Source organism: Eleutherodactylus coqui, chromosome 1, assembly GCF_035609145.1.
Source record: "Eleutherodactylus coqui strain aEleCoq1 chromosome 1, aEleCoq1.hap1, whole genome shotgun sequence".
In the NCBI taxonomy this organism is placed as follows: Eukaryota; Metazoa; Chordata; class Amphibia; order Anura; family Eleutherodactylidae; genus Eleutherodactylus; species Eleutherodactylus coqui.
In genome coordinates, this window is record NC_089837.1 from 34,156,388 (window position 1) to 35,297,849 (window position 1,141,462).

Sequence of the window (1,141,462 nt, forward strand, 5' to 3'; positions counted from 1 at the left end):
TATCATCATACTGCCCCCTACAGTTGGCCTCCAATACCACCTCTATGCTGATGACACCCAGCTATACACCTCTTCCTGTGACATCACAGCGCCGGTCCTCCAGAACATCACCGGCTGTCTGTCCGCTGTCTCTAACATCATGTCTTCTCTCTACCTAAAGCTGAACCTCTCTAAAACTGACTTACTGGTATTTCCACCCTCCACTAACGGACCTCCTCCTGACATCTCCATCTCAGTGTGTGGTGCCACCATAACTCCCAGCATGCCCGCTGCCTTGGGGTCAGATTCGACTCCGATCTCTCCTTCACCCCCTACATCCAATCTCTCGCCCGAACATGTCAGCTGCACCTCAAGAATATCGCAAGAATCCGCTCTTTTCTCACTGTGGATGCGCTAAAAACGCTTACTGTTGCCCTCATCCACTCCGGGCTCGATTATTGCAACTCGTTGCTGATCGGCCTCCCCTGCACCAGACTCTACCCTCTCCAATCCATCCTGAATGCGGCAGCCAGGCTCATCTTCCTGTCCAGCCGCTACTCGGACGCCTCTGCCCTGTGCCGCTCACTGCACTGGCTGCCCGTTAAATACAGAATTCAATTCAAACTCGCCACCTTCATCCACAAAGCCCTCCACAGCGCAGCGCCCCTTTAATTCGAACTTCTCATTCCCGCCTCCAAGACTTCTCCAGAGCAGCACCGGTCCTCTGGAACGCACTACCAAAGGCTACCCGGGCAATCCAGGACTCACAGAACTTCAGGCGTGCTCTAAAAACGCACCACTTCAGGGAGGCATACCGCATTCCTAAATAAACCCCTCTGTACTCCGCCTGATAACATGCTCCCCGACCTACTGACTGCAATCCCTGCTAGCCATCATAAACCGCTCCTGCAGTCATAATGATTCAGTCACTATACAGCCCAATTTGACCATTGTGTATAGCATCCCTCACTCTCCACCTCCCCATACCGTGCACACTGCCAGCCCCTTTACCTTCTCTATCCCCCCATTACTTGTAGTATGTAAGCTCGTTGGAGCAGGACCCGCACCCCTATTGTTTCCATCAACTGATTACTATGTAACTGTGGTATTGTTTTATTTCTCCTCTATTGTAAGCGCTGTGCAATATGTTAGTGCTATATAAATATAGATTATTATTACAGACAGAAATATAACCACGATAATACTGCTCCTATGTATAAGAAGATAACTATTATAATACTGCCCCCTATGTACAAGAATATAACTACTATAATACTGCCCCCCCTATGTACAAGAATATAACTACTATAACACTGCACCCCCTATGTACAAGAATATAACTACTATAATACTGCCCCCCCTATGTACAAGAATATAACTACTATAATACTGCCCCCCCTATGTACAAGAATATAACTACTATAATACTGCCCCCCCTATGTACAAGAATATAACTACTATAATACTGCCCCCCCTATGTACAAGAATATAACTACTATAATACTGCCCCCCCTATGTACAAGAATATAACTACTATAATACTGCCCCCCCTATGTACAAGAATATAACTACTATAATACTGCCCCCCTATGTACAAGAATATAACTACTATAATACTGCTCCTATGTACAAGAATATAACTACTATAATACTGCCCCCTATGTACAAGAATATAACTACTATAATACTGCCCCCTATGTACAAGAATATAACTACTATAATACTGTCCCCTATGTACAAGAATATAACTACTATAATACTGTCCCCTATGTACAAGAATATAACTACTATAATACTGCCTCCTATGTACAAGAATATAACTACTATAATACTGCCCCCTATGTACAAGAATATAACTACTATAATACTGTCCCCTATGTACAAGAATATAACTACTATAATACTGTCCCCTATGTACAAGAATATAACTACTATAATACTGCCTCCTATGTACAAGAATATAACTACTATAATACTGCCTCCTATGTACAAGAATATAACTACTATAATACTGCCCCCTATGTATAAGAATATAACTACTATAATACTGCCTCCTATGTACAAGAATATAACTACTATAATACTGCCCCCTATGTACAAGAATATAACTACTATAATACTGTCCCCTATGTACAAGAATATAACTACTATAATACTGCCCCCTATGTACAAGAATATAACTACTATAATACTGCTCCTATGTACAAGAATATAACTACTATAATACTGCTCCCATGTACAAGAATATAACTACTATAATACTGCCCCCTATGTACAAGAATATAACTACTATAATACTGCCCCCTATGTACAAGAATATAACTACTATAATACTGCCCCCTATGTACAAGAATATAACTACTATAATACTGCCCCCTATGTACAAGAATATAACTACTATAATACTGCCCCCCCTATGTACAAGAATATAACTACTATAATACTGCCCCCCCTATGTACAAGAATATAACTACTATAATACTGCCCCCCCTATGTACAAGAATATAACTACTATAATACTGCCCCCCCTATGTACAAGAATATAACTACTATAATACTGCCCCCCCTATGTACAAGAATATAACTACTATAATACTGCCCCCCTATGTACAAGAATATAACTACTATAATACTGCTCCTATGTACAAGAATATAACTACTATAATACTGCCCCCTATGTACAAGAATATAACTACTATAATACTGCCCCCTATGTACAAGAATATAACTACTATAATACTGTCCCCTATGTACAAGAATATAACTACTATAATACTGCCTCCTATGTACAAGAATATAACTACTATAATACTGCCCCCTATGTACAAGAATATAACTACTATAATACTGTCCCCTATGTACAAGAATATAACTACTATAATACTGTCCCCTATGTACAAGAATATAACTACTATAATACTGCCTCCTATGTACAAGAATATAACTACTATAATACTGCCTCCTATGTACAAGAATATAACTACTATAATACTGCCCCCTATGTATAAGAATATAACTACTATAATACTGCCTCCTATGTACAAGAATATAACTACTATAATACTGCCCCCTATGTACAAGAATATAACTACTATAATACTGTCCCCTATGTACAAGAATATAACTACTATAATACTGCCCCCTATGTACAAGAATATAACTACTATAATACTGCTCCTATGTACAAGAATATAACTACTATAATACTGCCCCCTATGTACACGAATATAACTACTATAATACTGCTCCTATATATAAGAATATAACTACTATAATACTGACCCTATGTACAAGAATATAACTACTATAATACTGTCTCCGATGTACAAGAATATAACTGCTATAATACTGTCTCCGATGTACAAGAATATTACTGCTATTTCTGCAGGTCCCAGATGAGGTCACTCTGAGCCGTTTGGCGGAGACGCTGAAGGAGGCCAATATCGACCATAAACTGTGGCTTGAACAACCTGAGAACATTCCCACGTGTGTCGCCCTCAGACCGTACCCAAAAGAAGAAGTGCACCGTTACTTGAAGAAGTTTAAGCTCCTGAAGTGATGGCTGCCATGGACTGTTCTCGTCTGTGCAGCTCGTGTTTCTCCTGGTGCCGATTATGTGGTAATCTTCATGGAGATCCCAAAGTTGCCGTTGGGGTGATTTCTGCACCATCTTCAGCCAGAAGCGTAAAGGCAATTTTTAAAATTGTACAATAAAAAAATATTTATACTGTTTGCTGTAGAATAATTTTACTTTTATCTAGGTTTTTTTTTTTTTTTTCACTTTTACGGCAAATCAAGTAGATGGAAAGCCTGCCCCCGATACTAAGTGTGCAGGCTGCGCTGTCACTAAGGGCCCGTTTACATGAGATGACTGTTGGGTTTTTAGGCGATTGACTGCCGTGCCAAGGATTATCGCTCCTGTAATCTCACACAGGAGCCATGATCACTACTGTGTGTGAGTACAGAAGCAAGCCTCCTCCCCATCCACCCTTTCCCCACACTCCATCCACCCTCTGTCTCCTAGTATCGTCTTTGTCTAATCGTCTGTTTTATTTTTTTAATGTTTTTTTTATTTCCTGCATTCCACCTTACGGTGAAGCCGATGGAGGCCGTCAATGAGCTTATAGAGATTAGGCATATCTTTTCGCAACACAATTGAGTTCATACATACAAATGCTGTTATGAAAATCTTTGAATAAAAACCTTTTGAAAGAAAAATACCCTAACGCCGCATTTTTGAACCACATCAGAAAACCGCAGGTTTTTTTTTTTTGTTTTTAAAGTTTATTTCTTTTTTGCTGCTGTTCAGAATTCTTATCCGCTCTTGCTGATAACTTTATCTTCCAAAAGGTCGGAGAGAAAACAAGGGGATCTGCTATCTTGGACCTAATTCTTACCAACAGGGAGGGAATGGCTGAGGAAGTAAGGGTGGCTGAGACCTTAGGGGGCAGTGATGATGCTATCCTTGAATTTTGGATAAAAAGGGGAGGAAGACCTGAGAAAACTCAGACCTCAAGGTTGGATTTCAGAAAGGCAGATTTTAATGAACTCAGAAAGAGGAGAGGAAGAATTCAATGGCTGGATGTTCTTAAGGACAGAAATGGCCAAGAAGGTTGGGAAATATTGTGAAATGAGATTCTCAAAGCACAATCATTAACAATCCCTAAAAGAAAGAAGAATGGGAAGCATTTAGTGAGACCAGGATGGATGAACACAGAACTTACACACATGTTAAAAATATGTTTATCAAAAGGAAATATCTAAGGGTGCCTGTCTACGCCGGCTGAAGCTTTCCATAGCATTGCTATGGAACACGCCGGCACCTGTCCATGAGCGGAGAATCATTGCAATTCTGCGCTCGCTGTTGGCCATTCGGAGCATGCTACGAATTGCCCCGATTCTCTGCGGCTGGCCTATCGATCAGATAGGGCTGACCGTCAGGGAAACGGCGGTGGTTCCTGCTCCCCGGCAGCGGCTCCCACGGCGGAGATCTGCCGCGGGACTTCGCATCGCCCGGGGACAGGGGGCCTAAAGAAGAATATAATGCTGTCTGCAGAAACTGTAGGGCAAGTATCAGAAAAGCTAACAATAATGATTTGAGGCTTGCAACAGAGGCAAAAAGCAATAAAAAAGCATTTGGGGGTATGTCAAAAGCAAAAGTCAAAGATGCTATAGGATGAAAATGGTGAATTGGTTAAGAATGACGTTGAGAAGGCCGAACTTTTAAATTCCTATTTTGTATCTGTTTTCTCTCAGAAAGTAGATGGAACATCACCTGATCTTCCCTGTGGTATTGGGTGAATAAAAGAATGCAGGCTATCTGTAAGCAGAGAGATGGTGAGGGAACACTTAGCTAACAAATGAATCCAAGTCTCGAGGTCCAGATGAATTAGATCCTAGGATACTAAAGCAATCACAGAGAACGGCCAGATACTTGTATTGCATTGTATACTCCAATGTGGTCCACTTTTTGAGGTGCAGAGCAGCCCGCCGAACTATTATATTGTCATTAATAGGTTGCTAGTCTGCGTGGTGGACTACATGTATCAGAAGGTCTGGCACTTTGTATCTACTCTGTGTGGGAGTATACACCAAGCAGCCACTCTCCTCTATATTAAGAGGCTGTGTAAGTGGCTGTCTCATTGGTGTCCTGCACAGGTGTAATCTGATCCCTTATTTGGCAGTTTAATAGTTTGCATGTTGAGGGGATGCCCTCTTCTAGCAGTATCTGGCCGTTCTCTGTGATTGTTTGATTTTATATTTTCCTTCCTAGGATACTAAAAGAAGCAGCAGAGGTAATTGCTGAACTACTCGCCATAATCTTTGACTATTCCTGGCGAACAGGAGAAGTCCCAGAAGATTGGAAAAGGGCAAATGTTGTCCCTATCTTCAAGAAAGGGAAGAAGGTGGATCCAGGAAACTACAGGCCTGTGAGCCTGACTTCTATACTGGGAAAGATCTATGAACAAATTATTTAACAGCATGTACGCAAGTACTTGGATAAAAATGGAGTAATTACCCAGAGCCAGCATGGGTTTGTAACAAACACGTCATGCCAGACTAATCTAATTTCCTTCTATGACATAATCACTGACTGGGTTGATCAGGGTAATGCGGTGGATATGGTATATCTCTTGACTTTAGTAAAGCATTTGATAAAGTATCTCATACCATACTTATTGAAAAAATTACCAAATATGGGATTGACAAGGCAACTGTTAGGTCGATTCACAACTGGCTGAGTGATCGTACTCAAGGAGTGGTCATAAATGGCTGCACATCCAAGTGGAAGAGTGTATCAAGTGGGGTACCGCAAGGCTCTGTCCTAGGCCCAGTGTTGTTCAACATTTTTATAAATGATCTGGAGGAGAAAATTGAGGGGAAACTGATCAAATTTGCTGATAACACAAAGCTAGGAGGGATAGCTAACACTAGGGAAGAGAGAGAGAGTATTCAAAAAGATCTAGACAACCTTGAACGGTGACTAACAGAATGGTATTTAACAAGGAGAAATGCAAAGTGCTGCATCTGGGCAAGAAAAATGAAGAAAGCACATACAGAATGGGAGGAATTTGGCTAAGCAGCAGCACATGTGAAAAAGACTTGGATATACTAATAGATCATAGACTGAACATGAGTCAACAATGTGATGCAATAGCCAAAAGGGCAAACACAATTCTGGGATGTATTAAGAGAAGCATAGAGTCTAGATCATGTGAGATCATTATCCCCTCTACTCTTCCTTAGTCGGACCTCATCTGGAATACTGTATCCAGTTCTGGGCACCCCACTTTAAAAAAACACATAGACAAACTGGAGCAAGTTCAGAGAAGAGTTACCAAGATGGTGAGCGGGATGAAACTGAAAGGGAGGAGACACAGATTAGATATTAGACAGTGAGGGGGATCAATGAGTGGAACAGGTTACCACGGGAGGTGGTGAGTTCCCCTTTAATGGAAGTGTTCAAACAAAGGCTCGACAAATGTCTTTCTGGGATGATTTAGTAATCCTGCACTGAGCAGGGGGTTGGACCCAATGACCCCGGAGTTCTCTTCCAACTCTATCAGTCTATGATTCTATAAACACAGCAAAAAGCATCACAATGGGAATGCAGCTTAACAATGTACTTGTTACCTGCCTTATCAGCATCAGTCACAGACCTGTAGGATGGCAGAAGTACTCCAAGAATGATTGCACTGTCTGTATAGAGTTAGCAACTACTGACAGATATGTATAGTTCCCTACCAGTAGAAGGCAGTGTAGAGTCATTCAGAGGGCCGGGCAAACCGAAGCTCATGAATATGGAGAACTACTTCCTGTAGCCCTCTAGGTCTGGCTGTTAGGAATAAAATGCAAGTAATGTCAAACTACTGTGTAAACGTATCGCTGTAATCACTTTACATAGGGGGCAGTATAGGTGCCATCTTGTAAGGGGGAACACTGACACGTTTAGGATACATACAAGTTTTCTCCTTAGGTCCACCCCAACAGATGATCCAACATCCTCACGCAGAACCATCCCATAGAGTCACGTGGTTTGCGCTCCTCCTGGCTCTGTATCCCCCCCCCCCCTTCCCAATGCTACAGAATATCAAGGGGAAGTAGACAGAACCAGGAGCAGAAAGATTCCTGGAGGTCCCTGAGACGCTACTGTCAGGATACCAGGGAAAGCAGAAGTCGGGGGTCCCTGCTACGTAGCCCGCAACCTCTGTCCCTGCCTACTTGTCCACCTGGTCTAGGCGCCAGGGCGGCAACTGGGCGACGGTCCCTACTCTGAGCTAGGTAAAATGAAGCAGGACACAACAGTCCCTGGAGATAGAAAACGAAAATACAGACAGACAAACAACCAGAGCGTAGTGCCAAGGGAAATAACAAAGCAGTCCAAGAAGCGCAGTACAGGCAAGGGAAGACGGAGTCAGGTCAGGGGAAAAGCCAAGGACAATATGAGTATCAGTGAGAAATAGGGAAACGCTGGTGAGTGACAGGAAGCCTAATCAGACACTGGCAATGTCTGGAAGAAACTGAGGGGTTTAAATGCTGTCAGAGCTCCCGCCCCAGCAGCTGATTGGGGCGGAGAGTCAGACAGCAGCAGAAGAATGACAGAGTGCTGGGAGGACAGCCCCCAGCACTAGCAGAACAAACTAAGACAGAGGAGGTGCTGTCGGCTGTCATAGCAACAGGAACGCGGCGCTGGGCAGCAGCCGCCATGTCCCGAGCACCCGTGCGGTGTATAGGAGCCGTGCGGCCAGGAGTAGTAACCAGTGCTGGGGTTCCCCTGTGCCGCACACTACCCGCAGGAATGACAGTGCGGGCATGGCGACCCGGAGAGCAACCAACCCTAACAGTACCCCGCCTCTTACATGGGAACTCCAGACACCCATGACTTTGAGCTGTCTTGAGGGGGTAGGTCCTATGGAAACGGCAGACTAGACGCGGAGCCTGGACATCCTTGGCCGGAACCCAAAACCGCTCCTCGGACCCAAACTCCTTCCACTGCACTAAATATTGGTAAGTGCCCCGTACCCGTCTGGAGTCCAGAATACGTTCTATCTCGAACTCCATCTCCCCTTGGACAAGGGTAGGAGGAGGCGGTTTGCGGGCGGGCAATACCGGTGGAACGAACTTCTTCAATAGCGACTTGTGGAAGACGTTATGCACTTTCCAGGAGTCAGGCAAGGCTAGTTCATATGCAACCGAAGGGCTAGCTTGAGAGATGGTACCTTCAGCTTTAAATTCTTAGTGGACAGATAAACTAGTCGAACAACTACAAAAGGATCAGACAGTGCGTTTTCCAGTGTCTTGTTTCGGCAACTTTTCCTGTGATTCTAGCAAGTTCTTACGAACCTGGACCCAGACAGCGTCCAGCCCCTCAGTAAGGGAATCTGCCAACGGATTATCCGACGGCGAGGAGGCCGACAAGGTAAAGCAAGGGTGGAGCCAGTAGATGCAGAAAAAAGGGGAAACCTATGATGATCAACTCGTATGGTTGTTTATAGCAAACTCCGCCAAAGCCAATTACTTCACCTACTGTTCCTGACTGTCCGAGACAAACAAACGAAGGTACTGAATAAGTTCCTGATTCATACGTTCCATCTGTTTGTTGGAATCAGGGTGAAAGGTGCAGGGAAAAAGACAAATTAACATCGATGTGTTTACAAAAAGCCTGCTACAAACGTGCCACGAACTGTACCTCCCGATCAGAAACTATATCCTCGGGGATACCTCCTTAATAAACAGGTCAGCTAGGTCCTTAGACGAGGGTAATTTACTCAATGGGTCGAAGTGGGCCATTCTTAGAGAACCTATCGACCACTACCCAAATAACAGTACAACCCTGCGACAGGTTAGTGGGTTGCGCCCATTCCATTATCGCCTTAACCTTCCTGGGATCCATTTGGATGACAGAGGGGGTAATTACCCTAAAAACGAGATCTCCTGAACCCCAAACATACACTTCTCCAGCTTCACAAACAACTTGTTCGCCCGAAGTCGGTTGAGAACTACCCGCAAGTGACTAAGGTATGACTCCCAGTTGGCGGAGAACACCAGGATGTCGTCTAAGTAAATCACCAGGAAAATGCCCATGACATCCTGGAATATAGCATTCATGAATCCCTGGAAGATGGCCGGGGCATTACACAAACCGAATGGCATCACTAATTACTCAAAATCCCCCAATGGTGTGTTGAATGCAGTCTTCCATTCATCTCCCTCTGCTATCCTGATCAGGTTATACGCTCCTTTCAAGTCAAGCTTGGAGAACCACTTGGCCACTGATACTTGATTCAGGAGATCAGGGATCAGAGGAAGAGAGTACTGGTTACGGATTGTGAATTTATTCAAGCCTCTATAATTGATACAGGGCCGAAGACCGCCATCCTTCTTCTCTACAAAGAATTACCCCTCCCCTAAGCAGGAGACTCAGATGGGCGGATATACCCCTTAGCCAAACTCTCCAAAATGTATTTAATGTATTTCTTCATAGCTTCCAGCTCCAGTACAGTGATGTTATATATACTACCCTTAGGAAGTTTCGCCCCGGGAATAAGGTCGATCTTACAATCCCACTCTCAATGGGTGGGAGTAACGCCTCGAACAGCTGTTTAGAGAATACATGAGCAAATTTGGCGATATAGTGCGGCAGGGTCAGATCCTTACATTCAGTAGAATAGACCTGAACTGAGGGCATGTGATCACTACACCCTGACCCCCATCGGACAAGCTCCATGGTCTCCCAGTGAATAACTGGGTTATGTACCTTCAACCATGGTAGGCAGAGCATCACGATTACCGACTAGTTTTCCATGACCAGAAAGGTACAAAGCTCTGTGTGCAAGGCCCCAACGGAAAACTTAAGCTCTGGAGTAACCCAACTGACCCGCCCAGCTAGGAAGAGCGTAGAATCCAGTCCAGAAACCTGGACGAGAGACTCAAGGTTTCTTAACACCTTGGCAATGGGGGCTATGAAATCAAAATTAATGAAATTGGCGGCTGCCCTGGAATCTATGAATGCTTGACCAGAAGAACAGAACGAATCGAACACAATAGAACATGGTATCAGTAACTTGGAACACTCCGGAAGTGCCTGAGCTCCTAGGCAATCCTCCCGAACATTGCCTAGGAGTGGAAGTTTCCCTGCTGTGGCCTTTTCTCACAGGAAGCGACCCGGTATCCTGGTTCTTCACAGTACAAACAAAGTCTGTTCTTCAGATGGAACTCTTTCCGTTGTCTGGGAGACATGGACCCCAGTTCCATGGATTCCGGGAGTACAGCTGGAGATCCTTGGACGTGGGTTCCACAAGCAGCTAAAACAGAACTGCTCTTGGGACTGCGTCACGCCCTAAGGCGACGGTTGGCTCTAATGGCTAGAGTTTTTGGCTTGCTCCAAACTGTCTGGCTTGGGATGGGAAACAATGAGGTCCCTCAGGGCATCAGAGAGACCCATCAGAAATAAGTCCTTTAGGGCTCGGTCGTTCCAACCAGACAGCGCAATACTGTCGAAATTGGGAGTCCTCCGCTGCACGTCTACTCTGTCGCAGTGCTAATAATCTGGAAACCGCATACCCGGCCCATCATAGATCTGGCCTAGCACGGTAAAGAACGAGTCCAGGGACTATCTGATCGCCGAGTCAGCAGGTAACGAAAAAGCCCAATTCTGCAGGTCACCTCTCAAACTGGAAATAACAATCTTAACTCTCTGGAGCTCGGTTCCAGAGGAGTACGGATGCAAACTGAAATATTGCTTACAACATTCCCAGAAGGGGAAGAACTGTCTCAGATCACCAGAAAAGAAATCAGGAAGGGTAGCCTTGGGCTCAACCATAACCAGATGAGCAGGAGGTGGAACAGCTGGAGTGCTGGCTGCGGCCTGTTCCTGCTGTTGGAAGCGAGTGGTTAAATCTTGGACCATCCCTGTTAGAACCTGCACCTGATTAGCTAAAGCTGTAACTGCCTCCATAGATGGACTAGTCTAGCTGGACAGATGTAGGAACCAGAATACGTTTGGGCCAGTGTTTCTGTCAGGATATCAGGGAAAGCAGAAGTCGGGGGTCCCTGCAACGTAGCCCACAACCCCTATCTCTGCCTACTTGTCCTCCTGGGCTAAGCACAAGGGTGGCAACTGGGCAACGGTCCCTATACTGAGCTAGGGAAAATGAAGCAGGACACCACAGTCCCTGGACACAGAGAATGAGAACACAGACAGACAAAACAACCAGAGCGCAGCACCAAGGGAAACAACAAACCAGTCCAGGAGCCAAAGGTCCAAGCACAGAAGTCAGTCCAAGAAGCGCAGCAGAGGCAAGGGAAGAACGGAGTCAGGTCTGGGGAAAAGCCGAGGTCAATACCACTATCAGTCAGAAATAGGGAAACGCTGGTGAGTGACAGGAAGCCTAACCAAACAGCAGCCGCTGTGTCCTGAGTACTCCTGCGGCATATAGGAACCACGTGGCCAGGAGTAGTAACCAGTGCTGGTGCTCCCCTGTGCCGCACACCACCCGCAGGAGAAACAGTACTGGCAGTGCCGGCACAGCAACCCCGAGAGCCGCCAACCCTGACAGCTACTGGAGGAAGTGGACATACTGCATCTAAACTCTGCACCGGGTTGGAACTTCTAGGACATAAAGGAGTACTATTACCCAACAGGGACATTATTACCTAATGGAACACTAGTTCCTTATGGGGACACCATTACCTTATAGGGGGCACAACAGTAGCACCATTAATGTATAGGGGCAGTATTACTGTTCTGGAAGCGCTATAACTATGGGGAACAAAATGGTTATAAAGGGGCAATGTATGACAATTGGTCACCAAGGGGGCAATAAGTGGAAGAGCACTGTGGGAGTAAAAGTGCATGTCACAGAACCCATGCTTCCATATTGCCCCTTTGATATTTATTGCATGCTTAAGTACTGATTTCCTCACAGTAATGATCTCCACGTAGAATGTCCCTTCGGCCTCTGTTGAGCCAATATACCATTTCTTGTTGAATGGAATAGCGTAGCAGACTTTCCATAGAAATAATCTTCCATATATAAAGAGTGGCATCGTAACAGGTAAAGGGGGCCGCACAACCTGATCACTTAGTTCTGGTGCTGTATTTAGGTTTTGAGCTTAGTTCTGGTGCTGTATTTATGGTATGTGTTTGGTTTTCATATTGTATTTTGGTTATGAGTTTGGTTCTGCTAATGTATCTGTTGAGCTTGGTTCTGGTGATGTATTTAGGTTATGAGCTTGGTTCTGGTGCTGCATTTATGCTAGGAGGTTGGCTCTGGTTACCGCACTAGGTTATGATTTTGGTTTCGGAAATAGTACCTATGTACCAAGGTTGGTTTGTGCTATATTTATGTTCTGAGCTTGGTCTTGGGGCTACATTTATGATATGAACTGTTACGTTCTGATTTTAGTTCTAGTGTTGGATTTACGTTGAGTTTGGTTCTTGGAATATGAGGTTGGTGCTGGTGCTGTATCCATGTACTGAGGTTGGTGTGTGCTGTATTTATATTAAGAGTTTAGTTCTGTTGTATTTTTGTGCTTGGCTTGGTACTTGTGGTGTATTTATATACTGAGGTTGGTTCTGGCACTGTATTTGTTATGAGCTTGGTTCTGGCACTGTATTTATACACTGAGCTGTTTTAGTGTAGATTTGCAAGCATCTTGCTGCTTTCTGCACTAGTTGATTACAGGCAGACTGCTCAATAGTGCTTCATATATTCCATCCATTTTTTTCTTATGATGGGGAGGGGGCCAAAAACATTCAGCACAGAGCGGTATCTCGTCTAAGGCTGACCCTGTAAATACCTAATGGGTGCCACCTCTGAGACCATGACCTACTGTGAAAATAGTTGCTATAGACAGTCAAGGGGCTCTTGCTATTAGGAGTTGTAGTTTTGCAACAGATTGAGAGTCACAGGTGAGAGACCACTGGTGTAGGACAAACGTCCTGGTAAGGACACCTATGAGTGAAGATGCGTAAAGCTTTATTTGCATTGCATTTGACTTGTACCTCGGAGATATACGTCAATAGGATTTCCTGATGTAACCTACAATGTATTCCATTGTAGAGGCGCACAACAGTATATATCGCTCATGGGCTGTCGTGTGAAAGCAACCATCCAGTTACAGGTCATAATCTGTCCCGGGACAAGAGTGGGAGAAGTAACATTACCGGCCACTGTTCCTTTGAGTGGTTGTACTTCGGATCGATGGTCCCCATTCCATCTTCCAAGATGGCCACGGTCCTTCTTAGACTACCCAATGTACACTGACCGATAGTGGTGCTTCGGTAGTCATAAAAAACTACGGTGTGAAGTGCCCAAGATTACAGATGCACACGGTGGTGATAGAAGCAGGGCAGCCAACTTGGAAGACAGAAGCGGCACAACGGTAGGAAGCAGGATTGCCAGATAAGTTATTGCGCCACCCTTTTCTTCTGATCCCAGGACATTTTTTCCCCGTACTGGATGCCTTTGCATCGGATAACGCAGCAGTCCGGTCTATTCCATACGGTTGGAAAAAAAAGTTATTCTGGCCAACAGAGGCCATCGGGACACTCATAGAAGCTCTAACGTGAATGGCGATTTCTGGATACGTCTGGCATATGTGCTGAGAGTTTCTCCTGTAGTAGGCAGGCAGTGTAAAAATAATTTTATTATGCATTTCAAAAATATAAAAAATGGGTAAAACATCAAATTTTCAAACAAGAAAAAGGACCAAAAAACACCAAAAATCAGAATTTTAAATGACTTTATTTACAATAAACAGAATAATTAAACATTGAACAAGCCAATAATATAACAGCACAAAGCAGTATTATTCAACCACCATAACCACTTCATCACCTGCAAGATCTGCCCAGCGCGGGCCCGCAAGACAACGCAGAGCCTCCCGGCAGAAAAAAAGGGCTTCCAAACTATGTAGCAACATGTCACAGGTATCTGGAGTCACATGGGTTCATGGGGCACCTTACATTCTTTTTTTTTTTTTTTAATGCAATACAATTTTTTTTTTTTTTTCAAAAAATTTGCCATTTCCAGAACAAACTTTTTGGGGAAGAAAAAAAAATAAAAAATTCAGCGCTGGAAATATCTGTATGATTTTATCATCCGTTTTTCCATCTTACATTCTTTCCTTTTACTCCTAAAAATTCTAACTTAGAGAAAATAAAAAAAAGCAACAAATTAAAATTTGTTTCGCTATGCCGTTTTCCTTAGGAAATTAAAAAGCAAGATCAGTACAATTTTTTTTTATTTTTTTTGTTTTTTTACAATAAATTATCTCCCCCGTTACAATAGCCAGCATTTATTTCAAACAAAATATAAAACTTTTTTTTTTTTTTCCTTTTTTTAAAGGGAACAAAATCTGTATTGAGCAGAAAACTTTTTTTTTTATTTAATGATCATTTTTCTTAAGGGGAGAGGGAAAAATATGAAAAAAATTCGGGTCTTTAATTTTTTTTTTGTTTTTCTTAAGAAACAATCGTCGTATAAAATATTTGAAACTTATCGTCATACTTTTTTAACTTTTTTTTTTTTTTTTTTTTTTACATTTATGAAAAGCAGCTGGCTAAAGAATCTCAAATGTTTTTTTTTTCTTTTAAATGTAAGAATAAATTTTTGTAGCAAGTTACCGAAATCCTGAAAGGTGTGGGCCTTACATTTTTAAATAATTTTACAATTTTTTTTTAAATTTTTTAAAATTATTATTTAGTAGTAGATCTTGGACAATAAGAACCTTTTCTTGAGCCAAAATAAAAAAAAAAACGTCTTCACATGCTGGTTAGTTAGTTAAAAGGTTCCGAGTCAGATTTTTCCGTAAAGTGAAAGGCGCCCACCACAACAAAAAGTGTATTTGGAGCTTTATATACAGCAGCAGCCAACATAATAAGGTCAGTTACCGAAGCAATGATTCAGAGGCACCGCCTTTTCTGTGGCAAGAAGTGGAGCGCATGCGGATATGTACACATACACTAAATGGGTACGGCGTTTGTGTCGCGGGAGAGTGGTTTGCAAATGGACAGTCCAATCACAGACCAAGATAAAGACTTAGGTCGGAAAACACTTTGCTTTTGGATGTGGACAGATATTTATTAAAGGGGCTTCCCATTACTTGAAATTGCTTCACAGCCTCGCTGTACTTCCTAGTTGCAGCTGGCCACCACCTATAAGTGTCGCAGCCAATCACTGGACCTGCTATAGCTAGTGATTGGCTACAGCAGTCACATGTCCTGGTCAGCAGAAAGTGGTTATGAAGCAATTTTAAGTAATGGGAAAACCCCTTTAAGGTAATAAAGGCCCTTTTTGACTCTCGGCCGGATGTGCCTATCGGCACTTGTTTGCTTTTCTTTAGCCCGGCCAAGTTTTGTGGCCATTGGCACTAACGTTTGTAAATACAATTGTTCTTCCCTGTAGATGGGCTTCACATCTCGTCATGCAACGACCCGTGTGACCAGTGGGCATTTTCATGTATGTTGAGAATCCACTGACGACCGCTTGTTCATCGGCAGATCCTTGTTCCTATTACACAGCTCGAAGACCGTACGGACTAATTTAAGGGTCTGGTAATTGGACTGTGCAAAAGGACCCTAAAACATTTTGTTAGACTTGCTTTTTTGGTCAGCTGGTTCACTCAATAAATCCATAACAGTAAATAAAAAAAAAAAAATTAAAAAATTTACACCATCATGTCCCGGTTAGAAGTCTTAAAAATAACTTTGTCTGTGATTGAAGAGAAAGATGTAGAAATATTTAGTGTATGTGTACATATTAATACATCTACTCAAAAAAAAAAAACACACTTGCAGGTTACCCTAAAAAAAAAAAAAAAAGATATCTGTTCTCTTCTACTACGGCAAAACCATAAGGAAGTCAGTACTAAGTCTGCTGGGAATGGCCGATAACAGGTTTGTATAAGCTGAGGTATGTAAGAAAAAAAAGGAAACCCAAAAAGGCAGTGCCATTGAATAACCAAAAGTACAAACCAAAAACATGGCTTACAAAATGACTATACATGTCCTTTATAGCGTACTTACCCCCGAGGTCTAACTAATAAGAAGAAATACTGGTGTAAATAGAGATCTCCTTCCATGTACATAACAAAAACAAAAGAAAACAAAAACTAAAAAAAAAAAAAAAAAGGTCCTACTCCTAATGTTCTTAAGAAAAGCAAGATAAAAATATACAGATTCCCGTTGCTTAGTACCGCGGTAGGGCACCGGCAGTAGGAATATCCTGAGTATAAGGTTACATTGTTATGAACTTAGTAATGGCAAGTTTTGGAGGGTATATACAATATCCTAGCAGCAGGTTAAAGCGATTACTTGTCTTAGGCTATAGACATCTGAAAGCAGTTTGCAGAAAGTTCTGTCCCAGAATGCATAGTGGCAGGGCTGGATTTAAAGGGGGATCGTCCAGGATTGGTAAAACATGGCTGCTTTTGTGACACTCCTGTCCGTGCCATGATATAACAACTCTGCTACGTCAAAGTCAATAGAGATGAGCGCCAATACCACACACAATGTACCGATCTTCCGGGAAGAAAGCAGCCATGTTTTTCTAACCCTAGACCACCATAAATTTGCAAGAAGACTAGCGGATGAGTCAGTTGCTAGATCCGCATGTTTGACAAGCTGTGCCCACGGCGACAACTCTACCCGAACCTGCCCTTTCAGCTCGGGCTGGGGGAAGGTACACAACCGTTCATGGGCTGCAGCTTTCGTTAACCTATTCCCTAAGTTTGGGTCATAAAGGTGGTTTTTTTTAGTTTTTTAAACTTTTTCTTCCAAAATTCCTAGCAAAATATCTATGGACTATTCTCGCTGCCTCCGACAATGAACCTCATAAGATGCGGGTGAGGTCTCTAGTTCTATTGCCACCCAAGGTGTAAATCCAGCCCTGCATAGTGATGGGTATATTGTAAGTACACCATGTTACTGATGGGAACATGAGCTTTTAGCCCTCTTTAATTTTTAAGATCTAGTTGAGTGAGATCTGTAAGGGGGCAGATCTGTTGATTTTGGGTATTTCGCACCCTTTTTGCTGTACATATTCTTTCTTCACTGGGAAGTCTCTCCTTTACCAAAAACTTTGTTGCCTCAGCTTTAATGGCAAAAATATATATTTTTTCATATCCTAGCTCGCGGAAATTTTTTTAAATAAAAATCTAATTAATGGTTAATTTCAGAAAAAACTAAACATATTGGCGCTTCGTGTGCTTCTGAATTGGTCACGTATTACAGATGTTATTATTTTAGATTTTATTTTTTTTCTTAAATTTGAACAAAATTTAAATTTTTAACTTAAAAAGTGTTCTTGACAACGAGAGGTGAAGAATTGAAAGAACGGAGAAGAACATTTTGGACAAAAATTACAATTGCAAAAAATTATTTGTTTTTTTAACCAAAGATGCCATTATTTCTAAAGGGGTTGTTATAATTAGAGACAACCCCCTCTCAAAAGGTGTCGATCGGCCCCACATAATACAAGGATAGCCCGACTCTGCCTTAACTCCGTGCCATTGCCACAGAGTGGCTTTCCGTTCTGGCTGACTAGGGCGTGCCCTCAATGATAACCATATGTCCTATTGAGGTCTACAGACAGGGGTTGTCTTCATCAGGACCTGTCACATCCTTGTTTAGCAGCCATGTCCTCATTGAAACTATTTCCGCTCTTCTTTTCTCCCTTCTCACCCTTGTACGGACTATCGTTAGATTTGGCTTTCAAGTGGGTGGACTGCTCACTGTCAATCATCGATTGGAAGTGAAAGGCGGGGACCACCCACTTGACATATTCAATGCATCAGGAGCCAAAACTAAGGAGAGCTGGAACAGGGGGAAACGGAGGAAGAAAAGAAGATCACCGATGGTGTCAAAAAAAACGTGGCTGCCAAACTATGAAGCTGGCCCAACTGGCACAAGGTCAAGTCATGAGGATAGAATTTGCAAAAAAAATCCCCCCCCAAAACGTTACTGGGTAGATAAATGGAATTTTCCTGAATGCTTTTAATTTATGAAATACAGTTTTCAATTATCATTATCATGGAGTTATCACATCAGCAAAATTAATGGAAAATCTATTGGAAAGTTCTGAAATTTATGTACATATATCTTTAAAATTTTGGTAAATATTTTCCTGATCTTCAAAACGTACCTTCAAAATCAACAGACCCCCCCCCCCACCCCACCCCACCACAAGTGTTAGTTATCTGCCAATACAATTTTTTTTCCCTCGCAGCAACTAAAAGATGTTCAAAAAGTTTTTAAAAAAATGATGATAATTACAGGAGATGATCGTTGACATACAGAGTGTTGGGTGTAGCAGTGACGCTGTCATACGTTAGCGCAGGCTTCCACCTACCCCGGCCGTTAATCTCAACTCCAAAAGGATGCAAAGACCACAGCTGTCGAGGTAATATGGCCTGACCGTAGCGGGCAGGTTACTCGTGTATCGGCATCTGAGCACCAACTAATATATCAACGGATTAAAGGCCTCTCAAGGCCGGACTTTGCAATTCTCACTTTTTTTTTTTGTATACAGTGGATGGAAAGAAAATACATCACTTTAGTTAACTCCATGTATTTATGACGCGAAGAAAGAAAAACTTTTTTTCTTTTTGTTTTTCCAAAAAATTTTTTTGAAACTTCAGGAAAAAAAAAAAATATATCACGGGCTGCCACCTTCGCTGCTCCAGCAGCGAGAAAGGGTTAAAAAACATGCCCCCAAAAAAGGTGCGCAAAGCGGGCCTCTCACTTAGTAAAAACATGATTGTACATACTAGCCAGAAATAGCTCTACAAATGCACTTCAGCTGCAACAAAGATGCGCTTTACCTCGGTATAATATATATAGACTTTCTCTCTTTTTGTTTTCTTTTTTTTTCCCCAATCCCCACCACCCGTAAATTACCCAGAACCCTCCATTTTTCCTCCTCCGTTTTCTACTTCGGGTTCCACATCAGTGACAGAACCAGCTGAAACTGACATTCTGCGACATTCCTCTCCGGGCACCAGAAATGCGCCCGTTCCGCTCAGTGTCATCACAGCAACTGCGTACAAAAATAACTATCATCTGTCATTTGGCTCGAAAGGGGGACCATCGGTCCGATTGTCCAGCCCTACAGCTCTCTCTGTCCTTCTCTTTCTCTCCGTAAGTCCGATGCCAACCAAGTGTTATCCAAAAAGCACATTGGGCTTGAGGGGAATTGCAAAATCTGCGACAAATGTTTTTGAATGTTTTTGTTTTTCCTCTCTTTCCTTCCTCTGACATTTGTCAAACACGTCTTTTTTTTTTTTTTTGCTTCGCAGTTTTCCTACCCGAAAGGATGGCTGCGGTGTAAGAGATATCAGACATCTCTGCAAAAGTATAGAATGTATATACGCTGCATATATATATACTTCTATAAATCGTCCGTGTTTCCCATCTTGTCAAGCTTTCCGTCGCTCTCCTTCACAAGGCTCAATCCTGATCTAGGATCATTCAGTCAGAAGCTGTTGCAAAAGGCTCTTTTGTTGAGCCTGTGGTGTTTGGGAGCCGGAGGTGGTCTTTTGTGTAGGGATGGGTCCTGGTTGGTTCAGGTAAGGGTCCCCGCCCACGAGGTTCACTGTACACTGAACATCTGCAAAGACTTGCACTTGCTGTACCTGCTGAGAGAAGGAGAAAAGAAGATGCTTTAGACTAGACCCATCTCTAGCTGGCCACAGGAAGGAACAATCTGGGCAAAGTTGGCACACTGTGTTATATCTATTGCCCAGGGGGGGAGGGGCAAAGACTGACACAGGGATTCATAGTACATCAAAGAAGAATCCCAGTGTTATGCATGCTCCCATCTCCTTAGGCCTGACACAAAACATGACACAGAGGATCAGTTTTGTCTAGCGTGTTCCTTTAAGGGGTTCTGCCACTAGATTGTCCCCTGCCAAATTGTTCCCGCCATGTTTTCACTTTTTAAACCAATTTTGCGAATGTATATCAATTAATGTCTAGTAGAACGGCACATCTTAGAAAAACTAGTTTATAGAACTTTCCACCCCAAATGCAAGATAGCTCCCAACAGTCCAATGGGCATATCCAGACTATGAGAACTGCCTGTTTAACTCATCCTAAACAAGCCCCTCTTGCCTTGACTGACGTGGATGATGTTCCTCATGTCATCCACAAGCCAGTCCCAATCTCGTGTTGATACACATCTGCTTAGGACCGCTCCACCTGCTGTTGTGAGTAGAGGAAGCAGGTTTCCTCTGCACATGTGCGGCTCAAGATGTCAACCGACTTGTGGGTCATGTAAGGGACATCATTCACGGGTCTGGCATCTACAGTGGCTTCATACAGTCCATTATTGTTGGCAGATTTGGAAGCCATTGTTAGTCCTCTATGTGCCAAACATCCAATCAGCACCTCACAATTGCATCACTGGGGGCCGATAGGTGACAGAGGAAGCTCCCTCTCTGTCAGCTTCTTAGATGCTGCGGTCGCATTGCCCGTGGCATCTGAATTGTTAAACGGCCAGGGTTGAAGTCAGTCCTGATCGCAGCCATCAATACAGGAGATCAGCTGACTTTGGGAAGGGACCGCCGAAACAGGCTCCCAATGCAGTACCATAAAAAGGTGCATGCATCAGAATAAAGCTCATTAGCGAATGGAGTAAAAAGGCGTATTGGGTGTTACTAATAAGCTAAGGAGGTATTCCCATCTTAAGGATTTATCGTATATATACAGGATATGCCAAAAATGTCCGATACAGATGTAGCAGCGCTAACACATATCATGTCAGCTTGCGATGAAGATAAGGTGTCGTGGCTACGCTACGTAGCAGCTCATAGCATACTAGCTGTCACATTGGTTCAGCTACATCGGTAGATACAGGTCAACCCTATAGTCACAATGGGTGTCCCTCAAGCCCATCCCGACTCACCTTCATGTCCACCAGAATGAAAGAATCAGCACCACCCATGCAGAGTGAGGCTAATGTGCCCTCAGAGATATACTGTGCTGCCATATATGCCCAATTTACTGTGCAGCCAAGAAGACCCCAAAATACATTCAGACACGGAAATTAATTCAGACTATCACGGTCCCCGTTTTTGGGAAAGGGACTCAAAACTTTGAGCCTTGGGGAATGCTTGGGTTGCAGAGAACAAGTGCGATGGCCAGTTGTTCTTAGTCCTTGCGGGATCCAACTTGAAGGTTCAGCGAATTACAGAGGGCTCTTCTACTTGGATTAGAGGGCTTTTTGATACAATCGTTGACCTATGGCTGCCCAAAAATAGACCATCCTGAAACTACTGGCCGTTCCATGAGATATAACTGAGGCACCCGATCGCCGATAGTCCTGAGGCACTGGTAAAGACTCCAGTCATCAGATCCCATCAGTGGGTGAGGAGGTCTCCGTTATTTACCTGCCCTGTGTCTGGATCCGTTTTCAGCAGATCTGTTGACGAGAGTTGGTTGCAGTAAAGTCCGCCTGGTCTCAGGGACGCGTCATTCACCTGCTATAAGGAACAACTCATTAGTATGTGTCATGGAATAGTCTAGATCTTTACATTACTACCCCCTATAGCCTTTCACCATCCCCTCCTAACCATGTAGGGGTGGAGAGTAGGATGCATCGAAAGTTGGGTATGGATGACAACGACTGCTGAAGGCAAGTTGCCGATTTATCACTGCATACCGTTATTTTAATGGGCAGAGTTATTTAGACCATATATGGAGGTATTTAACCCCTTAGTGAACCCCTTAGTATTTAACCCCATAGTAATATGTTTTTTTTCCGGTGGTCACTAAGGGTCCTTAGATTAGGCCACCATAAAAACACAGTGCCCTAGCCTTAGGCCGGCATGGGAGTTTCATGCCGGAAAGGGCCAGGGTTGAGCTGTCAACTGACAGCTTGGCTTCTCTATTAACAACTGGAAGCAGAGAGACCTCCGTACCTGACTGTTTAACCCCTTCCATGCCACAATCAATAGCTTCCCCTGTCATCCATTGGCACCCTGTCCATGACAGCCAGTGGCCTGATCAAGGCCTCCAGCTATGCCAGCCTATCAGATCTGGCCTCCAACAGGGTCTGATTGCCAAGCTAACAAATGTACACGCGCGGGTAGTATACTAGCGTTCCAACAATCGCATCTTCAAGACCACCCGAGGGACAAAAAGGGTACAAAAAAAAGTTGTTAAATTTAATTAAAAAAAAAAAAAAAAAATGAAAAAAAAACCTGCCTGGTCAGTAAGGTGAGAAATATATCACTAAGGATGCACAGAAATCCCTATTCTACTTCTTTAAACATTTTTTACCCATGTAAAACAGGTTTTTGTAGTGAGAAGTATATATTTTTCAACTGCATTCATTTTTTTTCAATTAAACTTTTTTTAAGTCAGGGGACTTGAAGATGCGGTCATTCGATCACTAGGATAGTGCACTGCATTACTGAAGTAGTGCAGTGTATATTAAACTCTGCAGGAACTAATAGGCTGAGTAGGGAACTGTCAACTCATTTAGACGGGACAGTGCCACCCAGTGAAGCTTGCTCCTGTTAGACAGTCGTTCAGAACTCGGAGCGGGAACCTCCTGTACCCCAAGCAGTAGCCCCTCTTATTGACAGTTGCCTTGTTCCCACATCTTGTTAAGCTAGCCCATGTCCTAGTATTACAAGTATATATCGGCAGCGATGACCATTATGCTACAAGTTACCGCAGTCCTATAGGGACACGTACTGCAAGGATATACCGCCCCATCACTGACCTGGTCTGTACACATGCTGTTCATGGTTTGCATGGGCAGTGAGCTCATCTGCATCTGCCCAGTCATCTGGTTGACATTCTGGACCCCGGCGTTGTTGCCCCCCATAGATACTGTGATGCTCATGTTGTTGTACATTCCTTGCTGGCCTGGAGTAGGCTGGGTCTGTCCTGCTTGCCCAAAGACACTGTGAAAGCGAGATAAGAGATTGTTACTGGTTACTATACACTTCCATTGGCAGGACTGAAAGTCGCAGCAAGGGTGAATGCACAGGGGCAGATTTGAATAGCGGAATCCGGAGGGGGCGAATGCAATGCAAATTGATTCCTCATGCACACGAGCGGAAACCAATTGTGGTTTCCGCTCGCAGATGAAAAACCGCAGCATGCCCCATTTTCCTGTGGATTCCACACGGACGGCTTCCATTAAAGTCAATGGAAGCCATCCGAACCGCGGCCCTTCCGCAGTTGACATTGCGGGAAAAGCAGGAGTTTAAAAGAAAATCTGTACTGCGCGTGTCCAACGGCGAGCCGTGCGACCATCCACAGTGCAGAAAGAAGAAAATGAAAGCAGGTAGCGCGGACACCGCTGCTGCCACAGATGGATTCTGCTGCGGGGTTACGAATGCAGAATCCCGCCCGCCTGTGTGCATACAGCCTAAAGTGTAGGTATGCTGCAGGCTGTCTGGTGACTATGACTGAATGGCCCCTTTATTAGAGCCCCCTGGCCCTAGAACGATTGGAGCTTCCCTGTATGGAAAATCCCCTGGTGACCCCAGAGTGCGGCATAAACAAGACTTCCATGGACTCCACATTAGATGGGAAAATCCAGCAATCTGAGCGATTCCAATGAGGCCGGGTCATCAGTGCTAGACTAGCCGGGGCCGGGATGTCACTGCCAACCGCAGGGGGTTTTAAGAGTATACCAAGAATGGCGTGATTAAGGAAAAACATCCAGAGAAAGAGGATCCTGCGGATGGGAACAACTCATCACTGAAAGGGGTCAGAGGAGGATGTCAGGAATCGTTCTGACCAACAGACCCCAGACAGTCAGGATCAGCCGAATACAACACCGGTGCTCCAGCTAATGCACCACTCACCGTTCCTCATCACGGATGGATATAACAACAGACGACCAGTTCCAGCGCCATTGTGTCTAAGAGAAACAGAAAGACGAGACTCCAGCGGGCAAAAATTGTATCACTGAGCAGTGGAAAAACATCCCCTGGTCAGATGGACCCAGAACTCTGTTGCCCCGTGCTGATGGGACTTCAGAATTTAGTACAAGCAGCATGGATCGATGACCCCTTCCTGTCAGAACATGTCAGCTCCTCCATCTAATCTGCAGCAGCTACAAGAAGCTTCCTGTCCGCAGGGGCCGATATTCCTGCAGAACGATTTCATCACTGAGAGGAATTTACACCGCGATGAATCACTGCGGTTCCTGAAGGCCAAAGGAGTCCAACGCTCTACTAGATGGGGGTCTCTAATAAAGGGGCTGTTCAGTGTATTTAGCACACAGCACTTAGTGATAGCAGTAAATGATACGGGTTGGTGCGTTGTACCCACCTTGAGCTCCCCAATGTGCTTTGCTGCCAACTTTTAAGGTCAGGCGACTGGTACCCGGGGGTGGATGGATTCTGCTGGAGCATTGGGCTTTGAGAAGGGGTTAGACGAGGGGACATCAAGGGACTGGTGGGGCTTAGAGATGGCGCAAATGTTGGATCCGCCTGCTGGCTGATACCTGCAGGAAATAAACTTGTAAGCGTCATTGTAAACATTGGCGGCATATCTATGCTATATTAGAGGGGTCTAAATCATCCCAGCAGTATAGAAGCCGAAGCCTGTGTAGTAGTTCCAGAATAGGTTGAAGTCCACATTGCCCTGGTGACAACTACCACCCTGTGCCTAGAACACCCTCAATGAAGTTGTCACCTCCCCACCCCACCACTTGTCGGTGACACACTCAAGTGCAAACCTCTTAGAGGAGCAAAGGGTAAAACTGGGTCATCAAGTTCTTCTTTTGCCCCTCCTACCTGTTCCCGAGTACTGAAAGACATTTTGCGTCATTTGAGGGTTCATCCCAGTTCCAAACTGTCCTCCGACATTTCCCATCATGCCTCTGTTCACTAATCCTCCTCGAGTGGCCCCTCCACGGTTTGGCAATGTGGCCTCAGGGGTTGTAGCCAGAGGTGAAAAGGGACTTGTGGACGGAGGTGGGTTCACGGAGTTTGTACCATAACTGTGAGGATAAGGGAACTGCTGAGGGGGTCCCTGTGGGAGCCTAGAAGCCCCGATGGTGACGGGAAGTCCAGCATTAGGGGGCAGGTTGTTGCCAAAGTTTTGCTGCCTCATTAGAAGAGCTCTCTGCTGCATGATTTGCTGTTGCTGTTGTCGATGCTGCTGGCTGTAGAGTTCTCGCTGCCGCTGGGCGAGCATCTGAGCGTTTATCGGAGCCTGTGGAGAGACATGCATACGGGGTCAGTCACATCCAGGGGACAGCGAGATCCCAAAACACCCCAAAGCCCCAAAGCTGGAGCATAGATGAAAAAGGTAATACAGCCAATCAAAAGCCCTTATTGGTGGATCCCCAGATCACTGCTACAAAATGAAAGAAATGGAACTAATGTTCTTGTTGATCATACCTGAGGGGTGATGACTTGTTGCATGCCCGGCCTCATTCCCATCTGAACCGCGTTGCCAACTCCAAACTGACTGAGAATGGCCTGCCGGTTCTGGTGCAGAATCTGATGGTTCATAAAGACAGAAGATAAGGTTATAAGGACTTAAGAAGAACACAAAATGTACACAAACTTAGGAAAAGGAGTGGGGCCACAAGTATCAGATATATTCTTGTACATAGGGGGCAGTATTATAGTAGTTATATTCTTGTACATAGGGGGCAGTATTATAGTAGTTATATTCTTGTACATAGGGGCAGTATTATAGTAGTTATATTCTTGTATATAGGAGGCAGTATTATGGTAGTTATATTCTTGTACATAGGAGGCAGTATTACAGTAGTTATATTCTTGTACATAGGGGCAGTATTATAGTAGTTATATTCTTGTACATAGGGGGCAGTATTATAGTAGTTATATTCTTGTACATAGGGGGCAGTATTATAGTAGTTATATTCTTGTACATAGGAGCAGTATTATAGGAGTTATATTCTTGTACATAGGGGGCAGTATTATAGTAGTTATATTCCTGTACATAGGGGGCAGTATTATAGTAGTTATATTCTTGTACACAGGGAGCAGTATTATAGTAGTTATATTCTTGTACATAGGAGGCAGTATTATAGTAGTTATATTCTTGTACATAGGGGGCAGTATTATAGTAGTTATATTCTTGTACATAGGGAGGCAGTATTATAGTAGTTATATTCTTGTAAATAGGGAGCATTATTATAGTCATTATATTCTTGTACATAGGGGCAGTATTATAGTAGTTATATTCTTGTACATAGGAGGCAGTATTATAGTAGTTATATTCTTGTACATAGGGAGCAGTATTATAGTAGTTACATTCTTGTACATAGGGGGCAGTATTATAGTAGTTATATTCTTGTACATAGGACGCAGTATTATAGTAGTTATATTCTTGTACATAGGGGGCAGTATTATAGTAGTTATATTCTTGTACATAGGGGGCAGTATTATAGTAGTTATATTCTTGTACATAGGAGGCTGTATTATAGTAGTTATATTCTTGTACATAGGGGGCAGTATTATAGTAGTTATATTCCTGTACATAGGGGGCAGTATTATAGTAGTTATATTCTTGTACACAGGGAGCAGTATTATAGTAGTTATATTCTTGTACATAGGAGGCAGTATTATAGTAGTTATATTCTTGTACATAGGGGGCAGTATTATAGTAGTTATATTCTTGTACATAGGGAGGCAGTATTATAGTAGTTATATTCTTGTAAATAGGGAGCATTATTATAGTCATTATATTCTTGTACATAGGGGCAGTATTATAGTAGTTATATTCTTGTACATAGGAGGCAGTATTATAGTAGTTATATTCTTGTACATAGGGAGCAGTATTATAGTAGTTATATTCTTGTACATAGGAGGCTGTATTATAGTAGTTATATTCTTGTACATAGAGAGCAGTATTATAGTAGTTATATTCCTGTACATAGGAGGCAGTATTACAGTAGTTATATTCCTGTACATAGGGGGCAGTATTATAGTAGTTATATTCTTGTACATAGGAGGCAGTATTATAGTAGTTATATTCTTGTACATAGGGGGCAGTATTATAGCAGTTATATTCTTGTACATAGGGGGCAGTATTATAATAATTATATTCTTGTACATAGGAGGCAGTATTATAGTAGTTATATTCTTGTACATAGGGGGCAGTATTATAATAATTGTATTCTTGTACATAGGAGGCAGTATTATAGTAGTTATATTCTTGTACATAGGGGGCAGTATTATAGTAGTTATATTCTTGTACATAGGGGGCAGTATTATAATAATTGTATTCTTGTACATAGGAGGCAGTATTATAGTAGTTATATTCTTGTACATAGGGGCAGTATTATAGTAGTTATATTCTTGTACATAGGGAGCAGTATTATAGTAGTTATATTCTTGTACATAGGGAGCAGCATTATAGTAGTTATATTCTTGTACATAGGGGGCAGTATTATAGTAGTTATATACTTGTACATAGGGGGCAGTATTATAGTAGTTATATTCTTGTACATAGGGGGCAGTATTATAGTAGCTATATTCTTGTACATAGGGGGCAGTATTATAGTAGTTATATTCTTGTACATAGGGGGCAGTATTATAGTAGTTATATTCTTGTACATAGGGGGCAGTATTATAGTAGTTATATTCTTGTACATAGGGGGCAGTATTATAGTAGTTATATTCTTGTACATAGGGGCAGTATTATAGTAGTTATATTCTTGTACATAGGGGGCAGTATTATAATAATTATATTCTTGTACATAGGAGGCAGTATTATAGTAGTTATATTCTTGTACATAGGGGGCAGTATTATAGTAGTTATATTCTTGTACATAGGGGGCAGTATTATAATAATTATATTCTTGTACATAGGGGGCAGTATTATAGTAGTTATATTCTTGTACATAGGGGGCAGTATTATAGTAGTTATATTCTTGTACATCGGGGCCAGTATTATAGTAGTTATATTCTTGTACATAGGGGGTAGTATTATAGTAGTTATATTCTTGTACATAGGGGGCAGTATTATAATAATTATATTCTTGTACATAGGAGGCAGTATTATAGTAGTTATATTCTTGTACATAGGGGGCAGTATTATAGTAGTTATATTCTTGTACATAGGGGGCAGTATTATAGTAGTTATATTCTTGTAAATAGGGGGCAGTATTATAGTAGTTATATTCTTGTACATAGGGGGCAGTATTATAGTAGCTATATTCTTGTACATAGGGGGCAGTATTATAGTAGTTATATTCTTGTACATAGGGGGCAGTATTACAGTAGTTATTTTCTTGTACATAGGGGGCAGTATTATAGTAGTTATATTCTTGTACATAGGGGGCAGTATTATAGTAGTTATATTCTTGTACATAGGGGGCAGTATTATAGTAGTTATATTCTTGTACATAGGGGCAGTATTATAGTAGTTATATTCTTGTACATAGGGGGCAGTATTATAGTAGTTATATTCTTGTACATAGGGAGCAGTACTATAGTAGTTATATTCTTGTACATAGGGGGCAGTACTATAGTAGTTATATTCTTGTACATAGGGGGCAGTATTATAATAATTATATTCTTGTACATAGGAGGCAGTATTATAGTAGTTATATTCTTGTACATAGGGGGCAGTATTATAATAATTATATTCTTGTACATAGGAGGCAGTATTATAGTAGTTATATTCTTGCACATAGGGGGCAGTATTATAGTAGTGACTGCTGGTTTATTTAACAGTGTTTTACATTTTAGAACAAATATAGTATTTTTAAAATCTCCTTCTCGTGATCCTTAGGTATGTTACCTGCTGCTGTCCTTGTAGCCTCTGCTGGAGCTGCAGACGTAGCTGATTGGAGGCTGTTCCTGGCCTGGCTAATGCCTGCCGAGGTTGCATGTTCATAGCATTTGGATGAGTCCCTCGCTGTAGAGGTGGTGGCACTTGAACTGGCATAGGACCAAAATTTGTCTTCTGTCTGACCATGCTAGAGAAGGGACTCGGGAGTCCAGGGTTGGGAGAGGCAGCGGGGTACGACTGAGGATACATTCCCGGCTTCTGTTCCATAAGAACTGGAGCGACGGGTGGTTGCTGAGAAAATCTGTCAGTGACGATGTCCAGACCCCCTCCCTATGGGACAGCAAGATGTAAAATGTAAGCCAATGTAAATACAGAACTCATAATATCAGCAATTATCATGCATGACATAATATGATGTGAGACCTCACTGCTAACACGTCTCCAAGAGAGATGAAGATTTATTTCCATGTCCATTTGCAACTGAACCCTCAATATAGTCCGATCCTTAAGACTATTTTTGGGGAGACTGTCCCCCATTCCATTATTTTTTGCGGCCCTCTACGTTTCTCTATCTCCTCTTCACATCATGATCTTCCCTCTCCTATGCAGCCTTGCTCCCACTACCATACTATAACACATGGTCCACTACAATAGAGAAACAGCGCCACTTTTGTCTATAGGGTTTGCTTGGTACTGCAGCTCAACTCCAGGGGATTGAGCTGCAATACCAGTCACAGGCCATACTTAAGAATTATGCACTTTATGGAAAAAAGATCCTTTAATATAAATCACGTTATTTGAAAAACAGCACCACCCTTGCAGAAAGGTTGGGCATGGTACTACAGCTCACTTCAGTGGGGTTGGACTGCACCACCAGAAAAAGCTTAAGCATAACCGTGGCGCCAGTTTTTGGAAAAAGAAAAGCAGGCCCTTTATTATAATCCTGGGTATTGCTTCCAAGGACATAAATATCACTTGAGACTGTAAGTACTCTTCATTGTGGGCACTAAGTGGGCAAAATACATACATTTAATAGATTTCTTAATATGCATGCTTTAGTTAAATCTACTGGTCGCGTCATCGTACATAGTCAGCACACCCTACAGCCTCCTGACATTCACTCCGTCCGTGAAGGTCTCTGCACCCCACTGGTCTGACCGCAGGCTTTCCCCATACATCTTCCATACCTGCACTAGCTTGTCAATTCCCAGGGCTCTGTCGAGTTCGGCCAGCTCGTTCTCGTCTTTGCCGTTGAGGTAGGATGAGAGCTGCTCCAGCAGGATCCTCTCGGCGTTCTGTCCTTCCGTGGTGATCGGAGAACATAGAAAGTCATCAATCCTGCCGAGGAAGACAAAGCAGATATGGAGCTGCGGGCACAACGGCAGAGGTTACCAGCGCCAACTCAATGACATGAATTTTTGCCTACGTGAATTGTCCTTGTTTTTGGCACAGAGAAAGCAAATTGTCTGAGCACATTAGTAGCTTGAGACACGAGCATGGAGCGCGAGGGCACGCATTTCATGAAATTTAGGTTCCTGTCAATACAGATTGCATAACACCCCATAGGCAGCATATCTCCCATCTATTGCATCTACTCACTGTAGCCATACTGTTCAAAACCATGTACCTCCCTTTCATGGCCTTTTACATGGACCAAGAGTCAGGCAAGAATGTTCACCCAAACACACTCTTTCCCCAATCCTCGGGACACGAAGAATGGCCAACGATCAGTCAACATCGTCATTCATCAGCTGTTATGCCAACATAAGGGTCCTTATTACATTGTGCCATTTCACATGGTAGATGAGCACTGATCACCAAGATCTACACTCTTTGACTGGGCCTTCACAAAGGCCAATTTGGACTCTACTAGAAGATGAACATGTGACCATAGGTCCTCACAAAAGTTTCATCATTGTCAACAGCACTCCCCTCGTTTACACGGGGCGATGTGCTGCCAACAACGATGATTATTTCTGCCGCGATCACCCAACAAATGAGCATTTACCCGCTTGTTGGATGATCGGTGGCACATTCAGCTGGGCTGGTTATTGGGCAGTTGAATGTTCATGTCCGATATCGGCCCATGTATGAGACTCTAAAAAAGGTTGGCTGGTCAAGTCCATCAGGACAATCAAGTGTTTATTTGCTAATAAGAGTCGGAATCAGCCCGTATGAAGGATCGGTTGATGAGCATTGACCTAGTTGTTCGGTGTTCGCCTACCAGGTAAAATTGCCCAGTGTAACATGTGGCACGCTCTGGAGATTTGGGGCTCTGGGCAAAACAATCGGGGAGTGAACCCTGGATGTTTAGAGCTAACCACGCACCTGAACATGAACCTTAGAAGACCCTTTTAGCATGATCTCACCCTTCATCAGCCACCCTAATGACCAAGATCGGACTGGCCATTGGCCATCTCACAAAACCCGCTTGATGCTTGTTTTTAGTATGATGAAACACCACAATGTGTCACATGCACCGCATTTGAAAATATCGACTTGGTTTGAAGATGACGGCTTTGAAAATGTCCACCATATTGGACACCTCCCATCAAAGATTTGCCCTCTTCCCCTCAGCGACATGCCATATACAGAATGGCGTTCTCAACCACAGTTTTCCATTTATTCAGGTGTCTCCATACCTTTGGACCACCCAGTAGAAAGAAACTGACTGATCCCCCATGGGCGGTGAGGTGTTCCAAGTACTAAAGACAGTGTTGATGTATAAAGAGATTACTATGTAGTAAAGAGACCGTACTTGATTCCACAAGGGCCAGTAAGCCGAGACAGTGTTGCCAAGATTCCAGAATTTGTATTGTCGAGAACTACTGATTGCGTTGCCAAAGTTTCTGAAACTGTGTATCAAGTTAAATGGACTGTACCACTGATTCAGCTGCCAAGTAGAGACTGTTACTGCTTATTGATCCATCTCTAATCCACCTGTAATGTGGGATGTGCCACAGTGAGATATTTTCAGCCCTGGATATGAATAAATGTTTCTATCCACTTACAGCAAGCAGAGATGAGGTATAAATAAGACCCCTATTCCCTGTGGACGCCAAACTACAGGATAAAAGATGGCCGACAAGTGACCCTCAAGTAAACGGAAGTGTAAGTGGCGGTGATGACCCTCAGAACTTTACCATCGACCATGCTGCTGCTCATGACCAAGAGCAAGTTTGTGGTACAGATTGGGCCGTAGCGATGCCATTGAAGCTTCCCGGTCCGTTCAGTGTACATAATAGCTAGAGTTTGAGACTTGAAGAGTTAACTCCGATAATCTAGTAAAATGAGCTTTGCGTAGAAACTATCATATGTAAAGAATTAAATAGGTCACCAGTGACCCAGGGGCCCCGAAGTTCCTACACAATTCCATCAACATATATAAGGTATCCCATAATTACACCCAGGACCATTTAGACTAATAAAACCCTGCGATGTGCCAAGGAAACAGAAGGCGGCTTTGATAGGGAATATGTGGAGTGCGCGCTTCCCCCGGATCAGTAATGTTTATCCTTTTAGTGATAGATGAGTACCAGATGTGGAGACCCCGCGCTGAAAATATAAAAACAAATGCAGGATCGGCAGTATGAAATCAGCTCCGATGAAGAACAAATATGCCCATCGCTTTGCTGCCCTGAGCGGCATTAAGGCATTCAAGGCTGGGGCATTAGACGGGCACTGCCAACGCATGACCTTTGACAAAGTGCTTATGCCTTCTAATATCAAGCATATTCATTTGCTAAGGAAAGGCCTTCTTTTTGACGACTCAGGTGAAGATGGCTGTGTGTTGCCAATCTTAAGGGCACCATGTGCCATCCAGCAGGGCAGGAGATTAGTCATACAATTTACTTCCTATCCTCCCATGGAAATCTCTGAGGAGTCAGGTACAATTTCCAGTGATGTCTCCGGAATACCAATGGGGAAAGTTAGGGGGCACTCTATAGTGCTGCCACATGTATGGTGTCATACATGGGGGTCAACTGCATTGGATTTCGATTGGTTGTGTTACGGCACAATTGTGTGTGCTGGGATCCAGTAACTACTCTATCCAGCTCTAGATATCCACTATGATTGCATAACATGAGATGATGCCTTGTAGGAGGAATTGGGCTAAGCAACAGCACACATGAAAAAGACTTGGGTATAACATTAGATGATAAACTGAACATGAGTCAACAATGTGATGCAGCAGCCAAAAAGGCAAACACAATTCTGGGATGTATTAAGAGAAGCATAGAGTCTAGATCACGTGAGGTCATTATCCCGCTCTACTCTTCTTTAGTCAGACCTCATCTGGAATACTGTGTCCAGTTCTGGGCACCCCACTTTAAATAAGACGCCATTGTGTCTAAGAGGAAGAGAAAGGAGAGACTCCAGCGGGTAAAAGAGCGCAAAAATGTTATCAATGAGCCACGAAAAAACATCCCCTGCTCAGATGAATGCAGATTTCTGTTGCCCAGAGCCGATGGGAGGTCAGAATTTGGCACAAGCAGCATGAAATCGATGACCCCTTCCTGTCAGCTGGTCATAGCATTTTGGTACCTCCATCTAACCTGCAGCAACTACAAGAAGCTTCCTGTCCGCAGGGGCCGATACTCCTGCAGAACCATTTCATCACTTAGTGGCATCTATGCCACAATGAATTCTTGCGGTTGTGAAGGCCAAAGAGGTCCAACGCGCTCCTAGATGGGGGTCTCTAATAAAGTAGGTGTTCAGTGTCAATCAGCTATGCTGCATGCATGCTACCATCTCATCTGCATCGTGTCACACTGGTGAGGCATTCAATACCTCAAGCTGCACAACCTGAAGCGATGGCGGGATGTCTTGCAAGGGGTAAATGTGCGTGGTGATATCTACATGGTGCATCTGAAGCAGCCTGATGACCTGGCCATTGTTTGGGTGGCCCCCAGCAGCGATAGAATTGGCAAGCTGCAGTCTAGGTCCATTATGTAGCAGGGATTCACATCCACCATGTAGTCCAGGCCTAATGCAAACTCCTAAAAAAAGAGCCGCATTTTCCCTTTGTCATACAGTACTGCTACTCCACAAGTGACCACTAGGTGGCAGCGCTCAAACGAGCAGATTACTGTAAGCGGCGCTGACTAAAAAAAAATAAAATAAAGAATTCAAAGCCTTTGCGACGATCCTATTATGCCCTGGGAATTCAGGTGCCTTTGATTTCCTCTAAAAAGCACCGAAGGGGAGCAAAGAGCGCCTGAAGGGGATTATCGGAGCATACTCCCTGGGGGAAAACATGTGATCCCATTGGTCTGCCCTAAACTCCCTAGAAACTTTAGAGAGCTTTTTAAGGAACAGAGACCCAAAGAATAACAGACGGCTCTAAGCTTTCTAAAAATAGGCTGGCAGCCGTGCCATGTTTTGTGCTCCGTCCTCAGAAGACCCCGCCGACAAGGTAAAGGGTCCTGGAATGGCTGCACATACATCTCCTCTATGGCTTTAAGGGCCTTTTGGACACTTGCTATGATGATGAAGTCGTAGGCGGTGAGGATGATATAGCCGCGGATGTCCTGTGCCGCCTCGGCGTGTGCAGCGTGCTCCTCCGCTGAGCTTCATTCTTTAAGTCTCCTTCTGCTGGATCTCAGGCAGTAAAGGACAACATATGTTGGAGGCCCAGCGAAGGGTCGGGACAGACCTAAACAATACTGTAGGCGATGCAGAGGAAGACGCATTTCCAACTGAATGCAGAACATGATTTATATCCCTCAAGCTTCACGAATACTTACAGAAACGCGTTATCGGAATTTAATCCAACATCTGAAAATGATTTGCAGAGATCTTTGAGGCAAGGTGCTGCTGGGGCCGGAGAGCCGGGCTGGACCGGTTAGGACGGTTGTTTAAGTGCTTTCAGGGGGCATTCATTCCTTGTGATGAGAGTTACCCTCATTCTTAAAGGGATTGCAACTTTAGAAGGTGATCACAATGGATCTTGCTACTTTGATGGCTTCTTCCCAATCAGCTGCTCCAATGACACCTTCTAAATAGGGTCCTCCCATGAAACCTCAACAATGAGCTCCTCTGATGAGGTTTTCCCAATGACCTGCTGTTATAAGACCGTGCCAATGTGCTCTGATAACTATCTTAATCAGTTGCTCCGAAGACGCCTTGCCCGTCGAGCAGCTCCGAAGACGCCTTGCCCGTCGAGCAGCTCCGAAGACGCCTTGCCCGCCGAGCAGCTCCGAAGACGCCTTGCCCGCCGAGCAGCTCCGAAGACGCCTTGCCCGCCGAGCTGCTCCGAAGACGCCTTGCCCGTCGAGCTGCTCCGAAGACGCCTTGCCCGTCGAGCTGCTCCGAAGACGCCTTGCCCGTCGAGCTGCTCCGAAGACGCCTTGCCCGTCGAGCTGCTCCGAAGACGCCTTGCCCGTCGAGCTGCTCCGAAGACGCCTTGCCCGTCGAGCTGCTCCGAAGACGCCTTGCCCGTCGAGCTGCTCCGAAGACGCCTTGCCCGTCGAGCTGCTCCGAAGACGCCTTGCCCGCCGAGCTGCTCCGAAGACGCCTTGCCCGCCGAGCTGCTCCGAAGACGCCTTGCCCGCCGAGCTGCTCCGAAGACGCCTTGCCCGCCGAGCTGCTCCGAAGACGCCTTGCCCGCCGAGCTGCTCCGAAGACGCCTTGCCCGCCGAGCTGCTCCGAAGACGCCATGCTTGTTGAGCTGCTCCGAAGACGCCATGCTTGTTGAGCTGCTCCGAAGACGCCATGCTTGTTGAGCCGCTCCGAAGACGCCATGCTTGTTGAGCCGCTCCGAAGACGCCATGCTTGTTGAGCCGCTCCGAAGACGCCATGCTTGTTGCTCGGATGACATGTTGCTAATGAGGTTTTTGCTTTAAAGGGACTTTGTCAACCCCCACAACACTATAAATTTAGTTATGGTGCTGATAGGGAATGCGCCATGGAGCTGGGTGAGGTATGTTTTATACTCATACACTCCTGCAATCCAGTGGTGGCACAAAAATCTGGCTCTCCTGAAAGTGTGCATGCTCTGCCATAGACTTGTATAGGAGGGCACGCCGACAGAGCTCTGAAAAGAGTCATATTTTTGTGTCACGTGCCAACTTCAGAGAGAATATACTGCTTGATGGCGGCAGTGGGTGAATATAAAATACCTCATTGACTCCGTCACATCCCCGAACACCACCATAACCCAATTTATGGTACTGTGGGCACATGATAGGCTCTCTTTAAACCCATAGAGGTCTATATATTCCATTGTTCCAAAAAGGGGACTCACCACCACTCTATTAGCTCAACAGGCATTATAAAAGATGGGTTCTCAAAATCCTGCCAATCCCTTTAAATTAAGCTTTATAGGGTAACTCCACTGGGCATAAAAGATAACTCAATGGCAGTCAATATCCAGGATAACGTCTCCCCGACCTCTCCTGTTAGTGGCACATCTAGGACTCCCGTCCAGAAGTCATTTTAGTGTGATCTATACCCAAGATGCTAGTAAAAGGGGTAGGGCATGACAACTATATGAATTTATAGGATAGGCATGGGCCTGAGATGGCTGGTTTACATAGCGCTATATTCTAAACCTATGGCGGTGTGTTCATACATTTTAATCTTCCCCTTCAAGAAATGTCAACCGTCAATTTTGAGGTTACTCACTCTTCTTGATGATTGGGAGTCACAGGGTTCACTAACGTCAAGCTGTCCGACCAAGGCATCTGGTCAGCAATCCCCGACTGTCCAAACTGGTCTGCGATTCCCAAGTCCGAGTCCGGCAGACCTGAGGAGACAGGGGAAAAATAGAGAATATGTACTGAATCCATAAAACGTATAATATGTTCCAGATTACATTTTCATTCTCGGAGGCTTTGCCAAGTTTAGAGACCATGCACTAACACTTATGGTACTTGTGGCTGCAATGAGCGGATCCAGTCTGTAGGTGGCACTACATGCCATTATTGTATGTGTAGTTGCTATGAGCTGTAGATTTTCCAGGTCATTAGAATCCTTTGGTGATCAGTAAGAGGAAAAAAAAAAACTAAAAAGTTGTAACGAAAAGAAAAAGTTGTACAAAAATTCCATAGATTGTACATATTCCGATAATACCCTCTAAATACCCCCAACCGGATGTTCTGTTATAGTTACCGTATGTACTGTGCTATATTATATATATATATATTCACATTTCACAAGCTTTTGATAGATCAATCAGTTGATCAACTTTTTGAGTTTGTTTTTTGCTTGATCTGCTACTACCCTACCTTAGCCACCCTACCATGATATAGGGTCCAAAGAACTGAGCCACCTACAAAGCTCAGCCGCCAATAGTCTCAGCTGCCGGTTTGGTGGAGATGATAAGGCAGGTGGACCACCAGGAACAGTCAACTAGACCACAAAGAATCAAGTCTACCAGAACCATCAAAGGCCAATTCACTGAAAATATAAGGCCATTGCCTTTGTATAGAGACTTACTCAGGGCTAGGTGATGGGGGAACATCTGTAGCTACCCTGTAAGTCAATGCCCAACTCACTAAAGGGGTTATGTTAAGATGTGCAGCCCCTCCCGCAATGCGGGGCTTGGGGTGAATAGCCGATCATCCCGGATTCTGCTTTTGGCACCCTCAACAACCAGCTAATTTTGCTGGGGAAAGTCTCACCCATTTTCCCTGCAGGGTCAGCCAACCAGAATGGCAGAGGGTCCACCAGAATGGGAGCAGCTCTATGGGTCATAGGGGGGGTCCTAAGCAGGGGAACTGGCTCTATGACATTCATATGCCGTAATAGAGCATATGAACAAGGGACAATCCCTTTAAAGAGACTTAAAAACATTCTATTTTTGAAGGCTCTTTAATGGGTTGGACTTTGACTTACAGAGTAGCTACAGATAGGTGGCACTAGAGAGACTATATTCTTCCTTCTGGAGGAGAGCCCATTTGCATACTTTTTTCCCAAGGAGCATTGCCTGTAAGACTCCCCAGATCAGCTAGCTCTCCGCAAAAAGAACCAGCACTTTCCAAGATGTGTTCTAGATGGACCAGTGTCTCACTAGATGGCGTTGGGTTGGGTGGGTGGTTGAGGAAACCCGAGCTTAGCTTTACCCGTAGTCTATGTAGACCTTACATCGTACAAAAATATGACTTGCCATAAACAGAACTCCTCTTTATTCTCAGCTCCGGTTTCCCTCCCTAGGGTAACAGTTGACATGGCGCTCAGGAGACGGTAACACACACATATGTACCTCAGTCACATATCAGATTTCTATTTAGCTCTTCGTATGCAAACTGTACCAAGATAAAACAGCTTGGAGATGTCAGGCCGGGGCCCCGCGTGGCTGGGTCTGTGTTCAGGCACTTAACATGCATATTATACAAGATATGTCCTAATGAGATGGGACTCTATTTACACACATCTGGTGGCACAATTAGCTGCAGGCGATAATTGCGGATTTATAGGGACGTGAAGGAAGATGAAACCTGTGTTTCCCTAATATGGAGGGGTTAAAATGTGCCCGGGCCCTCATGGGACTCCCTCATGAATTGTACAGAAATTAGGAATTGTACGTCTTGGGAGAAGTAAACAAGTCAAGCAGAGAGGATGATGGCATTATTTATACTATATACATATGCAGCACACAGAGCAGCAGCCCTATATATAAGCACATTGTCAGCACCAATCCCTCCCCTAGAAGTTGTCAGATGGGAGAATCTTTCTCTCTGTGTGATTGTAGCATTGTTATAAGGGATTACTATATATGAGCAAAAGGAGAATTTATTATGGGAAACCGACCCCTTGTAGGGAGGCTCTAGTACCCTGTTGTACCGCCTCTAGCTTGGATACAACATGTTATACGGGCAGGCATGGAGGCTCTAGTACCCTGTTGTACTGCCTCTAGCTTGGATACAAGATGTGATACGGGGGTCATGGAGGCTCTAGTACCCTGTTGTACTGCCTCTAGCTTGGATACAAGATGTGATACGGTGGTCATGGAGGCTCTAGTACCCTGTTGTACCACTTCTAGCTTGGATACAAGATGTCATACGGCGGTCATGGAGGCTCTAGTACCCTGTTGTACCGCCTCTAGCTTGGATACAAGATGTAATGTGGGGGGCATGGAGGCTCAAGTACCCTGTAGTACCACCTCTAGATGGGATACAAGATGTGATATGGGTGGGCATGGAGGCTCTAGTACCCTGTTGTACCGCCTCTAGCTTGGATACAAGATGTGATACGGCCGGGCATGGAGGCTCTAGTACCCTGTTGTACTGCCTCTAGCTTGGATACAAGATGTGATACAGGCGGGCATGGAGGCTCTAGTACCCTGTTGTACTGCCTCTAGCTTGGATACAAGATGTAATGTGGGGGGCATGGAGGCTCAAGTACCCTGTAGTACCACCTCTAGATGGGATACAAGATGTGATATGGGTGGGCATGGAGGCTCTAGTACCCTGTTGTACTGCCTCTAGCTTGGATACAAGATGTGATACAGGCGGGCATGGAGGCTCTAGTACCCTGTTGTACTGCCTCTAGCTTGGAAACAAGATGTGATACGGGGGAGGGGGGCATGGAGGCTCTAGTACCCTGTTGTACTGCCTCTAGCTTGGATACAAGATGAGATACAGGTGGGCATGGAGGCCCTAGTACCCTGTTGTACCACCTCTAGCTTGGATACAAAGTGTGATACGGTCGGGCATCGAGGCGCTAGTACCCTGTGGTACTGCCTCTAGCTTGGATAAAAGATGTGATACAGGCGGGCATGGAGGCTCTAGTACCCTGTTGTACCGCCTTTAGCTTGGATACAAGATGTGATACGGGTGTGCATGGAGGTTCTAGTACCCTGTTGTACTGCCTCTAGCTTGGATACAAGAGGTGATAAGGGGGTCATGGAGGCTCTAGTACCCTGTTGTACCGCCTCTAGCTTGGATACAAGAGGTGATATGGACAGGTATGGAGGCTCTACTACCCTGTTGTACTGCCTTTAGCTTGGATACAAGAGGTGATATGGACAGGTATGGAGGCATGCCGTTTCTGTATGGTATTCTGCATCATATTGCCCCACATTAACTGTAACTGAGTATCTAGAACATACAGATTTGTAGGTTGTGGAATTTGGCATCCCAGATGGTCCCATACATGTTTCATCAGCAAAACATCTGGTGACTGGGCATCCAAGGAAGTGTGACAATGTTGTGGGGGGCTTCCTGTGACCCCCTTGTGTGTGCGGCCATGGAAGTGTGATAATGTTGTGGGGGGCTTTCTGTGACCCCCTTGTGTGTGCGGCCGAGCATTATCCTGCTGCCTCTTGGAAGCCACCATGAGAGGAACACAAAGACCATCACACCAGCAGGGGGCAATGTACCGCTCCACAGCCAAGACAGGATTGAGGTGCTCATTCCAAGGTCTCCAGACATGAACACGATCTTCATCAATGCCCAAACTAAACCTGGATTCATCACTGAAGACAATCCGGTTCCTCTTTGTAGCGTCCAGTTTCATGGTTCACAACATCACTGCAAACGGAGGCGACGGTGGGTGTCAGAGGCCGTACATGCAATGGGGTCAGGAGACTAAATGTCCTTCAACCAAGAGACTGGAAATGGTTCCGACAGACACAGGGGTGTAACAATGGCACCCCGTCTCTGGATGGTGGACAACTAAACATTTGTTGCGGCTTGTACTTGTCAAATATTCAGACGCTCCTCCCTACTGGTGGTCTGTCAGGGGCGCTCTGAGCCCGGTTGCCTTGTGCACAGGAGCATAGCTAAAGGCTCTTGCACCCAAGTGCAAAAGTTCAGCTTGGGCACCCACTCCTCACCCCTCCCAGCAGCTACTTCAACTGTGGTCTGCCCCCCCCCCCCAAAAAAAAGATGGATATATCAATATAATGGCTCAGCTCTAGTAACCTCTAAAAAGTACAGCCACCATATAATAGTCAGATACCAGTTCTTCTCAGTGATAGTGTTTACAGTGCAGTTACCTCCAGTAATCGCACATGACATCTACTTTCTCTCTTTCTTCTCTGTTCGGTCCAGGCAGCTATGAAGATTTCCTATATCCATGACTCGTCTCAGCACACTTTCCATCCTGGCATTACCCCTAATACCCCTCACACTGTCTCCCAGTGCCCCCTCTTGTTCCCCACAAAGTAATACCGCTGGCACGCAGTAATAATTCACCGATGTAGCGAACCACAAGAAATAATGCCTGCTTTGCCCTCTTACACTGTAATAACACTTCTTTATGCCCCAGATAGAAATGTTGATTTTTTTTGTGTTCTGCATCAGGACCCAGGAGCTTCAAGTTCCGCCTCTGCTTCTTAAAGGATACACTTCCATAGGGTATGTTTAGGGCTGTGCTACAGGCCTACACGTGATTGTATCATAAAAGATCCTACAACAATGTATTTTCAGGTAAAGGCCAAGTTGTGAATGTTAGAATTGAGGCTGACTGCCCAAGAGAGAGCATTCTAGAGAATAGGTGCAGCATGGGAGAAGTCTTGGTGACAAGAGAGAGAGAGGCTGTGATAAGAATAGAATGGCAGACTATAGATTATCGGTTGTAGATAATCAAGAAGAGTTGGAAGGTAAAAAGTGTTTTGAGAAGCAAAATTCAGGATTGATTTGTCGAAGGTAGGGGTGATCCACCCCTTCCTCAACATTCATGGGGCACTACAGTAATTTGTCCTCCACAACTATGATGGCTCCATTTCAGGAGTGTAGATGACTGTGAATGTTCAATACTCCCAACACCTATAAAATGAAACTACCCCGATCTATATATTAAGTGTAAAATATTGAGAGATTGGGTAATTAATCTCTCATTTCCTGCTATACAAGAAAGTGGTGTTACATACCAGGATCTGTCTGAAATGTTGGCGCTCCGGGTAAAATTCCACGGCCCTGCTCCGGTGTCAGTCCTGACCGGGGACTGGTGTCAGTATGTGCAGTGAATGGATTCAGTTCCGGTTCTAAGGACTCACAGAATCCAAAGGGAGACTGAGCTGGGTTGATGCCATTGAAATCTAAGGAGTAAGGAACATGCATGTGTGGGGTTAGAGTCATGCTATGTACATGCAATATTCGTGCACCCATCCTACCATGCATCTTCTGTTCAGCATTAAGCCTAGGTGCTAGAACAGAAATGGTGCCCCCACACCCACAGACTACTCCATGCTACCTCCTTCCTTAAGAATCAACTCAAAACGACCCAAGTAGGCTCGGGTTGAAGATAAGTTGGCAGGGAAATGGCCTTACAACACCATGACTTAGAGATATTACATGTGGTATGTGATGTTCAGTATTCTGCAAGCCTGGGTTGGTCTTGAAACTTGAGTCTAGAACCTACAATACGATGAGAACCTACAATACGATGGTTGAATTATGAAACTGACTAGTGACAGGGTACAAGGTTCTAGAGTCTCAATGTCATGCTACCATTGATCTGGATCTTTGGTATAATTGTAATGGATCCTTGGCATTGCTGTTCTGTCGTTGTTTCATTGTACTGCAGTCTCCTTACCAGTGTGCCATTATTCTGGAACCCTGTAGTCATTGGGCAACTGGTCTAGAACTCTAGTATGAGTGTGCCATTTTTCTAGAACACTGCTGTCTGTGTGTCCTTGTACAGTAACCCTAATGGCAGGGATTGTTCTAGAGTTCTGGTGGCATTATGCCATTAGTCTACCACCCTTGCATCAGTTTGTCATTGCTACAGAACCCTGGTGAAAATATGCCATTGTTTGGCAATATTGTTGTGGCACTGTACTGAAGTTCTAGAGGCAGTATTGTGAGGCATGGTTTTGGTGTCTTGGCAACATTGGTCTAGAACCTTGGTGTTATTGTGTGGTTAGTCTAGAATCCTGAAGTCAGTGAGTTATTATGCTAAAATCTTAGATAAGGTAATCTTTTCCAGAACTAGAGAAACCTGCCATCCAACAAGATACAGTGTTCTAACTGACTAACTCTTAGAAGTGCAGTCTCCGTGGCATAAGCTTCACGGCATAGGATGCTTAGTCCAAGCTCCAAGGTATATGCTCATTGATGTAGACTCAGGTGTTGACCACTTGATTAAGGATACATAATGTAGACTCTGGTATGGGCTCCATAGTGTAGACTCCTTGGTGTAGTTGCCCAGGTTTGGAGTTCTTGATGTTGGCTGTTTTTTGGCTATATTCATAATTTAGGCTTTTTAATGCAGGACTCCTTGGTGTAGGTTCCTTGACACAAGTTCCTTGATGCAGGGTCCATGGTGCAGACTTCTTGGTGTATTAGTGTAGTCTCTAGGGTGTAGGCTCCCAGGTGCAGACTCCTTGGTGTAAATTAGTTGGTGTAGGATCTGGGGTGTAGGATTCATAATGTAGCCTTTTTGGTGCAGGCTCCTTGTGTAGAATCTGTAGAATAGCCTCCTTGGTGTAGACTCCATGTCTACACTCCTTAAGGTAAACTCCTTAGCGTAGACTACTATGAAATATTTTGTTCTGTTCTCTGGCTCAGCTACATCTTGGTCAATGAACAGTTAACCTTTTTTTTTTACATTGGACTCTACCTATGAGTAGCCTACACCTGCTATATCAGTCATCCTCCCCCTACGGAAGATGCCTTTGCAATTCGGCTCATTCAGCCATTGTGAAAAAGCCCCAGTATGTTGTGTGATCCTGGTTTTGACCCTTGCCTGCTTATTGACTATTCTGACTTCTGTATATTGGACTCTGCTTTTTTATACTGCCTGCGTTGAACTGCAGCCTGGACTTCGTTTACACACCTGTGCCGCCAGTCCTGACCCAAGCCTGCTTTTCCATTATGTGCCTCTTTAGACCATTGGGTACCGTGCCTAAGCCCAATGCAGTGCCAGCAGCGAAACTACCAGGACAGTGTGTAATGGCTTGGGGACTCCACAGCAAAGTCGGTATCCAATTTGGAGGGTTCAAGTGTGAAAACCGGGTTCCCCAGGTGCTGTGACCTCAGCCCAAAACCAAACCGGTGTGCGGCAAGGCGGATCCACATCTGTCTGCTCGACACAGACTACTTGGTGTAGGTATAGGATTCGAAATGTAGGCAACTTGCTCTAGACTCCTTGGTGAAGCCTTCGTAATGTGGACTCCTTATTGAAAAATTCAAAATATAGGGTCCTTGGTAAAGGCTGCTTGGTGTAGGATATTTGGTGAAAGAAGAGTAACGTAGGCTTTTTGGTAAAGGTTCCTTGGTGAAGGATTCGTAATGTAGGCTCTTTGGTGAAAGTTCTTTGGTGAAGAATTCGTAATGTAGGCTTCCTGGTGAAGGCTGCTTGGTGAAGGATTCATAATGTAGGCTCTTTGGTGAAGGATTCATAATGTAGGCTCTTTGGTGAAGGATTCATAATGTAGGCTCTTTGGTGAAGGATTCATAATGTAGGCTTCCTGGTGAAAGATTCATAATGTAGACTCTTTGGTGTAGGTACTTTGGGGGAGACTACGTGGTTCAGGCTCCTAGATATAATCCCCCACATTACCCTATTGGCTTTTAATTTTTTTTAGCTGTCACTGTGGAGTGCACAGCCATGATTCACATTAATACCTGCTACAACAAGACAACTCTTAGTCTTCTCTCGATATGAGTAGGTTGCTCTGTTTTGACACCTCAGCTCAGCACACAGCTTGTTAACGAGAACCTGTAAGTGCCTCCAAGTTCCTGGCTGACAGAGGCCTCAATGAAGCATGGACAAAGCTGTCACTAATCACTCACACATAGTAGGTGTCAGTGTGATAGGGGCCTCAGTTTCCTAGGGCTGACTGACATGTTTCTATAGGACTTAGTCAGGAGTTGTCCTTGAGAGTTGACAGCCCAGCACTGGGAGAGGTGAGCAGGCTCAAGTCCAGACATCCTTCTGGCAATCCCTATGCATTTTACAAAGTCCATACAAACACCGGCAGAATATGGCTTTGTGTCTCTGCAGGTTTGAATTTGGAAATGGCCCAAGATTGCTCCCCCCCCACCTTCCTCCGAACATGAAAAAACTTGCCTAAAATTCTTGAAACATTCCTTGCTGCTTATTCTCACCCGTTAAGATCTTCAAATCAACTTTATTAACCTATTGGTGGACAGCGAGGAGAATATCATGTCCGAGTAGGGTGACCTATGGACTACTAAAACTCAAAGTACCTTCTCAAGGTGGCCTCATGAATGTAATCATTTTTCGACTGTTTTTTATTGTTGCTTCTATAGTGGCAAAATGACTTGATGCAACCTCTGGAAATGTCCATACTTCTTTGTGGCCAGCATCAATACCCACTGGATTCTTGAATTTCTGGTGGGCTCATATAGACGAAACCACCACGACTTTAGGGCAATGTAGGCTTTCTTTGAAACCTATGTCTACTGTGGCAACTGAGAGAGAATAGGCAAAGACAAGGTTGGTCCAAACATTCGGCATTCATTAAGGCTCCCATACACATTAGTATTTAGTCATCCAAAGCCACAGAGGATGGCAGGGCCAGACAACTTTCTAATGTGTATGGGGCCGCTCAACCTTCTCTCGACAGATGAGGTCTAGGAAGAGAAGGATCATGCATGTTGAATTTTAACACCTGATCTTTTTGTTCCCTGGGCGATAAGCCAGCAGCAAAGCAGTCTGGGCGCGACTTTCCTCCCTAAAACAAGCGAATGCTTGACCGAGCTGAACGCTCATGTGTGTGGGAAAGCTGTTGTCTGTGCGATGGCTAATGATGGTGTATGGGCACCTTTATGCACTTTAATGTTAGCAAACAAGGATGAAGGACATTGGCACAATGGTCATGGAAAAATGAGGGAGAGGGCAGCACCAGGCCCTTGCGTCCTTGGTTGGCTTTACCCAATAGCAGGTTCCAGTTTGGTCCCTGCTACGGTTTCCCCTTTTCTCTACGTTGGTCCCCATCTCTCATTGGCTTGTTTTAGGTCCCTCCTACTTAGGTAACAGGAAGTAGGAAACGGTAGTACAAGAAAAAGTGCAGCTTCAGAGGAAAACAAGCAAGATTAGGAGGAACGCATCCAATAAACTTCATAGGGGTGAATCCATACTACATTTGCAGCATTTGTTTGATGTATGTATTGGAAAAGTCCCTGGCACATATGTCAAGAATAGCTATAGGCACGTGTTCCCCCGATGGAGTGTCCCGTTGGAGTGATATCATCGATTATCTTTTTTTATGCTGTATGGAGTAATGAAGTCTGCTGAACAATCCTATATAAAGTCACCCTGCAAAAAAAGGTGTAAGGTTTGGTATATGTTCCCTCTCTCTGTCTAACCACTTAGATGCGGCGGTCAGTATTGACTGTGGCACCTAAAGGTTTAAACAGCAGCTGTTAATGGTTTTGGCGTTGCTTCTGCACCAGCACTGTATTTTTATGGTGCTTTGTGCTAAGGACCAGTCAGCGCTGAAAATGTACTCTCCATTGACATGAATGGGGCTTGGCTGCAATACTGTGGGCAACCTGGTGCGGCGCTGTTTCTGGAAAAAAACAGCCTTGGTTTTCTAATCTTGTGGAACCTCTTGAAGAACAAGGCAGGCCTCTAGACGTCTAGTCTTAGTGTTGTCACAGGACTCTTTACCCCGTAAGCGTCTGTAATCCCTCACACTCCTCAAGTGTCTTGACGCCTCTTGCAGAACAAACTCCCTTCCACAAGTTATTGAGACCTTCTGTGCAAATACTGTCCGCGCGATTGGCGCTTACTTGACAGCAGCTTTGTACGGTTTGATTTCATTTCGCCCTTCGCCGGCCGAGATGTTTGTTTATTTTAAGAAGGAAAAATCAGGATACGACTGCAAGGAATTTCTGCAAACAAATGAGAGCGTACAGTATATACAGTGCAGGCGGGAAGTGGATCCGAGCCGCGCAGCATTCCTACTAATTAGGATTGCAGAATGTCTCCAGCGCTCCGATTGAACTGTACGGATTGCGCAATGTGAACTGAACATGTTGGTCATTTAAAGGGGAAGCGCACCTTAAACCATCTTGTACAGGCATATGAGTAAATACCATTGGGGGGGGAACAGAGACCACCCAGGGCTTCTCGGAATGAAAGCTGCACCCCAGTTTGGTGATCCGAGTTACATTCATGCAGTGCTCACCATACAGTCCCATAGAAGGGGCCCTTGTGCTTGTGATCAGAATGCTGACAATCTTTAACCACTTAGTGACCGGCCTATTTTGCACCTTAACCCCTTTATGACCAGCCAATTTTTTTTGCCTTAAGCGATCTCCATCGTCGCACTGCGCTAGCAATACCTGGTTTGGTTGGTTTTTTTGGGGGGTTACATATAATGTGTTATATAGCATTTACTATATTTTTGAGGGGGCAGATGAAACAAGAATCCAGAATTTCCACCATTGTTTTGGGGTTTTGTTTCTACAGCTTTCACCATTTGGTAAAAATGACGCTATAAGTTTCTTACCTGATCGGCACGATTACTGCGATACTAATTTTATACAAATTTTTCAGATTTTTTAATACTTTTGCACAATAAGAATACTTTTTTAGAGAAAAAAAAAAACTACTGAATCTGCATTGCCGCATTATAAGAGCCAGAACATTTTTAGGTTTCTGGTACCGGAGGTCTGTGAGGTCCTGTTTTTTGCGGGAAGAGGTGCAGTTTTTATTGGTACAATTTTGAGGTATAAATAGAAGACTTTTGTGCTCCTTTTTATTTAATTTTTTTGGGAAAAAAATAGTATCTTTAATGCCTGCAGTACCAAGCCTGGCCACTGCATTGAGAACGGAGCTGTCTGCAGGAATCAGCTCATGGTACGAGCACACAGACCCAGAGAACAGCAGATTGCATGCAGCAGACCCCAGCCGATCTACCATTGATGCCCGATTCGGAAAACAGGCCATCAACAGTTTGTACCTGGACATCCCCTTTAAGTAAAATTGAAATTCCCCTTAAAAAGCCTTACATTCTGATAATACCTATACCTGCATGTATATCCACGTATAACACCAGCTACAGACGCTTGCAGATGGAGGGGCTGTGATCTACAGCCATGATCTGCCGTCCTCCTGCTGAATTATGACCCCTGGGGGGGATGCAGTGCATTGACATCAGCTCAATGCTTACCATCTATCAGCATCGTCTTCCTCCCTTGCTGCCATAAATCAGCCTGTGTCCTCCAATCTGGGCCAAAATGTGTATTAATGTTGATTGCTGTTAGCAGGTCACTGATACAAATCACCACCGCAGCTCCATGAGATGAAACACCCAGGCCAGGCAGATTTATGGCGTCATGGCTCTGGGGGTGAATGTTACACAAACCATCCCCACAAGGCCGCCAGGACCATGGCATAGGCCTACAAACCCGCCAGTAGATGGGAATCCCTCACTTGGGTTCTCCACCCAGCATTCCTCCTCCTCAGCGATGATGTTATAGTCGCGGTCAATTTACAACCAGCGGCGCTTTTCAACTGGGTCCACATCCTCAGGTCGCAGATCCAGCTGAGATCCAAGGGGTGGAGGTGAACCGTTGGCTCCCTACGTGGGTGCTGACATTGGCGGGGACTCAGGAGCTCTCAGGCTTCCAGCCGTGGCCCCATGATGACCAAATCGCACGTGAGAACAGGCTGCAGTCCGAGGAAGACGACCTGCTGATTGCTTGTTGCGGAACTGGCTGTTATGCGAGCTCTTTACAGTGGCAAAAAGGGGGGCACTATCTGTATATGAGGGCACTATCTGTATATAGGGCACAATGGGGGCACTATCTGTATATGAGGGCACTATATGTATATGGGGCACAATGGGGGCACTATCTGTATATGAGGGCACTATATGTATATGGGGCACAATGGGGGCACTATCTGTATATGAGGGCACTATATGTATATGGGGCACAATGGGGGCACTATCTGTATATGAGGGCACTATATGTATATGGGGCACAATGGGGGCACTATCTGTATATGAGGGCACTATATGTATATGGAGCACAATGGGGCCACTATCTGTATATGAGGGCACTATATGGAGCACAATGGGGGCACTATCTGTATATGAGGGCACTATATTTATATGGGGCACAATGGGGGCACTATCTGTATATGAGGGCACTATATGTATATGGAGCACAATGGGGGCACTATCTGTATATGAGGCCACTATATGTATATGGGACACAATGGGGGCACTATCTGTATATAAGAGCACAATAGCCCCAAGCTGTCCCAGTGGTCACACCACCTGCGGATAGTAGAGTGTCAGTTTAGGCTTCATCCTTCACCTGGGCCCACGAAGGGTGTCTCATTACCTAGGGAGCCTGTAGATTACCATCTCCAGAGGGAAACTCCACTACGAAGACCCAGTGCACCTGCGCTAAAGATGCTGCTGTGCTAGACAGCCGCAACAGCCTGCAGAAGAACGGCTAGTGTCCTAGAGAAAGAGGCAGTAGGAGCTTGTGCCCCTAGATGTGAGAGGGGCTGTTCGAGTTACTACTGTATACCCTGAGTGATCACCGGGATCCAAGGAGGAGAGCCGTCTGGAGGACAGAGAGAGCATGGGACTGTGCGGCAGAGCAAGACCAAAGGGGAGACAGAGAAGTCGTAAGTGAGGCCAGCCTTAGTAAAGACCACAAGGTGTGCAAGGTTCTTGCGAGTACAAACTGAGATAGTGTCACATGGACGTGAGCCTACAGGATAAAGACATAGCAGTGGGAGTTTGAACGCTATGTCTCAGGTAGACTGTGTTGCTAGTAGCAAAGTGTTAACCCTTTAAAGTTCGGACTGTGAGATTTACATTTCTCTTTAACTCGATTGGTTTGTTAACAGCGTCATTCATACTGTGTTCTGCATTATGGTTATTACATATTGTGCATAGAGTATTAGGTTGTAGCTGGCCGTATTCAGGTAAGTTAACCGCCTGTTATTACAATATGACTCATTTGCATTCTTTTGTTCATAAATAAATATTGCATATTTTTGTAACTCCTTCCGCAGCGTCATATCTTGAAACTGCACCGCGACATCACCTGCAGGCAACACCCTCTACGCATAATAGGTTCTGTTAGGCCACACCTCTAATCCCACCTCATTCTGGCCACTCCTCTTAGAGCACACACACAGTGGTAGTGCCCTCCTAATGCCCCCAAACAGCAATGATGCATTTTTAGTGTCCCCACCCACCATAAGGCCAGATTCACACTGGAGAGTGAGATTTCAGTCAATGCAAAACTGACCATTTTCCATGCAATTTTTAAATGCAGTTTTCATGCGTGTTTTTCACAGTTTTTTTATGTGCTCCCCATAATAACATGCATTAGAAATGGATTGCGATCGCATGTAACTCACATTACCAATAGAACCAATAGGCACCTATAGAAGTGCTCACATGAGAGAATGTTAGGCGCGCAAAACGGCAGGCACATAACAAATATAGGACGCGCTGCAGGTCACATGTAGCTCTGTGGTGCTCACCAAAGATAAAACCTGCTGCAGGTCACAAGTAGCTCTGCGGTGCGCACCAAAGATAGGACCTGCTGCAGGTCACATGTAGCTCTGCAGTGCGCACCAAAGATAGGACCTGCTGCAGGTCACATGTAGCTCTGTGGTGGACACCAAAGATAGGAGCTGCTGCAGGTCACATGTAGCTCTGCGGTGCGCACCAAAGATAGGACCTGCTGCAGGTCACATGTAGCTCTGCAGTGCGCACCAAAGATAGGACCTGCTGCAGGTCACAAGTAGCTCTGCGCTGCGCACCAAAGATAGGACCTGCTGCAGGTCACATGTAGCTCTGCGCACCAAAGATATAACCTGCTGCAGGTCACATGTAGCTCTGCGCTTCGCACCAAAGGTAGGACCTGCTGCAGGTCACATGTAGCTCTGTGGTGCTCACCAAAGATAAAACCTGCTGCAGGTCACAAGTAGATCTGCGGTGCGCACCAAAGATAGGACCTGCTGCAGGTCACATGTAGCTCTGCAGTGCGCACCAAAGATAGGACCTGCTGCAGGTCACATGTAGCTCTGCGGTGCGCACCAAAGATAGGACCTGCTGCAGGTCACATGTAGCTCTGCAGTGCGCACCAAAGATAGGACCTGCTGCAGGTCACATGTAGCTCTGTGGTGGACACCAAAGATAGGAGCTGCTGCAGGTCACATGTAGCTCTGCGGTGCGCACCAAAGATAGGACCTGCTGCAGGTCACATGTAGCTCTGCAGTGCGCACCAAAGATAGGACCTGCTGCAGGTCACAAGTAGCTCTGCGCTGCGCACCAAAGATAGGACCTGCTGCAGGTCACATGTAGCTCTGCGCACCAAAGATATAACCTGCTGCAGGTCACATGTAGCTCTGCGCTTCGCACCAAAGGTAGGACCTGCTGCAGGTCACATGTAGCTCTGTGGTGCTCACCAAAGATAGGACCTGCTGCAGGTCACATGTAGCTTTGTGGTGCTCACCAAAGATAAAACCTGCTGCAGGTCACAAGTAGATCTGCGGTGCGCACCAAAGATAGGACCTGCTGCAGGTCACATGTAGCTCTGCAGTGCGCACCAAAGATAGGACCTGCTGCAGGTCACAAGTAGCTCTGTGGTACATACCAAAGATAGGACCTGCTGCAACTCACATGTAGCTCTGCGCTGAGCACCAAAGATAGGACCTGCTGCAGGTCACATGTAGTTCTACGCTGCGCACCAAAGATAGGACCTGCTGCAGGTCACATGTAGTTCTACGCTGCGCACCAAAGATAGGACCTGCTGCAGGTCACAAGTAGCTCTGTGGTACATACCAAAGATAGGACCTGCTGCAACTCACATGTAGCTCTGCGCTGCGCACCAAAGATAGGACCTGCAACAGGTCACATGTAGTTCTACGCTGCGCACCAAAGATAGGATCTGCTGCAGGTCACATGTAGCTCTGTGGTGGACACCAAAGATAGGACCTGCTGCAGGTCACAAGTAGCTCTGTGCACCAAAGATCGGTCCTGCTACAGGTCACATGTAGCTCTGTGCTGCGCACCAAAGATAGGACCTGCTGCAGGTCACATGTAGCTCTGCGCTGCGAACCAAAGATAGGATCTGCTGCAGGTCACAAGTAGCTCTGCGGTGCGCACCAAAGATAGGACCTGCTGCAGGTCACATGTAGCTCTGTGGTACATACCAAAGATAGGACCTGCTGCAACTCACATGTAGCTCTGCGCTGCGTACCAAAGATAGGACCTGCTGCAGGTCACATGTAGTTCTACGCTGCGCACCAAAGATAGGTCCTGCTACAGGTCACATGTAGATCTGCGCACCAAAGATAGGACCTGCTGCAGGTCACATGTAGCTCTGTGGTACATACCAAAGATAGGACCTGCTGCAACTCACATGTAGCTCTGCGCTGCGTACCAAAGATAGGACCTGCTGCAGGTCACATGTAGTTCTACGCTGCGCACCAAAGATAGGTCCTGCTACAGGTCACATGTAGATCTGCGCACCAAAGATAGGACCTGCTGCAGGTCACATGTAGCTCTGTGGTACATACCAAAGATAGGACCTGTTGCAACTCACATGTAGCTCTGCGCTGCGCACTAAAGATAGGACCTGCTGCAGGTCACATGTAGCTCAGCGCTGCGCACCAAAGATAGGACCTACTGTAGGTCACATGTAGTTCTGCGCTGCGCACCAAAGATAGGACCTGCTGCAGGTCACATGTAGCTCTGCGGTGGGCACCAAAGATAGGACCTTTCCTATCGTTGGTGTGAGCTGTGCAGGAGTTTCCATTGACTCCTATGGGAGCAGGAGTCTATGGAAACTCCTGTGCAGGAAAAGATGATTTCTGCTGAGTGAGGGAATATCCCGCGGCTTACAGAAGGACATTTAAAACCTGCAGCCCAGAAGCACATTTTTAATGTCACGCTGTAAACTCCTGCTAGTCCTCACAGGGATGAGGGGAAGCCCCGAGGGTTCCCTTCACCCCCCAAGGGACTAACAGGAATTTACAATGGGACATTTAAAATAAGCTTCTGGGAAGCAGGTTTTAAATGACCTGCTGTAAGCCGCGGGGCATTCATCTTGCCACCCTGCTGGAAAATACCCCAGCAGCGGGGGGCAGTAGGAGACTCCCTCCACGTCTCTCGCAAAGCGATTTCCCTATAGCGCTGAGAGAGGGTGTGTGTGTGTGTGGGGGGGGGGGGTTACAAGGCTTTACCCGAGAGTGTAGGAGGAGGGGGAGGGGCTAGAGTGATTCACCCTCTAGTAACACTTTTCTAGCCCCGCCCCCGCTCTATTTGCTATGGGGAATCTCTGTGAGAAGCCACATAGCCCTGCCCACTATCTCTAGCCTGGGGACTCCCTGCGCTATGGGGATATCCCTCAGGGGTCCCCAGAGCAGGGAGAGAGATAGAACAGGACTATAAATTAATCCGCCATAGCAGGGAGAGAGAGTGGAACTATGGGGGATTAACCCATAGCCCTGCTCTTTCTTTCTCTGCTATGGGTTAATCCCCATAGCTCTGCTCTCTCTCCCTGCTATGGGTTAATCCCCCATAGCTCTGCTCTCTCTCCCTGCTGTGGGGAAATCCAGAAGCCCTGTGGGGCTTCTTCTCTCTCTCCTCCTGGGGCGGCTGGGCTTTTTAAAGCGCAGCTGGCTCCAGTGAATGGGTGATTTTTGTGCACATAAAGCTTGGGTCTTCTGCGCACGAAACATCGCCCGTTCACGCAATTTTTACACACGCGAGCGACAATCTTTTTGTGCGGCTATTTGTGGGCAAAAAAAACCCGCTCGTGTGACTGAGGCGTCAGGATGCTCCCTTGGTGCTTTCCTCATAAAAGATGCCCCCTTAGTGCCCGGACTGCAGTATAATATTCCCTTAGTGCCCCCAGGGATGCACATAAAAAGTGTTCATAGTGATGCCCCTCATATAGTAAAGATGCCCCCTTAGTGATCCTTCACAGGACAATTGCTCACAGTGATGCTTTTTTAGTGCCCCCCATACCCTGTGATGCCTCCTTTGTGATTTTCTCTACTTTCCATTACACTTATGAATCTGGAAGTCTGACTAGGATGAACTTAACCCATGCACTCTGGTCGCTGCAGCCGCACTGCATCCTGGCATTGTGTGCGCCAATGAACTCTACTTTCTACCATTCTTTGATATCAGGACTTAGTGCGGTGGTTGCCACAACCAAAGGGCAGATCAGGTTTGAGATGCCAATGTGACCTGAGCCAGCCTTCCCAGGACAGCGGGATGTGAGCCGCCACCCAAAATCAGGGACTATAAATGTTTTTTCCCGTTTATCTTGTACTGATTTGCACTTTTCTATTCCACTCACATCCAGAGCTGCATTCACAAGTCTGCCAGTCGCTCTAAGACGAGCCTTTTACTGTCAGATAGATGGACTAGGAGTTTAGTTCTGTTTTTCTGTCACCTAATCTACCACAATGCACTCAACAATAGTGATGGAAAGACAGATCGCTCTGAACGCAGCTTTGGATGTGATTGGAGAAGAAATCAATGTGAATGGATCGGTAGACATAATACATACAGTAATATCAAATTGCTGTTGATGGATCCTGTTTGTTCAACCAGGATGTGTCAAGGCTTGTAATGTCGCTGGGGGTTGCCAGGTACCTACCTGCTATCTGTCTTGTACAGTAGGTGATACTAGGGTGAATTTTTACCACCTTGATTCCAGGGATAGAATGGCACCAGGGGCGTTGGCATCGGGGTAGTTGGTGCTGACAAATTAGGTAAGTGCCATCTAATGTCTATGGCCATTTTAAGTAAAGTACACACTTACTGTTGAGCCCTGTGGGTGTCCGGGCAACGGTGCCAGCTTGTATAGATGCCGGTAGTATTTCGGACTTCAGAGGCAACCCACTTTCTGTCTGGTTTGTTCCTCCAAATCCAGTAAGCTGCGCCTCTTTTTCCAGTGTTGGAAGCAACTGGTCCAGCTGATCGAACTCTGCTGCAAACTGCAGAAAGAGATAAAAGTTACCAATGGGGACAGGTTTACCCTACGGGCAGCGCCCAGGATGACACAATAAAAAAAATCTGGCCTGGCCTGTACTGCGTCTACTAGAATAGGATGCCCAGGGGCAAAGTGTTACTGTTGTGAGTCATTGTCTCGATTTGTAACCTTGTTTTTTTTTATGGAAGTTGGATAGGATGTTAAAGTTGCATGATGGCGTCAAGAACAATTTGTGCCTTTCGGCAAAACTTTTTTCAGCATCCTTAATAACACAACACCTTCTCATTACTGTATCATGAAACGTTATGCCACTGCTCCGTATCACTAGATGCCGCATCGCTGTCATTACAGACCATCATCCCAAAAAGAACTGCAGGCCAATAAGAAACAAGAGACCATTACTAGTAATGCGCTTTTACATGCTGATGTGTAACCTCACCACAAGGGGCGCACAAGATCATATATCCAGTGCACTAATGTAGCCCCTTGCACAAAGCATCATGGTCCTGAATGTAGGGCCGTAATAGCAGCGTTCAGGGCAGCTGACAATTTCCTGCTCATTCCGGCAGCTGAGTGTATAATGGCAGAGAGAAGCCCCCGATGGAGCGGCCCTTTAAATGTGAGCTCCCTGCAGAATGTGGAGCTCCAGAAGACACCTTCCTGCCTCCAAACTCTCCTAATTTCCCTTAAACAGAATCTGGAAAGATCATGGATAAATCTGCTGAAGTGGCTCAGGAGGCGCCGCGAGGAGAGGGAGCGAGAGGGAGCGAGAGGGAGCGCCGCAGCACTCAAGTGAACACATAAAGAGATATTGAGCCGATTAAGAGAACAACACGAGGAGGAAACAGCAGGAGAGCAAAACAAACAGGCCAAACGTAGTGCAGGGGAGGAGGATGCCCAGCTGCAAGAAGACAGGCACATGTGTAATATATACCAGCTGTACATATATAACTATATACAGGAGATACCCAGGTTATACCACCATGCTCCATATCACTATATACAGGGAGATGTATAACTTATACCAGCTGCACATATATAATTATATACAGGAGATACCCAGGTTATACCAGCATGCTCCATATCACTATATACAGGAGATGTATAACTTATACCAGCTGTACATATATCATTATATACAGGAGATACCCAGGTTATACCAGCATGCTCCATATCACTATATACAGGAGATGTATAACTTATACCAGCTGTACATATATAATTATATACAGGAGATACCCAGGTTATACCAGCATGCTCCATATCACTATATACAAGGAGATGCATAACCTATACCAGCTGTACATATATAACTATATACAGGAGATACCCAGGTTATACCAGCATGGTCCATATCACTATATACAGGAGATGTATAACTTATACCAGCTGTACATATATCATTATATACAGTATATACCCAGGTTATACCAGCATGCTCCATATCACTATATACAGGAGATGTATAACTTATACCAGCTATACATATATAATTATATATAGGATATACCCAGGTTATACCAGCATGGTCCATATCACTATATACAGGGAGATGTATAACTTATACCAGCTGTACATATATAATTATATACAGGAGATACACAGGTTATACCAGCATGCTTCATATCACTATATACAGGAGATGTATAACTTATACCAGCTGTACATATATAATTTTATGCCCAGGCTATACCAGCATGCTCCATATCACTATATACCAACTATGTCGGAGCTCGGTTCTTGATGTGGTAATGAGGACGGTTGGGGCACACAGGGAGGATGGTATTGGCACACTGGCATATTAATTAGCAAGTGTTGTGCCGAGACACAAAAGAGGGCGATGTGCTGAGAGAGTTGGGAAGGTTTCGGTTCCCGTCTGGATGAATATACATGAGGCATTTACTTTATGTGACACGGTCGGATACCCTGATAAGGGATGGACGCCCCTCCAGCCGCGTTTCGCCTCTTTATTTAATCCCTTCTCCGGATTACTTTGAAGCAGTTATTGATGGTGTTGTGGTAACGAGGTCACATACGGCTCGGGAGTCACAGACGTGCCCGGCAGAGCCACTAAACATCCATAAGTGATTGCGGCCTAACGAGCGCGGCGCTGCTGCAGTCACGATAAAGCCTTCGTTTCGCTCCTCGCCATCCCATTGCCATGGTGCTTGTTGCCTGGTTCCCGTCAGTAAAGTGTTCCGTTTCAAAAAACATATTAGTCAGGCCTGGAAGCCGCGCCACATCTCAATCATCCCAGCAGACGCATCAAGGATCTCTCTGTATACCCTTTTTTTTGTAATAAGGTGGAAAGCAGGCGTTCAGTGAAAGTGGAAGAGGCACCATGTCAGGGGCAGCGCTCACTATATGGGGGGGGGGGGGGGTCACATTTTCTACAGTTCACAAAAAATTAAGGAGTTTTGTATTTTACATGTAGGCAATGATCTTAAAGGGATCCGTCACCAAAGGTGGACTTATAGGGGATTGAATTATTTCTAATTCTTCACCATTTTCAAGATTGCTGCTTGCTTAAATCCTGTAAGGATAATACTTCTCACAGCTGAGGGTTTGTTTTAATTGTATCCTCCTTAACAGAACAGACACAGTACCTCCATAATAGAGCCAGCCACAGTGCCGCCATAGTAGAGCCAGCCACAGTGCCGCCATAGTAGAGCCAGCCACAGTGCCGCCATAGTAGAGCCAGCCACAGTGCCGCCATAGTAGAGCCAGCCACAGTGCCGCCATAGTAGAGCCAGCCACAGTGCCGCCATAGTAGAGCCAGCCACAGTGCCGCCATAGTAGAGCCAGCCACAGTGCCGCCATAGTAGAGCCAGCCACAGTGCCGCCATAGTAGAGCCAGCCACAGTGCCGCCATAGTAGAGCCAGCCACAGTGCCGCCATAGTAGAGCCAGCCACAGTGCCGCCACAGTAGAGCCAGCCACAGTGCCGCCACAGTAGAGCCAGCCACAGTGCCGCCATAATAGAGTCAGCCACAGTGCCGCCATAGTAGAGTCAGCCACAGTGCCGCCATAGTAGAGCCAGCCACAGTGCCGCCATAGTAGAGCCAGCCACAGTGCCGCCATAGTAGAGCCAGCCACAGTGCCGCCATAGTAGAGCCAGCCACAGTGCCGCCATAGTAGAGCCAGCCACAGTGCCGCCATAGTAGAGCCAGCCACAGTGCCGCCATAATAGAGCCAGCCACAGTGCCGCCATAAGAGAGCCAGCCACAGTGCCGCCATAAGAGAGCCAGCCACAGTGCCGCCATAAGAGAGCCAGCCACAGTGCCGCCATAAGAGAGCGAGCCACAGTGCCGCCATAAGAGAGCCAGCCACAGTGCCGCCATAAGAGAGCCAGCCACAGTGCCGCCATAATAGAGCCAGCCACAGTGCCGCCATAATAGAGCCAGCCACAGTGCCGCCATAATAGAGCCAGCCACAGTGCCGCCATAATAGAGCCAGCCACAGTGCTGCCAGATACTCTGACAGCTGAGGACCCAACCCGCTTCTACTAGATTGCAGGAGAAGTAGCTTTAATCCCATGCTGTATATTTACTATCCAGTGGCATATATTTACAGCGCTTAGTCCTTAATGGGCTAACCGGGATCTAAGAGATTATCAGTTAGACGTAGTGTACGTTTGGCGTTCTCATGAAAAGCTGCAACATAAACAAGGGACCAAATCCATACTAAAGAACCGTCCACGGGAGAGTAAAAGACAGAAGTATAAGTGCTTCCTCTTCGGAGCTTGATAGCTGAGACCAAATCACCAATATTTCTGAAGAATTCGTGCATCAGGGAAATAGAAATCAAGCTTTCCCGTCCCAATCAGCTCACGGTCCGAGCCCAAGTAAGAATGTTAATATTAAGACCAGGTCCTCATCAAAAAACGAGGAAAAAGGGCACAAACATCACATTTCCAATCAGAAACGCATGCAACAACGCAAAATATGCACGGAGTTCTAGTATTTTGGATGAAGACCAAATGAAGGTCTTATCGAAAGGTCCTAATGTTGCTCCTACTTGCAGAATGAATCTGTTTCAAACTCTTAAAGATGTAAATACATTTGTGAGGCTGTTGACAGTGAAATTTTTTTTTGACTCATATGAATCCAATGATGCAACCCCAATGTGGAAGCTTAAAAAGCAGGACCCCCCGAATCATGGGTGGCCAGGGTGTCATTCCCCCTGAAATTAGGTTTTCCAATCAAATTTCTGTTGCATTGCCTATTAGCCCCAAAGTGAATCGATATGTAATCCAACATCCATGACTAGGACTTCTAATCCAGTGAGAGAAACTTTATCTATATACCTTCCATAGACTTTTTTTCAGCCCATATTGGGTGGTAAGGGAGGTATATAGATGACGTCCTCCTGATCTGGCAGTCTGCATTGGTGTCTGTTTTGAATTTTTCCATGGATGCCCTTTGGGGTCTTGTCTATGCCCTTTGGGGTCTTTGGATTTGTCTATAGATGCCCTTTGGGGTCTTCTTGATCACCTTCTTTAGCTAATCTATATATGGCCTGGTGAGAGGAAGTTTATCTATATACCTTTCATAAAAAAAATTTCAGGCCATATTGGGTGGTAAGGGAGGTATATAGATGACGTCCTCCTGATCTGGCAGTCTATATCGGTGTCCGTTTTGGATTTGTCTATAGATGCCCTTTGGGGTCTTCTGTATCACCTTTTTCCTTAGCCAATCTATATATGGCCTGGTGAGAGGAACTTTATCTATGTACCTTCCATAGACTTTTTTTCAGCCCATATTGGGTGGTAAGGGAGGTCCTCCTGATCTGGCGGTCTATATCTGTGTCCGTTTTGGATTTTTCAATGGATGCCCTTTGGGGTCTTTGGATTTGTCTATAGATGCCCTTTGGGGTCTTCTGTATCACCTTTTTCCTTAGCCAATCTATATATGGCCTGGTGAGAGGATCTTTATCTATGTACCTTCCATAGACTTTTTTTCAGCCCATATTGGGTGGTAAGGGAGGTCCTCCTGATCTGGCGGTCTATATCTGTGTCCGTTTTGGATTTTTCCATGGATGCCCTTTGGGGTCTTTGGATTTGTCTATAGATGCCCTTTGGGGTCTTCTGTATCACCTTTTTCCTTAGCCAATCTATATATGGCCTGGTGAGAGGAACTTTATCTATGTACCTTCCATAGACTTTTTTTCAGCCCATATTGGGTGGTAAGGGAGGTCCTCCTGATCTGGCAGTCTATATCTGTGTCCGTTTTGGATTTTTTCAATTACAATAATGATGATCATTCATTTTTTTCCTGAACTTCATACTAACTCTACTTCTCTTTTGGATATTTGGCCTTCAGGGGATCAGAGAACAAAAAGAATAGACTCTAAATTATTTAGGAAATCAAGTGCAGGCAACACGCTGTTATAATCTAGGAGTTGCCATCCCCCCAATTCTATTATTAATCTACCTGTCGGTGAGTTTCTTAGGGCGAACACAGCCTGCTCACTTAGGATTCAGAATCCCAACTCATCTCGTCAAGACTTAGAGGTTCTTCCAGTGTTGTTATAAAATGAAAGGACCCCAATTTTCGTTACATTGTTTAGTCTCCACCGATTGCCAATTAGGATATGTTGGGTGTATGTAACGAAGGTTGAACTTATTCATGGCTGAACATATGTCGTCCATATGTGTGATAGAAATTAACGCGCACTTTTGGTTGCTGTCTGCCATCTTTTAGAAGTCCATGCTGCGGACACATCATCTCTTAAGGTTATCGTCTTTGAGGAAGTGTCGCGGCCTGCTGGTGGAGGTAACCCATAATGGACTCAACCACACCTGTTAGGCCATGCCTTCTTTTACACCAAGTCACACCCTTTGTATGCCCTCACAGTAATAGTGTCCTTCTCATAGCAATAGTGAGTCTTAGTGACCCCCTTACAATACCTGTGTCCCTCAGCGGCCTGTTCAGACTAATTACCCCCTCACCACAGTAATAGTGCCCCTCTGTGACCCCCTCGCACTTATAGTGTCTTAGTGACGCCCTCACAGTAATAGTACCCCTCGGTGATGCCCTCATAGTAATAGTTCCGCTTAGTGATGTCCTCACAGTAATAGTACCCCTTAGTGATGTCTTCACCATATTAGTGCCCCTTAGTGACCTCCTCGTAGTAATAGTGCCTCTTAGTGACTCCTTCACAGTAATAGTGCCTTTTAGTGCCCATTTAACAGTAATAATGCTCTTCAGTGTCCTTCTCACAGTAATAGTGACTTTTAGTGATCCCCATACGGTAATAGTACCTTTCAGTGACCTCTTATATTAGTAGTGCCTCTTAGTGACCACCTCACCGTAACAGTGCCCCTCGGTGAGCCTCTTACAGTAAGAATACCTTATCAGTGAGCCCCTATACTCAGAGTGTCTTTTTGTCACCCCCTCACACTACCGGCCTTCTTAGTGATGCTCTCACAGTAAAAGTGCCCTTCAATGTCCCTCTCACAGTAATAGTGCCCATTAGCGTCCCTCCCACAGTAATAGTGCCCATTATTGTCCCTCTCACAGTAATAGTGCCCATTAGCGTCCCGCTCACAGTAAGAGTGCCCATTATTGTCCCTCTCACAGTAAGAGTGCCCACTATTGTCCCTCTTCCAGTAACAGAGCCCATTATTGTCCCTCTCACAGTAACAGTGCCCATTAGCGTCCCTCTCACAGTAATAGTGCCCATTATAGTCCCTCTCACAGTAATAGTGCCCATTATAGTCCCTCTCACAGTAATCGAGCCCATTAGTGTCCCTCTCACAGTAATCGAGCCCATTAGTGTCCCTCTCACAGTAATCGAGCCCATTAGTGTCCCTCTCACAGTAATCGAGCCCATTAGTGCCCCTCTCACAGTAATAGTACCCATTAGTGTCCCTCTCGCAATAATAGTGCCTATCAGTGTCCCTCTCGCAGTAATAGAGCCCATTATTGTCCCTCTCACAGTAATAGAGGCCATTAGTGTCCCTCTCACAGTAATAGAGGCCATTAGTGTCCCTCTCACAGTAATAGTGCCCATTAGTGTTCCTCTCACAGTAATAGTGCCCATTAGTGTCCCTCTCACAGTAATAGTGCCCATTAGCGTCCCTCTCACAGTAATAGTGCCCATTAGCGTCCCTCTCACAGTAATAGTGCCCATTAGTGTCCCTCTCACAGTAATAGTGCCCATTAGTGTCCCTCTCACAGTAATAGTGCCCATTAGTGTCCCTCTCACAGTAATAGTGCCCATTAGTGTCCCTCTCACAATAGTGCCCATTAGTGTCCCTCTCACAATAGTGCCCATTAGTGTCCCTCTCACAGTAATAGAGCTTATTAGTGTCCCTCTCACAGTAATAGTGCCCATTAGTGTCCCCCTCACAGTAATAGTGCCCATTAGTGTCCCTCTCACAGTAATAGAGCTTATTAGTGTCCCTCTCACAGTAATAGTGCCCATTAGTGTCCCCCTCACAGTAATAGTGCCCATTAGTGTCCCTCTCACAGTAATAGTGCCCATTAGTGTCCCTCTCACAGTAATAGTCGTCATTAGTGTTCCTCTCACAGTAATAGTGCCCATTAGTGTCCCTCTCACAGTAATAGTGCCCATTAGTATCCCTCTCACAGTAATAGTCGTCATTAGTGTCCCTCTCACAGTAATAGAGCCCATTAGTGTCCCTCTCACAGTAATAGAGCCCATTAGTATCCCTCTCACAGTAATAGTGCCCATTAGTGTCCCTCTCACAGTAATAGAGCCCATTAGTGTCCCCCTCACAGTAATAGAGCCCCTTATTGACACCCTCACAATATTAGTGTCCCAGATTGACCCCCCCTCACAGCAATAGTAACATACTTCCTGACACCCGAGACAGCAACACGGCCACCAAGCCCAGGACTGTCCCGCTGAATCTGGGACTGTTGGGAGGCAGAATCAATAAAACCAGTCATAGTGCCACAATAAAGCCGCCTGCACACGGCCGGATTTGCATTGCGGATTCTGTAGCAATACCGCCCATAGCGTGCTACGGAAAAGCAGTTTTTCCTGTCCACGAGCGGAAATCAATTGGATACTCTATTTCAGTGTGGATTCCGCACAGATGGCTTCCATTGAAGTCAATGGAAACCGTCTGAACCGCGGCCCTTCCACAGTGACATTGTGGAAAAGTTGCGTATCCTCACGTCACCGCCTAGCAACGGCAAGGGAAAAGTAGGGATTTAAAAAAACAAACTGTACTACGCATGTCCGACAACTCGCCGTGCGGACCATCCGCAGTACAGGAAAAGACAGGTACTCGCGGATACCGGCTGGGCATAGGGTCGGGTTCCACTGTGGGCTCCTGAGTGCGGAACCCAACCCGCTCGTGTGCAGCCGACCTTAGGCCAAGCGGGTCGGATTCCGCATGCAAGAGGCCCGCAGCGGATTCCGGCTCTGAACCCGCCCAGTGACCCTGGGTACCCCCTATAACCGTACTGCGGATGACTGCGGGGGCTCACAGGCGGTCATGGGCACTACGTTTTTTTCTTTATTTCTATTTCCTGCGCCGTCGCTCAGCAATGACACGGTTACCCACAGCCCATACACAATGTTAATTACGTATTGGCCGCGGATCGGAAGACCTCCATTGACATCAATGGAGGCCGCCCGCGTGGATTGCACGGCAAAATAGAGCATGCTGCGATTTTTCTTCCACTCGAAGCATACGCAATTGTATCTGCGAGTGTGAATGAAAAACTGAAAGTTCATGTCTCTCAATGCGTGCGTTTTACCGTAGATCGCGGTTGCAGAATCCGCAATACACATCCGCCCGTGTGAGCCCGGCCTAACAGAGACGCAAACGGGTAAAGAGATATTCTGCGCACAAATTCTCAGTTTTTCCCCCGCTATTCATCTTTTTACAAGCGTGTCATTCCTCGCGGTGATGGAGTCTTTGTTCCCTACATGCTGCATGAATTAACCTAATTTATGGTGTAAATGAATCAAAGGGAAGACAATGTGAGAAGTAGGTCACCTCGGAGAGCCAGCCATAGAGGCGGCATCACTCCATGCCCATTCAGATGATGACTCGCCATCATAGCTGGGTGACAACCAATGTGGCTGCCAGGACAGCTCACCCAGTAGGTCACTCAGCTTTCCCGCACTCCTGAAAGGAGCGATACGTCTCCCTCTATACTATAGCGCCACCTAGATGGGAAATGCTAGGTGACAACCCAAGAGAGCAGCAGTGAAAGCCATATTGGTTGTCACTTCTCTGAGGCTACACAAATACAGGCTGGTCATAGAGAAGTAGGCCGGAACCACCTCACCATCTAAGAGAAAACCTGTTGCCCCTAGCAACCAATCACAGCGCAGCTTTCATTTCTTATACTGCTGAGGTAACATGAAAGCTGCGTTGTGATTGGTTGTTATATATTATACTGGTGAGGTAACATGAAAGCTGCGTTGTGATTGGTTGTTATATATTATACTGGTGAGGTAACATGAAAGCTGCGCTGTGATTGGTTGTTATATATTATATTGCTGAGGTAACATGAAAGCTGCGCTGTGATTGGTTGTTATATATTATACTGAGGTAACATGAAAGCTGCGCTGTGATTGGTTGTTATATATTATACCGCTGAGGTAACATGAAAGCTGCGCTGTGATTGGGTGTTATATATTATACCGCTGAGGTAACATGAAAGCTGTGCTGTGATTGGTTGTTATATATTATACCACTGAGGTAACATGAAAGCTGCGCTGTGATTGGTTGTTATATATTATACCACTGAGGTAACATGAAAGCTGCGCTGTGATTGGTTGTTATATATTATACTACTGAGGTAACATGAAAGCTGCGCTGTGATTGGTTGTTATATATTATACTGAGGTAACATGAAAGCTGTGATGTGATTGGTTGTTATATATTATACTGCTGAGGTAACATGAAAGCTGCACTGTGATTGGTTGTTATATATTATATTGCTGAGGTAAAATAAAAGCTGAACTGTAATTGGTTGCTAGGGGCAACAAGGACAGATTTTCTTAAAAGCGCGGAGCGGCCTACCTCTCCGTGCCCCCCCCCCCCCCCCACACCTGTATTACAGACCTTGCTGGAATTTTAACTAAAGTCCCCCTGATTCTTCTGTAAGAAGGTTCTATGACGCGTTCCGTGAAAACCTCCGGCGGGGAGCGAGGACTGATGCGCCGGCGGGCAGATAATCCTGGAGAGCTAGAAATAGCAGTAAGCCGGAGCGAGGGGGTATCCCCAAAAGACAAGACAACTACAAACAGCGTCTTCAGAAAGCCTCAGCGCTTCCTGCTGATCTCCTCGGAGGGAGGATGGCGGCCGAGGGAAGAGGCTGCGGGTAAAGAGTTCAACAGAATATAAATTATTTGACAGGTTGGGAAATAAAACCCTCCGATGTGAGAGACACGGCAAATACATTACACAGAGGAGCCACTCCGACTCCATGCTTTACACTGCAGCTCTGCTCTACTAGGAAACCACTACGATCAGTGACTCCCACTGACCTGCACCACCTACTGGAGTCTATGGGATACTGCAGCATATTCCACCACGTGGCGAAATCTACACCAAATTGCGTAACATGCAGATATTGATGCAGAAAATGTGAGAATTCTGATGTAAATTCCGCATAGATGGAACGTTTGGGCGGTGGAAGTCACCGCGGAATTCTAGCGTGAATTCCACCTAAAAAAACTGCGTCAAAATATGCTGCTTTCTGGCGCGGTTTTTGGCGTGGATCTGCACAAGAGTTTTACCCTGTCAATGGACAAAATCTGTGAGCGCAAATACGATGCGGAGAGTCGCATTTCTGCACCAACAAGTGCCGTCTTGATGTGGAAGTGCAATTTCCCGCATCAGAATTCCGTTTGCAGATATTGCCTCGTTAACTGGACCAATTCAAAGTGCCGGTCCGTGGTCCGTGGTAAAAACAAAACGCTGAAAGCCACAGATTGTTATGCAGATCTGGTCACAGATCTACCATGTAAACAGACCCTAATGCTACAATCACATGGAGACGATTTTCTGTCGTCGACTGAGGTGCGCGCCCGTGCCGATAACTGCAAGTGGCGGGCCGCTTCATACACAGAATTCACCTCCCATTCGTAGGGATGAGATCCGTGTTGAAGAACCTATAAGCCGCAGCACAGTTCATCCGCGCTGCCTGTACTGTAATATCTGCAGCATATCTGCCGTGTGTGTACATATCCTTAGACCTCCAAGATGACCCATGATGCAAAGCTGCAGGACGGGGGCGGCGCTGTGCGGTTAAGGTGACCCCTACGGAGCTGTGAGGATGCAGAGGTCACATGTCTGGTGATGACGCCCCCGCATCGGGGGCCGGGACACAGGAGCCCACCCCAGCCGACTAAACAAGGCAGCCGCTCACAGGGATGTGAACAATTACACCCACCCCAAGTGTCAGCGTGTCATTATCCTGTCCCCCAAGTGTCAACATGTCATTATCCTGTCCCCCAAGTATCAGCGTGTCATTATCCCGTCCCCCATGTGTCAGTGTGTCATTATCCTGTCCCCCAAGTATCAGCATGTCATTATCCTGTCCCCCAAGTATCAGCGTGTCATTATCCCATCCCCCAAGTGTCAGCGTGTCATTATCCCGTCCCCCAAGTGTCAGCGTGTCATTATCCTGTCCCCCAAGTATCAGCATGTCATTATCCCGTCCCCCAAGTGTCAGCGTGTCATTATCCCGTCCCCCAAGTGTCAGCGTGTCATTATCCCGTCCCCCAAGTGTCAGCGTGTCATTATCCCGTCCCCCAAGTGTCAGCGTGTCATTATCCTGTCCCCCAAGTATCAGCATGTCATTATCCCGTCCCCCAAGTGTGAGCGTGTCATTATCCTGTCCCCCAAGTATCAGCGTGTCATTATCCTGTCCCCCAAGTATCAGTGTGTCATTATCCCATCCCCTAAGTGTCAGCCTGTCATTATCCCGTCCCCCAAGTATCAGCGTGTCATTATCCTGTACCCCAAGTGTCAGCGTGTCATTATCCCGTCCCCCAAGTATCAGCGTGTCATTATCCTGTACCCCAAGTGTCAGCGTGTCATTATCCTGTCCCCCAAGTATCAGCGTATCATTATGCTGTACCCCAAGTGTCAGTGTGTCATTATTCTGATCATTGCAAACTCTCAATCTATCAGTTTCCAGCTGTGAGGATCCCCAGACTGTCCTGCTACCCCCGTTAAGCGACCCCTTGTCTCAGGGTTTCATTTCTGAAGTTTGCAGTTGGGTCCCTACAAATCTCAATCCACCGCTATTGAGAGACCTTTCAGTCAACCTTTTTGAAGGCCGCCACTGATTGTTGCCCCACTGTACTGCAATAACCAGAAATCTGCCCTGAACTGGAAAGCTATAATATCGCAATTATGGGTACACACAAGACGAAGAAATATGGAAAACCATTTGGTTGGAAGACTCCTTAGACATATCCCTCTCACAGTATGGCTTTGGTCTTCAACCTACGGCTCCTCAGCTGTTGCATTCTGGGAGTTGTAGTTTGGCAACAGCTAAAGAGCCAATGGTTGAAGACCACCGATGTATGAAAGGTCTACGCAGACTCTCACCTGGTTGTGTGTCTCCAGCTTTATGTCCTCTTGAATCGGCTTCACCATAGTGTTGGCAGCGGAGACGCACTGATCAACAGACTCTGTTTTCTCCACCTTCACCTTAACATCCTCCAGGCTCAGAGAAGGATTTGGTTTCACCTCCTTCTCATCCTTGTCCAGTAGGTCACGAAGAATCTGGTCTTTGGAGTCCTTTTTCTCCATTTTTATCTCCGGGGTGTTGCCCTGAGCCTGACTATTGCCAGACCCGGAGCTTTTCTTGTCGTGGTCTATAGACAAAGTGCTTATGTCCGAAGGACTCCCTTCTTGAAGGAGGAGTCGATGTAGCAACTTGTGCCTCTCCGTCAAAGAGCTGTGAGATGAAGGACACGTCCCGCTCGAGGGATTTCCACAGCTTGAGTTGGAAATGACAGGACAAGTTAAAGGATCTCTGCAAGTAGGGTCACCATCCCGCAACTTGCTTTCAGCAGTGGTTGCCAAGAGTTGTACGAGTTTTTGATTTGTAGCAGCCAAGGAACTTTTGTTATCTCCATCCCTGACCCTGTTGTCACCTCCATTTCCAATGGTATTGTCCTTGGGTTCCATTTTTATGGGCTGCATGCCGAGCCTCCCGGGAGAATTCTGGGACGAGACTTGCCGTAGGACAGGGGACATGGTAGAATAGGTTGACTGGTTGTTAGGTCCATCGTTCATGGCCTGGGTATTAGAAAACAGCCTACCATTGTTGTTGGTGCATAATCCACCACCTACCATGCCGGGAGAGGGAGAAGAATACCCTACGGGGGTCATGGGTCCTTCATTGAGCATTGGCATAGAATTTGGTGGAACGTTGGAGTACGATCTATTGTTGTTGTTGTTACAACCACTACTTGAGATCCCGACGGGGGAGTGCATGGTGGGCATGGGGGGAGAAAAGGGATTACCTGAAGCTCGAGGCCGAGACACCAAACCTGGACTTCCCCGCATCCTCGGAGACATAAACTGAGGAGGACTTATCCCTGGGCTACTCATGGGGGAATTGTTGAGGTTTAGGTTGTTACTGTTTTGGGGTCCAGCCTGCCCCATATTTAAGGCAACGTTGGTTCCCATCTGATTTCCAGGGGAACACCCATAGTTTGTTTGGCTGGTGTTGGAGCTGCTGCTACTGCTGATGTTATGGAGGCCAGTGACTGGCTGCTGGTTAATACTGGAGGTCAGCATGTTGCCACTGGATGGAGAGGTTGTAGAAGAGAAGGGCGCCCCCGGAGCTGGCGACAAGGTAGAGTTAATTGAGGGGCTTTGTCGGGGTAGTGACATTCCTGAGTTAGTGTTGTCTTGACTACAAAGAGAGCTTTGATCCCTGAAAAATACATAAAAGATATATCAGATATGAAATAAAACATGTATAAGGAGACTCCGCCCTTATATACAGACAGGGTGGAGTTAAAGTTTGTCTGGCTCTACAGAGATGGGGTTATGCCAAATGACAAACTCAGCTCTGAGCTGTTGAGAACTGCAACAAAATAGGTTTGGATGTAGAGCTCCCCTTTATGTAACGGCATTACATGGCGGTCACAGGCAGCCCGCTCCGTCACCTTTCAATGAAGTGAATTCCCATGACGAAAGGTTGGACGTCCGGACTCTGAGGGCAGTATAGCTTGCACTTGGTGTGAGCGCTCAGCTCCGTCCCGTCGCTCAGGGTGAACTTGTAGGATGGACTGCAGGCCGTTCCCTTCATCATTACTGCAACGGGGATGAAGCAGAGTTGGAGGAGTTAAGACTCAGGTAATGCTGGACAGTGGGATTAGCTACATATATGGTTGTGTCTCAGTTCAGTGAGTGCAGCTCTGGAGTATAATACAGCATGTAACTCAGGATCAGTACAGGATAAGTAATGTGTGTACACAGTGACTCCACCAGCAGAATAGTGAGTGCAGCTCTGGAGTATAATACAGGATGTAACTCAGGATCAGTAAAGGATAAGTAATGTATGTACACAGTGACTTCACCAGAAGAATAGTGAGTGCAGCTCTGGAGTATAATACAGGATGTAACTCAGGATCAGTACAGGATAAGTAATGTATATACACAGTGACTCCACCAGCAGAATAGTGAGTGCAGCTCTGGAGTATAATACAGGATATAACTCAGGATCAGTACAGGATAAGTAATGTATGTACACAGTGACTCCACCAGCAGAATAGTGAGTGCAGCTCTGGAGTATAATACAGGATGTAACTCAGGATCAGTACAGGATAAGTAATGTATGTACACAGTGACTCCACCAGCAGAATAGTGAGTGCAGCTCTGGAGTATAGTACAGGATGTAACTCAGGATCAGTACAGGATAAGTAATGTATGTACACAGTGACTCCACCAGCAGAATAGTGAGTACAGCTCTGGAGTATAATACAGGATGTAACTCAGGATCAGTACAGGACAAGTAATGTATGTACACAGTGACTCCACCAGCAGAATAGTGAGTGCATCTCTGGAGAAGGGTGTGTGCTGGTGAGCTCTGCTGAGATCCAGAGGGTGTGGTCGTCTAAGGCACAGCTCCAGAGTTTTGGCCCAGCAAGGCGTGCTGTTTCTGGGGCTTCCAGCAACAATGGAGCCCCTGGCCTCCTCCCTCCGGCTTCGGTCGGGGGGAGGGAGGGTTGAATCCCAGGAGGGAAGGCGAGCTAGTCGGGGCAGCAGCAATGTTACCCCGACTCCCCGGGTGGATACAGAGTCCAGGAGGACAAGATCCCAAGCTAAAGAAAAGCAGGTCAGTGCTAAAAAACAGCCTATCAGTTGGGGCGAACGCCAAAAGGGAGAGTCTGTGGAGGAGCTGGCATCCCGCATCGCCACACATATGCGGGATTATGAAGAGGCTGGGAAAGAGCTGGTGAAGCAGCGCAGAGAGCTACAAGCAGCCCGCTGTGACATGGAGCGAGCCTCCCGTGGTAAAAAGGTCGCAATAAGCCAGAAAATTAAAATCTGTGAGGAGGCTATTGAAATGTATGAGGAGGAAAGGGAGAGGATCCTGGAGACCAGCGGTCCCTTCAGGGAAAAGTTGCTAAATGACAGGCGGTTCTCCCAGATGGCAGCCAGGAGCCCTGGCAGCAGAAAAACTGCACGTAAATACCAACCCAGCAGCACAGAAGAATCTGAAGCTTTGGAGGGGCGGGCGGCATGCTCTGCTGAGCAGCAGTCCTCGCTGCAACCAGGAACGGGCACCAGCATCCCTGCGGAGCAGATTGGCCTGCCCTCATCATCAGATGACTCGGATGGCAGTGAGTACGGGAGCAGCAGCAGCGGACAGGGGGCGCTGTTGTTGCAGCAGATCATGCTGCAGGAGTCCCCTGCAAGGATGCAGGCTATGCACTTTGGGGATGAACTACCACCGGAAACAGCAGCGGGGGGAAAAAAGGCAAAGAAAAAGAAGAATCAAGCTTACATCCAGGAGAGGTTCGTTTACGTAACCAAGCACCCTGGCCTGATTGCAAAGTCAGGACAGGGGGCTAGCCCTGGGCTCCTAGACCCGGCCTCTGTTGTGAGTCCGGTGCAGGGGACCAGGGAAGAGAGGGTTAATGCGACCCAAAACTCCAAGCCCGCTTGTGCCAGTAGTTGGACTGGAGGAGTTAAGGAGGCAGAAAAGGTTAAAATGAAGGGTCGTGGCCAGACCGGAGGCACTGACGCTGTTAGTCGCAACCCAGTGGGAGGGGGAGGCGATTTGGCGCCAGGTGGCATAAGTAAAGATGGCGGCTTGGCTGTCCCCCCTGTGTCCCTGAAGTGCCTGTCGGGGGCTGAGGGGCCGCAGTGGGTGGTGGTCGGGTCGGCCAATCCTCCCACCCATCCCGTATGTCCCGCTGCAGATCCCGGAGTCGCTGGTGTGGGCGGAGCTTTAACAAAAAATCCACCTAAATTGCGCAGGGCAAATACGGTTTTGCAGCCTCTGTTGGCTGCTGAGGTTGGGGACTTGCCCTCTGGGGAAAAATTAACTAAACAGAAGACAGGTCCTGGTCAGGAGAAGGGTGTGAATGTGAGTACCCCTGTTACCCCCGCTACTGCTGCTGTTGTTTCTGTACCTCCAAATGTCCCCAAACCCCCAGGTTCATTGCCTGCTGATCAAGCAGGTACAGTTTCAGTAGATGGTCGGGGGGTGGGACAGGATCCAGTTGGCCCTCCAGTGGCGACAACATCTGGCAGAAGTTATGCCAGTGTTGCCGCTGGGGGGAGGGGAGAGGCGTCCTCCTTGTCTTCGGGCTCCGGGGACGGTGTCTTACAGCGGCGTCTCCTGGAGGCTTTGAGGAGAGGGGAGAGCTCAATGACTGTAGGAGGTAGAGTTGTGGACTTGTCTCTTTGGGTAGAGAGACATGGACTTGGAGCCTTCCGAGAGCAAAGGGGGGAGACCGTATGGTCCCTGCCGACAACCGGGCAGGACATTGGCCGTAGGAACGTGGCTCGTCTTCAGTGGAGAGGCAGTGATGCATGCCCATCGAGGGGCAAAGTGGTTGAGCTTCTGCTGAGGATGGGTTTTAGGGCGCAGGACATCTATGCCCTTATCCACCCCTACGGCTCGTCTGAGTTCGACATCAGCTTTGCTCGCCCAGAGGGCCTTGAGCTCTTCTGGGGGAACTATGAGCTGATGAAGGACGAGCCCGGCTGGCGTGGTTTTGCCGCGCAAGTGGTAACCCGCCAAACTGGAGTGAAGAGAGTGACCGTTTTGACCCGTAATGAGTCACTCTCTTGTTATGACATCATGACTTGGCTCAGTCGGTATGGTGAGGTAGTGGATATGCCGCAAAAAAACAGAGATGAGCACGGCATCTGGTCCGGAGCCTGGACATTCATGGTAAAACTAAAGCGTTCAGGGAACTCGGTGGCCCACATACCATCCGCGGCTTTCCTCGGTAGGGATCGCATTCTGGCCTTCTACCAGGGGCAACCGAAGCTCTGTCACAAGTGCGGCGACCCCACACATTTGAGTGCCGCCTGTAATGTCATCAAGTGCGCTCTGTGTGGCGAGGTAGGTCATCTTGCGGCATCTTGTGCGGAGATTAGGTGTCACCTGTGTGGTGACCTCGGTCACCCATTCAGCCGCTGTCCACGCTCTTTCGCCAATGCGGTCATGGCCCCAACGGAGGAGAGCCATGAGGTTGCCTCTGCAGGGGAAGGGACCAGCAGAGGCGGAGGAGTCCAGGAGCCTGTGAAGAACAAACATGTTGGGGCTGCTGCACTAAGGCGCCAAGAGAAGCGCAGAAAGAACAGAGAACTGGTGGAGACCCAGGTGGCAGGTGGGTCAATGCTGGCACCTGTTCTGGATGCGACTCGTGTGGCTGAGGCTCCAGGGGAGGGCGAGTTGGATGAGGAGGTCAGAAGGATCCAGAGGGAGGAGGCTGCCACTTCTTCAGATTCCTCCCGCTATGAAAGTGTGGATGAGGATGGCAAGGAGTGGCGACAGAAAAAGCGAAAGCAGGGCACCGGGGAAAAAAAGAAAAAAATGCGGGAAAGAAGAACTTCCCCTATACTGGCCCAGGTGCAGGAAGGTAAACCAAACTCGCCTCTTGTTGAGCTCTCCAACAGGTTCCAAGCTCTCTCCTCTTCAGAGGAGGAGGTGGAGGGTGAGGATCCTGGAGCAAGTGTGCGGCCTACAGGGGGCGCCGAGTCTTCCTCTTGTGAGCGTACAGTAACCTCCAAGGGGAGGGCTGGCCCGGGGCCCGGTGACAAGGACGACGAGGTTGAGGAGCCCCTTGCCATGGACCTTTCGGTATCAAAAAAACGTGGCAAGGGGTCTTCCTCAGACCCTGAAGTGAAAAGGGGTGGGAAGAAGAAAGCCATTTAACTCAATCATCAAAGATGGCGGCACCCGCTCCGTTGACTCTGGCATCAATTAACGTTGCCAGCATTAAGTCAGATATGGCGAGATTTGCGGCCTTTGATTTTCTCGGCCGTGTTGAAGCCGACATTTTGTTTTTGCAAGAGACCAGGCTGCCAAATTTAGCAGCTATACATAAAGCAAAGAGGGAGTGGAGGTCCGGACCATCCTACTGGTCTCTTGCGGCCGAGCCATATAGCGGAGTGGCGGTTCTTTTTACCGCAGCGGTTGAATGCCGACGGGTTATTGAGTTAGAAATAGGGAGGTGCCTGATCCTGGATGTTCTCATGAAGGGACAAGAGCTTCGGCTAATCAACATCTACGGTCCCCAAACCAAGCGGGACCGCAAGGATCTCTTTATGAGGATCAAGCCGTACCTTTTTACCAGTCGGCAGGTGATCTTTGGGGGTGACTTTAACGCAGTCACGAGGACCCGTGACAGGGGAGGCTCCCTAGGCAAGCTGACTTATGATAGCGTCGCGCTTAATAGCATAGCTAGCGAAGCTCGCCTGGTGGATGTCCACATCCGGCACACCCCAGGCCACGCGGGTTTCACCTATTATAGAGGCGAGTGCAGGTCTAGAATAGATAGGTTTTATTTGAAGGAGGAAGCCATCTCTTCACCAGTTTCTGCTGTTGAGGTTGAATTCTCCGACCACTGTCTGATTTTGTTTTCCCTGAATGTTGCAGAGACCCCCCGGATGGGTAGAGGCTTATGGAGGCTGAATTCATCACTCCTGGAGGAAGCAGAGATAAGACAGTCCTTTGAGGATTTTCTGCAGAGCCAGGTACCATTACTGGATCTTTGTAGCAGTAAGTCAGAGTGGTGGGAGATGCTCAAGATCAGGGCGGCAAGGTTCTTCCGCCAGCTCTCTAGCCTCAGGAGCCTGAGTAAGTACCGTCTTTATCAGGGCCTGAGGAGGAAACTCGAACATCTCGTCTCGACTGGAGGTAGCCGCGAGGAGATCTCCAGAGTGAAGTCTTTGCTCAAAGGGTGTCAGTATAATAGGCACGCATCTTTGGTTTTTGAGAGGGACTTCGGGAAGTACCACTCGCCCGACCCTTACAGAAACTGCAAGATGTCAGTGAATCGTAAAGTTGTCACTGGACTGATCGACGGTACGGGATCTCTGAACAGGTCCAGATCAGGGATTCTGGAAGTCATCAGATCCTTCTACTCGCACCTTTTGAGAAAGAGGGATCTAGATCGAGATGTGATGTCGGCTTTCCTGGCTGAAGCTGTTCCTGAGCCAGGGGATGACATCTCCCTTAATGTTTTGACAGAGGAGATCAACATAGAGGAAGTTAAACTGGCGATTGATGGGCTTGCGCTCAAAAAATCGCCAGGACCGGATGGCTTAACATCCGAGTATTATAAAACCTTTAAGGACCTCTTGAGTCCCCTCTTGACTGAGGTTTTCAATGAGTGTCTTTCCTCGGACACTCTCCCAAAGTCAATGAGGAGGTCGGCTTTGATCCTTCTGTCAAAGGGTAAAGACTCGAGCCGTATTGAGAACTGGCGTCCCATAGCGCTTCTCAATACGGACAGGAAGGTTCTGGCAAAAGTGCTGTTTAATCGGCTGGTCAAGTTTGCACCCCGGCTCCTCTCGGGCGCCCAGCATTGCTCTGTTCCAGGCCGTAGCACCTTTAGTGCTGTTCTAGGTGTCAGGGAGGCAGTGGAGCAGGGTAGGGCTGGTCACTGGGAGGGGTACCTGCTGTCCTTGGATCAGGCCAAAGCGTTTGATCGGGTTAATCACGAGTACCTCTGGTCTGTTCTTCTGAGATATGGCCTGCCAGTGGGGTTTGTCAATTGGCTCAGGACATTGTACGCGGGGGCTGAGACTTTCCCGCTGGTGAACGGTTGGGTCGGTCACCCATTTGAGGTTGGGTCTGGCGTCCGTCAGGGTTGTCCTCTGAGCCCCTTGCTGTACGTGTTTGCCATTGATCCCTTCCTTAGGAGGATTGATGGTGGGCCTATGGCGGGGGTCGGGATGGATCGGACGGTGCCGGAAGCCACCCTTAGGGTGGCAGCGTACGCTGATGACGTCACCGTCTTTGTGTCCTCGAGGGGGGAGGCAGAGTACGTGATGTCAGAGGTGGACCGCTACTCGGAAGCATCCGGGTCCGGCATCAACTGGGATAAGTGCGAAAGTCTCTGGTTAGGAAGGGGAGATCCTACATTTGGTCTCCCGGACACCCTTCCAGTGCCCCAGGACTCGGCTAAAGTTCTCGGCATCAAATTTGGCCGGGGAGATTACCCCATGCAAAATTGGGTGGTCAGGCTCGATGGTGCCACTCAGAAGGTGGCCCAGTGGAAGGGTTGGTCTTTGACCCTTCGGGAAAGGGTTAACCTGATCAAAACATACCTGCTCCCTTTATTCATCTACCTGGGCAGCGTATGCATTTTGCCAGAGCCTCTCTGGACCCGGGTCTACAACCTGTTCTTCCTAATGTTGTGGGGGAACAGGTTGAACCTAATTAGGAGAGATGTCACATACCGCACGAGGAGATTAGGGGGGTTATCTATGGTCAACCCCGTGGTGTTTCTCGTAAACACCTTTGTTAAGATCAATATAGGCAACCTCTGGCAAGAGAGGGCTCCTCCGTGGGTATTCTCCTGTTGGGGATGGCTTCGGCCTTTCTTCCAGGAATGGGAGACAGGAGGGCGAGTGAAGGATCTTCGCACGCCGCACGGGCATCTTCCGGCTTACGCTACCGTGGTTCTGAAGATGATACGTCGGTGGGGTCTGGGGATGTGGGAGATCAGAACTCTGTCGAGGAAACTCCTCGATAAGAGGGTTCTGTTGACCCATTTCCAGAAGCCCCTGGCGCTCAAGGACTGCCCAAGTCGGGACCTGGAGGGAGGGTTACGTTTATTGAATTCTGACAGGATCCCCTTGAAGTTTTGGGACTTGACTTGGCGCTGTTTCCACGGGAGACTGTATGTAAGGGGCAACTTGAAGAGCAGGCCGCTGGTGGATAGGGGCTGTCCCCGCCAGGAGTGCAGCGATGTGCTGGAAAGCATGGAGCATTTCCTGCTTCAGTGTCCCTTTAATACAGAGGTGTACAAACGGGTGGGAGCCTCCATTGGTTGGCCCAGGTTGGCACGCCTCTCGTATGCGGAATGGGTCTATGGGGCATTCGGGGACCTTGGTGGCAGGGACCGGTGCACTTTATTCTTAGTCAGCCTAGTGGTCAGGTTTCACATTTGGAATGCACGGTGTCTAGTTTCGACGGAAGAGAAAATCCTCCCCGCGGATGAGGTGAATAGGAACATCCTGGGTGACCTGGTGAAGGTGCGCTCTCTGGATTATGAGAGGTTGGGCACGACTAAGGCCTCTCTCCTATGGAGAGGGTTTGTATTTCGTTAGGGACAGTCTTCTTATTGTTAGGGTCTTTGTAGGGACAGAATAGGGAGAGGTAGGGACAGTTTCTCTGAGGGTAAGTTTTAGGGAAGGAGTAGGGATATTGTAGGGACAGATTAACTATAGGGATAGTTTTTTCTCTACCTGGTCGGTGCCCGGCTTATCATATCCAGTCCTTGTGGAGGGCTGTGTGTGCCACTAGTAGAGTTTTTGTTTTCGGTCAAAGATGAAGTATGTACGGCTGCAGGTAACTGAACCTTAGGCTTTCGGGTATTAATATGTAGTGTTGGTTTGTAGGTATGTAATATAAGATATGTTATATGTTTTGTTTTGTATATAGGGCTAGGGGTTCTAGATAGGTTGGGTGGGGGTTTATTGGGGGGAGGGGGGGGGGGATTTATGCCTCAGCCGTAGCTTGACACGTCCCGGACAATGAACACTGGGCACGGACTGTTGGTGCGGGCGTGGCCCTCAGGCTGCGGCGGGCAAGGCGTGTAATGCGGTGCAGCTTGGCCCGTCCTGGACAGAAACATTGGGCACGGACTTGGGATGCAGGCGTGGCCCCCAGGCTGCACTGTATGGGTGGAGTGCTGGGTGTGTGGTGGCGGGGAATTAGCTAAGGAATAGTTGGGATAATTGAATTCATTTTAGTTTTGTGTGCATTTATATATTTAAAAAAAAATAAAAAATTATAAAAAAAAAAAAAAAAAAAAAAAAAGCAGTTATATTGATAAGATTTATTATGTGTTTTTCCCCCTCATTTATGTGCTGTTTATTTTGGTTTGTTCTTAGCTTATTATAATTTGGACCGCAGCAGGTCTGGATTAGGTCAGACTGGATCCCTTGAGTTAGGTTGTTAAATATAGCTTTATTTTGTCTCCTCCCCCAAACCCTTAGTTTAGTATCCCGTTTTTTCATGTTTTCTTCAGTTGCAGATTCTATAGGTTGTGATGGTTTGGATGGTGTGTAGTGTGTGTGCGGTATTTTTAGCCTGACCAGAAGGACCGTTTCGTTATAATTTAAGGACAAGTTTCGTTGACCGAGAGCCGGACTTTTGTATTTAGTATTAACAATTTGTATTTTGTTATTGTCTCTGTGAGCCGTGAGGCCGGTCTGTTTTGTTGCTGTTATGTTTTTTAATTTTATAATAAAAAAGATCTACAGGATGTAACTCAGGATCAGTACAGGATAAGTAATGTATGTACACAGTGACTCCACCAGCAGAATAGTGAGTGCAGCTCTGGAGTATAATATAGGATGTAACTCAGGAGCAGTACAGGATAAGTAATGTATGTACACAGTGACTCCACCAGCAGAATAGTGAGTACAGCTCGGCAGTATAATACAGGATGTAACTCAGGATCAGTACAGGATAAGTAATATATGTACACAGTGGCTACAGCAGCAGAATAGTGAGTGCAGCTCTGGAGTATAATGCAGGATGTAACTCAGGGTCAGTACGGGATAAGTAATGTATGTACACAGTGACTCCACCAGCAGAATAGTGAGTGCAGCTCTGGAGTATAATACAGGATACGTTATGTAATATATTCGCACAGTGACTGGCGGCTATAGGTGTACTGTATGACCCTTGTGCACTCACCTTCTTGAAAAAGCTGTTTGGCGTAAGATGGTTCCGTACCCTGAGCTTGAAAGAAAGCATAGATACATTTTCTGACCAGGTCTTCCCACCCTGTGCTGCCTGAGGCTCTCAATGTACTGGTGTCAATGGAGATGATTTTTCCTATAAAAGAAACACCGCGCCATTGTTATCGCGAGCAATCTCCTGGTTAATAGAAAGAATGACAACATCGCGTCATCCCACAGAATCGCACTTTACGCTGGGGTTTGGCCATAGCGGAGATATTTCTGGATGCGGTGAGAAGGTTTATGAAGAGCGTGTTTACACAACCTCTCAGCCGCGCTGTCAGCAAGCCAACGAAAATAAGCGGAGAATGAAACGTCTCTCATCCGTGTTTGCAGACACAGATCCGTGTTCTTGACTTGTCAGCCACGGTCTGAGGAGCTGTAAAGCTCCGATATCCACTGCTGGAGAGGAGGCAAGTGTGCTGATCCCGGGAGCTGACAATCTAAACGCCATCATCAGGAATGCTTCCTGAATTTATACAATGTGACCAAATGTAATGAGAGCTCTTAAAGGGGAAGAACTCCTTAATGCATCTTTCTATATGGAGATTTGGTGATCTGTGAGTTCCATAAGTTGCAGCTTAATGACATAAGTGGTTTGGACTGAGCTGTAATGCGGAGCATGGATGGAGTTCTTTGGCCCCTTCAATAGGTAGGGGGGCCAAGAGTCAGACCCAGACCTATCTGTAGTATGGACCATCAGTATTGGACGCCAAGAAAAGCCCTTTACATCCCCTCTACTGGTCCCTTATTTGACTGGATCTCTGAGGGCAGCCTTGGGCATCCATGAGTTTGCGGGTGGTATGATGCCCGGCCCTCCCACCTTCTCACCTGTAGCATCTTGCTTTGTCACAAAAGACTCTAATGGGGGGATGGATGCGGGCCGAGGTAATCTCCGAGCTATGCAGATCAGGCAGGACTGGAAATCTGCAGAGCAAGAAAGAGACTGGTTAATATAGGCGCCAATCACCCTCCATGGATAGTCCCCCCCCCCCCTGTATTTCCATCACTCATTGTAATCAACTCCATCGGCACGCGCAGTGAAGATTTTTTTTTTTTAATCTCTGCTTTTGATTCATAGTTGATGACGCGGAATCCGCAACCTTTCCGCAATATCATTGCGGAAGGGCGGTGGGTCGGACGGCGGGTCGGACGGCTTCCATTGACTTCAAGGGGGAGCCAAATGAAGAGGTGGATGGGAAAGGGGAAAGGGGAAAGGGGAAAGGGGAAAGGGGAAAGGGGAAAGGGGAAAGGGGAAAGGGGAAAGGGGAAAGGGGAAAGGGGAAAGGAGAAAGGGGAAAGGGGAAAGGAGAAAGGGGAAAGGGGAGAGAGAAAAGAGAGGAAATCAAGGGAGAAGGACAATGGAAAGAGCAAGGGGAAGGGGAAAGGGAAAGAGAAAAGAGAAGAAGTAAGGAAAGTGAATAGGAATGTAAAGGAAAGGAAGAAGAAATGAAAGAGGAGGGGAAAGGGAAGAAGCAAAACTGGGTTCCTCCAGAGACATCCATCCATTTATTATCCATTTAAGTAAAGAAGAGAAAAAATGAGTGCATTAAAAATCAGACTATATGCCTCTTCATGTCTTCCTTGTGACTTGCTCCAAGTGTGTCCTCTATACATTTATACATACCGCCCACCCATCAGCTGGAGTATGGCTCCATACATCCATGACTTCCCTATACACAGGAGTCTTTATGTTCATTTTCCACTTCCCTCTCAGTCCCTTTCCCAACAAAGAGACACATTTATACCGTGTGATGGGTTGTGTAAGCCTAAACTGCCATCAGCAGGGTATAGCATGACTATTAACACCCTGATGCTGGTTATTGGACCTGTCCCCATAGAGTGTTCGGTCTCACATAACAGGTAAGGCAGCACATTGGGGGGCTGTATTGCTGTACAGCATTTCATGTGCCCCCATATGTCTTATACCCCAGAAGCTATAGTTCAGTAGTCATCTGCACCATAGAGGAGGTACAGGCTGCCAAAAATGACATATAGTCATGGGTGGGAAGCCTGAAGTCCCCCTTATAGGGTAAGAAATTAGAAATGCACTGGTTAGATAATCCCTAGATTCATCTAGCTTTGCTCATCCTAAACCCTCTGATTTATGAATCTAATGCTAGAACCACAGAGAAGACTGACACACAGACCCCTATAGCTACCCCTGCACCCCTATAGCTATGTCCTTGATTGTAAAGGTGACCATAATAAGCTAAAACTGAAAATACTTCCCATAAGACGGCGTTCTGATACACTAGCCTGTATGGATCTCCAAAATCTGGGGGTGTGATGACTTATGCAACAGCAGGCCCCATGGAAGAGCCAGTGAGGTCCTCTAACTTGCATTAATAAGCGGCGAGTCCGCAGCTTGTAATTATTCTGCCATTACTTCTACTAATTGTTTCCGCAGTCCTAATGGTCAGCATGGCGGGGAGCAGGTGGCTAGGGGGCGTCACATAAGTTGCTGTCCGACATTGTGCCAGGCTAGCAGTTCTCCTCTGTAATGGGTTACTGTTACGTAACATGTGACCCTGAGTAACCGCTCACTTCTGTGGCCTGCATATTCTCATACTGGATGTATAATGCACATGACCACCGCTCAGAAATATACCATTAATACGGAGCCCAGTCCACCGGTATTCTGCTTGTGCCAACTATGAGAAAGGACAACAAAGAGATACTAATAAGGGGGCCCGCCCATTCTTACAGACTAGACCTACTTAGGTAATACAGACCTGCTGAGCTAATATAAACCCCAGACCCCCTAAAGTAATACAGACCCCAGATCAGAACTACTTAAGCAATACAGACCCCAGACCAGACCCTCTAAGCTAATATAAATTCCAGACCAGACCCCCTAAACTAATGCAGACCCCCAGAACAAACCCTCTAAGCTAATATAAACCCCCAACCCCCTAAAGTAATACAGACCCCAAAACAGAACTACTTTAGCAATACAGACCCCAGACCAGACCCTCTAAGCTAATATAAACTCCAGACTAGACCCCCTAAACTAATAGACCCACTTAAGCAATACAGAACTCAGACGAGACCCTCTAAGCTAACAAACTCCAGACCAGACCCCCTAAACTAATGCAGACCCTAGAACAGACCCTCTAAGCTAATATAAACCCCCTAAAGTAATACAGACCCCAGAACAGACCGATTTAAGCAATACAGACCCCAGACCAGACCCTCTAAGCTAATATAAATTCCAGACCAGACCCCCTAAACTAATGCAGACCCCCTAAACTAATGCAGACCCCCAGAACAAACCCTCTAAGCTAATATAAACCCCAAACCCCCTAAAGTAATACAGACCCCAAAACAGAACTACTTTAGCAATACAGACCCCAGACCAGACCCTCTAAGCTAATATAAACTCCAGACCAGACCCCCTAAACTATAACAGACCCCTAAACTAATACAAACTCCAGACCAGACCCCCTAAACTAAGCTGTGCCTGTTATGCTGTCAAGAGACAGCTGTGTTCACCGAGCAATGCAACCAATTCAGACAGCTGACAGACGGGGGTCCAGACCACAACTCATCAGACCAACCCCCCTTCACACGGATCAGATGCCAAATCATACAGACCCAGAAGAAACATGCAGAATACCTGGGATCATGTCTAGCCAAAATGGCAGAATCAAATGGAAACCTACTGAAACGGAGACCAAATCCTACAGCCTGGTCTCCACTTCACTAATAGCTGCATATGGAGCCATCCAGGGTTCCATCTCGATGCGGTTTTCAGACGGAACCCTCAAACAGGGTTCTAGATCCCATGAGAATGCAGCTGTAAGCACATTGGGCCTCATTTACTAAAACGGACCAAGAAAAAAACCTGTCTTTGTTGCCCATAGCAATCAATTAGAGCTCAGCCTCGATTTATAAAATCTGCGCTCTGATTGGCTGCTGTGGGCCACAAGGACATTCTGCTGTTAGACACTTCAGATAATGAGGCCCAGCGTATAAGACGCTCAGCTAGTCCTTACCTTCTCCTTCCTCCTTGAAGGATTTGGGTTGGGACACAGTAAAACACTGCATCTCTTCGTACTGCTGCCGCGCCTCTTGGTTATCTGCCGCTGCGTCATCTGGGGGCCGGATCAGCATTCTACAGTTTAACGTATGGCTATTCCGCCTGTTGGCTTCTTGGGACCAGGGGGCTCCGTTGACTATAAAGAACACAAGAGGAAAGGCGTTAATAACCGTCTACTATAAGACAGGCGGACATATTCAGGAAGGCGCTGTATATACCGGGTCTGTGGGACTATAAGACGCAGATAAAATCTTGCAGAAAAGCGTCTGCTCCTTATAATCCGGAGGCAGGGGGGTCTGGTAAATGCAGATGGATGGACAGGTAAATGAGACAGACGATGGACAATTTATTAGAGACCCCCATCTAGTAGAGCGTTGGACTCCTTTGGCCTTCAGAAGTACAGCGGTGTAGATTCCACTATGTGATGAAATCGTCCTGCAGGAATATCGGCCCCTGCGGACAGGAAGCTGCTTGCAGATTAGATGGAGGTGCTGACATGTTCTCACCAGCTGACAGGAAGGGGTCAGCGATTCATGCTGCTGGTACTAAATTCTGACTCCCATCAGCACGGGGCAACAGAGATCTGGATCCATCTGACCAGGGGATGTTTTTCCGCTGCTCAGTGATACAATTGTTGGCCTCTTTTGCCCGCTGGAGTCTCTCCTTTCTGTTTCTCTTAGACACAATGGCGCTGGAACTGGTCGTCCATTGCTGTTACACCCATCCGTGCGAAGGAAGCAGGAGTTGTGTGTTCGGACACGTTAGTTGGAGCTCCAACGTTGTATTTGGCTGACTGTGCAGCGCCTGTTGGTCAGAATGATTCTTGACATCCTCCTCTGACCCCTTTCACTGGATGTTTTCCTCGATCGCACCATTCTCTGTATACTCGCCACACCGTTACATGAGAAAGCCCCCCGCGGTTGGCAGTGACGCCACGGCTAGTCTAGCACCGATGACCGGCCTCATTAGCGGTCGCTCAGATCGCGGGGTTTCCCCATCTGATGTGGAGTCACACTGAAGCTGATCCACCGAAACCTTGTCACATGGTTCTATTCTGCACTCCGGGGAGAATTTCTGTACAGGGAAGCGCAATTGTGAGAGGGCCGGGGTCTAATGAAGCGGTCTTTTCCGTGCAGATATACAGATGACAACCATGATGAAGGTTCACTAGATCTTCTTTTGCAGACGGCTTGTATGTGGAGGCTGAGCGGCTGCGGAGAACGCTGTGACAAACCGCACTCCACGGCCAGAAATGTCACACGCCGCCGTCATTCATTGGTCGGGATCATGACAGCCGCCATAAATAACAGAAACCTATCCAGAAAGTTTATGCCAAACATGGGACTCTCCAGGCCTCCATCCACCTCCATGTACATTACTCTTAAAGGGGAACTCCACTGCCGTATGTGTGTGCGCACAGCATCATCAGTGCTATATACTCTCACAGGAGCTGTGTATACCTCTCTTCTTGAAGCGACCCCTCCCTCCCTTGTATATTCTGCAGGGTGCAATCACCAACTTCCTGTCTGAGTGACTACCAACTTCCTGTCTGAGTGACTACCAACTTCCTGTCTGAGTGACTACCACACCTCTACATGCACAGAAGGGGGAGATGCATCCTGTGTACCTCAGTGGCATCAGAGTGACCACTGTGCCTGGGGGGGCTTCTTACCTAAAGACTTGGGCAGCAGGTTTTTAACGAACTGCTCGTGGTCGCCCACATGTAGGATGCTGTAGATGCTGTCCTTCATCAGCTCCTCCTGCTTGTAGCCCAGATAATTAGTCACATTTTCGGAGACGAAGACAATCCGGCCCTCCTGGTTGACGACGAAGAAAAACCCGTCCAGAGCCTGAAGCAGATAAAAAGGCGTAAAAGTCACATAAACTTGTAGTTCTATCCACATAGAAGTTATATATATATATACCCTAAAGGGGAGCAAATAAAGTGGCTTCAAGGGGTTTCCAGGAAAAAGGCTATTGATGACTTGTCTATAGTTGACCGGCTTGGGTCTGCGCTCAGGACCCCGGCTGATCAGGGGCCCGCGGACAGCGCCGCAAATACGCAGGGGTCGGAGTACAACCAGATGCTCCGACCCTGCAGGCCGAGGTCTCATTAAAATTTATAACAGCTGTGCTTGCAGTTACAAGCACCGGCCACTACATAGGGGTCGGAGCAGCGGCTTCTGTTTCGACCATTCGTGGCACTGTCAGCAGGCGCTGAATCAGCTGATCGGTCGCGGTCCTGAGAGGCGGACCCAAGACTATCAACTATTGATGAGGATAGCACTTTCCTTGGAAACCCCCTTTAAAGGGTTGTCCAACAAAAGCAAGTCATCCGCTGTCCGCAGGATAGGGGTCCCTGGCTAATCGGCGAGGGCCCAACCGCTGGGACTCTCACCATTTATTAGAAGTGGGGTTTGGCGCGTCTAGGAATGAACGGAGCGGCGGTAGCACAGGTTGGACTGCTGGATATATCCGGGCGCTTGTACTTCGTGATGTCTTACTTTTTTCAGACGACCCCTTTAATTGTTGTGTTATAAAAAAAAAATTTTTGCGGATCTGTAATAAACGTATAGTTTCCATTCACTATTTCCAAGATCCCTGCTTGCTGTCAGTGAACACATTCCAGACACTTAAAGCAACCCTCCAGTTTGGGGAGAAAATTCTGTCCCAGGCTGGAGGAGGAAGGGTATAATACCTTCCCTCCGATCCAGGTCCTGTTTTTGGCCATCCAAGATGGCTGCCACGATTTCTAACTACCTAATCCCCACAGTGTAAGGCTAATGTTAGACTACCCATGCACTTTATCTGCTCTCCAATTGGCTAGAGCTGCTCATGTGATTAGAACTGCCCAAGTCAGAGAAGTAGTAAATAGTGTGCATTAGGTCGATAAAAACTAGCTGCAGCCAACTAAAAACAGGGTCCGCGACTAACGGATCGGAGGGGCAGCTTCTGGGAAAGCTGGGTGGCAACCAGTAAGGCCATGATTAGAGTTTACACATCTGTGTCACCCAGCTTTCCGAGGCAGATCTGCCCTTCATGTGCTGTTATACAGGGTCGGCCACGGACAACCACATGACAACACTTGCGAAATTGTGAAGGCGGCCATATTAGTTGCCACCCAGCTTTCCCACACAACCGAGGCCTGGATCAGTCAGGCAGGGGTTAAGGCCGGCCGCGTGACGTCGCACGCACAGCTGTTCCGTCCGTCCGATGGTTGTTGCGCTGCCAGCATCCATCCTTGTTATGTCATGGCTGGGAACGGCCTGCGATCAGCGGCGCTCGCTCTTTGTCTGGCCGCCGGCCTAATACAACAGCATCTAATGTACCGCGGTAATTATTAACAAGTGCCACCACCAGGACCGCGAATACGGAAACCGCGCTGAGAGCTCCGACATCCACTCCCTGCGCACAGCCGCTCGCAGGGGAGAAGTGCGGCCCGGAGATTATACAGTTAACCCTATCCCTGCTGTAGTGGTATCTACTGCCTGCACACAGGGAATCCCTGCGGCCCGGATATTATACAGTTAACCCTATCCCTGCTGTAGTGGTATCTACTGCCTGCACACAGGGAATCCCTGCGGCCCGGATATTATACAGTTAACCCTATCCCTGCTGTACTGATACCGACTGCCTGCACACAGGGAATCCCTGCGGCCCGGATATTATACAGTTAACCCTATCCCTGCTGTAGTGGTATCTACTGCCTGCACACAGGGAATCCCTGCGGCCCGGATATTATACAGTTAACCCTATCCCTGCTGTAGTGATATATACTGCCTGCACACAGGGAATCCCTGCGGCCCGGATATTATACAGTTAACCCTATCCCTGCTGTAGTGGTATCTACTGCCTGCACACAGGGAATCACTGCGGCCCGGGGATTATACAGTTAACCCTATCCCTGTTGTAGTGGTATCTACTGCCTGCACACAGGGAATCACTGCGGCCCGGATATTATACAGTTAACCCCGTCCCTGCTGTAGTGATATATACTGTCTACACACAGGGAATCCCTGCGGCCCGGGGATTATACAGTTAACCCTATCCCTGCTGTAGTGGTACCTACTGCCTGCACACAGGGAATCCCTGCGGCCCGGATATTATACAGTTAACCCTATCCCTGCTGTACTGATACCGACTGCCTGCACACAGGGAATCCCTGCGGCCCGGATATTATACAGTTAACCCTATCCCTGCTGTAGTGATACCGACTGCCTGCACACAGGGAATCCCTGCGGCCCAGATATTATACAGTTAACCCTATCCCTGCTGTAGTGATATATACTGCCTGCACACAGGGAATCCCTGCGGCCCGGATATTATACAGTTAACCCTATCCCTGCTGTAGTGGTATCTACTGCCTGCACACAGGGAATCACTGCGGGACGGATATTATACAGTTAACCCCGTCCCTGCTGTAGTGATATCTACTGCCTGCACACAGGGAATCACTGCGGCCCGGATATTATACAGTTAACCCTATCCCTGCTGTAGTGATATATACTGCCTGCACACAGGGAATCCCTGCGGCCCGGATATTATACAGTTAACCCTATCCCTGCTGTAGTGATACCGACTGCCTGCACACAGGGAATCACTGCGGGCCGGATATTATACAGTTAACCCTATCCCTGCTGTAGTGGTATCTACTGCCTGCACACAGGGAATCACTGCGGCCCGGATATTATACAGTTAACCCTATCCCTGCTGTACTGATATCGACTGCCTGCACACAGGGAATCACTGCGTCCCGGATATTATACAGTTAACCCTATCCCTGCTGTACTGATACCGACTGCCTGCACACAGGGAATCACAGCGGCCCGGATATTATACAGTTAACCCTATCCCTGCTGTAGTGATACCGACTGCCTGCACACAGGGAATCCCTGCGGCCCGGATATTATACAGTTAACCCTATCCCTGCTGTAGTGATACCGACTGCCTGCACACAGGGAATCCCTGCGGCGCGGATATTATACAGTTAACCCCGTCCCTGCTGTACTGGTATCTACTGCCTGCACACAGGGAATCACTGCAGGACGGATATTATACAGTTAACCCTATCCCTGCTGTACTGATACCGACTGCCTGCACACAGGGAATCACTGCGGCCCGGATATTATACAGTTAACCCTATCCCTGCTGTAGTGGTATCTACTGCCTGCACACAGGGAATCACTGCAGCCCGGATATTATACAGTTAACCCTATCCCTGCTGTAGTGGTATCTACTGCCTGCACACAGGGAATCACTGCGGCCCGGATATTATACAGTTAACCCTGTCCCTGCTGTAGTGGTATCTACTGCCTGCACACAGGGAATCCCTGCGGCCCGGATATTATACAGTTAACCCTATCCCTGCTGTAGTGATACCTACTGCCTGCACACAGGGAATCCCTGCGGCCCGGATATTATACAGTTAACCCCGTCCCTGCTGTAGTGGTATCTACTGCCTGCACACAGGGAATCACTGCGTCCCGGATATTATACAGTTAACCCTATCCCTGCTGTAGTGATACCTACTGCCTGCACACAGGGAATCACTGCGTCCCGGATATTATACAGTTAACCCTATCATTGCTGTAGTGGTATCTACTGCCTGCACACAGGGAATCACTGCGGCCCGGATATTATACAGTTAACCCTATCCCTGCTGTAGGGATACCTACTGCCTGCACACAGGGAATCACTGCGGCCCGGGGATTATACAGTTAACCCTATCATTGCTGTAGTGGTATCTACTGCCTGCACACAGGGAATCACTGCGGCCCGGGGAATATACAGTTAACCCTATCATTGCTGTAGTGGTATCTACTGCCTGCACACAGGGAATCACAGCAGCACGGGCCCGGATATTATACAGTTAACCCTGTCCCTGCTGTAGTGGTATCTACTGCCTGCATACAAGGAATCACAGCGGCCCGGATATTATACAGTTAACCCTATCCCTGCTGTAATGGTATCTACTGCCTGCACACAGGGAATCACTGCGGCCCGGATATTATACAGTTAACCCTATCCCTGCTGTAGTGATACCTACTGCCTGCACACAGGGAATCACTGCGGCCCGGATATTATACAGTTAACCCCGTCCCTGCTGTAGTGATACCTACTGCCTGCACACAGAAAAACACTGCGGCCCGGATATTATACAGTTAACCCTGCCCCTGCTGTAGTGGTATCTACTGCCTGCACACAGGGAATCACTGCAGCCCGGATATTATACAGTTAACCCTATCCCTGCTGTAGTGATACCTACTGCCTGCAAACAGGGAATCACTGCGGCCCGGGCCTGGATATTATACAGTTAACCCCGTCCCTGCTGTAGTGGTATCTACTGCCTGCACACAGGGAATCACTGCGGCCCGGATATTATACAGTTAACCCCGTCCCTGCTGTAGTGGTATCTACTGCCTGCACACAGGGAATAACTGCGGCCCGGATATTATACAGTTAACCCTGCCCCTGCTGTAGTGGTATCTACTGCCTGCACACAGGGAATCACTGCGGCCCGGATATTATACAGTTAACCCTATCCCTGCTGTAGTGATACCTACTGCCTGCACACAGGGAATCACTGCGGCCCGCATATTATACAGTTAACCCTATCCCTGCTGTAGTGATACCTACTGCCTGCAAACAGGGAATCACTGTGGCCCGGGCCTGGATATTATACAGTTAACCCCGTCCCTGCTGTAGTGGTATCTGCTGCCTGCACACAGGGAATCACTGCGGCCCGGATATTATACAGTTAACCCCGTCCCTGCTGTAGTGGTATCTACTGCCTGCACACAGGGAATAACTGCGGCCCGGATATTATACAGTTAACCCTGTCCCTGCTGTAGTGATACCTACTGCCTGCAAACAGGGAATCACTGCGGCCCGGGCCTGGATATTATACAGTTAACCCCGTCCCTGCTGTAGTGGTATCTACTGCCTGCACACAGGGAATCACTGCGGCCCGGATATTATACAGTTAACCCCGTCCCTGCTGTAGTGGTATCTACTGCCTGCACACAGGGAATCACTGCGGCCCGGATATTATACAGTTAACCCTATCCCTGCTGTAGTGATACCTACTGCCTGCACACAGGGAATCACTGCGGCCCGGATATTATACAGTTAACCCTATCCCTGCTGTAGTGATACCTACTGCCTGCAAACAGGGAATCACTGTGGCCCGGGCCTGGATATTATACAGTTAACCCTATCCCTGCTGTAGTGGTATCTACCGCCTGCACATAGAGAATCACTGTGGCCCGGGCCCGGATATTATACAGTTAACCCTATCCCTGCTGTAGTAGTATCTATTGCCTGCACACAGGGAATCACTGCGGCCCGGGGATTATACAGTTAACCCTATCATTGCTGTAGTGGTATCTACTGCCTGCACACAGGGAATCACTGCGGCCCGGGGATTATACAGTTAACCCTATCATTGCTGTAGTGGTATCTACTGCCTGCACACAGGGAATCACAGCAGCACGGGCCCGGATATTATACAGTTAACCCTGTCCCTGCTGTAGTGGTATCTACTGCCTGCATACAAGGAATCACAGCGGCCCGGATATTATACAGTTAACCCTATCCCTGCTGTAATGGTATCTACTGCCTGCACACAGGGAATCACTGCGGCCCGGATATTATACAGTTAACCCTATCCCTGCTGTAGTGATACCTACTGCCTGCACACAGGGAATCACTGCGGCCCGGATATTATACAGTTAACCCCGTCCCTGCTGTAGTGATACCTACTGCCTGCACACAGAAAAACACTGCGGCCCGGATATTATACAGTTAACCCTGCCCCTGCTGTAGTGGTATCTACTGCCTGCACACAGGGAATCACTGCAGCCCGGATATTATACAGTTAACCCTATCCCTGCTGTAGTGATACCTACTGCCTGCACACAGGGAATCACTGCGGCCCGCATATTATACAGTTAACCCTATCCCTGCTGTAGTGATACCTACTGCCTGCAAACAGGGAATCACTGTGGCCCGGGCCTGGATATTATACAGTTAACCCCGTCCCTGCTGTAGTGGTATCTGCTGCCTGCACACAGGGAATCACTGCGGCCCGGATATTATACAGTTAACCCCGTCCCTGCTGTAGTGGTATCTACTGCCTGCACACAGGGAATAACTGCGGCCCGGATATTATACAGTTAACCCTGTCCCTGCTGTAGTGATACCTACTGCCTGCAAACAGGGAATCACTGCGGCCCGGGCCTGGATATTATACAGTTAACCCCGTCCCTGCTGTAGTGGTATCTACTGCCTGCACACAGGGAATCACTGCGGCCCGGATATTATACAGTTAACCCCGTCCCTGCTGTAGTGGTATCTACTGCCTGCACACAGGGAATAACTGCGGCCCGGATATTATACAGTTAACCCTGCCCCTGCTGTAGTGGTATCTACTGCCTGCACACAGGGAATCACTGCGGCCCGGATATTATACAGTTAACCCTATCCCTGCTGTAGTGATACCTACTGCCTGCACACAGGGAATCACTGCGGCCCGCATATTATACAGTTAACCCTATCCCTGCTGTAGTGATACCTACTGCCTGCAAACAGGGAATCACTGTGGCCCGGGCCTGGATATTATACAGTTAACCCCGTCCCTGCTGTAGTGGTATCTGCTGCCTGCACACAGGGAATCACTGCGGCCCGGATATTATACAGTTAACCCCGTCCCTGCTGTAGTGGTATCTACTGCCTGCACACAGGGAATAACTGCGGCCCGGATATTATACAGTTAACCCTGTCCCTGCTGTAGTGATACCTACTGCCTGCAAACAGGGAATCACTGCGGCCCGGGCCTGGATATTATACAGTTAACCCCGTCCCTGCTGTAGTGGTATCTACTGCCTGCACACAGGGAATCACTGCGGCCCGGATATTATACAGTTAACCCCGTCCCTGCTGTAGTGGTATCTACTGCCTGCACACAGGGAATCACTGCGGCCCGGATATTATACAGTTAACCCTATCCCTGCTGTAGTGATACCTACTGCCTGCACACAGGGAATCACTGCGGCCCGGATATTATACAGTTAACCCTATCCCTGCTGTAGTGATACCTACTGCCTGCAAACAGGGAATCACTGTGGCCCGGGCCTGGATATTATACAGTTAACCCTATCCCTGCTGTAGTGGTATCTACCGCCTGCACATAGAGAATCACTGTGGCCCGGGCCCGGATATTATACAGTTAACCCTATCCCTGCTGTAGTAGTATCTATTGCCTGCACACAGGGAATCACTGCGGCCCGGATATTATACAGTTAACCCTATCCCTGCTGTAGTGGTATCTACTGCCTGCACACAGGGAATCACTGCGGCCCGGATATTATACAGTTAACCCTATCCCTGCTGTAGTGATACCTACTGCCTGCACACAGGGAATCACTGCGGCCCGGATATTATACAGTTAACCCTATCCCTGCTGTAGTGATACCTACTGCCTGCAAACAGGGAATCACTGTGGCCCGGGCCTGGATATTATACAGTTAACCCTATCCCTGCTGTAGTGGTATCTACCGCCTGCACATAGAGAATCACTGTGGCCCGGGCCCGGATATTATACAGTTAACCCTATCCCTGCTGTAGTAGTATCTATTGCCTGCACACAGGGAATCACTGCGGCCCGGATATTATACAGTTAACCCTATCCCTGCTGTACTGGTATCTACTGCCTGCACACAGGGAATCACTGCGGCCCGGACATTATACAGTTAACCCTATCCTTTGCTGTACGGATATCCATTCCCTGCACACAGCCTGGCACAGTGGATAAGTGCGGGCTAGGAAGGAATGTTATAGAATTAACCCTGTTGCTGCCATAGTGATATCTACTGCCTGCACACAGACCCTGGCAGGGAAGCAGTGCAGTCTGGGCCAGAGTGCTATACAGTTAACCCCATCCCTGCCACACTGATGTCTACTGAATAGGTGGGGAAGAATGGAGGCGGGATCGGGGTATTATACTGTTAACTCCAGATCTACTGCCTGCACACTGCCATTCATAAGGGAATAGTGCAGCGTCAGACCATTAACCCCGTCCACCCTGTACTGACATCTACAGCATCTGGATTATGAGTGCTACAGTCTGCTGAGCCGTGTATCTAATCCCATCATGTGCGATACAGTCTGATTAGCCGTGTATCTAATCCCATCATGTGTGATACAGTCTGCTGAGCTGTGTATCTAATCCCATCATGTGTGATACAGTCTGATTAGCCGTGTATCTAATCCCATCATATGTGATACTGTGTGCTGAGCTGTGTATCTAATCCCATCATATGTAATACAGTCTGCTTAGCCGTATATCTAATCCCATCATGTGTGCTACAGTCTGCTGAGCCGTGTATCTAATCCCATCATGTGCGATACAGTCTGCTGAACTGTGTATCTAATCCCATCATATGTGATACTGTCTGCTGAGCTGTGTATCTAATCCAATGATATGTGATACTGTCTGCTGAGCTGTGTATCTAATCCCATCATGTGTGATACTATCTGCTCAGCTGTGTATCCAAGCCCATCCTATGTGATACTATCTGCTCAGCTGTGTATCTAATCCCATCATGTGTGATACAGTCTGCTGAACTGCGTATCTAATCCCATCATGTGTGATACTGTCTGCTGAGCCGTGTATCTAATCCTATCCTGTGTGATACTGTCTGCTGAGCCATGTATCTAATCCTATCATATGTGATACTGTCTGCTGAGCTGTGTATCTAATCCCATCATGTGTGATACAGTCTGCTGAGCCATGTATCTAATCCCATCATGTGTGATACTGTCTGCTGAGCCGTTTATCTAATCCTATCATGTGTGATATGTCTGCTGAGTTGTGTATCTAATCCCATCATGTGTGATACAGTCTGCTGAGCCATGTACCTAATCCCATCATGTATGATACTGCCTGCTAAGCCGTGTATCCAAGCCCATCCTATGTGATACTATCTGCTCAGCTGTGTATCTAATCCCATCATGTGTGATACTGTCTGCTGAGCTGTGTATCTAATCCCATCATGTGTGATACTGTCTGCTGAGCTGTGTATCTAATCCCATCATGTGTGATACTGTCTGCTGAGCTGTGTATCTAATCCCATCATGTGTGATACTGTCTGCTGAGCCGTGTATCTAATCCCATCATGTGTGATACTGTCAGCTGACACAACTTAGTACAAGTAATTAGTGACAGATTGGGTCTCCGTATAACGCTTCCTCCCCGCAGAGTTGTCGGCGCGGTCTATGTAGATGATGTGCTGTGATGACAATCGCCTTCGCTGCGGCTTTGTAACTTTGTTTCGTTGCCTTGTTACATTTTGCTTCATAATAATGGCGCCATTAATGAGCTGCTGTTCCGCACCGTAAACCGCCATCTCCCAGAAGGCATCAGTACTATAGCTTAATGAGACTGGAGGGAAGGAGCTAACGGGAATCCGACCTCAAGAAGATGCTCCAGATCAGTGATCCCCAGCCTTCAGGGCAGCAGGCAGGGCATGCTGGAACATGTAGTTCCCACCCACCGAAGAGCCCCAGGTTGCAGACCACAGGCCTAGGTCAGCTAAGGGAGAGGAGGCTGACTCTGTATGTAGAGTACCTGCCAGCAGGAGGCGCACTACCCTGATCCACCGCCTACTACTATCTCTCTAGGTGGCGCCACTTCATCATTTAGTTTTCAAAATTGCTTTGCGCTATTATTTTATTGTGTTTCATAATCACCAACCACTAGGTGGTGCACTACTAATATTAGTCTTTATAATCAACGACCACTAGGTGGTGCAATACTGTTATATGTCTTCATAATCACCGGCCACTAGGTGGTGCACTACTGTTATTAGTCTTTATAATCACCGACCACTAGGTGGTGCACTACTAATATTAGTCTTTATAATCAACGACCACTAGGTGGTGCAATACTGTTATATGTCTTCATAATCACCGGCCACTAGGTGGTGCACTACTGTTATTAGTCTTTATAATCACCGACCACTAGGTGGTGCACTACTGTTATTAGTCTTTATAATCACCGACCACTAGGTGGTGCACTACTGTTATTAGTCTTTATAATCACCGACCACTAGGTGGTGCAATACTGTAATTAGTCTTAATAGTAATTAAGTGGTACCACCGTGTTATAATTTTTCACAATTACTAAAAACATTGTGCACTATTATTTTACTACTCTTCATAGTCACTGACCACTAGGTGGTGCTATTCTGTCATTATTCTGCATAATTAATGACGACTGTATTATAGATTTTTCATATTTATTTAGCACTTCATGGCGGTATTATTTTAGCATGTTGAGGCACTGTTATTTTATTACCCCTCATAACCAGTGACCACTAGGGAGTGGTATTACTTGAGTATTCTTCATAATAACTGACCACTAGGTGTCACCATTCTTTTATTGATTTTTCAGAATTTAGCGCTTCATGGTGATATTATTTATCACTCTTCACAATCACTGACCACTAGGTGGTGCTATTTCATCATTATTCTTCATTAAGTCCAACTACTAGGTGGTACTATTCTGTTATGGATTTTTTCACCAATTATTTAGTACTTGATGGCACTATTATTTTATTACTATTGGAACTAACTGAGCACTTTGTAGTGCAATTATCTCATTACTGCCTATAATCACTGACCGCGGTGTGGTGCCATCACTACTCTTCGTGATAACTGACCTCTAGTTGGCGTCATTCTAATATTTATTTACTTTTCCTAAATACTAAGAATATTGCGGCGCTATTATCTTAGTACTTTTCATAATAACTGACCAGTAGGTGGTGCTATTCTTCATCTCTGCAATAGAGATCAATGGAAGAGCGCATGCACACTGCCAGCTGAAAAGAGTCATGCTGTGTGGACTTGGCAACTTTGCGTGGTCGCAGGGCAGAAAGAACTATTATTACTGGGGTCACAAAAGGGGACACTGTTATCACTGGGACCATTAAAGGGGGCACTATTATTACTGGGGCCATTAGAGAGAGTACTATTATTGGGGCCATGTAAGGGGGCACTATTATTACTGGGGTCACTAAAGAGGACACTTTCATTACTGGCACCACAAAATGGGGCACTATTACTATTAGAGCTACTAAAGGAGGTACTATTACTATTGGGACCACTGAGAGGGGGCGCTATTACTAATAAGCGACGCCCTAAGCACCCCCAAACACTGCCCCTTTTTACCCTGACTGCTACTTTTTGGTGAAAAAGTTGGCAGTCCCACTGCCTCTTCAATCTGTGAGGGTCTCCGCACTAGGACCCCACCGATCAAAACTTCTGACATGCCACTATGGCATTCAGAAGTTTGTAAAAAGTTAAGTTGCCCTTTAAGACTAAAAGGCAACAAAGATGTGTAGTCCAATATTAGATAAACATAGCTGCTTTCTTCCAGATAGAGTGCCACACTTGTCCACAGGTTGCCCCTGGTACTGCAGCTAACCTCCTATGAGTTGATGTACCACACACAACTTGCGGACAGGTGTGGCGCTGTTTCTTCAGATCTCTGACAACCCCTTTACACTGCCAGCTGGATGGTGTCATGTCACTTTAAGCCAGCATCTCCTGTGCCATCCCTGAGTGGCATGGCTCTGCCTGGCAGCTATTTGATAACACACCTTACTGTTGACTGCTGGCAATTAGAGATGTGAAGAGCTGCTTCAGTGACTCCATTATTTGATCCCGCTCCAATTATCCTGCTTTTAAGAGCTGCGGGGAAGATTTACATGTGTAATAATGTGCTGGCGGGAGACACAAACCACAAGGCTCGTCTGCTGGAGCCGTCTCCATGTGCCGCCGATCAGTAGTGCCACACCGTGTCTGGCAGAAGCTAGGAAAGAGTGCAAGCTCTTGGGACCACTTGGCAGCCAAGGTGTCGGGTTCAACAATCAACACGTAGTGCCGTCATACAGTACTGAGGCTATGCCCAAACAGTGGGTCTGGCATCGAATTCACGTGATGCCGCACAGATTTGATGTGGCATCCAGGCCAATTCTGTATCAACTCCCCATCCAAGATGGAGCGCTCATTTTAACCCTTCCAGTCGATGGCGCTGTGTGAGGCTTGCTTTATGCAGGACGCCCCGTGGTTTCCATTGGTACCATTCCAGTGCACAGAAGACTTTTTGACTGCTTTTCACTAAATGTCTTCTTGGAAACGGGGTGACCAAAAAGAGGTCTCCGTAGGTTGCCGGCTGCGCGGCTTTCCTCCCCTCTGACCACCAATGGGGAGTTAGAGCTTAGCTTATATAAGCCTCATTTAGCCGATTCCTTCCCAGTGTTGGATTCCAGTTATTTGAGGAGGTCGAATACCTCAAAATGTGTCACCAGCTGGATACTAATAAAGCCATTCCACTCATCATCATCATCATCATCATCATCACGTCATCTCTCCGTTTTGGAGTTGGTCCTCGGTTCTGTTTTTTTATCTTCTATATTGTATTGCTTGATAGTGTCACCAGGATGGCAGCAGCCTACCATTAAGTCCACACGCATGTCCGTCGTCTTTCCATACGGAAACTCTGTCCACTTTTTACTTATTTCAGGTGGGGTTTTTTTGGACCCCCAAACACTGATTGAGGCTTTAAAGGGTTAACAGTTGAGATTAGCGAGCATGCTCGGTTAGGGAAATTACTCAAACGAGCATCGGCATTTTCAAGTAACTGCCTGCTCGTCGGAAAAGATTTGGGGGCCAGCGGGGGAGAGCACGGGGGAACTCCCTAACTCACCCGGAAGTTACTTGAAAATGCCGATGTTCGCTCGAGTAATTTCCCTGACCGAGCATGCTCGCTCATCTCTAGTTAACAGCCATGGTCAGCGTGAACGCTGATCATGGTTATTCCAGGTAGCTGCTAAAGACAGCCGGCACCTGCCATGTATAGAGCGAACTTGGCTCGCAGGCCCATTCCATACAAAATCCACTGCAGGATGTGCAGGTATGCCCTCTAGTGCCGAGGGGCTAATGGAAATAAATCCATGGCATCTATTCAGTCTTTCAGGTGATTGTTTACACGCACAAATGTGAAATCTATGTACTGCTTGTTACAATGTATCAGTGCAGGTAAAATGTATCCATCTGGAGTTCAGAGGATGGTCTACACTCGCTCCAACTCTAGCAAACCCTAAATGGTTAGCGCTGTTAGGTCACAAAGGGTTCACAGACTGGAATGTTTCCACTCACTCGCAGCAATCAGAGATTTTGAAAAATGTGAAAAATTGGAGCATGAAGTATATTAGAAGGCTGAAGACGTTTTCAGTATCATGGTAGGAGGCACAAGGTCAGTCACACCGGAAACTGCAGCATATTGGAAGGGCTCACCAGTCAATGGCTGATTTCCTATTAGCCGTCCGCCGGCACCTGCTGGCTTCCTTCTATATCTACAGATATTTCCTTCTTGCACCTAACACATTGTTTTATTTCCCACGCCACAAAGACATTAAGACTATGCGAACGGGAGCTGAATCTGTAAAAATCTATCTATCTCATATCTATCTCTCTATCCATCCATCTCATATCTATCCATCCATCTCATATCCATCCATCCATCTCATATCCATCCATCCATCCATCCAATATCTATCCATCCATCTCATATCCATCCATCTCACATCCAATATCTATCTCTCTATCTCATATCTATCGCTCTATCCATCCATCTCATATCCATCTCATATCTATCCATCTATCCATCTCATATCTATCTCCTATCTATCTATCTATCTATCTATCCATCTCATATCCATCCATCCATCTCATATCCATCCATCCAATATCTATCTCTCTATCTCATATCTATCTCTCTATCTCATAATCTCATATCTATCCATCCATCATCTATCTCTCTATCTCATATCTATCTCTCTATCTCATATCTATCCATCCATCCAATATCTATCCATCCATCTCATATCCATCTATCCATCTCATATCCATCCATCCATCTCACATCCATCCATCCATCTCACATCCATCCATCCATCTCACATCCAATATCTATCTCTCTATCTCATATCTATCTCTCTATCCATCCATCTCATATCTATCTCTCTATCCATCCATCTCATATCTATCTATCCATCTATCCATCTCATATCTATCCATCTCATATCTATCTATCTATCTATCTATCTCATATCTATCTATCTATCTCATATCTATCTATTTCATATCTATCTATCTATCTATTTCATATCTATCTATCTCATATCTCTCTCTCTCATATCTATCTATCTATCCCTCTATCTATCTCCTATCTATCTATCTATCTATCTATCTATCTATCTACCTCATATCTATCTATCTCTATCTCATATAGATCTATCTCGCTCTATATCTCTGTCATATCTCTCTTTGTCTCATATCTCCCTCTCATATCTATCTCTCTATCATCTATTCCATATCTACCTGGCTCTCGCTATATATTTATTAATTGACTGATCTCTCTCCTACACTATCTTGCCAAAAGTAATTGGACACGGAAAGTCAGTATTTATTTCCATATGATAATGCTTAGTGGGGCTTATTTGGCTCTAATTACATCACTTTAGCTGGTATTTTCCTCCATTCATCCTGCAAATGTCTGGTGAATTCTCTCAAAGAAGATGAACGCTGTTCATATTTCCTGACCCAATGTTCCAGTTCATCCCAAAGATGTACAGTAGGGTTCAGGTTGGGGATCAGCAGGCAGTCCAATCGTAGAACATCCATATCCTCAGACTAATGTAAAACAGTGTTGGATTTGTGACGAGGCGCGTTGTCTTGCTGGAAGTATGGCCGACCATTCCCAGAGTATCGCCACAATGTCAGCAGCACATTATTGTACAGAATGGCAAGGTACGCCTTCGGGTTCATGGTTCTTGCCTCTACAACCAACCGAGACCATGTCATGTAAAACATCCCCAGACCACAACAGAACCTTCCCTGTACTTAACTATTGGCACAACACATTCCGGCAGAAGACGTTCCCCAGGATCCCCCACACCCAGGTACATCCATCTGATCTGGAGATGGAGTAGTGTTATTCATCACTCCATAGATCGTTCTTCCATTGCTCAACTGTCCAATGAAGACACTGCTTGCACCTCTGTAGACTGATACAGAGAGAACTCGACAGACATTTGCAGGATGAATGGAGGGAAATACCTGCTGAAGTGTATCAGATGATAGAAAGTAAGTAACGGAGAGTATCTGATGTCTTTAGGGCCAAAGGAGCCCCACTAAGTATTAACATAGAACTCGGAGAGAGCTGCCGCAGGCAGGAAGATGCCGTAGCGATGTCGCCCCATGATTCAGAGCTCATTTCCGACTGCGTTCTGAAATGGCGCTGCATTTCAGAATAAGACCTACATGGGCGCAGTGTACATACCTGTTGCTGGTTCAAGCTTCCTGTGATTTTGGCAGCATGAACCTGGTGCCAGATGCAGAACCTTGTACCTCACTACCGCCCCCTGCTGGTTAGGTGCCTCTGCAGGACATGTGGAGTTGTAGAGCAAAAAAACCTACATCCTACATCTCCCGCCATGCAATACAACATGTTGCTCAGTACTAAATTATGATCAACAGATTGAGTGTGTCCAGGGAGTGGACTTACTGCCCCCGGGCATGATGAAGTAGACTGGCAATCAATACCCGGATCATCGTATAGCAGAATATGCCAACGGCATGACAGAAAGACAAAGACAGGAAGAGATGTGTCAGTCACCGTAAACGTGGCCGTTAGTGACTCTGTGACGATGCTTGTTGCTAAGCAACCTTTATTCTGCACTGGATCAAGACTGAGTAGTGATACAAAGTAACAAGGCAATGGATTATATACGTCCTTCAGCTACATATATGAACTTCCAGTACAAAGAGACATGAGCAAGGGAAATTAGGGATCCCAAAGTTCAAATCTATAGTCACACACAGGGGTCCGCATCTGATCTATACGGGAAACAGTCAGTGAGCAGGCAACACATGTACCCATACACAGTAATGTCATATAAGGGAAAAGGGACCATTGCTTCCTGCCTCTTCACTCTGTACTGCTTGTGCCCTATGATGAGATCAGTACAAGGGACATCACATGAATATATGGAAACCATCACCAAGTAGGCCAGCTGCTGCCCATATAGCTTATTATAACTTTTCTATTATCATTAATTTTTTTTACAATCAGGAGAACTATAATCAGTAACAAAGACACCGAATACTCAGGAACAGATGAATATTTAATTACTTCGATTAACATAATTACACCTAATACCTGCATTATTAATTCATAGCCCAACCAACCAGCATTACATCATTAGGTACTCAAAGTATGTCCTAAGAATGGATCGGTTATAATGGACCAGTCATCAGCACTTCGCTGACTGTTTCCAGGCAGTAAGAGAATGCATCTTTCCGATACTGTACAGAGTAATAACAAATAGATCTAAGATACGTTACACAGATGTTACATTATATGGTACATACATTACTTATCCTGTATTATACTCCAGAGCTGCACTCATTATTCTGCTGGTGGAGTCACTGTGTACATACATTACTTATCCTGTACTGATCCTGAGTTACATCCTGTATTATACTCCAGAGCTGCACTCACTATTCTGCTGGTGGAGTCACTGTGTACATACATTACTTATACTGATCCTGAGTTACATCCTGTATTATACTGCAGAGCTGCACTCACTATTCTGCTGGTGGAGTCACTGTGTACATACATTACTTATCCTGTACTGATCCTGAGTTACATCCTGTATTATACTCCAGAGCTGCACTCACTATTCTGCTGGTGGAGTCACTGTGTACATACATTACTTATCCTGCACTGATCCAGAGTTACATCCTGTATTATACTCCAGAGCTGCACTCACTATTCTGCTGGTGGAGTCTGTGTACATACATTACTTATCCTGTATTGATCCTGTATTATACTCCAGAGCTGCACTCACTATTCTGCTGGTGGAGTCACTGTGTACATACATTACTTATCCTGTACTGATCCTGGGTTACACCCTGTATTATACTCCAGAGCTGCACTCACTATTCTGCTGGTGGAGACACTGTGTACATACATTACTTATCCTGTACTGCTCCTGAGTTATATCCTGTATTATAGTCCAGAGCTGTACTCACTATTCTGCTGGTGGAGTCACTGTGTACATACATTACTTATCCTGTACTGATCCTGAGTTACATCCTGTATTATACTCCAGAGCTGCACTCACTATTCTGCTGCTGGAGTCACTGTGTACATACATTACTTATTCTGTACTGATCCTGAGTTACATCCTGTATTATACCCTAGAGCTGCACTCACTATTCTGTAGGTGGAGTCACTGTGTACATACATTACTTATCCTGTACGGCTCCTGAGTTACATCCTGTATTATACTCCAGAGCTGCACTCACTATTCTGCTGGTGGAGTCACTGAGTACATACATTACTTATCCTGTACTGCTCCTGAGTTACATGTGTATTATACTCCAGAGCTGCACTCACTATTCTGCTGGTGGAGTCCCTGTGTACATACATTACTCATCCTGTATTATACTGCAGAGCTGCACTCACTATTCTGCTGGGGGAGACACTGTGTACATACATTACTTATCCTGTACTGATCCTGAGTTACAGGCTGTATTATACTCCAGAGCTGCACTCACTGTTCTGCTGGTGGAGTCACTGTGTACATACATTACTTATCCTGTACTGATCCTGGATTACACTCTGTATTATACTCCAGAGCTGCACTCACTATTCTGCTGGTGGAGTCACTGTGTACATACATTACTTATCCTGTACTGATCCCTAGTTACATCCTGTGTTATACTCCAGAGCTGCACTCACTATTCTGCTGGTGGAGTCACTGTGTACATACATTACTTATACTGATCCTGAGTTACATCCTGTATTATACTGCAGAGCTGCACTCACTATTCTGCTGGTGGAGTCACTGTGTACATACATTACTTATCCTGTACTGATCCTGGATTACACTCTGTATTATACTCCAGAGCTGCACTCACTATTCTGCTGGTGGAGTCACTGTGTACATACATTACTTATCCTGTACTGATCCTGAGTTACACCCTGTATTATACTCCAGAGCTGCACTCACTATTCTGCTTGTGGAGTCACTGTGTACATGCATTACTTATCCTGTACTGCTCCTGAGTTACATCCTGTATTATACTCCAGAGCTGCACTCACTATTCTGCTGGTGGAGTCACTGTGTACATGCATTACTTATCCTGTACTGCTCCTGAGTTACATCCTGTATTATACTCCAGAGCTGCACTCACTATTCTGCTGGTGGAGTCCCTGTGTACATACATTACTCATCCTGTATTATACTGCAGAGCTGCACTTACTATTCTGCTGGGGGAGACACTGTGTACATACATTACTTATCCTGTACTGATCCTGAGTTACAGGCTGTATTATACTCCAGAGCTGCGCTCACTATTCTGCTAGTGCAGTCAGTATGTACATACAGTAGGTTGCTTATCCTGGGTCATATCCTGTATAATATACTGCAGGTCTCCTAAGTGTCTTACAGAATACACATTACAATATTGCCATGAGTGGAACCAAATGACAAACTCAGCTCTGCTACATCTCTGTACAGACACTTTACAGATACACAGGGGATTCACATACCTCTAAAAGGAGAGGACCCAGTGATTCCTTCTCAATGACTCCCCCGCTGCTGGACGAGATGTCAGATTTCTGAACATCATCATCGACGCCAGAAGTTTTTTCTGTAACAGAAGAGTGAATCGTTGTCAGGCTGGGACTTGTGGTTCCTGTGCCCTCCCCATCTGTACATAGCACTGGTCTCATACAGTATATAGGTGTCCCTTACATGTACTGCTTATATCTTGCGCAGTAATTCCCTTCATGATAATAGGCGGCACAGCTCTGGCCTTAAGAGCTTACAATCGCAACCCAGGCGCCAATCTTTAGGGCTTAACCATTGCAGTGCTGTAACTTTGCAAACTGGAACTATGGGTTTGGGTTACAGGTGACTGAACACCAAGCATGAGTGATCAGAAAAGACCAAGAATATCCCTCAGCTGAGGGTTTGTTACAATTGTATCCAGTAGCAGTGGGGCAAATCTGGTTTGTTACAATGTATCAGTGCAGGTAAAATGTATCAGCCTGGAGTCCAGAGTAAATAGAAATGATCAGCTGTGATAAATATTAGGTCTGTAAGATATTCAGTGACAGCAAGCAGAGCCCTTGAAAAGGGCAAGAAATTGGAAGAAAAGTTATTAGAAAAGTTCCAAAACTTTTTAGGTCACATAAAACCGCACAAAGTCCGTCTAGTCCTGCAGCGCACAGCTAGGCAGGCCGGGCCTCTTTCTCACGGGCTGTTAGATCCACATAGGATTTTTTTCCTACGTTGATCTGCAGCAGAACTCCGCCCGCTGCGAATGTGGCTGCAGATACGTGCGAGGATTTGGACCTTGTGGATTATGGGAGGGCGCCGTGCAAAGAATTGGCGTCAGTTACTTTTTTCTGCAATGTAGGTTCTTATGCTGCAGATTTTTCCGCCAGCAGATTCTGAAGTCCTTATTGCGGAAAAGACTATTGACATCAATTCTTGGCATGTTTTCTGCGCAGAATCCGCATTGAGGTGCCGCATGCGGATTTGTGTCAATGACGTGTGCAAATTGCGCGTGTGGGACTTCGAAGCTCAGCCCTAGAGTTTGGCCGTGGATTAAACGGTCAGATCCCCATCGGAAAAATCCGGAATGGATCTGACATTAAGATGAAAATGGTCGAGGGGGTGCGGGAAAGCTGGGTGACGACTCAGGTACGACTCTGCTAGCAATTCTTTTCCAGTTCCAGGTACTGCGGATTAGACAGCCAGTAAGAGATCCCCCCTCTGTGATGAGACAGAAGTGTCAGCGGCGCCCACATACACAGACACTTACAGTAATGCACTTAAATACTAAATTTCATTAGATGCCAATCTGGAAGTTTCTGTCTTTTAAAAGCACTTGCTGCAATACCCGGGAGACGCCTGCGGAATACATTACACACAGCGCGCATGGGGGGGCAAATACATTCACCGCTTCAAGGTTAGCATTGGAACTTTCAGGAGGGTTTAAAGGAGAAGCTGTTGGAAATGTGCTGCGAGACACAAAAACGATAACCTGCAAGAAAAGCTATTAGGTGTATTCATACGGCGTGCCGAAAGAAAGAAAGAAAGAAAGAGGGAGAGAGAAAGAAAGAAAGAAAGAAAGAAAGAAAGAAAGAAAGAAAAAAGAGAAGAAAGAAAGAAAAAAAAAGAAAAAAAAGAGAGAGAAAGAAAGAAAGAAAAAAAAGAGAGAGAAAGAAAGAAAGAAAAAAAAGAGAGAGAAAGAAAAAAAAGAGAGAGAAAGAAAGAAAGAAAAAAAAGAGAGAGAAAGAAAGAAAGAAAAAAAAGAGAGAGAAAGAAAGAAAGAAAAAAAAGAGAGAGAAAGAAAGAAAGAAAAAAAAGAGAGAGAAAGAAAGAAAGAAAAAAAAGAGAGAGAAAGAAAGAAAGAAAAAAAAGAGAGAGAAAGAAAGAAAGAAAAAAAAGAGAGAGAAAGAAAGAAAGAAAAAAAAGAGAGAGAAAGAAAGAAAGAAAAAAAAGAGAGAGAAAGAAAGAAAGAAAAAAAAGAGAGAGAAAGAAAGAAAAAAAAAAAGAGAGAAAGAAAGAAAGAAAAAAAAAGAAAGAAAGAGAAAAAAAGAGAAAGAAAGAAAAAAAAGAAAAAAAAAGAAAGAAAGAGAAAAAAAGAGAAAGAAAGAAAAAAAAGAGAGAGAAAGAAAGAAAAAAAAGAGAGAGAAAAAGAAAAAAGAGAGAAAGAAAGAAACATGAAAGAGAAAAGAAAGAGATAGAAGAAGAAGAAAAAAAAAGAAAGAAAGAAGGAAAAAGGAAAGAAAGAAAGAAAGAAAGAGAGAAAAAAAACAAAGAGCGAAAGAAAGCAAATGAGTTGCTACTTCTGTAACATCCACAGATCTCTGAGGGGCAGCCTTCATCTGACACAATGGGGCACATTGTTTATCTGGCTCGTGCCACTATTATGAAAATGCCAAAATGTTGACTTCTTGAGAGTTTACGCCCCCCCCCCGCAATTTTTAAGAGGTGGGTGGAGCCTAGTAACAGGGGTCGTGGACGGGCACGGCCTGCTGCATTTTGTACAAGTTATTCCAGTCATTCATAGATGAAACCCATGCTGTTTCGGACATGGTGCGGGGTGCTATGTATAAGGAGGCTGGCACTATTCAGCACCCTTCACTCCAGCACTGACTTTATTTAGACCGGCATAAGTCAATTCTAGTATCTAAAAGCCGCAAACTTGGCACATTGCAACTTTTTGATTGTTTACGCCAATGGTGCACTTCAAGCAGTTGCTCCAGGCTCCACATTATCCGCCCTTCAGGGGGGCCCCTGACTACCCATTCTCTGGCAGGCTGGGTGGGGGCCCCTCAACATGGGTTCCTCATGGGTCCCTTTCTGCACCAGTGGAAATAAGAACAAATCTACATACTCGCCTTCTTGTTCCCCGAAGCCACTCTGAGCATCTTCCTACTTCTGGGTATGTGACCGGCGCTGGCCTATCCTCAGCCTCAGACACTGAGACCAAGGATTGGGTGTAGCGGTCATGGCCAGCATGTACATGTCACCCGGGAGTAATAAGACGCAGTGTGGAGCAGCTTCGGGAACAAGAAGGTGAGTATGCAGTTTTTAATTTTTTTTTTACACTGGCACTGAGGAGTGCTATTATTATATGAGGGGACCCTGAGGGTCACTATTACTATATGAAGGGGCGTTGTGGGGCACTACTACTTTATGAGGGGGTGCTGTGGGGCACTACTACTGTTTGAGGAGGCGCTGATGGGCACTATTACTACCGTATATACGGGGGGGCACTATTACTATGTAAGGGGCACTATTATTGTATAAGGGAGTTCTGAGGGGCACTGTTAATGTATAAAGGGGCATCAAGAGGCATTATTAATGTATAAGGGGGCAATATTAATTCTACAGGCAGAAATGGGGCACTATTAACTGTGGGGACAGAAAAGGTGGCATTATTAATTCTGGAGACCGAGAGGGAGCATTATTTATCAAGGGATCAGAAAAGGCATTCTTATTACTGATGGGGCATAAAACAGGGCACTTTTACTGTGCGGGGGGCACTAAAAGCAGCACTCATGGTGTGGGACCTAATTGCTATCTAGGCTAAAATGTATTGTGTAAAAGTGTGGGAAATGTAGGGAGGGTGATGGGAAAGCAGACAGCCAAAGATTTCTCTGTATTAACTTCTGCAAAAAGAAGTTGTGGCCAGGAGAAGTAATCATGGCAGTCTGGGCCCAGATAGAGAACAAAAGGGAAAAAGCGGCACTAATCAGAAATGACGCCATCTGTGATTAGTGGAGGTAACTGCAGTATAATCACTGTTACTATGCAGAGCAGGTATCTCACTTATTTAAAAATATAACAGTACTGTGAGGGTGGTCCCTGAGGGGCACTATTATTGTGGGGTGGTTACTAACAGGCACTATTACAGTGAGGGGCTAAAAAGGGTGTGGCTTAGTGTAAATGGGGCACGCACTAAAACCTTCCTCTTTCGCTTTTTGAAGTTTTTGCCCAAGAAGAGCATGGCAAAATAACTGTTCCAACTGTTGTGGGGGGTGGTGGTGGGGGCGGGGGGGGATAGCTGCTATATATTGTGGGCAGCCTTAATCTGGCCCTGACACTTTTTCAAAGGTGAGTGGATCCCAACATTAGGGGGCGTGGCTGTCTGATAGATTTGCAGAAACTGGGGTAAATCATAGATGGAACCTTCAGCAGCTCGGATCCGACTTTTTTCTGCACATGTATCTCATTTTGGAAAAGAAACAGCTAAATAACAAAGTCAGCTCTGCTACATGCTGGTGTAAGTGTATGAGCTGGGCACAATTGTAATAAGGAGTTAATGAGCTGCCGCTGGCACATGGCGGTTCAGTCGGGTGATGATGAGTGGAGTGATCCTTATTGGTCTCGCTCGCCATCTTCTCTTCTCCGTCTTCTGGGATCCTACAGCCACTTGAAGCAGCTTGTGAGAAAGCATCAGATGAGGCCTGGGCTGTGCCAGCACATTACATAACCCGGCAGCGTGCGGCGAGCTGGGTGCCAAGACCTCAGCAGGGCGGGGTGGCTGTGATGGGGAAGATGTGGTCTGGAGGAAGACGAGCCGTGATTGAAGGGAAAAGGAAGGAGCGGCGGAAGCTCAGGAAATCCTGCTGCGTCTGGCTATTTTTGGACAGGCCGGTGGTTTATTTCAGTGCTGCCTGAAGGGTTGGGCAGTGCCAAGAAGCCTACAGACAATACAAACAGTGGGCACAATGTCTGAAGCCGCTGTTGTAGTGGATTAGCCTATATTTTCCCAAAATACATAGAGCCAAGGGGGCAAAAACAGCTGCGCGGCCTCTTCTATAGAATCACCCGTACAGCCAGGGCAAAGGGGGCAAATTACCCTGCAGGAGAATTACCCATAAGGCTATACGGTATTGCCCTAAAGCAGGGCATGAGCACAGTGTGGTACCCCCAGAGGCATAGCATGTACCCTTTGGGGTCTACGACCAGGAGGTTTCCACTACCTAATGCTGTGCCCTGCTGTACCCCCCTTGCCCTGCAGACCTATCCCCCGATGCCAGCTGTGATAATATTTATGCATAGGGTTACCACTGTTGTCCCAACGATTATTAGTGCCCCCCTTGGTAGAATCAATAGTAATAGTGACCCCACTAGTGACTCTAGTAGTAATATTGTCCCGGGTTAACAGCCCCAGTACTAATAGTGGCCCCTATAGTAATAGTGATCCTCCTAGTAGGCTCATTAATAATAGTGTCCCCATTAGTTGACCTAGTAGTAATATTACTCCCCATTAGCGGCCCACGTAATAATAGTGCTCCTATTAGCAACCCCCAGTGGTAATAGTGACCATGTTAGTGGGCCCATTGATAATAGTGACCCCCACAATGGCCCAAATAGTAATAGTGACACTGTTAGCAGGCCTAGTAGTATTAGTCACTTCTGTTAGCAGGCCTAGTAGTAATTGTGAGACCCATAGTGGCTCCATTAGTAAAAGTGACTAAATTAGTGGCCCAAGTAGCAATAGTGACCCCCACAGTCGCCCCAGTAATTCTAGTGACCCTGTGAGCAGGACTAGCAGTATTAGTCACCTCTGTTAGCCTCCTGTTCTTCCGTCCTGGAAGGGAGGACACAGGTCTCATACTCTCCTCTCTCGCCTCACTGCTGCTATGGTTTCCTCACTCACTTCTGAGTAGCAGGATCAAGTGATCCCAATACTGGGAAATAAGTGGGGACAGTAGAGGTGCGGACAGGTGTGGCGGCGAGCGAGAGAGGAGAGTATAGGATTTTTTTACTGCATGGAAGGGGACATTCTGGGGCACTACTATTGGTGGGCACATGTGGGGCACCATTACTGAAGGGCAGATGTAGCGGACAGTATTAGTGAGGTTCACATGTGGGGGCACTATTACTGAGAGATACAAGTGAGGGGAACTATAACTGAGGGGTACATGGAGCTATTGAGAAGCACATTTGGAGGCACTATTACAGAGAGATCATAGAATGGTAGAGTTGGAAGGGACCACAGGGTACATGTGAGGGCACTATTACTGAGGGACATGTGTGGGGCACTATTACTGAAGAACACATGAGAGGGCATTGTTATTGAGGGGCACATGCAGGGGCACTATTACTAAGGCGTACATGTGGGGGTTACTGAGGAGCACATGTGGAGGCACTGTTAGGGAAAGGTACATGTGGGGGCACTATTACTAAGGGACACATGTGGGAGCATTAAGACTGAGATGCACATAAAGGGCATTATTATGGAGGTGCGCATGTGGAGGCACTATTACTGCAAGGTACATACAGGGGCATTATTACTAAGGGGCACACGTGTGGGCACTATTACTGAGGGACACACGTGGGAGCACTGTTACTAAAGAGCACATATGAGGCGCACTATTGCTGAGGGTATATGTGATGGGCATTATTTTTAAGGGGCACATGCAGGGGCACTATTACTGGGGGACACAAATGAGGGGCACTATTAGAGAGAAACACATGTGGGGACAGTATTACTGATGGGGATTAATAGGAATGCTAATAATAAGGGACACATTCAGGGAGCACTACGTCAGGGCACTATTGCTAAGGGACATGTGTGGGGGCAGAAATTGGAGGTACCCTATAGATAGTTGATGCAACCTACTGAGTGGGTACCAGCCCATGTTAGCCTCAGAATCTTTTCTAATGGGTGGCAGGATGCATACTCTCATAAAGAGGTTCTGCAGCAGCCAGGGAATGTATTACAAATCATCTGCGGCCACACAATTTACCTGTGACTTGTAATACCCTGATAATGGGCAGCAGGAGGTATGTGATATATGTCATATGATCTTGCAATAACAATACCCATCCCCACATAGCCCCCTCACCCCATTATCCATATTTAAGAGCAGCCAATGGGAGAGCAGTATCTCTGTCTGACATGACGTCTTCATCTCTGCCGCTCTGTATAGATATAATATGAACATAATAGCTGGAGGGTATATAGAGAAAAGTGATGGTTCATGCAAGGACAATGCAGTGTCACCCGTTGGGGGAGGGGGTCCAGGCGGGAGTGGCGACATCAGCAGCCCTAGAAAGCTCTTGCTCCACCACGGCCATCAAATGTGCATCGCTTACCAACATCTGGCGTCTAATTCTGCATTGATAGCAAGATCTATCATTATATTATATTTCTCTATCTCATATCTATCTATCACATATCTATCTATCTATCATCTATCTATCTCATATCTATCTATCCATCCATCCATCTCCTATCTCTTATATCTATCTATCTATCCATCTATCCATCTCCTATCTCTCATATTTATCTATCTATCCATCTATCCATCCATCCATCTATCCATCTATCCATCTCCTATCTCTCATATCTATATATCTATCCATCTATCCATCTCTTATCTATCCATCTCTTATCTATCCATCTATCCATCTATCCATCTATCCATCTATCCATCTCCTATCTCTCATATCTATCCATCTATCCATCTATCCATCTCTCATATCTATCCATCTATCCATCTATCTATCCATCTATCCATCTATCCATCTATCCATCTATCCATCTCCTATCTCTCATAGCTATCTATCTATCCATCCATCTATCCATCTCTTATCTATCCATCCATCCATCCATCCATCTCCTATCTCTTATATCTATCTATCTATCCATCTATCCATCCATCCATCCATCCATCTCCTATCTCTCATATCTATCTATCTATCCATCTATCCATCTCTTATCTATCCATCTATCCATCTCTTATCTATCCATATATCTATCCATCCATCCCCTATCTCTCATATCTATCTATCTATCCATCTATCCATCTCTTATCTATCCATCTATCCATCCATCTATCTCCCGTATCTATCTATCTATCTATCTATCTCCCGTATCTATCTATCTATCTATCTCCCGTATCTATCTATCTATCTATCTCCCGTATCTATCTATCTCATATCTATTTATCTATCTATCTATCTATCTATCGCATATCTATCTATCGCATATCTATCTATCGATCGCATATCTATCTATCGCATATCTATCTATCTATCTATCGCATATCTATCTATCCCATATCTATCTATCTATCTATCTATCGCATATCTATCTATCTCCTATCTATCTCCTATCTATCTATCTATCTCCTATCTATCTAGACTTAAGCGATAATTTACGGCAGTCTTTCTGTAGCCTCACCAACTTTTAGAAAAGAGAGTGGAGTAAAAACGTCAAGTATCGCCAATAACGGCGAGTGCGACAATTTACAATTTATATATACCAGATTAAAGGAATTCTGCAAAACTTTCCCCATTTCCTCTTAAATAAATAAATGTAACGGCGTCTGGAGCAAAGCGCAGAGAGTCAGCGCCCCCCCCCCCCCCAGTGTCCACCGCCGCTCGTCTCGGCCCATTTTAAAGGAGCCTGTCCCCCGTGTGCAGAAGGCACTAATTATTATTGATAGCGCAGCCGCTGGCGTGAAAGGAGTGTTTAACCTTAATGAGCTTTTTCATTTCCAGAAAAGAAAACACGTAACGGAGGGGAGCGCGGGCCCCGCAGAGAGCAAACGCGCAGCAATTAGCAATTAGTACACCTAGGGAGTCCCGCTCGAGAGGAGGCTGGTAATGCAATAGCCCAGGTTCGGTTACATCATGCAGAGCGGGCAGGCTAATTAAAGGGGGTGGCACAAAGTAGGGCAGAAACGCTTCTCTCCGTAGCTAAATAAATCACTCATTCTTTTATTCCTGAACTGCGCACAGCTCCAGGTACGACGCGGCGGCGGCCTTCCAGCAGCATTAATTAAACAGTCTTAGAAGCAAGCGTCAAGTTGGCGCTGTGCCAAGCTAGGGAGGCATAAAATGGCATCAATACCAACTTATTATATGAAAGGATGACTTCGCTTAAAGGAACAGCGCAACAGGTCGGCCCACAGTTCTAGGAATATCCAAAAGCGCAATAAGCGGGGAAATAAATCATGCAGCAATCTCGTCGGAATTCTTGCGGTCACTGGGAGCCATCCCCATGCCCCCCGTCCCCCCCACCACCTCATGTGACGGTCGTGATTTCACTGAATTGAAAAGCTACCGCCTTAAAAAATTGGAAACAGATGGTTGCAAAAACAGCGCAAATAGCTCTGCGCAGGTTGGGTGTGGTATTGCAGCTCAGCCACATTCAATTCAATGTAGCTGCAATCTCTGACACAACACATAGACAGGGGTGGCGCTGTTTGCTATGTATTTTTCTATTCCTGGAGAACCCCTTTAAAAAGTAGCAATTTTATTCCTCTCCCCTATTGCTCTTCCTATACCAGGTGTCAGTCTTTACTGTATTTCTGGTATTCCATTCATAAATCAGGAATACTCAGGAGGCTAGCCCTACGTGTTACGTGACATGAAGATTGCACTGCAGTATTGCATCTAACGATCGTCAGTGGTGTTGCGTTGCATCATGCGACCAAATTGGTTGGATTTTGGTCACTAGTCACATGCGACTTTTCCACCACAGACATCAGTCTAACTTCCACCGTCACCCCATTGACTTCAATGACATCGCAGGCCTAAGCAGCAATCATTGGTCACATGATGCGGTCCAAAGTCGCCAAGTGGCACTAACCAACGAGGGGGATTCCTAACTTGGCAAGTTATCCCTTAACTACAGGATAGGGGATAACTTGGCGATCACTGGGGTCTGGCAACTGGGATCCCCACCAATCTAGATAAATTGTCCGGATATGGTGGGTGACGAAATTTAGGTAGCGGTGGTTGTGCATGTGTGCCACCGCGCCATTCACTCCAATGGGAGCACTGGAAATAGTGGAGTTCAAGTCCTCGGCAGTTTTGGTGGTCCCATTAACTTCAGTGGTCCCAATGAAGTGAAGGGTGCTGCTGTCAAAATATCAGAACACGCTGGGTACGATTTCTCCAAATTGCTCGCATTGCTTATCTTGTTCAGTCTGTATTATACTTCAGAGCTGCACTCACAATTCATCAGCTTGTCAGTGGAAACAGTCAGTATGCTTGTTGTGAGCTTCTATACTGCAAGGAGTGCGGTAAGTACGTTCCAACATTAGATGACTGTGCGGAACTTGGTCTAAAGACAAGACTTCCCAGAATATGAATCACCACAGCAGACACTGAACAAGCAGGAGATACTGGGAGATTTCAGCTCTGAAGCCTACAGAACTGCCCATCATCTTTCGATTGTCTGGTGATTAGTGGCAACCAATCCAGGTCAGGTGACGGGAGCGTCCGGTTGCAGTTGGTTTCGTTTTCTCTGAGGTGTTACACGGTTCTCCGCTTTCATGCTGGATTTGCATGCAGGTGCTGGGGGATTTTGTACAGTTCACCTCAGTGCAGCCGTAGAGACATGGGAAATCATAATGACCCCGGTGTTAAAGGACTAGTCCACCCAAAATGATCCAAAATGTCCACCCCTTCGTATCAGTTCTACAAGGCCACCTTAAAAGGGTGTGAATACTTCTGCAAATACTTTTTATTGATCCAGTGCATCTTTGATTTAAAATGTACTGTTTTGCATCTACAGCCCCTATAAAAAGGTAGGTCTACCCCGGGGATTTTACAACGTGTCCTCTCATTGGTCCGCAGACACACAAGTACATCTCCCATTGGTCACTGGGTCGGAGCTGAAGAGCGCACACACATCTGCACGGGCCACAACAGAGACTGTTACAAACATCCAACTGCACAGCTAAAAGGAAGCTGTCATCAGAAAACGACCTAATATATAAACCCCTTTTTTCTGTTAAACACATTTTTAAAGAATTTTTGGGTGATTTTTTTTTTAAATTTTTGGTCCCTTTGTGTATTCAAAAAAATAAAATCCTAAAATCTGGCATCTTTTGCATGGACCACCCGTAATAAGCTGATACTTCCCGATCTGTAGAGAAGCCTTACAGCGGTCGTCTCACTAACATCACAGGCAGATTACACTGTAAGCCCGCCTGCACACGAACGGGTCGGATTCCGCATGCGGGAGCCTGCAGCGCAATGACCGTGGCTGGCGAACCTGTATTTTCTCTTCTTTTCTGCACTGCGGTTGGACGCAGCGAGCCGCCATCAGACATGCGCCGTATCGATTTTTTTAAAAAAATGCCTATTTTTCCCACACCATCAATGATGAGGAATCTGCAACCTTTCCACAATGTCAACTGCGGAAGGGCAGCGAGTTGGACAGTTTCCACTGACTTCAATGGAAGCCGATCGTGTAGAATCCGCGCAAAAATAGAGCAGCCCAATTTTTCCTCCGCTTGCAGAAACCGCAATTGATTTCCGCTTGTGTGCAGGAAGAGGCGTTTTCCATAGCATGCTATGAACGGTATTTGCTGCGGACACCGATAGCGGATTCTGCAATGCAAATCTGTTAGTATGCAGCGGCTTTGGTAACACCTATATGTAGATAACACAGGACCCGCCATTCACAATAGGAGAGAGGCTGTAATTATTTACTCCAACCTCCCTGCAGAATGACCCCCGCACAGATCATGTCTAGAACAGTCTCCTATAGAAGTCAACGGGTCCCCTGCTTGAATGGCCCATGAGGCTGCTGTAAAGCATATCTTCAAATTGCTGTTAAATGTAGCTCAGGAAAGACGTCCGCCCCCCCCAATTAAAAAAGTCTCTATAAGCAGAACAGTATAATGTCTCCATCAGTCGCCCAATAGAGTTATGGTACTCCATTACCCTCCGCAGCTACATAATAACCCTCCCTTTGGCATCTATCCTATTACACCATGGCATTTGTATAATAAACACCAATTATTAAAGGCATCCCCCCCAATGACACCATCTATAACATCTTACTCTATACTCCTGTACGTGACGCCACTCCCCAGCGACCTCTAAAAAAAACAAGTAATGGTTTTCCGCGTAAAGACAGCATTCTTCACAGTCTTCCTAACTCTACCCTATCCAACGGGACACTTTTCCTAAGTTCACGGGGTTAACTTTTCCATCCCCCTTACAGGATATAACATAAGCGAAAATTAGTACTATAAACCACACAGAATAGGTGGTGGGGGGCTGCTGCAGATTTCATGTTGGGGTTCCAGAAGGTTTGTGTCCAGTTTCTGGTAGGTGCTCGCTGTATGCCCGCTCCTGTCATCTGGCCCCCGGAATGTGAATACATAGGAGCGCAGGTGTCACATATGTAACCCAATAGAGAGCGTGGAAAATCACATGGCATTTTTAGCGGAGATATACTGTATAATTTACTGCTCGGAGCTGGCCGCCTGCCCAGGATACTGTAACACGGGAAGGCAGCATGCCACCTTCCCGGATTCCTATCCGCCCCAAACTCCCATAGTCCTGCCGCCTATGCAACCTGAAGAGTCCGTAAGGCTGATCTCATCAGAGGACCACCACCCCACCCGCGGTCCTAAAACCATATAAGATTATTGACTGGAGCTGGAAACGGGGTGATATGACAATGAAGCTGGAAATTCGAGAGATAATCTGCTGTTAATGAATAGTTTTGGCGCCAGAAAGTCCTAAATTTAACCTGTTAGGGCCTCACTAATGAGTATGTAGGAAATGGTCGTTAAAACAGAACAAAGGCTGAACAGAATGGTGTTTTATCACTACGGACTTTCCGAAACGATGAAAGATATAATAATAATCTTTATTTATATAGCGCCAACATATTCTGCAGCGCTTACAAGACAGGGGGAAATAAAATGAAGACCACGGTTACATGAAGTGATTGATAGAGACAGTAGGGGTGAGGGTCCTGCTCCAACGGGCTTAAATAATGGGGTGATACAGAAGATAAAGGGGCTGGAGATGGTATGGCGACATAGACAATAGTCAAATTGGGCCGTATAGTGGCTGAATCGCTATGACTGCAGGGGGCGGTTGATTGTGGCTAGCAGGGATTGCAGTCAGTAGGTCAGGGAGCATGTTATCAGGCAGAGTATAGAGGGGTTTGGTTTAGGGAATGTGGTATGCCTCCCTGAAGAGGTGCGTTTTTAGAGCACGCCTGAAGTTCTGTGAGTCCTGGATTGCCCGGATAGCTTTTGGTAGTGCGTTCCAGAGGACCGGTGCTGCTCTGGAGAAATTTTGGAGGCGGGAATGAGAGGTTCAAACCAAAGGGGCATTTAGTCTGATTTCATTAGCGGAGTGGCGGGCACGGGCTGGGTGGTGGATTGAGATGAGGGAAGCGATATAGGGGGGCGCGGTGCTGTGTATGAAGGTAGTGAGTTTGAATTTGATTCTGCATTTAACGGGCAGCCAGTGCAGTGACCGGCACAGGGCAGAGGCGTCCGAGTAGCGGCTGGACAGGAAGATGAGCCTGGCTGCCGCATTCAGGATGGATTGGAGAGGGTAGAGTCTGGTGCAGGGGAGGCCGATCAGCAACGAGTTGCAATAATCGAGCCGGGAGTGGATGAGGGCAACAGTGAGCGTTTTTAGCGCGTCCATGGCGAGAAAAGCACGTATTCTTGCGATGTTCTTGAGCTGCAGCTGACATGTTTGGGCAAGAGATTGGATGTAGGGGGTAAAGGAGAGATCTGAGTCGAATATAAACCCAAGACAGCGGGCGTGCTGGGAGCTATGGTGCCCCACACCGAGATGGAGATGTCAGGATGAGGTCGGTTAGTGGAGGGCAGTAACAGGAGAAGGTCAGTTTTAGAGAGGTTCAGTTTTGTAGAGAGAGGACATAGTGTTGGAGACAGCGGACAGACAGTCGATGGTGTTCTGGAGGAATGTTTCTGTGATGTCAGGTGTATAGCTGGGTGTCGTCAGCATAGAGATGGTCTGTCAATTGGGGGCTGTGTAGATGGAGAAGAGGAGGAGGCCGAGGACCAAGCCCTGGGGGACCCCAACAACAAAGGGAAGAGGAGGGGAGGGGGGCAAGGACCGAGCCATGGGGGACCCCCTAACAGCAAGGGGAAGAGAAGGGGAGTTAGAATCAGCAAAGGAGACGGTGAATGAGTGGTCAGATAAGTAGGAAGAAAACCAGGAGAGTGCTGTGTCCTTCAGGCCGATGGAGTGAAGCATACTGAGGAGGAGTTTGTGCTCAACAGTGTCATATGGTGCAGAGAGGTCGAGGAGAATCAGTTGTCACCCCTCAATTTGGCCGTTAGGAGGTCATTTGACACTATAGTCAGTGTGGTTTCTGTCGAGTATAGAGGGCAGAAGCTGGACTGTAGGGGGTCAAGAAGAGAGTTTTCTAAAAGATAGCTTACAAGGTGGGAGTAAACAAGGCATTCTAGTAGTTTGGAGATGAACAGTGGGTTGGAGATGGGTCGGTAGGAAGCATCAGTTGAATTCAGAGTCGGTTTCTTTAGCAGTGGGAATATGATGGCATGTTTGAATGAGAAGGGGAAGATGCCAGAGGTCAGAGAGAGGTTGAATACAGTGGTGAGGTGGGAGATAACCACCGGGAAGAGGGACCAGAGGAGGTGAGAGGAGTGAGCAGAGGAGAGCAATCTGGAGACCTCTTCCTCTGTTGAGTACAGACAGTGAGCAGGCACTAGATGCAGTACTGATGAGAGTAGGGTCGGGACTAGTCTGGGATTGGGAAGTTATTTCCTGCCGGATATCGTCAATTTTCTTTTTGAAGTAAGCAGCCAGCTCTTCAGCACTGAGATCCATCACTGGGGATGGAACTGCAATTTTGGGCTGAGAAGGGAGTGGAAAGTGTCAAAGAGTCATTTAGAGTTGTGAGGTAGTGAGGAGACGAGAGAATTGAAGTAGACTTGTTTGGCATGATGGAGGGTGAGGTTGTAAGTTCTGAGTATGAATTTGGAATGGAGAAAGTCTGGCGAAAGGAAGGCTGCCCCCCTCAAAAGAGGTCCTAGAATAGAAAGAACAAGGGTTCCCATATACAGTACATTAGCGTTGAGTCTTCTGAACCCGCTGGTTCATAAGCCAACACCAGAGCCATCTTCCTGTGGTTTCACTACCTAAACACATGAATATTCAGCCAAGCCGAAAATTCATGTGTAAAGGGCAGTTAGGGAAAGCAGCTATAGGACTAAAGATCGTTCATCTACCAGTTCTTGAAGGTGTATGGGTGGCTTAATAGTACCACTACTACCACATTTCCCCAAAAATAAGACACTATCTTATATTTATTTTTGCCCCAAAAGAGACACAGTGTCTTATTTTCGAGGGTGTCTTATACTTACCTAGCCGATGGCGTTCCGTGTCCTTTGCTCTGATAGCATTCTCTTCCTGGTAACGGGGCCTTGAATACCCTGCCTCCAGCAAGCGAGTGCTGTGATTGGATCACGAGCGCCACTGGCTCAGCCAACCAGAGCCAGCGCTCAATGAATCAATCACAGCCAGAAGCGTAACTTGAAGCCCGTGGGCCCCAATGCAAAACCTGTAACAGGGCCCCCAACTATAATGCTTTATTCATATGACTAGGCTCCCTATATGGAGAGGAGAGGCCTAATGGGCCCCCTAAGGCTACTGGGCCGGGGTGCAACCGCATCCCCTGCATCCCCTATAGTTATGCCCCTGATCACAGCCATTCAGTGATGTCAGGTTATGGCTTATTATCGGGGTAGGTCTTATCAGGGAAACACGGTAGTAGAGAGGAATGTAAACCAGCAACCAGTGCACACTTTCCTTCTACCACTGAGCAGCGATTGGATCAGAGTTTTTGAAGCCTGGGCAGAAACCCACCAAGAATAGAGGTTCATGGTGTCCAATGTTGGGCATCCTATAAACAGGCTCGCCACAATGTCATCTATAGAATCTATTGCAAAACTCCAACCAGGCAACATGGTGGCTCAGTGGTTAGTGCTGTTGTCTTGCAGTATGGTAGTCCTTGGTTCAAATGTGACTATGGATGCAATCTGCATGGAGTTTGTATGGTCTGCCAGTGTTGGTTTCCTCCCACACTCCAAAAACATACTAATAAGTGAACTGAGACTGTGAGCTCCAAGGAAACAGAACCCAATACCATGTGATGTATTGCTCTGTGCTATATAAATCAGACTCATAAATAGACTCAATCCCACTAAGATTGGACATCCAGGGTGATATATGGCTGCTAGATCTCAGACAGAAGTCCTCTACAGGCCCTGAGGTCTCCAGCTTGATTAGAAGATGGTCCTCTGATATCTAAGGCTGCCCATAGACTGGCCAACCACTAGACTTTAATCATCGTATAACAAAACGTTCTTCTGGTTTCTAGTTTCTCACCACTTTCCCAGATCACAGCTTGCTGTCAGTAAATGGGAACATTCTGGTTAGTATTCATTACACCTATACAGACCCGATACATTGGACAATTGTATCTAGCGTAGGTAGTCGATAATCCTCTGTGAGCTAAATAGTCTGGACTCCAGGTTGACACATTTTACCTGCACAGATACATTGTAACAAACTAGCAGTTCAGACTGTTTGTGGCCCATGGTTTAGCTCACAGAGGATTATCTAGAATGGATATATTTTCGCAAACCTTCAGCAGGGAAAGATAATGGGGAATGGTCCCTGAGATTGTTGTCAGTGCAACGATTGTATTAAGAAGCATAGCGTCATAATTTGCGACCCTAGTATGCCAGAAAACATACATATACAGTAAACATTAATAGATTTACCCCAAGAGGTCTGAACATATCTATCTATCTAATATCTATCCATCTCATATCTAACCATCTCATATCTAACCATCTCATATCTATCCATCTCATATCTATCCATCTCATATCTATCCATCTCATATCTATCCATCTCATATCTATCCATCTCATATCTAGCCATCTATCCATCTCATATCTAGCCATCTATCCATCTCATATCCATCCATCTATCCATCTCATATCTATCCATCTCTCTCATATCTATCCATCTCTCTCATATCTATCCATCTCTCTCATATCTATCCATCTCTCTCATATCTATCCATCTCTCTCATATCTATCCATCTCTCTCATATCTATCCATCTCTCTCATATCTATCCATCTCTCTCATATCTATCCATCTCTCTCATATCCATCCATCTCTCTCATATCCATCCATCTATCTATCTATCTATCTATCTATCCATCCATCCATCCATCACATATCTATCTATCTATCTATCTCCTATCTATCATCTATCTATCTATCTATCTATCCATCCATCTCCTATCTATCTATCTCATATCTATCTCATATCTATCTATCTGTCTCATATCTCTCTCATACCTATCTATCTAGCTCATATCTATCTATCTCATATCTATCTATTTGTCTCATATCTATCACTCATATATCTCTCTCTCATACCTATGTTTACTATCTATCTATCTATCTATCTATCTATCTATCTATCTATCTATCTAATATCTATTTATCTATCTATCTGTCTCATAGCTCTCTCTCATACCTATCTATCTATCTCCTATCTATCTATCTATCTATCTATCTATCTATCTATCTATCTGTCTCATAGCTCTCTCTCATACCTATCTATCTATCTCCTATCTATCTATCTCCTATCTATCTATCTATCTATCTATCTGTCTCATATCTCTCTCTCATACCTATCTATCTAGCTCATATCTATCTAGCTCATATCTATCTATTTGTCTCATATATCTATCACTCATACCTATGTCTACTATCTATCTATCTCATATCTATCTATCTATCTATCTATCTCATATCTATTTATCTATCTATCTGTCTCATATCTCTCTCTCATATCTATCTATCTGTCACATATCTATCTCTGTAGAGTATCTATCTAGCTGCCTGTCTGTCTGTCTGTCTATCATGCAACACTTTAAATTTCCGGCATTATGGGTAAATCTAACATGAAAAGATCATGAAATGTATCAGACGGTGGGTTCCATTCCTCTCCGGGGCCTTTTACTGATCCTTATGCTATAATTACCCTGACATATGGATTGATGTGTCGTATGACCATTCTATTGGCATAATTAATGAGAGCGATGCTTGCTGCCAGCTCTCCTCTATACATTCCACCGGCTGGATCTCATTACAGGACATTTGACATCCTGGGGAGAATGTCACTTCGGTTCCTGGAACCAAGCACTGAGATCTAGGAAAAGCCTTCACAGAGGTGACAATGTAGCGCTGGTGCCTGTGAGCTGCACAGCATGGGCTCCAGATTGATACATTGTAGCAAACCACAAGACAGATTTGTGCAGCTGCTGCTGATCTGTTGAGCTCAGAGTGCATTGTCTACACTGGATACCAATGTAACAAAGCCTCAGCTGTGCAGGTATGGGGTAAATGTAATAGGAAGAAAACCTGCAAATGAGTCCTGCCAAATATCAGTGCTGAGAGATGGGGATGAGACTCCAACCTGCGTGAGGTCTGCGGGTTACATTACAGCGAAACCGCTGACTAATGAGGAAAATATCTTATCAGATGAAAGTTGTTACCTTGAGAAATCATTTTCCCCCTCAGTACAGAGAGACGCGGTCACGAACTACAGAAGACAATCGGCGCCTCGGGAGGACTAGGAGATTGGATTACTGCACATGGCATGACGACAGACAAGAGGTTTACATATATACGGATGCGTTATTCGCCAAACCAACATTTGGCGCAACAAAGCTGTTTGTTAGTTGTCTATGAATTGACATTGATGTGCCAAAAGTCATGGGACAGGAACTAATACCACGTAGGACCCTCTCTAGCCTGGCAAAGAGCAGCAGCCCAATGTGGTATCAATTCCACGAGTGGACAGAAGACGTTTGGAAGGATGTTGAACCTTTTGGATGCCCCCATAGCTCCGTGGTATTTGTAGGTGTGGGATCTCAGGAGTGCATGGACCTCTCCACCACATCCCATAAATGCTGGATTGGGCTCATGTTGGGTGAAGGGGCAGGTCAGCTGATTCATAGGAACTTCCTAGAAGGCTCCTCCAACCAATTCTGGACAACTTTGGCCAGATGGTACAGAGCATTATCTGCTGGAATATCCCATCATTGTGGGGGTTCATGAAGTCCATGAAGGGCTGCAAATGGCCACCAAGTATTGAAATATAGCAGCACCAGTCAATGATATGCTTAGGCAAACCCGTAGACCCAACCCATGCCATGTGTACACCCCACAGGAGTACGGAGCCACCACCAGCCTGCACAGTGCCTTGTAAACCACTGGCTTCATGGGGTCTGTGCCACACATGAGCCCTGCCATCGGCCTGAAACAACTGGTACCATGGCTCATCAGACCACGCAACATTGCCCAAAAAATATGCAACAAAGCTCTCAGCCATTGAAATAGCCAGTTTCATGACTTCACAAAGTTCTCTTTCCCTGCAAAAATGCGCAGGAGAATACACCACGCTGCATGGTTTTTTTAATGACCAAAATACATAGGCAAAGTTCGGACATATTCTATTTTCTGCGCATTACGTGAGCAAAAACGCATGCAAAGAGACTCGTGAATCCGGCAAAAAAAAGGATCTTTGGTCCTAGGACAAAATTTGCCTCAGGGAATTATTACCTTCTCTCTGTTCTGCCACGGATCCACCTGTTCTTGTTTGTTCCACCATGGCTGTGGTGCTCCTGTCACTAGTTGAATGCACTGGTAGTCAGACACCGCATGTTGCTTCCTGATTGGACAGCACTGTTCACATGAGCAGTACTGGCCAAACAGAGAAGTATGTGATGTCTTGGACTACCAATGCACCATCCCAGCTCCGTGTGCATTGGGTAGTCAAAAAATTACTGTTGCCACCTTGGAGATATGAAGGGCGGCCCTAGAAACAGAGTTCCTCACACCATAATATAACCTCAGGCCAGGAGCAGTGGGGGCCAGAATTAGAGATAGGTGCAGGTCCCAGAAATGGTGCCTACATCTATTATGGATTATCCTTTAAGGAGCATTTCTAGATCTATCTCATATCTATCCATCTCATATCTTTCTCATATCTATCTATCCATCTCATATCTATCTATCATATCTATCTATCATATCTATCCATCTCATATCTATCCATCTCATATCTATCCATCTCATATCTATCTCATATCTATCTCATATCTATCTATCTATTCCATATCTCATAACTATTTCATATCTATCTATCTCATATCTATCCATCTCATATCTATCCATCTCATATCTATCCATCTCATATCTATCCATCTCATATCTATCTACATAGCTATCTCATATCTACTTCATATCTATCTATCTATCTATCTCATATCTTTCTCATATCTATCTATCTCTAATCTATCTCATACCCATGTCATATCTATCCATGTCATATCTATCCATGTCATATCTATCCATGTCATATCTATCCATGTCATATCTATCCATCTCATATCTATCTAATCTATCTCATATCTATCTACATATCTATTCCATATCTATCTCATAACTATTTCATATCTATCTATCCCATGTCTATCTATCTCATATCTATCCATCTCATATCTTTCTCATATCTATCCATCTCATATCTATCTACATATCTATCTCATATCTACTTCATATCTATCTATCTCATATCTATTTATCTATCTCATATCTTTCTCATATCTATCTATCTCTAATCTATCTCATATCCATGTCATATCTATCCATGTCATATCTATCCATGTCATATCTATCCATGTCATATCTATCAATCTCATATCTATCTATCTATCTATCTATCTATCTATCTATCTATCTACCTATCTATCTCATATCTATCTATCTCTAATCTATCTCATATCCATGTCATATCTATCCATGTCATATCTATCCATGTCATATCTATCCATGTCATATCTATCCATGTCATATCTATCCATGTCATATCTATCCATGTCATATCTATCCATGTCATATCTATCCATGTCATATCTATCAATCTCATATCTATCAATCTCATATCTATCTATCTATCTATCTATCTATCTACCTATCTATCTCATATCTATCTATCTCATATCTATCTATCTCATATCTACATATCTATCTCATCTCTATCTATGCAATCAGCATAGATTCATTTAAATAATAACCCTAAATATTCTGGACCACGATGCTTTGCAGTAGACCCTGCATTCTCCCTAATTAGTTTAGGTGAGTCTTCTCTAGATAAAGCAGAACATGGAAGGTAGTGGATTGGCAGGTAGAATTTTAGGTCAAGTCCTTAACATGTAAACTACTAGCAACATAAAAGCACTCGCCTTGAATATATATGACCGCCCCCTCCCCCATCCTGCTATTGCTCTCCTTAGTCAGCCTCTTGTGTTTACACGTTAAAGCTGCAGCAGATAAGAGGTTTTACATAAATAGGAAGCAATGTCCTGGGTCTGCGGCCACGCCATTCAGCTCCGGTTGAACTCATACATTAATAGGTCGCCCCTTTTCCCATAATCTTCACTCTCATACACCTGCCGTACAGAAGGGGCGTTATGACTTATGCATCTCTACCAGTGTGTGGCTCCCTCTCCCCTCCCCATTAATGAGTCCAAAGTTTATCTCAATTAGGAGAGTCAAAGGACACGCAGACAATTACATAGTCACAAAGTCAAAGCGCCGGCGCTTAAACCGAGCCGCTCTATTAATCCGCTCAAGGAGATCAGACATAAAGGGACTCCTTGTGACTGCGGCTTTAATTCCTCCCCGTGCTTTGTGTGTTTCTTGCGCCTCTGCTGCTAAAGAGTTCTTTGATTTAGCCGTGTAGGGTAGGGATTATCCGACACCAAAACACAACTTCTTATGCCGCCAACCGCAGTGAAAACGGTGGAACAAAAGATGAATCTGGGGCAAGAAGTGATAACTATCAGCCGGAGCGGTCTGCGCAATAATCAAGAGCCGCACACGGGCGGACCGAATTCTACATGTGGGACACCGGAACGGACTCCGGCTGTGAGCCCGGCCGGCGACCTTGCTGTGCTGTATTGCGGACGACCGCGGTGGCCCGCTGTTGGTCATGTGCAGAAAAAAGGATATTCTGGTCATGAAGATGAAGCTTAAGCATTGTGGTATTAACACTTCCTAATATAGTTTGAGCCCCAATTTCTACCAGTTTCAAGATCTCTGCTTGCTATCAGTGAATACCAACATTCTTGTTTCCATCTAGAGCCTTAAATCCTATATATATATATATATATGTACACACACAGAAGCCCTGCAACTGTTTTATTTGCACATGGAAAGAATACTGGAGGCCATTAAGAACATTTCTATTTACCAACAGCAAACAGAGACTTTGAAAAAAGTTCAATAAATAAACAAATTGACACATTTTTGTTTACATACAGAGCTGTATGGGTTGTTAGCAGCTCTGATACATTGCAACAAGCCCTGCAGCTGTTGTACTTGGATGTGGTAAAGATGGATAGTAGTTTCTCGAAGCTTTCTATTCACCAGCAGCTAGCAGAGATTTTGAAAAAGGTTCAGTGGATAACTTGAGCGCAGAATTAAGGGATATTCTGGTTCATGCAGAAAGAAGTTTAAATGTAGTATTATTAAGACTCTATTATAGCTTGTGTGCCAATTCCCACCATTTGCAAGTTCTCTGCTTGCTATCAGTGAATAGAAACATTTTTATAACAGAGAGCTGTTTCTACAATGTTACAGGCCTTGCAACTGCTTTATTTGGAAATCGTTAAGATAGACTATTAGTCTTTAGATGGTTTCTATTCACCAAGAGCAAACAGAGATTTTGAAAATGAATCAGTGAATAATCTGAGCAGCGATTTAAAGGGAGTATTCTGCTTTAGACAGTAAAAGTGTTGTATTATGAAAACCCTCTCTCCAAATCCTTACTATTTTCAAGATCTCTGCTTGCTGTCACATACCATATGTGTGTGTGTGTATGTATGTATGTATGTATGTATGTATGTATGTATGTATGTATGTATGTATGTATATATATATATATATACACATACATACATATACATACATACACATATACATATATATATATATGTATTATGAGGCTAGAAACCCTTACAGCTGATGGCTGATACACTAACAAGCCTGCACCGGTATCGATTCGGCAAGACAGGTTAGGTTTGTAAGTAGAGAGGTTTCTATTCCCTGACAGCAAGGAGGAGTATTGAAAATGACAAGGAGTTGAAGCACAAAGCATATCAGAAAGTTTCAGAACGTTTGATACTATAATGATTAAGTTGTATTACCACAAGACTGGACGAGGCATTCAAAAGGATATTGCAGTTTTCAAGAATGCATTCCAGATTTGCCTTTCAGGAGTCTGGAAAAGCTGGGTGATGGTCCCACCGTAAGCTGCAGTAGTGGCCATGTGGATTTACTCTGGTATATAGTGCTGAATTGTCCTGCTTCCTCTCTCTTACCAATCAATCTGTGTCAGTCTTTACTGCAGTTCTGTCATTCTATTCATGAACCAGGAAAAACAATGCTGTATATGCATACTATGCCGCAGCTGTCACGGCTTTCTATGGAGCCTTCCAGGTCTTTAACGGTTTCCCATGACGGCAACAAAAGACCAATTTAGCGCAGCCAGGCCGTCACCAGTGATCCGTATGGTAAAAGCATTGCGACGGCTTTGACTTCCATTATAGGAGGCTTCTCCATTTGTTCTTGGAGGGCGATCTGCCACTTACGGTTACCTGTGAGCAGGATCTTGTGAACGCCATGCTTTTAGTATTGTCAAGCGGAGATGCATCATTCATGAGCAGCCCTTTCAATGAAGATCAGCTTTCCCCCCCGCAGGAGCCGGGGGGCCACACTGCCTCGTATCAGGACACTCCGCTCATCAGAGTACATACTCGTAAATCCCCCTCCCCCCACTTCTACGTACTCGGAGACACCTGCCAACAGGTAGTGCAGGTAGGCGAAATATACAAAGCCGACCGTCATCACATGACCTTGCAACACTGACAAACTAATAATATGATCAATGGTCAACAGGCTGCCCTGCAGATGGTGAGAGCGATGCTCTGCGGCTGCAGCATGTCGATTAAAGGGCCGGTTATAGGGCTTAGATTTGGGTGTTACATTGTATGGAGGAAGGAATGTTTCAGTGGAATGGAATCTTCCCGGAGGGAGGTAGAGACTCAGAGAGGAATGTTCGCAGGGTCCGCACCACATGGCTGCGCCAAGGCGATTGGACAAAACAAAATGTATATTTTACTGTAATGTGCCGCAACACATGGCACGGTTATTGCAGTAGAAATTCACTCTTAAAGGGGAAATGCCCTTAAAAATTGCTTGTTGGGTACGATCCTGAGATCTGCAACTTTCCAGTGCGAGTTTTGTGCATAGCGATATCAGTCCGCGTGCGTAGAAAAAAAAGTAGGACCTGCTCTTTCTTTCTGTGCAGCAAAGGCCCCCATAGAAGTCTATGGAAGGAGTGCAAATATGCAAGGGGATGGGTAAAAAAAACTGCGCAAAACTGCAAAAAAAACCAAAACACCTGGATCTCCTTAACCTAATAGCCTTTTAATCCACGGAAAAGGTGAACCGGCCCTGCGTGCGCAAAAATACAGTACAATGCGCAGACACGCTTGCAAACATACCTCATCCAACCTCATTCATGCGCTGCGGCGCGTGTTATTCTGCATACGCTTGTGTGAAGAAGCCCTAAGATAAAAAATGCATTGTACTCGCAAGCAAATCGCATCGATTTTCTCATAGATCCCATTAAAGGGCTGTAATGGCCACGAGTTTGCCGCCGGAGGGCGCTCCAATATGGGGCAATTTTTCCAAAAAAGTTTTAAAAACATCCTAAAAACAGCCCAAGTTTACGGACTTTTTCATGACGGCGACACAAAAGTTTTGGGACTTGTTTGCAGCGATGCGCAGCTGAGCAGAAGTTTACGCCGAAGTCCCCGCTGGTGACTGAGGGCCATTATCTACAAGGTCTCGCCGTGTACGGCTTCCCAGAGGCCAAGTCCTTTAGAAGGAGGCTGATAATCAGCGGTTGTCAGCGCAGGTAAAAGCTGTAGTTAAACAGCTGAAATTATTAGCTTTCTGCCTCTCCGGCTGGATGCTGAGAGCTGACAAAAAGAATCGTGAATTTTGCAGGCGTTTGACAGGTGAAATTATGGTTCTTCACTTAGTATTCGAGGAACAATCGTGCTTCAAAGAACAGCGCTGGTCACCAGCGGATTCTCAGAAGATGAGAGGGATGGAGGGGGGATAAGCCGGCTCTGCCCAGAATAGAGAGGAGAAAGAACATGTACAGGCGTACAGTATATATCATGAATGGCCACTTTATTAGAGACCCCCATCTAGTAGAGCGTTGGACCTACTTTGGTCTTCAGAACCGCAGCAGTTCGTCAGGGTGGAGATCTCACTGGATGATGAAATTGTTCCACAGGAGTATCGGCCCCTGCGGACAGGAAGCTTCTTGTAAGTGGCTACAGGTTATGGAGGTGCTGATTTGTTTTGACCAGGAAGGAGTCATGGAGGGCATAAGGGACAAAATGGGGGCATTATTACTGTATGAGGGTGCAGTGGGGGTGCTCTTACTAAAAGGGAGCACAATGGGGGAACTAGTGCTGTTTGGGAGAACAATAGGGGAACTATTACTGTATGGGAGCACAATGGGTACACTTACTTTATCAAGGCACAATGGGGGCACTATTACTGTATGAGGGTGCAATGGGGGCACTATTACTGTATGGGAGCACAATGGGGGGCACTAGTGCTGTTTGGGAGCACAATAGGGGCACTATTACTGTATAGGAGCACAATGGGGGCACTGGTGCTGTTTGGGAGAACAATAGGGGAACTATTACTGTATGGGAGCACAATGGGTACACTTACTCTATGAAGGCACAATGGGGGCACTATTACTGTATGAGGGTGCAGTGGGGGCACTCTTACTACATGGGAGCACAATGGGGGGCACTAGTGCTGTTTGGAAGAACAATAGGAGAACTATTACTGTATGGGAGCACAATGGGTACACTTACTTTATGAAGGCACAATGGGGGCACTATTACTGTATGAGGGTGCAGTGGGGGCACTCTTACTACATGGGAGCACAATGGGGGGCACTAGTGCTGTTTGGAAGAACAATAGGAGAACTATTACTGTATGGGAGCACAATGGGTACACTTACTTTAAGAAAGCATAATGGGGGCACTATTACTGTATGAGGGCGTAATGGGGGCACTTATACCACATGGGAGAACAATGGGTGGCATTAGTATTGTTTGGGAGCACAATAGGGGTACTATTACTGTATGGGAGCAAAATGGGGGCACTATTACTGTTTAAGAGCACATTAGTGGCACTTTTAGTTTACGGAAGGACAATAGGGGCACAATTATTGTATGAGAGCACAATGCGCACACTTTTATGGTTTAAGAGCACATTAGTGGCACTATTAGCGTATGGGAGAACAATAGGGAGAGTGTTACTGTATTACTGTATATCAGCACAATAGGGACACTATTATGGAACACTGTATGGGAGCACAATCGGGATACGATTACTGTGTATAGGCAGACATGGGGTGCTATTCCTGTTTGGGACCTACAGGGGACACTATTACTGTTTAGGGGCATTATTACCATCTGGGGCTCTATGGATAGAGTGCTTGTGTAGAGGTGAGGTGGGGAGGGTGCCGGAGAAGTGAGGAGGCAAAATTCTGCAGAGATGAGTCATGGCTGAAAGAGTCGTTGCTACGGCGGTCTGGCACAGATGGAGCAGAAATGTGAAAATGAATGATGACCACCATCAGAGAAGCCTTCACCCGAATCACTGGAGGGAACTTACTGTAATCACTGTTTGCTAACTATATATTTGTTTTTTGCTTTAGTTGGTTGACTGGGGAATGGGGGAGGTGGGGCATATATCCATAGATCTTATAACCCCTAGCAACGCAACTGGGACACGTGCATCTAAGCAACAGACGCTTCAGGGTTCAAAACTTGCCTCGCTGCCCATGGGACTGTAATTACGCCACTGCATGGGTTGTGTCTGGTACTGCAGCTCAGCTGCACTGACCTGGATGGGGCTGAACTGCAATACTGAACACAACCATAGACAGGTGGGGCATAATTTAGAAGAAATCAGTCACGTATTCTAATCCTGGACAACCCCTTTAAGTAGACAGATGGGCACAAAAAATGTAAAAAAAAAATCGTATGGTGACAGCATCCTCAATCTGATGAGATCACAGGGACACAACAGGCTTAAGATGAGAAGTAACATGTCCGCTGTGATACAAGTGTGATCAACACAAAACACAAAAGGCAAATACGATGAAAAGGGAAGAATAAAGCCCAAGCAGCGCCGCAGACTGTCAGCAAATAATAGTTGTCCTCCAGATCCCTTATATACTGCTCCCCACATATTCCCGGAGCCCCCTTTGAAGTACGTTGTTTCAGGCTGCAGCTGCCATCTACCTTTGAAGAGTCTTCCTGCCATGAACACAATGTAATCTCTCCGGCGAGGAGTCCTTATTTGTAGGTAGACCTGTACAGTGCGATATAACATAAAGAGGAGGGGGCTTCAAGACCTTTCACTAAAATCGTGGGGCCTCCAATCTAGTGCTGGGACAAGCCATAATGCTAGAAGAACTGCTCCTCTCAGTGACAGAAATGACTGTCATGTGACAGCTGCTCCTTCTCTACCGACAAGAAGCAAATAATACTTCTCTCCTATGTGTACAGTGTGTGGTGACATCATAGCAGCAGTCTACACCCACCAGCTCAGAGAGAGAGAAGAGATCCTGCTCTCCTGTGTGTACAGTGTATGGAGACATCATAGCAGCAGTCTACACCCACCAGCTCAGAGAGAGAGAAGAGATCCTGCTCTCCTGTGTGTACAGTGTATGGAGACATCATAGCAGCAGTCTACACCCACCAGCTCAGAGATAGAGAAGAGATCCTGCTCCCCTATGTGTACAGTGTATGGAGACATCATAGCAGCAGTCTACACCCACCAGCTCAGAGATAGAGAAGAGATCCTGCTCTCCTATGTGTACAGTGTATGGAGACATCATAGCAGCAGTCTACACCCACCAGCTCAGAGAGAGAGAAGAGATCCTGCTCTCCTGTGTGTACAGTGTATGGAGACATCATAGCAGCAGTCTACACCCACCAGCTCAGAGATAGAGAAGAGATCCTGCTCCCCTATGTGTACAGTGTATGGAGACATCATAGCAGCAGTCTACATCCACCAGCTTAGAGATAGAGGAGAGATCATGCTCCCTATGTGTACAGTGTGTGGAGACATCATAGCAGCAGTCTAAACCCACCAGCTCAGAAAGAGAGAAGAGATCCTGCTCCCTATGTGTACAGTGTATGGAGACATCATAGCAGCAGTCTACACCCACCAGCTCAGAGATAAAGAAGAGATCCTGCTCTCCTATGTGTACAGTGTATGGAAACATCATAGCAGCAGTCTACACCCACCAGCTTAGAGATAGAGAAGAGATCCTGCTCCCTATGTGTACAGTGTATGGAGACATCATAGCAGCAGTCTACACCCACCAGCTTAGAGATGGAGAAGAGATCCTGCTCCCTATGTGTACAGTGTATGGAGACATCATAGCAGCAGTCTACACCCACCAGCTCAGAGATGGAGAAGAGATCCTGCTCCCTATGTGTACAGTGTGTGGTGACATCATAGCAGCAGTCTACACCACCAGCTCAGAGAGAGAGAAGAGATCCTGCTCCCTATGTGTACAATGTATGGAGACATCATAGCAGCAGTCTACACCCACCAGCTCAGAGATGGAGAAGGGATCCTGCTCCCTATGTGTGCAGTGTATGGAGACATCATACCAACAGTCTACACCCACCAGCTCAGAGATGGAGAAGAGATCCTGCTCTCCTATGTGTACAGTGTATGGGGACATCATAGCAGCAGTCTACACCCACCAGCTCAGTGATAGAGAAGAGGTCCTGCTCCCTATGTGTACAGTGTATGGAGACCTCATAGCAGCAGTCTACACCCACCAGCTCAGAGATGGAGAAGAGATCCTGCTCCCTATGTGTACAGTGTATGGAGACATCATAGCTTCAATCTACACCCACCAGCTCAGAGATGGAGAAGAGATCCTGCTCTGCTATGTGTGTAGTGTATGGAGACATCATAACAGCAGTCTACACCCACCAGCTCAGAGATAGAGAAGAGATCCTGCTCCCCTATGTGTACAGTGTATGGAGACATCATAGCAGCAGTCTACACCCACCAGCTCAGAGATGGAGAAGAGATCCTGCTCCCTATGTGTGTAGTGTATGGAGACATCATAGCAGCAGTCTACACCCACCAGCTCAGAGATGGAGAAGAGATCCTGCTCCCTATGTGTACAGTGTATGGAGACATCATAGCAGCAGTCTACACCCACCAGCTCAGAGATGGAGAAGAGATCCTGTTCCCTATGTGTACAGTGTATGGGGACATCATAGCAGCAGTCTGGAAAACTGAGAAATAGAGATATGGACTGCAGAGGCAAAAACTGGTGATAAATGCAGGATAGAATTCATATAATGGCCAGATATAGTGTTATTTTTCGTGTACCTATATGGCAGCTTAAAGGGACACCTGTTTTCCCAGCGCAATTAAGTCACAAGTTGCAGTTTGTAATTACTGGCTTCCCTCTTTTTAGTTATTTATGTCTTAACCTTTACAAAACTCATCAATCCTAGTTACAAAGACCAAACCCCTCCCTAATATAAGATAATAGCACTCAGTGTTTACATTGCCCTAAATATAAAGCACATGTCCCTTTAAGATAAAACGTGGGTGACAACCAATATGTCCGCCATAACAGCTCTCCCAGAAGTGGTCACCCAGCTCTCCTAGACTCTAGCTATACTGTGAAGTGGGCACAAGGCTTGTATCCCTTGCATTACTCGGTCATGTTGTCATTCAGGAGCCTAGGAAAGCTGGATGACAACCTAAGGCGGCCATATTGGTTGCCATCCTCCTGAAAAAAATCTATACGTATAACCAAGAACTAATGGGATGGATTTTTTATTACATGACAGAGGAAAAAAGATTTCATGAGGATTTACATGTTTTAGGTTTTTCTGATTTTAACTGGAAAATCCCTTTAAATGCCAAACATGGCCGCCCTAGGTCTTTAACAACTACACATCCATCAGGGTCAGCCTGCTATTTATAGGCAGTATGATCTTAAAAATAGAATAAAGTGCCCCCCCCTAACCCCCCCCCCCGTATCTGCAATCTTGGCCAATGTTTGAACAGACAGCGGTGGAAGGAAGCGTGTGTCATGCGGATGGCGTGACGCGGAGTGTATCGGGCTGTTATGTAACATGACGCGGTATTATGTTCGCACTGCTGATAGGATCGTGTATCTTGGCCGCGCCGAGCGACTCGGTGATTTATGTAAAACCTGGAATTAATACAGAGTCTATTATTGGCTCAGCGGGACGCCGTCCGCGCAGTTTAAACATAGCGACCTGTTGCTGGAACGGTCGCGGCCTCGGTGGCAGCCTGCCGACGTCTACCAAAACATCCTGTAACGAGCGGATTAGGGTTTTCTTAAAGGGACGGCTCTTCTCATTAAAGGGAGAATAGGAAAAAAACGCCCAAAAACATTGCTGCTGAGAAGCCGGAAAATCGCGCTTCAGGAGAAAAAGGGCGCGTCGCTAGTTAAAGGGCAAATCCTGCTTAAAACATTACATTTGTGTCAAAATTCTACTTAGATTTCCTACTTTTAGCCGTTTTGGGGAAAGCTGGGTGACAAGCAATATGGCTGACCATATAGCTGCGGTATGGATTGTCACCCAACTTTCCTAGAGCTGGAAATGGTCTTTGGGAAAGCTGGGTGACTAGCAATATGGCTGGCCTTATAGCTGTGGTATGGGTTGTCACTGGGCTTTCCTAGAATAGGAAATGGTCTATGGGAAAGATGGGTGACTATGAATATGGTCAACCTTATAGCTGTGGTATGGGTTGTCACCGGGCTTTTCTAGAATGGAAAATGGTTTATGGGAAAGCTGGGTGACTAGCAATATGGCTGACATTATATTTGTGGCAAGCGTTGTCACCGGGCTTTTCTATACTAGGAAATGGTTTATGGGAAAGCTGGGTGACTAGCAATATGGCTGACCTTTTAGCTGTGGTATGGGTTGTCACTGGGCTTTCCTAGAGTGGGAAATGGTCTATGGGAAAGCTGGATGACAAGCAATATGGCTGATATTATATTTGTGGCAAGCGTTGTCACCTGGCTTTTCTATAATAGGAAATGGTTTATGGGAAAGCTGGGTTAATAGCAATATGGCTCGCATTATAGCTTCTACAAGATTTGTCATCCAGCTTTCCTAAAATGGAAAATGATCTATAGGAAAGCTGGGTGACAACTAATATGTCCACCCACGGAAGTTGCAATATAGTTTCATATGGCAAAGCAGCTGGGGTTGTATCGGTGCATTACTAGACAGAGTTGCTGCTCACGATCCTGGGAAAGCTGTGTGATAACCCGTTAGAGCTATAAGAGCTATTTGGTTGTATTGATTGCCACCCAACTTTCCCAGAAGGAGGTGACCAGAATGAATGAGGATATTAGACCACAGGATGACATCACAATTTGTCACTCAGCTTTCCAAGAGTCCTGAATTACAAATCTTTGTTTGTGAATGAGTTGTCACAACTTATCTATCATCAATCTGGGGCCCGGGAATTTTTTTGGATCTGTACTGGCAGCCATATTGGTAGTCACCCAGCTTTTCCAGATGAATGACTTTTAGAGATTTCACACATGCTGAATCAAGGAACTGAACAGCTGAAGTCTGATAGGTGAAGTATGAACACATTACACAGGAGTCTGAGAAAGCTGGGTGACAACCCAACTTTCCCAAAAAGGTGGGAAAACAGCAGTAGAATAGAGCAACAGTGTCCCTTAGTAAGTTTTAGGGGAGGTGAGGAGGGATGGGGGTGGGGTCTTCTAGAACACTTCAGCCAATCAGAAGCTGCATGAGAGACTGGATTTGAGCCAATCAGGCCGTGCGAAAGACAACCATCTTAACTAATTGTTACACTTGGAAGGAAACCAGCGGCCACTTAAAGGATCCATAATAACTGATTATTTACATCTATTTGCACAAAAATACAGTTATTTAGGAATAGGAGGGGCTCCTATAACCAGACTCCGCCCCTAGAACAGTTTTTGGACAGAATGGACATCCCCTTTAAGTGCTGACATCATCGCTCTTTGATACATAGTAACAGTCACTGTTTACAGAAGTAGACATATTCTTTGGCTCCGTCTCTAATTGGCTGAAGTCCAGCCTCTAGAAGTATTGCGGTGTATTGCTTTAGCAGAGCGTTCCTACGCAATTTGTGTTGCCAGCCGGTCATTGACTGCGAACAGCCGTGCAAACTGCATGATGCACTGAACGATTGTTGGGGCATTAGGGCGGCTTCACACGGGCGTATTGGGGTGCGCAAAAATTGTGAGCGCCACGGACAGAGAATTGAACCCATTGAGTTTACTGGGTTTGCTCTCATCTCATCTCCTTCTTATGCGCACGGATTTTACGGACGAGATACAAATGCAGCGCGCTTTACTTGTACGCTTTTCATAGGCCCCATAGAAGTCTATGCGGGGTGCGCAAATGTGTGCGCAATAGGAAACGGGATGCGCAATACGCTGGATGCTTCCACAAGAATAGGAACACATCTGCACCTCATTAGGCTAAACAGCCATGTAAATGGGGGCGTGGTTTTGTCCCATGCGCCAAAAACTATACCCGGAGGGCGCAAAAGTTACAGTAAAAATCTGGTCCGCGGCAAAAAAACGCGCAGGGTAGCCGCGGATATACAGGCGGAATCCGAAAATCCTACAGTGGAGTCCGCCCTGCGAGCGCGGCCCGAGGCCGTGTTTACACAGCCAATAGCGAGTTGCGCCTAAGATTATGAGTGCCCACTCGCATCGCACAGAACACGGACGCCCTGTCTGTGCGTTATGCCCTGTGCGAGACGCCACGCATTGCAAGTCCTATCCTAATGCGTGAGATCTGTGCGTCGTTCAATCGCGCAGGACGCACGCTATTTCTCCCCTCGTGTAAATACGGCCTGGCTCACACGAGCGTAATTTAATTGCAAACTATGTGCGCAATAGATGCGTGCACAATACGCAGTGGGTGGAGTCAATGAAAGTACATGGATTTTCCTTGATCCACGTGCGTTTAGTCATTGCGTGTCGTACGTGCGTAATAAAGAGTGCAGCGTGTTCTATTTTACCGCGTATTGCACGTTATAGAGCCCTATCGTGTAGTAAACGCCATATGTGCGGTCGTTATATGCAACGCGGCCGGAAGACCGCGCATGAAAGCGTGCGTAAAATATGTAAAAAAGAGCTGCAACGGCGGCCATGTTGACTTACTCAGCTTTCCCATGCTGAGGTTTGTATTTTCCCAACCCCCAAAAAGACGGACAGGTTGCATACGGCCCTCTCAGGTGTTGCCCGATGCCAACTGCCCTCTTCTAAATTCTCCTCATGCCCACTGACTGGGACATTCACTCTTTTCCTTGCAGAGTCTTCCAAGACACGAGAGGCCTCAGGACTGCCCCCCCTCCTGCTTCTCTTCTTTGGCTCCGGTTCCTTCCCCTTGGCAAGAAAATGGCAGGATACCGCCACATCCATGCCAACATGGTCCGTGCCAACTGTACGTTTCTTGCGCTGGAAGCCAACCAAAGCTGGCGTGCTCTCCCTTAAGAAACCTTGGCCTCATACTCTAAATAACAGGATCCCTGCTGGAGGTTCTCCTCAGACGATGACACCGCTCCTTCCCGCTCCTTGGCTCCGCCGCTCACAGATAAACATTCAGACTACCAAGATTGTACAGTAGCGGAGAACGCAGCACTGCCAGAAAGTGAGGAGAGCGGGGAGTATGAATGGATGGAACAGCGGGGGACTGACCGTGGGAAGAAGGACGGTGCGGGGTCTACAGGTGCAGAGAAGTATAGCCAGTGTCAGGCCAATCCCCCCAGAAGAAGTATATATGTATACACACACATATATACACTCAGTGTCAGAGCAATGGCCACTAGAAGGAGTATATATTGTGGAGAAATGACCCCTTGTATGGAGGCTCTAGTACCCTGCTGTACCGCCTCTAGCCTGTATACAAGATGTGATACAGGCGGGCATGGAGGCTCTAGTACCCTGTTGTACTGCCTCTAGCTTGGGTACAAGATGTGATACGGGGGGCATGGAGGCTCTAGTACCCTGTTGTACCGCCTCTATCTTGGGTACAAGATGTGATACAGGTGGGCATGGAGGCTCTAGTACCCTGTTGTACCGCCTCTAGCTTGGGTACAAGGTGTGATACAGGCGGGCATGGAGGCTCTAGTACCCTGTTGTACCGTCTCTAGCTTGGATACAAGATGTGATGCGGGGGGCATGGAGGCTCTAATACCCTGTTGTACCGCCTCTAGCTTGGATACAAGATGTGATACAGCCAGGCATGGAGGCTCTAGTACCCTGTTGTACTGCCTCTAGCTTGGATACAAGATGTGATACCAGCAGCCATGGTAACAGGGTGAAATCTCTTTTCTGTGTCGTAGAGGCGTCTAGTGGCCAACAAGCTCTACAAGCGGAAGAAGAGGTCACTACACACAAGGAGCCTCCGAGAGCCTCTTATAGGCCAAGGGGGGAACCACTTTTAGGGCCTCCGGTGACAAGACCGTCCATCTAATCACCACAACCCTCATCATTACAGATCTGCCCGAGATGGAACTGCAGGAGGGGTTTGCAACAAAACGACAACTTCTTCAGCGGGCGGGGTGGCTTTTTGACAGACAGTGTATGAGATGAGAAGCCGCTCCGTCGGTCTGCAGGGATCGGAGGCCGGGGATCAATCCATGGAGAATGTCCAGTAAATTATCTAAAAGTGTGTTTGACTTATTTTGCACTGATCTTTGGTTGCTCCGTTCACATCCAGAGCTGCATCTAGCACTCTGATTTCCATTCCTGCTTCCTCTGCATTGTTAGGCCTCATGACTGTGTGCAGATAAAGCACAGCCAGATTCCAAGTCCTAAGTTTTCAGTGCAGCTTTGGATGTGACTGGAGTAGATATTTACAAGAAACGTAAAGCAAAATCTTTCCAAATTCACTGCAAGCAGATTTATATTATTGCAGTCATGTGAAATTGAAATGGACGCCTTCTGTGCCCTGCTATGGGGGTATTGTAACGGTCACTGTTATGGGGGTACTGTGACAATCACCGACATGGTGTTACTGTGACCTCTGCCTATATATTCGGGTATTGTGAGGGTCACTGATATGGGGGTACTGCAGCTGCCAAGGTTGTAGGTCTAATGGGAGACACTTTGGTTGGAGGAGTTAGGGGGTGCTGGCTGCCACTGTGATGGGGACACCGTGGGGGTGACATATGAGGATACTTTAGGGGGGCACAACAGTCTTATGGGGGAGTTAGGGGGTGCAGGCTGGCACTGCTCTGGGGGTCCGATGCCAGTATTCTCCCCGTCTCTGTGTACCACCGTGTTTAGTACTGCAGTGATTGTAGGCTCCATTGACAGCTGGCGAGCCCTCCGGGAGCGGCGACAGATGAGCGCCACGTCCTCCGCACAGCGGCGCTTCTTATTTACCAAAATAAGTGCAATATAAAGTGTTTTCCTGTAGCGCCCGATCCGGTCAATGCTAGTCAGCGACCGTGGTCAGGGCGCCCATGTCACGGCCCAGAGCGAAAGCATCTTGGCCAGGCTGCCAGGAACGGCGCCAAAAGCCAGCCTGCGTGCCGTGGCATTTGGTGACATTCTGATGAGCCCCTCCATATGCCGGCACAGATGTGGGAGAAGGTCAGCAGGCGGCCATGTTGTCGCCCCCCAGCCAAATCTGATGTTAATAAACTAAGAGCAAATACATTTTTGTTTCCCCCTCTGGTGAGGATGGCGGGCGGCCAGGAAAACGCCAGCTGTGGCGACCTCCGAACGCGGTTTACAGGCCTGAGCTTCTATAGAGAACAGTGCGGAGCCGGCGCGGCCGCTCATTAATAAAATAATCCGCCCTGGCAGCGAACATCAGCTCTGGGGGGAGAGGAGCAAACAGCAGGCAGCGCAGGAACACGGCCGCTCGCCCCGCAGCCAGCTAATCCTTCCTGGTGGCTTAAAGCGGCCCTTCTGACTACGACTGTGCTGAGCCACGAGCCAAGTCCACAGCAAGTGCAGTCAGGGGGAACTACAACCCTCAGCATGCCCCCACAACCTGATGTCCTGTTTAGTGCAATCTTAGAGGCAAGTGCAGGACTACAACTCCCAGCATGCTCCATAGCCCAATGTCCTGCTTAGTGCAACCTTAGAGACAATTTGTGATCTACCTATTGCAGAACTGCAACTCCCAGCATGTCCTAGAACCAATTGTCCTGCTTAGTGCAATCTTAAAGACAAACGGCGCTCTACCCATTGCAGAACTACAACTCCCAGCATGCCCTGGAACCAATTGTCCTGCTTAGTGTAATCTTAAAGACAAGCGGCGCTCTACCCATTGCAGAACTACAACTCCCAGCATGCCCCATAGCCCAATGTCCTGCTTAGTGAAACCTTAGAGACAAGTAGCGCTCCATGTATTTGCAGAACTACAACTCCCAGCATGCTCCAGAAACCTGACGTCCTGCTCAGTGCAATCTCAGAGACAAACTGTGAGCTATTTCTTGCAGAACTACAACTCTCAGCATGCAGTAAAAACCTGACGTCCCACTCGGTGCGATCTTACATTAGAAGCAAATGGGGATTTAGTTATAGCAGAACTACAACTCTCAGCAATTGCCAAAATTGTACAAAACCAAACACTGGGATTTCAGAGCATGCTGGGAGTTGTAGTTCTGCTATACCTAGAATGCAATTTGCTATAGGCTTCAGCTGAGGAAGACGTCGGACACGGGTTGGAATACCTCAATGCAAGTCTATGGGGTTCTAGCTCTGTGAGCCGGAACTGATTTAAATGGGTTCCTTCACACCGTGTTTTTTTTCTGCGCGCGACATTCTCTATTTTGGGGCGCAGTTGCGAGAAATCACACACAGAAATGCACTTAAACACCTGGGATTAAGTAGGCTGGCCCATCTACATAAACATGGCGGACTGCGCCGATGTGAGCGGTCCCAGCAGCGCAAAAAAGTACAGTAAAAAGTGCCAATACGTGCGTGATAGCACTCGGCCGCGCACCCTGCATAGCGCATATATGTCACGGTATCGTAAGTGTATATGCCCTTACGCCCGTGTGCGTCCGCCCTCAGTCTGTGGCCTCCTATGAGATCCGTATATCACTATCACTTCCCTCTGCGCTGCTGTGGGGCTCGGATCTTCCAACTCTTCCAACGCAGCATGCTCCATTTTAGCACGGCTTTCTTTGAAGTCAATGGAAGCGGTCAACCCGTAGCCCGTCCACCATTAACATTGCGGACAGGTTGCCGATTCCGCGTCATCACATAGCGATGGCGCGGGGAGGGAAATTTGAAAAAAAATTCAGTACTGTCCATGTCCTACGCCGAGCCGCCCGGTCCATGCGCCGTATAGATGAAGAAGCGAAAACCCTGCTGTCAGGGTCGGATTCCGCTGCGGGCTCCCATATGTGGGATCGGGCCCTGCCGTGTGCAGGCGGGCTGTAACCTCCCACATGGTCAGCGTAGTCCCCTCTGCTCTGCTGGGTCACATGATAAGACCCCGCTTGTATGCAGAAGCTTCTGCAATTATCAGTGATTTAGGCGCAAGGAAACCGCCGAATGTTCCAAGAACTCCTGGAGATCTTCAGCCAACTTGCAATCAGATACGTCAACCTCAGTCCCAAAAACCTCTCGGCACGTCGCTAAGTACATAAGTGTTTATTTATAACACATTACCCCGCGTTTCCCATGTGGCCGGCCAGGTTACACAACATTGGCATTTTCATCATAAACTGGCCACAAGGGGGAGCCAGATCTAACCTGTAGCACAGACAGCTGTGCCAGGATTCTGCATAGCAGGACGACAGACGAATCTCCAAGGTTCAGTCTAGATGGATGACAGCCCATCTGGGGGCCGGACTGGACCTCCTATTTGTGACTCCTGATATTACACGATCCCCAGTAAATAAAGTCATTCGGCCCTCTTTTTTATGGGTGTGCTAGATATGAAATATCATTTTTTGTATTTGATCTATTCTTGGGAAAGCTGGGTGACAACCAATATTGGCCTGCCAGACCCCTAAATGACAGCCCCGTGGAGATCACAGCCATTCAGGGGTTGAGAAAGTTGGGTGACTACTTTGCAGAAGAGGAGGACTCCATGGCATTGGCATCAAAAGTTTCACCCATAATGTCTGCTTGCTGTCAGTGAAAGAGAAAACCTGTGGCTGAGAAGTGGATACAATTGTATCCAGTGTAGACAATGCTCTGTGAGCTGAAGATCTCCCATTTCCACAATGTGTCCCTCAGTAATAGTGCTCCTCACATGTGTGCCCATCTGTACACGTCGCATGTGCTCTTCAGTAATAATGCCCCCATACAGGGGCGTAACTATAGAGGATGCAGGGGATGCGGTTGCACCCGGGCCCAGGAGCCTTGGGGGGCCCATAAGGCCTCTCTTCTCCATATAGGAAGCCCAGTACTACGAATAGAGCATTATAGTTGGGGGCCCCGTTCCAGGTTTTGCATTGGGGCCCAGGAGCTTCAAGTTACGCCTCTGCCCCCATATGTGCCCCTCAGTAATACTGCCCCACATGCGCTCCTTCATGCTGTAAAATAAAAAAAATTATCCTCGCCTTTGTGGCCCCCTGCCCAAATCCACACCACTACTGGCCCCAACTTACTGTGGGTAGCAGGATCACAAGATAATTTCAGCTAATCACTCTGGCGCAGACCAAAGTGGGGAGCAAGAGAGGGCAGTATAAGAGTCTCCTTTTATTCCATCCCCGGTGTGGGACATGACTCCTTCCTCCCTGGATAGCGGCACAGACCCTAAAAATCAAGGACTGTCCCAATGAAGCCAGGAAGGTTGGAAGACATGCTTATACATTATAGCAAACCGCCAGAGAGATTTTTGCAGCTACTGCTGTTGCGTTGAGCTCACAGAGCATTGTCTACACTGGATACAACTGTACCCACTTCTCAACTGACAGCAGGACTGCATATGTACAATGTGTCAGTCTGAAGTCCGGGATGTTGAGCTCACAGAGCATTGTGTACATTGGGTACAATTGTATCCACTTGTTAGCTGAGAACAAGACTGGCTATGTGCAATGTATCAGCCTGGAGTCCAGGCTATCCAGCTATTGAGCCCACAGAGCATTGTCTACACTGGATACAACTGTACCCGCTTCTCAGCTGAGAGTAGGACTAGCTATGTACAATGTATCAGTCTGGAGTCCCGGCTGTTGAGCTCACAGAGCATTGTGTACACTGGATACAACCGTACCCAATTCTCAGCTGAGAGTTGGACTAGCTACGTACAATGTATCAGTCTGGAGTCTGGTCTTTTGAGCTCACAGAGCATTGTCTACACTGGATACAATTGTATCCCCTTCTGAGCTGAGAACAATACCAGCTATGTACAATGTATCAGGCTGGAGTCTGGGCGTTGAGCTCACAGAGCATTGTCTACACTGGATATAATTGTATCCCCTTCTGAGCTGAGAGCAGAACCAGCTATGTACAACGTATTAGTCTGGAGTCTGGGCTGTTGAGCTCACAGAGCATTGTCTACACTGGATATAATTGTATCCCCTTCTGAGCTGAGAACAGTACCAGCTATGTACAATGTATCAGGCTGGAGTCTGGGCGTTAAGCTCACAGAGCATTGTCTACACTGGATATAATTGTATCCCCTTCTGAGCTGAGAGCAGTACCAGCTATGTACAATGTATCAGTCTGGAGTCCAGGCTATCCAGCTATTGAGCCCACAGAGCATTGTCTACACTGGATACAACTGTACCCGCTTCTCAGCTGAGAGTAGGACTAGCTATGTACAATGTATCAGTCTGGAGTCCTGGCTGTTGAGCTCACAGAGCATTGTGTACACTGGATACAACCATACCCAATTCTCAGCTGAGAGCTGGACTAGCTATGTACAATGTATCAGTCTGGAGTCCGGGATGTTGAGCTTACAGAGCATTGTCTACACTGGACACAATTGTATCCCCTTCTGAGCTATGAACAGTACCAGCTATGTACAATGTATCAGTCTGGAGTCTGGGCTGTTGAGCTCACAGAGCATTGTCTACACTGGACACAATTATATCCCCTTCTGAGCTATGAACAGTACCAGCTATGTACAATGTATCAGTCTGGAGTCTGGGCGTTGAGCTCACAGAGCATTGTCTACACTGGATATAATTGTAACACTACTCAGCTGAGAGTAGGGCAAACTCTGTGTAGGATTACTGCCTCTGAAAAAATCTGTTTCCATTCACTGACAGAAAGCAGATATCTTAAAATGATGGGGTACTGAAACACAAAGTATATTATAAAGTTGTGGAACTTCACTTATGTGGTGACTGACCAAAAACTGGAAAGTCCCTTTAAGAGGAAGGCGTGGCTACAGAATGGGGTGGGACTTGTAGCTCTTACCTTGTTTCTTCTTCTTCAGCTGCTGGATCTGGTCCATCCTCTTGATTAGGATTTTGCATTTGTCCGGTTTGACACTGAAGTTGTCGATATCCCCGATATTCGCTGAGAGAAGCTCCGCCAGCTCCTCCAGGTATTTGTTTTCTTGCTCTCGCCGGCGCTTTTCATTGCTATGGGAGAGAGAGCAAAAATACGTAAAAATGCAGATTATTACCCGATCCTTCGGCCAAGCCGATCGCTCCTGCAGTATAATGTAATACTATAGTACTGCATTATACCACAGGTAATCTAGCAAGCCACGCCACAGGCATGACTTGATCGGCAACATGCAGTGGCAGCCTTCAAAAGGTCCCCGGCTGCCATGGCAACTGAACAGCACCCCCTGGGGGAGCCGATCGGGGCATTTAAATGCTGCTGCAGTGTTTAAAGGGTTAACAGCCACGATCCCCAACTTTGCTACAATGTATCAATGCAGTTTAAATGTTTCAGTCCAAGCTGTAGAATCTTTTGATCACCGAGGATTGACTAGACTGGATACAATTGTAGCAAACCCTCAGCTGTCTATTAGCTTGGTGTTGTTTTCAGCAAGCAGAGATTTTGAAAATGGTGAGAAATGGAAACGCAAAGTGTATTAGAAAGTCGCAGAATTCATTTTAGGACTGACAACGAGAACAGAAAAAACAGCGATGCGCGGCAGAGAAATGGGGGAGGGGTGTCCTTCGAGGAAGAGAACCTTTTATCTTAATGGCAGCGGTAGAGAGTACACCGCGCTCATCCTCATCATGCAGATGGCGGTAATGGTATCACAGGCAGGTAAGTAGCTCCGTATTAAGGCCAGGCGGCTGCTGATAATTTCCAGCACAGGTTGGCCACATGGGATCGAGCTCCGGCTCCTCGTATTACACATATGCTAGTGACCCACTTCTTTTGCAACGGAGCTTCATTTATGTAATGCCGCTAATGAGTTCAATTACATGAGGCATTTAATGTGGGCGCCAGGAGATTGGGCACCGTGGAGACTGGAAAAGGTCACGGTCGTCCAAAACTCAATAACTGCGGTACTCCTAACGAGGGGATACGGTGAAACGGGGCGACACGGGTAGGAGCGACTAAAAGAACTACGGTTTCCAAAAGGGTTCTCCACCTGTGGCGGCATCACAGGGGCTATGCTTGCCAACGTGCGATTTCCATGTCTTTCCCGTCCCATTGAGAACAATGAGCGAGGCGTTCCGAGGGAACAACCAAAGATAGAACATGCTGCGATTTTTTTTCTTCCCCCGAGTAAAAAGTCACTCGTGTGAATATGCCCTAAACAGAGTTTTATGAAAATCTGATTAATAGGGCCAGGCTGGAGTAATCGAACACAGTCCAGCTGCTAGGGGTGGACTGCTTTCTATACAAGGCTATGGTTGTTACATTGTGTCCATAGCAAGTAGATGGCTGCCATACCAAGCTTATACGTGATCTGTAGCAAAAAAGCAGAGGGGCAGCCTGGCAGCAGCCTCACCATGTTCTGCCCTGTCTCAGCCGCCACTATTAATCAGATTTTTCCAAAAAATACCTTAAAGGGGTTTGCTGGCAGTAAGCTGATGATGACCTATTCACAGGATAGTCATTAATAGTTAATTGGTGGGGGTCCCTGCTGATTGAATTGAGCACCACTGTCACTCCATTCCAATGCAGACACAGCGCCGTACATTGTATACTGGCTGTGTCTGGTACTGCACTTCAATCCCATTCCGGCAACGGTGACCGCAACATCACATGTGTGAGAAGCGGTAATGCCACTCATCCGAACACCGCTGCCTCTTCCAGATTGTTGTGTGGTACCGTGAGCTCGCTCTGCCATTAAACACATCGCTAAGAAAATCCAACTTCAGTGGAGTTTTTGTGATGCCAATGTTGTGGGCATGGCACAGGGGATTTGCACTGCAACGCCACTGAGTTCAATGGCAGTGTGAGCCTGCAGTGCTACACGGAAGGCCTTAGGTGGAAAAAAACCACAACTTCACGTAGCAAAAGACTGCCCAATTAATATCCGCTTGTCCATGACACAGAAACAGGGCTGGATTGAAGGCTTGTGCCAACGGTACACTGAGCACCCAAGGTTTGAAGCCATGCCTGGTAACGTTATTGGAGCACTTTATGAGGGCACTATACAGAAAACCATTATGGGAGGGGTGTCTATAAAACAGTTCACACAGGGCACCAATAGACCGGCCGGCCCTTAGATGAAGTCGGTGGGACGATATCCCTTTAAGCATTTTACAGTAAATTCAATACGGCGATTCCATCATGCAATTGTGAGATTTTTTTAATCAATGCGCTTTAGAGCTGCTGGCCCTTTAAATTGTCCCATCTACCAACAAGGAGAAAAATATACAAACTAAAAGAAAAAAAGGTCAAAAGATTTATCTTATTTCCTTCACTCAAGCTAAAATTCTTACCATAAAAAAATGGGAATTATGAGATAGAGAAGAGCGTAATAATTGATAGGAGCAGCTTAGTTGTAACCGTGTTTCCCCGAAAATAAGACAGTGTCTTATATTAATTTTTGTTCAAAAAGGTTTAACTTTTTTACATGTATAGCTGCCTGGACACTATTTAAATTGACTTTTTATATTAACTGTTATCAGGGCTTAATTTTGGAGTAGGGCTTATATTTCAAGCATCCTCAAAAAGCCTGAAAAATCACTTTGCATCCTCAAAAAATTCTGGAAAATCATGCTAGGTCTTATTTTCAGGGAAACAGGGAATTACTGTTGAGAAGCTGCATTCTGTAATACGTGTGACGGCAGAGCCGTGTCTGCGCTACAATGTGTCTGCACAGCCCTGCGTGGCATTAGTAGGGCTCAATGTCATATTTCAGAAACATTTAAAAAACCAGAAACAAACCTGACAAATATACAACAAACGAATAGTAAAAAGGGAAAAAACACAAGCCAAAACAGAATGTAAAACAGAAGAACGCTGAACTAATAAAAGAAACAAAAAGCAAACATAACAAAAAACAAAACATGAAAAGAGCAAAAAGGTGAAAAAATAAATACATCAGAAATAAAAACAAAGAAAGGAGAAAAAGTAGATAAAACACAAAAATAAAAAACAAGCATGAAAAGTAAAACAAACAGAATCTGAAGCAGAAAAAAAGATCGTGAACAAATCAGAAGGATTTAAGAAAACGCAAACTGAAAAAATATATAAAAAGTGAAAAAAAGGATTCATGGAAAAAGAAACAAAGCAAATACAAAAAAAAAACACAAGAAAAGGGAAAAGAAAACAAAAAAACAAGAAACTGCAAAAAATAAAAACCCCAAAACAAGTAAAAACATCGAAACAAAATCTGCAGGTGAACAAATCCAGCCAGAATCTCCGGGCTGATCTCACGCGACCGGATATGCATTGCGGATTCCGTGGTAAGATGCGGGCGTTGAAGGGCACATATTTCCCTTCACACTCGCAGATACGAATTGCATATTCCGAAAGTGGAAGAAGCATAGCAGCGTGCTCCATTACTGTGGGATCGGCACGGAAGGCTTCCATTAACGTCAATGAAGCGTCCGACCCGCAGCCCATTAACATTGCGTACGGGCTGCGGGTACCGCGCCATTGCTAAACGTGAGAAATGCAAACAAAAACAAGCACAAACCTGTACTGCGCATGAGCGCCTGCGAGACTCTGCGGTCAGCCGCAATACAGGTTAGGGCCATACGCAGGGTCACAGCTGCAATCCGCTGCGGCAAAGAGAGGAGGGGGGGAGTTTAGAAGCGGCTAGCGCTGCTTAACTATGTCGGCTGGCCGTATGGAGACAATTGAAGTATTTTTGCCGGCTGAAGGAATTCCAGGCGGCGGCGTATATGCGCAGCACCTGACGAGAAAATGTGAGATTTAGCCGCTAATTGGTTGTGGCTGTCTCTCGTTCATGCGGGTGTCCGAGAATCGCAACGCTCGTACGAATGAGGCTTTACTGTAATATTTGCCAATTCTGACACGTATTTCGGTACAGATTCGCTGTAAATCCGCCCCACGTGACCGGACCCATGCACTGTACATCGGTAGTGCGATTGCTCGTCTCCATACAATTCCATTGTTACACATAGCGATGTGAGGCTGACAACCAACGATTATTGGTGTGATCACCCGACTAACGACCATTTACTCATTTGTCAGCTGACCGCCGGGCAGACGAGTCACAAGGGACTGGCACCGACTTATGTAAGGACTGCCCATCACTTCCGGAGAATAGAGAAATGATCTCATTCCTTGGAAACCAGATCGCTCTCGTCACAGGAGGCGGCGGCCGTATGGTGAGGTTAGTACCCTGAGAGCGCAGCAGCTGCCCAGCACCCGGGGCCGTTCACACACTTGTAGATAATCAAGCATGGCACAGATATTTAATGTATAGGTCACGGTGAATGCAGCCTTTCTCCACACAACAGCCATGAGCGCCGCCGCGCCATTACCCACAGATGTACATTCGTAGAACAGTAACTTTGTATCTCATGGGAGACTACTCACTTCTGCATGATGTCACATGGCGAGGCTTTCCTCTTGCGGTCCTGGCTAGCAGGGTCGATTGAACTGTCCCCAAGACCACTCATTTTGACCTATTTCACACCTGTGGACAGAAAGAAAAAACAAAGCTCAGGGTCAAAACTTCCTGGACAGGATATTAGACACATGCAGTATCTAGAGGGCAATCTGGTTTTTTAAAGGGTAACTCCACTTTTAGTGATAGTTGTGGAGCCTCAGTGAGCCCTCACGTCTTATCCAAGTCAATGTCATCATCGGATGTCAACGATTGCTAAAAGTGGAGTTCCCCTTTAAGAAGACTGTAACCGACATATTTGATCCTGATCGAATAAAAATGATCCAGAACTTAAAGGGGGTCATTCAATCATCGCATAAGAAAAAGTTCTCTACAGTTTCCTAATATACTTTGAATTTTAGTATTCATCAGTTTCAAGATCTCTGCTTGCTGCTAGTGAATAAAGGATTGACGTTTACATCCAGAGGCTGAAAACCTGTCCTGATTCTGCCCTACTTACACAGCCGTTGGAGCTGCTACAATGTATCAGGGCTTAGTCACACGGGCGCATCCAGGTGCCGATGGGCCGTCTTCCTGCTGATTGTTGAGTCTCACTGCTGAGACCCCATCAATCTCAAGATCGGGGGTCCCATGTCCCACATCCATCCCACTGCGAGGTTACAGCACCCCCAGCAGTGAGGAGCACCCTGAATGTGGTGCTGGTCACACAATCACACTAGCGCTCCACTGACCGTCAATGCGACTCCGTGGATTCCCAAGCGGGAGGCACTTAGGTATTTCTGTAAGCCCCACTGAAATGAATGGAGCCCTGACCGCACATGCTTGGCCAGCGCTGTGTCCATCATTGCGGGAGGAAAAGCGCCCCCTGCAGTGACTGGTAGAGCAGGACACAGATGTCCAGTTCTGCAGATCGGTGAGGGTCTCAGTGGTGAGACCCCCACAGATCAGCCAATTATCTTCTAAGCTATGGATAGGGGATAACTTGTAATCTTGTTAGAAGCCCTTTAACTACATTGATACATTGTAGCCCTAAGCTGTGAGTAGGATTAGTACAGACAAGTCTGAAGAGTGTAGCCATCCAATGACAACAAGCAGAGATCTTGAACGTGGTGATGAATTGCAACTTGATTCAGACAGTAGAGAAAATTTATAAAAACTGCAATGGAAAAGTGGTGATCGTTCCGATTTCAGATCTGGTCTTAGCATGAATCTGATTGGTTGCCAGGAGCATCTACTCCGCTTTGTCTCCCAATGACTCTCCTCTCATGCCATACTGCGTAAGAGACAATTACCCATCTTCCCCTGTAGCAAGCCAAACAACCTGCAGCAAAGAGGGTAAATACTTTCATGGAGAGCATGGAGATCTGGAGTAGTCACCACCAGCAGAGCCCCCTGTTGGCAGACAAGGAGCAGAACTGACTTAGATGCAGCCTAGTCAGCTGAGCGCCCCCTGGGACCACTGACTGGGGATTGCTTATGCCGCTAATGCATAATGACCAGAGAGGACTCTCAGGTTACACAGGAGGTGTTCTCCTTTAAGTAGTTAAAAAAAAAAAACCAAGAAGCAGAATGAAATATTTTCCTTCTTTGAAATCCCAGCCAGGTGTAGAAGAAGAAGCGCCACATGCAGCACACATGGCATCCAGGCCATCCCCAACTGGTATCTCGCTGGAAGCCCCGAGATCAGATCTGTCTATTCCTATGTTACATAAGACGGAGTGCAGGGAATCCAGCCTGACAGGTCCTAGCCCAGATCTGTCTGCTGCGCCGAGCAACCAAATGCTATGGAGAGACTTGTCACGCTACATCCCTAATGATCAGCATCTGCTCACATTCACTGCACCTCACTGTCCGATTAAAGAGTCTAGTACCATATATATTATACCTATATCCTATATATATATATAGTATACACATAAGCATTTATCAATCGCTTGATTCCCAATCAGGTTCGTCTCAATGCTGCCTCCTTCTGGGGCAGAGGCCATAGAGAGGAGGATGTGCTTTACTGCACTGTGGGGAATGTAATCCAACAAGACGGTACTATATTCTTGTACATGGGGGGCAGTATTATAGTAGTTATATTCTTGTACATAGGGAGCAGTATTATAGTAGTTATATTCTTGTACATAGGGGGCAGTATAATAGTAGTTATATTCTTGTACATAGGGGGCAGTATTATAGTAGTTATATTCTTGTACATAGGGGCAGTATTATAGTAGTTATGTTCTTGTACATAGGGGGCAGTATTATAGTAGTTATGTTCTTGTACATAGGGGGCAGTATTATAGTAGGTATATTCTTGTACATAGGAGGCAGTATTATAGTAGTTATATTCTTGTACATAGGGGCAGTATTATAGTAGTTATGTTCTTGTACATAGGGGGCAGTATTATAGTAGTTATATTCTTGTACATAGGGGGCAGTATTATAGTAGTTATATTCTTGAACATAGGGGGCAGTATTATAGTAGTTATATTCTTGAACATAGGGGGCAGTATTATAGTAGTTATATTCTTGTACATAGGGGCAGTATTATAGTAGTTATGTTCTTGTACATAGGGGGCAGTATTATAGTAGTTATATTCTTGAACATAGGGGGCAGTATTATAGTAGTTATATTCTTGTACATAGAGGTCAGTATTATAGTAGTTATATTCTTGTACATAGGAGGCAGTATTATAGTAGCTATATTCTTGTACATAGGGGGCAGTATTATAGTAGTTATGTTCTTGTACATAGGGGGCAGTATTATAGTAGTTATATACTTGTACATAGGGGCAGTATTATAGTAGTTATATTCTTGTACATAGGGGGCAGTATTATAGTAGTTATATTCTTGTACATAGGGAGCAGTATTATAGTAGTTATATTCTTGTACATAGGGGGCAGTATAATAGTAGTTATATTCTTGTACATAGGGGGCAGTATTATAGTAGTTATATTCTTGTACATAGGGGCAGTATTATAGTAGTTATGTTCTTGTACATAGGGGGCAGTATTATAGTAGTTATGTTCTTGTACATAGGGGGCAGTATTATAGTAGGTATATTCTTGTACATAGGAGGCAGTATTATAGTAGTTATATTCTTGTACATAGGGGCAGTATTATAGTAGTTATGTTCTTGTACATAGGGGGCAGTATTATAGTAGTTATATTCTTGTACATAGGGGGCAGTATTATAGTAGTTATATTCTTGAACATAGGGGGCAGTATTATAGTAGTTATATTCTTGAACATAGGGGGCAGTATTATAGTAGTTATATTCTTGTACATAGGGGCAGTATTATAGTAGTTATGTTCTTGTACATAGGGGGCAGTATTATAGTAGTTATATTCTTGAACATAGGGGGCAGTATTATAGTAGTTATATTCTTGTACATAGAGGTCAGTATTATAGTAGTTATATTCTTGTACATAGGAGGCAGTATTATAGTAGCTATATTCTTGTACATAGGGGGCAGTATTATAGTAGTTATGTTCTTGTACATAGGGGGCAGTATTATTGTAGTTATATTCTTGTACATAGGGGGCAGTATTATAGTAGTTATGTTCTTGTACATAGGGGGCAGTATTATAGTAGTTATATTCTTGTACATAGGGGGCAGTATTATAGTAGTTATATTCTTGTACATAGGGGGCAGTATTATAGTAGTTATATTCTTGTACATAGGGGGCAGTATTATAGTAGTTATGTTCTTGTACATAGGGGCAGTATTATAGTAGTTATATTCTTCTACATAGGGGGCAGTATTATAATAGTTATGTTCTTGTACATAGGGGCAGTATTATAGTAGTTATATTCTTCTACATAGCGGGCTGCATTATAGTAGCTATATTCTTGTACATAGGGGGCAGTATTATAGTAGTTATATTCTTGTACATAGGAGGCAGTATTATAGTAGTTATATTCTTGTACATAGGGGCAGTATTATAGTAGTTATATTCTTGTACATAGGGGGCAGTATTATAGTAGTTATATTCTTGTACATAGGGGGCAGTATTATAGTAGTTATATTCTTGTACATAGGGGCAGTATTATAGTAGTTATATTCTTGTACATAGGGGGCAGTATTATAGTAGTTATATTCTTCTACATAGGGGGGCAGTATTATAGTAGTTATATTCTTGTACATAGGAGGCAGTATTATAGTAGTTATATTCTTGTACATAGGGGGCAGTATTATAGTAGTTATATTCTTGTACATAGGGGGCAGTATTATAGTAGTTATATTCTTGTACATAGGGGGCAGTATTATAGTAGCTATATTCTTGTACATAGGGGGCAGTATTATAGTAGTTATATTCTTGTACATAGGGGGCAGTATTATAGTAGTTATATTCTTGTACATAGGGGCAGTATTATAGTAGTTATATTCTTGTACATAGGGGGCAGTATTATAGTAGTTATATTCTTGTACATAGGGGGCAGTATTATAGTAGTTATATTCTTCTACATAGGGGGCAGTATTGTAGTAGTTATATTCTTGTACATAGGAGGCAGTATTATAGTAGTTATATTCTTGTACATAGGGGGCAGTATTATAGTAGTTATATTCTTGTACATAGGGGGCAGTATTATAGTAGTTCTATTCTTGTACATAGGGGGCAGTATTATAGTAGCTATATTCTTGTACATAGGGGGCAGTATTATAGTAGTTATATTCTTGTACATAGGAAGCAGTATTATAGCAGTTATATTCTTGTACATAGGAAGCAGTATTATAGTAGTTATATTCTTGTACATAGGGGGCAGTATTATAGCAGTTATATTCTTGTACACAGGGGGCAGTATTATTGTAGTTATATTCTTGTACATAGTGGCAGTATTATAGTAGTTCTATTCTTGTACATAGGGGGCAGTATTATAGTAGTTATAGTCTTGTACATAGGGGGCAGTATTATAGTAGTTATATTCTTGTACATAGGGGGCAGTATTATAGTAGTTATATTCTTGTACATAGGGGGCAGTATTATAGTAGTTATATTCTTGTACATACGGGGCAGTATTATAGTAGTTATATTCTTGTATATAGAGGGCAGTATTATAGTAGTTATATTCTTGTACATAGGGGGCCGTATTATAGTAGTTATATTCTTGTACATAGGGGGCAGTATTATAATAGTTATATTCTTGTACATAGGGGGCAGTATTATAATAGTTATATTCTTGTACATAGGGGCAGTATTATAGTAGTTATATTCTTGTACATAGGGGCAGTATTATAGTAGTTATATTCTTGTATATAGGGGGCTGCATTATAGGAGTTATATTCTCGTACATAGAGGGCAGTATTATAGTAGTTATATTCTTGCACATAGGAGCAGTATTATAGTAGTTCTATTCTTGTACATAGGGGGCAGTATTATAGTAGTTATATTCTTGTACATAGAGGGCAGTATTATAGGAGTTATATTGTTGTACCTAGGGGGCAGTATTATAGTAGTTATATTCTTGTACATAGGGGGCAGTATTATAGTAGTTATATTCTTGTACGTAGGGGGCAGTATTATAGTAGTTATATTCTTGTACATAGGGGGGCAGTATTATAGTAGTTATATTCTTGTACATAGGGGGCAGTATTATAGTAGTTATATTCTTGTACATAGGGGGCGGTATTATAGCAGTTATATACTTGTACATAGGGGGCAGTATTATAGTAGTTATATTCTTGCACATAGGAGCAGTATTATAGTAGTTCTATTCTTGTACATAGGGGGCAGTATTATAGTAGTTCTATTCTTGTACATAGGGGGCAGTATTATAGTAGTTCTATTCTTGTACATAGGGGGCAGTATTATAGTAGTTCTATTCGTGTACATAGGGGGCAGTATTATATTAGTTATATTCTTCTACATAAGGGGCAGTATTATAGTAGTTATATTCTTCTACATAGGGGGCAGTATTATAGTAGTTATATTCTTGTACATAGGAGGCAGTGTTATAGTAGTTATATTCTTGTACATAGGAGCAGTATTATAGTAGTTATATTCTTGTACATAGGAGCAGTATTATAGTAGTTATATACTTGTACATAAGGAGCAGTATTATAGTAGTTATATTCTTGTACATAGGGGGCAGTATTATAGTAGTTATATTCTTGTACATAGGGGGCAGTATTATAGTAGTTATATTCTTGTACATAGGGGGCAGTATTATAGTAGTTATATTCTTGTACATAAGGGGCAGTATTATAGTAGTTATATTCTTGTACATAGGGGGCAGTATTATAGTAGTTATATTCTTGTACATAGGAGCAGTATTATTATAGTAGTTATATTCTTGTACATAGGGGGCAGTATTATAGTAGTTATATTCTTGTACATAGGGGGCAGTATTATAGTAGTTATATTCTTGTACATAGGGAGCAGTATTATAGTAGTTATATTCTTGTACATAGTGGGCAGTATTATAGTAGTTATATTCTTGTACATAGGGGGCAGTATTATAGTAGTTATGTTCTTGTACATAGGGGCAGTATTATAGTAGTTATATTCTTCTACATAGGGGGCAGTATTATAATAGTTATGTTCTTGTACATAGGGGCAGTATTATAGTAGTTATATTCTTCTACATAGCGGGCTGCATTATAGTAGCTATATTCTTGTACATAGGGGGCAGTATTATAGTAGTTATATTCTTGTACATAGGAGGCAGTATTATAGTAGTTATATTCTTGTACATAGGGGCAGTATTATAGTAGTTATATTCTTGTACATAGGGGGCAGTATTATAGTAGTTATATTCTTGTACATAGGGGGCAGTATTATAGTAGTTATATTCTTGTACATAGGGGCAGTATTATAGTAGTTATATTCTTGTACATAGGGGGCAGTATTATAGTAGTTATATTCTTCTACATAGGGGGGCAGTATTATAGTAGTTATATTCTTGTACATAGGAGGCAGTATTATAGTAGTTATATTCTTGTACATAGGGGGCAGTATTATAGTAGTTATATTCTTGTACATAGGGGGCAGTATTATAGTAGTTATATTCTTGTACATAGGGGGCAGTATTATAGTAGCTATATTCTTGTACATAGGGGGCAGTATTATAGTAGTTATATTCTTGTACATAGGGGGCAGTATTATAGTAGTTATATTCTTGTACATAGGGGCAGTATTATAGTAGTTATATTCTTGTACATAGGGGGCAGTATTATAGTAGTTATATTCTTGTACATAGGGGGCAGTATTATAGTAGTTATATTCTTCTACATAGGGGGCAGTATTGTAGTAGTTATATTCTTGTACATAGGAGGCAGTATTATAGTAGTTATATTCTTGTACATAGGGGGCAGTATTATAGTAGTTATATTCTTGTACATAGGGGGCAGTATTATAGTAGTTCTATTCTTGTACATAGGGGGCAGTATTATAGTAGCTATATTCTTGTACATAGGGGGCAGTATTATAGTAGTTATATTCTTGTACATAGGAAGCAGTATTATAGCAGTTATATTCTTGTACATAGGAAGCAGTATTATAGTAGTTATATTCTTGTACATAGGGGGCAGTATTATAGCAGTTATATTCTTGTACACAGGGGGCAGTATTATTGTAGTTATATTCTTGTACATAGTGGCAGTATTATAGTAGTTCTATTCTTGTACATAGGGGGCAGTATTATAGTAGTTATAGTCTTGTACATAGGGGGCAGTATTATAGTAGTTATATTCTTGTACATAGGGGGCAGTATTATAGTAGTTATATTCTTGTACATAGGGGGCAGTATTATAGTAGTTATATTCTTGTACATACGGGGCAGTATTATAGTAGTTATATTCTTGTATATAGAGGGCAGTATTATAGTAGTTATATTCTTGTACATAGGGGGCCGTATTATAGTAGTTATATTCTTGTACATAGGGGGCAGTATTATAATAGTTATATTCTTGTACATAGGGGGCAGTATTATAATAGTTATATTCTTGTACATAGGGGCAGTATTATAGTAGTTATATTCTTGTACATAGGGGCAGTATTATAGTAGTTATATTCTTGTATATAGGGGGCTGCATTATAGGAGTTATATTCTCGTACATAGAGGGCAGTATTATAGTAGTTATATTCTTGCACATAGGAGCAGTATTATAGTAGTTCTATTCTTGTACATAGGGGGCAGTATTATAGTAGTTATATTCTTGTACATAGAGGGCAGTATTATAGGAGTTATATTGTTGTACCTAGGGGGCAGTATTATAGTAGTTATATTCTTGTACATAGGGGGCAGTATTATAGTAGTTATATTCTTGTACGTAGGGGGCAGTATTATAGTAGTTATATTCTTGTACATAGGGGGGCAGTATTATAGTAGTTATATTCTTGTACATAGGGGGCAGTATTATAGTAGTTATATTCTTGTACATAGGGGGCGGTATTATAGCAGTTATATACTTGTACATAGGGGGCAGTATTATAGTAGTTATATTCTTGCACATAGGAGCAGTATTATAGTAGTTCTATTCTTGTACATAGGGGGCAGTATTATAGTAGTTCTATTCTTGTACATAGGGGGCAGTATTATAGTAGTTCTATTCTTGTACATAGGGGGCAGTATTATAGTAGTTCTATTCGTGTACATAGGGGGCAGTATTATATTAGTTATATTCTTCTACATAAGGGGCAGTATTATAGTAGTTATATTCTTGTACATAGGGGGCAGTATTATAGTAGTTATATTCTTGTACATAGGAGGCAGTGTTATAGTAGTTATATTCTTGTACATAGGAGCAGTATTATAGTAGTTATATTCTTGTACATAGGAGCAGTATTATAGTAGTTATATACTTGTACATAAGGAGCAGTATTATAGTAGTTATATTCTTGTACATAGGGGGCAGTATTATAGTAGTTATATTCTTGTACATAGGGGGCAGTATTATAGTAGTTATATTCTTGTACATAGGGGGCAGTATTATAGTAGTTATATTCTTGTACATAAGGGGCAGTATTATAGTAGTTATATTCTTGTACATAGGGGGCAGTATTATAGTAGTTATATTCTTGTACATAGGAGCAGTATTATTATAGTAGTTATATTCTTGTACATAGGGGGCAGTATTATAGTAGTTATATTCTTGTACATAGGGGGCAGTATTATAGTAGTTATATTCTTGTACATAGGGAGCAGTATTATAGTAGTTATATTCTTGTACATAGTGGGCAGTATTATAGTAGTTATATTCTTGTACATAGGGAGCAGTATTATAGTAGTTATATTCTTGCACACAGGGGGCAGTATTATAGTAGTTACATGCTTGTACATAGGAGGCAGTATTATAGTAGTTATATTCTTGTACACAGGGGGCAGTATTATAGTAGTTATATTCTTGTACATAGGGGCAGTATTATAGTAGTTATATTCTTGTACATAGGGGACAGTATTATAGTAGTTATATTCTTGTACATAGGAGGCAGTATTATAGTAGTTATATTCTTGCACACAGGGGGCAGTATTATAGTAGTTACATGCTTGTACATAGGAGGCAGTATTATAGTAGTTATATTCTTGTACACAGGGGGCAGTATTATAGTAGTTATATTCTTGTACATAGGGGCAGTATTATAGTAGTTATATTCTTGTACATAGGGGGCAGTATTATAGTAGTTATATTCTTGTACATGGGGGGCAGTATTATAGTAGTTATATTCTTGTACATGGGGGGCAGTATTATAGTCGTTATATTCTTGTACATGGGGGGCAGTATTATAGTAGTTATATTCTTGTACACAGGGAGCAGTATTATAGTAGTTATATTCTTGTACATGGGGGGCAGTATTATAGTAGTTATATTCTTGTACATAGAGAGCAGTATTATAGTATTTAGATTCATCTTGAAATAACTACATTGTGCTTTAACTTTAAGCAAGTACTTAAGAAAGTTGTGAGAGCATTAGATTTGGGTGGGGGGGCTCTGAACAATCTTGCCCCCTCCCTCTCCTTTCCCGCATACTGGAAGTAAAGAGGTTTGATGTATCAGGGGAGAATATATAAGTGAGATCCGTACTCTTTTGCAGCTAATGGACTGGAATCAATAAGAGTAAATGGTGTGTTTTATTGCGCTGCAGTACTGTCTGCTACATGTCTTGTGATAAGCACCCGAAATTACCTGGCTTTAATTCACTTCTTGACCTACTTGGCGCATTGAGGAAATGCTCTCATTAGTCACCTGACTGCGCCACATGCTGCTACATTTTAATATGCTGTATGACAATGCACTTGGGAGGGGATGTGATGAAGATGTGCAGATTGATTGACAGGGTAAAAGCTTTTAATGTGGGATATATGAGCCACCTCTAATGAAGTCCATGGACCATCATCAGTAGGAGCCACAGATAATAAGGGGCTTTTAAATATCCAGACAGTCCCAGTGGGTTCTGGTGAGGCGTACGACCCGAAAATGAACAGAGGCGGCACCATCCAGTTAGAAACATAACTATTTAGCATCAACCCACCTGCACTACTATGTACAAGCTCCATGGTAGGGATCATTGTCCCAGTATTCCCATCGAGGTATTTATGGGTTGGGTTAATAACAAGCACTAAACATATTTTCAACAAGCTCTTCGAAGGCCGTCACACAACTTTCCCAGAGTCCTGACCAGCAGATATGCCCAGTTATCCTTTACATATCAAACGCAAGGCATATGTGTATAACTCCAAAAAAAGTATGTGCACCATTGTGAGAAGCATGTGTGCCCCCTGGAAAACATGGGATACCCCCACAATATATTCCCTCTATAAAGTATGTAGCCACCCATACAGTATTTGCCCCCTAAAAAGTCTGGGATGCCACCCACAATACATGTGCTCTTTCAAAAGTATGTGCCCCACATACAGTATGTGCGACCCCAAAAAGTATGTGCCCCCCTATAAGAAGTATGTAACACCCCATAAAAGTATGTGCTACCTAAAAAAGCATGTGCCCAAGGAGTATGTGTACCCTCCCAAAAATCAACTTTGCCCCCTTCTAAGAAGTATGCATGCCCGTAATGCAACTTTTTTTGCTAGATTTCGCTAGAAGGGGCTCTGTGACGTGATTGGGTCATGTGACCCTGATAGAGCATCCTAATTAGTATCCAAAAGCACCAAATATCACTTTCCATGGAAAATAAAAGGAAGGGGAGGCCATGATGTCGAAGGGACTTTTGACTTAATTTATGTAAAAGTCGCAGGAGGGTGAGCAAAGCCACATAGCCTCAGAGGAACGGCGTCAAGGTATGGAGCTCATTTACATCGTACAGACTATGCGGACCCCTCAGATATGTGCGTCGCTTCTCCCCCAGCCCAGCAATGGCCGCGCCGCGCCACTTCTTAGTCATGATAGGGATGAAGACGTTCCCGTCTTGTTTGGACGCTTGTTATGTAAACAGACTTGAGGGACCCTTGGCAGAAGAGCGCTGTGACAGATCTCCCTCGCAGGCCTCGCTGCCATCATATTCACAGATGCTTCCAATCAGTCACTCTTCTCCTCATCGGATGTGGCAGCGAGACGGAGACCTAATTTAAGTACCAACCCAGATGGCTCTTTTTATTAAACATCTTCTCTATCAAGTATCAAAATAGACGCAAAGTGATTGTAACCGTCAGGTGTGCAGTCCCACGTAACCGGGAGGTGTGCAGCCCCACGTAACCGGGTGGTGTGCAGCCCCACGTAAGCGGGTGGTGTGCAGCCCCATGTAACCAGCAGGTTGCAGTCCCATGTAACCGGGAGGTGTGCAGTCCTATGTAAACCAGGAGACCTGCAGCTTTTTAATAGACTTCACCATTTGCAAGATCAGCGCTTGCTGTCTGTGAATGAGAACAATCTTATTTACCTCTAGAGACTGAAAACCCGCAGAGGCGTTGGAGGGAATTTAATACGACCGAAGATGCAGCTTCAAATAGGATCCTCGCTGGTGTCAGAGGCGCCTAAAGTCTGACGAGCCGCACGCAGAAGAGGCCGAAACACAAATCTAGTCGTCACAGTGATAGTCTCTAGTGAACAGAGGTGAAGTCGATCGTGGATCGTTCTGGTCGCCCGCCTCCATTCACAGTAAGTAGGAAGTTATTCATAAGTGCTTACAGGGGGCCATAAGTGCTTACATGGGCCATAAGTGACTACATGGGCCATAAGTGCTTAGAAAGGGGCCATAAGTGCTTACAAAGGGGCCATAAGTGATTACATGGGCCATAAGTGACTACATGGGCCATAAGTGCTTAGAAAGGGGCCATAAGTGCTTACAAAGGGGCCATAAGTGACTACATGGGCCATAAGTGATTACAAAGGGGCCATAAGTGATTACATGGGCCATAAGTGCTTACAAAGGGGCCATAAGTGCTTACAAAGGGGCCATAAGTGCTTACATGGGCCATAAGTGCTTACAAAGGGGCCATAAGTGCTTACAAAGGGGCCATAAGTGCTTACAAAGGGGCCATAAGTGATTACATGGGCCATAAGTGCTTACATGGGCCATAAGTGCTTACAAAGGGGCCATAAGTGCTTACAGGGGGCCATAAGTGCTTACAGGGGGCCATAAGTGCTTACAGGGGGCCATAAGTGATTACAGGGGGCCATAAGTGATTACAGGGGGCCATAAGTGCTTACGTGGGCCATAAGTGCTTACGTGGGCCATAAGTGCTTACGTGGGCCATAAGTGCTTACAAAGGGGCCATAAGTGCTTACAAGGGGGCCATAAGTGCTTACAAGGGGGCCATAAGTGCTTACAAGGGGGCCATAAGTGCTTACAGGGGGCCATAAGTGCTTACAGGGGGCCATAAGTGCTTACAAAGGGGCCATAAGTGCTTACAAAGGGGCCATAAGTGCTTACAAAGGGGCCATAAGTGCTTACATGGGCCATAAGTGATTACATGGGCCATAAGTGATTACATGGGCCATAAGTGCTTACAGGGGGCCATAAGTGCTTACAGGGGGCCATAAGTGATTACAGGGGGCCATAAGTGATTACATGGGCCATAAGTGCTTACAAAGGGGCCATAAGTGATTACATGGGCCATAAGTGCTTACAAAGGGGCCATAAGTGATTACATGGGCCATAAGTGATTACATGGGCCATAAGTGATTACATGGGCCATGAGTGGATATATGGGCCATAAGTGGATATATGGGCCATACGTGCTTACATAGGGGTCATAAGTGCTTACATAGGGGTCATAAGTGCTTATGTGGGGCCATAAGTGCTTACGAGGGGCCATAAGTGCCTACATGAGACCATAAATATATACAATGGCCATAAGTGCATACATGGGGCCATAAGTACTTTCATGGGGCCACAAGTGTATACAAGGGCCACAAGTACTTACATGGGGCCATAAGTGTATACAAGGGCCATAAGGGTTCATTCACATAAACCTTTTTACACATTAGCTGCCATATGTTCTGTCGGCAGAGACCTGCATGTGCTGTGAGTGCACTGCGAATGGATGGCCACGTACCTTTTGCACACAGTCATGCGCAGTGTGATTCGTCTCTTTTTTATTTCCCGCTCTGCTCATAGCGGGCATGTGTATGAAAACATGAATCATTTGATTTGCTATATACTGCAATAGTTCAGTATTGCAGTATATAGTGATTTTTGATCTTGCCTCTCAAGCTCTGCTGCTACTTGATAGGCATCTACGTATGACAGCCCTGGGAGCCTTCTGTAAGTTTCTGGCTGCCATGCTAACCCACCAGCACCCTCCAATTGTACTGTGTGGGGTGCTGACAGGGTGCCGGAAGGGGTTGCGACAGTTACTGGTGGCTGTCAGCTATCAGAAACAGCTGATGGTCGCCGGGCATGGAGTGTACTCGGCTCCCGGACCCGCTCCATACACAATTTAGGATGTTTCTCCTCGGTCCTGAAGTGGTTAGAAACATGTAACAAAGTTCCAGGTCCACAACTTCTGTGCCCCCATGACAACTCTTCCTAGTTCTGTATGGATCCATATCATGACCTCCATCAATGCCCAGACAGAACGGCTACTGTTGTAAGCAGGTGTGTCTCGGATGGTGACTTATAGCCATTTCTGGCGCCGGGATGAATTACCACATGACAGGAAGTGTTGTCATAGGGACATGTAAGCCGTTTGTCCCATTTTTCATGAGGCCATTCTATAACACGACTGGTAGTTCTCCAGTATGTATAATGTTGTTGTAATTAGTATGAAGAGTTTCGGATTACACGGCCCCTCAAAGATGGCTTCCAGATGTTTCCCCTCCGCTTCTACAGACTCTTGTACGGAGCCATGATCATGGCAGACGCAGCGGCTTCTCTCACCGTTGGTACTTGCTATTCACAGTGTCAGATTAATGATGGTCGCTGCATGATCGGCCTGTCACAACAAGGAGACTCAGCGACTGATGAAGGCCTCTGTCACCGCCAGCGTTCAGCAGGCCGGCAGCCGCAGGAAAGCGCCAATTACTAGGGAACGCGGCTCGGAAAGAGGAGACGAGCTACATTATTACAGGATCAGTAATAGGGGTTATTACTAGCATGATGACGAGGCGAACGCACTGTGGAGACTTTTGGCCACACGTACCCCCATAATAGTGCGTCACCCTAAAGCCCTTCGTAACATCGTCAACAGATCTCTAAGCATTATACATTATATCATCCACAGATCCCCCCACAAGAGTGTGTCCTCCACAGCTCCCCCCATAACAGTATGTCCTCCACAGCTCCCCCCCATAACAGCATGTCCTCCACAGCTCCCCCCCATAACAGCATGTCCTCCACAGCTCCCCCCATAACAGTATGTCCTCCACAGCTCCCCCCCATAACAGTATGTCCTCCACAGCTCCCCCATAACAGCATGTCCTCCACAGCTCCCCTCATAACAGTGTGTCCTCCACAGCTCCCCCATAACTGTGTCCTCCACAGCTCCCCCATAACAGCATGTCCTCCACAGCTCCCCCCATAACAGTGTGTCCTCCACAGCTCCCCCCATAACAGTGTGTCCTCCACAGCTCCCCCATAACAGTATGTCCTCCACAGCTCCCCCCATAACCGTATGTCCTCCACAGCTCCCCCATAACAGTATGTCCTCCACAGCTCCCCCATAACAGTATGTCCTCCACAGCTCCCCCATAACAATATGTCCTCCACAGATCCCCCCCTAAACAGCGTGTCCTCCACAGATCCCCCTAAACAGCGTGTCCTCCACAGATCCCCCTAAACAGCGTGTCCTCCACAGATCCCGCTAAACAGCGTGTCCTCCACAGATCCCCCCTATAACAGTGTGTCCTCCACAGATCCCCCATAACAGTGTGTCCTCCACAGATCCCCCATAACAGTGTGTCCTCCACAGATCCCCATAACAGTAGGCCCTTCACAGCTCCTCCATAACAGTGTATCCTCCACAGCTCTCCCATAACAGCATGTCCTCCACAGCTCCCCCATAACAGCGTGTCCTCCACAGCTCCCCCCATAACAGCATGTCCTCCACAGCTCCCCCATAACAGCGTGTCCTCCACAGCTCCCCCCATAACAGCGTGTCCTCCACAGCTCCCCATAACAGCGTGTCCTCCACAGCTCCCCATAACAGCGTGTCCTCCACAGCTCCCCATAACAGCGTATCCTCCACAGCTCTCCCATAACAGCGTATCCTCCACAGCTCTCCCATAACAGCGTGTCCTCCACAGCTCCCCCATAACAGCGTGTCCTCCACAGCTCCCCCATAACAGCGTGTCCTCCACAGCTCCCCCATAACAGCGGGTCCTCCACAGCTCCCCATAACAGTATGTCCTCCACAGCTCCCCCATAACAGTATGTCCTCCACAGCTCCCCCATAACAGTGTGTCCTCCACAGCTCCCCTATAACAGCGTGTCCTCCACAGCTCCCCCATAACAGTGTATCCTCCACAGCTCCCCCATAACAGTGTGTCCTCCACAGCTCCCCCATAACAGCGTGTCCTCCACAGCTCCCCCATAACAGCGTGTCCTCCACAGCTCCCCTATAACAGTGTGTCCTCCACAGCTCCCCCATAACAGCGTGTCCTCCACAGCTCCCCCATAACAGTATGTCCTCCACAGCTCCCCCATAACAGTATGTCCTCCACAGCTCCCCTATAACAGTGTGTCCTCCACAGCTCCCCCATAACAGTGTGTCCTCCACAGCTCCCCTATAACAGTGTGTCCTCCACAGCTCCCCCATAACAGTGTGTCCTCCACAGCTCCCCTATAACAGTGTGTCCTCCACAGCTCCCCCATAACAGTGTGTCCTCCACAGCTCCCCCATAACAGTGTGTCCTCCACAGCTCCCCTATAACAGTGTGTCCTCCACAGCTCCCCTATAACAGTGTGTCCTCCACAGCTCCCCCATAACAGCGTGTCCTCCACAGCTCCCCCATAACAGCGTGTCCTCCACAGCTCCCCCATAACAGCGTGTCCTCCACAGCTCCCCTATAACAGTATGTCCTCCACAGCTCCCCTATAACAGTGTGCCCTCCACCCCCCCCCCCATAACAGTGTGTCCTCCACAGCTCCCCCATAACAGCGTGTCCTCCACAGCTCCCCCCATAACAGCATGTCCTCCACAGCTCCCCCATAACAGCGTGTCCTCCACAGCTCCCCCCATAACAGCGTGTCCTCCACAGCTCCCCATAACAGCGTGTCCTCCACAGCTCCCCATAACAGCGTATCCTCCACAGCTCCCCCATAACAGTGTGTCCTCCACAGCTCCCCCATAACAGCGTGTCCTCCACAGCTCCCCCATAACAGCGGGTCCTCCACAGCTCCCCATAACAGTATGTCCTCCACAGCTCCCCCATAACAGTATGTCCTCCACAGCTCCCCCATAACAGTGTGTCCTCCACAGCTCCCCTATAACAGCGTGTCCTCCACAGCTCCCCCATAACAGTGTATCCTCCACAGCTCCCCCATAACAGTGTGTCCTCCACAGCTCCCCCATAACAGCGTGTCCTCCACAGCTCCCCCATAACAGCGTGTCCTCCACAGCTCCCCTATAACAGTGTGTCCTCCACAGCTCCCCCATAACAGCGTGTCCTCCACAGCTCCCCCATAACAGTATGTCCTCCACAGCTCCCCTATAACAGTATGTCCTCCACAGCTCCCCCATAACAGTATGTCCTCCACAGCTCCCCTATAACAGTGTGTCCTCCACAGCTCCCCCATAACAGTGTGTCCTCCACAGCTCCCCTATAACAGTGTGTCCTCCACAGCTCCCCCATAACAGTGTGTCCTCCACAGCTCCCCTATAACAGTGTGTCCTCCACAGCTCCCCCATAACAGTGTGTCCTCCACAGCTCCCCCATAACAGTGTGTCCTCCACAGCTCCCCCATAACAGTGTGTCCTCCACAGCTCCCCTATAACAGTGTGTCCTCCACAGCTCCCCTATAACAGTGTGTCCTCCACAGCTCCCCATAACAGTGTGTCCTCCACAGCTCCCCTATAACAGTGTGTCCTCCACAGCTCCCCCATAACAGCGTGTCCTCCACAGCTCCCCCATAACAGCGTGTCCTCCACAGCTCCCCCATAACAGCGTGTCCTCCACAGCTCCCCTATAACAGTATGTCCTCCACAGCTCCCCTATAACAGTGTGCCCTCCACCCCCCCCCCCCCCATAACAGTGTGTCCTCCACAGCTCCCCCATAACAGCGTGTCCTCCACAGCTCCCCCCATAACAGCATGTCCTCCACAGCTCCCCCATAACAGCGTGTCCTCCACAGCTCCCCCCATAACAGCGTGTCCTCCACAGCTCCCCATAACAGCGTGTCCTCCACAGCTCCCCATAACAGCGTGTCCTCCACAGCTCTCCCATAACAGCGTATCCTCCACAGCTCTCCCATAACAGCGTGTCCTCCACAGCTCCCCCATAACAGCGTGTCCTCCACAGCTCCCCCAAAACAGCGTGTCCTCCACAGCTCCCCCAAAACAGCGTGTCCTCCACAGCTCCCCCAAAACAGCGTGTCCTCCACAGCTCCCCCAAAACAGCGTGTCCTCCACAGCTCCCCCAAAACAGCGTGTCCTCCACAGCTCCCCCAAAACAGCGTCCTCCACAGCTCCCCCAAAACAGCGTGTCCTCCACAGCTCCCCCAAAACAGCGTGTCCTCCACAGCTCCCCCATAACAGCGTGTCCTCCACAGCTCCCCTATAACAGTGGGTCCTCCACAGCTCCCCATAACAGTGTGTCCTCCACAGCTCCCCCATAACAGCGTGTCCTCCACAGCTCCCCTATAACAGCGTGTCCTCCACAGCTCCCCCATAACAGCGTGTCCTCCACAGCTCCCCTATAACAGTGTGTCCTCCACAGCTCCCCCATAACAGCGTGTCCTCCACAGCTCCCCCATAACAGTATGTCCTCCACAGCTCCCCTATAACAGTGTGTCCTCCACAGCTCCCCATAACAGCGTGTCCTCCTCAGCTCCCCTATAACAGCGTGTCCTCCACAGCTCCCCCCATAACAGTGTGTCCTCCACAGCTCCCCTATAACAGTGTGTTCTCCACAGCTCCCCCCATAACAGTATGTCCTCCACAGCTCCCCCCATAACAGTATGTCCTCCACAGCTCCCCCCATAACAGTATGTCCTCCACAGCTCCCCTATAACAGTGTGCCCTCCACCCCCCCCCCCCATAACAGTGTGTCCTCCACAGCTCCCCCATAACAGTGTGTCCTCCACAGCTCCCCCATAACAGTGTGCCCTCCACCCCCCCCCCCATAACAGTGTGTCCTCCACAGCTCCCCTATAACAGCGTGTCCTCCACAGCTCCCCCATAACAGTGTGCCCTCCACCCCCCCCCCCCCATAACAGGCTTCACACGGGCATATTTGTGCACGCAAAAGACCCCATATAAGTCAATAGGGATGCGCAAAATATGCAAGGAGATGCATGAAACATGGCGTGATTGCGAAGGAAAAGTACGCTTCTGGAACGTATTAAACTAATTAACCATTGTAATTGGTGCATAGTTTTTTTGCCGCAGACCGACTGAAAATCCGCCGATGCGGCACAAAAAGCAGCGTTTGAATAAAAGGAAGAACTGTTGAGCGATCGCGTTAAAGTGTTGGATGAACTCTTGCTTTGTATTGTAGTAGTATTATAGGCTAACATATCCGCCATCCCGTCCGCTCCCTCGTGTGCCGGATAATGGGATCCCATGTATCATACCGCTGCGCACTCTTATGGCGGAGGCTCTCGCCATCGCTAATCCTTCCACCACCAGTAAGAGCGCTGTGAAGATTTCTCATCCCCTGCGGCTATATCCCAGTCAAAGCAGCTCCTGCGCCGGCGAGGAGGATCCCCATCCAAGCAGCCGCTCCACTACTGTGCCGGGTGTTTACATAGATTTATTAGGGATTACCGGGCGTGCAGCGTCCGCCGCGTCTATAGTCTGTGATTACTGCGCCGTACATGAAGGCTCTGTAACCCCGCAATCAAGGTAAACACAGGATGCCTCAGATCCTTGACAGGCAGCTAATGCAAGTGCAGGCATGAAGGAAGGAGACTTCAGGAATAGTGAGGTATGAATCTTGCTAGGCTATCATGTACTGTCCCTGAGTTACATCCAGTATTATAGTCCAGAGCTGTACTCACTATTCTGCTGGTGGAGTCACTGTGTACATACATTACTTATCCTGTACTGATCCTGAGTTACATCCTGTATTATACTCCAGAGCTGCACTCACTATTCTGCTGGTGGAGTCACTGTGTACATACATTACTTATCCTGTACTGACCCTGAGTTACATCCTATATTAAGCTCCAGAGCTGCACTCACTATTCTGCTAGTGGAGTCCCTGTGTACATACATTACTTATCCTGTACTGATCCTGAGTTACATCCTGTATTATACTCCGGAGCTGTACTCACTATTCTGCTGGTGGAGTCACTGTGTACATACATTACTTATCCTGTACTGATCCGGAGTTACATCCTGTATTATACTTCAGAGCTGCACTCACTATTCTGCTGGTGGAGTCACTGTGTACATACGTTACTTATCCTGTACTGCTCCTGAGTTACATCCAGTATTATAGTCCAGAGCTGCACTCACTATTCTGCTGGTGGAGTCACTGTGTACATACATTACTTATCCTGTACTGATCCTGAGTAACATCCTGTATTATACTCCAGAGCTGCACTCACTATTCTGCTGGTGGAGACGCTGTGTACATACATTACTTATCCTGTACTGCTCCTGAGTTACATCCTGTATCATACTCCAGAGCTGCACTCACTATTCTGCTGATTGTTAAGGGAAACAGTCAGCAAGTTTGCCATCAACAGCTAAGCTCAGTTCCTGTAATGCAGGGGGCAGTTATGATTCTTACAGCAGTATCTAGTATACAGATGACAGCCCCCAGATTGCATCTAATCAGAGCAATCTCTGTGCAGACACTGAACAAGCAGGGAAGACTGGGAGATTTCTATCTATATCCCTATTTCACTATATGCTGTGCCAATTGACCACCTCAGCTCTGCTACATCTGAGTATGTTTTTGGGATACTCCCTGTAATTCTTATGCACCAAATTTGCGACTGTTGTAGAAATCCTCCCCGGAATGCTATTATGGGTGGGCGCTCGCCTGTGTCCTGATCGCCCCTGCCTTTACAGCTTCTAGCAATGGGCTGGCCAAGAAGGTGTTAAATCAATCCTGTCCATATTACTGAAAGGAAAAGGGAAGAGATTTCAATGGTTAGTTGCCTAATGGGGTGGAAAGTAGCAGAGCTGTCTGCGCGCAGTGCTGAGAGAGGCCTGGCACCGGGCTGCCGTGTATTGAACTCCTCGGGTCTTCTCTTTGGAATATAATGCGAACCGCGGTCTCCACCGAAATCCCAGACTACAGAGCAGACCACAAAAGGAAGGATTGTTCATTTTGGTTTTGTGTGCAGACCCTGCTAACGCCATCAGATCACCAAGATGTGTAAGCACAGGCCTCAGAAGGCCCTGCTGTAACAAAACTGCCCGCAGCGGGCACAGGGCACAGCCAGGCAGCAGGGAACCCTACAGAAAGCACCATCCGGCTGCAAGAGATCTGGAACGCAGCCATCATCTTGTGATCATCCGGACCGATGGGCTGCTGGGCATGGAAAGAACAAAGAGGTCCCGTCATCCTGCGGGGGTCTCCGGGGTCAAACTCTACCTATCACATATTGATTGCCCATCTTAGAGGTGGGCATACACACGAGATAAAGGTCGCCCAAGGTAGCTAATTTTGGACAATATAGGTGACCAATCCTTGGAAAAGTAACGGAATGAGAGCGTTGACCCAACGGAAATAGTCAAAACCGTTTCAGGTCAAACTGCGGATTGAACGTGAAGCTGAACCTCAAGTGGTTTTTATTTCGTCCAAGCCCACTAAAATGTGTCTTTTTTTTCCTTCTTTTACAAAGACTTTGTTTTGTTCATTAACATCTTAAAAGTCATTGTCCAAAACCAATCCCCCAGAAGGAGTGGGAATATATACAGTATGCCAGAAGACACATCACACGCGCATCCAATGGGGTTTTTTTTGCTGCCATAGCAAATAATGGGCGATTCTTCAATGGCCCAAAGATAGGACAAGCTGCGGCTCCTCCGCAAGGCCCGGCTCCTCCGCAAGGCCCGGCTCCTCCGCAAGCCGCGGCGACTCCTCAAGCCGCGGCGACTCCTCCTCAAGCCGCGACTCCTCCTCAAGCCGCGACTCCTCCTCAAGCCGCGACTCCTCCTCAAGCCGCGACTCCTCCTCAAGCCGCGACTCCTCCTCAAGCCGCGACTCCTCCGCCAGCCGCGACTCCTCCGCCAGCCGCGACTCCTCCGCCAGCCGCGACTCCTCCGCCAGCCGCGACTCCTCCGACAACGTTTCGACCATTCTAGGTCTTTTTCAAGTCATATGGTAGATGAAACCAGACATTCAGTCCATGCTCACTCTGCCTTTTCACATCTGATCCAAAGGCACAGTGGATGGATGAGTAATGGCCATTTTATTTTTTATGCCATTCCATACCCTGGGGCAAGTGTTTTCTTAAAAATTAGAACACCCCTTCAATCACCTAACTCATCGAATCATAGACAGATAGAGTAGGAATAGACCTCCAGGGTCATCGGGTCCAACCCCCTGCTCAGTGCAGGATTCACTAAATCATCCCAGACAGATATTTGGCCAGCCTCTGTTTGAACACTTCCATTGAAGAAGGACTCCCCACCTCCCATGGCAACCTGTTCCACTCTTTGATCACCCTCAATTCTGTCTACTGCTACCGATTTCAGGACTTGACGCTTTTTTTCATTACTCCCCCCGATCCATTTTGACCCTGTCTCTGGTCTAGGATGCTACATATAACTTGACTATCTGTCAGGGACTACTGTGGTAACCACAACCTGAGTATTTAGCTGGTAAAGTCCATAGACCCTTGTGGGGGTTAAAGGGGTATTCCCACAACAGCACGTAATCCTCTACTCAGAGCTTGAACTCGGCTATCTCTGACAGTCCCACTGAAGTGCATGGAGTTGAGGTGCATTTTCAGGATTTGCCTCCAAAAATTTTTGCCTCCATCCTCAGCTGCTGCGCCGTCACGCAACCCGCAACTCACCGCGACCGGATTCATATTCTACAAGACTCTGAGCTCTCCGACGGCTCCTACAAGGTACGACGTGTCACAGATTCACTCCCATTGTGTGGAATCAACGTTCACACCCTCCTTCTCGGATACGAAGCGAAGGAAACCATAGAAACGACACTCAGCCCTCAGACCATGTGCCCCTCGCCAGAACAGACAATCATTAGAGGCTTATCTGAACGCTACCCAACCTAATAGATGGAGGGTGTGGTAGAGGGGGCCGCATCCACCCCAGGGAGCAAAGCACCGGGTTAAAGGGCAAGAATGAGTCTGAGCGTCGGGATCCATGAGCTTGTGGACTAGACCATAGCCGAGGACCGGAAAAATGGGGTGGCCGGATTCTGGGTATTGTCCTCGGCCTAGAGCCACCTTGTCAAATACGATCCGGTCCGGTTCACCAGATTGTCGCACCGGAATCGGGACGGCTGCCGAGGATGTCTATGCTGTAAGCTCTATATGGACGGCGGTTGTTGGAAAGAAAGCCCTACATCACACAGATCTCTGGGATATTTTAAGCCAAAACTTTAACGCGGAAGCTGCAACTTTGGTTTCCATGGTAACCAATTCCCAGAAACGCTGATTCTCGACATATTGTGGAGGTAATAACCTTGCGTTCATCCATCTTGTTAATTAATTTAGTGATTAATTATGTGGTTGAAACGGAAGCGAAACAAAGGAATAAATTATTTCACGTTTGCTACGTATGAGGCCGAAAACTCGCAGTGGTTGCAGTAATCGGATGATTTGGACCAAATCCCTGACTTCTTACGGTCCTTTTCCAGGTGAAAAATCGTATATTTAACGGCCTTCTACAGGACCCATAGCTCGCTAACCTGAAGGGGCCGCCGATCACTTGGCGAACGGTGATCGCATCCTTTATGCTGCACCTGAAGTCATCGGCGCATCATTCCATCTAAACAGGGGGGTGGGGGGGGGGGGACCTATGATCATACCCCATGGAGGCCAAAAGATCGTGTTGGCCCATGCATCTGCATGACCTCCACCGAATGGACCCCTGCTCTCGGGATTGGCCGGGTCCAAGTAGTCGGACCCTCGCCTATGCTAAACCCTGGCCTCCTCTATCCCCGGCCTGTGGATAGGGGATAACTTTATAACTTGTCACAATCCCTTTAAGGCCGGCTTCACTGAGGCGTATGCATATTAGCGCTCGTATGAGCGAAGCGTTTTTTTGCGAAACGAACGTTGCTTTTTTTGGGTGCACATCGGCGTATTTTACTGTACTTTTGAAACCCTGTAAGTGCACAAGAAAAAAAGCGTATTTGGAACTCATTAGACTAATTAGCCATTTCGAATGGGGCGTATTTTTTTGCCGCGCACAAATGCACATGCCTACATGCACCGACTGAATTGGCTAATTGGTCTGAGGAGTTCCAGATGGGTTTTTTTTCACGCGTCTCCTAGCGTATTTTGCACGCATTTGCGAATCCCCTTTGATTTCGACTTTTGGTGCGCAAATGTGTAGGAAAAAATAGAGGTAAGCAGGTAAGATACACTCATGTGAACGAACCCATTGAGATCCGCGGGTTCTATTATCCCCGTATGGCGTGTGCAAATATGCATGGAAATACGCCCGTGTGACGCCGGCCAAAGTTGTGCAACATTCTAATGTTCAGTGAATGGAAACATTCTTCACATCCAGAAGCGAGATATCATGCAAATGCCGGCACTACGGCGAGATCTGTGGGCGAGGTCACATGTAGCAGGTGACGGGCGGTCAGGCTGCACTCAAAAAAAGGAACTTCATCTGGTTTTACTGTAAAACATTGAGATTTTGCAATGTAACCAAAAGGTAAAATTCTGTATGATAGTAGCCTCTCGCTGATACATTGTGCCGGCCGGCCGTGATCAGGAGGGTTTTACTAGCTTGGGGGGGGAGTAAAGAAGAATGTCTCCCTTCACTGACAGCAAGCAGAGATTTGGAAAATGGTGAGAAATTGCAGAATAAACTTTTTCACGCGCAAATCATGTGCATTTTGCAACCGATCTGCCAAGAAGAACGGAAAGTTAAGTTTTTTTTGTATCAGTTTCTGATCCGTTCTGATCAGTTTTGAACAAATCTGTTATTGCTCAGGCCCCATTCACATCTGCAGCCGCAGTTCTGGTCTGTTCCTTATACTAAGCTCCGTCCTCGAAGGCGAACAACAAATATACCATAACTGCTGGGGGAAACGTACAGCGCCGAATGATCCCCACTGACTATAATGGGGCCTGTCCGGCTTATAGTATTCCGACTGGCATTTCCCAGGACCAAGTAGTGCAGCATGCTGCAGGATTCTGCCCGGGTTTTGTGCCAGGTGTGAATGAAGCCTCCGACGCGGATGCGAATGGGTCCTTAGCGCCAGTTTTACAACTAAACATATGCAGTGTGATTTAAGGGAGCCGTTAAATGGAAACCCAAATGGATACAAACCAATTAGTTTCTGGGTTTTTTAGCTCTTTGGACAGAACGGAAAAAAATGGAATACGGAACACTGATGTAGACGCAACCTAACCCGATGCACAGCTGAAAAGTGATAGGATTAACTCAGCTCTGCTACATCTGCACATACTGGAAAGTGAACTGACAGGGAAGGGACACTTTATGTAAGCTCAGCCGGGAAGGGACTTAAGGTCTTTGTTCTGGAGGCTTATCCTTACTTCCACCAATCTGAGACCATCTAGAGTTTCACCTGAGAGGTGGCGGTAGAACATGGCTTCCATCTGGTATCACATCGTAAGAGTGACTAAACCTGGCACGGTTACAGAAGTCAGCGTCCAATCCCGTAATATACTGCAATATAACTGCTTATTAAAGGGATATTCCCATTATATAAACTGATAGGGGCCTGCATACCCCAGAGAGCGCCCCTGGAGACCCCCACCAATCGCACACTGATGGCCTATCTATGAGAAGCCCCTTTAACCACTTTAGAGAGTTCTCTTCCTTTTTTATTTCCCTTTTTTGTCCCCGTCTTCCAAGAGCCATCACTTTCTAATGTTTCCATTGACTTGGGCGTCGGAGGACTTGTTTTTTGTGGGATGAGTTGTATTTTTTTTAAAGGTACCATATAATGCATGGAAAAACTTTAAAAACATTTGAAGTGGGGAGAAATGATTAAAAAAATGCACTTGCACCATTTTTTTTCTTTTGGGGGGGGGGGGGGGGGAGTGTTCGTTTTTTCAGCGCTGACAGTGCAGCATAAGTGGCATCTGAGCTTTGTTCTACGAATCCGTACGACTGCGGTGTTACCAAAATTACATCGTTTTAAAATGTTTTTTATTTTTTAAAAAGTGCATAAAACATTTTCTTAAAGAAAAACTTCTTTCCATCGCCGCATTCTGAGACTTGTAACTTTTTTTTAATTTTTACTCTGCTTGGGCTGCGTAAGGGCTCGTTTTTTTGCTGGGTGAGCTGTTGTACAATTTTGACCGTTTTTTATTAAAAATTTTTGGAAACCACAATTCTGGTGGCATTCAATCCTTTTTTTTTAACATTCCTCACAGGATAAATATTTTGATATTTTAATAGTTCGGACTTTTATGTACGCTGCCATAAGAAATATATGGGCTTTTTTTTTAGTTATGTAGTTTTTTATGGGAAATATGCAAAAAGGGCTCTTTTTTAAATGTTAATGTTTTGTTAGCTGTTAAAAAAATCTTTATTATATCTTTTGTTTTATATTTTTATTTAGCCCCTACAGAAGGCTTGAACTTGTGATCATTTGATTACTTGTACTATATACTGCAATACTTCAGTATTGCAGTATATAGCTATTTTTGATGTTGCCTTTCAAGCCCTGCCACTAGCAGGACTCGATAGGCATTAATGCAAGGCAGCCCTGCGAGTCTTCAGTAGGCTCCAGGCTGCCATCGGGGGGTGCCGATGGGGCGTGGGAAGAGGTCCTGCTCCTGTTGCTTGTTTAGATGCAGAGTCAGCTTTGACTGCAGCATCTAAACAGTTAACTGCCACAATCAGAGCGAACTCTGATCGATGCAGTCAGTGGCAGCTGTCAGAAACACAGTTACCGGTGGCAGGTATGGATTGGACTCGGCTCCCATCCTGCTCCATACACTCTTCTGGACTGCAGGACATTTCTATGCATCTGGCGGTCCTGAAAAAGTCATGTGACCAGGACTGTGACCAGGACAAGTTATCAGCGTCCAGATGGAAAACCCCTTTAAGTATATCCAAGGAGTTCTGCACCTGTGGTGTGCCAAACCTCTCAGGGGGCTGTGGGGCAAGTGCCAAGCTACTGGTTGAGGGCCACGCCAAGAAGGAAGGTCTCATTTAAGTTTTGCTACAGGCCCTCCCTCCACCATTATGTACTATTACATATACAGATATTATTATGATCACCTGTGAATTATAACAATCATTGTGAGGAACATCATAGAAACCCCAAGTGCTTCAGACAAGGGAGCGCTGTGTGCCAAACATCGAAGAAAACAGAGCGGCTCTGATGAGAAGGTCTACACATACAGCGGGTGAGCGGGCGACCTGCCAGGCTGCTAATTAACCCGCAGCTCCACAGTGACTTGTTATCTCATCTACACCCCAGAGACTGGGACCGCCTAAGTGACGATGATGATGGCAGAGAGGGGTCTAATGCTGCTTTTATGGAGCGGGAGCAACAGAGACCCTCACTATAGTCACAAGCCACAAATGACCCCATTAATGCGTAACCTTACCTAAACCCCTATATTATACTAGTAACACAGAAGACTACACCGCATCACTATATATACACATTACTACCCCATACCACTATATAACCCCTATATCATACCAGTAACAGAGAAGACTACACCGCATCACTATATATACACATTACTACCCCATACCACTATATAACCCCTATATCATACCAGTAACAGAGAAGACTACACCGCATCACTATATACACACATTACTACCCCATACCACTATATAACCCTTATATCATACCAGTAACACAGAAGACTACACCGCATCACGATATATACACATTACTACCCCATACCACTATATAACCCCTATATCATACTAGTAATACAGAACACTAAACCGCATCACTATATATACACATTACTACCCCATACCACTATATAACCCAGTATCATACTAGTAACACAGAAGACTATACCGCATCACTATATATACACATTACTACCCCATACCACTATATAACCCCTATATCATACCAGTAACAGAGAAGACTACACCGCATCACTATATACACACATTACTACCCCATACCACTATATAACCCCTATATCATACTAGTAACACAGAACACTAAACCGCATCACTATATATACACATCACTACCCCATACCACTATATAACCCCTATATCATACCAGTAACACAGAAGACTACACCGCATCACTATATATACACATTACAACCCATACCACTATATAACCCCTGTATCATACCAGTAACACAGAAGACTACACCGCATCACTATATATACACATTACTACCCCATACCACTATATAACCCTTATATCATACCAGTAACACAGAAGACTACACCGCATCACTATGTATACACACATTACTACCCCATACCACTTTATAACCCCTGTATCATACCAGTAACACAGAAGACTACACCGCATCACTATATATACACATTACTACCCCATACCACTATATAACCCTTATATCATACCAGTAACACAGAAGACTACACCGCATCACTATGTATACACACATTACTACCCCATACCACTTTATAACCCCTGTATCATACCAGTAACACAGAAGACTACACTGCATCACTATATATACACATTACTACCCCATACCACTATATAACCCTTATATCATACCAGTAACACAGAAGACTACACCGCATCACTATGTATACACACATTACTACCCCATACCACTATATAACCCCTATATCATACCAGTAACAGAGAAGACTACACCGCATCACTATATACACACATTACTACCCCATACCACTATATAACCCCTATATCATACCAGTAACACAGAAGACTACACCGCATCACTATGTATACACACATTACTACCCCATACCACTTTATAACCCCTGTATCATACCAGTAACACAGAAGACTACACCGCATCACTATATATACACATTACTACCCCATACCACTATATAACCCTTATATCATACCAGTAACACAGAAGACTACACCGCATCACTATGTATACACACATTACTACCCCATACCACTTTATAACCCCTGTATCATACCAGTAACACAGAAGACTACACCGCATCACTATATATACACATTACTACCCCATACCACTATATAACCCTTATATCATACCAGTAACACAGAAGACTACACCGCATCACTATATATACACATTACTACCCCATACCACTATATAACCCCTATATCATACCAGTAACAGAGAAGACTACACCGCATCACTATATACACACATTACTACCCCATACCACTATATAACCCCTATATCATACCAGTAACACAGAAGACTACACCACATCACTATATATACACATCACTACCCCATACACTATATAACCCCTATATCATACCAGTAACACAGAAGACTACATCGCATCACTATATATACACTAATTACTAGCCCATACCACTATATAACCCCTGTATTATACCAGTAACACAAATGACTACATCGCATCACTATACATACACACATTACTACCCCATACCACTATATAACCCCTATATCACACCAGTAACACAGAAGACTACACCGTATCACTATATATACACATCACTACCCCATACCACTATATAACCCCTATATCATACCAGTAACAGAGAAGACTACACCGCATCACTATATATACACATTACTACCCCATACCACTATATAACCCCTGTATCATACCAGTAACACAGGAGACTACACCGCATCACTATATATACACATTACTACCCCATACCACTATATAACCCCTATATCACACCAGTAACACAGAAGACTACACCGTATCACTATATATACACATCACTACCCCATACCACTATATAACCCCTATATCATACCAGTAACAGAGAAGACTACACCGCATCACTATATATACACATTACTACCCCATACCACTATATAACCCCTGTATCATACCAGTAACACAGAAGACTACACCACATCACTATATATACACACACATTACTACCCCATACCACTATATAACCCCTATATCATACCAGTAACACAGAAGACTACACCGCATCACTATATATACACACATTACTATCCCATACCACTATATAACCCCTATATCATACCAGTAACACAGAAGACTACACCGCATCACTATATATACACACATTACTACCCCATACCACTATATAACCCCTATATCATACCAGTAACACAGAAGACTACACCACATCACTATATATACACACATTACTATCCCATACCACTATATAACCCCTATATCATACCAGTAACACAGAAGACTACACCACATCACTATATATACACATCACTACCCCATACCACTATATAACCTCTATATCATACCAGTAACACAGAAGACTACACCACATCACTATATATACACACATTACTACCCCATACCACTATATAACCCCTATATCATACCAGTAACACAGAAGACTACACCGCATCACTATATATACACATCACTACCCCATACCACTATATAACCTCTATATCATACCAGTAACACAGAAGACTACACCACATCACTATATATACACACATTACTACCCCATACCACTATATAACCCCTGTATCATACCAGTAACACAGGAGACTACACCGCATCACTATATACACACACATTACTACCTCATACCACTATATAACCCCTATATCATACCAGTAACACAGAAATACTGGCACCGCACCTCCGGGCACCAACAATCTGCCCGCGGTCAATGTCACTCAAGTCACCATGTTTACTCATGATTGCCAAATGTTGCCTCTGCTACGCAACAAAGACATCAGCACATTATCTGAGATCAGATCGTGCCGTGGCCGACCCGTGGCACCCGTTACCGATCCCAAGAGGTCAGGTGCCAGCTTTTCCTAATGCAGCAATCGCTCATTTTTGAAAATGTGATCTGGTGAACATTAGTATTTTGTCCCAAGCCAACCCCAATCTAAATGGCGGCCTAAGGCTCCTCCAGCATGGAGCCATTGTAACGAGTGTCGATCGACCACGCTCATCGATCGTCTTTGGTTGGCTTCCCATCTCCATTTACCCGTGGGGATATGCTGCCAACCCATGAACAGTCTATGCTTGTGTCATCGGCACAATATGCCAACCAACCAGTTTTCGCTTGTTTGTCAACTGACTGAGAATATTTTCACGTTCGGCGGTTGGGCAAATACCGTTTAGGCGAATGTCCTTGTGCAATCATCGGTCCTGTAAGAGGCCCTTATAACGCTGTGCGGACCCCATAACCAGCATGACTGATCCCCCCAGCACACATCAGCCTCAGGACTACCCAGACAACACACAGACGGAGTCTCATCATCTGAACGGCATCGCGGCGGTCTGCGCAATCAACACGGGCAGAACGTTCTGATCAGATCTGTCACCCGCGGCCGGGGGTTAATCCCATAATGTCGGATTTACATGTTTGTGCTGATTATCAAAAATCAAGATACTGTAAACAAGATGACTTCGGGCGGGAAAAGAAGCGATCGCCACGCTCTGCGCAGAGCCGGCCGCCGCGGGGAGAAATGCGAACTTGTATCTGGTGGACAGAAGCCGTGGCGAAAAATGCTCTAAAGTCTTGTATCAAAAAGTTTCCTCCTTCTGTCCCATCAGCATCCCCTGACTGTTTGCAGTCGCAGTGGGCGGGGCCTACACGGCGATTATGTCTACCAGCGCCGCTAATCATCTTTCATGTGAATATCTCCGGTCAGGAATATGATTTTCCTTTTAGCCTTTGATTTTATAGTCCAAAATTGAAACCATCTGTAATCCGGCCGATCCCGCAGATCTATCGGAGGATGAGGTAGTGGAAAATAAATCTCATGGACGCTTTTACGGAATGCCTCAAAGTCATCCTATTGATTAGTTTACATTTCACGGCCGCCTATTATGTAGGTATGAAAGTAGTCTGCAATGCTCCCTGGGAAAAAGTTATGCAAATGAGTGTTTGAATAATCCTCCACAGCGCCATCTATTGAAATGGCAGCTATCCTCCATGTGAGTATCAGACCTTTTACCAGGCCTTACAACATGACCGAGTAAACCAGAATACCCATGTGCATAGAGCAGTTTTGAGGTTGTCGCCCCTCAGCAGTGCGCAGTAGGGGTCTGGTTGGCTCGGTGAGAGTCACGGAGTAATGTTTCTCCTTGTGGAGAGCACCAAAAAGAGTGTTAGGAGTCTTATAAGCCATGCAATGCTTCATGGGAAAAAGCTATGCAAATGAATGATTTAATAATCCTCCACAGCGCCACCTACTGGAAGCTAGCTATCCAATAAGTTAGGACAATAACCCCGGAATAGCTGTCTGTACATGGGTGCTTTGGTTTGGATTAGTTATATTGCAGGGCATATTGGTTCTTTACCCATTGAGAAGCTGACTTCCAATAGGTGGCGCTGTGGAGGATTATTGCATCACTTATTTTTGCATATCTTTGAAGAAGATACAAGTCAAGCGTACCGGACAGCTGACGATAGTCAAGGAGTCTCTATGAACCCGAAACGCGTTGCTGCCATTCCTCCATTCTTCATTACTACGGTCCCTGTAAACTCTCCATTGTTCTTCTCCAGCTCCCTCATGGGGTATAACAGGGGGCTTTAATTTTCGGTCTGTATGAGGGAACCTTAAAGGGGTTGTACTACACAATTGTAAGTCATACCCTATGCACAGCATAGAGGAGGACTTGCTGATTGGTGGGGTCTCAAGACCACCCATTTTCTCCAAAAGTGGCATAAAAATGTACATGTTGCAAAAAAGGGTAGTTCCCATAATACTAATCAACAGGTCAAGGGCTGGGCAGACACTAAGCAAGCAGGGAACACTGGGAGATTGCAGCTCTGCAGAATTGTGAATGCAGCTCTGGAGTATATAATGCAACATCCAATTTAGCTGTGACCTAGAGGAACCCCAACTACACCTGTAGCGATGAGGCCGGAGGCAGCAGCACTGCTACAGCTTTATAAGGTTTGTCTGATACAAAGCTCCAAATCCCCTGCCAAGAGTGAAGATACAGATTCTGTCTGTCTGCACCACCACTAGAGGGCGCTCACTGTATACTGACTGCTGTCGTATTTACAAATAACACGTATTGTGCCGCACTCTCACCTCCAACTGCAGCCCGGACTGCGGCCTCCACTGCTGAACGCAACGGCGGCCCAAAACCGTAAATAATACCCATGATGTAATATTATATAATAGTCCTCCCTGATGATGTCACCTCCTCACAGCGCGAGTCATACGCCATGTACGGCTGCGGGGCGTCTTACTATATGGGGGCGTCACCTACAGAAACCAACTAGATCACTGCTAACTGTTCTCATTATATGTGAGTGTATCCCACATGACTGCTAAGATACACCAGAGACAGTATCACAAATGCTGAGCTTAGATACATTACTGCATCAGACAGGATAGGATTAGATACACAGCTCAGCAGGCAGTATCACACATGATAAGCTTACATACAGAGACTCCGCTGACAGGATCACATATGATAGACTTAGGTACGCCACCTCAGTAGGCAGTATCACACGTGATCAACTTAGATACACTTGTTCAACATACAGTGCAACGCATAGCTCTCTAGACCATATCCCACATTGCAGGCTTAGATACACAGCTCAGCAGACAACATAGAACTCCAATATACTGTACAGAGACTCATCTGACAGTATCACACATGATAAGCTTAGATACACCAGCTCATCAGAGGGTTTCCCTACATGATAAGCTTAGCTACATCGGCCCAGCAGACCGCATCATACATGATTGAGATAGATACTCCGGTTTGACATGCCATGTAATACATGATAGGCTTACTAAGCAGGCAGTATCACACATGATAGGCTTAGATACACACCGCAGAAGTAGTATCATAGAATAGGCCTAGATACAGCAGACCAGCAGGCGGTATCACACATGATAGGATTACATACAAAACTCAGAAGACAGTATCACACAACAGGCTTAGATAAAGCAGCTAAGCAGATAATATCATATATGGCAGGATTGGATAGACAGTATCACACAGGATAGGATTAGATATATAGACTCAGCAGACAGTATCACATGTGATAGACTTAGATACAATGGCTCAGCAGGCAGGATCACGCATGTTCGGCACAGATGCACCTGTTCAACATACAGTGTAATACATGATAGACTTAGTCATTTAGTTCAGCAGACAGTATCACACCTGATAGGCTTAGATACAGTGGCTCATTCCTATTATTACTTATAATATATTCTGCGAGAACAAGCTGCCTGTTTCTCCACTTCTGCAGCACCTCTCCTCTCCTGTCTCCTGCACTGAGAACGCTTATGCAGCACCTCTCCTCCCCTGTCTCCTGCATTGAGCACACTTATGCAGCACCTCTCCTCCCCAGTCTCCAGCACGGAGCACACTTATGCAGCACCTCTCCTCCCCTGTCTCCTGCACGGAGCACACTTATGCAGCACCTCTCCTCTCCAGTCTCCAGCACTGAACACACTTATGCAGCACCTCTCCTCCCCTGTCTCCTGCATTGAGCACACTTATGCAGCACCTCTCCTCCCCAGTCTCCAGCACGGAGCACACTTATGCAGCACCTCTCCTCCCCTGTCTCCTGCACGGAGCACACTTATGCAGCACCTCTCCTCTCCAGTCTCCAGCACTGAGCACACTTATGCAGCACCTCTCCTCCCATCTCCTGCACTGAGCACACTTATGCAGCACCTCTCCTCCCCTTGTCTCCTGCACGGAGCACACTTATGCAGCACCTCTCCTCCCCTATCTCCTGCACTGAGCACACTTATGCAGCACCTCTCCTCCCCTCGTCTCCTGCACGGAGCACACTTATGCAGCACCTCTCCTCCCATCTCCTGCACTGAGCACACTTATGCAGCATCTCTCCTCCCATCTCCTGCACGGAGCACACTTATGCAGCACCTCTCCTCCCCTGTCTCCTGCACGGAGCACACTTATGCAGCACCTCTCCTCCCCTGTCTCCTGCACTGAGCACACTTATGCAGCACCTCTCCTCCCCTCATCTCCTGCACGGAGCACACTTATGCAGCACCTCTTCTTCCACGTCTCCTGCACGGAGCACACTTATGCAGCACCTCTCCTCCCCTGTCTCCTGAACGGAGCACACTTATGCAGCATCTCTCCTCCCATCTCCTGCACTGAGCACACTTATGCAGCACCTCTCCTCCCCTCATCTCCTGCACGGAGCACACTTATGCAGCACCTCTTCTTCCACGTCTCCTGCACGGAGCACACTTATGCAGCACCTCTCCTCCCCTGTCTCCTGAACGGAGCACACTTATGCAGCATCTCTCCTCCCATCTCCTGCACGGAGCACACTTATGCAGCACCTCTCCTCCCCTGTCTCCAGCACGGAGCACACTTATGCAGCACCTCTCCTCCCATCTCCTGCACTGAGCACACTTATGCAGCACCTCTTCTTCCACGTCTCCTGCACTGAGCACACTTATGCAGCACCTCTCCTCCCATCTCCTGCACGGAGCACACTTATGCAGCACCTCTCCTCCCATCTCCTGCACGGAGCACACTTATGCAGCACCTCTCCTCCCATCTCCTGCACGGAGCACACTTATGCAGCACCTCTCCTCCCATCTCCTGCACTGAGCACACTTATGCAGCACCTCTCCTCCCATCTCCTGCACGGAGCACACTTATGCAGCACCTCTCCTCCCATCTCCTGCACTGAGCACACTTATGCAGCACCTCTCCTCCCATCTCCTGCACGGAGCACACTTATGCAGCACCTCTCCTCCCATCTCCTGCACTGAGCACACTTATGCAGCACCTCTCCTCTCCTATCTCCTGCACTAAAGCAGCACTCTCAATTTGTTGGTAAAATCCATCCTAAGAGACAAGATGGATTATCAGCTCTTCTGCCAAGCTGTTAGAAATACTACAGGAAAGATGAGTGATAACCATATAAAGGTGAATGGTGACATCACCGCACAGAGGAGAATAAGTGACCTCGGACTATAAACTGCTACAGATTGCTCTGATCAGCTGCATATCACATGAGTGTAAGCGTGATTGTGCGCACTTGCGGTGCAATGCGTTTTGTGTATTTCGGCATATTTTACTGTTTTTTTTGCACACACACATCGCATGCTCTACTTTCCTATGCATTTGCGCAGGGAAAGTGCAAATATTGAACTCATTACACCAATTGTTAATTTCAGTGGCTGGGAGCATGGTGCACGCAATTTGCACACACAAACAGTAAAAAAATGCACCTGTAAGCGCAAATGCGCAATTCCCAATCTGCAAATGCGCGGGATAATACACATATGCTCGTGTCAATCCGCCTTACAGAATAGGAAATAATTAAATGACATTAACGCAACACTAACGACCGCACTAATGCCAGAAAGAGAGAACATTTACTATCCGGCCGATGCTAAAACAAACAGTACGGTGACATGATGGTGTACTAATGAACATACAGTAATGGAGATGACAAGTATAGTAATGATGTGATAACTGTGCTGCATGATGCAATAACGAGATAGAACATGATCATATATGATATGCTAATGAAAATATAATAATGATATGATGATGGTTAATGCTATGAGGATATATTGTATGATGTGGTAATGATATACATGATGATATATGCTATGCTAATGAAAATATGATAATGAGGATAACAATTTTAAGAATGTTATGACCGGTATATGTTATTAGTGTATGAGATAGAAGAAGAAGAGGATTCAAAAAGATCTGGCCAAACTTGAACAGTGGGCGGCAACTAACAGAATGGTATTTAACAAGGAGAAATGCAAAGTCCTACATCTGGGCAAGAAAAATGAGAAAAGCACATACAGAATGGGAGGAATTGGGCTAAGCAGCAGCACATCTGAAAAAGACTTGGGTATACTAATAGATCATAGACTGAACATGAGTCAACAATGCGATGCAGCAGCCAAAAAGGCAAACACAATTCTGGGATGTATCAAGAGAAGCATAGAGTCTAGATCACGTGAGGTCATTATCCCCTCTACTCCTCCTTAGTCAGACCTCATCTGGCATACTGTGTCCAGTTCTGGGCACCCCACTATAAAAAAAGACATAGACAAACTGGAGCAAGTTCAGAGAAGAGTTACCAAGATGGTGAGCGGTCTGCAAATCATGTCCTATGAGGAACGGTTAAAGGATCTGGGAATGTTTAGCTTGCAGAAGAGAAGCCTGAGAGGAGACTTAATAGCGGTCTACAAATATCTGAAGGCTGTCACAGTGCAGAGGGATCAGCCCTATTCTCATCGGCACAAGGAAAGACTAGAAGCAATGGGATGAGACTAAAAGGGAGGAGACACAGATTAGATATTAGACAGTGAGGGGGATCAATGAGTGGAACAGGTTACCACAGGAGGTGGGGAGTTCTCCTTCAATGGAAGTGTTCAAACAAAGGCTGGACATACATCTGTCTGGGATGATTTAGTGAATCCTGCACTGAGCAGGGGGTCGGACCCGATGACCCTGGAGGTCCTTTCCAACTCTACCATTCTATGATTCTATTGTAAGACAATGATAAATTACGTAATGATATAAGAATCTACAGCATGAGATATGATATGGTAACGATATATGATATGATGAAGAAATAGTGTATGATCTGATAATGATATGACATGAATATATGATGTGCTAATGAAAATATGATAATGAAAATGACAATAAAAACAATAACATTATATGTTGAGAATATATTCCGTTAGCATATGATAATGATATGATATGAGGATACATTGTACGATATGATATAGATATATCAGAATATACAGTATGACAGAATGATATATCACGTGCGAATGATATGTGATATGATAAGGAAATAGTGTATAATGTGATAACGATATGTGATGTAATATGCTATACATAATATAAAAATGAAATTGGCAATTTCAGTAAATATATATATATATATATATATATATACATATATATATATATATATATATAATAATGATAGATGCCGAGATAATTATATACATCATAACATATCATATATAGTATTTCCTCATGATGATATATGATAATGTTGTATGTTAAATGATTTATGATATGTTAATGAAAATATAATAATGAGGATGGCAATTATACTCTAATAATTATATGATGGAAATTTGCTATATGAAAGGATAATGATTTATGACATGATAAATGATATGCTAATGAAAATGTAATAATGAAGATGACAAATATGATAATGATATGACATAATCATTTAACATATTATGAGGAAATACTGTATGATATGATAATGATGTATGACATGATATATGATATATGCTTTATGACATTATGAGATATTATATGCTAAGGACATATGTCAAGATGATATACAATATGATATGTTTTGGATATGATGAGGATACACTGTATGTTGTGATAATGGTATGACACAAGAATTTAGGATAATAATATACAGTATGACATGATGCTAATGATGTCCTCAGGGAATGTCAGGTTATTTATATATATATATATGATATGATGATATTTCATATGATGAAGATATAATGTATGCCTAATAATGATATAGAATACAAAAACATATGTCATGATAAGGATATATGATAAAAAGATGTATGATATGATACATAGTATGATGGTGATATGCTACTAATTAATGATGGCGATGCTATAATATGATGATGAATGATATAATAATATATGATAATGATATATAGTATGATAATGCGTGATGTTGATACATGATATATTGAGAAATTACATTACTATAAGTTATGATAATGTAATACAACATATGATGATGATTCTGTGATATGATATATGATAATGATATAACAAGGATATACTGTAAGATATGATAATGATATGATTATATATAGTCTAATGGTGCAGGATGATGATATATAATACTATAATGAGGATATACTGTAAGGTAGGCTAATGATATGTAGTATGATGATGCATGATGATGATTTGGTGATATAATAATATATGATTATGATATAATGAAGATATACTGTAAGGTATGATAATGATATATAGTATGATAACGCATTGTGATGATTTGGTGATATGATAATAATTATATACTGTATGATTTTGACTCCATGATATAATGATATTTGATATGATAATGTAGATATAATAAGACTTCCAGTGTTATATTATAAGATCTGACGATCAGGATTATTAAGCAGCTACTTTTGTGATAACTGATTGGTCACAGCCTCACGTCTGGTTGGTATGGATGATGTCTATATTGGTTGCTGTGTATCGGTATATAGATATATTAATTGAAGAAGGGTCGGGGCTTCATGCACAGGACTAGTGGATAAATATTCCCGGATAAGCTGAATCCTGCCTCGTGTTCCTATTGGATGATGATAATAATAGTATTATTATATAGTCTGATGGGAAGTGTCTTCACATGCGAGGTTCAGGATGGACACAGTGATGGGCTCTCAGCTTAGATCTCCCCTGTCTACACAGGAAAAAGTAGTAAGTGCTCTGTGACCCCTCTAGTGACACTTCCGTGGGACACAATAGGTAAACACAAAGTTATGGCTGACCTCTGACCTGCAGCTGTCAGGGGCCCCGGGCAGCACATCATCCCAGCTCTGTCCTGTGGAGGCAGCCAATGCATGATACTGCTTAACCCCATCATTACCAGAAGTGGAACTCCCCTTTAAGAAGCCAATTTATAGGGCCCTTAGTGGCATTCCTAAGTTTTATATGACAAGTAAACACAAATATGGAGCCGCACGTCCCGGCCTCAGCCAACAAAACATGGCTGCTGCACAAAGGTCTTCAGATAAGCGGAGTCATCCTAGACGGACTGAATGCGAACACGTGATGCGATTCACCCGGCAGCAGAAATCCGTCACTCAACATGATTCGGTATAATTAGGCAAAAGGGAACTTTCAGGAGTCTTGGAAAGCTGGGTGAAAGTCTTGGTTGTCACCTATTACTGCTACATGACTGTATAGGTCATATATATAGGTGAGTGAAATCCAAATTCAGGTCAACCGTTTGCAAAAACGTTTGTCGAGAACCGGAACCTAGGGAGGTTTGTTTTTGCCAAATTGGAAGAAAGTTCATAAACTCCCCTAAAACTAGTACTGAACACTGTTTAAGAACGTGATGGTGGCCCTTACTCAATAGATGTGGCTCAGTGGGTAGTACTGCTGCCTTGCTGGAGTCTGAGGTTCAAATCTCATCAAGGACAACATCTGCATGGACTTTGAAAAACTCTATGCAGATGTTGTCCTCAGTCAGACTTGAACCTAGGACTCCAGTACTGCAAGGCAACAGCGCTAACCTTTAAGCCACCACACTTCTTCCTTCACCCCAGGAAGGGAACAAGAAATCGAAAGAGAACATACAACAAACTCTATGCAGATGTTGTCCTCAGTCAAATTTGAAGCTGGGCCTCCAGCACAGCAAGAAGTATCACCAACCTCTGAGCCACCACACTGCTTGTTCCTGCTCCACAGGAAGAGAGTGAGAAGAAGCGCAGGGAGACCATACAAGCTCCATGCAGTTGTTGTCCGTGGTCAGATATGAACTTAGGACTCCCTGTGTTTCTTGTTCCGTCTTCCGCTTTAGCGGATTGTGAGAAGGTTCGATTCGGCTCAAACTAATTAGGACCAAACTGAACTTTTTGAGAAAATTCAACCAAACCTTTCAAAGGTTTGCTCATCTCTACTCACACACCGGTTATAATATGCCTTTGGCCCCCTCACTGGCTCCACTTTTCTTGCAAATGCCTCCAAATAGTCCCAGATGTGTCTGTCTCCTCAATAAGACAAGCTAACTCCTACTGGCTCTACAGTCCATGTGTGTTCTGTATGTAGTATGGTCAAAAAGTAAAAGAATCCCTATTAGGCTATAGAGGAAACTATCAGGGTGATCATGATAGGTGAAGAGTGTCCAAGTTATATCTGGATGAGTATATACAGGGAGATGTATAACTTATACCAGCTGTACATACATAATTATATGCAGGAGATACCCAGGTTATACCAGCATGCTCCATATCACTATATACAGGATGTATAACTTATACCAGCTGTACATACATAATTATATACAGGAAATACCCAGGTTATACCAGCATGCTCCATATCACTATATACAGGGAGATGTATAACTCATACCAGCTATTCATATATAATTACATACAGAAGATACCCAGATTATACCAGCATGCTCTATATTACTATATATGGGATGCATAATTTATACCAGCCGTACATATTTAATAATATACAGTAGATACGCAGGTTATACCAGCATGCTCCATATCACTATATACAGGAGATGTATAACGTATACAAGCTGTACATATATAATTATATACAGTATATACCCAGGTTATACCAGCATGCTCCATATCACTATATACAGGAGATGTATAACTTATACCAGCTGTACATATATAATTATATACAGTATATACCCAGGTTATACCAGCATGCTCCATAGCACTATATACAGGAGATGTATACCTTATACCAGCTGTACATATTATATACAGAAGATGCCCAGGTTATACCAGCATGCTCCATATCACTATATACAGGATGTATTTCTTATACTAGCTGCACATATATAATTATTTACAGATGATACTCAGGTTATATCAGCATGCTCCATATTACTATATACAGGAGCTGTACCTATTATATACAGGAGATACCCAGGTTATATCAGCATGCTCCATATCACTATATACAGGAGCTGTACCTATTATATACAGGAGATACCTAGGTTATATCCGCATGCTCTACATTACTATATACAGGAGATGTACCTATTATATACAGTATATACCCAGGTTATATCAGCATGCTCCATATCACTATATACAGGAGATGTATACCTTATACCAGCTGTACATATTATATACAGGAGATGCCCAGGTTATACCAGCATGCTCCATATCACTATATACAGGATATATTGCTTTTACTAGCTGCACATATATAATTATATACAGATGATACCCAGGTTATATCAGCATGCTCCATATCACTATATACAGGAGATGTGCCTATTATATACAGGAGATACCCAGGTTATATCAGAATGCTCCATATCACTATATACAGGAGCTGTACCTATTATATACAGGAGATACCTAGGTTATATCAGCATGCTCCATATCACTATATACAATAACAAGCTCAGCCTGTGAAGGTGTCCCGTCAGCAGTACCGTTTCCAGGCTTCGGATAGCGCTGCTAGTAACATCCACAGAGCTGCTGCTTTGTCCCCCCAACTCATTATTACACTTTAATTCTGGGCAAATGCCTAATGCTCACACAACATATGTGTCTAGTAATATATATAGCCTGGGCTTAAAAGTGAGTTTATATTCATATTAACCAGTGAATGACCTGCGACTCTCCACATTCTGGACAGGAATTGCACAGATCAGATTTCAGCTTCCAAAGACCTTTTACAAGGGATTTTCCCCCGGCCTGCTGTCCGATGCATTAAGTAGCATGCAACCCAACGCCTCTGCAGAGGTTGCCTAGCGACGTATGTGGGAACTGTGCCATAACAAAAGTTATCCACCAGGTAACCGCCGAGCTATAACCCCCCCCCCCCCTCCCACTGGTGCGAGGACATTGGTGACCGGCGAGCAACCACAGCGCGGGCGGCCCGGATGATCCTCCCAGTGGCCAGGGTCACAGCAGCTGTTTGCCAAAATGCCACAACCTCCAAATGACGCACTTAGCCCAATGGGCAAGGGGTTTCATTGGGGGTGAAAGAATGAAACTATTGCGAGAGGCCTCCGGCAGAGGCTGCTCTTCTGTGGGAACATACATAGGGCAACAAAGCCAAGTTACTGTATAAAAATGGTAGTAAATCCAAGCCCACTACATAGATACGGTACCAGAACCAAGATTACTACATTGACACAACAAACCAAGCTTACTACATAGATATAGTACTATAACCAAGCTTACACACTGCTAATACCAAGCTTACCACATGCATATGGTGCCAGGACCAAGCTGATTGGATAGATATAATAATGGAACCCAGCTTACTACATAGCTACTATAGCAGAATCAAGCATCCTACACACTTACAGTACAAAAACCAAGCTTATTACATACTTAGGATAACAGAAAAAAAAGACAGTGCCAGAAGCATACATACATTTGTGCAGGATATAGCTTACATTTGCCTCTATCAGAAGAAATATATCTACCAGCACTGTGAAATAAATGGATCCATCAAAATTAGCATATAGTAGACAGGCAGTTGTGTCTCCTTATACCAGCTGTACAGGATGCCCAGGTTATACCAGCATGGTCTATATTACTATATACAGGGAGATGTATAACTTATACCAGCTGTACATATATAATTATATACTGGAGATACCCAGGTTATACCAGCATGGTCCATATCACTATATACAGGAGATGTATAACTTATACCAGCTGTACATATATAATTATACACAGGAGATCCCCAGATTATACCAGCATGCTCCATATCACTATATACAGGGAGATGTATAACTTAAACTAGCTGTACATATATAATTATAGACAGAAGATACCCAGGTTATACCAGCATGGCTGATATCACTATATACAGGAGTTGCATAACTTACACCAGCTGTACACATATAATTATATACAGGAGATACCCAGGTTATACCAGCATGCTCCATATCACTATATACAGGAGATGTATAACTTATACCAGCTGTACATATATAATTATATATAGGATATACCCAGATTATACCAGCATGCTCCATATCACTATATACAGGAGATGTATAACTTATACCAGCTGTACATATATAATTATATACAGATGATACCCAGATTATACCAGCATGCTCCATATCACTATATACAGGAGATAATAACTTATACCAGCTGTACATATATAATTATATACTGGAGATGCCCAGGTTATACCAGCATGGTCCATATTACTATATACAGGATGTATAACATACCAGCTGTACATATATAATTATATACAGATGATACCCAGGTTATACCAGCATGCTCCATATCACTATATACAGGGAGATGTATAACTTATACCAGCTGTACATATATAATTATATACAGGAGATGCCCAGGTTATACCAGCATGCTCCATATCACTATATACAGGGAGATGTATAACTTATACCAGCTGTACATATATAATTATATACAGGAGATGCCCAGGTTATACCAGCATGGTCCATATCACTATATACAGGGAGATGTATAACTTATACCAGCTGTACATATATAACTATATACAGGAGATACCCAGGTTATACAGGCATGCTACATATCACTATATACAAGGAAGTATCTAAGTTTATGGATTGTATACATGTTTGAATGAAAATAAAGAAGAACTGTATCCTCTGTGAGAAAACGCTTATGTTATACCAGCTATTCCCAGCTTATTCCGGTGTTGGTAAAGCAGTACTTCGCAGTCACATGATGTGTTTGTTGCCATCACTTCTGGCTGTTAGCCTGGTTTTGCCATAATATGGGGAGTATTTAGGGGTGCGATCTATTTCCTCTCCATATAGCAGACCCCTCACCGGCATCGGCCATTTTTCGGACCCCCCTTCCAGGCTGTGCAGCAGTGACATTGTGCAGTCATGGCCTGGTTTGTGCCTATGTGCACTTTTTAATATCTCTACTAATGTTCTCGTTTGTAGCTCCGGCCCCAGGAACATATCAGCGGCTGACTGTAGACGCCGCGGTATAATCTGACGTTATCACAGCTCTTGCTCCCTGGACACATCAGCAACCTGTGAGCAGTAGACTTTACCCAGGAACAAAGTTGAGAAATGGCCCTAGTGTAATAAAAGGATTTATAGGGAAAGACTGACTGGGAAAGGCCGAACCCAACTCAGCCCTCCTTCACGAGCGAGGCTACACGCTGCTATATTACATACGGCCACACAGAGCCTATTAGAGCTGCATACCAACTACGAGCCCTATTATGGCTCACATCAACGGCTACAACATCTATAGTGTATGGTGATTGGTTGGATCATACAGAATGGCAGAGGAAAGAACAAGCATCCATTATTACATAGGATACATCAAGGTCTCTCCGCTACATAATGTGGTGCTATATAGAGCTTAGCACAAAGAAAGCCTATGGCTCATCAGTAAAGAGCCATACGGATATCTTATGATGCTGGGAAGGCTTTGCATTGGATAGCTGAGCCATGCTCCCCTAACGTCATTGGTGCCATTGACAATATGGTGCTAAACATACGCACCATATGGCAGGATTCAGGGTGCCTACAGCTCCATAGCATAGAGCCATAGGACGACCCTAAAGGAGTTGTCCCACTTTTAGCTGTTCCCAGACAGCTCCATACATTGGGCAGTGACCCAGCATGGTACTGCAGGCTAAGTCCTATTCACTTCAATAGTATTCAGCCTGCAGTACCAACCTGGGCCACTGTGCAACGTATGGAGCTATCGGAGAACAGCTAGAAGTGGGACAACCCCTTTATGATGCTCCAAAGGCTCTGCATTGGCACTATTGGTAATACAGTATATGATACTATGGAGCAGCTCAATATGGCAGCATACAAAGTGCCTATGACTTCTTAGAGCAGAGCCATAGGGACACCCAGAGGCATAACTTAAGGCTTCTGGGCCCCAATGCAAAACCTGTAACAGGGCCCCCAACTATAATGCTTTTTTCATAGTACTGAGCTCCCAATATGGAGAAGAGAGGCCTTATGGGCCCCCTAAGGCTCCTGGGCCCGGGTGCAACCGCATCCCCTGCACCCCCTTTAGTTACGCCCCTGTACAGAGCCATGGGGCACCTTGTGAAGCTGTGCAGGCTCTATGCATGTGGCCTACAGGCTTGATCCCCCTTTGGTATATAATGGGCTGGTAATTCAAAAACAGCAGCCGTATTTTACAACAAATGAATGCAGAGGGGTCTTTTAGGGTCCTTCTATTAGAAAGAGGAGGAGGCCATAGGAAAATCAGAATGGGACCCTCTTTTCTGGTAGGCACTATCAATCAGTTGGACCAACCGATTCCCCTCTAAGCCACAAACACTGATAACAGGCCCTCACCATGAAGTTTAGCCCTGCCGCTGTCCTCAACTTTTATATCCCAGCTTTTTAATTTCTTTCTCCAAAGACACCAGTTTCGGGATGGCACCCGCAGACTGGCCTCTGTGCCATAGGCTGTACAGCAGATCCTCGGCCTGCCTATGTGGCAATGCTCCAGGTGTCCTCATGCTGATGAATTATGAAATAGCTCACTTTTGTAGAATTTGCAATCAAGGGAGAGGTATTTTCCAAATGTACAGTAAACTTCCCGCTCAGTGATGCCTTTGAAGGACACAAGGGCCGGTCTCTTACCAGCAGGAAATACCTTGTACTCAGTTACACATGAAATGTTTATGTACAGTACATTCAGATTCTGTCAGCGTATGGAAACTTTTAGGGCTAAAGTACATATAGGAATGTTATTCTTTATTATTGCTATTACACATCTGGATTAGTGGTCTTTTATATAATCATGATGTTGGAGTGGGCTGAGAAAACAAGCATCTGGATAATGGCCAAGGGCCAGCAGCGGAGGAGGACACAGGTCCTCCTTCTGTCCATGCAAAGCAGGTGGGCCGGTGTTGGACCCCACAGCAGAGCCAGTCTTAAATGTTACATTAAAATCACTAAGTCTTGCATCTCACATCAAGTGATATCACTTCAGTTATTGAACTAGTAGTAGCATAGAAGCCTAGGACAAGCTCACCCCTCCACCATTCATGTCATTGTACTTCATTGAAAACAGCTATTCTTTTTTTTTTCCCAGCGCAGACCAAACAAGCAACACTAGAAGACAATTATAAAGTGTGGCTAAAATTGTTGATGACCTGTCATGATTCTCATATCAAACTCACAATTCTTCTATATCGCTCTGTTGTGTGATGTAATAGACATTTCGTATTACACTAGAGCACTGAAGGCAGGGATACAAGGCAGATTACTAATAAATTCCAATGTTAGATGAGACTTCTTTAAATCTGAGGAACCGCCATGGGGTCTAAGTTGACCCCTTCTTTATGAGAAAAGGGAAAATTAGAGACATTGCATGTACAGAGCTAAACATTAGAAAACATCTCTGCGTAATATCAAGGGTTTCTCATCATCAAAAATGTTGAATCTCTTACCCTAAGGGGAAGTAATAGAGGAAATGTTCTGTGGGGTTGTCAGATTATGGAAATAAGCTCTAAGCAAATAGTCATTCGAGGAACTTAATTACTGTTGATGGGCCTCTTCCAAGTGTTGGTAGACATTCATTCTAAGGATCAGTGGGCGTCTTGGCTCACAGCTACCAATGTAAACTTCTGAGCCGTCTCTAGACAGTTCAGAAGTTTTATAAAGCCTGAGGTACATTTGAATATTAGTTAGCTGCAGGATCACACTATACGTCCTCCCATTGTTGGCCTGAGACTTAGACTGTGTAGGGTCTAAGCTGTATATGGTCACACTACAGATATTGCATGTCATCTGCTTTTGGAACTTGACTGCAATCTGAGGGGTACCAGAAATCGTGCTCATGATCACAGAAAGGCACACAGTACTTCAGATCGGAACCTCCAGCACAGATAGGAGATGGAACCCCAGATAAAATAGTGCGGCATGCTGTGCTATTTCATCCAGTGGTATTCCTGCTAGCATGATGGTAGCCAGAAGACCCCATTATAGTTAATGAAGTCTGTCTGACATCATCAGGCTCTAGCCTATGGCAGATCCAAACAACAGAACAACCTGGGGCGGGGGTGGACCCAGCCTTATACCACAAAGATAATCGCTCAAAAGATGGCTTTTGAGTGATCATTGTGCATATACTACTACTTGGTACTAATGCCTATAAGTACCAATTAGTAGCGTGTGAGACGCCCGTAGCTGTACTCAGACAACAGACCTCTCCTGTTCCCCAATTACATTTCCTTTGTTCTGCCAGCGGGGCTGACAACTGAGACAATGCAATCAGCTGTAATAAGCTTTCCCGGAACAGAACACAGCATGCGGTCCTGCTTATCAGCTGTTCTGCTGAATGATGGATTTCAGGCAGAACTGAAAATCATTTGGCAAAAGAGTGAAAGATGGGCACATTTACACCCAACAATTATCGCTCAAAAGATGTCTTCAGAGAGATTTTTGAGCGATAATCGTTGTGTCTAAATAGGCCTTAACACGAGCTGATCTAGATATTTAGCACTTCTCTGCCTAACTGATAGAGTCTCATCACACAGCAAATTGTGCCGCAGAATGTTCTGTATGGAATCAGCCCATTAGACTGTGGCAGAAATTCACAACCGTTCTTCCGCAGATACGCACAAAGACTTAGTGCTGTCAATGGGCAAAGTCTGCGTGTAAAACCTCTGACACATTTTCATGCAGATTCGTGTAAAGTAGTGACATGACACTTCTTCAGCAGACAAAAGTGTGTCAAAAGTTCTACACTTGGATTCCCCTTATCGACGGGACTTAATCTGTGTGAATCTGCAAAAAAAGTGGCAGAGTAACCGTGGATATCTGCAGGGGTTTTTTTTCTGGCAGATTGTGCGCCGACAATTCAGTGGCAGAATCCGCCATGTGACCGCACTCTGAGGGTGCCGAATGTCATGCGGATTTTCACAGTGGAACTCAATGCATTGGATAAATGGATTCTACTGTGAAAATCTGCAGCATTTGCGCAACAAATACAGACTGACTGCCGCTACGGATTTTTCCACTGTAAGCAAATGGGGTTCGTAAAAACCCTCAATCACTTACATTGTATCGTACATTTGGGCTGCGGAATATTAACTGAAGGTGCGCAGAAATTCCGATATGTGTGAAGCCACTGGAAGGCTACTGTGCACGGGCGAATTTTCATTGCGTTCCCTGATAATCTGGCCGTGGGGAACGCAGTGAACGCTCGCGGACGGCAAATCGCAGCATACCGCGATCAGGCAAGAAGTGTTCTACTGAACATTGGTGCCCAATTGTTGGCTAAGTGTGATCCCGAGATCTTGGGATCTTCCATGATCTTCAAGCTATTCGTTGGACCCTTTCAGACACTTTCTGTTAAAGGGACAGTCCAGTGATTTCCTTTTTCATTCACCATGTATCTATCCCCCCAGTATATAGAAGTCGGCTAGTGTTACCTCGATCAGTTAGTTCTTCTGTCTAAAAGCTGTAGCCTCTTTCTCCTCAAATGGTCATGTGATCTCAGATCTGACCGACTCAGATCTACTTGGGGTTATGGGTTTAGATTTTCAGCCTGTGTGATGCTATTAGATTGATCTGCCACAGAAAATGCCTACAGGGAGACACAGGCACTCCTATCACACAGTTATAATAGAGGAGATCACCGATCATCCCCCTGACTGTATACTTATGGGCTGTAGCTTATTTAGGTGAATATAGATGGTAATAATCATTAGTGATAAAAAAACCTCACTCTGAAGATGGTGCCTGATAAGCATCAGACAAGAGGCTGCCCTGCAGGGAAATGGCTGCAATACATGAAGAAGACCTCCAAAGTGTGGCAATCAGATGGGGGGGCAGGGTTGAAAAAAAAAGTATTTTCATTAGAGTTGTCATAATCCAATCTATGCAATACTGAGCCATCCCTCTCACATGGCCACGCTGCTGCAGAATGTTATACTCTTATGACGGAATCATGGTGATCCTCTGCTGAGGGCCGAAACAGCAAGAGGCAGCGAGCCTTTGGCCCTGTAATTGATATTTCATGTGCGCGGCTTTAAGAGTTGTTTATTAGTTTTTGTATTACTTTTGCAGCGCACAATATTGCCTTACAGTAGTCGCCGGGCGCCTGCCAACTTCTATTGGATTAGTTATGGAGGGGGGAGTAGGAGCTTATGTTATTTTACATTTTATACCTTGTATGAAAAATTCAGCATGCAGAATTAGATAATGTGAGCGTATGAGGACCTCAGAGGTTCTGTTACAGGGTTCTTTTATACTCTTTCTAAAACAATTTGGGCCCCCAGAAGAAGTTGCCGTTCTGCTATAAACCCGTCCTGCAGCGCCATCTCAGGCAGATCTGTAAATGATGGGAGTTGTGGTGATTAGATGGACGGTACAAAAGGGTACTAGAGCCTCCATGCCCCCCCCCCCCCTGTATCACATCTTGTATCCAAGCTACGGGTGGTACAACCGGGTTCTATAGCGTTCATGTCCACCCGTTTCACATCTTGTATCCAAGCTAGAGGCGGTACAACAAGGTATTAGAGTCTCCATGCCCACCCATATCACATTTTGTATCCAAGCTAGAGGCGGTACATCAGGGTACTAGAGCCTCCATGCCTGCGTGTATCACATCTTGTATCCAAGCTAGAGGCAGTGCAACAGGGTACTAGAGCCTCCATGCCCACCTGTATCACATCTTGTATCCAAGCTAGAGGCAGTGCAACAGGGCACTAGAGCCTCCATGCCCGCCTGTATCACATCTTGTATCTTAGCTAGAGGCGATACAACAGGGTACTAGAGGCTCCATGCCCGCCCATATCACATCTTGTATCCAAGCTAGAGGCGGTACAACAGGGTACTAGAGCCTCCATGCCCCCCGTATCACATCTTGTATCCAAGCTAGAGGCAGTGCAACAGGGCACTAGAGCCTCCATGCCCGCCTGTATCACATCTTGTATCTTAGCTAGAGGCGATACAACAGGGTACTAGAGGCTCCATGCCCGCCCATATCACATCTTGTATCCAAGCTAGAGGCAGTGCAACAGGGTACTAGAGTCTCCATGCCCACCTGTATCACATCTTGTATCCAAGCTAGAGGTGGTACAATAGAGTACTAGAGCCTCCATGCCTGCCCGTATCACATCTTGTATCCAAGCTAGAGGTGGTACAACAGGGTACTAGAGGCTCCATGCCCGCCCATATCACATCTTGTATCCAAGCTAGAGGCAGTGCAACAGGGTACTAGAGTCTCCATGCCCACCTGTATCACATCTTGTATCCAAGCTAGAGGTGGTACAATAGAGTACTAGAGCCTCCATGCCTGCCCGTATCACATCTTGTATCCAAGCTAGAGGTGGTACAACAGGTTACTAGAGCCTCCATGCCTGCCCGTATCACATCTTGTATCCAAGCTAGAGGTGGTACTACAGGGTACTAGAGCCTCCATGTCTGCCCGTATCACATCTTGTATCCAAGCTAGAGGCGGTACAACAGGGTACTAGAGCCTCCCCACAAGGGGTCGGTTCTCCACAATAAATGACCCTTTTGCCCTGATATTGTAATCACTTATATCAACGTTACAATCACAGAGAAGGTTTATTCTATTCCGACAACCTCTAGGGAGGGTTGGTGCTGACAGTGACTGTATGTATCTCACAATTGATGCATTGTATAGATGTTGTTCCACCAGCCAGATGAAGAAGCCCAGTAGTCTCCAAACCTTGTATATGATTTTCTCTGGTCAGCTAATAAATGTATCACCTCTATAACACTTCTGCCTTTTATATACACTGTATTTAACATCATATAAGCGGCTACAATGTATCAACCTGAAATGTTTAAGCCAATACAATCATGAAACGCTGCAGGATATTGCTCAACCCCAGCGAGCGGTGAAGGCTCCCAACCTCTGTGCCGCTAAACAAATAGCTTTCCTCAGGTTAAAACGCTCATAAACATATATATAGATCAATATGATCCCGAGGATGATACAAAGTGACAGCAAGCGGGCAACTCAATCCTAGAACTTACGGTGTAGCAGTCAACAACTTCACAAATACCGAGCCCGGTGATTCATTGCATTCCAAAAAAAATTCTAAATAAAGTTGAGCATGCCGTTGACTCTGTGCTCGCAGTTATCTGCAACGTATAAGACTACGACTCCCATCCTCTTCCCCGATGTCACCAGTCAGCTGAAACGCGCTGAACACATTTAGAAGTCCTCTTAACAGTGGCTGCTTAATGCAGCCATCAAAGGGTTAAAATTACCTTGTTCCAAAAATTCCTCCCCTGTCGCTGCACCTGCCTGGCACACTTTTTGGTTACACCAACTGTAATGCCCGTTATTAATCAAGTATGAGATCAACCAAGGTCCGGTAATCTTTAGGCCGGCAATGCAAGGGTTAAAGCGGGCGCTGGAGATGATTCAAAACACTTTAATCTTCTGGAAGCCTGGCACTGGCCTACTTACGCCTTTTCTGCCAGGGGAGGGGTGGGGGTTCAATTCTTTATAGATCACTGATTTATGTTAATTCTAAAAGGGGGGGGGGATAAAGGGTTAAAATCCGCTGTCCTGTTTTTAAGCTGTAGGGGTTAAAAAGAATCAGTGCAATCCATATTGCCCTCCGACCTGTAGACCTGTCATTAAAAAAAAAAAAAAGCCACGGAGGGGAGGGCACTTTCCCCCTTTTCAGCCTCGAAAACAGCAATGCAGCATGGAAACGGTTAAATCCAATTTAAAGTCTGCCCAGCTCGCAATACTTTAACCTTCGGCACACACAGAGGGGGATCCCCGGCAACCCAATTCTTGCCTCCGCCACCCCCTTTTGAGCTTGTGGATGGATGAACTCACCTCCAAGACCCCCTTTAACTCTTGCAATCCTGCAGCGCTTCCTCTCCGACAATGAGCTCGTTAACCCGCTGCGTCTAATAACGCATCATCATTATTATCCTCCCCTTAACCGCTTCTTTTCCAGCAAGGCCAGCACCACACCAACATGTCGCGCTGAGCTGCAAGGCATGTCTGAGTCCCCGTCTAGTTGGAACAGAAAAGAAAAAAAAAATGTCCAAAAATTTTAAAAAACTGCAATGGTCAGAAATTCGGCGGATCTATTTAATAAGGTGGCCCCCTCTGCAGCCCCGCCAGCATGTCGACCCAAGTCAGGCGTGCACAATCAGCATTGTAACTTCAGCATAAACATGGCTTCGGTCCATACTTTACCCCCTTTCCATACGTCTGCTCGCTCCTCCTGCACCCTCGCAGAAAAATGCAAAATAAAGAATCGCTGCATCCCGGCCGATCGCCCAAATGCAAAACCCCCCCAAATCATGGAGAGGCGATCAATAGCTTACATTTGCCCAGGTAATCCGGACGACAGGGCTTCTCTGCGGATCACTGATAGGGGCAGTCTGCTTTGTCATTGAGGCTGTCCTGTATATTGCTTCCTTCTCTCAACGTTTGGGTTTTTTTTTTTTTTTTTCAAGCTCTTTCCCAGAGAATTCTGGGTAAACTGGCTACACTAGTTCCTACTCATAGTGTTTACAATTGCATCACAGAACCTGCAGTTCCACACCTTTTAAAGGGCCAGCCTGGTTGAAAGCGAACTAAAAGAAGTTGACGTTATTTGTAAACGGACAAAGGAGAAGGAAAGTTTGGCTTCACTTTTTGTTAGTTTTGTTTTATTATGTAATAGTTTTTGATTTTTAATTTTTTTTTGTTCTATGGCCATAACATATTACCGGACGCAAAATGACATGATGGGAGCCTTTCTGAAAAGAAGGCATTGCATGTAAGAAATGGAGCGTTTACTTATTCTCCTCGAGGCCCATTTAGAACTTTTTGGGGGAAAGTGACAAATTGAAAGTAAATGTTTATTTTTTAAATCTTATGATTCTTTTATATATTAAGATTTAAATAAAATAAGCATTTTTTGGATTTTGTTTTTTTCTGCTTCTTCTGTATTAGGCTTCATTTCTTGAAAAATAGAAAATATTACATTTTTTTAGTGATTTATTAAAAAAAATATAGCATTTGAAAAGTTTTGAAACTTTTCGAAGATCCAAAATAATTCTATAAAATGCAACCCCGAGTCAAATCTAAAGACATTGTAAGGAAAAAAATAATGCATTCATTTGGAAATCTCATATTATTATATTTCATCACAGGAGCCTAAAACACAAATCAGAAGGGGGAAGGGAAAGAGTCTTCCATTTCAATTAAAAAATAACTCCTTTAGACAATTGATGGCAGCAACGTAATAACACCAAGGTTAGGACAGGAGTAACAAAAGGCTTGAAAAGTAAGTGGTATTAATGAGATACAGGTGCAGGGTCAATTTTCTACTTAGTCACATGACTTTATATAACAAGAGCATGTTAGAGAGGCTGAGTCTCTCAGAAGCAAAGATGGTCAGAGGTCACCAATCTGCGAAAAACGGCACCTAAAAATTGTGGAACAATTTTGAAAACTGTTCCTTAACATGAGGGCTTATTTAGACAACCATATATTGGCTCGGTTTTCACGCTGAGCCGATATACGGTGTCCTTGTCTGCAGGGAGGGGCGCCGGAGGATGGAAAAGCCAGGAGCAGGAACTGAGCTCCCGCCCCCTCCTTGCCCCTTGCAACTATTTGCAATAGGAGGGGGCAAGACGGGGGCGGGGCTAAGTCTCGGCACTTAGCTCCGTCCCCGCCCGCCCCTCCCATTGCAAATAGTGGCGAGGGGCGGGGAAGGGGCAGGAGCTCAGTTCCTGCTCCTGGCTTTTCCATCCTCCCCCCCTCTCCCTGCAGACAAGGACACCGTATATCGGCTCAGCGTGAAAACCGAGCCGATATACGGTCGTCTAAATAAGCCCTAAAACTGCAAAGACGTTGAATATCGCAACATCTACAGTCTATAATATCCTCAAAAGCTTTAGAGAACCTGCAGAAATTCATGTACACAAGGGACATGGTCAATATCGGATGCTCGAGAGTTCCGGCCCTCAGGCGTCACTGCATTACAAACAGGCATGATTCTGTAATGCAAAGTAGAAGCCATATATCAACACAATCCAGAAATGCTGGCCTCTTCTCTGGGCCAAAGATCATATAAAATGCACTGAGGCAAAATGGAAAACTGTTCTGTGGTCAGATGAATCAAAATTTGAAATACTTTTTAAAAACTATGAATGCTGTAGACTGCGGACTGAAGAGGAGATGGACCATCCAGCTTGCTATCAGTGTACAGTTCACAGACTGCATCTCTGATGCTATGGGGGGCATTACTGCTTATGGCATGGGCAGCTTACACTTCTTGAAAGACACTATCAGAGCTGAACAGTATATAGAGGTTTTAGAACAATATATGCCCCATCCAGACAACATCTCTTCCAGGGAAGGCCTTGCATATTTCAGTTCGACAATGCTAAACCACATACTGCATCCATCACAATAGCAATAACTGCACAGAAGAAGAGTCTGAGGGTGAACCGGCCGCCTGCAGCGCAGACCTTTCACCGATAGAAAACATTTGGCACAAAATAAAACTATAAGTCTGGCAAAGATAACCGATGACTGTGGAGTAGCTGGAATCGTATACATCAGGCTGAATGGGAAAACATCCCTCTCCCAAAATACCAAAAAATTGGTCTCCTCACTTCCCAGATGTTTACAGACCATTGTATAAACAAGAGGGGACACTACACAATGGTAGACGCGATCCCGCCTAACTTTTGTGAGATGTGTTGCTGCCGCCAGTTTATAAATCAGTTAATTTTTTTTAAAATGAAATGGAAAAATATCTACCTTTCTCCCTCTGATATATGTAATACAGTTAGGGCCAGAAATATTTGGACAGTAACACAATTTTCGCGAGTTGGGCTCTGCATGCCACCACATTGGATTTGAAATGAAGCCTCTACAACAGAATTCAAGTGCAGATTGTAACGTTTAATTTAAAGGGTTGAACAAAAATATCTGATAGAAAATGTAGGAATTGTACACATTTCTTTACAAACACTCCACATTTTAGGAGCTCAAAAGTAATTGGACAAATAAACAAAACCCAAACAAAATATTTTTTTTTCAATATTTTCTTGCGAATCCTTTGGAGGCAATCACTGCCTTAAGTCTGGAACCCATGGACATCACCAAACGCTGGGTTTCCTCCTTCTTAATGCTTTGCCAGGCCTTTACAGCCGCAGCCTTCAGGTCTTGCTTGTTTGTGGGTCTTTCCGTCTGAAGTCTGGATTTGAGCAAGTGAAATGCATGCTCAATTGGGTTAAGATCTGGTGATTGACTTGGCCATTGCAGAATGTTCCACTTTTTTGCACTCATGAACTCCTGGGTAGCTTTGGCTGTATGCTTGGGGTCATTGTCCATCTGTACTGTGAAGCGCCGTCCGATCAACTTTGCAGCATTTGGCTGAATCTGGGCTGAAAGTATATCCCGGTACACTTCAGAATTCATCCGGCTACTCTTGTCTGCTGTTATGTCATCAATAAACACAAGTGTCCCAGTGCCATTGAAAGCCATGCATGCCCATGCCATCACGTTGCCTCCACCATGTTTTACAGAGGATGTGGTGTGCCTTGGATCATGTGCCGTTCCCTTTCTTCTCCAAACTTTTTTCTTCCCATAATTCTGGTACAGGTTGATCTTTGTCTCATCTCTCCATAGAATACTTTTCCAGAACTGGACTGGCTTCTTGAGGTGTTTTTTGGCAAATTTAACTCTGGCCTGTCTATTTTTGGAATTGATGAATGGTTTGCATCTAGATGTGAACCCTTTGTATTTACTTTCATAGAGTCTTCTCTTTACTGTTGACTTAGAGACAGATACACCTACTTCCCTGAGAGTGTTCTGGACTTCAGTTGATGTTGTGAACGGGTTCTTCTTCACCAAAGAAAGTATGCGGCGATCATCCACCACCGTTGTCTTCCGTGGACGCCCAGGCCTTTTTGAGTTCCCAAGCTCACCAGTGAATTCCTTTTTTCTCAGAATGTACCCGACTGTTGATTTTGCTACTCCAAGCATGTCTGCTATCTCTCTGATGGATTTTTTCTTTTTTTTCAGCCTCAGGATGTTCTGCTTCACCTCAATTGAGAGTTCCTTTGACCGCATGTTGTCTGGTCACAGCAACAGCTTCCAAATCCAAAACCACACACCTGGAATCAACCCCAGACCTTTTAACTACTTAATTGATTACAGGTTAACGAGGGAGACGCCTTCTGAGTTAATTGCAGCCCTTAGAGTCCATTGTCCAATTACTTTTGGTCCCTTGAAAAAGAGGAGGCTATGCATTACAGAGCTATGATTCCTAAACCCTTTCTCCGATTTGGATGTGGAAACTCTCATATTGCAGCTGGGAGTGTGCACTTTCAGCCCATATTATATATATAATTGTATTTCTGAACATGTTTTTGTAAACAGCTAAAATAACAAAACTTGTGTCACTGTCCAAATATTTCTGGCCCTAACTGTATGTTCTATTATGGATACAATATGGTTAGATGAGATTTCCAAATCATTGCATTCTTTTTTATTTACAATTTTTCATATCTTACACAGCATCCCAACATTTTTTTGAATTGGGGTTGCATAAGAGATTTTGAAAATACACAATATATCATATTTCGTAATTTATTTTTTTTACCAGCAATGTGTACTCATTTATGTTTTATGAAATACTTGTAAGCTCATTCCATGACCTTTATGAATTAGAATATAACTAATACTGTTCCTTATGTACAAGAATATAACTACTATAATACTGCCTGCTATATACAGGAATATAACTACTATAATACTGCGCCCTATGTACAAGAATATAACTACTATAATAGTGACCCCTTTGTACAAGAATATAACTACTATAATACTGCCCCTATGTACAAGAATATAGCTACTATAATACTGCCCCCTATGTACAAGAATATAACTACTATAATACTGCCCCCTATGTACAAGAATATAACTACTATAATACTGCCCCTATGTACAAGTATATAACTACTATAATACTGCCCCCTATGCACAAGAATATAACTACTATAATACTGCCCCTATGTACAAGAATATAACTACTATAATACTGCCCCCTATGTACAAGAATATAACTACTATAATACTGCCCCCTATGTACAAGAATATAACTACTATAATACTGCCTCCTATGTACAAGAATATAACTACTATAATACTGCCCCCTATGTACAAGAATATAACTACTATAATACTGCCTTCTATGTACAAGAAAATAACTACTATAATACTGCCCCCTATATACAAGAATATAACTACTATAATACTGCCTCCTATGTATAAGAATATAACTACTATAATACTGCTCCCTATGTACAAGAATATAACTACTATAATACTGCCCCCTATGTACAAGAATATAACTACTATAATACTGCCCCCTATGTACAAGAATATAACTACTATAATACTGCCCCTATGTACAAGAATATAACTACTATAATACTGCCTCCTATGTGCAAGAATATAACTGCTATAATACTGCCCCCTATGTACAAGAATATAACTACTATAATACTGCTCCTTATGTAAAAGAATATAACTAATATAATACTGCTCCTATATACAAGAATATAACTACTATAATACTGCCCCCTATGTACAATAATATAACTACTATAATACTGCCCCCTATGTACAAGAATATAACTACTATAATACTGCCTCCTATGTACAAGAATATAACTATTATAATACTGCCTCCTATGTACAAGAATATAACTACTATAATACTGCCTCCTATGTACAAGAATATAACTATTATAATACTGCCTCCTATGTACAAGAATATAACTACTATAATACTGCCTGCAAGGTACAAAAATATAACTACTATAATACTGCCCCCTATGTACAAGAATATAACTACTATAATACTGCTCCTATGTACAAAAAAATAAATACTATAATACTGCTCCTATGTACAAGAAAATAACTACTATAATACTGCCTCCTATGTACAAGAATATAACTTGTATAATACTGCCTCTTGCGTACAAGAATATAACTTGTATAATACTGCCTCCTATGTACAAGAATATAACTTGTATAATACTGCCTCCTATGTACAAGAATATAACTTGTATAATACTGCCCACTATGTACAAGAATATAACTACTATAATACTGCCCCCCATGTACAAGAAAATAACTACTATAATACTGCCTCCTATGTACAAGAATATAACTTGTATAATACTGCCTCCTGCGTACAAGAATATAACTACTATAATACTGCCTCCTATGTACAAGAATATAACTACTATAATACTGCCCCTATGTACAAGAATATAACTACTATAATACTGCACCCTATGTACAAGAATATAACTACTATAATACTGCCCCCTATGTACAAGAATATAACTACTATAATACTGCCCTCTATGTACAAGAATATAACTACTATAATACTGCCATCTATGCACAAGAATATAACTACTATAATACTGCCCCCTATGTACAAGAATATAACTGCTATAATACTGCCCCCTATGTACAAGAATATAACTAATATAATACTGCCCTCCTATGTACAAGAATATAACTACTATAATACTGCCATCTATGCACAAGAATATAACTACTATAATACTGCCCCCTATGTACAAGAATATAATTACTATAATACTGCCCCCTATGTACAAGAATATAACTACTATAATACTGCTCCTTATGTACAAGAATATAACTAATATAATACTGCTCCTATATACAAGAATATAACTACTATAATACTGCCCCCTATGTACAAGAATATAACTACTATAATACTGCCCCCTACGTACAAGAATATAACTACTATAATACTGCCCCCTATGTACAAGAATATAACTACTATAATACTGTCCCCTATGTACAAGAATATAACTACTATAATACTGCCTCCTATGTACAAGAATATAACTGCTATAATGCTGCCTCCTATGTGCAAGAATATAACTACTATAATACTGCCTCCTATGTACAAGAATATAACTCATATAATAGTGATCCTATGTACAAGAATATAACTACTACAATATAACTACTATAATACTGCCTCCTATATACAAGAATATAACTATTATAATACTGCCTCCTATGTACAAGAATATAACTACTATAATACTGCTCCTATGTACAAGAATATAACTACTATAATACTGCCTCCAAGGTACAAAAATATAACTACTATAATACTGCCCCCTGTGTACAAGAATATAACTACTATAATACTGCCCCCTATGTACAAGAATATAACTACTATAATACTGCCCCCTATGTACAAGAATATAACTACTATAATATTGCCCACTATGTACAAGAATATAACTACTATAATACTGCCCCCTATGTATAAGAATATAACTACTATAATACTGTCCCCTATGTACAAGAATATAACTACTATAATACTGCCTCCTATGTACAAGAATATAACTACTATAATACTGCCCCCTATGTACAAGAATATAACTACTATAATACTGCCCCCTATGTACAAGAATATAACTACTATAATACTGCCCCCTATGTACAAGAATATAACTACTATAATACTGTCCCCTATGTACAAGAATATAACTACTATAATACTGTCCCCTATGTACAAGAATATAACTGCTATAATACTGCCTCCTATGTGCAAGAATATAACTACTATAATACTGCCCTCTATGTACAAGAATATAACTACTATAATACTGCCCCCTATGTACAAGAATATAACTACTATAATACTGTCCCCTATGTACAAGAATATAACTACTATAATACTGCCTCCTATATACAAGAATATAACTATTATAATACTGCCTCCTATGTACAAGAATATAACTATTATAATACTGCCTCCTATGTACAAGAATATAACTACTATAATACTGCCTCCAAGGTACAAAAATATAACTACTATAATACTGCCCCCTGTGTACAAGAATATAACTACTATAATACTGCCCCCTATGTACAAGAATATAACTAGTATAATACTGCCCCCTATGTACAAGAATATAACTACTATAATATTGCCCACTATGTACAAGAATACAACTACTATAATACTGCCCCCTATGTACTAGAATATAACTACTATAATACTGTTTCCTATGTACAAGAATATAACTACTATAATACTGCCCCCTATGTACAATATAAGTACTATAATACTGCCCCCTATGTACAAGAATATAACTACTATAATTCTGCTCTTATGATCGTGTGCGCAAACTAAGCACTGGGCCCATACAATCGCGACCAAAGACGACTAGGTATGCACACCAGTTACTGGCAAACTGACCCTGTGCTACCGGGATATTGACCTGGCCCTACCTAAGCGGGGATATTGCCCCAATAAGGGCAGCCCAGCAGTCTTTGCATCTAGGCCCTAACTGATCCTAGGAGCCACTCACCAGAACAGGACGCATTCATATGCCACATGACAGCGACTGCACATCAGGACACAAGGAGCCAGAATACATAGCATGCAGCTTTGGTGGCATGCATGTTGTGTCTGAGTTCCATCTCTGTCTCTTACCCGTCCTGCGTTATGCGGTCTGTGTTCCTGTCCCGGGTTCCTTCCTGATGCGAGGTGCGCCCAGTAGACGTAATTTGCTGTAAACCCCTGTACGGAGTGTACCTGTGTGTACTTCCTTCTCCTGCTGACTGACTGGCGTCCGCATCAGGCTGTAGTGATAAGTCCTGTTCACGCTATGTTAGTAGGTAGGGTAGCCATCTTTCCCGTCTGGATTGCGCATATTCTATGCAGGCTACTGTTCGGTGGCCTTTTGCATAAGGCGCAGTGGTCCTGCTTAGTAATTTCTTTTCTTTCTCCCATTTTGCCATCTTTGCCTTGGTGTTAGGTCCATTTTACATATATCCTGTACACGTGCGTGGTTTGGAGGAGTTGCATAATTTTTGTTGTTATGCTTAAAGGGTCCGGAGGCCCCTTTTTTAAAGGGCAGGTACTCTTACCTGTGTTGCTGGGATCTGTAGTTCTAAGCTTCCTAGCAGCACAGCCCTCACAGGGTTAATTGATTGAGCTGGCTGGGTTTGGTACTTCCTACATATAAACCCAGCTGCTGGTCAGTCTCTGTCTGGTGTACAGGGTGAGCAGCCATGAATCCTTGTTTATTGAAGTTTGCTGTATGATCTGTGTCTTGCTGGTTCATGTCTGTTTGTTTGTTTATATTCTGTCACTTTTGTGTTAGCTTGCTGTGTGACCTGCTATCTATGTCCTGTCCTGTTGCAGCGTTCTGGGTGAACTCTGTCAGGTTCTGCTGGACTCCTGGATAGTGTAGGGACTAGCAATATAACCAGGAGCCGTGAAGTGGCCCGCTAGCTTTCATGTTTTGTACAAAATGTCAACTAATACCTGGTATTTATATTCAGCTTCCTATCCTATACTAGTGTTTGCATTGTGGCTGCTGTATGCTGTGTATTCTGGCTCTATGTGTTCTGTTGTTCAGTCCCTGTCATGTGGCATGTGAATGCATCCTGTTCTGGTTTGTGGCTCCTAGGATCAGCTAGGGCCCAGATCTGCAGGCTGCTGGGCTGCCCTTTAAGGGGTAGGGTCCCCACTTAGTTAGGGCCAGGTCAACCTCCCGGTAGTAGAGGGTCAGTTTGCCAGAGACCCGTGTGCGTACCCAGTCCTCTTTGGTCTCGATCGCGTGGGCCCCGTGCTTGGTTTGCCCATACAATCGTAATAACTGCCCCCTATGTACAAGAATATAACTACAATAATACTGTCCCCTATGTACAAGAATATAACTACTATAATACTGCCCCCTATGTACAAGAATATAACTACTATAATACTGCCTCCTATGTACAAGAATATAACTACTATAATACTCCCTCCTATGTACAAGAATATAACTACTATAATACTCCCTCCTATGTACAAGAATATAACTACTATAATACTGCCTCATATGTACAAGAATATAACTACTATAATACTGCCCCCTATGTACAAGAATATAACTACTATAATACTGCCCCCTATGTACAAGAATATAACTACTATAATACTGCCCCTATGTACAAGAATATAACTACTATAATACTGCCCCCTAGGTTCAAGAATATAACTACTATAATACTGCCCTCTATGTACAAGAATATAACTACTATAATACTGCCCCCTATGTACAAGAATATAACTACTATAATACTGCACCCTATGTACTAGAATATAACTACTATAATACTGCTCCTATGTACAAGAATATAACTACTATAATACTGCCTCCTATGTACAAGAATATAACTACTATAATACTGCCTCCTATGTACAAGAATATAACTACTATAATACTGCCCCCTATGTACAAGAATATAACTACTATAATACTGCCCACTATGTACAAGAATATAACTACTATAATACTGCCTCCTATGTACAAGAATATAACTACTATAATACTGCCTCCTATGTACAAGAATATAACTACTATAATACTGCCTCCTATGTACAAGAATATAACTACTATAATACTGCCCCCTATGTACAAGAATATAACTACTATAATACTGCTCCCTATGTACAGGAATATAACTACTATAATACTGCCCCCTATGTACAAGAATATAACTACTATAATACTGCCCCCTATGTACAAGAATATAACTACTATAATACTGCCCCCTATGTACAAGAATATAACTACTATAGTACTGCCCCCTATGTAGAAGAATATAACTACTATAATACTGCCCGCTATGTACAAGAATATAACTACTATAATACTGTCCTCTATGTACAGGAATATAACTACTATAGTACTGCCCCCTATGTAGAAGAATATAACTACTATAATACTGCCCCCTATGTAGAAGAATATAACTACTATAATACTGTCCTCTATGTACAGGAATATAACTACTATAGTACTGCCCCCTATGTAGAAGAATATAACTACTATAATACTGCTCCCTATGTACAAGAATATAACTACTATAATACTGCCCCCTATGTACAAGAATATAACTACTATAATACTGCCCCCTATGTACAAGAATATAACTACTATAATACTGCCCCCTATGTACAAGAATATAACTACTATAATACTGCCCCCTATGTACAAGAATATAACTACTATAGTACTGCCCCCTATGTAGAAGAGTATAACAACTATAATACTATCTGAAGTGTTTATTGTTACCATTTCAGGGTACTGATTAGAGATGAGTAAGTATACTCTATAAGGCACATTCCTCGAGCGAGTAGTGCCTTAGCCGAGTATCTCCTCGCTCGTCTTTAAAGATTCGGGGGCGGTGGGGGGCGGGGAGCGGCGGGGGAGAGCAAGGAGGAATGCAGGGGAGATCTCTCTCTCCCTCTTTCCCTCCGCTCCCCGCCACAACTCACCTGTCACCGGCCCCGGCCCCCGGATCTTTAGAGACGAGCGGGGAGATCCTCGGCTAAGGTACTACTCGCTCGACTAATGTGCCTTAGCGAGTATACTCACTCATCTCCAGTACTGCTCATTTTTTATTACTTTTTATTCCATTTCTGGGAGGCTGGGTGAACAAAAAACAGCAATTCTTGCATTTTTTATGGCATTTTATTTGTAGTACATGTTAAGTTTATTGTGCTGTTCAGTACGATTATAGGAACACAAAATGTATATATATATCTATTTACTTTGGACAATAAGGACACTTTAGCGGTATAATATATGTGCCGCACGGCATCCTAAGCCGCATCACATTTTCATGTTCCTGCCCTGGGAGCTGTGATGTGCTTCCTGAGTTGTAGTTTTCATTGGTATCATTTTGTTTTACATACAACTTTCTCTTTGCTTTATATTGTTTTGTTTTGCAAGAAAAACTGCAATTTTAGCAGTGTTTTTGTTTCTCTTTATGTCTTGAGCCGTGCGGGATAAATACAGCAATATTTTTACAATTTGGGACATTACGAATGCAGCAACACCTTTTACCTTCAGGGTCTGGTTGGAAAATGTGTTTTTTTAATTTAGGATTTCTTTTAACTTTACTGAACTTTTCAAAGAAATTTTATACACTATTTTTAACTCCCTCACGGGGCCTTGTACACATGCAATCGGTATTAGTGTATCTTGACGCCACCAGCATTTACTGGTGGAGTCAAGATTGACAGGGGGTGACGCCCCCTGTACCTGATAGGCTGTACAGTGGGGTCAGCTGCAGGTCCTGGCAGTCCACTAACGAAGAATCTGCAAAGCATACAGCAGGACCCCAATGCAGCCGCAGAGACCCATGTGAAAGTGCTTCACAAAGAGGCACCCTCTGTATGTGTTGCTCGGTGTAATGCTAAGCTGGGTCGCCAGGATGAAGGCCACAGCAGCGTGAGGCAGCGTTACTGCCGCCGACGGCCCCTCCCCGCAGATGTCACCTTTACCTCGCGGATGGCAGCGGGGATCTGGCAGCGCCATCAAAACACATTGTCAGAGCCAGCGGCCGCTGACAGCTACAGTGCAGCAGTAAAACGTCACCTTTACTTCGGGCTCGGCAGCGGAGAGCGGCGGCGACACACAGTGAGAGCCGGCGGCCGCGGACAGCTGCAGCACAGCGCGGAAAGTGAGACAGAGACGGCTAACAGCGCACAAGCACTGCACCAAGTAAGAGTGATTGAGCGCATGCAGGGAGCCAACAGAGCAGGGACTGTGAGAGCCGCCAGCCGCTGACATCTGCAGCACATCAAGGAAAGTGAGACTGAGCCGGGTAAAACTGAGGGAGCCAACAGTGCCGGGACTGACAACGACAGCCGGTTTAGAGGAGTGCAACAGAGCGGCATTGCAGCACTTTTTAGGACCTGGTGGTCTTCCGCCAATCGGGAGCTAGGGGTGTGACAGGGGCGTTCCTCCATGGAAGCCCTGTCAAACCCCTAGCTTCCGGTGGCGTCAAGATACACTAATACCCATGCTATCATCCTACATTATACCACTTGTGTACTAGGCCAACAGCAGCAGGGTCTAACAGGCCAGGGTATGCTCTGCTCCAATCAGGGGCCACAGGCTTAGATCTGTCATGAAATACCGGTCAAAACAGCATCAGGAAATCTATGTCATAGGTGACCCCATTGACTGTGAAGGGGTCCAGTTAGCACTTACATTAGTGGTCCACTGAGCCCTAGATTGAAGAGGTCCCTTGCTTGATAATGAACTGTTGGGCTGCAGAGGGCACCATTCCCTCCTTGCACCGGGGGCCTTCTGCTCATGTATGGCCGGATATGTACACGATACTAGACTCTCCCGAATACCAAGACATTCAGTAGAGTTACAGTAGATAATGTAGGTAACAGAAAGCCACGTGATATCGGTGAAAGCTATATAGGTGTGTCACCGCCTCGTGTGCCCGGGTATCTACATCACATTCCACATGCCAACGAATGACTCATAAAGCTTTCGAACAATTACTCATCATGGATCGTCATATTCACAGTAAGGTCAGTTAGAATGTAGAACTTGGAATGTTTAGAACAGATCAGACAGATACAATGGTGGATACATAAAACAGTTACGATGTGGGAAGTAAAATCCAAAAAAGGAAAACAAAAGAAGGGGCCGCATCATTAAAGGGTTAAGGGGTTTAAAAAGGCTTACCAAAGCAGAGAGCCCCTTTAATCTTTTGTCAAAGCTATCTTGACATAGTCACATCAGAATGGCGCATGAGAAGAAGGTCAACAGTTGGGACCAACACCCTCTACGAAGAACATTAGTGTTGTGACCTTCAGATGCAGGTTTGTGTCCCAGAGGCCGATAAGGATCTATCGGAGAGGTCAGCGCTGCAGCGTGTTAGCACGGGCGAAACAAAGCGAGCGCTACGATTATCACCGACATGAAGAGGAAAGCAAAGTTTACTTGAAAGGCAAAGATTATGCTGTTTACCCTGAAATCTCGGACTCGGAGTGGCCTAACATGCCCGGATTAACCCCTAATGGGGCATACTTTGTCATACGTCATCATACATCATGTTAGACAATCTCCGGATTATTTACTTTACTGCAACATTCACACTAGAAGAAAAAAAGTTGTAAAAAAAGTAAGGCTGGTGGAGCTCTGACCCCCCTCCAAACTCTTGCTGAGAATCAGGGTCTCTTTGTCGACCACAAGGAGCATGAGCTGTCCATATCCTAAGGTGTCAGGTACATTTGGGAATTTCTTGACCCCCCCATTCATTTCTATGCGCTCCAGCTAAAAACAGCATTAAGAGTCCCTCTATTATACTCCAGAGCTGCATTCACAGTTCTGCAGGCTTCAGAGCTTCCAGAATTCCCTGCTTGTTCAGTGTCTGCACAGAGCTTGTTCTGGTGGTTTACATTCTAAGAAGTGCCATCTTTACACCAGGAACTGTATAGTCATGTGTTGTAGGAGAATACTAACAGCTGGGGCTGGTTTTAGACAAAGTGTGGCCCTATCATCAAGATAGGTCATTTATAGTTGATTGGTTGGGGTCCATCGCTTGGGACCCCAACCGATCAGCTGAGCGGGCACATGCTGTCAGCGCCGCAAATACACTGAGGTCGGAGCAGAACCTTCCGTGCTGACCTCTGTATAGTGGCCGGCGCTTGTAACTGCAGGCACAGCTCCTATTGATTTCAATGAGATGCCAGCCTGCAGTTACAAGCGCCAGCCACTATATGGAGGTCGGCATGGAGGTTTCTGCTCTGAGCTCTGTATTATTGCAGAGCTGACAGCATATGCCAGCTAAGCCGATCATTCGGGGTCCCGAGTGGCGGACCCCAGCCGATCAACTATTGATGACCTATCCTGAGGATACGTCATCAATAGCATTTCTCTGGAAAACCCCTTTAACTTATGTTTGTCACTGTAAGAAAAAATATATCCCGTACTTGTAATAAACAAAAAAAACTGATTAATCAAAAATAGCACATAGTAGACATACCGTTGTATCCACTTTTAATGTAGGTACTTGTGGATTTTGCAGCGGATCACCATTTTATAGTTGTTATGGATTTTGACACCCCCAGTGAACTCAAGGAGGTAAATCCCTAACAAATTCGCAATCAGTCCACAGCATAAATGGACATATTGCAGACTTACATATGTCCATTTAGGCCCATTCAGACGCAACAATTATGGCTCAAAATTTGCTCAAAAGCCACCCTTTGAGTGATAATCATTGAGTCTAAATGCACCATCCTTCAGTTTTCTGCCAAACGACGTTTTTCAGTTCTGCTTCAAAACCATTGTTCAGCAGAGCAGCTGATAAGCAGGACCGCACGCTGTGCTCTGCCTGCGGAGAGCAGATTACAGCTGATTACATTATATTAGCTGTTCTCAGCTGTCAGCCCTGCCGGCCGATCAAAGTGAAAGTTACAACTCCCGGCGGCTCACACGCTGCTACTTGGTACTAATAGACATTAGTGCCAAGTAGTAGTATATGCAAAATGATCGCTCAAAAGCCATCTTTGGAGCAATCATCTCTGCAGTGTAAATGCACCCTTAAATTCCACACTGCAAGTCAATTTCTGCAGCGTCTCAATGTGACTACTTGAAATCTGATCGACCTTGCTGGTGCTTTAACCCCTTGAGTGGCACGCCCGGAAATTTTCCGGGACGAGCTCCACTGCTCATAGCAACATAGACCGGAAGATTTCCGGGCTATGTATCACTATGGGAGCTGCAGAGCACAATGCCACAAGCTGTGACAGTGTGCTCTGCCTGCACAGACCCACACAGAGCAGTGCAGGGCTTTGAAAAACCAGCAGAAGATATTGCCGACATGTCGGCAATGTCCTGCTTTGTTTACAAGTTGCCATAGAGACCATCGGCTTGTCAGAAGCAAGCCGATGGTCTCTGTGGCAGGGAGAGCTGGTTGTTAGCTGTCAGAGGACAGCTAGGTACTAGCTCTTACAGCAGAGATCAGAGAAAACCTCCGATCTCTGCTGTGTTAACCCTTTACATGCTGCAGTCTATGTGACTGCAGCATGTAAAGGGCTGTCACTGCAGCATGTAAAGGGCTGTCACCATCGGACCCCCGGAATGTGATCAGGGGTCCTGATGGGTCCCTGTGGAAATCCCCTAAAGGGACAAAAAAAGAAAAAAAATTTTAAAAAATTAAAAAAAAAAAAAGTTAAAAAATTATTAAAAAAATAATAAAAACACTTGTCTCCCTTTACTTTGTAAAAAATCAAAAATACAATCACACATGTGGTATCCATGCGTCGTAATGACCCAGAGAAGGAAGTTAATACATTATTTAACCCCTTAATGACATGGCCCCTTTTTTTCTTTTTTCCCCATTTCTTTTTTTCCTCCCCCCTGTTTAAAAAATCACAACTTGTCCCGCAAAAAACCAGCCCTTATATGGCCATGTCAATGGAAAAATGAAAAAGTTATGGCTCTTGAGACGCAACTGCAAAACTAGTTGAAATTCAATGATTAGACCATTTTAAAAAACCTGCCCTGGTGGGCACGACAGGGTGGTAGGAAACCTGCCACTCAAGGGGTTAAAGGGCGCCTGTCACCTACAAGCAGGTTACACGGTTACATGTGCGCCGTTATGAGGAACCCATAGATACCTTTATCTGTGGGTTACCATTCCGGAGATATCCCTCCTTAATAGTGTCGCACACCATATGCAAAATAACCCCAGACCGTCCCATGTGCGGTCCACCTCTGTCTGCGGTCCTAACTCGCTCCCTTTTTGTCCTTTAAGACGTCTCCAACGCCAAGACAGTTCAGTACAGCAAATATTCCTCGTATTGCAGAGATTTCAAGAAATCTCATGCGTGGATTTTATATCCACAGCATGTCAATTTCTGCTGTGGATCTTCATTGTGAATTTCACCCTTGAAATGCAGAAGGGGGGGGGGGGGGGGCTGAAGCCTCAAAGAATCCACACCAAAATCAGGAAATCAACATATGACACCTATGGAGTTGCCTGTGTGCCTAGCCTCATTGCATATAATGCATTTCATGGACAGCGAACGGATGAGGAATACGGTGATGTGAATCGGCCCTAAGACATAGTGAGGGTACGTTCACATCTGCACTACCTCCACTCTTAATCTCCGTCAAGGATCTGGCATGAAATGATGGATGAAGAAGTCCTACAAGTAAAACTTGTCTGTTCAGTAAAATGCTGGACAGTTGAAGGAAACCGAATGGACCCCAAAATAGTCAATGACTGTAACCAATGACGATTAGCAGAATTGGGACTGTAACTCAGAATCTGTACAAGATAAGTAATGTAATGTATATATACAGTGATGCTACCAGCAGAATAGTGAGTGCTGCTCTGAAGGATGATACATGTTGTACCTCTTTAAGACTTATATGGGGTTGGGAAGGAAGACTGGCCATGTGAGTTATATGTTCGCACAGGGCACCAGCCACCAGCTTGAAGGAGGTGGGCGGGGGGCACCAGTTGGATGTAGGCTGGTGGTAACCACCCTAGGTCCCCTCAGGTCCACCTGGCCAGATGATCATCTTGTGGAGGTACATGAATCATCCTCCTCCTGGCTCTTCCTCTCTGATGTTCTAAGGTGCTCCTGTTAACCCATTGGCACCCCTACAATACAGTTGCTTAGTTCTGCTACTGTATTTATGTTATGAGCTTGGTTCTGGTACTGTATTGAGGGCCCTGTTTTCGTGATCAGTGGGGTTCCCGAGCATTGCACCCCAACAATTGCACACTTAACATATATTCTTGTAGAGTGGATGTAATAGATAACATTAGTTGTCAAATGCTACATCAGCTTTCTCCAACCGCTCACCAATTGTCCTCAACGGTAAAAATCGAATTGGGTGGGATGACGCATTGTGGTGCGAACAGGACCTTACTATGGTATCTACGTCTTTAGGATGCCTTTAAACATGGACCTTTTTGAATTTCTGCATATGGACACATTGGTTGGATCTTGGACGAAGAGCTTGGAACGATTGATAATAATGGGCCTGGTACGTCTATCGCTCCACACACCTTCTTCATCCCCACCCGGCAGTGAGCAAGATTCTTAAAGAGAGTTTTTAAGAACATTTCTAGAGTCAAAGTGTTAAAATCTCATCGACCTTCAGTTGGCATATAAGGATAATAAAAGGCGTCTTACTTTTGTCATTTTTTCCCCATTCCTTTCCATGAAGTAGAGAACTCTATGTGCAGGTACGGCGCTGCATCTGTCATGAGCTGATGAAATATCATATTCATGTATCCCCAGACACATCGCTGTCTCCCACACGCTGCTGCAGTGCGGATTTCTCAAGGGATAGGAAAGACAGTAGGAATTACATTACCAAAGGAGAAAAGATAGTCATATTCTAGTAGTGGGGTCTATCTCAAGGATAGGGCAACATGGACACATGTCATTCAGGAGTCTAGGGGAGTGATTGCTAAATGAGGTTACTGCAATGTCAACAGGGCCATAACATGAGTCGAATGAGTCTCAGGGTAAATTTTGAACTTTCCTCCCCTTTGTGCTGCCATACTGTAGTTGTGCCCTCACTGAGCCCCCATACAGTAAAAGTGACCCCATTGTGCCATTATAAACTAATAGTGCCTCCAATGTCCCCCCTACAGCAATAGTGCCTCCATAGTGTTCTAATATACATATTGCGCACCCATATGCGCCCCTATACAGTTAATGCCCCATTGTGCCCCATGTACAGATAATTCCCCCATTATGCTCCTGTGTACAGATAATGCCTCATATACAGATAGTCCCCCTTACACAAATAGTACCGCCATATACAGTACAGATAGTGCCCTCTTGGTACCAATTAAATAATACTAACTCACCGAACAGCCATTCCCACAATAAGCAATCAGCAAGTGTTCCCCCAATGCCCACAGCCCACCATCGTTAGCGCAATGCAGTGACCTCATTATGCCACAACAGCTGGGCTCCTGGGTCCGGGTGCAACCGCATTCCCTGAATCCCCTATAGTTACGCCCCTGGTTCTAGGGCAGACAGCCAATGGTTCCCCCCCCCCCCCCATTTAGCCTTCAACGGGATCCACATCCTGAAGACACAAATCCAGTTGAAAGCCGGTGCTCGCCTTGGCTTCTGGTTGGGTCCCCTGGGCTCGGTCGTGGTGGCGCCCCCTATGACTGCACTTGATACGGCCCCTACTTATCACAGGGTCACCCAGCTTCCCTAGACTCAGATAATCGGGGTTAAATGGAATTTTTAAGTAATTTTCCGATCACTAAATCATGTTTCCGTTTGTGTGAGATTCACGCTGTCACACCGCAAGCAGCGTGAGAAAACAGAACTGACGCAGCAGAAAAAGGGAAAGCAAAAGCGTCGCCCTCCAGCTGCAGACCTGCTGACGGGGACCATGATATAGAGGAAATGACTGAAGGACAATAAGTGACACATTCATTTACAGCATCCAGGGAGGCAAGCCACGACATGTCAAGGCGGCTGTCCGACAGATATATGGCACTGTGCACAAGGGTCACATGACACACAAGGCAGAGGTGCTGCGGCGCTGTCACGCAATGTGATTTCAAGTGACAACAAGCTGTAAATTACCGCTGGCTCTGCAGTAAGCAGTAATATCGGCCTCTTCCTGTATTTACATGACTTATTTAATAGGTTCTCTCTTTCAGTTTTTCATTACAGAAAACACATATTGCCCCCTGGAAACCATCAGTAAGCTGCTGACTGATCACTTCTTCTAAAATGTTTAAATATAATCCCACCGCACAGGTAGCCCCACTGGTCTTCATATAGTGAGGGGTGGCTACATTTCGTTGACCCTAGTAGGGTCTTCCGCTCAGGTCACATAGTAACATAGTATGTTAGGCTGAATGAAGACAATGTCCATGTAGTTCAGCCTGTTTATCCTCCTATGTTGTTGATCCAGAGGAAGGCAAAAAAAACCCAAGAGCAGAAGCCAATTAGCCCTTTTGGGGGAAAAATTCCTTCCCGACTCCCTAATGGCAATCAGACTGTTCCCTGGATCAACCCCTAATAGTTCCTACCTGCCTGTATACCCGGATTAACAATTAACCTTAGATTTATAACCTATAATATCCTTCCTCTCCAGAAAGACATCAAGTCCATCTTAAACTCCTCTATGGATTTTGCCATCACCACGTCCTCAGGCAGAGAGTTCCATAGTCTCACTGCTCTTACAGTAAAGAACCCCTTTCTGTGTTGGTGATGAAACCTGCTTTCTTCTAGACGTAGTGGATGTCCTCTTGTTACCGTCGCAGTCCCGGGTATAAACAGATCATGGGAGAGATCCTTGTATTGTCCCCTCATGTATTTATACATAGTTATTTGGTCGCCCCTTAGCCATCTTTTTTCAGGGGTGAATAATCCCAGTTTTGGTGCCTCTCTGGGTATTCCAGTCCCTTCATTCCATGTATTAGTTTAGTCGCTCTTCTTTGAACACCCTCCAGTACTGTAACATCTTTCCTGAGCACCGGTGACCAGAACTGTACGCAGTATTCCATGTGAGGCCTGACAAGTGCCTTATATAGTGGGAGGATGATGTTCTCGTCCTTCGCCCCTATACCTCTTTTAATGCACCCCAACCTTTATTAGCTTTTGCAGCAGCTGACTGGCATTGGTTACTCCAGTTTAGTCTACAATCCACTAGTACCCCCAGGTCTTTTTCCATATCACTTTTCCCTAGCAGTACCCCATTTAGTGTATATTTATTACCACCCTCTGCTTTAGGTCTCTGAGCCAGTTCTTTACCCAGATACACATGTTTTCACCCAATCCAAGCTGTCTCATTTTAGGTCCAGCCTAGAGTTTACTTCATCGTAGAAGCTTTTTTCTGAGAGTCCCAGAAATGGAACCAGCATTGATGATACCTTTAAGACAAATGCATATGCCGTAAATAATTTGGGGAATATCCCTTTAATAAATATAAAGCTATTGACATACCGTACAACATTGGATTACCGCAAGTCACATATTGGCACCTCCAGCCTCACAAAGTGCCTCCCAATACAGGGCAAAGATAAACAGAGAAGGATGATGATTTGTAGTAATTCTGACCCCCGCTGTGAGTATGTGTAGAGGGCTTAACGGACATTTATCCTTCCAAAGGTTATAGACATTACACAAAAATCCTCCGAGCAGGAGGAACCGGATCAGGCATAACACGTGGGAGGAGCAGAGGAAGACATACACAAGTACCTGGGCAAGGAGAGGATTAAGTAAAAGGATCATATATATATCTCATTCTGGCCACATCCACTTTGGAAACTCTTCTCAATGTACTGCAATCAGAAGGCAGTATTATAGTAGTTATATTCTTGTATATAGGGGCAGTATTATAGTAGTTATATTCTTGTACATAGGGGGCAGTATTATAGTAGTTATATTCTTGTATATAGGGGCAGTATTATAGTAGTTATATTCTTGTACATAGGAGACAGTATTATAGTAGTTATATTCTTGTACATAGGGGGCAGTATTATAGTAGTTATATTCTTGTACATAGGGGGCAGTATTATAGTAGTTATATTCTTGTACATAGGGAGCAGTATTATAGCAGTTATATTCTTGTACATAGGAGGCAGTATTATAGTAGTTATATTCTTGTACATAGTGGGCAGTATTATAGTAGTTATATTCTTGTACATAGGTGGCAGTATTATAGTAGTTATATTCTTGTACATAGGGGGCAGTATTATAGTAGTTATATTCTTGTACATAGGGGGCAGTATTATAGTAGTTACATTCTTGTACATAGGGGGCAGTATTATAGTAGTTATATTCTTGTACATAGGAGGCAGTATTATAGTAGTTATATTCTTGTACATGGAGGCAGTATTATAGTAGTTATATTTTTGTACATAGGAGGCAGTATTATAGTAGTTATATTCTTGTACATAGGGGGCTATATTATAGTAGTTATATTCTTGTACATAGGGGGCAGTATTATAGTAGTTATATTCTTGTACATAGGAGGCAGTATTATAGTAGCTATATTCTTGTACATAGGAGGCAGTATTATAGTAGTTATATTCTTGTACATAGGGGGCTGCATTATAGTAGTTATATTCTTGTACATTACATAGGGGGCAGTATTATAGTAGTTCTATTCTTGTACATAGGGGGCAGTATTATAGTAGTTCTATTCTTGTACATAGGGGGCAGTATTATAGTAGTTATATTCTTGTACATAGGGAGCAGTATTATAGTAGTTATATTCTTGTACATAGGGAGCAGTATTATAGTAGTTATATTCTTGTACATAGGGGGCAGTATTATAGTAGTTATATTCTTATACATATGGAGCAGTATTATAGTAGGTATATTCTTGTACATAGGGGGCAGTATTATAGTAGTCATATTCATGTACATAGGGGGCAGTATTATAGTAGTTATATTCTTGTACATAGGGGGCAGTATTTTAGTAGTTATATTCATGTACATAGGAGCAGTATTATAGTAGTTATATTCTTGTACATTACATAGGGGGCAGTATTATAGTAGTTATATTCTTATACATATGGAGCAGTATTATAGTAGGTATATTCTTGTATATAGGGAGCAGTATTATAGTAGTTATATTCATGTACATAGGGGGCAGTATTACAGTACTTATATTCTTGTACATAGGAGCAGTATTATAGTAGTTATATTCTTGTAAATAGGGGGCAGTATTATAATAGTTATATTCTTGTACATAGGAGCAGTATTATAGTAGTAATATTCTTGTAGATAGGGGGCAGTATTATAGTAGTTATATTCTTGTACATAGGAGCAGTATTATAGTAGTTATATTCTTGTACATAGGGGGCAGTATTATAGTAGTTACATTCTTGTACATAGGGGGCAGTATTATAGTAGTTATATTCTTGTACATAGGAGACAGTATTATAGTAGTTACATTCTTGTACATAGGGGGCAGTATTATAGTAGTTATATTCTTGTACATAGGAGGCAGTATTATAGTAGTTATATTCTTGTACATGGAGGCAGTATTATAGTAGATATATTCTTGTACATAGGAGGCAGTATTATAGTAGTTATATTCTTGTACATAGGAGGCAGTATTATAGTAGTTATATTCTTGTACATAGGGGGCTATATTATAGTAGTTATATTCTTGTACATAGGGGGCAGTATTATAGTAGTTTTATTCTTGTACATAGGAGGCAGTATTATAGTAGTTATATTCTTGTACATAGGAGGCAGTATTATAGTAGTTATATTCTTGTACATAGGGGGCAGTATTATAGTAGTTATATTCTTGTACATTACATAGGGGGCAGTATTATAGTAGTTCTATTCTTGTACATAGGGGGCAGTATTATAGTAGTTATATTCTTGTACATTACATAGGGGGCAGTATTATAGTAGTTCTATTCTTGTACATAGGGGGCAGTATTATAGTAGTTCTATTCTTGTACATAGGGGGCAGTATTATAGTAGTTATATTCTTGTACATAGGGGGCAGTATTATAGTAGTTATATTCTTGTACATAGGGAGCAGTATTATAGTAGTTATATTCTTGTACATAGGGAGCAGTATTATAGTAGTTATATTCTTGTACATAGGGGGCAGTATTATAGTAGTTATATTCTTATACATATGGAGCAGTATTATAGTAGGTATATTCTTGTACATAGGGGGCAGTATTATAGTAGTTATATTCATGTACATAGGGGGCAGTATTATAGTAGTTATATTCTTGTACATAGGGGGCAGTATTATAGTAGTTATATTCATGTACATAGGAGCAGTATTATAGTAGTTATATTCTTGTACATAGGGGGCAGTATTATAGTAGTTATATTCTTGTACATAGGAGGCAGTATTATAGTAGTTATATTCTTGTACATAGGGGGCTATATTATAGTAGTTATATTCTTGTACATAGGGGGCAGTATTATAGTAGTTATATTCTTGTACATAGGAGGCAGTATTATAGTAGCTATATTCTTGTACATAGGAGGCAGTATTATAGTAGTTATATTCTTGTACATAGGGGGCTGCATTATAGTAGTTATATTCTTGTACATTACATAGGGGGCAGTATTATAGTAGTTCTATTCTTGTACATAGGGGGCAGTATTATAGTAGTTCTATTCTTGTACATAGGGGGCAGTATTATAGTAGTTATATTCTTGTACATAGGGAGCAGTATTATAGTAGTTATATTCTTGTACATAGGGAGCAGTATTATAGTAGTTATATTCTTGTACATAGGGGGCAGTATTATAGTAGTTATATTCTTATACATATGGAGCAGTATTATAGTAGGTATATTCTTGTACATAGGGGGCAGTATTATAGTAGTCATATTCATGTACATAGGGGGCAGTATTATAGTAGTTATATTCTTGTACATAGGGGGCAGTATTTTAGTAGTTATATTCATGTACATAGGAGCAGTATTATAGTAGTTATATTCTTGTACATTACATAGGGGGCAGTATTATAGTAGTTATATTCTTATACATATGGAGCAGTATTATAGTAGGTATATTCTTGTATATAGGGAGCAGTATTATAGTAGTTATATTCATGTACATAGGGGGCAGTATTACAGTACTTATATTCTTGTACATAGGAGCAGTATTATAGTAGTTATATTCTTGTAAATAGGGGGCAGTATTATAATAGTTATATTCTTGTACATAGGAGCAGTATTATAGTAGTAATATTCTTGTAGATAGGGGGCAGTATTATAGTAGTTATATTCTTGTACATAGGAGCAGTATTATAGTAGTTATATTCTTGTACATAGGGGGCAGTATTATAGTAGTTACATTCTTGTACATAGGGGGCAGTATTATAGTAGTTATATTCTTGTACATAGGAGACAGTATTATAGTAGTTACATTCTTGTACATAGGGGGCAGTATTATAGTAGTTATATTCTTGTACATAGGAGGCAGTATTATAGTAGTTATATTCTTGTACATGGAGGCAGTATTATAGTAGATATATTCTTGTACATAGGAGGCAGTATTATAGTAGTTATATTCTTGTACATAGGAGGCAGTATTATAGTAGTTATATTCTTGTACATAGGGGGCTATATTATAGTAGTTATATTCTTGTACATAGGGGGCAGTATTATAGTAGTTTTATTCTTGTACATAGGAGGCAGTATTATAGTAGTTATATTCTTGTACATAGGAGGCAGTATTATAGTAGTTATATTCTTGTACATAGGGGGCAGTATTATAGTAGTTATATTCTTGTACATTACATAGGGGGCAGTATTATAGTAGTTCTATTCTTGTACATAGGGGGCAGTATTATAGTAGTTATATTCTTGTACATTACATAGGGGGCAGTATTATAGTAGTTCTATTCTTGTACATAGGGGGCAGTATTATAGTAGTTCTATTCTTGTACATAGGGGGCAGTATTATAGTAGTTATATTCTTGTACATAGGGGGCAGTATTATAGTAGTTATATTCTTGTACATAGGGAGCAGTATTATAGTAGTTATATTCTTGTACATAGGGAGCAGTATTATAGTAGTTATATTCTTGTACATAGGGGGCAGTATTATAGTAGTTATATTCTTATACATATGGAGCAGTATTATAGTAGGTATATTCTTGTACATAGGGGGCAGTATTATAGTAGTTATATTCATGTACATAGGGGGCAGTATTATAGTAGTTATATTCTTGTACATAGGGGGCAGTATTATAGTAGTTATATTCATGTACATAGGAGCAGTATTATAGTAGTTATATTCTTGTACATAGGGGGCAGTATTATAGTAGTTATATTCTTGTACATTACATAGGGGGCAGTATTATAGTAGTTATATACTTATACATATGGAGGCAGTATTATAGAAGATATATTCTTGTACATAGGAGGCAGTATTATAGTAGTTATATTCTTGTACATAGGAGGTAGTATTATAGTAGTTATATTCTTGTACATAGGGAGCAGTATTATAGTAGTTATATTCTTGTACACAGGAGACAGTATTATAGTAGTTATATTCTTGTACATAGGAGGCAGTATTATAGTAGTTATATTCTTGTAGATAGGGGGCAGTATTAGAGTTGTTATATTCTTGTACATAGGAGGCAGTATTATAGTAGTTATATTCTGGTACATAGGGGGCAGTATTATAGTAGTTATATTCTTGTAGATAGGGGGCAGTATTAGAGTTGTTATATTCTTGTACATAGGAGGCAGTATTACAGTAGTTATATTCTTGTACATAGGAGCAGTATTATAGTAGTTATATTCTTGTAAATAGGGGGCAGTATTATAGTAGTTATATTCTTGTACATAGGAGCAGTATTATAGTAGTTATATTCTTGTACATAGGGGGCAGTATTATAGTAGTTATATTCTTGTGCATAGGAGCAGTATTATAGTAGTTATATTCTTGTTGATAGGGGGCAGTATTACAGTAGTTATATTCTTGTACATAGGAGCAGTATTATAGTAGTTATATTCTTGTACATAGGGGGCAGTATTATAATAGTTATATTCTTGTACATAGGGGGGCAGTATTATAATAGTTATATTCTTGTACACAGGGGGCAGTATTATAGTAGTTATATTCTTGTACATAGGGGCAGTATTATAGTAGTTATATTCTTGTACATAGGGATCAGTATTATAGGAGTTATATTCCTGTACATAGGGGGCAGTATTATAGTAGTTATATTCTTGTACATAGGGGGCAGTATAAGAGTTGTTATATTCTTGTACATAGGAGGCAGTATTATAGTAGTTATATTCTGGTACATAGGAGGAAGTATTATAGTATTATATTCTTGTACATAGGGGGCAGTATTATAGTAGTTATATTCTTGTACATAGGAGGCAGTATTATTGTAGTTATATTCTTGTACATAGGGAGCAGTATTATAGTAGTTATATTCTTGTACATAGGGGCAGTATTATAGTAGTTATATTTTTGTACATAGGAGGCAGTATTATAGTAGTTATATTCTTGTACATAGCAGCACTATTATAGTAGTTATATTCTTGTACATTGGAGGCTGTATTATAGTAGTTATATTCTAGTACATAGGAGCAGAATTATGGTAGTTATATTCTTGTACATAGGAGGCAGTATTATAGTAGTTGTATTCTTGTACATAGGAGGCAGTATTATAGTAGTTATATTCTTGTACATAGGCAGCACTATTATAGTAGTTATATTCTTGTACATAGGGAGCAGTATTATAGTAGTTATATTCTTGGACATAGGGAGCAGTATTATAGTAGTTATATTCTTACACAGAGGAGGCAGTATTATAGTAGTTATATTCTTGTACATAGGAGGCAGTATTATAGTAGTTATATTCTTGTACATAGGAGGCAGTATTATAGTAGTTATATTCTTATACATAGCAGCACTATTATAGTAGTTATATTCTTGTACATAGAAGGAAGTATTATAGTAGTTATATTCTTGTACATAGGGGGCAGTATTATAGTAGTTATATTCTTCTACATAGGGGGCTGTATTATAGTAGTTATATTCTAGTACATAGGAGCAGTGTTATAGTAGTTATATTCTTGTACATAGGAGGCAGTATTATAGTAGTTATATTCTTGTACATAAGGGGCAGTATTATAGTAGTTATATTCTTGTACATAGGAGTAGTATTATAGTAGTTATATTCTTGTATATAAGGGGCAGTATTATAGTAGTTATATTCTTGTACATAGGAGGAAGTATTATAGTAGTTATATTCTTGTACATAGGGGGCAGTATTATAGTAGTTATATTCTTTTACATAGGAGGAAGTATTATAGTAGTTATATTCTTGTACATTGGGGGCAGTATTATAGTAGTTATATTCTTGTACATAGGGGGCTGTATTATAGTAGTTATATTCTGGTACATAGGAGCAGTATTATAGTAGTTATATTCTTGTACATAGGAGGCAGTATTATAGTAGTTATATTCTTGTACATAGGGGGCAGTATTATAGTAGTTATATTTTTGTACATGGGGGCAGTATTATAGTAGTTATATTCTTGTACATAGGAGGCAGTATTATAGTAGTTATATTCTTGTACATAGGGGGCAGTATTATAGTAGTTATATTCTTGTACATAGGGGGCAGTATTATAGTAGTTATATTCTTGTACTTAGGAGCAGTATTATAGCAGTTATATTCTTGCACATAGGAGGCAGTATTATAGTAGTTATATTCTTGTACATAGGGGCAGAATTATAGTAGTTATATTCTTGTACATAGGGGGCAGTATTATAGTAGTTATATTCTTGTACATAGGGGGCAGTTTTATAGTAGTTATATTCTTGTACATAGGGGGCTGTATTATAGTAGTTATATTCTGGTATATAGGAGCAGTATTATAGTAGTTATATTCTTGTACATAGGAGGCAGTATTATAGTAGTTATATTCTTGTACATAGGGGGCAGTATTATAGTAGTTATATTCTTGTACATAGGGGGCAGTATTATAGTAGTTATATTCTTGTACATAGGAGGCAGTATTATAGTAGTTATATTCTTGTACATAGCGGGCAGTATTATAGTAGTTATATTCTTGTACATAGGGGGCAGTATTATAGTAGTTATATTCTTGTACATAGGGGGCAGTATTATAGTAGTTATATTCTTGTACATAGCGGGCAGTATTATAGTAGATATATTCTTGTGCATAGGGGGCAGTATTATAGTAGTTTTATTCTTGTACATAGGAGGCAGTATTATAGTAGTTTTATTCTTGTACATAGGAGTAGTATTATAGTAGTTATATTCTTGTACACAGGGAGCAGTATTATAGTAGTTATATTCTTGTACATAGGAGGCAGTATTATAGTAGTTATATTCTTGTACATAGGGAGCAGTATTATAGTAGTTATATTCTTGTACATAGGGAGCAGTGTTATAGTAGTTATATTCTTGTACATAGGGGGCAGTATTATAGTAGTTATATTCTTGTACATACGGGGCAGTATTATAGTAGTTATATTCTTGTACATAGGGGGCAGTATTATAGTAGTTATATTCTTGTACATAGGGGGCAGTATTATAGTAGTTATATTCTTGTACATAGGGGGCAGTATTATAGTAGTTATATTCTTGTACATAGGGGGCAGTATTATAGTAGTTATATTCTTGTACATAGGGGGCAGTATTATAGTAATTATATATAGGCACATTATTATGGGGATTGTATTTTTGTACATGGGAGTAAATATATTTTACTTAACTTTTCATCACTTTACTAGTCCAGGCTTTGCCTTTTGCGTTACGTTCTCTGAAGTAATCTCAACACCTGTATTGGTATAGGATAACATTAAGCTGCTGAATTGTCTTAATCCTTGTGTAAACATCTCACGATGATTTGCATAATCCTAACTTGGATTAGTAATCGTATGAAGTTATAATAATTAAACGTAATGACCTGGGTTCGGGGGAGGGGTGGTCAAATATTGATGTTTAATTTTCTGAAAGTCTTATGAAATTGTGTTCATTTTCCTGTCGCAAGTATAAAGATGACTGCAGCCAATGGAGACCTCCAGAGATAAAACTGGGAAACATTCTTTCTCGCCTCAATGGCAGCCAAAATTCACTTACAAGAGCAGAAGCTTCAGAGACACAGACATACGCTGCGTGTAAGGTAGTTTTTCTTTTATATAGCACAGAGTTTGGAAAAGCAAATAAAGAGCAAAATCATTCTAACTACTTTTTATTTCCATGAATGCAAATGGCCTGGAAATACTACACATCCAAATCGTCACAATCACAGAATGTATCCAGTTTGTGTTCATCCTCTGCAGGAAGGAAAGAAAGGGGGATTTTCGGCAGTTCATAAAAAATAGCAGTGTCAGCATTTTTCTATAAAAACTCAAAAATGTCATGTAGAAACTGAAAGAAAATGGTCAAGATTTCAATTCACTTTAAATGATTGAACTAATATTTGTTGGCATCGCCATTGCCTCTGAGAGCTCCCTGACCTCTGTGTTGAGTCCACCAGCTTCTGACCCCTCTAAACGGGTATTGGTCCAGGACGATTGTTCTACGCTCCCTAGCTCTTCTACATTTGTTGGTTTTGCCTCATAAACCTCTTTTTTGATGTCCCCCCAGAAGTTCTCCATAGTATTGAGGTCTGGGGATTGTATGGGATTGGGCCGGCCACTCCATGACCTCAGTCCTGTCTGTAACCGGGATGTTGTTCCCTTACTGGCGGATTGTAACGCTCATCTCAAGGACATTTCTTCGGCATCGGGCAACATGATCTTCAAGTGTTGTGATATATTCAAACTGGTCCATGATCCCCTGTATGTGATAAACAGGCCCCGCGGTACGAGGAACATCCCCATTTCTGCACCGCCATGCTTTAGGGTATCTACAGAGGGCTGTGGCTTCAGTTCGGGGGTCGTCTGATGTAATGTCTGCGGCCGCTGGACCCAAAAAGCACTTTCATCAGTCCACGAAATGTTGCACCACTCCTCTTTGGCGCAGTCACTGCTACTTTGCGAGTTTTAACCCATTAACGACATGCCTATTTGCCAATAAGGGGACTTAGCGGGGAGTTCTTGCCGGTAACTTTGGCCTCACCTAATGGTCTTCTGATGGTGGCGGTACTCACTGGTAGGCTCAGATCTTCGGCCTTCCTGGAGGTGATCATTGGCTGAGTCTCGGACGGTTTGGCTGTTCTTCGATCCACTTGAACAGTAGTTCCCCGCCTCCTTCTACCTCTCTCAGGTTCGGGCTGCCACTTAAAGACATTTGAGATGATTGCAGCGGAGCAGCCTGTAATCTGCTGCACTTCTCTACGGTTTTCCTCTCCAATCAACTTCTTAATCAAAGTCCGTCCTTCATCAGAACAGTCTGGAACGACCCGCGTTCACCAGTATTTCAGAAGGAAACGCACTGCAGCCGACGGGTATGAGATTTGCCATCGTCCTACCTTAAATAGGGGCTAGAATTAACCCTTTTTATTCCACATAAAATATGATTTCATGAATTTAACTCCACACTGCTGTTATTTTGAATTGTTGGTGCTGGTTTTTGTGCTTTTTGTGGTTTTGGTGGTGCCGGTTTTTCCTCTACTCTTATACACTTACAAGTAAATTACTTGCTATGCAGAAATAGCACTTCTACCAAACACAGTGATTTATCAGGTTAATGATGTCGGACTGCTATTTCTGGGAACACAGCTGCATATATATATATAAAAGAAAGAGACTGACAGTGTTGTGTAATGAGCGGGTGGTCATGTGATCGCACTGCGGTGGCTTTGCTGAGCTTACAGAGAGTTCCCACACTTGGTGAAACCACTTAGTAGTTGTAGTCACTGTTGTTTGGTCCATAACAATGCGGCAGTTCACAAGAATGAACCACTTATCATGATGTATTATTACAATGCAGATTGAGAAGGGGTTAATATTTAAAAAGACTAAAATATTTGTGTGTCTCATTAGCTCTCCTGATTGGTTGGGTCCAAGAAGTTGGACCCCTCAACGGTCAAACATTGATCCTACAGATAGGCATTGAAAGTTATAGTCCAGGAAAGTGGCTTTCAGATGGTCATAGATGTAACTGTTTTGGTCAGTCCATTGAAAATGCTGATTTAACACGATGGAGGTCACTATTGGTTGGGTCGGCCAAAAAACTGTTGGGTCTCCGGTGTCATAATGATTGGATTCAATAGGAACATTTGTTGGAACAGCCATAAAAATGTAATATGGTTGATAGTGAGTAAAGAGGTTATCTAGGGAGGGAAATAATTACCCAGGCCTCCCAACTGTCCCAGATTCAGCAGGGCAGTCCAGAATTTGGGAGTCTGTCCTGGTAGACCCGCTGCATGCCCCATCTCCACTTCCAGGCACCTCTACCAGAAATGTGCTTTCTAAGCCACTTCAGTGACCAACAATGGCGCAGGCTGACTTATGCCTAGATCCAGGGCAGAGGAGTCGGCATGTGTATAGGTGGCGCCACTGTCAGGCGCTAGTGTGAAGTACACAGCAGTCATTGAGGAACAGTATTTCTATAATGTAGTCTAACAGTGGGGCAGAGTAACAACTGGGGCCACAGAGGAGAGCACCATGGGGACAACCAAAAGAAGCACTATGGGGTCACAAAGAAGAGCACTATGGGGGCCACAGAGGAGAACATTATAACTTTCTGGGGACACCGTTAGTTAAGATCAGGCCACAGAGGGGGTATTATTACTTTGTGGGAGCACTAGTAATATGGGGTGGGACTGAGAGGTTCACTAGGGGGAACTAATTCTGACACCGTATTATGTCGCATGGACCACTCGATGTTGGCAAGGTCAACTCAGGGGTCTGGCTGTTCATCTATTTTCGACTAATCTACCCACCTTCTCTGTTACGGTCGATGCAGAGAAGAGGGCTGTTATTAGTCGTTCAACTGAGCTGAACAGCCATCCCTGCAATGACGTTACCCACAACAAGAGGAAGTAGGAGACTGCATGCCATATGTGCCCGTTATTGGAACTCAGCTGGAAGTGCCAGCACTGCCAGGCCGGACTCTATCGGGTACGTATTTCCCTCCCTTAATTAACCCTTCAGCATTATTATTGCAGCGCTTCGTATGGTTGGCCAAGAATTTGCATGCATTGTAGAGCGAATGACAATAGCAAGGATTGGAACAGTATTCCTCGTGACATCTACTTGTGTCACACCAGACATTATCACTTATATTGTTTCTATTAGTGCCCCCTGTTGATGTCTTGCCATGAAAACGGACATTTAATTGAGCAGAAATCCACAACACTCAGTGAGAAGCCGCCGGGTTTCGACGTTCCAATCAATAAATAAAACCTCTCGGAAAGGTTGTCTTATTATCTTCAATTTCCAATGTTGCTCTTACGCACAGCGGGCTATCGTTATCCTAACTACTCATGGACCTAATGATAGATTCCTGCACCGTGACTGCAAAAATCCTTACAACCAAGAAGACTAGAAATTTATACATTACAGCCGACACCCGGCCAAAGCGGCTCCAATTCCGTCTGTTTAATAATTTAGGTGCCGCAGTAAATGCTGACAGTAGCGTTTAAATGGCTGGACAGACAGAAGGGGCTTCCATAGTTCCATGATTGGCACCCGTGTAGCGGAATTGTGGGGTGCCATTTTTTTGCTATGACAGTTGGAAATCCACTAAAGGTTCAAACATATACCATGGATACTAACCTATTAAGCCGTGCTTGTGGCAGGGCTTAATAGACTTGATAAGAAGATAGTGACAAAAAGCAAACCTCAGCTCCACATTCTGGGTTCAAATGCAATCACTTTGTTCAAAACCTCCAAAAACACAATTAGGTAAAATTGGCGGAAAATGTTTGTGGATGACAGTGATAGGAAAATTATATCGGTCCTTGTCCCAAAGTGGGTCTTACAATGTGTTTGTACATAGTCCTACTCAGTCCTACCAGCACTGCATTGTCTTTTGTTGATGGAGGCTCCACAGCATTTTTTGGGCTCTGCAGCTTTACTTTGAAGTATTGATTTAATTACTTCCCTGTGACAATGAAGACAAAACCAAATGTAAATGCGGCATGTAATGCTTGTTGTAGGCAGTGCAGCCATAAATAAGATGCTGGGGTGGTAGTTGGAAAGTCTGATTCCATTGCAGAGGAAAATGCAGGTGGAAAAAGGTGCTAGCTCTGCAGAACGTGCCTACACCTTCTGAGCCTGATGGGAATTACGTTCCACATTCTTCATTAAGTTCACATTAGTTTTTCCTTCATAAGCATAAAAATGGATATTTTAAGTAGTCACAGGTGAGCAAAGGCGCCGCAGTCACCCAGCCTGAACCTACGCTATGGAGCCATAGTTACCCAGCCTGAACCGATATCATGGAGCTGCAAGTAACTTATAGAGTCACATTACATTACTTGTCCTGTAATGATTCTGTTTTACATGCTTTATTATACTCCAGTGCCGCACTCACTATTCTGCTGGCAGAGTAACTGTGTAGATACATTACTACTAAAATACTGCCCCTATGTACAAGAATATATCTACTGTAATACTGCTCCCTATGTACAAGAATATAACTACTATAATACGGCTCCTATATACAAGAATATAACTACTAAAATACTGCCCCTATGTACAAGAATATATCTACTGTAATACTGCCCCCTATGTACAAGAATATATCTACTATAATACTGCCCCTATGTACAAGAATATAACTACTATAATACTGCCCCCTATGTACAAGAATATAACTACTATAATACTGCTCCCTATGTACAAGAATATAACTACTATAATACTGCTCCTATGTACAAGAATATAACTACTATAATACTGCCTCCTATGTACAAGAATATAACTACTATAATACTGCTCCTATGTACAAGAATATAACTACTATAATACTGCCTCCTATGTACAAGAATATAACTACTATAATACTGCCCCCTATGTACAAGAATATAACTACTATAATACTGCCCCATATGTACAAGAATATAACTACTATAATACTGCTCCTATGTAGAAGAATATAACTACTATAATACTGCTCCTATGTAGAAGAATATAACTACTATAATACTGCTCCCTATGTACAAGAATATAACTACTATAATACTGCCCCCTATGTACAGGAATATAACTACTATAATACTGCCCTCTATGTACAAGAATATAACTACTATAACACTGCTCCCATGTACAAGAATATAACTACTATAATACTGCTCCTATGTAGAAGAATATAACTACTATAATACTGCTCCCTATGTACAAGAATATAACTACTATAATACTGCCTCCTATGTACAAGAATATAACTACTATAATACTGTCCCCTATGTACAAGAATATAACTACTATAATACTGCCCCCATGTACAAGAACATAACTACTATAATACTGTCCCCTATGTACAAGAATATAACTACTATAATACCGCCCCCTATGTACAAGAATATAACTACTATAATACTGCCCCCTATGTACAAGAATATAACTACTATAATACTGCCCCCTATGTACAAGAATATAACTACTATAATACTGCCCCCTATGTACAAGAATATAACTACTATAATAGTGCCTCCTGTGTACAAGAATAGAACTACTATAATACTGCCCCCTATGTACAAGAATATAACTACTATAATACTGCCCCCAATGTACAAGAATATAACTGCTATAATACTGCCCCCTATGTACAAGAATATATCTACTATAATACTGCCTCATATGTACAAGAATATAACTACTATAATACTGCCCCCTATGTACAAGAATATAACTACTATAATACTGCTCCTATGTACAAGAATATAACTACTATAATATTGCTCCAATATACCAGAATATAACTAATATAATACTGCCTCCTATGTACAAGAATATAACTACTATAATACTGCCCCCTATGTACAATAATATTACTACTATAATACTGCCCCCTATGTTCAAGAATATAACTACTATAATACTGCTCCTATGTACAAGAATATAACTACTATAATACTGCCCCCCTATGTACAAGAATATAACTACTATAATACTGCCCCCTATGTACAAGAATATAACTACTATAATATTGCCCCCTATGTATAAGAACATAACTACTATAATACTGCCCCCTATGTACAAGAATATAACTACTATAATATTGCCCCCTATGTATAAGAACATAACTAATATAATACTGCCTCCTATGTACAAGAATATAACTACTATAATACTGCCTCCTATGTACAAGAATATAACTACTATAATACTGCTCCCTATGTACAAGAATATAACTACTATAATACTGCTCCTATGTACAAGAATATAACTACTACAATACTGCCCCCTATGTACAAGAATATAACTACTATAATATTGCCCCCTATGTATAAGAATATAACTACTATAATACTGCCCCCTATGTACATGAATATAACTACTATAATACTGCTCCTATGTACAAGAATATAACTACTATAATACTGCTCCTATGTACAAGAATATAACTACTATAATACTGCCCCCCATGTACAAGAATATAACTACTATAATAGTGCCCCCTATGTACATGAATATAACTACTATAATACTGCCCCCTATGTACAAGAATATAACTACTATAATACTGCTCCTATGTACAAGAATATAACTACTATAATACTGCCCCCCATGTACAAGAATATAACTACTATAATAGTGCCCCCCATGTACAAGAATATAACTACTATAATACTGCCCCCTATGTACAAGAATATAACTACTATAATACTGCCCCCCATGTACAAGAATATAACTACTATAATAGTGCCCCCTATGTACAAGAATATAACTACTATAATACTGCCCCCTATGTACAAGAATGTAACTACTATAATACTGCCCCCTATGTACAAGAATATAACTACTATAATACGGCCCTATGTACAAGAATATAACTACTATAATACTGCCCCCTATGTACAAGAATGTAACTACTATAATACTGCCCCCTATGTACAAGAATATAACTACTATAATACTGCCCCCCATGTACAAGAATATAACTACTATAATAGTGCCCCCTATGTACAAGAATATAACTACTATAATACTGCCCCCTATGTACAAGAATGTAACCATTATAATACCGCCTCCTATGTATAACAATGTAAGCTTGGATAACCAGCAGATTTCTCACCGGTAATAAATTCACACTTTAAAACAATATTTGGTCTTTAAAAGTCAATTTTCCGTGAAGTATTTCTAATTTTATTGCATTTTTAAAGCAAACAAAGCCATAAAGAGTATTAGATAATCAGCGGATGGATATTTTCCGCAGATTATGCTATCTCACTGTTTTATGGTCCAATCCCGTTCTTTTTCCTTATGGTTTTTAATTAGGCAAAGAGACACTTGACTAAGAATACAAGATTGGAATTATCTCCCCAGACGGGAGACGCGACGGTTCGGGAGAATTTATTATCTATTATATTTCTATGCAGGAGGAGAATCTCCAGCGATTTCACAGTAATTTGTGTTTACTGCCTGGCTGGAAAGCTAAATTAAGGCTTCATGTAAAGCATGTCGTAGGAGTGGTACTGAGACCAGCGACAACCTTCTGCTTCCTGTGGCGGGATTGATATTGACAGGGAAAATGATAATGAAGGAAAATACTCAAGGGCCTCATTCATCAGAGCTGTCTACAGTAAGATATCCTTGTTGTCCAAAGTAACCAATCACAGTGAAGCTTTCATTTCCTAAAGTGCTGTGGTAAAATGTATAGCTGTGCTCTGATTGGGTGCAATGGATAACAAGGACATCTTACTGTAGACAGGTAGGGGGCATGCAGCCAACCTAGCATTCTGCCAGTAGTTCACTGTCCTGACTTCCTTGCCCTACTAATGTTGCATTGATTTGCCTCTACTCCAATCAGCATGTAGACAGTATCTGAATGCCCGCCCCTCTATTTCCTCAAGATGATTTGGGCATTTATAGACATTCTGGCCAAATGGTTAATAAACCCACTATAATGTATGTGTGTACAAAGTGTGCATCCACACACATACACACCTGCAGGAGAGGAAGAGATTGTGGAGATCCTTATCACAGTGTCTACAGATCTGTCAGCCTGTAGTCTGTAAGTGCAAGGGAGCCACCTCTGAATATAGTCCGTTCCCCTGTTGGAATGGAAACATCCCTCTGTCCTGAGGAAGTACTGTACCTAACAACAGTGAGTGGATTGCAGAGCAGCTGGAAGGGAGCCCCCTAGTGGCAGTCACTTCAAACGTGATTTACAGCAGTAATGCAACACATTTTTTAATGCAAGTATATTACAGAAATGTTGAGACTAACACACACCATTAGATGAGCAGAAGTTGTCTGAAAAGTTAGTGCCCCTTTAAAGGGGTTGTCCAAGTTATGTATTTTCTTGATAAATATGCAGGCCATGCCTCAAAACAATAAATTAACCTACTCGCGCCTCCAGGGTCCCTGCTGCTCTGATGCTGCCTTTGCAGTGTCGGCACAGGGTCCATGTACTTGCATGGGATGTTCACGGGCTGCTGCAGCCAATCACAGACCTCGGCACTCAATTCCCAATTAAAGGACTGCATTCATAATGGATGGTGGGAAATGGCGGGCTTACATCTATGATGGAGGAAGGGGCGACCACATTCAAGCTTGTGGTTTGACACCGTCATGTTAAAAACCATCAGATATCTATAGTAGAAGCGAAACCGGATTCCAGTCACTTATAAGAAGACATTCTGCAGTCTTGCTTCTCAGCAGACGCTGATGGTGGAAACCACATGTTGTCTTACCAAACACCATTTCCTCTAAAGCTTCCTGTCACCATATTGTCAGCGAACAGAAGATTCTCCAGCGGTTATCATGTCGGCGCAGAACAGAACAAATCTGTGTTACGGCCACAAGTGGAATGTATGATTGTAGCATCACCATGTCAGGGAGCGCACATCCTCCATGATTACCGGAAGATAGTCCAGAGAAGGGGGGGCGGGTACTAATTCAGAAAAATGCTAGATTACGTAAACGAGTGGAATTTACTGAAATATACTCACTGTTAGACCATTCCCTCCAGTAGAAGGAGAATATGTGCCCATTTGTACTACCTCTAGCTTGGATACAAGATGTGATATGGGCGGGCATGGAGGCTCTAGTATCCTGTTGTACCACCTCTAGCCTGGATACAAGATGTTATACGGGGGGGGGGCATGGAAGCTCTAGTACCCTGTTGTGCAGCCTTTACCTTGGATACAAGATGGCGAGCGGTCGGGCATGGAGGCTCTAGTACCCTGTTGTACCGCCTTCAGCTTGGATACGAGATGTGATATCGGCAGGCATGGAGGCTCTAGTACCCTATTGTACCGCCTTTACCTTGGATACAAGATGTGATGCAGTTGTATCGCCTCCAGCCTGGATATAATATGTGATATAGGCGGGCATGGAGGCTCTAGTACCCTGTTGTACCGCCTCTACCTTGGATACAAGATGTGATACGAGTGGGCATGGAGGCTCTAGTGCCCTGTTGTACCGCCTCTACCTTGGATACAAGATATGATACGGGCGGGCATGGAGGCTCTAGTACACTGTTTAACTGCCTCTAGTTTGGCGGACAATGAAACAAGCTTATGCTTGTTGGACAATCAGACGCTCTTTTCTACTGGTAGTCTGTAGGGGGCATCCTGAGCCCAGTCACCTTGTGTGCCCTCACACATCCACTGGTCCCAACACCTCCTAATAGTATGGTCAGACGCTCCTCTCTACTGGTGGCCTGTAGGGGGCGTCCTGAGCCCAGTCACCTTGTGTGTCCTCACACATCCACTGGTCCCAACACCCCCTAACAGTCTGGTCAGAAGCTCCTCTCTACTAGTGGTCTGTAGGGGGCGTCCTGAGCCCAGTCACCTTGTGTGCCCTCACACATCCACTGTTCCCAACACCTACTAACAGTCTGGACAGAACGGCCCGGTGGGGGACAATTCATCTATATGACCTTCCAGCTCCTCACATCCCAATAATGCTCCCCTCTCAGACTCTGGTAACGGGGTGACATCTCTTCTCTGCGTCGTAGTGGCGTCTAGTGGCCAACAAGCTCTACACAAGCGGAAGAAGAGGTCACTACACACAAGGAGCCTCCGAGAGCCTCTTATAGGCCAAGGGGGGAACCATTTTTAGGGCCTCCGGTGACAAGACCGTCCATCTAATCACCACAACCCTCATCATTACAGATCTGCCTGTGATGGAACTGCAGGACGGGGTTTGCAGTAAGATGACAACTTCTTCTAGTCGCTGGATTCTTTTTGACAAAGAGTATAAGGGGCCTCCCGCCTGTTCTGTCTGCTGGGAGAGTAGCTGCTTTTCTCCTTTACCTCATCTGACCCCCGCCTGCCATATAGAAGTTTAAACAGAGCTGGGGACGATTTGTCAGAGTGAGCAAATACAAAAAAAGGAAAACCTGTGTAGATAAATCTGAAGCCCATACATCCATCATGTGCATGTATATACAGTGAGGTCTACGGCTTTTTTTTCACGCTCACCATACAAGGTGGCCGCTTGTCTAAAGATCATTAATTCTTGAGAAGTGTTTGGTTCTGGCATCACCCAGACTCCTGGGACTATTCTCGGGGGCAATATTCAGTCTGGGACTACATCTACTATTCTATTATATTCGGGCAGATGGCACCACCATAGATCTCTCTACGTAAGCCAAGAGGAAGACCATCGTCACTCATGCTTAAAGGGGTTGTCTGATTAAAAACAACCTTTTAAAATCAGATCCAAATGAATGAAAAGTACGAAACCAACGGTGTTCACCTGTCCTCAGCTCCTGCGGTCCAGTGCTGCAGCTCCGGAATTCTCCCGTTCTCTTTTAGCCAGTAGAGCAAAATGTGATTGTTCTTAGTAAGAGAAACCAAGTAATCTTGTAGATATGATACCTTTTAATGGCTAACAAAAATACACAAGGTTATAGCAAGCTTTCAGACCTCACAGGGCTCTTCCTCAGTCAGCAAGTCAGAAAGACTAATTTGCACTTAAAACCATACCAGACAAGATGAGCAGAGAAGTAAATACTTAATCAGTCCACTGGTTAGAAATGTGACAGTTTTATGATCTCTAAATTGGTGTTAGGGGGTTACAGGCCTGTGTGTTATCTCTCTTTCGGACCTGCAAATAAGGAAGATGGAACAATACCTCTGCAGCGCCACCTATTGGATGGCAGCATTCCTTCAAATCAATGTATGACTTTTTACCAAGTCTGTAAAACAATGATTGGGAGTATCACCCCTTTCTGGGTGCTCTCCTTGGAGAGAGACGATGGCACCCCCAACCCACTCACCCGCCAGGTGTCTCCACACACCCCCTGGGTGCTCTCATTATGGACATTCATCTTGACCTCCTTCAGATCTTTCATAGTCTCCACTGATGCAAGAATCCCGCTCCAAGGTTCATTCTATTCTTGAGGGTATCAAACATGGCCATAAATTAATACTCCTAAATTCTTCTGTGATGCTGTGACTTGAAGTTGACCTTCTGTATGATAACTCATCAAATGTTTTGCCACAGGTAGTTCAGTCTTGCCCTCTCTAATTGTGTGATCTCATCCTGGCTCTCAGTTTTTTTCCTGTTTCTCTGATATAAAGACCTCCAACAGGACATTTACTGCAGCGGATCAGGTACACAACATCGGACGTGGAACATGTGAATGTCCCCGGGGTCTTATAGTCCTGCTGTGTGTTGGGGATCCGTATCCTGTCCGTAGTCAGTACATGTGAGCAGGTCTTACAGCTCCTTACATTACAGGGATAAGTTCCTTTTTGTCTGTCAGAGGGTAATGCACTCCTGATTAGTAAGTTCCTCAAGTTAGGAGGTTGCCTGTAACACAGAAGCGGAAGGTCCGGGAATATGGTGGTCAGACGGTCATCCTTGTGTAGGTATGATGGAGTTTCTTTGCAGTCTTCCTTAGTACCTCTAGCTGTGAATTGTAGGTCTCTACTAGAGGTACACGTCCATTTTTTTCTTTCTCCTTGTATTGGAGTAGTTGATTTCTGGGCATTCTGGTGACTCTGGTGATTTGGTCATCAGTTGAGGTGGGATGGTAGTCCTGATTTATAAATGTCTTTTTGAGATTGTGTAAATGTTCCTCTTTGTCCGTTGGGTTAGAGCAGATCTGGTTGTATCTGATGGTCTGGCTGTAGACAATAGACTTTTTGATGTGTTTAGGATGGAAATTGTCCCACCTGAGATATGTGGGCCGATCAATTGGTTTCCAATATAGGGATGTCTGTATTGAGTTGTTTGAAATTTTTATGGTGGGGTCCAAAAAGTTGGTTTCGGTATACGAGTAGCTTAATGTCAGGTTTATGGTGGGGTGGAATACATTGAATTTCTCATGGAATTTTAGTGGTTTTTGCTCAGTGTTGGTCCAGATGATTAAGATGTCATCAATGTAGCAGAAGTAGGCCAATGGTTTGCTGGAGCAGGAGGCCAGAAAGTCCCTCTCCAGTTTTGCCATGAAAAGGTTTTCATATTGCGGTGCCATTTTACTGCCCATGGCAGTTCCGGCAGGTAGGTTCACACCTAGAGTATTTTGGTGTGCATCTACAGCAAAATCTATGTTAAAATCCATACAGTTTACTGTGGATTTTGATACAGTTTTTGGTTCGGATTTTCCGCGAGAGAAAATCTGCACCAATTCCACAACGTGTTAATTTACAGTCACACTATAGGGATGAATGGTGAAAGTTTGGCCAAGCCGAACGTTCATATGTCTGAGGGAGGCGGTGGACAGAGCTGTGGGACAAACTATCATTTGACAGTTGTTGAAGGTTTATTGAGGCCTTTAGTTCTGTTGGCCTGAAACTTCTTACTCGCTTCGAGAAGGCTGGACAATATTTTCACAGTGTGAATACGAGAGCGAAACTATTACCAATCTTTGCCTGAGAAGACCACAATTATAGGCCCTTGAAAACATGGACCAGATGGTTGTATTTACCTTACAGAAACATATCACTTACACACAATCTCCTGGATTACAGCATCCTGCAATCCGCCTACATCATAAGCAGCGTGGGCCTCCAAGGTGACTCTACTCCATGAGCCCCTTCAATAATGTCCAAAGAGAGAGTGGGGACTCAAATTCCTACAAAAGAAGGAAAAGGACAGAAATGTCTGAATAAAGAGGTGGAATGGTGAGAACATACATCTGGAGTGGAGTACCATAACATAGCAAAAGTCAATTCTGAGTAGTGGTGTACATGGAAGAGAGAGTGGCTGCAGATCTAACGGAGCCTGGATTATGGTGTTGGGTTTTGCCACCTGGGAAAGAAGGGCTTGATGTTTGTTTCTCTCTCCATGACTCCTCGGCCAAGAGGGGAGTCCTACAAAGGTTCCTCTACTCCTGATCAGAGCTGAGAGGTGCTCAGAGATGAAGGTCAGTAGAGGTTGGTCTGGTTGTAACCATATTTCTGGGTTCTCATTAAGTGGACTGCCCTCACAGTTTGCGGCCAGACTCCATAATCAAAGAATTATGGGTATGCGTACAAGTTGTCGATGACTGCTGGTAATGGAGTAGGATTGCCTTTTACTGGGTTGGAACTTACCCAAGAAAATGACTCCTCAATGAACATGGAATTCCAAGATCCTTGATGATACTTAAGGCTCCCCATACACATTAGGCATTAGTCATCCAAAACCGCTGATAACAGCAGGATGACTCTATTATGTGTAATGTGTATGACTCAACTTTCCCCCAACAACATCTGTTAGGAGAAACTTGAATTTTGATGCCTATTTGATCCTATAGATATATCCAGGAGAGAGGAACCAAAGAAAACATAAAAAGTTTTATTTAGAAATGGGGAGGGTCCTAAAAATCACTATATGGTGCCCTATGTTATTCCCCAACAATACAGAGCACCCACTCCGAAAAGGGTGACTCTGCGCTGGAACCTCACCCTATATATCCCTAGTAAACCCTAGATTGAGGGAAAAAAGTAAAAACAGACAATAACAAAAAAGAAAAAAACAAGCAAAGAGGTCTTGTAATAAGAAAATAACAGCAGGGCCGGATGACTCTCTAGTGTGTATGGGGGTAACTCAACTTTTCCGAAACATCATCTGTTGGGGGAAATTTGAATTTTAATGCCTAATCCTATTCTTCCATGGGAGATAAGGAAGCATGAGAGCAGTCCAACTGTGACTTATCCCCCCTAAACACACAAACATTCCCCTCAGCTGAATATTGATGTTAACAGGGCAGTTAGTAGAGATGGTTATATGCCGGACAATCATTTGTCGGAGGGATGTTGTGTGTGCAAGGGTAGCTTTACAGAGGTTTCCTGGGACTGAAATTGACTGATGGCCTATCCTTTGAAGTCCAACTCCTGGCATGTATTGATCCTGTTCAGTTGTGATGGAACCTGGTACCACAATTCCTGGCACAGCCACAAGTATGGTGCTGTGCATGGTGAGCCACGAAGGAGCTCGAGCTCTGCCTTCGTTCAAATATAATCCCCAGGGGTGGCAGCGGTTGGACCTCCACAATCACATATCTGTAACAATGAAGTTATCAAGTTCTGATTGGCAGCCGCACAAAGTATGATAGAACAAGAAGGAAGAACTCGGATGACAATACAACTAAGGAAACAGGCCGGAGAGGAATATAAAAATGGAGAGAAACAGACTCAGGAGGATCTGACAGTCTAGGAAATAACCTGTACGTCTCATGTATATAGTGATATGGACTATGCTGGTATAACCTGGGTATCTACTGTATATAATTATATATGTACAGCTGGTAATAGTTATACATCTCCCTGTATATGGTGATATGGACCATGCTGGTATAACCTGGGTATCTCCTGTATATAATTATATATGTACAGCTGGTATAAGTTATACATCTCCTGTATATAGTGATATGGAGCATGCTGGTATAACCTGGGTATCTCATGTATATAATTATATATGTGCAGCTGGTATAAGTTATACATCTCCTGTATATAGTGATATGGAGCATGCTGGTATAACCTGGGTATCATCTGTATATAATTATATATGTACAGCTGGTATAAGTTATACATCTCCTGTATATAGTGATATGGAGCATGCTGATATAACCTGGGTATCTCCTGTATATAATTATATATATGCAGCTGGTATAAGTTATACATCTCCTGTATATAGTGATATGGAGCATGCTGATATAACCTGGGTATCTCCTGTAAATAATTATATATGTACAGCTGGTATAAGTTATACATCCCCTGTATATACTGATATGGAGCATGGTGGTATAACCTGGGTATCTCCTGTATATAATTATATATGTACAGTTGGTATAAGTTATACATCTCCTGTATATAGTGATATGGAGCATGCTGGTATAACCTGGGTATCTCCTGTATATAATTATATATGTACAGCTGGTATAAGTTATACATCTCCTGTATATAGTGATATGGAGCATGCTGGTATAACCTGGGTATCTCATGTATATAATTATATATGTGCAGCTGGTATAAGTTATACATCTCCTGTATATAGTGATATGGAGCATGCTGGTATAACCTGGGTATCTCCTGTATATAATTATATATATGCAGCTGGTATAAGTTATACATCTCCTGTATATAGTGATATGGAGCATGGTGGTATACCCTGGGTATCTCCTGTATATAATTATATATCTACAGCTGGTATAAGTTATACATCCCCTGTATATACTGATATGGAGCATGCTGGTATAACCTGGGTATCTCCTGTATATAATTATATATGTACAGCTGGTATAAGTTATACATCTCCTGTATATAGTGATATGGAGCATGCTGGTATAACCTGGGTATCTCCTGTATATAATGATATATGTACAGTTGGTATAAGATACACATAATTTGCTCATTTTGCACCACAATCAAATGTATGCATAGCTCTAATTATATGAAGAAATGATAACTGAACCCTCCTATCTGTGGTGTCACACACTGCCAAACACTTGAAACAATGAAGAAGCGAAGCTTGAGAATGATTATAAAGCTCAAATTTACGCTCTCATACCCCGGCGCTGACAGGTTTACAGTAACATAGAAAACATTATCATTGCTATATACAATGGCCACAACACGTACACTCATCGAAAACACCAATCCCTCCCCTGGAAGGTGGCGAATGAAACTTTCTCTGTGATTGTAACATTGATATAAGTAAGTAATTCCAATATCAGAGCAAAAGGAGCATTTATTGTGGAGAACCGACCCCTTGTAGGGAGGCTCTAGTACCCTGTTGTACCACCTCTAGCTTGGATACAGGATGTGATACAGGGGGCATGGAGGCTCTAGTACCCTGTTGTACCGCCTCTAGCTTGGATACAGGATGTGATACAGGGGGCGTGGAGGCTCTTGTACCCTGTTGTACCGCCTCTAGCTTGGGTACAAGATGTCATACGGGCAGGCATGGAGGCTCTAGTACCCTGTTGTACCGCCTCTAGCTTGGATACAGGATGTGATACGGGGGGCATGGAGGCTCTAGTACCCTGTTGTACCACCTGTAGCTTGGATACAAGATGTGATACGGGTGGTCATGGAGGCTCTAGTACCCTGTTGTACCGCCTCTAGCTTGGATACAAGATGTGCTACGGGCAGGCATAGAGGCTCTAGTACCCTGATGTACCAACTCTAGCTTGGATACAAGATGTGATATGGATGGGCATGGAGGCTCGAGTACCCTGTTGTACCGCCTCTAGCTTGGATACAAGATGTGATACAGGCAGGCATGGAGGCTCTAGTACCCTGTTGTACCACCTCTAGCTTGGATACAAGATGTGATACGGACGGGCATGGAGGCTCTAGTACCCTGTTGTACCACCTCTAGCTTGGATACAAGATGTGATACGGACGGGCATGGAGGCTCTAGTACCCTGTTGTACCACCTCTAGCTTGTATACAAGATGTGATACGGACGGGCATGGAGGCTCTAGTACCCTGTTGTACCACCTCTAGCTTGTATACAAGATGTGATATGGACAGGCATGGAGGCCTACTCGTTCTGTATTCTGTGGAATATCGCTCCACATCTGCCGTAACTGAGCTTCTAGGTAGTCATAGGCTGTTGAAGTTGATGTCCCAGGTGGTCCCATACATGTTCTATTGGTGATACATCTGATGACCGGGCGGCCACAGAAGTGTGACAATGTTGTGGGGGCTCCTGTGACCCCCTTGTGTGTGCGGCCGGGTATTATCCTGTTGGAAGTCGCCATGAGGGGAACACATGTGGCTGCAGGATGTCCTGAACATATCGCTGAGCTGTCATTGTCCCTCGTACCACTACTAGGTGGGACCCACTGTCATATGCGATGTCCCCCAGACCATCACACCAGCAGGGGGCAGTATGCCGCTCCACATAAAAGTCAGGATTGAGGCGTTCACCCCGAGGTCTCCAGACACGAACACGCATGTCGTCAGCACCCAAACTAAACCTGGATTAATTACTGAAGACAACCCGGTTCCTCTCTGTAGCGTCTAGTTTCATTGTTCACAACATCACTGCAAACGGAGGAGACAGAGGATGTCAGAGGACGTATACGTAATGGGGGTCGTCAGACCAAATGTCCTTTAGCCAAGAGCCTGGAAATAATTCCGACTGACACAGGGGTGTAATGATGGTGCCCCCTGTATCTATATGGCTGACGGTGAAACAGTTGGAGCTGCTGGTGCTTGTCGGATGATCAGACACTCCTCTCTACTGGTGGTCTGTAGGGGGTCCTGAGCCTGGTCACCTTGTGTGCCCTCACACATCCACTGGTTCCAACACCTCCTATCAGTCTGATCAGACGGTCCTCTCTACTGGTGATCTGTAGGGGGCATCCTGAGCCCGGTCACCTTGTGTGCCCTCACACATCCACTGGTCCCAACACCTTCTAACAGTCTGGTCAGATGCTCCTCTCTACTGGTGGTCTGTAGGGGGCATCCTAAGCCTGGTAACCTTATGTGCCATCACACATCCACTGGCTCCAACACCTCCTATCAGTCTGATCAGACGCTCCTCTCTACTGATGGTCTGTAGGGGGTGTCCTGAGCCCGGTCACCTTGTGTGCCCTCACACATCCACTGGTCTCAACACCCTCTAACAGTCTGGTCAGACGCTCCTCTCTACTGGTGGTCTGTAGGGGGTCCTGAGCCCGGTCACTTTGTGTGCCCTCACACATTCACTAGTCCCAACACCCCCTAGCAGTCTAGTCAGACGCTCCTCTCTACTGGTGGTCTGTAGGGGGCGTCCTGAGCCCGGTCACCTTGTGTGCCTTCACACATCCACTGGTCCCAACACCCCCTAGCAGTCTAGTCAGACGCTCCTCTCTACTGGTGGTCTGTAGGGGGCGTCCTGAGCCCGGTCACCTTGTGTGCCTTCACATATTCACTGGTCCCAACACCTCCTAACAGTCTGGTCAGATGTTCCTCTCTACTGTTGGTCTGTAGGGGGTCCTGAGCCTGGTCACCTTGTGTGTTCTCACACATCCGCTGGTCCTAATACCCCCTAACAGTCTGGTTAGAACGGCCCGGTGGGGGACAATTCATTGATACGACCATCCAGCGTCTCACATCCCAATAATGCACCCCCTCTGGTAGCGGGGTGAAATCTCTTCTCTGTGTCGTAGAGGCGTCTAGTGGCCACTACACAAGAGAGCCTACGCTAGATTGGATTTATTTGCTGTTTTTGTAGCTTTTTTTGCATTCTTGTATGGATTTTGTTTCAGTTCACATTTACATGGGAATTTACTCTTTAGCTCACTAGGTTTGCAAATGAAAAAGGTTTTCCCTTTTACCCCTTCAGGCTAAAGAGCATACAGTTATGTTCTGTGCATGCAGGGCTTTTATGGTGCAGGAACAGCAGCTGATACTCTCCCACAACAGTTGCAATCAGCCTTCTCACTGATTGTGGCTTTTAACCCTTCAAATGACACTGTCAATTCTGACAACCTGAATGTGCCTGTGACAACTCTTGGGAAACTGCATGTCAGAATGTGGAATAATGCAATACTCTGGTATTGCATTATACTGCATGTGCGCTCAAACATTCGCAATTAAAGTCCACTATGGGTCTAAAAGTAAAGCAAAAATTAGTTTAGAAAAGTTTTATTAATTATTAGAAAAACCAGAAGGTAATAAGGGTTAAAAAGCAAAATCTTTTTCACAGGTCCAATTTATCAAAGTCAATATTTTTCCTGCATGGTAAATATGCATGATGTCACTTTGCCACAGTGTATACGCCGTATAAACAAGACCCCCTTCCAAAAATGTGGGAATTGACATTTTTGTTTTCTTCACTTGACTCCACTACCAAATTTGTTTCAGTTCATTATATGCTACATTAAATAGTATCATTGGAAAGTACAAGTCGTCCCGCAAAAAGCACAAGCCCTCAGACAGCCACGTTAATGGAAAAATAAGAGTTATGACTGTTTGAAAGTGGGGAATAGAATGCAAAAATGAAAAAAAAAGAGCAGCATCATTAAGGGGTTAAATAGGTTATCCCAAAATTGAAGTTTATCACGTGTCCTTAGTAAAAGCCATAAAAGTGTGATCCAAGGGAGTTTCACCACTTAGACCTCCTCTGATCCAGAGAATGGGGTTGAATCCCCCTTTTATTCCTTAGTGCACCCTCCGTAGGAGCTGGAGTGGACCGGTGGCCGCACATGTGCGCTGCTGCTCTTCCAGAGGTAGGTGAGTAGGTGAGTACAGGCGCTCCGCTAATAGCTCCACTGCAATGAGTAGAGTAGCAGAGTGCATGTGCAGCTTCTCCTCACTGTAAGAGGGTGCAGTAGGGAGGAGAGGGGGACACAGGACCCCCATTATTAGGATCAGTGGAGGTCTCAGCACTGAGACCTCCACTGATCAGACTTTTATCTCCTGTCCTGTCACCAATCTTGGGAATACCCCTTTAAGAATGGCAAAGGAAAAGACTGCAAACCATAGGGAAATGTATCCTTAGTTTGCAGAGCTGACAATCTAAGCATCAAACACATACATATAGAAATCATTCACATTGGGTTTTGACAGTCCCATAAATCATTAACAGTCCTTAAGCAATCCCCAAACTGTCCCCTCCCCCTCCTGTCCAGCTTACTGACTCTCTCACTATAAAGTCTACCTGCGGATAGTTCCAGATTAAACATTTACTCAGCTCCCCCAACTCCAGCTTCAAGGTCACTGGTGAAATCTATCAGCGCGGGTGCGGAGACGCCTCTCCGATATAATGCTTCTGAGCTGCATAGATTTGCATGTCTTACAGCAGCATATATTACAAGAACCCAGGGCAATTCACTGAGAGATAATAAGGCAGAAATATCAAGTCTGAAAGGGTTTTTTTTTAACTTAAAATGAAGCAAATTCCACTAAAAAAGTAATGGTAGAAATTTCCATAAGTGCTGAGAATGGTAATCAGTAATATAGATGATAACCAAGTGTATGGGAAGAATGGATGCTGGATGTAGGAGTATCATCCTCTCATTGGGCATACCTCCCAACCTCTTAGAGTAATAGTGTCCGTCAGTGACCCCCCTCAGAGGAATAGTGCCCCTACACATGCCCCTCGATAGTAGTTCCCCCACGTGTACCTCAGTAATAGTGCCAGTGCTTGTTGGCCTCAGAAATAGTGCCCCCACATGTGCCCCTCAGTAATAGTGATCCCACATGGGTGCCTTAGAAATAGTGCCCCTCAGTAATAGTGCCTCCACATGAGCCCCTCAGTAATAGTGCCCCCACATGTGCCCCTCAGTAATAGTGATCCCACATGGGTGCCTTAGAAATAGTGCCCCTCAGTAATAGTGCCCCCACATGAGCCCCTCAGTAATAGTGCCCCCACATGAGCCCCTCAGTAATAGTGATCCCACATGTGTGCCTTAGAAATAGTGCCCCTCAGTAATAGTGCCCTCACATGTGCCCCTCAGTAATAGTGATCCCACATGGGTGTCTTAGAAATAGTGCCCCTCAGTAATAGTGCCCCCACATGTGCCCCTCAGTAATAGTGATCCCACATGTGTGCCTTAGAAATAGTGCCCCTCAGTAATAGTGCCCTCACATGTGCCCCTCAGTAATAGTGCCCCCCCATGTGCCCCTCAGTAATAGTGCCCCCATGTTCCCCACAGTAATAGTGCCCCCACATGAGCCCCTCAGTAATAGTGCTCTAACATGTGTCCCTCAGTAATAGTTCCCACACATGTACCATCTAACGATAGTGCCCCCACATGAGCCCCTCAGTAATAGTGCTCTAACATGTGTCCCTCAGTAATAGTTCCCACACATGTACCATCTAACGATAGTGCCCTCACATGAGCCTCTAATAACTAGAACCCCAACATATGCTTCTCAGTAATAGTGACCCCCCATATCAGCCCCTCAGAAAAAGTGGTCCCACATGTGCTCCTCAGTAATACTATCTCCGCATGTGCACCTTAGTAATAGTGTCCTTGCATGTCTGAAGTGAGTGCGGGACAGTAGCAGCGTGGACCGATGCCGCAGAGGAACGAGAGAGGGGTGAGTATAACATTTATTTTTTCACTTGATCCCTAGTACAGGACTTGTCTACTCCCTACCTGGATGGTGGGACAGCCCTCAAAACCTGTGATTGTCCTACCAAATTCGGGATGGTTGGGAGACATGAATACAGAGGATCAGCAAGTGTACAAGGAGTTAAAACACTAAGAGTACAAAGATCCTCCTCCTATTCTCAAAGCGCAGATCTGCCCTTTCTGTAAGGCAACTAGCATCTGCAGGAGCCCTCCTCCAATGATCAAGCTGCATCAGGACACCCAGTATAGTCCTATAAACCCAGTTCTACCTAACCTCCCACAGTGAACCCAGGACCGTAGCTATGAGCGGAGTAGACAGGGCATGTGCTCTGGGCAGTGAGTTGCACAGAACAGTGGAGGGTCCCCCCATGTTGCATACCCCAGATCCTTCCCTGCAGTGGCAGTCGGTATTAGTGTATCTTGACGCCACCAGGAATTCCTGGTGGCGTCAAGATTGACAGGGGGGTCACGCTCCCTCAACGTGATTGGCTGCACATGTTGTTGGCCTGCAGGTCCTGCAAGGCCACTAAATGTAAACCCAAAAAGCATACAGTGGTCGCCAGCGCTATAGCCGCAAACACCCCGGAGCAAGTCGCTTACCGGCGGCGGCACATAAGCCGCCCTCAGAGTGGCCAAAAGTACGTGACACAGTCTTACCGGCAGCGGCCGTCACACTGCAGTGATGCGGCCGGCGGAAGGGACCTGACAGCCGGCGGCCGTGTGGGAGACAGCGGCGGACACAATGCACAGCTGATCGGGCGGCTGCGTAGCGCGCAGCCAAGAATTGCCGGCCACCATGGAGCACAGAGGCTGCAGCGTCTCCATACATTTGTCCCAGTGCTGCAACCTTAGCTGAGGGTTATTATCGTTCTTTGGGCCACAGTCTCACATGTAAATGCTGCCATGTTACACCGCTAACATGGGAGCGCTTACAGCTAATAATGTAAGGCAACAAAGTATTGTAAGCCTCAGGCTAAAGCTGCAGCGATGGGACAAATCAACCCGCACTGTGCTGCTACTGGTAGAACCTTTATGCCTTGAGCCTATCAGGAGCTGGGGGTGGGAGAGTGGCGTTCCTCCTGTCAAACCCCTAGCTTCCGGTGGCGTCAAGATACACTAATACCCAGGCAGTCTGGACTGGCGGTAAGTGCTCCCTGGGCCAGTCCCCCACAGATGTTTAGGGTCGCCCCAGTGTCTGTCCATTGGTGCAGCAACTTCTCATGAATAGAGCTCACACAGGAAGGCAGACCACAATTCGTCCACTTGCATCTGGTCCAGCGCTGCAGATAAAACTGAGAGAAGAAATTCTGGGCCACTGAAGATAGATGGAGGCGTCATGGTCTGCATGCAGCGCTGTCGTCCTGTGTGACCGCTGGTCATGACAAGTGACTGCACTGATTGATGTAGTTTGGAAGGTCAGAAGCTCTGGAAAGGGGGCCCTAAGGAGGCCCAATTACTTTATGTGGGAGCAGGAGCACATAGAGGACACATTGTAGAGGGGCCACTGAGGAGGCCCAATAATTGCATGGAGGCCACTGAGGGGGCCTAATTAGTTGGTGCTGGGGGGACACACAGAGGGTACACACATTGATTTTGTGTGGGAAAGGGACTGAATTACTTTGTGGGGAGGCACACAAGGGGTACAATCACCTTGGGAGGGTAAGTTGGGAATCTGTTACTGTATGGGGCCATAGGAGGTATTACTTGAGGGAGACAAAAAAGGGCACTGTCACTTTGACCAAGGAAAACTGACAATGCCAATAAAAGAATATGTCACCTGTGATCATTGGAGGTAACCACGCTATAATCACTATAACTTTGTGGAACTAGTATCTGACTACGGTGCTGTAAGTATCCACAATATATATAAAGACGAAAGCCCTCACTGACTCACTGACTGACTCGCCACTAATTCTCCAACTTCCCGATGTCGTAGAAACTTTAAATTTGGCACGGGCATTGATTATGTCAAAAATATGAAAAGTAAAGGAGTCCTAACGCACGTAATCTAATTCTCTTATTTCCCAGTGTCATAGAAACATGAAATTTGGTACGAGCATTGATTATGTCATAAATAAAAAAACCTAATGGGCCCCAACTCGAATATTCAATTCTAGCGCAAAAGAATTAGCGTTGAAATTTTACGCACGTAATCTAATTCTCTCACTTCCCAGTGTCATAGAAACTTGAAATTTGGCATGAGCATTGAATATGTCATAAATAGGAAAAGTTAATGGGTCCCAACTCCATTTTTCAATTTTGCAAAAGAATTAGCGTCCAAATTTTACGTACGGAATCTAATTCTCTCACTTCCTGATGTCATTTTATATAAAGGAAACGTCGCATGGTTGCCTCCACGTGGTGTTTCCTGGGTAAAATGGTGAACATATTTTTTTCGTGTGAATACCAGATAAACACCAGTACCAAATTAACTCGGGCGAAGCCGGGTATATCAGCCAATATATATATATATATTATAGTGGAAATCTTAGTACAGCATTAGATTACAAGTAGATACAGAAGCTCAGCTGACAGTATCACACATGAAAGGATTAGATACCTGGCTCAGCAGAAAGTATGATACATGATTGTTTGTTACAATGTATCAGTGCAGGTAAGATGTATTAGTTTGAAGTCTGGGAGAATTGTCTAGACCAGTGATTGCCTGGTGTGCCATGAGAACCCTCTAGGGGTGCCGCGACATCAAGGACGGATTGGTTGTACGGTCCACCGGTAAGAATCTCGGTTGGTCAGTCACATCCTGGAGTCACAACTGAGGCTGCTATAGGTATACCCCTAAAGTTTACGAGGGGGCCAGGTGAGGAGATAAAGTTAAAAAAACAAAACAGTCTACTCACTTCCTTCGCCTTTACCCTATGTGCTATGTGACTACCGAGGCCAATTGCGACCCTGCAAACCGGAAGAGGAAGGAGGGACCAGCGGAGGGGAGCAGCTTAGACAGAGGTGAGTATATTAGCATAAGGGGGACTGGGGGAGCACTACTGCTGATGGGGACATTATTACTGACAGGGCAACAAGGCAGAGCACTACTAATGATGGGTCAACAAGGTGGATCATTATTGCTCACAGGGGGAACAAAGGGCAGCATTTTTAATGACGGGGCAACAAGGGGGGCATTATTAATTATGGCAACAATATGACGGTGCATTTTTAATAATTATATAATAAGGGAGAAGCAGTAATCCTAATAGGAGCATAAAAGAGGGCACTACTACTCGGGGCACTATTACTACTGGGGACACCAAGAGGGTGTGCTATTCCTTCTAGCCCCACTCAGAGGGTGCGCTATTACTAGAGGGGCCACTGGAATTACAGAGGTAAAATTATTCTTCGTGATAAGATACACACATGGCCACGCCCCCTGACCACACCCCATTTTTGGTAGGGGTGTCCTGCTGTAAAAAATTTTTCACAGGGGTGCCCCAAGGCTGAAAAGGTTGTAAAACACTAGTCTAGACTGATGCATTTGTAACAAATCATGGGAAGTACTGTTTTTTCTGGTTATCAGCCTTGGGAAGAATATGCTTATTCACTGGCAGCAAGCAGAGATCTTTGAAATAGTGAGAAACTGACTTATAAAGTGTATTAGGAAGTTGCAGAACTTTTCATTTTAGCGTGATTTCTCCTTACTTACTGTATGTCTGACCCTATGTGGATACAGGTGACACACGTGATCACTGGCATACCCATCGCCATGCAGTTCCCAGCACCGGCTTACGTCCCTGACGAGGTGAGCGGCAGGTGCTGCACGGTGCGGAGCGGCTCAGACTTACCTGTCCATGGTTACTCTGCAGAATTAGCTCCACTAACTACAGTGATAAAAGACAATAAGCCTATAATTAATTCAATGAGTTGATGATTTGCGGGCAGCGTTCCAGGAGTCACACGTCATCCGCTGCTACCATGACTGTGTAACGTTATGTAAGTCATTCCTCCGCAGGTACAAGCATTCCTGGAAGGCAGAAAAGGCATTTAAAGGGCCACTCCAATCTTAATGAATCAAGGTTGGACAGCTGCTAATGAAGGGGTGGCAGGGGGCGTAATGGAAGTGTTGTTCCTAAGTGGTGGAAAGTCTAGCTACGACTTTGTGCCCACCCATCTGCCAAGGATCTCAGGTGTGGAGATAATAATATACATAGTAACATTAAAGGGGTTTCCCAGGCAGCGACGGCTGTCAGTGCCGGGATACATCGGGGTTAGAGCAGAAGATGCTGCTCCGACCCTGGTGTAGTGGCCGGTGCTTGTAATTGCAGGTTGAGTTCAATGAGAGCTGTGTCTGCAATAATGAGTGCGGGACGCTACAGAGGGGTCTGAGCAGCAGCTTCCTCTCTGATGGTGGGCGCTCCCTGGAAAACCCCTTTAATTATTACTAAGTACCTTTAGGCCTCATTCACACGGGCGACACGGGTGATATCGTCTCGCTGGTCTGAGCAATATATCTGCGGTTTCTCGCGGTGATACCACAATTCTGTAGCGCTACAAAGTCACATGACTTTGTAGCATCACATGCGAGGATGCCTTGTACATCGCTAGTTCCCCTGTAAGCTGAGAAGTGGATACAATTGTATCCAGTGCAGACAATGCTCTGTGAGCTCAACAGCCCCGAGTCCAGACTGATACATTGTAGCAAAGAGATCTGAAACAGAACCCTCTCTGCAGTAAACTATACACCCTGCGAAGTGTGGAGGGTGGACATACTTTTATGTACTTTCTGTGATGGGGGCACGGTGTGACCCCCGGCCGCCCTGACACCTTTGTCCCCACCATACAGTATAATAAGGGTATACATTGCACCCTCCGGCAGACTCTACATGATGTGAACTAATGTGATGCTCATCGCTGCCCTGGGGCCGGACAAAGAATGGTCTATTGGGGATGGGAGCCCACCAGTAACCTCCGAGGGGTGATAATCCTGCCGTGTTAGCAGCTGCTGCCTGCGACAGGGGGAAGGGAGAGGACAGATGGAGCTTAACTTGTGGGGAACCGATTTCCCAGCCCTGTTGCGGCGTGTGCGCGCCCTGCGCCTGCGGCCCGCTAGACGGAATTCACCTGCTGACCCACTGCAACGTGTCATGTGTGATACTGCTCAGTCATGTATCTAATCCTCTCAGACATGTATCGAATCCTCTCGTATATGAACTGGGCTTTGTATCTAAGCCTATAATGTGTGATATTGTGTTGAGCGGTGTATCTAATCCCATCCTGTGTGGTACTGTCTGCTGAGCCGTATATCTAATCCTATCTTGTGTGATACAGTCTGCTGAGCTGTGTATCTAATCCCATCATGTGTGATACTGCGTGTTTCAGCTGTGTATCTAATCCCATCATGTGTGATACTTTGTGTTTTAGCTGTGTATCTAATCCTATAATGTGTGATACAGTCAGTTGTATCTAATCCTATCATGTGTGATACTGTCTGCTGCCCTATGTGATACTCTGTAGAATGGCTAAACATTTCATGTGTGGTAGCATCCATTGTATCCAAGTCTTTCACGCGTGATACAGTCAATTGTATCTAATCCTACCATGTATGATACTGTGGCGGTGCTCTGGTGTATCTAAGCTTTGTTTTACACCGGCTAGATCTCCATGCTCACAGCACAAAACAGACAGGAGACATTGCCTAACATTTCCCTGCTAATAACTAACCAAGGGGCCCCATAGTAAAATAGGGGCCCCACCTTATTGGGACATGATAGGCTTATGATTACTTGGTCTCCAGTATTTTTTTCTTCATTTCCCTTCTTTCACAGTTCGGACGGGTCCATTTAATTTCTGGGCACCCTACCAGCTGCTGCACCCGTTACCCTGGCAGTACTCTATGCCAACACTTCTACCTCCTCCAAAGACACGACTACAAGACCCTGAAAGCTTCTATATACCTGCACCAGGATGAGAGGGGGCTGCAGGTAAAGACACTGTAAACTACAGATGGCGCTGTCCTAATTCTGCCAGTCCTGGGTGGCATCACGTCTGTCCATGGAAATGCAGGAGTGTAGTTTGTGTCCAGGAGCTTGTGATGCAAACATGCAGGTTTGACGATGCCCCGTGTGGTACCTTCTACTAGTGGCCTACCATAATGCATAGTATACTGTCACAGGGCCATCGGGGTAGGGGGCGCAGGACTAACTGGCCTCACCCCCCTATCCCAGCTGCTGTACCCACACTATTCTGCTCTCCCCAACCACCAGTATCAGGAACATAGCTATAGGGGGTGCAGGGGATGCAGTGGCTACCAGGCCCTGGAGCCTTGGGGCCCAAAGACCCTCCATCACCAGTATTATAAACTGCACGTGGTAGGTACGGGGCCCTGTTACAGATTTTGCATTGGGGGCCCAAGACATTTTATTATGCCTCTGTCTCTCTACAAACTCACACAGTCACACAGACACCGCCTGGAGCGCTTTGTGCATCACCCAACTACTTCCCCTCCTGCTGTCAGAGTACAGTGTGCAGAAGGGGAAGGATTCAGGTGGTGCACACAGCGCTCCGGACGGCATCCATGTGACTGTGTGGGTTTGTCTGAAGATTCTAACCGGCGGTTAGGCAAGTGAAACGGGCCCAGAGCCACCACTACTAAATGGGGGGCACAAAGGAGGACAACTATACTAAATATGGGCCACAAAGGGAGGCACAGTTAGTAAGCAGGGCCACTATTAGTAATTGGGGGCTACAAAGAGAGACACTGTTACTAAGCAGGGACCACAAAGGGGAACACTAGGAAACTTGCACTTACATGGAAGTGTAAAGTGATTATTTTTTAGCCCATAGGGCGGCGGTTCCCAATCTTCTCTCTCCACCCTTGTTTCTCTTTTTCACTCCCCTTTCTCTCTCCTTTCTCTTTCCTTCTTTCTCTCTCCTCTCTCCTTCTCCCTTTGTCCTTTCCTTCTCTCCCCGTCTTCTCCTTTTTCTCTCTCTTTCTCTATCCTCTCTCTCCTTTTTTCTTTCTCTCTCTCCTTTCTTTCTCTCTCCTTTCTCTTTCCTTCTTTCTCTCTCCTCTCTCCTTCTCCCTTTGTCCTTTTCTTCTCTCCCCGTCTTCCCCCTTTTCTCTCTCTTTCTCTATCCTTTCTCTCCTTTTTTTTCTCTCTCCTTCTTCCTCTCTCTCCCTCTCTTTCTCTCTCCTTCTCCCTCTGTCCTTTTCTTCTCTCCCCTTCTTCCCCCTTTTCTCTCTTTTTTTAAAATCTTTTCTCTCCTTTTCTCTCTCTTTCTCTCCTCTCTCCTTCTTTCTCTCCTTCTCCCTCTGTCCTCTTCTTCTCTCCTTCTTTCCCTTTTTTCTCTCCTTCCCGCGGCCCCCCTAGGAGCTTCTCTCAGCACACTAGGGTGCCACAGCGCACCTGGTTGAGAATCACTACATTAGGCAATAATGGGTGATTATTAAACAAAATCACCCAAAAATAGGACACGCAGCAATTTTTTTGATCTCACAAAATCGGTGCAAGCGGAGAATCGCTCATGTAAATTAACCCATTGAGATCCAAATTGCAATCAGAACTCATGTGGGAAAATCATTCATGAAGGGGCTTGTCACATGGACATTTCTGCGTCACCATGTGACCCACGAGGGACCCTTCACACAGGGCAGAATATACCTTCCCAGAATTCTGCACCAAAATCTGCACTAATTGACAAAACCGGCGTCTGCGCTGCGTCCTGCGGACAATTCCGTCCCTTAGTCGGGTCTTTTGGATCCATTACCTCGTGCCGCCACCACTCACCATCTCACAATATTTATTTCTAGTGCCTGAAACAAAAGGGATTAGCGCGCGGCGATCCACCATAACCTGCGCTGCGGCGCCGCCTCTCTCTGCGCTCCCTCCGATCCCCCCGTGGCCTCGGTAATCTCTTAATGATTTCATTATTGTTAAACCAGTTTCATCTCGCAGCTCAGAGAGCGGTAACGCGGCTCCCAGGAGATGAATTACAACAGTTGCTGGTAATGTCTCCATGAGAAAGAACAGCGCAGGAAAGCCAAGCAAATAAGTACAAGAGAGCAACCCTACAGGCCGCAGAGAACGGAGCCAGGCGCCGGCCCGCTGTACGACCGCTGCCTCCAGACTCCAGCAGGACCGCAGCCGTGATGCATTTAGGGGGTCAATAAAAACGTTTTCATAGGGGATCCGTAGATCTGACGTCTCTAAGGGTTTGTCCACGTGGGCCAAAAACGCATTAAATTTCATAGCGGTTTTAGTTTCTTGCAAAGTGGATGGGATTTGGTGAAAAGTCGTTTACACATTGCAGATTTTTTGCCCCACGGAAAATGTGGTAAGCTGCAGAAAGAGCAGCGGAATCGCTCCATCACCGCAGCGTGCGGTAGATTGACTTGTACACACGCGGGTTTTACAGTGCGGTTTGGAGAATCCACACTACTTTGTTAGGAGGCAGTGGAATCAAGTATTGGCCAATGAAATTAAAGACAGAGCAGAAAACGGAAAATACGCCATTTAGGACTAGTATTTGCAGGAGCCTCTCTGCATAAAGCTGCGGAATGGCGCGGTACAGCGGGATGCTGAAGAATGGGGGTCAGCTTATCATGGAAGTAAGCGTAAATAAAAATGCAGTATAAAATATGCACAAAAAACGTGTTAAACTGCACGACCGCCTCTAGCTTGGGTACAAGATGTGATACGGGCGGGTATGGAGGCTCTAGTACCCTGTTGTACTGCCTCTATCTTGGATACAAGATGTGATACGGGCGGGTATGGAGGCTCTAGTACCCTGTTGTACTGCCCCTAGCTTGGATACAAGATGTGATACAGGCGGGCATGGAGGCTCTAGTACCCTGTTGTACCACCTCTAGCTTGGATACAAGATGTGATACGGATGCGCATGGAGGCTCTAGTACCCTGTTGTACCACCTCTAGCTTGGATACAAGATGTGATACGGGGGGCACGGAGGCTTTAGTACCCTGTTGTACCACCTCTAGCTTGGATACAAGATGTGATACGGGTGGGCATGGAGGCTCTAGTACCCTGTACCACCTCTAGCTTGGATACAAGATACACTTTCATCTAATCCCCACAACTCTAATCATTTGTATATCTGCCTGAGATGGAACTCCAGGACGAGTTTTGCACCAAAACAACAACTTCTTCTGGAGCCGGAGTGTTTTTGACGGAGAATGGTATTTGTATGGAGAGAAAAAAAAGATGTGCATTATTTCTGCCTCTTTTAGCCTGGATTTTTCTATACTTTTTTGGAGCACTTTTTGGCTATTTAAAGGGGTTGTCTGGCAGTGAAGAACTAATGGTCTATCAGCAGGATAGGCCTTCGGTAATAGATCGGCAGAATTCCACCACCTGGGGCCACCGCCAATTAGTTATTTGCTGGGTCAGTTTGCTCCTGTATTGAGCTGATTTCTGCAGGAAGCAGACAGCTCCATTATCACTGCAGTGCCCAGGCTTGGTATTACAGGCCAAGCTCCCATTCACATCAGTTCAAGCTGGGTCTGTAGTCAGAACAGAGATGTCTGCTTCCTGCATAATCAGTTAGTGTACAAGTACACAGGCCAAGCAAACAGCTGATTGGCAGAAGCCCTGGCGATGGATCCCCAGACCCCCATCAGTCTTCTATCCATGAGCTCTCCTTCTGATAGGCCATCAATAGGTTACAGCTGCACAACCCCTTTAATTCCTACCTGTTTCCGATGCCCTCTTATTTATCACGTTGGGATGTTTATTGTTTTGGCACTTTCTGCTTTGACATCAATATATTTATTTATGACTCGTCTGTCACTGTTGTGTCCCTCTTTGTATACAGTGTATCATCCGTTGTGCTCCTGATATATGATGTGGACTCATATATTGAGATATGCCTGTAGTGACTGATTATCTTATTTTGATTATTGGTCTGCAATTTATTGTCTTTTAAGTGTTTTTAACCATTTTTGCACAAAAAACGTAATTTTGGCTTTAACTTTTCTCTGTTTGGATGTGATTTTTTTTTCTTGTGGTTTTAGTGTTATTCTTCACATCCTTTCGCACCCTTTTTCTGTATTCTGCGGCCTCCGAGGTGTAAGTATAACTTCAGTTTATTTCTTTAACCCTTTGATGCTATGGCATAAGTTTACATCCTAAGCGGCGGGGACTTGCTGCAACAGGACATAAACTCAAATGCTGAGCCTATCCTACTTGCACCGGGAGCCGGCAGTGACTGATAGCTGGCCTATCACTGCAACAGTCGTGAGAATACCGATCCCTGCTTGTATCCCCTTACATACCGCGATCAATATTGATTGTGGGAGCACGCTGCTTCTGTAAAGTCATCGGCTTGCTGTGATATCATTGCAGTGGGTCAGTGGGTTGCATGGCAACTGGATGCCATTTCCTGGCACCCGAGTCTACCATGGCATATGATCGCTAGCAATAGCGATAATGTATTGCAGCATATACATAAAATTGCAGGTTCAAGTCCCCTACAGTGCCATAACAAATTGTGGAAAAAAAATAAAAATCGTAAAAGAAAAAAAAGCTATAAAAAATAGTGGCTAAAAAAAACTTTTTGCCCACTTTCTTCTCTTTAAAAATTAAAGTAATTATTAGGAAATTACAGTAGCAGTGTTTCTGGTGGGGCAACGTGCCACTTACCACACAGCTCTGCTACACGTGTGTCACACACAGCACTAACAGCTCTGCTACATGCACGTGTAACACACACACCACACACAGCTCTGCTACATGGACGTGTGACACACCACACACAGCTGTGCTACATGCGTGTCACATATACCACACACAGTATTTCCCTGGAAACCCCATTTAAGGGGTTATTATAGGCAGTGCTATTGAACTGGGGTTGTCCGGTAACTGAACAACCCCTTTAATGCTCCCAGCTGTGAAATCAGCAACCACTGGATTATCAAGTTATAATGTACTTATCCCTAAAAAAGACCAAAGGGCTATAAATCTAATGGAGAAGACATCCATAGGCAACAGTATAACAGGTGACTACCCTGCTCTGCACTGCAGCACGGAGGCGGAGAGTAGTCACCCTCTCCCTGCAGCGTCTGTTGCTAGGCAGACAACGGCATAAATATGGGGGCTTAAAAGTATATTTTTTTTAGAAAACTATTAAGGATGTTTTCTTTTTTTTAAATTTTAGATACAAATGGTCAGAAAATGAATTTTCCCTTTAAGATCAGCTAGAAATTGACCCAACTCTGTGGAGCTCGGAGTCAGGAACATTGGATGTAACTTGGAGGCTTGTTGGTACATCTGTGCTGATTCTGCTGCTTTCTGCGACTGCTGACAGCTGCTTCGCGCCTTTAATCAGGTTAAGTGTGTTTATATAACAGGGTTACAGAATGCGCTGCCGTTACCTGCATGGAGGAAGCGGCTCCCAGCCTCCTCCTGTAATAGAGATTCCGCAGGGACAAAAACTGCAGCAAAGTTTTTTTTAGTTCTCTTTAGAAGTTGCAAAACTTTTAGAAAATGTTAAACTTTTTTTTGCCAGCCTTAGGTTAAAAGGGCACCATTTTTTTTTGGCACCCCCCCCCCTAAATAAGAAAAAGTGATATCCATCACACTGATAGGCAGTCTGCCTGACTACTGTTTGTACAGAAAGCAGCAAAGTAGCAGCACAGCCACACAGAACAGTTAAGAGAATAAAATACAGCAACAGAGCCAAGCTCAGTACATCATTACGGCACCAGAGCCAAGTTCAGAGAAAAATACAGCACACATCAACACAATACCAGAAACAAGCTCATAACATGAATACAGCACCAAACCAAGCAGAGTGCAGACACAATGCCAGTAGCAACTTCAGTACATAAATAAATACAGTAACAGAACCAAGCTCATAACATAAATACAGCATCAGAACCTAGCTTATGGGCTCCTGCACACAGGCAGATTTGATTTGCAGAATCTGGGGCTGGCGGCTGCCCCTGGAGATTACAGAAAATACCGCCCATAGCCTCCTATAGAGAAGCACATGAGCAGAAATCAACTGCGATTTCCACTTGCGGCTGGAAAATCGCAGCACGCTCCATCTCTATGCGGTTTCCGCTTGTATGGCTTCCATTGAAGTCAATGGAAGCCATCCGTCCCGCGGTCCTTCCGCAATCATCATTGATGACAGGATGCAGGATCTGCGTCATTGCCTAGCGATGGCGCAGCATTATCTGTACTGCGCATGCGCGCCGGAGCTTCTGCAGCACAGATAAAGAAGAATCCGGACAGGTAAGCGGGGTCACTGGCCAGGCACAGGGCCAGTTTCTGCTACGGGATTCTGCATGCCAGATCCGACCCTGACATGTGCAGGAGGCCAATAACAGAGATATAGCACCAGAACAAAGCTCAGTACGTAAATACAGTAACAGAAACAAGCTGATAACATAAATACAGCACCAGAACCAAACTCAGTACATTGATACAATATCAGAACTAAGCTCATATTATAAATACATTCAGCTCAGGGAATAAATATTGTACTAGAACCACATCTAGTACATAAATACAGCACCAGAACCAAGCTCAGTACATAAATACTATTTCTGAACTTTGCTCATAACATAAATACAGTACTAAAAGAACTAATTGAATGATTACAGTACCAGAACCAAGCTCAAAACATGCAGCACAAACTAACCTCAGTACATAGATGCAATACCAGAACCGAGCTTGAAACATAAGTATGGCACCAGAAACAAGCTCAGTGCATAAATACAGCCCTACATCCGAGCCATTGTGTTATTGGGGAAACAAACAGGCTGATTGTGGCACCTTGGAGGAACAAACAGCACCAGGAGAAGGATGATTTATGTAGTTCTACAAGAGGCTGCTACATGGAGAAAGAAGATCATCTGGCTGAGTGGACCCAAGGAGGGAGGTCGCCCCTGGCTACATTTGCCTGATGCCCCGTCACCTACAAGCTGGTGGTTCGTGCCATGTGCAATCACACAGATAGCACATAGCTAAGGCTGACCATGAATGCAGAAAGAATAGCCTCCCCCAGACTCTAACCAGCTCTAGACCACCAGGACTATTAGTTATTAACACACATCCACCCTACAGCATTGCATAACTTGAAGCTCCTGGGCCCCAGTGCAAAACCTGTAACAGGGCCCCCAACTATAATGCTTTATTCATAGTACTGGGCTCCCTATATAGAGAGGAGAGGGCTTATGGGCCCCCTAAGGCTCCTGGGCCCGGGTGCAACCGCATCCCCTGCATCCCCTATAGTTACACCCCTGCTGCTAGCCCCTTTAGCACCAGACCATCGCAGATATTATCGGTAAGCCATTTAGTCCCACTTTGTGGGTTCTTCATAGTGTCTCCATAGGCTGATTGCTGCTCAAGCAGGAGTTCTACAGTCCGCATTGCTCCAGTACAGCCTGCTGTCCACCAGGTGGGGGCAGGGCTCACCCTGGGGGCCCATGACGTTCTACTTCTGCACTGTAATGACCCAGCTTTGTGTCATCTGGATGTCATCAGGACACGACTACTTATGGGTGTAAACAAGATTCACTGAGAGCAAGCAGAGATTGTGAAAACATAAAGCCTGCTGTGCCTGCAGTTGTGGAGAGTCCGATGGTCCGGCAGCTGTTAGAGGCGCCGGACCGGCAGGAGAACTGTCACTCTGCAGCAGGACTCCTCTCACCGGGGGTGTGTGCGCAGCAGCCAATCACTGCACAGGGGCGGGGCTTACAGTCACACCCCTCTGACCTCTGCTGCACAAGAATGTCCCTGCTGGGGGCGACGATCAGCTAATACAGAGCAGCCGCAGGTCACGTGGTGCTGAGCTGTGTATCCAATCCCATCATGTGTGATACTGCCTGCTGTGCAATGCATCTAATCCCCTCATGTGCGATACTGTCTGCTGAGCTGTGTATCTAATCCCATCATGTGTGGTACTGCCTGCTGAGCCGTGTATCTAATCCCATCATGTGCGATACAGTCTGCTGAGCCATACATCTAATCCTATCATGTGTGATACTGTCTGCTGAGCCGTGTATCCAATCCCATCATGTGTGGTACTGCCTGCTGAGCTGTGTATCTAATCCCATCATGTGTGATACTGCCTGCTGAGCAATGCATCTAATCCCATCATGTGTGGTACTGCCTGCTGAGCCGTGTATCTAATCCCATCATGTGAGATACTGTCTGCTGAGCTGTGTATCTAATCCCATCATGTGTGATACTGCCTGCTGAGCAATGCATCTAATCCCATCATATGTGATACTTTCTGCTGAGCCGTGTATCTAATCCCATCATATGTGATACTTTCTGATGAGCCGTGTATCTAATCCCATCATATGTGATACTGCCTGCTGAGCCGTGTATCTAATCCCATCATGTGCGATACTGTCTGCTGAGCTGTGTATCTAATTCCATCATGTGAGATACTGTCTGCTGAGACGTGTATCTAATCCCATCATGTGCGATACTGCCTGCTGAGCCGTGTATCTAATCCCATCATGTGTGATACAGTCTGCTGAGCTGTGTATCCAATCCCATCATGTGTGGTACTGCCTGCTGAGCAATGCATCTAATCCCATCATGTGCGATACTGTCTGCTGAGACGTGTATCTAATCCCATCATGTGAGATACTGTCTGCTGAGACGTGTATCTAATCCCATCATGTGCGATACTGTCTGCTGAGGTGTGTATCTAATCCCATCATGTGCTCATACTGTCTGCTGAGACGTGTATCTAATCCCATCATGTGCGATACTGTCTGCTGAGACGTGTATCTAATCCCATCATGTGCGATACTGTCTGCTGAGACGTGTATCTAATCCCATCATGTGCGATACTGTCTGCTGAGCTGTGTATCTAATCCCATCATGTGCGATACTGTCTGCTGAGCTGTGTATCTAATCCCATCATGTGCGATACTGTCTGCTGAGACGTGTATCTAATCCCATCATGTGCGATACTGTCTGCTGAGACGTGTATCTAATCCCATCATGTGCGATACTGTCTGCTGAGACGTGTATCTAATCCCATCATGTGTGATACAGTCTGCTGAGCAATGCATCTAATCCCATCATGTGCGATACTGTCTGCTGAGCTGTGTATCTAATCCCATCATGTGTGGTACTGTCTGCTGAGCCATACATCTAATCCTATCATGTGTGATACTGCCTGCTGAGCCGTGTATCTAATCCCATCATGTGCGATACAGTCTGCTGAGCCATACATCTAATCCTATCATGTGTGATACTGTCTGCTGAGCCGTGTATCTGATCCCATCATATGTGATACTATCTGCTGAGCCGTGTATCTAATCCCATCATGTGTGATACTGTCTGCTGAACAATTGTATCTAATCTCATCATATGTGATACTGTCTGCTGAGCTGTGTATCTAATCCCATCATGTGTGGTACTGTCTGCTGAGCCATACATCTAATCCTATCCTGTGTGATACTGTCTGCTGAGCCGTGTATCTAATCCCATCATGTGTGATACTATCTCCTGAGCTGTGTATCTGATCCAATCCTGGGTGATACTATCTGCTGAGCCAGGGGCGTAACTACAGAGGATGCAGGGGATGCGGTTGTACCCGGGCCCAGGAGCCTTAGGGGGCCCATTAGGCCTCTCTTCTCCATATAGGGAGCCCAGTACTATGACTAAAGCATTATAGTTGGGGGCCCTGTTACAGGTTTTTCATCGGGGCCCAGAAGCTTCAAGTTACGCCTCTGTGCTGAGCTGTGTATCTAATCCCATCATATGTGATACTGTCTGCTGAGCTGTGTATCTAATCCCATCATATGTGATACTGTATGCTGAGCTGCGTATCTAATCCCATCATGTGTGATACTGTCTGCTGAGCCGTGTATCTAATCCCATAATGTGCGATACTGTCTGCTGAGACGTGTATCTAATCCCATCATGTGAGATACTGTCTGCTGAGACGTGTATCTAATCCCATCATGTGCGATACTGTCTGCTGAGGTGTGTATCTAATCCCATCATGTGCTCATACTGTCTGCTGAGACGTGTATCTAATCCCATCATGTGCGATACTGTCTGCTGAGCTGTGTATCTAATCCCATCATGTGCGATACTGTCTGCTGAGACGTGTATCTAATCCCATCATGTGCGATACTGTCTGCTGAGACGTGTATCTAATCCCATCATGTGCGATACTGTCTGCTGAGCTGTGTATCTAATCCCATCATGTGCGATACTGTCTGCTGAGCTGTGTATCTAATCCCATCATGTGCGATACTGTCTGCTGAGACGTGTATCTAATCCCATCATGTGCGATACTGTCTGCTGAGACGTGTATCTAATCCCATCATGTGCGATACTGTCTGCTGAGACGTGTATCTAATCCCATCATGTGTGATACAGTCTGCTGAGCAATGCATCTAATCCCATCATGTGCGATACTGTCTGCTGAGCTGTGTATCTAATCCCATCATGTGTGGTACTGTCTGCTGAGCCATACATCTAATCCTATCATGTGTGATACTGCCTGCTGAGCCGTGTATCTAATCCCATCATGTGCGATACAGTCTGCTGAGCCATACATCTAATCCTATCATGTGTGATACTGTCTGCTGAGCCGTGTATCTGATCCCATCATATGTGATACTATCTGCTGAGCCGTGTATCTAATCCCATCATGTGTGATACTGTCTGCTGAACAATTGTATCTAATCTCATCATATGTGATACTGTCTGCTGAGCTGTGTATCTAATCCCATCATGTGTGGTACTGTCTGCTGAGCCATACATCTAATCCTATCCTGTGTGATACTGTCTGCTGAGCCGTGTATCTAATCCCATCATGTGTGATACTATCTCCTGAGCTGTGTATCTGATCCAATCCTGGGTGATACTATCTGCTGAGCCAGGGGCGTAACTACAGAGGATGCAGGGGATGCGGTTGTACCCGGGCCCAGGAGCCTTAGGGGGCCCATTAGGCCTCTCTTCTCCATATAGGGAGCCCAGTACTATGAATAAAGCATTATAGTTGGGGGCCCTGTTACAGGTTTTTCATCGGGGCCCAGAAGCTTCAAGTTACGCCTCTGTGCTGAGCTGTGTATCTAATCCCATCATATGTGATACTGTCTGCTGAGCTGTGTATCTAATCCCATCATATGTGATACTGTATGCTGAGCTGCGTATCTAATCCCATCATGTGTGATACTGTCTGCTGAGCCGTGTATCTAATCCCATAATGTGCGATACTGTCTGCTGAGCCGTGTATCTAATCCCATCATATGTGATACTGTCTGCTGAGCCGTGTATCTAATCCCATAATGTGTGATACTGTCTGCTGAGCTGTGTATCTAATCCCATCATATGTGATACTGCCTTCTGAGCTGTGTATCTATAAGAGGCTCTCGGAGGCTCCTTGTGTGTAGTGGCCTCTTCTTCCGCTTGTGTAGAGCTTGTTGGCCGCTAGACGCCTCTACGACGCAGAGAAGAGATTTCACCCCGCTACCAGAGTATACAGATTCTAGACTGGATCCCAGACCAGAGCCCTGTATACAGACCGCAGACCTGTTTACCCGGACCTGAATCCACACGTATACAGATCTTATATTAGACCCCCCATATACAGACCCCTTATCAGAACCCTGCATGCAGACCCCAGACCCAATCCCCCCTCAATGCAGATCCTAGACTACAATCCCACTGTTTACGGACCTCAAACCAGAGCCCTATATATAGACACCGTCAGCAATCTCCTATAAGCAGACCGCAAACCAGAACTCCCCTATATAGAGATCCTAGACTAGACTCTCTCTATACACAGATCCGAACCCCCTATATTCAACCTCCAGACCAGACCCCCCTGCACAGAACAGACCACCCTGTTTATAGATCATAGACCAGACCTTCTCCTCTCTCCAATGCCGAGGCCAATATCCTGATACCCCTTAGCATCGGCATGTTGTCCATGGTGGTGTGCAGGAGCAGAGGACAGTGCAGGAACGGGGCGAGCGGAGTACGCAGGTCACCAGGGGGGGTCTTCTGGACATTCTTGTGGATCTGGCAAGTATGTAATCATAGGTCAGCTATCGACCCAACATTTATGACCACATTTGTAGGCGCTCTCAAGGGCGTAACGATAGAGGGTGCAGGGGATGCGGTTGCACCCGAGTCCAGGAGCCTTAGGGGGCCCATAAGGCCTCTCTTCCCCATATAGGGAGCCCAGTACTATGAATAAAGCATTATAGTTGGGGGCCCTGTTACAGGTTCTGCATTGGGGCCCAGGAGCTTCAAGTTATGTCTCTGTGCAGCATGGTTTAGGTATGGGTACGGGAACAGATACAGGTAGGGGGGGGGGGGGCAGCTCACGTTTTGCATCAGGGCCCCTGAGCCTTTAGTTACGCCCCTGGGCGCTCTCATTCGGGTTTGTTGTGGATAAGGAAAGGGTTAAACGGTGGGAGTTTTAGCCGAGGCTGATGGACGTGAGCCGCAGCGGAGAAGTAATTTGTTGGGAGATGTTTTGGCTATTAAGTGGCGTCTCTGAGTGCGAGTGACGAGAAGGTAAACAGACAAGAGGGGAACGAGGCCGCGGAGCACTTCACATCGAAAATATACCTTGGCACACGCCTTTCCAGAAGACGGACGGGGCGAATGGAAATCCTTCAGAGCGGGCGGACCAGAAAAATATTATTAATGGGGAGAGAATTGGAGGCATTGTGGGCCCGGGGGACGGCGGCGCTCATGAAGCTAATGAAGAATTAGGATCTGGAAGCGTGCCTCTTGAGATACGGCACCGGCCTTCACCATGTGACACGCACACCGCTCGGATCGCGGCTGGAAACCATTCGCAGAAACACACAGGCTGAAGTTTTAAAGGGACATTCCAGGCTGAAGGGGCTTTTTCAGAACATTTTAGGGAATTGCAAAAATAATCGCACCCTTCGGTCTGGGTGTGCGAAGTTACAGTAGAGAGTAACCTCATTGATACCAGGTGTCCCGCAGCTTTACCAGAACGCTCTGGGCTGACGCCGCTTTAAGAAGATTTGAGGGAATTGAACAAATAATAACACATTTTCGTGTGGTGATCGCAGAATGGCGTCAGTGCGACCAGCGCTGCGCTTGTATGACGTCGAGTCAATCAGAGATCGGAGACTCTTCTTAGAGTGTTTTAGGGGGATGCAGAAGTAATAGCACCCTTACACCGGGGCGATAGGACACTTGCAGCAGGAATGTCATCAGCACCGGCTCAGTTTTTGGTTGCAGCCGCGTATAACATGTATGTTGTGTTGTACTTTGCCCCGCACCATTCGGGCACCGTGTGGGTTGGTACTGAAATGGTGATCCGCTGTACCCGGTGGTGCCGCCATGCCTTTCTGTTAGAAGTGGAGTCAAAACAGGTTCTTTGAAGCCAAAATGCTGGTGAAGGTATTGGCAAGTGACACTAGCGCACTGTACCAGTATGTTGGCGTTCTGAGATGGTGAAAGCTGGTGTTTTGGGTGCCAGAGAGAGGAATGCGAGAGGTACCTGTTTCCAGAACTGTTAGGGCCACACATTGATGAACCGTAGCCTTGTGCACCTTAGGGTTACCCCCTGGCTGATAGCCAATGGCTGGGCTGGTAATGACGTTCCAAGACTGGAGCCGCTATTTATTTTTTACCTATGGGCACCTTCAGCCAGGCGGCAACCATGGCCGTAAGCATTTTATTCACTGAAGCATGTTTGGCCGCTGTGGCTGCTGTACGCAGGACCCTGCTACCTCGCCCCGCATTGGCACTGCATACCGTACGCACAAGAACACTGATGTGTATAGCAGCCAGGACGGCCGGACCAGACCGGCTTCAGTGAGTAAACTACTTGCTGCCATGGTTGTTGTTTAAGGGGGCACACTATTGCCATTGGGCCCAGTAACGAGGCATTAATACCAAGGGCACCACTAACAAGGGCTTACTATTACTTTTGGGGCCACTAACAAGGATGTGCTATTACTATTGGGGAGTGGGCTCAGGAGCCGAGTCTGTTCCATCCTGAAGTGTGTATGGAGCGGGCTCAGGAGCCGAGTCTGCTCCATCCTGAAGTGTGTATGGAGCGGGCTCAGGAGCCGAGTCTGCTCCATCCTGAAGTGTGTATGGAGCGGGCTCAGGAGCCGAGTCTGCTCCATCCTGAAGTGTGTATGGAGTGGGCTCAGGAGCCGAGTCTGTTCCATCCTGAAGTGTGTATGGAGCGGGCTCAGGAGCCGAGTCTGCTCCATCCTGAAGTGTGTATGGAGTGGGCTCAGGAGCCGAGTCTGCTCCATCCTGAAGTGTGTATGGAGCGGGCTCAGGAGCCGAGTCTGCTCCATCCTGAAGTGTGTATGGAGCGGGCTCAGGAGCCGAGTCTGCTCCATCCTGAAGTGTGTATGGAGCGGGCTCAGGAGCCGAGTCTGTTCCATCCTGAAGTGTGTATGGAGTGGGCTCAGGAGCCGAGTCTGCTCCATCCTGAAGTGTGTATGGAGCGGGCTCAGGAGCCGAGTCTGCTCCATCCTGAAGTATATATGGAGTGGGCTCAGGAGCCGAGTCTGCTCCATCCTGAAGTGTGTATGGAGCGGGCTCAGGAGCCGAGTCTGCTCCATCCTGAAGTGTGTATGGAGCGGGCTCAGGAGCCGAGTCTGCTCCATCCTGAAGTGTGTATGGAGCGGGCTCAGGAGCCGAGTCTGTTCCATCCTGAAGTGTGTATGGAGTGGGCTCAGGAGCCGAGTCTGTTCCATCCTGAAGTGTGTATGGAGCGGGCTCAGGAGCCGAGTCTGCTCCATCCTGAAGTGTGTATGGAGCGGGCTCAGGAGCCGAGTCTGCTCCATCCTGAAGTGTGTATGGAGCGGGCTCAGGAGCCGAGTCTGCTCCATCCTGAAGTGTGTATGGAGTGGGCTCAGGAGCCGAGTCTGCTCCATCCTGAAGTGTGTATGGAGTGGGCTCAGGAGCCGAGTCTGCTCCATCCTGAAGTGTGTATGGAGCGGGCTCAGGAGCCGAGTCTGCTCCATCCTGAAGTGTGTAGGGAGCGGGCTCAGGAGCCGAGTCTGCTCCATCCTGAAGTGTGTATGGAGCGGGCTCAGGAGCCGAGTCTGCTCCATCCTGAAGTATATATGGAGTGGGCTCAGGAGCCGAGTCTGCTCCATCCTGAAGTGTGTATGGAGCGGGCTCAGGAGCCGAGTCTGCTCCATCCTGAAGTGTGTATGGAGCGGGCTCAGGAGCCGAGTCTGTTCCATCCTGAAGTGTGTATGGAGTGGGCTCAGGAGCCGAGTCTGCTCCATCCTGAAGTGCGTATGGAGTGGACTCAGGAGCCAAGTCTGTTCCATCCTGAAGTGTGTATGGAGCGGGCTCAGGAGCCGAGTCTGCTCCATCCTGAAGTGTGTATGGAGCGGGCTCAGGAGCCGAGTCTGCTCCATCCTGAAGTGTGTATGGAGCGGGCTCGGGAGCCGAGTCTGCTCCATCCTGAAGTGTGTATGGAGCGGGCTTGGGGGCCGAGTCTGCTCCATCCTGAAGTGTGTATGGAGCGGGCTCAGGAGCCGAGTCTGCTCCATCCTGAAGTGTGTATGGAGCGGGCTCAGGAGCCGAGTCTGTTCCATCCTGAAGTGTGTATGGAGCGGGCTCAGGAGCCGAGTCTGCTCCATCCTGAAGTGTGTATGGAGCGGGCTCAGGAGCCGAGTCTGCTCCATCCTGAAGTGTGTATGGAGCGGGCTCAGGAGCCGAGTCTGCTCCATACTCGGTGGCTATTAGCTGTTTATCATAGCTGATAGTCGCCAGTAACTGCCATGATCAGAGTTAGCTAAAAGCTAACCGCACATCTAAACAGTCAGCAGGAATAAGGGGGGAAACCCATCCCGCACCCCATCAACACCCCCCCTCCCCGCAACATGATGGAAGAATGCTGATGTGCTAGCATAGTAGCTCGGAGCTTACTGAAGGCTCCCAGAGCTGCCATGCATAGATACCTATCAAGGCAACTTCAAAAATCACTATATACTGCAATAATGAAGTGTTGCAGTATATGGTACAAGCAATCAAATGATCGCAAGTTCTAAGTTCTAGTCCGCTGTGAGAACTAAAAAAAAGTGTAAAAAAAAAAGACTTAATCAGGTTCTTTATCCAGTTAAAAAAAATATTAAACTTCAACTTCCCTATTTTTCTGCATACAGTGCATGAAATGGTACCATTAAAATATACAAAGTGTCCTGCAGAAAACAAGCCTCATACGGCCGTGTCAATGGAAAAATTAAGAAAGTTACAGTGCTTGGAAGGCGGAAAAGACAATTAAATAATGATAAATCTTTGGTCCTTAAGCAGTTCAGGCTGACTGGCCATCACAACTCCACTCCTCATCGCAACCTTAAAGGGCCAGTAACCAACAATTCAAACAAAGGAAGCAAACGGTAATGGAGTAGCACTCTTATTACATGTGTACAAAAAGTTACGTAGAGTGTGTGATGTTGAGAGTTGTAGTTTGCATGAGTCAGGTCGAGTGAAGGGAGCCTGCATGGAGGGATAGTTGTTTTGTGTAGGAGATTGTATAAGTTGGGTTTCCCAGTCTGCACCTCCATCATGTGTCACCAGCAACCATGGAGTTTAATGCCATCACCTATTGTAAACTGCTGCGGTCTATGATCAAATCTATCATCTACTGGAACACTACATTACAGTGTCACAAGTGTAACCCCAGCTTTAGACATAACCCTGGCTTGGATACTGTATCCCTGTGCCTTTAGAACTGTTTTGCAACATTGTAGCAATATAAGAGTAAACATAGTGTTGGCTGCTTGCCAGCTCCTGTTGGCTGGTGACTACTTCCTTCATACATCTCTGATGCCTCCAGGACAGAACAGAGTGCTAACATGTAAATATATAATCCTGTTTTTCTACAAGATGACAAATGACAAGACAAGAACACTTTGCTAATATATTTTGGATAGATTGATGGATGTAAACAACACTTTACATCTGTGGGTGGAGCTCCACTCCAAGTGACTGTATATTACACTAACTTTCCAGGATCCGCAGTAATGGGGCCATTAATGGTGCAGATTCAAGTAATGAACTACAGAAACTCGCAGGCCTGTTCCTTTCTTGGCTCCTAACAGAGAGAATATAAACCACACCGGCCATAAATAAAGCAGCCAATTAAGATCACCTCTACCTACAGCTTTATTAGGGCTCCCACAATACCCTGAACTGCCCCCCCCAACCACGCATAATAATCCCATTAATCAAGTAAAGTTAGGCTGGTGAGCTGCGCTTGGCCAAGCGTGACTAAAGTGCATAGAAATACTGTAGATGAAAGCAGCTGCTGCTCTAGTTCAGCTGAACCGCAGAATGTACAGTAAGAGCTGCAACTCCTTCTTCATTTGCCATAATGTACAAAATTATCTGAAAAGGTGCACTCATTAGTCTGCATAAAAAGTCACGTCACTGTGCACACATAACATTACTGATCCTGAGTAACATCCTGTATTATATACTTCAGAGCTGCACTCACTATTCTGCTGGTGGAGTCACTGTGTACATACATTACTTATCCTGTACTGATCCTGAGTAACATCCTGTATTATACTCCAGAGCTGCACTCACTATTCTGCTGGAGGAGTCACTGTGTGCATACATTACTTATCCTGTACTGATCCTGAGTAACATCCTGTATTATACTCCAGAGCTGCACTCACTATTCTGCTGGTGGAGTCACTATGTACATACATTACTTATCCTGTACTGATTCTGAGTTACATCCTATATTATACTCCAGAGCTGCACTCACTATTCTGCTGGTGGAGTCACTGTGTACATACATTACTTATCCTGTACTTATCCTGAGTTACATCCTGTATTATACTCCAGAGCTGCACTCACTATTCTGCTGGTGGAGTCACTGTGTACATACATTACTTATCCTGTACTGATCCTGAGTTACATCCTGTATTATACTCCAGAGCTGCACTCACTCTTCTGCTGGTGGAGTCACTGTGTACATACATTACTTATCCTGTACTGATCCTGAGTTACATCCTGTATTATACTCCAGAGCTGCACTCACCATTCTGCTGGTGGAGTCACTGTGTACATACATTACTTATCCTGTACTGATCCTGACTTACATCATGTATTATACCCCAGAGCTGCACTCACTATTCTGCTGGTGGAGTCACTGTGTACATACATTACTTATCCTGTACTGATCCTGAGTTACATCCTCTATTATACCCCAGAGCTGCACTCACTATTCTGCTGGTGGAGTCACTGTGTACATACATTACTTATCCTGTACTGATTCTGAGTTACATCCTGTATTATACTCCAGAGCTGCACTCCTAATACAGTCAGCAAATGTGTTTAGACAAGCCCCTAACCGTTTGGCTGAGCTCCTATAATATAGGACATGTATGGGACCATCTTGGACACCAACTTCCACAGTGTACAAGTTTACATGATCTAGAGGCTCAGTTACAGCAAATATGGAGCGATATGCTGCAGGATACCATACAGAACCTGTATGACTCCATGCCCACCCCTATCACAGCTTGTATCCAAGCTAGAAGTGGTACAACAGGGTACTAGAGCCTCCATGTCCGTCTGTATCACATCTTGTATCCCATCTAGAGCCGGTATAACAGGGTACTAGAACCTCCATGCCCGCCTGTATCACATCTTGTATCCACGCTATAGGCGGTACAACAGGGTAATAGAGCTCTGCATCACTCTCCCTACCTGGAAGACCTGTAGCACTATTCATCCTGAACCTGAATAAAATGCAAGAACTACTGTGAGGACTGACACACAAGCAACACAGGAAGAGACAAGGAATCTGGAGGTAGATAACATTTCAGTCTGACATCGTATTAGATCAGTTCGGTGGTAATGGGAGCGCCGGGGATGATCCGTGTTTTTGTGCCCCCCACCCCCATCATGGGGCATTTACCCCCCCCGTCATAGTTTTTATTAATGCGCCATGTGACTACGATGTCAGTAAGCCCGCTGAGTTGGGCGCAGGTTTCCGTGCAGCTCGCGGGCCGCGTTCATCGGCTTCTGCGGGCCTGAGAATTGTTACATAAGATGAGATAATGCAGAGCGGCTTACAGTATGTCTTACACAACCCGGCAGGCGGGCCCGCACTCATCACAACACAGGGAGGGGCGAGGTGGGGGCCGCACGCTCTGCTCCTTAACCCCTCCGCTCCACCGCTGCTGACGCTCTCACAGCTTCCCATCTCATCACTGTGGGAATTCACGGGTCACTAGTGTGCAAATCCAGCTGCCGCCCGTCACCGCCAAGGGACAGCGCACCGCCAAGTAGTGCGCCAATATAGAATTCCAGTATTACGTACCCTGACTCTTACGATAACCGTAGCACCAGTGCAGGGGGAGGATACGACTGAGTGCGGCGAACACTGGCACCAAGAGAACCCGGGCCACCGGACCAAAGACCCATGCCCAGAGTGCCAGCGCCGCCGCTGGTATGTGGTGTATTTAATACGACGCACCCTGCTTGATGACTATGCCAGGCATAACTCGGCGCCGCTGTTCAGTGCTGGAAGCTCTTTTTGGACAATAAGCGTGAAAAGAGAAAGCCGCGCCCCTCTTCTGCCAGCTTAATTCGCCGCCGCTAATCAATGCCAAAAAGTGGAAGCTATTTTGGGAAAATAAGCGTGCGAATGGAAAGCCACACCTCTTCTCTGCCAGCAAAGTTCACTGCCGCTGCTTAGTGCCAAAAAGTGGAAGTTCTTTTCGAAAATAAGCGTGCGGATAAACCCCCGCCCAGCGCAGTGTGGCACCGTTGTATGGCACCAAAAAGTGGAAGCTCTTGTTGGAAAGTAACCATGCAAACAGAGAGCCCCGCCGGCAGAGCTCGCCACCGCCGTACAGCGCCAAAGAGTGGAGGCTCTATTTGGAAAATAAGCGTGCAAATAGAAAGCCACACCCCTTTTCCATCATAAACAGCCTGATGAATATGGCATTCAGCCTGAACGCAAAATTGGCGCAAATTCCATTTATACGTAAGCCGCAATGCATCGGATCTGGACGAATATAGTGGAAGATTTTTTACAAATTTGCACCCTGCGTCAAAAATGAGGACCCCTTCCGCCTATATTATCCCGGGGAGAGAGGCATTTCGTGATCGTCCGGACGCGGCGTGAGCGTGTTTTGCACAGCTGTCCGGCCGTTTGTATCGGAGCCATGGATTGCCACGTTTCGTTGCAGAAAAAGAAAACACAGAACGTCCCGGAGAGATAAAAAACATGACAAAGACAATACAGCTGTGCAGACTGTGAGAAATAAGGCCGGCTCCACTGCCAAAACTCCAGAGTGTGGTCCAGGAGGGCGAAACGCAGGATGGACGGCGCCCCTAGTGGACACATTTATACTTCAGCTACAAGACAGCAGGAATTGTTATATTTGGAAGGAACTAAATAGTTTTCTTTATATTTGTAAACAACACAAATTCAGCTAAAAGCTTATAAAAAAGCAGAAACGCCAAGGGGGCACTCAGGAGGGCACTGCCAGTGAGGGCATTCTGGATGGTACTATTGAGGGGAGCACACTGGATGGTTCTTTTAAGAAGGGCATTCTGGATGATACTATAGAGGGGAGGGCATTCCAGATGGTAGTACTGATTGTGGGAGCACGCTGCGTGGCATTGGTAATGAGAGCATTCTGGGTGGCACTGCTAATGAGAGCATTCTGGGTGGCACTGCTAATGAGAGCATTCTGGATGGCACTGCTAATGAGGGCATTCTGGATGGAACTATTGATGGGAGCACACTGGATGGTACTTTTAAGAAGGGCATTCTGGATGATACTATAGAGGGCATTCCAGATGGTAGTAATGATTGTGGGAGCACTCTGCATGGCATTGTTATTGAGGGCATTCTGGGTGGCACTGCTAATGAGGGCATTTTGAGTGGTATTTTTTGATGAGTGCACTCTGGATGCACCTGCATTCTGGTGGTGCTATTGGTCGGAGCACTCAAGATGGCATAGTGAAAGAGGGCATTATGGATGGTACTATTGATGGGGGAACACTGAAAGGCATTGCTAATTAGGACATTCTACTTGGTACTATTGATGATGGGCGCACTCTAGATGGTATTGTTAATGAGAGCATTCTGGGTGGATAGCACTATTAGTAGGAGAACCATGGAGGCTACTACAGATGAGGGCATCCTGGATGGTAATGCTAATGGTTGCACACTGGAGGGTACGACTAATAAGAGCTTTCTGGATGGTGCTATTGATGGGAGCATGCTGGGTGGCACTGTAAAGGAGGGCATTCTAGATGGTACTATTGATTGTGGGAGCACTCTGTATGGCATTGGTAATGAGAGCATTCTGGGTGGCACTGCTAATGAGGGCATTTTGAAGGGTATTTTTGATGGGTGCACTCTGGATGCACCTGCATTCTGGTGGTGCTATTGGTTGGAGCACTCGAGATGGTATAGTTAAAGAGGGCATTATGGATGGTACTATTGATGGGAGAACACTGGGGGGCATTGTTAATTAGGGCATTTTACTTGGTACTATTGATGATGAGCGCACTCTAGATGGTATTGTTAAGGAGAGGATTCTAGGTGGCACTATTAAGGCATTTTGATAGGCACTGCTAATCAAGGCACTCCGGATGGTACTATTGATGGGAGCACCATGGATGCTACTGCAAATGAGGGCATCCTGAATGTTAATATGAATGGAAGCACACTGGAGGGTACTACTAATAAGAGCTTTCTGGATGGTAGTATTGATGGAAGACTCTAGAAGGTATTGTTAATGATGACACTTTGGGTGGTACAGCTGATGTGAGCACTCTGGAGGGCACTGTTAATGAGGGCAATTTGAAAGGGAGCACATTGGAGGGTACTGCTAATGAGGGCATTCTGGATGGTACTATTGAGGGGAGCACTGTGAATGTTACTTTTAATGAGGGCAATCTGAATGGTACTGTTAATGTGGCACTCTGGATGCCACTGTTAATGAAGGCATTCTGGATGGTAGTAATGATGGAAGAACTCTCGAGGTAATTGTTAATGAGGGCATTCTTGTCAGTACTATTGATGGGCACATTCTGGATGGCATTGTTAATGAAGGCACTCTGGATTGTTCTATTGATGGGAGCTCTCTGGGTGGCATTGTTAATGAGGGCATTCTACATGGTGCTATTTGTAGGTGCACTCTAGAAAGAACTACTAATGAGGGCATTCTGTATGGCATTATTAATGAAGGCATTCTGGATGGTACTATTAATGGGAGAACTAGGGATGCAATTATTAATTAGGGGATTCTGAATAGCACTACCAATCAGAGCACTCTGGTGGGCACGGATAATCAGAGCATTCTGGATTGTACTATTGATGGGAACACTCTGAATGCTGCTACTAATGAGGGAATCCTGTATAATATGATTGAAGGGAGCACCTTGGATGTCAATATACTGCTAATGAGGGCAGTCTGAATGCTACTGTTCCTGGGGCACTCTGGATGGCACTGTTAATAAAAGCATTCTGGATGGTACTCTGGATGATACTGTTAGTGAATGCCACTGTTGATGAGGGCATTTTGGAAGGCAGTATTGATAGGTGCAGTCTGGAAGGCATTATTAATGAAGGCATTCCAGATGGTACTGTTGATAGGGGCACTCTGGATGGCACTACTTATGAGTGGACTCTGGATAATACTATTGATGGGAGTACTTTGGATGCAATTTTTAATTAGGGCATTGTGGATAGCACTACCAATCAGAGCACTCTGGAGGGCACTGATAATGAGGGAATCCTGTATGATATGATTGAAGAGAGCACTTCGGATGTCAATATACTGTTAATGAGGGCAGTCTGAATGCTACTGTTAATGGGGGCACTTTGGATGATACTGCTAATGAGGGCGGTCTGAATGCTACTATTAATGGGGGCACTTTGGATGATACTGCTAGTGAGAGAATTTTGGATGGTACTACTGATAGGAGTACTTGGAATGCTACTGCTAATGAGGGCATCCTGGATGACAGTATTGGTAGGTGCAGTCTGGATGGCATTATTGAGGGCATTCTGGACATTTCTGTTAACGGGAGAAGGGTGGTATTGTTAGAGAGGGCATTCTATGCGGTATTACTGATGGTAGCACTCTTGAAGCACCGGTGGGGAAACTATAGATGGTCTTTTCTTAGAAGCACTCTGGATGACTCTGAATGGAGCCACTCGGGAGAGCACTCTAATTGGGGCATGTGGGCTAGAACTATTATGATGAGCCTTCTAGATGGCACTGTTAATGGGGACTGTAAGCATTATGGCTTCAGTCACGTGACCAGAGTTGCCTTGTAACATTAACCATTGCAGGTGCAGACTACATACAACTGGATGATTCCTTCTAGATGGAATAGTCTGGAGCAGGCCTCGCCGCCGCCCGCTTCATCTCCTCTCCCATGGGGCATGAGACAGCCAGTGGCAGGAACGTGCTGGGCACCGAGCGCCAGCAGAAGGGGAGGGCGTGATAGGAGATACCCTGCGTGCGCTTTCCATGCCCCCTGTTTAAACCCTCTCAGTCAGACGTTACAGGGCAGTCTCGGCAGTCTGCTGCATTCCTAATAGAGTGTTACACGCTGCCGCTATGTTCACGGCTATTATTAGACGACGCTGCATTTTGATACAGCGTTAATTAATTGGCAGCCGGCGCTCTACTGGGAGGCATCCAGATAATTATTCCGAGCTATGTTTTGTGGTCGGGTACTTATCCCAACAGCGTATAGAATTACCTGATCTCATTATACAACCATCCGTAAAATCTAGTCCTGTGCCGATAGCGACGCACATCCATCCGCTTATTATGGGAGGCGATCTATAGACAAAGAAATCCGGCAACGGTAACATCTGACTTCGGACTCCAGAGCAGAAATGTTCTTCACCCTCTATGAGCCGCAGTTATGGACTTTTATGACTGTCCAATAATCCAGAAGATGGGTTCTATTGTTCTGGATTACCGGAATTTATGGGTATGTTATCAAAACCATTAGCCACGTGAAAATGCGAACTATTTGGCGTAGAGTTGTACGCAGATCCGCATAAAACTCCGCACCAACCCAATATGTTATACCATGTGTCCTTCATTGTCACGGCGCCCAGTCTGTTATTGGTGTGTAATGTCGTTTTCGAACACAGTTTAGTGAGGCTCCGCCCGGCGGGCGCACAATCTGTGATGGTGCATCAATTTTAAGGAAAAAGGTTTCGCCTGTAAGTGAAAATCACGCGTCCGTCCACCAGTAAGCGTGGAAACAGCGGCGCGTCCGTGCAAGTGTCACACAAGGTCCTCAGAAATCCACCGTCAGAGCGAGCAGAGAATTGGACGTCCCGCCGCCGACTGTGAGGAAGATTCTGCGCAAATGTTTGCAACGTTATCCCTATGGACTCCAACTGTTACCGGCCTGAAACCGGACGACAAAGTGCGGCGCCGTTCTTTCTGTGAGAGTCTGCGAACTGTAATGGGAGGCGACGGTCTCATGGAGTCTTAGTGTTTAGGGATGAAGGCGCCTCCCAGCTTCCAGGCAATAAATGTAATGTCACAATCTGTGGGGGGGGGGGGGCACCGATCTACGTGGAGCGTACAGGGGACTCCCCCAAGGTGATGTGTTCTGCGCTATAACCTGCAGGAAAGTGTTCTTCTTCCATGAGGGAACAATCCCGGGAGTTTCATACCCGGACGCTACAGATATGGCTTCTGCTGCAGCCGAAACAGGAAATCCCCGATTCCATCTTCCAACAGGACGGGGCGCCCCCCTTTGTCACAATGACATCAGAAGTGAGCGGCGACTACCAGACAGATGGATTGTCCGTGCAGGTGGTGACAATAGTGACTTCGGTCTCCACGTTCCCTGGACCTTACACCTTGTGATGTTTCCTTCGGAGGGCGTTAGAGCCTACATGCCCCCCTCACTACCCACCATGATCTGCGGCATCCCAGAAGCCATTGCATCAGTTAGTCGGAATCCGCTACAACGTGACTACAGGTTCCATGTGTGTCCAGTGACAAAGGGCGTCACACTGATCACCGCTGGGGGAGAACATTTTTGATGTTGTGCAACAAAGCTTTTTGAGTTTCTGTTTCCATTGATATCAAATTTCTGTATCTGAGAGTCATTAAATGGAAGGTATAGGGGGCTCACATCGGGGGAATGACTTGTAACAACCTGTATATCCTGAAAACATATCTAGAATCATAGAACAGAGATAGAAAAGGGGTATCACCCGGGTACAGAAACCATCCAGGTGCAAACTGATACACTATGTTATGTCTAATGCAGGGAATAAGGGGGAATGGAGCAGTAAGACAGCAGCATACCCACACCAGAACCAAGCTCAGTGACTAAAATACAGCACCAGAACCAAGCACCGTGAGTAAAATACAGCACCAGAACCAAGCTCAGTCACTAAAATACAGCACCAGAACCAAGCTCAGTCACTAAAATACAGCACCAGAACCAAGCTCAGTCACTAAAATACAGCACCAGAACCAAGCTCAGTCACTAAAATACAGCACCAGAACCAAGCTCAGTCACTAAAATACAGCACCAGAACCAAGCTCAGGGACTAAAATACAGCACCAGAACCAAGCTCAGTGACTAAAATACAGCACCAGAACCAAGCTCAGTGACTAAAATACAGCACCAGAACCAAGCTCAGTCACTAAAATACAGCACCAGAACCAAGCTCAGTGACTAAAATACAGCACCAGAACCAAGCTCAGTGACTAAAATACAGCACCAGAACCAAGCCCAGTGACTAAAATACAGCACCAGAACCAAGCTCAGTCACTAAAATACAGCACCAGAACCAAGCTCAGTCACTAAAATACAGCACCAGAACGAAGCTCAGTGACTAAAATACAGCACCAGAACCAAGCCCAGTGACTAAAATACAGCACCAGAACCAAGCTCGGTGACTAAAATACAGCACCAGAACCAAGCTCGGTGACTGAAATACAGCACCAGAACCAAGCTCGGTGACTAAAATACAGCACCAGAACCAAGCTCAGTGACTACAATACAGCACCAGAACCAAGCTCAGTGACTACAATACAGCACCAGAACCAAGCTCAGTGACTACAATACAGCACCAGAACCAAGCTCAGTCACTAAAATACAGCACCAGAACCAAGCTCAGTGACTAAAATACAGCACCAGAAAGCTCAGTGACTAAAATACAGCACCAGAACCAAGCTCAGTGACTACAATATAGCACCAGAACCAAGCCTAGTGACTACAATACAGCACCAGAACCAAGCTCAGTGACTAAAATACAGCACCAGAACCAAGCTCAGTGACTAAAATACAGCACCAGAACCAAGCTTGGTGACTAAAATAAAACACCAGAACCAAGCTCAGTCACTAAAATACAGCACCAGAACCAAGCTTGGTGACTAAAATACAGCACCAGAACCAAGCTCAGTGACTAAAATACAGCACCAGAACCAAGCTCAGTGAGTAAAATACAGCACCAGAACCAAGTTCAAAACAAATACAGCACCAGAACAGCTTGTAACATGAATACAGCATCGGAACAGCTAATTGATAAATACAGCACCAGAACCAAGCTTATAACATAATTACAGCACCCAAAGCAAGTTCATAACATAAGTACAGTATTAGAACTAAGCAATAGTGTTGCGGAGGTGCTGGTGGGCTCGCAGCAACACCACATCTTGGAGCTGGGGTGACCCAAAAGGGGGCAATCGCCCTCCAGCCTATATCTGCCCGCTGCCCCCACCCCTTATATGCTGGTGACCCACACTGGTTGCACGTAGCTGGACTGACCATGCTTTCATACACCAGTCTAGGTAAAGTATGCATCAGTACTCCTGCGACAAATGTTTTAAGAGGCGCAGCTACGAACTGCAGTAATTTGCACCAGTAGGCCCTGCCTTCTTTTTAAAGAGGGGTGGAGCTGGTGTGAAATTGTGACCTTTGTACAGCCGAAATCTTGCATACAAGCAATAATGAATATGCCTATTTAGGGACTATTTATGGGCATTCCATACAGCAGTCAAGTAAGCTATTCGCTGTGCCGCTTGCACCTCTTAATACATTAGTCACATGCAACTCCATGCACAAATTGAAGCCTATGCCAGCTCTGAACTCTCATAGGTTTCAACAACAGTTTATGCCAGGTAATGTTATAAATCATAGTGCATGCACGGGGTGACCACGCCCCCAATTCAAGCCCCGCCCACTTTTTGAAAGAGAGTCAGGCCCCAGCGTAAAAGTCCAAAACGTTGCGTGTACAAAGAGTAATACATTTACCTCTTTGCATCAGTTTGGCCAGGACTATCCTTTAACGGGATATTCCAGTAGCATCATTTAAAGGGCCCCTGCACTTGTCACATGGAGGAACTCCCAAATCAACTTTTATGGCAGGGAAACTACTCAGCAAAATACTTTCTCCTTGAGGTAGAGCTGCAGGAAGGCAGTACAAAGCACCTACTGAAAATAGGAAGAATACATATAATGCAGGGTATACTACAGAATATAGTATATACTCTCAGCAGCTCTCCAACAGAGGGGGTGTCTCAGTTATTAGACCCCCCCCTACTATATGCCCTGAAGGGACCAACCAGGCTGAAGGAGCAAGGAACTGTTCGAATCAGTATGGTCCCACCTAATATTCGATGACAATTCAGAAGGAACTAAGATAGGAATTGCCCTTTAATGCAAATAGGCTAATTAACATATCACTCAGCCGTCCCACCTTTTTAAAGTTACAGTACCTTTCAAAACAATAATTTTCCTTTGGAGGTCCAAAAAGGTTCCACATCAGGATGACAGATGAGACTTATTTGGCGGGGCTCTGCCACCCCAGTACCTCTAGTTACACCCTTGTTGGTGACCCCTGTAGGAGCTGTAATTGCGGAGTTTCAGCCAGCTGCCCTTTACCTCTGCTCTTCTTCATTTATCCATGTGACACGTTGTGTGGGAGCATGTTTAACTGTAAGCAGTACAGAGAATCTGTATGATTAATTACCTCCTTTCACTGCTGACTATTGTTAGATGCACAGACTTCCAGCAGTCATACTGCTACAGCCTGGTCCTTATAGATGTAGCAGTGCTGAGTTTGTCATTTAGCAGAACTCCCAGTGTTGGCTCCCTAGAGAGTTATCTGTGATCCTCTGCAAATCTACTGCATTATATAAACTTAGTAATTTACACTATACCAGTACAGAAAGTAAACAGTTCAATAACAAACTCAGCTCTGCTACTTCTGTACCTGTTCTTCCAGATTCCACACAAGAAATACCCATACTGGACAGAGGATATAGTTTGAGGTTTTTTTTGGTAAGCGCCCTATTACACAGGCCGATACAGGCGTTTGAGGAGGGTCGATCATCTCAATCTGCGTTCATTTATCTTTTTTTTTTTTTACAACAGCCAATTCAGACTCCATGGCGGAAAAATCTGCAGCATTTATACATCATGGGAGCATACCCAGAGATATACGGGGATAATTACTTGGCATCATTAAGGTCTCTAATTATCACTTCAGTGAGGATGGATGGATGGATATGACATAGATTGATAGATATGAGATAAATATGAGATGGATAGAAAGATATAAGATATATGGGTGATTGATAGATAGATATGAGATAGATAGATATGAGATAGATAGATAGGTAGATATGAGATAGATAGATATGAGAAAGATGGATAGATAGATAGATAGAGATGAGATAGATAAATAGATATGAGATGGATAGATAGATAGATATGAGATAGATAGATAGATATGATATACATAGATATGAGATAGATAGATGGATATGAGATAAATATGAGATGGATAGAAAGATATGAGATAGATAGATAGATAGATATGAGATAGATAGATATGAGATAGATAGATAGATAGATAGATAGGGGATAGATAGATAGATAGGAGATGAAAGATAGATATGAGATAGATAGATAGGAGATAGAGATAGATGGATATGAGATAAATATGGGATGGATAGATAGATAGATAGATAGATGGGAGATAGATAGGAGATAGATAGATAGATAGATATGAGATAGATAGATAGATATGAGATAGATAGATAGATAGGAGATAGATCGATCGATAGATAGATATGAGATAGATAGATAGATAGATAAGAGATGATAGATAGATATGAGATAGATAGATAGGAGATAGATAGATAAGAGATAGATAGATAGATAGATAGATAGGAGATATAGATAGATAGGTAGAGAGATAGGAGATGATAGATAGATAGATGGATATGAGATAAATATGAGATGGATAGAAAGATATAAGATATATAGATAGATATGAGATAGATACATAGATAGATATGAGATAGATAGGAGATAGATAGATAGGAGATAGATAGATATGAGTTAGATAGATAGATATGAGATAGATAAATAGATATGAGATGGATAGATAGATAGATAGATAGATAGGGGATAGATAGATAGATAGGAGATGAAAGATAGATATGAGATAGATAGATAGGAGATAGAGATAGATAGATATGAGATAAATATGAGATGGATAGATAGATATATGGGAGATAGATAGGAGATAGATAGATAGATAGATATGAGATAGATAGATCGATAGATAGATGTGAGATAGATAGATAGATAGATAGGAGATGATAGATATGAGATAGATAGATCGATAGATAGATGTGAGATAGATAGATAGATAGATAGATAGATAGGAGATGATAGATAGATAGATTGATATGAGATAAATATGAGATGGATAGAAAGATATAAGATATATAGATAGATATGAGATAGATAGATAGATATGAGATAGATAGGAGATAGATAGATATGAGTTAGATAGATAGATATGAGATAGATAAATAGATATGAGATGGATAGATAGATAGATAGATAGATAGATATGAGATAGATAGATATGAGATAGATAGATATGATATGAGATAAATATGAGATAGATAGAAGATAGATAGGTAGATAGGAGATAGAGATAGATAGATGGATATGAGATAAATATGAGATGGATAGAAAGATATGCGATAGATAGATAGATATGCGATAGATAGATAGATAGATATGCGATAGATAGATAGATAGATAGATAGATATGAGATAGATAGATATGAGATAGATAGATAGATAGGGGATTGATAGATAGGAGATAGATAGATAGGAGATAGAGATAGATAGATAGATAGATGGATATGAGATAAATATGAGATGGATAGATAGATAGATGGATATGAGATAAATATGAGATAGATAGATAGATAGATAGGAGATAGATAGATGTGAGATAGATAGATATATAGATATATGAGATAGATAGATATATAGATAGATAGATAGATAGGAGATGATAGATAGACATGAGATAGATAGATTGATAGATAGATATATAGATAGATAGGAGATGACAGATAGATAGATAGGAGATAGACAGATAGATAGGAGATAGAAATAGATAGATATGAGATAGATAGATAGGAGATAGATAGATGGATAAGAGATAGATAGATAGGAGATACAGATAGATAGATAGATAGGTAGATAGGAGATAGGAGATGATAGATAGATAGATAGATGGATATGAGATAAATATGAGATGGATAGAAAGCTATAAGATATATAGATAGATATGAGATAGATAGATAGATAAATAGATAGATATGAGATAGATAGATAGCAGATAGATAGATAGATAGATAGGAGAAGATAGATAGATAGATAGATAGGAGATAGATAGATAGGAGATAGATAGATAGATAGGAGATAAAGATAGATAGATAGGAGATGATAGATAGATAGATGGATATAAGATAAATATGAGATGGATAAAAAGATAAGATATATAGATAGATAGATATGAGATAGATAGATAGATAGGAGATAGATAGATATGAGATTGATAGATAGATAGATAGATAGGAGATAGATAGATATAGGAGATAGATAGATAGATAGATAGGAGAAAGATAGATAGATAGATAGGAGAAAGATAGATAGATAGATAGATAGGAGATGATAGATAGATAGATAGATAGGAGATAGATAGATAGATAGATGATAGATAGATAGATTGATATGAGATAAATATGAGATGGATAGAAAGATATAAGATATATAGATACATAGGAGATAGATAGATATGAGTTAGATAGATAGATATGAGATAGATAAATAGATATGAGATGGATAGATAGATAGATAGATAGATATGAGATAGATAGATATGATATGAGATAAATATGAGATAGATAGAAGATAGATAGGTAGATAGGAGATAGAGATAGATAGATAGATGGATATGAGATAAATATGAGATGGATAGAAAGATATGCGATAGATAGATATATATGCGATAGATAGATAGATATGAGATAGATAGATATGAGATAGATAGATAGATATGAGATAGATAGATAGATAGGGGATTGATAGATAGGAGATAGATAGATAGATAGGAGATAGAGATAGATAGATAGATGGATATGAGATAAATATGAGATGGATAGATAGATAGATAGATGGATATGAGATAAATATGAGATGGATAGATAGATAGATAGATGGATATGAGATAAATATGAGATGGATAGATAGATAGGAGATAGATAGATGTGAGATAGATAGATATATAGATATATGAGATAGATAGATAGATAGACATGAGATAGATAGATTGATAGATAGATATATAGATAGATAGGAGATGACAGATAGATAGATAGGAGATAGACAGATAGATAGGAGATAGAAATAGATAGATATGAGATAGATAGATAGGAGATAGATAGATGGATAAGAGATAGATAGATAGATAGGAGATACAGATAGATAGATAGATAGGTAGGTAGATAGGAGATAGGAGATGATAGATAGATAGATGGATATGAGATGGATAGAAAGCTATAAGATATCAAGATAGATATGAGATAGATAGATAGATATGAGATAGATAGATAGCAGATAGATAGATAGATAGATAGATAGATAGATAGGAGATGATAGATAGATAGGAGATAGATAGATAGGAGATAGATAGATAGGAGATAGATAGATAGTAGATAGATAGATAGGAGATAGATAGATAGGAGATAGATAGATAGATAGGAGATAAAGATAGATAGATAGGAGATGATAGATAGATAGATAGGAGATAGATAGATATGAGATTGATAGATAGATAGATAGATAGGAGATAGATAGATAGATAGGAGATAGATAGATATAGGAGATAGATAGATAGATAGATAGGAGAAAGATAGATAGATAGGAGATGATAGATAGATATGAGATAGATAGATAGATAGATAGATAGATAGATAGATAGATAGATAGATAGATAGATTGATAGATAGATAGATGGATATGAGATAAATATGAGATGGATAGAAAGATATGAGATAGATAGATAGATGATAGATAGAAAGATAGATATGAGATAGATAGATAGATAGATAGGAGATAGATAGATAGATAGGAGATAGATAGATAGATAGGAGATAGATAGATATGAGATAGATAGATAGGAGATAGGTAGGTAGGTAGGTAGATAGATAGGAGATGATAGATAGATGGATATGAGATAAATATGAGATGGATAGAAAGATATAAGATAGATAGATAGATAGATTGATAGATAGATAAATAGATAGGAGATAGATAGATAGGAGATACAGTAGATATGAGATAGATAAATAGATAGGAGATAGATAGATAGGAGATAGATAGATAGATAGATAGATAGATAGATAGATAGATAGATATGAGATAGATAGATAGATAGGAGATAGATAGATATGAGATAGATAGATGATAGATAGGAGATAGATAGATATGAGATAGATAGATGATAGATAGATAGATATGAGATAGATAGATATGAGATAGATAGATAGATAGATAGGAGATAGATAGATAGATAATGTTCTAGAGATAAATACACCAGATATCTCCCAGTTCTCTACTACACAGAATACATTAGTGGATAGTGTGGGAGAAGCTATTGACAGCGGTTACTAGCAGACAACACATATACGGTCGCTGCTCATACGCCGCACTTGGGTTGTCACGGTAACCAATTATTCACCTACTGTAATAAATACTGGAAAAGTCAGGGAATTTTGGAGTAATTCTGCAGTAAATGCCATAAATGAGCTTATTGTTATATAGCAGTATGTGGTGGGGTAACTTTCGGTGCAGGTGGGCGCATTTATACCCATTCATGGCCTCACATAGCTGATCACTCATGACTACCCCCTCCACTGACCTTCCAGGGGGTTTGCTAACATTTTTTTATTAACGTCAATGGGTAAAAATGATGACTATAGAGGACTATGATGTGGGGCGCCGGTGAGTGTAACTAGCTGCTGGTCTTCTGGTGATCTCTACCTACGGGGAGGGCTTTACAGAACAGTCCGTCTGTCCTCTGAGTGTGGATGGATCACAGTTTCTTTTACACAGAGCGATAAATCGTTGGCACAAGCGAATAATATCAGAGTTCTATCTCCTATCCTATCACCAAGATCCTCAAAGAACTCTATGGCAGGTGTGCAAATAGGCACTTAATGCGCAATATGCTGCGCAATTCTACAGAAAGCGGAACACATCTGGACCTCATTAGGTAGAAGAGCCTTTAAAACAACGAAAGTGGTGTGTCGCATGCCTGTGAACTGGCCCTGCGGGCTCCAAAAATACGGTTTTATGTGCAGATATGTGCACAAATCTACCTCATCAACCTCGTTTAAAGCGCGAATACATTGCGCCGAGGTGAGCATATTTGCACATACACTCGTGTGAAGCCGCCATTATATAGGGTCGTACTTTACCCAAATAATACCACCATGCAATATAAAAGTCAAACCGCCATATTGCCCAAATAATTATACAGAGTCGAACGACGCAGTACTGTCTACATTATTGTGGGGTGCTATCATTAACTTTACTGAGGGCCACTATTGGTAACATTACTGAGGCCACTATTAGTAACTTTACTGAGGGCCACTATTGGTAACATTACTGAGGCCACTATTAGTAACTTTACTGAGGGCCACTATTGGTAAGTTTACTAATTGCCACTATTGGTAACTTTACTGATGGCCACTATTGGTATATTTACTGAGAGCCACTATTGGAAACTTTACTGATGGGCATTATTGGTAACTTTACTGATAGCCACTATTGGTAACATTACTGAGGGCCACTATTGGTAAGTTTACTAATTGCCACTATTGGTAACTTTACTGATGGCCACTATTGGTATATTTACTGAGAGCCACTATTGGAAACTTTACTGATGGGCATTATTGGTAACTTTACTGATAGCCACTATTGGTAACATTACTGAGGCCACTATTGGTAACTTTACTAATGGCCACTATTGGTAACTTTACTGATGGCCACTATTGATAACACTATTGGTAACTTTACTGATTGCCACTATTGGTAACTTTACTGATGGCCACTATTGGTAACTTTACTGATGGCCACTATTGGTAATTTTACTGATGGGCATTATTGATAACTTTACTGATGGCCACTATTGGTAATTTTACTGATGGGCACTGTAGGTAACTTTACTGATGGCCACTATTGATAACTTTACTGATGGCCACTATTGGTAATTTTACTGATGGGCACTGTAGGTAACTTTACTGAGGGCCACTATTGATAACTTTACTGATAGCCACTATTTGTAACTTTACTGATGGCCACTATTGGTAACTTTACTGATGGCCACTATTGGTAACTTTACTGATGGCCACTATTGATAACTTTATTGATGGCACTATTGATAACTTTACTGATGGCCACTATTGGTAATTTTACTTATGGGCATTATTGGCAACTTTACTGGTGGGCACTATTGGTAACTTTACTGATGGCCACTATTGGTAACTTTACTGATGGCCACCATTGGTAACTTTACTGATGGCCACTATTAGTAACTTTACTGGTGGCCACTATTGGTAACTTTACTGATGGCCACTATTGGTAACTTTACTGATGGGCACTATTGGTAGCTTTACTGATGGCCACTACTAGTAACTTTACTAATGTCCCCTATTGGCAACTTTACTGATGGCCACTAATGGTAACTTTACTGAGGGCCACTATTGGAAACTTTACTGAGGCCACTATTAGTAACTTTACTGATAGCCACTATTAGTAACTTTACCGATGGCCACTATTGGTAACTTTACTGATGGCTACTATTGGTAACTTTACTGATGGCCACTATTGATAAAATTACTGATGGCCACTATTGATATTTTTACTGAGGCCACTATTGGTAACTTTACTGATAGCCACTACTGGTAACTTTAATGATGGCCAGTATTAGTAACTTTACCGATGGCCACCATTGGTAACTTTACTGATGGCCGCCATTGGTAACTTTACTGATGGCCACTATTGCTAACTTTACTGATGACCACTATTAGTTACTTTACTGGTGGCCACTATTGGTGACTTTACTGATGCCCACTATTGGTAACTTTACTGATGGCCACTATTGGCAACTTTACTGAGGCCACTATTGGTAACTTTACTGATGGCCACTACTAGTAACTTTCCTAATGGCCACTATTGGCAACTTTACTGATGGCCACTATTGGTAAGTGTACTGATGGCCACTATTGGTAAGTTTACTGATGGCCACTATTGGTAACTTTACTGATGGCCACTAATGGTAACTTTACTGATGGCCACTATTGGTAACTTTACTGATGGCCACTAATGGTAACTTTACTGATGGCCACTATTGGTAACTTTACTGATGGCCACTAATGGTAACTTTACTGATGGCCACTATTGATAACTTTACTGATGGCCACCATTGGTAACTTTACTGATAGTCACTATTGGTAACTTTTCTGATGCCACTATTGGTAACTTTACTGATGGACACTGTTGGTAACTTTACTGATGGGCACTATTGGTAACTTTACTGATTGCCACTACTAGTAACTTTACTGGTGGCCACTATTGGTAACTTTACTGATGGCCACAATTGCTAACACTAATGATGGCCACTATCGGTCATATTATTAATAGCACTATTGTTAATATTATTGATGGGCTCTCTGATTAATACTAATAATGGGCAGTATTGGTCATATTATTGATAGGCAGTATAGGTAATATTATGGGTTCTCTTATCTGTTTGGTTCTTTTCATTACCTGGTATACTGATGTCACTTTGTAGGGGGCAAGTGGGCAAGTATTAAAATTATCCCAAAAAATGCAAACAAATTCAACTTCACAGACAGCGTCACCAACCCTCCCTGCAGATGTGTCGGGCAAGACGGTGACAGGGGTCCTATCAGCAGCTGATCCCCATTATTATATCTGTACAGTGAATAGCGGTATTGTTGTATATTCACATTTAATCTTTTTGAAAACAGATTGTTGAAAGTTTTTGTAAAAAAAATGTGAGAAGTGTAAGCCTCGTGGTGTAGGTACAGTATACAGATCATTGCAGTCATGTCATGTCCTCAGAGCTGATACAAATCATAGTGTTATTGCTCTAAGTCTCCGAGGGACAATTACCTGACAACCAGAAATGAGAAACTGTTGAAGGGAAAAAACACTAAATTACGTAAAGATCTCACAGTGAAGAGTTAATGACCATTAATTGTTACTGCAAGAAAACTTATTGCCAGAGGCTTTATTTCTACAGGGTATGGGTGAGCGGAGGATCAGCCAGAATAACACTGCGACCTCACAGCCTGCCCTTCATGGTGCAATTCTTGGGCCGTGTTCAGGGAAAATCTGTCATTAACCTGAATATATTAATGATGGAATAAGGAAAATGAAACCAGAAGTGAAGAGAGACGGTCAGAGAACACGGGGGTCGTCCAAAGGTGGAAATCCAGTTCACGGTGGAATTTCTTGAAAACATGAAAACGTGTCCTAAATATTCTGGTCCACAATATTTTCAATAAGCAGTTATATTCTTGTACATGGGGGGCGGTATTATAGTAGTTATATTCTTGTACATAAGGGCCAGTATTATAGTAGTTATATTCTTGTGCATAGGAGGCAGTATTATAGTAGATATATTCTTGTACATAGGGGGCAGTATTATAGTAGTTATATTCTTGTACATAGGGGACAGTATTATAGCAGTTGTATTCTTGTACATAGGGGTAGTATTATAGTAGTTATATTCTTGTACATAGGGGATAGTATTAGAGTAGTTATATTCTTGTACATAGGGGGCAGTATTATAGTAGTTATATTCTTGTACATAGGGGGCAGTATTATAGTAGTTATATTCTTGTACATAGGGGGGCAGTATTATAGTAGTTATATTCTTGTACATAGGAGGCAGTATTATAGTAGTTATATTCTTGTACATAGGGGGCAGTATTATAGTTGTTATATTCTTGTACCCAGGGGACAGTATTATAGTAGTTATATTCTTGTACATAGGGGGCAGTATTATGGTAGTTATATTCTTGTACATAGTGGGCAGTATTAGAGTAGTTATATTCTTGTACACAAGGGGCAGTATTATGGTAGCTATATTCTTGTACATAGTGGGCAGTATTATAGTAGTTATAATCTTGTACATAGGGGGCAGCATTATAGTAGTTATATTCTTAAACATAGGGGGCAGCATTATAGTTGTTATATTCTTGTACATAGGGGCAGTATTATAGTTGTTATATTCTTGTACCCAAGGGACAGTATTATAGTAGTTATATTCTTGTACATAGGAGGCAGTATTATAGTAGTTGTATTCTTGTACATAGGGGCAGTATTATAGTAGTTATATTATTGTACATAGGTGGCAGTATTATAGTAATTATATTCTTGTACATAGGGGGCAGTATTATAGTAGTTATATTCTTGTACATAGGGGGCAGTATTATAGTAGTTATATTCTTGTACATAAGTGGCAGTATTATAGTAATTATATTCTTGTACATAGGAGCAGTATTATCGTAGTTATATTCTTGTACATAAGGGACAGTATTATAGTAGTTATATTCTTGTACATAGGAGGCAGTATTATAGTAGTTGTATTCTTGTACATAGGGGCAGTATTATAGTAGTTATATTCTTGTACCCAGGGGACAGTATTATAGTAGTTATATTCTTGTACCCAGGGGACAGTATTATAGTAGTTATATTCTTGTACATAGGGGGCAGTATTATGTTAGTTATATTTTTGTACATAGAGGGCAGTATTATAGTAGTTATATTCATGTACATAGGGAGCAGTATTATAGTAGTTATATTCTTGTACATAGGGGGCAGTTTTATGGTAGTTATATTCTTGTACATAGAGGGCAGTATTATAGTAGTTATATTCTTGTACATAGGGGGCAGCATTATAGTAGTTATATTCTTAAACATAGGGGGCAGCATTATAGTTGTTATATTCTTGTACATAGGGGGCAGTATTATAGTTGTTATATTCTTGTACCCAAGGGACAGTATTATAGTAGTTATATTCTTGTACATAGGGGGCATTATTATGGTAGTTATATTCTTGTACATAGTGGGCAGTATTATAGTAGTTATATTCTTGTACATAGGGGGCAGTATTATAGTAGTTATATTCTTGTACATAGGGGAGCAGTATTATAGTAGTTATATTCTTGTACATAGGGGGCAGTATTATAGTAGTTATAATCTTGTACATAGGGAGCAGTATTATGGTAGTTATATTCTTGTACAAAGGGGGCAGTATTATGGTAGTTATATTCTTGTACATAGGAGGCAGTATTGTAGTAGTTATATTCTTGTACATAGGGGGCAGTATTATAGTAGTTATATTCTTGTACATAGGGGGTAGTATTATAGAAGTTATATTCTTGTACAAAGGGGGCAGTATTATAGTAGTTATATTCTTGTACATAGGAGGCAGTATTATAGTAGTTGTATTCTTGTACATAGGGGCAGTATTATAGTAGTTATATTATTGTACATAGGTGGCAGTATTATAGTAGTTATATTCTTGTGCATAGGGGGCAGTATTATAGTAGTTATATTCTTGTACATAGGGGGCAGTATTATAGTAGTTATATTCTTGTACATAAGTGGCAGTATTATAGTAATTATATTCTTGTACATAGGAGCAGTATTATCGTAGTTATATTCTTGTACATAGGAGGCAGTATTATAGTAGCTTTATTCTTGTACATTGGGGCAGTATTATAGTAGTTACATCCTTGTACATAGGGGGCAGTATTATAGTAGTTACATTCTTGTACATAGGGGGCAGTATTATAGTAGTTATATTCTTCTACATCGGAGGCAGTATTATACTAGTTATATTCTTGTACATCGGGAGCAGTATTATAGTAGTAATATTCTTGTACATAGGGGGCTGCATTATAGTAGTTATATTCTTGTACATAGGGGGCAGTATTATAGTAGTTATATTCTCATACATAGGCGGCAGTATTGTAGTAGTTATATTCTTGTACATTGGGGGCAGTATTATAGTAGTTATATTCTTTTACATTGGGGCAGTATTATAGTAGTTATATTCTTGTACATAGGAGGCAGTATTATAGTAGTTATATTCTTGTACATTGGGGGCAGTATTATAGTAGTTATATTCTTTTACATTGGGGCAGTATTATAGTAGTTATATTCTTGTACATAGGGAGCAGTATTATAGTAGTTATATTCTTGTACATAGGAGGCAGCATTATAGTAGTTATATTCTTGTACATAGTGGCAGTATTATAGCAGTTATATTCTTGTACATAGGGGGCAGTATTATAGTAGTTATATTCTTGTACATAGCAGGCAGTATTATAGTAGTTATATTCTTGTACGTAGGAGGCAGTATTATAGTAGTTATATTCTTGTACATAGGGGGCAGTATTATAGTAGTTACATCCTTGTACATAGGGGGCAGTATTATAGTAGTTACATTCTTGTACATAGGGGGCAGTATTATAGTAGTTATATTCTTCTACATCGGAGGCAGTATTATACTAGTTATATTCTTGTACATCGGGAGCAGTATTATAGTAGTAATATTCTTGTACATAGGGGGCTGCATTATAGTAGTTATATTCTTGTACATAGGGGGCAGTATTATAGTAGTTATATTCTTGTACATAGGCGGCAGTATTGTAGTAGTTATATTCTTGTACATTGGGGGCAGTATTATAGTAGTTATATTCTTTTACATTGGGGCAGTATTATAGTAGTTATATTCTTGTACATAGGAGGCAGTATTATAGTAGTTATATTCTTGTACATTGGGGGCAGTATTATAGTAGTTATATTCTTTTACATTGGGGCAGTATTATAGTAGTTATATTCTTGTACATAGGGAGCAGTATTATAGTAGTTATATTCTTGTACATAGGAGGCAGTATTATAGTAGTTATATTCTTGTACATAGTGGCAGTATTATAGCAGTTATATTCTTGTACATAGGGGGCAGTATTATAGTAGTTATATTCTTGTACATAGCAGGCAGTATTATAGTAGTTATATTCTTGTACATAGGAGCAGTATTATAGTAGTTATATTCTTGTACATAGGGGGCAGTATTATAGTAGTTATATTCTTGTACATAGGGGGCAGTATTATAGTAGTTATATTCTTGTACACGGGAGGCAGTATTATAGTAGTTATATTCTTGTACATAGGAGGCAGTATTATAGTAGTTATATTCTTGTACATAGGGGGCAGTATTATAGTAGCTTTATTCTTGTACATTGGGGCAGTATTATAGTAGTTATATTCTTGTACGTAGGAGGCAGTATTATAGTAGTTATATTCTTGTACATAGGGGCAGTATTATAGTATTTATATTCTTGTACATAGGGGGCAGTATTATAGTAGTTACATCCTTGTACATAGGGGGCAGTATTATAGTAGTTATATTCTTCTACATCGGAGGCAGTATTATACTAGTTATATTCTTGTACATCGGGAGCAGTATTATAGTAGTAATATTCTTGTACATAGGGGGCTGCATTATAGTAGTTATATTCTTGTACATAGGGGGCAGTATTATAGTAGTTATATTCTTGTACATAGGCGGCAGTATTGTAGTAGTTATATTCTTGTACATTGGGGCAGTATTATAGTAGTTATATTCTTTTACATTGGGGCAGTATTATAGTAGTTATATTCTTGTACATAGGAGGCAGTATTATAGTAGTTATATTCTTGTACATTGGGGGCAGTATTATAGTAGTTATATTCTTTTACATTGGGGCAGTATTATAGTAGTTATATTCTTGTACATAGGGAGCAGTATTATAGTAGTTATATTCTTGTACATAGGAGGCAGTATTATAGTAGTTATATTCTTGTACATAGTGGCAGTATTATAGCAGTTATATTCTTGTACATAGGGGGCAGTATTATAGTAGTTATATTCTTGTACATAGCAGGCAGTATTATAGTAGTTATATTCTTGTACATAGGAGCAGTATTATAGTAGTTATATTCTTGTACATAGGGGGCAGTATTATAGTAGTTATATTCTTGTACATAGGGGGCAGTATTATAGTAGTTATATTCTTGTACATAGGAGCAGTATTATAGAAGTTATATTCTTGTACATAGGGGCAGTATTATAGTAGTTATATTCTTGTACATTGGGGGCAGTATTATAGTAGTTATATTCTTGTACATAGGAGCAGTATTATAGTAGTTATATTCTTGTACATAGGGGGCAGTATTATAGTAGTCATATACTTGTACATAGGGGGCAGTATTATAGTAGTTATATTCTTGTACACGGGAGGCAGTATTATAGTAGTTATATTCTTGTACATAGGAGGCAGTATTATAGTAGTTATATTTTTGTACATAGGAGGCAGTATTATAGTAGTTATATCCTTGTATATAGGAGGCAATAATATAGTGGTTATATTCTTGTACATAGGGAACAGTATTGATTTCAATGAGAGCCGTGCCAGCAGTGTTCCTTCATAGTCTTCATGTCTTCAATACAAATCTACAATGTAGAAAATCAAGAAAAAAAAACCTAGAAAAACATTGAATTAACAGGTGTGTCTAAACTTTTTCCTGGTACTACATATCCATGATACTTTTGACTGGTATTGTGTGTGTTTCCATGTCCTGTTCTATGGTATATTAATCTATTGTCATATTACTACATCCATGGCACCTTATAAACTAGAATGCAATGGATGTGGCCACATGGTGTTCCCCAGGATACACATTTAATATAAGGACTGCACTTTTTAGCTGTTGCAGGGGGTTATTATTTGACAGCAGGATTGCCTGTTAAAGGCCTCCTTTAAAAGAGCCAAGATATATCAAAAGGAGAGTGGTCAGGATGTGACATGTAGGAGGGTGACATAGAGATGTAGGACCAGGGGTCAAAACCAGGAGTAAATGAGGTACCAGAAAACAATCCCAAATAGTGAAACCGGAGCAGAATTACTTATTAGACAAAGTGGCACGGATGGAGTTCACTTTGAATAGACCGCGAGGAGCCAAGTCATTATTGAGCGCTGGATGCCTTGGCCAGCAGCAGAGCGGGGAGTCTTATAAAGGTCCAGTAGGGTCCTAGACGCCTACAAGTGTTTGCTGGAGTCAGGAGAGTTGGGTCAGGTTGCATGGCTAGATCTGCCATTCGATCTGGGAGTTGGAAGTTACTTTGTGATCAGGACAACATCATTAAAGTTATTGTGAACTCAATGTCCAGACTGAGCTTAGACTTTTGTTTGGATTTACAGCAAGCATTAAGAAACTGTGAAGATCTCAGGACAATCATCCAAATACTAATCCCATTTCCTCAATCAATAAAGATTACTTTCTTTCCAATGAAGAAAAAGTTTCATGAACCCGAGTCCTGGCGAGACCCAACCTCGTTCATCTGCAATTCCTCATAGAGACTCTTCAGTCTTGAGGTTAGAAAGTTTCCCTTACAGGCCATGTCTCCAATGACTCCCTTTATGCTTTCAGTCTACTCATACTTCTGTGAAACATTGATGACAAAGAAGAACTTATGAGAGTTTATGGGCCTTGAGGTCTGTTAATAACTCTTAGGCTTCATGCACACAAATGTACAATACAACCACCAAGTTGTATGAAGCCATAATAGGACAGCCCAGCCATTGACTTCTTTAGGACCCTTCTGCACTTCTGAGTGCCTCCAATTTCATATACAGGCATACAGAAGTATTTTCTAAAGACCCAGTCCATCCATCGGACTGGTTTTAGTGGTTAGTAAATTGATCAGTTGCCCCCCCCCCCCTTAACCCTTTCCAAAGACTGAAATTAAGGCCACCAGGGACTTTACCCAAAACCTCATTCAATGCCCTAGACCACCAAGGACTTTACCATTAAAGGGTTTGGAACTGTGGGTTTATGTTAGTATGGTGAGTTTATGTTGGAATGGTTAGTTTATGGAATAATGGGTTTTTGTTACTCACTTATAGTCTTTATTGGAAATGTTTTCCTATTTCCATTAGTTTTTAAGCCCCGTTCCACATTCAGCTGGCTTTCTGTCCCCTCTGAACATCTCTCAAATCCGTATTTGTTATGTTGGTCACATACCTCACCATAGTTTACGATATTTTGAATGGGAGCACTGTCCAGAGGGAACAGGAAGCCGGTTGAGTGGGGGTGGGGTTGTATCTTGAAAACTAAGGACAGTGGGACACATTTTCAGTAAAGACTCTATTAATAAGTAATATAAACCCACCACACTCACTCGTTTCTAAAGTCTCTCCTAAAAGTAACCAACGTCTTTGACTCCTACCATATTTAGGCACTGCATGGTCGTGAATAGCAGTGGGAACTATAAGGCAATGTTATTTGGCCACTATATGGTATTATTTCAATGACGTATGGAAGTATCATTTAGGTACTGCATGGTGATATTAGTTGGATACTGTATTTCGGAGTTATTTAGACATTGAATGGCAGTATTGTGTAGGCATTTAATGCAAGTATTATTTGCCCTTTTGTGGCAGTATGGTATAACATTAGGGTAGTAAAGTGCATTTTTAGCAGAGCTTTTATTAGTATTTTGAAATTCAGAACATAAAAATCTAAAAATGATGATCATAGGGATCTACTTCAGTTGGTGCCCAATGCCCCATTTTCCACAAATCTGGCTCTGCTTATCCATGAACTAGCAGGAAAGCTACAGTCTTGCACTAAGCCAAGGCTTTAAAAAGGGTTGTCCCAGACTGAGATATTATTGATCTATCCTCAGACTTTTCTAATATCTAATCTGTATCTCCTCCCTTTCAGTTTCATCCCATTGCTTCTAGTCTTTCCTTGTGCAGATGAGAATAGGGCTGATCCCTCTGCACTGTGACAGCCCTTCAGATATTTGTAGACCGCTATTAAGTCTCCTCTCAGCCTTCTCTTCTGCAAGCTAAACATTACCAGATCCTTTAACCGTTCCTCATAGGACATGATTTGCAGACCGCTCACCATCTTGGTAACTCTTCTCTAAACTTGCTCCAGTTTGTCTATGTCTTTTTTAAAGTGGGGTGCCCAGAACTGGACACAGTATTCCAGATGAGGTCTGACTAAGGAGGAGTAGAGGGGGATAATGATCTCACATGATCTAGACTCTATGCTTCTCTTAATACATCCCAGAATTGTGTTTGTCTTTTTGGTTGCTGCATCACATTGTTGACTCATGCTCAGCCTGTGATCTATTAGTATACCCAAGTCTTTTTCACATGTGCTGCTGCTTAGCTCAATTCCTAAAATATTGGGTCGTTATGTAATCTCTATATCTCACTTGTAGGGAGGGACTTTAAACATGTCTGTACAGGATGGAGTCTCATATACAGCAAAAACCTACAGGTAATAAAATGACAAACATCAAGACAGGAAGACAAGTTGTTATTAGGCAACATATTCTATCAAAGTTTGCTGAATACAAAAGAATGAGACTACAAGATGCAAAATACCAGTATTTTCCCAAAAACAGAATCATTCAAAAATCAAAAGTAGTATTTTTTCCATATGTTAATACTTAATGAGGCTCATTTGGCCCCAATAACATTAAATAATCTCTCTGCTATACTTTCTACTAACATCTCATACACTTGAGCTGGTATTTCCCTCCATTCATCCTGCAAACGTCTGTCGAGCTCTCTCATAGAAAATGGATGCCGTTCATATTTCCTGTTCCGATGTTCCAGTTCTTTCCAAAGATGTTCAGTAGGACTCAGGTCGGGACTCTGCGCAGCCACTCCAATTGTGGATCACCTATATCTTCAGACTAATGTCACACAGTGTTGGATGTGTGGCAAGACGCCTCCATGTTAATGGTTTTTACCCCTACAACCAACACACCGCGAGACCATATCATGTAACGCATCCCCAGACTATAATAGAACCTTTGCGGTACTTAACTATTGGCACAACACATTCCGGCAGAAGACGTTCCTCAGGATCTTCCACACCCAGGTACATCCATCTGATGTGAAGATGGAGTAGCGTGATTCATCAGTCCATAGAACATTCTTTCATTGACCAACTGTCCAATGACGACACTCCTTTCACCGTTGTAGATGGGCTAATGCATTGTCCTTCGGGATGGTCGGCTTGTGTGCAGTGGCATAACCCATATATCTAATAGCATGCAGTTCCCATTACAAACTATGGCTGACAGCTCCAAGGGTCTGCATCTTATGTAGCATGCTAAATAATGCATGATAATAAGACATGATCCATTCTACTGATAGAGGTGTTCAAATACTTTCGGTAGAATAGTATCAAGCCTCAATTTTCAAGCACCCTTAGAACAGTTCCATCATAGATGGGGTATAAATGCCATGGTACCATGGTGAGGCATGGCATTAAGAAAAATTGAGGAGCATCAAGTAGAGTAAGGGAAGAGATTGAGTATGAAAGAGTAAAGATTAAAGGGGCATTTCCAAGATCAACCTTTACCACCCACCCACAGGGACTGCCGGAAAACAGCCACGTTCTAGCACCCGGCTATATTTGGTATCCCACTGAAATGAAAATGTTCCTTGTTCCTGCTCCGGGTTCCCTAAATGGCTCCACCCTATCCGTTTATTAAATATCCTTTTTAATGTGGCCCAGCACCTCCCATTCTTGCATGATTATTGTGCTCCAGTCCTGTAGTCAAGCTATCTGCTCCTCGATACTGTGAACTGACATACCCATGTACCAACCTCTGGCCTTCCTTGACTACGCTACCTGCCTGCACTGGTCACAATAAGAGGCTCCAAACCTGGACCTGATTCGTGACAGCTGGCTACTACACAGGGGTTGAAGCAGGGGTTTCCACTCTGAACTTGGTGTATCCCAGCACTGACAGTGGGCACTGCCTAGAAAACCCCTTAAATGTTTGGATACATCACAGAAGGGGAAATATAGGAACATAAAAACAATCACAGAAAATGGCCATATACTTACTGACTAAGGAATGCATATAGATGCATCCTCCTCTCACCATGCAGGGAGCAGACTACCAGATGAGGGAGCTAACTGCACCTGTGTGGGACACCGATGAGACAGCCACTCACACTACCTCTTGATATAGAGGGGGGTGGCTGCTTGGAATGAACCATGAAGTGGTTAGTGGGCTCATGTATCTTGGCCAAAATCCAACCAATGCCTTGCATTTATTGCTTATCATTCACATGCAGCGTGGCTTTAAGACTCCGGGGGGAGCCCAGGGTGGCAGTACCTATGTGCTTCACTGTTTGAAGTGCAGGGCAACCCGCTGAATTATTATGGCGTCATAAATAGGTTGCTGGTCTGCATGGTGAACTACATATATCAGAATGGTCTGCCACTTTGTATCCACTCTGTGTGGGAGTACACGCCAAGCAGCCACCCCCCTCATTATCAAGAGTCAGTGTGAGTGGTTGTCTCATCGGTGTCCTGCACAGGTGTTATTGGCTCCTCCATTGGGTAGTCAGCTACCTGCGTGGTGAGAGGAGGATGCATCTATATGCACTCCTTAGTGAGTAAGTATATGGCCGTTTTCTGTGATTGGCATTAAATGTTTGGTATGCAACTGTTTAAACTTGGTATACGTTACAGTCCCTGTTGTGACTGTGGGGGCCTTGTTTGAAGGTCTTGAAGGCAATTGGAGGTTGGCATGAGGTCTACGTAAGAGGTTGGGTGTGGGAGCAGAAGTCGATAACCTGCCATATTGCTGAGTACCCCCTTACCAAAAGGACTCTGTGTGCATGTCACCCACGGGCTTACGAGAGGGATCGTGGAGCCACACCAGGTCTACTGGGTTATACAAAACACTGTAACTAGATACTGTAAGAGCCACAAGGCCGTGTCTTTGTTGCAAGCAAGTAAAGACTGTTACATTGTTGACTGCAACAAGTGTTTGAGTCTCTCTAACTACCCACCTGACGGGGCCAACACACGGTACAGAATGCACATTTTTGTCTGACCTCGGACCTTCGAACACATCTCATTGCAAATCTGATAGGAAAAGCGAAAACAACCATCGCTGTTTGGCTTCGCAATTTAGTTTTTAAATAACAAATGGCAGATAAATGATAGAATAATAATGTTCCCGGCAGAATGAACCGTAACAGGAAGAAAATCAAATCTCATCACGGTCATTTATTTTCAATTACGATGAGAAAAACGCTCAATTTGTAGCGGCTGCAATGGGGCTTCATGAAGACTCCTCCCGAGGCTTGGTCCGGTCCCCATATTGAATCTACAAAATCCGGATATGTGACTAAGAACCTTCCCAGAAGTAAATTGGACTCAGGACGTACCTCTAGCTTTCCGGAACGGCAGATGGACTCATGGGAACGAAGCAGGTCGGGAAATTAACTCGCAGTGAAAAGGTGAGATGGTGAAGCAGCAGGAAGAAAGCTCATTGATCTCCCATTGACGGGCTCTAAATGAACTTTTGTGGCAGGAGGTTCTGCATCAATTACCGAGATCTATGGAAGGAAATGAAGAGAAATAGGATAAGACACGCTTTTCTGATAACGTCGAAATACCCAATTACATTAAACAATTAAGTGCACTGAGCCGGTATCGACCGGTGTATGCTCGGATCACCAGGGGCATTCAATTCTTTAAGGGCCCACCATCGAGATGGGGAATAATATTTTTATGTTATAGTCGAAGTTGAGGATGAAATAGATTTTGGTTTGTAGTATAGAAATAATCGCTTCTAAAGTCATTTAAGGTTTACGGAAAAATTTTAACTTTTTTAGGAGCTTCGATCCATTGGAGGCCGGGATACTGAGACCCATTTGTAGGAATGAAGGGGCAGAAGAGCTCAGCTGATCGCTGTGGCTCTTCGGCTTTGATTCTAAGTGAGATTGGGTAAGCGGTCTACCAACCCTACCAGGAGTGATTAAAAAAGTTTTCTTTTGTGGGACGAGTTGTATTTGTTAATGGTACTCGTTAATGTACCATATAATATACTAAAAAATGTAAAAAAAATCTAAATGGAGTGAAATGGAAAAAAACACAATTTCGCCATCTTTGGAGGTGCATTGTTTCTATGGCGTAGGTAGGAACTATTAGGGGTTGATCCAGGGAACAGTCTGATTGCCATTAGGGAGCCGGGAAGGAATTCTTCCCCCAAAAGGGCTATTTGGCTTCTGCTCTTGTTTTTTTTTTTGCCTTCCTCTGGATCAACAACACAGGAGGATAAACAGGCTGGACTAGATGGACATTGTCTTCATTCGGCCTTACGAACTATGTTACTATGTATGTATACCGTATATAGTATATAGGGTCGAAAAAATACATATGTCCATTCAGTTCAGTCTATTACCCCACCCACCCAATGCTGATTCAGAGTAAGACCAAAAAGACTGGGGTAGAAAATTTGTTTATGTTAATTAAGAAAAACATATATATATAAAAGGAAATTCTGTCATCTTCTCACCCCCATAACCTTTTCGACTTTCCATCAATGGCCCAAGAGCAGCTCGGTCCCATTCAAGTGAATGGCAAGGTATGGTGCTGTTTCTGACATGCAGTGTGCTCATTTGTAGCCGGATGATCAGCGGTTTCTACTGGTACCATTTTGGAGTACATGCAGCATTTTGATGGTTTTCCATTACATTTTTTATTAGAGAAAGGGAAACCCAAAAACCCAATTCTTGTGCAGAACAAATGATGCGCTATTTGATAGATTGGACTTTTAAGGACACGGTAATATCACTTGTGTTTTTGGTTATTTTTATTTTGTCTTTTTTTAGTCTCCTAAGGGGACTTGAACCTGTGATCTCTTGATCAATCATATAGTCTAATACAATACCATAGTATAGCATAATACTGTATTCTGACAGGCAGCTATGACAACCAAACAGCATCTTGCAATCTCATCCCGAGGGGGCTAGAGGGGATCCCCGAATGCCAATCGGGGCATTTATATTCTGGTACTAGAATTCACACCGAAATTTAAAGCTTAAACAGCCATTATCAACGTGAGTGCTGATCATGGCTGTAACACGCCAGTGCCGGTTGTCAAAGACAGCAGCACCCGCCAGTGATTATCCTGTCCATCCATACAAGTCTTGGTATATCACTAGGATATGGCGTCACTTGAGGATTGTGGTGGTCTAACTGCCTTTACTCCCACCGGTCATGAAGCTGAAGGACCAAGGCATTTTATCCACATAGTAACCCCCCTCCACCCAATGTGTGTAGGCGAACAGGGTTGAGCTGCACTATCTGTACATTGGCTGGACAGAGAAAAATGTATTACAACTTGTACATCTAGCAGTTGGCCAACGTCCTACTGGTAGACCGCCATTAGCTATGGCTGGAATATCCTTTCAATAGACTGCTATAGGGCACATTGTTCGTTTTTGGAGAGGGTGAAAACGTTTCTGGGGCTGAGGGACTTCTTTTTTTTTAGAAACCTCCCTCTTTTTGAGGTAGATAAAGCCCAATTGACTTTGCTTCTGGAAATGGTACTTTAACAATGGAAGAATATAAATACCTAAATTCAGTTCTCCTCTGGGGCATCACCCCCGTAGTGTGTAAGATGGATTCGGGATGATGGTTTTTATTTTCATTATGTTGAATTTTTGTAAAACTTGATGTCACTAATGGATTCGATAAACCTTGACTAGTCATAAAGGGTCAGCAGGTAGGAGTCGTGAGCAGAAGAGTAAACCACTCAACTGTCATTCATTCCCTGCCACCTCCGAGCAAACCTTCTATTCAATTTCCCTCTTCTTATCCATTTACAATATAAAACACATTAACATTCACCTTCCGGCAATAAAACACATTTCGCTTGATATATATGACTCAATCTAGATTGCAGAAGACTGTGAAAATCAGGACTTCAGCTGGCCGCGCGGCATCATTTCCTCTACTGTCCAGCTGATGGTTGCTAAGAGAAGTAACTGCGGTCAAAAAGTTGATGGGCCGAAATTAATCCCTTAAGGATATTTCGACCTTCAGGACGCAGCATATTTTTCCATTTTTGCATCACCACATTCCAAGAGGCATAATCATCGGAGTTACTTATGCATATGTGTGCAATCATTCAGACTCATATTCAACAGGCATAAGTTGTGCAGAATTAGAAGAACATGGCCGGCTTTCTTCCAAAATCAGTACCATAGCTGTGAAGATAGGGGGCTTGGGTCAAGCAAAGGGGAATCTCCAAACTCCGGAGGGGCAGCATAGGCTGAAGTGGAGACTGACAATGCTAGATGCAGATATTTTAGAATTACCACAATTTCCCGGTCGACATACATGGGTGGTGGACAAAGGCGTAACTAGAAGCTCTTGACCCCAATGCAAGATCTATAATAAGGCCCCCTATCTACCAGTGTCTTCCTATGTGATGGAGGGGCCTTTGGGCCCCCTAAGGCTCCAGGGCCCGGTAGCAATTGCTACCCCTACACCCTCTATAGCTAAGTCCCTGGTGGTGGACAGGCTTTTGTGGCCTGGATAAGGCCACACTAGGTCGTTAAAGTTCTGGTTGCGAAATAGGCAACCTACAGAGTGGGCACCCTGAAGAGTTGACTATTTGGGATGTAACCATGGGAGGCCGTAGTACTGCTCAGTAACTTCTCATAAAACAACGGCTGAACAAATGAACCAGCTCCAGCTTACAGCTTATACTGAGTAGTAAGTCCACCTTCTTTATTGGGTTCCAACTGTATCCATGGGGCAAGTGAAAGGTTTATTGGTGTCCCGGTTTTCTGGGAATAGGTACTCACACACCTTCTCAGTCCCTTTTTCTGGGACAGTTGATTAATAGTTGATGCCAGCAATGTCCGTACCAGTGAGGTAAATTCAGTCTCTGCCTAGAAGATCCACTGTTTTTTGAGATTATCACCTGTTGGAGCCAACTCAAGAGCCCTAATGCCCATAGGGCTGCAGCTGTTCCACTTAAAGGGGTTGTCCCGCGAAAGCAAGTGGGTCTATACACTTCTGTATGGCCATATTAATGCACTTTGTAATGTACATTGTGCATTAATTATGAGCCATACAGAAGTTACAAGAAGTTATTCACTTACCTGTTCCGTTGCTAGCGTCCTCGTCTCCATGGTGCCGTCTAATTTTCAGCGTCTAATCGCCAGATTAGACGCGCTTGCGCAGTCCGGTCTTCTTCTTTTCTGAATGGGGCCGCTTGTGCCGGAGAGCGGCTCCGTGTAGCTCCGCCCCGTCACGTGCCGATTCCAGCCAATCAGGAGGCTGGAATCGGCAATGGACCGCACAGAAGCCCTGCGGTCCACCGAGGGAGAAGATCCCGGCGGCCATCTTCAACCGGTAAGTAAGAAGTCACCGGAGCGCGGGGATTCAGGTAAGCGCTGTGCGGGTTTTTTTTTAAGTCCCTGCATCGGGTTTGTCTCGCGCCGAACGGAGGGGCTGTTGAAAAAAAAAAAAAACGTTTCGGCGTGGGACAACCCCTTTAAGTTGCTCTAGGGAGTACCCCCAGCTCCTGAGCATGCAGCGTAGCACAAAGACTCAAACACCTCACTCCCCTCCTCTTAAAGGTACAGGAGGCATATTTCACATAGCAAATGTACCTCTCCATGGGTTGCGTCTGCTACTGCCGCTCATTTCCACTGAAGCGAACGAAGCTGAGCAGCAGTACTGCCCTCAACCTGTGAACAGCTGTAGCGCTCTATTTAGAAGAAGGCAGCCATGTTTTTCTAATCGTGGGCAATCCCTTTACAGTCAATGGGAGGGCAACAGATTAGCACCATCTTGGGCAACAAACGCCCTTATTTACTCTTTAAATATTAGGGTGGTTTTGCCTTGTTCAGACCCTTTTACATGTTCCAATGATCTGACACATATGGTCACAGACGTATTTGTTTGCTGATCATTGGGTTCTGTGAATAAGCCCCTGATCTGCTGATCTGCTAGCTTCTGCTACAGTAAATATCATAATTGTTGGTAGAACATCTTCTGGTGTGAATGTGGAGTGTGCTGCCTACACCAATGCAAACGTAGGAGGAGCAAAGGATCGTAAAAACTATAGTCCATGCACAATATAGCCGTCTGACCAGTCCAAAGGTCATTTAACCAATAGCCGATCTCATTGATTGCCACTAGCCGAACATCAGAAATGGTCTCATGTAAAAGCGCCCTTAGTCAGAAGTTTCCTATTTGGGCATGTTTTCGCCAATCAGCTGCCAAACACCCAAACTGGCTGATTGACTTGTTTGGGCATTGAAATGTGCTAAGGCCATTTAAACAAGCACCAACCTTGTTGATTGGAAGTTGACAAACTGCAGTTTTATTGGTTTCTTATAACTATTAATAAGAATGCCCTTCCCAGACTCCATTGTATTATTCTCTTAGAACTCTGATTGGTTCCTGTCTATTTTATTAGTTAGGTTATGTCTAATATGTAATGTTCCTCCACCTCACCCTACGCTCCCACCAGACCTATCCATAACTATCAATGGCTCTATACACTCACCAGTACCACAAGTCTGCTGTCTCAGTGTTAGATTTGACTTCGCCCTCTCCTATAAACCCCACATAGAAGCCCTCGCCGCCTCCAGCACAAAAACATCTCTTGGATGCGATCTTCCTCAATCCCAAGTCAACAAACTGCTAGTGCATGCCCTCATCATCTCCCATCGAGACTACTGCAACACTCTGCGCTGTGGCCTCCCTTCCAATACCCTTACGCTCTCCCAATCCATCCTCAACTCAACTGCCTGGCTTATCCACCTCTACCACCACTACTCCCCAGCCTTGCCTCTCTGGCAATCCCTTCACTGGTTGCACCGAGAATCCAGTTCAAGGTATTATTAACTAAATACAATGCCGTCCCCAACATGTCACCTCCAGACATCTCTGACCTAATCTCCTAATACCTTCCCACTTGCACTCTCCAATGCTAACAAGGCCTATTCCTCTACTCTCCGCTAGTATGCTCATAATCATCTCCAGGATTTCTCCTATGCATCACCTATATTTTGGAAATCACTACCTCAACCCACCAGACTCTCCGCCATGTGGGAAAGCTTCAAAAGACACCCGAAAACCCATCTCTTCATAACTCTACTGCCACCACAAGATGAGCACCTCCTGCCCTCACCTACTGTTTGCTTCCCCGGTACACTGTAAGGCCTTGTGGGCAAGGTTCCCCCAACCTCCGTATCAGTCTGTTAGTCATTTAGTGGAATTTTACTGTTCCTGTTCTTTATATACACTCTTTGTAAAAAAAAAAAAGAAATCAAAAACCAAGAAGTTGTCATTTTTCTGTGAAACTTCATCCTGCAGCTCCATCTCAGATCTGTAATGATGGGAGTTGTGGTGATTAGATGAACAGTCTTGTCACCTGAGGTCCTAAAAGTGGTTCCCCCTTGGCCTATAAGAGGCTCTCGGAGGCTCCTTGTGCAGTGACCTCTTCTTCCGCTTGTAGAGCTTGTTGACCACTAGACGCCTCTACGACACAGAGATGAGATTTCACTCCGTTACCAGAGGGGGCGCATTATTGGGATGGGAGAAGCTGGATGGTCGTAATGATGAATTGTCCCCCAGCGGGCCGTTCTGACCAGACTGTTAGGGGGTGTTGGGACCAGTGGATGTCACAAGGTGACTGGGCTCAGGATGTCCCCTACAGACCACAAGTAGAGAGGAGTGTCTGACCAGACTGTTAGGAAGTGGTGGGACCAGTGGATGTGTGAGGGCACACAAGGTGACTGGGCTCAGGACGCCCCCTACAGACCACCAGTAGAGGAGCGTCTGACCAGACTGTTAGGAGGTGTTGGGACCAGTGAATGTGTGAAGGCACACAAGGTGACTGGGCTCAGGACGCCCCCTACAGACCACCAGTAGAGGAGCGTCTGACAAGACTGTTAGGAAGTGTTGGGACCAGTGGATGTGTGAGGGCACACAAGGTGACCGGGCTCAGGACGCTCGCTACAGACCACCAATAGAGAGGATCATCTAACCGACTGTTAGGGGGTGTTGGGACCAGTGAATGTTTGAGGGCACACATTAAAATCAATGGGAATGTTTTCCTGCGGTTAGTACAGCGCTCCAGACACCGCGCTAATAGCAGGGAAAAGCGGTGTGTGTGAGAGTGGCCTGCGGGGCTACAAACAAATCCTCATGTAGTGCAGGAAATGCGTCATGTTTGGAAAGATTACGCCAAGGGTCAGATCATGTATGCAGCATGATCTAGGTATGGGTACGGGGGTGTGTAGGGTGGAGGCCCGGGGGGGGGGGGGGGCCCTGAGCTGAACCTTTGCACCCAGGCCCCTGAGCCTTTAGGTACGCACCTGGTCTGAACCATTTGCAGGTGCTTTAAATAATAATATCTATCTATTCTGCCATGTTTTTATATCTTTTTACAGCATAAATGTCCTCAGCGATCCCAGCTATTGCAGCCGGAGGCCTGTTAGCAACCACAGTTGGCTGCAGGATGGCGTGAGCTCACTTCAGAGCCTGCGCCATCTACAGAACGACCAGGTTTACATCCTGTTGCATTATGTACCATACGCCCAGGAGGTCCACTTATGTCATGTAATGTTACGGAGTTACTGTACATATGTTTACATGCATTTTCCATGTTTTTCGGGTATCCTCCTATCTCGCACTGTCCTTCTCCATCACTTACCAAATCTTGCTTATTCTACTACCTATCCAAGCTAAACTGAAAAAGGGGTTCTATGCCCCAAAAGGTAACTTTACTTCTAAATGCTGAAATGAAAGAAAAGTTGAATTTCACTCCTTCTCGTCTTCTAGTCGTCTTTGGACGTTTGTACCGTGTCACCAGTTTTGGTTGCCTTTTGTATCTGTTTTTGCAGCGTTCATCTAGTTGGCAGCACCTCCATACCATCTCGCATCTATGGACATCTTCACGGCCTTCACATAATATTTCAAAATTTTACTTATATTTCGGGTTTGCCCCACCCATTTTTTCTTCTCCACCAATCAAACTGCAGGAATTGGGCCATGTAAAAGGGCCCCTCCTCAGCACTTGCCTAGATGACCCTCTAGTTAAAGGGGTTGTCCCGCGCCGAAACGGGTTTTTTTTTTTTCAACCCCCCCCCCCCCGTTCGGCGCGAGACAACCCCGATGCAGGGACTTAAAAAAAAAACAGCACAGCGCTTACCTGAATCCCCGCGCTCCGGTGACTTCTATACTTACCGGTGAAGATGGCCGCCGGGATCTTCTTCCTCCGTGGACCGCAGCTCTTCTGTGCGGTCCATTGCCGATTCCAGCCTCCTGATTGGCTGGAATCGGCACGTGACGGGGCGGAGCTAAACGGAGCCGGCATCCTGCACGAGAGGCTCCATTGAAGAAAGCAGAAGACCCGGACTGCGCAAGTGCGGCTAATTTGGCCATCGGAGGCCGAAAATTAGTCGGCACCATGGAGACGAGGACGCCAGCAACGGAGCAGGTAAGTATAAAACTTTTGATAACTTCTGTATGGCTCATAATTAATGCACAATGTACATTACAAAGTGCATTAATATGGCCATACAGAAGTGTATAGACCCACTTGCTGCCGCGGGACAACCCCTTTAAGGCCCCTTTACATGGACTAATGATCCGGCAGGAACATTCATTCGTACGGGGCTTGAATGATTGGAATGATAGTTCGTCCCCCATGTAGCTAGTATCCGCCTTTGTAAAGGCTATTTTAACAGGCGCCAATCTTGTTGATCAGCGCTCACTAAATGGCAGCAATCAGCCCGTGTAAAAGGACCCTTAGTCACCGAATGCTGCTGCTGCCTACTTGACCTTCAGTCTTTGTTGGATCTACTCTATTAGGAATGTAATCCGAGCGCTTATTCATCATCATGAAAAGAATTTATACCGTGCGATTAGCCGGCCATTAAGAGATGATTTCCCAATAACTGGCATGCTATTGTACAGGTAAGGCCTATTATACAGTATTGGCTTCTTTGATGAGTCATTAGCTTATCTAGAAAACACTTTGCATATGTGACTCACGTCGTTATCAAGACTTTTAATAGCTTTTAGAAACTTTATGAGGTTTTCTACAAAGAAAAATGTTTCAGCCGCAGAGAATTCTTGAAATTTTTCTACTAAACGCTTTCCTTTGAGAAAACCAGACCTGCGAGTCGCGGAGCACGGTGCTATAAATCACATGCATATATGTCAAGAACATGGACCTACAGATGTAGCAATTGTTAACTTGACATTTAGCATGTTATGATAATGCAACTATAATGTACTACAATCCTGTAAAATACATTATCATGATGCGCCGGTCATGTAAATGATTGCTACATCTGTATGGTTATCAGGGTTAATGCCAGCCACAACCGTAGAAATAGGTCAGTTGCACAAAAAAGAGCTATTAAAGATAGAAGCCCAGGCAACTGCTGTATGGGCCAATATAGGGACTCATTCACTTGTCCTTTCTCGAGGTTATGAGACCCCTCAATCGATAATGCAAAGTTAGCAAACGACTGAAACAGTACTGACCATAAAGTAATACACTGTAAAGAATGGCAAACTGGTGTCTAGAAAAAGAGGGGTGTCATGCATGAACAAATGAGGGTTTCATTTGCAAAATTGCTCTATGCATAACCATCTGTACAACCAATTATAACAGCAAAGAAAAACAAAAAAAAAATAAATATTCCCTTTTCTACATTAAAGAGTAATTAAACTTTGCGTACAAGACTATAAATGCAGTAATACCGCCCTCTATATAAATGAATATAACTACTCTAATACTGCCCCCTATGTACAAGAATATAACTACTATAATACTGCCCCCTATGTACAAGAATATAACTACTATAATAGTGCCCCCTATGTACCAGAATATAACTACTCTAATACTGCCCCCTATGTACAAGAATATAACTACTATAATACTGCCCCCTATGTACAAGAATATAACTACTATAATAGTGCGCCCTATGTACAAGAATATAACTACTATAATACTGCCTCCTATGTACAAGAATATAACTACTATAATACTGCTCCTATGTACAAGAATATAACTACTATAATACAGCCTCCTATGTACAAGAATATAACTACTATAATACTGCCCCTATGTACAAGAATATAACTACTATAATACTGCCCCCTGTGTGCAAGAATATAACTACTATAATACTGCCTCCTATGTACAAGAATATAACTACTATAATATTGCCTCCTATGTACAAGAATATAACTACTATAATACTGCCCCCTGTGTACAAGAATATAACTACTATAATACTGCCCCTATGTACAAGAATATAACTACTATAATACTGCCCCCTATGTACAAGAATATCACTACTATAATACTGCCCCCTATGTACAAAAATATAACTACTATAATACTACACCCTATGTACAAGAATATACCTACCATAGTACTGCCCCCTATGTACAAGTATATAACTACTATAATACTGCCTCCTATGCACAAGAATATAACTACTATAATACTGCTCCTATGTACAAGAATATAATTACTATGATGCTGCTCCTATGTAGAAGAATATAACTACTATAATACTGCCCCCTGTGTGCAAGAATATAACTACTATAATACTTCCCCTTATGTACAAGAATATAACTGCTATAATACTGCTTGTATGTAAAAGAATATAACTACTATAATACTGTCCTCTATGTACAAGAATATAACTGCTATAATACTGCCTCCTATCTACAAGAATATAACTACTATAATACTGTCCTATATGTACAAGAATATAACTACTATAATACTGCCCCTTATGTACAAGTATACAACTACTAAAATACTGTCCCTATGTAGAAGAATATAACTACTATAATACTGCCTCCTATGAACTAGAATATAACTACTATAATACTACCTCCTATGTACAAGAATATAACTACTATAATACTGCCTACTATGTACAAGAATATAACTACTATAATACTGCTCCTATGTACAAGAATATAACTACTATAATACTGCCTCCTATGTACAAGAATATAACTACTATAATACTGCCTACTATGTACAAGAATATAACTACTATAATACTGCCTCTTATGTACAAGAATATAACTACTATAATACTGCCTACTATGTACAAGAATATAACTACTATAATACTGCCCCCTATGTACAAGAATATAACTACTATAATACTGCTCCTATGTACAGGAATATAACTACTATAATACTGCCTCCTATATACAAGAATATAACTACTATAATACTGCCTCCTATGTACAAGAATATAACTACTATAATACTGCCTCCTATGTACAAGAATATAACTATTATAATACTGCCCCCTATGTACAAGAATATAACTACTATAATACTGCCCCCTATGTACAAGAATATAACTACTTTAATGCTGCCTCCTATATACAAGAATATAACTACTATAATACTACTCCTATGTACAAGAATATAACTACTATAATACTGCCCCTATGTACAAGAATATAACTACTATAATACTGCCCCCTATGTACAAGAATATCACTACTATAATACTGCCCCCTATGTACAAGAATATAACTACTATAATACTACACCCTATGTACAAGAATATACCTACCATAGTACTGCCCCCTATGTACAAGAATATAACTACTATAATACTGCCTCCTATGCACAAGAATATAACTACTATAATACTGCTCCTATGTACAAGAATATAATTACTATAATACTGCCCCCTATGTACAAGAATATAACTACTATAATACTACCCCCTATGTACAAGAATATAACTACTATAATACTGCCCCCTGTGTGCAAGAATATAACTACTATAATACTTCCCCCTATGTACAAGAATATAACTACTATAATACTGCCCCCCATGTACAAGAATATAACTACTATAATACTGCCCCTTATGTACAAGAATATAACTACTATAATACTGCCCCCCATGTACAAGAATATAACTACTATAATACTGCCCCCATGTACAAGAATATAACTACTATAATACTGCCCCCTATGTACAAGAATATAACTACTATAATACTGCCCCCTGTGTACAAGAATATAACTACTATAATACTGCCCCTATGTACAAGAATATAACTACTATAATACTGCCCCCTATGTACAAGAATATCACTACTATAACACTGCCCCCTATGTACAAGAATATAACTACTATAATACTACACCCTATGTACAAGAATATACCTACCATAGTACTGCCCCCTATGTACAAGTATATAACTACTATAATACTGCCTCCTATGCACAAGAATATAACTACTATAATACTGCTCCTATGTACAAGAATATAATTACTATGATGCTGCTCCTATGTAGAAGAATATAACTACTATAATACTGCCCCCTGTGTGCAAGAATATAACTACTATAATACTTCCCCTTATGTACAAGAATATAACTGCTATAATACTGCTTGTATGTAAAAGAATATAACTACTATAATACTGTCCTCTATGTACAAGAATATAACTGCTATAATACTGCCTCCTATCTACAAGAATATAACTACTATAATACTGTCCTATATGTACAAGAATATAACTACTATAATACTGCCCCTTATGTACAAGTATACAACTACTAAAATACTGTCCCTATGTAGAAGAATATAACTACTATAATACTGCCTCCTATGAACTAGAATATAACTACTATAATACTACCTCCTATGTACAAGAATATAACTACTATAATACTGCCTACTATGTACAAGAATATAACTACTATAATACTGCTCCTATGTACAAGAATATAACTACTATAATACTGCCTCCTATGTACAAGAATATAACTACTATAATACTGCCTACTATGTACAAGAATATAACTACTATAATACTGCCTCTTATGTACAAGAATATAACTACTATAATACTGCCTACTATGTACAAGAATATAACTACTATAATACTGCCCCCTATGTACAAGAATATAACTACTATAATACTGCTCCTATGTACAGGAATATAACTACTATAATACTGCCTCCTATATACAAGAATATAACTACTATAATACTGCCTCCTATGTACAAGAATATAACTACTATAATACTGCCTCCTATGTACAAGAATATAACTATTATAATACTGCCCCCTATGTACAAGAATATAACTACTATAATACTGCCCCCTATGTACAAGAATATAACTACTTTAATGCTGCCTCCTATATACAAGAATATAACTACTATAATACTACTCCTATGTACAAGAATATAACTACTATAATACTGCCCCTATGTACAAGAATATAACTACTATAATACTGCCCCCTATGTACAAGAATATCACTACTATAATACTGCCCCCTATGTACAAGAATATAACTACTATAATACTACACCCTATGTACAAGAATATACCTACCATAGTACTGCCCCCTATGTACAAGAATATAACTACTATAATACTGCCTCCTATGCACAAGAATATAACTACTATAATACTGCTCCTATGTACAAGAATATAATTACTATAATACTGCCCCCTATGTACAAGAATATAACTACTATAATACTACCCCCTATGTACAAGAATATAACTACTATAATACTGCCCCCTGTGTGCAAGAATATAACTACTATAATACTTCCCCCTATGTACAAGAATATAACTGCTATAATACTGCTTGTATGTAAAAGAATATAACTACTATAATACTGCCTCCTATGTACAAGAATATAACTACTATAATACTGCCCCCCCATGTACAAGAATATAACTACTATAATACTGCCCCTTATGTACAAGAATATAACTACTATAATACTGCCCCCATGTACAAGAATATAACTACTATAATACTGCCCCCTATGTACAAGAATATAACTACTATAATACTGCCCCCCATGTACAAGAATATAACTACTATAATACTGCCCCTTGTGTACAAGTATATAACTACTAAAATACTGTCCCTATGTAGAAGAATATAACTACTATAATACTGCCCCCTGTGTGCAAGAATATAACTACTATAATACTGTCCTCTATGTACAAGAATATAACTGCTATAATACTGCTTGTATGTAAAAGAATATAACTACTATAATACTGCCCCCCATGTACAAGAAAATAACTACTATAATACTGCCCCTTATGTGCAAGTATATAACTACTAAAATACTGTCCCTATGTAGAAGAATATAACTACTATAATACTGCCTCCTATGAACTAGAATATAACTACTATAATACTACCTCCTATGTACAAGAATATAACTACTATAATACTGCCCCCTATGTACAAGAATATAACTACTATAATACTGCTCCTATGTACAAGAATATAACTACTATAATAGTGCCTCTTATGTAGAAGAATATAACTACTATAATACTGCCTCTTATGTACAGGAATATAACTACTATAATACTGCCTACTATGTACAAGAATATAACTACTATAATACTGCCCCCTATGTACAAGAATATAACTACTATAATACTGCTCCTATGTACAGGAATATAACTACTATAATACTGCCTCCTATGTACAAGAATATAACTGCTATAATACTGCTCCCTATGTACAAGAATATAACTACTATAATACTGCCCCCTATGTACAAGAATATAACTACTATAATACTGCTCCTATGTACAAGACTATAACTTCTATAATACTGCTCCCTATGTACAAGAATATAACTACTATAATACTGCCCCTATGTACAAGAATATAACTACTATAATACTGCCCCCTATGTACAAGAATATAACTACTATAATACTACCCCCTATGTACAAGAATATAACTACTATAATACTGCTCCCTATGTACAAGAATATAACTACTATAATACTGCCCCCTATGTACAAGAATATAACTACTATAATACTGCCCCCCATGTACAAGAATATAACTACTATAATACTGCCTCCTATGTACAAGAATATAACTACTATAATACTGCCTCCTATGTACAAGAATATAACTACTATAATACTGCCCCCTATGTACAAGAATATAACTACTATAATACTGCTCCCTATGTACAAGAATATAACTACTATAATACTGCTCCTATGTACAAGAATATAACTACTATAATACTGCTCCTATGTACAAGAATATAACTGCTATAATACTGCTTGTATGTAAAAGAATTTAACTAATATAATACTGCCCCCCATGTACAAGAAAATAACTACTATAATACTGCCCCTTATGTGCAAGTATATAACTACTAAAATACTGTCCCTATGTAGAAGAATATAACTACTATAATACTGCCTCCTATGAACTAGAATATAACTACTATAATACTACCTCCTATGTACAAGAATATAACTACTATAATACTGCCCCCTATGTACAAGAATATAACTACTATAATACTGCTCCTATGTACAAGAATATAACTACTATAATACTGCCTCTTATGTAGAAGAATATAACTACTATAATACTGCCTCTTATGTACAGGAATATAACTACTATAATACTGCCTACTATGTACAAGAATATAACTACTATAATACTGCCCCCTATGTACAAGAATATAACTACTATAATACTGCTCCTATGTACAGGAATATAACTACTATAATACTGCCTCCTATGTACAAGAATATAACTGCTATAATACTGCTCCCTATGTACAAGAATATAACTACTATAATACTGCCCCCTATGTACAAGAATATAACTACTATAATACTGCTCCTATGTACAAGAATATAACTACTATAATACTACCCCCTATGTACAAGAATATAACTACTATAATACTGCTCCCTATGTACAAGAATATAACTACTATAATACTGCCCCCTATGTACAAGAATATAACTACTATTTTACTGCCCCCCATGTACAAGAATATAACTACTATAATACTGCCTCCTATGTACAAGAATATAACTACTATAATACTGCCTCCTATGTACAAGAATATAACTACTATAATACTGCCCCCTATGTACACGAACATAACTGCAGAAGAAGAACTTGAAGAACTCGCTTTAAAAGTAGGCTATTTCCCTATACCCTGCTCAGCTAGCGAAGAGAAGACAGACGTTCTACACAGGAAATTTGATTACAAACTTAAATTAAACAGGGCCCTGGAGTACTGCGCTGTGTGAAGCACGTGTTTAACATGAGTGCCCTACTTTAAAATTAACTAGTTTCACACTTACACTTTTAACTGAAAGTGCGAACAAAGAAAAAAATGCTAATATAAGAGCTACTGAGCTCAAAAACTTCTGCCATGTATTAATGAGAAATCTGCCACGTACAGTAAAATGAAAATGTTATATTGTATCTATATGAACAAGATATGAGCAGTCTAGTTTAGGGCTCAGTCTGGAGTCCAAAACATGAGGTAACCATCTGCTGGTACACAGCTAATAAGATTATTATATTGTATCTATATAAACAGGAGACTATCAGTCTAGTTCAGAGCTCAGCCTGGAGTCAAGAACATGTGAATGATAACTGACTCCTCCTCAGGCAGCTTTGTATCTATATAAACAGGAGATGACCAGTCTAGTTCAGAGTCCATAACATGAGATGACCATCAGCTGCTCACAGAGCTGATGGATTTATTTTATTGTATCTATATATACAAAGGATTTGCAGTCTAGTTCAGAGCTCAGCCTGGAGTCCAGAACATGAGGTAACCATCTGCTGGTACACAGCTAATAAGATTATTATATTGTATCTATATAAACAGGAGACTATCAGTCTAGTTCAGAGCTCAGCCTGGAGTCAAGAACATGTGAATGATAACTGACTCCTACTCAGGCAGCTTTGTATCTATATAAACAGGAGATGACCAGTCTAGTTCAGAGTCCATAACATGAGATGACCATCAGCTGCTCACAGAGCTGATGGATTTATTTTATTGTATCTATATATACAAAGGATTTGCAGTCTAGTTCAGAGCTCAGCCTGGAGTCCAGAACATGAGAGATGACTACCTCCTGCTCATATAGCTTTGTATCTGTATAAACAGAAGATGAGCAGCCTAGTTCAGAGCTCAGCCTGGAGTGCAGAACATGAGAGATGACTACCTCCTGCTCATATAGCTTTGTATCTATATAAACAGAAGATGAGCAGCCTAGTTCAGAGCTCAGCCTGGAGTGCAGAACATGAGAGATGACTACCTCCTGCTCATATAGCTTTGTATCTGTATAAACAGTAGATGAGCAGCCTAGTTCAGAGCTCAGCCTGGAGTGCAGAACATGAGAGAGATGACTACTTCCTGCTCATATAGCTTTGTATCTGTATAAACAGAAGATGAGCAGCCTAGTTCAGAGCTCAGCCTGGAGTGCAGAACATGAGAGAGATTACATTATATCTAAACACAGAAACATTAAAAGTCGACAGCAGAAAAAGACTAAATGATCAATCTAGTCTGCCCTTATATTGTTCCCCATACAGAATGTAGTGAAAAAGCCAGATCCATTACTATATCTCAATTCTGGTATCCTATAATGAAATACCAATATTGTACATGAATAGGAAGACACAGATGTACTACATGGTGGCGTGGTGCACGGCCCCTGGTCGCACCGCATCAAGGATTTTACAGACCCCTGTAAGAGATAGAGAGTAAAAGCCAATTACAAAGTTGAAAAGTAGCATGTGAGGAGCATAAGTCCACTTTCCTTGTTTACCTAAATCTATTGGGACCGCTGCATTGGCTGAAGTAAGGAAAGCAGACTTGAAGTGGCCTCATTCTGCTACGATAGAGGCAGATTATCCAGAAAGCTATCCACTATTGTCTGCGGGAGATCCAGGTACCAAATTGTGTTGAGAGTCCTTGGAATGAAAACATGTCCAACAACGTCTCATCGCATGTATCGTAGCAGAAGGAGGCCAGTTTAAGTATGTTTTTCATACTTCAGTCATAGCAGTGCTCCCATGCAGAAAGTGGATTTCTGCTTCTTACAGGCGACTCTTCAACTTTGCAATAGGGTTTTACTCTTTAACTTTTACAGGGGCTACAACTAGAGATGAGCGAGCACGCTCGGATAAGTCAGTTACTTGAGCAAGCCCCGCTCTTCTTGAGTAACTGCATTCTTCTCTGAGTGTGCTCGGGAGGGGGGGGGGGGGGTAACAGGGGAGAGATCTCTCTCTCTATTCCCCCCTACACTCCGCTGCCCCCAGAGCACGCTTGGAAAAGAATGCAGTTACCCGGATAACTGACTTATCCGAGCGTGCTCGCTCATCTCTAGCTACAACACAAAATTGAAATACATGTTCCGGAGCCCCCGAGGGCCAGTTTGCCATACTATTGTGTAGCACATCCATGCCTACCCATTAAAATATACTATTTTTATTTCAGTATAGAACACCTGTATTGAGCTGTAGCGTTGGATCAGTCTTCTTGACTACACACTGTATAAACAGTTTAGTTCAGAGCTCATATTGATGGCTTGAACTTGAGAGAGATGACTGACTCCTACTCACACAGCTGATGCAAATTTTATATTATATCTATGTTAGCAGAAAATGATCAGTCTGTCTCTTATCTGTGAGCTCAGCTTGGAGTCTAGAACATGAGAGAGAGGACTGACTCCTGCTCAGAAAGCTGATGGAATTACTGTATTGTATGTAGCAGGAGATGGGCAGCCTAGTTCAGAGCTCAGTCTGAAGTCCAGAACATAAGAGAGATGAATGCCTTTTGCTCACACAGCTGATAAATTATATTGTATCTAAGTAAGAGATAAGTAGACAAGATGAAGAGTTTAGTCTGGGGACCACAACTTTAAGGAGAGATGACCATCCCCTGTTTACACAGCTGATTGAATTATTATATTGTATCTATATAAATAGAACAGGAGATTAACAATCTAGTTCAGAGCTCAACTTGGTGTCCAGAACATGAAAGAGATGACTGTCTCCTCCTCATACAACTTTGTAAGTATGTAAACAGAAGATAAGCAGTCTAATTCAGAGTTTAGCCTGGGGTCCAGGACATGAGAGAGATGACTCTTGTTAAAACAGCTATTGGAATTTTTGTATAGTATCTATATAAAAGCAGAGGATCAGTCTAGTTCAGAGCTCAGCGTAGGGTCGACAACAGGAGAAAGATGTCTGCTTCCTGCTCAAATACCTGATGGAATAGCATCTATATATTGTATCTATATGATAAGAAGATGACCAGTCTAGTTCAGAGTTCATATTGGTGTTTAGGATTTGAGAAAGCTGACTTTCTTCCTCTCAGAAAGCTAATGGCATTATTGTATTGTATCTATCAGTAGATAAGCAGTCTAATTCAGAGCTCATCCTGAAGTCCAGAACATTCCTGCCCATATCACAGGGTACTAGAGCTTCCATGCCCCCCGCATCACATTTTGTATCCAAGCTAGAGGCGGTACAACAGGGTACTAGAGCCTCCATGCCCACCTGTATCACATATAGTATCCAATCTAGAGGCGGTACAAGAGCGTACTAGAGCCTCCATGTCTGCCCGTATCACAGCTTTGCCTTCAAGTTAGTGGCTGCTCAACGGGGTACTAGAGCCTCCATGGCCACCCGTGTCACATCTTGTCTCCAAGCTAAAGGTATTAACAGGGTACTAGAGCCTCCATGTCTGACTGTATCACATCTTGTATCCAAGCTAGTGGCGGTAGAACAGGGTACTAGAGTTTCCATGCCCACTATATCACATCTTGTATCTTAGCTAGAGGCAGTACAACAGGGTACTAGAGCCTCCATGTCTGATTGTATCACATCTTGTATCCAAGCTAGCGGTGGTAGAACAGGGTACCAGAGCCTCCATGCCCACCAGTATCACATCTTGTATCCAAGCTAGAGGCGGTACAACAGGGTACTAGAGCCTCCATGCCCACTATATCACATCTTGTATATTAGCTAGAGGCGGTACAACAGGGTGCTAGAGCCTCCATGCCCACCCGTATCACATCTTGTATATTAGCTAGAGGCGGTACAGCAGGGTACTAGAACCTCCATGTCTGACTGTATCACATCTTGTATCCAAGCTAGCTGTGGTAGAACAGGGTACCAGAGCCTCCATGCCCACCAGTATCACATCTTGTATCCAAGCTAGAGGTGGTACAACAGGGTACTAGAGCCTCCATTCCCTCCTGTATCACATCTTGTATATTAGCTAGAGGCGGTACAACAGGGTGCTAGAGCCTCCATGCCCACCCGTATCACATCTTGTATATTAGCTAGAGGCGGTACAGCAGGGTACTAGAACCTCCATGTCTGACTGTATCACATCTTGTATCCAAGCTAGCGGTGGTAGAACAGGGTACCAGAGCCTCCATGCCCACCAGTATCACATCTTGTATCCAAGCTAGAGGCGGTACAACAGGGTACTAGAGCCTCCATGCCCACTATATCACATCTTGTATATTAGCTAGAGGCGGTACAACAGGGTACTAGAGCCTCCCTACAAGGGGTCAGTTTCCCATAATAAATGACCCTTTTGCCTTTATAATGTAATCACCTATAACAGTGTTACAATCACACAGAGCGTTTTATTCCATCCGACAACTTCTAGGGGCGGGAGATTACTGACAGTGATTGTATATATATATACTCCTACTAGCGGAGGGATTGGTTCTGACTGTATTGGTTCTGAATGAGTGTATTTGAATAACTCAGCGATGAGCGGTCTAGATGAGGATTTTAGGCTTGCGCCCAGAACTTTAGGCAGAGGTGACCGTCTCCGGCTCACACAGCTGCGGGGATTGTTAGAATGTATGTAATGGAAAGTAAATGTAAATGTAATGTAAAGGTTTTACAGAATATTTGTAGAAGACACTTCACTTTTTAATAAAGATTGACTCTAAACTAATCAAAATCCAATTAGCGGCAGAGAACTGGAATGCACCTAGACTTCAGGACAGGCTTGGATGCTGTCATGAGGCGCCGCTCTCAGCCACAAGCTGATTAGCCATTAAAGAGCCCCACTTAAAACCTAGAAAGTCCCATTATAAATAGTGACATCTAATCCTCGTCGCCCGTGCTTCCACTACTCAGGCCTGTGTTATCCTGTGAGATCTATGGAGAAGGCAAGAAATATTATCTTAGCAAATATAGGTCAGCACCTCATGGGGGCGGGGGGAGCAGTTGGCGCAAGTCTTAGGAAAGTTTACTAGTTCAATAGTTTGCTCTCCTTCTTTACGGGGGTTTGGGCTCATATCAAGTTTTCTACTCCATTCACATCCAAAGTCAGTGTAAGAATCAGTTTTTTTGCTACTTGGAATCTGACAAGAGGGTCAGGTCATGTGACCTAATATCTTTAAAGGTTTTGCTGTTCTTCTGGTTCCCAGAATGCATTGCACTTAAGTAACAAGAAATTCTGCAACATTTTACAATTACTTGTTGCGAGCAGCGAATCAATCACTCTGTAACAAGTGCAGCAAATCATTTACAAAGTCACTCAACGAGTACGTGAAAATGCGAAAAATGTGAATTTTCTACTCAATATGGTCAGGCTGAAATTCCTAATGCACATTTTTTACTTAAAAGAGAACTTCCAGAAAATCTACTGCTAAAGGTAGAAATAGACAATGCGTTTTTTAGGACCAGCATCATGTGAAAGGACCTCCTCTTCCTGTGTTCCCCTGACACTTCCTGCCCCACTGCTAATGTCTAGAGGTAGTCGCTGGCTAAATATTATAGCCAGTGGCATATTTCCAAATAGAGGTAGACCATTTATCGGGGCCCATGGGCAAATGCATTAAGTGCCAAGTGGCCAACCCGCTCATGGTGTGGCCAACATATTCCGTCCTATCATAGCAATTCATTAATGCAGTGTGCCACGGCAATTCCTCAACTGCTTCCTACCAGGAAAAAGGTCATAGTGATGGGTGAGCAGCGCTGCCTCCCAGATGGTGAGATGGTGAGTGTAAAGGGGGCAGTAAGCACAACACATAATGCCACAGCAGACATATTACATGGAGGCACAGTAGATGGAAATATCAATCACAATAAGTGGAGGGGCATCAGGCACAGTACATGGAGGCACAGTGCATCGAGGCAGCAAGTACAATACATGGAGAAGCAGCAGCACATTGCACAGAGGAGCATTAGACCTGGCAGGGGCTGGCAACAGAGGAATCTGAGCACAATGTGGGCACCAGGCTTACAAATATATATATATATATATATATATATATATATATATATTGTAAGCAGGTAAAGGGTTGTGGATGGAGTATATCTCCCTCCCAGTCTGTTAGTCTGGACAGGGAGGAGATCCAGTCCATAGCTTCAAGTTCACTCTCGAGTATAGACCAGGCAAGTCACAAGGTAATGCTGATGCCTTGTCTAGGGTGCATTGTCTGACCACCAAAAAGGCCCAGCCCTCCGGTCTGGAGAAGAGGGGGGGATATGTAGGCAGGTAAAGGGTGAGATTGTGGATGGAGTATATATCCCTCCCAGACTCTTAGTCTGGACAGGGTGGAGATCCAGTCCATAGCTTCACCCTGGCTCTCAACTCAACTGTAGGCACTGACCCCCTTACTGGAGCATAAAAGACTGCAGCTCCAGGGAGTCAGTGTCTGTCAAGCTGAGGAGGGAGCAACACCTCACTGTGTGGACCTGAGCACCCTCCGTGGTGCCCCTGTTGTTTTGAGAAGGACTTCTCTACTTTGCTTTGGCTTTGTTTGGACTTTACTTTACTTTAAAATAAAACTGAGCAAGTTGTATTCACCTGCTGATCCAGTATGTCTTTGCCCCCCCCCCCCCCACCCCTGGATGACTATATATATAATAAACTTGGAGAATAAGCTGTCAATTGAAGCTTCCATCAATAGATAAGTAGTATCAAGTAATTACAGAATATGACTCTCTCTGGCCTTGGCTCAAGCTTGCGTAGTTTTAAATGCCATGCTTGCGCTGTAGTCACTATCCATGTGCACACATCAGATTTTTCTCTGAGGGCCTACCTCACTTACGTATCTCCAGTGTGTTTGGTACCACATCTGTTGGGGTACCCTGATGCACAGGGCTGTAGGATGACGTGGACTCTCTGTAGACGTCTCTGGCAGTCCCTGCAGCTTTGTTCTCTCACAATGTCAGTTCTGACACTTTATAGGGCCACGCTTCTCAGTTACAGGATCCCTCCTTTCTCGTGCCTCTCTCCCTCTCTAACAGGCACAGAATCTCTAGGACAGGTCTTACATGATTCCCTCAGCCGACTCCTTACTCCTATTGCAGCTTTCTATCCCTGCAATGCAGTCTCTCAAGGCTGAGTACCACTCTCCAGCTTGTCACTCTCTCACCCGGTGTCCGGCTCCTACAGTTTCTGCCCAAGCACACCAAAGCCGTGCACCTCTCTATTATCCATAGTCCTCCAGACATCCCACCTGATCTCTGCATCCAATGGGAAGTAGTATGCAATACTTCATAGGGAAATACACAAAATACAGTAATGTATGACGGCCAGTAGAGGTCGCCCTTATACCATCCAAGACAACATCATCTGAGCCCCTTACAGAAGCAGTAAAACACAGTACATAGGTGCACAGTAGGTACAATGTATTAGGGTTCTATAGGCAAAGTACAAGGACACAGTATGCAAGATATTAGGCACCAAGACAACTGGGACAAGAAAATATCGCACACAGTAACATAAACAATATTGGGGTACCCACAGGTGGTAACTATGGGAAGCCTTGATGGTGGTCTGGGCTATATGCAGAGGAAAGATAAAGCAAACAACCACTATCAGAGAAGACCACCATCTTGAACCTCAGAGCAAGTACGAAACTTGCTGCGGTGCCCCGTGACAACTATATACACCCGTGGTCACAACTCCTGCCCTATTGTCCCCTATTACACAGTCTGGGTATACTGGCATTGCTTCCCACAGAGCGGCCGGGGAAGCGGCTTCTTGCGGAGAGGTGACTTCGCAATTCCTGGTTTGGAAAGATGCTGGAAGTCCCAAATAAAAGCTTTCAATAAAGATATAAAGATCAGCGCCGTACAGTTTAATTCCGAGAATATAGATGGCGATTAAGCTCTGTGTATCGCACAGGTGCTAGTAAAACTGATAGATGACCCATAAAATGCTCTTGAATCTGCTACAAAGCAAAATATTTCTGGTGCTAACGACACTCGAGAGACGTTCCGAACAAAGACCTGGCACCGAGGCTGATATATATTATAATCGTGCTACCGTGTGAGGATACAGCAGAAGATATGCAGCAGGGGGCAGCTGCCCGGTCACCGGGAACATTACTGTACGATGCCGGGATCACGTTATAGAGAGATAGAGATTAATTAACTGTTATATTCTCAGAAGAAACCATATAAAACCCTCCGTCTTAAAGGGAAATTAAAGGGGTTGTCCCGAGGCAGCAAGTGGGTCTATACACTTCTGTATGGCCATAATAATGCACTTTGTAATATACATTGTGCATTAATTATGAGCCATACAGAAGTTATAAAAAGTTTTTTACTTACCTGCTCCGTTGTTAGCGTCCTCGTCTCCATGGAGCCGACTAATTTTTGGCCTCCGATGGCCAAATTAGCCGCGCTTGCGCAGTCCGGGTCTTCTGTGTTCTTCTATGGAGCCGCTCGTGACAGAGAGCGGCTCCGTGTAGCTCCGCCCCGTCACGTGCCGATTCCAGCCAATCAGGAGGCTGGAATCGGCAGTGGACCGCACAGAAGAGCTGCGGTCCACGAAGCAAGAGGTTCCCGGCGGCCATCTTCACAGGTAAGTATAGAAGTCACCGGAGCGCGGGGATCAAGGTAAGCGCTCCGGTAAGCTGTCTGTACGTCCCTGCATCGGGGTTGTCTCGCGCCGAACGGGGGGGGGGTTGAAAAAAAAAAAAACCCGTTTCGGCGCGGGACAACCCCTTTAAAGCCAAAGTCTGAAATATTTCATTTGCTGTGTAACTGAGCCTTATTTATCGTCCTCTGCTATCAGGGATAAGTGAAGGAGCAGCCAGTGTCCCACTGCAGATAGCAGAAAGGGAAATAGCCCTAGGGGCTCTCCTAGATTCATAGAATGGTAGGGAAGGGACCTCCGGGGTCATCGGGTCCAACCCCCAGCTCAGTGCAGGATCACTAAATCATCCCAGACAGATATTTGTCCAGACTTTGTTTGAACACTTCCATTGAAGGAGAACTCACCACCTCCTGTGGTAACCTGTTCCACTCATTGATCACCCTCACTGTCTAATATCTAATTTGTGTCTCCTCCCTTTCAGTTTCATCCCATTGCTTCTAGTCTTTCCTTGTGCAGATGACAATAGGGCTGATCCCTCTGCACTGTGACAGCCCTTCAGATATTTGTGTTACGTGTGCTGCTGGGATCTGTAGTACTAAGGTTTCCAGCGGCACAGCTCCACAGGTTGGGGCTAATTGAGCTGGCTGGGCGTGGCATTCTCCGGCAGCCAATCCCCTCTAGCCTGCAGCACATATAAACCCAGCTCCTGTCAGTAGCTGATGCTCGTCTTGTACTGTTTGGATGTATCTGTTGTGTGCCACTCAGATCTGTGTTTGCATGTAGGTCTGTTGTCTCTCTGCTTCCCAAAGACGGTTTAGACACCTGTAGTCCTTGCCTGTATCATATGCGGACCCGCTAAACATTCCCAGATCTTTTAACCGTTCCTCATAGGACATGATTTGCAGCCCGCTCACCATCTTGGTAACTCTTCTCTGAACTTGCTCCAGTTTGTCTATGTCTTTCTTAAAGTGGGGTGCCCAGAACTGGACCCAGTATTCCAGAGGAGGTCTGACTAATGAGAAGTAGAGGGGGATAATGACCTCACGTGATCTAGACTCTATGCTTCTCTTAATACATCCCAGAATTGTGTTTGCCTTTTAGGCTGCTGCATCACATTGTTGACTCATGTTCAGTCTATGATCTATTAGTATACCCAAGTCTTTTTCACATGTGCTGCTGCCTAGCCCAATTCCTCCCATTCTGTATGTGCTTGATTTTGTGCATAAATATACACAGTGAATATGCAGGTTGCTTGCATATTAACACGCTCATTGATTTCAATGGGCAATTTCATTGTGTAATGCACACTAGGATATGATACATCTTCAGTCGCATGAAAAATATGCAACTGTGAATGAACCCATTAAAGAATGGGCTCTATTCACTGCAAATTATCTGCATAAAAAATAAATGCATAATACGATGCATATTTAAGTGTGAAAGAGCCCTTACTGTGAGAGACACTAGGGGACGCTATTAGGGCTTTTTTTTTAGACAAGCATATGCACAAATATTCTCTCCACAGCGCAACATATTTGCACAGTGAACGAGGTTGATGAGGTTGATTTGCGTGCGTGTCTGTGTATAGAATGCTACGTTTTTGCACACGCAGGGCCTGTTCATAAGCACACCACACTCTCCTGCCCTGACTTAAATGAGATCCAGATGTGTTCTTTCCCTCGTGTTTTTTTGCAGCATTTTGCGCATGTTCTTGCATATTGTTCGTGCATTTGCGCACTTCCCATAGACTTCCCTGGGGCTCTTTGGTGCACAGATATGCAGGAAAATAGAGCAGGTCCTATTTTTTGCATGCACAAATACGGCCAACTGAAGGAGCACTTACTGTGAGAGAGTCACTAAATGGCACTATTACTGTTGAGGAGGTCACTGAGGGGCACTATTACTGTAGAGGGGGTGATTGATGGGCACTATTGCTGTTGAGGGGGTCACTGAGGGGAACTGCTACTGTTGAGGGGGGGTCGCTGAGGGGCACTATTACTGTTGAGGAGGTGATTGATGGGCACTATTACTGTTAAGGGGGTCACTGAATGGCACTATTACTGTTGAGGGGGTCACTGAGAGGAACTGCTACTGTTGAGGGGGGTCGCTGAGGGACACTATTACTGTTGAGGGGGTTATTGATGGGGACTATTACTGTTGAGGAGGTCACTGAGGGGCACTATTAGTGTTGAGGGGGTCATTGAGGGGGTCACAGAGAGTCACTATTAGTGTTGAGGGGGTCATTGAGGGGCACTTTTACTGTTGAGGGTGGTCACTGAGAGGTACTATTACTATTGATGGGGTCAATGAGAGGCACTACGGTATTAGTGTTCAGGGGGTCATTGAGGGGCACTATTACTGTTGAGGGGGTCACTGAGAGGTACTACCATATTAGTCTTGAGGGGGTCACTGAGGGGCACTATTGCTGTTGAGGGGGTTACTGAAAAGCACTATTACTGTTGAGGGGGTCACTCAGGGGCACTATTACTGTTGAGGGGGTCACTGAGTGGCACTATTACTGTGAGGAGACACGCGGGGTGTGGCAACAGGGTATAGCCTAAAGATAAAACTGTCATGGCACGCTGTGTGTACTGCAAGAACTGTGCCTCTTTTTGTCACTCACCAGTTGGGAGCTCCATGTAATGCCTTCCAGTAACTTCATACAGCAACATATTAAGGGGATATTTTCCGCCAGGGGCAATACTTCCATCTATATCTGAGAGTATAACTTATATACGTCGCTGCCTGAAATCAGTACAGATGTACAACAAAGCCCCACAGACTACTACAGCTGCTGTATAACAGTTCCAAAAGGTATATGGATGGAAGTGTATTGCAGTCATACGAGCCCTAAGGTAGCAGTTGTACCTCGGCCCTGGTGCTTGAGGGGGCCTAAAAAGACACCAGTGTTTTAAATGGTAAATGGTATTTGGGCGCCAGTTATAGATTTTGTATTGCGGCCCAGGAGCTTCACGTTACGTCTCCGCTCTTGGTCCATTGTGAGCCAATTGTTGGGAATCCTCAGGAAATCTGCTATCATGTTGTAAGTTATGAATAGTACAAAAGTATCTTATAAATTTGTTTTATATTGGCTTACAGGTTGGTAGGGATATAGCCGACGCCAGTTTGACAACTGGCACCTGTCAATCAGTGTTGACAGCAAACCCTTGATGTGCCGCCAGAAGGAACTGCAGCCCAATAACACAGCGCCATCTGGTGTCAGGCCAGAGAAGTTCATAAAAATATGACAACAAAATGCAATTTACACATTGGCCCATGTAAACTGAGAAGCCAACTGCTGCTACACCTATATAATCAGTTCCATGGTGTCTTTTATCTACGACCGCAAATTATTAGAAACCTCCAAGCCAGGTCAAAGCATAAGGCTGGGAATGATTTCTTCTTTGTGGGAGGACAAAGATATTATGTCTCCATGTGCCAATTTCATGTTCATCACGCGGGGACATGTGTGAGGATAGAATTCATGGATGTACAGGGGGCGTTGAGCGCAGCACGTGTAACACCGTTCCTGGACTGAAGCCCCCCCCCCCCCCGGAATACATAGGCTAGAGGGGTTTCCAAGAATTTAAAGTTGTCCCCTACCCACAGGGAATAACTTGCTGATTGGTAGGAGTCTCACCGCTGAGACCCCACCAATCTCAAGAACAGGGGTCCAGTATCCCACACCCACCACACTGGGGGGTTACTGCACCCCCCCCCCCGCAGTGAGGAGGAGGCTGAATGAAGCACTGGTCGTATTGACACACCGTTCACTTTCAATGGGACTGGTGAGATACCTGAGGGACACCCCTTCGGGTATTCCCGTCAGCCCCATTGAAAAGAATGGAGGGCTGACCACGCCCCTTTTAAGAGTGACATCACTGCAGGGGGGGAGAAGCGACTCCCTCAGTGATAGGAAAGCGGGACATGGGAGTCCCATTGTCAAGATCAATGAGGGCCTCAGTGGTGAGACTCCCACTAATCAGCTAGTTATTCCCTATCCTGTGGATATCTTGTGGATAGGGGATAACTTGAAATTCTGGTACAACCCCTTTAAGTGTGTAAATGTGGTAACAGAATAAGCTAAATATGCAGATGAGCTTCATGTATAGATACGATACCAGGTCCTAGACAACGCAATAGCAAGTGCTAAATGTCACCATCATCCTTAGCAGTTGTAATACAATGGAGCGATTGGCACTCCCCCCTCCACTGAATATAAGTGGCTCTGCTGATCTGACTGCAGCCTCTGGGCTTTAGCTCCGCCTCCCAGATGACATCACCGCCATAGAGAAGAGCAATCAGACAGGAGTGAAAAGGACTTTTGGCCCCCTCACTTGACTCTGCAGTGGATATCCTGAAAAAGGGCATAGGAACCTAAACAGTATGAAAACAATCCTCTGGACTGTGGCTCCGTCGACGTCTGGCACAGGAGAGCTGAGGAGGAGAGCAGGGTGGATGATGTAAGTATAGCCTGAAACTGCACCACAGCAGAGAGTGTGATGCAGCAATGTGTGGGTGACACAGCACAACAGAAAGGAAGTAGACATTTAAAGTGGCGGAGGCCGTTACCTCACAGCAGCAGTGCTGCACCGGTGCCGGGAAACAGCCCAAAGACCAAAGAGGACTTCTTAATGCTTGCTGTAACACCTGCTACAGCAAGTGAAGGGGCAGCTGGGTCACTGGAACAGAAGACCCCGCAGAGCATGGGAGAATAGGGAGTCTCTCTGCCATTTCCAGACACCAAGGTGGTGGTATTGGAGACAGAGTGCTACTGGAATGTCGAAACCAAAAGACCATTGAAAATGCATTTGTTTGACAGTGTTCCGTAAAATACCTGGCCAGGGTGGGAGTATTAGATTCTGTTATTGCCCTAAAGGGTTAATATAACTGTACGTTATTCGGTTTAGCGCCATAGTCATTGCAAGACCTTGCCTAGGAAGTAAACCCCTTGCGTATTTAGTAGGATGATGAGTTCTGATGTAATGTGAAATGCTTATTCTGGGTATAATGGCAGGTAGGCCCACCGCTGAGAACGAGCTCCCCCTGGCCCCGAGATGCAAGGAACCTCACCTGGCTACTAGATAGTTGCTGCAGATTAGATGGCGGTGCTGACATGTTCTGACCAGCTGACAGGAAGGGGTCAGCAATTCATGCTGCTTGTGCCAGATTCTGACTCCCATCAGCACGGGGCAACGGAAATCTGGAGCCATCTGACCAGGAGATATTTTCTTGCTGCTCAGTGATACAATTTTTGAGCTCTTTTACTCCTTGGAGACCCGAATTTCTGGACACAATGGCGCTGGAACTGATCGTCTGCTGTTATAGCCCATCCGTGCGGAGGAACGGCGAGTTGTGCGTTAGCTATTATGCAACACTGCATGATTTGAATGCTTATGCTTTAATAAAAACATGCATCGTTTGGCCTGTTTCCCATGCGGATCTTCTTGCTCAACTGTCTTTGGACTTCAGCACCCTCTATTCCATCGTATGTATACACAAGAATGTAAGGAATTGTTGCAGAGATGTAGGAGATTATATCACATGGATCAAAACCAGTCGGAGTCCGGGTAGCCTTTTCTAAACTTTTATTAAAAGTAGCTTGTGATTGGAAGCTCTTGGACCCACTGGCATTTGAGAAGCATTGCAAGGTCTGTAGAGCTTCCCACCCTTGCAGGTAAGGGCCCTTTTACATGGTACATCATTCAGATTCTACATGCAGAAAGCTGAACGACGGATTGGCCCCTTTAAACAGGCATTCGATCACTTATGTACGATGGCCTGCCTACTGTATATGTAGGCGGGTGTGCTGGAAGATCTCCGACTCGCTCAGCCTCCATGATATCGCTGGGACGAGCTGTCCAGTATCTGCACCCAACAGGTCTTCCCATGTAAAAGAGCCCTAAAGCCTACCTTCACCACTGTACATATGGAAACCATTGTAGGTAAACAACGCTAACGACTCCCAAAATTTACCAATAATTTATTTAAATTTCCATTTTCGGACAGTCAAAAAATTCACAAATCTGTCTCCAAGCCCCTTCTGCCGAATGTATCTTGAAGCTTTTTCCAAGAGAATCGGGAATGGAACGGCCTAGGTGGTCCAGATGGACAATCTGTGTCGGCTCATTGCCGCTACATAATATTTACGTTGTCTTGCATCAACAGCTGAGGAGATTTGCACTTTTCCTTCCCTTCGATAAATGAATGTATACACAACAAACTGGAGACTTCTATCCCGGAATGTGTGGGGGTGTCCCATTGGGACAAGGCACACGTTGCGGTATATAAGAACAGTCTCCACTTAGCAGCTGAATAGCGGCGTTGTCACTTTAAGTTGCATACAGGAATTGACGCTACGGTCCCTTTAAGTAGGCACATGCGAGTTAAAGGCACGGGCACTTTGAGTGGCACATAGTTTCAGTAAGTTGTAACACAATCTCGAATATGTTGGTAATGCACTTTGTAACATTCGGCAGCTCAGACTCTGGAACGTTGGTAACACTGTATCGGCTTGCTCAAGTTTGCAGAATCAAGTAAGTTCACTCTACTCTCCGTTCTATCACAGTCTCTATATACATGAGTGTCTCTGGTACTTGTGACACGCTCTCAACTTCACCGACCAAGCAAGATGCAAAACAGTTGCTTCAAATTCATTTCCGCTTCTTGTTGTGTCTTTAACGACTCCTTAGGCCTTGTGACCTTGGTAGGCACTCTCAGCGGTTCACAGTCTCTTTAGTGTAAGGCGCTTGCCCTCTTTGTGACTTCAGCAAAACCACAGGTCACTGACTAGAGCTCCAGCAGCTACAACGGTCTGGCAGTTGTGGTATTCTCTCTCTGATCACTCAAGCTGGGCACAGTCTTTTCCAAAGCAGCATCACAGGGCTCAACTACAGGCCAGTGGCAGGCTAGGATGAGGCTAGGGAAGCATGATTGTTCTGGGTGGAGCCACAGATGTTTAGGGCCACACAGCCTTTGCTCCTCGAACCATGTGCGGGAGGTGGAAGAACGTTCATTACATACATGCACAGTGGCTCTGGTGCTGTGTTTATGTAATGAACTTGGTTTTAGTGCTGTGTTTAATGAGCTTGATCCTGTATCCTCATTATGTCATGAGCTTGTGTTTGGTTCTGGTGCTGTATTTATGTTATAAGCTTGATTCTGTTGCTGTGTAATTATATGCTGAGATTGGCTCTGGTGCCATATTTATGTTAAATGGATAGGTTAGGGGTAGAAGGGCACAGTGCGGCTGACCATACACGGCCAAGTATGGGTATCCATTGCAGTTAATTTTTGCCAGTAATGGTTTGTTTGTTTCCCTCCAGGTTAATATTTGCCAGCTGGCTCTTGCTACATGCCACAGGGTTTCAGGTTTAGTTTGGGCGCTGACGACGGCCGTATTCGTGTCTTGAGACCTTGAGGTGAGTGCCTCAAACCTGCCTTTGCTGTGGAGCGGCACACTGCCCCCTGCTGGTGTGATGGTCTGGGGGGGGGGGGGGGGGCATCACATACAACAGTTAGTACCCCCTAGTAGTGGTACGAGGGACAATGACAGCTCAGCGATATGTTCAGGACATCCTGCAGCCACATGTGTTCCTCTCATGGCGGCTTCCAGCAGGATAATGCTCGGCCGCACACCCAAGGGGGTCCCAGGAGCCCCCACAACATTGTCACACTTCATGGCTGCCCAGTCACCAGATTTATCACCAATAGAACATGTATGGGACCATCTGGGATGCCAACTTCCACAGCCTACGAGTTTGCACGATCTAGAGGCTCCATTACAGCTAATGTGGAGTGATATATTGCAGGATACCATACAGAACCTGTATGCCTCCATGCCCGCCCGTATCACATCTTGTATCCAAGCTAGAGGCGGTACAGCAGGGTAATAGAGCCTCCACACCTGCCTGTATCACATCTTGTATCCAAACTACAGGTGATACAACAGGGTACTGGAGCCTCCATGCCCGCCCATATCACTTCTTGTATCCAAGCTTCGAGTGGTACAACAGGGTACCAGAACCTCCATGCCCACCTGTATCATATCTTGTATTCAAGCTAGAGGCAGTACAACAGGATACTAGAGCCTCCATGCCTGCTTGTATCACATCTTGTATCCAAGCAAAAGGTGGTACAACAGGGTACTGGAGCCTCCATGCCTACCGTATCACATCTTGTATCTGAGCTAGAGGCGGTACAACAGGGTACTAGAACCTCCATGCCTGCCTGTATCACATCTTGTATCCAAGCTAGGGGCAGTACAACAGGGTACTAGAGCCTCCATGCCCCCCGTATCACATCCTGTATCCAAGCTAGATGTGGTACAACTGGGTACTAGAGCCTCCATGCCCACCCGTATCACATCCTGTATCCAAGCTAGAGGTGGTACAACAGGGTACTAGAGCCTCCCTACAAGGGGTCGGTTCTCCACAATAAATGCTCCTTTTGCTCTGATATTGGAATCACTTATAACAACGTTACAATCACAGAGAAAGTTTCATCCATCTGACAACTGGTAGGAAGGAATTGTTTGTGACAATGAGTGTATATATATATATGTTTTTCACTTCTCTAATATTTTCACAATCTCTGCTTGCTTTAGGTAAATATGAATATTCATCTTTCACTCACAATCAATTGCGATGTCAAACAGGTAACAAAGTTTTCAGAAAGTTGAAAAACTTTTTCTATGCAATCAGGAAAGTCTTTGAATAGTTGGTATTCCTACAGAGCGGCGTACGGGTTCCACGCCGCGGAGGGTGGGGGCTACGTGTTTATATAAAGCACATGATATGTATTCTGTATCAAATGAATCACTGTAGAGGCATTTATAGAGAAAAGCCCGCTCTCAGTAATGTATATTTCATTGTGTCAATGGCTGACATCAGGCACAATGCGGTTTTTTGATCCGTGAACTTGTGAACCTTCCGCATACCGATGTGCATTACCCTCTGCAGCCATTAAAGCTGCCTACAACATAATAACTTCGCCTCGCACTCCGGGTTTTCCAATGTGTTTGCCAAACAGAGAAGTTTGTCCTTGGTCTAATTAATAATGTTAATGTGTCAGAATGGAGCCGAAGTAACAAAAAGATGTTTGTGCGTTTTAGGATTTTTTTTTCGGAACTAATGAGAAAGTGAGGATGGAGCCCGCCTTAGGGGCGGCTCACTGGCAACTTCACGTATGTGAGAGACGTCCATGACAAAGACGTGACATACCTTTACGTTTTTAGGATCGTATGCGTGGCGCACATTGTGATCCGTTTTTTATAACATGTATATGTTTTACTCTGCAGTTTTTTTTTTCTGATAAAGTTTTGTAGTTCAAAACTTTTTTTTCCCCCGATCACAAAAAAAGTATATGTTAAGCGTATGGTAACACGGCCATACGTTTCCATACACTTTTCATTGACTGCAATGTTACAAGAAAGTATACATTTCCATACGGGATACAGGATTGCTGTAAATGTTTATAAATAATGGCTCCTATGGTGCCCTTAGGGCAGGGGGCCCTGGGCTGCATGAGCTCGCCATTAGTTAGATGAACCCCTCCCCCCATCAGCACAGAAGGGCCTGAACAGCTCCACCTCCTGCCCCTCACCATCACTTGGGTAGAACTCCAGGATTCCACAGAGCTTTGTGTACCGTCTGACTGCTCTCCCGTGTCCTGCTCCATATGGTATCTAAAGCACCAGAGATGAGGAGTTGTTGGGCTTCAGCATCCAGCAGCAGAGTAACAAACAAAGGTTCTTCCACTCTGCTGTTCGGAGTTTGTTGGGGGCTCTGAAACTTTGGAGGGGCACAGAGAGGGCTTTATTACTTTATAGTGGGCTTATTTACTTTGCAGGCGTAGACAAGGCACTATTACTTTGTAGGGATACAGAGGGGGCTCTGTTACATTTGGAAGGGCTGCAAAAGGGGCAGTATTACTTCGGATAGGCTTGGTGAGGGTTCTATTACTTTGGAGCAGCACAGATTACTTTGGAGGGGCACAGAGGGGACTTTGTTATTTTGGTGGAGCCACAAAGGGGGTGTTATTAACTCAGAAGGAGGGGCACAGTTGGGGATCTATTGTTTTGGAGGAGCACAGAGAAGGCTCTATTACTTCAGATGGCTCAGAGGAGTTTCTATTACTTTGAAGAAACATAGAGTTGACTCGTTGACATTGTTGGGGCCAAAAATGGGGCACTATTACTTTGTAAGGCCACAGAGGAGGTTCTATGACTTTGCAGGAGCAAAGAGGTGTCTCTAGTATTTTGGACGAGCCATAAAGAGGGTGTTATTACTTCTGAAGGGTTCAGAGGGGTCTCAATTACTTTGGATGCAGAGGTGGTTCATGTACGTTGGAGATGCCACAAAGGGGTTCTATTACTTGGAGGTGTTCTGTTACTTTGGAGGTGCACAGAGGGGTCTCTGTTACTTTGTGTGGCCACACATCAGGCACTGTTACTATGGGGAGAACTTAGAGGTTCTTTGGGGTAGTGGCAGGATTAGGAGACTGTGCAGAGATGAGGTGTGGCTAAAAAAAAGTCTTTATGACGATCTGGGTCCAGAAAGAGAAGAAGGCGAAAAATGGATGTGCCCAATCAGAGGAGAAGTCACCTGTAATCACTGCAGGTAACTGCACTGTAATCACTATCACTTGAGTTAGCTGCACTGTAATCGCTATCACTGCATAGCAGTGCTATCTGACTACTCTATGGTGACTGCATTCTACAGAGCCGAGTCGCTGTAACTAAGCCACTGTGTTATGAAAGTTATTTTATCAATATGGTATCTCTGATATATAGTGTATATACAGGGGGGGGGGAGAGGCAGCACTGCGTTTTGGTATAGGACCCCTGAGGTCTATGCAAGCACCTGTTTAGAAACATCTTTACTCACTAGAAAAATTGGTCAACAGTAACACATTAAGGAAGGGGCTGAGGTGCAGCTGCTGTATCTCCCCCTCAGTGTGTTTGTGACATTGCATGCTGTGAGAGGGGAACAGGGGAGGACGTGGATGCAGTTGTAGTATCCCCCTCTCAATGAGTGGTTTAGACTGTATGCTGTGAAATGGGAGGGGGATGAAGCTGTAGTATTTCTCTCTCAGTTTTGTTTGAAACTACATGCTGTGAGAAGGGAGGAGGGAGATGCAGCTGCAGTGCCTTTACCTCAGTGTGTGTAAGAGGGAATAGGGGAGGGTGGGGATGCTGCTGCAGCTTGTCTCCCTCAGTGTTTGTGTGAAAGTGCATGCTATGAGAGGGGAAGAGGAGCTGCAGAACTGGGAGGCATTTGATTGGCTCGGAGCTGTGATGTCACACAAGGAAGACCTTGCAGCTCATAAGTAGGATAGAGTAAAGACGCAAATTGCTTTGGGGGCTTATTCTTTTTTTGGGGGGGGGGGGGGGCTCTACTTGCACCGAGTCATGACTGACTCCTAGGGTGACTTAGGTTTTCTTGGCAGACTGTTTTTGCGGGGTGGTTTGCCATTGCCTTCCCCAGTCATCGTTTACCCCCCAGCAAGCTGGGTACTCGTTTTAGTGACCTTGAAGGTATGGAAGGCTGATTCGACCTTGAGCCGGCTACCTGAACCTGCAACCTTCAAGTCGTGAGGACCAGAGTTTGGGAAACACTGATGTGGGAACTATATAGCAGTATTTTTAGGCAATATGCACACTATGTGCACCATATAACACTATTATGTAGGCACTATAATCATCATATGTCACCATTACTTAGGTATTGTATGCCCTATAAGGCACTATTATGTAGGTAATACATGCACTATATAGCACTATTATATAGAACCTATATGGCATTCTTATGTAGGCACTATATGTAAGAAAAATAAATAATAAACTTTATTTGTATAGGTAATATATGTAATATTTTCACTATAATATCAGTGTAAGCATGCATGCCACGCGGGTGGCTGCCACGCGATTATGAGCTGTATTAAAGTATGGGCTGGAGAAAGTATGATACAGTTTGACCATGGCAGTTAATAACATCCATCTACCTTCTCCCTCTCTCAACAGGTACGTTCATTTCTGCACCATCCAACTCCAAGCTGAACTCCTGCTATCTCCCTCTGCTTAAATCCTCTGTGCTGCTTGCTTGCTGTGAATTGTGTATTTTGCATTTCATCTGTTTGCATCGGTACGTTCATTTCTGCACCATCCAACTCCAAGCTGAACTCCTGCTATCTCCCTCTGCTTAAATCCTCTGTGCTGCTTGCTTGCTGTGAATTGTGTATTTTGTATTTCATCTGTTTGCATCCGTACGTTCATTTCTGCACCATCCAACTCCAAGCTGAACTCCTGCTATCTCCCTCTGCTTAAATCCTCTGTGCTGCTTGCTTGCTGTGAATTTTGTATTATACAGTAATATTTAGGTAGTGTATGTACTATATGGCACTATTATATACACACTATGCAGCATTATTATGTAGGCACTATATGCACTATTATGTATGTACTTTATGGCAGTATTTTTAGATACTATTAGGACCACATAACACTTATGACAATGCATGCACTATATAGCACTATTATGTAGGCACTAAATGCACTATAAAACACTATTATGTAGGCACTATTATATAGGTATGATATGCGCTATATGGCATTGTTACTTGGTCAGTATTCCTCTTAATTTCCTTACTTTCAAAGCGAAATGAAAAAGCCCCTCCACGAGCCAGAGACGGATCTTTTTATATAACCGGCCATACACAAAGGTAAAATAAAAACTGGCAACTACCAGCTAGAAGCTCCGTCATCCAGCAGAGATCAACGCCGGTCCGCCTGGTGAGGGACTAGCTGCTGAAATACTGATTCAGTAAATAACCCTTAATGTGGTTTAATATTTCATGCGCTGCAACTGTTCAGAGGCGTAGACCTGCGACTAATGGGATCCAGCTGGAGACTGTACTAATATATCTGTGGATGGACATGTAGTGTTAGTAGGGCAGGCAGAGCAGCGGCTGTCCATAGACTTCACCATATTTCATACATTCATGCCATTTTGCAGAACTTCAGCAACATATAGAATTCTGCCTTTATTACACATCTGACCATCACATCTAAAACCACCTAAAACCTCATTTACTCTACTGTGAATGTGAGATGTCTGACCTAAGGATCTAACCTCGGGACCACCATACAAGTATCTCCACAGTCGTTTATACACAAATGCAGTGCAGCGTCCGAGGAGTGGGCCCCAGCCTAGGAGACAGCAGGGTTTAGATGTAGGCCTTGTCACGGTCTACTGTCTCCCTCCCGCAGGGTAACCAGAGACACGTCCAAGAGGCCGAGAGCAGGCTATTAAAATTAGGTTAACCTACTGTGGGGCTACCTTAGTCCACTTTTGTCACGGGTGACGCCACTGTTCCTTCCTCCGCGATGATCTCTCGAAGTTGGAATAAAGAGTCCACGCACACGGTTGAGGTTCTTTAAAGGCACAACCGGGAATGGTCAGTAAAGCCGCTTACTTAAAGGGGTTGTCCCGCGAAAGCAAGCGGGTCTATACACTTCTGTATGGCCATATTAATGCACTTTGTAATGTACATTGTGCATTAATTATGAGCCATACAGAAGTTATCAGAAGTTATTCACTTACCTGTTCCGTTGCTGGCGTCCTCGTCTCCATGGTACCGTCTAATTTTCAGCGTCTAATCGCCCGATTAGACGCGCTTGCGCAGTCCGGTCTTCTTCTTTTCTGAATGGGGCCGCTCGTGCCGGAGAGCGGCTCCTTGTAGCTCCGCCCCGTCACGTGCCGATTCCAGCCAATCAGGAGGCTGGAATCGGCAATGGACCGCACAGAAGACCTGCGGTCCACCGAGGGAGAAGATCCCGGCGGCCATCTTCACCAGGTAAGTAAGAAGTCACCGGAGCGCGGTGATCTGCACCCAACACTGCACAGTAGGAACTCACACTTCTTGCGGACTTTCACTCTCCTACTTCTCCATCTAGGGAGAAGAAGCAGGTCCATAGCACACATCTTCTATCCTCTCGGTCTCTTCCATATCCACTACACACAGACTAAAGGTGTCTGTGTGTGGGCTAGCTTCTCTCAGAATGGATAGGTGAATCGCACCAGCCAAGACAAACTCCAACATCCACTCTCCTCACTCATGCACATTGCAATCACAAAAATAAAAGAAGGTCATATGACAAACAAATAGATACTATTCCAGACATAACCCAGACTGTAACCCATTCAGTGCTGCAGCTATGCAATACACGTCATATTCACTCACATGGAACACATTGACAATACACATAAGCACAAGACTACATAGACCATCCAGAAACTTCCATACACTAAGTTCTGTACACTACAGCCGCTCCAAAAGCACATCTTGAAACCCCAACCTGCTGTGAAATAAGCCTGGGAGAGACCTTGTAGGATAATAACTACCTTGTATCTTGCTGTTGTGCTGACTTATGCCAAGGTGTATGATCTGTGAAATAAAACTGTCTTCCACAACCTCACCTTTGTAGCAGAGTTTGGCTGTTCCTCACCCAGTTTAAAACCTCCTACACAGCTGTTTCTGTTATCAACAATCTACATATAAAATTGATAAAAATTATCACCTATTTGGTATAATTGGATAATCATACACCTGACTATAAACTTACCAAATGCCTGATTTTCCACAAGTGCAGCTAGAAGAGCTGATGCTGTTTCGAAAGAAAAGGCTGGTCACACCAAATACTGATGTTACTTACATTTCATTTTTGTTCATTCCCTTTGCATTTTGTTAATTGAAATAAATAAATAACACTTATATTAATGAGACATTCTTACTTTGCAGCAATTTTTAAATCCAACATATAGGAGGCAGTATTATAGTAGTTATATTCTTGTACATAGGAGGCAGTATTATAGTAGTTATATTCTTGCACATAGGAGCAGTATTATAGTAGATATATTCTTGTACATAGGGGGCAGTATTATAGTAGATATATTCTTGTACATAGGAGGCAGTACTATAGTAGATATATTCTTGTACATAGAGGGCAGTATTATAGTAGATATATTCTTGTACATAGGGGGCAGTATTATAGTAGTTATATTCTTGTACATAGGAGGCAGTATTATAGTAGTTATATTCTTGTACATAGGAGCAGTATTATAGTAGTTGTATTCTTATACATAGGGGGCAGTATTATAGTAGTTATATTCTTATACATAGGGGGCAGTATTATAGTAGTTATATTCTTGTACATAGGGGGCAGTATTATAGTAGTTATATTCCTGTACATAGGGAGCAGTATTATAGTAGTTATATTCTTGTACATAGGGAGCAGTATTATAGTAGTTATATTCTTGTACATAGGGAGCAGTATTATGGTAGTTATATTCTTGTACATAGGAGGCAGTATTATAGTAGTTATATTCTTGTACATAGGAGGCAGTATTATAGTAGTCATATTCTTGTACATAGGAGGCAGTATTATAGTAGTTATATTCGTGTACATAGGAGGCAGTATTATAGTAGTTATATTCTTGTACATAGGGGGCAGTATTATAGTAGTTATATTCTTGTACATAGGAGGCAGTATTATAGTAGTTATATTCTTGTACATAGGGACACTATTATAGTAGTTATATTCTTGTACATAGGGGGCAGTATTATAGTAGTTATATTCTTGTACATAGGGAGCAGTATTATAGTAGTTATATTCCTGTACATAGGGAGCAGTATTATAGTAGTTATATTCTTGTACATAGGGAGCAGTATTATAGTAGTTATATTCTTGTACATAGGGAGCAGTATTATGGTAGTTATATTCTTGTACATAGGAGGCAGTATTATAGTAGTTATATTCTTGTACATAGGAGGCAGTATTATAGTAGTCATATTCTTGTACATAGGAGGCAGTATTATAGTAGTTATATTCGTGTACATAGGAGGCAGTATTATAGTAGTTATATTCTTGTACATAGGGGGCAGTATTATAGTAGTTATATTCTTGTACATAGGAGGCAGTATTATAGTAGTTATATTCTTGTACATAGGGACACTATTATAGTAGTTATATTCTTGTACATAGGGGGCAGTATTATAGTAGTTATATTCTTGTACATAGGCGGCAGTATTATAGTAGTTATACTCTTGTACAAAGGGGGCATTATTATAGTAGTTATATTCTTGTACATAGGGAGCAGTATTACAGTAGTTATATTCTTGTACATAGAGGGCAGTATTATAGTCGTTATATTCTTGTACATAGGGGGCAGTATTATAGTCGTTATATTCTTGTACATAGAAGGCAGTATTATAGTAGTTATATTCTTGTACATAGGAGGCAGTATTATAGTAGTTATATTCTTGTACATAGGAGGCAGTGTTATAGTAGTTATATTCTTGTACATAGGGGGCAGTATTATAGTAGTTATACTCTTGTACGTAGGGGGCAGCATAATAGTAGTTATATTCTTGTACATAGGGGCACTATTATAGTAGTTATATTCTTGTACATAGGGGGCAGAATTATAGTAGTTATATTCTTGTACATAGGGGGCAGTATTATAGTAGTTATACTCTTGTACATAGGGGGCAGTATAATAGTAGTTATATTCTTGTACATAGGGAGCAGTATTATAGTAGTTATACTCTTGTACATAGGGGGCAGTATAATAGTAGTTATATTCTTGTACATAGGGAGCAGTATTATAGTAGTTATATTCTTGTACATAGGTAGTGGTATTATAGTAGTTATATTTTTGTACATAGGAGGCAGTATTATAGTAGTTATATTCTTGTACATAGGGGCAGTATTATAGTAGTTATATACTTGTACATAGGGGGCAGTATTATAGTAGTTATATTCTTGTACATAGGGGGCAGTATTATAGTAGTTATATTCTTGTACATAGAAGGCAGTATTATAGTAGTTATATTCTTGTACATAGGGGGCAGTATTATAGTAGTTATATTCTTGTACATAGGGGGCAGTGTTATAGTAGTTATACTCTTGTACATAGGGGGCAGTATTATAGTAGTTATATTCTTGTACATAGGGAGCAGTATTACAGTAGTTATATTCTTGTACATAGAGGGCAGTATTATAGTAGTTATATTCTTCTACATAGGAGGCAGTGTTATAGTAGTTATTTTCTTGTACATAGGGGGCAGTATTATAGTAGTTATATTCTTGTACATAGGGGCACTATTATAGTAGTTATATTCTTGTACATAGGGGGCAGTATTATAGTAGTTATATTCTTGTACATAGGGGGCAGTATTATAGTAGTTATATTCTTGTACATAGGCGGCAGTATTATAGTAGTTATACTCTTGTACAAAGGGGGCATTATTATAGTAGTTATATTCTTGTACATAGGGAGCAGTATTACAGTAGTTATATTCTTGTACATAGAGGGCAGTATTATAGTCGTTATATTCTTGTACATAGGGGGCAGTATTATAGTCGTTATATTCTTGTACATAGGAGGCAGTATTATAGTAGTTATATTCTTGTACATAGGAGGCAGTATTATAGTAGTTATATTCTTGTACATAGGAGGCAGTGTTATAGTAGTTATATTCTTGTACATAGGGGGCAGTATTATAGTAGTTATACTCTTGTACGTAGGGGGCAGTATAATAGTAGTTATATTCTTGTACATAGGGGCACTATTATAGTAGTTATATTCTTGTACATAGGGGGCAGAATTATAGTAGTTATATTCTTGTACATAGGGGGCAGTATTATAGTAGTTATACTCTTGTACATAGGGGGCAGTATAATAGTAGTTATATTCTTGTACATAGGGAGCAGTATTATAGTAGTTATACTCTTGTACATAGGGGGCAGTATAATAGTAGTTATATTCTTGTACATAGGGAGCAGTATTATAGTAGTTATATTCTTGTACATAGGTAGTGGTATTATAGTAGTTATATTTTTGTACATAGGAGGCAGTATTATAGTAGTTATATTCTTGTACATAGGGGCAGTATTATAGTAGTTATATACTTGTACATAGGGGGCAGTATTATAGTAGTTATATTCTTGTACATAGGGGGCAGTATTATAGTAGTTATATTCTTGTACATAGAAGGCAGTATTATAGTAGTTATATTCTTGTACATAGGGGGCAGTATTATAGTAGTTATATTCTTGTACATAGGGGGCAGTGTTATAGTAGTTATACTCTTGTACATAGGGGGCAGTATTATAGTAGTTATATTCTTGTACATAGGGAGCAGTATTACAGTAGTTATATTCTTGTACATAGAGGGCAGTATTATAGTAGTTATATTCTTCTACATAGGAGGCAGTGTTATAGTAGTTATTTTCTTGTACATAGGGGGCAGTATTATAGTAGTTATATTCTTGTACATAGGGGCACTATTATAGTAGTTATATTCTTGTACATAGGGGGCAGTATTATAGTAGTTATATTCTTGTACATAGGGGGCAGTATTATAGTAGTTATATTCTTGTAAATCGGAGGCAGTATTATAGTAGTTATATTCTTGTACATAGAGGGCAGTATTATAGTAGTTATATTCTTGTACCTAGGGGGCAGTATTATAGTAGTTATATTCTTGTACATAGGGGCAGTATTATAGTAGTTATATTCTTGTACATAGGGGGCAGTATTATAGTAGTTATATTCTTGTACATAGGGGCAGTTTTATAGTAGTTATATTCTTGTACATAGGGGGCAGTATTATAGTAGTTATATTCTTGTACATAGGAGGCAATGTTATAGTAGTTATTTTCTTGTACATAGGGGGCAGTATTATAGTAGTTATATTCGTGTACATAGGAGGCAGTATTATAGTAGTTATATTCTTGTACATAGGAGGCAATGTTATAGTAGTTATTTTCTTGTACATAGGGGGCAGTATTATAGTAGTTATATTCTTGTACATAGGGGGCAGTATTATAATAGTTTTATTCTTGTACATAGGGGGCAGTATTATAGTACTTATATTCTTGTACATAGCGGGCAGTATTATAGTAGTTATACTCTTGTACATAGGGGGCAGTATAATAGTAGTTATATTCTTGTACATATGGGCTGTATTATAGTAGTTATATTCTTGCAAATCGGAGGCAGTATTATAGTAGTTATATTCTTGTACATAGAGGGCAGTATTATAGTAGTTATATTCTTGAACCTAGGGGGCAGTATTATAGTAGTTATATTCTTGTACATAGGGGCAGTATTATAGTAGTTATATTCTTGTACATAGGGGGCAGTATTATAGTAGTTATATTCTTGTACATAGGGGCAGTATTATAGTAGTTATATTCTTGTACATAGGGGCAGTATTATAGTAGTTATATTCTTGTACACAGGGGAGCAGTATTATAGTAGTTATATTCTTGGACATAGGGGGCAGTATTATAGTATTTATATTCTTGTACATAGGAAGCAGTATTATAGTAGTTATATTGTTGTACATAGGAGTAGTATTATAGTAGTTATATTCTTCTACATAGGGGGCAGTATTTTAGTAGTTATATACTTGTACATAAGGGGCAGTATTATAGTAGTTATATTTTTGTACATAGGAGCAGTATTATAGTAGTTATATTCTGGTACATAGGGGGCAGTATTATAGTAGTTATATTCTTGTACATAGGGGCAGTATTATAGTAGTTATATTCTTGTACATAGGGAGCAGTATTATAGTAGTTATATTCTTGTACATAGGGGGCAGTATTATAGTATTTATATTCTTGTACATAGGGGGCAGTATTTTAGTAGTTATATTCTTGTACATAGGGAGCAGTAGTATAGTAGTTATATTCTTGTACATAGGGGGCAGTATTATAGTAGTTATATTCTTGTACATAGGGGGCAGTATTATAGTAGTTATATTCTTGTACATAGGGGGCAGTATTATAGTAGTTATATTCTTGTACATAAGAGCAGTATTATAGTAGTTATATTCTTGTACATAGGGGCCAGTATTATAGTAGTTATATTCTTGTACATAGGGGGCAGTATTATAGTAGTTATATTCTTGTACATAGGAGGCAGTATTATAGTAGTTATATTCTTGTACATAGGGGGCAGTATTATAGTAGTTATATACTTGTACATAGGGGGCAGTATTATAGTAGTTATATTCTTGTACATAGGGGCAGTATTATAGTATTTATATGCTTGTACATAGGAGGCAGTATTATAGTAGTTATATTCTTGTACATAGGGGGCAGTATTATAGTAGTTATATTCTTGTACATAGGGGGCAGTATTATAGTAGTTATACTCTTGTACATAGGGGGCAGTATTATAGTAGTTATATTCTTGTACATAGGGAGCAGTATTACAGTAGTTATATTCTTGTACATAGAGGGCAGTATTATAGTAGTTATATTCTTGTACATAGGAGGCAGTGTTATAGTAGTTATTTTCTTGTACATAGGGGGCAGTATTATAGTAGTTATATTCTTGTACATAGGGGCACTATTATAGCAGTTATATTCTTGTACATAGGGGGCAGTATTATAGTAGTTATATTCTTGTACATAGGGGGCAGTATTATAGTAGTTATACTCTTGTACATAGGGGGCAGTATAATAGTAGTTATATTCTTGTAAATCGGAGGCAGTATTATAGTAGTTATATTCTTGTACATAGAGGGCAGTATTATAGTAGTTATATTCTTGTACATAGGGGCAGTATTATAGTAGTTATATTCTTGTACATAGGGGGCAGTATTATAGTAGTTATATTCTTGTACATAGGGGGCAGTATTATAGTAGTTATATTCTTGTACATAGGGGACAGTATTATAGTAGTTATATTCTTGTACATAGGGAGCAGTATTATAGTAGTTATATTCTTGTACATAGGGGGCAGTATTATAGTAGTTATATTCTTGTACATAGGGAGCAGTATTATAGTAGTTATATTCTTGTACATAGGGGGCAGTATTATAGTATTTATATTCTTGTACATGGGGGGCAGTATTATAGTAGTTATATTCTTTTACATAGGGGGCAGTATTATAGTAGTTATATTCTTGTACATAGGGAGCAGTATTATAGTAGTTATATTCTTGTACACAGGGGAGCAGTATTATAGTAGTTATATTCTTGTACATAGGGGCAGTATTATAGTAGTTATATTCTTGTACATAGGGGGCAATATTATAGTAGTTATATTCTTGTACATAGGAGCAGTATTATAGTAGTTATATTCTTGTACATAGGGGCAGTATTATAGTAGTTATATTCTTGTACATAGGGCGCAGTATTATAGTAGTTATATTCTTGTACATAGAGGGAAGTATTATAGTAGTTATATTCTCGTACATAGGGGGCAGTAGTATAGTAGTTATATTCTTGTACATAGGAGGCAGTATTATAGTAGTTATATTCTTGTACATAGGGGGCAGTATTATAGTAGTTATATTCTTGTACGTAGGGGGTAGTATTATAGTAGTTATATTCTTGTACATAGAGGGCAGTATTATAGTAGTTATATTCTTGTACATAGGGGCAGTATTATAGTAGTTATATTCTTGTACATAGGGGGCAGTATTATAGTAGTTATATTCTTGTACATAGGGGGCAGTATTATAGTAGTTATATTCTTGTACATAGAAGGTAGTGTTATAATAGTTTTATAATTGTTATACATTTCTTAGATTGGTAGCTGTGATGTTGCACAGATAATCTACTTCGTTTGGTAGAAAATCCCAAAATAATGAGCCTTAAAAATGACAACTCTTTGGGAGATAGAGTTGTCAATTCTCTCCTTCCACTTTTCTTAGTAGCTCATACAATGATCATTGCTGAACACAGGGAGACAACTGGCACATAAGAAAGTTTCTCCCAGAGCCAGAAGATGATGAAATATGTGCTCCATCTTGAACTGAATACAATCTACCTTCCCTATATAAGATTTCATTTTGTTCAGTTCTTGCACACTGAAAGACACTTGTGAATGCTTGTCAGCTTAAGGACTGGAAAGCTGTGACTGCATGTTCACACTTGAAGATGTGAAACGTTTAACACATTAACACCTGTTCTGCTCAGACTGAAAGCGAAGGATATCACAAAGGTCCAAAGAAACAGGATAGTAACTCGCATAGTTGATCGGAACAGATAAGAATAAACAAATAATACAGATTAATGTAGAAAAATAGAATTAATCCATATGAATATCCCCAGGTTATACCAGCATGCTACATATCATTATATAGAAGAGATATATAGCTTATACCAGCTATACATACATAATCATATACAGGAGATACCCAGGTTATACCAGCATGGTCCATATCATTATATAGAAGAGATATATAGCTTATACCAGCTATACATACATAATCATATACAGGAGATACCCAGGTTATACCAGCATGCTCCATATCATTATATAGAAGAGATATATAGCTTATACCAGCTGTACATATATAATTATATACAGGAGATACCCAGGTTATACCAGCATGCTCTATATCTCTATATACAGGGAGATGTATAACTTATATCAGCTGTAGATATATAATTATATACTGTAGATACCCAGGTTTTACCAACATGCTCCATATCACTATATATAGGAGATGTATAATTTATACCAGCTGTACATATATAATTATATACAGGAGATACCCAGGTTATACCAGCATGCTCCATATCACTATGTACAGGAGATGTATAACTTATACCAGCTGAACATGTATAATTATATACAGGAGATACCCAGGTTTTACCAACATGGTCCATATCACTATATGCAGGATGTATAACTTATACCAGCTGTACATATATAATTATATACAGGAGATACCCAGGTTATACCAGCATGCTCCATATCACTATATACAGGATGTATAACTTATACCAGCTGTACATATATAACTATATACAGGAGATACCCAGGTTATACCAGCATGCTCCATATCACTATATACAGGAGATGTCTAACTTATACCAGCTGTACATATATAATTATGTACAGGAGATACCCAGGTTTTACCAACATGGTCCATATCACTATATGCAGGATGTATAACTTATACCAGCTGTACATATATAATTATATACAGGAGATACCCAGGTTATACCAGCATGCTCCATATCACTATATACAGGGAGATGTATAACTTATATCAGCTGTACATATCTAATTATATACATGAGATACCCAGGTTATACCAGCATGCTCCATATCACTATATACAGGAGATGTATAATTTATACCAGCTGTACATAAACAATTATATACAGGAGATACCCAGGTTATACCAGCATGCTCCATAACACTATATACAGGAGATGTATGATTTATACCTGCTGTACATAAACAATTATATACAGGAGATACCCAGGTTATACCAGCATGCTCCATAGCACTATATTCAGGAGATCTATGACTTATAGCAGCTGTACATATATAATTATATGCCCAGGTTATACCAGCATCCATATCAGTATGTATAGAAGGTCACTCTATAGTAACTTGGATGCTCCTTGCATACTTGTATTAAATTCTGTACCCTGCCTGGCTTGATAGTTGGCGCACAGTAGTGACCCCCCATGTTATATGGAACATCAGGAGCTGTTTGTTTCCTTCTGCCAGGTCTTACAATATTCTGCCGTCTCGTTCTTCCTTTTGTCATTCCTATTGTGCGGACTGTATTGTTTCTTTGATTGGAAATCTGTAGTTAGAATGATCGGCTCTGATTAAGCCAGGTACATAAATAAATCCATAGGTCCATCCGTAGATGTAAACTTTGGCCGGAGCGTGAATGATTCTGCGTGCCGGGAATGTTTAGCTGGAATGGGTGTTTTTTTTTGATAACTGTGGGAGAGAATCTATATTCCCGGCCGGCCGCCAGTAATACAGGATTTGACCTGGAGAGGCCTGTACAATGCGCTTCTCCGAAGACATCTGCAAAACTCCATTCAATCCATTCAACCGAATTAAAATAAACACGGCGCGATACGAAGAAGACAGAAAGCATCTTGGAGATACGTCAATGACACATTGTCTGCAGAGTCCTACAATGGCGCGGGGGAGATCCCGGGGATCCCTCGACAATTAATATCAATTAAAGCATTAACCCCTTGCCGCCAGCCCTTTGGCTATGCCCCGCACAGTTAGGCCGTATATAGACGTAAGCAGCACACATTGAGTATGGAGCCGAGCTTCTCCATACACGGAAATAGAGATAGCAACTATCTTGGCTGTTATCCCTTTAGATGCCACTGTCCATTTTGACAGCAGTATTTAAGGGAGTTGTACCAGAGTTGCAAGTCGGGAGATAACTTGCTGATCGGTGGGGGTCCCACCAATTACACCCCCACTAATCTCAAGAACAAGGGTCCTGTGCGCCTGTCCCCCTCACTGCAGGCTTATTGCACCTCCACAGTGAGGAGGAGACTGAATGGAGTGCTGGTTGTGCAAGTGCAGGAATGCTCCATTCACTTTCAATGGGATTGCACAGATCCCCAAGCCGGGTATTTGCTTCAGCCCAATTGAATTAAGCATTGACTGCACATGATTGGCCAGTACTGCATTCACTGTGGGGGGAGAAAAGACCCCTGCAGCGACAGACAGCGGGACTTGGACCTTTTATTCTCAAGACCCCATTAATGAATTAGTTGTCCCCTGTCCTGTGAATAGGAAATAATTTGCAATTGTCGTACAGCTCTTTTAACCCCTTGAGTGGCACGTCTGGAAATTTTCCGGGACGAGCTCCACTGCCGATAGTGTTATAACCCGGAAGATTTCCGGGCTATGTATCACTATGGGAGCTGCAGAGCACAATGCCACAAGCTGTGACAGTGTGCTCTGCCTGCACAGATCCACAGAGAACAAAGCAAGGGCTTTGAAAAACCAGCAGAAGATATTGCCGATCTGCCGGCAATCTCCTGCTTCGAAGTCTCCTGCTTTGTTTACAGGTTGCCATAGAGACCATCAGCTTGTCAGAAGCAAGCCGATGGTCTCTGTGGCAGGGAGAGCTGGTGCTCAGCTGTCAGAGGACAGCTAGGTACCAGCTCTTACAGCAGAGATCAGAGAAAACCTCCGATCTCTGCTGTGTTAACCCTTTACATGCTGCAGTCTATGTGACTACAGCATGTAAAGGGCTGTCACCATCGGACCTCCAGAAAGTGATCAGGGGGTCCTGATGGGTCCCTGTGGAAGTCCCCTAAAGGGGCAAAAATAAAAAAAAGTAAAAAAAAAAAAACTAAAGTAAAAAAATTATAAAAAAAATAAAAACACTTGTCTCCCTTTACTTTGTAAAAAATGTAAAATAAAATCACACATATGGGATCCATGCGTCGTAATGACCCAGAGAAGGAAGTTGGTAAATTATTTAACCCCTTAATGACATGGCCCCTTTTTTTCTTTTTTCCCCATTTCTTTTTTTCCTCCCCGAAACCTAAAAACTGTATAAACTTGGTATCGCCGGGATCGTGCTGACTCAGAGAATAATGATAACACATTATTTATTCTGCATGTTGAACGCCGTAAAAATGAAATCCAAAAAACAAATGGCAGAATTTCTTTTTTTCCCCCCATTCTCCCTACAAATGTTTTTACAAACGTTATGCAATACATTATATATACCCAAAAATGATGCCATCAAAAATCACAACTTGTCCCACAAAAAACAAGCCCTCATACGGCCATGTCAATGGAAAAATGAAAAAGTTATGGCTCTTGGAACGCAACTGCAAAATTAGTTGAAATTCAATGATTAGACCATTTAAAAAACCTGCCCTGGTGGGTCTGACAGGGTGGTAGGAAACCCGCCACTCAAGGGGTTAAATGTCCCGATCAATTGTGATTTAAATATACAGAACAGCTGCTTGCCTGCAATGAGATTGTGAGGGTGCCATGTAGGTGTCATGGCAGCTTGGGTCCTTCTGAAGACTTTCAGGACTGTCACGATGGTTTGCCTATTAAGATGTGCCTGTGGTAGGGTCTTTAATAGGAAGCCTGTTAAACTACAGTATAATGCAATCCCATAGTATTGCATTATACTGTATGAGTGATCAAACGATTGCAAGGTTACAAGGGAACTGATTAAACACTAAAAATAAGTAAAATAAAGGCTTTTAATTATTACAAAAAGTAAAAAATGTTAAAAGCTTAAAAAGTATATTCACTGCATGAAGAAAATGAACACAAATTTTAAAAAAATGTAAAAATTGGGATCGCTGTGTCCGTAAAGGCCTTATCTACTACAAGATCACATTATTCTTCTTGCACAGTGAATGCCGTCAAAAAAAAAAAAATACAATACTGGAATTATGGGGGGGGGGGGGGGGGGGAGGGGTTGGTTATGCCTTTGTCAAGACAAAATTGCATAAAAAGCAAAAACAAAACCCCTTGCAAAATTGCATTTTTTCCCGTCTTGCCCCAAGTCTTCTAATACATTGTATGGTACTTTAAATGGCACCATTATAAAATACAAGTCGTCCTGCAAAAATAAAGCCCCCATGTAGATCGGTCGCGGGGAAAAAAAAGGTATGATGAAAGTGGGAATAAAGGAACTGCAGAATGTGACCTGGACGCATCAATGACCCTTGGACATGAAAGGGTTAAACAGGTATTCTTGGTTTTACTATTAATGATCTATCCCATAGTTGATCAAGGGGCTCCACCGCTCTAGAAATCAATGGGAGCGATTACACTTTCGGCCCTGACTGCCAATGATGATGTCTGGCCCCACTGCACTGATAACGTGTCGGAGAATCAGCAGATGGGTGGGGATCCTCAGCGGTGGAATCCTGCCGATCAACTATTGATGACCCATCCTCAGGACGCATCATCAATAGCAAAAGCTCAGAAATCCGTTTCAATGTTCTCTATGATATAATTTACCACTTTCACTCAGTAGCAATGATTTTCCTCTTGATCATTCTCACTTTCATGCCTAATTGTTCTTCCTGTATACACCGCCACCGGTGGGGGCCTATCTTATATTTTGTGCATTCGTAACATTTGGCGCCAGGGAATCTGCCGACTTATTTGTTTTCCATATGTTTGGGTACCAAATGTAAAATGTGAGATGTTACCCTCAAAGCCAGTAACTAATGCCCTACGGTAGTGAGAAGTGAGGCGCCTTGAGGAATTGCCCGGATTGCACTTCGCTAATGGCAGCCATGTCTAGGCGAAGAGTGACAGGTATTGATATACAGTAGGCCGAGGCGCAGTGAGAGGTGCAGGTAGGCTTCCTCATTGGCCTCATCATTAGAGGTTTTATTTACCCAGTTAATAGGATTATGATGTTGTTCCAGGCCGTCAGCCAACGACCTGCGCCAGAGGTAAGGCCGGGATTGTTGTGGTTGGCCCTTTGTTGTTTTCCTATGTGTGTTATATTATTCATTATTGTATAACGAGGCCAAGCGTGTCATCATTACAACCAGCTCTCCTGGGCTTCATCTTCATCTAGAGCTTTATAACAGACAAGGTTGGGCTTTACTACTGAGTGTCAGCATCTTAGCATTTTTCATGAGATATAATATTATAACATATTCTAGTTAGAATACATAGATAGATAGATAGATAGAGAGATAGATATGAGATAGATAGATAGATAGATATGAGATAGATAGATATGAGATAGATAGATATGAGATAGATAGATAGATATGAGATAGATAGATAGAGAGAGAGAGAGAGAGATAGATAGATATTAGATAGATAGATAGATAGATAGATAGATAGATAGATATGAGATAGATAGATAGATAGATAGATAGATAGATAGATAGATAGATAGGTAGGAGATAGATAGATAGGAGATAGATGTGAGATAGATAGATAGATAGATAGATAGATAGATAGATAGATAGATAGATAGATAGTTGGATATGAGATAGATAGATAGATAGATGGATGGATGGATAGATAGATAGATAGATAGGAGATAGATAGATATGAGATAGATAGAGAGATAGATATGAGATAGATAGATAGATAGATAGATAGATATGAGATAGATAGATAGATATGAGATAGATAGATAGATATGAGATAGATAGATAGAGAGAGAGAGAGAGAGAGATAGATAGATAGATATTAGATAGATAGATAGATAGATATGAGATAGATAGATAGATAGATAGATAGATAGATATTAGATAGATATGGGATAGATAGATAGATATGAGACAGATAGATAGATAGATAGATAGATAGTTGGATATGAGATAGATAGATAGATAGATAGATAGATAGATAGATAGATAGATAGATGGATAGATAGATAGGAGATAGATAGATATGAGATAGATAGATAGATAGATATTAGATAGATAGATAGATAGATAGGAGAGATAGATAGATAAGAGATAGATAGATAAGAGATAGATATGATATGAAATAGATAGATATAAGATAGACAGATAGATAGATCGATATGAGATAGATAGATAGATATGAAATAGATAGATATGAGATAGATAGATAGATATTAGATAGATAGATATGAGATAGATAGATATGATAGATAGATAGATATGAGATAGATAAATATGAAATAGATAGATATAAGATAGACAGATAGATAGATATGAGATAGATAGATATGAAATAGATAGATATGAGATAGACAGATAGATAGATATTAGATAGATAGATAGATATGATATAGATATGAGATAAATAGATAGATAGATAGATATGAGATAGATAGATATGAGATAGATAGATAAATAGATATGATATAGATATGAGATAAATAGATAGATATGAGATAGATAGATAGATAGATAAATAGATAGATATGAGATAGACAGATAGATAGATATGAGATCGATAGATAGGAGATAGATAGATAGATAGATAAGAGATAAATAGATATATAGATAGGGGATAGATAGATAGGAGATAGATAGATAGGAGATAAATAAATATGAGATAGATAAATAGGAGATAGATAGATAGGAGATAGATAGGAGATAGATAGATAGATAGATAGATAAGAGATAAATAGATATATAGATAGGGGATAGATAGATAGGAGATAGATAGATAGGAGATAAATAAATATGAGATAGATAAATAGGAGATAGATAGATAGGAGATAGATAGATAGGAGATAGATAGATATAAGATAGATTGATGATAGCTAGATAGATAGATAGATATGAGATAGATAGATATGAGATAGATAGATATGAGATAGATAGATATGAGATATATAGATAGATAGATAGATAGATTTTAGATAGATATGAGATAAATAGATATAAGATAGATTGATGGATAGATAGATAGATAGATATGAGATAGATATGAGATAGATAGATATGAGATAGATAGATAGAGTTATAGGAAATAGCTAGCTAGCTAGATAGATATGAGATAGATATGAGATAGATAGATATGAGATAGATAGATAGATAGATAGATTTATAGGAAATAGCTAGCTAGCTAGATAGATATGAGATAGATAGATAGATAGATAGATAGATAGATAGATAGATAGATATGAGATAGATAAATAGATAGATATGAGCTAGATAGATGGATAGATAGGAGATAGATAGGAGATAGATAGATAGATAGATAGATATGAGATAGATAGATAGATGATAGATAGGAGACAGATAGATAGATATGAGATAGATAGATAGATAGATAGATAGATAGATAGATAGATAGACTACCAGAAGTAATTGGACCCCTGAGCAAGAATCAGAAGTAGTATTTATTTCTATATGATACTTAGTGGGGCTCTTTTGGCCCTAATGACATCAGATACTCTCTGTGGCATACTTTCTACTAATGTATGTTACACTTCAGCTGGTATTTCCCTTCATTTATGCCACAAATGTATGTCAGGTTCTCTTAAAGAAGATGGACACTGTTAAAATTTAACACCCGAATTTTCAGTTTGTCCCAGATGTTCAGTAGGGTCCGGTCAGGTCTCTTGTGTAGGCGGGTCAATCATGGACCATCGCTATTCTCCAACTAACGTTAAACAGTGTTGTATTTGTGACGAGGCGCGTTGTCTTGTTGGAAGTATGGCCGACCATTCCCAGAGTATCGCCACATTGTTGGCAGCACATTATTGTCTAGAATGTCAGGGTACACCTCCGGCTTCATGGTTCTTGTGACTGCAACATCTCCAAACCATAACAGAACCTCCACTGTACTTAAAGGAGTTATCCGGGGACATAACCGGATGTTCAAAAAATGTCATCACTGTCTCCCTACATAGGGAAGTGAAGTTTACCGGGGACAGGAGAGCCGGCAAGACAGCAGTGGTGGAGGAGCACGGAAGGTGAGTATGAGCTCTTGTATATTACTACTGCAGGCTGAAGAGGTTTTTAAATAGAACTATATCTCTGGACAATCCATTTAACTGTTGGTAGAAGACACTCAGACAAAAGATGTTCTCCAAGAACCTCCATCTGATTTGAAGTGTGATTCATCACTCCATAGAACATTCTTCCATTTCTCAACTGTTCAATGACGACCTCTCCTTGCACCATTGTCAATGGGCTGATTCACCTCCTAAGAGAGAACTCGCCAGATGTTTGCAGGATGAATGGAGGGAAATAGCAACTGAAATGTAGCAGACATTATAGAAAGCATGCCATGGAGAGTATCTGAGGTCATTAGAGCCAAAGGAGCCCCACTAAGTATTAACATATGGAAATACATTGTACTTATGACTCTAGCTCAGGGGTCCCCTTCCTTTTGGTAAGATAGTGTAGGTTTAGTTTACTAAGAGTCGAATTCTTAAAAAATAGAATTTAAAATCTATAGCCGGCCACATACATGAGATACCGTAATTGTTGGCCATTAATTTGGTCTTGGTCTACAACTGACTAAGAACCAAAACACGCTCCATAGAAATATCTGCCATGTTGGATTTTGTTTGCTCGTTAATCGCCCTAGGATGAAATGAATAAGATGAGCCATCTAGTGAGTTGTCTCTTTAAGTGGGAGGCTGTCCAGAACTCAAGACCTCATTATAACATCTTTGGTTTTCCCATTAGGACTTTGGATAGGAGGCTGATCTTACTGGGACAACTCCTTACATAGCGCAGGCCCCAGAAGCAGACGTACCATACAGAGGTCACATTTTATGAGCGCTGTAACACAACTTGGGAGTGAGTGTCTCAGGAAAAATGATTATCTGAGGAGAGGAATTCATAAGTGCTCACAAAACCCTCAAGTACTTTAGATTTGAGATCCGACACCCTTGATAACCTTTTCTTACCCTCAGCATCCATGCCAGTTATCTCAAGAAGTTCCACCTACATTCAGAGCAAGACTTAGGATAGTCGACACCATCCAATATTCTCGTATGGGGTGTCATATGGTGCTCAAGCAATAGGGTATACAGATGATAGTATTCGAATGAGAAGATGGAAGAATGCCTCTACAGCTCCACCTATTGGAAGGCAGCTTTCTTGCAAGTCAATGTTGGACTTTTTAACAAACCTTTAAAAATTACTGGAGCTAAAACCATAGTCTTCTTCAGAAGGAAAGGATAACCATGTACAGACCGACTGTGATTGCCCCTCATCTGTATGCAGCAGGTTTCTGGCTTGGCTAGTGAGAGGCCTATAGATGTGGGTTGGGTTGGGAGGGGTATTGTTTCTCCTTAAGGAGAGCTCCTAGAAGGTGTGAGGAGACTTATGAGGTCTTCCATATTCCTCTGGGAAATATGCAAATAGCAAGATGAAACATTACCTTTACAGAGGAGCATGCATGGCCTTATAAGTCCCCTCACAGCTAGGTGCTCCCCCTATGGAGAAACAATACTCTTCCTGACCACATCTATAGGTCTCTCACTAGCCAAGTTTGTCTGTACATGGTTAACTTTTCCTTCTGGAGAAGTCTCTTGCTTTGGCTTATATTCCCAGTCACTGTTACAAGGCTTGTTGAAATGTCTGACATTGACTTACAGGAATGCTGCCTTCCAATAGATGGAGCTGTAGAGGCATTGTTCCATCCTGCCATGCAAGGCCTTAAAAGTCTCCGCACACCTTCTAGGTGCTCCTAAGATGAAATTATATCCTTTCTGACAAGTTTATTGTAAGGTGCCCAAGCACGTTATGGAGACTTGCTTTCAGGCAATGCTCCATGGGAAAAAAAGTATGCAAATTAGCTCCCCTCCCCCCAAAAAATAAAAAGCTATTTTATGGCAGCCAACCAAAGGCCCATTGGAAAGGAAAGGCAAACCATCTGTAGACAGCTTTTTCTACCTGTGTTGTACTGACGAGGAGCAAGAGCCCTAAAACAGCTGTCTATAGATGGGTCGGTCTCCCTATTCGAGGGGGTCTATGCTTTGGCTGACATGAGCTAATTTGCAAGCTGTTTTCCCATGGAGCATTGCCAGAAAATAAGTCTCCATACATCTGCTGGATCTGTTTAACAAGAACCAGTTCCCCCTTTCTCTCAAGCTGCTTGTAAGGGGCCCAAATAACATTGCCCAATTAATAAAGTCAGCACTCTGGCTGCATCCATGTGTAGGATCAGGGGTGCAAGCACGGCCCACCGGCGCCCCCTTCTGTAGTGATGCTCCCTGTGTGATCGGTAAGGCCCTGGTCATTTTGCATTTAGTTCTTGAAAACCATCAGCAAGCTGTTTTTTATAGGTCTGTCATTTTTTTATGAGTCGATTTTGTTTAATATGTGTCATAATAGCCCGACTCATCTTAAAGGGATTGTTCAGGATTAACCCCTTCAGGACCAGAGAGTTTTTTAAAAAAAAACTTTCATTTATTCGTCATCGCCTTCCAAATGCCGTAACTTCTCAATCCTTCCATTCACCCAGCCATATGAGGTCTTGTTACCTTGCGGGGCGAGTTGTATTTCTTCATGGTATTTTTAACCCCTTAAGGACGCAGCCCTTTTCTTTTTTTTCATTTTCGGTTTCTCTTTTATTTACCCATCAACGTAGCCTTTGTTTTGCGGGACGAGTTGTGCTTCTGAGTGCTACTATGTAATGTACCATGTAATGAGCTGAAAAACTTTTTAAAAATTCCACGTAGAGGAAAACAGAAAATAAAAAGAGCATTTCCACCATCCATGAGGGGCGGTCTTGTGCGCACTGCAGCAAAAATGACAGGATAACTTTTTTCTTTGGGTCGCTATGGTTACTACGACGCCAAATTTATATTGTTTTTTTTTTTTTTTTTCCTGCACTACTTTTAAAAAATATAATATCTTTGGCAAAAAATAACATTATTTTCTGCCGCCGTCTTCTGACCTCCATAACTTTTTTATTAAGTTTCCATTGACAAAGTTGTGTAAGGGCTTTTTTTGTAGTTTTTTTGTAGTTTCTGCTGGTACCATTTTGGGGTACATATGACTTTTTGATCGTTTTTATCACATTTTCCTTGGAGAAGGGGTGACCTAAAAAAGCGCAATTCTGATGTTGCGTATTTTTTTTTGTGACCATGTTCACCATGCGGGGTAAATAATGCGTTACTTTGATAGATAAGACCTTTATGAACAGTGATAGCAAATAGGTTTTTGTTTTTTGGGGGGGTGTTTTTATTTTATTTTTTAACAATTAATAAAACTTTTTAAAGCCGATTTTTTTTACATTTCTTTTTAGTCCCCCACTTGAGATGGTTTGATCGATCCTGCAGTATGATGCAATACCATAGTATTGCATCATACCACGATTTGATAGAAAACCGACATTGGCAGCCCTGGGGGCTTTCAGCAGGCTCCAGGCTACAATGGCACCTGAATGGTACCCCGTGATCTCATTGGATGAGTGGGGGAGTAAGCCGGTGCTCCATTTGTGAAGTCCAAAACATGAGGTGCCTTGTCTTTCTGACTCAGGGATTGTAAGAAGGATGTTCCTTTAAAGCGTGTAACATTTAAAGGGGTTGTCTGGGCTCTTTTCAACCTATAGATCATCAGTAATTGATGGACGGGGTCTGCCGCTTGAGACCCTCATCCATCAGCTGATCGTCCACCCTTGATGGGCGTTGTCATCAGCGGAGAGCAGAGGAAGTATGGGTGCCGGCTTCACCCCTATTGAAATTAATGGGAGCGCCGCTGCTGCACATCCCACTGATGATTCTCCAGCTGCCGCGCCATCACATAACCTGCTACTTATATCGACCAACCTGCGACTTGCTACATAGATAATGGCGTGGTCTTCTTAAATAGGTGGTCTTTTGGAGAAGCCCCACTGAAATCCTAAGCTGTAGTCACTGGGGGGAACAGAGGTAGCACCAGGCACATCGCTTCTGTTTCAGGCTCTAACATAAGCTATTAGCATTTGGAACAATTCACTTGTATTATGTTCCCGGAGTGAAATATAATGCTTTGTAAACCTTATTTACTCACTGTGTAGTCACCGCGAGGACTGCCTGCCAACCTGTGCTTAGATATATTACATCAGTACATATTCCATGTTGACACAGCAAAGCCAAGTGCTTTGGCATCCAACAGCTCAGGACGTAATTGACTGTTTAACTGTAGGAGATTGCAGAGGACGGATAATTCTAGATCTGATTGACTCACTATTGTCCTACGAGGATTCGGCTCAGTAGGATGTAAGATGAGGAGCGCTGCCGAGTGAACGATGAAGTCCAATACATACCCTTTAATCATGATACAGCAGGGGTTAGAGAAGATCTACCCAACTAGTGTTCCATGGATGAAAGAAGTGGTTGATGAAGTCATCAGTTGACATCCATCAGCTGGGTTGCCTTCAACTGCTAAAATATGGAGCCTCAGCACCCTTTGACTGTGGAGACTTAAATACTGTAGAGTTTATGAAGGTCGCTTCCATTGACAAGTCTCAGACTAAGAAACCTTGGTCCACCAGAGAAGATGAGACTGAGGACCCACCATCATGCTACAAACCATGTGCGCATCCAACATTATATGGATATTCCCATCATAGACAGTTATGGCATATCTACAGATACTGATATCCAGTATTATACACTGATTGGCCCCTTTATTAGAGCTCCGCCCTTTTATTACGGCACCGACTCTTTCACAATTGGCGCTTCGCTTTATGGAAATTCTCCCCGTGACCCCGGCCTGCAGCATAAAATCACGGGACAAGTTTTCCGCGGATCAGTTTCAGTGTGACTCCACATTAGATGGGAAAATCCAGCGATCTGAGCGACTTCCAACAGGGCCGGGTCATCGGTGCTAGACTAGCCGGGGCCGGGATGTCACTGCCAACCGCATGGGGTTTTTCTCATATAATGGTGTGGAGAGTATACAGAGAATGGTGTGACAGAGGAAAACATCCAGTGGAAGGGGATCCTGTGGATGGAAACAACTCATTACCGAAGGGATCAGAGGAGGATGTCAGGAATCTTCCTGATGAACAGAGGAGCAGTTGAATACAACGCTGGAGCTCCAACTAACATTTCTGAACACACAACTCCTGCTTCCTTCGCACGGATGGCTATAACAGCAGACGACCAGTTCCAGCGCCATTGTGACCAAGAGAAACAGAAAGATGAGACTCCGGGGGGCAAAAAGGCGCAAATTTTGTAGCACTGATCAGTGGAAGAACATCTCCTGGTCAGATGGATCCAGATCTCTGTTGCCCCGTGCCGATGGGAATCAGAATTTGGCACAAGCAGAATGAATCGATGACCCCTTCTTGTCAGCTGGTCAGAACATGTCAGCACCGCCATCTAATCTGCAGCAACTACAAGAAGCTTCCTGTCCGCAGGGGCCGATATTCCTGCAGAACGATTTCATCACCAAGTGTGATCTACACCGTGATCAATCACTGCGGTTCTGAAGGCCAAAGGAGTCCAAAGCATTACTAGATGGGGGTCTCTAATAAAGTATAGTATATAGTTCAATATACATATAGATCATTCCAGAGGCGTAACTTGAAGCTCCCGGGCCCCGATGCAAAACTTGTAACAGGGCCCCCAACTATAATGCTTTACTCATAGTACTGGGTTCCCTATATGGAGAAGAGAGGCCCTATGGGCCCCCTAAGGCTCCTGGGCCCGGGTGCATCCCCTGCATCCCCTATAGTTACACCCCTGGCTCATTCTATATTATGAGCAGGATGCTGGAGAGATAGACATACAGGTCTGAGGCACAGGAGAGGCAGGAGACTGCGCCCCGTACAGCAGCATGCAGCATGTCACAGGCAGAGGCCAATCTCCAGGGGGCCTGCAGGGAAGGGAGGGAGGACTGGTTGGTAATAAGCTTACATCCTCTGCAGGAGGCAGGGTACACAGGGCTATGCAGATTTGGCGCTGCCACCCGCTGCATTCTTGCATCTTTACAAGTTTGTCTAAAGACAATTTCTGGTTTAATTCTAGGATTTAGTGGAATCTACATGACAAATTGCTGCAGCTCTGAAGGCCAAAAGAGGTCCAACCTTCTACTAGATGGGGCTCTCTAATAAAATGGCCAATTCAGTGTAACTGGCGCATAGTAGGTGGGGGCCCGGTATGATTTTACATAGGGGCCCCAGAGCTTCATATTACGCCTCTGCCCATCTTATATACTTACCAATATCATTTTCCACTGCGGTTGTCCTGATTAACTTGTTAACCAGCTTCACGAAGAAGGCAGCGTGCTCCGAGCTCCGCTACCTGCCCCTCCGTACGTCTGCAGCCCGCGCCGCGCAGTTTACTTTTAATTCATTAACCATGAATAATTCTCTTTCATACTGAGTCCCCCGAGCCATCCCCTGACTGGATCTCACACGGCGGATGAGGCGACGCAGACAGCCGGTAAATAGGCCTCGCCCGCACATGTCGGTGGGTAATGAGCGCCTCCATAACGGCGGTCTTATATGGATGGTAGAACGCTGCAGCTACAAAGTGGCTTTAAATACTCCCATCTCTGCGCTGGCTTAACGCGTTTCAAGTCTTTCAAGTGACAGGGAGAACACTGAAGCAGAAATTAGAGAATTCATACCCATTAAGGACGTGACTGTTGTCACAAGCCGACGATCTGAGCGCAGCGTTTAAAGAAAACCATTAGGAATCATTATGGCCGCCGGCGTCTGTCCGAGGGTTTTATCAGCCTCGCTAATGAAGATGTCTTGGGTAGATCTTATGTTGTAGGGCCTAGTAAAGTGTGAGTATGGAGGAATCGCCTTCTTACGAGTACCCAGCTTGGTGGGGGGTAATAAGTAATAATTACCTGAAAGCGCTGCGGAATAAGTTGGCGCTATACAAATACCATGATTTGATTTTTTTGATCTTACTGCTTGCTTTAGCATTAGGTTGGCGCTATAGAATGACTTAAAGGGAGTGTATACTTTCGCAACCAAGTTTTTCTATCACTACAGGTCGCCTGGAATTATAAATGAGGCCTTGAGACATATTCTGAGAGCAAAAAGTCACCATTTAGGTGCAAGTACTGAAATTATGGCTTTTTGATTACTTATGCTGCGCACAGCCATCCTTTAACCCTTTGCAATCCAATTTTGGATTCAGGGTTTCCTAGGGGGTTTTCGCTTTCTTCCATTATACAATGGCGCCACCTGCTGGCTAGAGCCAGTACTGCGGTATGGGACATGCTGGAGAGGCTTCTGACAACAGAGCGGCCAGTAATATACAGTAAGAATACCCTGCCGGACGTCTTCCGACATCGGAGCTGTATAGCCTTTAATTAGAAAGTCTTCAGACGTCAGACAGTGGAATGGAAAGGGTTAAAGGGTGGAATGGGCCCAGTGTTATGGGACATGGCCTCACACGGGCCATCAGACTTACTATAAAGGCTTAACAGCTCATGCTGATAATAGTTATTAACCCTTTAAATGACCCAATCGGAGTTTCGGGGTCTTCTTCACAATGCCGTTTAGTTGCCATGGGCAATCTGGTAATTGCAGGTTGCCTATGAAGCCATGCCTGCGGCATGGCTTCATAGATTGTCTGTTAGATCGTGGTTAGAGATGAACGAGCACCAAAATGCTCGAGTGCTCGTTACTCGAGTCGAACTTTCAGTGATGCTCGAGAGTTCGTTTCGAGTAACGAACCCCATTGAAGTCAATGGGCGACTCCAGCATTTTTGTATATGACTGGTGCTCCGCTAAGGTTTTCATTTGTGAAAATCTTAGCAAATCACCAAAGTCATGTAAAAAACACAGAAATGGATAGGGCAGGCGAGGAGCAACATGCAGGGCTGCATTTCGGGCTCCGAGGTCTCACTATTAAGCCACAATAGTGGCAAGAGTGAGACGCCCCCCCCCCCCACTGTCAGCATAAAGATCGTTCTCCTCTGCCACAGCTGTAACAGCTGTGGCAGAGAAGAACGATGTTAGCCCATTGAATTCAATGGAGCCGGCAATACAGCCGGCTCCATTGAAAGCAATGGGCTGCCGGCGAGCGCGGGATGAATATTCAGGAAGGGCTTAAAAATATAAGCCCTTACCTGAAAAAGAAAGATTTTAGTGTAAAAAAGAATAAAAATGCAGGCATTCTCTTCAATGGAGCCGCTGCTGCTGCCGGCGACTCCATTGAAGACAATGGTCCGCTGGCACACCTGAATTCTTTTTCAGGGAAGGGCTTTACATATAAGCCATTCCCTGGAAATGAATTAAAAGTGATTTAAAAAACAAAAAAAATAGATACTCACCTCCCTTTAGCTGCCGGGGCACAGCCGTGTCTTCTCCTGCTGTCCCCTGCACTGTGGTGCTGAACTGCTGTCATTCAGCTGAGAGCTGACCCTGATTGGTCCCTGCACTGAGCCAATCAGAGGCAGCACTCACTCACCCATTCATGAATTCATGAATGGGTGTGAGTGAGATCTGCCTCTGATTGGTCAGGCTGTGACCAATCAGAGGCAGCTCATTCAGCAGGCAGGGATTTTAAATCCCCGGCTGCTGAATACTACTCAGAGCAGTTCAGAAGAACTGCCGGCCAGACGCGGCTGAACTCCGGCTGCAGCGGAAAGGTGAGTATACATTTTTTTTTTATTTTTACACATTTTAGGATGATTTTCAGGTAAGGGCTTATATTTTTAAGCCCTTCCCAAAAATTCATCCCGCGCTCGTCGGCAGCCCATTGCTTTCAATGGAGCCGTCTGTATTGCCGGCTCCATTGAATTCAATGGGCTAACATCGTTCTGCCGGGACAAGGTGAGTATATATTTTTTTTTTACTTTTTACACATTTTAGGATGATTTTCAGGTAAGGGTTTATATTTTTAAGCCCTTCCCGAAAATTCATCCCGCTCTAGCCGGCAGCCCATTGCATTCAATGGAGCCGGCTGTATTGCTGGCTCCATTAAATTCAATGGTCAGTGCTCGTTTAATCGAGACGAGTACCGCGTGGTGCTCGTCTCGAGTAACGAGCATCTCGAGCACCCTAATACTCGAACGAGCATCAAGCTCGGACGAGTTTGCTCGCTCATCTCTAATCGTGGTATAATGTAATACTATGGTGTTACATCATACTGCAGGAGTGATCAGACCATCACAAGTTCAAGTCCCTTATGGGGACTAAAAGAATCTAAAATGTAGTAAAAAAAAAATGTTATTAGTTCTTATGACAAAAAAGGGAAATAGTACCAGTGAAAACCTGTCCCACGAATACAAGTCCTCAGACGGCTACGTTGATGGATAAATAAAAGAGTTGGGACGTCCAACGAGCTTGAATTGGTGTGTTTTTTCGCGGGTTCACATACTTTGGGCCATATTGTACATGGTATTAACATCAGTATCTATAACAACCTCAGTTACCATCACGGACTACTAGGGCTATTGTGCAACAGCCACACCGAAAGGTCATGATAAGAGTCTGTAAGTGGGTCTCAAGCGTTTCCCTCTCGATGTTGCACAACCGCCATGTATAGTCAGTCCGGTAATGGGGAAGAGTGTTTGCCATCGGTTTGCTTTGTTGTCTGACTAATTGTGATGCCATCAAGAGGACGGTATGTGTTGTTCATGCTCTGAAGACATGCAAAGTGTATTTGCCAATTGATTCCTTCCGAGAAGCTAATTATACGGCCAAGGCTGATGGATTAACCCTTTCCCCGCGCAATGAGAACAAAGCATGAAAATGATTTATTGATTTACCCCTAGAGGAGAACTTCAGCTCAGACTGAACAGGTGAGGGTATATTATGTAGCAACCGTCTAGGACTCTCTTGATGATACTGGTAGACATTCACTGTAAGTTTATATTAAAGGTCCATGAGCAAAAGTCAATCACTGAAAACTCATCTTCCTGTCCCACTATATGTGATTTATTCTCCTATGTCAGCCATTCTAGCTTCTGACCTGTCTTCCTCTTGTATCCAGCCCCTGCTGTCTGCTGCCCTCTCCTAAGACTGTTGAAGTGAGTGGGAGCTGTGCCTGCAACACCTCAGAGCTGCCTCCAGATTTACATGTGCATGTTCTACAGTGGACCCTCTTAGTAATTTATAGGCCCCATTGTGTCCCCTTAGTATTTTATATGTCCCAATGTACCACTAATCAATTTATAAGCTTCATTGTGCCCTTAGTAATTTGTAGGCCCTACTGTGCTGCTTAGTAATTTATAGACCCCACTGTGGCCTCTTGGTAATTTATAGGTCCCACTGTGCCTCTTTAGCAGTATATAGTCCCTTCTGTACTTCCTTAGTTATTTATAGGTCCCACTGTGCCTCTTTAGTAATATATAGGCCCCGCTGTACCCCCTTAGTAATTTATAGTCCCCATTGTGACCCATTAGAAATTTATTGGTCCTCTGATTCATTTATAGATCTACTGTGCCCCCTTAGTAATTTATTGGCTCTACTATGCCCCCTTGATAATTTATAGGGCACACTGTGTTCCCCTTAGTAATTTATAGGATGCACTGTATACTCTTAATAATTTATAGGCCCCACTGTGACCCCTTGGTAATTTATTGGTCCTCTGATTCATTTATAGATCTACTGTGCCCCATTAGTAATTTATTGGCCCCACTGTGACCCCTTAGTTATTTATAGGCCCCACTGTGTCCCCCTTAGTAATTTATAGGATTCACTGTACACCCTCAATAATTTATAGGCCCCACTGTGCTCCCTTACTAATTTATAAGTTCCATTGTGCTCCTTTAGTAATTTATGGGTCTTGCTGTGCCCCCTTAGTAATTAATAGGACTCGCTCTGCCCCCTTAGTAATTTATAGGCCCCACTGTGCCTCATTAGTAATTCATAGGCTCCACTGTGCCCTGAGTCATTTATAAAACCACTGTTTCCCCTGAGTGATTGATAAGACCCCACTGCTCCCAGGGCATCCTCCTCTGCCTTCCCCTCTTCTGGTCAGTATGATGTGGAACGACCAGGGGCGTAACTATAGTGGGTGCAGGGGATGGGGTTGTACCCGGGCCCAGGAGCTTTAGGGGCCCCATAAGGCCTCTCTTCTCCATATAGGTAACATTATAATTAGGGACCCTGCTACACATTTTGCATTGGGGCCCAGGAGCTTTAAGTTACGCCTCTGGGAACGACACAAGTGACATTATTGTACAACAGAGACAGCACTAGGTGGAAGAACAGGAAGCAATCAGCTTCATGCAAGGCCGCTCTCATAATTAATTCTTAAAGATGCAGATAGAATTGATTTCAAAGAACGAGGACTAGATCGCTTCCATCCCTGAGTGCACCCCCACCGCCCCCAAACTTAATGGACCCCAGCATTTGCCCAACATTCTCAGGTGCTGATGCCAGCCCAGAGCATGCTGGACCACTGCACAATGTATGGAGCTGTCTGCTTCCTGCTGCAAACATTTTGACATTGGTCCTGTGAACAGCTGATTGCCCATGATCCCGCACAGCGGGCCCCCGACGCTCAGGTATTGACGGCTTCTCCTGTGGATAGGTCAGCAATTATAAGAGCTGAAAGGCTCCTTTAATCAGCGCACCTCGCCTCCGGAGAAGAGAGAAATCCAGGTGAAGGCTTGCAAGCATGAAAATGCAATAAATGGTAAGATACAGTGACATGCAAAAAAGTAATTGCCCCCTTGCATGTGTTTCTTTTTATTGTGTGTGTCACGCTAAAAAGTTCCAGAGGAGTCAATAATGTATAATATAATTCATGCTTCTACAAGGACACTAAGTCAAAATCACAAGAAATTATAGCAGGGATAGCCCAAGTGGCCGTGTGTCATTGTTCTGTACCCCAAATATCAAGGCGTCATTGGATAAGTGAGTGGAGGAGTGAACACAGCAGTATAGTATGTTAGGCTGAAGGGAGACAATGTCCATCCAGTTCAGACTGTTTCTATCCCCCCCCCCAGCACCACCTTGTTGGTCCAGAAGAAGGCAAAAAGAGCTCATTTGGAGGAGAAAAATTTCTTCCCGACTCCATAATGGCAGTCAGAATAATCCCTGGATCAATGTTTGAGTTCCTACCTGACTCCTAGACCCGGATCAACAACCCTGCTGGTTATTTAATGTCTATATTCTGTAATATCCTTCCCCTCTAGAAAGACATCTAGTCCCTCTTAAACTCCTCCATGGATTTTGCCATCACCACATCCTCAGGCAGAGAGTTCCACAGTCTCACTGCTCTTACAGTAAAGAACCCTTTTCTGTGTTGGTGATGAAACCTGCTTTCCTCTAATCGTAGCGGATGTCCTCTCATTACCGTCGCAGTCCTGGGTATAAACAGATCATGGGAGAGATCCTTGTATCGTCCCCTCATGTATTTATACATGGTTATTTGGTCGCCCCTTAGCCATCCTTTTTTTAGGATAAATAATCCCAGTTTTGGTGCCTCTCTGGGTATTCCAGTCCCTTCATTCCATGTATTAGTTTAGTTGCCCTTCTTTGAACCCCCTCCAGTACTGTAACATCTTTCCTGAGCACCAGTGTCTTGAACTGTACGCAGTATTCCATGTGGGGCCTGACACGTGCCTTATATAGTGGGAGGATAATGTTCTCGTCCCTCGCCCCTATACCTCTTTTAATGCACCCCAAGACTTTATTAGCTTTTGCAGCAGCTGACTGGCATTGGTTACTCCAGTTTAGTCTACAGTCCACTAGTACCCCCAGGTCTTTTTCCATCTCACTTTTCCCTAGCAGTACCCCATTTAGTGTATATTGGTGACATCTGTTTCTCCTGCCCATGTGCAGAACCTTACATTTATCAACATTGAACTTCATTTGCCATTTTCCTGCCCAAGCCCCCAGCTTATCCAGGTCAGTTTGCAGCCGCACATTGTCCTCCGTTGCATTAATTATATTGTATAATTTTGTGTTGTCTACAAATATTGATATTTTACTCTGCAGCCCCTCTACCAGGTTATTGATAAATATATCGAAGCTCCCCTTAAGACGTTAAATGCGGTGCTGCCGCTCTGACGTATATAGAGGCATACCCCCTTTCATTGAAGCGGACAATGACAACACATCACTTGCCTCAAAAATGCTGGCCCCCTTCTGTGACAAGTGGCTATATACACTAAAGTAGGAGGGCCTAGTATATAAGAGTTGGATGACAACATTCTGAGGAGTGGTGCGGTGTATGCCACGTGGCATGCCCTCACCCACTTGCTGGCAAGAAGTGGAGGGTTCAAAACAACAGCAGGTCTTAAAGGGGTTGTCCCACGCCGAAACGGGTTTTTTTTTTTTCAATAGCCCCCCTGTTCGGCGCGAGACAAACCCGATGCAGGGGTTAAAAAAGAAAACGGGATAGTGCTTACCTGAATCCCCGCGCTCCGGTGACTTCTTACTTACCTGGTGAAGATGGCCGCCGGGATCTTCTCCATCGGTGGACCGCAGGTCTTCTGTGCGGTCCATTGCCGATTCCAGCCTCCTGATTGGCTGGAATCGGCACGTGACGGGGCGGAGCTACGAGGAGCCGCTCTCCGGCACGAGCGGCCCCATTCAGAAAAGAAGAAGACAGGACTGCGCAAACGCGTCTAATCCGGCGATTAGACGCTGAAAATTAGACGGCACCATGGAGACGAGGACGCTAGCAACGGAACAGGTAAGTGAATAACTTCTGTATGGCTCATAATTAATGCATAATGTACATTACAAAGTGCATTAATATGGCCATACAGAAGTGTATAACCCCACTTGCTTTCGCGGGACAACCCCTTTAAGGAGGAGGCAAGAGTCCAGGTAGGGATGAAAAGTTGGATGAATACAGTTGTGGTGACCAGAATACAAGCACTGTAGGCAGCAGCAGCCCTCATAATTCACGTATGGGAGGTAAGGGAGTCTGCCTCTCCACCACAGTGCCAAGTGAGGGAGGCGAGAGAAGAAGCATCTGGGAAGAGCAAGGTTACTACTGTTGTTGAGACCGAAGAGGAGCTTGCACGCTGGTCCATGTGTCATCCCCTGGGAGCACTGAGCAGCAGGAAGAAAGTTTTGAGAAAGGCTACAGCAACTCTTGAGCTGAAGGTATATGAGGCCTGTGACAACACCGCTATATCAGGGAGGTCCCACTCAGGACTAGAGACTGAGTCAAATGACCATATTACAGGGAGAGAGACTGACGCAAACCAGAGCAGGAATGCGGGTGAAGGCTGGCCTTGTACTGGAGAGTCAGGTATTGATCGAAGTCAACGAGAGGTCTAGCAAACCAAGTGCACCCGGTGTAAGAAGTGACCAGCATGATACGTACCAGAGACTTGTCATACTTTAAGTTGTAATGTACAGAGATTGTTTCTGCAATGCTGTACCTGTTGCAACATTATATGTGTTGCTTCATAAAATTTGGGGAAAGAAGGAAGGCGAGTTCATATATTACCTACAGTTGTTTTTTTCCAATGCTCCTCCAATCTGCCGTTTCCAGGCCCTGTTTTCAGCTGTTCAAAATGGCGCTCCGAGCGGGGGATGCAGAAGAAAAGTGGGGCTGCATCTACATGCAGCTGTTCTCTTCTCGGAACGCTTGGCTGTTATACAGCCGAGCGCTCCGAGCGAGGTATGCAGAACACAGGTGGACCACTGTGTTCTTCATACCCCGGCTGTTCATGGAGCGCTCAGCTGATATACAGCTGAACGCTCCGAGCGGGGTATAAAGAACACAGCTGGACCGCTGTGTTCTTCATATCTTGCCTGTGAATTCCTTATAAGACTGATCATTCTCTTTCAGCATGCTGAAAGACAACGATGAGCGATGGCCTAACGAAATCTGCACGATCTCAGTGCAATTACACACAACGATTATCGCTCAAAAGACGGCTTTGAGCGAATTTTGAGCAATCGTTGTTTCTAAATGGGCCTTTAGATGGCTGAAACCTGGAACCAGCGGATCATAGGCGCAATAAAGAAGAACAACTGCAGGTAATATACAACCGGCACCCTCAGATCCAGTATTTTGTCCCAAAACTAGAGGGTTGCTTTAAGTAAAGTTTTGAAAATGTCAACTTGGTTCCAACATTGCGGCTTTCAAAAATGACAAAATTGTGTTGGACACCACGTCTGTCAGATTTACTTCCTTCCCCTTTGCAGCATGCCACATACAAGATAGCATGCCCAAAGATAGATAGATAGATAGATAGATAGATAGATAGATAGATAGATAGATAGATAGATAGATAGATAGATAGATAGGAGAGAGAGATATGAGATAGATAGATATGAGATAGATAGCTAGATGATGTTAGATAGATAGATAGATAGATAGATAGATAGATAGATAGATAGATAGATATGAGATAGATAGATATGAGATAGAAAGATAGATATGAGATAGATAGATAGGGGATAGATAGATAGATAGATAGATAGATAGATAGATATGAGAAAGATAGATAGATAGATATGAGAAAGATAGATAGATAGATATGAGATAGATAGATAGATAGATAGATAGATAGATAGATAGATATGAGATAGATAGATAGATAGATAGATAGATAGATAGATAGATAGATAGATATGAGATAGATAGATAGATATGAGATAGATGATAGATAGATAGGAGATAGATAGATAGATAGATAGATAGATAGATAGATAGATAGATAGATAGATAGATATGGGATAGATAGATAGATAGATAGATAGATATGGGATAGATAGAGAGATAGATATGAGATAGATAGATGGATAGATAGATAGATATGAGATAGATAGATAGATAGATAGATAGATAGGAGATAGATGGATAGATTGCTAGATAGATATGAGATAGATAGATAGATACATAGATAGATATGAGATAGATAGATAGATAGATATGAGATAGATGGATAGATTGCTAGATAGATATGAGATAGATAGATAGATATGCATTTCCAGGGTTAATACCTCCCATCCACTTTAGATGGGGCTACAGAAGAGGTTACCTCTATAGTATACAGAGTATTAGCACACGTGTATTTCGTGCACACACATATATTGTATACGTCCAAATCAATACAGAGAAAATTCCGCAGGGAGCATGTGATCTCCTGATGAGATCCAGATGGAAAACTGAGCCTGTGAGACTCTGGAAAGAGGTTTAGGAGAAGCGGCCCACCTGCTTTGTGCGCTGCACAACATGCACCCGTTGCAGTCCAGTCTCCAAACATGTCAGAACTCATAGTCGTGCAGCGTACAGAAGCTCTCCATCCTCCCAGCTGGTATATACAGGACCGTGCAAGTGAAAGGACTAGAAACAGAGCCATTATCATGACTTTTCGATTTTTTCAGCACTTACATTGGTAACTGGGTGCCTATAATACTTAAAGGGATATTCCACCCTAGACACTCCAATTACCTATTATATGCTAACTTAAAGGGGTTTTCCAGGATTCAAAAAAAGAGTTAAAAGGGCTTAAAATCAGTAAAAATTGATTACTCAGCTATCCTGGTGGCTCGCCTTCCAGTGATGCAGCCCCGTGCCCGCCGTATGGAACCTGGAGGATGCAGTGGGTGGTCATGGGCTGTTTATAGTGCATGTGACCATTGAGCCACAAACTTCAGTGGCCATAGAAGAATCACCACACAAGTCTGTGAGTGGCTCAGTGGTCTCGCGCACAATGAACAGCCCGCTTCTTCTGGGTTTCGTGTGGTGGGCACCGAGCCTGCAGCGCTTGATGGGGAACAGCCGGTATAGGTGAGTAATCAATTCTTTTTGATTTTAGGCCCTTTTAACTTTTTTTAAAGTTCCAAAAATCCCTTTATTCAATGAGACAAAGTTTCTTTGTCGTTAAATTGGTGCAAAAACTTTTTTTAAACTTTAGTCTCGTCACACAAATACTAAAGTATACTATATATGAATATACTGCCATCACCTAACAACTTGTGGAGAGCACCAAGAAGGCGCAAGGAGACTCATATGTCTTGTAATGCTCTTCCGGGAAATTTGGTATGCAAATGACAAATTGTATAATATCTTTGCAGAGCCGCTTATTGGAAGGTAGCTTTCTTATACAGTAAGTCAATGTCTACCCTGACCTTCAGATATTCTGTCCTTCAGAGGTTGTCATTAGAAGAGGACGCTACATGTGACAGTTACTAATATGCTGCTCATATGTTACTTCATGGCTATTGACAGTGGAGCATAGAGCATGTATGATTTGTTTGCTGGCTCTATGGACCCTACAAGATTATGTGCAGAGTGCATGTAACGGGTGAGCAAAACAGGAAGTCTGTGAGATGGAACTTCAACCAATCATTGCAGAGCACTAAAAAGAGGGCGTTGCTATCTGTTAATCTAAAGGGGTTGAACCACAATTGACTTTTATCACCCACCCAAGCAGTAATGAGAAGAGGAGCACAGAAGGCCCCATTCTCAGGCTTGGTGGGGCTCCAACCTCTTTAAGGCCCTTTCACAAGGGCTGATGATTGAACATTTATTTCCCTGGTCGTCAGCCTATGTTTAGGATCTAACAATCAGCCAATGAACGAGCACACCCAAAAAGCCCATCTTCACAAGAACCTCAACATTGGAGAGCAAGGCTGGATGGATTTGCCATAGAGACACAGGGTATTAGTGTATCTTGATGCCACCAGGAAGTCCTGGTGTAGTCAAGATTGACAGTGGGGGTGACGCCCCTCTACCTGATTGGCTGCACAGCAGCTTTGCAAATAGGTCCTGGAAAACTGCAGCCAAAAAACATACAGTGGGTCCAAAGTGCATGGAAAGAACAGTAAGGGCAGCTGCAAGCTTGGCACCAAGGCGAAAGCGTCATGCACCAGCTTTTGTTGGATCGGCGGCGCACCACAAAAGGCACCCCCACCCGATTGCACATTGCTGATTGCCGGCAGAGGAGCAGAAGCACTCAGGGCGCCAACTGTCAGTGGGTGAGTACCATCCATGGAGCTGAGAGTCATGGCGGACGAGCAGAAATACGGAGAGCACCAGCTGTCAGCGGGGCACCAGCCAACAGGGAGCTGACAGTTCCGGTGGCCGAACAGAAACAGTGAGGGCGGCTTCTGTGAGCTGGGGACAGTGGGGTGAGCATTACATTACTTATTAGCATCACACTATTAGATTTTTATGCTGCCATGTTACAGCACTAACATGGCAGCCTTTTAGTACACTCGCCTAGTAGGACCTTGGCGTCTTGACTAGAGTTGAGCGAACATACTCTACTGAGCTTGATGCCGAGCTCTACTATCAAGAGCTGGGTGTGTGAGAGGGGCGTTCCTCCAGTCAATCCCCTAGCTTCTGGTTGCGTCAAGATACACTAATACCGAGACACAGCATCTAGGTAAAGTGTTTTAGACTGCTGGGACTTCCTTTTCAGGCCAACTGGGTTCCCTTCTCACCATGAACAGCTATAAGAGAAATTTTTGTACCTTTTTGTAGCACAATCATACACTTGAGAGTCAGCCATCTCCATATCATCCATATGGTTTATTTTTTTCCTGGAAGTGAAAAAAAAATAAAATTGTTTTAAGAATGAAGAACCTGAGGAACACCTATACCATTCTTCTAAGTCATTATGGAAATCAAGAAATCAGCGAGACCCCACACAGTTTGGCAGGGAACATGAGATGTCCATACTATTATAGTGTTTCCTGACATCTAGTATAATACAGGAGCTGGAAGTCAACAGCAAACGCTCCTGTGATGAAAATATGTGAACGTTTCAGATTCCTGAGGTTTCCTCAGGTTTGGCCCCCACTCCCTCCCAACTCAATTCTATTTACCCTGAGTAATTCCAGAGCTTAGAACCAGATCATATTACCAATGTCCATCATCACATCATTGAGAAAACTGGACCAACTTACGGAACTCTTCTGGAAGATGACCCACATGGCCCACTCTTAGTGGATACTGGTTTGTAGCTTTCACCCCAAGGCCAATGAAGACCAGTGCCATGTTAGACATTAAATTGTCCTTCAAACATGACCATTGTCCATAAATTTCAATGTACAATGGTGACCATAATATCCCAAATACATTAAAGATGTAAGAAGCCACCTCTGAAGGTTACACTTGGCTGGCTACCAAACTGGTGCCTCCAAGTCATTACCATTATGGATCTCATACACTGTAGACATGGGTAACTGCTACCTATTTTTACTAAAATCAAATCATTTCCAACAAGCTAAATGCTGAGGCCACCAGGTATCACACGTTTTTTTAACCAAAACAGTAAATTGAAGTATGTTACTATTGCTTTGTGGTGGACTGCCGAGGTCCTAGTGCCCACAATTAGAACTGTCAAACTTAGCACTACTATATTGTTGTTGCCTTGTTTTGCCATGAGCCAACAATGACTTTTCTACAAAATTGGATATGGGTCCAGTGAGCTTACAGCTAAGCTTAAGACCTGAGGTCCTGTGGGTGGTGATCTGCCACCCCGGCCTCTTTGACTGCGTACTATGGTATTGTGTGGTGCTACAGTTTAGAGAAAGTACCCTTAAAGTTGATCGGTCCTGGAAGTCGCTGCACCATCCTCAAGTGGAGCCTTGCATAAAGACTGACCCTCTTACAAATGTGTGTCAGAGCTGGAGACAACAACCTGGTGTGAAGTCCCTATTATTGCACTTTTTATGCAACCCCAATTACAAAACAGTTGGAACGCTGTGTAACATGTTAATAAATGTGAAGAAAGACAGAATGCATTGATTTGGAAATCCCATATAACCATATTTATCCACAACAGAACATAGAAAATAAGTGCTACTAATAAGAAACAGCCGGAGGGTCAATTTTCTCCTTATTTACATGACTGTGTATAAAAATAGCATGTTAGAGAGGCAGAGTCTCTCAGACTCAAAGATGGTCAGAGGCTCACCAATCTGTGAAAAACTGCTCCGCAACATAAAGTTATGAAGACTTTGAACATCTCACCATCTACAGTACATAATATCATCAATAGATACAGAGAACCTGAAGAAATTAATCTCCAGAAGGGGCAAGGTCGATGGTCAATATTGGATGCTCGAGATCTGCATTAAAAACAGGCATGATTCTGTAATGTAAATCACTGCATGGGCTCAGGAACACTTCCAGAAAACATTGTCTGTGAACACAGTTCGCCATGTAATCCACAAATGCATCATGTAAAGAAGAAGCCATATATCAACACAATACAGAAAAGCCAGCGTCTTCTCTGGGCCAAAGTTCATTTACAACTAACGGAGGCAAAATGGAGTACTGCTCTGTGGTCAGATGAATCAAAATTTGAAACTCTTTTTAGAAACCTCGGATGTCGTGTCCTGCAGACTCCATGCACTCTTTTTTCTTTACATTTTACACAGTGGCCCAATGTTTTAGGAATTGGAGTTGTAGATAAGAGTCTGATCAGGTGGTATCGATTCTTCTTGAAGAGACTATAGACTTCTAACTATGCTCCATGGGAAAAGGTATGCAAATTAGCTCATATCAGCTAAACTAGAGACTCCTCCGGTTTGGCTGCGTCTGAATCATGTCATCCAAACAATCAATACCCTGCTCCATCCTGATGAGGGACAAGAACCCCAAAACATTCTGACCATAGATGGAGGAGTCTCTGGTTTGGCTGAAATGAGTTAATTTGCATAATTAAGAGGATAAAACAAATCATTAGAGCTCTTTCAATAAATCTGGGTCTCATAATTATATGAGGAGTAAACAATAAGGAGCGGAGAAACCTGACCACATAGTTACTGTAATTATATCATTATCGGCAGGCGAGGTTGGCGGCCCGCCACTTACATAACCTGTTGGCGCAGGAGCCATTTTTACATGCACAAGTCATACGCAATGGCACATGCAAAATAACACGCAACGATGCTGTCAGCCAGGGAATTGGCCAATGGTTTCAGAAGTTCAAAATGTTCTCTTTCCCTGTATGAATGCGGAGGAAAACAGAACTTGCTGCATATTTTTTTCCGCATCCCAATTGCGCTCGCCAAATATGCGCATGTGAACAAACCCATTGAAGTCAATGAGATCTATTTTTTGTGTATTCCGCTCACACATTTTTCATGCTGAGGTACAATTTCCTGAATCCATCTGGAAATGTATAAATAAACTGACAACTGGATAATAGCATTCTTATACTATGGAGCTATGCCTTAAGCCCCTTGTACCCTGTTTCCCTGAAAATAAGACATACTTTGAAAATAAGACATAGCATGATTTTCCAGAATTTTTGAGGATGCAAAATGATTTTTCAGGCTTTTTGAGGATGCTTGAAATATAAGCCCTACTCCAAAATTAAGCCCTGCTAACAGTTAATTAAAAAAGTCAATTTAAATAGTGTCCAGGCAGCTATACATGTAAAAAAGTTAAACCTTTTTGAACAAAAATTAATATAAGACACTGTGTTATTTTCGGGGAAACACGGGTATTAAAATGCCAGCCACCAGCAGACCAGCCTCAGACACCCCCCATATTGGGACAGTAGGTGCTGACATCTTCATAGAAATTTATGGGTTGCTCGGGGCTTGACTTTCTATAGTCAGGGGTGTACAGGGGCTGGTAAATTTTAGCTTTGGGGGCAAGGACACAGCATTGGCCCACATGAGTAGCGGCCCATAATTAACCTGTTTACTTCCACTAACCTAAAAAGTAGGCAGGGGTAACTGGGCTTTAAATCTAGCCACTGTTAGGTTAGGGCTGCATGACGACTTTGGCTGTGATGGTAATTGCTGTATAGCCCTGTGATTTTGCACTGCCATTGATGTCAGTGGAGTCACATTGTGAGTCACAGGTTGCTGCAACTATAACTCACTAGTCACTAAAAATCCATAGAGGTTACAATTAATGGCAGAATGAGGTCATGGGGCTACACAGCAATCTTCTGTCATGCCGCCCCTGTCATGGTCAACGTCCTGTATAGCCCTAGCCTAAAAAGAAACAGCTTGACCATTAAGGGTCTTTATTAGGACCGTATGATTAGAACTGTCCAATATTATATCATGTAACATAGTAATAGTGTGGAAAGGATGAAAGAGAGACCTCTGTCCATCCAGTTCAGCTTATTACCCCCCAATGTTGATCCAGAGGAAGGAAAAAAAACACCCAATGAGGTAGAAGGCAATTTTCCTCACTTAAGGGAAAAATATCCCTTCTTGATTCCAATCTACAATCGGAATAATCCCCGGATCACCGACCCTCCTGAAGTAATCAGTGACTATAACATATAATATTGTATCGCTCAAAAAAGGCGTCCACGACTATCTTGTAGTCTGTTAGTGAGATTCCCATCACCACGTCCTCAGGCAGGGAGTTCCACAGTCTCACTGCTCTTACAATAAAGAACCCACTTCAATGTCGGTGTAGAAACATACTTTCCTCTAGAGGCAGAGAGCGCTCCTTTGTTACAGTCACAGCCCCAGGTATATATAGATGATGGGAGAGATCTCTGTACTGACCCATAATGTTTTTACATACAGTTATAAGAGTGCCCCCTAGTTGCAGTCCTCGTTATGAATAATTGATGAGAGATCTCTGTATTGTCCCCTGATATATCTATACATAGTCATTAGAGCGCCCCCTTGTTACAGTCCTGGGTATAAATAGATGATGGGAGTGGTCTGTGTACTGACCCATGATATATTATACATAGTTATTAGAGCGCCCCCTTGTTATAGTCCTAGGTATAATAGATGATGGGAGAGATCTCTGTACTGTCTCCTGATATATTTATACATAGTTATTAGAGCGCCCCCTTGTTATAGTCCTAGGTATAATAGATGATTGGAGAGATCTCTGTATTGTCTCCTGATATATTATACATAGTTATTAGAGCGCCCCCTTGTTACAGTCCTGGGTATAAATAGATGATGGGAGAGATCTCTGTATTGTCCCCTGATATATCTATACATAGTTATTAGAGCGCCCCTTTGTTACAGTCCTGGGTATAATAGATGATGGGAGAGATCTCCGTACTGACCCCTGATATATTTATACATAGTTATTAGAGCGCCCCCTTGTTACAGTCCTGCGTATAACAGATGATGGGAGAGATCTCTGTATTGTCCCCTGATATATTATATATAGTTATTAGAGCGCCCCCTTGTAACAGTCCTGGGTATAATAGATGGCGGGAGAGATCTCTGTATTGTCTCCTGATATATCTATAGATAGTTATTAGAGCACCCCCTTGTTACAGTCCTGGGTATAATAGATAATGGGAGAGATCTCTGTACTGTCTCCTGATATATTATACATAGTTATTAGAGCGCCCCCTTGTTACAGTCCTGGGTATAATAGATGATGGTAGAGATCTCTGTACTGTCTCCTGATATATCTATAGATAGTTATTACAGCGCCCCCTAGTTACAGTCCTGGGTATAATAGATGATGAGAGAGATCTCTGTACTGTCTCCTGATATATCTATACATAGTTATTAGAGCGCCCCCTTGTTACAGTCCTGGGTATAATAGATGATGGAAGAGATCTCTGTATTGTCCCCTGATATATTATACATAGTTATTAGAGCGCCCCCTTGTTACAGTCCTGGGTATAATAGATGATGGGAGAGATCTCTGTATTGTCCTTGGATATATTTATACATAGTTATTAGAGCACCCCCTTGTTACAGTCCTGGGTATAATAGATGATGGAAGAGATCTCTGTATTGTCCCCTGATATATTATACATAGTTATTAGAGCGCCCCCTTGTTACAGTCCTGGGTATAATAGATGATGGGAGAGATCTCTGTACTGACCCCTGATATATTTATACATAGTTATTAGAGCGCCCCCTTGTTACAGTCCTGGGTATAATAGATGATGGGAGAGATCTCTGTACTGTCTCCTGATATATCTATACATAGTTATTAGAGCGCCCCTTGTTACAGTCCTGGGTATAATAGATGATGGTAGAGATCTTTTTACTGTCACCTGATATATCTATAGATAGTTATTACAGCGCCCCCTAGTTACAGTCCTGGGTATAATAGATGATGGGAGAGATCTCTGTACTGTCTCCTGATATATCTATACATAGTTATTAGGTCGCCCCTCAACCGACTTGTTTTTGTTATGTTTTGTAATGTAAATTGGTTGTATAAATGGGATATGTGTGATTGGGGATGCGGCCGGACCGGTTTTCGCTCTTCTACTGTTTCTGTAAAATTTGCAAATATATCTGTTCTGTTATTTTGTAAATCTGAATATATGCTTCTTGCGACTGTATTTGGCAAATTTTTCTGTTATTTTGCTATTTTTGTTATTTGCCCTGTAATGTTTTTTACTTTTATAATGTTCTACAGTATTTGTGGTCTTTCAGAAGGTAAAGTGCTCTCAATGGTCAAACAATGCAGACTCAAAGAGTTAAATGAGAAATTCAGCTCTGCTACATCTGTAGGCGGGTTCACTGTGGACTGTTCTACTATCCACTAATAACAGGAGCTGAGACACTTGATTGAAAATGTAGCAACTTTTAGTAACTTTCTAATATACCTTATATCGCTGATCCCGGTGCTCACTGATGTCAGTATGTGCACCCAGGATCCTTCTCCCTTGACCTCTCCTCCTTAGTTTCACAGGAGAGAACAAGGAAGAAAACTTTCAAGGCTCACACACTGACGTTAGTGTGTGCTGCCGTGACCACCGTCGATAAGAGGAGGAGTGGCACAGACTACAATGAGGAGGTAAGTATATGGGTTGGGGGGGGGGGGGGCTACTATTACTTGGGCTACTGTCGGATTAATATTACTACTGGGGCTACTGTTGGGTTTATAATATTACTGGAGCTACTGTGGGGTTATTATTACTACTATGGCCACTGTAGGATCACCATAATTACAGAGACCACTGTGGGATCACTATTACTACTGGAAGCAGTGTGGGGTTCACTATTACTACTGCAGCTACTGTGGGGTTAATATTATTACTGTGGCCACTTTCGAGTTAATATTACTACTGGGCTACTGTGGGGTTATTATTATTACTGGGGCCACTGTGGGGTCACTATTACTGCTGAGGCCACTGTAGGGATGTTATTACTACTGGGGCCGCAATAGGGGTCACTACTACTACTGGGGCCAATATAGGGGACGCTGTTACTCCTTGGGCCAATATAGGGGACGCTATTACTACTGGAGCTATCGTTGGGGTCCCCATTACTACTGAGGACACTGTGGGGGACATTATTACTACTGGAGCCGCAATAGGAGTCACTATTACTACTGGGGCCAATATATCGGACGCTATTACTACTGGAGCTATTGTGGGGTCACCCTTACTACTGAGCCCACTGTGGGGGACATTATTACTATTGGGGCCACAATAGGGGTCACTATTACTACTGGGGCCAATATAAGGGATGCTATTTCTACTGGGGCCAATATAGGGGTCACTAATACTACTGGAGCAACCAATATAGGGGGTCACTACTTCTACTGGGGCCACCAATATAGGGATCACTATTACTATGGGGGGGATTTGCTGCGGAGTTTACAGTAGCTGTAGCAGCAAAGTAGATGACACTTTGAAAATCTCATCCACATGCTGGGGGCTCCATGAGAAACGTTTGCCTCAAAAAGGGCTCAATGGCTGAAAAATTTTGGGAACCACTGGCATAGAGGAAGAGAAATCTAAACATCAAGATGGTGCCTGATAAGCATCAGAAAGGAGGCAGCACTGTATTTAAGTGACTGCAATACATAGAAGAGACCTCCAGAGTGTGACAGGCAATCAGATGAGGGGTAAGGGATGGAAAGGTGAGTTTTGGCTGGAATGGCTTTTTAATACATCTCACAGCTGAGCATTTGTGACAATTGTATCCACTCTAGTCGATCTGATCTCCAGAGTGATACATGTTACCTCCACTGATACAATGTAACAGATTACCAGGACAGGAGAAACATTTTTACTGTTGGTGTTTACTGCACAGAGGATTGTTTACACTGGATGCAATTGTAGCAAAATCTCAGCTGCGATCAGACTGGTCTTTATCGAGTAGATGGTTTCGGCCTCCGGATGGAAACAAGAAAGCCACAGAGGAGCTGCAACACAAAGGGACATATTCAATAACTCCCGGACGGCACCGCTCCCGTATATAGTCAGTTTCATCACCAGTCTCAAAATTGGGTCTTTTTGAAGTTTTACACTGGGCACCGGCATGTGTTAATCAAGTGGGCGGGATTTGGGTTTAGGTTTCATAGCTGGTATAGGTGTAAACCTGGTGCATGGCAGTGTGACAAACACACCCTCATGGCCAAAAACAATCCCTCCCTTAGGGTGACTAGTAGAGATGAGCGAACCTACTCGTTTCGAGTAATTACTCGATCGAGCACCGCGATTTTCGAGTACTTCAGTACTCGGGTAAAAAGATTCGGGGGGGGGGGCGCCGGGGGGAGGCGTGGCGGAGCGGGGGGTAGCAGCGGAGAACAGGGGGGAGCCCTTTGTCTCTCCCTCTCCCCCCCACTCCCCGCTGCAACCCCCCACTCACCCACGGCGCCCCCTGAATCTTTTTGCCCAAATACGTAAGTACTCGAAAATCGCGGTGCTCGGGCGAAAAAGGGGCGTGGCCGAGTAGGTTCGCTCATCTCTAGTGACTACCCACTATACTTTTTTTTTCACTGCGAAATTTGCAGGGTTTTTTTTTTCTGCAGGGGGTCTATGCGACTTGTAATGTTAAAATCGCAACCGCGCAAAATCGCAATTTACCGTGAAATCGCGATTTTGCGCGATCGCCATTTTAACATTACAAGTCCCATAGCCCCTTGCAGAAAAAAAGCCGCTGCAAATTTCGCAGTGAAAAGAAAACTGTAGTGGGTCGTCACCCTTAGAAGGAATATATATATATTCCTTTTATATATATATATACCGTGTTTCACCGAAAATAAGACAGTGTCATATTAATTTTTGTTCAAAAAGGTTTAACCTTTTTACATGTATAGCTGCCTGGACACTATTTAAATTGACTTTTTTAATTAACTGTTAGCAGGGCTTAATTTTGGAGTAGGGCTTATATTTCAAGCATCCTCAAAAAGCCTGAAAAATCATTTTGCATCCTCAAAAATTCTGGAAATTCATGCTATGTCTTATTTTCAGGGAAACAGGGTATATATATACACTCATTGTCAGTAATCTCCCTCTCCAGAAGTTGTCAGAAGGAAGGAAACTTTCTCTCTGTGATTGTAACGTTGTTATAAGTGATTCCAATATCCGAACAAAAGGCTCATTTATTGTGGAGAACCGACCCTTGTAGGGAGGCTCTAGTACCCTGTTGTACCACCTCTAGCTTGGATACCAGATGTGATACAGGCAGGCATGGAGGCTCTAGTACCCTGTTGTACCGCCTCTAGCTTGGATACAAGATGTGATACAGGGGCATAGAGGCTCTAGTACCCTGTTGTACCGACTCTAGCTTGGATACAAGAAGTGATACGGGGGGCATGGAGGCTCTAGTACCCTGTTGTACTGCCTCTAGCTTGGATACAAGATGTGATACAGGCGGGCATGGAGGCTCTAGTACCCTGTTGTACTGCCTCTAGCTTGGATAAAAGATGGGATACGGACGGGCATGGAGGCTCTAGTACCCTGTTGTACTGCCTCTAGCTTGGATACAAGATGTGATACAGGCAGGCATGGAGGCTCTAGTACCCTGTTGTACCACCTCTAGCTTGGATACAAGATGTGATATGGAGGCTCTAGTACCCTGTTGTACCACCTCTAGCTTGGATACAAGATGTGATACGGGGGGGCATGGAGGCTCTGGTACCCTGTTGGACTGCCTCTAGCTTGGATACAAGATGTGATACGGGGGGCATGGAGGCTCTAGTACCCTGTTGTACTGCCTCTAGCTTGGATACAAGATGTGATACGGGGGGCATGGAGGCTCTAGTACCCTGTTGTACCGCCTCTAGCTTGGATACAAGATGTGATACGGGGGGCATGGAGGCTCTAGTACCCTGTTGTACTGCCTCTAGCTTGGATACAAGATGGGATACGGACGGGCATGGAGGCTCTAGTACCCTGTTGTACTGCCTCTAGCTTGGATACAAGATGTGATACGGGGGGCATGGAGGCTCTAGTACCCTGTTGTACTGCCTCTAGCTTGGATACAAGATGTGATACGGGGGGGCATGGAGGCTCTGGTACCCTGTTGTACCTCCTCTAGCTTGGATACAAGATGTGATACGGGCAAGCATGGAGGCTCTAGTACCCTGTTGTACCACCTCTAGCTTGGATACAAGATGTGATACGGGGGGCATGGAGGCTCTAGTAACCTGTTGTACCGACTCTAGCTTGGATACAAGAAGTGATACGGGGGGCATGGAGGCTCTAGTACCCTGTTGTACTGCCTCTAGCTTGGATAAAAGATGGGATACGGACGGGCATGGAGGCTCTAGTACCCTGTTGTACCGCCTCTAGCTTGGATACAAGATGTGATACGGGGGGGCATGGAGGCTCTGGTACCCTGTTGGACTGCCTCTAGCTTGGATACAAGATGTGATACGGGGGGGCATGGAGGCTCTAGTACCCTGTTGTACTGCCTCTAGCTTGGATACAAGATGCGATACGGGGGGCATGGAGGCTCTAGTACCCTGTTGTACTGCCTCTAGCTTGGATACAAGATGTGATACGGGGGGCATGGAGGCTCTAGTACCCTGTTGTACCGCCTCTAGCTTGGATAAAAGATGGGATACGGACAGGCATGGAGGCTCTAGTACCCTGTTGTACTGCCTCTAGCTTGGATACAAGATGTGATACGGGGGGCATGGAGGCTCTAGTACCCTGTTGTACCGCCTCTAGCTTGGATACAAGATGTGATACAGGGGGGCATGGAGGCTCTAGTACCCTGTTGTACTGCCTCTAGCTTGGATACAAGATGTGATACGGGCAGGCATGGAGGCTCTAGTACCCTGTTGTACCTCCTCTAGCTTGGATACAAGATGTGATACGGGCAAGCATGGAGGCTCTAGTACCCTGTTGTACCACCTCTAGCTTGGATACAAGATGTGATACGGGGGGCATGGAGGCTCTAGTACCCTGTTGTACCGCCTCTAGCTTGGATACAAGATGTGATACAGGTGGGCATGGAGGCTCTAGTACCCTGTTGTACCACCTCTAGCTTGGATACAAGATGTGATATGGGCGGGCGAAGAGGCTCTAGTATTCTGTTGTACCGCCTCTAGCTTGAAAACAAGATGTGATACGGGTGGGCATGGAGGCTCTAGTACCCTGTTGTAGCGCCTCTAGCTTGGATACAAGATGTGATACAGGCGGGCATGGAGGCTCTAGTACCCTGTTGTACTGCCTCTAGCTTGGATACAAGATGTGATACAGCCGGGCACGGAGGCTCTAGTACCCTGCTGTACCACCTCTTACTTGGATACAAAATGTGATACAGATGGGCATGGAGGCTCTAGTACCCTGCTGTACCACCTCTTACTTGGATACAAAATGTGATACAGATGGGCATGGAGGCTCTAGTACCCCATTGTACCACCTCCAGCTTGGATACAAGATGTGATACGGGAGGCATGTAGGCTCTAGTACCCTGTTGTACGGCCTCTAGCTTGGATACAAGATGTGATACGGGGGGGCATGGAGGCTCTGGTACCCTGTTGGACTGCCTCTAGCTTAGATACAAGATGTGATACGGGCAGGCATGGAGGCTCTAGTACCCTGTTGTACCGCCTCTAGCTTGGATACAAGATGTGATATGTGTGGTCATGGAGGCTCTAGGACCCAGTTGATGATTGTACTTACATTTGCACACACTTGTGGCAGTGATGCCAATGCAAGTTTAGATAGATTGCCGTATGAACTGCCTGTATAAGTATATTTGCCCCACAGTATATAACATTGGAATCATCAGATTGACCTGTGCACCTATGTAAAGTGACAAATAATACATCGTGGTATCATACAACACTGTGAAAAATGACAAACTCAGCTCTGCTGCACCTATAAAATCTGTCATTCCCTTCACATTGCTGCAGAGATTGTCAGCTCTTTTGGTTTATCCTCTTCTGGCATTGTCTGGGCACTTCGTGGGCTGCATTATAACTCCCAGCATTGTGAGCTGCCAAGGTCATTCCTGAGGGTGCGCAGCCTGTGGGTGTAAGACAGGCCAGTCTGTAATACCCATTGACACCGGACCAGCAGAGCTGGCACCTGACTGGCATCCTGCCCCAGAAGCCTCTGCTTTCACAAGCGCTGCACGTGTTGTCAGGAGGTGCCTGTGTCCAAACTTTTGCAATGGGGTCAAAATTCGTATGTGAAGTCAAAATTGACCACAAGAGCTCATAATCTATGATATGATTGACATTGCCGGTGCATCACAATAACTGGCAGACTAACGTTGTAACTTTACAGCAGACCTATGTAAATTCACAGCTATCGCTCTGGGAAATCACCGTGAGGTGTGCCGAAGGCAAACTCTGCTTCTCTACACCTGACAAGCTCAGCTCTGCTATCTCTGCACAGGCTAGTTTACCGATTATGTCTGAGTTTTGATGTTCTGTATGCAGTCCTATGTAAATGTATGGATAACACTGTGTAACGCATTGTTATATTGCTGTGGGAAAAAAACAGACCTGTCCACCGCACCTGACAAACTTAGCTCTACTATGTCTGTATGGAATATTGCACATTTAGTCACATAGGCTAATCCAGTAGGATTGTCCGCAGTCCTATGTAAAGCCACAAATACTTTACTACACTAAGATATGACCAAGCTTTCTGCAAAAGGACCAAACCAATTTGCTAATTATACGACAAGTCCAGCTCTGCTACACCCTCATTAACTACAAATTCTGTCTCTCAATTACAGTATTGTATTAAGTGTGCCTGCAGTCCTATGTAAAATCACATGATATGGCCATGAGTTGAGCCAATGACCATTACAAGCTCAGCTCTGCTACATCAGTACAAAATAACCAGGTAGCCAGTCTTTTAGGATAATATAATATAGTTGCTTGCAGTCCTATGTAAAACCATAGGAACCACATTATATGAACATGGTTGTGTCAATAACAAACGACACATTGTTACATCTGACAAGCTCGGCTCTGCTATATACGTACAGCCTTACTATACATTTTAGAATAAATAACACCGTCTTACATCTAACAAACTCAGTTCTGCTACATCCATACAGAATAGTTACACATTCTGCCTCTGAATTAGAACAATGTAGTACTTCTGCTTGCAGTCCTATGTAAAATTACAGGAACCACATGGTCATATGATCACACCTGGCTACAGCTGACAAGCCCAGCTCTGCTACATTTGAACGGAGTAACTACAAATTTAGTCTCTTATTATAATATAGTAGGCAAATCACACCTTCCTACACATGACAAGCTCAGCTCTGCTACATCCATACGAGAACAGCTAGATGTTCTGCCTTTGAGTTAAAAATGCACTGTCTGCCTGTAGTCCTATGTAAAAATACAGAATACCACATTATGATATGATCATGAATGACTCAAAATGACAAATCAAACCATACCACATCTGACAAGCTCAGCTCTGCTACATCCATAAAGAATAGCCACAAATTTTGACTCTGACTTAGCACAATGCAGTAAGTCTTCTTGCAGTCCTATGTAAAAATCACATGATGGGACCTTAATATAGTAGTCCCATGCAAAACCACAGATTCCACATCGTGATATGATGATGAATTGTGTCAAGGGATAAATCACACCTTCCTATAGCTGACAATCTCAGCTCTGCTACATCTGTCTGGAATTACTACAAATTCAGTCTCTTATGATAATATAGGAAGTTCAGCAGTCCTATGTAAAACTACAGACACCATATTATGATATGCTCATGACTTGTGACAAAGGACAAATCATACAATGCTACACTTGACAAGCCCGACTCTGCTACATTCATACAGAATAGCAACAAATGTCTGTTAGGACAATGCAGTAAGCCTGCCTGCAGTCCTATGCAAAATCTGAGGAACCACATTGCTATATGATCACACCTTGCTAGCAAGCTCAGCTCTGCTACATTCATATGGAGTAACTACAAATTCAGTCTCTTCTGATCATGTAGCAAGTTTTCCTGCAGTCCTATGTAAAACCACAGATACCACATCGTGAGATGATCATGAATGTTGTCGCACCTAAACACGACAAGCCCGGCTCTGCTACATCCACACAAAATATTTACAAATACTACTTCTGACTTAGGACAATGCAGTAAGCCTGCCTGCAGTCCTATGTAAAACCATAGCAACCACATTGTAATATGATCCCACGTTGCTACATCTGACAAGCTCAGCTCTGCCATATCCAGAGAGAATAGCCACAAAGTGTGGCTGTAAATGAAGATGTCTGTGAGTTAGGACAATGCAGTAAGTCTGCCTGCAGTCCTATGTAAAAAAGATGTGATATGGCCATGAGTTGTACCAAAGGACAAACTCAGCCCTACTACATCGGTGCTGATTATCTTCCAGCATCCCGACCCTTCCCATACTTCTGCATTATGCCATGCCTTACCTGCAGATGCTGATGCCAAGGTGCCCGTGGTGCCAGGTGCTCAGAGCAGCATGGCACGGTGGTGTTTACATAAAGCCCTGGTCCAATGTGCTCTTGTCTGCGCTCTGTCTGCGTCTACCAATTCTGTCTGGATGGCATCGTTGTCCTCAACCCAACCCCAGCCGGGTACCGGGTCCATATATCCAGCAGCCAGTGGTATGTGTCACTGGTTCCTCCTGCTATTCCCACCGGTCACTGGTCCAGGTGTTGTCCTCAGGGATCCCATGGATGCCCCCCTGCAGTGTACCCGTCTAGGTGCCCGCTGCGCCCTGCGATCCCTACGATCTTTATTATTGCACAACCTGAGCTCTGCACCGAGCGTCTGTGTTTATCCAGAATCCTATGTCTCCCCTTATAGGTTTGTGTCTGTGTCCTCGGATTCTGTACAGTCTGCTGAGTCCCTGGAGCTCTAGCTCCCCCTATAGGGCTGTGGCGTCCTCTGCTCCTGAGGCCACAGTCTGATATTGTGTCTACATCCCCTGTATGAATCTATTTACAGTCTATGCCCTTCTTCGTTGGCGTTACGTCCAGGCTGAAGCGTCCCTGAGGGTGCTGTGTCTGCATTTCTGCCATGCTGTGTTGTGCCTGGGCATTGCCGACTCACTTCGGCTGCCATCTGGCCATGAATGTAACGATATTCGTTAACGATGACGGTTGGGTCTGTGATACTACTGTGTGCGTTTATGTACCCGGTTGGGCGCTAAGGGGGCTGGTTGGGTATATACCCCGGGTAATCAGCAGGGTATTTATATACAAGGCTAGAGCAGCCAACTGAATCTTTACCCTGGATGAAGGAAAGCCTGGCATGACTGGTATATGTCTACACTGACCGATCGCTACATTATGAGTAGCTGGCATGTGACATCTTATGGTCAGTAATGCGGTACCACGTGATGGCCACGTCAAGATCTGCTCTCAGATAATGCTCTAACCTCCTCTGCTCAGCAGAAGACAACATTTGGCAGTCATGGGTAAATGCGGTGACTTGAGTGACTTTGACTGCGGGCAGATTGTTGGTACCCGGTGTTGTGGTGCCAGGATTTCTGAAACAGTAGCACTTGCTGGCTGCTCCTGAACCTTGGCATCAAGAGTGTCCCAAGACTGGTTGTACCATGGACAGACATCCGACAGAAGAGTGGCGGGCCACATTTGGTAGATCCTAGAGGAGAGCGTCCAGTGGCACGTCTGGCATGTCAGCAATATTGTGCCACAGTAGACCAACTGACCTGGCAGCACTACAAGAGGGAAGTTAGACAAATTTCAACAATGAACATGTGATGTACCTTGCATCAACTGGGGTTCCATAGCCGAAGACCAACAAGGATGCCCCTGATTACCCCATGTCATCACCAACAACTCCTCGCCAGCAAAGACGTCAGTGGACCTTGGACACAAAACAGAAGGTCACCTAGAGTGATGAGACCATACGGATGACCGAGTCTGCATCTGGCCTAAACAGCATGAGCCGTATCTCATAGGTGCACCGTTGGGGTTCAACAGGCTGGTGATGGCAGTGTCATGGTCTTGGGAGAGTTTTCCTGGCATGGCCTTAGACCGTTGGTCATCATGCTACGATCCTAGAATGGTGAACGCTGCAGGGCTCAGTTAGATGAGCATCTGCACCCTTGTCTTTAGGAAGTTGAAGGTGGCCAGCGACGACCTCCAATATTTCTGCCCCCAGGACTCCATGTTGTCGAACGTGCGCTGTAATATCCTGACATCATTTCGGCAACTTCATGTCTAATGGCAATGGTGCCGGGTTTATTGGTGAACACATTAACCTAGTCCTCCACAGGCAAAGTCTGCTGGTGTAAGGTCTGATGATCTTGGTGGCCACAGACCCTTTGAGATGATCTTGTCCCTGAAGAAAGAACGAATGTCTGCCATGCTTTTATGAGATGCAGTAGTTTTTCGTGGATTTGATGTGATTTAGTTGAAGGCCAAATGCTTTTTTTTGGGCTATTCACATGGCCACACAGATGGAACCCTGCCTTGTCCATGAACCATGTGATGGCCAACAGATCCTGGTGATGGCCTAAATTTAGCTGGAACACCCACCCCCCAATTCCCCGTACGCCACATACTTCACCGTACCAGACGGCTGATGTTCCTGAATAACTGTGATGCGGTTGGGTTTGAACTCTGCTTATTAGTGGCCCTCTAAGCTGATTAATGACTAAGAGACTTTTGTGGCAAATGGCGCACAAGTACCCTCACATCCTGGATTGTGGCTACTGACAGCTGCTGACCCTTACGTGGATCCAACAAAGTTCATGTTGTTTTAAGTTTGTTTGCTAGTTGCCAAATAGTTGTCATGTTGGGCGTGATGGTGAAACAGCAAAACGTTGACCGAAATGGTCGCTGACACTCTACGAATGAACCAATTGCCCAGTACATGCAAACCATAAAACACGTTCCTCCATAGAATACTCCGAATAGCCCATTGCAGAGGCGTAACTTGAAGCTCCTGGGCCCAAATGCAAAACCTGTAACAGGGCCCCAACTATAATGCTTTATTCATAGTACTGGGCTCCCTATATGGAGAAGAGAGGCCTTATGGGCCCCCCAAGGCTCCTGGGCCCGGGTGCAACCGCATCCCCTGCACCCCCTATAGTTACGCCCCTGGCCCATCGTATCTGCGGACAACACATTTACCAACCCCAATTCCAAAAAAGCCGGGACGCTGTGTAAAATGTAAAGAAATTGTAAGAGAAAAAGAGTGTAGTGATCTAGAAATCCCTTCTTCACAACAGAACATGGAACACGTATCAGAGGGGGGGGGGGGGGGGGGGGGATTTCCATTTCATTTATTAAAATGACCACCTTAGAAATTGATGGCAGCGACACATCTCACAAAAGTTGGGTGGGGCCATGTCTACTACTGTGTAGCATCCCCTCTTCTTTATACTGCAGTTTGTAAACATCTGGGAAGGGGTTTTGATTCGTCTGACCACAGAACAGTTTTCCATTTTGCCTCAGTCCATTTTAAATGATCTTTGGCCCAGAGAAGAGGCCGGCGTTTCTGGATTGTGTTGATTTACGGCTTCCTCTTTGCATGATACAGCTTTAACTTGCATTGGTGGATTACAGGTTGACCTGTGTCCTCAGACAATGACTTCTGGAAGTATTTCTGAGCGCATGCAGTGATTTACATTACAGACTAGAGATGAGCAAGCATATTCGCTAAGGGCAATTGCTTGAGCGAGCATTGCCCTTAGCGAGTACCTGCCCGCTCGAGAGAAAAGGTTCGGGTGCCGGCGCAGGGGAGCGGTGAGTAGCGGCAGTCAGCAGGGGGGAGCAAGGGGGAGAGAGGGAGATCTCCCCTCCGTTCCTCCCCGCTCTCCCCCGCAGCTCCCTGCCTGCCACCGGTAGCCGAACCTTTTCTCTCAAGCGGGCAGGTACTCGCTAAGGGCAATGCTCGATCGAGCAATTGCCCTTAGCGAGTATGCTCGTTCATCACCATTACAGACTCATGCCTGTTTATACTACAGTGCTGCCTGAGGACCTGTAGATCTCGAGCATCTTATACTGACCGTTGACTTGTGCACATGAATTTCTCCAGATGCCCTGAACCTTATGATGATATTATGTGCTGTAGATGGGCGGATATTCAAAGATTTTGCAGCTTTATGGTGAGGAGCATGTTTCTGAAAACCTTCCACAATTTTTAGGTGCAGTTTTTTACAGATTGGTGACATCTGACATCTTTGCTTCTGAGAGACTCTGCCTCTCTACCATACTCTTTTTATATACAGTCATGTGACTTAGTAGAATATTGACCCTCCGGCTGTTTTTCATTACTTTTCCAGCCTTTTGTTACCCCTGTCCCAACTTTTCTGAGATGTGTTGCTGCCATCAAATTCTAAAGAAGTTCATTTTATTAGGTGAAATAGAATAATCCCTCCCTTCTCCTCTGATTGGTGGTTTATGTTCCGCTTTGGATAAATATGGTTAGATGAGATTTCCAAATCACTGCATTCTTTTTTTTCACTGCATACATTTACACGGCGTCCCAACGTTTGGGGTTGTATTTCGAGCGACACTTCAAAATGATAATTGTCCCTATGACTATACTTATTGGCTATAGCAACCAATCAGAGCTTAGCTTTCATTTCTGTAATCTGGTCAAATGAAAGCTGATCTCAGATTGGTTGCTATTGGCACCAAGGACGGGTTTGATACATGAGGTCTGGTATTTGTATCTCTGATTCTATATGCGTATGTCTGCATGGATGGCTATGAGTAAATATGTGTATTTGTGTATGAATGATGTACCAAAGAGCTGAACTCTTTATTTGGCTCCATAAGCCTGGTTACCGCAATTTGCTACGGTTGAAAGAAAAAGTAAGTGAACCCTTTGTAATTGCAAAGATTTCCAAATTGGTCAGTAATAAAATGTGGTCTGTTATCTAAAGGTACCTTTATGTGGGATGATTGTCAGGCGCTTATGTACCCGACAACCCATGTGCTTTACAGAGGAGCGATAGTCGTTCAATGAATGGTGACAGAGCGGACAAGGATCATTTTGGCTGCCTATCTCAATTTACAGTAAACAAGAGTCCCTCAAAGATTAAGCTCACGTGACAGAATTGTGACTTTTTGCAGTCTTACACTGACCCTACCACTTTCCGAAATGGGTGTGGCCTAGCATTAGGAGGCGGGGTTGTGTACGGCCCATCACCTTTATGATAATGTAAGCCAGAGGTTGGTACATGTTATAGTAGAAACCTATGCCAGCTCGGAGCTGCTGTGGGTTAACATCTGATGCATGGAGGTGCCGCCAGATGCGACTAAGTAAATCTGCCCCAGTGTACCTAATAACACACTGACAGATGCAATTGAGTAATAATCTACAGTGTGAAGAAGAGAAAAAAGTAAGTGAAGCCTTGAATTCGATAACCTGTAGGTCCCCCATTAGCTGCAATCACCTCAAGCAAACGTATCCTGTAGCTGCAAAAAAAGAGTCGCATGACATTGAGGAGGAATTTGGGGCTATTTCTTCATGCAGATGGGTTTCAGTTCATCAATATTTCTGGGATGCCTTGTGTGCACAGCCCTACTCAGGTCATGCCACAGCATCTCTATAAGCTTAAGGTTAGGACTCTGACTTGATCATTCCAAATGCAAATCCTCTTGTTCTTTCACCATTCTTTAGTTGATGACTTGTGTACCTAGGGTCCTTGTCGTATTGTTGTATTACTCAACATCTCTACAGCATGAGGTCATGTACAGCTGCCCTTATATTGTTTCCTTAATGATCGCAAGGCATCCAGGCCCTGAGGAGCAAAGCTGCCCCAACCATGATGCTCCCTCTACCATTACCCCAAACCATGACGCCCCTCTACTAGGCTTCACAGTTTTGGTGTTGGTATGCAGGATTCTTCTCTTCCAAGCATAATGTTGTGGATTTTTGCTAAAAAGTTCCGGTTTTATCTCACCCATTCATAGAACATTTCCCAGAAACACTGTGGAACATCCAAGGTGGTTTTGGGCAAACATGAGATGGGTTACAATGCATTTTCTTGACAGCTTCCTTCACGGTGTCCTTCCATGAGCACCATTCTTGGTCAGTGTTTCTGTAATAGTGGACATATGATCAGAAGGTTTCTTCAGTCTGTAGAGTCTTCTGTAGTTCTGTTGCTGTTTCTCTTGGGTTCTTTCTCACCTCTTTCAAGCTTGCCTGATGTGATCTTAACAGGGCATGCACTCCCAGTGAGAGTTGAACAGTTTTGAATATTCTCTATTTTTAGATAATTTGTCTAACACATGGTTCACACTAATTAATCTTTCTTAAAAAGAACATATTTGTCAGTAACCAGGCTTTGTGTGCCGTTATTTAATGGACAAAGCCCCATGTAAAACCTACAAAGCACAGGAATGATGAACATCTGAACATCTGGAGTCTGTATTAGTTTAGGGCATCTGGTTTAGGGTCTGCATTAGTTTAGAGAGTCTGGTCTGGGTGCTGTATTAGGTTTGAGGGTCTGGTTGGGGTTAGTATTAGGTTAGAGGTTCTGGCTGGGGTCTAAATTAGTTTAAGGGGTCTGATCCAGGGTCTGTATTCATTGTTGAGTGTTGCAAGGGAGTCAGAATCTCCTTGATGCCCCTTCGCAAACGTTGACAAGTATACCCTTATGTTATTGAGATTTTCACTAAACTGTCAGAATGGCTACCCACCCTAGATGGAGTTGCTAAGTATACGACTATAAATCCTGCACTTCCTTCTGTATTCACTGCCATTAGTGAGGAACCTGTTAACCCAGAGTTACCTATAATTGTCCTCCCAGCTTCTTCTATTGTAATTACAAGTTGCTGACAACAGGCACATGGTCCTGAATTGTCACAGAAAATGACATGAAGATCTGTCATTTGGATGACTTATTCATTCAGTCCAGATATTGCTCCTAGCAGGGAACACTGGGACAGAAAAATAATGAGAAGACGCAGTAAATAGACAGCCTGGATCAGTCATTAATTCCCGCTGATACATCTACTTGCAGATTTTTCCCCCCATTGAAATGGTATAATTATCTGTTTTTGGAGGATAAAGAAGTTTCTTCTGAGTCTCTGAATAAGGTGTCTCTGAGCACAACTGGAGATTCTTCATATTAATGCAAGAGGAGTGCTGATAGTTAGATAGGAGTTTGTTCAGCGTTGGAGGTTCCGTTCATAGCCTCCGGTGCTGATTTCCACTAGCAAACAGGTTGAAATAGAGCTGAAAGCAGCACTATGTCGTTCTGTGAACGGATCCCCATTATAGTCAATGGGGGGGCTGTTCGGCACTGTTTGGTTCCATCACAAGATGGTATTTTTCAGCCAGAGGTTCCCCAGACAGAGCAGGAAAACAATCACCCAACACTGATGTGAACAAGCTCTTAGATAGACAGATAAGATAGATAGATAGATAGATGAATAGATAGATATGAGATAGATAGATAGATAGATAGATAGATAGATAGGAGATAGATAGATAGATAGACAGATATGAGATAGATAGATATATAGAAAGATATAACATAGATAGATAGATATGAGATAGATAGATATGAGATAGATAGATAGATAAATATGAGATAGATAGATATGAGATAGAAAGATAGATAGATAGATAGATAGATAGGAAATAGATAGATAGGAAATAGATAGATATGAGAAAGATAGATAGATAGATAGATATATAGATAGATGTGAGACAGATGGATATGAGATACAAGATAGATAGGAAATAGATAGAAGATAGATAGATTGATATATAGATAGATAGATATGAGATAGATAGATAGATAGATAGATAGAGAGATAGATAGGAGATAGATAGATATATAGATAGATATGAGATAGAAAGATAGATAGAGAGATAGATAGAGAGATAGATAGATATGAGATAGATAGATAGATATGAGATAGATAGATAGATATGAGATAGATAGTTATGAGATAAAAGATAGATAGGAAATAGATAGAAGATAGATAGATTGATATATAGATGTATATGAGATAGATAGATAGATATGAGATAGATAGATATGAGATAGATAGATAGATGAATAGATAGATATGAGATAGATAGATAGATAGATAGATAGATAGATAGGAGATAGATAGATATGAGATAGATAGATATGAGATAGATAGATAGATATGACATAAATAGATAGATAGATAGATGTAAGATAGATAGATATGTGATAGATAGATATGAGATAGATAGATATGTGATAGATAGATAGACATGAGATAGATAGATAGATAGATAGATAGATAGATATGAGATAGATAGATAGATAGATATGTGATGGATAGATATGTGATTGATAGATATGTGATTGATAGATAGATAGGCATGAGATAGATAGATAGATAGATAGGCATGAGATAGATAGATAGATAGATAGATAGATAGGCATGAGATAGATAGATAGATAGATAGATAGGCATGAGATAGATAGATAGATAGATAGGCATGAGATAGATAGATAGATAGATATAAGATAGATAGATAGATAGATAGATAGATAGATAGATAGATAGATAGATAGATATGAGATAGATAGATAGATATGAGATAGATAGATAGATGTGAGACAGATGGATATGAGATAGAAGATAGATAGGAAATAGATAGAAGATAGATAGATTGATATATAGATAGATATGAGATAGATAGATAGATAGATATGAGATAGATAGATATGAGATAGATAGATAGATGAATAGATATATATGAGATAGATATATATGAGATAGATAGATAGATATGAGATAGATAGATAGATGTGAGACAGATGGATATGAGATAGAAGATAGATAGGAAATAGATAGAAGATAGATAGATTGATATATAGATGTATATGAGATAGATAGATAGATAGATATGAGATAGATAGATATGAGATAGATAGATAGATGAATAGATAGATATGAGATAGATAGATAGATAGATATGAGATAGATAGATAGGAGATAGATAGATAGATATGAGATAGATAGATATGAGATAGATAGATATGAGATAAATAGATAGATAGATAGATGTAAGATAGATAGATATGTGATAGATAGATATGTGATAGATAGATATGAGATAGATAGATAGATAGATAGGCATGAGATAGATAGATAGATAGATATAAGATAGATAGATAGATATGAGATAGATAGATATGAGATAGATAGATAGATAGATAGATAGATAGATAGATAGATAGATATGAGATAGATAGATAGATAGATATGAGATAGATAGATAGATAGATATGAGATAGATAGATAGATGTGAGACAGATGGATATGAGATAGAAGATAGATAGGAAATAGATAGAAGATAGATAGATTGATATATAGATAGATATGAGATAGATAGATAGATAGATATGAGATAGATAGATATGAGATAGATAGATAGATGAATAGATAGATATGAGATAGATAGATAGATAGATATGAGATAGATAGATAGATAGATAGATAGATAGATAGATAGATAGGAGATAGATAGATAGATAGATAGATAGATAGATAGATAGATAGATAGATAGATAGGAGATAGATATGAGATAGATAGATAGATAGATAGATATGAGATAGATAGATAGATAGATATGAGATAAATAGATAGATAGATGTAAGATAGATAGATATGTGATAGATAGATATGAGATAGATAGATATGTGATAGATAGATAGATAGATAGATAGATAGATAGACATGAGATAGATAGATAGATAGATAGATATGAGATAGATAGATAGAGAGATAGATAGATATGAGATAGATAGATAGATAGATATGAGATAGATAGATATATATGAGATAGATAGATAGATATGAGATAGATAGATAGATGTGAGACAGATGGATATGAGATAGAAGATAGATAGGAAATAGATAGAAGATAGATAGATTGATATATAGATGTATATGAGATAGATAGATAGATAGATATGAGATAGATAGATATGAGATAGATAGATCGATGAATAGATAGATATGAGATAGATAGATAGATAGATAGATATGAGATAGATAGATAGATAGGAGATAGATAGATAGATATGTGATAGATAGATATGTGATAGATAGATATGAGATAGATAGATATGTGATAGATAGATAGACATGAGATAGATAGATAGATAGATAGATAGATAGATATGAGATAGATAGATATAAGATAGATAGATATGTGATAGATAGATAGATAGGAGATAGATAGATAGATATGAGATAGATAGATATGAGATAGATAGATATGAGATAAATAGATAGATAGATAGATGTAAGATAGATAGATATGTGATAGATAGATATGTGATAGATAGATATGAGATAGATAGATATGTGATAGATAGATAGACATGAGATAGATAGATAGATAGATAGATATGAGATAGATAGATATAAGATAGATAGATATGTGATAGATAGATATGACATAGATAGATATGTGATTGATAGATAGATAGGCATGAGATAGATAGATAGATAGATAGAAAGATAGGCATGAGATAGATAGATAGATAGATAGGCATGAGATAGATAGATAGATAGATAGATAGATATAAGATAGATAGATAGATAGATAGATAGATATGAGATAGATAGATAGATATGAGATAGATAGATAGATGTGAGACAGATGGATATGAGATAGAAGATAGATAGGAAATAGATAGAAGATAGATAGATTGATATATAGATAGATATGAGATAGATAGATAGATAGATAGATAGATATGAGATAGATAGATATGAGATAGATAGATAGATGAATAGATATATATGAGATAGATAGATAGATAGATAGATAGATAGATAGGAGATAGATAGATATGAGATAGATAGATAGATATGACATAAATAGATAGATAGATAGATGTAAGATAGATAGATATGTGATAGATAGATATGAGATAGATAGATAGACATGAGATAGATAGATAGATAGATATGAGATAGATAGATATAAGATAGATAGATATGTGATAGATAGATATGACATAGATAGATATGTGATTGATAGATAGATAGGCATGAGATAGATAGATAGATAGATAGATAGGCATGAGATAGATAGATAGATAGATAGATAGATAGATAGGCATGAGATAGATAGATAGATAGATAGATAGATAGATATAAGATAGATAGATAGATATGAGATAGATAGATAGATGTGAGACAGATGGATATGAGATAGAAGATAGATAGGAAATAGATAGAAGATAGATAGATTGATATATAGATGTATATGAGATAGATAGATAGATAGATAGATATGAGATAGATAGATAGATAGATGAATAGATAGATATGAGATAGATAGATAGATAGATAGATATGAGATAGATAGATATGAGATAGATAGATAGATAGATAGATGAATAGATAGATATGAGATAGATAGATAGATAGATAGATAGATAGATAGATAGATAGGAGATAGATATGAGATAGATAGATAGATAGATATGAGATAGATAGATATGAGATAAATAGATAGATAGATGTAAGATAGATAGATATGTGATAGATAGATATGAGATAGATAGATATGTGATAGATAGATAGATAGATAGATAGATAGACATGAGATAGATAGATAGATAGATATGAGATAGATAGATATGTGATAGATAGATAGATAGATAGACATGAGATAGATAGATAGATAGATAGATATGAGATAGATAGATATGAGATAGATAGATAGAGAGATAGATAGATATGAGATAGATATATATGAGATAGATAGATAGATATGAGATAGATAGATAGATGTGAGACAGATGGATATGAGATAGAAGATAGATAGGAAATAGATAGAAGATAGATAGATTGATATATAGATGTATATGAGATAGATAGATAGATAGATAGATATGAGATAGATAGATATGAGATAGATAGATAGATGAATAGATAGATATGAGATAGATAGATAGATAGATATGAGATAGATAGATAGGAGATAGATAGATAGATATGAGATAGATAGATATGAGATAGATAGATATGAGATAAATAGATAGATAGATAGATGTAAGATAGATAGATATGTGATAGATAGATATGTGATAGATAGATATGAGATAGATAGATAGATAGATAGGCATGAGATAGATAGATAGATAGATATAAGATAGATAGATAGATATGAGATAGCTAGATATGAGATAGATAGATAGATAGATAGATAGATAGATAGATAGATATGAGATAGATAGATAGATAGATATGAGATAGATAGATAGATATGAGATAGATAGATAGATAGATGTGAGACAGATGGATATGAGATAGAAGATAGATAGGAAATAGATAGAAGATAGATAGATTGATATATAGATAGATATGAGATAGATAGATAGATAGATAGATATGAGATAGATAGATATGAGATAGATAGATAGATGAATAGATAGATATGAGATAGATAGATAGATAGATATGAGATAGATAGATAGATAGATAGATAGGAGATAGATAGATAGATAGATAGATAGATAGATAGATAGATAGATAGGAGATAGATATGAGATAGATAGATAGATAGATAGATAGATATGAGATAGATAGATAGATATGAGATAAATAGATAGATAGATGTAAGATAGATAGATATGTGATAGATAGATATGAGATAGATAGATATGTGATAGATAGATAGATAGATAGATAGATAGACATGAGATAGATAGATAGACAGATAGATATGAGATAGATAGATAGAGAGATAGATATATATGAGATAGATAGATAGATAGATATGAGATAGATAGATATATATGAGATAGATAGATAGATATGAGATAGATAGATAGATGTGAGACAGATGGATATGAGATAGAAGATAGATAGGAAATAGATAGAAGATAGATAGATTGATATATAGATGTATATGAGATAGATAGATAGATAGATATGAGATAGATAGATATGAGATAGATAGATCGATGAATAGATAGATATGAGATAGATAGATAGATAGATATGAGATAGATAGATAGATAGGAGATAGATAGATAGATATGTGATAGATAGATATGTGATAGATAGATATGAGATAGATAGATATGTGATAGATAGATAGACATGAGATAGATAGATAGATAGATAGATAGATAGATATGAGATAGATAGATATAAGATAGATAGATATGTGATAGATAGATAGATAGGAGATAGATAGATAGATATGAGATAGATAGATATGAGATAGATAGATATGAGATAAATAGATAGATAGATAGATGTAAGATAGATAGATATGTGATAGATAGATATGTGATAGATAGATATGAGATAGATAGATATGTGATAGATAGATAGACATGAGATAGATAGATAGATAGATAGATATGAGATAGATAGATATAAGATAGATAGATATGTGATAGATAGATATGACATAGATAGATATGTGATTGATAGATAGATAGGCATGAGATAGATAGATAGATAGATAGATATAAGATAGATATAAGATAGATAGATAGATAGATATGAGATAGATAGATAGATATGAGATAGATAGATAGATAGATAGATAAGAGATAGATAGATAGATATGAGATAGATAGATAGATGTGAGACAGATGGATATGAGATAGAAGATAGATAGGAAATAGATAGAAGATAGATTGATATATAGATAGATATGAGATAGATAGATAGATAGATATGAGATAGATAGATATGAGATAGATAGATAGATGAATAGATAGATATGAGATAGATAGATAGATAGATATGAGATAGATAGATAGATAGATAGGAGATAGATAGATAGATAGATAGATAGATAGATAGATAGATAGATAGGAGATAGATATGAGATAGATAGATAGATAGATAGATAGATATGAGATAGATAGATAGATATGAGATAAATAGATAGATAGATGTAAGATAGATAGATATGTGATAGATAGATATGAGATACATAGATATGTGATAGATAGATAGATAGATAGATAGATAGACATGAGATAGATAGATAGATAGATAGATAGATATGAGATAGATAGATAGAGAGATAGATAGATATGAGATAGATAGATAGATAGATATGAGATAGATAGATATATATGAGATAGATAGATAGATATGAGATAGATAGATAGATGTGAGACAGATGGATATGAGATAGAAGATAGATAGGAAATAGATAGAAGATAGATAGATTGATATATAGATGTATATGAGATAGATAGATAGATAGATATGAGATAGATAGATATGAGATAAATAGATCGATGAATAGATAGATATGAGATAGATAGATAGATAGGAGATAGATAGATAGATATGTGATAGATAGATATGTGATAGATAGATATGAGATAGATAGATATGTGATAGATAGATAGACATGAGATAGATAGATAGATAGATAGATAGATAGATATGAGATAGATAGATATAAGATAGATAGATATGTGATAGATAGATAGGAGATAGATAGATAGATATGAGATAGATAGATATGAGATAGATAGATATGAGATAAATAGATAGATAGATAGATGTAAGATAGATAGATATGTGATAGATAGATATGTGATAGATAGATATGAGATAGATAGATATGTGATAGATAGATAGACATGAGATAGATAGATAGATAGATAGATAGATATGAGACAGATAGATATAAGATAGATAGATATGTGATAGATAGATATGACATAGATAGATATGTGATTGATAGATAGATAGGCATGAGATAGATAGATAGATAGATATAAGATAGATATAAGATAGATAGATAGATAGATATGAGATAGATAGATAGATATGAGATAGATAGATAGATAGATAAGAGATAGATAGATAGATATGAGATAGATAGATAGATGTGAGACAGATGGATATGAGATAGAAGATAGATAGGAAATAGATAGAAGATAGATTGATATATAGATAGATATGAGATAGATAGATAGATAGATATGAGATAGATAGATATGAGATAGATAGATAGATGAATAGATAGATATGAGATAGATAGATAGATATGAGATAGATAGATAGATAGATAGATAGGAGATAGATAGATAGATAGATAGATAGATAGGAGATAGATAGATATGAGATAGATAGATAGATAGATAGATATGAGATAGATAGATAGATAGATATGAGATAAATAGATAGATAGATGTAAGATAGATAGATATGTGATAGATAGATATGAGATAGATAGATATGTGATAGATAGATAGATAGATAGACATGAGATAGATAGATAGATATGAGATAGATAGATATAAGATAGATAGATATGTGATAGATAGATATGACATAGATAGATATGTGATTGATAGATAGATAGGCATGAGATAGATAGATAGATAGGCATGAGATAGATAGATAGATAGATATGAGATGGATGGATAGATAGATAGATATGAGATAGATAGATAGATAGGAGATAGATAGATATGAGATAGATAGATAGATAGATAGATAGATAGATAGATAGGAGATAGATATGAGATAAATAGATAGATATATGATAGATAGATAGATAGATAGGCATGAGATAGGTAGATAGATATGAGATAGATAGATAGATAGATAGATAGATAGATATGAGATAGATAGATAGATAGATAGATAGATAGATAGATAGATAGGAGATAGATATGAGATAAATAGATAGATATATGATAGATAGATAGATAGATAGATAGATAGATAGATAGGCATGAGATAGGTAGATAGATATGAGATAGATAGATAGATAGATAGATAGATATGAGATAGATAGATATGAGATAGATAGATAGATGAATAGATAGATATGAGATAGATAGATAGATAGATAGATATGAGATAGATAGATAGGAGATAGATAGATAGATAGATATGAGATAGATAGATATGAGATAGATAGATATGAGATAAATAGATAGATAGATAGATGTAAGATAGATAGATATGTGATAGATAGATATGTGATAGATAGATATGAGATAGATAGATATGTGATAGATAGATAGACATGAGATAGATAGATAGATAGATAGATAGATAGATATGAGATAGATAGATATAAGATAGATAGATATGTGATAGATAGATAGATAGGAGATAGATAGATAGATATGAGATAGATAGATATGAGATAGATAGATATGAGATAAATAGATAGATAGATAGATGTAAGATAGATAGATATGTGATAGATAGATATGTGATAGATAGATATGAGATAGATAGATATGTGATAGATAGATAGACATGAGATAGATAGATAGATAGATATGAGATAGATAGATATAAGATAGATAGATATGTGATAGATAGATATGACATAGATAGATATGTGATTGATAGATAGATAGGCATGAGATAGATAGATAGATAGATATAAGATAGATATAAGATAGATAGATAGATAGATATGAGATAGATATGAGATAGATAGATAGATATGAGATAGATAGATAGATAGATAGATAAGAGATAGATAGATAGATATGAGATAGATAGATAGATAGATGTGAGACAGATGGATATGAGATAGAAGATAGATAGGAAATAGATAGAAGATAGATTGATATATAGATAGATATGAGATAGATAGATAGATATGAGATAGATAGATATGAGATAGATAGATAGATGAATAGATAGATATGAGATAGATAGATAGATATGAGATAGATAGATAGATAGATAGGAGATAGATAGATAGATAGATAGGAGATAGATAGATATGAGATAGATAGATAGATATGAGATAGATAGATAGATAGATATGAGATAAATAGATAGATAGATGTAAGATAGATAGATATGTGATAGATAGATATGAGATAGATAGATATGTGATAGATAGATAGATAGATAGACATGAGATAGATAGATAGATATGAGATAGATAGATATAAGATAGATAGATATGTGATAGATAGATATGACATAGATAGATATGTGATTGATAGAAAGATAGGCATGAGATAGATAGATAGATAGGCATGAGATAGATAGATAGATAGATATGAGATGGATGGATAGATAGATAGATATGAGATAGATAGATAGATAGGAGATAGATATGAGATAAATAGATAGATATATGATAGATAGATAGATAGATAGATAGATAGATAGATAGATAGGCATGAGATAGGTAGATAGATATGAGATAGATAGATAGATAGATAGATATGAGATAGATAGATAGATAGATAGATAGGAGATAGATATGAGATAAATAGATAGATATATGATAGATAGATAGATAGGCATGAGATAGGTAGATAGATATGAGATAGATAGATAGATAGATAGATATGAGATAGATAGATAGATAGATAGATAGATAGATAGATAGATAGATAGATAGATAGATAGATAGATAGATAGGAGATAGATAGGAGATAAATAGATAGATATATGATAGATAGATAGATAGATAGATAGGCATGAGATAGGTAGATAGATATGAGATAGATAGATAGATAGATAGATATGAGATAGATAGATAGATAGATAGATAGATATGAGATAGATAGATAGATACCCCAAGTCCACATATTGCACCACCAAATATAATGAAATATCCAACACAACTTAAGTCCAAGAGATGCTCCAAAACTTCTCAAACACCAAGTATGAATCCAACCCCGAAGGAATAAGTCAAACAGTGTTGGACCTTTATTGAATTATCTCACATCATGGCGGAAACGTCAGAGCTGACATAAATCAAACACACGAGGGGACTTGAGAAACAGCCGAAGGGTAAGATGTCGTGACCATGAGTGCAAGTGAGGGGCATTTAATTACAGAAACTTATCCCAGACTTCATCTCCAAAGAAAAGAGGAAACTCTACAGTCTCCTGGGGAAGATGAAACAACTACAAGATTACACGTACAATACATAACGCCATGCCATTGACTGAGAAGGTTGTACCATCTTTTATCAGACATATACGATTAGGGGTCAGAAACAAGAAAGAATGTCTTTAAAATGACCATGTCCAGTCAAAGCTGGACAATTACTCCTACAAGATAAGTCCTACAGTCCCAGAAGAAATGATCCCACCGTCAATTTTTTCCTAAAATATTGGAGCCATGATTGTCAAAGTGTGATGGTACTACATGCATGAATAATACCACTAAATGGTACATAACACTCCTCTACACTATAACAGCCCTACTGCAAAACCTTGCATGACGGCACAACTGCAGAGAGGAGATTGAAAGCAAGACTACATGCAGTAACGGTGCTGGATGTATGGAGTTATGAAAATTCACATATTAATCATATAATATTCATAGGAACTCACATTCACACGGGAGATACCATTTTACATAACTGGGGAATTCTACAAGTGATCACATAGCTAATTAATCAAGAGTTGTCAGAGTGGAGGAGCAGATGACACTTCCAGAAGTGATTATATTACTTCGGAAAACATCAGAATTCTGCATGGAATGTAAGCATCGGGAAAAATCATCAGTACTGAAGCCTCATGCAGCGTAATTACTAAATAAAGGTATTTAGTAACTTTGAAGTTGAAAAAATATTAAAAAAGGTATTATAATAGTATTTTAACACTAGAGCAGGACATACAATTTATTGCACATTGCCCTATATACAAGAATATAACTACTATAATACTGCCCCCTATGTACAAGAATATAACTACTATAATACTGCCCTCTATGTACAAGAATATAACTACTATAATACTGCCCCCTATGTACAAGAATATAACTACTATAATACTGCCCCCTATGTACAAGAATATAACTACTATAATACTGCCCCCTATGTACAAGAATATAGCTACTATAACACTGCCCCCTATGTACAAGAATATAACTACTATAATACTGCCCTCTATGTACAAGAATATAACTACTATAATACTGCCCCTTATGTACAAGAATATAACTACTATAATACTGCCTCCTATGTACAAGAATATAACTACTATAATACTGCCTCCTATGTACAAGAATATAACTACTATAATACTGCCCTCTATGTACAAGAATATAACTACTATAATACTGCCCCTTATGTACAAGAATATAACTACTATAATACTGCCCCCTATGTACAAGAATATAACTACTATAATACTGCTCCCATGTACAAGAATATAGCTACTATAATACTGCCTCCTATGTACAAGAATATAACTACTATAATACTGCCTCCTATGTACAAGAATATAACTACTATAATACTGCCCTCTATGTACAAGAATATAACTACTATAATACTGCCCCTTATGTACAAGAATATAACTACTATAATACTGCCCCTATGTAGAAGAATATAACTACTATAATACTGCCCCCTATGTACAAGAATATAACTACTATAATACTGCCCCCTATGTACAAGAATATAACTACTATATTACTGTCCCCTATGTACAAGAATATAACTACTATAATACTGCTCCTATGTACAAGAATATAACTACTATAATACTGCCTCCTATGTACAAGAATATAACTACTATAATACTGCCTCCTATGTACAAGAATATAACTACTATAATACTGCCTCCTATGTACAAGAATATAACTACTATAATACTGCCTCCTATGTACAAGAATATAACTACTATAATACTGCCCCTTATGTACAAGAATATAACTACTATAATACTGCCCCCTATGTACAAGTATATAACTACTATGATACTGCCCCCTATGTACAAGAATATAACTACTATAATACTGCCCCCTATGTACAAGAATATAACTACTATAATACTGCCTCCTATGTACAAGAATATAACTACTATAATACTGCCCCCTATGTACAAGAATATAACTACTATAATACTGCCCCCTATGTACAAGAATATAACTACTATAATACTGCCTCCTATGTACAAGAATATAACTACTATGATACTGCCCCCTATGTACAAAAATATAACTACTATAATACTGCCCCCTATGTACAAGAATATAACTACTATAATACTGCCCCCCTATGTACAAGAATATAACTACTATAATACTGCCCCCTATGTACAAGAATATAACTACTATATTACTGCCCCCTATGTACAAGAATATAACTACTATATTACTGTCCCCTATGTACAAGAATATAACTACTATATTACTGTCCCCTATGTACAAGAATATAACTACTATAATACTGCTCCCTATGTACAAGAATAGAACTACTAAAATACTGCCCCCTATGTACAAGAATATAACTACTATAATACTGCCCCCTATGTACAAGAATATAACTTCTATAATACTGCTCCCTATGTACAAGAATATAACTACTATAATACTGCCTCCTATGTACAAGAATATAACTACTATATTACTGCCCCCTATGTACAAGAATATAACTACTATAATACTGCCCCCTATGTACAAGAATATAACTACTATAATACTGCCTCCTATGTACAAGAATATAACTACTATATTACTGTCCCCTATGTACAAGAATATAACTACTATAATACTGCTCCATATGTACAATAATATACAATAATATAACTTCTGTAATACTGCTCCCTATGTACAATAATATACCTACTATAATACTGCCCCCTATGTACAAGAATAGAACTACTAAAATACTGCCCCCTATGTACAAGAATATAACTACTATAATACTGCCTCCTATGTACAAGAATATAACTACTATAATACTGCCCCTTATGTACAAGAATATAACTACTATAATACTGCCCCTATGTACAAGTATATAACTACTATGATACTGCCCCCTATGTACAAGAATATAACTACTATAATACTGCCCCCTATGTACAAGAATATAACTACTATAATACTGCCTCCTATGTACAAGAATATAACTACTATAATACTGCCCCCTATGTACAAGAATATAACTACTATAATACTGCCCCCTATGTACAAGAATATAACTACTATAATACTGCCTCCTATGTACAAGAATATAACTACTATGATACTGCCCCCTATGTACGAAAATATAACTACTATAATACTGCCCCCCTATGTACAAGAATATAACTACTATAATACTGCCCCCCTATGTACAAGAATATAACTACTATAATACTGCCCCCCTATGTACAAGAATATAACTACTATAATACTGCCCCCTATGTACAAGAATATAACTACTATAATACTGCCTCCTATGTACAAGAATATAACTACTATGATACTGCCCCCTATGTACAAAAATATAACTACTATAATACTGCCCCCCTATGTACAAGAATATAACTACTATATTACTGTCCCCTATGTACAAGAATATAACTACTATAATAGTGCCTCCTATGTACAAGAATATAACTACTATAATACGGCGCCCTATGTACAAGAATGTAACTACTATATTACTGCCCCCTATGTACAAGAATATAACTACTATAATACTGCCTCCTATGTACAAGAATATAACTACTATAATACTGCCTCCTATGTACAAGAATATAACTACTATATTACTGTCCCCTATGTACAAGAATATAACTACTATAACACTGCCTCCTATGTACAAGAATATAACTACTATAATACGGCGCCCTATGTACAAGAATGTAACTACTATATTACTGCCCCCTATGTACAAGAATATAACTACTATAATACTGCCTCCTATGTACAAGAATATAACTACTATAATACTGCCTCCTATGTACAAGAATATAACTACTATATTACTGTCCCCTATGTACAAGAATATAACTACTATAATACTGCTCCATATGTACAATAATATACAATAAAATAACTTCTGTAATACTGCTCCCTATGTACAATAATATACCTACTATAATACTGCCCCCTATGTACAAGAATATAACTACTATAATACTGCCTCCTATGTACAAGAATATAACTACTATAATACTGCCCCCTATGTACAAGAATATAACTTCTATAATACTGCTCCCTATGTACAAGAATAGAACTACTATAATACTGCCCCCTATGTACAAGAGTATAAGTACTATAATACTGCCCCCTATGTACAAGAATATAACTACTATAATACTTACTAATTGTATAAGGGGTTACTCTGCACCCTCCCTTTCAATATAAGAAGCTTAGCCTCTTGGAATCTGCAGCGCTGTGTAGAGGTACCCTCTAATGGCTAGAGCCATGGCCGGGGAGGGGAAACATAGATAAGGGTACATGGTGACAAGGAATAAGTAGAAGCCTCCTTGAGGCACTATATTTATGGATAAGAACCTTTAAGCAAGCAGCAGACATAGTGAGAGAGGCTGTGGCATTGTGGCAGCAATTTTATTTTTGTCCTGCTGATCGAGGTACGAGGGAGCTCCCGCTGATGTCAGGTCACCCTGGAAGTGACGTCAGTCACCAGGTAATGGGCGCCAGGAGCGGGTAAGCAAGCCAGGAGCAGGGGACACCGGAGTGCCGCAGGAGGCAGCGCTGGCGCAGCCAGCAGTCCAAGGAAGCAGCCGATCAGCGGGCAGAAGCGGAGGAGCGGGTCCCGGAGCGGCAGGAGGACAGAGAGTAGTACCTCCAGGGTAGTTTTCTCAGAAATACTACCTGTACCTAAAGCCACACTAGAAAGGCAGCAAGATCTTAGGGAGGTAAACAAGTGGCTCCGGAGATGGTGTAAGAAGCAGGGATTTGGGTTCCTGGAGAACTGGGCTGACTTTGCTGTCGGCTACAGGCTCTCCCATAGGGACGGGCTGCATCTTAATGGGGAAGATGGCTAGAAGGCTGAAGGTGTGTTTAAACTAGGGACTGGGGGGAGGGCAAAAAGAGAAATAAGGGGGTAGTCAGCATAGCTAGCGACCTGGTCTAAGCAATGGGAACAGGAGTTGAGCTCGAGGAGGGGTTAGTACAGTTAGAACTGACAGATCAGCCATTAGTACCAATATTAGTAACAAAATGACTTTAAAGAACAAAAAAAAACTGTATAAATTGTATGACCACGAATGCAAGAAGTCTGATTGGTAAAGTGGGTGAGCTTGAAGCAAGAATGACTGATGAAAACTATGATATAGTCGGAATAACGGAAACATGGCTTGATGATAAGTGCGATTGGGCAGTGAATTTACAGGGTTACAATCTCTTCAGAAGAGACTGTGGGAACCAGAAAGGGGGAGGGGTATGTCTGTATGTTAAAGGGGTTGTCCCGCGGCAGCAAGTGGGTCTATACACTTCTGTATGGCCATATTAATGCACTTTGTAATGTACATTGTGCATTAATTATGAGCCATACAGAAGTTATAAAAAGTTTTTTACTTACCTGCTCCGTTGCTAGCGTCCTCGTTCCCATGGAGCCGACTAATTTTCGCCCTCCGATGGCCAAATTAGCCGCGCTTGCGCAGTCCGGGTCTTCTTGCTGTCTTCAATGGAGCCTCTCGTGCAGAATGCCGGCTCCGTGTAGCTCCGCCCCGTCACGTGCCGATTCCAGCCAATCAGGAGGCTGGAATCGGCAATGGACCGCACAGAAGAGCTGCGGTCCACGGAGGAAGCAGACCCCGGCGGCCATCTTCAGCAGGTAAGTATGAAGACGCCGGACCGCCGGGATTCAGGTAAGCGCTGAGCGGTTTGTTTTTTTAACCCCTGCATCGGGGTTGTCTCGCGCCGAATGGGGGGGGGGGGTTAAAAAAAAAAAAAAAAACCCGTTTCGGCGCGGGACAACCCCTTTAAATCGTACTTATTGCCGAGGCTATGGGAAGATATAGGCATAGGAGAAGAACACGTGGAATCTCTGTGGGTAGAAATACAGGGAGAAAAAAATAACAAAATCCTGATAGGGGTCTTCTATGGACGACAAAAAGCAAAAGAAAAAAACGAATTCTTACTATTAAGGTAGATAGAAGAAATGTCAAAGTGCAACGAAGTAATTATCATGGGGGACTTTAATTATCCAGATATAATATGGGATAACGAAACCTGCAAATCTCATAGGGGTGATAAATTATTGAGAACAATTAAAGATAACTACCTTATCCAACTTGTGCGGGAGCCAACGAGAGGGAGGGTCATTCTGGACTTAGAACTAACTAACGAACCGGACCGAATCATGGGGGTGCAGGTTAAGGGCACTTGAGGAACAGTGACCACAATATAATCAACTTCCAGCTGTCATTCAATAAGAAGCCCTATCAGGGAGCGACAAATAAACTAAAGTTTAGTAAAGCAAAATTTGATGAGCTTAGAACTACTATCAGTAACATTAATTGGGACAACATCCTCAAAAATATCAGTACAGAGGAGAAATGGGAAAAGTTTAAAAAGATCCTAATCACCTCATGTGAGCAGTTCATTCCCTTTAAAAATAAAAGAACTTCCAGTAAAAGGAAACCAATGTGGCTCGACAAGACGGTAAGGGAGGCAATAAATGAAAAAAAGAAAGCGTTCAAACTACTAAAGCAAGATGGCAGCGAAGAAGCGCTAAAATAGTACAGGGAAAAAAATAAAATATGCAAAGATAAGATCAAAACTGCTAAGGAGGAGGCAGAAAGGCAACCCAAAACTATGTTTTAACTATATTAACAGCAAAAGGATTTGCACTGAGAGCGCTGGCCCTTTAACAAATAATGCAGGAGAAATCATTGAAGATGATGGAGGGAAGGCAAATCTATTAAATAGTTTCTTTTCAAGCGTATTCACAAACGAAAAGGAAATGCCACACAAGATGCAGGGGAATAAAATGAACCCGTCACAAAATATGTCATACCTAACGCAGGAGAAAGTGCGGAACCGATTAAAGAAGAGTAAAATCAATAAATCGCCAGGCCCAGATGGAATACACACAGGGGTACTAAGGGAACTAAGTGATGTGATAGCTATGCCGCTATATCTAATATTTCTGGATAGTATCAAGACCGGAATTCTACCATTGGATTGGCGCATTGCCAACGTGGTTCCAATTTACAAAAAGGGGTCCAAAAGTGAGCCTGGTAACTACAGGCCGGTAAGTCTCACTTCAGTAACTGGAAAAATATTTGAGGGGTTTCTAACGGGTAATAATTGGTTCGTACTCTGATTGGGCCACCGTTGCTAGTGGGGTGCCGCAGGGTTCAGTATTAGGCCCCATTCTGTTCAATATATTTATCAACGACCTGATAGAGGGGCTGCACAGCAAAATATCAATATTTGCAGACGATACAAAATTATACAATATAATTAATACAACGGAGGACAATGATCGGGGCCAAACAAGAATGACACAGACCGCAAAGGAAGGAGAGGGAGGCTACCTTTCCTCAAGGGCTTGGTTGTGAAGTAGATGGTTGTGTAATGGACCCATAGCATCGAAGGTTGCCAAATATGTGTGCAGACGCTTGGCGCACTATTGGGCTATGACGGACATGAGTGGTTAGTTGATATGTGTACTGGTTACGTGGGGGTTAACTGGCTAATTTTTAGTATAAAGGGGTATGCAAGGGTCAATTATGTGCTGTTTAAATATACCGGCTTGGCAGGGCATTTCGCAGAGGCACTATGTACCATGGAGAAGTTATGTCATTAAAGCAATATATCTCCTTTAGTGCGACCATGTTTGATGTACCTGATGCAGCTATGGTACAGTGAGTCGGTGAGTAGGCGGAGCTCTGAAATTACCTCAAAATTACAGTCTCTAGTATGGACGGAATTTGGCACCTACGGTACATTGAGGAACCCGAGCAGGTGGAGCTCTGAAATTACATGAGATTTACGGTCTCTAATAGTCGCAGACTTTGGCACATACGGAGATTTGAGGATCCGAGCATGGGGAGCTCTGAAATTACTTGAGAGTTACGGTCTCTAGTACTCGCAGACTTTAGCACCAATAGTGCATTGAGGCCACGATGTAATTGTGTGCCGCAGACCACCACAAATAGAGTATAAAGTACTAAGGATGAAAATGGACAGATCTGTTAGGGGTTGAAGCTCCTTGCCCATCCGATATTGAGAGAAATATTGTAATGAGAAAGTCTGGTAAGTTTACATAACAATCAAGAATCGAACCCTCTCGTAGAGCGGAGATAATCATCCAGTCGCTGTTTAGTAAAGTTCACTTTTGATCTTCTCTGCCATCCTGAACCTGTCGTGCAGCACCCGTGACAGTTGCATCAGTCATTCTGTGAATGGACGGAGATGGTTCTGGCCTTCCTCTTCCATTTACAGTAAACAGGTAGCCGTTCATAGTTGAACAACTTCCTGTTTACATGGGCCAGTAGTCTCTTAATTTTTAGTTCTGCTAAAAACCAAGCAACTCCGAGAAGTAACTAATTTTTCTATCAGTGCCCCCTCAGTGATCGCGCTTACATGGGGCGATCGCTGCCTGCCGAAATAATTTGGCTTCTAATCTCCCTGTGTAAAAGTACCTGAAATTGAGAGAATGGTCCAAAAAGTTAAGAAAAGAGGTCATTGGCTTGTGCAAAGAGGGGAAGGACACAAAAAGATGGCAAAAGCACTGAATGCTCCAAGAGACACAGTTCAAAGCATAGTTCTCCTACACTACCTGGACGTGGCAGAAAGAGGAAGTTATCAACCGGCTGTCACCAGATTTCTGAGGAGACAGGTGGTCAAAAACCCTCCCGTAGCTGCAAAAGACCTGCAGCAAGATTTGGTGGCAGCAGCCACTGAGGTTTCCATTTACACAACTGGGCGCTTGCTAAATGCTGAAGCTCTTCATGCTTAAAGTCCAAGACGTACAACTCTGCTGACCCAAGAGCACAAAAAAAAGTTGTCGCCGATATGCTCAGAACCATATAAATAAGACACAGAAGTCTTGGGATTTTGTTCTGTGGAGCGATGACAGAAAACTGGAACTTTTTGGGCCTCTGGATCAGCGGTATGTCTGGAAGAGGATGAATGAAGCAGACGCTGAAAAGAACCGCTTACCTACAGTGAAGCATGGTGGTGGCTCGGTGATGCTACAGTGAAGCATGGCATTGGCTCGGTGATGCCATAGTGAAGCATGGCGGTTGGTTGGTGATGCTACAGTGAAACATGGCGGCAGCTTGGTGATGTCACAGTGAAGCATGGCGGCGGCTCGGTGATATTCTTGGGATGCTTTGCTTCTTCTGGCACTAGAAACCTACGACTTGTGGAGGGCAAAACGGATTCAATGAAGTATCAGGAATACTCATGCCTTCTGTGAGGAAGCTGAAGCTTGGGCGGTATTGGATCTTCCAACAGGACAATGATCCCAAGCATACCTCAAGGTCCACTAAGGCTTGGTTTCAGAAGAAGTCCTGGAAGATTCTGCAGTGGCCATCACTGTCACCTGACTTGAATCCCATAAAAAGTTTTTGGTGGGATGGAAAGAAGACGGCTGCAGCACACAGACCCAACTGACCTGGAGGCCATTGTACATGGTGAATGGGCTAGGACTCCTCCGGAAGCTGTCGGAAGCTGCTGTCTGGTGATGCATCACGTCAGCAGCGGGTTAAAATAGCACAAGGTGCTCAACTAAGTAACAGAGATACTTGTCATGTGGGGGGGATATAATTGTGAATCATAAAAAGTGGTATTTTTTGGTGAATTTATAAAAATTCCGTAAAATTTGGGAGTCCCAGTGATGCTTCAGACAAGCTTTGTTTGATCCCTTATGTATCAAGTATAATTGTAATTGTACAAATTGTCACTTGAAGAAAATTTTCAATAATGAGAATTGATTGAAAAAAGTCTGGAGATGCAGTCAGATTATCTAATTGTTTACAGGAGACCATCGACACTTAATGACCCCCAAATCCGGAGATCCCGCTGACACAGCCCCCACACTCTGCACTTCCCAGCTGGACAGCATCTTCCTCAGCTGGCCCGCTAATTCCCTTATCTCACGGAGAATCCTACAAATCCTCATACACCGTATATATTTAATTATGAGAAATACCACGAGGTCTGAAGAAAATTATCGCCTCCTCCAAGACATAAATCTAACACACACTGTTTATCAAGGAGACATCTGGGCCCGGCTTACTAGATGATCCCAGAAGCTTCAGTCTAGGTATGTATAAACCCCTTCAGTCAAGTGTTGTTGAATATATATATATACACCAGGGAAAACTGGATGATAACCAATATGGCCGCCATTTGATACAAAGCTTTTCTTAAGGAGATTTTTGTAAGGGTGCTCTTTAATTTAACCCCCTAATTACACGGCTCCTTTTTTTTCCCATTTTCATTTTTTCCTCTCCCTTTAAAAAAATCGTAACTCCTTTATTTATCCATCACCGTCGCTGTATGAGGGCTTGTTTTTTGTGGGTTGAGTTGTATATTTCAATGGCGCTATTTAAAGTACCATATAATGTACTGAAAAACTTTTTAAAAATTCTGAGTGGAGTAAAATGAAAAGAAAAAAAATTACATTCCACCATCTTTCAGTGCGTTTTATTTCTATGTCGCACAAACCGCAACCTGATATTTTTATTCTATGGGTCAGTACGATCGCTACGATACTAAACTTGTATAGTTTTTTTTTCGCTGTACTGCACTTTTTTTTCTTCAAAGACATTTAATTTTTTTAAATTATTTTCTTCCGCCATCTTCTAACTCTTTTATTTTTTCGTCAACGTAGTTAAGCGAGGGCTCATTTTTTGCAGAATTTCCTGTAGTTTACGTTAGCACCGATTCAGAATACATACGACTTCGGACGACGCTCACCGTGCGGGGTAAATAATGCACGGATAGATCGGACTTTTACGGACGCGCCAATACCAAATATGTATTTTTCTTTAAGGATTTAGATTTTTTTTTATTATAGATATGGCAAAAAGGGGGTGATTTAAACTTTTATTACTTTTTTTAAATACAATTAATAAAACTTTATTGCTTTTATTTTGACTTTTTTTAAGCCCCCCTGGGGAACCACAGCCAGCAATGCTTTGATCGTTCCAGCAGTATAACGTAATGCTGTAGCTTCACGTCCTACTGCAATTTGACATGCAGTCTAACAAGCCACCCCATGGGGACAGCTTGACAGGCAGTCTCCTAATAAGGCAGTCCTAGGGCCTTTCAGAAGGCCCCCGGCTGCCATGACACCTGTATGGCTCCCTGCGATCCCACTGCGAGGGGGGGGGGGGGCGTACGGGACCCCAGACATTGTTCGAGGGGTTTAAATGCCACTGTCAGAATTGACAGCGGCATTTAAAGGGTTATTAGCCGTGATTGGCCTCATAGTCGATTGCAGCTATTGCCCACGGGTGTCAGCTGTAATAAACAGCTGACGCCCGCGCTGTATGAAGAGAGGTGCCCCGCGACCTCTCTTCATACATACCCTGACGTTGCTGGACGTAAATGTATGTCTTAGAGCAGTAAGGGGTTAATGAACCCACAAAAGTAAAATATTCCCATAAGAGCTATGAATATAAAGAAAGTGCTGCAAGTTTCCAGCTGTGCAGATTCTTACATAGGATTTCCCATCATGCAACTTGCACTGTCTTTGAGTTTTTATTTTTTTTAATGAGTTTATTTATCTTCTATGTATTTCTTAAAATGGGCAGTGCTTTAACTGCTCTTCTATATCTTATCTGTAAGTGGGCGGTGCCTTAACTGCTCTTCTATATAGTATCTGTAAATGGGCGGTGCCTTAACTGTTCTTCTATATCTTACCTGTAAATGGGCAGTGCCTTAACTGCTCTTCTATATAGTATCTGTAAATGGGTGGGGCTTTAACTGCTCTTCTACATAGTATCTGTAAATGGGTGGGGCTTTAACTGTTCTTCTATATAGTATCTGTAAATGGGTGGGGCTTTAACTGCTCTTCTATATAGTATCTGTAAATGGGTGGGGCTTTAACTGTTCTTCTATATAGTATCTGTAAATGGGTGCGGCTTTAACTGCTCTTCTATATAGTATCTATAAATGGGTGGTGCCTTAATTGTTCTTCTATATCTTATCTGTAAATGGGCGGTGCCTTAACTGCTCTTTTATATAGTATCTGTAAATGGGTGGTGCCTTAACTGTTCTTCTATATCTTATCTGTAAATGGGTGGTGCCTTAACTATTCTTCTATATCTTATTTGTAAATGGGCGGTGCCTTAACTGCTCTTCTATATAGTATCTGTAAATGGGCAGTGCCTTAACTTTTCTTCTATATCTTATCTGTAAATGGGTGGTGCCTTAACTATTCTTCTATATAGTATCTGTAAATGGGCGGTGCCTTAACTGCTCTTCTATATAGTATCTGTAAATGGGCGGTGCTTTAACTGCTCTTCTATATAATATCTTAAATGGGTGTGGCTTTGACAACTTTTATCTGTAATATTTGTAATTGGACATGGCTTTGACAACTCTCCTATGTAATATCTGTAAATAGGCAGGGCTTTGACATATCATGAAATGGGCGGGACTTTGACAACTCTTATGTAATACCTTTAAATGGGTGGGTCCCTGATATCTCATCTATGTAATATCTGTAAATAGGTGAGACTTTGGTAAGTATTTTAAGTCATATCTTTAAATGGGTTGGGCTTTAACAACCTCTCTATGTAATTCATTTAGATTCCTCTGTGGTCACCGGTTTGGTGCAAAGATTTGTCAAATTAAAATGTATTAATAGTCACATCCATCTAAGAAAAGAACAGTGTTGCCAAATCCCCACCCATTTTCAATTGTGAATATTGTAATCTTAAGACTAAGCATATAATTGAATGAGTGATGTGTACTTCTTCATTTTCCCTGCGGGGGTGCTGCAGGGAAACTGAACACTCATTGCTGTTTTCTTCCCAGATTACAGCTGATTACTCCGAGCCAAAAAGTGGGGGCCATATTGTAGGGAATCCCTTTAAGTAGTAACATCAGCCATATTTGACAGCTTTGGAGCTATAATATAGTCACTGAGTCACCCAGGTTTTAGAGTAATACAAAGGCTCCACTTCTCCGATCTCTGTGGCTCCTCTTACTTACGAGCATGTTCATTTACTTTAATGCAATGACTGATGGGCATAAAAAAGCCAGGATAATCAAGGAAGATAACAGAATGGATGGGGAACAGTACCGAATTATGGGGGGCATCTCCACTTGAGGTCTTACGGTCATGACTGACTGCTGCTTTAGTCACAAACACAAGAAGACAACATCTAACTGTGTTCTTGCAATGATTTCTGATCTGTCGCTACATAGTTGGGCTGTTGGACATGTGGTCATAATTGTGAGGGATGTTGCATTACTTGATATATATGGGAAATAATTGTCAGCCGTTATCTGAGCGGTAGAGTTATAGATGACTACGCCGCATGCAGAGTGTGCAAAGCCTAGAATAAACATATACAAGCTATGGACTGAATGATACAGTACTTAGTGGGAAGATATGGGGGTCCTGGGAGGGGGCTGGGAGTTAGCAGTCTACGTGCAATTAGTATAACGACTGCTAGCGCCTCCTCAAAAATAACGTGCTAGGACAGTTTAAGTCTTTTTTTTGTGCAATGCCCTACATAGAAGAGACTAGAAGCTGTAACAAAAATGAAATTGGGTTCCTTACTATAGTACCAAGCATGGCCAAGAGGGCAGCAAGGCTATCTATAAGACAACTACTCCTCTGACTCTCAGAGTACCATGTGTGCTGGAGCTGGGGGAGTAGTCAAGTTATGTACAGAACACATAGGTTCAGATAGCATTAATTATGTGCTACTGCAATTTGGCGTTTCCAGGAAAAAAGGAGGCACTATTACTAACTGGGGCCACAGAGGGTGCACTATTTCTAATTTGGAAACGGTGGAGTCACTGTTACTAATTGGGGCCACAGAGGGTGCACTGTAGGGTACAGAGGAGACACGTATTAATTGGGGCAAAAAGATTGCACTGTTAGTAATAGTGCCCCCTCTGTGCCCCAATTAATAAGTGGGGCACAGAGGGGGTATTATTATTAATTGGAGCCACAGAGTGGGACACTATTAATACGTGGGGCACAAAGTGCACATCGTTGCTAACTAAGGCCACAGAGAGAGGGCACTTTTACTAACTGGAACACAGAGGGGGCAATTATTAATTGGGGCTAAGAGATTGCAATATTATTAATTAGAGAAAAGAGAGAGCGCTGTTCTTAATTGGGGGCACTATTACTTATTGGGATTACAGAGAGGCTTGATCCTTAGCTCCACAACTTTTGTCATCAAAAGGTGAATTGGAAGGTCCTATACACAATAGATGGAAGATTAAACAATGAATGGGGCACAGTTGAATGGCAGATTGGCCCAATATACTGTAATCTAATGTGTATGTCCAGCTTTAGTCTTGGTGGCTTGGTCATGTGACCAGTTTCCCATGGAGCACATAATTATCATTACCAATGGGATCTCAGTTGGGGGACACGCTGTGATCAGAGATCCTCTTAGCAAATATGAATTGCCCAAAGCAGAGAACCCCTTAAGACCTCATTATGGAGACTTCTTGATGTCACATGACCAATGCAGAGACATAATAGAAAAAGATGGATTAAACATTTGAAGATAACTGAAAGCATGAACTGTTTTATATAGCGTCAGCTGCACAGTGTTCTAATCCCTTCTGCTGAGATCTTGGCCGTCACCCATGTAGGATCAGTCTTAACACCAGATAAGTTTAGTAAAAGGGACTTCTGGTCTCAGTATAGGACAGGTATGAAGGATTAAGATAAACCTCCTCACTGAGACTCAGTAAATGACACTGATGGAGCAGATTCTCAGCACTTCTTTCTCAAGTGGAGAACACTTAATCTCCTAAGTGGCGCAAGCAGAGAAGAAGCAGTTAGCAGGTGGTGACAATCCTCCCTCCAGCTGTGTGTCTTGGAGGCTTCTGTGAGATGCCCTGCAGATTCAAAGTAGAAAATATTACATGACTCTATGGGGTCATTTGTGGGGGTTCTATATCGTTTTGGTCCATCAAGGGCTCTACAATTGGGCAATGGGGCTGAAATCGCCTTCTAGCAAAATGACTGTTCTGAAAGTCACCGCCTGCTCTTTTCGGTTTGGGCCCTGTCGTGCATACGGACAGAAGATTAGGGCTACAATGGGTATGTCTCTGAACACAGGACGAACGGGGGTATCCATTTTGGGTGCAAATACGCATTTTCATATGCATTATAGAAAAAAAATTCCATCTTTTAAATGGCATATTTGCAAAAACATGAAATTTTATTTTTTCTCCTCTAAATTGCATTAATTCCTGAAAGAAAAATCTGTGGGGTAAAAATACTCCTGACCCCCCCTCAGTGTTAAATTTGCACGTCTCTTAAATGGTTTAAAAAAACTGAACTTTTTCTAATGTGTGCCCAGAATAAAGTAAACAGATGGAAATATATATCTTATCAAGAATGTGTACAGCATGTTTGCACATATTTGAGATATCGCAGTTGAAAATGTGAAAAAAATGACAATTTTTTCAAAATTTTCCCAATTTTAGTGCTTTTAATAAATATACACAAATTCTATCGGACTATATTTACCACCTAAATGAAGTACAACATGTGGCGAAAAAACAATGTCAGAATCACTTGGATATGCAAAACCTTTAAGGAGTTATGCTATGTCAAAGTGACACATGTCAGATTTCCAAAATTTGGTCTGGTCATTAAGGAGCAAACAGGTTTGGTCACTAAGGGGTTAAAATAGTTTTGATGCCACAACTCCTTTATATACTTCAAAACTCTCCAGTTTAGATTCCTTCACAATATTTTTAGCCCCCATATGATATTTAAGTGTTTATTGTGTAATAGAATAAAACTGGAGACCCTTCAGAGGGGTAAATGGTCTGGAGGGTCAGCAATTCCAAATGTTTGGATATATATGTTGGTGCCTCAATAGCAACAGTTGAAGGGGGGGGGGGGAAATGTTGTGGGGTTGAATGGTAGATTGGTTGTAGCCCCCCTGTAATGGGGTGTGAGAGAGGGATGAAGGAGGGGAAGATATCTGACAATTACTATGATGTGGACTCCATTTAAGCAGATGGTTTTACTATATACATATTACCAGAGGTTTTTAGGTTGGAGGGATTTTCACCGTGGGAGAAGAGATGGGTAATCTTTTTGGAACAGGTACATTATTCTAGGAGGCTTTTTTATAGTTTTGAACAATTATGATGTTCCCCACAGTAATTTTTTCCTGTTCTTCCAGTTACGACATGTGTTTGCAGCTCAGGTCCGGTCGGGTTCTGTGCTTATGGTCCAACACTAGAGATGAGCGAACGCGTTCGTCCGAGCTTGATATTCGTGCGAATATTAGGGTGTTCGGGATGTTCGTTATTCGTGACGAACACCATGCGGTGTTCTGGTTACTTTCACTTCCTTCCCTGAGACGTTAGCGCGCTTTTCTGGCCAATTGAAAGACAGGGAAGGCATTACAACTTCCCCCTGCAACGTTTAAGCCCTATACCACCCCCCTGCTGTGAGTGGCTGGCGAGATCAGGTGTCACCCGAACATAAAAGTCGGCCCCTCCCGCGGCTCGCCTCAGATGCGGTGTGAGTTAGATGAGGGACAGTGCTGTTTATACCGGAGCTGCTGTAGGGAAAGAATTGGTAGTTAGTGTAGGCTTCAAGACCCCCCAAAGGTCCTTATTAGGGCCACTGATAGCTGTGTGTTGGCTGCTGTTAGCAGTGGGATTTTTTTTTTCTCAAAATCGCCTCTGCAGACCGTTGCACCTGGCATTAGGGACAGAAGTGCTGCATAGGCAGGGAGAGTGTTAGGAGTGAGTGTAGCCTTCAAGAACCTCAACGGTCCTTTCTAGGGCCATATTTATCCGTGTGCAGTACTGTCCAGGCTGCTGTTGGCTGTGCTGCATTTTTTTTGGGCTTCTCAAAATCGCCTCTGCAGAGCATTCCACCCTCCATTGATACTGCAGGGAAAGAATTGTATAGGCAGGGCCACAACACAGTTATTATTCATAGAATATACGCAGTGCTGCCTGTTGGTGGGAAAAAACTGAAAACAAATCTATTTGTCCAGCCTGTGTCCGTCCTAACGCCTGTGGAGACGTGTGAGCTGCGTGAAAAACATTGCTAAATCATACGCAGCCAGCTACGCTTTACTGCTGGGTTCGCCATTTGCTTTCCTTAAGTGGGAAAAAAAATACCTGCTCTCCAAGAGTTATAATAACTCTGCTACCCTCACGTTCTGTGACACATAAGCAGGGACACAGCACAGTTATTAAACTTAGATTATTCATTCACTAGAGGCAGTGGGGCCTTTCGTTTTCCAAAAAGGGCAAAAATTATATTTGGCCTGCAGTCTTGCGCCAATTTATTTCCTGCCTGGGAAAACTAATCACTGGTAATACAGCATGCTGAGGGGTAGGGGTAAGCCTAGAGGACGTGGACGTGGACGTGGCCGAGGACGCGGAGGGCCAAGTCAGGGTGTGGGCACAGGCCAAGCTCCTGATCCAGGTGTGTCGCAGCCGACTGCTGCGCGATTAGGAGAGAGGCACGTTTCTGGTGTCCCCACATTCATCGCCCAATTAATGGGTCCACGCGGGAGACGGTTATTAGAAAATGAGCAGTGTGAGCAGGTCCTGTCCTGGATGGCAGAAAGTGCTTCGAGCAACCTATCGTCTACCCGCAGTTCTGCGCCGTCCACTGCTGCCAATCCGAATCCTCTGTCTGCTGCTCCTCCTTCCTCCCAGCCTCCTCACTCCACTACAATAACACCTGCTCAGGAGCGGGAACACTCCCAGGAACTGTTCTCGGGCCCCTGCTTAGATTGGGCAGCAGCGGTTCCTCTCCCACCAGAGGAGTTTATCGTCACTGATGCCCAACCATTCGAAAGTTCCCGGGGTCCGGGGGAAGAGGCTGGGGACTTCCGCCAACTGTCTCAACAACTTTCTGTGGAGGACGATGACGATCAGACACAGTTGTCTTGCAGTGAGGTAGTAGTAAGGGCAGTAAGTCCGAGGGAGCAGCGCACAGAGGATTCGGAGGAAGAGCAGCAGGACGATGAGGTGACTGACCCCACCTGGTGTGCAACGCTTACTCAGGAGGACAGGTCTTCAGAGGGGGAGTCAAGGGCATCAGCAGGGCAGGTTGCAAGAGGCAGTGCGGTGGCCAGGGGTAGAGGCAGGGCCAGACCGAATAATCCACCAAGTGTTTCCCAAAGCGCCCCCTCGCGCCATGCCACCCTGCAGAGGCCGAGGTGCTCTAAGGTCTGGCAGTTTTTCACAGAGACGCCTGACGACCGACGAACAGTGGTGTGCAACCTTTGTTGCGCAAAGCTCAGCCGGGGAGCCAACACCAACAGCCTCACCACCACCAGCATGCGCAGACATATGATGGCCAAGCACCCCACAAGGTGGGATGAAGGCCGTTCACCGCCTCCGGTTTGCACCCCTGCCTCTCCCCCTGTGCCCCAACCTGCCACTGAGATGCAACCCCCCTCTCAGGACACAGGCACTACCGCCTCATGGCCTGCACCCACACCCTCATCTCCGCTGTCCTCGGCCCCATCCAGCAGTGTAGTTCAGCGCACCGTTCAGCCGTCGCTTGCGCAAGTGTTCGAGCGCAAGCGCAAGTACGCCGCCACGCACCCGCACGCTCAAACGTTAACCGTCCGCATCGCAAAATTCATCAGCCTTGAGATGCTGCCGTATAGGGTTGTGGAAACGGAGTCCTTCAAAAGTATCATGGAGGCGGCGGCCCCGCGCTACTCAGTTCCCAGTCGCCACTACTTTTCCCGATGTGCCGTCCCAGCCCTGCACGACCACGTCTCCCGCAACATTGTGCGCGCCCTCACCAACGCGGTTACTGCCACGGTCCACTTAACTACGGACACGTGGACAAGCACAGGCGGGCAGGGCCACTACATCTCCCTGACGGCACATTGGGTGAATTTAGTGGAGGCTGGGACAGAGTCAGAGCCTGGGACCGCTCACGTCCTACCCACCCCCAGAATTGCGGGCCCCAGCTCGGTGCTGGTATCTGCGGAGGTGTATGCTTCCTCCACTAAAGCACCCTCCTCCTCCTCCTCCTCCTCTGTCTCACAATCAAGATGTGTTAGCAGCAGCATGTCGCCAGCAGTCGGTGTCGCGCGGTGTGGCAGCACAGCGGTGGGCAAGCGTCAGCAGGCCGTGCTGAAACTACTCAGCTTAGGCGATAAGAGGCACACGGCCCACGAACTGCTGCAGGGTCTGACACAGCAGACCGACCGCTGGCTTGCGCCGCTGAGCCTCCAACCGGGCATGGTCGTGTGTGACAACGGCCGTAACCTGGTGGCGGCTCTGCAGCTCGGCAGCCTCACGCACGTGCCATGCCTGGCCCACGTCTTTAATTTGGTGGTTCAGCGCTTTCTGAAAAGCTACCCACGCTTGTCAGACCTGCTCGTAAAGGCGCGCCGGCTCTGCGCACATTTCCGCAAGTCCCACACGGACGCTGCCACCCTGCGCACCCTGCAACATCACTTTAAGCTGCCAGTGCACCGACTGCTGTGCGACGTGCCCACACGGTGGAACTCTACGCTCCACATGTTGGCCAGGCTCTATGAACAACGTAGAGCTATAGTCGAATACCAACTCCAACATGGGCGGCGCAGTGGGAGTCAGCCTCCTCAATTCCTTTCAGAAGAGTGGGCCTGGTTGGCAGACATCTGCCATGTCCTTGGTAATTTTGAGGAGTCTACCCAGGTGGTGAGCGGCGATGCTACAATCATTAGCGTCACCATTCCTCTGCTATGCATCTTGAGAAATTCCCTGCAAACCATAAAGGCAGCTGCTTTGCGCTCGGAAACGGGGGCGGGGGAAGACAGTATGCCGCTGGATAGTCAGGGCACCCTCCTGTCTATTTCTCAGCGCGTACAGGAGGAGGAGGAGGAGGAGGATGAGGAGGAGGGGGAAGAGACAGCTTGGGCCGCTGCTGACGGTACACCGGCTGATTGCCTGTCATCCTTTCAGCGTGTATGGCCTGAGGAGGAGGAGGAGGAGGAGGAGGAGGATCCTGAAAGTGATCTTCCTAGTGAAGACAGCCATGTGTTGCGTACAGGTACCCTGGCACACATGGCTGACTTCATGTTAGGATGCCTTTCTCGTGACCCTCGCGTTGCACGCATTCTGGCCACTACGGATTACTGGGTGTACACACTGCTCGATCCACGGTATAAGGAGAACCTGCCCACTCTGATTCCCGAAGAGGAAAGGGGTTCGAGAGTGTTGCTATACCACAGGACCCTTGCGGACAAGCTGATGGTAAAATTCCCAGCCGACAGCGCTAGTGGCAGAAGGCGCAGTTCCGAGGGCCATGTTGCAGGGGATGTGCGTAGATCGAGCAGCATGTACATCCCAGGCAGTGCAACAGTCTTTAAGGGCCTGGCCAGCTTTATGGCTCCCCACCAAGACTGTGTCACCGCTCCCCAGTCACGGCTGAGTCGGCGGGAGCACTGCAAAAGGATGGTGAGGGAGTACGTAGCGGATCGCACGACCATCCTTGGTGACGCCTCTGCCCCCTACAACTACTGGGTGTCGAAGCTGGACACGTGGCCTGAACTCGCGCTGTATGCCCTGGAGGTGCTTGCTTGTCCTGCGGCTAGCGTGTTGTCGGAGAGGGTGTTTAGTGCGGCTGGGGGAATCATCACAGATAAGCGTAGCCGCTTGTCAACCGACAGTGCCGACAGGCTAACACTCATCAAGATGAACAAAGGCTGGATTTCGCCAGACTTCTGTTCTCCACCAGCGGACAGCAGCGATACGTAAGCAATACGTAGGCTGCACCCGCGGATGGAAGCTACGTTCTCTCTCACCATCCAAAACGGGGACATTTCTGCTTCATCAATCTGTGTCTAATATTCCTCCTCCTCCTCCTCCTGCTCCTCCTCCTGAAACCTCACGTAATCACGCTGAACGGGCAATTTTTCTTAGGGCCACAAGGCTCACTCAAATAATTTTTCTGAACAATTTTTATAAGTTTCAATGCGCTTAAAAGCATTGGAACTTTAACTTGAACCAATTTTTCGTTACACTGGGCTGCCTCCAGGCCTAGTTACCACTTAAGCCACATTAACCAAAGCGATTAATGGGTTTCACCTGCCCTCTTGGCTGGCCATGGCCAATTTTTGGGATGTACATTAGTACTGTTGATACAGCAATTTTTGTGGGCCCTCGCCTACAGTGTAATCAAATTAATTTTTAGCCCACCTGCATTACAGCTGACGTTACCTCAGCTGTGTTGGGCAATGCAATGGGATATTTTTGTGTACCGCCGGTGGGTTCCAGGGAGCCACCCATGCTGTAGGTGCACACTGAGTTTTTAATACTTCTGTACACTTCTAAAGAACCCGTCTGACTGGGGCATGCAGTGTGGGCCGAAGCCCACCTGTATTACGCACGACATTACTACCTCAGCTGTGTTGGGCAATGCAATGGGATATTTCTATGTACCGCCGGTGGCTTCCTGGCACCCACCCAGGCAGTGGGTCCACAGGGAGTTAAACCTACATGTGTCCACTTGTAAAGAACCCCAGTCTGACTGGGGCATGCAGTGTGGGCCGAAGCCCACCTGCATTACGCACGACATTACTACCTCAGCTGTGTTGGGCAATGCAATGGGATATTTTTGTGTACCGCCGGTGGGTTCCAGGGAGCCACCCATGCTGTAGGTGCACACTGAGTTTTTAATACTTCTGTACACTTCTAAAGAACCCGTCTGACTGGGGCATGCAGTGTGGGCCGAAGCCCACCTGTATTACGCACGACATTACTACCTCAGCTGTGTTGGGCAATGCAATGGGATATTTCTATGTACCGCCGGTGGCTTCCTGGCACCCACCCAGGCAGTGGGTCCACAGGGAGTTAAACCTACATGTGTCCACTTGTAAAGAACCCCAGTCTGACTGGGGCATGCAGTGTGGGCCGAAGCCCACCTGCATTACGCACGACATTACTACCTCAGCTGTGTTGGGCAATGCAATGGGATATTTTTGTGTACCGCCGGTGGGTTCCAGGGAGCCACCCATGCTGTAGGTGCACACTGAGTTTTTAATACTTCTGTACACTTCTAAAGAACCCGTCTGACTGGGGCATGCAGTGTGGGCCGAAGCCCACCTGTATTACGCACGACATTACTACCTCAGCTGTGTTGGGCAATGCAATGGGATATTTCTATGTACCGCCGGTGGCTTCCTGGCACCCACCCAGGCAGTGGGTCCACAGGGAGTTAAACCTACATGTGTCCACTTGTAAAGAACCCCAGTCTGACTGGGGCATGCAGTGTGGGCCGAAGCCCACCTGCATTAACCCTTTCCAGTCCACTGTGTGACCTGTGAAGACATTAGGGTTTAAGGCTGTACAGCTCCGTTGTTGGTAGACGTCCGTCGGGGTTCTCTTACTGTATATTGCCAGCCTCTCTGCTGTCGGAGCCTATCCTACGTGTCAGCTCATGCAGTACTGGCTTTAGCCAGCATATAGCGCCGTTGTATAACAGCAGAAAAAGAGTAAGCCCCCTAGGAAAACCATATACAAATTGGATTGGAAAGGGTTAAGCACAACATTACTACCTCAGCTGTGTTGGGCAATGCAATGGGATATTTCTATGTACCGCCGGTGGCTTCCTGGCACCCACCCATGCTGTAGGTGCACACGGAGTTTTTACTACATCTGTACACTTATAAAGAACCCCAGTCAGACTGGGGCATGCAGTGTGGGCCGAAGCCCACCTGCATTAAGCACGACATTACTACCTCAGCTGTGTTGGGCAATGCAATGGGATATTTCTGTGTACCGCCAGTGGGTTCCAGGGAGCCACCCATGCTGTGGGTCGACAGGGACTTCACAATAGGGAGTTGTACCTGCCTGTGTCTATGAATTAAAAAGCCCGGTCTGACTGGGGCATGCAGACACCTTGACAGAATGAATAGTGTGTGGCACATAGGTTCCCCATTGCTATGCCCACGTGTGCAGCTCCTGATGGCGGTGGCACAGGATTCTATTTCTCATTGCTTCTGTACAGCATTGTGGGCTATCGCTCCGCCACTTTTAAAGAGGGTCGCTGCCTAGCCGTGCCAACCTCTGCAGTGTGTGCCTGCGGTCCCTCGTCATGGCAGACGCAATTCTAAATAGACATGAGCGTGGTGTGGCATGAGGGCAGCTGAAGGCTGCGCAGGGACACTTTGGTGTGCGCTGTGGGGGGGAGGGGGGGCGGTTGGGCAGCATGTAACCCAGGAGAAGTGTCAGTGGAGTGTCATGCAGGCAGTGATTGTGCTTTGTTGGAGGTAGTGTGGTGCTTAGCAAAGGTATGCCATGCTAATGAGGGCTTTTCAGAAGTAAAAGTTGTTGGGAGGGGGGGGGGGGGGGCCACTCTTGCCGGTATTGTGGCTTAATAGTGGGACCTGGGAACTTGAGATGCAGCCCAACATGTAGCCCCTCGCCTGCCCTATCCGTCACTGTGTCATTCCCATCACTTTCCTGAATTGCCCAGATTTTCACACATGAAAACCTTAGCGAGCATCGGCGAAATACAAAAATGTTCTGGTCGCCCATTGACTTCAATGGGGTTCGTTGTTCGAAACGAACCCTCGAGCATCACGGGAAGTTCGTTACGAATAACGAACACCCGAACATTTTGGTGTTCGCTCATCTCTATCCAACACCCTTCTGTGAATTTTCTTGGGTGTTCTGGGCCTACGAGGGGTTAATATCTTATTTATATAGACAGACGCTTCCTTATTATTTACAGCAATTCCTAAAAAAAGGGGAAAAATGGGGAAAAAAATGGGATTTTGTCCGAATTACTGAAGATAAACGGGCCGCAGTGTTGTGTGTGACTCCAATGATATCTCTCCGTGGAGGTCAGCGGGTATCATGTATTTAGTGCATGGAGTTTATCGCACTCCAGTTGTGTAACACGGGTGTTAGATTAACCTTAGACTGTCCGACGGATGGTGCAGATGTCATACTGTCTGGGATTATGTAACGTTACCGGAATTTTGGGATGGGTAACAGTATGTAAGGCCGAAAAAAGACACATGTCCTTCCAGTTCAGCCTATTACCCCCCAATGTTGATCCAGAAGAAGGCAAAAAAAAACAAACTATGAGGTAGAAGCCAATTTTCCCCATTGAAGGAAAAAAATTTCCTTTCGCACCAGAGATAATTAAAAATATATCCCTTGCCAATATCAGTCCTAATCCCAGAACTTGTGTATCGGGTGTTGTGGACGGGCTTGATGGGCGCAATCTTCAGGGAATCAGAGATCAATGTATCGGGCACGGAAGACGATTACTGCCCGTTGGATGCCGCCGCCCCGACAGTAGGGGGTTTTATCACATAAATAAGAGGGGTTATATCTTTGGAAAGGGGATTTATCAAGAAAGCGTCTGACTAAGTTTGAGGAAATCTTTGGCCGATGGTCAGATATGTATAATGGATATTTAATATTGAGTGCTGTGGCAGAGAGGTACTGTAGTAAAGTTTATGAGATTTAAAGGGGGCCAGGGGAGACGTGGGAGGGGTAAGAGTTAGTCCTTAAAGGGGTTGTCCCGCGAAACAAAGTTGGGGTATACACTTCTGTATGGCCATATTAATGCACTTTGTAATGTACATTGTGCATTAATTATGAGCCATACAGAAGTTATTAACTTACCTGTTCCGTTGCTAGCGTCCCCGTCTCCATGGTGCCGTCTAATCTTCAGCGTCTAATCGCCCGATTAGACGCGCTTGCGCAGTCCGGTCTTCTCCGTGTTGAATGGGGCGCTCGTGCTGGAGAGCTGCTCCTCGTAGCTCCGCCCCGTCACGTGTGCCGATTCCAGCCAATCAGGAGGCTGGAATCGGCAATGGACCGCACAGAAGACCTGCGGTCCACCGAGGGTGAAGATCCCGGCGGCCATCTTCGCAAGGTAAGTAAGAAGTCACCGGAGCGCGGGGATTCGGGTAAGTACTATCTGTTTTTTTTTTTAAACCCCTGCATCGGGTTTGTCTCGTGCCGAACGGGGGGGCTATTGAAAAAAAACAAAAAACGTTTCGGCGCGGGACAACCCCTTTAATGTTGTGTTTTTGGAGGTTTTTTTTCAATTAAGTAATAATAATCTTTTATTATATGGTGCCAACATATCCCGCAGCGCTTACAAACCGCAGCTTTAGTTGGGGAGGGATGATCTGTTTAAATCTAATTATGTTTCAATGTCCTGTCCGGTGGGTAATGATACACCTTATGTATATAGTAATGCAGAGAAGTTATGTGTTACTGTATTAAAAATATAACTTCTATAAAAATGATTCACCTGGGGCGGGGCTTACACCGCTGCTCAACTCGATGATCAGAATGTGAGAGATCAGTGAAGACTGACACATAAGCAGCACAGAATGAGAACAAAGGTAACACTACCCACTTCTACAGAGTCGGGGTAAACTGCTTGACATCCTGCATAGGTTGTAACAGCTGAATGATGGATTATTAACGGCCCCTTTATTAGTTATGTTAGAATGAGTTATGTTATGAAGCCATGACACGGACACAATGATCGCTGCCATCCGCTATGACCTGCTCGGGTCTTGGGAATTCATCCACAGAATCAACTCCCTCCAAATTTTTTGGCATCTCAGATTGGCAGCAGATATTCGCAGCAAATCCCATTTATTATCCTCCAGGGATGAAATCCTTCTTCTGCCAGATGATCTGCGATCCTTCACAAATCATCACCTCCACCACCGAGGAGGCGCTCAACCCCAGAGAAGCACGCTAAATCTCATGGAGATGACAGCGTAAGAAAAATGAAGGGTTCATTTACTTATTAAGTTCCTTAAAGTTGCGCTGGCCAGCAGGGGGCGACTGTTATGTAGTACCGCAGCATTATTTCTGCATAGTATGGAAATGCCATTTGGTGTACTTTATGGTTCCATCGGCACCCCGTAATACAATGGGCAATGCCTCAGCAGGATCTGATTGCTGATATGTGAAGAATACCCTACACTGCACTACTTAAGTAGTGCAGTGTAGTGTACCAGCAATCCAACGATTGCATCTTCAAGTACCTTGGAGGGATAAAAAGTGTCTTAAGGAAAAACGTGTTGAACTTTTTATTATCAACCCCTTAATCATAGGAAAAAATAAAAAACTAAACATACGACATATCGCTGCACTTGTAATGGCACCTGCTATTAAAACGTCATGTCCGGTATTCCACATGGTAAAGCCCAGTGTCCACGGGCGGATTTGAATTGCGGTATCTCTGCAGAGGATCCACAGTTAAAGCCAACCAGAGGGAAGCATGGGACATCCGCACCTTAATTAACACTTGCGGATTTGTTTTGCGGATGCCCCGTGCGGAAATGAAATCGCAGCATGCTCCATTTTACAATGGATTCCTCACAGATGGGCTTCATTAATCTCTGTGGAAGCGTGCAATCCGCAATTGAATTGCGGATGCATTGCGGATTTGTCGGTCATTGAATTGCAGATGCATTGCGGATCGCTCTCTAATTCGCATGCGTTAGTTGAGGTCCGGACTTTCATATGGGTGGCTTAAGGCCTCATGTCCACAGAGAAAAGAAGAATTAAAATCCACAGTGGATCACCCGCACGCGGATCCGCACCCCATAGGGATGCATTGACCACCCGCAGGTAGATAAATACCCGCGGATGGTCAATAAAAGTGAATTTAAAAATTTCTGGAGCATAAAAAAAAATGGACATGCTCCATTTTCGTGCGGATCTCCCGCGGGGACGGCTCCCGCAGGCTTCTATTGGAGCCTATGGAAGCCGTCCGGATCTGCGGGAGACCTAAAATAAGAATTAACTCACCTGCTCCGGACGATGCGGATCTTCCTTCCTTCGCGGGCGGATCTTCTTTCTTCGGCCTGGCAGATGTGTCGGGCGCAGGCTTCTATTCTGATTTTAGGCCTCATGTCCGCGGGGCAGGAGGGACCCGCTATGGATTCTCCATGGAGAATCTGCGGCGTACCTGATTTTCCCCGTGGACGTGAGGCCTTAACTGTGGATCTAATCCACCTATTAAGCCTTAGTCTCACAAAAACAAGTCCTCCAACTGCTCATTGGGTAAAAAAATTAAAATGCCATGGGTCGTGGTGTAAATACAATTATTATTATTATTATTTTTTTATTAAAAAAAAGGGGTTTTATTATACCAAATTCCTAAAAAAATAATGTATATATATATATTGATTATTTCCATAATCGTATTGGCCCAAAGAATAAAGTTAGCGTATTGTTTTTATTGCACGATGGAAGCAATTAAAAAAAAAAAGAAATTCAAAAATTTCCTCATCTGTCTTGCAAAAAAAGGCAACAAAAAAACAATCAAAAAGTCGCAGTTATCTGAAAACGGAAACCGCAACTCATCCCGCAAAAATCAATACCGCACGCAGCTCCACTGGCGGAAAATAAAAAAATGTTCTGGGGCTTCTAATAATGCGGAGACACAAATAAAAAAAAAATATATAGAAATTTGTTATCACCGTGACCGTATCGACCCGCAGAATTAAAAAAAAACTTTTTTTCCCCCATTCTTTCAAAAAAAAAAAAGTTAAATAATACGTCATACGTGCCTCAAAGTGGTGCAGTTAGCAGAAGGTTGGAACTCGTCCTTCAAAAAACAAGGTCTTGAATGGTTACGTTGATGAAAAAGTAAAAATGTTGTAAAAACGAAACAAAATTGCCCAGTCAATAAGGGGTTAATGGGTCTGAATGAATTTAGGGCTCTGTTGATATTATATGGCAGTAGAGAAGATAAAAACATCTAAATGCCAAGCAAGGGGAGAAGTGAGGGGTTAGTCGAATATCGAATATATATATATATATATATATATATATATATATATATATATATATATATATATATCATATATACAGGGTGGGCCACGGAAAAGTAGCCCGGCTCCACGTGTTCTACTGTTTAGGATCGCGGCTTCTGTAACTCCAGGTGTGTTAATTCAGAGAATGGTGGAGACGTATACATTTCCTCGTAAGAAAGAAAGACAAAAGCCTCAATCCTGGAAAGAATCCCCAAATGTTCCTCATTTCCATCCTGCCGCCCCAGAAGAATTTCCAGTTGCCGATAACAATGTAAATAATCCGCATTATCGAAAGTAAACACGCCATCGCCGATTCCACGCTCCATAGTGCTTCTGTCATTTGTATCGCCAAGCCAAGATGTATACATCAAGATGTCTCACCAAATCATATACACGGAGTACCAGTGGAGGGTGGAATATGATCCAAAGTAAATTAGGAAAAAATGCCTAGTCCGTAAAGTGTACTGCAGCCCTCCTGCCGCTCCTGATTATAGATGTGCGGATGTCACAGTGCAGAATATCGCTGTTTATTTTAATAATAAAATCACATTTACTGTAATGACATCTCAAATTATCATCATGTGAGATCTGTGGACCCTAGACTTATAAAGCGCTGGCAGACTCCAGGGTTGCACTGACTGAGGCAGAATGCTTATTGCAGTTAGCTCGCAAATTAAAGGAACAGTGCATTGTTTCCTGCTTCACAATGGGGGTGGGGCATAATACTTTGTGTCATGCTCCACCCTTTCATGTCTTGGAACAGGATTGTGTAACAAACACGCTCTAGCACTCATAAATACCTAATATCTGCATAACAGATGTTTATACTGCACACAGTTTGATCAAATTATGTGGGCCCATCCGCCACGTCCAGGAAAACCTTAATTTACAAATAATCCAGTCGGCTCGCCATTAACCTTGCTTCAAAAAAAAAAATAACAAAAGTGATTGCGCAACTATTTGACATTTACTGTTACACACCGCGTGCTGACTGAACACTACAAGGGTAGGTTTATGTAACATATATGGTATGTTTATAGGTATGTACAGTATATAGGTATGTTTTCACGTGGATCATCCACCAGTAAGCTGTAATTAATGATCTGTGTTTTTACAGGTCATTGGTTAGATTAAGGGCTTATTCACATGAGCGTATATCCATCCGCATTTTCACAGCGGGCCGATATACACTACCATCTGATGCACGGCCTCAGTGTATATGATGATGGGTGGATAGAGACAGCTTAGCTCTGCTAAGCTGTCTCCCCCCTCCCTACACCTCACTGGCTCACTTCCTCTCTCCTTCTCTCTGGCTGTTTGCAATGGGAAGGGGCGGGATGGGCGCAGAGCCAATCTCCCGCCCCTTGTCCGCAGCCAGCAATGGGAGGAGCTTAGCTCCGCTCCTGTCCCACCCCCTCCCCTTGCAAACAGCGGCAAGGGACAGAGAGGAGAGGAGAAGGGGGAGGGAGTTTAGCAGTTACACTGCTAAAATCCCTCCCACCTCCCTTTTCCGGCCGCTGTCATTGGCTTCCATAGGAGTCTATGGTAGCGGCCATAGTCCAACCAGGAAGATAGTTCCAGGGCTATCATTCTTGCCTGTCTTAAAAGCGCCAGGCCAAGCGCTTTTACGTTGCGGAAATATGCCTGTGTGATCTGATGCATCAGATGAATCCAATGCATCAGATGGCAATATGTATCTTCCGGCCGTGAAATCGCTGGCCTATATACGCTCTTGTGAATAAGCCCTAAATAAAAGAATCAAAAATCACAAAACAAAAATACATGTCTAGTATTGCTGCATTCATAAAAGCCTAATCTATCCAATGAATGCATTATTTATCCCGCAAGGTGAACGCTATCCAGAAAAAAATTAGGAACGCCAGAAATGCACTTTTTTGCGTCATTCTGTCTCCAATAAAAAATGCAGTAAAAAGAGATCAAAAGTCGTATGTATTCCAAAACGGTACTAACACAAACTACAGGACGTCCCACAAGAAATGAGCCCCCGCCCAACTATGTGGATGGAAAAATAAAAAAGTTACTGTGCACAGAAGATGGCGGCAGAAAATAATTTTAAAAAAATTAAATGTTTTTGAAAAATAAATAAAAGTAGTACAGCAAAAAAAAACCAAAAAAACACTACATAAGTTTGGTATCGTAGTAATCGTACCGACCCATAGAATTAAGTTATGTCATTTTGGTTGCAGTTTGTGGGCCATAGAAACAAAACGCACCGAAAAATGGCGGAATTTAGTGGGTTTTTTTTCATTTTACTCCATTTAGAACTTTTTAAAAGTTTTTCAGTACATTATACGGTACATTAAATAGCTCCAATGAAAAATACAACTCGTCCCGCAAAAAACAAGCCCTCATACAGCGACGGCGATGGAGAAATAAAGGAGTTATGATTTTTTTTTAAATGGAAAAAAAAAAAAGCTTGGTCACTAAAGGGTTAAATAACTTGAAAATGAGACGCGCCGCTGTTATTCGGTGTCACCGGTGTAATCAGCAGGCTTTAATTTCATTTTACAGAAATGTATCAATTACTTTCCGTTATGAAAATGTTTTACAAATGTGTTGCACGGTGTAATCGTTGTGTCTAAACGCGAAGCCTCTGGGCGCTTTTCATTCACTTTTCATTCACTTTTCATTCATCGCTCTGTTTCAGACAGCTTTAAAGTCGTCGCTCACTTTTCATTATGTCTGAACACTCCCCACTCAGGAATGTGAAGCTGCAAGTGAAAGGCTATAGAGAAGTTAGCGATTCTCTTCAATGATCTGCCTGTCTAAACCTTCTATTCGAGCACCAACAATTAGTGGTGACGGCACTCGCTCGTACACTTGATGAAATACGAATCGTCTTGGGTCGAAGAGGCATAAGCTATGTGTTACGATCGTGTGGGCAGGCAAAGCACGGGACCCACACGATCGTGACCAAAGGGGACACACACGGGATTCATGCAACTGGCCCTAGCTACCAGGAGGATGGCATGGCCCTACCTGAGCGGGGACATTGCCCCAATAAGGACAGCCCAGCGGTCTTCAGATCTGGGCCCTAGCTGATCCTAGGAGCCACGCACCAGAACAGGATGCATTCACATGCCACATGACAGACCCAGAATACACCGCATACAACATGTAACCACTAGTAACAGATTAGAGGCTGAATATAAATACCAGGTATTGGTTGACATTTTGTGCAAGATGTTGTAAGCTAGCAGGCCACTTCACGGCTCCTGGTTATACTGCTAGTCCCTACACTAACCAGGAGTCCAGCAGAACTGGACAGAGTTCACACCGCACGCTGCAACAGGACAGGACACAGATTGCAGGACACACAGCAAACTAACACAAAACTGACAGAATTTAAATGTACAAACGGACATGAACCAAGTCACACTGCAAACCTCACCAGACAAGCATTCATGACTACTCACCTTAGTGGCCATACAGACTGACCAGGAGCTGGGTTTATATGTGAGCACAGATCCAGGGGATTGGCTAGCAGACAGTACCACACCCAGCCAGCTCCATCATTAACCCTGAGAGTGCTATGCTGCTGGAAACACCATAGAACAACATATCTTAGCAGCACACGTAACACTATGGCTGCAACAACTGTAACAAACACGTGCTTCAGTACTCACACACACCTAATATCTGCATAAAAATAAGGAATGCAAGGTTCTTAGCACACAATTTGATCAAATTATGTGGGCCCATCTGCTACATCTAGGCAAACCTTAATATATGTGCTCATAGCTCTACAGACAGCTCTCTGTGGGCTATAAGCCTTCACGTGAATGGGAAAGCTGGATACCTCACTATATACTATCACTGAACCACCTGGGACAGATGAGAAACTGGAGTGCAACACACGTGTCGGCAACTACTCTTATACAAATGCAATTCATACAAAAGAACAAAAGTCTGCACATCCAACAAATAAATGAAGTGTAAAGATGCATATAAGGTACGACTGAGACAATTTGGGGGCATTCACTCAATATCTGACTAATTGCAATATTGACAGATATCACCCTAACTCCCCTTACTACCATGCTTCCTTAAAAATAAACCCTACCCTGATTTTTCTTTTTTTGGGGGGGGGGGGGGGGAGCTCAAAATATTAGCCCTACCCCAAAAATGAGCCCTAGCTACACTACATGAAAAAAACAAATACTCCCCTAGTAGGGCAGCGTCCCGGTCCCTCCCGCTAGGCATCCCGTGATGTCATTCTATGAATGGCTGTGCTTGATTAATCGAGCTCCAGCTCTGATTGGTTGACGTGGTGCTCAATTAACCAATCAAAGTAATCGCTTGCTGGCGGCGGGGTATTCGAACCCAGTCACCAAAAAGAGATAGTCCTCAATGCCGATGGAGTACACTGAAGCCTGCGGGTGCGCCGCTGCCCAGTGGGAGAGACCAGGACGCCGTCTGCTAGGTAAGTATCAATACACCCCCTGAAAATAAGACACTGTGCCTCTTTTGAGGCAAAAATGTAATACAAGACAGTGTCTTATTTTTAGGGAAATACGTTATATTATGAAAAGAACACATTGCTTTCACTACCTTTATTCATGAGCAATTTTTCTCTTGGATCGAGATTGAAGAATCTCTTGAAGCCCTATTATTGGAGTGATTCTGTTTTCAGCTGCATACCTGGCTATATGCAATTATGGAACCACCTGGGACAGATGAGCAAAAGGAATTTGGTTAGTATAGGCAACAGTTAATATGCCGTTTTATGCAGATATTAGGTGTGTATAAGTGCTGACGGATGTGTTTGTTACTGTATTTGTCGTAGCCATAGCTTAATGTGCATATTCACACCTAATGTATTTGTTGGAGGTGCATGTTTGTTTTCTCTTGCATGTGCATTGGTGTAGGATCGGCTGCCTACAGGTGTGTTGCACTCCATTTTCCCATCTGTCTCAGGTGGTTCAGAGACAGTAAATAGCCAGGTATCCAGCTTTCCAATTCACGTGGAGGCTTTTTAGCTCAAAGACAACCCATCCATTAAGATTCGCCTGGACGTGGCGCATGGGCCCACATAATTTGATCATTTTTTTAATGCAGTTAGTGTAAACAATAGTTGTGCCTTTTTATGCAGATATTAGGTGTGTATGAGTGTTGAAGCATGTATTTGTTACTGTATTTCTTGCAGCCATAACCTAATGTGTACTTTCACACAATGAATTTGCTGGAAGTAAATACTTTCTTTAAAGCAAATATCCAGGCTCCTCCCCTTATTGAGACTCCTCCCCTCAGCCTTTGGTTCATTCTCTTTTTTTCCCTGGTGGTGTATACTTGAAGCTTATAATTGTTCGGTTCTAACCATAAATGAAACCATCTCTCCGGGTAGTTATTTCAAGGAGGGCTTGTGCTTATGTACAGCAACCAATCTGAAGAAGTAGAGCTGCAGTATAAAGTATGGTTGAGTTATAGAACAGCAGCCTCTGTTGAAGCAGGAGGTTACATATTGTGGTATGAGTTTTGTATCTATATTTTGTGTCATCTTTTTCTGTGAGGCTCTGTTGACATTTGTATCGGAGGTTCTATTTGGGGCCTCCGGCACAGATACCTCCATACAGCATGCTGTGCTATTCTGTCCAGGAAGCACCCCATTATAGATAATAGGGTCCACAGGCTGCCGTTGGATTCCATCACAGGATGGATCCGGATTTCTGTTTTAATGATGGAACAGAAGAACAGAAGGCAGGATGATGATGTGAACAGAGCCTAAGAGGGGGATGCATCTCCTAAGGACAGCACATCCCTTTAACAACATCTTTCTGAGGTTGGGCTGCACGGTTTCAATGCCGCATCCTCCCCGGTTATCAGTCCCATCATTCCAGCGCCCGGCCTCCCAGCAGAACTCGGGAAGAACGCAGCTAATCTTATGGTATACAGTACGCCGTAGCAGAAGTAATTAGTGACATTAATTATTATTGGGTACAATAATACGAGATCCCGCAGCTACACTGATTACAGATCTCTCTAGTAACCCCGCACTACGGAGGAACACAACTCATCATGGTGTCTTCATGTCGCATCTTGTATCTGGCACAGCCGACGGAAGCTTCATGCGGATCTTTAGACCTTCCGAGAGATTTGTTGACATTCCTAATTAAGTCTTATAAATGTGTCACATATTATATGGCCTGAAATAGAGACTGAAATAGTTATGTATACAATGGATGGATGGATGGATGGATATGAGAGAGAGAGAGAGAGAGATAGAGAAATAGATACGAGATAGATAGATAGATATGAGATAGATAGATATGAGATAGATAGATAGATATGAGATAGATGGATATGAGATAAATAGATAGATAATGAGCTAGATATTAGATAGATAATAATAAACTTTATTTGTATAGCGCCAACATATCCCGCAGCACTTATGTAGACGGGGAATACAGAAAGACAAAAGTACAAACATTACAGAACCACGGTTACATAGTAATCAATTGATGAAAACAATAGGGGTGCGGGTCCTGCTCCAACGAGCTTACATACTACAAGTAATGGGGTGATACAGAAGGTAAAGGGGCTGGAGATGTGCGCGGTATGGCGAGGTGGAGAGTGAGGGATTCTATACACATAGACAATGGTCAGACATTTAGCCGTGTGATGGCAGAATCGGTATGACAGCAGGCACGGTTTATGATGGCTAGCAGGGATTGCAGTCAGTAGGTCAGGGAGCATGTTATCAGGGGGGTACAGAGGGGTTTGGTTTAGAAAATGTGGTATGCCTCCCTGAAGTGGTGCGTTTTTAGAGCACGCCTGAAGTTCTGCGAGTCCTGGATTGCTCGGGTAGCCTTTGGTAGTGCGTTCCAGAGGACCGGTGCTGCTCCGGAGAAGTCCTGGAGGCGGGAATGAGAAGTTCGAATTAGAGGGGCAATGAGTCTGGTTTCGTTGGCAGAGTGCAGGCTGGGTGATGGATTGAGATAAGGGAGGCGATATAGGGGGGCGCTGCACTGTGGAGGGCTTTATGGATGAAGGAAGTGAGTTTAAATTTGATTCTGCATTTGACAGGCAGCCAGTGCAGTGACCGGCACAGGGCAGAGGCATCCGAGTAGCGGCTGGACAGGAAGATGAGCCTGGCTGCTGCATTCAGGATGGATTGGAGAGGGTAGAGTCTGGTGCAGGGGAGGCCGATCAGCAACGAGTTGCAATAATCGAGACGGGAGTGGATGAGGGCAACAAGATGGATGTGATATGAGATAGATAGATAGATAGATATGAGATAGAAGGGGGGTGATGCTTCAGTCTCCCAGTGTCTGTGTATGTGTAACTACCGTATACTACAGGCTATTATGTGAGACTCATGTTGTGAAAGAGGAGACCTGTGATTGTCTTTCACAGCCAATTTGTTTCTGTGTATTAAAATCCAAGGTGGATGATCCGCTTGAACAATTGCCTCTGGCACTTTAAATGGCTTTGCCAGGTACTCCTCTGGTAGAGAAGAAGTTCGTGAGTCTCTTGGCAGCAACGGCAGTGCAGCATCCCACAGGGAGACCCCGGACACCTGATATATGTGGTGAACTGGGAGGGTTAAGTGTTGGCTTGTCACGGTGGCACTTACCAAAACTCTTTCCCGGAGGGATACACGCAGTCAAGGCCAGAGTATTACTGCAAGCCACCGTAGACAACCCTATGGTAGGGAATGCCAATACACAGGAAAATGAGGGTAGTAGTTGTCATGGGTGACGCCACCGTTCCTACACACCGGAATGAACTTCGGTAGAGAATAATTACAGACAGAAATAGTCTTTGCATACCACAGGTCCCTAGGAACGGTTAGGGCCCGGCCTAAACTTTTACCTACAAAACTTGAACAGATTAAACAAGGCAGTTCACTTTAAAACCTAACAGTGCAGGCAAATGACTTTTAAAAGTAATAAAGATTATTTTCTTGCAGTACCTCCAACCCGACGCGTGGGTGTGACAATTAAAGGGTGTACCTCTACGCGGTGATCCTGGCTCTGGGCGGACACGTAGGAGAATTAGACAGAGGGGTAGTACCTCTGCACTGGCCTTGTCCTGAAGAATTACTTACAATTGCTCTCTCACTATTGGGGACTCACTCCACTCACATCCAGAATCCAGATATCACAGGAAATCTCTCCTCCTCTTCCATCTTCACCACAAGAAAGCTGAAGGTGCTTCCATGTGGCTCTGTGTTAAGTGGAACTCCAGTAGCAGACAAGATAGAACTACAACTCTTTTCCCACTCTCAGTCACTCCTATTTATACCTTCTCTCATACTATGTGCCATGACAGACTTGATACATTGACATGCAGACCTTGATTTTATTAGAATTAACTTCCCATGCGCTGCAGCTGTGCAACACACACTCTAGAAATGACAAGACAGGCTTGCACAGTGCATCTACATAAGACAAACATGTATGACATTTATGGAGGGGACCAGGATGAGGTGCTGGGCCACTACATCAGTAATTGTGGATCCTCTCCTCAGTAGTATTGGGGTTGCCGCGGAGGAAATTCTGTAGGCGCTCTTTGTATCTGATGCAGTCTGAGATCTCTGCATGGGGGAAACATCTTTCTGTATAGGTGGTCAGTTGTGCTGTGAGCTGAGAAGTCCAGCGGCTCCTCTGCAGCAGAAGACTCCTCCTCTTGGGGGTGGTCTTTGCTTTCGCACCAGAGTTCCTCAGTAGGGGTTTGTCCTCCCCCCTACTTTTACTGTAGCCAACACGGGAACTTCTTGGGAGGTATGGTCTGGCAGGAGCGCTGTGGCAGGAACATTCTGTAAAGAAGAAGAAGAACAAGAAGTCCAGTCGCCATCTTGAATGTCCACTTTGTAATCCACATGGGGCTTTGTAGCAAAGTCCATTATCTGCACATGGTCCAACAACACGACAAATCATCTCTCAGCGTGTAACGCATCCTCGCTACAGCAGTTTGAGAGGAATTTTCTTGCTCTATCTGTAATTCAGACAGGAAACTCAGTCCCGACTCTCCTGAGTCTTTTTGGGCACTGGCAGAAGACTTGGCAGATACTTGCATAAACAGCAGATTCAGAGATTTGAATTTTTCTCTTGAAGGTTTGTGTTAACACAACCACATAGATGCAGCACAGAGGAGTTTTAACCTGTTTGTGACGCCAGAAGAATTGGTAAGTCCTGTGGTGTCCGAGACATGAGGCCCACCACTGAGGAGATGGCGGGGGTAGTTGTTAGGGTTGTCATGGTGGCACTACCAAACTCCTCTCCTGAGGGACTTGTGCAGCCTCGGTGAAGGCACCAATAGGCCTCTTCCGGGCAAACCTATGACAGCGGCTTCCTGCATAAATGGTGTAATGGTGTAGTAGACTTGAATAAAGATGTCACGGGTGACACCACCGTTCCTTACTCCGCAGGATGTCCGACGGGAAAAGTAAGAAAGTCCACACATAGATATTTGATAATGTCAGTCACTGGAAACGGTAAGAGACTGGACCTTTACTTCCAGAAATGGTGACTTCTCACACCAGTCCAGGAAGGACAGGTTACAGATTTCAGGTAGGAGAACACAGGAGGACATTGGGTGAACAGTCTGAGTTATCTGTATGACTCTGCTCCTGGACACACACACTCCAGGACACAGGATGACACCGGACCTACAGGCTTAGCTATCTGTATGACTCCGCTCCTGGATATGCACACTCCAGGACACAGGATGACATTGGGCCAACAGTCTGAGTTATCTGTATGACTCTGCTCCTGGAAACACACACTCACACTCCGGGACACAGGATGACATTGGGCCAACAGTCTGAGTTATCTGTATGACTTCACTTATGGACACACACACTCCAGGACACAGGATGACACTGGACCTACAGTCTGAGCTATCTGTATGACTCCGCTCCTGGACATGCACTCTCCGGGACACAGGATGACATTGGGCCAACAGTCTGAGTTATCTGTTTGACTTCACTCCGGGACACACACTCCAGGACACAGGATGACAGCGGGCCAACAGTCTGAGTTATCTGTATGACTCCGCTCCAGGACACACATACTCCAGGATCCAGGATGACACTGGACCTACAGTCTGAGCTATCTGTATGACTCCGCTCCTGGACATGCACTCTCCGGGACAAAGGATGACATTGGGCCAACAGTCTGAGTTATCTGAGTATGACTCCACTCCTGGACACGCACACTCCGTGACACAGGATGACATCGGGCCTACAGGCTTAGCTATCTGTATGACTCCGCTCCTGGACACGCACACTCCTGGACACAGGATGACAACAGGCCTGCAGTCCTAATTATATGTATGACTCCGCTCCTGGACACACACTCTGGGACACAGAATGACACCGGGCCTACAGTTCAATTTATCTGTATGACTCTGCTCCTGGACACACACAATCCAGGACACAGGATGACACCGGACCTACAGGCTTAGCTATCTGTATGACTCCGCTCCTGGACACACACACTCCAGGACACAGGATGACGCCGGGCCTACAGGCTTAGCTATCTTTATGACTCCGCTCCTGGACACACACACTCCGGGACACAGGATGACAACGGACCTACAGTCCTAGTTATCTGTATGACTCTGCTCCTGGACACACACAATCCAGGACACACACAATCCAGGACACAGGATGACGCCGGGCCTACAGGCTTAGCTATCTTTATGACTCTGCTCCTGGACACACAAACTCCAGGACACAGGATGACAACGAGCCTACAGTCCTAGTTATATGTATGACTCCGCTCCTGGACACACACACTCCAGGACACAGGATGACACTGGGCCTACAGGCTTAGCTATCTGTATGACTCCCCTCCTGGACACACACACTCCGGGACACAGGATGACAACGGACCTACAGTCCTAGTTATCTGTATGACTCCGCTCCTGGACACACACAATCCAGGACACAGGATGACACCGGGCCTACAGGCTTAGCTATCTGTATGACTCCGCTCCTGGACACACACAATCCAGGACACAGGATGACACCGGGCCTACAGGCTTAGCTATCTGTATGACTCCGCTCCTGGACACACAAACTCCAGGACACAGGATGACACCGGGCCAACAGTCTGAGTTATCTGTATGACTCCCCTCCTGGACACACACACTCCGGGACACAGGATGACAACGGACCTACAGTCCTAGTTATCTGTATGACTCCGCTCCTGGACACACACAATCCAGGACACAGGATGACGCCGGGCCTACAGGCTTAGCTATCTTTATGACTCCGCTCCTGGACACACAAACTCCAGGACACAGGATGACACCGGGCCAACAGTCTGAGTTTTCTGTATGACTCCGCTCCTGGACACACACAATCCAGGACACAGGATGACACCGGGCCTACAGGCTTACCTAGCTGTATGACTCCCCTCCTGGACACACACGCACTCCAGGACACAGGATGACACCAGGCCAACAGTCTGAGTTATCTGTATGACTCCGCTCCTGGACACACACAATCCAGGACACAGGATGACACCGGGCCTACAGGCTTAGCTATCTGTTTGACTCCACTCCTGGACACACACACTCCGGGACACAGGATGACACCGGGCCAACAGTCTGAGTTATCTGTATGACTCCGCTCCTGGTCACACACTCCAGGACACAGGATGACACCGGGCCAACAGTCTGAGTTATCTGTATGACTCCGCTCCTGGTCACACACTCCAGGACACAGGATGACACCGGGCCTACAGGCTTAGCTATCTGTATGACTCCACGACACTCCGCCTCTTTCATGTCCTCTTTAAAGGACAGTTTCACAAGGACTACTGTATAAGAGTTTTGTGTACTTTACTGTCACGGTCTGATGTGGCAGCCTGCAGGTCCCATTACTACCGGATTAGAGGAATTTTACACCATGAAGATTAGTTTTGAAAGTTTTTTAGTTCTGTAATTACCATGGCAACAGTCTGTGGACTCTCCCAGCATTCCACCAGCATCTGGGATCTGATAATTCGTGTTTTGATATTTGTTATAAAAATGTTCCCAGCGCGCCAGACGCAGCTGCGAGGGATATGGGAAGCGTGTCACCTGCAAGCTGCACACGTGCACTAAGAGAGGGGCTCTGGGCAGAGGCTGGGGGTCCTGACTGTGCTCAGTCTTACTTGTCACACATGTTCACAGCAGATCCTCCTCTCCTGAGGGAATTAATTTGGCAAGGAGATGGCGCTACGCCTGGCGCCCGCAGTATTCGTGTTTTATTGAAAGTTCCCAGGATTGATTGAAGAAAGCCTAGATAAGAGAGAACTCCAGTACAGTACTAATCATACCGCACCTTTATACAGCCAGAGAAGCGCCTGCTGCGGGGATGAAGGGGAGCAGGAGTTGGGGGGGGGGGGGGGGGGGAGTTAGGTTATTGCAGCTGTTGGTCAATGACAGGGGAAATTTTGCTTTGAGGGTGTCAGAGCAATCACAGCAGAACTGACTTCTCAAAAATTCTCTGTCCATGTATCCTGCCATATACAGCGTTGTATACCGCCACAAAGTGTCAAATACCACCACATAGTGTCATATAATGCCATATAGTGTCATAGGCAGTGTCGTATACCGCCATATAGTATTAAATACGGTGTCTTAAAGCATCATATTGTGTCATATAGTGTTGTATACTGCCTTATAGTGTCATATACAGTGTCACATACCGCCACAGTGTCATATAACGCCATATAATTTCATATACAGTGTTGTATACCACCAAATAGTATCATATAATGCATATAATGTCATGTACAGTGTTGTATACCGCCACTTATTGTCATATAACACCATACAGTGTCATATCACATAATGTCCTATAACGCCATAGTGTCATATACAGTGTTGTATACCGCCATATAGTGTCATATCACGCCATATAGTGTCATATCACGCCATATAGTGTCATATACTGTATACTGCCATCTATACAACCATATTGCTGTGTAATAGCTGCTTTATTAGAGACCCCGGCCTTCTCATGATTGGCGCTCCCCTGTATGGTAATTCTCCCCGTGACCCCGGAGTGCGGCATAATAATCACATGACAAGTTTTCTGTGGATCAGCTTCAGTGTGAATCCACATTAGATGGGAAAATCCAGCGATCTGAGCAACTGTTAACGAGGCCGGGTCATCAGTGCTAGACTAGCCGGGGCCGGGATGTCACTGCTAACTGTGAGGGAGGGGGGGGGGGAATTCTTGTACAGGAGTGTGGAGAGTATACAGAGAATGGTGTGATCGATGAAAACATCCAGCGATACGGGATCTTGTGGAGAGAAACAAGTCATCAACTAAAGGGGTCAGAGGAGGATGTCAGGAATCGTTCTGATGAACAAGTGCTGCATAGTCAAGGTAACTGCAGCCAAATACAACACGGTTGCTCTAACTAATATACCTGAATGCACACCCGCTGTTCCTCAGCACGGAGGGGTAAAACAGCAGACGACCAGTTCCAGCCCCATTGTGTTTATGAGAAGTATAGATTCCAGCGGGCAAAAGAGTGCAAATATTGTATCATGAAAAAACATCCCCTGGTCAGATGGATCCAGATTTCTGTTGCCCTGTGCTGATAGGAGGTCAGAATTTGGCGCAAGCAGCATGAATCGATGCCCCCTTCCTGTCAGCCGTTCAGCACATGTCAGCACCGCCATCTAATCTGCAGCAACTACAAGAAGCTTCCTGTCCGCAGGGGCCGATATCCCTGCAGGATGATTTCATCACCCAGTGGGATCCACACCGCGAGGAACTGCTGCAGCTCTGAAGGTGAAATGAGATCCAACTATGGTTGCCACCCGGCTAATTAGACATAACTAGTGGCTGGTGAGTAAAGGCCAGTGCTGGTATATTATTTTAATTGTTAGCTGACAGTTGGCCAGGCAGCAACCCCACAGCATCTAGTGTGTCACTCACCCCCTAGTTAGCTCCTGTCCGTCCGCCATAACCAGAGCTGTGACCCCTGGCTTCTCCTCCCGGTGTCTGCGGCCTGCACAACCTTGACACATTGCAGACGCCGGGAGGAGAGGCCAGGGGTTACAGCTCCGATTACAGTGGCTGGTGCACTATTACTATTGGGGTAACTACTAAGCGCACTATTACTATTGGGGCTACTACTAGGAGCACTATTACTATATTGGGGACAGTATTACTTGAAAAAAAGAAGTCAGCGTGCAAAAGCCTCAATAAAAATAACTTTTACATTTTATTAAATAGAATAATATTAAAATATCACGCTACAGAAGAGATGAGTTCCCCAAAAATAAATAATACATAAAGGAAGGCATTCAGCGTGTGATGTTCATAAGGACATGTACATGCAAAGACTATCACAGTCATGTTACAATAATGACAATTATAAAACCAGCATATTAGATACTTCATATCACATGTACCAAACAATAATCAGAGCATGAACATACCATAGTGCCAACCTTATAGCCTGCGCCCCGATGTGCGTTTCGCTCAAGCTTCCTCAGGGGGTAATACATTACACTATTACTATTGAGGCAACTGAAGGGGGCACAAATACTACTTAGGGCTTACTTTCAGGGTAGGTCTTAACATAATTTTTAAATAGTGTCCAGGCAGCTATACATGTAAAAAAGAAATATTTTGGAGCAAAAATTAATATAAGACCCTGTCTTATTTTCGGGGAAACACAGCATTACTATTGGGGCCACTAATGGGGGGGGACTATTACTAATGGGGGCACAGTTACTATTGGGGCTACTGCTGTGGGCACTGTTAGTATTGGAGCCACTACTGGGGGTTACTTTTGCTATTGGGGGCACTACTGGGGGATACTATTACTATTGGGGGAACAGTTACTATTGGGGCCACTACTGTGGACACTGTTAGTATTGGGGCCACTACTTGTGGGTACTATTACTATTGGGGGCACTACTGTGGGCACATTTACTATTGTGGCCACTACTGTAGGCAGTGTTACTATTAGGGCCACTAATGGGAGGTATATTACTATTGGGGCCACTACTTTGGGCACTGTTACTATTGTAGCCACTACTGTGGGCAGGATTACTATTGGGGCCACTACTGGGGGCTACTATTACTATTAGAGCCACTACTGTGGGCACTGTTACTATTAGGGTCACTAATGGGGGGTATATTACTATTGGGGCCACTACTGGGGGGTACTATTACTATTGGGGGCACAGTTACCAGTTGCAGCCGCCAGAATAACTTTGGTAAAAACATACCTACTGTGTCTCCACAAAAATAAGACAAAAAGGGCACAGTGTCTTATTTTCGAGGGGGCTTATACTCACCTGTTCCGATGCCTCCCGATGGTCTTCGGCGGCGCTGCGGTAAATTGCGTCGTCCTTGTCTCACAGCTGAGCTTCTTCCTGGTGACGGGACTTTGAATACCCTGCCTCCAGCAAAGCGAGTGCTGTGATTGGCTGTTCCAGCACCAGCAGCCAATCACAGCCGGCGCTCGATGAGCCAATCACAGCCCTTCAGTGATGTAATCAGTGGATGACATCACTGACTGGCTGTGATTGGGTCATCGGGCGCTCTAGTAAATGGGGGCCTTCTATTGTATAATTAGTCATTGTATTGTATATGGAATATCTAGCCTTCAGGTACCTGGGCGTATTTGCACAGTGTGATATTATACACCGCAGTATACACACCGCATACATATTAGATTCCGCTCTTTCAAGTATTATTGTGCACTCTGTAATTACATCCGTCCAGCTCGGCCCTCCAGGATCACAGATCTTCACAGAGTTGAGCGGTGGTCTTCAAGGAGTGTGCCGCCGCTACATCCCAGGCGCTCTGCACATAAGCGTCTTCATCGTGGGCCATTTCCAATCAATCATTAAGTTAGTCGTTTTACATCTGACTCGCTGCGTGCATTAAAAAGACATTAAAAAGCCATTCCAAGTTCTTCTGTTCCTGATTCCATCTCCTTAGGGGTTTGAGGTCTGCAGGAGGCCGTCCTTCATCTGACTGGAGGAGTCTTGTAAATTGTTCATGCATTGTCTAACCAAACAGTTCAGGTTTGATTAAAAAGCTGCCAGAATCTCTCGGAAATTGAGTTTTTCTTTATCTGAAGCAATTCATATTCTAATCTTAAGACGTTGCCAACTAATAATGAAATGACAAGTATTACTCCTCACGCTGATCGCGTGGGCTCCGCTAGCATGCTTGTGCGATCAAGAGTGAGCCAACATGTCTCTGAATTATCCCGGGTTCGGTAGGACAGTCCTGGATTTTAGGGGCTGGGAGGTAGGAGGCATTTCCCACACAATGGCCCGGAATGGGGAAAAATAAAAAACAACTGCCTCTGCCCACCCCTTTCTCTCTTCCCGCCAGTTTAGTCTGTGCCAGTTAGGCTCCCCGCTCACTTCTGAGTAGCATGATCACTGCAGACAAACACTGGCCTCAGAGGGCAGGGATTGGCTGGAGGGATCATGTGATCGCGCTAACTGAAAGCGAGCCTGGACCTGAGCGGCAGGCGCTGGATTGGCGGGGGAGTACAAGACGAAGAGGAGAGAAGAGTCTGTTTTTTATTTTACTACATAAAAGGGGGCATTATTACTGAGAGGGGCATATTGGAGTATTATTACTGAGCAGGTGCATTATTACTGAGAGGGCATATAGGGCATTATTACTGCCCGGGCATGCATGGGGCATTATTACTGAGCGGGGATATGTGGGGGCATTATTACTGAGCAGGGGCATGTTGGGGTATTATTACTGAGCAGGGGCATTATTACTGAGAGGGCATATAGGGCATTATTACTGCCCGGGCATGCATGGGGCATTATTACTGAGTGGGGATGTGTGGGGGCATTATTACTGAGCAGGGGCGTGTTGGGGTATTATTACTGAGCAGGGGCATTATTACTGAGAGGGCATATAGGGCATTATTACTGCCCGGGCATGCATGGGGCATTCTTACTGAGTGGGGATGTGTGGGGGCATTATTACTGAGCAGGGGCATGTTGGGGTATTATTACTGAGCAGGTGTATTATTACTGACAGGGCATATAGGGCATTATTACTGCCCAGGCATGCATGGGGCATTATTACTGAGCGGGGATATGTGAGGGCATTATTACTGAGCAGGGGCATGTTGGGGTATTATTACTGAGCAGGGGCATTATTACTGCCCGGGCATGCATGGGGCATTCTTACTGAGTGGGGATGTGTGGGGGCATTATTACTGAGCAGGGGCATGTTGGGGTATTATTACTGAGTGGGAGCATGCCGGAGCATTATTACTAATTGAAGACACATCGAGGCATTGTTACTGAGTAGGGGCAAGCTGAGGAATTATTAGTGAGTTGGGGCATTGTTACTGAGGAAGCAATGCTGGGGCATTATTAATGAAGGGGCATGTTGGGGCATAAATGCTGAACGGGAGCATTATTACTAAGGGCGGAGGCTGGGGCAGTTTTACTCAGGTACACATTATCACTGAGGGGTACATGTGGTGGCATTATTACTAAGGGGGCATGAGGGCACTATTACTAAGAGGAACACTGGGGCATTTTTACTGAGGGGACATGTTGGCACATTATTACTAAGGGATACATGCAGGGACATTATTATTGAATGGTTATACGGGGGGCATTATTACGGAGGGGAACATGTAGGGGCATTATTACTTGGGAGCTTGTGGGAAAATTATCACTGAGGGAGCTCGCTGGGAATTATTACTGAGAGGGGGGCATGTGGGGCATTATTATTGAGTGGGGCATGTGGGGCATCATCATTGAGTGGGGAATGCTGCGACATTATTACTGAGGGAGTATGTGGGGGTATTGTTACTGAGAGGAGACATGTTGGGGCATTATTACTGAGCAGGACCATGCTGGGTTATTATTACTGACAGGGGAAACATTGGGGCATTAATACTAGGTGGAGACATGTTGAGGCATTATTACTGAGGGAGCATGGCAAGACTTTATTACTGTGGGAACCTGGGGGGCTATTATTACTAAGGGGGACAACTGAGTCCTTCAACCCTAACCAAAACTATGGAAAAATGGGGCGCTATAGGTTAAAGTGTACCAACTGGTCTGACTCTTCATAGGTACTAAAAGTCAGACCAATGCAGAGTGAATTTCCATGGTCCAAGGTTACAATTTAGCCACATTCATTTAAATCATTGGCCCAGAAGGAAAAAAAGGCTTTAATGTGTTATACAATAGAACTGCACTGGAATCCTGATGTGATTCATGCGCTAGAAGCAAGAAATAGTGTCAAAAAGTATGGGATACATGGAAGTACAATACTTACCGATCATCGGGAACCAAAGAATGTTTGTTTTTGGCCCTTTCACATCACATGACCATATACCGGTTGAACTACTGTCATTCAATCCACACAAGAGATGGCTGTCACAGCCCATGAAATATGCTGACAGTTGATCAATTCTCCTCCAGGTTACCATATGTCGTTGGACTCCTATGCCAGGAAAAGCAACCACTGCAAACTGTATTATCAGATTTAGTCTAAGGTAGAACCTTTTTTTCCCTACTGACACCTTTCATTATTAAGATAGTTTCTTACTTTGTGGCAGTAAAAATGGCTCCCGTGTTCTTTGTGTGTATGGACATTGAGCACAAGTTTTATATACTAGGTTACATCTATATATACTCTGACAGAACATAACACTTATCTACAACATGTCCTCTCGGGTCCATGCTCATCCCAGCAAGACCAATTGTACCACAACTATAGTAATGGAGTGCGAGATTAAAATAACACCAGATAGGGAGAATTTTGAAGTTTGGATTTCAGTTTAGAAGCAATCAAAGAACAATTATAAATCTAAAATTCAATATACCGGTAGGTACAAGAATATAACTACTATAATAATACCCCTATGTAAAAAAATATAACTACTATAATACTGCCCCTTATGTACAAGTATATAACTACTATAATACTGCTCCTATGTACAGGAATATACCTACTATAATTCTGCCACTATGTACAAGAATATAACTACTATAATACTGCCCCCCTATGTACAAGAATATAACTACTATAATAATACCCCTATGTAAAAAAATATAACTACTATAATACTGCCCCTTATGTACAAGAATATAACTACTATAATACTGCCCCCTATGTACAAGAATATAACTACTATAATACTGCCCCCTGTGTACAAGAATATAACTGCTATAATACTGTCCCTATGTACAAAATATAAATACTATAATACTGTCACCTATGTACAAGAATATAACTACTGTAATACTGCTCCTATGTGCAAGAATATAACTACTATAATACTGCTCCCTATGTACAAGAATATAACTACTATAATACTGCCCCCTATGTACAAGAATATAACTACTATAATACTGCCCCCAATGTACAAGAATATAACTACTATAATACTGCCCCCTATGTACAAGAATATAACTATTAGAATACTACTTACTATGTACAAGAATATAACTACTATAATACTGCCCCCTATGTACAAGAATATAACTACTATAATACTGCCCCCTATGTACAAGACTATAACTACTATAATACTGCCCCCTATGTACAAGAATATAATAATATAATACTGCCCCCTATGTACAAGAATATAACTACTATAATACTGCCTCCTATGTACAAGAATATAATAATATAATACTGCTCCCCATGTACAAGAATATAACTACTATAATACTGCCCCCTATGTACAAGAATATAACTACTATAATACTATTCCTATGTACAAGAATATAACTACTATAATACTGCCCCCTATGTACAAGAATATGACTACTATAATACTGCCCCCTATGTACAAGACTATAACTACTATAATACTGCCCCCTATGTACAAGAATATAATAATATAATACTGCCCCCTATGTACAAGAATATAACTACTATAATACTGCCTCCTATGTACAAGAATATAATAATATAATACTGCTCCCCATGTACAAGAATATAACTACTATAATACTGCCCCCTATGTACAAGAATATAACTACTATAATACTATTCCTATGTACAAGAATATAACTACTATAATACTGCCCCCTATGTACAAGAATATGACTACTATAATACTGCCCCCTATGTACAAGAATATCACTACTATAATACTGCTCCTATGTGCAAGAATATAACTACTATAATACTGCCCCCTATGTACAGGAATATAACTACTATAATGCTGCTCCTATGTACAAGAATATAACTACTATAATACTGCTCCTATGTGCAAGAATATAACTATTATAATACTGCCCCTATGTACAAGAATATAACTACTATAATACTGCCCCCTATGTACAAGAATATAACTACAATAATACTGCCCCCTATGTACAAGAATATAACTACTATAATACTGCCCCCTATGTATGAGAATACAACTACTATAATACTGCCCCCTATGTACAAGAATATAACTACTATAATACTGCTCCATATGTACAAGAATATAACTACTATAATACTGCTCCCTATGTACAAGAATATAACTACTATAATACTGCCTCTATGTACAAGAATATAACTACTATAATACTGCTCCTATGTACAAGCATATAACTACTATAATACTGCCCCTATGTACAAGAATATAACTACTATTATACTGACCCCTATGTACAAGACTATAACTACTATAATACTGCCCCCTAAGTACCAGAATATAACTGCTATAATACCATCCCTATGTACTAGAATATAATTACTATAATACTGCCCTCTATGTACAAGACTGTAACCACTATAATACTGCTCCTATGTACAAGAATATAACTACTTTAATACTGCTTCTATGTACAAGAATATAACTACTTTAATACTGCTTCTATGTACAAGAATATAACTACTTTAATACTGCTTCTATGTACTAGAATACAATTGCTATAATACTGCCACCCATGTACAAGAATTTAACTACTATAATGCTGCCCCCTATGTACAAGAATATAACTACTATAATACTGCCCCCTATGTACAAGATTATAACTACTATAATACTGCCCCCTATGTACAAGAATATAACTACTATAATACTGCCCTCTATGTACAAGAATATAATTACTATAATCCCACCCCCCATGTACAAGAATAAATGGCAATAGCAATGTCCTACATCAGGGCAAGAAAAATGAAGAAAGCACATACAATATGGGAGGAATTGAGCTACGCAGTAGCACATATGAAAAAGACTTGGGAATACGAATAGATCACAGACTGAACATGAGTCAACAATGTGATGCAGCAGCCAAAAAGGCAAAGACAATTCTGGGATGTATTAAGAGAAGCAGAGAGTCTAGATCACGTGAGGTCATTATCCTCCCCTACTCTTCCTTAGTCAGGCCTCATCTGGAATACTGTGTCCAGTTCTGGGCACCCCACTATAAAAAAGACATAGACAAACTGGAGCAAGTTCAGAGAAGAGCTACCAAGATGGTGAGCGGTCTACACATCATGTTCTATGAGGAACGGTTAAAGGATCTGCGAATGTTTAACTTGCAAAAAAGAAGGCTGAGAGGTAAACATCTTGGTAGCTCTTCTCTGAACTTGCTCCAGTTTGTCTATGTCTTTTTTAGAGTGGGGTGCCCAGAACTGGACACATTATTCCAGATGAGGTCTGACTAAGGAAGAGTAGGGGAGGATAATGACCTCACGTGATCTAGACTCTCTGCTTCTCTTAATACATCCCAGAATTGTCTTTGCCTTTTTGGCTGCTGCATCACATTGTTGACTCATGTTCAGTCTGTGATCTATTCGTATTCCCAAGTCTTTTTCATATGTGCTACTGCTTAGCTCAATTCCTCCCATATTGTATGTGCTTTCTTCATTTTTCTTGCCCAGATGTAGGACATTGCTATTGCCATTTATTCTTGTACATGGGGGGTGGGATTATAGTAATTATATTCTTGTACGTAGAGGGCAGTAATAATAATAATCTTTATTTGTATAGCGCCAACCTATTCCGCAGCGCTTACATAGACCTACCTATCTGACCGCTCTTTCAGTGTCTCCTTTGCTGGCTCTACCTCCCCTCCTCTTCCCCTTGCTGTTGGGGTCCCCCAGGGCTCTGTCCTCGGCCCCCTTCTTTTCTCCATCTACATAGCCCCAATTGGGCAAACCATTAGTAGATTTGGCCTCCAATACCACCTGTATGCTGACGACACCCAGCTATACACCTCCTCCCGTGACATCTCTGCACCTTTAGTCCAAAACATCACCGACTGTCTGTCTGCTGTCTCTAACACTATGTCCTCTCTCTACCTAAAACTAAACCTCTCTAAAACTGACTTACTGGTATTTCCACCCTCCACTAACCGACCTCATCCTGACATCTCCATCTCAGTGTGTGGTGCCACCATAACTCCTAGACAACATGCCTGCTGCCTTGGGGTCATATTTGATGCTCATCTCTCTTTTACCCCCTACATCCAATCTCTGGCCCGAACATGTCAGCTGCACCTCAAGAACATCGCAAGAATCCGCTCTTTTCTCACTGTGGACACGCTAAAAACGCTCACTGTTGCCCTCATCCACTCCCGGCTCGATTATTGCAACTCGTTGCTGATCGGCCTCCCCTGCACCAGACTCTACCCTCTCCAATCCATCCTGAATGCGGCAGCTAGGCTCATCTTTCTGTCCAGCCGCTACTCGGACGCCTCTGTCCTGTGCCGGTCACTGCACTGGCTGCCCGTTAAATACAGAATTCAATTTAAACTCGCCACCTTCATCCACAAAGCCCTCCACAGCGCAGCGCCCCCCCTATATCGCCTCCCTCATCTCAATCTATCAACCAGCACGGGCTCTCCGCTCTGCTAACGAAACCAAACTGAGCGCCCCTTTAATTCAAACCTCTCATTCCCGCCTCCAAGACTTCTCCAGAGCAGCTCCGGTCCTCTGGAACGCACTACCAAAGGCTACCCGAGCAATCCAGGACTCGCAGAACTTCAGGCGTGCTCTAAAAACGCACCTCTTCAGGGAGGCATACCGAATTCCCTAAGCAAACCCCTCTGTACTCTGCCTGATAACATGCTCCCTGACCTACTGACTGCAATCCCTGCTAGCCATCATAAACCGCTCCTGCAGTCACACTGTTTCTGCCGTCACACGGCTAAATGTCTGACCATTGTCTATGTGTATATCATCCCTCACTCTCCACCCCCCCATACCGCACACATCTCCAGCCCCTTTACCTTCTGTATCACCCCATTACTTGTAGTATGTAAGCTCGTTGGAGCAGGACCCTCACCCCTATTGTTTCCATCAATTGATTACTATGTAACCGTGGTTCTGTAATGTTTGTACTTTTGTCTTTCTGTATCCCCTGTCTATGTAAGCGCTGCGGAATATGTTGGCGCTATACAAATAAAGTTTATTATTATTATCATTACTGCCCACTATGTACAAGAATATAATTACTATAATCCCACCCCCCCATGTACAAGAATAAATGGCAATAGCAATGTCCTACATCTGGGCAAGAAAAATGAAGAAAGCACATACAATATGGGAGGAATTGGGCTAAGCAGCAGCACATATGAAAAAGACTTGGGAATACGAATAGATCACAGACTGAACATGAGTCAACAATGTGATGCAGCAGCCAAAAAGGCAAAGACAATTCTGGGATGTATTAAGAGAAGCATAGAGTCTAGATCATGTGAGGTCATTATCCCCCTCTACTCCTCCTTAGTCAGACCTCATCTCGTATACTGTGTCCAGTTCTGGGCACCCCACTTTAAAAAAGACATAGACAAACTGGAGCAAGTTCAGAGAAGAGCTACCAAGATGGTGAGCGGTCTGCAAATCATGTCCTATGAGGAGCGGTTAAAGGATCTGGGAATGTTTAACTTGCAAAAAAGAAGGCTGAGAGGAGACTTAATAGCTGTCTACAAATATCTGAAGGGATGTCACAGTGCAGAGGGATCAGCCCTATTCTCATCTGCACAAGGAAAGACTAGAAGCAATGGGATGAAACTAAAAGGGAGGAGACACAGATGAGATATTAGACAGTGAGCATGATCAGTGAGTGGAACAGGTTGCCACAGGAGGTGGGGAGTTCTCCTTCAATGGAAATCTTCAAAGACTGGACAAATATCTGTCTGGGATGATTTAGTGATCCTGCACTGAGCAGGGGGTTGGACCCGATGACCCTGGAGGCCCCTTCCAACTCTACCATTCTATGATTCTATTGGTCTAGGATTCTATGACCTAACTGGTATAATACTGCCACCCATGTACAAGTATATAACTACTACAGCATACGCTCAGGGGTTTTCCAGATGGAGCCATCGATTTCATGCCCATGGTGTGGATTGGAAGTTCCACAAGCCATGTAATGTTAAAGGGATTGTCTCGTGAAAGCAAGTGGGGTTCAGCACTTCTGTATGGCCATATTAATGCACTTTGTAATATACATCGTGCATTAATTATGAGCCATACAGAAGTTATTCACTTACCTGCTCCTTTGCTAGCGTCCCCATCGCCATGGATCCGTCTAAATTCGCTGTCTTCTGGCGTTTTTAGACGCGCTTGCGCAGTCCGGTCTTCTCCCTGGTGAATGGGGCCGCTCGTGCCGGAGAGCTGGTCCTCGTAGCTCCGCCCCATCACGTGTGCCGATTCCAGCCAATCAGGAGGCTGGAATCGGCAATGGACCGCACAGAGCCCACGGTGCACCATGGGAGAAGACCCGCGGTGCATCGTGGGTGAAGATCCCGGCGGCCATCTTGGTAAAGGAAGAAAGAAGTCGCCGCAGCGCGGGGATTCGGGTAAGTAATAAACTTTTTTTTTTTTCAACCCATCCCTTGGGTTTGTCTCGCGCCAAACGGGGGGCCTATTAAATGGAAAAAAAACCGTTTCGGCGTGAGACAACCCCTTTATGGCATGCACATACTTTAGGCAGGCTTGTTTCTGTTACACTTATACATTGTATATATGCTTACCTCTCACAGTGTTAAGCATCTAAGTCCTCACCAATTTGCTGAATGACTAGTAGTTGCAGTTGAGTTGCAGATTGAGTGTTGATCCCCGAGACTGTATTGAAATTTGGTCCTTGAGAAAGATAAATTCCACTTCTTCCTTCATCTGAAAAGGCCTCTAATACTTCCATTCTATACATTGAGAACACTACAATTTCACCGCTTCCCCTGGAGTTTCAGGCGGATTATGTTTTTAATTTAATAACCACTCGAGTGGGTTTTCAGTGCATTAAAACATGTGAAAGATGCTTTACTTAATGGAATACAACTGAAAGAAGAAAGTAAGTGCGCCTTCAATAACAGTGCACCAGGGATAATTACGCTGCAAAATCAGGGACTTATTTCACTTTTGGCCAAATAAGCCAAAATAAATCTTCTTATTGCAGAGGTGATTAATCATTTAAATTACCGAAATATCTAAATCTGCCAAATAGGAGAAGGAGGCCATTCCTCATCCATGGCTCTGTTATTTCACATTGTCAGTTACATATGGGACTGTTAGAAACAGGAGAGAGGTGGTGAACATATAAGTGCTATAAATAGTGTCCCAATTCTCACACGAGGGAATATGGCTGTTGCCGGAGTGCCGTACAACATGCTGACTCGAGGGATTATATATAAAAAAAGTTTAATTAGCAGCAAGCTTTGTAATGGGATATCAAAGAATGCATCAAACCATTAACATTGATAATAAATAACACAAACAATGCCCCCCATATATAGTGGAGAAGACTATAACTACTATGGTCAAAAAAAAACTACGCTAATAGTTCTCCCCATGTACAAAAACATAACTACTATAATACTGCTCCCCTATGTACAAGAATATAACTACTATAATACTGACCCCTATGTACAAGAATATAACTACTATAATACTGACCCTATGTACAAGAATATAACTACTATAATACTGACCCTATGTACAAGAATATAACTACTATAATACTGCCTCCTATGTATAAGAATATAACTACTATAATACTGCCCCTGCGTACAAGAATATAACTACTATAATACTGCTCCCTATGTACAAGAATATAACTACTATAATACTGCCTCCAATGTACAAGAATATAACTACTATAATACTGCCCCGTGTACAAGAATATAACTACTATAATACTGCTCCCTATGTACAAGAATATAACTACTATAATACTGCCTCCAATGTACAAGAATATAACTACTATAATACTGCCCCCTATGTACAAGAATATAAGTACTATAATACTGCTCCTATGTACAAGAATATAACTACTGTAATAATGCCACTATGTAAAAGAATATAACTGCTATAATACTGCCCCTTATGTACAAGAATATAACTACTATAATACTGCTCCCCTATGTACAAGAATATAACTACTATAATACTGACCCCTATGTACAAGAATATAACTACTATAATACTGACCCTATGTACAAGAATATAACTACTATAATACTGACCCTATGTACAAGAATATAACTACTATAATACTGCCTCCTATGTATAAGAATATAACTACTATAATACTGCCCCTGCGTACAAGAATATAACTACTATAATACTGCTCCCTATGTACAAGAATATAACTACTATAATACTGCCTCCAATGTACAAGAATATAACTACTATAATACTGCCCCGTGTACAAGAATATAACTACTATAATACTGCTCCCTATGTACAAGAATATAACTACTATAATACTGCCTCCAATGTACAAGAATATAACTACTATAATACTGCCCCCTATGTACAAGAATATAAGTACTATAATACTGCTCCTATGTACAAGAATATAACTACTGTAATAATGCCACTATGTAAAAGAATATAACTGCTATAATACTGCCCCTTATGTACAAGAATATAACTACTATAATACTGCTCCCTATGTACAAGAATATAACTACTATAATACTGCCTCCAATGTACAAGAATATAACTACTATAATACTGCCGCCTATGTACAAGAATATAAGTACTATAATACTGCTCCTATGTACAAGAATATAACTACTGTAATAATGCCACTATGTAAAAGAATATAACTGCTATAATACTGCCCCTTATGTACAAGAATATAACTACTATAATACTGCCCCTTATGTACAAGAATATAGCTACTATAATCCTGCCCCTTATGTACAAGAATATAGCTACTATAATACTGCCCCTTATGTACAAGAATATAGCTACTATAATCCTGCCACTTATGTACAAGAATATAGCTACTATAATACTGCCCCCTATGTACAAGAATATAACTACTATAATACTGCCCCCTATGTACAAGAATATAACTACTATAATACTGCCCCCTATGTACAAGAATATAACTACTATAATACTGCCCCCTATGTACAAGAATATATCTACTATAATACTGTATCTATGTACAAGAATATATCTACTATAATACTACTCCCCTATGTACAAGAATATAACTACTATAATACAGTCCCCTATGTACAAAAATATAACTGCTATAATACTGCATCCTATGTATAAGAATATAACTATTATAATACTGCCCCCTATGTGCAAGAATATAACTACTATAATACTGCCACTTTGTACAAGAATATAACTGCTATAATACTGCCCCCTATGTACCAGAATATAACTGCTATAATCATGCCCCCTATGTACAAGAATATAACTGCTATAATACTGCCACTATGTACAAGAATATAACTACTATAATACTGCCCCCTATGTACTAGAATATAACTACTATAATACTGCCTCCTATGTATAAGAATATAACTACTATAATACTGCTCCCTATGTACAAGAATATAACTACTATAATGCTGTCTCCTATGTACAAGAAAATAACTACTATAATGCTTTCTCCTATGTACAAGAATATAACTACTATAATACTGCCCCCAATGTACAAGAATATAACTACTATAATACTGCCCCCTATGTACAAGAATATAACTACTATAATACTGCCCCCTATGTACAAGAATATAACTACTATAATACTGCCCCCAATGTACAAGAATATAACTACTATAATACTGCCCCCAATGTACAAGAATATAACTACTATAATACTGCCCCCTATGTACAAGAATATAACTACTATAATACTGCCCCTATGTACAAGGATATAACTACTATAATACTGCCCCTTATGTACAAGAATATAACTCCTATAATACTGCCCCCTATGTACAAGAATATAACTACTATAATAATGCTCACTATGTACAAGAATATAACTACTATAATACTGCCCCCTATGTACAAGAATATAACTACTATAATACTGCCCCCTATGTACAAGAATATAACTACTATAATACTGTCCCCTATGTACAAGAATATAACTACTATAATACTGTCGCCTATGTACAAGAATATAACTACTATAATACTGTCCCCTATGTACAAGAATATAACTACTATAATACTGCCTCCTATGTACAAGAATATAACTACTATAATACTGTCGCCTATGTACAAGAATATAACTACTATAATACTGCCTCCTATGTACAAGAATATAACTACTATAATACTGCCCCCTATGTACAATAATATAACTACTATAATACTGCCCCCTATGTACAAGAATATAACTCCTATAATACTGCTCCTATGTACAAGAATAAAACTACTATAATACTGCCCCCTATGTATAAGAATATAACTAGTATAATACTGCCCCTATGTACAAGAATATAACTACTATAATACTGCCCCCTATGTACAAGAATACAAACTACTATAATACTGCATCCTATGTATAAGAATATAACTACTATAATACTGCCCCCTATGTACAAGAATATAACTACTATAATACTGCCCCCTAAGTACAAGAATATAAACTACTATAATACTGCATCCTATGTATAAGAATATAACTACTATAATACTGCCCCCGATGTACAAGAATATAAACTACTATAATACTGCATCCTATGTATAAGAATATAACTACTATAATACTGCCCCCAATGTACAAGAATATAACTACTATAATACTGCCCCTATGTACAAGGATATAACTACTGTAATACTGTCCCCTATGTACAAGAATATAACTACTATAATACTGCCCCTATGTACAAGGATATAACTACTATAATACTGCTCCTATGTACAAGAATATAACTACTATAATACTGTCCCCTATGTACAAGAATATAACTACTATAATAGTGCCCCTATGTACAAGGATATAACTACTATAATACTGCCCCCTATGTACAAGGATATAACTACTATAATACTGCCCCTTATGTACAAGAATATAACTCCTATAATACTGCCCCCTATGTACAAGAATATAACTACTATAATAATGCTCCCTATGTACAAGAATATAACTACTATAATACTGCCCCCTATGTACAAGAATATAACTACTATAATACTGCCCCCTATGTAGAAGAATATAACTACTATAATACTGTCCCCTATGCACAAAAATATAACTACTATAATACTGCCTCCTATGTACAAGAATATAACTACTATAATACTGCCCCTATGTACAAGAATATAACTACTATAATAATGCTCCCTATGTACAAGAATATAACTACTATAATACTGCCCCCTATGTAGAAGAATATAACTACTATAATACTGCCCCCTATGTACAAGAATATAACTACTATAATACTGCCCCCTATGTACAAGAATAAAACTACTATAATTCTGCTCCTATGTACAAGAATATAACTACTATAATACTGCCCCTATGTACAAGAATATAACTACTATAATTCTGCTCCTATGTACAAGAATATAACTACTATAATACTGCCCCCTATGTACAAGAATATAACTACTATAATACTGCTCCTATGTACAAGAATATAACTACTATAATACTGCCTCCTATGTACAAGTATATAACTACTATAATACTGTCCCCTATGTACTAGAATATAACTACTATAATACTGCTCCCTATGTACAAGAATATAACTACTATAATACTGCCCCCTATGTACAAGAATATAACTACTATAATACTGCCCCTATGTACAAGAATATAACTACTATAATACTGCCCCCTATGTACAAGAATATAACTACTATAATACTGCCCCTATGTACAAGAATATAACTACTATAATACTGCCCCTATGTACAAGAATATAACTACTATAATACTGCCCCCTGTACAAGAATATAACTACTATAATACTGCCCCCTATGTACAAGATTATAACTACTATAATACTGCCCCCTATGTACAAGAATATAACTACTATAATACTGCTTCCTATGTACAGGAATATAACTACTATAATACTGCCTCCTATGTACAAGAATATAACTACTATAATACTGCCCCCTATGTACAAGAATATAACTACTATAATACTGCTCCCTATGTACAAGAATATAACTACTATAATACTGCCCCCTATGTACAAGAATATAACTACTATAATACTGCTCCCTATGTACAAGAATATAACTACTATAATACTGCCCCCTATGTACAAGAATATAACTACTATAATACTGCTCCCTATGTATAAGAATATAGAGTTTGCAACATGTATAAACAATGTTATCTCCGAATTGTTGCGCTCCACCCCCTGCAATGGTTGCCTCCATTATATTTGCAGAGGAAAGCCTTCCATATGCCCAGGTCTACAGTGAGTGATTTAACCAAGCGAATATAATGACCCAGGAAAAAGACCCCCTGGGTTCTTGCTCAGGGGTCCAATTACTTTTGGTTGGACAGTATATCAATAACCCAGTTGGAGGGGTAATAGTGATGACCAAGCTGCCTCATTGGCTGGGGCTGGAACAAACCACAGGCTCACTTACTACATGGTTGGGGGAAGGATGGAGAGGAGCATACTGCCAATCTCACATAGCATTAACATTAAGCATAGTTGGGGGCAGTGCAGAAGTCAGGAGCAAAACTGGCGTCTTTAGGGTATAAAAACGATAAAACAAAAAGAACATCCATTTGCTTCAAGACACCCGGCGTGGGTTAATCTGCTGACTCATCTTTAAAAACTGAATTTAGGTGCGATTTGTAGAGTAATAAAGGAAAATTATTGTGCTACAAATACTTACCACTAGGTGGCGCATCAGAGGTTTCAACCAGCAATGCATGAATTAAAATGCAATGTGCAGCTTTATTGACAAGATCAACTAACAGGTATTCCATGTGGTCAGACAGATTATGCCGGAAAAACCGGGCACACTCTATGTTATTCTGAATATCGAGAAGCTGGCATGCTAACATGAAGACAGATGAGACCCCGTCGTGCCCCCCGATACTGTGCTTTACATCGCCAAAGAGAGAAGTGGCAAACCTCAATCTACTGAACGGCAAAATCTGTTAGATACGTGGAAATACTATCACACATGTATCATTATATTCTTGTACATAGGGGGCAGTATTATAGTAGTTATATTCTTGTACATAGGGGGCAGTATTATAGTAGTTATATTCTTGTACATAGGAGGCAGTATTATAGTAGGTATATTCTTGTACATAGGGGGCAGTATTATAGTAGTTATATTCTTGTACATAGGGAGCAGTATTATAGTAGTTACATTCTTGTACATAGGGGGGCAGTATTATAGTAGTTATATTCTTGTACATAGGGGGCAGTATTATAGTAGGTATATCCTTGTACATAGGGGGCAGTATTATAGTAGTTATATTCTTGTACATAGGGGGCAGTATTATAGTAGTTATATTCTTGTACATAGGGGGCAGTATTATAGTAGTTATATTCTTGTACATAGGGGGCCGTATTATAGTAGTTATATTCTTGTACATAGAGGGCAGTATTATAGTAGTTATATTCTTGTATATAGGAGGCACTATTATAGTAGTTATATTCTTGTACATAGGGGGCCGTATTATAGTAGTTATATTCTTGTACATAGGAACAGTATTATAGTAGTTATATTCTTGTACATAAGGGCAGTATTATAGTAGTTATATTCTTGTACATAGGGGGCAGTATTATAGCAGTTATATTCTTGTACATAGGGGGCAGTATTATAGCAGTTATATTCTAGTACAGAGAGGGCAGTATTATAGTAGTTATATTCTTGTACATAGGGGGCAGTATTATAGTAGTTATATTCTTGTACATAGGGGGCAGTATTATAGTAGTTATATTCTTGTACATAGGAGGCACTATTATAGTAGTTATATTCCTGTACATAGAGGGCAGTATTATACTAGTATTATTCTTGTACATAGAGGGCAGTATTATAGTAGGTATATTCGTGTACATAGGGGCAGTGTTATAGTAGTTATATTCTTTTACATAGGGGTAGTATTATAGTAGTTATATTCTTGTACATAGGAGCAGTATTACAGTAGTTATATTCTTGTACATAGGGGGCAGTATTACAGTAATTATATTCTTGTACATAGGAGGCAGTATTGTAGTAGTTATAATCTTGTACATATGGGGCAGTATTATAGTAGTTATATTGTTGTACATAGGGGGCAGTATTATAGTAGTTATATTCTTCTACATCGGGGGTAGTATTATAGTAGTTATATTCTACTACATTGGGGGTAGTATTATAGTAGTTATATTCTTCTACATCGGGGGTAGTATTATAGTAGTTATATTCTTCTACATCGGGGGCAGTATTATAGTAGTTATATTCTTGTACATAGGGGGCAGTATTATAGTATTTATATTCTTCTACATCGGGGGTAGTATTATAGTAGTTATATTCTTGTACATAGGAGCAGTATTATAGTAGTTATATTCTTGTACATAGGAGCAGTATTATAGTAGTTATATTCTTGTACATAGGAGGCAGTATTATAGTATTATATTCATGTACATAGGAGCAGTATTATAGTATTATATTCTTGTACATAGGAGGCAGTATTATAGTAGTTATATTCTTGTACATAGGGGCAGTATTATAGTAGTTATATTCTTGTACATAGGAGGCAGTATTATAGTATTATATTCTGGTACATAGGAGCAGTATTATAGTAGTTATAATCTTGTACATATGGGGCAGTATTATAGTAGTTATATTCATGTGCATAGGGAGCAGTATTATAGTAGTTATAATCTTGTACATATGGCGCAGTATTATGGTAGTTATATTCTTGTACATAGGGGCAGTATTATAGTAGTTATATTCTTGTATATGGGGAGCAGAATTATACTAGTTATATTCTTGTACATAGGGGGCAGTATTATAGTAGTTATATTCTTGTACATAAGGCACAGTATTATAGTAGTTATATTCTTGTACATAGGGGGAGTATTATAGTACTTATATTTTTGTACATAGGGAGCAGTATTATAGTAGTTATATTCTTGTACATAGGAGGCAGTATTATAGTAGTTATATTGTTGTACATAGGGGACAGTATTATAGTAGTTATATTCTTGTACATATTGGGCAGTATTATAGTAGTTATATTCTTGTACATAGGAGGTAGTATTATAGTAGTTATATTCTTGTACATAGGGGGCAGTATTATAGCAGTTATATTCTTGTACATACGGGGCAGTATTATAGTAGTTATATTCTTGTACATACGGGGCAGTATTATAGTAGTTATATTCTTGGACATAGGAGCAGTATTATAGTAGTTATATTCTTGTACATATGGAGCAGTATTACAGTAGTTATATTCCTGTACATAGGAGGCACTATTATAGTAGTTATATTCCTGTACATAGAGGGCAGTATTATACTAGTATTATTCTTGTACATAGAGGGCAGTATTATAGTAGGTATATTCGTGTACATAGGGGCAGTGTTATAGTAGTTATATTCTTTTACATAGGGGTAGTATTATAGTAGTTATATTCTTGTACATAGGAGCAGTATTACAGTAGTTATATTCTTGTACATAGGGGGCAGTATTACAGTAATTATATTCTTGTACATAGGAGGCAGTATTGTAGTAGTTATAATCTTGTACATATGGGGCAGTATTATAGTAGTTATATTGTTGTACATAGGGGGCAGTATTATAGTAGTTATATTCTTCTACATCGGGGGTAGTATTATAGTAGTTATATTCTACTACATTGGGGGTAGTATTATAGTAGTTATATTCTTCTACATCGGGGGTAGTATTATAGTAGTTATATTCTTCTACATCGGGGGCAGTATTATAGTAGTTATATTCTTGTACATAGGGGGGAGTATTATAGTATTTATATTCTTCTACATCGGGGGTAGTATTATAGTAGTTATATTCTTGTACATAGGAGGCAGTATTATAGTATTATATTCATGTACATAGGAGCAGTATTATAGTATTATATTCTTGTACATAGGAGGCAGTATTATAGTAGTTATATTCTTGTACATAGGGGCAGTATTATAGTAGTTATATTCTTGTACATAGGAGGCAGTATTATAGTATTATATTCTGGTACATAGGAGCAGTATTATAGTAGTTATAATCTTGTACATATGGGGCAGTATTATAGTAGTTATATTCATGTGCATAGGGAGCAGTATTATAGTAGTTATAATCTTGTACATATGGCGCAGTATTATGGTAGTTATATTCTTGTACATAGGGGCAGTATTATAGTAGTTATATTCTTGTACATAAGGCACAGTATTATAGTAGTTATATTCTTGTACATAGGGGGAGTATTATAGTACTTATATTTTTGTACATAGGGAGCAGTATTATAGTAGTTATATTCTTGTACATAGGAGGCAGTATTATAGTAGTTATATTGTTGTACATAGGGGACAGTATTATAGTAGTTATATTCTTGTACATATTGGGCAGTATTATAGTAGTTATATTCTTGTACATAGGAGGTAGTATTATAGTAGTTATATTCTTGTACATAGGGGGCAGTATTATAGCAGTTATATTCTTGTACATACGGGGCAGTATTATAGTAGTTATATTCTTGTACATACGGGGCAGTATTATAGTAGTTATATTCTTGGACATAGGAGCAGTATTATAGTAGTTATATTCTTGTACATATGGAGCAGTATTACAGTAGTTATATTCTTGTACATAGGAGGCACTATTATAGTAGTTATATTCCTGTACATAGAGGGCAGTATTATACTAGTATTATTCTTGTACATAGAGGGCAGTATTATAGTAGGTATATTCGTGTACATAGGGGCAGTGTTATAGTAGTTATATTCTTTTACATAGGGGTAGTATTATAGTAGTTATATTCTTGTACATAGGAGCAGTATTACAGTAGTTATATTCTTGTACATAGGGGGCAGTATTACAGTAATTATATTCTTGTACATAGGAGGCAGTATTGTAGTAGTTATAATCTTGTACATATGGGGCAGTATTATAGTAGTTATATTGTTGTACATAGGGGGCAGTATTATAGTAGTTATATTCTTCTACATCGGGGGTAGTATTATAGTAGTTATATTCTACTACATTGGGGGTAGTATTATAGTAGTTATATTCTTCTACATCGGGGGTAGTATTATAGTAGTTATATTCTTCTACATCGGGGGCAGTATTATAGTAGTTATATTCTTGTACATAGGGGGGAGTATTATAGTATTTATATTCTTCTACATCGGGGGTAGTATTATAGTAGGTATATTCTTGTACATAGGAGCAGTATTATAGTAGTTATATTCTTGTACATAGGAGCAGTATTATAGTATTATATTCATGTACATAGGAGCAGTATTATAGTATTATATTCTTGTACATAGGAGGCAGTATTATAGTAGTTATATTCTTGTACATAGGGGCAGTATTATAGTAGTTATATTCTTGTACATAGGAGGCAGTATTATAGTATTATATTCTGGTACATAGGAGCAGTATTATAGTAGTTATAATCTTGTACATATGGGGCAGTATTATAGTAGTTATATTCATGTGCATAGGGGGCAGTATTATAGTAGTTATAATCTTGTACATATGGCGCAGTATTATAGTAGTTATATTCTTGTATATGGGGAGCAGAATTATACTAGTTATATTCTTGTACATAGGAGCAGTATTATAGTAGTTATATTCTTGTACATAAGGCACAGTATTATAGTAGTTATATTCTTGTACATAGGGGGAGTATTATAGTACTTATATTTTTGTACATAGGGAGCAGTATTATAGTAGTTATATTCTTGTACATAGGAGGCAGTAGTATAGTAGTTATATTGTTGTACATAGGGGGCAGTATTATAGTAGTTATATTCTTGTACATAGGGGACAGTATTATAGTAGTTATATTCTTGTACATAGGGGGCAGTATTATAGTAGTTATATTCTTGGACAAAGGAGCAGTATTATAGTAGTTATATTCTTGTACATAGGAGCAGTATTATAGTAGTTATATTCTTGTACATAGGGGGCTGTATTATATTAGTTATATTCTTCTACATAGTGGGCAGTATTATAGTAGTTATATTCTTGGACATAGGAGCAGTATTATAGTAGTTATATTCTTGTACATTGGGGGCAGTGTTATAGCAGTTATATTCTTGTACATAGAAGGCAGTATTATAGTAGTTATATTCATGTGCATAGGGAGCAGTATTATAGTAGTTATAATCTTTTACATATGGCGCAGTATTATGGTAGTTATATTCTTGTACATAGGGGCAGTATTATAGTAGTTATATTCTTGTATATGGGGAGCAGAATTATACTAGTTATATTCTTGTACATAGGAGCAGTATTATAGTAGTTATATTCTTGTACATAAGGCACAGTATTATAGTAGTTATATTCTTGTACATAGGGGGAGTATTATAGTACTTATATTTTTGTACATAGGGAGCAGTATTATAGTAGTTATATTCTTGTACATAGGAGGCAGTATTATAGTAGTTATATTGTTGTACATAGGGGACAATATTATAGTAGTTATATTCTTGTACATATTGGGCAGTATTATAGTAGTTATATTCTTGTACATAGGAGGTAGTATTATAGTAGTTATATTCTTGTACATAGGAGGCAGTATTATAGTAGTTATATTCTTGTACATAGGAGGCAGTATTATAGTAGTTATATTCTTGTACATAGGGGGCAGTATTATAGTAGTTATATTCTTGTACATAGGGGACAGTATTATAGTAGTTATATTCTTCTACATAGGGGGCAGTATTATAGTAGTTATATTCTTGTACATAGGGGGCAGTATTATAGTAGTTATATTCTTGGACATAGGAGCAGTATTACAGTAGTTATATTCTTGTACATAGGAGGCAGTATTATAGTAGTTATATTCTTGGACATAGGAGCAGTATTATAGTAGTTATATTCTTGTACATAGGGGGCTGTATTATATTAGTTATATTCTTCTACATAGTGGGCAGTATTATAGTAGTTATATTCTTGGACATAGGAGCAGTATTATAGTAGTTATATTCTTGTACATTGGGGGCAGTATTATATTAGTTATATTCTTGTACATAGGAGGCAGTATTATAGTAGTTATATTCTTGTACATTGGGGGCAGTGTTATAGCAGTTATATTCTTGTACATAGAAGGCAGTATTATGGTAGTTATATTCTTGTACACATGAGGCAGTATTATAGTATTTATTTTCTTGCACACAGGAGGCAGTATTATAGTAGTTTTATTCTTGCACATAGAAGCAGTATTATAGTAGTTATATTCTTGTACATAGGAGGCAGTATTATAGTAGTTATATTCTTGTACATAGGGGGCAGTATTATAGTAGTTATATTCTTGTACATAGGGGACAGTATTATAGTAGTTATATTCTTGGACATAGGGGGCAGTATTATAGTAGTTATATTCTTGGACATAGGGGGCAGTATTATAGTAGTTATATTCTTGTACATAGGGGGCAGTATTATAGTAGTTATATTCTTGTACATAGGGGACAGTATTATAGTAGTTATATTCTTGGACATAGGAGCAGTATTATAGTAGTTATATTCTTGGACATAGGAGCAGTTTTATAGTAGTTATATTCTTGTACATTGGGGGCAGTATTATATTAGTTATATTCTTGTACATAGGAGGCAGTATTATAGTAGTTATATTCTTGTACATTGGGGGCAGTATTATATTAGTTATATTCTTGTACATAGAAGGCAGTATTATAGTAGTTATATTCATGTGCAAAGGGAGCAGTATTATGGTAGTTATATTCTTGTACATAGGGGCAGTATTATAGTAGTTATATTCTTGTATATGGGGAGCAGAATTATTCTAGTTATATTCTTGTACATAGGAGCAGTATTATAGTAGTTATATTCTTGTACATAAGGCACAGTATTATAGTAGTTATATTCTTGTACATAGGGGGAGTATTATAGTAGTTCTATAATACTGTCCCCTATGTACAAGAATATAACTACTATAATACTGTCCCCTATGTACAAGAATATTAGTTATATTCTTGTACATAGGGGGCAGTATTATAGTAGTTATATTCTTGGACATAGGAGCAGTATTATAGTAGTTATATTCTTGTACATAGGGGGCTGTATTATATTAGTTATATTCTGCTACATAGTGGGCAGTATTATAGTAGTTATATTCTTGGACATAGGAGCAGTATTATAGTAGTTATATTCTTGTACATTGGGGGCAGTATTATATTAGTTATATTCTTGTACATAGGAGGCAGTATTATAGTAGTTATATTCTTGTACATTGGGGGCAGTGTTATAGCTGTTATATTCTTGTACATAGAAGGCAGTATTATAGTAGTTATATTCATGTGCATAGGGAGCAGTATTATAGTAGTTATAATCTTTTACATATGGCGCAGTATTATGGTAGTTATATTCTTGTACATAGGGGCAGTATTATAGTAGTTATATTCTTGTATATGGGGAGCAGAATTATACTAGTTATATTCTTGTACATAGGAGCAGTATTATAGTAGTTATATTCTTGTACATAGGGGGAGTATTATAGTACTTATATTTTTGTACATAGGGAGCAGTATTATAGTAGTTATATTCTTGTACATAGGAGGCAGTATTATAGTAGTTATATTGTTGTACATAGGGGACAATATTATAGTAGTTATATTCTTGTACATATTGGGCAGTATTATAGTAGTTATATTCTTGTACATAGGAGGTAGTATTATAGTAGTTATATTCTTGTACATAGGGGACAGTATTATAGTAGTTATATTCTTGTACATAGGGGGCAGTATTATAGTAGTTATATTCTTGTACATAGGAGGCAGTATTATAGTAGTTATATTCTTGTACATAGGAGGCAGTATTATAGTAGTTATATTCTTGGACATACGGGGCAGTATTATAGTAGTTATATTCTTGGACATAGGGGGCAGTATTATAGTAGTTATATTCTTGGACATAGGAGCAGTATTATAGTAGCTATATTCTTGTACATAGGAGGCAGTATTATAGTAGTTATATTCTTGGACATAGGAGCAGTATTATAGTAGCTATATTCTTGTACATAGGAGGCAGTATTATAGTAGTTATATTCTTGGACATAGGGAGCAGTATTATAGTAGTTATATTCTTGTACATAGGGGGCTGTATTATATTAGTTATATTCTTCTACATAGTGGGCAGTATTATAGTAGTTATATTCTTGGACATAGGAGCAGTATTATAGTAGTTATATTCTTGTACATTGGGGGCAGTATTATATTAGTTATATTCTTGTACATAGGAGGCAGTATTATAGTAGTTATATTCTTGTACATTGGGGGCAGTGTTATAGCAGTTATATTCTTGTACATAGAAGGCAGTATTATGGTAGTTATATTCTTGTACACATGAGGCAGTATTATAGTATTTATATTCTTGCACAAAGGAGGCAGTATTATAGTAGTTTTATTCTTGCACATAGAAGCAGTATTATAGTAGTTATATTCTTGTACATAGGAGGCAGTATTATAGTAGTTATATTCTTGTACATAGGGGGCAGTATTATAGTAGTTATATTCTTGTACATAGGGGGCAGTATTATAGTAGTTATATTCTTGTACCTAGGGGGCAGTATTATAGTAGTTATATTCTTGTACATGGGGGGCAGTATTATAGTAGTTATATTCTTGTACATAGGGGACAGTATTATAGTAGTTATATTCTTGGACATAGGGGGCAGTATTATAGTAGTTATATTCTTGTACATAGGGGGCAGTATTATAGTAGTTATATTCTTGTACATAGGGGACAGTATTATAGTAGTTATATTCTTGGACATAGGAGCAGTATTATAGTAGTTATATTCTTGTACATAGGGGGCAGTATTATAGTAGTTATATTCTTGGACATAGGAGCAGTATTATAGTAGTTATATTCTTGTACATAGGAGGCAGTATTATAGTAGTTATATTCTTGTACATAGGGAGCAGTATTATAGTAGTTATATTCTGTACATAGGAGACAGTATTATAGTAGTTATATTCTTGTACATAGGGGGCAGTATTATAGTAGTTATATTCTGTACATAGGAGACAGTATTATAGCAGTTATATTCTTGTACATAGGGGGCAGTATTATAGTAGTTATATTCTTGTACATAGGGGGCAGTATTATAGTAGTTATATTCTTGTACATAGGAGGCAGTTTTATGGTAGTTATATTCTCTTACCGAGGAGACAGTATTACAGTAGTTATATAATTGTCCTATAGTTGAGTGTCATACATAAAACACATCGGAAAACTTGCTTCCCCCCACAAAAAGTTATTTTATATATATATTGCTCACTTTAGTCACTTACAGTTTGTAGGGCTTTTTGACCATTGCATGGTAGATACATTGTTTTTCCTTTGAGCATCTTATCCTCAGGACAGAGATGAGTTTCCCTTAAATTCGCTGAGGCCGGTGAGTTTATTCCATGTACCGCCGCTCTTTTAATGGATGTTTTACAATCTGTAAAATGATATCTGTTTCTTGAGGAAAATATGGACAAGTCTCTTTAGAAAGGCCTCCGAGTTCTTGACATGAAGCGTTGAGCAGATTGCATTGTGTCATTCACAATGACACTCGTTCCTTTGTGCCCTTACGGTTATATTTGTCATTTGGAAGATGAAAATGAAAGGCAGAGGTGAAAGTGAAGCTGAAAAATTCATTCAATTGACTGTGAACTTTCCCGAGGTGCCGCTCAAGAATAGAAGCTCCTGCCATGATTCCCGCTGATCCTCTAAGTGCTCGCCGGGTATTGTGCGGAGGACATGACAGGACCTAAGAAGAGATGTCTAAATGCTTTGGATTTTATTTCTTCTACAGACGACAGGGCGGATAATGTCACAGCTTCTGTATGTGCTGGGCATGAAAGCCTCTATGTACATAGCAAATATCTTCCATTATCAGCTTGCAACAATTGGGCTCTCATCCATTGAATTATGGAACATTTAATGACACACAGCCATGGTGGCATTGAAGTAAGAAAGAAAAGTTGTACAAAAGAGTCATGGCGGAGGAGATGAATTATATTCTGCTTGTAGTTCAACTTTTAACAGGTCAAAGGATACTTATAGGTGAAGCCGCCACCAGCGGCCACAATGACATGACGTCACGTTTGTACTTTGCTATTCAGAGTTTGTTGAGATAACTGAAGGTGCCTCCATTATGGACCCTACTTGAAAGCTTTCCACCCGTTTTGCAGCCAATGGACACATAATGTCGTATTACACCCCCACCCCCCCAAAAAAATTCATACAGAGTCTGAAGAGTGTAATAAAGGGTATAATAAAGACGGATCCAGCGCTATATCTCAGTGCTGGTGTACTTGTATAGGAAGGTATGGATGCACTACACAATGGTATGGTGCACAGGGACTGGAAGCCCCTGGGATTTCAATTTTTGCCTTGTGGCCCCTTGTAAGAGGAAGAGAGTAGAGATAAGCGAACCTACTCGGACACGCCCCTTTTTCGCCCGAGCGCCGCGATTTCCGAGTACTTCCGTACTTGGGTGAAAAGATTCAGGGGGCGCCGTGGGTAAGTGGGGGGTTGCAGCGGGGAGTGGGGGGGAGAGGGAGAGAGAGAGAGAGCTTCCTCGCTGCTACCCCCCGCTCTGCCACGCCTCCCCCCGTCCCCCGGCGCCCCCCGAATCTTTTCACCCGAGTACGGAAGTACTCGAAAATCGCGGTGCTCAATCGAGTAATTACTCAAAACGAGTATATTCGCTCACCTCTACAAGAGAGTAAAACCCAATTGCAAAGTTGAAGAGTAGCATGTAAGAAGCAGAAATGCACTTTCTGCGTTTCTCTAAATCCTATGGGATGGCTGCTATGACTGAAGTAAGGAAAGCGTACAGTAAGTGGTCTCCTTCTCCCATGATTGGACATGTGGTCATTCCAGGGACTCTAAACATGGATCAGTACTAGAGATGAGCGAGCATACTCGCTAAGGCATACTACTCGAGCGAGTAGCGCCTTATTCGAGTACCTGCCCGCTTGTCTCTAAAGATTCGGGGGCCGGCGGGGGAGAGCAGTGAGTTGCGGGAGTGAGCAGGGAGGAGCGGGGGGAGAGAGAGTGAGAGAGAGATCTCCCCCCCGTTCCTCCCCGCTCTCCCCCGCCGCTCCCCACCCCCCACCGGCAGTTGAATCTTTAGAGACGAGCGGGCAGGTACTCGAATAAGGCACTACTCGCTCGAGTAGTTTGCCTTAGCGAGTATGCTCGCTCATGTCTAATCAGTACCTGAATTTCTTTGTAGACGACGGACGACTTCCTAGATAATCGCCCCATTTCGTAGCAGGAGGAGGACACTTCTAGTACGCTTCCATTACTTCAGTCACATCAATGATCCTACGAGACTCAGAAAGACGCGGAAAGCTGATTTCTCCTTCTCACTTGCTACTCTTCAACTTTGTAATTAGGTTTTACTCTTTTTATCCAGGGGTCACAACACAAAATTAATCCATGTTCCAGCGGCCCCCATACCATCCTTTAGTACATCCATGTCTTCTTATTTAAGTATGCTGTTGTTATTTCAATATAGGGTACCAGTACTGAGAGAGAGAGCTGGATCAAACTTTTCGACTACACCATTATGTGTATGCCTACAATTCTCATGCTACATTGTTGCTGCTATACCAGGTGCAAATACTACCAGTATATTGTGATTAAACATTACTTGTTTACTGTTACTGAAGGTAACACACTATACAAAGGCAAAGTCTCCAGTAGTACATCTATACAAGCCCAAAACATACTGTTGTGGGAGGTGGGGCAATGCAGGATTCAGGATATGATGCAGCAGGTGGAGTAACCAAAGTTTACAATATTTATTGATAAACAAAGAAATAAAAATGTCCATTAATAGTATAGTAATAACCGTCACATAATTAAGTCTTTTTACTTAGGATCACTTGTCACTAGCTACGGCTAACTAGATCCTACAGATAATACTTTGTGCGCCATAGAAAATAATTTGAGAAAAACAATATCAATAACACTTGACTATTATCAGCACGCAATGTCAGGTTATGGAACATATAGCACAGTGACACAGCTTCCTCTTAAGGGTTAACACTTCAATATAGTCTCCCATATTCACATATAATGTTCCTTTAAATACCACAGTCCATAACGCAAGCATCAGAAATTTGTACGATGCAAGAGTCCGCAATATGAGCCTGATCTCCTATAGCAAACCTTCTAACAAACTCTTTAACACTTTCCTTAGTGTGCACACCTATTGTCAAATTGAGGCTAGCCTCACTTACAACATGTCTCATGAGAGTACTCACACTGACCAATCCAGGCTAGTCCAGGCTCCTCCACCATGATTTCAGTAGATCCTTGTTGCTGCCCAGGTATCCCTTTGATCTACGGACATAACTCTCCATTCAGTGTCCTCTCTCAGCAGCCGCAGCAGCTTTCCATTACAGGTAGCCACTCTGCCGCTCTCTCAGGCCCAGCTTCAGCAGCCCCTCCAGAGCTCACTCTGCTCAGCACTTTCTCTCCACTGTGACTCAGCACAAAAAAGTCCCTTTATAACCAACGTTCCAATCTCTAGAAAGTTCATACTGAGCATGCTTCGTTCCAATGTGCCAAATTTTGGTGCAATTAACAGTCCATGCCAATAGTAACATTTTAATACTTTGGAGTAGCCCCTTACGATGCCATCACACTATGACCCCTACCTAGCAACTGAGTATTACTATAGTGTTACTGAATTAAAAAAACACTATACAAAGACCTATATAACTGTACTGTGATCCATACTATGACAATATAATGGTAGGTACCAGTTCTGTACAGGTGCTCTACAGACCGTATAAGTGATGACAGTACAGTTATATTCAGTCATCACAGGTGGCATCTTCTTTGAGTGGAGTCATTCACTTTTCATGTTTTTTCCATCCAGCCCAGACCACTGCGATGACTTCTCCCAGCCATGACTTGTGTTTGCAGAATTTGCAAAAGAGATGTTTTTGGCTCTTCATCCTACTGCTAGCCCAAATTATGTGTGTGCTACTACACTATTTGTCCCTGTTACTGTACCTGTTGTGTGGCATGTTGTCCCCATCTACTATACTATACAGAATTAATGTTGTCATTACTGTAGTTACCAGGGTCATATTGGCCATCTGGCAATTATGGTGCATAAGCTGGTGTCCAAAGTGAGCTGCCCACTCTGCTCTTCCTCTCCTGCAGCTTCCCCTTTTCCCATGCATGGGCTGAGTGACTGTAACACATTCCGTCCCAAGCAGCATACCAAGCACCCTATGACCAATAGCTACTGCTGTGAACACACCATACTCTAACTGCAACCATCATCATCTTGCTCGCTGCAGTGCTGAGATGACATCTCCTGTCCATACATCACCCATCCCGCGCGCTCCACTCTGCCAACACAGTCAGGCAAGGGCTGGGTTCACACGGGGCAGATTTCCAACGGAATTCCCGGGGTTTGGCCGCACCGAAAAACTGCAGGAATTTCACTGGAAAAGTGCAGCTTCAAAACCCGCGGCATTTTGCAACGGGTTTTGAAGCGGTTCGGCCGCCGACATTCTGCTGCGGCTTTCTCTTCCCATAGAGAGGAGTGAGGACGCAGCGGGAAAAAAAAATTGAAATGTGCATCTTTTGATTCTGCGCGGCAACGCCGGTTCCACCTGGCTTTTTCGCGATGGATTGGCCATCCCGTGTGGACGGGAATTTTGCAAATTCTAATCCACATGGCGGGCCAATGTGAGGCTTAGCGGCCGCAGGCAGATTTGCAGCACCGTGCGAACTTAGCCTAGAGGTCCCCCTAATACGAACCTTACATGCTTGTCTCCAGGACTTCACAAGAGCGGCACCGATCCTATGGAACGCTCTACCCCAAGATATCCAGACAATCTTTGAGGCATGGAATTTCAGACGTGCCCTAAGGAATCACCTCTTCAAAGAAGCATACCAACTCTCCTGACCTAGTCCCCTACTCCCTGCCCCCATACCCCCCTGTACCAACCCACCCCGTCCTGACTGAGCTTCTCATGCATCAAAGCGCTGCGGAATAGGTTGGCGCTATACAAATAAAGATTATTATCTATCCTGATGTAGTGGGTGCAGTAGCAGCATGCAGCCCAAGAGTCCCGACCCCACCTTCTCAACTCCTTCCTATTGTTACATCCGCAGGGCACACCACACCTCGGCACAGACGCAAAGATGATATTGCATCCAAACAAAAACACGCTGGCTGCATAACTTGAGATACTACACAAACGCACACCCGGAACACCAGAGAGAGTGAACTGGGAACAGGACTCACGGACAGACATAAATCATGACTGACAAATGCTCAAAACACATACCTGCACACAAAGCCAGATGGAATAACTATAGAATGTACAAGGTATTAGTTTGTATCTTATCCAAGATGCCGAATCCCACAAGAGTCCTCGTTGTCTCGCGGGTCCCTACTCTAACGAGATGACTAACCCTAGGAAGAACTGCCTGCATGCGGGGTGATCGTCCCAATAGGGACAGCCCTATGCTGAAACCGTGCTGGCATAAAAAGAACAGTGATAGGAATTACCCACCTGACCATACATGACATCAGACCTCTGGAGGTTGCACCTGTAAAAGGGGAAGGAAGAGGGGCTCCGCATAAGATGCAAACAGGGAGAACAGGTGTCCATACCGTCCTCAGGAACGGTGCGAGAAACACTTCAGACTAACATGAATAACACCCAGCTGTGAGTGAGAATACCACAGAATGAATAAATGACCAGCATCCTCTAGCCAGAGGGGCTAGTATTTATGTGCAGCAGACTAGCGGGTTCGGCTGGCTGGGGAATACCAAACCCAGCCAGGACAATAATTCTACAGCTGAGAAGGTGCACTGCTGGAAACCATATAGAACAACAGATCCCGGCAGCACAACCTGATACCTATCAGTTTCTTACTGCTCCTTACTCTCCATAAAGCCACTTTTCAGCCTCCCACCACATTTTTCATTCTCAGACAAAGCATAGTAGCAGGATCAGGTCTCATGACTACTCTGAAACTTCAACTCCCAGCGTAATCTTAACCCTCTCCTACCATTTGACATATACAGCATTTTCATGCATCACGAACAATGACTTGAATCATGAATTGTGAATATTTGCACTAGGATTTCTGCTGATTTCTTTGGAAACAAGCAAAAACAATAAAGATGTCAATTAGCGTTTCATTCAAATGTGTCAACTAGAGATGAGCGAGTATACTCGTTAAGGCACATTACTCGAGCGAGTAGTGCCTTAGCCGAGTATCTCCCCGCTCGTCTCTAAAGATTCGGGGGCCGGTGAGTTTCGGCTGGGAGCGGAGGGGGGGGGGGGGTGAGGGAGAGAGAGATCTCCCCTCCGTTCCTCCCTGCTCTCCCCCGCCGCTCCCTGCCCCCCGAATCTTTAGAGACGAGTTGGAAGATACTCGGCTAAGGCACTCATCTCTAGCGTCAACCAACAATGCAGCCAGCGTATTGTATGCGACTAGAGCCGTTCTCTCTCTGCACTACCCGCAGCTCCGGGATGAATTTCCTTTAATTACTGAACAATCTAGAAGCACAATGCAGTAATCCAAATACTGTACTTTTCTACCATCCATTACCCTGTAAGAAGTAGAAAGTGTATTCACTCCAATTCTTTGATTATTCATGAGTAAAAGCTGCTAAAATTATCCAGGGAGGAGAATTAATAAAGTAAAGTTTCTGGCTATGAGACTTTGCAGTGCGGCAGGGTCCTTAAAATGTAATAAAAAGCTGATTAATAACTAAACAGTAGCGTATTTTCCCCCGAGCTCCTCGTCTGACCTCACGCAGCTTGAAATGAGTCATGAAGACATTATCTGTTTGTAAAGTTATATCGATCCAGCAAAAAACAGATTGTATTGGCAATGCGGGAAAATACTTTTTCTACAATTAAAGTACATCGCTCAATTGTGGGGAGAAATTGTAAAATTAATATTAATAATAGTAAATAAATACAATAAAAATTGGAAATGGGAAAAAAAGAAAGGAAATGAAAACAGTAAAAAGGCTAAAAATAAAAAATATAAAGTAAAAAATGTTAAAAAGAATATAAAATTAAGAAAAAATAAGACTGTTGGGAAAAAAAAGTAACTATCCCACCCCTGGTGGTGATGCCTAAACCCCTTTCCCTTGATCATATAACAAATAAGAAGCAGGGAGGCATGCTTAGTGGGTTTAGTGTGTTGGGTATGGTCTTATCCGGTATGGGGATAATCTTGCCCAATAACCGTTTTCCATAATTCTTGCACTCACCTTGTATATCCCGCCACTGCAGTTGTGGTGGACGTGTATTAGTTGACCTGACGGGTAACTTGGCAATACCTCTATCCTAAGTGTGACACACAAGTTTTTCAGGTATCGGCAGCTGTAATGTCTGCAAAGAATCAATAAAATTAAAGGGATTTTCCATGATTGTCAGGGGTCTGAAGCTCAGGACTCCCACCGATCAGCTCAAGGCAAGCTGCTAAAGATGCCCAAAATTTTCAAAACGCCATCTATAACGAGGTGGCCCAGTGAATGTGAGAGAGAACTGCAATACCAAAGTTGGCCACTGTGCTACAGCTGGTATTTTGACAGTTCTGGCCATCTCTAACAGCTTCTTATTAACCAATTGGCAGAGATCGTGAGTGATGGATCCATGGTGGAGCAACTATCCGTGACCAATCTTGAGGATAGGTTAGGAATAGTTAAAGTGGTTGTACCAGAATTATCCCCTATCCACATGACGGCTCATGCTTGGCCAAGGCTCCCTTCATGCTGTAGTCACTGCTAGAAAAAAAGCAAGCCCCACAGTGACAGGCAGAATGGGACACCGAAGACCCCTTCTAGAGATTGACAGGGGTCTCAGAGGTGAGAACCCACCGATTAGCAAGGTAGTCCCCATCCTGTGAATAGGGGCTAACTGCTAATTTCAGTACAACCCCTTTAAGCTCCTAAGAATCCTTCTTAAAGGGGTTGTCCCGCGCCGAAACGGTTTTTTTTTTTTTTTAAACCCCCCCCCCGTTCGGCGCGAGACAACCCCGCTGCAGGGGTTAAAAAACAACCCGCACAGCGCTTACCTGAATCCCGGCGGTCCGGCGTCTTCATACTCACCTGCTGAAGATGGCCGCCGGGATCCTCTGTCTCCATGGACCGCAGGGCTTCTGTGCGGTCCATTGCCGATTCCAGCCTCCTGATTGGCTGGAATCGGCACGTGACGGGGCGGAGCTACACGGAGCTACACGGAGCCCCATTCAGAAAAGAAGAAGACCCGGACTGCGCAAGCGCGGCTAATTTGGCCATCGGAGGGCGAAAATTAGTCGGCTCCATGGAGACGAGGACGCCAGCAACGGAGCAGGTAAGTATAAAACTTTTTATAACTTCTGTATGGCTCATAATTAATGCACAATGTACATTACAAAGTGCATTATTATGGCCATGCAGAAGTGTATAGACCCACTTGCTGCCTCGGGACAACCCCTTTAACAATTTAACACAAAAACAGCCTTATGACCAACTCTCCATATACCGTTGCCATTAACAGAGGGATAACCGTACATGAAATACCCCAAATTTAGGGAGGAAGGGGATGCCCTCCCATTGACTGTGAACAATCCAATGGAAAGAAATGGATCTGCTACAGAGGTTTTTAAGGGACTTACACCCAGAATGGGAAAGGGCATAGCCCCCAGGCAATAGCACACCATCGGACCTGCAGCAATGAATTCAGGGAAGGGTAATGAAAACAGAAGTCAACTGCTGCCAGGCGTAACCCAACCTGCAAACTATAAGTAAGAAAAACTTGAAATAAAATAAATGTAATCATTAAATAGAGAAAAAAATAAATATAAAAGTAAAAACTAAAAAGGTAGAATGAAGAAATGAAAAGAAATTAAAATAGGAAACAAATGTATAATAAAGTTTAAAAAAATAAAAAAAATAATTAAAAAAAAATAATAGAACATGAAAATAGAAAAAAAGAAAATTATCTAAAATTAAAATCAAAATAAATAAAAAATGTTAAAAACCCCCATCAAACCTAATGACTTTTTATTCCATCTGTGTGAGTTCCATGACGTTATCCTAAAGTCACACTTTAAACCGTTTATTTCATGTATGTTTAATGCAGTGATGTCTGGGAGATAATTTGGAAAATTAATGCTTGATGGCACTTTACTGGAGGAAACTCAATTGCCGGGCACCCACTGAGGAAAGAAAACGTATTAGACAAATGCATTTGGAGTGGATGAGAGTTTTTCACGAAGCCCAAGGCATTGAAAGACCAAGGGGGCTCCGAGGGAAGAGTAACTGGAAGCCGAGAATGAAATATTCTTGGAAAACAATCTGTGAAAATTACAATAAAATAAAGTGAAATCGGAGAGAAAATTAGCAATCACAGCTCGACCCCAACGGCTCGGGAGTCCAGCGACTCGTATAGGGGAATAACAAAACGTACAATTAACTCTTTTATGATAATGAGATGTTATGCACAACATCATCATTAAATACAATGCCACATGACGTCCTAGGCAGCTAGAAAGAAGGACAACGCTAAGCTTGGGAACAAATTATGACGTCCAAGCTCTTCTACAGGAAGGGAAGAGGGAACTTAATTGTGCACATTTCAGGCTCAAAGAAATAATTAGTACTTTCAGCCACTGGTCTCAAATTCTTGTATTACTAATCGAACTTGTAAGAATATAACTACTATAATACTGCCTCCTATGTACAAGAATATAACTACTATAATACTGCCCCTATGTGCAAAAAAATAACTACTATAATACTGCCCCTATGTACAAGAAGATAACTACTATAATACTGCCCTCTAAGCACAAGTATATAACTACTATAATACTGCCCCTATGTACAAGAATATAACTACTGTAATACTGCCCCCTATGTACAAGAATATAACTACTATAATACTGTCCCCTCCGGACAAGAATATAACTACTATAATACTGCCCCCATGTACAAGAATATAACTACTATAATACTGCCCTCTAAGCACAAGTATATAACTACTATAATACTGCCCCTATGTACAAGAATATAACTACTGTAATACTGCCCCCTATGTACAAGAATATAACTACTATAATACTGTCCCCTCCGTACAAGAATATAACTACTATAATACTGCCCCCATGTACAAGAATATAACTACTATAATACAGCCCCCTATGTACAAGAACATAACTACTATAATACTGCTCCCTATGTACAAGAATATAACTACTATAATACTACCTCCTATGTACAAGAATATAACTACTATAATACTGCCTCATATGTACAAGAATATAACTACTATAATACTGTCCCTATGTACAAGAATATAACTATTATAATACTGCCCCCTATGTACAAGAATATAACTACTTTAAAACTGCCCCCTATGTACAAGAATATAACTACTATAATACTGCCCCCTATGTACAAGAATAAAACTACTATAATACTGCCCCCTATGTACAAGAATAAAACTACTATAATACTGCCCCCTATGTACAAGAATAAAACTACTATAATACTGCCCTCTATGTACAAGAATATAACTACTATAATACTGCCCCCCATGTACAAGAATATAACTACTATAATACTACCTCCTATGTACAAGAATATATCTACTATAATACTGCCCCCTATGTACAAGAATGTAACTAATGTAATACTGTCCCCTATGAATAAGAATATAACTACTATAATACTGCCCCCTATGTACAAGAATATAACTACTATAATACTGCCCCATATGTACAAGAATAAAACTACTATAATACTGCCCCCTTTGTACAAGAATAAAACTACTATAATACTGCCCCCTATGTACAAGAATATAACTACTATAATACTACCCGCTTTGTACAAGAATATAACTACTATAATATTGCTCCCAATGTACAAGAATATAACTACTATAATACTGCCTCCTATGTACAAGAATATAACTACTATAATACTGCCCCCTATGTACAAGAATATAACTACTATAATACTGCTCCCTATGTGCAAGAATATAACTACTATAATACTGCCCCCTATGTACAAGAATATAACTACTATAATAGTGCCTCCCTATGTACAAGAATATAACTACTATAATACTGCCCCCTATGTACAAGAATATAACTACTGTAATACTGCTCCCTATGTGCAAGAATATAACTACTATAATACTGCCCCCTATGTACAAGAATATAACTACTATAATACTGCCCCCTATGTACAAGAATATAACTACTATAATAGTGCCTCCCTATGTACAAGAATATAACTACTATAATACTGCCTCCTATGTACAAGAATATAACTACTATAATACTGCCCCCTATGTACAAGAATATAACTACTGTAATACTGCTCCCTATGTGCAAGAATATAACTACTATAATACTGCCCCCTATGTACAAGAATATAACTACTATAATACTGCCCCCTATGTACAAGAATATAACTACTATAATACTGCCCCCTATGTACAAGAATATAACTACTATAATACTGCCCCAGGTGTACAAGAATATAACTACTATAATACTGCCCCCTATGTACAAGAATATAACTACTATAATACTGCCCCCTATGTACAAGAATATAACTACTATAATACTGCCCCCTATGTACAAGAATATAACTACTATAATAGTACCCACTATGTAAAAGAATATAACTACTATAATACTGCCCCCTATGTAGATGAATATAACTACTATAATACTGCCCCCTATGTACAAGAATATAACTACTATAATACTGCTCCCTATGTACAAGAATATAACTACTATACTACTGCCCCCAGTGTACAAGAATATAACTACTATAATACTGCTCCTATGTTTAAGAATATAACTACTATAATACTGGCCCCTATGTACAAGAATATAACCACTATAATACTGCCCCCTATGTACAAGAATATAACTACTCTAATACCGCTCCTATGTAGAAGAATATAACTACTATAATACTGCTCCCTATGTACAAGAATATAACTACTGTAATACTGCTCCTATGTTTAAGAATATAACTACTATAATACTGCCTCCTATGTACAAGAATATAACTACTATAATACTATCCCCTATGTACAAGAATATAACTACTCTAATACTGCCCCTATGTACAAGAATATAACTACTATAATACTGCTCCCTATGTGCAAGAATATAACTACTATAATACTGCCCCCTATGTACAAGAATATAACTACTATAATACTGCCCCAGGTGTACAAGAATATAACTACTATAATACTGCCCCCTATGTACAAGAATATAACTACTATAATACTGCCTCCTATGTACAAGAATATAACTACTATAATACTGCCCTCTATGTACAAGAATATAACTACTATAATACTGCCTCCTATGTACAAGGCTATAACTACTATAATACTGCCCCCTGTGTACAAGAATATAACTACTATAATACAGCCCCTATATACAAGAATATAACTACTATAATTCTGCTCCCTATGTACAAGAATATAACTATTGTAATGCTACCTGCCGTGGTAACCTGTTCCACTCATTGATCACCATCACTATCTAATATCTAATCTGTGTCTCCTCCCTTTGAGTTTGATCCCATTGCTTCTAGTCTTTCCTTGTGCAGATGAGAATAGGGCTGATCCCTCTGCACTGTGACGGCCCCTCAGATATTTGTAGACCGCTATTAAGTCTCCTCTCAGCCTTCTCTTCTGCAAGCTAAACATTCCCAGATCCTTTAACCGTTCCTCATAGGACATGATTTGCAGACCGCTCACCATCTTGGTAACTCTTCTCTGAACTTGCTTCAGTTCGTCTGTCTTTTTTAAAGTGGGGTGCCCAGAACTGGACACAGTCTTCCAGATGAGGTCTGACTTAGGCTGCCTGTACACGGGCGTTGCGTAATCCGCCGCAAGAGCCGCCGCCTGGGAGTCGGAGCCTGCAGATGGATCTCCGCTGTCAGCCTATCTGACAGATAGGCTGACCGCGGAGAATCACGGCAAATCGTAGCATGCTGCGATTCGCCGGCCGCGAGTGGAGAATCGCAATGCTATGCTTCTCTTAATACATCCCAGAATTATGTTTGCCTTTTTGGCTGCTGCATCACATTGTTGACTCATGTTCAGCCTGTGATCTATCAGTATACCCAAGTCTAATAAATGCGAGGTAAAAATAGAAAATCTCTATAAACTATCACAGTAATTGTGCGGATCAGATAAGATGGTAATCATGTTGTCTTATCCTAATGGTGAACACTGTGAAAGCAAACCCCCAAAACCATGGTGGAATTTCTGAATATTTTACCATCTACCCCCACAAAAACTTTTTTAAACGCTCTACAATACATTATATGTAACCCAGAGTGCGGCTATTAAAATATACAACTCATCCCCAAAAGAACAACAAGTTGTGGCTCTTGCAATAAAATGATAAAAATCACTTGGTCCTTAAAGGGGTTCTGTCATTAAAAAATAATCAGTACTTACCTTTTCTTCCCCAGGCAGTCTTTTTACTAGATCTTCCTCACCGACCTTCTCCTGGCTCCTTCAGCCCCCCGGGTCACCTCACCTTCAGCCGTCTGGATCCTCTTCTTCTTGTAGTGCACATTGTCCACATTCTCTTTTCTGCAGAGCAATGTGCACTACGTCAAGATGTGGTAAGAAACCTGCCTGGGGAGGAATAGGTGAGTATTGATTTTTCTTTCTAATGATAGAACCTCTTTAAGAAACAAAACAGGCTCATCACTAAGGGGTTAGGAATAGAGATGAGCGAGTATACTCGCTAAGGCGAGTAGTGCCTTAGCCGAGTATCTCCCCGCTCGTCTCTAAAGATTCGGGGGCCGGCGCGGGTGACAGGTGAGTTGCGGCGGGGAGCGGGGGGGGGGGGGGGGGGGGGGGGGGGAGAGAGGGAGAGAGAGATCTGCCCTCCGTTCCTCCCCGCTCTCCACCGCCGCTCCCCGCCCCCCGAATCTTTAGAGACGAGCGGGGAGATACTCGGCTAAGGCACTACTCGCTCGAGGAATGTGCCTTAGTAAGTATACTCGCTCATCTCTAGTTAGGAACTTTTTACATAATTACTATTTTAGTCTTAATTTTTTCCATCTGCTTTGCTCTTCTGCGCTCATTCCTGATCGTCTGTAGACGTTACTGTTGTGATGAGTGAGATCGCCGAGTGACGTAGAAGGGGATCATCTAGTTTGTGCGCCAGAGACTCTTAGTATACTGGAATGCGGTCAAGATGGGACTTCGCAGTTCTTAGATCTCAGCACGGATTCAGGAAATCAGTACAAGGCAAACTTCACAGAACAGTAGGGCTGGGAGTCATGTTGATGAAACTAGATGGCTTGATGGGATTATCAGCTTTACTGAGATGCCAAGAAATACTGAATAATCACTCCAGCTGTTGTTGCGTATCAGCTCGGTGCGTGTTCCCCGCAGCTATGACGGTCAGGCAGTGCTGGGTCCTATTTAATAAGCACAGTCATATAGACAATGATTGATCTGTCTGTGCCTACAGGATGTGGCTTCGTGATATTTAGACAATTTGATTCATTTCTTGGGTGGCTGGAGGTAGAGACACTTAAATACAGGAATCGTGGCATTACCACCCTTTTTAGACATGTTTACTGCTTTCTCTGCTCCGTGAATTAGTGAAGGACTATGTGAACATTTTCCCCTTAGTTTTTTTTTCCTCCAGTGAATCGTAAGTAAAAAAATCGAAGCAACTTCAGAAATAGTTTTGATCCAAATCCTTCTATCGTATTATGTATACAGCACCTTGCAGTGCCATGGGCAACAAGATTATAACAGACTACACATAAACACTATGTGTGATCTGAAACTGTAGCCATGTATTAGTCTATTGCTTCTTGATGACCTTTTACTGGGCACTGTAGTGCCCTCTATAGTCTGAACAGGCTAGTAGTAGTCATACACAGCCTCATACCCCTAAAGGAAACTTTCTCCAAGAAAACACAGCTTCACGGTTACATAAGACAGGAAAGACGAAGAAACACACACAGGTGACTGCAGTGAAAGAAGGGAGGGAAAGAAAGTAGATTTACAGGAAATGCCTGCTGAGCTCTGAACCTGCAGCTCCACAAGCAGTATGCCTTAAGAGACTTTTAACCTGCAGTTTCACAAGCAGAAAGTCTGTGAAGGGCTCTTAACCTGCAGCGCTATGAGCAGCATGTCTTAGAACTACTCTTATCCTGTAGCTCCACAAGCAGCATGTCTGAGAAAGCAAGTATCAGCCTGGACACTAGAACAGACACAATAGTTTAACGCTTCTGCAACTCAGGCTTTTAATTTCAATTGTTTGTGTTGCAGCCGTTCTGAGGCTTCCGCCTTGCTTGCAGGCCAGACCAGGGTTTACCAGTGTCCTTACCTCTCCCGGAGCTGAGGGGTGTGGTGACTGCAAGAGTGATGTCAGTCATCACCTGGTGAAGAGTAGCTCTCCTCCTATTTAAGCAGTGCTAGTATTGACCCCAGTTGCTGGTCAATGCTTCAGTTGCTGCTGGACAGCTGCTGTGGAACACCTCCTGGTTGGAGCTCCTGCTTGTATAAGCTAAGTTCTTTATTTCTGCATTTGGTGGGTTTTCTGGTCCTATCTTTTGTGTTAGGGCTCCCCGATATGGAGTTGTCAGTGGCCCAGGCACGCGTGCGGGCCCGCACCTATCGGAGCGATCGGCCCGCCGAGTAGGCAGGGCCCCTCCCCGGGTTAGGGGTCTGTAGGGAGAGGTATTCCCGTAGTTTAGTATTTTCGTTGCACGGTTGTGCCTTTTTGTTTATTTTGGATATTGCACGTTTGACTCTGTTGCACATGACAGGCACGAATGGCTCTACTGACTATAATAGAGTCAATTAGGTATCTGTTATACTGTCTGGCATTTCCTTGACAAATTATCACAGCATGCTTCCCTATTTTGTCCTACAGTTCATGCCAGATTGGTGCCAGAGCCTCTGACACGGATATGAACAGGGCATCAGTTGTTAGTTTTGCTATATAGACTGGGACAGAATAAGTGGAGTCATCTCATGTAATGCTGGAAGCCTTGATAAGGCAAGTTAAGTACACTATACACCTAGATTAGACTTTGTAGGCTGCTCCATTGTCACTCCCTGGTCTCAGGAGAAGGGGTTGTACTCCAATGTAGGGGAAACGTCTTGATGTCGTTTCCTCAGCAAAAGCAGCTCTAGCTCAAAACTGAAAGGGGCTGTCCCTGATGAAACAACCACTTGAAGTACACAAGGCATTCCTTTGCTCTTTTGCAGAATTAGCAGTGAGAACCTACTTCATATTCAAACCCTCAGATCAGAAGAATGTGAATGACCTCAATGTCATTCTCATTATTGTAATCTATTCCAGATGTTCCTGTTCAGGGGTCTATAGAACATGGGTATTGGCACAGCATCCCTGGATGTTATTCCCTCTCTGTAGTAACAGCAGAAGATATGATGGAGGGTGTCAACATGGAGGTGAGACACATTCAGTAATGATGAGTGTAATTGCATTTTCTTGTAGAACAATACTCAGACTGTGCAGGTTGAAATGACTTGTGAGGTATCAGTTTTCTCCAGTCATTAGAGTTGCTGTGTTCTGTAGATCTGGCTAATATCAGCGGTACGGACCACCAACACAAACCGACAATAGAAAAATGCAACAGAGCTGATGGTGTAACCTCGTCATGTAAGCTTTGTAGTATTCCACCGTTCCAGCAGATGGTCTAGATCAGTGTGACCGGTCAAAGATAAACATGAGGAACATCACGGGCCAAATGTTCTCTTATTATTATTCAATCGCCTGGTATGATTGCCGTCTGGCAAAAGGCAATGTGATAGTTTTCTATTATCTACAAGCGCAAAGACCTTATAAAAGATGCCAACCAGGACTATTCTATGTCTTCGTCATGGTGCAAGTTGAAACGTTGGATGGACCTTTTTGCAGTTCTTTCCTATAGATAATCCCAGGTAGTCCCTTTGCCTACTTTTGTAGATGACATCCCTCTCTTGCCTCTCGGCAGATACCATAAACCCACAGCTATGCACCACTACATGCAGGTGTTCTACGGTTCTTGCCCACAACCTGCCCAGGTATACTCTATCTCTGGTGTAAACTGCTCACCTCTGAGACTCTCTCACCCGATGGGAACCCCTGAAAGCCAATCCTATCCAGAGATGATCTTGCATGTTTAAAGTCCGAAGGAGTCACTTGGCTTGGCAGTCTACACATCTCCTATAGACTTTAGTATAGAGGGACATGAGTATGCATGGTCACCTCTCCTAGATGTGTCTAGAGTTCATGGTGGGTCCGAGGTTTAGCGGTAGTATGGCTGGCCTCCACCAATACCTTCATCCAGTCTTGGCCACATGTCAACTGTTGGTGTTCAAAACTGCCACACATTACCGGAGTAACAAGCTTTTTGGGATTGGGTCCATTTGTGAAGGTTTTTGTAGTTTTCTATCTTAGATGTGACCCGGATTGTTTTCTGATTTGGCATCTAAAATTTTGTCTGTCTTGACCTGCATCTGTCCTGGTTCCATTCCATCATACACTGCTGCTGCCACCAGACCTGATTGTACTATGCTACCACTACATAAGAAACTGACTATGCTTCTGCCACATTTTTAATAAAGCTTCTGGTTGACGGATCGGAATGTGTGCCTACCTATTTACTTCATCACTGTGCCGACTCAGGCTTCGCATCCTCTGTGACCAGCATTTCTACTCGAAATTCGATGAGCTGACAGAAGCTATAAGTACAATCAACATCTTTAAAGACTAGCTAGACACAGACGGTGGCTCCCAGAGTTGCCATAAATAGATGCCTATCAAGACCCGCCCATAGTAGGCCTTGATAAGCAGCTTCAAAAATCTCTATATACTGCAATACTGAAATATTGCAGTATATAGTACAAGCGATTGCAAGTTCATGTCCCCTGTAGGGAAAAAATAAAAGTCTATGTTTATATGGAACATTAAATTGTATCATTAAAAAATTCAGCTTATCCAGCAAAAAGCAAAAAACTCTCATATAGCCATGTTAGTGTAAAAAAAAACAAAAAAAACAAAAACTTAGGGCTCTTGGAAGAAGGGGGGAGAAAAAGCAAAAATAAAAAAAATTAAAAATCTCTTGTATCAAAAGGGTTAATTGTTTTGAATGACTGGATTGTTGGGGAGGGGAGGCGGACACTTTATTCTCAGTTGTTTGAAAGTATTAAGATAATCTGTGGTACACTTGTTATTCAAGGGTTAATATATAGCTTAGCCTGAAGCTCTAAAAACAGCACCACCCCTAAATGAGCTGTCCTTGAAGTGGGGTTTGAGCGTATCCTTACTCTAATTAAGTATGCACACATCACATGATGGGCTTTTAAGTTGTTGTCTCTGGTGATTGGACACTACAACTTTCTTTGTTCTACTCTGCACTATTAATAAAGCAAATACTGAATTGGCCTCTCAGAAAAAGCACAGTGCTGACTGCACCCAGTTAATGTCTCTTGTTCTTTCTCTGTTGATCATCATTAATTAATTTGGACACATGTGAGAACTCAAATCCCGGTAGCCTTATTGCCGATTTAAAATTTAAAGGAGCGCTAACAAAAGCATATGAGCCATACACTATTTTCGAGGGTCCCCTGAAATTGTGGCTAAACTTTTCTTCACCTGGGGTAAAGGTGTAGTTCTTCAGCCACCCCAGGTCTCGAAATGTATAAACCCTTGCCAGCATCGCCCCCTCACCCCACTAAAGCATATGGCCTGTTAGCTCCCCCCTTCCTCCATAGCTTCGCCCCTGCCCCCTATTGTCTGTTTATAATAACATAATAAAGATAGGAAATATGTAATATTAAAGCTGTTAAGAATCCTCCACCCGTACAAACTGCCAGAAATTACACCAAGTCTAACACTGCAGCAAATCGGAGATTATGACCTAAAAAGAGGAAAATTACTGCGAAAATCACACTCTACCTGACCCCAGGCCGGAATCGCTGAAACTCCTACTGAGAAATTGATAAAGTCTGGTCCCAATTATCACTTGCACCTGTATCTATTTGGCTGGATGTACAGTACAGAACTGCTGTAAAGAAAGAAGTGAGTGGAAAGTCGTTTCTCAGGTTTGTTCTCTTTTCGAGGAATAAAACCCAAGTCCCTAACTTTCGATTTAAGGTTAACAGAGATTTCTGCATTATTATTATTATTTTGGCAGGAGCAGGGTTTCTTTTTTTTTTTTCATGGGCAGAGAAAAAAATGGTCTGTGCTGGCTCCAGATGTGAGTCATAGTGGCCCTCTGTCTACCCAACCTGATCACTGTAGAACCTCCAATGGAGTTTTTAGGTATAGTTACTGTTCGTAAAAGCCAACATTTTCTTACTTTCCTCTTGATGTAGCCATATGAGAGCTTGTACATAAAACTAATAGATTACCTTTTTTAAAGAGATATTCCTAACCGAGCGATTCTCATTGTTTCTAACCTGACTTCTTTTTCAACTTTGCAATGTACTTTATTTACCTTAAAATCGCTGACTTTCTGAGCGATCACATGGTCATGACATGTAAATTGTCTTCTTCTGCTGACATCACAATCATGGCCTTCTCTTCTGGCTGTGTGAAGAGGCGGAGTGAGATAAAGCATCTAGGAAAACGCTCATCACCAAACATAAGGCTGCTTGGGTAACTGTTGCTGTATGGGCAGTTGACACGGGAATCAGGTATAATACAGACACCATGCTTATAAGAATAAGCAATTTCGGGCACGCTTCGCCTCCCTTCACTGAGCGATCATTGCTCTCGTATAAAAGCGCCCGACAATAGTTCCATGCAAAGGCGTAACGTGAAGCTCCTGGGCCCCAATGCAAAACCTGGAACAGGGCCCCAACTATAATGCTTTATTCATAGTACTGGGCTTCCTATATGGAGAAGAGAGGCCTTATGGGCCCCCAAGGCTCCTGGGCCCGGGTGCAACCGCATCCCCTGCATCCTCTATAGTTACACTCCTGGTTCCATGTAAAAGAACCCTTAGTTTGACAGTCAAGTAGTGTTCCAAGCTTTATGCAAAGCAGGCCATTATGTAAACCCCACCCATGAGGAGCATTATGAATACAGTAGATGCAATGTTCACCCATTCATTAACACTATCAGTTGCTTTCCTCTCTGCTTGCAAAAAAAAAAAGATAAGAATTGCTCATTTTCCTCCAAGACACAACAGATCGCATTGATCTCTAAACCCACAATACAAGATGGAGTGAGGTTTTTGTAGTTTGGCCCATAGACCCATTGCTGTGTTATTATCTGCCTATGAAGGTATCATTCATGTTCAAAAACCCTAATGCTTCTATTATACAGGAAGCAGAGCACAGCAGTGAAGCAAGCTTTCATGTTGTTACATGCAACCCATTCCTGTAGTTTCTAAGTGCTGAAAACAAGACTTTGATACCTTTCCACATGTCAAAGAAACGGGAAGTGTTTAATGTCCACAGTTGCTGTTTTGAAGACCGTCAAGAGAAGTTGGCCGGATTCCTAATCCTGCTGAGCTTGAAGCCTTCTCGAAGCTGCTTTGAGACTCCTGCATCATCTCCTCATCTGGAGAAGGTTCAGCATAGGTCACACTCGCTTTACCCGTGCATCGTTTATTTTAACTTTCACTGAAAAGGCTTTATGGTTACAAAACACACATGTATCCAAGAGCGGGACCTGGCCATGGTAATCATCTCCCAAAGAATCCGACTCAGCGGCAGACATCCCGGTGGGACTCGTCTACAGAAAGTTTCGTATCACGCCATTCAGCCTGCTTCTCACAAGTCATTCCCCATGTATGAAGGATTATTGATTTTACATTTGTTTGACATTTGTGGTTCTGTGATGTCATTTCCTGTTTGTTTGAGGTTCTGAAGTTGAGTTCCCTGTGGACCTCGCTGTTCACGGCTGGTAGTTATCCTAGGACTGAGTCCAGATCAATATCGCCAACAGCTGTATGATATATGAGCTATAATATATCAGGGGGAAGGATTGCATTTCAGTTTAACCTTGCAAAAAAGACATTTCCACTTCGGATAAACACTTTCTTAAAAAAAACTTTCCCAACTTTTTTGGCTTGAGTTGGGGGTGATGTCATGTAGTATGTGATGAGTATGTGATGAGCAATGGTGGTAACAGGCGGGAAAATGATACATGCATAAAATGAAGATGTCATTCCTGTAATAAAGCAATAATATAAAGGGAGGGCGGTGCTATCGTGTGTCACATGATTCTTAAATCGGAGTTAGTGGAGTTAGTGTAATGTATGTTACTTAGCATCATTTGCTGGATGTAAATCTGGAGAAGAGAAAGAATACTTTGATTTTCCTCTTTTTTAAATGTTGTAGATTAGAGATGAGTGAACCGAAACTGAGGAACCCTGTTTTCGGGTCGAAATGTTGCTAAATGTTTTGTTTGGCAAGAACCCAAACCTCAGGTGGTTCATGCTCAGACAAACCAGCTAAAAGAAGCAGGAGGAAAAAGGAGGAGGAAAAATAAGTAGGAGGAGGAAAATGAAGCAGCAGGAAGAAGAAGGAAAAGAGAGAAGGAAGAAGGAAAAGGAAGATGAAGGAAAAAGGAGAAAAAGAAAACAGATAAAAAGGAAAAAACGACGTAGAACAGGAAAAAGTTTAAAAAAAAAGAAGAGGAAAATTAATAACAATAAGAAAGAAAGTGATTAAAAAAGAAGGAAAAGGAAGAACATAGGAGGAAAAATAAGGAGGAAGAAGGAGAAAGAAGGAAGAATAAAAAAGTAGGAAAAATAATAAGAAAAAGACGAAAAATAAGGAAAATTTAGAAAGAGAAAAAGAAGGAATCTCTTTCCTTCTTCCTTTTTTTGTTTTCCTTTTTCCATCTTGACCTTTACTTACCTTCTTGTTCTTTCTTTCATCTTTTTCCTTCTCTTTCCTTCTTCATTTTCCTCCTTTTTCTTATATTTCTGCTTTCTGTTTTCTTCTTTTTCTAAGATACCCTCCTAGGCGACCTAAGAGTGTTATACAGGACTTTTATGGCTCTTACACAGTGATCTACACCAGTTGTAGGGGGATGGAGGGAAATTGTGAAGTTCCAGTTGTTTCAAACTAATTTGAACAGAACATATTTGTGTACCGGCCAAACCTTTCAAAATTCCACCGGTCTCTATTGTAGATATTTATTTTTTATTTACAAAAAAACTTTCTGGGGGGCAACCATATTGGAGGGACTTCATTTCCTGTATTGTCTATATGGACAATGCTGAGCGCTTTATGGCAGATGAAAGAGTTAGTAGAGAAATGTCATGCATTGTTTTAGCCTCCAGGAAGTGATGGAGAACAGTCACCTTTTGCAGAGTGGATAAAGTGACCAGATATTACTATGGTAAAAGCGGGACAGAGGGGTGTGGTCAGGGGGTGGGATTGATTGCGTGATTTTACCTCTGTCATTATAAATAGTACAGGGCATTTCAAAAAAGACAGAGCAAATTCCGCAGTAATTCTGCATCCAAAAAAAACTATAAAAATCTGTGCCATTGGAGCGACGCTCCCCCTCACTCCTCCATAGGCTTCCCGCTGTCAGCGCTCCATAGATTCCAGGATCCAGTGGCCTGTAGTGGCCTCACCTGACCAGCAGCGCCTCACCTGACCAGTGGCGCCACACCTGACTAGGCCGCTGAGAACTGGAAGTCAGGGAGCACTTACTGCAGAAAGCCTACAGAGGAGATGAGAGGGAGTGTCTCAAAATCATAGCATAAAATCAGCTGCAGATACGTGGCTGATTTTCAATCAAAATCCGCACTAATGGTACAGAATGTGACTCTTTTTTGGATGCAGAAATGCTTCGGAATTTGCTGTGGACATTTCTGCTGTGGACGTACCGCAGCATTTCTGCCACGTGTAAACATACACTAAGACAGCTTGATTTATGCTGCCACATGCAGAGTTGCCCTAGAAGTAATAGTGTCTCCCACAGTGGCCCTCAGTAGTATTCGTATCCCCTATATTGGCCTTAGTTGTAACAGTGTACCCCACAGTGGCCTCAGTAGTAATAGTGAACCCAACAGTAGCCCTCTGTAGTAATAGTGTCACCCACAGTCCCCCCAGTAGTAATAGTGACCCCCCACAGTGCACTCCATAGTAATAGTGAACTCACAGTAGCTCTAAGTAGTATTAGTGTCCCCCACAGTGCCCTCAGTAGAAATAGTGACCCCCACAGTGCCCTCAGTAGTAATGGTGACCCCCACAGTGCCCTCAGTAGTAATGGTGACCCCCACAGTGCCCTCAGTAGTAATGGCGAACCCCACAGTAGCTCTCAGTAGTAATAGTGCCCCCCACAGTGCCCTCAGTAGTAATAGCGAAACCCACAGTAGACCTCAGTAGTAATGGTGTCCAACACAGTGCCCTCAGTAGTAATAGTGACACCCACAGTAGCCCTCAGTTGTAACGTGTTCCCCACAGTAGCCCCCAGTAGTAATAGTGTCCCCCCAGTGAACTCAGTAGTAATAGAGTTTCCCACAGTGGCCTCAGTAGTAATAGTGTCACCACCATGCCCTCAGTAGCAATAGTGACTCCCATAGTGCACTCAGTAGTAATAGTGAACCCTACGGTAGCTCTCAGTAGTAATAGTGTTCCCCACGGTGCCCTAAGTAGTAATAGTGACCCCCACAGTAGCCCTCAGTAGTAATAATGTTCCCCACAGTGACCCACAGTAGTTATACTGACCCACACAATAGCCACATAAGTAATAGTGACCCCCATAGTAGTCCTCAATAGTAACAGTGTCCCCCACAGTGGCCCTCAGTAGCAATAATGTCCCCGCAGTGAACTCAGTAGTAATAGTGTTCCCCACAGTAGCCCTCAGTAGTAATAGTGACCCCTACAGTAGCTGTCAGTAGTAACAGTGTCACCCATAGTGCCCTCAGTAGTAATAGTGAAACACACAGTAGACTTAAGTAGTAATAGTTTGCCCACAGAGCCTTCAGTAGTAATAGTGACCCCCACATTGGCCTCAGTAGTAACAGTGTCCCCAATAGTGGCCTTAGTGGTAACAGTGTCCCCAACACTGGCCTCAGTAGTAATAGTGTCCCCTACAGTGTCTAATGTAGTAATAGTGAACCCCACAGTAGCCCTCAGTAGTAATAGTGTCACCACAGTGCCCTCAGTAGTAATAGTGACTCCCACAGTGCACTCAATAGTAATAGTAGACCCAACAGTAGCTCTCAGTAGTAATAGTGTCCCCCACAGTGGCCCTCAGTAGCAATAATGTCCACCCAGTGAACTCGGCAGTAATAGTAATCCTCACAGTAGCCCTCAGTAGTAATAGTGACCCCCACATTGGCCTCAGAGTTAATAGTATCTTCCACAGTAGCCCTCAGTAGTAAAAGTGTAATAGTGTAAAAGTAAAAGTAGTAATAGTGTCCTCCACAGTAGCCCTCAGTAGTAATATTGTCCTCCACATTGGATCCTAGCAATAGTGTCCCCCACACTGACCCTCAGTACTAGTACTGACCCCCACAGTAGCCCTCAGTAGTAATAGTGTCATCCACAGTGCCCTCAGTAGTAATAGTGTCCACCAGTGCCCTCAGTAGTAATATTGAAACCCACAGTAGACCTCAATAGTAATAGTGTCCCCCACAGTGGCCCTCAGTAATAAGTGTCCCCAGTGAACCCAGTAGTAATAGTGTTTCCCACAGTAGCCCTCAGTAGTAATAGTGTCCCCCACAGTGGCATTAGAAGTAACAGTGTCCCCAATAGTGGCTTTAGTGGTAACAGTGTCTCCCACAGTGGCCTCAGTAGTAATCCTGTCCCCCACAGTGTCCTCTGTAGGAATAGTGAACCCACAGTAGCCCTCAGTAGTAATAGTGTCGCCACAGTGCCCTCAGTAGTAATAGGGACTCCCACAGTAGCCACACAAATATTGTCCTCCACAGTAGCCTTCAGTAGTAATAGTATCCCCCACACTAGCCCTCAGTACTAATACTGACCCCCACAGTAGCCCTCATTAATAATAGTGTCATCAACAGTCACCTTAGTAGTAATTGTGTCCACCACAGTGCCCTCAATAGTAAACTTGAAACCCACAGTAGACCTCAATAGTAGTAGTGTCCCCCACAGTGGCCCTCAGTAATAATAGGGTCCCCAGTCAACTCAGTAGTAATAGTGTTTCCCACAGTAGCCCTCAGTAGTAATAGTGTCCCCTACAGTGGCCTCAGTAGTAAGTGTCCCCCTAACAGTGGCCTTAGTGGTAACAGTGGGTCCCACAGTAGCCTCAGTAGTAATACTGTCCCCCACAGTGTCCTCTGTAGTAATACTGACCCCCACAGTAGCCCTCAGATGTAATATTGTCCTCCACAGTAGCCATCAGTAGGATTCTAGTTATAGTGTCCCCCACGGTAGCCCTCAGTAGTAATAGGGACTCCCACAGTGCAGTCAGTAGTAAAAGTGAACCCCATAGTGCCCTAAGTAGTAATAGTTACCCCCACAGTAGCCCTCAGTAGTAATAGTGTCCCACACAGTGGCTTGCAGTAGGTATATTGACCCCCATAGTAGCCCCAGAAGTAATAATGACCCCCACAGTAGACCTCAGTAGCAATAATGTCCCCCCAGTGCCCTCAGTAGTAATAGTGTTCCCCACAGTAGCCCTTAGTTATAATAGTGGCCCCCACAGTGCCCTCAGTAGGAATAGTGACCCTGACAGTAGCCTCAGAAATATTGTCCTCCACAGTAGCCCTCAGTAGTAATAGTATCCCCCACACTGGACCTCATTACTAATACTGACCCCCACAGTAGCACTCAGTAGTAATACTGTCATCCACAGTGACCTTAGAAGTAATAGTGTCCACCACAGTGCCCTCAGTAGTAATACTGAAACCCACAGTAGACCTCAATAGTGATAGTGTCGCCCACAGTGGCCCTCAGTAATAGTAGTGTCCAAAGTGAACTCAGTAGTAATAGTGTTTCCCACAGTAGCCCTCAGTAGTAATAGTGACCCCCACAGTGGCCTCAGTAGTATGTGTCCCCAACAGTGGCCTTAGTGGTAACAGTGTCTCCCACAGTGGCCTCCGTAGTAATCATGTCCCCCACAGTGTCCTTTGTAGTAATAGTGAACCCCACAGTAACCCTCAGTAGTAGTAGTGATCCCCACAGTGCCCTCAGTAGTAATAGGGACTCCCACAGTGCACTCAGTAGGAATAGAGAACCCCATATTGCCCTAAGTAGTAATAGTTACCCCCACAGTAGCCCTCAGTAGTAATGGTGTCCTACACAGTGGCCTGCAGTAGTTATATTGACGCCCACAGTAGCCCCAGAAGTAAGTGACCCCCACAGTGGCCTCAGTAGTAATAGTGACCCCGACAGTGCACTCTGTAGTAATAGTGAAACCCACAGTAGACCTCAGTAGTAATAGTGACCCCCACAGTGAACTCAGTAGTAATAGTGTCCACCACTGTGCCCTCAGTAGTAATAGTGATAACCACAGTAGCCCTCAGTAGTCACAGTGTCCCCCACATTGGCCCTCAGTAGCAATAATGTCCCCTTAGTAAACTCAGTAGTAATAGTGTTCCCCACAGTAGCCCTCAGTAGTAATAGTGACCCCCACAGTGGCCCTTAGTAGTTATAGTGACACCCATAGTAGCCCTCAGTAGTAATAGTGTCCTCCACAGTAGCTCTCAGTAGTAATAATGACACTCTAAGTGGCCTCAGTAGTGGCCCCCACAGTAGCCCTAAGTAGTAATAGTGTCCCCTCCAGTGAACTCATTAGTAATAATGTTTCTTACAGTAGCCCTCAGTAGTAATAATGACTACCACAGTGGCCCCCAGTAGTAATAGTTTCCCCCCTAGTGCACTCAGTAGTAATAGTGTCAACCACAGTAGCTCTCAGTAGTAATAGTGTCCTCCACAGTAGCCCTCAATAGTAATAATGTCCTCAACAGTAGCCTTCAGTAGCAATAGTGTCCTCCACAGTAGCCCCAGTAGTAATAGTGTCCCCCACAGTAGCCCCAGTAGTAAGTGTTCTCTACAGTAGCCCTCACTAGTAATAGTGTCCCCCACAGTGGCTTCAGTAGTAATAGTGACACCCACAGTAGCCCTCAGTAGTAATAGTGTCCCCCACAGTAGCCCCAGTAGTAAGTGTTCTCTACAGTAGCCCTCACTAGTAATAGTGTCCCCCACAGTGGCTTCAGTAGTAATAGTGACACCCACAGTAGCCCTCAATAGTAATAATGTCCTCCACAGTAGCCCTCAGTAGCAATAGTGTCCTCCACAGTAGCCCCAGTAGTAATAGTGTCCCCCACAGTGACCTCAGTAGTAATAGTGTTCTCTACAGTAGCCCTCAATAGCAATAGTGTCCTCTACAGTAGCCCTCAGTAGTAATAGTCTCCCGCACAGTAGCCCTCAGTAGTAATAGTGTCCTGCACAGTGGACTCACTATTAATAGTGTACCCGAACTGGCCTTCTGTAGTAATATTGACCCCCACAATACCCCCCAGTAGTAATACTGTCATGCTCAGTGGCCTCAGTAGTAATAGTGTCCTCAACAGTGCCCTCAGTAGTAGAAGTGAAATCCACAGTAGACCTAAGTAGTAATAGTGTCGCCTCCAGTGAACTCAGTAGTAATAGTGTTTCCCACAGTAGCCCTCAGTAGTAATAGTAACCCTCACAGTGTCTCTCAGTAGTAATAGTGTCTCCTCAGTGCACTCAGTAGTAATAGTGACCCCCATTGTAGCCTCAGTAGTAATAGTGACCTCCACAGTAGCCCTCAGTAGTAATAGTGTCCTCCGCATTAGCCCTTAGTAGTAATAGTGTCCCCCACAGTATCCTCAGTAGTAATAGTGTGTCCCCCCCCCCCCCCCCCCCAGGTGCACTCAGTAGTAATAGTGACCTCCACAGTGGCCTCAGTGCTGATACTATTACTACAGGGGCTCATATAGGGAACACTATTACTAATAATGTCCCTTATATCAACCCCAGTAGTAACAGTGACCCCCACAGTAGTAGTAGAGCACTCATGAAACCGATATACTTACCCCCTTCCTGGCCTTCAGAGTGCCACTACTCCTCCTCTTCTCGGCGCTGCAGTGGGAGGAAGTGTGTGTGCTCCCGCAGCATTGCCTCCTCCCTTCTCCTCTACTCTTGTGGAACTAAAGAGGAGAGGTCAGGGGAGCGGAGAGGAAGATCCTGGATGCACACACTGCTGTCAGTGTGTGCATTTGCCGCAGCGCAGCAAAGTGAATACCAGCTGGGGAGCTGCAGCACCCCAGCTAGTTATCACTATGGTGACCAGACGTCCCAAAAGCGGGGCAAAGGTGAGACAAACATCCCAGAAGTGGGACAAAGGATCCTAAAGCAGAAATGTCCCGCCTAATTCAGGATGTCTGGTCACCTTAATAGGAGCATATGTACGATTTTTTTTGTATACCAGTTTTCACATGCCAATTTTTTTTTTTTTTTTTAGGCTTTTATACTGGGCCCGCCGCTTTTTACCAGATTTTACAGTAACTTGTGCTGAACTCAATGGCCAGGGAAGGAAGGCATACAGCTGAGAAGGCGGGCTTTAGTTAATGATGACTCGGGGCTAAGGTAACTGGCCCCCATGACTTGAATATGCATGCACAGCACCAAATTAGACATGTAAGCCTGTGGGCTGATGCCCTTCTTCCATTTTATACAATCAATAGTGTTGAGCTGACTTAAACAGTTGATCTCTGTTTTGGGTTGAACTTTGATAAAACTTTAGGTGGTTCGTTCCAGCCGAACCTACTAAAATGGTTCTTCTTTATTTCACCAGTTTTAGGGGTATTGATGAAGTTCCGGTTTAGTTCAAACGAACTCATACCAATCCAAGCTTTTGAAAACTTTGCGCATCACTAGCCAACATATGTCTGGGGTGTATTGAACCTGATTGTAAGAGCTTTGGTGGCAGTCCAATAATCACAGAATCCCTCAACCCTTTCATGACCAAGGGTGATTGATGGCCCTGCTTCCAGGTCACGTTCTGAAGTTCTGGTATTCCCGCTTTCAAAAAGGTCATAATAACTTTTTTATTTGACTGGTGACATATCTACACGAGGGCTTGTTTTCTGCAGGAAGAGTTCCCTTTTTCAATGGTTCCATTTAAAGTACCATATAATGCATTGGAAAACTTTAAAAAATGTCTAAGTGGGCAAAGAAAGGACAAAAAACCCTACAATTGCACCATCTTGGTGGAGCGGGGGGGGGGGGGGTATTTTTATACCGCTTATGGTGCAGTAAAAAGGACATTTTGTCTTTTTTATGTTGGTCGGTACAAATACAGTGACACCAAGTTTATATACCGTGTTTCCCCAAAAATAAGACAGTGTCTTATATTAATTTTTGTTCAAAAAGTTTAAACTTTTTTACATGTACTGTATAGCTGCCTGGACACTATTTAAATTGACTTTTTTTAATTAACTGTTAGCAGGGCTTAATTTTGGAGTAGGGCTTATATTTAAAGCATCCTCAAAAAGCCTGAAAAATAATTTTGCATCCTCAAAAATTCTGGAAAATCATGCTATGTCTTATTTTCAGGGTATGTCTTATGTTCAGGGCAGCTTATTTTTTTTAGTAATGCTTAAAAGAATTAAAAAATAAATAAAAATTGCTTTCCACTTATATTTACATTTTTTGTGTGGTGCCACATTCCAGGACCAGAGCAGTTTTCCTTCTCAGGCCTGCTTTTTCTAAGACAACTTGTAGTTAACATTGGTACCATTTTGAGGTATAAACAATTTTTTATTATTTTTTTATTCCTGTTTGAGAGAAGCAGAAAATGCCTATTATGGATTTTTTTTTCAACTGGAATTTCCCAGGCTAAATAAAGTAATATTTTATGCTACGGGTTGTTACAGATGTGGCGATGCAAATTATGGGCAGGTTTTTTTTTTTTGTTCTTTTCATTTTTTCAATATTTAAAGCCTTGTGTAAGGGAAAAAAAATTTAACATTTCCTTTCTGTAAGAACGTTTGAATGCCGTGACCAGCAATGACTGCAGCATCTGTGAGGTTAAATGGTGTAGAGGACTGAATAGATGAGCGAGTTCTCATCATTAGGCTGGATTCAGATGACCGTATATCGCTGGGTTTTCACGCCGAGCCGATATACGGTGTCCTCATCTGCAGGATGGGGGGCGGGGGGAGGGAGGATAGAAGAGCCAGGAGCAGGAACTGAGCTCCCGCCCCCTCTCTGCCTCCTCTCCACCCCATCTCCACCCCTCTGCATTATTTGCAATGAAAGGAGGTGGGGTGGGGGTGGGGCTGAGTTCCGCAAATTAGCCCTGCCCCCGTCCCGCCTCTCCTCATTGCAAATAGTGCAGAGGGGTGAAGAGGAGGCAGAGAGGGGGCCGGAGCTCAGAGCACTGCTCCTGGCTCTTCCAGCCTCCCCCCTGCAGAGAGAGACGCTGTATATCGGCTGGGCATGAAAACCGAGCCGATATATGGTCATCTGAATCCACCCTAACACTTCTTTTCTGGGAAAAAACCCATGTCTGCCAGCAGAGGGCGAATATGCTCTCCGATTGATGGGGGGTGATAATATGCTGTTTTTCTTCTGTCCCCCTCCCGCTCTTCTCTGCGCACACAGACTGAAAAGTGACAGCTGTAAATTCTGTATTACCAACTCCACTTCAAACAGCTGTAACTCCAGTTCTGTAAGGGCTACAGACAAGAATCTTAGCTTTAGGCTGCATTCAGACGACCGTATATCGACTGGGTTTTCACGCCGAGCCGATATACGTCGTCCTCATCTGCAGGGGGGAGGCTGAAGAGCCAAGAGCAGTGCTCTGAGCTCCCGCCCCCTCTCTGCCCCTCTGCACTATTTGCAGAGGGGAGAGGCGGGACAGGGGCGGGGCTAATTCTCGGAACTTAGCCTGCCCCTGTCCCGCCTCTTTTCATTGCAAATAGTGCAGAGGGGCGGAGAGGGGGTGGAGAGGAGGCAGAGAGGGGGCGGGAGCTCAGTTCCTGCTCCTGGCTCTTCCATCCTCCCCCCCCCCCCCTGCAGATGAGGACACCGTATATCGGCTCGGCGTGAAAACCGAGCCGATATACGTTCGTCTGAATCCACCCTAACACTTCTTTTCTGGGAAAAAAACCCATGTCTGCCAGCAGAGGGCGAATATGCTCTCCGATTGATGGGGGTGATAATATGCTGTTTTTCTTCTGTCCCCCTCCCGCTCTTCTCTGCGCACACAGACTGAAAAGTGACAGCTGTAAATTCTTTATTCCCAACTCCACTTCAAACAGCTGTAACTCCAGTTCTGTAAGGGCTACAGACAAGAGTCTTAGTTTTAAAATGACACCAAAAGCTGATAAAGCTACGACCCTTTAAAGTAGAAGGAGCTCTATTTATCCTAAACCGTAATGTCCTTTTCCTGCAGAACTAACAGAACTTGTCCTAAACTGCTGGCAAACAATCATGGCAGCACTGGGGACCTTCAGAAGCCCTCAGGCGATCTTATGGGGAGGTGCAGTGGGGGATTTGAAACAATTATTTAACTTCTGATTGGGACTTTTAAACACTGCTGCCAAAACGGTCAATGAAATTTAAAGGGTTAACAGCCGCGGCTGTTGTGGGCAGGTGTTGGCTGTCAAAGATAACCAAGACCTGCCGTTTATGGAGCTGACTCAGCTCATGAGCCTATTCCATAGTGTGGCCAACGATGTATGTCCTAACTACACGGGGAATGTCCAGATAGGACGTAAAAAGTCGTATGTGTGTCATGAAGGGGTTAAAGAGGCTTGCACCTCTTAAAAGATTTGTGGCACTTTCCCACGAGCGTATATCGGCTCGGTTCTCACGCCGAGCCGATATAAGCCGTCCTCATGTGCAGGGGGGGGGGGGTGGAAGAGCCAGGAGCAGTGCTCTGAGCTCCCGCCCCCTCTCTGCCTCCTCTCCACCCCTCTGCACTATTTGCAATGGGGAGAGGCGGGACGGGGGCAGGGCTAATTCACGGAACTTAACTCCGCCCCCGTCCCACCTCTCTCCATTGCAAATAGTGCAGAGGGGTGGAGAGGAGGCAGAGAGGGGGCGGGAGCTCAGTTTCTGCTCCTGGGCTCTTCCATCCTCCCCCCCCCCCCCTGCAGATGAGGACGACGTATATTGGCTCGGCGTGAAAACCCAGCGATATACGGTCGTGGGAATGCAGCCTTACACTGTCACATACATGACTTAGACCGGCAGTCCAAGTAGATGTGCTCCTCCGTGTCCACAGTGGCGCTGCTCCGCTGATTAGCTCTGGTACAGGGTTGGATCCACATGCTAATTAAAAGCGCAGTTAGATATTATCCGGGTTGTCGCAGGATCTGATTTACTGATCATTTCTCCTGGTTGTCACAAGGACTTGTCATAAATCTCAGGGCCGACTCAAGGACAAAGAAACGGAGACGGCGGCCCGAGGCCAATGCTATAATAGATCTAAGCGCCATATTGATGATCACATCCTGAGCTCGGTGTCACTGCTATGTCATTACTTAAGACGTTCGGTAAATCCTTCGCTTTACTAGGTTTTGCAGTAATTTGTGTTATTTCGTTTAATCCTCCCTATTATCAACCAAGGCGGGATTGAAGACGTCTTCAAAGACTATAATACTGATAGCGTATCCTGAGGACAGACCATCAGAACCACATTGGTGGAGTCATGGCCGGCCTTAGCTATGTGTGACCCGTGTGGGTATACAGGGTGTCAGCCACCAGCTTGTAGGGGGGACACCAGCTAGATGAAAGCTGGGGAAGCTCTTTGCCCCCTTAGATCCTCCTGGTCAGATGATCTTCTTCCTCCATTCGGCAATGTCTTGTGAAGCTACATGAATCATCCTACTTCTGGCTCTAGCTCCTCCCCAAGGTGCCATCAACGCCCCCACAACAATAATAATCGATTAGCTTTGTACTGTATTTATGTTTGGAGCTTGGTTTTGGTTCTGCATCTATGTTATAAGTTTGGTTCTAGTATTGTGTCTACATACTGATCTTGGTTCTAGGACTGTATTTATGCAATGAGCTTGGTTCTGGTACTGTATTTGTGTGTAGAGGTTAGTTCTGGTGTACTGTGGTTGGATCTGGTGCTGTATTTATGTACTGATCTTAGTTCTGGTACTGTATTTATGTTATGAACGTGGTTCTCGTGCTGTATTTATGTTATGCGCTTGGTTCTGGTGTTATATACAGAGGTTGGTTCTGGTGTACTAATGTTTGATCTAGTTCTGTATTTATGTTATGAGCTTGGTTCTGGTGCTGTATTAATTTTATGAGTTTGGTTTTGGTGCTTTATTCAAGTAATAAGCTTTGTCCTGGTAATGTATTTGTGTACTAAGGTTGGTTCTGGTGCTGTATTTTTGCATTGAGCGTGGTTCTGGTGCTGTACTTATGTTATGAGTTTGGTTTTGATGCTGTTTTTATGATATGAGATTGGTTCTGGTATTGTATCTACGTACTGACTATGTTTTGTGCTATATTTATGTACTGAAATTTATTCTGCATTTACCTTATGAGCTTGGCTCTGGCGCTGTATTTATTAACTGAGCTGTTCTGGTGTGGGTATGTGGCTTTCTGCGCCAGCAGGATACAAACAAACTGCTTATCTGTGCACTATAAAGTTTTTTCTTATAACAGGGTGCCAAAAACATTTAACCCAAGGCCAGCACTGGAGGGGGTCTGACTTCCGGCACCCCCGTAAATCAGCAATTTTCAGGGGTCGGAGTACTGCAGCAAGCGTCGCTTACTAGGTATAGTGCTGTACATTTTGTAGTGGCTGTGTTTGGTACTGCAGCTTAATCCTATTTAAGTGAAGCTGCAATACCATACACAACCATCACAAACATTTTGGCACTGCACCCATTTAATCCATTGAAGCTAATTTGACAGCAATAATTGCCAACAGGAATAGTCAAGAGAATAGACATCTATGGAATTAAACACTTGCCCCTGACCAGCTTAGTGCCCGTTCATTGGCATGCTCCAAGCAGCTGATCTGAGGTCCAGGCAGCTTCCAGCAGCAAGTCTTTCAGCAAATAGCCTTCTGCCAGGGATTAGGACTGTTCAGAGTCCTCCTTTAGGTACACATTTATAGGGAAGTAGTAGTCATGGGATGACTGGTTTTATGACATTCACAATGTTTAGACCTTTGTCCGCATCAGTCGCTGCAAGAAGAGAAGTCATCATTGGAGGTCAGATGGTAAAAATTACTGCTGCAGGTACAGAACAATCTGCACCTCATATAATGGAGCCACAGACAGAGAAACTGCTGTATGGACACCAGAGGGCGCACTGCACCTCCAGCATCCATCTCCAGTACAGCAGAGGGGCACTTACTTTTTTAACTTTTTAGAATAGATATTTGTGGGACCTCATAAGACAAGTAGATTAAAAGCCAGAGCTGAATCAGCAGTACAGTCCCTTTAACCCCATCCTGCACCGCGCAGCACGCCAGTAGTTCCCGCGTCGGTGGATTGGGGGTATAACTTACAGCTGTGGTCCTGCTGCAACCACCGGGGTCCCGGTGATTTAACCTTTTATATGCCACAATCACTGGCGTAACTATAGGGGATGCGGTTGCACCCGGGCCCAGGAGCCTTAGGGTGCTCATAAGGCCTCTCTTCTCCACATAGGGAGGCCAGTACAATGAATACTGTTACAAGTTTTGCATTGGGGCTCCCCCTCCCGCCCTTACTGTTGAACCGCTGTGCACGGTCAACAGCAGGGAAGCTAAACCTAACTCAACGTGGTTACCCGGGAGCGGCCGTCGGGGGGGGGGGAGCACTGATGCGGCTGCCAGAACGCAGCTGACAGCCGGCGGATGGCATAAAGGCGTCAGGCAGCGGGCGGCACGGAGAGGTGAACGGGCAGCCAGGAGCATAGCACGCATGGCTGAAATCCCGGGCGGGACGGAGGTCTGCATAGATTTGTGCCAGCGCTGCAGGCTTGGCCTGAGGGTTAATATAGTTGTTAGCCTTACATTATGAGCTGTAAATGCTGCCCTGTTACAGCGGTAATAATGTAAGGCTAAGAACTATAGTAACTCTCAGGCTAAGCCTGCAGCGCTGGCACAAATCTATCTACACTGTGCAGCTAGGACCTTCGTGACTTGACCCTATCGGGAGCTAGGGGTGTGAGAGGGGCGTTCCTTCCGTCAAATCCCTAGCTTCCGGTGGCATCAAGATACAATAATACCGGCTCCCTTTTTACCCAATTGGTCCTTCTGCGATCTGATCACGGATCAGTAACAGGCTGTGCTGTCAGTGATGAACGTGGCAATGATAGATAATATACTGTACTACAATAGTAGATCAAGTCGAGCAAATAACGTGAAATGGTTCAAAAGTAAGATAAAAACATAAAACTATTATGAACTTTTAACCTGAAGCACACCAACAGTCTGAATTTATGATTTTAACAAAAGGACTTTTTTTTTTTTTAGGGATCACATGAAGGACAGGAGCTCTGCAGCACAGAAAGCCAATTATGGTTTGAAATTGGATGCAAACTATTCCTACAGGTGTCTCAACTTTTGTAGATTACTTCCAAACCCTCTGATTCTATATAACCCGTGTTATGACTGATGACATTACACCCTCCAGGGCAGGACTTGGGCAGTTTTGCACTTCAGGACTGACCACATTGCTATCATAATGGCAAGAAAAAGGAAATTAACCAAAGAAGACAGATAATTATAACCCTTAGAAGTGCAGGTCTGTCCTACAGAGAACCTGCCGAGAAAGCCAAAGTGGCAATCAGTACAGTTTCCTATACCATCAAAAGTCACTTGGAAACTGGCAGGAAGACGTCTGGCAGACCAAAGGCCACTACAAACTGAGATGACAAGTTTTTGAGAGTCAACAGTTTGTGTAATCAGCGCAAAGTCAAACACAGCTTAGGTTTGGCGCACACGAGCGTGTGGTGAAACACTGTGTGTATAACGCAGCGTTCTACCACAATGTGGGCCGTCGTACCGCCACGTATCGCAGCAATTTTGACTGCACATAACACCGTATCTAATGCAGGCTGTCATGCACAGTCGTCCTGGTTTCATTTTTCTTTCCCACTCTGTAATTGCGGATGTACCGTGCATTATACCTGCGTACATCGCATGCGAAAAACGCAATTCCCACACACTCGTGTAGGCCTGGCCTAAATGTAGCAAAAAATAACCACGTTTCTGTTTCAGCTGTGAAGACAAGACCTCTATCTGCAGGTCTGACGGGTGGAGGATCGATATGGCTCAGTCAGACCAGCGTGTGTTCTGCGCACGCATAATGCACACTTTCTGTAGAAGAGTTGTGCGGAATTTGAAGCGCAAAACCGCGAGCATCTAAAAAAGATAGGACATAGGTGCGCGTTTTGCCGGAGTTTCCATTGGCTTCTATGGGAGCAGGAGTAAATGGAAACTCCTGCGCAGGGAATATCTTTCCCGCTGCTTACAGCAGGGCATTTAAAAGGTGCTTCTGGCCAGAAGCACCTTTTATATGTCCCGCTGTTAACTCCTTAGTCCCCATGGGGATGAGAGGACTCCCGGAGGGTTCGGCTAATCCATGCGGGGAGTTCCCTCATCACTGAACACTGTGACAGCACTGTCACAGTGTTCAGTGATGAGGGGACTGCAGCGGGGATGAAAGAATCCCCTAACACAACTGTGGCAGAGGACCACAATGCTATCTGATAGCTTTCAATGGGGCCGGCGCTGCTGCCGAAAAGGAAGCCCTAGCTGCTTCCCTGAAAATAAGCCCTAGCTGCTGGAAAAAAAATATATACATCACCTAACAGCGCCGTCGGGGCTCCGTCACGTCTTCTTCCCGGCTACCTGGCATTCTTCTGTATCATTTCCTTCTGGCTGGGGATTTTAAAATACCCTATCTCCTGCAAGCACTGCCTCTGATTGGCTGAGTGTAAGGACCAATCACAGCCATTCAATGATTTAGCGCTGTCACAGTGTTTAGTTATGAAGCGACCTTTATGGAGCAGCTGCTCCAGTGAACAGGCAAAGTTTTATGCGCTACGCATATGAAACTTTGCCCGTTCACACGTTTTCTGCTTAAGGGAGAAGCACATTTTTTTTCGCGTACATAGGGGGCACAAAAAAACACGCTCGTCTGACCGCGGCCTTAGAAAGCCGCTGCTAAGATTGCAAAATAAAAAAATACTTGCCTGGGCCAAGCGGCATCCCCAGTGAACTACTGAAGAGAGGAAGAAGGTCTTAGGGACTGATGAATCAAAATTTGACATCTTTTTTACATCACGCAGGCTTTTCGTACGCCATCAAGTAGGTGAAAGGATGGCTACTGAGTGTGTGACACCAACTGTCAAAAAGGAAGATGGACCAATACCTCTGCAGCGCCATTTATTGGATGGCAGCATTCCCTCAAATCAATGTCAGACCCTTTATACAGGTCTTTACAAAGATTTGGAATAGCCTTATAACTCTCCTCACGCACCCCGTCACATCACAGGCCTCTCACTAGCCAAGCCAGAATCCTATTGTGCACTGAAACAGCTGTCCGTGTATGGGTTCTGGCTTGGTTTTCAATTCCCAATCTTTGTCAAGACTTGTATAAAGGGGTGTACATTGATTTGGAGCAATGTTGCCATCCAATAGGTGGCGCTGCAGAGATCTTGTTCCATCTTTCTTATCTGCATATTACCCAGAGGAGCATGTACAACCTAATAAGTCTCCTCACTCACCTTCTAGGTGCTCTCCTCAAGGAGAGACAATACCCCTCTCAACACCAACTGTCAAACATGGAGGAGCAAGCGTGATGGACTGCAGCTCTAATGCTGGATCCAGAGTTGGCAACTTGCACTGGATGACTGGCACACTGAACAAAAAGGGCGAACCCAGCATTTTAATCCGCCACGCAATACCCTCTGGTGTACAAAAAAATGATTCAAATCAAAAATCTGTAAGAAAATGACATTTTCTAATTTCTCCTCCACTTTGCTTTAGTTCCTGTGAAACCCCTAAAGAGTTTACAGGATTTGTAAATACTGTTTTGAAAACTTTTAGGAGTGCACTTTTTGGAATGGCCTGATTTATGGGGGTTTGACATGTCGGTGTATATCAGTACTGATCATTGGCCCTGTATGGCACAAGTTGGCACTAGTAATTGGGCAGCATTGCTTTGCATTGGTCACTCTCCACAATCTCCCCTGTCCATAACTGTGCTGAGTGGGTGGGCTCTTCCTGATGTGACGCAAGAACCTCCCTGTGTGAGGGTATATGTATATATTGCCATATGTTCTTTATGCTTTTATACCTGTATGCAAGTTCTATTCAAAGTTAAAATGAGAAAAACTTATATGTCGCCTTACATCAGATATGCCAAAAGGCCTTGCCAGGCGAAGACAAAATGTACAGCAAAGAAGAACCAGACACAAGGCCGCGTGTACTTGGCCGTTTTCCCAGAAGCGCCATATCTAGATGAAGACCGTTCAACTATGCATCTGAACTTTCACTGTTTCAGGCCGGAAATCCGGACTTCCCATATATGGTTATGCTGTGAATTTTAGCCAATGAGCCCATCACCCATTCCTGGTGATGAGACAAAAGGGTATAAGATCCCATGTAATCGGTAATAAAGAAGCGCAGTCATGTCCCCGTGTGAGAAACTATACCAGACCTCCGTGTGGTGTTTTCTTCTTTCCGCCGGCAGCGGGGCAAGTGGGGTGGGCCTGATTGGTGCTGTACTTAGAATTTTACCCTGACACCTGTGTGCTCTGAGCCAATCAGCTGCGCTGTTCTAGCTCCACCCTCGCACCAGCAGTCTCATGCTCACTGAGGTAGAGAAGCCGCAGCTACATCTCCCTCCTACCCCTGCCTGCCTTATACTTGAGTAAGGGGTCATTATGCCTAATAACATATATTACAAACTTCCGTATATTCCCATGCATTACTGATTTATGCAAATTAAAATGATGAGGACAGGTGCCCTTTAAATGTATAGACATGTTATACAATATCACATAGTCTCCAGCGTGGGGCAGTGATGAGATACATTGATGTATGTGACATCACAGGAGGCGGATACCAGGATTATATCAGCGATGACAGCGAGCGGCTTATATATAGAGCCAAGTCATAGAAATCACAGTTATAAATAGATCGATTGACGCCAAAAGAGTAAATAGGTCAACAGGCTACAAACCTGCCGAGATGCAGGAAGTGGCGCGTTATGTACGCAGGAAGTCGCATCTTACAGTTCACTTTACCATCTCAGTACCCATTAAATGGGATACATTTAACAAGGTCGTTCAGTCTTATATAAATAAAGCCGTAACGCTTAAATGTACTTTATGTTTCAATCTCTCAATATTTAAGATTTCTGCTTGCTGTCAGTGAATAGGTCCATCTTTGTTGGTTAAAATACAACAGTAGGTTTGTTACAATGTGTCAGTATAAGCAATCTTCATCCTGTCCTAGCCTTGCTCACACAGCTGACGTTTTGTTACAGTGTATCAGAGAAGTTGCAGAAATTTCTTCCCACTTCAGGGAGGATGGATGTCTGCACAGAGGCTGCTAACAATGCAGCAGCTCCTCTGGGGCCGTCTGTTGTACAGTGGGTGGAGCCTAATATTCATCTTTTATTTAACTTACCGGTCCAAGTTTTCTGTGGAATTATCAAGGGTGTGCATCCTGTCATTCATGCGCAGGAGCGTACATAGAACTCACGGGGCCCATAGCAAAAGTAAGAATTGGCTCCACCCAGAAAAAGGGCCTATATACAGCAGCTTAGCTCTAGTATACCCACTGAATAATAGATACTAGCTCTACACGGTGATAGTGATTACAATGCACTTACCTCCAGTGATCACACGTGAAGTCACATCGTACTGCAGTTGATCCTTTACATTTTTCTTCTCCAGCTGGGTCCACACCGCCATGAAGACTTCTCCCAATGGCAACTTGTCTCTGCATATCCGCACCATCCTCTTGCAACCACTGTTCTTAAAAGCTTCTGATGCTACTAGTGCCCTCTCTGTGGCCCCACAAAGTAATAATGCCTTTTGTAACCCTGCAACGCCCTCCTTTATGACCCCACTAAATAACAATACCCCATCTATGGACTCATTAAGTAATAGTGCCCACTCTGAGGTCTCACTAAGTAACAATGTTCCCTCCATGGCTCCACTAAGTAACAGTGCCCCTCATCATGGTGCCACTAAGTTATAATGTACCCCCTGTATGTGAAACTACACTCCCCCCCCCCCCCCCCCGATTGTCCATCCAGGAGCAGAAGTCTTTTTGTAGATTACAGCCCTAAGAGTCCTAACTCACAGGGCTGGGGGCATAACTCCACACCCTTCTCCTGCTTTCCATATAGTAAAGCGCCAAAGATTTGAGGGGAGCCAGACTTAGGAGTTAGGACTGTGAGCTGCAAAAAGACCTCTGCTGCTGGCGTTCTGAGTCAGCGTGGGACGGGGGGCAAGGCCATTCTGTCCCAGACTATGCTGTTCTACATACCCCATAGCAGCTGCATGGTCTGCCATCATTGGTGGCACACCACTGTTTATGTGGATACTATTGAGTTTGTAGTATTGGAATGCCCAACTTTTGTTCTCCTCATGGGTGGGCTGAAAGGTGTAACTATTAGAGGATCTACAGTATCTCCATTCCCCTTTGTAGATGATCACTTGCTCTTGGGACTTCCTTTCATGTTTTACTATATGGGGCCTCAGGTTTACCTGTTTCCCCCCTGAGGACGGCTCCTTGTATCCACAGCGCCAGCATAGTAGGAAACAAATCAGTGATGTTCGTAGAAGTAAGGGGGCTCATAGTAAAGATGAAAATGACCCCCTCATTATGGTACTGGGCTTTAATACCCAGGAATGAAGAACTGGGCAGTTTGCAACTCCTTCCAGACCCGTTCTATCACCATTGTTGCAAACTATGTACTTCCCATAGAGAAGGGACAACCAAAAGCAAACAGAATATGACCAACCAAATCTGGGCCCCTTTCTAGCTCCAGCTCTAATGGCGGGGACCAGTGAAACCGCCGACCCCAGTCGTTTAACCCTTTAAATGGAGCAGAGCAGATCAACCGCGGCATACAAAGGGAGGAGGCTTCTTCAGTCACCCATTGGACCCTAGTGTGTGATTCTGGTGTCCCAATGGGTTGCTATGGCACATGGAGGCTGGAAGATGGCAAATGACATAACTTCATAGGCAATATAATACACCACACTATGGAAGTGTAAAAAACAATCAAAAGTGGTGAACTTCAAGTGGGACATAAGTAAAGAGGGAACAATGTAAAAGATATAAAAAAATTTTTTTTAAAGTCATAACCCCACCTTTACCGGCTTATGTAAAACCAAAAGTAATCCAAAACATTATACGTACCCCAAAATGATGATATTTTGTCCCGCAAAAAGCAAGCTCTCATATGGCTATATGGATGGAAAAAGTTATGACTCTAGGAATGCGACAATGAAAAAAAAAATGCAAAATTAGTTTGTGCGCAAACAGGCTTTGGTAATAAAGAGTTAAAGGGATTCTCCTTTACACACAACCTCTACTTGCTAGAAGGGTCTGCTGACAATAAACTGATCAGAAAATGCTTGGGGCCCCCAGCGATCAACTGTAATCTATGGGCAAACCTGAGAGTAACTGTTCAATTTCCCTGCAGCTCCCCCACAGGGAAAATGAAGTATTACACAGTTTCCAGTCACATCAATGAGTTGCATGTGCAATGCAGGACAGGACAAAAAAAAAGCACTCTGGCTAAGAGATTAGGATTCTGAACAGAGGACCCCTCCGAATCCCCTAACAGGGGTATGGAAATGTTTTTTCTAAGCTGGACTGCCCTTTTAAATGACTCCATTCTCCATTATATAAGTGCTTGCCCTGGTAACAGCAGCCTTGTGTATATTGAGTGCATTTCCTCTTGGCACGGGCATTGCTGCACTGTCCAGTATAAGAAGCTCAGCATAAAATAGTGCGATGTGTTTATCTACGGAATGAGGAAGAGAAGCGAAATTCACGAACAAAGGTTACCTGACACAGGTGAGCCAGGTAGCAGGATCAGCGAGCAGCAGGGGAGATGTGCTGACAGCCGGAGGGATGTATGTGTGAGCTGTGCAGATACAGCCACCACCTGTGTGGACTGCGGCAGAGGACCAGGCACCAGACTAGTCTATGTGAGTGTCGGCCCTTTAAATTTTTTATAACTTGTTTGAATCAAGGTGTAGTGACTAAAATCAATTATCTGTACACAGAGGCTATGTCAATAGAGTATACAGTAGTGTGTATGGGAGGTACACTGAAAGGCCCCTTTTAGAGACCCCTGACCCTCTCATGATTGGCGCTTCCCTGTAAGGATATTATCCCTGTGACCCCGAAGTGCAGCATTAAATCTCATGACAAGTTTTCTGTGGATCAGTGTCAGTGTGAATGGACATTGGTTGAGAAAATCCAGTGATCTGAGCGACTGCTAACGAGGCCGGGTCATTAGCGCAGATGGGCTACAGCAATGGACGACCAGCTCCAGCACCATTGTGTGTAAGAGAAACAGAAGGGCGATATACCAGCAGGCAAAAGAGCGCAAAAATTGTATCACTGAGCAGCAGAAAAACATATCAGATGGATCCATATGTCTGTCCCTCCGTGCTGATGGGAGTCAGAATTTGGCGCAAGTAGCATGAATCGCTGACCCTTCCTGTTAGCCGGTCAGAACATGTCAGCTCCTCTATCTAATCTGCAGCAACTACAAGAAGTTTCCTGTCCGCAGGGGCCGATATTCCTGCAGAATGATTTTCCACTAGTGGGATCTACACTCCAGCATGCTACTAGATGGCGGGCTCTAATCAAGGGCTTCATTCAGTTCAGATGGCAAGAAGATTAAATGGAAAGTGTTGCCTATTGCAGGTTCACAAACTTTTTGGCATGTGTGCTCCATGTCCCACTAGAGAAGGGATGATAATCCAATTGTGCAAAGACTAACAGATACTTATATAGGAGTCTAGCGATCTGTAACTGTGTTCATCCAGAGCTTTCTGGTTCATGAATAGAATACCAAACTGCAGTTAAGACTGACCAGCAGCTTTGGAAGTATTCCAAAAAATGCCAGCACCTAGATTTAGTCTTGTCCTCTCTAGTCAGGAAATACAGCATAATAATTGCAGGGTAAACCCAGCAACGTTGTCATACAGAGATTCCTGCTTGATGTCAGTGAATGGAAACATTTAGAGAGCTTACATTCAAAGGTGGAAAACTCGAGCTGCTCAAGCAGGTGTGGGGCTTGTAGCACTGCAGCAGAGCTTTGTCTTCTAGATGTGCATCTACGTGAGTCAGACTGGATCAGGACGTGTTTTATACACTAGCTGACAGCAAGCAGAGATCTTGTGAATTCACTCTAGAGGCCCTGCTTCCAGCGTAGAGCAGATACCCAGATGCATACGGCTCGGTAATACTGAACTGTAGGGGCAATATGTGTTGCCATATGGCAGTATGAAGTACACAAGGCCTGAAATGTTCTATAATGAAAGGTTATGGTGCTTTCTAGTACACATTGCTTACACACTATTTTCAACATCTCTGTTTGCTGTCATTGAATGTGTCTTTTTTTTTTTTTTACATTCATGAGCCTAATTCCTCTACAGATTTATTCCTTCTCACAGATGAAGGTTTGCTACACTTGTATCCACTTTAGACAAGGTCTCTATGGCAGCCCATAGGCGCTATCACCAAGCTTTCCGCAGATCCTATATACATCTTCATGGCTGAGTAGAATAGCTTCCGCTATCATCAGCCTATCTGTAGTCGTGTCAGTCTTCACTAGAAATCTGCCCATGAAATGCGGCTGTTGAGGTGACGGGTTCTTGTTTGGGGATCATGCTATTTCCACAACTATGTAACTATAGTCAGCTGGATACATTGTATCAACACCAGAATGTAAACAGATAACATGATGTAACAGTGCTACACACCACACAGCAGGGCTAGGGCAGGGGATTTCTGGGTCGGACCTCACCAACATACTGATGGCTTATCCTGGGATATGCTACCATTATGATTTCCCAGCCAACCCCCTTAGGCTAGGTTCACACAGGGCGGATTTGCCGCGGTTTGTCATTGCATAACCGCACTGCGGCAAAGCCGCTGCGTTTGCAGTGCAATGCAGCACAAATGAGATTTGCCAAAAAGCTGTTCTCACAGGGCTGATTTTTTCTGCACAGCCGCAGTGCGGAAACGCAACTGCGGCGCGGCTTTTAAAAGATGCAGCATGTTCATTCTACGGTCTTTTCCGCAGCGCTTTTTTGTCCATAGACCTCTATGGACGCAGCCAAATCCGCGGCAAAAACACGGCAAAAAGTAAAAAAGCGCTGTGGAAAAAAAAACGCTTGCGGATTTTTTCGCATAAAAATCCGCAAGCCCAAATTAACCTTTGAAGCTGTTTTGCCGGAGAAGCAGTTCTTTTGCGGCAAAACCGCAATGGAAAAACCACGGCAAATCCGTCCTGTGTGAACCCAGCCTTAGGCAGCTTTCAAGCAGCCGAGAAAATCACGCGAGATTTGTGCTTGGCGAGATGCACGAATATGAACCCCATTCTTTAAAATTCTTTTAAGTACTCATGCAAATGCGCAGCACAAAACTAATCATATCACGTTCTAACTTTTTGCTATCCCCGGAATGCATTACCCATTTTTTTCAAGGGGACTGTAAATCCCATTGCACAGCGCGTGATATGCACGTAAGTGCGGTGCAAGGTTTCCCATTAAAAGCAATGGGAAACACTTGCTCATCCTCTAACGTGCCTGAAAGCTACGCCGGAGAATCACGCGTTTTCCGCGGCGTTTTTTGCGCCGTTTTTCCCGTGTTTTTGCGCGTTAATTTCGGAGCACAACGTGAGGCGTTGCATTTTTGCAGCCCTCCATTGACAATCATGGGTGCATTAAGAGAAAAATAAGGAGACAAATGCAACTGACAGTTCCTATGTGAAAAAACCCCATAAAATGGAAAAAAAAACCCAGATGGACAAGAACACATTCTATACTAATTGCTCTTGAGAAAAAACGCATTTTAGCGTCGCAGGGAAAAAAAACGCAAGTGGGTAGGCACCCTTACCTGAAGTGATGGGAAAAATGCCTGGCATCTATGTTTAAATCGCACACTGGTGAGCGTGATATCAGGCCAAGCGTCACAGCCCGACAATGCACTCGCCCGTGTGTATTAAGCCTTAGGCCGCTCTACCACAGGGGTTAGTAAAAATACTGCGTTTGTAAATGCCGCGCATCTACTAGGGCAGAGCTGCTTTGGGGGACATTTAGTCTGAGGATTTGCCTGCTTTTAGTACAGTAACAACGCAGGCAAAGAAATCCGATGACATCACTACTTTCACCCCCCCCCCTCCCTGCTGGGTTCAAAAACGCGGTAAAAGGCTACAGACAGCGTCCTACCATGTTTTTGACCGTGTTGTATTCCCCCATTGTACAACACATTGTATTTAAAAACGTTGCAAATAGAACAGGCCGGGTTCACACTGGATGGCTTTCCAGTGGAATTCTCGCAGATTGGTCGCACCGAAAGTCCATGAGAATTCCACTGAAGACCCGCAGCTGCGGCTTTTGGAGCGGCTTTGCTGTTGGCATTCCACTGCGGCTTTCTCTCCCCATAGAGAGTAGAGAGACCACTACAGAAAAAAAAAATCGACATGCTGCGTCTTTAAAATCCGCGCCGCTTGGCCCTTTTGGACGCAATGGATTGGCTGAAGAGTGTAGATTTCACAAAATCTCGTCCACGTTGCTGGCTAATCCTGAGATTAAGAGACGTGTGCAGAATTTCCATGAGGACAATCCTCACAAAAATTCCACAGCAAATCCGTCCCGTGTGAACCCAGCCGCACCGCTTGAAAAACGCCACAATTGAGTGCTAGTTTGAGAAGCCCAATTGAAATAAATAGAGGCATTTAAAATGCTGTTAACCCCTTGAGTGGCACGCCCGGAAATTTTCCGGGACGAGCTCCACTGCTCATAGCGACATAGCCCGGAAGATTTCCGGGCTATGTATCACTATGGGAGCTGCAGAGCACAATGCCACAAGCTGTGACAGTGTGCTCTGCCTGCACAGACCCACAGAGAACAAAGCAAGGGCTTTGAAAAACCAGCAGAAGATATTGCCGATCTGCCAGCAATCTCCTGCTTCTAAGTCTCCTGCTTTGTTTACGGGTTGCCATAGAGACCATCGGCTTGTCAGAAGCAAGCGGATGGTCTCTGTGGCAGGGAGAGCTTGGTGCTTGGCTGTCAGAGGACAGCTAGGTACCAGCTCTTAAAGCAGAGATCAGAGAAAACCTCCGATCTCTGCTGTGTTAACCCTTTACATGCTGCAGTCTATGTGACTGCAGCATGTAAAGGGCTGTCACCATCAGACCCCCGGAATGTGATCAGGGGGTCCTGATGGGTCCCTGTGGAAGTCCCCTAAAGGGACAAAAAAAAAGTTAAAAAATTATAAAAACACTTGTCTCCCTTTACTTTGTAAAAAATCAAAAATACAATCACACATGTGGTATCCATGCGTCGTACTGACCCAGAGAAGGAAGTTAATACATTATTTAACCCCTTAATGACATGGCCCTTTTTTTTCTTTTTTCCCCATTTCTTTTTTTCCTCCCCCCTGTTTAAAAAATCACAACTTGTCCCGCAAAAAACAAGCCCTTATATGGCCATGTCAATGGAAAAATGAAAAAGTTATGGCTCTTGAGACGCAACTGCAAAACTAGTTGAAATTCAATGATTAGACCATTTAAAAAAACCTGCCCTGGTGGGCACGACAGGGTGGTAGGAAACCCGCCACTCAAGCGGTTAAAAGTGGGCTGTGTGACAGCGGCCTCAGGGTACGTTTACCCCCAGCACAGAATAGCCACAGGGCAGAATTCTGCATTTCCATATGCAAAACAGAGTCAAACTCTGCACTGATAATGTTTAACTGGAAATCAGTAGCAGATTTCATAAGATCCAGCGCTCCTCTCACATCTGAAGGCTGGATAGGCATCATCAAAAATCACTATGTAATGCATTACTGATGTATTGCAGTATATAGTGTAAGTTTTCAAATGATCGCAAGTTCAAGTCCGTGTGGGGACTAAATAAAAATGTAGACTAGGATTTAATAAAAAAAATGTTAATAGTAAAAAAATATATTAAAAGTTAAAAAAAACAACATTTCCCCTAAATAAATCTAAACAGTTATAGCCCCGACATATTTAGTATCAGCGTGTACATAAAAGTCTGAATTATTAAAATATTACAATATATTGTGGAGGCTGAAAAAAATAAAAGGATGGAACGCCAGAAGAAAAAAATCACCAGGAAGACATGTTTCCTAAAAAAAGGTACCAGTTAGAGATGAGCGAGTCGAGTAGTCTGTTACTTGAAAATATCAATGCTCGATCGAGCATCAGGCTTAAACGAGCCTGCTCGCTCATCTCTAGTACCAATAAAAACTAAATCGCAGGCCCCCAAAAAAGGAAACCTTACACCGCCCATGAAAAAATGTAAACTTATGGTGTATATTAGAGATGAGCGAACCTACTCAGCCACGCCCCCTTTTCGCCCGAGCGCCGCGATTTTCGAGTAGTTCCGTACACGGGCGAAAAGATTCGGGGGGCGCCGTGGGTGAGTGGGGGGTTGCAGGGGGGGGGGGGGGGGAGAGAGAGAGGGCTCCCCCCTGTTCCCTGCTGCTATCCCCCGCTCCGCCACGCCTCCCCCCGCCCCCCCCCGGCGCCCCCGGAATCTTTTCACCCAAGTAGTGAAGTACTCGAAAATCGCTCTGCTCGATCGAGTAATTACTCGAAAAGAGTATATTCACTCATCTCTAGTGTATATGCATATGTTGAGAACCACCACCAGTGGAACCAGAGAGATGGTATCCAATGTATTCCAGTCTCACACTCCTGTATATAAGTGTGTTAAACTCAATATTTCTCACACTTCCAGTGTAGAGCTGAGCTTTGGGTGATGTTTGCATTCAAAACCTGATGTTACCAGCAATATGTTCAGGACATCCGGCAGCCACATGTGTTCCTCTCATGGCGCCTTCCAGCAGGATAATGCTCGGCTGCACACACAAGGGGGTCACAGGAAGCCCCCACAACATTGTCACACTTCCATGGCCGCACACACAAGGGGGTCCCAGGAAGCCCCCCCCCCAACATTGTCACACTTCTGTGGCTGCTGGTAGCCAGATTTATCACCAAGAGAACACGTATTGGACCATCTGGGACATCAACTTCCACAGCCACGAGTTTGCATAATCTAGAGGCTCAGTTACAGCATATGTGGAGCAATATGCCGCAGGATACCATGCAGAACCTGTATGTCTCCATGCCCATCTGGATCACATCTTGTATATAAGCTAGAGGTGGTACAACAGGGTACTAGAGCCTCCATGCCTGCCCATATCACATTTTGTATCCAAGCTACAGGCAGCCCAACAGACTACTAGACTTCATGCCCACCCATATCACCTCTTGTATCCAAGCTAGAGGCGGTACAACAGGGTACTAGAGCCTCCATGTCCCTTGTATCACAACTAGTATCCAAGCTAGATGCAGTACAACAGGGTAACAGAGTTTCCATGCTCTCCTGTTTGACATCTTGTATCCAAGCTAGAGGCAGTACAACAGGTCACTAGAGCCTCCATGCGCTTGTATCACATCTTGTATCCAAGCTAGAGGTGGTACAACATGGTACTAGAGCCTCCATGTACACCCGTATCACATCTTGTATCCAAGCTAGAGGCGGTACAACAGGGTAACAGAGCCTCCATGAACCTGTATCACAACTAGTATCCAAGCTAGAGGTGATACAACAGGGTACTAGAGCCTCCATGCCTGCCTGTAAGACATCTTGTATCCAAGCTAGAGGTGATACAACAGGGTACTAGAGCCTCCATGCCTGCCTGTAACACATCTTGTATCCAAGCTAGAGGCAGTACAACAGGGTACTAGAGCCTCCATGCGCTTGTATCACATCTTGTATCCAAGCAAGAGGTGGTACAACATGGTACTAGAGCCTCCATGTACACCCGTATCACACCTTGTATCCAAGCTAAAGGCGGTACAACAGGGTACTAGAGCCTCCATGCCCCCCGTATCACAACTAGTATCCAAGCTAGAGGTGGTACAACAGGGTACTAGAGCCTCCATGCCCGCCTGTATCACATCTTGTATCCAAGCTAGAGTCAGTACAACAGGGTACTAGAGCCTCCATTCCCGCCTGTATCACATCTTGTATCCAAGCTAGAGTCAGTACAACAGGGTACTAGAGCCTCCATTCCCGCCTGTATCACATCTTGTATCCAAGCTAGAGTCAGTACAACAGGGTACCAGAGCCTCCATGCCCCCTGTATGACATCTTGCATCCAATTTAGAGGTGGTACAACAGGGTACTAGAGCCTCCATGCCTGCCCGTATCACATCTTGTATCCAAGCTAGAGTCAGTACAACAGGGTACTAGAGACTCCATGCCCACCTGTATCACATCTTGTATCCAAGCTAGAGGTGGTACAACAGGGTACTAGAGCCTCCATGCCCACCTGTATCACTTCTTGTATCCAAGCTAGAGGCGGTACAACAGGGTACTAGAGCCACCATGCCTGCCCGTATCACATCTTGTATCCAAGCTAGAGGCGGTACAACAGGGTACTAGAGCCTCCATGCCCACCCGTATCACATCTTGTATCCAAGTTTCCTTCTATCCGATAACTTCTAGGGGAGGGATGTTACTGACAGTGAGTGTATGTAACTACAGGGGATGCAGTTGCACCCGGGTCCAGGAGCCTTATGGGGCCCATAAGGCCTCTCTTCTTCATACAGGGAGCCCAGTACTATAAATAGAGCATTAGTTGGGGGCCCCGTTACAGGTTTTGCATTGGGGCCCAGAAGCTTCAAGTTATGCCTAAAAGTGTGTGTGTGTGTGTGTGTGTGTGTGTATATAATGTATATATACACACACACTCCTAGTTCTAGGGGAGGGATTGTATTTGTCAATGAGTGTAATATAAATCGTGTTATTTGAGTGTATAGAGTAATATAATCTGCCCCCGGCCAGGTCCCCGCGGTGGACACTTTTCTTCTACTTTCTATGGCTTTTGATTCATTTGTGTTTGTTGCATATTCTGTATCTTCTGGGATATATCGATACGTTTAGCTGATACATGGTTGTGTTTGTTGCATATTCTGTATCTTCTGGGATATATTGATACGTTTAGCTGATACATGGTTGTGTTTGTTGCATATTCTGTATCTTCTGGGATATATCGATACGTTTAGCTGATACATGGTTGTGTTTGTTACATATTCTGTATCTTCTGGGATATATCGATACGTTTAGCTGATACATGGTTGTGTTTGTTACATATTCTGTATCTTCTGGGATATATTGATACGTTTAGCTGATACATGGTTGTGTTTGTTGCATATTCTGTATCTTCTGGGATATATCGATACGTTTAGCTGATACATGGTTGTGTTTGTTACATATTCTGTATCTTCTGGGATATATCGATACGTTTAGATGATACATGGTTGTGTTTGTTACATATTCTGTATCTTCTGGGATATATCGATACGTTTAGCTGATACATGGTTGTGTTTGTTACATATTCTGTATCTTCTGGGATATATTGATACGTTTAGCTGATACATGGTTGTGTTTGTTGCATATTCTGTATCTTCTGGGATATATCGATACGTTTAGCTGATACATGGTTGTGTTTGTTCGGGACGCCTGCAGAGATGTACTTCTGTTGTTGATGTTTTGCATCAGCGATTTTCTAGTCGGCCAAGCAGCCCCCCAAAAGCAGTGTTTATGTTGTGGATAACGTGTTCGTTACGGGCGTAAACAGACGAACATGTCTGCACAACCACAAAACATGGCAAACAGATCCAATTGATTTCAATGGGCTCGCTCTCATGAGCATATTTCTTACACGCAATTCCTGAGAAAATATATGACCTGCCTTATCCTTCGTGAAAGCTGATATAGACGTCTATAGCAGGATACAAAAATCAAAGGGGATGGTGTAACAAGGAGGATGCTGCAGGGACAAGGAAGAGGGTGCAGGGACAAGGGGGAGGGTGGGACAAGGAGGATGGTGCAGGGACAAGGAAGAGGGTGCAGGGACAAGGGGGATGGTGCAGAGACAAGGGGAGGGTGTGACAAGGGGGATAGTGCAAGGACAACGGGGAAAGTGCAGGGACAAGGGGAAGGGTGTGACAAGGGGGAGGGTGCAGGACAAGGAGGAGGGTGTGACAAGGGGGAGAGTTCAGGGACAAGGGGAAGAGAGCAGGGGCAAGGAGGATGGTGCAGGGCAAGGCGGAGAGTGCAGGGACAAGGGGGTGGGTGTGACAAGGGGGATGGTGCAGGGACAAGGGGGAGGGTGTGACAAGGGGGAGGGTGTGACAAGGGGGAGGGTGTGACAAGGCGGAGGATGCAGGGACCAGGGGGAGGGTGCAGGGACAAGGGTAAGAGTGCAGGGAGAAGGGGGAGTGTGTGACAAGTGGGATGGTGAAGAGACAAGGCGGCGGGTGTGACAAGGGAGAGGGTGCAGGGACAAGCGGGAGAGTGCAGGGACAAGGGGGAGTGTGTGACAAAGGGGATGGTGCAGAGACAAGGCGGCGGGTGTGACAAGGGGGAGGGTGCAGGGACAAGGCGGCGGGTGTGACAAGGGGGAGGGTGCAGGGACAAGGGAGATAATGCAGGGACAAGAAGACAGCTGCCTTAATTTGGCTTTAAATTGTCATTCTCTTTCATGGAAAGGGAGCATCACATGAGCGCAAATCTTACAATGCTATGTGTGCAGATACGTGTGCAACAGTATTGCCATCTCCAAACTTGTTCATGTGTAAATATGCTCTGTTGCAGAGAGCGTATTTGCGCATATGTTTGTCTGTTAAAGCCCTAAGAGCTATATATATATATATATATATATATATATATATACATGCCAGACTGCATGCCATTCTATGCAACTCAGGGCAGGTAGTATATATATGTGCAGCGTTTTGCCCACCCAGCACTGTACAATCCAGGTGACCGCCACTGCAGGGTTACTGATGTTATGCCGCTCTCCTACGTGTGGCCGCGGCTGGCACTGTTAGCCCATGGCACGCAGGCCGGTATACTCGGCTCAGACACGTCTCCATACCCCCTGTGCAGACAATGGTCCACTATTACTTCTGACTCATGTTTTGTCTTATCTGCAGACACCTCTGGACTGTGGTTCGATGGCTCCCTCTACAGACCAATTCTTGCATTACATCTATGGAAAGGGCGACGCCGCATCATTGATGCTCATGGTGGTGAATGCAGCGCTAGTGTCGGCGATGCTCCTGCTGGGCTGCTCCTTCTGCAAGAAGTAGGTCACTTACGTAAAAAGTTAATGAGACTATCGGGGCGCAGATATTCCCGCTGTTGGGGTAGAGGTCTGGTGTAAGGGCGTATTGGCGCAGCGTGTTACACGAGCAAATATTGTGCACATAACTGTCAGTGAATAGAACCTATTGATGGTAATGGGTTTCTTCACATGAGCTTATTAGTGCACATTGGCGCAGCACAAGAGCTCATCGAAATCATGGGGTTTGTGTAAATGCGCATGACATACGCAGAAAATCTGCATATTCGCTGCGCATGCATGCACAAAATCAATATAAATACACACCGGAACTTGCCAAATATGCGGGCGTCAGCGCATTTCAGGCGAGTAAACATGTGGCGTATTTGTACAGTTGAAATGCGCCTTTTACTCCACTTTTACAAAATGTCTAGAAAAGGGGGCGGGGTTATAAACATTTATGAAAGGCGACTTTTTAAAAAGTCACAAAATTTGTCGCAATCTACCTATTTTACCGCATGTTACACGCAGAATACCTCCACATTACTTTCAATGGTGCCTCTCACACACAGCGCATGAAATGCGTGCGCAAAAAAGACCGTAACCCGAGCTACATTGGCGTGGATTACATACCTGCACAGGTCGTGTATGGGGATCGTCGGCGCACAACAAGCATGTGATGCGTCGCATACTGCGGTGTGCTCCTGCGCAGGAGATATACCCACGGCGCTCAGGAGACAAACGCTCCTGTGAGAGCGCCCTGACGCCAGCAGGCGGGCGGCGCTCGGAGGGACTCCACACCTCTGGACATACTCAGACATAAAATGTTATGATTTCAACTTTTTACCGTAAATTTAGCAACATCGACCTCGGAAAATTCCTCAAACCGCTTTTTATCAGCGGTTGGGTGCAGATGGCCGCCAGCCGTCCCGGCGATGATCATTCCTGCGCTTTTACGTACGGGAAAGACAGGGCCGCACCTATGTTCCCAATATTTTTTTTCAGACTCCGGCACTATGGATTGAAAAGCCCAAGAAGGAAAAAAAAGGCGTTCATGCGCGACTATGCTCCATAGCGTCAAGCATAGTTGCGCATACGGCCGTCTGAGACCGCCCTCAAGGCAAAATTTGTCCCATCTGCACACTCAGCACTCCTAGGGGGCCTTTCACACAGGAAAGAATTACGCTGCAGGACGCCGCCAAATCCGCAGCTGTGGAATCCCAAGGCTAAATCAGCGCAGATCGCTGAACAGGCGATTTCGACATGGCGTCCATATAAACGATTCGTAATAAGGTTTCTATATCTCAACCGACTCCATTTGCGCGCTCCGAGGGTCGTCACGCGACACGGGTCCCATGTTCTTCAGCTTCCGGTCCTGTCCGTCTCTTCTGACACCCTGTCCGAAAGCTGATTAGTTGAGCAGGACTGATGGGCAGGACTGGATGCACCTGGCGAGCATGCGCAGCAACAATCCCCAAAACTGGAACTGCACATGCACGCTCCAGATGTGATGACAATGGAAGTGAGCGGGGTAAACAATGGCAGAGCATGGCAGGAGCAGCGGGCGAAGTTATGAGCTGGTATAGCTGTCACAGACTGCACAAGCCATGCTTATTAGAGTACTTTGGTCAGATAGGGCCCCTTCTTTAAAAATGGCGACAGGATCTGAAAAGCCCTTTTAAGTATCTTTGTAATTACTTTTATTGCTATTTTCTTCTCCATTCATCTTTAAAACGAAATCCAAAATCCTGCTGATTTCCTGTTACCAGAGGGAAGGCGGTGTGGGAGCTCAAGGGACAGTAGCACTGTCAGAGCTGCGCTCTTAAAGGGGTTGTACCACTATTGCAAATGAACCCCTATCCAAAGGATATCCACAGGATAGGATATAACTTGTTGATCAGTGGTGATCTCACTGCTGAGACCCCTGACAACCTCAAGAATGGGACTCCCATATCCCGCCCTCCTGTCACTGTGGAGGTCGCTACTCCCCCAGCAGTGACTTCAGCATGAAGGAGGCGCTGGCCGAGCATGGGTGGTCAGAGCTCCATCCACTTCAATGGGGTTGACGTGGGTGCTGCTTGGGTATCTCCACGGTCCCACTGACAGTGAATGGAACAGTGGTGTGCTTGTGTGACCAGGGCTTCCGTTTAATCTCCTCCTCACTGCAGGGTTACTTCCCATCCCCCGCATGGGACCCCCATTCTCAAGATCAGCAGTGAGACCCCCACCAATCAGCAAGCTATTCCCTATGCTGTGGATTATAGGGAGGGCAACCGGAGCTCTTGTTATGTGGTCTCCACCACCCAGGAAGACTTTGAGGTTCTACCACTAATGTGATCAAAGTCCTGCACCCAAACGCATATTAACATCTTCAGCAGCACCTCTGCCCCTATTCCTGAAATTCCAGCAACCTGATTGGTTGTTTGGGATTGGCTGATTCAACCTGATTGGTTGTTTGGGATTGGCTGATTCAACCTGATTGGTTGTTTGGGATTGGCTGATTCCCAAGTGCTGATGATGTTAATATGCCACCCAACCACCACAGAGGAGGTAGGTTTACATCTGTTAGAACGTACATCTTGTGTGTGGCGCAATGTAAAATTTGTATATGTGGTGTGTGACGCAGGATCAGGATGCGATGCAGCAGACAGAGTTACAAAAATATGCAGCAGTAAGTTAACCTTTACCTGTCGCTGGCTGCAGCTAACCAAATAATAAAAATCACACAAACAGTCTGTTAAAGAGTCAACGTTCTGTTAGTAGTAACAAAGTAACACTAGTAACTAGTCCATAGTGTCTAAACCGCAGCCAATGTTCAATACTCTTGTGGCTCTTCTATTTATGGTCCTATCATAGTTAATAGATGCAAGCTTTTGAACGATTCCAACCCTTAACAATAGTCCTGTTAATCAAGTACTGGCGTCTCTAGTAGTGTGCACCCCTAAAGCCAATTTGAGGCCGACCTCACTTACATAACTTGCACGAAAATATTAACTTGACCAACTCAAACTAGTCCAAAGTCAGAAGTGCTCCTCTACTGGCGTCCTTGGGGTCCTGATGACCTGAGTCGATGCTTTCTCAAGGATGAGATTCTTTGAACAGGATGCCTCTCCTTTGTCTGACTCCCTCCGGCTCTGGTTCCTCCTGCAACCACTCTCTGTAGTGCAGTTCAACCCTCAGGGTCTTAGCAGTACACCATTTTGACCAGTGGCTGCTCCTTTTACAGTTTCTGTATATACCAGCTAGCTGTCCTAGCATACACGGGCTGTGGTGCCCCAGCAGCAACTCCTCTCTGCAGCTCACACATCCCTCCTGTGCATTCCTATCCACACAGGCCCATGCTGCCGTCCACTGTCTATGGGCCCAATCCCTGTTTTCTGCATCTCTGAAGAACAATAGACAGCACCTAGACTGCAGACAGATGGCATTTGAGTGCTGTCCATTTTTCTGTATCCCCATTGACTTGAATGGTAAGTGCCATCCTTAACCCTTTCCAATCCACTGTCTGACATCTAAAGACATTATGATTTAAGGCTGTGCAGCTCCGATGCTGGAAGACGTCCGTCGGGTTCTCTTACTGTATATTGCCAGCCTCTCTGCTGTCGGAGGCTATCCAACGTGTCACCTCATGCAGTACTGGCTTTAGCCAGCATATAGCGCCGTTGTATAATGGCAGAAAAAGAGTAAGCCCCCTAGGAAAACCAGGATACAAATTGGATTGGAAAGGGTTAAATCACATCCGAATATGGGGCCACGTGCTGTCTGAGTCAAGACCGTTTTTTACTGGACAGCACACGGATTGAAAATACACTAGTGTGCCATAGGTATAATAAATAGTTAACATGTAGAGGGTCCCCTGGGATTTCCAGGATGCCTCTATAGTGAATTCTATGAGTCTCTCGGCTTCAGATCCAGGAAATTGGATGCATCTGGTGTGTATTAATGGAGAAGATCTGCTGGGCCTGATACATAACTGGATGGGGCTTCCGTGTAGATGGAAATAAACTTCTTTCTCATGTTCACGGCTGTAGAAGATTCAGGGGGCCGGTATGTGAGCTGTAGTAATGTATCTTATGAAATGAGTCCCTTCACTAGCGGTGCCTGGAAGCAACTGCTTGGGTGGTGGGGAGCCCCATTCACTATGACTAGTGTAGAGTGAACCAAAACAGTAGAGCCCTGCTTCAGGATGAGCTTTTCTAAAACGTTGGTTTGGCGCAAACGTGAACCTTGGGCGGTTTATCTCGGCTGATCCCATTAAAAAGGTGAAGCAAAGAGAAGTGGAAGAAAGAAAAAGAAAGAATACGAAAGAAATAGAAAGGGAAAAGTATAAGAAGAAAGAAGGAAAAAGGAGAAGACGAAGAAAAAAGAGAAGGCAAAAAAAGAGGAAGGAGAAGAAGAAAAAGAAGGAAAAATGATAAAAGGAAAAAGTAGGAGGGCAAAAAGGAGAAGAAAAAAAGTAGGAAAACGGAAAAAAAAGAAGGGAAAAGGAGAATGAAGAAGGAAAGAGAAGAATGAAAACAAAAGAAAAAGGAGAAGAAAAAGAAAGGGAAAAGGAAAAAGAGGGAAAAAGAAGAAAAAGTATCTTTTACTTTTTTCCCTTATTTTTTTTCTTTTTCTTTATTAACTTTGCCTCAAAACCAGCTCAGAAGTACTTAGATACCTTCCCAGCATTATACAGGGCCTTATCAGATATACACCCATTTTAGGGGTATTGGTGAAATTCGGTTCAAACTCACACTGTGCCAAACTTTTTGCCAAAATTGGGAGAATCGGTGCTTCGACTTGTTTATTGCTATCAGGGACCACTAACCCCCAAAACAGAGGTGATCGATCTTCCTTTAAGACCCCACATATAACCCTATTAACACCTGAGAGTTCTCACATTATAATGACCATAAAAGAATGAAATGGCTTCACTCTCTCTATTCTCCCAGCATCCCCTACTTGTTCAGTGTCTGCATAGAGCTTGCTCTGGTGATTTTCATTCTGGGTAATGACATCTTTACACCGGGCATCTGATAAAGGGAGAACCAACTGCTCTCCCTGCAATACAGGAGCTCGGCTAAATTGTTAGGAGTGTATCTGTTTACAAGTTTGCTGACTGTTTCCAATAATGATCAGAATTGAAACTACACCTCTGGACAATAATACAGGCAATATCGAATGACTGTACAATACCAGTACAGTTAGCTGTGTGCATGCACTGAATAAGAAGAGGATACTGGTTGATTTTAGCTCTGAAGGCTGCAGAATTGTGAATGCAGCTCTGGAGTATAATACAGGGGAGTTGATTAGGGAAGACATGGAGGGTTTTTTAATGGATTTGGTATGAATCTTGAAGAAAATCTTTGCCATGCTGCAACTGGTGACATATTATGGAGACAAGGAGGAGGTAATGGAGCCTTGAAGAAGCACCGTACGGTGGCAGGTAAAGTGCATATATGTTTGTAATGCAGTCCTGCAGGGACTCTGTGTGCTGCCATACAGGACCCTGGACACGGCTAGCTTTAGGTTTAAATGGGCCATAGGGTGTGCCATCGGTAATTTATAGGCCCCACTGTGCCTGCTTAGTAATTTATAGGTCCCACTGTCTGTACCCTTCAATAATCTATAGGCCCCATTGTGCTCCCTTAGTAATTTTCAGGCCTCGCTGTGCCCCCTGAGTAATCAATAAGGCCCCACTGTGACCCCTGAGTCATTTATAGGCTCCACTGTGTCCCAGCAATTAAAAAAATGTAATTAACTCACCTTCATGTCATCCCTAATCCTCTGCCTTGGTATCTTCATGTGGAACGATGCAGGCAATGTAACAACATCATCATGTTGCCTGCATGGCAGAGAAGACATTGGGTGGCAGAACAGGAAGCATTCGGCTTCCTGCAGAGCGGCTCTCATAGTCAATTAAATCTGTGTCTTCAAAACATGAATACGTTTGATGTCAAAGAATTAGGACTGGATTCATCCCACTCCCCAAGGCTCAGTGAACAATGGCACCTACCCGGGTGCGCTGTGTGCTGATGCCAGCCCAAGTCCAGATAGGAGCTAAGTGCCGTCCCTAAACAGTAGGTTGGGTAAGAATGGGTTACCAGGGTATTAACCATGGGCACAAGTCTAATGGAAGCCCTTAGGCGAAAAATTTGGTGGATGCCCCCATTCCACCTCTGGACCAAGACCCCACCTGATGTGTATGACATTCTCCACTGATCACTGCTATGGTGCTTCTTGCTGAGCTTTTACTTCTATATAATACCCAAGCTGATCAAGCTGATCTGCAGTGTAAAGCATGGAAGATGAACAGAACATGCGTAAAACTAAAACTTACTTTGCAGTCGTCATGATATTTCCATCATATAGGATCCTGGAGACTGAAATGATTTAATACAGAGACTTATTTCAGCTTCCATTGGTTTTGTTCATCCTCCATACTTTAGACTGCAGCTCAGCTTGCTGGTGGAGTGAATTTTAAGAAATGTGTTCATTTCCACTACCTCATGTAAAAGGTCATTGCTGGAAATGGTTATCTAAAACACAAGTACAATAAAAGTGCATAAAATAATAAATACAACAAAAATGATAAATAATAAATACAATAAAATACACATTTTGCCATTTTTCAGATATAGGACTAAAGAGGTGAATTTAATCAAGCAGCGAGCGGAAAGGCCTAATTCTGAGCTCAGGAGAGTGGTAAGTGGCAAGTGTTCTTATAGTAACAAGTATCGGCTCTGTCATGGTGACTTCCATCTATTCTTAATACCTACTGAACTTGTAGCATGGACAGGGAGCAAAAAATATCAACCCGGTGAGATGAAGGGTATAGGTGAACTGTCTGCTGTAGAAATGACATACACAGCTCCCAATCCTCTGTGTATACGAGGTTAAATAATAAACTCTGACTGCTTCCCAGCCACCACTAGGTGGAGCTCAGGAGTTTACTGCTTTAATATTGAGTTCAGTGGTGTCTGTATGCTGTGCTGATATCATTGGTGGTGTAAAGTTGGCCATAGCCATATGAATTTTGCCTCCTTTTCCCAGAAAAAAACGAATTGTGTAGAACCCTCTGGAGTTAAGCAGTTTCTTCAGTAGTTGAGCAGTCCCCAGAGTACTTGGGCAGTCCCCTTGGTGCTTAGAGTATTCCCTCAGTAGTTGAGCAGGCCTGTCAGTAGTTGGATTAGTCTTATCGGTAGTTGAACAGTCCCCTCAGTAGTTGAGCAGTCTCATCAGTAGTTAGGCAGTCCCCTCAGTAATTTAGCAGTCCTCTCTGGAGATGAGCAGTCCCACCAGTAATTGGATAACCTTCTCAGTAGTTAAGTAATCCCTTCAGTAGTTTAGATGTCCCCTGAATACTTTAGCAGTCCCCTCAGTAGTTGGATAGTCCCCTCAGTATTCAATAGTCCCCTCAGTAGTTCTGTAATCCCATCAATAGTTGAACAGTCTCTTCAGTAGTTGAGTAGCTTCCTGGGTGCATTAGCAGTCCCCTCAGTAATTGATTGTCCCCTCAATAGTTGAGCATTCTTTCAGTAACTGAGTAGTACTCTCAGTGGCTGAGTACTCCTCACAGTTGTTGAACTCTGAAGTAACTGAACAGTCCTTCCAGTTGTCTCCTCAATAATTGAGCAGTTCCCTCAGTGGTTAAGCTGTCCTCTCAGTAGTTGGTAGTCCACTCTGTAGTCTAGCAATCCTCTCAGTAATTGAGCAGTCCTCTCTGTAGTTGGTAGTCCACTCTGTAGTCTAGCAATCCTCTCAGTGGTTGAGCAGTCCTCTCAGTAGTTGGTAGTCCACTCTGTAGTCTAGCAATCCTCTCGGTGGTTAAGCTGTCCTCTCAGTAGTTGGTAATCCACTCTGTAGTCTAACAATCCTCGCAGTAGTTGAGCAGTCCTCTCAGTGGTTGAGCAGTCCTCTCTGTAGTTGGTAATCCGCTCTGTAGTCTAACAATCCCCTCAGTGGTTGAGTAGTCCCCTCATTAGCTGAACCGTCCTCTCTGTAGCTAAGCAGTCCCTTCAGTAGTTGAGTAGTACCCTCAGTGGTTTATTACTCCTTGCAGTAGTTGAACCCCATAGTAGCTGAATAGTCCTTCCAGTAGTCGATCAGTCCCCTCAATAGTTCAACAAACACTCAGTAATTAAGCAATCATCTCAGTAGTTGGTAGTCCTCTCTGTAGTTCAGTGGTCCCCTCAGTAGTTGAGCAGTCCTCTTAGAGGTTGAACAGTTTCCTCAGTGGTTAAACAATCCTGGGTAGTCTTCTGTGTAGTTTAGTAGTCCCATCAATAGTTGATCAGTAACATAGTATTTTAGGCTGAAAAAACACATATATCCATCTAGTTCAGCCTATTACCCCCTCCCCCGCAATGTTCATCCAGAGGAAGGAAAAAAAACAATGAGGTAGAAGCCAATTTTCCTCTTTTAAGGGAAAGAAAATTCCCTCCTGACTCCAATCTGGCAATCAGAATAATCCCCGGATCACCGACCCTTCTGAAGTAATCAGTGATATAGCATGTAATATTGTAACACTCCAGAATGGCATCCAGGCCCCTCGTAAATTATTTTATGGATTGTTCCATCACCGCATCCGCAGGCAGAGAGTTCCATAGTCCTCTTATTATTGAGCAGTCCTTTCAGTAGTTTAGTAGTCCTTTCTGTAGATAAACAGTCCTCTCTATAGTTGAGCAGTCCCTTTAGTTATTGAGCAGTCCTCTAAGTAGTTGAGCACTTCTCTCAGTGGTTGAGAAGTCTTCTCAGTTGTTCAGTAGTCCTCTCAGTAGTTAAGCAGTCCTCTTTGTAGTTGAAAAGACCCCATACTGGTTGAGCAGTCCTCTTAGTAGTTGAGCAGTCACCTCTGTGGTTGAACAGTGCTCTTAGTGGCTGAGCTGTCCGCTCTGTAATTGAGCAGAGCCCTTCGAGGTTAAGCAGTCCCTTTAGTAGTTAAACCATCCTCTTAATAGCTAAGCAGTCCCCTCATCAGTTGAGTAGTCCCCTCATCAGTTGAGTAGTCCCCTCAGCAGTTGAGTAGTCTCCTCAGCAGTTGAGTAGTCTCCTCAGCAGTTGAGTAGTCTCCTCAGCAGTTGAGTAGTCTCCTCAGCAGTTGAGTAGTCTCCTCAGCAGTTGAGTAGTCTCCTCAGCAGTTGAGTAGTCTCCTCAGCAGTTGAGTAGTCTCCTCAGCAGTTGAGTAGTCTCCTCAGCAGTTGAGTAGTCTCCTCAGCAGTTGAGTAGTCTCCTCAGCAGTTGAGTAGTCTCCTCAGCAGTTGAGTAGTCTCCTCAGCAGTTGAGTAGTCTCCTCAGCAGTTGAGTAGTCTCCTCAGCAGTTGAGTAGTCTCCTCAGCAGTTGAGTAGTCTCCTCAGCAGTTGAGTAGTCTCCTCAGCAGTTGAGTAGTCTCCTCAGCAGTTGAGTAGTCCCCTCAGCAGTTGAGTAGTCCCCTCAGCAGTTGAGTAGTCCCCTCAGCAGTTGAGTAGTCCCCTCAGCAGTTGAGTAGTCCCCTCAGCAGTTGAGTAGTCCCCTCAGCAGTTGAGCAGTCTTCTCAACGGTTGCCTAGTCCTCTTAGTAAACAGATGATTGATTTTCTTCTACCTGAAACATATGAAGACTAAGTGTACTAAGTGACCGGTTGCAAATATCCCTGGATTCAACATGGCCTCCCCCACTTCAAAGTCACTTTGCTTCCACTAAGCTAATCCCCGTGACCGCACTGATTATACTTCTCCGCGTTTCCACATGTAGTTTGGCAGGAACCTTCATGTCTCGGAAAGCACAAACCTCTGAAATGTTCTCTGGAGTTGATAGGTCCTCAGAAGACGAGAGCAGGCTCCTGCTGGATGGGTCTCCCGAAAGCCAATTTAGTGGTGGTGATTTATCATGTTAGATGTCTGTAACTTAATGCACATGTACAAAACAATGGGAGCCGCAGAGAAGGGATGGATACATTACGGCCTTTGGCCACTGCATTTTAATATAATGTCTTCATGTTATGCTTCTCGGGAGGAATTTGGGATATGGACTAAATTTAACCCTTCCTGCCCTGCACAGCTCCATCCTGTGTTCTACAGCCATGCACATGCAGCCAATGGCCAGCATGTTGCTCTAGACAAGCCCTTGTTGCATTGGTGGTTCCTTTTCGATATTATGACATCTACATTTAAGCTGGCATCCGGGGCGGACATGGATATTAACCCCTTAGTGACATGGTTTATTTTGAACCAAAGAATGCAACGATTTTTACGGGGATTTTCATCTCCACTTTTTAGGAGTCATAACTTTTTATTTCCCATCGACGCGGCCGTAGGAGGGCTTGTTTTTTTTTTTTGTACGGCGAGCTGAAGTTTTTATTGGCATCATTTTGGTACATAAAATATATATTTTATTTTTTTTATTTTTTCTTGAAGGGCAAAGAGAAAAAAACACATCAATTTGGTCATATTTTTTTACACTGTTGATCATGCAGCATAAATGACATTATAATATTTTTCAGCAGCTTGGTACAATTACAACGTTACCAAAATTACATGTTTTTTAAGTTTTTCCACATTTGCGCAATAAACCCCCCTTTTTTTAAAAAAAAAAAAACAGTTACTTTGCATCGCTGCATTCCAAGTCCCAGAACTATTTTAATTTTCCATGAACGGAGCTCTGTGAGGGCTTGTTATTTTTGTGACGAGTTGTACTTTTATTTCTACTGTTTTCATAACTTTTTTGTCCATTTTCATTGCTTTTCTCGGGAGGTAAAATAGACCAAAAAAAAACATTTTTCTTTCTTCTATTCATAGTGTTTGCTGGGCAGGATGCAATGCAGTGATGTCAAACATTTTTTTTAAATCTTTAATTTTTTTTTAAAGTGCGCGAAAGTTGTGTTTTTTTTTTTTTGTTTTTTTTTTATTTTCACCGATCCTTGCTGTTGTGATGGGAGGCCGACTGTCACTCACAGCCAGCTACCGCTGTAGATGGCTCAGCTTCTGGGCACATGCCATCTATAGGACATAAGTGTATGTCCATTTTGGGGAACCCCTTTCCACCCAGGACGTACAGGTAAAGTTAATGACAAGAGGAAGTATCCTGAACAGATCTTTTCACGGCCGGCCGATATATGCTTCCATCTGAGCAGTTCTCCCTTTCCCTCCCACTCACTGGCTCTCTGCCTCTCTCCTCCACTCCTGCGTTTGCAATGGGAGGGGGCAGGGGCGGAGCTAAACTGCTATGTCCCGCCCACTCCCATAGCTGGCTACGGACAAGGGGAGGGCGTGGGAGCCTAGCTCCACCCCTGTCCCACCCACTCCCATTGCAAACTGCTCGGAGGGGAAGAGAGAAGCAGAGAACCCGTGAGTGGGAAGGACAGCGTATATATTGGCCAGGTGTGAAAACCCGTCCGATATACGCACGTCTGAATAAGCCCTTAGGTGGTGATAGACATGAAATAATGGTGGATGAACCCCAATGCCCTCATCAACAATGCTTGTACTGTCCACTGACCCCTTAAGGGTGCAACACTTTTTTCTTCATTTTCGATTTTTCTTCTCCACTTTAACAAAATCATAAGTCTTCTATTAACCCATCGATGTCGCTGTATGAGGGCTTGTTTTTTGCGGGATGAGTTGTATTTTTAAGTTCTGCTCTGTAATGTACCATATAATGCACAGAAAAACTTTTTTACGTTTCTGAGTGGGGTGAAATGGGAAAAAAAAAACGTAACTTCGCCATCATTGCGGAGCTCTTGCTTCTACGACGCACACATCGCGACCAAAATGACCTGATCACTTTATTCCATGGATCGGCACGATCGCTACCACATCACATTTCTATCATTCTTTTCCTGTAGTACTTTTAAAAAATAAAGTATCTGGAAAAACTGTTATTATTTTCTGCCGCCGTCTTCTGCCCTTTTCCACTTCTCTGTCTACATACTCGTGTGCGGCTCGGTTTTTGCAGGATGTCTTGTAGTTTCTATTGGTACCATTTTGCAGTATATACAACTTTTTGATTGATTTTTTATTACATTTTTTCTTGGAGACCAAAAAAGCACAATTCCGGATTGGTGCATCATTTATTTTCTTTCCGTTTTTCACTGTATGGAATAAATGTGTTCATCTGATAGGTCAGGCTTTTAGATAAATTTTTTTAAAATTATAAATATGAGAATTTTTTTTTAACTTTTATTACTTTTTATTTGTTTTTTCAAGAATTAATGAAACTTTCCTTTTTACTCATTTTTATGAGCCCCCATAGGGACATTACAATATACCGCAATCTGACAGGCATTCTATGACAGGCATGGCAGCCCTGGGAGCCTTTAGACTGCCCATAGCTGCCATGGCAATCGATCACCACCCTGCAATCAACTCCAGAGCATTTAAATGTTGCTGCCAGAACTGGCAGAGGTATTTAAAGAGTTAACAGCCATAATCCGCGTGAGTGCTGACTGGGGCTGCGCCGAGCGGGTGTCAGCTGTCGCAGACAGCCAACACGTATATTGTATGGAGCGGGAACCGCTCCCGATTCGCCTACTTACTGTATGTGCACGTCATGGAGCGTTAAAGGGTTAAACTACCAGATTGTTCCCCGGTGGGACCCAATATTGAACCCCAGAGGTGCAGCAGAATGATGTAGGCTGGAAAGTGGGCCCTCATTTCTGAATAACCCCAATCTAACAGACCCCCCAACAACCAATACCACTGTCTTCTTATGTCACCAAGGAGCTCCTGGCCCTCAGGGTCCACGTGTGACTGCTGCTCCTGCACACCTCTAGCTTTACTCTTTGGGCCTGCAATTTTTTTTTAACTCTGTATAGTCCAAAAGTTTTTAGCGGCTACAGTTTGTAGAATGTGTCCATTAAGGTTGTATCCAACGCATGCAACCAAACTGGATGAGGAGCAGTCTTGACTATCTCCATATGGAAGGCTTCTAGGACTCTTGGTTTCGCCTCCCGTTGACTGGATTGTCCCGTCTCGTGTGTGTCTTCGGATTCCTCGATGATGTGTTCATGATGTTAGTAATTGTCTCCATCCATCGTCTTGCGATGGTTCCCCTACATTAGATCATCTTATAATAACTCTGAAAGAGAAAGTCCTTTCATCTTGATACTTCCACTTGTGGTTTCTTTGACATCTGCAATCTTCTCTAAAGTCTTCTTCACAAAACACAATAGTGAAGAACATTACTGACATCCATAATGTGTCCTTGCTGAACTTCCAAGTTGGTAACGACTATACATGTACCTCATCCTGTATGATACATGGGTGATGAGCTAGGGGCAATTATCATTGAGCGGTGTGGTGTCCATGATGGTAGAGGTGTCACCTCCAAGAAGAAAGCCAATACACACTGAATGGCCCCCTTATTAGAGCCCCTGGCACTTTTAAATTCTCCCCGTGACCCCGGAGTGCAGCATAAAATCACGTGACAAGTTTTCTGTGATCAGTGTCCGTGTGAATCCACATCAGATGGGAAAATCCAGCGATCTGAGCGACTTCCAACGAGGCCGGGTCATCGGTGCTAGACTAGCCGGGGCCGGGGTGTCACTGCCAACTGCATGTAACAATATGGAGAGTATACTAAGAATGGTGCGATCGAGGAAAACATCCAGCGAAAGGGGATCCTGTGAGACTTAACTCATCACCTAAAGGGGTCAGAGGAGGATGTCAGGAATCAATCTGATGAACAGGCGCTGCACAGTCAGCTGAATACAATGCTGGGGCTCCAACTATAACATGTCTGAAAACACAAGATTACTTAGCACGGATGAGCTATAACATCGGGCAACCAGTTCCAGCGCAGCAGAAAAGCATCTCCTGGCCAGATGGATCCAGATTTCTGTTGCTCCGTGCTGATGGGAGGTTAGAATTTGGAGCAAGTGCCATGAATCAATCACCTCTTCTGGTCAGCTGGTCAGAACATGTCAGCATCGCCATGTAATCTGCAGCGACTACTAGAAGCTTCCTGTCCGCAGTGGCCGATATTCCTGCAGGATGATTTCATCACCCAGTGAGATCTACACCCCACAAACTGAGCGGCTCTGAAGGCCAAATGAGTCCAACACTACTAGGTGGGGGTCTGTAATAAAGGGGCTGCTCAGTGTACATAGCATAGAAAGATGTGGTCTAGATGAGGGGTCCCGTCCAGGGGCGTAACTATAGAGGGTGCAGGGATGCAGTTACACCCGGGCCCAGGAGCCTTAGGGGGCCCATAAGGCCTCTCTTCTCCATATAGGGAGCCCAGTACTAGGAATAAAGCATTATAGTTGGGGGCCCTGTTACAGGTTTTGCATTGGGGCCCAGAAGCTTCAAGTTATGCCTCTGTGCAGCATGGTTTAGGTATGGGTACGGGTACAGATACAGATAGAGGGGGGGCCCAAGCTCACCTATTGCATCAGGGCCCCTGAGCCTTTAGTTACGCCCCTGGTCCCGTCACATGATGGTGGTTTACACAGTGTAACAATAAACCCCCCCTTCCTTCTGATGTATCTCATGATGTCTTCTTGTTTCCTCCAGATAGTTCACAAGGACAATGGGATACAAAAAACCACTGGGATGCAAAATGGCGCCACCGCTATGGGTGAGTACTTGTCCATTAACAGGAAACCCATTCTGATTGGGCACAAGGCACTGGACGTCCCTTGGACAATGTACTTTAGCATTATTTTGACATAATTCAGAGAAGGATGTGCTACATAACTATGAGGAGTGATGCGCTATGCAGATAAGAGGTGCTGCAGTGCTATGGGGAGCGAGGTTCTACATAACATTAGGGAATGATGTGCTGCACTACTTTGGGGAGAGATGTGCTGCAGTACTATGGGGAATGATGTGCTGCACTACTTTGGGGAGAGATGTGCTGCAGTACTATGGGGAATGATGTGCTGCACTACTTTGGGGAGAGATGTGCTGCAGTACTATGAAGAGTGATGTGCAGCATAACTATGGGAAGGGGAGAGATGTGCTGCAGTACTATGAAGAGTGATGTGCAGCATAACTATGGGAAGGGGAGTGATGTGCTGCAGAGTTATGAGGAGTGATGTGCTGCAGTTATTAGGAGTGATGTGCTGCAGAGTTATGAGGAGTGATGTGCTGCATAACTATAAGGAGTGATATGCTGCATTACTATGAGGCATGTGCTGCATTACCATGGGGAGTGATGTGCTGCCTAATTATGGGGAGTGATGTGCTGCAGTACTATGGGGAGCGATGTTCTACATAACATTAGGGAATGATGTGCTGCACTACTTTGGGGAGAGATGTGCTGTTTAATTATAGGGAGTGATGGGCTGCATAACCGGAGATCAATGTGCTGCATAACAATTAAGAGTGATGTGCTGCATGATTATGGGCAATGATGTGCAGCATAACTATGGAAAGGGGAGTGATGGGCTGCATAGTTATTAGGAGTGATGTGCTGCATAACAATAAGGAATGGTATGCTGCATTACTATGAGGAGTGATGTGCTGCCTAATTAAGGGGAGTGATGTGCTGCCTAGCTTTGAGGAGCTATGTTCTGCATTATTATGGGGAGTGATGTGTTGCATTACTATAGGGAGCAATGTGCTGCATTATTATGGGGAGTGATGTGCTGCATTATTATGGGGAGTGATGTGCTGCATTATTATGGGGAGTGATGTGCTGCATTATTATGGGGAGTGATGTGCTGCATTATTATGAGTAATGTGCTGCATTATTATGAGGAGCGATATGCTGCATTATTGGGGGGGGGGGGGGTGATGTCACTATGTGGATACGTTTTGTCCTCGGCCGGTGAGTGTTATTTCCTGCTTTCTTCTGTCTAAAAGGTTTAGTAAATGGCCATTCTACCTTCCGCAGTTTGCTTCTGCGCTCAGGAGAATGAGTTTATATGTTGCATCTCCCCATATATGTAAATGGGGAACAAACTGTTCTTTTTATAAACAGACGAGAAGTAATGTTTATTTATACTTCAATAAAGGACAATATTTACAATGTGCGGTTTTTCTAGATTCACTATTGTACCGCTCACCACAGTCCCGAATTAGTCCCCATATGTAGTCCCCCATCAGTCTCTCATTGTACTGTCCTTGGTATCGACGTGCAAAGGCCATGACATCTTGGTGGAAGCGTTCGCCGCGCTCCTCAGAGGATTCTCCTATGTTCCGCTTGAAGTGATCCAAGTGAGCATCAAGGATCTGGAGTTTTATAGACATCCTGCAGCCCATCTTGCCATAGTTCTTACCAGCTTCACATAGTTGTGGGCCTTGTGATTCCCATGGAAACCTTTAACTGCTGCCACAAGCTGCATTTTCCTTTCTGGTCAGCTTCTTTGGGAATTCAGTGCCCTTGATGAGCTTCTTTACCTGAGGTCCAATGAAAACACCTGCCTGGATTTTGGCCTTAGAGAGCTTTGGAAAGCGATCTTCTAGGTGTTTGAAGGCTGCTGAGTCAGGGGTGAGAGCTTTGGCAAACTGTTTCGTAAGCACCAATTTGATGTATAGTGGTGGCATCAGCACCTTTACCAGATCGGCGTCTTGAAGGGTCCACCATGCAGAAGTAACAGTTGTTTGTGTGGTCAGTAGGTTCCCTCCAAATTCATTCGTGGAATTGCAAACCTCAAGGCCCTTTTCTCTCCTCTGTACCATCCTGCAGAAGAACAGAGTGAGCACCAACTCCCTTCATCTTACTTTACCTTCTAGAGTTCTTTTGCAGTTCTCGCCGGTGAAATGAGGTGCCCATGTTTTATCCTGATCGCCAACTGGCATTCCAAAATATGCCCTGTAGGCATAATGTACGCAACATCTTCTGGCTGCTCCCTCTAGTGGAAGGTTTCCATCATTACAGGCTGGTGTGATTACCGGATGGGGGGTCCGGTCGGAGTGGCTCTCCTCACACACATTCTTCTTGGTGGGTGTGATGAGAACCTGGATAGCTGCAGTCAGACAGTCTTCATGTCTGACAGCTTGTTGCTGAGCAGGTAGAGACAGGCAGAGCCGCTGGCGGAGGAGCTGTGCGGGCTGGTAGCCAGTCCTCAGAACCGCACGATAAGCACTTTTTATAGGGGCTGATAGGCTCCAGTTAAGAAAGCTGTAACAGGGGATGCGGACCTGCAGCCGCGGTGAGGAGATGCTATCTTGGGGCAGATCAATAGGTGGCAGGTTATCAAATATTCTACAGACTATTCTACAGACTCGTCCGGGCAGAGAGCCTCCAGGAGACCATGCAATCTGCAGCTCCTTATTGGCTCTCTGCTTCATAATCTGCTTCTGGTTTTATCGCATTCCAAGTTAACAGATATTCTGGATTAGCAGATTTGGGACTAAAAGTGTCAAGTGTTGTCCAATAACTTGTCCACAACTGGTGGATGAATGTGTTCCTCTGGTGTAGGCTACATTTTAAGTCAACACCAGTGTGCACACATCAGGCCTGTTCCTGAGGACCCACCTCACTTACGTATCTCCAGCGTGTTCTGTACTGTAATGCAGGTGACGTACCTTTGGACGTCAGAGCTGCAGGACGATGTGAATGCTTTGTAGCAGTCTCTCTAGCAGGATTGTCCTGCAACTTTGCAAGTGCAGCTCCGTAACGCGCCAGAACCAAAGTCACTGAGAGAACAAAACACCGATTGGCTCCTTTCTTGTGCAACTGTCTAGCAGGCACAGATTCTCCAGGACCCGTCCTCCACGGCTTCCCAAGCCGACCCCTCACTCCTTTGTCTGCTCTCTCTCCCACAATGCAGTCTCTCTTAAGGCTAAGTACTACTGAAATTGCTCTTCAGCTTGCAGCTCTCTGTGCTCTAATGTCCTTCAGGTCTCCCACCTGACCTCTGCAGCCAATGGGAAGTCACATACAACACTGCATAGAGAAATACACCAGCTGCAGTAATGTATGACGGCCAGTAGAGGTCACCCTTATACCATCCAAATTACATAACTATAGGAACCATAACAGAGCTCATTACAGCACAAACTGGAACCAGGGCTCCCTCCTTACACCGTCTGGGAGGCCTAGGTTAGATATAATTAGTGTTGAGTGAAGTGAAAAATAGTAGAACCTTGTTTCAGGTCAAACTTTGCCAAAATTTCGGCTCGCTGCAAACCTAAACTTCAGATGGGAAGAAGTGCTTTTCTTTGCTTTATAACAACTGATGAGTACTTAGAGACCCTCCTAGGTGACCTCAGAGTGTTACGAGGAGGTTTTATGGCTCTTAGTGTTATACTCTAGTTTTAGGGGTTTTGGTGAAGTTCTGGTTCAGTTTGAACTAATTCAGACTAAACCAAACTTTTTGACAATATTTGGCAAACCAACCAAACCAAACTTTTCCAAAGTTTGCTTTTCACTTCATATAATGTCTGACTTTACTATTAACTATACAGGGTTAAAAGACAACCGTTTGGTCCGGTGTTAGCCAGTAGAGCAAAGTGTGATTGTTCCCAGTGAGAGAAACCAAGTCATCTTGTGGATACGATACCTTTTAATGACTAACAAAAATACATGATGCTACAGCGAGCTTTCCAACCTGTCAGGGTCCTTCGTTAGGCATAATTAAACAGATCTGAAGGGTCTACAGGTATACAGGGTTACTACAGATGATCTCCCACCATAACTCCTGCTTATCACACACAGATACAGCAATTTGATATCAATGGAAACAGAAACTCAAAAAGTGTTCATTTAGCAAAACTGTCTAATAGTAAGATGTCCATGCTGCCCATAGCAACCAATCCCAGCGCAGCGTTCAAGCTGGTGTGGTGAGATGAGAGCTGCGCTGTAATTGGTCAATGTGGGCAATAAGGACCTCTCACTGTTAGTCGGTTTTGCTAAATGAGATCTAAAAAGTTTTATTCGGCCGTAGTCGGCGCTGGGGGGGGGGGGGGGGGGGGGATATGAGACAAAATAGCTGCCAAAGAAGACAGGAGCGTTTGGTGTCCCTGATTGTGACGTCAATGGAGAAACTTCTCTACATACTGGAGCTTCCAGAGAGCTGCAGAGGGAAGATGTGTGACAACAGGGGCGCTTTCTGTTTGATTTGCTTAATCTATAGAGTCATTTGTGAGAAAAGTTCACTATGGAGCACACTCTCTATGGAACACTCTCTCTGTGGAACACTCTCTCTGTGGAGCACTCTCTCTGTGGAGCACTCTCTCTATGGAACACTCTCTCTATGGAACACTCTCTTTGTGGAGCTCTCTCTCTGTGGAGCACGCTTTCTTTGGAACACTCTCTCTGTGGAGCACTCTCTCTGCGGAACACTCTCTCAGTGCAGCACTCTCTCTGTTGAACACTCTCTCTCTCTGTGGAGCACTCTCTCTCCGTGGAGCACTCTCTCTGTTGAACACTCTCTGTGGAGCACTTTCTCTGTGGAGCACTTTCTCTGTGCAGCACTCTCTCTCTGTGGAGCACTCTCTCTCTCTGTGCAGCACTCTCTCTGTTGAACACTCTCTCTCTCTGTGGAGCACTCTCTCTCCGTGGAGCACTCTCTCTGTTGAACACTCTCTGTGCAGCACTTTCTCTGTGCAGCACTTTCTCTGTGTAGCACTCTCTCTGTGCAGCACTCTCTCTCTGTGTAGCACTCTCTCTGTGCAGCACTCTCTCTGTGCAGCACTTTCTCTGTGGAGCACTCTCTCTCTGTGGAGCACTTTCTCTGTGCAGCACTCTCTCTCTGTGCAGCACTCTCTCCGTGGCGCACTCTCTCCGTGGCGCACTCTCTCCGTGGCGCACTCTCTCCGTGGCGCACTCTCTCCGTGGCGCACTCTCTCTGTGGCGCACTCTCTCTGTGGCGCACTCTCTCTGTGGCGCACTCTCTCTGTGGCGCACTCATTCTGCGGAGCACTCTCTCCATGAAGCACTTTATGGAACACTCTCTCCATGGATCTTACAATACAGGCAGAAGAGAGTGTGTGATAACAGTAGGGCGCAGGGTGTCTCTGCACGTCAGGGAGGTCACTCTTACGGCTCGCAGTCTGGTCTTGACTCCTTGTATGATGTGATCAGTGAGAGCCAAGAATTGCGCGATCCGCGATGTGAGACATAATGATGAGTTAGCGGCCGGGGCCGTACATCCTCCATGCTGCCGGACCGTCACTCACATCCTGCCACGTCTGCCCCGTGTGCTAGAGATGTGTCCAGATATCTAGCATGTTATTCCTTCCGGAATGTACTCTCTGTGCCAGTTGCTCACCGTATGCAATATCTCTGCTTGCTGGCAGTGAATGCCGTAATTTATGTTTTATTCAAAAAATGTAAATCGCGTCCTGCTGACGAGTTCTGCTCCCCCAGCTGAGGGTTTCTAGTACTGCTGGCTGATTGCTCTTTACTACACTGATACATTGTAACAAACCCCATCTGCGTGAGCAGGACTGCTTTTTTTAACCTCTTGATGTAAAGATGTAGATGTGATCAGTCTGCCATGTGATGTTGGCTTATGGTGGTCTTTTGTGCCCCCTGCAGGCACTGAAGGGAATTTCAATCTAACAGAGGAGGCGAATGTTCAGACTACATCTGTCAGACTGAAAAATGGCGCGGTCCTCAGCTCTATAAGGGGTGAGCTGGATAAAACATCTCCTCTAATGAACAGAGGCCTCCCGCTGCCCCCAGAGAACGTTGGGGCTGCTCCACCTGCAGCGGAGATGGAGGACCCCCTATATGAAACCGTGAAAGAGCTGAACGACGAAGTGATGGAAACGCGTCGGCGGACGGCCCTGAGCAGTAAGTAGCATCACGGTGCACATAGAACGTCTCCACTCAGAGGAATCGTCCGGTCTTAGATCAATAAAGCATGCTCGTTGCTGTCTGCTTGCTGTCAGTGAATGAAAACAGTTTTGCAGCCACTGTGCTACTGACTGATTTGGCTTTGGGCTACTTCTGAGGGCAGCACATGGGGGGTCGCCTGGTTTTCACTCTTTAACCCCTGGGATCTGGTCTTAGCTGCAGGGGCCCCAGGCTGTTACCCCCAAGAGTAGTCTTAACCCTTTCCAATCCACTGTCTGACGTCTAATGACATTCTGATTGAAGGCTGTACAACTCCAATGTCGGAAGACGTCCGGCAGGGTATTCTTACTGTAGATTACCGGCCGCTCCGTTGTCGGGGGGCCTCTCCAGCATGTCCCATACTGCAGTACTGGCTCTGGCCAGCAGATAGCGCCATTGTATAATGGCAGAAAGAGAAAGCCCCCTAGAAAACCCTGAATCCAAAATTGGATTGCAAAGGGTTAATGCAATGGCAGCTGACACGGACAGGTCAGAGGCGCCATAGCGCAGTACCGGAGGGACAGGCAGAGACATGGTTAGTAAAGCCAAGGTCAGAACAGGCAGAGGTCTTCATCAGATGAGACAGGCAGAGGGTCAGGGCAGACAACAGATAGATATATCATGGTTGAGTACTAATGAAGGTCAGGACAAGAGAAGATGGGAAAGCTGGGTGAATCAGGTCAGAATATAATATTAGCACCTTTACAGAAGCACGTGGAATCCACACTCCGGGAGGAAGGGGGGATATTGGCTGGAGATGGAAGACCAGGTGCGAAGCTAACGTACAATGTATCAGTCTGCAGTTCATAGGATTGTCTAGGCTGGATACAGTTGTAACAAGGCTTCAGCTGTCAGAAGTATTAGTCCTGCCCCCTCCGGACTTAGAGCTCACACACAAGCGCTGGCATGGAACACAATGCAATGCATTTTATGTCATCTTTACCAGATTTGTATGAAATTGGGAGCATTTGAGGGTGCGTAGACGCTTCGGTGGACCTCTATGAAGCTCTATGGTGCCTGCCTAATACAGCTGTGTCCATTGGCCCCTACATATAAAAGTCCCCATTCACTGACCGTAAGCAGAGCTCTTCAAAACGGTTTAGACAGGTTCAGAACTTTCCATCACAGAGTGCTTTACCCTTCCCAACCCCTGCAGTACATGTACGCCATGGTAGGGAAGAGGTTCCCGCGAAATGCCATATCTTTACAGCATGCAGATGGCAGGCTGTGACTGACAGCAGTAGTCCCACTGCAAGGACCGGAATCAGAGAGAACACCGATCCCCACTGTTAACTCCTTAGATACCACAATCAATGTTTACTGTGGCAGGTATTAAATTAATAGAAGGTGGGGGTGGGGGTCATCAACCATCCAATTATGGAGTTGCCCTGGTTTTCAATGTGCAGTGAATTACCCGAGCAATCATAGAATTGCAGGTTCAAGCCCCCTGTAGGGATGTACATAGTAGGAAAAAAACTGTTTTGTGCATATTTTTGCTTTTTTTAAAATTTGATTGAACTAAATATATTTGATGTGGCTACATGCATAACATGCCGTACAATAGATTGAACACAATTTTTATCCCGCACAGCAAAAACTATAAAGAAAAAGTTGAAACAAACTGCTAAAAATCTTAATTTTAATTCATTTATATGATATATAAATAAAAACACTCCAAAAATTGCCAAGTAAAAAAAAATCTTTTAAGTACTAAACTAGGCCATGTCACCAAGGGGTTAAATGGGTTGTGTCATCTGGATGATCATGTTCCATATGCCCTATTAGGGTATATGAATGTCAGAGAGGTCCCTCCTATGGCGGTATGGTGTGAATAGGTGCTGTAGGGACAATGAGCATGGGCAGTCGTGGGACGGCGCTAAAAAGTGGAGTTTCATATGGAAAGCTTTAGGATGACTCTTCAGATATCAGGTATTTGAGAAAAAAATTTCCAAAAACAATTCCAGATACTTGAAGATCTTCTGGACGGTATATGAGAATTCCTATCCCAGGCGGGGCAGAGCTAGCAGTCACATTCAAGCCCCGGTGCCTGAGGAGTAACAAAGCCCCCTCTGCTATATAGGACAACACCAGTCTTATACGTGGCACATGGTAGTGGGGGTCATGCTGTAGATTTTGCCCATAACTTCTGCTGATGTCTATTCCTTCTTTGTAAACGCAGATAAAAAAGAAGCGACGAGCATCTCTGAGGCCATCAAGGTAACCGACCTGGAAAACCAAGAACCCCTGAAACTGGAACGGATAAACCCTTTATATGTATCGGCAGAGGAAGTGAAAGGGTCTCCATTCTACAGGGAGGCAACATCTGATATTGAGAAGGATGAAGCTGGCGAGACCCAGGCGGGTACTGATCCGCTATATGCTGTAATTCACAAAGAACCATCTGTGAAGAACCCACCAACACGGAATCCAGGAGGAGAAAAAAGTACAGTGAAGGCTTCAGGTTTGCAAAAAGTTGCCCTACCGGAGGAACTCAGCAGCGTTGATCAAACTGTTCACCTTGTGACATACAAGGAGCAGAAGCCGCCATATCCCGAGAGTCCTGCCGAAAAGGTGGATTCAATGTTAACCTATTGGAAGAAGAAGAGTGTTAAGTTTACACTGTCGCCCAAAGAAGACATGACTGTAAATGTCATCCACGAGGTTCCACCGCCCGTTCCAGTCAAGCTATTCGACCTAGAAAGTGATACAATTGAGGTAAGATGGCGAGTATTTACAACTTTTTACACATGTTATGATGCAAATATCACATTTTTAGAAGTATTCAATCGCTTTGCTATAATGCCCAAAGGTAAGCTCTAGCACATCCTGCTTCCATCGTCAACTTTGAGGTGTTTATAGAACTTCATTGATCGGATGTGATTTGGAAAGCACCTGACTCCGTTATTAGAGCCCCTGGCCCTTTCACAATTGGAGCTCCGTGACCTCGGAGTGCAGCATATAATCACATGACAAGTTTTCTGTGGATCAGTTTCAGTGTGAATCCACATTAGATGGGAAAATCCAGCGATCGGAGAAACTTCCAATGAGGCCGGGTCATTGGTGCTAGACTAGCCGGGCCGGGTCATGGGCGCTAGACTAGCCGGGGCCGGGTCATGGGCGCTAGACTAGCCGGGGCCGGGTCATGGGCGCTAGACTAGCCGGGGCCGGGTCATGGGCGCTAGACTAGCCGGGGCCGGGTCATGGGCGCTAGACTAGCCGGGGCCGGGTCATGGGCGCTAGACTAGCCGGGGCCGGGTCATGGGCGCTAGACTAGCCGGGGCCGGGTCATGGGCGCTAGACTAGCCGGGGCCGGGTCATGGGCGCTAGACTAGCCGGGGCCGGGATGTCACTGCCAACCGCGCGGGGGGGGGGGGGGGTGTCTCTTAGATAACGGTGGGGAGAATATACAGAGAATGGCGTGGTTGAGGAAAACAATGGGATCCTGTGGAAAGAAACAAGTCATCACTCAAAGGGGTCAGAGGAGGATATCAGGAATCGTTCTGAGGAACAGGCTGCACAGAGAGGAGCAGTCGTATACAATACTGGAGCTCCAACTAACATGTCCGAATAAACAACTCGCTGTTCCTTATCACGGATGGGATATAACCGCAGACGACCAGTTCCAGCGCCATTGTGTCTAAGAGAAACAGAAAGACGAGACTCCAGCGGGCAAAAGGGCGCAGAAATTGTATCACTGAGCAGCAGAAAAACATCCCCTGGTCAGATGGATCCAGATTTCTGTTGCCCCGTGCTGATGGGAGGTCAGAATTTGGCGCAAGCAGCATGAATTGCTGACCCCTTCCTGTCAGCTGGTCAGAACATGTGAGACCGCCATTTAATCTGCAGCAACTACAGAAAGCTTCCTGTCCGCAGGGGCCGATATTCCTGCAGAGCAATTTCATCACCGAGTGGAGTCTACACCGTGATGAATAGCTGTGGGTCTGAAGGCCAAAGAGGTCCAACGCTCTACTAGATGTCAGTATAATGGCCAGTTAGTGTATATAGTCTCACATTGCATGATAGAGCAAAAACGAAGACATGAAGTCGCAGGCTTGTTCATAGACCTCCCCAGCTAAAGAGAGCAAATTTGGAGAGCAACCTTGGTCAGAAAGATGGCCACAAATCTCATGGTCGCTCTGACAGACTTCCAGAATTCTGCTGTGCAGATGGGAGACCCTTCCATCCATCTTCTCAGCATTCCACTAATTGGTCCTCTAAGGCAGAGTGGCTAGACAGAAGCCCCGGGCAAGTCAACATGGAGGAGCATTGCACAGGTGGAAAGTCCTGATAAACAACCACTCACAAACCTGAAACACCCACTGGAATAACATATGGCACTAGTAATAGGCTGTATCCCTGCATGGTGCACTACAAGTACTATGTGCTCTGACACCCTTTGTATGCTATATCTGTGTGAAAATCTAGTACTAAGCAGCCGCCCCCTTCAGTATAAGAGGGTGTGTGAGTGGCTGCTTGTCAGTACCTCGCACCTGCGTAATGCTCCTACATATAGCAGTCTGTTGAGGGATGTGGTGCATTTACCTGCCCTCTAGTATTAGTACATTGGTAAGAATCAGAACAAGTATTGATTTTCATATGTTAACACTTAGTGGGGCTCCTTTGGCCCTAATGACATCGGATACTCTCCATGGATACTTTCTACTAACGTCTGATACACTTCAGCTGGTATTTCCCTCCATTCATCCTGCAAACATCTATCAACTTCTCTCAAAGAAGATGGATGCTCGCTTAAGGCTGATGAGGGAGCATCGGTCTTCTCGAGTAACTGATTACTCGTCCGAGCAAATGCTGGGGGTGGCAGGGGGGAGGGGTGGGGAGAGAGAGAGCTCTCTCTTACCCCCCCTTCCCCTCGCTCTCCCCCGTCGCCCCCCACCGCCCTACCGCCTTTGCTCGGACAAGTAATCAGTTACTCGAGAAGACCGATGCTCGCTCGAGTATCAGCCTTAAACGAGCGTGCTCGCTCATCTCTACTCCTGACCCATTGCAGTTCGTCCCATAGACGTTCAGTAAGGTTCAGGTTGGGACTCTGTGCAGCCGGTCCAATTGTGGAACATCCACAGCCTTAAAGGGGTTGTCCCGAGGCAGCAAGTGGGTCTATACACTTCTGCATGGCCATAATAATGCACTTTGTAATGTACATTGTGCATTAATTATGAGCCATACAGAAGTTATAAAAAGTTTTATACTTACCTGCTTCGTTGCTGGCGTCCTCGTCTCCATGGTGCCGACTAATTTTCGCCCTCCGATGGCCAAATTAGCTGCGCTTGCGCAGTCCGGGTCTTCTCCTCTTCTCTATGGGGCTCCGTGTAGCTCCGTGTAGCTCCGCCCCGTCACGTGCCGATTCCAGCCAATCAGGAGGCTGGAATCGGCAATGGACCGCACAGAAGCCCTGCGGTCCATGAAGACAGAGGATCCCGGCGGCCATCTTCAGCAGGTGAGTATGAAGACGCCGGACCGCCGGGATTCAGGTAAGCGCTGTGCGGGTGGTTTTTTTAACCCCTGCATCGGGGTTGTCTCGCGCCGAACGGGGGGGGGGGTTTAAAAAAAAAAAAACCCGTTTCGGCGCGGGACAACCCCTTTAAACCAGAGTAATACAGCATTGTATTTGTGACGAGGCGCGTTGTCTTGTTGGAAGTATGGCCGACTATTCCCAGAGTATCGGCACAATGTTGGCAGCCCATTATTGTCTAGTATGTCAGGGTCCGTCTTCATGGTTCTTGCCCCTACAACCAACGGTCCGAGACCATGCCATGTGACACATCTTCAGACTACAATAGAACCTCCATTGTACTTATCTGTTGGCACAACACACTAATTGCTGAACTGTCCAATTACGGCACTCCTTGCACCATTGTAGGTGGAACATTGCATCCTCTTGGAGAGAACTGACCAGATGTTTGCAGGATGAATGGAGGGAAATACTAGGTGAAATGTATTAGACGTTAGTAGAAAGTATTGAATATCATTACAGCCAAAGCAGCCCCACTAAGTATTAACATATGGAAATAAATACTACTTCTGACTCTTGCTCAGGGGTTCAATTACTTTTGGAAGGACAGTATATGACTGAGGCCTGGCAGCTCATCACTTAGATAATACTATTCCTACATGGTAGTGAAACATCATGTTGTGGGGATGTTTTTCAGTTGCAGAAACTGGTAGACTAGTCAAGGTCAAGGACTATAAAAAAAGGCAAAGAACTTGATGAAAGCCTGCAGATTCATCGTACATCAGGTCAACAACCCTGAGTGCGCAACTAAGACGAAGCAGAAGTGGCTTCCAGAACCCGATGGAACATCTGTGAAGAGACCTAGAAGTAACTGTGCATTGACCAACCAAGCTGACTAACTTTGAGAGCATTGGTAGAGTACAATGTGTGAACGCATCCCGAATGCACCAAATTCCATAGACCGTCCCGTCCCCAATGACCTACATGATCCCAATGCCAAAGCAGATCAGTCATATTGCTGGGTAGAGCGGTGGCACCTGCCCGTAGTGCGGGGCATGTAGAACGGCACGATATTGTAGGCAGTTTTTGAACAATAGCAACACATCACACGACACCCGTGTCTGAGAACGTCAGATTTCCGACCAGTAACTGCATCGCATGTGGAAATCTCTCCGTGTGGTTTTCATAGGTCTGAATCATTTCCTTGTTATAAGATGTTACGAGTTGATAGACTGTATTGCAGCACATCCTTTGTCTGAAATCACCCATGATGGTGGCAGAAAGACTGGAGGGAATGACATAAGAAGAAGGTGGAGGCAATCTATGGTCATGAATGAGGAACCTAAACGAGCTACTGGATGGTCCACCACTAGTCAATGGTTCATCATAAAAAGTTAAATGGGTTCTCACTTTTTAATGCTTTGGCAATGTAGGTTGCACAGAGCGGCCAGCCTCCCCTGTGGGAGTACTTAGGTGTCAATTTTCTGTTTTCTTTTTTGCACTTGCAGGAGGAAATAGCCGGAGAACTACCGACCTGAATGGACTCCTTTCATGATGCCGACATGCCGCAGAGTCTCCGACACTTGTCAGGTCTTCAAAAAGACATCCAGCTGTACTCAGATGGCGATTGCCTGCGCGTAATCTGAGGAAATGTGTAAATAGAATGAAATATGAGGATATATTTATAAAAGGATCTATGGGAAGCTGATCCATGGTCCCTCGTAGAAACACTATCTCCACTGGTCACCATCAGTGGAGCTCAGATGTATCGGTTTTCGGTTGTTCTGTAAATTAAAGTTTTAGTTTTTCACTCTGAAATTATCAACTCGCCGTTCCTTATCACGGATGAGCATAACAGCAGATGACCAGTCCCAGCGCCATTGTGTCTAAGAGAAACAGAAAGACCAGACTCAGGGATGCGAAAGAGACCAACAATTGTATCGCTGAGCAGCGGAAAAACATCTCCTGGTCAGATGGATCCAGATCTCTGTTGCCCCGTGCTGATGGGAGTCAGAATTTGGTGCAAGCAGCATGAATTGATGACCCCATCCTGTCAGCTGGTCAGAACATGTCAGCACCTCCATCTAATTAATCTGCAGCAACTACAAGATGCTTCCTGTCCATGGGGCCGATATTCCTGCAGGACGATTTCATCACCTAGTAGAATCTACACCATGATGAATAGCTGTGGGTCTGAAGGCCAAAAAGGATCCAACACACTACCAGATGGGGGTCTCTAATAAAGCAGCCATTCAGTGTCCATACACATAGTAACTACCACTGCACTAACTAAAAGGTTACTACAGAATATAAAATCTGCTAATTGTATTTATCTGTGTGGTGTCGTGTTCCTATCCACTTCATGAGAGCCTGGTGGGTATGGAACATGATTCCACTCGGGGAACAGCATAGACGCTCAGAACTTGGTCAAAGGCTAGAACTAGACATAAGTACAGATATAAGTAAAACCTCAATTTGTATAACATGATAAGGATGAGAAAACATCCTAATATGGCCACCATATATTTTTGGAATGCAACATGCCACAAAAAACCTGTAGAAATAACATAGAATCTTCAGACCCTTGTCGATTTTGAACCCAGGAGCTGTAGCAGCTGTATCACAGCATTATGCTTCATCAATGTCACAGTAGTTTATAAACGGATTCCCTACTTTGCAGAACAGCCTATGTAATATGCCCATAGCGGTCCCCTTTGTGTCATAAGATCCATATACCCTGAAGTAAAAAGAGTCACAATGGTTAGCAATATGGAGCTGCCGAACTTAGATGTAATCATTAATTGATACAATATATCTTAGGAGCCCTTCTTCATATTTGGAATGACTCTAGTAACTTTACTGTCTTAGTCATACCCTTGTCGATATTGAATTTAGGGACTGAGACATCATCAGTGATCATAGGACCTTGCTTCCTGTTCTACCATACTAACATATAATGCATCTTACAGAATCCTATTAAAGCAACTCTAGTCATGGGGAATGTGGGAGCCTATAGATGGTACCCATGGCGGTCCCCTTTAGTATTATAATACACATATCCCCTGCATTAGACTGGCAGAGTGGCTAGCAATAAAGGGTTGCTTAATGTGAAAAAAATACTTTAATGGAAATAAGTTATTAATACTGTGTTTCCCCAAAAATAAGACAGTGTCTTATATTAATTTTTGTTCGAAAAAGTTTAACTTTTTTACATGTGTAGCTGCCTGGACACTATTTAAATTGACTTTTTTAATTAACTGTTAGCAGGGCTTAATTTTGGAGTAGGGCTTATATTTCAAGCATCCTCAAAAAGCCTGAAAAATCATTTTGCATCCTCAAAAATTCTGGAAAATCATGCTATGTCTTATTTTCAGGGTATGTCTTATTTTCAGGGAAACGATAGCTCTGCTTCCTATTTGGTTTGATTTGTATACTGCATATGCTTACACTGATCCGGTACAGCATTTGTTACTAGTTTGCAGTTTGGTCATATCCTTGTCAATTTAAACCCAGGAGCACACACTATAAGAACGCTAAATGGAAGAACTCAAATTCACCTTTAGCAATTGCTTTTCCTGGTTACTAACTCGTCTCCAAGTACACACATACTTCCAGGACTTACAGCAGAGGTGAATAGTGTAACACACAGACCATTAATGATTTGATAGGAAGCATGTTTCAACACAATAGAAAACATTAATACAAAACATTAATACAAAGCTAGGGTCTCACTATTAGATGAAGGGCAGAAGGCAACGGTGAGTGGATGATGAGGATTATGATGATGAAACCGGCAGTGGAGACTGGGGCAGATGGTATCAAATGGACATGGCAACCAGAAAATGCTATCCCTACTGCTATTTCTGCCCTAACTGTCCCTAACACCAGAACCCACTATCCCTAAGTAGCCCTCAGTTATCCCTTCTTGTGAGCTCTACCTAAAATACTATCCCTGAGAAGAGGAGGGCACTAGGACTCAGACAAGAGGGCAAACAAGCAAGCTAAATATTAAACCATGCAGCAAGCCTATGCAGATACAAGCAAGGAATAAGAAGAGGAAAACCAGAGGCTAGAAAACCAAGCCTGAACTAGACAGCCATAGTAACAAGACCAAATGGACAAGAACCAACGTGCTGGAGCTTCAACACACATAATATGTTAGCACAACCACAATGCAAAATGCAGGAATATTTAAAGAGAGGGTAGTCAATGATGGAGATTGATGGGCTAAACAGTGTGGTTATCTGATCCATTAACCCTTTCCAATCCAATTTGTATCCTGGTTTTCTTAGGGGGTATACTCTTTTTGACATTATACAATGGCTCTATCTGCTGGCTAAAGCCAGTACTACATGAGATGACACATTGGATAGGCTCCGACAGCAGAGAGGCTGGCAATATACAGTAAGAGAACCCCGACGGATGTCTTCCAACATCAGAGCTGTACAGCCTTAAATCATAATGTCTTTAGAAGTCAGACAGTGGATTGGAAAGGGTTAATGGGTATTACAAGTGCCCCAATAACAAACTAGAAGACAGGACCTGATGATGTAGCAGGACAATTTCTGCTATTCAATCTTTACACCGTCATGGGACCCTGCTTCTCCTGCCACAATGATAACCTTTTACTGAAATTATATTAGCTACATTCATGGGCCTATGTAAGGTACCCATAGCGGTGCCCTTTCTATTACAATATCCATGATTTCTCTATCAGAGTGGCACAGCAGTAAGCAGTAAGGAGTTACTTAAAATCATGTTCCACATTTAGCACAAAATATGTCCACATCTTGATAAACTGTTGCTTGTGCAATATTTGGCTACATGAATGATAAAGAACCATGGATTACAATCTGGCAGCCCGTCAACAAGCAGGAATCAATTTAGTTTCTGGTCTACAATGGCCATCGCAGCACAGTTCATAACCCGATGAAGCTGTAAGATTGTTATTCCAGCTTGTGTTTACACGGGTGGTGAGGGGGGTGTGACGGCTGAAACCGATCAAAGATCAAACAATCGCTATTCTTTCCTTGATTCTCAGCTGCTTTTACACACAGGGGTAGTAAATGATTATATTACTGCAAAGGTCATTGTATAAAGCGACTAATACAAGGTAGTAATTTGTCTACCATCGCAGTGCGGTCTACATTCCTGAACCGCCATCTGGGCTTTAGGCTGTAAATGTTTAATTGTCTGTTTACTAAATGGGCTATTTGCTCATATTGACACTAGAGAGACAATAGTGGAGACCCATTGATAAAATAGAGAGTCACAAGGTAAAGTAGGAATGGGTCTATAGAAGTGGTCGTATAAGTACAACTCCCAGCATGCTCTAATAATCATGTGCATCATTGCAAATCACTTCTAGAGACGGCTTTCCACTGATGCCCAACTGTATCTCAAAAATGGACGCTCACCCCAGTAAGGGTCCTTTTACATGGGTCGATAAATCATTCAATGTAAGAGCCCTTTTACATGGGATGGCTTGTTGGGTGCAGATGCCCAACAGGTTGTCCCAGCGCTAATCGTTCCAGTTCCAGTGATCCTGGGATCATTCCAGTGACTGTAGCAGGTGATGCTGTGGCCAGCGATTGGCTGCAGTGGTCATATGTCTATGTTAAAAGAGACCAGCAGGGTGACCCCAGGGAGTATCCAATGAAAAGCAGTAGGGGATCGGTGAGGTGCGTATAACTTCTTTTATCACTTTAAGTGCGTTTAAAGACATTTGAAGTGGCCAAACAACTCCTTTAAGTGGCCAGTGGTCAGCTATCCATATGTTAGTTGCATGTAAAGGAGGAAAATAGCAGAGGAACATGGGAGAAGTAAACATTTGGGCTTTGTTGCTGGTGTTGTAATGCGGATACTTCACACCAGAGGCGTAACTTAAAGCTCCTGGGCCCCAATGCAAAACCTGTAACAGGGCCCCCAACTATAATGCTTTAGTCATAGTACTGGGCTACCTATATGGAGAAGAGAGGCCTTATGGGCCCCCTAAGGCTCCTGGGCCCGGGTGCAACCGCATCCTCTATAGTTACGCCAGTGCTTCACAGTATAGAGCTACTGTGTTGGCATTATTGTATTGGCACTCTTGCTGAAAAGGCCATCATGGCTCATGCTTTAAAGACATTGGCATGCTATGTTATTGGGAACTGTTGCAGCCACTGCTTTCGTCACACTCAGGCTGGCACTGGTATGGGACGTTCTGATGAGGTTTCATGTTTGGGGAGCACTGGGAAAAAAAAGAAAATTTTTTCCAAAGCCCTTTTTTTCCAGAAAAATTGAAAAAGAAAAGTCTGTAGAATATGTTCCTTACATTGATGAAAAATATATCTATGACATGGTATTCAAACCATAGAAGATAAAAAAAAAATGGCTTTGGAAAGAAAACTTTTTTTCCACAATTTTTCCATTTTTTAGTCCTGCCCCAGAAAAATGTCTTCCATAAAGCTTCCTTTTCTCTCCATTAGATGTTTGGAGTCATAAATACTATTGATTTCCTAAAAAAAATCCCTTTAATTTCACATTGCAATAGTAAATACAGTATACTCATGTGACTGGAAGAACTGCATGGGCTGTATATGATTGCCACGCCCCCGCAGAGCAGCTAATCCTAGGGAAGTGAGTCCAGAGGGATCAGCTAGAGAACAGTCCATTTAGATTTCTCTGTATCGCCCCTCTGGCCCCTGTGTATCATCCAACTACCAACTATCGACTGCAGACAATAGTCCCGGTGAATGTCGTCTATATATCTCCTCCCTGACTTTATGGGTTTGTGCAGAGCTGCCAATAGACAGTCTATTGATGGCTACCTGTAAAAACTTGTTAGTGAACCTCCAGACTGCTTCTCGCTGAGCTCCACTTCTTAAAAGTCAAACATTACTGTTATTGCATGCAGCGGCAGCGAATTGTCCTATGGGCTTAGTAAACCTGCCAAGTTTGTGCTGACTTGCATAACTGTTGTTTTCTCACTCGGGTTACAGCCAGCCGCGATTACAACATTTCATTAATCTAATCTGAGCAAACGTTTTATAGACAAGGGAAGGAAAACAGGCTGCAAACAATAATGTGCAAACATGACAGCTCCCTGAAAGGAACAAGGACACCGGAGGAGGATAAGCGCCCCATTCAGACCTGGCCGCTCTTGGATTACAGGGCGCGGCCGGTCGTGCAGCTGGAGGGGATCAAGGTTGAATTAAGGGTTGAATGAAGTGGTGATCTGTAATAGATCCCTTCTGCTTCCTACGGTGATCCCCGGTACAAGAAGAGGGAGTTACTGATGAGCAGCTCCTGATTGGCCACTTAAGGTACCTTTACGGGTGCATGAGCGCCTAACAGCCGTCACAGGGCTGACCACCCGACTATCACCCATTTACATGGCCGATAGTCACTTGGATTTTAGCTCTGCTGCAAACCAATCCACCCCAACAAGCAAATGATTTTTTGCGCAGTGCCCTGTTGGCGGTCGCACACATGGGGTGACTATTGCCCAAATTTGCGGTTTCCACTGAGAATTCAGGCTATAACCTAGTTTTGGTCAACTTGCGGTTCGGTCCAAACTAATTCGGACAGGCACAAACGTTTTGCAAAAGTTTGGCAAACTGGCTGAACCAAACTTTTGAAAAGTTCAGTAATTGCTAGTCAATACTAAACGTCTGGAGGTTTTTTATATTCTTTGTTTTTAATTGGACTTTCTACAGTTGGCCGCTCTTACAGTGGAGAACCCTTGATGATAGAGCCGTGTTTCCTCCATAGTAATTGATGCCCTCTAACCTGTTACATAGTCCTCAATGGAGCGGGATACTGTATTAACCTGGGGGGGATTAATAGAGGATGCAGAGATAATAAAGTCTCTTTGCCCCCGTGTCCCTCTGCTACATAGGAAGACACCAGTATTCATAGATGAATGAATTTACACGGCCGACGCATCATTTAGTTGTCTGCATGCAGAAACCAAACAAGACGCAAATTCTAATTCGGCGTTCAGTCCGGACCTGGGGGCTGCATTCAGACGACCATTTATCGGCTCGGTTTTCACGCCGAGCCGATTTACGTTGTCCTCGTGTGCAGGGAGGGGCAGGATGGAAGAGCCAGGAGCAGGAACTGAGCTCCCGCCCCCTCTCTGCCCCTCTGCACTATTGGCAATGGGGAGAGGCGGGCCGGGGGTGGGGCAAAGTTCCGAGAATTAGCCCCGCCCTGGCCCGCCTCTCCCCATTGCAAATAGTGCAGAGGGGTGGAGAGGAGGCAGTGAGGGGGCGGGAGCTCTGTTCCTGCTCCTGGCTCTTCCATCCTCCCCCCCCCCCCCCTGTACACGAGGACAACATATATCGGCTCGGCGTGAAAACCGAGCTGATATACGTTCGTGGGAATGCACCCTTACGCTGAACAACGATTGTCCAGATTCCTGCTGGATACAAACCTGAATGATTAATGAGCCCGTGTAGAAGTGCCCTTCGTGACAAGGCTTAGTAGAATGCAGTACATAAGTAATGCAGTGTACTATTCAAACAATCAAACGATCATATCTTCAAGTCCCCTTCAGGGACTAAAAAAATTGTGTTCAACAACTTCAATAAAGTTTATTTGAAAGATAAAAAAAAATCCAGTTAAGAAATTACACATTTTTCCCCACAAAAACTCATTTAAATGGCAAAAATACAAAAAAAAAAAAATTTTTTTAAAAAGCCGTACGTAATAGACATTACCGGGTTCGTAACAACCCAAGCAGTGAAAATAGTGTCTGCGCCAAGAGATAAAATGTTACTGCTGCTGCTTTTTGGAATAATTGGCAAACATTTTGTTATTTCTCTCGCTTAGTGAACGCCATAAAAATCATTTTTAAAAACTAACATAAAAATTGCTATTTAAATGTAAAAAACAATGTAAAAAGAAAAACTGCTGAAAAACAGAACAGGGTTCGACTTCTGAGAAAGAACATTTGCACATTTAAATAGACTTCACCCAATCCCATGCCGCTGCCCAGTGCCCCGCTACCCTGCACTTGTGGCAGCAGCAAAGGGACATGTGACCCCTACAGCTAATCGTGACTGGAGTGAGGTGATTGGCTGCAGCGGGCGCTGCTTCCTGCTGCTGGTGACATCACTGCTGGCCTCATTGTGGCTGGGAATAAAGACCCGTGGAGGACTGTCCTTTGATGGAACCGAACAGCGCGGAACGGGCTCCATTGACTATAATGGCTTCCGTTCAGTTCCCGCTCAGCTGTCTGGCATTTTACTGGTGGGGAGCGCGATATGGGGGCGGGATTCCCAACCCCATATCATGCTCTCCCGTGTGAAGTTAGCCTAAAACATATAGCATAAATGACATGGTAAGTTATTTCTGCATGTAATTCCTCACCTTCCTTTTTTTCCAGCTTCCATAGAAGTCTATGGGAGCTTGCTGTGTATCATGTCTAAAGATAGAGCCAGACCTATCCTTTCACAACGCGTATAAAACCTGCTCCTAAAAAGGGGTTTTTTTACGCATATTTTTATGTCCCTGCAGGGGCCTTGAACCCATAATCATATGATCCCTGTGATAGTACATTTTTAGTATCTCTGTACTGCATTGTCATCTTACTATTGCTAGCAATCATACGCCATGCCCTGTAGCATCTTCAGGCTTGTCTCCCATTGAGCAGATCTGGTACATCAATGGTCAGCAATTGCAAAGCTGCAATTTCCATAATTCCATGACTTTTCCTTCTTCCGATTCCAATTCCAGTGCTGAAGCGTGTATTCAGTAGCCCGAGATTTTCTTTGTCCTTTTTTTGTACTTTCTATTAAGAAGAACATTAAAGTTCACACTGGATCTCGGTACAATGTCAGACTCCTGCTTCACGCTCCTCAGTGTGGCAGGAGCTGATCTCAGAGCGACATACGTTACCTGTACGTCTATTGAATTACAAGGAGCCTTCGGTGTATCCAGAATAAACTCCCGCATGTTTTGGGACGTAATTTACCAGAAATTGGTATTTTATCTGATTAAATCAGGCAAGGAGCACATTGAAACACGATCTCCGAGTGGAGTGAAGTCGTCCCGTCCATTCAACCAGTCCAAAGACTGATCTCGAAACGGAAACTCTGATCATGGTCACAATCTTCTGATCAGTCTTTAGTGTTGTTGTCAGAACAACTTAAACCTTGATGGAACTGTCACAGTAGGGGCAGGAGACACAGGAATCGGGGGAAATGCTACAAATATATATATATATATATATAATGTTTACAAATAAACTTGTAGATTCATTTGGCAAGTAGAACCTTCTGTTAGTAGATAAGTAATATGCGCTTACAACCTAACTGACTCTAACTAATGGCCCTCTTACACTGACACGTCTCACATCGCTTCCCAAGGCGACTCCTCACTCCTTTGTCCAATCTCTCTCCCGGCATTACAGTCTCTCTTAAGGCTCAGTACCAGTGGAATTGCTCTCCAGGTTGCAGTTCTCTGTGATCTCAAGTTCTCCAGATCTCCCACCTGACCTTTGCAGCCAATGGGAAGTCACATACAACACTGCATAGAGAAATACACAATCTGCAGTCATGTATGATGGCCAGCAGAGGTCACCCTTGTACCATCCAGGTTACATAACTATAGGAGCCATAACAGAGCTCATTATAGCACAAACTGGAACCTGGGCTCCCTTCTTACAGAACCACAAAAGATCCCATTATGATTTAATGAGGTCCATCCAATATCATGCGGATCTGTTCTAACAATCCCTTTTTCGTAAGAAGGATCTTCTGATTTATAAGCTGATTACAGGTTGCTTCATTTCCCCCAATGATTAGCTATAATCTGTGGAGGAACCTGCCAACAAGTTTTCAGTTTCCCTGCAGCACCCCCACAGGACAAATGAAGCATTACACTGGGTGGTTCTTATGGAATGCATGAACATGGGTTCCCCAGAGTGAGGGACACCTTTTCTAACAGCTCTACGGTCTAGCTAACTAAGACTAAGGTCTCACAGTTATCATTTTCTTGCAAGCTCTCTCGGAAGTCATGCATCGTCTTAAAGAAACGAACATCTGCTCTCTGAGAAACCTTCCCCCCAGCTGCTGCTTCATCACTCAGAAAGGTCACAGTTCTTTTGGCGCTGCCATCTGGACCCGCATCTCTTAACCGAATGACAATGTCATCTCAGACGCCAGTCGGGTTTTGGCCAAAACGTGGACCAGTACATGAAGGAGCCAACAATTTAAAGGGCCAGTGCCTACCATTAATTTAGTTTACATGTGGTAGTGAGTGGTTAGTACAATGAGTGTGTATCACTGTGTCATCTGCGGGGTTACATAGGACTGCAGGTATCATTATCACATGGTAGCAGATTATAGAGGTGGACTGGTGAACTCTCTGCCCCTGCAGGGAATTAACGGCTATCAGGAGTGATAATGATATTATGGAGGATGATTGATCTGTACAATCCTGACCAGATAGCAGCGAGCCAGGGAGGAGAACGCATCGAAGCATTGACTGAGATCTAATGAATCTATAACCGAGTTTATAGGAGCCGGTTGCCTGAGGACAATTTAATTGTTGTGTTGTCAGACTGCAGAGAACGAAATGACAGGATGCACCTGTAGGAAATCAATCTCCGAAAACCAGCCATTCTCAGCTGCATTACCAACCGTTATATATATGTAGAAATGTGTGTATACGCAGGAATGTGCGGGGGGCATAGAGTCTTTTTAGTTTTGCAAAGCAGATGTGCGCACACGTAAATATAGATGTACTTCACAAACACAGACAATGTGTTACCACATTGTACACATAAATAACACTGACAAGCTGTACATGTAACTGATGCCGCTGTACTGTAGACATCAATACCTGTCATACTAGACAAGTAAATAATGTCACCATACAGTACAGCATATATTAATAACACTGGTATACCGCGGACATAATTAACACCATCATACAGTACCTATTAATAACACTGGTATACTGCGGACATAACTAATGCCCTCATACAGTACACATAAATAATGCCGTCATGAGTAATGTCACCATACAGTACAGCATATATTAATAACACTGGTATATGCAAACATAACTAATGCCCTCATACAGTACACATAAATAATGCCGTCATGAGTAATGTCACCATACAGTACAGCATATATTAATAACACTGGTATACCGCAGACATAATTAACACCATCATACAGTACCTATTAACACTAATATACCGCGGACATAACTTACACCATCAAACAGTACACATAAATAATGCCGTCATGAGTAATGTCACCATACAGCACAGCATATATTAATAACACTGGTATACTGCGGACATAACTAATACCACCATACAGTACACATAAATAATGCCGTCATGAGTAATGTCACCATATAGTACAACATATATTAATGACACTAGTATACCACGGACATAGCTAATGCCATCATACAGTACAGCATATATTAATAACACTGGTATATGCAAACATAACTAATGCCCTCATACAGTACACATAAATAATGTAGCCATGAGTAATGTCACCATACAGTACAGCATATATTAATAACACTGGTATACCGCAGACATAATTAACACCATCATACAGTACCTATTAATAACATTAGTGTACCGCGGACATAACTTACACCATCATGTAGTACACATAAATAATGCCGTCATGAGTAATGTCACCATACAGTACAACATATATTAATAACACTGGTATACCGCGGACATAACTAATGCCCTCATCCAGTACACATAAATAATGCCGTCATGAGTAATGTCACCATACAGCACCGCATATATTAATAACACTGGTATACGCAGACATCACTAATGCCACCATACAGTACACAAATAATCCCATCATGAGTAATGCCACCATACAGTACCCCATTTATATTAATAACACTGGTATACCACAGACATAACTAATGCGACCATACAGAACCCATTAATAACACTGGTATACAGCAGACATAACTAACACCGCCATACACTAAACATAAATGATGTTGTTTTGCTATAAAAATAAATAATCTCACTATACAGTACCTATTAATAATGCTGCCATGCCGCACACATAACTAATGCCTCAGGATAGGTCATCAATAGTGGATAGAGTGGGGTCCGCCGCTAAGGACCCTGGCTGATCCGCTGATCGGGTGTCTGCTATCAGCACCACAACGCACAGGGAAAGGCATGGAAGCAGATAGCTCCAACTGCTGTGTAGTGACCGGCGCTGGTAATTGCAGGCACAGCTGTCATTACCACAGCACTATTCATACATTCTAGTAAGTAGTGCTGTTACACTGTGCACATAGCTAAAGGCTCTATACTGTGCACAAATACCCTATTAAAAAGACAGCTAGAACGCTGCATTGCAGGATTATATATATATATATATATATATATATATATATATATATATACACACTGTATAGCGGAATTATTTATTTGTACAGTACAGCATTAAAGGTGTTTCTACCGTAATGTAACATAGTCCAGTAACTAGTGCTGCTATACTGTACACACAGCTATATCCTCCATACAGTACACACATAATACCCTATTAAATAGACAGCTAGAATGCTTGTAGTGCATTAGTGGTGCCCCAACGGTGCCAGCAGGGGGCAGCGGTATTATGTGTGATGTCTACGGTAGTGAAGCAGTTATCACTGTGTGTTCAGTTGCTTCACCGCACGGCCTTGGTTGGGACATTCCTCTGTAACTGGAGCTGCTGCGGTTATATCCACTGCTGATCAGTGACAAAGGGGGGTGAATACTTTATATAGCAGCCGAGACATATCTGTCCAGGAGATGTACAATATGGATCTGATCTGTCCTGTTCCTTTAAGTGAAATACTCAACAACACGATCACGTGACGGGGCTGAACTCTGCATGAACTCGAAGGCGCATGAAATAGCAAGCGGCATCCCGCGTCAGCGCCGCCCGTAATGACGATAAAATATACATAAAAAGCGTTATAAATAAGAGATGGCGCTGATAAAAAATTCACCGTCACTTTAGAAGCCATTCATTGGATCACTTCGGTGCCTTGTATGTGTCAGAGATACCCGGGGTGGAGGGGGGTGTGAAGAACCGTCATGTCTTCTCATAGAGAGGGACTATAATTCCACCATTCATTATTAATGAGCTCTACTGTGGAATATCCCAAGTAACCTCCACCCACATCATCGCATGGCATGGGGCCGGACAGTAGACAAATTCATTAGCTCTTAGTGGCTATGTATCTAGGTTTCACTTCTGGAATTATATGTATTATACTCCAGAGCTGCACTCACTATTCTGCTGGTGGAGTCACTGTGTACATACATTACTTATCCTGTACTGATCCTGAGTTACATCCTGTATTATACTCCAGAGCTGCACTCACTATTCTGCTAGTGGAGTCACTGTGTACATACATTATTTATCCTGTACTGATCCTGAGTTACATCCTGTATTATACTCCAGAGCTGCACTCACTCTTCTGCTGGTGGAGTCACTGTGTACATACATTACTTATCCTGTACTGATCCTGAGTTACATCCTGTATTATACTCCAGAGCTGCACTCACTCTTCTGCTGGTGGAGTCACTGTGTACATACATTACTTATCCTGTACTGATCCTGAGTTACATCCTGTATTATACTCCAGAGCTGCACTCACTATTCTGCTGGTGGAGTCACTGTGTACATACATTACTTATCCTGTACTGATCCTGAGTTACATCCTGTATTATACCCCAGAGCTGCACTCACTATTCTGCTAGTGGAGTCACCGTGTACATACATGACTTATCCTGTACTGATCCTGAGTTACATCCTGTATTATACTGCAGAGCTGCACTCACTATTCTGCTGGTGGAGTCACTGTGTACATACATTACTTATCCTGTACTGATCCTGAGTTACATCCTGTATTATACTGCAGAGCTGCACTCACTATTCTGCTGGTGGAGTCACTGTGTACATACATTACTTATCCTGTACTGATCCTGAGTTACATCCTGTATTATACTGCAGAGCTGCACTCACTATTCTGCTGGTGGAGTCACTGTGTACATACATTACTTATCCTGTACTGATCCTGAGTTACATCCTGTATTATACCCCAGAGCTGCACTCACTATTCTGCTGGTGGAGTCACTGTGTACATACATTACTTATCCTGCACTGATCCTGAGTTACATCCTGTATTATACTCCAGAGCTGCACTCACTATTCTGCTGGTGGAGTCACTGTGTGCATACATTACTTATCCTGTACTGCTCCTGAGTTACATCCTGTATTATACTCCAGAGCTGCACTCACTCTTCTGCTGGTGGAGTCACTGTGTACATACATTACTTATCCTGTACTGATCCTGAGTTACATCCTGTATTATACTCCAGAGCTGCACTCACTATTCTGCTGGTGGAGTCACTGTGTACATACATTACTTATCCTGTACTGATCCTGAGTTACATCCTGTATTATACCCCAGAGCTGCACTCACTATTCTGCTAGTGGAGTCACCGTGTACATACATGACTTATCCTGTACTGATCCTGAGTTACATCCTGTATTATACTGCAGAGCTGCACTCACTATTCTGCTGGTGGAGTCACTGTGTACATACATTACTTATCCTGTACTGATCCTGAGTTACATCCTGTATTATACTGCAGAGCTGCACTCACTATTCTGCTGGTGGAGTCACTGTGTACATACATTACTTATCCTGTACTGATCCTGAGTTACATCCTGTATTATACTGCAGAGCTGCACTCACTATTCTGCTGGTGGAGTCACTGTGTACATACATTACTTATCCTGTACTGATCCTGAGTTACATCCTGTATTATACCCCAGAGCTGCACTCACTATTCTGCTGGTGGAGTCACTGTGTACATACATTACTTATCCTGCACTGATCCTGAGTTACATCCTGTATTATACTCCAGAGCTGCACTCACTATTCTGCTGGTGGAGTCACTGTGTGCATACATTACTTATCCTGTACTGCTCCTGAGTTACATCCTGTATTATACTCCAGAGCTGCACTCACTATTCTGCTGGTGGAGTTACTGTGTACATACATTACTTATCCTGTACTGACCCTGAGTTACATCCTGTATTATACTCCAGAGCTGCACTCACTATTCTGCTGGTGGAGTCACTGTGTACATACATTACTTATCCTGTACTGATCCTGAGTTACATTCTGTATTATACTCCAGAGCTGCACTCACTATTCTGCTGGTGGAGTCACTGTGTACATACATTACTTATCCTGTACTGACCCTGAGTTACATCCTGTATTATACTCCAGAGCTGCACTCACTATTCTGCTGGTGGAGTCACTGTGTACATACATTACTTATCCTGTACTGACCCTGAGTTACATCCTGTATTATACTCCAGAGCCGCACTCACTATTCTGCTGGTGGAGTCACTGTGTACATACATTACTTATCCTGCACTGATCCTGAGTTACATCCTGTATTATACTCCAGAGCTGCACTCACTATTCTGCTGGTGGAGTCACTGTGTGCATACATTACTTATCCTGTACTGCTCCTGAGTTACATCCTGTATTATACTCCAGAGCTGCACTCACTATTCTGCTGGTGGAGTTACTGTGTACATACATTACTTATCCTGTACTGACCCTGAGTTACATCCTGTATTATACTCCAGAGCTGCACTCACTATTCTGCTGGTGGAGTCACTGTGTACATACATTACTTATCCTGTACTGATCCTGAGTTACATTCTGTATTATACTCCAGAGCTGCACTCACTATTCTGCTGGTGGAGTCACTGTGTACATACATTACTTATCCTGTACTGACCCTGAGTTACATCCTGTATTATACTCCAGAGCTGCACTCACTATTCTGCTGGTGGAGTCACTGTGTACATACATTACTTATCCTGTACTGACCCTGAGTTACATCCTGTATTATACTCCAGAGCCGCACTCACTATTCTGCTGGTGGAGTCACTGTGTACATACATTACTTATCCTGTACTGACCCTGAGTTACATCCTGTATTATACTCCAGAGCTGCACTCACTATTCTGCTGGTGAAGTCACTGTGTACATACATCACTTATCCTGTACTGATCCTGAGTTCCATCCTGTATTATACTCCAGAGATGCACTCACTATTCTGCTGGTGGAGTCACTGTGTACATACATTACTTATCCTGTACTGACCCTGAGTTACATCCTGTATTATACTCCAGAGCTGCACTCACTATTCTGCTGGTGAAGTCACTGTGTACATACATCACTTATCCTGTACTGATCCTGAGTTCCATCCTGTATTATACTCCAGAGATGCACTCACTATTCTGCTGGTGGAGTTACTGTGTACATACATTACTTATCCTGTACTGACCCTGAGTTACATCCTGTATTATACTCCAGAGCTGCACTCACTATTCTGCTGGTGGAGTCACTGTGTACATACATTACTTATCCTGTACTGATCCTGAGTTACATTCTGTATTATACTCCAGAGCTGCACTCACTATTCTGCTGGTGGAGTCACTGTGTACATACATTACTTATCCTGTACTGACCCTGAGTTACATCCTGTATTATACTCCAGAGCTGCACTCACTATTCTGCTGGTGGAGTCACTGTGTACATACATTACTTATCCTGTACTGACCCTGAGTTACATCCTGTATTATACTCCAGAGCCGCACTCACTATTCTGCTGGTGGAGTCACTGTGTACATACATTACTTATCCTGCACTGATCCTGAGTTACATCCTGTATTATACTCCAGAGCTGCACTCACTATTCTGCTGGTGGAGTCACTGTGTGCATACATTACTTATCCTGTACTGCTCCTGAGTTACATCCTGTATTATACTCCAGAGCTGCACTCACTATTCTGCTGGTGGAGTTACTGTGTACATACATTACTTATCCTGTACTGACCCTGAGTTACATCCTGTATTATACTCCAGAGCTGCACTCACTATTCTGCTGGTGGAGTCACTGTGTACATACATTACTTATCCTGTACTGATCCTGAGTTACATTCTGTATTATACTCCAGAGCTGCACTCACTATTCTGCTGGTGGAGTCACTGTGTACATACATTACTTATCCTGTACTGACCCTGAGTTACATCCTGTATTATACTCCAGAGCTGCACTCACTATTCTGCTGGTGGAGTCACTGTGTACATACATTACTTATCCTGTACTGACCCTGAGTTACATCCTGTATTATACTCCAGAGCCGCACTCACTATTCTGCTGGTGGAGTCACTGTGTACATACATTACTTATCCTGTACTGACCCTGAGTTACATCCTGTATTATACTCCAGAGCTGCACTCACTATGCTGCTGGGGGAGTCACTGTGTACATACATTACTTATCCTGTACTGATCCTGAGTTACATCTTGTATATCTTTTATTATAAAAGTAAAAAACACAACAAAGACAAACTGTAACAATCAGAATAACCATATAAAGCAATATAAGGCCCTTCCCCCACAGTCCGTGATCCATAAACAAAGTAAAATGTCCATATCCGGGTTTCCTCCCCGCCGTACACACCCACACACATACACACTCAGCATATAACACAGTATACAACTATATACCTAAAATATAAAACTAAGGAAACTATAACTACATATAAACCCTGTAAACTATAACTCCAGGTCCAGCCGTGCCGCACTGCACCCACACAGAACAAAACTTAAGCAATAACAGAAACAGCAGAAATAACTGAAATAGCAACATAAATAACCAAATTCAAACAGAAAGACCGAGCCAACTGGCATAAATAACTAACTAAAAATATGCTTGGTTTTTTTTTTTTTTGTTTTTTTTTTGGGTCCCCAGTGCAGCTTGGGGGCCAAGCCTGCTCCAACAGTCCATGCCCAGAGTTCTTAGTTCAGGATGTGCCAAGCCACACCAGGGTTTTTTTTTTTTTTTTAGGAAATAGCACACTGTGCCTGCCGCAGCCTGGGGGCCATGCCCGCTCCACCAGTCCGTGCCCAGAGTTCAATGTTCGGGACGTGCCAGGCTACGGCTCGAGGCGTGAATCCCTCTCCCCCCAACTCCCCACCCAACCTAACTACCACCCAGAACGTGAATATATACAATATACAATATATACAAAAGCATAATACACTCCAACCAACATACATAATATATACTATATACATAACCCGAAAGCCTAAGGTCGGCTCTCCTGCAGCCCTACTTCATTCCATTTTGCCCATACCAAAACAAAAAGCTTCATGGTGCACTCACAGCCCCCCACCGGGATTGGAGGTGATAAGCCGGGCACAGACATCACAATGTTCTATCCCTTGAATTTAAAAAGGTGTCCCTATTCTCTCCCTAATTTGCCCTAGACTGTCCTTAGTCTGCCCCTCAGTCTGACCCTTCATGGAAAACTGTCCCTGCCCTATCCCTCCTCTTTCCCTATCCTGTCCCTATTCTCTCCCTACTCTGCCCCTAGAAGATTAAGAAAAGACTGTCCCTAACGAAATACAAGCCCTCTCCATAGGAGAGAAGCCTTAGATGTGCCCAGCCTCTCATACTCCAAAGAACGCACCTTCACCAGGTCACCCAGGATGTTCCTACATACCGTATCCACGGGGAGGACTTTCAGTTCCGTCGAAATCAGGCACCGTGCACTCCAGATGTGGAACCTGACCACTAGGCTAACTAGAAATAAAGTGCAGCGGTCCCTGCCACCAAGGCCTCTGAAGGCTCCATAAGCCCACTCCGCATAGGAGAGGTGTGCCAGCTGATGCCAGCCTATGGAGACCCCTACCCGTTGGTATACCTCTGTATTAAAGGGGCACTGAAGCAGGAAATGCTCCATGCTTTCCAGCACGTCGCTGCACTCCTGACGGGGGCAACCCCTGTCAATCAGAGGCCTGCTCTTCAAGTTACCCCTTACATACAGTCTCCCGTGAAAGCAGCGCCAAGCCAAGTCCCAAAACTTCAAGGGGACCCGGGTTGAATTCAGTAAACGTAACCCTCCCTCCAGGTCCCGACTTGGGCAGTCCTTGAGCGCCAGGGGCTTCTGGAAATGGGTCAACAGGACTCTTTCGTCGAGGAGCCTCCTCGTCAGAGTCCTGATCTCCCACATCCCCAGACCCCACCGGCGTATCACCTTCAGAACCAAGGTAGCGTAAGCCGGGAGATGTCCGTGCTGCGTGCGAAGGTCCTTCACTCGCCCTCCTGTCTCCCATTCCTGGAAGAAGGGCCGAAACCATCCCCGGCAGGAGTAGACCCACGGAGGAGCCCTCTCTTGCCAGAGGTTGCCTATGTTGATCTTAAAGAAGGTGTCTACAAGAAACACCACAGGGTTGACCATAGACAACCCCCCTAGTCTCCTCGTGCGGTATGTAACATCTCTCCTGATCAGGTTCAACCTGTTCCCCCACAACATTAGGAAGAACAGGTTGTAGACCCGGGTCCAGAGAGGCTCTGGCAAAATGCATACGCTGCCCAGGTAGATGAATAAAGGGAGCAGGTATGTTTTGATCAAGCTAACTCTTTCCCGAAGGGTTAAAGACCAACCCTTCCACTGATTGACCTTGTGAGTGGCACCGTCCAGCCTGTCTACCCAATTTTGCATGGGGTAATCCCCCTGGCCAAATTTGATGCCAAGAACTTTTGCTGAAGTCTGGGGCACCGGAAGAGTGTCCGGGAGATCAAACACAGGATCCCCCCTTCCTAACCAGAGACTTTCGCACTTATCCCAGTTGACCCTGGACCCAGATGCCTCTGAGTAGCCATCCACCTCTGACAACACAAACTCCGCCTCCTCCCTTGAGGATACGAAGAGCGTGACATCATCGGCATATGCCACTGCCCTCAGGGTAGCCTCCGGCACCACCCGGTCCATCCCGACCCCTGCTATAGGTCCACAATCAACCCTCCTAAGGAAGGGATCTATCGCAAACACATACAACAGGGGACTTAGAGGACAGCCCTGACGGACACCGGACCCCACCTCAAAAGGGCGGCCAAGCCAACCGTTCACCAGCGGGAAAGTCTCAGCCCCTGCATACAATGTTCGCAGCCAATCAACAAACCCCACTGGCAGGCCGTATCTCAGAAGGACTGACCAGAGGTACTCGTGGTTAACCCGATCAAACGCTTTGGCCTGGTCCAAGGACAGCAAGTACCCCTCCCAGTGACCAGCCCTACCCTGCTCCACTGCCTCCCGGACACCAAGAACAGCGCTAAAGGTGCTACGGCCTGGAACAGAGCAATGCTGGGCGCCCGAGAGGAGCCGGGGTGCAAACTTGACCAACCGATTAAACAGCACTTTTGCCAGAACCTTCCTGTCCGTATTGAGAAGTGCTATGGGACGCCAGTTCTCAATACGGCTCGAGTCTTTACCCTTTGACAGAAGGATCAAAGCTGACCTCCTCATTGACTTTGGCAGAGTGCCCGAGGAAAGACACTCATTTAATACCTCCGTCAAGAGGGGACTCAAGAGGTCCTTGAAGGTCTTATAATACTCGGATGTTAGTCCGTCCGGTCCTGGCGATTTTTTGAGCCGGAGCCCATCAATCGCCAGTTTAACTTCCTCTATTCTGATCTCTCCTGTCAAAACATCAAGAGAGGTGTCTACCCCCGGCTCAGGGACAGTTTCGGCCAGGAAAGCCGACATTACTTCCGAATCTAGATCCCTCTTTCCCAAGAGTTGCGAGTAGTAGGATCTGACGACCTCCAAAATCCCTGATCTGGATCGATTCAGGGATCCTGTACTATCGATCAGTCCAGTGACCACTTTACTATTCACTGACATCCTACAGTTTCTGTAAGGGTCGGGCGAGCGGTACTTCCCGAAATCCCTCTCAAAAACCAAGGATGCGTGTCTGTCATACTGGCACTTCTTGAGCAAAGATTTCACTCTGGAGATCTCCTCGCGGCTACCTCCAGTCGAAACGAGATGTTCGAGTTTCCTCCTCAGGCCGTTGTACAGGCGGTACCTGTCCAGGCATCTGAGGTTGGAGAGCTCTCGGAAGAACCTCGCCGCCCTCCTTTTGAACATCTCCCACCACTCTGACTTACTGCTACAGAGATCCAGTAATGGTACCTGGCTCTGCAGAAAATCCTCAAAGGACTGTCTTATCTCTGCTTCCTCCAGGAGTGATGAATTCAGTCTCCAAAAACCTCTGCCCATCCGGGGGGTCTCTGCAACATTCAGAGAAAACAATATTAGACAGTGGTCGGAGAATTCCACCTCAACAACGGACACTGGTGAAGAGATGGCTTCCTCCTTCAAATAAAACCTGTCTATTCTAGACCTGCTCTGACCTCTATAATAGGTGAACCCCTCGTGGCCTGGGGTGTGCCGGATGTGGACATCCACCAGGCGAGCCTCGCTAGCTATGCTATTAAGTGCGACGCTGTCAAAAGTCAACCGCCTGTCTCCAGAGCCTCCCCTATCGCGGGCTCTTGTGACTGCATTAAAGTCACCTCCAAAGACAACTTGGCGGCTGGTAAAAAGGTAGGGCTTGATCCTCATAAAGAGACTCTTCCTGTCCTTTTTTGACTGGGGACCGTAGATGTTGACAAGTCTCAATTCGTGTCCCTTCATGAGGACATCTAAGATCAGGCACCTTCCCATTTCTAATTCAATAACTCGTCGGCATTCAACCGCTGCGGTAAAAAGAACCGCCACTCCGCTATACGGCTCGGCCGCAAGAGACCAGTAGGAAGGGCCTGACCTCCACTCCCTTTTTGCCTTATGTACGGCTGCCAAGTCAGACAGCCTGGTCTCCTGCAAAAATAAAATGTCGGCTTCAACGCGGCCGAGAAAATCAAAGGCCGCAAATCTAGCCGTATCAGACTTAATGCTGGCAACGTTAATTGATGCCAGAGTCAGCGGAGTGGGTGCCGCCATCATGAGTGATTAAATTAGATGGCTTTCTTCCTCACACCCGCTTCCTCGGGGTCAGAGGAAAGCCCCTTACCTCTTTTTTTGGACACAGTTGTGTCCATAGCAGGGGATCCCCCGACCCCGTCGTCCTTGTTTCCAGGCTCCAGAGTAGCCTCCACCCCGGAAGGAACTATGCCTTCACGAGGTGGAGACTCAGCGCCCCCTGTTGACCCTTCCTTTGCCCTAGGGACCTTGCCCTCCGCCTCCCCCTCAGAAGAGGAGGAAGAGATGTCTTGGAGGGCTCGGAACCTATTGGAGAGTCCAACTGGAGGTGAGCAGGCTTTTCCTTCCAGTACTTGGCCCGGGGTGGGAGAAGATCTTGAATCCCCCCTTCGTTTCCTCCTCGTGGCACCTAGCTTACGCCGTTTCTCTAGCCACCTCTTGCCTTCCTCATCCACACTTTCACAGTGGGAGGAATCTGCAGAGTTGGTCTCCTCCCTCTGGATCCTCCTGTCCTCTTCATCTAAATCGCTGTCCCTCAAAGCCTCAGCCGCGAGATTTGCTTCTGGAACAGGGGCCACCATCGACCCACCTGCTGTGGGCGCTCCTGTCAGCTCCCTGCTCCGTCTGCGTTTCTCCTGACGCCTCTGCTCCGCAGGCGTCTTTTGGCGGTTCTTCACTGGCTCCTGAGCTCCTCCACCTCTGCTGGTCCCCTCACCCCCAGAGGCCACATCATGACCCCCATCAGTAGGTGCTGAGACCGCATTGGCAAAGGAACGTGGGCAGCGACTAAACGGGTGACCGAGGTCACCACACAGGTTACACCTAATCTCCGCACAGGAGGCGGCTAGATGACCCAGACCCCCACACAGAGCGCACTTCAAGGTCTTACAAGCGGCGCTCAAGTGTGAGGGGTCGCCGCACCTGTGGCAGAGCTTCGGCTGCCCCTGGTAAAAGGCCAAGATACGATCCCTGCCGAGGAAGGCTGCAGATGGTATGTGAGCCACTGAGTTTCCTAAACGCTTCAGCTTGACCATAAACGTCCAGGCCCCAGACCATATGCCGTGCTCATCCCTGTTCTTTTGGGGCATCTCCGTCACCTCTCCGTACCTACTGAGCCACGTCATGATGTCAAAGCAAGAAAGTGACTCGTTACGAGTCAAAACGGTCACCTTCTTGATGCTGCTCTGGCGAGACACCACCTGGATGGCAAAGTCTCGCCAGCCGGGCTCATTTTTCACCAGCTCGTAATTCCCCCAGAAGATTTCTAGGCCCTCTGGGCGAACGAAACTGATGTCAAACTCAGACGTGCCGTACGGATGGATCAGGGCAAAGATGTCAACCGCCCTGAAGCCCATCTTCAGCAGAAGCTCCACTACCCTTGCCCTCGGGGGGCATGCATCATTGCCTCTCCAACGAAGACGGACCACATTCCTACGACCTGCGTCCTGCCCGGGTGTCGGTAGGGACCATACGGTCTCCCCCCTTTGCTCTCGGAAGGCACCCAAGCCATGTCTCTCTTTCCAGAGAGATAGATCCACCTCTCTTCCTCCAACTGTGATTGTACTCTCCCCCTTCCGTAAAGCCTCCAGGAGACGCTGTTGCAAAACGCCCTCCCTAGAGCCTGGAGACAAGGAGGACCCACTCCCTCCAGCGGCGACACTGGCATAACTCCTACCAGTTGTTGTCGCCGCTGGAGGGGCGACTGGAACCTGTAACCCCTCTTGCCTTACTACATTACCATCCCTTGAACCTCCACCCAAACCAGCATCCACTTGTGTGGCATCACCGTTGCCAGATGTAGCAGAGGCACAACCAGCACCCCCAGCATCCTCTCCCCCATCACCAGCATTCTCTCTCACATTCACTCCTTTAGCTGGATCTGGACTTTGGGTCTTGGCCTTCACGGAGGTAGATGGAAGGACCTCATCAGTTTTGTTTTTATTCTTTTTCCTGTTTTTCCCTTTTTTCTTTTTGGCCTCGACATCGCTGGAAGCCCGGGATCCTGCTTGGCCAGGAGCCCCCTCTGCATCACAGGCCCCGCTTGCAACGTTGCTTGTGGCACCGCTGCCACTCCCCATGCCTGTGGCACCGCTGCCACTCCCCATGCCTGTGGCACCGCTGCCACTCTCCATGCCTGTGGCACCGCTGCCGCTCTCCATTCCATCACCTTGGTCACCTCCAGCTGTACTGGCCTTTTCTGCGCCTTTCTTCCTGACCTCTCTGTCCCCATTACCACCTAACACAGGGACAGGGGGTCTGACCAGCTCGGCCCTTTTCTTCCCAACGCCCCGCTCCCGGCCCACCTCAGAGCCTGAGCTAGGGGGGTTCTTGGGGTCAGAGCCCTGATCCGACTTTTCAGCTGGACCAGTGCTCTCAGGGACTGCTACAAAAACCAACCTCTCCTGCACCTTCACTGGTTTCTTCTGTTGCCTTTTTTTATGAACTACAGAGTCTTTTTCTGGCAAATCATTGCCAAACATGAAGCCCCCCATATCTGGAGAGGCTTCCAACTGTGGGGTCTTCTGCACTTGTAGTGCTCCTGTCTTCCTTCTCCCCTCCACCTCAGACTCCTCTGATGTTGGTGGCAGTTCTACCTCCTCAGGCAGGAGACTTCTGGCACTTGTGGTGCTGCTCTGGGTCAGTGATTGCTCACCAGAGCACACAGGCTGCTCCCCCAGACTCTCCTGCACATCCTCATACTCCTCTTCATCCGAACTCTCCCCATCACCTGATGTGTCAGTTTGCGCATGGCCACTGCGCCCTGCCGCCATTTTTGCAAACCGATCGTCATTTATCAGTTTCTCCTTAAAGGGGCCGCTCTCCTCCAAGATCTTCTCTCTGACTGCCTGCCACATTTTAATACAGTCTTTGCAGTCTCTTATTGCCCTCCTGGCCACTGCTTTATCCTCCTTGGATGACTTCTGCTCTTTAATCATTCTAGCAGATTGCAGTTTCCCTTTCTGCAGGACGATCATCTTTCCCGCAGTCTGGTAATCCTGCATATATTTTGCCAACCTGGAGGCCAGGTCTATCACAGATTCCTCCTCCCTTCTATCACTCCATTTAGACAGTTTTGCCTCTGTCTGTGGCTCACATTTTATCCTGCGGGCCTGACTGCGGGTCACAACCTCACCTGCTGCGACGTCCACCGTGGCCCCGCTGTCAACCCGGGCCGTGTCACTGCAGCCACGACCAGAACCCGCTCTCCTCACCATGTTGCTTGTAGCTCCAAGCCTCCTCTTCGCTGCTGACATTGCTGATTTCTCTGGCACCTGTAGCGAAGATGTTGCAGTCGCTGATGCCGCCGCCATCACTGCCCTCCCTCCCTCCGACCGAGATCGGAGGGAGGAGGTGCGGGATTCCATTACAAACACGCACCCGAGAAAGTGCACTCTTCCTGGGATCCCAGCTAGATCTTCACCTGGGACTCCTGACCACACCCTGGTTCCTGCAGAGCTCTCCAACAACCAACCTACTCCAGAGCCGCACTCACTATTCTGCTGGTGGAGTCACTGTGTACATACATTACTTATCCTGTACTGACCCTGAGTTACATCCTGTATTATACTCCAGAGCTGCACTCACTATTCTGCTGGTGGAGTCACTGTGTACATACATTACTTATCCTGTACTGATCCTGAGTCACATCCTGTATTATACCCCAGAGCTGCACTCACTATTCTGCTGGTGGAGTCACTGTGTACATACATTACTTATCCTGCACTGATCCTGAGTTACATCCTGTAGATCTTTTTTTATTATAAAAGTGAAAAACATAACAATAAACAGAACATAAATATCGCTCACTTGGCATAAGACATAAAACAAAAACAAATTATCACTTATATTAAAGGGGTTGTCCCGCGGCAGCAAGTGGGTCTATACACTTCTGTATGGCCATATTAATGCACTTTGTAATGTACATTGTGCATTAATTATGAGCCATACAGAAGTTATTCACTTACCTGTTCCGTTGCTAGCGTCCCCGTCTCCATGGTGCCGTCTAATTTCAGCATCTAATCGCCAGATTAGACGCGCTTGCGCAGATGGGTCTTTTCCCTTCGGCTCGGCAGCAGCAGCGTTCTGGCTCCGCCCCCTTGTACGCGTCATCGCGTAGCTCCGCCCCATGACGTGTGCCGATTCCAGCCTCCTGATTATCTGGAATCGGCACATGTGATGGGGCTGAGCTACGCGATGACGCGTAGAAGGGAGCGGAGCCAGAACGCTGCTGCTGCCGAGCCGAAGGGAAAAGACCCATCTGCGCAAGCGCGTCTAATCGGGCGATTAGACGCTGAAATTAGACGGCACCATGGCGACGAGGACGCCAGCAACGGAGCAGGTAAGTGAATAACTTCTGTATGGCTCATAATTAATGCACAATGTACATTACAAAGTGCATTAATATGGCCATACAGAAGTGTATAACCCCACTTGCTGCCGCGAGACAACCCCTTTAACTGTACTTTGCCTTACTGCAGGACAAAGGAACAAAAGCAAAAGGTCCATCTGGTCCAAACAATACACACAGCACACTACACCAACCTGCACTCCAAACTACACTCACTCATCCTCACCAATACATATACGCTACATACTACATATAACAATAAACCCACATGTGAGAAAACATATCCATAAGTCACAGGATCCAGCCTGAAATCCCAAAAGAAGAAGAAAGAAAACGACTAATAACCGAAGCAATTATATAATAACAATAATGCAAACAACAATAACAAAAAGTAATAATAATAATAACAATAAGAAGAACAACCCAATACCTTTTTTTTTTAATTTTTATATTTTTAATTTTTTTTTTTTTTTTGCTATTTTTTATTTATTAATTTTTTTTTTCATTTTTTTTTTTAATGCCCACCACCTAAAGAATAAAACCTTACATAATCCTAAACTAACCCTATACCCAGACCAAACCACCACACACCCCAAACAACCTCCTACGGTGCAGCCTGGGAGCCACGCCTGCATCCCAAGTCCGTGCTCAATGTCTATGTCCAGGACGAGCCGAGCTGCACCGCATACACACACCCTGCCCGCCGCAGCCTGAGGGCCACGCCCGCACCAACAGTCCGTGCCCAGTGTTCATTGTCCGGGACGTGTCAAGCTACAGCTGAGGCATAAATCTCCTCCCCCCCCTGCCCCCAATAAACCCCCACCCAACCTATCTATAACCCCTAGCCCTATATACAAAACAAAACATAACATAACATAACATATAACATCTCTTATACTACACAACTACAAACCAACACTACATATTAATACCCGAAAGCCTAAGGCCTCATGTCCACGGGGAAAATCAGATCCGCTGCAGATTCTCAATGGAGAATCTGCAGCGGGTCCCTCCTGCCCCGCGGACATGAGCGCTGAAAATAGAAATTTAAAAGCATTTACCTATCCGGCGCGGGCGGGGAAGGTCAGCTGTTCCTCACGGCCGGATCTTCATTTTCGGCCGGCGGATGAATTCCTGACGCCGGCGGCACGTCGCCGGCACGTCGTCGACGTGCCGCGCACATGCGCCGGGCACATCCGCCGAGCCGAAGCAAGGGAGATGCGGCCGTGAGGAAGAGCAGAGCTTCGCGGTCCGCTGCGGGTGAGTAAATGCTTTAAATTCCTATTTTAGGTCGCCCGCGGATCCGGACGGCTTCCATAGGCTTCAATAGAAGCCCGCGGGAGCCGTCCCCGCGGGAGACCCGCATGAAAATGGAGCATGGTCCAGATTTTTTCATGCTCCATTTTTTTTTAAATCACTTTTATTGACGATCCGCGGGTATTTATGTACCCGCGGGTGGTCAATGCATCCCTATGGGATGCGGATCCGCATGCGGGAGATCCGCTGCGGATCCTAAATCATATTTTCCCCGTGGACATGAGCCCTAAGGCCGCCTGCAGACGAGCGGGTCGGATCCGGCAGCGAGAATTCTCGCCGCGGGACCCAACCCGAGAGCCTGCAGGGACAAGTGCGTACTCACCCGCACCTGGCGGCCCCGCCTCTTTCATGTGCTGGCTGCAGCGCAGCCAGCGCAGAGCGGAGCTGGCGACCGGGTGAGTGCGTGCCCCGCACAAAAATAGGACATGTCGAGGTTTGTTTGCCGCGCGAAATTTCGCGCGGCCAAACCGCAGCCGTCTGCATAGGAGTGCGTATTGTAATGCACTCCTATGCAAACTTTCAGTGGCGGAAATCCCGCGGGAAATCCCGCCGCGGGATTTCCGCCCGTGTGCAGGCGGCCTAAGGTTCAGTTACCTGCAGCCGTACATACCTTATCTTTGACCGAAAACAAAAACTCTACTAGTGTCACACTCAGCCCTCCACAAGGACTGGATATGATAAGCCGGGCACCGACCAAATAGAGAAAAACTATCCTTATAGTTAATCTGTCCCTACAATGTCCCTACTCCTTCCCTAAAACTTACCCTCAGAGAAACTGTCCCTACCTCTCCCTATTCTGTCCCTACAAAGACCCTAACAATAAGAAGACTGTCCCTAACGAAATACAAACCCTCTCCATAGGAGAGAGGCCTTAGTCGTGCCCAACCTCTCATAATCTAGAGAACGCACCTTCACCAGGTCACCCAGGATGTTCCTATTCACCTCATCCACGGGGAGGATTTTCTCTTCCGTCGAAACTAAACACCGTGCATTCCAAATGTGAAACCTGACCACTAGGCTGACTAAGAATAAACTGCACCGGTCCCTGCCACCAAGGTCCCTGAATGCCCCATAGACTCATTCCGCATACGAGAGGCGTGCCAACCTGGGCCAACCAATGGAGGCTCCCACCCGATTGTACACCTCTGTATTAAAGGGACACTGAAGCAGGAAATGCTCCATGCTTTCCAGCATGTCGCTGCACTCCTGGCGGGGACAACCCCTATCCACCAGAGGCCTGCTCTTCAAGTTGCCCCTTACATACAGTCTCCTGTGGAAACAGCGCCAAGTCAAGTCCCAAAACTTCAAGGTGATCCTGTCAGAATTCAATAAACGTAACCCTCCCTCCAGGTCCCGACTTGGGCAATCCTTGAGCACCAGGGGCTTCTGGAAATGGGTCAACAGAACCCTCTTATCGAGGAGTTTCCTCGACAGAGTTCTGATCTCCCACATCCCCAGACCCCACCGACGTATCATCTTCAGAACCACGGTAGCGTAAGCCGGAAGATGCCCGTGCGGCGTGCGAAGATCCTTCACTCGCCCTCCTGTCTCCCATTCCTGGAAGAAAGGCCGAAGCCATCCCCAACAGGAGAATACCCACGGAGGAGCCCTCTCTTGCCAGAGGTTGCCTATATTGATCTTAACAAAGGTGTTTACAAGAAACACCACGGGGTTGACCATAGATAACCCCCCTAGTCTCCTCGTGCGATATGTGACATCTCTCCTAATTAGGTTCAACCTGTTCCCCCACAACATTAGGAAGAACAGGTTGTAGACCTGGGTCAAGAGAGTCTCTGGCAAAATGCATACGCTGCCCAGGTAGATGAATAAAGGGAGCAGGTATGTTTTGATCAGGTTAACCCTTTCCCGAAGGGTCAAAGACCAACCCTTCCACTGGGCCACCTTCTGAGTGGCACCATCGAGCCTGACCACCCAATTTTGCATGGGGTAATCTCCCCGGCCAAATTTGATGCCGAGAACTTTAGCCAAGTCCTGGGGCACTGGAAGGGTGTCCGGGAGACTAAATGTAGGATCTCCCCTTCCTAACCAGAGACTTTCGCACTTATCCCAGTTGATGCCGGACCCGGATGCTTCCGAGTAGCGATCCACCTCTGCCATCACGTAGTCTGCCTCCCCCCTCGAGGACACAAAGACGGTGACGTCATCAGCGTACGCTGCCACCCTGAGGGCGACTTCCGGCACCGCCCGATCCATCCCGACCACCGCCATAGGCCCACCATCAATCATCCTAAGGAAAGGATCAATGGCAAACACGTAAAGCAAGGGGCTCAGAGGACAACCCTGACGGACGTCAGACCCAACCTCAAATGGGTGGCCGACCCAACCGTTCACTTGCGGGAAAGTCTCAGCCCCCGCATACAATGTCCTGAGCCAATTGACAAACCCCACTGGCAGGCCATACCTCAGAAGAACAGACCAGAGGTACTCGTGATTAACCTGATCAAACGCTTTGGCCTGATCCAAGGACAGCAGGTACCCTTCCCAGTGACCAGCCCTACCCTGCTCCACTGCCTCCCGGACACCTAGAACAGCACTGAAGGTGCTACGGCCTGGAACAGAGGAATGCTGTGCCCCCGAGAGGAGCCGGGGTGCAAACTTGACCAGCCGATTAAACAGCACTTTTGCCAGAACCTTCCTGTCCATATTGAGAAGCGCTATGGGACGCCAGTTCTCAATACGGCTCGAGTCTTTACCCTTTGACAGAAGAATCAAAGCCGACCTCCTCATTGACTTTGGGAGAGTGTCCGAGGAAAGACACTCATTGAAAACCTCCGTCAAGAGGGGACTCAAGAGGTCCTTAAAGGTTTTATAATACTCGGATGTTAAGCCATCCGGTCCTGGCGATTTTTTGAGCGCAAGCCCATCAATCGCCAGTTTAACTTCCTCTATGTTGATCTCCTCTGTCAAAACCTTAGGGAGATGTCATCCCCTGGCTCAGGAACAGCTTCAGCCAGGAAAGCCGACATCACATCTCGATCTAGATCCCTCTTTCTCAAGAGGTGCGAGTAGAAGGATCTGACGACTTCCAGAATCCCTGATCTGGACCTGTTCAGAGATCCCGTACTGTCGATCAGTCCAGTGACAACTTTACGATTCACTGACATCTTGCAGTTTCTGTAAGGGTCAGGTTAGTGGTACTTTCCGAAGTCCCTCTCAAAAACCAAAGATGCGTGCCTATTATACTGGCACCCTTTGAGCAAAGACTTCACTCTGGAGATATCCTCTCGGCTACCTCCAGTCGAGACGAGATGTTCGAGTTTCCTCCTCAGGCCCTGATAAAGACGATACTTACTCAGGCTCCTGAGGCTAGAGAGCTGGCGGAAGAACCTCGCCGCCCTGATCTTGAGCATCTCCCACCACTCTGACTTACTGCTACAAAGATCCAGTAATGGTACCTGGCTCTGCAGAAAATCCTCAAAGGACTGTCTTATCTCTGCTTCCTCCAGGAGTGATGAATTCAGCCTCCATAAGGCTCTACCCATCCGGGGGTCTCTGCAACATTCAGGGAAAACAAAATCAGACAGTGGTCGGAGAACTCCACCTCAACAACAGATACTGGTGAAGAGATGGCTTCCTCCTTCAAATAAAACCTATCTATTCTAGATCTGCACTCGCCTCTATAATAGGTGAAACCCACGTGGCCTGGGGTGTGCCGGATGTGGACATCCACCAGGCGAGCTTCGCTAGCTATGCTATTAAGCGCGACGCTATCATAAGTCAGCTTGCCTAGGGAGCCTCCCCTGTCACGGGTCCTCGTGACTGCGTTAAAGTCACCCCCAAAGATCACCTGCCGACTGGTAAAAAGGTACGGCTTGATCCTCATAAAGAGATCCTTGCGGTCCCGCTTGGTTTGGGGACCATAGATGTTGATTAGCCGAAGCTCTTGTCCCTTCATGAGAACATCCAGGATCAGGCACCTCCCTATTTCTAACTCAATAACCCGTCGGCATTCAACCGCTGGAGGTCACCAAACCCCCACAAGAGGAAGGCTCAGCACCCCCTGTAGGCCCCACGCTTGTCCTAGACACCTCTCCCTCTGCCTCCTCCAAGGACGAGAGAGCTTGGTACCTGTTGGAGAGCCCAACAAGAGGAGAGTTTGGATTGCCTTCCTGCACCTGGCCCGTTGCAGGGGAAGATTTCCCTTCCCTTTTTTTCCAGTTTCTTGGGGCCCTGCTTGCGCTTTTTCTTTTGCCACTTTTCCTTGCCCTCACTCACTGTTACGGCACTCTGCCCCCCCCAAACGCCAGGTGGGGTGCCTTGATCTTCCCGCACCCCACTGTCCCTGCCTACTTGCTTCGGCCCTGGCTAACCCCAGGCGGACAACTGGACGGCGGTCCCTGCACTGGCTAGGGACCTGGCGACTGACAAGATGTGACTAACTGATGGGGGGGAACAGAGTGCCGACAGAGAAGGCAGATGGAAATGACCAACAGAACATACAGAGAAAGCTAAGCTGGAAATGGAAGCTGACAGGCAAACTAGAGGCTGAGCTGAGACTTAGCTGCAGACAGGACCAACTAGATGCTAGCAGAACCAATAACTGGCAGTGAGCTCAGGTCACTGCCAGCCTCATAAACGAAAGACTCCGCCCAGGGGCGGAGAGTGGGAGGAGCTAACCCACTCACTCAAGCACAAGAGAGAGGAAGGGATGCGGGCGGACCCGCCCAAGCTGCCGCACACCGGCCGCCCACGTCGCCGGGAGAGCCCTGATGTCACGGCTCCAGGACGCCGGAGCAGACGCCGGAGCAGGCGCGCGCTGGCCGCGGGACCCTGCATGGTAACACCCACATTTTCATAGTGGGAAGAATCTGAATAAGTGGCATCCTCTTCCCTTTGGATCCTCCTGACCTCCTCATCCAGCTCCCTGTCCCCTGGAGCCTCAGCCACATGATTTGCGTCTGGAGCAGGGGCCAGCATTGACCCACCTGCCACCTGGGTTTCCACCAGCTCCCTGCCCCTTCCGCGCTTCTCTTGGCACCTTATTTGCTTGGCTGCCCCAGCATGTTTGTTCTTCCTTGGCTCCTGGGCTCCATCGCCTCTGCTGGTCCCCTCCGCCATGGAAGCAACCTCACGGCTCTCCTCCGCTGGGGCCATGACCGCATTGGCAAAAGAGCGCGGACAGCGACTGAATGGGTGACCGAGGTCACCACACAGGTGACACCTAATCTCTGCACAAGATGCCACAAGATGATCTACCTCGCCACACAGAGCGCACTTGATGACATTACAGGCTGCACTCAAATGTGTGGGGTCGCCGCACTTGTGACAGAGCTTCGGCTGCCTCTGGTAGAAGGCCAAGATACGATCCCTGCCAAGGGAGGCCGCGGATGGTATGTGGGCCACCGAGTTCCCTGAACGCTTAAGTTTCACCATAAACGTCCAGGCTCCAGACCAGATGCCGTGCTCGTCCCGGTTCTTACTGGGCATATCCACCACCTCTCCGTACCGACTTATCCAAGTCATGATATCGTAACAAGAGAGGGACTCGTTACGAGTCAAAACGGTCACTCTCTTGACTCTCGTCTGGCGGGTTACGACTTGTGCAGCGAAACCGCGCCACCCAGCCTCGTCCTTCATCAACTCGTAGTTCCCCCAAAAGAGCTCGAGGCCCTCCGGGCGAACAAAGCTGATGTCGAACTCAGACGTGCCGTAAGGATGGATTAGGGCATAGATGTCATTTGCCCTGAAACCCATCTTCAGCAGAAGCTCCACCACCTTACTCCTGGACGGGCATGCGTCATTGCCTCTCCACTGAAGACGAGCCACATTCCTACGGCCAATGTCCTGCCCGGTTGTCGGCAGGGACCAAACAGTCTCCCCCCTTTGTTCTCGGAAGGCACCAAGACCATGTCTCTCCACCCAGAGGGACAAATCCACAACTCTGCCCCCTACATTCATCGAGCTCTCCCCCCTCCTCAAGGCCTCCAGGAGGCGCTGTTGCAAAACGCCGTCCCCAGAGCCCAAAGACAAGGAGGACGCATCCCCCCTCCCTCCAGCGGCGACACTGGCATAACTTCTACCAGCTGTTGTGGCCGCTGGAGGGGTGACTGGATCCTGGCCCATCCCATGACTACTACCCGAAGCCCCACCCTCCTGTACAGCCGATGTCATACCTCCCGGGGGATTGGGGGCATCCAGAGCCTCCACGGGAGCCGGGGCAGTGGTAGCACTGGCAGTTATATCCATCACACCACTCGCACCTTTCTTTCCTTTCGCTGGACCAGGACCTGTTCCACTTTTATTTTTAATATTACACTTTCCAGCGGGCTGAGGCTGGAGACCGACAGAACCAGTCCTAAGTCCCGCATGATTGTCGGTAAGAGTCATCTCTGCAGCCCTGGCTTCGCCTACTTTCCCAGCCATTCTGGGACTTGTTGTACTTTTTAGTTGCTTAGATGTTACCGCAATACTGTCATGATGGGTGGGAGGATTGACAGGCTTGGCTACCACCCACTGCTCCCCCTCTACACCTGACAGGCGTTTTAGGGACACAGGAGGGACAGCCAAGCCGCCACTGATGGAACCTGACACTGGACTGCCCCCCCCTCCCACTGGGGGCAGCCATCAGCACCAGCACCTCCGGATTGGCCGCGACCCCTCATTCCATCTTTCCCACGGACCTTCTCTGCCTCCTTATCGCCTCCATTCCCACTACTGGCACAAGCAGGAATGGAGTTTTGGGCCGCATTAACCCTCTCTTCCCCAGTCCCCTGCACCGGACCCACTGCAGAGCCCGGGACTAGGGGTATACCAGGGCTAGCACCCCGATCTGACTTTGCAGCCGGACCGGAGTGTTTGGTGACGTACACAAACCTCTCCTGCACGGTGGTCTTCATCTTTTTTTTCCGCCTCTTTTTGCCCGCAGATGTTCCTTCAGGCATGTCGTCACCAAAATACATATTGTGCATCCTTTCTGGGGACTCCTGCAGCATAATTTGCTGCATGATGAGGGCCCCCTCACCGCTGCTGCTGTCGCTGTCCGCGTCTGCATCCTCAGCACTGGACTCCTCTGATGTGGGGGGCAGGCTGACCTGCTCTGCAGGAATGCTGCTCCCTGCAGTTCCCCTCTGCTGTAGGGACGGCTGCTCCCCTGAACATACCGCCATCCCCTCCTGTGCATCCTCCGACTCATCAGAGCTACTGTCGCTGCTCACATGCGCCATTCCAGAAAATCGCTCATCATTTAGGAGCTTCTCTTTAAATGGGCCGCTGGCTTGCAGTATCCTGTACCTCTCCTCCTTGTAGTAGTCTACTGCCTCCTTGCAGGATTTAACTCTCTCCGCTGCAGTAATTTTCTTCTTTCTCCGAGGGGCCTTATCCAAATCGCTGAGGGCAGTCTGTAGCTCCCTGCGATATTTCTGGAGCTGCTTTCCGACCTCCTTAAAGTCTTTTAAACTCGCAGCTATCCGAGACGCCATGGCAGTCACAGATTCACCCCTCTTATGCTCTCCCCAGCTGGCACTTGTAGGTGCCTTTGCAGCACTGACCTTGCTCTTGGTTTGGCTTCTGGTTTTCCTGTGCTCCACGTCCTTCTGAGGAGTCTGAGTGACGCTGCCCGTACCCCGGCTAGATCCTCTCCCCTCCTGGGGTTCATTCCTCCCCCCTCCCGACCGGAGCCGGGGGGGGGGGGGGGAAGCAGGGGACTCCATAGCAAACGGATCCAGAAATAGTGCACTGCTCCTGTGATCCAGCAAGTGCTACACCTGCCTCTTGCGACCACACCCTGGAACCAGCAGAGCTCTCCAACACACGACTTACTCCAGAGCTGCACTCACTATTCTGCTGGTGAAGTCACTGTGTACATACATTACTTATCCTGTACTGATCCTGAGTTACATCCTGTATTATACTCCAGAGCTGCACTCACTATTCTGCTGGTGGAGTCACTGTGTACATACATTACTTATCCTGTACTGATCCTGAGTTACATGCTGTATTATACTTCAGAGCTGCACTCACTATTCTGCTGGTGGAGTCACTGTGTACATACATTACTTATCCTGTGCTGATCCTGGGTTACATTCTGCATTATACTCCAAAGTGTCAGATGAGGTGTAGCACTGATAAATGTGCGGCTCTGCACATGGGCAAAGGTCACTATTACATACTAAATGGGAAACCACTGGGGAACACTGACATGGAAGAGGACTTGGGGATTTTACATAGTTAACTGTAAGCTTAACAGGAGCAACCGGTGTCAGCCAGCTGCAGCTAAAGCAAATAGGATCAATGCTACCCGGGACAGTAGAGCAACAACCATCAAAATCTAGAATTGTCACGCTGGATTTAAGACATTTGGAGGATATGACTGTAAGGCTCACTTGGGCAGACCGGATTCCGCATGCGAGAGGCACGCACCGTATTCCAGCTGTGAGACCGGCTGGCAACCCTGCATACCTATTTTCACCTTATTGCAAATGACCGCGGCGGCTCGTGGGCGGTCATACGCAGTAGTTTTTTTAGTTTATTTGTATTTCCCACACTGTCGCTAAATGAGGACCCGGGTACCCACAGCCCATATGCAATATTAACTTAAATGGAGGCTGTCCGCCCGAAATCCGCAGCCACATAGAGCATGCTGCAATTTTTCTTCCACCTGCTCGCAGAATACACAACTTGTATCCACGAGTATGAATGAAAAAGCAAAAGTGCATGCCTTTCAATTAGAGATGAGCGAGCATACTCGGTGAGGCGATGTGAGGTGGATCCACGATCGGCGTCCGCATGGAGGATCTGGGGCAGAACGCAGGCATTGAAAGTAGAGATGAGCGAGCATACTCCGTAAGGCCATTTACTCGTGAGAGAGTATCGCCTTTTTCGAGTAACTGCTGGCTCATCCCTGAAGATTCGGGGGGGGGGGCCGCGGGGGTGAGCGGGGGGTTGCGGAGGGGATGGGGAGAGAGAGAGAGATGTCTCTCACTCTCCCCCCCCCCCGTTCCCTCCCGCCATTCCGCACCGCCCCCCACGGCCCCCCGAATCTTCAGGGACGAGCTAGCAGTTACTCGAAAGAGGCGATGCTCTCTCGAGTAAATGGCCTTACGGAGTATGCTCGCTCATCTCTACTTTCAATGCCTGCGTTCTGCTGCAGATCCTCCATGCGGACGTGATCATGCATCCACAACTGGAATCTGCCTGTGTGAGCCCGGCCTAAGGCTGTTTCCAATAGTAGTCTGTATCTTATCTGCTACTGCGGATACAGTCTCTTTTATAGACTACAGCTCTATTCACAATACTTCAGAGTTTAAATCTCCCAGCATCCCCTGCTTGTTCAGCGTCTGCACAAGAGGAATCTTAGCCTTTACACTAGTGGAACATAGAATGAGATTCCTATGGTTTGATTGCAAATGTATGGACTTCAGATGAAGCCGGACTCTTCGCTGTCAAGACGAGGCGCACTGGTCTGCAAATGTTTGATGTGAAACATTCTGCAGAGGACCGGAAACCACAGGAGCCGCGCTAAAAATACAATGTGCCATCAACTTCAGCAAAAGCTGTCCACAAGTTTCATGTGCAACACAGGCATCTTCAGTATCAAATAATCAGGGGAACCGCAATGTTTTCCAAGATTTTTTTCATAACGGGAAGTGATACCAGCGACTTACAAGACAGCATTTTTCTTAAAGGGCCAGAACATCATCTGACTATACTCCTCATAGGAGCCAATGACATTTTAACCCGTTCCCGCTCCAGGGCGTAAGTTTACGTCCTGGCAGCGGGATACTTCCCGAAACAGGGTGTAAACTTACGTCCTGGGGATAGCGCGAGATCATAAGTGATAGCCGGCCTCCCGCTGCAACAGCAGGGGTGCATCGGAGATGCGCCCCCCACTGTTAACCCCTTCCCTGCCGCGATCTATGTAGATCGCAGCATGGGAAGGGTTCACAGAGGGAGCACGCTCCCTCTGTGACGTCACCAGGCTCTCGTGATATAATTGCAGAGAACCCGGCTGCTTGCCATGGCAACAGGAAGCCAGACACTGGCGTCCGGTATTGCCATAGCCTGTGATCGCTGTATAAGCGATAAGGCATGGCAGGGCAGTAGCCCTGCCATGCCTTATCACAGCGATCATCAGTGATATACTGTAAGTGCCACAGCGGGACACAAATTGTGTAAAAAAAAAATAATAAAAATGAATAAAAAAGAAAAATGTAAAAAAAAAAGTAAAAAAACCCCTTTTTTAATGCCTTTTCTCATGTTAGCATAAAAAAAAGGTAAAACAAAAATTAAAATCCCACATATTTGGCATTGTCGCATCCGTAACGACGTGTATAATAAGCTGCACATGCTTTTGACTGTGCATGGAAAAAAACGTTTAAAAAAAACGCTTAAATACTGAGGCAAAATGCTAATTATTACCATTTTGCCTCCCTAAAGACGCAATAAAAGTGATCAAAAAAGCTGTATGTACCCCAAAATGGTACCAGTAAAAACTACAGCTCGTCTCGCAAAAAATAAGCCCTTATAAAGCTCCGTACATAGAAAAATAAAAAAGTTACAGGACTTTAAATGCAGTGATTTAGAAAAAAAAAAAGTTTTACAAAAAAAGGTTTTTTATTGCAGAAAAGTGGAAAAACCTTAAAAAAATGTAAGAATTTTTGTATCGTTGTAACCGTAACGACCCGCAGAAAAAATTGATTTTGTCATTTATGTTGCATGATTAACGCTGTAAAAAAAAAATCTATGGCAGAATTGATGCGTTTTCTCTCCCTGTTATCATAAAAAAATAATAAAAGTTTTACAATACAGTCTATGTACCCAAAAGGGGCACTGATAAAAACTACAGCTCGCCACGCAAAAAACAAGCCCTTATACGGACGCGTCGACGGAAAAATAAAAAAGTTATGGCTTCTAAAAAATGAAGAAGAAAATCCGCCAAAAATCGTTGCGCCCTTAAGCCCAAAATAGGCCGTGTCATTAAGGGGTTAAAGCCCTCACCTCTGTTCCTAGTCTGTTCACCCATTGGCATACCCCAACTTTTAAAGACTGCAAAGAGGAACAATCCATGCGGGGTGCATCTAAACCCATCCAATCCCGCCTAGTCCCCTTTGTACCACTACATAGTGCCGCCCTTTTTCTAACACCCAGTAGTGGTGCTCCCTTAGTGCCTTCTTATTGCTGCACACAATATTGGAGTACACACTTTCATAGTGCCCTCGTTGTGTATTCTGCACCCGGTACGCCAGATCCAGGCGCGCGCTCCTGTGTGCAGAGGGTGCATGCCTAGTTAGTCGGGTTTCTAGCGTTCCTGTTGCCATGATTCCGGGACCTGCCGGTCTGTCTTTAGCAGATGCCGGGGGCTGTCTCTTCCAGCGTCCCGGTTTTGGCTCCTGCTGCTGTCAGGCTCCCTGCCCAATTAGCTGCTGGGGCCGGAGTTCTGACAGCATTTAAAGCTCTCAGTTCCTGTCAGTATTTGGCAGAGTATGTTTTCTCTCCAGCTACACCCGCGTTCCTTTGTATTGATCTCCTGCTTTCACTTACCTGCTTTGGACCTGACTATGCCTTCGCCTGACTCCTTGTACCGCGTTCTCTTCCGTTGCCGACCCGGATTGCCTAACCTGCCTTTGTGTTTGCTTATTTCTTGTATTTGTCTGTGTGTCTGGCTCCTACCCCGCATCCCTAGTGAGCCTAGGGACTGTCGCCCTAGGGCCTAGCCTAGGGGAGCAAGTAGGTAGGGACAGGGGTTGCGGGTAATTCAGGAACTTCCAGTCACCTGGACCCCAGCTCCCCGACAGATACATTGGCCCCAACAGGTCAGACATATTATCCGACCGCTTATGTTTGCTCCTTCTATGGAGGCCGTCTCTGCCTTGGCAAACCAGGTCCCAGGCCTGACTACCCTGGTTCAGGACCTGGCTACCTGTTTACGTCAACGAGAACAGGTGTTCGCTACATCTCTGGGTCAGCCCCCCTCCGTACTGATGACAACTCCTGAGCCTCGAGCTACTTTGCCGGATTTCTTTGCTGGTGAGAGGAAACTGTTTTCTCCCTTACGTGAAGGCTGCAAACTGTATTTTGATCTGCGACCCCATTCTTCTGGCACAGACTATCAGAGGGTGGGAATCGTGATTTCTCGACTGAGAGGAGACCCTCAAAACTAGGTGTTCTTTACCCTCCGACTCCTCCACACGTCAGTCTTTAGACGCTTTCTTTTCTGCTCTGGGGCAAATCTATAATGAGCCCAAATTGTATGCCTACGCTGTCTCCCAGCTGTTGTCCTTGCGTCAGGGTCGGAAAATGGCCAAGGATCACTGCACCCAATTCAGACAGCACTGCACTGATTCAGGGTGGATTGACTCAGCCCTCAAGGACCTGTTCCTGACCGGCCTATCTGAAGGCCTCAAGGATCTGCTGGTTGCCCATTCTGAGCCTAATACCCTGGAGCAAGCAATGTCGCTATCTATCAGAGTTGACCGTCCACTGAGGGCCAGACGATCCATTAGAACCAGTCCGGTTCGCCCGTCCACTTCTTCTGTAAACCAGACAATTTCACCTCCCTCTGCTGAACCTAAACAGCGGAGGGAATACCGGCTAAAGAAGAACCTTTGTTTGTATTGTGGAGAGTCTAGTCATCGGATTGCTATCTGCAGAAGGAAGCCCCAGCTGAAAGAACTTCCGCTCCTAGACAGTTGTATCTAAGATGTTCTTGCCCTGCTCTTTAGACAACCTCACTTTTTCTCGTGCAGGGCAAGCTTTTGTTGATTCTGGGGCCGCAGCAAATTTTGTTAATTTTGATTTTGTGGCTCAGATTTCTGGTTTCTTGGGATGTGTAGATCCTCCGATTCAGGTTTCTGGGGTAGACTCCACTCCATTGCATGCTGGCTTTGTTTATCTAGCTACCCCAGAGGTAAGATTCACTGTAGGAGCCTTGCATATTGAGTCTTGCACCTTCCTCGTCATGAAAGACTTGTCTGTGGACATAGTCTTAGGGCTACCTTGGTTAAGAGAACACAATCCCGTTATTAACTGGGACACTCTGGATCTGGTCAAGTGGGGTCCCCGGTGCACCAAATCACATGTGTCCTGTCAACTTAGATACCTCTGTTTGTGAGGGGGTTCAGACTATATCTCTGAATTTTCTGACTGTTTCTCCAAGCAGCTCTCTGAAATTTTGCCTCCCTATAGAGATTGAGACTGTAAGATTGATCTGGTCCCAGGTGCCAAACTTCCTAAGGGTCGGATCTACAACATAACTGTCCCTGAGAGGGGGTCCATGAAGGACTATATTTAGAACAGTTTGGCCAAGGGGCACATCCGACCTTCTGAGTCTCCTACCGATGCCAGGTTTTTCTTCATCGAGAAGAAGGACGGGGGTCTCAGGCCCTGTATTGATTACAGAGAGCTCAACAAAATAACCGTTGGAAACCAATACGCTCTTCCCCTCATCCCCGACCTCCTTAATCAGGTTTCCGGGGCCCAGTGGTTCTCTAAGCTCGACCTGAGGGCAGTTTATAATCTAATCCGTATACGGGAAGGGGATGAGTGGAAGACGGCCTCTAATACACCTCTTGGTCACTTTAAATCCGTCGTTATGCCTTTTGGGTTATGTAATGCCCAGCTGTTTTCCAAGGGTATAAGATTTCCATTTTCCAGGATATCATGGGTGTTTTGTTGTGGTATACTGGGATGACATCCTGATTTTCTCCTCTGACTGGGAGACACACCGTGTGCATTTACAAACCATGCTGACTCGCCTCAGGACTAACAAATTGTTTGCTAAATTTGAGAAATGTGTTTTTGGTGTCCAGAAAATATCATTCTTGGGGTATTTTATTACTCCATGCGATATTCAATTGATTCGGTAAAGGTGAAAGTGATCACGGAATGGGCTCAGCCTGTCACCTTGAAAGGTCTACAGCGCTTCCTTGGGTTCGCTAACTACTATCGTAAATGTATTAAGAATTTCTCCGTGGTAGCAAAGCCTTTAAAGGGGTTGTCCCGCGCCGAAACGGGTTTTTTTTTTTTTAAACCCCCCCCCCCGTTCGGCGCGAGACAACCCCGATGCAGGGGTTAAAAAAACCACCCGCACAGCGCTTACCTGAATCCCGGCGGTCCGGCGTCTTCATACTCACCTGCTGAAGATGGCCGCCGGGATCCTCTGTCTTCATGGACCGCAGGGCTTCTGTGCGGTCCATTGCCGATTCCAGCCTCCTGATTGGCTGGAATCGGCACGTGACGGGGCGGAGCTACACGGAGCTGCACGGAGCCCCATTCAGAAAAGAAGAAGACCCGGACTGCGCAAGCGCGGCTAATTTGGCCATCGGAGGGCGAAAATTAGTCGGCACCATGGAGACGAGGACGCTAGCAACGGAGCAGGTAAGTATAAAACTTTTTATAACTTCTGTATGGCTCATAATTAATGCACGATGTACATTACAAAGTGCATTATTATGGCCATGCAGAAGTGTATAGACCCACTTGCTGCCTCGGGACAACCCCTTTAACTGATTTCACCAGGAAGAGGGCTGGTCCTCCAATGCTCTTGCAGCCTTTGCTACCCTGAAGGCGGCCTTCTCTTCCGCTGCTTTTTCTCATCCAGCCTGACCTATCCTGTCCGTTTGTGGTGGAGGTAGACACCTCCGAGTTTGGAGTTGGAGCAGTACTGTCTCAAGGTCCCTCCACACTCACGAACCTTTTCCAAGAAGTTCTCGTCTACTGAACAAAATTATGACATAGACAACCGGGAATTACCAGCTATTAAGTGGGTGTTTGATGAATGCAGGCACTTTCTGGAAGGTGCACTCCCTCAGATCACGGTACTCACAGACCATAGAAACCTCATTTATCTAGACTCCGTTAAGAGGTTGAATGCTCGGCCAGCCCGCTGGGCCTTGTCTTTTCACGGTTCAACTTTGTGGTGACTTATAGACCCGGCTCAAAGAATTTTAAGGCGGATGCCTTGTCTTTGGTACCCTGGAACCTTCAGAGTCTGAGCCTGAGAGTATTCTTTTCCCCGGAGTGGTCCCCGCTGCTGTCTCCTCTGACCTTTCACCTCTTATATACGCTGCTCAACAATCCGCCCCCCTGAGGCTCTTCCAGAAGGCAAACTTTTTGTTCCTTTGTCGTTGAGGTTGAAGGTGTTAGAGGAGATGCATGGTTCAGTCCTAGCTGCTCACCCCGGTATCAGGGGGATTCAGGAACTTCTATCCAGAGTCTATTGGTGGCCTCATATGACCAGAAATGAGGGTTGTTTGTGTCCACATGCCCGATTTGCGCAACGGGAAGAATCTCAGGAGACGTCCTGAGGGTCCTCTTCTCCCTGTGCCCATTCCAATTAGGCCATGGTCCTATCTGTCCATGGACTTTATAACTAAAATGCCCCCCTTGCTTGGGAACATGGTCATTTGGGTTATAGTTGATCGTTTCACCAAAATGTCACATTTTGTTCCTCTGTGCAAGCTACCTAACGCCAAGTTATTATCAGAAATGTTTATCAGGGAGGTTGTTCGGCTACATGGGATTCCGGAGGATATTGTCTCGGATAGAGGAGTACAGTTTGTCGCACGCTTCTGGGGACCTTTCTGCAAGAACCTAAATGTTCATTTGTCTTTTTCTTCTGCAGTGCATCCTGAGTCCAACGGACAAACTGAACGCATGAATCAAGAATTAATCCAGTACCTACGACTTTTTGTTTCTGATAATCAGTTTCAGTGGGCCAACTACTTACCTCTCGCCGAATTTGCCATCAATAACCATGTTACTTCGTCTTCCTAAGGGTGCGTTCACACGAACGTATATCGGCTCGGTTTTCACGCCGAGCCGATATACGTTGTCCTCATGTGCAGGGGGGGGGGAGGCTGGAAGAGCCCAGGAGCAGAAACTCAGCTCCCGCCCCCTCTCTGCCTCCTCTCCACCCCTCTGCACTATTTGCAATGGGGAGAGGCGGAACGGGGGCGGGGCTAATTCCCCGGAACTTAGCCCCACCCCCGTTCCCCCTCTTCTCATTGCAAATAGTGCAGAGGGGCGGAGAGGAGGCAGAGAGGGGGCGGGAGCTCAGTTCCTGCTCCTGGGCTCTTCCAGCCTCCCCCCCTGCACATGAGGACAACGTATATCGGCTCGGTGTGAAAACCGAGCCAATATACGTTCGAGTGAATGCACCCTAAGTCTCACCGTTTTTCTGTAATTATGGTTTCCATCGCCGGTTTATATTTTCTACTCCTCCTGTCTCCGATACTCCGTCCGCTGATATTTTTACTGATGAACCGTGCACAGTTTGGCCCCAGGTTCGTAAGAACTTTCAGGGTTCCCAGGAGAAACTGCTTAGGCAGTCAAATAAAAGACGCACCATCTCTGTACCTTTAGTGGTTGGGGAGCATGTTTTACTGTCTTCTAAGAATTTGAGCCTTAAAGGGGTTGTCCTGCGACAGCAAGTGGGGTTATACACTTCTGTATGGCCATATTAATGCACTTTGTAATATACATCATGCATTAAATATTGGCCATACAGAAGTTATACACTTACCCCCTTCGGTGCTGGCGTCCCCGTCTCCATGGCGACGATCAAACCTCTTCTCTGGTCGCACGAACAGTCGGGCTTGCGCACTGAAGGATTCCTCTTCTGTCTCCCTCCGGGCTCACGAGCTGCGTCCTGGCTCCTCCCTCTTCTCCGCGTCATCGTAGCTCCACCTCCGTCACGTGGTGCCGATCAGCCAATGAGGTGGCTGTAATCGACAGTGGAACGCAAGACTGGAGAAGAACATCCACGGTGCACCATGGGAGAAGACCCGCAGTGCACTGTGGTAAAAGACCAGTGGCGCCATCTTTGAAAGAAGAAAAGAAGAATCTTCAAAGCTGCAGAACGGGGATCCAGGTAAGCGAATTTAAAAAAAAAAAAAAAAATAACAAATGGATGCTTTTTAACTGTGCACTAAGTGGGGGTCTGTTTAATAAAAAAAAATTTGATTTCGGCGCTGGACAACCCCTTTCAGGTTCCATCCTTAACCCTTTCCAATCCACTGTTTGACGTCTAAAGACATTCTGATTGAAGGCTGTACAGCTTCGATGTCGGAAGACGTCCGGCAGGGTATTCTTACTGTATATTACGGACTGCTCTGTTTTTGGGGGCCTCTCCAGCATGTACCCTACTGCAGTACTGGCTCTAGCTAGCAGATGGCGCCATTGTAAAATGGCAAAAAGAGAAAGCCCCCATAGGAAATTCTGAATCCAAAATTAGATTGCAAAGGGTTAAAACTTGCTCCTCGGTTTATTGGTCCATTTTCTATTTCTCAGGTTATTAACCCAGTGGCATATGAGTTGTCTCTTTCTAGGTCGTGGAAGATTCACAAGGTCGTCCATAGGAGTCTGCTGAAGAGGTACGCGACTCCAGTTCTACCCACCCAAAACCCACCCTCTCCTATGCTGTTACAGGGGGAACTAGAGTACGAGGTCGAATAAATTGTTGATGCCAGATGGGTTGGAGGTGTGTTACAGTACCTGGTGCACTGGAGGGCGTTTGGCCCACAGGACCAAACGTGGGTTCCCGCCAGGGACATGTGTGCACCACGTTTAGTCCGACAGTTCCACAGGGCCTTCCCCCTCAAGCCTGCTCCTGGTCATGAGGGTCCAGTGTTCTTTTGTATTGATCTTCTGCTTTGACTTACCTGCTTTGGACCTGACTTTGCCTTCATCTAACCCCTTGTACCGCGTTCTCTTCCGTTGCCGACCCGGATTGTCTGACCTGCCTTTGTGTCTGTTTGTTTCTTGTACTTGTCTGTGTGTCTGACTCTTGCCCCGCATCCCTAGTGAGCCTAGGGTCTGTCGCCCAGTTGTCGCCCTAGGGCCTAGCCTAGGGGGCAAGTATGTAGGGACAGGGGTTGCGGGTAGAGATGAGCGAACGTACTCGTCCGAGCTTGATATTCGTGCGAATATTAGGGTGTTCGGGATGCTCGTTACTCGTAACGAGTACCACGCGGTGTTCCGGTTACTTTCAGTTTCCTCTCTGAGACGTTAGCGCGCTTTTCTGGCCAATTGAAAGACAGGGAAGGCATTACAACTTCCCCCTGTGACGTTCAAGCCCTATACCACCCCCCTGCTGTGAGTGGCTGGGGCGATCAGATGTCACCCGAGTATAAAAGTCGGCCCCTCCCGCGGCTCGCCACACATGCCTTGTGAGTTAGCTGAGGGAAAGTACTATCGTGCTGGTGCTGCTCTAGGGAGAGCGTTAGGAGTCAGTGTAGGCTTCAAGAACCCCAACGGCCCTTCTCAGGGCCACATCTACTAGTGTGCAGTACTGTGTTAGCACAGTATTTTATTTTTTTTTGTCCAAAATTGGATCTGCAGAGCATTGCGCCCTGCAATAGGGACAGAAGTGTTAGGGGTTAGGCAGGGAGAGTGTTAGGAGTTAGTGTAGGCTTCAAGAACCCCAACGGTCCTTTCTAGGGCCACTTCTATCCGTGTGCAGTACTGTCCAGGCTGCTGTTAGCAGTGTTGCATATTTTTTTTTTTTCTCAAAACCGGCTGTGCAGAGCATTGCACCCGGCATTAATACTACAGGGATAGAATTGTGTAGGCAGGGCCAGAAGACATTTATTAGGGTCCTTCCCTTTGCAAAAAAGGAAAAAAATTATATTTGGCCTGCCTGTGTCAGTCCTAAGGTCTCCGTGTACGTGTGTGCTGCGTGTACAACGTACAAAAATCAGACGCAACCAGCTACGCTTTACTGCAGCCTAGCGCCATTGTCTTTCCTGACTGGCAAATACCTGCTCTGCTAGAGTTAATAACTCTGCTACACTATAGTTGTGTGACACTTTTTGAGGGCCACACCACAGATATTAAACTTCTTGTTCATTGAATATACGCAGTGGGGTCTTCCCTTTGCAAAAAAGCGAAAACATTATATTTGGCCTGCAGGCTTGCTCCAATTTATTTCCTGCCTGGGAAATCAAATCACTGGTAATACAGCATGCTGAGGGGTAGGGGTAAGCCTAGAGGACGTGGACGTGGACGTGGCCGAGGACGCGGAGGGCCAAGTGAGGGTGTGGGCACAGGCCGAGCTCCTGATCCAGGTGTGTCGCAGCCGACTGCTGCGCGATTAGGAGAGAGGCACGTTTCTGGCGTCCCCACATTCATCGCCCAATTAATGGGTCCACGCGGGAGACCTTTATTAGAAAATGAGCAGTGTGAGCAGGTCCTGTCCTGGATGGCAGAAAGTGCTTCGAGCAAGCTATCATCCACCCACAGTTCTGCGCCGTCCAGTGCTGCAAATCCGAATCCTCTGTCTGCTGCTCCTCCTTCCTCCCAGCCTCCTCACTCCACTACAATGACACCTGCTCAGGAGCGGGAACACTCCCAGGAACTGTTCTCGGGCCCCTGCTTAGATTGGGCAGCAGTGGTTCCTCTCCCACCAGAGGAGTTTATCGTCACTGATGCCCAACCATTTGAAAGTTCCCGGGGTCCGGGGGAAGAGGCTGGGGACTTCCGCCAACTGTCTCAACAACTTTCTGTGGGTGAGGAGGACGATGACGATCAGACACAGTTGTCTTGCAGTGAGGTAGTAGTAAGGGCAGTAAGTCCAAGGGAGCAGTGCACAGAGGATTCGGAGGAAGAGCAGCAGGACGATGAGGTGACTGACCCCACCTGGTGTGCAACGCTTACTCAGGAGGACAGGTCTTCAGAGGGGGAGGCAAGGGCAGCAGCAGGGCAGGTTGCAAGAGGCAGTGCGGTGGCCAGGGGTAGAGGCAGGGCCAGACCGAATAATCCACCAACTGTTTCCCAAAGCGCCCCCTCGCGCCATGCCACCCTGCAGAGGCCGAGGTGCTCTAAGGTCTGGCAGTTTTTCACAGAGACGCCTGACGACCGACGAACAGTGGTGTGCAACCTTTGTCGCGCCAAGATCAGCCGGGGAGCCACCACCACCAGCATGCGCAGACATATGATGGCCAAGCACCCCACAAGGTGGGACGAAGGCCGTTCACCGCCTCCGGTTTGCACCGCTGCCTCTCCCCCTGTGCCCCAACCTGCCACTGAGATCCAACCTCCCTCTCAGGACACAGGCACAACCGTCTCCTGGCCTGCACCCACAGCCTCACCTCCGCTGTCCTCGGCCCCATCCACCAATGTCTCGCACCGCACAGTCCAGCCGTCGCTAGCGCAAGTGTTTGAGCGCAAGTGCAAGTACGCCGCCACGCACCCGCACGCTCAATCGTTAACCGTCCACATAGCCAAATTTATCAGCCTTGAGATGCTGCCGTATAGGGTTGTGGAAACGGAGTCCTTCAAAGCTATGATGGCGGCGGCGGCCCCGCGCTACTCTGTTCCCAGTTGTCACCACTTTTCCCGATGTGCCGTCCCAGCCCTGCACGACCACGTCTCCCGCAACATTGTACGCGCCCTCACCAATGCGGTTAGTGGCAAGGTCCACTTAACAACGGACACGTGGACAAGCACAGGCGGGCAGGGCCACTACATCTCCCTGACGGCACATTGGGTGAATTTAGTGGAGGCTGGGACAGAGTCAGAGCCTGGGACCGCTCACGTCCTACCCACCCCCAGAATTGCGGGCCCCAGCTCGGTGGTGGTATCTGCGGCGGTGTATGCTTCTTCCACTAAAGCACCCTCCTCCTCCTCCTCAACCTCTGTCTCGCAATGTAGATGTGTCAGCAGCAGCAGGACGCCGCCAGCAGTCGGTGTCGCGCGGCGTGGCAGCACAGCGGTGGGCAAGCGTCAGCAGGCCGTGCTGAAACTACTCAGCTTAGGAGATAGGAGGCACACGGCCCACGAACTGCTGCAGGGTCTGACAGTGCAGACCGACCGTTGGCTTGCGCCGCTGAGCCTCCAACCGGGCATGGTCGTGTGTGACAACGACCGTAACCTGGTGGCGGCTCTGCAGCTCGGCAGCCTCACGCACGTGCCATGCCTGGCCCACGTCTTTAATTTGGTGGTTCAGCGCTTTCTGAAAAGCTACCCACGCTTGTCAGACCTGCTCGTAAAGGTGCGCCGGCTCTGCGCACATTTCCGCAAGTCCCACACGGACGCTGCCACCCTGCGCACCCTGCAACATCGCTTTAATCTGCCAGTGCACCGACTGCTGTGCGACGTGCCCACACGGTGGAACTCTACGCTCCACATGTTGGCTAGGCTCTATGAGCAGCGTAGAGCTATAGTGGAATACCAAATCCAACATGGGCGGCGCAGTGGGAGTCAGCCTCCTCAATTCTTTTCAGAAGAGTGGGCCTGGTTGGCAGACATCTGCCAGGTCCTTCGAAACTTTGATCAGTCTACCCAGGTGGTGAGCGGCGATGCTGCAATCATTAGCGTCACCATTCCTCTGCTATGCATCTTGAGAAGTTCCCTGCAAACCATAAAGGCAGCCGCTTTGCGCTCGGAAACAGAGCCGGGGGAAGACAGTATGTCGCTGGATAGTCAGAGCACCCTCCTGTCTATATCTCAGCGCGTTCAGGAGGAGGAGGAGGAGGATGAGGAGGATGAGGAGGAGGGGGAAGAGACAGCTTGGCCCACTGCTGACGGTACCCATGCTGCTTGCCTGTCATCATTTCAGCGTGTATGGCCTGAGGAGGAGGAGGAGGAGGAGGAGGAGGATCCTGAAAGTGATCTTCCTAGTGCGGACAGCCATGTGTTGCGTACAGGTACCCTGGCACACATGGCTGACTTCATGTTAGGATGCGTTTCTCGTGACCCTCGCGTGACACGCATTCTGGCCACTACGGATTACTGGGTGTACACACTGCTCGACCCATGCTATAAGGAGAACCTTCCCAGTCTCATTCCCGAAGAGGAAAGGGGTTCGAGAGTGTTGCTATACCACAGGACCCTGGCGGACAAGCTGATGGTAAAATTCCCATCCGACAGCGCTAGTGGCAGAAGGCGCAGTTCCGAGGGCCATGTAGCAGGGGAGGTGCGTAGATCGAGCAGCATGTACAGCCCAGACAGTGCAACAGTCTTTAAGGGCCTGGCCAGCTTTATGGCTCCCCAGCAAGACTGTGTCACCGCTCCCCTGTCAAGGCTGAGTCGGCGGGAGCACTGTAAAAGGATGGTGAGGGAGTACGTAGCCGATCGCACGACCATCCTCGGTGACGCCTCTGCCCCCTACAACTACTGGGTGTCGAAGCTGGACACGTGGCCTGAACTAGCGCTGTATGCCCTGGAGGTGCTTGCTTGTCCTGCGGCTAGCGTCTTGTCGGAGAGGGTGTTTAGTGCGGCTGGGGGAATCATCACAGATAAGCGTACCCGCCTGTCAACCGACAGTGCCGAGAGGCTAACACTCATCAAGATGAACAAAGCCTGGATTTCCCCAGACTTCTCTTCTCCACCAGCGGACAGCAGCGATACGTAAGCAATACGTAGGCTGCACCCGCGGATGGAAGCTACGTTCTCTCTCACCATCCAAAACGGGGACATTTCTGCTTCATCAATCTGTGTCTAATATTCCTCCTCCTGCTCCTCCTCCTGAAACCTCACGTAATCACGCTGAACGGGCAATTTTTCTTAGGGCCACAAGGCTCAGTCATAATTTTTCTAAACAATTTTTAGATGTTTCAATGCTCTGAAAAGCGTTGGAACTTTAACTTGAACCAATTTTTCGTTAAACTGGGCTGCCTCCAGGCCTAGTTACCCCTTAAGCCACATTAACCAAAGCGATTAATGGGTTTCACCTGCCCTCTTGGTTGGCCATGGCCAATTTTTTTCAGGTACATTAGTACTGTTGATACAGCAATTTTTGTGGGCCCTCGCCTACAGTGTAATCAAATTAATTTTTAGCCCACCTGCATTAAGCACGACATTACTACCTCAGCTGTGTTGGGCAATGCAATGGGATATTTCTATGTACCACCGGTGGCTTCCTGGCACCCACCCATGCTGTGGGTCCACAGGGAATTATAAATGCATCTGTTTCCACTTGTAAAGAACCCCAGTCTGACTGGGGAATGCAGTGTGGGCCGAAGCCCACCTGCATTAAGCACGACATTACTACCTCAGCTGTGTTGGGCAATGCAATGGGATATTTCTATGTACCGCCGGTGGGTTCCTGGCACCCACCCATGCTGTGGGTCCACAGGGAATTATAAATGCATCTGTGTCCACTTGTAAAGAACCCCAGTCTGACTGGGGCATGCAGAGACACCTTGACAGAATGAATAGTGTGTGGCACATAGGTTCCCCATTGCTATGCCCACGTGTGCAGCTCCTGATGGCGGTGGCACAGGATTATATTTCTCATTGCTTCTGTACAGCATTATGGGCTATCGCCCCACCACTTTTAAAGAGGGTCGCTGCCTAGCCGTGCCAACCTCTGCAGTGTGTGCCTGCGGTTCCTCCTCATGGCAGACGCACTTCTAAATAGACATGAGGGTGGTGAGGCATTAGGGCAGCTGAAGGCTGCGCAGGGACACTTTGGTGTGCGCTGTGGGGGGGAGGGGGGGCGGTTGGGCAGCATGTAACCCAGGAGAAGTGGCAGTGGAGTGTCATGCAGGCAGTGATTGTGCTTTGTTGGAGGTAGTGTGGTGCTTAGCTAAGGTATGCCATGCTAATGAGGGCTTTTCAGAAGTAAAAGTTTTTGGGAGGGGGGGGGGCACTCTTGCCGCTATTGTGGCTTAATAGTGGGACCTGTGAACTTGAGATGCAGCCCAACATGTAGCCCCTCGCCTGCCCTATCCGTTGCTGTGTCGTTCCCATCACTTTCTTGAATTGCCCAGATTTTCACACATGAAAACCTTAGCGAGCATCGGCGAAATACAAAAATGCTCGGGTCGCCCATTGACTTCAATGGGGTTCGTTACTCGAAACGAACCCTCGAGCATCGCAAAAAGATCGTCCCGAATAACGAGCACCCGAGCATTTTGGTGCTCGCTCATCTCTAGTTGCGGGTAATTAAGGGACTCCTAGTCTCCTGGACCCCAGTTCCCCGACATCTTTGCAGCGACCACACAAAGCATGCCCTCTTATGAGCCCCTCCCAGTAGTGATTCCACCACACATTAAAGATTCCCCATCAGTGCCTTTAAGTAAATAGGTGCTCTTAATTAGTGCTCCACACATAGATGCCTCCTTTTAGCCCCCAGAGATCTCCCCAATGAAGATCCCTTCTTCCTGCCCCTAGTGATACTCTCATAGTACCTCCACGTACAGATGCCTCCTTAGTGCCCCCAGAGATTACCCTCACAAAAAATGTTCTCCTTAAGCTCTCACTCACATAGATGCATTCCTAATGCCCAAAGTGATATCCTCACAGTAAATATTCCCCCTTAGTGCCCCCACATACAGATGCCTTCTTATTACCACCAGTGATGTCCTGACAAAAAGAATGCCCCAAAGATACTCCTTAGTGCCCCCAGTGATGTCCCGCACAGTACAGATTACTCTTTAATGCCCCTAATGATGCTTCCTTGTTGCCCCACACAAAAATGCCTCTTTATTGCCCCCATATTCTGTTTTAGTGCCCATAGTGAAGCCCCCTTACTGCCTACACATACAGATGCCTTCTTTATACTCCCAGTGATACCCCTGCAATAAAAATGTCCTAGAGATGCTCCTCACACTACAAAATACCCCTTAGTGTCCCAGTAATAACCCCTACAGTACAATTTTACCCCTTAGTGCCCCTAGTAATGCTCCTCTCCACACACAGATGCCCTCACCAACTGTCCCATAATAAAAATACCCTCAGTAATGCCTCTCGCAGTACACATTCCCCCTAGTGCCCCCAGACATGAAAAGGGCTCCCTTGAGTGCCTCCAACAAAATTCAATACCCACCTTCATCCCATTCCCAAAAGATCACTCTGCACTCTAATGTACTGAAAAACCTTTAAAAATTTCTCAGTAGAGTGAAATGGGAAAAAGAAAAAAAAAAAGAAAAATCGCAATTCCACCATTTTCAATGGGGTCTTGTTTTTACAGCATACATAATGTGGTGGCAGAAATGACATGGCAGCTTAGTTCTACGGGTCGGTGTGATTAGGGCGATACCAAATGGATATAGTTTATTTTTTTGGCTGTGCTATAAAATGTCTTTGGAAAGAAAAAAAATTATTTTCATGCCGTTATTGTATGACGGCCATACATTTTGTATCTTTCTGCTGACATATGTGGCGTATACACCACATATCCCCAACATGTAGAGAGCCAGACTGCTAAATGGGGGAGCAAGAAACATGTCGGTACAATGATGAGCAGCCACTCACAAACCCTCCTTAATATTGAGGGGAGGCTGCTTAGCGCTTATTACTACACAAAAAAGTGGACACAGGATGTCAGACCACATGGTATATGTAGTGCACCATGTACGCTTACAACCCATTAGTGATGCCATATTTGAATCCAGTGGGTTGCACTACTCTGGCCGCCTGGGCTCCCCCAGCATTCAAAACCACACTGCATGTAATAGATAAATACTGAGAAATACGAGGTATTAGCTGATATTTTGGCCAAAATATGTGAGCCCACAACCCACATCACAGGTCCTCGCTTCTTGAGGGTCCCTACACTAACATTAGTTAAAATCATAGAAAGTTCCATCACATAGATGCTGCGAGGATAAAGATCGTGGAATGCCTCACCCACTGTTTTCAATGGGACCTTTAAAAGACATCACATGCACTTGCAGGCCGTGTGATATGCATGCTGTTGCGATATGATGTTTCCTATTTAAATCAATAGGACACAGGCAATCTTCTGACGTGTGAAACACCATGAGGATCGCAATTACACAGAAATGAAAAACACATCCCATCAGCGTGAAAAATGCCCATCGGCAGGTGTGATATTGGGCTGTGTTTCTCGTCCACAACATGGCGCTCATCCGTGTAAATCCAGCCTTAGTTTTATAGATCATTTTTTAATGGACGCAGCAATACCTTTTTTTGGTTTGATTTTTTTTATAAGTATGGGAAATGGTTTTTTTTTAATCTTTAATACCTTTTATTTTTTCTAATAATTAATAAAACTTTTTAAAATTTATTTTCGAAGCCTTTTTGTCCCCATAGGGGATTTGAACTTGTGATTGCTCATGGAGTATAATGCAATACCACAGCATTGCATTATACCGCATTCTGACAGGCACTCTGATTAGCCTTCATAGGTACCCAGGCTGCCATGGCAACTGAACGGCCCCTAGCAATTTCATAGCGGGGGGCCACATTAATGACCAGAGAAAAAAAACCCTGCCAGCTCAGAGTCCCTCCAGAGCCCGTTATTAAAGTTTTCATTCACTGACTCTCTCTCCCTTTGGCTGGTGCTGCTGTCATCAGAGACTGTAAACACTCCAACCTACCCCACATCTACATCATGTATGCATGTCAGATACAAAGGTGAGGGGGGGGGGTTAAAGGGGTCAGGGGTCATGGCCTCTGATCACGGCAGAGTCAGCCGATTCGGGGAGAGAGAGAGTCAGTGAGTGTAATACTTGACAATGCATTGGTGCTGACTGGCCAGAGGTTCAAGATAGAAAGGGTCACTACTGGGGGCATTGTCGATATTGGGGTCACTACTGGGGGCATTGTAACTACTGAGAGCATTATTATTATTGGGGCCGCCATTGCTACTGGGGGCGTTGTTACTATTTTGGACACTACTGGGGAAGCAATTACTGGTTGACACAATACTAGTACTAGAGGTACAATCATAGGTCGTGATAAGCCACACCCCTAACCACACCCTTTTTACCTTGGCTGGTATCTTTTTGTGACAATAGGTGGCAACCTTATCCAATCAGGACCCCCGAAAACTGTTCTAATATCGAGGCATTTAAATGCTGCTGTCACAGTTATTACGAGTGGATGTTAGCTGTCAAAGACAGCCGGCACCCGCTGTGTGTGGAGTAGGGTCAGACCCGATCCCGCTCTATACAAACCCCCATGACGTAAACATACGTCCTGGGGAGTGAAGGTGTAAGGGTTAAGATCAATGTATGAGAAATCAGTCTTCTAAAGTTCCTCCTTAAGTATATTAAGAGCGGCAGGACTTTTCACTCTACAGTCATCAAGCTTTAACACGCCTAAATCCTCACACGAATCAATGGAGGAATTAACAGGATGGTATGAAGGAGCGCGGCATGAGGAGTGTCGGATATCCTTGGTATAATAGAGGAGGATTCTTCTCCAGCGGAAACCACAGCGGAGAGGAATTAAGTTTCAATGAATGAAGTCGTGCGAGAACATTTGTTTACGTTTAAATGAATCAGATTAAGATCTTTTGCGCATTTTTTGCTTTCATGCTTGTTATGTAAAATACGTAACGGCGGCCCTAAAGGGGATTGTCTTAGAAATAACTGAGGGGTCCCCTGCTTGGGAATTCCCTCAGAGTAGAGAGCTCTGGTCATAAATCGAGGAGCAACTTGAAGCTTCCGAGTCCCAGGCAGTGGCATATATAGAACTTATGGGCCCCAAGAGCAAAACTCAGATTTGGGCCCCCAGGCCCTTGACTCCCTGCCTAAAATACTCAAATAGTAAATATAATGAGGTCAACCTTGACTTATATCTCCACACTCTCCTAGCCCCAATGTCTCTTCCTATTGCACCATAGTACTAGAGCCCCCTTTGTGACCCCCTCAAAGTTATAGTGCACTTTCTATGGCATCATAAATAATAATATGACCTCTGGGGCAACACATATAATAGTGCCCCCTCTGTGGCATCACAGAGTAATAATGCCTCTTTTGTATCTACACAAAGTAATGGAGCTCTTTCTGGAGACACATTTAGTAAAAGTGCCACCTCTGTGGCCCCACAAAAGGAGTCCTCTCTATGGCATCACAAAGTAATAGTAACCCCCTCTGTGGCCTTCACTAGTAATTGTTCCCCCTCTGTGGCCTGACATTGTAATAGTATCCCCTCTGTGGCCCCATTTAATAGTTTTCCCTCTGTGACCCCACCTAGTAGTAGTGTGTCCCTCTATGGCCTCCATTGGTAATAGGCAATAGTGCCCCTCTGTGGCCCCACTTAGTAACAGTGCTGCCTCTGTGGCTTTACTTAGTACCAACTTAGCGATTGTGTCCCATCTGTTGCCTCACTTAGTAATAGTGCCCTGCTTCCCCCTGCAACCCATAGTTCCCAATTTTCTGGCCAGTAGCAAAATAATCATTACTAACACGCTACTACTGCCAAACACCGCACAGCTCTTTGCAGAGTATAATCCGACTCCATCACTTGACTGCTGCTTTCAGAGTACAGTGGGTGTTGGAGAGGGTAAGGAGTCAGGTTATGGTCTGGCCGGAGGTTCGGTAGCAGGAGAGCAATAAGTCTCTGATAGGACATGAGGTGGGGCCATTTGGTCTGAGAATCCCCTGTCCCAAAGGCTCCATAGCAGCTGTGTGCTCTGCCACCAGTGATAACACACCACTGACCCCATCCAACTCGGGTAATTGAATATTGGCTTAATGGATGATCATCTTATAGTTCTGGATAGGGAAAAAGAGGAAGGGAAGAAACCAGATTCTGTTTCCCTTCTTTTTAAAAGTACGACAAAGAACAAGAAGAAGAAAAGGAAGACGAATTTTAGTGTGTTCGGTCGAGACAAATCTTCCGAGGTTCAGGTTCACGTCGATCTGAACTTTTAGCAAAGGTCGGCCCAAAACAGGGTCCTACTGTTTCAGTTCACTAAATTCTGGACAGTGCTATTGTGGAGATTGTAGAGAGAAAATTGTGTAAAATTGCTCTTCAAAGATTAGGTTCAGTCTTGTCTAAATTTGCCATGAGGATATCTATTAGCTGCCATCAATACTGAGCTTTTTGGTGGACTTTTCAGCCCCTTTCAGCTGGCAGACCCTTAGAGACTACCAACTGGCAACTGATCTAGCCATTAAAATGGGAAACGCAGGCAAAATCTTCTGAAGGGTTACAGATACATTGGAGAAGATCACACTGGTGACCTTCGACTACCAATAATTTCCATAGACAGTTCTAGCCTATACCCCGACTCCAACGTCTTTCTCCTTGAGTCACCACTTCTGGTGTTGATCTCCCCATAATGTGTACTTGTGAGCTTCGCTACACTTTATTTGGCCCAGGGTGTGGTAGTCTCACAGGTCTGAACAATGTTATGGTGGAGACTATGGAGTGAAAATTGGGTAAAACTGCCTTTCAAAGAGTAGGTTCATTCCAGCTTAAATTTGCCATGCAAATATCTATTGGCTTTCACCTCTTCTGGACTTCTCCACTATCCTTTGAGCCCCTTAACCCCTTTAGTGGCAATCCCGGAAAATCTCCTAAAAATCAGTGTTGAAATGTGCTGAAGACTACCTAAACCTGCCACTGAAGGGGTTAAGCTAGTAGACCCTTAGGGACTAGCAAACCGGCAACTGATCTAGCCATTGAAATGGGAAATGTAAAAATAATTTTCTGAAGGGTCACAGATCCATGGCAGAAGACCACACTGGTGAACTCCGACCATCAATAATTTCCATAGAGAGTTCACGCCTATACCCGGACTCCAACATCCCACTCCTTCTGTCATCACCTCTGCCCCTCCATAGTGTGTAGGCGTGAGCGCTGCTACATACTAAATGGAAAGGCCTAAGTACATTACTTTGGGAAGACCAACTGCAAGCCATCAGAAGCTGACATTGGAGACTACTTTGACAAAGCATTTCCTTCCGCAAAGTCCATTCACCGTAAGTGTTGTTTTAAGGTGCAGATTACAAAATACCTCAGACCTTTTTACCTTTCACTCTCTCATCGAGAATCCTTCATGTTATGACTCCTCATTGACTGCATCACCCGACAGATTTCTCTGCAAGCTGTTGTTTGTGGTTTCAGCCTCAAGACTGGGAAGTTGAATGATTCACTCTGTGGTGCAAACATTCAGGAAGAAATAATGTTGTGAAACGGCCTAAAAATATTCAAAAAGTGACCAAACTTTCAACATGGCAAACATCACACACACAGAATTTCAGTGGAGTGCGCAAAACTGAAAGCGGCCCCATGGCAACATTGAAATTGGGGATCCTCTCATGGTCAACATCATCATACGCCTGCAGAGACCCGGCAAATCCAGTGTTTTTGTGGCCCAAATCTTCCAAGGGCATTATGACCATTGGGCCTCTTTCATTTGTGAGAAGCAGAAATCCACTTACCACGTCCCGTGGGACGGCTGCTAGAAAAGTGTACTGGAAGTGGCCTCCTCCTGCTATGATACATGCATGGAGCCGTTCTACAGTGCCGTCCAGGGCTGCCCCTCTCATTGCGGAACCATGCTAGTGATTGGCGAAGTTCAGATTCGGTGTAGATGCAATGTAATTTATTAGTAAGAGCAAGACCCGATCAGAAAACAGGTTGGAATTTGGCGTGATCGCCTCGTTGGACCTGCGGTCATTCCAGGGACTCTCAATACAGATCGGGACCTGAAGCTCCTGCAGATGAAGGTGGATGATCGGCCACGATCATAGCAGAAGGAGGCCACTTCAAGGACATTTTCCTTACTTCAGCCATAGCATTGGTTCCACGGGACTTAGAGAGATGGCCTGCAGTATTCTGCCTCTCACATGCTGCTCTTCAACTTTGCAGTTGAGTTTTACACTTTCTTACAGGGCCACCAACACAACTGAAGTCCATTTTCCATGGCCCCCAGGAGCCCATGCACCATACCATTGTGTAGTACTTCATGCCTTCCTATCCATGTACGCTATTATTTCAATATAGGATGTCAGTAGTGAGATACAGCGCTGGATCGGGCTTTCTGACTACACCCTATACAGTATATAAGATATCATATGATGCGGCCCTGTAGATGAACGTCCTCAGTGATTTCCCTCTACTAAAAGTGCTGGAAGGAGGGATCGCGGCTCCTCTGCTCCCAATATAACTATTAGGATGACTCTGTGAGACATTTCCCGGAGGAGGGGGATGTCTGCCCTGAGCGCGATGACATGAGCGGACTGCGAGACAATATCCCATGATTTAATGTAACAGTTTGTCCGCAGGGTTAGGATTTGACCAGAACGAATTACATCAAATTATGGAGCCGGCGATTACATGAGCGTTGTAGGGGAACCTCCAGAAAACAGTCAGGTCCTTCACAGACCTCCACGAAGGCCAATAGTTTTTCTGGACGACCTTAACCCTTTACAGGTCTTCACCACTTTAGACAGTCCTATTTAACCCCTTAGTACCACGACTTATTTAGGACCTGAAGATGTGACGATTTTGGGGAAATTTTCATTGTAGCTTTTCAGAAAGCCATGCGTTTCTTATTTTTCTGTCGGCTCGGCCGTACGAGGGCTTGTTTTTCGTCTGGTGAGCTGTAGTTTTTATTGGTGCCATATTTGGGTATATATATTGTATTGTAAGACTTTTATTGATCTTATTTTGGAGGGCAGGGATAAAAAAAATCCTCAAATCTACAATTCTTTTTGTTTCCAGCATTAATCATGCAGCATAAAGAACATGATACATTTTTTTTCTGCGGGTCAATACAATTACGACAATACCAAAATTGGATTCAATGACGTCATGAATGGCTGTGATTGGCTAACGCCAGACTAAGTTAGCCAATCAGAGCATTAGCTTTCTGGATGGGGGCATTCAAGCCCCGCTTGCAGAAAGCAATGCTCTGCCGGCGTGCACATGGGAGCGAAAGCCTGCAGCAGGTGAGTATTGATTTTTTTGGGGGGGACAGTGCCTCATTACCTGTATACCTGGCGTATAAGATGACCCCCGACTGCAGAGCAAATTTTTTGGGGTTAAAAGGTCGTCTTATACGCCGGAAAATACGGTATGTAGGTTTTTTTACATCGCAACATTGAAAGTCCCATCATTTTTTTGTTCTTGTATGGATGGAGCTGTGTGGGGGATTGTTTTTTGCGTGACGAGCTTTAGTTTTATTGGTACATATGGTTTTTTTTAATCACTTTTAACATAAAATTAACATAAAAAGCATTTTGTCTATTTTTCTCTTTTCTAAAGCTTGCCTTGCAGGATAAAAAAATGTGTTCAGTTTATTGTGACAATTGTTACAGATCTAATGAAAGAAAAAATAGGATTTTTAAAATTTATTTCTTTAAACAAGAAAGGGAAACTACACAAAAAAGAGGACTTTTTTACATTTTTTATGGCCCTGTAAGGTACTTGAACCTGCTTACTCTCCCCCTTACAGTCTGCAGCAGCTTTGAGCAGCTCCCAGAAGCAGTTCAACAGCTGTAGTAGCCCCGCCTCCTGGATGACATGTGTGCTCTGGGGCAGCCCATTCAGGAGTCCTAGCACCTTCCTGGCACTTTGGCCACAATATAAAAAGTAACTGTGCACAAGAGGGGTGAAGTAGGGGCCGAACTAAAGGCTCAGGGACCCGGGTGCGAAAGCTCAGCTTGGGCCCCCACCACCTTGTACCAGTACCCATACCTAAACTGTGCTGCCTACAGCTATAAAACAAATTTACCTACATAATCTAAGCCCTTGGCATAAACTTTCCAAACATGACTCATTTCCTGGACTACATAAAAATTTGTTTTGTAGCCTCTCAGGCTAATTTTACACAGGTGAGTTCGATATGGGTCCGTGAATCACAGCCCGATATCGTGTTCGCCGGCCTGAAAGCTTGCAGCAGATGCGAGGCATTTTTGTACCAAGAACGTCTCACATCACTCCAGGGAAGTAGCAATCCTTCACCGCAGCGGACAATGGGGAGACCTTGCATCGCATCACGTGCACCCGGTACGTGGTGTATTGCTGCCGCCGGCCCCATTGGAAACAATGGGAGATGCGATGCAAAAGCTCACAGAAAGATAGGGCTGCAGAGAGCTCATATCTTCTGTACATAATTATATATCTACAGCTGGTATAACTTATACATCTCCCTGTACATTTTCCAGCAGGATAATGGTCAGCCGCACCCACAAGGGGGTCACAGGAAGCCCCCACAACATTGTCACACCTCCGTGGCTGTCCGGCCGCCAGATTTATCACCAGTAGAACATGTATGGGAACATCTGGGGGGCCAACTTCAACAGCCTACGAGTTTACATGATCCTGAGGCTCAGATACAGCAAATGTTTGGGTAAGAATACAAGGAGAGAATAACAGGAAGGACACCATTGTAGGCATTTACTATAGGCCACCTGAACAAGCAGAAGATATGTATGAACTCTTTCTACATCGGATAGCCAAGATCTCAAAAATGCACCACATAGTGATCATGGGAGATTTTACCTATTTATTGGGAATCTCTCTCAGGTAAAAGTAATGGATCCAACAAATTCTTATCCGCTCTTGCTGACATCTTTATCTTCTAAAAGGTTGAAGAGAAAACAAGGGGATCTGCTATCTTGGACCTAATTCTTACCAACGGGGACGGAATGGTTGAGGAGGTAAGGGTGGCTGGGACCTTAGGGGGCAGTGATCATGCTATCCCTGAATTTTGGATAAAAAGGGGAGGAAGGCCTGGGAAAACTCAGACCTCAAGGTTGGATTTCTGAAAGGCAGATTTAAATGAACTCAGAAAGAGGATAGGAAGAATCCAATGGCTGGATGTTCTTAAGGACAGAAATGTCCAAGAAGGTTGGGAAATATTGTGAAATGAGATTCTCAAAGTACAATCGTTATTCGTTAACAATCCCTAAAAGAAGGAAGAAAGGGAAACATTTAAAGAGACCAGGATGGATGAACACAGAACTTGCACACATGTTACAGAGGAAGAAAAATATGTTTATCAAATAGAAAGAGGGGGAATATCCAAAGAAGACTATAATGGGGTCTGCAGAAACTGTAGGGCAAGTGTCAGAAAAACTAAAGCTAATAATGAATTGAGGCTTACAACAGAGGCCAAAAGCAATAAAAAAGGATTTTGGGGGGTCAAAAGCAAAAGAAAAGTCAAAGATGCTATAGGATGCTTACAAGATGAAAATTGTGAATTGGTTAAGAATGATGAACTTTTAAATTCCTATTTTGTATCTGTTTTCACTCAGAAAGTAGATGAAACATCAACTGATCTTCCCTGTGCTATTGCAGGAATAAAAGAATGCAGGCTATCTATAAGCAGAGAGATAGTGAGGGAATACTTAGCTAACTTAAATAAATTCAAGTCTCAAGGTCCAGATAAATTACATCCTAGGATACTAAAGGAAGCAGTGGAGGTAATTGCTGAAGCACTCACCATAATTTTTGAAAGTTCCTGGAGAACAGGAGAAGTCCCAGAAGATTGGAAAAGGGCAAATGTTGTCCCTATCTTCAACAAAGGGAAGAAGGTGGATCCTGGAAACTACAGGCCTGTGAGCCTGACTTCTATACCGGGAAAGATCTTTGAACAAATTATTAAACAGCATGTATGCAAGTACTTAGATAAAAATGGAGCAATTAATCAGAGCCAGCATGGGTTGGTAACAAACAAGTCATGCCAGACAAATCTAATTTCCTTCTATGATAGTATCACTGACTGGGTTGATCAGGGAAATGCGGTGGATATAGTTTTTCTTGACCTTAGTAAAGCATTTGACAAAGGATCTCATACCATACTTATTAAAAAAATGACCAAATATGGGATTGACAAGGCAACTGTTAGGTGGATTCATAACTGGCTGAGTGATCGTACTCAAAGAGTGATCATAAATGGCTGCAAATCCAAGTGAAAGAATGTATCAAGTGGGAACCACAAGGCTCTGTCCTAGGCCCAGTGTTGTTCAACATTTTTATAAATGATCTGGAGGAGGAAATTGATGGGAAACTGATCAAATGTGCTGAAGACACAAAGCTAGGAGGTATAGCTAACACTAGGGAAGAGAGGGAGAGTATTCAAAAAGATCTAGAAAAGCTTGAACAGTGGGCGACTAACAGAATGGTATTTAACAAGAGCAAATGCAAAGTCCTACATCTGGGCAAGAAAAATGCAAAAAGCACATACAGAATGGGAGGAAATGGGCTAAGAAGCAGCACATGTAAAAAAGGCTTGGTTATACTAATAGATCATAGACTGAACATGAGTCAACAATGTGATGCAGCAGCCAAAAAGGCAAAGCCAATTCTGGGATGTATTAAGAGAAGCATAGAGTCTAGATCATGTGAGGTAATCATCCCCCTCTACTCTTCCTTAGTCAGACCTCATCTGGAACACTGTGTCCAGTTCTGGGCACCCCACTTTAAAAAATACATAGACAAACTGGAGCAAGTTCAGAGAAGAGTTACCAAGATGGTGAGCGGTCTGCAAATCATGTCCTGTGAGGAACAGTTAAAGGATCTGGGAATGTTTAGCTTGTAAGAAAAAAAAGGCTGAGAGGAGACTTAATAGCGGTCTACAAATATCTGAGGGGCTGTCACAGTGCAGAGGGATCAGCCCTATTCTCATCTGCACAAGGAAAGACTAGAAGCAATGGGATGAAACTGAAAGGGAGGAGATACAGATTAGATATTAGACAGTGAGGGTGTCAATGAGTGGAACAGGTTACCACAGGAGGTGGGGAGTTCGCCTTCAATGGAAGTGTTCAAACAGAGGCTGGACAAATATCTGTCTGGGATGATTTAGTGACTCCTGCACTGAGCAGCCGGTTGGACCCGATGACCCTGGAGGTCCCTTCCAACTCTACCATTCTATGAAATCAGGAGCGATATGCTGCAGGATACCATACAAAACCTGCATGCCTCAATGCCCAGCCATATCACATCTTGTGAGCTCAGGTACAAAAGTGGTACAACAGGATAATAGAACCTCCATACCTGCCCGTATCACATCTTGTATCCAAGCTAAAGGTGATACAACAGGGTACTAGAGCCCAGTAGTACTAGTGACCCCTATTGTGGCCCAGTAGTAATAGTGACCCCTATTATAGCCCCAGTGTAAATAGTGACCCCCACAGTGGCCTCAGAAGTAGTAGTGTCCCCTATATTGGCCTCAGTAGTAATAGAGACCCCCATAGTGTTGTCAGTAGTAATTGCGACCCCTACAGTGGCCTCAGTAACAATAATGACCCCCACAGTGGCCCTAGTAATAATAGTGACCCCCACAGTGGCCCTCAGTAGTAATAGTGACCCCACAGTAACCCCAGCAATAATATTAACCCAACAGTAGCTGCAGGAGTATTAAACCCTTGGTAGCAATATTAAGCCAACAGTAGCCCCAGTAGCAATAATAACCCCTCAGTATCCCCAGTAGTAATATTAACCCCCCTCAGTAGCCCCAGTAGTAATATTAAACCCCTCAGTAGCCCCAGTAGTAATAGTAACCTCCTCAGTAGCAATATTAATCCACCTCAGTAGTGCTACGCCTATGGGGTGAGGAGTTTGAGACATGTAGTAACTAATGTCCACAGAACAGAGTTATGTGATTAGCAGGCCTGTATAGTCCCTAACAGTTCCTATATATGTACACATATATAGTTACAGCTTTTCTGGAGGCTGGCCCCACTTACGATACATGACTGAGGGAACACTCAAAGTCCACTGTTAACGCCTAAACCCAAGTAATGTAAGACAGCTCCAACTTATTATCTCTTGGCAGTGGCTATCTGTAGCAGTTTCAGTAATGGACTCTCCAGCTGCTGCACTGTAACCTCTTGTAAATTGTAGCCCTCTGGCTCTGAAGTGTGACCTCTTGCAGACTATTGCTTCCAGTACTACTTCTGGTGCCCAGCAGCAGCTCATGCAGTAGCATATCCTCTGTCCCCCGTACCACCCCTCTTGAGAAGTTAGCCTAATACTGTCAGGGAAATTCTGCGTACAGCACCAATCAGGCCCACCCCAATGCCCCGCTGCCGGGGGTAAAGAAGAGACACCACACACGGAGGTCTGGTATAGTTCCTCACACGGGGACATGACTGCGCGCTTTATTACAGATTACATGGGATCTTATACCCTTTGGTCTCATCACTAGGAATGGGTAATGGTCTCATTGGCTCAAATTCACCGCATAACCATATATGTAAAGTCCGGATTTCCACCTGAGACAGTGAAAGTTATATACGTAGTTGAACAGTCGTTATCTAGATACGGCGCTTCTGGGAAAACAGCCAAGCACACGGCCTTCGTGTCCGATTCTTCCTTGCGGTGTTTAAGATACATTTTGTCTTTGCCTTGCAAGGCCTTTGGAATATCTGATGTAAGGCGACAGATTAATTTTTCCTCATTTTAACTTTGAATAGAACTTGCATATAGGTATAAAAGCATAAAAACATATGGCAATATATACATATACCCTCACAAACCCCCCCTCCTAGGAGTAGGGACTTACGGGCAGTGGGAAAACCCTGACGCAATGGAGAGGCGACCGAGGAAGAGTGCAAGGTCTGGTGCTTGATATCCATATTAAGTTTTTAGGGGGGTTTGTGAGGGTATATGTATATATTGCCATATGTTTTTTATGCTTTTATACCTGTATGCAAGTTCTATTCAAAGTTAAAATGAGAAAAACTTAATCTGTCGCCTTACATCAGATATTCCAAAGGCCTTGCAAGGCGAAGACAAAATGTATCTTAAACACCGCAAGGAAGAATCGGACACGAAGGCCGCGTGCTTGGCTGTTTTCCCAGAAGCGCCATATCTAGATAACGACTGTTCAACTACGTATATAACTTTCACTGTCTCAGGCGGAAATCCGGACTTCCCATATATGGTTATGCTGTGAATTTGAGCCAATGAGCCCATCACCCATTCCTAGTGATGAGACCAAAGGGTATAAGATCCCATGTAATCTGTAATAAAGTGTGCAGTTATGTCCCCGTGTGAGAAACTATACCAGACCTCTGTGTGGTGTCTCTTCTTTACCGCCGGCAGCGGGGCATTGGGGTGGGCCTGATTGGTGCTGTACGCAGAATTTCCCTGACAATACGTTCAACCAATTGCAGTCAGGATAAATCTGCAAACCATAATCCTGTATACTACTAGGTTAGGAATAACTTGACGTTTAAAAATTGTGAGTTTTATCCACTGAATTTATACACATTAGCATCAACATATTCGCCATCAGAGTTCTCAGTTCCGATCTGAGGAACGCAGAATAGTTTCAACTGATTTGTCAGTAATAAAAAGTAAAATCAAATTAAATATAACAAAATGAGCCAAGAAAAGAAGCTAAAAGCTGTACTAAGCACATTTCTGTCATAACCATTTTAACCACTGAACTGGCTCACTTAAGCAGTATGTTTGCTATTCGAAGAATGACTATTGCAATACTTTCCCCAAAACACACGTAATTATTATAATACTGCCCCCTATGTACAAGATTATAACTACTATAATACTGCTCCCTATGTACCAGAATATAACTAGTATAATACTGCTCCTATGTACAAGAGTATAACTACTATAATACTGCCCCCTATGTACAAGAATAGAACTACTATAATACTGCCCCCTATGTACAAGGATATAACTACTATAATACTGCCCCCTATGTACAAGAATATAACTACTATAATACTGCCCCCTATGTACAAAAATATAACTACTATAAAACTGCCCCCTATGTACAAGAACAGAACTACTATAATACTGCCCCCTATATACAAGAATATAACTACTATAATACTGCTCCCTATGTACAAGAATAAAACTACTATAATACTGCCCCCTATGTACAAGAATATAACTACTATAATACTGCCCCCTATGTACAAAAATATAACTACTATAAAACTGCCCCCTATGTACAAGAACAGAACTACTATAATACTGCCCCCTATATACAAGCATATAACTACTATAATACTGCCCCCTATGTACAAAAATATGACTACTATAATACTGCCCCCTATGTACAAGAATATAACTACTATAATACTGCCCCCTATGTACAAGAATATAACTACTATAATATTGCTCCCTATGTACAAGAATATAACTACTATAATACTGCCTCCTATGTGCAAGAATATAACTACTATAATCCTGCCCCCTATGTACAAGAGTATAACTACTATAATACTGCCCCTATGCACAAGAATATAACTACTATAATACTGCCCCTATGTACAAGAATATAACTACTATAATACTGCCCCCTATGTACAAGAATATAACTACTGTAATACTGCCCCTTATGTACAAGAATATAACTACTGTAATGTTGCCCCCTATGTACAAAAATATAACTACTATAATACTGCTCCCATGTACAAGAATATAACTACTATAATACTGCCCCCTATGTACAAGAATATAACTACTATAATACTGCCCCTATGTACAAGAATATAACTACTATAATGCTGCCCCCTATGTACAAGAATATAACTACTATAATACTGCCTTCTATGTACAAGAATATAACTACTATAATACTGCCCCCACGTACAAGAATATACTACCATAATACTGCTCCTATGTACAAGAAAATAACTACTATAATACTGCCTCCTATGTAGAAGAATATAACTACTATAATACTGCCCCCTATGTACAAGAATATACCTACTATAAAACTGCCCCCTATGTACAAGAATATAACTACTATAATACTACCTCCTATGTACAAGAATATAACTACTATATTACTGCCCCCTATGTACAAGAATATAACTACTATATTACTGCCCCCTATGTACAAGAATATACCTACTATAAAACTGCCCCCTATGTACAAGAATATAACTACTATAATACTACCTCCTATGTACAAGAATATAACTACTATATTACTGCCCCCTATGTACAAGAATATAACTACTATATTACTGCCCCCTATGTACAAGAATATACCTACTATAAAACTGCCCCCTATGTACAAGAATATAACTACTATAATACTGCCCCTATATACAAGAATATAACTACTATAATACTGCTCCTTTGCACAACAATATACCTACTATAATACTGCCTCCAATGTAAAAGAATATAACTAATATAATAGTGCCTCCTATGTACAAGAATATAACTACTATAATACTGCCCCCTATGTACAAGAATATAACTACTATAATACTGCCCCCTGTACAAGAATATAACTACTATAATACTGCCCCCACGTACAAGAATATAACTAATATAATACTGCCCCCTATGTACAAGAATATACCTACTATTATACTGCCCCCTATGTACAAGAATATAACTACTATAATACTGCCCCCTATGTACAAGAATATAACTACTTCAATACTGTCCCCTATGTAACAAAATATAAGTACCATAATACTGCTCCCTATGTACAAGAATATAACTACTATAATACTGCCCCCTACGCACAAGAATATAAATACTATAATACTGTCCCCTATGTAACAAAATATAACTACTATAATACTGCCCCTATGTACAAGAACATAACTACTATAATACTGCTCCCTATGTACAAGAATATAACTACTATAATACTGCTCCCTATGTACAAGAATATAACTACTATAATACTGCCCCCTATGTACAAGAATATAACTACTATAATACTGCCCCCTGTACAAGAATATAACTACTATAATACTGCCTCCTATGTACAAGAATATAACTACTATAATACTGCCTCCTATGTACAAGAATATAACTACTATAATACTGCCCCCTATGTACAAGAATATAAGTAATATAATACTGTCCCCTATGTAACAAAATATAACTACTATAATACTGCCTCCTATGTACAAGAATATAACTACTATAATACTCCTCCCTATGTACAAGAATATAACTACTGTAATACTGCCCCCTACGCACAAGAATATAACTACTATAATACTGCCCCCTATGTACAAGAATATAACTACTATAATACTGCCCCCTATGTACATGAATATAACTACTATAATACTGCTCCCTATGTACAAGAATATAACTACTATAATACTGCCCCCTATGTACAAGAATATAATTACTATAATACTGCTCCCTATGTAACAGAATATAACTACTATAATACTTCTCCTATGTACAAGAATATAACTACTATAATACTGTCCCCTATGTATAAGAATATAACTACTATAATACTGCTCCCTATGTACAAGAATATAACTACTATAATACTGCCTCCCATGTACAAGAGTATAACTACTATAATACTGCCTCCTATGTACAAGAATATAACTACTATAATACTGCCTCCTATGTACAAGAATATAACTACTATAATACTGCCTCGGATGTACAAGAACATAACTATTATAATACTGCCCCCCCTCTGTACAAGAATATAACTACTATAATACTGCCCCCTATGTACAAGAATATAACTACTATAATACTGCCCCCTATGTACAAGAATATAACTACTATAATACCGCCCCCTATGTACAAGAATATAAGTACTATAATGCTGCCCCCTATGTACAAGAATATAATTACTATAATACTGCCCCCTATGTAGAACAATATAACTACTATAATACTGCCCCCTATGTAACAGTATATAACTACTATAATACTGCCTCCTATGTACAAGAATATAACTACTATAATACTGCTCCTATGTACAAGAATATAACTACTATAATACTGCCCCCTATGTACAGGAATATAACTACTATAATACTGCCCCCTATGTACAAGAATATAACTACTATAATACTGTCCCCTATGTACAAGAATATAACTACTATAATACTGCCCCCTATGTACAAGAATATAACTACTATAATACTGCCCCTATGTACAAGAATAGAACTACTATAATACTGCCCCCTATGTAGAAGAATATAACTACTATAATGCTGCCCCCTATGTACAAGAATAGAACTACTTTAATACTGCTCCTATGTAGAAGACTGCTGTGTACATACATTACTTATCCTGTACTGCTCCTGAGTTACATCCTGTATTATACTCCAGAGCTGCACTCACTATTCTGCTGGTGGAGTCACTGTGTACATACATTACTTATCCTGTACTGATCCTGAGTTACATCCTGTATTATACTCCAGAGCTGCACTCACTATTCTGCTGGTGGAGTCACTGTGTACATACATTACTTATCCTGTACGGCTCCTGAGTTACATCCTGTTTTATACCCCAGAGCTGCACTCACTATTCTGCTGGTGGAGTCACTGTGTACATACACTACTTATCCTGTACTGATCCTGAGTTACATCCTGTATTATACTCCAGAGCTGCACTCACTATTCTGCTGGTGAAGTCACTGTGTACATACATTACTTATCCTGTACTGATCCTGAGTAACATCCTGTATTATACTCCAGAGCTGCACTCACTATTCTGCTGGTGGAGTCACTGTGTACATACATTACTTATCCTGTACTGCTCCTGAGTTACATCCTGTATTATACTCCCGAGCTGCACTCACTATTCTGCTGGTGGAGTCACTGTGTACATACATTACTTATCCTGTGCTGATCCTGAGTTACATCCTGTATTACACCCCAGAGCTGCACTCACTATTCTGCTGGTGGTAACTGTGTACATACATTACTTATCCTGTACTGATCCTGAGTTACATCCTTTATTAGACTCCAGAGCTGCACTCACTATTCTGCTGGTGGAGTCACTGTATACATACATTACTTATCCTGTACTGCTCCTGAGTTACATCCTCTATTATACTCCAGAGCTGCACTCACTATTCTGCAGACTGAATCTGTCAACACGCCATAACATTCAGTGATGGGAGTGTTACAAGTAGACGGGTTGTAGTCTGTAAACACCTGGAAGTGCGTTGTGAATGAGCACTCTCCCTCCGTCCTGCTTTCACATGACACACTGTACTGGTCCACATGTCACTAGTCCTGTCCTGTCTAGGCAGTGCTCCTCTGTAGCTGCAGAACAATGTGTCAGTCCCCAGAAGCTGAGGCTCCATTCATTGCGAGCAGCACAGTTAATCCTTTGCTGACATTCTTTGGCGGTGAGCGGCGGATACCTGGCGCGCCGCCTGCCACCGTCTGGTTGCGTCATCAGCAGGTCGCCAGCTGATGTGAAATGTGAGTCAGCCCCAGGATTTCCTGCAGCTCACGGAACTGATGACGATGGGATTGCAGCGCGCCCCTCGCAGCACGTTCCACACATAGCGGCGGCGGACATGCCTCTCTGCAGGTGCATGGACCCCCCACGGCAGCTGCCACCTTCTGCAGTGCTAAGCAAGGCTTGTCCCATCTTACTGAACTACTTCCGCAACTTTCTAATAGATTTTGTAGTGTCTATTTTCAAGATCTCTGCTTGCAGTCAGTGAATGAGCGCATTCTTGTTTACATATTTTAAAGAGAGCTAACACATCTCACAGCTGAGGCTTTGCTACAATGTATTCATTTACACCATCCTCCTTGAGATAAACAGAATGGACTCCGATTTGATGTGTTTTACCTGCACTGACACATTGTAGCAACAGCTATAAAAAGCTGGAAAGAGCGCTACGTCAGCTGCAATATTGTTTTGCAACTATTAGACTTTATTTCCCGGCTATTTCCAAGATCTCTGCTTACTGTCAGTGAACAGGGACCTTCATCGTTTGCATTTAGGGACTGCTCTGACCTAACACTTATCACAGCTGAGGGTTTGCTATAATTGCATCCAGATCTCTGCTTGCTGTATGTAAAGGATGGTGTTCAGTGTTTACATCTAGAGGCTGTTCTGATCTAATGGTTTGCTGGGAATTTGACCAGTACTCTGCTTGCAGTCAGTGAATTGGAACAGTAAGTGCAACTTTAGGTAAAATTTTGCTACTCATATATTTTGCATTCCAATTTTGTACCAATTTGAAGATCTCTGCTTGCTGTCAGTGAACAGGGACTTTCATTATTTATGTTTAGGGACTCTTCTAACTTTTCTCACAGCTGATGGTTTGCTGGATATCTGCTTGCTGTAATGAATTGTGCTGCTATTATTACACTTTGCATTCCAATGTCTTACAAGTTTCAACATCTCTTCTTGCTGTCAGTTAATGGAAGCCTTTATTGTTTACATCTAGACGCTGTTGTGACCTAATATTACTCCCAGATAATAGCTTGCTATAAATGTATTCAGACCTTTGCTTGTTGTCAGTGAATAAGGGTATTTGCCATTTACACCTAGAGGCTGTTCTAATCTTACACTTCTCACAGCTGAGGTATTAGTATAATTGTGACCAGTACCCTGCTTGCTGTCAGTGAATTGTAATTCCTTATCATTTCCAAGATCTCTGCTTGCTGTCCATGAATGCATATATTCACTGTTTACACCTAAAGACTGTTCTAATCTAATGGTTCGCTATGATTGTGACCAGTACTCTGCTTGCTGTCAGTGAATGGTGATATTGAACGTAAATTTAATGATTCGTTCTGCAACTAATACACTTTTATGTTTTAATTCCTAACCATTTCCGAAATGTTTGCTTGCTGTCAGTGAATATGGACTTTCGTTGTTTACATCTAGAGATTGTTTTGACCTAATACTTCTCACAGATGAAGGTCTGCTATAATTGTTAACAGAGTTCTGCTAGCTGTCAGTGAATAGAGACAATAAGTGTAAATGTAATGTTTTTTTTTTTGCTTTTAATATACTTTGAGTTCCAATTGCTTACCAGTTGCAACATCCCCGCTTGCTGTCTTAGAATGGGGACATTTTTTTTACACCTAGAAGCTGTTATGATCTAATACTTCTCACAGCTGAGGTTTTGTTATAATAGTTTCCAGTACATTGCTTGCTGTCAGTGAATAAAAAAATATTATAAATGCTAATTTAATTGATTGTTCTGCAACTAATATACTTTGTTCCAATTCCTTACCTTATCCAACATCTCTGCTTGCTGTCAATGAGTGGTATATCGATGTTCTGACCTAATATTCCCATAACTGCTGGTTTGATATAAATATGTCCAGTACTCGACTGGCTGTCAGTGAATGGAGACATTAAATGTAAATCTAATGAATTGTTCTGCAAGTAGTACACTTTGTTTTAACTCCTTATCCTTTTCAATACCTCTGCTTGCTTTCAGTGAATGAGTTTGTTCTGACCCAAGACTTCTCACATCGGAGACTTTGGTATAATTGTGACTAGAACTCTGCTTGCTCTGGATGAATTGAGAAATTAAATGTACATTTATTGAATGATTCTGCAACTAATATACTTTGTGTTTGAATTCCTTACTATTTCCAAGATCTCTGCTTGCAGTCAGTGAGTGGAGTCCTTCATTGTTTACACGGAGAAGCTGTTTAGATTAAGGCTCCTGTGCACGGCCCTGGGAGCCGCGGCGTCCACGCATAACGTGTCACTTTCGGTTTCACCTGTACTGCAGATGGCCCGCACGGCAAAGTGCGACCTGGTGATGATGTGGAATCCGCGATCTTTCCGCACTGTCATTACACAGCATGTCCATTTTTCTATGGGCGCTATTAGCTGCGGGTCCACGGTGCGGACGTCCGCCGCGGATTCCACAGCACATATCTGGCCGTGGGCAGGAGCCCTTAATATGGATCACAGCTGAGGGTTTGCTATAATTGTGTCCATTCTAGACAGTCCTGGGCGAGGATCAGCAGCAGTATAAACAGCATCTTACATACATTGATACATTGTAACAAACAAGGGATTTCAGCCCTGAGACGTTTACCTCCCGAAGGATTTTCTACACTGGCCTCCTGCACACGGCACGGTCAGATCCGGCATGCGGGATCCTGCAGCGGGACGCGACCCTGTGCCTGGCCGGTGATCCCGCTTACCTGTCCGGATTCTTCTTCATCTGTATTGTGGGAGCGCCGGCACTCATGCACAATGCAGAGTATGCTGCGCCATCAGTAGGTGATGACGCGGACCCGCGACCCTTTTTCTGCAGTGCTCCCCGTGCAAGGGCCGCGGGATGGACGGCTTGCATTGACTCCAATGGAAGCCGTCTAGGTAAAAATCCGCACAGAATGGAGCATGCTGCGATTGTTCTGCCGCGAGCCACTCGTGTGCAGGATGCGGGGGTTCTCCATAGGAGGTTATGAGCAGTATTTCCTGCAGAATCCGGGGTAGCCGCCAGCCCCGAATTTCGCAAATCAAATCGTGAGCAGGATCCCTACAGCTCAGTATTAGGTCTCTGCAGGGTCTCCATTCACTAACAGCAAGCAGAAATCTTCAAAATGCGAGAGATCCCATATCATCAACGTTTCTGGAATAGCAGGTTCCGTATTAGCAGATTTTCCCCGTTTGCAGTGCACGCTTCTGCTAAATTCGCCACACACATTTCTAGAGGGATACAATGCAGTAAATATGTGGCGTGCTCATAAAAGAGGGCTGTCCGGTACACGTGGGCATGAAAGAGCGTGACCTTCCACAAACTCAGCACCCACTTCTTACATCCTCTGTGCTGCTGTGGACCTGCTCCTTCCACTATGTAATGGCCAGGCTGGGACCTCCCAGGGTTTAGAACATGTTCTCCTTACATCCTCTGTGCTGCTGTGGACCTGCTTCTTCTACTATGTAATGGCCAGGCTGGGACCTCCCAGGGATCAGAACATGTTCTCCTTACATCCTCTGTGATGCTGTGGACCTGCTTCTTCTACTATGTAATGGTCAGGCTGGGACCTCCCAGGGATCAGAACATGTTCTCCTTAATCCTCTGTGCTGCTGTGGACCTGCTCCTTCCACTATGTAATGGTCAGGCTGGGACCTCCCAGGGATCAGAACATGTTCTCCTTACATCCTCTGTGCTGCTGTGGACCTGCTCCTTCTACTATGTAATGGTCAGGCTGGGACCTCCCAGGGATCAGAACATGTTCTCCTTAATCCTCTGTGCTGCTGTGGACCTGCTCCTTCCACTATGTAATGGTCAGGCTGGGACCTCCCAGGGATCAGAACATGTTCTCCTTACATCCTCTGTGCTGCTGTGGACCTGCTCCTTCCACTATGTAATGGTCAGGCTGCGACCTCCCAGGGATCAGAACATGTTCTCCTTACATCCTCTGTGCTGCTGTGGACCTGCTCCTTCCACTATGTAATGGTCAGGCTGGGACCTCCCAGGGATCAGAACATGTTCTCTTTAATCCTCTGTGCTGCTGTGGGCCTGCTCCTTCCACTATGTAATGGTCAGGCTGGGACCTCCCAGGGATCAGAACATGTTCTCCTTACATCCTCTGTGCTGCTGTGGACCTGCTCCTTCCACTATGTAATGGTCAGGCTGCGACCTCCCAGGGATCAGAACATGTTCTCCTTACATCCTCTGTGCTGCTGTGGACCTGCTCCTTCTACTATGTAATGGTCAGGCTGGGACCTCCCAGGGATCAGAACATGTTCTCCTTACATCCTCTGTGCTGCTGTGGACCTGCTCCTTCCACTACATACATATCAGTTTGTGACCTCCCACTAGATCAGCACGCTCCACCTGAAATACCCTGTGCTGCTGTGTAGGCTTTCCCTGAGGCCGTTTTCACGCAGCCAAGAAAATCGTGCGAGATTTGCGCATCACGAGATGAAGCCCATTCTTTGAATGGAGTCATATACATGAGCGATTTTTTTTTTTCCCCCCAGTATCGCATCACAGTGCAAAAAAAAACAAAAACATGGCATGTCCTATCTTTGGCGTTCACCTGGCACACATTGCCCATTGTTTTCCATAGGGCCAGAAAACACTTTGCACGGCGCGTGAGGTGCAACCGAGTGCCAACACTTGCCAATCAGCCGCGCCGGAAGATCGCATTGTACTGAAGTGATGGGAAGCGGTTATAACACAAAATCGCCTTGCATTGGCGTGGATATCACATGTGCGCGATATTGGACCGAGTTTCACAGCCCAACATTGCGTTTGCCTGTCTGAAATTAGCCTTACACCATATACCTCTCCAGCCTAATCAGCACATCCTCGCCTTAAATACTCTGTGCTACTGCTTTCACCATACAACTCTGTCTGCGATCTCCTACAAGATCAGCACACTCCTCTCCTGAAATACTCGGTACTGCAGTTTACCCTCTTCCTCATACTCTATACCTGTCAGCCTATTCTCTCCAATATAAGCAGCACACTCCTCTCCTGAAATCCTCTGTGCTGCTGTGTAGTCTGTGCTTTACACTGTGTGCGTCTCACGCAGTGACTTCCAACTGAACACTTTCCTTAAAGCCTCTGTGCTGCTGGAACCCTGCCCCTTTCTGTACACAACCCCCAGTTTCTGACTTCCCACAAGGTCAGAACCATCATCTTCTGAAATACTCTGTGCTGCTGAGAGACCTTGCTTCTTACACTACTTGACCCCCAGTCTGTGATCTCCCACAAGATCAGCGCTCTCCGTCTGAAATACTCTGTGCTGCTGTGCACCCTGTCCCTTTTGCACCATATAACTCTCAATTTCAAACCTCCAACATGATCACTACAGACCCCTGCCTTAAAGCTCTGTGCTGCTGGGACATCCTACCACTGGCACAAACTATCAGTGTGAGACCTCCCACAAGATTAGCACACTCTTCCCTGAAATCCACTGTGCTGCTGTTTATCCTGTCCCTTACACCAGGTATACTCTCAGCCTGTAACCTCCAACACAGTCCGCGCACATCTGCCTTAAATACTCTGTGCTGTTCGACGATTCTATGTCTTCCACAATATAGTAGCATAGTGGAGTTTTCAGTCTAAGACCTTCCACAAGATCACAACACTTTGAAATACTCTGTGCTGCTGTGAACCCTGTCCCTTACACCATGTACCTCTCAACCTCTAACCTACAACATGATCAGTAAAACCCCTACCTTAAATACTCTGTGCTGCTGGGACACCTTGCTTCTTACACTACTTGACCCCCAGTCTGAGACCTCCCAGAAGATCAGCGCTCTCCATCTGTGGTGCACCCTGTCCCTTACACCATATACTTCTCAACCTCCAACATGATCAGTACAACTCCCTCGTCCAAATACTCTATGCTGCTGGGACATCCTACTTCTTGCTCTACTATCAGTCTGAGACCTCCCACAAGATCAGCACACTTACCACCTGAAATACTCTGTGCTGCAGTGCACCCTGTCCCTTACACCATATACCTCTCAACTTTCAACATGATCAGCACACTCCTCTCCTGAAATACTCTGTGCTGCAGCAGAACCTGGCATCCTCTAGACAGCCCGTGGTCTCTGCCGTTGGCCGTTCCGTCGCACTAGTGCCTTTCACCCGCTATTGCACCGTTCTGCCCTGAGGTGTGACCGGCACGTGTTCCCCCGTGCGGTGTTGTGACTGTGTGATATTCGCAGCGCCGGCCCGTCCTACAGTAGATTATGTAATCTGTGTGGAAACGCATGGCAGACCGTTGTCTGTGGCGTTCCAGAAATAGCACGCCGTCCTTGGGCTGAGCCAACCAGAGGTGGGCGCAAAAAGTTAGCAGCTCTCCGAAAAACTTGTGCACTAGCTCCGCTGGCTGGAGGGCGGCCTCTGACCATAGGCACGTTGTGTTCTCCGCCAAGGCAAACAATCCTGCACCCCTCCCCTCAGCCTTAAATATCAAACTGGTTAGGACTAGATTGTTCTGGCCCGCGCTCTTGGCAGTCACTTCCTAAACCCCTGTCTGTGTGCAATCCCATGCCTCTCCCCACATGGAAGCCAAATTCACTGGGTCTTCCCCCCCTAGCGCCCCTTCCCCTTTAAGTATATTACACAGCAGGAAAACAGCAAGAACTGAAAGTCCTGAACTAATGTTTACTGGAAGCGTCTAGTGTAAAATGCCCCCCGGGCACCCCGCGAGCGAGCCGGCCGAACGTGATCATACTCAGATGCATGCTGGGTGTTTAAAAATGCGTCCAGTGTTATGTAACGATTGCATAATGAGAAGCTCTGCAGCCTTCTAATAGGCGTTGTCTATCAGTTCAAGACATCTGCTTGCTGTTAGTGAATGGGAACAGTCAATCGTACAGCTGAGAGTCTGCTGCAGTGTATAAAGTTTAGGCAATCCTGTATGAGCTGATACATTGTAACAAAATGTTACAAATCATTCCCCCGATGTGAGCCCCCTATAACTTGTGTGGAATGACTCTCAGATACAGAAACATGGTATCAATGGAAACAGAAACTCAAAAAGCTTTGTTGCACAACATCAAAAATGTTCTTCCCCCTCAGTGGTGATCAGTGTGGCACACTTTGTGACTGGACACACATGGAACCTGTAGTCACGTTGTAGCGAATTCCGACTAACTGATGCAATGGCTTCTGGGATGCCGCAGATCATGGTGGGTAGTGAGGGGGGCATGTAGACTCTAACGCCCCCCAGAGGAAACTTCACAAGGTGTAAGGTCCGGGGAACGTGGAGACCGAGGAAGATGTCACTATAGTCACCACCTGCACAGACAATCCATCTGTCTGGTAGGCGCCGCTCACTTCTGATGTCATTGTGACAAAGGGGGGCGCCCCGTCCTGTTGGAAGATGGAACCGGGAATTTCCTGTTCCGGCTGCAGCAGAAGCCATATCTGTAGCGTCCGGGTATGAAACTCCCGGGATTGTTCCCTCATGGAAGAAGAACACTTTCCTGCAGGTTATAGCACAGAACACATCACCTTGGGGGAGTCTCCCGTTCGCTCCACGTAGACCGGTGCCCCCGCCCCACAGATTCTGACATTACGTTTGTTACACAAAAGCTGGAGGGTGCCTTCATCACTAAACACTGAAGACCCCATGAGACTGTCGCCTCCCATTATGGCTCATTTTCACGACCGCTTTTTCACCGCATATTACGCATGTGTTGCATGACCGCGTGATACGCAATGAATGGAGTCAATGTAAACCAATGGACCTTCACTGATCCAAGCACATGTGAGAAATAAATGGCAGCCGGCTCTGTTTCTCTGTGGATGTCCGCAGCGTTGGCACTATACATTGCTGCAGGCGGCATACGAAACTGAGCGGCGAATTAAAAAGAGAAAAGTCAGACTGTGCGAGTCCGTGTGAGTGTGATACGTGGGCATGCGCAATTCACTCGCAGCCATGTGCCGTCTCTACCGGCAGACCCGCTGTTTACAGATCGGTAACACGCTGTGGGAAGACCGGCCGCGTATTACCGATAGGGCCGGGGACATGAGGCCTTACAGTTGTCTTATCGCATACTCTCATACGAGGAACACCACCGCGCTTAGTCATCCGGTTTCAGGGCTGATAACAATTAGTAGGGTTAACATCACAAACATTTGCGCACAATCTTCCTCACAGCCGGCTGCGGGACGTCCAACTCTCTGCTTGCTCTGACGGGGGATTTCTGCAGACTTCGTGTGATACTTGAAGACTGGGTGATTTCAGATGATGGAATTGATAATTTTAGTCATATCAGTGCCTTTATAATACTGCCCATATAATACTACGAGCCATATTAGTGCCCATATAATACCAGCAGTCACATTAGTGCCCATATAATACTACCAGCCATATTAGTGCCCATATAATACCAGCAGTCATATTAGTGCCCATATAATACTACCAGCCATATTAGTGCCCATATAATACTACCAGCCATATTAGTGCCCATATAATACTACCAGCTATATTAGTGCCCATATAATACTACCAGCTATATTAGTGCCCATATAATGCTACCAGCTATATTAGTGCCCATATAATACTACCAGCTATATTAGTGCCCATATAATACTACCAGCCATATTAGTGCCCATATAATACTACCAGCCATATTAGTGCCCATATAATACTAGCAGTCAAATTAGTGCCCATACACTACTACTAGCCATATTAGTGCCCATATAATACTACTAGCCATATTAGTGCCCATATAATACTAGCAGTCACATTGGTGCCCATATAATACTACCAGCCATATTAGTGCCCATATAATACTACCAGTCATATTAGTGCCCATATAATACTACCAGATATATTAGTGCCCATATAACACTAGCAGTCACATTAGTACCAGCCATATTAGTGTCTATATAATGCTACCTGTCATATTAGAACCCATATAACACTACCAGCCATATTAATGCCCATATAATACTACCAGCTATATTAGTGCCCATATAATACTACCAGCTATATTAGTGCCCATATAATACTAGCAGTCACATTAGTGCCCATATAATACTACCAGCCATATTATTGCCCATATAATACTACCAGCCATAATAATGCCCATATAATACTACCAGCCATAATAATGCCCATATAATACTACCAGCCATATTAGTGCCCATATAATACTAGCAGTCACATTAGTGCCTATATAATCCTAACAGCTATATTAGTGCCCATATAATAATACCAGCCATATCAATGCCCTTATAACACTACGGGTTATATAAGTGCCCACACAATGACCAGTCACATTAGTGCCCATATAATACTATCAGTCATATTAGTGTCCTTATAATACTACAAGCCACATTAGTGTACATATAACACTACTGGTCATATTAATAACCATATTATAATGCCAGCCATATTAATGGCTGGCACTACCGATTATATAAGTGTCTATGTAATACTAGCAGTCACATTATTGCCTATATAATACTACCTGTCATATTAGTACCCATATAATACTACTAGAGATGAGCGAGTATACTCGCTAAGACTAACTACTCGAGCGAGTAGTGCCTTAGCCGAGTATCTCCCCGCTCGTCTCTAAAGATTCAGGTGCCGGCGATGGGCGGGGAGCGGCAGGGGAGAGCAGGGAGGAACGGAGGGGAGATCCCTCTCCCCCCCCCCCCACTCCCCCCTGCTCACCGCCGCAACTCACCTGTCACCCGCGCCGGCAGACAAATCTTTAGACACGAGTGGGCAAATACTCGACTAAGGCACTACTCCCTCGAGTAGTTAGCCTTAGCGAGTATACTCGCTCATCTCTAAATACTACCAATCATATTAGTGCCCATATAATACTACCAATCATATTAGTGCCCATATAATACTACCAATCATATTAGTGCCCATATAATACTACCAATCATATTAGTGCCCATATAATACTACCAATCATATTAGTGTCCTTATAATACTACCAGCCACATTAGTGTACATATAACACTACTGGTAATATTAATGCCCATATAATACACTAATCAGTCATTAGTGCCCATATTATACTACCAGTCATGTTAGTGGCAATATAATGCTGCCAGTTATATTAATACCCATATAATGCTACCAGACATTTTGGTGCCTATATAATACTACTGTGTTAGTCATACTAATACCTATATAATAGTACCAGTCATATTAATACCTATTTTGTAATACCAGCTATATTGGTGCCTATATCATACTACCAGTTATATTATTGCCCGTATAATACTACTAGATCCAGTATGTTAATGCCTATATCATACTAGCAGTCACATATTATACTACCAGTCATATTAATACCTATGTAATACTACCAGACACATAAGTGCCCATGTAATATTACCATCAATAGCAGTGCCTGTATAATACCACCAGCTACAGTATAATAATGCCCATATCACACTACCAGCCACATGCTATAATCACACTGTATCTATGCCGGGGCTCCTGGAATAGCTCCGGAGTGCATCAGCGTCCGTATCTGGACCCTGGGAGATCCCAGACAGTCACGTCATGTGGCAGCGAGTGACGGTGACAGCTGGGACCGCCGCTCTGTCTTACATGCAGCAACGACATAAATAGCTGCTAGCATGTGAACGGGGCATGCACAGCGTACGGTATTGTATCATCCCAAACAGGACGCCCTTGTTTCTTGCAGCACCCTGACCCACATGCAGAGTGCAAGTAATGGGGGAGGGGGTCCTCTATATTACACTGCCGTCAGTCCTAGTAAACAGAGCAATAGGACACAGAACAGTCACTGCTATCAGTGAGGGCAAACAGACAACACAATACCATAGATGTCACTGCATACAGATTACCATGTACAAGTCCCTGTCCCCAGGAGCTTACACTCTAATCTCCACACACATATGCAGTAGGACTAATTCCATAAGTAACCGGGGAAGGTGGTGGTGGTGGTGGGGGGGGGGGGGGGGGCGCAGCTCTGGAGTATAATACAGCATGTAAATCAGGATCAGTACAGGATAAGTAATGTATGTACACAGTGACTCCACCAGCAGAATAGTGAGTGCAGCTCTGGAGTATAATACAGCATGTAACTCAGGATCAGTACAGGATAAGTCATGTATGTACACAGTGACTCCACCAGCAGAATAGTGAGTGCAGCTCTGAAGTATAATACAGGATGTAACTCAGGATCAGTACAGGATAAGTAATGTATGTACACAGTGACTCCACCAGCAGAATAGTGAGTGCAGCTCTGGAGTATAATACAGCATGTAACTCAGGATCAGTACAGGATAAGTCATGTATGTACACAATGACTCCACCAGCAGAATAGTGAGTGCAGCTCTGGAGTATAATACAGGATGTAACTCAGGATCAGTACAGGATAAGTAATGTATGTACACAGTGACTCCACCAGCAGAATAGTGAGTGCAGCTCTGCAGTATAATACAGGATGTAACTCAGGATCAGTACAGGATAAGTCATGTATGTACACAATGACTCCACCAGCAGAATAGTGAGTGCAGCTCTGGAGTATAATACAGGATGTAACTCAGGATCAGTACAGGATAAGTAATGTATGTACCCAGTGACTCCACCAGCAGAATAGTGAGTGCAGCTCTGGAGTATAATACAGGATGTAACTCAGGATCAGTACAGGATAAGTCATGTATGTACACAGTGACTCCACCAGCAGAATAGTGAGTACAGCTCTGGAGTATAATACAGCATCAGTACAGGATAAGTAATGTATGCACACAGTGACTCCACCAGCAGAATAGTGAGTGCAGCTCTGGGGTATAATACAGGATGTAAATCAGGATCAGTACAGGATAAGTCATGTATGTACACAGTGACTCCACCAGCAGAATAGTGAGTGCAGCTCTGGAGTATAATACAGGATGTAACTCAGGATCAGTACAGGATAAGTCATGTATGTACACAGTGACTCCACCAGCAGAATAGTGAGTACAGCTCTGGAGTATAATACAGGATGTAACTCAGGATCAGTACAGGATAAGTTATGTATGTACACAGTGACTCTACCAGCAGAATAGTGGGTACAGCTCTGGAGTATAATACAGCATCAGTACAGGATAAGTAATGTATGCACACAGTGACTCCACCAGCAGAATAGTGAGTGCAGCTCTGGAGTATAATACTGGATGTAACTCAGGATCAGTACAGGATAAGTAATGTATGTACACAGTGACTCCACCAGCAGAATAGTGAGTGCAGCTCTGGAGTATAATACTGGATGTAACTCAGGAGCAGCACAGGATAAGTAATGTATGTACACAGTGACTCCACCAGCAGAATAGTGAGTGCAGCTCTGGAGTATAATACTGGATGTAACTCAGGATCAGTACAGGATAAGTAATGTATGTACACAGTGACTCCACCAGCAGAATAGTGAGTGCAGCTCTGGAGTATAATACTGGATGTAACTCAGGAGCAGCACAGGATAAGTAATTGGACCTGAAGTTTTAGTTTCTCTAGCTTTATGTGCTTTTAGGTACATTGTGTTATATGTTGAGTGTATGTGTGTGAGTGTACAGTGGTGGGAAAAGCTCTGGACATGGGTATAAACTCATTTTTACTTTTGTTTGTGGATCATGGACTGGGGGTAAAGGGCCTTATCCGCTTGCCATTGTGCAATGTGACCAGCAGAACACTTTGAGCCAAGGCAACGTGGTCCTTTTAAAGGCCCCTTTACACAGGACAAATGTCGGGCAAGCAATGCCCAGGAGCAAGTATCACTGGCTCTCTGACAGAGTGGCCAGCAGGGGGCCGGGGCGGCTGGAGGAGATTTCACTCCTCGCTCACATGGGCAGCTGCTGCGTATCGGCAAGAAAATACGCTTCTGCACGGAAGTCCCTCAATTAGCAGAAATCCTCAGAATGACTGCTAATGCTTAAATAGAGCCAACGCAGCTGAACTCCTCCTCCCTTTTTTTCCCGCCACTATGGGAGCGTCCTGTGTATTTCGGGAAAAGATATGACGCAGTGTATAAAATTGGTGATCGAAAACAGTCGCCGATGTGGGATATTTGTGAATTAATACATTGCAGTCCAATGCTTCAGGTGGTCGCGGTTTGGGGGCGATTTTTAACGTAGCTAAATAGCGACGTATATACAGTTATATGCATTAGGCCTAAAAGTCAGTTAAACCCCATTCTTCACGTTGCATAGTCCATGGATGAAGAGAAGCCTGCGATATTCTTGGCGCCACGGATAGAAAATCACATTTCCATGCTGGAGCGATGGGATGTTACGGCGTATCCCGGACAATCCCGCTCTGTGGAGCTCTGCAGAAAACCACATGGTATTCAGGGATAATTGCGGACAGCAGAGAGAAGAGGGGGTTTGGCGCGCTTCCACGTACATGAGCTCTCCCCGAAATAAGGAGAGAGAAGCCTTAGAAGATGGGAAATGTGTAAGGCTGTGCTATGCACATAAGATACGTTTTTGTGAAAAACATCGCGCTACATGCGATTTTTCACTCAAGTTTTTCACGCAATATTGCTGCGTGCTGGAAAAGCAGCCTTGTAAATGAACCCATTGTAAAGAGGTGGATTTCTCTCCGTAAATGGCGATAAAATTGTGACATGCTGCGGAGGGTCCGCACGAAAAAACTGTCCCATGTGAACATGGCCATACGAGGTCCTGTTGGTTGTCAGTGTTATAGAGGTACTAGAACCGACAATGTTATGGCATCATATGGCAGTTACCTGCATGCTTGCGGCATACTGTGGGCAGTATCACTGGTTTTGGACCTCTGTGACTGGCACTCTTCTATGGTGGCTCTTAGGAGGAATTGGCGTAGATGAATTCGGAAGCTGCAACAGCCCGTCAGTAGATCGCCACATATGAGCAGCCATGGCCGGGGTCTCTGAGCTATCTTGATTCCTCAAGCTCCTTTGAAGCAGGAATATTGACCCGTGGTGGCGAAGGGAGGAGGAGGGGGGGGAGGCATGGAGAGAAAACAGAACCGGCTGGACAGCTATGGATGCAAGAATGTCACACAACTAGAGTCACGTAAGACTCGTCGCACAGTTCAGTGACAGTTTGCATATAAGTTGCATCCATCTGCTACAGTAGTATTCGCAACTTTGTCGCACACGTTTTTAGACCAAGTGCATTCGTTAGTGTTATCAGGGTCATCCTACCACCAGGCTAGAGGCAACGTGGGTCATGTGACACAAAGATTGCGGTGTTGCACTGTGACATCACATCTATCATTAGTGTCACCTGCTACATGTCACATGCAGAGTCACATCTAGTGATTGTCAATGGCATTGCATTGTGACCTGCTACGTAACATGACTAGGACACAAGAGGCGCATCCCCCCATTGACTTCTATGGAGACTTGGTTAAGGCACATGCGGCTGTAACTTTCCTGCCATTCGGCTGCGATCCGTTTTTAGCAACCAAATCGCAGGCGATTAAACAGCTGCAGGACAGCAACTCGCAGACAAGTTGTGACTTCCTTTGTTACGCGACTTTAATGCCAAGCACTGTTTATTCACTGCGTATTTACGCATGAAGTCAATGCGGACCTCACAGATCACACACAGAATAAAGACACAATATACAGGGAATACGCACAGTTTGGGGCTGTGAAAACGCTGCATCTTTCATGGACCATGACTGACTATGCCTGTGTGAATGGGATCGCAGTGAGTCGCAGCTTGCCACAATGTTGCAAAAAATCCAATGTTGGTGGATTACATGCAACCTGTGATTGCAGAAAGCTGCGACTCGCTGCAACCCTATTCACCTCAATGTAGGCCTACACAGCGATCTTTAGTCATATGGCCAAAAGACACCCTGTAGTCCTGGGCATAAACTGTCCCCGTGATGGGAGGGAGGGGGTTGTGTCAGGAACTTCTTTTATTATCTACTACAACTTTTTACGATACTTTTTGTAACAAAAACAATCGCGCCCCCAGAAGAAGTTTTTTTTGTTGCAGACTCAGCAGACCTGTTCTGCAGTTTCATCTCCGGCAGATCTGTAAATGATGGGAGTTGTGGTGATTAGATGAACGGTCTTGTCACCGGAGGCGCTAAAAGTGGTTCCCCCCTTGGCCTATAAGAGGCTCTCAGAGGCTTCTTGTGTGTAGTGATCTCTTCTTCCGCTTGTGTAGAGCTTGTTGACCACTAGACGCCTCTACGACACAGAGAAGAGATTTCACCCCGTTACCAGAGGGGGCGCATTATTGGGATGTGAGAAGCTGAATGGGCGTATCGATGAATTGTCTCCCACCAGCCGTTCTGACCAGACTGTTAGGAGGTGTTGGGTCCAGTGGATTTGTGAGGGCACACAAGGTGACTGGGCTCAGGATGCCCCCTACAGACTACCAGTAGAGAGGAGCGTCTGACCAGACTGTTAGGGGGTGTTGTGACCAGTGGATGTGTGAGGGCACACATGGTGACCGGGCCCAGGACGCCCCCTACAGACCATCAGTAGAGGAGAGTCTAACCAGAATGTTAAGGGGTGTTGGGACCAGTGGATGTGTGAGGGCACACAAGGTCACCGGGCTCAGGACCCCCAGTAGAGAGCAGCATCTGATCGTCCGACAAGCACCAGCAGCTCCAACTGTTGTGTTGTCCACCATCCAGAGACGGGGAACCAACGTTACACCCCTTTGCCTGTCGGAACCATATCCAGGCACTTGGCTGAAGGACATTTGGTTTCACGGCCCCCATTACATGCACAGCCTCTGACACCTACCATCGTCTGTGTTTATAGTGTTGTCTTCAATGTTTAGTTTAGTTTGGGTGCTGACGACAGCAGTGTTAGAGTCTGGAGACCTTGGGGAGAGCGCCTTAATCCAGATTTGGCTTGGCTACACACACAAGGGTGTCACAGGAATGACTCCACATTACCCGTTCGCCAGATTTATGACAAGTGGAACATGTATGGAACCATCAGGGATGCCAACTTTCACATCCTATGAGTTGCATGATCTAGAGGCTGTTACAGCAAATCTGGAGTGATATGCCGCAGGATACCATACAGAACCTGTATGTCTTGTATCCAAGCTAGAGGTGGTACAACAGGGTACTAGAGCCTCCACACCCGCCATATCACATCTTGTATCCAAGCTACAGGCACTACAACAGGGTACTAGAGCCTCCATGCCTGCGCGTATCACATCGTGTATCCAAGCTAGAGGTGGTACAACAGGGTACTAGAGCCACCATGCCTGCCCATATCACATCTTGTATCCAAGCTAGAGGCGGTACAACAGGTTACTAGAGCCTCCATGCCCGCTCGTATCACATCTTGTATCCAAGCTAGAGGTGGTACAACAGGTTACTAGAGCCTCCATGCCTGACTGTATCACATCTTGTATCCAAGCTAGAAGCGGTACAACAGGGTGCAAAAGCCTCTATGCTCGCATGTATCACATCTTGTATCCAAGCTAGAGATGGCCCATCAGGGTTCTAGAGCCTTCATGCCTGCATGTACTACATCTTGTATCCAAGTTTGAGGTAGTACAATAGGGTACTAAAGCCTCCATTCCCGCACATATCACATCTTATAGCCAATCTATAGGTGGCCCAACAGGGTACTAGAGCATTCATGCCCCCCGCCTCATGTATCACATCTTGTATCCAAGCTAGAGGCGGTACAACAGGGTACTAGAACCTTAATGCCCCCCATATCAGATTTTGTATCCAAGCTGGAGGTGGTACAACAGGGTACTAGAGCCTTCCCTACAAGGGGTCAGTTCTCCACAATAAGGCCGACTTCACACTACTGGATTACTATTGCAGCGAGGTGTCAGCGAGGAGGATCTGCAGCAAACTGCATGCATTGAAAGGCATGTACTTTCGTTTTTTGTTCACACACGCGGATAAGAATTGCGTATTCTGTGAGCAGAGAAAAATGCTCTATTTTGCTGTGCACTCCTTGCGGACAGCCCTCATTGAACTCAATGGAGACCGTCCGACCTGCAGCCCATACACAACTAGCTATGTGACGGCGCGGATAATACAAATAAAAATCTGTACTGCACATGATTGCTGGTGAGCCGCTGCGGTCATACGCAATGCAGAAACGACAGGTACGTGGGGTCACTGACCGGCTTCACAGCGGGAGTTTGCTGTGGGCTCCTGCATGCGGAATCCAACCTGGTCGTGTGAAGCCGGCCTAAATGATCCTCTCTGCTCTGTAATCACTAAGTTAGAGCAACGTTACAATCACACAGAGAAAGTTTCATTCCATCCGACAACTTCTAGGGGAGGGAGATTACTGACAGTTAGTGTGTATGTATATCTATATACTCCTAGGGGGGGTACTGGCAATGAGTGTGTATATCTATATACTCCTAGGGGGGGATACTGGCAATGAGTGTGTATATCTATATACTCCTAGGGGGGATACTGGCAATGAGTGTGTATATCTATATACTCCTAGGGGGGATACTGGCAATGAGTGTGTATATCTATATAGTCCTAGGGGGGATACTGGCAATGAGTGTGTATATCTATATACTCCTAGGGGGGATACTGGCAATGAGTGTGTATATACATATACTCCTAGGGTACTGGCAATGAGTGTGTATATACATATACTCCTAGGGGGGATACTGGCAATGAGTGTGTATATACATATACTCCTAGGGTACTGGCAATGAGTGTGTATATACATATACTCCTAGGGTACTGGCAATGAGTGTGTATATACATATACTCCTAGGGTACTGGCAATGAGTGTGTATATCTATATACTCCCAATACAGGAGGGATCGGTGTGGCCTCTGGCAGCTGGCAGGAGCTGTACCCCCAGGGATGCCGCATTCCTCCCTGCCTGCAGCGCTGAGCCCGAATTGTTACATTGTTTGTTTAGAATGCACATTGCAACATTGTTGCAGCTGCCGCTTCGGAGTCGGAGAGCAGCGGCCGCCGGCACAGCGTCTCTCCACACGTGGATGTCTGCACGTAGACAGCAGCAGCCGGCACATACCGGCTTATACCCCCCTCCCCCCGCCCCAGCAGTGGGCAGGCAGAGCACCCACCCCGGCTGCCGACTGTCAGTCACCTGCTGCCACATCTCCCCTCGGATCGCCCAGTGGAGGTCTCTGCCCCTGGCATCACCATCCTGGGCAAGGGGCATTTTTTGTTTCCATAACAAATCCACGAGGTTCCTGCCCTCCCACCCACTCGTGGCTACTGCGCATGCGCTGCATATGTGTCCAACAAGACGGGGCACAACAGGGGGGGCTGCAGAGCACAAACAGATTCCAGGCCAGCCAGGAGACCCCCTCCTCCTCTGTGCGCCCACACACGTGCTGTCAGTACAAAAACAATGCGGCCATCTTATGCAGGGCTGCAGCCAAGAGGTACTGCAGCAGCTGCAGCCTTGAGTGCACTAGCAGTGCTGCTGCAGAACATCTTGCGAGGCTGGGCTGTCCATCACGTGCTTGGATTTGACTGGTAAAGGTATTTGCATATTAGTGCAAACAACCAGACTGCTGCAGAACATCTTGTCAGGCTGAGCTGTGTGTCACACGGTGGGATTTGACTGACAGTCTGCAAAAGACGTTCTGCAGCAGCTGTGGTTAATCGTATGCAGGGAGCTGCTGCAGTACCTCAGATGTCATGCTTTGCATGTTAGTGCAAACAACTTGTCTGTCATAGATAGAGAGCTGCTGCAGAACATCTTGTCTGAAGCAGCTGTTTGTCTGGGGTGCACTGGCAGGACATCTTGCAATGCTGAGCTGTCCATCAGGTTGGTGGGATTTGACTGGCAACCTGTAAAAGTGATTCTGCAGCAGCTGTGGTCTATCATATATAGGGAGCTGCTGCAGAACAATTTGTGTAGCTGAGGTTCTGCAGCAGCTGTGGTCTATCATAAATAGGGAGCCGCTGCAGAACAATTTGTCTGGCTGAGGATCTGCAGCAGCTGTGGTTTGCATCGTAGTGCAAACAACTTGTTTATCCTAAATAGGGAAGCTGCTGCAGAACATCTTGTCTGGCTGAGTTTCTACAGCAGCTGTGGTTTACGCAGCAGTGCAAAGAGCGGGACTATCAGATATAGGAAGCTGCTGCAGAACATCTTGTCTGGGTAACACGTCCAACAGGTTGGTAAGATTTGACTGGCATTGTAAAAGAGATTCTGCAGCAGCTGTGGTCCATCGTATATAGGAAGCTACTGCAGAAAATCGTGTCTGGCTGAGGCTCCACAGCAGCTATGATTTGCAGATTAGTGCAAACAACAGGTCTATCACATGCACGGAGCTGCTGCAGAACATCTTGTCAGGCTGAGCCGTCCATCTCGTGGTGGAATTTGATCAGCAGTCTGTAAAAGAGATTCTGCAGCAGCTGTGCAAACAACTGCTGATCTTGAGGTTCTGCAGCAGCTCAGTCAGTGACAAGTCCCTCCCCTGTTGATTCGTTTTACACCACCCAAGGCCTTATAGATTGCTGCTGCAGAATCCCTTGCAACTGGCAGTAAGCGGTTCTGCAGCAGCCTCGGCATGCAGTGGGACGTGCGCGGCGGTCGGTGCACACCCGTAGCGCTTGCTGTTTATTTTCCGCCTGCGCCCGGTGGGCGTGGGAGTCCGGGCGAGCGCGGCCACCAATGGCAGGCGGAGGGCTGAGCATGTGGGGAGCTTGTTTACAACTCGGCTCTAACCCGGCCGGCAGCAGGAGGAGGGGCAGCGCCGACAGTCAGGCAGAAAACCCGGCGCGGTGCAGACAGGAGCCGTAGGTGCCGGCGGCCGGGGGAGTCTATCCAGCGGGCCCGGCGCAGCGAGCGCACTGCAGCGCGGAGTGGGGAAGGCGCTGGACCGCAGCAGCTGCGACTCTTCCCTGCGCCCGAGCGCAGCCGGCCCGCGATCCAGCCCGGGTTTATGTGATCTCCGTGCCAGAGCTGGAAGAGAGAGGAGGAGGGAGAGCGGCGGCGGCGGAGAGAGAGGCAGCACAGGGGAGAGTACAGGACGCCACAGCCGAAGCAGCCCGGGGACCGTGTGCATCGCGTGCTGGGGGGCAGGTAATCACATTGGGGCAATCATCTGCACGGAGGGGGTTGCATTTTGCATGCACAGGCAGTGGCGTGCAAGGATCAGGGGTGCACAGATCGGGGGTGCAGTTGCCTGCAGGGGACCCCATTCTTGCAGCGGTACCTATCCAGCAGTGTTATTGGAGGGTGCAGCCCCTTGTTTACCCATCGGGCACGGAGCGGTGGTGCCGCGGGCGCCGCTTCTCTCCAGCAGTTTTTTTTTTTAATATCTCTTATTTTTGGCGTTCTGTTCCCGTTTGCAGCGCGGCGGGCTCCGTGCCCCCTCCCATCTGTGCTCACACCCCCCTCCTGTGCTGCCAACTCCGGCTGGGCACACCCACCAGCGCCCGGGGCCTCCCTGCTCTGCTGCCACATGATGGAACCGGATTTCCACTGATGCACATTGCAAAGTTGTATCAGCCGCAGCTGCTGCAGAGCCTCCCTTCAGAGGGTGGTCCTGCAGTGTGGGGGTGGCTGGGCCCCTTCTGTGGTTAAATGGCTGGTGGGTAGTGCTGCCCTTCTTTGGAAGTGAGAAGGTTGACTGCTGTGCCACTCTGTTGAGAATGGTGTGGCTGCTCCACTCTATTGGGTAGCTATGCCCCTTCTTTGGTGGCTGTTTAGTTGGTTCTGCCCCATCAGTGATCATGAAATGCAATGGTGTGTCTGAAGCTTTTTGGGTCCAGCGCTGGAGGGTGCTTGTGCCCCTTATTCAGTGATCATGGAGTGTGGTGGTCTCGGTGCCCCTTCTTTCGTGGTTGTGAACTGTTGACTTGGTTGTACCATTTTCTTGGTAACTGCCTCATGTTGGTTTGGCTCTTCCCCTTTAGTGGTCATGGAGTGTTGTGAGCTCTGCCATCCCTGTTGGTTGAGTTCTGTAGCCATTCTTCAGTGGTCATGAAATGCTGTGGTATCTGTGCCCTCATTGGTAGTCATAGAACTTGTGGGTGGCACATTCAACCTCACACTATGCAAGCACCAAAGCGGTTCAGAGGGCACAACCAACCCCATACTATGCAGGCACCAACACTGCATGACAACTGTGCCCTTTCCTCAGTTGTCATGGATCGTTGGGGTCTTGGTGCCACTTCAGTAGTCATGGAGTGTGGTGGTCTTGTGCCCATTCTTCTGTGCTTGCATAGTGTGAGATTGGCTGTGCCCTCCTGGTGGCCATAGAACTTGGTGGTCTCTGTTTTCCTGCTTTTGGTATTTACATAGTGAGGTTGGCTGTACCCCCTTCTCTAGGAAGTGTGTGCCATTTTCTGTTGACTAAACCCTATCCCTCCACCCCCAAGGTGTTTACCAAAAAATGTGTGAATGGGCAGGCCTTCCAAGATGCACGACTGCCTGTTGACACAAGCAGTCCCATGTAAAGTGTGATGTTTGTAGACTGCCCCAATGATCACTCAGTGAATGGAGGTGGAGCAGGCTGGAGATCTTCTGGCCGCTCTCCTCCATTCACAGTAAGACGATTGTTGCTTGCTATTTTTTTTTTCCATGCCTGCAGAATCCAAAGGAATTCTAGTTTGTCGTTCAGTCGCTGGCAGCGTTTCCACTGAATGATTATCGCTCAGTTTCGCTTGATCCAGTGAACGATAAAAGGGCCCGTGGGGTACGTTCACACGCATCAAACTTGTTGCAAAGAGTCCTGAAACTGAAAGCCGCTTCCATCCGCCTGTGCGATGTTTTGTGGCCGCACGTGGATTTCTCCAATTACGGACCGTCTCAGAAATGTCTGCAACAAGTCTACCTTGTGTGACTTCACAAGAGCTCCTTCCGCTGCAGCAGGTTTACGGCTTTACATCCCCAATGTGGCGCATGCCACCGAAGGTGCCCACCTGGACACTACCCATCCCACATGTTTGTGGACCGTAAAATGAGGAACGGCCATCGTGCACCAATTCCGCTCATAAAGTCAAATGCAAGAACTCTGCTGTCTGTGGCGCTCAGAAGTTAATCTAGAACCGCTGGGCTCCAAGGCTGTTATGGTGGGAGAAACAGATCCCCCCCCCCCCCCCCCATGGTGATTTAGGGGCCTTTGACACGAAATGATTATCGTTGCATCATGCGGGACTGAATGCTGATCGTTCAGTATAAACGCTGCAGGCAGCCGAGCGACGGACTGGAACTTGTTTGCTTATCGTTCACTTTCAGCAAGCATAAGAATCAAACGGGGATCGTCCCCTGTAAACAGGTAGTCCTTCATCTGCGGATGACTGCCTCTTCGCTGTGAATAGGGGTGGGCAGCCTGCGTTCAGTGAGCGGTTATCGCTCCTGTGCTTTCGCACATCGTTGAGACGTCTGACGGATGCCTAAGCCTGTATTCCATCAGTGACGTCAGTTTCCTGGAGCGGCCGTACAGTAAATAGTGGTCACCCGGGCCGCTGTATTCCTCACGCTTCGCTGTCAGTCTGGAGAAGGGGGTGTGGTGGCGTTCAGGTCGCTGTTGTATGACTGACGTCTAAAAGATCCGTACTTGGAAGGCAGCAGAAAACACCCTGTCCAGCAGCCCTCATTTAGGTGGAAAGCTGCCCACGCTACACTGTAACAACATAATCCGAGTCCATGTGCCCCGCCGTGCGTCTATGTATCTGCACCGGCCCTCCACAGTTACCCGAGGATCCAGGCTTTCACATAACAATGGATCTTGCAGAAGAAAACCCCATCTGGAGGGGACTTTGGAGCCGATCATTGACCACCAGGGACTTTGGATGGCCGGTGGTCCGTTCTGTGTGTACAGTGATAACATGGATTACCAGCCCGTGTTCTGTGTAGATGGGGAGTAGGTAGGATCACTGTATCAGTATTTATGGAGTGTCTCTGATGTTTGTTTGTATCAGTCTACACTAGATACATAATAGCGTTTGTCCATAACATGTAGCAGTGTCTTATGTATCAGTGTTTGTAAATAATGATTTCCATGTTTACCCGCTTCTAAAACTCTCTGCTGGGTTTGTCAGATTCCAGCCGTGCCCGCCGGACCGCGTGGACTTACAATGGGGTCTGTCGGGGTTTGCGCTTCGTGCATCACCATTCTTGCCAACAAACGAATGTGTGAACGCAGCCTGAGTGTATCTGGTGTAGAGCAGATGAAGCTGGTCGCCGCAGTGGCCGACGGGAGCTAAACACGCACAAGACGGTGGGAAATTGAATGCGGATCAATAGGAGAACGAGGAAAAGGCGCAGAATAGAGGGCAGCATAAATGATGCGTTGGGGTGAAGTGGAACCCTGTGTGTTACTACATGGGATTACATTCTATACATCCTATTCATGTGTATTGCATCAGTCCGTCCTGCATGTATATAGGATTTAATTAGGCTATAGGTGCCATCTACATAACCCTGATGGGGAGGAAAGGGTGCCGTTCGTTCAATCGCTGGCAGCGTTCACACTGGATGCTTATCGTTCAGTTTGGCACAATTCAGCAAGGATCTGAACCATAAAAGGGCCCTTATCCCTGGCGCTATAGGTAAATGTGCCCCAAAGGGTTTTGTAATTGATCCCTTCAGGTCCGGCACTAGGTGGCGCTACATTTCTATCCCATCCATTGGTTTATGGTTTAACAGAGTTCTAGCTAGGTGGAAAAGGAACAGTTTGATACCCTAGTTGGCATTTGGGGCACATGTCCCACCAGCCCAACTCTTGGGATGTAATGTTAGCTGTCTGATACGTGGGAGGTCGCTGCGCTGTAGCTGGGCAGTAATCTGCATATGTATACTGTATTATATATATATATAATATTATGCTCTTCCTGTAGGATTTTTAACACTGATGTGAAATACTGCAGACCTTTCCCTTATCTATGAGCGGTCCGCTCCTCACCACACCCACCTCCAAGCCTGCCAAACATAGCTGCAAGCTGCCACCGTACATAGCGGGCACATGGGAAGCCTTCTATAGCCTGGTATAAGAGGGGCTCTAATAACAGAGATGACCTGCTGGGGGGGGGGGGATGGGGGCATTCTATACAGCTCATCATCTTAGACATGTGCATTACTGCCTATAGGATTACCCTGAGCAGCGCAGATATATTCCCTGCCGTTAAACTTTAACCCCCGACCTCCTGTATTCAATCCCATACCCTCTACCGTTCCATTAATGTTAGTTTACTATAGATGCCCATGTTACACAGTACAATTCCTTTAATCCAGCACTAAGGGGACAGAACAAATGTCTTGGATTTTCTAGATTATCAGATGGGTAAAGGAGGGGGAATTGATCATGCCAGTTTTCTGGCTTAAGAGAGGTTGCAAATTTTGGCGAGATCCACATTTGCACATAAATTTGCCACGTTTTAAAAACTTTCTGCTGCTCTCGACACTTTTCAAAAGCGTGTGGGGCGTGACGTCCCATGGGATCGACTGCCTTACTGGAACTCGTGCCAGTAGCTGGCATAAACTAAAGCACAAATCTACGTAATTGCTCTACAATCAGTTGATCGTCGGGGATCACAAGCGGCTGGTAAATTCCCCCGCAACCAGTTACACACAAGCTGCGCCCGTTGATGCTGGATTATGACTACTGTACAGGGTGAACAAAATTTGCGCCACTGTTTCAGAGCTGCAGTCTGGTGGGAAAGCTACATGTGACTTGTCACCCGCGACCAGAATCCCACTGATCTTGAATTTCTGCAGTTGTCACTTCACAGCCATGACACAGACGCCATTGACTACCTTTAGGTGGAATGTTGCAGAGGGTATTACTACCTCAACAGGATAGGGGATAACCTGCAGTTCGGTAGGGGTGAGACCAATGGGACCCCCACCATCCAGGGACTTCAAGCCTGGCGCGTCCCAAACTTCCAGCAGCGGTGGTCGCACATGCACACCCCTCCTCCATTCACTTCAATGGGACTGCCATAACTTCGGGGATGCAATCCTACCCCTTTAAGTAGCTTTACCATGTGTGTATTGCAGACGTGCCAGAAGTTGTCTCTTTGATGGCAGCACATACAGTACAGTTGTGAGGAGGGCTGCAACTCTTGTGGGTTGATTCACAGCATTAATGGTTTAACTCCTGCAGTCTTAAAGGGCCGGATCTCTCCATGTTGTGGCATAGCCTCCAGCTGTTCCTCCGCTCTGCATAAGTTAAGGTTTTGCTAGTTCTTCCCTTTTCGGGCCGCTCAAAAAATTTTTTTCAGCTGTCACATGCTTCTGCTCTTGCACTTTTTTCCCCCCACAAATGCCTGGCTGTCAGCAGCAGGAGGGGGCGTGGCTGACAGCTGGAGGCGGAGCTAGGGTCTTTTACTGTTCACGTGCCTGTTCCTCGACCCTCTAGTGAAACCGGATCAATGTCTCAACACTGGGCAGAGTTTACGTCACCTCTGCACTACTCCCCTGTCTGGGGGCTTGTCCAACGGAAAGCCATGACAGCTCTGCACGTCCACACTTGTTGATGAGTTGTGTGTTGTTTTTTTTTTTTTGCTTATTTTTTTTATTGTGTTTTTTTTTGGTTTTTTTAAAATAGTTGTTCCTTTTCTGCTGTCTTAAGCACCGATTGCTTCAGATATACAGTATATGCCCCTTTTTTTTGTGTGTGTTTTGGGGTAGGAGGGGGGGACTAAAGAAATTTGTAGGTATGAAATGGTACAAAAGAGACTGCATACTCGCTGCTCCTGGCGCTGGGAACCCAGAAGGCGATGGCGGGTGGTCATGTGCTGTATATTGTGCATGTGACACCCTCAGCCAATCACAGGCTTCAGTGGCCATGGAATCACCACTGAAGTCTGCGGTTAGCTGAGTAATCATGTGCCCCTATGCATGGCATGCGACTACCCGCCACTTCTGGGTTTCGAGTGCCAGGGCCCCAGCGGTGGATCTGGAGCCGCTGGTGTACAAGAGTATGCACTTTCTGTATTTCTATTATTTTACATCCTGAAAAGCCACTTTAAGCAACTTTCCTCAACCTGTAACAAAACTACGTCTTCCAGCCCCCAGATATTAGGACCTGCTAGGAGTTATACTCCTCCCGTAGGCTGGGTTAAAAGCAGTGTACCCCACTGTTGCCCGAGGCATTCAGTTTCCAATTCCCTGTCTAATAAAGCGTGTCCATTACAGAAGGAAAATTCTGCAAGATTCAAATATACTTAATTTCTTGTCATTTCAAGATCTCTGCTTGCTGTCAGTGAATCTTTTTCCTGTTTGTGAACTTAAAACCTGTATAGACACACAACTTTTCACAGATGATGGTTTATTACAATTGTATCCAATCAGCAGCACAGATGTATCTTCTGTCCTGATCATTAGTTACATTTTTACTGATACATTGTATCAGTCTGGAATCCAGGCTACTTTTATTCTCTCTGTGTTTAGTCTCTCGTAGCCCATTCTTCCTATTACAGCACAGCCAGAATCATTATCCATGTAGTGCCTTTCTGGTGAGCTTGTACTTGCCCACAGTAATGAAAGTAAATAAGCAAAGATGCAGTGTAAAGCATGGCGGAGGGACATGGCTGTAGCCTAAAGCTCTGGTGAGGCTTAGACTTCAATAGATGTTACAACTAGGCTGGAGTCACTAATCATAGCTGTGTCTAATCCTTGGATCCATAGCTATAAGATGACTTGAAGTGGTGCCCTGGTGGTCATTTTGGTGAATTGCACTATACACTGACTAATAACGTCTTACCCGTGTCTCTTTTTCTTGCAGCCGATATGGCCAGCATACTTTCCAAACGTCTTGGCAAGCGGTCCCTCCTTGGCGCCAGAGTCTGTACCCCGAGTTTGGCAGCAGATGGCATGTCCATTGAAGGGCCCGGAGACCTTACCGGAGGCGCTCATCTTGGAGTTTACGATGGAGGATGCCTGAAGGAATGTCTTGAAGAAAGTGCTTTCCCTTCTGGGAATCTGCCTCCGAGTCGCTTCAAACTGTATCCAGGCCAGAAGGTAAGATGAGTGCAAGACGTGCAATGGTGAATGGGCTCATTATAGTGACCCATTGGGGCCCAGTAACAAACAGTGCCACACCTGGCCATGTCTGGCATTGCAGCTTGCTTCCATTAAATTGAATGTAGCTGAGTTGTAATACCCCACATAACCAGGGGTGGTGTGTTTTTTTTTTAAATTTGTATTACCAATTTCTCCCTTTTTTTTTTTTTCTCCAAGATCTCAGCTTGCTGTCAGATGCTGAAACCCTGAAAAGGGTCCAGCTCGCACAGCTACAGTCGGTGTATCAGCAATAGGGATCTCTCCTGCTGTTGGCCGTGTCTTGTACTGACACATTGTAACAAATAGCAGCGCTAGGGCTTCACAGGTGCGTTAGCCTCTGGATATTTCCATCTGCTTTCAGCAAGCGGAGATCTTAGAATTGGTGAGGAATTCCAACAGAGTTGCAGAACTTCTCATCATGCTCTGCTTAAGAGATCAGCAGGTTCGAGATCTGATCACCGCTCGTCCGGCTGTCAGCTGCTCTGCCCGTTTCCTGTACGGTCGAGTCAAGTGACCTTTCTGCAACCACAAAGGCTTTTTTTTCGCTTTTCCTCCTGATTTTATGTCATGAGTTTATTAGATGGGTCACATGTTCAATGATCACATTGATCTGGAAGGAGTGAGGGGCATCCCATGGGCCAACCAACACTTGCATGCTGCTTGTTCAGTGTCTGCACTGTCTTCTCTGGAGACTTTTGCTGTTGTAGGGGGTAAAGGTCACTGCATTATAGGAGCTTGGCTAGACTGCTAGGGGTGGGTCTGGGGACAGGCTTGCTGACTGCTTCCAGTACCCTCCAGCAGAATAGTCATTAAGGGTGCCAATGGGCATTAGCTATCTCCTGCCCACAGAATGGGGATAACATACTGATCGGAGGTGGTCTCTGCTGAGACCCCACCTGATCTCAAACAGGAGTCCTGTGTCCCCTCCAAAATGACTGAGGGTAAGGTAATAAGAACCTAGAAGAGAAGGCTCAAACTACACAGGGTTTGTTTTCTACCTGTAGCCATGGCAACACAGATTTGCATTGTTGTTGTATACCCAAAACGGAAGGGGATTAAAAAAAAAAAAAAAAGCAGCAATAATATACATTATCCTACCAAAAGTTTTTTGACCCCCTATTAGTGGAATGGGATTGTGTTAATAGCATGTCACATGTTCTAAACCGTGCTACAGAAGCTGCAGACCCTTGGGGAGGGGGGTCATTAATGGTCTGTGATGGCAACGGCATGCTATTAGTTATACAAGTTATGCCGCTGCACACAAGCCGTCCATCATGAAGCGCAATGCATCGGCCATCCACAGTGGTGCAGGAGGCGCTGTCATTGGACAGTTGAGCAATGGAAGCATGTTCTATGGAGTGATGCTGCTCACATCAGATGGATGTACCTGGGCATGGAGGATCCTGGGAAACGCCTTATGGCTGAGTGTGTTGTGCCAACAGTTAAAGGGGTTGTCCTGGGTTAGAAACACGTGGTTGCTTACTTGCCAACACAGCGCCACCCTTGTAGGTGGCTGGCTGTGGTGTTGCAGCTCAACTGAAGTGAATGAGAGCTGAGCTGCAATACCAGACACAACGCACGGACAAGGGCGGTGCTGTTTTTGGAAGAAAGTGGCCATGTTATTCTAACCCTGGACAATACCTTTTTAAGTACGGTGGACCTAAAAGTTCTAGACAATTTGGCAATACTGTGGAAATGGTCGGCCATACTTCCAACGCAACAATGCGCCGTGTCGTGAATCAAATCAGGTTTTATGCTATTTTGAGGATATGGATGTTCCCAACCTGAACTCTACTGAACATCTTTGGGACTAACTGGAATGTTCAGTCAGGAAATATGAAGTGCGTTTATCTTTGAGAGAACACGCCAGACATTTGAAGGATGAATGGAGGGAAATGCCGCCTGAAGACTATTGGACTTGAGTAGAGAGTATCCGATGTCCTTGGGGCCAAAGGAGCCCCACTAAGCATTAACATATGGAAATACCACCTCTGTTTGCTGAGGGATCTACCTACTCCTGGTATGATGGTGTAGTTGTAGAAGTACACATGCCCTTCGTGGAATTTCTTGTTCCGCTTTCTCGGCTAACCTTTGATGCGGTACTTCTGGGATCGTGTCTGTCTGCTTTGTTTGTCAGGTGGGGGAGGGTGTGTACACTTCTGGAATAAACTTTCCAAGAAGTTTAAATTTCCTTGTTAATTGTTCTGGAAGAATTTCAGCATCTTGTGAGATGAGATTTAACCCTTCACTAGTATGTTGCTCCCCCCCCCCCCCCCCCTCCATAGCAGGAATGTGTGTGCAGCGCCAAGCTGCTCCTGTGTTTCCAGGATATTTGCCCGCGGTTATACACGAGCCCCCGGAGACTACTATGGAAAGGAAGATATTGTTGGAGAGTGACAGGATTTTCCTACGACTTGTCTTGTTTGTGCCCAGTTGTGAAATTCTGGCTGTTTCCCCAAGCTGGCGTGTCTAGATGAGCGGCTGCTCTGGTGCCCAACTAGAAGCGGCAAGTTTTTATTATGTTCCATGGAGTCACTGTGTACGTAAATTTACTTCTCCTGAGTTACATCCTGGATTGTATACTCCAGAGCTGCACTCAATATTCTGCTGGTGGAGTCACTGTGTACATACATTACTTGTACTGATCCTAAGTGCAGCACTAGAGTATAATACAGGATGTAACTCAGGATCAGTACAGGATAAGTAACGTATGTACACAGTGACTCCACCAGCAGAATAGTGAGTGCAGCTCTGGAGTATAATACAGGATGTAACTCAGGATCAGTACAGGATAAGTAATGTATGTACTCAGTGACTCCACCAGCAGAATAGTGAGTGCAGCTCTGGAGTATAATACAGGATGTAACTCAGGATCAGTACAGGATAAGTAATGTATGTACACAGTGACTCCACCAGCAGAATAGTGAGTGCAGCTCTGGAGTATAATACAGGATGTAACTCAGGAGCCGTATAGGATAAGTAATGTATGTACACAGTGACTCCACCAGCAGAATAGGGAGTGCAGCTCTGCAGTATAATACAGGATGTGACTCGGGAGCAGTACAGGATAAGTAATGTATATACAATGTGACTCCACCAGCAGAATAGTGAGTGCAGCTCTGGAGTATAATACAGGATAAGTAATGTATGTACACAGTGACTCCACAGCAGAATAGTGAGTGCAGCTCTGCAGTATAATACAGGATGTAACTCAGGAGCAGTACAAGATAAGTAATGTATGTACACAGTGACTCCACCAGCAGAATAGTGAGTGCAGCTCTGGAGTATAATACAGGATGTAACTCAGGATCAGTACAGGATAAGTAATGTATGTACACAGTGACTCCACCAGCAGAATAGTGAGTGCAGCTCTGCAGTATAATACAGGATGTGACTCGGGAGCAGTACAGGATAAGTAATGTATATACAATGTGACTCCACCAGCAGAATAGTGAGTGCAGCTCTGGAGTATAATACAGGATAAGTAATGTATGTACACAGTGACTCCACAGCAGAATAGTGAGTGCAGCTCTGCAGTATAATACAGGATGTAACTCAGGAGCAGTACAAGATAAGTAATGTATGTACACAGTGACTCCACCAGCAGAATAGTGAGTGCAGCTCTGGAGTATAATACAGGATGTAACTCAGGATCAGTACAGGATAAGTAATGTATGTACACAGTGACTCCACCAGCAGAATAGTGAGTGCAGCTCTGGAGTATAATACAGGATTTAACTCAGGATCAGTACAGGATAAGTAATGTATGTACACAGTGACTCCACCAGCAGAATAGTGAGTGCAGCTCTGGAGTATAATACAGTATGTAACTCAGCATCAGTACAGGATAAGTAATGTATGTACACAGTGACTCCACCAGCAGAATAGTGAGTGCAGCTCTGGAGTATAATACAGTATGTAACTCAGCATCAGTACAGGATAAGTAATGTATTTACACAGTGACTCCACCAGCAGAATAGTGAGTGCAGCTCTGGAGCATAATTCAGGATGTAACTCAGGATCCGTACATAATGACTCTACTTATGTAGCAGTATAAATGTATACCGCATTGTATTAAACCCCTATTTTATATGGCAGGTGTACATTACACACAATGGGACGGAGTACGCTGGTTTGGTGGAGCAACACAACCACGTAGATGACGAGGTGAAAGTTCTTGTGTTTGAGCTTGGACTCCACTTGTGCCGCAAGACGGAAGATGTGCGTCTCGCAGAGACTCCAAAAACGATGAGTATCCCCATGGAGCAAGTTATGTCTACCAACTCTGACGCATCTTCCAGCGCAGCCCAGAGAATGGTGTCTCGCAGCATTGATGTTCCCAAGAGGTAAGTGTTGCTGTGTGCGTTCATTGCATTCTAATGATTTTATACTTGGTATGTAAACCAGAAGGTTACCATTCACTGACAGCAAGCAGAGATATTAAAAACAAAGTCAGCAAATAGACTATGCTTCTCACAGCTGAGTTTCTGTTACCATATAGACTGTTCTGAACTGCAGTCTGATGCAGCTTACAAGAGAGGGATTTGTGCAGAGGTCTGGCCTCAATGATACATTGTAGCCAACCAATAGTATTAAAGGGGTTGTCAGGGACTTCTTAATGATGGCTTCTACTCAGGGTAGGCCAACCGTATGTGATTAGTGCGTGCTTGAATGTGGGCCTCTGCACTGCAGTCAGCACAGGAAGCACATAGTGCTGTCTGTAGTGCAGAGGCCCAGGCTGGTATTGCATTGATTGCAATGGAAGCCATGCATACCGTATCAAACCGGGCCACTGCAATGTTGTCCATCGGTTTCCAGCACTTTCCGTAGTGACATTGGTGCCGGTAATCTGCTGATTTGTGGGGTTCCCAAGCGGTGGACCCCGCTGATCACGTATGGATGACTTATCCTGAGGACAGCTTCTCTACAGAAAATATCCAAAGGGTCCCGAACAACCCCTCGATGTCTGTACAGGCTTTCAGCCTCTTGTATTCACTGACAACAAGCAGAGAACTTGAAAATAAATCATTAATGATATGAATAACTTTATTTCTTAGACGCTCGGATGCGCTGGACATGGATGAAATGATGGCAGCTATGGTCCTCACCAGCCTGTCCTGCAGCCCTATTGTACAGAGCCCGCCCGGCAGCGACCTCATTGCAGGTGAGTGCCGGCCTGTTTGATGTCTCGCTGCCATCTCCAATGCCCCAGCGTAATAAAGGCTTGTATTTGCTCTGCAGCTGTCTTGCAGGCTCCGGGGAAATCCAACGGCTAGCCTGGGGACTGTGCTCCACAGCCCGTAGATGTCTTCTCCAAGGGCAAATCTTATAAAATCGCCATGCAGGTTGTGGTTTTGAGAACAGTGCCCCCCGCTGGATTGTAGCGGAGATCTGGAGTTTCAAGAAACGAGTCGGTTTATCCCAACTACAGTAAAAGTTCACTAGTCCGGCATCTGACGATCTGCCATGGAGGGAAATAGTCCCATCCGAGATCAACTGCACATAGTTAGTTCTTCAGGCAGTGGGTGCCACAAGGGTCCTTCTCAAGAAGCAGCAGCAAGAGAGGTTAATGCAGATATGACACACTGCAACGACACTGCAGTGTAAGGGATATGTGGTGTCCATGACCTTCATTGCAGCGACTACTATTGGCATCCGTGTCGGCACTTCAGAGCCTTGAAGACCTACTAGAGGTCAATGCTCATTCTAGAAGTCGATCCTTGTATCGTGGAACTGCAGCTTTGTTTCGATTCTCTATCGTTACTGAGTTTCCTGCTTGCTGTAAATAAGTTGAGTCCCGTTTAACCCCTTCCCGACTCGGGGTGTAGCTGTTGTACAGCTTTGCGGGAAGAGGTTCTCGCGAAAAGACGTCTAACTATATGGATGGCTTAGGAACTATAAACCTGCAGCAGAAGCAGGCCTCCTGCTGCAACAGCTGGGATCCGTAAGATCGCCGATCCCTGCTGTTAACCCTTTACATGCCACGGTCAATGTTGATCGTGGCATGTAGCTTGTTAATGGTGGGGGTGTGTTCCCTCTGACGTCATCGACCCTTAACTACTACATCTCAGAGGGCTGATGGCAATGGGTTGCCGGTCAATGGTGTCCAGGTCTGCCATAGCCTGTCGTAGGCAGGAATAGTTATAATAAACTGCAATGCATTAAAAAAAAACAAAAAAACGTATCCAGCGTTAATACGGCAATGTCGGGCCTCTAGGCATGTGACACTGAAGAAAAAGTAAAAAAAAAAAAAAGTTGGTCATTAAAGTGCGAACAGGCTTCATCACTAAGGGGTTAATGGATTGATTGTACTACTTCTTCCTACCCGGAAATCTCATGACTTCTTGTAATTTAACTCTCAGCTCCTCAAGTCACCTGTGACTTATGGAAGGAAAGCGGAGATGTGTCGGACAGCGGCAGCAGCACCACCAGTGGGCACTGGAGTGTGGAGTGTGGCGCATCAACCCCTTCCCCTCCTCATACTGAAACCAGCCCCAAGTATACAAGCGAGGTCTTCAATGCCTCCCACGTGGATGAAGGATTTGAGACGGACCCTGATCCCTTCCTTCTGGATGAGCCGGCCCCTCGGAAGCGGAAGGTAAAGACCCGGCGCGCCGCTTTCTCGTAGGTCTCCCGTGTCTCCTGTTCTCCACTGACTTGTCTTGTCTTTCAGAACTCGGTGAAGGTGATGTACAAGTGTCTGTGGCCAAACTGTGGCAAACTGCTGCGCTCCATCGTTGGCATCAAACGCCACGTGAAGACTCAACATCTGGGGTAAGCAATGTCTTCTAGTGCCGCCCACCATGTACTGTGCAGCTCTGGAGCCCTCCAGGCATTTTCTCCATCGGTGGTTTCACATCTCCTAGGCTTTGTTCAGTTTTGCTTAATATGTTGCAAGTGAATTAGAGATTGCAATCTAATCTAAAGCTGCATTCACAAGGCTGTAGACTTCAGAGCTCAAATCTCCTGCTGCTTTTGGTGATTGAACTGGTTTCTCTTTATAGAGACGGGATGGATTGTGACCAGCGTAAGAGAGAAGAGGACTTTTACTACACGGAGGTCCAAATGAAGGATGAGTCTGAGGCAGAGAGCACCCCAAGGAGCCCCAGCACCGCTACTGCCCCGCTCCTCATCCAACCTGTGACACCCAAGCCAGAGACCCAGGTGCTAGAGGTGCCCTCTGTGGAATCTCCATTGCCCAGCGCACTCAGTCAGTCCGCTCCGGGCTCCTTCTGGCATATCCAGGCCGATCATGCTTACCAGGTAACTACAACCAAAAATACAGAACTCCGTTGATCCAGAATTGGTTGTACTAATGTGGCTAACAGCAGAATTATGAGTGCTGCTCTAGGGTAGCAAGAAAACGTGCTGAAGCGCTTGGTCACACAAACGTATGTACAGTATATACATTAATCTGCTTTTTCTCTCCCCTTAGGCGCTGCCTTCCACCATCCAGATCCCAGTCTCCCCTCATATCTTTACCAGCATAAGCTGGGCAGCTGCGCCCACCGCGCTCCCTGCCCTCTCTCCAGTAAGTAAGATAACCGCCGTCTTATTCTTCCTGTGTTGCTTATTGGTATTGTTTTAGTATGACTACGGTATTAGGCTGGCTTCACATGGCTGTAAGTGTATTTACACATCTGCGCGACAGGCATTATATTTTTGCGTATGTTAGTGGGTTTTGTTTTTTTTTGTTTTGGGTGGGTGGGGGAAGATTTGCACACGAATGCCCTGTGTATTGACACGCAAAAAAAATAAGCATGCTCCCATTGACTTCAAGGGGCAGTTAAGTTTCGTTTTAGTATGTGCTATTTTCGTGCACAATACGCAGTAAAATAGAAAATGCGTCTCTTGTTTGTTTTTGCGTGACCGGCCTGCATGGGCAGACTATGCTCATGTGAACAAACCAAGTCAGTGCGATCTATTGACTGCATATTGCGCACATAAAGTTCTTCCAATATCTTCAGCTTACGGGAATTGGGGGATTGATAAGGATATGTTTACACTGGAAGATTGGCAGTAGATCTGATGCAGAATTCATGGGGATACCGCATCAGATTTGCGCCAAATCCTCTTCATGGTCCATACGGCAAGGATGTCTGCATGTGGAGGAAATGGTCACATGCCCCATCTTGCCGCAGATTGTGTGTCATGGCGGACATCCGAGGCTTTGCTGTGTATTTACGCTGCAGTTCTTAGAGGCGGGATCCGCATAGAAAAATCCCATTGCAGCGCCCGCCGTGTGATTATACACTGGAGTAATTATCGAACTCTCCTCTTCACCCGCTTCACCCTCTGGACCTTCTCCATCCTGGTCAACATGCAGGTTAGACTCCTACGGCTAAGAGAAAACCCGAAGGGCTCCTTCACAGTGGCGAGAAAATTGTGCCTTTTTTAAAATTTATTTTTATTTTTTTGAGCAGGGTGAGAAAACGCAGAATTATGAAACCCAAGCTTTTCGATGACTTCATTTCCCATCTGCAATGTTTTGCGAGATTTGGAAGGCGCTGCCTATCTTTCTGCGTTTTTGCTTTTCCCCCCCTCTCTATGGCGTCTCCAATTTTTATCGCATCACATGAACATGCGGCATCCATGTGGTGATTTTTTTTATTTATTTTTTTTCCCTTTAGTCTACCGCGTGAGAAAGTAGCAGCCTGCTGCGATGCACGAAGTTTTTCCCAGAAGCATTGCCAACGCTCCAGCATCGTATGAACCGAAATGCGGTATTGCTGCGGTGATATCGCGCTCGCCAGTGTGAAGGAGCCCTAAGGTCTTCTATTGCTACGGCTGACACCTCCATCTAACGCTCAAAAATAGAACAGGCACCGCTCGCAAATCGAAGCGCTGAAGGGAGCCCATGTGAGGGAGGGCTGAGGGTAGAACCTGCGCCGGATTCCTGCCAGTTTAGCTGCGGATTTAGTTCGTCTATGGGCAAAGTCCACGTGTGATATTTCCAACATGGAGCCATGTTAAAGGGGTGTTCCGGCGATGAGACGTGGTGTTGTTTTTTTTGTTTTTTTTTTCAGTTTTCACCCATCCAACTGATAAAACAGTGGGGGGGTCCGACCGCTGGGACCCCAACCGATCCCTAGAATGGGGGTCCCATGTCCCTCCTATTACACAGTCCAAGACTTATTGTCCAACTTCTGTAGCGCATTGTGGTGGACGAACCCGCTGGTCGTGGCGGTTCAATGGCGCAGGAAGATGGCAGAGCGCTGTGCTCAGTTATCTGTCCACCCTATTGGGTGGTATGGAGCCGCTTTGACCAGCATGGCCGACCATCCCACAGAAGTGGGACAATAAACCTTGGACTGTGAAATAGGAGGTACACGGGACCCCCATTCTAGGGATCGGTTGGGGTCCCAGCGGTCGGACCCCCCACGATCTTTGTTTTCACATGTCCATCAACTGGAATAATACGCCTCCCCACCTGAGTACGCTCTCGGTGAGGCGGGCTTGTAATTCAAGCCGGAAAAAACGCATCTTTAAGATGGCAACGAGGCGTCGCGTTCAGTTGTGGCGCCTATTGCGAGCGGATTTTGTCATACATTATGGTGCAGAATCTATTTGCTCTCCACACTGTAGAATGGTAGGTTTAGTATAAAAGGACTGACGGATCACATAAATCTCCAGTCCCGTGGCTGAACCCACAGGCTAGTAAGGCCTGTGACATCCCTAAAAACACCAGGCCTCAGTCATCCTGCCTGTTGCCCATGGCAACCAATCGCAGCGCTGCTTTCATTTTACCTCATGAGTCTCAGAACTGGAAGTGCAGCTGTGATAACCAATCAGAGCGCAGCGTTCAATTCTGAAGCTGTTGTGGTAAAATGAAAGCTGGGCTGTGATTGGTTGCTAGGGGTAACGGGCAGGATTACTGTTCCAGCTCTGATAACTGAGGCCTGATGTTGTATGGGAGATAAGCCGCGGGCTGTGGAGACCCGGACAGGAAAATGGATGTATAATCAGTGGGTGGAGCTGCAGCCTGAAGCTGTATTCGCACTGAACACAAATGTGTGAACGCAACCTGGCGCTACGATGTTCTAATTGGCGCTGTTAGGCTCCGCCCCTCCTAGTCTACACATGTATTCTCCTGTCCTAGGGTGGCTTTCACAGCCTGTAAGGTATCCGTTTTTCGTGGCTCCCGGAGGCCCCCTTGAGGACGTGACTGACTTTGGGCTTCTCTGCAGGGCGCGCTGCGGTTTACCGTTTCTTGGAGTACATATAATAACTTTTTAGTGCATTTTGTTTTTCTCCCCATCGTGCTGCGCTGCTCTGCAGGGAAAATCTCCTTTCTCTTTGCGATATCGTCCATTGTTTTCAGCACCGGCCCTGTTGAAAGCAATGGGACAAGATGGCGATCCCCTGCCGCGGCTGTAAGAGTCGTGCCGGGGGATTCCATCATCTCTGCAGGGATGCGAGGCGGTCTCCGCGTGGATTGCGTTGGCGGGCCGTGATTACCAGTCCCCGCCAGTGTGAAGGAGCCTGACTCCCCCTAGTGGTGCCGTTGGCTGAAGCTGAACATAGGAACTCTGACCTTGTCTGACAGTCACTCAAATGTTACGGCGGTGAGGATGTCACAAATCTAATCAAGCAAATTAAACAAAATTTTGTTTGGCTTTTTTAATTTAATTTTTTTTTTAAGGTTTTGTGCTGCAGGGTAAATGGCGCATTCACTTTATTGCAAAGGTCGATACGGATGCGGTGATGCCAAACGGGCGTCTATTAAGAGGGGAAAGTGGGCAAAAAAAAAACCCGCCTGAATACACACATTTAACGGGGCAATTAAAAAAAAAAACAAAACCTAGCCCGTAGATCTGCCTGTGTAAATGGCAGTTGCACAGTAGGGGTTACTACGTATGTTTATATCACTCCGTTATTAACCCCTTAACGCTGCAGGGCGTACAGTTATGTCCTGCAGCTTCGGGGTATGTATGAAGGGAGATTGCAGGGCGATCCTGCACCATACAACACGGGTGTCGGCAGCTCTCAGCCGCAACCGCTCCGATAAGACTCTCCGCTCATCGGAGCTGTTAACCCTTTACGTGCTGAAGTCGGTTCTGACAGCGGCATTTAAGTGCTCTGACCGCATTCCGGGTTCCTGTAGGGCCCCAGCGATGAGATCACAGGTTGCTGTGCGGGTGTCACAGAAGCTGGGGGCCTTCTGAAAGTCCACAGGGCTGTCATTACCTGTAAAGCAATGCTCATGGGGAGGCTTGATAGACTGGCCTGTCAGATTGCGGTATGATGTAATAATGCTCTGGCATTACATCCTACTACAGGAGCGATCAAAGCAGCAAAAGTTCTTGTTGCCTCTGAGAATGGGGTTTGGTTTTTTTTGAGAAGTTTACCAATTATTAAAAAATACATGTAAATGTTTGCAACAAGACGCACTCAGACTGCGCCAATTTTTTTTTTTTATTTTTTATTTTCTTCTCCCACATTTCACTCACGTATTTCACAAAAATACAACTCGTCCCGCAAAAATCGAGCCCTCAGACAGCGATGGTGATGGATATGGCCGCCTGCAGACGGTTGGGATTTCCGCCACTGGAAACCTGCATAGGATTGTGTTAACAAACGCAATCCTATGCAGACGGTTGCGCGAAATGTCGCGCGGCAAGCAAACCACGGCGTGTTCGTCACTCACCCGCGGCTGTCTCCGGCAGCCGGCACATGAAAGATCCGAAGCTGCGGGGTGCGGGTGAGTACGCCTGCTCTCTGCAGGTGCTTGGATCGGGTCCCACGGCGAGAATTCTCGCTGCCGGATCCGACCCGGCCGTCTGCAGGCGGCCTAAGAGTTATGATTTTTTTATTTTTTTTCTTTCCCACATGTATAGTTAAAATAAAAAAAAAAACCAAAAAACCCTGCACATTGTGTGTAGGAAACCCACGTGACCGGGTCCATTGACCCTTATGTGTTCTGTCTTTTGCAGGTGTGAATTTTAAGCACACTGGTTCTATGTAGATGTGATTTAACATCGCTGGTGTGACGGAGCCCCCGGGCTGCCATCTTGTTGCGGTTTTTGACTGCAGTTTACAAACCACATTAAAAAAACTTTTTTTTTTTTTTTTTAACTGCATGCGACTTCTAGAAAATGCGCGCCGTTTTTGTGTGTGCTTGAAAACTGCAGCCTGAGCGCTCGTTCTTCTGTGGGTTCTTTCAGATGTGTGTATTACGTACCGCGATGGGCCTTTGATTGAATGGGTCAGCGCAAATACGCCGGAGATATTGTATCTGTACAGAAAATGAATGGGCCCTTCTGCGTATATTTTTGCGCGCGCACTCGCTGGAATATGCAGGCAGTTGCTATTTGCAGGCGTGTAAATATGCAGCGGAGACCCACATATGCCCATGTGAACGAGCCCTAAAGCCCAGTTCACATCCGTTGTGTCCAGAGCCGCCTCCGCTCTACCCTCCAGCGCGGTGTAATACTGGTAGACTGCAGGTTCTCACTAAAACTCAACAAGTTCCTTTTTCCTCCCAGATCAGAAGCCGGTCGCTCAGCTTCAGTGAGCAGCAGCAACAGCAGACTCCATCCATAAAGTCCCAGCTGATTGTGGCCTCACCACCCCGAGCAGCCAGTGGCAGCAGGTAGGTTCCTCTCTAACCAGAAGTTTTGTTTTCAAGGATGGCAGTTATGGTAAAGGCTGTGTTCCCAAGCGCTACACAAGCTGATAAAGAGGTCCCCTGCACATACTGTACCCTCAAATTATTAATGCCCCAATTTCACTACAGGCTGTAAAAGAGAGAAGCTTCCACAATACAGTTATTTGGCCACTAGATGTCAGCATTACTGAACTACTCATTGACAAAGGCCAATCACTTTCTCTGTGACCGTAACTTTGTTATAAGTAAGTGATTATAATATCAGAGCAAAAGGACCATTTATTGTGGAGAACTGACGGTTTATAGCGCAGCTCTAGTACCCTGTTGTACCGCCTCTAGCTTAAGAATCATTGAATGGTAGAGTTGGAAGGGACCTCCAGGGTCATCGGGTCCAACCCCCTGCTCAGTACAGGATTCACTAAATCATCCCAGACAGATGTCTGTCCAGCCTTTGTTTGAACACTTCCATTGAAGGAGAACTCCCCACCTTCCGTGGTAACCTGTTCCACTCATTGATCCCCCTCACTGTCTAATATCTAATCTGTGTCTCCTCCCTTTCAGTTTCATCCCATTGCTTCTAGTCTTTCCTTGTGCAGATGAGAATAGGGCTGATCCCTCTGCACTGTGACAGCCCTTCAGATATTTGTAGACCGCTATTAAGTCTCCTCTCAGCCTTTTTTTTCTTACAAGCTAAACATTCCCAGATCCTTTAACCGTTCCTCATAGGACATGATTTGCAGACTGCTCACCATCTTGGTAACTCTTCTCTGAACTTGCTCCAGTTTGTCTGTCTTAAAGTGGGGTGCCCAGAACTGGACACAGTATTCCAGATGAGGTCTGACTAAGGAAGAGTGGAGGGGGATAATGACCTCACGTGATCTAGACTCTATGCTTCTCCTTAATACATCCCAGAATTGTGTTTGCCTTTTTGGCTGCTGCATCACATTGTTGACTCATGTTCAGTCTATGATCTATTAGTATACTCAAGTCTTTTTCACATGTGCTGCTGCTTAGCCCAATTCCTCCCATTCTGTATGTGCTTTTTGCATTTTTCTTGCCCAGATGTAGGACGTTGTTCTCCTTGTTAAATATCATTCTGTTAGTCGCCCACTGTTCAAGTTTTTCTAGATCTTTTTGAATACTCTCCCTCTCTTCCCTAGTGTTAGCTATCCCTCCTAGCTTTGTGTCATCGGCAAATTTGGTCAGTTTCCCATCAATTCCCTCCTACAGATCATTTATAAAGATGTTGACCAACACTGGGCCTAGGACATAACCTTGTGGTACCCCACTTGATACATCCTTCCACTTGGATGTGCAGCCATTTATGACCACTCTTTGAGTACAATCACTTAGCTGGTTGTGAATCCACCTAACAGTTGCCTTGTCAATCCCAGATTTGGTTATTTTTTCAATAAGTATGGTATGAGATACTTTGTCAAATGCTTTACTAAAGTCAAGATATACTATATCTGCTGCATTTCCCTGATCAACCCAGTCGGTGATTCTCTCATAGAAGGAAATTAGTGCCGTCTGGCATGACTTGTTTGTTACAAACCCATACTGGCTCTGGGAAATAACTCCATTCTCATCCAAGTACTTGCACACATGCTGTTTAATAATTTGTTCAAAGATCTTTCCCGGTATAGAAGTCAGGCTCACAGGCCTGTAGTTTCCTGGATCTACCTTCTTCCCTTTTTTTGACGATAGAGACAACATTTGCCCTTTTCCAATCTTCTGGGATTTCGGTTCTCCAGGGATTTTCAAAGATTATGGCGAGTGGTTCAGCAATCGCCTCCGCTGCTTCCTTTAGTATTCTAGGATGGAATCCATCTGGACCTTCAGACCTGAATTCATTTAAGTTAGCTAAGTGTTCCCTCACCATCTCTCTGCTTATAGATGGCCTGCATTCTTTTATCCCCCCAATAGCACAGGGAAGATCAGTCGATGTTACATCTACTTTCTAAGAGAAAACAGATACAAAATAGGAATTTAAAAGTTCGGCCTTCTCAACATCATTCTTAACCAATTCACCATTTTTATCCTGTAAGCATACCCCACCCCTTCAAAATCCTTTTTTTATTGCTTTTGGCCTCTGTTGCAAGCCTCAATTAGCTTTAGCTTTTCTGACACTTGCCCTACAGTTTCTGCTTGTATACAAGATGTGATACGGGGGGCGGCATGTAGGCTCTAGTACGCTGTTGTACCGCCTCTAGCTTGGATACAAGATGTGATACAGGCAGGCATGGAGACATATAGGTTCTGTATGGTATCCTGCGGCATATGGCTCCACATTTGCTGTAACTGAGCCTCTAGATCGTGCAAACTCAGACTGTTGAAGTTTGCGTCCCAGATGGTCCCATACATGTTCTATTGGTGATAAATCTGGCGACCGGGAGCCATAGAAGTGTGACGATATTGTGGGGGCTCTCATGACCACCTAGTGTGAGCAGCCGAGCATTATCCTGCTGGAAGTTGCCATGAGAGGAACACATGTGGCTGCAGGATGTCCTGAACATATCACTGAGCTGTCATTGTCCCTCGTACCACTACTAGGGGGGACCGAATGTCGTATGTGATGGACCCCCAGACCATCACACCAGCAGGGGGCAGTGTGCTGCTCCACAGCAAAGGCAGGATTGAGGTGTTCACCCCAAGTCGCCAGACATGAATACAGCCATTGTCAGCGCCCAAACTAAACCTGGATTAATCGCTGAAGACAACCCGGTTCCCCACCGTAGCGTCCAGTTTCATCGCTCATAACACCACTGCAAATGGAGATGACTGCAGGGGTCAGAGGCCGTACATGTAATGGGGGCCGGGAGACCAAATGTCCTTTAGCTAAGAGCCTGGCGCCACCTGTATCTGGGTGGTGGACAACAAAGCAGTTGGGGCTGCTGGTGCTTGTCAGACAATCAGATGCTCCTCTCTACTGGTGGTCTGTAGGGGGCGTCCTGAGCCCAATCACCTTGTGTGCACCAATCCACTGGTCCCAACACCCTCCTAATAGTCTGGTCAGATGCTCCTCTCTACTGGTGGTCTGTCAGGGGGGTCCTGAGCCCGGTCACCTTGTGTGCCCTCACACACCCACTAGTCCCATCACCTCCCAACAGTCTGGTCATAACGGCCCGGTGGGGACAATTCATTGATACGACCATCCAGCTTCCCACATCCCAATAATGCGCCCCGTCTGGTAACGGGGTGAAATCTCTTCTCTGCATCGTAGAGGCCTCTAGTGGTCAACAAGCTCTACGCAAGCGGAAGAAGAGGTCACTACACACAAGGAGCCACCGGGAGCCTCTTATAGGGCAAGGGGGGAACCACTTTTAGGGCCTCAGATGGCAAGACCGATCATCTTATCACCACAACTCCCATCATTACAGATCTGCCTGAGATGGAGCTGCATCCTTCTAGGGAGGGGTTTGGGTTTTTTGTTTTGTTTGTTCTGACTGTGTGTACTTTTAACAGGTCAGAATTCTTAAATCCCAAAAGCTTGCTAACATTTTCAACACTTGTGGTGCAGAGCGTTAAGGCAGTAGTATGCAGTCCTAAACTCTCGCTCACGACCTGAAGGTTGCGGGTTCAATCTCCGTGTGGTTCAGGTAGCCGGCTCAAGGTTGACTCAGCCTTCCATCTTTCCGGGGTTGGTAAAATGAGTACCCAGCTTGGTGGGGGTGATAAATAAAAACTACCTGAAAGCACTGTAGAACTGTAGAATAAGTTGGACCTATACAAATAAGATTTATTTTTTAATTGTAATCCAGTGAAAAGGGTTTTGTGTTTTTGTTTTTGTTTGTTTTTGTTTTGTTTTTCCAGTTCTAAATTTTGTGTTTCAAATTTTTCTAAATATTTTTTTTGCTTGTTTTTTCAAAGGAAAGTTCGTGGTGAAGCAAAGAAATGCCGCAAGGTATATGGCATTGAACACCGGGACCAGTGGTGCACCGCCTGCCGGTGGAAAAAGGCCTGTCAGAGGTTCCTCGACTAAACCCTAATCTGTATGTCTCCCAAGAGGCGGGGCATATTTAGCTTCAACACTTCCAGCTTCCTAGAGTCTGATTTGGTGTTGGCTATAAAGACTGTATAAATTGTAAATGACAAAACCTGTACATCGTTATGTCGGCCAGATTTTTAAAATTTTTTTTTTTTTATTTTTTTTTTTCTTAGATTGTAGGTTTTTTTTTATTTTAACTTTGCTAAACGGATGTGTAGGGACCAAAGTGTTCGAACTTTGAAAGAAAGAGGGGGAAAAAAATCCCTCGTCGCTACAAGTTTTCAAAAACCTTTAACGAAGTATTGAGTACCCGTCCGCGTTGTACATAGCGTCTGCTTCACCTCATCGACCTGTAAATGTCCTACACCGCGACTATACGTGTTCTTATATTTTGTTACATGACCATTGTACATACCGTAAAGATGCATTGGGACTCCTGCAGTGTCCAGGGTCCATCAGACGGCAGTTTTATTGGTAACCTATAGAAAATTCCAGTTCCCGTTTTTAGGATTATTAGTATCTGGGGAGTCGATGAAGCCATTTTGTACCTCTGTTCAGAAAGATTTCTTTAGCGCCCTCCATAATGGGCCGATTTGAGAAGAGTCACAAAAAGTGCTGTCCATTTTAGGAGACAATTCCACAAAAAGGACCATTTTCAGTCTGCTATCTCATGATGTGGTGCTCTGTATCTACTAGTGGTTACATCTATGTAATGTATTGAGCAGCTATTCTCCATCTCTTGGTAACTTTTGCCTGCACAAAGGGAAAAAAAAGCTGCTATTTTGTTGGTTGAGCCAGTTTTTCCAAAACAGTCGTATGCTATTTGTTCGAGGAACCTTGGCCAGGAAACCCTTAAGTCCAAGGGCCTCACCTTAAGTGGATACTTGTCAAGAAAACATTCCTCCAGTGATGGCGTCCATGGTGCTTAATCTCTCATGCTAGAGCAGATGGCTCACACCACTAGTGTTCCATCTGAATGTGGGAAGCCCATCTCTAAGGACATGGACATGTCTGCACTGGGTCCTACATCGCAAAGGGCAAAGACTTGTAATTGCTCAATTAAAGGGTCTATTTAATGTGGAAAATCCACCTTTTGAGCCATTTCCCTCCTAAGTTAAAGTATATTGTGTCAATAACATCTTGAAGAGCAGCCGTAGATGCTAGTAGACTGCCGACTTGGTTCAAAAACGGTTTAGCTCAATGGAGTCAATGCCCAAAAGCAGTTGATGAGGTATTGCACTCCGCCTCTGAAAGGAGTGTCCTACATTCTTATAACCAGAGACAAGCGAAAGTACCGCGTTGTGGTCGGACTACTCCATAATAGGAATGAGTTATCCCATTTCTTGGCAATCAATCAGTGGTGGTGGGCTCTTGTTTGTATCTTCTCTTTAAAAACATGGCTGCTTTCATAGTAACATAGTATATTAGGCTGAATAAAGACAATGCCCATCTAGTTCAGCCTGTTTCCACCCCCTACTAGATCTAGAGGAAGTCAAAAACCCCAGGAGCTAGAAGCCAATTAGCCCATTTGAGGGAAAATTCCTTCTCGACTCCATAATGGCAATCAGAAGAATCCCTGGATGAACCCTTGTTAGTTCCTACCTGACTAAGACCCGGAACTACAAACCCGCTGGTCACCTAATGTCTATATCCTGTAATATCCTTCTGCTCGAGAAAGAAGTCTAGTCCCCTCTTAAACACCTCAATGGATGTTGTCATCATCTTAAGTAATATGTCCACACCGGGTTGTCTGCTGACAAGGCTTAAAACCCCTTCTACACGGGGTGATTCTTGTGAGAATAATCGCTAGAAACAACAAATTCGAGTGATGGTCGTTCCACGGACAAACCACTGAGCGACAATTGGCTCACTAGTTGCTAGCCGTTAATTTTCTGGTCACCAAAAATAAATTGTTGTGTAGTTGATTGAATTATCTCATGTCAAAGAGTTGAGCTGAAAACAAACCTGGTGGGAGGCGTTGAGGTGTTCAAAACGCTTGCTGCTGTTTACCCCCACCCGCTGAATCTTCCCAAGGTTAATAAAGTTGAGGTAATGAGCTGAAAGAGCCAACGAACGTATTAGGAATAGCTAATGGCCACCAAAAAAAGTGATAAATTTGTAAACGATAATTCGGCTTGTGTAAATGCTCCTTACGAGTCACTCATCTGTGAAGCTGAGCCTCAACTGCCCCCCCCCCCCTCAAATAACTGTCCGATCACTAGAGTGATGTTTGCCGGCGAGTATTCACCTCACCATCTCCTAATGTAATGGTACGGTTGGGCGTGGTGGTGTTTTTGGAAGAAGGCCCATGCTCTTCCAACACCTTTTTTAAGAAATGATTGGCTGCCTTTTGGAATGCTGGCTCAGCCTACAAAATAACCCACTTGGTGCTCTTCAACGTAAAGGTGCTTAAGACATACCAGTATTCAGCAGAGGAATCCTGCGATGCAAAGTATGTCTCCACTTCGAGAGCCTGATCCAGTCCGTAGGAGTCTGGAGGACAAGACAGTTTATAGAAGCCCTAGACGAGAGCTCCTCAACTCTAGTCTTTGAGCGTTGCCAACAGGCCATGTCTTCAGATTTCCTCATTGTCTGTACATTGTCCAGGTGAGAGAGATCCTCGAATCATGACCTGTTGGAGGTGCTTAAAGAAGAGTACAGTTAAAGGGGCCATAATCTACAATCCGATGATGCACCATCTAACCAATGGATTGGTCTTCCGACCCCAAAAATGAATTCTCCTGAATATTGGTTTGGCCCAGTGATGACCATCTCCACCAAGGTCTTCCTGTTTTTTGGTTTTGCTCCATTTTGTGCAGGTTGAAAGTCCAAAGTCTTGGCTCGGACCATTTCTTCAAGGTGCTGTACAAAAAGAAAGATATACGTGTCAGTATTCTGATCGCTTTATCGTGATACCCCAAGGCACTTAAGTTGTGATATCAGGAGTCAACCAATACGCTTTCATCCTGTTTTACGTGGGTCAACGAGTGGGATGGAGTCAATGACTTAGGCCCTGTGAGTTGGTGGGATCTCCATCAAAAAAGCATTTATGTCCACTGTGAACGTGATGAAAGTATGTGACCCCTCTCCGCTCCAAGTATGAGTGGTCCTTTAGAGCTTCAACGCACCTTTTTAAAGATTGGATTTTTGACTCCATGGTGTTTTTATATTTCTTATTAATGTGAATGTATCTGTATAGTTAGGAGTTTTGCATTTCATAGCTCAGCTTTTGCGCGCAAAAAAAGTTGGAAGGTTCAAAAATCGCTTTTTTTGATACGGAATATCCGTATACGGTATAACGGGAGGGTGAATTATAATCCCAGTAATCCAATATATAAAGTGCTGCTGACTGCATGACGCTGTGTCTGGCCTGTACTGGAAAAATAGCTCCTGAAAGGTGACTTTCTGTATACATGTAGCAATCCAAGTTTTTGTTTTTTGTTTTTGTTTTTTTTGTTTTTCCTAGTTTGCTGCTCCTGTAGTGTAATGAAGCTATACATTGTCCTGGTTTTAATGCCTGTTAGCATGTTCTTTATGACTCGATAAAACCACTCGGACCCCAGGGGTAGACTGTCCCTAAAATCAGATACCCCTCTTAATACATTGGAACTTTTATACCCAGGATGTTGGGCATCCGATATGATTGGAATGTTCTTCATATCATTTGTGGAATTTTTCTGGCACACTCCACTTGGGGTGTAAATGTAAAATCCTGCAGACAGATGGGAGGACTGTTAATCTCCTTGCTGCTTACAGTTACACTCTAAGCTGCCCGCGTCATCCTGCAACTTCTTGTTGTTTTTGTGTTGCTTTTTATAAAATAGAAACTTTTTTTAATTGAATTAGTTTTAGTTTTTTCTTTTCTTTTTTTTTTTCTTAAATATATGCAAAAGCAGCCTAAGGACATTCTCACATTGTTTAGGCCTCCATAACTGCTATGCTCCCCACTTTATAAATGTTGCATTCCTATTCTAACCCGAGACCTTTTGGATCTCCATTTAAGGAAGGGAAGCCTATGATTCCATCTGTCGTAAATGGTATCCAGACGGAAACTTAGATAGAAAGTCAGGACGGTGGTTGAAATGAGATCTGAACAGATCCTACAACCTGCATTGGAGAGGTAGATCTGCTTTGGCCTTATAAGGGTTGTCCCTCTAGCCTGGAAGCTTCCATACCTCCATTCATCCCAGTGCAGCTAGACCATATGTATAGAGCCACCTCCCAGACTGAGATCGGGACTAGTCATGTTCCCATCTGCTTCAATTCCTCTGTCTCCCCTTTCCCGGCCCATCCTTTAAAAGTCTTGGTTGGAACAACCCCTTTTTATTATGGTGCCCATTAGATCAGTGAAGGTCTGTCACCCAAGAGCCTCACTGATCAGCTGTTCTCTGGGCCAATTTGCTTTTGCACTGAACTGATGTGTGCAGGAAGCAGACAGCTCCATTTCCACTGCAGTGACCAGGGTTAGTATTACAGGAAAAGTTCCTATTGAAATAAACAGGAACTCTTGCTTGTAATACCATGCCTAGCCACTCCAGAGAGAACGGAGCTGTCTGCTTCTTGCAGAAATCTGCTTACTACACTAGCACACCGGCCCAGAGAACAGCTTGATTGGTGGCAGACCTTCGCTGATCTACTATTGATGGCCTATACTGTTGATGGGCCATCAGTAATTTATAACTAGAAAACACCCTTAAGAACATATTACATCCATCGTAGGGTACATTTTTTTTTTTTTTTCTAGTTTATGGAAGCATTTTGCATATAGACACATTTGGCTTAAGGGGTTTGTTGCGCTTCTAGCTGTTTTTGTTACAGTAAGCTTACTGCTCCATACATCACACAGTGGCCTATGTAGGTACTGCAGGCTGAGTCCCTTTTACTTCAGTTGTGCTCAGTCTGCAGTGCTGACCTGGGCCACTCTGCAATGTACAGAGCTGTCTGCTTCCTGCAGCAAAAGTGCTAGAGGTTGAACAACTGTGGCCCAATTACAGATCTGAGCCTTGTGTGTGTGCTTGAGTCCTTCCTAATGTTGCATTGTGGTTTGGTGCAGTTGGGTGCCCCTCAGTATACAGCAGGACCACAGCGGTTCTAGTTGACCATTTTTCATTAAGAAGGTTTGGAATCGACAACTAATGGGAGGCGGATATGAGGCTTCTGCAAAACTTTTGATAAGCGGAATACTTTTGTCCCATGCAAACTTTTACGACTTTCCTGTTTTTTGCACCTGATGTTTCATAACCAGATGCAGCTCGGACAACGGTGGCACATCAGAAATTTCAAATCTGAAATAGATTTTTGAGAAGTCCAACAAATTTCTAAAGGTGAACGTTTTTGTTGCCTTCAATCCATCATGGAAAAGGGGCAACCCAAGTCAACTGTCTAGTCTGTCGAGGGGGGGTTGGGGGGGGGCTCCCTCTGTGTAGTTGTGGTCGATGCACTTGTAGTATTTTTGAATTTATAGTAGATCTAAGAGAGAGAAACTAAATTTTGTAATTTATTTAAGTTACTCCATCTAATATATTCTTATTTAAAAGAATAGATCTTATAAAGAAAACTCTAAAGCACTTAACATATATACATGTCGGCCCGCCCCCTTGACCATTTTCTGGTAACTTCTACCCGTAAACTGTCCAAAAATGTTTACCGATTTCAGCACTGCAAACCTTTTGACAAACCTGATACTTTATGGTGACACTGTGTGGTTTTAGCAGAGGTGCTTCTCCATTGGCTATGTAATACACAACGCCCAGACGGGCAGCGGTTGTGTTATCGCGCCTCTGGGAGGGATGATGGTGCTTTTTTTTTTTTTTTTTTTTTTTTTTTTTTTTACCTCAACGCACAAATTTTAATACGGGGCAGTCGTCACTATTCTGTAAATGAAAGGAAATTTGTATTAAATAAATGTAGTCACCAGTTGATGCCAAGACCTTTTTGAGCCTCCTGAAGTTGAACTGCATCTTTTCAATGTAGTTTTTAAATCTGTTTTTTATTTTCTGTCTGTATCCGTACACCACAGTCTCACACAAACACTAACCATTCATTGTCTTTATGCCATTTTTTTTTTAAGCTGGGTATTTTTTAATTCCAGAGATGAAATTGTTACTTTGTACAATGATTCTGTTGTATCTGTGCATGTTGGAACCTCAATTTTAAATTTTTTTTTTTTTTTTGTTTAAGAAAAAAACAAAAAGGAAAAAAATTCCCCTCACTGTTTTTTGCTGGAGCTTTTTTTTTTTTTTTTTTTTTTTAATTTTTGTTTTTTCAGCTGTCTTCCAAGTATTATTTCTATTGTAATACAAGAAAAAAAATGTGAACTCGTATGTTTATACAGCGGTGATATGAAATATATTTTCTAAATAATATGTTAATGTCTCATGTTTTTATTGGGCTCTGATGATAGAGTGCAGAATACTGATGTGGGAATACAGCAGTGGAAGATTAACTTTTGTAGAAGTCAAACTTTTATGTAAAACATAAAAAAACCTAATTCTAATTCTATCATCTAAATAATTTTTCTTTTCTTAGTATTTTGATTTGAAAAAAAAAAAAAAAAAGAACGACCACCTGTCCACGAGTTGCATGCTCTGCCCCTGATCACATGACTTTGATGTCATGCAGCCTTGCGTTCAGTCACCTGGGCTCTGACCTCTCCCTGATCACATGACTGTGACGTCATCACAGGTCCTTCACTTTATTAACAACCCGCAGAGCCTGACAGCAGCCATGTGCATACAGGACCTGTGATGTCACTGACATATTGTCAGTCACCTGTGTGAAAGGAGCTCGAGGTCACATGACCAGGGAGTGATGAGTGTGTGCAGGAATCTGCTGTGCTGGTTGTGATCGGTGTTGTATGGGATGAAGTGTGTGTGTGTGTGTGTGTGTAGCCATGTGCTTACTAATGTAACATGGTGAAAAGGATTCAAGCTGTAAGTGGTGCATTAGTAATTATTACCTACCAGCTGTCCTTCTGTGAGTGAAATACTCCACCCCCTATAACATGATTGTGACATCACAGGTCCTGTACGCACACGGCTGCTGTCCAGCTAGGTGTTCTTTAGTATTCCATAGCAACTGAGGCCATGGGGGTTGCATATTATATTCTACAACGCTTGATTCGCAACCTGATTGGTTGTTTGGGTTGGCTGATTCACAGGGGTTGGTTTGGGTTGGCTGATTCACAGGGATTGGTTGGTTTGGGTTTGTAGGGTATGGAAGACTAAGGAACACCTACAGCAGCCGTATGCGTACAGCACCTGTGACAATGTAACAGTCATGATCAGTCCCCTTTTGTGGGAGGAGTCTGGGGTCACCTGACCAGGGGTTTATCAGTGTGTGCAAGACTTTGCTATGCCGCTTTTGATCCCTGTTGAATGAATGTATGTAGCAGAGCTATTTCTGATCATGTAGCAGTACTCTGTGGGTGGTGGTGGTGGGGGGGGGGGGGGGCTGTGTATGTAGCAGAGCTCTGTGTGTGTGTGTGTGTGTGTGTGGGGGGGGGGGGGGGGGGGGGCTGTGCATATAGCAGAGCTGTGTGGCAGATTGCACCACCAGAAACACTGGTACTATATGACTTCCTAATAATTACTAGTATATACATATACGTGAGATATACCAGTGTGTTGCATAGGAATTTTATGGATAGCAGTCCTGGAGTATAGAAAGTGGCCACAAAAATGACCCCAGCGCCACACTGTTATGAAAGCTGTCTAAAAGCAAAATCACAGCAACCACTCACAGCACAGGTTTCATTTTACCTGCCAAAGGAATTCAGGGGTCTACTTTATTCACCAGAAGACGTCAACTTTGTGGAAACTACCCCTAAGGTGGGCTTAGCAGTTGCCAGAGTGTAAAAAAAAAAAAAAGTTGGCTCTACCATTCGAAGATGTCTCACATCTAAAGGACCTGATGTCAAGGTGGATAGCACAATGAAGAAGGCTTGGGAGGTTTCCACCTTTGCCATGAGAACAAACGTTACAGCCACGTCAGTCACAAGGTCCATGAGAGGATCAGTCCCAATCGCTAGTTGCCTAAAGAGTCTCTAGAGAACATATTGCCAGCTGTTTGCCTCTTCTCCAGCAGGCGACAGGGTTTCTGGCGGACGCATCTATGGAGTCTGTGACATTCGGAGCCCGCTCAGCGGTGCTCTCTAATAGGGCTAGGAGGGCTGTTTGGGTCAAAGCCTGGACTGGGGACAGCACATCTAAGAACAAGCTCTGTGCCCTACCCTTTTAGGGCCACCGGATCTTCGGGCCATCACTGGACTCCTTGCTGGAGAAGGTTTCAGACAAAAGCCACGGGTTCCCAATAGAGAAACCATACAGATGTGCTTCCCTCTCTTATCATCCACCCTTCATTCCCTCCAAAGCGTACAAAGGGAAGGGAAAAGACGGACGTTGGTCCTACCCCAAGGGAGGAAATGGTGAGACTTTGCCCGCTGGGCCGTCTACGACTCAGACCCTGGAAGTGGGGATTAGACTAATCCAGTTTGCCTCCCGGTGGGAAGAAGTGACGTCTAGTGCTGGGCCCTGGGCCTCATCTCTGAGGGCTACAGGATCTAATTCTCTTCCCCTCCCTGTAGGTTCGTGGTTACCCCCTGCCAGGCCACTTCGCTTAATCAGGCTCTATGCCTGGGGGTGCAGGAGTTGCTGTCCCTAGGGGCCATTGTCCAAGTTCCTGTGGGGGACCGCTTCAAATGGTTCTACTCCCCTCTGTTACCTAAAAAAAACAAAAAACAAATGGGTCCCTAAGGACCATTATTAATCTAAAATGCGTAAACAGAAGATTTAAAATGAAGTCGGTGCGATCAGCAATCCCGCTAATCGCAGTGGATAGTGTCATGGCTCCCATCGACCTCAAGGATGCTTATAACCATGTCCCTATTCATCCAGTCTCTCAACAATTCCTGCGGTTTGCGTTGTCCATCGAAGGGTCGGTGCTCCATTTCCAATTTGTGTGCTTGCCTTTCAGAATCTCTTCAGCCCCTCCTGTCTTTTCCAACATCGTGCTGGAGATGGTAGCTTTCCTCCAGGCCAATATCATCATGATTGTTCCATATTTGGACGATTTCTTCTTGATAGCGGATTCAGATTCTGGGCTCCGGGCTCAGGTGGATTTCACCCTTCACCTACTTCATGTTCTTGGCTGGATTGTTAACAGCGCAAAATCTAGTCTCATTCCAGAGCGACGTGAAAAGTTTTGGGGGTAGTCCTTGACTCACATCGTCAGTGTTCCTTCCCCTTGAGCGGCGGCAGGCAGTGCAGGAAGCATGTTACGCACTCTTCCGCTCCTCTCGGGTGCCCATTAGTGAATGCATGAGGGTCCATGGCCTCATGACGTCCTGTATCGGGGTAGTTCCCTGGGCTCAGCTCCATGGCACAACCCTACAGGCCTTTGTTCTTGGGAAATGGGATAGGGCCCCTCTTCCCAGGATCTGGTAGTTTCCTCACACCAAAGGTTAAAAGGTCATTAAAGTGGTGGATGTCGACAGTTAACCTCGTCAAGACGACCGTTTGGTACCCTGCATCTCCAATCTCCATTTTCACGGATGCTAGCGCGACTGGCTGGAGGGCCCATATAGGGCATAGCTATGTCCAGGGAGGTTGGAACAAGGAGGAGGTGGCTCAGTCCTCTGATTTTAGAGAACTCTGCGCCATCTGGAAAGCTGTGCGCAGCTTTGAGGAAAAACTCAGGGGTAGACATGTCAAAATTTTTTCGGACAACATCACAACTATATCCTTTATTCGTTACCAGGGATCCACCCGGAACCCGCGACTTTGAGACCTAGCAGCGAACCTTCTCGGATGGACAGAGCTAAGGATCCGTCACAGCCTTTCACGTAAGGGGGCCTGAAAACCTAACAGCAGACAACCTCAGTCGTAGGCAGATGGACCCAGGAGAGTGGACACTTCACCCCCACGTGTTCAGTATGATTACAGAAGAGTGGGGGACACCCCAGGTGGACTTATTTGCCTCCCAGGAGAACGCCAAATGTCCCCGTTACTTTTCCAGCGGGGCAGACAGGCATTCCCTGGAAATAGACGCTCTCTCTCAGACCTGGGACTGGGAACTCGCTTACGCTTTCCCACCCGTACCCCTAGTCCTGAGAGAGATTCTGGGGTCTCCAGGCACCGTAATATTCACTCCCTTCTGGCCCAAGAGGCCCTGGTTCCCATTCCTTGCTGCCCTCTCGATCCAGGACCCTATCCATCTACCTCTGAAAACCAACCTTCTGCGGCAGGGTCCTCTGGTATGCCCAGAGGTCCAAAGGCTCAGACTGGCAGCCTGGATGCTGAGCGGGTAAAATTTTTGAACCAGGGTCTGTCAGACGGGTGGTTGACTGCCCTCTGCGAAAGTCTTAAGGGGTCTACGAGGAGAGTATATGCTTGGGTCTGGGATACATTCTCAAAGTGGCCGGGCCATAGTATTCATGATCTCTGCTGGCCGGATATTTGCCAAACCCTGGATTTCTTGACTGATCTAGACAATGGACTAAGCCCTAATACCTGCAAAATCCAAAATCCAGGTGGCCGCCTTGGGAGCCTTTTTTGACTCCCCTTCCCCCCGGCAACCGCAGACTAAGAAATACCTTAAAGGGGCGGTCAGGCTTCACTCCTTTGTTAGGGAGACAGCCCCCCCATGGGACCTTAACTTGGTGTTGCAATCACTCCGCGAGCCTCCCTTTCGAACCCCTAGAGGAGCTCCCTATTAATGCCCTCTCCTATAAAGTAGCCTTCCTGATAGCTATCACGACCGCCAGGCGGTTAAGGGTTCAATCCCCTTTTATCAAAACCCCCTATATGTTCATATTTTCCTTCTTTCAGCCCAAGGTCCTTACTGATTTCCATAGGGAGCAGTCTATAGTCCTCCCCTCCTTTTATCAGGATCCTCGCAATGTCAAAGAAGAGGTTCCATAATTTAGATGTCAGACGAGCAGTATTAGGGTATTTGGATGATACCAAATCCTTCAGGAAAACTAATAACCTCTTCATTCAATTTCAGGGACCGGCCAAAGGAGGGGCCGCTACTAAAGACTCCATAGCACGATGGGTCAGACGGGCTATCCAGGAGGTATACCAATCCCAGGGGGCCTCCCCTCCGGGCAAATTTGAAGCTTACTCCACAAGGGCGGCTGCTTGTTCCTGGGCGGAGAGGGCCCAGGCAACAACGGACCAGATTTGGCGGGCCGCCACCTGGTCCAGTACCCATACCTTTACCAAGCATTACCGCCTGGACCTGGAGGCCGGCAGGGATATGGCCTTCGGGCGCAAGGTGCTACAGGCAGTAGTCATCCCCCCTTCCCCATGGGATGATGGGGGAACATAGGAATTAGTCCTACCTGTTAATTCCCCTATGGATATGATTGATGTATGTGCTAGTAGCACACGGTTCTTAGTACATATGCCCAACAGACACTGCAAACGCCATACAGATTTCCTCTCCAGACGCCGCTTAGAATATGTTGCAGAGGAATCCTGGAGCTGATGGCAACCAATCCTCTCCCCACAATTGCTCCTCTCTTCCTCTGCGCCAGTTTTGATGAAGCTCCCCGTAAATGTTCATGCGGTCCCTCAGCTGAGATTTGCCTGCTGTGTGTTTATACAATGGTGTGCAAATGGCCAGAACAACATATGGGATATACAGGCATCATTTAAGTAACAAAATACTCTCAGACGTAAGAATTCTTAGGGCTTGACAGGTATTCATCCTCTGTATAGAAACATGATTATCCCCATTGACTGACAGCAAGCAGAGGTCTTTACAGAACAATTGAAACAGTATACTAGGAAGCCAAAAAGCATTTCATTCTACTCTGATGATTAAGCTTTATTTATATAATACCGGACGCTTATTTAAAGGGGTTAATTGAATTGCGTCACTGATGGTATGCAGTACTACAGTTTTCCACCAGAGGGTGCACTTGCCTAAATCTCTTTCTATTAAACTTTTCAAGTACTTAAAGAGAATCTGTCGCCTACCTTTAGCGCTATGAGCTAAGCTTATGGGCTGAAGGCAGGTGACCCGCTGAGTCTGAGCATGTAAGTGTTATACTTACCTCTCCTGTCATTCCCCCGGTGTGAGCCCTGAAAGCCAACGCTGCAGTGCATTGAGCGGCGCTGCTAAGTAGTCCGGCCATTGTAAAAGTAGAACGGGTAGACCACTTAGTGCACCACTCAATGCACTGCAATGGCAGAGTACATACCGAGGGAACAACATTGGAGGTAAGTATAGTATAGAACTCACATCCCCGGCCTGTATTTTCTTTTCACTGGCCATATTAGTAGCCAGTAAAAAAATAATAATTGTGAGCTGTGAGCCAAACGGGCATCAACCCAACAAGCACTCAATGCATCCGTAGCTCCCATATGGGGGCTGCTTCTTTTGTAATCAGTCTATGACCTCTGACCTCTCCTCCCCCACTCTAACCAATCATTCCTGAGAAGAACAGATTTGTCAGAAACCAGGCTTTTGTACCCTTATTTAATGGGTAAAGCGCCTGTGAAACTCACATTTCCAATCTCATCTCCTTAATTAGAATTCAATTAGCTCTTGGAGAAGTCATTGACCCAGGGGTTCACTTACTTTTTCTCGCTGCTCAATAAAAGGCATGAACAGTACAACTGTCTGTGTGAAGTTTAATGACTTTGTGTTTGTTTATAATTGGGACTTGAATAACAATTAGACCACATTTTATTAATCATCAATGCAGACATCCGGAGAGTCCAAAAGGGTTCACTGAGGCCGGCTGTCCACGGGCGTTGCGATATCCCGCCGCAGGGGGGCATAATCTCACCGCGATTTTCCACGCAGATCTCCGCTATTAACCTATAATTAGGATAGGCTCATTGCGGCATACCGTGATTTTTTTAAATACGCGAACGGAAAATCGCCGCGGTTTTCCGCTCATGTGCATCGGGCTGCTCTTTCCATAGTTATCCTATGGAAAGCATGCATTGCGTTACCTGCGTGCGGATTATTGCCGCGGGTAACGCAGTGACATATCGCCCGTTTACAGGAGGCCATACACTTTCTCGCAAAAAAAAAAAAAAAGGGGAAAAAAAAGCATTTTGCGCTGGATCCCTCCGCACAGAATGGCCCAGTCTGCCGCACTATCCCCTATTGGCATGCCGTGTATATTGGCCCGGGGAATAGCGAGAGGACGCAACCTTTGGCCTCTGCCTAGTGAGCTGGGCTTATAGATACACTCAGCGTATGTGCCAAATGTAGTTCACAATCATGGTGTGAACATGTCTATGTTACTCTGACCAGCGAGGATGGTCATTCTCCAATCTCACCAATAGGGGGAGCCATTATGACATTATTTCTACAGTTTGCCTGAGATAAGCCGCAGACTTCTCTGTTAATAACTCACAGAAAGCAGAAAAATGCAAATAAAACAGCTGGAAGTTTACAGAGAGGAAACGGAGAGCATATCTGAAGGGCACCCAACAGCTAATGCCCCCTGCAGGAGGAGGGAATACTTACAAGCTGCAAGGGTGCCCACTGTCCCTATGATAACACTGATTGTCTACCTCTGAAAACGAATAAACACCATCTACAACTGGAATCTGAGTCACTTTGTAAATACACCATATTGTAGTATAACCGCCACGTCCGCGGTGTGGATTCACTTTACCGTGCTGGACCGCAGTGTAAACATTCATTTTTGTGTGCTGCTCTGCGTAACATAATGAAATCTTCTGCTGTCCTGCCTGGGAGTGCAGCTCTGGAGTATAATACAGGATGTAACCCAGGATCAGTACAGGATAAGTACAGGATAAGTAATGTATGTACACAGTGACTCCACCAGCAGAATAGTGAGTGCAGCTCTGGAGTATAATACAGGATGTAACTCAGGATCAGTACAGGATAAGTAATGTATGTACACAGTGACTCCACCAGCAGAATAGTGAGTGCAGCTCTGGAGTATAATAGAGGATGTAACTCAGGAGCAGTACAGGATAAGTAATGTATGTACACAGTGACTCCACCAGCAGAATAGTGAGTGCAGCTCTGGAGTATAATACAAGGTGTAACTCAGGATCAGTACAGGATAAGTAATGTATGTACACAGTGACTCCACCAGCAGAATAGTGAGTGCAGCTCTGCAGTATAATGCAGGATGTAACTCAGGATCAGTACAGGATAAGTAATGTATGTACACAGTGACTCCACCAGCAGAATAGTGAGTGCAGCTCTGCAGTATAATGCAGGATGTAACTCAGGAGCAGTACAGGATAAGTATTGTATGTACACAGTGACTCCACCAGCAGAATAGTGAGTGCAGCTCTGGAGTATAATAGAGGATGTAACTCAGGAGCAGTACAGGATAAGTAATGTATGTACACAGTGACTCCACCAGCAGAATAGTGAGTGCAGCTCTGGAGTATAATACAAGGTGTAACTCAGGATCAGTACAGGATAAGTAATGTATGTACACAGTGACTCCACCAGCAGAATAGTGAGTGCAGCTCTGCAGTATAATACTGGATGTAACTCAGGATCAGTACAGGATAAGTAATGTATGTACACAGTGACTCCACCAGCAGAATAGTGAGTGCAGCTCTGGAGTATAATACAGGATGTAATTCAGGATCAGTACAGGATAAGTAATGTATGTACACAGTGACTCCACCAGCAGAATAGTGAGTACAGCTCTGCAGTATAATACAGGATGTAACTCAGGATCAGTACAGGATAAGTAGTGTATGTACACAGTGACTCCACCAGCAGAATAGTGAGTGCAGCTCTGGAGTATAATACAGGATTTAACTCAGGATCAGTACAGGATAAGTAATGTATGTACACAGTGACTCCACCAGCAGAATAGTGAGTGCAGCTCTGGAGTATAATACAGGATGTAACTCAGGAGCAGTACAGGGTAAGTAATGTATGTACACAGTGACTCCACCAGCAGAATAGTGAGTGCAGCTCTGGAGTATAATACAGGATGTAACTCAGGAGCAGTACAGGGTAAGTAATGTATGTACACAGTGACTCCACCAGCAGAATAGTGAGTGCGGCTCTGGAGTATAATACAGCATGTAACTCAGGATCAGCACAAGATAAGTAATGTATGTACACAGTGACTCCACCAGCAGAATAGTGAGTGCAGCTCTGGAGTATAATACAGGATGTAACTCAGGAGCAGTACAGGATGAGTAATGTATGTACGCAGTGACTCCACCAGCAGAATAGTGAGTGCAGCTCTGTAGTATAATACAGGATGTAACTCAGGATCAGTACAGGGTAAGTAATGTATGTACACAGTGACTCCACCAGCAGAATAGTGAGTGCAGCTCTGGAGCATAATACAGGATGTAACTCAGGATCAGTACAGGATAAGTAATGTATGTAAACAGTGAGTCCACCAGCAGAATAGTGAGTGCAGCTCTGGAGTATAATACAGGATGTAACTGAGGATCAGTACAGGATAAGTAATGTATGTACACAGTGACTCCACCAGCAGAATAGTGAGTGCATCTCTGGAGAAGGTTGGGTGTGTGAGAGCTCTGCAGGATCCAGGGTGTGGTCACCAGTGAGAGGAATCTTACCCAGCCAAGTCTACAGGTGCTGGGCTTGCTCCAGCCATGGAGTCCCGGACCTCCTCCCTCCGGCTTCGGTCGGGGGGAGGGAGGACTGCACCCCAGGAGAGGAGAACACCTAGTCGGAGTGGCAGCAACGTCACCCTGACTCCCCTGGAGGAGCCAAAGAGGACTCGCAGCCAGAGGAAGAAAGAGGAGGATCATGCGGCAAAACAACGTTTGCAGGCAAGTTGGGCTGATTGTAAGGAGGGCGAGTCTGTAACGGATGTGGCATCACGCATTGCCAAATATATGAAGGACTATGGGCATGTCGGGAGGCAGCTTTACAAATATAGGCAGGAGCTGCGCGTTGCCCTCTATGATGCGGAGAGGGCCAGATCCCGCACCAGGAAATTGGCCATATCGCGTCAGATTGAAGCCTGTGAGGAGGCCATTGAGTTCTATGCGGAAGAAAGGGAAAGGATCCTGGAAACAAGTGGGCCTTTCAAAGAAAAGCTCTTGAACGATGAAAGGTTCAGCAAAATGGCGTCAGTGAGCAGCTGTGGCATTAAAGAGCGCTCTGCCAGGCACTCCAGCAGCAGCTCGGGAGAATCAGACAGTGCTGAGGATGGGCGAGCTGGGTGCTCTGGTGAGCAGCAATTGTCACTGCCAGGTGGGACTACTGGGCCCAGCATCCCAGCTGAACAGGTGAGCCTGCCCCCCACGTCGGGCGAGTCTGACCTGGAGGACACTGATGACAGCTGCAGCAGCAGTGGAGAGGGGGCGCTGATAATGCGGCAGATTCAGCTGCAGGAGTCCCCAGAGAGGCTACAATCCTGCTATTTTGGGAATGATTTGCCCCCAGACACCTCAAGCAAAAAGAGGAGGAAAAAGGAAAAGACATATATTCAAGAAAAGTTCGTTTATGTCACCAAGCACTCTGGTTTGGCTGCAAAGTCAGACCAGGGTGGTAACCCTGAGCTCCTAGTCCCGGGCTCTGTGGTGGGTCCGGTGCAGGGGACTGGGGAAGAGAGGGTTAATGCGGCCCAAAACTCCAAGCCCGCTTGTGCCAGTAGTGGGAATGGAGGAGTAAAGGAGGTAGAAAAGAGTGTCGGGAAAGCAAAGGGTCACGGCCAGTCCAGAGGTACTGGTGCTGTCGGTCACGTCCCAGTGGGAGGGGGGCGTGATCCGGCACCAGGTCCCACCTGTGGTGGCTTAGCTGTCCCCCCTGTGTCCCTAAAGCGTCTTTCAGGTGCAGAGGGGGCGCAGTGGGTGGTGGCTGGGTCTGCCGATCCTCCCGCCCATGGTAAACATCAGCCTGTTGTGCGAAGTAAGGTTGGAGGAACTACAACTTCCAGAGTGGCCAAGGTGGGCGGAGCTACAGCCACCAAAACCAAAAGAAGTGTTGAAGGGCCAGACACGGAAGCTGCTGGCATGCATCTTCAGCCACCCACTGAAGGTGCCATGGACTTGCCCTCTGGGCAGAAAGGGAAAAATAAGGATAAAGGTAAAATGGGTCCTGGTCCAGCAGCTAAGGCAGATGAGAGTGTGATAATGAATGCGGCTGTGGGTACCCCTGTTGCCCCTGTCCCTGCTGCCCCTGCTTCTGTGGGGACCCTGGGAACTCCAGGTATCCCCGATTCCCTGGTTAGTATGCCATCAGCTGTACGGGAGGGTGGGGCTTCAGAGGGTAGTCAGGGGGTGGGTCAGGATCCAGTCACCCCTCCAGCGGCAACAACATCTGGTAGAAGTTATGCCAGTGTCGCCGCTGGAGGGAGGGGAGAGGCGTCCTCCTTGTCTTTGGGCTCTGGGGACGGCGTTTTGCAACAGCGCCTCCTGGAGGCCTTGAGGAGGGGGAGAGCTCGATGAATGTAGGGGGCAGAGTTGTGGATTTGTCTCTCTGGGTGGAGAGACATGGTCTTGGTGCCTTTCGAGAACAAAGGGGGGGGAGACCGTCTGGTCCCTGCCGACAACCGGGCAGGACATTGGCCGTAGGAATGTGGCTCATCTTCAGTGGAGAGGCAATGACGCGTGCCCCTCAAGGAGTAAGGTGGTGGAGCTTCTGCTGAAGATGGGTTTCAGGGCAAATGACATCTATGCCCTGATTCATCCTTATGGCACGTCTGAGTTCGACATCAGCTTTGCTCGCCCGGAGGGCCTGGAGCTCTTCTGGGGGAATTATGAGCTGATGAAGGACGAGCCCGGCTGGCGCGGTTTCACTGCACAAGTGGTAACCCGCCAGACTGGAGTCAAGAGAGTGACCGTTTTGACTCGTAACGAGTCCCTCTCTTGTTACGATATCATGACTTGGATAAGTCGGTACGGAGAGGTGGTGGATATGCCCAATAAGAACCGGGACGAACATGGCATCTGGTCCGGAGCCTGGACGTTTATGGTGAAACTTAAGCGTTCAGGGAATTCGGTGGCCCACATACCATCTGCGGCTTTCCTTGGCAGGGATCGTATCTTGGCCTTCTACCAGGGGCAGCCGAAGCTCTGTCACAAGTGCGGCGACCCCACACATTTGAGTGCAGCCTGTAACGTCATCAAGTGCGCTCTGTGTGGCGAGGTAGGTCATCTTGCGGCATCTTGTACAGAGATTAGGTGTCACCTGTGTGGTGACCTCGGTCACCCATTCAGTCGCTGTCCGCGCTCTTTCGCCAATGCGGTCAGGGCCCCAGCGGAGGAGAGCCGTGAAGTTGCTTCTGCAGGGAAGGGGACCAGCAGAGGCGATGGAGCCCAGGAGCCAAGGAAGAACAAACATGCTGGGGCAGCCAAGCTAAGGCGCCAAGAGAAGCGTGGAAGGGGCAGGGAGCTGGTGGAAACCCAGGTGGCAGGTGGGTCAATGCTGGCCCCTGCTCCGGACGCAAATCATGTGGCTGAGGCTCCAGGGGACAGGGAGCTGGATGAGGAGGTTAGGAGGATCCAAAGGGAAGAGGATGCCACTTATTCAGATTCTTCCCACTATGAAAGTGTGGGTGAGGGCAAGGATGAGTGGCAAAAGAAAAAGCGCAAGCAGGGCTCCAAGAAAATGAAAAAAAGGGAAGGGAAATCTTCCCCTGCAACGGGCCAGGTGCAGGAAGGCAATCCAAACTCTCCTCTTGTTGGGCTCTCCAACAGGTACCAAGCTCTCTCGTCCTCGGAGGGAGAGGTGCCTAGGACAAGCGTGGGGCCTACAGGGGGTGCTGAGCCTTCCTCTTGTGGGGGTTTGGTGACCTCCAGGGGGAGGGCTGGCCCAGAGCCCAGTGGCAAGGAGGACGAGGTTGAGGAGCCCCTTGCCATGGACCTTTCAGTGTCCAAGAAACGTGGCAAGGGGTCATCCTCAGACCCTGATGAGAAGGGGGGTGGGAAGAAGAAAGCCATCTAACTCAATCACCAATGATGGCGGCACCCGCTCCGTTGACGCTGGCATCCATTAATGTTGCCAGCATTAAGTCTGATATGGCTAGATTTGCGGCCTTTGATTTTCTCGGCCACGTTGAAGCCGACATTTTGTTTTTGCAAGAGACCAGGCTGCCAAATTTGGCAGCTGTGCATAAGGCAAGGAGGGAATGGAGGTCTGGTCCATCTTACTGGTCTCTTGCGGCCGAGCCATATAGCGGAGTGGCGGTACTTTTTACCGCAGCGGTTGAATGCCGACGGGTTATCGAGTTAGAAATAGGGAGGTGCCTGATCCTGGATGTTCTCATGAAGGGACAAGAGCTTCGGCTAATCAACATCTACGGTCCCCAAACCAAGCGGGACCGCAAGGATCTCTTTATGAGGATCAAGCCGTACCTGTTTACCTGTCGGCAGGTGATCTTTGGGGGTGACTTTAACGCAGTCACGAGGACCCGTGACAGGGGAGGCTCCCTAGGCAAGCTGACTTATGATAGCGTCGCGCTTAATAGCATAGCTAGCGAAGCTCGCCTGGTGGATGTCCACATCCGGCACACCCCAGGCCACGCGGGTTTCACCTATTATAGAGGCGAGTGCAGGTCTAGAATAGATAGGTTTTATTTGAAGGAGGAAGCCATCTCTTCACCAGTTTCTGTTGTTGAGGTGGAATTCTCCGACCACTGTCTGATTTTGTTTTCCCTGAATGTTGCAGAGACCCCCCGGATGGGTAGAGGCTTATGGAGGCTGAATTCATCACTCCTGGAGGAAGCAGAGATAAGACAGTCCTTTGAGGATTTTCTGCAGAGCCAGGTACCATTACTGGATCTTTGTAGCAGTATGTCAGAGTGGTGGGAGATGTTCAAGATCAGGGCGGCGAGGTTCTTCCGCCAGCTCTCTAGCCTCAGGAGCCTGAGTAAGTACCGTCTTTATCAGGGCCTGAGGAGGAAACTCGAACATCTCGTCTCGACTGGAGGTAGCCGCGAGGAGATCTCCAGAGTGAAGTCTTTGCTCAAAGGGTGCCAGTATAATAGGCACGCATCTTTGGTTTTTGAGAGGGACTTCGGGAAGTACCACTCACCTGACCCTTACAGAAACTGCAAGATGTCAGTGAATCGTAAAGTTGTCACTGGACTGATCGACGGTACGGGATCTCTGAACAGGTCCAGATCAGGGATTCTGGAAGTCATCAGATCCTTCTACTCGCACCTTTTGAGAAAGAGGGATCTAGATCGAGATGTGAAGTCGGCTTTCCTGGCTGAAGCTGTTCCTGAGCCAGGGGATGACATCTCCCTTAATGTTTTGACAGAGGAGATCAACATAGAGGAAGTTAAACTGGCGATTGATGGGCTTGCGCTCAAAAAATCGCCAGGACCGGATGGCTTAACATCTGAGTACTATAAGACCTTTAAGGACCTCTTGAGTCCCCTCTTGACTGAGGTATTCAATGAGTGTCTTTCCTCGGACACTCTCCCAAAGTCAATGAGGAGGTCGGCTTTGATCCTTCTGTCAAAGGGTAAAGACTCGAGCCGTATTGAGAACTGGCGTCCCATAGCGCTTCTCAATACGGACAGGAAGGTTCTGGCAAAAGTGCTGTTTAATCGGCTGGTCAAGTTTGCACCCCGGCTCCTCTCGGGCGCCCAGCATTGCTCTGTTCCAGGCCGTAGCACCTTTAGTGCTGTTCTAGGTGTCCGGGAGGCAGTGGAGCAGGGTAGGGCTGGTCACTGGGAGGGGTACCTGCTGTCCTTGGATCAGGCCAAAGCGTTTGATCGGGTTAATCACGAGTACCTCTGGTCTGTTCTTCTGAGATATGGCCTGCCAGTGGGGTTTGTCAATTGGCTCAAGACATTGTACGCGGGGGCTGAGACTTTCCCGCTAGTGAACGGTTGGGTCGGCCACCCATTTGAGGTTGGGTCTGGCGTCCGTCAGGGTTGTCCTCTGAGCCCCTTGCTGTACGTGTTTGCCATTGATCCTTTCCTTAGGATGATTGATGGTGGGCCTATGGCGGGGTCGGGATGGATCGGGCGGTGCCGGAAGCCGCCCTCAGGGTGGCAGCGTACGCTGATGACGTCACCGTCTGTGTCCTCGAGGGGGGAGGCAGAGTACGTGATGGCAGAGGTGGATCGCTACTCGGAAGCATCCGGGTCCGGCATCAACTGGGATAAGTGCGAAAGTCTCTGGTTAGGAAGGGGAGATCCTACATTTAGTCTCCCGGACACCCTTCCAGTGCCCCAGGACTCGGCTAAAGTTCTCGGCATCAAATTTGGCCGGGGAGATTACCCCATGCAAAATTGGGTGGTCAGGCTCGATGGTGCCACTCAGAAGGTGGCCCAGTGGAAGGGTTGGTCTTTGACCCTTCGGGAAAGGGTTAACCTGATCAAAACATACCTGCTCCCTTTATTCATCTACCTGGGCAGTGTATGCATTTTGCCAGAGCCTCTCTGGACTCGGGTCTACAACCTGTTCTTCCTAATGTTGTGGGGGAACAGGTTGAACCTAATTAGGAGATGTCACATATCGCACGAGGAGACTAGGGGGGTTATCTATGGTCAACCCCGTGGTGTTTCTCGTAAACACCTTTGTTAAGATCAATATAGGCAACCTCTGGCAAGAGAGGGCTCCTCCGTGGGTATTCTCCTGTTGGGGATGGCTTCGGCCTTTCTTCCAGGAATGGGAGACAGGAGGGCGAGTGAAGGATCTTCGCACGCAGCACGGGCATCTTCCGGCTTACGCTACCGTGGTTCTGAAGATGATACATCGGTGGGGTCTGGGGATGTGGGAGATCAGAACTCTGTCGAGGAAACTCCTCGATAAGAGGGTTCTGTTGACCCATTTCCAGAAGCCCCTGGCGCTCAAGGACTGCCCAAGTCGGGACCTGGAGGGAGGGTTACGTTTATTGAATTCTGACAGGATCCCCTTGAAGTTTTGGGACTTGACTTGGCGCTGTTTCCACGGGAGACTGTATGTAAGGGGCAACTTGAAGAGCAGGCCACTGGTGGATAGGGGTTGTCCCCGCCAGGAGTGCAGCAACGTACTGGAAAGCATGGAGCATTTCCTGCTTCAGTGTCCCTTTAATACAGAGGTGTACAAACGGGTGGGAGCCTCCATTGGTTGGCCCAGGTTGGCACGCCTCTCGTATGCGGAATGGGTCTATGGGGCATTCAGGGACCTTGGTGGCAGGGACCGGTGCACTTTATTCTTAGTCAGCCTAGTGGTCAGGTTTCACATTTGGAACGCACGGTGTCTAGTTTCGACGGAAGAGAAAATCCTCCCCGTGAATGAGGTGAATAGAAACATCCTGGGTGACCTGGTGAAGGTGCGCTCTCTGGATTATGAGAGGTTGGGCACGACTAAGGCCTCTCTCCTATGGAGAGGGTTTGTATTTCGTTAGGGACAGTCTTCTTATTGTTAGGGTCTTTGTAGGGACAGAATAGGGAGAGGTAGGGACAGTTTCTCCGAGGGTAAGTTTTAGGGAAGGAGTAGGGACATTGTAGGGACAGATTAACTATAGGGATAGTTTTTCTCTATTTGGTCGGTGCCCGGCTTATCATATCCAGTCCTTGTGGAGGGCTGAGTGTGACACTAGTAGAGTTTTTGTTTTCGGTCAAAGATCAGGTATGTACGGCTGCAGGTAACTGAACCTTAGGCTTTCGGGTATTAATATGTAGTGTTGGTTTGTAGTTATGTAATGTGAGAGGTTATATGTTTTGTTTTGTATATAGGGCTAGGGGTTATAGATAGGTTGGGTGGGGGTTTATTGGGGGGAGGGGGGGGGGATTTATGCCTCAGCCGTAGCTTGACATGTCCCGGACAATGAACACTGGGCACGGACTGTTGGTGCGGGCGTGGCCCTCAGGCTGCGGCGGGCAGGGTGTGTGTATGCGGTGCAGCTCGGCTCGTCCTGGACATAGACATTGAGCATGGACTTGGGATGCAGGCGTGGCTCCCAGGCTGCACCGTAGGGGGTTGTTTGGGGTGTGTGGTGGTTTGGTCAGGGTATAGGGTTAGTTTAGGATTATTTAAGGTTTTATTCTTTAGGTGGTGGGCATCACAAAAAAAAAAAAAAAATTAATCAAAAAAAAAAAATAGCAAAAAAAAAAGAAAAGGTATTGGGTTGTTATTATTATTGTTATTATTATTACTTTTTGTTATTGCTGTTTGCATTATTATTATATCATTGCTTCGGTTATTAGTCAAGTTTTCTTTCTTCTTCTTTGGGATTTCGGGCTGGATCCTGTGAGTTAGGGATGTTTTCTCACATGTGGGTATATTGTTATATGTAGTATGTAATGTATATGTATTGGTGAGGATGAGTGAGTGTAGTTTGGAGTGCAGGTTGGTGTAGTGTGCTGTGTGTATTATTTGGACCAGATGGACCCTTTGCTTTTGTTCCTTTGTCCTGCAGTAAGGCAAAGTACAGATAATATAAGTGATGATTTGGTTTTGCTTTATGTTTATGTCTTATGCCAAGTGAGCGATATTTATGTTCTGTTTATTGTTATGTTTTTCACTTTTATAATAAAAAGATCTACAGGATGGAACTCAGGAGCAGTACAGGATAAGTAATATATGTACACAATGACTCCACCAGCAGAATAGTGAGTGCAGCTTCTGGAGTAGGTGTGTGCTGGTTAAGCTCTGCAACTTCCAGGGTGTGGTCAGAGAAGGAGGTTTTGCTGAGCTTGGATCCCAGAGAAGGTGCACTTTTCTGGGCTTTGTTGGATATGGAGTCCCGCACCTCCTCTCCCCGGGGCCACTCGGGGGGAGGGAGGGAAGTGAAGGCATTGCTGGCATCAGCAATGCCGAAAGAAAGTTTGCCACTGGTGCCGGAGAAGCCAGCAGCACGCAGGAAAACAGGAGCTTCTGCTGCAGGTAAGAAGAGACTTGGACCTGGTCGTGGCTGCAGCAGCGTGGCACCATTTGTCAGCACGGCGGCTTCTGATAGCGCAGGGAGTGAGATTGTGACCCGCAGCCAGACCCGCAGGAGAGCAGGTGAGCCGCAGACCCTGGCAAGTATGGGTAAGTGGAGCGAAAGAAAGAAGGAGGAATCAGTGATTGAGCTGGCCTCCAGGCTGGCTAAGAGTATTAATGACTATAACTTTGCTGGAAAAATGTTGGTCATGCAAAAAGGGAAGGTGCGCGATGCCAAGCTGATCATGGAGCAAAATGCTTCTAAGGACAGAAAGGCAGAAGCCAGAAGGGCAATAAAGAAATGCAAGGACTGCATTAGAATGTGGGAAGCGGTGAGGGAGAAAATACTGGAGGAGAGCGGTCCCTTTAAGGAAAAAATAATAAATGATGACCGGTTTGCAAAGATGGCGGCAAGGTGCAGTGGCCAGGAGCAAAGCGAGTCAAGCAATGATGAAGCCTCAGATGAGGAATTGTTTGAGGATGTGCAGGAGACCCTGGAGGAGCAGCCCGTATGCTCACAGGAGCTAGTACCAACACCCAGTGGCACTACAAGTTCCAGAGAGCTGTTGCCTGAGGAAATTGGACTGCCATCTACCTCAGGGGAATCAGAGGTGGAGGGAAACGCAGGAAGGCTACAAGTGCAGAAGACCCCACAGCCAGAAGCCTCTCTGCATATTGGGGGCTTCATGTTTGGCAATGAGATGCCGGAGGAGGATGTAGAGATAAAGAAAAAGAAAAAGAAACCTGTTAAGCTGCAGGAAAAGCTTGTGTTTGTCAAAGTTCCCGTGAGGACTGACCTGGCTGCAAAGTCGGATCAGAGTTCTGACCCCAAAAAACCCCCTGGCTCGGGCTCTGTGGTGGGCCTGGAGCAGGGAGTTGGGGAGAAAAGGGCCCAGCTGGTCAGACCCCCTGTCCCTGTGTTAGTTGGTAACAGGAGCAAGGAGGTCAGTAAGAAAGGCGCAGTAAAGGCCAGTACAGATGCAGGTCGCGGTAACAGCAAGGAGGGTGGCAGCGGTGCCACTAACACAGCAAGTGCTGCCGGTGATGCGGAGGGGGCTGCGGACCTAAAATCAGGGGTCTCCCATAATCTGGGAGTAAGTCAGGCCGGATCCCGCGCCTCCAGTGATGTGGAGGCAAAAAAGAAAAAAGGAAAAAGTAAAAACACAAGCAAAAGTCCGGAGGCTTTACCATCTACCTCCGGAGAGGCCAGGACCCATGGACCACATGATCCAAGGATAAAAGTGGTAGATCCGGGTATGGATGTGCGAGAGCGTGTGGTGGATGTGAGGGACAACGCCGAGAGTAAACAATTCTCTGCAGGTTCTGGGCCTTCGGGCACCTCAGGCCCCCCTGGCAGCCGGGGATCTGGAGGCCCAGGGGATAAGGTGGATAGGCCGGGGGGGTCACAGGTTCCAGTCGCCCCTCCAGCGGCGACAACAACTGGCAGGAGTTATGCCAGTGTCGCCGCTGGAGGGGAGGGGTCCTCCTTGTCTCCAGGCTCTAGGGAGGGCGCTTTGCAACAGCGTCTCCTGGAGGCTTTACGGAAGGGGGAGAGTACAATCACAGTTGGAGGAAGAGAGGTGGATCTATCTCTCTGGAAAGAGAGACATGGCTTGGGTGCCTTCCGAGAGCAAAGGGGGGAGACCGTATGGTCCCTACCGACACCCGGGCAGGACGCAGGTCGTAGGAATGTGGTCCGTCTTCGTTGGAGAGGCAATGATACATGCCCCCCGAGGGCAAGGGTAGTGGAGCTTCTGCTGAAGATGGGCTTCAGGGCAGTTGACATCTTTGCCCTGATCCATCCTTACGGCACGTCTGAGTTTGACATCAGCTTCGTTCGCCCAGAGGGCTTAGAAATCTTCTGGGGGAATTACGAGCTGGTGAAAAACGAGCCCGGCTGGCGAGACTTTGCCATCCAGGTGGTGTCTCGCCAGAACGGTATCAAGAAGGTGACCGTTTTGACTCGTAACGAGTCACTTTCTTGCTTTGACATCATGACGTGGCTCAGTAGGTACGGAGAGGTGACGGAGATGCCAAAAAAGAACAGGGATGAGCACGGCATATGGTCTGGGGCCTGGACGTTCATGGTCCAGCTGAAACGTTCAGGTAACTCAGTGGCACACATACCTTCTGCAGCCTTCCTCGGCAGGGATCGTATCTTGGCCTTTTACCAGGGGCAGCCGAAGCTCTGCCACAGGTGCGGCGACCCCTCACACTTGAGCGCCGCTTGTAAGACCTTGAAGTGCGCCCTGTGTGGGGGTCTGGGTCATCTAGCCACCTCCTGTGCGGAGATTAGGTGTAACCTGTGTGGTGACCTCGGTCACCCATTTAGTCGCTGTCCGCGCTCCTTTGCCAATGCGGTCTCAGCACCTACGGATGGGGGTCATGATGTGGCCTCCGGGGGTGAGGGGACCAGCAGAGGTGGAGGAGCTCAGGAGCCAGGGAAGAACCGGCAAAAGACGCCTGCAGAGCAGAGGCGTCAGGAGAAACGCAGACGGAGCAGGGAGCTGACAGGAGCACCCACAGCAGGTGGGTCGATGGTGGCCCCTGTTCCAGAAGCAAATCTCGCGGCTGAGGCTTTGAGGGACAGCGATTTAGATGAGGAGGACAGGAGGATCCAGAGGGAGGAGACCAACTCTGCAGATTCCTCTCACTGCGAAAGTGTGGATGAGGAAGGCAAGAGGTGGCTAGAGAAACGGCGTAAGCTAGGTGCCACGAGGAGGAAACGAAGGGGGGATTCAAGATCTTCTCCCACCCCGGGCCAAGTACTGGAAGGAAAAGCCTGCTCACCTCCAGTTGGACTCTCCAATAGGTTCCGAGCCCTCCGAGACATCTCTTCCTCCTCTTCTGAGGGGGAGGCGGAGGGCAAGGTTCCTAGGGCAAAGGAAGGGTCAACAGGGGGCGCTGAGTCTCCACCTCGTGAAGGCATAGTTCCTTCTGGGGTGGAGGCTACTCTGGAACCTGGAAACAAGGACGACGGGGTCAGGGGATCCCCTGCTATGGACACATCTGTGTCCAAAAAAAGAGGCAAGGGGATTTCCTCTGACCCCGAGGAAGCGGGTGTGAGGAAGAAAGCCGTCTAATTTAATCACTCATGATGGCGGCACCCACTCCGCTGACTCTGGCATCAATTAACGTTGCCAGCATTAAGTCTGATACGGCTAGATTTGCGGCCTTTGATTTTCTCGGCCGCGTTGAAGCCGACATTTTATTTTTGCAGGAGACCAGGCTGTCTGATTTGGCAGCCATACATAAGGCAAAAAGGGAGTGGAGGTCAGGCCCTTCCTACTGGTCTCTTGCGGCCGAGCCGTATAGCGGAGTGGCGGTACTTTTTACCGCAGCGGTTGAATGCCGACGAGTTATTGAATTAGAAATGGGAAGGTGCCTGATCTTAGATGTCCTCATGAAGGGACAAGAATTAAGACTTGTCAACATCTATGGTCCCCAGTCAAAAAAGGACAGGAAGAGTCTCTTTATGAGGATCAAGCCCTACCTTTTTACCAGCCGCCAAGTTGTCTTTGGAGGTGACTTTAATGCAGTCACAAGAGCCCGCGATAGGGGAGGCTCTGGAGACAGGCGGTTGACTTTTGACAGCGTCACACTTAATAGTATAGCTAGCGAGGCTCGCCTGGTGGATGTCCACATCCGGCACACCCCAGGCCACGAGGGGTTCACCTATTATAGAGGTCAGAGCAGGTCTAGAATAGACAGGTTTTATTTGAAGGAGGAAGCCATCTCTTCACCAGTGTCCGTTGTTGAGGTGGAATTCTCCGATCACTGTCTAATATTGTTTTCTCTGAATGTTGCAGAGACCCCCCGGATGGGCAGAGGCTTTTGGAGACTGAATTCATCACTCCTGGAGGAAGCAGAGATAAGACAGTCCTTTGAGGATTTTCTGCAGAGCCAGGTACCATTACTGGATCTCTGTAGCAGTAAGTCAGAGTGGTGGGAGATGTTCAAGAGGAGGGCGGCAAGGTTCTTCCGAGAGCTCTCCAACCTCAGATGCCTGGACAGGTACCGCCTGTACAACGGCCTGAGGAGGAAACTCGAACATCTCGTTTCGACTGGAGGTAGCCGCGAGGAGATCTCCAGAGTGAAATCTTTGCTCAAGAAGTGCCAGTACGATAGACACGCATCCTTGGTTTTTGAGAGGGATTTCGGGAAGTACCGCTCGCCCGACCCTTACAGAAACTGTAGGATGTCAGTGAATAGTAAAGTGGTCACTGGACTGATCGATAGTACAGGATCCCTGAATCGATCCAGATCAGGGATTCAGGAGGTCGTCAGATCCTACTACTCGCAACTCTTGGGAAAGAGGGATCTAGATTCGGAAGTGATGTCGGCTTTCCTGGCTGAAACTGTCCCTGAGCCGGGGGTAGACACCTCTCTTGATGTTTTGACAGGAGAGATCAGAATAGAGGAAGTTAAACTGGCGATTGATGGGCTCCGGCTCAAAAAATCGCCAGGACCGGATGGACTAACATCCGAGTATTATAAGACCTTCAAGGACCTCTTGAGTCCCCTCTTGACGGAGGTATTAAATGAGTGTCTTTCCTCGGGCACTCTGCCAAAGTCAATGAGGAGGTCAGCTTTGATCCTTCTGTCAAAGGGTAAAGACTCGAGCCGTATTGAGAACTGGCGTCCCATAGCACTTCTCAATACGGACAGGAAGGTTCTGGCAAAAGTGCTGTTTAATCGGTTGGTCAAGTTTGCACCCCAGCTCCTCTCGGGGGCCCAGCATTGCTCTGTTCCAGGCCGTAGCACCTTTAGCGCTGTTCTTGGTGTCCGGGAGGCAGTGGAGCAGGGTAGGGCTGGTCACTGGGAGGGGTACTTGCTGTCCTTGGATCAGGCCAAAGCGTTTGATCGGGTTAATCACGAGTACCTCTGGTCAGTCCTTCTGAGATATGGCCTGCCAGTGGGGTTTGTTGATTGGCTGCGAACATTGTATGCAGGGGCTGAGACTTTCCCACTGGTGAACGGTTGGCTTGGCCGCCCTTTTGAGGTGGGTTCCGGTGTCCGTCAGGGCTGTCCTCTAAGTCCCCTGTTGTATGTGTTTGCGATAGATCCCTTTCTTAGGAGGGTTGATCGTGGACCTATAGCAGGGGTCGGGATGGACCGGGCGGTGCCGGAGGCTACCCTGAGGGCAGTGGCATACGCCGATGATGTCACGCTCTTCGTATCCTCAAGGGAGGAGGCGGAGTTTGTGGTGTCGGAGGTGGATGCCTACTCAGAGGCATCCGGGTCCAGAGTCAACTGGGATAAGTGCAAAAGTCTCTGGTTAGGAAGGGGGGATCCTGTGTTTGATCTCCCGGACACTCTTCCGGTGCCCCAGACTTCAGCAAAAGTTCTTGGCATCAAATTTGGCCAGGGGGATTACCCCATGCAAAATTGGGTAGACAGGCTGGATGGTGCCACTCAGAAGGTAAACCAGTGGAAGGGTTGGTCTTTGACCCTTCGGGAAAGAGTTAGCCTGATCAAAACATACCTGCTCCCTTTATTCATCTACCTGGGCAGCGTATGCATTTTGCCAGAGCCTCTCTGGACTCGGGTCTACAACCTGTTCTTCCTAATGTTGTGGGGGAATAGGTTGAACCTGATCAGGAGAGATGTTACATACCGCACGAGGAGACTAGGGGGGTTATCTATGGTCAACCCCGTGGTGTTTCTTGTAGACACCTTTTTTAAGATCAACATAGGCAACCTCTGGCAAGAAAGGGCTCCTCTGTGGGTCTACTCCTGCCGGGGATGGTTTCGGCCCTTCTTCCAGGAATGGGAGACAGGAGGGCGAGTGAAGGACCTTCGCACGCAGCATGGATATCTCCCGGCTTACGCTACCTTGGTTCTGAAGGTGATACGCCGGTGGGGTCTGGGGATGTGGGAGATCAGGACTCTGACGAGGAGGCTCCTCGACGAAAGAGTCCTGTTGACCCGTTTCCAGAAGCCCCTGGCACTCAAGGACTGCCCAAGTCGGGACCTGGAGGGAGGGTTACGTTTACTGAATTCAACCCGGGTCCCCGTGAAGTTTTGGGACTTGGCTTGGCGCTGCTTTCACGGGAGACTGTATGTAAGGGGTAACTTGAAGAGCAGGCCTCTGATTGACAGGGGTTGCCCCCGTCAGGAGTGCAGCGATGTGCTGGAAAGCATGGAGCATTTCCTGCTTCAGTGCCCCTTTAATACAGAGGTATACCAACGGGTAGGGGTCTCCATAGGCTGGCGTCAGCTGGCACACCTCTCCTATGCGGAGTGGGCTTATGGAGCCTTCAGAGGTCTTGGTGGCAGGGACCGCTGCACTTTATTCCTAGTTAGCCTAGTGGTCAGGTTCCACATCTGGAGTGCACGGTGTTTAATCTCGACGGAGCTGAAAGTCCTCCCCGTGGATACGGTCTGTAGGAACATCCTGGGTGACCTGGTGAAGGTGCGTTCTTTGGAGTATGAGAGGCTGGGCACATCTAAGGCTTCTCTCCTATGGAGAGGGCTTGTATTTCGTTAGGGACAGTGTTTTCTTAATTTTCTAGGGGAAGAGTAGGGAGAGAGAAGGGACAGGATAGGGAGAGAGGAGGGATAGGGCAGGGACAGGTTTCCATGAAGGGTCAGACTGAGGGGCAGACTAAGGACAGTCTAGGGCAAATTAGGGAAAGAATAGGGAGAAAATGCAAGGGATAGTACATTAAGATATCTGTGCCCGGCTTATCACCTCCAATCCTGGTGGGGGGCTGTGAGTGCACCATGAAGCTTTTTGTTTTGATTTGGGCAAAATGAAATGAAGTAGGGCTGCAGGAGAGCCGACCTTAGGCTTTCGGGTTATGTATATAGTATATATTATGTATGTTGGTTGGAGTGTATTATGCTTTTGTATATATTGTATATTGTATATATTCACGTTTTGGGTGGTAGGTAGGTTGGGTGGGGGAGTTGGGGGGAGTGGGATTCACGCCTTGAGCCGTAGCCTGGCACGTCTCGAACATTGAACTCTGGGCACGGACTGGTGGAGCGGGCATGGCCCCCAGGCTGCGGCGGGCACTGTGTGGTATTTATTAAAAAAAAACAAAAAAACCCTGGTGTGGCTTGGCACGTCCTGAACTGAACTCTGGGCACGGACTGATGGAGCAGGCTTGGCCCCTAAGCTGCACTGGGGACCCAAAAAAAAAAAAAAAATTTTTTAGTTCGTTTTATGCCAGTTGGCTCAGTCTTTCTGTTTGAATTTGCTTATTTATGTTGCTATTTCAGTTATTTATGCTGTTTATGTTATTGCTTTCATTTGTTCTGTGTGGGTACAGTGCGGCACGGCTGGACCTGGAGTTATAGTTTACAGGGTTTATGTAGTTATAGTTTCCTTAGTTTTATATTTTAGGTATATACTTGTATATTGTGTTATATTTTGTATATAGTGTTATATGTTGAGTGTGTATGTGTGTGGGTGTGTACGGCGGGGAGGAAACCCGGATATGGACATTTACTTTGTTTATGGATCACGGACTGTGGGGGAAGGGCCTTATATTGCTTTATATGGTTATTCTTATTGTTACAGTTTGTCTTTGTTGTGTTTTTTACTTTTATAATAAAAGATCTACAGGATGTAACTCAGAATCAGTACAGGATAAGTAATGTATGTACACAGTGACTCCGCCAGCAGAATAGTGACTACAGCTCTGGAGTATAATACAGGATGTAACTCAGGATCAGTACAGGATAAGTAATGTATGTACACAGGGACTCCACCAGCAGAATAGTGAGTGCAGCTCTGGAGTATAATACAGGATGTAACTCAGGATCAGTACAGGATAAGTAATGTATGTACACAGGGACACCACCAGCAGAATAGTGAGTGCAGCTCTGGAGTATAATACAGCATGTAACTCAGGAGCAGTACAGGATGAGTAATGTATGTACACAGGGACACCACCAGCAGAATAGTGAGTGCAGCTCTGGAGTATAATACAGGATGTAATTCAGGAGCAGTACAGGATAAGTAATGTATGTACACAGTGACTCCACCAGCAGAACAGTGAGTGCAGCTCTGCAGTATAATACAGGATGTAACTCAGGATCAGTACAGGATAAGTAATGTATGTACACAGTGACTCCACCAGCAGAATAGTGAGTGCAGCTCTGGAGTATAATACAGGATGTAACTCAGGAGCAGTACAGGGTAAGTAATGTATGTACACAGTGACTCCACCAGCAGAATAGTGAGTGCAGCTCTGGAGTATAATACAGGATGTAACTCAGGAGCAGTACAGGATGAGTAATGTATGTACACAGGGACACCACCAGCAGAATAGGGAGTGCAGCTCTGCAGCATAATACAGGATGTAACTCAGGAGCAGTACAGGATAAGTAATGTATGTACACAGTGACTCCACCAGCAGAATAGTGAGTGCATCTCTGGAGTATAATCCAGGATGTAACTCAGGATCAGTACAGGATGAGTAATGTATGTACACAGGGACACCACCAGCAGAATAGGGAGTGCAGCTCTGCAGCATAATACAGGATGTAACTCAGAATCAGTACAGGATAAGTAATGTATGTACACAGTGACTCCACCAGCAGAATAGTGAGTGCAGCTCTGGAGTATAATACAGGATGTAACTCAGGAGCAGTACAGGATAAGTAATGTATGTACACAGTGACTCCACCAGCAGAATAGTGAGTGCAGCACTGGAGTATAATACAAGATGTAACTCAGGATCAGTACAGGATAAGTAATGTATGTACACAGTGACTCCACCAGTAGAATAGTGAGTGCAGCTCTGGAGTATAATACAGGATGTAACTCTGAATCAGTACAGGATAAGTAATGTATGTACACAGTGACTCCGCCAGCAGAATAGTGACTACAGCTCTGGAGTATAATACAGGATGTAACTCAGGATCAGTACAGGATAAGTAATGTATGTACACAGGGACTCCACCAGCAGAATAGTGAGTGCAGCTCTGGAGTATAATACAGGATGTAACTCAGGATCAGTACAGGATAAGTAATGTATGTACACAGGGACACCACCAGCAGAATAGTGAGTGCAGCTCTGGAGTATAATACAGCATGTAACTCAGGAGCAGTACAGGATGAGTAATGTATGTACACAGGGACACCACCAGCAGAATAGTGAGTGCAGCTCTGGAGTATAATACAGGATGTAATTCAGGAGCAGTACAGGATAAGTAATGTATGTACACAGTGACTCCACCAGCAGAACAGTGAGTGCAGCTCTGCAGTATAATACAGGATGTAACTCAGGATCAGTACAGGATAAGTAATGTATGTACACAGTGACTCCACCAGCAGAATAGTGAGTGCAGCTCTGGAGTATAATACAGGATGTAACTCAGGAGCAGTACAGGGTAAGTAATGTATGTACACAGTGACTCCACCAGCAGAATAGTGAGTGCAGCTCTGGAGTATAATACAGGATGTAACTCAGGAGCAGTACAGGATGAGTAATGTATGTACACAGGGACACCACCAGCAGAATAGGGAGTGCAGCTCTGCAGCATAATACAGGATGTAACTCAGGAGCAGTACAGGATAAGTAATGTATGTACACAGTGACTCCACCAGCAGAATAGTGAGTGCATCTCTGGAGTATAATCCAGGATGTAACTCAGGATCAGTACAGGATGAGTAATGTATGTACACAGGGACACCACCAGCAGAATAGGGAGTGCAGCTCTGCAGCATAATACAGGATGTAACTCAGAATCAGTACAGGATAAGTAATGTATGTACACAGTGACTCCACCAGCAGAATAGTGAGTGCAGCTCTGGAGTATAATACAGGATGTAACTCAGGAGCAGTACAGGATAAGTAATGTATGTACACAGTGACTCCACCAGCAGAATAGTGAGTGCAGCACTGGAGTATAATACAAGATGTAACTCAGGATCAGTACAGGATAAGTAATGTATGTACACAGTGACTCCACCAGTAGAATAGTGAGTGCAGCTCTGGAGTATAATACAGGATGTAACTCTGAATCAGTACAGGATAAGTAATGTATGTACACAGTGACTCCACCAGCAGAATAGTGAGTGCAGCTCTGGAGTATAATACAGGATGTAACTCAGGATCAGTACAGGATAAGTAATGTATGTACACAGTGAGTCCACCAGCAGAATAGTGAGTGCAGCTCTGGGGTGTAATACAGGATGTAACTCAGGAGCAGTACAGGATAAGTAATGTATGTACACAGTGACTCCACCAGCAGAATAGTGAGTGCAGCTCTGGAGTATAATACAGGATGTAACTCAGGATCAGTACAGGATAAGTAATGTATGTACACAGTGACTCCACCAGCAGAATAGTGAGTGCAGCTCTGGGGTATAATACAGGATTTAACTCAGGATCAAGACATGTAATACATACAAGATAAGTAATGTCATGTATTTATAAAATGTAGGTTATATCTATATGTGACCTGTAGTACAGTGGTTGGAGGTGAAGAAATACAGTTCCGGCCCAACGCCATAAACATTCTGCCATTATGATGGATGAGCTGCATGTAGCCTGGAAGCTTCCAAGAAATCATTATGGGGCATTTAGCTGGAATATAGAGCTGGCTGCTCGCCCGCTCAGGATTAGGCCTCATACGGGCTTCAATAAACAATCTGTGCGAAATCTGAATGACAGAATTGCGCAGTTCATCACTGTGGCTGGCGAGGAGGCGATCGCTGCTTGCCAAAAAAAATTCAAGTTTTGCTTTGCCCTCTTTGACATGTAGAATCGGAGAGCACAGGTGCAGTAACTCACCATCATCCTCATCATCCCCATCATCTGCTGCGTCGCTCCATCCCTCCCTTTATTCCGAGATTTCATTGTTACAATTGACAATTTCTCTAGCTGTCTGCAAAGTTATGTTCAATCACAAGTGAGACAATGGGAAAGGTAGAAGCACAAAGGTGGAAATAAGTGCACCCACAATAGGCAGGAGGTTTAAAGAGGTCCAACAATAGAAGGAAAACGGTGTCGAAAGACTACACATGGGATGAGGTGCAGCTTTCTACAATACATCATCATACTTCATAATTAGGTGACCAACCTGCCTGGTATCTGACACCCTCCTACCTGGAAATGAATACCACGAGGCAGGTGTGGTTATGATATTTTCACCAGCAGTGCTGACCAGTGATGGTGATGTGAGCACCTCACTGCACTAGACCAAATGGGTGCTTCAGTTACCCCCTTCACTACACTAGACCACCTGACTTTATTCCCTTACTGCTCTAAGGTACTTCTATACGAGGCAATTATTACCCGAATCATCGCAGAAAAAAACAGTTTCGCTAGTCTTCCCGTGTACATGAGGTCACTGGCGGCACTGCGTGAGAAATCGCTCATCTGTCGGAGTCGCTTACGTAAAAACCAAGAGACTTCCAGCCTGCGTGAACAGGCAGTCACTCATGAACAACTGCCTGTTTGTAGTAAATGGAAGCGGGCATCTGGAAGAGATCTCCAGCACGCTCCACCTCCATTCTCTGCATGACTATTGCTCCTGTGTGAAAAGTACCTCTAGACCAGTGTTCCCCAACTCCAGTCCTCAGGGACCGCTAACAGGTCATTTTTTCAGGATTTCCTCAGTGTTGCACAGGTGATGTAATTATTGTCAGTGCCTCAGACATTGCCACAGGTGTTCTTACCATAGGATATCCTGAAAAGATGACTTGTTGGTGGTCCCTGAGGACTGGAGATGGGGACCCCTGCTCTAGACCATCGGAAATGTTTGCAATAAACCCTTACGTTCCCTAGACCAGCAAGTTTACTTACTACAGTATGTCCTCTTTGCAACCCTAGACTATCAGGGAAGTTGGCAATAAACCGTTCCTTGCAAGACTAAAGGCCCATTTAGACTCGGCAATTATCACTCAAAAGACATCTTTTGAGCAATAATCGTTGTGTGGATTTGTAGTGGCCCAGCACATCATCCTGGTCCCCTCCATAAATGTTATACATGTTTGTCCCATGCAGATGCACTGTGAAAAAACTGTTTTGTTATTTCCAGTGTGTGTGTTGCACAGCTGCAGCGCTTAAGAGGTTAACTCTAATAAAATCATTGCCTGCCTGTAGATGTATCAGTCTGTCCTGTCATGTAGTATAAGTGAGGGTATAAATAAGAGTGCTTGAGAGCGGGAAGGGAGTCCAAGTCTTCAATCTGTGTTCAGAGGAGTTCCATCTTGCCTGACACCTAAGAGAGCCACATGGAAGCACCTTCAGCTTCCTTGTGGTGAAGATGGAAGTGGAGGGGAGATATCCCGTAATGTCTGAATTCTGGATGTGAATGAAGTGAGCCCCAAGAAGAGAGTGAGCAGTTGTAAGTAATTCTCCAGACAAGGCCAGTGCAGAGGTACTAATCAATCTTCAAGTTTTTCCCAAGCGGCCGTCCAGAGCCAGGATCACCGAGTAGAAGTACTCCCTTTAATAATCACACCCATGCGTCGCCAAGACTGACTGACAATACTTCAAGTTAATAATTGCTGACAGAGTGTCTGTGGAGTTACCCTACCCCTTTCCTCCTCCGGAGTGTTCCCCCTTCCAGGAGCGGTTCCTGGCAGATAATGTAGACTGCAGTACCGGTGTCATCCTGCGTTTCCTCCCTGACCTCAAATCTCGTCTTGCCTGCACTGTAAAGACTTTAATGAAACTGCCTTGAAATAATTGTTTTTTCAAGTTTACTAAAGTAAAGTTTATACTGGGCCCTAACCATTCCTAGGGACCTGTGATACTCTAAGTCTGTCAGTGTGTAATGATTCTCCCCCAAGTATCATTCTGGTGTGTAGGAATAGTGGCGTCACTCGTGACAACGACTATCCCCACTTTTCTGTTTAGTGGCATTCCCTATCCTAGGGGTTTCTTCGGTGGCCTGCAGATCTCTCTCACTCTCCCCTCCGCCCCCTGCTGGCCGGTCGAGTAATCAGTTACTTGACAAGACCGATGCTCGATCGAGCATCAACCTTAAACGAGCGTGCTCGCTAGAGATGAGCGAGCATACTCGCTAAGGACAATTACTCGATCGAGCATTGTCCTTAGCGAGTATCTCCCCGCTCGGAAGAAAAGGTTTGGCTGCCGGCGCGGGTGAGAGGTGAGTTGCGGCAGTGAGCAGGGGGGAGAGAGAGAGATCTCCCCTCTGTTCCTCCCCGCTCTCCCCCGCTGATCCCCACCCGCCACCGGCAGCCGAACCTTTTCTTCAGAGCGGGCAGGTACTCGTTAAGGGCAATGCTCGATCGAGTAAGTGCCCTTAGCGAGTATGCTCGCTCATCTCTAGTGCTCGCTCATCTCTATTCATGAGTCCACTTTTAGAGCAACACTGACCAAGACTGGCGATGAGGGAAGGACACCACAAAGAAAGCCACTGCTATCTACTAAAAATAATATTGTGGCCAATCTCAAGATCACACAAGACAAGCTGGATGTTCCACAATGCTTCTGATAAATGTTCTATGGATGGATGAGCCATAACTCATCTTTGGTGGAGGGGGGCACCATGATTTGAGGCTATGGTGGAGGGGGCATCGTGGTTTGGGGCTACGGTGGATGGGGCATCTTGGTTTGAGGTTATGGTGGGGAGGCATCAGGATTTGTGGTTATGGTGGAGGGGGCATCATGGGTTGAGGTTATGGTGAGAGGGGCATCATGGTTTGAGGTTATGGTGGGGGGGCATCATGATTCGAGGTTATGGTGGAAGGGGCATCATGGTTTGGAGTTATGGTGGAGGGGGCATAATGGCTTGGGGTTATGGTAGAGGAGGCATCATGGTTTTGGGCTACTTTGCTCCTGAGGATCTGAACACCTAGTAATCATTGAGCAAGCAATAAGTTTTTAGGTGATCAGAACATCTTACAGGAGAATTCAAAGGCGGCCTTTTTTGACCTTGAGGGTGAAGTCACACGAACGTATATCGGCTCGGTTTTTACGCCGAGCCGATATACGTTGTCCTCGTGTGCAGGGGGGGGAGGACGGAAGAGCCAGAAGCAGGAATTGAGCTCCCGACCCCCTCTCCACCCCTCTGCACTATTTGTAATGGCAAGAGGCGGGGCGGGGCTACATTCTGAGAATTAGCCCCGCCCCCGTCCCACCTTTCCTCATTGCAAATAGTGCAGAGGGGCAGAGAGGAGGCAGAGAGGGGGGCGGGAGCTCAGTTCCTGCACTTGGCTCTTCCATCCTGCCCCCCCTGCACACGAAGACAACGTATATCGGCTCGGCGTGAAAACCGAGCCGATATACATTCGTGTGACTTCACCCTAAGCTGAAGAGATGTTGGGTGATGTAATAAGGCAATGACCCAATGCACACAAGTAAATCAAGAAAAGAAGATTTGTGTTTTGGAAAGGCTGAGTCAGAGTCCTGGCCCTAACCCTATGGAGATGCTGTGGCTGACCTGAAGAGGGCTGTGCACACAAGACATCCCAGAAATATTTAAGAACTGAAACACATTTACAGACAGGAGTGGTCCAAAAGTCCTCCTCAATCTTGTCCAAATCTTGTATACAGCTACAAAATGTCATTTGGTGGAGATGACTGGTGCTAAAGGGAATCTACAAGCCATTAAATTCAAGGGTTCACTTACTTTCTTCCTGCACTGTAGATGATTATTGAGTGTGTTCAATAAAATACAAATAAGGAAGATGGAACAATGCCTCTGCAGTCCCACCTATTGGATGGCAGCATTCCTTCAAATCAATGAAAGATTGGGAATTGAAAACCAAGCCAGAACTCATACACAGACAAGGAGAGACAATACCCCTCCTGACTCACATCACAGGCCTCTCACTAGTCAAGCCAGAATCCTAATGCACAGTGATGAGGGGCAAACACCCCAAAACAGCTGTCTGTTTATGGATTCTGGCTTTGTTTTCAGTTCCCAATCTTTCTTAAGACTTGTATAAAGGGTTGTACATTGATTGGAAGGAATGCTGCCATCCAATACACCAATACATCCAATGACAGAATCCCCGACTGGGTTGATCAGGGAAATGTGGTGGATATAGTTTATCTTGACTTTAGTAAAGCATTTCACAAAGTATCTCATACCATACTTATTGAAAAAATGACCAAATGTGGGATTGATAAGGCAACTGTTAGGTGGATTCACAACTGGCTGAGGGATCATACTCAGAGTGATCTTAAATGGTGGCACATCCAAGTGGAAGAATGTATCAAGTGGGGCACCACAAGGCTCTGTCCTAGGCACAGTGTTGTTCAAGATTGATCTGGAGAAGGGAATTGATGACGACACAAAGCTATGCGGGATAGCTAACACTAGGGAAGAGAGGGAGTATTCAAAAAGATCTAGAAAAGCTTGCGACTAACAGAATGGTATTTAACAGGGAGAAATGCAAAGTCCTACATCTGGGCAAGGAAACTGAAGAAAGCACATACAGAATGGGAGGAATTGGGCTAGGCAGCAGCACATGTGAAAAAGACTTGGGTATACTAATAGATCATAGACTGAACATGAGTCAACAATGTGATGCAGCAGCCAAAAAGGCAAACACAATTCGGGGATGTATTAAGAGAAGCATAGAGTCTAGATCACGTGAGGTCATTATCTCCCTCTACTCTTCCTTAGTCAGACCTCATCTGGAATGCTGTGTCCAGTTCTGGGCACCCCACTTTAAAAAAGACATAGACAAACTGGAGCAAGTTCAGAGAAGAGTTACCAAGATGGTGAGCGGTCTGCAAATCATGTCCTATGAGGAGCGGTTAAAGGATCTGGGAATGTTTAGCTTGCAGAAGAGAAGCCTGAGAGGAGACTTAATAGCTGTCTACAAATATCTGAAGGGCTGTCACAGTGTATATGGATCAGCCCTATTCTCATCTGCACAAGGAAAGACTAGAAGCAATGGGATGAAACTGAAAGGGAGGAGACACAGATTAGATATTAGACAGTGAGGGGGATCAATGAGTGGAACAGGTTACCACAGGAGGTGGTGAGTTCTTCTTCAATGGAAGTGTTCAAACAAAGGCTGGACAGACATCTGTCTGGGATGATTTAGTGATCCCGCACTGAGCAGGGGGTTGGACCCGATGACTCTGGAGATCCCTTCCAACTCTACCTTTCTATTCTATTCCAGTAGGTGGCACTGTAGAGGTGTTGTTCCTTCTTTCTTATTTGCATATTACCCAGAGGAGCATGTAGAGGAACAGCACCACTGACTGCATGTTATTAGTTACATTGTGTTTGCCTATAACTGTGATTTGGATACATTTTATTAGGCATCAATACAGAAATCCCGGTAATTCCGAAAGGTTTGCTTACCTCTCCTTGCAGCTGTATTTGCAGAGTGGTTGCATTTAGGTGTTGAAATGAAAGTATTTGATGCCACATAACACATAGAAGCATCCTGGCACTTTGATGCTGACAGGTCCCCCGGGGCTGTAGAACAAGACAAGCGCTTGTAAGCAGCGCTACGTTTTATGCTGCTTAACTCAATTAAAATTGCTGTGTGTTAAAGGCAGGAAAGGAAATTTCTTCAAAGAACTCCAGGGAGCTGAGAAAATTATGTTTCCCGCAATGCCGGTACATATGTGACATCAGCCATAAAGCTATCAGTTTATTGAATTCTGAGATGTAATATAAAATGTAACTTAAAGTGCCGAACAGTAAATACGCAGCAGAGAACCGCGCAGACTGATGTATATACCGTAAGAGGTTCACATGAGTAGAAGAAACATGGCGCACCACTCTTATCCATGGGCTGTGTGTGGAGTCTGATACAATCTGCATGTACCTACACGCCTTCCACCCATTCGGGATTCAGTGGGACAAACTCGGATTCTAGTGGCCGTCCTGGGCGTGTCCTGTGTCTCCAGCCCTCCAACCCCTCCTCATGGGTCCCAATTCCCCCACATTATTCAGTTAGCAGATATCCATCTTTTGTCTTCATCCATCACAGAGAACTTTGCAGTCACACAGCACATAATTGTACACAGACTCCTCCGCCTCTCTAGCTCTAAACATAGTGTGTCAAAGGGGAGGAGTCTGTGTACAGAGCTTGGCTGAGGAGGGGGAGTGGCAGCCTGGGAGGAGGGATCTACAGAGGGGCACTGTAACAAAGTGAGGCCACAGAGAGGGTGCTTTAACATAGTGGCCAAAAAGGGTTTGCTGTAATTAAGTGGGGCCACGAAGGGTGCTATAACAAAGTGGAGCCAAAGAGGGGGCGCTATAACTTAATGAGGCCACAAAGGGTGCTGTAACATAGTGGGACCTGAGAGGGGGTGTTATAATTAAGTAAGGCTACAGAGGGGAGCTACAACTTGGTGGGTGCATAGAGGGAATGTTATAACTTAGTGGGGCTACTAAGGGGACACTACATGTTAGGGGTCCACAGAGGAGTTGATTATAAGTAAATTGGGCCACAGAGGAGGCATTACAATTTAGTGGGGCCACAAGGGGAAACTAGAACTGTAGGGGGTTACTGAGATATACATTGGGGGTAGTGGCAGGATGGGGAGAATGTGCAGAGACAAGTCATGGCTAAAAGAAGAAGGAGGTTTGGTCCCAGATAGATAGTAAAAATAAAATGGACCATTCCAATCACATGAGATTACTGGAGGTAACTGCACTGTAATCACTATCGGGCTTTATTTCCATGAAAGTATATCAGCCGCCGTTTTCACAGCCGGCAATATATATGCTACAATGTGAGGTGTAAAACCTCGTGAACTGGCGCAGAAATCTAACGTTTGTGCGCCCGTTCAGTAAGCATGGGCTCCGGGGCATATACGCTGAAGCTGCCATGCCATTGAGCCTCCCCTCCCCCTCGCTGGATCAGCTCCTCTCTCCTCCCCTCCAGCTGATTGCAATGGGAGGGGGAAGGACAGGGGCGGAGCTAAGCACAGCCCCGTCCCACCTCCTCCCATTGCTGGCTGCGAACAAGGGGTGGGGAGGGCGCGGGAGCTTAGCTCTGCCCTGTCCCGCCCCCTCCCATTGCACTCAGCTGGAGGGGAGGAGCGAAGAGGGAGGGAGTTTAGCAGTCATGCTGCTAAACTCCCTCCCACCTCCCTTCTCCAACGCTATATTGGCCCAGCCGGGGCTTTTACATCACAGGAATACGGCCATCAGAGTCCAATGCATGAGATCACAGCGTACATCGGCCGACCGTGAAAACGGTGGACTGATATACGCTCGTGGGAAAGAGGCCTTAGTGTTTAGAGCTGGTAACTATTATTTATAGGTATTATTTATTGCTTTAGTATTGTTAAAGGGTCACTAAGAGGTACACAAAAGGGTGGGCTTAGCATAAAATGTCTGCAGCTATGCACGCTCCAAAACATCACCCTATTTTCAGTGTTGAAAAGTTGGGAGGTATTTAGTGAGGATAGAACGATAAACTACAGTAACTAAATCACCAGAGAGAAAACCGAGATTTATCAGAGAAATGCCGCATATAGAGAGGAGGAGTCTCAATAAGAGTGGAGGAGGAGTCTCAATAAGGGTGGAGGAGGAGTCTCAATAAGAGTGGAGGAGGAGTCTCAAGGGTGGAGGAGGAGTCTCAATAAGAGTGGAGGAGGAGTCTCAATAAGGGTGGAGGAGGAGTCTCAATAAGGGTGGAGGAGGAGTCTCAATAAGAGTGGAGGAGGAGTCTCAATAAGGGTGGAGGAGGAGTTTTAATAAGGGTGGAGGAGGAGTCTCAATAAGAGTGGAGGAGGAGTCTCAAGAAGGGTGGAGGAGGAGTCTCAATAAGAGTGGAGAAGGAGTCTCAATAAGAGTGGAGGAGGAGTCTCAATAAGGGTGGAGTAGGAGTCTCAATAAGGGTGGAGGAGGAGTCTCCATAAGGGTGGAGGAGGAGTCTCGATAAGGGTGGAGGAGGAGTCTCAATAAGAGTGGAGGAGCCTGGAGAGCGGCACTATAGTCTCCTATAATAGGTGTCTTCTAAAAAAATGGCCGTTGAGCTGTGCCTCTTGCACCATCACTGTGACCTGGTTCCTCTCCGTGTCAACTAGTTCTGCTCCTGGTCTTTCTCCTGTCCAAGAAGTAACTAAGTTTCAACAGTCTATTTAAGCCACTATGAGTAAGAGTGGGGGTCTAGTCACTGAGACTCCTACCAATGTTGAGAATGGAGGGGAAAAAAGAAGGGAAAAGAGGGAGGAGAAAGAAAGAAGAAAAAAGGGTACAGAAGAAGGAAAAGAAGAAAGAAAAATAAGGAAAAAGAAAAAGAAGAAGCAAAAAGGATAAAGAAGATGAAAAAAGAAGGAAAAGAAAGAAAACGTCTTTTTCCTTCTACTTTTTCTTCATTAACTTTGTCTTCAAACATCTCAGAAGTACTTAGATACCTTCCTAGGTGACCAACGAGTGTTGTAAGGGGCTTTTATGGCTCGTAAGCAGTGTTATACACCAGTTTTAGAGGGATTGTCGAAGTTCCGGTTCCAATCAAACTAATTTGGACTGAACCAAACTTTTTGCCGAAATTCGGTGAACAAACTGCACCGAACTTTTCAGAAGTTCACTCATCACAAATAGCAATATCATACCTGAATAAGTGGCTTTAGCTCTCTATAATGCTACGTCCATTCGCAGCTGCTGTCTGACATTGAGCGCCTCTGCTTACTGACTGTTAATCAGTATACCTAGGGCTTTTATATATGGGCCCATTATAAAAAGCTGATCACCAAATATCATGTGACTGCTCTTCAGATGTGGCTGAGGATCAGTAATACGATCATTCGTCTTCATAGGGATACACGTTGTCAGCAGCCGGGGAGGATGTGCTGCCAATGAACAATGCATTTTCACCCCACGTTAAAGATTTCATTTAGCCAATAATCAGCGTGGAATCATTCTTCAGCTGATTGTGGGCAGATTCAAAACCGATTGAGCAAATGAGCGTTTGTACAAATGTTCGTGCTGATCGATGGTCTGGGTAGAAAGGAGCTTTTAAGGGGTTCTTTCACAATTGATTTTTATCACCTATCCATAGAAAAGATGATAAAAGTCCGATCAGTGGGGGACTCAACACATCGATCCCGAAAATGGACGTGCCATGTCCCCCTCTCCTTCTGACTGCAGACTTTCTGTTCCCACCCACAGTGACATGGAGATTGAATAGAGCAGTGGTTGTGCATGCACAGGACCACTCCATTCATTTCAAAGGGACTGACGGAAGTGGCCAAGTACAAGCGCTCAGCTGTCTCCGCCAATCCTATTGAAGATGAATGGAGCATGCGCCACAGCCACTCCATTCAATTTCCTCTTTAAGCCCTTCTTTCGATGTATTTCACCCATATCTTCTGTTTTCATGGGTCACATGAGTTTAATGACTTCCAGACACTTAACCCATTCTGCAACTGTATTAACGCAGAAGTGTTACTACATAATTGTACAGAAAGTTCTAGAAAACTGTATAAATGTGACTTTAATATCTTATGAAATATCTCATCTTGAAAGTGGTGGCTAGCATAGAGTTTAGTTTACATAAGGATAGAAATGTCTAGGAACACAGCCTACCACCCACCAGCCAATCAGCACTGGGCTGGTGGGGGGAGTAAAAGTTATATAAATTGTTGTAATGTTCTAAAAGTTTCAGAGAGAGTAGAGATTAAGAAAAAGGCAACTGTGGTGTAGTGTAAAGTGTCATCTTAGCTGTCTTTTTAGACAGGTCCTTGCTGTTTCTAACAGCCATTTCTGGATCTGGCTTCTGGAGAGTAAAAAAGGTGCATAGTGCAGCCTGAACAATGCTTACAGTCTGGTGAAAAAAAACCAAATCAGCAGTACAGAGGAAATGGGGAGGCAGCAGCACTTCCAGCCACCACCTTCAGGATATGACTTTAGAACCTGGATTGTAAAGGATTTTTGCTTTCATCATCTGGATGCTGAATAAATGTAAGTTACCTTTCTGTCTCCCTGGACTCTCCCACTGGGGGTATCATGCTACAGTAAGCCATCACACCAGGGAGCAGAGACCGGCCTTTAACATTAACCCCCAAACTTTCACTGCAGTGTAGCCAGGTGGAAGAGGGACATGTACTGTGGTGGCATCCATGAATATTACCTCCCATAAAGTATCTCAATATACCCCCAACCCCGAACATTTCCTAAAGGTGACATGATGCATTTCATCAACATAACCCAATTAGGTTCCCCCCTCATTGGCTGACAACAATTACAAGAGAAATAGTAAACTAATTTATTAATCATTTGCTATGTACAAGTTTAATGGAGAAATATTTGTATGAAACAATTAAAAATAACATTTTCTTTTTACAAACAGTGACTGCCGCGACGAGGAACCCGGAGTCAGGTCTGTCATGTATCTTCCGAAATTAACATTGGACATGCGTCTTCTTCTTCTTCTGCGGGTAGGCTGGATGGCTTGTCTGATCACCCTCTAATGTGACCGCAGTGTGACAGCTAGAACAATACATGGCAAGGCTAGCGAAACATTAATAAGCACTGCTGTATACATGAGCAGAAAGTCAACCGGGGCTCAGAATATCCATATAAGAATCTACAAGATAGGAAGCGTGCGATAAAAGAAGCTACTACAAGATTCAGGACCCTTTACTTGTCTCATACTGGTACTCTATGCTGGAACTTTATACGTATATAATCTACATGGGAAGTTGAGAAACCTGTAAATACAGTTACATTACTTATCCTGTACTGATCCTATGTTACATCCTGCATTATACTCCAGAGCTGCACTCACTATTCTGCTGGTGGAGTCACTGTGTACATACATTACTTATCCTGTACTGGTCCTGAGTTACATCCTGTATTATACTCCAGAGCTGCACTCACTATTCTGCTGGTGGAGTAACTGTGTACATACATTACTTATCCTGTACTGCTCCTGAGTTACATCCTGTATTATACTCCAGAGCTGCACTCACTATTCTGCTGGTGGAGTCACTGTGTACATACATTACTTATCCTGTACTGATCCTGAGTTACATCCTGTATTATACCCCAGAGCTGCACTCACTATTCTGCTGGTGGAGTCACTGTGTACACACATTACCTATCCTGTACTCATCCTGAGTTACATCCTGTATTATACTCCAGAGCTGCACTCACTATTCTGCTGGTGGAGTCACTGTGTACATACAATACTTATCCTTTGCTGATCCTGAGTTACATCCTGTAGTATACTCCAGAGCTGCTCTCACTATTCTGCTGGTGGAGTCACTGTGTACATACATTACTTATCCTGTACTGGTTATGAGTTATATCCATTATACTCCAGAGCTGCACTCACTATTCTGCTGGTGGAGTCACTGTGTACATACAATACTTATCCTTTGCTGATCCTGAGTTACATCCTGTATTATACTCCAGAGCTGCACTCACTATTCTGCTGGTGGAGTCACTGTGTACATACAATACTTATCCTTTGCTGATCCTGAGTTACATCCTGTAGTATACTCCAGAGCTGCTCTCACTATTCTGCTGGTGGAGTCACTGTGTACATACATTACTTATCCTGTACTGGTTCTGAGTTATATCCATTATAGTCCAGAGCTGCACTCACTATTCTGCTGCTGGAGTCATACATAATTTGTTTTGTACTGATCCTGGGTTTGATCTTATATTATACTCCAGAGCTGTACTCACAATTTTGCAAGTAGTCACTGTGTACATACATTACTTGTCCTGTACTGCTCCTGAGTATCTATTATACTCCAGAGCTGCTTATAGGAGTTCAGCTAGGCAGTTAGCAAAGTGTCTTTCAACAGGCTTCTTGACAATTACCAATAACAACTTGCAGACTAGTGAGTGCAGCTCTGCAGTATTATATAGGATGTAGGTCAGGATCAGTACAGTATAAGTAATGTATGCACACAGTGACCCCACCAGCAGAATTATGAGTGCAGCTCTGGAGTATAATAAAGGATGTAACTCAGGAGCAGTACAGGATAAGTAATGTGAATACACAGTGACTCCCCCAGTAGAATAGTGAGTGCAGCTCTGGAGTATAATACAGGATGTAACTCAGGAGCAGTACAGGATAAGTAATGTATGTACACAGTGACTCCAGCAGTAGAATAGTGAGTGCAGCTCTGGAGTATAATACAGGATGTAACTCAGGATCAGTACAGGATAAGTGATGTATGTACATAGTGACTCTACCAGCAGAATAGTGAGTGCAGCTCTGGAGTATAATACAGGATATAACTCAGGAGCAGTACAGGATAATTAATGTATGTACACAGTGATTCCACCAGCAGAATAGTAAGTACAGCTCTGGAGTATAATACTGGATGTAACTCAGGATCAGTACAGGATAAGTAATGTATGTACACAGTGACTCCAGCAGTAGAATAGTGAGTGCAGCTCTGGAGTATAATACAGGATTTAACTCAGGAGCCATACAGGATAAGTAATGTATGTATACAGTGACTCCACCAGCAGAATAGTGAGGGCAGCTCTGGGGTATAATGCAGGATGTAACTCAGGATCAGTACAGGATAAGTAATGTATGTACACAGTGACTCCACCAGCAGAATAGTGAGTGCAGCTCTGGAGTATACCAGAGGGTTGAGATGGATCCTACATCCCTGACAATATTTTGCACCAAGTGCAAAATACACTCGCATACCTCAAGTCATTGATATAAGAACCTGCTGTGGAAAGCCATGTGCCCACACAGAGACGCAATTTAGTTTATTATCAACCATTTATTACCAAGATAACCCCAAAAATAGTTTTCCTGAAGGGAATGACTTAGGGTTCTTGGATCTGATTGACTTCGGTTACTACTAACTACAGCTTTTATGCTGCTGTGCATGATATTTCATAGCAAAATTCTGAATAATGGAGTGTATGTCCTGCCCCTCATGGGAGACTTTGCACCGACTGTTGCGCTGTTGCTAGCACTAATAGCTGAGAAAATAATATGAGCCCTCCACACTTGTATTGTCACCAAGAACAAACTAGTTCTAGCTAGCAGCATTTATAATCAGACAGAATCTGCAGGACCAGACTACGTTGGGCTTGTTTGTAGTCTGTTACCATGGAGACACATAGGTCTGCATATGAGCAGTTTACACAACGTTTTCTTTTTTTTTTTAGGCAAATTGATGCATTCATTCACTCAGCTTTTAGTGTAAACTGTGAGCGGCATGAACACCTGTAACAGAGGGGCGTTGCTAGCTCCAGGCATTCGGGGCTTAAAGGGGTATTCCAGGCACAGACCATTATTTTAAAATCTAATGAACATCATCACAATACGTCCTTTTGCAATAACTTTGCTGTACTCGGTCTAGCTGCTTTCTTCACTTTCTATCTGTGTCACATGACCCTCCACCTGAATATGTTTTTCACTTCCTGTTCATAGCCTAAAATTTCCTGTGAGCAGTGCATGATGGGAGAACAGCAGGGGATGCATTGCGCTGGATCGCTCATGTGCCATTCTGAGTGCTGGAAGGTCCAGACTCCTTGCTTTAGCCCCTTTTTTGTCATTCTGAATGGGGGGGGGGGGTGCTAATAAGTTGCAGGACCTGTGAGTTGTAGGTGGAGCTACAGCACCGGCAAGTAAACAATCTCTATGCATGCTGGTGATGCATGTAAAGACTGCGCTAGATTGACGACTGCACAGGACAAAGAAGAGGGTCCAGAGAGGCAGATAAAAGGTACAGGTTGCCGCTCTTTCGTTGTACCTCCTAGAGTTCAGCAGTTTCAGAATTTCTATTTAGTGCCTGGAAAACCCCTTTAAGTTCCAAATCTGTAGCCCGGTGCCGGATCATCGGAGTGACGACTAATTTGAACTGCATCGTGTGCCCTCATGATACTGAGACAGTTCAATACTGTGGAAGAACTATTAGCTACCTGGCACCATTCTCTCGGCTTCCATAGTATCTCAATTTAAAAAAATGCATATATTACTAAGCAAGGGCACTAAGGGGGCATTAATGCTAAGTGGGACACTAAGGGGCACTATTACTGAGTAAAGGCACTAACTGGGGGCACAGATGTTGACCATAACTGACTGCACTAAGGGTCACCATTACAGAGTCATGGGAACTAATGGGGCATCATTACTGAGTGGGCACTAGGGGAACATTATTGCATTCAAAGTACACACAGGTGGCATTATTACCTTTAAAGGGTCACACAGGGGGCACTATTACATTTTAAGGGGCAGTCACAGATGTTATTACTTTCAAGGAGCATTATTACAAATGTTTGGCGCACTTCATCCGTTTAATTAATGTGCCTTAATGCGCTGGACAATATCTCGGTCCGTTGTGCAATTTTCTGTAGCCATGGATATATACTTACTGTTAGGCTACGCAGATTGTGCAGGCCTGTTACAGTAATGTCATAGCGTGCAGCGACATTCAATTTTAAAAGTGCAGTACAGTAAAAGAGGCACAGAATTGGGGATAGCAGCTCTATGGAACGTTTGTGTAGTTTTGGAAAGTGTTGTTAGGGGTGCTGGAAAGGTGAGGAGCCAGGGGTGTCTTGTGTTGCAAACTTTACAAAGACAAGTCATGGCTGGAAGTAGTTGTCACGGTGGTCTGGGTCAGATGGAAAAGGTGAACAACTTCAATCTTAGAAGACGTCACCTGTGAATGACTGGACTTTCCTATCCAGTAATCACTTATATGCCCTGCAGAGCGTCTGTGTAGAGCTGGTATCTACTGCTGTGTCGACAGGGCTGCTTTACTTCTGGAGCTGAAAGGTTTTTCATTGACTACTGCATATGCAAATCAGCATAGAGTTCAGGCGCACTTTGGGTTATATCTGTCAAATGCTAAACCAGCCACAGATACCGGGCGATAGTATCTGTCGTTTTGGCTAGGCCACTGACCATATTATCATTATTGTAAACACTGGTGCTTTTTATAGTTCTCAATGCAGGAATGGACTATCTTACCAATGGTGAAAAATGCCAAAAAAAACGTTCTTGTGACCTTACTGCTGGACATTTGTTCAACAGATGTCATTAATGCTATTGTTTCCTTGAGAATGTGGCAGCGGGTATAGCCCAATGGCCCCTCAGCCACATGTGAAGACACCAGTATTATAAATCTACACTGTAGGTGGTGGCCTTCCTGTAGGAGCTTCAAGACATTTATCATACTGGTGTCTTTGTATGTGGCTTTCAAACCCCATGAGGCATCAAAACTTGAGCGTGACTGCTACCCTTCCACACCCAATGGCCATGTCTCCGGGAACAGACAAAATACTGTAGACTTAAAGAAACCATCTAGACCACAACACTGATTCCACTGGTTCACCAATGAGACTTTTCTTGGACATCAATTGAAAACTGATCAACCTGCAACATTTGGTGCTGGAGGTTCATCAATATATTAGCTGCCTGACTTGTGGGATTTGTTCAACCATGAAAACCTTGGAAACCCAAGTTTCGTAAATTGGCATTTTGGAATTCATTTGTATCTCAAGCTTTTAGTTTTTGTCTTGTAACTGGCATGGGAAGACCTTCTATCTGGTGACTTTAGCACTAAAGGTACCTTCACACGGTAGGACTATCTACTAGCCTTACATAGGAGCGATAGTCGTTCAAGTGAAGTGAGTCAGGGAGTGTTTTGGCCCACCTGCCTCGTACAGTAAACAGGCAGTGGTTCATGGATTGAGCAACTCCTGTTTACATGGTCCGACTGCCTCTTGCTCTTTAGTTCTGCGAAAAATCAAGCAACTTCGACAAGGGAGCGACTTATCGCCCAGTGCCCTATCAATGGCCGCGACTATCACCCAAATTCGCTCTTTTCATCGATAATTAATCTAGGAGATATTGGCCTTGAGTGAAGGTTTCTTTAGCCATATTTATCAGGCCTCACGCACATGGCTGTGTTGAATCGATGCCCGTAGACTACTATCAATCAATACTGCACCTCTACATCCCTCTTATTTTATATGTATTACATCAGTACTCCCAGAAAGCAATGCTCTTAGGGATGAATACTGGGACTCCTAGTGGCAACATATGGTAGCACACCGGGTCTATAATACTTTGCTAAGTGCAGGAGCCCTTAATATGTGTTTCTCTATGATTTTCGACCATATTTAATTGGCCGTTTTCTTCTTTGTCCCAGATACAGTGCCAAGTAGAGGAACTTTCTTTTTATTTCATACATGTGCTTACTTTTTCCACAAGATACCGTTTTTCATTCTCTTGAACTAAAGGGGGTGAGATTGGCAGAAATATTACTTTTTTCATTTTCAATTGACTTCCCATGGATCATATTATCTCCTGCAGGGACTTTCTACTTTGAAAATCATTTTTGTTTGGATTTTTGTCACAAGAAAGTTTTCAGAATTTCCAATAAGAGAGTTTAGAGTTCTGATGATATTAATAAGTTGATGCCCAACACAGCTTGGGGCACCCAAAAGTTTGCTATTAGTTTGCTTTTTGAGGGCTGAAGAGCATAAATTCTGCCCTTTAATGTTGCTATTACACAACAGTGGTATGGCACCCCCTCTCTCCTAGGCTCTCCTTATGTGTGAACAGTGAGATATCTCACCAACCTCTATGGATCAGGAGGGGCACTGTTTCTCTTTATGGAGAGTGCCAAGCAGGCATGAGGTCATGCAAATGCTCCTCCCGGAAATTTGGTATGCAAATGGGTGATGGTACAATGCAAATGCAGCACCACCTATTGGAAGGTAACTTGCCTATAAGTCAATGTCTGACTTTCTAATAGGCTTTGCAACATGACTAAGGATATAAGCCAAACCAGAAGCTTAGCCATAAGATAACCATATACGGACAGCTGTTTTGGGGTTCTTGTCCCTCACTGGTGTGCAGATGTATTCTAGTTGGTTGGGTAAGAGGTCTATGAAGAGGATCAGGAGGGGAACCTTCTAAAAAGTGTCACTGCAAAGGCACTGTACCATCTTTTATTTGCCTTTCAGATTTCCCAAAGTAGCGTCACATGGCCTATAAGTCTCCTTATACCTATTTGGCACTCTTGACAAGAAGAAACAGCACCCTTCCAGACACTGACTTACAATGAAGCAACCTTCCAAATAGGTGGTGCTGCAAAGACATTATACGATGTCCTATTTGTGTACAACATCCATAGGGACAACCCTCAGTTTTCTAGATTTACTCAGATTTTCTAAATTGAACCTCTCACCATGATTCTTGACGACATCATTTATGGTCAACTTTCAGTTTTCGACTGATAAGTCACCCAGTGGAAGGGACTTGTTATATATATAGTGCCAACTCATTTTGAAGCTCTTTCAGGTAATTTATTTACTACCCCCCATTTTTGACCAACCTCGGAAAGGATGGAGTCAACCTTGAGCCGGCTACCTAAACCATGCAGGGATTGAAGCCACAACCTTCAGGTCATAAGCAAGAGTTTAGGACTGCATTCTGCTGCCTTAACACTCTGTAGTGGAAGATATAATGTAAATTATCTTGTTGCATGACTTTTCATGATAATTCAATATTTATGCTATATTGTGACAGCTAAAGGACAAAACATGGCTGCTCCCTTCCAAAATCAGCACGCCACTTGTCCTTGGGTTGTGTCGGGTCTTGCAGCTGAGCTTCATTGAAGTGAAGGAGACGGAGCTGCAATACCCGACACAATCCTTTGGACAGCTGTGCTGCTGTTTCTTGAAGAAATCAGCCATGTTTATCCAACCCAGGACAATCTCCTTAAAGATAACGTTGTACCAGCCTTAGTCGAAAACTAGCAAATCTCTGGTGACCTTCCACAGGTCCATGGACACACCTTATTATTCTAGGAGGAATGTGTAGTCATGGCAAAAGTAAATGTTTAATCAATGAAAGAATTCAACCTAAGTGCCAAGTGAGATCCCATTTGCATGCAATATATTTACATAAATATTATGTGAAATGAGCGGAAAGAAATATTAGACATTAATTAAGATTGGTGGAGCTCTCCAGGTTTAGGACCTGAGCCGAACATCATCCGGTAGCCATCAGCCGACATACCATTGACATTTTTTGAAAAATCCTTAAAGTATACTCTGAGGTGGAGGTTGACTTTCTGCCTTCTTAGTTCTAAATCAAAATAAGTATGTGCATCAATGAAGAGAAGTCTTAGATTTCATTTTGCTCGTTCAGTTCTTTCATATCATTGGTGAAGCTATCATACTCCGCGGAACGTGTGGACATTCCCAAGTATTGCCTTAGAAACTCGCTAAACCTCTTCTGATTGTTCCATTTCCTGGCTGACTTTCGAACACCAATGAAGCCTCCATAACGCTTCTGAAGATCTTTTGATGGACCCATGAATTTCCGGTAGCTATATTTTCCTTTTACAAAACCACCAAACCGCTTAGCCATAGCATTTGTAGGATCCTGCAAGTCCCCAAGTTCATCAGGGCCGGCGCTCATCCCCAGAGTAGTTTCTCCTCCATCGATGCTGGTATCTTCTTCTTCTCCTTGTTCATGGATCAGGTTACTAATTTTAGACAGTCTTTTTTCATCCTTAACTTTACTTAAATCAACCAGATTTGTGAGATCGCTCAGTCGCTTGAAGTTGCTGGTAAACTGACTGTCTTCCAAGTTGTAGGGTTTAAAGTCTTCTTCGAAACTGTCCATGCTGAGTCGTATCGATGACTTTATAAGAACTGTTTTGCATACACCCCACATGGAGTTGGAGTAGATCTTTCCTTCACACTCTACAATGCAAACCTATGAATACAAAAATGGATGCATTATAAAGATATATCCAATATAGGTGCAAGCATATGGTGGGATTCATCGTGGTAGACTGGTCAATGGGAACAGCCATGAATCCACTAATTTATAGTAGGACACAAAAGAAGAATATACAGCAAAAAGGGGTAAATACTATGACAATTTAGGTGGCCTCTCAAATGGGCTTAAAAGAGTTTTCCAGGCATATTCTATTCATTGGGGACCTGTCACTTAGGATCTCCAGCGATCAGCTAATCATCCAGCCCCCTTTCAGTGCAGCAGGGCCAGATGTCATCATTGGGGTCTGAGGCAGAAGCGTCATAGAAGGCTTCACTCCCAAGGAAATCAATGGGAGCTGAAGCCTCCTATTACACTTCTGGCACTAGGTAAGTGTAATAGGAAATAGTGCTCCCATTGATGTCAATGGGAGTGAAGTCCCCTGAGACTCTTCCGCCTCCAACCCCGATGATGATATCTGACCCTGCAGAACTGACAGTGGGCCAGACGATCAGCTGATCGCAGGGCATCTCGAGTGGCAAGTCCCTGACGATTAATTATTGATGACCTAACCTGAAAAAGGGTCATCAATAGAATTTGCCCAGAAAATCTATTTAAAGGGCACCAATCACAAGGCAGGTGGAATTTAAAGGAATTGGAAATGGTTAGGAAATTATGGCTTTTTTCCTCCAAGAAGCAGTCATGTTTTCCAAACCTCTACAACACTTTTAACTTCTACTTAGGTGAAAAAGGTATATGTCTATTACGTTCAGTCAATCACTGATATAACTGTTTGATCTACAGCAAGGCAAAAAAATCCTTCCTGACCCCATGAAGACAGTCGATAACTTGCCTCAATCAATTTACACCATGCCTCCAAAAATTAAGATTTTCCAGCACTCTTGGATCCTCATGTGAACAACATTAGTGGAGTCCTTGCCTTCAAAGCTAAGCTGTTCGTGCTACAGATCTCTTCTTCCAAAATCACAGGAAGTTATTATATTTGTCTGCCATATTACAGATACAGTGGAACTGCAGCCTGATCATGGTCACTATTGCTACAAGCCTACAAGCTTACATCCCATTTGGGTCACTATTAGTGATGAGCGAGTATACTCGCTAAGGGCAATTGCTCGAGCTGTGGGGCAGAGCGGGGAGGAACGGAGGGGAGATCTCTCTCTCCCTCTCTCCCCCCTGCTGACTGCTGCTAGTCACTGCTCCCCCGCACCGACACCCGAACCTTTTGTCTCGAGTGGGCAGGTACTCGCTAAGGGCAATGCTCGCTTGAGCAATTGCCCTTAGCGAGTATACTCGCTCATCACTAGTCACTATCACTACAAGCCTGCTGGTACACTTTACACTTGTCAGCCCCCCCATGCCTCTTCCCTGTTAGCACACTCCTACACATTTAATGAATCAGAGCAGAGGCTGCTGTAATCACAGGACTTTATCTATCAACATCTCCTTACAGATATAGTTTGTAATACCATCTGGGTAAGATTTTCAAGTCATGTTATCTATCTTTCTAACTCAGACAACTATGTCAATGGAAAAATTAAAATATTATGACTCTTGGCAAGCGGGGACAAAAAAATCTAAAATTAAAAAAATTAAATTCTCTGGTTCTAAAGGCGTTAACTATGTTATGTTGTGAAAAAGAATCACTGAACATCTATCGACAGGGATATGATATAGAAGGTCCCCTGGTTGAGACTCCACTCTCCGAACCTGAATGGAGAGGTAGTGAATAGAGATGAGCGAGCACCAAAATGCTCGGGTGCTCGTTACTCGGAACGAACTTTTCGCGATGCTCGAGGGTTCATTTCGAATAACGAACCCCATTGAAGTCAATGGGCGACCCGAGCATTTTTGTATTTCGCCGATGCTCGCTAAGGTTTCCTTGTGTGAAAATCTGGGCAATTCAAGAAAGTGATGGGAACGACACAGCAATGGACAGGGCAGGCGAGGGGCTACATGTTGGGCTGCATCTCAAGTTCACAGGTCCCACTATTAAGCCACAATAGCGGCAAGAGTGGGCCCCCCCCCTCCCAAAAACTTTTACTTCTGAAAAGCCCTCATTAGCATGGCATACCTTAGCTAAGCACCACACTACCTCCAACAAAGCACAATCACTGCCTGCATGACACTCCACTGACACTTCTCCTGGGTTACATGCTGCCCAACCGCCCCCCCTCCCCCCCCACAGCGCACACCAAAGTGTCCCTGCGCAGCCTTCAGCTGCCCTAATGCCTCACCACCCTCATGTCTATTTAGAAGTGCGTCTGCCATGAGGAGGAACCGCAGGCACACACTGCAGAGGGTTGGCACGGCTAGGCAGCGACCCTCTTTAAAAGGGGCGGGGCGATAGCCCACAATGCTGTACAGAAGCAATGAGAAATAGAATCCTGTGCCACCGCCATCAGGAGCTGCACACGTAGGCATAGCAATGGGGAACCTATGTGCCACACACTATTCATTCTGTCAAGGTGTCTGCATGCCCCAGTCAGACCGGGCTTTTTAATTCATAGACACAGGCAGGTACAACTCCCTATTGTGAAGTCCCTGTCGACCCACAGCATGGGTGGCTCCCTGGAACCCACCGGCGGTACATAGAAATATCCCATTGCATTGCCCAACACAGCTGAGGTAGTAATGTCGTGCGTAATACAGGTGGGCTTCGGCCCACACTGCATGCCCCAGTCAGACTGGGGTTCTTTACAAGTGGACACATGTAGGTTTAACTCCCTGTGGACCCACTGCCTGGGTGGGTGCCAGGAAGCCACCGGCGGTACATAGAAATATCCCATTGCATTGCCCAACACAGCTGAGGTAGTAATGTCGCGCTTAATGCAGGTGGGCTAAAAATTTATTTGATTACACTGTAGGCGAGGGCCCACAAAAATTGCTGTATCAACAGTACTAATGTACCTGAAAAAAATTGGCCATGGCCAGCCAAGAGGGCAGGTGAAACCCATTAATCGCTTTGGTTAATGTGGCTTAAGTGGTAACTAGGCCTGGAGGCAGCCCAGTGTAACGAAAAATTGGTTCAAGTTAAAGTTCCAATGCTTTTAAGCGCATTGAAACATCTAAAAATTGTTTCGAAAAATTATGAGTGAGCCTTGTGGCCCTAAGAAAAATTGCCCGTTCAGCGTGATTACGTGAGGTTTCAGGAGGAGGAGCAGGAGGAGGAGGAATATTAGACACAGATTGATGAAGCAGAAATGTCCCCGTTTTGGATGGTGAGAGAGAACGTAGCTTCCATCCGCGGGTGCAGCCTACGTATTGCTTAGGTATCGCTGCTGTCCGCTGGTGGAGAAGAGAAGTCTGGGGAAATCCAGGCTTTGTTCATCTTGATGAGTGTAAGCCTGTCGGCACTGTCGGTTGACAGGCGGGTACGCTTATCTGTGATGATTCCCCCAGCCGCACTAAACACCCTCTCCGACAAGACGCTAGCCGCAGGACAAGCAAGCACCTCCAGGGCATACAGCGCGAGTTCAGGCCACGTGTCCAGCTTCGACACCCAGTAGTTGTAGGGGGCAGAGGCGTCACGGAGGACGGTCGTGCGATCCGCTACGTACTCCCTCACCATCCTTTTACAGTGCTCCCGCCGACTCAGCCTTGACTGGGGAGCGGTGACACAGTCTTGGTGGGGAGCCATAAAGCTGTCCAGGCCCTTAAAGACTGTTGCACTGTCTGGGCTGTACATGCTGCTCGATCTACGCACCTCCCCTGCTACCTGGCCCTCGGAACTGCGCCTTCTGCCACTAGCGCTGTCGGATGGGAATTTTACCATCAGCTTGTCCGCCAGGGTCCTGTGGTATAGCATCACTCTCGAACCCCTTTCCTCTTCGGGAATGAGACTGGGAAGGTTCTCCTTATAGCGTGGGTCGAGCAGTGTGTACACCCAGTAATCCGTAGTGGCCAGAATGCGTTGAATGCGAGGGTCACGAGAAAGGCATCCTAACATGAAGTCAGCCATGTGTGCCAGGGTACCTGTACGTAACACATGGCTGTCCTCACTAGGAAGATCACTTTCAGGATCCTCCTCCTCCTCCTCCTCCTCCTCCGAGGGCCATACACGCTGAAATGATGACAGGCAACCAGCATGGGTACTGTCAGCAGTGGGCCAAGCTGTCTCTTCCCCCTCCTCCTCATCCTCCTCATCCTCCTCCTCCTCCTCCTGAACGCGCTGAGATATAGACAGGAGGGTGCTCTGACTATCCAGCGACATACTGTCTTCCCCTGGCTCTGTTTCCGAGCGCAAAGCGGCTGCCTTTATGGTTTGCAGGGAACTTCTCAAGATGCATAGCAGAGGAATGGTGACGCTAATGATTGCAGCATCGCCGCTCACCACCTGGGTAGACTGATCAAAGTTTCGAAGGACCTGGCAGATGTCTGCCAACCAGGCTCACTCTTCTGAAAAGAATTGAGGAGGCTGACTCCCACTGCGCCGCCCATGTTGGAGTTGGTATTCCACGATAGCTCTACGCTGCTCATAGAGCTTGGCCAACATGTGGAGCGTAGAGTTCCACCATGTGGGCACGTCGCACAGCAGTCGGTGCACTGGCAGATTAAAGCGATGTTGCAGGGTGCGCAGGGTGGCAGTGTCCGTGTGGGACTTGCGGAAATGTGCGCAGAGCCGGCGCACCTTTACGAGCAGGTCTGACAAGCGTGGGTAGCTTTTCAGAAAGCACTGAACCACCAAATTAAAGACGTGGGCCAGGCATGGCACGTGCGTGAGGCTGCCGAGCTGCAGAGCCGCCACCAGGTTACGGCCGTTGTCACACACGACCATGCCCGGTTGGAGGCTCAGCGGCGCAAGCCAACGGTCCGTCTGCTCTGTCAGACCCTGCAGCAGTTCGTGGGCCGTGTGCCTCCTATCTCCTAAGCTGAGTAGTTTCAGCACGGCCTGCTGACGCTTGCCCACCGCTGTGCTGCCACGCCGCGCGACACCGACTGCTGGCGACGTCCTGCTGCTGCTGACACATCTAGATTGCGAGACAGAGGTTGAGGAGGAGGAGGAGGAGGAGGGTGCTTTAGTGGAAGAAGCATACACCGCCGCAGATACCACCACCGAGCTGGGGCCCGCAATTCTGGGGGTGGGTAGGACGTGAGCGGTCCCAGGCTCTGACTCTGTCCCAGCCTCCACTAAATTCACCCAATGTGCCGTCAGGGAGATGTAGTGGCCCTGCCCGCCTGTGCTTGTCCACGTGGCCGTAGTTAAGTGGACCTTGCCACTAACCGCATTGGTGAGGGCGCGTACAATGTTGCGGGAGACGTGGTCGTGCAGGGCTGGGACGGCACATCGGGAAAAGTAGTGGCGACTGGGAACTGAGTAGCGCGGGGCCGCCGCTGCCATCATAGCTTTGAAGGACTCCGTTTCCACAACCCTATACGGCAGCATCTCAAGGCTGATAAATTTGGCTATGTGGACGGTTAACGATTGAGCGTGCGGGTGCGTGGTGGCGTACTTGCGCTTGCGCTCCAACACTTGCGCTAGCGACGGCTGGACTGTGCGGTGCGAGACATTGGTGGATGGGGCCGAGGACAGTGGAGGTGAGGCTGTGGGTGCAGGCCATGAGACGGTTGTGCCTGTGTCCTGAGAGGGAGGTTGGATCTCAGTGGCAGGTTGGGGCACAGGGGGAGAGGCAGCGGTGCAAACCGGAGGCGGTGAACGGGCTTCGTCCCACCTTGTGGGGTGCTTGGCCATCATATGTCTGCGCATGCTGGTGGTGGTCAGGCTGTTGGTGGTGGCTCCCCGGCTGATCTTGGCGCGACAAAGGTTGCACACCACTGTTCGTCGGTCGTCAGGCGTTTCTGTGAAAAACTGCCAGACCTTAGAGCACCTCGGCCTCTGCAGGGTGGCATGGCGCGAGGGGGCGCTTTGGGAAACACTTGGTGGATTATTCAGTCTGGCCCTGCCTCTACCCCTGGCCACCGCACTGCCTCTTGCAACCTGCCCTGCTGATGCCCTTGACTCCCCCTCTGAAGACCTGTCCTCCTGAGTAAGCGTTGCACACCAGGTGGGGTCAGTCACCTCATCGTCCTGCTGCTCTTCCTCCGAATCCTCTGTGCGCTGCTCCCTTGGACTTACTGCCCTTACTACTACCTCACTGCAAGACAACTGTGTCTCATCGTCATCGTCCTCCTCACCCACAGAAAGTTCTTGAGACAGTTGGCGGAAGTCCCCAGCCTCTTCCCCCGGACCCCGGGAACTTTCGAATGGTTGGGCATCAGTGACGATAAACTCCTCTGGTGGGAGAGGAACCACTCCTGCCCAATCTAAGCAGGGGCCCGAGAACAGTTCCTGGGAGTCTTCCCGCTCCTGAGCATGTGTCATTGTAGTGGAGTGAGGAGGCTGGGAGGAAGGAGGAGCAGCAGACAGAGGATTCGGATTTGCAGCACTGGACGGCGCAGAACTGTGGGTGGATGATAGCTTGCTCGAAGCACTTTCTGCCATCCAGGACAGGACCTGCTCACACTGCTCATTTTCTAATAAAGGTCTCCCGCGTGGACCCATTAATTGGGCGATGAATGTGGGGACGCCAGAAACGTGCCTCTCTCCTAATCGCGCAGCAGTCGGCTGCGACACACCTGGATCAGGAGCTCGGCCTGTGCCCACACCCTCACTTGGCCCTCCGCGTCCTCGGCCACGTCCACGTCCACGTCCTCTAGGCTTACCCCTACCCCTCAGCATGCTGTATTACCAGTGATTTGATTTCCCAGGCAGGAAATAAATTGGCGCAAGCCTGCAGGCCAAATATAATGTTTTCGCTTTTTTGCAAACGGAAGACCCCACTGCGTGTATTCAATGAACAAGAAGTTTAATATCTGTGGTGTGGCCCTCAAAAAGTGTCACACAACTATAGTGTAGCAGAGTTATTAACTCTAGCAGAGCAGGTATTTGCCAGTCAGGAAAGACAATGGCGCTAGGCTGCAGTAAACCGTAGCTGGTTGCGTCTGATTTTTGTACGTAGTACACGCAGCACACACGTACACGGAGACCTGAGGACTGACACAGGCAGGCCAAATATAATTTCTTTTCCTTTTTAGCAAAGGGAAGACCCCACTGCGTGTATTCAATGAATAATAAATGTCTTCTGGCCCTGCCTACACAATTCTATCCCTGTAGTATTAATGCCGGGTGCAATGGTCTGCACAGCCGGTTTTGAGAAAAAAAAAAAATGCAACACTGCTAACAGCAGCCTGGACAGTACTGCACACGGATAGATGTGGCCCTAGAAAGGACCGTTGGGGTTCTTGAAGCCTACACTAACTCCTAACACTCTCCCTGCCTAACCACCACTTCTGTCCCTATTGCTGGGCGCAATGCTCTGCAGATCCAATTTTGGACAAAAAAAAAAAAATACTGTGCTAACACAGTACTGCACACTAGTAGATGTGGCCCTGAGAAGGACCGTTGGGGTTCTTGAAGCCTACACTGACTCCTAACACTCTCCCTACAGCAGCAGCACTTTCCCTCAGCTAACTCACAAGGCATCTGAGCCGAGCCGCGGGAGGGGCCGATTTATATACTGGGTGACATCTGATCGCCCCAGCCACTCACAGCAGGGGGGTGGTATAGGGCTTGAACGTCACAGGTGGAAGTTGTAATGCCTTCCCTGTCTTTCAATTGGCCAGAAAAGCGCGCAAACGTCTCAGAGAGGAAACTGAAAGTAACCGGAACACCGCATGGTGTTCGTTACGAGTAACGAGCATCCCGAACACGCTAATATTCGCACGAATATCAAGCTCGGACGAGTACGTTCGCTCATCTCTAGTAGTGAACTAAAGCCACTCATGTATTACATGGAGGGCCATTCATTTGACTGACCGACATGTAAGAGAAATGTCCAACCAGAGTTGGTTTTCGCTGGCAAAATGAGCTGTTTGTTTAGTACTGTGTGTCAGGAGCAACAGACAACCAACTGATCACCCCATTGGCTTCTATATAAAGAAATGAGATTGGACACTTTTCCAGCAGCATTCAAATAGCCAGGCGGGTTACACTGGTCAACAGTGGAAATCTTTTCGACTTGAAAATGGGTATTTCTTAATCATTTCATCGTGGAAGAAACTAAAATGAGATTGAAAACCTTGAGTTGGCTCTTGGTTTTGAGATGTAGCCCATTTAAGTTAAGCACCCTCCACACATAAAACCTGGACTCATGAAGAGCTTTGTAAAGGGTATGAACCAGGGTGGAGAAGCTTTTCAGAACCTCAGAAGGCAATTTCCTTAGCTCAGTGATGCTAAAGTTAAAGAAGACATCTTCATTGGCCCGCAGATTTGTCATCTTCCTAAAAAGAAAAACTTTGAGCAAGTTCTTCAGAGTTATAAGAAAGCAGCATGGGAGGCATTTAAATATGTTGTGCACGGCTTCCTGGGAAATCGGAGAGTTGACAACTACATTGAGATTAGGAATAAACTTCTAGAAAAGTACCAACGATTAGGATACAATGTGTCACTCAAAATCCATCTCCTCCATTCTCACCTGGACTTCTCCCCAGACAAGTGTGGTGCCGCGAGTGAGGAACATGGTAATGATTCCATCAGGATATATCGAAAATGGAAGGAAGGTATCAGGGAAGATGGAAGCTTCTCTCCTTGCGGACTACTGGTGGACGGTGACAGGAGACGCCCCAGAGAAGGAGTACAAGTGACTAGAGAATCCGGTCATGTGATTAAGCCCTTTTATTTGAAGTCAGTGTATCTATAAATCTAGAGTTCGGCCGACTAAACAGAATATAAGGTCACATTCACTTTCCTCGACCCAAAATTAAGCTAGTTTAGTTATTTGGAGAGAAGAAAGAACTTCAACCCGTATTTTCAGTATTTTGACTGGAGATTAGTATATTTTAAAAACCAGCGCTAATAAACGAAATCTAATGTCATATTCGTGTTTCTCGACCCAAAATTAGGGCAGTTTAACCATTTTGAGAAAGGAAAAATTTTCAAGTGCATTTTTGTTGTCCAGCGTTATTTTAAACTGACGGTCTGGGACCTAAAAGAGGCCTGAAGTGCTGTCCAGACATAATACCAGAGTACATTAGGTATACCCCAACACATGCCCATGCGTTAGACAAATCATGTAGCGATTTTATGAATTTTATAAAAATGATTAAATAAAAAAATAAATAAAAATTATTCTCTCATTGTCAAAACCATCCCAAACCTAGAAGAAGTTGTCGTTTTGCTGTAAACCCCATCCTGCGGTTCCATCTCAGGCAGATCTGTAAATGATGGCAGTTGTGGTGATCAGATGAACGGTCTTGTCACCGGACGCCCTAAAAGTGGTTCCCCCCTTGGCCTATAAGAGGCTCTCGGAGGCTCCTTGTGTGTAGTGACCTCTTCTTCTGCTTGTGTAGAGCTTGTTGGCCACTAGATGCCTCTACGATGCAGAGAAGAGATTTCACCCCGTTACCAGAGGGGGCGTATTATTGGGATGTGAGAAGCTGGATGGTCGTATCTCTGAATTGTCCCCAACCGACCGTTCTAACAAGACTGTTAGGAGGTGTTGGGACCAGTGGTTGTGTGAGGGCACACAAGGTGATCGGGCTCAGGACGCCCCCTACAGACCACCAGTAGAGCGGAGCATCTGACCATACTGTTAGGGGGTGTTGGGACCAGTGGATATGTGAGGGCACACAAGGTGATCGGGCTCAGGACGCCCCCTCCAGACCATCAGTACAGAGGAGTGCCTGACCAGACTGTTAGGGGTGTTGGGACCAGTGCATGTGTGAGGGCACACAAGGTGACCAGGCTCAGGACACCCCCTACAGACCACTAGTAGAGAGGAGCGTCTGACCAGACTGTTAGGAGGTGTTGGGACCAGTGGATGTGTGAGGGCACACAAGATGACCGGGCTCAGGACGCCACCTATAGATCACCAGTAGAGAGGAGCGTCTGACCAGACTGTTAGGGGGTGTTGAGATCAGTGGATGTGTGAGGGCACACAAGGTGACCAGGCTCAGGACGCCCCCTACAGACCACTAGTAGAGAGGAGCGTCTGACCAGACTGTTAGGAGGTGTTGGGACCAGTGGATGTGTGAGGGCACACAAGGTGACCAGGCTCAGGACGCCCCCTACAGACCACCAGTAGAGAGGAACATCTGACCAGACTGTTATGGGGTGTTGGGACCAGTGGGTGTGTGAGGGCACACAAGGTGACCGGGCTCAGGACGCCCCCTACAGACCACCAGTAGAGAGGAACATCTGACCAGACTGTTATGGGGTGTTGGGACCAGTGGGTGTGTAAGGGCTCACAAGGTGACCGGGCTCAGGACACCCCTCTACAGACCACCAGTAGAAAGGAACATCTGACCAGACTGTTATGGGGTGTTGGGACCAGTGGGTGTGTGAGGGCACACAAGGTGACCCGGCTTAGGACGCCCCCTACAGACCACCAGTATGGCCTTTGACACCCACTGTCACCTAAGTTTGCAGTGGTGTCGTGAACGATGAAACTGGACGCTACGGAAGGGAAACAGTTTGTCTTCCGTGACTAATCCAGGTTTAGTTTGGGCGCTGACGACGGCCATGTTAATTTCTGGAGACCTGGGGGTGAGCGCCTCAATCCTGCCTTTGGTGTGGAGCGGCACACTGCCCCCTGCTGGTGTGATGGTCTGGGGGGCCATTGTGTATGACAGTCAGTCCCCCCTAGTAGTGGTAGGAGGGACAATGACAGCTCAGCGATATGTTCAGGACATCCTGCAGCCACATGTGTTCCTCTCATGGCGGCTTCCAGCAGCATAATGCTCGGCCGCACACACAAGGGGGTCACAGGAGCCCCCACAACATTGTCACACTTCTGTGGCTGCCTGATGGCAAGAATTATTAGCACTAAAACATTATGGGACAATCTGGGATGCCAACTTTGACAGCTTATGAGTTTTCACGATTTAAAGGCTCAGTTACAGCAAATGTTGACCGATATACTGCAGGAAACCATACAGAACCTGTGAGACTCCATTCTATATCACATCTTGTATCCACGCTAAAGGCGGTACACTAGGGTACTAGAGCCTCCATGCTCGTATCACATCTTGTATCCCAGCTAGAGGTGATACAACAGCGTACTAGAGCATGTACATGCAGGTACATGCCCCCCTTATCACATCTTGTATCCAAGCTAGAGGGGGTACAAGAGGGTACTAGAGCCTCCATGCCCCCCTTATCACATCTTGTATCCAAGCTAGAGGGGGTACAAGAGGGTACTAGAGCCTCCATGCCCCCCTTATCACATCTTGTATCTAAGCTAGAGGCGGTACAACAGGGTACTAGAGCCTCCACGCCCCCCTTGTCACATCTTGTATGTAAGCTAGAGGCAGTACAACAGGGTACTAGAGCGTCCATGCCCACCCATATCACATCTTGTATCCAAGCTAGAGGCGGTACAACAGGGTACTAGAGCCTCCATGCCCCCCTTATTACATCTTGTATCAAAGCTAGAGGGGGTACAACAGGGTACTAGAGCTCCACGCCTGCCTGTATCACATTTTGTATCCAAGCTAGAGGCGGTACAACAGGGTACTAGAGCTCCATGCCCACCCGTATCACATCTTGTATCCAAGCTAGAGGCAGTACAACAGGGTACTAGAGCTCCACGCCTGCCCGTATCCCATCTTGTATCCAAGCTAGAGGCGATACAACAGGGTACTAGAGCTCCACACCCACCCGTATCACATCTTATATCCAAGCTAGAGGCGGTACAACAGGGTACTAGAGCTCCATGTCTGCCCGTATCACATTTTGTATCCAAGCTAGAGGCGATACAACAGAGTCCTAGAGCTCCACGCCCACCCGTATCACATCTTGTATCCAAGCTAGAGGCGGTACAACAGGGTAATAGATCTCCACGCCTGCCTGTATCACATCTTGTATCCAAGCTAGAGGTGGTACAGCAGGGTACTAGAGCCTCCATGCCTGCCTGTATCACATCTTGTATCCAAGCTAGAGGCGGTACAAGAGGGTACTAGAGCCTCCATGCCTGCCTGTATCACATCTTGTATCCAAGCTAGATGCGGTACAACAGGGTACTAGAGCCCCCATGCCTGACCGTATCACATCTTGTATCTAATCTAGAGGTGGTAAAACAGGGCACTAGAGCCTCCCTACAAGGGTCAGTTCTCCACAATAAATGCCCATTTTGCTCTGCTCTGTAATCACTTATATCAGGGTTACAATCACACAGAGAACGTTTCATCCTGATAACTTCTGAGGGGAGGGACTTTTTTTGACAATGAGTCTGAATACTCCAAAGTGAAGCTGAAAACTCCACAAATCAACCAAAAAAAGACCAGACTCCACATACCTGCATACACGTGAAATTAAAAAGTTGTGACCCATAGAATTTAAGATGGCAAATGTTTTCAAAAATGTCTCCGGTCCCTAAGGTCAAAATGGGCGACTTTCTTGAGGGCTTTAGAATCGATATAAAAGTGAATACGGGGTCTCATCATAAAGATATAACCCATCCCCAGAAGGGGTTAATCTACTCAGTGTGAGGTTAATTAGACCCGCCACTCACACGCTATGTTATGGGCATGTGGCATGGCTACAGGCATACAAGGTGATCAGCTCAGCCTACGACAGGTGCTCCACTTGGCTTATCCTGTCACTAATTATTTTATTTGCCCTTTATATAGGCTGCCGCGCTCTACGTGTGTTTTAGGTCGGACCTCTTGTGCGTCACACGTGCCTCTGGGCACGGGATTAATTAATTAAAGGAAGCACACTCTTTCTAAAAATATCGTAGAACTTTTCCTGGTGACTGGTTATTTCTGGAGGATACTTTATTCCGGAGTTATTGCAGTTTACAATTCAGAGTTTTGACTGAATCAGATCACTCGATTGGAGAAGGGGGCGCTGTTGTATTTCTGTCTAAGTACAGGACAGCAGAGATTGATGTTCTGCCCATCAGTGGTGATCAATGTGACCCCTTTGTCACTGGACACACATGGAACCTGTAGTCAGGTTGTAGTGGATCCCGAGTGACGGATGCAATGGCTTCAGGGATGCGGCAGATCATGGTGGGTGGTAAGGTGGGCATCACAAGGTGTAAGGTCCTGGAAACATGGAGACTGAGGAAGAAGTCACTATCGTCACCACCTGCACGGACAATCCATCTGTCTGGTAGTCGCCGCTCACTTCTGATGTCATTTTGACAATGGGGGGCGCCCCGTCCTGTTGAAAGATGAAACTTATTTCTTATTCCCGCTGTGGCAGAAGCCATACCTGTAGTGTCCAGATACGAAATCCCCAGGATTGTTACCTTATGGAATAAGAAGGGGCTGCACACTTTCCTGCAGGTTATAGCGCAGAACACATTCACCTTGGGGGAGTCTCCTGTACGCTCAACGTACACTCCGCTGTTTCCACGCTGTTTCTGTAGTCCCTGCAGCTTTGTTCTCTCAGTAATGTCAGTTCTGCCGCTGGCCCTCTCTAACAATCACAGATTCTCCAGGACACGTCCTCCTTGTCTTCCATAGCCTACTTCTCGCTCCTCTGGCAGCTCTCTCTCCTGGCAATGCAGTCTCTCTTAAGTCTCAGTACCATCGAAACTGCTCTCCAACTTGCAGCTCTCTATAATCTCAAGTCCTCCAAATCTCCCACCTGACATCTTTAGCCAATAGGAAGTCGCAAACACTCCACAGAAAAATAAACAAACTACAGTAGCATGTGACAGCCAGTAGAGGTCGCCCTTACACCATCCAAATTACATAACTATAGGAAGCATAACAGAGCTCATTACAGCATAAACTAGGCCTGGGCTCCCTCCTTACACATGCCAGGTCTATTGTGTTGCCAAGTACTAGAGACTGTATTGCCAAATATCAGAGGCCGCGCCACCAAATTTTAAGGTTGTATGTTGCTGATTATCACAGTCTCTTTTCCATGTGTTTACAATGGTTCTGAGGGTTGGGCTGAGGTTTCTCCCAGACCTCAGGAGGAATTCAAGATGGGGTGTCAGGCCAGTCGCCCTCAGCAGGAGGAAGATTTGTATGCAAAACTCTACCCAGGAGGGGTCATCATGCTCTTCTCCTCTAGAGTGGGTAGGAAAGTAATAACTCCCTCATGCCCTGGTTCGGGCCACAGTAGATTTGGCTTGGGCCGAGCACAATTTTTTTAAAACGGGCATGGGATAGAATGGCTGTTCCCATATTCCCATATTCCTGCAAACAAAACCACATAATTGAATATGCTCACAGCAGCACAACAGTTCTCTTCCAACTGCTGTAGGGCTGTTTGCTTTTTCAGGACAACTCAAGCAGTTGCTGTGCTCACCGCTGCCCTCCAACTAACCACCCTCTTGCTAGAAGCTGCTCTGAGGTTGCGCATCCTTCCCCACCCACTTCTCAAAGCAACAAGGTCTCATAACACTAAGCTTCAAAAGCAAATAAACTATACAGAAAATGAAACTATCAAACCGCCCCCACATGCCCCCATAACAATGCCAACCACAGCACCAGCCACAAGAACTGTTAAAACCCTCTGTGATAGAGCGTTGCCATTGGGTAGGGGCAGATTGGGAACCCAATCCTGTAAAGAATCTGAAAGTGGCCTCATGCTGTAGATGCGTCCAAATTACTAGCAGAGGGGTCAACACAAGAAGTACCAGATGCCATCCATGTGTTGCTTGTTTCTCTGCGCGCAGTCTACAATCGCACCAGTTCTGCTCTTTAAAAGAAGCAGAATGTTTAAATTAGGAGACGCCACGGCCGCTCGATGACGGCTCTGGCGCTGGCAGCTCTTCCCTGCTACGCAGCCACACTGCCTTTTGGGATAAAAGGTCCCCCACCACAGCCAGCTTACAACTGCTCCCTGGTCGCCATGAGCCGAAGGGCAAGCGGGACCTGAAGTAAATGCTCCATCTTTAGTCAACCCTAATTCAGATGCAGTGAGCCCACTGGAGTGTAGTGAGTCCAGGCGTCTGCTCAGGTGTTCCTGCCTGACCAACCTAGCCCATGACCTGACCGGCCTACCGGGATTTCTTCCTGTTTCTCCTGTAGAACCTATGGTCGATCCACCTCTACAAAAGGGTTTTATCAGAAGCATTAAGCAGACAAGCTGCCTGTCATCCAGCACTGCGGTGGAAAGCTGCAGCGTCAATCAGCAAGCCGGGTCACCGAAGAGCGGGCCGGCGGCCAGATACTTAACCTGCTTAATGATCCAGACAAAAATTAAGAAGATCAGTGGTCTAATTACCGCCATAATGAGAACAAATGAACGGCGCGGTGTGATGTCAGCTGCCGCGGCCGTGGTATTTGCAGAGGCTACATCGCTGCGTACAATGATTAGTCGCTAATGCGAGGTCACAGCACAGGAAGAGATTCGTTATCGTTTGGAGGGTGAATGGTATTTCTTCACCGAAAGGAAGGGCATTTGACCGAAACCCTTTACATCGCCTCTCTCATGGGGTTTTCCCATTAAAGACATTTTTCCCCATTCCACAGGATGTCTGATTGCTGGGGGTCCGATTGTTGGGACCATCCAGGAATCCTAAGACCAATACATCTGAATGCCACATGTGACTCACGGCTGCTAATCACCACTCTGTTCACTTCTATGGGACGGAGGGAAATGGCCATGTACTACGCTTAAAAGTTAAAGGGGTTGTCCAGTTACCAAATAACATCCCTTTAGCAGGGCTGACTTTAATAAACAGAGCTTTACTTATCCCTCTGCTGCCCCGCTGTGGTCCCGGCACTTGTGATAGATGCCGTCACCAGGTGACCATTGCAGCCAATCAGAGGCTACAGCAGCAGCACTCGTTTTCCTGGCATCAGGGTCACATTCTGAGTGCCATGATGGCAAGAGTTCCGGAACGTGATGCTGCAGGCTCTGATTGGCTGCAGTGTTCACCTGACTTCCAGTGAGGGCAACTATCACAATAGATGTACCACTAGATTTCAGCAACAGTGGTGGCATATGTGCTTCTCAGTAAATTTTACCATAGTCAGCCCTATTAAAAGGGTTGTACCAAGGTAAAACTTGCTCATCAGTGCTGAGACCCCCGATGATGGTTATGTGGGGGGGGGGGGCTGTCCTTGTCCTCCTCCCTGCAAGCTAACTGCACCACCCGCACTAAGGACAAGACTGAATGGAGCACTGTCCGAGCATGCGCAGTCAGTGCTCCATTCACTTTTAATGGGACTGCCAAGATACCCAAGCGAAACCCACTTGGGTATTTCTGTCAGCCCCCTTGAAGTGAATGGAGCGTTGACTGCGCATGCTCCACCAGTGTTCCATTCATGGTGACGTTGCTGCCGAGGAAGAAGCGACCCCCATAGTGACTCTGCTGATCGGAGTCCCATTCTCGTGATCAGTGGTGATCTCAGCGGTAAGACCCCCACCGATTAGCAACTTATCTTCTATCCTGTAACCAGACAACCCCTTTAAGACCCTCTTCCATACTAGAGTTTAGTTTGTCCAACCCAATGATAATGTTGGGTTTGGATGACTCTCTAATTTGTATGAGGGCGGCTCAACTTTCCCCCAACAGACATCGTTGATGGAAGAGGGATCAGGGTTGCTGAATTTCAAAGTCCAATCCTTTTGTTCCCCAGGAGGTAAGTCGCCACCAGAGCTGCCTGACTACGGCTTACCCTCCTTGCTCAGACGAGCTGAATGTTCATACGTATGGGGGAGCGGGTGAAACACCTCCAAGCCAATCCAGCATTTGGCCGACAGCTGTTGAAGGTCTATGGGGTCTTCAGACTGAGGTAGACACCCATATGGACAAGCTGTGAACTCTACCCCTGGAGGTGACCCTATTCTTTATGGCTCAGTCTTCTGTCAGGTAGGACCCTTCCGCCTGTTGAGTAACACATATAACCCACTCTCCGATGGCTTTTACTTAGCAATATTGTAAAAAGGTATTTTAAAAGCCTCCTGATTTCTTTAATATGGCGGCAATTGTTGACCGGCAGCCCAGCATATACTTAATGGAGAACGGGCGCAGAAATAACATTCTACTGAAATGTGTCATTTTAACATTTCCCGTTGTTCATCGCTGATGTAATTTTTTTGCCCATCAACTTGAATACCGACGAAAAGTGGAATTTTAATGGGATACAATAAATTGAAGGAAAAAAAAAAACTGTAACGGAAAAAGGCGATACGCTGAATGGCCAGTATATTAGAGACCCCATCTAGTAGCTTTTTGAGCCTCCATGGCCTTTAGAAGCGCAGCAATTCATCATGGCATCCATCTACACATATCAGAGGACTCCATACCAAGGGTGTAAATATAGGGGATGCGGAGGATGCGGTTGCAGGAGCCTTAGGGGGCCCATAAGGCCTCTCTTCTCCATATAGGGAGCCCAGTACTATGAATAAAGCATTATAGTTGGGACCCTCTTACAGGTTTTCATTGGGAGCTTCAAGTTACGCCTCTGCTCCACCAGTTGAAAAGGAAGGGGTCATCGATTCATGTTGGTTGCGCCAAATTTGACCTACCTTCAGCACGGTGCAACAGAAATCTGGATCCATCTGATCAGGGGATGTTTTTCCGCTGCTCAGTGATACAATTTTTGCGCTCTTTTGCCCGCTGGAGTCTCGTCTCTCTGTTTCTCTTAGATAGTAATAGCACTGGAAATGGTCGTCTGCTGTTATATCCATCCGTGCTAATGAACAGCGAGTTGTGCATTTGGAAGTAGTTGGAGTACCAACATCAAATTTGGCTGCCCTCGACTGTGTAGCCCTGTTCATCAGAAGGATTCTTGACATCCTCCTCCGACCCCTTTCAGTGATGAGTTGTTTCCAACCACAGGATCCCCTTTCGCTGGATGTTTTTCTCGATCACACCATTCTCTGTATACTCTCCACACCGTTACACAAGAACCCCCCCCGCGGCTGGCAGTGACATCCCGGCCCCGGCTAGTCTAGCACCGATGACCCGGCCTCGTTAGAATCACTCAGATCGCTTGATTTTCCCATCTAATGTGGATTCACACTGAAACTGATGCACCGAAAACTCGTCATGTGATGTTACGCTGCACTCTGGGGTCAGGGAACAACCAATTGTTTATAAAGGGGTCATTCAGTTTATAACCAATTCAACATTAAAGAATTTGGAGCCTCAGAAATACCGTTCATTGTGGGGACTTTCTGGAATTTTTAAAACTTTTTGATTCACATGCATACACACTACTGCTCCTATGGATTCACTGATTACATTAAAGCTGTACCAAAAATTGTCTGACAGTCACATATCTCCATTCCATCATAAAAATGATAAGTTGGTTTGGCTGGCACGTTTTATGGATGGGAAGGTGGAGATGGCTACAAGATATCCTATGTCTGCGGTGAGCTACAAAGTTACAAGACTCTTACATCCAGTCCTAACAAAAAGCTTCAGGAAAGAAAGAGCAGAGTGGCCGCAAAATGAAAGATAGGCTGTCAATCCTGCAAGAGGAAGGAGAGGCTGTCAATCCTGCAAGAGGAAGGAGAGGCTGTCAATCCTGCAAGAGGAAGGAGAGGCTGTCAATCCTGCAAGAGGAAGGAGAGGTTGTCAATCCTGCAAGAGGAAGGAGAGGTTGTCAATCCAGAAAGAGGATGGAGAGGCTGTCAATCCAGCAAGAGGAAGGAGAGGTTGTCTATCCTGCAAGAGGAAGGTGGGGCTGCCAATCCTTTAAGAGGAAGGCGAGGCTGTCAATCCTACAAGAGGAAGGTGGGGCTGCCAATCCTTTAAGAGGAAGGCGAGGCTGTCAATCCTGCAAGAGGAAGGAGAGGCTGTCAATCCTTCAAGAAGAAGGAAAGGCTGTCAATCCTTCAAGAAGAAGGAGAGGCTGTCAATACTGCAAAAGAAAGAAGAGGCTGTCAATCATGCAAAAGGAAGGAGAGGCTGTCAATCCTGCAAGAGGAAGGAGAGGCTGTCAATCCTGCAAGAGGAAGGAGAGGCTGTCAATCCTGCAAGAGGAAGGAGAGGCTGTCAATCCAGAAAGAGGATGGAGAGGCTGTCAATCCAGCAAGAGGAAGGAGAGATTGTCTATCCTGCAAGAGGAAGGTGGGGCTGCCAATCCTTTAAGAGGAAGGCGAGGCTGTCAATCCTACAAGAGGAAGGTGGGGCTGCCAATCCTTTAAGAGGAAGGCAAGGCTGTCAATCCTGCAAGAGGAAGGAGAGGCTGTCAATCCTGCAAGAGGAAGGAGAGGCTGTATATCCTGCAAGAGGAAGGTGAGGCTGTCAATTCAGCAAGAGGAAGGAGAGGCTGTCAATCCTGCAAGAGGAAGGTGAGGCTGTCAATCCTGCAAGAGGAAGGTGAGGCTGTCAATCCTGCAAGAGGAAGGAGAGGCTGTTAATCCTGCAAGAGGAAGGTGAGGCTGTCAATCCTGCAAGAGGAAGGAGAGGCTGTTAATCCTGCAAGAGGAAGGAGAGGCTGTCAATCCTTCAAGAAGAAGGAGAGGCTGTCAATACTGCAAAAGAAAGAAGAGGCTGTCAATCATGCAAAAGGAAGGAGAGGCTGTCAATCCTTCAAGAGGAAGGAGAGGCTGTCAATCCTGCAAGAGGAAGGAGAGACTGTCAATCCTGCAAGAAGAAGGAAAGACTGTCAACTGAAAGCTGCTCTGTCCCCACAGAGAAGACCTAGATGTCTTCTACAACAGAGTGGAGAATAGTCTGCAGATCACATTGATGGCGCATTATTAATATGATGTGCCACCTGGGCAGAAGAGACAGAAGCCTCCTTTGTCCAGTCATTGTCCCAAGGCAATATTTGCATTGGACGGAGAAAAAGAAATCTCAATGTAAACAGAACCAGCGCCACTCTTCTCCACAGGTTGTATGTGGTATTGCAGTTCAATCTCGATGAAGATGAGCTGCAATACCAGATACAACCCATAAGACAGATGTGGCGCTGTTTCTTTAAAAAAAAAAACTCTTCTAAGGGTGCCTACCCACTAGCGTTTTTTTTCCCTGCGAAATTCGCAGCATTTTTTTCTCTGCAGGGGTCTATGGGACTTGTAATGTTAAAATCGCGATCGCGCAAAATCGCGATTTCGCGGTAAATTGCAATTTTGCGCGATTTTAACATTACAAGTCCCATAGACCCCTGCAGAGAAAAAAATGCTGCGAATTTCGCAGGGGAAAAAAACGCTAGTGGGTGGGCGCCCCTATTCTAAACCCTTTTCTAATTCTGGTCAACCCCCATTATGATATCCCAACCACTTAGAGAGAAGAATGAAGAAATAATGTATCATAAGTAGAGATGAGCGAACACGTTCGGCTCCGCCCCTTTTTCGCCCGAACACCGAACTTTGCGAACACTTCAGTGTTCGGGCGAAAAAGTTCGGGGGCCGCCGTGGCAGCGCGGGGGGGTGCGGCGGGGAGTGGGGGGGAGAGGGAGAGAGAGAGGGCTCCCCCCTGTTCCCCGCTACTGCCGCCCGCGCCGCCGCGCATCTCCCCGCCCCCCGGCGGCACCCGGACACTTACGCGCGAACACTGCAGTGTTCGGCAAAGCCGGTGTCCGGGTGCGGATGTGTCCGTAACGGACACGTTCGCTCATCCCTAATCATAAGGCATGAAAGCTAATTATCTGATACAAAGCAATGCTTCTGATGACTGGATGTTCACGGGGCGAGTTATTTCAATTAAATGCAAATCAATGAAGGATTATTACATGGCTGCGAGCTGCTCATAACTGGGACTGTAATTTCGGTGCCGGAGTTTAACACAAAATCACCAACGTTCTCCAAATGAAACTGACAAGGATATTATAAAATGTAATGAGACAAAAATCTACCGTTTTTATGCTCGTGGTCGCGGTGTAACGACCAAGGATTGATTGCAGCTGCAAATTTAAAGGGACTCAGTTGGGCCCTATATAGAGTATGTCTGGGAGGTTCGTCCTGATTGGGCCCCATCTCACGATGGGATGGTCAATTACTTGCCCCCCCAATCGCCATCTTTTGTAGTAGTGGGGGATGGCAGGAACCTTTAGCGGTTCACCCCAATCCTTCTATAACTGTCCAGAAGAGGAACCTTGTGCACTAGATGTAACTTGAATACCTGTGGGCCCCATTGCAAAATCTACCATGTGCCATTTATAATAGTGTTGCTCTCATATGCGGCAAAGGAGCCATCGCCGAAGCACAAAGGCCGGGGACAGATGCTAATTCAGCACTTTCTAAAGTTACGCCCCTGCTTATAAAAGTTCACACAGCACAGAGGAGCAGGACCCACGTTTTTCTGGGCCCCATTTAATTTGATTGGGTTGTTGGTATGCGGTACCCCCAGGTATTAGGAAGGAGGAACCAGGGTTCAGGCATCGCGCAGGGGGTTGACCACATAGTAGTCTCTGCTTATCTCCTCCTCTGCAAAACAATCTCTGCAGCTCACAAAGCGAGTCGGATCACTTAATGTGGACCCCCAGTGAAACATCTCAGATTCTTTGCTCTGAAAGTCTTTATAAAACTCAACAAGTCTGTGTCAGCATCTAGATGCAGGTTACCGGTACCGGGGATGCAAGCAACAGCCATTCGAGAGCTCAGCGGTTGAGGATGCAATCTTCCTGGACTGGAATGACTGAGGCGCGGTCCGGTCTCAGGAGTCTGGCGCAGGAGCTTCAGATTCATAGAAGAGGCCTAATTGCAGCTTTCGGTCGGCAATGTGTCGACTCCAAGGCGACGGCCACTAGCTCTAACTATGCAGTTAAATTTTTGGGCTGCTCTATGTCTAACCTCCGCCTCTTGCGAGCCTCGCGCTGTCCACCCGCGGTATCGGCTCCCCAGCATCTAAGTGTACACATCTTCAAACAGTAAAACAACATCACTTTAGCAAACAACACTTTTATACCTGGACTACCCTGTTAAAGCGATGAAGGGCTATTTTAATGCCCTAGTGGGCTCAGTGCAAGTGCATTAAAATGCCCCCCCTACCATCGCCGCACCCCCTCTCTCCCAAAAGTTTTAGAAAGCTAAAAAAGTAATGTTCAGCTTTCCTGTGGTCTCTGTTCACGTCCCACAGTCTCATGCCTGTCTAATGTGGCCGCAGGGGTCACATGCTTAGAGGAGTGAGTAGAGCCCGCTGGACTGGAGTGGCCAGGAACTCAAGAGATTTTGTTGTCTTATTATTTTTGGAGCCCTGAACCCCTTTTCAGTTATATCCATGTCTTGAGGATGCAGAAAGTGGTGCCGCTGCCCAAAAGCCTGGTACAGATGCCCTGCCTGGCCTATAGATAAGGAATCCCTGCTGTTATGGTATTTAAACCCTTGGGTTCTATTGTCGTTGTATATGTACACTAAAATGATGGACAATGTATAAAGGGGTTTACCAGGCTGTGCCGGGCTACACCATGGTCGAAGCGGAAGCCGCTGCCCTAACCGTTGTGTAGTGGCTGATGCTCATAATTGCAGCTGCAGCTCTTATTGAAATCAATGGGACCCCCAGCCTGCAATTACAAGCACTGGCCACTACACAGAGGTCAGAGCCGTGGCTTCTGCTCTGACCATGGTATAGCCTGGCACTGCCTGGAAAACCCCTTTAAAGTGTTTACAGGGTTTCTTTAAATGGGCCTTAAAGCCTTCCAGATTTTCCATTCATCTTTGTAATTTGTGCCCATAAACACCTGCATCTTAAAGGGGTTGTCTTGTAATCACAATGTATTTTTAGGTTGAAGCTAGTTTGGTAATCAGCTGATCACTGCAGCTTCTGAAACCCCCGGCAATCAGCTAACGTTGTGAGGAGTCATACATTTCCTCCTTATTCGTGACTCTCTGCTATGGCTACTAGAGTTCCCCGTCCCTCTGTTTCAGCATCGGTCAGTCCAATCGAACATGTGGAGGCAGTTATCAGGTTCTGGGTCTGCAACTGGGCTAGCCATCTAGTCATGGTGCCCTTAACAATCCCCTTTGTCCTGGCTCGGCCATATGAGTACAGGAATGGGTCTGTTAGACAACTCTCGATATACACTATGAGGTGAAGGCACCAAACGTGACCTCTGAGGAAAACATGCATAATGGGCCATTCTCTGACCCAGGTAGGCCATACAGCCACTCACAGTGCCCATCATCCTGCTTGGGTAGCATTGAAAAGGAAGCAGCAACAAAGGTACAGTCCTTAGGGTGAATACGCCTCACTCAGCTGAACAATGGAATGGAGACCAGTCTGTTAGGATGCCCACAATCACCATCTTTAGCTTCGGCTTATACTTCCACATGGGTTTGGCGTTGTCACAAAAAAAAATGACGTCTTCAGCATGGCCAAGTCTTGGCCATATCACAGAAATCTGAAGTACTTCTGAGGGAGTGACCGCTCTGTGCTCCCATCCCAGTGGTGTCGCTTTCCCTTCTCCACATACAACCGCAGGGCAGGATTCATGCTGGGCACCCTTCGGACACACAAGACACTCATACAACCTTCCTCGTCTCAGAGCCCGCCAACAACTACAACTCTTCCCAGTGGACACCAATGAGGAAGCCCAACTCTGGAGATGACAGAGCAGTCACACCCCGGAGGGCTTCACTCCAAAATCTATTATTTTAAATCAACAGTCCCAACAAAATCACATATAAAAAATGCACCCCAGTGCCGTTCAATTGGTTTTGACTGTCCCTGGTACTGCAGCTCATCCCCATTCAAGTGACGTAAGTACCAATTATAACCACAACTATGTGTAGGGAGCCAGGGATTGGGTGGACAAAGCTTATCTAAAAGGGTTTTCTGACCTTTACAAAGTTTCTCCAGGGTTGAAAATGGCATTAAAAAAGAACCTGCTTCCAATCAAACACCACCAAACCTGTACTTCAGTCCCTGCTAAAACAGAAAGCAATGATGTCACGTTCATCACTGACCTAACTATTGCACCCAACTACTGGCCTTAACGGTCATGGGAGCATGAGCCAACACTGATTGGCTGCAGTAGGCATCTGAACAACGAACGTGATGTCATCTCTTCCCTTTTCAGCAAGAAGCAGAGCTTCCTGGGTAGGAAGCAATTCCCGCAAATGGTCATATACTTGCATCCTATGGATGGTCAACCTCCTGCTGCAACAGCGGGGATCCGTGAAAATACCGATCCCCGGTGTTAATTCCTTGCATGCCGTGATCAATGTTGATGATGGCATGTAAATGGTTCACAAAGGGAGCGCACCCCCTCTGTAACGTCATTAGCCTAACACCATGTAATTTTGGAGGGCTGATCGGTTGTCATGTCAACTGGACCTCATAAAATGGCGTCTGGGTCTGCCATGGCAGTGAGGAATCCGTAATGACCTGTAAGATAAATTGAACCCACTTTTTATCCTGGTGGCAAATGCTATAACAGAACACCACAAAACTGAGCCAAAATGCTTTTTTGTCCATTTTGCCTCCCCCAAGTAATGTAATAGAAGTGATCAAAACAGCCACATGTAACCCAAAATGCTACCATTAAAAAAATATAGCTTGTCACGCAAGAACAAGTCCTCACAGATCTCCCTGGAGGCACACAAGCACCACGCTCAGCACGGACGCAGGGTGACGTTCACACTGCTGCAGTTATAACACTATGCACTGCATCAGAAATCTGAAAGCCAGTGTGTAAAACCTGTGCGGCACAAGAGCCCCACGCTCAGCACGGCGCAGGATAACATACATGCTGCGGAAAATAGGAAAACACCACACTATGCAGATCAGAAGCACCACTCCAGGGGAAAAGGAAGCCTGGCCCTAGCAGGGAGGTGAGGGGTCCCTACCTAAAGCAGAGTCATTACCTCGATAGAGGCGGCCCCACAGTCTTCTTCCTGCGTCCTGATTGTCCCTATAGGAACTCCTGGAGAGATGAACCGACACCACCAAGCAACAACAATAAGAGAAACCAAAATATAACTGATAGCAAACAACAGCACTTGTCTGTATATGTAGCAATTCACCCAGCCTAGAGGAACACCAGACTCCAGCCTTTCCTCTAGGGAACTGAATAAGCAGCGTTGAGCAAAGGAAGGAGTGAGAATATAAAGCTCTTCACACCTGAGGACTGGCAGAGCAATTAGAGAACCCCACCTCCAACCTTCTCCTAGAAATGACTAATGCTGCATCACGAGACAGCAACCAGTAGTCTCTGCACATAGTGCATTAACCCTTTACCTGCCTAACCAGGCAACAGGTCTTGGCCTGCATCGAGGCCACCATGCCACGACGCTGTCACGCAACACCTGCCCTCCCAAAAAAATGTATAAAAGTTATCCAATACATTATGTGTGCCCAAAAATGGTACCAATAAAACTACAGCTCGTCATTCAAAAAGCAAGCCCTCATACGGCCTCGTTATGGAGTTTAAAAAGTAAAGGTGAAAACTCGCGTGTCCTTTGGTCCAAAATAGGCCGCGTCACGGAGGGCTCACTCATGTGTGTGTATGTGGCCTGCGCATATTTTTTACATGCGGAATACGCAGTAGATAGCAAGTACACACATAACATGTGTATGTGCTGAGTATGGTAAATCCCCATACGCATATGTGAGCGAGCACTAAGGGGTTAAAGGTCGCAAAACCCCTTTAAGACAGAGTTTTCACTAGACCTGAACAGTATATTTGTCCTGCTACCTACACGCATCAATCCACAAAGTAATACCAGGGACCAAATGTCACACCCCGCGGCCCCTTCAGAGGGGATTCAAAAAGTGAATACCTAAGAAGAAGTGACAAAAAGTTCTTCATGTGAGCCCCCTCGTGTCTCACTACCTGCAGGCAGACGCTGAGGAGGAAAAGCTTTTAACGGTAAGGGGGTGATTATTGAAGAGTGGGAGTCCGTGGGAACGAGGCGTTCAGCGCTTGTTCTGGAATCGCGGAATGAATGTCGGCTTTATTCATTCTGATACGCCATTGACAACAATGTATCACAGCGAAGACGGAACGAGCTCCGGTCTGAGGGACCTTTCACGCAGCACGGAATTAGCCGCGCGGATACTTTTGCGTCACGTTATTATCTCGATGGCGCCTGAATTCCGCATCTGTTAGAATCCGCACATCTTTACTTCAAAGCCACAAGATTAAATTCTGCACAGGCGGCCCCATCATGGAGCGTGCCCTCCATGACAGGCTACACTCCAGCGCACATTAAACACCATGATGTGCTCTGTGACATGGATGCTTCTTGCTACATATGTCCATGCAATAATACAACCACATCATGCAAGAAATCTGTTTCCACCAAGACTCCAAAGTCAGTCACTGTTACTGATTCTCGACCCACCAGCACCCCTACAACCACTATGGGGATTATGGAAATAGCCGAGCCGAAAACTCACATGCATCTTTGCTTGACCGGATAAGACCATTGATGTGAGGGGACCCCAGTTTTTATGATAGGTAGGAGTTCCAGAGGTGAATAGTGTATTAACAGAATGGCCCCTTTATTAGACCCCTGGCCTCTCTCGCGACTCGCACTGTAATCAATGGGCCACTAGCCTGCAATTACAAGTGCAGCTCACATTTATTTCAATGAGAGCTGCCCTGACATTACAAGTGCTTGCCACTACACGGGTGGGGGCAGCGGTTCAACTCCAACCCCAGTGTATATCGGCGGGCGCTGCCTGGAAAAACCTTTTTGGCTGGGTACAGGGTGGATTTGCTGTGGAATTTCAGTGTGGACCCTCCTCGAAATTCTTATCCACAAGCTGCAAAAGAAAGTTCGCAAAACCCGTGCAGAAATTGGCATGTGGGGCGGGATTTAATTCCACAGCGTGTCAATTTTATCGCCGCTTCTGCTGCAGCCAAGGCCAGAGCCGGATTGCAGGCCACCATCAACACCCCTAGGATAGGGAATGCCAATAAACGGGTCGATGGGAGTAGTACTGATCACTCGTGACGCCACCATTCCTACACACTGATATGCTACGCTGCAGAGAATGAACACAGACACTTGTGTGTAGTACCGCGGGTCCCCAGGAATGGTTAGGGCCCGGTATAACTTGACTTAATATAACTCTGACAAACAATTATTTACAGCAATTCTGGTACAATTCTTCTCAGTGCAGGTAGGAAGAAGATCAGAGGTCAGGGAGGATACACAGGATGAACCGGGCCCTACAGTCTGCATTATCCGTACGGTACAGCTCCGGGACTGGAAGCACTCCGCAGAAGGAAGAGGGGTAGGGGTCACTCCACAGACACTCTGGCAGTATTTGATTACTTTACAAATTACCACCCCGCACTGGAGACACGTGAGTGTGACTTAGTAGCATACATCTATACGGTGATCCTGGCTTTGGACAACCGCATAGGAAAAACTTGTGTGTCTGAATTAGTACCTCTGCACTGAGTCTCTCTATAGGGAATTACTTATGAGTGCTCTCTCATAGACTTGGGGCTCACTCCACTCCCATTCACACTGCAGTCGCTACGGGATATCTCTCCTTCTCCTCCATCTTCACCACAAGGAAGCTGAAGGTGCTTCCATGTGGCTCTGTGTTAGGTCAGGAACTACCACTGAAGATGGACTAGAACTAGAGCTCTTTTTCCGCTCTTTAGCACCCCTTTTTATACCTTCACTTATACCACATGACATGACATTGGAATTAACCTCTCGAGCGCCGCAGCTGTGCAACACACACACTGGATATAAGAAGACAAGTTGGCACAGTGCATCCACATAAGACAAACATGTATGGCATTTATGGAGGGGACCGGGATGGTGTGCTGGGCCACTACAGTAGCGTAAACTTTTGCGGCAAAATCTGCAGCATTTCCGCAAAAGACGCAAAGTCAAAATACGCAACATTAGTGTGGATTTTGACTCGAAATCATCTGATTTCAGAAGATACTGTGCTCCCTCTCACTTCCTGAAGTCCTTGTGCCTCCTTAACCAGTCGCTTGGCAGACTCTAGCGAACATAGCCACTGGTCAGGTGATGCTGAAGTGGCCAGCAGTCCTGCACTCACTAGAGGCTGCCAGGTGCCCGGAATATCGGTGGTAAAATCATATGTTGTGATAAGTCATGCCCCTTGACCACATCCCCTTGTTGGTTGGGGTGCCCCATGGTAAAACCAGCGATTCCCCAAGGCTGAAAAGTTTGGAAAACTCTGCTGTAGGGGAGCATGCAAGTATGTCTGCTGCACCTCCACAGGCCAAATGAAGTATTACAAGCTAAACAGCTGAAACAATGGGCCGTCCATCTAAAGTTTAGCTCTGGTGGGTCCTCCAGAACAAGAGACGCTCGCTCTTGTCGCTTCTTTGTACTTTTTTTATATTGAATCTTGATCTTTTTGTAATGCGTCTTTGTAGATTAGAAATTCTTTCTTAAATTGAAGGTCTATGCAATAAATTCTCATATAGCGAATGACAGTCAGAACACGTTAAGTTAAAGCCGTAAAGAAGAAAGCCTTATTATCTGCCCTCCGCCATACGACTATTGTCAAATGAACCCATTGAATGTTAAACGGCCAATTACACCAAATCACAAATGCGCTGATTTCCATTGATTTGAATGTAGAATCTCGGGTCATTATGACAACCAATTTCTTTGTGTCTATTGAAGGAGCCTCGCCGTTAATCTTCCGCTGCACCGAGCAGCCGGTTCTTTGTCTAGACCACGGGCTTAGGTTAATGGAGGAGAAAATGGAAGCGGAGATAGATTAGGAGCGGCGGTAAGAAATATCTATATGCACTGAGCGCAATTATAACATTGGATGTCAATGGGTTAATTCTGTTATTATAACCCATTCCAACCTGACGGTCATTAAGAAGTACTGCTGGTATTTAACCCCTTACTGGCCTATTTTAGACCCCAGCAGGCAATTATTTTGGGGGGCTTTTCTTCTCAACTTTTCAAAAGCCGTAACTTTTTTAGTTTTCCCGTCAACATGGCCGTACGAGGGCTTGTTCTTTACGTGATGAGGTGTAGTTTTTATTATTATTTACCATTTTTTGGGTACATATAATGTATTGTGTAAGTTTTATGATTTTTTGGGGGAGGGCAGGAAGAGAAAATATCAAAGTCCCGTAACTTTTTTAGTCTTTTACAGACAGAGTTCTGCGAGGGCCGGTTTATTGCGTGATGAGCTGCAGAAACCAATACGATTAGAGATGAGCGAACACCAAAATGTTCGGGTGTTCGTTATTCGTAACGAACTTCCCGTGATGCTCGAGGGTTCGTTTCGAACAACGAACCCCATTGAAGTCAATGGGCGACCAGAACATTTTTGTATTTCGCCGATGCTCGCTAAGGTTTTCATGTGTGAAAATCTGGGCAATTCAGGAAAGTGATGGGAATGACACAGTGACGGATAGGGCAGGCGAGGGGCTACATGTTGGGCTGCATCCTAAGTTCACAGGTCCCACTATTAAGCCACAATAGCGGCAAGAGTGGGCCCCCCCCCCTCCCAACAACTTTTACTTCTGAAAAGCGCTCATTAGCATGGCATACCTTTGCTAAGCACCACACTACCTCCAACAAAGCACAATCACTGCCTGCATGACACTCCACTGCCACTTCTCCTGAGTTACATGCTGCCCAACCGCACCCCCTCCCCCCCACAGCGCACACCAAAGTGTCCCTGCGCAGCCTTCAGCTGCCCTCATGCCACACCACGCTCATGTCTATTTAGAATTGCGTCTGCCATGACGAGGGACCGCAGGCATACACTGCAGAGGTTGGCACGGCTAGGCAGCGACCCTCTTTAAAAGTGGCGGGGCGATAGCCCACAATGCTGTACAGAAGCAATGAGAAATAGAATCCTGTGCCACCGCCATCAGGAGCTGCACACGTGGGCATAGCAATGGGGAACCTATGTGCCACACACTATTCATTCTGTCAAGGTGTCTGCATGCCCCAGTCAGACCGGGCTTTTTAATTCATAGACACAGGCAGGTACAACTCCCTATTGTGAAGTCCCTGTCGACCCACAGCATGGGTGGCTCCCTGGAACCCACCGGCGGTACACAGAAATATCCCATTGCATTGCCCAACACAGCTGAGGTAGTAATGTCGTGCTTAATGCAGGTGGGCTTCGGCCCACACTGCATGCCCCAGTCAGACTGGGGTTCTTTACAAGTGGACACATGTAGGTTTAACTCCCTGTGGACCCACTGCCTGGGTGGGTGCCAGGAAGCCACCGGCGGTACATAGAAATATCCCATTGCATTGCCCAATACAGCTGAGGTAGTAATGTCGTGCGTAATACAGGTGGGCTTCGGCCCACACTGCATGCCCCAGTCAGACGGGTTCTTTAGAAGTGTACAGATGTATTAAAAACTCAGTGTGCACCTACAGCATGGGTGGCTCCCTGGAACCCACCGGCGGTACACAAAAATATCCCATTGCATTGCCCAACACAGCTGAGGTAGTAATGTCGTGCGTAATACAGGTGGGCTTCGGCCCACACTGCATGCCCCAGTCAGACTGGGATTCTTTACAAGTGGACACATGTAGGTTTAACTCCCTGTGGACCCACTGCCTGGGTGGGTGCCAGGAAGCCACCGGCGGTACATAGAAATATCCCATTGCATTGCCCAACACAGCTGAGGTAACGTCAGCTGTAATGCAGGTGGGCTAAAAATTAATTTGATTACACTGTAGGCGAGGGCCCACAAAAATTGCTGTATCAACAGTACTAATGTACATCCCAAAAATTGGCCATGGCCAGCCAAGAGGGCAGGTGAAACCCATTAATCGCTTTGGTTAATGTGGCTTAAGTGGTAACTAGGCCTGGAGGCAGCCCAGTGTAACGAAAAATTGGTTCAAGTTAAAGTTCCAACGCTTTTAAGCGCATTGAAACTTATAAAAATTGTTCTGAAAAATTATTTGAGTGAGCCTTGTGGCCCTAAGAAAAATTGCCCGTTCAGCGTGATTACGTGAGGTTTCACGAGGAGGAGCAGGAGGAGGAGGAGGAGGAATATTAGACACAGATTGATGAAGCAGAAATGTCCCCGTTTTGGATGGTGAGAGAGAACGTAGCTTCCATCCGCGGGTGCAGCCTACGTATTGCTTACGTATCGCTGCTGTCCGCTGGTGGAGAACAGAAGTCTGGGGAAATCCAGCCTTTGTTCATCTTGATGAGTGTTAGCCTGTCGGCACTGTCGGTTGACAAGCGGCTACGCTTATCTGTGATGATTCCCCCAGCCGCACTAAACACCCTCTCCGACAAGACGCTAGCCGCAGGACAAGCAAGCACCTCAAGGGCATACAGGGCTAGTTCAGGCCACGTGTCCAGCTTCGACACCCAGTAGTTGTAGGGGGCAGAGGCGTCACCAAGGATGGTCGTGCGATCCGCTACGTACTCCCTCACCATCCTTTTGCAGTGCTCCCGCCGACTCAGCCGTGACTGGGGAGCGGTGACACAGTCTTGGTGGGGAGCCATAAAGCTGGCCAGGCCCTTAAAGACTGTTGCACTGCCTGGGATGTACATGCTGCTCGATCTACGCACATCCCCTGCTACCTTGCCCTCGGTACTGCGCCTTCTGCCACTAGCGCTGTCGGCTGGGAATTTTACCATCAGCTTGTCCACAAGGGTCCTGTGGTATAGCAACACTCTCGAACCCCTTTCCTCTTCGGGAATCAGAGTGGGCAGGTTCTCCTTATACCGTGGATCGAGCAGTGTGTACACCCAGTAATCCGTAGTGGCCAGAATGCGTGCAACGCGAGGGTCACGAGAAAGGCATCCTAACATGAAGTCAGCCATGTGTGCCAGGGTACCTGTACGCAACACATGGCTGTCTTCACTAGGAAGATCACTATCAGGATCCTCCTCCTCCTCCTCCTCCTCCTCCTCAGGCCATACACGCTGAAAGGATGACAGGCAATCAGCCGGTGTACCGTCAGCAGCGGCCCAAGCTGTCTCTTCCCCCTCCTCCTCATCCTCCTCATGCTCCTCCTCCTCCTCCTGTACGCGCTGAGAAATAGACAGGAGGGTGCCCTGACTATCCAGCGGCATACTGTCTTCCCCCGCCCCCGTTTCCGAGCGCAAAGCAGCTGCCTTTATGGTTTGCAGGGAATTTCTCAAGATGCATAGCAGAGGAATGGTGACGCTAATGATTGTAGCATCGCCGCTCACCACCTGGGTAGACTCCTCAAAATTGCCAAGGACATGGCAGATGTCTGCCAACCAGGCCCACTCTTCTGAAAGGAATTGAGGAGGCTGACTCCCACTGCGCCGCCCATGTTGGAGTTGGTATTCGACTATAGCTCTACGCTGTTCATAGAGCCTGGCCAACATGTGGAGCGTAGAGTTCCACCGTGTGGGCACGTCGCACAGCAGTCGGTGCACTGGCAGCTTAAAGTGATGTTGCAGGGTGCGCAGGGTGGCAGCGTCCGTGTGGGACTTGCGGAAATGTGCGCAGAGCCGGCGCGCCTTTACGAGCAGGTCTGACAAGCGTGGGTAGCTTTTCAGAAACCGCTGAACCACCAAATTAAAGACGTGGGCCAGGCATGGCACGTGCGTGAGGCTGCCGAGCTGCAGAGCCGCCACCAGGTTACGGCCGTTGTCACACACGACCATGCCCGGTTGGAGGCTCAGCGGCGCAAGCCAGCGGTCGGTCTGCTGTGTCAGACCCTGCAGCAGTTCGTGGGCCGTGTGCCTCTTATCGCCTAAGCTGAGTAGTTTCAGCACGGCCTGCTGACGCTTGCCCACCGCTGTGCTGCCACACCGCGCGACACCGACTGCTGGCGACATGCTGCTGCTAACACATCTTGATTGTGAGACAGAGGAGGAGGAGGAGGAGGAGGGTGCTTTAGTGGAGGAAGCATACACCTCCGCAGATACCAGCACCGAGCTGGGGCCCGCAATTCTGGGGGTGGGTAGGACGTGAGCGGTCCCAGGCTCTGACTCTGTCCCAGCCTCCACTAAATTCACCCAATGTGCCGTCAGGGAGATGTAGTGGCCCTGCCCGCCTGTGCTTGTCCACGTGTCCGTAGTTAAGTGGACCGTGGCAGTAACCGCGTTGGTGAGGGCGCGCACAATGTTGCGGGAGACGTGGTCGTGCAGGGCTGGGACGGCACATCGGGAAAAGTAGTGGCGACTGGGAACTGAGTAGCGCGGGGCCGCCGCCTCCATGATACTTTTGAAGGACTCCGTTTCCACAACCCTATACGGCAGCATCTCAAGGCTGATGAATTTTGCGATGCGGACGGTTAACGTTTGAGCGTGCGGGTGCGTGGCGGCGTACTTGCGCTTGCGCTCGAACACTTGCGCAAGCAACGGCTGAACGGTGCGCTGAACTACACTGCTGGATGGGGCCGAGGACAGCGGAGATGAGGGTGTGGGTGCAGGCCATGAGGCGGTAGTGCCTGTGTCCTGAGAGGGGGGTTGCATCTCAGTGGCAGGTTGGGGCACAGGGGGAGAGGCAGGGGTGCAAACCGGAGGCGGTGAACGGCCTTTGTCCCACCTTGCGGGGTGCTTGGCCATCATATGTCTGCGCATGGTGGTGGTGGTGAGGCTGTTGGTGTTGGCTCCCCGGCTGAGCTTTGCGCGACAAAGGTTGCACACCACTGTTCGTCGGTCGTCAGGCGTCTCTGTGAAAAACTGCCAGACCTTAGAGCACCTCGGCCTCCGCAGGGTGGCATGGCGCGAGGGGGCGCTTTGGGAAACACTTGGTGGATTATTCGGTCTGGCCCTGCCTCTACCCCTGGCCACTGCACTGCCTCTTGCAACCTGCCCTGCTGATGCCCTTGACTCCCCCTCTGAAGACCTGTCCTCCTGAGTAAGCGTTGCACACCAGGTGGGGTCAGTCACCTCATCGTCCTGCTGCTCTTCCTCCGAATCCTCTGTGCGCTGCTCCCTGGGACTTACTGCCCTTACTACTACCTCACTGCAAGACAACTGTGTCTGATCGTCATCGTCCTCCTCACCCACAGAAAGTTGTTGAGACAGTTGGCGGAAGTCCCCAGCCTCTTCCCCCGGACCCCGGGAACTTTCGAATGGTTGGGCATCAGTGACGATAAACTCCTCTGGTGGGAGAGGAACCGCTGCTGCCCAATCTAAGCAGGGGCCCGAGAACAGTTCCTGGGAGTGTTCCCGCTCCTGAGCAGGTGTCATTGTAGTGGAGTGAGGAGGCTGGGAGGAAGGAGGAGCAGCAGACAGAGGATTCGGATTGGCAGCAGTGGACGGCGCAGAACTGCGGGTAGACGATAGGTTGCTCGAAGCACTTTCTGCCATCCAGGACAGGACCTGCTCACACTGCTCATTTTCTAATAACCGTCTCCCGCGTGGACCCATTAATTGGGCGATGAATGTGGGGACGCCAGAAACGTGCCTCTCTCCTAATCGCGCAGCAGTCGGCTGCGACACACCTGGATCAGGAGCTTGGCCTGTGCCCACACCCTGACTTGGCCCTCCGCGTCCTCGGCCACGTCCACGTCCACGTCCTCTAGGCTTACCCCTACCCCTCAGCATGCTGTATTACCAGTGATTTGATTTCACAGGCAGGAAATAAATTGGCGCAAGACTGCAGGCCAAATATAATTTTTGCCCTTTTTGGAAAACGAAAGGCCCCACTGCCTCTAGTGAATGAATTATCTAAGTTTAATAACTGTGCTGTGTCCCTGCTTATGTGTCACAGAACGTGAGGGTAGCAGAGTTATTAACTGTGGCAGAGCAGGTATTTTTTTTCCCAATTAAGGAAAGCAAATGGCGAACCCAGCAGTAAAGCGTAGCTGGGTGCGTATGATTTAGCAATGTTTTTCACGCAGCTCACACGTCTCCACAGGCGTAAGGACGGACACAGGCTGGACAAATAGATTTCTTTTCAGTTTTTTCCCACCAACAGGCAGCACTGCGTATATTCAATGAACCTGAGAAGTTTAATAACTGTGCTGTGTCCCTGCTTATGTGTCACAGAACGTGAGGGTAGCAGAGTTATTATAACTCTTGGAGAGCAGGTATTTTTTTTCCCAATTAAGGAAAGCAAATGGCGAACCCAGCAGTAAAGCGTAGCTGGGTGCGTATGATTTAGCAATGTTTTTCACGCAGCTCACACGTCTCCACAGGCGTAAGGACGGACACAGGCTGGACAAATAGATTTCTTTTCAGTTTTTTCCCACCAACAGGCAGCACTGCGTATATTCAATGAACCTGAGAAGTTTAATAACTGTGCTGTGTCCCTGCTTATGTGTCACAGAACGTGAGGGTAGCAGAGTTATTATAACTCTGGCAGAGCAGGTATTTTTTTTCCCAATTAAGGAAAGCAAATGGCGAACCCAGCAGTAAAGCGTAGCTGGGTGCGTATGATTTAGCAATGTTTTTCACGCAGCTCACACGTCTCCACAGGCGTAAGGACGGACAGAGGCTGGACAAATAGATTTGTTTTCAGTTTTTTCCCACCAACAGGCAGCACTGCGTATATTCAATGAACCTGAGAAGTTTAATAACTGTGCTGTGTCCCTGCTTATGTGTCACAGAACGTGAGGGTAGCAGAGTTATTATAACTCTTGGAGAGCAGGTATTTTTTTTCCCAATTAAGGAAAGCAAATGGCGAAGCCAGCAGTAAAGCGTAGCTGGGTGCGTATGATTTAGCAATGTTTTTCACGCAGCTCACACGTCTCCACAGGCGTAAGGACGGACACAGGCTGGACAAATAGATTTCTTTTCAGTTTTTTCCCACCAACAGGCAGCACTGCGTATATTCAATGAACCTGAGAAGTTTAATAACTGTGCTGTGTCCCTGCTTATGTGTCACAGAACGTGAGGGTAGCAGAGTTATTATAACTCTTGGAGAGCAGGTATTTTTTTCCCAATTAAGGAAAGCAAATGGCGAACCCAGCAGTAAAGCGTAGCTGGCTGCGTATGATTTAGCACTGTTTTTCACGCAGCTCACACGTCTCCACAGGCGTAAGGACGGACACAGGCTGGACAAATAGATTTGTTTTCAGTTTTTTCCCACCAACAGGCAGCACTGCGTATATTCTATGAATAATAACTGTGTTGTGGCCCTGCCTATACAATTCTTTCCCTGCAGTATCAATGGAGGGTGCAATGCTCTGCAGAGGCGATTTTGAGAAGCCCAAAAAAAATGCAGCACAGCCAACAGCAGCCTGGACAGTACTGCACACGGATAAATATGGCCCTAGAAAGGACCGTTGAGGTTCTTGAAGGCTACACTCACTCCTAACACTCTCCCTGCCTATGCAGCACTTCTGTCCCTAATGCCAGGTGCAACGGTCTGCAGAGGCGATTTTGAGAAAAAAAAAAATCCCACTGCTAACAGCAGCCAACACACAGCTATCAGTGGCCCTAATAAGGACCTTTGGGGGGTCTTGAAGCCTACACTAACTACCAATTCTTTCCCTACAGCAGCTCCGGTATAAACAGCACTGTCCCTCATCTAACTCACACCGCATCTGAGGCGAGCCGCGGGAGGGGCCGACTTTTATATTAGGCGAACACCTGATCTCGCCAGCCACTCACAGCAGGGGGGTGGTATAGGGCTTAAACGTTGCAGGGGGAAGTTGTAATGCCTTCCCTGTCTTTCAATTGGCCAGAAAAGCGCGCTAACGTCTCAGGGAAGGAAGTGAAAGTAACCAGAACACCGCATGGTGTTCGTTACGAATAACGAACATCCCGAACACCCTAATATTCGCACGAATATCAAGCTCGGACGAACGCGTTCGCTCATCTCTAAATACGATGCCAGCAGCACAATCCAGAACACTTTAGAAGAGGGGCAACTGATGCATAGTTACCTGGAACTAGACCTCGCGGGTGATCCGTGGTAAAACGCGGGCATTGAATGGCATGCATTTTTGCTTTTCTGTTCACACTTGTGGATACGAATTGCGGATCCTGCAAGCGGAAGAAAAATCGCAGCATGCTCTATTTTGCCTTGGAATCCACTCAGACGGCCTGCATTGATCTCAATAGAGGCTTTCCGACCCGCAGCCCATACACAATTAACCCTTTCCAATCCACTGTCTGACGTCTGAAGACATTCTGATTGAAGGCTGCACAGCTCCAATGTTGGAAGACATCCGGCAGGGTATTCTTACTGTATATTACTGGCCGCTCTGTTGTCGGGGGCCTCTCCAGCATGTCCCATACCACAGTACTGGCTCTAGCCAGCAGATGGCGACATTGTATAATGGCAGAAAGAGAGAGCCCCCTAGAAAACCCTGAATCCAAAATTGGATTGCAAAGGGTTAACATTACATATGGGCTGCGTGTTACCGTGTCATCACTAACCGATAGCGTGGGAAATGCAAACAAAAAACACCCACTGTACTGCGCATGACCGCCGTCGAGCCGCTGTGGTCATTCACAATATAGTCAGAACAGGTATGCAGGGTGACAGGCCGGGCTCAAGCATACAGATACATAGAAGTGTCTCATATGTAAAGTGACTCAAGTTAACATCAGTCATATGGGCCTCTCCCAGGAAAAACATCCAATATAATGACATCATCATTGATCAGCCTTCATCGCAGCGTGCAAATGCATCATGGCGCCATCCATATCATTCAGCATCAAGGCAATGTAACTGCGCAGCCGCAGGAATATAATCACCAAATCCCGGGAGATAATGTTCGTAAAACGTCGTTTATGTGCCCCAGTCTCCAGACGTAGGGTTGCCCTTATCAAGGCGAGGGCTCCACTCTTAGTTAGGGTCTCATCGTATTAGTAGGTTAGGGTCAGGTTTTCCATTTCCCCACTTTTTGGTTTCTTTACTAATGGTTTTGTTCATCGTGTTAATATATATTGTGTGTACAGGGGTGCCTTGGGTTAAGAGTTTAATTCGTTCATGACGGAGATCTTAACCCAAAACAATCAATTTTCCCCATTGAAATGAATGGAATAGCCATTAATCTGTATCGTGAAGCCACTGATTTCAATGGGGATGGCGTTGCCCCATATAAAGCAATAAGACGCAGGCACCCCGCAGTGATTTTCTGGGAAGGGCTTTAAATATAAGCCCTGCCCTGAAAATCATCCCTAGCTGTCTGCCGGGTCTCAGGTGTGTCTAGCTGCTGCTTGTTCTGCCTGCACTACTCTGAAGCTTTTCAGCTGGCGGGGATTAAACATGGAGGGAGAACAAGCAGCGACTAGACGCACCAGAGCCCTAGGAGTGGCAGACAGGTGAGTATATATTTGTTACTACAGCTATGGATGATTTTTCAGGGTAGGGCTTATATTTAAAGCCCTTCCCCAAAAATCACTGCAGGGGTTGCCGGCAGGCCATTGCTTTCAATGGGGCCACCAGCAGCAGCGGCGGACCCATGGACAGCAAGGCTTGTAACCCAAGTTTTTGCTCTTAAATCAGAGCAAAAATTCAAGAGAGAGCCTGCTCTCAAGTCAAAAAGCTTGTAAGCTGAGGCACTCGTAACCCAAAGTATCACTGTATATCCATCCTCTGCTTTTGCATCCACCTCGAATGCAAACTCCTGAAGGAAAGCTTCCACCCACCAGGGTCCCACATATCTGGTCAATTGGCAATTTTCCGCTCATCAACGAGAACTTTTTGGAATTGGGTGCAGAATGTACGACTGCATACAATGTATTTCTCCCCGGATAGATGAGATATCATTACTTCCCAATCCACATCTGATGCCGCCTGAATCCATAACTATTTCCATGCTGATTCGCGTTCCATCTGCCGATTAATTTCCTCCTTTCTATAATTGTATATTTTGCCACCCAACCATTTTATCACTGGCTGATGCTCATTTGTGTTGGGGCTTCATCAGCCTGTTGTGTTTTTCCTGTTCCGTCATGACTTGTTGCCGATTAGCATTATCTGTCTCATTTCCCAAAAGAATATGCAAATGCCGACCGTCTGATTATGTGCGATTATGAAACAAATGGAAAGTGCTCATTAATTTATGGGCCGTGCATCAGCATCAAAATGTAGATTTATAACACAATAAGTGCACAACCGGCCATGAAATCCATCCTGCATGCTAATAACCGGACGCCGTACACTTCTCCATTGTCACATTCTGTATACAGTACAGTAGCTGCACGCAGCAGATAACAACCAGAGACGCTGCTTTTATTTATTGCAGGGGTTTTGTATTTAATTTTTATTTTATTTTATATAAAGTCTTTCAATATACCAAATTATGAGATGCCCCAACGGTCCCCTCAAAAGTATTCCTTACATATCATCCAGGGGCATGCAGTCACATGACCTTACCAGGTCTTGTAGCCACAGATGCCATCCAGCATGACAAAGTAAACTCCACTCACTGTCAATAACCTCCCTCCCCTAAAAGTTGTTGGAACAGACCCCTTGTAGGGAGGCTCTAGTACCCTGTTGTACCACCTCTAGCTTGAATACAAGATCTGATACGGGCGGGCATGGAGGCTCTAGTACCCTGTTGTACCGCCTCTAGCTTGGATACGAGATGTGATACAGGCAGACATGGAGGCTCTAGTACCCTGTTGTACCACCTCTAGCTTGAATACAAGATCTGATACGGGCGGGCATGGAGGCTCTAGTACCCTGTTGTACCGCCTCTAGCTTGGATACGAGATGTGATACAGGCAGACATGGAGGCTCTAGTACCCTGTTGTAGCACCTCTAGCTTGGATACAAGATGTGATATGGGGGGCATGGAGGCTCCAGTACCCTGTTGCACAGGGGTGTACCAATGGTGCCCCCTGTCTCTGGATGGTGGAGAAAGGAACAGTTAGAACTGGTGGTGCGGGGTGAATAATCAGATGATCCTCTCTATCAGTAGTCTGTAGGCCCCCCCGGTCACCTTGTGTGTCCTCACACATTCACTGGTCCCAATACCTTTTAACAGTCTGGACAGAATGGCTGGTGGAGGGCAATCCATCGATACGACCATCCAGCTTCTCACATCCCAATAATGCGCCCCCTCTGGTAACGGGGTGAAATCTCTTCTCTGCATCATAGAGGCGTCTAGTGGCCAACAAGCTCTACACAAGCAGAAGAAGAGGTCACTGCACACAAGGAGCCTCCAAGAGCCTCTTATAGGCCAAGTGGGGAGCACTTTTAGGGCGTCCGGTGACAAGACCGTCCATCTAATCACCACAACTCCCATCATTACAGATCTGCCGGAGATGGAACTGCAGGAGCACAGAGTACGTGAAGGATAAGCTCGGGCTAAAGGGGTATTCCAATCTTATAAAGTAATGGGGTATTGCTAGCATATGGGGTCTGACATCTAAGATCCTCACCAATCCCAGGAATTATGAAGCTGCTGTTCCGATTTAGTACTACCACCCCAAGTAGTTCCTTCATGTACCCAGTCCCCTTTCACTACGCTGGCGCTGTTCTACGATTCCCTTAACAGCGGGCGGATAGGTGACCTTTTACTGGGGAAAACCAGTGAAGAACACGCAGCAATTAACTAGCTCTGCTGCCCCTTCAATCTCAGAATCGGTGAGGGCCAACCTCCTAGAGCAGCGCCATCACTTTATAGGATTGGAATAACCCCTGACTCTTTTCTTCTTTCCCTGTGAGCTTAGTGTACATGCCCATAGCTAGTGCAGTCCTCAGGTTAGATGGCACTCTGTGGCGAAATATACATGTGTATTCTGCCTGCATACCTGCACCAGAACTGCTCAGTAAATAAATAGGGGACCAGAAACAAACTGCTAACATAAATACAGTACCAATACCAAGCACAGTAAATAAATACAGTACCAGAACCAAGTGCTCAACATAAATACAGTAGCAGTTCCAAGTTCATTACATAAGTATAGTACTAGTAGCAAATACAAGCTCAGAGTATAAATGCAGCACCAGAAACAAGTTCAGTACCAAAACAAAGCTTATACCATAAATACAGCACTGGAACCAAGCTTAGTACATATAAACAGCACCAGAACCAAGGTCATAACATAAATACAGCACCAAAACCAAGCTCAGTAGCAGAACTAAGTTATAGTATTGTGGAGTGCCAATGGGCTGACTGGTCTGTCTTGGAACATCGGAGGTGAGCAGACAGAGTCAGGAAGAGGATGGTTCATGTAGCTCCACAAGAGACTGCTGCACAGAGGAAGAAGATCACCTAGATGGGTGGATCTAAAGGAGGGGATTGCCCCCAGCCTACATCCACATTACAAGCTGGAGGCCAGTGCCATGTGAAACCACAAGGGTTGCACGTAGCTAAGGCTGGCCATGCCCATTACTCTCCATCTCAACCAGTACCACAATAGCACCAGCAGAGAAAACAAGAGGGCACTTCAGGCCTAAGGACCACATCTTTACTGCAGGACAAGGAAGGTGAGGAGAAAGCCTCGTCTATGGGCTTAGGGTATGGCGGCTCATTTTGATTACTGCTCTGGGGCATCCTCAAGTCTACATCTGCTCCACCTTGTAGAGCAATCTTTGCCTGCTTTGGCTATAATTGTATCTTCCGGCGGGCCGCAGATACTCCTGTAGAGCAGGTGTAAGTCTGCGGCGTTACTTGCTCACATCTTGTAGGAACGCGGATCATTTTAATGAATGAATTTGTATTTCATGTCTCGGTTGCTGGAGGCCGCCACGTGATTAGAGCTCTTCTTCTGCTCTGTGAGTCCTCTGCATGCGAAGCTCTCATCTCCATACAGTTTGTACAGGTTTAATCATTATTACAGTCCTGCTGCGTTTTCCCGGCTTCTGTACATTATAGCGCTGGGATATTGTCAGCAGACTCACTCATTGTTTCTCACTCTTTATGCTAATTTTATGATTATGCTGTTTTTAGCCATTCAGCCATTTTTAGCTTTTCATCAAGGCTTCATGGTCCATGCACTTGGCTGTTCCAAGTTTTAAGGGTCTGGTAAAGGCTTGTCCTTGTCTCCCGGGCTAGTAGAAGAAGCACATGGTCAAAGTTGTGGGAGAGCGCTGATATATGTACTTTGCCGTTTATTTTGCATGGAAGGTGCCAACACACTACTCTAGTGGTGTCTTATGTGGATCTATGGGCGTCCTCAGGCCTCTGCTATGTTCCGGGAGGTGGTATGACAACAGCTTCTAGGTGGCGCCGCAGCTGACAGATGGAGATACAGGCCAGGATTTTTTAATAAAGTCCACTTTTACTGAACCAGTATACATTTCCACTCCACAGGACGGCTCAGTGTTTGAATGGTGCAGAAATTATAACCAGCAGTCCAGATTTACAAAATGTCTCAACTCTCGGGATGGTGAGGCACCTCCATTTTTCTAGTTGCTGTCCTTCTTCAAACTAGTGCTGCATACTTCATTTCCGGAGGTCCACGGCACATACTAACATCATGGCCTCAATGAACCATAGGTGCCGCCTGCACATACTACAGACTGTCATCTATATGTACTTTTAGAGCTCCGCCAACTTCTGGACTCGATGAAATGTGGGTGCATAATAGAGATGAGCGAGTACCAAAATGCTCGGGTGCTCGTTGCTCGAGTCGAACTTTCCGCGATGCTCGAGAGTTCGTTTCGAGTAACGAACCCCATTGAAGTCAATGGGCAACTCGAGCATTTTTGTATATCGCCCATGCTCCGCTAAGGTTTTCATTTGTGCAAATCTTCAAAACCTACGAAAGTGATGGAAACAACACAGAAACGGATATGGCAGGCGAGGGGCAACATGCAGGGCTGCATCTCAGGTTCCCAGGTCTCACTATTAAGCCACAATAGGGGCTAGAGTCCCCCCCCCCCCCCCCAACAATTTTTACTTCGGACAAACCCTCATTAGCAAGGCACACCTTAGCTAAGCACCACACTACCTCCAACTAAGCACAAGCACGGCCTGGGGGACACACCGCTGCCTCTTCTCCTGGGTTACATGCTTCCCAACCCCCCCCCCCCCCCCGCACGACCCAGTGTCCACAGCGCACACCAAAGTGTCCCTGCGCAGCCCTCAGCTGCCCTCATGCCACACGCTGGCCCCATAGCCACACCACGCTCATGTCTATTTATCAGTGCGTCTGCCATGGGGAGAAACCAGAGGCACACACTGCAGAGGGTTGGCAGGGCCAGGCAGCGACCCTCTTTAAAAGGGGCGGGGCGATAGCCCACAATGCTGTACAGAATCGATGAGAAATTGACGTTCGATCTTCATTCCAATCCTGTGCCACCTGCGTCAGGAGCTGCAAACGTGAGCATAAAGCGGACTCCGCTGCCAGCCCAGCACTTCTACACATCTCCACAATGCAGCAATACTCGGTGTGGGAAGTATGTGAGCAGGCCCTGGGTCTGCCTCTGTCCCAGCAAACACCTTGTGTGGCCCAAGGTGCTGCGAGTGACATAGCAATGGGGACTCCATGTGTCCACACACTATCCATTCTGTTTGGGTGTCGGATACCTCATCGACAACGCAAGGGGTAAACCATCTGCACTCTGCCACCTACCCAAGTTTGTCAGTGTTTTGGGGACAGACAGGTAAAACACCTCAATGGGAAGTCTGTGTGCACCCGCAGCATGGGTGGCTCCCAGGAACCCACAGACGGTACATAAAGAAATCCCATTGCAGTGCCCCGGATAGCTAAGTAACGTGAGAGAAAATACATGTTGGCCTCGGCCCACAATCCATGCCCTAGTTAGTCTGGGTTTTTTTGGGGCCAGATAGGTAGAACACCACGATGGGAAGACTTAGTGCACCCATAGTATAGAAAGACCCCTGTAATATTCCTGCAGCAAAGGTATAAGCTGACCCCAGTAACAGTTATGTTGCAGAAGTCTAGGGAGACCCAAGTAACATTTCTGTAGTAACAGTATAGACAGACCCCAGTAACATTTCATTGGCAGAAGTATAGGCAGACCCCTGTAACATTTATGTAGCAGAAGTATACGCAGACCCCCTAGTAACATTTATGTAGCAGCAGTATTGGCAGACCCCTGTAACATTTCTGTAGCAGCAGTATAGGCAGACCCCTGTAACATTTGTGTAGCAGCAGTATATGCAGACCCCTGTAACATTTCAGTAGCGGCAGTACAGGCAGAGCCCAGTATTTGTAACATTTCAGTAGTAACAGTATAGACAGACCCCAGCAACATTTCTGTAGTAACAGTATAGACAGAGCCGAGTAACATTTCTGTAGTAACAGTATAGGCAGACCCCAGTAACATTTATGTAGCAGCAGTATAGGCAGACCCCTGTTACATTTCAGTAGCAGCAGTATAGGTAGAGCCCAGTATTAGTAACATTTCAATAGTAACAGTATGACAGACCCCAGTAACATTTCTGTAGTAACAGTATAGACAGAGCCAAGTAACATTTCTGTAGTAACATTATAGGCAGACCCCAGTAACATTTATGTAGCAGCAGTACAGGCAGACCCCTGTAACATTTCTGTAGCAGCAGTATAAGCAGACCCCTGTAACATTTATATAGCAGAAGCATAGGCAGACCCCTGTAACATGTCTGTAGTAGAAGTATAGGCAGACCCCAGTAACATTTCTGCAGCAGTATAAGCAGACCCCTGAAACATTTATGTAGCAGAAGCATAGGCAGACCCCAGTACCATTTTTGTAGCAGCAGTATAGGCAGACCCCAGTACCATTTCTGTAGAAGTAAAGGCAGACCCCAGTAACATGTCTGATGCCGCAGTATAAGCAGACCCCTGAAACATTTATGTAGCAGAAGCATAGGCAGACCCCAGTACCATTTTGGTAGCAGCAGTATAGGCAGACCCCAGTACCATTTCTGTAGAAGTAAAGGCAGACCCCAGTAACATGTCTGACGCCGCAGTATAAGCAGACCCCATTAACATTTATGTAGCAGAAGCATAGGCAGACCCCAGTAACATCCTTGTGGCAGCAGTATAGGCAGACCCCAGTAACATTTTTGTAGCAGAAGTATACGCAGACCCCTGTAACATTTCTGTAGTAACACTATAGACAGATCCCAGTAACATTTCTGTAGCAGAAGTATAGGCAGACCCCTGTAACATTTACGTGACAGCAGTATTAGCAGACTCCAGTAACATCCTTGTGGCAGCAGTATAGGCAAACCCCTGTAAAATTAACGTGGCAGCAGTATAGGCAGACCCCAGTAACATCCGTGTGGCAGCAGTATTGGCAGACCCCTGCTGTAACATTTACGTGGCAGAAGTATAGGCAGACCCCTGTAACATTTACGTGGCAGCAGTATAGGCAGACCCTAGTAACATCCTTGTGGCAGCATTATAGGCAGACCCCTGTAACATTCAAGTGGCAGCAGTATAGGCAGACCCTTGTAACATGTAAGTGACAGCAGTATAGGCAAACCCCTGTAACTTTCTTGTAGCTGAAGTATAGGCAGGCAGACCCCAGTAAAATTTCTGTAGTAATACTATAGGCCAACCTCTGAAACATTGGGATATCATGAGCATAGGCGAAGGCCGGAAAAATTAGTTGGATAAGAGTGTAGGTGTGGGCCCCAAAATAAGTGTACCTCGTAAAAATTTATCAACCGAGAGGGCAGGTGAAACCCAAAAACATTTTTTTAAAGATACAGCTCACTGTTGCTTAATTTGTAACAGAGTCTGGAGGCAGCCCTGTTGAAAGTATTGGTTCATGTTAAAGTCTCAATACTTTTGAAACTTTGAAAAATTGTAAAAACATTGGTAGATGTAGATGAGCCTTTTGGGCCGCAGAAAAATTGGCCATTCAGCGCGATGTTGTTTCTGGAGGAGGAGTAGCAGGAGGAGGACTAATGTCAGAGACAGATTGACAAAGATAAATGCCTCGTTTTCCTGGTGATAGAGAAGAGTGCTTTTATCTGCGGTTGCAGCGAAAAGATTCTTTAGGTTCCGCTGCTCTCAGACGGTGGAGAAGAGAAGTCTGGGGAAATCCAGGCTTTGTTCATCTTTATGAGTCGGCACTGGCAGTTGACAGGCGGCTACGCTTATCCGTGATGATTCCCCCAGCTGCACTAAACACCCTCTCTGACAAGATGCTAGCGGCAGTGCAAGCCAGCACCTCCAGGGCATACAGCGCAAGTTCGTGCCACGTGTCCAGCTTTGACACCCAATAGTTGTATGGAGCAGAGGCATCACAGAGGATGGTGGTACGATTGGCTACGTACTCCCTCACCATCTTTTTACAGTGCTCCCGCCGACTCAGCCTTGACTGGGGAGTGGTGACGCAGTCTTGCTGGAGAGCCATAAAGCTGGCAAAGGCCTTGGAGAGTGTTCCCCTGCCTGCGCTGAACATGCTGCCTGATCTCCGCACCTCCCCTGCTACTTTGCCCTCGGAACTGCGCCTTCTACCGCTAGCACTGTCAGATGGGAAGTTTACCATCAGTTTGTCCACCAGGGCCCTGTGGTATAGCAACACTCTCGAACCCCTTTCCTCTTCGGGAATGAGAGTGGAAAGGTTCTCCTTGTACTGTGGGTCGAGAAGGGTGTACACCCTGTAATCTGTAGTGGCCAGAATGCGTCTAATGTGAGGGTCATGAGAAAGGCAGCCTAACATGAAGTCAGCCATGTGTTCCAGGGTACCAGTATGCAAGACATCGCTGTCCTCACTAGGAAGATCACTTTCAGGATCCTCCTCCTCGTCCACAGGCCATACACGCTGAACAGATGGGAGGCAAGGAGCATGGGTACCCTCTGCAGTGGGCCTAGCTGTCTCTTCCCCCTCCTCCTCCTGCTCCTCCCCCTCCTCCAAAATGCGCTGAGATATAGACATGAGGGTGCTCTGACTATCAAGCGACATACTCTCTTCCCCGTCTCCTGCTCCAACCGCAAAGCGTCAGCCTTTATGCTTTGCAGCGAACTTATCAGCAGGCATAGCAGAGGAATGGTGACGCTAATGATTGCAGCATCACCGCTCACCATCTGGGTAGACTCCTCAAAGTTTCCGAGGACCTGCCATCCAGGCCCACTCCTCGGTAAAGAATTAGGGAGGCTGACACCACTACGCTGCCCATGTTGGAGTTGGTATTCCACTATTGCTCTACGCTGCTCATACAGCCTGGCCAACATGTGCAGCGTAGAATTCCACCGTGTGGGCACATCACACAGCAGCCGGTGCTCTGGCAGATTAAACCAATGTTGCAGGGTCCGCAGGGTGGCAGCGTCCGTGGTGGACTTGCGGAAATGTGCGCAGATGCGTCGCACCTTGCCGAGCAGGTCAGATAAGTGCGGGTAGTTTTTCAGAAACCGCTGAACCACCAGAATGAAGACGTGGGCCAGGCATGCCACGTGTGTGAGGCTGCCGAGCTGCAGAGCCGCCACCAGGTTACGGCCGTTGTCACACATGACCATGCCCGGTTGGAGGCTCAGTGGTGAAAGCCAGAGGTCTGTCTGCTCTGTCAGACCCTGCAACAGTTCGCGGGCCGTGTGCCTCTTGTCACCTAGGCTGAGTAGTTTCAGCACGGCCTGCTGACGCTTGCCCACTGCTGTGCTGCCGCGCCACACCGACTGCTGGCGACGTGCTGCTCACATTTCTTAATTGAGAGGTAGAGGTTGCGTAGGAGGAGGAGGAGGGGGAGGGTTCAGAGGAGGTGGCATAGACTGCCACAGATACCAGAACCAAGGAAGGACCCACTATTCTGGGTGTGGGTAGGACGTGTGCTGTCCCAGGCTCTGACTCGGTCCCAGCCTCCACCAAATTCACCCAATGTGCCGTCAGGGAGATATAGTGGCCCTGCCTGCTAGTACTTGTCCACGTGTCTGTGTTTAAGTGGACCTTCCCAGTAACCGCGTTGGTGAAGGCATGATTGATGTTGCGGGAGACGTGCTGCTGTAGGGCTGGGACGGCACACTGGGAAAAATAGTGGCGACTGGGGACCGAGTAGCGCGGGACCGCCGCCGCCATCATGTTTTTGAAAGCCTCCGTTTCCACAAGCCTGTATGGCAGCATCTCCAGGCTGATCAATTTGGCAATGTGCACGTTTAAAGCTTGAGCGTGCAGGTGCATGGCGGTGTATTTGCGCTTTCGCTCCAACGCTTGCGCTAGCGACAGCTGGACGCTGCGCTGAGAGACATTGCTGGATGGGTTGAGGACAGCGAAGGTGAGGGTGTGGGTGCAGGCCAGGAGACGTGCTCGTGCCTGTGTCCTGAGAGGGGGCTTGGATCTGAGTAGCAGGTTGGGGCACAGGGGGAGAGGCAGTGGTGCAACCCGGAGGCGGTGAACAGCCTTCGTCCCACCTTGTGGGGTGCTTGGCCATCATATGTCTGCGCATGCTGGTGGTGGTGAGGCTGGTAGTGGTGACTCCCCAGCTGATCTTGGTGCCACACAGGTTGCACACCACTGTTTGTCGGTCGTCCGCGCTCTCACTGAAAAACATCCACACCTTTGAACACCTAGGCCTCTGCACGGTGGCTTGGCACAAGGGGGTGCTTTGGGAAACAGTTGGGGGATTCTTGGCTTTGGCCCTGCCTCTACCCCTGCCCACCCCACTGCCTCTTTCAACCTGTCCTGCTGCTGCACTGGCCTCCCCCTCTGAAGACCTGTCCTCAGTTGGCTTAGCGAACCAGGTGGGGTCAGTCACCTCATCGTCCCGTGGTTCTTCCTCCGAATCCTCTGTGCGCTCCTCCCTCGGACTTACTGCCCTTACTACTACCTCACTGATAAACAACTGTGTCTCCTCGTCATTGTCCTCCCCACCCACTGAAAGCTCTTGAGACAGTTGCCGTAAGTCCCCAGCCTCATCACCCGGACCCCGGGAACTTTCCAAAGGTTGGGCATCGGTCACGACAAACTCCTCGGGTGAGAGAGGAACCATTTTTTCCCAATTAAGGCAGGGACCCGAGAACAGTTCCTAGAAGTCTGCCTGCTCATCAGAATGTGCCATTTTCATGGAGTGAGGAGGCTGGGAGGAAGGAGGAGCAGCAACCAGAGGATTCAGAGTTGCAGCAGTGGACGGCGTAGAAGACTGGGTGGTCGATACATTGCTGGATGCATTTTCTGCCATCCACGACAGGACCTGCTCACACTGCTCAGTTTGTAATAAAGGTCTACCGCGTGGACCTAAAAATTGTGATATGAAGCTGGGGACCCCGGAAACTTGCCTCTCTCCTAATCCCGCAGCAGCCAGCTGGGATACACCTGGACCAGGAACTCGGCCTGTGCCCATACCCTCACTTGGACCTCCGTGTCCTCGCCCGCGTCCACTTCCACGTCCTCAAGCCCTACCCCTACCCCTCAGCATGGTGCATTACGAATAGAGCAGACACAGAGCGGTCTGAATAATTATGGAATTATTTGCGTACACTTTCACGCTGACAGCGGTATTGTACCGCTAACTCCAGGCAGAAACAAAGAATGCGGAAGGCTGCTAACAGGCCTAGCTGTGCAATAGTGATGCACTGCAACTCCCACCAGACACCCTGTAAATTTCAGACGGTCACAGGTAGCCCTAAGAAGGAGTTTTTCAAAAAATGTTTTTGAAAAAGAATACAGACTATATAGCGTGTATATTACTTTCCCTCTATCAGTGGCTGTGGCCGTACGCTGTGCGTTAAGTTCACTGCAGACACAGACCGGTGTAAATAATTATGGAATTATTGGCGTACAGTTGGAGGCTGACAGCTGTATTGTAACGCAAACTCCGGACAGAGAAAAATTATACGGAAGGCTGCAAACAGGCCTAGCTGCATAATAGTGAAGCACTACAACTTCCACAAGACACCCTGTAAAATGCACACGGTAAGGGGTAGCCCTAAGACGGACCATTGGGGTTCTTGTAGACAGGATCCTACACTACCACTGTCCCTATCTCAGCAGCACTTTACCTATACTCTGTATTACAGACTGCAGACTGAGAACGCTATAGCTGTAATAGCCTGCACAGCCCGAGATGAAAAAAAAATTTTTTAGTGCAAAACTGCTCCCAGCCAGCCACAACAGTAATGCACGCGGTCAGATGTGGCCCTAAGAAGGACCGTTGGGGTTCTTGAGGACAGGATCCTACACTAACACTTTCCCTGAATAAGGAGCTGCACTTTCCCTATGCTCTCCCAGTATGTGTCTGAGGCGAGCCGCAGGCGCGACCGCTTTAAGTACTCGGCGGTCACTTGATCTCACCAGCCAATCACTGCAGGGGGGTGGGATAGGGCTGACATGTCACAAGAGGAAGTGGTAATGCCTTCTCTACATGTCTATTGGCTAAAAAATGGCGCTAAACATGCAGGGAAGGAAATGGAATTGACTCGAGTACCGAGTGGTGTTCGTCTCGAGTAACGAGCATCTCGAGTACCCTAATGCTCGAACGAGCATCAAGCTTGGACAAGTGTGCTCGCTCATCTCTACTGAAGACGGATTTAAAACAAAGTCTGTGAGCCTGTCTTCAGCGAGCAGAAACTAAACATGGTCTGGGTCCCTCAGGGGCCCAAGCTCCATACCATCGCACATCCATGCCTTCTTATTAAGTACACTATTGTCATTTCACTATAGGACGCCAGTTCTGAGATACACACAGGGCTGCAAAAATAACATGATAACTTTATTCTGTGCGCCGCTACGATTACAACGATGGCAAACTTATAGAGTTTTTTTTTCCTACTGAACTACTTTTAGAAAATTCTCTCTATATATTTGTTCATTATTATTTTCTGCCGCCATACCTTTTTAGCATTTCCTCGATAAGGGTTTGTTTTCTCTCCGGACAACCTGTGATTTCTATTGGTACCATTTTGGAGTACATACGACTTTTTGATTGTTTTTTATTGCGTTTTTTTTGGAGACTGGTTGACCGAATAAAACCATCCTTAACGGGTTAATAAATGAAGGGTCCTCTTAGTCACGGCAAGTTTTCTCTACATGTTTCAAAAAAGTGTCAACAACACATAATGGATTTGGAGTGCATATATATTATTAAAGAAAACTCAGTAAAAACATCTAAATGTCCCTGTAACCATAGCAACCAGAAGAAAGCTAACGTGTTTTTTATTTATGATAACGGGTGAGTGGCATAATGAAAGCGATAAACACAAAAACAAAAGCAGCATCACTTATTTTATGCATTTGCACATCAGTAAAAACGAATATGAATCGAATACCCCACGGTTATGGCTTTCTGTTGGCCGGGGCCATTCTAGGAGCTGAGCAACAGAACAAACAGATAGACTCCATTCACTCTAATTCTCTGCTATGTTGTCCATCATTTTATGTCAGATCTGTGCCAGAGCCTCTAACACATATGTGAATGTAGCCTAATATCAATCAAGGCCATATTTGCCTGCTGAGTGGTGAGTACCTCCCACTTGACACAATGACAGAACCAGGAGCCGGCCCACGAGGAGCCTGTCTGGGCGAGGAGACATCAGTATGGAAAAGAAACTGGGAAAAAGTCAGCGAGACTGCAGTTGCAGAGCCATTGACCAGTGACAGGTCCTCTTTAACCCCTTAAGGACACAGCCTATTTTAGCATTGAGGACCAAGCGATTTTTGGTATTTTTCCATCTCCATATTTCATAACTTTTTTTTTTTTCGTCCACGCGGCCGTATAAGGGCTTTTTTTTTGCGTGGCGAGCTGTAGTTTTATTCAGTGCCACTTTTGGGTACATAGACAATATCGTAAAACTTTTATTATTTTTTTTATGATAACAGGGAGAGAAAACGCATCAATTCTGCCATAGATTTTTTTTTATTTTTTATAGCGTTAATCATGCAGCATATATGATGCACTAAATTTTTTCTGCGGGTCGGTACGGTTACAACAATACCAAAATTCTTATATTTTTTTTAGATTTTTACACTTTTTTGCAATAAAAAGCCTTTTATTTTGAAAATCTTTTTTTTTCTCTATAGCTGCATTCAAAGTCCTGTAACCTTTTATTTTTCTATATACAGAGCTCTATAAGGGCTTATTTTTAGCGAGACGAGCTGCAGTTTTTAGTGGTACCATTTTGGGGAATGTACGGCTTTTTTGATCACTTTTATTGCATTTTTTGGGAGGCAAAATGCAAAAAATTAGCATTTTGCCTCTGTTTTTTAGCTTTTTTTTTAACGCTTTTTGCCATACAAAATAAAAAGCATGTTCAACTTTTTGTACACGTCGTTACGGACGTGTCAATACCCAATATGTGGGATTTTCATTTTTTTTAACCTTTTTTTATGCTAATATTAGAAAAAGCATAAAAGAAGGGGTTTTTTTACATTTTTTTTACATTTTTCTTTTTTTTACACAATTTGAGTCCCTCTGAGGGACTTGCAGCACTGTGCCTATGATCGCTGTGATAAGGCATGGTGACAAGCTGGGCTCTCGCGATGACATCGCGAGAGCCGGCCAGAGACTCTTTCCCTGCCACGATCTACTTAGATCGTGGCAGGGAAGGGTTTAACAGCGGGGGGCACATCTTCGATGCCCCCCGCTGTTGCAGCGGGATGCCAGCTGTGACTGACAGCCAGCTCCCGCTGCGGGATAGCGCGAGGTCAGTCATGATCTCGCGCCATCCCGATGACGTACCAGTATGTCATTTTGCGCTAAGTACTCGCCTCCCATGACGTACCGCTACGTCATGGAGCAGGAAGGGGTTAAAGAAGAACTCCTTGAATGTTTGACACACTGCGGAACATTTACTAAAATAAATGAGCCAACATTCTTGCTCAATTTGCGCTAAAAAACTGATGTACATGCATTTACTAGTAATTGTTAGGAAATTATAGTACCAGTGTTTCTGCTACATGCACGGCACACACACAGCTCTGCTACATGCATGCACACACAGCTCTGCTACATGCACGCCACACAGACACAGCTCTGCTACATGAAATTAATGTTTTCCGTTACTTGTTTCAAAAAAAAAGTTTCCAAATTTGGGACTCCATCGTTTGCATTGTGCCCTACCCAATATAGAAGCAAAGGAGAATGTAGTGCCAAGAGGGCTGTTGAATGCCTACGACAATAGGGTCTACCATCCAGGCTTCGTGGACAATTTTTGAGCATTCCTTGAAGCCCAAAATTGGCTTTATCGTTAAGGGGTTAATATTCCATCTGCGATATAATGAAGGCAGTGCTGCGTTAACCAATGTGCTGCCCAAAAATTGATATGATGTGAAACATCAGGTACTCAGGAAGGTCAATAAAGGACCCGCAGAGCGGCTCCGGCAGGTGGTCATTGTTCTGGGTGAGTGGCTGGCATAAAGAGCTGTCATTGAAGAGCGGGCAGGTGAAGCCGCGGCGTCTATTCACTCCCATGAGTCATTTGTTGTTTGCACCGATCGCCGGGAGAAGGCTGAGAAAATCCATACTGAGTGCTGAAGGAGAAAACAAAAAGACTTGGAGACGAGAATTCCCGTAAAGCCCCAGTCTTCAGGTGTCCAAGGCCGCCTCCAGGGTTGGGTGAAGAGGCTCCAAGTCACACAAACAAGATAATTGCTGCAGAATAAAGTAATATCAGGCAGCTGTAAAGAGCCGCGTGTCACAACGAGGCCAGCGAGCTTCACTCACCAGCGTAATATCTGTTCTCGAAAAAAGGATTTAATGCGCGGAAATTGTCAGTTTGCGGCGGCCAAAGATAACAGCCAATGTCAGAAGTAATTGCGCAAGTGCTTCAGTGTGCATAAATTCACATGCTAATTCCTTAGTAAATTAGAAGAAATTGGTAAATATGGCTTTTACAGACGTCTCCATCCCGGAGTGGAGATGTGTCCTTGAATAGCAATGGCATGTAAATACAAACCGACGGGCTTTTCATAGCTCTGGCAATGGGGGTCTACAAGCTGCGGCTCTCCAGTAGTTACAAAACTACGACTTACCCATAGCAAAGATAACAATTAAGCACCCTTCATCTCGCTGACATTGCAAGATATGTGGAGAACACATTCCTGTGCAGGTTCTCACTACCCATTAAAATATGATTTAGACCAATGTCCAATGGGCCAATTATCTCCAGAGGTTTCATAGCAATTCCATGGGCTGCCTGTTTGTCACGTACAACCCCTGACCACCAGCGTACTCGGAATTGTATTTTTCCAATCACTAGAGAGCCTCTGGTTGGAAACCAGTGCTATGAAATAAACAAAGAGATGTCCAGAGGAGTAAGCAGGTGGGAATTTTAAAAAATGGGTGCGTTCTCCCTGTTAGAATTCTAATTATCCACTACCTACAGGTAGAGCACCCACCCTGAAAAAGGCGACCCTGCCTCTCGATGACTCTTTAATGTGCTTTATACAACCCTAAATAAGAGCAAATTTAGTCAGTGGTTCATCAGGGGATATGTACTGTGCATATGTCAAATCCACAGGAAAAGATGGCACACTAACTGACCGCAAACGCCAATTTAAATAGTCGCTCTATATGACGGACTACCATTCAGAGCGCTTATGCTATAGTCGATCCAATGAAATGCAACCAAATACAACCAAAACTGTAAGGGAAACAACAAAACTGAAATAACATAAACAAAGAGTAACTGATAAATCGGCAAACAGATGCATCAAACAGTAGGAGGATTCCATATATATCCTGCCCTTGACAGCACTCGTCTTAGTAGGGGCCTCTTATATGGGATGACCTGTTGGGGGCAGATGCTTTTAGGCCTCATGTCCATGGGGTTAAAATCCGCAGCGTTTCTCCCGCACGCGGATCCGCGCCCCATAGGGATGCATTGGACACCCGCAGGTAGTTAAATACCTGCGGATGTCATTTTTCCCTTCAGGCGCGGATCCGCGTGTGGGAAAAAATCCGGACCATGCTCCATTTTAGTGCGAGGTCAGCTCCCGCAGGTTTCTATTGAAGCCTATGGAAGCCGTCCGGATCCGCAGAACACTTGTACCATAATTAAAACTCACCTGTCCTGGACACTGCAGGTCTTCCTTCCTTCCCGGCTGGATCTTCTTTCTTCGGCCTGGCGGATGTGCCCGGCGAATGTGCGCAGCAAGCTGTCGGCGTGCCGAGCACATCCGCCGGGCCGAAGAAAGAAGATCCGGCCGGAAAGGAAGGAAGATCAGCATCGTCCGGAGCGGGTGAGTTTATTCTAATTTTTAGGCCTTATGTCCGCGGGGCAGGAGGGACCCGCTACGGATTCTACATGAAGAATCCGCGGCGCGCCTGATTTTCCTCGTGGACATGAGGCCTAAAACAGAATAATCATCGCTAGTGAATGGAGGCGAGCGGTCCGAGGAATAGTTCGGATTAGCCCCGCCTCCATTCACGCTAAACAGGCAGTTGTCCATAAATGAATGCCTGTTTACACGGCCGATCTGTCATTCAGTTTTCTGCATGCAGAAACTGAACGACAAACAAGAAACTAATGAATTCTCATTCGTCGCTCAGCCAAAAACCAACATGAAAGTAGAGGCTAAATGTAGAGACACATGAGACGCACCAGATTATTCATGCAGACCTGCTCAACATTATAACAACACAACCACTTGGGTACAGAAATCTATGTATACAAAAATGTAACTAAAATATAATCAAGGCACGGAATGTTGGAAAATTCCAAAATTCTGAATACACTCATACAGAAAATACTTCGAAATACATTTTTGGATTCATAGCAGAAGACGGCTGATAGGTCGAGACAAACCTGCAATGACCAACATATAGCATTTCCCATGGATATAGGAAAACCATCTTACAAACAAACCAATCGAGTTTAATAAAAAATCAGGCAGCCAAATACTTGTTAGCTGAAATGACGTGATTAAGAGTGAATATCACCCAAGAACTGAGATAAGTATCAAATAAAACACTGGTAGAATAACTTTGCTCATTCAAGCCTTTTAGACTCCTGATCCCAAGGCCATATACCCAACAATCTGCAAAATCTGACTTACTTACCACCTCAACAGCGCAGAAATGGAGGGTGTGCAGATAACAGGATGTCCCCAAACATGTTTAGAGATAGAAGTGTGCCTGTCAGGGCTCTAACCCACAACCTCCTGTACTCCAGTCAGTAGCTCTACCCAGTGAGCTATCCAGCTTGCTAAACAAGCTCTTCTGCATACCTCAGCCTTGTTCCCTAATCCCAGTTCTCTAGCTCCTGCCTCCTGGTCCTGACTCCACCACTTTTTATATAAGCCTGGTGCTGCCACTCCCTCAGTGTGCGATTATTCTGCTCCAGAGCGTTTGATCCAACTTCTTGCCTGCTATTGCTACAAGATTTCTCAATACCGACTCCTGGCTTTTCTTCCTGACTACATTGCCCGCCTCATCCATTGTACTGCAATTGAGACTCCCCGTTACCGACTCCTGGCTTCCATCTGACTACTCTCTAGTGCCCTGCATGGTTACTACTCACGTGGCTTCTTTCCATTGACAGTTTTACCCGTATAGCTTTGAGGGCAAGAACAAGTAGACAAGTGAACCACAGCTTCAGTTTTACAGTTCTTGTACTGTACACCAGTGACTACACTTGAAAAGCGGTCACGCTTAAAGGGAACCGGTTATCAATTTTTTACAATACAATCTATGATAAGCCTTTAACAGCGCTGTAATGAGATTTCCTTATCGCTATTTGGCTCTGTAATCCCTCCCCGATGCCTTTACAATCTGGCTGTGAAGTTTATAATGAGCTGAAAAGATTTTGTAGAAAAGAGAGAGATTATTACCCCAGCGCCGTGCCGGGCCACCCTTGTTCTTGATTGGTATGTATACTGATTTCTCTTCTTCGCTGTAACCCCACACAGGCGCTGAAGTGAATCCTGCGCACCTCAGCGCTCCTTTACTAGCTGTAACTTCAGCATCATATTGCGCATGCGCCTCAAGGAGTATTTCTTCCACTACATCTCAGATCAGATGACTGCAGGAGTAACCATCCTCGAGGCGCATGCGCAGTACACCGCTGAAGTCTCAGCAAGTAAGGGAGAGCTGAGGTGCGCAGGCAGGGTTTGCTACAGCACCTGCGCGGATTAACAGCGAAGAGAAAGCAGTATGCTTGCCAATCGAGAACAGGGATGTGCCTGGCGCGGCGCTGGGGGAAAAATCTGGCTCGCCAACTCATTTTCAAACAGCGCTGGAAAACTTCATAAACAGATTGTAAAGGTATCGGTACAATGCTTACGGAACCAAATAGCGATAAGGAAATCTCATCAGCAGCGCTGTTAGTGGTTCACCGTGGATTACATTGTAAAAACTTGATGACCGTTTCCTATTAACGAGAAAGGGGCAGGCCCTGCAGTTTTCTTGCTGGAATTTCCCGAGTGGTTTCCTATCCAGCCACGTACTGGAAGAAGCCGGCAATGACTTTTCGCCAATCAATCCTGTAGGGATCTACCTCTATCGTAAGTCACAGAAGGTACAGGGCTCAACACATCCTTCTAATCTGGGTCTGTAAAAACAATACCCCAGTAACACAGTAAAATAGTATAAAGTACACCCTCTTCTTCTGGTGCCAATCATGCGGATGATCTTGCCCACGCTCGAACCAGCAATTTACCCCTGAAAAGTCCTAAGAATCTCAAGGTAGATACCATACCATTATCAGACTAAACTTGTAGGTGTTGTGGTTAGATCAAGAGTCATAATTGACCAATCAACCCGGGACTTTGTTTAGGGTTGAGTTACTCAGCTGCCCCTCAGGACTTATATGTCTCTGGCTGGTCCAGTTGTTGCTTCTTTACATAATGTCCAGAGTCAGACCGGGATGCTTAGGGCCCACCAATGAATTTCATTCTGTGGGCCCACTTAACAGCTGCAAGAAAGTATTAGCTAAACCTCGTTTGTAGATCCTGTCTCCATTGAAGTATATGAAGGATGCGGTAAGTGGGTAGTGCTCAACTCCCGTTCACCCAATAGATATGCAGCGTCCTGTAGGATGAGCCTGGACACAGGGCGTACGTTGAAGAGCCTGGAGGGCAAGATGCTGGCTTGTCACGGCATCACTAAGCATGCTCCCTCCCGGAGGGATGCATGTAGCTTTGGCCAGGGCAGCACTGGGCCTCTCCCGGACACCCCTAGGATAGGGATGCCCAATAAACTGGAGAACAGGGATAGCAGATGTCACGGGTGATGCCACCATTCTGTTACCCACCGGTATGACCCTCGGCGATAAATAAATGGAGCCGCAGACAGAAGTAACGTACCTCAGGTCCCTGGGGATGGTCAGGGCCTGGCAAAACGTTACTGGAACAACTTCTTGCATAAAGGGCACAAATGACAATGATTTGCAGTGCAGGTATTAGACAGGCTGGAAAGCACCTCCAACCGGTGATCCAAGACTTCAGGACAGCCGGATGTGAAAAACAAATGGGTGTACCTCTACACGGTGATCCACTAGATCCGGATGGCCACGTAGGAAACAACGAATCAAGAGTACCTCTGCACTAGGCCTTGGAAGTGGCACCTGCTTCTTGTTCACTATCCCTCTCTCTCTCTTCAATTGGGGCTCACTCCTCTCTCATCTCTGGAACATGCACTCTCAAGGAACCTCTCTTCTTCCTCCATTCTTCTCCACATGAGAGTTGAAGGTACACTCATGTGGCTGGCACTCTCAGGAACCAAGAATCTCTCAGAACTCTGAAGAATTGACTCCAGAATTCCCTCTCCCACTCTCACACACTCCTATTTATATTCTCACTCATACCACGTGACAAGACAAATTGATACATTGCAAACATCTCCCAGGCTCATGCAAAAACTTAACCCATCACATGCTGCAGCTATGCAATACACATAACAGAATAACTAGACACTTTTGCACAGCGCACCAACACAAGACATGACATGCATGACATTTATGGAGGGGGCCAGGAATAGACGTACTGGGTCACAACAGATGGAATACCTTGACTGAAAACTGCAGCTGGGCAACATGTATAGATAAACTACCAAGTTTCTTATATGGACATATAGGCTGGCTGACATGCTGTATGTACTGTTGTACAGCTCTTGCATTGTGCCATGCACTGCTCGTGCGGGGAGCTGGGGGCCCACTCCTAGATCAGGGCCCCTCTGGGGATTCACCTATTCCCTTGTGGGCCAGTTCGAGCCTAATGACATCTAGCTGGAGAGGAATTGGACCAAACAGGAAGAGTTGGCTGTACGGTTGACATCGGCAGCAACAAACATAAATAGTCTCAAAACTGGAGAAATCCCAGACAAATGGAAACAGAAGTGTGTCCGGGAGCAGACGTCCAGGAGTCGGCAGTCAGGAAGATATGGATATGCAGTTAGATAGAGTGAAGCATAAGTGTAAAATGTTGAGCCAAAGATCTACTGATGGATGATGAGAAGAGCCAGCAATGTAGTACTACACGGGGTAATTCAGGCGAGTAATTAAATAGCCAATTATTGAATAATAATGGTCTAATAGAGGCGGATATGCTGTACATTTGGGCAAAATATAGGACAAGTAGGTTGTATACACCAAGTCCTAATGCTTCTTTTGCAGAACCCACCTATGAAAATACACCACTTTTTATCTATAGATGAGGGATCCAAGTTTGGCCCAAAAGCAAACTACCAAAGGCTTGTTCACGTGGAACCACTAAAAAGTAGTTGGTGTTGTGTTTCTACGCCTTGAGTCACCTTACTAGGCAGGAGTTGGCATTGCATTATCCAATGAACATCATCAACATAAGAGATCTTAGCTGATCTTGAAATCATCTTGTGTTTCCTACCATCTGAGAAGTCTGATTGACCTGCCATACTGAGGAACCGCACTGATCAGTATTGGCACGCAGGTTCACAGCAGCTGATAACTGCTTCATCCTGTCGTGTGCCGAGTCCCCCACATAATACTTGTACAACCTGTAGCCATCTTTATTAAGAACGGTTGATGCTGGGATGGGAAGTGATCTGCCCTTTAAAGGTTAGGTGTCTGATGAAATTATCATTTGCCTGGACAATAATGAAGCTGCCTGTAGGTGGACGGCTACAAGGATGCAAAAACCACTTAATTACTTCAGTTTACAACATGGACAGCTCTGGATGAAAGAGAAGATGTTTATGGAGGTGGATAAGGGCTGCACAGAAATATAAGAATAGTGAGATAGACCATGCTGGTATAACCTGGGTATATCCTGTATATAATTATATATGTACAGCTGGTATAAGTTATACATCCTGTATATAGTAATATGGAGCATGCTGGTATAACCTGGGTATCTCCTGTATATAATTATATATGTACAGCTGGTATAAGCTATACATCTCTTAAATATAGTGATATAGAGCATGCTGGTATAATCTGGGTATATCCTATATATAATTATATATGTACAGCTGATATACGTTATACATCTCCTGTTTATAGTGATATAGAGCATGCTGGTATAACCTGGGTATATCCTATATATAATTATATATCTACAGCTGGTATAAGTTATACATCCTGTAAATAGTGATATGGAGCATGCTGGTATAACCTGGGTATCTCCTATATATAATTATATATGTACACCTGGTATAAGTTATACATCTCCTGTATATAGTGATATGGAGCATGCTGGTATAACCTGGGTATCTTCTGTATATAATTATATATGTACAGCTGGTATAAGTTATTTATCTCCTGTATATAGGGATATGGACCATGCTGGTATAACCTGGGTATCTCCTGCATATAATTATATATGTACAGCTGGTATAAGTTATACATCTCCTGTATATATTGATATGGAGCATGCTGGTATAACCTGGGTATCTTCTGTATATAATTATATATGTACTAGTGGTATAAGTTATACATCCTGTATATAGCGATATGGAGCATGCTGGTATAACCTGGGTATCATCCGTATATAATTATATATGTACTAGTGGTATATGTTATACATCTCCTGTATATAGTAATATAGACCATGCTGGTATAACCTGGGTATCTTCTGTATATAATTATATATGTGTAGCGGGTATAAGTTATACATCTCCTGTTTATAGAAATATGGAGCATGTTGGTATAACCCGGGTATCTCTTGTATATAATTATATATGTACAGCTGGTATAAGTTATACATCTCCTGTATATAGTGATATGGAGCATGCTGGTATAACCTGGGTATCTCCTGTATATGATTATATATGTGCAGCTGGTATAAATTATACATCTCCTGTATATAGTAATATGGACCATGCTGGTATAACCTGGGTATCATCTGTATATAATTATATATGTACAGCTGGTATAAGTTATACATCTCCTGTATATAGTGGTATGGAGCATGCTGGTATAACTTGGGTATCTCCTGTATATAATGATATATGTACAGCTGGTATAAGTTATACATCCCCTGTATATAGTGATATGGAGCATGCTGGTATAACCTGGGTTTTTCTTGTGTATAATTATATATGTACAGCTGGTATAAGTTATACATCCTGTATATAGTGATATGGATCATGCTGGTATAACCTGGGTATCTCCTGTATATGATTATATATGTGCAGCTGGTATAAGTTATACATCTCCTGTATATAGTAATATGGACCATGCTGGTATAACCTGGGTATCTCCTGTATATGATTATATATGTGCAGCTGGTATAAGTTATACATCTCCTGTATATAGTAATATAGACCATGCTGGTATAACCTGGGTATCTCCTGTATATAATTATATATGTACAGCTGGTATAAGATATACATCTGCTGTATATAGTGATATGGAGCATGCTGGTATAACCCGGGTGTAGCTGGTATAAGTTCTACACCTTCCTGTATATAGTGGTAAGGACCATGCTGGTATAACCTGGGTATCTTTTCTATGTAGCGGGTATCTGGTAGGATTCTGATTGCTTTTACAATATTCTGATACACAGCGTACATTTCTAATGATAGAAGGGAAGCCTGTTTGCAGGATAGATGCCAATATGCCTGTTTTCTCCTCTTCCCTAGTGATGCAATAGCAATTAATAAAACTGTTACAGTATGAAATAGACATTAACATGATGTATGCAAACAATCAAACTGAATTATTACACTTTTCTGGCAAATTACTCGCACAGCTGGAGTGTAATGGGAACATTTATCAGCCCAAAACCTCCGCTAGCAAAACAGCTGCAGACTTCAGTTATGAAACTAAACAAAACTTATTACTGAGATCTACATGCAGGCCAAGGATTCTACATTCCTACACAGTAACCTCTGAGGGTCGGTTTTCACATTTTATGCCCAGAAACGGACACCAAAAGATTGACCCCAACGTATTAGTACATGGCTGTTATGGAGATCAGCCATTCACTCTTCCTCCTTCTCATAAAGCTCTGTCTGTCTGTAAGGCAACCAGCTTCCGCAGGAGCTCTCCCCCGCCCCCCCCCCCCCCCCCCAAACTGTTCTGACTGCAATTGGAGACCAGGATAGCCAAACCATGCCGACAAGAGGGAAAATGTATTAACTATGCGATTAATTCTATTCTTAAACATATTTTATGCAGTTTAAGCCTTTGCAGACATGTGGTACAGCAATGAGGATGGGATTCGCAACCAATTTTGTAAATACATGGGCAAATTTCAGAAAGAATATACAGGGTTGTAGTCAAAAAGAGCAATCCAGCTCTATATCTCAGTAACGGTGTCCAATACTGAATTTACAACAGTGTACTTGAATAGGAAGGCATGGATGCACTACATGAAGGTAGAGCGGACAGCCAATCGAGTACTCTTTCCTTACTTCAGTCATAGCAGCGGTCCCACAGGACTTCGAAAGTTGTGGGAAGTGGATTTCTGCTTCTCACATGCTACTCTACGACTTTGCAATTGAGTTTTACACTCTCTTACAGGGGCCACAACACAGAATTGAAATCTATGTTCCGCGGCCCCCAGGGGCCCATGCACTATATCATCATGTAGCATTTCCATGCCTTCCTTTTTGACCATATATATGATACACAGAAATAGTCAGGTAACGTTATATAAACAATGTATAGATGATCTGGTTCTTACATGCGATGAATCGGAAGAGAACCCTCTTGTCCTGGACAAACCAAGATGGCGGCACCGATTCTCTGACTACCTGATGCCCACTGTGTATTATTAGTGCATGGGTAGTCTAAGACACTATATGTTGCTTTGATGGGCCAGTTCTGCTCACATGATACAGTAGAGGGCATTAAATGGGCATTTCAAAGAGAAAGGCTCTAGCACAGTGGGTGTGGACCCACTGTGCCACTGACCAAATTACACTTTGTGCTAGTCCTGAGGGCAGCACTTAGAGGGAAACCAGGTTTTCACCCTTTTACCCCTCAAAGTAGGATATGGTCTTGGTTGCAGGGAACCCAGGCCACTACTCAGAGAGGAGTCTTAGTGTAGTGTAAGCTACAGACAGATCAGAGGCCTCGTACTACTGGACCGGATGGACAGGCATAGTCGATATATAGGCCAAGGCAGGCGGAGTTCTTGCATAAATAGAAAAACAGGCAAAGTCAGGAAAAGCAGCCAAAAGATTATGGTCAAGGTACTAGCCAAGTGGTATAGAGACTCACACAAATGTGTGAGAAATTTGTGTCCAGAGGTTACCCTGAGTGGCTGGTTCGGAACTTGAATGAGAGGGTGAAGCATGTTGAACGTGACTCCCTCTTGGTCAACACACGTACAACAAGGAGGTAACTCATGAGGAATCCCCTTTGTTAGTACGTATAGTCCGGTGAGCGGAAAAATTGCTCAAATTCTACGTAAACACTGGCCAATGCTCCCCAATGGTCATCCTGAAATTACGGAATTTGCCTCCCCCCCATTACTGTCATACCGTGGGGGGCGAAATCTTAAGGACTCCTTGATGAAGACAGCCCCACCTCTACTATTAGCCATTCGTGTATCCGATAAACATGGTCATTTTCCCTGCCTAAATTGTGCAGGATGTAATAACCTCATTAGGGGAAATTCCTTTACACATCCCAGGACGGGTAAGAAATATGATATTAAGGGAACATACTCATGTAATACATCATATGTGATATACCTGATCAGTTGCCCGTGAAGTCTGATGTATGTAGGCGAAACGATACAAGATGTCAAATCCCGGATAAGTAAGCATAAAAGTACAGTTAGAGCGGGGCGCACTGATGTTCCGGTGGCTAAACACTTCCGGGAGGCTGGCCATTCGGTCAGCCAATTACGTTACCGGGTGATAGATCATGTTCCGGTTGATGTGAGAGGTGGAGATAGATTAAAGAGGCTGAAATATCTTGAATTAAAATGGATATTTGAGCTGGAAACCTTATGCTCAAAGGGTCTTAATATCGAATATCATGTCACCCCCCACCTCTAGTATATGTTTATACATTCGGTTTGGATATTCTGCTGTTTATTGCTTCTTTAGCCTTCAGATACGTATATTATTCATCATGACCTTCTATATGTATCAGTTGCCAGCATAACATCTACATGTATATAGATGGGTACATTTTTTTTATAAATTTTAAATATCTAATTGTATTTTTGTTTGTCTTTTGACAGGATTGTTCGATGGCATCTGTCATTCCACCTTCATGCATTGAATAGTCCCGCTTGTGGCACGTTCTGCAGCTTATACTATTATCCCTGAACCCATGTTTAGGCCTTAGTCAGATGGGCGTTTTTTCGCGCGATTTGCGGATCGCATGACGGATGCGCATCCGCAAATCGTGTGACCGGTGCGCGCAAGTCGCCCGCAAATCGCCCGCAAATCTGCTCCTAGCCGCGTTTCATTAGAAACGGGCCGGAGCTGTCCAGCGCATTGCATTCAATGGAGACTGCAATAGAGCCGCCTCCATTTAAAGCAATGCGCTGCGGGCGAGCCCGGGATGAATTGTCGGTAAGGGCTTAAATATATAAGCCCTTCCCTGCAATTCATCCTAAAATGTGTTAAAATAAAAAAAAATTGTATACTCACCTTCTCCCGGCAGCCGGAGCGCCGCACGGCCGTCCTGCAGTGGGTGTGAAGGGGGTGTGAGTCAGACCTGCCCCCTGATTGGCTCAGCGCTGAGCCAATCAGAGGCATGCCTCACTCACACCCATTCATGAATGGATGTGAGTCAGACCTGCCCCTGATTGGCTCAGCGCTGAGAGGCAGCAGTCACTCACCCATTCATGAATTCATGAATGGGTGTGTGAGTGAAACCGGCCTCTGATTGGTCAGGGCTGTGACCAATCAGAGGCAGATCATTCAGCAGGCGGGGATTTTAAAGCCCCGCCGGCTGAATAGTGCCGAGAAGCAGTTCAGGAGAACTGACAGCGGCCGTGGCTGGACTCCGGCTGCAGCGGAAAGGGGAGTATACAATTTTTTTTTATTTTAACACATTTTAGGATGAATGGCAGGGAAGGGCTTATATATTTAACCCCTTCCCGACAATTCATCCCGCGCACGCCGGCAGCCCATTGCTTTCAGTGGAACCTGCTGTATTGCCGGCTCCATTGAATTCAATGGGCAAACATCGTTCTTCTCTGCCACAGCTGTTACAGCTGTGGCAGAGAAGAATGATTTGTCTTCTATATGTTCTCAACGGGGTCGGCGCTGCTGCCGCCGGCCCCACTGAGCGCATATACAGAAGAGAACAGGAATCGCAGATCGCAGATAGGTGCGATCTGCGATTTCTGTTCTATAATTTATCGGACGAGCGCATAAAAAGCGCTCATGTGTCCGATACCATTGCGAAGCAATGGTTTTATAAAATCACCGGACGCATGCGCAAATCGCGGCTAAAAACGCCCGTCTGACTAAGGCCTTAAGGAGATTTATCCCTGGGTTTTTGTGAATGATATGTTTTTTTCCTTTTTTTCCCTTTTTTTGATATAATTAATAAAGAAATACATAAGAAGTCAACTTGATGCATGGTGTTTGTGATTAGAATTACTTGGTGGATAACTGATAGGTTGATAGGTATACGTAAGTCTAACATGGTAGCGGAATGCATATTATTTTTTGATACACTTTTTGCCTGTATCATGTGGTTCGGTTTCCGTTACCATTGTAGGATTATTGTTTACATGAATGGTATAAACATATGCCTATCATATCCATTAATATTATAGTATCCCTTTAAAGAAACATCTAACATACAATAGTGATATTAGGGTATAGTTGTACAGCGGTTGCAATGCTATATGGTTACACATGATATTGTAGAAGTAATTGACTGTGGGACATTATTCTCTATGTGCCATGACGTACTCTTGAGCCTTGTTGATGTGGTTTCCATGGTGAAATGATGACGATCGCTGAAATGGGTAGGTCATGTGACCAGTCATATGATGACGCTTTGCGTGGTGACGTTATACGTCATGACGCTATATGTGATGACGCATTACGTGATGACGCGCTACGGTTGCCCCTGTGGTTGATTTCCCTTATGTTACTGAATACCCCTGCCGGGACAAGGTAAGTATATATATATTTTTTATTTTTACACATTTCTGGATGAATTGCAGGGAAGGGCTTCTATATTTAAGCCCTTCCCGACAATTCATCCCGCGATCGCCGGCAGCCTATTGCTTTCAGTGGAACCGGCTATAAGCATGTAACCCAGGAGAAGTGGCAGCGGAGTGTCATGCAGGCAGTGATTGTGCTTTGTTGGAGGTAGTGTGGTGCTTAGCAAAGGTATCCATTGCTAATGAGGGCTTTTCAGAAGTAAAAGTTGTTGGGGGGGGGGGCACTCTTGCCCATATTGTGGCTTAAGGCCTCCTTCCCACGAGCGTGACGGGGTCCGCCGCGTAATATTACGCAGTGAAGCCCGTCACGGCGCCCCCCAGAGCCCCTATACTTACCTGCGGGAGATAGCGTGAAATCGCTTCCCCGCCCACCACCGCCGCGTCACCGCCCGTCACCGCCCACCACCGCCGCGTCACCGGCCGTGTCACGTGCACGGCCGGCCGTGTCACGTGACGCGGCCGGCCGCGTCATTTGGCGTCATATGACGCGCGGCGGTGGGCGGGAAAGCGTTTTTTCACGCTATCTCCCGCTGGTTACAGCGGGAGATAGCGTGAACGGACGGCTTCCATTGACTGCAATGGAAGCCGTCAGTGCGTACAGCCCGTCCTCACCCGCAGAAAATAGAGCATGCTGCGGGTGAGGACGGGAGAAATCGCGGTGCGTAATTCCGCGCTGGAATTACGCATCGTGAGCATTGTGCTATTAGGTTCAATAGAACCTAATAGCTGCGGGCAACGCAGCGGATTTTCGCCGCGAATTACGCGGCGGAAATCCGTTCGTGGGAAGGAGGCCTAATAGTGGGACCTGTGAACTTGAGATGCAGTCCAACATGTAGCCCCTCGCCTGCCCTATCCGTTGCTGTGCCGTTCCCATCACTTTCTTGAATTGCCCAGATTTTCACAAATGGAAACCTTAGCGAGCATCGGCGATATACAAAAATGCTTGGGTCGCCCATTGACTTCAATGGGGTTCGTTACTCGAAACGAACCATCGAGCATCGCGATAATTTCGTGCCGAGTAACGAGCACCCGAGCATTTTGGTGCTCGCTCATCTCTAGTTATTGGTGATTGGGTATTGTCACTATTCAATGCGGTCATTTCCTGCTGATATATATGCCTGACAAAGATCACAGCGGATGATCGAAACGTCGCGGTTCTATGTGTGGATTATGAATAAAAGCCTTTTTATGGACATTTTCTGGTAAGAAGATCTATTCCAAGTGTGCTGCCTCTCCTATACCAGTTGAATACGTTTGTTTATGGACACGTGGGGTCCAGTGCCCGGGTAGGCGTGCACATATTGGCTCTTTTCCTCCCTCAGCTATTTTTTCTGCTGATTTTTAAGTGCTGCAGTTCCTTCTCTTGTGATTAAGGTACTAGGCAAGGTCAGGACAGGAGAAGGCAGGAAAGCTGGGTGACCAGGCAAGGGTAAAATTCAGAATCAATCAAGAATCAATCAGAACAAACAGCATCTTTGCAGAGGCTAATAGAACCCATTGTTTAGGCACCTTTCAGTAGGGGAGGGTGCCTTAACCCCTTGAGTGGCGGGTTTCCTACCACCCTGTCGTGCCCACCAGGGCAGGTTTTTTAAAATGGCCTAATCATTGAATTTCAACTAATTTTGCAGTTGCGTCTCAAGAGCCATAACTTTTTCATTTTTCGATTGACATGGCCATATGAGGGCTTGTTTTTTGCGGGACAAGTTGTGATTTTTTAAACAGGGGGGAGGAAAAAAAGAAATGGGGAAAAAAGAAAAAAGGGGCCATGTCATTAGGGGGTTAAATAATGTATTAACTTCCTTCTCTGGGTCATTACGACGCACACGGATACCACATGTGTGATTGTAGTTTTGATTTTTTTTACAAAGTAAAGGAAGACAAGTGTTTTTATTATTTTTTTTATTTTATTTTTTTGTCCCTTTTGGGGACTTCCACAGGGACCCATCAGGACCCCCTGATCACATTCCGGGGGTCCGATGGTGACAGCCCTTTACATGCTGCAGTGACAGCCCTTTACATGCTGCAGTCACATAGACTGCAGCATGTAAAGGGTTAACACAGCAGAGATCGGAGGTTTTCTCTGATCTCTGCTGTAAGAGCTGGTACCTAGCTGTCCTCTGACAGCCAAGCAGCAAGCTCTCCCTGCCACAGAGACCATCGGCTTGCTTCTGACAAGCCGATGGTCTCTATGGCAACCTGTAAACAAAGCAGGAGATTGCCGACATATCGGCAATATCTTCTGCTAGTTTTTCAAAGCCCTTGCTTTGTTCTCTGTGGGTCTGTGCAGGCAGAGCACACTGTCACAGCTTGTGGCATTGTGCTCTGCAGCTCCCATAGTGATACATAGCCCGGAAATCTTCCGGACTATGTCGCTATCAGCAGTGGAGCTCGTCCCGGAAAATTTCCGGGCGTGCCACTCAAGGGGTTAAAGGTGCAAGTTATCCCCTATCCACTTACTGATCGATGGAGGTTCAGTGCTAAGACCCCAGCCAATATGCAGAACGGGACTCCGATGTCCCATTCTGCCCGTCACTGAAGGGGTTGCTTCTCCTTTTGCAATGACGTTGACTTGAAGGAAGCGTTGGCTGAGCATGCATGGTCAGCGCTCCATTAATTTTCATGGGGCTAATGGAAATACCCAAGCGGGTGCCACAGGTATCTCTACAGTCAAATTGAAAATGAATTGAGTACTAGTGTTCTTGCACAAGCAGCGCTCCATTTAGTCTCCTCCTCACTGAGAGGGTTGTGATAACCCAACAGTAAGGAGGACGGGGGACATAAGACCCCCATTCTCAAGATTGGTAGGAGTCTCAGTGGTTAGACCCGTACTGATCAACAAATTAGTCCTTATCCTGTGGTACAACCCCTTTAAATAACCCGGGGCTTGTCCAGATTGGTTGAGGATAGAAAAGCTGGGCCTTTAAGATGTAGGCTGGGTGTGCATGTATACTCTACCGATGGCATAGAAAGGGGAATAGATAGTATTGTGTCTACTACACAGAAGAGAGAGGGGGCGCTGATGGCTACAATGGTAGGTGAAAAAGGCAAGAGAAGCCGCCAGCCACAGCAGCAGATCTAACACAATATGAAAACCCCTAAAGCCCTCCTGGGACGACTGTAGACATCAAAAGTCCGAAAATACAACTAATTGGTTTAGACACAATTCTGTTACCAGATTTAATCTCTCCCACAAGGGACATTATGGAAAAATATTCGCCTATTATTGAATGACCGATACTTATGTGACCAGATTTGGAGTCATTCTTGTATTAGCTATGAGAGCCAGAACAATTAAGAGTATAATGGCCCCAAGTCAACTACGGAACATCAATTATGTCAATCCTTTCAGGAGCAAGGGTTCGGCATTAGTAGGTAGCTCTAAATGCAATAGCGGCCGCTGGAAGTGCTGCGAAAGCCTTTGCAATAAAGCTGAGTTCTTTAACAATAGGACTACAGATGAGTATTTTATGATCTGCAGTATTTTGAGTTGCGCATCATCCTATGAAATGTGCTTATTGGATTGCCCATGTGGCCTCCATTACATCGGTAGGACCATTATGAGCTTGAGGGTATGTAAGGGCGGTGGCGGGCGGTTAAGATTCCTCCCTTGCATTTCTTCACTCCTTGATATATTTTTATACTTAGATTGCTGATTCTGGTGCTGACCCCTTTAAAATGGAGAAGCCGTACTTCTGGTGCAAGTCACATCATCTTCGAGCAGAGTGAGCCTTCGTCGGGGCAAAACATGTGTGCCGAATCACCTCCAGACAATTCGATCTGAAGTGCAGCGACACCGGTGACGCCATGTGGGATCGGTGGTTCACATACCAGTGCAACGCCCACGGCAGCCACAAGTTGGGATCTCACCGGGCTGATAAAGACCAGCCCATGGCATTACCGGCAGACTTCCCTATGGCTCCACACCTGCTCCTATTTGAACTTCAGCCCCATGGCGCATGGGGAAAGTTACCTAAGACTGTAGACTGTCACCTAACAAAGCAGTTAAATCAATGCTCTTAAGTCCCTCGACCCACAAGGTGCGCCGCCTATGTACTGCTGTATACCGGATCAATTACAAAGCGAATATTGCAAGAGACCGTGTAATTAACCACATGCTCCCGCCTTGCCGGTTACATTTGCACCTGTTGAGCTAATTATTGCAACGTTCCTCATATCATTTGTGTGCCCCAGGGGCTCCTGGAGAACTGTTAAGAAAGTTAATTCTGTTTAAGCATTGAAGCGGTGCCTAGAGGGTTACTTTCGGATGCAGAACGTCAAGCTGTTAAGGCCTGAGCTAGAGTAACCCAATTCCATCTTCCTGTACATGGATATTGCCGAGGTCGCTCGCCGGTGGCTCAGACTGGACCTTCTCCATCTGTAGTTGTCTAAGCTGATCCGTCATTACCATGCTTTGGCCCAGCAATCCCCCGGGGCTGTGCCCAACTGATAACAGTGCAGGAGCACTGGTGGTAGGAAAACCCACTACTGGCTACAAATACACAAAGAAACCTAGATCTAATATTTGTAATGGGTTTGTTAAGTATCATGTCTCTCGGCATAATGCTACAACCTATAATTGTGATTTTAAGAGTAACCCTCTTGGGAGGGGAGAGGCTGGCTGTTCAGCTCATCTTAATGCCTAAACAAGCCCCTTCTCTATCTCGGCATTGGCTGTGACAGAGAAGTGGGTTGGCTTAGTTCTTAAGGTGAGTCAAGGAGCCAGCCCCTCCTATGACATGACGGGCACAGAAAGAGTTCACACCACATGACCCATTGGCGGAACCGGGCTGTAAGCAGAAGTTCAGACACCGCAGGTCCGGGGAAAGATTGTGCCTTCCTGGATAACCCCACCAATCAGACTTTTATCACCTATCCTTTGGATAGGTGATAAATGTTTACTTCGGTACAACCTCTTTAGACATATAGTCTGGAGTCATGCGGGCATTGCTTCGCCAATTTGGTCAATTTTAGTGCTTTCATACAGGCACATATGTAGTACTATTCAAAAGCATAGCATTTCCACATCAGGCACATGCGTAATATTCACATTGGGCATGCGCAGTGTTTTACCTAGCAGAGCGTTTAAATTAAATCCACATGGCGCCTCGCAACTATATTAACTTAGTTCATTTGGATTGTTCATTTCATATGCCTCCCTTGGACTGTGTTGTTGGCTGCCTATATACTTATTGTATTAATGGCCTTCCCCGCTCTCTCCCATATTTTTTGATGCCCACCAGAGGCGTTACTTGAAGCTACTGCACCCCCAAAGAAAATCTGTAACAAAGTCCTCAACTATATTGCTTCATTTATAGTTCTGGTCTCCTAATATGGCAAAGAGAGACCCTATGTGCCCCCTAAGGTTCAATGGTCTGGGTGCAATGGCACGCTCTACACCCTCTATAGTCACGTCCATGATGCCCACTGTAGAGTGCGCATGTTTGTGTGTATATAGCCATCTATGTTCATTAGTCTACATGTACATCCTAAACATGTTATGGCTGGACTTCATGAAGAGTTGCTTTCATTTTGGAAATAGTGCTAGTCTCGCGTCCTTCTTCAAGGGTCCGCTTTCACATACAACCTACAATGGCGTGTCTCAGTGTGGATGTTATTACAGTGCTGATACTAATATTCTCCAATCACCATCATTTTATACATACCTTGTGGACCTAGTGTCCTGACAGTCAACGTGAAGCAGTACAATTTGGAAAAATTCTGTGTTGTCTCAGCAGGGATGGACACAGACAGAGAAGGGCCCCTGCGATAAACAACATGACATGGGCCCTTTTGTTCTAGAACAGCTCAACAGTCCACCAGTAACTTTGAACCATGCAATTATTTAAGTTCGGTTCCTTACATGCAATCTAATAAACAGTAGGAGGTGAAAATGGGCCTCCTTACCTGCTGGGCCTTTCAGCAACTGCCTAGCGCCCACTCTCTCTCGTGTTCTTTTAGTCCCACAGGGGGACCTCCCTCATACAATGGTGATGGTATGGCTGTGGCGACCTCTGGCATGGGGGTTAATTGGGTGCTCATGGTTCACTTTCAGGCCACCCAAGGAAGTTACCTCTGGGAGAGAACCCTGGACTGAATCTGCATCTCCTGCCAAGATCTGGTCTGTTGTGCCCCAGTTCTCACCTGTCCTCCACGACGTTCTCAGTCGACCCAGTCAATGTGGAGAGTGAAGACTGGTTCTCTTCCCACACACTGATGCTCTCGTATGGGGGGGTCCATGTTTATTGCCATGTTTTATTATATCATTGTATTTACAGAGCAATGGGCAGCATTTGATGCCTGCCTTGTTAAGAGGGAGTGGGCTCGAGGAGTCGCGGGTTTTGGTACGCATCCACCGACCGGAAACCGGAAGGCAAGCAGAGCGGGTTAAGTTCATTGTGGAAGCTGTATCTTGAGCTGCATTGCCCTCAGGGCGTAAGAGGAAGAAGCAGCATTTCTTTAGCCCTGCAGGAATGATTATGGACTAGATAACTACCGCTTCTGTACTAAGCCGGAGTCCGTCGTGGCTTTGGGCCTCTTGCCTTGTGATTACGCCGGAGTTCCTGCTGTTGAAGTGAATATTGATGAATAGAAGGCCATGGTAAACATTGTGAAATAGACCCCGAACCCGGGTTACAAAATGATCTGGTTAGCAAGAACTGTTAAAGGACTTTCTATTTCCCCACTGTAAAGGGATCATGTTACCTTGGAATTGTTACTCAATTATACCCGGGAACAAAACATTGAGGCCTTAGTCAGACGGGCGTTTTTAGCCGCGATTTGCGCATGCGCATGCGTCCGGCGATTTTATGAAACCATTGCTTTGCAATGGTATTGGACACATGAGCGCTTTTTATGCGCTCGTCCGATAAATTATAGAACAAAAAATCGCAGATCGCACCTATCTGCGATTCCTGTTCTCTTCTCTATATGCGCTCAATGGGGCCGGCGTCAGCAGCGACCCCATTGAGAACATATAGAAGACAAATCATTCTTCTCTGCCACAGCTGTTACAGCTGTGGCAGAGAAAAACGATGTTTGCCCATTGAATTCAATGGAGCGGCAATACAGCCGCTCCATTGAAAGCAATGGGCTGCTGGTCTGCGCGGGGTGAATTGTCGGGAAGGGGTTAAACATATAAGCCCTTCCCTGCAATTCATCCTAAAATGTATTAAAATAAAAAAAAATTGTATACTCACCTTTCCGCTGCAGCCGGAGTCCAGCCGCGGCCGCTGTCAGTTCTCCTGAACTGCTTCTCGGCACTATTCAGCCGGCGGGGCTTTAAAATCCCCGCCTGCTGAATGATCTGCCTCTGATTGGTCACAGCCCTGACCAATCAGAGGCCGGTTTCACTCACACACCCATTCATGAATTCATGAATGGGTGAGTGACTGCTGCCTCTCAGCGCTGAGCCAATCAGGGGCAGGTCTGACTCACATCCATTCATGAATTCATGAATGGGTGTGAGTGAGGCATGCCTCTGATTGGCTCAGCGCTGAGCCAATCAGGGGGCAGGTCTGACTCACACCCCCTTCACACCCACTGCAGGACGGCCACGCGGAGCTCCGGCTGCCGGGAGAAGGTGAGTATACAATTTTTTTTTTCTTTTAACACATTTTAGGATGAATTGCAGGGAAGGGCTTATATATTTAAGCCCTTACCGACAATTCATCCCGGGCTCGCCCGCAGCGCATTGCTTTAAATGGAGGCGGCTCTATTGCCGTCTCCATTGAATGCAATGCGCTGGACAGCTCCGGCCCGTTTCTAATGAAACGCGGCTAGGAGCAGATTTTCGGGCGACTTGCGCGCACCGGTCACGCGATTTGCGGATGCGCATCCGTCATGCGATCCGCAAATCGCGGGAAAAAAAACCCGTCTGACTAAGGCCTGAGACTGTTATCCCAAATATGCAGTTACTGGCAATTTTTGTTTAGTTTTGGTGGCGCGGACACAGCCAGTAGTTACCATTTCTGGTTTATTAGCCGTTTAGGACCAGGCACTGTAAATTTACAGCGCCTGGTCCTGGGCTTAAAGCTTAGCCGTATGTAAAATTACGGCGGCGCTTTAAGCCTCCTGTCTCTGCAGTGAATCAGAGGCAGGAACCGGTTATCAGCTGTTAGTGTCAACTGATAACCCGGAGGAGAAGACAGGTGGGGTTTTTAACCCTTTCTGCCTTCTGCATCCCCGAGTACACAGTGCTCAATGACCGCTGTGTACTAAAAAATGAGAAAGTCAAGTGTAACTTTCACTACAGGAGCCGGGGGGGGGGGTCATGTGACCGCCGGGGTTCCCTGCTACAGTAGAGCTGGAGGGTCATACTAGACCCTGGCCAGCTCTGCTAGTGACTGTCACTACAGGGGCTGTTTTCCCCTGTAACTGGGGCTCCTATGGATGCGGCTCCTATTGATGCCCCAGCTACAGTGGGAAAGTGTCAATGACAAAATAAAAAAACATGTGAATGTCCCCCAGAGGTCTTATATGACAAAATTCCAGAATAAAACAAAAATATATACATAAGAAAGAAAATAACCCAAAACTGATGCCAACCTAAAATGTCGCTATAAGTGCCCCGTAATTCCAAACCATACATATTATATATCAAAACGTCCTAAACAAAATGAGGAATCTATTTCCGTACTTTATTTTAGTGTTAATATACTAATTTAAAAAAATAACTAGAAATGTTAAAAAAAATCTTTTTTTTTTAGTTTTTTTCCCCCCAATAAAACTAAAAAAAAGAAAAAAAAGTCAGTGAAAAAGATATATATTAAAAAAAAAAAAAAAAACGCAGCAAAAATAATTTTGGTAGCTAAAGGAAAAAAATAGGGCAGTAAAACCGCCACATGGGTAAAATCCCTAAAAAGTGTCTGGTCCTTAAGGTACAAAACAGCCTGGTCCTTAAGGGGTTAAAGATGTTTTACCACATTCCCAAGAAGTCTCCGCTATATCTTAGACCTATTTCCAGACAAGGCCCAACACCGAACTAGTGTGGCCGGAACTGGGCCATGAGGCTATGCTGACGCCCCTGCCTAGATGTGAGGACTAGGATACTATGACAATGTTGCAAGTAGGCTTCTCGTGTTCATAAGCCCCTCACCAACAGCTTCCTCTGTACGGTAAGGAGACACTCCGGTCTCTTGCTCTTTCCATCTCTGGGCCCTGGTCTAGGCCACACCAGTCATCTGCAACCGACTCCTGCTCTATTGGCCTGGCTTCACCAGTCAAATGTGACCATCACTCACTCACAGCCGCCACTGCAAGCAATGTGAAAGAATTTTTCTTTTAAGGGGGTTTTCTTCCTACTGGCCCAGGTGATCACTGGTGGACCTCCATCATCTTAGGCCTGCTCTCCGGTAACTGGGCCCGGTTGGTGGTTTTCAAAGCCACGCTCTCACCTGCTGCAGCAAGCCTTGTTGAGGGGCCCTCTAAGTGCTTGGGCCCGGCTTCTCTGTACTCACCTATCGCAGGGGGTGAGTGCCTGACATGTGGCATATGCCACACTACCTAACAAGGAGCCAAGTTTAGCACTTCATACTGTCCCATAATTTTCCTCTAGTGACGCGGTAACCACAGAGGACCACTGATGGTCACCGCAGAACTTCAGCCAAACATCCCTTACGTTTGTCCAAAGTGGACAACCCCTGTAACGAAACTCACATGGAAGATGAAGGAAGACATGTAAATCAAAAGGTGTGCTCTAAAAGATGTCACCAACCGCCATGCGGACGTCTCTTGGGAAATGCTTGACGCACAACGTTATACGGAGCCAGGAGGACGCTAAAAAAGCTCCTAGCAATTGTCGCTTATTATTTTATCACCCTAAGCAGCCGCTAATCCCCATTTCCAGCCTCCACATTGATTCTGCAGCCAGCAATTACTCATTTCTGTAGAATTTTTCATTTTGACTCTGCAAATAAGGAGGGACAAAACCCATTTTCTCCACCTCAGATCTTATCGGGCAGATCTCATCATCATGTCGCTGGTTGTCAGGCAGACAAGGCTTATCAGTTCCGGCAGGGTGTTCAGTAATTCTCCATGTAGTGCAAGCCTCGCCTCGTTGGGCAGACCGGAAACTGCTTCAATAAACTGATAAGGGGAGACGTGTGAATACATTGTAATTCCCAGTTTAACCTTAGACGGAGTTTACACAAGGGGGCTTCATGCGCGTTGTGGGACGTCAAACGAACCCATTGTTTATAGCGGGTTGATTTACACTAGCGATATTTCACTCGCACTGATTGTGCAAAAATCAAAAAATTGCAGCATGTCCTATTTTTGAGCAAATCTGTTGAGAGAATCACCCATTATTTCCCATTATACACCCATGTAAATACACTCATGGGAAACAAAGCCCCCAGTACAACTGGGCATGAATCATGGACGCCATAAAGGACTTAGGTCATCAATACGCCCCCCCCCCCCCCCACCTAATATAAATACAAGAAGAGAGAGAGAATCACAAAATATACTCAAAAATACCCCAATCCTGAGTTTCTTCCAGGTGTTATTAAAGGTCCCTGCTGGCAAAAGCATATTTCCAATGCCTGATCCGTCACCTGATTGCCTGTCACATCTCAAGGTTTCCTCTATGTACTGCATCCACTTCCATGCACTGCAGCATCTAGTCTGATGCTTATCAGCCACCATCCTGAGAGTAAAATATTTTTACTTTCACTTTTAAATCAATCCCATGATGCATCAGCACATCCTTAGATAGAAGCTATGTCATTTCTGCCTGCTTGAGGGACAGTTTAATTATCATTACCTTCTATGTTCAACTAAATAAGCTACAGCCCACAAGAATACAGTCAGGAGGATGAGCTGTGATCTTCTCTATTATACCTGTGTGACAGGAGCTGCATGATCATCATCACCAACTGTTATAGGAATTCCTGAGTCCCTATTCTGTGATAGGATTCATGTAGCAGCATCACACAGACTGAAAATAGGACTAGAAAATGAATGCAGAATCCCAAGTAGCTGGTCAGAACTGAGATCACAAGATCGTCTAATGAAAAAGAAGCCAGGTACAAATAACCGGAAAAAAAAAATAAAATAAAAAAAAAAAATATATATATATATGTATACGAAAGCCCTCACTGACTCACTCACTGATTGACTGACTGACTGACTGGCCAAAAACTCTCCAACTTCCCAATGTCGTAGAAACATGAAATTTGGCACGATCATAGATTATATCATAAATAGGAAAAGTTAATGGGTCCCAACTCGATTATTCAATTCTCAGCGCAAAAGAATTAGCGTCCAAATTTTACGTACGTAATCTAATTCTCTCACTTCCTGGTGGCATAGAAACTTGAAATTTGGCACCAGCATGGATTATGTCATAAATAGGAAAAGCTAATGGGTCCCAACTCGATTATTTAATTCTAAGCGCAAAAGAATTAGCGTCCAAATTTTACGTATGGAATCTAATTTTCTCACTTCCCGATGTCATAGAAATTTGAAATTTGGCACGAGCATTGATTATGTCATAAATAGGAAAAGTTAATGGGTCCCAACTCGATTATTCAATTCTAAGCGCAAAATAATTAGTATCCAAATTTTACATACGTAATCTAATTCTCTCACTTCCCGATGTCATAGAAACTTGAAATTTGGCACGAGCATTGATTATGTCATAAATAGGAAAAGTTAATGGGTCAAAACTCGATTATTCAATTCTAAGTGCAAAAGAATTAGCGTCCAAATTTTACGTACGTAATCTAATTCTCCAACTTCCCGATGTCATAAAAACCTGAAATTTGGCAAGAGCATTGATTATGTCATAAATAGGAAAAGCTAATAGGTCCCAACTCGATTATTCAATTCTAAGCGCAAAAGAATTAGCGTTCAAATTTTACGTACGGAATCTAATTCTCTCACTTCCTGATGTCATTTTATATAAAGGAAACGTTGTATGGTTACCTCCACGTGGTGTTTCCTGGGTAATGCAAAGAACCATGCAAAATGGTGAACATATTTTTTTTCGCAGTATCTCTAAAGTAACGACGACTTCATAAGATTAAACACCAGTACAAAATTAACTCGGGCGAAGCCGGGTATATCAGCTAGTATATATATATATATATATATATATATATATATATATATGTGTGTGTGTGTGTGTGTGTGGCACACTCTACCCATTATACCAGCAGTAGGCACATCCCTGCAGGGTCAGCTGCACCCTACCACTTATGCATCTATCAGATGCACATGCCCTGCCCGCACGTAGTATTCATGCACAAGAATACCACTAGTGAAAATGAAACCATTGAAATCATTTGGTCCCGTTGTGCGGTCGTGATTATCATGGCCGCAAAAAGGGACAAAAACCATGCCCAACTGTTTAACCCTTTCCTATCCAATTTGTATCCTGGTTTTCTTAGGGGGCTTACTCTTTTTCTGTTGTTATACAACGGCGCTATCTGCTGGCTAAAGCCAGTACTGCATGAGGTGACCCGTTAGATAGGCTCCGACAGCAGAAAGGCTGGCAATATACAGTAAGAGAACCCCGATGGATGTCTTCCAACATTGGAGCTGTACAGCCTTAAATCATAATGTCTTCAGAGGTCAGACAGTGGATTGGAAAGGGTTAAGCCCTTACAGTGGACACCGAATTGGAATCGAGTCTACACAGCCAATGTCCATACGGAGGGCATGACAATACCCATAACAATGATCAATTTGTAAGGGGGAAGCCCAGGTTCTAGTTTGTGCTGTGATGAGCTCTGTTATGGTTCCTATAGTTATGTAATCTGGATGGTATAAGGGCGACCTCTACTGGCCATCATACATTACTGAAGTTTGTGTATTTCCCTATGGAGTGTTGTATGCAACTTTCCATAGGTTGCAGAGGTCAGGTGGGAGATCTGGAGAACCTGAGATCATAGAGAGCTGCAAGCTGGAGAGCAATTCCAGTAGTACTGAGGAACATCTATTCATCCACCAGTTGTGGAGAAGAGATTGCACAACACTTGCGTTACTTTCGGACTATATGCGGGCGACCGCCATTGCTACAGTCAGTTAGGTTGTCTAACGTTTCTGAATAACCGCATATTGCTTATCTATTAACAGAAGCTTCTACAACAACTTCATCTCCAAGTTTACTTGTTACAATAAAATCTATATCTTTGTAGCGCCTCTTCTTAGCATCACACCCGGATTCCTGAGTCACCTGCCCCAGCGCCACAAACTGTATGACACATAATAGCAACATAGAATCCGCCTCAGCAGGTATGTAATAGTCATCAATTACTATAGTATTTCTAATAATAAGCCTCATTATTTATATCACTTTCTAGCAGTTATAGCATTGATCTGACTTCACTAGTTTAAGTCCCTCATCCCCCTTACGCACCCACCGGACCCCCAGACAGCCCTCCTAAGGAGCCCCCTGTGTGACGACTCCATGGATCTATGGAATAGCAGGAACCAGTTAAGTACAGCTTTGGGGATAAACGCCCTTAAAGTGGTTGTGCACTGTTGAATGTAATCCTCTATCCACAGGAGAGGGAATACCTCCATTTGATCGTGGGGGTCCGACCACTGGTACCCCGAGAATGAGGTTGCAGAGGTCCCCGCATGAATAGAGCAGCTTTAGGCATATGCACCACTGCTCCCTTCATTTAATTGGGATTGCCAGAGATACCCGAGTGCTGAAGTAGCAGCGCGCATGTGCGACCATTGCTCCGTTTGTTCCTAGACGCACTGGACCCTGATCTCGGGATCAGTAGGGGTCCCAGTTTGTTGGAGCCCAATCGATCGGAAAGTTGTCCCCTATCCTCTGGAAGGACAATCAGGAATGTTGAACTTCAACACCCCATCCTCTGTCCTCCAGGAGATAAGCCTGGTCAGAGATGTCTAGTTGCAGCTTACCACTCAATACACACAAACGTTTGCCTAAGCCTAACATGAGGTAGCCGGAGGAATTAATCATTTGTCAAAGAGTTGCTGAAGGTGAATGGACGGCTCTACTGCACGAACACCCATCTCAGGGACTGCAGCTCAACTCAATCCACTCACAGAGCAGAACTGGAACATACACCATGAGCAGCGCTGAATTGTTCAGAGAGGAGTGCTGCTCTGCAGATCTATGGAGATCCAGCGGATCACGCAACTATCCATCTTATATCCTGGGTAATAATGCACAGGACCAGGTCCGAGCAGTGCAAAATAAGAAATATATGTACACAGTGACTCCACCAGCAGAATAGTGAGTGCAGCTCTGGAGTATAATACAGGATGTAACTCAGGACCAGTACAGGATAACTAATGTATGCACACAGTGACTCCACCAGCAGAATAGTGAGTGCAGCTCTGGAGTATAATACAGGATGTAACTCAGGATCAGTACAGGATAAGTAATGTATGTACACAGTGACTCCACCAGCAGAATAGTGAGCGCAGCTCTGGAGTATAATACAGGATGTAACTCAGGCTCAGTACAAGATAAGTAATATATGTACACAGTGACTCCACCAGCAGAATAGTGAGTGCAGCTCTGGAGTATAATACAGCATGTAACTCAGAATCAGTATAAGTAATCTATGTATGCAGTGACTCCACCAGCAGAATAGTGAGTGCAGCTTCTGGAGTTGGGTGTGTGCTGGTTAAGCTCTGCAACTTCCAGGGTGTGGTCAGAGAAGGAGGTTTTGCTGAATTTGGATCCCAGAGAAGGTGCACTTTTCTGGGCTTTGTTGGATATGGAGTCCCGCACCTCCTCCCCCCGGGGCCACTCGGGGGGGGGGGGGAGGGAAGTGATGGCAGTGGCGGCATCAGCAACTGTGGGAAAAACCTTGCCACTGGTGCCAGGAAAGCCAGCAGCGCAGTGGAAGGCAGGAGCTGCAGACGGAGGTAAGAAGAGGCTGGGTCCGGGTCGTGGCTGCAGCAGCGTGGCACCGTTTGTTAGCACGGCGGCTTCCGACAGCACCGGGAGCGAGATTGTTACCCACAGCCAGACCCGCAGACGAGGAGGTGAGCCACAGACACCGGTAAGCACGGGAATGTGGAGCGAGAAAAAGAAGGAGGAATCTGTGATTGAGCTGGCCTCCTGGCTGGCGAAGAACATCACCGACTATAACTTTGCAGGGAAAATGTTGGTCATGCAAAAGGGGAAGCTGCGCGATGCCAAGCTAGTCGCGGAGCAAAATGCTTCCAAAGATAAAAAGGCAGAAGCCAGGTCAGCAATGAAAAAGTGCAGGTCCTGCATTAAGATGTGGGAAGCAGTAAGGGCAAAAATACTAGAAGAGAGTGGGCCCTTTAAAGAAAAAATACTGAATGACGATCGGTTTGCTAAGATGGCGGCAAGACGCAGTGGCCACGAGCAAACCGAGACAAGCGATGATGAAGCCTCTGATGAGGAGTTATACGAGGATGTGCAGGAGACCCTGGAGGAGCAGCCGGTGTGTTCCCAAGAACTAGCAGCAACTCCTAGTGGCACTACAAGCACCAGAAACATGCTGCCTGAGTTGATTGCGCTGCCATCTACCTCAGGGGAATCTGAGGTGGAGGGAAGAACGGGAAGACTACAGATAAAGAAGACCCCACAGCCAGAAGCCTCTGTACATATGGGGGGCTTCATGTTTGGCGACGAGTTGCCAGAGCAGGACACAAAGATAAAGAAAAAGAAACCGGAGAAGCTGCCGGAAAAGCTAGTGTTCGTCCCTGGGAGCTCTGGTCTGGCTGCAAAGTTGGATCAGAGTTCTGACCCCAAAAACCCTCCTGGCTCGGACTCTGTGGTGGGCCTGGAGCAGGGAGTGGTGGAGAAAAGGGACGGGCTGGTCAGACCCCCTGTCCCTGTGTTAGTTTGTAACAGGAGCAAGGAGGTCAGTAAGAAAGGCGCAGTAAAGGCCAGTACAGATGCAGGTCGTGGTAACGGCAAGGAGGGTGGCAGCGGTGCCACTAATGCAGCAAGTGCTGCCTGTGATGCGGAGGGGGCTACGGACCTAAAATCAGGGGTCTCCCACAATCTGGGAGTAAGTCAGGCCGGATCCCGCACCTCCAGTGATGCGGAGGCAAAAAAGAAAAAAGGAAAAAGTAAAAACACAAGCAAAAGTCCGGAGGCTTTACCATCTACCTCCGGAGAGGCCAGGACCCATGGACCACATGATCCGAGGAAAAAAGTGGTAGATCCGGGTATGGATGTGCGAGAGCGTGTGGTGGATGTGAAGGACAACACTGAGAGTACACGTTTCTCTGCAGGTTCTGGGCCTTCGGGCACCTCGGGCCCCCCTGGCAGCCGGGGATCTGGAGGCCCAGGGGATAAGGTGGTTAGGCCAGAGAGGTCACAGGTTCCAGTCGCTCCTCCAGCGGCGACAACAACTGGCAGGAGTTATGCCAGTGTCGCCGCTGGAGGGGTCCTCCTTGTCTCCAGGCTCTAGGGAGGGCGTTTTGCAACAGCGTCTCCTGGGGGCTTTACGGAAGGGGGAGAGTACAATCACAGTTGGAGGAAGAGAGGTTGACCTATCTCTCTGGAAAGCGAGACATGGCTTGGGTGCCTTCCGAGAGCAAAGGGGGGAGACCGTATGGTCCCTACCGACACCCGGGCAGGACGCAGGACGTAGGAATGTGGTCCGTCTTCGTTGGAGAGGCAATGATACATGCCCCCCGAGGGGAAGGGTAGTGGAGCTTCTGCTGAAGATGGGCTTTAGGGTGGTTGACATCTTTGCCCTGATCCATCCCTTCGGCACGTCTGAGTTTGACATCAGTTTCGTTCGCCCAGAGGGTCTAGAACTCTTCTGGGGGAATTACGAGCTGATGAAAAGCAAGCCCGGCTGGCGAGACTTTGCCGTCCAGGTGGTGTCTCGCCAGAATGAAGTGAAAAAGGTGACCGTTTTGACTCGTAACGAGTCGCTTTCTTGTTTTGATATAATGACGTGGCTCGGTCGATACGGAGAGGTGACAGACATGCCCAGAAAGAACAGGGACGAGCACGGCATCTGGTCCGGGGCCTGGACGTTTATGGTCAAGCTGAAGCGTTCAGGAAACTCAGTGGCACACATACCATCTGCAGCCTTCCTCGGCAGGGATCGTATCCTGGCCTTTTACCAGGGGCAGCCGAAGCTCTGCCACAGGTGCGGCGACCCCTCACACTTGATCGCCGCTTGTAAGACCTTGAAGTGCCCTCTGTGTGGGGGTGTGGGTCATCTAGCCGCCTCCTGTGTGGAGATTAGGTGTAACCTGTGTGGTGACCTCGGTCACCCATTCAGTCGCTGTCCGCGCTCCTTTGCCAATGCAGTGTCAGCCCCTACAGATGGGGGCCATGGTGCGGCCTCCGGGGGTGAGGGGACTAGCAGAGGTGGAGGAGCTCAGGAGCCAGGGAAGAACCAGCAAAAGACGCCTGCTGAGCAAAGGCGTCAGGACAAACGCAGACGGAGCAGGGAGCTGACAGGAGCGCCCACAGCAAGTGGGTCAATGGTGGCCCCTGTTCCTGAAGCAAATTTTGCGGCTGAGGCCTTGAGGGACAGCGAAGTGGATGAAGAGGACAGGAGGATCCAGAGGGAGGAGACCAACTCTGCAGATTTCTCCCACTGTGAAAGTGTGGATGAGGAAGGAAAGAGGTGGTTAGAGAAACGGCGTAAGCTAGGTGCCACTAGGAGAAAGCGAAGGGGGGATTCAAGATCTTCTCCCACCCCGGGCCAAGTACTGGAAGGAGAAGTCTGCTCGCCTCCAGTTGGACTCTCCAATAGGTACCGGGCCCTTCAAGACATCTCTTCCTCCTCTGAGGGGGAAGCAAAGGGCAAGGTGCCTGGGGCAAAGAAAGGGTCAACGGGGGGCGCTGAGTCTCCTCCTCGTGGAGGCATAGTTCCTTCCGGGGAGGGGGCTACTCTGGAGCCTGGAAACAAGGACGATGGGGTCGGGGGATCCCCTGCTATGGACACATCTGTGTCCAAAAAAAGAAGCAAGGGGCTTTCCTCCGACCCCGAAGAAGCGGGTGTGAGGAAGAAAGCCATCTAATTTAATCATGATGGCGGCACCCACTCTGCTGACTCTGGCATCAATTAACGTTGCCAGCATTAAGTCAGCAGTTTGATTTTCTCGGCCGCGTTGAAGCCGACATTTTATTTTTGCAGGAGACCAGGCTGTCTGATTTAGCAGCCATACATAAGGCAAAAAGGGAGTGGAGGTCAGGCCCTTCCTACTGGTCTCTTGCGGCCGAGCCGTATAGTGGAGTGGCGGTACTTTTTACCGCAGCGGTCGAATGCCGACGAGTAATTAAATTAGAAATGGGAAGGTGCCTGATCTTAGATGTCCTCATGAAGGGACAAGAATTGAGACTTGTAAACATCTATGGTCCCCAGTCAAAAAAAGACAGGAAGAGTCTCTTTATGAAGATCAAGCCCTACCTTTTTACCAGCCGCCAAGTTGTCTTTGGAGGTGACTTTAACCCCTTAACGACCAATGACGTACCTGGTACGTCATGGAGCGTCGGGGTATGTATGAAGAGAGGTTGCGTGGCAACCTCTCTTCATACAGTGCGGGCATCAGCTGTTTATAACAGCTGACACCCGCGGGCAATAGCCGCGAGCGGCCGCGCGGCCGATCGCGGCTATTAACCATTTAAACGCCGCTGTCAATTCTGACAGCGGCATTTAAATCCCCCGAACGATGTTCGGGGGTCCCGCGCGGCCCCCCCGCGGTGAGATCGGGGGAGGCTTGCACGTATCATGGCAGCCGGGGGCCTAATGAAAGGCCCCAGGGCTGCCTTAGCAGACTGCCTATCAAGCCGTCCCCGTGGGGTGGCTTCATAGGCTGCCTGTCAAAAAGCAGTATGACGTAATGCTATAGCATTACGTCATACTGCAGGAGCGATCAAAGCATCGCATCTTAAAGTCCCCCAGGGGGACTTCAAAGTAAAGTAAAAAAAAGAATCAATAAAGTTTTTTTTTAATTGAAAAAAAAAAAAAGTTGTAAAAGTTTAAATCACCCCCCTTTTGCCATATCTATTATTAAAAAATCTAAATAATAAATTAAAAATATGTATTTGATATCGCCGCGTCCGTAAAAGTCCGATCTATCAAAGTAGCACATAATTTTTCCCGCACGGTGAACGTCGTCCGAAACAAAAAATGAAGAACGCCAGAAATGCACTTTTTTAGTTACCCTGTCTCCAAGAAAAAATGCAATAAAAAGCGATCAAAAAGTCATATGTATTCCAAATTGGTACTATCAGAAACTACAGGACATCCCGCAAAAAATGAGACCTTGCTCAACTACGTCGACGGAAAAATAAAAAAGTTATCGCGCGCACAAAATGACAACAGAAAATAATTGAAAAAAATTTTATGTCTTTAAAAAAAAAAAGGAGGAGTATAGTAAAAAAAAACCTAAACAAGTTTGGCATCGTAGTAATCGTACCGACCCATAGAATAAAGTTATCATGTCGTTTTTGTTGCCATTTGTGCGCCGTAGAAGCAAGACGCACTAAAAGATGGCAAAATGTCGTTTTTTTTCCATTTTACTCCACTTAGAATTTTTTAAAAGTTTTTCAGTACATTATATGGTACTTTAAATAGCACCATTGAAAAATACAACTCATCCCGCAAAAAACAAGCCCTCATACAGTGACGTGGATGGATAAATAAAGGAGTTATGATTTTTTTAAAGGGGGGAGGAAAAAACGAAAATGGAAAACGAAAAATGGCCGCGTCATTAAGGGGTTAATACAGTCATGAGAGCCCACGATAAGGGAGGCTCTGGAGACAGGCGGTTGGCTTTTGACAGCGTCGCACTGAATAGCATAGCTAGCGAAGCTCGTCTGGTGGATTTCCACATCCAGCACACCCCAGGCCACGAGGGGTTCACCTATTATAGAGGTCAGAGCAGGGCTAGAATAGACAGGTTTTATTTGAAGGAGGAAGCCATCTCTTCACCAGTGTCCGTTGTTGAGGTGGAATTCTCCGACCACTGTCTAATATTGTTTTCTCTGAATGTTGCAGAGACCCCCCCCCGGATGGGCAGAGGTTTTTGGAGACTGAATTCATCACTCCTGGAGGAAGCAGAGATAAGACAGTCCTTTGAGGATTTTCTGCAGAGCCAGGTACCATTACTGGATCTTTGTAGCAGTAAGTCAGAGTGGTGGGAGATGTTCAAGAGGAGGGCGGCGAGGTTCTTCCGAGAGCTCTCCAACCTCAGATGCCTGGACAGGTACCGCCTGTACAACGGCCTGAGGAGGAAACTCAAACATCTCGTTTTGACTGGAGGTAGCCGCGAGGAGATCTCCAGAGTGAAATCTTTGCTCAAGAAGTGCCAGTAAGATAGACACGCATCCTTGGTTTTTGAGAGGGATTTCGGGAAGTACCGCTCGCCCGACCCTTACAGAAACTGTAGGATGTCAGTGAATAGTAAAGTGGTCACTGGACTGATCGATAGTACAGGATCCCTGAATCGATCCAGATCCTACTACTCGCAACTCTTGGGAAAGAGGGATCTAGATTCGGAAGTGATGTCGGCTTTCCTGGCTGAAACTGTCCCTGAGCTGGGGGTAGACACCTTTCTTGATGTTTTGACAAAAGAGATCAAAATAGAGGAAGTTGAACTGGCGACTGATGGGTTCCGGCTCAAAAAGTCGCCAGGACCGGATGGACTAACATCCGAGTATTATAAGACCTTCAAGGACCTCTTGAGTCCCCTCTTGACGGAGGTATTAAATGAGTGTCTTTCCTCGGGCACTCTGCCAAAGTCAATGAGGAGGTCAGCTTTGATCCTTCTGTCAAAGGGTAAAGACTCGAGCCGTATTGAGAACTGGCGTCCCATAGCGCTTCTCAATACGGACAGGAAGGTTCTGGCAAAAGTGCTGTTTAATCGGTTGGTCAAGTTTGCACCCCGGCTCCTCTCGGGGGCCCAGCATTGCTCTGTTCCAGGCCGTAGCATCTTTAGTGCTGTTCTCGGTGTCCGGGAGGCAGTGGAGCAGGGTAGAGCTGGTCACTGGGAGGCGTATTTGCTGTCCTTGTATCAGGCCAAAGCGTTTGATTGGGTTAATCATGAGTACCTCTGGTCGGTCCTTCTGAGATACGGCCTGCCAGTGGGGTTTGTTAATTGGCTGCGAACATTGTATGCAGGGGCTGAGACTTTCCCGCTGGTGAACGGCTGGCTTGGCCGCCCTTTTGAGGTGGGGTCTGGCGTCCGTCAGGGCTGTCCTCTAAGTCCCCTGTTGTATGTGTTTGCGATAGATCCCTTCCTTAGGAGGGTTGATCGTGGACCTATAGCAAGGGTCGGGATGGACCGGGCGGAGCCGGAGGCTACCCTGAGGGCAGTGGCATACGCTGATGATGTCACGCTCTTCGTATCCTCAAGGGAGGAGGCAGAATTTGTGGTATCGGAGGTGGATGGCTACTCGGAGGCATCCGGGTCCAGAGTCAACTGGGATAAGTGCGAAAGTCTCTGGTTAGGAAGGGGGGATCCTGTGTTTGATCTCCCGCACACTCTTCCGGTGCCTAAGACTTCAGCAAAAGTTCTTGGCATCAAATTTGGCCAGGGGGATTACCCCATGCAAAATTGGGTAGACAGGCTGGATGGTGCCACTCAGAAGGTAAATCAGTGGAAGGGTTGGTCTTTGACCCTTCGGGAAAGAGTTAGCCTGATCAAAACATACCTGCTCCCTTTATTCATCTACCTGGGTAGCGTATGCATTTTGCCAGAGCCTCTCTGGACCCGGGTCTACAACCTGTTCTTCCTAATGTTGTGGGGGAACAGGTTGAACCTGATCAGGAGAGATGTTACATACCGCACGAGGAGACTAGGGGGGTTATCTATGGTCAACCCCGTGGTGTTTCTTGTAGACACCTTTTTTAAGATCAACATAGGCAACCTCTGGCAGGAGAGGGCTCCTCCGTGGGTCTACTCCTGTCGGGGATGGTTTCGGCCCTTCTTCCAGGAATGGGAGACAGGAGGGCGAGTGAAGGACCTTCGCACGCAGCACGGACATCTCCCGGCTTATGCTACCTTGGTTCTGAAGGTGATACGCTGGTGGGGTCTGGGGATGTGGAAGATCAGGACTCTGACGAGGAGGCTCCTCGACGAAAGAGTCCTGTTGGCCCATTTCCAGAAGCCCCTGGCGCTCAAGGACTGCCCAAGTCGGGACCTGGAGGGAGGGTTACGTTTACTGAATTCAACCCGGGTCCCCTTGAAGTTTTGGGACTTGGCTTGGCGCTGCTTTCACGGGAGACTGTATGTAAGGGGTAACTTGAAGAGCAGGCCTCTGATTGACAGGGGTTGCCCCCGTCAGGAGTGCAGCAACATGCTGGAAAGCATGGAGCATTTCCTGCTTCAGTGCCCCTTTAATACAGAGGTATACCAACGGGTAGGGGTCTCCATAGGCTGGCGTCAGCTGGCACACCTCTCCTACGCGGAGTGGGCTTATGGAGCCTTCAGAGGCCTTGGTGGCAGGGACCGCTGCACTTTATTTCTAGTTAGCCTAGTGGTCAGGTTCCACATCTGGAGTGCACGGTGTCTGATCTCGACGGAACTGAAAGTCCTCCCCGTGGATACGGTATGTAGGAACATCCTGGGTGACCTGGTGAAGGTGCGTTCTTTGGAGTATGAGAGGCTGGGCACATCTAAGGCTTCTCTCCTATGGAGAGGGCTTGTTTTTCGTTAGGGACAGTGTTTTCTTAATTTTCTAGGGGCAGAGTAGGGAGAGAGGAGGGACAGGATAGGGAGAGAGGAGGGATAGGGCAGGGACAGTTTTCCATGAAGGGTCAGACTGAGGGGCAGACTAAGGGCAATCTAGGGCAAATTAGGGAGAGAATAGGGAAACCTTTTTTAAATTCAAGGGATAGTACATTTTGATGTCTGTGCCCGGCTTTTCACCTCCAATCCCGGTGGTGGGCTGTGAGTGCACCATGAAGCTTTTTGTTTTGATTTGGGCAAAATGGAATGAAGTAGGGCTGCAGGAGAGCCGACCTTAGGCTTTCGGGTTATGTGTATAGTATATATTATGTATGTTGGTTGGAGTGTATTATGGTTTGTATATATTGTATATTGTATATATTCACATTTTGGGTGGTAGTTAGGTTGGGTGGGGAGTTGGGGGGCGTGGGATTCACGCCTTCAGCTGTAGCCTGGCACGTCCCGAACATTGAACTCTGGGCACGGACTGGTGGAGCGGGCATGGCCCCCAGGCTGCGGCGGGCACAGTGTGGTATTATTTATTAAAAAAAACCCTGGTGTGGCTGGGCACGTCCTGAACCGAACTCTGGGCACGGACTGGTGGAGCAGGCTTGGCCCCCAAGCTGCACTGGGGACCCAAAAAAAAAAAAAATTACATATATTTTTAGTTAGTTCTTTTATGCCAGTTTGGCTCGGTCTTTCTGTTTATATTTGGTTATTTATGTTGCTATTTCAGTTATTTATGCTGTTTGTTATTGCTTACATTTGTTCTGTGTGGGTGCAGTGCGGTACGGCAGGATCTGGAGTTATAGTTTACAAGGGTTTATGTAGTTATAGTTTCCTTAGTTTTATATTTTAGGTATATACTTGTATATTGTGTTATAGTTGTATATTGTGTTATATGCTGAGTGTGTATGTGTGTGGGTGTGTACGGCGGGGAGGAAACCCGGATATGGACATTTACTTTGTTTATGGATCACGGACTGTGGGGGAAGGGCCTTATATTGCTTTATATGGTTATTCTTATTGTTACAGTTTGTCTTTGTTGTGTTTTTTACTTTTATAATAAAAGATCTACAGGATATAACTCAGGATCAGTACAGGATAAGTAATGTATGTACACAGTGACTCCACCAGCAGAATAGTGAGTGCAGCTCTGGAGTATAATACAGGATGTAACTCAGGATCAATACAGGATAAGTAATGTATGTACACAGTGACTCCACCAGCAGAATAGTGAGTGCAGCTCTGGAGTATAATACAGGATGTAACTCAGGATCAGTACAGGATAAGTAATGTATGTACACAGTGACTCTACCAGCAGTATAGTGAGTGCAGCTCTGGAGTATAATACACGATGTAACTCAGGAGCAGTACAGGATAAGTAATGTATGTACACAGTGACTCCACCAGCAGAATAGTGAGTGCAGCTCTGGAGTATAATACAGGATGTAACTCATGATCAGTACAGGATAAGTAATGTATGTACACAGTGACTCCACCAGCAGAATAGTGAGTGCAGCTCTGGGGTATAATACCGGATGTAACTCGGGATCAGTACAGGATAAGTAATGTATGTACACAGTGACTCCACCAGCAGAATAGTGAGTGCAGCTCTGGAGTATAATACAGGATGTAACTCATCATCGGTACAGGATAAGTAATGTATGTACACAGTGACTCCACCAGCAGAATAGTGAGTGCAGCTCTGGAGTATAATACAGGATGTAACTCAGGATCAGTACAGGATAAGTAATGTATGTACACAGTGACTCCACCAGCAGAATAGTGAGTGCAGCTCTGGAGTATAATACAGGATGTAACTCATCATCGGTACAGGATAAGTAATGTATGTACACAGTGACTCCACCAGCAGAATAGTGAGTGCAGCTCTGAAGTATAATACAGGATATAACTCAGGATCCGTACAGGATAAGTAATGTATGTACACAGTGACTCCACCAGCAGAATAGTGAGTGCAGCTCTGGAGTATAATACAGGCTGTAACTCAGGATCAGTATAAGTAATGTATGTACACAGTGACTCCACCAGCAGAATAGTGAGTGCAGCTCTGCAGTATAACACAGCATGTAACTCAGGATCAATATAAGTAATGTATGTACACAGTAAGTCGTTTTTTTATGTAGATGAAATCTAAATGTAATTTAGTAGAACTTGCCCTTTAAAGGGGTCATACAGGATTAGGTAAACACGGCTGCTTTCAGCTACTCAGAAAACATAATTATATAATATTCTCATGAAAGCAAAACACCCCAGAGCAGTCTGTTATACTCTGCTGTGTGATTGTACAGGATGTGTAATACTCCACATCCCGTTTCATTATGGTAGGACATAGTATAATAAACGGCGGGGAGCGGCGCTGATTACACGGACGGCGGTATTTGCTTTTTAATGAAAGTGAGATTTCCTGTATGTAGATTGACAATCAGTCCGGATCGGCTTCATGTCCTCTTCCTGCTTATCCTTTATAGCGTAATGTGAAACTCTGCAGCGCAGAATAATGAATGGAGTCGCTTACTGTGCGGCTACTTATTATTATTAGACCATTTTCTCTGTCATGTGATTGGTCATGTGATCTGTTGGACAGACTTTGTGGCAGACCTGTGACACGGGTGCGAACCCCTACGATCTGGGTGTTATGGAAAGTCCTGCAACTTTCTAATATAATTTGGGGCATATTTGCATGTCGTACACTTTTTTAACCCCTTATGGACCAGGGTGTTTTGGTCCTAAATGATTTTACCCATGTGGTGGTTTTGCAGAATTATTTTTTTCTTCAGCTACCAGGATTATTTTTGCAGTGTTTTTTTTTTTTTCCCCTGACATCAAAGGATATTTTTTATATCTTTTTTTCACTAACTTTTTTTCAGTTTTTTTTAGTTTTATTGGGGTAAAAAGGTAAAAAATAAAAATTGTTAACTTTTAAAATGAGTATATTCACGCTAAAAGTACATGAACGGGTCCCTCATCTTGTTTCAGACTTTTTGATATATAATTTGCGTAGTCTTGGATTACAGGGTGCATACAGCGGCGGTAGATCATTTTATTTTTTATATATATAGTCTATTTTATATTATTCTGTGGGTTTTTTGTACTTATCTTTGCCACTTTTTTTTACTATTTATGCCCCCCACTATCCATGGGTCATTCTCATTGTCTTTTTTTTTTATTTCATACTTTTCCACTGTAACAGGAGCAGCATCTATAAGAGCCCCAGTTATAGGGAAAAACTTCCCTCTGTAGTAACAGTAGTCACTAACAGAACTGATCTGGGTCTGATCACATGATCGCCGGGTCAAATAGCGAAACTGACATTTCCACTTTCTCTCTTCAGTACATATTCTCATTGAAGTACGTATACTCATTGAGTGTAATGCAGCCTGCTTCTGCCTTCTCCTCCGGGTCCTCGGCTGTGACTAACAGGTTTGGAACAGGTTTTGAGCAGCATGTCGTGACGTCTCCTACATCAGAGAGGGGGCGGTTACAGAATGTAGTTTGGCAAACAAAGATGGTACACCCTGGCCACTAGAGGCAGTCTGGCTCGCCACTGGACTGCTAACCAGGAATTAACATGTAGCACGGGAAAAGCTTATAGGTTCTTTTTAAAGTTATACATTGATCAAAAAGTATAACAAATTACATATTAAAAAGCACACAACTGCATTGTCTAACTGGTGTAGGCAGGTTTAACCCCTTAATGATGCAGCACTTTTTTTGGCTTTTCCTCCCAACTTCCATAAATCATAACTCTTTTAATTATCCATCAATGTGGCAGCTGTCCGAGGGCTTGATTTTTGTGGGGCGAGTTGGAATGAAATGAAACAAAAATGCAATTCCGCCATCTTCGGAGGGGTCTTGTTTTCACAGCATCCATATTGTGGCAAAAATGACCTGCTAACTGTATTCTGTGGGTCGGTACGGTTACTAGGATGCCACATTTATATAGTTTTTTTTTTTCTACACCACTGTTAAAAAATAAAATATCTTTAGAAAAAAATATTTTCTGCCGCCCTTTACTAATTGCCATAACTTTCTCTATTTTTCTATTGGCACAGTTGTGGGGGCTCGTTTTTTGGGGGACATCCTCTAGTTTCTAAGGGTACCATTTTTTAAATTGCATATGACTTTTTGATCACTTTATATTCAACTTTTTTGTTTTTGGAGACAGGCTGACCAAAAAAAGCCGCACTTGTGCCGTTGTAGATATATTGCAGATATGTTTTCTGATGACGTTCATCGAGGGGGATAGATAGTGCATTACTTTGCTAGATTGGATGCAGCAATACCAAATAGGGTTAGAGGGTGTTTTTATTTAGATTTTTTTATTATTATTAATATTGGAAAAGGGGTTTCTTTTTAAACTCTTAATACTTTTCATTTCTTCTTAATAAACCTTTTTTTTAACTTACTTTTACATATTTTTTTAGTCCCCATTGGGAACTTATACAGTATACTGCAATACCATAGTATTGCATTATACCGCATTTTGAAGGGAGTCTATCAAGGCCTGCCAGAGACCCACCTTCATGGCAGCCCTGAGGGTCTTCAGAAGGCCATGGCAATCAAATGACAACCTGCTATCTCTGAAGACTGCGGCTTATAGCTGTAGCTTCAGCACAGAGACGGCCTTTAACAGAATTAGCGGTCTGCGGCCCATCTGGTAAACTGAGTCCGAGCTCGGGCGTCCGGGTTTCGGGGAGTTCGTCATCACAACCCACAAGCTCAGAGTGACGATTATGCCCAACCGATAGAGTAAGTAGCCAAAACTCTGAACTCTGCTAGCAGATAATAAGACACCAGTTCTATAAATGGCCCCTATAGGTGGACGCTGCTCTAGATTTAGTATGGGGGTCCAGGAGCGTCGGGTTACTCTTCTGCGGTAAGTAGTTATGTTTCCTGGCACTTACGTCTATCAGCAGCGCTCACTTCCACAGACAGGATATTTCCATCGTCGAGTCCCGTCATTACAACTTGTGATGGCGTCACCATGAAAAGCTTTATCGAAACCGCTAATTAAAAATAATTAAAAATAAAACCTCCATTCATCCCTTTAATTTCCTGTCACACATAACATTGTACGGGAGGATCAGTATAAGGGAAGCGCAGAACGGATGAGCACATTTATACAATGTTTGTTCTACATCTCAGATAGCAGATGCCAAACATGTCCGAAAGCAGATGATTGTCCCGCCATCCTGTGCCATCTTCAGTGGTCTAACGGGTCCTGACGCTCAAGGCCACGCTATGGGGCAGTGCTATGAGGGGCGGATGTCTGATATGGGGCTAATGGGATCTTAAGGGTTTCTGCAGAACATTGTGTTTTTGCAGCAAGGGGTTTTGATATCTGGTCTGTATGCCAATGTTTGAACAAAGCTGAGGAGGACATATTGTATTAGATGTTTGGATGCCCCAGGCTTCTAATAGAGGCCAGTAGAGATGGCTGGATATGAGTATTGTGCAGAATTCATAAGGAACTCAGAGAACCAAGGAGGAGCTCACACAACCTATAAGAAGTTCACACAGAACCCACAAGAAGCTCATACAAAAGTCATACGGAACTCATAAGGAGCTAATAGAGAACCAATGAGGAGCTCATACAGGAGTCATAAGGAGCTCAGACAGAACCCATAGAGAACTCATCACTAATGTATACAGCTCAGACAGCCAATGAGAAATTCATATACAACCTATAAGGAGTTCATACAGAATCCACAAGGAGCTCATACAGAATCCATATCCAAGTCATTCCGTAGATGTCACCTCTCAGTGTTATCCTACCACTGAGGATAATGACATGACTGCTGAAAAGTTTTCTCTATAGAACAGAAAAAGTCAGACTAATCTTAGGCTCAGTGGTCAGAGTGAGAACTGCAGGATTTTAGGATTATTAGGCCTCGTTCACATGGGCAAAACGGCACCGCCACCGGAAAATCGCAGCGATATCACTGCGGTTTCTTGCTGTGATACCGTGATTTAGTAGCACTACAAAGTTGAACGACTTTGTCGCAACACATGCGAGGATTTTTGTGGGGGGTGTTGCTTGAAATATAAGCCCTATCCTAAAAATAAGCCCTAGCTGTAGTTAAAAAAAAAGCATCACCTTAGAAGTGCTATCCGGAGCGCCGCTGCATCTTCTTCCCAGTCCCTGGCACTGTTCTACATCTCTTCTGGCCAGGCATTGAAAAATCCCTGCCTCTTGACGTTTAGCCAATCAGAGCCAGTGCCTAATGAATGGCTGTGATTGGTTCATCGAGTGCTGGTTATGATTGGCTAAGTGTCAGCCAATCAGAGGCAGTGCTTCAAGGAGGCGGGCATTTTTTAATCCCCGGCCAGAAGAGATGAAGAAGAATAGTGTCGGGGACCCGGAGAGAAGATGCGGCCAGAGATAACAGCGCTTCTAAGGTGATGTATTTTTTTTGTTTTTTTTTCTTGCAGTGCTCATGCGATGCAACAGAGAGGAAGGCTCCATAGGGAAACATGGGCTACAAAACGTCATGAGTCGTGAGGTTTTTGTGTGGTGATATCGCATGCTACAAAACATCGCACATGTGAATTAACCCCTAGGAAAGCATGGGCTTCACATACGTGCGAATTGTAGCAACGTGACAAAATCAAGTGACTTCATCGCCCGTGTGAACGAGTCCCTATAGATTGTAAGACTGAAAATTATAAAGAAAATCACCAAGAAATCTGTTTGACATAACAACTTGATTTAAAAAATAGCCCATTTTCTGATGACACATTCCCCTTGAGATCATCATCATTTCATGGCTCCTCCATGGACCACAAGTGTCCCTCCAACAGCCTTGGTGCAGCTACAGGTAATGTCTATCAGTGATGCCACCATAAAGGATGACTTCCTAATCATGAATGGTGTCTACCAAAAGCCCCCCGTGAGAAGATCCAAGAACGTCCCCTGGAGGGTCTTTCATGGCTTTAGACAGCTGCGTGTGGTTTCTTCTGGTGGAATGTGATGTTCAGGGCCGTCTGCCGTTTCGTTAATCAGCTTATGATTTAGATGGGGGGTTAATTAACTCATTATTACATTTCGGATTTCCTTTCGATGCAAGCCTCAACCTTTTTTAATCTCCCAGCTGTCTGGTTGTTGAGCGCTCTCGCTGACGTACAGCCGGCAGTGATGTTGACTGTCACTTATCATTACTAGGAGCTCCCTTCCCACCATGTTCACTCTTTCATACCTAATTAGCTTTCTCTAGACCAACTGGCAAGGGCTCTCTGATTAGAAGAGGCGGGCATTGTGTCCGACAGAACCCATGGATTGGCACCGACTGCTGTCTTCCATTTCATCGTGGAGCTCTGCTAATCTGCTCGCCACAGTGACTCCATGAAGACGCGCTCCGTCATATACGCTATGTGGACAAAAGTCCACGCCAGATACTCACCAGAGGGTCAAAGTTGTCGTGTTGGTATAAGTGCTTGTTGCAGGTGACACAGTCATTCTGGCAGTCGCTGAGCACGTGGGAAAGGAACGACAGCAACATTATACTCCACAAGAGAGCCTTCATTGTGTTGGTGCTGTAAGAGGACAGAAGCCACGTGTTAGTCATTGGATATATATATATAACTGTCTATACGGCACATAGGGCATGGCCCCGATACGACTTACGGCTCGTTCACATCACTGTTTTGGTTTACGTTTTTAATTGATTCATTTTTAAAAAAAATAAAACGGAATTCAAACAAAACCAAACAGTCCAAATCCATCAAAAAGAACCATTTGTTTCAGTTTGTTTCCATTTCTTTTGATTTTCATCCATTTTTAACCCTTTGCAATCCAATTTGGGATTCAGGGTTTCCTAGGGGGCTTTCTCTTTCTGTCATTATACAATGGCGCTATCTGCTGGCTAGAGCCAGTATTGCGGTAGGTGACATGCTGTAGAGGCCCCCCGACAACATAGCGGCCAGTAATATACAGTAAGAATACCCTGCTGGACGTCTTTCTGCATTGGAGCTGTACAGCCTTCAATCAGAATGTCTTCAGACGTCAGACAGTGGTTTGGAAAGGGTTAAGAGATTATTTTGTTACCTGGGGCCATTCTGTCTTTCTTCCCCTCTGCATATGCTCGTTAAAAAGCAGATCCATTAAACAGACAACAAAAACAGAAACAAATGGAAACCTTTCCGTAAAATCCCATCACCCATTGACTAGAATGTTAAATAAAAAGGGTCTTTTCGTTCACTTCCAGTTTTTTTAATGCAAAAAAGGACCGCGGTCTGCGCTATTCTTTCTATTAAAAATGGAAAAAAGGCAGAACAGATCTGAGCTGATCATATGATCAAAAAAAACTTGGGAAGTGAACCTTGATTCCAAAGAGTCTGTTCAATGTAAAGAAGGAAATGATTTGGAAATCTTGTCTAACCATGTTTTACCCACAACCGAACACACATCAGAGGGGGAGGAGACATTCTTCATTTTCAAGAAAGAAAAACGTATTTAGAAATTGATGGCAGCAACACATTTCACAAAAGTTGGGACAAGAGTAACAAAAGGCTGGGAAAGTAAGTGGTACTAATGAGGAAAAGTAAATAGTACTAAAGTAAGTGTCAAACGACTTCCTGACAGTGACTACTCCCTACTGATCCTCCTCGATCTCTCTGCAGCATTTGGCACTGTTGACCACAAACTCCTCCTCAGTATGCTTCACTCCATCGGCCTAAAGGACACTCCTGGTTCCCTTCCTACCTATCTGACCACTCCTTTAGTGTCTGCTTTGCTGGCTCTACCTCCCCTCCTTTTCCCCTTGCTGTTGGGGTCCCCCAGGGCTCGGTCCTTGACCCCCTCCTTTCCTCTTCCCCTTGCTGTTGGGGTCCTCCAGGGCTCGGTCCTCGGCCCCCTCCTCTTCTCCATCTACACAGCCCCTATTGGACAGACCAGCAGGAGATTTGGTTTTCAGCACCATATCTATGCTGATGATGCACAGCTATACACCTCTTCCTGTGACATCACAGCACCGTTCCTCCAGAATGCCACTGACTGTCCGCTGTCTCCAACACTATGTCCTCTTTCTTCCTAAAACTGAACCTCTCTAAAACTGACCTTTTCCTGTTACTGATGTCTACTAATAGAGATGAGCGAGCACCAAAATGCTCGGGTGCTCGTTACTCGGGACGAAATTTTCGCGATGCTCGAGGGTTCGTTTCGAATAACGAACCCCATTGCAGTCAATGGGCGACCCGAGCATTTTTGTATATCGCCGATGCTCGCTAAGGTTTCCATTTGTGAAAATCGGGGCAATTCAAGAAAGTGATGGGAATGACACAGAAACGGATAGGGCAGGCGAGGGGCTACATGTTGGGCTGCATCTCAAGTTCCCAGGTCCCACTATTAAGCCACAATAGCGGCAAGAGTGGGCCCCCCCCTCCCAAAAATTTTTACTTCTGAAAAGCCCTCATTAGCAAGGCATACCTTAGCTAAGCACCACACTACCTCCAACAAAGCACAATCACTGCCTGCATGACACTCCGCTGCCACTTCTCCTGGGTTACATGCTGCCCAACCCCCCCTGCACGACCCAGTGTCCACAGCGCACACCAAATTGTCCCTGCGCAGCCTTCAGCTGCCCTCATGCCACACCACCCTCATGTCTATTTATAAGTGCGTCTGCCATGAGGAGGAACCGCAGGCACACACTGCAGAGGGTTGGCACGGCTAGGCAGCGACCCTCTTTAAAAGGGGCGGGGCGATAGCCCACAATGCTGTACAGAAGCAATGAGAAATCCAATCCTGTTCCACTTCCATCTGGAGCTGCACACGTGGGCATAGCAATGGGGAACCTATGTGCCACACACTATTCATTCTGTCAAGGTGTCTGCATGCCCCAGTCAGACCGCGTTTTTTTATAAATAGTCACAGGCAGGTACAACTCCGCAATGGGAATTCCGTGTGCACCCACAGCATGGGTGGCTCCCTGGAACCCACCGGCGGTACATAAATATATCCCATTACATTGCCCATCACAGCTGAGATAATGTCATGTTAAATGCAGGTGGGCTTCGGCCCACACTGCATGCCCCAGTCAGACTGGGGTTCTTTAGAAGTAGACACATGCAGTTACAACTCCCTGTGGACCCACAGCGTGGGTGGCTCCCTGGAGCCCACCGGCGGTACATAAATATATCCCATTGCAGTGCCCAGCACAGCTGATGTAACGTCAGCTTTAAAGGGGTTGTCCCGCGCCGAAACGGGTTTTTTTTTTTCAATAGCCCCCCCGTTCGGCGCGAGACAAACCCGATGCAGGGGTTTAAAGAAAAAAACGGATAGTACTTACCCGAATCCCCGCGCTCCGGTGACTTCTTACTTACCTTGCGAAGATGGCCGCCAGGATCTTCACCCTCGGTGGACCGCAGGTCTTCTGTGCGGTCCATTGCCGATTCCAGCCTCCTGATTGGCTGGAATCGGCACGTGACGGGGCGGAGCTACGAGGAGCAGCTCTCTGGCACGAGCGGCCCCATTCAGAAGGGAGAAGACCGGACTGCGCAAGCGCGTCTAATCGGGCGATTAGACGCTGAAAATTAGACGGCACCATGGAGACGAGGACGCTAGCAACGAAACAGGTAAGTGAATAACTTTTGTATGGCTCATAATTAATGCACGATGTACATTACAAAGTGCATTAATATGGCCATACAGAAGTGTATACCCCAACTTTGTTTCGCGGTACAACCCCTTTAATGCAGGTGGGCAAAAATTAATTGGATTACACTGTAGGCGAGGGCCCCAAAAAATTGGTGTACCAACAGTACTAATGTACCTCAGAAAAATTGCCCATGCTCAACCAAGAGGGCAGGTGAAACCCATTAATCGCTTTGGTTAATGTGGCTTAATTTGTAACTAGGCCTGGAGGCAGCCCAGTTAAAATAAAAATTGGTTCAGGTGCAAGTTTCAACGCTTTAATGAGCATTGAAACCTATAAAAATTGTTTACAAAAATTATATGACTGAGCCTTGTGGGCCTAAGAAAAATTGCCAGTTCGGCGTGATTACGTGAGGTTTCAGGAGGAGGAGCAGGAGGAGGAGGAGGAATATTAGACACAGATTGATGAAGCTAAAAGGTCCCCGTTTTTGATGGTGATAGAGAACGATGCTTCCATCCGCGGGTGCAGCCTACGTATTGTTTAGGTATCGCTGCTGTCCGCTGGTGGAGAAGAAAAGTCTGGGGAAATCCAGGCTTTGTTCATCTTGATGAGTGTAAGCCTGTCGGCACTGTCGGTTGACAGGCGGGTACGCTTATCTGTGATGATTCCCCCAGCCGCACTAAACACCCTCTCTGACAAGACGCTAGCCGCAGGACAAGCAAGCACCTCCAGGGCATACAGCGCGAGTTCAGGCCACGTGTCCAGCTTCGACACCCAGTAGTTGTAGGGGGCAGAGGCGTCATGGAGGACGGTCGTGCGATCGGCTACATACTCCCTCACCATCCTTTTACAGTGCTCCTGCCGACTCAGCCTTGACTGGGGAGCGGTGACACAGTCTTGCTGGGGAGCCAGAAAGCTGGCAAAGGCCTTAGAGAGTGTTCCCCTGCCTGTGCTGTACATGCTGCCTGATCTCCGTGCCATCCCTGCTACCTGGCCCTCGGAACTGCGCATTCTGCCACTAGCGCTGTCGGATGGGAATTTTACCATCAGCTTGTCCGCCAGGGTCCTGTGGTATAGCATCACTCTCAAACCCCTTTCCTCTTCGGGTATGAGAGTGGAAAGGTTCTCCTTATACCGTGGGTCGAGCAGTGTGTACACCCAGTAATCCGTAGTGGCCAGAATGCGTGTAACGCGAGGGTCACGAGAAAGGCATCCTAACATGAAGTCAACCATGTGTGCCAGGGTACCTGTACACAACACATGGCTGTCCTCTCTAGGAAGATCACTTTCAGGATCCTCCTCCTCCTCCTCAGGCCATACACGCTGAAAGGATGACAGGCAAGCAGCATGGGTACCGTCAGCAGTGGGCCAAGCTGTCTCTTCCCCCTCCTCCTCATGCTCCTCCACCTCCTCCTCCTCCTCCTCAACGCGCTGAGATATAGACAGGAGGGTGCTCTGACTATCCAGCGACATACTGTCTTCCCCCGCCTCCGTTTCCGAGCGCAAAGCGTCTGCCTTTATGCTTTGCAGGGAACTTCTCAAGAGGCATAGCAGAGGAATGGTGACGCTAATGATTGCAACATCGCCGCTCACCATCTGGGTAGACTCCTCAAAGTTTCCAAGGACCTGGCAGATGTCTGCCAACCAGGCCCACTCTTCTGTAAAGAATTGAGGAGGCTGACTCCCACTGTGCCGCCCATGTTGGAGTTGGTATTCCACTATAGCTCTACGCTTCTCATAGAGCCTGGCCAACATGTGGAGCATAGAGTTCCACCGTGTGGGCATGTCGCACAGCAGTCGGTGCACTGGTAGATTAAACCGATGTTGCAGGGTGCGCAGGATGGCAGCGTCCGTGTGGGACTTGTGGAAATGCGCGCAGAGCCGGCGCACCTTTCCGAGCAGGTCTGACAAGCGTGGGTAGCTTTTCAGAAAGCGCTGAACCACCAAATTAAAGACGTGGGCCAGGCATGGCACGTGTGTGAGGCTGCCAAGCTGCAGAGCCGCCACCAGGTTACGGCCTTCGTCACACACGACCATGCCCGGTTGGAGGCTCAGCGGCGCAAGCCAGCGGTCGGTCTGCTCTGTCAGACCCTGCAGCAGTTCGTGGGCTGTCTGACTCTTCTCTCCTAAGCTGAGTAGTTTCAGCACGGCCTGCTGACGCTTGCCCACCGCTGTGCTGCCACGCCGCGCGACACCGACTGCTGGCGACATGCTGCTGCTGACACATCTTGATTGCGAGACAAAAGTTGCGTAGGAGGAGGAGGGGGAGGGTGGTTTAGTGGAGGAAGCATACACCACCGCAGATACCACCGAGCTGGGGCCCGCAATTCTGGGGGTGGGTAGGACGTGAGCGGTCCCAGGCTCTGACTCTGTCCCAGCCTCCACTAAATTCACCCAATGTGCCGTCAGGGAGATATAGTGGCCCTGCCCGCCTGTGCTTGTCCACGTGTCCGTTGTTAAGTGGACCTTGGCAGTAACCGCGTTGGTGAGGGCGCGTACAATGTCGCGGGAGACGTGGTCGTGCAGGCCTGGGACGGCACATCGGGAAAAGTAGTGGCGACTGGGAACCGAGTAGCGCGGGGCCGCCGCTGCCATCATGCTTTTGAAAGCCTCCGTTTCCACAAGCCTATACGGCAGCATCTCTAGGCTGATCAATTTGGCTATGTGCACGTTTAACGCTTGAGCGTGCGGGTGCGTGGCGGCGTACTTGCGCTTGCGCTCAAACACTTGCGCTAGCGACGGCTGGACGCTGCGCTGAGAGACATTGGTGGATGGGGCCGAGGACAGCGGAGGTGAGGGTGTGGGTGCAGGCCAGGAGACGGTAGTGCCTGTGTCCTGAGAGGGGGGTTGGATCTCAGTGGCAGGTTGGGGCACAGGGGGAGAGGCAGTGGTGCAAACCGGAGGCGGTGAACGGCCTTCGTCCCATTTTGTGGGGTGCTTGGCCATCATATGTCTGCGCATGCTGGTGGTGGTGAGGCTGGTGGTGGTGGCTCCCCGACTGATCTTGGCGCGACAAAGGTTGCACACCACTGTTCGTCGGTCGTCTGCACTCTCAGTGAAAAACTGCCAGACCTTTGAGCACCTCGGCCTCTGCAGGGTGGCATGGCGCGAGGGGGCGCTTTGGGAAACAGTTGGTGGATTATTCGGTCTGGCCCTGCCTCTACCCCTGGCCACCGCACTGGCTCTTCCAACCTGCCCTGCTGCTGCACTTGCCTCCCCCTCTGACGACCTGTCCTCAGTAGGCTTAGCAAACCAGGTGGGGTCAGTCACCTCGTCGTCCTGCTGCTCTTCCTCCGAATCCTCTGTGCGCTCCTCCCTCGGACTTACTCCAATTACTACTACCTGAGTGATAGACAACTGTGTCTCATCGTCATCGTCCTCTTCACCCACTGAAAGCTCTTGAGACAGTTGCCGGAAGTCCCCAGCCTCATCCCCCGGACCCCAGGAACTTTCCAAAGGTTGGGCATCGGTCACGACAAACTCCTCCGGTGGGAGAGGAACCATTGCTGCCCATTCTGAGCAGGGGCCCGAGAACAGTTCCTGGGAGTCTGCCTGCTCCTCAGAATGTGTCATTGTAATGGAGTGAGGAGCCTGGGAGGAAGGAGGAGCAGCAGCCAGAGGATTCAGAGTTGCAGCAGTGGACGGCACAGAACTCTGGGTGGTCGATAGATTGCTGGATGCACTTTCTGCCATCCACGACAGGACCTGCTCACGCTGCTCATTTTCTAATAAAGGTCTACCGCGTGGACCCATTAATTGTGAGATGAATGTGGGGACGCCAGAAACGTGCCTTTCTCCTAATCCCGCAGCAGTCGGCTGCGATACACCTGGATCAGGAGCTCGGCCTGTGCCCACACCCTGACTTGGGCCTCCGCGTCCTCGCCCGCGTCCACGTCCTCTAGGCCTACCCTCAGCATGGTGTATTACCAGTAGTGCAGAAACAGAACGCTGTAACTAAATGTGCCGCTTATTGGCCTGTAGTTGGAGGCTGACTTCGCTTACGGAGCGCACAGCAGAGCCAGGAAAGAATTTTGCGCAAGCCCGCTGTAACACTTAGCTGGCTGCGTATTAATTAGGACTACTACCCCCAGCAGAGACGCAGTACAGTCAGGACGGTCACAGGCAGCCCAAATATATTTTTTTGTCTCAAATTTTTTTGGAAAAGCCCACTGCCTATATAGACAGTATATGTCTTTCACGTTTTTCACTGTCCCTGCCTCAGCACTACTGGCCCTATACTATGTAAAATTACTGCAGACTGTTTCCCTCTGGACAGGATGACAGCAATGATGTAACGGGCAACACAGAGCCAGGAAAGAATTTTGCGCAAGCCTGCTGTAACACTTAGCTGGCTGCGTATTAATTAGGACTACTACCCCCAGCAGAGACGCAGTACAGTCAGGACGGTCACAGGCAGCCCAAATATATTTTTTTGTCTCAAATGTTTTTGGAAAAGCCCACTGCCTATATAGACAGTATATGTCTTTCACGTTTTTCACTGTCCCTGCCTCAGCACTACTGGCCCTATACTATGTAAAATTATTGCAGACTGAGGAAGCAATGCTCTGCACTGATATACAAAAAAAAAAAAAAAGTGCAACACTGCAAAAAGCAGCCTCAACAGTACTGCACACGGTCAGATGTGGCCCTAAGAAGGACCGTTGGGGTTCTTGAAGCCTAAAATCACTCCTAACACTCTCCCTATAGCAGCTCCAGCATCAGCAGCACTTTCCCTCAGCTATGTCAGAATGCATCTGTGGCGAGCCGCGGGAGGGGCCGATTTATATACTCGGGTGACACCTGATCTCGCCAGCCACTCACTGCAGGGGGGTGGTATAGGGCTTGAACGTCGCAGGGGGAAGTTGTAATACCTTCCCTGTCTTTCTATTGGCCCGAAAAGCGCGCTAACGTCTCAGAGACGAAAGTGAAAGTAACTCGAACATCGTGTGGTGCTCGCCTCTAGTAACGAGCATCTCGAATACGCTAATACTCGAACGAGCATCAAGCTCGGACGAGTACGTTCGCTCATCTCTATCTACTAACCGACCTCATCCTGACATCTCCATCTCAGAGTGTGGCATCATAACTCCCAGCATGCCTGCTGCCTTGGGGTTATATTCGATCCAGATCTCTCCTTCACCCCTTACATACAATCTCTTGCCTGAACATGTCAGCTGCACCTCAAGAACATCGCAAGAATCTGCCCTTTCCTCACTGTGGACACGCTAAAAACGCTCACTGTTGTCCTCATCCACTCTTACATCGATTATTGCAACTCATTGCTGATCGGCCCCGCACCATTCTACCCTCACCAATCCATCCTGAATGCGGCAGCCAGGCTCATCTTCCTGTCCAGCCGCTACTCGGATGCCTATGCCCTGTGCCAGTCACTGCAATGGCTGCCCGACAAATACAAAATTCCATTCAAACTCACTACCCTTATCCACAAAGCTCTCCAAAGTGCAGCGCCGACCTACATTTCAATCCACCACCCAGCCCAATCCACCCTCATCCCAATCCACCACCCAGCCTGCGCCTTCTGCTCTGCCAACAAAATCAGATTAAGTGCCCCTTTATTTCGAACCTCTCATTCCCTCCTCCAAGACTCCTCCAGAGCAGCACCAGTCCTCTGGAACACGCTACCCAAGACTATCTGGGCAATCCCTAACACACAAGACTTCAGAAGTGCTCTAAAAACACCTCTTCAGGGAGGCATACCACATCCCCTAAACCAAACCCCTCTCTAGTCCGTCTGATAGCATGCTCCCTGTCCTACAGACTGCAATCTCTGCTAGTCACCATCAAGCGCCCTCCTGCAGTCGTATCAACTCGGTCACTACACGGCCGAACTTGACCATTGTCTGTATATAGCATCCCTCACTCCCCATACCGTGCACATCTCTAGCCCCTTTACCTTCTGTATCACCCCATTACTTGTAGTATGCAAGCTCGTTGGAGCAGGACCTTCACCCCTATTGACTAAATCAATTGATTACTATGTAACCATGGTTTTATTTCTGTTCACCCTGTCTTGTAAGCGCTGCAGAATATGTTGGTACTATATAAATAAAGACTATTATTATTAATAATGAAAAACAGCCAGAGGGTCAATTTTCTACTAATTCACATGACTGTGTATAAAAAGAACATGTTAGAGAGACAGAGTCTCTCAAAAGCAACGATGGTCAGAGGTCACCAATCTGCGAAAAACTGCATCTAAAAATGTTCCTCAATGTAAAATTGTGAAGACTTCGAATATCCCCCCATCTACAGCACATAATATCATCAGAAGAGTCAGAGAAGCTGGAGAAATTCATGTGCACAAGTCAACGGTCAGTATTGGATGCTCGAGATCTACAGGCCCTCGGGGTCACTGCGAGGAATACTTCCAGAAGTCATTGTCTGTGAATACAGTCTGCGGTGCAATCCACAAATGCAAGTGGAAGCGGCATCATGTAAAGAAGAAGCCGTATATCAACACAATCCAGAAATCCCGGCCTCTTCTCTGGGCCAAAGTTCATTTACAACTAACTGAGGCAAAATGGAGTACTGCTCTGTGGTCAGATGAATCAAAATGTAAAATTCATTCTGGAAACCATGGATGCCCCATCCTGCGGACTGAAGGGGAGGAGGACCATCCAGCTTATCAGTGCACACTTAAAAAGCCTGCATCCCTGCTGGTATGGGGTGGCATTAGTGCCTATGGTATGGGCAGCTTACACTTCTTGAAAGGCACTATCAATGCGGAGCAGTATATAGAGTATTTAGAATAGCATATGCTCCATCCAGACGTCTCTTCCAGGCAGGGACTTGCATATTTCAGCAAGAGAAGGCTAAACCACATACTGCATCCATCACAACAGCATGGCTTCTGAGAAGAAGAGTCTGAGGGTGAACCGGCCGCCTGCAGCCCAGACCTTTCACTAATAGAAAACATTTGGCACATTATGAAATGAAAAGTCCAGCAAAGACAACCGAGGACTGCGGAGCGGCTAGAATCCTCCATCAGACAAGAATGGGACAACATTTCTCTCCAAAAACTCCAGCAATTGGTCTCCTCACTTCCCAGATGTTTACAGGTTCTTGTAAAAAGAAGAGGGGACACTACACAATGGTAGACACGGCCCCGCCCAACTTTTGTGAGATGTGTTGCTGCCATCAATTTCTAAATGAGTAACATTATATAGCCCTTATATAATCACATGCAGGGGTGGGCACAGATAGCAGAGAGCCCTGTGCTACATCAGTATATGAGCCCTATGTTAAGAGGGAAGAGAGTCACCTTGCTCCCCTCTAACCAATACTGCTCCTGGCTGTTGTGTGCTAAGCAGGGCAAGGCAGGGGGAGTGGAAAAGAGTGGAAGAGAGAACCGTGCACCAGATTTGGGTGCATAGCAGAATATTCAGGCGTATTAAGTAGCAGACAGTGACAGCGCACAAAGAGCTGAACTCCATCCCCAGACCCTAAACTTTCGAGGCACTATGGGCTTCATATAAAAGTAATGGAACAGAGCACAGGGACTGTGACAGTGAGCAGAGGGACTGCTGGAGTGCTGCTGGAGTAGAGGTGCAAAAGTCAGCAGACAGAAAGGAAAAAACTTTGGGAACATCACCCCAGCAAGATTGGAGAACAATGCACACTGGACTAAGAAATTGGAGGCTGCCTGGAACCAACAGTGAGCACACTTCTGCCCCAGTCGAGTGTAAGCCACTACATTGTGACAAGGATCTAAGGAAACCATAATACAGTCATCCTCCTGACTCTAGGCTAGCCTGGGGCGATGGTAACGGTGATTCCCATGCTACGAACCGTAAGTGAGGCCGGCCTCAGTAAAACTGCTATGTGTACACACCATAGTGACTTCGCAATCAACAGGGCGGATGCATAGTAGAGCATTATAGCAAAGCACTTGACTGTTTAACAAAGTGCCTTTCTCCCAGTTACGGACTGAGATAGGGTGCAAGAGGGTGAGCCTTTATACGCTGTGTTTGTATTAAACTACCTGGAAAATAGCAGAGTATTAACCCCTTTTCCAGACACACTGTGCATTATGCGGTGTGATTTATATTTCTGTTCCACAGGACTTACCTTCGTACATACGTATATATGACATTATGCGTGTACCCTCACGTATCCATTGGTCAAAACACCTGTTAACTGGGCAAAATGTTTTTGTTTGCATCGTAGAGGTGGTCAACAAGCTCTACACAAGAGGAAGAAGAGGTCACTACACACAAGGAGCCTCCGAGAGCCTCTTATAGGCCAACGGGGAACCACTTTTAGGGCCTCCGGTGACAAGACCGTTCATCTAATTACACCACAACTCCCATCATTACAGATCTGCCTGAGATGGAACTGTAGGGTGCAAAACACTGAAAAAAATTCCCATGGCCCTTAAATAATTATTGTCCACCTTATTCTGTACATCAGATACACATAACAGAATGGACATTTTCAACCTTAAGATGTATGCAGAGTATGGAGGATAATGTATTTCCTTATGGAGAGAACCACAAGGGGGTGGGAAGTCTTATATAAGCCCCGCAATGCTCCCTGGGAAAAAGCTATGCAAATGAATGATGGAGTAATCCTCCATGCTGCCACCTAAGGGAATGCCTGAAGACCTAGTGGATTTGTTACCATGAGCCCAGAGGTGCAGCAATCTGCAGCTGTAGGAACAAGAGGAAGGAATCATTCAACCTTCAGCAAAGGATCTTAATTAACCCCTTTACTGCCCTAGAGCACCAGGGATGTTAGTAGTAAACCTAGATAACAGAGGATAGCATCAGCAACCCATTAAAGGATTCTGTCAGCTTATATGAGCCTTAGAAACTAAGGTTATGGGCTGATATCAACTGAAGTGCCAAGTCCAGGGATGTCACTGTCATACTTAATATATATATATACACACTGCCCTAGACCACCAGGGATGTTATTCACCCATTAATTGCTGAAAACCAGCACATTTGATATGTTAAATGCTTCACTATACTAGCTCACCCGGGATGTTACTCTGATACTTATTTTCTTTGTGGTTTCTCTGCTGCCCATCCACAAAGCTGCCACTTGTATACAGTGAACTACTTATGTATGTACTCATAATGCCAGGACCATCCTCTTCATCATGGGTATGGGCATAAGTAGTCCTGTTATAGTTAAATTTAATCCCCGCGAAGAACTGTCTGACTAATACATAAAATGTAACGTTTATTTGATAATTATATAAAATACATGGACGAATACATACACAAAGTATTAAAAGAATTTTTTGGGATTCTAACACCCAAGGGTGATGTGAACAAACTTATTGTTGAGACCTGATTGACTCAGCAAACTCCTTGAAATCAAGGTACTTATATATACACCACCTACTGTCTATACGTCATACGTCCGGAGTCGTGGATATAAGACCTATCCCATACAGGGTAAATGGGTACTAGTGTGATTTTTCCACGTGTGGCTATAGACATCTGATTGCAGTGTATACAAGAAAAAGAATAATCCGAAATTCTTTCAAGACATTGAATCAATGGGTTATGTCTTATTACATCCTCCCTTAGATTGGGTGAGATATATCAGGTTTCACTATAACAGGGTGAAGCTGGAATTTATTCTGACCTCCAAAGTTCCCAAAGTAAACCCTGGGCTGAGTTTATTAGATGATAAATGCTCAAGGAGGTGAAAGGTGGATTTAGATTGTGTATTGATCCTTATAAGCTATATCTGTAGGATAATATAAAGATAAGGGGATGTGACGAAATTACGTCACAGCTCCCCAGAGATTATCCCCGATATAGATGTCAATTAGGGTTCCTGTCTACGATATGTCATTGAGTGTATTTCAACTCTTCCCAACAATAGATCCTACTCAGGATTCCTCTATGTGACATATGACCACATTAAGTATGTTTTTATTCCGCCACCCCTGGATATCTGCACTAGTGTAGCATCATGCAGACTGATATTGCTGCATTAGGTACACACATTCAGTGCACGCTTTCATGCTAATGCACCTAGCATATTTTTAATTCATGTCTTACTAGTCTAGCTGCATTAGTGTAGCATCATGTCAACTGATACTGCTGCGTTAGATACTCCAATTGGTATTAGTGCACCAAATGTATTAGTGGTTCTATCTTTCTAATCTTTCTAATCAGATACACTCATTAGTCTTACTGCACCAAGTAATTAGTGGTTCTATCTTTCTAATCTTTCTAATCAACGCGTTTCCACAACAGGTAAGTATGCCTGCTGTTTCATCAGGATTGAAAGAGGTACTATAAGGCTGGGACTTAGATGAATATCCACTAAGCCTTAAGTAATTTTTAACCTAGCTTTCAGATTAGATATTATAAGCCCACTACTCCACTTTAGTGTAGCGGTGGAGGATAAGGGCTAATCAGGTTTAAGTGCAACAGCCCATAAATTAAGGGCACAGTTTGTAGCGAGAGCAGCTACATGGATAGAGGCAGCAATGGTAAGTGAAACTAATGCTCCGTCTTAAATACTAAGGGCTCCGCCCACATTGGTAGTGTAGGAGTGTCTCTGGCCCCAATCAGGTCCTTAGGAATCCAACACACCCTCCTAGTTACGTCAGCTCGTTGTTGCGTGATCATGTGACCGGATCGAGTGCCTCCCACTCGTAACGCCGGCTAGCGCTACATGATCACGTCATGCCGTATGGCCGTGCCACGTCATAACGCCAGCGTCACCTCCCACTACAGGGGATGCGTTACAAAGACGTGGCGCGGTGACGCGGACACAGCGCGACGTAGACCGTCACGGTATCAACGTCACCGCTATTCACAGCCAATGGGAGTAGGTGGTTAGCCCCTCCCACTTCTCTTATCGTAGCGCATGCGCAACCGCTCCAGTTACGGACTTAGTCCTAGGTGAGTTGGCGCATGTGCAAAGAGTTTCTGGTTGGACTTAGTTTTTCAATGGATTGCCAGATACTTAGGACAAATCCCTGATACCGGAGATGTCTTGTATTGATGACAATAACCATGGAGGGGTAAGTGTTGTGCCTGGAGACATCTAAAACCACATTACCAGCAATAAAGGAGGTCATAAATCTCAGTGTCTTGATTTCTTTAATCGTTTCATATTGGGATACATGCACACATTAAGGTAAGTGTATCGATCCAGTATCAAATAAAAGATCGCTGGAATATCTCACCAAGATGTTATAGTTAAATATTTCATTTTACTAGCTGACCAGAGATGTTACTATTAACCCCTTGAGTTCTATAGACCACTAGGGGTATTATCGGTAACCCCATCACTATGCTAGACCACCCAGGATGTAACTCAATATCCTCTCCTAGCCTAGATCACATGGGATGTTACAGTTTACCCCTTCACTACCCCAGATCCGTAGGGATGTAAACCTACATATTTAATTTGCTATACAACAAAGGGTAAGAATATGTTAGCTGCCGGTTCTTCACTTCAGTAGCTCAACAGGAATGTTACTATTAACCCTTTGACTTCTCTAGATTACTAGGGATTTTATCAATAACCCCTTCACTACCTTAGACCACCAGGGATGTGACTCAAAACTCCTTTACTGTCTTAGATCACAAGGGATGTTACTATTTATCCCTTCACTAGGATATACTAGCAGGAATGTAATGTTACACCTCACTGGGTAGGAAACTGAATAGGAGAAGATAAAATGTACTTGTTTTCAAGAGCTGCATTTCACTTGCTCACCAGGAACTTCAACTTGACTTTCCTAGCCCACTAGGAATGTTATCATTAACCCCACCACTACCCTAAACTAACAGTCATGTCACTCAAAATTCTTTACTGCCCTAGATCACAAATGATTCTACCATTTGCCCCTTCATTACCCCAGACCGGCAGGGATGTAATGTTATCCTTTTCGGCAGAGTAAAGTAAATGCAGGTTCTTATCTACATATTCATTTCACTAGCTCATCAGGAATGTTACTTTTAACCCCCACCTACCTTCGCTACCACAGACCACCAGGAATGTAACTTTAAACTCTTTTACTATTTCAGATCACAGGGCATGTTACAATTTACCCCTTCCCTTTAATAGTAATGTTACCTCTTACTGTGATAACCATAGATGCAGCTGAAAACTTGTTGACTGTCACAGATCACAAAAGATGTTATCTAGCCCTTCACTGCCTAGACCACCTGGGAGGTTACTCAAAACTGGTTGACTGTCACAGATCACAAGAGATGTTATCAAGCCCTTTACTGCCTAGACCACCAGGGAGGTAACTCAAAACTCATTTACTGCCTTAGATCACAAGGTATGTTTTAATTTACTACTTCACTAACATACACCAGCAGGAATGTAATGCTATGCCTCGCTGTGTAAGAAATTGAATATGTGAAGATGTAAGTTGCAGGTTCTTCTTTTCAAGTGCCTCCTTTCACTAGCTCACCAGGGATGTTACCATTAATCTTTTGGCTTCCACAGACCACTAAGAATGTTATTGTTATCCCCTTCACAACCCTAGACCACCGTAGATGTAACTGAAAACTCCTTGACTGTCTTAGATCACAGGGAAGGTTACCACATACCCCTTCACTTCCCCAGACCAGCAGGACTTCAATGTCACCCCTCCCTCTGTAGGAAATTAAATATGTGAAGATGGAAGTTGCAGGTTCTTATTTTCAAGTTCCTCCTTTCACTAGCTCACCAGGGATATTACCATTAAACTTTTGTCTTCCACAGACCACTAAGAATGTTATTGTTATCCCCTTCACAACCCTAGACCACCGTAGATGTAACTGAAAACTCCTTGACTGTCTTAGATCACAGGGGAGGTTACCACATACCCCTTCACTTCCCTAGACCAGCAGGACTTTAATGTCACCCCTCACTCTGTAGGAAATTAAATAGGAGAAGATGGAAGTTGCAGGTACAGTATGTTGGCAGAAGGGGGTTGACAGGCAATTTTATAGATATATATTTTATTCTGCATCCAGTAACCTATTCACCACGCTGTAACGTTCTCGGCCCCGTGCAGGAGAGGTGATGGGAGCTGCTGTGAAATCTTTATTACCTTTATTATGGATTTGCTTGTGTATTTTCCTAAATCCAATGCAGATTGGATACATGCAGATGGAGGGGGATTGTTAGCTCATCGCTGCTAAGACTGTACAAGTCTGGAGAATGGCCACTAAACATAACATCTTGCCTTCAAGGGGGCATAAGTGATTGAAACAAGTGGCTCATTTACATAGAAATAACATATACAGAAAAGACATATTGCTGATATGAATTCTAAATTAGGTCATTAAAGTTAATTAGCATAGACTGAAATGAGGCTGTCGCTCTGAGTACCTCTCTACTATATGACGACAAGCCTGTGATGAATGGACCCTGCGCTGAGCGGCACATTACTGCCCAGTAACCGCCAGGAAGGCTTCAACCTCTTGTGCAATTTTACCTGCAGCCGTCATAAAACTTGACCTGCCTGGTTCTAAGTATTTCACACCTGCTGTATATGTACAGCTTATATTACTATTTAAGGGCAAAATCAGACAGCCGTATGCGCGACTACGCTCACCGCTACGGAACATAGTTGCGCATGAACCTTTTTTTTTTCTTTCCAGAGCCGTTTAAACTTTGCGCCATGGCGCAGAAGTTTGAAAGAGAAAAAAAAACAGCGGGTAGGTAGGTCGTGCCCTATCTTTCCCGCACGTAGTTCATAGTTAATACCCATGTGTTTAGGCCCTAAAACTGCGTTCACAATCCTGCAGGCTTTAAAGTAGAAATCTCCCAGCATTCCCTGCTTGTCCAGTGTTTCCCCACCGCTCGCTCTGGGGATTTGCATTCTGGAAAGTGTTATCTTTACACCGGGAACTGTACAGTAATCTGATGTGGGAAAAATGATGTCCAACAAGAAGTTTGCTGTCTGTTGTTAATAGCAACCACCAGAATTAAGAATGCAGCTCTGAAGTGTAGTATAATCTGTAACTTAGAATCAGTGCAAGGTAAAATAATGTATTTATGAAGCTACTTACATAGTCTACAACAAATTACAGAGTGACTTCACCTTCCAAGTATTTTAGTATTGTAGTATGCATGCGACTTGGTAAGTAGATTTTTAGTGGTCCAGTACATCCTTTCCTGCCCCCCTCCATAATGTCATACATGTTTGTCTTATGTAGATGCACTGTGCAAAACTGTCTTGTCATTCTGCTATGTGTATTGCACAGCTGCAGCAAATGAGAGGTTAATGTCTGCAAAGTGTGAGATGACTGTCTGTAAATGTATCAATTTCTATCCTGCCACGTGGTATGAGAGAGACTATAAGGCCGCCTGCACACGAGCGGAAATCCCGCCGCGGGATTTCCCGCGGGATTTCCGCCGCTGAAAGTTTGCATAGGAGTGCATTAAAATACGCACTCCTATGCAGACGGCCGCGGTTTGGCCGCGCGAAATCTCGAGCGGCAAACAAACCGCGGCATATCCTAATTTTCTGCGGGGCACGCACTCACCCGGCCGCCGGCTCCGGTCTGCGCATGCGCCGGCTGCGCGGCAGCCGGCACATGAAAGAGCCGGGGCCGCCAGGCGCGGGTGAGTACGCGCTCGTCCCTGCAGGCGCTCGGGTCGGATCGCGCGGCGAGAATTCTCGCTGCCGGATCCGACCTGCTCGTCTGCAGGCGGCCTAAATGTGAGTGACTGAGAGCAGGAAAGGAGTTCCATCTTGTCTTCCATCCTGAGTTGCATCTGAAAGACCAAAGCACAGAGGCACATGAGGGCACCGTCAGCCCTCATGTGTTGAAGATGGAGAACGCAGAGAGATTTCCCGAGTGCAAGGATAAGTTTGAACAGTGAGTGAGCCCCCAGAGAGAGGGAGAGAGAGAGAGGGAGAGAGCATGAGTCAATCCTATGTCTTTCCTACACCAGGCCCAGTGCAGAGGTATTCTTTCTGTACTCAATTGTTCACGCCCAAGAGTCCTGAAGTCTGGGACCGCTGGGTGGAGGTACACGTCTACAATTGTCACACACACAGGAGTCCTGAAGCCAGGGATCGCTGTGTGGAGGTACTCATCTTCTAGTCTGTCTGTATATATATCCCTAATTCTTCCTGCACTTGGAATACTGTGTATTTTTGCCTTGTATTATTGGAGTGTTTATTCAAGCAAAGTTATTCCAGGCCCTGGCCGTTCCCGGGAACCTGAGGTACTCCAGAGCTGCACTCATTATTCTGCTGGTGGAGTCACTGTGTGCATACATTACTTATCCTGTACTGATCCTGAGTTACATGTGTATTATACTCCAGAGCTGCAGTCACTATTCTTCTGGTGGAGTCACTGTGTACATACATTACTAATCCTGTACTGATCCTGAGTTACAGCCTGTATTATACTCCAGAGCTGCACTCATTATTCTGCTGGTGGAGTCACTGTGTACATACATTACTTATCCTGTACTGATCCTGAGTTACATCCTGTATTATACCCCAGAGCTGCACTCACTATTCTGCTGGTGGAGTCACTGTGTACATACATTACTTATCCTGTACTGATCCCTAGTTACATCCTGTATTATACTCCAGAGCTGCACTCACTATTCTGCTGGTGGAGTCACTGTGTACATACATTACTTATCCTGTACTTCTCCTGAGTCACATACTGTATTATACGCCAGAGCTGCACTCACTATTCTGCTGGTGGAGTCACTGTGTACATACATTACTTATCCTGTACTGATCCTGAGTTACATCCTGTATTATACTCCAGAGCAGCACTCACTATTCTGCTGGTGGAGTCACTGTGTACATACATTACTTATCCTGTACTGATCCTGAGTTACATCCTGTATTATACTCCAGAGCTGCACTCACTATTCTGCTGGTGGAGTCACTGTGTACATACATTACTTATCCTGTACTGATCCTGAGTTACATCCTGCATTATACTCCAGAGCTGCACTCACTATTCTGCTGGTGGAGTCACTGTGTACATACATTACTTATCCTGTACTGATCCTGAGTTACATCCTGTATTATACTGCAGAGCTGCACTCACTATTCTGCTGGTGGAGTCACTGTGTACATACATTACTTATCCTTGTACTGACCCTGAGTTACATCCTGTATTATACTCCAGAGCTGCACTCACTATTCTGCTGGTGGAGTCACTGTGTACATACATTACTTATCCTGTACTGATCCTGAGTTACATCCTGTATTATACTCCAGAGCTGCACTCACTATTCCGCTGGTGGACACTATTACCACTACCAATCAAAAGCTCATATAGTATTATGGACAGTTGATCTGTCAGCTGTCAGCTCGCTGCCACATAAGATTTCTGCTTAATGCATGGCACAACAAGTTGAAAAAGTAAGTGAAGAGACAAAGCAGGTAAATTCTATATATGGATGTTGATCAGCCGTTGCTGCTCCGTAGTATTGAATGGAATGAATGGAGGTGACGGCTTCATTCTCTACATACTATTATTTCATTATCTACCGCTGGGCCGGCATTAATAACCTTCCTATCTGCAGCTGCGACGTATGAAAGAAGTGGAGGCTTTTGTTTTCAGAGCCTGCCGAGCCTCTCTCTAGATAATGCGGCCCTGCAGAAGATGGTGATGGATTCAGAAAGATTCCGCTTTGCTTCATTCTGTAATGGGGAAGAAATTACTTAAATAATCTGCGGCTCGATGAAAGATGTCACGTCCGTAATTCTGTTAGCCGCGCGCTGACCGATGCAGTTCACCGGTCCCAGGATGCTCTTCATAGCTGAATGTTCACGTAGACCATTATCCGTGGCGGACCCGCGTAGCGGGAGAGGGGATGTTAATCACAGGGAGGATGATGTAAATGTCGCAGCACATTAGCTGCGAACGTCATAACGCAAATTAGCCAAGACTCCGCAGGATGAAGCAAGTCCAGGGCAAAGGGGGTTACGAAAAGGAGAGGAAGTCAAGGCCTATGGTGTCTGAGATTTATTTGTTAATTACAGGACTAACTCAATGTTGATTTGGGTAGGGGCACGGCTGGTTTAGCTGGCTGGCATGAGGGGCGACAGGTTCAGGTGTTTTTTATTGGCTCCTGCAGAGAGAGAGCCTCAGAAATTCCCATTCTGGTTTATTTCGCTATACGTGGGGTGATAAAACCTCATTTGAATGGTTGAAATGAAATACTACATTCAGCTGCATAATGGTCTGTTGTTTGCGATGATGGCAAGAGCTAGATCTAGAACTGATCAGCTGGTCAGTTCCTACCTGAAATGGGTTGCCTCTGATGAGACAACCCCTGTGCTCAGGACTGGCCTTAGGTTGGATGCAACTTTGTGCCAAATATATTTTGGCAACACCCCTCGCTTGTCATAACAAAATAATTATACACATATACATATATATATATTAAACTGATGAACAGTTAATAAATACGGTATCAGAACCGAGCGCAAAACATGAATACAGCACCAGAACCAAGCTCATAACTTAATACAGCACCAGAACCAAGCTGATAACATAAATACAGCACCAGAACCAAGCTCATAACATAATACAGCACCAGAACCCAGCTCATAACATAAATAGAGCACCAGAACCAAGCTCATAACATAAATACAGCACCAGAAGCAAGCTCAGTACATAAATACAGCATCAGAACAAAGCTTCTAACATAAATACAGTAGCAGAACTAAGGGATCATGTTGCGGGGGCATCAATGGACTGGCAGAGGGTGCTCGCTTCCATCTAAATGCTAAGATGCCATTCTCTATATAGGCTTCTTTCTGTTGAATAACTATGTCTGCTATGCTGTTCAATACAATAAAAAGTTATAATGACGTGTACCGGTCTGAGAGAGGCTACAAACATACTCTTTTTGGTCTCTCTGAAGGAAGCCCTATGGATACGCTTAGCATGTATGTCAGGAGCATTTCCTGGCATTCATGTGAACAGAGCTTAAAAAGGCAATAAATAGCAAAGGAGCAATAAGGACGCACTGGACTCCGTACCCATACTGCTCCTGTAGTTTCCTTCCATGCAGTGCCCTCTTCCGCTACTCATTTCCCTTCTTTTCAATGCACCCTTAGTGCACATTTTCCATTTAGTGCCCCTTTAGAACTCTTCTGTGCCACACAGTTATAGTGCTTCTACAAAGCATTAGTGCCACCTTTGTGCCCCTGTAAGGTAATAGTGCTCTCTATGTTCCATGAGATAATAGTTCCCCTTTAGGTAATAATGCCACTGGTCTAATAGTGCATGCATTGTGCCCCACAATTTACAAAAAAATAGCACCCCATTCTATCCCTATATGTGCCTCATTAAGGTACTAGTGCCCCTTTTCTGCCCTCATAATGTTATAGTGCCCTCTTTGTGCCCTAGAAGTCCTTCTTCTTTTCCTTCTTGTAAAAAGAAAAAAGGAGGAGAAGTAAAAGGAAGAAGGGAAAAGAAGAATAAAAAGGAGTAAAAAGAAAAGGAAAGGAAGAAGACGAATGAAAATAAGGTGAAAGAGGAAGAAAAGAAGCTCAAGACGGTGAAAGAAAAGAAAGGGACTCCGTACCCATACTGCTCCTGTAGTTTCCTTCCATGCAGTGCCCTCTTCCGCTACTCATTTCCCTTCTTTTTAATGCACCCTTAGTGCACATTTGCCATTTAGTGCCCCTTTAGAACTCTTCTGTGCCACACAGTTATAGTGCTTCTACAAAGCATTAGTGCCACCTTTGTGCCCCTGTAAGGTAATAGTGCTCTCTATGTTCCATGAAGTAATAGTACCCCCTTTGTGCCACGTCAGTTAACAATGTCTCCTTTGTGCCCCCATAAAGTAATAGTTCCCCTTCTGTGCTCCCTACAAGGCAGTAGTCCCTCCATGAGATAATAGTTCCCCTTTAGGTAATAATGCCACTGGTCTAATAGTGCATGCATTGTGCCCCATAATTTAATAATGTCTCTTACAAAAAAATAGCACCCCATTCTATCCCTATATGTGCCTCATTAAGGTACTAGTGCCCCTTTTCTGCCCTCATAATGTTATAGTGCCCTCTTTGTGCCCTAGAAGTCCTTCTTCTTTTCCTTCTTGTAAAAAGAAAAAAGGAGGAGAAGTAAAAGGAAGAAGGGAAAAGAAGAATAAAAAGGAGGAAAAAGAAAAGGAAAGGAAGAAGACGAATGAAAATAAGGTGAAAGAGGAAGAAAAGAAGCTCAAGACGGTGAAAGAAAAGAAAGTGAAAAAGGAAAAGAAAAAGGAGAATGAGAAGAAGGGGCAGACAAAGGAAAAGAAGAAGAAGAAGAATGAAAATGAAAGAGAGAAAAAGAAGAAGAATGAGAAGAATAAGAAGAATGAAAGGAAGAATAAATATAAAAGGAGGAGGGGGAGGGGGAGGAGCAGGAGGAGGATGAGAAGGAGGAGGAGGATGAGAAGGAGAAGAAGGAGGAGGAGGGTGAGAAGGAGGAGAAGAAGAAGAATCACAGATGATTGTCAGGGGAGGAATTTGTTAGGTGTGCACTAGTCTTTAAAGAGTGTGGCCCACTGCTTGTCTGTGCCCTCAGGATCACTGTTGGTGATCAAGCAGATGCCAGAGCAAGGTCTCTGTTAAGGCGGAGAGAAATGTGCTTTCCATGGCCCCCAGGAGGGGGAAGTCAGCGGCTACTGTTGCAAACCATATCAGCTTGTAAGATATGTGAGATCCTCATCATGTATTTATCTGGATTGCACAGTACAGAACATTGTAGCATTTCATTGTAGAATATTTCACAATATAATAAGTACCCAACATCGGACTTGGGCTCCTTGGGTCCATCAACAGAGATGACTGTGTGGACTCCCCTCCATCTATACAACGCGCACAGAATGTATCATCAATCACATCTAATAGGGTATTAGGGTATTTGTGGACCATCTTACGAGAAATAGACCCTAGTGGCAAGTTGCTCCAAAATACCCTCCAAATGGGGTTGTCTTCTACTGGACCCATTATTACACCAGAGCCTAGGCTTACTGTAGGATCCTCCGGTAATATTGCTGGGCTGTTCTGACACACATAAACATAACTTATATGATAAATCCCCCATACATAAAGCTGGTACGAGGCTGGTGCTGAGCAGATCCACATCTTGGTAGCTCATTCCATCCCACATAATGAGAATCTATAAAGGTTTATTAACTCAGCTGCTAAATCCTCCTGCTTAACCAGCCATGCGATATTCATTTACTGGGAAAGCGCTGCTCTGCCTGGTCAATATCAACTGTCAGCTCCAAGTCCTCCGAAAGACACCAATCTATCTGCTAAAGTACATCACAGATCATCTCACCCCGACCGACAGCAAGTAGCCAACTTATAGCAGCCATTCTGAACCTACCTCCACTCATCCCAACTCTCACTGGTTCCTCTCTGGGAATTAAGCCCATGTAATATCCAGAACTGCAAAATAGAAGACTTCATTTATTATACTACAAAGTTTAGTTACAGTGGGGGACAGCCACCCAGTGCTCCCCATTATACTCTGGGCTGGCCTTACCTACGTGTCACCCATGTGGGCACACAGTGCAACGGCCACCAGCTTATAGGTACCAGGCGGATGTAGGTGTCACTGGGTGGCGCATAGCCCTTGGATGTTATGTGTTATGTTGTCATTGCCCTGATAACCAGGGTGCGGTATAACTTGTAAGTTGCAGCCCACCTCCTGACAGAGAGAGAGTGAGCCAGTCCTAAGACGTGGGTGGATGATGTGGACACCAGGTTCCCCATGGAGGATTCTACATTCCGAGATCCAGGTAGGCCCCTGATGCCCCTCACACACGTCAGACGATTCTGTGGTGGAGGAGTTGGCATAGTGCCCCTGTTTCATCTGCTGGGGGTGATCTCTCCCCCATAAGTCCAGATAATCTTCTTCCTCTATCTGGCAGTGTTTTGCGGAGCTACATGATTTATCCTCCGCCTGGCTCTTTGTCAGCCCATCAGCACCCCATAACACAATCACTTGTTTTTTCTTCTGTATTTATGCTATGAGCTTGGTTCTGTGCTTGATTTTATGTTAGGAGCTTGGCTCTGGTATTGTATCTATGTTCTGAGGTTGGTTCGGGTGCCGTATTAATGCTATGAGCTTGGTTCTGTTGTTGTATTTATGTTATGGGTTTGGTTCTAGTTCTGCAATCATAACCTACATAATCTCTAATCAATATGCAATCAAGGTTAGTGGTGGCCATCCTACAGAAATAGGACCTCAAATGTGGCCCTTGACTGTATTAGAAGGCCACACAACATACTTAGCTAGGAACAGCATATAGGATGTATGGGGGAGGCATTGCTTGCTCTCCTCCTTACTGTTTAGAGCAGCATTGGCCAGCGACTGGATGAAGCCTCGTCCCCTTCCAGTCCGAGATGCAGCTGGGGGAAGGGACCCGGGAAAAACAGAAGGTGCTTGCCAGTGCCTCTGTTGTAAGCACTGTGGTACTGTGTAACGGCTGAGGAGGGGAAGCAGAAGAGAGTGCACTAAGGCAGGGGTCCCCAACCGCCGGGCCGCGGCCCGGGGCCGGGCCGTTGGGTGCTTAGCGCCGGTCCGCGGCACCGCCGGGAACTTTTACTCTAAACACAAGGCCCGCGGGCCGAATCCGGCCCGCTGCCTTGTGCTATGTGGCCCGCGGCGTGCCGACGCCGCTGACCACCGAAGCGATTACCAGCGAGGGCGCCGCAGCTCCCCGCTGGTAATCGCGCTGATGCCGGCGCACACTGACGTCTGTGCAGCCAGGATACTCTTCCCCGAGTCCCCTGCTCATTAGTTCCGCAGGAGAGGACTCGGGGAGGAAGCGTTCCGGGCTGACGTCAGGGCAAGCAGACAGAGAGCGACAGCAGGGAGGAGGTAAGTCTATGGGTTGGGGGGCTACTTATTACAGGGGAAGGGGCTGCCAATTACTGGGAGGGCTGGTTATTACTGGGGGCTACTTATTACAGGGGAAGGGGCTGCCTATTACTGGGGGGGGCTGGTTATTACTGGGGGCTACTTATTACAGGGGAAGGGGCTGCCTATTACTGGGGGGCTGGTTATTACTGGGGGGTGGGGGCTACTTATTACAGGGGAAGGGGCTGCCTATTACTGGGGGGGCTACTTACTACTGGGGGACCTGCTTATTACTGGGGGGTTGCTTACTGGGGAGGGGGGAGGGGGTGTGCTTATTACTGGGGGGAGGGCTACTTATTACAGGGGAAGGGGCTGCTTATTACTGGGGGGGCTGGTTATTACTGGGGGGGGGCTACTTATTACAGGGGAAGGGGCTGCCTATTACTGGGGGGCTGCCTATTACGGGGGGGCTGCCTATTACTGGGGGGCTGCCTATTACTGGGGGGGACCTGCTTATTACTGGAGGGGTTGCTTACTGGGGGGGCTGCTTATTACTGGGGGGGGGGGCTACTTATTACAGGGGAAGGGGCTGCCTATTACTGGGGGGGGGGGGCTGCTTATTACTGGGGGGAACCTGCTTATTACTGGGGGGGGGGTGTTCTTATTACAGGGGAATGGGGTTGCTTATTACTGTGGGGGCTGGTTATTACTGGGGGGGGGACCTGCGTATTACTGGGGGGGATTGCTTACTGGGGGGGGCTGCTTATTACTGGGGTGGGGACTACTTATTACAGGGGAAGGGGCTGCCTATTACTGGGGAGGCTGCCTATTACTTGGGGGGGGGGGCGCTGCCTATTACTTGGGGGGGGCGCTGCCTATTACTGGGGGTGGGGCGCTGCCTATTACTGGGGGGGGACCTGCTTATTACTGGGGGGGGACCTGCTTATTACTGGGAGGGGACCTGCTTATTACTGGGGGGGGAACCTGCTTATTACAGGGGGAGGGGCTGCTAATTACTGAGAGGTGGGGGCTGTCTATTACTGAGGGATGGGGGCTGTCTATTACTGGGGGGGGGGGGGAGATAAATTATATGCTGCCCTATGTGTGTTCTGGGGGGGGGGGGATTATACACTACCCTATGTGTGTACTGCCAGGACATTCTAATGTCATAACTAAATAAGAATGCACTAAACTCCAACCCCCTTCATAACCCCGCCCCCTATAACCAAAGCCCCGCCCATGTCCCGCCCAACCCTGCCGGGCCTTGTAAAAATGGTCTTGCTTGAAGCCGGTCCCTGGTGCCAAAAAGGTTGGGGACCACTGCACTAAGGAACCATGTTGAAGAGCACCAGATAGCGCCATTTTGTTGTGGCCTCAGATGAGGCTAAAGAGTAGGTCTGTCCACTGTGTGAGGCAGGCGAGAAGACTGCCACACTGTAGGGACATTGTATAAAATAGGGCTATGTCCCACCTAGTCCCACCCCCAGAGTATGACCGGCAGCCATATTGGCGACATGAATAAAACTGTAGCTGCACCACTGGGAGAGTAGGCACAGCCAGGTGAAGGGATAAGTAGCAGTGTGTGCTGCTTGGCACATAGAAGGGTTCCAGGACTGTAAAAAGTGACAAAGAGGACGGATGTCCAGGGAGCCAAAAACGAGAGACATACCGTGGGTAAGGAGACTCCCTTCCCGCGGGGGACTCTGTCCCAAAGTAGATGACAGCAATGTGGATCCAAGAGCAAATAAGACCAGTTCAACGATAATAATTGGCACACTATTAGGGAGAATGACAAATGGTTGTGTGTCGACTGGGGGAGTATTGCCCCGAAGAGACTGCTGTGACTCCATGTTGGAGGTTACCCAGAGGCGTAAGATGAAGCTCCTGGGCCCCAATGCAAAACCTGTAAGAGCCCCCAACTATAATGCTTTATTCATAGTACTGCACTCCCTATATGGAGAAGAGAGGCTTTATGGGCCCCCTAAGGCTCCTGGACCCGGCTGCAACTGCATCCCCTGCATCCTCTATAGGTATGCCCCTGAGGTTAGCGGTTAACTACGTTATGCAGTGAGTTGGAACGATGTTGTGTTTAGTAGGTAGTGAGTAAAGCAATATGTAATGATACGTGCTGTAAAGTATACCGTGACGGGGAAATAAGTCACGTCGGGGTTAACAGCGCCAGAAAGAGATCAGAGATGAAAATGTTGGAGAGATGATGTTTGCACTTACAGTGCGTGATTTCACAGTGACGCTGGACTTCGATGACCCTTTTAGATGAGACAATTCTCGTTTGAGCGAGTGACGCCACCGCTAACTTGTTCGCAATCATTCCTTCCTTTGCAGCCTGTTTAGAGAGGAAGATCTTCATTGAGAATCGTTCACTTCTCATTCAGTGCTTCATATTCCTACTCCCTTATTTGCATATTACCCAGAGGAGCATGGATGGCCTTATAAGTCTCCTCACTCACCTGCTTAGTGCTCTCCCTTAGGAGAGAAGATAGCGCTGCTGACCCACATTCCTATGCTACACACTGAGCAGTGAACACAACCAGAAGTGAACGAGCAAACAATCACTTTGTAGTCTGCCTGAAACTGAACAATGGACGAAACTGAGCGATTCTCATTGGTCGTTCTCTTTCACTCGTTTTTACAATTTTTTGAACATTAATTGTTACATCTAAACACAGCATTAGTGTTGTACCCCTAGGTGGCGCTCTGGACGATTATTCAATTATTCATTTGCATAATCTATTCCAGGGAGCATTGTTAAGACTTCCTACACCCTTGTGGTTCTCTCCATAACAAGAAACATTGCCCCTCAGACTCTGCATACATCCTAAGGGCTCCTTCGCATGGCTTATACGTTTTTACGTTTGCGCTGTAAAATCACATGAATGCACGATTTTCCGTGAAGATGGACAGAGATAATTAGCGTTCACATGACCAAGTGCGACGTTTACGTGAAAGAATACATCACTGCCCGGAAGACCCTCGCTTGGCTTAAATTCTCAAAATGACTTCAAAAGCCTAAATAGAGGCACCTGTAAGCTCTTCCCTGCGTTGGACGTAATCTTTTTTATTTTTAAAGCTGCATTGGTATTTGAGGTCTTGCTCTCATGGGATGACTCGTATATTTGTACGGACCTGGTATATATACGGTAACATTAGATTTCAAGAATTTTTTAATAATGGTGAAATTCATTAAAAAAAAATCCTCGTAACTTTATTGTGCAGGTCATTGTGTACCTGGGGATATCACATACACACTACTTGCTGCAAAACTTGGCATGCAGTTCCATCACAGGCAGATCTGTAAATGATGAGAGTTGTGGTGATTAGATGAACGGTCTTGTCACCAGAGGCCTTAAAAGTGGTTCCCCCCTTGGCCCATAAGAGGCTCTTGGAGGTTCCTTGTGTGTAGTGACCTCTTCTTCTGCTTGTGTAGAACTTATTGGTCACTAGACGCCTCTACGACGCAGAGAAGAGATTTCACCCCGGTACCAGAGGGGGCACATTATTGGGATGTGAGAAGCTGGATGGTCGTATCACCGAATTGTACCCCACCGGGCCGTTCTGACCAGACTGTTAGGAGGTGTTGGGACCAGTGGATGTGTGAGGATACACAAGGTGACCAGGTTCAGGACGCCCCCTACAGACCACCAGTAGAGAGGAGCATCTGACCAGACTGTTAGGAGGTGTTGGGACCAGTGGATGTGTGAGGGCAAACAAGGTGACCGGGCTCAGGACGCCCGACAGACCACCAGTACAGAGGAGCATCTGACCAGACTGATAGGAGGTGTTGGGACCAGTGGATGTGTGAGGGCACACAAGGTGACTGAGCTCAGGATGCCCTCTACAGACCACCAGTAGAGAGGAGCATCTGACCAGACTGTTAGGAGGTGTTGGGACCGGTAGATGTGTGAGGGCACACAAGGTGACCGGGCTCAGGACGCCCCCTACAGACTACCAGTAGGGAGGAGCGTCTGACCAGACTGTTAGGGGGTGTTGGAACCAGTGGATGTGTGAGGGCACACAAGGTGACCGGGCTCAGGACGCCCCCTACAGACCACCAGTAGAGAGGAGCATCTGACCAGACTGTTAGGAGGTGTTGGGACCGGTAGATGTGTGAGGGCACACAAGGTGACCAGGCTCAGGATGCCCTCTACAGACCACCAGTAGAGAGGAGGTTTTTACTACTACTGCATCAATCAAAGACAAAGCAGACCCTCCCCTTTTCCACAATCAAAGGCCCATTTAGATGGGACAATGTTGGGCAAACAAAGCCCGACACTCGTCCCCGCACATACTGTCTCTTGTGCTGTTGCATGGGAGCTAGTATTGCTGTCTCACAGCGGGGCGGCTGCAGGAGATTTCACTCCTCACTTTCCCCCGCCCCTCCCCATTGACTTAACATAGCTGCCGTTCAGTGCTGAACGGCTGCTATTTACACTGGGCAATAAGCAATCAGCTCATCGTCCATTGTTTATGCTGCGTAAATAATGGACGATGAGCTGAATGATGATCATTCAGTATAAATAGTAGCTGTTCAGCACTGAATGGCCACTATGTTAAGTCAATGGAGAGGGAACTATAGGGCCACACGGTGTTATTATGTATCTATTTTTCTTTTAAAATAGAAAGAACTTCATGAAATTATTTCCAATCAACGGGATAGGGAATGGCTATTTGAGTGGTGGAGACCCAGCCACGGGTCATGAGAACAAGGATCCTGAAGCTGGATGGAGCAATGATTCTCTATATAACCTGGCCTTGCACCTCCTTACTTGTGAGATTATTCTGTTCCCAACCTTTAGTCAAGCTCCGCTATTTGCCTGCTCCTCTAAATTACAACTGTACCGACCTCTGACTTCTGACCACGCTACCGGCCCGCTCTGGTCACAATAAGAGGCTCCAAACCTACATATGATTGTTACACCTAGATCTATTTTTCCCAGCTATCAGCCATTTTAGGCTGACTACAGGACTGGTGAACACAATGTTATCATTTGGGTTGGGGAAAGGCAGTGACAGTTGGATATAATCTGTTGACCCAATACAATCTACCGTATTGTGTTTTGTGTTTTGCTATCAGCCATTTAGTGTGGAGTAAGACTGACTATAAATCAGATGCATGCAATCTATTTTACCCTGTTATCAGCCATTCAAACTAGGAAGAAGGTGACTGTAGAACAAGTAAACATAACCCATTTTGCTATTAGCAGCCACTCATGCTGTCAAGATGCTGATTGTAGGGCAAGAAAATACCATCTATTGCCCTCTGTTATCAGCTCTTTTATGTTGTGAAGAGGCTGTGACAGTTTTGTTAGTACTGTGATGAGAAAGTTTAGGAAAAAAATTGCTTCCCCCATAAACACTACTGTATATCAAATATCCCCAGTGCTAAGACCCTCTAGATACATTAACACCCATAGATGTGACTGATATCAGCCACTCCTCTTATAACTCTGCTAAAAGCTTGGTTCAGCTAGTTTGCCAAAATTTGGCAAAAATTTTGGTTCTGCTCGAAATAGTTCCAACAGAACTGGAACTTCACCAAATACCCCCAACACTGCTGTATAACACTGTGTAAGAACCATAAAAGCAGTGCATAACAGAAAAAATAAGAAGGACAATGACGAAGAAAAAGTAAAAGAAGAGGAAAATGAAGAGGAAGAAGAAAAGGAAGAAAAGGAAGAGGGGAAAAGAGGAAGAGGAAGAAAAAAAGGAAAAACAATAGGAAGAAGAAAACTAAGAAAACGAAAAAAAAGAAGAAAACAAAAAGGAAAAGGAGAAGGAAAGAGGATAAAGGAATAGGAAGCAGAAGAAGAGGAAGAAGGAAAAGGAATAGATAGAAATATTCTACTTCCTCTACTGCTTCAAGTGGATTCGAACAAGATGAACTGCCTCAGGTTCAGGTTTGCAACAAACGAAACTTTTAGCAAAGTTTGACCCAACGTTTTCATTACTGGTTCTCCCAACACTACTGCTGGATTGCTATAAGCTGCTGCCTTTAACCAATGGATTTCTTTAAAGATGTAGACTCCTTTATACGTACCCTGTCAATAGAAGAGAGTCCCACATTCCTCACCTGTTAGCCAAATCAGAGAGCAACTACAACAAGCATCTTTGGAGGACCCAAACAAGTCCATGCATTACACAACTCATTGATTTCAATTGGAATTGTGTAATTCCTCACTTCCCCTATGGGGGCATTGTAAAGAAAATGAAAACCTGTTACCTGATTTTTCACATATTACAGCTACTCAAATTCACTCAAATTCAAATTCAGCTTTACTGGCAGGACTAAATAAAGATTATCATTTACAAAGCAAGTCAAAATTGGAATTGAGGAATAGGGGTGGTGATAGAGGCTAAGGATTCGAGGTATAGAGAGACTCCACTTAGTCTATGGCAGGCTCTACCATACTGTGTTACTGTACTTTCCTCTCTCCCCAGCAGGGTGCAGAGTTTCTCTTCCTCCTCCAGGAAGAGATCACAGAGTCTCCTGAAGTGAGTGTCCCTCACTGCCAAACATCTGCTCATTGGGGGTTTTAATAGTATTATACACTATCAGTGGGGAACCTTCTACCAAAAGTGATTGTCCAAACAGGGAACCTCTTGAAGGGTTTGTAGGGTTACTGTTTGAAATGTAAATGTCAGGTGCAATTGTAGTAAAATAACAATCTAAGCAGTACTTTCCCATTCTCTGCCCCGACGATCCAGTGATGCACCCCACCCCTTGTTCTCCCACCTCTATTGACTGCAGAAGTCAAGTGACAGCTGCCTGCCAATAAGAGGCTGCAGCATAACCGTTTAGAGCTTCTGTCATCATGGCGCCCAGGATGTGGGCACTGATGACTGGAGAACAGGCGGTAATGCTGCGGCCTCTGATTGGCTGGTAGTCATCACCTGACTTCCGCTGTCAATAGAAACCAAGAGAGCAGCAACGTTTAGTACTTCTTGATTTGCTATTTTACCATATCTGCACCTGACATTTAAATTTCAAAAAGTAACCAGGCGTTAAAGGTCCTCCTGATAATGCAAGTAATCCCAGCAAGGTTAATGCAGACTTTCACAAAACACACAACATGCAGCTGAAATGTGAACCAAAGGAAACTTTACTAATTGGACTTTTTTAATGGAAGGTTCCTGTGAAATTCAATAGTACTCAAGGTTAGCCACATCAATAATACAGCAAAAAGTCTTTATGCCCTGCCATGAAATCAAGATTTTTTGGATCCTGTAAGTGTGGATCCCATCATCATTAACCAAGTGACTCCCTTCATCCAAGTCTCTTCTGATTTTTCACTAGATGATTGCCAGTTCCTCCTGTATCCTCTATATAAATGAAGGTAGCACCACCAGGGACATCATATCTAATGACATTTTGGACCTTCTAAGAAGATGAATCAACCGCATCTTCCAAATTTAAGTCCATTTTGAACAATAAAGGATTCTAAGCAAGGACCACAGAATAAAGCAATAAGCAGATACTAACGTTGTCCATAGATGTGATAATTATCATTCAGGATCCTAATGATAGGATTCTATAAAATCTAGCCCATTGGTCAGACATTCTTTCAAAAAATTCCCGCCCAGGAGAGGAACATGTGGAACAATGAAAAACCCTTTCCACAATAAGAAGTAAAATGAAACCTCTTTGAGATGACCTCCCAAAATGTCATTGATAGTAGTTTACTAGGGTTTGTTCTACTCAAAGAAGGCAACTAGTATACATAATATATGATGGAACTGAAAATGTGCCACAGAAAATGTATTCTGGATAAGGGAGTAGTCTTCTCAAAGAGGTGATCTTTTCGAGAGGTATCCCTGAGAGATATTGAGGGATCTATCCATGCATGGATCCTTCCCATTGAATCGGTGTAGAGGGAAGAGTTTCTTACAAGTATGGCTGCTTTATGGTCAAAAGGAAGAGAAACAAGCCCAACAACAACAAAGGATCACAGAACTCCTAGTCAGATCATTGAGAAGCCTGAAGACATTGACAGAAGAAGATGCAAAGAAAGACAACAGGGAACATTTATTACAGTTTTTCACCAGAGTTTTGGCATAAGATGTATCTTTTTGGGGGCAAATCAATTTACACAAATTCACTATTGTTTTGCACCAAAAAGAACAGAAGTTACGCCTTTCACTCTACTTTTCCAAAATATCTAGAAAAGAGGGCGGGTTTAAGTGGAGTTTTATGATACATTTAAGAATTGTGTCTTTGTAGAAAGTCACAACATTTGTTATACTCTCACACCAGTAGCTGGGTGGCATACAAAGTGACTCCACATCTCTACACCTATTTAAGGATGTGACAAATTTATCATCAATGATTGATAATGGATACATTTGTTGCACATTAAACTGAAAAATGGGGAAAAAAAGCTACTAAAAATTAGTGTCAAACATACCCCATGAGATAAATTCCCCCTACTGGTCATATACTCAGTAATGGTTAAAGCCATCCAATAATGAAGAAAAAAATGATAAAAAATGAAGTTATATATATTAAAAGAAAGTAATAATTTAATAATATCACTTATAACGAGGCATAAAAAGAAAAATAGGATAAGTATTATGAATAAAATCTAAAAACACGAATGTTTCATAAATGCAAAGTAAGTTAATGAAAGTAATGCAAATATAATAATGATAATGAATAAAATATAAATTAGTAATACTAATGTAATAATATCAATAATAATAATGGGATAATAATATAATAAAATTAATAATAAAAATGCTAATATTTCTGAGCATAAAAATGATAAAAAATAATAATGAAAAAATAAAGGATAAAATATAAATAATATTAATAATGAATTATAAATTAATAAATACCCCTTATCATTAATGCTTGCTAATAACACTGACTAATGATTAATATAAATAGCAAAAAGTTCTATATTCTTAAATTATAATTACATGATAATGAATAATTCAAACTATTGTTATCCCTAATTCCTAAAATTAAGTCTATTAATGAAAATATTAAATAAAGATAAATTCTATCAATTTCTATAAAAAATTCTAAAATTACAATTAATAACGGCCCTAATAATAATTTAACTTTAAAATTAAATTTTAATTAATTCAATTATCAAATGAGAAGAATCATATAACACAATAATGAATAAGAGCATCAAAAGATGCAATTAATATCCCTAATTGATGATGATGACTATGATGATTAAAGTGTCATAACATGAACAATGATGATGATGGACTAAAAATTACAAAATGACCAATTATAAAAAAGAATAAAAATATAATTCTTAAAAATAAAAATGTAAGGAACTATAAATATATATCATAATAAGGACTAAAACAGTCCTAATAATAATAGTTAGCGATTCTAAGAAATCCATCCCAGCTATAACAATGCAGCACTTTTCTATCATCAGCCTTGCTATTTTCTGTCTTGACTACAACCGGTTACATCTTCTTGCTGTTCCATCGCACACAGGGAAGTTTTTTTGCACAAAGCCATAGAATGGGCTGTCGTTGGATGCGCTGCACAGTAAAAGACGTCTCCTGTTGCAGCTTTGTTTCTGCAGGCGACAGCTCATTTTTCTCCGCAGCAGCACCCCAATCACATATCCAGCCGGTGCATCCAGGAATTAGCATCACAACAGAGTGTTTCCAGGAGCCACGTGCTTGTCCTTTCTCTGCAGCCACTTTATCTGCTCCTTTCATGGGGAGTTTGGAGTGTCAGCTGCGGTGCTGAGCATTAATCTGCAAACCTCTGTAATCTGCCCTCAATGGATGAAAGGAATCAAGGTGTTATCTGTGTGTACACAGACGGGATTGCTATGGATTCAGCGGAGGCAAAGGAAGCAAAGCGCTTTATACCTGTCTTTTCACATCCCTGATGGATTTTTTGATGCTTTTTTGTTTTTCTCAAAAACACTTTTTCTTGCACAATCTTACTGCAAATAGGAAACATTAACGACCCCGGCTAGATTGGAAGCTGTCAAGTCTTAATTTGCCTTCAATCGAGTTGTATCTATTGTGATCCCATGTAACAAGACTGCAGACAAGGTAGAAATGCAACCATTGCCCTGCAAATGTATACCCGGTATGTAGCCAGAACTTAGAGGGATAGAATCCTTCGCAATCAAAGTGGAAATTTCCAAAAATTTGCAGAATATCAAAAAGTTTCTAAGAGTTATACCTTAGTATTTTAGAAACACATGAAAATAAGAAAGCCTACTGCTTGGAGTAATAGTAAAAGACCACACACATATATGTGTATCGTGCAACCATTCACATGTTATAAGACAAGCCCTAAGATGCCAACATCTTCTCTAAGATCTAGGCAGGTGCAGTCCGTGCTATTCAGGACCATGGCCAGTTACAGAGCTGTAGCGTAAAGTCAGTCTTACCTCTGTGAGTGTTTCCAGTCTCCGGACCTCTATTGATATGTGACTGCTCCTCTGTTCAGTGTGGTATATTTATACACATAGGCTCCCCCACCTCTCAGGCACTCACATTGCTAGTGTGCGTATCCACCCCCTCATGCTTCCTGCCTGTCTTGCAGAGCAACACCAACACTATTCCACCTACCTCTTCCCTATCTTTAAGTAAGAAAACACGTCACTGCGACTCCTTCCAGGACAGCTCTGGCATGGTCGGTGATCTCTCCCTCCACTACAGAGTGGCGCAGTGCCCGCCTTTGTCCATGGCACCACATGGATTGTCTTAGCAATCAGAGATGTCATTCTGTGCATTAGACAATTAACTAGTCTTATCTCCCATCGGGGAAATGCCTCCATTCTCCACGCACTATTAAGCGACCCAATAGTCAAGAGTCTAAAATAGAATGAATTGAGGATGAAAAGGGATATGGAATTAGAGAAGAGGAGCCTCGCCTTGTGCAATTAGTAAATGAGCCAAGAATGAAAACGTAAAGACTAAAGGGTGGCATTGACCAAATATTTAGATGCATAATACACTGGACCAAACCTATAAGACATGCAGATGATCCTAAATGTGGCACACAATTAAGTTGTGGTAAAGCACAGTTTAGTTCTTGTGGTACTATATGGAAGATATGCAATCGAAGTATAGGACCTTGGCCATCTCCAGGGGTCACTAGATGTTGTGCCTTATTGAATTGTGGAACTCAATAGATATTGGAACCTCTGCAAATGGTTTGGTGCCAGGTCTAAGGAAATTAGCTATTCTTCACCCCTACGAGGGCATGACCCTTCTCAGCTAGATCCCTGGGTTGCATTTCCAGGAATAGTCACCAATTGCTGGCAATTGCATTGCTAAAGATGTTAAGCAAGACTATGGCGATAGTATAGATGAGCGATGATCAGGTCAGGATAGGTAAGGGTCATTAGCGTAAAGTGAGCCAGAGTTAGCCAGAAGTCAACATACGAAAGTCCAACAAGGCAGCTTTTGTGTTATGATGCTTTTGCTTCCATGATAATCTGCTACATTGGAGAGGCAGGTCAACCCTAAAACACAACCAAACCTCCATTGTAGACGTATCTTATTGTGATCCTCTGGTTTCTGTCTCAGGATGACAAGAGGCAGGGAATATATATCCTGCAGTTGTTCCTTTCTGTTGTTCCTCTGATCCGCCAGTTCTCAGTCCCATTATCAGCTGTCTAAGGTGGCTGATGCGATCTTCAGACTACCTAATCCCCAGACTAAAAATGTACTATACCTGCTCTCTGATTGGACAGTGCTGCTCACATGATTAGTGCTGGCCAATCTGACCTCCTAAATGCCAGATATTGTTGATTTTCTTTTGGAAGTAAGCCGCCAGCTCTTCAGCACTGAGATCTGTCACAGGGGGCTGCGGTTTAGGGCTGAGAAGGGAGTGAAAAGTGTAGAGTCGTTTAGGGTTGTGGGATATTAAGGAGACAAGAGAGGTGAAGTAGACTTGTTTGGCGCGGTAGAGAGCGAGTTTGTAGATTCTGAGCATGGATTTGAAGTGGAAAATATCTACGGACTTTTGCAACTTTCTCCACAGCCGTTCAGCACATCTAGAGAACCGCGCATCTGAGATGTGAGCCATGGTTGCCCCGGTCCACACCGGATGGCTTGGGTCATGGGAGGTGCCGCTTCATCCAGAGCATGTTTGAGAGTGGTGTTGTATTGTGCGGCAGCCAGGTTGTGGCAGGAGAGCAGAGAGACAGGAGACAGAGAAGACTGTAGGGACTTAACAAAGTTTTGGATGTGAACAGCCTGAAGGTTCCTGTACGTACGGCAGGTAGGAGGGTCTGGAGAGATACTAGGGGGCTTGAGTGAGAAAGAGAGGAGGTTATGGTCTGAGAGTGGAAGAGGAGAGTTAGTGAAGTGGGAAGCAGAGCAGAGATGGAGGAAGACCAGATCCAGAGTGTTGCCATCCCTGTGAGTGGGAGAGGCTGTGAGTTGTGAGAGACCAAGGTGGGAGGAGAGTGATAGAAGCTCAGAGGCAGATGGGGAGATGGGGTTATTGGTTGTGATGTTAGTCGCACTAAAATGAGGGTTGAGATTTTGCAGGATAGGAAGTGGGGGAGCCAGGCGGCACCAAGAGTTCCCATAGAATTCTTTGGGAGGTGCGCAAATGTGCACAGTATGCAACGGAATGCGAAATACGCTGCACAATTTCGTGAAAAGAACAAATCTGGACGCTGCGTGCGCAAAAAGTACAGTGCTATGCGCTAATATGCAAACAGATTAACCCCATTCACTGCGCTAATATGTTGCACTGAAACCTGCATATTTGCACGTACGCTCGTCTGAAGCCGCCTTTAGTCTTGTTATGGTTAGGATTATAGCAGTTGGCTGTCCCACAAATCTGACATCAATAGCATATCCTGGTGCCACCAATGTCTTCACTAAAGGCCCTTTTACATGGGACGACCTGTGGGGCGTAGATGCCCAACTGGTCGTCCCAGCAATAATCGTTCCTGTGCTTTTACACAGGAAGGATCATCCCTAGTGAATGGATATGGAGCGGCCGGGAATCATTCTGACCCGCCCGCCTCCATTCACAGTAAACAGGCAGTCTTTATAAGTGACACTGCCTGTTCACACGGGCCGATCCGCTGATCAGTTTTCTGCATACAAAAACTGAACGACAAACTACAAGTGAACAAATTCTCATTCGTTGCTCAGATTCCCACTGGGTGCAAGAATCTGGCTTATTTATCGGCCCATATATAAGGGCCCTGAGATGAAAGTATTTGATTTTTCAGTATTTGTAAACCAAAGCCAGAAGTTGAAGTATAATAAAATGAGTTGCATCTATTCTGTATTTTGGAGCAACTCCTGGGTTTGGCTTCCAAATACCAATGCAAAAATACTGACCACATATTGCCGTCTAAATGATCCCTTTTACAAGGCCTTTAAAGGGGTGGTCTGACTTTAAAAAAAATGTTCTAAAGAGCTGCCCATGCAATAAAATATCCAAAGAAATGCTACATCACCGCTCTCCTGCCATTATGGCGCCCGGGATGTGAGTGCTGATGCCAAGGGAACAAAGAAAGGTGACACTGCGGCTGCTGATTGGCAGCAGCAGTCACCTGCCTTCCACTGTCAGTACAGATCGGGATCTTTATGGGATCCACTGCGCCGTTTCCCGAGAGTAGAAGAAAGGTGAGTATCACTTTGTTATTTTATCATATAGGCAGCCATTTAGATTTTTTTTTTAAGTCTCCTTAAAGGGGTGGTTCAGTTTAGAAAGCTAATTATCATCAGCAATTCTGAGTTAATGAAGGTGGGTGATCTGTTCAGGATCCTTATCTCTCGGTCAGAATGGATAAATCGAGCGCCTCTCTCTCTCTCTGGAGGACGTGTCCTGCAGCACACAGATAAAGCATTGACATGAATAGGCAGTATGTAATGCTTTATTTCCCCTGCGGAGGCGCTGCAGGGAAATGAAACGCTATTACTGTCAGGTTTATCTATAGACTACAGCGGATAGCTGGAGATCCGACTCAACAGTGAAAGAGGAGTCATTCACTTCTCACTCGCTTTTCAGTTTCTGCATGCAGAAAACCGAAGACGGATCGGCCGTGTAAACAGGCAGTTGCTCATTTATGAACAACTGCCTGTTTATTGTGAATGGAGGCGGGTGGAACGATCCCCGGCCTCTTCACCTCCAATCTCTGAGCGATGACTCACTGAGTAACAGCACAGCCATGATTATTGCTGGGACGACCAGTTGGGCATCCGCACCCAGCAGGTCATTCCGTGTAAAAGCACCTTAACAGGTAGGAACACTTTTTTAAGTGGTTTTCGAGTCGTCTTTTTAATTTCAATCATTTTTATTGATTTCATAAAAAGAACATTGAAAACACCAGCCCTGAGTAACAAGCGGCGGCGGGTAAATTGTTATTACATTTGTCCTGGGAATCCCATATTATTTTATCACATTTCTATGCAGTAAAATAAATTCTACTCAGAAAGTTCTCATTACTCAGGCTCATAAAGACAATCGCATCAGCAAACACCTAATAGAGGGGAGGAAGTCGGAGGAAAGGAGGGAGACAGAAGGATGAAAGAGAGAAGGAGGACACTCCTCTCAGCCCCGCACCTTGGAGACGTTGCATGCCACTTGCCTGAAGCCAGTCTAAGGACTCCTTCACACGACCATAAGCGTTCTTACATGTGCCCACCAGTGCCGTAAAAACACGTGAACAGGCGCACAAATCTAACATTTATGTGCCCACATGGCACAGACCCCGGCGCATACATGCCGAGCCCGTAATGCCGTTGGGCCTCCCCATCGCCGGCTCACCTCCTCTCTCCTACCATCCGGCTGTTTGCAATGAGAGGGGGCGGAGCTAAGCTTCGCCCTGTGACGCCCCCTCCCATTGCAAACAGCTGGAGGAGAGAAGAGAGGAGGAGAGAAGGGGGAGGGAGTTTAGCAGTCCGGCCGCTGTCATCGGCTCCCACAGGAGCCCATTCAGCGGCAGACGTATTCCGGACCGAAAGATAGTTCCAGGACTATCTTTATGGGCCGACATGAAAGCACTCGGCGCTATATTGGCCCGGCTGGGGGCTTTTACGCTGCGGGAATACAGCCATTTGAACTGATGCATTGAAATCCAATGCATCAGATTGTAGCGTACATCAGCCGGCTGTAAAAACAGTGGGCCAATATATGCTTGCATGCAAGAAGCCTCAGGGTCCCAGACTTTTTGCAACTTTTTGAGGGTTTAATTCCAGAATGATAGCCACTTGAGCGACTTCCAAGGAGGCCAGGTCATCTGTGCCTGACTAGCGGGGCCAGGATATCACTGCCAACCACGGGGGATTTTCTCAAGAACTGCTGTGGAGAGTATACTGAGAATAGTGTGATAAACCACCAGCGGAAGGGGATCCTGTGGACAGAAACACCCCGTCACTGAAAGGGGTCAGAGGAGGATGTCAGGAATCGTTCTGATGAACAAAAGCTGCTGCACAGTTATATAAATCGCAGCTGAACACAACGCTGGTGCCCCACTGTGTTCGACTCGCCATTCCTTAGCACAGTGGGGTTATAACAGCAGACGGCCTGTTCCAGCGCCATTGTGTCTAAAAGGAACACAACAGTGAGACTCCAGGGGGCGAAAATTGTATCTAGTGGAAAACATCTCCTGGTCAGATGAATCCAGATTTAAGTTGTACCGCTCTGATGGGAGATCAAAATTTGGCATAAGCAGCATGAATCGCTGACCCCTTCCTGTCAGCCGGTCAGCACGTCAGCACCGCCATCTAATCTGCGGCAACTACAAGAAGCTTCCTGTCCGTAGGGGCCGATATTCCTGCAGAGCGATTTCATCACCAAGTGGGATCCACACCGCGAGGAATTGCTGCGTTTCTGAAGTTAAAAGGAAATTCAACGTGCTACTAGATGGGGGTCTCTAATAAAGGGGCCATTCAGTATGATCTAAAGCGTTGTATGTGTGTGAATGAAGGGCTCCTCACTCCGAGCTGCTCTGCATTATATCTATATGTATACTAGTACAGTTGTTACCATGTATTACATGCTCGGTATATTGGTTTCTGCTCCTCGGACTCCAGCAGCGTCTGCGGTGATTGTTGTGTCGGCTATCTCAGGCTTTGGACTAGCGCTGCTCACTTTTAATTAGCTGCAGTGGGAACAGACAGATACTCAATGATCTAATGACTACGGAGGCAGGAAACGCTCGCGCTGCAGGGACGGAGGGGACAAAACTTTCTGCAGAAGTAAAGGTGTTTTCCCATCTGCGTTGGAGACTCCGATGGAGATCCGACTCAGAAGAAAAAGCCCCGCATGCAACACTTTATCTTCCTTCTAATGGCCGGGCAGCTGAGCAGAAAGCGAACAAACCCCATTATAGCTGTCGTGTCCGAGAATAACATCCTGGTCCCCTCCATAATTGTCACACGTCTGTCTTATGTGGATGCACTGTGCAAAGCTTGTCATGTCATTTTCTGTATGTGTGTTGCACAGCTGCAGCGTCTGAAGGGTTAACTCCCTTAAAATCATTGCCTGTCAGCTCTGCTGCTGAATGTATCTATCTTACAGTGTCATGTGGTACAAGTGAGGGGATAAATGTGAGTGTCTGAGAGCGGGAAGGGTTTTTTTCTTCTTTCTGTGTTGGAGCAGGGTTCCATCTTACCTGCTGCTCGGAGCTAACACAGAGCCGCATGGGAGCACCATCAGCTTCCAGGTCGGTGAAGATGGGGGAAGAGGAACGACTACCTGTAGCGCATGGGGTGTGGATGTAATAGGAGTGAGCACCGTCTAGAGAGAGAAAGAGAGAGCGCACAACCCCCATCATCCTACTTCACACAAACCAGGTACCCGTTCACACTACAGGCATTTATTTTTCCTGTGTGGCCGTCCGCCATTAGGATCACCATACAGAGGTACGTGATTGTGACACCCAAGCAGAGAATGTGTGGGATGCTTCTAGGCTAAGCCTGCTTCTAAGTGATTTCTTGTCTTTTTACCGCCTCCGGAGTATACTTAATGTCCAGGATGGGTGACATATAGATAACGTGGGCTATAGGGCCATATTGTTCCTGTGTATTTTTCCTCCCAACCTCTGAGCTTCTGCCTGTAACTGCTGCCGTGAATGTACCTGTAATTACCTGTATGCAAACGTTTAGTCACGTTCCTGAGGACTCGAGGTACGATACACTTGTCCAGTGGTTTATTACTCCACCGCATAGAGTTACAGTGTGGAAACGGTGGTGTCACAACGTGATATACATATAGACTTCCATAAATATTCCCCGTGTGTTACCACTCAGTTGCACGATAACAAGGACTCGGCCTCCGGCCATACCCACAGTGTTCATTTCTCCGTGATACTGTTCAGTTCCAACCCGAGACGGAGCCGTTCGCCTGCGGGGATTCCCCTATCGTGCTCCCCGAACTGAGCAGGAAAGTGGAATCACCACCGCAGATGTGAAACCACTAGAGATGAGCGAACGTACTCGTTACGAGTACTTACGCACCCGAGTACCGCCATTTTCGAGTACTTCAGTACTCGGGTGAAAAGATTCGGGGGGCGCCGGGGGGCGGGGAGAGGCGTGGCGGTGCGGGGGGTAGCAGCGGGGAACAGGGGGGAGCCCTCTCTCTCTCCCTCTCCCCCCCACTCCCCACTGCTACCCCCCGTGCCGCCGCGGCGCCCCCCGAATCTTTTCACCCGAGTACTGAAGTACTCGAAAATGGCGGTACTCGGGTGCGTAAGTACTCGTAACGAGTACGTTCGCTCATCTCTAGAAACCACCCTTTGGCTACATGCACATGGGCAAGCGCGATATCAGACCGAGAAACTTAGCCCCATATCACGCTTGTCAATGTCCGTTTTACCCATGCATGCAGAAACACCTCGCATCGCTTCTCTGGCGTTACGATCCTCTGGCGCTCGTTTCATGCGGGTCGGGGGATTGATAAGTGTTTCTCATTGATTTCATTGCACTTGATGTGTTTGACTACATAGTAACATAGTATGTAAGGCTGAATGAAGACAATGTCCATGTAGTTCAGCCTGTTTATCCTCCTATGTTGTTGGTCCAGAGAAAGGCAAAAAAAAAACAAGAGCAGGAGCCAATTAGCCTATTTGGGTGAAAATTCCTTCCTGACTCCCTAATGGCAATCAGACTAATCCCTGGATCAACCCCTAATAGTTCCTACCTGCCTGTATACCCGGATTAACAATTAACCTAAGATTTGTATCCTGTAATATCCTTCCTCTCCAGAAAGACATCTAGTCCATCTTAAACTCCTCTATGGATTTTGCCATCACCACGTCCTCAGGCAGAGAGTTCCACAGTATCACTGCTCTTACAGTAAAGAACCCCTTCTGTGTTGGTGATGAAACCTGCTTTCCTCTAGACGTAGCGGATGTCCTCTTGTTACCGTCGCAGTCCTGTGTATAAACAGATCCTGGGAGAGATCCTTGTATTGTCCCCTCATGTATTTATACATAGTTATTTGATCACCCCTTAGCTGTCTTTTTTCCGGGGTAAATAATCCCAGTTTTGATGCCTCTCTGGGTATTCCAGTCTCGTCATTCCATGTATTAGTTTAGTTGCCCTTCTTTGAACCCCTTCCAGTACTGTAACATCTTTCCTGAGCTCCGGTGTCCAGAACTGTGTGCAGTATTCCATGTGAGGTCTGACAAGTGCCTTATATAGTGGGAGGATAATGTTCTCATCCCTCGCCCCTATACCTCTTTTAATGCACCCCAAGACTTTATTAGCTTTTGCAGCAGCTGACTGGCATTGATTGCTCCAGTTTAGTCTATAGTCCACTAGTACCCCCAGGTCTTTTTCCATCTCACTTTTCCCTAGCGGTACCCCATTTAGTGTATATTGGTGACATCCGTTTCTCCTGCCCATGTGCAGAACCTTAGATTTATCAACATTGAACTTCATTTGCCATTTTTCTGCCCAAGCCCCCAGCGTGTCTTGGTCTGTTTGTAGCCGCACATTGTCCTCCGTTGTATTGACTATATTGTATAATTTTGTATCATCTGCAAATATTGATATTTTACTATGCAGTCCCTCTATCAGGTCGTTGATAAATATATTGAACAGAATGGGGCCTAATACGGAGCCCTGTGGCACCCCACTAGCGACGGTGGCCCAATCAGAGTACGAACCATTTATTACCACCCTCTGCTTTCTATCTCTGAGCCAATTCTTTACCCAATTACACACGTTTGCACCCAATCCGAGCTGTCTCATTTTTATATATCAGCCTATTATGAGGCACGGTGTCAAATGCTTTAGAGAAGTACAGATATACGAGATCAATAGACTCTCCCAGGTCGAGCCTAGAACTTACTTCACTGTAGAAGCTGATCAGATTGGTCTGACATGATCGACCCTTCATGAACCCATGCTTTTGAGGGGTTATACCGTTCTCCTTGAGGTATTCTTCGATGGCGTCTCTCAGAAGCCCTTTGAATATTTTTCCAGTTACTGAAGTGAGACTTACCAGCCTGTAGTTACCAGGCTCACTTTTGGACCCCTTTTTGTAAATTGGAACCACGTTGGCAATGTGCCAATCCAGTGGTACAACCCCGGTTTTGATAGTATCCATAAATATTAGGTATAGCGGCCTAGCTATCTCATCACTTAGTTCCCTTAGAACCCTCAGGTGTATTCCATCTGGGCCTTGTGATTTATTGATTTTAATCTTCAACTGGTTCCTCATTTCCTCCTGTGTTAGGTATGAGATATTTTCTGAGGGGTTCATTTTGGTCCCCTGCATCTCATATGGCATTTCCTTTTCGTTCGTGTTTCCTCCATCATCTTCAATGATTTCTCCTGCATTATTTGTTAAAGGGCCAGCGCTCTCCCTGCAAATCCTTTTGCTGTTAATATAGTTAAAAAATAGTTTCAGGTTGTTTTTGCTCTCTTTGGCGATCCGTCTTTCTGCTTCCTTCTTGTCAATTTTGATCTTATCTTTGCATATTTTGTTTTTTTCCCTGTATGATTTTAGTGCTTCTTCGCTGCCTTCTTGCTTTAGTAGTTTGAACGCTTTCTTTTTTCATTTATTGCCCCTCTTACCATCTTGTCGAGCCACAATGGTTTCCTTTTACTTGAAGTTCTTTTATTTTTAAAGGGAATGAACTGCTCACATGAGGTGATTAGGATCCTTTTAAACTCCTCCCATTTGTCCTCCATACTGGCATTTTTGAAGATGTTGTCCCAATTAATGTTACCGATAGTAGTTCTAAGCTCATCAAATTTTGCTTTACTAAAGTTTAGTTTATTTGTCGCTCCCTGATAAGGCTTCTTATTGAATGACAGCTGGAAGTTGATTATTTTGTGATCACTGTTCCCCAAGTGCCCCTCAACCTGTACCCCCATTATTCGGTCCTGTTTGTTAGTTAGTTCTAAGTCCAGAATGGCCCTCCCTCTAGTTGCCTCCTGCACAAGTTGGATAAGGTAGTTATCTTGAATTGTTCTCAGAATTTATCACCCCTATTAGATTTGCAGTTTTCGTTCTCCAATATTATATCTGGATAATTAAAGTCCCCCATGATAATTACTTTGTTGTGGTTTGACACCTCTTCTATCTGCCTTAGTAGTAAGGTTTCACTTTCTTCTGTTGCTTTTGGTGGTCTATAGAAAACCCCTATCAAGATTTTGTTATTTTTTTCCTCCTTGTATTTCTACCTACAGAGATTCCACATGTTCATCTCTTGCACCTATATCTTCCCGTAGCCTTGGCAATAAGTACGATTTGAAGTACAGACCTAACCCTCCTCCTTTCTGGTTTCCACGGTCTCTTCTGAAGAGGTTGTAACCTGGTAAATTTGCCACCCAATCGCACTTATCATCAAGCCATGTTTCCGTTATTCCGACTATATCATAGTTTTCATCAGTCATTCTCGCTTCAAGCTCACCCACTTTACCAATCAGACTTCTTGCATTCGTTGTTATACAATTTATACAGGTTTTTTTGTTCTTTAAAGTCATTTTGTTACTAATGTTGGTACTATTGGCTGATCTGACAGTTCTAACTGTATTAACTCCTCCTCCTGCTCGACCGCAATTCCTATTGCTTAGGCCAAGGTCGCTAGCTACACTGTCTATCTCCCTATTTCTCTCTTTGCCCATGCCCCAGTCCCTAGTTTAAACACTTCTCCAGCCTTCTAGCCATCTTTTTCCCCAGCACAGCTGCACCCTCCCCATTAAGATGCAGCCCGTCCCTACGGTAGAGCTTGTAGCCGACAGCAAAGTCAGCCCAGTTCTCCAGGAACCCAAATCCCTCCTTCTTACACCAACTCCGGAGCCACTTGTTTACCTCCCTAAGATCCTGCTGCCTTTCTAATGTGACTTTAGGTGCAGGTAGTATTTACGAGAAAACTACCCTGGAGGTCCTCGCCCTAAGCTTGGACCCTAAGTCCCTGAAATCCTTTTTGAGGGCCCTCCATTGACCTCTTATTTGTTCATTGGTGCCAACATACACCATGACCGCTGGATCCTCACCAGCCCCTCCCAGTAATCTGTCAATCCGATCTGCGATGTGTCGAACTCGAGCGCCAGGAAGACAACACACCATTCGATGATCCCGGTCTTTATGGCAGATTGCCCTATCTGTCCCCCTTATAATTGAGTCCCCCACCACTAGAACCTGTCTAGCCTGCCCTGCACTCCAATGAAAGCAGCAAGCGATGCGTTCTGAGGGGCGCTAAAAAATACGACATGCAGCTAATTTTTACCCCACAACATCGCTCAAATCTACTCCCATGCCTTCGCATGGGCCCCTTCTACACCACCTAATTCGCGCAGTGATATCCCTTTGTGGATACAGATTTAAGGCTGTGTTCACATCAAGTCTTTGCTCCATGTTTAGTGAGTAGATTTAGAACCTCCAGAGCTTTCCACTGGCAGATGGAGGCCAAAGAGTGGCGGGTACACATCTTTATGCCACCCACAGAGGTAAGGAATAGGGCAGTAGACTATTCCATCCCTCACTATCCATTTGGCGTAGGTCATAGTAGCCTACAGGAACTGATGCCTCCCTGTGACGTCCGTCACTGGTCTCTGGTAAACAGATACATCCGGGAGTTCCAGTAGCGTCATTGTCAATATATGGACAGTAATCAATGAAGTTTCCCCAAGACAAAAAGCAGAGGGAGATCATCTATAAAAAGGCTGCCATGCCCATAGATAGGGATACTGAAGTGCTGGACCTGATGAGCCAAATCCCACCTCTGCTTCTCTCCATTCACTCTGTACTGCCAGAAGATAAGGGCAGCTGCAACCTCCTGCAACACAAGGACAGGCCGGCTGTAGGCTGCCGCCATGCAGGTCAGTATACTATGCAATGACCTTGTATGTAGGTTACACCGTGTGGCACAGAGAGGGCAGCGCCAGCCTTGGGATAGATGTCGCCCTGTGTAGAATTTCTTGTGGTGCCCTCACCCCTGCTCATAATAAAAAATGATATATATTGCACTGAAAGGTAGTCTACCTATATTCTGCTTGTGCAGAGAGCAGCAAGGTAACAGCATATCCACACCAGAACAGCTCAGAGAATAAATACTGTACCAGAACCAAGCTCATATCATATATACAGCATCAGAACAAAACTCAAAACATAAATACAGCACCAGAACCTAGCTCAGTACATAACTACAGCTCCAAAACCTAGCTCATATCATACATACAGGATCAAAGCCAAACTCAAAACATAGATACAGCACCAGAACCTAGCTTATATCATACATACAGCACCAGAACCAAACTCAACACATAAATAGAGCATGAGAACCAAACTCATAATAAATACAGCACCAGAGCCAAGCTCTATATATAAATACAGCAGCAGAACCCAGCTCATAACATATATACAGCTGCAATATAAGTGAGCGTGTTGAGGGGGCACCAAAGGTCTGACAGCAGCACCTCGGAACATCAGAGGAGAGGAGACAGAGCCAAGAGGATGATAATTTATGTAGCTTAACCAGACACTGCTGCTCAGAGGAAGATCATCTAGCCAGATGGACATAAAGGGGGCAATTACTCCCAGCCTACATCTGCCTGGTGGCAGGTGCCCTGTGCAACTGCAGAGGTCACACATAGCTAAGGCTGTATAGGCATCGACAACTTATTCTTATATGAAAGACAATATGATAACTAGCGAAAGTGAAAATAATTTTTTTTTACCACTTGCTGTTGTCATTAATGCCCATTTGTAGTAACAGAGATAACAAGACAGAGAGCAGGAGGTAAAGAAGGGGGATGACTCATGCTATCCATAGAAGTCTATAGAGTGAGAGGAGGAAGATGAGGTAGGTATGCTTTAAATGATAAAATTCTGACCGCCTATTGCCACCACTAGAGGGAGCTCAAGAGCTTATGGTATACTGTGTTATTATAGGGCTCTATGTAAAACAGTATACAGTAAGCTCTTGAGCTCCCCCTAGTGATAACTGACAGCAGCAAGAGTTTTATCATGTAACTCTTTGTCTTTGGAAGGGATTTGGATTAAAAAAATGGAGCTCTGAGTAGGTATAGCCCATCGGTAAGTGGAGACCATGTAATTTATGACTAGACGCAATCTAATAGGTAATAGGAAGCTGCTTTAAAGGTGACAATAGTCACCCCCACCGCCAACTACTGGGCTCTTGTGGATGTGGACATAAGGTCAGCCTGCCCCTGGCCATGGGATGTGTAGATGCTCTTTCACTATTATTATGAATGTAACACTAAATGGCTGTAATGTTCAGACTTTGACAGGAAGTGTTACGTTCCCCTATAATTCCGGGACTGGATGTAATAATGTACCTGTGTATTAGAGAAATGAATATGTGTTTCACTAAAGATTTGTGCCGACTTTAACGGATCCTGTTCTTCCGATTCTGCTTTTATGCCTCTGTTTATTTTTTCGTATGGTAATGAGGTCACAGTTTGGAGCCAACCTTTCAATTTAATGGATCATTATGCAAATTGTTTAGTTGTCTTTGTGTGTTTGTCAAGTGATCTATTGAAATCTGCTTTTATACTGATGTAAACTAAACGGAAGCGTTCAGGTAACACCGGGGCATGCTGACGGCGGAGCGACTGTAAGGGGTTAATGCTACAGCGTTCTCCAGGTTACCTGCGTATTTGCAATGTATTTGGATACTGCACCACGGTCCCCAGTTTAGGAAGGGCTGCTACTGATTTCATCCCATTTCTACTATTCACAGGATAGGTGATAAAACTCTGATTGATGGGCTTTCAGCGATCTTGAAAATGGGGGTCCTGTGTTCCCGTCGCCTTGTTATTTTGGGGATTCCCTGCACCTCCTAGTCAGTCAGGTAGAGATTGAATGGGGCAGCGGTTGCAATTCCTCCCCATTCATTTCTATGGGGCTGACAGAAATAGCCGAGTGCAAATAGTAGATTGGCTCCGGCAATCCCATCCGGTTATCCTAAGATAGGGGATACAATTAGATTCGGGTGCAGCCCCTGTAAGGTAATGTTCACATTATAAAATATAATTCTCTCATACATTTACATCCAATCCGAGGGAAGCTGAACCTGTCAGATATTGGAATGTTTTCTTGGCACTACCTGGCTCCTCTGGTACCTGTGGATGGACGCCACGATGAATTGCAGAGGTTCTGAGGGCAAAGGAGGTCCAACACACTTCACGACCTCAAGGTTGCGGGTTCAATCCCCGCGTGGTTCAGCTAGCCGGCTCAAGGTTGACTCAGCAGCCTTCCATCCTTCCAAGGTTGGTAAAATGAGCACCCAGCTTGGTGGGGGGTAACAAATAAATTACTTGAAAGCGCTGCGGAATAAGTTGGCGCTATACAAATAACAAGATTTATATTTAATTTTTTTACTAGATGGAGGTTTCTAATAAAATGGCCTGTTGGTGTATAACACCTCACATGTGGGTTAATTTGATTATACATTATTATGACCGCCTCCCACTTTTGATGTCGGCAGCGAGAAGCTCACGAAGGACGTAACATGTGGTGGGCTGCTTAGTGGGTTTATAAAGTGTGCGATCGGCCGTCTGCTCATATATCACTCCTTGTTCTCAGGGTTTAAAGGGGCAATTTTTCAGAGTTGCAAAAAGGGACGTTTTTCTCAAACAGCGCAGTTTGTGATTGTTCGCGTGCTGCTGCGGTGAAAGTGTACCGTGAGCGGACAAACGGCACCATTGGGAGCAACCAAGATGGAAACCACAGAGCACCACGTGCCATCGATGAAAGGGTGAACATTGTCTACGAAGGTGCGTGAGGGCAGACCGATACAGCTCACCATGAAAATGAGCCACGTGGTCACCAGACGTGTGTCTAAAACAAGAGTTCAACTAACCCTACTGTGTATGGGGATCCGAAAAGACGGATGGTCACTGCTAAGAAAGTTGCATCGGAATAAACGTCTCCAGTTTGCCCATGAGTATCGGTATTCGACCACCACTGATTGGCAAAGGGTTGTCTCCTCCGATGAGTCATGTTTTCTGCTCCAGTAAGCAATGGCTCTGATTGGTTCTTCTAGCGGTACTCAGCCAATAAATGAAGCGCTCGATGAACCAATGTGAGGGCTGTGATTGGTTCATCCAGCTCTGCATTGATTGGTTCTTCAAACTCTGCTCAGCCAATCACATTGTGAAGGTGGGATTTATGAATTAGCCAATCAATGCCGCTGCTCAGCCAATTCATTAATCCCGCCTCCACAACGTGATTGATTGGCTAAGCAGAGTTTGAAGAACCCATGCAGAGGTGGATGAACTAATCACAAGCCCTCGCATTGGTTCATTCAGCACTGCATTGATTGGTTCATCCAGCGCTTCTCAGTCAATTAGAGCCATCGCTTCCTGAAGGCGGGATTTTTGAATCCCGCAACCAGGAAGTGATTTTCTGTGGGCGAACGAGGACTGCAGGACGCATCGTGGAGCTCCGAAGAGCAGCAGGAGGACCCGGACTGAGACTTTTAGGTAAGTATTCCCTTTTTTCAGGGAAGACAGCTGGGGCTTATTTTAGGTGGAGGGCTTAACCTTCTCGTGATAAAATTGTGCGAGTTTATCGTATGATGACGGGAACACAGCTGCGATATCACTGTCACCCATGTGAAAGAGGCCTAACTGTCTGACTGTGGTTGGAAGAGCAAAACCAAGACTTCCAAGTACTTCCATGGCGCCTAATTCGTCAGACTTGAACCCAACTGAGCATCTGTGGGACCACCTTGACCGTCATGTTCACTCTGTGGATCCTCCCCCATGCACCCTCAAGCAACTGTGGGATGCCGTCAGCATGGCTCCAGATACCTGAACCATCCTACCGATCCCTTATTGAGTCCCTCGGGGCCAGTCTCACTGCTGTCCATGTTGCACACAGCGGTCACTCTGGATATCAGCTGGTGGCCATAATAACGTGACTCAACTCTGTATTATTTCTAATTCTTGGTTGCACTTGAATAAAAACTATTGAATGAGAGCTGCATGCTGGACTCGATCACCATCGTTTGCATGCTGGACTCGATCACCATCGTTTGCATGCTGGACTCGATCACCATCCTTTGCATGCTGGACTCGATCACCATCGTTTGCATGCTGGACTCGATCACCATCGTTTGCATGCTGAACTCGATCACCATCGTTTGCATGCTGGACTCGATCACCATCGTTTGCATGCTGGACTCGATCACCATCGTTTGGATGCTGGACTCGATCACCATCGTTTGGATGCTGGACTCGATCACCATCGTTTGCATGCTGGACTCGATCACCATCGTTTGCATGCTGGACTCGATCACCATCGTTTGCATGCTGGACTCGATCACCATCGTTTGCATGCTGGACTCGATCACCATCGTTTGCATGCTGGACTCGATCACCATCGTTTGCATGCTGGACTCGATCACCATCGTTTGCATGCTGGACTCGATCACCATCGTTTGCATGCTGGACTCGATCACCATCGTTTGGATGCTGGACTCGATCACCATCGTTTGCATGCTGGACTCGATCACCATCGTTTGCATGCTGGACTCGATCACCATCGTTTGCATGCTGGACTCGATCACCATCGTTTACATGCTGGACTCGATCACCATCGTTTACATGCTGCACTCGATCACCATCGTTTACATGCTGGGCTCGATCACCATCGTTTGCATGCTGGACTCGATCACCATCGTTTGCATGCTGGACTCGATCACCATCGTTTGCATGCTGGACTCGATCACCATCGTTTGCATGCTGGACTCGATCACCATCGTTTACATGCTGCGCTCGATCACCATCGTTTACATGCTGGACTCGATCACCATCGTTTGCATGCTGGACTCGATCACCATCGTTTGCATGCTGGACTCGATCACCATCGTTTACATGCTGCGCTCGATCACCATCGTTTGCATGCTGGTCTCGATCACCATCGTTTACATGCTGGACTCGATCACCATCGTTTGCATGCTGGACTCGATCACCATCGTTTGCATGCTGGACTCGATCACCATCGTTTACATGCTGGACTCGATCACCATCGTTTGCATGCTGGACTCGATCACCATCGTTTGCATGCTGGACTCGATCACCATCGTTTGCATGCTGGACTCGATCACCATCGTTTGCATGCTGGACTCGATCACCATCGTTTACATGCTGCGCTCGATCACCATCGTTTACATGCTGGACTCGATCACCATCGTTTGCATGCTGGACTCGATCACCATCGTTTGCATGCTGGACTCGATCACCATCGTTTACATGCTGCGCTCGATCACCATCGTTTGCATGCTGGTCTCGATCACCATCGTTTACATGCTGGACTCGATCACCATCGTTTACATGCTGCGCTCGATCACCATCGGCATTTTGCATTTTCCTCTACAGTGTAATTAAAGATCTCACTATCATTACAATACAATCTTACACAGAAGATGCCACTTGGGACACTAATTGTGCTCAGGTTAATTGAAATAGAATATAAGAAAATGAATCAGGATAAGAGTGTTATCTCCTTGTTTATACGGCTCTGACGGGTAATTATGACGATACAGCATCGTTAACACTCATCGCATGGGAGTTCTTCTCTAGTGTTTTAGCCTCGGACTGTACAATGCTATTATACCGCATCTAAACTCCTACACGGGAATGCAGAACACAGACGTGCTTCATACAATTGTAAAAGGACAAGCCTGCTCTTCAAATACTACTTTAACCCTTAATGCAATATGGCGGATATCCGGCGGCACCAACTGCGATCAGAAATTGCTCTAATCACGGCTGTTAACCATTTAGATAAATATACACTGCTGGAAATTGAAACGGTTACATTCAGACAGAGTTGCAAAAAACTTATGAAACGCTGATCAAAGTGTCATCATATGAAGGGTATTGAGTGAGTAAGAATTGGATGAAGTCTGTTTACTAGCATGCATATTATGGGGCCCTTTGTGATACAGAATGCTACATTGTTTTAGCTTATAAATGGTGAAGTGTGTTGTGTAACATAGTAACATAGTATGTAAGGCCGAATGAAGACAATGTCCATCTAGTTCAGCCTGTCTATCCTACTGTGTTGTTGATCCAGAGGAAGGCAAAAAAAAAAACCAAGAGCAGGAGCCAATTAGCCCTTTTGGGGAAAGACATCAAGTCCCTCTTAAACTCCTCTATGGATTTTGCCATCACCACTTCCTCCGGCAGAGAGTTCCACAGTCTAACTGCTCTTACAGTAAAGAACCCCTTTCTATGTTTATGATGAAACCTGCTTTCTTCTAGACGTAGCGGATGCCCTCTTGTTACCGTCATAGTCCTGGGTATAAACAGATCATGGCAGAGATCCTTGTATTGTCCCCTCATGTATTTATACAGCGTTATTTGATCGCCCCTTAGACGTCTTTTTTCCGGGGTGAATAATCCCAGTTTTGGTGCCTCTCTGGGTATTCCAGTCCCGTCATTCCATGTATTAGTTTAGTTGCCCTTCTTTGAACCCCCTCCAGCACTGTGACATCTTTCCTGAGCACCGGTGACCAGAATTGTACGCAGTATTCCATTTGAGGCCTGACAAGTGCCTTATATAGTGGAAGGATAATGTTCTCGTCCTTCGCCCCTATACCTCTTTTAATGCACCCCAAGACTTTATTAGCCTTTGTGGTCTTTTGTCCACAGATTGTCGGTGACCAGGTACGCCAAATCATAGAGTTCAAATTACATACGCCCAAATGGCTGACTTTGAGAGAGGTCAGATATTTGGGATGTTTGAAAGGGGGACATCATATTGTGAAATCTCTGGAAGGACTGGCCATAGTGCAATGTCAGTACAGAGAGTGTGGCCGGTGTTAGCCATTGGGGTGTGTGGATTTAAAACGGAAGACAGAGCAAGCTCCAGGACTGTGAGGCCAAGATCTTTTAAGATTACTAGCGTCTATCCATCCACACAAGTGGGTAAAATGGCAAAAGGCCTTTATGCCTGGATCGGGCATGTGGGCTCCATTTGTTTTCTGGCTATGAACCCGCAGGCGACATCCATATGATGTATACTCTGAGGCAGACATTCTAATGCTCACTAACATTTCATAAACTGGAACAGATTTAGTACAGTAAACATTTCCAATTTCCAAAAAATAGAGTTACAAGACAAGTTGTCCGCAAATTGCGGTACGTATGTTAAAATGCCCATTGGGTGTTAATATCTTCACAAAGCCTAGTTTGCCAAGACCAGTACTCACAGCAAACTAGCCCACTTCTGGGCTTACAATCTGCAATGGCAGAGACCTCCAATGGTGTGTGTATCATTGGAGAGCGGGAGAAGACGTGGACAGGAGGGTTTCTGAAACCGAATACAATACTATCTTCTCTGATTATCAGGCCTTCTCGAAAACCCAGAGTGTCCAGAACTGCCTGTAAGACTGTGGTCCTTCACACAGATCTACACAGGGAAATCCCACAGTTTCTGCTCATGCAGCATATCTGTCCAACTGACTATTTGCTGTTGTGCAGCGTCCAAGGAGCAGGACCTCAGCTGAGGAGCAAGCGGGGTAGAGAAATAACCTTGTCACGGGCTCTACTGTCTCCTCACTACGAGTGGCTAGGAACCTGACCTTGTTACCACAGGGGGAGACCAACAATTAGTAACAGAAGTTACCTTAAGTCCTGTTTTGTCACCGTGACGCCAACGTTCCACCTTCTGCAGCAGATCACTCTGATAGATTAAAAGTAGTCCACACACAGAGAGAATTTTCTGAATAAGAACTGGGAACGTTTACTTAAACTCTTCTGGCAGTAACAGAAGACAGTTCTTGCACACAACAATTTGCATAGTGTTAAAGCAGTGAGGGTTCCTGGGGCATTATCCATCCACAGTCCTAGTTATCTGTAGGATCTTTCTTCCCAGTTAAACCCTCTCTCTCTACTGTCAAACATTTACTTTTTGTCTCACACTTGCATTTTTTCTCTTTCTCCAGTTACATGCGGTTCTTGCGCTATAACCCACGCGTTTCCACCATGTCCGGGCTTTCATACCCCCAAAAGGGCAGTTTCTAGAAGGAGGGTTCTTGGTATGGCTGGGCTCTGGCATAAGTGGCAGACCAACTCTCCGCTTCCTCAATCTCTCCTCTCCAACTTCCTTCTCACTAACTCACCAGTTACATGCGGTTCTTGCATAACTCCACGCGTTTCCACCATGTCCAGGCTTTCATACCCCCTGAGGGCAGTTTTAGAAGGAAGGTTCTTAGTATGGCTGGGCTCTGCCATGAGCGGCTGACTATCTTTCCGCTTCCTCCATCTCTCCTCTCCAACTTCCTTCTCACTAACTCACCAACCAACTTTTTACTAAATTACTAACTTCAGACACCTCTCACTCAAAGCCAACACATCGCGTGGACACAAACCAATCAACAGCTAAACAGTTGGATACATTTTCCAGACAACACCAGACATGAATAAATATTAACCCTTTCATGCCCGCAAACTACAACACACATAAACCTGATGCATTCCACATTTAAGACAGTAATACAAGATAAACATAAGACATGTATTCTAAGGTGCTGGAGAGGGCCCCAAACTCTGAGGGGGCAATTAGTTAGGGCTGCATTACAGTTGGTGGTCACTGAAGGCATGGCTGCCCAACAATATGTGGACAGAGTGGTACACCCTACTGTCATATTCTTCATGGCCACCATTCAAAGTGGTACCTTCCAACAGGATAATGCCCGTCTACTTACTGCAGACATCAAAAGACATGCCTTGCAAAGTGTATGAACCATGGATTGGCCCATGCTGTCCCCCTATTTATCTCTAATATAGTATTCTAGGACGCTGTAGGTAGACATATTAAGTCACATGGCTCCCACCACAAACAACATTGACATACAACAATTGACTGCACAAGTCATACACGCATGGAGAGACTCCAACAAGATGTCCAAACACTTATTGATTCACTGCCTTCAAGGATCAAAGAGTGTATCGGTGCTTGTGGTGGGCACAATTCTTACTGACATCTGTACCAGGGCTCAGGAAAGGGCACACTGCTTACTGACACCTGTACCAGGGCTCATGGTTGGCACACTTCTTACTGACACCTGTACCAGAGCTCATGGTTGGCACAATTCTTACTGACACCCATACCAGGACTCATGGTTGGCACACGTCTTACGGACACCTGTACCAGCACTCATGGTTGGCACACTTCTTACTGACACCTGTACCAGGGCTCATGGTTGGCACAATTCTTACTGACACCTGTACCAGAACTTATGGTTGGCACACATCTTATGGACACAGGGCTCATGGTTGGCACTATTCTTACTGACACCCGTACCAGGGCTCACGGTTGGCACATGTTTTAAGGACACCTGTACCAGGGCTCGTGGTTGGCACACATCTTACAGACACCTGTACCAGGGCTCATGGTTGGCACACGTCTTACGGACAGCTGTACCAGGGCTCATGGTTGGCACACGTCTTACGGACACCTGTACCAGGGCTCATGGTTGGCACACGTCTTACGGACACCTGTACCAGGGCTCATGGTTGGCACAATTCTTACTGACACCCGAACCAGGGCTCATGGTTGCCACATGTCTTAAGGACACCTGTACCAGGGCTCATGGTTGGCACACTTCTTACTGACACCTGTACCGAACACTAATTCACTCTGATTCATTCCAATTTGCTATAATTTATTATGGGTTCTGACTCCGTACATATCTACTGTGTTTCATAAATTCCATAAATTCCTTCTGGATTGAGGCGGGCACCACTCAAACAAATTTTACCACACATTGAAAAGCTACTTAGAATAACAAAAACATAAAATCATTGTGTCTACAGATAGAATAAAGGCCAAATAACACAGAGAAATGCTAAATTATGAAATAACATTATTGTAGATATACAACATAACATTAAAAACATTTACAATTATACCTGAAAACGATGTATCACTGCCACAGAAATTCTATATAATGCAGCCTAGATCACTACATATCTGATATAAATAAGCCTAGGTGCTTCTTCTCGCTCCACACTTTGCCCCCTTTGCTGTAACTTCGGTGTATGATGTTGCTGTCATTAGATGACACACACGCTCATCGCTGCCGTAAAATCATCACATGTGAGTTTAATACATTCAGGGACTGTCAGGCGGGGTGAAAGTTACAATGTGAAGTCTATGGGAGGCGCTGGTAAGCTGCACCATACACTGCCCAGCAAAGAGCGAGAGAGAGAGACAGAAAGACAGAGTGTGAGAGTATTAGAGAGAGACAGTGAGAGAAAGAGCAATAGAGAGACAGTGAGAGAAAGAGCGATAGAGAGAGAAAACGATAGAGAGATAGAGAGACAGACAGAGAGATAGAGTGATAGAGAGAGACAGTGAGAGAAAGAGCAATAGAGCGAGAGAGAGATAGACAGTGAGAGAAAGAGTGACAGAAACAGAGAGGAAGCAATAGAGAGACAGACAGAGTGATAGACAAAAAGAGAGATAGTGAGACAAAGAGAGAGCAATAGAGAGACAAAGAGAACATCGGGTCAATCTAGTATAAAAAATAGAGCCAAAAAATATGGCTAAAGGTCATTTGGATCATTAAAGGGGTTTACTAGGGAGAATGCTATCCTCAGGATAGGTCATCAATAGTTGATCGGCTGAGGTCCACCACTGGGAACCCCCAACAATCAGCTGAGTGGGCACATGCTGTCAGTGCACCCGTTGAATTGCATGGGTTCTATTCTCTGCGTATTGCACGTGCGAATATGCTCGTGTAAAGGGGTCCTAACTGTGGATTCTTGATACAGACTTTTAGGCTGGGTTCACACAGGGCAGATTTGCTGCGGAAATTCTGCGTGGAATTTCACCGCGACAAATCCGCCTGCGGCCGCTAATCTCGGTTTTAGCCAGCAATGTGGACGAGATTTCTCAGAAATCTCGTCCACACAGGACGGCCAATCCGCTGCGGTAAGTCAGGCAGGAATCGCGGCTGCGGCGTCCGCACCCGCGGCTTTGGAATATGCAGCCTGGCCGCTTCAAAGCCACCGCGGGTTTTTCCACGGCGGTTCTCCCGGTGAAAATCTCGCGGTTTTTGCTGTGGCCAAACTGCAGGATTTCCGGCGGGAATTCGCCCAGTGTGAACTCAGCCTTAGGCAGGTTTTTAGCCCTTTTCAATCCCCTATCAAAATCCGCAGGTAGCAAATTTTGGTGCAGAATTTACAGCGGCCCGCATTGCCTCATGCGGCCTATTCCGTCCCGCGTGAAAGGTCCCTTTAACAACTTTGTTCGGTTACACATCTGCGTTGGAACATCTGCTTTTTCTTCCATCCAGAAGCACCTGAGTGGAGACCCAACGGACCCCACTATCACCCCATCTTTTTTTACTCCAGGCAGAGTCTCCTACAGCAGCCCCGTAAAGTTTATCCTTTTATTTACTCAATCATTATTTGGTTGGGATCTCCTCAACCACTTCCAGCCCTTCCATATATGCGCATCATGCCAGGGAAGTGCTTAATGCAAACTCCCATACACGTACAGCATGTAGATGGCATGAAACGCGAAAATGCAAGTCTTCATACAGTTCAACTGACGGAAACATTAAAAAGTTCTGCATCCTTTGTCCCCTTTAGTGGCATGCCCGGAAAATCTTCTGGGCTTTTGCACTAACCATGCAGTTACACCCCGGAAGATTTCTGTGGACAGCTCTAGTGCTGAAATGTGCAGAGCATTGAGCTGTCATCTGAAAGCTTCCGGGGTTTTTATTGCATTGTTGACTCATTTAAAAAACCTGCCCTGTGAGGCATGATATGGTTATAATAAACCTGCCACTGAAGGGGTTAATGCAGTGTCGTCAAAAAGAAATTATTTTTAAAAAAAAAGCTGAAAAACCTAAAAGAATAAGATATATACTTTATAGTGAGCACCGTAAAAAAATATTTTTCCCACCCTGTCCCCCGGCCAAAAATATTAATAGAAGTCATGCAATACATAATATGTACCCTAAAATGGTACTAATAAAAACTGCACTTCACCCCGCCACAAACAAGCCCTCATACGGTTTGTTGACGGAAAATCAAAAAATAAATGCCATTTTTTGTGCAGAATTTACCCCTCATTCATAAGGGGTGGTTTCCGCACCGGATGTCAATTTTTGCACGATTTTGTGTGGATTTTTTCTGCAGCTGGGGGTTTCCTATATCCCATCCACTCTACTTTCACTGTGAATGCCGTGGAGGGTCCACGTGGAGATTCCACAGCAAATATGCCGCATCTGGAGGAGAAGGCAGAAGGCAGTTACTCGAGAAGAGCGATGCATGTTCTGCGATGCATTTTTCTTGCAAAACGCACTTGCAGGCAAATATCGCAGGTTAATGAGTTTCTCGGACCGATATTACACTCGCCCATGCAAATATGGCCAAAACCCCCAGAACTTCTCTCTTACAGTCACATGACTCCAGATGACTTCCGCAGTTTCATCTAATCGCCGACCCATCTGCTGACTCCCCAAGAGCCCCATGCGTTATACTCCATGGAAACTTCTGCTCCTACGGCTTCTAATGATCTGCTGGCTGCTCAGTCTCATCGCCTGTCGCTGCTATTAATTCTGCTACATTTGACGAGGTTTTATCATCGCCTCCTTTGTAATTCCCTGTTTGGATTTCTACTTTCACTGTTGAAGGGATTTTCCTACCATTAGAAGTGATGGCGCAGTGGGGATTCCTCCTACCTGGCATACATCCATACTTTCCTGGCAGCCAAAATCTCCTGGTGCTCAGCGACATTGGCAGGGTCTGATAGCCACTCTCTACACAAGTAAGGGCTTAATGCAGTGGTCAGTCAGACTCTATCTACAGAACTAAGGGCTTCATACAGCGGTCAGACAGCCACTAATATACACTAAATGGGGTACTGCTAGGGAAAAGTGATATGGAGAAATACCTGGGGGTGCTAGTGGATTATAGACTAAACTGGAGTAACCAATGCCAGTCAGCTGCTGCAAAAGCTAATAGAGTCTTGGGGTGCATTAAAAGAGGTATAGGGGCGAGAACATTATCCCCCCACTATATAAGGCACTTGTCAGGCCCCACATGGAATACTGCATACAGTTCTGGTCACCGGTGCTCAGGAAGGATGTTACAGTGCTTGAGGGGGTTCAAAGAAGGGCAACTAAACTAATACATGGAATGAAGGGACTGGAATACCCAGAGAGGCATCAAAATTGTATATATACCCTGTATATATCTGCACTAGTAAGGGCTGCATACAATGGTCTTCCAGCTATTATCTACACTAGTAAGGGCTGCATATAGCAGTCTGCCAGCCACTATCTACACTAGTAAGGGCTGCATACAATGGTCTGCCAGCCACTATCTACACTAGTAAGGGCTGCATATAGCAGTCTGCCAGCCACTATCTACACTAGTAAGGGCTGCATACAGCGGTCTGCCAGCCACTTTCTACACGACTACGGGTTGCTTACAGCGGTCTGCCAGTCACTCTTTACATGACTAAGGGCTGCATATAGCCGTTTGCCAGCCACTTTCTACACAAGGAAGGGCAACATACAATGGTCTGCCAGCCACTGTTTACTCAAGTAAGGGCTGTGTATAGCAGTCTACCAGCCAGTAACTACACAGGTAAGTGTGCAATACAATGGGGAGAAATCAACAGGTATAACAATAAACACAAAGGGAGAACATAATACCATAAGGGGCAGAATGAGGGCTTATCCCCCTTACATGTTACTGGGTGAATACAGGGTCCTATTGTTGGGACGCATTCTTCAACCATTGCCTTGCCATCATTAAAGCATGTCCCACCTCTAGAGCTCGTGGTGAATGCCAGGGAATGCCATAGAGGCAGCCAATGCGTACGTTACGGGGCCTGCGGAGAGAACCGATCCATAAATTGCGTATCATTTTTGTCTCGTTAATGAGAAGCGGCGACGTGATGTAATTATAATTAATTGTAGATGTATTTCTGCCCTTATAACGAGAAGGAGATCTCCGGCTCACATGAAATCCACATAAAGACGGTGAATTATCTCGGCAATATTCCCCGCGCACCGAGGATTCATAACAGCCTCATCATCGCGAGCCTCGGGCCGCATCTGCCAGCTTCAAATTGCTACTAATGTCATAATCAAGTATTAACTCTTTAATCCCCGGCTCATTTGTAATTAAGGAGGCTTTAATTAGAAGCCAGAAGAGATGATTCTGCGTCGGGGAAGACTTCGCTCTCCGACGTTCCTCCGTATCTCCTGCAACATTTTAATTATTCTTATCATAATGGTAACAGGAGAAACATATTTCAGAGGATACGGAAAAATTCCCTCGTCCGCTCCTCGTATTACACGTTAACGCAAATGAGATTCTTATTATATATATAATGAACACGTCAATCCTACTCCTGATCGTTCGTATGAGTCATTACCAGTCCTGAACCGTAATTGGAAATACAGGCTGTTAACTGGAGGACATGCTGGTCGGAGCTGTTCAGCTTTCCTTTATTGGGGTCCTGGGCATAAATCCCATCAGGATCAGCATGGAGCTGCTACAGGGGTGGACATTATGGTATATATGGTATTGTAGTAGACCACATCTACCTTAAATAGTGCCTCTGCTTTGGATAATTCCTACTTGTTAGAAGGGTCCCTTGACAATAAGCTGATAAAAAAGGGTCCTCTTACTGGTCAGCTGTGATGTCTGGCAGTAGGTGCTCAATTCCCCTGCAGCTTCCCCACAGGAGATATTGGGCATTACATACCCTGTTTCCCTAAAAATAAGACATAGCATGATTTTCCAGAATTTTTGAGCATGCAAAATGATTTTTCAGGGTTTTTGAGGATGATTAAAATATAAGCCCTACTCCAAAATTAAGCCCTGCTAACAGTTAATTAAAAAAGTCAATTTAAATAGTGTCCAGGCAGCTATACATGTAAAAAAAGTTGAACCTTTTTGAGCAATAATTAATATAAGACACTGTCTTATTTTCGGGGAAACACGGTAGTATTCATGCAAATCAATGGGCTATCTGTGTAATGCAAGGCGAGACAGTAGAGCCGGTGCCCTAAACAAGGGGTGTTAGAGTTGTAAGACTGTATTTTAAAGGATATAATAAAGGGAGGGGGGTCAGAAGAACAGAAGGACCAGAGCATGGGGCTAGTCCAGAAAAATTGGGACACAAGTTCCCCAATGTAGACACTTAATTCTTAACTGTCAGGGAGTCAAAGAAAAGGAAAAAGTTATGGGAGTTGGTAGAACTTGGTGAAAGGACCTCTCTGATCTGTGCAGCAGGCACACAGGATTTGGGCAGGCAGGCTGGAACAGACTGTCCTCTAGAGCAGGGGTTCCCAACTCCAGTCCTCAGGGACCGACACAGGTCATGTTTTCAGGATATCCTATGGTAAGAACACCTGTGGCAATGTCTGAGGCACTGACAATAATTACATCACCTGTGTAACACTGAGGAGATCCTGAAAACATGACCTGTTGCCGGTCTCTGAGGACTGGAGTTGGGGAACACTGCTCTAGAGGGTTGTAGTGAGGACCAGCCGGGATGTACAAGCTGTCTCATAGTCTGAGCCCTGGCAAGCAGCACTATACTGCATCACATAGGCTCAGTGGGAGAAGTACATAGGGAATGCACACCACAAGCTCCAGGGACTGCAATAACAGCCACAGAGTTCAGTGTGCAGGCACCTGATGTCACACTGTAGCACAAAGATGGCAGTTGTGATACCAGTACCCACAAATGAGTCCACAGTACACCAGAAGGTCTTCTCGACACAGCTGAGGACCCTCTAATCTAGCAGAAGCTCTTCCGCATCCACACCCCGCAGGCCACATATAATGAAATGGTGGTCCGAATTTAGCAGTGGGTCTTGAGTTTGACACATGTGCCCTAGGCAAATAAGACAAATCGTGTCCCCATCCTCAACTTTTGAATCAGTTAAAGCAATCCAACTGTCTAATGAAGAGATTTGAAAACAACTTACAAGAAACAGATACAGGTAGAATAAATATTTATGGGACTCACTTTCATTTTCTTCTCTATTCAGCCCAGATCGTCCTGGCGATTTCTCCTGAACACTGCAGAACTTGCTGCTGAGACATGAATAAATAGAAAGTTAATTGTCAGAAGAATTGTATTTCCCCTTTCACCTGTGGCAACTTGGTTAATCCCTTGGCTTTCATGGCAAACCAACAGCACCTTGCCATTGCATTGCAGAGGCAACAATGGGTTTACTGACTGAGATTGCTCCTTCTTTAAAACTAAAGGATAGTATATCCTAAGGAATTAAAAGCTGGTATCTCCAATATCTCCAATCCTAGCTGTTGCAGCAGAGTGTTGGCAGTAGGTTATAGCTGACACCCAGAGCTGATGATGCAGGCATAGTTTCCTAGCACGGCGTGGCGTTAATTGAATGGAGAATGGGAACCCGTTCTCTATACCGTACTATTGCCTATTGCAGTACTATGCAGGAAGAGGTTAACCTTCAGTCGTAGCAATTATTAAACACACTCTATGCCCGGAGAAGAGAAGTGATGATAAATACCACCGGCTGCAATGTTCTTCTCAGGTATTTCAAGTAATGTCTATTGCTGGTTACTTACATTATTACAATTGGCCCTTAAGAGTAGATGATGCGCATCAATAGGAAAATATCAATAGTGTCCGACTTTAAGTAGGCGAAAGCAAACCCAGATGTACTAGGAGGAAAAAACATTCTCATGTAGGGAGAAAGGTCAAAAAAACAAGGAGGTAGCATGATCAGTACCTCAAAATCATATCCTAAAATGAATACAAAACATCATAATGCATAGAATAATAATGTTAGAAGTCACTCAAGAGTCCTGCAGCCATTAAAAAAAATGAGAAACAGCACCCCATGTGTCCGTGGCCATGTATGGTATTGCAACTAAACTCCATTCAAGTGAATACAAAACCGTTACCTCAACCCCTTGGTAAGGGCACGCTCCTGCATGCGGGTGCCGACTCCCCATATACTCACGGACTCTAATGATCATCTGATGGTGGATTTAAACCCTTAATGCGCAATGACATATAGTTACATCATGGAGGTCCAGAGCTTGTATGGAATTGATCCCGCGCCATACAATGCGGGTGTCGGCTCTCTTGGACAGCTGACATCCTCCGACAACAGCCACAATCAGCACTCATGCTGATCGTGGCTGTCAAGTCTTTAAATGTTGCCAACAATTCAGACAGCAGCATTTCAAGGCCCAAATCAGAGTTATGGGGTCTTGAATGGCCCCCCCGCAATGAGATCACCATGGCAGCTGGGGGCCGTCTGAAGGGTGCCATTGCTGATTGCCTATGAAGCCATGCTTGTGATTGCCTTTCTGATGATGCTACTGTATAATGTAATACCATGGTAATGCGGTATACTGCAGGGGTGATGAAACAATCGCAAGTTCAAGTAACCTATGGCGACAAAAAAAAAAAATGTAGAAATGAGTAAAAAAGAATCAATAATTATTCCAAAAAATTAAAGGTAATAAAAGTTTAAAAAAATTAAAAATTCTGTGTTTATAATAAATAATCCAAAATTATTTTAAAAAAAACATATTTAGTATTGCTGCATCCATAACAGGCTGAAGTATCAATCACAATATCAATGGTAGAAGGCAGCACTTCTTACAGCAGTGGAATAAAAAAGATACGAGGCTGAAGTATCAAAGGAACGCATTATTTATCCCGCATGGTGACCTTTTATTATTGCTGACCCATCTTCAGAATAGGGCATCAGTAGTTGGTCTGCGGTGTTCTGCCCCTTGGGATCCCGGCCAATCAGATGATCGTTGGCAGTGCTGGAAGCAGATAGCACTGTTAACATTGTAGTGTCCCGGTTTGGTACTGCAGGCAAAGATCCCAATAAATTCAATGGCAGCTGTGCCTGCAATATCAAACCAGACCGCTGCAATACGGACAGCGCTATCTGCTTCCAGCTTTGTCCATCCTGAGATCGGTACTAGCGATCAGCTGATCAGCAGGGTTCCTGAGCAATGGACCACCACTAGAGATGAGCGAACACCAAAATGTTCGGGTGTTCGTTATTCGGAACGAACTTCCCGCGATGTTCGAGGGTTCGTTTCGAACAACGAACCCCATTGAAGTCAATGGGCGACCAGAACATTTTTGTATTTCGCCGATGCTCGCTAAGGTTTTCATGTGTGAAAATCTGGGCAATTCAAGAAAGTGATGGGAACAACACAGCAACGGATAGGGCAGGCGAGGGGCTACATGTTGGGCTGCATCTCAAGTTCACAGGTCCCACTATTAAGCCACAATAGCGGCAAGAGTGGGCCCCCCCCCCCCTCCCAACAACTTTTACTTCTGAAAAGCCCTCATTAGCATGGCATACCTTTGCTAAGCACCACACTAGCTACAACAAAGCACAATCACTGCCTGCATGACACTCCGCTGCCACTTCTCCTGGGTTACATGCTGCCCAACCGCCCCCCCTCCCCCCCACAGCGCACACCAAAGTGCCCCTGCGCAGCCTTCAGCTGCCCTCATGCCACGCCACACTCATGTCTATTTAGAAGTGCGTCTGCCATGAGGAGGAACCGCAGGCACACACTGCAGAGGGTTGGCACGGCTAGGCAGCGACCCTCTTTAAAAGGGGCGGGGCGATAGCCCACAATGCTGTACAGAAGCAATGAGAAATAGAATCCTGTGTCACCGCCATCAGGAGCTGCACACGTAGGCATAGCAATGGGGAACCTATGTGCCACACACTATTCATTCTGTCAAGGTGTCTGCATGCCCCAGTTAGACCGGGCTTTTTAATTCATAGACACAGGCAGGTACAACTCCCTATTGTGAAGTCCCTGTGGACCGACAGCATGGGTGGGTGCCAGGAAGCCACCGGCGGTACATAGAAATATCCCATTGCATTGCCCAACACAGCTGAGGTAGTAATGTCGTGCTTAATGCAGGTGGGCTTCGGCCCACACTGCATGCCCCAGTCAGACTGGGGTTCTTTAGAAGTGGACACATGTAGGTTACACTCCCTGTGGACCCACTGCCTGGGTGGGTGCCAGGAAGCCACCGGCGGTACATAGAAATATCCCATTGCATTGCCCAACACAGCTGAGGTAGTAATGTCGTGCTTAATGCAGGTGGGCTTCGGCCCACACTGCATGCCCCAGTCTGACTGGGGTTCTGTAGAAGTGTACAGATGTATTAAAAACTCCGTGTGCACCTACAGCATGGGTGGCTCCCTGGAACCCACCGGCGGTACATAGAAATATCCCATTGCATTGCCCAACACAGCTGAGGTAGTAATGTCGTGCGTAATACAGGTGGGCTTCGGCCCACACTGCATGCCCCAGTCTGACTGGGGTTCTGTAGAAGTGTACAGATGTATTAAAAACTCCGTGTGCACCTACAGCATGGGTGGCTCCCTGGAACCCACCGGCGGTACATAAATATATCCCATTGCATTGCCCATCACAGCTGATGTTACGTCAGCTGTAATGCAGGTGGGCTAAAAATTAATTTGATTACACTGTAGGCGAGGGCCCACAAAAATTGCTGTATCAACAGTACTAATGTACATCCCAAAAATTGGCCATGGCCAACCAAGAGGGCAGGTGAAACCCATTAATCGCTTTGGTTAATGTGGCTTAAGTGGTAACTAGGCCTGGAGGCAGCCCAGTGTAACGAAAAATTGGTTCAAGTTAAAGTTTCAACGCTTTTAATAGCATTGAAACTTATAAAAATTGTTCAGAAAAATTATTTGACTGAGCCTCGTGGCCCTAAGAAAAATTGCCCGTTCAGCGTGATTACGTGAGGTTTCAGGAGGAGGAGCAGGAGGAGGAGGAGGAATATTAGACACAGATTGATGAAGCAGAAATGTCCCCGTTTTGGATGGTGAGAGAGAACGTAGCTTCCATCCGCGGGTGCAGCCTACGTATTGCTTACGTATCGCTGCTGTCCGCTGGTGGAGAACAGAAGTCTGGGGAAATCCAGCCTTTGTTCATCTTGATGAGTGTTAGCCTGTCGGCACTGTCGGTTGACAGGCGGCTACGCTTATCTGTGATGATTCCCCCAGCCGCACTAAACACCCTCTCCGACAAGACGCTAGCCGCAGGACAAGCAAGCACCTCAAGGGCATACAGCGCTAGTTCAGGCCACGTGTCCAGCTTCGACACCCAGTAGTTGTAGGGGGCAGAGGCGTCACCAAGGATGGTCGTGCGATCCGCTACGTACTCCCTCACCATCCTTTTACAGTGCTCCCGCCGACTCAGCCGTGACTGGGGAGCGGTGACACAGTCTTGGTGGGGAGCCATAAAGCTGGCCAGGCCCTTAAAGACTGTTGCACTGCCTGGGATGTACATGCTGCTCGATCTACGCACATCCCCTGCTACCTTGCCCTCGGTACTGCGCCTTCTGCCACTAGCGCTGTCGGCTGGGAATTTTACCATCAGCTTGTCCGCAAGGGTCCTGTGGTATAGCAACACTCTCGAACCCCTTTCCTCTTCGGGAATCAGAGTGGGCAGGTTCTCCTTATACCGTGGATCGAGCAGTGTGTACACCCAGTAATCCGTAGTGGCCAGAATGCGTGCAACGCGAGGGTCACGAGAAAGGCATCCTAACATGAAGTCAGCCATGTGTGCCAGGGTACCAGTACGCAACACATGGCTGTCCTCACTAGGAAGATCACTTTCAGGATCCTCCTCCTCCTCCTCCTCCTCCTCCTCCTCAGGCCATACACGCTGAAAGGATGACAGGCAATCAGCCGGTGTACCGTCAGCAGCGGCCCAAGCTGTCTCTTCCCCCTCCTCCTCATCCTCCTCCTCCTCCTGTACGCGCTGAGAAATAGACAGGAGGGTGCTCTGACTATCCAGCGGCATACTGTCTTCCCCCGCCCCCGTTTCCGAGCGCAAAGCAGCTGCCTTTATGGTTTGCAGGGAATTTCTCAAGATGCATAGCAGAGGAATGGTGACGCTAATGATTGTAGCATCGCCGCTCACCACCTGGGTAGACTCCTCAAAATTACCAAGGACATGGCAGATGTCTGCCAACCAGGCCCACTCTTCTGAAAGGAATTGAGGAGGCTGACTCCCACTGCGCCGCCCATGTTGGAGTTGGTATTCGACTATAGCTCTCCGTTGTTCATAGAGCCTGGCCAACATGTGGAGCGTAGAGTTCCACCATGTGGGCACGTCGCACAGCAGTCGGTGCACTGGCAGCTTAAAGTGATGTTGCAGGGTGCGCAGGGTGGCAGCGTCCGTGTGGGACTTGCGGAAATGTGCGCAGAGCCGGCGCGCCTTTACGAGCAGGTCTGACAAGCGTGGGTAGCTTTTCAGAAAGCGCTGAACCACCAAATTAAAGACGTGGGCCAGGCATGGCACGTGCGTGAGGCTGCCGAGCTGCAGAGCCGCCACCAGGTTACGGCCGTTGTCACACACGACCATGCCCGGTTGGAGGCTCAGCGGCGCAAGCCAGTGGTCGGTCTGCTGTGTCAGACCCTGCAGCAGTTCGTGGGCCGTGTGCCTCTTATCGCCTAAGCTGAGTAGTTTCAGCACGGCCTGCTGACGCTTGCCCACCGCTGTGCTGCCACAACGCGCGACACCGACTGCTGGCGACATGCTGCTGCTAACACATCTTGATTGCGAGACAGAGGAGGAGGAGGAGGAGGAGGGTGCTTTAGTGGAGGAAGCATACACCTCCGCAGATACCAGCACCGAGCTGGGGCCCGCAATTCTGGGGGTGGGTAGGACGTGAGCGGTCCCAGGCTCTGACTCTGTCCCAGCCTCCACTAAATTCACCCAATGTGCCGTCAGGGAGATGTAGTGGCCCTGCCCGCCTGTGCTTGTCCACGTGTCCGTAGTTAAGTGGACCGTGGCAGTAACCGCGTTGGTGAGGGCGCGTACAATGTTGCGGGAGACGTGGTCGTGCAGGGCTGGGACGGCACGTCGGGAAAAGTAGTGGCGATGGGAACTGAGTAGCGCGGGGCCGCCGCCTCCATGATACTTTTGAAGGACTCCGTTTCCACAACCCTATACGGCAGCATCTCAAGGCTGATGAATTTTGCGATGCGGACGGTTAACGTTTGAGCGTGCGGGTGCGTGGCGGCGTACTTGCGCTTGCGCTCGAACACTTGCGCAAGCGACGGCTGGACGGTGCGCTGAACTACACTGCTGGATGGGGCCGAGGACAGCGGAGATGAGGGTGTGGGTGCAGGCCATGAGGCGGTAGTGCCTGTGTCCTGAGAGGGGGGTTGCATCTCAGTGGCAGGTTGGGGCACAGGGGGAGAGGCAGGGGTGCAAACCGGAGGCGCTGAACGGCCTTCGTCCCACCTTGTGGGGTGCTTGGCCATCATATGCCTGCGCATGGTGGTGGTGGTGAGGCTGTTGGTGTTGACTCCCCGGCTGAGCTTTGCGCAACAAAGGTTGCACACCACTGTTCGTCGGTCGTCAGGCGTCTCTGTGAAAAACTGCCAGACCTTAGAGCACCTCGGCCTCTGCAGGGTGGCATGGCGCGAGGGGGCGCTTTGGGAAACACTTGGTGGATTATTCGGTCTGGCCCTGCCTCTACCCCTGGACACCGCACTGCCTCTTGCAACCTGCCCTGCTGATGCCCTTGACTCCCCCTCTGAAGACCTGTCCTCCTGAGTAAGCGTTGCACACCAGGTGGGGTCAGTCACCTCATCGTCCTGCTGCTCTTCCTCCGAATCCTCTGTCCGCTGCTCCCTCGGACTTACTGCCCTTACTACTACCTCACTGCAAGACAACTGTGTCTGATCGTCATCGTCCTCCTCACCCACAGAAAGTTGTTGAGACAGTTGGCGGAAGTCCCCAGCCTCATCCCCCGGACCCCGGGAACTTTCGAATGGTTGGGCATCAGTGACTATAAACTCCTCTGGTGGGAGAGGAACCGCTGCTGCCCAATCTGAGCAGGGGCCCGAGAACAGTTCCTGGGAGTCTTCCCGCTCCTGAGCAGGTGTCATTGTAGTGGAGTGAGGAGGCTGGGAGGAAGGAGGAGCAGCAGACAGAGGATTCGGATTTGCAGCAGTGGACGGCGCAGAACTGCGTGTTGACGATAGGTTGCTCGAAGCACTTTCTGCCATCCAGGACAGGACCTGCTCACACTGCTCATTTTCTAATAACCGTCTCCCGCGTGGACCCATTAATTGGGCGATGAATGTGGGGACGCCAGAAACGTGCCTCTCTCCTAATCGCGCAGCAGTCGGCTGCGACACACCGGGATCAGGAGCTCGGCCTGTGCCCACACCCTGACTTGGCCCTCCGCGTCCTCGGCCGCGTCCACGTCCTCTAGGCCTACCCCTACCCCTCAGCATGCTGTATTACCAGTGATTTGATTTCACAGGCAGGAAATAAATTGGCGCAAGACTGCAGGCCAAATATAATTTTGGCCCTTTTTGGAAAACGAAAGGCCCCACTAATGTGTCCCTGCTTATGTGTCACAGAACGTGAGGGTAGCAGAGTTATTATAACTCTGGCAGAGCAGGTATTTTTTTCCCAATTAAGGAAAGCAAATGGCGAAGCCAGCAGTAAAGCGTAGCTGGGTGCGTCTGATTTAGCAATGTTGTTCACGCAGCTCACACGTGTCCACAGCCCTTAGGACGGACAGAGGCTGGACAAATAGATTTGTTTTCAGTTTTTTTCCACCAAAAGGCAGCACTGCGTATATTCAATGAACATGAGAAGTTTAATAACTGTGCTGTGTCCCTGCTTATGTGTCACAGAACGTGAGGGTAGCAGAGTTATTATAACTCTGGCAGAGCAGGTATTTTTTTCCCAATTAAGGAAAGCAAATGGCGAAGCCAGCAGTAAAGCGTAGCTGGGTGCGTCTGATTTTTACAGGTTGCAGACGCAGCTCACACGTGTCCACCGGCGTTAGGACGGACAGAGGCAGGACAAATTTAATTATTTTCCGTTTTTTGGCACCAAAAGGCAGCACTGCGTATATTCTATGAATAATAACTGTGTTGTGGCCCTGCCTATACAATTCTTTTCCTGCAGTATCAATGGAGGGTGCAATGCTCTGCAGAGGCGATTTTGAGAAGCAAAAAAAAATGCAGCACAGCTAACAGCAGCCTGGACAGTACTGCACACGGTTAAATATGGCCCTAGAAAGGACCGTTGAGGTTCTTGAAGGCTACACTCACTCCTAACACTCTCCCTGCCTATGCAGCACTTCTGTCCCTAATGCCGGGTGCAATGCTCTGCACTGCCGATTTTGAGAAAAAAAAAATTTGCCACTGCTAACAGCAGCCAACACACAGCTATCAGTGGCCCTAATAAGGACCTTTGGGGGTCTTGAAGCCTACACTAACTACCAATTCTTTCCCTACAGCAGCTCCGGTACAAACAGCACTGTCCCTCATCTAACTCACCAGGCATCTGAGGCGAGCCGCGGGAGGGGCCGACTTTTATGTTCGGGTGACACCTGATCTTCCCAGCCACTCACAGCAGGGGGGTGGTATAGGGCTTGAACGTCACAGGGGGAAGTTGTAATGCCTTCCCTGTCTTTCAATTGGCCAGAAAAGCGCGCAAACGTCTCAGGGAAGTAAGTGAAAGTAACCAGAACACCGCATGGTGTTCGTTACGAATAACGAACATCCCGAACACCCTAATATTCGCACGAATATCAAGCTCGGACGAACGCGTTCGCTCATCTCTAACCACCACGGATCGACTATCGATGGCCTATCCTAAGGATAGGTCATCAATAGTACAAGTCCTGGAGAACTCCTTTAACCCCTTAAAATACCATGGAGTTTTGGTGTGGGCTTGTATGAAGCAAGATTAGGAGCCAATCATGCTCCATGCAATGTGGGTGCCAGCCATCTTTGACAGCTGATCGTGGCTGTTAACCCTTTAAATGCCAACGCCAATTCTGAAAACGGCATTTTAATAGTAACATAGTAATATAGTATGTAAGGACGAGAGTATCATAAGCGCGTGTACATGTGTTTCATCGACTACTGCAAGGCATTTGACTGTGTCGCACATGACAAGCTTTGGAAGTGTCTGAAGCAAGTGGGGGTCCCAGAACATACTGAACAGCTTATAAGGTCGCTTTACAACAACCAAGAAGGAACAGTCAGGTTATGGAAGCACGGATTGGTTCGGAATCGAGAAATGCGTACGGTAAGGCTGCATCTTATCACCAGTCCTCTTCAATCTGTATGCAGAAGCGATCACGAGGCGAAGCAATCTGGACCAATCAGAAATCGGAGTCAAAATCGGTGGCAGAAATGTCAACAACCTTCGATATGCAGATGACACCACCCTGCTGGCGGACAGTGAGAGGGACCTGGAATACCTTATCCAATGAGTGCAAAAGGAAGGCGAACGCATGGGATTGCGCCTCAACAGCGAGAAGACGAAAGTCATGACCGCGGTAGGCAACGGTACAGGGAACATCAAAATCAACAACGATGAAGTCGAGACGGTCCAAGATTTCATCTTCTCTGGATCCAAAATTAATTGCAACGGACAATCTGGACCTGACATCAAGAGACAGATCACACTTGGGAGGATTGCAATGCAAGGAATGGAAAAGATCTGGAAAAGCAAGGATATTGGCATCGCAACAAAAACCATACTGGTCAATGCAATCGTCTTTCCCATAACGACGTATGGTTGCAAAAGTTGGACGCTCAGGAAACCAGACAGAAGGAGAAGTGATGCGTTTGAACTCTGGTGCTGGAGCAGAATGCTACGGATACCTTGGACCGCCATGACAACGAACAAGGTAGTGTTAGATCGCGGCAAACCAAAAATATCACTAGAGGCAAAAATCATCAAACAGCGGTTCTCTTTTTATGGACACGTGATGCGCGCAAACTCAGTGGAAGCAGTACTGATGCTCGGCAAGGTCAGTGGGAAGAGAAGATCAGGATGACAAAGAACAAGATGGCTAGATACAACCAAGGCCACCACCATGTCAATCCCTGAACTGAAAGAAGCCGTAAAAGACAGGAATGCGTGGAGAACATTGATCCACAGAGTGACCGAAAGTCGTATGCAGCTGAATAGATAATCATCAAGAACGAAAAAAGTCATATGTCCATCCAGTTCAGTCTATTACTCTCCCCCCTCCCTCCCAATATTGATGAGATCATGGGGTGCCGTACGGTTGCCATGGCCTTTTAAAGGCTCCCAGGGTTCCTATTGCAGATATCTATCAGTTATGCCTGTGGCATGGCTTGAAAGAACTCGGTTTTGAATTTTATCTAATTTTTACCCAAAACAGGGTTCTACTGCTTGGGTTCGCTCAACACTACTTGTAATGATAATGAGATTACTCTGCTCAACCTGCCTAAGTCTATACAGCAAAGTTAACAAGTGACATGTAGAAAACAGGAAGTGTCAGGTTTTTTTGCGTGCTCTAACAGTGTGAGAACTGCAATATCTCCTGATCTTTCTTTTGTATCACATTTCTCTTTCCTTTCTGAGAATCTTTTAGTCATCCATTACCAAATGTAAGTTTTCTTCTTTGGAACATTTGTCGTGAAGAAAAATGCACTAAACTACCAGAACTTCCGGTGATTATAAATAAATTCAAGCAAAGTAAAAAATGTTAAAATGGTGCGCTAATGGGCTTCGGTAAGCATAAAATAAGATGATAGCTTCTACTACAGCGTGACCTCCATAACCAGCTAAAGAGCGAACAGCGGGAGGGAAGTTTTTTAGCTACTTTGTGAATAGAACTCGATGCCTCCTATAAGCAAAACTACCCATTGTGTCGTAATGAAGTAATGAATGTGGAGGAGGACGTGCAACGTTTTCTTGGCGCTTCATGTAGACATCTGTTTTAGTAGATATAGAATGTAGATGTCATATGGTTCATCGTCCTCCCTGGCAATACGTTCAGCTAGAACTGGCATGGAACCTCATCTACAAACAGCATTCAAAGACTGAGAACGTTCTTCTGGTACAATGTCATGCCTCAAGACTCCTTATAAAGCCTAAGTGTCTCTTGTTTTTAGCCTTTCATTAGTCATAACTATTCTCAAAGGGGACATTGCTCTTCATGGCTAGGCGACTGACATTTTACATCCTCAAGAACAATTTAAAGTGCTTGTCCAGTTGCAAACTATTGATAGGCCTTTCCACAGGATGGTAGATCAGCGGGTGTCCACTGCCAAAAGTCTCTACTGGTCAGCTGTCTTCTGGGTCAGTATACCTTTGCACCATGCTGATTTCTGCAGGAAGCAGACAGCTCCTTTCCCACTGCAGTGGCCATATTTAGTATTGCCGGTCAAGTTGCCAGTGACGTGAATAGGAACTTTGGCTGTAATAGGGAGTCTGGCCACTGTAGAGAGAACAGAGCTGACTACTTCCTGCAAAAATCAACTCGGTGACCAACTCATTGGCCCAGAAAACACCTGATCAGCGGAGGTCCTCGGCAGCGGAGTGGCACCAATTTCCTATTGATGGCTTGTCCGATGGACAGGCCCACCAATAATTTGCAACTGGACAACCCCTTTAAATATTGATATCCAAATTGGATTATGATGGTCGGCCTAGAGATGTGTTCAAGTAGACATTTTCCCATGAAGACATGCACTTGATTTCAGAAAGAGAATATTATGAATCTGGGGTGGGGAATAAAAAAAGAGAACTGTGTAAGATCTTTTTATAGAAATTGAAGCAAATTCTTTGAACTCGTGCAAGTCTTGTGAGTAAAGGCCCATTCAGACACGATTATTGCTTAAATTAATCGTTCTGCCTAAACGCGCGGCTATCGGGCACTATTCGTTCATCGGTGATTTCTAGCAAGCACCCATGACTCTTATCAGCACCCTAAGCTGATTTTCTCAGTGGGCGGCGCTGATAGTATTCTTTCACCTGGTATCCCGCTGGCAGTTCTCAGCAGGAAACCAGCTGAAAGCTCAAAGAACAATGCAGCTCTTTACATATACAAAACAGCTGCTTTGTTCTTGGAGCAATCACGGCAGTATCCTGCTCCACCTGCATTAACTCTTAAGTAGTTGATTAGCTACTTAGAGTTATGCAAAGATGATCTATCAAAACTGTCAAACTATGGTTTGAGCAATTATCTTTCAGTGTAAATGGGCCTTTTGTTCTTTGGAATAATCATGTAAGAATACATTGAGGTGGTTACCCCTTTATGGTCTGGTGTCAGCACTTGGCAAATCCAGACACGTGTTGGGGGGCCATTAAGCCTTATGGGTGTCCTTGTTCTTAGAAATCAATTGTATCGGAGTCTTTAAAACGTGGATATAATGGTCTATGACAGTAGCAGTGCGGGAAGCCAAGCGCCTTCTTTTCCAATACCTTCTCTGTCATGCAGGTAGTGCTTTGATAAGGCAAAGGAAGAGGGGGAAAGAAACAATGGAGTGCAACGCGTTTTGGAGAAAGTATAGCTCCTTTTTCAAGCACAAACCCAGGTCCCGCATTGAAACAATCACAGAAAACGGCCATATACTTGCTGACTAAGGTAAGTTTGTATATGCCCGTTTTCTGTGATTGTTTACATGCTTTTATATTTCCCCTTCTGGCAGGTCCCACATTGCAAGCCACCTATACCACCAGATTTGTGGTTGAAATAGGAGCTATACTTGCTCTGAAACGCGTTGCACTCCATTGGTTTCTTCCCCTCTATTGTTGCCTGTGTCTGCATATTCTCTTATCAATAAACCAGTTGAAATTGCAAACTCCCAGGACTGCCTCTGGCTCACTAAGGACGTTCCTGGATTTAGAGGAGTCCTGTATTCTTATACGCCCATCATTAGACCTATACTGTTCACACTATCCAAAGTGCAGAGGAGTGCGGGGTCTTTTCCCACTTTGTCCTTTATAGAAGGATGTCACAAATTGTTCTGACCAACCAGGAGGGGCTGCACAATCAGGAGCAGCTGAATACATCGCTGGAGCTCCAATTAATGTGTCCGAACACACAACTCGCCGTTCCTTAGCACAGAAGGGCTATAACAGCAGACGACCAGTTCTTGCACCATTGTGAGAAACAGAGAGACGAGACTCCAGCGGGCAAAAGAGCGCAAAAATTGTATCACTGAGCAGCGGAGAAACATTCCCTGGTCAGATGGATCCAGAGCTCTGTTGCCCCGTGCTGATGGGAGGTCAGCTGGTGAAGGTGTAGTAATGGTGCAGGGAAGGCTTCCATAGCACACCATCCGATATTCCTGCAAAATATCAACTAATGATATCAACGTAGAGGTATCTACACCACGGCCAATTGCTGCAGATCTGAAAGCTAAAGGAGCATCCAAAATACTATTAGATGGGGGTCTCAGTGGCCATTCAGTGTATACAGTAGCTGCATTAATATAGTGGAGAGCTAAGCTGAGAAGGAGGATTGCAATGTTATTGAATAAATTAGGCCCATAGCTCTATCACACCCGTCAACCTGCTGATGGTCTCCAGACCAATAAATGGGGGGAAAAACAAAAGCAAAAAAATTTTTTAAACTTATTGTGAACTTCCCATTCTCCTACTCCATGACCCATATTAACCGAAGGTTGAGCTTCGCTAGATGTTTGAATGAACTCCTTTATTACAATCATCACAGAAGGGGAAAATCAAGAATTAAAAACAATCACAGTAAATGTCCGTTACTTACTCACTAAGGAGTGCATATAGATGCATCCTCCTCTCACCATGCAGGTAGCTGACTACCAAATGGAGGAGCCAATAACACCTGTGAGGGCACCTATAAAACACCCACTCACACTGCCTAATGATAATGAGGGGGGTGGATGCTTGGTGTACACTCCCACACATAGTGGATACAGGGTGCCAGACCATTCTGATATATGTAGTTCACCATGCAGACCAGCAACCTATTAATGACGCCATGATAATTCGGCAGGTTGCCCTGCATATCCATTAGTGAACCACATTGGTACTGCCACGCTGGGCTCCCCCTGGAGTCTTAATGCCACACTGCATGTGAATGATAGATAATAAATGCAAGGCATTGGTTGGATGTTGGCCAAGATCCATGAGCCCACTAACCACTTCACGGTTCCTTGCATTGTAGTGGGTCCCTACACTAATATAAATGCATCACAGAAGGGGAAATCAAGAATTAATCCCGACTTAACCGACTCACTCCTTCCATCAAGCTGGGATTTCAGATTTAGAAAAAAAAATAGTAATTTCCATTTCTCCCTCAGTCATTTTCTCTCCTAAACACATCAAGGAACGTTCTCCAGGCTCCTGAAACTTATCGAAAAACTTCATTTACTTCTGCTGCCGTCTACTTAATTACAGCCAGTCAAAACATCACTGCTAAGCAAACGCAAAAGATATTAGCTTGGGAGGAGAGAGAAATAGTTTGGGAGAAACTTGTAGACAAGAAGAACATTTTATAAGCCTTAAGCTAAGTTCACATCTGCGCTGGGGATTCAGTTATGGGAGCTGGAAGCTGGAATCCCCTGGATGACCCAATCCGTCTCATAATGGAACCAAACTGTGCCGGGCGGACCCCTCTGACTATAAGGCATGCATGACTTTTTCGTCTGACACAGATGTGAATGGAGCCTTAAATATTGGTTTTTTAAAAATATTTTGCTTACCTCGCTGTAAAATTGTTCATTTGATGCGCTGCTGACGGCTGCTGAAGGGCAGGTAAACCTGTGCAATCTACGTATGTTTGCTTCGAAGCATCTATAATAAAAGCTGAAGCCCTTTTATGAAATCTCCTCCTGTTTTGTGAATATAGCCCCTATGTAAGCCTACAAAGAATGGTCACTTTATTAAAGACTCCCATCTAGTTGCACGTTGGACTTTCTTTGCCTTTCGAACCGCAGCAATTGGTCGTGGAGGCCATCCCTAGATATCAGAGGACCCAGGGGTGTCCAGGCAACCTTCCCCGCACCATTACTCCCCCAACACCAGCTGACAGGAAGGGGTCAACCATTAATGCTGCTTGTGCCAAATTCTGCATCAGCACAGGGCAACAGAAATCTGGATCTATCTGACCAGGGGATGTTTTTCCGCTGCTCAGTGATACAATTTTTGCATTCTTTTGCTCCCTGGAGTCTCATCTTTCTGTTTCTTTTAGCCAAGCCACTAATACTGGTCGCCTGCTGTTATAGCCCATCCATGCTAAGGAACTGCGAGTTGTGCATTCAACATTACTTTGGAGCTCCAGCTTTGTGCTTGGCTGCAATTTTTTTGACTGTTCATCATAATGATTCCTGACATTCTCCTCTGACCCCTTTTGTCAACGAGTTGTGTTTGTCCACAGGATCCCCTCTTGCTGGATGGTTTTCCTCGATCATGCCATTCTCAGTAATACTCTCCAAACCATTACATAAGAAAAACCACTGGTTGGCAGTGACATCCCGGCCCCGGCTAGTCTAGCACTGATGACCCGGCCCCGGCTAGTCTAGCACTGATGACCCGGCCCCGGCTAGTCTAGCACTGATGACCCGGCCCCGGCTAGTCTAGCACTTATGACCCGGCCCCGGCTAGTCTAGCACCGATGACCCGGCCCCGGCTAGTCTAGCACCGATGACCCAGCCCCGGCTAGTCTAGCACTGATGACCCGGCCCCGGCTAGTCTAGCACCGATGACCCGGCCCTGGCTAGTCCAGCACCGATGACCCGGCCCCGGCTAGTCCAGCACCGATGACCCGGCCCCGGCTAGTCCAGCACCGATGACCCGGCCCCGGCTAGTCCAGCACCGATGACCCGGCCCCGGCTAGTCCAGCACCGATGACCCGGCCCCGGCTAGTCCAGCACCGATGACCCGGCCCCGGCTAGTCCAGCACCGATGACCCGGCCCCGGCTAGTCCAGCACCGATGACCCGGCCCTGGCTAGTCCAGCACCGATGACACGGCCCCGGCTAGTCTAGCACTGATGTCCCAGCCTCGGCTAGTCTAGCACTGATGACCCGGCCCCAGCTAGTCTAGCACTGATGACCTGGCCCCAGCTAGTCTAGAACTGATGACCCGGCCCCGGCTAGTCTAGCATTGATGACCTGGCCTTGTTGGAACTCGCTCCGATCGCTGGATTTTCCCATCTAATTTGGATTCACACTGAAATTGAATCACAGAAAACTTGTCATGTGGTTTTATGTTGCACTTTAGGATCAGGGAGGATTTCCATATAGGGAAGCTCCAAATGTGAAAGGTACGGGATATCTTAATAAAGTGGCCATTCATTGCATGTGCGCAACATTAAAGCAATTTCTGCTCCATGGTTATGGACCACAGACAAAACCTCTGTGTAGGTGATCACCATGGGGTATAAATATCGTTACCTTTATTCTACGGGTGATGACAACACCATATTTATAGAGGTTTTACTACGTCAGTATTTGCACTGTGGAATCCAGAGTGTCCGCCTCCACATTCCACAGCAAATACCTTCCATTGCATTCTATGGAAAAGCGTTTTTTCCTGAACATGAACAGAAATCAATTGTGATTTTCCGCTTGCAGAGGAAAAATGCAGCATGCTCTACTTTTAAGTAGATTCCACGCAGACGGCTTCCATTGAAGTCAATTATGCGTCCCTTCCAGAATTGACAAAGGTCACCTAACGATGACGTGTTAAAAGCAGGGATTTAAAAAAAAAAATCTGTACTGTGCATGTCCAACGGCGAGCTGTGCGGTCCATCCGCAGTACAGAAAAGGCGGCCGTAATGACACGTATGTGTGGACGCCAGCCAGGGACAGGGTCAGGTTCCGCTATGGGCTCCAGCATGCGGAATCCGACTCGGTCATGTGCAGCCAACCTTACAAAAAGATTTTTTTTGTGTGTCACCACATTCTAAGACTGTAGCATTTTTATTTTTCCTTTAAAAGAACATCTTTTTACACTTTTCCACAAAATCACAGTTCTAGGTAGGATTAAGCTGAGATTTAGGCTGTAGAAATATGGTCAGGATTGAGAGCTACAGGTTTATGCAGCTCCTGCTTCAACCTCCTATATCTGTGGGATGATCTCAGGATTTTTTTTTTACTGTAAAATAAGACCAAAATCTAAACTCTACCAACAATATAACCTGAGATATAGCCATTTATAGCAAGGATGTTTCTCAAATGCAATATTTCAAATTGACAGTAAAAAGTAAACATTTTAAAAAGTAATCTGTGACCAGATATTGGGCAACCAACCGAATACACAAGTGGTTGCCCAATGATATAAAGAATATAACGGTACCTTTTTTATTTTCCAGAGTGACTCCACTTGCCTGATATAGCCCAATTTTTAGGCTGCATGCTATGTACAAAATGAGGGTAGAAACATCCAATTTTCATTCTTTCTGTGCCTGTGGATCGACTACAGGCCTGCCCATTGAAGATGAAACTTTGCCAATTTAGTACTTTGGGAAGTCTCCAGCTTCACCCATTGGACTCTTTATGCGTTTAGCATTAACATGTTCCGAGTCTGAACCACAACACTCCACAACAAGTCCAGCATTAGCATGTTGTTACTATTTCATGCTAAATACAAAGTATTATTGCCTCTTTATCGTACAAAGAGTATTAATAATCCTAGGATTTAGTGATAGGTGATTCTACAGTAGCAGTTTAATTACTTATTTGTTATTATATCATTACTCTTTCATTGTTTTGTTCATTTAAAAAAATTGCATGTTTTCGGACCTCGTTCTGCTGCTTCATATCCTGCGTTGTGATACCACTAGCCATGATATTTCCTGGCGTAGTCGGCAGAATGCAATAACAGAGATGCTTCAGTTATTTGTGGAGCCCTGGCTAGTACACTACTAGTGGGAGGTGAAAGATCCTACCCAATATGTCAGTGTAAAAAGGGAGCCCAGGTTCCAGTTCGTGCTGTAATGAGCTCTATTATGGTTCTTAAAGTTATGTAATCTGGATGGTATAAGGGCGACCTCTACTGGCTGTCATACATTACTGCAGTTTTTTGTATTTCTCTATGGAATGCTGCATGTGACTTCCCATTGGCTTCACAGGTCAGGTGGGAAATCTGGAGGACTTGACATCATAGAGAGCTGCAAGCTGGACAGCAATTCCAGTAGTACTGAGCCTTAACCCTTCCCAATCCAATTTGTATCCTGGCTTTCCTAGGGTGCTTACTCTTTTTCTGCCATTATACAACGGCGCTATCTGCTGGCTGCACCCAGTATTGCATGAGTTGACCCATTAGATAGGCTCCGACAGCAGAGAGGCTGGCAATATACAGTAAGAGAACTCCAACGGACGTCTTCCAAGATTGGAGCTGTACAGCCTTAAATCATAATGTCTTCAGACATCAGACAGTGGATTGGAAAGGGTTAAGAGAGACTGCATTGTGTGCTGTAAAAGGAGTGAGGAGTCGTCTTGAGGAGCCGTGTGAGACGTGTTCTGGAGAATCTGTGCCTTTTAGAGGGGGACAGCAGCACAAGAAAGGAGGCAGACGGTGTTTGAGAAGCGCTGCTCCATAAAGTATCAGCACCGTGAACAAAGCTGCAGGGACTACAGCAAGAGAGACTGCTACAAAAGTTTCAAATCCTCCTGTTCTCTGTTCCCCCAATAGACATCCAGAAATACTTCCCCTACATTACAGTACTGAACACACTGGAGATATGTAAGTGAGGTAGGTCCTCAGGAAAAGGCCCGACGTGTTCAGACGGGTAGTGAGTTATACGCAGGCCTGTTAGTTAAAATTCAGGAGCTTGAGCCGACACTGGAGGAACATGTATTCAGTTGGACAACACTTGTGTTACTTTTGGAATGTGTGCGGGTGACCGCCATTGCTAGTTTGTTAAAATAATTTTTTTGTCACACTTGGTGTCCATATCGCAGCCTTATTCCTGTATCGCATGCTCCTACTATGACGCCAACACCCTCCAGGAAACTTTGACTAGTCTCTGAACCAAAGAATCCATATAGGTTAGATACTATGGGGGCTGTAGAGCGACCAGTTCATTATTGGATTACCTAACGGCTCACTAGGTCAGCTTTAAGGCGAGAAGGCTCTGATCAATCCTTCGGTGACTTTTCACTAGCTGCTAACAGATGAAAGTTACGGCCCATGTATCTCACATAGCAGTAAGCTGCAGTCTGCCCAGAAGAGAGGAAGGTTTGTAGAAGAGGGTCCAAGAACTGCTGGTGGTCCCAGCAGTCAGATCCCCAGTGGTCATACATATCACCCATCCTGTGGATGTTTTTGGTAGGATAACCCGTGTAATGTACAGGACTATTAGTCATGTGCTTGCAATGTGTTTCCAGTAGCTACAGTACCAATGAGCACAGTGAAGTTACTGTTGTATAGCCCCGATTCCTCCATATATAGCTAACTCAGTGAGGAAATAAAGTTATAACTCTCAGAATGCCAGAAGGCAAAAGTAAAATACATTTGCGTTTACAAGGCCGCTCTTGAACTCCATTGTACGCCAAATTGGTTCAAAATCCACTGCTAGTTAATATTTTTAAACTATGTTTACAGAGGTCATGGCTTGTCTTTCAGATACAGAGCTCCAAATACCTTGCAAATATAGTTCAGTGACTAGTTAGGGGTGTGACATTATTGGGCGGGCTTATGTTTGAAATTTCGACCCCTCCCATACACACATTCATTGGTTCCCAAATCCAAATAAATACATAAATATGTACAAATGGTCCCCAGTTGGTGCTGCGCAAGTGAATCTCCGAAGACCAAAGGCCGGACAGAGACTGCAGCAGTGAATGCTCCTTTGAAGACCAGCAGGGACTGTTCATTCGAGGATCACTCTTATGCATTTATGTGCTGTCAAGAACCAATGAGCGTTACTTGGGAGGGAAAATATTCAAAAAAAGGGCATGAACCAATCAGCATTTGGTGGGAGCGCACATTTTCTAGCAAAGTTATTGGCTAGTTGTTGAAAGACGATTACCTGTTTACACCAGATAAAAATTAATCAATCAGCGACTAGATTTAAGCGAGCTGAAACGAGGCGAATAGTGAACCAACTCGCTCATCACCTGGTTGATGGCCATATTTGCACTGAACAACTGTTGACTGACTATTCGGACAATAGTGTAGAGCCCCCTTTATTGATTTATATAAAAAAGTGTGCCTACTTGCTGGCACTACTAGTAGGAGTCTACTGTATACAGCTTATACAATACATTAGGCTCAACGTTAAAACTGTATGCAGTAAACTTCTTAGCTCCCTCTAGTGGCGGCTGGAAGCGGCTAGAATGTTACATTTTAACTATGTCTTTGTGGAAGATTCGTAATTCTGTATCAGAAAAACTGATCTTTAAGCACTACAAAAATAGATTAAGAATTTTACCATAGAGTTTGGACCTAACCATGATAAGATGACAAAAGGCGAACATTCACTTTAAAAGGTTTGTATGGGATTGTATAAGAAAAAAAACATGAGCTCTGCCTGGCACTAGAAATAGGCTGACAATAGCAGACACAGCCCATGCATTAGAGCGGTGCTATATAACAATGTCAGCTGAAAACCAGCCATCAGAACTTGACTCAACCAATAGCAGTTACTTTCCTGAGTACTAATAGTTGAGCTGAATTATGTAACAACCAAACATTCTGAAGAAATATAGATATCAACACAAATAGGAGGCACAAATGCAAGACTAAGAGCTCATTAATAGATTACAATGAAAGAATGGTGCTGGTAATCAGATAAAAATGATGATGACACTTAGATAATGGAACAGATGATTGATGGAACCATAAATAACAACCTGAGAATACCTAACCCTAACACTAGCTCTCTTTAAGTCTTTCCCTAATGTATCCCTCACAGTGACCCTAACACCAGATCCCACTATCCCTAAACAGCCCTAAATGCTCCCTGTCTAAAACACTATCCCTGAGAAAAGGCTGACACTGGGACCCAGTTAAGTAGTTAAAGAAACAAATGCTGAAATAACGCAAAGCAGACAGAAACAAACAAGGAACAATCAGACAAACCACAAACTAGACAACAGAGACTGGACAAGAAAACCAAGAGACAAGAACTGAATGCTTTGCACCATCTTGGATATTAGGGAGGGAGTGCCAGGTTTCAAAAATCAGAGCAGGGAGGTTGATTACAAAGCAATTGTTGATCACTTTAGGGTCGGTATCATGTGTTGACCTCACTAATGGAGCTCCATGTCTCTGGTAGACTCCTTGACAAAGCATAATTGGCGTCTGTGTTGCGTGTAAAAGAAGTGCAGTAACACTGATGCCGGGAGTAAGTGTCAGAGGTCAGAGCCTGTGATTCTTAGCAGCGCCTGGACTAGGGCTATGCAGGGAAGGTAAAGTATTTCCAGGTGGGGCTGCTGCCTGGCCAGTGGTACTGGGGTCACTGTTACCACTGGGAGCCACTATTACTACTGGGACCAATGGGGGCCACTATTACTTTATTACTACTGGGGACCACTATTACTACTATGACCGCTGGGTGCCACTATTACTATTTGAGGACCTCTTACAACTGGACGGAGCTGTTACATCTAGTTCACACAAGAACTCAGGAATTTAGACTGAACACAGAAAACTGCGAACTGGACTCATGGACAGACATAACACACACACAGGTCCAAATACTATGCACAGCTCCCCCCTGAAAAGTGTACATCCTGTTACATCATTCACACTCACGAACTGGTGAAACTCCGGTGGAAACTTGGAAACAGCGAACATAATTCACGGACAGATATAACACACTGACTGACAAACACCCAAAACACGACCAAACATACCAACATGTATAAACAGATGTAAATAGACACAATGCGAGGAACTTGTTCATATTTTGACCAAGATACTTAAGCCCACGAGCCCACTCTAAGGATCCTTGTTTTCTAGTGGTTCCCTACTCTAACAAGACAACTTCTACATGAAACCTGCCTGCATGCGGGGTGATCGTCCCAACAAGGACGGCCCCATGCTGGAACCTAGCTAGACCTAGATGACAAATGAAACACAGCAGGTTTGAACACAGCTCACACCAACACGCCAGGAATTTGCATGCAACACAGCACACCATGCACCCTGAACAGGACTGTTCACACTACATGTCCGGCACATGCACTGACATGTAGGAACATGTCACTGTGCACACTGAACAAATAGAAGATAGTCCAGCAACCTCTAGCAGAGAGGCTGGTACATATTAGCAGCAGACCAGTGATGATTGGCAGGCTGGAGAAATCCACAGCCGGACAGCTCAATCAACACCCACCTGTGGAGGGCTGTGCTGCACTGGAACCTAACAGGAGCAGACAAGACTGGATTAGAACTAGAACAAGGAAGACTGGATAGAACACATTTTGTCTAAGTTAACAACTGCACCAGACTGCGGAAACCAAAAAAATTTATAGTTATGCAAACCAATCAGACACTCCTCTCTGTAACGACGCTGAACAGTATGGTCTGCTAATCCTTTCCAAGAGGTCATAGCAAATGCCCCAACAACAAAGCAGGGGGTTAAGATGCAGAAGGTTTCATTGTAGCACACCCTTATTTGAATGAAGCTGACAATATCCAACACAGCCTATGGATTAGAGTGACGCTGTATGTGGAGTAGGGGGTAAGCAAGTATGTGCGGCAGCCCCTCTCTCTTGGTCAGGGTGCAGCACCCGAGTGAGATGTGCCAAAGTGGTGGAGACCACGGGGATTGCAAGATGGATGTCACGGGTGGCTCTGCAATCTCTCCCAACAATGGCGACAAAGGTGTCCTACACAGTGGCGCAAAGGATATATATTTTCTTTTATAATGAATGGTGGTTTGTCATGTGACACCAGCACTTCATCCAGGACTGTGAGGGTCAATGGCGGAAATAACTTGACATGAGTCCTAGTAGCTCTTGATTAGTAAACTGGAAGTGCAGAGTTTTACTGAAGCTTGAATTCAGTAATACAATACAACAATGGCAGTCTTGCAGAGTTTTGGCAGAACAATTGATTATGCGGTAGAACACAATGTAATGCAGTTGAATTTGAATGAACACAGTTTCCTCTTCAACGCTCTCTCTAACTGTATCTAGAGGTTACACAGTAGAAACTTGCACAGGCCTAGTTATCTGTTGGGCTTACTGGAAGTTGTTGATGCAGTTAATTGAGTTGAGATTAAGATGGACCTCTGCACTGTCCCTGCTTTGACTTCCCCGGGTTTAGTGTAACTCCCTGTTTTAGTGGAATGGGTCCCAACTTCTCTCCTCCTCACTGCTGGCAGACTAGGGAGCTGATGAATCCTAGCTTCCCTGCTGAAAATAGTCTGTTGTAGCTGCTCGCTCTACTGACCTCCTCCTAGACGACCTCCTCCTAGACGACCTCCCAAGACGACTTCCTCTGCAGACTACTCACTAACTCCTCCTTCACTTCCTGCCTTATTCCCACATTTTTCCCACTCCTCTCTCTCAGCATAGTGGCTCACTATACAGTTTCCCGCTCTGAGCTCTCACCATCCCCCTCGATCAATCAGTGGGGACATGACATACAGCCAATCAGCAGCCAGCTGTTGCCAAGCTTTAAACTTCCAGCTTAGGAAGAAGGGGGAAGCAAGGTTTCTACAATGTAAGCCACTTTCTTTGTCTTCGGGAAGCACATAGCAAGGTGTGACAGGGCTAATGAGTATATGGCTATTCTGGAGGACCCTCTGGGTCACTACAAGGGTATCTAAAACCCTGCCCAAGGCAGACTGTCTCCCTCCACACCATGGCATCTAACCCCAAGCTATGTCTCTGTGCATTCAGAGCTAGGGCATAGAAGTAATCTGTACTCCAGCTGACGGAAAGTGTGGCTACACCGCCTCATCATACAACCCCTTTTAAGGGATTAATAAAAATAAAAGTTATATAAAAGGTAACATAAGCCGTGATTACACCCGAAGCGTTTCCTCCTGTTAACTCGACGTTTTGTGTTACTTAACGATTGGCGCGCGATCCGCAATCTTATTTCTCTGACTGCCGTCTGACAAAGCACAGTATTTTCTATTGAGGGATTTGACTTCAGGTTCGGATTTGGGAGACATTTAAGTGATTTCTATTGTAAGGTAATAATAGCGCTATAGGCTGCGGTAATAAATGTAAGCCTTCTGTAGAAATGCTATGGTGGTTTAATCAATGAATCCATTTCCCATTTAGCGTATTACTCTCCTGATGAATGAGGCTGCGGATGAATACCCTGGCAGGACGTCCTGTTATCTCACGCATAGAAATGTCTCTGTGTGGGAACAGATCTCAACCCAGGCCTTCTGACCATTAACAAAACCCAGGGAAGGAGGCATTGTTAGCATTGTGAGCTGGCCAGCCGCCCCGTCACGGGAACACTTATCTGAACAGATGAAACTAAACTCTTTACGTCACAGACAATGATCAATGTCGCGGTGAATGATGGAAGAACCTCAAGGTGCTGCAAGGAAGACTGATAATGAGTGCCGGACTTAGGTTAGATGTCACCCTGTGCAGAATCGACCCCCCTTTTCCCCCGTCATGAGAAAAAAAAAGATTTCTATTTCACTTATAGCCAGTCTGCAACAAGATAGCGGCATACTTATGCCAGAACAGTTCAGTGAATATATATTTTACTAGAACCAAACTCAGTATATAAATAGAGCACCAGAACCAAGCTTATAACATAAATATAGCAACAACAGAACCAAGCTCATAAAATAAATACAGCACCAGATCCAATCCCATAACATAAATACAGCCCCAGAGCCAAGCTCATAATGTAACTACAACCCTAGAGCCAAGCTCATAATATAAATCAGCACCAGAACCAAGTTTATAACCTAAATAAAGTACCAGAGTCAAGCTCAGTATATAAATACAGCACCATAACCAAACGGATAACATAAATACAATTCCAAAACCAACTCATAGAATAAATATAGCCTCAGAGCCAAACTCATAACATAAATCGGCTCCAGAACCACACTCATAATATAAATACAGTACTAGAGTCAAGCTTAGTACATAGATTCAACACCAGAGCCAAGCTCAGTACATAAATATAGTACCAGAGCCAAGATCAGGTCATAATTACAACACCAGACCCAAGCTCATAACATAAATACAGTACCAGAGTCAAGGTTAGTTTTTAAAAACAACACCAAAGCCAAACTCAGTACAAAAATACAGCACCAGAGCCAAGCTCAGTATATAAATACAGTACCAGAGCCACACTCAAAGTGCATAAATACAACTCCAGAGCCAAGCTCAGTACATAAATACAACACCAAAAATAAAATCATAGCGTAAATACAGCACCAAAGCCAAGCTCATAATATAAATCAGCACCAGAACCAAGTTCATAACGAAAACACAGTACCAGAGCCAATCTCAGTACATAGATGCAATTCAAGAACCAACTTCATAGCATGAATACAGGCCCAGCACCAAACTCATAACATAAATCCGCTCCAGAACCAAGCTCATAACATAAATACAATCAAGCTTAGTACCTAAAAACAACACCAGAGCCAAGCTCAGTATATAAATACAGTACCAGAGCCATGCTCAAAGTGCATAAATACAACTCCAGAACCAAGCTCAGTACATAAATACAACACCAAAAATAAAATCATAGCGTAAATACAGCACCAAAGCCAAGCTCATAATATAAATCAGCACCAGAACCAAGTTCATAACGAAAACACAGTACCAGAGCCAATCTCAGTACATAGATGCAATTCAAGAACCAACTTCATAGCATGAATACAGGCCCAGCACCAAACTCATAACATAAATCCGCTCCAGAACCAAGCTCATAACATAAATACAATCAAGCTTAGTACCTAAAAACAACACCAGAGCCAAGCTCAGTATATAAATACAGTACCAGAGCCATGCTCAAAGTGCATAAATACAACTCCAGAACCAAGCTCAGTACATAAATACAACACCAAAAATAAAATCATAGCGTAAATACAGCACCAAAGCCAAGCTCATAATATAAATCAGCACCAGAACCAAGTTTATAACGTAAACACAGTACCAGAGCCAATCTCAGTACATAGATACAGCAACAGAGTCAAGCTCAGTACATAAATACAGCCCCAGAGCCAAACTTATAACATAAATTGGCTCCAGAACCAAGCTCATAACATAAATGCAGTACTTAAGTCAAGCTTAGGACATAAATTCAACACCAGAGCCAAGCTCAGTACGTAAATACAGTACCCGAGCCAAGATCAGGTCATAAATAACACACCCGAGCCAAGCTCAGTGCATACATACAGCTTCAGATACAAGCTCAGTACATACATATAACATCAGGTGGGACAAGTTGTATTTTTCAATGATACTACCATATATTCCGGCGTATAAGACGACCTTTTAACCCCGAAAAATCTGCTCTGCAGTCGGGGGTTGTCTTATACGCCGGCTATACAAAAAAAAGTGTCAAAAAAAAACCAGTACTCACCTTCCCCGGCATTCTGCAGCACTGCTGCAGGCTGTCGCTCCCTCCTGAGATAGATAGATATGAGATAGATAGATAGATAGATAGATATGAGATAGATAGATAGATATGAGATAGATAGATAGATATGAGATAGAGAGATATGAGATAGATAGATAGATAGATAGATATGAGATAGATAGATAGATAGATAGATAGATAGATAGATAGGAGATAGATAGATAGGAGATAGATAGATAGATAGATAGATAGATAGATAGATAGATAGATAGATAGATAGATAGGAGATAGATATTAGACAGATAGATATGAGAAAAAAACCAGTACTCACCTTCCCCGGCATTCTGCAGCACTGCTGCAGGCTGTCGCTCCCTCCTGAGATAGATAGATAGATATGAGATAGATAGATAGATAGATATGAGATAGATAGATAGATATGAGATAGATAGATATGAGATAGATAGATAGATAGATAGATAGATAGATAGATAGATAGATATGAGATAGATAGATAAATAGATAGGAGATAGATAGATATGAGATAGATAGATAGATAGATAGATAGATAGATAGGAGATAAATAGATAGATAGATAGATAGATAGATAGATAGATAGATAGGAGATAGATATTAGACAGATAGATATGAGATAGATATTAGACAGATAGATATGAGATAGATATTAGACAGATAGATATGAGATAGATATGAGATAGATAGATAGATATGAGAGAGATAGATAGATAGATAGGAGATAGATATTAGACAGATAGATAGATATGAGATAGATAGATAGATAGATATGAGATAGATAGATGGATATGAGATAGATAGATATGAGATAGATAGATAGATAGATAGATAGATAGATAGATAGATAGATATGAGATAGATAGATATGAGATAGATAGATATGAGATAGATAGATAGATAGATAGATAGATAGATAGATAGATAGGAGATAGATAGATATGAGATAGATAGATATGAGATAGATAGATAGATAGATAGATAGATAGATAGATAGATAGATAGATAGATAGATAGATATGAGATAGATAGATATGAGATAGATAGATAGATAAATAGATAGATAAATAGATAGGAGATAGATATTAGACAGATAGATAGGAGATAGATATTAGACAGATAGATAGATATGAGATAGATAGATAGATATGAGATAGATAGATAGATAGATAGATAGATAGATAGATAGATAGATAGATAGATAGATAGATAGATAGATAGATATGAGATAGATAGATATGAGATAGATAGCTAGATAGATAGGAAATAGATAGATATGAGATAGATAGCTAGATAGATAGGAGATAGAGAGATATGAGATAGATATAAGATAGATAGATATGAGATAGATAGATATGAGATAGAGAGATAGATAGGAGATAGAGAGATAGATAGAAGATAGATAGATAGATAGATAGATATGAGATAGATAGATAGGAGATAGATAGATATGAGATAGAGAGATAGATAGGAGATAGAGAGATAGATAGATATGAGATAGATAGATAGATATGAGATAGATAGATATGAGATAGATAGATAGATATGAGATAGATAGATATGAGATAGATATGAGATAGATAGATATGAGAAAGATAGATAGATAGATAGATATGGGATAGATAGATAAGAGATAGATAGATAGATATGAGATAGATAGATATGAGAGAGACAGATCGATATATAGATAGATAGATAGATAGATAGATAGATAGACTACACACATACTGTATACTGCTCGTATATACGATCTATATGTTTGTGTACGTTTTTGCTTTTCTTTTGGTTTCCGTGTGTTTTTGGAGCTGTTCTCATCACCAGATAATAACACTTACATGTCGGTATAATAGAAGCTGATCTCTAGGTAGAATCTTCCGGCTTTCATTAAGATTCTGAAGTCCCTTTAAATCCTACTTGAAGTACTGAACACAGGATTGTGTGTCTAATGCTGGACAGCTTTAATTTGCATGCATTATGCTGTCACCCATAGGAAGAAGTTCCCCTCCATTGGCAATGACCTACACTCTTGCTACCCTGCTGAGCTCTCTTATCATCACCAATGAGGCATTATAATAGTAGCACTTAAGGTGATGGTCTGGGACAGTGGCTTCCCGGGGAGACAATCTCATACAGGCTCAGTAATTATTGTAACGTATAATGAGTTCGGCTCCCTGTTCTTCCATAGATTCAGCATCATACATTGTTCTAAATGGAGAGCAGGCCAATGTATAACTTATTACAGCTGAACATATATTCGTATATACAAAGGACACCCAGGTTATATAAGCACGATCCATATCATGGTATACACGGAGATGTATAACGTATATCAGCTGTGCATATATAATTATACACATAAGATACCCAGGTTATACCAGCATGCTCCATATCCCTATATACAGGAGATGTATAACTTATACCAGCTATACATATAACAATTATATACCGGAGTTACCCAGATGGGTGTCATCCTGCTTTTCCTGTAACTTAAACTGCTGCATACTTCTCTTCAGCACTTCAATGGTTACCTGCTCCAGCGCTCCTAGATCAGCTGTAGGGTATCAGTAATTACCTCACTATTTAGCTGAGCTGGAAACCCTCCCTCTTTGCCTCAGCATTGTTGTGTGTATGCCTCTGACACCCAGCATAGGTGCCATCTCTGTTTTCTTATCTGTGCTTATCCTGTACTTTATCAGTGTTCATTTGTTTGCTGCTCTCCAGTCTTAGTATGCTTCCTGTCTTGTTTCTCATTGCCTGTTCCTCAGCCTTGTCTGTATATGCTTCTTCTTCTCGTCCCTGCACTATTCCTGATCCTGTTCCATGTTTTGTATATACAGTGATGTGTTCAGTGTCCCGTCAGGGTTAATCAGGGCTGAGAGGAAGACAGTGGGGACATTCTTATCAGGGTGTCTACCCCGTTAATAGGCTGGGTTGTCTCTCATTTCCCTGACTAGTGAAGGGCAAGGTTTTCCATCTATATTGCTCCCAATCGGTCTGTTTCTCATCGCCTCATACCGAAGCCTCTGATCACTAAGGGTCAGCTGCTAACCTTTTCTGGATTGGTTCTATGCCAAAACTGGTAGGTTGACTCAGTGGATTCACACTAGTGGTCCCCAACAGTACACTGAAGCCACGGATCATGCTGATCCTTCCCACAGGGGACTTACGGAGTTGTTCCAGAAGATGGCGCAACAACCAGAATGCCAGGAGAAAGTCCTGGTATACCTACATAATATAACTACTCATTTAAGCAATATTTCTTCCATCGCAGTAGTACCGCAGCCCTCTGCAGCAGTTGCAACTGTGGCACCACACCCACAGGTAGTTTCAGCGTCTGGATCTGGACCCCGTCTGTCTGCTCCGCCACACTACGAGGATGGTCCTAAACAATGCTGCAGTTTCATTAATCAATGGACCCTTCACTTCGAACTTCTGTCACATATGTTTCCCATTAATTGCGCCAAAGTAGCTTTCATGATGTCTTATCTCTCCGGACAGGCGCTGGCCTGGATCAATAATCTCTGGGAGAGAGAGGATCCATTGGTTAATGCCCTCGGTGTGTTAGTAGAGACCTTTCGGAGGGTCTTTGACGAGTCCAGTTGTACTACTTCATCTGCTTCTGCCCTACTCTGCCTTCATCAGAATAATCTCATTGTGGGTCAATTTGCCATTCAGTTTCGAACTCTGGCTTCGGAGCTGTATTGGAACAATGAGGCCCTGGTAGCGACATTCTGGGAGGGTTTGGTGGGGCGCATAAAGGATGAGTTGGCTGGTCATGAGGTACAGACCTCGCTGGATGCCCTGATCTCTCTGTTTACAAGAATGGACCTTTGGTTCCAGGAGATGTCTAAGGAGGCCACCCAAGAGAGGAGGTTGATCCGTCTGGCTCCTAGGTTCCAGAGACCGCTTGCTGCTCCGCCTACTACCCTCTTGTTTAGTGACCTTGAGGCCATGCAGGTTGATTAGCTCGACTAACAGAGGAGGAGCGCATGCACAGATGTTCAAAAGAGCTCTGCATGTATTGTGGAGTGCCAGTCCTCTCAAACTGGGAAACTCCTTAGCCTAGGGTCAGTTGGAGAGGCTACACTAGCTGAGGATCGCTCCTCTCCAAGATTGAATCTACCTGTGACGTTGTCCCTCACTGGTGTCCAGATTACGGTAGAGGCCTTTCTGGATTCAGATTTGGCCGGAAACTTCTTACAGCAAGACATGGTGGACCGCTACCAAATTCCTGTCCATCGCCTCAAGAGACCTCTGGTGGTGACAACAGTCATTGGAAGTACCCTTCCTGAGACCATTCAATTTGTCACGGACCCACTGGAGCTGAAAATAAGTGTCCTTCACTTAGAGAAAATTTCTCTGCTAGTGTTTCCTAGGGCAACCAGTCCCCTATTACTGGGTCTGCCGTGGCTAAGTTTACATAACCCTTGGATTGGAGTACTGAGGAGGTGTTAAATTGGGGAACATCTTGCTATATCAAGTGCCTGCTCTCCGTTCTGCCTGTTCACCATTCTACTACTGCCCAGAACCCACAGGGCCTGCTGGAGGCCACCACATTGCCCGTATCACTGATCTATTGAGCTTGTACCAGGTTCCATAAAGACAACCCCACACATGACTAAGCTTTCCATCCTTCCAAGGCCGGTAGAATGAGTACCCAGCGGGGTGGGGGTGGGGGGGTAATAAATTTTAAGAAATTACCTGAAAGCGCTGCAGAATAAGTTGACGCTATACAAATAACTACATTCATTTTTACAGGGAGATGTATAACTTATAGCAGTCCAATATTTTAAAGTTACACCAGCCCAATATTGCCATGCTGCCGGTGGCTCCTGTACGTTGCAGCTAAACATTGTGATTTGCTAGTGATTACATATATATAACTCGCTGTACTGTTGGTTTATGGAGGTTTGAGATGAAATCCACAATGCAGTCTGACAGTTTCCTGATCAGAGAATTACTCTCCGAGAATGATCGTCGTGTCCATGAAATGTACAACACTGGGGGAATAAATTGCAAATCTCTTATCCTCTGTCTCATTCAAGTCTGCAAACTAAGGTCCAAATTGGTGATATGTTAGTCTTGTACATTTATTTAGGCAGCGTATTGCAAAAAGCCAACCTACCAATGTGTCCTATATTGACCCAGCGTTGTGGAGAGGAAATCCTAAACCACAGGCTGCAAAATCCACATCAATGCCATCCCAACCAAATGTCACTTATTACAGTGCCCTATTAAAGAAGCAATCACGTTTTTTTTTTCTTCCGTTACGTCGGCTTCCAAATAAATGTTTAGTTTAATCTTAATGTTTGCAGGATTTTCCTTGTCTGTGACACGGTATAACACGGGACTCATGGTAGCGCTCAGCCTCTGTTCTCCGGACAATCATTCTTCCAGATGTCCCAAACAGTCTGAAGGGGGCCTCATCAGAGAGAATACTGTACAGGGATTGGACTGCAAAGGCCTGGGGTAAAGTTATTCTCTGATGAAGCCCCCTTCGGGCTGTTTAGGAGAATAATCTGGAGAAGGGAAGGTGAGCGCTGCCATGAGTTCTGGGTAATGCCAACAGTAAGGCTAGGTTCACATCGGGCGGATTTGCCGCAGAGTTTCCCTGCTCTGCGGCAAATCCGCCTGCAGACGCTAATCCGGGGATCAGCCAGGCATGTCGATGAGAATCTGCAAAATTCTCGTCCACATGGGGCGGCCAATTAGTTAGCTCAAAGCCGGGCAAAACTGGCGTTGTGGCGTGAAATCAAAAGATGCCAAAGATCTGGTACCGTGTTAGCCAGTAGAGCAAAATGTGATTGTTCTCAGCAGGAGAAACGACGTAATCTTGTATATATGATACCTTTTAATGGCTAACATTGCCATAAGCCTGAAGAAGAACCCTGCGTTGGTTCGGAAGCTCGCTATTATTACATCATGTATTTTTGTTAGCCATTAAAAGGTCTCATATCTACAAGATTACGTGGTTTCTCTTGCTGAGAACATTCACATCAAAAGATGCAGCATGTCAATTTTTCTTCTTTCTACTGTGGCCCCGCTCCTCTTTATGGGGAGAGAAAGACACAGTGGAATGTCCGAGGCCAAACCTCTTCAAAACCCGCGGTGAAATGCCACAGTTTCTGAAGCTGCGCTTTTCCAGTGGAATTTCCACGGTTTTTCGGTGCAACCAAACTGCAGGAATTGCGCAGGAAATCTGCCCCGTGAGAACCCAGCCTATAACATCCTGAGACCATTCATGTGTAGAGTTGTTTTTAAACCAAGGGAGTGGGCTCATTCACAGCCTAAGAACACTGCCATGAATTAAGAATAGGATCTAAATGTCCTCCAGGTGCCACTTGTCCCGACCGTCCAGGGGCAACTTGTCCCGACCGTCCAGGGGCAACTTGTCCCGACCGTCCAGGGGCAACTTGTCCCGACCGTCCAGGGGCAACTTGTCCCGACCGTCCAGGGGCAACTTGTCCCGACCGTCCAGGGGCAACTGGTCCCGACCGTCCAGGGGCAACTGGTCCCGACCGTCCAGGGGCAACTGGTCCCGACCACCCAGGAGCAACTGGTCCCGACCACCCAGGAGCAACTGGTCCCGACCATCCAGGAGCAACTGGTCCCGACTATCCCGGGGCAACTTGTCCCGACCATCCCGGGGCAACTTGTCCCGACCATCCAGGGGCAACTTGTCCCGACCATCCAGGGGCAACTTGTCCCGACCATCCAGGGGCAACTTGTCCCGACCATCCAGGGGCAACTTGTCCCGACCATCCAGGGGCAACTTGTCCCGACCATCCAGGGGCAACTTGTCCCGACCATCCAGGGGCAACTTGTCCTGACCATCCAGGGGCAACTTGTCCCGACCATCCAGGGGCAACTTCTCCCGACCATCCAGACGCAACTTCTCCCGACCATCCAGGTTTTTCCAACATGATGGAGCACCGTGTCACAAGGCAAAAGTGATAACTAAATGGTTCAATAAATGTGAGAAAAAGCAGCGCTGATGCTAAAAAATTACAGGAAAAATGACAATTTTGCCATGAGTTTCTCGTGATCACCGGTGTGAAGGAGCCCTAAGTGGTTTCACATGAGCGAGAAAATCGTGAAATTTTCGCCTGCTGCAATAGTCAGTAAAAAAGCAGAATATGAAACCAATGATTTACAAAAGTTTCTCTCTTATCTGCGATGTTTTCACTCATGCGATGTTGAAAAGATAAAAATCATGCTCTGTCTTTCTGCGATGTGTGATTTTTTTTTTCCGCCATGTTTTCCTATTAAGGGTTCTTTTTATCGCATCCCAATGCTAGAAATGTGTGTTACTATGAGATTTTAACATTACAAAGTCCTATTGACTTTTGTGATAAAAAATCGTGTGATTTTATATCGCGGGCTGACGCTCAGAAATTGCAGTGTATCAAGATTCAATTTTGCCGTGATTTTCTTGCAGCGAAATCACGATGGTCCATATGCAATAAGCCTGTGGCTGCCATCACATGGACGTCAATATCGCACGAGTTTTGTGCTTCGCGAGACGCACAGATACGAACTCCATTCTTTTAATGGGGTCATACACACGAGCGATGTTTTACTCCATGGCACCGCAATGCAATGCAGGAAACAAACCGCGGCTTGTTTTATCGTTCTGCATGATCTCGCATTGCAGCACCTATTGTTTTCAATGGGTCCGGCGGCAGCATCACACCCCATACCCGTCGCACGCAATGGGAGACACTCTGCCATCCTCCACCGCGGCTGTCAGCTTCTTCCCCGAAGCGGGGAATTCGCATGGCGAGTCGCACAATATGGAGGCTGGATTCAGGAAGCCAGCCCTATATCGCTCTTGCCAGTGTCCGTTTTTCAAAGGCAATGCAGAGCATCTTTGATTCAAACTGAACATGACATCACTTCTGTTAGGGCGGATTCAGACAGCGCGGTTCTGTCCCCTTATAGGGCGGATTCAGACAGCGCGGTTCTGTCCCCTTATAGGGCGGATTCAGACAGCGCGGTTCTGTCCCCTTATAGGGCGGATTCAGACAGCGCGGTTCTGTCCCCTTATAGGGCGGATTCAGACAGCGCGGTTCTGTCCCCTTATATGATAATTACGGCCCTATAAGGGGACAATACCAAACTACTGATCTCTGGGGTTTCGGTTTCACCACCTCTTTTCTCAACCGTGATTTGTGCGGTCAGGAGAAGGTGGGACTTGCCCTATTTTCCTCTCGCATTGCTAAACTACGCGCGGGGAAGATTGGTCGGCCTCTGTGTCCTCGCGGTAATTTCCAAACTCCTGCGCTCTGGTGTGGAGTTCGATCTGCCAGCGAAGGGATTCCCCTCGTTCAGGCGCAACTACGCTTCAAGGCGGTAAGTGTATCACTTCACAGTGACAGACAGACTAAAATATAACTTTTATTCAAGACTAACATAAAATAATGACTTGGGCTAAGAACAAGACAAACATAAAGACAGAGAATATTACAGATAGGTGGGTAATTGGAGTTATTAGAATCACCCCACCTAGGCTATGGTAAAGACGAGACTGAAGAGTCGCTAGTGATGCATCAGATAGTCCGTAATTTAATGAGTAGAACCACGGGTATCAGATATAAGTCTAAGAACACTTTGGTACTGGAGCAAAATTGCTCAAAAAACCTATGGAGATCGCACTGGTTTAGTCGTCACTTGCGATTAATTAATCCAATGGTCACTAAAGTGGGGCCCCAGTACCTATAAACTATAAGAAAAGTGTCACGCATCAGTATAGCGACCGTCTGTAACAAAGTGGTCACATTCGGATAGGTTGATGATCACAGGATTTGATAGTTACTTAGCCAATAATATGATTTGAGGAAACCATAAAAGTACCTCAAGTATTTGGCTCAGAGTAGTATCAGTCCATATCATTTGGAAAGAACGGTAAGCTCTCTTTAGTATAAGTATAGCTCAATATACAACTCATAACTCAAGAGAGAAGAATGGATGACCTCTCTTTATGTGAAAGGGTGATTACTGCTCAGGAATAATTACTGCTCGTAGAAATATGATTACTTGCTCAGGAATAATTACTGCTCAACGCGTTTCCCTACTAGGATTGTTGGTAGTTCATCAGGAGCAATTGTATGAGTTATGCCATACGATATGACAGGTTCATTGAGTTGAAAACTCAAGAGAAAGAGAGAGAAAGTACCACAATCGTGTTTTGAGACACGAAGGGTTAAATACTTTGTCAAATTTTGAGAAAGTGCCACAATCTTGTTTTGGGACACAAAGAGTTAAGAGAAAGTGCCACAATCGTGTTTTGGGACACGAAGGGTTAAATACTTTGTCAGATTTTGAGAAAGTACCACAATCGTGTTTTGGGACACGAAGGGTTAATTACTTTCTGCCAGATTTTGAGAAAGTACCACAATCGTGTATTGGGACATAGAGGGTTATATAATCTCTGTCAGATTTTTGTTGGTGTGGTCATGCAGGCTCGTTAGGAGATGTGCAGGAGATATACTGATTTATAGAGAAATACTGCACATCAACTAACCTCAAAGAATTGAAATGGGATCAGAACTAGAAAGTAGGGGCTTATTCAAGACCCATACTTAGTTCATCATCCAATCTTTGAACAAGGTCGCTAAATAGCGAAATAATAGCGGTCTGCAACTTGTTCATATAATAAGCTCTATAGATATATAGTAGCCTGGGACTAGTCTATCAAAAAAGAAATAGAGTTCTAGGCTACATAGAGCTTTTTTCAGATCCCTTTCATTCTATCAAGGTCTCTAGGCAGCGCATAGTAGCATAAGCAGAGCGGTGTCTTTGCTGCCTAGATATGAGACCTGCATCCAACACACACACATTCAGATAAAATAACAAAAGTGGTAGAGCCTGGAGCTCTGATGGTGAGCTAAGGCGGTAAGTGTAGTCGCGCCTTCGGCAGTCTTCGGCAGTCTGCATAAGCCTTCAGATTGCGATACTCATCCGTGTGTTCCATGCTCTTCAAAGATCGGAAGTGTTAGCCGTTGACTGTAATTAGAAACTTCAGATCGCACTTACATGCATGGCACGCGATGTCTTTTAGTCTGGGTTCACACGGGGCGGAAATCTTCCAGAATGTCCGCAGCAGGAACGCCTGGAAATTCCACTAGATTTCCGCAGCTGAAGTCCCGAGATATTTGACGGGGGGTTTAAAAGCAGCTTATTCCGCTGCGGCCATCTTTCCCTATAGAGAGAAGGGAGCCCGCAGCGGAAACGGTAATACAATTGGCATGAATTCTGCACGGCATGTCAGTTTCAGCGCGATTTGACTGCAGCGGACTGTCCGCAGCATGTGGACCACAGGTTTGCAAATCTCGGCCACTTTGTTGCTTACTCTCAGGCTTAAAGGGGTTGTCCCGAGGCAGCAAGTGGGTCTGTACACTTCTGCATGGCCATAATAATGCACTTTGTAATATACATTGTGCATTAATTATGAGCCATGCAGAAGTTATAAAAAGTTTTATACTTACCTGTTCCGTTGCTGGCGTCCTCGTCTCCATGGTGCCGACTAATTTTCGCCCTCCGATGGCCAAATTAGCCGCGCTTGCGCAGTCCGGGTCTTCTGCAGTCTTCTATGGGGCTCCGTGTAGCTCCGTGTAGCTCCGCCCCGTCACGTGCCGATTCCAGCCAATCAGGAGGCTGGAATCGGCAATGGACCGCACAGAAGAGCTGCGGTCCACGGAGGAAGAGGCCATCTTCAGCGGTGAGTAGAGAAGTCACCGGAGCGCGGGGATTCAGGTAAGCGCTCCGGTGAGCTTTCTTTACCTCCCTGCATCGGGGTTGTCTCGCGCCGAACGGGGGGGGGGTTGAAAAAAAAAAAAACCCGTTTCGGCGCGGGACAACCCCTTTAAGATTGCAGGTGGAATGTCAGTGCGGAAAGTCTGCATGGAAATTCCGCTGCACTTCCACCCCGTCTGAACCCAGCCTTAATCCCTTTGAAAACAATGGGCCAGGCATTCTGCAGCAACACCAGAAGATAGAACGTGCTGCGAGGAAAAAACTGTTAGTGTGAATAGATCCCTTCAAAAAATGGATTTCATAGTCGTGCGAGTTTTGTGTGCATTGCCCAAGACTTGCATGAGAATGGCGCTCAACAGCCCGGACTCCAGACTGATACATTGTACACAGCTCATCCTGCTCCCAGGTGAGAAGTGGATGCAGTTGTATCCAGTGTAGACAATGCTCTGGAAGCTCAACAGCCCGGACTCCAGACTGATACATTGTACATAGCTCATCCTGCTCCCAGGTGAGAAGTGGATGCAGTTGTATCCAGTGTAGACAATGCTCTGTGAGCTCAATGCATCAGCAGTAGCTTGACAAATATCTCTGCTATTTTGCAAAAATCTATCAGGGCCGCTTCACACCGGTGTATGTTCAATAGTGCACTCCTCAGCACAACGTATTTGTGCTATGATCACAGTAGATTGATGGGTCAATTTCTTTTTTATGAATATATTTTTATTTTATTCTATAATTTTATTTATTTTTGTAACTATTTTTTTTACATCTATGCCCCCCTGACATATTTACTGGAGAAACATCTGGGGGCCGTTCACATTTACTGGGGAAACATCCTCCGGTGGTGACAGTAGTCACTTACAGCTGATCGGGGTCTGTTAGGACATTGCAACTCTGCCATGGCAAGAGGCACCTGGCAGTCACATGATCAGTGGGTTGAATAGTGAAAGTAGCACTTCTGCTTTCTCTATTCTCTACTTGGCGCTCATTTAGCGCTATGTAGCCAGCAGGAGGCCAGGCAAAAGCCGTTAAAAACCTGCCTTCTCCTCTCTGAGTCCTTGGCTGTGACTAACAGGACCCGACCTACTCCTACTTTATTGCAGGAGCTTTAATGCCCCAACATATTTTTACCATTGGCTGGGATTAAAGCCAAGGTTCCAGTGCCATAACTTTACGGCATTTGGTCCTTATCGGGTTAGTAAAGTTAACACTGAATGGACTCCTGAGTAAGAGCACAGTGGTCGCTTCACACAGTTGAGGTCTGTTCATCATCGCTATTCCGGTAGCCTTATTGCCCATTCCAAATTTAAAGGAGCGCTCCAACACGCGCCTATTTACTAAATCACCAACACATTCATGCACTATAACCAGCACTGTCCCGGTGTATTTATATAGAGTGGGATGTTTTGGAGATAAGTCAGCTCTATGGTGGGACATGTCAGTGTAGTAATGAATAGTCATGTACTTACATTCATTACATGGATCTTTGTCTAATTAAACGATCACATTTCGCTCCGCGTCTGTCTACAACGGTGTGAGCCGAGAGGCTCTGGATGGCGGCAGTATTTTCTTATTTTCTCATCTGAGAAGAGGAATGGAAATCTGTCAGGAGGAGATAATTATTACTGTCACACATGACAATATTGTTTCACTTCCTCACAGTCAAAGAGCCCAAAGGATCGGAGAAACGGAAAAATCCATTTCTTACAGAAGAAAATACATTTAAACAGAAACGGAGGAAAGTTTTCCACTACTACAATATCTGGTGCAGATACTAGTTAGCATGAAAGCTCCAGGACCGCAGACACAGCACTTTCTGCCAGAGGCGCCCCTATCACGAGGCACAATGAGCCTGCTGCCTCAGGCGGCAATCTGCAGGACCTCAGAGGGGTGGCGCTACAGTTGCTGCCTGGCTGGTATTTATTAATGGGCACTTGTAAGCTGGCCAGGCAGCAACCCGAAAAGCATGTAACTCACTTTAGCAGGAGCGAGCACACGCCATTCTCAGCGAGAGCCGGCTGTAACTGAAATCTGGCCTCTTGCTGCAACAGTGGGGAGTGATGAGAACAGTAATTCCCGCTGTTAATCCCTAACATGCCATTAACCGGATGCCGTATACTGGTGTCTAGGCCTGCCATAGCTTATGAGTACTATTGGAAGTAAAAAAGGCATTGCAGTACAGAAGTATTTCAATGCAGTATCATAGCTGTTATGGCTCGAATCCCCTATAGGACATGAAAAAAACATTAAAAAAAAAATGAAAATAGTGTAAAAAAAGAACACATACAAAAAAATAACAAAACACACCCTTTTTTGCGCACTTTCCCCTTTTTTGTATAAAAATTTTTAAATCCCATATATTTGGTATCATTATATCTGTAACGACCTGTACAATGAATTGAACACACTATTCATCCTGCGAGGTAAAAACTGTAAAAAGATAAAAACCCTAAAATGCTTATTTTGTCCATTTTGCCTCCCAAAAAACGCGATAAAAGTGGCCAAAATAGCCACATATACCCTCAAAATAGCACCAATAAAAACTGCAGCTTGACACGCAAAAAACAAGTCCATGGACAAATAACAAAGTTGTGGTGCTTTGAATGCAACGATTAGAGATGAGCGAGCACCAAAATGCTCGGGTGCTCGTTACTCGGAACGAACTTTTCGCGATGCTCGAGGGTTCGTTTCGAATAACGAACCCCATTGAAGTCAATGGGCGACCCGAGCATTTTTGTATTTCGCCGATGCTCGCTAAGGTTTTCATGTGTGAAAATCTGGGCAATTCAAGAAAGTGATGGGAACGACACAGCAACGGATAGGGCAGGCGAGGGGCTACATGTTGGGCTGCATCCTAAGTTCACAGGTCCCACTATTAAGCCACAATAGCGGCAAGAGTGGGCCCCCCCCCTCCCAAAAACTTTTACTTCTGAAAAGCCCTCACTAGCATGGCATACCTTTGCTAAGCACCACACTACCTCCAACAAAGCACAATCACTGCCTGCATGACACTCCGCTGCCACTTCTCCTGGGTTACATGCTGCCCAACCCTCCCCCCCTCCCCCCCCCACAGCGCACACCAAAGTGTCCCTGCGCAGCCTTCAGCTGCCCTCATGCCACACCACCCTCATGTCTATTTAGAAGTGCGTCTGCCATGAGGAGGAACCGCAGGCACACACTGCAGAGGGTTGGCACGGCTAGGCAGCGACCCTCTTTAATAGGGGCGGGGCGATAGCCCACAATGCTGTACAGAAGCAATGAGAAATATAATCCTGTGCCATCAGGAGCTGCACACCTGGGCATAGCAATGGGGAACCTATGTGCCACACACTATTCATTCTGTCAAGGTGTCTGTATGCCCCAGTCAGACTGGTAATATGTACCTTAACAGTAACCGCGTTGGTGGTAATGTGGTGGTGACTGCGGACCTAGTAGCACGGTTGTATTTTGTTGGTTTTCGGAATGCGGCCAGGATTAAGTGGGCCGTGGCGGGGGGATGGTGGGGGGGCTCTCTTGTAGTGTCGGTAAAGGTGAAATTCTTGGACTGGCACCAGACAAACCAATGCAAAGGCATTTGCCAAGAATGTTTTCCCTGTTGGAGGAGGAGGGGGATGTTTTTGAGGCACTACGTGTCCTCTCCACGTGTCCGTGGTTATATGCAGCTTAACAGTAACCGCGTTGGTGGGAAATGGCCTCGCCGCCATCATGTCTTTGGGAAGCCTGTTTCCACACCCCAGAGACATACCATTAGCAGCGGTATAGGCAGAGCCCAGAATTCGTAACATTTCAGCCGTAGCATTAGGACAGGCCCCACTAACATATCACTAGCAGCATTATAGCGGGAGCGCAGTCTTCGTTCCATGTCAGCAATAGTAGCACTCAAGACAGGCCCCAGTAACAATTCCGAAGCAGCAGTATAGCGGGAGCGCAGTCTTCGTTCCATGTCAGTAATAGTAGCACTCAAGACAGGCCCCAGTAACAATTCCGAAGCAGCAGTATAGTGGGAGCGCAGTCTTAGTTCCATTTCAGTAGCTGCAGTATAGCCAAGGCCCAAGTTACATTTATGTAGCTAAAGTGTAGGCCAACCCCACACACACTTCTGTACCATGAGTGCAGGCGAAGAACATACAAATTGCTATGATTACACTGTAGGTGAGGGCCCCAAAAAATTGGTGTACCAACAGTACTAATGTACCTCAGTAAAAATTGGCCATGCCCAACCAAGATGGCAGGTGAAACCCATTAATCGCTTTGGTTAATGTGGCTTAAGTGGTAACTAGGCCTGGAGGCAGCCCAGTTTAACGAAAAATTGGTTCAAGTTAAAGTTTCAACGCTTTTAAGAGCATTGAAACATATAAAAATTGTTTCGAAAAATTAGATGAGTGAGCCTTGTGGCCCTAAGAAAAATTGCCCGTTCAGCGTGATTACGTGAGGTTTCAGGAGGAGGAGCAGGAGGAGGAGGAGGAATATTAGACACAGATTGATGAAGCAGAAATGTCCCCGTTTTGGATGGTGAGAGAGAACGATGCTTCCATCCGCGGGTGCAGCCTACGTATTGTTTACGTATCGCTGCTGTCCGCTGGTGGAGAAGAGAAGTCTGGGGAAATCCAGGCTTTGTTCATCTTGATGAGTGTTAGCCTGTCGGCACTGTCGGTTGACAGGCGGGTACGCTTATCTGTGATGATTCCCCCAGCCGCACTAAACACCCTCTCCGACAAGACGCTAGCCGCAGGACAAGCAAGCACCTCCAGGGCATACAGCGCGAGTTCAGGCCACGTGTCCAGCTTTGACACCCAGTAGTTGTAGGTGGCAGAGGCGTCACGGAGGACGGTCGTGCGATCCGCTACGTACTCCCTCACCATCCTTTTACAGTGCTCCCGCCGACTCAGCCTTGACTGGGGAGCGGTGACACAGTCTTGGTGGGGAGCCATAAAGCTGTCCAGGCCCTTAAAGACTGTTGCACTGCCTGGGCTGTACATGCTGCTCGATCTCCGCACCTCCCCTGCTACCTGGCCCTCGGAACTGCGCCTTCTGCCACTAGCGCTGTCGGATGGGAATTTTACCATCAGCTTGTCCGCCAGGGTCCTGTGGTATAGCAACACTCTCGAACCCCTTTCCTCTTCGGGAATGAGACTGGGAAGGTTCTCCTTATAGCATGGGTCGAGCAGTGTGTACACCCAGTAATCCGTAGTGGCCAGAATGCGTGCAACGCGAGGGTCACGAGAAAGGCATCCTAACATGAAGTCAGCCATGTGTGCCAGGGTACCTGTACGCAACACATGGCTGTCTTCACTAGGAAGATCACTTTCAGGATCCTCCTCCTCCTCCTCCTCATCCTCCTCAGGCCATACACGCTGAAAGGATGACAGGCAAGCAGCAGGGGCACCGTCAGCAGTGGGCCAAGCTGTCTCTTCCCCCTCCTCCTCATCCTCCTCATGCTCCTCCTCCTCCTCCTGAATGCGCTGAGATATAGACAGGAGGGTGCTCTGACTATCCAGCGACATACTGTCTTCCCCCGCCTCCGTTTCCGAGCGCAAAGCGGCTGCCTTTATGGTTTGCAGGGAACTTCTCAAGATGCATAGCAGAGGAATGGTGACGCTAATGATTGCAGCATCGCCGCTCACCACCTGGGTAGACTGCTCAAAGTTTCCAAGGACCTGGCAGATGTCTGCCAACCAGGCCCACTCTTCTGAAAAGAATTGAAGAGGCTGACTCCCACTGCGCCGCCCATGTTGGAGTTGGTATTCCACGATAGCTCTACGCTGCTCATAGAGCCTGGCCAACATGTGGAGCGTAGAGTTCCACCGTGTGGGCACGTCGCACAGCAGTCGGTGCACTGGCAGATTAAACCGATGTTGCAGGGTGCGCAGGGTGGCAGCGTCCGTGTGGGACTTGCGGAAATGTGCGCAGAGGCGGCGCACCTTTACGAGCAGGTCTGACAAGCGTGGGTAGCTTTTCAGAAAGCGTTGAACCACCAAATTAAAGACATGGGCCAGGCATGGCACGTGCGTGAGGCTGCCGAGCTGCAGAGCCGCCACCAGGTTACGGCCGTTGTCACACACGACCATGCCCGGTTGGAGGCTCAGCGGCGCAAGCCAACGGTCGGTTTGCTCTGTCAGACCCTGCAGCAGTTCGTGGGCCGTGTGCCTCCTATCTCCTAAGCTGAGTAGTTTCAGCACGGCCTGCTGACGCTTGCCCACCGCTGTGCTGCCACGCCGCGCGACACCGACTGCTGGCGACGTCCTGCTGCTGCTGACACATCTAGATTGCGAGACAGAGGTTGAGGAGGAGGAGGAGGAGGAGGAGGAGGAGGAGGGTGCTTTAGTGGACGAAGCATACACTGCCGAACATACCAGCACCAAGCTGGGGCCCGCAATTCTGGGGGTGGGTAGGACGTGAGCGGTCCCAGGCTCTGACTCTGTCCCAGCCTCCACTAAATTCACCCAATGTGCCGTCAGGGAGATGTAGTGGCCCTGCCTGCCTGTGCTTGTCCACGTGTCCGTAGTTAAGTGGACCTTGCCATTAACCGCGTTGGTGAGGGCGCGTACAATGTTGCGGGAGACGTGGTCGTGCAGGGCTGGGACGGCACATCGGGAAAAGTAGTGGCGACTGGGAACTGAGTAGCGCAGGGCCGCCGCCGCCATCATAGCTTTGAAAGCCTCCGTTTCCACAACCCTATACGGCAGCATCTCAAGGCTGATAAATTTGGCGATGTGGACGGTTAACGATTGAGCGTGCGGGTGCGTGGCGGCGTACTTGCGCTTGCGCTCCAACACTTGCGCTAGCGACGGCTGGACTGTGCGGTGCGAGACATTGGTGGATGGGTCCGAGGACAGCGGAGGTGAGGGTGTGGGTGCAGGCCATGAGACGGTTGTGCCTGTGTCCTGAGAGGGGGGTTGTATCTCAGTGGCAGGTTGGGGCACAGGGGGAGAGGCAGCGGTGCAAACCAGAGGCGGTAAACGGCCTTCGTCCCACCTTGTGGGGTGCTTGGCCATCATATGTCTGCGCATGCTGGTGGTGGTGAGGCTGTTGGTGGTGGCTCCCCGGCTGATCTTGGCGCGACAAAGGTTGCACACCACTGTTCGTCGGTCGTCAGGCGTCTCTGTGAAAAACTGCCAGACCTTTGAGCACCTCGGCCTCTGCAGGGTGGCATGGCGCGAGGGGGCGCTTTGGGAAACAGTTGGTGGATTATTCAGTCTGGCCCTGCCTCTACCCCTGGACACCGCACTGCCTCTTGCAACCTGCCCTGCTGCTGCCTCCCCCTCTGAAGACCTGTCCTGAGTAGGCGTTGCACACCAGGTGGGGTCAGTCACCTCATCGTCCAGCTGCTCTTCCTCCGAATCCTCTGTGCACTCCTCCCTCGCACTTACTGCCCTTACTACTACCTCACTGCAAGACAACTGTGTCTCATCGTCATCGTCCTCCTCACCCACTGAAAGGTCTTGAGACAGTTGGCAGAAGTCCCCAGCCTCATCCCCCGGACCCCGGGAACTTTCCAATGGTTGGGCATCAGTGACGATAAACTCCTCTGGTGGGAGAGGAACCACTGCTGCCCAATCTGAGCAGGGGCCCAAGAACAGTTCCTGAGAGTCTTCCCGCTCCTGAGCATGTGTCATTGTAGTGGAGTGAGGAGGCTGGGAGGAAGGAGGAGCAGCAGACAGAGGATTCGGATTTGCAGCAGTGGACGGCGCAGAACTGTGGGTGGACGATAGCTTGCTGGAAGCACTTTCTGCCATCCAGGACAGGACCTGCTCACACTGCTCATTTTCTAATAAAGGTCTCCCGCGTGGACCCATTAATTGTGCGATGAATGTGGGGACGCCAGAAACGTGCCTCTCTCCTAATCGCGCAGCAGTCGGCTGCGACACACCTGGATCAGGAGCTCGGCCTGTGCCCACACCCTCACTTGGGCCTACGCGTCCTCGGCCGCGTCCACGTCCTCTAGCCCTACCCCTACCCCTACCCCTCAGCATGCTGTATTACCAGTGATTTCACAGCCAGAAAATAAATTGGCGCAAGCCTGCAGGCCAAATAGAATTTTTTCCCTGCTTTTTACAAGGAACACCCACACTGCGTGTATTCAATGAATACTAAGTTTAATAACTGTGTTGTGGCCCTGCCAATTTGTCCCAGAACTGCAGTGATGCAAAGTAATTCGCTACCTACAGCAGATCAGGGATTTCCCATGCAGGAAAAAAATTGCCGCATGCCTGCGGTAAAACGTAGCTGACTGCGTCTGATTTTTTTTCTGAACGTTCAGCGCACAGCACACACGTACACAGAGCCCTGAGTACTGTCAGAGGCAGGCCAAATAGAATTTTTTCCCTGCTTTTTACAAGGAACACCCACACTGCGTGTATTCAATGAATAATGCATGTCTTCTGGCCCTACCTACACAATTCTATCCCTGTAGTATTAATGCCGGGTGCAATGCTCTGCACAGCCGGTTTTGAGGGAAAAAAAAAAAAATGCAACACTGCTAACAGCAGCCTGGACAGTACTGCACACGGATAGATGTGGCCCTAGAAAGGACCGTTGGGGTTCTTGAAGCCTACACTAACTCCTAACACTCTCCCTGCCTAACCCCCACTTCTGTCCCTATTGCAGGGCGCAATGCTCTGCAGATCCAATTTTGGAAAGAAAAAAAAAAAATACAGTGCTAACACAGTACTGCACACTAGTAGTATGGCCCTAAGAAGGGCCGTTGGGGTTCTTGAAGCCTACACTAACTCCTAACGCTCTCCCTACAGCAGCTCCAGCACGATAGTACTTTCCCTCAGCTAAGTCACAAGGCATGTGTGGCGAGCCGCGGGAGGGGCCGATTTTTATACTCGGGTGACATCAGATCTCCCCAGCCACTCACAGCAGGGGGGTGGTATAGGGCTTGAACGTCACAGGGGGAAGTTGTAATGCCTTCCCTGTCTTTCAATTGGCCAGAAAAGCGCGCTAACGTCTCAGAGAGGAAACTGAAAGTAACCGGAACACCGCGTGGTGCTCGTTACAAGTAACGAGCATCCCGAACACCCTAATATTCGCACGAATATCAAGCTCGGACGAGTACGTTCGCTCATCTCTAGCAACGATGTATTATAAAAAAACATAATTTCCAAAAAAAAGGATTTTCATTGTGCAGAAGTGGAAGAACCTAAAAAAAACATATATACATATATAATTTTGGTATTGCTGTAATGGTATCATGCTATTCATGCCATTATGATTAACACTGTGAAGAAGAAAAAAAACACCAACAAAACTATGGCAGAATTGGTGTTTTTTAACCCTGCCCTCCCTTCCTGCTGCTCTCCAGAGTCCCGGCGTGGTTCCCACAGTCATCGCACACCCACAAAAAATTATCACCTAGTTTCAGGATTCATTAATCCCGCCTCCACGTAGCAATGCTTGCAATTGGTTCTTCAAGCGCTGCATTGATTGGCTGAGCTGCGGCTCAGCGAATTCATAAATATCGCCTCCACAAAGCGATGGTTATGATTGGTTCTTCAAGCGCCGCATTCTGTAATCAGAAAGTGAACCTGTGTGGGCAGCTAAGGACTGTGGGAAGTGCATCAGGGCTCTGGAGAGCAGCGGGAAGGACCTGGACTGATCCTGCTGTGTAAGTGACTCGGCTGGCCCACATCAAAATAAGAGATTCCCCGGAAAATAAGTCCTAGTGTAGTGGTTAACGTCCAGAGTTAAGAGGGCCACGCCAGAAGTATGCATGTGTTTTTCTTGTGCATTTGTGTTGTAAGTGTCTTCTACGTGAGTGAATTTGATGTGTATTGCACCTCTGCAGCACTGAACGGGTTAATGTCTGGGTTATGTCTGGAAAATGTATCTTGTTGTGTGTCACATGATGATGTTTTATATATGTGTATGCAAGGTTTAGTGCAATAGTCTTCTTGCAAAAGTTAGTCTTCCTACAGAAGTTAGTGAGTGAGGAGTCTGCAAGTAAGTTAACCCCACAGACACGGATTGGTCTGTGTGTGGACAGAATGGAAGAAGCCGAGCAATTCCCTTCTGCTTGGCCTGGAACTAGCCTACCCAGGCTATGCCAGAGCTGCCCCTAAGCACTGAGTGAGAGTGAGAGGAGCCACCATGCAGCGCTGAGTGCCTTTTTCCAGATGTGAGTGTTGACCGATAGAGAGCTAGAGAAGGAGAGTGGCTGGGAACAGAACCCCACAGATAACTAGGACTGTGAATTGTCTATCATCCTGTGAATCCTCCCTGTCACACTACCTTTGTGTCTGCACCGTTATTCTGCTGGCGTATGTAAAATTGGACTGTACATGGTTTTTCTGCAAGTAGACGAGCCTGACCGACCGTTCCCAGTTTTGCTCATAATGTTATCCCTGTGTGTGGATCTTATTTTCAACTACCGGATTCACCGCACGGAATGGTGGCGTCACGAGTGACAAAGGACTTAAGGTAAACCCCGTATTGGTTTACCCTGTGAAACTTCCCCAGCAGTAACTTGGTTGGGTCCCGTGCTACACCCAGGGGAGGAGACGGTAGAGCCTCATGACAAGGCCTCAATGTACCCCATTATCTCCTCGGTTGTGGGACCACTCCTCAGAGCACAGCTTTTGGAACAAAAATTAATATAATACCCTTCCTTACATTCGGGAAAAGACGGTATTATTTGTATTAGCAGATGAAATGTTTTGGGGCTCTGTAAGAGGGCGTCGTAAATGATGACACATTATCCAAATTACCGTATAATTAAATCATGAAAATAAATGGAAAACACAAACAGAAACTCCTCTACATTGCAGATAATGGGCATCGAGCGTCCGCCCGTCAATACTGATCTCAGTAAGATGGATGATTATGAGGACACGGAGAGTAATGACAATATAATGAAGGGACATAAAAGCTAAGAAACGTGTTAGCAGTGTATCATGTTCTAAAAGGGAGGCTGTAAGTTCTCCGGGGAAGCTGTTTCTGTAGCACCTACAACTGGGGTGTCAAACTCATTTTCACCGAGCGCCCCATCCACCTAAGGATGGCTTCACAAAGACGGATTTGTTCACGCAATATGAATTTCCTGATTATGCAGGCGCATTTGGATTGCGCAGGGAAAAAAATGCAGCTTGCTCTATGTTAGGGATTTGATGTGGACCTGCTGTGTTGCCCCAACCAGTAGATAAAACAGACCGGCAGGGCAGACAGCTGACTCTGGAAACCCAAATGCTCACCGCTGGAAGGCGTGACTTGGAATGCAAGGTGACCAGGGGTTCTAGTCCTTTGCTGGAAGCAGGAGATGGAAAGTCCCTGCCTATCAAAAGCAGAGAATTAGCCCTGACAAGGGCGGCCCTGCGCGGGAACCTAGGCGCAGATTAACCCTGTCAGGACTGATCACCAGGAAGCCAGGAAGTTGGATAAGAACCAAGGAGTGAGCAAGTTCAGGAACAGGCTGGAAGTACTTGAGCAAACAGAAGGCAGAGCATAAACTGCAAACACAGGAAGAAACAGGAGCAGCTGCGACACATGCATATATGAGGGCTCATACACCAACACTGCAGCGCAGGCTGTCAGGTCTGAGGCCTCTGCATAGTGGTGAAGAGATGACCAACAATCTGCAGCTGGGTGGAAGAAGCAAAACCAATTTAATCATGACAGTGTTGGAAAAAAAGCAGTCCCACATTCAGAACACAATGCCCACGTCTGCCCGACTAACACTCTACTTTTGCACACAAAAGGTCCCCATAGAAGTCTATGGGAGGTGCGCAAATGTGCACTCAATGTGTTTGCAAAAGAAATCAATGGGTTCTATTCTCTGCGTATTGCGTGCGCAAATATGTCCGTGTGAAGCTAGCCTAAAACTGTATTGTAAGGACCTATTCACACAAGCATTTTTGTGCAGCGTATTACGCGTTCAATTTTTGCGTACGTAAAGCACAGTGAATACAACCTACTGATGGATTCATTCACATGAGCATATATTTTCACGTGATGTATGATCATGTGAAAAAATATGCGGCATGTCCTATTTAGATGTGAATTCCGTACCACCATAGGCCATTGCAGGGAATGGTCCGGTGCAAATACGCAGTGAATACTCATGAAATTTGCATACTCATTGCATATTTGTGCACCATTTCAATGGCCGCATCAGCACTCTTTTTTGCACATGCAAATGTGAAGTATATTTGGGCACACAAAAAAATGGCAGAGTGGCTAAAAGACATGGGCGCAAGCAATTTTCGATCGTGCAAATACGTAGCATAATTACGCCTGTGTGAATGAGCCCTATAGTGGCCCCAGTAGTAACAGTGATTTCCATGACGTGTTGGTGTGAGCTGTATTCAGTCCTGTTATGTTTCATTTGTCATCTCGGTCTAGGTAGGTCCCTAGGTTCCGACGCGGGGCCATCCCCGTCGGAACAATCGCCCTGCATGCAGGCAGGTTTCATGTTTTCAAGTTTTCTCTTTAGAGTAGGAAACCATGAGACAATGAAGACCCTTGAAGTGGGCTCGCAGGCTTAAGTATTTTAGCCAAAATACGAACTTATACCTCATACATTCTATAGTTATTCCATCTGGCTATGTGTGCAGATATGCAGGTGAGTGTTTTGAGTGCTTGTTAGTTATGAGTTATGTCTGTTTCTTAGTTATGTCCGCTGTTTCCGCTAGAATTTTGCCACTTTGTGAGTATAATTGACATAACAGTAGTATTAGGGGTACCCCACAGTGGCTTCAAATGTCCTGTTAGGGGCCTTTATTTTGGAGAAACAGGACAAAAACTTAAAGCAAGAATGAGATCTCATTGATTAAACAGAGAAAGACAGAATTACCTGTGGCCAAGCATTTCTCTAGCCATGGACATGGCATAGAAGATATGAAAGTTATGATATTGAAAGGCAATTTCAAGTCACAAAGCCATAGAAGAATTTGGGATTTTAAATTCATAACAACTTTTGACACTTTTAATAGAGGGTTAAATTATTCACGAGGATTTATGCGTGATTGGGAAGAAAGAGAAATCTATAGCACAGATAACACTGCTGGCCTGGTCACCCCTCTAACACTAATTCAGGGACCATAAAACCTTCACTCCCTTACCAGTGACTATTCAAATCAATGTATGTGCCTTGTCACAAGTATGAGTGCATAAATATGCATGCCTCTTCGGATCCATTTCATTATGCCTTGATGAAGGACTTGGAGTAAAAGTCCAAAAGCTTGCATCAACATCATGTATTTTTGTTACCCATTTAAAAGGTATCATATCTACAAGATTACTTGGTTTCTCTTACTGGGAATAATCACATTTTGCTCTACTGGCTAACACCGTAACAAACTTTTTTGTTTTTATAAAACACACCAAACTTTACTCAGTGCTTTTCACTCCATAGGAGGGCAGTGGCCTCAGTAGTAATAGTGACCCCCACAGTTGCCCTAGTAGCAGGGGCGTAACTAAAGGCTCAGAGGCCCTGATGCAAAAGGTGAGCTGGGGCCCCCCTCTATCTGTATCTGTACCCATACCTAAACCATGCTGCACAGAGGCATAACTTGAAGCTCCTATGCTCCAATGCAAAACTTGTAACAGGGCCCCCAACTATAATGCTTTATTCATAGTACTGGGCTCCCTATATGGAGAAGAGAGGCCTTATGGGCCCCCTAAGGCTCCTGGGTCCAGGTGCAACCACATCCCCTGCACCCTCTACAGTTACGCCCCTGCCTAGTAGTAATAGTGACCCCCACAGTTGTCTTAGTAGTAATAGTGACCCCCATAGCAGCCTCGGGGGTAATACTATCACTACTGCAGCTGATATAGGGAACACTATTACTAAAAGTGTCCCGTATATTCACCCCAGTAGTAACAGTGACCCCCACAGTAGCCCCAGTAGTTATAGAACCCTCCCCCCTGAACCCATATACTTACCCCCCACCTGGTCTTCCGAGTGCTGCTGCTGCCGGAGGAAGTCTGTGTGCCCGCAGCAGCGCCTCTTTCCCTGACCTCTTCTCTTGCAGAACTAAAAAGAGGAGGCCAGGGAGGAAGATCCTGGATGCACACACTGCCATCAGTGTGTGCATCTGGCCGTGGCGCCGCAAAGTGATTACCAGCCGGGGAGCTGCAGTACCCCGGCTGGTAATCACCTTCTTGGTGACCAGATATCCCGAAAGCAGGGCAAAGGAGTCATGGGGAAGTGAGCAATGGGGTGAACAAAACACTGCACAATTCTATCAAAAAACAACACATCTGGGAACTCATTAAGCTATATACCCATATAAATTGGGGTGTTAGTCTGCCACATAAAAATAAACATGCCCCATGTGCGCAAAAACTACAGTAAAATGCATCTATATGTGCACAAAAATACCTCACACATAGCACAGATATGTTGCGTGTACTAAAGCGCATACCCCCATGGGAAGCCGCCTTTAGTCTGCCGCCTCTCCTACACTTGTTTGATGGCTACAACTACAATTCTTTATATCCCAGATATGATGACTGTGGGTAGTCCCACAAGAGGGAGCGGGGCTTTCCTGTGCATGGTTATATTAGCTCGGGTGAATAAACTTGTTCGCACAATTGAGCACATCTTCCGCATGGGCCCCTTCTGCACTGGTGCTGCATTTACATACTGAGCTTAGTTTTGGTGCTGTATTTATGTTATGAGCTTGGTTCTAGTACCGTACTTTGGTTCTAGTACAGTACTGTGGTTCTGGTGTGAGTATGCCTATCACTGCAATATATAACACTTTTTTTCTTATGACCGGCAAGTGGGGGGGGGGGAGCACCAAAAAAATTTGTACATGACGCCAACTATCCTAAGGCCGGGACCGATTGTGCAGTTACAGCACTGAGTCTTTACAGCCATTGACAAATCAGCTGAATATTGTCTGCAGTGAGAGCTGCCAGAACTCCGTGCTTCGTACTTTCTCTAATCATTAAGCATAGAAAATCAAGCAGCGATTTCTCATCGGTGTGAACATTTCTCAGCCCATCTGTACTTCTCAATGAGACTATTAACCTGTGACACATTGTCTCTACTCAGTGTCTTAAGAATGACTGGACTTCTCAGTAATTGCACCTCCATGCACTCGGTAACAATGTCTTCACCTCCTTCAGTGATACATAATCATATGATACAATGGTGTAAAATGGAGCACCGTGCCGGTCAGGTTAGTGGAGGCAACGTAGACTTTTTTCTCTATCATTTCAGGAGCCTGCATGTGGCCACCTATCACTTTAACCGACTCTAAGAGGGTGTTGCATTGCAGATGGACATATTTGTATATTTTTCCTTTAAATTCTGTCGTTTGGAAATGTTTGATTTAACACTCTGCCCCCTGGGTGTTGGGAAGGACAACCTGTGGCTGGCACAATGCGCCAAGTGGCCCCCATCACTCTGTCAGGATAGAAACATTGAAATTAGACAGTGAGTGTCTTTGAAGGGTCAAGCCTAAGGCCTACGAGCAAGTATGTGCTACTGAGGTCCAACAAATGTACCACCCCAATGTCAAGGGAGAAAACTAAGCACTGTGTAAACTTCAATAAACCCATTAATCTTGATGATGGATGTGGGCTTTATTACTTTTTTTGGTGGTGAGACCAAGCTTGGGAACCAGAAAGAGCACCAGTTAAAAACAGCAGGAGAAAAGGAGTTGCTGGAGAGACCGATCTTGAGTGGCCAGGGCTGCACGGATGACATGGATGCAAGGTTTTTCCTGAAGAACTCAGAGGCTCAGACCTCAGGAAGACCTTGGATCCCTGAGAGATTACAACATGTAACGTAGTGTTTGTGGGTCCACCGAGTCGTCCTGCCGAATGGAACCACTCTGCAGGATAGACAGCTGACACCAGGTGAAGACCGAGGAAATGTGGGGACTCGGTACAAAGAACGAGTATGTGCCTTACCCTGAACTCCGATGGACTAGATATCCTTGTCCTGGAGATACTCCTGGTGGTGGAGAGATCCAGGCCACCTTTCCTAACCCTGACTCCTACCTACCTGGTGGGGAATCAGATGCACCGAGCCGCGCGGATATGCAGGAGTGGATGAAAAATGGAAACCGGAGCTTGGCCTGTGCAGAGATCACAGATACAGAAAATAAAGAGACAAACAAAACCCAACAGTAAACAAACAGGGAGCTGGGAACAGATAAAGACACAATATAAACTACAAAGAGCTGTATACAGACAGGGTAGCTACACCAGCAGCTTGCGAGCAGTCATCCAAGGAATGAACAACACCACCAAGCATTGTGAGTGAGGTCTGGGGGGTTTACATAGAAAACTGATTACAAATCCCCACAAGATTGGTGGAGGAGCTAGACACAGTAACCCTGTGAATGCTGGAAAGAACAGAAGCAGACTCAAGAGACAAGACGCTGCTTTGGTCTGCTGGACCTAACACAACACCTGTCAACTGACCCCAATCCTGGAGAGTTGGACACTGCCCTGGACCATGTGTCACAATAATAGGTCAATAATGACAGATCTGCAAGGGTCCACCGCTTGGGACACCAGATAATCAGCATTTGAGAAGCTGCTATGGAAAGCTTGAAATTTTTTATAGTGCAGTGCCTCTTCAGTGGAAGAGAGCTGCAATACCAAAACAGGCCACTGTGCTACAAATAGTGTACTGTGGAATCCAGTGATCTGTAGAAGCTTTTCAACAGTTGATCCGCGAGAGTCCTCAGCAGTCCCCGTGGTCCACTACTAATCTGAAAGCCAAAAACAAATAAACAACTGAAGAGGGACATAAAATAAAGATTTAGCGGCACAGGGATCCTCTTGGGAGAAACGTGTATGGTATATCGACAACATGAGTGACTTGTCTGGAGAATGACCATTAAAAGAACTTGTACCACTTCTAACTATATTAATGACCTATCCTTAGGATAGGTCATCAATAGTTGATTGGGGCGATCTGCTGCCCAGGACACCCTCTGAGCAGCTGTTTCTTCAGGTCAATCGTCTGTTGCATGAAGCAGATAGCTCCGAACATTGTGCAGTGGCCTAGAGTGGTACTGTGAAAGAGCTGGTGTGGCGCAGCATCCAGGTCATCAGGATCAGACTTATAGCCAGTGTGGTCACTGGGGACAAGGGTCTACCTGTAACACGGTCATCAGGGAAAACTTTGTATCCACATCATCAGCCCAGCTCCAGCTCTTCAGAACTCTCACTCACCGCACTGCCTCCCGCTTGTACCAACCGATTCTCAATATCAGAGTTGCAGACGCAAGAATGAACCGGGACAGTTTCCATGCTGCAGTCAAATGATTTACTGATCAGAAACGGTAAGTTTGTTTACTCCACAAGTGCTGGAGGAACAAGCCATGGACCGCTTCCCATTCTGCTTCCACTTGGCCATAGGCTGGTTTTGGTTTCACTATAGCTTACTCTTTCCAGGGGAAAGGGCACTATCCTCCATTATATACCACACTCTAGTTCCACGGATGACAGGGACATTTGACACATTGTGACAGGCAAGGGGGACACCGTCTTAAACAATATATTGAAGCAGTATGAGTAATACTCATCATCAATATGACATCCTCATACAACTGCAGGCTAAGCCACATTCACTGCACAAATTACATAGAGGTCTGCTTCCTGCAGGAGCAGCTGATGGGTGGGAGTCCTGGGCGGCAGACTTCTGCCGATTAGCCATTGATGACCTATCCTGAGAGTAGATCCTAAATAGTTAGAAAGTGTCAACTAAAGAAGTCTTCTGGCATGAACCTTCAATGGAGGAAACCGGCGAGGTTCCTTAGGCTTCACAAACCGATTGATTCTTAATGGATCCTCTTCTCCGGTTAAAAAAGTAACAGCGAGCTTCAACATAACAAAGTTAAGAATCTGAATGACGCATATTACATTTAGTGAATTCTTCATCCGTGAAGCCGAAGAGAAATTAATGGGATCACAGAATTCATGAGAATTATATATTGTGCTCTCCTCCAGAAAATGCTAAATCATTAAATTGTTCGTGCGGAAAGATGAGTCAAAGAAGACTACGTCAATGGGGCGTGGAGGAAGACATTTTTCTAGACAAATAGGCCTAAATGAAGTATAACGGTGTTTTACAATCCAACACCCTCGAGTTGTGCCGTAATATGTATCAGTCTTTGATTAAAATCCAGACAATTACTCCTGCCGCTGTTTAGACCAAAAATATATCCCTGACGAAACCCGGAACTTACGTCTGAGATTATTACAAACTTACTTAGATTTCCAAAGTCCTAAGAAATTACGCCGCTACTGAGACAAGAAGTGTTACCCAGTCCTTAGCCCCATATTGGCAACACCAGTGATTACAAGGTGGCTTGTGTTACGATACAGCCGAGCTCAACCGACTCCCATAAATGTCAATGGGAGTTATACAAAAAGGTAACACAGAGAGCTACGCAACATTTATGTAATTATCATTGACATTGTTAAAGTAATCACTTTATTTAGGTGATATTCAAGGGATATCGTAGCCGTAGCAATCAGGTATGCCTATTTAGTCTTCGATGCATCGGAGAAGAAAATAATGAGAAACATGCAAGTGATGTTTCCATGTTCTTCTGTTTTATTGTTGCAATGTAAGAGGTCATAAAGGGGGGCATCCACCACAAAGTCAACAATTCAAAGTTTACAGCATGTGTAATACTTCTCTCTTAGTAACACATTACAAAGGTTAATTATGTCAAAGCTGCATGTTTAGCATCTGAGACCCTGTTAGTAAAACTACAATATGTGTCTTTTGTACACGTACGTCTTGCTATGCAGACAGCACAAATTTTATGCACACGACACTACTGCATAAAATATAATGCAATACTTTCACAATGTGTATGGGAGTTATGGAAACTGCGTAGCACGGTGTGCTTAACTATTTCAATGTATTTCTCTATTCATCATTGGAGTTTTGCCTTAAGGGGAACCGTTCATTCCCTTGTTGTGTACAAGTGTCTCAGACAGCTTTAAGTAAATATCGCCGATGCACCAAGAGTTGCTGTTTTTTTGTTGAATCAGCCCTTTCTTTTAGAGGTGTTCTTTTTTTATTGTTCGGGTATTCTTCTGGACAAGTTTGCACCAACTGTACATTGCTTACCGTGTATGCTAAATGCTGTGGCTATTAGATATAGTAAGACCTTACTACTAAACATTAGAATGTTGCATAACAGTTATTTATTTCTCATCTATCTCATTCAAGTACACTTTGTCAAAAAAACATTCGCACCCCCCCTAGAAGAAGTTGTCATTTTACTGCAAGACTCGGAATGCAGTTACATCTCAAATGCTGAGAGTTGTGGAGTAATTAGATGAACGGTCTTGTCACCGGAGGCCCTAAAAGTGGTGTTCCCCTTGGTCTATAAAAGGCTCTCGGAGGCTCCTTGTTTGTAGTGACCTCTTCTTCCGCTTGTGTACAGCTTGTTGGCCGCTAGACGCCTGCCGGTATCACATCTTGTATCCAAGCTAGAGTCAGAACAACAGGGTACTAGAGCCTCTATGCCCAACCGTATCACAGCTTGTATCCAAGCCAGAGGCAGTTCAACAGGGTACTAGAGCCTCCATGCCTGCCCGTATTACATCTTGTATCCAAGCTAGATTGGGTACAACAGGGTACTAGGGCCCCCATGCCCCTGTATTCACATCTTGTATCCAAGCCAGAGACAGTACAACAGGGTACTAGAGCCTCTATGCCCACCCGTATCACATCTTGTATCCAAGCCAGAGGTGGTACAACAGGGTACTACAGCCTCCATACCCACCTCTATCACATCTTGTATCCAAGCTAGAGGTGGTACAACAGGGTACTAGAGCCTCCATGCCTGCCTGTATCACATCTTGTATCCAAGCTACAAGTGGTACAACAGGGTACTAGAGCCTCCATGCCCCCCCGTATCACATCTTGTATCCAAGCTACAGGCACTACAACAGGGTACTAGAGCCTCCATGCCTGCACGTATCACATCGTGTATCCAAGCTAGAGGTGGTACAACAGGGTACTAGAGCCTCCATGCCCCCTGTATCACATCTTGTATCCAAGCTAGAGGTGGTACAACAGGGTACTAGAGCCTCCATGCCCCCTGTATCACATCTTGTATCCAAGCTAGAGGTGGTACAACAGGGTACTAGAGCCTCCATGCCTGCCTGTATCACATCTTGTATCCAAGCTAGAGGTGGTACAACATTGTACTAGAGCCTCCATGCCCCCTGTATCACATCTTGTATCCAAGCTACAGGCACTACAACAGGGTACTAGAGCCTCCATGCCTGTGTGTATCACATCGTGTATCCAAGCTAGAGGTGGTACAACAGGGTACTAGAGCCTCCATGCCTGCCTGTATCACATCTTGTATCCAAGCTAGAGGCGGTACAACAGGGTACTAGAGCCTCCATGCCCCCTGTATCACATCTTGTATCCAAGCTAGAAGTGGTACAACAGGGTACTATAGCCTCCATGCCCCTCGTATCACAACTTGTATCCAAGCTACAGGCACTACAACAGGGTACTAGAGCCTCCATGCCTGCGCGTATCACATCGTGTATCCAAGCTAGAGGTGGTACAACAGGGTACTAGAGCCTCCATGCCCCCTGTATCACATCTTGTATCCAAGCTAGAGGCGGTACAACAGGGTACTAGAGCCTCCATGCCTGTGTGTATCACATCGTGTATCCAAGCTAGAGGTGGTACAACAGGGTACTAGAGCCTCCATGCCCACCTGTATCACATCTTGTATCCAAGCTAGAGGCGGTACAACAGGGTACTAGAGCCTCCATGCCTTCGCGTATCACATCGTGTATCCAAGCTAGAGGTGGTACAACAGGGTACTAGAGCCTCCATGCCTGCCTGTATCACATCTTGTATCCAAGCTAGAGGCGGTACAACAGGGTACTAGAGCCTCCATGCCCCCCGTATCACATCCTGTATCCAACTAGAGGCGGTACAACAGGGTACTAGAGCCTCCATGCCTTCGCGTATCACATCGTGTATCCAAGCTAGAGGTGGTACAACAGGGTACTAGAGCCTCCATGCCTGCCTGTATCACATCTTGTATCCAAGCTAGAGGCGGTACAACAGGGTACTAGAGCCTCCATGCCCCCCGTATCACATCCTGTATCCAACTAGAGGCGGTACAACAGGGTACTAGAGCCTCCCCACAAGGGGTCGGTTCTGCACAGTAAATTCTCCTTTTGCTCTGATATTATAATACTTATAACGTTACAATCACAGAGAAGGTTTCATCCCTCTGATAACTCCATGAAGGTGCTTGATTTTTCCTACAATGAGTGTGTATTTACATGTCGCTAGCCGTTGTAATAAAAATCTATCCGCTTCTTGTCCTGAACCCTGTGTCGCCGACCGCCTACCGCAGCACAAGGACCATTAGCATAGAGTGAAGTCTGCATTGCTGATACCGTAAAGCTCGTGGCTAAATTGTATTTAAATAATTCAATAAAAGAATTTTTCTTGCTTTGCCAAGAAAAAAAAACCCCGTTCTTTGTGCTTTACAGATTTTTCTTCTCATTTCCGTTACCAGACAATCCAATTACTCTAATTGAGGGAACCAATTTCAGGCTTCACAGCTTCTGGAAAAAGAGGAAAAGGTGTCCGGGATATCTACAGACTCATCCTGCAGATACAATGTTATGAATCTATGTAATATGCCATTTTCCCAACACATAAGTGATCTATAAAAAAGCAATATGACTTCCAGCGCTGCGCAGCAAAGTAATAGCGTCTACTCATCTGTGCGGTGTGAGGAGGAAAGGTCAGGGCAGCAGGGCACTGAAGAAATGGATTGTCTGTGGCATACAAGAAGAAACATTCCTCATCTAATGCAAGGCCAGAGAACACAGCTAGAATGTAGTGTGGGTCCCACAGCAAGGACTGGGGGGAAGGGGGGGGGGCAGATTGTTTTTTTTAAATCAGATCTTTTATATTGAAATTATATTTTTGAATACAATTGTAAATGGGGGTTTGGGTAAAGAGGTGTAACACTGATAAATGTGCGGTTCTGCACACGGGCAGAGGAAATCCATGTCACCATTACACACTAAAGGGGAAACCACTGGGGAACACCGACATGGGAAAGGACTTGGGGGTTTTAGTTACTTGAGCAACTAGCGTCAGGCAGCTGCTGCCAAGGCAGTAGGATCATGTAGTGTATCAGAAGAGGTCTAGGGGTACATGATGAGAACATTGTTCTTCCTCTTTACAAGTCACTGGTCAGACCACACATGGAATATTGTGGACAGTTTTGGGCACCAGTACTCAAGAAGGACATATCAGAGCTTGAGCGAGTACAAAGGCGGCAACTAAAGTAATAAATGGAATGGAGGGACTACAATACCCAGAGGGGTTATCACAATTAGGATTATTTCGTTTAGATAAAAGATGGCTGAGGGGGAGACCTAATAACTATGTATAATATATCAGGGGACAATACAGAGATCCCTCCTATCTATTTATACCCAGGACTGTAACAAGGGGGCGCTCTAATAACTATGGACAGATATAACAGGGGTCAGTACAGAGATCTCTCCCATAATCTACTTATACCCAGGGCTGTAACAAGGGGGCGCTCTAATAACTATGTATAATATATCAGGGGACAATACAGAGATCTCTCCCATCATCTATTATACCCAGGACTGTAACAAGGGGCGCTCTAATAACTATGTATAGATATATCAGGGGACAGTACAGAGATCTCTCCCATCATCTATTTATACCCACGACAATAACAAGGGGGTGCTGTAATAACTATGTATAAATATATCAGGGGACGATACAGAGATCTCTACCATCATCTATTTTTACCCAGGACTGTAACAAGGGGGCGCTGTAATAACTATGTATAGATATATCAGGGGACAATACAGAGATCTCTCCTATCATCTATTATACCCAGGACTGTAACAAGGGGGCGCTCTAATAACTATGTATAATATATAAGGGGACAATACAGAGATCTCTCCCATCATCTATTTATACCCAGAACTGTAACAAGGGGGCGCTCTAATAACTATGTATAATATATCAGGAGACAGTACAGAGATCTCTCCCATCATCTATTTATACCCAGGACTGTAACAAGGGGCGCTCTAATAACTATGTATAGATATATCAGGGGACAATACAGAGATCTCTCCCATCATCTATTATACCCAGGACTGTAACAAGGGGGCGCTCTAATAACCATGTATAATATATCAGGGGACAATACAGAGATCTCTCCCATCATCTATTATACCCAGGACTGTAACAAGGGGGCGCTCTAATAACTATGTATAATATATCAGGGGACAATAGGGTTTTTGTTTACTTCTAATACATTTTATAATTGAAAAATGTTTTAGTTATTTTTTTTTTTCTTTAGTCTACATAGGGGACTTGAACTTCTGATTATTTCATTGCTTGTACATTATACTGCAATACTTCAATAATACAGTAGATGGTAAATTTAACATCTTCTAGGGGTGGAAAGAAATCCATGATGGGCCTGAAAGCCTTCAGATGGTCCCAGGCTGACATAACACCTGAGTGGACTTCCTCAATCTCATAACGAGAAAGGGGAAGGGGGGCATTTTGGGAAAGAGAAGGAGTTCCCTCCTCTTATCCAGCCATTTAAGTGCCACAGTCAATGCTGACCACGGCATCTAAAGGGCTAGCGGCCAGCATAGGAGTTACTACTGACCCTGGTGGCCAGGTTGGCTGTCTTTCTTAACCGACACCCAATGCATATGGGGCAGGTTCAGCTTCTAAGTCCGCTCCATACAAACACCATGCACATGTATGGGTGTCATAAAGGGGTTAATTTGTATAACTTTATGTAGCATCCAGAAGACTGCTGAGATATGGGGACAAAACAGTACCTTGTCATAAAACAAGGCCATGGCGTCAATTGGGGCATGTATGGTCCTGTGCTAGTTAGAGCAGGTGATGAAAGGCAAACAACCAATCAGAGTCTCCTTCAGATGCTAGATCAGCGTTGAAAGCTGAAGCAGATCAGAGAAATAATAATATGCAGAATTGATCCCATTGTTTGCCTAAATCCCTTTTTCTTTCACGTGCATTTTGCATGCGCAGTGAAAAATGCAGCATGCTCTATTTTTGTGCGCATTTGAGCACCAAGGGTCCCCATAGAAGTCTATTGGAGGTGTGCAAATGCACAATACGCTGCACAATTCTATAAAAAAAAAAGAACACATCTGGACCTCATTAGGCTAAATAGCCAGAAAAATCAGGGTGTATTCGTATGCAGTGCGCAAATAACCATGCCCTACATGCGCAAAATGTACATACGCACACAAATTAATAAAGTCAATATGTTGCACTGAAGAATGTGCATTTGCTGTCTGATCACGGTTTGACTTCACCGGAAAGTTATGACTATTTTTGTAGAAGTTGATCTCGGAGAAATGCTTCACTTCCTCTGCTGTGAGATGCCAAGGGAATGGGTGACTCCTGCGTTCGACCTTGGGAGAAAACATGCTGCACTCCTCGCTCTCACTTTCTGACATCCTCCTCCTTTTTGACTCTGACGACGACTCACTAACTGCTCTCTCCTCCTCTATTTATCACCACCCTCTTTCCTTCCCGCACTTTCTGAACTCCTCCTCCTGCATAAGGACTAATAGAGCTGCTTCCTTGCCCTTGGGCTCTGCACCAGTCAGATTAAACCTGACTGTCAGCCAATTAGTGACCAGCTGACATTAGGGATGGGCTCATTGCTTAGAGAAGAAGAGGGAGGCACAGGGTCTCTCCAACAGACGACACCTTCTGTATCCAGGGATGGCATACATACAGGCAGGACTATATGCGAATTTGCATGCCTGAATGAACCGCAAGACGCAGCCAAATCCGTAGCTGCGCAATTCCACACCAAAATTCGCAGGTCTAACTGCAGTCAGGTTTTAAGCCATTTTAAAATCTACATCAAAATCCGTAAGTAGCCGGTGGGTTTTGGTGCAGAATTTACTACGGCTTGCGGTGGTCGTGCGGACTATTCCGTCCTGTGTGAAAGGTCCCTTTCATGATGTTTCTTGGGACACCTTCACATACCTCGCAGCGGTTTCCTTAAATTAGACGCACCTCAACTGCTTGCTGAATGTAATATAACATCTCTTTTAATTAGCTGCCCGTAGAGCCGTGTGTTATTACAACATGAAAGGATTCCGTCTTTTCATCTTCTCCTTCCCTCTTATATCCTACTTAAAATTAACTTTTCAAGGCAATCTAATAAGACGTGTAGAGAAACTCAACGGAAAATGTTATTAACAAACACCAATACTTCTATTAATTTTGCAGTACATCGATGACGGGATATAAATTCCATCTTGTAAGCACTTCATTGTTTCTTAAGATTTGGATTTTACTGTAAAATCAAAGTGCATCAATTCACTCATTACAGCCGCAGCTCGTAATATATGAACCGGAACACTACTGCATGCAGGCGTCATCTCAGAATGCTGCGAGTATACGGCGTTATCACAAATAGCGGCGACTACCAAACACATGGATTGTCCATGCAGGTGGTGACGATAGGGACTTCTTCCTTGCCTCCACGTTCCCCCGACCTTATACCTTGTGATGTTTCCTCTGGGGGAGTGTTAGAATTAGAGATGAGCGAGCACCAAAATGCTCGGGTGCTCGTTACTCGGGACGAAATTATCGCGATGCTCGAGGGTTCGTTTCGAGTAACGAACCCCATTGAAGTCAATGGGCGACCCGAGCATTTTTGTATTTCGCCGATGCTCGCTAAGGTTTTCATTTGTGAAAATCTGGGCAATTCAAGAAAGTGATGGGAACGACACAGCAACGGATAGGGCAGGCGAGGGGCTACATGTTGGGCTGCATCTCAAGTTCACAGGTCCCACTATTAAGCCACAAAAGCGGCAAGAGTGGCCCCCACCCCCCTCCCAACAACTTTTACTTCTGAAAAGCCCTCATTAGCATGGCATACCTTAGCTAAGCACCACACTACCTCCAACAAAGCACAATCACTGCCTGCATGACACTCCGCTGCCACTTCTCCTGGGTTACATGCTGCCCAACACCCCCCCCCCCGCACGACAGTGTCCACAGCGTACACCAAATTGTCCCTGCCCAGCCTTCAGCTGCCCTCATGCCATGCCACCCTCATGTCTATTTATAAGTGCGTCTGCCAGAGGAAAAGCAGGCACACACTGCAGAGGGTTGGCATGGCTAGGCAGCGACCCCCCCCATAAAAGGGGCAGGCCGATAGTCCACAATGCTGTACAGAAGCAATGAGAAATCCAATCCTGTGCCACCTCCATCTGGAGCTGCACACGTGGGCATAGCAATGGGGAACCTATGTGCCACACACTATTCATTCTGTCAAGGTGTCTGCATGCCCCAGTCAGACCGCGTTTTTTTATAAATAGTCACAGCCAGGTCCAACTCCGCAATGGGAATTCCATGTGCACCCACAGCATGGGTGGCTCCCTGGAACCCACCGGTGGTACATAAAAATATCCCATTGCATTGCCCATCACAGCTGAGGTAATGTCGTGCTTAATACAGGTGGGCTTCGGCCCACACTGCATGCCCCAGTCTGACTGGGGTTCTTTACAAGTGGACAGATGTAGGTTCAACTCCGAGTGCACCTACAGCATGGGTGGCTCCCTGGAACCCACCGGCGGTACATAAAAATATCCCATTGCATTGCCCATCACAGCTGAGGTAATGTCGTGCTTAATACAGGTGGGCTTCGGCCCACACTGCATGCCCCAGTCTGACTGGGGTTCTTTACAAGTGGACAGATGTAGTAACAACTCCCTGTGGACCCACAGCATGGGTGGGTGCCAGGAAGCCACCGGCGGTACATAAATAAATCCCATTGCATTGCCCATCACAGCTGAGGTAATGTCATGTTAAATGCAGGTGGGCTTCGGCCCACACTGCATGCCCCAGTCTGACTGGGGTTCTTTAGAAGTGGACACATGCAGTTACAACTCCCTGTGGACCCACAGCATGGGTGGCTCCCTGGAACCCACCGGCGGTACATAAATATATCCCATTGCAGTGCCCAGCATAGCTGAGGTAGTGTCATGTTTAATGCAGGTGGGCTTCGGCCCACACTGCATGCCCCAGTCTGACTGGAGTTCTTTACAAGTGGACAGATGTAGGTTAAACTCCGTGTGCACCTACAGCATGGGTGGCTCCCTGGAACCCACCGGTGGTACATAAAAATATCCCATTGCATTGCCCATCACAGCTGACGTAATGTCGTGCTTAATACAGGTGGGCTTCAGCCCACACTGCATGCCCCAGTCTGACTGGGGTTCTTTACAAGTGGACACATGCAGTTACAATTCCGTGTGGACCCACAGCATGGGTGGCTCCCTGGAACCCACCGGCGGTACATAAATATATCCCATTGCAGTGCCCTACTCAGCAGAGCTAACGTCAGATACAATACAGGTGGGCTTCGGCCCACACTGCATGCCCCAGTCAGACTGGTAATATGTACCTTAACAGTAACCTCGTTGGTGGTAATGTGGTGGTGACTGCGGACCTGCTAGCGCGGTTTTATTTTGTTGGTTTTCGGAATGTGGCCAGGATTAAGTGGGCCGTGGCGGGGGGGATGGTGGTGGTGCGCTTTTGTTGTGTCGTTAAAGGTGAAATTCTTGGACTGCCACCAGACGGACCAATGCAAAGGTATTTGCCAAGAATGTTTTCATTGTTGGAGGAGGAGGGGGATGTTTTGGAGGCACTATGTGTCCTCTACACGTGTCCGTGGTTATATGCACCTTAACAGTAACAGCGTTGGTGGGAAATGGCCTCGCCGCCATCATGTCTTTGTGAAGCCTCTGTTTCCACACCCCAGTGACATACCATTAGCAGCGGTATAGGCAGAGCCCAGAATTATTAACATTTCAGCAGTAGCATTAGGGACAGGCCCCACTAACATATCACTAGCAGCAGTATAGGGGGAGCGCAGTCTTAATTCCATTTCAGTAATAGTAGCACTCAAGACAGGCCCCAGTAACATTCCCATTGCAGCAGTTTAGGGAGATAACAGTCTCTTTCACATTTCAGTAGCTGCAGTATAGACAAGGCCCCAGTTACATTTATGTAGCTAAAGTGTAGGCCAACCCCACACACCTTTCTGTACCATGAGTGCAGGCAAAGAACATAGAAATTACTATGATTACACTGTAGATGAGGTCCCAAAAAAATTGGTGTACCAACAGTACTAATGTACCTCAGAAACAATTGGCCATGCCCAACCAAGATGGCAGGTGAAACCCATTAATCGCTTTGGTTAATGTGGCTTAAGTGGTAACTAGGCCTGGAGGCAGCCCAGTTTAACGAAAAATTGGTTCAAGTTAAAGTTTCAACGCTTTTAAGAGCATTGAAACATATAAAAATTGTTTAGAAAAATTATATGACTGAGCCTTGTGGGCCTAAGAAAAATTGCCCGTTCGGCGTGATTACGTGAGGTTTCAGGAGGAGGAGCAGGAGGAGGAGGAGGAATATTATACACAGATTGATGAAGCAGAAATGTCCCCGTTTTGGATGGTGATAGAGAACGATGCTTCCATCCGCGGGTGCAGCCTACGTATCGCTGCTGTCCGCTGGTGGAGAAGAGAAGTCTGGGGAAATCCAGGCTTTGTTCATCTTGAGTGTAAGCCTGTCGGCACTGTCGGTTGACAGGCGGGTACGCTTATCTGTGATGATTCCCCCAGCCGCACTAAACACCCTCTCTGACAAGACGCTAGCCGCAGGACAAGCAAGCACCTCCAGGGCATACAGCGCGAGTTCAGGCCACGTGTCCAGCTTCGACACCCAGTAGTTGTAGGTGGCAGAGGCGTCACGGAGGACGGTCGTGCGATCGGCTACGTACTCCCTCACCATCCTTTTACAGTGCTCCCGCCGACTCAGCCTTGACTGGGGAGCGGTGGCACAGTCTTGCTGGGGAGCTATAAAGCTGTCCAGGGCCTTAAAGAGTGTTGCACTGCCTGTGCTGTACATGCTGCTCGATCTCCGCACCTCCCCTGCTACCTGGCCCTCGGAACTGCGACTTCTGCCACTAGCGCTGTCAGATGAGAATTTTACCATCAGCTTGTCCGCCAGGGTCCTGTGGTATAGCAACACTCTCGAACCCCTTTCCTTTTCGGGAATGAGAGTGGAAAGGTTCTCCTTATACCGTGGGTCGAGCAGTGTGTACACCCAGTAATCCGTAGTGGCCAGAATGCGTGCAACGCGAGGGTCACGAGAAAGGCATCCTAACATGAAGTCAGCCATGTGTGCCAGGGTACCTGTACGCAACACATGGCTGTCTTCACTAGGAAGATCACTTTCAGGATCCTCCTCCTCCTCCTCCTCCTCCTCCTCCTCAGGCCATACACGCTGAAAGGATGACAGGCAAGCAGCATGGGTACCGTCAGCAGTGGGCCAAGCTGTCTCTTCCCCCTCCTCCTCATCCTCCTCATGCTCCTCCTCCTCCTCCTCAACGCGCTGAGATATAGACAGGAGGGTGCTCTGACTATCCAGCGACATACTGTCTTCCCCCGCCTCCGTTTCCGAGCGCAAAGCATCTGCCTTTATGCTTTGCAGGGAACTTCTCAAGAGGCATAGCAGAGGAATGGTGACGTTAATGATTGCAGCATCGCCACTCACCACCTGGGTAGACTCCTCAAACTTTCCAAGGACCTGGCAGATGTCTGCCAACCAGGCCCACTCTTCTGAAAAGAATTGAGGAGGCTGACTCCCACTGCGCCGCCCATGTTGGAGTTGGTATTCCACTATAGCTCTACGCTGCTCATAGAGCCTGGCCAACATGTGGAGCGTAGAGTTCCACCATGTGGGCACGTCGCACAGCAGTCGGTGCACTGGCAGATTAAACCGATGTTGCAGGGTGCGCAGGGTGGCAGCGTCCGTGTGGGACTTGCGGAAATGTGCGCAGAGCCGGCGCACCTTTCCGAGCAGGTCTGACAAGCATGGGTAGCTTTTCAGAAAGCGCTGAACCACCAAATTAAAGACGTGGGCTAGGCATGGCACGTTCGTGAGGCTGCCGAGCTGCAGAGCCGCCACCAGGTTACGGCCGTTGTCACACACGACCATGCCCGGTTGGAGGCTCAGCGGCGCAAGCCAACGGTCGGTCTGCTCTGTTAGACCCCGCAGCAGTTCGTGGGCCGTGTGCCTCTTCTCTCCTAAGCTGAGTAGTTTCAGCACGGCCTGCTGACGCTTGCCCACCGCTGTGCTACCACGCCGCGCGACACCGACTGCTGGCGACGTCCTGCTGCTGCTGACACATCTAGATTGCGAGACAGAGGTTGAGGAGGAGGAGGAGGGTGCTTTAGTGGAGGAAGCATACACCGCCGAACATACCACCACCGAGCTGGGGCCCGCAATTCTGGGGGTGGGTAGGACGTGAGCGGTCCCAGGCTCTGACTCTGTCCCAGCCTCCACTAAATTCACCCAATGTGCCGTCAGGGAGATGTAGTGGTCCTGCCCGCCTGTGCTTGTCCACATGTCCGTTGTTAAGTGGACCTTGCCACTAACCGCATTGGTGAGGGCGCGTACAATGTTGCGGGAGACGTGGTCATGCAGGGCTGGGATGGCACATCGGGAAAAGTAGTGGCGACTGGGAACTGAGTAGCGCAGGGCCGCCGCCATCATACTTTTGAAGGACTCCGTTTCCACAACCCTATACGGCAGCATCTCAAGGCTGATAAATTTGGCTATGTGGACGGTTAACGCTTGAGCGTGCGGGTGCGTGGCGGCGTACTTGCGCTTGCGCTCAAACACTTGCGCTAGCGACGGCTGGACGGTGCGGTGCGAGACATTGGTGGATGGGGCCGAGGACAGCGGAGGTGAGGGTGTGGGTGCAGGCCAGGAGACGGTAGTGCCTGTGTCCTGAGAGGGGGGTTGGATCTCAGTGGCAGGTTGGGGCACAGGGGGAGAGGCAGCGGTGAAAACCGGAGGCGGTGAACGGCCTTCGTCCCACCTTGTGGGGTGCTTGGCCATCATATGTCTGCGCATGCTGGTGCTGGTAAGGCTGTTGGTGGTGGCTCCCCGGCTGATCTTGGCGCGACAAAGGTTGCACACCACTGTTCTTCGGTCGTCAGGCGTCTCTGTGAAAAACTGCCAGACCTTAGAGCACCTCGGCCTCTGCAGGGTGGCATGGCGCGAGGGTGCGCTTTGGGAAACAGTTGGTGGATTATTCGGTCTGGCCCTGCCTCTACCCCTGGACACCGCACTGCCTCTTGCAACCTGCCCTGCTGCTGCCCTTGCCTCCCCCTCTGAAGACCTGTCCTGAGTAGGCGTTGCAAACCAGGTGGGGTCAGTCACCTCATCGTCCTGCTGCTCTTCCTCAGAATCCTCTGTGCGCTCCTCCCTCGGACTTACTGTCCTTACTACTACCTCACCGATAGACAACTGTGTCTCATCGTCATCGTCCTCCTCACCCACTGAAAGGCCTTGAGACAGTTGCCGGAAGTCCCCAGCCTCATCCCCCGGACCCCGGGAACTTTCCAATGGTTGGGCATCAGTGACGATAAACTCCTCTGGTGGGAGAGGAACCACTGCTGCCCAATCTGAGCAGGGGCCCGAGAACAGTTCCTGGGAGTCTTCCCGCTCCTGAGCATGTGTAATTGTAGTGGAGTGAGGAGGCTGGGAGGAAGGAGGAGCAGCAGCCAGAGGATTCGGATTTGCAGCACTGGACGGCGCAGAACTGTGGGTGGACGATTGGTTGCTCGAAGCACTTTCTGCCATCCACGACAGGACCTGCTCACACTGCTCATTTTCTAATAAAGGTCTCCCGCGTGGACCCATTAATTGTGCGATGAATGTGGGGACGCCAGAAACGTGCCTCTCTCCTAATCGCGCAGCAGTCGGCTGCGATACACCTGGATCAGGAGTTCGGCCTGTGCCCACACCCTGACTTGGACCTCCGCGTCCTCGGCCGCGTCCACGTCCTCTAGGCCTACCCCTACCCCTCAGCATGCTGTATTACCAGTGATTTGATTTCCCAGCCAGGAAATAAATTGGCGCAAGCCTGCTGTTAAACTTAGCTGGCTGCGTATGATTTTTTTTACGTTCTCCACCCAGCACACACGTACCCAGAACGCTGAGGACTGTCAGAGGCAGGCCAAATAGAATTTTTGCCCTTTTTTTTTAAAGGAAAGGCCCACTGCCTATATTCAATCAATAAAATATGTCTTCTGGCCCTGCCTACACAATTCTGTCCCTGGAGTATTACTGCAGGGCGCAATGCTCTGCACGGCCGATTTGGAAAAAAAAAAAAAGTGCAACACTGCTAACAGCAGCCTCCACAGTACTGCACACGGTTAGATGTGGCCCTAAGAAGGACCGTTGGGGTTCTTGAAGCCTACACTAACTCCTAACGCTCTCCCTACAGCAGCTCCAACATGGTACTACTGTCCCTGATCTCTGTCACAAGTGACTCACAACGCATCTGAGGCGAGCCGCGGGAGGGGCCGACTTTTATACTCGGGTGACACCTGATCTCCCCAGCCACTCACAGCAGGGGGGTGGTATAGGGCTGGAACGTCACAGGGGGAAGTTGTAATGCCTTCCCTGTCTTTCAATTGGCCAGAAAAGCGCGCTAACGTCTCAGAGATGAAAGTGAAAGTAACCCGAACATCGCGTGGTACTCGTTACGAGTAACGAGCATCCCGAACACCCTAATATTCGCCCGAGCATCAAGCTCGGACGAGTACGTTCGCTCATCTCTAGTTAGAATGTTACATGCCCCCCTTACCACCCACCATGATCTGCGGCATCCCAGAAGCCATTGCATCTGTTAGTTGTAATCTGCTACAACCTGACTACAGGCTCAATGTGTGTGCAGTGACAAAGGGGGTCACACTGATCACCGCTGGGGGAGAACATTTTTGATGTTGTGCAAAAAAACGTTTTGAGTTTATGTCTCTACTGATATCAAATTTCTGTATCTGAGTGTCATTAAACAGTAGTTATGGGGGTCTCACATTGGGGAAATGATTTGTAACAACTCTATAATAATTTGTAATAACCCTGTACTACAGTATATTGTATTTAGCGAACCAATGTGCCACAAGGTAAGGGTATATGCACACTTTATACTCCCCTATGAACCCCATTATACAAATCGTGGCCAAAGGTTTTGAGACTAACACAAAGTTGGGTTTTTACAAACTCTGCTAATTCAGTGTTTTTAGATCTTTTAGTCAGATGTTTCCATGGTTACTGAAGTACAATCAGCATTTCATAAGTTGTAACTTTTATTGTCAAATACATCAAGTTTAGGCAAAGACTCAATATTTACATTGTTCACACAATATTTACAATATTGACCCTTATTTTTTAAGTCTCTGGCATGCTGGCTATCAGCTTCTTGGCCAAATCCTGACTGATGACAACCCATTCAACCTAATTGGTGCATGGAGTTTATCACAATTTCTGTTTTTGTTTGTCCACCCACTTTTAGAAGAGCTGACCTGTGGAGTTTCCAGGCCATGAACCCAAAATTTCAATGTTTAGCTATGGGAGAAGTTGCTGCAGGATGGTTCGGAGAAGTTGCTGCGGGATGGTTCGGAGAAGTTGCTCCCGGATGGTTCAGAGAAGTTGCTCCCGTATGGTTCACAGAAGTTGCTCCCGGATGGTTCACAAAAGTTGCTCCCGGATGGTTCACAAAAGTTGCTCCCGGATGGTTCACAAAAGTTGCTCCCGGATGGTTCACAAAAGTTGCTCCCGGATGGTTCACAAAAGTTGCTCCCGGATGGTTCACAAAAGTTGCTCCCGGATGGTTCACAAAAGTTGCTCCCGGATGGTTCACAAAAGTTGCTCCCGGATGGTTCACAAAAGTTGCTCCCGGATGGTTCACAGAAGTTGCTCCTGGATGGTTCACAGAAGTTGCTCCTGGATGGTTCACAGAAGTTGCTCCTGGAGGATGTTAAGATCCCATTCCTTATTCATGCCAGTGTCCTTAGACTGTGAGTGAGCCCACTTGCTTGGATGAAAAGTCTCAGGAATAGTCTCAGGATGCTTTACTGTTGGCATGACACAGGACTCATGGTAGTGCTCACCTTCTCTTCTCCGGACAATCATTCTTCCAGATGTCCTAAACAGTCTGAAGGGGAATTCATCTGAGAGAATAACTTTCCCCCAGTCCTCTACCGTCCAATTCCTGTACTTAATGCAGAATATCAGTCTGTCCTTGATGTTTTTCTTGGAGAGAAATGGCTTCTCTACTGTCCTTCTTGACACCAGGCCATCTGCAAAAGTCTTTGCCTCACTGTACTTGCTGATGCACCGACACCTGTCTGCTGCCACTCCTAAGGGGTTGCTTTTCAGGGAGTCAGCTCATGTATGCCGATAAAGATACTATGACCCCACCATGGTAGTGGTCCCAGTGACTTCTACAGTGCCATTGAGGTTCCTAACCAACCCAAGCCACCGGCCCACACTTGCCCCCCCAATGGAGGGAGTTTCCACAAAGACCACCGCGTGGCACCTTGTTAAATTCCTTCCAGCTGTTCTTGGCCTGTCTAAGAGAACAAGCACCGAATGGCACACTTTGTCGACCGGAGTGTAAAAGACTCTCACATAAAAACTTGATGCAAACACTAAGTCATTTTCTGACGACACATTCCTTTTAAGAATGTCAGCTAGGCTTCTGGAGTGATCTCAGCGACTTCTAAAGACTATGATATTCAGCGTATCCTGGTAATTACCTACATAAATGTTTACATGATTGGAAGCCCTTGTGACTGGATCAGATAACATTACTACATTAAGATGAAGGAAACCGAGAATGTTCCCTGCTGCTTAACTACATTGCATGGAAACAATTTAATGCTTGTACATCAGAGGCAATTTAAATAAGCCGAGGCCCCGATATCACAGCCATTGGATGCAGGAAGAAAAATACAAAAACCCTTTATCTCTATTTCTTTTTTTTGGAACCTTTTCCTATATTTCTAATTAAGAAAAAAAAAACATATCTGGCATCGCTGTATCCATAAAAGTTCAATCCATCAAAGTAACTCATTATTTATTCCACACAGAGACAAAAAATACACAACGTCAGAATTGCACTTTTTTTTTTTTTGGTTAACCCATCTCTAAAAAAAATTTAATGAGAAACCATCAAAAAGTCGTATAGATTCCAAAATGGTAGCAAGAGAAACTACGGGGCGTCCTGCAAAAAGCGAGCCCTCATACAACTATGTCAATGGAAAAACAAAAAGGTTATGGCTGTCAGAAGGTCAAGATGTGCAACGCATCGGCCAGTCCACAACGGTGCAAGGAGTGTCGTCATTGGACAGTTGGGTAATGGAAGAGCGTTCTACGGAGTGATGAATCACACAACTCCATCTACACCTCAGATGGATGTACCTGGGTGTGGAGGATCCTGGGGAAGCCTTCTGCCGGAGTGTGTTGTGCCAATAGTTAAAGGGGTTTTCCAAAACACTTTTGATGACCTACATCAGGATAGGTCATCAATAGTTGATCGGCTGGGGTCCGCTGCTCGGGACCCTGACCAATCAGCTAAGCGGGCGCATGCTGTCAGCATTGCAAATACACCCTGTAGGATGAAATCCTTGTAGTTTGCTAACCTTGTTTGCTGCTCGCTCTCGCTTCTCTTGTCGTCGGTAGTGTCCTACGTACATAATCTTCTGCATCACCGCCACAGTTTCCAGCAATGTATGGAGTGAGACTCTCTCCTCCCGTACGCTGCGGGTCGCTTCACCCCAGGCATGCGGTTCGTCCTTCATCAGGCAGCATGCGACTCTATAAGGGAATCTTAACACGAGCGTCTGTGCAACTACCCTTCACTGCAATGCATTTGTGCTATGGACAAGGTAGATTTGCGCGCGTATTGGAGCATTTTAATGCACTTTTTGCACATGCAGGGTAGTATTTTTTCGCGTGCGGCACACTACCACGCTACGTGTTAAATGACTAAATAACCTAATGAGGTCCAGATGTGGTTTTTTTCATGGAATTGTGCTGCCTGTTGCCCATTTGCCCGTTCATTGGCTTGGTATTTGTGCACCCGCCCTCCATAGACTTCAATGCCCTTTGGTGTGCACATGCGCAGAATGATAGATCATATATAAAGAAAATGTGAATGAACCCATTGAAATCAATGGGTTTTACTCTCCGCGTATTGCGCAGTTTTTCTGTACTCCCTTACAAAGATACTAAATGCTACTCTGATTGGTCAGCCAAGTAGCGCCGGCCAATCCGTGTCAGACTACAATTGCGCAGTGTGCATCAAGGAGTGACGGCAGCGCCGTAGCCGTCTTGGAAGGCAGATCTTGTGCAGCATGACCGTAGAGGTGGGCACCGGGTAATATAACTGCCCTCTCTTCCAGCCCGGTGTCCCTGCGCCCAGCTGCCCCCGGATTCCTCTCAGTATCAAGATGCCTTATACTTCCGAAAGCCAAAACACACAATAGAAGAATCAAATCAAGGAAGCAGCGAGGACGACTGCAGCGTCATTAACTCTTATTACCCCCCATCAGTGAATACATATAATACGTGTAATATGCCGCAGACCGTTTCATTCCAAATCCAATAAAACAGCGATGTGCGCGCCGGAGTTTTCTTTTTCAAAAATGACTGTGAAATGAAGACGTGGGCCGACGCTCTGCGAGTGTGACTACAAATCACTTATCAGACTAATGCTAATGGTAACATTTAGTTTTCCTCCATCACATGTAATAGATTTGTAGCGCGGAGCAGCGGGGAATGATGACGGAAAGAAGGAAAAGGGGCCGAGCGGGCTGCAATTTCAAAAACTCCTTTTCCCCCTCGAGGGCACAGCTATTTTGGGCCTTGATGACACGACTAGGGTTCACTTGTGCATCACCACATGCCGATAGCCATAAAATTAATTGACTTGATTTAAATTTCCGTTGACGCAGTCGTACGAGGGAGTGAGAAATGTTTATTAAAGGCATCATTTTGGAGTACGTAGAATGTAAAAAGATACTTTTTTAGTGGAGGCGGCGCAGCAGCTGCACTATTGTTTTTTAATATTCACTTTTACAGAGCTCACTATACTCTGTATATAACTTGTTTGCCGTATTATGAAAGGCAGAACTCACCTTTTTTTCTGTCACAATAACTGTATAAGAGATATAAGTGAGTGCAGCTCTGGGGATGTAACTCAGGATCAGTACAGGATGAGTAAAGTATGTACACAGTGACTCCACCAGCAGAATAGTGAGTGCAGCTCTGGAGTATAATACAGGATGTAACTCAGGAGCAGTACAGGATAAGTAATGTGTGTACACAGTGACTCCACCAGCAGAATAGTGAGTGCAGCTCTGGAGTATAATACAAGATGTAACTCAGGGTCAGTACAGGATAAGTAATGTATGTACACAGTGACTCCACCAGCAGAATAGTGAGTGCAGCTCTGGAGTATAATACAAGATGTAACTCAGGGTCAGTACAGGATAAGTAATGTATGTACACAGTGACTCCACCAGCAGAATAGTGAGTGCCGCTGTGGAGTATAATACAGGTGTAACTCAGGATCAGTACAGGATAAGTAATGTATGTACACAGTGACTCCGCCAGCAAAATAGTGAGTGCCGCTCTGGAGTATAATACAGGTGTAACTCAGGATCAGTACAGGATAAGTAATGTATGTACACAGTGACTCCACCAGCTGAATAGTGAGTGCAGCTCTGGAGTATAATACAAGATGTAACTCAGGAGCAGTACAGAATAAGTAATGTATGTACACAGTGACTCCACCAGCAGAATAGTGAGTGCAGCTCTGGAGTATAATACAGGATGTAACTCAGGATCAGTACAGGATAAGTAATGTATGTATACAGTGACTCCACCAGCAGAATGGTGAGTGCAGCTTCTGGAGTAGGTGTGTGCTGGTGAAGCTCTGCAAGTTCCAGGGTGTGGTCAGAGAAGGAAGTTTTGCTGAGCTTGGATCCCAGAGAAGGTGCACCTTTCTGGGCTTCTCTGGAGATGGAGTCCCGCACCTCCTCCCCCCGGGGCCACTCGGGGGGAGGGAGGGAAGTGATGGCAGTGGCGGCATCAGCAACTTTGGGAAAAACCTTGCCACTGGTGCCAGGAAAGCCAGCAGCGCGCAGGAAGGCAGGAGCTGCAGACGGTGGTAAGAAGAGGCTGGGTCCGGGTCGTGACTGCAGCAGCGTGGCACCGTTTGTTAGCACGGGGGCTTCCGACAGCACCGGGAGCGAGATTGTTACCCGCAGCCAGACCCGCAGATGGGGAGGTGAGCCACAGACACCGGTAAGCACGGGAATGTGGAGCGAGAAAAAGAAGGAGGAATCTGTGATTGAGCTGGCCTCCCGGCTGGCAAAGAGTATCACCGACTATAACTTTGCAGGGAAAATGTTGGTCATGCAAAAGGGGAAGCTGCGCGATGCCAAGCTAGTCGCGGAGCAAACCGCTTCCAAAGATAAAAAGGCAGAAGCCAGGTCAGCAATGAAAAAGTGCAAGGACTGCATTAAGATGTGGGAAGCAGTAAGGGCAAAGATATTGGAGGAGAGCGGGCCCTTTAAAGAAAAACTACTAAATGACGATCGGTTTGCTAAGATGGCGGCAAGACGCAGTGGCCACGAGCAAACCGAGACAAACGATGGTGAAGCCTCAGATGAGGAGTTATACGAGGATGTGCAGGAGACCCTGGAGGAGCAGCCTGTGTGCTCTCAAGAACTAGCAGCAACTCCTAGTGGCACTGGAAGTCTCAGAAACATGCTGCCTGAGGAGATTGCGCTGCCATCTACCTCAGGGGAATCTGAGGTGGAGGGAAGAACGGGAAGGCTACAGATACAGAAGACCCCACAGCCGGAAGCCTCTGTACATATGGGGGGCTTCATGTTTGGCGACGAGTTGCCAGAGCAGGACACGGAGATAAAGAAAAAGAAACCGGAGAAGCTGCAGGAAAAGCTCGTGTTTGTTTCAGTTCCCGGGAGCTCTGGTCTGGCTGCAAAGTCGGATCAAAGTTCTGACCCCAAAAACCCTCCTGGCTCAGGCTCTGTGGTGGGCCTGGAGCAGGGAGTTGGGGAGAAAAGGGCCCAGCTGGTAAGACCCCCTGTCCCTGTGTTAGTTGGTAACAGGAGCAAGGAGGTCAATAAGAAAGGCGCAGAAAAGGCCAGTACAGATGCAGATCGCGGTAACGGCAAGGAGGGTGGCAGCCATGCCACTAATGCAGCAAGTGCTGTCTGTGATGCGGAGGGGGCTGCGGAACTAAAATCAGGGGTCTCCCATAATCTGGGAGTAAGTCAGGCCGGATCCCGCACCTCCAGTGATGCGGAGGCAAAAAAAAAAAAAGGAAAAAGTAAAAACACAACCAAAAATCCAGAGGTGTTACCATCTACGTCTGGAGAGGCCAGGACCCACGGACCACATGATCCAAGGAAAAAAGTGGTAGATCCGGGTATGGATGTGCGAGAGCGTGTGGTGGATGTGAGGGACAATGCCGAGAGTACACGTTTCTCAGCAGTTTCTGGGCCTTCGGGCACCTTGGGTACCCTTGGCAGCCAGGGATCTGGAGGCCCAGTGGATAAAGTGGTTAGGCCAGAGGGGTCACAGGTTCCAGTCGCCCCTCCAGCGGCGACAACAACTGGCAGGAGTTATGCCAGTGTCGCCGCTGGAGGGGAGGAGTCCTCTTTGTCTCCAGGCTCTAGGGAGGGCATTTTGCAACAGCGTCTCCTGGAGGCTTTACGGAAGGGGGAGAGTACAATCACAGTTGGAGGAAGAGAGGTGGATCTGTCTCTCTGGAAAGAGAGAAATGGCTTGGGTGCCTTCCGAGAGCAAAGGGGGGAGACCGTATGGTCGCTACCGACACCCGGGCAGGACGCAGGTCATAGGAATGTGGTCCGTCTTCGTTGGAGAGGCAATGACACGTGTCCCCCAAGGGCGAGGGTAGCGGAGCTTCTGCTGAAGATGGGCTTCAGGGCAGTTGACATCTTTGCCCTGATCCATCCTTTCGGCACGTTCGAGTTTGACATCAGCTTCATTCGCCCAGAGGGCCTAGAAATCTTCTGGGGGAATTACGAACTGGTGAAAAACGAGCCTGGCTGGCGAGATTTTGCCATCCAGGTGGTGTCTCACCAGAACGGTATCAAGAAGGTGACCGTTTTGACTCGTAACGAGTCACTTTCTTGCTTTGACATCATGACGTGGCTCAGTAGGTACGGAGAGGTGATGGAGATGCCCAAAAAGAACAGGGATGAGCACGGCATATGGTCTGGGGCCTGGACGTTCATGGTCAAGCTGAAGCGTTCAGGTAACTCAGTGGCACACATACCTTCTGCAGCCTTTCTCGGCAGGGATCGTATCTTGGCCTTTTACCAGGGGCAGCCGATACTCTGCCACAGGTGCGGCGGCCCCTCACACTTGAGCGCCGCTTGTAAGACCTTGAAGTGCGCTCTGTGTGGGGGTGTGGGTCATCTAGCCGCCTCCTGTACAGAGATTAAGTGTAACCTGTGTGGTGACCTTGGTCACCCATTTAATCGCTGTCCGCGCTCCTTTGCCAATGCAGTCTCAGCACCTACGGATGGGGGTCATGATGTGGCCTCCGTGGGGTGAGGGGACCAACAGAGGTGGAGGAGCTCAGGAGCCAGGGAAGAACTGGCAAAAGATGCCTGCGGAGCAGAGGCGTCAGGAGAAATACAGCCGGAGCAGGGAGCTGACAGGAGCGCTGACAGCAGGTGGGTCGATGGTGGCCCGTGTTCCAGAAGCAAATCTCGCGGCTGAGGCTTTGAGGGACAGCGATTTAGATGAGGAGGACAGGAGGATCCAGAGGGAGGAGACCAACTCTGCAGATTCCTCCCACTGTGAAAGTGTGGATGAGGAAGCAAGAGGTGGCAAGAGAAACAGCATAAGCTAGGTGCCACGAGGAGGAAACGAAGGGGGGATTCAAGATCTTCTCCCACCCCGGGCCAAGTACTGGAAGGAAAAGCCCGCTCACCTCCAGTTGGACTCTCCAATAGGTTCCGAGCCCTCCAAGACATCTCTTCCTCCTCTTCTGAGGAGGAGGCGGAGGGCAAGGTTCCTAGGGCAAAGAAAGGGTCAACAGGGGGCGCTGAGTCTCCACCTTGTGAAGGCATAGTTCCTTCCGGGGTGGAGGCTACTCTGGAACCTGGAAACAAGGACGATGGGGTCGGGGGATCCCCTGCTATGGACACATCTGTGTCCAAAAAAAGAGGCAAGGGGCTTTCCTCTGACCCCGAGGAAACAGGTGTGAGGAAGAAAGCCGTCTGATTTAATCACTCATGATGGCGGCACCCACTCCGCTGACTCTGGCATCAATTAACGTTGCCAGCATTGCAAGTTGCAAGTTGGATACGGCTAGATTTGCGGCCTTTGATTTTCTCGGCCGACATTTTATTTTTGCAGGAGACCAGGCTGTCTGATTCGGCAGCCATACATAAGGCAAAAGGGGAGCGGAGGTCAGGCCCTTCCTACTGGTCTCTTGCGGCCGAGCCGTATAGCGGAGTGGCGGTCCTTTTTACCGCAGCAGTTGAATGCCGACGAGTTATTGAATTAGAAATGGGAAGGTGCCTGATCTTAGATGTCCTCATGAAGGGACAAGAATTAAGACTTGTCAACATCTACGGTCCCCAGTCAAAAAAGGACAGGAAGAGTCTCTTTATGAGGATCAAGCCCTACCTTTTTACCAGCCGCCAAGTTGTCTTTGGAGGTGACTTCAATACAGTCACGAGAGCCCGCGATAGGGGAGGCTCTGGAGACAGGCGGTTGGCTTTTGACAGCGTCGCACTGAATAGCGTAGCTAGCGAAGCTCGCCTGGTGGATGTCCACATCCGGCACACCCCAGGCCATGAGGGATTCACCTTTTATAGAGGTCAGAGCAGGTCTAGAATAGACAGGTTTTATTTGAAGGAGGAAGCTATCTCTTCACCAGTGTCCGTTGTTGAGGTGGAATTCTCCGACCACTGTCTAATATTGTTTTCTCTGAATGTTGCAGAGACCCCCCCCAGATGGGCAGAGGTTTTTGGAGACTGAATTCATCACTCCTGGAGGAAGCAGAGATAAGACAGTCCTTTGAGGATTTTCTGCAGAGCCAGGTACCATTACTGGATCTCTGTAGCAGTAAGTCAGAGTGGTGGGAGATGTTCAAGAGGAGGGCGGTGAGGTTCTTCCGAGAGCTCTCCAACCTCAGATGCCTGGACAGGTACCGCCTGTACAACGACCTGAGGAGGAAACTCGAACATCTTGTTTCGACTGGAGGTAGCCGCGAGGAGATCTCCAGAGTGAAATCTTTGCTCAAGAAGTGCCAGTACTATAGACACGCATCCTTGGTTTTTGAGAGGGATTTCGGGAAGTACCGCTCGCCCGACCCTTACAGAAACTGTAGGATGTCAGTGAATAGTAAAGTGGTCACTGGACTGATCGATAGTACAGGATCCCTGAATCGATCCAGATCAGGGATTCTGGAGGTCGTCAGATCCTACTACTCGTAACTCTTGGGAAAGAGGGATCTAGATTCGGAAGTGATGTCGGCTTTCCTGGCTGAAACTGTCCCTGAGCCGGGGGTAAACACCTCTCTTGATGTTTTGACAGGAGAGATCAGAATAGAGGAAGTTAAACTGGTGATTGATGGGCTCCGGCTCAAAAAATCGCCAGGATCGGATGGCCTAACATCCGAGTATTATAAGACCTTCAAGGACCTCTTGAGTCCCCTCTTGACGGAGGTATTAAATGAGTGTCTTTCCTCGGGCACTCTGCCAAAGTCAATGAGGAGGTCAGCTTTGATCCTTCTGTCAAAGGGTAAAGACTCGAGCCGTATTGAGAACTGGCGTCCCATAGCGCTTCTCAATACGGACAGGAAGGTTCTGGTAAAAGTGCTGTTTAATCGGTTGGTCAAGTTTGCACCCCGGCTCCTCTCAGGGGCCCAGCATTGCTCTGTTCCAGGCCGTAGCACCTTTAGCGCTGTTCTTGGTGTCCGGGAGGCAGTGGAGCAGGGTAGGGCTGGTCACTGGGAGGGGAACTTGCTGTCCTTGGATCAGGCCAAAGCGTTTGATCGGGTTAATCACGAGTACCTCTGGTCAGTCCTTCTGAGATACGGCCTGCCAGTGGGGTTTGTTGATTGGCTGCGAACATTGTATGCAGGGGCTGAGACTTTCCCGCTGGTGAACGGTTGGCTTGGCCGCCCTTTTGAGGTGGGTTCCGGTGTCCGTCAGGGCTGTCCTCTAAGTCCCCTGTTGTATGTGTTTGCGATAGATCCGTTCCTTAGGAGGGTTGATCGTGGACCTATAGCAGGGGTCGGGATGGACCGGGCGGTGCCGGAGGCTACACTGAGGGCAGTGGCATACGCCGATGATGTCACGCTCTTCGTATCCTCAAGGGAGGAGGCGGAGTTTGTGGTGTCGGAGGTGGATGGCTACTCAGAGGCATCTGGGTCCAGGGTGAACTGGGATAAGTGCGAAAGTCCCTGGTTAGGAAGGGGGGATCCTGTATTTGATCTCCTGGACACTCTTCCGGTGCCCCAGACTTCAGCAAAAGTTCTTGGCATCAAATTTGGCCAGGGGGATAACCCCATGCAAAATTGGGTAGACAGGCTGGATGGTGCCACTCAGAAGGTAAACCAGTGGAAGGGTTGGTCTTTGACCCTTCGGGAAAGAGTTAGCCTGATTAAAACATACCTGCTCCCTTTATTCATCTACCTGGGCATCGTATGCATTTTGCCAGAACCTCTCTGGACTCGGGTCTACAACCTGTTCTTCCTAATGTTGTGGGGGAACAGGTTGAACCTGATCAGGAGAGATGTTACATACCGCACGAGGAGACTAGGGGGGGGTTGTCCATGGTCAACCCCGTGGTGTTTCTTGTAGACACCTTTTTTAAGATCAACATAGGCAACCTCTGGCAAGAGAGGGCTCCTCCGTGGGTCTACTCCTGCCGGGGATGGTTTCGGCCCTTCTTCCAGGAATGGGAGACAGGTGGGCGAGTGAAGGACCTTCGCACGCAGCACGGATATCTCCCAGCTTACGCTACCTTGGTTCTGAAGGTGATACGCCGGTGGGGTCTGGGGATGTGGGAGATCAGGACTCTGACGAGGAGGCTCCTAGACGAAACAGTCCTGTTGACCCATTTCCAGAAGCCCCTGGCGCTCAAGGACTGCCCAAGTCGGGACCTGGAGGGAGGGTTACGTTTACTGAATTCAACCCGTGTCCCCGTGAAGTTTTGGGACTTGGCTTGGCGCTGCTTTCACGGGAGACTGTATGTAAGGGGTAGCTTGAAGAGCAGGCCTCTGATTGACAGGGGTTGCCCCCGTCAGGAGTGCAGCGACGTGCTGGAAAGCATGGAGCATTTCCTGCTTCAGTGTCCCTTTAATACAGAGGTATACCAACGGGTAGGGATCTCCATAGGCTGGCGTCAGCTGGCACACCTCTCCTATGCGGAGTGGGCTTATGGAGCCTTCAGAGGCCTTGTTGGCAGGGACCGTTGCACTTTATTTCTAGTTAGCCTAGTGGTCAGGTTCCACATCTGGAGTGCACGGTGTTTAATCTCGACGGAACTGAAAGTCCTCCCCGTGGATACGGTCTGTAGGAACATTCTGGGTGACCTGGTGAAGGTACGTTCTGTGGAGTATGAGACGCTGGGCACATTTAAAGCTTCTCTCCTATGGAGAGGGCTTGTATTTCGTTAGGGACAGTGTTTTCTTAATTTTCTAATGGCAGAGTAGGGAGAGAGGAGGGACAGGATAGGGAGAGAGGAGGGATAGGGCAGGGACAGTTTTCCATGAAGGGGCAGACTAAGGGGCAGACTAAAGACAGTTTAGGGCAAATTAGGGAGAGAATAGGGACACCTTTTTTTAAAATTCAAGGGATAGTACATTGTGATGTCTGTGCCCGGCTTCTCACCTCCAATCCCAGTGGAGGGCTGTGAGTGCACCATGAAGCTTTTTGTTTTGATTTGGGCAAAATGGAATGAAGTAGGGCTGCAGGAGAGCTGACCTTAGGCTTTCGGGTTATGTATATAGTATATATTAGGTATGTTGGTTATTGGAGTGTATTATGGTTTTGTATATATTGTATATTGTATATATTCACATTTTGGGTGGTAGGTAGGTTGGGTGGGGAGTTGGGGGGAGTGGGATTCACGCCTTGAGCCGTAGCCTGGGACGTCCCGAACATTGAACTCTGGGCATGGACTGGTGGAGCGGGCATGGCCCCCAGGCTGCGGCGGGCACAGTGTGGTATTTATTAAAAATTAAAAAAAACCATGGTGTGGCTTGGCACGTCCTGAACTGAACTCTGGGCACGGACTGTTGGAGCAGGCTTGGCCCCCAAGCTGGACTGGGGACCCCCCCCCCCCCCAAAAAAAAAGCATATTTTTAGTTAGTTTTATGTCAGTTGGCTCGGTCTTTCTGTTTGAATTTGCTTATTTATGTTGTTATTTCAGTTATTTATGCTGTTTATGTTATTGTTTACATTTGTGTTGTGTGGGTACAGTGCGGCACGGCTGGACCTGGAGGTGTAGTTTACAAGGTTTTATGTAGTTATAGCTTCCTTAGTTTTACATTTTAGGTATATACTTGTATATTGTGTTATAGTTGTATATAGTGTTATATGTTGAGTGTGTATGTGTGTGGGTGTGTACGGCGGGGAGGAAACCCGGATATGGACATTTACATTGTTTATGGATCACGGACTGTGGGGGAAGGGCCTTATATTGCTTTATATGGTTATTCTTATTGTTACAGTTTGTCTTTGTTGTGTTTTTTACTTTTATAATAAAAGATATACAGGATGTAACTCAGGAGCAGTACAGGATAAGTAATGAATGTACACAGTGACTCCACCAGCAGAATAGTGAGTGCAGCTCTGGAGGATAATACAGGATGTAACTCAGGATCAGTACAGGATAAGTAAGGTATGTACACAGTGACTCCAGCAGCAGAATAGTGAGTGCAGCTCTGGGGTATAATACAGGATGTAACTCAGGATCAGTACAGGATACGTAATGTATGTACACAGTGACTCCAGCAGCAGAATAGTGAGTGCAGCTCTGGAGTATAATACAGGATGTAACTCAGGAGCAGTACAGGATAAGTAATGAATGTACACAGTGACCCTACCAGCAGAATAGTGAGTGCAGCTCTGGAGGATAATACAGGATGTAACTCAGGATCAGTACAGGATAAGTAATGAATGTACACAGTGACTCCACCAGCAGAATAGTGAGTGCAGCTCTGGAGGATAATACAGGATGTAACTCAGGATCAGTACAGGATAAGTAAGGTATGTACACAGTGACTCCAGCAGCAGAATAGTGAGTGCAGCTCTGGGGTATAATACAGGATGTAACTCAGGATCAGTACAGGATACGTAATGTATGTACACAGTGACTCCAGCAGCAGAATAGTGAGTGCAGCTCTGGAGTATAATACAGGATGTAACTCAGGAGCAGTACAGGATAAGTAATGAATGTACACAGTGACCCTACCAGCAGAATAGTGAGTGCAGCTCTGGAGGATAATACAGGATGTAACTCAGGATCAGTACAGGATAAGTAATGTATGTACACAGACTCCACCAGCAGAATAGTGAGTGCAGCTCTGGAGTATAATACAGGATGTAACTCAGGATCAGTACAGGATAAGTAATGTATGTACACAGTGACTCCAGCAGCAGAATAGTGAGTGCAGCTCTGGGGTATAATACAGGATGTAACTCAGGATCAGTACAGGATAAGTAATGTATGTACACAGTGACTCCACCAGCAAAATAGTGAGTGCAGCTCTGGAGTATAATACAGGATGTAACGCAGGAGCAGTACAGGATAAGTAATGAATGTACACAGTGACCCTACCAGCAGAATAGTGAGTGCAGCTCTGGAGGATAATACAGGATGTAACTCAGGATCAGTACAGGATAAGTAATGTATGTACACAGTGACTCCACCAGCAGAATAGTGAGTGCAGCTCTGCAGTATAATACAGGATGTAACTCAGGAGCAGTACAGGATAAGTAATGTATGTACACAGTGACTCCACCAGCAGAATAGTGAGTGCAGCTCTGGAGTATAATACAGGATGTAACTCAGGATCAGTACAGGATAAGTAATGTATGTACACAGTGACTCTACCAGCAGAATAGTGAGTGCAGCTCTGGAGTATAATACAGGATGTAACTCAGGATCAGTACAGGATAAGTAATGTATGTACACAGTGACTCCACCAGCAGAATAGTGAGTGCAGCTCTGGAGTATAATACAGGACAACATTCAGGAGCAGTATACTATGCTATTATATCTCATATGCTGCAAACTGGCATTACAAAGTCTGTAAATATCAATTACAGGAAACCTGTTCTCACAAGGACTCCCTATGTAAAATGTTTATGAATATCGAACTTTGTTTTTCATTAAAACACAAATAAAGACTAAACTAACAAACATCTCTCTTCAGCACCGCTGATCTGAGTGCTACTGTATTTCAACAGGGCTCACGCGTGTACATGGGCATCCCCTCTTACTCGGTGTGAGGCACCCATACATTGCACAGACAGGCTGTCCCTGCTGCAGTCGTGTCACATAATGACAGTTTGTGACATGTTCAGAGTGGAGGCATACGGATGTTCTGTACATCATACAGTGATAGAGACCCATGTATGCAGCTCGGCACCTTTGCAGTGTTTGCAGCCCTCAGGTGAGGAAGCGCTGGAGGTATGGAGGTTTTTTGTTTTCTCTCCTCTGTCGATCAGCAGTTTCAATGCTTTCCAGGGACATTATACAAAGGAAGAGAAGTGAAAATCACAAAATCTCACAGAACTGGCATTTCTAGCCGCTTCTGTGTAATTACCTGCACGGCGATTCATCCTGGGAGGGAAGGCAGACGACGTGAGGAGGATTGGCGCGGCTCGGCCTGATACTGCACGATGCCTCCTTATATAGTTGTAAATTAAACACCTAAAGCGAGATCAATAATATCGTTATAGGCCTGCAACTGCAATAATCCCCGGCCTGAAAATAGAACCACAGCAGAATTGCAGAATTCATCTTACTCATCGAAGGGAAATTATCTCGTCTCATCTTTTCATAGGATTCGCTAACAAGTAATTAAAAACACGCACACAGAGGAATGACCGGGGAAAATGTGCTGAAAAGCAATAATAAAAGAAGTCTGCACTGGAATTAAAAAAATAATTTAAAAAATCAGTAACTGATGTATAAATGCAGAAGATAGAAAAAGTTACACCCCTTCTCCAATGTTACTCTAACTAGCGGTGGAGCCACGGTCCCCATTACTGCAAACCTGGCAAGAGGACGGCTGCAGTCACATGTTCTAGAGGGGGTGCTCCTGCAGCAGTTCCCTATGGACACGGCCCCTTGGAGCAGCTGAGCTTGGTGGAGGGCACGGGCATATTGGGGTTCTCCAGCTTGCTGGTCAGTGTCAGTCAGAAACCCCACCGCCATGGGTTCCATGTTTGCAGTGAAACTGAACTTTATTTAGGAAAAATAAAGATTACCTGTTGCCCTCTGGATGAATTGGGGGCACTTATAATGTAACAGAACAATATACCGATCAGTCCAATGTTTGCCACTGGTGCTGGCAATTTAGTCTCTCTGTTGCAATGCCTAAGCAGTGTAAAGACAGATACAGGTGAAGACTGTAGTATATTACCTCGTCTGCTGAGAAAAGCAAGGACCGCCAGTTCCAACCTACTGAAATGGTATAAACTGCTGTATTGTTGCCAGTAGGGTTCAGTCTGGCAATCACCAGTAGGCGCTGTGTTAAGAAAATCCACCAGTCTCTCGTAGAGCGTCCGGTGGCACCAAACCAATTAGGTGTTCCCCGTTGGAGAATTGTGAGATGCATCTAGTCACTCCTAAATAACCGCTCTCTATGAGTATCAAGATTGCGTATGCTTCCCTTCCACGTGGTGTAAGAAGGGAGCCCAGATGCGAGTTTGTGCTGCAATGAGCTCTATTATGGAAAAAATGCCACTTACTTAAACAGGAGAGTGAATACGTTGGCCATAAAGATGGGGTTCTGCCCTCTCAGGATAAGGTAGGCGCTGTGCAATGACGGCCACCACCAAAAACTTTGCAAGAATTGAGAGCACTTCTTGGCCCAGCAGGGTATTACAGATGACTTATTAAAAAAAACTTTGCAAAAATTGCAGGCCCTCTGAATGAACTGTTAGGAGGAACAGGTGGTGACCCGAAAAATCGATCCATCTCATGGGGCGAGGCTTAAGAAAAAGCATTTCTAGTGTTGAAGCTCTGACCATTGCTCCTATCCTGGCATTTGCAGAGTACTTAACTGGGGCCAAGATAAAAGTCTGGACTGACAACAACCTGCTAGCACATCTGGACACAACTTAATTGGGAGCATTAGAACAGCGTTGGGTGGCCCGGTTGGTGAAGTACAATTTCACTATAACGGTCAAAGACAAAGAGCACAAATGCAGATGTGTTATTGCAGTGGCCCAGTACATTTATTCCAGACCCCCTACATAAATGCCATACACGTAATGTCTTGTGTTGGCGCGCCATGCAAAAGTGTCTTGTCATTCTGATATGTGTATTGCACAGCTGCAACAAGCGAGGAGTTAAGTGTTTGCATGAGCCTGGGAGATGCTTGCAATGTATCAATTTGTTTTGTCATGTGGTATCAGTGAGAATATACATAGGAGTGTGTGAGAGCAGGAAGAGAGATTCTGCTGGGTTCCTGAGAGACAGTGCCAGCCACATGGGGGTACCTTCAACCCTCATTTGGTGAAGAATGGAGGAGGAAGAGCGGTTCCTGACTACCTGTGTGACAGCAACTGTGGCAGAGTGAATCCCTTGAGAGAAGAGAGAGAGAAAGCGTGATTTAGAAAAAGTGCATACGGCCAGGCCTAGTCCAGAGGTACTATGTGATTATTTTTCCTATGCAGCCGTCCTGAAGTCTGGGATCACTGTGTAGAGGTACACCCATTTTTTTTTCCATCTGGGCGTCCTGAAGTCTGGGATCAGCAGGTGGAGGTACTCTCAAGTTTGCTTTCATTACCTGCACTGCCAATTTTGTGTAAATTGCCCTATCGTCTGGAACTTGTGTTCAGTAAACTGTTCCCAGGGACCTGAGGTACATTACTCTTGTCTGCGGCTCCATTATTTACCACTAAGGGTTATACTGGGGTGTAATGGAATGGTGGTGTCGCCCCTGACATCCGCTATCCCGGTCCTCCAGTTTATTGGCCATCCCTTTCCTAGGGGTGTCCGGAAGAGGCCCAGCACTGCTTTGGCTAAGGCTCCATGTGTCCCTCCGGGATGGAGCCTGGTAAGTGCCACCATTGCAACTGACCACTCTACCCTCCCAGCTCCTCAACGTGTGCCTTGTGTCACCCTATGGAACGCTGCATTATGAGTTACGCTTGAAGTCCCTCAGGGAGACTCTGACCCATCCTATGATCGGCTAGAGGATGAAGAGACAGCTGACTTTCAGAAGTTCCCTTCTACAGAAGCGGCCCAGTCAGGAAGGGAAGTCCAACCAGTATTAGAAAAAACAAAGGCTGAGTCGAGCAAAGTCCAGAGTTAGGATCAGGGACTGTCAGGTGAAGAGCTGGGTTGCTCAACCAGAAAAACCTGGAAAGGGAGAAAAGGCCCCGTAGTCAAGAGATCCTCTCCATATTGAAATAATGGGATGTCCGGCAAGTGAAAGACAATGTCCTTTATCGAAGACTTCACCTTCCCATAGACCTTCCCAGGATGGCAGGTAGCAAAGCATGCCGCTCAAGAAGCACATGAGCAGGGAGCTCACTTTGGGGCCAATAAGACATTTTAGTGGCTGCAATAGTTCGTGTATTGCCTGTGTGGTAGATGGCTGAGAGGTTCACCATCTTGTCTGTATTTTTATCAGCTGTGAAGATGCTATATTTGTGTCTCTAATCTAAACCTCTGGGGGAAGGGAACATCGCCCCCCCCCCCCCCTCCTCCACAAGAATTGAAGGAATAGTGTTTTGTGTCCAAAATGCCGGTTAAACCGGTGTTAACCAGTGGTAAATTTATCCAGGAATGTCTTTGTGTAAAAGGACAGGAAATGGCTGGCTGGAGAGAAACACAGGAAGTATTTCTGTCGGACAACAAGTCAAGAATGACTAGAGCATGCTCAAGGGAAGCTCCTCTTGGGTGAATGATCTCACAGCTACCTCACAAATACCTCCCTATGAGAATGACCTATCAGCACACAAAATAATGTAACTGTATCCTAAATTACCCAACTTCCTGACTTGAAACCTTATATAAACTTTTACCCGCCTAAATAAAGTAAGAATCTTTTTAGCACACATGATGTAGACGTGTGGTCTGTAAAATGGGTCTCCAGGCCTGTTCATTATTCCTATCCAATATGGCACCTACAGTATATCAAATAGCGAAAATTGCGCTAACACCTGCAATTAGAAAAGACTGTTGAGACAGGTTGTCGGACTTGTCAGAAGTGTGAAGTAACCAAAAGTCCGAAACTGGGTGCCCCTATACAAACTATCCAGACAAACGTCTCTTGAAATTCTGATGATCGAATACCTACTCATCAGGTAGTCAGTGAGTGGACATCAGTACTGTCTGGTCATGACAGACCGCTTCTCGAAGTTTGCAGTGGTGACTCCCAATCGTGACCAGATCGCTAAATCCGCTGCCAATGCAATCTGTCAAGACTTCATTCGGGTGTATGCGCACCCAAAATGCATCCAGTCAAACCAAGGGGCCTATTTTTAAGGAAAAGTCATGAAAGAGTTGCATAAGCTGTATGGCATTGTGAAATCCCAGACTAACATGTAGCATCCACAGGGAATAGAATGTGTGAATGCTTTACCAAGACCTTGCTACAAACGCTCTGCACCTTGGAGGAGGATAAGAAGATGAGCTTGAACGTCTCTCTAGGCTCATGTGGGCTTACATCAATTGAGTCCACAATACCACGGGTTAGACGCCCTACATGCTGATTTCTGGGCAAACTGAAAGAGAAATTGTTGAGCTGAATGTTGAGCAACCTGAAGATATAACCAAGAGAGCTGTTACATCTTGGTTGTGCAAGCACTGGCATCAGTTTCAAACAATATGACGGCTCGCAGGACAAAGACTTCAAGAGAAGACACATGTAGCTAGAACTCCAGTGCAAGACATCCCGCTGGAGATATGTAAGTGAGGTGGGTCCTCAGGAAAATGCCTGACATGGGTAGTGACTTAAAAGCTGGATAGTCGGTTAAAATACACGAGTTCCAGTCAACACCAAAGGAACACCTATTCATCCGCCAGCTGCAGGTAAGTTATTGGACAACACATACATTACTTTCGGACTGTGTGCGGATCACCACTGCAACACCGCAGAGGGGTGATCCTGAGCATCTGACTAGCATGAAGAGCTGGGAGGGATAACTGCTGACTTGTCACAATAGCAGTTACCATGCTCTGGTCCCGGAGGGGTAGGGGTAACTCCGCAGACTCTGTGGCGGACAATTACTAAAGAAGGCTTAGCCAATATACACCCAGCGTGGCGACCGCGTGGGTGTTACAATCAAGTACCTCTGTGCGGTGATCCTAACTATGCACAGGAAAAGCCTGTTCTGTGAACTGGTACCTGATTTAGAACTTTGGTAGGGCTCTCTCTCTCTCTGATGATGGGACTCACTCCACATCCACACTCCAAACGCTACGGGATATCGCTCCTTTTCCTCCATCTTCACCTATATGGAAGCTGAAGGTGCTGCCATGTGGCTCTGTGTTAGCACTCTGTAGCAGGCAAGATGGACCCCTTTCCCGCTCTCAAGCACTAACATTTATAACCTCACTTGTACCACGTGACAAGTCAAACTGATACATTTACATGCAGGCAGTGATCTCATTACTGTTAACCTCTCAAGCACTGCAGCTGTGCAACACACACACTGGATATGACAGGACAGCTTTGCACAGTGCATCTACATAGGACAAAACATGTATGACATTTATGGAGGGGACCAGAATGGTGTTCTACACCACCATTGCTGGGTTGAAACAATTGGTGGTACAACCACATGTTCTACAGTTGAAGTGTGTTGCTGATCCTTGGTGTGTATGACAGATTGTTACCATGCCCCGCTCACAGAGTTATGCATAATCTTAATGTTTCTGAATAACTGCATATTACTCACAGTACAATGCAAGTGAATGGAGATTTAACAAGCTTCATTCATTCACCCCATTCACTCATGGGACAGGATATCTGCAGCATTCTCTATGGAACTTTTTTCTTTTTCACAGAAACTTCTTCAACTAGATGAAATGGTGCATCACTTATACCAGTACTTTACACACCAGATGATGTCTAGATTATATCAGCATGGCCCACATAGTTATATGGGGGAAATGTAGGATTATGTAAGGAAGGTTTCCAACATGGCAGCCAGTGTGTGCAGTGAGCTTCTGCAAGCATCATCTTTCTGCTACGCCCATTCCCCCTCAAATCAAAAGTTTTACATACAAATATAGTATCAGAGTCAAACTTTATGCACTGTAAGCAAGCAACCTACATAAATGCAGCACGAGAACCAAGGACAGCATCTACAGCCCCAGAACCAAGCTTGTAAAATAAATATAATACCAGAGCCAATCTCCTAACATACATACAGCAGCAGAATGAGTCTTAGTAAATAAATACAGCCGCCCAACCAAGCTCACAACATACAGTACCCAGACGAAGCTCAATATATACAGCACCAGAACTAACAGTATGGAGGTGAATTACAAAGTTGGGTTCACCCACTGTCATACATTTGTATTATATAAAGGTACATCTCCCAAGATAACCTTAGCAAAGGTAAAGATATGCTGACAGTTGTTTCACATCAGAAACAATCAGAGGGAGACTAAAGATATACATTCAGTGACTCACAGGTGACATCATTACTGACTGGAGTCGTTTTCTTCCTTTTCTTCTCCATCTGGTCCAGACTGCCATGATAAGTACTTCAGTCAAAACTTGTGTTTGCAGAATTGTGTTTGCTGCCCAGATGGAACCTGTGACATAGATGTAAACAGACCCCAAATCACTTTACATTCTCCTTTTGGCATTCTCCCATAGAAGCAATGCTTCTCGGGAAAAGAGAAATATCTCACAGTATGGACGCCAAACCCGCCATGTGCACGAGAGGTCTTAATTAAAAATGCCATAATATTTCTGTTACGATCGTGTGGGCAACTAAGCACAGGGCCCACACGATCATGACCAAAGAAGGACTACATATGCACACAGGTTTCAAGCAACTGACCCTGTGCTACAAGGCGGATGACAGTGCCCTACCTAAGCGGGGACATTGTCCCAATAAGGGCAGCCCAGCGGTCTTCGGATCTCGGCCCTAGCTGATCCTAGGAGCCACACACCAGAACAGGATGCATTCACATGCCACATGACAGGGACTGAACAACAGGACACACAGAGCCAGAATACACAGCATACAGCAGCCAAAATGTAACCACTAGTAACAGATAGGAAGCTGAATATAAATACCAGGTATTAGTTGACATTTTGTAAAAACGTGAAAGCTAGAGAGCCACTTCACGGCTCCAGGTTATACCGCTAGTCTCTACTCTAACCAGGAGTCCAGCAGAACTGAACACAGTTCACACAGAACGCTGCAACAGGACAGGACACAGATAGCAGGTCACACAGCAAGCTAACACAAAACTGACAGAATATAAACGAACAAACGGACCTGAACCAGCAAGACACAGATCACACAGCAAACTTCAACAGACAAGGATTTATGACTGCTCACCCTGTACACCAGACAGAGACTGACCAGGAGCTGGGTTTATATGTGAGCACAGACCCAGGAGATTGGCTAGCAGGAAGTACCACAACCAGCCAGCTCAATCAATTAACCCTGTGAGGGCTGTGCTGCCAGGAAGCTTAGAACTACAGATCCCAGCAGGACACGTAACAATTTCTAAGGATACAATAGAGACAGATCTGTGCAGAACTTGCTGTCAGACCTCTTGTAGTCTATACTGAAGGTCTATCTAGGAAAACTGTGGAAATCTTGTTGGTACTTTTCACCTGCCTGTAGGCTCTTCCATTCAGTAATGGTGACAAAAATGAGAGTTAAAGGGATGTTCTGACCACAGACATTTATGGCACATTGACTCTCTCTTAGCTCTTTCCTTAAGGAGGTTGTCTCATGACCTGCTATGCTGACAGCCCTGCAGCCGTTCGTCCCAAAGTAAATATCAATGGCTGGTCACTAGAGATGAGCGAGCATACTCGCTAAGGGCAATTACTCGATCGAGCATTGCCCTTAGCGAGTACCTGCCCGCTTCGGCTGCCGGCGGCGGGAGCTGCGGGGAGAGCAGGGAGGAACGGAGGGGAGACCTCTCTCTCCCCACCGCTCCCACCTGCTCATGGCCGCAACTCCCCTATCACCCGCGCCAGCAGCCGAACCTTGTCTGCTGAGCGGGGAGATACTCGCTAAGGACAATATTCAATCGAGTAATTGTCCTTAGCGACTATGCTCGCTCATCTCTACTGGTCACGCATTTATTTTGGGATGGCTAGGGTGTCCATGACAGGAAACTCCTAAATGAGATAACCGCTTTAGGTACCATAGACTCGCCTTTCCCTCCTATTTACAGGCTGTTTCTGCTATCTGTACCACCAAGTTTCACAGGACCCCTTTTCTCCCTGTAGACTCCCTCCTTAATGTCACAGCGCTCATTAACCAACAAGAAGTGATAATTTCATCCTAAGGACACTTTAGTTAAACAGCTTTCAGTATCTATTTCCTGCAAACAAGAAAACAACAAGATAACAGTTTCGACAAGATGACAGTCATATAATAAGTATGGATTGTCAGCATGCCTGCGTATATGTCACAGCTGTATAATCAAGGCATCAATTAACACCATGCACCTGTATTCTGACGATGAAGCTAATGGAGAGGCTCTGCCACCGCATCTTCATTATGGGATTTTTTTTTCAATTATCTTTTACAGAACATCAAGAGTGTCAATCTGAGAAACTTGTAGCAAGAATGAAGAGATTCTGAATCTTAATTAAAACGTACCAGGATTTCACTGAGGAAGGATTCGTTAATGTTTCTGTTTATTAAGTAAATCTAAAAATTAGTTATATTCACTTTATTATTGTCTTTTAATCAAATAGTTAAAGCATAGGTCGATGTCTGCATAGTAATTATCCTGTACTGATTCTGAGTTACATCCTGTATTATACTGCAGAGCTGCACTCACTATTCTGCTGGTGGAGTCACTGTGTACATACATTACTTATTCTGTACTGATCCTGAGTTACATCCTGTATTATACTCCAGAGCTGCGCTCACTTTTCTGCTGGTGGAGTCACTGTGCACATACATTACTTATCCTGTACTGATCCTGAGTTACATTCTGTATTATACTCCAGAGCTGCACTCACTATTCCCCTTGTGGAGTCACTGTGTACATACATTATTTATCCTGTACTGATCCTGAGTTACATCCTTTATTATACTCCAGAGCTGCACTTACTATTCTGCTGGTGGAGTCACTGTGTACATACATTACTTATCCTGTACTGATTCTGAGTTACATCCTGTATTATACTGCAGAGCTGCACTCACTATTCTGCTGGTGCAGTCACTGTGTACATACATATACTGTACTGATCCTGAGTTACATTCTGTATTATACTGTAGAGCTGCACTCACTATTCCGCTGGTGGAGTCACTGTGTACATATATTACTTATCCTGTACTGACCCTAAGTTACATCCTGTATTATACTCCAGAGTTGTACTCACTATTCTGCTGGTGGAGTCACTGTGTACATACATTACTTATCCTGTACTGCTCCGGAGTTACATTCTGTATTATACTCCAGAGCTACACTCACTATTCTGCTGGTGGAGTCACTGTGTACATACATTACTTGTCCTGTACTGATCCTGAGTTACATCCTGTATTATACTCCAGAGCTGCACTCACTATTCTGCTGGTGGAGTCACTGTGTACATACATTACTTATCCTGTACTGCTCCTGAGTTACATTCTGTATTATACTCCAGAGCTACACTCACTATTCTGCTGGTGGAGTCACTGTGTACATACATTACTTATCCTGTACTGCTCCTGAGTTACATCCTGTATTATACTCCAGAGCTACACTCACTATTCTGCTGGTGGAGTCACTGTGTACATACATTACTTGTCCTGTACTGATCCTGAGTTACATCCTGTAGATCTTTTATTATAAAAGTAAAAAAACACAGCAAAGACAAACTGTAACAATAAGAATAACCATATAAAGCAATATAAGGCCCTTCCCCCACAGTCCGTGATCCATAAACAAAGTAAATGTCCATATCCGGGTTTCGTCCCCGCCGTACACACCCACACACATACACACTCAGCATATAACACAATATACAAGTATATACCTAAAATATAAAACTAAGGAAACTATAACTACATAAACCCTGTAAACTATAACTCCAGGTCCAGCCGTGCCGCACTGTACCCACACAGAACAAAACTTAAGCAATAACATAAACAGCATAAATAACTGAAATAGCAACATAAATAAGCAAATTCAAACAGAAAGACTGAGCCAACTGGCATAAAACTAACTAAAAAAAATTTTTTTTTTTTTTTTTTTTGGGTCCCCAGTGCAGCTTGGGGGCCAAGCCTGCTCCATCAGTCCGTGCCCAGAGTTCTTAGTTCAGGACGTGCCAAGCCACACCAGGGTTTTTTTTTTTTTTGTTTGTTTTTTTAAATAAATACCACACAGTGCCCGCCGCAGCCTGGGGGCCATGCCCGCTCCACCAGTCCGTGCCCAGAGTTCAATGTTCGAGACGTGCCAGGCTACGGCTCAAGGCGTGAATCCCACTCCCCCCAACTCCCCCACCCAACCTACCTACCACCCAAAACGTGAATATATACAATATACAATATATACAAAACCATAATACACTCCAATATCAACATACATAATATATACTATATACATAACCCGAAAGCCTAAGGTCAGCTCTCCTGCAGCCCTACTTCATTTCATTTTGCCCAAATCAAAACAAAAAGCTTCATGGTGCACTCACAGCCCCCCACCAGGATTGGAGGTGATAAGCCGGGCACAGACATCACAATGTACTATCCCTTGAATTTAAAAACAGGTCTCCCTATTCTCTCCCTAATTTGCCCTAGACTGTCCTTAGTCTGCCCCTCAGTGTGACCCTTCATGGAAACCTGTCCCTGCCCTATCCCTCCTCTCTCCCTATCCTGTCCCTATTCTCTCCCTACTCTTCCCCTAGAAATTTAAGAAAACACTGTCCCTAACGAAATACAAGCCCTCTCCATAGGAGAGAAGCCTTAGATGTGCCCAGCCTCTCATACTCCAAAGAACGTACCTTCACCAGGTCACCCAGGATGTTCCTACATACCGTATCCACGGGGAGGACTTTCAGTTCCGTCGAGATTAAACACCGTGCACTCCAGATGTGGAACCTGACCACTAGGCTAACTAGAAATAAAGTGCAGCGGTCCCTGCCACCAAGGCCTCTGAACGCTCCATAAGCCCACTCCGCATAGGAGAGGTGTGCCAGCTGAGGCCAGCCTATGGAGACCCCTACCCGTTGGTATACCTCTGTATTAAAGGGGCACTGAAGCAGGAAATGCTCCATGCTTTCCAGCACATCGCTGCACTCCTGACGGGGGCAACCCCTGTCAATCAGAGGCCTGCTCTTCAAGTTACCCCTTACATACAGTCTCCCGTGAAAGCAGCGCCAAGCCAAGTCCCAAAACTTCACGGGGACCCGGGTTGAATTCAGTAAACGTAACCCTCCCTCCAGGTCCCGACTTGGGCAGTCCTTGAGCGCCAGGGGCTTCTGGAAACGGGTCAACAGGACTCTTTCGTCGAGGAGCCTCCTCGTCAGAGTCCTGATCTCCCACATCCCCAGACCCCACCGGCGTATCACCTTCAGAACCAAGGTAGCGTAAGCCGGGAGATATCCATGCTGCGTGCGAAGGTCCTTCACTCGCCCTCCTGTCTCCCATTCCTGGAAGAAGGGCCGAAACCATCCCCGGCAGGAGTAGACCCACAGAGGAGCCCTTTCTTGCCAGAGGTTGCCTATGTTGATCTTAAAAAAGGTGTCTACAAGAAACACAACGGGGTTGACCATAGATAACCCCCCTAGTCTCCTCGTGCGGTATGTAACATCTCTCCTGATCAGGTTCAACCTATTCCCCCACAACATTAGGAAGAACAGGTTGTAGACCCGAGTCCAGAGAGGTTCTGGCAAAATGCATACGCTGCCCAGGTAGATGAATAAAGGGAGCAGGTATGTTTTGATCAGGCTAACTCTTTCCCGAAGGGTCAAAGACCAACCCTTCCACTGGTTTACCTTCTGAGTGGCACCATCCAGCCTGTCTACCCAATTTTGCATGGGGTAATCCCCCTGGCCAAATTTGATGCCAAGAACTTTTGCTGAAGTCTGGGGCACCGGAAGAGTGTCCGGGAGATCAAACACAGGATCCCCCCTTCCTAACCAGAGACTTCCGCACTTATCCCAGTTGACTCTGGACCCGGATGCCTCTGAGTAGGCATCCACCTCCGACACCACAAACTCCGCCTCCTCCCTTGAGGATACAAAGAGCGTGACATCATCGGCGTATGCCACTGCCCTCAGGGTAGCCTCCGGCACCGCCCGGTCCATCCCGACCCCCGCTATAGGTCCACGATCAACCCTCCTAAGAAAGGGATCTATCGCAAACACATACAACAGGGGACTTAGAGGACAGCCCTGACGGACACCGGAACCCACCTCAAAAGGGCGGCCAAGCCAACCGTTCACCAGCGGGAAAGTCTCAGCCCCTGCATACAATGTTCGCAGCCAATCAACAAACCCCACTGGCAGGCCATATCTCAGAAGGACTGACCAGAGGTACTCGTGATTAACCCGATCAAATGCTTTGGCCTGATCCAAGGACAGCAAGTACCCCTCCCAGTGACCAGCCCTACCCTGCTCCACTGCCTCCCGGACACCAAGAACAGCGCTAAAGGTGCTACGGCCTGGAACAGAGCAATGCTGGGCCCCCGAGAGGAGCCGGGGTGCAAACTTGACCAACCGATTAAACAGCACTTTTGCCAGAACCTTCCTGTCCGTATTGAGAAGTGCTATGGGACGCCAGTTCTCAATACGGCTCGAGTCTTTACCCTTTGACAGAAGGATCAAAGCTGACCTCCTCATTGACTTTGGCAGAGTGCCCGAGGAAAGACACTCATTTAATACCTCCGTCAAGAGGGGACTCAAGAGGTCCTTGAAGGTCTTATAATACTCGGATGTTAGTCCATCCGGTCCTGGCGATTTTTTGAGCCGGAGCCCATCAATCGCCAGTTTAACTTCCTCTATTCTGATCTCTCCTGTCAAAACATCAAGAGAGGTGTCTACCCCTGGCTCAGGGACAGTTTCAGCCAGGAAAGCCGACATCACTTCCGAATCTAGATCCCTCTTTCCCAAGAGTTGCGAGTAGTAGGATATGACGACTTCCAGAATCCCTGATCTGGATCGATTCAGGGATCCTGTACTATCGATCAGTCCAGTGACCACTTTACTATTCACTGACATCCTACAGTTTCTGTAAGGGTCGGGCGAGCGGTACTTCCCGAAATCCCTCTCAAAAACCAAGGATGCGTGTCTATCGTACTGGCACTTCTTGAGCAAAGATTTCACTCTGGAGATCTCCTCGCGGCTACCTCCAGTCGAAACGAGATGTTCGAGTTTCCTCCTCAGGCCGTTGTACAGGCGGTACCTGTCCAGGCATCTGAGGTTGGAGAGCTCTCGGAAGAACCTTGCCGCCCTCCTCTTGAACATCTCCCACCACTCTGACTTACTGCTACAGAGATCCAGTAATGGTACCTGGCTCTGCAGAAAATCCTCAAAGGACTGTCTTATCTCTGCTTCCTCCAGGAGTGATGAATTCAGTCTCCAAAAACCTCTGCCCATCCGGGGGGTCTCTGCAACATTCAGAGAAAACAATATTAGACAGTGATCGGAGAATTCCACCTCAACAACGGACACTGGTGAAGAGATGGCTTCCTCCTTCAAATAAAACCTGTCTATTCTAGACCTGCTCTGACCTCTATAATAGGTGAACCCCTCGTGGCCTGGGGTGTGCCGGATGTGGACATCCACCAGGCGAGCCTCGCTAGCTATACTATTAAGTGCGACGCTGTCAAAAGTCAACCGCCTGTCTCCAGAGCCTCCCCTATCGCGGGCTCTTGTGACTGCATTAAAGTCACCTCCAAAGACAACTTGGCGGCTGGTAAAAAGGTAGGGCTTGATCCTCATAAAGAGACTCTTCCTGTCCTTTTTTGACTGGGGACCATAGATGTTGACAAGTCTTAATTCTTGTCCCTTCATGAGGACATCTAAGATCAGGCACCTTCCCATTTCTAATTCAATAACTCGTCGGCATTCAACCGCTGCGGTAAAAAGTACCGCCACTCCACTATACGGCTCGGCCGCAAGAGACCAGTAGGAAGGGCCTGACCTCCACTCCCTTTTTGCCTTATGAATGGCTGCCAAATCAGACAGCCTGGTCTCCTGCAAAAATAAAATGTCGGCTTCAACGCGGCCGAGAAAATCAAAGGCCGCAAATCTAGCCATATCAGACTTAATGCTGGCAACGTTAATTGATGCCAGAGTCAGCGGAGTAGGTGCCGCCATCATGAGTGATTAAATTAGACGGCTTTCTTCCTCACACCCGCTTCCTCGGGGTCAGAGGAAAGCCCCTTGCCTCTTTTTTTGGACACAGATGTGTCCATAGCAGGGGATCCCCTGACCCCGTCGTCCTTGTTTCCAGGTTCCAGAGTAGCCTCCACCCCGGAAGGAACTATGCCTTCATGAGGTGGAGACTCAGCGCCCCCTGTTGACCCTTCCTTTGCCCTAGGAACCTTGCCCTCCGCCTCCCCCTCAGAAGAGGAGGAAGAGATGTCTCGGAGGGCTCGGAACCTATTGGAGAGTCCAACTGGAGGTGAGCAGGCTTTTCCTTCCAGTACTTGGCCTGGGGTGGGAGAAGATCTTGAATCCCCCCTTCGTTTCCTCCTCGTGGCACCTAGCTTACGCCGTTTCTCTAGCCACCTCTTGCCTTCCTCATCCACACTTTCGCAGTGAGAGGAATCTGCAGAGTTGGTCTCCTCCCTCTGGATCCTCCTGTCCTCCTCATCTAAATCGCTGTCCCTCAAAGCCTCAGCCGCGAGATTTGCCTCTGGAACAGGGGCCACCATCGACCCACCTGCTGTGGGTGCTCCTGTCAGCTCCCTGCTCCGTCTGCGTTTCTCCTGACGCCTCTGCTCCGCAGGCGTCTTTTGCCGGTTCTTCCCTGGCTCCTGAGCTCCTCCACCTCTGCTGGCCCCCTCACCCCCGGAGGCCACATCATGACCCCCATCTGTAGGTGCTGAGACCGCATTGGCAAAGGAGCGCGGACAGCGACTAAATGGGTGACCGAGGTCACCACACAGGTTACACCTAATCTCCGCACAGGAGGCGGCTAGATGACCCAGACCCCCACACAGAGCGCACTTCAAGGTCTTACAAGCGGCGCTCAAGTGTGAGGGGTCGCCGCACCTGTGGCAGAGCTTCGGCTGCCCCTGGTAAAAGGCCAAGATACGATCCCTGCCGAGGAAGGCTGCAGAAGGTATGTGTGCCACTGAGTTACCTTAACGTTTCAGCTGGACCATGAACGTCCAGGCCCCAGACCATATGCCATGCTCATCCCTGTTCTTTTGGGGCATCTCCGTCACCTCTCCGTACCTACTGAGCCACGTCATGATGTCAAAGCAAGAAAGTGACTCGTTACGAGTCAAAACGGTCACCTTCTTGATACCGTTCTGGCGAGACACCACCTGGATGGCAAAGTCTCGCCAGCCGGGCTCGTTTTTCACCAGATCGTAATTCCCCCAGAAGATTTCTAAGCCCTCTGGGCGAACGAAGCTGATGTCAAACTCAGACGTGCCGTAAGGATGGATCAGGGCAAAGATGTCAACTGCCCTGAAGCCCATCTTCAGCAGAAGCTCCACTACCCTTGCCCTCGGGGGGCATGTATCATTGCCTCTCCAATGAAGACGGACCACATTCCTACGACCTGCGTCCTGCCCGGGTGTCGGTAGGGACCATACGGTCTCCCCCCTTTGCTCTCGGAAGGCACCCAAGCCATGTCTCTCTTTCCAGAGAGATAGGTTCACCTCTCTTCCTCCAACTGTGATTGTACTCTCCCCCTTCCGTAAAGCCTCCAGGAGACGCTGCTGCAAAGCGCCCTCCCTAGAGCCTGGAGACAAGGAGGACCCCTCCCCTCCAGCGGCGACACTGGCATAACTCCTGCCAGTTGTTGTCGTCGCTGGAGGGGCGACTGGAACCTGTGACCCCCCTGGCCTATCCACCTTATCCCCTGGGCCCCCAGATCCCCGGCTGCCAGGGGGGCCCGAGGTGCCCGAAGGCCCAGAACCTGCAGAGAATTGTTTACTCTCGGCGTTGTCCCTCACATCCACCACACGCTCTCGCACATCCATACCCGGATCTACCACTTTTATCCTCGGATCATGTGGTCCATGGGTCCTGGCCTCTCCGGAGGTAGATGGTAAAGCCTCCGGACTTTTGCTTGTGTTTTTCCTTTTTTTTTTCTTTTTTGCCTCCGCGTCACTGGAGGCGCGGGATCCGGCCTGACTTACTCCCAGATTATGGGAGACCCCTGATTTTAGGTCCGCAGCCCCCTCCGCATCACAGGCAGCACTTGCTGCATTAGTGGCACCGCTGCCACCCTCCTTGCTGTTACCGCGACCTGCATCTGTACTGGCCTTTACTGCGCCTTTCTTACTGACCTCCTTGCTCCTGTTACCAACTAACACAGGGACAGGGGGTCTGACCAGCTGGGCCCTTTTCTCCCCAACTCCCTGCTCCAGGCCCACCACAGAGTCCGAGCCAGGGGGGTTTTTGGGGTCAGAACTCTGATCCGACTTTGCAGCCAGATCAGTCCTCACGGGAACTTTGACAAACACAAGCTTTTCCTGCAGCTTAACAGGTTTCTTTTTCTTTTTCTTTATCTCTACATCCTCCTCCGGCATCTCATTGCCAAACATGAACCCCCCAATATGCAGAGAGGCTTCTGGCTGTGGGGTCTTCTGCACTTGTAGCCTTCCTGCGTTTCCCTCCACCTCTGATTCCCCTGAGGTAGATGGCAGTCCAATTTCCTCAGGCAACAGCTCTCTGGAACTTGTAGTGCCACTGGGTGTTGGTACTAGCTCTTGTGAGCATACGGGCTGCTCCTCCAGGGTCTCCTGCACATCCTCAAACAATTCCTCATCTGAGGCTTCATCATTGCTTGACTCGCTTTGCTCCTGGCCACTGCACCTTGCCGCCATCTTTGCAAACCGGTCATCATTTATGATTTTTTCCTTAAAGGGCCCGCTCTCCTCCAGTATTTTCTCCCTCACCGCTTCCCACATTCTAATGCAGTCCTTGCATTTCTTCATTGCCCTTCTGGCTTCTGCCTTTCTGTCCTTAGAAGCATTTTGCTCCATGATCAGCTTGGCATCGCGCACCTTTCCCTTTTGCATGACCAACATTTTTCCAGCAAAGTTATAGTCATTAATACTCTTCGCCAGCCTGGAGGCCAGCTCAATCACTGATTCCTCCTTCTTTCTTTCGCTCCACTTACCCATACTTGCCAGGGTCTGCGGCTCACCTGCTCTCCTGCGGGTCTGGCTGCGGGTCACAATCTCACTCCCTGCGCTATCAGAAGCCGCCGTGCTGACAAATGGTGCCACGCTGCTGCTGCAGCCACGACCAGGTCCAAGTCTCTTCTTACCTCCAGCAGAAGCTCCTGTTTTCCTGCGTGCTGCTGGCTTCTCCGGCACCAGTGGCAAACTTTCTTTCGGCATTGCTGATGCCAGCAATGCCTTCACTTCCCTCCCTCCCCCCGAGTGGCCCCGGGGAGAGGAGGTGCGGGACTCCATATCCAACAAAGCCCAGAAAAGTGCACCTTCTCTGGGATCCAAATTCAGCAAAACCTCCTTCTCTGACCACACCCTGGAAGTTGCAGAGCTTCACCAGCACACACCTACTCCAGAAGCTGCACTCACTATTCTGCTGGGGGAGTCACTGTGTACATACATTACTTATCCTGTACTGACCCTGAGTTACATCCTGTATTATACTCCAGAGCTGCGCTCACTATTCTGCTGGTGGAGTCACTGTATACATACATTACTTATCCTGTACAGATCCTGAGTAACATCATGTATTATACTCCAGAGCTGCACTCACTATTCTGCTGGTGGAGTCACTGTGTACATACATTACTTATCCTGTACTGATCCTGAGTTACATCCTGTATTATTCTGATACCAAGCATGTGCAACTCCAACTTTTTAATTTTGAGACAGGGGGCACCATCATTACACCCCTGTGTCTGTCGGAACCGTTGCCAGGCACTTGGCTGAAGGACATTTGGTCTCTGGGCCCCCATTATGAGCACCTCAACCCTGCCTTTGCTGTGAAGCAGCACACTGCCCCCTACTGGTGTGATGGTCTGGTGGTCATCACATACGACAGTTGGTCACCCCTAGTAGTAGTCGAGGGACAATGACAGCTCAGCGATATGTTCAGCACATCCTGCAGCCACATGTGTTCCTATCATGGCGGCTTCCAGCAGGATAATGCTCGGCCGCGCACACAAGGGGTCACAGGAGCCCCCACAACATTGTCACACCTCTGTGGCTGCACACACAAGGGGTCACAGGAGCCCCCACAACATTGTCACACTTCTGTGGCCACCCGGTCATCAGATTTATCACCAATAGAACATGTATGGGACCATCTGGGACGTGAACTTCAACAGCCTATAAGCTTACACAATCTTAAGGGCGAGCACCCACTGGCGTTTGCGTTTCCCGCGGGAAAAAAACGCAGCGTTTTCGCCGCGTTTCCCGCGTTTTTTCCGCGCGTTTTTCGCGGCGTTTTCGCGGCTTTTCCATTAATTTCCATGGAGAAAAATAAGGACACATATGCAACTGACAGTTCCTATGTTAAAAACGCAAACGCAACGCAAAAAAAACGCCAGTGGACAGGAACACATGTTATCTCTATGCCTGTGCAGGAAAAATGCAAAACGCAGGTAAAAAAACGCCAGTGGGTGCTCGCCCTAAGGCTCAGATACAGCAAGTGTGCAGCAATATGCCTCCATGCCTGCCCATATCACATCTTGTATACAAGCTAGAGGTGGTACAACAGGGTACTAGAGCCTCCATGCCTGCCCATATCACATCTTGTATCCAGGCTAGAGGTGGTACAACAGGGTACTAGAGCCTCCATGCCTGCCCATATCACATCTTGTATACAAGCTAGAGGTGGTACAACAGGGTACTAGAGCCTCCATGCCCGCCCATATCACATCTTGTATCCAGGCTAGAGGTGGTACAACAGGGTACTAGAGCCTCCATGCCCGCCCATATCACATCTTGTATACAAGCTAGAGGTGGTACAACAGGGTACTAGAGCCTCCATGCCCGCCCATATCACATCTTGTATCCAGGCTAGAGGTGGTACAACAGGGTACCATAGCCTCCATGCCTGCCCATATCACATCTTGTATACAAGCTAGAAGTGGTACAAGGTACTAGAGCCTCCATGCGCACTGTATCACAAACTGTACCCCGCTGTCTCCTAGGCTGGGACCTGCTCCTCAAACGCTGCACCCTCAACCTTTTAAATCATAGAAATAGGCTGCCTAATTCTTGGTAGATACAGCGGTCTCTCATTTTCCCAGTAGTCACAACAGTCTTCCAGCTTTATCAGCAATCCCCATTTATCCCCTAGTAGACACAACAGTCCATCACTACTTCCCCAAAAGTACTATACTTCAACAAGTATTAAAAGCAGGGCCACTCACCCTCCTTCCCATTAACTTCCTGTTGTCAGAGTGGACTGCCTACTTCTCAGTAGATTCAGAAGACTCCCACTTTCCCCACAGTCGCAGTTGTTTCGCCAGTAGTCACAGCGGTCCTCCAGCTTCACCAGAAGTTCCTACAACAGTTCCTCTACAACGTCCCTAGTAGTCACAGCAGTCAGCCCAACTTCACTGCTAGTCACAGCAGACAGGCCTGCCCTGGGCTTCTGTAGCAGCCACACAAGACTATCATTACTTCCCCAAAAGCACTACTACTTCGACTAGTATTCACAGCAGGGCCACCTTCCCATCAACTTCCTGTTATCAGAGTAGGCTATTCAATTGTAGTACAGCAGTCTTCTACTTCCCCATTAGCCACTATCAGTCCCCCTCTAACTTCCCCAAGAGTTAACCCAACCTCTCTTTTACTCACAACATACCCCTTAGTAGTCACAACAGTCCTCCAACTTTACCACCATGCCCCTAGTAGTCACACCAGTCTACACTACTTCCTCAAACATACTAAACTTCCACTAGTAATAAAAGCCGGGCCACCCTCCCTCCTTCCCACCAACTTCCTATCATCAAAGTATGTTGTCCACATTTAGTAGACACAGTGGTCTCCCACTTCACCAGTCGTCACAACATTACCCCTAGGAGTCATAACATTCCTGCAAGTTTATTAGCAGTCCCTGCCAACTTTTCCAGTAGTCACAGCAGTCAACCCAACTTCACCGCTAGTCACAGCAGACAGGCCCTCCCCTGGACTTTTCTAATAGTCACACCACTCCTCCACTACCTCCCCAAAAGTACTATTACTCCCACTAGTATCCCCATCAACTTCCTGTCATCATAATAGGCTGACCTTTTTTTAGTAGACACAGCAGCCTCCCACTTTCCCATTAGTCACAGCAGTACCCCTAGTAGTCACAACAGTCCTGCAGCAGTTTCTCTACAACTTCAGCAGTAATCACAACAGTCAACCCAACTTCACTAATAGACACAGCAGTCCCCCTAATAGTCACAACAGTTCTCCAGCTCCACCCCTCCAACTTCCTAGTAGTCACAGTCCACCACTACTTCTCCAAAAGTAGTATTAGTTCCACCAATATTCAGAGCAGGGCTGCCCTCTGTTTTTCCACCGCAGGCACTGATCCCAACACGTCCCTCAGCCCAACTGTTACCAGTGACGGAGCTTGATAAGGTCAATGACTGCATCTATGCAATTTGCCTATGAAAGAAAATACTCAGCCAGCAAATGCAGAAACAGTAGGGAGCAAAACGCGGTCACCGGGACCAATTTTCTGTTCGCTGTGATGACTGGTCTTTGTCTAGTCCTGATGTACTAAATGACAAAATACATAACGTTGTAATTCGTTAATTTTTGATGTGATGAAGGTGTTCCCATGGAGTGAAACACATTATATTTGATATGCATCCCGCCACCAGACGTAATTAACTGTCTCGGAGGAAGTACACAAAACAGTGGAAGTACCCGTCTTGGTACTTTTTAGAAATGGTCTGACCTCTGCGTGTACGAGGGTCTCAGCTCCGAAAGAAATGTTATTTTATACCGAGACCTTTTTGCCTCATCTTTCAAGATGATCGAGTTCCAACATTTCCCATCTGGAAGTTAAACTGTGATTCAACATCATTTAGCAATAGACGAATCCACAGGCAATTTACAAACAAATGAAAACATTCGCCCCCACGCTACGAAAGACAATCCAGAAACGTGAAATCATTTACATAGACAATGCCACGCTGGAAACATTATAATGCCGGATCCCGTGGCACCGCTAATATAGTCAGCTTGTCCTTAGTCTTAACTAATAGCTTCAAGCTGAGTGTATTACTTTCCGGTTAGACGCAGCTTGCAGCATTTCATCTCATCTGATCTTCGTCATAATTCAATTTATGAAAAGTGAAAACTAAATCTCTAATCTCCAGCAATGCTGAAAACTCTTCGACCCATTACTATAAGCTGGGTTGTCATCCCATATCCTCTTGTATCTAGCACCGGGGACCCAGTGAGAAGCTATAAAAGCCATCCTTTGACGCTATTGCAGCGTCCCACCGGACACCTAGACACGAGGCCCACGCTGAAGAGCTGGGCGGGGGGGGGGGGGGGGTAGAGTTGGCACTTGTCATGGTGGCTCTACCAGACTTGTCCCCAGAGGGACACGCGCGACCTTGGACCAAGTACTGCTAGGCCTCTTCCGGGCAATGCTTGGACAGCGGTTACCTGTATACATGTGGTGGACTAAAGACTTGCCACGCGTGATGCCACCATTCCTTACACACCGGTAGATCCTCGGCAGAGAAGTAAAGGAAGTCCACACATACAATTAACCTTAGTACCTCAGTCACTGGAAACGGGTAATGACCGGAAAACTTTACTTGCAGCTTGTCAGTGTACAGCTTAATACACACCAGGGCAAGTAGGATAGTAGACCATGAGGTCAGAAAGGAGACACAGGATGATATCGGTCCTACAGTCCACGTTATCTGTAAGGCACCACTCCTGGAAGGGGAACACTCCGGAGGAGGATGGGGGTAGGTTCACTCCACAGACACTCACTTGATTCAGACTTGGATCAATACACTGCGGAATCTTCTCTCAACTCATCCCTCACTTTTCTGGGATAGGGACATCAGAATACCTTTCCTCAGCCTCCATTCTCTTCACCCCATGAGGATTGAAGGTGCCTCCATGTGGCCGGCACTCTATTCCACACTCAACAATTGAAGATCAGGAACTCCTCAACTACACCCCAATCACTCACATTTATAGGGTACAGACATCATGTGACTAGACAGGTTTTGATACTTTTCCAGACATATTCCGGCCACATTCATACATTAACCTCTCACATGCTGCAGCTGTGCCATACACATAACAGCAGACAAGACACTTTCCACAGTGCATCTACACAAAAGACATGACTTGTATAACAATTATGGAGGGTCCAGAAATATAGACAACGTCAGCAATATGGTTACCTTCAAAGGACTGTTTGTAATAGTAAGACTGTATTTTAACATGCATGAAAGGGGGTGCAGGGAGAACAAATGGACCAGAGCAAGGTTCTAGTCCAGAAAATTTGGGGCACGAGTCTCCCAACACAAACACCTGACTACAAACTGTCATAGAAACGGAAACATTATTGGAGTTAGCAGAATCTGGTGAAAGATTCCCAAAAAATTCCTTTGGGCAGAGCACACTGAAGTGGCCCAGTACAACGAGCCCCTCCTAAATGGTGTGTATGATCAGTAGTGTGTTGTCAGTGTCTTTCATGGTGCAAGAATGGTGTGCGTTGCATAGCTGCAGTACTGAATGAGTTAAGTGTCTGGTATGTGGATGACTGTCTGGAAAAGTATCTTTTTGTCTGTCACGTGATGATGCTTGATATATCCAGAGTTCTGCTCTGATCCGGTCACAGGGAGGAGTGCAAGGCAGCTGTCTGTGGGAACCTTCAAGCCACAGACACAGAATGGAGGAGCTCGAGAGGATGGACTAGTGAATGTTGGGGACTACTCCCCTACGTATTCCACTACTACTTAGTTCAGGGAAGTCCTTACCTCCAGGAACTGCCAGGAAGCCCCTAGCATTCAGGTGCACGAAAAAACGGGCGATGTCAGCCAATGTCAGGAGTCTTGATCAGGCGATGTGAAATTGAAATTATTTTATTATTTAATTAGTACATAAAACAGTGCGACGCGTTTTGAAGATGACGGTCTCCTTTATCAAGCACAACTCAGATAAAAGTGCGGTATGAGGTACAATTTATACAATGTGTTAACTTGTCCTGGTGGTTGCGAGGGGGCATAGTGGGCGTAGCTGCAGATGCATCATTATGTGCACATTCACACGGGATCAGAAATCTCATGGTGCCAACAACAAGCGGGCACCCCAACGAATGAGTGCTTATTGGCAGAGTCCGTTCCAACAACCAGAAATTGTCTGCCATGCACAGTACCCACACCATGGCGAGCACTTCAGTTGGGAGGGATATCATCTCTCCTTAAGGAGAGCACCTAGAAGGTGTGTGAAGACATCTAGGAGGTGAGTAAGGAGGCTTATACGGCCATGCATGCTCGTCTGGGAAATATATGCAAATAATGAAGATGAAACAATACCTGTTAAGTGGTTCTACAGGTTTCCATGAGCACAGCTTCACAGGTGAGGGTTAATTGAGCTGGCTGGGTGTGGTATTCTCCATCAGCCAATCCCCTCTGGTCTGCTGCACATAAAGACCAGCATCTCTTGCTAGTAGACCACTTGTCTGTGAGTGAATGCATTACATGCTCTGCCCATGATCTCATGATGGTGATGTCATTGCAGGTCCTAAAGCATATAACATGCAGAGCCTGACAGCAGCCTGTGCTCACAGGACCTGTGATGATGTCACCGTCATATGATCAGTCACCTGGGCTCTGACCTCCAACCCTGATCACATGATGGTGATAACCTGCAGAGCTGGACAGCAGCCATGTGCTGACACGACCTGTGATGATGTTTCCTTGATGTGATCCCTCACCAGCTCTTAGCTGCGGCCTACTGATCACATGACTGTGACATCATCACAGATCCTAAACCAGCAGAGGCCGATGAACAATGTATGTAGCAGAGCCATGTGTCCTGTGTGTTACGCACATGTAGCAGAGCCATGTGTGCTGTGTGTCATGCTCATGTAGCAGAGCCGTGTGTGCTGTGTGTCACGCGCATGTAGCAGAGCTGTGTGTGTTTCACATGCGCATGTAAGCAATGACGGTGACATCATCACAGGTCCTAAAACAGCAGCCATGTGCTTGCAACTCCAATCCCTTTGACTATATTATATCAGTCAGTGGTGCATTGCGCCACCAGAATCACTGGTACTATAATTTCCTAATAATTCTATAAACTCTGGGCGACTTTCATGTGTCTTACTGAGGAGGCTTCTTTCTGGCCCCTCTGCCATGAAGCCCAGATTGGTGGAAGCTGCAGTGATGGTTGACCTTCTGGAAGTTTCTCCCATCTGCACACAGGATCTTTGGAGCTCAGTCAGAGTGACCATTGGGTTAAAGGTCACCTCTCTTACCAAGGTCTTTCTCCGCCGATTACTTAGTTTGGTGGGTTGGCCGCTCTAGGAAGAGTCCAAGTTGTTCTTCTTCCATGTAAGAATTATGGAGGTCACTGGGCTTTCGGGAACTTTCACTGCAGCAGAAATGTTTCTGTAGCTTCCCTAGATCTGTGCCTCCACACAATCCTGTCTGAGCTCTACAGGCAGTTCTGTCCTCCTCATGGCTTGGTTTTGGCTCTGATACGCATTGTGAGCGGTGAGACCTTATATAGACAGGGGGGAGTCTTATAAAATGTTGTCCAGTCAACTGAATTTCCCACCGGTGACTCCAATCAAGGTGTAGAAACAGCTCATAGACGATCAAGAGAAATAGCAGCCCCCAGAGCTAAATTTCAAGTGTCGTACCAAGGGGTGTGAATACTTATACATGAGCAAAATGTTAGTTTCTAACATTCTGTTATTCTACTGAGTGTAGAATGATGGGGGGAAATGATTTTTTTATTTTCACAAGGCCACAACATGACAAAATGTAAAAAAAAACAACAGAAAGGGTCTGAAGACTTTCCAAATGCATTGTATATTCTGACAGCAGCACTTCAATGCTCAAATCGGCATTCAGGGGTCACAGATGGTGCCCTGCAGTGTAATGGAGGGTAGCTGTTCAGTTGTAATGGCAGTCTGGTGCCTTCTGAAGGCGGTCTATAATAGACTGTCAGAATGCGATATAATGTAATACTATGGTATTACATAATAATGTATGAGTGATCAAATGATCGCAAGTTCAAGACCCTTATGGGGACTAAAAAATAAGGAAAAGAAAAAGGTTTATTAAATATTTAAAAAAAACATTTAAAATAGTAAAAGTTTTGGAAAAAAGATGTTTTCTACTTTTCTCATCAAAAAAAATGATTTAAAAAAATAGACAATAAATAAAACTTTAGTAGCACTGCATCTTCAGAAGTACATACTATTAATATATTACACTATTAATCCAGCACAATGAACAATGTCAGAAAACATATATACACAAAGCCAGAAATGCGCTTTTTTGGTCACCCCACACCCAAGAAAAATTCAACAAAAAGTAATCTAAATGGCATTAATAAAAACAACAGGGAAGCACCCAAAAAACGAACCCTCACAGACTACTGCGTTAGTTGTTCCATTTAACCCCTTAAGGACCAGACTGTTTTGTACCTTAAGGACCAGACACTATTTAGGGATTTTACCCATGTGGTGGCTTAAAGGGGTTGTCTCGCGCCAAAACAGGTTTTTTTTTTTCCATAGGCCCCCCGTTCGGCGCAGGACAACCCCAAGGGATGTGTTAAAAAAAAAATATATATATATATTACTTACCTGAATCCCCGCTCTGCGACGTCTTCCTTCTTCCTACTTCTTCCTTCACCAAGATGGCCGCCGGGATCTTCACCCACGATGCACCGTGGGTCTTCTCCCATGGTGCACCGTGGGCTCTGTGCGGTCCATTGCCGATTCCAGCCTCCTGATTGGCTGGAATCGGCACACGTGATGGGGCGGAGCTACGATGACCAGCTCTCCGGCACGAGCGGCCCCATTCACCAGGAAGAAGACCGCACAGCGCAAGCGCGTCTAAAAAAGACATCAGAATTAGACGGATCCATGGCGACGGGGACGCCAGCAACGGAGCAGGTAAATGAATAACTTCTGTATGGCTCATATTTAATGCACGATGTACATTACAAAGTGCATTAATATGGCCATACAGAAGTGCTTAACCCCACTTGCTGCCGCGAGACAACCCCTTTAACTGACCTATTTTTTTTCTTCGGCCACCAAAATTATTTTTGCAGCGTTTTTTTTTCCGTGACATATAGGGCGATTTTTTAAATATCTTTTTACTGAGTATTTTTCTGTTTCTTAGTTTTTTGGGGGGTTAAAAGTGAAAAAAATGATTTTTTTTTTTAATTTATAGTTTTTTTTTGTTTTTTTTTAAATTAGTAAATTTAGGCTAAAATAAAGTACGGGAACGGGTTCCTCATTTTGTTTTCGACGTTTTGATATATAATGTGTATGGTTTCGGATTACAGGACGCATACAGCGGCGGTTTTGGTTGGCGTTAGCTTTGGGTTATTTTCTTTTTTATGTATATATTTTTATTTTATTCTGTCATTTTATTTTACTTATTTATGTAAATATTTATTTTTTACTATGTATGTCCCCCATGACATCATACAAGACCTCCGAGCGCCATTTACGGGTTTTAATTGCACACTTTTCCACTGCAGCTGGGGCATCCATAGGTGCAGCTTTCATAGGAGTCCCAGTTACATGGGAAAACATCCCCTTGTAGTGACATTAGTCACTGGCAGAACTGATCAGGGTCTGCTAAGACCCTGCAGCTCTGCTGTTACAGGGAATCCCGATGGTCACGGTTCCTCCGCCTCGCGTAGTGGAAGAAACGCTTCCACTTTCACTTATTAGAACACAGTACTCATTGAGCGCTGTGTACTAGGGAAAGTAGAAGGCAGAAAGGGTAAAAACCCCTCCTGCCTCCTCCTCCGGGTTATCAGCTGTGACTAACAGCTGACAACTCGCCCTGCTTCTAAAGCAGGGACTTTAATCCCCGCAGTATTTTTACTGTCGGCTGTGATTAAAGCCCAGGATCAAGCGCCGTAAGTTTACAGCACTTGGTCCTTAAGGGGTTAAAAAACAACAGAGGAGCAGAGATTAGTAATTCTAGTGCGAACAAGCCTGAATACTAGCTCTATCATCATTCCTACAAATGAATTGATAGAGCAGTTCTACTTCTGTAGCTGTGTGGATGATGGGAGAAGTAGTACTAATTTGCAAGTCTGGGGGAGACAAACATACAGCTTAGGGACTGGGTTATAAGTGCGACCCCTTGCAACCCCTATAGCTACACCACTCAGTGGTCACTGGTAGGGAATGCTACACATGCTACAAAAGAATTTCAGACTCCATACTTTGCCAATGTTTATATTACGGAGGTTTTCCATTAAAGGGGTTATCCAGTTGTAAATCAGTACAGGACTACAAGAGTAGATCAGCGGAGGTTAGACACCCAGGACCCCCAGTAGACAGCTGTACGCTTGTGCAATGAGCTGACCTCTGCATGAAGCTGACAGCTCCATTCTTACTGCAGTGGCCAAACTCGGTATTGCAGGCCAAAGTTGCCAATCATTACAATGCCTGCAATACCAAGCTTTGCCAATGCAGTAAGAACAGAGACGTCTGTTTCCTGCCAAAATAGGTTCAGCACCCCAATGTACAGTTGATCAGCGGGGGTCCTGAATGACGGAACCCTGCTGATCTATCATTGATGGTTTTCCCCGACGATAGGATATAAATACTTTAGTGAACAACCCCTTTAAGGCTACAGTATATGTTTTGTGTAAAGCAAAGCTAAATATTAGGCTGAAATTGACATTTCTGTAAATTCATATTCACAGGTCGGAGCGAGCTGCATATAACACCCCTATATGCTTACGTGTGTTGATGGGTAAAGAACTGTGAATTCCGGAATGACCTTTTGTAAAGTCCATACAGACTAAAGTTTTGAAGGTCGTTTCGAATGGGCTTATGATCTAACGTAATGGGACGCAACCTTTTCATTTCCAGTTTGTGAACTTTGTTTTTACTTTTTAAGGTCTTCCGTATAAAATCAGAAGCAGTTTTCAAGGTATAAAAAAACCAATATAATGTTATCTCCTGTTTATATTGATAAGCCAGATGGGAAAAACATCACCATCATACAAGATGTGTCATTTGTACTCAGTTTTCGTAAGTGCTGACCTTCACATAGAAACTTTTTTAATATGGTTTTTAGAGGAATATAGATTGAAATTTGGTGAAATTTGGTTGAGTGTATTGAAAATAACTAAATGGTGGCATCGCGCCTTATCAAACAGCTGTAAAATCAGAAATATTTTAAGCTATGCTGGCCTGTTTAAAGGGTTAGTCCGGGCTCTTTTCAACTGGTGACCTAGGTCATAAGTAGTTGATGGACATGAACGTGTGTCTGCTGCTCGGGACAGCAGTCCATGAGCTGAAATCAATGGGGGCGTCGCATTGCTATTTCCCTACCTGCTCCTGTTATTGACGTCCTGTTCTAGGCAGGACGTGTAATAGCAGCACGGCGCTCCCATTGATTCCCATAGCAGTGAAGACAGCGCCCCCGCTTCTTCCCTTGTCCGCTGATGACCACATCTGGCCTACCGCACTGGACAATGGAACGGATGATCAGCTGATGGAGCGACTGACCTTGTCAATCAGCTACTGATAACCTATCCAGAGGATATGTCATCAGTTAAAAGGAGTCCAGAAAACCTTCAATGGGGGTTTTCTGGGACTAGACTATGGATGACCTGCTCTCGTGCTCTCTGTATCAATGACTTCTCACAGAACTAATAATGAACGACTCACGCTCAGTGTAAAAGCTTTCAGACTCGGATGATAGTTGCTAAGTGTAAAGGTTCTCTTGGCAGCAGCCTGGTCATGGTTGCTCAGTCTACAATATTGCTGCCACATATGACCTACAAACCCAAGTCCCCAACACCTCACACACTGTGGAGAAAGCAATGTCTATTGGAATCACTGCCTAGGCTGCTGTGATCACAGGACTTTATAAGCTGGCAATGTTTCTCCAAGGAAACAAGAAGCCACAAAAAAGGAAAGAAATCAGGAAGTTGTTTAGATTTTAACTTTGTTGGGCAGTTATTACTTAGTAATGGAGATGTTAGCATCTTCAGTCAATAATAACTCTCTTTGAAAACAATCCCAAAGCAATGCATTATACAGAATGTCAGTGTTGTTGAATGCTAGCTGCAATTAGGAAGTAGAGCCAGGGTGGCATCACAGCGTTAGGCCCAGCACATGTGAATGCACCTTTAACGAATGGTCCCTGCCATTTGGACTTCAACACCAATTATTGCCTCTTTCCTGTCATTGCAGAAGGTCCCTTAGGAGTCATTTGTTGGGAATCTCACAGTGTTTCCTGTCACTGCAGAAATGTCCTTAGGTGTTGTTTTTCAAAAATCCCTCAGTGTTTAATGTTTTCTTCTTCTCTTCCCTGCTACAATATTTCCTGTGATGTATAGACTGATTGGCCATCAGGGAGGTGTTTCCCTAGCCGGACAATCAACCATAAGAGAAGTGTATTTATTCTGGGCCTGCCTCTACATAGTTACTGGTTATTATCCTTACTGAGGTGTCTGGTGTGGCATTCGTTGTCTGCTGCTAAGTACCAGTAGTGATACTTTTACTATGAGGGTCATTTACCTTAATATATATAATTTCTAGCTGCTGTATATCCTTCCCTATCCTTCAGCTGGGGACAGGCTAGGGTCCCTAGGTTTGAGATGCAGGGCCGTCCCTGTTAGGACGATTACCCTGCTTTTAGGAACTTATTTGCATGGATAGCCCTTCTATAAATGAAATCTCGGTAAAAAACTAATGAACAACCATTGCTCTGTGTAAAAACAACTGTCATTTGTACTCAGTGACAACTTGAACAATGTTTGCTCCATGTAAAGCTACCTTTACTCAATGAACTGAGTTTACTGCTACATCAACTATGGTTCTAGTGAGTGTTGCGTCCGCCTTGTCAATGTTCTACTGGACTTTCCAGTTTACTTATTGTACAGCTCAGTGAACAGCGTCTTATCATCCCAGACAATGGTAAACGTAATTTTCTAGAAATTATATAAAAATGAAGACAAATACAGAGAAAATAACACCCGGAGCCTGGAAATCAATGATTAACGAAGTGCAGTCAATTCATATTCTCCATCCTCGACTGAGTCATTGAACATGTTCTCTCATTCTGTATTCTTCACAAAAGGAAATGATAGGCGCTGTCTCTTGTGGTAGATGCTTTCTTCTGTCTTGGGACCTAAATTGCAGATCAATACTCAATACCGTCATCCCGCTCCATAGAGTTTTATTGTGCCGTAAAAATGAGAGAATGAAATCCTAATTCATACATTCTGCAGTTTTTCATAAGCTTTAATGACATGAACTGCAGTCGCCATGCAGTAATCGCTCTGCCTTATTAAACGGTAAGTGAGGCAGCTTATATCTGCCGTCTCTGGATTTCATTATTAAGGTATTCTATACCTGTACTTTGGCTTGCATCAACCATCCGTAATTTATATACCGATCTCTTCAGTAATTTCTGTAGTGCATATTGATTGAGCACTGTACGATTGTATTACACTGAATGGCCACTTTATTAGAGTCCCTCATCGAGTAGCTTGTTGGACCTCGTTTGGAATTAACAGCTGCAGCAATTCGCCGCGGTATAGATTCCATTGGATGTGAAAATGGTTCTGCAGGAATATTGGAGCCAGGGTGTGCCAGGGAAACTTTCCCAATACTATTACTCTATGCTCATGGATTGTTGCCAACTAACAGGAACAGGTCTTTGATCCGTGCTGCTTGCGCCAAATTTTGACCTCCCATCAGCATGGTGCAACATAAATCTGGGGTCATCTAACCAGGCTATGTTTTTTTTTGCGCCCTTTTACCCGCTGGAGTCTCGTCTTTCTGTTTCTCTTAGACACAATGGAGCTGGAACTCCATCTGCTGTTACATCCCATCCGTACTAAGGAACGTCGAGTTGTGCATTCAGACATGTTAGATGGAGCTCCAGCGTTGTACTCAGCTGACTGTGCAGCGCCTGTTCTTCAGAGCAATTCCTGACATCTTCCTCTGATTCCTTACGGCGATTAATTGATTCCATCCACAGGATCTCCTTTCATGGGATGTTTTCCTCAAACACACCATTCTCTGTATACTCTCCACACCGTTACATGAGAAAACCCCCCGCGGTTGGCAGTGACATCCCAGCCCTGGCTAGTCTAGCACCGATGACCAGTCCTCGTTGAAAGTCACTCAGATCACTGGATTTTACCATCTAATGTGGATTTGCATTGTTGGCATAGTGCTTTATATTTAGAATCGCCAAGAAGGCTTCCAGGATCTGAGTTCTCTCATGTGTCCGAATCAATTAGCGATGATCATCGGAGAAAGAACAAGAGAAATCAACTGTTTGAAGTCACCACTGTGCTCTTTCTGAGGACCTAGCTCAGTGTTAGCTTTATTAATAGTGCAAAGCAGAAAAAATAATGTATAGTAGCCAAATCACGAGGTACAGCATCCTAAGTTACACCTTATTGCAATAGAACAGTAACAAATCATAACAAAGTTTAGTGCTGAAGAATGAGTACATAATGTGACGTGGGAGCTGCATAGATAAGAGTAAGGAATGTGGATGCAATGACTATATATGGTCTCCAGGAAATGCCCCAAGGCCTCACTACAAAGGGTAGTTCACTCCTTTACAAGCTTCAGACTAAACTATTAACCCCTGAATAGCAAGTCTAACACAGGCCATCTTAATACTTTCACAACACTGACACTGATCTACAGAAAACTTGTCACGTGATTGTATTCTGAACTCCGGGGTCACAGGGGGGGGGGGGTGGATTTCTGTACAGGGAAGCGCCAATCATGAACTAAAGGCTAGCTGACGCTGCTTCATAGATTTTTTTTTAACTGGAACTCACACTTATAACACTTCTATCACATATACCTATTAGGGGATCATTTCGGCAAGACAAGGCGCTTCAAACCTTGTTTAACCACTGTCTTTGTAGTACTCCATACTCATCGTACTCCATACTATATTCTCAAAGGTCCGCGGCATGGCAACAATATTTACACATATCACTGCCCACTAACTACACGACAGTCTGTCAGATTCCCTGTTTACCATGGCCCATCTGAGGAGATACTCCCCGAGTCCACACTCATCCATCACAGTCCCTAGTGTGTACACACTAATTAGGCGTTGGACCAGTCTGTCTCTGAATCCATCCCAAGTCCCCTGCGGGAAGGAAGACTCCCTCTCATTTTATGTGGCGTGAACAGGCTCTTTTGGTGTTTCTGTTCACCTCTGGTTATCAGGGCTCTTTCAGTGGCCTCCTCCAGGGTTGCTCTCTAGCCGCCACCAAGTCACTGGCCCACTACAGTGTCTCTGCTCCCTCTCCTGTGTGTTACTAGATGGCACACGCTGCTGCCCAGTCTCTTTTGTGATGCTGCTGTAATAACTAATATGGCCTAGATGGCAACTTTGGCATCACCTGGGGTGGGGTTTAGTTCCCACTTAAAGTCCCAGCGCAAAGGCAGTCCTAAAGAGTCCTAGGACATTTGTGGGGGCAGGGCTAAAGGTTCTTTTCACCCCAAGGCTACTAAATCACAGTAGATAATCATGTGACCTCTGTCTCTAAAGGTCCTTGAACATCGAAGTCTATCTGCCAGCTGTTCTTGGCCAGGAAGCCATGTTTGACTAGATATTTCACCTAAACAGGAAAAGTAGCAATATGTGTCAGCCATCTCATTGCAACTTTACACTCTATTTTATATTTTGCACACATTTTACAGAAACATTCCATACTAAAGTATCATATGATCTGCTGACAGCAAAACCCAATGGTGACTACTCTACAGATTCTTCTGGATCTGCGGCATTCGGCGGTATGCTCCGTTGTATTGGCCTTAAGGATACTGCTCTCTCCTGGTTCTCCTCCCTATCTCTCAGACCGGTTATTCAGTGTATCATTTTCCGTCTCTACCACTTCTCCTCTTCCTCTTGCTGTTGGGTTTCCTCAGGGTTTGGTCATTGGTCGGAGAATCTTCCATCTACTCGGTCCATATTGGACAAACTATTGACAGATGTGATTTTTAGTCACATCTCTAGGCTGACGACACTCCATTATGCACTTCTTCCTGTGACAGCAGATCCTTGCTACTACAAAGCACCAGTGATTGTCCGCTGTCTCCGATATCATGTCCTCTCTCTGTCTAGAACTCTCAAAAACTGAACTGAACTAAACTACTAAACGACCTAAACCTGATATTACTAGTCCAGTCTGTGGTACCACTATAACTTCTAGGCATCACAACTAGAAGATGTCATTCTGTATCAGACTCTGATATACTCTGTATCTTCCACCACTTACCCACTTGTGTCACCTGCACCTCAAAAGCCTCCAGAAACCATCCTTATCTCAGCGTTGGGACATACTTGTGCATACTGATCCATTCTTGTCCTGACTGCTGTAACTCACTAATGATTGGTCTCCTCCTCACTAAACTCTCCCCTCTCCAAACTATCCTGAATGCAGTGGCCAGGCTTACCTCTCTGTGCAAACAGATGTCTCCATCCTGCGCCAGTCACTACCTCAATGCCCCCACCCTGTGCCAGTCACTACACTGATACCTCCCCTCTTTGTCAGTCACTGCACCAGTGCCTCCACCCTGTGCCAGTTACTACACTGATACTTCTACCCTGTACCAGTTACTACACTGATGCCTCCACCCTGTTCCAGTTAATACACTCATGCTTCTACCCTGTGCCAGTTACTACACTAATGCCTCTACCCTATGCCAGTCACTACACTGATGCCTGCACCCTGTTCCAGTCACTATACTGATGCCTCCACCCTGTGCCAGTCACTACACTGATGCCTGCACCCTGTTCCAGTCACTATACTGATGCCTCCACCCTGTGCCAGTCACTACACTGATGCTTTCACCCTGTGCTAATTACTACACTGATGCCTCTACCCTATGCTAGTCACTGCACCAATGCCTCCATCCTGTGCCAGTTACTATATTTATGCATCTAACTTGTGCCAGTCCCTGCACTGATGCCTCCACCCTTTGTCAGTCACAACTCTGATGCCTCCACCCTGTGCTAGTCACTACACTGATGCTTCCACCCTGTGCTAGTCACTACACTGATGCTTCCACCCTGTGCAAGTCACTACACTGATGCTTCCACCCTGTGTCAGTCGCTACACTGATGCCTCTAATTTGTGCCAGCTACTACACTGATGCCACCACCTTATGCTAGTCACTGCACTGATGCTTCCACCCTGTGCCAGTTACTACTCTGATGCCTGTATCCTGTGCCAGTTACTACACTGATGGCTCCATCCTGTGCCAGTTACTACACTGATGCCTCTACCTTGTGTCAGTCAGTGCACTAATGCCTCCACCCTGTACCAGTCATGACACTGATGCCTCCACCTTGTGCCATTCACTGTTCTGATGCCTCCACCCTGTGCCAGTTACTACACTGGTTTCCCGCCCATCATAGAACACAATTTATACTCCTCACTCTCGTCCATAAAGCTCTCCACAGTGCTGCACTGCCCCATATCTACCACCCTAATCACGCTCTCTGTTCTACTAATGATCTTAGACTTCACTGACCTGTTCTCAACCCCTCTATGTTGTCAAGCCTATTCATTCAGCAGCTCCACAAGCCTCCATGTCTAAAGATGTTATACTGTCACTAGTTAGTGAGTCTTTGATGTTCGTGTGTTATGACTGATGTCAAGTACTTTTTTTTTCCAATTCAATTTTTGGCTTCATCAGACCTGAAATGCAAATGATGAACTTGCAGCTGGTATCACGTCAATGTAAGCAACGGTGATTAGTGTACGTCACCAAACACCCATCATTACCCCGCACCGCCGGCTAGCGCCAAATATAGATACAAAATCATATCACCGAACAAATAGGTATAAACAGGTTTATTACTGAAGAAAGAGAGTCCTCAGCAGGCCGGCTAGTGCCCACCTAGTAGGAGATAGTAGGTGGATGTAGAGGGGCTCACAGACCTGAGAGTTCAGCTATAGCCATGACGGATTTCTGTTTTGCCTGATATTTTGGGATTATGCTGACACAGAACCCTATGAAGACTTTTATAGGAACGTTCAGGTTTAGACAACATTTAATAGGTTACAGCTTGATATAATGTTCAGTAATTTTGCAGATACTTCACAGACGTCGGAGCTTATTTACTATTCAAGATACGACACTTTTCTGGCACAAATTACAAGCTTTGCAGCACATTTACTATGTGTTTTTGAGATACTTTTGGACACTTTTTCCAAATTGTCTGAAAAAGGAACTTGGCCTTTGCTCCAGTTTTTTGGCGCAATTTTTGGCCAACTAATAGAGGCTCTAAACTTACACTAGACAGTCTTAAAATGTGATGGATTTATCATTCAGCAAAGCTACTATGATAAAACTGGTGCATTTTAAGGCACTTTAATAGTGGCAAGGGGCGGGGAAGGGGCGGGAGCTCAGTTCCTGCTCCTGGCTCTTCCACCCCCCCTGCAGACAAGGACAACGTATATCGGCTCGGTGTGAAAACCGAGCCAATATACGGTCATCTGAAATAGCCCTTAGACAGTATTAGTCCATAAATCCCATCTTGTCTTATGCTCCATTCCCATTCAAAGCTATGGTTGAAATTCTACAGTTCCGGATTGTGAATCTGTCAACCCTTTGCTGTCAGACTGCAAGGCCACTGCCCTTCCTTTCTGCTTCTGTCCAGCACTGACGGGGTTAACCAGGTCTCTGCCTCTCAGTTCACCTGGGGGGTTACTTAGGCACTACTTTCCTATGTAAGGTGAGATGATGCACTTCTTGTTTGCCTTTGAATTGGTGTTTGTTAGTTCTTGACAATCAGCCGTCACTGGTCGTTCTGTGTCGGTTCTGCCCGCTCTCTGGGTTCTGTCTTGCTGTCTGACTTCTGTCTGGGTTGTGTCCTGTCTGCCTCTCTGTCTTGGGTCTGTTTCCTGACCTTCTGTTCTGTATGAGGCTTCCTGCAAATCTGCAACTGTTCTTACGTTTATTTTCTGTCCGCTTCATGTCACTTTGTCTCCGCTCTGTCCTGCATCTGTCTGTGTGCCAGTTCCATCTGGTTCTGTGTATTACCCCTTCAGGGATAGTCAGGTCTGAGGTTCCAGAGCAGGGCTTCCTTTATTGAGCCAATCGCCTTGCTTTTAGGTAGCGGCCTGCCATTTCCTCTGCAGTCAAGGGTCAGTCTCCATTTCTGAGTTCTGTCTATGCCTTCCCAGTTCTGTCCAGGACCGTCCTCAGCCTTGGTGGGTTGGTCCAGTGGATCCTCTTAATCCGTAAATAAAATATTATTCCATAACAGACACTCCCTGATGGGTCTTCCTGAGATCCTATAATGCACTATGGTGCTTAAAGTGGGTTGTCCCCCCAATAGAAGTCATCTCCTGCCTATAGAATAAGGGATAACTAGCTGTTAGATGCGGGGTCTCATTACTGAGGTATCTGCTGATCACGAGTAGTGTGATAATGACCAAAATTGGGAGAGCAAACCAAAATAGATGTATATGTGCCTACGTAGTCGAAGTAAAGCTACTAGGGAAAAAAAGGTGGATAGTTAGAAGCAGGTGTGATCTAACATGGAGGGGATAAGTAAAAATCCGTTGGAATGGTGCAACGTTACATGGGACAAAGCAGCACGTCTGTAAACTGGTGACCAACTTCTCTTACTGGGTTGAAACCAGCAAAAAACCCGTTACAAGGTGCAGAACATAGTCATCAGTAAAGCTGGGAGTCGATCTTAGCTGTCATGATTGCCACATTGGAGTAGAGGCAGTCTGGAGGCCGGTGGGCTGGACTGGCAGCTCCGCAATGTCCTCTCACACATTGGCACCACCACTCCATTCATTTGAAGCACTTGACTACGTTTGACAGTCCCCATGAAATTAATAAAGTGGCAGTGCACATTCATTAGGAGACCTTCAGAACCCGTGTTCTACTGATCGTCATCTTGATGTATTACAATCAGGGCTTGATAAATAGACTGAACCAGTCTTCTAAGAACCGATTGCTGACGTCACAGGATCTGTGGGGTCAGCATTTCCTCATTAAATTTAACGCAGGGGATGTATATTTATCAACCCCTGACTGTAATCCATCAAGATTACAGTGGGTGTTAATATACTTGGGGTGGCTTACCCCCAACCGAGGCCCCACCTCTGCTACTCTTTCTCTAGTCCTTAGTAATTCTGCTGTCTATCCTATTTAGACCAGAAGAGAAACTTTTTGTTACACGTTGTTTGTCCTTGGAGCCTAATAATTTTAAAATTATCATGAGTGAAGGTTATTCTAGGAATTTTGATTCCTCTGCCACAGGAAATAACCTATCCTCAGGATATGTCCTGGCCCCCGAATCTTTTGGCACGAACGGGCATGTACTCAAAAATGGCAATACTAGCTCGAGTAATTTGCCTTAGCGAGTACGCTCGCTCATCTCTAGTCTATATACGTCACTGAACTTATGGCCGGAAGAGGCCTAACAAGTCCGAGTCAGACTTCTAGCGTAGCAGTGCTATGCACTATTGTTGTTACTCACTACTGGCCGGTCCTGTAATATAAAGGTTAAGTGAAGCTTGTTCAAGATGAGTTGGGAGTCTCAATTCCATGTCTATGCCGGCGCTCTCGCCCACCTATTCTATCACGGCCCAGTCCCGTCACAGGCCTCCGGTGGACTTCAGGTGGTCAGAACCCGGCCAAGAGGCTGGCACAAAGAAAGGTTGCCAAGCTTCTCTGCTAGCACAAGTCCCTCCGGCCCCCACTGGTGGCAAGAGACGTACCCAACCACCACCTCAATCATCACTTTCATTAATATTGCTTTTCCAGACTGTAAAAGCAATGAGGCAGGTTACCCGCAGGCCTCTGTGAGGACGATGTGCAGTGAGATAGAAGAGCCGCGTCCTTGCCGTGCCGTTCAGCCGCCATGCTGGGATGTTAAACCATATTTGGTTTTGCTATTAATATGAAGCATTTCCTGCGCTGTCCTTGACTGCTTTAATCAGTTCATCAGTGTAAATTGGGCACGGGAGCATTGTGGTAATTAAGGTAATGCCCTCCTCTCGCTGTGTTTCAGTAAGCCGTGGCGGCTCTACAGTCTGTGCATTGGTCTAATGTATGCTCCAAGCGTAATTCATCATTAAGCCAATAGGAGGGTCTGAACACTCTGCTGCCTTCTCCGCTCCGCTAATATGTCTCATAAACAGTTCAATGTTCCTGAACGGGTGATTGAGAGACGTACAATCATTCCGGCCCATCTTCCAAGAATAAGAGAACTCCAAGAACTTGATGAAATGCCAGAAAAATTATATTGATTTTTTTCCCCATTTTTAAAGAATATTCATTACTGAAAGATCATTAATATGCGGGACTTTAATGGACGTAGACAAGAAAACCGAAGTAAGGGAGATTAATAAATATACATGGCACCGCAAAAGGAAAAACTCAATAAAATACCCGAATAATACTAACAATGGGTGGAAGGGGTTAATTCATGGTTGCAGGCATATATTGAACGGACAGTTTATTAGAGACCCCAATCTAATGGCGCATTGGACCTTCTTTGTATTTCAGAAGCGCAGCATTTCATTATGGCGTAGATTCTGGTAAGTGTTGAAATTGTTCTGCAGGTATATTGGCTGATGCGGGCCAGAAGCTGCGGGAGTCAGCTGTGAGAAGACAATCTGCTTACATGGCGCAGTGTAAAGGGTTCACAGAGGGGGGTGCTCCCTCTGTGACCTCGTCGGCGCTTGGTTATGTAATCGTGCACTGGTAACTGGATGCCACACAATGGCTTCTGGGTCCGCCATAGCCTGTGATCGCTATTATTAGGGATGATACATTGCAGTACAGAAGAACTACCATGTATTATCATAGCGATCACATGTTCAAGCCCCGTCTAAAGACATAAAAAATGTAACAAGTGAAATAAAAACAGTAAAAAAAAATATATATTGAAAAACTTCTTTGCGCAGTTTCCCCGGTTACTTTGATCAACAGTTTTTGGTATTGTTGCATTCGTAACGACCCGTACAATAAATTGAAAACACCATTTATTCCGCACATCAAACACTATTTCGCCTGCTAAAAAATGCAATAAACGTGATCAAAAAAGCCATAAGTACCACCAAATGGTACCAATAAAAACGACAGCTCATCCTGCACAATAGCAAGCCTCCCACAGAGCTCCGCCGATGGGAAGATAAAGACGTTATGGGGCTTCGCACGCAGCGATGCAAACAATATATACAGATTTTCCACAAAAGAAAAGGGTTTTTTATTTAAAAGTGGAGAATCCTAAAAAAATAGGTTATACAATACATTGACCCTAAAATAGAAATCATTAAAAACTACAGCTTTCACCAACATATATGATAAAAAAAATAAGAGTGGAGATGAAAATGCCCCCAAAAATAGTCACATCCTTATGGCGAAAATAGGCCGTGTCACTAAGGGGTTAAGAAGCCGCACTCAACTCGCTTGTTCTCTCCTTGTTCTGAGCGTGCCCAGTCCCTCTCTGCTCTCTACGTTCTGCGTTGTCCCGATCGCTGCAGCTGATCACTGGTTGTAATGAGTCGGAGCCTGGCTCCAGAGCGCCACCACAAGGTATTACACAGGATATCATCCAACATAGGATGCAGCAGCCGTTCTCTGTGCACAGGAATCAAACAGTCCTTATTAACTACAGATCACAGGCAGCGACTCTGGAAGGCACAATGATGGATGTCACATGGCAGGCACAAGCAGTCATGGCGCTCTGTGTGGTTGGGATGTTCATTGGTCAGCAGGCTCGAACTGGCCCACCAGGGAGCCGAAGGAAGAAACAACATGCGATCGCGTTGGGCTTGGGGAGGGCCACAGGGGGCGCCCATCCAGTAACATTATGTGCACTGACAGCACTATTATTACTGTGACAGCCGACTCCCGCTGCCGGATAGTGCAAGATCTGTGATGATCTCGCACTATCCCCATGACGTGAGGGTACGTCCATTTGTGGGAAGTACCCTGCTGCCATGACGTACCCTTACGTCATGGGGAGGGAATGGGTTGAAGGGGTTGTCTGAGTATATATATATATATATATATATATATATATATATATATATATATATATATATATATATATATATATACTGTGTATATATATATATATATATACTGTATATATATATATATATATATATATATATATATATATATATATATAAAAAATTTTCTAATGGCCGAACATGCTCTAAAATAACAAAGGAATAGCTAAGTCTCTCCTCCCCCTAGAAGCAGCTCCGCTGAATCTCCCGCTGTCAGCACTGGCTGGAAGTCAAGTGGCCACTGTAGCCAATCAGAGTCTGCAAGGTCCCATCCCAAACTCCTGGCATCATGGCACCCAAGATTGTGAGTGAGGATGCCAGGAGAAGTGGTGCTGTGGCTTCTGATTGGCCACTAAGGTCAGCTGACTTCCAGTCAGCTGTAATAGGAGGAGATTCAAGCAGCCGCTTCCAGGGGGAGAGGAGAGGGATGTATGTATCCTTTTGTTATAATAGAGCATGCCCAGCCATTTATAATATATATATTTATATATTACACATACATACATACAACTCATTTAAAGGGGCAATAGCACAATAAATGGTGCACAAATTGGTACTGCCGTATTACTGTTAGGTGGGCACAATAGTCCAACAAACAGAGGCAGAAGTTGGGCTCTTCTGAGGGGCAGCCCTGCGTAATGCTGAGTGATCCAAGACTGCCAATGACACATATTATATGGCGCATATTTTTGATGACCTTCCTGTAACTGGGGCATCTATTACTGGTTCCTCCATGAGATCCATGCTAGAAGCCCTGCAATGTAACTCTGCTCAACTTATTTAGCCGTTACTGAGGCGGAAAACAGGCAATTCACCATATTAATCTCATTGATGTACATTAGACTTTGGAATCAGAGTTAGATCGCCTATCTGACTTAGAAGATCGCACAGTGTATCGCACATCCCGTTGTATATTGCGTGTATGCTGTATTTCTTTTTCATACACTTGCAAAAAGAGGAGATGAGAGCGAACCCATGGAAATCAGTGGGTTCTGTTCTCTGTGTATTACACGCACAAATGTACCTATATGATTCTGCCCTAATAGACAGAGCACATAGACTCCCTCGCCCAAGGCATTTGGCAGGTCAGATACCAAGAGATGTTCTGGCACGTGTTCATGCAGGCTGCGAGGAAAACAAGCCCAGCACCCGCGCCATACCAACCACGGACTTATCTACCGCCACGTCATTACTAAGACGACAGCTACTCCCTATCACTACAACCCTCAGGGACAACCAAATCGCTTAGAAATGGGAATTTCCTGTATGTCTTCTGGCCACCTACTATAATACCAACTTTGTTGTTAAATTCCTGGAAGATGGGATCAACTACTAAGAGAATGGAACTTAAATATCTCCCTGCCCACTAAAGACTGTATACAGGGCTGTAACTATAGGGGATGCAGAGGATGCGGTTGCACCCAGGCCCAAGAGCCTTAGGGGGCCCATAAGGCCTCTCTTCTCCATATAGTAGGCCCAGTACTATGAATAAAGCATTATAGTTGGGGGCTCTGTTACAGATTCTACATTGGGGCCCAGGAGGTTTAACCCCTTAGTGACCAAGCCTGCTTGCGTCTTAGCGCCGGAGCCAATTTTTTGAAATCTGACATGTCACTTTAACATAGAATAACTCCGTAAAGGTTCTGCATATCTCAGTGATTCTGACATTGTTTTATCACCACATGTTGTACTTCATTCAGGTGGTAAAAATAAACCTATAGAACTTATGTATACAGATAGTCCCCAACTTGTGAACGTTCGAGTTACGAACAATCTGTCCTGCACAGTATGATATCATGCTACGACATGACATCATACTGTGCAGGGAGTGGACAGGCTTCTATCAAGCCTATCCGGTCAGATCGCGGGATGCTGTGCGGTTGCTAGGCAGCCAGGGCCTTCTGAAAGGCCTCAGGGCGGCCTATACAGAGCTTGATAGGTGGCCTTTCAAAAGGCCCTGGCTGCCTAGCAACCGCACAGCATCCCGCGATCTTATTGTAGGACATGGCACAGGACCCCTTAACGTCGGGTGCAGGCTGTTTCTTACAGTGGACACCCGGCGGCTGCAGTTCCGACGAGCCGCGCCGCTCGTCTGAACTGTTAACACTTTAAATACCGCAGTCTATTCTGCCAACGGAATTTAAAGTGTTAACCGTTCCGACGAGCGGCGCGGCTCATCAGAACTGCTGCCACCAGGTATCTGCTGTAAGAACAGCCGGCACCCGACGTTGTATGGAGCGGGATCCACCCACGATCCCCTCCATACAACCATTTGTTCGGACAGACGAACAAATGTACTAGCGAACAGGCTCCTGGAACCGAACTTGTTCGCAAGTAGGGGACTATCTGTATTTATTAAAAGTGCCAAAGTTGGGAAAGTTTTGAAAAAAATATATACATTTTTTATATTTTCAATTGCAATATCTCAAATATGTGCATACTGTACACATTTTTGCTCAGATATCCATTTCCATCTGTTTACTCTGGCACACATTTGAAAAGCTTTGCACCAAGTCAAGATTACAAAGGCTCACAGGTGACAGAGTGTCAGAGGAGCAGAACTTCAGCAAACTTCATTGGCCGGCCCGAAGTCCGGATCTCAATCCCATTGAGCATCTTCGGGGCGAACTAAAATGCTGTATCCGTGCGCCACCAACACGCCCATCATCCCCCACATCACGATCTGAAGTTCTCCTCCAGGAATGGAGGCAAATCCCTCCACACATCTACGGGAACTTCCTGGAAAGCAGCCTAGTAGGATCACAGGAGTCATTGAGCCCAAGACCATAATGAAAAATGTCATAAAAATGCCATCCCCTTCTATGTCCCAATACTTGTGCATCAGATCTGCACTGGAGGCTCGGAGCGTCTGGCACCGGTGAGAACACAACCTTATGGTCAGCGAGGAACAGAGGCTTTCATGGGCTAATAATTCTTGATTTTTTTTGTGTTTTAATTTGAAAGGAAAGAATTTATTCAAATTCATGTTAAAGGGGTTTTGTGTGATATAAAAGATGGTGACAAATCCTTCGGATGTGAGATGATGGGGGGTACGATGTCACAGGATGTGAGATGATGGGGGTACGATACCACAGGATGTGAGATGATGGGGGGTACGATACCACAGGATGTGAGATGATGGGGGTACGATGTCACAGGATGTGAGATGATGGGGGGTACGATGTCAAAGGATGTGAGATGATGGGGGTACGATACCACAGGATGTGAGATGATGGGGGGTACGATGCCCTGCATGTTGCTCCTCGCCTGCCCTATCCATTTCTGTGTTTTTTACATGACTTTGGTGATTTGCTAAGATTTTCACAAATTAAAACCTTAGCGGAACACCAGTCATATACAAAAATGCTCGGGTCGCCCATTGACTTCAATGGGGTTCGTTACTCGAAACGAACTCTCGAGCATCACTGAAAGTTCGACTCGAGTAACGAGCACTCCAGCATTTTGGTGCTCGCTCATCTCCAATCCTGCGGCATCGTACTCCCATCATCTCACATCCTTCGGCATCATGCCCTCATCATCTCACATCCTGGGGCATCGTACCCTCATGATCTCACATCCTGCGGCATCGTACCCCCATCATCTCACATCCTGCGGCATCGTACCCCCAACATCTCACATCCTGGGGCATCGTACCCTCATGATCTCACATCCTGCGGCATCGTACCCCCATCATCTCACATCCTGCGGCATCGTACCCCCAACATCTCACATCCTGGGGCATCGTACCCTCATGATCTCACATCCTGCGGCATCGTACCCCCCATCATCTCACATCCTGCGGCATCGTACCCCCCATCATCTCACATCCTGCGGCATCGTACCCCCCATCATCTCACATCCTGCGGCATCGTACCCCCATCATCTCACATCCTGCGGTATCGTACCCCCATCATCTCACATCCTGTGACATCGTACCCCCATCATCTCACATCCTGCGGCATCGTACCCTCGTGATCTCACATCCTGCGGCATCGTACCCCCATCATCTCACATCCTGGGGCATCGTACCCTCATGATCTCACATCCTGCGGCATCGTACCCCCCATCATCTCACATCCTGCGGCATCGTACCCTCATGATCTAACATCCTGCGGCATCGTACCCCCCATCATCTCACATCCTGCGGCATCGTACCCCCATCATCTCACATCCTGCGGCATCATACCCCCATCATCTCACATCCTGCGGCATCGTACCCCCCATCATCTCACATCCTGTGGCATCGTACCCCCATCATCTCACATCCTGTGACATCGTACCCCCATCATCTCACATCCTGTGGCATCGTACCCCCATCATCTCACATCCTGCGGCATCGTACCCCCCATCATCTCACATCCTGTGGCATCGTACCCCCATCATCTCACATCCCGCGGCATCGTACCCTCGTGATCTCACATCCTGCGGCATCGTACCCCCATCATCTCACATCCTGCGGCATCGTACCCCCATCATCTCACATCCTGCGGCGTCATACCCCCCATCATCTCACATCCTGTGGCATCGTACCCCCATCATCTCACATTCTGCGGCATCGTACCCCCCATCATCTCACATCCTGCGGCATCGTACCCCCATCATCTCACATCCTGTGGCATCGTACCCCCATCATCTCACATCCTGCGGCATCGTACCCCCCATCATCTCACATCCTGTGGCATCGTACCCCCATCATCTCACATCCTGTGGCATCGTACCCCCATCATCTCACATCCTGTGGCATCGTACCCCCATCATCTCACATCCTGCGGCATCGTACCCCCCATCATCTCACATCCTGTGGCATCGTACCCCCATCATCTCACATCCTGCGGCATCGTACACCCCATCATCTCACATCCTGTGGCATCGTACCCCCATCATCTCACATCCTGTGACATCGTACCCCCATCATCTCACATCCTGTGGCATCGTACCCCCATCATCTCACATCCTGCGGCATCGTACCCTCCATCATCTCACATCCTGTGGCATCGTACCCCCATCATCTCACATCCTGTGACATCGTACCCCCATCATCTCACATCCTGTGGCATCGTACCCCCCATCATCTCACATCCTGTGGCATCGTACCCCCATCATCTCACATCCCGCGGCATCGTACCCCCATCAGCTCACATCCTGCGGCATCGTACCCCCATCAGCTCACGTCCTGCGTAGAGATGAGTGAGCATACTCGTCTGAGCTTGATGCTCGTTTGAGTATTAGGGTACTCGAGATGCTCGTTACTTGAGACGAGCACCACGCGGTACTCGTCTCGACTAAACGAGCACTGACCATTGAATTCAATGGAGCCGGTAATACAGGCGGCTCCATTGAAAGCAATGGGCTGCCTGCGAGCGCGGGATGAATTTTTGGGGAGGGCCTAATGACAGCTGAGAGGTGCCCCTGATTGGTCCCTGCGCTGAGCCAATCAGAGGCAGCACTCACTCACCCATTCATAAATTCTTAAATGGGTGAGTGAGAGCTGCCTCTGATTGGTGAGGCTGTGACCAATCAGAGGCAGCCCATTCAGCAGGCGGGGATTTAAAATCCCCACCTGCTGAATACTACAGAAAGCAGTTCAGGAGAACTGCCGGCCGGCCGAGGCTGAACTCTGGCTGCAGCGGAAAGGTGAGTATACATTTTTTTTTTAATTTTTACACATTTTAGGATGATTTTCAGGTAAGGGCTTATATTTTTAAGCCCTTCCCGAAAATTCATCCCGCGCTCGCCGGCAGCCCATTGCTTTCAGTGGAACCTGCTGTATTGCCGGCTCCATTGAATTCAATGGGCTAACATCGTTCTGCTCTGCCACAGCTGTTACAGCTGTGGCAGAGGAGAACGATCGTTATGCTGACAGTGGGGGGGGGGGGGGGGTCTCACTCTTGCCACTATTGCTTAATAGTGAGACCTCGGAGCCCGAAATGATGGGGGTACCATGCCGCAGGATGTGAGATCATGGGGGTACGATGCCGCGGGATGTGAGATCATTGGGGTACGATGCCGCGGGATGTGAGACGATGGGGGTACGATGCCGCGGGATGTGAGACGATGGGGGTACGATGCCGCAGGATGTGAGATGATAGGGGTACGATGCCGCAGGATGTGAGATGATGGGGATACAATGCCGCAGGATGTGAGATGATGGGGGTACGATGCCACAGGATGTGAGATGATGGGGGGTACGATGCCGCAGGATGTGAGATGATGGGGGTACAATGCCGCAGGATGTGAGATGATGGGGGTACTAGGCCGCAGGATGTGCCCTAATCAAACTACTAGCGACCACTTGTCTGTTTGTATGTATGTAAGTATGTGTGTGAGTTTCATAGCCCCACCCCCTGGCAGGTCCTAACACACTGAGAATACAACTAAGCCGTTATTATTTTCAGACACAACTCAGCGGTCCTGATAGGAGACACTGACCTACTGTCACAGAGGTCTGACGGGCTGAAGGACCTGTGGTGGCGTCACTGCTGTGGGAGGAGCCATTCTGGAGTTCGGTAGTACTGTATGAGCTGACAGAAAGTTCAGGACCTGTGATGACATCACCATCATGTGATCACCTGTGTGGGTGGAGTCAGGGATCACATGACCAGGAGCTCATCACTATATCCAAGAGCTGTGTGTGTCTTCTCTGTAGTCAGCAAAATGTAATAGAGTGGCTGTTTGTCAAATGTGCTGTGCGTGTAATGTGTATAGTCAGCATGGATGTATGTCATGGCACTGTTTACCTCTATGCACTGGCATACTGGCACCCTGGCACCCTGCTGTGCAGCTCCAACACATCATTCCCTTAATGTAACATTCTAGGTGCTTACAGAAGGGTGTTCATGCCCCATTATAGGATTCTACTAGAAGGACGGTGGCTGTACCTTGCTGAGTGGCATGATAAGGGTTAATCATCCACTTTGTGCTCGCTCATATAGCCAGCCAAATAGAGCTTGACAAGTGGGAGGAGCTAAGGGGAGCAAACTACGACAACAGGTACAGTGGGCAGTTATCAGTGACCACAGAGACGGTTACCTCAGACGACCACAGAGACCGTTACCTCAGAGACGACCACAGAGACGGTTACCTCAGAGACGACCACAGAGACGGTTACCTCAGAGACGACCACAGAGACGGTTACCTCAGAGACGACCACAGAGACGGTTACCTCAGACGACCACAGAGACGCTTACCTCAGACGACCACAGAGACGGTTACCTCAGACGACCACAGAGACGGTTACCTCAGACGACCACAGAGACGGTTACTTCAGAGACGACCACAGAGACTGTTACCTCAGACGACCACAGAGACGCTTACCTCAGACGACCACAGAGACGGTTACCTCAGACGACCACAGAGACGGTTACCTCAGACGACCACAGAGACAGTTACCTCAGAGACGACCACAGAGACGGTTACCTCAGACGACCACAGAGACGGTTACCTCAGACGACCACAGAGACGGTTACCTCAGACGACCACAGAGACGGTTACCTCAGATGACCACAGAGACTGTTACCTCAGAGACGACCACAGAGACTGTTACCTCAGACGACCACAGAGACGGTTACTTCAGAGACGACCACAGAGACTGTTACCTCAGACGACCACAGAGACGCTTACCTCAGACGACCACAGAGACGGTTACCTCAGACGACCACAGAGACAGTTACCTCAGAGACGACCAGAGATACGGTTACCTCAGAGACGACCACAGAGACGGTTACCTCAGAGACGACCAGAGAGACGGTTACCTCAGAGAAGACCACAGAGACAGTTACCTCAAAGACGACCACAGAGACAGTTACCTCAAAGACAACCACAGAGACAGTTACCTCAGAGACGACCACAGAGACTGTTACCTCAGACGACCACAGAGACGCTTACCTCAGAGACGACCACAGAGGCGGTTACCTCAGAGACGACCACAGAGACGGTTACCTCAGACGACCACAGAGACGCTTACCTCAGACGACCACAGAGACAGTTACCTCAGAGACGACCAGAGAGACGGTTACCTCAGAGACGACCAGAGAGACGGTTACCTCAGAGACCACCAGAGGGACGGTTACCGCAGAGATGACCACAGAGACGGTTACCTCAGAGACGACCTCAGAGATGGTTACCTCAGAGACGACCACAGAGACGGTTACCTCAGAGACGACCACAGAGACGGTTACCTCAGAGACGACCAGAGACGGTTACCTCAGACGACCACAGAGACGCTTACCTCAAAGACGACCACAGAGACAGTTACCTCAAAGACGACCACAGAGACAGTTACCTCAAAGACGACCACAGAGACAGTTACCTCAAAGACGACCACAGAGACAGTTACCTCAAAGACGACCAGAGAGACGGTTACCTCAGAGACGACCAGAGAGACGGTTACCTCAGAGACCACCAGAGGGACGGTTACCGCAGAGATGACCACAGAGACGGTTACCTCAGAGACGACCTCAGAGATGGTTACCTCAGAGACGACCACAGAGACGGTTACCTCAGAGACGACCACAGAGACGGTTACCTCAGACGACCACAGAGACGGTTACCTCAGACGACCACAGAGACTGTTACCTCAGAGACGACCACAGAGACTGTTACCTCAGACGACCACAGAGACGGTTACTTCAGAGACGACCACAGAGACTGTTACCTCAGACGACCACAGAGACGCTTACCTCAGACGACCACAGAGACGGTTACCTCAGACGACCACAGAGACAGTTACCTCAGAGACGACCAGAGATACGGTTACCTCAGAGACGACCACAGAGACGGTTACCTCAGAGACGACCACAGAGACGGTTACCTCAGAGACGACCACAGAGACGGTTACCTCAGAGACGACCAGAGAGACGGTTACCTCAGAGAAGACCACAGAGACAGTTACCTCAAAGACGACCACAGAGACAGTTACCTCAAAGACAACCACAGAGACAGTTACCTCAGAGACGACCACAGAGACTGTTACCTCAGACGACCACAGAGACGCTTACCTCAGAGACGACCACAGAGGCGGTTACCTCAGAGACGACCACAGAGACGGTTACCTCAGATGACCACAGAGACGCTTACCTCAGACGACCAGAGAGACAGTTACCTCAGAGACGACCAGAGAGACGGTTACCTCAGAGACGACCAGAGAGACGGTTACCTCAGAGACCACCAGAGGGACGGTTACCGCAGAGATGACCACAGAGACGGTTACCTCAGAGACAACCTCAGAGATGGTTACCTCAGAGACGACCACAGAGACGGTTACCTCAGAGACGACCACAGAGACGGTTACCTCAGAGACGACCAGAGACGGTTACCTCAGACGACCACAGAGACGCTTACCTCAGACGACCACAGAGACAGTTACCTCAAAGACGACCACAGAGACAGTTACCTCAAAGACGACCACAGAGACAGTTACTTCAAAGACGACCACAGAGACAGTTACCTCAAAGACGACCACAGAGACAGTTACCTCAAAGACGACCACAGAGACAGTTACCTCAGAGACGACCACAGAGACTGTTACCTCAGACGACCACAGAGACGCTTACCTCAGACGACCACAGAGACAGTTACCTTAGAGACGACCACAGAGAGGGTTACCTCAGAGACGACCAGAGAGAGTGCAACCTCAGAGACGACAAGAGAGAGCGTAACCTCAGAGACGACCAGAGAGACGGTTACCTTAGAGACGACCAGAGAGAGCGTAACCTCAGAGACGACCACAGAGACAGTTACCTTAGAGACGACCACAGAGACGGTTACTTCAGAGACGACCACAGAGACGGTTACTTCAGAGACGACCACAGAGACGGTTACTTCAGAGACGACCACAGAGACGGTTACCTCAGACGACCACAGAGGCAGTTAGCTCAGACGACCACAGAGACGGTTACCTCAGACATCCACAGAGACAGTTACCTCAGAGACAACCAGAGAGACGGTTACCTCAGACATGACCACAGAGACGGTTACCTCAGACGACCACAGAGACGGTTACTTCAGACGACCACAGAGACGGTTACCTCAGACGACCACAGAGTCGGTTACCTCAGACATCCACAGAGACAGTTACCTCAGATGACCACAGAGGCAGTTACCTCAGAGACAACCAGAGAGACAGTTACCTCAGAGACGACCAGAGAGACCGTTACCTCAGAGACAACCAGAGAGACCGTAACATCAGAGATGACCAGAGAGAGCGTAACCTCAGAGATGACCATGGAGACAGTTACCTCAGAGACAACCAGAGAGAGCGTAACCTCAGAGATGACCAGAGAGACAGTTACCTCAGACAGTGACTCGGCCCACAGGGAGTATCTTGTGATGTTATAGGCAGAGCCGACTGACAACACGTCTCTTCCACCTGTTATCCGTTCTGTCCTGCACTTCCCTTTTGGATGTCTGTATCCACTATGTTTAGTAGACAGGTGAGGCGGGAGTTCAGCTGGTTTTTACTGTCTTGATGACTGTTGGGGTCGGCACCACCTCCCCATAACACCACAGCAGAACATCCGCCATTCATACCTCTGGTTGTGTGACTGGACGGTGGAGGCACACCCTGATAACGGCTGCTGTGAGGGGACTCACAGGGAGCACCGTGACCCGTTACCTCAGTTGCCCTACTGCCGGTCACCACATGGAGACCATCCATCTCTCCACCAGCAGCAACTGTAGGGCGAGAGGAGGGTCGGGGACTTGTCATGCTGGATCCTTCTTGTTCGCAGGAATCGTCCCGCAGCTTCCTCCCCAAGTGGATGCCGGGCTGAAGCTACCGTGCCTGTGCATGGTGGGGGCCGGAGGGAGAGCAGGTGGTCTGCGGCCCCTCCAGCAGTGTGATAATCACCTGGTGATGCTCTATATCTCCCTGCTGGTTTACTAATCTGTATTTTACAATCATTCTGCCCTCTCTGTACTTAAAGGGATTATCCAGGGAGAAAAAGTATTTCACCGTAGCTGAGAGTAATGGACCACCATTACCCCCTTAACCCCTTAATGACACGGCCTATTTTGGCGTTAAGGACCAAGCGATTTTTGGTATTTTTCCATCTCCATTTTTCAAAAGCCATAACTTTATTTTTCCGTCGACGCGGCCGTATAAGGGCTTGTTTTTTGCGTGGCGAGCTGTAGTCTTTATCGGTGCCACTTTTGGGTACATAGACAATATCGTAAAACTTGTATTATTTTTTTATGATAACAGGGAGAGAAAACGCATCAATTCTGACATATATATATGTATATATATTTTTTTTTTTACAGCGTTAATCATGCAGCATAAATGACACACTAAATTTTTTCTGCGGGTCGGTACGGTTACATCAATACCAAAATTGTTATTTTTTTTAGGATTTTACACTTTTTTGCAATAAAACCCCTTTTTTTTGGAAATCTTTTTTTTTTCTCTATAGCTGCATTCAAAGTCCTGTAACTTTTTTATTTTTCTATGTACGGAGCTCTATGAGGGCTTATTTTTTGCGAGATGAGCTGTAATTTTTATTGTTACCATTTTGGGGAATGTACGGCTTTTTTGATCACTTTTATTGCATTTTTTTAGCGGTTTTTCTTACGCTTTTTGTTGTACAAAATAAAGCATGTTCAACTTTTTGTACACGTCGTTACAGACGCATCAATACCCAATATGTGGGGTTTTAATTTTTTTTTTACCTTTTTTTATGCTAATATTAGAAAAAGCATAAAAAAGGGGGTTTTTTTTACATTTTTCTTTTTTTTACATTTTTCTTTTCTTTTTTTTCCCTATTTGAGTCCCTCTGAGGGACTTGCAGCACTGTGCCTATGATCGCTGTGATAAGGCATGGCAGAGCTACTGCTCTGCCATGCCTTATTGCTTATACAGCGATCATAGGCATAGGCAATACAGGACGCCAGTGTCTGGCATCCTGTTGCCATGGTGACAGGCCAGGCTCTCGCGATAACATCGCAAGAGGCGGCCGGAGACACAGAGGGAGCGCGATCCCTCTGTGAACTCTTTCCCTGCCGCGATCTACTTAGATCGCGGCAGGGAAGGGGTTAATAGCGGGGGGGCGCATCTCCGATGCCCCCCCGCTGTTGCAGCGGGACGCCGGCTGTGACTGACAGCCGGCTCCCGCTGCGGGATAGCGCGAGATCAGTCATGATCTCGCGCTATCCCGATGACATATCGGTACGTCATTTTGCGCGAAGTACCAGGCTCCCATGACGTACCGGTACGTCATGGAGCGGGAAGGGGTTAATGACACGGCCTAATATGTCCCAAAGGACACAACGATTTTTCTCTCTCAAAGCTATAACTTTTTTTCCGTCGACAGGGCTTTTTTTCCAACCGGACACACTGCAGTTTTTATTGGCACCATTTTTCGGTACAGAGAATTTTAGAGCATTAATCGTGCAGCATAAATTACATGATACAGGTTTTTGATACGATTACAATACCAATTATTTTTCTTTTAGGGTTTTCCACTTTTGCAGAATAAGAAACTTTGTTTGAAAATCCTCATTTTTTTTTTAACATCGTTTCATTCCAAGTCCCATAACTTTACTTTGCCATGGACGGAGCTCTCTGAGGCAGCTGTAGTTTTTACATCCGCACCAATTTGGCGGTACACACCGGTTTTCAGATCACTTTTATTGCGATTTTTTTTGGATCCAAAATGAACTAAGCATTTTGACCTTTTTTGCAGGTCGTTACAGATACGATACCAAATATGTTGGATTTGAATTTTTTTTTAAATTTTTATACGAACTGGAGAATGTGCAGAAAGAGTGTTTTTATTATTTTTATTTTTCTACACCAATTTAATTTTTTTTTACATCTTTTCATCTAGGGCACAGGTGTTAAACACAAGGCCCGCGGGCCGAATCCGGCCCGCCGCCTTATTTTCTGTGGCCCGCCGGCTGTTCAGTAAGTTCCCTCACCTCCATGATGCTGTCAGTAGGCAATCTTCTCTCGGCTTGTTCTGTCTAGTGCAGACAGTAATAGAGGAGTGCCGATAGCACACCGACAACGGCCGCGGAGGAGGGAAGACTGCAGAGAACATGATCTCTGCAGCGAGGAGAGCGACGCTGAGGAGGAGCAGCTGCAGGGTAAGAGCCAGTCAGCGCTGCCCTCTTCTCACCGCCCCAAGAAGGACTGAGAGCAGCCAGTATACCTGCCAGTGGGACCACATTGGATGCAGGTAAGTATAAATATGTGTATCAAAATGCAGAAATGTTCTTGTGTGTATGTGTATATATATATGTGTGTGTGTGTCTGCACGTATATATGTCTAATAGTGTGCGTATATGTTTAGAATGGTGAGCGCCTCTGTGTCTGTATGTGCAGAATGGTGCGCGTCTGTGCGTGTGTATGCGCAGAATGGTGTGCGCCTGTGTGTGTATGCGCAGAATGGTGTGTGTCTGTGCGTGTGTATGCGCAGGTGTGCGTGTGTATGCGCAGAATGGTGTGCGTGTGTATGCGCAGAATGGTGTGCGTGTATATGCGCAGAATGGTGTGCATCACTGGCCACTGTGGGGGACCTTACTACCAATTGGGCCACTGTGGGGTTCACTTTTACTTTACTGTCTTACAATTAGAATCGGCCCTTTGAAGGCAACCATAAGGCCGATGTGGCCCTCGGTGAAAATGAGTTTGACACCCCTGATCTAGGGGACTTCTAAGATCGCGCCATCCACAGCATGTAACTTTATGTCTTGTTGCATTAAGTGTCCCCCAGCGAGGACGTAATCTCATATGCTGTGGTGTTAGTTGTGCCAAAATATAAAGGTATCCTCTAACCTCCGAACGAAGCAGCGGACACTTAGTTGCTGTCACTCCATTCATTTCAATGAAAACAACAGAGATTGGTGAGAGCTTGTACTCGGCAATCTCTAATAGTCATTGAAATGAATGGAGTTGCAGCCCTTCATTCATACAAGGACTATTGGACCCTCATTAGTGGGATCAGTTGGGTTATGATCTGTGGAAGTCCGACTGCAGGTAAATGTATCATCTATCCTGTGGCCAGGCCATAACTTTTTAAAAAGGTATACCTCACCTGACCCTCCGCATCCCGTTTTGCTGGTACCCATTTTCCCATTCCAGTGTTCATGGAGGGCACACTTCTTACCGACACCTGTACTGGTGCTCATGGAGGGCACACGTCTTACTGACACCTGTGCCAGGGCTCACGGTGGGCACATGTCTTACAGACACCTGGACCAGGGCTCATGGAGGGCACACATTTTACCGACACCTGTACCGGTGCTCAAGGAGGGCACACTTCTTACGGACACCTGTACCAGGGCTCATGGAGGGCACACTTCTTACAGACACCTGTACCAGGGCTCACGGTGGGCACACGTCTTACAGACACCTGAACCAGGGCTCAAGGAGGGCACACATTTTACCGACACCTATACCGGTGCTCAAGGAGGGCACACTTCTTACGGACACCTGTACCAGGGCTCATGGAGGGCACACTTCTTATGGACACCTGTACCAGGGCTCATGGAGGGCACAATTCTTACAGACACCTGTACCAGGGCTCATGGAGGGCACACTTCTTACCGACACCTGTACCAGGGCTCATGGAGGGCACACTTCTTACCGACATCTGTACCAGGGCTCATGGAGGGCACACTTCTTACCGACACCTGTACCAGGGCTCATGGAGGGCACACATTTTACCGACACCTGTACCAGTGCTCAAGGAGGGCACACTTCTTACGGACACCTGTACCAGGGCTCATGGAGGGCACACTTCTTACAGACACCTGTACCAGGGCTCACGGTGGGCACACGTCTTACAGACACCTGAACCAGGGCTCAAGGAGGGCACACATTTTACCGACACCTGTACCAGTGCTCAAGGAGGGCACACTTCTTACGGACACCTGTACCAGGGCTCATGGAGGGCACACTTCTTACGGACACCTGTACCAGGGCTCATGGAGGGCACACTTCTTACGGACACCTGTACCAGGGCTCATGGAGGGCACACTTCTTACAGACACCTGTACCAGGGCTCATGGAGGGCACACTTCTTACGGACACCTGTACCAGGGCTCATGGAGGGCACACTTCTTACGGACACCTGTACCAGGGCTCATGGAGGGCACACTTCTTACAGACACCTGTACCAGGGCTCATGGAGGGCACACTTCTTACCGACATCTGTACCAGGGCTCATGGAGGGCACACTTCTTACTGCCACCTGTACTGAACACTAATAAACTCTGATTCATTCCAATTTGTGATTCATGAAATTCCATAAATTCCTTCTGGGTGAAACACTTTCAATTCCCACTTGTTCCATTATGTAAAAAAACAAACATAATCAGCCATGTATACATGGGGAAGGAGTAGTTGCCAGCCAAATGAGAGTTTGGTGGATAGGTATCTAGTGTGTAGCCAGATCTTGGATGTATGTCCCCCCCGACTCCCTGAAACCTAACAGAAGATCAGGATTGGATATAATCTGGTTGGACCTCGGGATTAATACTCACTACTCCAAGAACTCTTACTGTGTTTATTTGCATATAAATAAGGAAATGGATTGCTCTTTCATAAAAAAACACAAACAGCTTAAGATGTCCGGCTGAAGTCATACGGTGCTCGCAGTGTCCGTTTGCAGTAGCCACCTGTAAAGCTGCTTTCTTTTGATGGGAGGCTATGGGTGACATTGCATTGTACGACTGCATCCATTGGAGGCATCTCAAAGTATACCACCAACAGAAATCCTCTTGATGTCCACTGTGTTTGCAGGACTGAAAAGTCTTGTTAGAACTGTGTAATGAAGCTGATGACCACAAAATTTACAATCTGCATTCAAAAAGAACAAAAGTAGCTCCAACTCCTCCATACAATGGGCTTCGGGTTTTCAAATATCAGGAAGATTGGTTCCTCTGTCTCAAAGACCCTCGTCTCTATGTTCAGTCAAGTCTTTTCACCATGTAAGGCCCCTCTAGTTCATAGCCAATTTTTCTGTAGTAGTTCCTAGTGCCGACACCTAGAGGATTACAAGTGACAGGTTAGCAACTCCATAATGGTCAACGCCGAGAACCTGTGAGGAACAAGTACCAAATACCCAACAGATTTGTTAACGATTAAACTCCATTTTATAGTTCACATATAAAAAGAATCTAAAAGTTAAATCACAGTATACATACATTACTTATCCCATCTTATACTTCACAATTAATAATGAGGTGTCATAATCCATTTTGATATCCTCCATAACACCCACAAGACTCCCTGCGATCTCATCGCAGGGGCCGTACGGGACTCCCGAACATCGTTCGGGGGATTTAAATGCCGCTTTCAGAACTGACCGCGGCATTTAAAGGGTTAACAGTTCTGATCAGTTGCGCGGCTGAATGGAACTGTTGCTTGCCGCCGGGTGTCAGTTGTAAGAAACAGCCGACGCCCACTGTGTATGGAGGGAGATCACCGCGCGATCTCTCTTCATACATAGCCCGCCGATACAGGCCGTCAAAAGGCGGATCGGCGGTCACAAAGGGATCGGTAACCTTGCAGTCCCCGTAATACTTACCATAGTATTCTGTTAGGATCATAAAGATATTTTTGCAAATATCATCTTTACATTTCCATGACTTTATGCCAGGAGAGATTGCATTTAAATAACCAAAAGCTAAGAAACAAAAGGCCAAGTGAAAAGCTCGGATTCTTCATCAGATGTGGAATCTACTGAACAAGAACTCGGAGGTCCATGCGTAATTGGGTCATACGATGTTGACGATTTCAGTTGATAACGTTAGCAGCGATACTGTGTATACAGCCGGAGGTGAACTGTGCTCAGCCTGCAAAAAGGGGAATGTATGTCACAGCTGCTGGGAAAAGCCACACGACACTAATGAGACCCGGAGTAGAAGACGCCTCATCCCTCATGCCACAGCAGCGTCTGACGTGGAGTCCTCAATATTGCCATTTATGGCTTCATCCTTCTCAGAGTCCTCTGGATTTCGAGTTAACGATTGGCTTTCTAAACTATTAGGTGTGAAATGACCTATTCCGATGTAAACGGCTCAGGAGTGTCTCTGCTTACATCCTACTGTTGTGTACATACAGAAATTACTGGTTAACGTCTAAGCAAGATTTCACACTTATACTAAAGAGTCATCATCGATCGAACATTCAAGAAACTTTTTGATTCAGCCGAACTTCCTTGGCCATGGACACCTGACCAACAATTCTAATCAGGTCCTCCTTTATATAGGATGTATGAGGTGAACTAATAAACATTGAATGGCCACTTTTTAAAGAGACCCCCCACCTAGCATTGCCCTTAAAAACCACAGCAATTCATCATGGCATACAGTAGATTCCACTGGGAGCGGAAATCATTTTGCAGGGTTATCGGCCCATGTGGAAAGGAAGCTTCTTGTAGTTGCCACAAAGTAGATGGAGGTACTCAAACTGGTCGCTTGCTGTTATAACCCATCCATGCTAAGGAACAGCAATTTGTTCATTTGGACACCCTAGTCAGAGCACCAATGTGGTATTCAGCTACTCTTGACTGTGCTCTACCTGTTTCTTACAACACTTCCTGACGTTCTCCTCTGACCCATTTCAGCGAAGAGAGTTTCTGCTCACAGGATCCGCTTTCGTTGGATGTTCTTCCTCAATCACGCCATTCTCTGTAGAATTTCCACAACAATGAACGAGAAAAACCCACGTTGTTGCCAGGGACATCCCGGCCCCAGCTAGTCTAGCACCGATGACCCGGCCTCGTTGGAATCACTCAGATTGTTGGATCTTCCCATCTAATGTGGATTCACACTGAAACTGATCCAGGATGTTAGGAAACCCATAAAAAAGTTGATGCTCTCAGGAAGACTTCGCACAGCTGACTTCAGCTTTTATAAAAGAATCTTACAAGATTCTATTTGTAAAACCATTTTTTCCCAAGCTGTCTATAACGTCTAGTGGCGGTCGTGGAAGAGCTACAGACCCTTAAATTGGCTATATCTTCTGCTTGAGACATGCCAGTCAATAGAGAGAGAAAAAAAATGTTATTTGACATCTTGAGATTTAAATGTATAAGATCAGTGGTGCGCGGTCTTCAGCCTTTGTCTAGACACCGATGACAACCATGAAGCATACATCAATAATTCCTGGAGAATATTTTTTCATAAGAACCTCCAAAGTCAACTAAACTCAAAACGTATCAACCACTGACAAAAAAAAAGTAGGCAACTACTGACCCACGATTGGAGTTGGCCATAGAGCAGTCATGGCAGGAGTCGCTTGTTCACGCTGTTATCAGCAGACAGTCCAATCATGTTATGTCAAAGCATAAAAGGTACTTCGATGCAGAAACCATATATTTGGTTTTGGGAAACAAATATTGTATCGTGTCTAGAAACAGGATCCAGATGGAAGAGGACACAAACTAACTCAGATGAAAACGTAGGGCGATATATAATTCTAGTGGCAGCGAAGTGCTCAGTTTTGGACTGGGGATCCCTAAACCTAGCGTAGGGCTTATTTGTAAGAGCCACCTTTCATCTATGCAGAACATGTGACGTCCACTTTGCATTGTAATCTTTGATATAATTGTATACCCAGGATACAGGTTCAATAGGTTATTTCTGAATTATCTGATAGGAAACAGATCCTAGTGATTGCTCCAAACTACCTCCGATTGGGTTGTCTTCTACTGGGCCCATTGTGATATCCGAGCATGGGCGCACCAGACCTTCTCGTGGGCCTGTCTGATCTTACACATGCTGAGCAATTCAATTGGTATCACTTCCTTCAAACTTCACTGACTGATCAGCCAGGAGGTGAGTCCAACAGCAGGAGCGGGACTAGGTAAGTGAATGTTTTCATGACTTGGTATATCGAAATCTATTGAATGCAATCCTTCGACTCCCTTAGAGATAAGCCAGTGGGGGGAGACTCACTAGAGCAGTGTTCCCCAACTTCAGTCCTCCGGGACCGCCAACAGGTCATGTTTTCTGGATTTCCCCAGTATTGCACCGGTGATGTAATTATTGTGAATGCCTCAGACATTACCACAGGTGTTCTTACCATAGGATATCCTGAAAACATGACCTGTTGGTGGTCCCTGAGGACTGGAGTTGGGGACCCCTGCTCTAGAGGACACAAATTACCAGGAAAGTTACCAAGACAAATCAGCTACATGTGGACCCATCAAGAGCTCAGTCACACGGGCATTGCCTTTATGATAATTCAATGACTGATGTAAAAGCACTGATCTGTCAACAGATCCTATCGGTGGTAAGGGAGGTGTAACATGATGTAGGCTCTGGTGCAACCTATTGGTGTTAGAGGCTTGAAGCAGAATAGAGACGATGGTTACTCTAAAGTGATCCTTTATTTCCAACCAGCAGGTAGCATGTTTCAAGGCATGCAGACCTCTTTATCGAACAGCTGGTTACATTCTAGTGTTCATAGAACATAGTGTAGTACGACAATGGAGCGGGGTGTGAAAACTAATGTACAGGTGCAAAGAAAGCAACAATAAAAAAAAACAAAAAAACTTTACTTTGCACCTATACATTACCTTTTGCACCCGGCTCCATTCCGATCGGATGGCCGCACTTGGTTGTGGCAGTTGCCTGAAGAGCAGTTTATGTGACTGCATTGTCCAACAGTGAAGGAGGTTATACTATGGGGAGGTGGGGGGTGTCTGCTGGGAAGGACTACGGCCATTGGTTAGAGTGAAGTCCACCTTAAACACCAATGTGTACAGAGACATTCTTGATAATGTGTATTACCTATCCTTCGGCAATACCTTGGTACAGCTCTGTGTCTCTACCAATGTGACCGAGCACCATGTCATACGGCACGCAGGGTTGAGGCTTTGTTTAAGTAGCAGAACATCTGCAAACTTCATTGGCCGTCCCAAAGTCTGGATCTTAATCCCATCAAACATCTTTGTGTCAAACTAGATCGCTATATCCGTGTACACCCATCATCCCCCCACATCACTGAAGCTCTTCTGGAGGAATGGAGGAAAATCCCTCCACACAGCTAAGGGAATTTGCTGGAAAGCAGCCTAGAAGGGTTATGGCAGTCACTGAGGCCAAAGACGGCCCCAAACCATATTGAAAATTCCATCACCTTCGATGTGTGTCCCAATACTTCTGCCAACAAAGGTATATGCAGCTGTCTGATGGAGAGGTCAGCATACCTCAAAACACAATACCTGCTGGTTGGAAACAAAGTATCATTTTAGAATAACCAACATCTATATTCTCTTTCGAGTGACCAACACCAACAAGTTGTGCCAGAAGCTCAGTCATATGACCTTTAGTTGACCAGCGTACCCGGCCAGCAGTACCTTCTTCTTGCCACTTTTCTGTTACGGTACAGCCGCACAGTACCCCTGCCTAAAGTGGCATCTGCCCAGCCCTTTTCAATCACACTGGGATTTGGACTGCTAATAGGGAACATTGTATTTTTTCACAAACCCAACTTAACGAAGAAGAAAGCGTGAACGGTGCTGATCCCTGTAGAAAGGGCTTCATGGGCTATTTTACATTTACCGTCTTCTCTTAGCCATTTACATGTCAATGCATTGTTTAAATATTTTTTTTTTTTTAAGTTTTAAAAAAATAAATTGCTGATGTATTTCTCAGTCCGAGCAGAAAACTAAAGATAGCATTGCTACCTCGGTGTATAATTACACCTTGAGCTTCAACAATACCATCTGTGTTAAGAAAGTTTCTTCAGCGCTTCCGTGATGTGATGGTATAAAGGATTATTATTATGTTAAATTACATCACATTGTTCTTCCCTCTTCTTTGCTTTATTTTCCACCTTGGAAGAATGTGTTTGTCCCTCTCTAACAATACACAATTACATAAAAGCTGGTGACAAAGTTCAAAGCAATTAAATCCTACTTTAAAAACGGCCCACGTCAGTGGAGACAGTGCAGCAAGGACAATTGTTCAGGTGGACAAGCGAGACTAAATCCTCCTGCCTATATCTATCTATATACGTGTGAAAGCCCTCACTGACTGATTGGCTACTAATTCTCTAACTTCCCGATGTTGTACAAACATGAGATTTGGCAGGAGCATTTTTTTAGCTCCTAAATAGGAAAACTAAAGGGGTCAAACTCGAAAATTCAATGCTCAGTGCAAAAGTATTGGCGCCCCTATGTCATGTACTAAATCTAATTCTCTAACTGCCTGGTGTCGTACAAACATGAAATTTGGCAGGAGCATTCTTTAGGTTCTAAATAGGAAAAGTAAAGGGGTCACAAGTTGATTATTCAATGCGAAGTGCAAAAGTACTGGCACAACTATGAAATGTTACTTCACGGTGTCGTACAAACATGAACTTTGACAAAACCATTCTTTAGGTCCAAAATAGGAAAAGTAAAGGGGTCGCAATGCTCCCCTGTGTGTATATATTTTATTCCTCGGTTCCTCTGAAATAACCACGACTTCATAAAATTTTACATGCAAACAGAAGGTAAACACCTGAACCAAATTTACTCGGGTGAAGCCAGATATATCAGCTAGTTAAATGTATATCAGGGCATCAGGAAATCTAACAGAAAGCCCCGATCGCTCGTCTAACAGAAGAAAGCCCCGATCGCTCGTCTAACAGAAGAAAGCCCCGATCGCTCGTCTAACAGAAGAAAGCCCCGATCGCTCGTCTAACAGAAGAAAGCCCCGATCGCTCGTCTAACAGAAGAAAGCCCCGATCGCTCGTCTAACAGAAGAAAGCCCCGATCGCTCGTCTAACAGAAGAAAGCCCCGATCGCTCGTCTAACAGAAGAAAGCCCCGATCGCTCGTCTAACAGAAGAAAGCCCCGATCGCTCGTCTAACAGAAGAAAGCCCCGATCGCTCGTCTAACAGAAGAAAGCCCCGATCGCTCGTCTAACAGAAGAAAGCCCCGATCGCTCGTCTAACAGAAGAAAGCCCCGATCGCTCGTCTAACAGAAGAAAGCCCCGATCGCTCGTCTAACAGAAGAAAGCCCCGATCGCTCGTCTAACAGAAAGCCCCGATCGCTCCTATAACAGTAGCCCCGATCGCTCCTATAACAGTAGCCCCGATCGCTCCTATAACAGTAGCCCCGATCGCTCCTATAACAGTAGCCCCGATCGCTCCTATAACAGTAGCCCCGATCGCTCCTATAACAGTAGCCCGTATCGCTCCTATAACAGTAGTCCGTATCGCTCCTATAACAGTAGTCCGTATCGCTCCTATAACAGTAGCCCCGATCGCTCCTATAACAGTAGCCCCGATCGCTCCTATAACAGTAGCCCCGATCGCTCCTATAACAGTAGCCCCGATCGCTCCTATAACAGTAGTCCGGATCAGTCCTATAACAGTAGTCCGGATCGCTCCTATAACAGTAGTCCGGATCGCTCCTATAACAGTAGTCCGGATCGCTCCTATAACAGTAGTCCGGATCGCTCCTATAACAGTAGTCCGGATCGCTCCTATAACAGTAGTCCGGATCGCTCCTATAACAGTAGTCTGCTATCTAATCTACAGCGCCCCCTATAACAGTCTGGCTGTGTAGTGCCCCCTATAACCTCTTTCTTACTGTAGACGTACCCCCAGCTTCGGATGTACAATACGTTCCCAGTATTCTCAGTGTATTCCCCTAGCATATTTTACAAATAGCAGTGGGCTGAAGATACAATTACGGATAGTGTTTGCCATCAGAAGGTCAGGTGATCGGGGAGCGGAGAGATGTTTAATGTTACTTCAATGGTGACTTCTATGTAAATGAAGAGAAGACAATAAGTCTCCCAGCGCTACAGCCGTCTGACAACTGACTGACCTGACATCATTATATTGACTCTCCGTGTATCCTGCCACCTGAACATCAAAGATAAAGCTACTTCTGGGGGCAGATCGGTACATTCAGAGCAAGGGACTTCACCGAGCCGTGAGCTGCTCTGGGCCTGCTGCCTAGTAGTGCCGGACCTGCAGGGAAATAACACCTAAAGGGGATTGTTCCAAGATAGAAAGTTATCTCAAATCCACAGGATTGAGAATAACTTCCAGATCTGTGGAGTCCGACTGTTGGGGTCCCAAGAACGGGGATACAGCGTGTCTTAAAGTGAGGGCAGTGGCAAATGCTCATTGCTGCTCTATTCAATTCAATGGGGCCAATGGAAAAGATTGAAGCGGCAGTGCCTGTGCCCATGTACAACCATTGCTGCCCTCACTTTCCTGATCCCAAGATTGGTGGGGGTCCTAGTGGTCAGACCCCCACTGATCAGTAGCTTACTTCCCTTTAAAGTGAGGGGGTTAGTGTCATATCTCTGATGAAATATCAGATGTATACGGAAAGCTGGAAGACAATATCTATGGATACATACATTCTATCTCACTCAACCGTATATAAAAATAAACTAGTAATTAGGACATTATAGTAGCAGTGTTTCCGGTGGCACAGCACACTCACAGTAGCATGATTACCACAAAAGACAAGCCTCGCTGGGCTCCTCCTACAGCAGTGACATCAGCACAGGTCCTTTAGCCCACGGGATCTCTGTGGTGGTGGTAGATCAGTGTGTCCTGTCAGGACTGCGGAGTTGTGTAGGAAATTATAGTACCAGTGTTACTACTGGTGCAATGCGCCACACAGCTCTGCTACATGGTACATGCGCACACACAGCTCTACTACACCCCACACATCACACACACAGCTTGGCTCCTCCCACAGCAGTGACATCACCACAGGTCCTTTAGCCCACTGGCTCTCTGCTGGTAGGTTGTTGTCTTCTGAGATAAAAATGGCTTAGTTGTATTCTCATTTTGTTATTTTTGTCCTCCCCTTCCAAGAGCCCTAACTCTGTTGTTCTTCTGTCAGTCAGACTCTGTTTTATATATGTTGTAGGACCTTCAATGGCATCACCAGGGGGCTGAGCGATGACATAAGCATGGGCGGAGCATAAGAAGCACTCACACACATACATACCAGACAAGTGGTCGTTAGTTGTTTCATGGGACAGTTCCTCTGTTAAAGGAGGGCAAAGGATCAGTCACTAAAAGGCAGAGGAGCAGACAGCACAGCGGGCAGAGGGGCAGAGGAGCAGACAGCACAGCGGGCAGAGGAGCAGACAGCACAGCGGGCAGAGGAGCAGACAGCACAGCGGGCAGGGGGGTGGAAGATCAGACAATGGAGGGCAAAGAAGAAGAATATCAGATAATGCTGTACACACGTCCCGGTCCGCTGGAGGATGACCGCCGACAGCCGGTACAGCTCTAGTTAGTGTTAGTCTAGTGGACACGTCTGATGCTTGCCATGCGTGGGCTTCTCATGAAAGTACGTTAAAAGCCTTTTCAGACAGTGTGGGAGTTCGGGGACGAACAGTTTGCACATTCACAGCAGAAGATTACGCGGTGATTTATTCTGTATTAATTAAATATTTGTGTCTGAATTAAAAACACATTATCAGAGAACATCGAGAGCGGTGAAGAGAATGGATGGCGGGCAGGAATAGCGTTCGCCGTGAGTCACAGGTCAGAGAATGCAAGTGAATAGAGGTGACGCTTAACAGATGAATGTATAGTGTAATAAAGGTATATAGGATGCAAACTACATGCGATATACTTGTTATCTGCAGCCAATCCTGGGAGCAGAAGAGATCATACCCCAACATGAATGACAGGTGTAGGACCGCCCCATACGATATGGTTACTTGTCTGCATTATGATGGGAACAGTCATTATAGCCCGCCCTTGTATCACCAAGTGTTTATTCACCAGTCACTCTGACAAACTGTAGCCAGTTTAGGAAGATTCCTTATAGGGGGGCCAGACACCTACTTTAAGCCCTATGAGCTAGGCATATGGGCTGAAAGTACGTGACCCACTGAGTCTGAGGATGGAAGTGTTATGCTTACCTCCCCTGTCCTTCCCCCCAGGTCTGAGCGCTGCAAGCTGCCGATCAATGAACTGAGCGGCACTCTAAGGCTGTGTTCACACGGGGTGTAATTGATGCAGAATTTCTGTGCAGACTCTCGCCCACACTCTGCGGAGAAGCCGTTGCGGCCAAGCAACGCTGAAACTGATATGCCGCACGAAATTCAGAGCCGCGGTATGTCAATTTAATCGCTGTCTCCGCTGCAGCCTCTCTCCTCTCTATGGGCAGAGAAGCCCGCAACGGATTGCAGGCGGTGAAGCCGCTTCAAATCCCGCGCCGAATGCATTTCTGGCACAGAAATCTTGTGGTATTTCCATGCGGTCATTCCACAAAATTTCCGGCCCGTGTAAACCCAGCCTAAGTAGTCCGCCTGTTCTACTTTTTTAATGTCCGGACTACTTACCCGCGATTCTCAATGCATCCAGCGGCGGCATTCAGCGCTCACAGCGGGGCAGTGACGAGGGAGGTAAGAATAGCACTTACATCTCCGGACTCCAAGGGTCACCTACTGTCAGCCCATAAGCTTATAGGGTTAAAACAGATGACAGTCTCTTTACACTCGGAGCTACTGAAGGCACCAATCCCCATATCTGTGTGTAACATACAGCGAAGAGGAGATCATTGTGTGATGATGACCAATCACCAGACACTCACCAGAAATGACGGCTATTTTACAGGATCCATGCTCGTCTCTTGCTATACGCTCTGCCTCCTCCATCAACAACATCCCAAAACCCTGTACACAGAGACATAAGAGACACATTGTAATAAGCAGAGACTGCCATAGGGGTGGTGATACAATAGTGATATTCTTCTACATAGGGGGCACTATTATAGTAGTTATATTCTTGTACATAGGGGGCAGTATTATAGTAGTTATATTTTTGTACATAGGGGGCAGTATTATAGTAGTTATATTCTTGTACATAGGGGGCAGTATTATAGTAGTTATATTTTTGTACATAGGAGGCAGTATTATAGTAGTTATATTCTTGTACATAGGGGGCACTATTATAGTAGTTATATTTTTGTACATAGGGGGCAGTATTATAGTAGTTATATTCTTGTACATAGGGGGCAGTATTATAGTAGTTATATTTTTGTACATAGGAGCAGTATTATAGTAGTTATATTCTTGTACATAAGGGGTAGTATTATAGTAGTTATATTCTTGTACATAGGGGGCAGTATTATAGTAGTTATATTCTTGTACATAGGGGGCAGTATTATAGTAGTTATATTCTTGTACATAGGGGGCAGTATTATAGTAGTTATATTCTTGTACATAGGGGGCAGTATTATAGTAGTTATATTCTTGTACATAGGAGGCAGTATTATAGTAGTTATATTCTTGTACATAGGAGGCAGTATTATAGTAGTTATATTCTTGTACATAGAGGGCAGTATTATAGTAGTTATCTTCTTGTACATAGCAGGCAGTATTATAGTAGTTATATTCTTGTACATAGGGGGCAGTTTTATAGTAGTTATATTCTTGTACATTGGAGGCAGTATTATAGTAGTTATATTCTTGTACGTAGGATGTAGTATTATAGTAGTTATATTCTTGTACATAGCAGGCAGTATTATAATAGTTATATTCTTGTACATAGGGGGTAGTATTATAGTAGTTATATTCTTGTACATAGGGGCAGTATTATAGTAGTTGTGTTCTTGTACATAGGAGGCAGTATTATAATAGTTATATTCTTGTACATAGCAGGCAGTATTATAGTAGTTATATTCTTGTACATAGGGGCAGTATTATAGTAGTTATATTCTTGCACATAGGGGCAGTATTATAGTAGTTATATTCTTGTACATATGGGGCAGTATTATAGTAGTTATATTCTTGTACATAGGGGGCAGTATTATAGTAGTTATATTCTTGTACATAGGGGACAGTATTATAGTAGTTATATTCTTGTACATAGAGGGCATTATTATAGTAGTTATCTTCTTGTACATAGCAGGCAATATTATAGTAGTTATATTCTTGTACATAGGGGGCAGTTTTATAGTAGTTATATTCTTGTACATAGGAGGCAATATTATAGTAGTTATATTCTTGTACATAGCAGGCAGTATTATAATAGTTATATTCTTGTACATAGGGGGTAGTATTATAGTAGTTATATTCTTGTACATAGGGGCAGTATTATAGTAGTTGTGTTCTTGTACATAGGAGGCAGTATTATAGTAGTTATATTCTTGTACATAGCAGGCAGTATTATAGTAGTTATATTCTTGTACATAGGGGGCAGTATTATAGTAGTGTTCTTGTACATAGGGGGCAGTATTATAGTAGTTATATTCTTGTACATAGGGGACAGTATTATAGTAGTTATATTCTTGTACATAGAGGGCATTATTATAGTAGTTATCTTCTTGTACATAGCAGGCAATATTATAGTAGTTATATTCTTGTACATAGGGGGCAGTTTTATAGTAGTTATATTCTTGTACATAGGAGGCAATATTATAGTAGTTATATTCTTGTACATAGCAGGCAGTATTATAATAGTTATATTCTTGTACATAGGGGGTAGTATTATAGTAGTTATATTCTTGTACATAGGGGCAGTATTATAGTAGTTGTGTTCTTGTACATAGGAGGCAGTATTATAGTAGTTATATTCTTGTACATAGCAGGCAGTATTATAGTAGTTATATTCTTGTACATAGGGGGCAGTATTATAGTAGTGTTCTTGTACATAGGGGGCAGTATTATAATAGTTATATTCTTGTACATAGCAGGCAGTATTATAGTAGTTATATTCTTGTACATAGGGGCAGTATTATAGTAGTTATATTCTTGTACATATGGGGCAGTATTATAGTAGTTATATTCTTATATATAGGAGGCAGTATTATAGTAGTTATATTCTTGTACATAGGGGGCAGTATTATAGTAGTTATATTCTTGTACATAGGGGGCAGTATTATAGTAGTTATATTCTTGTACATAGGGGGCAGTATTATAGTAGTTATATTCTTGTACATAGGGGGCAGTATTATAGTAGTTATATTCTTGTACATAGGGGGCAGTATTATAGTAGTTATATTCTTGTACATAGGGGGCAGTATTATAGTAGTTATATTCTTGTACATAGGGGGCAGTATTATAGTAGTTATATTCTTGTACATAGGAGGCAGTATTATAGTAGTTATATTCTTGTACATAGAGGGCAGTATTATAGTAGTTATATTCTTGTACATAGCAGGCAGTATTATAGTAGTTATATTCTTGTACATAGGGGGCAGTATTATAGTAGTTATATTCTTGTACATAGGAGGCAATATTATAGTAGTTATATTCTTGTACATAGGGGGCAGTATTATAATAGTTATATTCTTGTACATAGGGGGTAGTATTATAGTAGTTATATTCTTGTACATAGGGGCAGTATTATAGTAGTTGTGTTCTTGTACATAGGGGGCAGTATTATAATAGTTATATTCTTGTACATAGCAGGCAGTATTATAGCAGTTATATTCTTGTACACAGGGGGCAGTTTTATAGTAGTTATATTCTTGTACATAGGGGCAGTATTATAGTAGTTATATTCTTGTACATAGGGGCAGTATTATAGTAGTTGTGTTCTTGTACATAGGGGGCAGTATTATAGTAGTTATATTCTTGTACATAGCAGGCAGTATTATAGTAGTTATATTCTTGTACATAGCAGGCAGTATTATAGTAGTTATATTCTTGTACATAGGGGCAGTATTATAGTAGTTGTGTTCTTGTACATAGGGGGCAGTATTATAGTAGTTATATTCTTGTACATAGCAGGCAGTATTATAGTAGTTATATTCTTGTACATAGGGGCAGTATTATAGTAGTTATATTCTTGTACATAGGGGCAGTATTATAGTAGTTGTGTTCTTGTACATAGGGGGCAGTATTATAATAGTTATATTCTTGTACATAGGGGGCAGTATTATAGTAGTTATATTCTTGTACATAGGGGGCAGTATTATAGTAGTTATATTCTTGTACATAGGGGGCAGTATTATAGTAGTTATATTCTTGTACATAGGGGCAGTATATAGTAGTTATATTCTTGTACATAGGGGGCAGTATTATAGTAGTTATATTCTTGTACATAGGGGGCAGTATTATAGTAGTTATATTCTTGTACATAGGGAACAGCCTTTTTCACTTGTAGATGATAGCAGCCTATATGGCTTCTCATATCTTACATTATTACCTGATGCTGAAACTTGGATGGGTCACGACTGCTGACCGGGACGACACTCCCATACACGTGAAGTTCTCTCACTATGGACACACCTCCTTTTAACTCAGGTCTGAAGGATTCTGGGGAACACTTCCGCAGACGCAGCAATCCGATCAGAATATCTTGCTCTGGATCCTCGTATGACAAGAATGTCTCCCATCCTCCGTTGGCCACGTAATCCCTGCGAATTAGTTCCACCTGAAACAAAAGAAAAATAAATTGAAGGAGAAAAATTACCCAAAATTGAAGGCACCACTGAAGAGGAATACAGGGCCGCTTCACAGCATCATGGCGATTAGAGGATGTTTTTATCGGCTACCCTCAAGTTTCATATCAAACCAGCACGTAATCGGCATTACTGCCTTTGTAACAACCCAAAGAGTGAAAATAACTTGTTACTAATCGCACACGGTGAGCGCCATACATATACTTTTTTCTTTTGTTCACCTTCTCAAAAAGCACAATGCAAAGAAATCAAAAAGTCACATGCAGCTCAAACTGGTACCAGTCACTAAGGGGTTAAGGGTAAAACTCCCAGTAGAACAAGATTTGGCAGCGGTTTCTAATACTCGGAATAAGACGCCATGGGATAGAAATATAGCAACAATGTCATTTAAATTTCTCAAATGTTAAGAAAACATTTACGAACGAGCTGCGGGGAGACGGGTTTCGCTCGCTCACTTTCTGACAGCTGCGGCGCTTCCCGGAGGAGCTGTGATATTAGCTGCCGTAGTGAATGTCTTCTGCTCCCCGTGTGTGATGGAGATAGAAAGAAAATATCATTGGTAATTGTATTGCTTGCTGCACTGGATTGCGAGGGATTGGGGGTCCCATGTGCCGGAGTCCTGTCCACAGAGATGTCATACGGTACAATCACCAGCCGTGAGCCATCAACGTGTGATTGCAGAAATACATTCCTGGAGAAATCAATAGCGGAAGAAAGTTTTTTCAAAAATTTTCCTAAAATTTGGTCAGAAGTAAATTAATAAATAAAAAAAAAAAAAAAGTTTAACACCTTCGTGACCAGGCAATTTTACATCACGACGTTCCAAAAATGTTGTCATTGATATAACCATACTGCTTTTTGGTACCGCTAACTGCAGCACTTCAGAGTACATAAAACAGATTCTTTAAAATGTATTACTTTTATTGGAAGGATGAATAAAACAAACAGGATTTTTTTTTTTTTTTAAAGAGGCGAGCTGTAGTTTCCATTGGTCCCATTTTGAGGTAAATGAAAGTTTTTGATTGCTTTTTGTGTTTTTTTGGGGGGTAACAAATGTAAAATAGCAATTGTCACGTGGCAAGATTAATATAACAGGAAAGAGGTGTTCACCTCAGCTCGGCTTTATGTTGGCGACTACATAGACTGCTCATTATAGTCAAAAAGGCAGTAGCAGACAAGCAATGGGGTGACATAAGTAGAACTTCTGACAATTGGGCATTGGTGGTATTTCCTAGCAATGTGTCTCCGATGTGTATGGGAGACAACCCATTCAACAGCTGAGCAGGCTTCTTATGGGTTGCAGTCCAAGGCAAGTAAAAAAAGGAAGCTTTAAAAAGTGCTCCAACTGCAATTCTTAGGCGCCCAGGATGAGATGCATCTAGATAGCAGTGATGAAAGACGACCAAGTTGTGTTTCCAAAGTGCAAAGTCTATCCAAAGACGTTAGGGGGTGTTTGTGGACAGTATTGTTAACACAAGACCAAAAGTAACAGTAGCCCCCATACTGCCCATCAATGCCAACTGTTCTCTCGATAAGCATGTACCATAAAGGGCAAGTAGAACCGTGATGACCACTTTATCAGTGCAGCTTCTCAGTTTGTGGCTGCAGATGTACTTCGTACCATAAGTTCTGAGCTGGCAATTTTACAAATGCTTCTAACACGACCACCATGAGGAGAGGACACACCTGATAGGGCCGGACTTTATGATGAATTTCTTGGATTCCCACTTCTCTTGTCCTGACATCACGACACTATGGAGGACAAACAGATCAGTTAGGAAATACATCTTGTTCAAAAGTAATTTTCCCCTTCCCAATTTATTCTATTTTTGCATATTTATCTCACTTGAAGCTCCTTTCATTAATATGATTGGTTTCTTCAGTCCTACTTCCTTCTAATTCTCAGGAACAGTATTTCAGACAGGGTTGCCAGTAGGGATAACTAAGTGCAACCGTGGAATAGTAGTGTCTGGTGTTAGCGTCAGTAGCAGGATAAGATTCAGCAAAGGTGTAGGAGGAGCAAGTGTTAGGGATGGGATTTCTCTGTGATTTCTGTTCCAAACAAATCTCCATTGTCATTTTCATCCTCATCATCCAGTTACCATCACCATCAGCCCCTGTTATCTATAGGAGAGCCCCTATTTTTTTTGTGTGTGATACGTACCTTATATCTATTATTCTCGCGACAGTCCGGTTGTTACAATATTGGTCTCTACTGTAAGACCTGAAGACTTCAAGTCTCTACTTTGTTTCTTTAGAAGGTATCAAAATGTATCTGGCCTCACACCTGATACTTGTATTTTTCCATCACAAAATAGTCTTAAGACAGAATTAATATCGTACCTCTGTGCCGAGATCTTTCATCCGGGCTAACGCCAACTCTCGTAGGTTACCATGTTCCACTCCAGAGCTTACCAACGGCATAGGAATATCTCTGAAAACCAGGGGAGGAAAAAATGTCATTAGCAATGCGCCGCGTCCTCCATCTTACAATTAAGGATGGTTTGCACATGATTGGTAATATCTCAGACTAGGAGTACATATGGGGGAGGTAATGGATAGTGACCTGTGTAATTGAGGAAAACCCCTATCAATGGCATGAAGGCTGAGGTCTATGCAGACAACCTACAACCAGTAGAAGGACTGGTGACCACAAGTCCCTATTATGCGGCATTCAACAACTCCCAATACCTCTGCTTTCTGCGCATGCAATATAACCTAAGAAGCTGTATAAACTAGATGTTCTACACAAGGAATAGAAAATATTTCAAAAGTAAGAACCCATGTAAAGTCTACTGGACATGTTCAAAAAGGGAGTGCTAGAAAGTAGTCACAAAAAGAGCACATTTTTGCACACACCTTATTTTTCATGGTTTTCCATTACATTGCAGGGAGGGGGGGGGGCGATTATTCTTCACTGGGGGGTTGGACACGGCTCTGAACATCATTACTATATTGTAGGGAGGACGTGGCTCTAGACATAATTCTAGTATTGTGGAGGGTAGCAGCTCTTGAAAACATTATGATACTATGAGAGAAACGGCTCTGGACACAATTATTATACTGTGAAGGGGCATTTGGCCTAGGGTCTGATTATTATATTGCGAGAGGGACATGGCTCTAAAATGTGTTTATTTTAGGGGAGAAGTCACCACCCTGGATGCGACTACTGTTCTGCACATAATTATAATATGGGGGACACGGGTTTAGATGTGATTTTTATATTGCAAGGGCAGAGTTGACTCTGGACGTGATTACTGTACTGTGGGGGGGGGGGGGTATCGCTCTAGATGCGATTATGTACTGTGGTGGTCTGAGGGATGTGGCTTTGCCCATAAATATGATGGGCTTACTGTACAGCATGGGAGTGGTCAGCTCTGGATGTGATTACTGTACAGCATGGGAGTGGTCAGCTCTGGATGGGATTACTGTACAGCATAGGAGTGGTCAGCTCTGGATGGGATTATTGTACTGCATGGGAGTGGTAAACTCTGGATGGGATTACTGTACAGCATGGGAGTGGTCAGCTCTGGATGGGATTACTGTACTGCATGGGAGTGGTCAGCTCTGGATGGGATTACTGTACTGCATGGGAGTGGTCAGCTCTGGATGGGATTACTGTACTGCATGGGAGTGGTCAGCTCTGGATGGGATTACTGTACTGCATGGGAGTGGTCAGCTCTGGATGGGATTACTGTACAGCATGGGAGTGGTCAGCTCTGGATGGGATTACTGTACTGCATGGGAGTGGTCAGCTCTGGATGGGATTACTGTACTGCATGGGAGTGGTCAGCTCTGGATGGGATTACTGTACTGCATGGGAGTGGTCAGCTCTGGATGGGATTACTGTACTGCATGGGAGTGGTCAGCTCTGGATGGGATTACTGTACAGCATGGGAGTGGTCAGCTCTGGATGGGATTACTGTACTGCATGGGAGTGGTCAGCTCTGGATGGGATTACTGTACAGCATGGGAGTGGTCAGCTCTGGATGGGATTACTGTACAGCATGGGAGTGGTCAGCTCTGGATGGGTTCATTGTACAGCATGGGAGTGGTCAGCTCTGGATGGGTTCATTGTACAGCATGGGAGTGGTCAGCTCTGGATGGGTTCATTGTACAGCATGGGAGTGGTCAGCTCTGGATGGGTTCATTGTACAGCATGGGAGTGGTCAGCTCTGGATGGGTTCATTGTACAGCATGGGAGTGGTCAGCTCTGGATGGGATTATTGTACAGCATGGGAGTGGTCAGCTCTGGATGGGATTATTGTACAGCATGGGAGTGGTCAGCTCTGGATGGGATTATTGTACAGCATGAGAGTGGTCAGCTCTGGATGGGATTATTGTACAGCATGAGAGTGGTCAGCTCTGGATGGGATTATTGTACAGCATGGCAGTGGTCAGCTCTGGATGGGATTATTGTACAGCATGGGAGTGGTCAGCTCTGGATGGGATTATTGTACTATGCGGGCCATTATTATAATGTGGGGGAGGGAATGTGGCTTTAAAAGTGATTACTGTACTGAGGGGGGGCTGTAGCTCCCAACATGATTATTATACTGTGAAGCGCATGGCTGTGATTATTATACTGTGAAGGGGAGTCCACACTGGATATAATTATTATATTGTGGGGGGATGCCACTCTGGACATGACTACTGAACTGTGGGGGTGGGATGTGGTTCTGGACTTTATTATACTGTGGGGGGGATGCCATTACTGTACTGGGTGGGGTTGTTGGGTCTGACATGATTAATGTAGGAGGTGTTTAGAGTCTGAATGTAATAAGTGCACCGTGGGGGGGGATTATTGTAGTGGGGTCATTAGTGTACTGCGAGAGGGGAGTGGCTCTAGATGTGGATGTGGTCAGTGTACTGCAGTGGCGATGTGACTCTGGAAGTATATATTTAATTTATAGTACAGTAAAGTCTTATTTATTATAACATTCATTATATATGCAACATAACTTTTGTAACTAAAAATTGAATTTGGCCTCCAAAGTTTAGGAGTCAATGACTTGTATGTAATTTCTTTAACCTGGATTACTGCAATTCTTACAACCTGTTTAGCTACAGACCATTTTTGGTGAAATTATTGCTATTACAGAGGAAGGCAAACAAGCCCAGCTCCACCAATTAACAAGAGAATGAATTTTAACTTACAACAAAATGTCCCTTAAGCCAGACCCTTTCAGAACATGAGAGGGCTGGGGCCATTAGAGCACCGGCGGCACACACCGTGGCCACCACAGCCTCTCTTTCAAGTTTACAAAGCCACTTGAGAGGCACTTGTGGCGTATGGCGCCAGTCTCTAAATGGGTACAGAAGCTTTGAACATCTGGATGGCACAATAGGATCTGAGAGCAACTAATGGAGCAGAAAGCGCAGCTCTGACATGGGATGCGGTTGGAGCTAATTAGCATCTTTTGTCATTTGCAATGGAGTTCAAAAGGATAGTCATCCAGCTTGCTTACTTGGTAGTCATTGTAGTAGGGTACGTTGTCAGCCAGCAGATATTAAGTATCACCGGGAAATCTATACTATATTAAGAGCTCGCTCATTAGGTCTGCCTTATTTCAAGAATTCTGGGACATCATGTCATTAATTATTGGAAATAATGTACAGGAGTAGATCAAATATCAAGGGAGAGCACAACTCCACTTAACAAACATTCGGGTGTCTCTGGCATTGAGATAGGGGGTTGATGTGCACCTCCATTCCATAAACATTAATCCATTATATATAAAAGGCAGGATGTATCGTCGACGACTCACTTCATTAAAAGTATATTCCCCCTGAAAAGTTTGTAGCCCCCATGTACCCTACACACTTCTATTAAAGAGTTTGCCCAATTGCTAGAGAAGCAGAATGCCTAACAACAAGCAGTGGACTGCAGAGAGGCTGCACTTCACACTTGATTTATACTGGTAAAACAAAAAAACATAAAATAATAAAAATATATTACAAGACAATTTCTTTTTAGTTATAGAATCAAATGTGTTAAAATAACAAAATGTAAGGGTACTCACTCATCCTCCGCCCCAGTCTTTGTTGGAGGAACAGATATTACCTGACCGCAGCAAAAATTCTGTTTTCCTAGCATCATGGCTCCCAGCATCTGCTCAGTGATGCCAGGAGAATGGCACCTGACCACTACGGATGCTTATTGGCTGCAGTGGTCAGGTGGTAGCCATTCCACAAAGACCAGGAGGCCCACAGTACTGGTTCGCCAGGACAGATAACGGGCAAGTACTGCTTTTATAATTTTGACACATTTGAGGCTATACTGAAAGAATCATCTGGCAGCCAGCCAACCCCTTTAACCAAAGCATAGAGATACTTCATAGAGCAGCTCCCACTCTGGACAACTTGTGTGGCCATGTAGTAATGGTTGCGAATTCAATGCTAGTGTGGCTGCAATCTGAGAAGGGGGTTGTCCTAAATGCCTTGGCTAGTTTTCATTGCGGGTTGTCTGTTTGCACACCCAAGAAAAAGGTTTTCACTGGCAAAATAATTATTATGTTAAAGGTTTTTTGGGGGGACTCCAATTTTGTTGACGTATGCTTACGATAGGTCATCGATGTCTGATTGGTGAGGGTCTGCCGCCAAGAACCACTGCCTATCAGCTGTACTTGGGCAAGTGCTGTGGCCTCTTTGCTGCATACCAGGCACAGCACTGTACATTTTGTAGTGGCGGTGCCTAGTATGGCACCTTCACTTGAATGGGACTGAGCTTCACTCAGGCCATGCGATGAATAAATGTGACGACACTGGCCTGAGTGTCACAGTCTCTTCCAACAGCAGATTGGCAGACCCCACCGATCTGATATTGATGACCTATCCTAATGATACTGGAGTCCAGGAAAACCCTTTTAACGCACTATGTAATAATTCTTGCTGATGAGTCATCGGTTTTCCAGCAACACATTTATGTATCATTTATTTTACAAATTAAAGGCAGACAGTGAAACTTTTTCCATTTCTCTACTTAGAGTACAAATATCTACAATCACAAAATACAAACTATTGTCTGTACAGGACTATGGGGGCGGCCATCTTGCCGGAACTGCAGTTATCATTTTGACAGTAGAGCTCATAAGCAAGATGCAATGGATAGGAGGTGACTCAATGAGTGTTGTGAGCATGCTCTCTGCAGAGAGGGGGGAAGAGGTGAGCTGTGACCATCATCTATTGTGACTGGCGGATGCTGTGTTATATTAGGTGTCAGCTCCCATCGTTAGTCCCCCTCTAATGATAAGGAGTTGAGGGGTTTTTTTTATACAAATTGTGACATTAAAAAATACAAAAACGCCAAAGATTCTTAAAAAAAAAAAAATATATATATATATATATATATATATATATATTTAAGACAAAATCTTAATTTCTACAATAGGCAATTTTCTGACGACGCATTCCCTTTAAAAGGAGAACAGGCCATGGTATGACATGTGACTCAATGAGTGTTGTGAGCATGCTCTTTGCAGAGAGGGGGAAGAGGTGAGCTGTGACCATCATCTATTGTGACTGGCAGATGCTGTGTTATATTAGGTGTCAGCTCCCATCGTTATTCCCCCTCTAATGATAAGGAGATGAGGCTTTTTTTTAATACAAATTGTGACATTAAAAAATACAAAAACGCCAAAGATTCTTAAAAAAAAAATATATATATATATATTTAACACAAAATCTTAATTTCTACAATAGGCAATTTTCTGATGACGCATTACCTTTAAAAGGAGAACAGGCCATGGTATGACATGTGTAAACTAAATTACAGTTTGTGTCTTGCCGTGACCGATATACAAACCACTCGAGGCTCTGAGCAGGCGAGGCCAATCTCATTTTTATGAAACAAGTTTGGACCCTCAGGGTACAGATACACGGAATTGAGAAGTTGTAACTTTGTAGATTTTGGCGACCCGCTGTTTCCCGGCGTAATACTGCGGTGCGTCGAGTCACAGATGGAGAATCGGATGGCAGTACTACGACAAAACAAAAGCTGACGAGTGATGCGAGTCTCGGGGTGCATTCACAATCAGTCAGTGAAGAGAACACATTGCTTTCAACGCGTTTATTCACGAGCGGCTTTTCTCTCGGACTGATGAGCAGATACTGAAAAATCGTTGCAGGTTCTATTTTTGGGCGATTTCGTGTCAGAATCTCCCATTATTTTCTATTGCCACAAAAAAAAAACGCATCAATGTACGACTGCAATGCGATTTTTTTTTTGTGGCAATTGTGTTGTCTTGTGAAACATGCAATTTTCACATGTTGCAGAGATATGAGGAGTTTTTCTTGCAAAACACATCCTACTCAGTAGAAGTCGCAAGATTGCAAGTGCCATATCTGTTCCGAGTTTCTCGCAGCAATATCGCACTCGCTCGTGTGAATGCACACCTGGAGGTATATGAAGAGTTCTGTTCAAACAAGCAGATAAATCTTAGCCTATCAGATGGATACAATTTCCCAAGTATTATGGATTTCCCATGTACAAGGATTACTACTAGAGGTGCCCTCCCTCAAACCTGCTCCCAAACTGCTGGACATTTTACTTTAAAGCGTACCTACCTTTTTCAGGGACCTTATGATCATTTAACCACCTGTACATGTCTCATCAGTCTTGTAGTATATTTTGATTACACTTTTTTGTTTTTCCACTGTAAATCAAGGTCCGAGTGCAGCCGCATTGAAATCCACTGCTTGTCGTTATGCATTCAGCTTCTGTAGTAGGGTCTGTCTTCCCAAGCTCAGCTTTCCTGCACTTACACTGCTCTCAGATCTGTAGTCAGTGTGTATACAATCTCTGCCTCTGCTTGGTGTTATATTTCACTAACCTGGTATGTTGTAGGCATTATATGTCTCCAGTTTACTGTAGGCAAAGCAGTATAATTCTTGTTAGATTGCTCTTTATTAGCTGGTTTAGTAGGTCTTGTGTGTTTGCATGGTCACAACATACATAGATATGTTGCCAACAAGCAGACATACAAGAGCTAGTAAAGCAGCTAATAAAAATCAGTGCAATAAGAATTATGCTACTCTGCCTACAGAAAACTGGAAAGACATAGAATGTCTACATCATAAAGATAAAGGCAGTAGGAGAGGCAGAGATGGTGTACACACAGAATGCAGGTCAGGGAGAGCTACAGGGGAGGAGCCAGTGAAGACACACACCCCACAGCTAAGATGACATCTTAATGTCCCAATGGCTAGAGAAGCTGAATGCCTAACAACAACCAGTGGACTGCACTTCACACTTGATTTATACTGGTAAAACAAAAAAAATAAATAAAAGAATGAAAATACATTACAGGATTGATGAGACACACAGACAACGAGAGGAACAGAAGTTGTCTGAAACGTAGGTACGCTTTAAATATACCTACCAAACTTTAGGAAATGACATTAAGGGGGCAGGAGAGAGATGTATGCAGAAATATTTTGTGTATGCAAGTCCCTTTGCACAATACAGCCCACACGCCCTGGAGCAAGGGCACTAAAATGCAGGGTGTACCTGGAGACTCCCCATCCTGCTGCCATCTCTGCCTTTTACAACTCCCCCTACATAGTAATACCCTCTTTGTGCTCCCACAAAAAAATAACGACCACTTAGTTCTTCATAGTTATAGTTCCCCCCGCATGGTAGTTGTGCCGCCTTTGTTTCCCCATTAAGTAATGTTGCATGTGTGTCCCTCACAAGTACCTCTCTGACCAAAGTTACTTGCTGTATGTGCTGCTTCATTCCCTCATTCCTTGTTGACAGATCTGTAACACTGTTCACGGAAACTTCCAGTAGGACAATATGGCCACTGAAGAGAGGTCCCATAGTGAGAAGACAACCCTACTGACCTTTGAAGATGGAAATTCCAGTAGGTAGTCCTTCCTCAAGGTTTAACCATTGTCTACTATCCAATTCAAAGTCAAGTCCAATCTCCGTGCCAGAACCGCGGCACCAGTGAAACAAGACTACTGCTCAGTACGTATGAGCCAATGCCGCGCTCCTTAATAGTCTTAATGTAATCGTTAGCAGCAGACGCTTCTCCTTAATTCTCCTTACACAAAAGAATAGTTACCGTTGTTGAGGAACGTGCAACACTTTAATAAGGTCTTTAATCACCGAGGAGGCATCAGCAGCATGTGCAACGACTTCCTACGTACTGAAGCGGATACCACAGGACAAGAGTTTTCGGGAAGGTAAAGGATAGAGTAATTTATTCGGATCTAATTGGCAACCAAAGATTGTTGTGTCGGATTGGAGGAAACGTTCTGCATTAATTCTCCTTTTCGTTTCTACCCCTATCTCTATGAAAACCATTGCCCTGCTATAGACATAAATAACCCATTGACAATTTATGACGTAGCTATCCGTTGTAGGTCCCCAGGGGTGTGAGGTATGGAGCAAGTTTAGGAGCTGAGCCATCCCCTATACAGTGACAGGCCTTAAAGAGTTGTCCACTTCTTAACTACTGATAACTAGAGATGAGCGAGCATACTCGCTAAGGACAATTGCTCGAGCTAGCATTGTCCTTAGCGAGTATCTCCCCGCTCGGGAGCAAAGGTTCGGCTGCCGGCGCGGGTGACAGGTGAGTTGCGGCTATGAGCAGCAGGGAGAGAGAGAGATCTCCCCTCCGTTCCTCCCCGCTCTCCTCCGCCGCTGAATCTTTGCTCCCGAGCGGGCAGGTACTCGCTAAGGGCAATGCTCGATCGAGCAATTGTCCTTAGCGAGTATGCTCACTCATCTCTACTGATAACCCATCCTTAGCAACAGTCATGAATAGTTGGGATGATCAGCTGCTTGACAGGCTGCCGTCAGTGTGTATGGAGCCGGAAGCTGACCGCTCTGTCCACACCGCAGCAGCCCGGGTGAGTTCAATGGGAACGGTGACTGCATTAGCAACCTGGGCCCCTGAAATGTGCACAGAGTGGTCTCCTTTTCGTGACACACAGAATCCCAGTGGTTTGATGAATAGGGGAGGCGGGGGGGGGGGGGGGGGCCCAAGTTGCAGACCTTTGCGAATCAACTATTGATAACCTATCCTGAGGAATGGTCATCACTAGTAAAGTGAACACCACCTTTAACAGGTTAACCTGGGAAAGTGCAACATACTGCAATATAAAAGTATTGCAGTCTACTGTACAAGTGATCAAATGATTATAAGTTCAAGTTACTAAGTTCTAGTGCTGTTAGAGGAGCTGAAGGTTGCAAGTTCAATCCCCGCATGAGTCAGGTAGCCGGCTCAAGATTGACTCAGTCTTCCATCCTTCCGAGGTCGGTAAAATCAGTACCCAGCTTGGTGGGGGGTAATAAGTAATAATTACCTGAAAGCGCTGTGCAATAAGTTGGCGCTATACAAATACCAAGGTGTTGGGGAGCCTGGTGATGTTTCTTTGTCTCTTTTTATACTCACCCACTCCGGTTCTTACGATGAACCTTTAACAGTGCTGCTAATGAGATTTCCTTAATGCAAATTAGTTTTGTATTTTGTGCCTCGCTCCCTTTACAATCTGCTTTTGAGGTTTTCCCGCGCTATATTCTAATGAGTTGGACAGAGTCAGACATTTACTTCAGCACCGTGCCAGGCACATTCCTGTTCTTGATTGGCATGCACACCAATCTCTCTTCTTGTCTGTAATTCCACGCAGGCGCCGTAGTAAACCCTGGTAACTAATAATTCAGTCACCAGCAGCAGATATATTTTCCAGCATGGTCGTAAGGCAATGACAAGGGTTCTGCGATCTTTCCACAATGTTAATTGTGGAAGAGCCGTGGCTCGGATGGCGCTCATTGACTTCAACGGAAGCTGTCCGTGCGGGCACCACACAAAAATGGAGCATGCTGCGATTTTTCTTCCGCGCAATTGCTTTTCGCTGGTGTGCAGGCAGAATTGCCTTTCCATAGCATGATATGGGCGGTATTTGTTGCGGAATCCAGAGGCGGACGCCCGCCCCACATTCCGTAATGCAAATCCACCCATGTGCAGGCGGCCTAAAGAGGTATGGAATTGCGCAGGTACGGACAGGCAGGATGCAGGCATGACGACCGCATGGGATTACAGCAAAAAGGGGAGAAAACAGTATGCATGCCAATCAAAAACAGGGGCATGACTGGCACGGCGCTGGCGGAAAGAAATCTGTCTCTTTTGTAATATCAGCCTCTTTTCAGTCCATTAGAGTTCGAGTGTAATGGTACCCGGGCACGGATTTACAGAACCATATAGGGATACGGAAACCTCATTAGCAGCGCTGGTAAAGGTTTATCGTGGATGGCATTGTAAAAATTGATGATGGGTTCCCTTTAAAACCCAAATTAAAAATGTGAAACGGAAAATAGAAGAGATACAAGACCACAGATAATCTCACTCGATCTGGGGCTCCACGCAAGATCTCACCCCGTGGGGTCAAAATGATCACAAGAATGGTGAGCAAAAATCCCAGAACCATACAGGAGAACCTAGTGAATGACCTGCAGAGAGCTGGGACCAACGTAACAAAGGCTACCATCAGTAACACACTACGCCGCCAGGGAATCAGATCCTGCAGTGCCAGACGTGTCCCCCTGCTTAAGCCAGTACATGTCCGGGGCCGACTGAAGTTTGCTAGAGAGCATTTGGATGATCCGAAAGAGTATTGGGAGAATGTCATCTGGTCAGATGAAACCAAAGTAGAACTGTTTGGCAGAAACACAACTCATCGTGTTTGGAGGAGAAAGAATGCTGAGTTGCATCCAAAGAACACCATACCTACTGTGAAGCATGGGGGTGGCAACATCATGCTTTGGGGCCGTTACCAGGAAGACTGATCCCTATACATGAAAGAATGAATGGGGCCATGTATCGTGAGATTTTGAGTGCAAACTTCCTTTCATCAGCAAAGGCACTGAAGATGAAACGTGGCTGGGTCCTTCAGCATGACAATGATCCTAAGCACACCACCAGGGCAACGAAGGAGTGGCTTCGTAAGAAGCATTTCAAGGTCCTGGAGTGGCCTAGCCAGTCTCCAGATCTCAACCTATAGAAAACCTTTGGAGGGAGTTGAAAGTCCGTGTTGCCCAGCAACAGCCCCAAAACATCACTGCTCTTGAGGAGATCTGCATGGAGGAATGGGCCAACAATTGGCATCTGACAATACTTTTTTTCCCCCATTGTAAACATAGCTATAGCCTCATCTTGCAATGCACAAAACTCGCACGGAAAAAACGCCCATGTAGACACACCATAAGGATGCATTTACACGGGCGAGATGTGGGCGAGCATGATATCGGTTCAATCGGCCAAAAATTGGACACGCTAAACTTTTTTTTTTCTTATTGCAGCAAAGAAATTATGTGTATATATATATCTCGCTCATTTAAATAGACCCATTTACATTGATAGGTTGTATTTTCGTGGGAGGTTTGTGTATCTCGGCAAAGCACAAAACTCGCACAATTAAATTGTTTGTGTAAATGCACCCTAAATACGATACCCCAGAACTCCCCAGCCCGGGGTGGATGCAGCGGTGCGAGGGGACAGTCCCACGATGCACCACGGAGCAGCATGCGGCGCAGATTTCAACACTTTTACATTCAGATACAATAGTAAAACGGAATTGCCGGCACCTCCAGGAAACGACTCTCATTTTACTGTCATGCAGACGGGCTGTTAACTCGGAAGATGGAGTTTACGACGCCTTCAAGTCATTATCCCGCATCTCTCCATAAACATAGGAGAGGGGGTGTCACCGGCATCTTCTTAGTCTTGGCAGCGGGTTCACTAGACGCCTCCTCCATACTTTCTCCCAAGATTGTACTTCTCTGAGAAGCTTCATTACGAGAAACAAATCACCTGGCGGAAAACTGTGCCGCAAAAACATCATCGGAGAGAAAGGCCGCCTATAGTAAGAAGATCGGGATCAGCCCCGGTGAAATGTGGCATCTAGTCATGGGTCTTACAGCAGACACATCATTGGGAATGGCGCTCCTTACTGGTGCCACTTCGGGACTTCTTGTCAAACACCATTGCATAGGTCCTTAGGAAGGATACAGCAGTAGCGGGATATTCACAAGGCTACATAAGACATATCTAACGATTAGTAAGAATACACTAGCGGATGCTGAGCTACTACTGTAGTAATACACTCAACAGCCCCTTTATTCAAGAACCCCCATCTAGTAGAGCGTTGGACTCCTTTGGCATTTAGGACTGCAGCTGTTCCTCGTGGTGTAGATCCCACTGGGTGATACCATTCTGCAGGAATATCGGCCCCTGCGGACAGGAAGCTTCTTGTAGTTGCTGCAGATTAGATGGAGGGGCTGACATGTTCTGACCGGCTGACAGGAAGGGGTCATCGAGTCATGCTGCTTGTGCCAAATTCTGACTTCACATCAGCACAGTGCAAAAAAAAATCTGGATCCATCTGACCAGGCGATGTTCTTGCCCTGCCACATCCTCCTCTGACCCCTTTTCAGGGGTGAGTTGTTTCCATGCACAGGATCCCCTTTCACTGGATGGTTTTTCTTAATCACGCCATTCTTTGTATACTCTCCACACCGTTACATGAGAACCCCCCCCCCTCCTCCTCGCAGTTGGCAGTGACATCCTGGCCCCATCTAGTCTAGCTGCGGTGACCGGGCGTCCTTGGAAGTCACTAAAGGCCCATTTAGACACAAAGATGATCGCTCAAAAGATGGCTTTTGAGTGCTAATTTTGCATAATCTCCTAATTGGTACTAATGCCTAGTAGCTTCAGGAGCTGAATTTATTCAGAGGACCGCCCGCTGTTCTCTGAATTCCTTTTGTTCTGCCAGCGGCGCTGACAGCTGAGACAATAAAATTAGCTGTTATCAGTGGGCCGAAGGCAGAGCACAGCGTGCGGTCCGTCTTATCCGCTATTCTGCTGAAGGACGGATTTCAAGCCGAAGTGAAATCTGTCATTCAGCAGAGAACTGAAAGATGGGCACATTTACACCCAATGATTATCGCGCAAAAGATTTTTGAGTGAATTTTGATTGATAATCGTTGCGTCTAAACGGGCCTTTAGATCACTGGATCTTCCAATCTAATATGGATTTACACTGAAATTGACCCACGGAAAACTTGTCATGTGATCTCACGCTACACTTCAGAATCATGGCTCTAATTTCCATACGGAGATGCTGCAACTGTGAGACGGTCGGGGCGCTAATAAAGAGGACACAGTGCAGAAGACAAGAGTGTAGAGGTGGCCCATTAGCGAAGACTAAAATCCACCCCCCCCCCCTCCCCATTACGGTTCAGAGTTCCATCATTCAGTATAAAAGCATCTAGGTTTTTGTTCCCCCTCCACAATTACACGCAGGTAAATTCGTCTCCGTCTATGAATTACAATTAAGGCCGTGCAACGTATTCAGGTATAATAGGGCGATCCTTCTTGTCATTAACTCAAGGGGCAGGCTGAAGTTCACCAAACCTCTACATATGATCGACCGTGCCGGCGAGCCTGAATGCCCGAGGGGGTATGGACAGATGCAATACACGGACACACAGGGGAAAATAGATTTTTTTTTTTTTTAATTCCTATCAAGAATTCTCGCAATTAGAGATCAGAGAAAGACGAGCGAGAAAATAATAAGGGAGCGGTAATTAATTCACCCGCATGCAGCCATCTTTCCAGCGCTGAGCAGCGAGTGTATTGGTTTAATGGTTTCATCGTTATTACCTCTCAGGAATCCAATGGCCTCTTTTATTCGGCTGGCGGTTCACAGGGAGGTTATGTGTTTGCTTGTCAGATCTGGGCCAATACAATCCGACAATAGTGCTTTCTTGCAGGCAGCACACGGGGATAATATCTCAATGGCCCAGCGGTTACTTCACAATGAACTCACAGGCCAGCGAAGCTGCATTGTCCCGCCGTGCGACGGCGCCGCGACGACCACCTTCATTCACGTGTAGAAGACAGACATCACGCCAGTCAGTAAAAACAATAGGGCGAGGGTAAAGGGCGGCAAAACTCCAGTGAAAGGAAGATGATTAACCCCTCTGCTGCCACATCTAGCTTATTGTAGTACAACTGATTGGAATCGATGACACTGCGCAAATCATTAAAAAAAAAAAAATTCATAAACAAAAGTAATTGATGGGTTTCTGTGAAATTAAACCATGCGGATTACAAGGGTAAAATAGAATAATAGTAGCAGTACGTCTCATTTTCAACTTATTTAACCCCTCATTACAGAATAACTTTACTCTACGGGTCAGTACGATTACTACGATACCAAACGTATATAGTTTGTTTTTTTTGTTTTTTTGCTGTACTACTTGTATTTTCATTTTTTAATTATTTTCCTCTGTGCGCAATAACTTTTTTATTTCACCGTCCACATACTTGTGCAGGGGCTCATTTCTTGCAGGACCTCCTGTTTGCGGCAGCACCATTTTGGTATAAAGACAACTTTTTGATCGATTTTTAATGCATTTTTTCTTGGAGTCAGAATGACAAAAAAAACCCCCCAAAAAACACATGTCTGGCGTCAATTTTTTTTCCCGGACAACCGTGCGGGGTAAATAATGCGTTATTTTGATATATCTGAATTTTACGGATGCAGCGATACTAAATATGTACTTCTGTTTTATGATTTTGCTTCTTTTATTCAGTCTAACCACCATTAATCACAACTTACTGGTGGATGATCCTCAGGGTTTACGCCACTCGGAAACTTACTCTATATGTTACATAAAGCTACCTTTATAATGTTCAGTCAGCACGCGGTGTGTAACAGTGACTGCGAAATAGTAGGACAATAACTTTTGCTGTTCTTTTTATTAAGCCAAGTTAATGGCGAGCCGACTGGATTACTTGTATAAGCAGATTTCCAAAAAATACAATACAACCACAACCGGATTACATTACCACCTGTAACTGAAAAACCTTACGTGGCAGAAAAAAACGGATATCATATTTTCATTCAGCGCACTAAAGTGACTATAAGCCGCTTATCTAAAGTGTTATCATGCCACACCAACAGTACAAGAGAAAACACAAAGTAGTGGCATGTTAACTCATGGACTGAAGCCGTAACCCATAAACAAGAAGTCTGTGCTGCTCAAAGTGTATATTATCACCAATTTCCTGTTTACTGTTCTGCTGTCTACATTTTCCTACAACAGCTACATGAACATATATAACACACTAAAATATAAGTACTATAATACTGTCCTCCTATGTACAAGAATATAACTGCTATAATACTGCTCCTATGCACAAGAATATAACTACTATAATACTGCCCCCTATGTACAAGAATATAACTACTATAATACTGATCCCTATGTACAAGAATATAACTACTATAATACTGATCCCTATGTACAAGAATATAACTACTATAATACTGCTCCTATGCACAAGAATATAACTACTATAATACTGCCTACTATGTACAAGAATATAACTACTATAATACTGCCCCCTATGTACAAGAATATAACTACTATAATACTGTCCCCTATGTACAAGAATATAACTACTATAATACTGCCCCTATGTACAAGAATATAACTACTATAATACTGTCCCCTATGTACAAGAATATAACTACTATAATACTGCTCCTATGTACAAGAATATAACTACCATAATACTGCCCCCTATGTACAAGAATATAACTGCTATAATACTGCTCCTATGTACAAGAATATAACTACTATAATACTGCCCCCTATGTACAAGAATATAACTACTATAATACTGCCCTTATGTACAAGGTTATAACTACTATAATACTGCTCCTATGTACAACAATATAACTACTATAATACTGCCCCCCTACGTAAAGGAATATAACTACTATAATACTGCCTCCTATGTACAAGAATATAACTACTATAATACTGCCTCCTGTGTACAAGAATATAACTACTATAATACTGCCCCCTATGTACAAGAATATAACTACTATAATACTGCCCCCTATGTACAAGAATATAACTACTATAATACTGCCCCCTATGTACAAGAATATAACTACTATAATAAATACTGCCCCCTATGTACAAGAATATAACTACTATAATACTGCTCCCTATGTACAAGAATATAACTACTATAATACTGCCCCCTAGGTACAAGAATATAAATAATATAATACTGTCCCCTATGTACAAGAATATAACTACTATAATACTGCTTCTATGTACAAGAATATAACTGCTATAATACTGCCCCCTATGTACAAGAATATAACTACTATAATACTGCCCCCTATGTACAAGAATATAACTACTATCATACTGCTCCCTATGTACAAGAATATAACTACTATACTACTGCCCCCTAGGTACAAGAATATAAATAATATAATACTGTCCCCTATGTACAAGAATATAACTACTATAATACTGCTTCTATGTACAAGAATATAACTGCTATAATACTGCCCCCTATGTACAAGAATATAACTACTATAATACTGCCCCCTATGTACAAGAATATAACTACTATAATACTGCTCCTATGTACAAGAATATAACTACTATAATACTGCCCCCTATGTACAAGAATATAACTGCTATAATACTGCTCCTATGTACAAGTATTAACTACTATAATACTGCTCCATATGTACAAGAATATAACTACTATAATACTGCCCCCTATGTACAAGAATATAACTACTAGAATATTGCTCCTAAGTACAAGAATATAACTACTAGAATATTGCTCCTAAGTACAAGAATATAACTACTATAATACTACACCTATGTACAAGAATATAACTACTATAGTACTGTCCACTATGTACTAGAATATAGCTGCTATAATACTGCCCCCTATGTACAAGAATATAACTACTATAACACTGCCCCCTATGTACAAGAATATAACTACTATAATACTGCTCCCTATGTACAAGAATATAACTACTATAATACTGCTCCCTATGTACAAGAATATAACTACTATAACACTGCCCCTATGTACAAGAATATAACTACTATAATACTGCCCCCTATGTACAAGAATATAACTACTATAATACTGCCCCCTATGTACAAGAATATAACTACTATAATACAGCCCCCTATGTACAAGAATATAACTACTAGAATACAGCCCCCTATGTACAAGAATATAACTCCTAGAATACTGCCCCCTATGTACAAGAATATAACTCCTATAATACTGCCCCCTATGTACAAGAATATAACTACTATAATACTGGCCTTATGTACAAGGTTATAACTACTATAATACTGCTCCTATGTACAACAATATAACTACTATAATACTGCCCCCCTACGTACAGGAATATAACTACTATAATACTGCCTCCTATGTACAAGAATATAACTACTATAATACTGCCTCCTGTGTACAAGAATATAACTACTATAATACTGCCCCCTATGTACAAGAATATAACTACTATAATACTGCCCCCTATGTACAAGAATATAACTACTATAATACTGCCCCCTATGTACAAGAATATAACTACTATAATAAATACTGCCCCCTATGTACAAGAATATAACTACTATAATACTGCTCCCTATGTACAAGAATATAACTACTATAATACTGCCCCCTAGGTACAAGAATATAATATAATACTGTCCCCTATGTACAAGAATATAACTACTATAATACTGCTTCTATGTACAAGAATATAACTGCTATAATACTGCCCCCTATGTACAAGAATATAACTACTATAATACTGCCCCCTATGTACAAGAATATAACTACTATAATACTGCTCCTATGTACAAGAATATAACTACTATAATACTGCCCCCTATGTACAAGAATATAACTGCTATAATACTGCTCCTATGTACAAGTATTAACTACTATAATACTGCTCCATATGTACAAGAATATAACTACTATAATACTGCCCCCTATGTACAAGAATATAACTACTAGAATATTGCTCCTAAGTACAAGAATATAACTACTATAATACTACACCTATGTACAAGAATATAACTACTATAATACTACACCTATGTACAAGAATATAACTACTATAGTACTGTCCACTATGTACTAGAATATAGCTGCTATAATACTGCCCCCTATGTACAAGAATATAACTACTATAACACTGCCCCCTATGTACAAGAATATAACTACTATAATACTGCTCCCTATGTACAAGAATATAACTACTATAATACTGCTCCCTATGTACAAGAATATAACTACTATAACACTGCCCCTATGTACAAGAATATAACTACTATAATACTGCCCCCTATGTACAAGAATATAACTACTATAATACAGCCCCCTATGTACAAGAATATAACTACTAGAATACTGCCCCCTATGTACAAGAATATAACTCCTATAATACTGCCCCCTATGTACAAGAATATAACTCCTATAATACTGCCCCCTATGTACAAGAATATAACTACTATAATACTGCCCCCTATGTACAAGAATATAACTCCTATAATACTGCCCCTATGTACAAGAATATAACTACTATAACACTGCCCCCTCTGTACAAGAATATAACTACTATAACACTGCCCCCTCTGTACAAGAATATAACTACTATAATACTGCCCCCTATGTACAAGAATATAACTACTATAACACTGCCCCCTATGTACAAGAATATAACTACTATAATACTGCCCCCTATGTACAAGAATATAACTACTATAATACTGCCCCCTATGTACAAGAATACAACTACTATAATACTGCCCCCTATGTACAAGAATATAACTACTATAATATTACCCTCATGTACAAGAATATAACTACTATAATAAATACTGCCCCCTATGTACAAAAATATAACTACTATAATACTGCTCCCTATGTACAAGAATATAACTACTATAATACTGCCCCCTAGGTACAAGAATATAAATAATATAATACTGTCCCCTATGTACAAGAATATAACTACTATAATACTGCTTCTATGTACAAGAATATAACTGCTATAATACTGCCCCCTATGTACAAGAATATAACTACTATAATACTGCCCCCTATGTACAAGAATATAACTACTATAATACTGCTCCTATGTACAAGAATATAACTACTATAATACTGCCCCCTATGTACAAGAATATAACTGCTATAATACTGCTCCTATGTACAAGTATTAACTACTATAATACTGCTCCATATGTACAAGAATATAACTACTATAATACTGCCCCCTATGTACAAGAATATAACTACTAGAATATTGCTCCTAAGTACAAGAATATAACTACTATAATACTACACCTATGTACAAGAATATAACTACTATAATACTACACCTATGTACAAGAATATAACTACTATAGTACTGTCCACTATGTACTAGAATATAGCTGCTATAATACTGCCCCCTATGTACAAGAATATAACTACTATAACACTGCCCCCTATGTGCAAGAATATAACTACTATAATACTGCCCCCTATGTACAAGAATATAACTACTATAATACAGCCCCCTATGTACAAGAATATAACTACTAGAATACAGCCCCCTATGTACAAGAATATAACTACTAGAATACTGCCCCCTATGTACAAGAATATAACTCCTATAATACTGCCCCCTATGTACAAGAATATAACTCCTATAATACTGCCCCCTGTGTACAAGAATATAACTCCTATAATACTGCCCCCTATGTACAAGAATATAACTCCTATAATACTGCCCCCTATGTACAAGAATATAACTCCTATAATAATGCTCCCTATGTACTAGAATATAACTACTATAATACTGCCCCCTATGTACAAGAATATAACTACTATAACACTGCCCCCTATGTACAAGAATATAACTACTATAATACTGCCCCCTATGTACAAGAATATAACTACTATAATACTGCCCCCTATGTACAAGAATATAACTACTATAATACTGCCCCCTATGTACAAGAATATAACTACTATAATATTACCCTCATGTACAAGAATATAACTACTATAATACTACCCCCTATGTACAAGAATATAACTACTATAATACTGCCCCCTATGTACAAGAATATAACTACTATAATACTGCCCCCTATGTACAAGAATATAACTGCTATAATACTGCTCCTATGTACAAGTATTAACTACTATAATACTGCTCCATATGTACAAGAATATAACTACTATAATACTGCCCCCTATGTACAAGAATATAACTACTAGAATATTGCTCCTAAGTACAAGAATATAACTACTATAATACTACACCTATGTACAAGAATATAACTACTATAATACTACACCTATGTACAAGAATATAACTACTATAGTACTGTCCACTATGTACTAGAATATAGCTGCTATAATACTGCCCCCTATGTACAAGAATATAACTACTATAACACTGCCCCCTATGTGCAAGAATATAACTACTATAATACTGCCCCCTATGTACAAGAATATAACTACTATAATACAGCCCCCTATGTACAAGAATATAACTACTAGAATACAGCCCCCTATGTACAAGAATATAACTACTAGAATACTGCCCCCTATGTACAAGAATATAACTCCTATAATACTGCCCCCTATGTACAAGAATATAACTCCTATAATACTGCCCCCTGTGTACAAGAATATAACTCCTATAATACTGCCCCCTATGTACAAGAATATAACTCCTATAATACTGCCCCCTATGTACAAGAATATAACTCCTATAATAATGCTCCCTATGTACTAGAATATAACTACTATAATACTGCCCCCTATGTACAAGAATATAACTACTATAACACTGCCCCCTATGTACAAGAATATAACTACTATAATACTGCCCCCTATGTACAAGAATATAACTACTATAATACTGCCCCCTATGTACAAGAATATAACTACTATAATACTGCCCCCTATGTACAAGAATATAACTACTATAATATTACCCTCATGTACAAGAATATAACTACTATAATACTACCCCCTATGTACAAGAATATAACTACTATAATACTGCCCCCTATGTACAAGAATATAACTACTATAATATTCCCCTCATGTACAAGAATATAAGTACTATAATACTGCCCCTATGGACAAGAATATAACTACTATAATACTGCTTCCTATGTACAAGAATATAACTACTATAATACTACCCCCTATATACAAGAATATAACTACTATAATACTGCCCCTATGTACAATAATATAATATGACTACTATAATACTGCCCCCTATATACAAGAATATAACTACTATAATACTGCCCCCTATGTACAAGAATATAACTACTATAATACTGCTCCCTATGTACAAGAATATAACTACTATAATACTGCTCCTATGTAAAAGAATATAACTACTATAATACTGCCTCCTATATACAAGAATATAAATACTATAATACTGCCCCTATGGACAAGAATATAACTACTATAATACTGCTTCCTATGTACAAGAATATAACTACTATAATATTCCCTTCATATACAAGAATATAAGTACTATAATACTGCCCCTATGGACAAGAATATAACTACTATAATACTGCTTCCTATGTACAAGAATATAACTACTATAATACTGCCCCCTATATACAAGAATATAACTACTATAATACTGCCCCTATGTACAATAATATAATATGACTACTATAATACTGCCCCCTATATACAAGAATATAACTACTATAATACTGCCCCCTATATACAAGAATATAACTACTATAATACTGCTCCTAAGTAAAAGAATATAACTACTATAATACTGCCTCCTATATACAAGAATATAAATACTATAATACTGCCTCCTATGTACAAGAATATAACTACTATAATACTGCTCCTATGTACAAGAATATAACTACTATAATACTGCCCGCTATGTAAAAGAATATAACTACTATAATACTGCCTCCTATATACAAGAATATAAATACTATAATACTGCCTCATATGTACAAGAATGTAACTACTATAATACTGCCCCCTATGTACAATAATATACATAGTATAATACTGTCCCCTATGTACAAGAATATAAAATACTGCCCCCTATGTACAAGAATATAACTACTATAATACTGCCCCTATGTACAAGAATATAACTACTATAATACTGCCCCCTATGTACAAGAATATAACTACTATAATACTGCTTCCTATGTACAAGAATATAACTATTATAACACTGCCCCTATGTACAATAATATAACTACTATAATACTGCTCCCTATGTACAAGAATATAACTACTATAATACTGCCCCCTATGTACAAGAATATAACTACTATAATACTGCCTCCTATGTACAAGAATATAACTACTATAATAGTGCCCCCTATGTACAAGAATATAACTACTATAATACTGCCCTCTATGTACAAGAATATAACTACTATAATACTGCCCCCTATGTACAAGAATATAACTACTATAATACTGCTCCTATGTACAAGAATATAACTACTATAATACTGCCCCCTATGCACAATAATATACATAGTATAATACTGCCCCCTATGTACAATAATATAACTACTATAATACTGCCCCCTATGTACAAGAATATAAAATACTGCCCCCTATGTACAAGAATATAACTACTATAATACTGCCCCTTATGTACAAGAATATAACTACTATATTACTGCCCCTTATGTACAAGAATATAACTACTATAACACTGCCCCCTATGTACAAGAATATAACTACTATAATACTGCTCCCTATGTACAAGAATATAACTACTATAATACTGCTCCCTATGTACAAGAATATAACTACTATAATACTGCTCCCTATGTACAAGAATATAACTACTATAACACTGCCCCTATGTACAAGAATATAACTACTATAATACTGCCCCCTATGTACAAGAATATAACTACTATAATACAGCCCCCTATGTACAAGAATATAACTACTAGAATACAGCCCCCTATGTACAAGAATATAACTACTAGAATACTGCCCCCTATGTACAAGAATATAACTAATATAATACTGCCCCCTATGTACAAGAATATAACTCCTATAATACTGCCCCCTGTGTACAAGAATATAACTCCTATAATACTGCCCCCTATGTACAAGAATATAACTCCTATAATACTGCCCCCTATGTACAAGAATATAACTCCTATAATAATGCTCCCTATGTACAAGAAAATAACTACTATAATACTGCCCCCTATGTACAAGAATATAACTCCTATAATACTGCCCCTATGTACAAGAATATAACTACTATAACACTGCCCCCTCTGTAAAAGAATATAACTACTATAATACTGCCCCCTATGTACAAGAATATAACTACTATAACACTGCCCCCTATGTACAAGAATATAACTACTATAATACTGCCCCCTATGTACAAGAATATAACTACTATAATACTGCCCCCTATGTACAAGAATATAACTACTATACTACTGCCCCCTATGTACAAGAATATAACTACTATAATATTACCCTCATGTACAAGAATATAACTACTATAATAAATACTGCCCCCTATGTACAAGAATATAACTACTATAATACTGCTCCCTATGTACAAGAATATAACTACTATACTACTGCCCCCTAGGTACAAGAATATAAATAATATAATACTGTCCCCTATGTACAAGAATATAACTACTATAATACTGCTTCTATGTACAAGAATATAACTGCTATAATACTGCCCCCTATGTACAAGAATATAACTACTATAATACTGCTCCTATGTACAAGAATATAACTACTATAATACTGCCCCCTATGTACAAGAATATAACTGCTATAATACTGCTCCTATGTACAAGTATTAACTACAATAATACTGCTCCATATGTACAAGAATATAACTACTATAATACTGCCCCCTATGTACAAGAATATAACTACTAGAATATTGCTCCTAAGTACAAGAATATAACTACTATAATACTACACCTATGTACAAGAATATAACTACTATAATACTACACCTATGTACAAGAATATAACTACTATAGTACTGTCCACTATGTACTAGAATATAGCTGCTATAATACTGCCCCCTATGTACAAGAATATAACTACTATAACACTGCCCCCTATGTACAAGAATATAACTACTATAATACTGCTCCCTATGTACAAGAATATAACTACTATAATACTGCTCCCTATGTACAAGAATATAACTACTATAACACTGCCCCTATGTACAAGAATATAACTACTATAATACTGCCCCCTATGTACAAGAATATAACTACTATAATACAGCCCTCTATGTACAAGAATATAACTACTAGAATACAGCCCCCTATGTACAAGAATATAACTCCTAGAATACTGCCCCCTATGTACAAGAATATAACTCCTATAATACTGCCCCCTATGTACAAGAATATAACTACTATAATACTGGCCTTATGTACAAGGTTATAACTACTATAATACTGCTCCTATGTACAACAATATAACTACTATAATACTGCCCCCCTACGTACAGGAATATAACTACTATAATACTGCCTCCTATGTACAAGAATATAACTACTATAATACTGCCTCCTGTGTACAAGAATATAACTACTATAATACTGCCCCCTATGTACAAGAATATAACTACTATAATACTGCCCCCTATGTACAAGAATATAACTACTATAATACTGCCCCCTATGTACAAGAATATAACTACTATAATAAATACTGCCCCCTATGTACAAGAATATAACTACTATAATACTGCTCCCTATGTACAAGAATATAACTACTATAATACTGCCCCCTAGGTACAAGAATATAATATAATACTGTCCCCTATGTACAAGAATATAACTACTATAATACTGCTTCTATGTACAAGAATATAACTGCTATAATACTGCCCCCTATGTACAAGAATATAACTACTATAATACTGCCCCCTATGTACAAGAATATAACTACTATAATACTGCTCCTATGTACAAGAATATAACTACTATAATACTGCCCCCTATGTACAAGAATATAACTGCTATAATACTGCTCCTATGTACAAGTATTAACTACTATAATACTGCTCCATATGTACAAGAATATAACTACTATAATACTGCCCCCTATGTACAAGAATATAACTACTAGAATATTGCTCCTAAGTACAAGAATATAACTACTATAATACTACACCTATGTACAAGAATATAACTACTATAATACTACACCTATGTACAAGAATATAACTACTATAGTACTGTCCACTATGTACTAGAATATAGCTGCTATAATACTGCCCCCTATGTACAAGAATATAACTACTATAACACTGCCCCCTATGTACAAGAATATAACTACTATAATACTGCTCCCTATGTACAAGAATATAACTACTATAATACTGCTCCCTATGTACAAGAATATAACTACTATAACACTGCCCCTATGTACAAGAATATAACTACTATAATACTGCCCCCTATGTACAAGAATATAACTACTATAATACAGCCCCCTATGTACAAGAATATAACTACTAGAATACAGCCCCCTATGTACAAGAATATAACTACTAGAATACTGCCCCCTATGTACAAGAATATAACTCCTATAATACTGCCCCCTATGTACAAGAATATAACTCCTATAATACTGCCCCCTATGTACAAGAATATAACTACTATAATACTGCCCCCTATGTACAAGAATATAACTCCTATAATACTGCCCCTATGTACAAGAATATAACTACTATAACACTGCCCCCTCTGTACAAGAATATAACTACTATAATACTGCCCCCTATGTACAAGAATATAACTACTATAACACTGCCCCCTATGTACAAGAATATAACTACTATAATACTGCCCCCTATGTACAAGAATATAACTACTATAATACTGCCCCCTATGTACAAGAATATAACTACTATAATACTGCCCCCTATGTACAAGAATATAACTACTATAATATTACCCTCATGTACAAGAATATAACTACTATAATAAATACTGCCCCCTATGTACAAAAATATAACTACTATAATACTGCTCCCTATGTACAAGAATATAACTACTATAATACTGCCCCCTAGGTACAAGAATATAAATAATATAATACTGTCCCCTATGTACAAGAATATAACTACTATAATACTGCTTCTATGTACAAGAATATAACTGCTATAATACTGCCCCCTATGTACAAGAATATAACTACTATAATACTGCCCCCTATGTACAAGAATATAACTACTATAATACTGCTCCTATGTACAAGAATATAACTACTATAATACTGCCCCCTATGTACAAGAATATAACTGCTATAATACTGCTCCTATGTACAAGTATTAACTACTATAATACTGCTCCATATGTACAAGAATATAACTACTATAATACTGCCCCCTATGTACAAGAATATAACTACTAGAATATTGCTCCTAAGTACAAGAATATAACTACTATAATACTACACCTATGTACAAGAATATAACTACTATAGTACTGTCCACTATGTACTAGAATATAGCTGCTATAATACTGCCCCCTATGTACAAGAATATAACTACTATAACACTGCCCCCTATGTGCAAGAATATAACTACTATAATACTGCCCCCTATGTACAAGAATATAACTACTATAATACAGCCCCCTATGTACAAGAATATAACTACTAGAATACAGCCCCCTATGTACAAGAATATAACTACTAGAATACTGCCCCCTATGTACAAGAATATAACTCCTATAATACTGCCCCCTATGTACAAGAATATAACTCCTATAATACTGCCCCCTGTGTACAAGAATATAACTCCTATAATACTGCCCCCTATGTACAAGAATATAACTCCTATAATACTGCCCCCTATGTACAAGAATATAACTCCTATAATAATGCTCCCTATGTACTAGAATATAACTACTATAATACTGCCCCCTATGTACAAGAATATAACTACTATAACACTGCCCCCTATGTACAAGAATATAACTACTATAATACTGCCCCCTATGTACAAGAATATAACTACTATAATACTGCCCCCTATGTACAAGAATATAACTACTATAATACTGCCCCCTATGTACAAGAATATAACTACTATAATATTACCCTCATGTACAAGAATATAACTACTATAATACTACCCCCTATGTACAAGAATATAACTACTATAATACTGCCCCCTATGTACAAGAATATAACTACTATAATATTCCCCTCATGTACAAGAATATAAGTACTATAATACTGCCCCTATGGACAAGAATATAACTACTATAATACTGCTTCCTATGTACAAGAATATAACTACTATAATACTACCCCCTATATACAAGAATATAACTACTATAATACTGCCCCTATGTACAATAATATAATATGACTACTATAATACTGCCCCCTATATACAAGAATATAACTACTATAATACTGCCCCCTATATACAAGAATATAACTACTATAATACTGCTCCTATGTAAAAGAATATAACTACTATAATACTGCCTCCTATATACAAGAATATAAATACTATAATACTGCCCCTATGGACAAGAATATAACTACTATAATACTGCTTCCTATGTACAAGAATATAACTACTATAATATTCCCTTCATATACAAGAATATAAGTACTATAATACTGCCCCTATGGACAAGAATATAACTACTATAATACTGCTTCCTATGTACAAGAATATAACTACTATAATACTGCCCCCTATATACAAGAATATAACTACTATAATACTGCCCCTATGTACAATAATATAATATGACTACTATAATACTGCCCCCTATATACAAGAATATAACTACTATAATACTGCCCCCTATATACAAGAATATAACTACTATAATACTGCTCCTAAGTAAAAGAATATAACTACTATAATACTGCCTCCTATATACAAGAATATAAATACTATAATACTGCCTCCTATGTACAAGAATATAACTACTATAATACTGCTCCTATGTACAAGAATATAACTACTATAATACTGCCCCCTATGTAAAAGAATATAACTACTATAATACTGCCTCCTATATACAAGAATATAAATACTATAATACTGCCTCCTATGTACAAGAATGTAACTACTATAATACTGCCCCCTATGTACAATAATATACATAGTATAATACTGTCCCCTATGTACAAGAATATAAAATACTGCCCCCTATGTACAAGAATATAACTACTATAATACTGCCCCCTATGTACAAGAATATAACTACTATAATACTGCCCCCTATGTACAAGAATATAACTACTATAATACTGCTTCCTATGTACAAGAATATAACTATTATAATACTGCCCCTATGTACAATAATATAACTACTATAATACTGCTCCCTATGTACAAGAATATAACTACTATAATACTGCCTCCTATGTACAAGAATATAACTACTATAATAGTGCCCCCTATGTACAAGAATATAACTACTATAATACTGCCCTCTATGTACAAGAATATAACTACTATAATACTGCCCCCTATGTACAAGAATATAACTACTATAATACTGCTCCTATGTACAAGAATATAACTACTATAATACTGCCCCCTATGCACAATAATATACATAGTATAATACTGCCCCCTATGTACAATAATATAACTACTATAATACTGCCCCCTATGTACAAGAATATAAAATACTGCCCCCTATGTACAAGAATATAACTACTATAATACTGCCCCTTATGTACAAGAATATAACTACTATATTACTGCCCCTTATGTACAAGAATATAACTACAATAATACTGCCCCCTATATACAAGAATATAACTACTATAATACTGCCCCCTATGTACAAGAATATAACTACTATAATACTGCTTCCTATGTACAAGAATATAACTATTATAATACTGCCTCCTATGTACAAGAATATAACTACTATAATACTGCCCTCTATGTACAATAATATAACTACTATAATACTGCCCACTATGTACAAGAATATAACTACTATAATACTGCCCCTATGTACAAGAATATAACTACTATAATACTGCCCCTATGTACAAGAATATAACTACTATAATACTGCCCCTATGTACAAGAATATAACTACTATAATACTGCTCCCTATGTACAAGAATATAACTACTATAATACTGCCCCCTATGTACAAGAATATAACTACTATAATACTGCCCCCTATGTACAAGAATATAACTACTATAATACTGCCCTCTATGTACAAGAATATAACTACTATAATACTGCCCCCTATGTACAAGAATATAACTACTATAATACTGCCCTCTATGTACAAGAATATAACTACTATAATACTGCCCCCTATGTACAAGAATATAACTACTATAATATTCCCTTCATGTACAAGAATATAACTACTAATATTCTTGTACATAGGGTGCAGTATAGTTGTAGTTATATTCTTGTATATAGGGGGCAGTATAGTTGTAGTTATATTCTTGTATATAGGGGGCAGTATTATACTATCATACTGCCCCCCATGTAGATGGAATTACCATGAAGCTATAACAGACGTGATCTGTGGTGCGGTGAGCGCCCTGGTTTGTAGGGTCTCCACAGTGTATGTGGGCATAAACATGCTTCTACTGTTGTGGTATACTTCTATAGTCTCACCTCTGCACTCTGTAAACTCGGGTCCATGGTGGAACGAGAGCCAATATCCTGGCCACCAGATCGACCAAAGTGCTTGGGGAATAACTTCTGTATCTTCCAGTTTTCCACAGTTCGTACAACCCTGTACCACGGATCACAAGGGTGGGGTAGAGCTTCATTCCATCGGGTCTAAAGGCAGGGTTTTCAAAGAATTCCTGCGATATAAAAGGAGACATGATGGGAATATACGAGCTGAAATGATGGAGTGCGGACAGAAGAGAAGCAGATTCTTAATACTGAACTCTTCTAAGTAAATGTGTGGGGGTTGCTTCCATAACTCCTCCAGCACAATCAGCACACTTCTTCCACAGTCCTGCTCCTAAGAGCTTAGATGGACGACAATACATGGATAGTTGTGTACCAAGCCTGGTGTGAAGACAACAAAAGCCAGAATGCAAATCACCAGGTCTGTGCAGACACTGAAGTAGCAGAGAAAACTGTCAGTTAGCAGCTTGCTGGCTTCAGAAATTAGTTGCTGTACTGATCCCGAGTTACATCCAGTATTATAGTCCAGAGCTGCACTCACTATTCTGCTGGTGGAGTGATTGTGTACATACATTACTTATCCTGTACTGATCCTGAGTTGCATCCTGTATTATACCCCAGAGCTGCACTCACTATTCTGCTGGTGGAGTGATTGTGTACATACATTACTTATCCTGTACTGACCCCGAGTTACATCCTGCATTCTACTCCAGAGCTGCACTCACTATTCTGCTGGTGGAGTCACTGCGTACATACATTACTTACCCAGTACTGATCCTGAGTTACATCCAATATTATACTCCAGAGCTGCACTCACTATTCTGCTGGTGAAGTCACTGTGTACATACATTACTTATCCTGTACTGATCCTGAGTTACGTCCTGTATTATACTCCAGAGCTGCACTCACTGTTCTGCTGGTGGAGTCACTGTGTACATACATTACTTATCTTGTACTGCTCCTGAGTTATATCCTGTATTATACTCCAGAGCTGCACTAACTATTCTGCTGGTGGTGTCACTGTGTACATACATAGCTTATAATGAATCGTGCAGAATAAGGAGTACAGCTCTGGAGTAGAATACAGGATGTAACGCGGGATCAGTACAGGATAAGTAATGTATGTACACAGTGACTCCACCAGCAGAATAGTGAGTGCAGCTCTGGACTATAATACTGGATGTAACTCGGGATCAGTACAGGATAAGTAATGTATGTACACAGGGACTACACCAGCAAAATAGTGAGTACAGCTCTGGAGTAGAATACAGCATGTAACTCAGGATAAGTAATATATGTACACAGTGACTCCAGCTCTGCAGTATAATACAGAATGTAATTCAGGATCAGTACAGGATAAGTAATGTATCTACACAGTGACTCCACCAGCAGAATAGTGAGTGCAGCTCTGGAGTATAATACAGGATGTAACTCGGGATCAGTACAGGATAAGTAATGTATGTACACAGTGACTCCACCAGCAGAATAGTGAGTGCAGCTCTGGAGTATAATACAGGATGTAATTCAGGATAAGAAATGTATGTACACAGTGACTCCACCAGCAGAATAGTGAATACAGCTCTGGAGTATAATACAGGATGTAACTCAGGGTCAGTACAGGATAAGTAATTTATGTACACAGTGACTCCACCAGCAGAATAGTGAGTACAGCTCTGGAGTATAATACAGGATGTAACTCAGGGTCAGTAAAGGATAAGTAATGTATGTACACAGTGACTCCACCAGCAGAATAGTGAGTGCAGCTCTGGAGTATAATACAGGATGTAACTCAGGATCAGTACAGGATAAGTAATTTATGTACACAGTGACTCAAGTTTTTTTGCAAATCAATTTCATATGCAAATTGGATAAAGATTTACATACAATTTAATGCTTTTTCCAGCAGTAATCTTGATTTACAGCCTACATGTTGTTGAAGGCATACAGTTTATGAAGTACACACAACTCGCACATAAAATACATACATCAGTCCATCAAGTTGTAAACTGCGGCAGAGACCCAGCAATACACAGAGCATTTATCATGTGCGGCCGGCGCGGTTAACGTGGTGTCAGGTTTACAGCTTCATGGACATAAATTATATGGGAATTGATAGTCGGACTGTGTTTGTGATGTTCAGATTTACCCATAGGGAGTAGGAGTGAGATCACAGGATGCGGACGAGCAGCCGGGGATTAGCTTCTATATCTACAAGGCTACAAGCCGATTATACGACAGAGGCTGCTGCGTCACCGCCGACTGCTAGGAATACTTAAAGACTATTTCATCTGAGAAACTAACAAAAATAGAAAAAAAATAATCACTGTAGGGAAAAACCAAAGCAGAAATAAATGTGGCAATGTCTTCAGCGAGACCTTCAGGACACGCGGGCCATCAACACTGCGCAGAGAGTGATGGTAAAGGTAACAGGCAGCGAAACGCGTCGTCATGTGGACCATCTCTCTGGTGCAGTAACTTCCTCCCGTCCGTACGGCAGTCTGGTATAATATTTCCAGTTCTGGATTCACCTGAATGGCCGCCATTAATACATTTCGCACGCAGGGACTGCTACATGGGAATCTCAACAGTAGCCGTAGCTACCATTGGCAAAGTCATGTGTTTGTTGGTCATTACAGCGTCATTACAGAGAAGGTGGTCTGATTTTTTGGCCGGTCCTTAAATACTCTTGGTTCACGCAGAGTGGTGCAGCTGATAGTTGTGTTCTATCCAGTATTCCTTGTTATTGTTCTAGTACCTAGTTCTAGCCCAGTCTAGTCTAGGCTGCCCAGTCAGTGTGCCTTCTAGTCTAGTTTGTATTTTCTAGTTTGCGTTTCACTTAATCTTTCCTTGTTTGTTTCCCTCTCCCTTGGGTCATTCCAGCTTCTTGTCTGGGTTCTAGTGTCTCCCTGTTCTCAGAGATGGTGTTAAGATGCGGGTAATCCATTAGCACAGTATAGGGCTGTTTAGGGACAGTGAGGACTTGTGTTGAGGGACAGTGTCAGGGAAAAATGGAGGGACAGCCAGTGCTAAAGTCAACATTTCTCTGCTTGTTATTTCAGTTCCGTACTATCTGTTCCAGGGTCCATTGCCAGTTTCATTATATCACTCATCATCATCCTTTGTTGCTATCAATGAGGGGCATGTCCTTAGTTACAGGTGTGTTTCTTTACTGTGTGGATTCAAGCTTAATATCTATATCTCTTGTGATGGCCAGTCGTTTGACTATTCAGCTTTATTTTAAGTCCAGGGGGTAGCTGAATACTGGGGGACTGCAACCGCTAAGAAGTAAAGTAGAGTTCTGCCGTTGACCACCATTACGATGCATGGTCATGGCATGCCCTATAGAGCAGCAGCTGTGTTCAGGTTGACAGACACTTTCTGTGATGGTATATTATCCAGGTGCCAAAGCGGCTTCTCCGCATCTCTGTGTGACTGCTGGTTGGTCGGCATTACATTAACACCGCATGTGCTTTACACATAAGACGACCCAATTTGACCCATGCTTTGAAGAGCTATCCAGTTGGGTTTAGGCAAATCTGAGACGTTCTTCATGGAGGGTTGGTGTCCTACTTGTCACTCATACAGGAATAGACTTTTGGCCCGATATCTAAATGATTGAAAAGTTGGGAGCACCGATGCTGATGATGCTTTAGAAGCTCTGACTGACCCCCAGGGGTCGTTATTCCAGGCCGAACACTCAAAAATAGGGGGGAAGCCTGAAGCCCCTTTGATGAACTTACTAAAATAGAATCTAAAAGGGGAATTGTAATGGAAAGCGGCGATGCAGAGGCAGAAACTGTAACAAGAAGGTTAACGACTGCAAGTTCTGCGCGGAAGAACAATTTATGAGGATGACCATGTTTCGTGGTGGAAGAATAGCGCTGCCTGTCACATCCGGGTGAGATGAGAGCTGTCAGTCCTCGGCTGGCACTTTAAGTCATGTTATAATAGAAAGTTACCGTCTAGAGCTTTACTGGAGGCTTTTCATTTTTTTTAAAAGAAAATCATCTCTGAGCGCAGTGTGTGGGAGTCAATCAACCTGCAGCAGCAGCAGAAAGCAGGCAAGAGGATATAACTCACTTCACAGCAAATATTCTCCAGCTTATATTACATATATGATAATTATAGAGTAGGAGATCTCTAAGTCATTCAACAAGAGGGAAATTCACTCCAAAGCCATCATGTTCTTGTACATAGGAGCAGTATTATAGTAGTTATATTCTTGTACATAGGGGGCAGTATTATAGTAGTTATATTCTTGTACATAGGGGTCAGTATTATAGTAGTTATATTCTTGTACATAGGGGGCAGTATTATAGTAGTTATATTCTTGTACATAGGGGGCAGTATTATAGTAGTTATATTCTTGTACATAGGGGGCAGTATTATAGTAGTTATATTCTTGTACATAGGAGGCAGTATTATAGTAGTTATATTCTTGTACATAGGGGGCAGTATTATAGTAGTTATATTCTTGTACATAGGGAGCAGTATTATAGTAGTTATATTCTTGTACATAGGGGCAGTATTATAGTAGTTATATTCTTGTACATAGGAGGCAGTATTATAGTAGTTATATTCTTGTACATAGGAGGCAGTATTATAGTAGTTATATTCTTGTACATAGGGGCAGTATTATAGTAGTTATATTCTTGTATATATGTGGCAGTATTATAGTAGTTATATTCTTGTACATAGGGGGCAGTATTATAGTAGTTATATTCTTGTATATAGGGGGCAGTATTATAGTAGTTATATTCTTGTACATAGGAGGCAGTATTATAGTAGTTATATTCTTGTACATGGGGAGCAGTATTATAGTAGTTATATTCTTGTACATAGGGGGCAGTATTATAGTAGTTATATTCTTGTACATAGGGGGCAGTATTATAGTAGTGATATTCTTGTACATAGGGGACAGTATTATAGTAGTTATATACTTGTGCTTAGAGGGCAGTATTATAGTAGTTATATTCTTGTACATAGGGGGCAGTATTATAGTAGTTATATTCTTGTACATAGGGGGCAGTATTATAGTAGTTATATTCTTGTACATAGGGGCAGTATTATAGTAGTTATATTCTTGTACATAGGGGCAGTATTATAGTAGTTATATACTTGTGCTTAGAGGGCAGTATTATAGTAGTTATATTCTTGTACATAGGGGGCAGTATTATAGTAGTTATATTCTTGTACATAGGGGGCAGTATTATAGTAGTTATATTCTTGTACATAGGGGGCAGTATTATAGTAGTTATATTCTTGTACATAGGAGGCAGTATTATAGTAGTTATATTCTTGTACATAGGGGGCAGTATTATAGTAGTTATATTCTTGTACATAGGGGGCAGTATTATAGTAGTTATATTCTTGTACATAGGGGGCAGTATTATAGTAGTTATATTCTTGTACATAGGGGGCAGTATTATAGTAGTTATATTCTTGTACATAGGGGACAGTATTATAGTAGTTATATACTTGTGCTTAGAGGGCAGTATTATAATAGTTATATTCTTGCACAGACTGGGCAGTATTTTGTAGAACAAAACATACACAAGGGTAATGAGCATACCTGTCCCTAGATTTATGATGGCCGAGGTTTGGGCAGTATGCCGATGCCAGAAATTTCTTGAAACCTGGCATTTTGTGGTGAATTTGCAGAAAGCACTTGTTTTATTATTTATGTTGGGCTTTTAAAATTGTTCGTGTTTGAATGTTTTCTTGCAAACAGCTGAAAATTTTTAAATTTGGCAAATAAACCTAAATTTGCAATGGCGAGTGAATACTTTTGATTGCAACTGTAGCTGTGGACTCCCATCTCTCCTTTACCCCCTACATCCAGTCTCTTGCCTGAACATATCACCTGCATCTCACGCTTCTATCACCGTGGACATGCTAGAAACGCTCACTGTTGCCCTCATCCTCTCTCGGCTTGATCATTGCTACGCGCTGCTGATCGGCCTCCCCTGCACCAGACTCTACCCTCTCCAATCCATCCTGAATCCTCCTGTCCAGCCGCTACTCGGACGCCTCTGCCCTGTGCCAGTCACTGCACTGGCTGCCTGTCAAATACAGAATCTAATTCAAAATCGCCACCCTCATCCATAAAGCCCTCCCCAGCACCGTCCTACTCTATCTTGCCTCCCTCATCTCAATCCACCACCCAGCTACCGTGCACATCTCCAGCCCCTTGACCTTCTGTATCCCAGGCCCCCCTTGGAGCAGGACCCTCACCCCGACTGTCTTCACCAACTGCTTAGTACATCTTACCATGGTTTTGTTTCTGTTCCCCCTATTTTGTAAGCGCTGCAGAATATGTTGGTGCTATATAAAGATTATTATTATTAAATTAGTACACTTTTTTTTTATAGGGATTGCTTCTTATTTATGAACTACAGTCTACATTTGCATATAAAGGTGCTTTTGAGACGTGTGACATTAGCCCCCCTAGATGCACAAGCACAGCCTCTGCCGCGACCACGGAGTTCTGCACCCAAGTCCGCACGGCCGGCTGTAGATTCTGATGGTGGATTGCAGGCAGATTTAAGCCATTTTTCATTCTGCATCGAATTCCATAGGCAGCCTTGCAGATTTTGGGATGAAATTTCCTGCATGTTACAGTGCAGACTGCATGCTAATTGCACCCATGTGGAAGCACCCCAACATGAAACCGCCAACCTTTCTGACACTAGACTCTGTGAAATACTCCGTAACATCATTGGAATATCCCTAGGTTATGGATGATCATACAGAAGAGTGCAGCGGAGGGTTTCTGTAACAGCAGATGCCTGAATCGTGATCCGACCGTGACCCCAACCAGGGACATTGCTGAGTTGGCTGTGAAATCTTGAGCATCCTATCAGGGAGTCGTCTCCTTGTAAACACCATCTTGATATTGACTTGTGTGTTTACGACTCGTGGCCCCTGTGATTAACGAGCTCTCCCCTTACTGTCCATTCTAGTACAGGTATAGCCTCATCCCTACTGTAGAGGCGGTGATATCAGGCCAGGGGAATGAGGTGTCAGGTCCACGAAGAGCCCCATTAATCTTGTCTGGAGAGGCGGTGATTGATTACCACTATTAATGTAATTATCTTATCTGTGGCCCCAAGAGCCTTTGCTGATCATTCACCATACAAGTCCTATTTACTGCTAAGTCAGGGATGAGGCAGAGGCGACTCATTCGAATGAAAGGAAGGAGATCGTGCCAGGCACGATCAGAACCTTTATAAACCTTGTTTAAAGGGAAATCCCACAGCGCTGTATGGGCTGGTAGAATAGGTGCATAAAGAACAATTGTTACGTGTGCTGCTGGAATCTGTTGTACTAGGTACTCCTAGCAGCACAGTCAGGTGGTTGAGGGTTAATTGAGCTGACTGGGTGTGGTACTTCCTGCTAGCCAATCTCCTGGATCTGTTCTCACATATAAACCCAGCTCCTGGTCAGTCTCTGGCTGGACCCTAGTGAGCACTCATGTTACTTCTGTGTCCTTTAACTTGTCATCAGTCATGGTCAGCTTGTTCCCACTCTGATCTGTGTTTGCAAGTAGGTCTATTGTCTCTCTGCTTCCCCAAGATTGTTTGGACACCTGTAGTCCTAGTCTGCAGTACATGCAGCTCCCTTTTCCTTCCCCCTGTACAGGTGCAGCCTCCAAAGGTCTTATGTCTTATTCTGGGTGTCAGTTGGTGTAACTTGACACTGTTCCCTATGTCAGCTTGTGTAGCTGACTGTCTATTCCCCCTGGTATGAGGACACATAGACTTGCTGTGAGTTTCATCTGTGAGCATGTGATCTCTGAGTGGAGTCTGTCTGGCTCTGTTCCCTGTACTCTGTCCTGTTCCTGATGCAGCTGGCTGTGTGTCCAGTGCTCTGTTCTGCCCTGTCCTTACTCAGCAAGCTTTGCTGAGTAATTTGTCTTGCTGGTTCATGTCCGTTTGTACGTTTAAATTCTGTCAGTTTTGTGTCAATTTGCTGCGTGACCTGCTATCTGTGTCCTGCCCTGTTTCAGCTTTCTGTGTGAACTCTGTCAGGTTCTGCTGGACTCCTGGTTAGTGTAGGGACTAGCGGTATAACCAGGAGCTGTGAAGTGGCCTGCTAGCTTCCATGTTTTGTACAAAATGTCAACCAATACCTGGTATTTATATTCAGCTTATCATCTGTTCTAGTGGTTGCATTGTGGCTGCTGTATGCTGTGTATCCTGTGGTTCAGTCCCTGTCATGTAGCATGTGTATGTCTCCTGTTCTGTGGCGTGGTTCCTAGGATCAGCTAGGGCCCAGATCCGAAGACCGCTGGGCTGCCCTTATTGGGGCAATGTTCCCCGCTTAGGTAGGGCCATGGCATCCTCCCATGTAGAACAGGGTCAGTTGCCTGAAACCTGTGTGAATCCCGTGTGACCCTGGTGCTACCTGTGTGCGTCCATCCCATCCATTCTATCCCTTTTAGGGTACGATCGTGTGGGCTCGCGGGCTTAGGTTGCCCGCACGATCGTAACAACAATGGTGGGAGTGGTTGTGCAAAGTAAAAGTCCTAACGATCACAATTATCAGACTGCATTTCATTTCTACTTTGAGGATATCCAGCAGATAGGGAGACTTCCGGGCAATTCACTCAAGGAAACAAGTAATAAAAGAGCTGTCCTGCACAAGCAAGATGGAAAGATGCCTCCATGGGAGCACCTATCGGAAGGTTTTGGGGGTTCTTGTCAGTGCAGAATACAGTTCTAGCTGGAAGGGTGGCATGGATCTGGGTAACGTACTGTATCTCCTAGGGACAGCGCCACAGCTGTCTACAGAAGACTGGTTTGGCTCACACCCCTAGTCATATGGCAACAGAACTTGCCATCGGGTTCATGCTACCCAAACCACGGTCAGTGTGGACCCCGGAAAGATAAGCACTATGCCCCCATGCAAGTGTTTTTTTAACTTTGCCCGTTTGACTCGGGAAAGGAGCTCTCAAGTCAAAGAGACGAGCCGTGCTGTCCTCTCCATGCCTGCTGCAGGTTGGCTGACAGCTCCCCTCTCTGCTTGCGTATAGTCAGTCAAAATGTTGCTGCGGAGGAAAAGCCAGTGCGGCCAGTCTCTGACTCGAGAACTCTGTTCCGCAGTCAAACAGGTTTTTTTTTTTCCTTCTTCCCATTTGCATGCCCAGGGATCATTGCATGGCCTACAACAGGGGTCCCCAACTCCAGTCCTCAGGGACCACCAACAGGTCATGTTTTCAGGATATCCTATGGTAAGAACACCTGTGGCAATGTCTGAGGCACCGACAATAATTACATCACCTGTGCAACACTGAGGAAATCCTGAAGACCTGACCTGTTGGCGGTCCCTGAGGACTGAAGTTGGGGAACAGTGGCCTACAAGACTCACTACGGTCTTGCATGGTCTCCACTGCCAACTACATGTGCCTACGGTGTAAATCAGTGTCCAAGACTTGACATTTGATTCTGGTCACAGAGCCAACCACAACCCTACTTTCTACAGGTGGGAACCAACAGCAGTTCCTATACAGGTTGCCTGCATGACATTTTTTGTGTCTTTATTACTTCTTTCATATTGAAGGTCTAAAACTTCTGCATCCTCCTCGCAGCTCAGCGTTTGTTACAAATGTATCCAGGCTATACCTCAGCATTCTATCTTTGACGCATTTCATGGTGGGATCTGGTTACTTACTATGAACTGCTCGATATCGCGCTCAAGCCCAACGTTGGGCAGATCTGGCATCATGTGAGAAACCACTTTGAAACCGGCATCCTTAGCCATGTGAAAGGACTCGCACACCGCCTTCACCGTGTGACCTCTGAAAGAGAAGAAGGTCCAAAACTGACACAAATGTCCCAAAAACTAAAAGGCAGCGCAGAGTCAAAGTGACGATATCCCCTTTAAGAGACTAAGGCCTCATGCCCATGGGGAAAATCAGGCCCGCCGCGGATTCTTTATGTAGAATCCGTAGCGGGTCCCTCCTGCCCCGCGGACATGAGGCCAAAAAAATCAGAATAAACTCACCTGCTCCGGACGATGCGGATCTTCCTTCCTTGCCGGCCGGATCTTCTTTCTTTGGCCCAGCGGACGTGCTCAGCACGCCAGCAACGCGCATGTGCCGGGCACATCTGCCGGGCCGAAGAAAGAAGATCCGGCCGCGAAGAAGGGTAGAACCGCATCGTCCGGAGCAGGTGAGATTATTCTGGTACGGGTCTCCCGCGGATCCGGACGGCTTCCATAGGCCTCAATAGAAGCCTGCGGGAGCCGTCCCCGCGGGACACCCGCACAAAAATGGAGCATGTCCATTTTTTTTCCCGCACGCGGATCCGTGCCTGACGGGAAAAATGACATCCGCAGGTATTTAACTACCTGCGGGTGTCCAGTACGGGAGAAACGCTGCGGATTTTAAGCCCGTGGACATGAGGCCTTAGGGGCTAAAAATGAAATTCCTGCTGTTTTCTCACGAACATAGGAGAGTGCAAAATCAGTATGAGAATCGTGCAAATATGCAATTTTCAGCGAACGACTGAACGAAAGGAGAACGGCCGTCGTCCGCCAGCGGGCTGCGCTTCTGCCGAACGGCCGTCGTTCGCCAGCGGGCTGCGCTTCTGCCGAACGGCCGTCGTTCGCCAGCGGGCTGCGCTTCTGCCGAACGGCCGTCGTTCGCCAGCGGGCTGCGCTTCTGCCAAACGGCCGTCGTTCGCCAGCGGGCTGCGCTTCTGCCAAACGGCCGTCGTTCGCCAGCGGGCTGCGCTTCTGCCAAACGGCCGTCGTTCGCCAGCGGGCTGCGCTTCTGCCAAACGGCCGTCGTTCGCCAGCGGGCTGCGCTTCTGCCAAACGGCCGTCGTTCGCCAGCGGGCTGCGCTTCTGCCAAACGGCCGTCGTTCGCCAGCGGGCTGCGCTTCTGCCAAACGGCCGTCGTTCGCCAGCGGGCTGCGCTTCTGCCAAACGGCCGTCGTTCGCCAGCGGGCTGCGCTTCTGCCAAACGGCCGTCGTTCGCCAGCGGGCTGCGCTTCTGCCAAACGGCCGTCGTTCGCCAGCGGGCTGCGCTTCTGCCAAACGGCCGTCGTTCGCCAGCGGGCTGCGCTTCTGCCAAACGGCCGTCGTTCGCCAGCGGGCTGCGCTTCTGCCAAACGGCCGTCGTTCGCCAGCGGGCTGCGCTTCTGCCAAACGGCCGTCGTTCGCCAGCGGGCTGCGTTTATACCGAACGGTTATCATTCACTTTCGCTCGCTTAAACAATTTCTCGAATGATAATCGTTCCGTCTAAAACCGCTGCAAGCCTAATAATACTCTGATACTTGCAATTCTGTAGAGAGAACGTCTCAGCCATCATCATCTGAGAGAGGACACCTATGAATAGGTAACACAGGTCCATCACTCACAGAGGCGGGACCCCCAGTAGTCACTTATCACCTATCCTGTTGACTGGTGGTAAGTTCCTTAGGTGGCAGAACCCCTTTAAGCAGGATCTAAGGAGTCCTCGTTGAACTGCCCTAATAAACAGCGGTGCTAAATGCCAAGGACCAATATCGAGTGGGACCCCCTCCAGCCCGGCAAAGTGCTGCTACTCGATGTGACATCCATTCTCATAATTGCTGGATTGGGCTGATGTCAGGTGAAGGTGCAGGTCAACCACATTTTTGGGAACTCTCCAGAAGGCTTCTCAAAACCATTCTGGTCAACTTGGGCCCGATGGCACGGAGTATTATCTGCTGAAATGTAACATCATTGTGGGGGTACATGAAGGGCGGCAAATGGTCACCAAGCAGTGAAACGTAGTAGGCACCAGTCAATGACATGTTTAGGTGAACCAATGGACCCAACCCATGCCATGAGACCCCCACACCGCTATAGAGCGAATCACCAGCCTGCACAATGCCTTGTAGACAACTGGAGTCTGCGCTACACATGAACCCTACCATCAGCCCAAAACAATTGGTACTGTGACTCATCAGGCCACGCCACATGTTGGCAGTCCTCTAGAGTCTACTTAAAGGAGATGTCCCGAGGCAGCAAGTGGGGTTATACACTTCTGTATGGCCATAATAATGCACTTTGTAATGTACATTGTGCATTAATTATGAGCCATACAGAAGTTATAAAAAGTTTTTTACTTACCTGCTCCGTTGCTAGCGTCCTCGTCTCCATGGTGCCGACTAATTTTTGGCCTCCGATGGCCAAATTAGCCGCGCTTGCGCAGTCCGGGTCTTCTGCTGTTCTCTATGGGGCTCCGTGTAGCTCCGTGTAGCTCCGCCCCGTCAAGTGCCGATTCCAGCCAATCAGGAGGCTGGAATCGGCAGTGGACCGCACAGAAGAGCTGCGGTCCACGGAGGAAGAGGCCATCTTCAGCGGTGAGTAGAGAAGTCACCGGAGCGCCGGGATTCAGGTAAGCGCTGTGCGGGTGGTTTTTTTAACCCCTGCATCGGGGTTGTCTCGCGCCGAACGGGGGGGGGGTTTAAAAAAAAAAAAACCCGTTTCGGCGCGGGACATCTCCTTTAACCACATGAGCCCAGGTGAGGCGGTGTGCCCAGTGTTGTGGTGATAACAGGCATTTGATGGGTCTTCTGCTCTCACATCCCATGGAAGCCTCTTATGGACTCAGTTTACACTTCTAAAATACTTCTATTCTCCCACATCCCATGGAAGCTGAAGAACGCTGCGCTGACCTGCGGGGTATACGTGGGGGTCTCTTGCACTGAATGTGGATGTGATTTCTACTGGAGTCGCTTATCCGTTCGAATGGACATTTCTAGCCAGACACCGTTGGTTGCAATCATTTAGCACCCGTGGGCGGCCACTGCCGCACAACTTTGGAAATCAAAGTTCTCATCTGTCTGACACCCACAGCTCGCCCCACCTCCGATAATTCCCATGGTCTTACTACGAGCCACTGGTCAGTGTTTAACTGCATTCATAACTTAGACAGGTGTGACCGTTCCCAAGTGTCCCCAGAGGTAATGCCACTTCATCATCAATTTACCTTCTACTGTCCCAGGACTTTTGGCACGTCAGTGTATGAAGGAGACTGTCTAAGGAGGATTCTGTTCCATATACTAGGCAGCGGGAGAAGATTCCTGCTGCAGAAGGCTACCTCCCAGCCACAAACAAGGCTGAAGCGCTGGACTGGGAAACTTTCAGAAATATCTAAAATATTATTTTTCTATCCTCTGAACAGGACAGACTCCAGGTAAGGCACGAGTTCTTTAGTGCCACACTTCAGGCTCAGAAACATCTGACTATACACAGAATTGAAAAGACAGACTTGGACCATATTACAATGCGATTATTATTCTAATGAGGCCAACTAGGTTTTTGTTTGGCAAAGAAATGTCAAAAGAAAGAAATATTGAGGAAACAAATGACACCGCAATGTTAGGATAATGGATTACAGTCCGCCCCGGACCCTTCTGCTATAACAGCAGCCAAATAGAAAACAATCACATATTAGAATAATGTCACCTCCTGCAAGTCAATTACCTGCAGCCATCGCTCACGCTTCTACTAGTACTGTGAAGGGAAACTATAGATCACTCTCCCCCTCGCCATACCGTGCACACCGCCAGCCCTTTACCTTCTGTACCCCCCATTACTTGTAGTATGTAAGCTCGTTGGAGCAGGACCCTCACCCCTATTGTCTCCATCAACTGATTACTATGTAACCGTGGTTCTGTAATGTTTGTACTTTTGTCTCTCTGTATTCCCCCCTGTCTATGTAAGCGCTGCGGAATATGTTGGCGCTATACAAATAAAGATGATATTATTTTTAGATCATTGGATCAAAAACAGCTGACAAAGCAATCACGTTTTTTGGGATCTATATATATTGATGATTTATTCTTAGGAGAGGACATACATTTCAGTTCAGCTGGATCATCTTTATACCCTGTACACATAGGGGAGCAGGATCTCTTCTCTATCTCTGAGCTGGTGGGTGTAGACTGCTGCTATGATGTCTCCATACACTGTACACATAGGGAGCAGGATCTCTTCTCTATCTCTGAGCTGGTGGGTGTAGACTGCTGCTATGATGTCTCCATACACTGTACACATAGGAGAACAGGATCTCTTCTCTATATCTCTGAGCTGGTGGGTGTAGACTGCTGCTATGAGGTCTCCTTACACTGTACACATAGGAGAGCAGGATCTCTTCTCTATCTCTGAGCTGGTGGGTGTAGACTGCTGCTATGATGTCTCCATACAATGTACACATAGGAGAGCAGGATCTCTTCTCCATCTCTGAGCCGGTGGGTGTAGACTGCTGTTATGATGTCTCCATACACTGTACACATAGGGAGCAGGATGTCTTCTCTATCTCTGAGCTGGTGGTTGTAGACTGCTTCTATGATGTCTCCATACACTGTACACATAGGGAGCAGGATCTATTCTCTATCTCTGAGCTGGTGGGTGTAGACTGCTTCTATGATGTCTCCATACACTGTACACATAGGAGAGCAAGATCTCTTCTCTATCTCTGAGCTGGTGAGTGTAGACTGCTGCTATGAGGTCTCCATACACTGTACACACAGGGAGCAGGATCTCTTCTCCATCTCTGAGCTGGTGGGTGTAGACTGCTGCTTTAATTTCTCCATACACTGCACACATAGGAGAGCAGGATCTCTTTTCTCGAAGCTTGTGGGTGTACACTGCTGCTATGATGTCTCCATACACTGTACACATAGGGAGCAGGATCTCTTCTCCATCTCTGAGCTGGTGGGTGTACACTGCTGTTATGATGTCTCCATACACTGTACACATAGGGAGCAGGATCTCTCCTCTTCTCTGAGCTGGTGGGTTTAGACTGCTGCTATGATGTCTCCATACACTGTAAACATAGGAGAGCAGGATCTCTTCTCTATCTCTGAGCTGGTGGGTGTAGACTACTGCTATGATGTCTCCATACACTGTACACACAGGAGAGCAGGATCTCTTTATCTCTGAACTGGTGGGTATAGACTGCTGCTATGATGTCTCCATACACTGTACACATAGGGAGCAGGATCCCTTCTCCATCTCTGAGCTGGTGGGTGTAGACTGCTGCTATGATGTCTCCATACACTGTACACATAGGAGAGCAGGATCTCTTCTGCATCTCTGAGCTGGTGGGTGTAGACTGCTGCTATGATGTCTCCATACACTGTAAACATAGGAGAGCAGGATCTCTTCTCTCTCTGAGCTGGTGAGTGTAGACTGCTGTTATGATGTCTTCATACATTGCACACACAGGAGAGCAGGATCTCTTCTCCATCTCTGAGCTGGTGGGTGTAGACTGCAGCTATGATGTCTCCATACACTGTAAACATAGGAGAGCAGGATCTCTTCTCTATCTCTGAGCTGGTGGGTGTAGACTGCTGCTATGATGTCTCCATACACTGTAAACATAGGAGAGCAGGATCTCTTCTCTATCTCTGAGCTGGTGGGTATAGACTGCTGCTATGATGTCTCCATACACTGTATACATAGGGAGCAGGATCTCTTCTCCATCTCTGAGCTGGTGGGTGTAGACTGCTGCTATGATGTCTCCATACACTGTAAACATAGGAGAGCAGGATCTCTTCTCTATCTCTGAGCTGGTGGGTGTAGACTGCTGCTATGATGTCTCCATACACTGTACACATAGGAGAGCAGGATCTCTTCTCCGTCTCTGAGCTGGTGGGTGTAGACTGCTGTTATGATGTCTCCATACATTGCACACACAGGAGAGCAGGATCTCTTCTCCATCTCTGAGCTGGTGGGTGTAGACTGCTGCTATGATGTCTCCATACACTGTAAACATAGGAGAACAGGATCTCTTCTCCATCTCTGAGCTGGTGGGTGTAGACTGCTGCTATGTCTTCATGCACTGTACACATAGGGAGCAGGATCTCTTCTCTATCTCTGAGCTGGTGGGTATAGACTGCTGCTATGATGTCTCCATACACTGTAAACATAGGAGAGCAGGATCTCTTCATCTCTGAGCTGGTGGGTGTAGACTGCTGCTATATCATCACCACACACTGTACACATAGGGAGCAGGATCTCCCTTCTCTGTCTCTTGAGTAGGTGTTTTATAACTAATGTCTACAAGTACCGGCCACTTTATTAAAGCCCCCGACCCTTTTACAATTTGAGTTTCCCTGTATTGAAAATAGAGCTATCATCCCAAAATGAAACATAAAATCACATGTCAAGTTTTCTGGGATCAGTTTCAGTGTGAATCCACATTGGATAGAAAAATCCAGTGATCTGAGTGATTCCAACGAGGCCGGGTCATCAGTGCTAGACTAGCCGGGGCGTCACTGCCAGCCGCAGGGGTTTTTTCCCATGTAATGGTTAGGAGAGTATACAGAGAATGGTGCGATCGAGGAAAACATCCAGTAAAAGGGGTCAGAGGAGGATGTCAGGAATCATTTTGTTGAATAAGTGCTGCACAGTCAGGGTAACTGCAGCCAAATACCACGCTGTTGCTCTAACTAATGTGTCCACGCACACAACTCGCCGTTCCTTAGCACGGATGGGATATAACAGACGACCAATTCCAGCGCCATTGTGTCTAAGAGAAACGGAAAGAGGAAACTCCAGCGGGCAAAAGAGCACAAAAAATTGTATCACTGAGCAGCAGAAAAACATCCCCTGGTCAGATGGATCCAGATCTCTGTTGCCCCGTGCTGATGGGAGGTCAGAATTTGGCACAAGCAGCATGAATCGCTGACCCCTTCCTGTCAGCTGGTCAGAATCTCCATCTAATCTGCAGCAACTACAAGAAGCTTCCTGTCCGCAGGGGCCGATATTCCGAAAGGACGATTTCATCACCTAGTGGGATCTATGCTATGACATATTGCAGTTTTGAAGACCAAAGAAGGTCCAACGCTCTGCTAGATGGGGGTCTGTAATAAAGCCGAGGAGCTATGCAGAAAACAGATTTTTTTTTCTTAATTAAGAGTTCTTGCAAACTTTTATAATTCGTTTTATATGAGCTAGAACAATAAAAAAAAGTGTGGCTGCACTAGGTGTTCACGCCCCTGAAGAACTTTTCATTCTCCCTTATCAGACAAGTGTCCTCTCTGGGTCGGCAGGAGCTTCACCAACGAGCGCACGTCCCTTCTAGTCTCTATCATCACTGAGCGGGTTTTGACATTTAGGAGAGACACGCAAGCAATCGGCGGGCAGCCGACAGCGGCACCCCTCCTATTACACATGGCTGGAGGATAATGAAGATATAACACAGGTCTTTGGCCATTGTGGATAACAGACATGATAATTCCCTTTCCCAATGACTGAGAGCCTCTTATGGACTCCGCTTACACTTCTAGGATTCTTCTATTCTCTTCACAAAGTCTCCCAGGAAGATGGAGGGCTTCATCTCCACAAGACTCCCGCATTACCGGCAAGAACAAACCTGTCTAACAGAGAGCAGCGTCGCACAACGATTGGTCACTTACACATGGGGGGGGGGGTGAATTGAGAAATATTACTCCGTAAGATACAGGTTGTTAGTAAGTGCAATACAATATACACCAGGGTCTTCAATGCCAAGATGAGAGAGCGAGCCCACCATGAGAGCCAGGAGAAGTGAGAGAGCAGGCGATACAAGAACATGTGGTACGAGAGCAAGCGATACAAGAGATACGAGAGACAGCAAGAGATATATAGTAACACAGTGTGCAAGGTGGAAAAAAGCCCTCTATCCATCCGCTTCAGCTTATTACCCCCCAATGTTGATCCAGAGGAAGGTAGAAACCCCAATGCGCTGGAAGCTAATTTCCCTTTATTAGAGGGGGGGGGGGGGGGAATTCCTTTCAGACTCCAATCTGGCAATCAGAATAATCCCCAAATCACCGACCCTTCTGAAGTAATCAGTGATATAACATGTAATATTGTAACCCTTTATAAAGGTGACCAGGCTCCTCTTGTACTCCATCGGCGAGGTCACCATCACCAGGTCTTCCGGCAGAGAGTTCCATAGTCTCACTGCTCTTACAGTAAAGAACCCCCATCTATGTTGCTGTAGAAACTTTCTTTCCTCTAGACGATATAAGACCGCAATAGATAAAGGAGAGCGAATGAGCAAATATGAAGGAGAGTGAGTGAGAGATACGAGAGAGAGCAAGAGATATGAGAAAGACAGGCATGAGAGATACATGTAGCACGGGACCACCCCTGCGCCCATACCCTTTTGGTTGACAGCCTTCAGGTCGCTCCTGTCTCTCGCTGACACCTAGTAACCTGTAGCATCACATACTCCTCTGCCAACCCATTACTAAGCCAATGACAAAGTCCCTGTCCTTGTACCCCTCCATACCACACACACTGTTAACTGGTACCAGAGGCAAACCTGGCACAGAAAATCACACTGACGGCTGAGAGGAGACACAAGCTGCAGCTAGAAGTGGCGGAGCCCAGTGTGCCCGTCACCAGACAACCTGGCCTCATATTCTGAGATGCACTGCTCTAGACCAACACTGCTCTATGGATTTTCCTCCTCTGCACGAATGCAGGAATGTCCCCATTCACTGACAGCAAACGTATATTAGAAAGTTGCAGACTATTCACTATGCAGAAGCTTTTCGTTATCTCCGACCCCCGTAGCCTGCAGGGACCATCGCCTCCTATCCGCACGTACAACCGTCTGCATTCCTCCCCTTCCCTGTGTGCGCTGTGACAGAATCCAAGACGACTGCCAGCTCCGCTGCCGCTTGTGACAAGGACGGGCGGTAATAGAATAGAGCTCAAGGAAAGCCAAGATTACAGTGAAAAGATTTATTGATTGCGCTGATCTGGCACCTCGGTTATCTCCCATCTTCCGCCGCCCACTCTGTCGCAGCTCATTCCAACTCTTACCATCAGCACAAGATGTCCTCAAGCGGTGGAGCAGCGGCAGCTCACATCTAAACCTCTGCTGGACGAACGGAACATGATCAACGCTAGAGACCCCAAAAACTAATGGCCGGAACGATGGGAGTCATTAGCAAGTCCTTTGTTAAAGGTGCATTCCCCTGCTCGCTACCTGCAGGTAGCCAGTAGAGCATGACCACTAACATCCCACACTAGGTCCTCATGCCATCAGTGATGGGTGGAAAAGAAAGACAACTTGATCTTTGTTATTTCTCCCCATGATTTACACTGCAGCTTTTCTTGGTCCTCCCCCAGATTCTGCACTATTTTCTGCAGCAACAAGGAAAGACTTCCATCACCCTTACCTGTACCAAATGCCAATGACACTTTAAAGGGGTATTCCAGGCATTGACTATTGATTCTGAGGATAGGTCATCGACAGTCCATGCCTGGAATAGCCCTTTAAATTTTGGCTGACTAATAAAGTTGGAAATCGCAAAACAATGCATTCACCAAGATGCTCCAGTTGGAGCTGCTTGTGCAACGCTCCTCTCTACTGGTGGTCTGTAGGGGGCGTCCTGAGCCCGGTCACCTTGTGTGCCCTCACACATCCCTTGCCCCTAACACCTCCTAACAGTCTGGTCAGACGTTCCTCTCTACTGGTGGTCTGTAGGGGGCATCCTGAGCCCAGTCACCTTGTGTGCCCTCACATATGCACTGGTCCCAACACCCCCTAACAGTCCAGCCAGACACTCCTTTCTACTGGTGGTCTGTAGGGGGTCCTGAGCCCGGTCACCTTGTGTGTCCTCACACATCCACTGGTCCTAACACCCCCTAACAGTCTGGTCAGAATGGCCGGTGGGAGACAATTCATCGATACGCCCATCCAGCTTCTCACATCCCAATAATACGCCCCCTCTGGTAATGGGGTGAAATCTCTTCTCTGCGTCGTAGAGGCGTCTAGCGGCCAACAAGCTCTACACAAGCGGAAGAAGAGGTCACTACACACAAGGAGCCTCCGAGAGCCTCTTATGGGCCAAGGGTGGGGGTGGGGGCAACTTTTAGGGCCTCCAGTGACAAGACCGTCCATCTAATCACCCCAACTCATCATTTACAGATCTGCCTGAGATGGAACTGCAGGAGGGGTTTTGTTGCAAAACGACAACTTCTTCTGGGCACGCGCTTGTGTCTTACATAGTGTACAAGTTGTATGTAATATACTTTTTATCTGGAGATTCATGTCATCAAAAAATAAACCATGAGATCATGTCAACATGCAGCTTACCGATTAGTATCCCTCGCTACATCCTCATACACGCTCTGCACTCCTATTTCTAGTCTTGTGCAGCCGTAAGACAACATGTCACTCAGGTGCCGCTTCAGGCAATAATCCGGCCTGGTCTCGATGGTGATTCCAACGCACTTTGTGTTACTTCTTTCAGAATACCTGAGGAGACAACAAACCAACAGAGCAAGTTAAAAAGAAAGTATAGCAAGAAAATACAAAGTCCCTTCTGACTATTAATATCATTTGACCAGCCCAGGACGAGAGCAGCTCTCTCCCCCCTCCCTCAGCAGGAAGTCTCAGCATGATTTTAAGAAACAAACAATTAACAGTCCTGTGAAATAAGAAACAAATCACAATGTACAAAATAACAGAAAAATCCCAATAATGAATATACAATGGTAGGGAAATCAATCTGCAATCTTTCCTCAAAGGTCAAGGAATACTGGATGCAACGGCTCATTCGGGTTATTCAAGAAAATGGTTGATTGGGATTTTTAAAGGATCGTGATAACTGGGGATGAGCAGACAGTAGAACTTCGTTTCAGTTTAAGCTTTGTTGGAGGTTTAATGCGAATTCAAACAAATACTATTATTCCTCCTCCATAAATGTGGCTCAGTAATTAGTGACCCACACAAACTCCATGCAGATGTTGGCAAGGTTTGAACCTAGGACCCCAGTGCTGCAAGACAACAGTGCTAACCACTGAGCCACATTTATGATGCTGGAGGAGGACTTGTATGGCTCTTAGACAGTTTTATACACCAATGCTAGGGGGATTGGTGAAAGTTTCAGTTCGGTTTGGTTCAAACGAATTCGGACCAAACAAAACTTTCAGCTGAATTACGGCAAACTGGCCAAACCGAACTTTTGAAAAGTTTGCTCAACACTAACTACCCATCCACACTGGCACTTCCACATACTTTTCACGTATGCAAGAAACGTTTTTTTTTTTTTAATGTACAAGTGAAGATTCATGCATTTTCAGCATACGTTTAAGTGCGGTAAATGTTTTTGATTGGCTTTGATCCATTTTTGCTATAAAAAAAAATAAATTATGTTTTCACTGTAAATTTTTTTTTCTTAATAAAGTTTTGTAGTTTTGACACTCCCCCCCCCCCCCCCCCCCCCCGAAGGCATTTGATCACAAAAATATTTACACTAAGTGAATGCACACATCCGAATTTCATCCGTTGTTTCTGTTAAAGCTAGCCGCATTTCACAGATGACCATTTGGCAGTATGGACGTTTTTCTATAAAGGCCGTATTTTAATGTCTGATCCATATTCCGATGAAGTCCACGGGAATCTTCGTGGCATGCAACCCCAATCGGTGGCTGCACCCATCTTCAAAAAGTGACAGTATGTCTGTAAGCAGATGATGTCACCACAGGTACGGAAAGTAGAATGGACCAAAACCCCTCCAACGCGTTCCAGAGCGCCCTTCCCCTTCCTCAGAGCCCATGGACTTCATCAGGATAGACGTATCTAAGGAGCGCAGATATCTTACGCATTCACTTAGTCACTTCTATTTCATGATTGGCGCGCAGCCCCTGATATCTCGCAAGCGCCGATGTAGTGGAATATCAGCTTGATTATTTACCTGCTGGCCGCTAATTTACATACACCGTATTCCTAACCCTTGTGCGCGGCTCGCGGTAATCTTTGAGCGGCATGAGGAGAGACCGCTCGGCTCCACGCTCGCTCATGTGTGACAAATTACAGCTTATCACGCCGGGTTAGCTGCGTTTTTTTCTTTCCATCAATAACTCGTCTGTCAGCTCGAAATGCCGGACAAATTGGGCGCTCTTCATAAAACCAATTATATAGACTCTCCGGGAGATTAGAAGTGGAATGTCCTTGGAGGCCGCTCAGACTCCCACGCAGGCCACGCTCTTCTGCCATTAGATGCTTATACTGGGCTATCAGATCCCCTCGGCTCTTAATGGGAATGTATCACCTATCTAATATATGAAAAACCAGTTTGTGAAACATTTTCCATTTTTCTAACCTATTTTTATTTATTTTTTTTGACCGTAGTTTTTGTAATTCTATGTTCTGTACGTGACTCATGCGGGCGGCCATCTTGGCTGAACAGCAGTTAACCGTTTAGACAAATGAACTGCAGCTTACGAACTATAGAAATCAATAGTCAGGAAGGGACCCATTGACTTCTATGGGAGAGTGCTGTGCGCAGGGGGAGGAGGTGAGCTGTGGCCATTAGCTATTGTACATGGTGAATCCGGTATCATCTATATGCTCTGTAATCCCCATGACATACATGTACGGCATAATGTGTTCAAACAATGGAGTGTCTCACAATGGATCATAGTTGGATGTAGGGAGTGGTTGGAGGCATAAGGAGGGAGCGCTCAGCTCCACGCTCGCTCATGTGGGACACATTAAACCTCATCACGCCGGGTTCAATTGCGTTTTTTTACGTGGTTGGATGTAAAATACTTGAAGGGGGTTTTCCACAATTGGAAAACCATAGCCGATTTCTCCTGCCTTGTGCGGATTATTTGAATGACTGATGCCTCTGCCCATAGGGTATGCACATATGCTCAGCTTGCCCCTTAAAGGCCTAGCGTGTGCACCCAGCTTCCCTATCCCCAGCCACTTCTGGCCTTTCCTGGATTATTTAAGGCACTGGAAGGTTCTGAGTGTTCCATTGACAGTGTTTCTATATCTCGCTTGCTTTCCTGTTTGAGCATCTAGCTGAATGTCCAGCTTTTCCATATTCTGCCTGTCCTGACCTCGGCATGCATTTTGCCTGAACGTCTCCTGCCTGTCTATCGTATTGCACAAACTTTGCCTGTTCTGACCTCCACCCATTATTTAATTCCTTCCTAGCCCGATTCTTTGATACCAAGCTCCAATGCCTCTTCACCGATTTGGGTCAGCTGTCACTGATCTGAGACTACCCCTGAGGTAATGTCCGAGAGTTTCTCTGAAGACTGAGGGTTCTTTCAGGAGTAGCTTAAAGTCAAATCAGTCATTGGCGTAGTGGGTCCACACCCGCTGGGTTACAGCCTTATGCTCTTCAATGAAGCAATGCTATACTACCAGACTCAAGCCATGGACAAGTTTGGTGCTCAGTGTCTGGAATAGAAGCAGCAAATTCTAACTCCGGACAACCACTTTAACCCCCTACAGGGGTTGTCTGGGACTTTAGGCGTCTTTCTATTGATGGCCTATCTTCAGGCTGGATCATCAATAGGTGATCAGTGGGGGTCCAGCACTTGGGATCCCTGACAACTAGCTGATTATCGCAGCAGCTGTTAGCACAGACAGTGCAGGAAATAGGCTGCACTGTCCGTAATGCAGTGGCCCAGGTTGGTATTGCAGGCCCCGATTGACTTTAATAGGAGCTGCACCTGCAGTACAGGACTGGGCCACTGCAGTCTTGTAAGCACCATTTGTATCCAATGCGGACCACACTTTTGGGGGGGGGGGTTGGGGACAAATTCATGGCGTTAAAAGGACATCCTTATTCTGAAGTTCGGTACAACTAAGGTGATATGAAGGGAGGAGGAGAAGCTGCAGCCATTATTGGCACCACTTTGAAGAACACATGACCCTTTGGTCAATTTTTATTCCATCATTTTTAGAAGGCGAGGTGACAAAAAACAAAAACAGCACTTCTGGCATCGCCGTTTTTTTTTTTCTTTTTACGGTCTTCACTGTATGGGATAAATAACACGATATTTTAACCCCTTAAGGACCAGGTTGTTTTTTTACACTTTCATGGGATTTTACGGTCCTATTTTTCTAACTTTAGCACCCAAAACTTTTTTTTTTAAATTTGTATATGTACGCTAAAAGAAAGTACGTGAATGGTTTCCTCATTTTGTTTCGGACGCCTCCTGGACCCGCTCTGCCTCCATACACCGAGCGGTGCTTGTTCATGTGTAAAAGCACAGGAACGATTATCGCTGGGACCGACGGTTGGAGATCTGCACCCACCGGGTCGTCCCGCGTAAAAGGGCACAGAGTGCCAGTCTGGTACAGGAAGAGAGATGTCCATGCCCACGAGGGCCAACAATGTATGAGGTTGTACAGTAAGAAGAAAATAGAAGCAGGGAAAATATATTTTGTGCCTCTTTTGCATATCTATGAAGTAGAAAAAAAAACAAAAAAAAAAAAAACTTCCAAATTTTACAAAAAAAGCCGCTTTTTGTCACAAAGTTTCACTATCCACAACCAAGAAGACATGAAATGCCCCATCTTTAGTGAGAATATAGAATGAGAGTTTCATTTTATTCCCAAACAATAGATATTGAAGACAAAACCGGTGTCAGACGTCTGTGCGCTGCGGAGTTGTAATGAATGGTGTCGGGTGGGCAGGAAGGAGCTTCTATAGTGCGACAAGCGGAAATCTATAGAATTCACAAAGGCTTTATAAGCCATTTATACACCTTGCTCCATTCATCTTTCAGCCTAACCGAGCCGGGATCTGCAGACAATGGTTCCCGTATGAGTATAATATACAAGCACGCCAAACGGAGGAAAAAACCTCGCCGTGAGGAGAGACAATAGAATAAAGCGTAGCGCCTCATGGCCGTCTCGTAGCGCTCTGCACCTCCCTTGGTATTCACAACGGCAGCCATTCACTGTATCATCCATCCACAAGTGACCTTCATAACCTTCCCCACCCCATTACTCCACTGACAGACAGCATCCGGATTCACCCCGATTGCGCCAAATTCTGACCTCCCATCAGCACGGGGCAACAGACCTCTGGATCATCTGACCAGGGGACGTCTTTCCGCTGCGCAGAGATACATATTTTGCGCTCTTTTGCCCGCTGGAGTCTCGCCTGCTACTTCGACACAATGGAGCTGAAACTTGTCGGTTGCTGTTATAGCCCATCCGTGCTAGGGAATGGCGGGTTGTGCATCGGTCGCGCTAGTTGGAGCTCTAGCGTTGTATTCAGCTGCTCTTGAATGCAGCACATGTTTCCTGACATCCTCCTCTGACCCCTTTTTGCCCACAAAATCCCCTTTCGCTGAATGCTTTTCCTTGATCACAACATTCCCTTGAACACAATGTTGAACAAGTATAGCCCCCTCAGTTGGCAGTGATATCCCGGGCCCGGCTAGTCTAGCACCGATGACCCGGGCCCGGCTAGTCTAGCACCGATGACCCGGGCCCGGCTAGTCTAGCACCGATGACCCGGGCCCGGCTAGTCTAGCACCGATGACCCGGGCCCGGCTAGTCTAGCACCGATGACCCGGGCCCGGCTAGTCTAGCACCGATGACCCGGGCCCGGCTAGTCTAGCACCGATGACCCGGGCCCGGCTAGTCTAGCACCGATGACCCGGGCCCGGCTAGTCTAGCACCGATGACCCGGGCCCGGCTAGTCTAGCACCGATGACCCGGGCCCGGCTAGTCTAGCACCGATGACCCGGGCCCGGCTAGTCTAGCACCGATGACCCGGGCCCGGCTAGTCTAGCACCGATGACCCGGCCCTGGCTAGTCCAGCACCGATGACCCGGCCTCGGCTAGTCTCGCACAGATGACCCGGCCCCGGCTAGTCTAGCACCGATGACCCGGCCTCCTTGGAATCCCTCAGAAAGCTGGATTTTCCCATCTAATGTGGATTCACACTGAAACTGATCCACAGAAAGCTTGACATGCAACTTTATTCTTCACTCCGGGGTCACGGGGAGAATTTCCATCCAGAGAAGTGCCAATCATGAAGGGCCGGGGCTTTAATAAAAGGGTCATTTAATCAGAGGCGTAACTTGAAGCTCCTGGGCCCCGATGCAAAACCTGTAACAGAGCCCCCAACTATAATGCTTTATTCATAGTACTGGGCTCCCTATATGGAGAGGAGAGGCCTTATGGGCCCCCTAAGGCTCCTGGGCCCGGGTGCAACAGCATACACCCCAAAAAGAGGAAGTCCGCATGCGCCAGTCCCAGCGCTGACGCGAGATACGAACTGCAGCGCTGATGTGTAGGAAACATCTTTACGTGAGCAGAGGTGTGTGGTTGAGGAGGTACGCAAAGTATCAGTCGTGCGGCCCACACACCGCACTGATCAACCCTAATCTGCATACGGCCCAGACAATCATAACCCTGGTCTTTACCAGCAGGCGGGCGGGCCGCTCGGCTGCACTGCATGATCAGCTGCCCAGTATGTGAACCACATTCCCTCCAGGGAGAGGCATATCCAGGCAGCGCAGATATGGGCGCTCCCTAGACTGGAGACAGAAGTTTATCATTTGACGACAAGTCTCTAAAGAACACGTAGCGCTACAAGCCAGGAAAAAGAAAACCGAGACCTTTACTAAAATGAAATAGCCTGTTGGTCTGACCAAGTAAATCCACTGCTGAGCAGCTTCTTCATCCCCACCTCTACGAGGCACATTAACAGCGGCTCCGGAGGCCTCCCACCAGGCCTTATTGCTACAGCAATGAATTAGAAGCATTCATCAGCATGAAGGATCACAGCGGTTCACTCACTTCACACTACTTTCTGGGAGCTGCAAACGCAAGGAAAATGAGTGATAAATACATAATTCCCCCTCTGAGTCCTGTCTGTCAGCGATGAGTCAGCTGGGTTATGGCAGCAGTTTACACAGATCACAGGACTCCATCATTGGATAATCAGCCAGTGTCCTTCATTCAAGAGCATCTCCTTACTGATAAAGGGAAAGACAATTAACTACAGAGATAACGGGGGGGGGGGGGGGGGGGGGGGGGGGGGGTTACTAAAGGAAGACCTAGGGAGCAAACACCAACTCACACATACACAGGTCACAGCTACACGTAACACGCTAACACTGACAGAGACATAGTATGTGCAGACAGAGACTAATAACCATTATCAGCAGTTATATTCTTGTACATAGGGGGCAGTATTATAGTAGTTATATTCCTGTACATAGGAGCAGTATTATAGTAGTTAGATTCTTGTACATAGGGGGCAGTATTATAGTAGTTATATTCTTGTACATAGGGGGAAGTATTATAGTAGTTATATTCTTGTACATAAGAGGCAGTATTATAGTAGTTATATTCTTGTACATAGGGGGCAGTATTATAGCAGTTATATTCTTGTACATAGGAGGCAGTATTATAGTAGTTATATTCTTGTACATAGGGGCAGTATTATAGCAGTTATATTATTGTACATAGGAGGCAGTATTATAGTAGTTATATTCTTGTACATAGGGGGCAGTATTATAGTAGTTATATTCTTGTACATAGGGGGCAGTATTATAGTAGTTATATTCTTTTACATAGGGGCAGTATTATAGTAGTTATATTCTTGTACATATGGAGCAGTATTATAGTAGTTATATTTTTGTACTGAGGAGGCAGTATTATAGTAGTTATATTCTTGTACATAGGAGGCAGTATTATAGTAGTTATATTCTTGTACATAGGGGCAGTATTATAGTAGTTATATTCTTGTACATAGGGGGCAGTATTATAGTAGTTATATTCTTGTACATAGGGGGCAGTATTATAGTAGTTATATTCTTGTACATAGGAGGCAGTATTATAGTAGTTATATTCTTGTACATAGAGAGCAGTATTATAGTAGTTATATTCTTGTACATAGGGGGCAGTATTATAGTAGTTATATTCTTGTACATAGGGGGCAGTATTATAGTAGTTATATTCTTGTACATAGGGGGCAGTATTATAGTAGTTATATTCTTGTACATAGGGGGCAGTATTATAGTAGTTATATTCTTGTACATAGGGGGCAGTATTATAGTAGTTATATTCTTGTACATAGGGGGCAGTATTATAGTAGTTATATTCTTGTACATAGGAGCAGTATTATAGCAGTTATATTCTTGTATATAGGGGCAGTATTATAGCAGTTATATTATTGTACATAGGGGGCAGTATTATAGTAGTTATATTATTGTACATAGGGGCAGTATTATAGTAGTTATATTCTTGTACAGAGGGGGCAGTATTATAGTAGTTATATTCTTGTACATAGGAGGCAGTATTATAGTAGTTATATTCTTTTACATAGGAGGCAGTATTATAGTAGTTATATTCTTGTACATAGGGGGCAGTATTATAGTAGTTATATTCTTTTACATAGGAGGCAGTATTATAGTAGTTATATTCTTGTACATAGGGGGCAGTATTATAGTAGTTATATTCTTGTACATAGGGGGCAGTATTATAGTAGTTATATTCTTGTACATAGGGGGCAGTATTATAGTAGTTATATTCTTGTACATAGGGGGCAGTATTATAGTAGTTATATTCTTGTACATAGGAGGCAGTATTATAGTAGTTATATTCTTGTACATAGGAGGCAGTATTATAGTAGTTATATTCTTGTACATAGGAGGCAGTATTATAGTAGTTATATTCTTGTACACAAGAGGCAGTATTATAGTAGTTATATTCTTGTACATAGGGGAGCAGTATTATGGTAGTTATATTCTTGTTCACAGGGGGCAATATTAAAGTAGTTATATTCTTGTACATAGGGGGCAGTATTATAGTAGTTATATTCTTGTACATAGGGGGCAGTATTATAGTAGTTATATTCTTGTTCATAGGGGGCAGTATTATAGTAGTTATATTCTTGTACATAGGGGGCAGTATTATAGTAGTTCTATTCTTGTACATAGGGGGCAGTATTATAGCAGTTATATTCTTGTACATAGTGGGCAGTATTATGGTAGTTATATTATTGTACATAGGGGGCAGTATTATAGTAGTTATATTCTTGTACATAGGGGGCAGTATTATAGTAGTTATATTCTTGTACATAGGGGGCAGTATTATAGTAGTTATATTCTTGTACATAGGGGGCAGTATTATAGTAGTTATATTCTTGTACATAGGGGGCAGTATTATAGTAGTTATATTCTTGTAGATAGGGGGCAGTATAATAGTAGTTATATTCTTGTACATAGGGGGCAGTATTATAGTAGGTATATTATTGTACATAGGGGGCAGTATAATAGTAGTTATATTCTTGTACATAGGGGGCAGTATTATAGTAGTTATATTCTTGTACATAGGGGGCAGTATTATAGTAGTTATATTCTTGTACATAGGGGGCAGTATTATAGTAGTTATATTCTTGTACATAGGGGGCAGTATTATAGTGGTTATATTCTTGTACATAGGGGGCAGTATTATAGTAGTTATATTCTTGTACATAGGGGACAGTATTATAGTAGATATATTCTTGTACATAGGAGGCAGTATTATAGTAGTTATATTCTTGTACATAGGGTGCAGTATTATAGTAGTTATATTCTTGTACATAGGAGGCAGTACTATAGTAGTTATATTCTTGTACACAGGAGGTAGTATTATAGTACTTATAATCGTGCACAATAGGAACAGTACCATTGTAGATATATTCTAGTTCACAGGGGCAGTGTTCTAGCAACTAAGCACACTTTGTGCCATAAAAGTTTGTAATTGCTCATTAAGCAATTTTTTGATTTGTGTTTTTTCATATTAAATTTGCTCTCAAAGAGTTGCATGCTTCTATCATATAGGCCTCCAATTATTTTTATGCATATACAAAAAAAACAAAAACAAGAAAAAGCTGGAGTATTTTTAAATAGTTTGTGCTCAACGCTACAATTATTCAAGCAGCAATTTTCTCTGTAAGTGCTGGTCAAGCTGTGTGGATCATAAGCAAACAGCCCACCCAAGTGAGGCAAAATAGAACATTATTGTGGGAGACGGAGTCCAGGAAAACAAAACGTGAGTCAGAGGCTTCATAACAAGTTTACAGCAGCAAGTTTCCCCAAGAGTGAGTTAAACTGGCCCTTAAAGAGGTATTCCCACCTTATACCTTAATGGCCCGTCTACATCTTATTTGATACAAGCGACACCTATTCTGCCCTAAAAGCAGGCCCCTGCCACAACTCCTTCGATCAGTTTTTGTTATGGCCTATTAGCTATATACAGGTGTTCTGTATGTAGAGGCATGCAGAGAACTCACAGATCGCGCCTTCCTGCATGCTTACAAGCCCCACATACGCAGGGTATTGATGTGATGTCATTCCAGTGATGTCATTACTGACATCACAGCTTCTCTAGTAATCCCTGAATGCATAAATCAGCGCTTCTGCGTTTGGGGACACGGCGCTCAACGTGAGGACAGTCTTTTCTGCAACAGGGAAGCGATTCTTCCTGCTTACTCCCATCAGGCTGTCACACCGCCGGCAGCAGAGAGCCGGGCCATCAGACACAGCGCAGAAACCAACAGGCTGTGGGGCCACGACACTAGCTGTTAATTTATATGGCACGAGCGGGAAGGGGTTAACCTACTTGGCAGTAGGAAATGCATTAGTCATTTAAGGGGTTCCTCGCTCTGGGCAACCCCCTTCACGGACGTTATAGAGGGGGTGCCCTAAACCTGGGACGCATCACGAAAGAGCATGTGCGCATGGTGGAATCCATAAGCTATGCCATGTTATTTCTGCCACAAGTCCACATATCGTTCAGTCCTGTCAATGGGCAACATCCACGACTGTGTGCGGATCCGCCATGGAAAATCTAGGATCACTTTTCTATTTGCATTAATGCAGAATCGCATCAGAAATTCTCCACGCGGATTTTGGCCACCCACGCGTGGATCTTTGGCCAAATACACGGCATCGCCACTGCCACAGTTTTACATAGAAAAATCTGCATCCGACTCCGCCGTGGGCAAATGCCCTTCACCAAAGGCAAGATCTGCGGTAAGCGTACGATCACACGGGGAGTAATCGCTGCCGGTTTACCGCACAAGAACATCAGTGGCGCATATGCAATGGCCAAATTCACAGCTAATGCAGAGGTTGGTTTTCACTGAGCAGAAAATTGTCTGTAAATTAGTTAGTAGAAGCCCTTCACAGTTACAAACACCTAACATAATCTGTTATTGATACCAGTTAAAATCTTGGGCTGACAAAGACAAACTCACACAAAACACATCAAAAAACCTCCAACCCAACCCCGTGTTATAGGCAGCAGGCGGCACGGACTGTCACCATGGCTGATTAAGGGTGGTAGTGTCAGATTAGTCGCAGTTGTCCCATCATGCCAATTGGCAAGCACAGAATAATTGATGGACTGCAACCTCAAATCAATCAAGCCGCCTGTTGAGCGGACAATATGAACAAAAAGGGATCCCTGTTTTTCGTTTTGATGATAAATAATAATTATATTCCCAATCCTGGATGTTTCAGGGTGCGATCATCAAGGTTACATTTATGATGACTTGAAAGGAGGATCTTATTTGTATCAATATATATTTGTGGTTCCAATGTCAGAAAATTCTGATTGAAAATTATGTGGGTTCGGTTCGACGCGTTTCTGTGTCCCGTGCGGACACTTCATCAGGAACCAGTATGTTATAGAGTCACACCGACTATCCAATATATTAGTAAGGCTTATACTGTGCGATGAGAGCTGAGCTACATAATCAGATCAAGGTAAGTGACTGGAACCATCGACCGTACTAGAGCTCAACCTTAGATAGATTTCCACTAGTACAGGGTATGAGTACCCAATGGAAACAGTCAGTAAGAGGAGCTAATAATGGCCTCTATATGACTTAGATCAATGCAGAGAGCAGGGGACGATCCCCGTGCTCAACTTTGGATAGAGTTCCACTAGTACAGGGTATAAGTATCCAATGGTAACAGTCAGTAAAAGGAGCTAATAATTGCCTCTATATGACTTAGATCAATGCAGAGAGCTGGGGACGATCCCCGTGCTCAACTTTGGATAGATTTGCACTAGTACAGGCTATGAGTACCCAATGGAAACAGTCAGTAAGAGGAGCTAATAATTGCCTCTGTATAACTTAGATCAATGCACAGAGCAGGGGACGATCCCCGTGCTTAACTTTAGATAGATTTCCACTGGTACAGGGTATGAGTACCCAATGGAAACAGTCAGTAAGAGGAGCTAATAATGGCCTCTATAGGACTTAGATCAATCCAGAGAGCAGGGGACGATCCCCGCGCTCCTGCAGGATTTGTTAGATTTGTTTTAAGATATAAACATGGCCTTAGAAGCCGAGATAATCTATCAGCTCAACACACAAAGATCCAAAATAAAGAATAACTGAGATGAGAGGTAGAGCCTCCGGCCTTGGTGGTAGAGGTTGGAGGCCAGAAGTATAAATCGGCGCTCTGCGGACTTCTACTGCAGATCGCATGCAGAATTTTTCGGCAGCAGGTGGTTTGAGATTTTTTAAGTCTCATCGACGTGGCTTGTATGTACGGATGACCTGCAGCACTTCCACCCCATGTGATTATATGCTTAAGTGTGTCTCTTGCTATGGTGGTCTCAAGCCGGCTGAGTCTTACATGGTCTACCATTGATTCCATGCGCAGTAATGGCACGGGGCAGAGGGAGTATTCTAAGTCACCTTACACCCTCACCTTACACCGCTCCTCACCCACCTACAGTCAGTACTCCGTTGGAGAGAAGACAGCCTCCAAACGTGGAAGAACCCGCTTGACTTTAGAATATCGGCACAACATTTAACGGATGGCTTCGGTCACGGTTCGTCCATCTAGAGTGAACTTCTTGATGTTCCCCCCTTCACGCAAAAAGGACGTACAGAGTTAGGTCCCCGGGTGGAGGGGTCTATGAAGCGGGATCGCAAGCTGATCCTGCTTCGTACATGACGGATGCCGTCTGATTGCGGCTGTTAACCCTTTAGATCTAACAGTTGCATTTACATGATTGGGCGTTCCTGATCTTTTTGAATATTGGGAAGAGTAAGCAAAAAATCGAAAGAAATAAAAGTGCGTTCTTAAGGAGTTAAAGAGAAGAAACGGCAAAACACAAAATGTATAGAAAAAGAAAGCGAGGAACCGATTGTACTTCCCAATGTACGTCGACTACAAAACTCAACTTCAATCGGTAGCCATGAAGAACAGGAACGTTCGCGCCCGCGGCGCTCCGCAGAGAACATGCAGGTTTTCCAAGAACCTCGCAGTCGAACACAAGATGGTCCTTTCATCTTCTTAAACTGGACAAAGTACCGACCGCTGAGTCCTTCTCCGCATCCGGCAGACTCGTCCTCTTCTGTCAGCCGCGCTATTATTCCCTCCTCACAATCGGCTGGCGGCGGTGCGCCCCGGAAGAGACGAACAGAAGGGCTGTGTTGTCTCAGAGCGGCGAGATAAGACCCGTTTGGTGTAATAAGGCAGATAATCATTATTTTCTATCAGCCTCAGTCACAAACCTGCTTAATCCAATCTCCGTTAGCGCAGTCTTTCAGGATTAGCCCGGACACGTGGGTCAGAGCACCGGCCGCATGCTGGAGGCGATTACACAGTGGGCTGTGCGGACCCCCACAGTACGGGGTGGATAGACTGATGATAACCATCTCTGAGCTGTGTTTTACGGACGCTCTGTGGGTAAACACCGCCTTCAAACAATGAAAGGTTATTCCCAGCTTCCTCTTCAGGTTTCGAGTTGTGAAATGAAATGTTAATGTATTCGCAAGCAGATAGAAGGATGGTTATCGGAGGCGCCATCAGCAAAAACACAACGCAGCCTTTTCGGGAAAACTAAATAAAAGTACACAAAACAAACCATCAAACATCCCAAAACAAAAACTATTAAAAAGATTCCCCGGAGGGGGGAAACTCCCGACTGTAGAAACTCTGGGGGGATTTGGTAGGAATCAGCCGGGCAGTAAATCAGATCTCTCCGAGTTGCTGCTTAGCAACACAGGGAATAGTCGCTGACCGACAACTCTCCATTATAGGTGTTGTCCGGTCATTAACAGTGTGCGATAAAGTGGCAAGTGGTGGTGGGGTAAGGAGTACCGCTTGTGGCATACACTGAAGGGCCACTTCTTACACGCCCCATCTAGTAGAGTGTTGGACCTCTTTAGTCTTCAGAACTGCAGCTATTCATCCCACTGGGTCTGGAAATCGTCCTGCAGGAATATCGGCCCCTGCGGACAGGAAGCTTCTTGTAGCCGCTGCAGATTAGATGGACGTCTGACATGTTCTGACCAGCTGACAGGAAGGGGTCAGCGATTCATGCTGCTTGTGCCAAATTCTGACTCCCTTCAGCACGGGGCAACAGATATCTGGATCCATCTGACCAGGAGATGTTTTTCCACTGCTCAGTGATACAATTTCTGCGCTCTTTTGCCCGCTGGAGTCTCGCCTTTCTGTTTCTCTTAGAGTCACGCTGGTCGTCGGCTCATTTGTGCTTAGGAAGGTGAGCTGTGTGTTCGGACACGTTAGTTGGAGCCACAGGATTGTATTTGGCTGACTGTGTAGCACCTGTTCATCAGAACGATTCCCGACATCCTCCTCTGACCCCTTTCGCTTGATGTTCCCCTTGATCCCACTATTCTCTGTATACTCTCCACACCGTTATACGAGAAAACCCCCCGCAGTCAACAGTGACATCCCGACCCCGCTAGTCTACCACCGATGACCGGCCTCGTTGGAATCACTCAGTTGATCCACAGAAAGCTGATCACACGATTGTATTCTGCACTCCATTCACTTCAATGACGGCGCCAGACATTGCCAATGGACCTCCGTTAACTTGGCGCTGTCATTGAAGTGAATGCAGCAGCAGCGCTCATGCGCAATCTCCACTCCTTTCCGTTGGGGACCATCCAGACCCCTATTCTTGGGCTTGGTGGGGGTCCCAGCAGCGATCATGAAGTGATCCCTATGCCGTGGATAGGGACTAAATATAATTTGACACAACCCTTTTTAGGCATTTGTCCACTAACCCTTTAATGCCACAGGACGCAGGTCTACATCCTAGCAGGGTGACCCTTAACATTCAAGCCCCATACAAAAAAAAAGTAAGAAAACACATTAAAACACATTAATCTGACAACCATCTATTTACCTGTGAGTTTATTCCGCACAACTGCAGAAAGTGGACCCCAGATGATGAGCGGAAGTCTAAAGACCCCAAGTAGGGGCAACATAGATTAGGGAGTCGCTCAATAGGCAATTCCCTAACATACAAGAAATCTGACCACAGGAGAGAACCAACTGATAGACAGGACCACCCGATCTTATTTAGCCCCTTACCGTACGGCTTCAGCCACGTTGTTGGAGGTGTGCCCGGACAGGGCGTCATGCAGGTTGCGGATGAAGTAATCTCGGTAGTCTTCTGACAGTGCCATGAATGTGCCCCCCATGACAATGAACTCCACCTTGTCCACGCTGTGCCCGAGCTGCTTCAGCTGTGAGGAAACCAAAACAAAAACGGAGGTGATTATAGTCATGGGGGCGATGCCGGCAGACCCCTCTGACCTTGCTTGATCGGTCCAGCACTGATTTATAGGGCAGCGCACATCACTGGCACATGGAGAGGAGAGTCAACCACTGGACCACCAGGGATAAGCCCCCTAGTTTACACAATAAAATGAACCCCTCACTCCTAATATGCCCTAGACTAGCAGGCATTAACCACTTAAATAGACCTCCCACGCCCCTAATACACTCTAAACAACAAGGTACTTCACACTAGACCAGCAGGGCAGAAGAAATGAACTTCCATCCCTTAATACAACCTACACCACAGGTTATTTAAACACTAGATCACCAACGTAGAAAGAGGATATCCCCCAATATACCCTAGACAACCAGTTATTAACCACCTATTTAACACTAGACCACCAGGTATTAAACTCCTACTTTACACTAGATCACCTGGGTTGAAGAAACTAACCCCCAATTCTGAATACACCCTACACCACAGGGTATTAACCACCTATTTGACAATAGACCACCAGAGTAGAAAGATGACCAAACCCCGTGCCCCCCACCTATTCAACATTAGAGCACCAGTTATTAACTACCAACTTTACACTAGACCACCAGGGGAAAAGAAATGAGCTCCCAAGTCTTAATAGACCCTAAACCACCAGGTATTAACCACCTATTTGACTCTTTTCAGACCGCTGTGTGCATGCTTTTCCTTAGAAGTCTATAAGAGGTTGTGCACACAAAGGAGTCAAATTTTTAGACTGTGCTCAGACTTCACAGGGGGACACTGCGGGTACCGGGTGAGTATAAGAACCACGTTCTCCAGCTTTCTATCACCACCCAGAACAGCGCCATAACTTAGCTTCCCTTTAATTAACCTATTTAAGACTAGACTGTCAAGTAGAAAAAAAAATGACCCTGACTCTTAATATATCCGCAGACCACCAGGTGTTAGCCACCTATATAACACTAGACCACCAGGGAATAAAAAGTAAAATATAAACCCCTCTTATATCCTAGACCACCAGGACCCACTTCCACTGTAGACTACCAGAAAACAATTTCTAAACACCCTCTTCTACTCTAGATCACCTAGAATGACAGTAATGCTCTAATCCAACAGAGTTAGAGACATTAACTGCTCCACTACCTCAGACCACCAGGGAAGTTGTAATCAGTGTGAACTAACTTTATGCTACTTTTTGGTTGTGTAAACCTCTGAGCATCTACATGATCAAGTCATTTATGACAGGAATACTTTCTAATGACATGCATGACAGCCATGAAGTGGAATATGGAAAAGAATTGTACGGCTACGGTTTTGTCCCTTGACTATGCTTTACACTGCAGCTCAGCTTGTTCCTATTTAACACTATGGATCAATACGAGCTCAAGGAACTCGGTGCGTGAAGAGATGATTTTCATTACAGCGAGTAAAGAAGGATTATAAACTATAGGTAATTACTGACCAGAAAGAGGTGTAATAAGTGGAAGGGATTAATATGCTATTTTGCATGACATGTAAATTTCACACTAATCCATTAATATGCAAAGATCTGATAAGAATTAATCAGAATGTAGGATTTACCCTCAATATCGGATATTGGGACTCAACCTAAAGTCACCTATTAGTATGTTTTTAGAGAGTGGGAGGAAATCCGGGCAAACTCATACAAACTCCGTGCAGATGGTGGTCAGATCTGAACCCAAGACCCCAGCACTGCAAGACCCCAGCGCTAACCAGTGAGCCACCCTTACAGAATCTACCTGTTCGACTCGGTGTCTTGTCTGCAGGAAAGGGTCGTACCGGGCCCGGATGGCACGCATGGATGTTGGCTGCACAGAGAATTAGAGAAAATTGATAAAAGAGCAATAAATTGAAAAAAAAAAAAAAAGCAAACAAAAAATCCCAGAAGCCCCTCCCCTGACCCGCTGCATTCCTCTGATCCTACTGTGTCTTATACTGTAGTCAGAAGTTAGAACTCTATATAGAAGTCATCTCTGTCTCCCAGGAAATTAGTTAGGTAAGGTCCCCCCTCCAAAAACTCTTCAGATCAGACCTGTCTGTAAGGCAACTATATGCAGTGGGGAAATGCGCCAAATGTATAATATTGGCTCATGTAGAACGATAAAGCTTAGGCATCTTTAACCCCTTCCAGCCCAATAGTATAATATACATCCTGGGTGGAAGGAGTTCCCACGAATAGGTGTACATTTACGTCCTATGGATGGTGCGGGCTCAGAAACTGTGCCCGCGCCATCCGCAGTAAGAGCCGGCTGCGACTCATAGCCAGCTCCCCAGTGCTAACCCCTTACATGCCACAAATGTGGGACGTAAGGGTTCACAGAGGAAGGACACTCCCTCTCTGATGTCATAGCAGAAGGCCAATGGGTTGCCATGGCCGGTGATCGCTACGATTAGTGATAATGCATTGTAATGTATTATCAGAGTGATCATAGCATCGCAGGTTCAAGTACCCGATAGGGACATAAATAACAAAAGATTGAAATAGTAAAAAAAAAAAAAAAAAGTTTTGGGCGCACTTTGCTCTTGGATTAAAATTGTTTTAATAAAGTCCACATTTGGCATCCCCACGAGTATGGAGTCGTACAATAAACTGAACGCACATTTTATCTTGCACTGCAAAAGCTGTAAAAAAATAAAAAGCTAAAAAGCTGAGCCAAAAAGTTTTATTTGTTCCTTTTGCCTCCCGAAAAAGTGCAATAAAAGTTATAGCTTGTCACGCAAAAACCCCTCATACGGCCATGTCGACATAGAAATAAAAAACCTATGGCTTTTGAAAAGCGGAGATGAAAAGCCCAAAATATCATTACACCCTTAGGCCCAAAACGGGGTTAACAGGCCTGCTAACTTTATACCACCTAATAGATGGCTTTTTGGGTGTAGCAAAAAAGTGTCTAAAACACAGCATAAATGTGTAAAAAAAGAAGCAAGGCACTTTCTGGCAGAATTTCTCCCAAGTGCCGAACCTCCTATCAGACAACGGGGGCGCTGTGGCCCGGAGCAGCACCAGAAATAATAAGCTCTTCCTCCCTACTGGCTGAACCCTTTATGTGCCCCTGAATTGTAGGCTCATCCTGAAACAGAAATCACTGGGCGCTCATATATTAGGTGTGTGGATGTGGAGACCCTCTCTGCTAATGAAGCGCCCCCGATAGGAACTACAGAAAGAGGTTCCCAAAGTGAAAACTATTTCAGCCCTTAACGCAGTGACAGATTAGACGCCCCTTGACGAGGCCTGGGCTATGTACTGTGAACGTACCTCATATCCCGTATAGGATTGGGTGGAGTATTCAAAATCAGAATCTGGCCCTCCGGGGCAGTACCTGGGGAAGAACGCAAGAGGACATCAGTAGTCATTCTTGTCAAGATCTCCGCTTGCTATCAGTGAATGGGAACACTTCCATATAAACCACGAAGCTGCAAGCCAGTAAAGGCCGAATACTACTCACAACTGACAGCTGTATCCAGTATGGCCAACCGTCTGTGAGCTCCACAGGCTGATACAATGTATCAATGCAGGTACAATGTAACAGGCTGATGGGCAGAAGGGGAATCGTACAACATTGTTCAGAGTGCATGCAACTGTAACAAACCCTAAGCTGTGAGAAGTGCTGGGTGTGTAGCGGGGATCTGCACTATGAGAAGGATCTTCTTCATACCAGGAAGAAAAAGCGAAGGCCGGCTTTCTACGCTGCACTCATATGTTCCAAACCCCCCTGTGGTAGCAAATGGGAACAAGAGCTGCTGTGAGTGGATACGCACTATACAGCAAGGAAACCAAACCGAACATTGCCCATACATGGTGTAAGCTCAGCTAGGCTGTTAGGGATGTGTGTAATAACCAACTGGCTGATGGGTTCCAATAACAACCAGCAGAATAGTGAGTGCAGCTCTGGAGTATAATACAGGATGTAACTCAGGATGAGTACAGGATAAGTAATGTATGTACACAGTGACTCCACCAGCAGAATAGTGAGTGCAGCTCTGGGGTATAATACAGAATGTAACTCAGGATCAGTACAGGATAAGTAATGTATGTACACAGTGACTCCACCAGCAGAATAGTGAGTGCAGCTCTGGAGTATAATACAGGATGTAACTCAGGATCAGTACAGGATAAGTGATGTATGTACACAGTGATCCACCAGCAGAATAGTGAGTGCAGCCCTGGAGTATAATACAGGATGTAACTCAGGAGCAGTACAGGATAAGTAATCTATGTACACAGTGACTCCATCAGCAGAATAGTGAGTGCAGCTCTGGAGTATAATACAGCATGTAACTCAGGAGCAGTACAGGATAAGTAATGTATGTACACAGTGACTCCACCAGCAGAATACTGAGTGCAGCTCTGGAGTATAATACAGGATGTAACTCAGGATCAGTACAGGATAAGTAATGTATGTACACAGTGACTCCACCAGCAGAATAGTGAGTGCAGCTCTGGGGTATAATACAGGATGTAACTCAGGGTCAGTACAGGATAAGTAATGTATGTACACAGTGCCTCCACCAGCAGAATAGTGAGTGCAGCTCTGGAGTATAATACAGGATGTAACTCAGAGTCAGTACAGGATAAGTAATGTATGTACACAGTGACTCCATCAGCAGAATAGTGAGTGCAGCTCTGGAGTATAATACAGGATGTAACTCAGGGTCAGTACAGGATAAGTAGTGTATGTACACAGTGACTCCACCAGCAGAATAGTGAGTGCAGCTCTGGAGTATAATACAGGATGTAACTCAGAGTCAGTACAGGATAAGTAATGTATGTACACAGTGACTCCATCAGCAGAATAGTGAGTGCAGCTCTGGAGTATAATACAGGATGTAACTCAGGGTCAGTACAGGATAAGTAGTGTATGTACACAGTGACTCCACCAGCAGAATAGTAAGTGCAGCTCTGGAGTATAATACAGGAACAGTACAGGATAAGTAATGCATGTACTCAGTGACTCCACCAGCAGAATAGTGAGTGCAGCTCTGGAGTATAATACAAGATGTAACTCAGGGTCAGTACAGGATAAGTAATGTATGTACACAGTGACCCCACCAGCAGCATAGTGAGTGCAGCTCTGGAGTATAATACAGGATGTAACTCAGGAGCAGTACAGGATAAGTAATGTATGTGAATAAAGAGAGAGGTTCTGCCCACATGGTACGTCCAGAATCGGAGTTTAGGATTAAAGGTTCATTTTCAGAGACCTGCTACAACTACAACTGCAAAAAAGGCAAGTATGACTTCCTCTGCCAGCCCCTACATACTGCAGTACTGTCAGCAGCGTTGCCAATGCAAAGCCGCTGACGTAGGAGCTTTAAAAAAAATAAAGTAGCCATTAGATCCCTTTAATGCATCAGCACACAATCTGCATGCAACGCATTAAAATAGGACAACTCCCATACACGGAAGAGTCCACAAAGGAAAACTAAAACCACATGACAATACACAGAAGACAGATCATACTTACACACAGATGTTTCCTGTGAAGTTAATGTGAGGACATCTGTGAGGTTTACACATGACAGCGACCACAGCAATCTACAAGAGAAGACAAGCAGCAACATCTATAATACAGGGGAAAAGAGCTACGAGGGACAGAACACTGGGGGGGGGGGGGGGGGGGGCAGTATGTTAGTAGTTATATTCTAGTACAGAGGGGCAGTATTATAGTAGTTATATTCTAGTACATAGGAGCGGTATTATAGTAGTTATATTCTAGTACATAGGAGCGGTATTATAGTAGTTATATTCTTGTACATAGGAGGCAGTATTATAGTAGTTATATTCTTGTACATAGGAGGCAGTATTATAGTAGTTATATTCTTGTACATAGGAGCAGTATTATAGTAGTTATATTCTTGTACATAGGAGGCAGTATTATAGTAGTTATATTCTTGTACATAGGAGGCAGTATTATAGTAGTTATATTCTTGTACATAGGGGGCAGTATTATAGTAGTTATATTCTTGTACATAGGGGGCAGTATTATAGTAGTTATATTCTTGTACATAGGGGGCAGTATTATAGTAGTTATATTCTTGTACATAGGGGGCAGTATTATAGTAGTTATATTCTTGTACATAGGGAGCAGTATTATAGTAGTTATATTCTTGTACATAGGGAGCAGTATTATAGTAATCATATTCTTGTACATAGGGGGCAGTATTATAGTAATCATATTCTTGTACATAGGGGGCAGTATTATAGTAATCATATTCTTGTACATAGGGGGCAGTATTATAGTAGTTATATTCTTGTATATAGAGGGCAGTAATATTGTAGTTATATTCTTGTACATAGGGGGCAGTATTATAGTAGTTATATTTTTGTACATAGGGGGCAGTATTATAGTAGTTCTATTCTTGTACATAAGAGGCAGTATTATAGTAGTTATATTCTTGTACATAGGGGGTAGTATTATAGTAGTTATATTCTTGTACATAGGGGGTAGTATTATAGTAGTTATATTCTTGTACATAGGGGGCAGTATTATAGTAGTTATATTCTTGTACATAGGGAGCAGTATTATAGTAATCATATTCTTGTACATAGGGGGCAGTATTATAGTAATCATATTCTTGTACATAGGAGGCAGTATTATAGTAGTTATATTCTTGTACATAGGGGGTAGTATTATAGTAGTTATATTCTTGTACATAGGAGGCAGTATTATAGTAGTTATATTCTTGTACATAGGAGGCAGTATTATAGTAGTTATATTCTTGTACATAGGAGGCAGTATTATACTAGTTATAGTCTTGTACATAGGAGGCAGTATTATAGTAGTTATATTCTTGTACATAGGAGGCAGTATTATAGTAGTTATATTCTTGTACATAGGAGGCAGTATTATAGTAGTTATATTCTTGTACATAGGAGCAGTATTATAGTAGTTATATTCTTGTACATAGGAGGCAGTACTATAGTAGTTATATTCTTGTACATAGGAGGCAGTACTATAGTAGTTATATTCTTGTACATAGGAGGCAGTATTATAGTAGTTATATTCTTGTACATAGGGGGCAGTATTATAGTAGTTATTTTCTTGTACATAGGGAGCAGTATTATAGTAGTTATATTCTTGTACATAGGAGCAGTATTATAGTAGTTATATTCTTGTACATAGGAGGCAGTATTATAGTAGTTATATTCTTTTACATTGGGGACAGTATTATAGTAGTTATATTCTTGTACATAGGGGGGCAGTATTATAGTAGTTATATTCTCGTACATAGTGAGCAGTATTATAGTAGTTATATTCTTGTACATAGGGGGTAGTATTATAGTAGTTATAGTCTGCTACATAGGGGGGCAGTATTATAGTAGTTATATTCTTGTACATAGGGGGCAGTATTATAGTAGTTATATTCTTGTACATAGGGGGCAGTATTATAGTAGTTATATTCTTGTACATAGTAGGCAGTATTATAGTAGTTATATTCTTGTACACAGGGGGCAGTATTACTGTAGTTATATTCTTGTACATAGGGGGCAGTATTATAGTAGTTATATTCTTGTACATAGGAGGCTGTATTATAGTAGTTATATTCTTGTACTTATGAGGCAGTATTATAGTAGTTATATTCTTGTACATAGGGGGCAGTATTATAGTAGTTATATTCTTGTACATAGGAGGCTGTATTATAGTAGTTATATTCTTGTACATAGTGGGTAGTATTATAGTAGTTATATTCTTGTGCATAGGAGGCAGTATTATAGTGGTTATATACTTGTACATAGGGGGCAGTATTATAGTAGTTATATTCTTGTACATAGGAGCAGTATTATAGTAGTTATATTCTTGTGCATAGGAGGCAGTATTATAGTGGTTATATACTTGTACATAGTGGGTAGTATTATAGTAGTTAATATTCTTGTACATAGGGGGCAGTATTATAGTAGTTATATTCTTGTGCATAGGAGGCAGTATTATAGTAGTTATATACTTGTACATAGGGGGCAGTACTATGGTAGGTATATTCTTGTACATAGGGTGCAGTATTATAGTAGTTATATTCTTGTACATAGGGGGTAGTATTATAGTAGTTATATTCTTGTACATAGTGGGTAGTATTATAGTAGTTATATTCTTGTACATAGTGGGTAGTATTATAGTAGTTATATTCTTGTACATAGGAGGCAGTATTATAGTAGTTATACTCTTGTACATAGGGGGCAGTATTATAGTAGTTATATTCTTGTGCATAGGAGCAGTATTATAGTAGTTATATTCTTGTACATAGGAGCAGTATTATAGTAGTTATATTCTTGTACATAGGGGCAGTATTATAGTAGTTATATTCTTGTACATAGGGGGCAGTATTATAGTAGTTATATTCTTCTGCATAGGGGGCAGTATTATAGCATCTATATTATTGTACATAGGGGCAGTATTATAGTAGTTATATTCTTGTACATAGGGGACAGTATTATAGCATCTATATTATTGTACATAGGGGCAGTATTATAGTAGTTATATTCTTGTACATAGGGGACAGTATTATAGCAGTTATATTCTTGTACATAGGAGGCAGTATTATGGTAATTCTATTCTTGTACATAGGGGGCAGTATTATAGTAGTTATATTCTTGTACATAGGGGACAGTATTATAGTAGTTATATTCTTGTGTATAGGAGGCAGTATTATAGTAGTTATATTCTTGTACATAGGAGGCAGTATTATAGTAGTTATATTCTTGTACATAGGAGGCGGTATTATAGTAGTTATATTCTTGTACATAGGGAGCAGTATTATAGTAGTTATATTCTTGTACATAGGGAGCAGTATTATAATAAGTTAAGCTGCACATTTGCAATTGCTACATATATTGCCCAGAATAGGATATCTCATGTACAAATACTCCCATTTCTTACCCCACTGGCGGTACGGATGGGCTTTGCCTTTAACTTTGGCACCAGAATTTTACGGTACTGTGGAGGGACCGCGGCTATGATGTCCACGAGCCGCGGCTGAGCTGGCAGACCATATTTGGCGGATGTTTTCGTCTTCAGCCTGCGTTTAAAAAACACTGAGCATTAGGCACACCGAGTCCTGCAGCAGGCGAGGAGGTCTTTTTTTTTTTTTTTTTTTTAATTATCCGAGACGGCTCAACTTCACATCGTCAGCCCCGGAGTAGCTGCGGGGATAAACACAGAACATACCGACAAGACATTCTGCACACAAATCCAATTACACAGCACGACGTTGGGCCTTCATCAAACACACAGCACTTTGAACATGTGCCTCCTGATAGCCCGGCTCCGAGCTCCAGCTGTTCCAATAATGCAGAGGACCACGGCTCTTCCCAAGGTGGCACAAATTGCTATTTACAAAGTTTCCAAGGAGAAGAAGCGCAACGGAACCATCGGAAGGAAATAAACCTGCGCACACAGAGAAAGCCCGATAGCACACATGCCTGGCGAGCAGAGAAAATATCACCGCCACGTCCTGCCACCAGAGAGGACAGCAATACGAGGTGCCGTCAGCGTGTCAATATTTGCATCTCGCAGAAAGGGGAAGAAAGTCAAAAAAGTGAACATCCGCAGAAGTATAGAGCGAGGCAATGGAGAGGCTATGGCGGTTGATCACGCCAATTTCGTGCTTACTATTTGTCTTGAAACCACGACTTCCAACATGACAAAGTAGACCCATCTCCTGAAATACTCTGTGCTGTGTTAGTGACTTTTCCCTTTGGATTATAGACCATATGACCCGCTGAGGAAGGACGGTCAAAAGCTGAATATTGCCATCCGGATAACCACTAACTATCTGCCCTACAAAGAATATGGACGTCACGGAAGGCGAGCTGGGCGCAGAAGTGCAGATTCAGCTCTGGAGGGCCTTCGTGGAAGATCGCCTTGCGGTGGCGGACATAGTATTGTTACACAGAAGTATCATTTGGGTTTTGAGGCCATTTTACAATGGTGCATTACACTTGCTACAAAGTTTCACTACATTTCCAATAGCAGAGACGCCATCTTCTGGAGAAAGTGGGTAACACCGTAACTATGGAGTAACAGAGGTGCCACCTGCTGGCGGGAGATGGGAAAACATTAATTGGTATTACTGAAGCGCCATGTGCTAGTAGATGGGACATACATAATAGCAGTGGCGCCATCTGCTGGTGACGGATAGGAAGTACCAAAACTCCAGGAATTCCCACACAATACAAATGGGCCACACAACGACACTTGGTCACAAGGAAATTGTTGGGTCACTAAGGGGTTCGCAAAATCATGACTGTAGCGTTTTTCTATGGGAAGTAAGGCAGAAGTCAATGCAGCAAAACACCCATATTGGAAGGATGGAGTCATGCTGCAGTCCTGCCGGGGGTTCTACCATGCGGCACGGTTAAAAGCCGCTGTGTAGTGGTCGACGACCTGTGAGGTGCTAGCTAGTGCCCAACTACAGCCGCTATTATGCCCTGACAGCTGCAAAAAAAGGAGAGTGCAGAACGCTCCCCCTAAAACATTGCATCATTTTTGACATAGGAAAATTGTCAATGCCACACTTACATAGGACTGCCAGTGGACATGGGACTGAAGAGCAATAAGAGTCCATGAGGACAGCCTGAAGGGTACAATATTGATTATGCATCACACTGGCATCATGGCGCCTCTACCAAAGGAGTAATGGCAGATCCTCCACCGGACCATGCAGTCCTTGACCAGCCGGGCGAGGGTACATACTGCTGTACGAGATGTGAGCGGGTCGCACATTTGGAAGCCCAGATCCTGGATCTCAATGAGCAGCTTGCAGTACTGAGATCCATTGGCACCATGGAGAGGAGGTTGCTGCTCACTGAGCTGCACTCGCAGGGGTAGATGTGGGGGCGGATGGGAGTTCGGGACAGCATGATGAGCAGGCAGCTAGCGGGAAGAGAACCAGGGAGTTTGGTCCTGAATTGGCACACCACAACTAGTTTGCAAAATTGGCAGATGATGAGGATGGCATTATAGGATTGGCACTGCTGCAGCACGACATGCCCTCTGACCGCTGGGGAATATCTGCTCCAACAAACAGGAGTGCAGGGCAGGCTAGATAGGTCCTGGCAGTGGGAGACTCAATTATTAGGGGGACAGACAGGGCCATCTGCCACAAAGGCCCGGATCGTAGGTGTGTTGTCATCCTGGCGCTTGAATTCGCCACATCGCGGATTGGGTTGACAGATTACTGGGAGGAGCTGGTAAGGATCCAGCGGTCATGGAACACACTGGCACCAATGACCAAGTTAGACAGAGGTGGAAGATCCTTGAAAATGATTTCAGGGACCTAGGATGTAAGCTTAGGGCGAGGACCTACAAAGTAGTAGTGGGAGATCAGGGAGGTAAACATGTGACTGAAGAGTCAGTGTAAGAAAGAGGGGTTTGGGTTCCTGGAGAACTGGGCGACTTTGCTGTTGGCTACAGGCTCTACCGTAGGGACGGGCTGCATCTTAATGGGGAGGGTGCAGCTGTGCTGGCGGAGAAGATGGCTAGAAGGCTGGAGGAGTGTTTAAACTAGGGACTGGGGAGGGGGGGGGCGGAGAGGAAGTGTAGACATTGACCTGGGACTAAGTAATGGAAATGGGGGAGGAGCGATACAAGGGATTAGTACAGACAGAAGTGGCAGAACAGTTAGTAGGGATACACGCAATATAAAAAATAAACTAGACCTTCTAAACAGTGTGAGGACTAAAACTAGACCAATAAAGTAGATGAAGTAGAAGAAATAATGTCTGAGGAAAACTACGACATAGTGGGAATAACGGAGACCTGCTTGGATGAAAGCTGTGACTGGGTGGTGAACTTACAGGGTTACACTCTGTTCAGAAGGGATTGTAAAAACCGGAAAGGGGAGGGGTTTATCTATATGTAAAATCCTGTTTAAAGCCCACATTACGGGAAGATATACGGGAGGGAGATGAACACGTGGAGTCTAGATGGGTAAATATACATAGAGTGAAAAACAACAATGAAATCCTCCTCTATAGACGCCTAATATAACAGAAGACACTGAAAGTCTATTACGGAGGCAAATCGATGAAGCAACCAATCACAATGAGGTCATTATTATGGGGGACTTTAACTATTCGCATGTAAACTGGGAAGCCGAAACCTGCAGATCTCATAAAGGGAACAACTTTCTGCCAATTACTAAAGATAATTACCTTACACACTTTGTACAGGACCCGACTAGGGGAGCGGCCATTGTGGACTTAACCAACAGACCTGACAGAATAACAGGGGCGCAGGTCGGTGGCACCTGGGAAATAGTGACCATAATATAATACATTCCAACTTGTCCTTCAAGAGAGAGTTTTATCAGGGAGCTACGAAAATACTGAACTTTAGGAAGGCCAAGTTCACCTTAGTGATGGCCTGAACCTTACTGACTGGGATGATGGCCTCAAAAATATAAGTACAAACAATAGATGGGAAATATTTAAAAACATCCTGATTATTTACTGTGAGCGGTTCATAACTTACAGGAATAATAGACTTAGTGATAGGAGAAAACCAATGTGACTTAGGCCGCCTGCAGACGAGCGGGTCGGATCCGGCGGCGAGAATTCTCGCTGCGAGACCCGACCCGAGCGCCTGCAGAGACGAGCGCGTACTCACCCGCGCCCGGCGGCCCCGGCTCTTTCATGTGCCGGCTGCCGGGCAGCCAGCGCATGCGCAGACCGGAGCCAGCGGCCGGGTTAGTGACGTTTCTGTGCGAGGCTCTGCGAGCCCCGCACAAAAATAGGACATGCCGCGGTTTGTTTTCCGCGCGAGATTTCGCACGGCCGTCTGCATAGGAGTGCGTATTGTAATGCACTCCTATGCAGGCTTTGAGCGGCGGAAATCCCGCCGCAGGATTTCCGCTCGTGTGCAGGTGGCCTTAGTCAAGATGTAAAGGGGCAATAAACAGCAAAAAAAAAAAAGCGTGTAAACTACTGAACGAAGAAGAAGGCAACAAAAAAGCACTAAAAACCTATAAGGAAAAAAAAAAATAATGTGAAAATCAGATAAAAGCAGCAAAGATGAAGCCAGAGAGAGTAAGACTAACCCTAGACCGCTCTACAACTATATAAATAGTAAAAAGATTAAAGCCCAATGCCCACAGACGGATTATCGCTGTGGATCTTGCGGTCAGACTCCCGCCGCGAATTCCGCAGCAATAACCGTCCACAGACATACTATCTTAAACGATTCTCCCCTGCCCACGAGCGGAAAACAACTGCAATTTTCCGCTTGCAGGAGAGAATCGCAGCATGTGCAATTTTTTTCCGAAAATCGCATGAATAGCTTCCATTGCAGTTAATGGAAGCCATCCGTCCCACGATGCCTCTGCAGTGCTCACAGCGGAAGTATCGCAGGAATCCGCATCACAGCCAAGCGCCGGGGGCGTTATGTGAAACACTCGTGGCAGATCCGGACAGGTGAGTATAGGCCGGCAAGTCTTACTTCCATTGTGGGTAAAATGTTGGAGGGGTTTCTAAGAGATGCTATCCTGGAAGACCTCAAGGAAAACATAGATCTGTACCTTGGTTACATGTAGTTACTGTATACAGCTATATACACATCAGCATACGGTTTGAAAATGGATCTGGATAAGTTGGGGCAGAAAAGTGCTGAATTATGTTGACTTAGGTTTAACACTGATAAATACGCGGTTCTGCACATGGGCAGAGGTAATAAATGTCACCATTACACTAAATGGGAAACCACTGGGGGACACTAACATGGAGAAGGACTTGGGGGTTTTAGTTAATTGTAAGCTTAACTGGAGCAGCCAGTGTCAGGCAGCTGCTGCCAAGGCATATAGGATCATGGGGGGCATCAGAAGAGGTCTAGGGGCGCATGGGGAGAACATTGTTCTTCCTCTTTACAAGTCACTGGTCAGACCACACATGGAATATTGGGGACAGTTTTTGGCACCTGTACTTATAAGGAACATATCAGAGCTTGAGCGGGTACAAAGGCGGCAACTAAAGTAATAAATGGCATGGGCGGACTACAATACCCAGAGAGGTCATCAAAAAAGGGATTATGTAGTTTAGGAAAAAGATGACTGAGGGGCGACCTAATAACTATGTATAGATATATCAGGGGACAATACAGAGATCTCTCCTATCATCTATTTATACCCAGGACTGTAACAAGGGGGCGCTCCAATAACTATGTATAATATATCAGGGAACAATGCAGAGATCTCTCCCATCATCTATTATACCCTGGACTGTAACAAGGGGGCACTCTAATAACTATGTATAGATATATCAGGGGTCAGTACAGAGATCTCTCCCATCATCTATTTATACCCAGGACTGTAACAAGGGGGCGCTCTAATAACTATGTATAAATATATCAGAGGACAATACAGAGATCTCTCCCATCATCTATTATAGCCAGGACTGTAACAAGGGGGCGCTCCAATAACTATGTATAATATATCAGGGGACAATACAGAGATCTCTCTCATCATCTATTTATACCCAGGACTGTAACAAGGGGGCACTCTAATAACTATGTATAATATATCAGGGGACAATACAGAGATCACTCTCATCATCTATTATACCAGGACTGTAACAAGGGGGCGCTCTAATAACCATGTACAGATATATCAGGGGACAATACAGAGATCTCTCCCATCATCTATTTATACCCAGGACTGTAACAAGGGGGCACTCTAATAACCATGTACAGATATATCAGGGATAATACAGAGATCCCTCCCATCATCTATTTATACCCAGGACTGTAACTAGGGGGCGCTCTAATAACTATGTATAATATATCAGGGACAATACAGAGATCCCTCCCATCATCTATTTATACCCAGGACTGTAACAAGGGGGCGCACTAATAATTATGTATAATATATCAGTGGACAATACAGAGATCTCTTCCATCATCTATTATACCCAGGACTGTAACTAGGGGGTGCTCTGATAACTGTGTATAATATATTAGGAGACAGTACAGAGATCTCTTCCATCATATATTTACATCCAGGACTTACATCCAGGACTATAATATATAACAACCAATCACAGCGCAGCTTTCATGTTACCTCAGTATAATATATAACCACCAATCACAGCGCAGCTTTTGTGTTACCTAAGCGGTATAATATATAACAACCAATCACAGCACAGCTTTCATGTTACCTCAGTATAATATATAACAACCAATCACAGTGCACCTTTCATGTTACCTCAGCAGTATAATATATAACAACCAATCACAGCGCAGCTTTCATGTTACCTCAGCAGTATAATATATAACAACCAATCACAGCGCACCTTTCATGTTACCTCAGCAGTATAATATATAACAACCAATCACAGCGCAGCTTTCATGTTACCTCAGCAGTATAATATATAACAACCAATCACAGCGCAGCTTTCATGTTACCTCAGCAGTATAATATATAACAACCAATCACAGCGCAGCTTTCATGTTACCTCAGCGGTATAATATATAACAACCAATCACAGTGCACCTTTCATGTTACCTCAGCAGTATAATATATAACAACCAATCACAGCGCAGCTTTCATGTTACCTCAGCAGTATAATAACAACCAATCACAGCGCACCTTTCATGTTACCTCAGCAGTATAATAACAACCAATCACAGCACACCTTTCATGTTACCTCAGCAGTATAATAACAACCAATCACAGCGCAGCTTTCATGTTACCTCAGCAGTATAATATATAACAACCAATCACAGCGCAGCTTTCATGTTACCTCAGCAGTATAATATATAACAACCAATCACAGCGCAGCTTTCATGTTACCTCAGCGGTATAATATATAACAACCAATCACAGCGCAGCTTTCATGTTACCTCAGCGGTATAATATATAACAACCAATCACAGCGCAGCTTTCATGTTACCTCAGCGGTATAATATATAACAACCAATCACAGCGCAGCTTTCATGTTACCTCAGCGGTATAATATATAACAACCAATCATAGCACAGCTTTCATGTTACCTCAGCGGTATAATATATAACAACCAATCACAGAGAAGCTTTCATGTTACCTCAGTATAATATATAACAACCAATCACAGCGCAGCTTTCATGTTACCTCAGCGGTATAATATATACCAACCAATCATAGCACAGCTTTCATGTTACCTCAGCAGTACAATATATAACAACCAATCACAGCGCAGCTTTCATGTTACCTCAGTATAATATATAACCACCAATCACAGCGCAGCTTTCATGTTACCTCAGCGGTATAATATATAACAACCAATCACAGCGCAGCTTTCATGTTACCTCAGCGGTATAATATACAACAACCAATCACAGGGCAGCTTTCATGTTACCTCAGCGGTATAATATATAACAACCAATCACAGGGCAGCTTTCATGTTACCTCAGTGGTATAATATATAACAACCAATCACAGAGCAGCTTTCATGTTACCTCGGCGGTATAATATATAACAACCAATCACCGCGTAGCTTTCATGTTACCTCAGCGGTATAATATATAACAACCAATCACAGCACAGGTTTCATGTTACCTCAGTATAATATATAACAACCAATCACAGCACAGCTTTCATGTTACCTCAGCGGTATAATGTATAACAACCAATCACAGTGCGGCTTTCATTTCCTAACCTGCTGTGGAAAACTGAAAGTTGACCTGCAGTAGGATTGGTTGCTATGGGAACAGTCTTATTTCAACAGCCATAACTTTATTATATATGTGTCTGCTGACAGAGCTGAGTAAAGGCCTGTTTACATGAGACAACCGCCAGTCAGCGAACCGGGGATGGGTACGCCTGCCCGCCTCCATTCAGGGCATCGCTCAGAAGGGAAACCGCCTGTTTACATGGGACGACTGCCAGTCAGCGAACCGGGGATGGGTACGCCTGCCCGCCTCCATTCAGGGCATCGCTCAGAAGGGAAACCGCCTGTTTACATGGGACGACTGCCAGTCAGCGAACCGGGGATGGGTACGCCTGCCCGCCTCCATTCAGGGCATTGTTCAGAAGGGATTCCGCCTGTTTACATGGGACGACCACCAGTAAGGGGACCGGAGATGGGTATGCCTGCCCGCCTCCATTCAGGGCATCGTTCAGCAGGGATACGGCCTGTTTACATGGGACGACCACCAGTAAGCGGACCGGGGATGGGTACACCTGTCCGCCTCCATTCAGGGCATCGTTCAGAAGGGAAACCGCCTGTTTACATGGGACGACTGCCAGTCAGCGAACCAGGGATGGCTACGCCTGCCCGCCTCCATTCAGGTCATCGTTCAGAAGGGATACCGCCTGTTTACATGGGACGACCGCCAGTAAGTGGACCATGGATGGGTACGCCTGCTCGCCTCCATTCAGGGCATCGTTCAGCAGGGATACGGCCTGTTTACATGGGGCGACTGCCAGTCAGCGAACCAGGGATGGCTACGCCTACCCGCCTCCATTCAGGGCATCGTTCAGAAGGGATACCGCCTGTTTACATGGGACGACCGCCAGTAAGTGGACCATGGATGGGTACGCCTGCTCGCCTCCATTCAGGGCATCGTTCAGCAGGGATACGGCCTGTTTACATGGGGCGACTGCCAGTCAGCGAACCAGGGATGGCTACGCCTACCCGCCTCCATTCAGGGCATCGTTTAGCAGGGATACGGCCTGTTTACATGGGACGACTGCCAGTCAGCGAACCGGGGATGGGTACGTCCGCCTCCATTCAGGGCATCGTTCAGCAGGGATACCGCCTGTTTACATGGGACGACCGCCAGTAAGCGGACCGGGGATGGGTACGCCCGCCTCCATTCAGGGCATAGTTCAACAGGGATACCGCCTGTTTACATGGGACGACCGCCAGTAAGCGGACCGGGGATGGGTACACCTGTCCGCCTCCATTCAGGGCATCGTTCAGAAGGAATACCGCCTGTTTACATGGGACGACCGCCAGTAAGCGGACCAGGGATGGGTATGCCTGCCCGCCTCCATTTAGGGCATCGTTCAGCAGGGATACCGCCTGTTTACATGGGACGACCGCCAGTAAGTGGACCGGAGATGGGTACACGTGCCCGCCTCCATTCAGGGCATCGTTCAGCAGGGATACCGCCTGTTTACATGGGACGACCGCCAGTAAGCGGACTGGGGATGGGTACGCCTGCCCGCCTCCATTCAGGGCATCATTCAGAAGGGATACCGCCTGTTTACATGGGACGACCGCCAGTAAGCGGGCCGTGGATGGCTACGCCTGCTCGCCTCCATTCAGGGCATCGTTCAGAAGGGATACCGCCTGTTTACATGGGACGACCGCCAGTAAGCGGACCGGGGATGGGTCCGCCCACCTCTATTCAGGGCATCGTTCAGCAGGGATACCGCCTGTTTACATGGGAAGATCCGCTAGTAAGCAGACCGGGGATGGTTACGCCTGCCCGCCTCCATTCAGGGCATCATTCAGAAGGGATACCGCCTGTTTACATGGGACGACCGCCAGTAAGCGGACCGGGGATGGGTACGCCTGCCTGCCTCCATTCAGGGCATCGTTCAGAAGGGATCCCGCCTGTTTACATGGGACGACTGCCAGTAAGCGGACTGCGGATGGGTACGCCTGCCCGCCTCCATTCAGGGCATCGTTCAGCAGGGATACGTCCTGTTTACATGGGACGACTGCCAGTAAGCGCACTGGGGATTGGTCCGCCCCCGCCTCAATTCAGGGCATCGTTCAGAAGGGATACTGCCCGTTTATACAGGCCGACCGCCAGTCAGCGAACCGGGGATGGGTCCGCCCACCTCTATTCAGGGCATCGTTCAGAAGGGATACCGCCTGTTTACACGGGCCGACCGCCAGTCAGCGAACCGGGGATGGGTACACCTGTCCGCCTCCATTCAGGGCATCGTTCAGCAGGGATACGGCCTGTTTACATGGGACGACTGCCAGTCAGCGAACCGAGGATGGGTATGCCTGCCCGCCTCCATTCAGGGCATCGTTCAGCAGGGATACCGCCTGTTTACATGGGGCGACCGCCAGTAAGCGGGCCGTGGATGGCTACGCCTGCTCGCCTCCATTCAGGGCATCGTTCAGAAGGGATACCGCCTGTTTACATGGGACGACCGCCAGTAAGCGGACCGGGGATGGGTCCGCCCACCTCTATTCAGGGCATCGTTCAGCAGGGATACCGCCTGTTTACATGGGACGACCGCCAGTAAGCGGACCGGGGATGGGTACGCCTGCCCGCCTCCATTCAGGGCATCGTTCAGAAGGGATCCCGCCTGTTTACATGGGACGACCGCCAGTAAGCGGACTGCGGATGGGTACGCCTGCCCGCCTCCATTCAGGGCATCGTTCAGAAGGGATACCGCCTGTTTACATGGGACGACCGCCAGTAAGTGGACCGGGGATGGGTCCGCCCACCTCTATTCAGGGCATCGTTCAGCAGGGATACCGCCTGTTTACATGGGACGACCGCCAGTAAGCGGACCGGGGATGGGTACGCCTGCCCGCCTCCATTCAGGGCATCGTTCAGAAGGGATCCCGCCTGTTTACATGGGACGACCGCCAGTAAGCGGACTGCGGATGGGTACGCCTGCCCGCCTCCATTCAGGGCATCGTTCAGCAGGGATACGTCCTGTTTACATGGGACGACTGCCAGTAAGCGGACTGGGGATTGGTCCGCCCGCCTCAATTCAGGGCATCGTTCAGAAGGGATACTGCCTGTTTACACGGGCCGACCGCCAGTCAGCGAACCGGGGATGGGTCTGCCCACCTCTATTCAGGGCATCGTTCAGAAGGGATACCGCCTGTTTACACGGGCCGACCGCCAGTCAGTGAACCGGGGATGGGTCCCCCCGCCTCCATTCAGGGCATCGTTCAGCAGGGCTACCGCCTGTTTACACGGCCGATTCATCGTTTGGTTTTCTATATGCAGAAACTGAATGATGAATGAAGTCTCGATTAGCCATTCAGTCGGGGCGTTTACACTGATCGCTGGTTCTCAGATTCCCACAAGACTCTGAACGATTTATCAGCTCGTGTAAACGGTCACCAAGTCAGGTCAGTCTACAGGACCTTCGTGCGTTGTATCTGCACATGTGATAAACACAATACATATGCCCGCTAGAAAAAAAAGGCAAGAAGGTCCAAATGTGCAGTAAATACGCAGCTTCAGTCCATAAAAACGGCGCATATTTCATGGATTGCAACGCATACACCAACGGGTTGGACTCCGCATACAGGAGCCCACGGTGAAATCGGACCCTGTGCCCGGCTGGCGTCCGCACGTACCTGTCATTTTGTCTCTTCTTCTGTACTGCGGACGGTCCGCACGGCTCGCCATCAGACATGCGCAATACAGATTTTTTTTTTTTTTAATTCCTGCTTTTCCCGCGCCATTGCCTAGCAAACACACGGAATCCGCAAGCTGTCCACTGTGCCATCACCTGTGAGCGGAGCGGTGTGGAGATGCGCCAGAGTTTAGAAACCAAGATGGCATCCACCCGAATGCGATTCTGTTGCAGCTCTGGTACGTTTCCTGTACTGTGGATGGCACAGACGGCTTGCTGTCAGACAGGCACAGTACAGGGTTTTTTCCCCAGAATCCGCGACCTTTCCATAATATCAATTGCAGAAGGGCCCCCGGGTCGATTTTCCCTCCGCTTGCGCACATCGCTATTCGTTTCCACGAGTGCGCAAGAAGAAGCTTTCCCATAGCATGCTATAAACTATTCGCTACGTAACTGCGGTGCGGACACCGACCGCGGATTCCACAATGCAAATCAGTTTGTGTGCAGGCGGCCTCAAAGAAGTGCGCCAAACAGCTGCCATAAAGACACTAAAGGGGATTCGTTATGGGGTTGAGCAGCCTCTGCTCTCCGAATGGTCCGTTCATGCGTCCAGAACGCCGTGGACGGACAGAAGGACCCGTTAGGGACATATAGCGATACGGGCGTATAGCGCAGATATGTATACATGTGTGACACTACCAGGTGACCCCTGGCCGTATGTCCCCACGTCTGTTCTGGGGGGGCTTTCCTAGCACTTACAAGGACAACGATGAGGGGTCAAATGGACACCTTGAGCGGGTCACGTGTGATTTTACTCATTCCTGATGAGAATGAGCTGCGGGGTGTGAGGAATAACATCATATCTGCCCACTACATGCAACACCCTGCAATCATCACCAATTCTCACTTATCTCTAGCAGCTCACCTGCATGAGTCTCACTCCCTCCTCCACATAGACTTCTAGGGGCAGCATGAGGCCTACTTCTCCCTGTCCTACAACCGATCTTGGTGTGTCTGTTACCAGATACAGATTTCACATCGCCCTCCCCCCCTGCAGACACGTAGCCCCCGCTGCCCTCCCCCCCTGCAGACACGTAGCCCCCTCTGCCCTCCCCGCTACAGACACGTAGCCCCCTCTGCCCTCCCCGCTACAGACACGTAGCCCCCTCTGCCCTCCCCCCTACAGACACGTAGCCCCCTCTGCCCTCCCCCCTACAGACACGTAGCCCCCTCTGCCCTCCCCCCTACAGACACGTAGCCCCCTCTGCCCTCCCCCCTACAGACACGTAGCCCCCTCTGCCCTCCCCCCTACAGACACGTAGCCCCCTCTGCCCTCCCCGCTACAGACACGTAGCCCCCTCTGCCCTCCCCGCTACAGACACGTAGCCCCCTCTGCCCTCCCCGCTACAGACACGTAGCCCCCTCTGCCCTCCCCCCTACAGACACGTAGCCCCCTCTGCCCTCCCCCCTACAGACACGTAGCCCCCTCTGCCCTCCCCCCTACAGACACGTAGCCCCCTCTGCCCTCCCCCCTACAGACACGTAGCCCCCTCTGCCCTCCCCCCTACAGACACGTAGCCCCCTCTGCCCTCCCCCCTACAGACACGTAGCCCCCTCTGCCCTCCCCCCTACAGACACGTAGCCCCCTCTGCCCTCCCCCCTACAGACACGTAGCCCCCTCTGCCCTCCCCCCTACAGACACGTAGCCCCCTCTGCCCTCCCCCCTACAGACACGTAGCCCCCTCTGCCCTCCCCCCTACAGACACGTAGCCCCCTCTGCCCTCCCCCCTACAGACACGTAGCCCCCTCTGCCCTCCCCCCTACAGACACGTAGCCCCCTCTGCCCTCCCCCCTACAGACACGTAGCCCCCTCTGCCCTCCCCCCTACAGACACGTAGCCCCCTCTGCCCTCCCCCCTACAGACACGTAGCCCCCTCTGCCCTCCCCCCTACAGACACGTAGCCCCCTCTGCCCTCCCCCCTACAGACACGTAGCCCCCTCTGCCCTCCCCCCTACAGACACGTAGCCCCCTCTGCCCTCCCCCCTACAGACACGTAGCCCCCTCTGCCCTCCCCCCTACAGACACGTAGCCCCCTCTGCCCTCCCCCCTACAGACACGTAGCCCCCTCTGCCCTCCCCCCTACAGACACGTAGCCCCCTCTGCCCTCCCCCCTACAGACACGTAGCCCCCTCTGCCCTCCCCCCTACAGACACGTAGCCCCCTCTGCCCTCCCCCCTACAGACACGTAGCCCCCTCTGCCCTCCCCCCTACAGACACGTAGCCCCCTCTGCCCTCCCCCCTACAGACACGTAGCCCCCTCTGCCCTCCCCCCTACAGACACGTAGCCCCCTCTGCCCTCCCCCCTACAGACACGTAGCCCCCTCTGCCCTCCCCCCTACAGACACGTAGCCCCCTCTGCCCTCCCCCCTACAGACACGTAGCCCCCTCTGCCCTCCCCCCTACAGACACGTAGCCCCCTCTGCCCTCCCCCCTACAGACACGTAGCCCCCTCTGCCCTCCCCCCTACAGACACGTAGCCCCCTCTGCCCTCCCCCCTACAGACACGTAGCCCCCTCTGCCCTCCCCCCTACAGACACGTAGCCCCCTCTGCCCTCCCCCCTACAGACACGTAGCCCCCTCTGCCCTCCCCCCTACAGACACGTAGCCCCCTCTGCCCTCCCCCCTACAGACACGTAGCCCCCTCTGCCCTCCCCCCTACAGACACGTAGCCCCCTCTGCCCTCCCCCCTACAGACACGTAGCCCCCTCTGCCCTCCCCCCTACAGACACGTAGCCCCCTCTGCCCTCCCCCCTACAGACACGTAGCCCCCTCTGCCCTCCCCCCTACAGACACGTAGCCCCCTCTGCCCTCCCCCCTACAGACACGTAGCCCCCTCTGCCCTCCCCCCTACAGACACGTAGCCCCCTCTGCCCTCCCCCCTACAGACACGTAGCCCCCTCTGCCCTCCCCCCTACAGACACGTAGCCCCCTCTGCCCTCCCCCCTACAGACACGTAGCCCCCTCTGCCCTCCCCCCTACAGACACGTAGCCCCCTCTGCCCTCCCCCCTACAGACACGTAGCCCCCTCTGCCCTCCCCCCTACAGACACGTAGCCCCCTCTGCCCTCCCCCCTACAGACACGTAGCCCCCTCTGCCCTCCCCCCTACAGACACGTAGCCCCCTCTGCCCTCCCCCCTACAGACACGTAGCCCCCTCTGCCCTCCCCCCTACAGACACGTAGCCCCCTCTGCCCTCCCCCCTACAGACACGTAGCCCCCTCTGCCCTCCCCCCTACAGACACGTAGCCCCCTCTGCCCTCCCCCCTACAGACACGTAGCCCCCTCTGCCCTCCCCCCTACAGACACGTAGCCCCCTCTGCCCTCCCCCCTACAGACACGTAGCCCCCTCTGCCCTCCCCCCTACAGACACGTAGCCCCCTCTGCCCTCCCCCCTACAGACACGTAGCCCCCTCTGCCCTCCCCCCTACAGACACGTAGCCCCCTCTGCCCTCCCCCCTACAGACACGTAGCCCCCTCTGCCCTCCCCCCTACAGACACGTAGCCCCCTCTGCCCTCCCCCCTACAGACACGTAGCCCCCTCTGCCCTCCCCCCTACAGACACGTAGCCCCCTCTGCCCTCCCCCCTACAGACACGTAGCCCCCTCTGCCCTCCCCCCTACAGACACGTAGCCCCCTCTGCCCTCCCCCCTACAGACACGTAGCCCCCTCTGCCCTCCCCCCTACAGACACGTAGCCCCCTCTGCCCTCCCCCCTACAGACACGTAGCCCCCTCTGCCCTCCCCCCTACAGACACGTAGCCCCCTCTGCCCTCCCCCCTACAGACACGTAGCCCCCTCTGCCCTCCCCCCTACAGACACGTAGCCCCCTCTGCCCTCCCCCCTACAGACACGTAGCCCCCTCTGCCCTCCCCCCTACAGACACGTAGCCCCCTCTGCCCTCCCCCCTACAGACACGTAGCCCCCTCTGCCCTCCCCCCTACAGACACGTAGCCCCCTCTGCCCTCCCCCCTACAGACACGTAGCCCCCTCTGCCCTCCCCCCTACAGACACGTAGCCCCCTCTGCCCTCCCCCCTACAGACACGTAGCCCCCTCTGCCCTCCCCCCTACAGACACGTAGCCCCCTCTGCCCTCCCCCCTACAGACACGTAGCCCCCTCTGCCCTCCCCCCTACAGACACGTAGCCCCCTCTGCCCTCCCCCCTACAGACACGTAGCCCCCTCTGCCCTCCCCCCTACAGACACGTAGCCCCCTCTGCCCTCCCCCCTACAGACACGTAGCCCCCTCTGCCCTCCCCCCTACAGACACGTAGCCCCCTCTGCCCTCCCCCCTACAGACACGTAGCCCCCTCTGCCCTCCCCCCTACAGACACGTAGCCCCCTCTGCCCTCCCCCCTACAGACACGTAGCCCCCTCTGCCCTCCCCCCTACAGACACGTAGCCCCCTCTGCCCTCCCCCCTACAGACACGTAGCCCCCTCTGCCCTCCCCCCTACAGACACGTAGCCCCCTCTGCCCTCCCCCCTACAGACACGTAGCCCCCTCTGCCCTCCCCCCTACAGACACGTAGCCCCCTCTGCCCTCCCCCCTACAGACACGTAGCCCCCTCTGCCCTCCCCCCTACAGACACGTAGCCCCCTCTGCCCTCCCCCCTACAGACACGTAGCCCCCTCTGCCCTCCCCCCTACAGACACGTAGCCCCCTCTGCCCTCCCCCCTACAGACACGTAGCCCCCTCTGCCCTCCCCCCTACAGACACGTAGCCCCCTCTGCCCTCCCCCCTACAGACACGTAGCCCCCTCTGCCCTCCCCCCTACAGACACGTAGCCCCCTCTGCCCTCCCCCCTACAGACACGTAGCCCCCGCTGACCTCCCCCTCCTCCTATAGCCGGCCCCTTCTTACTTGTTCAGGTTCACATCCTTCCCTTGTTCATGAGCCTCTACCAGCTGCTTGATGACGTCGGCGATGGTCATCATCATCAGCTCCGCCTGGCTGATATTACCTGCGGGAAGAAGGATACAGAATATGAGACATGTAGTGCAACGACGATGACTATCCACATGGGGGCAGGACGTCACCTTCTGGAGGATCCGGCCCTAAAGTGCAGGGAAAAACCTCCAATATCTGATAATCCAAAATACCTGATAATCCAGAACCTAACAAGCCATCTGCCAGAATATTAGGAAAGGGGGTTAAACTAAAAATGCTAAATTCTGCAACGTTTAACCCCTTAAAGGGGGATCTGTCATTGGAAAAAAAAAATTATATACTCCCCTATTCCTCCCCCATCAGTCTACTTACCTCATCTTCTCCTTTCTCCTGCTGTCTGGGAAAGAGGGGGTTGTCTCCTTACAGCAGTTAGTCTTCTTCCTGCCATGCACCTTACATCATTAGTTAACAGTCTGGCAGGGAGTGCTGAGCTATTGCAGAGACTGTTCATGCCTGCTGTCTCTGCAATAGATCAGCATTCCTTCCTGGCCAGCGAATGCTACATCACAGGGACGTGACCTTCGCTGACCTGCATGACCAGGGGGGATAAGAGAAGATCAGCGAGCACAAGATGCAGTAAGCAGTCTGCCTGGGGAGGAATAGGAGAGTATACTTTTTTTTTTTTTTTTTTTTTTTTTTTAAAGCCCCCCCCAAGGGGACGGCTTGATAGGCAGTCTGCCAAGACAGCCCTGGGGCGTTTCAGAAGGCCTCCGGCTGCCATGACACCTGCACGGCTCCCTGCGATCTCATTGCGGGGGGGGGGCGTACGGGACCCTCGTTCGGGGGAGTTAAATGCCGTTGTCAGAATTGAAAGGGTTAACAGCGCTGATTAGCTGATTGCAGCTATTGCTGGTAGCTGGATCTTCGGCTGTGTCTGACAGCTGAGGACCCCACATGCTGCATCCCAGGAGCAGAGGCTTTAATCCCGCGCCGGATTTCTGCTATCTGCCAGGATTAAAGCCCAGGCCGGAGCACCGTATATACTTAATGCCGTTGGTCCTAAAGGGGTAATATACTTTGCACTTCACCGCCTCTCCTTGCTGTCAGAGACTGAACATGTATGCACAGCTAATACTCCTCACAGCGGAGGGTTTGTTACAATGTATCTGGCGCAGACAATCCTCTCCATCAGCAGCACAGATCAGGCCTCCTGTCCGCGGGCGCAGCAATAATCCGGCCGCGGGGAACGCAATGCACGCTTTCCATAGACTTTGCTAAGGAAAGCGCAGCCCCCCTGTCCACGAGCGGAGAGTCATAGCGATTCGCAGCATGAGAATTGGCGCGTCCCCCCAGTCATCCTGTCAGCTGGCTCCTGCTCCCCGCTGCGGGATACCACCACCCACGTGGACAGGCAGCCTTTCTCTCCCATCCTGACAGTTTGTTACAATGTATCAGTGCAGATGACACGTATCGGTCTGGACTCTACCGGATACAACTGTGACAAACCCTCAGCTGCTAGACGTATTAGGCCGGCTTCACACGCGGGCGATACACAGAGAATAGAGCCCATTGATTTCACGGGGATCGGTCACATTTTCGTATTCTGCGTGCGCATGAAGGTCCCCATAGAAGTCAATGGTGAAGCGCAGGGAGATGCGCGATACGCTGCGGAACACCTCTGGAACCGACTAGAGAAAGTCGCAGTTTCAATCAAGGAGTGTTTGCGTCCCGCGTGCAAATGAGCGTGCGCTGCTGGCGGAAAACGGTCTATTCCGCCACGCACAAAAAAAGTTGCGCCAAGCTGGGCGACGGCATATCGGTCCAAGACATCACACGGGCAGAGCTGCAATGGGTTTTTGCAAATTCGATGTGCTGCACCGCTCTGCTGTCGCAAAACGCGTGTGAGAAACATTGGCGCACGAGTAAACTGAACTATTTACCATAACGGCTTCTATTTCCGTGCGAATGTCCTGCGTGTCACATAACGGGCACTAACGCATCGTCCGTGTAGACGCCCCTCAGGCCGGGCACATCCTCAGCCCTCTGGAGGCGAACATTCGCGTGTACAGACAGCAAGCAGAGATCTTGAAATTGGTGAAGAAGTGCAGCACACATAAACTACAACTCCCAGCATGCACCGCAGACCCCCACGGCGGGGTGTAATAACTACATGGCGTATCATACAATGTAGTGGGGCGGCTCACCCGGTCTTTTCTTGGGCTTCATCTCCGGGTGTTTCGGGTGGACACACTTCCACGAGTTTGTGTCGCCGTCCTGCTGTCAGCTTCCGGATTGTACGGAGAGCGGAGAGGGACAAACAAGCAGGGGCCGCAGCTACGGACGGCGGCTGTCAAGGGTCAAACTGTATAGAAAGGCGAAGCCGCTCGTCACGTGAACTACAGAGCCGCTTGTAAACTGCACTGATGGTGGCACGTTTATCTACCTTCGTATACTGCCCAGAAACCAGGCAGTGAGGGCAGAGGGCCTCATTAATAGTGCCAGTCGGACTGCCCCCAACTAGTAGTGCCAGTGTGAGTGCCTCCATCAGTAGTATCAGAGTGCCCCCTACTGTTAATACCAGGCAGAGTGCCCTCGTGATTGTCATGGCTTCCCATGAATAGCATCAGGGTTCAATAATGCCAGCCAGAGTGCCACCTGATAATAGCACCAGCAAGAGTGCCCCCATCAGGGGTATTTGAATGCCCTTAATAATGCCATCTAGAGTGCCCAACACTAATAGTGCCATCCAGAATACCACTAACCGTATAAATTGTATGGCAACTAGAGATGAGCAAGCATACTCGATAAGGCAAACTACTCGAGCGAGTAGTGCCTTATTCGAATACCTCGTTTCTAAAGATTCGGTGCCCGCGGGGGAGAGGGTGAGTTGCGGGAGTGAGCGGGATGGGGGAGAGAGTGAGAGAGAGATCTCCCCTCCGTTCCTCCCCGCTCTTCCCTGCCGCTCCCTGCCCCCCGCCGGCACCCGAATCTTTACAGACGAGCGAGCAGGTACTCGCATAAGGCAATGCTCGCTCATCTCTAATGGCAACGAATGCAAGAAGTCTGATTGGCGAAGTGGGTGAGCTTGACGCGAGAATGACTGATGAAAATTACGATATAGTGGGAATAACGGAAACATGGCTGGATGATAAGTGCGATTGGGCGGTGAATTTGCAGGGGTACAATTTCTTCAGAAGAGACCGAAGGAACCAGAAAGGGGGAGGGGTATGTCTGTACGTCAATTCGAACTTAATGCCGAGACTACGGGAGGATATAGGGGTAGGAGACGAACAGGTGGAATCTCTGTGGGTAGAAATACAGGGAGAAAAAAATAACAAAATCCTGATAGGGGTTTTCTATAGACCACCAAAAACAACAGAAGAAACTGATAACTTACTATTAAGGCAGATAGAAGAAGTGTCAAACCGCAACGAAGTAATTATCATGGGGGACTTTAATTATCCAGATATAATATGGGAAGACGAAACCTGCAACCAGTCCCGGGGCCCGGGATCGCTGGTATCCAATGGATAACGGTGATTACGGAAAAATGAAAAAAAGTTAAAAAAATATTAAGTTTCAGCTGCCCCAATGGATCGGATCCATGAGGGCAGCTGAAAATACTCACCCCGGTCCTCCGTGATATCCCGTGGCGGTCTGGACCTGCCGTGGACTTCTGTGCATGCGCTGATGTGGCACGCATGTGCAGAAAGCCAGAGAGCCCAGCAAATTTAAAATCTGCCTGCAACGGCTGTCAAAGATAGCTGAGTGCAGGGAGATGTCCCTGGGGGCCGCTGTATGCGGTTCCCAGTCACATGATCACTGTTATCCATCGGATATCCACGAGCAGAACTCCCTTCCTATCCCAAAGAATGGTGGCCATTTGCTTCTGCACTGATCTTTGCACGCAGAACTACTTTGCCCCGGGGTAACCCCTGTGCCTCCATTCCTTAGACAGTCCCTTTGTCTCTGGACCATAGCAGTAGATCCATCATCACCAGTTAGTCCACAACAGCCACTGATGTCTCCACACGTTTCCTCTTCTGTTCGGGATCCACTTGGCTTTCTCCTTCCCAAGTGGTTGAGGATAATGGCACCAACTCTCTCACTGATATCCCCAGATGTGTAGCCATACTTCTGGCTGATATTCGGCGGTCCTCCATGATCATGTCATGTACGGCTTTCACATTTGCCGGCAACGTTTAACTGTTGCATATGGACGGCCACCATCACCCAACGTTTGTGACATTTCATCATGGATCTGCTTCGCACCTTTCCCTTTGGAGAAACAGGACCTTGATTATGGTCCTATGCTCTTCCAAAAAGTTTAAAGGGGATGTCTCGCGGCAGCAAGTGGGTCTATACACTTCTGTATGGCCATATTATCGCACTTTGTAATGTACATTGTGCATTAATTATGAGCCATACAGAAGTTATTCACTTACCTGTTCCGTTGCTGGCGTCCCCGTCTCCATGGCTCCGTCTAATTTCGGGGTCTTCTTGCTTTTTTAGACGCGTTTGCGCAGAAAGGTCTTCTCCTTCTGGTTGGTCCGGGCACGAGCGGTGTTCTGGCTCCGCCCCCTTCTACGTGTCATCGCGTAGCTCCGCCCCATCACGTGTGCCGATTCCAGCCAATCAGGAGGCTGGAATCGGCAATGGAACGCACAGAGCCCATGGTGCACCATGGGAGAAGACCCGCGGTGCACCATGGGAGAAAACCGCAGTGCATCCCTGGGAAAGGACTGGCGGCCATCTTGGGTGAAGAATTTTATAAGTTCATCTTTCATCACATTGGTGAGTAGCAAGCGGTTTAAAAACCGCTTTAAAATGCTATTTTATGCCAGGGGGGGTGACAGGGGGAATGGGCTAATGTAAAATTTTGATGTTTGCCGCGAGACAACCCCTTTAAGTTAAAATCCTAGGTAGTTGATTCTTGCATCATTGAATATAGACAAGTCCACCCTGCGATTTACAGCCTCCTAGCTCAATTTTTTCTGGGTAAGGCTCAATACTGACTCCCAGCTGTCATTCAACAGGAAGCCTCATCAGAGAGCGACAAAAAAGTTCAGAACTGCTATCAGTAACATTAATTGGGACAACACCCTCAAAAATATCAGTACAGAGGACAAATGGGAGGAGTTTATAAACATCCTAATCACCTCATGTGAGCAGTTCATTCCCTTCAAAAATAAAAGAACTTCGAGTAGAGGGAAACCAACGTGGCTCGACAAGACGGTAGAAGGGGCAATAAGCGATAAAAGAAAGTGTTTAAACTACTAAAGCAAGAAAGTTGTGAAGAAGCACTAAAATTGTACAGGGAAAAAAACAAAATATGTAAGGAAAAGATCAAAACTGCCAAGGAGGAGGCAGAAAGACTGATCGCCAAAGAGAGCAAAAATAACCCTAAACTGTTCTTCAATTATATAAATGGTAAAAGGATTTGCACCGAGAGCACTGGCCCTTTAACAAATAATGCAGGAGAAACCATAGAAGACAATGCGGAAAGCAAATCTATTAAATAGTTTTTTCTGAAGTGTAATCACAATCGAAAAAGAAATGTCACACAAGATTTAGGGGAATAAATTGAATCCCCCCTCCCTGCTTAATATCACCTATCTAGCTGAGAAGGAAGTGCAGAGCTGGCTAAAAAAGATTAAAACCAACAAATTGCCGGGCCCAGATGGAATACACCTAAGGGAACCAAGTGACGTAATAGACAGACTGCTATTTCTTATATTTAGGGACACTATTGAGGCCAGGATTAAACCACTGGATAGGTGTATTGACAACGTGGTTCCAATGTACAAAAAGGGGTCCAAAAGTGAGCCTGGTAACTACAGGCCGGTAAGTCTCACTTCAGTAACTGGAAAAATATTCGAGGGGTTTCTGAGAGACGCCATCGAAGAATACCTGAAGGAAAACAATGGTATAACTCCTCACCAGCATGGGTTCATGAGGGGTCGATCATGTCAGACCAATCTGATCAGCTTCTATGATGAAGTAAGCTCTAGGCTGGACCTGGGAGAGTCTATAATCTCGTATATCTGGACTTCTCTAAAGCATTTGACACCGTGCCACATAATAGGCTGATATATAAAATGAGGCAGCTCGGATTGGGTGAAAACGTGTGTAAGTGGGTAAAGAACTGGCTCAATGATAGAAAGCAGAGGCTGGTAATAAATGGTTCGTACTCTGATTGGGCCACCGTCGCTAGTGGGGTGCCACAGGGTTCAGTATTAGACCCCATTCTATTCAACATATTTATCAACGACCTGATAGAGGGACTGCACAGTAAAATATCAATATTTGCAGATGACACAAAATTATACAATATAACCAATGCAACAGAGGACAAGGTACGGCTACAAACGGACCTGGATAAGCTGGGGGCTTGGGCAGAAAAATGCCCAAGCTACAGGCGGTACAACAGGGTACTAGAGCCTCCATGCCTGCCCGTATCACATCTTGTATCCAAGCTAGCGGTGGTACAACAGGGTACTAGAGCCTCCCTACAAGGGATCTGTTCTCCACAATAACTGACCCTTTGCTCTGATATTGGAATTACTTACTTATATCAACGTTACAATCACACAGAAGTATCTCATTAAGCCTGAGGAAGGATCCATAGAGGATCCAAAAGCTCGCTATAGCATCATGTATTTGTGTTAGCCATTAGAGATGAGCGAGCGTACTCGTTCGAGTATTAGCGTGTTCGAGATGCTCGTTACTCGTAACGAGTACCACGCGATGTTCGAGTCACTTTCATTTTCTTCCCTGAGAAATTTGCGCGCTTTTCTGGCCAATAGAAAGACAGGGAAGGCATTACAACTTCCCCCTGCGACGTTCAAGCCCTATACCACCCCCCTGCAGTGAGTGGCTGGCGAGATCAGGTGTCACCCGAGTATATAAATCTGCCCCGCCGCGGCTCGCCACAGATGCATTCTGACAGAGATCAGGGACAGTGCTGCTGGTGCCGGAGCTGCTGTAGGGAGAGTGTTAGGAGTTATATTAGGCTTGAAGAACCCCAACGGTCCTTCTTAGGACCACATCTAACCGTGTGCAGTACTGTTGAGGCTACTTTTAGCAGTGTTGCACAACTTTTTTTTTTTTTTGTATATCGGCCGTGCAGAGCATTGCGTCCTCAGTCTGCAGTCATTGTACACAGTATAGGGGCAGTACTGGTGAGGCAGGGACAGTGGGAAAGGTGAAAGAGATATACTGTCTATATAGGCAGTGGGCTTTTTCAAAAAAATTGGGGAAAAATACTATATTTGGGCTGCCTGTGACCGTCTTCAGTGTACTGCGTGTCTGCTGGGGGTAGTAGTCCTAATTAATACCCAGCTAAGCGTTACAGCAGGCGTGCGCAAAAGTGTTTCCTGGATCTGCGTGCCCGTTACATCACCGTCATCATCCTGTCCAGACGGAAAGAGTATACATATATACGCTGCACACAGTGTCTGTCTGGTGTTTCACCTCACCATTTAAAAAAATTGTAGCAAAATACTTAAGGCCTACCACTGGCCTTTGGCGACTTGACTGGTTCTGCGCTGTGAATTCCAGTAGCTCAGTCATACGCACCTAGGTCTGACTACAGGCGTGCGCTAAATTGTTTCCTGGCTCTGCTGTGTTCGTTACTGCATGTGTCCACTTGTAAAGAACCCCAGTCTGACTGGGGCATGCAGTGTGGGCCGAAGCCCACCTGTATTAAGCACGACATTACTACCTCAGCTGTGTTGGGCAATGCAATGGGATATTTTTATGTGCCACCGGTGGCTTCCTGGCACCCACCCATGCTGTAGGTGCACAGGGACTTCACATTAGGGAGATGTACAGTACCTGCCTCTGTCTATGTATTAAAAACCCCGGTCTGACTGGGGCATGCAGTGTGGGCCGAAGCCCACCCGTATTTAATCTGACGTTACCTCTACTATCCGGGGCATTGCATTGGGACAAACTACAGGAGCAATACAGCGCTAATGAGACGTGCACAGCTATGCTAGCATTGGAGTCCGCTGTAGGCCCGCGATTGCTGAGGGTTTGTGCAGAGGCCTATGTCCTGGGTGCAGTGAAAGTCCGCTTCCAGCCTAGGATTGCGGAAGCTGTGGGCCGAGGCCTATGTCGTGGGCGCGGTGCAAGTCTGCCATGTTTGGCTGCTCAGATCAATTTTTTGTTCATGTCTTGGGCTTCCTAGGACCCACCTATGCTGTTGGTGCAAACTTAGTTCCCATCGCGGTGTTTGACCTGTCTGGCACAAAGGCACTGACTGACTTGGGTAGAGGGCAGAGCGCAGACGGCTTTCCCCTTGCAGTGTGGATTGAGCTATGCGACACCTTAACAGAATGAATACTGTGTGGCACATAGGTTCCCCATTGCTATGCCCACGTGTGCAGCTCCTGATGGCGGTGGCACAGGATTCTATTTCTCATTGCTTCTGTACAGCATTGTGGGCTATCGCCCCGCCCCTTTTAAAGAGGGTCGCTGCCTAGCCGTGCCAACCCTCTGCAGTGTGTGCCTGCGGTTCCTCCTCATGGCAGACGCACTTATAAATAGACATGAGTGTGGCGTGGCATGAGGGCAGCTGAAGGCTGGGCAGGGACACTTTGGTGTGCGCTGTGGACACTGCGTCGTGCGCGGGGGGGGAGCATGTAACCCAGGAGAAGTGGCAGCGGAGTGTCATGCAGGCAGTGATTGTGCTTTGTTGGAGGTAGTGTGGTGCTTAGCTAAGGTATGCATTGCTAATGAGGGCTTTTTAGATGTAAAAGTTGTTGGGGGGGGCACTCTTGCCGCTATTGTGGCTTAATAGTAGGACCTGGGAACTTGAGATGCAGCCCAACATGTAGCCCCTCGCCTGCCCTATCCGTTGCTGTGTTGTTCCCATCACTTTCTTGAATTGCCCAGATTTTCACAAATGGAAACCTTAGCGAGCATCGGCGATATACAAAAATGCTCGGGTCGTCCATTGACTTCAATGGGGTTCGTTACTCGAAACGAACCCTCGAGCATCGCGATAATTTCGGCCCGAGTAACGAGCACCAGAGCATTTTGGTGCTCGCTCATCTCTATTAGCCATTAAAAAGTATTATATCTGCAAGATTACTTGGCTTCTCTCACTGAGAACAATCACACAGAGAATGTTGGACAATCAGTGTAGTAATGCTAAACACTGTAATACATATGTATTACCACCAGGTGTCAGCCAAGCACCACATACAAAATTCCTTCACATTATGCAGTTTTGTAGATTATTACAGTTCAGATTTCTATTTAGTGACAAATTGGAGGAATATTTTGTGTCATTTTTCTCTTCGAAACAATTTAGACTTGTAGCAGCTAGTTCTATGTCTTCCTCCAGGCAAAACTGAGCATTTCTTGTTTGGACAGAGTTATGGAGAAAAGTTTAATTTACCTGAATGTGGCGGTTCTGGGGATCATCCCCTATAGTCTATTGAGCCATAGGTAACAATGGCGTCATCACATAATGGGATTATTGGCACCAGCCAGGAGCTTGTATAGGAAATATTGCAGCTGCATGTCACTAGGAATGTCAACTTGTAAGGGGCTACCCTACTGAGTGAAAATGTTGCCATATATATGGGTTATGACTTGCACCAAAATTTGTGCAAAACTGACTGCGTGCGCCAAATTTGGCTCAAGTTGGGACGGAGCATGCTCAGTAGGGGCTTTCTACAGACTAGGAGCAACCAATGGAGTCACAGTGGATTCAATGCTGACCTAAGAGAAGAGGTGCTTCTTCCTGTGAGGGGAAGCTGCAGAGAAAGGTCAGTGACCGAAGACTGCCTGGTGTCTGGAGCCAAGAAACAGTAAGAACCAGCGTTGCATCTCCAGACCAGCAGACACCTGGACAGCCATAATGATCTACGGAAATCGTGGTAAAGGAGTGCTTCAAACCTTGAACAAGCCTGGGTCTATCAAAGTGAGTGCTCTCACATGACATACTGTAAGTGAGGCTAGCCTCAAACTGACCATAAGTGTGCACACTTTGGAAAGGGTGAAAGACAGGGTGTTAGCAGGTCTGCTATGAGAGATACGGCTCATTGCTATGCTATTATTGTTCATTTCTATTTCTTTTTTAGCAGTAAATATTACAAACTTTGGTTACTCCATCTGCTGCATCCTGTCCTGCCGACTAGACCAGGAAATGTTGCCGGTAGTAGTGTGGTGCAGGGTTCTTTCCTCTTTTTCTGTAGAGTTTTGTAAACTGATGGGATACACACATAAGGCATCTAAAACACATAAAACGTAACAGTACTTTCTAAAAACTTTCGGCATGTCTTAGGAACATTTCAAAAGTTCTGACCCCTGGCTTCTGAGACCTCCATTGATTTCTAGAATGACCCAGCAGAAGCTTACTTGACTTGGCACAGTAATGGGATATTGCAGTTGTCACTAATCAGGGGGTGCAGTCTGAATAAGTATGAAGGCTCCTCCAGTAGGACATTTCTGTGCAGATAGAACAATTCTGTGCTACTTTTCCGATGACACCATTGCTACAAGATGACATCACAGAACCGGTGTGACCTGTGGGCATGGCATTGGGTTATCAGAGTGTACAAATTACTACACTGAGGTTTCCACACTTCTGACGGGGAGGCAGGGGCGCATCGCCTGATTGAGGTGTTGGGGCATCAGGGGCCCTTGCTGCCATGTCCTGGGATGTTTACAAATATTGGAGACATTAGGATGGATGAAGCATGTAGGCTTGGTTCACATGGGCTGGAACTGCCAGCGGAATGTCCGCAGCGGATCGGCCGCGAAATACCTGCCTCCAAAGCGGGTTTCATCACGAATTCCTTTGTGGAATTCACCTTTGCAGAGTTCCGCAGTGCAAACGGCGATACAATTGATATGTTGCGAATTTGAATTCCGCTCCGCAACAAAGTTTTCGCAAGGGTTTAGTGTGGGTTTCTTCTGCAGCATGTACTGTAAGGCCGCCTGCAGATGGCCGGGTCGGATGCTGTCCTATGCCCCTGCAGAGGCCTACGGCTTTCCTGCTCCCGGCGTCTGCTCTCTGCGTTGTGTGCCAGCTGCCACCCAGCGGGCGCATGCGCTGGGAGGAGCCGGCTCGTCACCACTGACATTTCTGTGCGGGCCTCTGCGAGACCTGCACAGAAATATAACATGCCGCGATTTGTTTTCCGTGTGCGATTTCGCGGCCGTCTGCCTAGGATTGCGTTTTCTAATGCAATCCTTTGCCAGCGGCCACGAGCGGAAATTCTGCGGGAAATCCCACTGCGGAATTTCCGCCCATGTGCAGGGGGCCTAAATGCAGTGGAATTTCCATGAGGAGGGTCCACACAGAAAGTCTGCGGCAATTCCGCCCCGCGTGAACCTAGCCTTAAACTTTAACCCTTTCCAATCCACTGTCTGACATCTGAAGACATTCTCATTAAAGGCTATACAGTTCCGATGTTGGAAGACGTCCTGCAGGGTATTTTTACTGTATATTACTGGCCACTCTGTTGTCGGGAGCCTCTTCGGCATGCCCCATACCGCAGTACTGGCTCTAGCCAGCAGATGGTGCCATTGTATAATAGCAGAAAGAGAAAGCCCCCTAGGAAACCCTGAATCCAAAATTGGATTGGAAAGGGTTAATTACCTGCAGATACAGCCAAATGTATTAGGAATTTAAAGGGCCGGCAGAGTTCTATCCTTGCAGATGATGTCATATCTCCTGGGTGGGGTGGACACATTGTACTGGGTTTGCCCTCCCCGTCAGCTT

General features: G+C 45.2%; 8 protein-coding genes across 17 annotated transcripts in view; 4 read left to right on the plus strand and 4 right to left on the minus strand.

The window, feature by feature from the left end:
* Window positions 1-3,711, plus strand: part of PTRHD1 (peptidyl-tRNA hydrolase domain containing 1) — a 4,063-nt gene extending 352 nt beyond the window's left edge. The window contains exon 2 of the mRNA XM_066589147.1: window positions 3,368-3,711. Within this exon, the coding sequence (XP_066445244.1) occupies window positions 3,368-3,538 (171 nt within the window). The 3' untranslated portion in view covers window positions 3,539-3,711. The remainder of the gene's footprint in view (window positions 1-3,367) is intronic.
* A 14,954-nt stretch (window positions 3,712-18,665) lies between these two features.
* Window positions 18,666-578,055, minus strand: NCOA1 (nuclear receptor coactivator 1). Of its 9 annotated transcripts, none has more exons than XM_066594793.1 (21): window positions 578,016-578,055; window positions 148,095-148,194; window positions 143,580-143,746; window positions 103,197-103,297; window positions 84,186-84,363; window positions 82,470-82,649; window positions 79,303-79,398; window positions 78,428-78,568; window positions 69,195-69,342; window positions 67,621-68,959; window positions 54,898-55,072; window positions 42,039-42,206; window positions 36,848-36,968; window positions 30,409-30,559; window positions 29,231-29,551; window positions 25,852-25,953; window positions 25,243-25,663; window positions 24,776-24,950; window positions 23,211-23,394; window positions 21,871-21,963; window positions 18,666-20,118 (listed from the first exon to the last, which is right to left on the minus strand). In XM_066594793.1, the coding sequence occupies exons 2-21, from the start codon at window positions 148,175-148,177 to the stop codon at window positions 19,948-19,950; spliced, it is 4,515 nt and encodes a 1,504-aa protein (XP_066450890.1). In that variant the 5' UTR covers window positions 148,178-148,194; window positions 578,016-578,055; the 3' UTR covers window positions 18,666-19,947. The 9 variants fall into 9 exon arrangements, with proteins under 9 accessions (XP_066450890.1, XP_066450908.1, XP_066450896.1 ...); XM_066594811.1 differs by lacking the exon at window positions 578,016-578,055 and adding an exon at window positions 200,908-201,008 and having other exon boundaries at window positions 18,666-20,115; window positions 21,871-21,960; XM_066594799.1 differs by lacking the exon at window positions 578,016-578,055 and adding an exon at window positions 200,908-201,008 and having other exon boundaries at window positions 21,871-21,960.
* On the plus strand, window positions 70,084-74,182 carry LOC136620120 (uncharacterized). The gene is made up of 2 exons (XM_066594841.1): window positions 70,084-71,049; window positions 74,150-74,182. Exons 1-2 carry the CDS (start codon window positions 70,208-70,210, stop codon window positions 74,166-74,168), a joined length of 861 nt encoding a protein of 286 aa, XP_066450938.1. The 5' UTR covers window positions 70,084-70,207; the 3' UTR covers window positions 74,169-74,182.
* Window positions 519,504-557,772, plus strand: LOC136620110 (uncharacterized). The gene is made up of 7 exons (XM_066594834.1): window positions 519,504-519,603; window positions 529,668-529,819; window positions 536,413-536,482; window positions 544,268-544,331; window positions 550,185-550,442; window positions 552,664-553,199; window positions 557,463-557,772. The coding sequence occupies exons 2-7, from the start codon at window positions 529,689-529,691 to the stop codon at window positions 557,490-557,492; spliced, it is 1,089 nt and encodes a 362-aa protein (XP_066450931.1). The 5' UTR covers window positions 519,504-519,603; window positions 529,668-529,688; the 3' UTR covers window positions 557,493-557,772.
* A 69,024-nt stretch (window positions 578,056-647,079) lies between the features above and the next one.
* Window positions 647,080-676,894, plus strand: ZNF395 (zinc finger protein 395). Its single transcript, XM_066594848.1, has 10 exons — window positions 647,080-647,196; window positions 653,849-654,084; window positions 658,225-658,472; window positions 659,184-659,290; window positions 660,489-660,724; window positions 660,800-660,900; window positions 661,131-661,389; window positions 661,562-661,657; window positions 666,612-666,718; window positions 670,604-676,894. The coding sequence occupies exons 2-10, from the start codon at window positions 653,854-653,856 to the stop codon at window positions 670,713-670,715; spliced, it is 1,497 nt and encodes a 498-aa protein (XP_066450945.1). The 5' UTR covers window positions 647,080-647,196; window positions 653,849-653,853; the 3' UTR covers window positions 670,716-676,894.
* A 46,366-nt stretch (window positions 676,895-723,260) lies between these two features.
* On the minus strand, window positions 723,261-855,737 carry PNOC (prepronociceptin). 2 transcript variants are annotated; one of them, XM_066589150.1, is made up of 3 exons: window positions 855,697-855,737; window positions 820,142-820,274; window positions 723,261-724,112 (listed from the first exon to the last, which is right to left on the minus strand). In XM_066589150.1, exons 2-3 carry the CDS (start codon window positions 820,262-820,264, stop codon window positions 723,516-723,518), a joined length of 720 nt encoding a protein of 239 aa, XP_066445247.1. In that variant the 5' UTR covers window positions 820,265-820,274; window positions 855,697-855,737; the 3' UTR covers window positions 723,261-723,515. The 2 variants fall into 2 exon arrangements, with proteins under 2 accessions (XP_066445247.1, XP_066445245.1); XM_066589148.1 differs by lacking the exon at window positions 855,697-855,737 and adding an exon at window positions 855,516-855,602.
* Window positions 855,738-916,191: 60,454 nt separating this feature from the next.
* Window positions 916,192-944,468, minus strand: LOC136611806 (S-antigen protein-like). The gene is made up of 2 exons (XM_066591723.1): window positions 944,448-944,468; window positions 916,192-916,764 (listed from the first exon to the last, which is right to left on the minus strand). Exons 1-2 carry the CDS (start codon window positions 944,466-944,468, stop codon window positions 916,192-916,194), a joined length of 594 nt encoding a protein of 197 aa, XP_066447820.1.
* Window positions 944,469-1,023,813: 79,345 nt separating this feature from the next.
* ELP3 (elongator acetyltransferase complex subunit 3) lies at window positions 1,023,814-1,132,054 on the minus strand. Its single transcript, XM_066594867.1, has 15 exons — window positions 1,131,927-1,132,054; window positions 1,129,696-1,129,795; window positions 1,113,407-1,113,545; window positions 1,109,999-1,110,069; window positions 1,107,790-1,107,853; window positions 1,106,273-1,106,341; window positions 1,104,326-1,104,480; window positions 1,089,297-1,089,458; window positions 1,078,891-1,079,017; window positions 1,069,195-1,069,388; window positions 1,039,999-1,040,089; window positions 1,039,342-1,039,407; window positions 1,037,400-1,037,627; window positions 1,033,840-1,033,921; window positions 1,023,814-1,024,307 (listed from the first exon to the last, which is right to left on the minus strand). The coding sequence occupies exons 1-15, from the start codon at window positions 1,131,946-1,131,948 to the stop codon at window positions 1,024,231-1,024,233; spliced, it is 1,647 nt and encodes a 548-aa protein (XP_066450964.1). The 5' UTR covers window positions 1,131,949-1,132,054; the 3' UTR covers window positions 1,023,814-1,024,230.
* Window positions 1,132,055-1,141,462: the final 9,408 nt, after the last annotated feature.

Coding starts and splice junctions, on each gene's coding strand:
- LOC136620120 (XM_066594841.1), top strand. CDS start 70,208: ATGGAGCCCCTGGCCTCCTCCCTCCGGCTTCGGTCGGGGGGAGGGAGG.
- NCOA1 (XM_066594793.1), bottom strand. CDS start 148,177: ATGAGTGGTCTTGGGGACAGTTCAATCGACCCTGCTAGCCAGGACCGC. Junction 23,395..24,775: donor AGCACATTGGGGAGCTCAAG/GTGGGTACAACG, acceptor TCGCTTTCACAG/TGTCTTTGGGCAAGCAGGAC. Junction 20,119..21,870: donor CGGATCCAGACACAGGGCAG/GTAAATAACGGA, acceptor TCCTTCTCTCAG/CAGGTACAGCAAGTGCAAGT.
- LOC136620110 (XM_066594834.1), top strand. CDS start 529,689: ATGGCTCCCTCTACAGACCAATTCTTGCATTACATCTATGGAAAGGGC. Junction 529,820..536,412: donor GGCTGCTCCTTCTGCAAGAA/GTAGGTCACTTA, acceptor GCCATTTTTCAG/ATATAGGACTAAAGAGGTGA. Junction 550,443..552,663: donor TCGGCGGACGGCCCTGAGCA/GTAAGTAGCATC, acceptor TTGTAAACGCAG/ATAAAAAAGAAGCGACGAGC.
- ZNF395 (XM_066594848.1), top strand. CDS start 653,854: ATGGCCAGCATACTTTCCAAACGTCTTGGCAAGCGGTCCCTCCTTGGC. Junction 658,473..659,183: donor AGCATTGATGTTCCCAAGAG/GTAAGTGTTGCT, acceptor TTTATTTCTTAG/ACGCTCGGATGCGCTGGACA. Junction 659,291..660,488: donor CGGCAGCGACCTCATTGCAG/GTGAGTGCCGGC, acceptor TTTAACTCTCAG/CTCCTCAAGTCACCTGTGAC.
- PNOC (XM_066589150.1), bottom strand. CDS start 820,264: ATGAAGGCTCTCTTGTGGAGTATAATGTTGCTGTCGTTCCTTTCCCAC. Junction 724,113..820,141: donor ACGACAACTTTGACCCTCTG/GTGAGTATCTGG, acceptor TTGTATTCATAG/GTTTGCATTGTAGAGTGTGA.
- LOC136611806 (XM_066591723.1), bottom strand. CDS start 944,468: ATGGCCTTGTTTTATGACAAG. Junction 916,765..944,447: donor TGGCCTTGTTTTATGACAAG/GTACTGTTTTGT, acceptor GGTCGGGAGAAG/TTGCGTCTGGATGGTCGGGA.
- ELP3 (XM_066594867.1), bottom strand. CDS start 1,131,948: ATGAAGCCCAAGAAAAGACCGG. Junction 1,110,070..1,113,406: donor CCATCCGTACCGCCAGTGGG/GTAAGAAATGGG, acceptor CTTCTCTTGTAG/ATTGCTGTGGTCGCTGTCAT. Junction 1,033,922..1,037,399: donor CATCCAAGTTTCAGCATCAG/GTAATAATGTAA, acceptor CTCTGTGTACAG/GGTTTTGGGATGTTGTTGAT.